This window comes from Ovis canadensis, chromosome 2, assembly GCF_042477335.2.
Source record: "Ovis canadensis isolate MfBH-ARS-UI-01 breed Bighorn chromosome 2, ARS-UI_OviCan_v2, whole genome shotgun sequence".
NCBI classification, from domain to species: Eukaryota; Metazoa; Chordata; class Mammalia; order Artiodactyla; family Bovidae; genus Ovis; species Ovis canadensis.
In genome coordinates this window covers 152033316-153101490 of record NC_091246.1, presented here as the reverse complement: position 1 = coordinate 153101490, position 1068175 = coordinate 152033316, and the positions used below count along the sequence as shown (strand labels likewise).

The window sequence follows — 1068175 nt, the reverse complement described above, 5'->3', positions numbered from 1 at the left end:
ACCCAGGGGTTGAACCCAGGTCTCCCGCATTGCAAGCGAATTCTTTGCCAGCAGAACCACCAGGGAAACCCAGCTCAGGGAGATTATATTCAAATGCAATACTGATCCTTTCATTTCCAATCCTTTGAACATGTCTATATACTTCTTTGTAACCTCGCTTCCCTTCCCCTCCTTTCCTGCCACCTTCTCAGTGTGGTCCTATTCTTCTTTCCCAACCTCTGGTTGTTCAGTACTGTTTTCTGGGAGCTCTCTCCCCAGCAGCATCCCCCATGTCCTGCATTACCAGAAGTTAAATTAAGACCACTAGCCCCTTCAAAGATTAAATACCTTACAATGCTTGATAACCTGGGTTAGCCCTCCTTGTTTGTTCAGTTCAGTTCAGTTGTTCAGTTGTGTCCGACTCTTTGCATTCCCACGGACTGCAGCACGCCAGGCCTCCCTGTCTTGTCACCAACTCCCAGAGTTTACTCAAACTCATGTCCATTGAGGAGAAGGCAATGGCAAACCACTCTAGTACTCTTGCCTGGAAAATCCCATGGACAGAGGAGCCTGGTAGGCTGCAGTCCGTGGGGTTGTGAAGAGTCGGACATGACTGAGCAACTTCACTTTCACTCTTCACTTTCATGCATTGGAGAAGGAAATGACAACCCACTCCAGTGTTCTTGCCTGGAGAATCCCAGGGACTGTGGGGCCTGGTGGGCTGCCATCTATGGGGTCACACAGAGTCGGACACGACTGAAGCGACTTAGCAGCAGCAGCAGCACCAGCAGCAGCATGTCCATTGAGTCAGGGAGGCCATCCAACCATCTCATCCTCTGTCGTCCCCTTCTCTCACTTTCAATCTTTCCCAGCATCAGGGTCTTTTCAAATGAGTCAGCTCTTCGCATCAAGTGGCCAAAGTATTGGAGTTTCAGCTTCAGTTTGAAATTCCTCATTTGTTGTCTGTGTTTAAATGCTGCTTTCTCTAAGTTGCCTTCCCAGATCCGCCAAATGTGAATCCCCCTTGCATATCTGTTCCCCTCTCCCTGTAGCAGTGACCTCTCTATATTACCACTGCCTTTCTGCTTTTCTGTACTTTCCATAGTCTGCGAGCTCCTTAAGGACAGGACCCCTTGTCTGTCTTGTTCACCATTGTATTCTCAGGGCCTAGGACAGTACCTGGCTCAGAGTAGACACTGACTGTATACTTATGGAATTAATGGATGAAACAGACAGACAGACAGTCAGATTCACAATGGTGCTTTGGGTAGAGCTCCTGTCTTTGAGGAGCTTGTAGTATGTAGTATTTCCTGTACATTGAAAGAGGATGTGGAATGACAAAAAACACACACACACACACACACACACTTTTTAAAAGAGATCTGGATTTATATCCCAGCATTATTATTTACCAGTCCTGTGAATTTGGGCAGTTTATCCAACCTTCTTGAGATCTAACATATGAATCAGTATAGCAATAAATGCCAACTACTTCATTGGGTTCTTATAGGTAACAACATAGGAGACATTAAACAAGTACCATCATAGACACAGGATAATGTTGGCTACCTTTTTCTCCCAACATATAGCCCAGCTTCCATTTAACATAAATCTCTGCTCAGCTTTCCAGTGGACTCAAGATGATCTTCCCTTGTGTGTATGATCACAAGTTCACATGCTTAAAAAAAAATTATATTGGGTAAAGGTAAGAGAGTTTGTATTTATTAAAAACATTCATAAGTATAACACATTAAGAGAATATGTATATATAGTTTATAAATGTTTAAAACACTATGTGTCAAACATTCTACCCTAATGTACAGGATAAGTAAATTAAATATTAGATTTTGATGGGTAGAGCTCAGTTTTATGGTGTGGGGGCTAAAATTTTAACTAGCTATGCAATTTTATAGTGCATTATTTTAAATATTGTTTATAACAGAATAAACTCCAAAAGCACATTTTAAAATGTAACTTAAAAAATGCAATGGCATTATGTGTTTATACTTGTAATGATGACATAAATTTCAGATAAAATTTTTTTTGTAAATAATAATAGTAATTATTCATTTTACTTGACTGTGTAATGATTTAAGAGATATGCAGAGAAAAGATTTTTAATTCCTTCATTGTTATTATTTTTTCAGTGAAAACGTATTATATCGAAACTAGTTCACATCAGAAAGTACTGAGATAGCCTTATTTCCACAAAATTTACAACCCAAGGGCTAGCTTTGTATGTTTTCTTCTTCGGTTGGATTGTAGCTGATCATGGCCAAGTGTTTTGATGCTGTTGGTTTGGCTCTTAAATGAAACTGGATCCTGACAACAAAGTTCAAGAATTATTGTCGGCTTCTTTGCATAACTTAGAAGCATCTCCAAAGGCATATGTACTATTGCCCTGGCAGACATATATACACGAGTACAGTGTAACACCTCCAGCCTCCATGCTTGGCAAGTTAATGTGGATGTTCATTTTTATAGCCGCTAACTTATTAGCTGTGGATTACATTGTCACTCTGTGTGTTACATTTCCAAGCATAAGAAGTGTGAGTGAGTTCTAAGACATGTGAAATGAAGGATCAACTTGCAAAAGCTGGTCTTGAAGGCATCAGAGAGTAGGGATAAAGATTTCATCATGCCGTTCACAGAGCTTGCCAATTCCTTGATTGACAGCTCTCTGTATGGCAAGTCTTGAGGGATTGGGTATTTAAATCTTAATTACAAAAAAGTGTTATAGAATACTAAAAATCATTCAAGGAAACTGGAAAGCTTATAATGTAGCATCTCTCTATTAATCTCTTATACAGAATAAATTTGATTGACAAGATCCATACAAATAGTGTAAAGGAATTTAGGAAATCAGTACAAAACTGAAGGGAAAATTTTAAACTAGGTGCCATAAATGTGTCCTAGTTTATAAATTAAAATTGTCCCACAATTATATACACAAAAATAAAACAGATTAAAATGAGTTTTATTATAAGATATCATCCTAACTGGTTTAGAGAACTAAAATCTCACTAATAAGATTCGAACAAACAAAAATACAACACAAATAGCTGCTTTACTCAGGAAAAAAAAATCACAAAACTTATTTTAGGAAAAAAAACATGGATTTCAAAAAATAGAAATAAACTAATAACTAGAGAAAAAAATTTTAAAATAACAGTTGGGGAATATTCAAGAATACAAGTAATGTTCTTGGTATTTTCATCCATGTCATTTTCTTATTAATTCATCAATTCAATAAATACTTATTAAAATGTTGTTGTTGTTTAATCACTAAGTCGTGTCCATCTCTTTATGACCCCATGTACTTACAGCCTGCTAGGCTCCTCTATCCATGCGATTTCCCAGGCAAGAATAATGGAGTGGGTTTCTATTTCCTTCTCGAAGGGATCAAACTCAAGTCTCCTGTTTTACAGGCAGACTCTTTACTGTTTGAGCTACTAGGGAAGTCCTAGTAGGCTCTTGCCAAACAAAGAGCATATGGAGGTATTAATGGCAGGGTGAGTCCAAAAGGAAAGTAATCATGAAAAAGATCATAGCATAGAATGTTGTTCAAGAATAAATTTAAAAAACCTGGATATCTTCTGTTCCCTTGCCGCCATATTCCATCTCCACCTTGCACTTTTCCCTGGGGAGGCTGATCGGAGTGGGCTATATCAATGGGTTCTTTTGCCCTTTGGCTTCTGGTTAGGCTCAACCAATGGGGACCCGGGCAGCAGATTGGAGGAAGGGATAGCTGAGGTGAGGTATCGAATCCCCCTTCTCCTTTCACGTGGGGCTGCCTGCATCTGTCAGCCAGTCATAGCTGATTTCAGCAAACGTCCTCGATTTATTCTTTCGACTGTGCCATCTATTTCCTGCCAGACCCTACTGACACACTGTGGGAACACAGAGGAGAGGACTCTTTGGGGAATCCAGAAAGACTTTCACAGAAGTGGCACTGAGGATGGGTCTTTTAGGGAGAAGGGGAGTTCCTAAAGAGATGGGGGAGAACTTCAAGGTGGCTAGAACATAAAGCAAATGGATAAAGGGAAGACAGAAATCAGGATACTTTTGGAGTGGATACTTGTGTTTCCTATAGAGGTGTTTGGACTCAATCCAAAGGCAACAGGTTAATGGTGGATTATTAAGCAGAAGACAGTATTTCCCAAATCTGGTTATTCCATGCATCCTCTTAGTAGAAATCTTTTTTTGAAGACTTTTTCAGGACTGACTGACATGTATTTTTATTATGATAGATATCCTATATGTATAAGCTTTGGCTAATTACATATAAATTCTTTTCACTTATAATTTTTATACAACTAAACCAAAATTGATTGATACAATAAAAACAAAACCATATGAATTCTAAAGTTCACATTCTCATTAACATGAAGGAGTATGTTTTGCTAAAATTAATTCATGAAAAAAATTAATGTCTTTAATCATGAGATCTCAGCATGCTTATAATACCTCATGTCTTAAGATAATTCAATTCTTCCACATCTTTCTGTTGCTCAAACTATTGCATATCTTTCATCTATATCACATGCTGTGAAGTTGTTTGACCTCCATTTGCTATAAGTTTCCCTCAAACTTAGCTGCTTAAATAGTCATTTTATTATGCTGATAGATTCTGTGAGTCAGGAATTCAGACTGAGCTGGGAATGGCTTCTGTTTTCTCCAGGATACCTGGGGCTTAGCTGAGAAGACTCAAGGGCTGGCGATAACTCAACATCTTCACTCTGGTGATTGATGCTACCTCTGGGCTGGGACCTCAGCTGGGCAGTTGACTGGAGCTTCAGTACGTGCCTTTGCGGGTAGACTCAGCTTCTGCAATGCGTGGAACCCAGGGTAGTCATATCATTGGGAAAACTCTGTGGTAGCCCCCATTTCTTACATGGCAGCTCAGAGCTCCCAAGTGTCCCAGCTCACGAAGTAGAGCTTGCTTCACATTTTCTGTTCTGGCCTCAGCAGTCACACAAGGTAAATTCCTCTGTATTCTATGGGTTGCAGTGAGACCACAGTCTATCTAGATTCAGGGAGTGGAGGCATAGACCCCCACGTCATAATGGGAGGAGTGTTGAACAGGTTTCAGCCACATTTGAAAACTACCACAGCTATGAGAATAACACAAGAAACAAACACGCAACATTAAAAAGGCATCTTTATATGGTAGTCATCTGGATAATCCAGAATATGCTTATTCATAGAATAATAACTAAGTTTTTTTCCTTAGGCTCTAAAATTAGCAATTAAGTTCCAAATCTGAGGACAAATAGGTGGTATCTCTCATTTTGAAGGGCTTACTATTAGGCGTTAGATACACCATTCAGGGCTAAAGAAACGGCCGAAGGCTTTGTTTTCTCCTTTCTCATGGAACCCGGAGTGTCATGAGGTCCCCATGGAAAACCTCATAGCACTTGTCCCTCTGCCGCTATTCTGAGTGCTCAGCACAGCCAAGGTGGCACTCTGCCGTCTGTACCTGTACCTGTCCACTTCACCAACCAGATGCAGACTACCCATCCTTGACAAAGTGCCAATACTGAGCGCCATTCATGTTTTTATAGGAAATATCAATATCAGATTTGCTAAGGGAAGAAATACCATTTAGATTAGTTTATCATTTCAGCTATTGGAAATGTTTGATTAGTTGAAAATAAATGAATTAAGTTTTTCTGTTGTCAGATCTCAAGATGTGAAGAGATAATCATTTCAAAGTCTTATTCAGAGCTAAGGAGGAGTGAGGAAGACTAGGGGATGACTGCTTATAAATATGGGGTTTCTTCGTGGGCTGATGAAAATGTTTTAAAATTTTAGATTGTGGTTATGGTTGCACAGTTCATTGATATATTAAAAGCCACTGAATTACATAATTTAGATGATTAAATTATATGGCAATATGAGTGATATCTCAATAAAGGTGTTATTCAGGCATAAATCATCTATGAGGTTAGAAGTCAGATAAGATTTTCCTCTATTTTATTATGCTGATAGATTCTGTGAGTCAGGAATTCAGACGAGAATGGCTTCTCTTTTCTGCTGTAAGTGACTAGGAGGAAACACAAGCTAGACCCTGATGTTGGATTTTTATCTGGCTTTTGGCTGCATGGATGTTGCACTGTATGAAAATCTATCAGGCATTCTTCTGTATATATATTATATTTTAATAAATTTTACTTTCAAAAAATCATACAAAAGGGCTCTCCTAGTGGTTCAGTGGTAAAGAATCCACCTGTCCATGCAGGAGACATGAGTTTAAGCCCTGGTCCAGGAAGATCCCACATGCCGAGGGACAACTAAATCCATGGGCCACAACTATTAAGCATGTGCTCTAGAGGCTGGGAGCCACAACTTCTGAGCCCACCTGCCCATGTGCCACAGCTACTGAAGTCCATGTGCCCCAGAGCCCATGATCTTCAACAAGAGAAGCCACTGCGGTGAGAAGCCCGTGCATGGCAACTGGAGAGCAGCCCCTGCTCCCTGCAACTAGAGAGCAGCCCACACAGCAACAGAGACCCAGCACAGCCAAAGAGAAAGAAAGCAGCCACCACGGCTGTTTTCAAGCTTGCCGACAGATTAACATCCTGCTCACAAAATTTCTAAAAATTTATCAACTGGCCAGTATGAACTGGTTGCAGCAGATAATGGGATAAAGAGATGGGAATAAGTCTAGCTGGATCAGATCTCCTATCCCCAGAATCAAATGGTGATGTGGGCCCTCCAACAAGAACACACTATGCCCCAAACTGAATTTCACTCTGCCCCCCGAAAGAGGCATCAGTTGGATTCCTGCTATACTGAGGGAGTGGATTAGTAACCAGTGTGGCCGAGAGAGAACCACAACAGCATCTTCAAGTAGTCCCCGGTCATCCCTTTCCATAACTCTTTTTCCTCCACCCACCTACACTTCCCAGAGAAGAGGCAATAATAAGGGCACTCTTGTGCCCTACAGATTTCAAGCCATAAAAGGTCAAGCAGCATGAGCTAGGAGTGGGAGGGAGGGAGCTCTATGAGAATGAAGTTTTAGCGGGGTTAAAATGAACTGGATTAGAAATTATCTGAAATTAACTGGAAGACGGGTTTGTGTGCATGCATACTAAGCCGCTTCAGTTGTGTCCGACTCTTTCAGTCTCTAAAGAGACTCCTCTGTCCATGGGATTATCCAGGCAAGAACACTGGAGTGGGGTGCTGTACCCTCCTCTAGGGGATCTTCCCAACCCAGGGATCGAACCAGCATCTCTTATGTCTCCTGCATTGGCAGGTGGGTTCTTTACCATTAACGCCACCTGGGAAACCTGAAAGGAGGGTTTATCCTACTACGAATGAATGTGACAATTGGAGAAATAAATAAAACTGTTCCCAGTACAAATTTGTGTCAGGTTTAAGCTATTTGATGTCAGTTATGCTCATTAAATAATTTGAAATTTATCATTGAAATAAAAACTAAAAATTTAATCTTCTGTATAACTCACAGAAAGATACTTCATGAATAGACTAAAATGGAAGGATGAGTTAGGAAATTATTAAATGCCAGAATTCCAAGTTGATGACCTGATCTAAGGATGATCTGACCTTGGATGAAGACTGCGGCCAGATTCAAGAGGCAGTTACCTGATTGGGTAGCCAGTTTTTTATGGTGCGCAAGAAACAAAAGATATCAAGACTGATTCTTGTTTTCAGCTTTAGAGGTCTAAATATAGTTTCACGGTTTTGGAACTAAGAGTTTTTAAAACTGGCATGAGTTTAGAAAACATTATTTTACATGTATGTATGTTGAAGTTGGAAGAGTCCTCTTTGAATAATAAACTAAGATAAAGATGATAAATATATCATAGTGCTAACATTTATTAAGATTCATGCTAATAATTTTGTTTTGCTTGTTTTAGAGCTTTATATAAATGGCATCATATTCAGTTTGGTCTTCTGGGACTTAATTATTCTACTCATTATGTTTCTAAGATTTCTCCATGCTCATTGTGTATTGCTATAGTTCATTCATTTCCACCAAATGAATATTCTATGTGGTGAATATTTTGTAATTCACTTATCTATTCTTTGTTTGATGGGTATTTCTGTTGCTTTCAGTTTTGTGTTGTGATTATGTGTGCTATCGTGTACATTCTCCTGGCGTACATATCAGGGATACAATAGGAAAGAGGACAGAGTATTCAAAATGTTTCAATTCTTAAGTTGTGGTGATCTTTTATTTTATTAACATGATTTATTATTTACATGTATATGTATATCATTTTGTGTGCATTAAATATTGCACTTTAAAAGAATAAAATAGGACTATGGATAACATAAGTAGAAATAGGGAATAGGGAATGTTGGTTTAGAGAGGGAAGAACTGCGATTTTATCTACTTATTTTTTGACTGGACTGAGTCTTCACTGATGTGTGGGCTTTTCTCTAGTTGCGCCAAGTGGAGGTTACTCTCTAGTTGTGCTTGGGGTCCTCACTGTGGCTTCTCTTGTTGTGGAACACGGGCCCTAGGGTGTTCGGGCTTCAGTATTTGCAGTGCATGGGTTCAGTAGTGGTTCCCAGACTCAGCACAGGCTCAATAGCTGTGGGGCACGGGCTGAGTTGCTCCTCGGCATGTGGGATCTTCCTGGACCGGGAATCGAACCTGTGTCTCCTGCATTGGCAGGTGAACTCTTCACCACTGAGCCACCAGCGAAGCTTAGAGCTGTAATTTTGAATGGGGAGGTCGGAGAAGGCTCACTTGGAGGGGCCATCTGGGCAAAACCTGAGGGAGGTGAGAAACTGGCCATGAGGAGATCTGGAGAAAGAGTGCTAAAATACAGCACTCATGTCAAAAAGCGAAAAAACACTAACAGCTATTAAAGGAATCTTCAGGGAGGAGCGAGAGGCATAGTATCAGTTATAATGGCTGTTTCCATCTTGCCTTCTGCATTTCTCCCCTGGCTGTCCAGTTAAAGCAGCTGCTGCTACAGGATTTTACAGCATCTAGAAACAGATTTCTTCAGCTAGCTTTGCCACAGTGAGGAAAATCCCCTTTCTTCTTAGCTTTTGGGAAACACACACACACACGGCTTTGCCGGAACACTTAAACATAGAAATGGATCCAGTTACAAAACACAGTCAGGTTGTAAAATAGCAAGTAAAATATCACCTTATCTGGCTTCGGTGTCAATTCCGTACCGCATGTCAAACCTGTTTGGCAAATGCACGTTACTCCTCTGAGTCTTTGAGTTGTCTCCTGTTCCGATTTCTAACCCTCTTCGTTTGCCTTCAGACTTCACTCTCTTCAGGACTGGGTCAAATATCTAAAGTGTGGGCCCCCTACTTAGATAAACAGGTCCTTAGTAAGTTTACAGAGACCTTTCAAAGAAGGTTTCTTTGCCACAAAAACATCAGAAATGTATCCGGGCTTTTTCTCCACATCTCCTCATATCACTTGCCCTGGTACAGATGTTTTTCTATTCAGTTTACTATACTTTAGGGTTTTCAATAAGCCTTAGAGGAAATGAGTTTTTAAAATAAACTTTAAAGGAGTTACCAAAATCCATAATGGCTCCAAAAAAATAAAAGAAAAGTCAAACAGTAATTTTCCATAAAACTGAAAGTGATGCAGTTTTGTTTCCTTATAGATCTTGAAAATGTCCTCATTATTCTTTTATAGCAATAAATGGTGATTCTGTTGACAGTGACATGTGGGAACCTTCATGCAGCTCAAAGGCATAATGAATAGCCCATGTATTTGTTGGTGGTGGAAAATATTTTTAGCAACAAAGCACCTGCTATGGCAAATACAATCAGTGTATTAAGTGAATGAAAAATAAACTATATATACTGTTTTTCAGGCCACAGCAGCCTTGGAGAGGATGACCAAGTTGTGTCCTAGCCAGCAGGATTTCCATGACCCTTAAGCTCCTGTCCCCCAGCTCTCAAGCTGATTCTTTGCCATGAAATCTGGGGATCTTGGGTTTTCCTTGGCAGCCATGGCAGCCACAGTTGAGGTGCTAATACAGTTCATGACAACAAAAGATTTAGAATATTACACAAACCTATTACACTACTTGGTAAAGCAGCAGTAGTATTTGAGAAGATTGACTTCTATTTTGAAAGAAGTTCTACTGTGGGCAAAATGCTATCAAACAGGATTGCATGCTACAGAGAAATTCTTTGTAAAAGGAAGAGACAATCAACGAGGCAATGTTCAGTGTTGTCTTATTTTCAGAAATTGCCACAGCCACCCTAACCTTTAGCAACCACCACCTTCAGCATCTTCAGCAGCCATCAACATCGAAGCAAGACCGTCCACCAACAAAAGGCTTATAACTCGCTGAAGGCTTAGATGATGGTTATTATTTTTTTAGCAACAAAGTAATTTTTAACCAAGGCATTACATTGTTTTATTAGCCGTAGTGCTGTTGAATACTTAATAGACCACAGTATAAGGTAAAGAAAACTCATATGCACTAGGAAACCAAAAAAATGCACATGGGATATTCTCTTTACTGAAATGGTCTGGAACCAAACTCCCATTATCTCTGAGATCTGCCTGTAGATTGGAGAAATTCCAACCATGAGAGAAGGGGGATGAGATTGGGTAGATGGTTGCCTGTGACTCCTTCTGCTCTTTGGGTCCTGCTGGAATGTCTGGTGGTGCTAAACAAATGCTGCCTTAAATGGGATGATCTTTCAGCCCCAGGATTTTTACTCACTCACTTTGTACATTGATCACCTTAGTCTAAATTAAATGACAGGAATAAATGAGCCACAAATAAACATGGTGTTCTTTCGTGCTCAGGTTACAGGTGCATTGTGCATCGTCCGGGGCTCAACTCTGAGAATTTGATCAATGACCCAGCAGTTACCTGGGGCATGCAGGTCTATGCCAGGAGAAAGAGGGTGGAAGAATCGCTTTAAAGCTTGTGCTGGGAGTTGACACTTGGCCTTCGGGTTTCCCAGGTGGCGCAGTGGTGAAGAATCCTCCTGCCAATGCAGGGGAAGCAAGAGATGCAAGTTTGATCCCTGGGTTGGAAAGATCCCCTGGAGTAGGAAATGGCAACCCACTCCACTATTCTTGCATGGAGAATTCCATGGACAGAGGAGCCTGGTGGACTACAGTCCATGAAGTCACGAAGAGTGGAACACAACTAACACAACTCTATTAGTCAACACTTTTACTACTTTCCGCTACTTACATTTCATTGGCCCAAGCACATCATCACAGTGTTAAGCCTGATGTCAAAGAAGTGACAACATCTAATCCTACAAGTGGTGCCAGGCAGCCAATATTGGAGAACAAAAAACACAACTTGACATATTACATGAACTTGAGCAAGACATTTTCTCTCTCTGAGCCTCAACTTTGTCTTGTGTATAGGGGATGGTAATAATATTCACCCCTCAGGGTTGTACAGAGGTTAAGATGAAGTAATGCATTCAAACGGCATGTAAATGTGAGAGTGGAAAGGATTTAATTGCTGCCCCAAGCATGCTCTTTCTCAGATATCATCTCAGAAAAAGTTATGCAATTTCTTCCCTCTTCAATTTTTCATTCCAAACAGAAAATAGAAATTACATGTTTCAATAAAGTTATCTGCACATGTAAAAAGGTGTCTTGTTAACACTGACATTTTTCCTTCACTGTTTTACTTTGAAAATAGTGATGTGATTTAGCAGTTAGAGTATGAATCTTCCTACAGCTTTTAATTCCTTATCCCCCTCCTCCTAAAGAGAGGTTAGGCTGTGCCTGCTTGTTATTTCCTCCTCCTGTTGCCCACCAGGTAGGTGGAATGTGGGTTGCAGAATTTGAGAATGAGGACAGGCAGCTAGAGCCTCGGGGTCTGGAGGAAAGGAGGGGGCGGAGTGGTTAGAGGCTTCCCTCTAATCATCAGACATTCCTTTCATCAGAAAGGGGAGATGTTTCTCTCTTCGGGCTGGGATTCTGGAGACTGCATGTAGGGAGGTGTTTCTCTCAGGGATTTTAGGAAAGGAAAATGCAGAATGTACAGATTTGACTTTAAATTAGTTAAGATTATGTTTGGCTGCAAGCAGGAAAAACTTCTAAACAATAATAGCTTACATAAGATAGAAGAGATTGTTCCTTGATCACTTACAAAGTCCAAATGAAGGTAGTTTTTCACCATCAAGGAAGTTCCAGACCATCAAGGACTTGCGATCCTTTTCCTGTTCCATTATCCTTAGCGTGCTCTCCCATGGTCCAAAATAGATGTTTCAGTTCCAGCCAAATCATCCGTATTATTGCCAGCATAAAGGAAGAAAGGACACAGAGCCTGCCGACATTCTTTAAGGAAATTGCTTAGTCACTTAACCACACCTGGGAATCGTCTGATTTTATTCTAGGTGTATATGTCTAATGAAGGAAAGGAAAACGCACATTGGAGGGGAGAAATAGCAGACATCCCATGCAGAAAGAGAAGACAATTTTAAGGTGGTGCTGGGGACTGTGTAGCTCGATGTTTTTAAGAGTCCTTGAGATGTGAAGTGAAGATTCTGAGTTGTTTTGAAATAAAACCTTGGTTTCTGTACTGAATGTCATTGTCTCTGACCTAGATTGGAGGCTGAGCCACATGAGCTGCAGCTCAGTGCTCATCTGGCCTCCACATTCACCACTAAGTCTGTGATTCTGGTTACCATGCCTGGGCTCCTGCCTCTGAAATGCCATCCTATTCCCATCTATATAACCATCTGAGACAGGAGAGCACTTCCTCACCATCAATATTTCAATTCATTGGAATCGTCAATGGGTGGCCTTGATCTCTTGCTCTCATACACTGTGGAGTCATACTATATTTAATTATATTTACTCTTTCACTTTCTTTTATTCTCACAGTCCTTTCTGGAAACTTGGGACACACTCTCTTGGAACTAGTTCAAATGGTTTCGCATAAGTAGTAGTATCCCATGGCCAAAACACTTCTCTTGAGAACTTTAGTGTTGAGGACAAGTCCAAGCCTTTGACTTTCTCCTTTGTCAAGATGTGGTTTCTGCCTTTAAGAGAATTTAGGAAATACCCTGTCGCTTTACTCCTCTTTCATAAGACTGCGGACACTGAAGTCCTGTGAACTACACTCCTGGCCACCTTGAGTCTTCATTTTTGCCGGTCACCGTACTAGTATTCTATGATAATTTATTATCCTCTGTGGTGATTTTAGAAAGCCCAAGTCCCAGAAATAAGTATAAGGATTAGTTGTTCACTTTCCTTTTCTCTCAGCATGTTCGTTATAAATATAGTATACTTTTTCTTGTTACAGCAGTATGTGTTCATTATAGAAAATTTGGATAAGTGTCAGTTCAATTCAGTTCAGTCACTCAGTTCTGTCCAACTGTTTGTGACCCCACGGACTGCAGCACGCCAGGCCTCCCTGTCCATCGCCAACTCCTGGAATTTACCCAAACTCATGTCCATTGAGTCAGTGACGCCATCCAGTCATCTCATCCTCTGTTGTCCCCTTCTTCTCCTGCCTTCAATCTTTCCCAGCATCAGGGTCTTTTCCAATGACTCAATTCTTCGAACCAGGTGGCCTAAGTATTGGAGTTTCAGTTTCAGCATCAGTCCTTTCAATGAATATTCAGGGTTGATTTCCTTTAGGATTGACTAGTTTATCTCTTTGCTATCCACAGGACTCTCAAGAGTCTTCGCCAGCATAACAGTTTAAAAGCAACAATTCTTCCACAATAGCATGGCAAAACCAAAATTAGTAGTTAAAATTACAACTCTTATTTCAGAGTGTATTTAATTACTATAAGCTACTAGAGGTTAGGGACCATGCTTGTTTACCTTGGTTAGTTTCTAAAGATGACTCCCAACAAACCATGTCTCCCTGCATTCAGGATCTTGGGTAGTTATCTCCCACAGTGAATCCAGTCTTGTCCTATGTAGCTAATACAATTCACTGGAATTGAGTCTGCATAACTTCTGAGGCTGCTGTTGCTTCTGCTGCTGCTAAGTCACTTCAGTCGTGTCCGACTCTGTGCGACCCCAGAGATGGCAGCCCACCAGGCTCCCCTGTCCCTGGGTTTCTCCAGGAAAGAACACTGGTAGGGGTTGCCATTTCCTTCTCCAGTGCATGAGAGTGAAATGTGAATGTGAAGTCGCTCAGTCATGTCCGACTCTTCGAGACCTACCAGGCTCCTCTGTCCATGGGATTTTCCAGGCAAGAGTACTGGAGTGGGGTGCCACTGCCTTCTCTGACTTCTGAGGCTAGATCACAAGAAACCTTGCAATGTTTCCCTTGGTCTTTTGGTGCTCCGGAGTAAATTGATAACTCTGGTTACCTGAGACTGCCTGGCTATAAGGAAGCCTAACTTGGCTATGAGCATAGATCAGATGGTGAGAGAGCGATTTTGAGAGAGAGAGAGACAAGCAGATTTGGCTAGCTCCAGCTGTTCCAGCCATCCAGGTTGCAAGCAAACACCGTGTACTGGGCCGGTACATCCAGACCAGTCAAGTCTTCATGTGACTTCAGCCCCAACCAGTATCTGATTGTAACTACATGAAAGACCTACATGACAACTACCCAGCTGAGCCTAGTCAACCTACTGAACTTATGAAAGATCATAATGAATTATAGTAGTAAGGTTAAAATTATGTTTGGGGGTGGTTAATTATACAGCATAGATAGTCACAACCCTGTTCTATTAAATACTCTATCTTCAGCCCCTAGCATGAGTTGGCAAACTTGGTATGTTGTAAATGATTGAAAGATGTTTGCTAAATGAGTAAATAAACTTACAAGATTACTTTCACACAAATACACATACACACATGACTGTGTTTAATTGTGAAAATTCCTTAGAATGCTAAAAAAAAATGACTTTTTATTTTATTGGTTTTTGTTTTTAAGTCTCATTTCTCACTGGGCTGGATCAGTGATGACTGATTTGGTGTTTGTAAAACAGAGTAAAGCCAAATGTCATAAGTGGCTTATTGGAAAATTTCCTGTAAGAATCACTTGTTTATGTAGTTTGGAAAACTTGTTTTTTTTTTTTTAAAGTACAGTTTGGTTTTGCTTTGAAATTCCAAAATTAAAAAAAAAAATGAATTGAGCATCCACAAAGTATGAAGACAGCGCTGCGTCCTCACTCGTGTTTTTAGCGCAGTGCAGGGAGCACTGGTGAGGTGTGGCAGTAGAGGACTCATCGAGCCAGTGCTCCCTGTTTATGCACCTCCATAGTTATGGCAGATGCTTGGATAGGGATGCTAAATACGAGAAAAGTTGTGATTCTTCATGGTTTGTGGAACTTGAAATAAGGAGAGAACTAGCATTGTTTCAAACATCCTTTGCCCAAATCCACTCTTTACTCTCTTGCGGTCAAAGATGGGTTTTAGCAAAAGAGCCAAGAAAATAGGGTGGAGGAAGAGAGATGTAGAAAGAGGGGGAACATGACCTTCTTGTGCAGCTTGTGCTTTCTTCAAGGAAGAAACCTTCACAGACATCACATGGAAAGCCAAGCATTGTTTTCTCAGTTCCTCTTTTCTCCCACTCCTCCCCTCTGTGTGAAGTTCAGTAGAGTAAGATAGCACACTAGCCTTCCCGTGAACCGTAGAAAAGAACCAGGACTCTGAATGAGGGACAGACATGTGTTCCTGTTCTATCCCGAGTCAGGTGCCGTAGGGACAAGTTTGCAGGCAACGAGGGTTTCGTACTTCTGAATCAGAAAGTCCTGCTTCTCTGCCAAGATAGGAAATAATTAATGTGAAGAGGCTAGAACAGAGCAAATACTCAACGAATCTTTATCACTATTCAGACTGCAGCAAATAGGAGCCTTGGTGCAAATGTAATCAAGCCCCACAGTGTCCAAGGAGTTGACTTGTAAGTATGAAGTATCATCTGAAATAAGGAGGATTCTGTGCTATGGGCTATCAAAGCCTCTTTAGATGTTAGAACGGGCCCTGTCTTGTCGAGGGCATCCCTTCCACCTCAAACTTGTGCTATCTTGCTTCAAACACTTAAAAACATGACAAGCATAAACAAACCTTAGAACTCCTACAATGTATTCCCAGGACTGCCAATTTTATCCTGAGGGAAAGTTTTAGAAGGGATTACCAGCACCCATTTGAGACTTCTATATGTGTTTTGACATGAAATATACTGAAGAAGTGGACCTACAGAGGCTGTTGCCAGATTTCTAATTCACAAGGGGGTGTGCTTTTCTCAAGATTTTAGTGGAGGTCTGGCTGCTGCTGGGCACAATTGGAGATACGTGGAGATGTTTCTTCTCAGTTAAATTTTTTTCTAACTAATCTAATTCTGACTTCCACTTGAACAGTCCTCTGCTCAGATTATCTACTTTAAACAGACAACCCGGCTGACTCTTTTCTGTTCTCCAGGGAAATATGGGGGCTGAGTGGCTTTCTGTGGTGTGTGCTACTTGACCTCACCCTGGTTCATAGATGATTTTGCCTCCTGCAGCTCCAAAAAGCATCTTTGATAAATTGATGTTTCTTTCTTAAATAGTTGCCCTCAGGGTCAAAATTTAATTTGTTTGTCACTGAAAGAAAAGGTGTGGCCTTGGGAGTTTTGACACAACCCCGAGGGCCTCAACAGCAACCTATTGCTTATCTAAGCAGAGAATTAGATGTAATTTCGTGTGGGTGGCCCCACCGTCTAACAGTAATTGGGGCAGCGGCTTTATCAGCACTTGAAGCTTTAAAAATAATTAATGGATGAAACCTTACTGTACTGACTTCTCATAATGTGAGTGGAATCTTAAATTGTAAGGTTAGTATTTGGATGACAGACAGTAGGCTTCTTAAGTATCAGTCATTGTTGTTAGAAGGACCAGTAACTAAGCTTAAAGTTTGTGGAAATTTAAATCCTGCCACTTTCCTTCCTGAGAAGGAAAATGAAACACCTGACCACAACAGTTTCCAATTTCTAATTTTAAACTATGCAGCTCGAGAAGATCTAATGGATACCCCATTAGACAATCCTGACATTGAAATATTTACAGATGGCAGTTCTTTTGTTCAGGATGGAAAGCGTAAAGCAGGTTACACCGCCGTGGTGACTGCTGAACAGGTTTTAGAAGCAAAATCTCTCCCCCAGGGAACCAGTGCTCAGTTAGCGGAGCTTGTGGCTCTGACCCGAGCTCTAGAGTTAAGCAAAAGGCACCGGGTAAATATCTACACTGACTCTAAGTATGCTTATTTGACTTTACATGCTTATGCTGCAATATGGAAAGAAAGACAGTTTAAAACGGCAACAGGAGCACCGATTAAACATGTCAGAGAGATCAAGAGACTTTTAACTGCTGTATATTGTCCTAAAGAAGTAGCTGTTATGCATTGCAAAGGACACAACAGAGATGGGAGTAAAGTAGCCAAAGGTAATCAGCTGGCTGACTGTCAAGCCAGAAAAGCGGCACTTTACGAGAAACCCCTTCACTACAGACGCCTTTGATCTGGACAGGTCCTGTGGAACAGGAAAAACCACAATACACTGAGGAAGAGTTAGAAAGACCCAAAGACTGAAAAGCTAGCAAAATCTGGATTACAACGAAGTGGAAAGTATCCTCAAGAGGACTGGCTAATTGATTTTACTCATATGCCAAAATCTAATGGATATTCTTGCTTATAAGTTTGGGGAGATACTTTTACTGGATGGATTTAGGCTTTACCCTGTCATAGTAAACAGGCTAAACAGGTTAGAAAGATTTTAATCCATGAAATTATTGCCAGATTTGGGCTGCCACGGAGACTTCAGAGTGACAATGGCTCCGCCTTTAAAGCTGCTGTAACTCAGGGGGTGTCTAAAACTCTAGGAATAGAATATCAGTTACATTGTTCCTGGAGACCCCAATCCTCAGAAAAGGTTGAAAAAGCTAATGACATTATCAAAAGACATCTGCACAAATTAAGAGATGCAGGACAATTGGATTAAAGTCCTATCCATAGCTTTAATGAGGGCTTGAACTGCCCCCCAAAAGGAAGGACTGTCCCCCTTTGAATGTATTTATGGAAGGCCTTCCTTATGCACAGGAATTGTTATAGACCCTGAAGCCTCAAAATTAACTAGTTATGTAACTCAGCTATCAGATTTCAACAGACATTAACAGAACTCCGGGAGACGACTCCTGCCTGACCCAGCTTCTGAGTCAAGCAAGCCTCTATTTGAGCCAGGAACCGAGGTCCTCATAAAAACACCGGGGCCTGGGAGCCCATCCCTTGAGCCCCTCTGGGAAGGCAGTCACCAGGTTATTCTTTCTTCTCCCACAGCTGTCAAAGTGCCAGGGATTGATTCGTGGGTACATCACACTTGAGTTAAGAGATGGCACCCTGACCAGAACAAAGTGACTTCATTTTATGTCTTTATTTTTATGCTCTGACTTTGTACTTTTCAGATGGGCCTGACAACCTATGTGAACTTACTTCTGCTGACTCCAAAAATCCTGTGCCTGCTGTTTGATCCTCAAGACAATGCCTCTCTGTCCTGGGCTCACTCCTACACAGCATTTCACAATCAGTCTAAGTGCTGGGTCTGTGGAACGCTCCCCTCTTCATCAGTGAAAGGCTACCTGTGGTGGACATCTCCACTTCAAGGAAAATACTTTCTCCAAGTCTTCGAATACCTTCCATAACAATCATACGCGATGCCTCTTCTTAAACTGATGACATCTAACAACATTAAGATGGACTGTAACTATGGACATAATGTGACTTTCCATTTTGATTTTAACTTGGTTTAATGACTATTTTGCCTTACGTCTGTAATTGCATAATGGAGTTTTCTAACCGTCTACAAGCTTTTAAGTTACAAATGGTTGTCCAAGCTCCTATGAGTGCCATAGACTCCTCCAAATATTACTTGGGGCCCCTGGATCAGAGAACCTCAATATGAGGGTTAGGAGAATATGTTGCTTCAGCAATTTAGGGACTACACTCCTAAACAGCAGGAAGTGGTTATGGAATGAAAACAATGCCCCTTTCCCTTGGCAACATAATTCTCCTAAAAGAAAAGGTGGGAATGAGAGAGTCATTTCCGAGGCAGGTTGATAAGAAGTCTAGGGGTCCCCAAGGAGAGAGGGGGCTGGAATTCTCAAGGAGGAATAAAGGACAGCTTTTTGTCCCTCTACATTTCTTCAGTTCAGTTCAGTTCAGTTCACTTCAGTTCAGTTCAGTCGCTCAGTCGTGTTCAACTCTTTGCGACCCCATGATCGCAGCACGCCAGGCCTCCCTGTCCATCACCAACTCCCGGAGTTCACTCAGACTCACGGCCATCGAGTCAGTGATGCCATCCAGCCATCTCATCCTCTGTCATCCCCTTTTCCTCCTGCCCCCGATCCCTCCCAGCATCAGAGTCTTTTCTAATAAGTCAACTCTTCACATGAGGTGGCCAAAGTACTGGAGCTTCAGCTTTAGCATCATTCCTTCCAAAGAAATCCCAGGGCTACATTCCTTAGGATTACATAACAATAATGTATCCTGCTTGAGGACAGTCTCTGGAAAAAACTTTCTGGCTGATCCTGCTATCTTAAGGTGTAAATTCTGGGAGTAGGTCTAGTGAGGTCTTTACAACCTCCAGACATTCTTTTGTTTCACTGTAATAACTAATTAGAGAGTATATAACTCCATGGCTAACACTAGCAAGGGGGTACTCTTTCTGCCCCCTTCTGATGCCTATGTCAGAAGCTTTCTATATCTCCTTTATACTTTAATAAAACTTTATTACATAAAAGCTCTGAGCAATCAAGCCTTGTCTCTGGCCCCAGACTGAATTCTTGTCCTCCGGAGGCCAAGAATCCAGGTGTCTTTGCGTGGTTCAGCAACAACCTTTCATCACTTCTGGCTTGTTTTTAAATAAATTATTTTTTAACCACACCCACTAAATTCATCCAAAGAATGTCCAGTTTCCCCTTAAACAAATAAGAAAAGCTACCCAGAGTATTAGCTCCAGGAAGGCTGAGAATTGTGGTCAGATGCAATGATACCACACTTGTTCTGGGGTGTGCCTTCATCCCACCAGGTCAGAATAGTCAGCTATGAGCCCATCTGTGGAGTCTTATTGCATAAATGAGCCAGTTCACGTTGGGCTAATTCTAAATGATCAAATCCAGCAGGTTCATTGGTGAAACAGTAGGCCAACTTTAGTTATTGACAGTGAATGAAATGCTAAGTCAGATCACAGGGTAACTGTTGCTAATAGGGATATTCCATCATCCACAGGATATTTATTGATATTAAGCCCAACATTAGTGTTCCTTTGAACAAAGCTTGAGAAGTGCTGAGTTAGACAATATGTGGATTAAAACAGTTTCACTAAATTATCTCTACTCAGGGTTCAGCAATGTATCACCTCTTCCAGGGAGCCCTGAACGCCTCCACAGCTGTGTTCCTGTATTGCACCACTCAGTCTGGAATGCAGTGTTCAAGTTCCCCATCTGCTCCCATCGGGACTGTGTGCTCTTCATATGTACTAACCACAAATTTGGCTTTGAAGAGTAAGTGAATGAGCAGATGGATGGATGAGTGCAGTGTCTGATTGACTGTCATATTGAAAGAGTGTTGTACACAGCCAGTAGCTCTTGAACACAGGACTTCTTTCCAGTAATGGTGGATAGTATTACTCATCTTGAGAGGTTGTAGAGAGGAAAAAAAATGAGATAAATAAGATGATTTTATTTAGCAAGTCTACAACAGTGAGTTAATCTGGAGCTAAATATTGTGAAAACATTTCCAGTCCTTAATCAAATGATACTGTTTCCATTTATATCATGACAGAATTTGGTTGGCCAGTCGCTCTCATCATTCATACACCAGTAGGCAGGGCAGATTTTCATTGTTCTTGAACATCCTGTTTTTGGATTTCCCAGGAAGGAGTTCACATTTTCTCATAGTTTACAGCTACTTCTACTTTGTAGTGCTACAGTGATATGGATGGTCCCTTAGAAAATCTGGACTGTGAGTATTTTGATATGCCAATTTATGATCCTGCTTGGTTCAATTTGAATTGGTCCAGGAAAATGAAAAGAGAAAACAGAAAAAAGAAATTCACAAATTTATTTTTTAATAATGAAATTTAATCCCTTAAGTATACAGTGCCATTTTATTTCAAATTTTATTATGTTTGGTGTGTCCCAAATAATTACATTTTTGGTATGGAAAACAAGTTTGATAAAATCTGAATTTATGTTTGTTTGGCAACTGGATACCAAAGAGAAATGTAAGAAATTTTTTCTTTTTTAAAAATTTATTTTTTGACTGCTCTGAGTCTTTATTGCTGCGTGTGGGCTTCAGTAATTGTGGCGCACGGGCTTAGTTGCCCTGCGATACGTGGAATCTTCCTGAGCCAGGGATCGAACACGTGTCCTCTGCATTGGCAGGTGGATTCTTAACCACGGGACCACCAGGGAAGTCCAAGAAATCTTTTCAAGGTTGGAGATTATTTAGATTTTTTTAAAGTGTGTATTTATCTAGGTTAATGTTTACATGGCGTTGAAATGGTACATGCACTAATATATGACTGACATGAAAAGTCAGGGGATAAAAGACATCTTCACTGAGGAATGACTAAATTTGGGAATTATCAAGAGTAGAGCAGACAGATACTTCAGTGACTTGTTGCACCGAATAACTTACTATGGTAAAAACAAGATTTACTTTGAGAACATTCCTATATTTTTCAAAATAACTCATGACATCATTTTGTATAATAGATGAGCTTCTTTATGTGGTCATGGTTCCATAATTTGTAAAACCTAAAAAATGTCTAATGCAATAACATTAAATTGCTTTGGATTGAGTGTTTTAAACTCTGAGAGATATGACTTCCAAAGTCACTAAACAAACGGGCGAAAAGACGAAGTCATTGGCCTCCAACAGCTGTTTAAGTCAAATGATGGATTGTATGTGATTACAGACTGGATTGTTGTTTTTAACTAACGAAAAGGTAGACCCTCATTTGCATAGAAACCCTGATATAAATATAAATAAAAATCCCTGATCTAAGTTCTAAAGCCACTCCCTTGGGCCAGTTTAATATACATGATTGCTGGAACAGTAACCCCAAAACTATAGTCGGGAAGCTTGTTCCATTGGTGAATGTACCTGAAAGGCTGCCTGTAGAATCAGGGCTGGATGTTCTGAGTGGCCCTCCTGTCTTGAGGTTAAAACCCTGTGAAGGGAGCTCTAATGTGAAAGATGATTAAGCTCTTTTTTTTTTGTCCACTCCATGCAGCACGTGGGATCTTAATTCCCTGACCAGGGATTGAACCCATGCCTCCTGCATTGTAAGTTCAGTTCAGTTCAGTCCAATCACTCAGTCGTGTCCGACTCTTTGTGACCCCATGAATCGCAGCATGCCAGGCCTCCCTGTCCATCACCAACTCCTGGAGTTCACTCAGACTCATTGTAAGTGGAGAGTCTTAACTGCTGGAGAAGGAAGTCCAAGGACGATTATACTTTGATGCCGGCAAAGGTGCTAAAAGGCAGGAGCTGCTTTAGGAAGAGGGGAGACTTGCACTTGTTCTGGCCCCGTGCTGGTGTGGTGGTTGAAGCTTTCTCAGCAGAACACAGGAGGATTCTGGTGTCTGAGGAGACGGGTTGTGTGCAGACGCTTGAAGAGCAGAGAAAGGGCAGGTGTGGCTGGTCTGCATGTCTTTCATCTATTGTGTCTGTAAATAAGGTTGCTGTACTTAACATGACTGTGAAACAATCTCAAAATATAGTGGCATTAAAAAAATAATCTATAGTTATATTAACAATGAAGGCCGCTTGTTTTTATTAGGTCTGGAGTTTCATCCAGAAGATTGGAGGCCTGGTGGCTGGAGTTATCTGAATGTTCCTTTACTCACCTGTCAAGTGGTCGACGTGGCTATTGGCTGAGGGTCTTTCTAGGGCTGTCAGCTAGAAGAGGTACACTCAACTGCTCTGTTTAGCCTAGACTTTCTTTCCACATAGTGGCTGGTTTTCAAGGGTAAGCATCTTCAGCACATCTGGCTGGTGACCTGTGCTTTGCACAAGGGCCCACACTCATCTCATGCTTGGTGTAGCATTCTGTGGCACTTGTCTTAAAATTTTTAAGTTTTGCAAAAGGGGCTGCTCATTTTCATTTTGTATTGAAAGTGAAAGTGAAGTCACTCAGTCACATCCGACTCTTTGCGACCCCTTAGACTGTAGCCTACGAGGCTCCTCTGTCCATGGGATTTTCCAGGCAATAGTGCTGGAGTGGATTGCCATTTCCTTCTCCAGAGGATCTTCCCAACCCAGGGCTCAAACCCGGGTCTCCCGCATTGCAGACAGAAGCGTCTGAGCCACCAAGGAAATACCATTTTGTATTGGGTCCCATCAATTATGTAGCTGGTCTTGATTGAGAGCCAGAGAAAGAGAAGTTGCCAGAGGCTATATCACCCTTTCTGACCTCATCTAGGAAGTCAGGCTCCCGCGACATTGCATTGTTTAGAAGTGAATCACTGAGGTTTCCCATATTTGGAGAGACGATAGATTCCACTGCTTGATGGAAGGATGTTAAGGTTATATGAGAACATAAATATTGCTATCGCATTTGGTGGAAAATACAATCTGCTACAAATATTCTGCACATATTTCTGCAGGTGCCACTTACTGGGTACAGTTTTTATTTTGGATAATCTTGTATACTAGAATGCTCAAATTAAAGTTAGAGACTGAGACTCCAATATAGACTTGAGATAATATTCCGTAGCCAGAACACAATGTGAAAAGTTTACATCCCGTGTCTGAAACGCCTCAGTCACTTTCATATGGAGAGAGCTGATATGGAGGAGAATTTTGAAATGATTTCTTTGGGAAGAGAAGTTGCTCCATTATAGGAAATGGTGAAAGTGAAAGTGTTAGTCACTTAGTCTAGCCTGATGCTTTGCGACCCATGGACTGTAGCCCACCAAGATCCTCTCTCCACAGAGTCCTCCAGGCAAGAATACTGGAATGGGTAACTATCCCCTTCTCCAGGGGATCTTCCCAACCCAGGGATTGAACACAGGTCTCCTGCATTTCAGGCAGATTCTTTACCATCAGAGCCATCATCATTTCCTTTACTGCAACTTAAGTAAGAAGAGACTTCAGTGTGTCTCTTTGGAGAGTTTTGAACCATATTTCATGCAGTTGCGGTTCTCAGTAGACTAGTACCCAATTCTCAGAAGACTTAGAGTAATGGCAAGAAGATAAAGTGTTATTTATTTTATTTAAAATCTTATTATATTAAAATTTGGTATTGGTTATTATTATTTTGCTTAAAATAACATTTTTATTTTATTTCAGTTCAGTTCAGTCGCTCAGTCGTGTCCAACTCTTTATGACCCCATGAACCGCAGCACACCAGGCCTCCCTGTCCACCACCAACTCCCAGAGTTCACTCAGACTCACGTCCATCGAGTCCATGATGCCATCCAGCCATCTCATCCTCTGTCGTCCCCTTCTCCTCCTGCCCTCAGTCTCTCCCAGCAGCAGAGTCTTTTCCAATGAATCAACTCTTCGCATGAGGTGGCCAAAGTACTGGAGTTTCAGCTTTGGCATCATTTCTTTCATAGAAATCCCAGAGATGATCTCCTTCAGAATGGACTGGTTGAATCTCCTTGCAGTCCAAGGGACTCTCAAGAGTCTTCTCCAACATCACAGTTCAAAAGCATCAATTCTTCAGTGCTCAGCTTTCTTCACAGTCCAAGTCTCACATCCATACATGACCACTGGAAAAACCATAGCCTTGACTAGACAGACCTTTGTTGGCAAAGTAATGTCTCTGCTTTTCAACATGCTATCTAGGTTGGTCATAAATTTTCTTCCAAGAAGTAAGAGTCGTTTAATTTCATGGCTGCAATCACCATCTGCAGTGATTTTGGAGCCCAAAAAAGTAAAGTCTGACACTGTTTCCACTGTTTCCCCATCTATTTCCCATGAAGTGATGGGACCAGATGCCATGATCTTCATTTTCTGTATGTTGAGCTTTAAGCCAATCTTTTTCACTCTCTTCTTTCACTTTCATCAAGAGGCTTTTTAGTTCCTCTTCACTTTCTGCCATAAGGGTGGTGTCATCTGCATATCTGAGGTTATTGATATTTCTCCTGGCAATCTTGATTCCAGCTTGTGCTTCTTCCCGCCCAGCATTTCTTATGATGTACTCTGCTTACAAGTTAAATAAGCAGGGTGACAATATGCAGCCTTGACATACTCGTTCTCCTATTTGGAACCAGTCTGTTGTTCCATGTCCAGTTCTAACTGTTGCTTCCTGACCTGCATATAGGTTTCTCAAGAGGCAGGTCAGGTGGTCTGGTATTCCCATCTCTTTCAGAATTTTCCACAGTTTATTGTGATCCACACGGTCAAAGGCTTTGGCATAGTCAATCAAGCAGAAATAGATGTTTTTCTGGAACTCTCTTGCTTTTTCCATGATCCAGCGGATGTTGGCAATTTGATCTCTGGTTCCTCTGCCTTTTCTAAAACCAGCTTGAACATCAGGAAGTTCACAGTTCATGTATTGTTGAAGCCTGGCTTGGAGAATTTTGAGCATTACTTTACTAGCATGTGAGATGAGTGCAATTGTGCGATAGTTGGAGCATTCTTTGGCAATGCCTTTCTTTGGGATTGGAATGAAAACTGACCTTTTCCAGTCCTGTGGCCACTGCTGAGTTTTCCAAATTTGCTGACATATTGAGTACAGTATTTTCACAGCATCATCTTCCAGGATTTGAAATAGCTCAACTGGAATTCCATCACCTCCACTAACTTTGTTCATAGTGATGCTTTGAAAGGCCCACTTGACTTCCCATTCCAGGATGTCTGGCTCTAGGTGAGTGATCACACCATTGTGATTATCTGGGTCACGAAGTGGTTTTTTGTACAGTTCTTCTGTGTATTCTTGCCACTTTTTAATATCTTCTGCTTCTGTTAGGTCCAGACCATTTCTGTCCTTTATCAAGCCCATCTTTGCATGAAATGTTCCCTTGGTTTCTCTAATTTTCTTGAAGAGATCTCTAGTCTTTCCCACTCTGTTGTTTGCCTCTATTTCTTTGCATTGATCGCTGAGGAAGGCTTTCTTATCTCTTCTTGCTATTCTTTGGAACTCTGCATTCAGATGCTTATATCTTTCCTTTTCTCCTTGGCTTTTCACTTCTCTTCTTTTCACAGCTATTTGTAAGGCCTCCTCAGACAGCCATTTTGCTTTTTTTGCATTTCTTTTCCATGGGGATGGTCTTGATCCCTGTCTCCTGTACAATGTCAAGAACCTCTGTCCATAGTTCGTCAGGCACTCTATCTATCAGATCTAGTCCCTTAAATCTATTTCTCATTTCCACTGTATAATCATAAGGGATTTGATTTAGGTATACCTGAATGTTCTATTATTTTATTTTATTTATTATTTTACTAAAGTTACTACTATTTTTAAAAGGTGACAGTAATTATAGTTTTTATTATTCCACCATAGAGTAAGCAAGGTAGTGTTATTTACAGGCTCGTCATATGTATCATAACGGTTATATACAGACATGACCAACATCGGTGAGGAACATGTATCTTTTTGAGAAGCCCAAACCCAACACCTGTTGAGGCCTCTTGGCCATCACCAAACCCTCCCGGGGGCCATGGGAAGGAATCTGTTCCAATGGGCCCAAGACACACTTAATTCCTCTTGGGAAAGGTAGGGGAAGTATAAGAAGCTGCTTTTGGAGAGGACCACTGCAAATATTTGGATTCAGGCAGGATGGAGGGTTTATACCTCCAGATTTCAGAACAGCCAAAGAATATTTTCTATGGACCAGAGATGCGAATCACTTGTGTGGGTGAATCAATGTATGATTATCATTGATTTTATCTAATGCCCTAAATGAGCGAAGGACCAGGAGCCAGCAGTTGGAGTTGATATCAGATTCATGAAGGGGTACAGGGCACCTATGACTAGGATGCTCCAGCATTCTTGTTTTTCCAGGACTGAAGGGTTTCCTAGGACATGGGACAGAAAATGCTGAAACAGGGGTGCTACTGAACAAACCAGAATGTTTGCTCACCCTTCGCTTGACAATCCATAATAGGATGCATCTGCCTGTCTGAGACAAGGGAATCTCAGGGGAGGCATTCAGGAGAGATCCTACTGGAGACCTATGAAAGAAAGACTCACTTGTGAACATTTTGATAATCATGAATGTAGATTGATGTCATCAGTGGATTTTTCTCTAGGCATGTTCAACCAGGAGGGTGTAGGCATAGAGTAGGCAGACATTGTATTTAATCAGAATAGGGCTTTAGTTCAGGAGAATGTGATGAAGCAAGAGTAAGGCAAAAAAAATTGGGAGCAAATTTATGGGAGTGATTATAGAAAGTGACCATGGAACTTAAACTGGATAATGGGAAAGTGAGTGAGGATACAAGGAGAACCAGTGAAAAGTTTGTAGGCTCAACGGATTGGAAGTGTTTGTGGAGTTGAGAGATTGTTGAAACTGGGGTATAGGAAGAGAACTGGAGGAAAAAAAAACAAAACACAACAAAACAGTAGCTATTGGCCAGAAACTAGGTTGTTTAAAGTTGAGACTGTGGAGAGTTTGCAGTTATTTGAGGGTCTATTCGTGGGAATGAGTAGCCAGGGTGAAGGGGAGGGCAACATCAATGAAAGAAGGGAGAGCAAGGAATTGAGAGGCAGACATGGAAAACAGCACTTTTATGATAATGAACTCATCGAGAAGTATAAGAGGAGCAGAATTAAAAGAGTGAATCTCAGACTATCTTCCGAGTGGAACAAGGAGTAACCGAGCAGTGGTGGGCTTAGGGGGTAGGAGATGACTTCAACAAACCCAGTCACCTCTAGAGTGACACACAGGTCTAGCTTAGAAATAGTCCCATTTGTTCCATGTAATCAAGTGGACAATGAGGGACTGGATTTTATATTAATGTTTTTACTCTCATCATCATTATTTTTCAGTTTCAGCTGAGTACCTGAGTATTATAACAGAGAGAGGAAAGAATTTGATGCTTGTTTTAATCCAACTTAGTGATGAATTTCAAAGTATAGACTGGGGTTGGGGGGGGGGCCCTGGAATTCCTCCAGAACTTTATCAAGTCATAACTTTATGCTTAAGGATACTAAGATATCACTAGCCATTTTTTCTTTTTGTCTTGCGACTCTACAGTGGAGTTTTCCAGAGGCTATGTGATGTATGAGAGCACAACAGATTGAGTTCAGAAGCAGACATGAGAATCCAGCTGGTTTATATGAAGCTAGAAATGAAATACATTTCAAAACATGGAAAATGACACCATTTGGGGAACTATATTTTTGTTGTTTGGGAAAATAAAGGATTTTTTCCCTCATAAAAGTTAGTTATTTATGTTAACTTGCAATGGGTTTAGTTTTAAATTTTTATTTATTTCTTTAAAATTTCACCCTTTTATTAAGTAAATTTGCTGATTGTCTACTGTATAATACATGTTGAAGATCCTGAGATAATTAGTTTTCTGTTGTTATTGCTTAAAAATATTTATCTATTTGTTCGGCTGCTTTGGGTCTTGGTTGCAGCAAGATCTCTGTCATGTCATGTGAAATCTTTTGCTGTGGCACGTGGACTTCTGTCTAGCTGTGGCATGTGGGATCCTAATTTCCCCACCAGGGATCAAACCTGTGTTCCCTGATTGGAAGATGTTTTCTTAACCACTGGACCACCAGGGATATGCTGATTCTGAGATATCTTGTGCAGAGCATTGGATGATAGAGAAAATAAACACAGAAGCAAAATTCAAAGTTAATTAAATGCCATGATAGTATGGTCTCTCTGTAGGTATAACTACATTTCCCATTTTCTGTTCCTTTTTTTTTTTTTCAGAATGCTCCTAACCTCCATCTTCTCATGGCTGGTTCCTTATTATCTGGGGTCTTAGGGAAAATATCCTCTCTTCAGGAAGACTTTGCTTCATTCTATCAGATAAATTATTTGATGTATCCTATAGCCAGGGTGCTCCATATACACACATCTGAGACACTAACCAACTATGCCAAACATAATGGGGAACAGGTGATTTGTGATTCTTTTACATAAGCTAGTTTTGCTGTAGGTGCTCCATCTCTCCTTTGAGGAAGCAAGTGGCCATTTGGGGAACCCCATGTGTCAAGGAACTATAGATGCCTCAAGGGGCTGAGGATGGCCCCAAACCCACTGCCAGCAAGAAACAGTCTTGCCAACAACTCAGGTGAGACTGGAAACATATACTTCCCCAGCAGAACTTCAGATGAGGCTAAAGTCTCAGTCACAATCTCTTTTTGTTCAGATTTCTTGCGGTATAATTAACAAATAAAATTGCAAGTCTACATGGTGGATATTTGATACATGTCCACATTGTAAAAGGATTCCTTCATCAAGTTATCGTATCCATAAATTCACATGTTTACCTTTTTTGGTGAGAATATTTAAATTATACAATCACAGTGTTATCAACTATATTCACCAAGTTATAATTAGATTCTCAGATCCTATTCATCTTTTACTCATTTTATAACTGAAACTTTGTGCCATTTTACCAGCCTCTCCTTGTTCTGGTCACACCCCAGCCCATGAAACCACTTCTCTACTTTCTTTCTGTTCCTATGATTTTGTGCTTTTAAAAAATTCCACATGTAACTGATAACATGCAGTATTTGTCTTTCTGTGCCTGGTTTATTTCACATAATGTCCTCCAGGTTCATAGATGCCACAAACCACAAGACACACACACACACGCACACATACATTTTCTTGATTAATTCATCCCTTGACAGACACTTAGATGTGTCCATATCTTGGCTATTGCGACTAATGCTTCAGTGAACTTGGGAGTACATATATCTCTTTGAGATATGGTTTTGTTTATTTTGGATATATATCCAGAAGTGGAATTTTTTTTGTCACATGGTATTTCTATTTTTCATTTTTTTGAGGGAACTTTGTAGCCTTTTCCATAGTAGTTTGTATTCCTACCAAGAGTATAAAAATATTTCCTTTTCTTCACAACCTTGACAGCATTTGTGATTTCTGTTTAATAAAAGTCATTCTGACAGGTGTGAGGTGACAGCTCATTGTGATTCTGATTTGCATTTCCCTGATGCTTAGTGATACTGAACATCTCTTCATGCACCCTCTTGGCCATTTGTGTGTCTTCTTTGGAAAAATACCTACTAAAGTCCTTTGCCCATTTTTATATTGGGTTATTTGTTTTTTTGTGTGATCGAGTTGTATGAGCTCCAATCTATTTTGGATATTAGCCCCTTGTTGGGTATGCAGTTTGCAAGTATCTTCATTCTGTTGATGGTTTACCTTGCTGAGCAAAAACATTTTAGTCTGATGTAGCTTCTCTTGTTTTTTTTTTTTTTTTTTGCTTTTAGTGTCAAACCCAAAAAATTATGATCAGGACCAATGTCAAGAAGCTTGCTTTCTGTATTTTCTTACAGGAATTTCATTGTTTCAGATCTTACATTCAGGTCTTCAATCCATTTTGAGTTGGTTTTTGTGCATGGTCCAAGACAGGAATCCAGTTTCACTCTTTCACATGTGACAATTCAGTTTTGTCAACATCATTTATTGCAGAGACTGTTCTTTATCCTTTGTATGCTTTTGGCTCCTTGGTGAAAAATTAATTGAACATATATGTATGTGTTTATTTCTGGGCTTGGTATTCTGTTCCATATTGATTTATGTATCTGGTTTTGTTTCAGCACCATACTCTTTTCATTTCTACAAATTTGTAGTGTAACTTAAAATTAGGAATGTGATGTGTCCAGCTTTATTCTTCTTTCTCAAGATTGCCTTAGCTATTTGAGGTCTTTTGTGACTCCATAGAAATTTTAGAATTGCTTTTTTTCATTTCTGTGAAAAATGCCATTGTCTTTTTTATAGGGCTTACACTGAATCTGTAGATCACATTGTATCATATAGACATTTTAACATTACCAATGCTTCCAGTCTATGAACACAGAATATCTTTCAATTTATTTGTGTTTCCTTCAACTTTGTTCATGAACATCTTAAAGTTTCTGGTTATAGAACTTTTAAATTATTCTTGTTAAATTATTCTTAAGTATCTTACTTTTTTTCATGCTATAGTAAATGAGATTGCTTCTTAATTTTATTTCTGTTGTTTGTTGTTAGTGTATAGAAATGCAGCTGATTTTGTATATTTAGTTTCATGTCATGCAATTTTACTAAATTTGTTTTTTCTTTGTTCTAATATTTTTTGGTTAAGTCTTTAGGTTAAGTCTTTAGTCTATATGCAGTTTTATGTCATTTGCAAATAGAGATGCTTTTACTATTCTTTTCAGTTTGAGTGACTTCAGTTTTTTTTTTTTTCTTGAATAACTGCCTTGATCATTACCTCCAATACTATGTTGAATAAAAGTGGTAAGAGTATGCATCCTCTGGCGACAATCGCCACCAGCCATAGATGTATGTTACATTAGAAGCCTGACCTTCAAGCAGGGACTTTCAAAGTCTGCAGATGGACCCCTTTTACCAAAAGACTGGGAAATGGGCATTTTTTCCTTGCTCCTTATGTGCTGACCCTTGGGGAGGTAGCTGCAGTGAGTGATTGCTTGTCCCTTAAGAACTGTTTTCTTAGTTCCTTGTAGTCTCAAGGATCTCAAGAACACAAGCCTCATTGGCCTTCAGAGCTAAATTTGGGAGGCCCATCTTTCAAGCGAGAGTCTTAAAAGTTGGAGCACTAGGTGTGGGGTCCAAACTCTTCACTCTTCAGAGAGAAGTTGAGAGTTGAGTGTTCCCTCAGGATTGTATGCACTGCACCAAGGGTGAGGTTTTTCGACAAGAGTTTGTCTCAGCATTTCCCACCCAATCCAATGTAGGTATTTTCTAATTCACTCAGTGTGTAGGGCTTTTGAATTTCATTCAGAGATGCTTTCTCTGTGTGCAGCTATACATTCTTCATGTTCATGGGAGTAGGGGCATTCAGGAACCCCCAATGTCATCATCTTGGTCAACCTCCTCCTTATTTTTTTATTTAAATGAATTAAAATAAATGTATAGAAATGTGTTTCAATTTTGAATATGTTAAATATTGATAAATATAATCTAAATTAAAAAAATCTCTTTGGCATAGTCAATAATTTTTAAAAATATAAAGAGGCCTTGAGACCAGAAAGTTTGAGACCCACTGATTTCTACTGCTTACTGGAAGGTGAAGACCTGCTCTCAGGGAATGGTTGAAAGGTTGGACCTGTGCAAAAGAAATCGAAGTGGAGGGACTTTCTGGAGACAGTGAGCTACAACTTGAGATTATGTCTCTAAGGGGATGGCAGGAAAACATATGGGAAAAAATTAACAGAAAGTAACTTTTTGAGCTATGGGAAACTTCTTGACTTTGAATAACACAAGAGTATTTTTACTAAAAACTGGTCAATAAATCAATCTGTATATAGATATAAAAGAAAATGATATACCTTTGAAATCTCCATGAAATCTATTTGCTTTAAAGATTTAGAAGGTTTCTTTTTCTGATTATGAAATCAATACATGTTCACTATAGGAAATACAGAAAAGTCTGGAAAGTGTTAATAAAATATGAAATAGTTGCAATTCTACCTCCTAGATGGGATGAGTTAGCATAGATTCTATTTCCTTCTGTCTCTATTTTTAAATTGTTGTATGTATAATTTCACATCTACTATATTTACTTAACCTTTTATTATGAGCATTTTCTCATTTGACAATCATTTGAAATCACTATATGTGGTAGAGCAAAGTATTCCACTGAGATTATACAGTAATTTATTTAGCCCATCTGCTACTGTTGGACACAAGGAGTTATTTTTCTCCATTTAAAAAGAATATTTGAATGTGTCCCTCTCTATTTAATCATTTATTCTGTACACATACACACACACTCATGCATATGCCAAGAATTCTGCGTATGTTCTTATCTACAACTTCGGTTCAAAAACATTTATTGCATGAAAAGGAATAAATACTGCAAGGATGTAACCTCCTCAAAAATTAGCCTATACATTTATTGTCAAATTATAGTCAATTCCAATAAAAATGCTAGTAAATTTTTTAAGGGAATGAAATCATTCCAAATTTCATGTGGATAAATTAATGGATCAAAAAGATTTTGAAGTTGAAGACACAGTTGAGGAGTAATGGTGGTGATAAAAGATGTTAAAATGCCTTGTAAAACTAAAGTAATTAAAACAGCATGGTGTTGTAATAAGAATTGACAGATAATAAAATTGCCTGGAAACGTGTAGCATATATAGAAATTTAGTATATGATTAAAGATAGTATTACAAATAAATAGTGACATTAATGAACACTCAATAAATGATGCAATAATTCTATTAACTCTTTGAAAAACAACAGGTAAAAACAAAAGCAAATCCTTTTTCTCAAAACTAGTTTGAGATCAAATTAGAAGGAAAGATGTATGATGCCATCTAGTGGTGAAATAGGTAACTGCATATATATTGCTTAATGTTACATCTATTGACGGAAATTGAAAACAAATGGAAACACGAGGGAGGTAAATTAATAAAAAGGCTTATAGTTCATACTTGACGAATTTAAGAAAAGTTTTGTGATACTGATAAGATGATTTTACTGTTTAAGAGGATATTATAAATGGTAGCCTATATAGTGATCATAAGTTAAGTTGTAAGAAATTACAGTTGCCGACATTCATGAACAAGCATGCCAACCTGTCATACTTTTTTTTAGTAACACGATGAAACAAAAGAACAATTTGAGTAAAAGCATGCTGGTTAGAAATTCACATATGAGAGTAGAACCTGCCAGTAGTTATATCTTTGAATATGAACACATTCCCAGAAACCTGTTCTCTGGGTTGTGGAGCTTGATAGAGGTCCCAAGCTTGCTCTGGGCTCGTGTCTTGTGTGGCCATGTAGTTCCTGGGATTAATGGAGGCTACAGCTCTCCTCATGGACCCTAGATACAAGCTCCACCTTGTATGCAAGGACATGTATGTAACCAAGTCCACATTGGCTGTGCCTCCAGGCTTTCCATTAATCCATCTAAGTTGTAGCAAAGCAACTCGGATAAATCTGCAAAGCTGCACTTACATATCTAGGAGCAAGCCTTCCTTCGCCTTCCAGGTGGCTGAAGCGCAGCTGCCTCGTTGTCATGCAGCTCTGCTCCCTGTCACAGTTTTGTGGTCAAGAGGTGAGCTCCTAGATTAAAGATGAGCCCGACTGTCCCCTCCATTGACAAGTAGGAGTCATACTAGAAAGAACTGGCTCAGTCTGAAAGCTTACAATTTAGGAGATTTTGGTGACCATTAACAGAACTGGAGGAACAGAAAGAGCATTTGGAAGGGACAAAGCTCCAAGAGGCAATAATAGGAGATGAATGATGTACCATGTTGCTCCCACACCAGGCTCTGTGGCTCCCAGCTAACCTCTCTGCCCTACACTCAGCTTGGACGTTCAGTTCCTACCTGGATTCCTTATATTCCCAGTATTCTTCTGAGAAACTCTTCCTTTTGCTAAAACAAACGTCAGTGTTTTCCTGTCCTTGGATTCAAAACTGTACCATAATATATCTTTTGAAAGGGCAAACCTGATCTATACCTTTTAATGGCAGCTCATTACTTTTATGTAAAAGTTCCAATTCTTTAACATGGTTATGAGAGTTCTCATGATTTCTCAAGCTTCATTGCTCACTTTCTCTTGCTGTCTCCTTCCTCCCATTCACTTTCAACCTTCCCTTTACCCTCCAAGCTCCAGCCATATGCTAGGACACTCGATTCCCATACCATGGCACTACCAGCCTCCCAGCCAGACTGTTCCCTTTCCATGAAATATGCTTCCACCACCTTCTTCCCCAGTAACTCCCATTCATCCTTCAGATCCCAGCTTAGGCTTCATTTTCTCCAGAAATCCTCTTGCATGCTAAGTTGACTCAGTTGTGTACGACTCTTTTCAACCCCATGGACTGTAGTATGCCAGGCTTTTCTGTCCATGGGATTCTCCAAGCAAGAATACTGGAGCGGGTTACTGTGCCCTTCTCCAGGGGATCTTCCTGACTCACGGATCGAACCTGTGTCCCCTGCAATGCCTGCATTGCAGGCAGATTCTTCACCGCTGAGCCACTGGAGAAGCCCAGGAATCCTCTTCAGTTCAGTTCAGTTCAATAACTCAGTCGTATCCAACTCTTTTTGACCCCATGAACTGCAGCACGCCAAGCCTCCCTGTCCATCACCAGCTCCTGAAGTTTACTCAAACTCATGTCCATTGAGTTGGTGATGCCATCCAACCATCTCATCCTAAAGGACCTAAGGGTCTCCTCAAATTGGGTTGGTTACTCCTTTGAAGTTAGCACCATGTTCCTAACCCCATTATAGCTTTTATCTCTCTGCAGCAAAATGGGCTGTTTATTTGTTTCTCCCAGAAGACTCGAAGCTCCATGAGGGAAGGAGTCTGCCTCACTGTTGCATTCTAATGTTTTGCATATAACCTAGAATGCAGTCAGTACTCAGATAATCGTTGAATGAACAAATAAACATACACAGAGAACTGTATCTGTTACTTAAGTGACAAACACTGAGGTCCAAGTGAGTCATGAATCTTTTCAGAGCAAAGTGTCCAATTGGTCTAATTTCTGCTCAGATGGGGGTCTGTAAATCTTTCAAAACATTTTTAAGAGCTATCGCCTCAGAGTTTAAAACCAGACAAATACTTCTAACATATGCAATTTTTCTCTTATGCTAAATGAAAGCTAAATGCACATGAATCAATATAAAGATTATCTGTATTTTGTGGACATGGGTGGTCCAGACACCCATGAGGAGATAAATAAATGTTTGAGGTGGGTCCTTCAATGATTTTTACAACCGATGCCAATTTGGCAAGCTTGACCGGGCCCTACCAGTACGAGGAACCATGATTTTGGTATGATGTTGGGGAATTCGTGGCTTCCATCTGCTGGGTATCTCACAAAATGTGGAGCTGAGAAAAATCACATACTGATTAAATCATAGAATCCCACACTTGGAAGGGACTTCATGAGATGATCTGGGCCCGCCTCCTGAAGGTCAATGCATAAATCATCTTGTGCAGATGGCTGTTTATACTATTTTTAAAGCTCTTTAAGGATGGAGATTACACAGCTTCCCTTGGTAGTCTGATCTTCATGGTCAAGAACTTCCTTTTTTAAAAGCCCAGCTTCTCATTGCAGTTTGGCCCATTTCCTTTTTCTCAGTTCTCTGTGAGCATGGAGAATACACGATCAACCTTTTCTGTTAATTATCTCTGGCTGGCACTCCTACTTTCACAATTAATTATTAAGATGTATGTTGTCACCTCCCCCTCCCCCCACAAGCTACAAAATTCACTTATTTTTCAGAAGATATTTTTCCCCTCTATGTATGATGATTTTTGTAATTAAGAATTTTCCTCCCTGGAGTCTATTCTATACTTTGCTATATAAAACTGGTAATGGCATTTCTTCTTAAGTCCAAATCAGCTGTAAATAAACAGCATAGTTTTCTTCCTATCTTACCCCAGTATCATATTTGCTGTTTAAATTACAGCATTTCCTTTCTGTTTCTGGCACATATTATGTTCCACAATAAATCCCAAGCCTTTTACTGTCAACCTGCTATTTTCTCTATGTCATATCTGTGTAATTTGTCTTGGGTCTTGCTGTAGGCTGATGAATGGCCCCCTCAAAACTGCCACATCCCAATCCCCAGAACCAGTGACTATATTACCTTACATGGAAAAGGGGACTTTGCAGATGATATTGAATTAAAGACCTTGAAAGACAGAAGTTATATGGATTATCTAGGTGGACCCAGTGTAATCAAGGAGATCCAACCAGTCCATCCTAAAGGAGATCAGTCCTGGGTGTTCTTTGGAAGGACTGATGTTGAAGCTGAAACTCCAATACTTTGGCCATCTGATGCGAAGAGCTGACTCATTTGAAAAGACCCTGATGCTGGGAAAGATTGAGGGCAGGAGGAGAAGGGGACAACAGAGGATGAGATGGTTTGATGACATCACCGACTCAATGGACATGAGTTTGGGTAAACTCTAGGAGTTGGTGATGGACAGAGAGGCCTGGAGTGCTGCGGTTCATGGGGTCATAAAGAGTCGGACACAACTGAGAGACTGAACTGAACTGAATGTAATCACAAGTGTGCTTACAAAAAGGAGATAGGATATTAAGGCTCAGCAGTATAAGAGATATGATGACAAGAGTAGAAATTGGAGAGAGGCATTTGAAAGATGGAGAAAGAGGCAGGAATGCAGAGGAATGCAGACAGTCACTAAGAAATTGGAAGAAGGAGGGAACCAAAATTTCCCCATGGACACAGGAAGGAGGGTGGTGCTGCCAATACTTTTGGCTTCTGACCTGCAGAAGTGTAAGATAATAAATTCGTGTTATAATAAGCCACGAAATTTGTGGTAATTTGTTACAGCAGGAATAAGAAACGAACACAGCTTTATTTATATATCTGTGCTTGTCTTGAAATTCATGATTTTATTTAATAGACCAGTTTTGGACTTATCAAGGTTGTTTAGTATTATGTTCTCACCATCCAAAGCCACAACAATACCAGTGGGTATTTACTAGACTATTGGTAACCTTAACAACTGTTTTGAAATAATTTAAGTAATAGAGAGTCCATCCTAAAGGAAATCAGTCCTGAATATTCATTGGAAGGACTGATGCTGAACCTGAAACTCCAATACTTTGGCCATCTGATGCTACGAACCGACTCATTGGAAAAGACAGGAAGGCAGGAGGAGAAGGGGACGACAGAGGATGAGTTGTTGAATGGCATCACCAAGATGATGGACATGAGTTTAAGTAAGCTCCAGGAGTTGATGACTCCAGTACTCTTGCCTGGAGAATCCCAGGGATGGGGGAGCCTGGTTGGCTTCCATCTATAGGATCGCACAGAGTTGGACACGACTGAAGCGACTTAGCAGCAGCAGCAGCAGCAGCAGCAGCAGCAGCAGGAATTGGTGATGGACAGGGAAGCCTGGCACGCTGCAGTCCATGGGGTTTCAGAGAGTCGGCCATGACTGAGTGACTGAACTGAACTGAACTATGTGCCGGGGACAGCACCATGAGCTTGGAATGTGCTATCTCAGTTAAGTGCCAAGACATAACCGTGAAGTAGGGGTTATTATACCATTTTATTCACCGACAGAGCTGTCATGCAAGTCTCAGTCTGCCTGATTTCAAAGCTCATCTCCTTTCAACTTGACCTGCCACTGCTCTCTGCTCTATTTCTCTCACTGGGATATAAAAATGTTAAGAATGCGAAGCACATGAATTTTCGAGGAAGATGTGTTACTCTAAAAGCAACTTTTTTTTTGAAAAAAAAAAAAAAAAGGAAAAGTTAGTTTCCTAGAAATGCCACGCATTTGTTCCAGATGTCAGATAGAAATGATTTCAAACATCAAAATGCAATGATAATTGTTGGAAAAGTGAGAGATCATTCAAAAACATTAGAGGGAAAGTGAGAACTCTGCCTTGGCAAGAACTTGTGATTTCCTAGGGGAAACAGCATTTCTAAACAGCAAAACTTTAGAATTAGTTTCCAGAAAATTTATTGTTTAAACTGATGTTCTTCCCTGTGAAGGTAAGTCTGTGAACTCGCGTTTTTTGTTCTTCAGTCATTTTTTGGTTACCTGTATAATTTGACCAGTTAGGTTAAGAAAGGTGCTATTTTATCTCTGTGTCTGCTTCCTTCTCCCATTCTCTCTGTTTAAAAGAGAAGAGAGTGCAACTACTTATGAATACCAACCTTTCCCAATTCTGCTTTCCATGTGGTCTGCACAGGCTGGGAGGGAAGGGATGCAAATTTGTTCTAAAGTCATCGCATCTTAACAAACCAACCAACAAATATTCTGACTCAATGGACATGAGTTTGAGCAAACTCTGGGAAATAGTGAAGGACAGGGAAGCCTAGCATGCTGTCGTCCACGAGGTCACAAAGAGTCAAACACGACTTAGCAACTGAAAACAACAACCACTCCTTGGTTCTACTCATTAGCCGTCTCCTTCCTCTTTTTACCATCTGAACAATTAGTAAATTTTCTCTGTTCGCTGGGGCTTCCCAGGTGGCTCAGTGGTAAAAGAATCTGCCTGCCCATGCAGGGGACACAAGAGACACTGGTTCGATCTCTGGGGGAAATTTCCTTGGAGGAGGAAATGGCAACCAACTCCCGTATTCTTGCCTAAAGAATCTCGTGGACAGAAGAGCCCAGTGGGCTACATTCACAGGATCCCAAAGAGTCAAATACAACTGAGTAACTAAGAATGCATGTATGTTCCATTCTGCATAAAACATTATGCAAAGATAGCATTAGCAAGCGTTTCCTCATTATCCCCCTCCCACCCCTTGATGATGAGCCAGTGAACATTTACCAACACATTACTGTTCAACTCAGAAGTGGCAATTTCGGGTGTGGAGGTATTGCCAAAAGTGGGGGGAGGGAATAATGGGGGAGCAAGGTCTCTCATGGATGCCTCAGGAGGGAAGGAAGGCTGTAATCTATTAATAGGACACTGAGCAGGAACACAGTACCCAGAAGTTCCTGACCTTGGGCTCCAAGCATGTCAAGCTAGAGGCGTTTTGAGGAAGTGCCTTACTTCATGATTAGCATGATTTCAAATGCATTGTTTGGCTTGAAATTGCTAACTTAAAAGAAAACACACAAAGTGAGAGTTGCAAGGTAAGTTTTATTTGGGGCAAAATGAGGGCTACAGCTTGTTAGACAGCATTTCAGAGAGTTCTAAGAAAACTCCGAAGAGGTAGGGAGGAGGTTTAGTCTATATGTGCTTTTGGTGAAGGGGGAGTACAGGCAATCAAGCACACATTTTTGCAGAATGTTTCTGCTAGTCATGAGGAGCAGATGTTACCGTGAAGGAATTTAGTGTTTTTCTAGATAGGAAGAGATGTAAGAATTGGGCTCGTAAAATCAGCTCCTGAAAAATCCTGTCTGAAGACCTGTTCTGACAGTTTTCCTCAGAGCACAGAGTGCCTCATTTCTACGCTCCCCCCTGAACTCCTTTTAAGGGGGTGTTGAGGGTCAAAAGCTGTAGCAGCACATGATTTAATCCTTGTAGAAGTAGATGGCAAGTGCCAAATCGTGGTTAACAACATTGAGGTGAACAATGTTTAGTGCAGCCAAGCAGTTGGTGGGGAACTTAGGTTTTGCAAATGTTTTGATAGAGGCATGGTTCTTGAGGCAAGCAGATAGATATTTCAGAAAATATCTATGTCTTCTGAGCTGACAGCGCATGTTCAGTCGCTTGAGTCGTGTGTGGCTCTTTGTGACCCTATGGACTGTTGTCTGCCAGGCTCCTCTGGCCATGGGATTCTCCAGGCAAGAATGCTGGAGTGTGTTGCTACACCCTTCTCCAGGGGATTTTCCCCACCCAGGGATCAAACCCGCATCTCCTGACACTCCTACATTGCAAGCAGATTCTTTACCACTGAGCCACTGGGGAGGCCTATGTGATCTGAGCTGACCAACTGGAGGCGTTTTTGCAACTCATCCTCCAGGCTGATAGTCCCCACAGCCATCTCCCACCTGGCAGGGAGGATGCAAGAAGGGGGGCATCCAAAAGTCTAGCGGAGTTGAGGTGTGTTGGCTGAGGTGCTGGCGTCTCCAGCAGCAAGCTCCTGGGCTGGGGCTATGTCCTCTGAGTCTCTGGTGTCTTGGGGATGGTGGAGGCCAGCTCCAGGGAAGGTGACCTCCCTGGGGAGAGACTCATGGAGTGGCTGGCTGGTGTCATGTTCCGAGTGTGTATGCTAGAGGCCTGTCTTAGAGTGAAATCACAAGTGCAGGATCTAATGCTAGTTGAGCACATCTCAGTGAGCTCTGTAGGATCATCGGGGCACCTTGCAAAAGAGAGTGTGATATCTGTGACTCAGCCGCTGGGCACACTGATGGGTTAATTGTAGGAACATTTTGTCAATGGCAGCTTCACAATCCAGAGAGTGTCCCACTGAGATTACATATATAGTAGGATCATTAGAACACAAACCTGCCAGCCAGATGGGTCTCGTTTGATTACACTGGGAGGCCATTCTGCCTAGGATATAATCTGAGGCTTGGTATAAGGAGGGAACTGGCTTCCCAGGTGGCTCAGAGGTAAAGAATCTGCCTACCAATCCAGGAGATATGGGTTCGATCCCTGGGTTGGGAAGATCCCCTGGAGAAGGAAATGGCAACCTGCTCCAGTATTCTTGCCTGAGAAATCCCATAGATAAAAGAGCCTGCTGCTGCTGCCGCTAAGTCACTTCAGTCGTGTCCAACTCTGTGCAACCCCATAGACGGCAGCCCACCAGGCTCCTCTGTCCCTGGGATTCTCCAGGCAAGAACACTGGAGTGGGTTGCCATTTCCTTCTCCAATGCATGAAAGTGAAAAGTGAAAGTGAAGTCCCTCAGTTGTGTCCGACTCTTAGCGATCCCATGGACTGTAGCCTACCAGGCTCCTCCGTCCATGGGATTCTCCAGGCAAGAGTACTGGAGTGGGTTGCCATTGCCTTCTCCAAAAGAGCCTGGTGGACTACAGTCTGTGGGTCACAAAAGAGCTGGACACCACTGAGCGACTGAACAACAGCAACAATAGGAGGGAACAGCTCCTTATGTGTCACTTCCATTGGCGCCATTTAGTGTAGAGGGAGGTGAGCTCTGGGTCAGAATTCACACCTGGTGGCTCACTGGCTGAAACTCTTCTCACAGGGCTTGATGCTCAGCCACCCTCCCTGCAGCTGTTTACCTGGCTGATTTCCACAGGTCTCAGGGGTCTACTAACTGTAGGGATGCTATCATATAGGCTGTATAAGCAATAAGTAAGAGCAATAACCATAACAAAGGAGAGTATTTGCATTGGCCCAGCTTGCTGGGGCCTCCTTCAGGGCAAGCAGTCTAGATACCATCAAAGATAGAGTTGCTTTGGCCCAGCAGGTTGTTTCGTCAACCCCCAAGATGCCCTAGTAACCTAGATTCCTGGGTTCCAAAGTGGATTTCACTTCCTAATGTGACTGGCATCTGGTCCCATCACTTCATGGGAAATAGATGGGGAAACAGTGGAAACAGCGTCAGACTTTATTTTGGGGGGCTCCAAAATCACTGCAGATGGTGATTGCAGCCATGAAATTAAAAGACGCTTACTCCTTGGAAGGAAAGTTATGACCAACCTAGATAGCATATTGAAAAGCAGAGACATCACTTTGCCAACAAAGGTCTGTCTAGTCAAGGCTATGGTTTTTCCAGTGGCCATGTATGGATGTAAGAGTTGGACTGTGAAGAAAGCTGAGTGCCAAATAATTGATGCTTTTGAACTGTGGTGTTGGAGAAGACTCTTGAGAGTCCTTTGGACTGCAAGGAGATCCAACCAGTCCATCCTAAAGGAGATCAGTCCTGGGTGTTCTTTGGAAGGACTGATGCTAAAGCTGAAACACCAATGCTTTGGCCATCTGATGAGAAGTGCTGACTCACTGGAAAAGACTCTGCTGCTGGGAGGGATTGAGGCAGGAGGAGAAGGGGACGACAGACGATGAGATGGCTGGATGGCATCACCGATGGACATGAGTTTGGGTAAACTGCGGGAGTTGGTGATGGACAGGGGGGCCTGGCGTGCGATTCATGGGGTCACAAAGAGTCGGACACAACTGAGCGACTGAAATGAACTGAACTGAACTGAACTGAATGTGACTGACACCTACAAGGCAGAGGGCCTGTGTTCCTCTCTCTGAGATCCACACAGCTTTCCGCTAGTGGCTTCTGGAGCTATAATTTCCACTTGTTGTAAGATTTTTGATGAATTTTTTAAATTAATCATCTTTTATAACCTGGATTATAAGGCAGAGTCAGTGACCTGAGCTTGGTGGCTTGTACTGGGCCGTCATGTGGGCCAATGATAACTGTATAATCATGATTTCTAAGCAATTCGTTCCCTTAGTTTTTCTGTAATTACAGAGCCATACTGTACAATCCACCCTCAGTAGGGTTGCCAGTACGTGGAAGATGGCGAGATTACGGCAAAGTCAAAATGTTAAGGGGAGCATTTACCTGTGATTGGACATGAGTGACATCGTCTCTAAGATGAAGGAAGTGAATGTTCCTTGGAGGTACCATCGGGGAAAGTCTTTGGAGAAGACTGTCAGTGATATGAGGGATTTAGAGACCAGGAGTGACTGGCTGAGTGGCCAGGAATTAAGCAGTATTAGAACTTGGGGTAAAATTTTTGTCCTTTAGGGAGACCATTTATTGTTTCAAAGCTTGAGGAACATGTCTCTGGGTAAGCCACCTCTCTATAAGTCTGGCCACTTGGGATCAGTAAGCTAGGTGGAAATTTCATATGATTCCACGTTCCGGGTGGTTGTTAGCTAGATGTAGGATATGACTGAACAGCTTGGGAAGCAGAACGTTACCTTGATCTGACTCTACAATGTCTGGTAGGCCAAAGAGAATGAGCACATGCCTGCTGAAGAGGGAGATTACATGACAGGAAGCAGTGTCTCTGGAGGGAGAAGCCGGCGGGAGTCTAGTGAAATTACCCACCAGAATGGTTTTGTACCTTCTAGTTCCAGAAGAGGGCAGCGGCCCTGTGATAAAAATCTCTTGCCAAAGCAGTAAGATCTGTCGCCCCAGGGCATGTGTCCCCACCTGGGAACTCTGGGAGCCTTCCAGAGTTTTGTTTGGGAGCAAAGGGGGCACTTATCTGCTACCATTTTGGCTAGAACCAGGGTGAAGAAGAATGCTGTGCCTGTTTGCCCCCTGAGTCACTCCCCAAAGGCCTGATATGATGTGGGCTAACTCTACTAGTGGGTGTGTTGTCTCTGGAGGAATAGTTGTTTCTGGGGCTGTGTCGGATGCTCTGAGATGTAGCTCATGGGGACTTGGAACAAGCACGCAATTTGGATAAAGTGTCTGCAAATGTTGTTACGGTATTAGAGTATCTTTTTGGCGTTAGTGTGTATGTGTGTGTGTGCATGTGTGTGTGTGTGTGCAGAGGCATGTAAGTGACCATCATCAACATATGTGACGTGGTTATCTCCAAATGGAGGCATCCCAGAGAGGCTTTTCCTGAATCATGAAATAACCCTTTTGCCATTGTCCAGTCCGGGCTTTGAGTCTACTGACAATAGCCCAGGAGTCAATAAAGATGCATTCCCTTAAAGAGTCTCTCTCCTAGCAGTCTCAAAATTATTATATAAGGATTCAGAGCAGGACTCCCCAACATGTGCTACTTTAGCATGTGGGTTATTTTGAGCTAAGGGCAATAGAGATCCTTCCAGAGAAACTATTGTCCCTTCCTTAACTACCTAGAAGATTTTAGATTGGAGATTTTCTCCAGTAAAAGAATTATTACCAAGAATCTCTCATGTATGTGGGAGTGTCTGACCCGCTTATGTATGTGGGGTTCCTGAATGTATGGAATGACATTTGACTTTCTCCTGTTAATCTTGTTAATTTAATTGTGCTGTGCTACACTATGCCACCCCATGCAGCCCACCAGGCTTCTCTGACCATGGGATTTCCCAGGCAAGAATACTGGAGTGGGTGCCATTTCCTTCTCCAGGGGATCTTCCTGACCTGTAGATCAAACCTGCATCTCCTGCCTTGGCAGGTGGATCCTTTACCACTCAGCCACATGGAAAGCCCCTAGATCTGGGAAGCCAGGAGAACTTAGAAGGGTACAGGGTAGCATTTTTCCTCCCCAGCAATTACACTAATACTTCTGGAAACAAACCTATGTTTATGAATTGAAAATTTTTTCTTTATTCAGTGGCTGTACAGTTCTATTTCATGGATGTATCTTGATTCATTCAAAGGGTATTTTGTGGGTATTCAGATTGTTTTTAATTTTTTACAATGAATAATAAGTAATAACAAAGAATAACCTTGTACACAGGTAGATTTTTATTCTAAGTATGTATCATTAGGGTAAATTTCTGGAACTGGGGCTGCTGAAGAAAAGTGTAAATGCCTGAGTATTTTTGCATATATTGTCAAATACTCCTGCAGAAGGAGTAATAACATTTTGTATGCTCATATGCAGTGTTTGGAAGGTTCTATGTACCCACATCCTTGTCAACAGAGTGTATTGTTAAGCTTTCAAATTAGAAATAATATCTCAGTACAGTTTTATTCACATAGATTTTTGCACTTTTTAATTTATTTATCAAGACATAATTTATGTACACATGCACAGATCTTGAGTGCACATTTTGCTGATATCTGATAAATGTTCACATCCATGTAACCCACGTGTTAATCATGAAATAGAGCATTTCCATCATTCTAGGAAGCTCTCCAGTGTCCATTCTACTCAGAACCCCACACTTTCCTCCCCAGAAACACCTACTGAGCTATTCTACCATCATTGCTTAGTTTGTGCTGTTCTTAAACTTCATAAAATAGAATCAAATAGTATGGTCTATTTTGTATCTGGATAATTTTGTATAACATAGCATTTGCGAGGTTTATTAGTATTGTTGCCAGCATTATAATAATTTATCCTTTTGTTGCTGTGTATTATTTTATTGGATGAACATGACAGTTTTTCTGTCCATTCTTCTGTTTATGGACATTTGGATTTCCAATATTTTGGCTATTATAAAAGTTACTAGAACAACCTGGTTCAAATCATATACACACACACACACACATTTTTCAATGGCTGTGCAGTTTGTCCATTTGTTGAAGCAACTTGATTCATTCAACCAGTGTCCTATGGATGGATGAGTATTTCGGTTGTTTATAAGAATCTGTTTCTTTAGGTAATATATATAACATGCATATATTAACTTTATAACAAATTGCCAATTTTCCCACGTGACCATCTCATTTTTACTATCACTCAGAATATATGAGACTTCCAGTGCCACATCTTTGCCACCATTTAGGCAGCTGGCTTTTACAAATTTGTTATAAACAGGTAATGCATTAAGTGAAAGTGGTAGTTGCTCAGTCATGTCCAACTTTTTGCAACCCCATGGACTAAAGCCTACCAGGTTCCTCTGTCCATGGAATGAATTCTCCAGGCAAGTATACTGGAGTGGGTTGCCATTTCCTTCTCCAGGGGATCTTCTTGACTCAGGGATTGAACCCAGGTATCCTGCATTGCAGGCAGATTTTTCATTGTCTGAGCCACCAGGGAAGCCCAACACTTTAATTCTATATTATTATATTTTTATATGCGGCCTGTGTGGAGATAAATGATAATTTTTTTCTTTTCAGATCTCTTAATATGGTATATTATATTAATTGATTTTCTAATATGGAACCACTCTCGATAATTTTGGAATAAACTAAATTCAAGCATAGTGAATTATTTTTTAATGTATTTTTAATTGGAGGATAATTCCTCCACAATATTGTGTTGGTTGCTGTATAGCAACTTCCAATTAGCTATCTAATATTTTTAATATGCTGTTGAATTCTATTTTCTGGGATTTTTAGGATTTTTAAATCAGCCTCATATGTGAAATTAGATTATAATTTTCTGTTTTTTTTCCTTCTATCTTTATCAAGTTTAGGTATCAATTTTATGTTCTTTTTATAAAAAGACTTTGAAAATTCTTTTTCTTCTTTTCTCCCCTTAGCCTCTGGAATAAGTTATGAAGTATTGTGACTACCAGCTTCTTTGGAAGTTTGATAAAATTTCCATGCAAAACCATCTGGACCTGGTGACTTTTTATGAGATGGTTCTTTGATTTCTTTTTCCATTTCTTCTATGAAAATTGGTTTATTTAAGCTCTTGTATCTGTACTAGTGTCAATTTTTACAAATTACATTTTTTTTCAATTTTATCTATCTTTTCTAGGTTTTCAAATATATTTTATGTTAATATATCATAGACATTCTCAACAGTTTAACATTTGTTTCAATTTCATCTGTTTCAATGGTTGTTTCCCAATTCATTTTTACATATTGCTGTTTTCTCTTACTCCTTATTTGTTTGTACTGCAGTATTTTTTTTAATATATTGCTAGATTTGATTCATTAATGTTTTGTATAGAATTTTTTTTAACCTATGTCCATGAGTCAGATTGATCTATTGTGTTCCGTTTCTATAAACTCTTTGTCAGATTTTTCACCAAGGTTATACTGGTCTTATAAAGTGACCTGGAAATATTTTTTATTTGCTCCTTATTTTGAAGAACTTAGGTAATATCGGTGTTTTTCTTCCTTAACTATTTAGAAGAATTCACCTGTTAAGCTATCTGGGCCTAGGGTTTTTTTCTGGAAAAGTTTTTAAAATAACAATTTCCATAACAGAGGACAATTAAGGTTTTCTTCCTATTTATGTCTATTTAAGTAACATTTTTCAAAGGAACGTGTTCATTTTATCCAGTTGTCAAATTTACCAGGCATATAATTTTTATGTACAATATACTTATTGTTCTTTTATTGTTTGACAGCTCTTTAGAGAGGCCCGCTTTCATTATAGATATTTGTAATTTTTCCTCCTTTTTTTTCCTTGCCTAGTCTTGCTAGGGGTTTCTTAATTTTAATAATCTAGTCAAAGAACTAAGTTTGGCTTTGCTAATTTTTAGTGCCAAATTTTCTCCATTTTGTTATTTTTCTCCTATATTTTAAAAAATAATTCTTTTACATTTTGAAGCTTGCTGTCCTTTTTTCCTTCAACTTTTTGAGGTTAAAAACTGAGGCTATTGAGTTTCAAATTTTCTTCTTTCCTAACAAATACATTTAAAGCTATGTTTTATTCCTAAATACTGTTTTAGTTATATCTATCATTTGTATTTATTATGTTTTCATTATAATAGAATACAAAAGCATTTTTTGATTTCTTTTATGATGTCTTTGATCCATGGTTTGTTTAGAAGTGATTGCCCAGTTCAAGTGGTTGTAAATTTTTAAGCTCTCTTTTGTTTTTTATTTCTAACTTAATTTCATTATGGTCTGAATGATTCCAAACTTAGAAATTTATACAATTTTTTTATAACTAAGGTTTTCTTTGTGACCAACTATGTGGTCAATTTTTGTGACTTTTTCATTGCATTTTGGAGAATGTGTATCCTCTTTCATCAGAATTTATAGTTCAGTTTAGGCCTATGAGATCTATCTTATTGATTATGCTATTTAGGTCGCTGTTGCTTTCCTGACTCTATCTTGTGTTAAGGGAAAAGAGTTTAGATTTCCTTTTATCAGTTTATCTCTATTGCTTCTTGAATCTCATGTAGTTTCTGCTTTATGAAAGCGGTTAGTGTGTTATTGGGTGCATACATATTAACATCTGTTATAGGTCTTCATTATGATTCAGAACACTTGGCATTTTAAAGTGTCCTTCTTTTCCTTAGGAATTTTTTGCTTGAGTTTTAACTTTTGGTGTCAAGAGTGCAACCCCATCAGATTGACAAGTTTTTCACCATAAATATACACAATGTTATGTGATTATTATATCTATGTAATACAAGAGAGAAAGAGAGTTGGCAATGTTGTCTGTATACAGCAAAAAAATACCCCTAACATGGCAATGAGCACCAGACTGGCCCAAAATACTGGACATTGCAGGACAGGGAGATGAAAGTACAAGGTATGATAGACAAACTTAAATGTCTGCAGGTGCCAGGCAAATAAGATATAAAAATAAACTGGGCCGGGGAAAGTGGCTACTTATGCGTATTACCTGAATGTAAATGTGTAACATACATAGATGTGTGTGTGTGTGTGTGTGTGTGTGTGTGTGTGTAGGGGGCACAATAGTGAGTTGAAAATAATGTAACCTTTCAGAAGGAGGCAACTGGTATTTATCTTTAGAAGAGATTTGGTTTGTGGGTCTAATATTGCCTGATGATCTAATTTTTCAAGAAACATGAGAAATCAACATTTTAATATAAAGTACCTTGGTTTTTTGATGTTGGCTGAAAGCATTAAAGTACTGTGAAGCAATTTAAAACATGAAATCATATCTGTGCATCAGATTTGGCTTATGGCTTACCAACTTAGGAAGCAGGAGTATTTGGAAAGAGTGGGACCATAAAGAAGAGAGAATACAGACATTGATGAAGAAGCTTGAAATTTTTATTTAGTTTATCTTTTATATACTGAAAGCTGAGCATTTTTATGACAAAAGTTTCAAGAAGAAAATTCTCTTTCCCATCTCACAACTGTGGCTACCAGTCCTCCCCCTTATCTTATTAGAATGCAAATATGTTGTGATTGGAGTAATTTATATATACAAATTATATCACAGAGAAATAATTTCATTGCTATGCAGATTAGCAGAAGAAAAGAAATAGAATTCTGAATTATCATATTTTAAAGCTGATATTTTAGCACTATTTTGACAATGGTGTATTCAATTTATAATCTTTTGGTTATACAATATTAAAAGGAAATTTATTTATTTGCATGCAAGCAATATGGCTTTAGAATACAGCTGTTAAATTTACAGAACTTAAAATTTTAAACATCCCACATGGCTGGCAGGTGATATTGTGAAGATGATCTTGAGTAATGAATGACACACTTACTTCCTAGAAATTAAAAAAAAAAGAGAGCAATGATTATTTAACATAGTATAATATATAGATGATACAGTTAACTTAGCCAGAAAATGTTTCAATGATTTATTTTGATAAAGACTGTTCATCTTCTCCTTTTATGCATCTGTTTGTGTTTTAAACTCTTCAAATATTTACCTTCAAAGATGGCTTATCCTAACTTGTCCCTAGCGAGAAATATAAAGTGTATAGATAATTATAAAAAGTAATTACAACCAACCTATTACATACCTATTAATCCTGGCATTTAAATCTTACTTCTACACTTATTGCATCAAGTATTTAAATATCATATATACTGGTATTTTACTTTGTGCTATAGTTTCAACATATAGAGCAATTTGCAATATTATTAATATATGACCAGCTTAACATCTCCATACCTGTATTCCTAATGACTTGTCCCTTACCAACATTCAGGAAAAGTATTTGGAATCAGTGAGTGAAAGGATAAAATTGTAATGATCAGAAACAAATATAATAATATACTCTTGAATGATTCATAATTTTGATTGTATACCAAGAGAGTAAAGACTCTCTCCTTCATGTAGCAACAACCTATAGCAGTATGATAATACCTATGAAAGTTTTGATGGTTTCAGGAATGAACCAAAATACAGTCACCTGTCAGTAATTTTCGTCTGAAGCAACCAGTTTATAAAGTCTCGGGTAGCAAGACTATCGAGAACGGTATTCATCTCATCAGAGAAAGAGCCATCGGCGTGTCTGCGGCGGAGTTCTTCAACGATGTTGACTTCTGGGAAACTGAGAAACGGAGGGGTAAAATCAGCATTTGGTTAAACATTTCAAAGAAATGCTTATTGGTTGCCTGCTTCTGGTAACCTGTGTAAGGGTCACTGAGAAAACCATATGTTTCTATTTACAGAGGGCTTACCACAAAAAGCCTCATAACTTGAATGTCAGAAAGGGAATTAGGTAGACAAGTACAGAGCCAGGACCTGAAACAAAGCCCTTTTCTGTATTCCAGCTGCTTCTAAGATTTTAGTGTATTGTCAACATAAAACTTATTATTGAAACTATTGATTTGACTGTATTCAGATAATGGAGAAGGAAATGGCAACCCACTCCAGTATTCTTGCCTGGAGAATCCCAGGGTTGGGGGAGCCTGGTGGGCTGCCGTCTCTGGGGTCACACAGAGTCGGACACAACTGAAGGAACTTAGCAGCAGCAGCAGCAGCATATTCAGAAAAATATAATATATCCTATAAAACTAATGATGAGCAAAACAGCTTTGCCAAGTACAGTCTTAAGGGATTAAACCTTAGTCTATATTAGATATTTTCTCTGGTTTGTTTAACAGAATTGGGGTATCTCTTTAAAACACTATAAAATAATCTTGTGTGACTATTTTCCCATTGATTTTATAAATTTTATTGCTGCTGTTTTAAAAATCAGTGACAATACTAGTTCCCTTTTGTCTTGAGAGCTCCTTAAAATCTCAATACGCTTATTGAAAATCTCACTAAAGACATCCCCGATGGTCCAGTGGTTAATACTCTGTGTTTCCAACTTCAGGGGGCCTGGGTTGATCCATGGTTGGGAAACTAGGATCCCACACGCCATAAGGTATGGCAAAAAAAAAAAAAAACCCACTAAAGATAAAAATAGAGTGTAACATGAATCTCTTGATTTTCATAATTCAAAGTCAATCAAAATGGTCACAAGAAAATGAGATGGTCTGTTTGGTCTGTGGGTCTGTTTGGCTGTGGTAAGATCCAAGGAAGTACCTAAACGTCTTAGGCTCATTTTCAACTGTAATAATTTAATGATTATCTCTATGGTAGTCTCATAAAAAATGGAAACATCATTAAATAGATGAATGTTTCCACATATTTTTGTTTTGAACGTCATTTCATTAAACGTCTTTAGCTCCTTCCTGTCTTCATCGCATTTTTACCTGCGATGAAGTTTAACACATGAACTATGTGAATATTTAAAATGAAACTAAGTTTTCAGCATTATTTCTTCTCTTCCCTTATCCCTAGTTTTTTTGGACAGTCCTAATTTAAGCTTATTTTCCTAGTGTAGTTATCAGAAGTACTCTGTTTATCCTCAGAAGTATTCTGGACTGGTAAATTAATACCTAATTTTAACGCAACTAATAATGGAGGATAAATAGTAACCTGTGTGATGCTATCATTAATACTTGCTCTCAAAGATAAAACAGATGAGACTTTTATAAACTGTCTCCCACCAACAGGAGTTATTCCCTTACTTTGTGAGACTATATTAATGGCTTCATAATGCAGATCCATTTATGGATAACTGTAATCTAAGTTTTCAGCATCAAGCAAAAAAAAAAAAAATTAAGAATGTACAGACTTACTCTCGCCTTCCTCGGCCTTTCACCAGCCAAGCAATGAATTCCTTGGCAGCTTGGCCTTCCAAATAAGAACTTACATCACTGGTAAAGGTCCCTTCAGCATGTCTCTCAAATTCATCATGACGTTTGGCAATGTTATTCCTGAAAGAAATGTGAAAGTTAAATTGAAGATCTGTCTCTTTAGCAATATGGTTCTCACCTATAAGCAATGGCAGCTTCGGGTTCTGGATTCTGTGTGGAGGGGGCTTAGAGGGAGATTTGGGGAGATGAGGGTGTGTAGGAGACTCATCAGAAAGCTACATTAATTATTGGGAGTGAAGGTTGATGGGGGCAATCTAACGACAATTAAGGGAGGCTAAGCTCCCTCACTCCACCCAGTGACCCATTTTCACCTCTTCCACTTGTCTGTGTCATTAATTCTTAAAGCTGCCCTTACTTCAGTCCAAAAGTGTGAGGGTTATCTACTGTGCCATGCCATTTGCAAACAAAGCAGCAGCTTGTCATTTGTACATCTGGGGTCATGTGTGCGTACTCCGTCGCTCACTCTGGGACCCCATGGACTGTAGCCTGCCAGGCTCCACTGTCCATGGAATTTTCCAGGCAGGAATAGTGGAGTGGGTTTCTGTTTCCTACTCCAACACATGGGGGCAGAGTTAGTTTATTGAATCGAAGGAAAGCAAAGGAGTGTCACAAAATGTCATTGAAAGGACCACAGGATAATGGATTAAAGGAAATGTATGATGATCTAGCAGTGAGGAAAGCTAAAAGAATGACCTTACATCACCCTCACGTGTGTACAGAATGCCCCATGGAAGGGGTTGACCAGAAAGATGGTCAGCTGCTCCATCATATATAAGCCCTGGAAGGTTTCATGTTAAACACAACAGAAACCACCTGGGAGCTAGGATTATTTTACGTTCATTTGCCAAGTTGTGACATTGTCTCTCTAGAAATGAAGACAGTTTGCATTTTTTCAAATTTGCGATTTCTCCTGTTTCACCAATGCATGCTCAGTAGCTCAGTCATGTCCGACTCTTCGTGAGCCCATGGACTGTAACCCGCCAGGGTCCTCTATCCATGGAATTTTCCAGGCAAGAATACTAGAGTGGGTTGCCATTTCCTCCTCCAGGGGATCTGCCTGACTCAGGGACCGATCCTGCATCTCTTATGTCTCCTGCATTGGTAGGTGGATTCAATACCACTGAGCCACCTGGGAAGCCCCATCTGTAATCCTTAGCTAGAACTTCTGGTGTCTTCTTTGACCATGATCACCATCTTTCCTGTACTCTCCACTTTACGAATTTTTGGTCAACAATCCTCTTTAATTCTTCTTGCTGGTTTCTCTCTTTCTCTCTACCCTTCTCCATTCTATCCAGACAAATATATTCCCTTTTCCTGATATTTAGATTCCTTCAGCTACTTTGCATGCATAACTCCCTCCCTTTGTGGGCCACCCTCCAAAGAAATTGTGAAATTCCACCATCCCTGTGAAACCCTTGTGGCTGATTTCCTCCAGTAGCCTCATGCAGCAAAAACCCCAACACTGTCAAAGAAATTCAACATTAAAATGTATGCCTTACGATAGGCTTGTGTTCCTATGTGCCTTCTTCTCTCTTTATGCTGTGCTGCTAGGCTGTAATTTTAATGTGTATCTTGGATTGTATTCTACAAGAAAAAGACTGCATCTGTTTCCATTTCTCACCGTGATGAACTTGGCTAGAGGATATTTTGAATGTGATCATAGTCATGAGTTTGAACCCTACAAGAGAATGTTGAATTTGCTCTTGTCTTTTGGTCAGGAATTAGATTCCTAACCTTGCAGTTTCACAAAAGTCAGCTTTCAATTTTAAAATAAAATGGGCAACAGAGTAAATATTGCTAAGACCAAAGTTGGGAAAATTATTTAAAGTCTATGTCCCATTTGAGGGTAGGTAATGAAGGCAATGGCACCCCACTCCAGTACTCTTGCCTGGAAAATCCCATGGAGGGAGGAGCCTGGTAGGCTGCCGTCCATGGGGTCGCTAGGAGTCGGACACGACTGAGCGATTTCACTTTCATTTTTCACTTTCATGCATTGGAGAAGGAATGGCAACCCACTCCAGGGTTCTTGCCTGGAGAATCCCAAGGACAGCGGAGCCTGGTGGGCTGCCGTCTACGGGGTCGTTCAGAGTCGGACATGACTGAAGCGACTTAGCAGCAAGAGTTTTGAAGGGGTGATGGGTGGGACATGCAAAGGCATAATATGGAGGTTAGCACCACCAAGCTTAAACATTATCAGAATCAAATGAGTTTATGGGCATTATTTGATATGTATGATAACTTAAGAAAGTCAGGAAGAATTTTAGACATATTTAAGTAATACATTTGAACATACACTTCTGATGAGGTTCAAATTCTTACTTGTTTCTTTTGGTATTCATCAGCCACTGCACGAAATCCTGGGCACGCCTGGAGTCCAGGTACTTGCTGTAGTCACTGGTGAATGTGCCCTGTGAGTGGCGCTTGTCTTCACTGATCTGATCCGGATCGCCGAGCGGGTCGGTCTGGGGAGCTGGGAATGAACTGTGAAGAACAGCGATTGGTGCAACTACATCTCTCCTCAAGAGCAGATTCACTTGAGGAGCAGCTTCTCTACAAAATATGGAACCACATGAAGCTGGAAGGCAGGTTCCCCGAGCATTTTAGTTGGCAGTTCAGAAAGACCTTAATTTGCCATGGGAATCCCATGGTTTTACCAGAGTTGAATGTACTCTGATTTGGAATTCTAGCAACTGATTTTTCAACTGGCTTCTCTTTTTCTGAAATAGGATTAAATAAATCTTTTTTCAACAAATTCATCTACTCATTATGTTAATAATGCCAGAAGAGAGCAACACGCCTTGAATATTTTAAAAGAGTGAAGCGTCCCAAATCATTTTTGTTTGGGCAGCAGATTTATATTCCAAATTCTGTTTTGCATATATTGCTATAAAAAAGTAGCTCCATCACCTGGCTATGTGGCAGCTAATGGAAAGACAATTGAAAGTTCAGAGAAAGAAAAGAAAAAGCCCACTTGCTAATTTGAAACTATGTAGTGGATAAGCCACATGCCAATAATCAACAGTTGGCTGGCATGGCTATGTGGGGAAATATTCAATATGATTAAGACTCAAAATAGAAATGAGATACTATTTTTACCTGTCAAATTAGCAAGGATTAAATACCGGGGAGGATATTGTGAGAGGAGTATTTCTATAATGCCAGTGGGAATGTGCATGTGTATTAGTTTTCTGGAAAGCAAGTTGGCAAGATATTATAAAAAAATTTAAACTCATTCAAATCCTTTGACATAATTATTTTACCACTAGAAATAAATCCTCAGAAAATAGTAAGAAATGTAGGAAAAATGTTATTGGCAGGCTTTTTGTAGGAAAATTTGAAGAACACTTAAGTATTCAAAAGAGGACGGGTAGCTAAATAAATATTGTACATTTATAAGATGGAATAGTATGTAGTCATTAAATATCATACGTTTAATAGATATTTGTAATGTTATAAAAATAATCTAACAATAAAATGCTAAGAGAAAAAACACAATGCAAAGCTGTAAATGATCTGGGATGTATTTACATACAGTACATGCATATTGTCTATCATGAATGTACATGTAAAATTTCTTACTAATTTTATAATTAGTAGGAAATGATGTTATTTTTTAAAATAAAAAGAAAAAGTTGGTGAGAATAATTAAAATGATCTACCATGCAGTGTGAGTAATGAATGGACAGACAGGATCAGCCAAAGATTTCAAAGAGCTATCATTTCCCATGTATCATATTTTTCAACATTCCCCACTCCCTTGGTTATGAAATAACCTACTCCTATCTGTACTCCAGAAAAGCCTTTATCACAATGATACTTTAAACATCTGACAACTGTGCAGGGTGTTTATTCCAAATTACTGAGACCTATTGACTGGTCACAGTTATCTTGGGCTGTATAATAAGCATAGTGCTATGTCAGTTCAAATCTAAAGATTTAATACCTGGATTTCTCCTCTGTGTTCTGAAGGGAATGTTGCCAGCTGCCTTGTGCCAGCATTACAAGCAATCCAGCCACAAAGTAAAGGCTTTTCATTTTTGCTGCCTGTTGAAACACAGAGTCAAAGGAGACATAAAGACACTCAACCATATTTACAAGTGTCAGCTGAATTAGTTCAGTTTTGACTAAGTAAATATTGAGAGTAGAAAGAAAAAACTAGTCACCAATTCTATTCTGATTATATTTCTAGCTTAATATAAAATATTATATTTTTCTTGCAGTTTTTTTTTTTTTGGTGGCTAAAAAGAATACAAAAGATGTGTAGCACTATGAAACTTCTTCATTTGTGTAGGACACTTCTGTTAATAATTGGAAGGCTCATTTCCAGACTTGAAATTAAAAATGTCCATGATAAACATTGAAAATACCCACTGTAGATGATATGCTACATATGGTTAGCTTGAATGGCACCTTATCCATGATCCCACCCTCTTCACTATCAGTCTGGCTTTCAATTAATAGTCCTTCACTTCCAAGCGTTTACATTATACTGCATTTCAACCATCTTAAAGCAGCCTCAGGCTACAACTTGGCATACCAGCTGTCGGTTCAGATGTATTATTCATTTATATTTTAAATAGTGTAACTTGGTCTAGACTTTGTAATTATAAAGCGGCCAACAGATTTGAGGTATTTTAGGGTGCTTTGACCTGTTCTAAATTAAAGGAAAAAAATCATTTTAAAGACAAGCAATTTGCAACAAGAACTAATGCTTCTGGCAACTTGAACAATCACAACTAAGAAACTAAGAGATCACTGTCATAAAGAAAATTAATGCTTGCTTCTGAAGTCTTGAAAGTCCCCAGGTTGTTTTATAATTGGACTGAGTCCAGGATGTGTCATTCACTGCTAGTGACACCCTAGACCATGTTGCAAGATACCTTGCATCACAAGCAGATGCCCCGTGAGGCCATAGGATGCCAAGGACATGATGATGTACTGTGGATGGGGTGGGGTGGAACCAGCCTGAGTGCGGGGCAGAACGACCCCATAGGACAAGCACCTCTATTTTCTGAATGAAAACCTCAAATCCAGTGTTTGTTGTAAACTTCTCTCTGCTTCTTTCAAGTCTGACCATATTTACTTTGAGAAATGGGGATTTCAATCCAAGTTTGATTATACTTATTTGTTAAAAATTTGACTGAGTATTTTTAGCAAATGGCATTTGGTTTGAAATGAGTATTTTACAAATATTATCGTTTTAAACTATCAACCTTGTCTTTAACATCTTAGCCATACTTCCTATCTTTCTTTGGCACTAAAACATGAGGACTGTAAATACCTGGAGTGGTATTTTTTTTCCCCTTTGAAATATTGCCTTTAAGATTAAGTGATCAAATAGATAAAGCAACACAATAGGCATTACATGTTCATCCTTTATTTATCAATATTCAATTACTAATTTGGTGTGTTTCTGTGCTTCAGTTTATACAGTTGGCAAACTTTGGAAATCTTGCCCAATATATATGCAGGGTCTTTGACTGCAATTTTTAATTATAAATTCGTATTTTCAGAAACATAAAAAATTAAAGCAAGCATTCCTCTTTAGGATTACATCACTGTTGGAAAGTCAACTGAAAACTATAATTGCTTTCATGTAATGTCCCTAAAGGTTTTACAATATCTTCTATTATATTCTCTGGAGGCAGATATGGAACAGGTAGTTTCTGGGAGAGCTGGTATAAGAAACAACCATAGAGAAGTCAGTGTTTGAAGTCCTCCCCAAGCGGTAGAATATTTCTATTCAAATAAACAATTGATTTTTGAAACTTTATTTATTCATTGTGTAAAAGTCAACAGAATTGTGAAATATTTAAGTATAAGGATTTTTTAATACTGCTACTTGAGAAAGCAAACATTTGCATCGTTTTGTTATCAAAATCTTATTCATTAAGGAGAGACTTTCCAATTACTCTCCCACCCCTGCTTTAGCCTACAGAGAGAGTCTGCAGTTTAATAAAATCTATACATTTCCACTCAAATTTAAAAGGAGATGTGGTACCAATCATATTTCCTAAATAGGAAGTCTTTTGCAAAGATTAATCTTTGATCTAGGCAAGATGCCATATATTATATAGTATATCCCTAAGTATACTGGTGCCATAGGCCAAATAAATTCTTTTAAAACTGGCTAGATAATTGCTTCTCACAGGTATTAATTAGTATGTGTGAAAGAAAACATACCACATGGAACTTCCCTGGTGGTCCAGAGACTGTGCTCCCAATACAGGGGCCACAGGTTCGATCCCTGGTTGGGAAACTAAGATCCTGAATTTGACAGGGAGATGTGAAAACCAAGAAACACAAAAAACACGATATCATTTTCTCCACTGAAGATCTTTGTAAAATTGTTCCTTGTCCTTAAGAGTTTAAATAGGTACTTTAGAACATCTGATATTTTTTCTTAAGGTATTTACTAAAATTTCATTTTGGAATGTAGACGTTTTAGATAGTCTATTTATTACTATTGGTCCCCCAAACATAGTAATTATTAATCTGTGCTTTTACTCAGCTCCATCCACAGAATTCCCAATAACTGATGACATTTCTTCTCTGCCCTAAATATGCTATGTCTTATCTACAAAGAGCTGATTTCATGGACTTTGATTTTTTGATAGCCTTATCAGAAATTTGAATATTTGAATGATGATGTTGATTTTGCTCTTCTGGAAAACCATACGTTTTCATTGGTAAGGCTCAATTACTATTATAACCTCTTTAATGGGCACATTTCTGCTGTTTAAAAGGCGCCTTCTGTTCAAAATAGTATACACATTTATCGAATCCAAAGAAAAATAGCTGTTTTCCAAAATGTTACCACTGATTTTTAAAATACAATTTTCATTAGTTAAATTTTGTAGTAAGTGCCTTGATTTGCATCTTTGTTTTTCTTTCTATCTTATATCTTTTCATTGACTTATTTCTTTGACTCGCTTTGAGGCTTTATTATGTTAACGTTTATTTAAATGCATTTTACATCACTTTTTCATTTCAATTCTGCCCCACGTATTATAATAACAAAGTATAAGTTGAAAAAACAGCACTTTAATTCATAATACTTTGCCCCCTTATGAACACTTAACTGAATAGATGTACCCTAACTTAACTAACTGTACCCTAAATAGAAGGTACAATCTTACAATCACTCAATATTACTCTTACCTTCTGACACCAGGAGGTGGAACAGAGCAGGTGGAGAGAGAGTGAGCCCTCGTTTGGGTGTGCAGTGTCCTGAGCTCTGTAGCTGTGCACCAAAGCTTACTGCCTTTATATATTCTCCAGTGGTGTTTAGCCTTGCAGATATTACGCTGACAATATAAATTTTTCATCTGTGAATAATGGGTTTTTGTTACAAACGATTTCACTCGCCCACTCACTTCGCTCATCTGCATAATAAGCTTATATTGGGTGGGAACTCAGAAACCAGGAAACTTTTTATTTACTCTTGCTTTTTTTTTTTTTGGCTGAGAATGGAAAGGGAAGTTTGGAAATTCACCTTCACTCTTGATCAGGAATGAAAATCATTTAAGTACTCTGATGTGAATGTTTATGTTGCAGACTAAAGAATGTGAAATTATATAGTCCATGGCCAACCTCTTTGAGCATAGCCTTATTTGAGGGTCTTATAAGCCCTTCTTTGCTATTTAGTTATAATGAATTTATCTTAATAGAATAATCAATTCATTCTTTTGTCTACCCAAATAATAAATCACTCACTCAAAACATTAGGGATCTTCTCATCAACACTATGTGAAGTTAATTTGTATTATTTTGGTGAGGAATTTTAAAGAATATCAATTAAGACTTTTCAATTAAGAATGCCAATTAAGACTGTTGTTTAAAATGGGATTCGGGAAGAAAAGATAGAGCAAAGTGAGGATTAAACATCCAAGATGCTAATAAGACAAGGTCTAATATTTCTTTTTTCATCGAATGCATATTTAAAGGCTAACTCTATTGATAAGAGACCTGGACACTAATTTTCTAAAGAATGAGTTACTATGTATAGGTCATATTACTGAGCTTTGTGATCTGCCTCTTAAGACTTCAATATCTATGGGATTTAGCAGATATGAGTCTGATCACCTTAGAGAAAGGGGAAAATGGGAAATGATCTGGACAGACAGCATGAGACAGTGTTAGTGTAATTAGATTTTAGTCTGGCTGCTGTCAATAAGCTGTGTGGCCTCAGTCAAGTCACATACTCTGTTTAAGCCTCAGCTTCCTGTTCAGAAATGAGAGTGTTGATTAAATGAATCTTCTAAACTAAAAATTTGCTTTCATTCAACAAAAGCCTTGCAACCTTTGCTAACTAGATTCCAACACTCTAATATAATCAATTGCATGATGAAACTTGCACAGAAGTAAATCAGAGACAACTATAGAGGTAGTCCCAATGAACTTAAACAGTTCCCTTTGTAGATTGGACCCACTGTTGGATGTAGGGCTATTTAAACACCATAAGAGATCAGTTCTCTGTGAAATTAGGTAACCTCAGAAAGGGGCATTCATGCTGATAATTGCTGGTGGTATATCATTAATGTTAGCTTTGCTATTAGAAGTGTGGTCCAAGCACCAGTATAACCTGGGAGTTTACCAGAAATGCAGACTTTCAGGCCCAAGCCCAGATTTACTGAGTAATTTGCATTTTACCAAGCTTCCCAGGCAATTCATGTGAATGTTAAAAGTTTGAAAAGCACGACTGTATAAAATACCTGTCTCATTTTTTCACCTTCTCCCCGTGCTTGCTGGTGTTTTGACCTGAGGACTCCTTTCACCAGCAGAGGGGGTGAAAGAGCAGAGAACTGTGGCACACCTCAGGGCCGGGATTATCTCTCATACATCCTGTAATGAGTTGAAAGTGTGGATTAATTTGACATAGGAGCAAATTGTTCCTCCCTCTGGCCTCAATCCTCATGAGTATATCAGCTATATTTCTCTTAAATTGTTTGACATTCAGTTTTATTTTTTTCCCTTTGCCTCTTTGAATAGAGGTTTCTTACCCTCTCTCTGTCTCTGTCAGTCTGTCTGTCTCTCTTTCCTTTGCAGATGCTATTTGTTTGTGGGAGCAGCCCTAAGAAGGGGGCCCTGTGATGCTGTACGTAAGGGCCTTAACATGGCATCTGCATCTCAGTAAATTCCCTCTTCCAATAGCTCACCACAAAACTCCTTTTTAGCCCTCCACTCTACTTGCTTTCTATTATTTCAGAAGTGACTATCCTCACTTCTTTCAGGAAATTTCCTCTAGTGTCATCTATCTCTAGCCCAACAACACGGATTCTTGGGGGTCCCAATACCATTAATGACAAGCATTCTGAGAGTACAGAAGCACCAAGAGTCCAACTGGTGGCTCAGAGGTTAAAGCGTCTGCCTGCCATGTGGGAGACCTGGGTTCGATCCCTGGGTCGGGAAGATCCCCTGGAGAAGGAAATGGCTACCCACTCCAGTATTCTTGCCTGGAGAATCCCATGGACTGAGGAGCCTGTTGGGCTATAGGCCACAGGGTCGCAAAGAGTTGGACACGACTGAGCGACTTCACTTTTACTTTCTCCTCCCCTGGAAGGGGAACTCAGGCTCCCTCATGGACATTTTATCGTCAGAAATCTAAGACAAATATCAAGTGCCGCTTGGGCTAGGAGATCTTCTTCCAAGGACTGTCCCAATATCAACCTCCACTTGGTATTCAGTTCCTATCATTGTAGTTATTCAGGCAGGAGAAGTGGTGACCCTCTATTTATGTAACTAGTATTAAAAAGCTTGTCTGGGAGCAGGAAAGTCCTGGGAGATGTCATCTAGAGTTCTCCCATCAGGCTGTGTGGGGGTGCCTGGGTATGACCACAGGATAGCTACAATATGCCTTCCTGAAACATCCTTTAACTTGATGTAAGTCATTTCAAATATGAGTATTATATGGAGCAGTGTGCAAAAACATACATCGAGTTTTCAGGTAAAGTAAATGTCTACTCAAAGATCTCTTGTTTTCTTTATGATGTTTAAGGTGCTCAGCCTGGGCCATTGCATGGAGCCACACCCTTGGCCTAATGTTCTACTCATACCATCTTGAAATTCTTAATAATTTTTGAACAAAGACTCCACATTTTTGTTTTTCAGTTGATGCCACAAATTAAGTAGCAAATTCTTCTTAGGATCTCAGCTCACAAAATCATAGGGTGCAAGGGTTTGCATGTTTGGTTTCATCAGTTGCCCATGAAGCTTGGGTTGAAAGGTTTGCGAATGGCAAAGATCCAGGTTCACAGTGCACTCTGGTGGCAAGCTGATGGACCAGGGGAATGCTCATGCATTGCTGATGGGAGTCAAACATGTCACAATATGTTTGGGGCACTATTTGGCAATAGGAAACAAAAGTACAAATACCTATCATCCTTCAGCCCAGTACAGCTGAAGCACCATTCTGGAAATTTATCCCATCTATATTCCTACATATATATGTAATGATATATATATATATATATATATATATATATATATATATATATATATATTTTGCCACATGATAGAAGAACGATTTATTAGAATAAACTCTATGACAACTCATATAAAATAACCATTTTTTGAAAGACATCCGTAAGACCATCTGAAGACAAAGGCACAGAGGTGCCTTCAAGAATCCAGACAAATAAGTTACCGATCCCCCAAGGTGAAGGCTGAAGGGGAGAGGAGGACGAATTTGTGAGTGAAACAGTTGTACAGTGATCACCATGGGGGCGGGGGACAGGTGGTGGTGAGGGGGGTGTGGACCCAGGTGAGGTGAAGGGACTGGTCACTGCTTGTTTCTGGGGGACAGCTGTGTGGGGCATACTGGAGGGAGCACCAGGACTAGCACCTTCTCCATGCGGACACAGCAGACTCGCGGGTGGGGCAGGGCATAGGCCTCACTGACACACACAAGCAGCGGGGAGGGGCACAGCACCTGGGCCTTGGGCTCCACATCCGTTAAAGGTGGACACAGACACACAGCATCACCCACCAGTGGCCTCTGGCCCAGCCTCGGTGACTCCACGCTCAGCAGTCAGTCCCTTCTCTCAGTCAGCATTCGTGCAGATGCCAGGCAGGGTGGGGGCACCCCAAGATGGTCTAGGTGGAGCGGCCCCACCCCATCTGCCACAGCCAATGGGCTCTTTGGCTTAGAGGCTTCAGAAATATCAGGTCCCCCAGGAGGGAGGGGGCCATGCTCTGCTCCCTGGCTCTTTCTCAGCTGAGAGAATCCTGAGAAATGAAACTGTTCCTGGGGGGCTGTCCCCACCCCAACCCCACACCACAAGACTGGGGCACAGAAGCCTGAGGTGCACCCAATTAATGCCGACAGAGACCAGAGGACTGGGGAAGGTGCGCTGTCCAGGGAGCTTCTGGAAGTCCGGGTTTTGGCCACTTTGGTCAACTGCTCACTCTACCTGGTGGTTCCCCGGAACCACAGGAACCAGGTGCAGGGCCTGCATCCCTCCCTGGACGTGCCTGGGGTGGAGTTGTGCCTGGGCTCACCATGAGCGCAGACGTGTGCCTGGCACGTGTCTGTGTGCATGGTCGCCTGGCCCATATGCTTAATGAGTTTGGCAGTTGTGTTGCCACCAAAGGCTCAGAGAGGTGGAATTCCTGCCCCAAACATCTCCACAGGTTGCACCCCTGCCCAGGTCACTGGACTCTGCCCAGCCCAGCCCGACCTCTGCCAACCTCAAGTCCTGGGGCATCATGAAGTGTCCCCCGACCCTTGGCTCTGTGTTTGGCACTGAAAGACTGCACTGCCTACTCCCTCTTCCCCAACTTGGTCTGGGCCAGCACAGAGGCAGCAAGCACGTGTCCCCCCAGCCATGAGGGAGGGCAGGGCCCTTCCAGGCCCAGGGAGCTGCTGCAATGGCACAAAGTACTCTTTCCTTGAAGCTAAAGACAAAATGACAGTGACGGAGGCGCATCGACATGCTGGCTCTTGGCTTTGGCCACAAGTGGAGCTGGGCTAGGAGGCCAGTGGGGAGGGGGTGGGGGGCTACTGTGTTCTTTATTGCAGCATATGTATAGTAGAAAAAGGTTGGAGGTACTACAAGGGGCCATCAATAGAGCAGTTTCTAGAAAAAGAAAGAGGAAGCCATTTATTATTAATGTTTAGTCAATATGGAAAGACTCTAAGATATGTTGTTAGGTAAAAATAGGACGGTTTATGGATATATAGTAGGTTACCTTTTTGTGTGTGTTAGAAGACAGAAAAGGACAAATAGATATTTATTTACTCATCACTGTGATTTTAAAAATTGGAAGGATGCACAAGAAATTAATAAAAGTGCACACCTGTAGGAGGCAGTGTGGAGTAGTGGGCTAGACAAGACCAAAGTACAAATAATACTTCTAAATACTGATTTTCCCACTTCAGGAAAAGGTTAAGCTTTAAAGCTAAATGTACAGCTACGCTTAGACCTAGTAATCCTACTTCTAAGTGTTTTACCCAAAAGAAATGAAAAAATATATCCACAAAAAGACTTGTACAAAAATATTCACAACAGCTTTATTTAAAACAGTTAAAAGCTGGAAAGAACCAAACTATCCATCAACAAAAGGAAAAACGGACAAATTGTGGTACAGAATTCATAACATGAAATTCTGCTGAACAACAACTGATATTGTTTGCAACATGGATGAATTTCATAGATATGATCTATGAATTTCATAGATATGAGTGAAAGAAGCTGGACTCAAAACACTATATACAGTATGAATCCATTCATAAAAGTTCAGAAGCAAAACTAAAGTTAAATAAAATGCAGAATTGTGGTTTTGTCTCAGAAGAGGAGAATCATCTGGGGGTAACTTTCTGGGGAGGTGGAAGTATTCCATGTTGTGAAAGGGCAATGCTTTACCAAGAATGCCCAGTTGTCAAAATTGTGCAGCCAAGAGTTGTGATTTCAATTTATGAAAATTCTATCTAAGAAAAAGAATGGTAAAATTAAAAAGGAGTGTTATAGGTGGGTAGAGAGCATGGCAGAATATCGATAATTTTTCAAATTGATGAGTTATTACTGTGAGGTTTTATTATGTGATTGTAGTTATACATGATCGGAATTTCCAAGCTAAAAAGTTAAATCAAAACAATAAAAAAATAAGTGTGATGGGGAGCACCGGTTACTCTGGGCTTCCCCAATGGCTCAGTGGGTCAAGAATTCATTTGCCATGCAGGGGACACAGGAGATGCCGATTGGATCCCTGGGTCAGGAAGATCCCCTAGAGGAGGAAGTGGAAACCCACCCCAGTGTTCTAGTCTGGAAAATCCTATGGACAGAGAAGCCTGGTGGGCTGCAATCTATGGAGTCACAAAGAGTTGGGCTTGACTGAGCACAGCACAGCAGCAGCAATCAGTTACTCTGGAAGTAAAGGAGCTTGACCCTTCGTTATCAGAAATGAGCTGGGTAAAGTAAGAAGTTCAGAGACTCATGGCTGCCTCAAACTTGAAGGTAAAATGGTAGCACAGGCCCAGGTCTTAGTAACAGAAAAACCACTGCAATGAGGGCAGCACGTGGGAACCACCATTCAGAGGTAATGGAATAGTGATCCCAGCTCCTTCTCCACCACTTTTAAGGCCTGTTCTGAGAGTATGCCTCTGTCCTGTCACAAAAGACTCAACAGTGACCACTAACACTTTCTCGATGAGGTAAATTTAGGTTTGAGGTCCATTTTGGTTTCTCAGAGGTAATCCTCTCAATATGCATGCTATCCTCTTCTCCATAAGAAGGATCTTCTGAAAATAGTCTGTGAGCCTGCAAAAAAATCACTCTCCCCTACCCCCCCAAATTGTCTATAGCATGTGAAAGGAAACTTGACATTAACTCAGATTTTTTTTTTAACTTTGAAGAAAAAAATGTAGCCATTTAACAAAAGCCTTTGAAACTTTTGAAATTAAGTATATAGCACGTAATGATCAGATGCCTTTCAAGTCTCCTGAGTATCTTGATGAGTTCAGGGGTCCAGGGGCAATAAAAGAAGAACACTGCAGGGTGTTGGGGGGTGTTGTTGCCAAAGGATATGAGATATATTGTTACTGAGAGATATTTAAGAAACAGTCGGTGACCTATTATTCATCTGGAGTGATTCTGTGGAAGCCTGCTGGGTGGGGGAAAAGCAGACAGTTCCTCAATCCCTGCCCCCCACCATCCCACTACAACCCCAAGGTTCCGAGACCCTGTAGACAGCCTAGCTCACAAGTTGGATGAGGGGACCAAGCAACATCATGGCTTTGCATACGTTGATTTTATCTTTCGTTAGATCCCGGGTATAATGAGATGTTTAAAATTGTTCTAAGTTTCAGTTGTTATTTTTATTCATAAAGGGAACAAGAAAGAGAAAAACAAAATCACACTGATACAAAATAATCATATCTCATAATTTATATCAGAATATATATTTATATATATAAATACATATATATCATTGAATACATGTGTTATGCTTCTATTTTTTGCGTATTGTAGCTATAAAAAACAAACCATATGTCATTACATTTATCCAACCTCTTGCTCATCTGGAAAGACTTTTTCCCTCAAGCTTCTAAGAGTGTTTAATGTGAACCAATTAAACATTGCAATTTTTCAAAGGCTTCTGTAAAAGGAAGTAACTTCAGTCATTAAAATATTTAAAATTTGAAATCTCTATACTAAAAAATGCAGAAAATGCAAAATGGAGTTATAAACACTTTTTCTTATTCATGATGTCTTGTAATCATTCTTGCCCCCTGCCTGAAATTTGCTCAGTGCTGGTGCTGCCAACTCATATTTTATCAGATATATTGTAAAGATATGCCCAGTTTTGGGGGTTTTTTGGTGATATTGAAATGATATAATCATAGACCAAAGGCTAATTTATAAAGTCCTCTAGGCTATTTTCCTATTTTTAAGTAGAATATTATCTAATTTAGAAGAATTCATTGTTTCACTATTTTATTCTTCAAACATACAGAATTAATTTCTACCATTTCATATTGTAATAAATCACCCCCCAAATTTATCTTTGCTCTCATAAACAATTCTATGGCCTCAGTACTATGTTCTCATCCTAACTCTTTCTGGCTGAAAAGTGAAGTGTTTCTTTGTTGCCATATTGTCAGAGGAAAGGAAGTAAACACTGATTTCTCACTTCCATTTTAATTAAAGATTTTTTAATCTTTATAGAGCACACCAGAGCATTAACTGTGAACCCCTTCCTAATGTTGAAGAAAGATAGGTTCTCCCTTGCTGCTGCTACTGCTGCTAAGTCGCTTCAGTCGTGTCCGACTCTTTACGACCCCATGGACGGCAGCCCACCAGGCTCCCCCGTCCTTGGGATTCTCTAGGCAAGAACACTGAAGTGGGTTGCCACTTCCTTCTCCAATGCATGAAAGTGAGAAGTGAAAGTGAAGTCTCTCAGTCGTGTCCAACTATTCGCGACCCTGTGGACTGCAGCCTACCAGGCACCTCGGTCCGTGGGATTCTCCAGGCGAGAGTACTGCTTTCTCATAAATCTAGTCCATGGTCATCAGCATCCTTTTTCATAAACATTGATCAGAGTCTGGATCTTATACCTTTTTCTCCACCTCTTTATCTCAACACTAGGCGTAATACATTGCAAAAAAGGTGACTAGCTGAATATCTTAACTTTTGCTTTGATTTATTAAGCACCAATTTGATTTAATGTTTTTCTGGACAATTATCCTACATAAATGTATCCTTTAAGATAGTTGGCATTAATGAAAACAATCATGTATAAATTATGATTTCAGGGCAATGTTTGATTTCACACCTGGATGAAAGTGTAATAGGCATTCATTTTGATGGGTTACCAACCACCTGATTAGGTGATTGCTTTTTTTTTTTTTTCATTTTCACTCAAAATTCTGATATAGGCTTAATTATAGGCAACAGATTTAGAAAATAATAATATGAAAATATTTCTATTGTTTAAGGACAGATTATTTTTAATATTTTAGAGATGAGGAGCCAGTCCTCTAAGATAATAGAGATAGCTACCATGTATGAATGTCTACTAAAAGCAAAAATCTCTGAATATATCACTGTCTAATCCTCATAATACACAGTAAGTTAAATATTTTTGTCTCTGTATTACAAATAATGATTCAGGGGCTTAGAATAGGCAACCAAGTTGCTTAAAGCCACTTGCTATGAATCCAGATCATATGGCCTTTCTAGAGGAAGACTCTGCAAAGCAGTGGTGGGAGTCCAGGCAGGATCTCCTAACCCCCAAGAATCTGCCTTGGCTTCTGTCTGAATCCATTTACAACCACCAGATGGCCAAGACAACAAGAGGTCTAAAAAATAAGCAATTGGCAATTCCAGGTATTTTATAGTTTAGCTTTTATTTCAAAACTGTATGATTCACTGGTTTTTGGTTTATTCACTGTGTTGTATAACCATTGCTACTGTCTACTTCCAGAACATTTTCATTACTCTCAAAATAATCCCTGTACCCTTAGCAGTTGTTCCCCATTTTCCCTTTCCAAGCCCTTGACAACCACTCATCCACTTTCTCTCTGTATATTTGCCTATTCTGTGAACATCTTACGTGAATAGAATCACTCAGTACGTGGACTTTTGCATCAGGTTTCTTTTACTTAGCATAGTATTTTCAAAGCTCATCCATGCTGTAGCATGTATCAGTATATCATTGCTTTTTATGGTTGCATAATATTCCATTATGTGTTTGTAACACTTTTTGTTTAACTGTTCATCAGTTGATGAACACTTGGGTTGTTTCCACTTTTGAGCTGTTATGAATAATGCTGCTATAAATATTTGAGTGCAAGTTTTTGTTTGGTTCTGTTTTTAATTCTCTCAGACAAAGTAGAATTCTAGAATTCTAAAGAAGAAGTCTAGAAGTAGAATTGATGGGTTATGTTTAACTTACTGAGAGACTGCCAAATCGCTTTCCAAAGTGACTGTGGAGGTTTCATTTTTTAAGAATCAGATCCATGAGTTTTGGAGATGTCACCCAATTGACTTTTCACCCTTTTCAACAGCTACAGATTTCACTTTCTGGTGAAGAAGCTGAAATATTGAAAGAGCATAGGGTTGAGAGCAGCGTGTGGAAATGGGACAGGTCTTGGCAAACAGAGCTTGTTCTTATAGTTTTCTGTAGATTGATGTGAAAAAAGAATGGGAGGAGCAAAGTAGGAGGCAGCTTGAGGTTGGCTATTTGCAAAAGTCATTTTGGAAGAACTGCTATGCTGAGTGCAGTTGAGCAGGAAGTTGGAAGAACAGAATTTAAGATGCAGAGAAGCGAATATCTGGTATTTGGAAAGTCTAAATGTTTTGAATGCTCATAAGGTGTAAGGTATGACTGAAGGGAGTGAATTCTATGGGTTCCTCTCTTCTGTGTCCAGAGGTATGGAGGTATAAATGACAATCAGTTAAATAAATATAAAAAATTTTAATTTTTTAGACTGAAATTAGGAATATTCCTTTTATCAGCAATGATGATGAATCAAAACAAATATTTATAAAGTACCCAAGAGCCTAATTTCCTGAAATATACTCTTCTCTTTGATGAAAAACTTAAGTCTATTGATTCTAGAAAGGATGTCATAATTATTATGCTACTTATGCTGAAAATCTTTACAAATGGAGTTTCTTAAACTAGATTTTTAAAGCATTTATTGAAATTAAATTGTATGACAAAATCAAACTGTTTAAAGTGAATGATGCAGTGGCATTCAGTACATTCCCAATGTTGTGCAACCACCAACTCTACCCAGTACTGAAACATTTCAATCACTCCAAGAGAAAATACACCTTATTCATTAAGCAGTTTCTTCTCATCCTCAGACAACTACTAATCTGCATTCTGTCTTGTGGACTTACCTATTCTGAATATTTCATAAAAATGGAATCATACAGTAGCATTTCGTGTCTGGGCTTCTTTCATGTAGCTTGTTTTCGAGGTTCATTCACACTGTAACATGTATCAGTACTTCATTTCTTTCTATGGCTGTGTTTCCCCAGTGGCTCAGAGGGTAAAGCATCTGCCTGTGATGTGGAAGACCCAGGTTTGATCCCTGGGTTGGGAAGATCCCCTGGAGAAGGAAATGGCAACCCACTCCAGTATTCTTGCCTGGAGAATCCCATGGACAGAGGAGCCTGGTAGCCTACAGTCCATGGGGTCGCAAAGAGTCGGACATGACTGAGCGACTACACTTAAACAGTAATTCTATGTTTAACTTTTAGGAGAGCTACTAAACTGTTTCCCACAGCAGCTGAACCATTTTACATTCCTGCCAGCAATATATTACGGTATCCATATCTTTGCTGACACTTCTTTTCTCTTCTTTAATAGCCAACTTGGTAAGTATTAAGTGGTATTTCATTGTGGTTTTGATCTACATTTCCCTAATGACTAAGGATATGGAACATTTTTTTCATGTGCTTGTTGATCATTTGTATAACTTCTTTGGAGAAATGTCTATTCAAGTCCTTTGCTCATTGTTAAATTGTGTTGTTGAATTGCAAGTGTTCCTTATATATTCTACATACTGAACCTTAAAAATATAGATATGTATGTATATACATATACATATGTGCATATGTATATTATACATATAAACACATAAACAAACTATGTATATGATATATAAAATTCTTTTTTAAAAATTAATAAGATTTCAATGAAAAGATTATGCATTTCAATAAATTACACATATTAACAGTTGCAGACATAGTTTCCATGACTTTACTTATTTTCTGGGAGCTATGACACAGGAATATGTGAATATTGAATATCTAAGATATAAGGTTTACCACACATCTTTAACACTTTGATGATAAATTACTAATACTTGTTAAGAGGAAACACTTTGCAAAGACTCTATGTCAAGGAAATGATACTAGGGTAGCAGGTTTCACTAGGCACAGCTTTTTCACCAAAGATTATGTAAACAGTGTTTTATGGCTCCTGATACTGTAACTTGAGAAAGTAAATAACAAAAGTACTCCGGATATGTTGAAGGTGCTTTGGCAACCTGGAGACCCATGTGATTCTTTTTTTTTTAAACATACACTGAGAGCCACTAACTAGAAACAAAAGAGGTATACAAAATGCTTATTTTCATGGAACTTTGAAGTTTCCACATTTTTTTTTCCCTAAAAACCTAACCTGAAGGAATAAAACCTCAGGTTTAGACTTCCATTGTTTATTTTTGGAGCCTCTGCTTTGGCCGCCTGAATGCTGTTGGCAAGATACACCCGATTCCAATTTGGGGCCCATTCCTGTGTGGTCTCTTAGAAGCTTCCCCCTTACCCTCCTCCTTCTGCGGCTCCACGGCCATAGTGTGGGAGCTGGTAGGAGGACAGGTGTGGGAAGGTACAAAGCAGGGGTAACGGCAGAGAGAAGACATCCAGAAGAAATTCTGATGAGTGGAGGAGAGGGGATGGGGAGATTGGAACGCTAACGACATTCTGAGTCCAGGCACGAAATGGATTTACATATTGGATGGCTTTCCTCTACATACACAAAATTTTGCTGGGGCCAGAAACAAGATGCAAACACTGTAGAAATCATTGAATTATAGAGAGGGGCACCATACTTCATTTTCCAAGCCACCCTACCAATGTTTATTTAAGCAGTCACTTCATGGCTACTCCATTAACTGTACTTAAATTCTAGTAGTGACTGAGGGCCTGCCGCTAGGGTTGTGTTTATTGATAATCTATACTGAACATTGTTGATGGCAGTAATATGTAACAACGCCACCTGAAAAGGCATTCTGCTTGCTCCTCTGGAATACCTGATAAAAGGCACTGTCCTTGTTACATGGAGTTGTAGGAAGACCATGGTCCAGTAGATTTGAATTTAGGAATCTTCAGTGGACTCTGTAATTTGATATAATTTTCCTAATAAGAAATACACATATTTTAATTTTTAAAATTTAAAACTATAACTTTACAGTTTGGAGAATTAAGTGGAATAATGTATATGGAGTACTTGATATGTAATTGACATTCAGAAATAGGCAATTAAATTATTACTTAAAATAGAAATTAATACCCATAGACCAAATCTGGCACACAGATGAATTTTCTTTACTCATAAACTAGTTATCAAGGGTTCAAAATTGAGAGAGAGTTTACATTTAACAGTTCAGTTTTCTGGCTTCTCTTGACAAAAATCAAATTGGGAAATAACAGGCCCATATTGTCACTAGCAACAGTTTGAGTCAGTACTGGTTATCCTTTTAGAAGCACTTGCCAGCTTGTTTGAGTCCCATCCTTAGGTTACTGAGACTCTGATGACCCCTTCTTTGGTTTGCTTCATTTATCCTGATTGCCTAGCTGACCTCAGCAGTTGCTTGAGATGCAGAACTCTACTCCAAGGCATCTGTCGCACTTGTCCAATACAAGATTTTCAACTATCAATTTAATTCATATAAAATCAATTTCACTAAGGAAGATGGTGAGTGGTGATGGCAATTCCTTTGTGAATATTACCATATTGTTGTTGCTGTTCAGTTGCTAAGTCATGTCTGACTATTTGTGACCCCATGGACTGTAGCATGCCAGCTCCTCTATCCTTCACTATCTCCCAAAGTTTGCTCAAATTCATGTCCCTTGAGTCAGTGATGCTACCTAACCATCTCTTCCTCTGCTGCCCCCTTTTCCTCCTGCCTTCAATCTTTCCCAGCATCAGGGTCTTTTCCAGTGGGTCAGCTCTTCTCATCAGGTGGCCAAACTCTCAGAGCTTCAGCTTCAGCATGAGTCCTTCCAATGAATATTCACAGTGATTTCCTTTAGGATTAACCAGTTTCATCTACTTGTAGTCCAAAGGACTCTCAAGAGTGTTCTCCAGCACCACAACTAGACAGCATCAATTCTTCAATACTCAGCCTTCTTTATGGTCCAACTCTCACATCCATACATGACTACTGGACAAACTTTGACTCTATGGACTTTTGTCTGCAAAATGACGTCTCTGCTTTTTTAATACATTGTCTAGGTTTGTCATAGCTTTCCTTCCAAGGAGTAAATGTCTTTTAATTTCATGACTTCAGTCACTGTCCACAGAGATTTTGGAACCCAAGAAAATAAAATCTGTCACTGATTCCACTTTTCCATTTGCACAAAGTGATGAGATTAGATGCCATGATCTTAGGTTTGAATGTTGTTTTCTAAGTCAACTTTTTCACTCTTCTCTTTCACCTTCATCAAGAGGCTCTTTAATTCTGCCATTATACTGTATTAGCACCAATCAAAGTGCCGTGGTGGGTCATTGACTTTACTTTCATCATCCAAGTCAGGCAGAACACTTCAATCTCAGTGTTTCTAGGGGATATGATATTGTTTGTAAAAAAAAAAAAAAAAGAAAGAAAGAAAAAGGACATCCCTAGCAGTGAAGTGGTTAAGATTCTGTACTTCCAGTGCTGGGGACATGGGTTCGATCCCTGTTTGGGGAACTGAGATCCCACGTGCCATGTGGCCAAAAATAATAAAGCATGGTTATCTCACCCCATCTCTACAAATAGAGCCTGAAAAGAGACCATGAAAGCTCTATATTGAGAGGAAACAAAAATCCTAAATGTAACTACTGTAATCCCAGAAGGTGATAAGATCCAGGGGAGGGAAGAGTGAATTAAAACACAAGATTGACTCCAGTTGTCCAATTTATGGGTCTCAGTTTTAGGAATATGATTTGCTGCTGCTGCTGCTAAGTCGCTTCAGTCTTGTCCTATTCTGTGTGATCCCATAGATGGCAACCCACCAGGCTCCCCCGTCCCTGGGATTCTCCAGGCAAGAATACTGGAGTAGGTTGCCATTTCCTTCTCCAATGCATGAAAGTGAAAAGTGAAAGTGAGGTCACTCAGTCGTGTCCGACTCTTAGTGATCCCATGGGCTGCAGCCCACCAGGCTCCTCCGTCCATGGGAGTTTCCAGGCAAGAGTACTGGAGTGGGGTGCCATTGCCTTCTCCTAGGAATATGATTTATCACTTAGCAATTACCTTGTACTATCACCTAATGAAATACAGACTAATTCTTAGGGCTTACAAACCGTGGATTTAGCCCAGTAACTGTGGCACACAGACAGAAATGAAACTCAGGAAAAGAAGGAGCTTGTCCAAATCATAAGAATTAGAATTCAGTTGTCTTGATTCTGTTTGGCAGCTTTGCAGATATACAAGGCCATACTCTGCTATATGGATAGGACCCTAGAAAGTTCAATTCACCCATGTTGAATGATCAACTAGAAAAATATGATCTTTAATTTACAACTTTTGAAAGACACATTTCTTTGGCTTATTTTTGATAACTCCATGTTTATAATTTGAAATTTAAAAGAACCAGCCAGTCAAACGTTCTGGGTTTGAACTTATGATTTATCTGATCAGGAGAAAGAAACAGTATAAAACATGCTTGTTTTATAATGTGAAAGAAACCATAGTACTTAAAATATATTTACTAAGTAAAATATATTCTTAAAAATACTTTAAAAAGTGAAAGATGCTAAAATAATCGATACCATTCCAGAGACTTCTATGACTTTTTTCAGTCTGAACATTTTGTGTTAAACTTGGTCTGTGGTGTCATCTAGGGGCAGTGAGAATTGGAGGTAGGACAGTGCACTGGGCTGGTTTCTATTTCCTAAGCCAATTAATTTTTGTTCCAAAGGCCAGCTCTTTAGATCTCTGGCTAAGATTCATGTCCTCCCTAACTGCATTCTCCTGACTGTGAATCACCTGTGACTCAGGGATTTTTTTTTTTTTTTTTCTTCTCTTTGAAGGGGAAAAGACAAGTTTCTATTACACTCATTTCCAGAAAGGGTGAGATCGGTTTCCACGTGAGATCACACATAAGGATTCTAGTTTCGTAGGCCTTTCCATCTGCAAAATGTGGAAATACATTCAGCAACGGTTTATCAAGTTCCTTCCACCTTATTCCAAAGGCTATCAAGTTCCTGGGTGCAGAGAGGTGAAAAGACAGATAAGGTCATTGCTAACAGAGAGCTTATATTTGAGTAGGAGAACTAGGTTCCAAACATACATCTAAATAAATTTCTGATGGTTATATATGCAACCAAGCAAACAAAGTTAGATATTGTGATTGGAAGTCTGGCTGTGGAAGAAGAAATATTAAATCCAGTGACTGCTGAATCCAGAGAAGTTCTCTCTAAGGTTGTGATACTTGGCCTGAGAAGTAGATGGCAAGGACACAGCCAAATGAAAAATGCAAGAAATCCACAGCCGAGGCCCTGAAAGAGCAATGAGCTTGGACTACATTAAAAAAAAAAAAAAAAAAAAAAAGAGGAGCCTTAGTGCGTGGAGTTTGGAGGGCAGCAGGTGAAGATAGAACCAGAATGGAAGGAATGGTGTGGTGCTTTGCAGCTGTGTGTGAAGCTGGCTGAGGGAACTGTTCGTGTCTTTCAAGCACACTTTTCCCTGGTGGTCTGCTTTCCCCAAAGGTGTTTTCATTACTACTGTCAAATATTGGCAATATTACTTATTGTCAAATGATTCATTAGGGTCGATGAGTTTCCCCATCATATTGGTTTTTTTTAAAGGACCGTATTGATTCAGAAAAAGACAGAGATTCACTTTTAACTGATGGATGATTCTGATATTTCTACTAAACTCACTAATACTGGGAAGAAGTTGTAGGTTTCTGATTAAACTATTAATTTATTGAGAATTAATTTACTGAAGAAGCCAACTAAAAAGTGGTTTACTTTATGTATGCAGGCAGAATCCTACCAAATACTTGCTATATGCCACTCTATGAACTGTAGCAATAGCAACTAAATTAAATCTCCAAAATGCCGTGGAGTAGGAAGTATTATTATCCTCCATTTCACGCGTAAGGAAGATGAAGCAGAAAGAATGTATGAAAGCTGACAACAGTTAGGCAGCTAGTATGTGGCTGAACTAGGATTCAAATCAGGTCATCTAACTTTAGTATTTGTGCCCTAATCTGTTACAGTCAATTACCTCTAAAATAAGTTACAATGAACATATTATTTTTAAAAGAAATGGCATGTGAGCCAATTCATTTGAAAGGAAGGTAATATTGCAAAGTGAGCAGCATTGTCTTCTGTTGGTATAAAAAGCATTTGCATATAGTAAAACATTGTCCCTTAAAGCTGGAAATTCAGCAAAATGTGTATGATAAAAGCAAATTTTTTGGCCTATATAAATTTTCTATTATGTCTTTTATCAGAAAGGATGTTTCCATAACAAATTGAATCATGAGTGAATAGTTAGATAGTAGCTTTTTAGCAAAGAAATAACTCTTATATCCTTTTACATGTTTCATTAAGACATTTCTTTCAACAATTTGCTTTCTATAACATAGAAAAAAATGCCTAACCCTATTAATTCATGGTTAGCAAAGACGCTCCTGTCTTTGCTGGTCTGTAAACAGTAATTATGAAAGAAGGAAGATGAACTTTCAAACCATGGTGGCATTATCTTGTCTTGATTACCCCTCCCTCTTATGCACATAATATGGACTCTATAACCAGAGAGCAAAAACTGTAATGCTGCACCAAAGAATATTTGTAAACCATGGTATCTCAGCTGGTAAAGAATCCACCTGCAAAGCAGGAGACCCCGATTTGATTCCTGGGTTCAGAAGATCTCCTGGAGAAGGGGTAGTTTACCCATTCCAGTATACTTGGGCTTCCCTGGTGGCTCAGATGGTAAAGAATCCACCTGCAGTGAGGAAGATCTGGGTTTGATCCCTGGGTTGGAAAGATCCCCTGGAGGAGGGCATGGCAACCCACTCCACTATTCTTGCCTGGAGAATCCCCAAGGACAGAGGAACCTGGCAGGCTCCAGTCCATGGGGTTGCAAAGAGTCAAATATTACTGAGTAACTTTCACTTCACTCACTTATTGTCAGGCCATTTTTCAAGTGGGTGGAGAAAGTAATGGAGTATGAATTAGAGGCCAATAGAATGAAATCATACTGCTGTATCTTGCCAACGATATTACCTGTGTGTCAAAAAGAAGTGTCTGTGACCAGCATGCTAGTATTGCACGCCAGTAATCTGAGCAGGTGGCCAGTAGAGACTTTCACTAGGAGCCAGATCTATTCCCCCGTGAATAGCTTGCTAAGGTCCAGGCACTAATTTCTCCCTGAATTAGAAATTACTTCACTTCAGATTGCCAGGATACCTGTTCCTAAAGCCAAGGAAGTGTTTTAGCAGTTCTTTCACAAGGTGGGAATGACTGCCTGTGTTCAGAATTTTTTAATCTGCTTTATTAGATAAACTCAGAATATCTACTTTAAGGGATACATTTAAAATATCTGTTAGGTGCCATCTTTCTTCTTTACAAACAGGATAATTGAAAGCATTGTTTTCGTAGAATCTTCTCAGAAGACCACATAATCACCATTTAAATTAGCCTTACTTCATTTCACATTTGCTTATTTTACTGTTAAGTTTCCCAGAACTGTATTTTTTTTTTTACAATTAGAACATCTGAATTTTAATTATATTACCATCAAGAAGCTCATTAAAGTCACTTAATTGGCAACATTTCAAAGAAAACCTTAGCTGGGTTTAATGTATTTTAAAGAGTTACTGTCAAAGTATAATTTCACCATTACAAACAGCTTGGCAACAACATTTGCATAAAGATCTGTCAGTTTCTGAAAAATGCTCAAATGTTGGGAAAATCAGATTCGTTAAGTTGCCTTCACTGAAACAGTCTAGAAATTGAGAACTTGTCACAAAAATTCATCTTTGTAACCCCTGCAGGACACAGAATACTGTCGTGCACAGCATAGGTACTCAAAAAATGTTTGTTGAAGGAAATAAATCATACATGTTGTAATTTGAAGAAGATTTGAAAAAAAATTAAGCCTCAAAAAAGGTTCCCTCATTTGTATTAAATTTAGTAAGATACCCATTTTCTTATTGCTTCTTTCTCATTCATGCTAACAAATATACGATGGTCACTCAGAATTTTGAAACCTTTTGAAATACCTCTAAGGCCAGCATGGCAGGATTAAAATTCGAGATTATTTTGAAATGGCATCATTTTTTTTTTATGGTTTTCCTCTAACACATACAAGAATCCCACCCCCAGAGTCCTGATCTCATTTAAACTTGCAATGTAGTTACATTCATTTCTTATCTTTACAGAATTTAAGCTCTGCCTAAAGATATGCATACTGTTTAACATACATATCTTTTCTGGGGAGAAGGTCACCTATAGTACTTAAATCAGGGACTTGCATTTGCATTTGTTGAATGAATGCAGGAAAATCTCTAGTTTGCAATATATGAAAGATTATTATAACCTGTAGCTGAAACTCCAATACTTTGGCCACCTCATGAGAAGAGCTGACTCATTGGAAAAGACTCTGATGCTTGGAAGGATTGAGGGCAGGAGGAGAAGGGGACAACCAAGGATGAGATGGCTGGATGGCATCACGGACTCAATGGACATGAGTCTGAGTGAACTCCGGGAGATGGTGATGAACAGGGAGGCCTGGCGTGTTGCGATTCATGGGGTCGCAAAGAGTCAGACACGACTGAGCGACTGAACTGAACTGAACTGAAGGGTGAATTAATATGGTGGGACATCCTCCTTCCCAAATCTCATATACAACAATAAAGTGTGGCAAAGGATAGTTATTATTCTAATTCACTTTCTGCAAATAGAAATGATGTTTAATTATCCCTTTTAATTTGGTATTTTCTACTAAAATCTTTGTACTTTATGTACTTCTTATTTTCCAAGCCAAAAGAAAAATCTGGTAAATCTCTACAAAATGTGAATGTTTAAAAAAAAAAAAAATTACAAAATAACCCTGTCACTCTCATTGCTTCCTTGCTCTGCTCTACATCCTCAAAGCCTTGCATAGTGTCAGGTATATAGACAAACTGGACAAATGTTTTTTGAATGGATAGATAAGTACATAAACACACACAGTCCCAAGGAGCTGCTGGATAATTCTGCCTGAGGAGTTCTCGAAGGTTGCATTAACAGTGATGTAGAAAGCCTGAGTCTTCCATGAACACAGAGTTGAGTTGTTCAATCATTCACCAGTTGGCGAGCCTATGCAATATGCTATGTTCCAAGATATGGTCTGTGAAGATTCCTCTAGGACAGCACCACTGAACAGCACTTTCTGTAATGATGACAATGTTCTACATCGAATATCCACAGCATTATTTCACAGACCATGGAGAATCCTTAGAGATTTCTACTTGGAGAAAATGGCAATCTGTCTTATAGAAGTTACCTCTATAGTAGTGGGAGCCAAGGCTTGAGACTGGAGATGACTTTTTGCACATTGATATTAAATGCCAGCTTCACATATTTCACAAAGACAGAAAATAAGTGAAGGTAACAAGACTGCCTTATTATTTGTAATTGCCCTGGTATCTCCCTTGATAGAGTGTCAGGCAATGACTGTTGACTAGTCTTCATTTCCTAGTTGTAGAGAGCAAATGGGGAGTAAATTATGCAGAAATGTCTTGGGTTTGCTTTGCAGACTGCTCCCTGTGGAAGAAAAAAGGACAGCAATAGCTTCTCTCTGACCCTCAGAGCATCAACTGTTGTGTAGATGTGCAGAGGTGCTATGGCCAGTTCCGAATCTGTGGGGGTGTTGCCCAGGCCCCCTGACATCCACACTGTGCCCTTCCTGACAGGTGAGGTGGGACTCTGTGACCTGAACAGGAGCCTGATTTCAGAAAGTCATAGGAGAAAGAGTTCTGGACTGAGAAAGATCAGAAAACCCTAGAGGATGCTATGGTATATGACCTTTAAGGCCCCTTGCTGCTGTAAGTTTCCATGCCTCTTTTGGTTATATAGCATGACAGAGGTTGAGGGTCTCCTATCTACCACTGGGAAGGATCAAGCCAAGGGTGGGGAGAAATCATCCAGAGTAATCCAATGCTGGGAACCATGTCAATGAAAAGTCCCCTCAGTGGTGGCTTCGTGGATACTTTCAACATTCATATAAGAGATACCTTATGGTGACCTGGTGTGGACCTTTTTAATTCTATGGTCATCACAGAGATGGCGCACTGTCTGTGTTTCTAATTGACAGGGACAGCTCCTGGCAGAGCGTTGCCTTTGGGATTGCAGGCATTATGGTACTTCTGGTATTTTTTTCTTTTTCAAATAAACTTATAGAACAAAAACCCCAGAATAATCTCATAGATGTAACATTTTCCTTCTCTAGCTATTGATGTCCATTTTGTTTAATTTTTTGTTTTATTTAGTTTGGTGTGGCGTAGCAATCTGAAAACAGTTACCATTACTCATTCTAAAACGGAATCTAAAATAGGAACATTTCCAAATTTGAAGCATTTCTTAAAAGGAGCCTGGATTCAAAATTCTGACTTTATCTTTATCAAATGCTTTTGACAATAAGAAACCTTCTGGGAGAAATTTAATAAATGTTTCTTGGAGGGACAGCACAGAGAGCAAACGTCAGGGTGCCTCTACAAAATGTGTTGCCAACCTGATTTCTGAACAATGCTTTAGCACACTCTGAGCTTTTTTTTTCCCCAGCATTTCGAATTCTATTTACAAAAATCCAAAACTGCTTCTAGATTCTTCTCCTCCGTGACCACCCTATTATTCAAGCACTTGTCTAACAAACCCAAGCATTTCTTTCTCTGATAGAAACTGGAACCTGAAATGAATGAACACAGAGAAAATAATAGCATTTTAACTTCTGATTTTATTCTTTTCCCCTCAAATGAACAGGTAACAAAGCACTGTTTGTGTCCAAAGCAAAAGGCAGGGCCTCTTTTTCTCTTCTTTCACAGAGTGCCAGAAAATGTAAACAATATTTAGGTTGAACTTCTGAGTCCTCTGAATCTTCTGTCAGCCTTCAGAACAACATTGGTGTGTTTGTTTATACCAACATTTAACAGCATAAAGAGTGAAACAAGCAAACGGTTTGAGGCATTCATAGGAAGTGTTCAGATTGTGATACAGTCTTGTATCTGTATGGTTTTAGTCTGACAAAGAAAAACACTGCTTTAGGAAGTGGGTCATGTGGGTGTATAAGTGCTTCGTAGATAGGCCGGATAGGCCATGGTTCTGGTCCGAGTACCACTGAAACACAAAGGGAAGAATCTTATTTTATTCCTGCAACCCCACAGTGCCTCCGGCTTTGACTTTTTTGTGCTCTCAGAACCTGGTAATTTTTCTAATATTACCATTGAAATACCTAAGAATACTTGCATAAATAAAGTAATTTACATGTATATGTGAAGAACAAGAAGATTTAAAGCCCTTTTACTAACTTTCACCATTGTTTCATATTTTTTAAACCTATATGTGAGATCGCATTGGGGTGGTAGAGCTTTCACAGTGGCCAGCACCCTGGAATTCCGAGCCTGGATTCCAGAACTGGGGTGCTGGGTTGGTTACTTTAAATTTCCAGAGTTTGGTTTCCTCATTTGAAAAATGAGGGGGTTGGATTTCACTTCCTCTAAGGCACCTTCTAGCTAAAAAATTCCATGAAGCTTTTAGCCTCTGAATCTAATTCCTCTCTATTGTAGAAAATCCATAATACGTATAACCATAAACATCCTTCATAGGAGTTAAAAATAGTATTATTAAAAAAAACAGGGAGATGGTATTATGGATTTAAATTTTATTGCTGGAGAGATGTCAGTAAGATGATTTTCACTGAATAAAGTTGGCTAGTGGTTATTGATGTAATACTATATTCTTATGAGTTGAATGCACTTTAGGAGTCACAGTTTAAAAAATGGTAAAGGGGATAAAAAAAGACCAGAAAAGTCTCACCTCACCCTCTGTAAATTATTTTAAGAAGCCAAATTTCTGAAAGAAGGAGGGTTTCCTTTTCTAGGTTCTTGTGCAACATAAGCAAGTGAGGGAAAAGTGGAGAAGGGGGATGGAACCACCAAGGATTGTCTCTCTCGACTTGGGTTTTGCCTTATTTTCCTCTCTGTCTCCATTTCCCACTCCTCAAGCAACTGGATTTCACAGCTAGCTCATTCATTCATTCAGTCAGTGAAAATATGAGCTTCTGTGGTGGGCCAAGCACATGTCAGGCATTGAAAACACAGAGATAGAAGGATTCTCTAGCTCTGAGTGGAACCACATGATTTCTGGGAGCCTCTGAGGTCTCTGACAGCCTTCTGTGATGGCTTCTTACTGATAAACAGAATCTTCTGGCTGCTTTGAGGTTTTACAGGGATTTGAAGCACGAAGCTGCGCTCAGTATGCAGGACCATAGAACTGTTAGATGTTTGAGCTAGAAGAGCCTCTAATCTTGTGGAAGCCTTTATTTAATATATGACTCGACTGGGGTCAGCAAACGTGGCGTGGCTTGCCTAGTATCCCTCAGGGAGTTCATGGAAGATCCAAGAGTCATTTGCTAATGTTCTGCCTACTCTATTGAATAGCCTTCTTGTCAGGTTTCAGCAAGGAAAAAAAAAAAAAAAAAAGAGAAGAAGAAGTGTCCTCCTTTTAGCTTAGGGGTCTAAAGCCATCAACCTGAATAAAATGAACTTATGTACCATTGCCTGGAAATCCACTTGTGCATTAACCAGAGCTTTAGCAATCTGCGCTGAGTTTTGAAAGTGCACATTATCTGCAACAAAGAGAGAGAGTTAAAGTGCTGCTAAATACCAGAAAGCAGAGTGACAATGTACTGCCTGGAAATGAACACCAACAATTGTCTAGTCATGCAGTTGACATTGTCAGCAGTGAGTAATCACACTCGCTTATGGAAATGTCCCTGACTCTTAGGTACTGACCCTGAGCACAGGCATAGGAGGATGCTTAATGTTTCTTAAACAAAGTGATGCTGGCTCAGTATTTTTATGTGTAAGAGTCTTGCTTAAACCTCACCATCTGCTGTTCCGTGGATGAGAAGATAGTCTACATTTCTGAAATATTCTGCTCTTGCCATCACAGTTGAATTCTGGAAAAGGGGAAAAATTAACATTTTAGTTGCTGCAAGTTCTAATAGAAAACTAGCTAAATCATTGTGCAATGGACTTAGCACCAATACTGAAATTATGTATTGCTTTGGTTGATAAATATTTAAGAGTCAGAGCAACACATTTTCATCATCATTTGCATTACTTCCATCTGATTCTTAGTTTGAAAAACTGAAAGTTTATGTGTCATATGTTACATATGAGTGAGACCTTAGGCATAAACGATGCCCGCTCAAGCTGTGTGGGGGTTGGGGGTGGGGAGGAGGATGAGGAAAGAAAAAGTAGAATCCAAAGGGAGTTAATTCCTTCTAGTAAGGTGTTTTACAGCTGACAAAAGATCATTATATTTGCCTGTGGACCCAGCAGAAGTATAAACTCTGAATGACTGCTTTACAATTGTTTAGCACATATGAAATAAATTAATGACCTAAATAAAACAGAAGATGCTTACTTTATAGTGCTTGAGATTATCATCCTTTGTTGGGAGGCCCATGAATCTCTCTGTGTAGATAGATGCTGTAAAATATGTAAGAGCATGAGGTTTGCATGTGATAACTCAGGCCGGATAGTGAATGCATTAGTCTCTCAGTCATGTCTGATTTCTTGCATCCCTGCTAGGTTCCTGTCCATGGCATTCTCCACTGGAGTGGGCAGCCATTCCCTTCTCCAGGGGATCCTCCCAATATAGGGATCGAAACTCTGATCTCCTCCATTGCAGGTAGATTCTTTACTGTCTGAGCCAGCTCCTCAATCTCCCAGGGGGAGCTGCTGAGGAAAGGTCTTGCTTTCCTTTCTGTAATGCTCCACCCTAGTCATTTGCTCTGCTAGTTGTCTCTGGAGAAGAGATGCAGGAGAAGATTATGGAAACAGGAGCACCTAACAATAGAATGGACAGCTCTTCAGTTTTTTCACTTCTGCCCAAAGTTCTTTGATGGGGGAAATGTTGAGCTAGGAATGACCTCATTACATTTTTAAAGAAATCACAAATGTAGCCACCTCTAGTACTCTCATTGGTCTCTTAATTTGGGATAGAAATATGTCCCCCAACTCCTCCTCACCCCCCAACACACTTTTTTCCTCTGAGTAAAGATTCCCAAGTCACAATTGCTTCATTTTCACCTCAACACAGGGAAGAGGATCTAATGAAAGCTAATTTTTGTGCATTTATTATAATTAATTCCAAATAGTTATCCTGCATTGATGTTAATCATAAAAATAGGCACACATGGAAGATATACTTCTTGAACAAATTTTCTGTTTCTTTGACTTCTGGAGTAATGTATCAGGCAGCTGCAAACTGTTGTGTGGTGGTGAATTACTTGGCTTGGCCTGATTTTCCCTAAGAACTGCTTAAAAGCCAGTTTGGCTGCACCTGTGTGTCTGCAAAAACAGAGTTAGCTCTGATTTTTAAAGATTTGGTTTATCAGGGTGCACAAGGTTTCTAGGAGAATAAGATTCATTGGGTTTTGGAAGAGTCCTTTCTCATCTTAAGATTTCTTTGATTGTTGGAACATGATTATAATGAATCATATAAGCAACCTCATTTATAGATTATATTTTTCCCAGTGATGCTGGGGTGAATTTTACTGCATAATTTGTTTTCCTAGCAACCTTAAATATAGAGTAATTATGTGTTAAATGTTTTTGCAGCAACATTTATGAAATGTTTCCATACCGTAATATTCCCAGCTGGAGACCGGAGCCACAGCTATCCCACATTTGAAAAGACCAGTTCCTGAAGCAAGGGCCAGCGATGAAACATAACCTCCATAAGACTGTAGAGACATTGTTAGGAGTTAGTCCCAGATTCACTCTCCTAAACTCTCCAACATATTTGTATAATGATTCTACTCACAATAAGTGCTGATGGGAGCTGGGGAATATGGATTGGGTAGATTAAATGTCTATCTTGCACTCTTGGCAATAAGTTCCAATAATTTCATCCTAGTCAATTACAAATACCTGGTGTGCTGATCAGAATATGGAGGGGGCAGTTTAAGAGATAGATACAACTGCAATTTTTCTGCAAGAATTTCTTTACCCATGCCTCTATGTTTTTCCAACCAGGACCTTGCTATGGCAGAAGCAGAATTTTATTCTTAAAAAGTGTACACACAAAAAGATCTTTTCCAAATGTAAAAGCAAGATACATTCCACAGTGTACAACAGTAATGTGAGGCAATACTTATATCTGTGTATTTGCTTAATCTGTTTTCAAAAGAGAACATCAAGGGAACGACAGAGGAACCTCGTGTGTAGTTTAAGAGATGGCCAGAGTTTGTATATACGTATTCTGTTTTGAGGATTTCTGGCATAGCAGCTCAAAGGAGGAAAAGCCATTGGTGCCTTAACAAATCTTGCTTGCCCCTACTACCTCAGGGAACACACACACAAAAGGAGATACAAATTGCAGAGTCTGAAGCAGGTTTAGCACTCATCACTTTTCTTTACCAGGGAATCGGTGGGTGATTCAGAAATGTGACCCTGATAACAGAAGATGTGTGTCTGTGTCACTCGGAAATTTGAACCTTTTCCTGAAAATGAAGAAATGAACAGACAACTTCATAAGAAAGCTGCATCTTCCCCCAGAAGGCAATTTTGTCTACCTGTTGGGAGAGAGATGCTTCCTCTGGGCACATGGATTAAGCAGTGTCCTGGATTAAGTTTACCCCCACCCTCACCCGCACCAATGTCTGTGCTAGATTAGGATGTGATTATTCTTGCCCCAACACAGGAACGTCCCTAAGAGGGCAATATGGCTCTCTAACTAATGGGGTGCCTTGTTACTACCACAAACTTCTGGGAATGATCTGCCCTCAGGTCAGGAGAGATCATATCGTCTTTTGCCACAGAAAAGTCAGTCTTAAGAGAGGGTGGGAGTGAGAGCCCTACAGAGCAAGGAAGAGGCAGAAGACAGACACGGTAAAATCAGGCAGCAGGTCAGTGGCCGAGGTCTAGTCTTAATCCATGAAGTACATGGCCCGCAGGGATCAGCTAAAGCCTCTTGCTGAATTCAATTGTTAGAGAAAGAATGCTCTAACTGGTTTACAGTTTTATGTTTCCATCTCCGGGGAATCTTACTGAGGACCCTTGGCTACAAAACACAGACTAAAAGAGGCAGCTCCAATTATACCGTGGCCTCCTTTCATTATACTTGGAGGAGAACTAAACGTATTTTAATAGAGGAAAAATATATTTTAAAAACAGAAGGAAAATGTGGGTTTTAAAATCATTTTGATAAGTGAAAATTCTCATCAGGATCAAACTTTTACTTATAAAAATAATCTGGATTAGTAGGTTAGCAACAACTATTACTGAAATGAAAGATTTTTTTTCTTCGTTCTTAATTTTAGATTTAAATGCATGTAGAGTAAGCCTGAGTCCTTTAGAAATTTGATCGTTTACGGTTTAATTGGAAAAGTATGTTCACTGCAAATTATAATACTGGGTTCTGCTTTTCCTCTTGTACGCCCCATAACACAAAATAGCACAGAATGATATTTGAAATTAGAGCATTTGCATATAGTAAAAAGGGTTTTGAACATCTCTGTCCCAAATCCTAGAAATTATAAAAATATTAATCTGTATTTGTTCACTGATTAGATAAGAGTGTGGTATCTGAATAAAATATTCACCTTTTCGATATGAACACATTGTCTCCAGAAATTTGTAAAAGCAAAATTAGTATAGCAGCAGCACAACAAAAGAAGGTGTACTTTAAATTCTCAGGCAGCTTAGAAAAGCTGTTTCTATTGTAGAAATAAAGGGAGGGAAAAAAACAAAAAAATAACCACCCGAGTTGACTTTTTTCTGCTCTCCCATGGGTGGGGCTCCAAGGCAGAGTGGGTGGATGCAGTAAGAAAAGAGCCCACGGAGCAGATTGGCCATGAGAATTCTAGAATTTTGTCCTTTGCACTTAGATGCCTTGCCATTTTGTTTAAATGAAGGATATCTTTAAAAACTTTCTTAGAAGGGCACAGAATTTTGAGGGATTTATGGAACAGTATTCTGATGGGAGCTATAAATCAGACTGGACTATTTTGCCTACAGGCAGTAATAACAACTAGTTAACATTTGTAGGGCTAAGGTCATTGCAACAGTCTTTGTGGTCCTACAGGCTGTCTCCTTTCTCCCCTATCCTGTCTCTCTTTGCTCACTGGCTCTCTTAGTGTTCTTTGAATTCTCCAGGCATGATCTAGCCCCAGGACGTCTGCAAATGCCACCACCCCCTGCTTGGAATTTCCTTGTCTCCACAATTGGCATGGCTTCCTTCCTTCCTTCTTCAAGTCTTAACTCCAAAAAAAAAAAATAAAGTCTCACCTGTCCTTCTAATCTAAAACTGCATCAACCTTGCATGATGCTCCTCACTCCTTTCTTGTTTTGCTTTCCTCCGTTGCATCAATCATTATTTAACATTTTATCTGTGCTATCTATTTATCTTGCTTATTGCCTTTCTCCCCAACCATTCCCAGCTTGATAAACGTAGAGATTTTTGTCCATCTTGTTAATGAATGTCCCCCCTAGCACTGATGATGCAATCTGAAACACATTGGGAATAGAATCAATATTTGTTTAATATATGACTTTCCTATTAACTCATCTAACTCTCATAGTGACTTGGTGGGGAAATTATTGTTGCATTTCATGATGAGGAAACTGAGGCTCAGAATAAATTTAGAGTAAGCGGTAGAGCTGAGGCTCAACAGCAGGACATCTGACAACAAGCTACTTCCTCTATAATCCCTACATTAGAGCAACCTTGTTTGGAAGTTTTAAGTTCAGAGTCTAATATAGTCTCATTAGAGGTGCATTTGTCCTACTTTTACATCGTTGATCACACATAGCAATTCAAATTGCTTATAATTAGTCACTGGAAGAGAAAGGAACTAAGATTAAATCACGAACTAATGCTTATTCAACACCACCTGGCTAGGTCTATATTAACAAAGCAAAGCCCATAAATGAGGTTGTTATTCTAATAATTTAGCAAAACCCCTGCTGCTCTTTAATTGTCACAATAATCGCTTTAATTTTTCTTCATATAAATCAAGGTTTTTCAACTTTGGCACTATTGACATTGGGGGCTGGATAATTCTTTTCTGTTGGAGGCTGTCCTGTGCACTGTGGGACATTTGACAGCATCTCTGGCCTCTACTCACTAGATGCTAGTAGCACTCCCCCAGTTCCGACAACCAAGTGTCTCCAGACATTGCCAAAGGCCCCTGAGTGGCAAAATTGCCCAGGTCAGAACCACTGTCATAACAGACACTTCCTAAGCATAGTGCTGAGTACAGAGTACATAGTACATATCTATTAAGTAGCTAAAAACCAGGCTACTAGCATTTAGTTTGTGTGCCAGAAAAATGAAAGGGTACAATGAAAATGCCTTCTCTCCCCTTCTTAATCTGGATAATGGAGGGAAATGTATGATTTGAAACTTACTGACCAACTGGCCAAAGAAAAACTTGTGTAGTTAGCTTTAGTGTATTTCTCAGTTTAGCAAAGTGTCTAATACTTTGTGGAAACAGATGTTTACAGAACACAGTAATAGGTAAACAAACCCAAATGGTCATTCTCAACATCTTTCTCTTTCCCTTCTCCAATTTCCCATAGGTCTCTGCTTATTATATTATAAAAGAACACACAAAACTATGACCTATTTTTGCCCCTTTCTTCACTGCATAAATTCAGGCCCTTGGTATTTGTTGCCAATATTACATCCCTCCTAATCCTTTGAACCACTCCCTCTCCCGACATCAGGCCATTCTTCATTCTGCAGCCAAGAGTATCTTCCTAAGACTCCAGTTTCACTCCCTATTGACTTCAAGACCACTTCTCAAAGAGGTATCCATGGAATCAAATACTTTTTGGTAATACTATATTAAAAAAAAATTAACAGATTTTTTACTGTTCTTCATGGAGCCTATATGCACTATTATATAGAGTTCATAATTTACCAAATTATTAGACCAGAGAACGTTTGCCCCCAGATTTCATGGTACAACACATTGGAGGAATGCTGACTTACAGGATTAAATTCAGCTTAAACAGCCGCATAGATATGTGAGATGGTGAATACTGCGCTAAGCATTTGAGAAACAAAGTTGAAAGACAAAGTCCATTCCACTGATGAGCTTACATCCTTGTGAGAGAAGACAATGCACAAATAAGATAAAACGATAATTCCTATAAGAGCAAGTAATAAAGAGCTACTGGAGCATACAAAGGTCATATCTGAGCTGGGTCTTAAAAAAATAAGTAGAAATTTTGCATTTTGGAGAGAGGAAGACATGGGGCATGGAAGAAGAGGATGGTCACTGAGGTGCATGAAACGGGCGTGATAGACTCATGGGAACAAGGAGACACAGAGAAATCAAATTATTCATAAGGTGTGGGCAGAAGTAGAGGGAGATGAGACTGAAAAAGTAGGTTGCAATCAGATTGCCAAGGGCCTTGCATGCAAGTAAATGCGTCTGGGCACTAGGCTGAAGTCAGCAGGTAGCCCTAGAATATATATGAGCAATATAAGCAAAAAAGCAACATGGAAAGAATTGTGTTTTAGAACAATAATTTCATCAGCAACATTGGTGCTTATGAAACTAAAGCAAGGAGGCTAGCTAAGGGACAACTGCAAGATTTAAACCTGTACCTCCCAACCTATGGTCCATGCAAGTGGACTTTCATAATCCACTCGTGTACAGAATCAGAAGCTCTGGTGTGAGGGCCCTGGGAACTGCTTTAACACGTTCTCCAGGTGATGCTTATATAAGCTAAGGTTGGAGAAGCTCTGGTTTAAATTACATATAAAAAAACTTGAACTAAAATAATGTCAGTGAGGATGATGAGAATAGACTCAGATATATGGAGGCAGAATTGACAGAATTTACTAATCAATAGAATATTGGAGTCAGGGAGCTGGAGAAGTTGAAAGCATCTCTAGAGCTGAAAGCATCTCACCAGTTTGGGTGACTTGGTATACGCTGTGCATGCTCAGTGACTTCAGTCGTGTCTGACTCTTTGCAACCCTATGGACTGTAACCCGCCAGGCCACTCTGCCCATGGGATTCTCCAGGCTAGTATACTGTAGTGGGTCACCATGCCCTCTTCCAGGGGATCTTCCCAAACCTGTGTTTCCTGCATCTCCGGTATATAGGCAGATTCTTTACCACTGAGCCACCTAGGAAGCTCAGGTATGTGGTAAGGTCCTTATTAAAGGTGAAGATTTGTTTTAAAGTAGACTATAATCTGTTTAGGGCTTCCCTGGTGGCTCAGTGGTAAAGAATACACTTACCAGTGCAGGAGATGTGGCTTCAACCCTGGGGTTGGGAATATCCCCTGGAGAAGGAAATAGCAACCACTCCAATATTCTTGCTTGGAAAATCCCATGGAGAGAGGAGCTTGGCAGGTTATGGTCCAAGGGGCCACAAAAGAGTCAGACATGACTTAGAGACTGAACACCACCAACATAGTATGTTTAACTTCAGGAAGTTAAGCTTGAGGGCTCGGTAAGACATTTGGGAAACATGATCAGCAGGCATTTGAAATGTGGCGTGCAGAAGAGAGAGATGAGGCTAGTGGCAGGCATCTGGCAGTCGGCCTCGTCTTTGACACCATGTGGATTTCCCCAAGAAAGTGAAGAACAATGAGAATCAAGACCAGATCCAGAAAAACACCAACATTTAAAGGATGAATAGAGTATAATAATGGTCACAGAAACAGAAAACTCAGAGGAGAAACATGTTACAGAGTCATGGATAAAGCCCACTCTCCTTCATGTAATGAGTGGGTTTCTTAAATCATCTACATACGTGGTTCTCTACCAAAGTACTTCAACCTAGAATGTTCTAGAAATGAAATTAAAAGTTCACTCTATGGTTATTTCAAAGCCTGAAGCAAAAGCAAAGCGAGAAATGTTCATGATTATATGTAAGTGTTCAGTTCAAAATGTGAATCTTTCAAGAATTTACTTTAGGAAATTTTATAAAAATGGATGGTAAGAAAAGCCTTATCTGAAATGTTTCACTATAAAATATTTCATTTATTTCCACCCATTTGAATTCCATTCTGTTTTGATACTTAACACTTGATAGTTTTAAGAAGGACCAAATGGCTCGAAATAACAACTTTTTACAAATTCATAACAGCTCTTCATCTGGTCACTGAGCTGAGAGGAATCCTGCAGATTCCCTTCAGTATTGGGTTTCATTCCCTCCATCTTGTGCAGGCCGCTCTCAGAAAACAGCCAAGAAAAACAACCCAAGCACAAATGGCTGCAAATTGACTTGCAAATGTACAAACTCAGACCAAAAAGTGAAACAGGAAATCTTCTTTGAAGGGTGATTATCATAATTTATAATAGGCGATTCTAAACTCTTTCCCATAATTCTCTGAACTTTCCAGTGACTTTATTGCCCAAGACTGGTAAATGTCGCCACTTTCTTTCTGTATGTATTTAGAAAACTGGTATAGTTTCTCAAACTTGAGAAATGATTTCCACGACCTATAACTAGTAATAAATAATTATTTCTTCCAGTTAGCAGAAATTAACATTAGTTCAGGGAAAAAATTTGATTACAAAAATAAGAATCAAATAGCCAAGATATGACTAGGATAGACTAGGTCCTAAGGAATTTATACTTTGAAATTTCCTGTAATTTTCAACTTTATCTTAGCTTTTCATTAAAATGAAATGATGAAGTATAAAAAAATATGTTAACTCTAAAAAAAACAAAGGGAATTAAACTTCTGACAAATATGATTCAGTTTTATATACTCTAATGGCTGAAATTAAGTGAAAGAGTATCAATTATGAGTTAATTTTCTATACAAGGGAGAAACAAAATGATTTTTAAAAAAGGAACAAACACTTAAAGCCACCACTTTGAAGCCCAGATTATCCAAATTGACTGTTTCCATTGACAGATCAAATTATGTTGCAACATTAACATTTCATGAGAAATCTTATAAGCGAACACTTTAGAAAATGATGATTGCTGAACCAAATAACAAGCATAAAACATATAAAACAACTCACCCAGCCCCATATGGCTATTCTTTTTTCATCAATGAAACCCATTTCTATGAATTTTCTAAAGTAAAAGAAACAAATTTTTAGAATTTTAAGTGTGTACACATGACATTTACTTCATTACACAAGCATATTTAATCCAAAGATTTAATAGAAACGCTACATTTTCTTTGTTTAAACACATGCATAATAAGGTTGCATTTACAAATAATTAAAATAATATTATCATTTTTCTGCAAAAGAATAAAGGAGCTGTTAAACTCTATGGTACATCTATTGAGTAGTACTCGTGGCTGTAAGGCCTCCTAACCCTAATTGTCCTGGTTAGTTACTTGGGGCTCAGATGAAGAAGCTCGTATTCAGCAAATGAATATTGATCAAAAGGGGAAATAATTTTTTAGTGCACTGAACAAGTAAATGGTTAGTTCAGGTTCTCAGACTACAGCTACGTGTTTTTGAGTTTGATATTAAATGTAGTTAAGTTATTTATAAGTAAAAAAGAGACAGAGATAGGCTCATAGTAACACTAGAAGAAATAGCATTTTGAGTGGGACCAAATTTCCAAATCTGCAGGTTTTGGAAAAAAAAAAAAAAGTTTTGTTGTTCCTGTTTTAAATTTTATTAATTTCTTATGATTTTGTTTGCTTACATGTTAATGTGAAAGAATTTCAATCTAAAATGGGACTGAAAAATAAAAATGAAAAATCGCACACGGGTGCCCTCAGGACTGCAAGAGACTGATTTCCATATATGCCTGATGTACAGAAAACTGATATTACTGAAATTTTCTTAAATGATAGGGAGTTGGCCTCATATCAGCCTTGGAAAGTTTTGCTTATGGTTTCCAGAGACCAGAACAAGAAATGACCCAAGTCAGGTTAGTTCTTCAAAATACACTGAATTGAGCTTTGTATGATGGGACTAGTTTTATCTGTCCAGGTAGTAGTCAAAGTTGGTCTCTGTTTGTTTTTTTGATTTTAACAGACTCTCACTAAACTCTTCCCTCTTTATATTCCCTGCCTATAATACAGCCTATCCTAAACCCTCAATGAACTGGCCTATAGCTTGCTATAGTTTGTGAGTCCAGAACTGCAATTCCTCTGCTATACTTGAGTAAACTCATTTTTAAACAATTTTGAGTTCGCCTCATTTTAACCTTTTATTTAAGTTGACATGCATTATAATTGGAGCAGGGCAGGGCAACCCACTCTAATATTCTTGCCTGGAGCATCCCATGGACAGAGGAGCCTGGCAGGCTACAGTCCATAGGGTAGCAAAGAGCTGGACACGACTGAAGCGACTTAGTACATACACACACATCATAATCACTGTCTCATTTTTGGTCACATCCATCCATGGAAAAATATCTATCCCTCCCTTATTTCATATTTAGATACCCTCTGTTTATCATGGTTTGGACAACTATATGTATCTTTTAGAATATGAACATGATTTATTCAAGCTCTATCACAAAAGACCCTTCATTTGAAATCAAGTTTGAAGATAAATCTTTCCTTAGGAGCAGAGGGCCATGCTTAATGGTGACCTTCAGAAAGTCCTGGGAAACTCTCAGAAATCTAAGTGCATTGCTGGTACAAAGCAAGAGTGTTTTGGGCTAATTTACGCTATGCTTACCTGAGGGCTGGTGTTCGAGAGCCATTGTGATTTATTTAGGGAGTGTTTTGATAGAAGAAACTCTCAAAGAAACAGAAGCAGTGGAAGGAAAAAGCAAAGTGAATGAACCATTACAGAGGCCTGGATGGGACAGTGAAGGAAAAGAAGGGGATGGGACCAAAGTGACCTCATGACCAGAAAAACTCTTTTTTTTTTGGCTGCCTTAAGTGACGTTAATGTCCTTCCTCATTCTTCTCTGGAACTAGGATGGAGTGATTTGCCTTAGTTGAATAATGGAATTTCTTAAAGGGATTTCACAGCAACCATTTTGCTCGTTGCATGGATTCAAAATGCACGTTTCTGCTGCACAGAGGAGTTGGGCAGATGCCCGGGACAAACAGATGGGAAGAAGCCCCGTCAGTCACAGCTTACTCGACACTAATTCTGAAGGACACTGAGGCGTCTTCAGGGGAGAAATGCAGTAGCGAACGCAGAGTTGCTACCTGTGTGGATGCTTGTTCACAGTAGGTAGAGAAAACGGGCTGTCAAGTGTGGTATTTTGGCAATTCGCCCACAAACTTCAAAAGCCAAATGGAAGAAAAGAAGGTTCACTTTCTTTGTCAAAAAAAACAAAAAACAAAAAAAACAAAAAACCCCAAACAAAGCAATCTTGCTGCTAGTGCTTGAAGCCAGTTTGAAGCCATAAAATCAATCATGATTTTATGATCTCCCAGAAGCTAGCAATCATATTGCCTTGCATCTGGGGTAAAAGCAAATAACAGGTGATACATGGGAACAGGAAATTCTTAACAGCTCCCTTCCTAGGTTTATTCCAAAAGGATGACATTTACAGGAAATGATAGCGCAATAGTTAACATGGAAATGAAACATTAACACTTAATGTGGCAAGACTAGGTTAAAGGTTAGCTAGATAATCTGAGCACTTTGAGACCAACCAGGCTTTATAAAATTTACCTCCAAAATTCTGAAGAGCTTTCAGGAGGGTTATCAGAAATACTGCCAATAATGCAGTTAAATCCACAAAATGTTAATAACAGGGGAAAAAGCATGTTTTTCTAATTTTGGAGACTGGTCTGGACTTTACAAATTTTCTCTCTTAAAAATAACCCTAGGCTAAAAATCAGTTTGAAACACTATTGATTGATTGTTATTCTATTTTGGAAATGTTTTTATTGGTATCATGTATAACAGTATATTGTTTCTCATATAATTCTTTCTTATCACTATCCCTGAAGTTATAGAAAGTTTCAAAATTGTGGGAAAGTCTAAAGTGCCGCACTTACCCCAGATGAGCAGATTTGACCCTGTAACTACTGAAGCTTTAAGGGACTCACATGTGTACCACTTGCAAAACAGACTGAAGAACGTAGGGCTCAGTCTTCCTTAAGCTTTGACCTCAAATGCATTTCCTTTGGGGCATTCAGAATTTGTGCCACTGTAGGGCTTTTTTTCCCCTGCTTTACTTAGTTAATTTATTTCTCAACCTTCAACAGTATTTACTAGTATTTTCAAATATGTACATATGATTTTTTTGCTATGTAAAAAATTTAGCCTGATTGCATTTCCTAAGAGATTCAAGGAAACAAATTTTTTTTTTTTTTTTTTTGCAGGATGAGGTAATTTGAGGACCATGGACAGGGAAGCCTGGTGGACTACGGTCCGTGGGGTTGCAGAATCAGACACAGTTTAGTGACTGGACGACAGCAACAAGAGTTGGAGGACTATCATAGAGGGATTACAATCCCGAGTCCTCAGGTCAGACATTCAGGGTCTGATTCCTAAAACATTTCTCTGGAAAATATGTGACTGAATTCTTTCCAGAGTTATGACTATAAATCTATTCTCTAGCTTTGTCTTCTCAAAACATTGGGCTTTAAGGCCTCCCTTATACTTTTGCAGAATAATGGTTGCAAGCAAAGTGAAGGCCAAACCCAGTTGGCATCTCCACTGCTGTAGATGCACTTTGCATGGGCCACACAGACACCCCTGTTCACTGAGGTAAATACAGAGAGTTCCATGTGGTTTATTCAGTCTTCAGAAACTGTAAGTGCACTGAAAGTTGAGATTGTAAATTGCATGATTTTATACAGAGTATTGTAACTGCATATACTACTTCACCTGCTCTTGAATGGCTGAGTCAATGAGTGAACATATGTCTGATCTATAGTACAAAAACTTTCTTCAGGTTCCATCCAAAAATGGCTCAGAGGAGGTAAAGGTAGATAGTTACAGCCTCTGGCCCAATCTTCATTTCAGTTCTAAGTGTCATTTATGTTATTGTGAAAAATCAGTAGAATTTGTGGCTTCCTGTTTTATGTGTTGAACAGAAATAACAACTTATATTAAGGTCAGTGCATGGATATCAGGTTTAAATTTTCAATTCATCCAAAGAAAAACATTAAGAAGTTATCTGTTCTATCTTTTCTGTTTCTTGAGTTATTCCTCTTAAATTTGAATGCCACATTTTTGGTGATAAATAAATGCACAAACATATAATGATGTATGATGGTAATGACTGTTTTTAATCAACACCAAACAAATCACTTTTTAGCTCTACCAACTTTGGAAAGTCGAATTATAAACCACAGTTTCCATCTCTGTCCTTTGGATTACATGTCCCAGGTGTTTCATTGCATGGTTTCATACAAGCAAGTGTGACGCACAGCCAGAAAAGAATTAAGTCTATAATACTGGTAGCTGCATTACTATTTTTAAGGCATACCATAGTCTTATATGAGACATTGTATCTTGGGATTTTTCTTTGAATTACCTTTCCTATGACTCTCTGTCACACAGAAGTATCTCTCAAAAAAGTTGAAATAGTGGAAAGGCCAAAAATCTGGGTGAGTAGGAAAGACAGAGCCTCCTAGAAGTTAAGTGTGAATGATGTCTATAGATTGTGTAACATTATTTAATAATTTACTTATTAATTTGTTAGATTTTATCCAAATAGACTTTGCTTTTAATTGAATGTTTTGTGTGTGTGTAATTAGTGTCCACAGAATGAAAATTTAAAAGCATATGATTACTTTTCTATTAAAAAAAAATCACTTGTGAGTCTAAACTCTTCTGTTTTGATTAGAGACAAAAAATACAGAAAAGTATTGTCTGGGCCTGGCTCCTAGTTGTTAAATACAGTCTGTGTTATGCACGCTACACTGAAATCAATAATCATTCGTGATATTAAGATGGTAAAAGAAACATACTAATTAATTTTCTAAATTGGTCTTTTCTGTGAAGCATTGTTTGACCTTCAGCTGTCATGCATGCACGTATATCCACAACTAAGAGTGCAATCAGACTGCGTTAGTCTTTACATTTACAAGCTACTATTCTCTAAGGTCACCTACCTGACAGCTATAAGAAATATCCAGAGGAATCCTGCACAGTGCTGCCAAACTAGGAACAATTTTGGTGACTCTTTTCTTTTTGTTTCAGGAAGAAATGATTGAGCCATAAATTGTGGTTGAAAATGTAGTTGGGAAGAAGTCAGATTATAAATCTGTATTTCTTCTAAATGTTTTCATAATGTAATTTCTATTACATAAAATAAATTTTTTTTTGGTCAAATGAAAGTAGGAAAACACTTTCTTGCTAATATGATAGCTTAATCATTAATGAATGTCTGATATCTGAAAGTACATAGTGCCGATGAAATCTTGAGCCATTTCTGAATTTATGAGGTAGAATCCACAAGGCTTGAGCACTCAGATGTCCTGTTTTCTACAGACCATCCCTAAAGTTATACAAATTTTTCTGTTAATTGTGAGCCATGTTAGTGAAAGGCTATTAGAATGACTAAAACATGGAAAGAGAGTATTTATCATCTTTCACTATGAATTATTTTTCTACTCTTTTCCGTGAATAATTTTTTTCTCATATTGGGCAAAAATATCCCTTGATGATTAATGATAGCTTTAGATGACGTTAGGAAAACAGACAAAAAGAATTAAGGCATTAAGGATGGAGAAACCCAAAAGTTATTGCATAACTTTTCTTGACATCAGTTTCTGTTTGAATGAGAAGGCGCTCACCTGACAGCTGTGATCTGGTCCTCAACTTCATAAACACCCAGTTTTCGATACACTGCATACAGGAGTTTGTCACCTTGGAAAGCTGTTCCTCGACCATCCACCAAGGCAATGACTATCCCTTCCTTACTTGCAAGATAAGATATCCAACTAACAGCGAATATAGACCTTACACTCTGACTGCAGGGACCACCATACCTAAAGGGAAAAAAGAAAGAGAATCTCTGATGTTTTTGTGAAACTCAACTTCCCATCGGGGCCAAGAATTGCCTTTAGTATTTCCCAGTACATTCGTATGATAGAATTTCAATAACAGCGGCATTAGAACTGGCTCAGAATCAAGAGACGACCAGGCTTTTCCCAGAGGTTTGCTACAAGGAAGTTGTTCTGGGACACAGCCCCTCCTATTCCCCAAAACGGATACATCTAGGGTTGGCATTTCAAGGAATATGTGTGGGTTTTTCGTCATTTCTGCCACCTGCCACTTGCTAAAAGCAGGCATAAGATATACTAAAAAAAATGCATGGTGTTTTAAGCAAATTGTGTGTAGGTCAGCACTGATTTGGGGTGTGATTCCACAAAATGTATTCCATTCCCTTATTTCATTTCTAACTCAATTACATAAGATGTGAAGATGATTTACAATATTTTTTTGGCTGCAATTTCTCTATCTCAAAGGTATTCTGACACATTAGGCAATTTGCCACACAAAAGAAATTCAAAACAGCAAATGCAAGCAAGTCCATCTAAAAATCTCAAAACTTTCTCAAGCTATTTTAAATAGCCATATTTTATTTACTCTGATTAGTTGGGGAATATATAAAACACCATCAATAGGAACTGTTACCGAGGAGAATGGTTCATTCTATCTCACAAATGTGTATTTAATACAGCATGCTTTCAATAAATAGTTTTTAAACCAAAGAAAATATTACATACACTTGAATTAGCAAGGGATACTTCTTTGATTTGTCAAACTGAGGAGGAAGAATCATCTTGTACCACAATGCTTGAAAAAACAAAAACAGAGAAAAATCTTCATTCCACTATACTCAGCATTATTTATTTTCTTTAATAATAATATATAACATAAAATCAACTTAAATTGGTAAATTGTGAAGAATCAAGACTATGTTTTTCTTGATTTTTATTATGTATTTTGTCTAATTTACAAGTTACTAGAAATATCGAACTATTGTTTTTCTAGAAGCACATTCTAAAATTAAAATTAGATAAACTTTAAAAACAATCAGTGTTGAAATGGAGCTATAGAAAAAATATCAACCCTATTCACAAACATATGAAAGATATTTCATAAAACCTTATTGCTATAGTAAGATTTTAAAATTATGATCCTGTAATATTATAGGGTTACACTATTATAGCATTATACTTAAAACTATACAATTTTGTTTCTAAAAAGCAAGATAAGTGCTCAGCTTCATATTTATTCATGAGAAGTTTTTAAAGATCTTACTAATATCATCCACTTTAAGTTTCTTTATTTCTTCTTTGGGCAGCTGAATATTTTTCAAAGCATTTTCCAATTCCTTGTTGTCTTCCAGGATTTTAATTTCTTAAAAAAAGAAGTTCATTTTTAATTAATAGAAGTTCTATAAAAAGTTTCTTTCTTAAAATGTCTTTCAATTTACTATGGATGAAACTGAAATGGTAAACGGATTGCTTAAGTATTTTCATATTGACAAGCAGATTTTTAACACAGGCTTTAAAGCAGGGATGAGCTTGTAAAAGACATCAATCATTGTCTCCTAAACTGACCCTGATGGCATCAAAACACATTTTGAGCAGAATCACAGAAGTAACAATGCTTATTCAGCCACATTTTCCTGTGTCCAACCTTTTTTGTAATAAGTGCCCTGAGTAGGCAGCGTTTTGAAAAAAAATTTGCTGAAACAAAAGTGGTAGAAATAAAATCTATATTGCTGATACTTCATATTTAAAGCAATTAAGTATAAAGTTTGTTTTAAAATCTTCAATGAACAAGATCAAATATTAAGTCTGTGATTTTTTCATATCTATTTCTTTCTTAAACTCTTGCTGCTGTACTTGCTTAATATAGGATATTCTTTTTTTTTTTTCTTCTGGTAATTGAATTACTGTGCATTCAATTCCTTCAAATCTTTTCCTTCAAGATAGTTATATATCTTAGTAGGACAACCATATATACACACTACGATCTTTATCTTTCATCATAAAGTGTTAGTCACTCAGTCATGTCTGACTCTTTGTGACCCCAAGGATTGTAGCACTCCAGGCTCCTCTGTCCATGGAATTCTCCAGGCAAGAATACTAGAGTGGGTTGACATTTCCTTTTCCAAGGGATCTTCCCAAGCCAGGGAGTGAACCTGGTTCTCCTGCATTGCAGGCAGATTCTTTACCATCTGAGCCAACCCGAGACTCCTAAAGAGAACTCTCAAAGGGGGCACCTGGCAAAGATCTCCTAAAAAACTGCTGTTTAACTGAACAAATCCATTGATCTCCTGAGAAAAGTTAGGTTTTTTGAATAATAAGTGATGCTTGTAGCTTTATTTTTAAAAAGAGGGTCTGGATGACTTCTGAGATACAGCAGGCCTGTGGACTCCTTGTTTTTGTGCGTTTTTAAAAAAGTGGACCTTGAAGATGGGGAGCTGGGGGAGTGCTTGTAACTACACTAAGTTTGCCAAACCACTTCTCTTGTAACTCTCAGTTTTCATGTACTCATGGCATTTTGCTCCAACGTGTTACATTTAATCTTAGAACAAGGATAGATGTTTTGGTATGAGTTGTATAAGATACATAATACATTTCATTTTAACTTTGGATAATCCATCAGGAAAGAGATAGTTGTGGCAATTTAAAAGTTAAAACTAAAAAAGGGAATAGCAGGAGATGGGGAGAGATAAATTAGGAGGTTTGGATTTACATATATGTGCTACTGTGTATAAATAGATAAACAACAAGGACCTACTGTATAGCACAGGGAACTATCAATACATTCAGTATCTTGTAACACCCTATAATGGAAAAGAATCTGAAAGAGAATATATATATATGGACTTCCCTGGTGACTCAGAAGGTAAAGAATCTGCCTGCAATGCAGGAGACTTAAGTTTGACCCCTGGGTTGGGAAGATCCCTGGAGAAGGGAATGGGCCCCTACTCCAGTATTCTTGCTTGGAGAATTCCATGGACAGAGAGCTCTGGCGGGCTACAGTCCTTGGGGTCACAAAGACTCAAACAGAACTGAGTGACTTTCACTTTCACTTTAAGGATGTTCCAGGTGATACCAGGGGTAAAGAATGCTCCTACCAACACAGGAGATATAAGAGGTGTGGGTTTGATCCTTGGGTTGGGAAGATCCCCCTGGAGGAGAAAATGGCAACCCACTCCAGTACTCTTGCCTGGAGAATCCCATGCACAGAGGAACCTGGCAGGCTACAATCCATGAGGTCAAAAAGAATTGGAAACAACTGAAGTGACTTAGCATGCACACATAACTGAATCACTTTGCTATACACCTGAAACTAATACAACATTATAGATTAACTGTATTTCAATTAAAAACTCAAAACTAAAAAAAATAAGTTAAATGAATACTCAGTTCTAAGTACAATGGAGCCAGTCCTTCATTCTCTATGTGTGGATTCTGATTGTGGAACTGTCAAGGATAAAGGGAATCTATGTGGAGCAAGCACACAGAGTAGCTGTAATATTTACTTAGACCATGTTTATCATTTTGCCAACAGATGCTGGAAGTCTGAGACAATACACGGATGTTGCCTGATTGGGTTGACCTTGATTCCTTCTCTAGTCTGTTCCCAGTTAAGGACTTACTGAAATGACAAGTTGAATAGAAAAGCTTATTAATGCTTCTACAGTCCAGAGTTGCATCTTTATGGATAGTAGATGAGCAATTTTCCTACCTCTTGGAGCAAAATAGAATTTCATAGAGCTGTGAAGAGAGGGAGGGGTTGCAATTGGGTTTCTCTGTGTGGCTTTGCATTAGGAGTATATAATATGGCAAGGCTTGCTAGAGCCCAGACTATACCTTTTACCTTCTTTTACTCATCATTGTATACTTGATGCCCAGCATGCTCAGTACCAAGTACATGATATGTGGTTGTGTTCTCCATATGTTTGGAGACTCTTCATTATGATGAAATCAAGGTGTAAGAATGATAGATTACATCTGATTTATTTGTTAAAATCATATTAACTATGATATATTATTCATTGATTAAATTATGTGAAGAATCTTCAGGAAACCTGATAGATAAGGCTATTCAATCAGCTGAGCAATTTTAATGAAAATCTGCTGTGTCTGAAGTTCCTAAGCCTCAAATGGGTCCTCCATGTCAAGTGTCAACTCTTCTATGTTTTTGTAGCATCTGGGTCAAGTGCTATCTGTTATTGTCCAATGACTTTACTTCACTTTGCAAAGAAAATACAGCCATTGCACTGTGTTCTACAAACTGTGGCAGGTGGATTCTTTACCAGCTGAACTATCAGGGAAGCCCTGTTTTCTACAAACTTTCTTAGAACTACATCAAAAATTTCCTCACTCTCTCTCATCACAAGGCCAGAGATTAATTTCCTCACCTGTCTCTGGACTCCACTTTACCCCGAGTGGAGGGACGTCCACTCCTTTATGCCTTCAACCATGGTCTCCACATTTCTTCCATCAGCATTCAACCATTCTCAAATGTTTATCAGCTTTCAAAAGCTAATTTAAACCTCTATCAATCTCTTCCAGGATTATCCACCTCTTTCCTCCACTCATCAGTCAGAAAGACCTATTGAAAATAGTCTCTTTTTATTTACTTACCTTCTATGCAAACCTAAACTTACTCCAATCTTGCTTCTACCACCACTGCTCCACTGAAACTGTTCTGACTAAGCTAATGCTCATCCTTACTTTGTTAAGCTCATTGATTTAGGGCAGGTCTTGTTTCACTCTGAAGTGCTTGACGCAGACGAGCACTCCCTTTTCTTGAGATCCTCTTCTCTGCTGCGTGCCATGAGTCCGTACTCTCAAGGGTGTCCTTCTCCTTCTCTCCACCCTCAGTCTCCTTTACAGGTTCATTTTCTCTTTCCATTTCTCATGTTGGTGTTCTGCACAATTTTACTCTAGGCTCATTCTTTACTACCCTTGCCCACCCTCACTTTCCCCCTCTGCTCTCTCATGCATTTCCACAAACTTAGTAACCATGTATTCCATAAATGAATAACTTCCCGATAATTATCTTCAACTCAAACTAATCCTCCAACATCGAGATCCAAAAGTATGTCACTCCAGGACAGCTCTTCTTGGATACATGTCATCAGTACCTCAAACTCAATATTCAAAACAAAATTCATCACCTCTCCAAAAATGTTTTCTCCACAGTGGGTCCTATCTTTCAATAAAAAGCATCAGTGTGAATCCATTTGACCAAGTTAAACATCCAAACAGCATCAACCTCTCCCTTATATTTATGAGTCTGAAGGTTGACGTAGTCATCATAAGGAAACATTTCTTAACCCCCTATTCCAGAGGAGGAGCCCTGCTAATATGCTCTCATGACTCTCTACTTTCCCTATCTTAATACTTTAATCCCATTGTGTTGTAACTGTCTGTTCACACATTTGCATTTCCCACTGACCTGTAATCGCCTGAGAACAAGACCATCTCTAATGCAATATCTGTTCACTTTTAGGATGTATTTTCTAGCAAAGTGCCTGGTTTAATGTAATAGGTGCTTAATAAATGTGTATTGAATGAAAAATTTTGGCACCAAATGCAAAGAGAAACTACAAATAAATGGAAGACATAGCATCTGCTCTGAAAAGCTACTCTGAAACTTATCTGGACCCCACTCCAGTACTCTTGCCTGGAAAATCCCATGGATGGAGGAGCCTGGTAGGCTGCAGTCCATGGGGTCGCTAAGAGTCAGACACGACTGAGTGACTTTACTTTCAGTTTTCACTTTTATGCATTGGAGGAGGAAATGGCAACCCACTCTAGTGTTCTTGCCTAGAGAATCCCAGGGATGGGGGAGCCTGGTGGGCTGCCTTCTATGGGGTCACACAGAGTCAGATATGACTGAAGTGACTTAGGAGTAGCAGCAGCAGCCCAATATAAGACTTATTAAACTGGAATTTTGAAGGTGGACCTGAGAATCTGTATTTATAATAAACCTCTCTGGAGAATTTCATCATGGGGCAAGTTTGCAGAACTGCACTATAAAAGAATTTTCATTGGTTTTGAGAGTTAAAAACATGTAAATACATATAACTGTTGGGACCTAACAAATGCCATGATAGGCTTCAGGGACTAAGGTAGGATTCACGGGAAAGGCTGAGTCATTGCCCAGTGAGGTCATCCCCGCAGATGCTAGGACTTGTCTAATCAGCATACTCCCCGTAACCTGGTTTGACTTTATCAGGACATAAAAGACATCCCCCTGCAGCCAATAGCCAATTAGTAAATACCAGGAAACCCCTGCAGCCAATAAAGATTAGCCAATTAGTAAATACTAGGAAACTCCTGCAGCCAATCAGCCCTTGCCAACTCTCTGTTCTAAAACCTATAAATACTGTTGCAAATCTGGGCTTGGGGCTCCTTGCTCCACTCCACTGCGTTGGATGTGGCAGGAGCCCTAGCTCGAGCTAGAAATAAAACCCCTTCATGCTTTTGCATTGCTGTGGACGTCTTATTCTCTCAGTTTTGGGGACTCGGACTCTAGGCATAATATTTGGGGGCTCGTCCAGGATCCCTTTAACTGGGAAGAATAACACTCTCCCGGTAGAAGGGGTTTCCTCACTAGGAGGAGAGATATCAGAACACCGGTCTTAGTTCTGGTTAAGACCAGTGTAAGGCTGAGGCCCGGCATCGTGCTGGGGAGGGGGCTGGCTCTGTTCTCTGGTTAAGACCAGCGTAAGGCCAAGGCCTGACATTGTGCTGGGGAGGCGGCTGGCTCTGTGGATGCCTTGTTGGTAAAATTACCTCGAGGGAAAGAAAGTTTCAGGGGGGCCCAGGAAGACCTAGGGCTGTGTTCTCGGCCAATGTGTATTTGTTATCTGTTTGTCGTGTCTGTGTGAGTGCCGGCATTGTCTCTGCTCTTTGTGTGTTCATTTTGTCTCCTGTGTTCTTCTCTGTAATCATGGGGCAAGCAACTTCTACTCCTTTGTCCCTTATGACTGATGTTAGTACTTAGATCTGAAGTTCTGTGTCTCAATAGGAGGTTTTCTGAGAGACTGTATTTTTGTATTTAAGGGCTTCCCTGGTGGAGCTGAGGTTAAAGCGTCTGCCTGCAATATGGGAGACTTGGGTTTGATCCCTGGGTCGAGAAGATCCCCTGGAAAAGGAAGTTTTGCTCTGTCTGGCAACCATGTGGTTTAGACCTGCCGCCATTTTGTTAGAACTTGATTTTCTTTCCCTGTGCCTTGAGACCAGGGCTCTCAGGAACACTTATCTGACACTGAGGAAAAAGGAAAAAAAAGACTTGAAGCTAGATCTTGCACTGTGTCTGTCTAAATATGTCTTGGTAATATTTTTGTATATGAGCTCTATTTATTTGGCTTAAACAATAAACTCCAGGTTCATGCGAACTGGGAAATATTCAATGTTAAATACCTGATATTAATGTTTGTTTGTTGACCTATCTAATATAGACATGTCTTAGAATAATTAACGTCAAGTAGAATATTTTCATTGTACCTAGGATTAATCTGTTATGTGATATTAATGTAAAATTTAATTGAATTCTTGAACACCCTATGTTTGTTTCTGAAGCTTATCTCAGTAATCTATCTTTGGATGAAGATCAGACGCCTCATGACCTGCAACCAGGACTGGAAAAAGACATAATTTAAGGGGCTGTCTCCAACATGAATGGAAGGACTTTATCAGGAGAAACTATACTACACCAGGATGAGAAGACAACATCAGAGGTAGCATATAAGTCAAATGCTTTTCTATCATAGGCCTGATCCTATGCTAGTTTTAAAAATCAATCCAACTGTTGGGTTTGTGACCAATTACCTGTGTCTAGTTCTGGGTTACCTTGGTAAATTTCTCTACTACCAGACTCTAACTGGTTGGCCCTGAGAAAATTTACTTAAAAAAATTAAATCATACTAAAGATAATCAGTCTAGTAATACTAGAAAACTGGGCTATATGCCTTAGAGATGGTGCCAATATAATTTCCCTGGAAGACAAAGATTCTACAGGACAGACTAAGTCAGATGACCTGAAGATATACTGGGCTACATCTAATGGAAGTTCTTAACATAAGTCTTACTTGTGACTTTACTAATACTGCTGGCTATGTTATTTGTATTTCCCCTGTTTTACAAAATTGCTGTTTCTTACACTGTCAAATGTGTGTATGAGGCCTCTAATAGAATAATATATAGTCCCATATGAGATCGATGATGGTAACAGTGTAACTCTAGATATGGCAAGAAGCAACAAGAGGGAATATTTTCCTGGACCAAGAAGCTAATGACAGGTGGTCCAGAGAATTTTGGATACTGTTTTAGGGCCTAATCCAGTAACAGCACATTGAGTGGCCTGTCAACAAAATCTTTGCCAAACCTGAGAATGGACATTCTCGGCACCATGGGATAAAATGGTCATGAAGTGCCCCCCCTCATAATCATGGTCAAGTTTATGAGGAAGAAGGGGCTCTGCCAACTGAAGACTGACACTCGCCATCTGCATCTACAAAGATTAAATCATGGCCGCTGCAACTGCTGACTTTCAACGCCCCTGAAAGGAGTTCAGGGTGAAAATCAGGAATGAGGCACTCTATGCTCTGGGAAAACTGGCAGAACAGGCCATCAGATAGTGAGATCTTTTCAGGAGAAAATTTTATGAGTCCCAATTTTTGCACCTTCTCACATCTAGAGAAACACTGACGTCATTAACGGTGAAAATCTGCTTTGGCTATTAAGAAATAGTTTCTGTTTCCAGGAACCAGAGATGACCATCCTGGTAGGTCTCTTGTTTGGCGCTTGTCTATTTCATCTCTGAGAGGGGCCAACTAAATTGCTGCAACTACAAGGGTAAAAGCTGGTCTCAGATGTGGAAAACACCAACTTAGATCAGGTAGAGACTTCTGCTCTGCTAGGCAGGCCTATGCCCATGCACAGCAGGAAGAAGTTACAGAAGAAAGAGACCTCCGCCCCCAAAAAGTATCTTGAGTATGAAGTCTCTCAGGGGGCCTATGTGCTGTGTTAGGGGAAGAACATTGTTTTTATGTGACTCACTCAGGGGTAATCAGGGAGTCCCTGGCCAAGCTCACTCTTGGCCCCTGTATCCTAAATAGACATCACATTTGTTAAGGAGCGCATCAATACAGTCCAGGTACTAGTACTTAGGCAGCAATATCAGGCCCTGCCCCAAAATGCTGAGGAAGATTCCTCAGTATAACAAAAGACAGGGGGGAATGTTGGGACCTAACAAACACCATGATAGGCTTCAGGGACTAAGGTAGGACTCACGGGAAAGGCTGAGTCATTGCCCAGTGAGGTCATCCCCGCAGATGCTAGGACTTGTCTAATCAGCATACTCCCCGTAACCTGGTTTGACTTTATCAGGACATAAAAGACACCCCCCCCCTGCAGCCAATAGCCAATTAGTAAATACCAGGAAACCCCTGCAGCCAGTAAAGATTAGCCAATTAGTAAATACTAGGAAACTCCTGCAGCCAATCAGCCCTTGCCAACTCTCTGTTCTAAAACCTATAAATACTGCTGCAAATCTGGGCTCCTTGCTCCACTCCACTGCATTGGATGTGGCGGGAGCCCTAGCTCGAGCTAGAAATAAAACCCCTTCATGTTTTTGCATTGCTGTGGATGTCTTATTCTCTCAGTTTTGGGGACTCGGACTCTGGGCATAACAATAACATATAGGCACATGAACATTGTACATATTTTGTAAGTATTGAATGAAGTGATAAAGTTTTGTAAGCAGTACAAAAATTGGTATCTAGCAGGAATATGAGAAGAATAGTAAGAAAGTGGAAATTCATTTAAAAAGAGAAGCTGACCTTTATTTTGCAGCCATGCAATTACTTTCCCCAGATTCAAATGGCTAAAAGTTATCAAGATTATTTTATGCAAATCAGAGATTGTGTTCTCTTTTGAGAACAAATGAGAATTACACATTTATGGTGATTTCCATTAAAACAAAGACTTAGAAATTTGAAACTAGTCTTCCTTTAAAATTTCTCTCACTGAAGGTTGAAATGAGCCAAACTCAGAAATACAATCTGTTATTCTTTAAAGTATTTCATTATTAGACACAAGGTTAAAAAAAAAAAACCCCAAACTTCAAAACGAAACTAAATTCACAGTTTCATTATTACAATGCTTGTCCTGTCCTGAGCTCCTGAATGGACTGATTTTCCTCATTGCCTTATTTTCACCTGTACGTAGGCCATTGAGCTGGCAGCCAAACTAATTCCAAAGCAGTCAGTCTCCTGACTTGTCACCAAAGCTGTCCAAGGACAATCACAGGCTTGAGTGCTGAAGTCCCTTTTCGTCCTTAGATTCCATCAACTTCAACCCCACAACGTTTCATAGTAAATCAAAAGGTAACAGAATCGCAGGAAGAGTCTCAGGGCAATTATACACTTGTATATCTCCATCGAGAGTAAAAATGGTCATCTTTGAGCTGTGAACTATTTTTGAACCAATATCACGAATACAGGATGGAGGAGATCTGCCTTGATAGCAGCTGAAAATGGAAAGAGCCTCCAAATTTCAGGGCCCTCATATGTGGCAACAGTGTGATGTAGCTGTTAAAACAAAAAAGCTAGCATGATAGTCACCCTCTGCTTCGAACTGGAGTTATATCCGGAACTCATCTCCAGTTCGGGATGTTAAAAAAAAAAAAAGGCCTTCTTATTTGGGAGGGAGAGTGTACTAAAAATCTTCAGTTTCCTTCCAATTTTAAGCTTCTGTGTTTTTATAAGGGTGATTGGTGAAGACAGGATTAATTCGTCTTATATAACTCATCTGCTTTATGCCAGGTTCTTACTGCAAATAATAATTAACTTTCATATGATCAGGTTTGACAAAGAATAGGTTGATCAATATAATCATAAGCTATGCACTAAGCTATATGTCACTGCTCCCCTTGCTGGTGTGGGGAAGCTGTCTTGCTTCCTCTAGTGTCACAAGAGTCCAGGATTTCTTAAGACAACAGCATGTGGGAGACAGTACCTTGGTCGGTGCGGCCATCATGAAGGGTGGAAATGGGGAGGCCTGGGCCTGTGCACAGGATGAAACAAAAGCGTGGCTTAGTTTTAAAATAACATTTAGCTTTCAATAAGAATTGCTGGTCATATTTATGATTACTGTCAAGCTCAATTACCTCTTTTACTTATGCAACTATTTTTTTTTCTCCCATAAAGAAGTAAACATCCCCTTTTAAGTTGCATTCAAACAATACATGAGACCAGAGCCCAGTCAAAGAACAGACATAAGAGAAGTATATATTTCCAAGAGTGATCCTAAATAGTCAGTATCTAATTACACAAATGGGCCCCAGAAGCTGCAGTGATAAATGGCCTTCTGGGAAGATAGGCTATATGGGCCAGTTTTAGCTGTGTCTTTAACTTGACCAATACTCAGATTATATTTTCAATTTGGCTTCTTGGTTCAATGTTCAGTTTAGTTTGGTAGGTAGAACTCAGCAACTTCTTTTTCTTTCACTTAATTGCTATGAAATTTAGTCACACGGTTGTATCCGACTCCTCGCAATTCCATGGACTGCAGCCTGTCCAGCTTCTCTGTCCATGGAATTCTCCAGGCAAGAGTACTGGAGTGGGTTGCCATTTCCTTCTCCAGGGGATCTTCCTGACCTGGGGATTGAACCCTGGTCTCCTGCATTGCAAGCAGATTCTTTACCAACTGAGCCACTAGGAAAGCCCCCTTAATTGCTATAGGCAGAAATATATTTATACAGAAAATATTTCCTGTTCAATATGCTGTGACAGGACACATTCCCTACGAAACAAACCTAGGAGGTCTGGTTTGTGCACCAAACTTTTGTGCACCAAAAGTTTATCTGGGGTGCTGTATTAGGATCCCAGCTGTGGGGGAAGAGAAAAAAAGGTGGGGTACTGAGGGAAAGTGGGTCGAGGTGCAGTCACAACAGAGACCTCAGCCAACCTCACTGGGAGCTCTGGAGCTGGTTGGCCTTCAGAGTTGTCTTGAATGGAGCCAACTAGTTCGCCTTCTATCTCCCAGAATGGAGTGATTCTTGATTTTGGCCTGAGAGAAGAGCGATCTCTGGCTTGGGTGCAGGGGGCCCAGCTGTAAGCTTTTAGCCACCAGCTCTCTCCGCAGCTGGAGAAATAAGGACTGAGTCCTGAAGGTAGGAGGTCTGAGTGGCAAGCCAGTGTCCACCATATATTTCAACATGGAATTCAGGTTCTCTGTACAGAAATTGGCCTTTTTTTTTTTTTTTCCAATCTTAATTCCCCAATCAGGGATCTAATTTTTGCTCTCCTGCAGTGCAGTGGGAGCATAGAGTCCCAGTCACTGGACTGCCAGGGAAGTCCAAAAATTGGTCATTTTAACAATATCTGTAAATATTTAAAAAACTATTACTTACTAGAACTATAGAATAAATAATACCTGGAAATATGTAAGTTATTAGAAACCCTGGATATGAGTAGTTCCTTCTTCTGCCTTGTTCCTGACATCTTTCGGCCTTCAGAGAAGATGCTTTTGACTTGCTTCTCAGTGTGCTATAAATGTTAAAAGTGGCAGGCCCCATGGGCGAAGCCAGAGGCTGTCTGGTTATACCCATATTTGTATGAGTAATTGTGATTCTGGGGTCTTAGTCCCGTTTTCCAGTTAACCTTTATAGGCAATAAAGCTGATATTTTGATTTCCTGCCTGACTCCTCAATCTGGCCTGAGAGCGAGGAGAAAGGATATCATTTAATAGGCTCCCTCAAAAACCAGCAATGCTTACTGTGTGGAATCTCAATTTGATAGAATTTGATTTCAGAGATTTTCATTTTGCCTAGATTTTCTTCAACATTATTAAAATGTACAAATACATATTGTAATTTTTGTTAGCATGTAAGGCAATGAGACATGAATCTGAATTTCTAAACTTTAGTCAAACAGCACCCACCTTATGGGATGTTCGTAGGTGTGCAGTTCCAGTAGGGATAACTAGCTTATATCTTTTGTCCAAACTATGAGACAAACTAATGACTGACTGCCCTTGAACAAGTGGCCTGAGGGTGTGGTCCTAGTGGCAGAAGTATTCTTTGCACTGCTTTTGTTTCATCAGCATCATCAATATGATTTTACCTACTTCAGTCCTATTATCTGGGATTTACTCACCATCTCTCTCAGAGAGTTTGAAGTTACATAATGAAGCTTTACTCTTAGTCCTAAAGGGGAAGATTTCAAGGTTTTTCCTATGATGGTGCAGTGACTCATTTTACTGGAGCTTCAAAAACACCAGACGATGTGATGCTTCCCACACAGTATATTTTTTGCTAAATGGGAAATTACCATACTGCCGAGGAAGAGTGAGTGTGGAAAAGTCAGGCGATTCAAGTTCCAGAAAGGAGTCTTTCACCAACTTTTGATGAGAGATTAGTATTTGATTTTTTACTCTTCAGGGGGTACTTAGGCTCAAGCAGATCTTAGGAAGACACTAAGAAGTGGTATAGTGCTTTCAGAAAGCATTAAAGTACTGTACAAATGCGGAATACATAAAATATAAATGCGTTTGTATGAGTAGGGTCACTGATGTCTTTATCAGTAAATATATCAGCATAAAGGGCTTCCCTGGTGGCTCAGAAATAAAGAATCTGTCTGTCAATGCAGGAGATGCAGGTTTGATCCCTGGATCGGGAAGATCACATGGAGAAGAAATTGGCAACCCACTCTAGTATTCTTGTCTGGGAAAACCCATGGACAGAGGAGCCTGGTGTGGTAGTCCATGGGCTGCATAGAGACAGACACAACTTAGCAACTGAACAACAACAACAACAACAAATATCAGCGTAAAAATGAGGCTTGGGGTACGCTTTGCAAAAAGCAGCAATGTTTCGATCTCCCCTAGTCACCTATGTTCATTCCACAAACATTCTACGTCTATCATGCACTAACCATTCTTTTTTGGCCTTATGAATATAAAGATGAAAGGAAAGTTTATTCTGCCTCCAGGAGAGAAAATAGACAACCAGATGATTCAGGACAGTTATTTCAATGATACCCTGTGCCTGGCATGTAAGCTTCAATATATGCTGCACGAATACGTAGCTTGAGATGAAAAATGTTGCACAGAAATTGAGAGGGACATTTAACGTATACCTTGAAATGCTGTAACCACAATTAGCACGTATGGTCATGAACAACAATCTTTTGACTTTACAGAGATGCCAAAGACCAAACCTTTTGTGAAAGTGTTGTATTAAAGCGGTATCTTGTGCCATCTTGAAGGAAGCATTTGAATTAAAATGCTTACTCATTTTCACATAGTCAAAAGAGCTGGGGTGAGGTTCTGGGCCCAGATGATTGGACTGAAGAAGTGGCATGTCAGGGTAACCTTTCTTTTGGCAAGTAAAGGGAACCTCAGGGTCCTCTACACTGAGCAGGGATTGAAATCAGTCAGAGATTCTGTTTATATTCTGAGCTGCTCACCAAATACCAGTGTCTGGTGTCACACCAGAAACAAGAATGGGATATGTTTTTTAATAACTCCCTTTTGTTTTCTGTCCACCTTCAACTCGCAGGGAAACTCAGGGATTAATAGTGGTGGTGGAAGGGGTGTCAGAACAGAGAATGGAGGGGTAGATATGTTTCAGATCAGTTTTCCAAAATCCCCATAATGACTAGCAAGGACCTAACATATTTCAATGATTTACTGGTTGCCTAACCCAACTTTGCTATGCGTTCAAGATACAGATGAAAGGTTATGCATAAAATAAAATTATCTGGATAGAAATTACTTGTTAAATGGACATATAACTAAAACAACCAGGAAACATCTAGTATATTTTATGAGCTTTATTTTTTAATACTTGGATGAATTACTTATTATGTTTCTCAAATTTAGAAAGGATATACTAGGTGACAAAAGCTTATTTTCCATACCCATGGAAGCTATAGTTCAAAGAATTGTTGGCCTCCAAGACAAACAGCTCAGATTTCTTTCCCTGGCTATAAGAGATTGTCATTTCTCCAAGCAAATGGGGCTGAAATCCAGGAACCATTTTATCAGAGGATGCTTCTTTTTATGATATTGCTCTCACAATACGATGTCATGGTGCTGTGGTACATGGTGGGTACGAGGTTGGGATTTACAGCCAAGGAACTCTTACTCCCATCTGGCTCTGATGCTTACCAGCAGTGTGGACCTTTTACAAAAGGTCTGTTTCCTCAACTGCAAAAAATGGAGATAATAATGCCTTCCTATCCTCCTTACATTTTTTTCCCGTAAGCATTAGATAAGATAAGGCAGATAAGGTCCTCACATATAACAGGTGCTCAATAACCTGTAGCTAAGGATTGATCAGATAATGATGACAAGGACAAGGAAAGAGGCAGAGAAGGGTAGAGCCTGTGTTAGGTCCGTTACCTACCATAGCAGACGAGTGCGTAGTACTTGGCATAGTCGCTGAAACTTGCTGTGTAATATTGGCACCTTTTTTTCCTTAGATGGCAAGTAATGCACTTCTTACTTGGAGAATGGCTTCCAATGCTAATTCTGGAGGGAAATGAAAATAAAACTAAAGGCTGGAATTTTGAGATTGTATTTATCAAAATGTACTACTCCGTGCAAAATGACTGATTTGCATATTAACATCAAGCTCACTATTTTTCTGTTGCCAGTATCATTTAAAGTAAAGGGAGAGCCACAGTATTTTGATTCATCTGATCTTCAATCCGTCTTCGCCTGAATAGGCACAGACGTTGAGGGAGAAGCCCTTGGCAGTTTTCTGGCGGTGGGAGAAATATCTAGCACCTCAAATGGGAGCGAGGTAGCCACTTCTTATAGCTATCAATCTCTTACTTTACAAAGTGGTTGAGAATGCGTAGTTCTTTCATATCCCATGTACCATCTCTCTCGCATCTGCTCAAAGCAAGTCATGTTAAAAGAAATCACACATTATATGAATAAATACAATGCCTGGTATACAGTACTAACTTAATGAATGTGTATTACATGAATTTTCTCAATTACCTCCTATAATGTGTGCTCCCATGGCAAAACAGACAAAGATTTGGGCAGTATTACCAAAAAAGGGATCTCTTGTCTTTATCATATATCTAGAAGGGGAAATTAGTAATAAGCCACAAACATGATTCTCAATAGCTCTCATGCCTTTCATTTTATTTGGCAGGAAATCTGGGTTCATGGAAGCTCTTCTTGGAAATACATCCCCCCCCCCGCCCCAAATGGCCCTACACAAGCCAACCTGTACCCACCACACTGGCCCAACTCTCTGAGTAACTGGCTTTAACATACAACTTCCCAGACCTTACCCCAAACCCTCAGAGTCTCATCTGGGGAGGACCAGGTGGTTTTACGCCAGGATGCAGCCAGAGGCAGAGTCCTGATGTGGCTGGTTAAGTGTACCTGCGGCCACTGCAGTGTTCCTTCTGCTGCTGCCCCTGACATTGCCTTGAGCATGGTAGAGGGTGATCAGAGTCATTGCTATCATCAGAGGGGGATTCTTCTCAACATATGAAAAGCTATGGTCCAGAAGGGAACAGAGGAATGCAGCAGAAGGAAGAATTCATTTTCTCACTACAGTTAATAGCATTCACATTTATATTTTGGTGTGATCTTGGAAAACATTAGGTAGGCGGTTAGCAATAAAGGGTCAAGTTCAGAATGCCCAGGTATAAATCCTGGCCCAACAACATCACTGACTGCATAGAGTTGTTGTTGTGATTAAATGAAATTACATATATAAAGCAGATAAGAATGTGCAAGGCCTATAGCAGACCACCAACCCATGGAAGCTATTGTTTTCACTTCCATATCCAGAAGGGACTGTTAAGGGCACCATTTCAATCACCAAGGGGGCCATAAACTAAAACACTAATATATGAACAGAAATGACTTCCTTCTAATCATAATAGTCTCAAAGCAAGTCATGTTAAAGAAATCACACATTACAGGAATAAACACAATGCATGGTATACAGTAGTAACTTGATGAATGTGTGTTACATGAATTTTCTCAATTGCTTCTAAATTTAGTTGAAATGTTTAAGGCCATGTTTATATCAGCATTAAAATTTCTTAATTTTTCTTTTTGAAAACATTTGGTTAGCTAGTATGTTGGGGGCATATATTTTATAGTGATGTAGTATACACATTCTCTGAATATTTTAATTCATAAATTAATTCTATTACATTTCAGCTTTTTAAAAATATTTTATATATTCTGAGGACTCTGATAGATTTTTATTCAAATTTCAATATATGAAAATATTAGAATGACTTGACATAAATTACCTATAGATATTTCTTCTTCCAGGGTAACCTTCAAATTCATTGCTAGAATAAAACCTGAAAATATATTCAGAAGTTATCAGATAATTATTGATGGCTAAATGGTGATAGAATTGTTAATATACTACTAATATAGTAAATAGTATAGTCCAACTTTAATGGAATGAAGCAATTAGTTGGCACTTATGTATGCAAGTTGCTGCTGTTCATACTTCTGAATTTTACGTACATACTCTGACTTATACATATATAAAATATATTTACACAAATATATTTATAAATTATAGGAGAAACATTAAATTATGTTGAGTATTCTTTTTTGGTTAAGCTAGGATGTTTGATTAATATCACCTCTTTCCTTTCCATAATTAACAGTTTGCTGATTTCTTTGTGCTAAACTATTTAATTTTGTCTATGATTTTGAACATGTTTAGAATTTATTTTACAGAAGCACTGACAGTAGATCACTTTTTTATAAATCAGGAAACTCATCTACCCAAGGATTCCACACAAAGGGGAATGCTAATTTACCCAGAAGCAAAACAAGTCACAAGAGAGCATGCTTATTACTTAAGTATCTCGGTCCCAGTTCTAACCTGTCTTAACAAAGTGGGAAATCCAATTTAATGGGCATGATTTTCTCCTCTGTGAGTTCATCTGAATATAACAAAATAACTGACATTTAATTTCTAGGAAGAGCACAATAAAGTGTTAAAATTTTTAGGTTTGGTTTCTTATTTTTAATTCTCAGAACTTTTCATTCACCCAAGTACTTGTATATCCTCACTGAAATAACAACTTTGTTATTCCCAGTAAAAGGCACCAGTGTGTGTGTTCATTGTGTCTGAATCCTTGGGCCCCCATGGACTGTAGCCGCCAGGCTCTCTGTCCATGGGATTTTCTAGGTGAGAATACCGACGTGGGTTGCCACCTCCTCTTCCAGGGGATTTTCCCAGCCCGTGGATAGAACTTGTGTCTTCTGCATTAGCAGGTAGATTCTTTACCACTGTGTCACCTGGGAAAACCCCCAGTAAAAGGAAAAGGCAACAGAATACACCTGATTCCTACTATTAACTTTACCTTCTAAACCAGCATCCTGCTAAATGTCTTTACTGACTTCATAGGATCCCAAACATCACTATACTTGCTCTTCCCACATCATCTCAAACTACCTGTGAATAAACTACTCAGATTTTTCCAAACTGCCTCCTACAGGTTTTTGTTACGTCAAAGGTTTCACAACTGTCTCTGTCTCTAACACTTGGAGCCCACATTCCCTCTTTCCCTTCCCTTTTCCCTCACAGCCACTGACTTACCTTTTCAGCCTCTGTCTCTCTTCACTGTCTGTCTACCCTTCCACTCATTCATTTAACTATGTGCCAGGCACTATCCCATGTTCCAAAGATTTAAAAAATAGAGACATAATTTTCTCTTGGAGTCTGCATTTCATTGCCACTATTCTAGTTCAGGCTTCTGTCCCCTCAGGCCTAGATTATGACCATACCAGGGTCTTCCTGCCTTCAGTTTTCCCCTACCTCCTAAATATATTATTCCTGAAATCTCCCATGAGGTTTTATCTTGTTGCTCATCTTACACGGGCAGTTTTAATGGCTGCTCCATGTAATGGCTAAACTCCTTTGCTGACAGTTTAAAGAATTCCATGGATTGGCAACAAGTTTCTAAAAAAATTTTATCCAGTGAAGTTGGACTAATCTTCCTCTTTTGTTCTTAGAATTCAAGCTAATGGCAGGGAAGTTACAAGAGAGTGCCCTAGATTTGGATTTTATTAGAAGTAAAGGGGGGAAAAAAACTACACATTCTTGATTAGAGATGTTTGATCAAAAATGCTTATTTTAAGATGATCTATTTAGACAGTACACAGGATGGACTGAAAAGGAAAGACCTAGAAGAAAGAAGCCCCATGATGAGGTTAATAATAAGAATCTTAGATTTAATATATTTTAGATTTAAATCCTAGTTCTACCACTAACTAGGTAGCCTTGCCCAAGTTAATTAAATTTCCAAGTATCAGCTTTCTCATCTGTAAAACTGGGATAATCATTTCTACTTTATATTATGTGGTACACAGCAATCACTTAATAAATAATAGCTATTACAGATAATCTCAAACTTATACAACAATGAATCACTGCAAGAATGTTTCTTATCAAAGGGCTGCCCTCATGGACTTCTGAATCTAGCTTATTGCTTCAAGTGCTAGAGGGAAAATTTGTCTTTAGGACCAGTTATTATTCTAAAACTTTTATACTTTTAATGTAATTATATACCAACTATCAGAAGAGAAATAACCACCTACTAAATGTTCTTTCCAAAAAAGGAAATTGTGTTGACTAATTACTAAAGAATGTGTAATTTTAATGAAACCACAGCTGTCTGAACTACACTTTAGAATAAGCAACGAAAATGCTCTTAACTGAAAGCAGTGGTGCTGTAGATTTCATCCGTCCATCAGTGCCAATTAAAACCTGAATGGTGCATCAAGCTTCATGCAATACTTACAGTGAATCCTGTGTTACTCTGAATATATTTATGGCCTCCCACTTGCCACTTGTAATTTGAATAGCATTTTCCTATAAAAAGACAAACATTATGTTGTGTGAAGCTGAGCGTTATTTGAGCAACCTCAAGTGAATGATCTTTCAGGAGATAAATCTTGGAAGGAACATACCACAGTGTCTTTGATATAGTGAATATGTTTGTAGCCATCCTTGTCGCTAAATATTTTGTAGTATGAAATGGTATCATGGCTGAACACTGGTGTTGAAACAAAGAACTGAAAGAAATGAACAGAGGTTATATTCAGGAGACAAACCAAACTAAAATGATTGATTTTTTTTTAAGCCACGTGTAGTTACAATTATCGGGACCAGAAAGTCTTGCCTCCCCTACCTTCCAGCACTCACACCCTAGATGCCTTCCTTTCAAATGGACAGCTCTTCTCATGCTTCTAACAGGCACTTATACATTCCAAATACTGCTTAATTGCTACTACATATCCTTGGGTTTATATTGCTTAGTTTGAATTTCTGTATTCTGAGATTACATGGTTTGACCTAGTTAAATAAAATTCACAAATGAATGTTGATGTTTAACCAACTCAAACTTCAAAATGTTATATTTGACCAAAATGTGACTCTTCTGAATGCTGATAGCCTCTTGTAATTCTTGATTTGTTTGATGTCAAGCACCTAATACTGACGATGCGATAAAGACATTTTAAAGATTAAAATATCACGAACTGCTAGTCACAGCTTTTAATGGCAGAAAGGGACTTCTGGACTTGAGAGAAAAATGTAACCAATGACAAGACAATGAAAGGTGTACTCCTTGAGCTTAGGGAAGAGACCAAACCTCACTGTTCACCTCTGACCTCTTCCCTGGGCCCATGCTCACCACCTGCAGGGAACTGCTTAAGAACCTACGGAGTTTCTGCCACAGGTCTAGTGTGTCCTGAACAGAGCAAGCTACAACTCAGCATCCTGAAAGGTACAGATAATTAAAGTCCTGTAAATGTCCTGACATCAGATTTTAGCTAGTAGTTTCTCCCATTAGAAAAAGAGATTCATTGTACATTTGCTGGTTTCCTTTTTTATTCTGGTCATTGAGTGGAGGAAGGATGGTAACGTGGTGAAGGGGCTCCCTGAGGAAAGAGCTATTCTACATCATCAGTTCAGTTCAGTTCAGGCGTTCAGTCGCTCAGTCGTGTCCGACTCTTTGCAACCCCATGAATTGCGGCAGTAGGTATTCCCACAAGTTATTCCAAACTAGATTTCTTAGCACGAGTGCATCCACATGACAGTGTTAAAACGTTCAGATCCTTTGCAATTGTCCAGGCAACAACAATCAAAAGACTACAGGTATCTTTCAGCTACAAACACCTAATTTGCTGACACTCATTTTGCTGGGACACACTTTACAGCAAAGTGAGAACAAGGGAAGTAGTTGTAGGTATTTTTAATGATGATTCTATATGTAATTTGACATAATGTTTTTTAATACAAGTCATGATTATGATTGAATGATATTAAAATGTAACTTTTTGATGTGGTATCTGTGGGGTCTAACTGCTGCTAAGTCACTTCAGTCGTGTCCGACTCTGTGCAACTGCATAGACGGCAGCCCACTAGGCTCCCCCGTCCCTGGGATTCTCCAGGGAAGAACACTGGAGTGGGTTGCCATTTCCTTCTCCAATGAAATGGATGAAAGTGAAAAGTGAAAGTGAAGTCACTCAGTCATGTCCGACTCTTAGCCACCACATGGACTGCAGCCCACCAGGCTCCTCCACCCATGGGATTTTCCAGGCAAGAGTACTGGAGTGGGGTGCCATTGCCTTCTCCAGTGGGGTCTAACTAGTGTCCCCCAAATTCTTTTCCACCTAACCCAGAAGATAACTGTTATGGATTGAACGTTTCTGTTCCCTCAAATTCATATATTGAAACTCAATCCCTATTAAGATAGTATTTGGTATCAAGAGGTGGGGGCCTTGGGAGGTAATTTGGATTCGATGAGTTCATAAGGGTACAGCTCCCACGAAAGGGATTAGCCCATTTACGAGAATTACTGGAGAGTGTCCTCCCCCTGCTCTGCTCTCCGCCATGGAGGATACAACAAGAAGTTGACAGAACAGCGCTCTCACCAGAGCCTGACTATGCTGGCATCCTCACCTCAGACTTCCAGCCTCTGGAACCGTGAGAAATGACTTTCTGTTGTTTATAAGCCACTCAGTGTAGGATACATTGTTATGACAGCTCAAACAGAGTAGGATAATGACCTATTTGAAAATAGCATCTTCACAGGTGTAATCAAGGTTAAGAACTGAGATGTGATTGTAGTGGATCCAAGTTGGCCCTAGAGCCAATGATTGGCGTCCTCATAAGAAGAGATGAGGGTGCAAAGAGACCCAGGGGAGTAGGTCATGTGAAGATGAAAGCAGGGGTTGGGGCTGGTGGAGTTCCAGCCAAGAAAGTCCAAGGATTGCCAGGAGACCAGAAGCTGGAAGAAGTGAGAAAGGATTCTTCCCTGGAGACATCTAAGTATGGCCCCACCAACCCCTTGACTTTGGACTTCTAGCCTCCAGAATGATGAAAGAATGAATTTTTGTTGTTTTAAGCCAAGTTTGTGGTAGTTTTTTACAGATACCCTAGGAAACTAATATGGTGTCCCTATCTCTTTGGCATAAAAATGATGTTTTTAATAAAATAAAAAATGGAATAATAAGAAACTTCTGTCTCCTTACATGAGACACTAATCATAAGACCAGATCTGGTAGGATTCTGGGTATTGACTCAGTGAAATTGAAAGCCAGGAGGTCCCTGAATAGGAAATTCTGATTTGCAATTTTGTGGAAGGAATTTCATTAGTAGTGGCCTGAAAAACCATTCTTTCATTTTAGAACGAGGCTTCACCCTCTCAGCCAAGTGATTCCTTATTAGTAAACACTTTACAGTGTCCCCCTCTCCCCCATCAAGATGAAAGATGAAAATTGGCTCCACATTTTCTCAACCACTGTAATGGAACTGGGGTCACAAATACTATAAGGTACCTTAGTGAAAAAAACACTCAACTTTACATCTGCAGAGAGTTAAGGAACTCTAAAAACGGCTTAGTTCCAGATTAAAATAGAAAATTTCATTTTCATTGAAAACAGAAAATAAGAGGGCAGAACATTATGTTTCAAGATAGTAGAATCAGGCAAACAGGAAGAATATTTTTGTTAGGCAAAGACTGTTATCTTCTCCCCTTTAATTGCACACATCCAAGACAGATGCTTTAGATGAACAGGTAACTTGGGTGAGGTAAAGAGAGTGTAAAATATTTCCGTATTCACTCTGCCAGAGTGAGATCCATAATGCATCCTGAGTTAAGTGCTCTGGCAGCAAGTCACGCCTGGGCCCTAGATAACCACATGTCACTAGGTGGTCCTCAGTTTAACAAGACATCCTCACAGCTCCCTTTATCATGCTTAGATGTGCTGATAAACTCCTCATCTCTACTTACAAAGTCATTTAAAATATTTTTCTTGGAAGGTAAAATGATTTAACACCAGTTAATTTTTTGCCACAGATGGTAAATAACCTGCTTATGGAAGGCTAATGCCTAAACTGAGTCCACATTTAGTCAAAGGCACAGACTTTCAAGCATCAAGTAGAGCATCCATTTATCTAAGCCACAGGATTTCACTAACCACTCAAATGCGATGTGGTGTATGGCTTAATTATTTTTAAATGATTTAAATGTGGCTTTGCATCCTAGGCATTATGTGTTTAGTATTTGTTCTTCACATTTTAGTGGTTAAACACTATTAATAGAGTCTTTGATTAAATCTTCCTTGTCTGCTCTCCACAGGACCAAAAAAAAAAAAAATTATTTGAAGTGAATTTGTTGTTATTTTTCTGATAAAATACCAAAAGAAGAAATTAGAGTATTTCCCCCAAATTAAGACACAATATTTCATGCGGAAGAAAAGGAAGTGACAAGTAAAGTTCTCAAGGAAGTATTTGCTAGTTCTCTGCCTGAATTAATAGGTAAACTGCCATTTAGTCTCTTTTCTAGTTCATAGGTGATCTTTGAAGGGCTTTTTCATTTTAAACCTCTTTGACAAATACTAAAGGAAAAACTGATCTAAAATTGCTCTTTAAATTTATATTAATATGACTAGCCTATACACTTTATCTAAAACCCTCATAAATATTATTTGAACAGATGTCTGAAAAACAAATATTTCTAGGCTATTTCTGGGTAATTTTATTAAGCCGCTGGTTTGATTATGGGTCAAAGGAAGCTATGCAGCACATTATGACATATGAGATATGACTATATAAAGTCATGACTCCAAAAGGCTTGCCAGGACTTATAAAATCAAATGAATGGCCCCCTTGAAAATAGCTGCCTTGGGGAAGTGTGGACTTACTCTTGAAAACCGTCACTTCAAAAAATTTTTCCAAAATTCTTCTAATATTCAGAAAGTTAATGACTATTGGATACATTTGGAGAGATTGAGATTAGCACACAGGAAAACTAATTTTTCCCAATAGAATTCTAAAACTATAGATTTTATAATGATCTAGTGTAAAATCATATTTTGCAGATACATATTTCATTTATTCACTAGATTTATTTTGGCATGATTTTTGATTTAATGTAGAGACCTCATTCTCCCTCAAAGGGCATGTATGTGCTTCCACTGAGGGTATTTAAAACAATGTTCAAAAACTTTAGAAGGCAATTCATTCATTCATTCAGCTATTGTTTGCTGGGATTACAAGACTGGTGCTATACAGACTATAAAAATTTATAAGATACAACTGTCCTCAACTTGCTTATAAACAGATTTCAAAAGATGTATTTTAAAGTAGTTCATAGTGTTCCGAATGGTGCCAGTATTTTCAGAATAAATGTGTATGGATTCCTAAGATCACGTCTTTGATAAGATTGCTGGTATCATGGTTTATCTATTTGTAAAATCACATCATTCATATTACTTTATAGAAACTCTAGCTATATCATTATCATGGAGAATACAACTAAAGATATTTTCAAGTATTCTTTCTTCTCTCATTCTTTACAGGAAATCTCTATAATGACAGTGAACTCATAAATTAAATTTTTCCCTTTTCTCAAGTTTTCAAATGCTGATTTAGGAATTATCTTTCTGGAAGGCAAGCTTCTGGTTGACCTAGAATCCAAAAAAATTTAGAAAATCCTGTTCTTTCACTGACTTCTCTTTTTTCCTGTTACTTATACAATGTTAAAGAGTGAAATAAAACAGGATTTTTTTTCTTTTTTTTTTTCCTGAATTACACACTTATCCTTGTTACCTTGTTAGGTGGTGCTAGTGGTAAAGAACCTGCCTGCCAGTGCAGAAGACATAAGAGATGCTGATTTTATCCCTGGATTGGAAGGATCCAATGGCACCCCACTCCAGTATTCTTGCCTGGAGAATCCCATGGACAGTGAAGCCTGGTAGGCTACAGTCCATGGGGTCGCAAAGAGTCGGACATGACTGAGAAACTTCGCTTTGCTTCGCTTCGCTTTTGGAAGGATCCCCTGGAGGAGGGCAGGGCAACCCACTCCAGTATTCTTGCTTGGAAAATTCCGTGGGCAGAGGAGCCCGGTGGACTATAGTCCATAGGGTCAAAAAGAGTTGGACATAACTGAAGTGACTTAGCCTGCACCCATGTACATTTACTTGCATAAAAAAATAAAGTAATAACTATTCTCTAGTTAGGGGCTTCCCTGGTGGCACAGACAGTAAGAATCTGCCTGCAATATGGGAGACTGGGGTTCAATCCCTGGGTCTGGAGGATCCTCTGGAGAAGGAAATGACTATCCACTCCAGTATTCTTGCCTGGAGAAGACCATGAACAGAGGAGCCTGGGGGCTACAGTTGGTGGGGTTGCAAAGAGTCAGATAAGACTGACCCCACAAAAATCTCTTAATGAAAAAAACTGAAGTACCTTTAACTGAAGATAGAAAGTAAATATATGTAAGCTAAAATTGCTGGATCTAGGAAAGTATACAAAAAATAGTTTTCAATACCTGAAGATGTTTACTTCACTCTCCATCTTAATTTAAATTTTTACAAGCCTTAACATCTCAGAATTTACTTCTGAATTCTTTATTGTCCCTTGTCTTGGGTTAATGTGTTAAATTAGATAAGAGTTTCTTTTTTCTTTGCATGTGTCCAAATCTCAGAAGTAGCTTTTCTTTTTTTTACCCAGATGTTAGTTGAATTCAACTACATATTTGTGATAAATGGTAACATTCATAGAATATTCATTTATTATTTGTCTTATTTTGTATTCTCTGTATAAGATATAAGATACAATTGATGTTTTCCTAAAACATGATTTAGTTTTGCACAAAATCCTTATAAATCACTGAATAAATCTATCCAAAATAATACAGATATATATGATTACAAACTGTAACAAAACACACACTTCCCTAACTGATACCACTTTACTTAAAAACTAGAATAAATATGAGTATGTATGAGATTAATCTACTCATTTATTTATATAAAATATAATGAGAGGTAGGGTTGTCTCTAAACCAAGGATAGCAAATGTAATTATTTTTCCTGGATTCAAATGGCTAAAAGTTATCAAGATTATTTTAAGTAAATCAGGGATTGTGTTCCCTTTTGAAAAATAATATTTGTTACATTTTTAAAGAAGCAATATTAGCTATATATATCAGTTGGTTGAAAAAGTTAAGAACAGAACATGAGGTATATGATTCATTCTTAATAGAATTCTAGATATATGGACATTAAAATTGTCTGGCACAAAATTGCTGAAGGGATCACTACCTTTATGTTTTTTACCTTGTTATTTTTCTATAAAATCAAGTAGTGTCAGTTTGGATACATTTCAAATAGTCCTTTAATAGCTCAGAATTTCATTAAAAGATAAGGAAAAGATAGCAATCATACTCCACCAGCCCATCCAGTTCTGCTTTCTTCTATATGTTCCTGGGTCTAAAAGGAAAAAAGAAAAAAAAAAAACAAACCATCAAATGAAACATAGTATTAAGAGGACAGTTTTTCCTAAATATAATCTGGACATTTGAACAAGTTAAGCTGGCTGGTCAGAGTGTACTACTGTTAGTCAACCAACTACATACTTGAGTTGAAGATGACTAGATTCAAAATCTTATACAACATCACTGTTGCATACATAAGGATGATCTGAGGGCTGTATCTTATTGCAAATCATTCATAATTCTGGCTAAATTTTCCATAAGTCAGTGACTGGAATTATGACAATATCCATGGAGACCTACCACAAACCAAACTGTTGTCATGTAGGTAAAAAGGCATTTCCCAGTGGAATTTAGGTTAAATTTTTTTTCTTTCCTCAATCTTACAAAGTAGCTAGAAATCTTAAAATTTGCACTGAATCTTATTTTTGGTATATACTTGAGGATAGTACAATAAATCCTTTATTGGACAAATACTTAATAAACCTAAAAATGAATAGAATTTTATAAACAGTTAAATGGAAAATATTCTAGATGAAATAAATAGCATAGATATGAGGCTAGCTTAGAAAACCACAAGTGGCTCAGTATAGCTGAGTGGGGCCTGACTGTGGGAAAGAATTAGAAGATAAGGGAGAATGTAGGCGCATCAGCAAAATCATGGAGGAAATTTTATGCCACAATTAGGAAGTTTGGATTTCTCCACTGGATAATAAATCCTTTGAAAGTTTTCAAAATCACAATTTGAAAAATATAATTGTGAACATGATACAGAGAATAGATAAGAAGTGGGTAACATAGTGGGAGGCTTCCCTGGTGGCTCAGCAGTAAAAAAATCTGCCTCCAATGCAGGAGATGTCGATCTGATCCCTGGGTTGGGAAGATCCCCTGGAGAAGGAAATGGCAACCCATTCCTGTATTCTTGCCTGGAGAATCCCATGGACAGATGAGCCTGGCGGGTTACAGTCTTTAGGGTCACAAAAAGAGTCAGCCATGATTTAGCGACTAAATAACGACATTGAAATGTTTGGAAAAAAGATGCTGAAGACCCAAATCTAGACAGTGGTAGTGAGGGTGGAATAGAGCAGATGTAGCCAGAGATATATAAAAGTTCAAATCCTCAGAATGAATTTGTGGGGCAATTTTCTTGTATTAGAAAAAAATCACCTAGGAGAGTAACAAGGTGTTGGAACAGAGACTTAAGATAATTAGCAATCATTTACCTTCTGGTTTTGCTAGAACTTCAGGTAGGCTACATTTCCCAGGCCCCCATCCACTTGGATGTGGTCATGTGCAAGTTCTAACCCATAGCTTTCAAGCAAAAGTAACTGGTACTACTTCTATGTCTAACCTATAAAACCCTGTCCATACATATCCTCCATTCTTTTTTCACTCCCTTGCTGGATGTTGATGACCAGCTTTGAATAACCTTGGAATATCCTTAGAAGTTACTGGATGAAGACAGAAATGTTATCAACCTGGGTTCCTGAATGACTCTGTGGAGCAGAGCACCCATTTCCTCACCCTCACTGTTTCCAACTTACCTGGACTCACTATTAGATGGTTACATGAATGCGCAAACCTATTGTATTAACCCGCTGAACTTTTGGAAGGGTTAAATGCATTAACTTGGAGAATAATAAGGTTTCTAGAAAAGTCAGAAGAGGAAGGGCTAGAAAGAAACAGTAAACTAGAAAGAGAACCATGAGAGAGTATATTGTCATAAGAAGCAAAGGAATAATAAATTTTAAAAGCATAGTTTGGATTTCAGAAAAAACAAGATAAGACTTGATAAAGTGAAATGTTTTATTCATCATTTCTAGATATTAATATAAAATTAATTTTAATTCTCTTGCAGAGAACAATATGATGAAGGATGTTCCTCCACCAAACTATAAATTTATTAATACAGTTATATTACAAGTAATTATTGCCAGTTTCTTTTGCTTCTTTATTTTGGGTATGACTCCCAACATGAGTAAAGTGTTGCCACATCTCTTAACCTTAAATGTTGTTTGTTTTCAAAACTAAACACACACACACATATTAGTCATAAGTATGGTTACTGGAAAATTCAACTCTGTTGTTCTTAAATTTGAAAAATACATTCCATGTACTTACCAGACTATTTCGAAACTGCAGTTGTTTTGAAATTTTAAGGTTATTCAAACCTGGTATTTTAAACTTAATCACTGATTTTGGCCATAAAACTAAAGTTTATATTCCAGGGAATTCCACAACTCATTGAATGAGCATCTTATATATTCTATCAGTTTGGATTAAGTTGTCTCAGATTTGATAAATTAGAAATTCAAATTCCAAAGCAATTATAGTTTTAAATGCCTAGTTTTAAGAGCTAAAAATTTTATCTCAATGACCAATCTTATAAACTAATATAATTAAATCAATAATTCCTAGTGTTGAGATTCAATGAAGACATTAACAATATATTCACCCAATTGTTTCTATTTAACTAGAAAAATTAAATTTATTCTATCTTTTCTTTTTGTCTATGACACTGCATTAATGCCAAAAATCTTCCTGCTTTGTATATCAAAACATAAATAAGATAAAAATAAGCTTCTAGCATATTCCATCAAAATTAGTCAAGCTTCTTACAGACACAGTAGTGATTTAAAAATATTTTTAGCCTGGGTAATGTTGACTATTATAGTCCTGATATATTTCCAAACAGATTCATATGACTTTTTTCTTGCAAAACATAATGTCCTAATTTCTAGATGGAATTTAGTGTTTTACTTTGATTGCTCTGTGCTTTTTTCTTACTTTATAAAATAGGTTTATTCTATATTTGGTTTAATGAAACATTTCTTCATAATTAGATGTCTCATGAAATGTACCCATCAAATTTCCTATTTAAAGAAAACATTTTGTGTTTCTTAGTTTCTAATATGAGTACTTATGAACAGGCCTATTTTGAAGCTTTCCGATTGGAGAAGTAGCTTTCTGACTCATTAATTCAACAGATTATGTTTGGATTTGAGCAATAAAAACAATTAAAACTCAACAATAAATCTGTGCCTAGTTTTTTCTCCCTAAAATTAGCACAGTATTGAGTACTCTGCAAAGATAACAGGATAGCAGGATAATTAAATCTGTTTCATATGATTCTCAGTTACCTACTTTTGATTTTCAAATAGAAGTGTTTGGCTTTCTTTTGATAATATTTGTTTACTTTGGAATTCTTATTTTTCAATTTTGACATTGAATAGAACGTTTGCATTTGCAAATGCAAACATCACCGTTTGCATTTTTCTCTAATTCTTTTGAATAGAACACATATACTTCTTTAATGGATCCATCTTATGTTTTCATCATCATTATTTTGCTTTTTTGGACTGATAATTTTATAATCTCAAAAAGGATGGACTTCCATCGTAATTCAAAACCAGATGCCTGATTTTTGCAGTATAGCATTGTAATTTAATCTTTTTCTCCATTCACTTTCAATGCTAAAGTCATTCGAGAAAACAAAAGGTATCTTACTTGTCTAATAAAAATAATGAATCTTCAAACAGTGTGTTTTGCGAAGAAATCAGGAGTTGAATGCAGCAATTCTGCTTTATAATATAAAATGTTAGCTATAAATAATTCCCCCTCTTGTACTTTTATCTTCAGAAATACACCTCTGTGGTTTTAATACAACATACCTTTGGACAGTTCCATGTCTGCCAGTCTTCCCTGAAATCACATATAGACAAGACTGAAACATTTTGGATTCTTTTTAGCCACTGCAAACATATTCGATCATCAGTAACCCACGTGAGCCAACTGAAATAATAATCACTGCAAACAAATCGAAACAGAAAGTCAGAACTATAAATCAATATCACATTCAAATAATTTCTTAATTTGTGTTTTCGAAAGGACATATTTTGTTATTCTGAAGCACTTAAGCCACAGGTAAGGAATGCAAAATATTCTTTTAAACACTAAAAAATTTAAATACACCTACTGGGCTTTAGAGAACATACAAGAGTCCACTGATCTAATAGAATTATTTTATAATTGAGTTTTATCCCCAGTTGGGATTTTAATATCTTAGGGAAAAAATTAAGACACAAGGCCAAAGTTATTGGCCAACCTAGTGGACAAAAAGCATGAAATTGCCTACTTTTCCATAGCTGAACTCAAGTTTTCACTTTTTAATTAAAAAAAGAGCTAAGTGGATAAAAGACCATCTTTCTTTCCAGGCAGGTTTGTGTTGGAAGCTAAGTTTTATCTACAGGTCAGGGGTTGAAATTTGGGTTAGTATGATAATCAGAGATAGTGTATGCAAAGTAACTCAAACAGTGCTTGGCACAAAGTGGATGTCGGTGAAAGGAAGCAATGATTACTTGGCTCTGAGGGTGAACATGTAGGGAACAACAATGTAAATAAGCCACAAAATGTTGGACCTTGTTATAAAAGGAATCGCAGGGCTACAAGGGATCTCTGGTTCAGAGTCTGGCTTTATCTCCTACCAGTTATACTACCTTGACTAACATATCTGTGCCTCTGTTTCTATATAATATGGGAATAATAACATTACCAGTATGAAAGGTTGCTGTAAAGATTTATAAGAATGCTTAAAATGCTTTCAAACTATATATACAACATAGTGAGTATGTTAGATATTATTACTATATTGTTAGTGTATTACAGATACACAAATGATGCTTTCTTTCATTCCGCTTGACTCTTGAGAAGAATGATGCATAAAAAAATCAGGTATATTTAGTCCAGTTTTCATCAACTAGATTAGGGTGGGGAATAATGGATAATTGAAAAAAAAAAAAGAATTTTTGATTATCTGAGAGTGGATTCACCTTGGCAAAGTCTGGCAGAGGCCTCTGATGAGGTGTTTTTTCCTATTAATCAATCATCTGGCCCTGGCTGACCTTCCTTCCTGAAGCAGGAGAAGAGGAGTCAAGCCTTGTTCTGAGAGGATGTGGAAAGCAGTAAGGAGGCCAGCCAGGCAGGGCTTATGGACCCCTCCCCATTTTCCATGTCAACCAGAATGATGAGGATTAATCAGACAAGATCTCAATGGGTACCATGCTGGTACCTTTCACAGAAATTAAAATGCTTCTGTGCAGCTCTGCCTGCAGTTCATCCACAAACAGATAATGCTACAACCAGATCACTTCAAATAGACTGCATCCTAGTGAAAAACACTAATATTTGGAGGGGGTTGGCTTATCTTCTCCTGTTTGCCATGCACATATAATAAGCATGATCCACAAACGCTGGGAAAAAGTAGGCCAGACTTGAAGGAAGCCAGGCTGAGAGCATGCATACATTTTACTGTCTCGTTCTTCGTCCCTAGCTTACACTCACACATCCAAGGGAAGCACCACTTAGACTGAGTACTCTGGTCATCTGTACATGTATGTAAAGGGTTATATGTTCACATCAATTTTAAAAACTTTTTTGTGAATTTTAATTTTGCTATGTATTTAGCTTGACATGCTAATTTATTTATTTATTTATTTTTGTTGTAGCATAGTCATTGCAAACTCGCTAGAAAAGAAATGTAAACCCTGATGAAGAAATTTCAGTGCTAAAATTCAGTTTGAAAGGTGGAGAGCGTCAGAGATGAATATACCTTGAGGCTATCATTGCTGGTACTGGCACTTCTCTGGGACCTACATGCTCAGGGTAAGTGGCATCAATGATAAAGATCCGAACAACAGGATTCTTAGCTCCAGCCTGTGAAGAAAGTGGAGATAGATAAACTCACAAAATTCTAATTATCACCAACATTTTAAAGACACTTTGGAATTTAGGCGGATTTTTATAAGCTAATAATTGTTAGGTATATTACTGTTGAAAACATTCTAATTATAACATTTACAAATTTCATTGCAGTGTACTTACAAATGTTGTGCAACCAGAGTGAAAATACATACTCTTAGTGATTAACGGGAGCTTTAATTCATAGGGAAAACTATTAGGGATTTTAAAATGCAGTTCCATAATCGACACTCTATTTCCTGACTTTTAAGACAGATAGTTTGCACTATTATTGTTATTATTAGGATAATTGTAATAATATTTCTCCATGTGCCAAGGGGAGTGCAGAAAGGAGCTTGATTTGGGGAAGGGAATGTAAAGAATAAATAATGAAAGATCTTTTTTGCTTTTACCCTATAATTTGATCTAGGACACTTACCAAACAGTCTACTAGCTGCTTAAATTATTACTGCTTTCAATGCTCCCAAATTAGGAAAATTCCACCTCAAAATAAAATGTCATGTGATTTACACTGTTCTTGCTTTGTGCTTTTTCCTTGTATATGCCCTAGGTTTACACGACAGTGTAGTTCATGTTCACATATCTTCTTAGAGTTCTGTTATTTAGCACAGAAAAAGAGAACCTTAAAATTGTCAAATAATTTAAATCCACAAAAATTAGGCATATAGGCTATATATATATAGTTGCCTCACTTCTCAGTCCAGGGTCAGATGTTCAGCAGCTTCAGCTTCAAAGAAACGGGAGAATTTGAGTCCTGACTCCTCTGTCAGTGTGAGTTGCTCCTGACTTCTGGGTTTCTTCATCTCTTCCTGCTCCACACAACCTTCTAAAGATCCAGGTTCTTTTCCATCTTTTGGGTTCCAAGGATCATACCTCTCACTTCCAATACCTCCAGCTTTCAGACTTAACACACAACCTTTGAAGGATCTTCTACCTAAACAGACACCCTCCCCCATACTCATTTCCTTTTCTCATATGATTTTTAATATAAGTTTTAGACTATCTGGAATTTCTATTTCTCTCACTGTGGCCACTTTGACTTGCTTCAGAATCCACTTGTGACTATGCATGTCCTTCCCATCTTTGTCAATATAGGGACCTCTATAACAGAGTTCCCTTTGGCAAGGAAAAACAACAGTGACTTAAGAACAAAGAATTACATTCTAAAATCACTTCTACTCCTCATGCCAGAGAAGAATTTGTGATTTGATCTTTCAGATTTCTTTTCTAAGTTAACTCAGAATACGACATTTCTCCACTGTGACATGGCCATTCTGGTGGAATTTATTTTCATGAGGCCTCTCTTGAGACGTGAGACTGCATGTGAAGTACATAAGCTAAGAATTTTAGAATGTTTATGTAAGAAACATCAGTTCACAGCATGTCTAATTTCCTCAGAGAAGAACCTAGGCTCATAAACTTAAACTAACATGCTGCTGCTGCTGCTAAGCCGCTTCTATCGTGTCCGACTCTGTGCGACCCCATAGACGGCAGCCCACCAGGCTCCCCTATCCCTCGGATCCTCCAGGCAAGAATACTGGAGTGTGTTGTCATTTCCTTCTCTAATGGATGGAAGGGAAAAGCGAAAGTGAAGTCGCTATAAATGTCCAGAAATGACCATAACTCCTACTTGCTTTGACCTGACAGGAACATCACATTCAACGTCTTAATTTCCCATTCTAGTTTGCATTTAGATCAGAATTCAAAAGGAATTGCAAAACAGAACTTTACCCTGAATTTGGAGCATGAAGTAAGAAAAAAATTAAAATTAAGTTAAGCTTGTTTTTCCTCCATGATCTAGACCATATGTTTTTCAAAGACTGCAATGGATTTTGCAAAGACTACTTCATCCAGCACAACCAGATGTCCAAAGCAACAGATGTCCACATAAATAATAGAGCACAGTACAATGTTTGCCTTACAATGCACAAGGATAAGAAGCTCTCCAAACTTGTTGATTCCACCTCTATTCACGGTATTGGTTGCTCATTTTGACAGCAGGGAAATGGAAGCATCTGCTAAAAGTATTCCACATACCTTTGGGTATGGAATATTTATTGTTCTAGGATATTGTTCATCACCATAATAGGAATAGGCAATAACTGGTATCTCTGTGTCATTAAATTCTGCGTACGCCAAAAATTTTCCATTAGGAGACCACCAGAGAGCATATTTTGTAGCAAGCATTTCCTCTGAAAAATAAATACTAGCATATTATTATTAGTTACTGAGACGGCTTACTCAAATTCATTGTAAATACTTCAAAATACATTGTATATAGCCATTTACTAACTGAAATAATTTATTTAATGTGGATGTGATATATATCATGCTTTGGTTATCAAAAGATGAATAATCTGGGTATAGAGGAATAGTTTAACCTTATACCCTATATCAAACATCAATTAGTCTACTGGGGAATTGACATTAATCAGGAATGTATTTTTTAAAATAAAGTCTCAACAATAATTAATTTTCCCATTGGGGGGAGCTTCTTTACAGTCATCTAAAGTAGCCAAGACAAGGAAAACCATACTTATACTACAGAGCAACATAAATTTGAAAGTTAACTTTCTGTTCTGGGAATATTAAAAAAAAACAGTTTATTTAGTTTTATATATATATATATGTATATATATATATATATATATATATTTTTTTTTTTAACAAAAGCAAAGACTAGAAGACCTTTTAAAGTCCAGTTAAGTCCTGGATCCTACATGAGCTAAGAAAGAGGACAAAATTCACGACAGCATTGAGAACTAAGACTATTTTCCTGCACAACAATATAGACAGCTCTTTAGTTTTGGATAAAAGGTTTATTTTGCAAGAAAAAATAAACCTGAGAAAATATACTCACACTGCTTCTAAGGACCATATACTTCTTAGAATATAAATTATTACTACTGCTTTATAATGCTCATGAAAATAAATTCCACCAGTCTGATAAGATTTCGTTCTTTCAGAATATGCACGTCCTGTTCATAACCTGATAACAGCTTTCAGAAATGCCACCCTCATCACAGTAACATACCACTCATTTAAATGTTACTAAATGCGTGTGATTATTTTCAATTAAAAGCCTAACCGCAGCAGAAGAAAAAGAATATGACGTACCTTCATAAACCCAGTCTGGGATACCATTAAATATTTTATTTTCTTTTCCATTATATGTTATTTGAAAAGGTGGGTCTTCTGGTCTTTGTTTCAGATAGATATTGTTTTGATAGACATATGCCTAGGTGTGGTGGTAAGTTAGTTAACAAGGAGAAATTTCATAAGAAACACAATAAAGTTTGCATATTTGTGTTAATTATTCACCTAATACTTTTTAAAAAGTGATAATCCAGATATGAAAAGACTCACAACTAAGATACCATTTTAACAGGTCAAAAAATACCAACCAACTCACATTAACATTATTTTTAACATATAAAAGTTATGATTTTAAAGTCTATATATTAAAGAATAATGTCTGCTATTATATTAGTTGCTTTTATTAACTAAGTAAATAATTGTGTATATTAACAGAAAGTCAAATAAATCTCTGAATATTAATAGCTAGCCAGATCTAATCTTTATTTAGAGTCCTTAAATAAGAGCTTGGACAAAATTTCATGTTGTCTGAAGCTAGTCTGGGAAACTTGTGAAAACCATATTTTTCCTGAGCTTTCTGGCACAACGCATTCTGGCTGAGTATAAGGATAAAGTTTTTGACTGCGATATTTAAAGAAGTCTATCCATGAGCTTGAGATTTTGCGGAATTCTCAGATGGGTTTCAATTTATCTAAACTCTTCCCATTTTTAACCACTTAAAATAGTCATAAATGTATTTTTTTTCAGGCAGGGAAATTTAACAAAGGCCAAAATCAAATGGCTCCTCTTTTATTTAAATGATTAAACACTTCTATAATTTAAACACTTACTAATTTACTCCCAACAGGCGACCAGCATAAATACTGAATTGGACGAGGAAGCTCATTTCTTCTTATAAACTCCCTAGAAGAAAAGAAAGAAAGAAAAAAAAACAAATAAATGAATTTTGCTGTTCAGTGCAAATAATAGGTATGAAAAGAAAAAAATTTTAAAAAAATAAAAATAATGCATCATCATCTATGCTCCTGCAAACCTAATAGAAAGAATGTGATATAACACGAGACAGAAGACATGGGGTGGTAGTTGCAGTTCGTCACTAGTTCATAGGTCATTTAATATCTCTGGATCTCAGTTTTCTGACCTTTTATACTGAGGTGAATGGATTAAATGTTTATAGACTAAGTGGAAATACCTCGAGAAATTATCTAATTGAATCTCCCTAGTCTTGTGAAAATAAACTTAAGATTAGAGAAATGATAGGACTTAAAAAAAATAATATTGCTGGTTCTTGGCAGACCCCTCATTAAACTCAAGTCTCTTAACCCTCAGAACTGTAAAATTTGTACACACCAGGCTGAAATGGTCGCTAAAGAGACTTCCAGCTCTGAAATTCTATAATTGTGCTAAAGTTTAATATGTACTCTTCCACATTTTCATTCACAACCCCCATCCCTGTGAATGCATATGCATTTCAAATTTTTGAAAATAAGATGCCATTTGACAATCTCCCCAGGGATCTGACTTGAAATCAGAAAAGGAAAGGAACATCTGATCTCAAGCTAAACTGAAAAACAGATCATATACTGGGCAGTATGCCTTAAGCTTGAAAGTCCTCCACCCATGGGGAAATTTCAAATATGCATGCTTGTGTGCTAAGTCGCTTTAGTCATGTCCGACTCTTTGTGACCCTATGGACTGTAGCCTGCCAGCCTCCATCTGTCCATGGGATTCTCCAGGCAAGAATACTGGAGTGGGTTGCCATGTTGTTCTTCAGGGGATATTCTCAACCCAAGGATCAAACCCGCATCTCTTACGTCTCCTGCATCGGCAGGCGGGTTCTTTCCCATGAGCGCCCCCTGGAAAGCCCAATTTCAAATATACTGCTGCTGCCGCTGCTGCTAAGTCGCTTCAGTCGTGTCCGACTCTGTGCGAATCTCACTTTGATGCTTCAAGTCACCCTGAAAATACTCAATTGACTGGCTTGCACCGTGGAGATTTTGTAGTTCTTCAGCAAGAATATGTTCAGACTTTTATAAGTGTTAAAGAGTCATAGGATGTCGTGTTTAAATTTTGACTATTATCTTCTTGAAGATGCTTGTGTGGAGATGCAAAACAAGACTTGCCTCCAACGTATAATGTGAGGCACCTGAAGGAAGACTCCCTGTTTGCCCCCTCCAAAAGCATCTCTCCAACCTGACATAGGCTTGCTATTTCTATTTCTCCCATCATTTTAAAGTCTGGACACTTGTGAACACTTATAACACATGTTGCCTTGATTTAACTTATCACATCACAAAGTATGATGCGGCCTAGCAAACATAAAGTATATAGAGGCCTAGAAAATAACGAGGGAACATGGCACTGGACAGATCAGCTTTGATTGTAGAAAAAGTGATGCCCACAGAGGAAGAATGTTGGTGTTGCAGTGGGAATCCTGATCGTTGAAGGCGTTTTATGAGCACCAGGCCACTAGAATGTTCTGAACAGATCATCATAGGAGGGCAGAGGAAAAAGAATGTCCCAGAAGAGGACATTCGCCCCAATTTACTGCTCTGTCTCAAATCAGTGTCCATGTTACCTTGACATCTTAACATGCTTTAGGTTTCCATATCCCATGGAATCATCTATGCAATCATGCAGACAAGCTGAAAATCTCAGCCTATAGTCTCTTCATGGCTGGCAAGCCACCACAGCAGCCACTGTCTGTTTTACAGTATGAGAGAAAATGGGGGACGGTTCTTTACAAAGGCTTTCATCTCTTCAATTACCCTTCCCTTGCTCGAAACCAGAACTATCCTCATCTTCTCTAAGGTAGATTTTTTTAAATAAAATTTTCAGAGGGACATAGAAGACTTGGAATGAATAATATTCAGTCTTGCCTTGAATTTCAACAAATTTGTCATTCTTCACTCCTTAAATTATGGTGTATTTACCGGACCAAAAAACAATCTGGCAAATTAGATAGTTGTGCGGGAAAACAAATAAAACAGTGGTTTGATTAAATTCACTGCACAAAAGCTAAATATTTAAAATGCTTCTAGGCCATGAAGTTTATAGAGACCATGATTAAAATACTAGTATTGTCATCTTGTTTTGGAATGTTATTTAATTTGGTGAACCTCCACAGAGATAGGACTTCGAGAATTTTTAAATGATTAAAAGAAAAACAAGGAAATGATTAAAGCCTTGAGAAATTCTACTGAAATGGTAAGGTTTCCATCTCACTAAAGATTTTGGTATAGAGTTACGACCTATAGGTTACCACCTATTTGTGTCTCCCTGTCATACGTCTGTCTGTGCTTGAGCTCATTTGCATCTGATCCTTTTCCACCCTTTGAACTGTAGCCCACCAGGCTCCTCTGCCCATGGGATTTTCCAGGTAAGAATACTGGAGTGGGTTGCCATTTCTCTACTCAGGGGATCTTCCCTACCCAGGGACTGACTCTGTCTCCTTCATTGCAGGCAGATTCTTTACCCAATGAGCCACTGGGGAAACCCACATAAGAGTTGTTCAATAAACACTTCTTGACTTTCTCAACAATGTGGATACAGAGGAAAAGACTCAGTGTATTGGATGGATTTAGAGTCTACATTATATAGCAGATCCTATTTCTTAATTTGACAGTTTAAGAAGATCAGAGTTATTCTTTTCTGAAAGAAGTAGAAAGAATTTAAAAGAAGTAGAAAGATAGTTGTCTTTAAATTTTTGTGCTTTTACTGGACAAAAGGGGAAATAGACTGTAAGATTTTTAATACCCTTTCAAGCCATATAATTATTTTCCCTTTTATATAACAGCAAATAAGATATCACATTAAGATGAGTAACTAAACCAATTCATTGTCCATATTTAGAGTGATTTTTCTGAAGTGCAAATCTGATCATGTCATTTCCCATTTAAAACCATTCAGTGATTCCCTATTGTCATCAGGATGAGAACTAAACTCTTCTTAATGGTTTCCTTATTATTATTTGGCGTGTGATTTCTGGCCTCAATTCCTTCCCAACCTTACACCACCTCCTATTAGTAAGCATGCCCTCCTCCAATTTCAACTCAACTGACCTACTTTGAATTTCCTGAACACTCTGTGCTCCCCCTTTCTTTTCAGGTCTTTCGTGTTGTTGCTTCTGTCGGAAATTCTCTCCCTCAGTCCTTTGCCTACCTACTCATCCTTTTAACTTTTTTTTAAGCTGTAAATATTTCAAAAAATTAAACAGAGATACAGAAAACAATATAATAGATGATAATTTACCCATCTAAATTAAAAGTATTAACTTTTTACATTTAAAAACAATTAGCATAATATTAATTAAATTTAGGTTAAATGCTACATTTCTCTCCCTTCTGCTTCCTTCCATTGAAGGAGCCCCTCTTCCCAACACTGTGTATCATTCCCATGCATTTTTGGTACTTTTATAGATATGTTTACTTTCATAAATTAGAAATTTATAATTAGGTGTTCAAAAGTAGGAAAAACAAAACTATGTTTTATATAAAAATGTTAAGATATCAGTCAAATAAAAACAGGTGAATATTCCAAGGAAGTATTTCTTTGAATTTCTCAAGTTGCATAGGTATATGTTTATTATAAAGACGTAAGAAACTAAGATTAGAAATGAGATAACACAGTCAATCTCAAATTAGAGTCTGGAGGCTCTATATGAGATTGAAGTTGTGTTAATAAAAAGACATGACATTTTACCCGTTTGTAAGGTCGTAGATGTGATATGTTGCTGTGTAAGAGTATCTCCAAAGCTGTCAGGAAAAAAAGAGGCAAAGACAAATTATGATTCACAAGAGGCTCAGGTCAATAAGGTAGAACCATAGATCACTGAGTTCAAGGTTCAGAATTATAAAAGAACTGTTTTCACAAAGCACTAGGAAAGAGATGTTTCAATTCCAAATGAGTGTCATTTAAAGAGTTTTACTGTAGACTTCTGTGCTGTTCATCCAAATTCCAGAACTAATCTCAGCAGTGATTCAACCCTTACTCCATAAAAAGTATATCCAAAGACATTTCTTAATATAAAAATCTTTTCTCTAACACACTCTATTCTAAAAATTGTTCCCTTTCTACTTAACCTTGATTGAAGTAAAATTACTACAATTTCCAAGTCCTGTAAGGATTACCCTGTACCTGAGTAATGATTATAATACCCTATAAAACTGGGTAAAGCTAATTTTATCCATCATATAGTTTTCTTGTAAAATGCTTGCTTTTTTTGAGCATAGTTTTTAAAAAATAATAGATATTGAAAAAATTAATTAAAAAAAAAACAAAGAAAAAGAAAAAAAAGAAAATGCTATTTTTTTTCATTTTTTATCTGTACTGTTCAGTTCAGTTGCTCAGTTGTGTCTGACCCCATGGACTGCAGCAGGCCAGGCTTCCCTGGCCACCACCAACTCCTGGAGTTTACTCAAAGTCATGTCCATTGAGTCAGCGATAACATCCAACCATCTCACCCTCTGTTGTCCCCTTCTCCCCCTGCCTTCAATCTTTCCCAGCATCAATGTCCTTTCAAATGAGTCAATTCTTCACATCAGCTGGCCAAAGTATTGGAGTTTCAGCTTCAGCATCAGTCCTTCCTATGAATATTCAGGACTGATTTCCTCCATGTCCAGTTCTAACTATTGCTTCCTGACATGCATCTGTACTGTAGTTAAGTAAACAAATCAAGTATTATTTTGGATTTTATTTCTTAAAGGGCTTTCAACCTTTTGGCAAAGAAACTCCAGCATGTTGAAACATGTCTTTCTGAAGATTGCAGGTGACCAAGACCTGGTCCAAGGGAAAATAACCAGCTGTCTGAACAAGGAGGGAGGGGCAAGCTTGACTGTTCATTCTCTGCATTTAGGGAGTTTTGCATCTCAACTAAATTTGAAAAATGGCAGTTAAAAAAAAAGGTTCTTGATCTCAAAGTAATTATTAGAAGTTGAATTTGGTATAAATTCTTTGGCCAGTAAAAGTAAAAAAAAAAAAAAAAAGGTGATTATCTTCCCTCTACAACCTCATTCAGGAAGGGGAAATTAAGTAAGGCTAAATAGACCAGCTATGGATACTGCTACACTACACTAGGCTTTCAAAGACACAGATTAAACCGTGGTCTAACCACTGACTGTATATTATTTTGCTTGAGCAAGTGAGTTAAATAAGCTACATTGTGATAGTTCCATTTTCAATAATAATAAATATTTAAAAGGTTAAAATATGTGAGAATTGACTAATGATTTATGATATCAAATAACATTTTTATGATGAATGTCAGTGCCCCCAAAATAAGTTTTTCCCTCAGGATGAAAGTAATTTTTAATACTTGATGATAACCAGATAAGAATGCCAAATTCTGAATTACTTGTATGTTACTGTTATGCTTTAGGGATTCAACTAGAATTGCATTAATTTCTCAAATATTTAGAGATAAAGAGACTCTTGTTTCCTCTTTTCTAGACCAGTCTGTGGGTTAATAGGAAATATAATCAGACAAATCCAAATTAAATCACCAATACCTTTGAATAATCACTTTCTAGATATGCAAATTGCCGATCAGGTGATAAACCATAATTTGAAGCATTCACACTTTTCTGAAATTATGAAGAAGTTGATTAGAATACAGAAAAAATAACAGAGCCATATACATTTATAGTTCAAAGAGAATATTATATCATTGATATACTCCCACATATACATTAAAAGTAATTTTTTAAAAGTTTCATTAATACCTACCATACACAAAGAAATTTACTACACTTTAAGGGATGACAGTGTGACTAAATAAGATACATTTTGTGGTTTCAAGAGGCTTATAATATTAAACTTGTAAATAAATAACATAATTTAGACAGTTTTATAAGAGAGAGGTAAATACAGCATTGCAAAAAATTTGAGGGAAAAGTGATTAAATGCAAATGAGAGGATCATTTGTTGCTCAGAGAAGGAGAAATATCAGTCAAGCTTGGCTAAAAGATTACTAGGCTATTGAGGGTAGAGAAAGTAGGAGGTCCGAGGGTCTAGGACAGAAGAGCGTGTGCATATGTACCATAGGACTAGCCACTGAGCACTTACTGAGCACTGTTCTAAGCACTTTCAAATGTTCCTTTATTTAATTCTTGTACTAACCCAAAGTGGTGTTATTATTCATACTCCACAGAAGAAGAATCTGAGGCACAATGAGGATGGTAGAATGTGGAACCCCCATGGCCCCATGACTAGTAAATGAGAGCGAGGATCTGAACTCAATTTGCCTGGCCAGAAGAACTGAGTTTGTACCTCTTATCTCACGGGATACTAGTTCTACAGAGGAAGAAAAATGCTAGTAATTGAGGAGGCAAGGATAGTAACCTAGTGTGACTAGAAGAGAGAATTGGAGGATAACTACGGTGGGAGACATCTGAGAAGGCAAGTTGGGTCCAAATAAGGTGCTCCGAGTTTGAACTCTGTTCCTTGGTCAGTGAAGAGCTGGCAGAGGCTTTTGAGGAGGAAGATGATGGTGGATACATACCATGGTGGTATTACTCAAAATGGTATATGATTCTCCTGTTTCAATATTATAAAATACTACATTATTATCTGTAGATTGATGAAGATATTCTTGTCCTTTAAACAAGAAGGAAAACAAAACTTGAAATGATCTCCCTCGCAAGAAATACATTTATAACAAAGAACACATCTCTTATTTTATAGACAATTTTTTTCCTCTCTGTCCAGTATACATTGCTTTGTCAAATTTAAAATAAGTTAAAAAAAAAACCAATAAGTTGACGGTGGAAGAGAGGAAAGGATGCTTTCCTCTACTTTATACAAAAATGCTGTATTTGCCAGTAGAAGCTTTATTTTACCAGTTCAGGGTGATTAGGAATAAACTTGGATTTTCTCTGCATTATAAAGAGAATAAACTAGTTAAAATGGCATGTTTCTTTTGCAAATATATATATATATATATATATGCATTCCATTTAGGCTGTTTTTGCTTAGTTTAAAGCCTATTTATATGCATGTTATTTTCTAAAACAAAAATATTCAACATTTAGTGGCATTTTGGATATAAATTATAATGTATGCAATTTAGTTTCTTTTACCATTTGTTTGATTAGATTCACTTAACAACACACTATTTTGAAAAACTATATGCAAATATCAATTTTATGGCCCTTAAAGGATTTGTCTTCAGGGTAGGATTTCTTCATTTCTTGGATTATCTAAGAATTTAACAATGGAATTAACAATGGAATTTCTCTTTGTAAAATTCTCATGACCTCTTTTAAATAGGTGGTTATTTCCCATTCTGAAAAGCTATATAGCCTATGCTCAGCTTATTCTAACAATGCATTCTCAGATTTTACTGTTCTACTAAAACTACTACTGGCATCATTATTAGGGAGCAAATCCTGTCTAAGTAGTTCTGTCAAAAATGCTTTGGTGGCCACTTGACTTATCGAAATAATTGCTCTTTTAATCTATTTCAACTAAGGTGGCTTTTGTTACAATAGAGATGTGCTGGCACTAAAAACACTAAAATCACACATTTAAAAAAATATAAAAAATAATTCACTTACCTGAAATCCAATTTGGAAAAAATGTTTTGTAAGAAAATGTCCCATTTAAAATATCCTTCAGTGTAAGTGCTCGTGTTGCACTGTCTTCAGAGTTGTGAACTTTGGGGCAGGAGGAAACATATCATTACTTAAAAGAAGATTAATAACTCAGATATCTCTCAGATATTATATGCAGAAAAGATCGGCCATTGCTAAACCCTTGTTTTTTGTGTGTTTGCTCAGATGCTCAGTCATGACCTACTCTTTGTGACCCTATGTACTGTAGCCCACTAGGTTTCTCTGTCCAAGGGATTCTCCTGACAAGAGAGAACCCGCTGTAGTAGGTTGCCACTTCTTCCTTCAGGGGATCTTCCTGACCCAGGGATTGAACCCACATCTCATGTCTCCGGCACTGGCAGGCAGATTCTTTACCATCAGCACCATTAACTCCCGTCCTAATGACTATGAGTATTATTTCCTTTCTTATAGAGAGGCTAACGAGGCTTAGAGAAGTAGTTTGATTGCCCGAAAGGAACATGTTGTAGGAAAAACTTGAGAAGTGTGAAGGAGACTATGCTGAGCAGCAGGGATATTATTCTTCAGGTAGTGAAGAACTTTCAGAGATTTTTAATAAGGAAGGTGAGATGAGGCTCCAACAGCTCTAGGTCTTACAAAACTGAGATTGCAGACCATGCATGCTTAGTTGCTTCAGTCGTGTCTGACTCTGGAGACAGCATGGACTGTAGCACACCAGGCTTCTCTGTCATGGGGTTCTCAAAGCAAGAATACTGGGCAGGGTTGCATTTCCTCCTCCAGGGGATCTTCCCAACGCAGGGATTGCCTCCACATCTCTGGCAGCTCCTGCATTGCAGGTGGATTTTTTACCACTGAGCCACAGGGGAAGCCCATGCACAGTTGACTAAAAACTCAGTCTTTTAAGCAGTTCTTTGTAGTTCCTCACACATGCTTGACTTAGATTTCTATTGCCTTATAAATGATGTATTTAAGCATCCCAATTGGTCAGGTGACATCAGCCAGAATCCTTACCTTCAGACATCTCAAGAGAGACATTAATGAATGCAGATAATTTCTTATCCTGGCTCAGGATTTTTGTAAAGACAAAGTGGACCAGAAGAAAAGAAAACCACATCATCTATACAATAACCTTGGAAACTCCAAGAGTAGAGGTTTTCCATGTAAGAACTAACTTAAAGTAGTTCGCAAACCATAAGCAAAACTCAGGTGTATTTGAACCCTCCAAGACAATTATATGTTTCAAATGTGATTTCATTCACAGACCAAATTCATTGTCAGTCAGTCAGTCAGTTCAGTCGCTCAGTCTGCAACCCCATGAATCGCAGCATGCCAGGCCTCCCTGTCCATCACCATCTCCCAGAGTTCACTCAGACTCACGTCCATCGAATCAGTGATGCCATCCAGCCATCTCATCCTCTGTTGTCCCCTTCTCCTCCTGCCCCCAATCCCTCCCAGCATCAGAGTCTTTTCCAATGAGTAGAGTCTCTTCCAATGAGTCACCTCTTCGTATGAGGTGGCCAAAGTACTGGAGTTTCAGCTTTAGCATCATTCCTTCCAAAGAACATCCAGGACTCATCTCCTTTAGAATGGACTGGTTGGATCTCCTTGCAGTCCAAGGGACTCTCAAGAGTCTTCTCCAACTCCACAGTTCAAAAGCATCAATTCTTCAGTACTCAGCCTTCTTCACAGTCCAACTCTCACATCCATATATGACCACTGGAAAAACCATAGCCTTGACTAGATGGACCTTAGTCGGCAAAGTAATGTCTCTGCTTTTGAATATGCTATCTAGTTGGTCATAACTTTTCTTCCAAGGAGTAAGCGTCTTTTAATTTCATGGCTGCAGTCACCATCTGCAGTGATTTTGGAGCCCAAAAAGATAAAGTCTGACACTGTTTCCACTGTTTCCCCATCTATTTCCCATGAAGTGGTAGGACCAGATGCCATGATCTTCGTTTTCTGAACGTTGAGCTTTAAGCCAACTTTTTCACTCTCCTCTTTCACTTTCATCAAGAGGCTTTTTAGTTCGTCTTCACTTTCTGCCATAAGGGTGGTGTCATCTGCATATCTGAGGTTATTGATATTTCTCCCGTCAATCTTGGTTCCAGCTTGTGCTTCTTCCAGCCCAGCGTTTCTCATGATGTACTCTGTCATTGTAGAGCTTGGCAACGGTTTGCTACACCAGAAACTGTGGTGACCAACTTCCAATCCTTCTTCACATCCATATTCCTGTTCTCCATTTCTCCTACCTTACCCCTTCTCCAGACCATCACTTATAGAATCAAAATGGAGGAAAGTGTCCTATACTCTGAATAGGATATACAAATCTGGTATTTGCTCATGTAAAAATAAAGCTGTGAAATATGAGCTTTAACTTTATCTTCCTGCTAAACTCTTCCACAACTTTCCAAGACTCTTAAGATAAAGAACAAAAGCATTGGTCTGGACGATAGGCCCTAGCTGATCTGGGATGATCTATCTCTCCAGCCCTTTCTTGCCCTTTTCTCACTACCTCTAGATTCCAAACATGCTGGACTTTCTGTTCCTCAAATATTTACTTCTTTCTCTAGAGCCGTTGCACTTCTTTTCACCCTCTCCCTTCTCCGTATAACTTATTTTTAGCCCTTTGTGCTTAATATAAGAGCCACTTCCTCTAGCAAGCCCTTCCTGACCCCCTGGTTTAGGTCTGGTTCCCTTGTTATACAGTACCATAGGTCAGGTTCCCCTTTCAAAGAACGTTTGTCTTGGTTTGTTATCTTGTATGCATTTGAGTGATTATTTTATTCACATTTTGTTACCTCCCACTGTATTCTCAAAAGAGTCATGTAAGGCCAGGGACCATGTCTAGTTTTGTTTACCACCATATCCCTAGGGTCTAGAACATAGTAGGCATTTAATAAATACTTGTTGAATGAATGAATACATGAAATGAAGGATTGATGGGTGGATGGATGACATTTGTGCACTCTTCTTGACAGAATGTTTCTACTACCAATTTCCTATACTGGGTAAGACAATCTCTGACATCACAGCTTGCTCACCTATAATGTAAAGGACTGGACTAGAAAATGTTGATAATACCTTCCAGGTCTACCACTTTAAATTTTGGAATTTGAGAAAAAACATGCTCTATTAACTACACAATCACATAAGTGAACTGCCATATGATAAGGTCCAAGGGACCAACTGGATAATAGCATTTTCGGAGGTTTTAACTGATTCACACTGAAGCAAGTATGCTTCAACTTTTTATTAGGACCATGAGTTATCTTAATTTACTAAACATTATCCTGGTAGCTAGAAGAACATGAGTGACTGATGAACCCCTTTGCAACCAGACACTAAATACTTAATGAATGAAATTAGATTATTCTAATAATCACATTTGTACAGGTACTTTGCATCCTAAGTAAAGTTCTACATGCTATACAATTATTTCTAATGAAAGTACTTCTAATTAATTAAATGATCTTGTATAAAATTCATACCACTGATTTGGTAATTCCCATTCAATGAATAAAATACCATTTTACTACAGTAGCATTAGTATAATTGCTAAATATTTTAATTTGATTTTATTTAACTTTCAAGAGCAAATTGCAATCTGTTTCTAAATAGTCAAGGGAAAATTCTAGTACTATTTACAGTGGAAATTATTTTCTTCTGAGATGTATTTAATTTGTGTCTTCACAATACTGAACTTACAGATGAAAAAAACTTACCTTAGTGAATCCCTGTATTATGAATACCAAGAAAACTTAGGTAATCACTTTCTTAAAACTTTTTTAGTTACTAATTCAATAAATTAATATAATCTTGGTGACATCTTTTTTTTCTAGCATGAATAATGCTTTGATTATGGCTAATGACATATATTTTCTTATTTAAGTGTCCTTGAATATAATTTCCCTTACTTGCAATTATGTTTAATTGAGAAGTTCTTAGCTATAATTAGTCTTCATTTTTGTAGAAGGTTAAATTAAGTGAGCTAATTCAAGTGAAACATTTAACTCTATGCTTGGCAGTCAACAAATGTTAGCTTTTGTTATTGTCATAGCTCATCATATTCTTGAAATAAATATTTTTGAACTGTGTTTCCCAAACTAATTTGGCCACTGAGATTTTTAAAAATATCTACTAAAATCACAGCAAGGAGGGCATGACAATCCACTCCAGTATTCTTGCCTGGAGAATCTCATGGACAGAGGAGACCAGTGGGTTACATATTGTCCATGCGGTCGCAAAAAATCGAACGCAACTGAGTAACTAAGCACAAACACACCAAATCACAATATAGTGTTGCGGTCCTTTAATGGACCAGAGCCTGGTGGTGGGGAGTCAACGATAAGAAGCCAAAAGAGAGAAAGAGGCTAGTATTCCCTGGATTAGGCAGAGAACCAATAAAGCCCTAGGACAGGGCTTGCACCACTCACGGAGGCACAGGGCATCCTCCAGAAGAGGTCTTGAAAGCCTGGGCAGGAAAGTGAGTTCGGCAGGTTTCTATGCTCCAGAGAATCAGCCAGAGGGAGAGAGAGAAAGAATGACATGGGGACCCAAGTCTCTAGTGGAACAAGGGTATTTTATTAGCAGAAATGCAGGCTTATATATTTAGTAAAATGTTTACTCAGTCATTACAAAGGATGAAATCCCATCAATTGTAACAAAATGGATAGTCTAATATATACAAGGTCACTGACACTGAAAAGAGTCATTGAAGGGAGCCACTGAGAGGAATCCAGGCAGGTACCCTTTCCCATGATCTCAGTCCTGAGAACTGTGTGCAGCTCCACTTGTTCCCAGAATAGGAACTGATAAGGAACAGAGAATCCTTGAGAAATGGCACACAAAGGAAAAAAAGTGCAACATATTGGATTCCTTAAAGTTGAATGTCCCGTGACAATATAGGAAATGCAGTTTCATATTAAACAATTAGTATATAAAGGTTAATTTTTATTCTAAAGTAATGGAATTCATCAGTTATACTTGGAACATCTTGGTCATCCTAGGGCTATAACTGAAATAGTCCAATCATGATCGTAAGTACAGTTAGTACTAATATCACACATATGGATAAATAAATTTATTAAAAAACAAGAATTTCAAATTATTTTAAAATTCCTACTCATTTTCCTTTGTTTAACATTAACAATCACATTGATTCTTATCAGATTTCTCAAGAAGATTTCAAGGATTAGTTATTTACTCTTTGAAACCTCTAATTTAGATTATCCAAGAAAGTTATGTGAGAGTAAGTGTATATGTCATATTACTTCTCAGCCGGTCATTTATTTTAAATGGGTGCATAGTAGCTATGCAACTGTGGTGTTGGAGAAGACTCTTCAGAGTCCCAAGGAGATCCAATCAGTCATTCCTAAAGGAAATCAGTCCTGAATATTCATAGGAAGGACTGATGCTAAAGCTGAAACTCCAATACTTTGGCCACCTGATTCGAAGAACTGACTCATTGGAAAAGAATCTGACGCTGGGAAAGATTGAAGGCTGGAGGAGAAGGGGATAACAGAGAATGAGATGGTTGGATGGCATCACTGACTCGACGGACATGAGTTTTAGTAAGCTCCAGGAGTAGTTGGTGATGGACAGGGAAGCCTGACGTGCTGCAGTCCATGGAGTCAAAAAGAGTCAGACACGACTGAGCTACTGAACTGAACTGATAGTAGCTATAAATGCTAATGATCTAGAGAACTTAACATATGTCATATTGACTCAATATCTATGAAACAATTTAAATATGCATTAACTATACTGCCAATTATCATAATGATAATAGCTCCACCAGCACCCAGGAAGAGATAAGATGTTATACTGAACGCATCAAGAGGAGCCAGCTGTGTTTATCTGGAAATAGGGTTTGTGGCACAGCTTTGGGATAGGTGATTACTCCTAACTTTGCATGGAGTGTAACCAGAGAGCAAAAGGTGTCAGCCTGTCCTGGAGTCAGGCTGATTCTACTGAATCAGATGGGGGAAAATTTACATTAGGCATTCTTTTCTTCCTGCTTAAAATGACCACACGTTCATAATAGAATAGAGTAATATACCTGCTCTAAGATGATGGATTGGGTCACATATTAAGTTATAAAACATGTACTTAGAATTTCCAATCTAATCTCTGGTTCTTTGTACCAGCTAGGACCGTGCTTGGCATATAGTGGAAGAAAAATAAATATTTGTTCAATGAAAAAATAAATCAACTGTACAGATTTTATTTTAGGTGTTTTTTTTGTTTGTTTGTTTTTTTACTAATCCTCCTCCAAAGATACACCTGCCCTTACTCTTTACCATCCTGTCCATGTTGTAAATTTCATATATAAACTTTTCTACCTGGACATCATTTTAAAATATATCAAAATTTTGTCCTTGGAGTTAGCTGGAGCACTTGTTTGAAAAACAGATTCCTAGTTTTTATCTCAAATCTACTGATTCAGAATTGGGGAGAAAACCCTGATTTTCATTTTTGTTCAGGCCCCACTGGTAAGTCTTCTTCAAAGAATCCAAATTTAGTGATTTCACTGAATCTACTTGGTTCAGTGTTCTCCTGTGCCTATCAGTTGAATTTCTCACTGCCTATGAACTCCTGGTAGGTGGCTAGATCTGGCCTGCATAGCAATTTACATCTCACAGACAGACTCCCCACAGCTAATGTTGATCATGGCTTTCAAGGAATGTTCAGAGTCTCTTAATGTTTCTGTCTCTATTCAGTCCTCTTGCTCATTGCCAGATGGATTCTTCTTTAGGTATATTCCTTCTGCTAACTTTTAAGGAATAGAGAAAGGGCAAGGGGACTGATCTTGCCATAGCTTATATTTAAACAAGATAACAGGGAAACCAATGATAGGGGAAGGAGCCATTGTTTTCTAGTGTTTTGAATATGTGTGTGTGTGTGTGTGTGTGTTTGTATGTGTAAATCAGTATAAAATGCATCACTATGGCATCAATCACACTAAACAAGTTCTAGTCACCTAAAAAATTGAATGCGTGGATTTTCATTACTTTTTCTAAATAATGTTTTAATACTGGATTATAATCTCTTAATTATTTTGAAAGTTTAGTTTTGCCATCTGAAATTTTTAAACTCAAAGTAGTTGAACAGAAGTAGAAATGAATTCTGAGAGCGTGTCTTTCTCCCACTGGTAACTGACACTCGCTTAACACTTAATTCCTGATAGCGCCCTTAGAGTCAATTTGGCTCATCTTTACAGTTACTCATACACTGCTTAAACACTCTAATTAACAATAATTATTTGCATTTTCAACTTATTAAAACAAAGATGGGAATTATTTCAATGACAAATCCAAGAAATTACAATTCACAGAAATAATTCACAAGTAATGATTCACTATTCTCCTAATTCTTTCTTAAAATTTTGTATTTATTCTTTATTAGGATTCTATTTCTGTCATTTAATTTTCTAGTCTTGAAAAACTGGCAATAACTGTCAGAGCAGAGACATCAGATGTCAGTTCTAATATCCATCACAAACTAAATGAGAAAACATGGTTTATTAAGCGGGCTCATGAATGGCTGGTGGGTCTTTTTGTTCTCACTTTCATACTGATTTTGAAACTGATGCTTATGAGGCCATCTCAGCGGAGTGACATGGACTTCCAGGCACACTGCATCTGTCTCTCTGCTTGCTCTACAGTGATACTGTCCTCAATAGGCAATGTGTCCAGCCATCTCATCAGGTCATGTTTATTTCTGGAGTGAGCACCATAGGAGTAAATGCTAGAAATAAAAGGGTGGGGAACAAACTATTTAAAACTAATATTATATTTGGGCAAAGGCTGACAACTTTGAAGAAATGGCACTGTGGTAGCTTTAGACCAGTAACAAGAAGGGTTATACTAAGTTCTGTGTATGGGGCACTCTACATGTATAGTCCCATGAAACACTCACAGCAAGTCTCTGATATATAAGTACTATTATCAACACCATTTTGAAGATTAGAAAATGGAAATTAAGAGAGTTAAAATAACTTGCTAATATATAACAGAGCTGGGGTTTAAATCCAGCTCCACCTGATTTTAGAGACTGGGTGCTTTACGATTACCTTTTGATTTAAAGTTAATGCACACTGTAATAAAACAACAACAAAACAAAACAAACACAAAAATCAAACAGCACACAAGGGGAGGTAGGATAATTATACCTCAAAATGAACATTAAGAGAAAATGAGATGATTTGATCTTTGTCAAATATTAGCAAAGAGATTGCTATAAAGCTTTTAATGTCTCACTGAAGAATGTAGTAGCTCTTGGTTTTGAAAGAATATTTCAAGGTTCTCTCTGTAGATAACACTAAACAACATAAGTTATTCAAAGGAATTGTCAGGTTTTTAAAAGTTTATTTTGTGTATTATGTCATTGTTGTGCTATGTTAAATGGGCGCCCCGCCCCCAATCTCTAGAGCAGAAAGGGGCTTCCCAAGTGGCTCAGTGGTAAAGAATTCACCTACCAACGCAGGAGATATAAGAGATGCGGGTCCAATCCCTGGGTCAGGAACATCCCCAGGAGAATGGCATGGCAACCCACTCTAGAATTCTTGCGTAGAGAATCCCACGGTCAGAGGAACCTGGCAGGCCACAGTCCACAGGGGCACAGAGCTGGACACAACTGAAGTGGCTGAGAACATATGCATGCACTGTGTTCTTATGCTTTGTGTTGACCATACCCTGTGATCTTTACTACTTTCCGTGCCTGCTAAATCACCTCAGTCATGGGAGACTCTTTGCAATGCTATGGACTGTAGCTCACCAGGCTCCTCTCTCTGTGGGATTCTCTGGGCATAAGTTCTGGAGTGGGTTGCCATGCCATCCTAAAGGGGATCATCCCAACCCAGGAATCGAATCTTCGTCTCTTAAGTCTCCTCCATTGGCAGGTGAGTTCTTTATCACTAGTGCCACGTGGTGTTAAATGACAAATGTTTTGGTGACCCTGAAGATGAAAGTAAACCTGGTCTATATTTGAAGGCCCACTCAGTCTCCTTTGCCAGCTCATCTTCCTCTAATTTCTGTTTTAAATTGTGATGTAATTTTTATTGAATTTACTTGGATTTCTTCTTTGAATCCTAGATGATATTTCCACTTGTGTATTTCACAAGCACTTCAAAATCAGTATGTCTACAGCTCAGAAAAACAGGAATTCCATCCTGCTGCTCCAGATTTCTCCAAGTCAGTGGCACTGTCATCCACTTCATTGTTCAATTTAAATACCTGTAAGTTATCTTTGCCTTCCCTCTTTGCTTACCACCTTTGTCTAGCATCCAGGTCTGACAATTCTATGTCCAAAATCTCTCTCTACCCTCTCTATTTCTACTACAACCTCCAAGGCTAAGCTATGTCTCACTAGGTAGGCTGTAATGGATATCTGTTTGCTACACCTGCAATTTCATTTCTAGTATTTCTTTGCGGGTGTTTTTTTTTTTTTTTTTTTGGTTTTTATTGTTTGTTTTGGCCACATCTCTTGGTACCCAAGATCTTAATTCCCTGGGATCAAACCCGGGCCCCCTGCAGTGAAAGTCCACATTCTTAACCAATGGATCACCAAGGAAATCCCTTCATTGTGAATTTGATTTATATTTTTCAAATGACTAATGATGTTGAGTCTCTTTTCATAAGCTTATTGGTTACTTTCATATCTTCTTTCCAGTAGTTATGTATGGATGTGAGAGTAGGACCGTAAGGAAGGTTGAGCACTGAAGAACTGATGATTTTGAACTGTGATGCTAGAGAAGACTCTTGAGAGTCCCTTGGACAGCAAGGAGATCAAACCAGTCAATTGTAAAGGAAATCAGCTCTGAATATTCATGGGGAGGACTGATGCTGAATCTGAAGCTCCAATACTTTGGCCACCTGATGGGAAGAGCCAACTCATTGGAGAAGACCCTGATGCTGGAAAAGAAAGAGGGCAGGAGAAGAAGAGGGTGACAGAATGAGATAGTTGGATGGTTCACTGACTCAATGAACATGAGTTTGAACAAACCCCAGGAGATAGGGAGCCTGGCATGCTGAATCCATGGGGTCACAAAGAGACACGGCTTAGTGACTCAGCAACAAGCACAATATCTTCTTTAGGGGATATGTCTGTCCTTTGGCTTCCCGGATGCTGTGGGCTTCCCTAATGACTCAGTGGGTAAAGAATCTGCCTGCAGTGCAGGCAGATTCATTCTTCCATTTCAAGATAGTTAAGAATACACAGAAGAACTGTACAAAAAAAGATCTTCACAACCAAGATAATCATGATGATGTGATCACTAATCTAGAGCCAAACATCTTGGAATCTGAAGTCAAGTGGGCCTTAGAAAGCATCACTATGAACAAAGCTAGTGGAGGTGATGGAATTCCAGTTGAGCTGTTTCAAATCCTGAAAGATGATGCTTTAAAAGTGCTGCACTCAATATGCCAGCAAATTTGGAAAACTCAGCAGTGGCCACAGGACTGGAAAAGGTCAGTTTTCATTCCAATTCCAAAGAAAGGCAATGCCAAAGAATGCTCAAACTACTGCACAATTGCACTCATCTTACATGCTAGTAAAGTAATGCTCAAAATTCTCCAAGCCAAGCTTCAGCAATACGTGAACCATGAGCTCCCTGATGTTCAAGCTGGATTTAGAAAAGGCAGACGAACCAGAGATCAAATTGCCAACATCCACTGGATCATCAAAAAAGCAAGAGTGTTCCAGAAAAACATCTATTTCTGCTTTATTGACTATGCCAAAGCCTTTGACTGTGTGGATCACAATAAACTGTGGAAAATTATGAAAGAGATTGGAATACCAGACCACCTGACCTGCCTCTTGAGAAACCTATATGCAGGTCAGGAAGCAAACGTTAGAACTGGACATGGAACAACAGACTGGTTCCAAACAGGAAAAGGAGTACGTCAAGGCTGTATATTGTCACCCTGCTTATTTAACTTCTGTGCAGAGTACATCATGAGAAATGCTGGACTGGAAGAAACACAAGCTGGAATCAAGATTGCCGGGAGAAATATCAATAACCTCTGATATGCAGATGACACCACCCTTATGGCAGAAAACGAAGAGGAGCTAAAAAGCCTCTTGATGAAAGTGAAAGAGGAGAGTGAAAAAGTTGTCTTAAAGCTCAACATTCAGAAAACGAAGATCATGGCATCCGGTGCCATCACTTCATGGGAAATAGTAGAAACAGTGTCAGACTTTATTTTGGGGGGCTCCAAAATCACTGCAGATGGTGACTGCGGCCATGAAATTAAAAGACACTTACTCCTTGGAAGAAAAGTTATGACCAACCTAGACAGCATATTCAAAAGCAGAGACATTACTTTGCCAACTAAGGTCTGTCTAGTCAAGGCTATGGTTTTTCCTGTGGTCATGTATGGATGTGAGAGTTGGACTGTGAAGAAGGCTGAGCGCCGAAGATTTCATGCTTTTGAACTGTGGTGTTGGAGAAGACTCTTGAGAGTCCCTTGGACTGCAAGGAGATCCAACCAGTCCATTCTAAAGGAGATGAGTCCTGGATGTTCTTTGGAAGGAATGATGCTAAAGCTGAAGCTCCAGTACTTTGGCCACCTCATTCGAAGAGTTGACTCATTGGAAAAGACTCTGACGCTGGGAGGGATTGGGGGCAGGAGGAGAAGGGGACGACAGAGGATGAGATGGCTGGATGGCATCACTGACTCGATGGACATGAGTCTGAGTGAACTCCAGGAGATGGTGATGGACAGGGAGGCCTGGCGTGCTGCGATTCATGGGGTCGCAAAGAGTCGGACACGACTGAGTGACTGAACTGAACTGATTCTGGATCCGTTGTATTTCCATGTGAATTTTGGAATCACCTTATAAATTTCTGCAGAAAGTATTATCTGTCATTTGGATAGGGGTCATATTTAGTTTGCAGACATATTAGAGAATATTGCCATCTTTAAAATGCTGTTTTGTGATCTATAAATATAGGATTTATTTTCATTTATTTATATCTTTTTGTATTGTTTATTGCTAATGTATAGGAAATGATTTATATATATTAATCTTGTGTTTTGCAAATTTACTCAACTTGCTTGTTAGTTCCATTATTTTTTAGTGAATTCCTTAGGATTTTCCATAAACAAGATCATGTCATCTATAAACAGAGATAGTTTTACTTCTTCCTTCCCAATCTGGATAATTTTCTTTCTTTCTTTATCTAATTGCCCTGGATACAACTGCCAAAAAGTGAAAGTGAACGTCTCTCAGTCATGTCCGACTCTTTGCGACCCCATGGACTGTACAGTCCACGGAATTCTCCAGGCCAGAGTACTGGAATAGATAGCCTTTTCCTTCTCCAGGGGATCTTCCCAACCCAGGGATCAAAACCAGGTCTCCCACATTGCAAGTGGATTCTTTACCACCTGAGCCACAAGGGAAGCCCATACAACTGTCAATAAGACATTTAATAGAAACAAGAACTAACATGCTATCTTATTCTTGATCTTGGGGAAGAGCACTGACTTTCACCAGTGTGATATTAACTCTGATTTTTTTGTGTGTGTGTGGATGCCCTTTATTAGATAGGGGAACTTCCTCCTATTTCCAGTCTGCTGAGTGTTTCCATAATGAAAGGGGGATGTATTTTGTTAAATCCTTTTTCTGTATCTATTGAGATCACCATATGTTTTTTTTTTCTCTTTTTCTATTAATATAACACATTATAGTAATTGATTTTTGGATGTTAAACCTTATACTCTTGGGGTAAATCTCACTTGATCTTGGTGAATAATCCTTTTTATATATTACTGGATTTGGCTTGCTAGTAGTATGATGAGGATCTTTCCATTTATATTCATAATAAATATTGTTCTGTAACTACTATTGGTCTGTAACTTCTTTACTTGTAATGTAAAGAAGTATGATTTTGGTATCACAGCATCTAGCCTTAAAGATGAATTGATAAGTGTTCTATTTTTTATTTTGAAAGAGTTTATGAAGGGTTGATAATAATTCTTCTTAAAATGTTCTCTAGAGTTTACCAGAAAAGTCAACTGGGCTTGGGGTTTTCTTTGTGGGAAGTTTTAAAATCATTAAAACAATTTTCTCAGTTGTTATAATTCTATTCAGGTTTTATGTTTACTCTTGAGTAAATTGTGGTAGTTTTTATCTTTATAGAAATTTGTTCTCTTCATCTAAGTTGTCTGATTTTTTTTTTTTTTTGACATACAGTCTTTCTAACCTGTTCCTTTAAGGAGTACTATCGCATCAGTTTTTCTACCAAGAATAAAAATCATAATCTATTGGAGAAAATTTTAATTTAGATATGAAGCAACTCTATTTGTTTATTATTCACAGGGATAAAGGTTAATAAGGATTGTAAGCTATTCCATTTTTACTACATAATTTTTGTTAATTCACAAGGATACTGAAATTAAAAGTAAGTTCTTTGCTTTACATAAAATAAGCAATAAGTAAATAAAAGACTCATTAATATTGATTATCCCATGGAGATATTATTTTAATTTACCCTAGCAAGTTCCTAGATTTTAAGGCTGTTTGATTGTCTCTTGTTGTTAAAAAATCTTTAGCCTTGATTCCGTATTCCCCGTTAGAGCTTTAGAACCTGTTTTTTTCAAGGTGTATATATGACTATAAATTCTTGTGTAAGCTGTAACACAATTCACTTTGGAAATCAGAGACAGGTAAACTCCTCTGCAATACGGGAATCATGCAAAAACTTGGATTGTTTTCAAATTATTTAGAATTTGGCAAAACTGAAAAATAATTTGCCAAGATTCATCCTCTGTGATTTTAAAATCCAAGAGCAAAGTAGAGAAATATAATCTGCAAGGCTGATATATTTATACTCAACTCAAAAACTCTTTTAGGTCCATGAACTTTCTAAATCTTTTCCTTAGCCCTTTAGACTTCCCCATATTTCTTCCAAAAGAACAGTGAATAAATAAGCTTAAAACTCTTAAGATGTTTGAGGGAGTCTGTTTCACAGTTCTGAATGTTGATACTGGGAAAATTTTAAGCCTTAAAAACAAATTCACATCTCCTTTGATGATAATTTGGTCTCATATATATCTTACTTTACAAAGAATGATTGTTGAGATTATACTACTAGTAATAGTTACACTAATAGTAATAATAACAATGGATTTCTGCTGAAAATATAGGCATTCTAAATGATACTTGTCTTTATAAAATATTGATCCACATTCTGTCTAAATCATCTGTGAATTCAGATTATCTTCTGAAATAATTATATAAGGTTATTACTTACCTAAGTAAGCAATCACTATACAGTTTATAAATGTGTATTATACTCGTAAGTCTATATGTATATATCTATTTTCCTGTGTTCATTGGTTACATGATTTTGGCCGCACAGGTTGAACCTCCCAAATACTTGCCTACATCAGAGACTTTGTATCTGCATTTCCCTCTGCAGTGAGGATCTAGCCTCCAGTTTGCATCCTTCCTGCCCTTTAGGTCTTGGCTGAAATATCGTCTCAGAGAAGCCTTCCCTAGCCACTTTTGTTATGAACTGAATTTTGTCCCCTCAAAATACATAAACTGAAGCTCCAATCCTCAGTGGAACTGTAGGAAATAAGTGCTTTAACAAAGTAATTACGATTACACAGGAACACACAGCGGAGCCCTAATCTGGTGAAGCTACTGGTGTCCTTACTGAAAGAGGAAGAGATACCAGGAGTGCACATGCACACAGAAAAAGTCATGTGAGGACAAAGCAATAAGGCACCCACCTACAAGCCAAAGAGAGAGGCCTCCAGAAAAACTAAACCCAGTCACCCCTTGATCTGAGACTTCCAGTCTCCATAACTGTGAGAACAGAAACTTCTGTTATTTAAGCCACCCACGCTTTATTTTGATTTTTTTTATTATCACCCAGGTGATATTTTGTTATGGCAGCCCTGGATGTCTAACAGCCCCACTCCAGTTGTCTTCTGTAGCACTTTTACAAATTTGAAATATTCTATTAATTCATTTATTTACTTGTTTATTGTCAGATTGTCCTTTTGTAAGGCCAGAGAATTGTCATTCATGCCTTATACCTGTGCCTGGTATCCGGAAGGTACTCAATAAATAACTGTTGAACAAATAACCAAAGTATCCAAAAGTCACAGTGGACTAGGCATTGTGGATAATGGATAACTATGGGATGCTAATCTCTGTTTTTGTTTTTGTTTTATATTCAGTAGATGGTTATTTTTAATCACAAGAGGAACACCATAACTTCTTTGGCTCACGAGTTAAAAATCCAAGTGTTTATAAGAGTCAATTTGATGTTGTAAGTGAATATGTTATTTTATGCAAATAAAACTGAAAGTTTTTCTCCATTTTCTATTTTATATTGGGGTATGTAGCAAACTGGAGAATGCATTGCCAACCTAAAGACAACAGCTGCTTCTGGGTCCAATGTTGTCAGATCTAATATTTAAAAAGAAGTAAAAAAATCTACATTTTTATGTGAAATCTTATGATTTTTAAAAATTGACAACTAATGCAAGTTTGTATAAAATACTGCAGGCCAAAACCAACAATAAAAAAATAATAAAAGGAAAAGTATGCAGAGGTCGATGAGAGGCCTTCAAGGAGATCTGAACCTACGCTAGCTAAAGGTGGCGCTCCTTTTACTGCAGGCACTGGAAGCCCTGCCCAGAAGAACCCGACTTCTCCACACTTCATAATCTCTCTTTCATTTCTGCCTCACTCAGCCTTATTCTCTACTCCCACCCACCTCAGCTTCCTTTTCCTTTCTTCTTCATTTCTTCTCTCCTGCTTCTGCCTTAGAGCTGCCAATATCCTTCCCTTGCAACCAAAATTCCTGAAAAAATTCATTTTTGATCCAAAGAGGTGGAAGATAGGAACACGGGTGCTACTCAGGGATAACTACTCCCTACTCTCAGACTTAAGAAGAGCACCGTTGAGAGAAAAAAAAAATACATCACACAGAGGGAGCTGTCATCTTTGTGTACTAGGATGGAGAACACAATGAAATGCTTGCTACCATTTATTAAGCTGCCACAAAATGTTAGCAATTGTTTAAAAAAAGTTAATGTTTATTGAGTGTTTGCTCATGTAGTGAACTCTATCAGTTCAGTTTGAAATCAAGAAAAGTGCAGATAGCTCCCATAAGACCTTTCACAAAGGTTCAGGAATTCAGAAACTGTAAATCATGAAGCAAGGCCATATAGAATTTACTTGAGAAATTCTGGAGCCTCTGTTACTTTCCAGTTCTAGTTTTTGCTTGTCTGGCTTTTATTTTGTCACTTCTGCATATCTCTTAAACAAAAAAGTCTTGTGTTTGTCCTCAGGGTTGGCGAAAAAGAGGGAAAGATGAGAAGCTTAGTTTCTACTCTTGGTGTGGTTGTATCTTCACATAGGATGAGGAATGATGCTTGGGAAGAAGAACCTCAAGAGAAAAAATAGAGACAGGAGAAAAGAAAGGGAATCGGTTGGAGGGGAGTAGGCCAATTAGGACAGCTTTGGTCTAAGGTGTGGGAACTCACGTGTGTTTCCCATTGGGTAAAAATAAAAAATGATAAAATTAGGAAGTCCCAAAATAGTTATCTGTTATTTTTATTATTATGTGAGTGAGCTAAATGGATCTTTCTCATTTTACCACCCCATTGCCCTATTTGTTCCTAAAATCCTGCCTAATTCCCCCAAAGCTCTTTTAATTTCCAGACTGATGTTCCTGGGACCTACCCTCTCCTTGGAAAAGCCCTTCCTCTTCTTATTTCACTTAGACCTGGTGATTTAAGTGACCCAGTGGTCTAAGTGAATGCCTGATCCCATATTGGTGGTAATGACTGAGCATCCATACTGCATTCTTAATCATGCTTTCAGATGAAAGTCTATATGCAGTGCCCTTATTTCCCCAACTGGCACAATGATGGGCAGAGGTGAAACTCAATTAACTGAGTGGGACTAACTAGTGGGACTTCATTTGTCAATATATAACAATGATGAAGCTGAAGCTCCAACACTTTGGCCACCGGATGCAAAGAGCTGACTCATTGGAAAAGACCCTGATGCTGGGAAAGGTTGAAGGCAGGAGAAGGGGATGACAGTGGATGACATAGTTGGATGGCATCACTGACTCGATGGACATGAGTTTGAGCAAGCTCCAGAAGATGGTGAAGGACAGGGAAACCTGGCATGCTGCAGTCCATGGGATCGCAAGGAGCCAGACATGACTGAACAGCAACTAAACAACAACAAACACATGAAGGAGTGTTTTGTAAGTGGGTCTTTAAGTTTCTCAAAATGTTCTTACTTTTATATACTATAACTGTCATATATTTCTTATGGAAATAATGACTCAAATTCCAAAGTGCAAATGCAACTCACCCTTGCCTCTAGACATGGAGGCAGGTTCACCATAAAATCCACATACTTTTCCTTGACTGTTTTTTTTTAGACCACCCTGAGCAGCATGCAGGATCTTAGTTCCCCTAAAATCCACACACTTGTGTTCCCCACACATTTGTTTCTGATGGAGCAAAATATCCATTTCAAGTATTGGGGAGTTTCCTTTAAAAATTAGGTGTTATTTTTGCATGTATTAGCATCCAAGGAATCAATAGGATAGGACCTAATCCACTACCTGACCACTGCTGTTTTGAGAAAAATACGGCCCCAAAATGAGGTGAGACACTGGTCTGAAAACAATTTTAACTTGACAAAGTACAAAAAATACAGACTCACACAATCTCTTTCAATCAACAGCCTCAGAATAATCTTGTGCTAGCAGAGAGGAATGAGTATTGAAGATCTACACTGAAGACATATTGCCTTTATCTTATTGGTTAACTTCCTTATTTTGCAATTCTGTGCAAATCTCATGAGCATTTTTAATTTTTCAAAGTATTTTCCTATATTTCATTTTTAAAGTGATAAATAATTCAGAACTCATACTTTCTTCAGCTAAAGGCTTGTCACTGTTCTTCCATTATTGTCAGTTAGCTTTTAACCAGAGGTATTTCCCACTTCAGCTATCATAAGCTATCACAAGCTATCATAAGCTTTTAATGTTGGGGCAAACATTTTTCCTTTCCCTAGACTCCAAAGCTAGACATGTTATTATTGTACATTTTTCCTGTTTTAGATCATAAGCTTCTTTACATAGTTTCATAAAAACCTATGTCCCTGATATCACAGAAAGGTTTATAAACAAAGTCTTAATTTAAATCCAAACTAGCCCCAGCATCAGTCTCCTGCATTTTAGCAAAGTGAGATCAATGTTATCTAAGCCTGTTTAAAAAGGGTCAATTTAAAAACTAAACATAATGCTTGCTTAATAATATTTAGTCTTCTAATTGGATTTTCTTGGCTTTTGCATCTAGAACAACAATTTCAGTTTTTCTATGCAGCTATTCCTGAGATCTCTATTCTTGACTGCCTCCCTAAATTTTTGGAAAGACTCATAATAAAAATTTCCATAGATTCTGTTTTAACTTTTCCATTCTTACTCATCTTTACTTTCCATGAGGCAATCCAATAATGAAAAGCAATGTTAGTTAAAAATACTGTCTCTAAAGGCCTGTCAAAGCTTGGAATTTAGCATGTATTTTGGAGAGACGTCGGGGTGTTACAGAAGAGTGCTCGGGTTTTTCTATTGCAGAAGTAATACTGGAAATCTCTTGCTACCTATGCCTTCAATTCCTCAGTGATTCTGGTTGCTCAACAACATACCTGGGAGCTTACATGTCTTCTTAGAAATAGCAGAGTTACTTTGGAAAATAAGCACTTAGGAAATGTTCAATCTCTTGTCACCATGCTAGTGCTTTTTCCAAACTGTTCTAGGCAGACCGAGCAAAATAGAGAAAATTCTTACCTCTTGAAGGACGTAAGACAATACACATCACCAATAAAGCAAGCACAGCAGAGGTGGCAACTCCAAATACAATTTTTAACCATGTCTACATAAAATAAAGAAAATTAGACATATAAATGGTTTCTGCTAAATAGTAGAAATGGCAAGATTTTGTTTACTCCTAAATCTGCTTTCTCCCTCCCCGTAAAGCTTTTGTCTTCCACTGATCTGGCTATAATTGCTGGAATTCTTCCAGCTCTGCAAGGAGAAATGTTTCCACAGTATATTTAGAACAACTTCCCAATCCTAACCCACTCCAGGAAGTACATACTTATGTACAAATCCTCACCTTCTAAACAATAGAAAACTCTGATTGTGCTCAATTCAGCCAGCCCCCATCCTTTAGCAGTATCTGAGGCTGCATATACTAACCTTCATTTTTCCAGATGTTTTTGAAAGTTAGCTAATTCTGACTTCAGAGCGTGGGTCACCAGATCTGTGAAAACCGTTGAAAGAAGCAGGTCTGTCTTCGTAGTTGGAAGCCGAAGCTAGGGCAAGTTTCTTTTTTTTTTTCTTTCCACGGACTTTCGAAAACCGTGCCAAATTTCAAAAGATTTCTGTAAAATTAGAAACAGATTTTGGGGGCGTTCTTGGCCTTGAAATGAACTGTGAGTGGCCCAAGGGAGGTTTTATAGCCTTCTTATCCTTGTAAATTCTACACCAACATCTGCTTACGCTGACATACAGAGGTTTTTTAAAATATTTTTTTAACAAGTTTAGGTTTATGTTTCATTTTCTTCTAGAAATCACTTATGAGTCATATTGGAAAGTCATGGGGTTTTGGATAACCTTTTTTATGTGCAACCAAAAGAAGAATTTAAAATATAACTTTAAGGTGTGTATAATACACATGTATCTAACTTTTAGCAGAGGAAGAAGATTAAAGCCACATAAGATTTTGTAAGACAGACTCCATGTTACTGCAATTTTTCTTTCTCTGGGAGATTATGAGGTACTGCAGACAGAAATGTTTTTCTTTCAGCACAATTTCTTTGTCCATATAGCACCATATGCACTTTCAGTAAATACAGAAGTTTAAAAATTCAACTGTCTAAACCCACGACTGCTTTACTTTAAAGAATTAAAATGCCATCTGGTGAAATTTAGTAGGGGTTAGGTGTGTATGCACAGGCCAGAAAGATGGAAAGATCAGTAAGAATAATTTACCAGCAGACCTTTGAAAGAATGAACATGGCTTTGCAAAAGTGATATTTTTGCTTCCCTCTCAGAATATATTCTGAGAGAGAACAGTTAGTAATTATAAAGCCTTTAAAATAAATAAAAAGCATGTGAAAAAAGAAGTAAGTCTTACATACAATTTCATTTTGGCTAAATTTGCATAAATCCCAAGCAATCAGTCAACCTGACATCATCTGACATCGGTCTGAATTAAAACACACACACATCCACGTGCACACACACATACAAGTTTATTAGCGTATGTTGGCTGGTTCAATGTAACTCTTTTGGATAGATTCTGTTGTTCCTCATAAATACAGTTGTTAACCTACTGTGTGTATTTTTCCCACTCATGGGTCTCAACCTGACTAAAACAAACTTCATGGTGAGTGTTTCTGAAATCTTTTGCTGTTTGCTTTAGTCAACTGGTCTGACTACCATGGAAGGTTTTCTCCAGTAAAGTGCAGGACAGTGGCTTGTGAACTTCCTTTCAGACATTCTCCAGACATCCCTCCCTGAATTCCAGCCTTATGAAAATTCTGTTGAGGAAAATGAGTCATGAAGCACTTACTGGCAGCGAGATGTAGCCACCCCAGGTTGGAGAGGCGCCCCTCCCTCCTTTGCAGTTGATGGGGCCAGCTCTTTGCAAACTGGAGCAATCATTGAGATAAACATCCAAGTTGTGCTATGTACATGTAGGCATCTCCATGTGCTTGTGAAATCCTCAAATCCAAGATAAAAGCCACCAGCCAGGTTCCAAATGAACTGCTGCTACCATGTGGGTCCTCTCACATGTATTGCCTTCTTTGGAAAGTTCACACAGCGCATTCTCAGAAGTTCTGTTCCAGCTGCCAAGGCTCCAAAGTCTCCAAGTGCTTTTTAGTGAGTTATTTCCACGACTTTACATCCTGAAGAGAAACTGACTGTAGTAAATGATTAGGGCATAATTAAAATGGTTACTCTTGGCTTTAGCAATTAAAAATGCACTGACATGTGACTTGCCTGGGTACCACTTAGGACTGCAGTCAAGTGTGGGTATCTATAAAAAACTCATTTGACAGAATCTAAGAAGAAATCTGAGTGTTTTAAGAAGAAAAAGTTTTGATTGAAACTTTTAGTGAGAAGGGAAAATATGAGGCTAAAACATGTTTCTTTAATTTTGTTTGTTTTTTCCTTGGGCGGTTGGGTAATTCAAATTTTGGAAGATTCTGACTTGTTTGAAAGGTTTCAAGAAAAATGAGACTGACTACAGAAATAAAAGTGAGTTAGGGATACACTGCTTATAACAGAACTACACATATCCATCCCTTTGAGATAATGTGTAAGTGTTCTAATTTTCATCCAAACAAGTACTCCCACAAAAATAACTTACATTCTTTTAATATTATAGCATCTTTACTGACTTTTTCTCCTTTTAGATTCAAAATGCAAATGTTTATGCTAACATTTTTTAAACATTAAGGAAACTCAATATATCCTTATTTTATATAGTTAGTTAACATCCAGTTAACATTTCTTGGGGAAAATAATTATGAATAAGCCAGGGGGTGGAAATAATTATGAATAAGCTATGTTCTGTGTCTTCAAGAAACTTACATTCTTCTACAAGCCTGGCAACTGTGTGTGTGTGTGTGTGCATGTGTGTGTGTGCATGTGTGTGTGTGTGTGTGTATGCTTAGTCATGTCTGACTCTTTATGACCCCCTGGACTATATAGCCCATCAGGCTCCTCTGTCTATAGAATTTTCCAGGCAAGAAGACTGGAGTGGGTTGCCATTTCCTCCTCCAAGGGAATCTTCCGAACCCAGGGATTGAACCTGTGTTTCTTGCCTCTTCTGCATTGGCAAGTGTATTCTTTACCACTGTGCCACCTGGCAAGTAAGTCCTTACATATTTGTTTCTTTTCCTTTCCTGGAGCCCTTGCTGAGAATGAACCTGAAGCTGGCTTTGTGTTTAGTAGGAAAAAGTGCCCAAGAGTGCCCTGGTGGGTTTGTTGATTGCTACATGGACCCAGGAAGAGAGACAGAAAGTCAACATGGCACATGTTTGTGATCCTTAATTCAAGTCTAAGTCTTATTTTTATTGAGACTAAGACTTTCCTCATTTAGCAATTCTGGACCTATTCATTGCTGATAAAATGGAAAGTATGACTTTGGCCTGTAAACAATTAAGCGCAAGTATTAGGATACTAGAGACTAAAGTGAGCTTTTATCAGAGATGGAACTTACATGTTTTCATTTAAAATATGACTGCATTTTAGTAAGCCCACTGGATAAGTTAACTATAACATAAATCCTTAGCTTGCTATTTAGTAGCAATAGAACTATTTACTAATAGCTACTGTGTCTGCCAAAATGATTTTGATTTAGATGTTTTTCCAGAAAACATATTCAGCTGTATATTCTTTGAGTGTGAAGGTTAAGACAATGTTGAAAGCATAAATAAGGATTTTGTCTTTTTAATTTGGGGTAGGGAGATAAAGAGAGATGCTTTCATTAATCAAAAGCTAAAACATATTATTAAGGTTGAGCAATAACTCTCAAATAAAAGTTTGCTCCCAAGAAGGCCATGCCTGTCCATTTGACTTCTCACATTCATTAAAAATTTCCTGTCAACTGTTTTGTACAAAGTGCATTAATACATTTCCTTTAACTCATACAAAACCCATTTTAATGATCGCATGCATGCATGCTAAGTCGCTTCAGTTGTGTCCGACTCTGTGCGATCCTATGGACAGCAGTCCCCAGGCTCCTCTGTCCCCAGGATTCTCTAGGCAAGAATATTGGAGTGGGTTGCCATTTCCTTCTCCAAAAGAAAAGGATGAGCAGTATCTTATTAAAGATGGTATTCTTTTACAAATTAAGTTCCTAAATGTGTTTCATACCAGTGTCCTGAATATTGGGGGAATAAAAGAAAGACCTCACATCTAGATGAAAACAAATGATCTGGAATTGGTTGCTAATATGTTACCAAACAAAAACTAGTTACCTCATTAGAATGATTCTCTAACAAGAGAACCAAAGGCAGAGAAGGAAATGGAGAACTGAAAAATTAGATAACTTGCCCAAGATTCCAGCAGGAACCATTGTTACTATGGTATATTGAGTCTTTGTGATAAGTCTTGAAGTTGATTCCAAAGCTTATTTTTTTTAATTTTAAAAAATATATTGATTAATAAACATATTCTTAAAAAAATAAGTAAAATTTTTAATTAATATCTTACTGAGTTTTCTGTTGAAAGGCATCCGAGTATGATGGTAGAATAATTAGAGCTAAAATATGTGTAGTCCTCACATCTTCAGAGAACACTGTTACACATGACTCCAAAGATCTCAGTCTTACTCTATAGGGTCTGTGTCCAAAATATCAGCTTGGTTAGAGTCTTATTAGAATCGAGGTCTAGTAATCAGAGCAATAGTTACAGGATGCCTAAGCTCAGAAGGTATCCCTCCAGGGATCTGTTTAAATTAAGGGATTCACCAGAATATCCATCATAAACTAAGAAGAGCTAATATCGTCCAAGCTCAGGGCAACTGTCACATAATTATAGATGTGGAAGATGTGGTGTAACAGCATTGATGACAAATGGTACAACTCAAACTACCTTTGAATCGGATCTATTTTCTAAAACTCCAGTTGTTTACATGAGGGAGAATATGAAGCAACATGCCTTCTGGTTTGTAATTGATACCTACTCTCTTAATAAATGTTATAATTAGATGCCAGTGTTTATTATCCTCTAATAATTAGGGCAAGGTCTCCTTGGTGGCCCAGAGAGTTAACAATAAAGTTGGATTAGGAAATAAAAAGTAGAAAAACAACCTATTTCTTTGGGTGTTTAGATGCAGGTTAAAAATGCAAATATTACATTTTCCTAGAAGTAATAAATCAGTAGGCTTGATTATATTAAATAGTTTAAATTGAGTGTGTGTTTTATACACTTTGATAAAACTTACTAGACAGAGCTACTGAACTGAACTGAACTAGACTGCTCTTTCACTAGTATTTTTACAGTAAAGAATATTACTATTAATAGGTAATGCTTATTGGATATGTATTAATCCTGACATTTTTCTAAGCACTTTACTTGTACTTTCTCATTCCACCTTCAGAACATTAGTACCATTATGTTCTTCATTTGAAACACAAGGGCATGGATGCAAAGAAAATTTAAATAACTTCCTCAAAGTTACATAGCTTATGATTATGTGTTCATGAGCTATCTGGGTGGTAGAGACACCACATGAACCTAAAAAGTCTTATCCTATAATACAGTTTGATTGGCCCATGTTTAAGTTTCTGCTAGGAGGGTATATATACACAATATAGGTGTAGCGATTGGGGTATGTAATCAAGACTGGATCTAGGAGAAGGTGAAACAGAAGGGAGAAATTAGGTGGTCTAATAAGCTGGATATCTTGATGAGACCAGTAATAGAATAGGACATAAAGAGGTTGTTATCAGAATGAGCAGGCTTCGTTTAAGATTTCAGTGCAAGGTGCTGACAAAGGTGTGGGCGTGGATACAGAAGTAAGTGGCTATGGTAGAGGAAAGGGGTGAAGGTATCTATACTATAGTTGCCAAAACAATGAGAAGTGAGGGAATCATCTGGGATGTATATGGGAGCTTAATTGATTCCATATTATGGCGATAATTGAGGAGGGGGAAGAAATACATGCAGTCACATTCTAAACTGTTTATAAAAGAATTATAAAGATTCTCAGGTCACTTCATTTCACGTCAGGTCAAAATGTGAGAATGAACATATACATCAATTACTTTGCTTCTAAAACACGGTTAAACTGATTGGAAAAGGAAGAAAAGGATAAGACATATAACAATGGAGAGATGGAGAGAGCATGGGATCCAGCTCAGTTTAGTTCAGTTCAGTCGCTCAGTCGTGTCCGACTCTTTGTGACCCCATGAATCGCAGCATGCCAGGCATCCCTGTCCATCACCATCTCCCGGAGTTTACTCAAACTCATGTCCATCGAGTCGGTGATGCCATCCAGCCATCTCATCCTCTGTCGTCCCCTTTTCCTCCTGCCCCCAATCCCTCCCAGCATCAGAGTCTTTCCCAATGAGTCAACTCTTCACATGAGGTGGCCAAAGTACTGGAGTTTCAGCTTTAGCATCATTCCTTCCAAAGAAATCCCAGGGCTGATCTCCTTTAGAATGGACTGGTTGGATCTCCTTGCAGTCCAAGGGACTCTCAAGAGTCTTCTCCAACACCACAGTTCAAAAGCATGAATTCTTCAGTGCTCAGCTTTCTTCACAGTCCAACTCTCACATCCATACATGACCACAGGAAAAACCATAGCCTTGACTAAACGGACCTTAGTTGGCAAAGTAGTATCTTTGCTTTTGAATATTCTGTCTAGGTTAGTCATAACTTTTCTTCCAAGGAGTAAGCGTCTTTTAATTTCATGGCGGCAGTCACCATCTGCAGTGACTTTGGAGCCCCCAAAATAAAGTCTGACGCTGTTTCCACTGTTTCCCCATCTATTTCCCATGAAGTGATGGGACCAGATGCCACGATCTTCGTTTTCTGAATGTTGAGCTTTAAGCCAACTTTTTCACTCTCCTCTTTCACTTTCATCAAGAGGCTTTTTAATTCCTCTTCACTTTCTGCCATAAGGGTGGTGTCGTCTGCTTATCTGAGGTTATTGTTATTTCTCCCAGCAATCTTGATTCCAGCTTGTGCTTCTTCCATCCCAGTGTTTCTCATGATGTACTTTGCATATAGCAGAGCAGAAATAGAAACTGCCTGTGACACACCTAGAATGGGACTTGCATGGAATGGTTCCAGAATTGAAATGACATTTACCAGTGAGGGTAGGAGAGAGAACTGGCACTTGGAAAAAAGCGAGGCTGGAGAAGGAAATGGCAGCCCACTCCAGTATTCTTCCCTGGAGAATCCCAGGGATGGGGGAGCCTAGTGGGCTGCCGTCTGTGGGTTTGCACAGAGTCAGACATGACTGAAGTGACTTAGCAGCAGCAGCAGCAGCAGCAGCAGCAGTTAGATATGTATGTATGGATTCTTCACCTCTGGATGCAAAACAGTCTGCAGCTGAGCATTTATTCCAGGCAAAAAATAAAGTAAAATATTTAAGAGATATTAAACTATTTGTGGGGACTGTGAGAGGAACTTGCTGGGAGTCAGTGCAACAAAATAAATTCAGTTCTTCAATTCGATCGATTCCTGACCACTTATCCTTAAACAAAACCCACCAGCCAACAAGCTCCACCTGCATACCAAGTTCTCTCTGATCTTCCCTCATTCTTATATCTACTATGAAAACCAAGAATAAGTAGAGAAGAATAATATTTTTTTAAAAAAAAAGAAGAGTCAAAATCTTAAAGAAAATGTAAAGACACTAAGAAAAAAGAAGTAAGAAAAAAAAAACTCAAGAAAAATAGGGAAAAATGACCACAAAGATATTTATGAGAACAGAAGACAACCATTTAAGCTTGAATTCAGTAATCCCTCATCTGGTTCATGTCCAAAGGAAGTGAAGACAGGATATCAAAGAGGTATCTTCATTCCCATGTTCATTGCAACACTATTCACGATAGCCAAGATATAGAAACAACCTAAGTGTCACAGCAACAGATGAATGGATAAGGAATTATGGGTATACATATACAATGGGCTTCACTGGCGACTACGACGGTAAAGAATCTGCCTGCAATGTAGGAGAACTGGGTTCAGTTCCTGGGTTGGGAAGATCCCCTGGAGGAGGGTGTGGAAACCCACTCCAGCGTTCTTGGCTGGAGAATCCCCATGGACAGAGGAGCCTGACAGGCTACTATCCATTGGGGGGCTGAAAAGAGTTGGACATGACTGAGTGACTAAGCACACAACATATACAATGGAATATTATTCATCCATGAGAAAACAGGAATCCTGCCATTTACTGTTAACAACGTGGATGGATCTGAGGGACGATATGCAAAGTGAAATAACCTCAATAAAGAAAGACATATATGTCGTGTTTTCATTTATATATGAAATCTTTTTTAAAAAAAGTCAGACTCAGAAATAGAGTAGAAGTGGTTGCTGGGGGAAACAGGGAGAGCTTGGTAAAGGATATAAACTTTCAGCTATAAGCTGAATAAGATTGAGGTGACATTTGTGCTTCCCATCTTTTGTTCCTCTTTCAGAACATTTATTCTGCAGCACAATAGGGAAAAGTGGATAAATGGTAAAACAAAACAAAACAAAGCAGTTTACTCAGGCAAATTCACAAGTGATAAAAAATATAAACATGATGCTAAATTTGCTAGAAATCAAAGAAATGCAAAATAACATAACCAAATCGGATATTTTTAATTTATTGTATTTGAGTCTGACTCTTTGCAACCCCATGGACTGTAGCCTCTTCTATCCATGGGATTCTCTAGGCAAGAATACTGGAGTGGGTTGCCATTTCCTTCTCCAGAGCATCTTTCCAACTCAGGGATCAAACCTGAGTCTCCTGCATTGACAGGTGGATTCTTTTCCACTACTGTCACCTGGGAAGCATTTATTGTATTCAGTTCAGTTCAGTCACTCAGTCGTGTCCAACTCTTTGCAACCCCATGAATCACAGCACGCCCGGCCTCCCTGTCCATCACCATCTCCCGGAGTTTACTCAAACTCATGTCCATCGAGTCGGTGATGCCATCCAGCCATCTCATCCTCTGTCGTCCCCTTCTCTTCCTCCTCCAGTCCCTCCCAGCATCAGGGTCTTTTCAATGAGTCAACTCCTTGCATGAGGTGGCCAAAGTATTGGAGTTTCAGCTTTAGCATCAGTCCTTCCAATGAACATCCAGGACTGATCTCCTTTAGGATGGACTGGTTGGATCTCCTTGCAGTCCAAGGGACTCTCAAGAGTCTTCTCCAACACCACAGTTCAAAAGCATCAATTCTTCGGCACTCAGCTTTCTTCACAGTCCAACTCTCACATCCACACATGACTACTAGAAAAACCATAGCCTTGACTAGACAGACCTTTGTTAGCAGAGTGATGTCTCTGCTTTTGAATATATTATCTAGGTTGGTCATAACTTTCCTTTCAAGGAGTAAGCATCTTTTAATTTCATGGCTGCAGTCACTATTTGCAGTGATTTTGGAGCCCCAAAAAATAAAGTCTGACATTGTTTCCACTGTTTCCCCACCTATCTTCCATGAAGTGGTGAGACCAGATGCCATGATCTTAGTTTTCTGAATGTTGAGCTTTAAGCCAAATTTTTCACTCTCCTCTTTCACTTTCTTCGACAACCTTTTTAGTTCCTCTTCACTTTCTGCCATAAGGGTGATGTCATATGCATATCTGAGGTTATTGATATTTCTCCCGGCAATCTTGATTCCAGCTTGTGTTTCTTCCAGTCCAGCATTTCTCATGATGTACTCTGCATATAAATTAAATAAGCAGGGTGACAATATACAGCCTTGACATACTCCTTTTCCTATTTGGAACCAGTCTGTTGCTCATGTCCAGTTCTAACTGTTGCTTCCTGACCTGCATATAGGTTTCTCAAGAGGCAGGTCAGGTGGTCTGGTATTCCCATCTCCTTCAGAATTTTCCACAGTTTATTGTGATCCACACAGTTAAAGGCTTTGGCATAGTCAATAAGGCAGAAATAACAGGGATTAAAAAATGGTAGCAAGGTCACCAAGAAATGCATTCTCAAGATCAGCTGCTGGCAGAGAAAAATACCACTCTCTGTGGGTCGAGCACAAAATGCTATTCCTGTTGTTGTCAAGCTCAAAGACCCACACTTATTTCCACATAAGAAGCAGTATCCACTGAAACCTGAGGTTAAGGAAGGGTTAAAACCCATCATTGAAAATTTAAAGGAACAGAGACTATTAATTCCCTATAACAGTCCTTGCAACACTCCTATTTTGGGTATAAAGAAATCAAATGGTAAATAGAGACAGACTTTCTGGAAAGCAGTCTAGGAACAAACATCAAAATTATACATTTCTTCTGGGATAGCAATTCTACCCCAGGAGTATATTTTAAGGATGACATTGGATAAAATGCAAATACAAGAGTATTGTTGAAAGTCAGTTTATAATATCTAGAAACTGAAAAGCATCTAAAAGCCCATCTAGAGGGAATTGGACAAATCCATCATGGAACATAAGAAAGTGAATGTTGTAGGTCTAAATGTGTTGACATGAAAAATATCCACAATCAATTGCTCAGTTTGTATGGTATGGTTTTGTGTGTGTGTGTGTGTGTGTGTGTGTGTGTGAAAAGGAGAGAGAAAATGTTTATGTGGGGATATATGTAGTAGAAACTCTGGAAATATATGTGTCAGAGCACTGGTTATGAAGTGGGGGCATGGAGGACATACTTATCCCTGGAAGCAGAAAACAGGGAATGCATATCTAGAACATATTTACAAACAACAAAACCTACTAAATCAATCTGCTTTTTCTTATCTCCATACACAGCAGTTCTAAATAATTTTAGTAATAAAATTCTCCTTTCTCCTAAAGCAGATCATCTCACTCTCACCGTATCCCACTCTTGTTGTGCCAGTCCATCAAAAGATAAAAAGTGGACCACCACTTCCTGGTGGTTCAGTGGTTAAGATTCAGAGCTTCCACTGCAGAGGGCATAGGTTCAATCCTAGATTGGGCAACTAAGATTGCTCAAGCTTCACAGTGCAGCAAAAAAAAAAAAAAAAAAAGTCGTATCCCAGTGTAAAAATAAAGTTACATCAGAGGGCCAACTGGTCAAGAAAACTGTGTAAAAGCACATGCCTTTGCAAGATCAAAAAATATATCTTGTGTGTTTACTATGCAAAGTCTATGACATCAAGTTTAAGACCCTATCATCCTTGTTCTGGTCTATATCTGTACTCTCTCTACTTTTCTACCCTACCTCATCACTGACAGTTCAGCCCCTGGTCTATTTGGGAGACTTTCTGTCTACACACCTGCCAGTCCATGCCACAGACACAGACTTTCCCTTTCATAAATATAGGTTTTTTCTTGAGTCTTATTCCCATGACAAATTTGAATTTCAAAAGAGAAAAGATAATTATGCTGTGCTTTAGTATAATGAATATCTTAATGGTAGTGAACACAGGCAGCTTGTCTGATGGGGAAATCACATAGTTTCTTTAGGAAGTAGATTTTAAAACAGGAGAGGAACTGGGAGACAAAACAGGACTTTGGGGAGCACATCTTATGCCACACCATCTATGAACGGACCAACTGCTACTATGAGTAAGGCCAGGTCTCCTAGGTTTTCAAGAGATAAATCATATGCTATTATTAAAAAAAAAAAAAACAACACTGGCCTAGACCTGAAGTCTATGTAGTCTTAAACCCTTTTCTTATTTCTAATAGATAGCATCAGGAAAGATTTATAATAGATCGGAGAAGGCAATGGCACCCCACTCCAGTACTCTTGCCTGGAGAATCCCACGGACAGAGGAGCCTGGTGGGCTGCAGTCCATGGGGTCACTAAGAGTCGGACACGACTGAATGACTTCACTTTCACTTTTCACTTCACGCATTGGAGAAGGAAATAGCAACCCACTCCAGTGTTCTTGCCTGGAGAATCCCATGGACGGGGATCCTGGTGGGCTGCCTTCTATGGGGTTGCACAGAGTTGGACACGACTGAAGCGACAGCAGCAGCAGCAAGATTTCTGGATGAGAAAATAGGAAAGACATTGCCAACATGAGCTCAAGTTTTTGCTCATGTCACCTTGTCAATGAGGCTGAATCACTCATTTAAAATTGATTTCTCTTAACCTCCAGTTTTTCTTAGTTACTCTTCTTTTTTTTTAATTAAAAAAAAATTTTATTTTTACTTCATTTTACTTTACAATACTGTATTGGTTTTGCCATACATTGACATGAATCCACCACGGGTGTACATGTGTTCCCAAACATGAACCCCCCCTCCCATCTCCCTCCCCATAACATCTTTCTGGGTCATCCCTGTGCACCAGCCCCAAGCATCCTGTATCCTGCATCGGACATAGACTGGCGATTCGTTTCTTACATGATAGTATACATGTTTCAATGCCATTCTCCCAAATCATCCCACCCTCTCCCTCTCCCTCAGAGTCCAAAAGTCCGCTTTATACATCTGTGTCTCTTTTGCTGTCTCGCATACAGGGTCATCATTGCCATCTTTCTAAATTCCATATATATGTGTTAGTATCCTGTATTGGTGTTTTTCTTTCTGGCTTACTTCACTCTGTAGATTTTACCACTTCCCAATATCATCAAATATGTGGTATGTATACATATATATTATTTTTATTGCTATTCCCCTTGATCTCATATTTTATCCTTAATTTTGGCTTGTTTCACTCATGTAGCCAAAGGACATAGAAACAATGTTCGGTGGATAGTAAGTGCTGAATAAATATTGCTATATGAATGAATGAAGGAAGAAAAATATAGACGATCAGGAGCTCACCAGCTTTCACTGTGGGCCTGAGATAGATACCACTCAAGGGGAACACCTCTACATGTGATCAGTAAAGAGCCAAGTGGAACCTTTCTTCTTCCAGCTAGACTCTACAATCTTTACAGCCCATGAGAGTTCTCCCTGTGGTCACCTAATTTTACTTAATTGAGTTCTGTTTATTAATCCTGTTTATTAATTTTTTACACCAGGAACTTTTAGTTTAAAATACATACATATAATGCACTAATCGTAAAGAACCTATTTGTCAATTCAGGAAACACAGATATGTGGGTTTGATCCCTGGGTGGGGAAGATTCCCTGGAAGAGTGCATGGCAACCCACTCCAGTTTTCTTGTTTGGAGAATCCCACAGACAGAGCCTGGTGGGCTAGTCAGGCACAATGAGGCAATTTAGCACCCATACACAATTTCATGGGTGTCAAAAATTATCCTCAATTATAAGAACCATCATTAGATTAACATCTAGATTTAGAAAAAAATCTTTGTGGAGTTCATGGGCCAGATTTATGAGACTTTTTTGATGTATTATTGATTTACAATATTATACATTTCAGGTGATTCACTGTATAAAATGAAAGTATCCTCTACAGTGACAACTAACCACATGTATCAATCGAGTCCTTGAATAGTCAAGTTCAAGTTGAGATGTACTAGAAATGTAAAATACAGACAACATTTTGGAAACTTAATAGGAAAAAAAGTATTGTGAAGTATCTTATTATAATTTTATTTTGGTAACATCAATATAGTATTTTTGCTACATTGAATTTAATAAGTTATTATGTGGTCTGCAGTCCATGGGGTTGCAGAGTCAGACACACTGAGCAACTTAACTGAACTGAAAATTAATCTCATCTGCTATTGGCAATATCAGTTCAGTTCAGTTCAGTAGCTCAGTCGTGTCCTACTCTTGCAACCCCATGAATCACAGCACACCAGGCCTCCCTGTCCATCACCAACTCCCTGAGTTCACTCAAACCCATGTCCATTGAGTTGGTGATGCCATCCACCCATCTCATCCTCTGTCATACCCTTCTCCTCCTGACCCCAATCCCTCCCAGCATCAGGGTCTTTTCCAATGAGTCAACTCCTCGCATGAGGTGGCCAAAGTACTGGAGTTTCAGCTTCAGCATCAGTCCTTCCAGTGAACACCCGGGACTGATCTCCTTCAGAATGGACTGGTTGGATCTCCTTGCAGTCCAAGGGACTCTCAAGAGTCTTCTCCAACACCACAATTTAAAAGCATCAATTCTTCGGCACTCAGTATTGACAAATTTTAGATTAATTGTATGGCTGGATGGCATCACAGACTCGATGGACGTGAGTCTGAGTGAACTCCGGGAGTTGGTGATGAACAGGGATGCCTGGCATGCTGCGATTCATGGGGTCGCAAAGAGTCGGACACGACTGAACGACTGAACTGAACTGAACTGAACTGTGTGCTTCACGGGTATTGGACAGAGCTGGTCTAGAAAAATCTTAAAGTCTAACAAAGGTGTCATGATCTCAAGCCATAGCCTCAGAGAGAGCAGCACTTGAAAGGGCTGCAGAATAAAGAGTATAGAACAATCTCCTCCACATTATCAGAAATTCATTTCCGTGGCCTCAGTAAAGTGGGAGGTACCCCGAAGCACTTTATTTATCTTTTAAGAGACCAAGATAGCACCTGGGGCATATAGCCAGTGTGTCCCCATTGGTAGAGTGGGAATGGATGGAGGAAGTAACCAAGATGCATTGTGCTCTCCTCCATGGTAACCAGAGCCTTAGGGAAACAAAAAGTTTGCTTTATTCACAAATCAAGAGATTCTGACTCATTTCAAGCCTTTTCCTCAGGACAAAGGAATTGTATCCACCACAGCTCAGTGATATGTGTGGGTGGACCAGGGAACAGCTGGAGCCCAGTGAGCAAGTTCCTGGATGCAATGAAGCAATGACTCCATATGCCAAGAACATGACCGCACGTGGCACTAGATGCTGACCAAACAGAATTATGAGTCACACTGAGAACAAAAATAAGGTAATGTAAAGAAATGACTTGCATTTCTTTCTGTCACAAACTGTGTTGTCCTTTTGTATTTCTTTGCTGATTGCCATCAATTCGATGCCAGCCATGTTTTCCTCAGCTCGTGACATTATTTCAGCGTCATCTAGAACCAGTCATTTCTCTCACTCTCACTGCCAAAGATCAAGTCCAGGTTTTCATCACCTCAGCCCGAATGACTGCAACCAGCTCCTTCCTTAATCTTTTTTCCTTCCAGTTTTTATTTCCTCGGGACGATTTAGCTTAACTCCCTGTAGATCATCTTGTCTGAAGCATGTTACTCCACTGCTCAAAAAACTAGAATGACTTCCTTTGTGCTGGTTACCCTGTCAAGGCCACACTCAGTCTGGCTTCACAATAGATGTGCAAAACACATTCATTTTTCTTCTCTCTTCTTCCTCACTATCTCCATTTAGAACGTATGCCCTACTCCTTCCCTTTTAAAATTATTTTAAAGAACTATGAACATTTATTCTACACAAGGCATCATTCAAATTCCTTATTACTCTAATTCAGAAGCTTTTCTCAATCCCTGACTTTTCAGAAGTCTGGAATATCTATAGTTTGTATACCGCACAGTTGTAGTATACCCATATTTTTTCTGACAAATTTGTACCTAGAGTCACTGAACTCTCGACCAATTTGTTAACTCCCTAAGGTCGGAGATTACACCTTATATTAATACGTCAAGTCAGGAAAGGAAATGAATATTTGTTGAATACCTGCTTAGTGCCAGTCACTGTAAAATATGTCCAGCGTTTGTTATCCAGAATTTCTCTGTCTCCACTTTTCTGTGTGTGTGCTCTCCCTTCATTGTTTCCATATTTCCCTGCCAGACCGCCCTGATGTCTGATGCCAAATAACACCAACTCAAGTATGTAATAAGCAGATTTACTGGTGTTTTGGGACAACGATGGTTGAATTTCCATTGGTAATTTCAACTCAGGCTGCAGCCTCCTGCCTTGCCTCTGGGATTCCCTCTCTCTTCAATTTTTTTTTTTTTCCCTTCCTCTTTAGCTCCTACTAAACTGATTCTGTTTAATGCAAAACATTTAAACTATTTCTTTGACTCATTACCAATGACCTAAGAAGATCTCATCTTCAAAAATAAGCAAATATGTTAGCAAGGGTTCTACAAAAGTAGTTTTCTCTTGCTCTCTCTCTCTCTGAGAGTAATTCTGGTGAGTTTCAAGTATTTAAAAAATATGTCATACACACATTTTCTCATTATATCCTCTCCACAACTCATTTCATGGTCTTTCACGTAAGAGAGAGATTTGCAGCTCAGTTATTGGTATTATAAAGTGGATAGTTTAGATTCAGAAAATGAAATTATCTAGTTATAAAACACATTCTGCCCTGTTTCTAAATTTTTGGTTAGAGAATTGGTCAGATGCATTTGAGTAATTTCCAATGTGAAATTCAATGCTTAAACTTAAGAGAACATAACTGGATGTTTGAAAAGGATAACTTATTAAGAACTATTTCCAATATGCCTTTACATATTGTTGTGTGAATGTGAGTTTAGTCTGCTGGGAGAAAAACCACAGAGTAATTTGAACTTATGAATTTTAATATAGATAATGACTTATGACAATGGGTTTGGAGTAACAGAGAATTAGCTAAGAAGTATAAAGAATCCTAAAAAATATAGAAATAGTAGACCAAACCAGTCAGTCGGGAAGGAAATCAGCCCTGAAGATTTATTGGCAAGACTGATGCTGGAGCTAAAGTTCCAATATTTTGGCCTCCTGATGTGAAAAACCAACTCATTGGAAAAGACCCTGATGTTGGGAAAAATTAAAGGCAAGCGGAGAAGGGGGTGACGGAGGATGAAATGATTGGATGGTATCACCGACTCAATGGACATGAGTTTGAGCAAACTCTGGGAGGTAGTGAAGGACAGGGAAGCCTGGCATGTTGCAGTCCATGGAGTTGCAAAGAGTCAGACATGACTTAGCAACTGAACAACAGAGACATATGAAGCAGTTGCTTCTCTTGTGGTTGAGATAGAGCACCCAAGCTTGATTCAGACTTTATTGGAGAGGGCAATTGTAGGTTTTATTTTATTTATTATTTTTTTTAATTTTTGGGACACATATGTCCTCTTCCAGGTGGATCATGCTGCTAACCGTACCCAGTTTGGAGAGAAAATTCACAACTTTGGGCTGATCCAGGAGAAGCTGGCCCGGATGGCTATGCTGCAGTATGTGACTGAGGTGAGGGCCGCCCCCTTGTCCCCAGAGCCCTTCTTCCCAGACGGGTCAGACTACAACCCAATTGTAGGTTTTAGAAAGCAAGGAAGTTGCCATGGTGCCATCAGAACTCAAGTAGTCTACCTGTTAGAGCTTGCTGAAATTGTGCTCTCTGGGGACCAGGGAAAGCTGTTCAAGGGGACATGTCTTATTGGAGGTACTCTAAACAAAGCTGCCTGGGAATATGCAGTTGCTGGCCACTGAGTACTGCTGGCTGCCATGCAACACACTGATACTGGAGAAAGTCACAGGTACTGTAGTAACTGGACACCGGAGAAACTACTCAGATGGCAGAAGCCTGTCATATAAGCACACCAGAACCAGGAAATAAACCGTTTCTTCCTGTATTGCCTCTGCAGCATCTCCAGGCAAACTTTAACGTCACGGCAGTAGGCAAATCAAAAATATTCAAAGGACCCAGATGTATCTTTAGGGAGCAGATAGAAAGGTTGAATTTGGAGATAAAAGGCAACACATTGATAATGGTCACTGTTACTTTCAGATATTCCAGGGACTAAAAATACTAATATGGATATTCACAAAAATTTCCCACCTCCCAATTCATACTTCCAAGGTGGAATAACCAATTGTGGTTCAGGCATCCATCAAGCCTAGGATAATAAAGAGAGGAAAAGAAATTGAGAGGAAAAAGAAAATCCATGTTGATTTACACTAAAAAGAAGAGACTGGGAGAAGGAATAGGTGAGATAAAAAGTAATACAGGATGATTTAGGGAGATAACTTTGAGGAGTTTTGAAAAGAGGAAGGTTGTGAAGCAGTTCTGATGTATAATGCAGAATTCTTAGGGAAACCCCAAGTTTAAAAGGTTTGAAGATATTTTTATAATATGCAGTTTCCATCTGGATTTTTTGGGGGATGCCAGAAAAAATATTAAATTAATTTTTAATTAGTCTGGATATTTATGTTAGGTTTCTTGTGATATAACTTCATGCTAAGGGAAGCTACAAACAGAACCAGCTTTGTATTACACTGACCATAATATTTTAAAGTTTTCAAATCTGTCAGATTTTTTAACATACAGATGTTTTCCTGTTACATACCAGAGAATAAACATAAGGGAACTTAGTTTAATATCTTGCACATAATTCTTTATTAGATTATTATTTCTACATTTATTATTTTCAATTCAGTTACTAAATGACCATCTTCTTGGTTTCTAATTATTTATTTTGCCTTCATCAAAGCATGTTTGAAAATCCCTTCTAGATGTCCCCATGCCCATCCTTAAATTCCAAACCCAGCTCAGCAGACAGTCTGATGATTGATGTCAGAGAATATTTCCATCAACCTCCTCCTTCTGTGCTAAGCTGTATCTTGTACTCATATTTACTTTTTTCCTGATTCAGAAGCAGCTGCAGCTCTCCTGCTGCCAACCTTTGTCTTTCCTGGGCTCTTGGTGGTTTCATCCTTGTCCTCCTTCCTAGGCTTTTGTTTCAACAATTACACTCTCATTTATCCCTCTTGAGTCTTGAATCTCGCCTTGTTTTTTGACTCTTACTCCTTGTCCTGTAAACAGGCTTGAAACTTTAGATTCCCTTTCAAAATGTCCTTCCCATCGCCCTCTTTTTGCGATTTTTTTCTTTTTTTACAATTCCTATTCAGAGAGTATCTATTCTCATTACATCCATTTTTCCACCTCTGCAAATTCACTATCTGTTGAAGAGTATCTACTAGGTTCACTTGTTATAGGTCAGTTTTCCTTCAGCCAAACACATAATTAAATCAAATTGAGCACTCATCACAAAGCATTTTAAAGAACATTTTTAACGCATCCCAATCACTCGATATTGTAAACAAAGATGTATGTGGCATTAACTATCCATCCCTTCATCCACCATCGTAGTCCCAGAGCAAGCTATGATTGTCTGGGCATTCTTTTCCTCAGAATGATTATGAGGTTATGATTATGACCTTACCTGGGCCAGAAGATGACTCTGCTGGTTCACTTGCTAAGACCTTTGTCTAGGAGAATGCTGGAAAAGTAAGACTGCGTCTCTAGGCATCTTTTGAACAGGATGGATATGATCAGAACACAGGCATCTTACAATTCTTCTCTCGTATATAACTCCATTCAGAGAAGTCCTGACCTTTCCCCATAAATGCTATACCAACAGTTCTCACCCTCTTAAATCAGCTCAGTTCCATTTCACACCTTTACAGAGGCACTGAATCTTTTGAAACAATTCAGCTATTTTATAATTACTTCAATAAAGCGTAATGTTTTAAAATTAAATACTGTTATCTATAAAAACTCTCTCAAACTTATTATACATTTTAAGCCAAAAATATTTTTTTTTCTGAACAGAACAACGTTTTGTTTTCTAATGGGAGGTTATCTACCCATGCTTGGAAGTAAAATTCTCTTTCCTAAATTATTACGTATTCTCCTTTTTTCTTATGTCTGCCCTACACACCCTTTCCGAGGTAGGCTAATCCTCAAAAAGACTTTGAGAAACCTCCTGGACTCGCCACAGTCCAGTGAAACCTGTTGGAAGTAATCTCTCTTCTATGGCATTAATCACTGTGCTTCATATTGTTGATATTTATGATATGGCTAATTTATGAATTTGTGAATGTGGCAAGTAAATCTTAAAAAGAAAATTCTTATTTTACTCATTATGGAGTAAAAAATTCTTATTTATGGAGTAAAAGATCCTTATTTTACTGTGCCTAAAGTATAATACCTTACAAATAATAGGCTCTTATAGTTGCTTTTTTCTTTCTGCCATTAGAGTGGTATCATCAGCATATCTGAAGTTGTTGATTCTAGCTTCTGATTCATCCAGCCAGGCATTTTGCATAATGAACTTTCAGTTCGGTTCAGTTCAGTCTCTCAGCAGTGTCCAACTCTTTGTGACCCCCTGGACTTCAGCACGCCAGGCTTCCCTGTCCATCACCAACTCCCGGAGCTTATTCAAACTCGTGTCCATCTATTCGGTAATGCCATCCAACCATCTCATCTTCTGTAGTCCCCTTCTCCTTCCACCTTCAATCAGTCCTAGCATCAGGGACTTCTCCAATGAGTCAGTTCATCACATGAGGTGGCCAAAGTATTGGAATTTCAGCTTCAGCATCATTCCTTCCAAAGAACACCCAGGACTCATCTCCTTTTAGAATGGACTGATTGGATCTCCTTGCAGTCCAAGGGACTCTCAAGAGCCTTCTCCAACACCACAGTTCAAAAGCATCAATTCTTTGGTGCTCAGCTTTCTTTATACTCCAGCTCTCACATCCATACATGACTACTGGAAAAGCCATAGCTTTAACTAGATGGAACTTTGTTGGCAAAGTAATGCCTCTGCTTTTTAATATGTGTCTAGCTTGGTCATAATTTTTCTTCCAAGGAGCAAGCATCTTTTAATTTCATGTCTGCTGTCACCATCTGCAGTGATTTTGGAGCCCAAAAAATAAAGTCTCTCACTGTTTCCATTGTTTCCCCATGTGTGTGCCATGAAGTGATGGGACCAGATGCCATGGTCTTAGTGTTCTGAATGTTGAGCTTTAAGCCAAAGTTTTCACTCTCCTCTTTCACTTTCAAAAGGCTCTTTAGTTCTTCTTCACTTTTGGTCATAAGGGTGGTGTCATCAGCATATCTGAGGTTATTGATATTTCTCCCAGCAATATTGATTCCAGCCTATGCTTTATCCAGCCTGGCACTTCACATGATGTACTCTGCATATAAGTTTAATAAGCAGGGTGACAATACACAGCCTTGACGTACTCCTTTCTTGATTTGGAACCAGTCTGTTTCATGTCCAGTCCTAAATGTTGCTTCTTGATCTACATACAGATTTCTCAGGAAGCAAGTCAGGTGGTCTGGTATTCCCATCTCTTTAAGAATTTCCCACAGTTTGTCATGATCCACACAGTCAAAGGCTTTGCTGTAGTCAGTAAAGCATAAATAAATGTTTTTTCTGGAACTCTCTTGCTTTTTCCATGATCCAACGAATGTTGGCAATTTGATCTCTGGTTCCTCTGCCTCTTCTAAATCCACCTTGAACATCTGGAAATTCACAATTCATATACTGTTGAAGCCCAGCTTGGAGAATTTTTAGCATTACTTTACTAGTGTGTGAGATGAGTACAATTGTGCAGCAGTTTGAACATTCTTTGGCACTGCCTTTCCTTGGGATTGGAATGAAAACTGACCTTTTCCAGTCTTGTGGCCACTGCTGGTTTTCCAAATTTGCTGGCATATTGAGTGCAGCACTTTCACAGCATCATCTTTCAGAATTTGAAATAGTTCCACCGGAATTCCATCACTTCCACTAGTTTTGTTCTTAGTGATGATTCCTAAGGCCCACTTGACTTCACACTCCAGGATGTCTGGCTCTAGATGAGTGATCACACCATCACGGTCATCTGGGTCATGAAGATCTTTTTTGTATAGCTCTTCTGTGTATTCTTGCCGCCTCTTCTTAATATCTTCTGCTTCTGTTAGGTTTATACCATTTCTGTCCTTTGTCAAGCCCATCTTTGCAAGAAATGTTCCCTTGGTATCTCTAATTTTCTTGACGAGATCTCTAGTCTTTCCCATTCTATTGTTTTCCTCTATTTCTTTGCATTGATCACTGACAAAGGCTTTCTAATCTCTCCTTGCTATTCTTTGGAACTTTGCATTTAAATGGGTATGTCTTTTATCTTTGCCTTTAGCTTCTCTTCTTTTCTCAGCTATTTCTAAGGCCTCTTCAGAGAACCATTTTGCCTTTTTGCATTCCTTTTTTTGTGGATGGGCTTGATCATTGCCTCTTGTACAATGTCACAAACCTCTGTCCATAGTTCATCAGGCAATCTGTCTATAAGATCTAATCCCTTTAATCTATTTGTTACCTCCATTGTAAAGTCATAAGGGATTTGATTTCTGACATACCTGAAAGGGGTAGTGGTTTTCCCTACCCTCTTCAATTTAAGTCTGAATTTGGTAATAAGGAGTTCATGATCTGAGCACAGTCAGCTCTCGATCTTGTTTTTGCTGACTCTATAGAGCTTCTCCATCTTTGGCTGCAAAGAATATAATTAATCTGATTTCGGTGTTGACCATCTGGTGATGTCTGTGTGTAGAGTCTTCTCTTGTTGGAAGAGGGTGTTTGCTATGACCAGTGTGTTCTCTTGGCAAAACTCTGTTAACTTTTGCCCTGCTTTGTTTTGTACTCCAAGGCCAAACTTGCCTATTACCCCAGGTATCTCTTGGCTTCCTACTTTTGCATTCCAGTCCCCTACAATGAAAAGGACATCTTTTTGGGGTGTTCTAGAAGGTCTTACAGGTCTTCATAGAACCGTTCAACTTCAGCTTCTTTGGCATTACTGGTCAGGGCACAGACTTGGATTACCATGATACTGAATGGTTTGCCTTGGAAAGGAACAGAGACCATTCTGTCGTCTTTGAGATTGCATCCAAGTACTGCATTTTGGACTCTTTTGTTGACCATGTTGGCTACTCCATTTCTTCTAAGGGATTCCTGCCCACAGTAGTAGATATGATGGTCCTCTGAGTTAAATTCATCCATCCCAGTCCGTTTTAGTTCACTGATTCCCAAGATGTTGATGTTCACTCTTGCCATCTCCTGTTTGACCACGTCCAATTTGCCTTGATTCATGGACCTAACATTCCAGGTTCCTATGCAATATTGCTCTTACAGCATCAGACTTGACTTCCATCACTAGTGACATCCACAGCTGGGTGTTGTTTTTGCTTTGGCTTCATCTCTTCATTCTTTCTGGAGTTAATTCTCCACTGATCTTCCTTAGCATATGGGGCACCTACCAACCTGGGGAGTTCATCTTTCAGTGTCCTATCTTTTTGCCTTTTCATACTGTTCATGGGGTTCTCAAGGCAAGAATACTGAGGTGGTTTGCCATTTCCTTCTCCAGTGGACCACATTTTGTCCTAACTCTCTACCATGACCCGTCCATCTTGGATGGCCCGACAAGGCATGCCCTACACGGCATGCCCTACACGGCATGGCTCATGATGTACTTTGCATATAAGTTAAATAAGCAAGGTGACAACATATAGCCTTGACATACTCCTTTCCCTATTTGGAACCAGTCAGTTGTTTCACGTCTGGTTCTAACTGTTGCTTCTTGACCCACATACAAGTTTCTCAGGAGACAGGTAAGGTGGTCTGGTACTATAATCTTGTTAAGAATTTCCCACATTGTTTGTGGCCCATACAATCAAAGGCTTTACTGTAGTCAATGAAAGAAAAGTAGGCGTTTTTCTGGAATTCCTTTGCTTTATCCATGATCCAGTGAATGTTGGCAATTTGATCTCTAGTTCCTTTGCCTCTTCTAAACCCAGTTTGTACATCTGGAAGTTCTTGGTTCACATACTGCTTATGCCTAACTTGAAGGATTTTGAGCCTAACCTTGCTAGCATGTGAAATAAATGCAATTGTACAGTAGTTTGAACACCAATTAGCATTGCCTTTCTTTGGTATTAGAATGAAAACTGATCTTTTCCAGTTCTGTGGCCACTGCTGAATTTTCTAAACTTGCTGTGTATTGAGCATAGCACTTTAACAGCATCATCTTTTAGAGTTTTAAATAATTCCACTGGAATTCCATCAGGTACATTAGCTTTGTTCATAGTATTTCTTCCTAAGGCCCACTTGACTTCATACTCCAAGATGTCCAGTTCTAGGTGAGTGCCTACACCATAATGGTTATCTGGGTCATTAAGACCTTTGTTGTGTCATTATTCTGTGTATTATTGCCAACTTTTCTTTATCTCTTCTGCTCTTGTTAAGTCCTTACCATTTCTGTCCTTTATCATGTCCATTCTTACATGAAATGTTCCCTTGATATCTCCAGTTTTCTTAAAGAGATCTCTAGCCTTTTTCATTCTATTGTTTTCCTCTATTTCTTTGCCTTGCTCATTTACGAAGGCCTTAATCTTGTCTTGCTATTCTCTGGCACTCTGCATTCACTTGGATATATCTTTCCCTTGCTCCCTTGCCTTTCATTTCTCTTCTTCCCTTAGCTATTTGTAAAGGTTCCTCAGACAACCACTTTGCTTTCTTGCAATTATTTTTCTTTGGGATGTTTTTGGTCACTGCTTCCTGTACAAAGTTACAAACCTCCATCCATAGTTCTTCAGTCACTCTGTATACCAGATCTAATCCCCTGAATCTATTCATCATCTCCACTGTATAATCATATGGGATTTGATTTAGGTCATAACTGAATGGCCTACTGGTTTTCCCTACTTTTTCAGGGAACTAGAGAGCCTCTTAATGAGGGTGAAAGAGGAGAGTGAAAAAGCTGGCTTGAAGCTCAATTTTATAAAAAGCAACTAAGATCATGGCATCTATTTCTACCACTTCATGGCAAACAGAAGGGGGAAAGTGGAAACAGTGAAAGATTTCACTTTCTTGGGCTCCAAAATCACTGTGGACAGTGACTGCACCCATGAAATTCAAAGACACTTGGTCCTGGAAAGGAAAGCTATGACAAACCTAAACAACATATTAAAAAGCAGAGACATCACTTTGTTAACAAAGGTCTGTATAGTCAAAGCTGCAGGTTTTCTAGTGGTCATGCACAGATGTGAGAGTTGGGCCATATAGAAGGCTGAGGGCCAAATAACTGATATTTTTGAACTGTGGTGCTGGAGAAGACTCTTGAGAGTCCCTTGGACTGCAGGGAGATCAAATCAGTCAGTCCTAAAGGAAATTAACCCAGAAAATTCATTGGAAGAACTGATGCTGAAGCTCAAACTCCAATACTTTGGCTACCTGATGCAAAGAACTGACTCATTGATGCTGGGAAAGAGTGAAGGCAAAAAGAGAAGAGAGCAACAAAGGATGAGATAGTTAGATAGCATCACTGACTCAATGGACACAAATTTGAGCAAAATCTAGGAGATATTGGAAGATAGATGAGCCTGGAGTGCTCCATTCCATGGGGTCACAAAGAGTAGGACATGACTTAGCAACTGAACAACAACAAAACAAATAGTAGGACTTAAAAATATTTGATTAGTAGATAAAAACAAGAATTGGCCATTTATTCAAACTACACATATCTCTCGGTAAATTCATTTTTCCTTCTTCCTTTATCATTTCTTTGTCTATGTGTTTTAGTGTGGGTGTCTTTTTATCTTCTTTGCTTCTGTCTCTATTGTTTCATTCATTTAGTTTCTACTCCATTTTTACCTTCATTTTCTCTTCTTTTTACTCTCCTGCTTGTAACACACCATTTTCCTTGGAATGAAACATTATTTTTGTTTGTTTCTTACAGTTATTTGAGTTCTATGTTTTATCTCTAAACAAGTGATAGAATAAAATACTAAACTAAGTTGTTTACTACAAAATTTGGAGAACCTTAAAGGATCTTTCCCCAAGATGTTAGTGGTTTTCAAAACAAGAAAAACCATTTAGTCTAATTAAACACAAGAAACATCAGTGTTTTAGAGAAAGATTTAAGATTCATTTGTCAAATGTAATAAATGCTTTGAAAGTCACATGAAGTTGCAGTTTTGAACTTAACAGGTTATTTAGGCATGAATTGTACAAAGTCAAGTCATGAAATTATAAATCTGGATCAAATGCTAAGGAAAAAAGTAAATTTAGTAGTAGAAATGTCAGTATGGTAGTGAATTGATATAAATCTCAGGTGGGCAACACTAATTCAGATGTTCAGGTCATTTTAGTGCTACACAAATCCTTATAACTTATTGAATTAAAATCATTTTCATGCTCATTAAGAGATTCAGAATGAATCTCTTTGAGGAAGGATTTAATGGCCAATGGATTTAACCATCCAACAGTCCAGTGACCCTGTGTATGTAAAATAAAATACAAGTGCTCATTAAAAACAGCAAAAGGCAGAGTTTGAAGGATATATTTAAGTTGAAAAAAGGCTCATCTTTGGTTCATTATTAGTTTACATATATAACTGAGTCAAACATTTAAATTTCTTTCATCTGTGTCTTAATGTCCAGTTTTGAAATTAGTGTGCAAAACCTTATATATTTCATTACGTATATTCAAGTTAAATAGTGCTTTAAATATATTCTAACAACTGCATAGCTAAATATTACTTCCTATGAACAGTCTGTTTCTCTTCTCACCCAGAATGTAGCCTTTAATTTGGATTTTAAATTATAAACTAATAGAGCTCAGCACTATCTGATGTCATCCTCAAACAAGATGCTTATGGAATGACTAATTTCCTATATAGAGAGACTTGGTAATACTCTATGTAGAAAATATCTAAAAATTATAAAGAATATCTGCAATGCTTTCCATATATATTTTATAATTTATGACCTGAAAAAAATGTTTAGAGAACCTCCCCCTCAAAAAAAAAACAATTACAATTTGTGCTAGACAAAAATTACTGTTCATTGCTTCAATAAAAATCCTTCTCTCGCTTGCTCTCATTTTTTCATGCAATTGCTGGCCTGCTCAGTATCAAATTATATTATTATTTTTAAATGTATATTCAGTTTAAAAGGTCATTTTCCATTTACTGTTATTACAAAATATTGGCTAATATTCCTGTGCTGTACAATATATCCTTGAGCCTATCTTAACCAAAAGTTGGTACTTTCCACTCCCTAACCTGTATATACTGCTCCCCTCTCCCCACTGCTGTGAACCCTAGTTTGTTCTCTATGGCATGAGTCTGATTCTTCTTTGTTGTATGTCTTTGTTTGTTGTATTTTTTATATTCCGCATAAAAGCGCTATTATACAATATATGTCATCTTCTGGTCTGACTTATTTTACTTAGTATAATGCTCTCTAAGTCCATCCATGTTGCTGCAAATGACAATATTTCATTCTTTTTTATGGTTGAATCGGAGAAGGCAATGGCACCCCACTCTAGCACTCTTACCTGGAGAATACCAGGGACGGCGGAGCCTGGTGGGCTGCCGTCTATGGGGTCGCGCAGAGTCAGACATGACTGAAGCGACTTAGCAGCAGCAGCATACATATATACATACATATATATGTGTGTGTGTATGTACGTATCCTCATACATAATGGAATACTGCTGCTGCTGCTGCTGCTGCTAAGTCGCTTCAGTCGTGTCCGACTCTGCGCTACCCCATAGACAACAACCCACCAGGCTCCCCCGTCCCTGGGATTCTCCAGGCAAGAACACTGGAGTGGGTTGTCATTTCCTTCTCCAATGCATGAAAGTGAAAAGTGAAAGTGAAGTCACTCAGTCGTGTCCAACTCTTAGCAACCCCAGGGACTGCGGCCCACCAGGCTCCTCCGTCCATGGGATTTTCCAGGCAAGAGTGCTGGAGTGGGGTGCCATTGCCTTCTCCGTATATATGTATAGTATTTTTATACATTAGGTTGCTTCCATTATTATAGTCTCCTTGAAGATGAAGACAGGCTCTAATTATAATTGTTATTTATATGCTAGACCTACTTAACTCCTATAGTCGCTTAAAAAAGTGTTGATCTTTATATTTTTCTATCTTTGTGATTGATACCTGTCTTTGTGTTGTTGCATCTATAGGAGATTTGGCCGTTAAATCCTTCCTCAAACTACACTGAATAGCATATTCATAGCAATAATGTGTCATTATAACTAATATTGTTGTTTAGTTACTACATCCTATCCAACTCTTTTGTGATCCCATAGACGACTGTATCCTGCCAGTCTCCTCTGTCCGTGGCATTTTCCAGGGAGGAATACTGGATTGGGTTGCCATTTCCTTATCCAGGGGATCTTCCCAACCCAGGGATCAAACCAGCATCTCCTGCACTAGCAGATGGATTCTTCACCACTGAGCTCCTTACTTCTTAAAAAAAGCCCTCTAGATAAATATTGAATGTTTATAATACTCATAATCAAACATAGGTCTCAAATTTACTCATTATGCTATATCCACAGCTGTGCTTCTACCACTGCTTCTGCTTTTCTGAAAACTCTTACTAATATATTCTATACATATATTATTTGGAAATATATACATATATATTTGGAGATTATACAAGAAACCAAATGCATTTAGCACTTAATAGGTATGTTTTATGCAATATCCAAATTCTCCTGACAGTTCCTCAAGATTGGGATTAATTTCCTATAGTCTCAGAGATGTTAAGTGACTTGCTCAAGTCACAAAGCTAGTGAGGATCCACACCCAAGTTTGTCTCACTCCGTACTCTGCTAATAAAAACAAAGATGTAAAATTGTATGTCTAGTAGAACTAATTAAGGATAAATTCACAAACAGCAAACAAACTTACAGTCACTTCAAATTAACTTCCTAACTCTTAGAAGAAAATAAAATAATTTTCTTGTTTTTTCTTTGTTGCTATGACTCATGAAATTGTTTACCAGATTTTGGAAATGAACACTTTGTTATGCTCAGGGTGCATGAACATTACTTTCCCTGGGTGTGCTCTCCATTCTAATTTTGAAAACGTGAACTGTGCTAAATACTGGGAAGTGACACACAGATTTTGTCTTTGAAAAATGTGAAGGATGTCTGCTGAAGAGATGGCAAGGAAGGGATTCTGCCTGCCTGCCTGCTAAGTCGCCTCAGTTGTGTCTGACTCTTTGGGATCCCATAGACTGTAGCTTGCCAGGCTTCTCTGTCCATGGGATTTTCCAGACAAAGACACTGGAGCTGGTTGCCATTTCCACTTCCGGAAGGGCTTCTATTTTTGTGCAAAGGCATCAGGGTGAAAAAGGATCAGGGTGACTAGAAAATTCTGTAGCAAGAACATTTTGTAGAATATATCATTAATACCCAATAAACAATTTACTTTTGAGCTGAACATTGCTAATTTTCTCACTTCCTCTTGTCCTTTTCTATTAGCACATAAACGTGTTCAAGATTCTTACATCTTAAAAGCAACAACAACAATGAAAAACATTGAATCCTCTTTGCCTTTAGGTTCAAACATTTGAAAACAATGTCAGAAGCCTTCCTTTCCCTAAGGCACAACACTCTGATATAGAGACTATTAAATTACAGAGAGGAAAATATTCACCTCTCTTATAGTGTTTTTCATTTTCAACACTTGCTTGTGACATGCACTAATCATCCGTGGAAAACCATTTCTCATCCATTTATGTGTTTTCTCAATGCCTTACAAAAAAAAATACCTGTATAAACTATAAGTTACTGTAACTTAATTTCATGAGATTTCACTGAAACGATCTCAAACTTTTGGTAGTAAGTCTTTACAGTTCTTATCCCCAAGGTTGACCAGTGATCTATTGGCTTGGAAATGCTGCTTGTTCTAAAATTTGCAGACCCTTTCAGACCTCTCAACCCTGCCTTGAGACGCATGACTCCAGCCTGTGAACCTGTTTAGTGAGACCTCTGCAATGCCCTTCGGCAAACAAGAGCTACCTTCAAAAGTGTAATGTAATGTATGTGGTAGATATCTAGCCTGCAGTTGTTAAAGTGTTAATCACTCAGTTGTATTTCACTCTTGTGATCTCATGGACTATATAGCCCACCAGGCTCCTTTGTCCGTGGAATTCTCCAGGCAAGAATACTGGAGTGGGTTGTCATTCCCTTCTCCATGGTATCTTCCTAACCCAGGGGTCAAAATCTGGGTCTCCTACATTGCAGGCAGATTCTTCATCATCTGAGCCACCTAGGAAGCCCTAGTCCATGGTTGGTAATGTTAGGTAGGTAGAACAGGGAAAAGGAGTCCAAAATGGTGGTGGCCACAGACAAGGAAGGGAAAAGCCCGCGAAAATGAAACAAAAGAAGGTCCGAGGACCGAGGACCGGAGTGAGGACCTCAGGTAAAACAAACAACACTACTGGCTGGCCCAATTTACATAGGACAGGCCCAGGGAGAGATAAACATATAAATAGAGGAGCCAGAGCCAGCTCTCTCTCTCTCTCTTCCGCGCGCTGGGGTGCTCTTCTCATCTCTTTAGATCAACGTGCCCTCATGCCTCAAAGATGGATTTTCCTGCTATCTTCTAAATAAAATAGAGCTGTAACACTGATTTGTCTCAGAGCTATAACACGGTCCATTAGAGACCTGAGAGCTATAACACGGTCTATCCAAGACCTGAGAGCGGTGACACGCCCAGGGGGCTTTAATGTCCGTCACTCCAAATCTTTGTTGTGACGAGACAAAGAATCGAGGAACATACACTCGCGTGACAGTAATATCACAAATCACTAAACAAGGTCTCCATATGAGAGCAGCCAGGGAGCCAGAAGCATGAACAATGAGAATGCTAGAGTTATAAGGAAACTTCGATACCACTTAATACAACCTCTGATTTTTTAAGAAAGCAAACACAGGCTCTGTGAAATGAGGTTGCTCAGTTACCCAAGTAATTGAAGACTATATCGGGACAGAAACTCAGGCATCTGACATAATATCTGCCGGTCATGAGGATAGTCTGTGAATGACCTTAAAATATTAAACTGTTCATCAACAATCAAAGTGTCACAATGATTACAATGGCTTTTGAATGCGTCAAAGTTTGAGTTCAGTTACAATGCATATTAAGTGTTATGTTACTTGAAACATGTATTTTAAAACTTTGCAGTAAAAATATCTCTTTATTGAAAACATACTGGAAAACATTGATGAAAAAACCTAGTATTTGCTGATACTTCATAAACAGTCTACATATGTTGTGGTAGTATGTTTAGCTATTCTATGCATTTGATTTCTTGTATAATTTCCAAAATATTCTAGAAGAGAGCAATACTTTAAATAGAGTCAGCTGGAGTTTTAAAAATATCTTAAGAAAGTCATAGCCTTCTTTTGTCCTCTTATATTCTGAAGAGCTCTGATTGGTTAATTTCATATTCGCTCAGGTCTTAATCAAAAGATTCAAAGATATTGTTAGATTGAATTTAATTAATCCAAAAACCACAGAATTTACTTTTTAGTCCCTCCAACATTTTGTTTCTCCTTAGTCATAGGAGGTAACTTTCTGTGACGCAGACCATCTGTGAGACTGGGTATGTGTGGGTTAAAATGGTCTATTGTGGTTCTGTCTCGATCATGTGGTTCTTCCATGAGTTAAATTTACAAGAAATAAGAGATTCTTTGCTGATTTCCCTTAAGATTTAATCTTCAAAAATGTAGAAATGACAACTTCTGTGTGATCTTAAAGAAATACAATAAGTGCTAAAGCTAAAACTCCAGTACTTTGGTCACTTCATGCAAAGAGTTGGCTCATTGGAAAAGACTCTGATGCTGGGAGGGATTGGGGGCAGGAGGAGAAGGGGACGACAGAGGATGAGATGGCTGGATGGCATCACTGACTCGATGGACGTGAGTCTGAGTGAACTCCAGGAGTTGGTGATGGACAGGGAGGCCTGGCATGCTGCGATTCATGGGGTTGCAAAGAGTCAGACATGACTGAGCGACTGAACTGAATGCCCCTAACAAGGCCAGATAACCCACTCCTTTTTCATTACTTCTGTTATTACCTAAAGTGGGTCTATGACAATGAGATGTTTACTATTGGAGACACCCTAACCTGCTCTTAAGGAGGACTAGGGGAAGAAATCAGTGACTTACAATCCCTTAGAGCAGTAAGAGGACAAGGCTGATGACTGTCTCACTGGTTGCCGTCTCAGGTCACAGGCTTGGACTGCTTTACATCAGGGTATCTATTCCCATCCGTGGTGAACAAACTGGCAATGAGTTAAAATTTCAACCCTTTAGTCCTACCCAGCATTGGTCATGCTGGAGACTTTGGGGATACCCAACTCCAGTCCTGGGGTCCCAGGAGTCAACCTGCCTTGACCTCCTAGGGATCTGGTCCTTGAAAGGTTGTCATGCCTCAACCTGCTCGGGGTTCCACCAGTCCAGGGGTCCCAGGAGGTCATCATGCCTCGATCTGCCCAGGGACCCAATTCTTGGGGGGCCGATCTGCCTCGACCTGCCTGGGGATTTGATCACCAGGAGGCTGTCAAGCCTCAGCCTGCCTGGGGATCTGCACCCTGACCCGGGGACGCCTGGCTCTCAGGTTGCAACAGTACTGGGTAGGATAAGCTTCAGAAAGACTCACCCCTAAGAAGTCCACCCATGAAAATAGAAGTCCCACAGCCTTGTAGGACTGTGCTCACTCTCAGCAATAACTCAGGAGCCCAACGAGACCCCATTGCCTTTCTAGAAAGACTAAAAGAGGCCCTCCAACAGTTTACCAATCTGGACTTAGACTCTTATGAGGGACAGGTGATTTTAAAGGACAAATTCCTGTCCCAGTGTGCATCAGATATCAGAATAAAGTTACAAAAGCTACAGCAGCAGGACCCTACTGCCTCTTTAGATGAGATGGTCCAGACAGCCACCAATACCTTTTATAACAGAGCAGGAGAAGGAAGCCAAGGCCCAGGAGAGGGAGAAAAGGAAAGAGACAAGGCATACCCAGATGGTGGTCTCCCTCCAGGGAAGCCTATGGCAACCCTGAGTCCTTGAAGGACAAGGCACAAGGCAAATGTATAATCTGTAGACAGGTGAAACATTGGGCCAAAGAGCATCCAAACCATGACAAGTCTCCTAAAATGGCTTGCTACAAATGCCATCAACTGGGACATTGGGTGGCACTCTGCCCTCAGGACTCAAAAGTCTCAAGGTTAAGCACCAAGCCTTCTCTAACGATGGTTCAACAGGACTGAAGTGGGCCCGCTCCAGCCAGCTCACCTGTCACAGATAACCATCACGGGGCTGGAGCCAAGAGTGCAACTGGATATGGCAGGTAGGTTTGGGAATTTCTTGGATTGACACGGGGGCTACCCAGTCTGTCTTGATCTCCTACTCTAAAGGCTTCTCCTCCTAAATTTGTACCATTTTGAGTGCTACAGGAAAAACAGTTACAAAAAAATTCACCTGAGCACTTTGTTGCTGAGATGGACAAATATTTTCCCACCAGTTTCTAGTGGTCCCTGACTGTCCTCCTCCCTTATTGGGAAGAAATCTCTCCCTGCCTTTGGAACCTTGCAGCTATTGCAGTCTTGATAGAATATGCTTTAAAACACTCTTTTGGGGGTAAACTAATTATTTTTACCAACCACCAAGTGAAACAACTCCTAAATGGGAGAGGCCATTTATGGATACCTAATAAAAGAATTCTCAGATATCAAGTAGTGTTGATGGAAAATCCAGGCCTCACTATATCCCCTTGTGAGGTTCTTAACCCAGCCACCCTCCTTTCTATCCCCAAAGGCTCTCTCCCCTTTCACTGTTGCCTAGAAATCTTGGCCCACTGGACAAAACCCTGAGGGGGATTGTCGGAAGATCCTTTGACCAATCCTGAGGAAATCTGGTACACTGATGGAAGCAGCTTTGTCTTGGATGGTAAAAGAAGAGCCGGATGTGCAGTAGTCTCCAATTTTGAGACATTAGAGGCTAAGCTTCTGCCACCAAGTACTTCAGCCCAATTAGCTGAGCTCATAGCCCTGACTCGAGCTTTAGAGCTGGGAAAAGGAAAAAGAATAGCCATTTACACTGACTCCAAGTATGCCTTTCTGGTGCTACATGCACATGCTGCTATTTGGAAAGAAAAGGACCACCTGACCACCCGAGGGTCCCCAATCAAATACGGTGATCAAATTCTTAGACTCTTGGAGGCAGTCCATCTGCGTGCTGAGGTTTCAGTTTCCCACTGTTCAGTTCAGTTCAGTTCAGTCACTCAGTTGTGTCCAACTCTTTGCAACCCCATGAACCACAGCATGCCAGGCCTCCCTGTCCATCACCAACTCCCGGAGTAAAGGACACCAAAAAGGGAGCACTGAAGTGGCACGAGGGAACCAAGCAACTGATCAGGCAGCTAAGAGAGCAGCATTACAGAACAATGACCCAATAGGGGTTGCCACCTTAGTTCCACAGACTAATTTGCCAGAAACTCCATCATATACTGAAGATGAGACTCTTAAAGCTAAGAGTGAGGGCTTTCAAGAAGATCATATGGGGTGGTTCCAAAAGGACAGACTCCTTTTTCTGCCTGGGAATGTCCAATGGAAGTTGGTTAACTCCTTATATGTCACCACTCATTTAAGGGAAAAGGCCCTCCAAAGATTACTAGAAAGGTCCTTCAGAGGAACAGGCCTCCAAACGACTATAAGGCAAGTGGTCTCCTCTTGTTCCACTTGCCAATTAAACAACCCCCAAGGAGCTCGAAGACCCCAGCTGGCCCACCCAGGAGAAGACTGGCAGATGGACTTCACCCAGATGCCAGTTTCTCAAGGGTATAAATACCTATTATTCATGATAGATACATTCACAGGATGGATTGAAGGCTTTCCCATCCAGACGGAGAAGGCTGAGGTGGTGGTAAAAAAAACCGCTCCATGAAATCATTCTGAGATTTGGTCTGCCCAGGTCATTAAAAAGTGACAATGGGACATCATTTAAAGACCTCCCTGGGATGGAAGGAAACTTGCCCAATAGCTCTCCTCTGCACCCATATTGGCCCTAAGGAACAGGTTGGTTTTAGTCCTTATGAGATGCTATATGGGAGACCTCCATGTTAGAACTGGACATGGAACAACAGACTGGTTCCAAATAGGAAAAGGAGTACATCAAGGCTGTATATTGTCACCCTGCTTATTTAACTTATATGCAAAGTACATCATGAGAAACGCTGGGCTGCATGAAGCACAAGCTGGAATCAAGATTGCAGAAATATCGATAACCTCAGATATGCAGACGACACCACCCTAATGGCAGAAAGTGTTGAAGAACTAAAGAGCCTCTTGATGAAAGTGAAAGAGGAGAGTGAGAAAGTTGGCTTAAAGCTCAACATTCAGAAAACTAAGATCATGGCATCTGGTCCCACACTTCACAGCAAATAGATGGGGAAACAGTGGAAACAGTGGCTAACTTTATTTTTCTGGGCTCCAAAATCACTGAAGATGGTGATTGCAGCCATGAAATTAAAAGATGCTTACTGCTTGAAAGGAAAGGTATGGATGTGAGAGTTGGACTATAAAGAAAGCGGAGCAGAACTGATGTTTTTGAACTGTGGCATTGGAGAAGACTCTTGAGAATCCATTGGACTGCATGGAGATCCAACCAGTCCATCCTAAAGGAGATCAGCCCTGGGTGTTCATTGGAAGGAGTGATGTTGAAGCTGAAACTCTAATACTTTGGCCACCTGATGCAAAGAGCTGACTCATTTGAAAAGACCCTGATGCTGGAAAAGATTGAGGGCAGGAGGAGAAGGGGATGACAGAGGATGAGATGGTTGGATGGCATCGCTGACTCAATTGACATAAGTCTGAGTAAACTCCGGAAGTTGGTGATGGACAGGGAGGCCTGACCTGCTGCGGTTCATGGTGTCGCAAAGAGTTGGACATCTCTGAGCAACTGAACTGAACTGGCGGGAGACCTCTTCCTAGATCCAGAGGCTCAGACCCTCCAATCTTATGCCATGGCCATTGGTCAACCCAACAGGACATACGCTTGTGCGGTGTGAACCAGGACCCAAAAGGTTCTAAGGAATCACCACTATATGCTCCAGGAACTCAAGTCCTAATTAAAGTCTGGAAAGATGGGTTCCCAAAGTCTCAACTCCAGCCCACATGGAAGGGCCTATACCCTGTAATACTTTCTACCCCCACAGCAGTCAAGGTGCCAGGACATGACTCCTGGATTCACTACTCAAGAGTCAAGCTGTGGAAGAAAGCAGAAGAGGATACTCAATACACCTGTGAGCCCCTGGGGGAATCTCAGATACCTATTCAGAACCACAGATGAGTGTCATTCTAATAAACACCCCCAAATTCTAGTTTCTGGGGATAAGATTTCTCAGGACAGCTCTAAAGAGTCAACGTAGCTTGGCAGAGGTTGTACTCCAAAACAGACAGGAGATAGATCTTCTTATCCCTGAACAAGAAGGGACTTGAGCCATCCTAGCGATGGGAATTTGGAGTTGGATAATGCCCCTACTAGTCCTTGTTATGTCATATTGATGCTGTTTATGATTGTTCTATGTATTATCAATTGTCTAATCTGTTTTGTCTCTGTCCAGGTCAATAAGCTATAACATGCAGTGCCGGTTCAACAAGGCTATATAAAACTAAAGCCCACCATGGAAAATATCACTCACCCTTAGATGGACACCACTATAAGGACTCTGAGGCCTGAAACTAGCAAGAGGCGGAGGCCCAATAGCTGTCGCCATCCCAGTTCAGTAGGCAGTAGCCAGAAAGACCTCAATGCCCCTATTCCCAAAGAATTGGGCCTCCCATCTCTTGAGGGGGGGATGTTAGGTAGTTAGAATAGGAAAAAGGAGTCCAGAATGGAGGTGGCTAAAAGACAAGGAAGGGAAAAGCCCGCGAAAATAGAACAAAGAAAGGTCCGAGGACCAGAGTGAGGACCTCAGGTAGAACAAATAGCATTCCTGGCTAGCCCAACTACATTGGGCAGGCCCAGGGGGAGAAAAAAACACATAAAAAGAGGAGACAAAGGGCCATGATGGGTCTCTCTCTCTCTCCCGTGAGTGCTCTTTCTCTCTCTGTCTCTCTCTTCTCTTATGGTCTTTTGGGTTGGCATACCCTCATACCTTGAGAATATATTTTCCTTTATTTTCTAAATAACACCAATCTGTCCAAGAACTATACCATGGACTGTCCGAGAGCTGTGACGTGCCGAGGGCTTTAACGTCTGTTGCTTCAAATCTTTGTTGTAATGAGACAGAAGTGAGGAGAGTACAGTCCCCTGACAATACCTTGCCTTTCGTGGTACTTCATATTTTTCAAAATACTTTGATACATACGTATATATTGTTGCTGTTGTTGTTCAGCTGCTAAGTTGTGCCTCTTTGCTACTCCATGGACTGCAGCACACCAGGCTTCCTTGTCCTACACTATCTCCCAGAGTTTGTTCAAACTCATGCCAAACACATATATTACTTAATCATAAACACTGGGCAAGGATGTGGGAAGCAGAATTCTAAGAAGGCTTCCAAAATCTCTGCTGGTGGTATATGTTCCCTGAAAATTCCCCCGACCTTGAATATGGGTAGGATTTGTGAATATGATGAAATTACAGTTAAAATTCCCATGATTGCAGTTAGAATGTCTTAGCACACTTGAGAGAGTCTCCTGCTGGCTGTGAAGAAGCAAGTAGCTGTGAAAGGCCCCGTAAGCAGGCCATGTGATAAGGGTGACTTGTGGGGCTTAGAGTAGACAGTAACAAAGAAATAGCAGTAGACAGCTAACAAAAAAATAGCAATCCTATTCTTCAGTTGTAAGGAAATGACAGCCAACAACCTGAAAAGATTGGAAGTGATTCTTCTTCCAGAGTACCCAGGTGAAAACATCACCTGACACCTTGACTTTCAGACTTCTGAGGTGCTGAGCAACCTCTGGGCTACAGAACATGTGCATTAATAAATGGGTGTTGTTTTAAGCCACTTGTTGTCTAGTTGCTGTCATGTTCTACAGTTTTGTGACCCATGGACTGAAGCCTGTCAGGCTCCCCTATTCATGGAATTTTCCAAGCAAGAACACTGGAGTGGGTTACCATTTCTTTTTGCAGGGGATCTTCCTAACCCAGGGATCAAACACTGGTCTCCTGCATTGGCAGGCAGATTCTTTACCCCTGAGCCCTACGGCTTCCCATAAGGAAGCCCTATGAAGCAATAGAAAGCCAATAAAAGCAAAAGCAGATAGTACCATTACCATTTCACCAAAAAGGAGACTGGTTCAGAAAGATGAACTGATTTGCTTAATTTTATTCTGAAATTTAGTGACAAGACTGAGATTAGCACCTCAGATCCTTATTTATACTCGAACATCCTTCCCACAGCAATATACTGCTCCACACTAAAGGGTTTTGCTGGAAGGTTTTCATTTTTCACCTCTGCCCACCAACAAGGTAGAAATTGAAAGCATAATATATTGTCTTCTTTCATATAGCTCAATACAGAGTAAAGCATTGACTTTTATTAATGTTCACATAAGTTCTGTAGTATGATGAAAACAATCAAAATCATGTAAATGTCAAGTTGTTAATATTTTTAAAAGAAATCTGGAATCAAACGTCAGTCCTCATCACTAAACAAACAATATTCTGAATAGTTAAGATCAGGAAATGTGATTGGTAATTCTACCCACTTTTTGTATTGTTTCTTTGGTAAATTATTTCGGAAAACCACTACAAAATTCTTTATTTTGAGACAAGGCAAATCTAAGCCTTTGTGCACCATCATCGTTCCCCAAGCCTGGAAAACAAAAGAGAGAGGGAGAGGAAAGATTAAATGCACATTCAATTAAGAATTCCTTTTGGCCAAAGTAAAATTAAGCCCACAGCAGTTTACTTACTTGGCCACATTTATTGCAGATTATCTCGCCATTTGTTTGATACTCAGCACACGTTGTTTGCAGTGCTTTGTTTCCTCTCACAAAGTACAGTTTCCTAAAATTATCAAGGAATCAGAATTATCCCTGAGAATTCATAAAGGACCAGTACACAGCCCATGGCACACACTGCTGGGCTTGCCAGTCATCCACATGCATGCACCGTTCTATACTTCATCCCTTCGGCCAAATCACTGGGCACACACCTCTCACGGTATGTTGCTTTTTATGGCTTCTTCCATGTCTGTTGATTATTTTAATTAGACTTCAGATGCTCAAGAAGTTGAAAATAAATATGAGCATTCACAAACTGATCTGGTTTGGACGAAAATGGCTTTGGGTCTTACACTTCTCCTTTCCTGCCTTTGTGTATATATTTGAAAAATGGACCCTTGAAATAAGGTTCATAATTTGGGGACTAAGAAGGGGAAGTTCTGGAAAAATAATGAATCTCATGTGTACTATTTTGTTAGACCATTTACAATACAAACTGCTTTATCCCTTATAAAGAAACTTAAAAGACTTTAAGTCTTCTCTTGGACTTACTTGAACTCTGGTGTCATATTGACATGGTGCATCTTCTCAATTACGTAGATATCTTCTCCAGAGCAGGCTGGCACACTACAGTTTTTACACAGAAAATTTATTAATGATGGCTTGTCCTTGAACTGCTTTGCAATACTTCTCTTGGTTTTCATTTTCTTTTCCATTATACTTTGCATCTGTAATTCCAAAATCTGCAAAAGAATATTCAATGTGAGTTTTTTTTTCATAGTTTCAATGAAGTAAGTTGCCTGGAATTCAGAGATTTTAGATAGTTATGAAAATATACACTTGACTTATAGTCTAAAAATAAAAGTAATGAGGTGATGGCTCCCAAAGAGTTTAGTATAGAATCTTCTCCTACAATCATGGAAATATGGAATCCTTGAGTGTGCAAAACATATCCCATTCCATTTTTTAAAACGCTTTACTGTGAGAAAATGTTTGGCAATATTTAATAAAGACGAAGGAAACAAAGACAATAACAACGAAACTCCTTCTAATCCGCATCTCCATAGGTTTTAATTTTATCTCATAAAATAAGTTTACTCTTTCTTCCACATGAAGTCTCTTTAAAGAACTAAACATTCTTAGTTCATCACCCTTAGTCGTTTCTTATCCATGATAAGCCTGCAGTTTCTTTCATTTCTCTTCATACAGTGTAACTTCCAGACTTGTCACTATTTTATCTCTATACAATTGTGACAGAAGATACTAGTTTCCCACCTAGGATCCATTCTTCATAGTAACAGAACTACAATTTTATTCTGAGTGGAAATACACCATTAAATAACTACATTTATGAGTCAGTGGCCTTTAAGACATAAGTCTATAAGATGTTGAACAAAATTTCCAGAAAGGATCTTTAAGTATCAGGTAGCTGGCATGGGCACTGTTGCTTTTTCCATCTTTTTCCTCCTTCCTTCTTAGAATGAACATGCAGCAGCTGAAATTCTAAAAGCTTTGACCTTGAGAATGGGAGCCAAATAGTAAAAAGGCAGAGAAGAGAAAGGAATTTTGGCATCCTGATGACATCATGGAGCTATTGTGTTATGTCTAGATTACCCACAGTCTTTATATGAGAGAATAAAATCTTTAAATTTTTATATTCCCAATTCTGTGGCTAATGGAGAAACTTATTCATAACAGAAATAATATAATTTATGAGAGATATAAAACTTGAGATAGAGACTAGCCAGTTCTCATACTTATACAACTTCACAGTAGACAATTCTAGTTTTTAAATAATTTACCTCCTAACTAAACCTCTCAAAGATGACAAATTGATATTAAGTTGCGGAGGAAGCCATTGTTTTCCTTAAAATCAAAGGAAAGTTTTCAGGAAAAGTAAACTATCCGTGCTGATGAACAAAACTGAATAGCCCAGTTCTCTGGCTCTCACCTCTGTTTTAGACCTTGACGTGAGGCAGCCATAGTTAGCACAGAAAAGAGAACAAACCTTGCAAGTGAACCTGTGGGCTATAATACGATTTAATCAGATAAGTATGAAGACAAATTTCCTATGTAAATTATAACAGTATAATGAATTGAAGTATTCTGTTCTTTAAAAGTTTAATTAGCCTGTTCTTGCAGGATATTTACAGTTCAGTGAGCTGGTGAAAAGATGATCTGGCATAGGAACAGATACATATGGGCAATTAAGAAATAACTATGAATGCAACAGAAAAAAAAAGCAAACAAAACAAAGGTCAGTGTTTGGCTATGTAACCAGGACACCAGAAACCAAAAGAATAACTCTAAGCTAGTAAAGGATATGAAACAACTAGAAGGGCCAGAAAAGAAAAGAAATCATAACAAATATATGGGAGGCAGAGCTATAATCAGCCTGCATGCATGCTCAGTCGTGCCCAACTCCTTGCAACCTCATGGACTGCAGTGTAGCACACTAGTCTCCTCCATGGAATTTTGCAGGCAAGAATACTAGAGTGGGGTGCCATTTCCTTCTCCAATAATAATCAGTCTAATTCCAGCTAAAATGTAATCTGGCAAATGTTGTTCGGTCAAGGCCAGGGACAATGTTTAGTATCTTCAACTTACTCCTAGAAGTCTGATTTGATTGAAGAAGCTTGGGGTTATGCATAAACTCAGTATATAACATGGAAAATAGACCTCCCCTTATATGTCAACTCAAACTGTTTATTAGTGGTTGCCCCAATGTTATGTTGAGAAGGATTCTTAAATCAGTAGAAAAGTGTTTTGACCTGGTGGCAATGTGTGATGGGGCTTTGAACAGAGTAGTGGTGACACATACCCCACGTCATTGCCATCCCTTCTCTGGGTTTGTCTACCTGGAGCAATTTTAAGAGAGTAGGTCTCTTAGCCAAAGGAGACCTAAATAAGATAGTCCATAGGGCCCCCAAAGAGACTGCCTCTTTTCTAGAGATTATCTGGAAACGTGTGACTCACAAACTCCAGAGATGGTTCTAGAGTTTATACAAAACACTGGTCTTGAAACATCAATCTTTGAAAAACATCCCACGTGATTTACTCATTTAGTACTTTAAATGTAAAGTGCTAACTTTCCAGTGGTATTATATGGCTACAAATGTTTGATTTGACACCACAAAATGTTTGGTTTGCCTTATATTTAAAGGGGTTTTAAAATATAAATTCGTGTAGAAACCTGGCCAGGAAACCTTGGAGTTGGTTATAGCAATGCACACCAATTTGAAAGCATCCCTTCCGTGAAACTCTATTTAGGGTAGAGCCAATTCCAATGTTAAGAAACTAACATTCACACCCATATGCAAGGGTGTGAATTTTCTTCTAAATGGATTGTTTGCTATTATAGTAGTTACAGTCTTTAATTCAGTGGTATGGGGGATTTCCTGAAATATTGTAGAAATACATTCTTCCTTTGCTGCATTCCTCTCACAACTCAAATGATTCTATGTTAGTAAACTGAGATGCAGCAAGATGGTATATGATCTATTTTCTTAACATTCGGGGCTAGCCTCAATGTCTCTCCCTCTTAGAGAGGCCTTTCCCAAACACCTAACCTAAAGTGCCCAACTAGATGTTTGTTTCACATTGTCTTGACCTAATGCTTCAGCTCTCCTCTCCATACATGTATTACTTGCTTTATTTCTCTTTATCGTTTCTCCTCCTCAAATCTCACCATGTACTCACTCAAATACAAGTTTCATGCAGGAGGGATCTATCTGCGTTGCTTGCGGCTACATTCACTGTTTTTACAAGTGTTGCCTGTTGCTTAACACGCAGTAGGCACTTCACAAATATTTCTAAAATGAAAAAAATTGTGCCTGTACAGATTAGATGGGACCAAAACAACCAGGTTGAATTGAATAAGTGAGTTGCACTAGTTTTTCTGGGTCAGGGAAAATCTAAATTTATATTATCAAACTTTATAGAACAGCTCCCTGATGATTTCTGCCCACCACGGATCTTGAGTCTTTGTATGTGAATCTGGTCTCAGAACAGTCTTTCAAACTGGAATTTATAATTCAGCACAATTTCTGTCTAGATGCTTAACCACAAAGAGATATCGTGGCAACCACAGACAGCCATTTAAAAGTGAAAACTGAATTCAGAGTTAGCCCAAAACAATACCTTATGAGCGTACTCCTCTGGTTTCATATTTTGAACACGGTCTATAGCTTTATACATCATTTTCTCTCGGAAATCATTAACTGTCTCACGTTCAACAACCCCTGAGCCGCTTTGGGCAACCAGAACATAGGTGCTCTCATCAGCTCTGGCTCGACCACGGGCCTGAGAACAGAAAGAAATCAAGTCAATGAAGTCAATGAAGGGCTGTGCTTTGCTACAAATGCTCCTGTTTTTGTTCCAGAATGATATTCACTGCTCAATATCCCATCATCAAATGATTCCTCTATTCTCTGTAAAGTCAGTTATTATCCATTTTCTTAATAAGTTGGCTATTTGAAACTCAAAATGCACTTCAGTGAAAAACAATGTTGTAGAATGATGATGGTTAGGTTCCCACATGCATGGGTACATGCGTGCTATGTCACTGCAGTCATGTCTGAGTTTTTGTGACCCCATGAACTATAGCCTGCCAGTCTCCTCTGTACATGGGATCCTCCAGGCAATAATACTAGAGAGGGTTGCCATGCCCTTCTCAAAGGTATCTTCCCAATCTAGGGATCGAACCTGGGTCTCATATCTCCTGCATTGGCAGGTGAGTTCTTTACCACTGAGCCACCACGGAAGCCCACACTGGCCTTCAAAAGCCTCAACGACACAAGGCTATCCTGTCTTGCCCTTCTTTTCCCCAGGTACCCCTCTCAAACCCTGAAAACCATCCTCAGTGATTTGGGCTGGGGAGCCCCATTGCCCCTCTTCCCAGTAGGGGGATAACTGGGGAGAAGGGCCTCTCTGACTTCGACACCAGAGCTGAGGCGAGTGCCATTATGTTTCTGGCATCTACCTTCAAAGTTGTAAGAAAACACACTCAATGTGGTGGTACATTACTATGCTGTGCTCTGCTTAGTTGTTCAGTCGTGTCTGACTCTTTGTGACCCCATGGAGTATAGCCCTCCAGTCTCCTCTGTCCATAGGGATTCTCCAGGCAAGAATATTGGAGTGGGTGATAGAAGCAAGGTCTGATGCTGTAAAGAGCAATATTGCATAGGAGCCTGGAATGTTAGGTCCACGAATCAAGGCAAATTGGAAGTGGTTAAACAGGAGATGGCAAGAGTGAACGTCGACATTCTAGGAATCAGTGAACTAAAATGGACTGGAATGGGTGAATTTAACTCAGATGACCATTAAATCTACTACTGTGGGCAGGAATCCCTTAGAAGAAATGGAGTAGCCATCATGGTCAACAAAAGAGTCCAAAATGCAGTACTTGGATGCAATCTCAAAAATGACAGAATGATTTCTGTTCATTTCCAGGGCAAACCATTCAATATCACAGTAATCCAACTCTATGCCCCAACCAGTAATGCTGAAGAAGCTGAAGTTGAACAGTTCTATGAAGACCAACAAGACCTTTTAGAACTAACACCTAAAAAAGATGTCCGTTTCATTATAGGGGACTGGAATGCAAAAGTAGGAAGTCAAGAAACACCTGGAGTAACAGGCAAATTTGGCCTTCGAATACGGAATGAAGCAGGGCAATGGTTAATAGAGTTTTGCCAAGAGAAAGCACCAGTCATAGCAAATACCCTCTTCCAACAACACAAGAGAAGACTCTACACATGGACATCACCAGATGGTCAATCCCAAAATCAGATTGATTATATTCTTTGCAGCCAAAGATGGAGAAGCTCTATGCAGTCAGCCAAAACAAGACCGGGAGATGACTGTGGCTCAGATCATGAGCTCCTTATGGCCAAATTCAGAATTAAATTGAAGAAAGCACGGAAAACCAATAGACCATTCAGGTATGACCTAAATCAAATCCCTTATGATTATACAGTGGAAGTGAGAAATAGATTTAAGGGCTTAGATCTGATAAATAGAGTGCCTGATGATCTATGGACAGAGGTTCATGACATTGTACAGGAGACAGGGATCAAGATTATCCCCATGGAAAAGAAATGCAAAAAAGCAAAATGGCTGTCTGAGGAGGCCTTACAAATAGCTGTGAAAAGAAGAGAAGTGAAAAGCCAAGGAGAAAAGGAAAGATACAAGCATTTGAATGCAGAGTTCCAAAGAATAGCAAGAAGAGATAAGAAAGCCTTCTTCAGTGATCAATGCAAAGAAATAGAGGAAAACAATAGAATGGGAAAGACTAGAGATCTCGTCAAGAAAATTAGAGATACCAAGGGAACATTTCTTGCAAAGATGGGCTCGATAAAGGACAGAAATGGTCTGGACCCAACAGAAGCAGAAGATATTAAGAAGAGGTGGCAAGAATACACAGAAGAACTGTACAAAAAAGATCTTCACGACCCAGATAATCATGATGGTGTGATCACTCATCTAGAGCCAGACATCATGGGATGTGAAGTCAAGTGGGCCTTAGAAAGCATCACTACGAACAAAGCTAGTGGAGGTGATGGAATTCCGGTGGAGCTATTTCAAATCCTGGAAGATGATGCTGTGAAAGTGCTGCACTCAATATGCCAGCAAATTTGGAAAACTCAGCAGTGGCCACAGGACTGGAAGAGGTCAGTTTTCATTCCAATCTGAAAGAAAGGCAATGCCAAAGAATGCTCAAACTATCACACAATTGCACTCATCTCACATGCTAGTAAATTAATGCTCAAAATTCTCCAAGCCAGGTTTCAGCAATACGTGAATCGTGAACTTCCAGATGTTCAAGCTGGTTTTAGAAAAGGCAGAGGAACCAGAGATCAAATTGCCAACATCCACTGGATCATGGAAAAAGCAAGAGAGTTCCAGAAAAACATCTATTTCTGCCTTATTGACTATGCCAAAGTCTTTGACTGTGTGGATCACAATAAACTGTGGAAAATTCTGAAAAAGATGGGAATACCAGACCACCTGACCTGCCTCTTGAGAAACCTATATGCAGGTCAGGAAGCAACAGTTAGAACTGGACATGGAACAACAGACTGGTTCCAAACAGGAAAAGGAGTACGTCAAGGCTGTATATTGTCACCCTGCTTATTTAACTTTATATGCAGAGTACATCATGAGAAACGCTGGGCTGGAAGAAGCCCAAGCTGGAATCAAGATTGCCGGGAGAAATATAAATAACCTCAGCTATGCAGATGACACCACCCTTATGGCAGAAAGTGAAGAGAAATTAAAAAGCTTCTTGATGAAAGTGAAAAATGAGAGTGAAAAAGTTGGCTTAAAGGTCAACATTCAGAAAACGAAGATCATGGCATCTGGTCCCATCACTTCATGGGAAATAGATGGGGAAACAGTGGAAACAGTGTCAGACTTTATTTTGGGGGCTCCAAAATCACTGCAGATGGTGACTGTGGCCATGAAATTAAAAGACGCTTACTCCTTGGAAGGAAGGTTATGACCACCCTAGATAGCATATTGAAAAGCAGAGACATTATTTTGCCAAAAAAGGTCCATCTAGTCAAGGCTATGGTTTTTCCAGTGGTCATGTATGGATGTGAGAGTTGGACTGTGAAGAAAGCTGAGCACTGAAGAATTCATGCTTGTGAACTGTGGTGTTGGAGAAAACTCTTGAGAATCCCTTGGACTGCAAGGAGATCCAGCCAGTCCATTCTAAAGGAGATCAGTCCTGGGTGTTCTTTGGAAGGAATGATGCTAAAACTGAAACTCCAGTACTTTGGCCACCTCATGTGAAGAGTTGACTCATTGGAAAAGACTCTGATGCTGGGAGGGATTGGGGGCAGGAGGAGAAGGGGACGACAGAGGATGAGATGGCTGGATGGCATCACTGACTCATCGGAAGTGAGTTTGAGTGAACTTCGGGAGATGGTGATGGACAGGGAGGCCTGGCGTGCTGTGATTCATGGGGTCGCAAAGAGTTGGATACGACTGAGTGACTGAACTGAACTGAACTGAACTGAGTAACAAAAATGTTATGGCCTTGGCCAGGAACCTCACCATCACTGCTATCATCCTCATGAAAAATTCATTGTGAGTAGTGAGGCATTTAACACATCAACTTCTGAAATACAAGTATTTCTTAATTTGGTGGCTTTCTGATTATCTGGTTGATTTCTCTTTTTGTAAGAAAACAGATATATTTTTTAAACTATGTGTGCTGTTCTATTAAAAGAAATCAAAACACAGAAAAAAAGGGCTTCCCCTGTGGCTCAGCTGGTAAAGAATCCGCCTGCAATGTGGGAGACCTGGGTTCAATCCCTGAATTGGAAGATCCTTGGAGAAGGGAAGGACTACCCACTCCAGTATTCTGGCCTGGATCGCGAAGAGTCGGACACAAATGAGCAACTTTCACTTTCCATTTCATGTGTGCTTTTACTAAAAGAAAATAAAACAAGAACACAAATTAAGAAATTAACATATTTGAGGTATCTGAATGTACCTGGACCATGGCTATTTCATTAGTGACGAGACCATAACGGATAACAATATTACATTCTTTAATATCCAGACCTTCTTCTGCCACTGTGGTAGCGATAAGCAGATTTATTTTTCCCGTGCGAAATTTACTAATGACTTCTTTTTGTTCATTCTGTAGAAACATTTTAGTAAATTAAATGTTGTAATGCTAAACACATTAAAATCTTCTAATTAGGAAAAGAAATACTAAATTGCAACTGGTCAGTGTAAATGAAAGGATTAGATCATACACGGATTTGCTGCCATCTGTTTTTGGCATTGAACAAAGACATGATGGTGAGGCAACATTTGATTTCCAATCTGGGATTACCGCACAATAACAAAAATATTTCCATCCTCCAGTCTGGAGGTGGGAAGGCCATCATTTGTGCCAAGGAAACAAACTGATGGGTGACTTAGGAGGAAGAAAGGAGGAGATGCTTTCAGCTGAGAAGAGGATACAGCAATGAGAAACTAAAATAGGCTTTGCTTTTTACTACATTAACTTCAGAATCTTTAACAGTCAGAGAATAAGATGCAATGACACTTTTAAAGACAGTCAAATTTTGAGTCAGAGAGAAAATATACCCTGTATTTTGCATTTGGTCACTTTAAGAGTCATTCAAGCAAAGAAACATGAAGTATTCCTGGCAGAAACTGAAAGCGTTGGTTGCCTCCAGGGAGAGGAGCTGGGAGACTGAAGGACACCAGTGTGCCCTGTACCTTATTAATTTTTAAAGAGGTAAATATATTATCTGTTCAAAAGGATGATATAAATAAAAATGAAATAATAGGTTATTAAAAATGTAATTAAAACAGTTATATTTAAATTTTAAAAATCTGAATTTTGCAAGTTAACATAGGTAAAGGAATCAAATATTCACTTTGGCTCTTACATGGGAGGAACTGGTGAGCATAATCCTAGCTTGATGTAGCCAGTGGAGTTTTATTTTCATAACTATTCTTATCAAAGCTGTTGACCCAGTCGCCTTTGGTGTATATTTACCTTATCTTTTGCCTCCATACATTAAATAAAAATACGCCTGTCAGACAGACTGTATGTTCTCCTATTCCCATCCAATTCTTTTCAGAGGCAGGATGACATATATCTTTCTTTTTGACTTCTAACTGCTGGAGAATCCTGCAGAAAGATCCCTCTCCAGTCTTCTCTGGTAATTTTTCCTTCTTGCACTCATGCCCACTATTGATACAAACTAGACAGATCCTTGAATTTTAGATGTTTGTGCCTTCATTCAAAGGAGTAACTTTAATAGTGAGAATTTCAGACTCAGTGTCAGACCCTCCCATCATATTACATAAATGCCTAACTCCTCTTCCAATAAGTAAATCCAAGTTAGTCTACAGGTGAGGATGTGGGGAGTGAGGAAGGGGGTGTGTTCTATATTTTGGCATTCAGCCACCTAGTCAAAACTGGATAAGCAAAAAGTAGCTTGAATGCATACTTGCCATTTGTAACCCATCTCTTTCCAAAGAGGAGCCAAGGCCAAATAAAATCAAAGTCTTAACACTAAAGCTAATAGAATAAAAACTAAAAAGTGGGACCAAAAGTGAAAAAGTATAGGTATATGACTTATAGGAATTAAAACAGAAGCTGAGAGAATGAACTTCAGTTTTGCTGTAAGTTTCTTGGCAGCTAGGGCAAAGAGGAAAACATATCAGGTAAAGCAGCTCTCATCATAAAGAAGGATGTAAACCCCTTACCTAAAGAAAACAGTGCTTTCTTTGGCATAAACTTTAGAGGCAACTCCAATATAAGTAGAGAGTATACCAAGAGTTTTGGTGCACAATTTGAAGAACAACTTCTTTTCAATCAATGTTAAAACAAATTTAGTTTGTTCCAATGAACCAAATGATGATGACCTTAATGGAACTAAAGTGTCCCTTTGTCCAGAAAAACTCAGGACAAATAGGACTTCAGAAGACATTTTACACTAACAAGCCATTTCTGTTTCACTTATATTTATAATCTCCATAAGTGTCTTTTTTCCCTTCTTCCAAGCGTTTTTTATTGTTAACATAAGTAGTATAATAAATTAAAAGCAAAACAAAACAAAACTTGAAAAGAAAATCTCTCATGGTCCCAAATCTCTATCACATCAAATGTCTTAATTTTTCCAAGTTCCCTTAAAGATCTCATCCTATGCAAACATATTTTACATAGTTCTAATTATAATGCACACATTTTTGTGGAAATTTGACTTTTCCATTTGATATTATATTGTGACTGTTTTCCCATTTTGTTACTAAGTTTAAGTGTTAAGCATTTTTTGCAAAAGAAACCCAATATAGAAAGTTCCTCCAAGAACATGGAGAAAGTGATTCCTAGAACAAAGTTTACCCTATCAAACGCCACAGATTGATGGCTATTAAACTCACATTTTCTTTCAAGAACAATTGTTTCATTTTATTAAAGTATTTGTGGGTTGGTGAGATTGATGAAAAAAGACTACAAGTGAAGAGAAATGACAACATAAGAAAAAAATATCCAAAAGGATGTTTTCACCTGTGTCATGGGCTTGAACTCACTGCTGTGTCCAGCGCCAATAAGATGGTGGGCTTTGACTCCTACTTCTGAAAATTTTTCATTTTCAGTAATCCACTGGGAAAGGGCATATGCACTCTGTCGTGTTTTTGTGAAAATTATTCCTCGTGCTGACCCTTCAGTCCTTGAATATTGTTCCATTATGGTGTTTCTCAATTTGATGAGCTTTTCATTTTCATGTTCTGGGTTTTGGGCTAGTTTTTTCAACTTTTTCTTATTTCCTTTAAGAAATAATTCATTTATTTCATTTTTTAACTCAAGCATACTTGATTTACAATGTTCTGTCAGTTTCAGATATACAGCAAAGTATACAGAAATATATATACATTTTTAAATATTCTTCTCCATTATGGCTTATTCCAAAATACTGAATACAGTTCCCTGGGCTATACAGTAGGACCTTGCTCTTTATCTGTTTTATATATATGGATTGTAGTTTGTATATGCCAATCCCAAACTCTTAATTTATCCCTCTCCCTCTGCCTTTCCCCTTTGGTAGCCATAAGTTTCCTATCTATGTCTGTGAGTCTGTTTCTGTTTTATAAATAAGTTTGTATCATATTTGACTTTCCACATATAAGTGATACCAGATAATTATTTGTCTTTCTCTGAATGGCTTACTTCATTTAGTATGATAATCTCCAGGTTCACCCATGTAGCTACAAATGGCATTATTTCATTCTTCTTTTATAGCTGAGTAGTATCTTTCATTGTCTGTGTACATGTATAGCTACAGATACAGATGATATAAATATAGATATAGATGTATAGCATCTTTATTATCCATCCATCTATTGATGTACATTTAGGTTGCATCCATGTCTTGGCTATTGTGAATAGTGCTGCTCTGAGCATTTGGATGCATGCATCTTTCCAAATTAGAGTGCTCTCTGGATATATGCCCAGGAATAGGATTGCTGGATCATACAGTAACTCTGTTTTTAGTTTTTTAGGGAGCCTCCATACTGTTGTCAACAAGTGGCTCCACAAATTTATATTTCCATCAGCAGTGCAGGACAGCTCACTATTCTCCACACTCTCTCTAGCACTTGCTATTTGTAGATGGCCATTCTGACTGTGTGAGGTGACATCTTATTACAGTTTTGATTTGCAAGAAATAATTAGGTTAAATTCATAAAATATATGAATAACTAACTGGAAGACTTCGTATAATGAAGTACTAAGAAGTTCAACTATAGTTAATCTTGTGCCGTATCCAATAATCAGGCTAGTTTTTAAAATAAATTTATTGTGGTCAACCTAATAATAAAACCAGATGACCAAATGATAAATTAAGATAATACAGCTCATCGCTAGTTAATCTCATCAATTAGAAATAGCTCCAATATGAATGGAGTTTCTTCTTTCAAAATGAGAAATTTTAAGAGAACTTTTTGAAGAGTTCTTAAGAAGCAGTGGGTTCATGCCAAAGAGATAAATGCATGAGTCCATGCAAAAATGTTACACTGATTCTTACCCAAAAATAGAGATATGAGAAAGTCATCTGTCTCGTGCAGCTTCAAAGGTGCCTTTCCATCACCCACATCTTCATTATCACCATCGTCATCACTCTCATCACTGTCATCTCCTAGGAGGACCGCAAACTTCTTCTCTTTCTCATCATTGTAGAAAGTTTCAAGGTGATTATATGCATCAATCATACGGATTGTGTCATTAATTTGTAGGGCCTCATTGTACTTCCTCAGATGTTCTGCACAAACACGATCTTTGCGATTTCCTTCTTTTGCAGCTATGAAAAATATGTTATGTACAATGAAATAATGATAGAATACTCCCCTAAGTGTGCTGTGGGCTTAAATATGTTAATATGTTTATGATACTGACTTGAAAATAGGCTTCACTTTGGTTTTGAAATGAGCAAATTAAGGCTCAAAATGTGCCATGAGCACAAAAAGGAGGCGAGTTTCTGACTCCTAGGCTTGCTACTTCTATTCTGCATCAGCAAAAAAAAAAAACAAAAAAAAAAACAAACCACTTGATTCATGCTGACTCTGAGGAATAGCATGAAAAACACATTAGTTAAGTTTGCATGTGGAAACAGAGATGCTAATATTTATCTTAATACTTTAAATGTATAATAAGTGAAAGACTCTGGAGATTAAGAGAAAATGGATGAATTTGTGCCTCTTTCCTTAGATAAGGAGTCAGGACATTTTTATCCTTGTCCTACTTAGAACACAGAAATTCCATTTGCTATTATATTTGCTTTCCGTTTGCTTGGGAACATGTGACCTGGAATCTTGGTATAAACATGGGATAAAGCAAATGTTATGTTAAAACCCAAATTACCTTTTTTTTCCATTTGAATGAGCCATTGTTCATAGGGTTGAGTTCCAAAATCTGACATTGGACTAATTTGGCAAAAAATTTGAATCTTTGTCATTATTTCTAGCAGCTTATCTTTAAATGGATCCTAAAAATAAATGATATACTTAATCTTATATGTTTATATTGTTGAATTAATAGCATTATCTTTAATAATTTATATAACAAATTTGATTCAGACTCATTGTCTAGACAAAGTAACAAGTTACTCTGATCACCTCTTTATGCATTCATTTTCTTTTTTTTTATCAGTTTCTATTTTACCTCAACCCTCAAGCCACACCACACCAACACTAGGTATCTGTGCTGGAATTTCCCGTTTAAAACTTAAAAAATAAAATTAATGAATGTCCTACATCTTGAATGCTCATAGCTATTTTAAAAACACATATTAAAGTTAACATCCCAATTATTTAAAAAGCCTGAACTTAATTAAAAAAAAACATTCCTTGGTGAAGAACTGGTTTCAATATTATTTGTACCAAGATAAATTTTAAAAGGTAGAGTTTTGAGAAAAGGCAGACATAGAAGAATACATACTATGGGGATTTCATTTTTTATTTTTGGCCACACTGCTTAGCATGTGGGATCTCAGTTCCCTGACCAGGTATCAAACCCACGCTTCCTACACTGGAAGGATGGAGTCTTAACCACTGGACTGCAAGGGAAGTCCCTTGATGTGGATTTTGGTTATACAAGTGTTTTCAGTTTATGAAGATTCAGCAATCTGCACACTTATGAATTTGAACCTTTCTGTATGTGTGTTATATTAATACTTCAATTAAAAAGTATGTGAAATGAAAGTCACTCAGTCATGTCCGTCTCTTTTTGACCCCATGGACATACAGTCCATGGAATTCTCCAGTCCAGAACACTGGGGTGGGTAAGCCATTCCCTTCTCCAGGGAATCTTCCCAACCCAGAGAGTGAACCCAGGTCTCTGGCACTGCAGGTGGATTCTTTACCAGCTGAGCTACCAGGGAAACCCAATAAAAAGTATAACTAAAGTTAATTAAGTTGGAGGAACCTGGAGGAGGGCATGGCAACCCACTCCAGTATTCTTGCCTGGAGAATTCCACGGACAGAGGAGCCTGGTAGGCTATAGTCCACAGGGTCGCAAAGAATCGGACACAACTGAATGACTAAGCACAGCATAAGTTAATTAAGTTAAAAGATAAGGTAGCAAATTCTTTGAGGATGCTGAGGATTAATTTTAATGATTATGATTAGAAACATGCATTTAAACTTATTAAGTAAAACTGAATGAAAAGTGAAGAAAAATCAAGTACAGTCAAATGTGCTAGTTCAGCTGGAACAGACAGTTCTATTTTTCAAAATTTCCAGAAAAGAATGACCTATGGAGATTGGTTGCTAAGATTAGTTTGGTACTTATATTTCAAACACAATATTATCTATTATGCATATTTCATAACTCAACATCCTTATGAGGTAGATTTGCAAAGATTACACTTACTATCAAGGACACACAGCTAAAATTTATGGTGCTTTTTATAGTTTACAAAAGAAAGTACTGGCATAATGTTCTAGTCACAACCTTCAAACTGACTCAGGTTGATTTTTATAATAAGATATTCATCACAAAAGCACTGTTAAAGTAAATATTTCACTTATTTACTGTACATATTTTCCTAAGAAACTAAATATGTCAATTAGGTGGGATACCTGTTATCATTGCCAGCTGAAATCTGGTAGTCAAAAATGGCTCTGTTCAATGTTGGGAAAATCAATGCAGAAAAGTAAAACAAATAAAAGAAACTATGGTAATCTCTCTAGTTTAGCTTTACAGCCTTCCCCACCCTTACCCTTTCTCTCCCACTACAACTGATACTTAGTAAACAAAACACTAAGCTACTCTTTGTACAAACTAGAAAACCAAAAGATTAAGAATTCACAGCAGTGTTTTGCTGCCGAATATCAATAGAAAAGAATAAAACAAACTTTTCTGCAAAAATTTAAAGTAATATTATTCAGAGTGTCAGTGTAAGATAATCTTTGCATCTTTCAGTTGAATATAGTATCATCAATCAAATAAATATAAAAATTTAAGCACATACTTTTTTGGTGTCATCTGCAATTACAAACTTTTTGCATGGCTCCTTTATTTGCTCTTTAAGTAGATTAATATTTTGTTTCACGGTTTTAATGGTAACTGCATCAAGATTGGCACATATCTGAAAAAGAGACACTTCAATATTCAAATAGTATTCCTTTTTAATTGATTCAATGTAGAATTTTTTCTTCTGTGAGAAATATAGCATGATTTTCTAAACGCAGTATTTTAGTATTGCTTCACTGCGGGTCCAACCAGTAACATTCATCCTGATAGAGTAAAAACGGAACTTCTAAATCAAGTTGGTAGAAAATTCCAGAAAAAGTATTTCTTTTCATTTCTTACATTCCATTTTTCCAGATGGAAAAAGTAACATGGAGAGAGTACAGAAAATTGCAGAGATGCAAAAAGAATGTTTATAAGCTAACCATATTACACAAGGCATTTATGGGTCATCTTGACATCCATGGATCATATTACCACTTTTTTCTACACATAAAGAGGACAGTGCAAAGATAGGGGCAGACAAAGCCCATGTACCTGGATTTAGATTGGAGTTAGTCCTTAATTCTAGTAATAAATAATATGTTGGAAAAAATAATTGTGCTTTTGTCTACTCTCTATGCTTTTTACCAACTTCAACTTAAAAATAAGGGACTTAAAATGCAAATACAACGCCTTCGTGTCAACATCTTATGTGAATTACTCTGAATTCTTTCAGTGCTTGAGATCAACAATAGTACTATATGTGTTGTTACCATTTTGGTGCAGCGGACAAGAAATATGTTTTTAATTAAAGATTCTCATATCTCCATTTCCCATTTAATTTGAATTACCTGGAACCTGAGTGTCACACAGAACAACAACAACAAAAAGGCACAGAAGAAACATGCAATTTTGAAATGCATACAGTATGTATGAAAATTAGAAACTTTCATAGTTTATGCATACTTCTATGAACAGATCGTTACGTTTGACAATTAGGGATAGACATCTAAAGGCAGGTATTTAATTTGTCCCCGTTTTTCATTAAGTTTGCTCTCCATAACGTTTTTGATATTGTTCTCTGTCACAGTAATTTATTAAGGCACTTACTGCTTTGTACAAGACTGAGTCTATTCACTTCAAAGCATATAGGTTTCTTTTAACTCATGAGCATGGAATACCATCCTTCATGCATTCCGCAGCACTTGGACTTAATCTTAACCGAGAAGCACTGGCATTTGCTCTAACTTTGGTCTTTTGACTCCTGCATAAAGTTAATGACTTACTTTTAAAATGTGTTCTTCTGCTTTGGCTTGCTTTTTGGCTCCTCCGACACCTGGTGAGGCTGTTAGTCCCACTATCTGAGGTAAGGGAATCACTGGTTTGTTTTCTTTCTTAAGTTTATTGTTTTTCAACTTCTGTTTCAAATAACGCCTCATGATGTTGTTATAAACCGCTTCTTTGTTGGTGTGATGGCATTCATCAATGATGATGAGAGAAAAGTCTTAAAAGGAAATGAAAATGGTTTATTTGTCCATATTGGCAAAATAGAGTGAAAAAGTACCTTTAAGTTAGTAAACTTAGCAGTCAAGTATCTCTCACTTTTTAAAGGGAAATGTAAGTATCCTAGCCACCTGTATATACAGATGTTTATGCATATTATCCATGAAACTATCCCTGTTATTATCGCCATTTAATAGGTGAATTTCAGAAAATTTATAGATCTAAAAAGTGTTATGGGATGGATCAAATCCTGACTTACTCCCCAAAACTCTCAGAATTACATTTTTGTTCTTTAACAAAATATTTAAAGTTGGCCAATTTTATCTTCATTCTATCAAATGAAAAACATTATTTAAAAAAGAATAATTTTACCTTATTTTAACATTGCATTTAATTATGATTTCATATACTTCCTTCCCTACTTTGCTCCTACCTTTTCTTCCCATCTCCCACAAAATAGAAAGGACTGTATTTATTCTACAGAGAAGAGGGCATATCTAACAGGATCCACTAAAACTTAAAAAGAACTTGTTGGTACTTAGAAATACTGAGCAAATTGGAAGCCCAGTAACTGTTTGATTTAATAATGATATATTGATGCAGAACAAAGTGACCTAGTTAAAAACTTATCCCACTTTTTGTTTGCTTCCCCAAGGAAGAAAGTTTTTAATGAAAACTTAAGCAATGGAAGACAATCTAAGTCAAAATTATGGAGTGGGAGATTGGGGTTAGCAGATGTAAGCTTTTATACGTAGAATGGATAAACAACTAGGTTGTAGAAGAGTTATATTCAATATCCTATGATAAACAATAATGGAAATGAATATTAAAAAATAATGTATATATGTATAAATGAATCATTTTGCGATACAGGAGAAATCAATACAACATTGTAAATCAACTACACTTCAATTAAAAATTGATAAAACATAAAATAATAAACATTTAAATATTTAATCAACCTTTAAAAACTTATTTAACTAATACAGTCCCTGTTACTACTATCAATATTAATACTATTTTATAAAAATAAACATTTCAACCAACCTGACAACTCTATACCATCATCTTCACCTTCTTCTGAGTTTAAAAGGGAGTTTTCAAGGATTTGAGCTGTACTGATAATAACATCATGAGACTTGACAACTTCTGGAAATGTTATTTTCAATTGGGTATCACCACTTAATCTAGTAACATGATACCATTTCTTCAAAAATGGTTCGAACTCTTTTCGGAAGAGCTGTTCAACTAACGGTACCTTTAAACATGCCAAAGTTAAAAAGAAAGAGAAAGTATTGTCAAACAAAAATAGTATTAATCAAAGGCCTACTATGTGCCAAGCATTAACAGAAATGTTTGCATTATAAGTTAATTAGATGTAACAGCCTATCCATCATTTCATCATCCACACGTCAATAAGCATTTATTCAATGTCTTTTCATTAGGTGTAGACATTGTGTCTGGAACACAAAGATGTTTAAGGTATAGCTGACAACTCTCAGGAACTCTTTCTAGCCGAGCACATGGATCAAGACTCAAGAAAAGAAAACAAATGATCACAACACAATGTAATAATTCTTCCATGGAAACAAAGAAAGTGATAGCAAAATGGAAGAAGCAACTTCCATTTTGGAAGGGTTTAGAAAAAATTTTAATCTGTAAACCGTGGGTTAGTGAAGAGATAAACAGAAATTAGGCCTGAATAAGAAACAAAATTTGAATTTTTAAAACAAAGTCAAGCTATAAAGGGCTATGAACACCAAGAGTATTTTAAATTCAATATAACAGTTCACAGGACCCTAATGGGCTGTAGAGTTTTTGGAGGATCACGCCAGAGCCAACCTGCCTAAGGAATTGGAGGATGCAGAAAACCAAAGGTAAGAAGGTTAAGACATTGTCTAGGAGAACAGGTGGAGTTAAAGGGATGGACTGCTAGACCAGCTTTGGTGGCTGAAAAAGAACAAAATATCAAGTTCCTTAAAAAAAATAAAAATTGAGTTACTAATGATTCAACAATCCTACTCCTGGGCATATATCCAGAAAAGACAAAAACCCTAATTTGAAAAGATACATGAATCTCAGTGTTCATAGCAGCACAATTTACAATAGATAAGAAACGGAACCAAACTAAATGTCCATCAACATATGAATGTATAAAAAAGATGTTATATATATATATATATATATATATGCATATAATAGAATATTACTCAGCCACAAAAAGAATGCAATAATGCCACATGAAACAACATGGGTGGACATAGAGATTAACTTACTAAGGGAACTAAAGTCAAAAAGAAAAAGAAAAATATCATATAACTTATACATGTAATCTGTCCTTGGAAGAAAAACTATGACAAAACTTGACAGCATATTAAAAAGCAGAGACATCACTTTCCTGAGAGAGGTCAAAGCATTCAGTCAAAGCTATGCTTCTTCCAGGAGTCATGTACAAATGTGAGAGTAGGACCATAAATAAGGTTGAGCACTGAAGAACTGATGCTTTCAAATTGTGATGCTGGAGAAGATTCTTGGGAGTCTGTCAGATTGCAAGGAGATCAAGTGAGTCAATCCTAAAGGAAACCAACCCTGCATATTCATTGGAAGGACTGATGATGAAGCTGAAGCTCCAATACTTTGGCCACCTGATATAAAGACTCATTGGAAAAGACCTTGATGTTGGGAAAGACTGAGGGCAGGAGGAGCAGGGGGCAACAGAGGATGAGATGATTAGACAGCATCACTGACTCAATGGACATGACTTTGAACAAACTCCAGAATATAGCGGAGGACAGAGGAGCATGGCATTGAGGTTGGACATGGCTTAGTGACTGAACAACAATACATATGTAAACTAAAAAAAATACAAATGAAGTAAATGTAATCTAATGTAATCTAAAATACAAATGAACTTACTTACAAAGTAGAAACAGACTCACAGACACAGAAAACAAACTTATGGGAGCTCCCAGGTGACCTAACGATTACGATTCTGGCTTTCACTACCCTGGCCCAGGTTCAGTCCCTTGTCTGAGAAGTGAGACCTGCAAGGCTGGTACTGTTTTGCCCCTGAGCCTAGTGCTGAATTGGAGGAGTGCTGTCAGTTCTTCAGTCCTGCATTCACAATGCCCAGTGAGGTCATTATCTGCATTCTACCTCACTTTACATTTAGAAATGTCCAGCCTCGGTAACAGCTGAACCTGGTCAAAGCGTTAAGGTTTTGTTGCTCAGTAGAGAACAAAGGAGTTGAGTCTTTGTATGTTGTAGTGACCACTGAAGGTGACTGAGTTGACACCTCAAGGTTCTCACATCACCAGTCATTTAGAATAGCTCGATTACTAGGGAAAGGAATAACCGGGCCCCTGTTGTTTAGTTGCTAAGTTGTATCCATCTCTTAGCAAACTGAAGGACTGTGGCCCTCCAGGCCCCTCTGTCCATGGGGTTTCCCAGGCAAGAATACTGGAGTGGATTGCCATTTCCTTCTCCAAGAGATCTTTCCGAACCAGGCCATCTTGAAGGTTATCTCCTACAAGAAGCTGTACAGTGGAAGCCCAGGAATGTACAGCATGGCAAATAAAGTTGGCAGAAAGAGTTTCAAGGGCAAACATCAATGAATGAACATTACATTTCTCCTCATGCAATTATCTGATAATGTGATCAGTGGTTATCTTATTTAAAAAATAAGATTTTTAAAATAAGATTAAATTAGATAATATAAGATTTTTAAATAAGATTTTTTTTACCTTATTTAAAAATTTAAAAAATATTCATTTTTAAAATTTTGAGATGAACTCTGTTTATGTGAAAAATAAGGGCTGGCTGACCTTCTTAGTTGGACAGAACCAAGGAAGAACACTTCTTTGTATTATTATTTAGTAGAAATGATGAGGGCTTCTAAGAGTGAATGTAGGAGGGGAGAAGGGGCTAAAAGGAGCCCATGAATTCCAAGGACATAAAGTGAATAAATGACAAAGTTTGGTAAATGAAAGAATATAACACAGGGTTGAAAGAGAAAATTTCACTTAGTTGTTTTTCTCCCTCCAAAGTGAGATCTCTTGTCTGTCTGTCTCTCACAAAATCAATTGAGAGATTTGGAGAACACAGACTCCCAAGCCCCACTCAAGAACTACTGAACCTAGAGACTGACCATATTTAGGAAAGAGTCTTGAAGCCTGCACTTATGAAGCTTCCAATATGACATTTAAGTTTTCTCAAAATTTTTTTAAAAGAGAACCACAGCTCTTCTTTTTCTTCCACAAAGTCATTACTGATTCAGTTTTATAGGACTATTCTTTTCATTCTACTTATACGAGACAGAGGAAACAATCTAAGAAGGAAGTCAGCAAAAAAGAGTCTGAAGAAGTAAAAGAAGATTAAATGTAGTGGAGATTGCATGCTCCAGAGGAGAGAAAGTGAGCTCTGAAAACAAATACTCCAGCTACTTGCTTAGTGTGACCTTGGACAAGTCACTTAAGCATCTCATCTCCAATTAACAAAGTCAGGAAAATATCAACCTGTGATGGAAGTGTTATGAAAAATAAATGAAATAGAGGCTGACATAGTGCCAGTACTCAGAAAACTTCCCTGGTATTTCACCATCTTTTTATTCTAGTAGTAGAGAATGGTAGAAGGGAAGACCAGTTCCCTTCAGAAGAAAAGGGTTCAAGTCTCAGCTCTGCTGCAGATGACTCCTGACAGGCCAATTAAAGCCCAAAGCCTCAGTTTCCTGATTGCTAAAATGGTGATATTTATGGTTACTAAAAAGAAGCCTTGATGAAAGTGAAAGTGGAGAGTGAAAAAGTTGGCTTAAAGCTCAACATTCAGAAAACTAAGATCATGGCGTCTGGTCCCATCACTTCATGGGAAATAGATGGGGAAACAGTGGAAACAGTGTCAGACTTTATTTTTGAGGGCTCCAAAATCACTGCAGATGGTGACTGCAGCCATGAAATTAAAAGATGCTTACTCCTTGGAAGAAAAGTTATGACCAACCTAGATAGCATATTCAAAAGCAGAGACATTACTTTGCCAACTAAGGACTGTCTAGTCAAGGCTATGGTTTTTCCTGTGGTCATGTGTGGATGTGAGAGTTGAACTGTGAAGAAGGCTGAGCACTGAAGAATTGATTCTTTTGAAGTGTGGTGTTGGAGAAGACTCTTGAGAGTCCCTTGGACTGCAAGGAGATCCAACCAGTCCATTCTAAAGGAGATCAGCCCTGGGATTTCTTTGGAAGGAATGATGCTAAAGCTGAAACTCCAGTACTTTGGCCACCTCATGCGAAGAGGTGACTCATTGGAAGAGACTCGACTCATTGGAAAAGACTCTGATGCTAGGAGGGATTGGGGGCAGGAGGGAAAGGGACGACAAAGGATGAGATGGCTGGATGGTATCACTGACTCAATGGATGTGAATCTGAGCGAACTCCGGGAGATGGTGATGGACAGGGAGGCCTGGCGTGCTGCAATTCATGGGGTCGCAAAGAGTCGGACACGACTGAGTGACTGAACTGAACTGAACTGAAAAAGAGGAGCTGTGTGATTTCAGTGAGAGGATGTAAAGTGCAACACAGTAGTCATTATTATATTAATACACAGCTCTCATTTCCTAGACCATAGATTCCTTGAGGGCAGGCTCTGCATTTGATTTGTCTTTAAATAGTCTCATGCTGCTGAATCATTTAAGAATCTCCATTCGATGGAGTAGAGAAGGAAATGGCAGCCCACTCCAGTATTCTTGCCTGGGAAATCCCATGGACAGAGAGCCTGGTAGGCTACAGTCCATGGGGTTGCAAAAGTCAGACATGACTTAGAAACTAAACCACCACCACCGTGGTCTGGAGTGGCATAGAAACCTGAGGTTCTGCGCATAAAGGATGGGCTGAGATATTCAAAGAAGCAGCATATTTTGGTCTACAGAATAAAAAGACGTTGTCACAGGAGGTGGCAGGTGTTGGAAATCCTGAGACTCACTTTGGGTGGTATTGACTTCCTCCTGAAGGACACAAAGAGAGCCAGATGCAAGCCTGACATGGCTAATTGGGAGGTGTGTGGTCCTCTTGGAGCCTTTTCCTGAGATGTGACAGAGTGCCTGCCAAGACTAATCAAACCCAAATGCTACCCACTTCTGCTGAATCATATGGGGCTGTATTATAGCATGTAGGAACCTGGGATTTCTCTCTCATGATGTTGAAGTCCTAGATAGGAAATAGAAAGTCTGGGAACACAGGTGGTGTTTTCATTTCTCCCTGCATCTGAAGGCGATAACTTTGGAAAGGATAGAGAAAGGGAGACAAAAGTAAATGGTATTAAGAAACAGGATTTCTCCTTTCTAGGGTTATAATATTAATGCCTTGCCAATGGGCCAAATACAGAAAGCAGGTTATGTTGACTTACTGGGTCAAAGATTATCTGATTCAATTGAAAGAATTAAATTACTTTAGAATTCAAAGCAAAATTAACGATTATTAGGGAAGATCTAGTGGAGAGATGTCCAGTAATTCCTAGGGAAAAACAAGAGGGAAGCAGATCAGAAATTGGACCCACAGCCTTAAATGTCTACAGAGCAATGCAATGGATATGAATAATTAATGAGGATAATTTCACATTTAAACATGGATGCACATGTGAATTCATAAGTATCACCTTGATCCAACAGGATGAAAGATTCACAGCCAGAATATAGCATTGAGAGGATAAGGAGTTATACAAAAAGGAAGGTGCATGAGATACACACAAAAATATGAGACTTGAAAAGATCAATCAAGATTAATAACATGAAAAACATAAGTGTAAACCTAAGTATTTGGATGTAGGCTCAAAATTAACCTCCAAAAATAACTTAAGAGAGGTCTAGTTTAACAGATCTTCAAATGAAAATAAGCTGAGACTTCTCAGGTTATGAAAACTTCAGATGAGTCTGTGGGTGCCAGCGCTGGTGACAAAAAGCAAACCTGGTCATAGATCACATCTCATCTTTCCTGTATTGTGTACTGACTTTATCTATAGTATTTTGTCCAGCCCTAAACACTGTGTTTTAACAGGGTCTTATTGGCAATGGCACCCCACTCCAGTACTCTTGCCTGGAAAATCCCATGGACGGAGGAGCCTGGTAGGCTGCAGTCCATGGGGTTGCTGAGGGTCGGACACGACTGTGCAACTTCATTTTCACTTTTCACTTTCATGCGTTGGAGAAGGAAACGGCAACCCACTCCAGTGTTCTTGCCTGGAGTACCCCAGGGATGGGGGAGCCTGGTGGGCTGCCGTCTATGGGGTCGCACAGAGTCGGACACGACTGAAGCGACTTAGCAGCATTAAGAACATATAAGAGAACTGGAGTATTTATCACAGGAAATTAAAAGAAAAATCCCTCTGGAGTCATATGATGCTTGATGTCTTTTCTTTGTGAAGGGCTATCATAAGGCAGAAAAATTAAGATTTAGCTTACTCTGTATATTACAGAGGAAAGAATGCTAAGCAATGAGTGCGGATTATAAAGAAACAGATTTTGATGAATACAGGTATGTCTTTCTAACAGTGTCAGTTGTTCAAAGAGTGGACCAAGCTCTCTTGTTAGAAGGAGGACCTTCTTGATGTTAGAAGTTACTCAGCAGAGGTGAGAGAACCACTTGGCAATAAATGAAAACCGGATCTTACAGGCTTCTTTCAACTCTAGTAGTCTATGATGCTGGATAAAGGAAGTAAAGGAAGCTGATAAATCAGAAGTAACTTCTAGGTTTTGAGGTTACATGCTTTGGAGGAGGTAATATAGCCAACAGAGAGACAGACAAGGGAAGGAGAGGTCTTTGGGAGAGTAAATGAAGGGAATGAGTTTGAGGAAATGGAAAAATGTTCAGACTGTATCAAGAGCATCAGTTTAAGTCGGGTTGCCATTTCCTTCTCCAATGCATCCAAGTGAAAAGTGAAAGTAAAGTCGCTCAGTCGTGTCCAACCCTCAGCGACCCCATGGACTGCAGCTACCAGGCTCCTCCGTCCATGGGATTTTCCAGGCAGGAGTACTGGAGTGGGGTGCCATTAAGGAATTGCAATGTATTAGTTGTTAAGGTGAGGAGGAAGGAAGGGAAGAAGTAACTAATATTCACTGAGTCACTCTTAGACTTTAAATAGATTATCTCATTTAAACTTCCAACCCTATATAGGGTAGTAGTATTTTACTCACTTACAGATGAGGAAACTAAAGTGAGAGAAGTTCATAATTTGCCCAAGATCAAATTACTGGTAGGTAGAAATAGTATTTACACCTAGATTTGTTTTATTCCAAAAGATAATATCCTAAATAAGGAAAATATATGAAAAGCCATGGGAAAAAAATTCTAATGTGTCACTATCACCACACACACCAACTGTTCTAACAGTGGACATGTAAGTATGAAGAAACAGTATTTAGGCTTAGGGTGTATATACAAAATGCTTTTGGAGTTACATGATAGAAATCATTAAGATCATGGATTCTGAGTACACTTTTCTAATACTGAAAAGCAGACAACTAAAACTTCCAGCATGATAGAAATCCAAAAAATAGAGGAAAGTTACACATACAGTCTATAATTATATTTTCTGTAAAGGAGCAAATGAGAATCTAGTCACCATTCATAATGGGAAAAAGATTGTTTCTGGTCATGGAAACTGTACTCAATTTTACTCCATAAAATGGTAAAAACTAATGTCCCCAAGTTACAAACTTATAAATTAATAAACTTTGATATATCTGAATAAAGTTCAACTAGACTTTGTTTAAAATGGAGACATACCTGTTTATGAAGATAGACTTTAAAAATCCTAAGATAAAAATATTAAAGCAAAACCTCAGTTGCACTGAATGATATATGTGTATATATATATATTTTACATATATATAAACTATTTGAAAATTATTTCTCTATTAAACTTGATATAAATTAGTCAAATATTCACTTAATTTTCTCTTCATTTTCAGACCAAATTATATATGTTCTGAATAAAGAGCACTTGCCACTTTTGACTGAGGGTCAGTGGTTACAAAGGGCTTCCCAGGTGGTAGCCCAGGTGATGCTAGTGGCAAAAACCTGCCTGCCAGTGCAGAAGACACAAGAGACACAGGTTCCACATGACTGAAGTGACTTAGCACGCACACACTCATGCACGGTGGTTAAAGAGACTCAAGAACACAGTGTTTAAGCCTAGATTCTAGTCATATTTTGAGGTCATTTATGTCCATATGCAATGATAAGTCAGTACTAGTTCACCATAAAGAAAATCTGGGTAAATACATTCTTTATACATCAGTATAAATTAGAGACATTAATAAAAATAGAGACATTACTCTGCCTACAAAGGTCTGTATAGTCAAAGCTATGGTTTTTCCAGCAGTCATGTACAGATGTGAGAGTTGGACAATAAAAATGGCTGAATGCCAAAGAACTGATACTTTTTGAACTGTGGTGTTAGAGAAGACTCTTGAGAGTCCCTTGGACAGCCAGGAGATCAAACCAGTCAATCCTAAAGGAAATCAACACTGAATATTCATTGGAAGGACTGATGCTGAAGCTGAAGCTCTAATACTTTGGCCACCTGATGCAAAGAGCTGCCTCACTGGAAAAGATCCTGATGCTGGGAAAGATAGAAAGCAGGAGGAGGAGGGGATGGCAGAGGACGAGATGGCATCACCGACTCAATGGACATGAGTTTGAGCCAGCTTTGGAAGTTGGTGATGGACAGGGAAGCCTGGCGTGCTGCAGTCCATGGGGTCGCAAAGAATCAGACATGACTGAGCAACTGAACAACAATACATTGGTTACAGCTCTTTGATTTAATGTTCTGGTTTAATAGGAAAAACAAATCTACTTTAATGGCTAATAATTTAGATATTAGAGAGAACTGAAAAAACAAATATTTAAAATAAATTACTCATTTTGACATTTTTCCTAATTAAATCCATGTGATCCATTGTTACAAATATCACTATACAAATGCTTCAGAAAAAAGTAATATGAAAATTAAGCATGTTCTATTTATGTGCTGTCTGAATACCTTATTGACGAGAACCATAACTTTTCCAGGTTCAGATGCTTTTTTCTTCTTATCCAAGTGATCCTTGGCAATGTAAACGGCCACTCTGGTTTTCCCACTCCCTGTAGGGAGGCATATAATGATGTTCTTCCCCTCCAGGGCAGGCTGGGCCACTTCCAGCTGGTAAGGCCTGAGATTCAGCTCTGGCTCGGGGGATGCTCTTTGAGCCACATTCTCATCATCTGAAGGAGGTTACAAGGAAGAAAATTAAGGAAACAGACAGCAAAATAACTAAGGCTAAGAAGCCTGAAATGGAACATGGGCCCCTTGCAGCTTAAACCTCCTTTCATATGGGGTCCAAACCAATCCATTTTCTGTTTTCTGTACCAAACGGGTCTCAGCTCTCTGTGTTTGCAGGACACAGCCCAAGCACTCTGGAAGTGGCCTAAGGCATGGGAATGGGGAGGGAAGGGATTAATAGGATGGAGGACTAGGAAGGGGCGACACAGAGAAGTCTTTTCAGAGAGTGGACAAAGCCAAGTGGAAATGACTGTGGTGCAGGCTTGGCAGTTAATGATTCTTAGTGCCTCAGACTTGCCATTTCTTTGTGGAACCATTCTACCCCACCCAATTCTCTTTCACCAACAGATCAAGAGGGATGGGGAAAGTAGGACTCCTTGTTCTATATTCCCCCTCACTTTTTATTGCGAAGAAACACTAACGCTGATGCTACTTTCCTTCATGTGAAAAACTTTACCTGACAAACCAAATACCAAAAAGCATATCTATCTATCTTCTCTCTGTAGATCATCTATCTTAAATACCTAAAAATGGTTCCCCCAATCCATTTTTGCCATTTAAAGCAACCAGATTAAACAGAAGCTGTATTTAGGGAAAAGGTGCTAGCCTTTTCCATGCTAGCCTTCAATCTGTAAGTATGCAATGAAAAATGAAAAACAATTTTGTTGGTTCATAACTGGATTGTGACTAACTTTGCTATTTAGCTTTGAATGCGATTTTTATCACTTTCTTATAGGTATGTCTCCACACATTCAAGTTTTCCTGAAACTCAAAGCACAATACATTAAAAATATTTTCAGCTAGCGTAGATATCTACATTTAAAATACTGATAAAATACATACTAACATACATTAATTTTATAAACATTAGAATAAAATCATTATATCTTGGTTTAAATATACATTTTTTAGAAGTGAATGAGTTTATCTATATTAGTCAGGGGGAAAGATCTAAAAATGTGTAACTTATCATGTGGAATGCAATAAAATAAATATTGTATCAATTTAAAAGCCCATCTTTTGCTTTATGTAATCACAAGAAAAAAAATGAAATGACAGCACTTATCAGTATTACATTACACATGAAGTAAGCATTCTCTCTCTTATCAATGAATGCAAGAAAATCAAACTAACAGAATCCCATTAACTTCAAAAAAAATTGCTGATTGTTCCATTTCAGCAACTGGATGATTCTGTTTAACCAGGTTTTAACTTGCTGTGATAGCACTATCTGAACAGGTAGGAAAATTCACACCAAATACCACTTAGTAAGAGTCGTCTACTAACCTGGCAGGAAATTTGCCTTCTGTATGGATGAGTAAACATATATGCAATACATTTACCTTATCATTGGCTCATCTGCTGATTCATTTATTAGGATCGTCAAGAAGAACTCATTTAAGATCACCAGCTTTTAAAAACACACATTGACAAGTTTTCTTTCCATGCTTGTCTTTGTTTTTTTTTTTTTAATTTTAAAATCTTTAATTCTTACATGCATTAACTCTATAGCAATTATAATAACCCATCCTCTATTATATTTACATAAGATTCAAGTTGACTTCAGAATATCATTGTGCCATGCTCAGTCGTGTCTGACTCTGCGACCCCATGGACTGTAGACCGCCAGGCTCCTCTGTCCATGGAATTTTCCAGGCAAAAATACTGGAGTGGGTTGTCACTTCCTACTCCAGATGATCTTCCTGACCAAGGGATCTAAACCATGTCTCTTGTGACTTCTGCATTGGCAGGGGAGTTCTTTACCACTAGCGCCACCTGGGAAGCCCAGATAGCTCAATACCATCCACATTTTTTTGAGTCAAGTCTAGGAAACTTGATTGGTAGCCTCAAGTTTAAAAGAGAGGCACAGAGTGAATACGGAAAAAATCAGAGTTGGATTCATTGTGAGGATAGCATCCAAAGAAAAAGAGCTGGGTGAGTGCTAAATATTCAGCCTGATTCTTGCCTTATCACATCCTCTGACACAGGAATGAAAGAATATATCCACATACGCAATGAAAAGAGAATTTTCTCTTCTCTGTCACCAGAAGGAGAGAATTGGGCTGGTGTCAGGGAGCCAGGAGCCAATTTCCTTTATAAAAAAAAAAAATGTTTGGGTTTTGTTTGTTTGTTGTTTGCTTCTTTTTGGCTCTCTTCAAAAAAACAAAATTAATTAAATGCAATAACAAAAATGGTATTTAAAACATGCACAGGCTTTGAATAATATTGTGCCCATCCTCTACAATAATTATTTATCAAAGACCTTAAAATTATACTATACCATACAAATGGTCAAAAAATGAAATCAGATAAGGCTTAAATAATAACATTTTATTGAAACTACACCATGTGGCAAATTTCATTCTCACACTGATTTTTGACAGCTGAGTTATTCTTGGAGAGAAAAGGTCTGTCACTGCATGTGTTTGAAAATGACAAAGTATTCCTTTACCTATAGTATGTAACCTCAGAAAAATATATCATTCCAGCTGGACAAATATTAATAGATATTACCTCAAAATAGTAATAGTAAGGAAACACTTTCTACATATCAGGCCAATGTGCATTGCCAAAAACATTGCCACTTTGCAAGAAGCAGTATATCCCTCTGAGACTGAGGAATAGAAAAACAAAAAAGCCTCTCATGGTATAATTAAAATACTTAAACGTCAAAAGTACCACTAATTATGCTTTACTATGGCATAATAATACTATGAAGGAACATAATGTCACATCCACGATTCTTATGCCTCATAATGTAACCTCTAAACGTGGACAAAGGGCGTGTGGAATAGGACCCCTTGGATGTCAACTTCAGAAATTAAAACATAATCCCAAACACTGCAATGCTTTCAGTGAGTCAGTGCGTGTTTAACAATTTGCAGTTTACATAAATCTATCTTAAACTGATTTGTATGTCAACTTATAGCATGCACATGAAAGAAAAGAATTTCACAATTTTATGATTTCAGAATTTTGCTATCCACTATGCAATCTTATATCTACTAGTCTTTATTCCTAAGCACTAACCATCCAGAACTTCAATGAGTTGCCCTTTAAAAATGTGTTTGCCTTCAAATGTATTTGCCTTTGGAAATGTATTTGCTTTTTAAAAGTAGGTTGCATTCAGATTTATCACGCCTTTCATGCCATATTGAAGACTGAAAATCAGTAAATAGTTGCATTTGCTAACAGTGCTAAACAGACAAAATGCCCTGCACATAGAGGATATCTATTAGATAGTAATTAAATGAATGAATATTGTTGAAAAGCCCTTACTCAGACAAACAAAAATTAGGAGAAGGTCCAGAAGCTTAAAGCAATCATAAAGATGTTAAATATTAGCTAGAGTGTATTTTGAGTTCTAGTATCAATAGCATTTAATAAAAATGTTAATTATTAAATTTAACAGTTGTATAACAAGCACAGAAAAAACAAATAAAAGCCATAGAAATATGCACATGCCAAGAACTTAATATTAACACTGACTAAATTGAACGGAAAATTAATTAACCCTTTTTAATTAACATTAAAGTTATGACTGACATTCGGTGAATTGAGTTTCCTCAAATCAACTTGTTCTAAGTTGTTTGGGGGTTATTAAGAGACAAGGGCATTTAAATAAAGAGGTGGTACATTTCCTTTGGGAAAGCTTTTAGGGCAGATGGCCATCTTTATGTAAACTGTTTTGCCCTTTTAGGCCTATTGTAGATGTAAATTTCTATAATCCTTCAGACAATCCAGGGTAATCTGAAGTACACAATATTTTCTAAGTGTTTTGTACAACTCAGTCACAGAACGGATGAAGAATAGTTTCTTAATATGCCATTTTGCTGCTGCTTCTTTGCTGACCGTATTGTTAAACACTGATTTTTGTTTGCACTAATTTGTTAATTTTAATTATGAAATATTTCAAACACACAAATATTAGAAAGACATGCAAGGGCCCATTGCCCACTCTTAACATTAACATTTCACCTCAGTCGTAATAATGGAAATGCATATTCAAAGGACAGAAAGAAGAGATAAGAAATGGATTAGACTGACTAAAGTTAGGGAGTCTGATAACAGGAAGTCTTGCTAAAGTGTGGAGATTGGGAAGAGGCCCTCTTATTTACTGTGTGTGTGTATGCTCAGTTGCTAAATTGTGACCAACTCTTGGTGACTTTATGGACTGTAAGCCTTCCAGGCTCCTCTGTCCATGGGATTTTCCAGGCAAGAATACAGGAGTCAGTTGCCATTTCCTTCTCCAGGAGATATTCCTGACCCAGGGATTGGACCTACATCTCTTGCTCGGCAGGCGGACTCTTTACCACTGCACTATCTGGGAAGTGGGTGGGATATTAAACCGATACAAATAACAATTTGGGAAATATCTAGTAAATTTCTCATTTAGTGATGAAAATACTTTGCAAACTCAATTAAAGGGATGTTTATAAATATTGAAATTCTTCAAACTATATGTGTATATTATAAAGCTTAAGAGGGACTCATTAAATGCCGTTAACTATAGTCATCTCATTTATATTACCTTTATTTATAATGTATTTTAATTTCTTAAAATGCAGGGGTTGGAAATAAATGTATAAAATTGAGTATACAATTTAAAGGCAGTCAAATTAATTGAAACAGATCACATAAATAAAATAGATTACATGGTTCTACAGAGTGTGGCATATGCCAGACCAAAAAGCTATGTATCGGATCAAAATTAGAGACCTTGAGTCTAAGACTTGTAAGTTGTACTTTTCAAGAAACTGAATGGCAAAGTTCCAAAACTATTTCAACTGTAGAAAAGAATTGCTTTAATTGCATAAATACATTAGGGAGGGTATGAACAGCCCCCATGCGTTCCACTATATGGTGTCTTATTTCACACTTTTTAAGGTTTACACAACAGTTAGGCAGTACCTGAATCACTTCCCATGGTGCCTGAATCACTGCCCATGTTGCTGTTATGTCCAAGACTTTCATCTAAGCAGCTGACACTTCCTTCTGCCAAACTTGTGTCTGATTCTGCAAAGGAAAACATTTTAAAATATTTTAAAAATATTTCTGAGAATAAACGTATTTTAACTGCACACCTCTACAGCACACAGTACATACAGTTCAATGCAAGTGGAGAAGGTACATCCAGACAATCACGAATAAAAGGTAAGAGTTTCTGGCAAGCAACGCTTAAAAACTCCACTGTGAATGAGCAGCTGTCGGGGACTGAATCAAATACATGTATTTACCTACTTAAAGTACCGTACATCCAATATGAGGGCTCATGCAAATTTGTAAGGAGTTACAACTTTTGTTGTCCCCCTTTGTGTAAATTTTGTCCAAAAAAAATATCTGAGCCTGATATTATCACTTAAACATAAGTACTATGTAGAAACCGTTGAGTCATCCGCATATAAAATGGTAGAGAATTAATGTTACAGAACAATTAACGAATTAATAAAGAACATGGTTCTACTGATAAGTTATGAAAACAGCAACTTAGTGATACACATAACTAAAATCTTACAAAGAATTTACTCAGACTATCAGGCAAGCCTGACATTGCAGGGGCACTAGAAGCTTACATGAGGTTGGAAATTATTTTTTTCTTTCTTATAATTAAACTAAGCTTCCATCAAGAATGACAATTAATACAAGTGGCAAGGGCACATTTCACTTATTAATCCTGATTTTTTTCTTTTGTTCTTTATCAATTCCTTTTGAAAAACCTTAGGCTTCCCTCCTTATAGTTCATTTCCAAGGATTTATGCAATCCCATCCGCAAGGATCAGAACTATTGCTAAACTGGTAAAAATAAATGAAAGATGGTTACAGATGTTGGTTTTGGAATTAAAAGACTTGTGAAATTTGCTGTTGGCAATGCTATGAGCCTAACTTCCTTCCTCTTGTTTAAAATTGGGCTAGTAGAGGTACAAGTTATTATGTATAAAATAAGCTACAAGAATATATTGTAGAACACAAGAAATATAGCCGATATTTTATAATAGCTATAAATGGAGTGTAACCTTTAAAAACTGTGCACACCTGTAACCTATATAAGGTTGGTGGCCATAGTGGTAAAGAAACGGCCTACCAATGCGGGAGATGTGGGTTCGATCCTTGGGTCAGGAAGATCCCCTGGAGGAGGGCATGACAACCCACTCCAGTTTTCTTGCTTGGAGAATCCCCATGAGCAGAGGAGCCTGGTGGGCTACAGACCAAGGGTTGCAAAGAGTCGGACACGACTGAAGCGACTTAGCACACATGCACACATGTAACCTATATAAATATTGCACATCAACTATACTTCAATAAAATAAGAAATAAAATGGAGTCAGCACAATTTACTTCACAGTATTTGACAACCATGTAGTAATGTTAGGTACAACAAGTTCTTTGCACATACTTGTTGGTGATTGAAAAATGAAATAAAATTCAAGTAGTTGGTGGATTACTAAGGCAAGAGTGTCATTTAAAAATATTTGGGGAATTCCCTGGTGGTCCAGTGGGTAGGACTCAGCGCTTTCACTGCCTGGGCCTGGGATTCAATCCCTAGTCAGGGAACTATCAAGCCAGGCAGTGTGGTCTAAAATGAATAAATAAACAATAAACCATCTTTAAAATTAATATTTCAAAATATTTATACTTGTGAGATTATTATTTTATGCTAGAGTTCTCACATGCACTAAATAAATTATATTAAAGTAAGATTATGCTAAGTAAGGGCTTCCCAGGTGGTGCTTGTGGTAAAGAACCTGCCTGCAAAGGCAGGAGACACAAGAGATACGGGTTTGATCCCCTCATGCAGGTCAGGAAGATCCCCTGGTGGAAGGCATGGCAACCCACTCCAGTATTCTTGCCCAGAGAATCCCATGGACAGAGGAGCCTGGCAGGCTACAGTTCATAGCATCGCAAAGAGTCAGACAACACTGAGCATGAATGCACCATGAAGCTAAGTAAAACTAGTCTGAATGTCACATACTTAAACTGGAATTAGAAACAGGTGATAAAGAGACACAGTATGTTGTCAATAAAACATGTCTAAACATGGAGAAATATATAACTCCTTAAAACTACAGTATCTTCTTTTTCTTTAACTGGTTATTTATTTTTTTAAGTCTGGTGTGTTGAAATATAATTTCCATACTGTAAAAATCACTCTTTTTAGGTGGATAAGTTTGATGAGTTTAACCTCAAAATTTGTCCTCAAACCCCTTCATTGTCACTTCCCTTCTGCTGTGCCCTAGCTATTACTGATTTGGTTTCTGTTCCTAGAGTTTTGTCTTTTCAGAATGTCATATTGATGAATTGAGGCAATATGTAGCCTTTATGTTTGGTGTCATTAATCTAGAATAAGACCTTCAAGATGCATTCACGTTGTTATTTATATCAGTAATTTGTTCCTTTTTATTGCCGACTACTATTCCATTGAGCATCTGTGAAGCGTGGCTGTGACATCTCCCTTCCAATTTGGATAAGCCTACTTAGCTTGGGAAACGTAATGAAATTACAGCCAATACAAATTAAATATATGAGATAGCTTTCTTAAAAGTTAAAAGAAAGCAGATAAGAAATTTATAAAAAAAATTCTCAATGGACTTGCATACTGTTTAAGTATATTAGCACAACACAAATATACTCATGTGAAAATACTGTGCTTATCAGTTGTCATAGATTAGCTCTGAAACTCAGATTTGAGGAATCCCTTATGATCACACGGGAAAACCTGTATATCTCACTGAGAGATTTTAAATATGGCACTTTGCAATTCCCAGAGGTATGCCTTGTTAGGAGCTCAGAGGCGAGTGTGGGATAGAACTGTCAAGTAGAAGAGCGTTTTGGGCAGATGCACTGATGAAAGAGAATATGAGTTGTAAGGAAAAGGCAAGGTGTAAAATGAGGTGGGGAAAATGTCATTGCAAGGATAATTCCAGATCTAGAAAGATAAATCAAGATTTTTAAGGCAAAAAAAGTGAATTTTGACATGCATTTTACTTGTTTTAAATGTGGTATAGAGAACTGAAGACAATGCCAAAAACACTGAAAAATACGAACAAATAACTGAACTGGCTGATTATCTAAAACGGAACACTATATCTTTAAGTTTTTCACTGAATATAATCCAGATGAAAATTATACTTGATTTTTATTTCATTTTCTAATCACTGGCAGTTAAGCCATTATCTTAAACATACTCCACGTATATGTAAAGTCAGGATTTTCCCCAAGCTTTCTTCTAGCATATATAAGGTTTGAGAGAGCTGCTTAATGCAACGTGCATGAATAATATATGACTATTAAAGAAAAATACTACCAAAATAGGATATTATTAATTACGTTCATTATCTGGATTATTTTGGTTTAGTAAGCAAATCTACAATGTGTCAGAGGACACTGAGCTCAGTGCTTACACAGATGTAAATGATATTTTAAGCTCTCAGCATCCTCTGTGGTAGATACCTATTATCACCTCAGTTTCATAGGTGAGAAACCAAGTCTCAGAGAGGGTAAATCATTTATCCATATCACACAGCTAGAATGGAACAGAGCTGGGAATCCCATTTTCTGAATCCAAGTCTAATATTCCAGCGTTTTTTGCCCAATGCTAAGCATGCCAATGATCTGTTATAAGCTTTGTAAACAAGTGAACAATACTATATCCATAGAGTTAACTGGAATGATTGTTTTTTTAAGCATACAAACATTTGCATTATAATGTCAGTTTTTCTAACAATCTTGAAGTAGCTTATCTTGCCAGGGAAAAAGTTAGAGATTATTTTATTTTGCTAACTACCATTTCTGATTTCATCCACAAATTTTCATTTACTTTACTTTTAAACATCCACACTGTCTTTTTTTAAAAATTTTATATAGGAGTACAGTTGATTAAACATCTACGCTAAGTTCTAAATATTCTCTGCACACAAATAAAAGAGGAACATTTCTATCCTTCTTGGATAAAATTAATTGTGGTAATTCTGCTAGATACCATTATTAAAATGAAAGTGAACATAGAGAGGTCTATATCTTTGTCATTTTAAGGATATATAAATCTCCAGTTTTTCAACACAAAAATAATTTTGTTTCATCAGCAGCAATTTCTTATGCATTTGATATACTTTTTCTTTCACAGAAACAAAAGTACTAAAGGAAATAACCCTAATAATTAAAGAAAATATTTTGTTTCTTGATAACATTGAGAATGCTTTCTCCAGAGATTTTCTTCATGCATTTACCTAAAAAAAAATCATGTAACACACGCACACGCACACCAAAAAGTCAGATCAAAAAGGTGTTATATGATGAAAAAATTAAACCAACCTATTGAATTTATAAACCAAGAGTTCCTGCAGTTGATTATATAGGATTATCATGTGTCATTCTTTGTACTTTTCACAATATCAATCTGGATTTATGTCCTAATGGCTAAAGTCATGTGTCTATGATTTTAAAATAGCTCAGATAAATAGTCAATTGGAGATTGGGCATTCCCATGAAAATTCGCTGTGGAGTCAAACAAATTAGTCTCCAGATCTGAGCTCAGCCACTGCTAACAAGTGACTTACCCTTTTTACCTTTTTAAAATATAGATAGCAATTTCTATTTTCTCCTTTATTGTGAGAATGATTCTGTTAGATCAAATAAATAAATCTTTAAGAGAAAGAAATCTTAAATTCTCATGAAGTGGCTGTTTACATGAGCTATGAATATTAGAGTTAGATTATATAACAAGTTTAATTAACTTTTAGATAGGTGTCATTTCCTTTAGGAAAAATATCAAAAGTAGCTATGAAATGGATTAGAATATGCTGGTAATTTCTGTTTAAAGAAAAGCAGTTATTCCTATGAAACTGCTGGAATGAAGAAAAACAATATTTATTCTGTTAAAAGACAGGATTTTTGATAATAATTTTGTAAACAACACGATAAAGAACAGCTTTTCCTATAATAATAGTGTCTAAGACCAGTCTATAAAACATGGGAGAAAAAAAAAAAGCCTCATTTTACAATCACATCTTGAATAGTTTACTAATAAGGCAGAAATACTAACCTGAATCTGAGAAATTATATATTTAATGTCCTATGGAACTTTAAATACTTTAAAATATTTTTAAACCATTTAGAAGCCAAAAAAAAAAAATTTTTTTTTTTAAATTTCAAATGGAAAAAAACCTCCTCCTTGAAGGCCTTTTTAGATCTATTTCAATGTAAAGTTTGCCCTCTGCTGGAAAAATGCTATATTAACAATGAGTTGATAAATACATTGTTTATTCAACCTAAGAACTGAGCTTCATTAGGTAAAACACCAATTGGTGCTTACTTCCATCCCTACCAGGTGGTGTTCCTCCTAATTTCAGCTTAAGATGCGTTTATAACTTCATAGAAGATTCCTCCTTTCTCACCCCTTGCCTCAGCCTTTCCTTCTCTTTGCTGGAAAGTGGTTTTTGCATCACATTAGGAAGGGGGCCAGAGCCTCAGAGCTACTGAGAAAGAAGGGCACCAGCAAAACCAATGGTTCTCCTGAGAGGCAGTGCTTATAAAGTATGCAAATAGTCTGATTTCACTTGCCAGGTAATGGTCTATCTATTCTAGTTCTGACCTCTCGATGCACATTAGCTTCACTTCAACTATCCCCTCCTTCCCTCTAGTTGCATAATCCCCAAAGTCTGCAACAGCAAAGATCATCCCAAGCTTCAAACACATGTGTATGTATGTGCGCTCATGCAGGACTCAGGCTCGTTACAAGTGTGCTTACTGTGCATACTACTAATAATACCAATCTCCTTTTCTTTTGAAATAACTATCTTTTCTGAAAGGAGATAGATGACTTTTATTTTCAGCTCTATGTATATGGATTTGTGCGTGCGTGTGCGCGCACACACACACACGCTTACATTTTGGTCTGTCAGATTCTGCTCTCTGTGCCAGGGAACATGTGTTCCCGCAGAATGGAGAGAAGCCACCTCCACCCACCTTGCATATTCTCTCCTGGATCCAAGCTTCTAGGAAATGAGTTCCCCAAAGGAAAAAAAAAAAAAAATCTCCAAGAGCCACAGGCCCACATGGCTATCCACCGAGCGCCTCTGCTCCTGTTTATAGAATTCACTCTGCTGAAGTGTTTCAGCCAGAATTAAATTAGAATTGTGTATATTGATGTTGGCTTAAATTGTGTCATCTATGCCCTTTAGCCTTTGGACTTGAGTCTTAACGAGAAAGATAGTGATTTAAGTACAGGGTTGTAAGGACAGTCATACCCACTGCTACTGCTGCTGCTGCTAAGTCGCTTCAGTCGTGTCCGACTCTGTGCAACCCCATAGACGGCAGCCCACCAGGCTCCCCAGTCCCTGGGATTCTCTAGGCAAGAACACTGGAGTGGGTTGCCATTTCCTTCTCCAATGTCATACCTACTAGAGTGACCCATTCACTCACTGCTTGTCAGTAACAGGTAAAAAGTCTGAGAGCAGAGTCCGTTATGAGTGATAAGCATAATGACCACACAGGAAGTAAGTCTTGGCAATGCAGAGCGTAGAAATGCATGCAAGATAGATGGGGAGTGGAAACCTCTTTGGTTGGTAGGTACCCTTCAGGAAAAGCTCTTCAGGTTATGTGGATCTGAGGAAAGTATGGAGAGAGGTGCATTTAAAGGTATCCTGGTAGGGACTTTCCTGGTGGTCCAGTGGTTAAGATGTTGCTTTCTAATGCAGAGGGTGAGGGTTTGATCCCTGGTTGGGGAGCTAAGATTCCACCTGCCTCGTGGCCAAAAAAACCAAAAACATAAAACATAAGCAATACTGTAAAAAATTCAATAAAGACTTTAAAGATGGTCCACACTAAAAAAAATTCTTTAAAACAATAAATAAAGGCAAATCCTGGTAAATATTCAGTAGTAGCTTTGGGGGAGGAAAAAAAAAGTGACAATTTAAAAGTGTTTGCCACATTGATTTGACGACTTGATTTGTAAGTTCTATTTGATCTAATTTAATAAGACAAAGATCTAGTTCAAAAATAAAATAAAAGTTCTTGCCAGCATTGATGGTGTTCATATTCCCCACCATGACTGATTTCAAGCTACCAGCATGATGTCACCCAGTGGAGCTGGGAAGAGATGTACACGCTGGGCTCCTGCAAGCCAGAAGGAACCCGTTCCAGCACTCTGATGGATAAATCTCTGTAATGAAACACTCTCCTACAAACACCATCTGAAATCATCACACATGCTTTGGGCTAATATTCCATAACTGTCCGAATGATAAACATTTAAGAGGGTTTGTTTGGGGGTGTTTTTTTTTTCCTCAGGACAAGTCTTTGTAAAAATTGTAGTAAAAGAAACCTGCTAATTTTCATTGATCCTAGAAATCTTACCTCCCACCCCCTCCTTCATAAATGCTCCTCTGGAATCCAACTGTTTCCCTACCCACATTTTTCACAGAATTTTGCTATGTTTATTATTAATACAACTGGATTTTCATATGTATAATGTGTGGGAGCATGCTCAGACACTTGGTAGTGGCCGACTCTCTGCGACCCCATGGACTGTATAACCCACTGGACTCCTCTGCCCATGTGTTAATTATACCTGGATAAATTTTTATAAACTTTATTTTTTAGCAGTTTTAGGTTTCTAGCAAAATTGAGTATAAGGCAGAGAGATTACGTATAACCTCCTCCATTATGAATACCCCCTAAAGCACATTTTGAACTTTCTTTATACCTGCTATCCACACAATGGAAAGTGTTGGCTGCCACTTCTGTTTACAAATCCAACACAGGACCTTCAAAGCACAGATGAACTGCCTTCCATTCCTCCTCTGTGGTAAGTCTTCCCAGGCTTCTCCTCTAACATATTCTCTTTTCCTAGAGACAGATTACTGTCTGTGTTTAGGGGCACGAAACTTGTTTTCTTGAACTGGATTATAAACTCGGGTGAGGACAGTACCCTAGTGCTTGGCCAGAACATATTCTCAGCTTCTGCTGCTGCTGCTGCTAAGTCACTTCAGTCCTGTCCGACTCTGTGCGACCCCATAGATGGCAACCCACCAGGCTCCCCTGTCCCTGGGATTCTCCAGGCAAGAACACTGGAGTGGGTTGCCATTCCCTTTTCCAATGCATGAAAGTGAAAAGTGAAAGTGAAGTCGCTCAGTCGTGTCTGACCCTCAGTGACCCCATTAACTGCAGCCTTCCAGGCTCCTCCGTCCATGGGATTTTCCAGGCAAGAGTACTGGAGTGGGGTGCCCTTGCCTTCTCTAATTCTCAGCTTCTAGTCCTATTCAAATAGAGAAGATAACATCTAATGATCAAATTAAAATCACCACATTTGTTGAAACTCTGCTGAAAAAACTTTAAGCTTGTAGCCATATAAAAATCATGAAAATAAATTCAACACGTATTAGCTGCACAGCAGAGAGGTTTCTTTCCATCAAAATACTGATATTCTCACTCCTGAGATATGAACAGTATCCTCCTAGAAGTGTTATGCAATTGGGGGTCGTATAACTAACCTAGATGTCTCTCGGTGGGTTTCAAACAAAATACAATCCCAGATTTTCTTTTAACAAACACAGAACAGCAGTTGTAACAAACTCTCTCTCTCTTTCTCAAGTCAAAATAATATTTGCCTCTTGGATTTCTGTACTAGTATTTCTAGTTCCCAATAATTAATATAACTAAATTTAGAAGAGATAGAGATGTAAAGGAGAGCTATCTAAATTCAGAGCAATCCTATAATAATATGGGTGATCTCTCACAGTATTATTGAAGACTGCTGTATCAATTATCTTTCCCACTAAGCTCTCAAGTGCTATGCGGTATGTATTTCTAGAGATTCTAAAAATCTCTAAATTTCTAGAGGTTAGTACTAAAGAACATTATTCTGGTCCGCAAGTGCAAGGATAAATTTTGTGGCATTTTTACAGAGATTACTATAGACCAAGTCTAAGATTGGACTTTGGTCTATAAAAAGGCAAAACAAAACAACAACAAAAAGAATGCTCTAACAGATTGGGCCAGAAAGAAGGAGGCTGTTTTATAAAGGTCAATTTTTAAACCCCTCCTACAGAACATGATCTATGCAAAATATATCCACAATATATTCCAAAGCATAATGTCACCGGATAAACCTAAGGAGTGGAACATATGGGGGAATATGAAAAAGAAGGTATTAAAGTCTGAAAACAAGCAGGTTGGTAAGCTCATTAGCTGGGGTGGAATTTTAAAATCTTCACGTGAACGAATATATAAATCAAAATATACACATGCACTCACAGTCATGCGCACTACGTATTCACACATGGCACACTCATCCTGTTACATTATAATCGTCCACCCGGGAACAGTGACATTCTCCTCTCTTTATAAATGTCAAAGCGCCCTCTGCTGTCCAATCTGTGGAATTTGCATTTTCTAGTTTCATAACGGAAATCCAGCAAAGAATGGTAAAAGAAGTTTGGGGGATTATCTGTGGAACTCTGCATAAATGTAAGTTCATCCCAAACACAACAAATTTTATTATTTAGTTTTAAATCTCATTTGCTTTGTTTTTATATAATTATAGGGCACTAATGTATAAAATAGTATATTAAAAAGGTCAACTTTTAAATAAGTAAAATAACTACTTATTTTCTTTTAACAAAGTTAACAGTAGAAATTAAAAATGATTGCATAACCAATTTTACCATAAGCCTATAAAATTAACATATATCAGATAACTATATTTTTTATAGTTAAATTATTTTTAATAGAAGAAAACTAATTCCCTCTGATATTTTCTAGGGACATGTGGTCCAGAGAAACATCAAAGTTTTCCAATAGTTTCTTGTTAGAAAATGACCAGTGACTACAGAAAGCAGAATTATTACATCCAGCATGAAAATTCTATGAATAGTCTGAGAACTATTCAAATATCCTTTAGAAATTATTGTATTAGTGTGGGAAAAAAATAGATTATTGCATTAGTGTGGGTCTATCTTAATTACTAACCACTTTTTAAAGGGAAGCAGTTGAAAGGAGAAAGGAAGAAGAAATGCCAACCCCCGATGCAGAGGCATGACAAAAATGACTGTCCAGGACTCCCCAATAGGGAATTCTGATCTATCACCCCCAGGTTGAAGGAGAGATGTGATTAAAATTAGTTTCACGGTGGGCTACTGTTACTAACGCTAGTGTGTCTTACCTGACAGGAGTTTAAGGAGTAAAAAAGGTTAAAAACAATATATAAAGAATCTTTGCCTTGAAACTATAAATATTTATCATTTGTATCCACAAAGACTATTGGGCACTGAAAAAAATACTTTAAAAATTGATTTGGAAATAAAACTTAGAGAAGTCTAATTTAAAATTAGAAATAATTCAAACCACATTTTTTCTTTTTGCATATGAAATTTCATATTTATAGAATGTGTGTAGCTTAAGTAATAAGTTTCTTTCAATGCTACCTTGGTAACTGTACTTGAAATCTTAACCTGATGTACTGAAATTCAAACTAAAGATTATACATTATCAGTATCAGTAAATGCACAAAATTATGTAAATTGGTATTATTGAATATTTTCAATATTGAATACTTTCATATTTATCCTGATTGTTAAGCTTGCCAAAGAATAACAACGTAGGCAAAATCCTTCTACAGTTAATTTTGCAACAAAAACTTCTGTCAAAAGCATTCCAATAACTTCTTTGGGGGTAATGATTCTTTAAAAGTCATTTACATCAGTAATTCTTAGTTCTGAAGAACAACAACAAGAGCAACAAATAACTGGGATGATCTACATCTATCAGGAGCAGTGTCAAGGCCTGAAGCAGAGCTCGGTTACCCATTCTTACTGTTCTGGGAAGGGCCAGAATGGATTGGATGAACCTGTTCCCAAGTCCACACAAGAAGTTCAGACAGCACAAGAACCTCACAGCCTAGTAGCTGTTGAAGTCTTGAACTGGATGGAGTCCTCAGATTGTAGTACAGTTTGTTATACATGTCCTCAGACTAGTATACATCTTAACAGTCTGTACTTCTCTTCCACAGCACGTTGTGCAGTTACAGAGTGACTACTGCTTGGCTGACATGCCCATCATTGAAAGCTCCACTGGGGCAGAAGCCACTTCTATTTTGTTCCATCACAATATTTACAGTGCTGAACTGAACAGTGCATGCCTGGCACACAATAGGAGTTTAATAAAGATTTGTTACATGGAAGAAGTGAAAGAAAGGGAGGGAAGGGACCCCAAGAAGGAAAACAAACCCTTTCCTGTCCCTCAAGACCATTATTGTAAAATCCAGATTTTTTCACATGATGCAAATTTATGTTTTATATTAAATAGTAAGAAAACAGATTTTTTTCTTTTTAAGGCTGCACGATGCATGGCTGTGGAATCCTTGTTCCCTGACTAGGGACTGAACTCACACCCCGCTGAAGTGGACTCTTCTAGTCCTAACCACTGGATCATCAGGGAAGTCCCAGAAAACAGATTTTAAAAAAAAGTTTTGCATTTAATTTTGTCCTTGCTGAGACTCTGAATGTTCCACAGATACTGCCGGCTGACAAGATGCATTAGGCTGGCAAGTTTGATGAAAACCCTTCATTTGAGATGAAGATAGACTACCAGCCTCAGACCTGGGTTTAATTCTTTCTAGTGTGAATTTAGAAAATAGCCAGTAACCCACAGAGATGTCAGGTAGCCTAACAAGGAATTTATTAAAACGTGAAAAGTCCACATTCAGGTAGTAATTTTGGCATTCCTATACAACCATGATTTCTGAAACAAAGTACAGCTGCTGAAATGAAAAAAAAAAAAGATCCTCTAGAATTCAGGCTTGCTATTCTGTACATTAGATTGTGGTCCAAGACCAGCTGTAGCAGCATCACCTGGGTCGAATAGGACAGAATCTCTGGCTCTACACAGAAACTATGAATCAAAGTCTGCATTTCAATAAGACCCCCTCCTCCAGGTGACTCATAAGCACATTAATGCGTCAGAAGTATCCCACTTAAAAAACCCAACACCTTAAATAAACAAGGCTAAATTGCAGGCAAGCTATAAAAGACCTTGGTACTGTTTATGACAAAGTATTGCTACCCTATATATTTAGCTAATTCACCTAAACCAGCAAGAAGAATATAAATGCTCTAAAAGAAAAATAGGCAATTAGCAGCAAGAACAAAAAAAGAAAGAACTTGTAAATATGATTTTCACTGGAAATTAAAAACTCAAATTCAGATAGTAACATAGCAAATCGGTGAAGTTTAAAAACAGCATTGCCCACTCTTGTACATGAGACTTCAGGACAGTAAGAATTCCCCTATATTGTTTGGTACAATTTCCTAGAGTAAAATATGGCATTAAATAGCAAATGCTTTAAAACTATAGAAATCATTTGATCCAGAAATTTCAATTATGTAATATGTCTATAAGAATTAAACTGAGTGGGGAGACAGATGAATTGAGAGCTTGGGGTTAGCAGACACAAATTATTACAATGGATGAGCAAGGCCCACTGTACAGAACAAAGAACTACAGTCAATACCCTGTAATAAACAAACCATAAAGGAAAAGAATATGAAAAAGAATGCATATATATATATAAGTGAATTACTTTGCTGTAAGCAGATATTGAGACAACACTGTAAATCAATTATACTTCAATAAAGTAAATTTTAAAAAATAAAACATAAATTTAGAAAGAATTAAACTCAGATATAAATACAAAGAGAGTTATTGCAGCGTTATTCATGATGTAGAAATTTGGAAACATCCTAAATGTTCAAAAGGTGGTTAATTAACTAAAAAGCATCCAATAGATGGAATTGTTATTCAATTGTTAAAAATCATGCTGTAGAAGTATATCTAATAAATACAGGAGAAATGCCATTGTATATAGACATCCAGGTATGCAAACAAATGAGAACAAATACCCAAATATGAAGAGCAATGTATTTTATTGGAAAAGGGGGAGTGGATTTTTCCTTTGTTTTCTGTTTTCCAAATTTCCTACAACACAGCTATATTACTTTTCTGATTTGAAAACAGCATATTTTGCAGTAGTGTGATAGAGTTAGCTTATACGGGCCCACAGGAACAACTGTTAAATGTTCTGGAATTTTGCGGAATTTTATTAATGTTAAGCACAAGCATCTTTACAAATTAAATGATATGGACTTACTAACTAAATTATATTAAAACAAAGGTAATGAATACTTAAAACTCATCATTTTCTAATCATTTTTGTAGGTTTTACAATCATCAGTGATGCTGAGGCTATTTAAGTCTATCGTCTCCATGTAATAAATGGCAAATAATGTACTGCACATCTATTCCCAACTTAGTGTTCAGTGACGTTATGTGGACGCTTGAAAGTAGCCATGGTGCAAGTATTTACACCGTGAAGATGGCATATCCTAAACATCAAGGCTTTTTCTTTTCCCTACAGGGCCGCTTGGTAAGCATTCACTAGTATACCACAGACTTCCAGCAACTATTTCTGAAAAATGAACGTGGCCATTTGAGGGGGGCAGAGCGGAAGGAGGGAAGGCTTCTCCTATTACGAGAAAACTAGGGAGGGGAAATGGTTAAATTTATTTCATTCTTCAAGCCTGTTTCATATCAAAAGAGGTGGATATGGTGGTTTCTAGTACCCACACCAATTAGTTACTGAAATTCAAGCAAACTCTTGTTTAGCACCCATTCCTCTCCCTTTCTACAATCTTGGTTTTGGTTTCTACCATCCAGCCGAACCTTTCTGTGACACCCTGATCTATAAAAAAGGGAAAAGGTAATACCTTCATTTAATTCTCAGAAATTTGGATGAGTCAAACGGATTCATGTATTTGAAAGTACTTTGAAAATCATGGGATGCACTTATGATATTTACCATATGACAAGAACCATGGACATGTTTATCAAATAAAATTAGAACTGAGTGTGTTCATATTCATAACATATTAATATTGCATTAGCTTTAAAAGATTTTTAGCCACAAAGAGCAATAATTTTCATTTAATCTCCTCCAGAAATATTATCTGAATACAAATACAAAACCTCAAAGCCCAAATTTCCTTCCTCTGTTTAATAGATCCTAATGTTATCAATGCAACAATTGATTTTTCCAGAAGTCGTTAATTAGTGCATGTAAAGTGTGTGTGCACCAAGTACCTGAAACTATAGAAGAATCTGCAAGAGACGATTCCAGTGAACTATTCTCTATGTCCCAGACCTCCAGATTTGGCTGATCCGTGGCTAAAAGGAGTGGCTCTTTGACTTCGAGACCATCTTCTTGTGATAAATTCTCAGACTCTGTGAACAAAAGTATCAAAAAGTAAACAATAGTGCCATGCAAGCTTTTATACAGTATACATAACTGTCATTGTGTTTTGAAAACAAATAGGGGTTCCTAATAGAGATTAACCTGAATATACTTACATACTTTGAAATTCTAAACAGAATGCAAATTGCAATGAAATGCAAGTTTTTATACAATATAAAGAGCTGCTATTTTTATTTTGAAAACCAAGTGGGGTCTCTAGTAAAGATATGCCTAAATACACTTCAATGGTTTGACATTTTGAAAGGTTTGGAATATGTTTTTACGTTCTGACAGTATTTTTATTTTTAATATGAACACAGTGGGTAATTCTTTTGCGATGACTAAATTTTATCTAAAAAGCCAATATAATATTAAGTATTATGCTAATCATAAGTGTGATGATTTCCTATCTGACCATCACTTTTAGCCACTTATTTCAGTGATACACAGTCACACATAAGACTGCATTAGTGAAAATGCAAATTTGGTGGTAGTTTTTCTTTAACTTGTGATCTTGCCATTTTTTTCTCTCACTGTGCATTCTACATGAGATGTACATATGCTTTAATGTCAGCCTACATTTATGTATTTTGAATTTCTGGAGATTTTTTAGAAATTTAATAAAATATTCTGATCATTCTTTTCTCTTTCCCTCTATTTCTTTCATCTTCATCTGGCCTTTTCTCCTTCAGCCAACATGCACTGAGTGTTTTCTTAAATGCTTTTGTGGGTTATGAAGAAAAACAAGAGTTTTGCCCTTCTTAAGTACAATCTGTCAGAGACTGATGCCATAAGGAAAATGTCCTAAAGTATCATTTTTGATTAACCTATCTTAAAGAATAAGGAGAAGATACGTGCTGTGTATGGAGAATTTCCTGAAGACAACTGTTCTGACTTTGGAGTTTGTCTTTAGACAAGATGATTTGGTAATATTCATCGGTATATATTAAGCATATTTGGGGTTTATAATAATAATAGGCAATTTATTTTGTGCTTTACTAATGTTAAATCATTTAATCCTAAAAATAATCCCGATGGTAAGTCATATTACTATCCCTATTTCACAGAGGAGTAAATTGAGGCATAGAATGGGCAGGTACCTGGTGAAAGTCACAGATCCAGAGACATGAAGGAGCCATGATTCAGTAAGTGTCAGGCTCTAGACCCCAGTCTCCTGTGTTAATCGGTGCAGGCCAGCTTGACAAAGCACCGTAGACCGAGTGGCTAAAGTAAAAAAAAGTATTTTACCATATTTCTGGAAATTCGAAGTCTATGGTCAATGTGCCAGCGTTTGGTCTCTGATGAGAGTTTATTTCTGAGATTGCTGAGCGTGACATCTTCACGGGGTCCTCGCGTGGTGGGGAAAGAGAGACGGAGACCTCATTTTTCTTCTTCTTCTAAGGCCTTGGGCCCATCAGACTGGGGTCTGCTCTGATGATCTCATTTAACCTCGATTACCTCCTAAAGACATACCACCAGGTACAGTCACAGAGGTGGTTGGGGCTTCATCCTCTGAATTTATGGGTTGAGGAGGGCACGATTCTGCCCACAGCAGCTCCTACCACATGAATAATCACAGCTAACTTTGTTCTGGGCATCAAGACTGGCTAAAAAATGATTAGACTCCCCAAATAAGATGTACAGATCAGCAAACAATAGTTAAATTCCTGAACCCCTGATTGGATTTTCTGAGGACATGAGAAGTAAGCCCTACTTGTTTAGAGTGAGTTTGTCAGGAGTACCCTGACTGCTGGTAGGGGTAGTGAGAATATAAGAATGCTGAATCCCAGATGGAGATTGTAACTTCTATCCAACTTTTGAAAGAAGCATAGAGGACTTGCCTGGTTAAGTGGTTAAGAACCCACCTGCTAAATGCAGGGGGCATGGATTTGATCTCTGGGTCAGAAAGATCCCCTGGAGAAGGAACTGGCAGCTCACTCCAGTATTCTTGCCTGGAAAACCCAATGTAAAGAGGAACCTGGCAGGCTACAGTCCATGAGGTCAAAAATAGTCAGACACATAGCGACTGAGCAGGAGCCAGGAAGAGTCCATGTGCTACTGGGCAATCGAGGCTGCATACTGCAACTACTGAGCCCAGGAACCCTGGAGCCCGCGCTCTGCAACAAAAGAAGCCACTGCAATGAGAAGCCCCCAGGCACAGCAACAAAGACCCAGTGCAGCCGAAAATAAATTAATTCATTTAAAAACTTAAAGAAAAAGACCCTTAGAAACCCTAACCCTGCTCCCTGCCTTTTAAGAGCCCACATATCTGGGGCAACATCTATCATCATCCACTTTGGTTGAAAGAAGGAAAGCCCCAAATTTAAGAGGATCCTGTCAGGACACCAGGGAGAGTGAAAAGAATGAAAGACAATTAATTAGTGCCGTATTTTTTTCTTTTCAGAAGGGCCTTTATTCCTTTTATAAAGTGCTTGACCTTCACCAGCCAATGTAAGCCCACAGGCAGGAGGAATTTGGATAAACTAGTCCCTAAGCCATTCTGAAATAGACACTTAAAGACAGTCATAGTCATGGCATATAATAAGGAAAGTAAAGAGGAAGTTTTGTGAATATTAGATAGATGTATGTGATAGGTGCCTTATTACACAGCTATTTCACATGTATTCTTCACCTAGGGTGGCTATTGTTCAAAGAATTGGAATTTGAAAAATCGAATTAGACTTCTAAAAGGCACCAAAATATCTTAGAAAGAAATATGTTATATGTAACTTGTTGCTCTGCCCCAACAACCACGCCCACAAAAAAAGAAAGCAATGCAGCCAGACATATTGTCTGTGTCATGAGAGCTGGAAGATACTTCCGAGCCAATCTTCTAGCCTTTTTCCTAAAATAGTACACAGCTGTAAGATGGGTAGTTACCATCTACTTTGGAGGATGGATGTAACAAGGTCTTTTGTGATCTGCAACGCTGCTCTTTCAAATATCTGTTGATACACGGAGACCAAAATTTCCCAGGAAACAAAAAAATTGAGACTGTAGCCATTTCAAAGTTCAAGTCTAGAATGTCCTCATGGATGGAAATGACCCCATGTGGTCTTGAAAGGGAACTCATCATAAGGTGTGATGGAGTCTGGCTCATCCTTGAGGGATAAGGGAGACATCTGGCCCCATCATCATTTGTAAATTTGACCTGAAGTCCCTTTAGAAGTAGCAGATTGGCATTAGAGTTATGCTATAGAAATAATAGTGGGCCATAATAAATAAATGCAAAAAAAACCACAACAACTATAATTTTGATATTGCAAGCAAGTAGTACCATTGAGCTCCCTCCAGAGTACTAAAGCAAAATCAAGATGCTTCCTATTGAGAGGGAATTTTCCTTATACAATTAAACTTTGCTGTGGAAATAGAGACAAATGACAGTAGGAACTAAGGAAAGTGCTAGTGGACAAATCATGGAATTACTCCCGGCTTTTGAAAGTTGGATTGACCATCTTTGGCTGAATGAATCCCCTCGAACCCCTAAATGATTTCAGAGAGAAGAGGGAGCCTCTTGAGCTTTTTACTTTGTGGCTATTTTAAACTTATGACACCACACAGCATTTGTTTTGGGGTGAAACAAAAAGACCTTCCACAAATATGGAAGGCACTTTACTTCCCATGGTTCACTTACACACAAGTTTATTAACATCAATTTTATAGGGCTTTTTAATATCACATAGTAAAAATGTCTGTCTATATATACACATAAATATGTAAACACTATTATATATATATATACACACACACTGCTACTGCTAAGTCACTTCAGTCGTGTCCGACTCTGTGCGACCCCATAGACAGCAGCCCACCAGGCTCCCCTGTCCCTGGGATTCTCCAGGCAAGAACACCAGAGTGGGCTGCCATTTCCTTCTCCAATGTATGAAAGTGAAAAGTGAAAGTGAAGTCACTCAGTCGTGTCCGACTCGCAACCCCATGGACTGCAGCCCACCAGGCTCCTCCATCCATGGGATTTTCCAGGCAAGAGTACTGGAGTGGGGTGCCACTGCCTTCTCCATATACACACACTCCATCTTATTTTGGAAACAAAGGGATTGTCTGAGATTTTTATCAAGATAATTTTAACATTGCTTAGACAAATAAATTGGAAGAAAATATTTTAGTGGTTATTACAATTATGCTGCAAAGTCTTCAGGACATTTATATAATACTTTGAGGAATATATTAAACATTTGATAAAAGGTCTATAATTGCTAATGTATCACAATATTATTTTCTTTGAGTTTTTGAAAGTGTTCAACTATAATAATACAAATAGCATAGCTCTTTCACATATGTTATTTGTAAATATAGTATTAACTGCCACATTTTTCTTTACAGAGTATGTATCCTATGTTTTAAAGAAGTATCAAATGAAAGACAAATTAAAATTTAATTGGCAATGAATGGTTACCAATATATAGTTGTTATAATTTATACACAATTATATATAATTTAAATGGATTGTAATCATTTCAAGCTTACTTCACTTCTTTTATCCAGTCAAGCATTTAATCAACGTGTAACAAATACCAACAATATACCAGATACTGTTCCAGGTGCTGGAGATATGGAAATGAGACATAACGCAGTCTCTGTTTCCATAAACCATACTTTCTAATGGAATAAGAAACAGTTTTCTAAGTTACTTATACAAAAGAAAAAACAGATAATTACTAAATCATTAGACCAAAGAGTATGTTATGATTTTATGTTGTATTATTTATGAACTAGCTTAATTTTGCTCAGTAGTTAGAAATACATGCTATATATATGCACACATATATCTGTGTATATATATATATACGTATAGTATGTATACACACTATACAAAATCAAGCTATTTACTATATATTGGTAACCATTCATTGCCAATTATATTTTAATTTGTCTTTCTTTTGATACTTCTTTAAAACATAGGATTCATACTCTGTAAAGAAAAATAAGGCGGCAGTTAATACTATATTTAGTAACAAATAACTATTTCACAAATAACATATGTGAAAGAGCTACGTTATTTGTATTATAGTTGAACACTTTCAAAAACTCAAAGAAAATAATATTGTGATACACTAACAATTATAGACCTTTTATCAAATGTTTAATAAATTCCTCAAAGTATTATATAAATGTCCTGAAGACTTTGCAGCATAATTGTAATAACCACTAAAATATTTTCTTCCAATTTATTTGTCTAAGCAATGTTAAAATTATCTTGATAAAAATCTCAGACAATCCCTTTGTTTCCAAAATAAGATGGAAAATGGAAAACATGTTGGATGAGGAGTCAGTGGCCAATATTCTAGCCCAGCTTGTTGAGTGTTATGGTCTTTGGGAGGGTCATCTTTTCCCAGGCAGCAGTTTCCTCATTTGTAAGGAGAAGAAAACAGATCTGAAATTCTGATTCCAAATATCCTTTTCTTTTCTGTAGGCTTCATTAAACTCTAAATCACTAGGCAAAACACACAAAGCCGTCCTTTGCAGAATTAGCAATACCTGTATTGTCTTCACAGCAATTGGTGCCTGTTAACTCCCGGGCAAGCTCATCATTTCCCGTCTGCCTCAGAATAGTTAGAAATGTAGAAAACCAGTTTTCTTTCTGCACAATCCTTTTCAGTAGCTCTCTTACCCCTGCTTCATTTCCATTATTTTCTGCAGCAGAAACCTGTTTTAAAAGAAAAGCAGAATTAAAGAAGTCAAACATCTTATGAATAAATTTAAACAGATACTAGCCTTTAGAAATATTGAACCATATGTATAAAGGTTCATATTAAAAGAAAACATCATTAAAGGAAACATCATTAAAGAAAACATCAATGCCACTTGCAGAAATTCTGGATTCTAGAGGGAGGAAATTTGCTGGGCCAATCCTCTTTTAAATGTCCACCATTTTTTAAAGCTTTTGAGATATTCAAACCTGACACAGGAAACAGATGTTTTACCTCTATCTTTCTGAATAAGGGGTGCAAAAGAAGGTGTCTAATCTCTACCTACATTATGTCTATTTGCATCAATTTCCTTCTGTATATCTAGGGCTTGCTATTTCAACTCATGGAGTCTATAAATAGGAAATCAAACATTTGTTATCCAACCTCTCTTTCTTGACTCTTACAATTATGGGGTAAGTAATTACTATCACAGCTTTATATTCTTTAATATTTGTGCTATTTATCATTACTATAATATTTTTTAATTTGTATTTACTTAATACTATAAGAAACGTATTTCTATATATCTTTTTTAAAAATAGGGAAGTATTTGTATATCATTCATTCCTATCTTAAGCTTTCACTTAATTTCTTTCATAGATTAATCTAGCAAATCTTTTAAAATGTGAATCATTTGTGTAATCATTATTACAATGACTCCCCCCAATTCTTAATATAGACCCAAACATTTGGAGAAATGATCACTTTTAGACCAGAAAGAAATTAGGCAGAACACAATCAGCTTGCTATGCCATTAGGCAAACCACTTCACCTCTCCAGACTTCAGTTTCTATGTGTGTAAAATTAAGCAACGGAAATGAAATTTCAGGGTTTGCCTGTCCTAGTTGCAGGTTAGAATCACCTGAGAACTTTAGAAAATACTGATGTCTGAGATCTGTCCCCAGAGATTCTCATTTGTCCATGTTGGGAAACAAGAAATTTTTTTCAAAAGCATCTCTTGATTCCAGCCAGCAGCTTAGGTAAGAAATACTGACTTACATACTCTCAAAGGTCCTTCTCAACATTTGTCTGTCTTCTAGTATAATATCGACCTTTCAACTAGATTGTTTCCTACAAATTTGCATATCTTCTAGTCCTATAAACATTCCCATAATCATCTATTATCAGGAATTTGCATTTTTGGAACAATGCTTGGTACAAATTCAGTGTTGATTATTATTATGGATAACCAGGAAAATCATCTATCTTTACAAAGATGCTAGTTTCACCAGCAGACACTACTTGGAACAAAATTATACTGCATATTTCTACCCAATGGATATGTTCATTTCATTAGCTAATAGTTAATTATAAAGGTTTTGCATATATCAACCCAACAACTCTGAAGAAGATACTGACATTAACCCATTTTACAGATCAGAAATCCAGGGCTCAGAGAAGTCCAATTACCTCCGTAACACCATAAAGCTAGTAAATGGCAGAGGTAGAATTCGATCCCAGGAAATTGGCTTCAGAAGTTGAATGCTGCCTTCTTGAACTCTAATTATAGCTGATAATTGTCTCTAATTTTAAGTTCATTTTTTGACAGGAAGTGGTTAAAATGACAATAAAGTTTAAGCAATTTCTCCCTCACAGCATTTCTAAGCAGATTCTCGCTCATTTCCTACTTTTCTCTAATTTCATTAACTTTCTAATGGAAATTCTTTGCCTTTTCTTTAAGTGTTTGTAACATTTTTATTATTATCTACTAATTTAAGCAGTAGTCACTAAAGATCCTAAATGAGACTGGTTTGAGCACCTTCTTTTAACTCAACTATTTCCATTTTTAATTATTTCAGCCTTTAATCAGCTTTGAATTCATTCCACAGAAGTAATCAGGAAGCATTTCTCTAAAATGAACAAGGCAAGCACTGTAATAATACTTATATTTTAAAAAGCTAATATATTATTATATTCACTAAATTTTCTTTGATTATTAATTAGTTATTTCTTTGAGTATACAATGATTTGTATTTGTCAAGCTTGCTGTGTCCTTACTCAGTTCAGGAATTTGAGAAATATTTTGCCATTATTTCCCACAAGTATTTTTATTATTTGAATGTGGAACTACATATAATACCTGTGCAAGTTTAGCAGCATCATCAAGGTTCTGAATTTTTAAGAAATCTTCCTAGTTTGGATGCTAGAAAGTATATCAATTTCCTTTAAAGCAACCATAAAAATTTTTTAAATTAATCTGTTCTCCTAAAACATAAGAAAAATATAAGATCCCAATACATACACTTGATTATTAAAATTCCTGGGAAGTGAATATTTCGACGAGACTGAAACAGGACATATAATGATTCCCACTCATATTTCTTCCCCATTTAATGTATTCTCTTGGCTATGAAGTTAAAAATGTCTATGGATACATTATTAATTAATACATGGAGTGGGAAATAAATATGAATTTGTGGGTAATACAGTTCAGTGATTTCATATTCTGAATTCTTTGATCTAGTTTTTTCTAACATACATTAGTAGAGAAACCAATGATATTTCTTTTAAACCCTGGATAGCTAACACAGCTGTAAAGTTCAACAAAAATGGTTTTCTCCTTCAGAATAATCTCAGATATCTATTTAAGAGTAATGGTGACTTTTTAACATAGCAGAACTAACCCTCAGTACTGGTAATTCAGGAAGCAAACTCATATTAAAAACAAAGGATTTTAAAGAACAAGTTCTCTCCAAAAGTTAATGTCTTCGTGAATGAATAAGCATTGTCACACAGACACAACTAATTTCTTATTAGTACTTTTTATTGCTAAAAAAAAATCTTATCCATCCTAATTTAAGTGGCAATACAATGAGCTGGAAGGAGACTGACCCCAATACTCAACTTCATGTAAATAGAACTGGAGGGTTTCTATCTGGACTGGTGATGCTATCTCTGATTCTTTGTATAAATGAAAGGTATATAAACTCTTCCAGGACTATAGATGTTTAATGCTTTGAACTGGACAGGGCTGAGATATGCAGCTTACCTAAGCTGTTAAGACACTGTGGAAATGTTTATATGATCCAGAGTTCATGGGTGTGTAAGTCATGGATGTACTAAGATGTCACTTAGCAGCCTAAATAGAAGCAGGTCAGTACAGGAGCACCCCTTTACTGTTAGGGATCATTCTATTATAACGTTCTGTAAAGTCATTCTTGTATTTATTAATGAGTCTCCAGCATTTACAGTAGTGTCTCACATATACTACACACTTTTTACCTACATGTTAGAAGAATGAACACGGATCAACACTGCATCATGAACTCCGTGAAAGCACAGGCAGTATCTGTATTATTCTCCATTCTTTTCAGCACTAGCTTGGTGTCTGGTGCAACATGCCACTCCATAGTTTCAAAGGGAATGAATGAATAATTAATCAATTAAATCAATTTCTTTGGGTATCTGCTGGTCACAAAACTAATCTAGGATCACTTTTAGAAGCACTTGTGTAACAGGGACAGGGATTGGGTGGTGGAGGTGGAAATCCTAAACTAAAATACAGGCCAAGTAGAAAATGTCAACTGGAAAACAGGAAAAGAACAAAAATAAAATATTTTGGGAATTCCCTGGTGGTCCAGTGGTCAGGACTCAGACTCGCATTTCTGGGGCCCTGGGTTCAATCCTTGGTTAGCAAACTAAGATTCCACAAGTCATGTGGTAAAGCAAAAAATTAACTAATTATTTTTACAAGTCTTAATTTCTTAGTTAAATGCTATTTTAAGATGTCAGAAAAGCAAACTTGGAGATCTTATATTCATTATCCAACCATTCTTCCTCCCCTCCCCCTGATACCTGGCAAAGGAATTCATTACACCAAGCATTTTCATTTTTTATTCTGGACAACTTCTTGGAAATTACTCCAATCAATTAATACTTATTAAGCACCAATATCATACTTAATTCTAACTAGGTCCTGGTTTCATCCTTAGATGAAAAACAGTTTCTTCCTCAACTCATAGTTTAATACATGGAACTTAGGAGGCAGATCTCAATTTCAACATAAGGCATTTACCTTAGTCCTTGAAACTTTAAATTTACAAGGAATTATAACCAAATAAATAATAGAAGTCATCATCATATCCAAACAGCTCTTTCTTATTAATAAAGCTTTTTCATAAACACTGTTTCTCACTCATGTTCACTAAAACACTGTGAATGAGAAGAAATTATTATTATATCCATTTTCATAGTACATTTAGGATCAGGAAACTTAAATAATTTGGCCCAAAGGAATAGAGATGGTAAGAAACAGAGATGTCAAAATCCAGGCCTTGCCATTCCAAATTCCCATGCTTTCCTCATTACACTTTTCTGTAATAAGATAAACATTCCTCAAGGAACCATATCAACATGCTATGGATTCTTCTAAACCTAGTGTTTCCTTCCCATCGTCCGCCATTGCTTCCTTTTGTGACAGATGGTATCTTTAAGAATGATGTGCCAGGATCTCACACAGACACTACTGTTCCTTAGAAAGCCTCCATATATTGCTCCTCCATTCTCCCCTATGAGAGAGAAATGGGGTTGCTTTGGCCTTAACTGCTACCAGTATACAAATGTCCTTTTACTGTATATCTTCTTTGTGTCAAATCCCTTGCATTCCTGCTAGCTGCCTCCAAGCTTGCCAGAATCAAGAACTTGGATAAAATCTAGCTGGCGGAAATTCAATCCAGGCAAGACAAAAGTGATGCTGATAGGCAGACGTATTTAGAGTAAATAAGGAGAAGTGCTGTTTCACTGGCAATCGGGACATCATACCCACCAAACATAAACAGCTTTGTGGTGTTACTGGACTCTGTTGCTTCTGGACTTCCTAACAGCTACTGTGGCTGGAAATGCCATCTTCCATCTCCAGCTGGCTTGAAGGCTGCATACTGTCTTCCAAATTAAGATTCTGCCACAGTGATGTACACATTTGTCATATCCAGCTGGACTACTATAATGCGTTCTAGCTGGTTCTCAATACACAAAACTACATAAACCTTACTGACAACAGTGCAAAGTTATTTACTTGTTGGGAAAACCAGTCATCAAAATTAGATACACACTTAGGTCTTTGGACAGGCCCTAAGGCTGTCAAGTTGACAAAGGAGCATTAGCTTTAGTCACTAAAGATCAAGTCACATCATAGGCTGATAGGAGTCCTGTGCCCAGAACTTTGTAGTGAGGATACAACTGATGAACTAAAAAGAAAGAAAGAAAGAAAATGTCAAAAATCATAGCATGTTAGACTTTGACCCCCCAAAATGGGTTTATTTGTCTACATGCCTTTCAAAATAAAACTTTCACTGTACACTCTAAGTCAGATTTGAATAGGACAGAGTTTCTATATGCCACAGTACTTCCTTATTCACTGAAAAACAATGAACAATAAAATGCTAAGTGTAATCCCCTGTAAAATTCTTCCTGTCAAAATGGCACCTAAAAAATCCATTATTTTTCTATTAAAATGGAAAATTACTACTGGCTACATATTTTTTCAATTAATTATCTCCAATTTTTGATTCCCAAAGAATGCTGAAACTTCTGTTAAAGAAAAAAAAGAGTGTGTGTGTGCATGTGTGTGTGTGTATGTACTATGTAATGTCCCCATTTGGACCAAAATTAAATGGCATAGTGCATAATATACGCCAGAGATTGGAAAAATTTTTGTTTAAAGCCCAGATAATGAATATTTTAGGATTTGTGGGCTATATGGTTCTATGCTCAAATGCTCTTAATGCGCAGAAGCAATCACAGCATGTAAATGAATGAGCATAGTTGTTTCCAATAAAACTTTCTTTATGAACTGAAAAATTTAAAATGTAAACATCATTCTTAGCTTTCAGGTTGGATTTAGCATGGGTCATGGTTTGCTGATCCCGGTTCTATGCAACTACATATAATACAACATAAAATTTCACACCATCAGGAACTAAATCCTTACCTCTACCACTGTCTTCCTGGTAGACCTTGGGCAGGTTATTTAAACTGCCTCAGTCTAGTCATCTGTAAAATGGCACAGTTCATAATACTAGATTATTAACTAATAACTCAAGAGATTATTGTGAGCATGAACTCTGATAATAGGTTTTGCAAATGAATCTAATCGTACAGTGTTTAATAAATGCTGTCTATTAGCATACGTTATTTTTCTAGAGTTCTTTCTTCTTTAGCTCATTTCAGTTAAAGAATTAGAAAAAATAGCTGTTTTGTTTTAAATTTGCAAAATTATGTTTTTAAAAGCCTAGACAGTCTCAAGGAAGGAGGGAACCAAATTTACTCAAAGATGTCAAAAAACGTTTGGAATGGGGCAAATGGAGGAACAACCCTAAGTAGCAATATCTGCCTTTAAGTCTAGCTCCATTTGAACTGACACCTACCCGATTTCTGTCTTCAACTGTCAACAGTTTCTCCTCCACACATTTATCCAAGACATCTGCAACCAGAAGCTTGTCCACCAGTGTGGGCTGAAGAAGGTTCAGCAGTTGGAGACACTCATCGTGAGCGTTCTCAAACGATGGAGAAGGCAAGTCCGTGAGCTCTGGGTTCACGTAGCGGGCGGCTAAGGGGTTGCCTGCTTGCCGGAGGGCCTCTACGAACATCCTAGCCCAGCCGAGCGGCCAGTTCCCCCTCTCCAAGGTGTTCAGAAGCAGATCAGCTGCCTGAATGTCCCCAGTGGTGGCGGCCGTCCTCTGAATATGCTCTTTCACTTCTGGAGATAGAAAAGTCAGGTAGTCCAATACTGGTTCCACCTGGATGTACCTTTTCACTCTGGCCCTGAAACACGAGATGAGATAGCAGAAATTCTTGTCTGAGAAACTCCCATCCGACGACATCTTTCTTCCTCAGAGGTGGGAAAAGATTCTCCCAGGTAGACGGAAAAGTTGTTCTCAACTCAGCGAATGATAGGTGTCTTTGCTGCTGCTTCGGAGCCGCAGGGCCCGCAGCAACGCACCTGACCACGGGGTTGCCTGCAGGACCCCCGGGCGGGCGCGCGGGGGCGCGGTGGCACCTGGGCAGGTGGGCAGGTGCGCAGGACACGGCGGCGGCGGCGGGCGCTCGCGTGAACCGGGGACCAGGGCGCCGGCTCTGCTCACTTGGGTGGGAGTTTCGAGGCCAACCCTCGGCCAGGCAGTTATATAGTTGGCCTGACTTCGGTTTCTGTTTCGATTCTCTTCTTCAGGACTTTCCACACGTAATGCGCTGGGCGGGGAGTGTCTGTTTGGTCGGGGAGGAGCCACCTTTTGGTCGGTTCTGGTAAGGACAGTCCTTTGGCCCTGTGGGAAACAGAAACGGAAAGCGAATTCTCTCTTCCACCGAGTAAGACGGCAGCGCTTCAGCAATGCCAGCGGGTATTTTGTCGACTTTGCAGGGTTCGGCCTGAAAATTCAGACTTCCCTCCCTGCGGCTGTCTCGCACCACCCCTTGTCGCCTAAGATCGGGAGGGCGTGCAAGCGTGATTGGGGACTTCCCAACCCAGAGGTGAAGGGAGACTGCCGCAGACCCTGATGTCAACAGGAAGTTGGTAAGCTTGACTGGCGAATGCAGGCAGCCCCCAGCCCCGCCCAGTGTGAGATTACAGGGACAAGCCGAGAGATAACACTAAGAAGACCTCTCTTAGCGGAGATATGTAGCCCCCCCCGGGTGAAGTGAGCTCGTTCCAGGATAAATCTGCCCTCCTGTGGGTCCCCAAGAAGTAACTCTTTCCTCTGGGAATTTGTGGGTGGGTATGAAAAAGATCAAGTATGATGTTAATCAACTTTATTACTTCACGGGAAGATTGTACTGTTTATTTGGCTTTGACCAAGGCCTGGTGACAGACGCGGAAGGACTTGAACTACCAACTCAGTTTAGGAGGAAGCCAAGACTGAAGGTTTTCTACCTCCCAGTATGTAAGTTCCCTGTATTCTTTAATATACAACGTTCCTTTAATAAAACAAACAAAATCCCCAACAACTTATTTTTGATGTAGCTGCCATTCTTTTCTTGGATTCAATACAGCAAGTTTTGGCTGAAGCAGCCAGGAACTTAATTAGCAACTAATGTACCAACTTGTAGTAAACATCAACATTTGTCTATGTCATGAGGGAAAAAAAAAAAGACACCCACACTGAAAAATGGCAGCTTTGGTTAAGTACAGAAGCCACATAAATGTGAGTCCTTCGAGTTGCTACTCACTCTGGCATTCTGCAGCCCTGGGTGACTATAGGTGGTAGTTTATCTGCGTCATAATGAGAACCTTGTGGTCCAGAGTTATATGGAGGTGGAAGGGGTCATTTAGGCTACTGAAAAGATATATTTAGGCAATGTCATCAGTTGGTGGGCTTCCCAGGTGGTGCAGTGGTAAAGAATCCACCTGCCAACGCAGGAGATGCAAGAGACCCTCGGTAGGGAAGATCCCTGGGTCGGGAAGATCCCCTGTAGAAGGAAATGGCAACCCACTCCGGGATTCTTACCTGGAAAATCCCGTGGACATGGGTTAACAATGCACATTCAGTGAAGTTTGGATAGGCCAGAGAAGTTTGGTTGTGTTTTGCACTGGGTAAGAGAAATACAGAATCTTTGTTTACTCGAGGACAGAAAATACCCAATTCAGTACGTTATAGCTGTTTCCTTAGTTTAGTTACTAACTACATTCTGTAGCTAGTAATAGCTTTTTCCTCCCCAGGAATTGTAATATGCTTAAAGAAAAGACTTATTTACACAGGACCACTATAGTACTCTGCATATATGTAGGCCCTTGCTGATTTCCCACCTGAATGGGAATTTTATTTGCCTTGACTTTGGCAACTGGCTTAATGTCAAAACACATAGTGAAAGTTGCTGAAGTGAAGTAGAACATTGAGCTTACAAGTGAGCCTGGTTTATGCTTTACTTTACTGTCTCTTCATAAAATAGTACCAAATCTTTAGTTACTGTGGGAAGTTTATCTTGTAGGTAGAAGATAAACACATTATATGCTTAGTTATGTGTATACAAAATTATCTGTTAGGACTGTTAAGGTCCGCCTCCCCCCGCCCCCCGCCCTTTAGTTGCTTACAGGTTGTATTCAGTATTTCAAAGCAAAAACAAACAAACCAAAAAACATTGTGTCCCATGGTACTCATCTTTAGTCCTTTAGTTTCAAACATTGGGGAATAAAAAGAGGTTGCTGATTAAATATAGAGAAATAATGTCATCTTCTTAATGCCACGAAATTGCTGTCCTGGTGAAACACGATCAAAAGTGGTTTAAGTGTTTGGCATTTAGATTATGTCATTCATTCATTCAATCACTTAAAATAATCATTCAGAACTTATTCTGTGACCAGTGCTGCACTAGGGTCAGTTTATAAAACCTAATAACGTTCCTATTTTTCTGGATGTCGCATTCTAATGGAAGGAGGAAAACGGGAAATATGTAATAACCAGAAAATATACAATGTGCATGAGAACTTTGGTAACATCTAAATAATAATGCACATTGCAGTTTCACGGGTGCTTTTCCATATAGATGCCCTCTCCTGACCCTCACCGTTAGCATCACATAATACCCATCAATAATAATACATATTTACTCTCAGGGAAGTAATTGCTGGATGAAGATTGAGTGATGAGAACTGATTTTGAGGGAAAATAGAAAGAAACCTCTATTTTTAGGAATCTACCATAGTCTTGATTGGGCCATTGCTGAAGGAAAGAAGTTGGGATACAAGACACCTAATCTCTCAAAATGTATCCTTTTTCTTCTGTATTTTTACAGCATGGTTTCATTTATTTTCTCCTTTTTGTTTTAATAGAGATTTTCTATGTCGTTTCTTCAAATAATTTTTGTTTATCATCCTCCTCATTGCTTCTAAATGTAAGTTTCTGTTTTCTTTCTCCTTTGAGGTAGGAAATCATACTGACCTATATCTTTTCCTTTTTTCTTGAGCTGCCCTTTCTTTTTAAAGGCAAAATAAATATTTCCATCTCTATCAGTTTTAAAAGTCATCTTTTAGCATTTTGTTTTTTTAAATAGTCACTCAGAAAGATACTAGATAACAAGTTCTTGCTGTTAACCACCTTACCATTTGAGTTTTAAGAAAAGTCAAAACTGCCATGTCTTCAATAAACTAGAACTATAATTTAATGGCCACACATGGCAGTCATGCCTTTTCCAAAGAAAATGACAACAATTTAATTTGATGAGGAAATACTTCTAGAATTGTCATTCTGTTTTTTTCACTTGTTTACTAAATTGTATCAAGAAAGATCCTACTCTGTGTAATTGAAAGTTAGATGCCCTTCCACTGGCAGAACAGGGTTGTGATTATGCTTAGAGACTGTGAGCTCAGGAGATCAGGATTTACATCTCAGCTGCTGCTGCTGAGTCGCTTCAGTCGTGTCCGACTCTGTGCGACCCCATAGACAGCAGCCCACCAGGCTCCCCCGTCCCTGGGATTCTCCAGGCAAGAACACTGGAGTGTGTTGCCATTTCCTTCTCCAATGCATGAAAGTGAAAAGTGAAAATGAAGTCGCTCAATCCTGTCTGACTCTTAGCAACCCCATGGGCTGCAGCCTACCAGGCTCCTCTGTCTATGGGATTTTCTATGCAAGAGTACTGGAGTGGGGTGCCATTGCCTCTTAATTGCTGTGTCACCTCAGGAAAATAACCTCAAATTTCTCAGTTGTAAAATGAGAATAACGATGATATCTGTACTGTTAAAAGGTTGTTGTAAGCACTTAGCCCTAATCCTGGCATGTTACACATGCCCTATACTTGACTGCCAGCAATTTTTTTGGACAAATAATGAGTAAGAGATAGTGCTAGCACTCAAATAATACACAGTTTATAGAGGAAACAACTTAGTTATATGCATAAACATACAATAACTGGCCATCTAACTGAGTTTTTACACAGTATCCCTTTCTGCAAGAAGCAGAAGCTGATAGGTTGATGCAGCAGAAAAGTTTGAAAGGATACTGTTTGTATTTCAAAAATATAAATAAGTTGAAAATAGAAAAAAAAAACTAAGTTTACTAGGTCATGATAACCATTTCCCAATTATTTTCAAAAATTCAGTTTTAAAGTTTTAGTTTTAATAAAGTGTGCACTTTTGAAAGCTTTCAACACAAATATTTGGGCAAAAGTATCAGGAGTCAGAGATACATTTTCCAAACATCCATTTTTTTCTAAATGCTTCCTCCATAGCTTAAGTCCTTTTAAAATTTTACTTGCATATTTACACATCTTTAAAACAACACCTGTGCCTCAAAGGCATAGATTGACTGGGCTTCTTTTATTTTACAATAAATGTTCAAGAGCAAGCTACAGTCAAATGTTGGTAGAGTGCCTTGTCTTTTCCTTGAAATCCTGGTTGACATTTAGCTGATGGGCACTGTGGGGTTAGCAGTCTCAGCCTGGGTCCATTCTCACTGAAGAGTGGCTGTTTTAATTGCTTACTACCCATGGCATTCAGTTCAGTTCAGTTCAGTTTAGTCGCTCAGTCATCTCCAACTCTTAGCGACCCCGTGAATCGCAGCACGTGCCATATAGCTAGTTAAATATTTTTGTTTCTCTGCTGCTCTTATACAGATGACAGAGTCTTCAAATAGGGACAGAGACATGAGTTATTGCTGTAAAATGAATTATTGAAATCAAATATTGAGATAAATCCAACCAGACTTCTGAATTGCTAAATAAGAGAGTTACACTAAATTAAAAAAATAAAGCATTGTCAATTACAAATTATTTTCATTATTAATGCACTGCTGCTGCTGCTGCTAAGTTGCTTCAGTCATGTCCGACTCTGTGCCACCCCAGAGATGGCAGCCTACCAGGCTCCCCCGTCTCTGGGATTCTCTAGGCAAGAACACCGGAGTGGGTTGCCATTTCCTTCCCCAATGCATGAAAGTGAAAAGTGAAAGTGAATGCTCAGTCATGTCTGACTTCGCTAGATTATATCAATTACTTTAAAAAATCTTGTTTCATCCTTATCTCATCCCTTACTTTTAAGTTTTCGTTTGTATTTTATGGTATGTCATAATTGTACATGTAAAGAAAATGTATGTTTATATATATTAGGGGGTTCATGTTCAAAGATTTTAGCTGATAGGGATCAAGAATAAAGTACTTGACCTCAGCTCTAGAGAGCCTCCTAAGGGCTAGTTCAGTTCAGTCACTCAGTCGTGTCTGATTCTTTGTGACCTTATGGACTACAGCACACCAGGCTTCCCTGTCCATCACCAACTCCCGGAGCTTACTCAAACTCATGTCCATTGAGTAGGTGATGCCATGCAACCATCTTATCCTCTGTCATCCCCTTCTCCTCCTGCCTTCAATCTTTTCAGCATCAGGGTTTTTTTCTAGTGAGTCAGTTCTTCACATCAGGTGGCCAAAGTATTGAAGTTTCAGCTTCAGCATCAGTCCTTCCAATGAACATTCAGGACTGATTTCTTTTAGGATGGACTGGTTAGATCTCTTTGCAGTCCAAGGGACACAAGAGTCTTCTCCAACACCACAAGTCAAAAGCATCAATTCTTTGGCACTCAGCTTTCTTTATAGTCCAACTCTCACATCCATACATGACTACTGGAAAAACCATAGCTTTGATTATGTGGACCTTTGCTGGCAAAGTAATGTCTCTGCTTTTTAATATGCTGTCTAGATTGGTCATAATGTTTCTTCCAAGGAGGAAGCATCTTTTAATTTCATGGCTGCAATCACCCTCTGCAGTCATTTTGGAGCCCCCAAAATAAAGTCTCTCACTGTTTCCATTGTTTCACCAGCTGTATGCCATGAAATGATGGGATAACACCACCCTTATGGCAGAAAGAGAAAACTAAAAAACCTCTTGATGAAGGTGAAAGAGAAGAGTGAAAAAGTTAGCTTAAAACTCAACAATCCGCCATGGTCTTAGTTTTCTGAATGTTAAGTTTAATATCTAAGGTTCTTGATATTTCTCCTGGCAATCTTGATTCTAGCTTGTACTTCATCCAGCCCAGCATTTCTCATGATGTATTCTGCATATAAGTTAAATAAGCAGGGTAACAATATACAACCTTGACTTACTCCTTTTCCGATTTGGAAGCAGTCTGTTGTTCCATGTCCAGTTCTAACTCTTGCTTCTTGACCTGCATTCTCAGGAGTCAGGTAAGGTGGTGGTCCGGTATTCCCATTTCTTTAAGAATTTTCCACTGTTTGTTGTGATCCACACAGTCAAAGGCTTTGGCATAGTCAATAAAAGGCTAGAGACTGTGATACATTTGAAGAGGAGTATTAACAAGAATGAAGGTGTGGAGGTGAAATGGGAGAGGGCTCCAGGAGGAAAGTGGAATGCAGCTTTTAGATTTTGGAAGTTGAACTTTCAAATTACTAGTGCTATTATTGCTTTGTGACAAATGTCAGTATATTAACACATGGAACCTGAATATATTTCAGAGCCTATTGCCAGACATGTGCTGTCCAGATGATTTGTTCCTGAATTGAATATTTTAATAAAATTAATTTTTATTTAAAAATAGTTTATATTTGCTGTAGAAATTTTAGGGGGAAAATCACATCATATTGAAGACTATTATATGAATTATTTATAATTCCATCACCAAGAGGTAGGCATTATTAATATATTTCCTACCATTTTTTAATTGCATAAATGTATGTGTAAATGCATATGTGTGCACATATATATAGACACTCAACATCTGTTAATTAGAGGGTGAACTGAGATGGTCTTTGCTGGAAGGAAGAGATCTCCAAGGAAGAGATCACCATAGGTAGATTGTATTGACATTCCAAAGGGAGAATCTGTGAGAGATTCCTGATGGCAGAGATGGCCAGAATATGACAAGTTCATTCCTGTGTTTCATTTGCTGTACTGACCTTTAGTAGTCCCAGGTCTGGGCTTCCCTGGTGGCTCAGATGGTAAAGAATCCACCTGCAATGTGGGAGACCTGGATTTGATCTCTGGGTTGGGAAGATCCCCTGGAGGAGGGCATGGCAACCCACTCCAGTATTCTTGCCTGGAGAATCCCCATGGACAGAGGAGCCTGGAGGGCTGCAGACCCAGATCTTCCATGAAAGTCTGCCTATGCAGGTCTTCCACATGTAATAGGTTTATATTGTGTTGCTTTGATATGCAGATGACGCCACCCTTATGGCAGAAAGTGAAGAGGAACTAAAAAGCCTCTTTGATGAAAGTGAAAGAGGAGAGCGAAAAAGTTGACCTAAAGCTCAACATTCAGAAAACGAAGATCATAGCATCCGGTCCCATCACTTCATGGGAAATAGATGGGGAAACAATGGAAACAGTGTCAGACTTTATTTTTTTGGGCTCCAGAATCACTGCAGATAGTGACTGCAGCCATGAAATTAAAAGACGCTTACTCCTTGGAAGGAAAGTTATGACCAACCTAGACAGCATATTCAAAAGCAGAGACATTACTTTGCCGACTAAGGTCCGTCTAGTCAAGGCTATGGTTTTTCCTGTGGTCATGTATGGATGTGAGAGTTGTACTGTGAAGAAGGCTGAGCGCTGAAGAATGGATGCTTTTGAACTGTGGTGTTCGAGAAGACTCTTGAGAGTCCCTTGGACTGCAAGGAGATCCAACCAGTCCATTCTGAAGGAGATCAACCCTGGGATTTCCTTGGAGGGAATGATGCTAAAGCTGAAACTTCAGTACTTTGGCCACCTCATGAGAAGAGTTGACTCATTGGAAAAAACTCTGACGCTGGGAGGGATTGGGGGCAGGAGGAGAAGGGGACAACCGAGAATGAGATGGCTGGATCGCATCACGGACTCGATGGATGTGAGTCTGAGCTAACTCTGGGAGATGGTGATGGACAGGGAGGCCTGGCGTGCTGCGATTCATGGGGTCGCAAAGAGTCGGACACGACTGAGTGACTGAACTGAACTGAACTGAACTGAGGGAGAAGGCAATGGCACCCCACTCCAGTACTCTTGCCTGGAAAATCCCATGGACGGAGGAGCCTGGAAGGCCACAGTCCGTGGGGTCGCTGAGGGTTGGACACAACTGAGTGACGTCACTTTCACTTTTCACTTTCCTGCATTGGAGAAGGAAATGGCAACCTACTTCAGTGTTCTTGCCTGGAGAATCCCAGGGACAGGGAGCCTGGTGGGCTGCCGTCTATGGGGTCGCACAGAGTTGGACACGACTGAAGTGGCTTAGCACCAGCAGCAGTGGCCCCATGTGGTGGAGCAGAGCTACATAGAAAAGTGTACCTGTAGAAAGTGAGAGAGGGAGCATAGATTGAGAATTCCATGCAGGGGAGACAATGAGAGCATAAGCCCTATAGAATTTGTCAGATATCTTATGAACTGTGCCAGACTTCACCATGCTCTGCAGGATAGGAGGGCCATTTCAGTAGGCATGCTTCCAGCTGCGAGGTAAAGATGACACTGAGTAAATGTGGCCCAGCAACAGAGAATTGACTTTTCACACTTAATAGAAAGAGCCAATAATTCATTGAGGTCAGAACTCGGGTGTGCCCTATAATTTTCTTGTCTTCTCTTTCATGGTTGCAAAATGACTGCTACAGCTCCCCACATCATTTCTTCCTACAACTCCAGTTCAACGCAGGTTGTAACAAGATGAAACATAGAGTTTCTCCCATTTGCATTTTCTGAGAAAAAAGCCCCGTGAGTCTGACGCAGAATTTTTTTTATATAGCTCATTGGCTAGAACTTGGCTGTGTTCACCTCCCCTAAAATAAAGTGATACCTGCTCAAAACACTTAAAAATTCTGATTTTTAATGCATTGGTTTTTTTCTTAATAGGAGCTTAAGCCATTTTATTTCAAAAGTAACCCAAGGCTGCCTGAAAAATTTGTCTTTTAGATGCTTTCCTTATCCGAGCACACACATTGCCCTCCCAGAGAATCCCCAATAGGAAGTACCAGAGCAGCCACTCAGTTACTTGTTGTGTGGCAAAGTGAGCTAGAAAGTTGCTCTCAAGCTTCGCTATATATTTGACTCACAGGCAGACATATATACAATTATCCATTGCATCAGAATCTCCATGATTGGAACTTTATTGTCAGTTATTTCTCTTTTCAATTCCACTTGTGAGACTAGTCTCCAGCCAGACTTGAGAACTAAGGATTAGGGCCTCTACTAGCATAGCACCGATGGAGAATACAATGAAGTCTCATTGTCCACTATAAAATCACACTGAATTCACGAATACTGAACCACTGCCCCTGGGGAAGTATAAAATTAGGTTCCTGAGGTCATAATATTTCTAAAATCAATTAACACATAACCTTGTTTTCTGTGTGTTTCTCTTTAAAGACCCCTTATTTAATATATGTTGTTAATTCACTAATATTATACTCAGGGTCAACAATACTGTAACTCACCTGAAGAAAGCATATCACATATTTCTCTTTGAGGCACATCACAGCCTTCCAGTGCTTGGATATGCCAGGTTACACTCCAGGACTATGCTTGGAGTCATTTCAAACAGTGAAATCACCAGCTAATGTGCAAAACGATGAAACATTAATGCTGAACATGTGTTGAATAGGATGCTGGTTTGTAAGGTGAAAACTGAAACAAGAAGCAGAGCATCCCTTTTTTAAGCCTCAGCTGGGAAAATTAAATTTTATAACATTTTAAATAGAATAGCTCCTGAATACACCTACAAGAATTTAGTTTTTTTCCTGAATTCCTAATGAGAACAGGTGTATCCGAGTCCTGCATTTGTGTGTCTATTTGCACATTTGTGTTGAGGGTGTAAAGATCCAACAGTTCTAGGGGGCTTGCATGGTCTTTCCCACCCCTCAGAACTGGTACACAATCTTAGAACTTAATCAGAGGGTTCCATTTCATTGATTCTTTCCCCCTCAAATGCAGTAAAAATCGCAAGAGGGATATATTGTACTCTGTGGGAGATTTTTAAAATTTTAATGAAAGAGTAGTCCAAATTATTTTGTTACTACAAATGATCTATTTAAAATACTTAATTTATGATTTTAATAGATAGATTAATGTTAATAAGGATGCAAACATGGACTATGAGTGTTAAATAATTTTCTACATCTCAGAAATATTTTGTTTTTCAGGAATAGACTGCTTACATGCACAGGAATGTGCTGTGTGCCATTAATTAGGAATTAAGAATAGTATTTTCATTTAATATTTGTAGAACACCACATTTAGTATTTGTAGAACTGTAGAAAAAACCTGAACTTCCTCACAAAATGAAATTCTAAAAGCTGACCCAGGGTCTTAGGTGGTGCCAAACGCTGCCTTTGGCCTATTAAGTTCCCTGGAAGCTCAATGACCCAGCTTCTCCTATGTGGAGCCAACAGACTCAAAGCAGCACCGAATCCTAGACTTTGAACTGTAGGCATACCGTTCACTTCCCTTGCTTCCTTCCTTAGGCTCTTCTGCACAGCGACTGGTTGCTGATGGTGATGCCTCTGCTGCCACCTTGTGGGGACTTTACTATCAAATCTTAATTGCATCACAACTGATTTGGCTGGTCTCAAGTCAAAAAAGCTATAACTAGGTACAATTATAGATTTTTTGCCAGATTTAAAAAAAAGGGAAATTATCTATATTTCCCAATGGGAAGATAATTTCGTATGAAGTATTATATTTTACAAAAACAGAGAAAACAGCAACAGGACTAATTTTTCTAGTAGTAGAGAATTTCACTATTTTGCAAAAGTAGACTGAGATTCATAGAGTTGTATTATTCTGCCCAGTGTCACACAGCCAGTAAATGAACTTGGAGTCAATGATCCGTCTGAAATATTTACTGCACAGTTCCTTCAAGAGTTAAAACAGACAATAATGACTAGAACCAATTGTTTTAAAATGTAGGTTTTATTGTTATTGCAGTAGGATGAGGATAACAGATCAGGAGGTGATCGCCAAGTTGGTTACAGTTTCTAATAGGAGGGGCACACCAGACTGCATAGGGAAGCACCAGGATCAGTCAGGAGGTATAAAGAGCCAAGGAAAAGGATGAGTGGAGCCTGCATTTTGGTTTCCATGGGAAAGGCCAGGCCAGGCAGGGTAAGCAGGGTTAGAATTGGCTAGTTTGAAAAATTTCAGCAGGCTCTGGGTCATATAGGCTGTTTCTTCTAGTTGCCTGGTATCTGGCCCCAGGGAGATTAGTGCAGAGGATTCTGCCTTTTGACAAGACAGATCCAGAGAGAGGTGGTAGTTCAGAGTTCAGGCCCTAGATCACCTAGTTTGCCTACAAAAGACCATGTTGAGTCTTTTGCTGTCTTTAATAATTGGTTAGCCCCGGGAAGGGTTTCCCTGGCATCTCAGTGGTGAAGAATCTGCCTGCAATGCAGGAGATGCAAGTTCAGTCCCTGGCTTGGGAAGATCCCCTGGAGAAGGAGGTAGCACCCCACTCCAGTACTCTTGCCTGGAGAATCCCATGGACAGAGGAGCCTGGCAGGATGCAGTCTGTCCATATGACCACAAAGAGTCAGATATGACTGAGTGACTAAACACATACGCACAATTCCCTTTGGTAGGTTCTGGGCTTCCTTGATAGCTCAGTGGTAATGAATCCACCTGCAATGCAGGAGACACAGGTTCGATCCCTGGGGCAGGAAGATCCCCTGGAGAAGGAAATGGCAACCCTCTCCAGTATTCTTGCCTGGGAAATCTCATGGCTGGCTACAGTTCGTGGGGTCACAAAAGAGTCAGATCGACTTAGTGACTAAACAAGTCCTGGGAAGGGCAGTTAGTCTGGCCCCAGATCCCAGAACTTCAAAAATTTAGGAAATAAGAAAATGTAGTTAGTGTACCGATTAACATATTCTCTTGAAATCAGAATGTGTATGTGAATGAATGAAATCAGTGGAGTTAATAAAGGGAAACTGTCCTAATTCTGTTATAGGTATTAATTTGTTTTCTGCATGATGTGGTTAGCTAATAATGTTCTACATGAACATTTCTCAAATATCAATCAGAAGGAAATAGCAATATTGATCTAAATATCAACTATCTGGGGGGACTTCCGTGGTGGTCCAGTGGTTTAGAATCTGCCTTGCAATGAAGGGATGTGGGTTTGATCCCTTGTCAGGGGGCTAAGCTCCCACATGCCTTGGAGCAACTAAGTCTGCATGCCACAACTAGAAAGTTCGTGTACCACAGAAGATCCTGAGTGTGGCAACTAAGACCTGATGCAGCCAAATGAATAGATAGACACATTAACAAATAAAAAATAAAAAAAAATATGAACTACTTTTTTCATTCTTGAATAACTATGATAAAGTCATAATAAGCTTGAAGATACATGTTTGCTTAGTTAATACTTAAGGTTGAGATTATAACCATTAAATTTTTCAAATTTATACTGAAAAAGCTCTATCTTAGGCACATGCTTTTCTAATAGAAATCAGTTTTTTATTTCCTTCTAAACAGTTTTTACTTTATGTGTACATTTATTTGAAATAATATACAGAAAAGCATTTTATACAGGAATTTTAACTTAAATAAATATTTGATCTTTCTTACCTACATATCTAAATATTTGCTATATCCCCACTCACCCCTTTTTGGTATACTTTCTCTTGATTTAATTATGTTTTCTGATATCACTAACTACCATTTTGACAATTATGAGCAAACTGTGGCCTAAAGATTCTGTTGCTAGGTTACATCCTCCTTTCTCCTCCCCCTCCCCTTTCTTCTGAGCTGGTTGCCATAGTGCCTCTTGTAATGGGTGGATCAAGTCTGTAATGGAATCATGGTGGCTGAATAAAAACCTAGGTTTTCTTTCATTCTCCGTCTCATCTCCATAGCTTAATTGCTCAGTCAAGCATTTCTTTTTAATGAAAGAGAAATTCACTATTCAATATAATCTTTCTATAAATACTAACTTTAAGCAATTTATCTGGATTTTTGCCTTACAGAAAAATTACATAAATTGAGTCTCTAATTGAAGAGCTGTTAAATTTTGGCAGGATTATAAATGTACATTATGGAATTTGTTTCTCTTCACCATTTTTTATCTTTTCCACTTGCCTCTGAAGATTCATGCTCCACCCTCCTCTATACTGAACTACTCCCTGGGAGGCTGTTGTGTCCCTAAACTCCCTTTTTCTTTGGCTTTTGATGGAGATCAGTCATTGGAATTTCTGAAAGGAGATTGGAGACAGGGAAGAGAGACAGGGAACTCCCTTCCATCCAGTGTATCTTACATACCTCCACTGAAGGTCGTGTCAGGTGGCCCTCTCCACACAGCAGCTCTTTCCAGGTTTCAGTATCTGCTTCCTTGCCTTGCCCCCACAGCCTAAGTGTGGTAATTGATTCTCACTGTTGCTTGCACTGATGAGCTATATTATCCCTTATTGTTGTCTCTTAACTATGTCAACACCTTTGTAAATAGTGACTTTATTATAATCCCTCAATTACTGTTTGAGTATGCCATCTGCATTTTTAATAAATAAATGTACCAACAACTAGAGGGCTTCCCTAGTTGGCTCAGCTGGTAACGAATCCTCCCGCCAATGCAAGAGATGCAAAAGCCATGGGTTCGATCCTTGGGTAGGGAAGATCCCTTGGAGAAGGAAACGACAACCAGCTCTAGTATTCTTGCCTGGAAAACTCATGGACAGAGGAGCCTGACAATCTACAGTCCATGGAGTAGCAAAGAGTCAGACACCACGGAGCACTCATGCACGGCAACAATTGAGATTTACGGGTAGAAGCCAGAAAACAAAGCAACAGTTTGAGATAGACTAAGTTGAGCAGATCTTGGATGGTGCATTAATTGAGTTTCTTATACCCACTCTGGTGGTTTTTGCACCATCACTGATCATGGATCCTCATCTGTGTTAGTATATGTCACAATTCCTATCCTCTGGGACCTTACAAGGGGTGTACTAAACTTTTTCTTTTACTTAATTTCTAATTTGGGAGAACTCAATAAAGTGCTTTATAGCTTAATTCTTAGCTTTTAAGCAACTTAGAAAGCTTAAACCAGGAACTTCATTCATTTATTCAAAACCACAGGAGCACTTTGGGTTATCATTTTCCAAACATGAAAATCAGTTAGGTCATGTTTTGTTTTAAAAATATTTTGTAACTGTTTTTTGGCTTGTGCCTACATTCACGATGCACCTTATTACTATCTTAGTTTCCTCTTAAAATTTATTGAATAACTGGTGCTATTTATTTCACAAGGTTGTTGTGAATATCAAATATAATATTCTTCAAAATAGCTGTGAAAAGTATCATGTGCTATATAAATACATAGATCATAGGGGAATTCCCTCGTGGTCCAGCGCTTAGGACTCTGTGCTTTCACTTTGAGGGCCCAGGTAATCGGCTCAATCTCTGATCTGGGAACTATGCTCTCAGAAGCTGCACAGTGTGACCAGATTCATAAATATATAAACAACAAACATTTATGGAAAACAAGATTCTAATCTTTTCATTCATTCTTATTACCAGGTCGTATTTCCACCAGCAATCTTATCTTCACACATGCATGTGTGGAAATGAGATGATCTCAGCTTTTAGGCAGTCGTGATCTATTTAAGAATTGGACCACTTTTATGGTTTCGATCAAATTATTTTAGGTTTTGGTAACTCAAACTCACATAATATATAAGTTACTGACTGAAGGGATAAGCACCAACCAAAAGTATCAGTCAATGATATTTAATTTCTATCTTTCTAGAAAGTCAGTGTTGTGAGTGTATGATCTCATGTTAATATGGGTCTGATATTCACAAGCATGAAACCTGTATTTAAAATTTAAGACAGGATTTCCCTGGTGGTCAGTTATTAAGAATCTGCCTTTCAGTGCAGGGGATTGGGGGTGGCGTTCCACCTCTTGTCGGGGAACTAAGATCCCACTTGTGGTGGAGCAACTAAGCCCGTGCACCACAACTAAGTTTGCATGCCACAACCAGAGAGTCTGTGTGTCACAGTGAAAGATCCTGCATGACACAGTGAAGATTCTGTGTGCCGCGACTAAGACCCAATGCAACCAAACAAATTAAACAATAAGTAAACATTTAAAAATAAAATGTAAGACAGGTGTTTTTCCAATATTACCTGAATCACAGGTAACTTCACCAAGGCGAATTATAGTGTTGGTGCTTTTATTGAGCATTAGTGATAGACACACACTGTGATTAACATTACACAGCATTTCTAAAGAAGCTGTGTTGAATCCAGATTGCTTAATAGAGCTTTAGCAATCCAAGTATATATATATATATATATTCAGAAGCTACCATTCTTCACCTTTCTGAAGAGCCCTGTTGATACTTTTCATATATGTATTACTGTTTATTAAATTGCTTTAAAATTTGTGCTTCTGCCAATAGAGTACTTCATATTACCAGAATCAAAAACAGACAACTGTGCTGTTGAAAGCCTAGCTGAATAAGGTCAATTTGTAAAGTGGCTGGTTTCAATAATAAATGGTAAATAATATTCAGGTTTTTCTTACTTAGGAAGCTTATAGCTCTCTGTCCTCCCTAGCGGGATGAATCTTAGGCAGCTGCTGAAAGAAACTGAACCTTTGGACTTTTAATGAAATTATTACCAGATGACTTCACTTTGTGTTGTCATATTTTTATACCTTGTGAAATTAACACATATAGAGCCTTCATTATTTCATGTTGAAAACACAATGAATAATTTCTGGAGAAAGTATGATAATTATTGCATGTCTATCGGTTAAAGCAATGTTGTGAAATCTATGTGAATATATTTTAGCATGAAATAAATTCTAGAGTGGAACCAAGGTGACAATGCAGCAGACACTTATGACTGTGTCTCCTCTTCCTCACCTTTTAGATGATTTATGTTATAGATAACTATGTTCCCTTAAAATTCATTTATTGAAGCCTAGCAGTGTGATGGCTCCAGCACTCTTGACTGGAGAATCCCATGGATGGAGGAGCCTGGTAGGCTGCAGTCCATGGGGTTGTTAAGAGTCGGACACGACTGAACGACTTCCCTTTCCCTTTTCATTTTCATGCACTGGAGAAGGAAATGGCAACCCAGTGTTCTTGCCTGGAGAATCCCAGGGATGGGGGAGCCTGGTGGGCTGCCGCCTATGGGGTCGCAGAGTCGGACATGACTGAAGCGAGTTAGCAGCAGCAGCACCAGCCACAGTGTGATGGTATTTGGAGATAGCATTATTGAATGGTAATAAGGTTTAGATGAGGTTATGAAGGTGTGCCTCTCAGAGTGGAATTTTTAGTGCCCTGATAAGAAACACTGAAGAATTCACTTCTCTGTCTCCCTCTGGCTAAAGGCCATGTGTGAAAACAGTGAGAAGGCAGCCAGCTGCAGCTCAAGGTGTCTCACCAATCCTCTGGCACCTTGATCTTGAGATTTTAGTCTCTAGAACTGGGAGAAATAAATTCCCATTGTTTAAGCAGTCCTGTCTAGGATGTTTTTGTTAAGGCAGCACGAGCTGTCCAAGACATTGGGTGTGCGTTTTTCTCAAACTATGTGGATTTAAAGGTTGCCAGAATCACTTTGCATTTATAATAAGCTTCACCTTTAATTCACTAGGTCATAATCTGTTTCTATCATTCATTAATTCTATGGAAAACAATGACAAAGAGGCATGAATTTCTTGGGCCCTCTCACTTTCATTGACAATAAGAATGATTTCCATTTTAAGGCCATTTTTGGAGGAATATCTCTTACAGAATTCTTCACTACTTCTTAACAGTTGCAGGGTATCAGGTGGGAAATAGAAAGGTTCAGTAAGAAGCAAATGCTGGGTGGTTGGTAGGCACTGTTCCCTCCAACCAGCCTCTTAGATCAACAACCTACTTAACATTGTCACTTAGTCTCCTAAGCGTCTCAGATCTAACATGTTCAATATTGATTTTTGATTTGGCCATCCCAAACAGTTCTTCCTCCAGTTGCCACCAGTGGCAATGATACACAAAACTGGACACTAGTTAAAGTAGTAAGGGTAATTTAAATTGGTCATAGACTATTAATAATAGGGAAATTATAGGGAAAAGAATCTGATGTGAATTGAACTCAACTTTGATTTGTAGATAAGAGACTGTGTGTTTTAAAGGGAGGATGAGGGAATAAGGGGTGGGGGTAAGTGAGGGCCTTGTAGAATCTGGAAAGCAAGGAAAAATTACAAAGAGCAGGAAGAGGGGTCTAGCCCAAGCAAAATCCTTCAGGGTTTGCCAAGTGGCACTTATCAAAGTAGGCTCCTCCCCTCTCTTGGAGACTGGGAGATGGGACCCTATCTCCAGGTGCAGGCTGGAACAAGCCAGCCAGCAACAGTAAATTCTTTTGGAAGCTTTGAGTCTTTTCATATGGGCACTTTAAGAGGCCTAGGGTCATTCTAGGGATACAACCTTGAGCTGTTAGAAACTAAGTTAGTTTTTGTTCAAGTTTGTATGGGCCAGGGTTAAGAAGATCACTCAGAAGAACCTGGCTAAGTTTGGCCAAGGAGAGAAACTTTGTCACCAAGCCAATAATGGTCAAATCCAAAGCATCAGGAAATCAAGAAGGCTATACCTTAAAAATTCAAAATTATCTGACCACTTCTCACCATCTCAACTGTTGCTCTATGGTAAGTCACCATTATTTCTAAATTACCAACAGATTGCTGATAGATCTTCTTGCTTCTCTACTAATCCACTTCAGTCTGTTGTCAGCATAGCTGAAAGAGTGATGCTTTAAAACATAAATTATATCATGTCAGGCTAAGGCTCCAATCCCTTAAGTGGCCATTATCTTACCCAGAGGATGAAAGAATGTGCTTGCAAAGGTATATAAAGTCCTGATGTGATCTTCACCAATGTTCCTGCTCTGTAACCATTCTATGACTCACCTCTGGTTCAATCCACACCAGACTCACTGAGCTCCTTACTTTGCTTTAAACAGGTAATCAGATTTCTGGATTATAGCTCTAGTTCTGCTTGGAATATACTTCCTACAGAGAATTTCATGTCTAACTTGCTCATGTCCTTTAATCCTTTGCACCAAACATCCTTTGCTTTGCAAGGCTACTTTGGGCGCCCCATTCTATACTGCCACCTACTTAGTCACCTCCCTGCCCCACCTCTCTTTTCATGTTCCTTTTGTTCCACAGCATTTATCATCTTCTAACTTATCTAGTCAAGGCTATGGTTTTTCCAGTGGTTGTGTATGGATGTGAGAGTTGGACTGTGAAGAAAGCTGAGTGCCGAAGAATTGATGCTTTTGAACTGTGGTGTTGGAGATGACTCTTGAGAATCCCTTGGACTTCAAGGAGATCCAATCAGTCCGTCCTAAAGGAGATCAGTCCTGGGTGTTCATTGGAAGGACTGATGCTGAAGCTGAAACTCCAATACTTTGGCCACCTCATGTGAAGAGTTGACTCACTGGAAAAGACCCTGATGCTGGGAGGGATTGGGGCAAGAGGAGAAGGGGACGACAGAGGATGAGATGGCTGGATGGCATCATTGACTCAATGGACATGAGTTTGGGTAAACTCCGGGAGTTGGTGATGGACAGGGAGGCCTGGTGTGCTGCGATACATGGGGCCGCAAAGAGTTGGACACGACTGAGCGACTGAACTGAACTGAACTGAACATACTATATATTAATTTACTTATTCATTATCTTTATTTATTATTTCTTATTCCTTCTTCTAGAATATAAGCTCCACAAGGGCAAAGACATCCTCCCCACTTCCACTGATGTATATTTTTTCCTTCTAAACTAGTACTGCAATATAGATGTTAAATAAGCATTTATTGACTAAAATGAATTAGGCCATGTATGTGAAATTTCTTAGTGCTATGAAATAAGCTCCATTCATGCTGTTTTTCATTAGCTGGTATATCTTAGTATTTGGTGTATAAATGATTCCTGAGAGGGGCAGATTCTGGCTCTGAAGTTTGCTGAGGAGCAGTAAATATTTACTGTCCCTATTTTCTTATGTTTTCCATCTGTGAAGAGGGAGAGAAAGAAAAAATTCATTTAGAGGGAAAGAGAAAGTGAGATGGGCATAGATAGGAAAGGGAACCATCGTTATTTCACTGTTTATATTGTATTAGTAAAGGTACTGGTTAATTGAATATCTAAACTCACCCTGAGGCCAAGACCGCCAAGATTTGGAAGAAATACTGTAAGTAGACACAGTCATGAAAACTTTACACTTGTCAGAAAGCATGTATTTCCTGTGTAAGGGAACAAATTTTTAGCTCATCTTAGTCAAAACCATGAATTTTCTTGTTTATTTCTCTAGTTATTGGTGTGCCATTTTTTTTCTGCTCTTTGAGACCTCTTCACTTATGGTGCAAATAATTTTTGTTTTATTTTAAAATACTATGTGGGTAGAGAGAGAGAGAGTAAATGGGCACTGTCCTCTAAAGCAAGGAGACCAGTGAATCTGGTGCGGATTGAGCTAAAGGTGAGTCACAGAGTGGTTACAGAGCAGCGGCACTAGGGAAGATCACATCAGGACTTTACAGGCCATAGCAAGCATATTCTTTCATCCTCTGGGTGAGATAAGGGCCACTTATGGGATCAGACCCTTAGCTGGACATGATGTAACTTATTTTTTTAAAGCGTTGCTCTTTCAGCTGTGATGTCAGTAGACTGAAGTGGGTTAGTGGAGAAGCAAGATCTATCAGCGAAATACAAAATTTTGTATTTTAAAATACAAAGCAAAAAGATGTATTGTTTAAGAGACCACATTCTGCAGCTAAACTTCCTGGGTTCTAACCTCAGCTTTGCTATGCTACCACTGCAATTATAGATAAGTGATATACAACCCTCCACCTTTTTACATTTATAAAATAATAATTGTCTATACCTGATGGAGTTCTTTAGAGGAATAACACTTCACAAAACAGTGCCTGTTATATAGTATTTATTATTGTTGTTGTTTAGTCACTAAGTCATGTCTGGCTCTTTGTGACCCTATGGACTGTAGCCCTCCAGGCTTCTCTGTCCATTGCAAGAAAACTGGAGTTGGTAGCCATTCCCTCCCCTAGGGGATCTTTCGGATCCAACCGTTGTCTCCTGCATTGGCAGGGATATTCTTTGCTACTGAGCCACCAGAAAAGTCCATTTACTCTATAAGCTATTTTTTATGAAATAACGGAGTAATTTATGAAAAAACATGTACAATTTAAGATGGTTTTTATACATTCTATTTTCATAAAATATGTTCATACCATAACTGAATCGTGGAGCAAATTGTCATTACTGTTACTATTGAACTGCACTATGAAGGCCTGCAAGCCTGTGCTTAACCAGCCTTAAGTCCAAAGAAATGTCTTTGATGTGTGCAACAGAGACATCAAAGGTTTAAGGGATGGGAGAGCTTGCACATCTGACACAATATCCTTGAGAAATACCCTACCATGCCTGGAGGACTGCAGGCGGGACACCGGGCAGTCTTTGCTCCAGGGGCCGGGAGTTACCAATTATAGGGGGAATTGACATCAAGTTGACTCACTGGTTACCAGGGGAACCAGCAGAAGGCATGTCCCTTGCTGCCCCTTTTGATAAGCTATCTTGGTGGCTAAAGTAACAATTATTAGCCAGGGCCTGGGGCAAGTATGTGGGAAGGTCAGCCAGGTGAGCAGGGTGTAGGTGAAGCAGGCACTCACTGGTCAAGCAGGGGATATACAGAGAGGAAGAGAACAGCCATCTTGGGTTGCTGTATCATACAATTACTTTTAAAAAATACTCCTATTGATCCATTTGAAATTTCAGTTCCTACCCTGGAAAATTTATTATATGAAATAATGGGTTTAGAGAGAGATACAGTAGACTATAGTGTTGAAAATCTTCTCTGCATCTCAAAGGATAGTGTAAGCGTGGTAAAATAATTTTCCATTTACCCTTCTGAGTTCTTGGCAGAGATCCCCATAATAACAAACAGATGAGCAAGTGAAAAAAAGCCCAGAGGTTTACTAACATGTATACTCATGTGTATGTCGGAGAAGGCAATGGCACCCCACTCCAGTACTCTTGCCTGGAAAATCCCATGGATGGAGGAGCCTGGTAGGCTGCAGTCCATGGGGTCGCTAAGAGTCGGACACGACTGAGCGACTTCACTTTCACTTTTCACTTTCATGCATGTGTATGTTGTTGTTATATGTGTGTGTGTGCTTAGTGGTTGCCAGCTAGCTGCTGAGAGTCATTCAACTCTCAGAACCCACAGACTATAGCCCACCAGGCTCCTCTGTCCATGGGATTTCCCAGGCAAGAATACTGAAGTGGGTTCCCATTTCCTTCTCCAGGGAATCTTCTTGACCCAGGGATCAAACCTGCATCTCCTGCAGGTCTCCTACACTACAGGCAGATTCTTTACTGCTGAGCCTCCAGGGAAGATGACATGGGAGATAATCGGAAAAATGAATAATTCTCAGAGGTGGCTTAGAACTTTGGCTTAAATGCCATCTTCAGCTAAAGAGAAAAGGAAGGTATGAGTAAACTATGTGTGGGGTAGTTACCAGGAAAAGAAGGATAAACAAGCATACGATTTGTTATATAGATTTAAGTCCCTGCCTTCGTTATGGTAAGGGTCCACACTTGTCTCAGAATACTCGTCTCTGTCCTTCCTGGTAGAGAGTGGAGGAGTGTCACTTTAGTCCTGCTTTTACACAAATGGAGAATAGAGAATTTTTCTTGTATCTGCTTCTTCTCAATTGCCTTCAGAATAATCCTTGTGCAGTAGGAGTTTCCCTGGGTAGTTCTTTCTCTAAGAAAGAAACATACTACCTAGAACTTCAAAGGGTCTGATATTTTATCCTATTTACCAGCTGACAAGTAGCTTGCCACAAATTCACAGAAGTTGACAGAAGAACAGAAGAGGTTTCTCTGTCAGAGACAAAGGACTCTGTTACTCACAGCACAATAGGCTGTGGATTCCTCAGCTTGGAGGAATTCTCATGAATTCCTTTTGCTCCCAAGTTCCACTGAGTAAAATGAAGCTGCTAGATAGGTAATATAGAAGCAATGGGTTTGAATCACCAAGGAGAAACTCTAAGTTTAGGAAAATCCTGCTAGCATACACAAGCAAACTTTTCCCTGGAAGGAGAGTTTGTCTTTGCTATCCTGCAGCCAAGCTTCTCTCTGCCCTTGAAGAAAACAGTATTTCTATCTTGAAATTATGGGTTTCCTAGCTTTTGAACTGTGATGTTGGAGAAGACTCTTGAGAGTCCCTTGGACTGCAAGGAGATCCAACCAGTCCATTCTGAAGGAGATCAGCCCTGGGATTTCTTTGGAAGGAATGATGCTAAAGCTGAAACTCCAGTACCTCATGCGAAGAGTTGACTCATTGGAAAAGACTCTGATGCTGGGAGGGATTGGGGGCAGGAGGAGAAGGGGACGACAGAGGATGAGATGGCTGGATGGCATCACTGACTCGATGGACGCGAGTCTGAGTGAACTCTGGGAGTTGGTGATGGACAGGGAGGCCTGTCGTGCTGCGATTCATGGGGTTGCAAAGAGTTGGACATGACTGAGCGACTGAACTGACCTGAATTGAGGTGGCAATAGTGGTAAAGAGTTCGCTTGCCAATGCAGGAGACATAAGAAATGTGGGTCGGGAAGATCCCCTGGAGAAGGGCATGGCAACCCACTCCAGTATTCTTGCCTGGAGAATCCCATGGACAGAGGAGCCTGGAGGGCTATAGTCAGACATGACTGAAGCAACTTAGCACATCTTGAAATTATATACGTAGAAATGCAAGGGGCCCATGGAGTGTTGACACAATTGCAATGCATTGATCAGGCTAGTACAATGAAAAGAAGATGCATAAAAATTCTGACTAGAGATTTAGACTAAAATTGTAAATGTAAAACACTTGGTCCTTTCTGAGCATTTCCTCGAATATGTAGTTAATCAATTAGAATAAAACTTTGCAATGATTTTGATAGGGACAGAATGGACAAAGTAAGTGTTTAAATAGTGAATCACACTAGGGGATTGTAAATAGAAAAATACTGGAGACCCCTGTAAATTAAGAGGGTTGCTTAACCACAAAACCAAGCAGGCTTGCTTAACAACAAACCCATGAAACAGGATGGGATGGGACACACCCCCAAACAATAAGACAATGGTGGTATGATATGCACATCCTGCCCTGTGAGCTCAGTAAATTTATGATCCCTAGGACATGCTCTCTGCATACATAAAAAACAATTTGTGGACCTAGTTTGATCACACAGGGACAAGAAAACGGCCCTGTTCAACCTGGAAGAAGAACTAATGATGGAAGCATGACATCTACTCAAGAAAGACAAAGAAGGTCTTTTCCCCCTCCCCACTCTTCCTTTGATTATGAAACTGTAGCCTATGAAATTCTTGGGGCACGACATTTCTCACCCACCCTCTTGTAAGTCTCACAGGTGTCCTAGTCTAATAAATCACTTGGTATTTACCTCTTTACTATGGCTGAATTCTTCTCTGCACTGAGCCATAAATGACTATGATACCAAAGCTCTTTGGAGCCCCCTTGAAATGATATCAATTGGTTTCAATTTGTTTTGCTTTGTAATGTTTTATCACTTGATGCTTTAATGAGTCAAATGTTCTTTCCTCCTATCAAAAGGTTTTTACCATCCCCCTTTATCTATTTATGCCAATTGAGAAACGGCAACCCACTCCAGTGTTCTTGCCTGGAGAACCCCAGGGACGGCGGAGCCTGGTGGGCTGCCATCTATGAGGTCACACAGAGTTGGACACAACTAAAGCAACTTAGCAGCAGCAGCTTAGAGGAGTGAAGAATTTGCCCAGGGTTATACGGTCAGTAGTGGAGAAGGCAATGGCAACCCACTCCAGTACTCTTGCCTGGAAAATCCCATGGACGGAGGAGCCTGGTGGGCTACAGTCCATGGGGTAGCTAAGAGTTGGACACGACTGAAGCGACCATCCCATACCAACCTCATTGGACAAAGTATTTCTTATTGCGTTAGCGGAACCAAGGCACACTTTCTCAAGGGTGCTTTGTACCTTACCAATCTTCCTTTCTGTCTCTTTCTGGGAAAATTAGGTTTTACAATGTTGAACAAGTTCCTCCTCTGTAGGATAGCTGAACAAGTTCCTCTTCTGTAGTTACTCAGCTTTGCAAGGTTAATTTCCCCTGCCAATAGGTAACACTTTCTTCCACATCTTTATTTATTTATTTTTTACATCCTTATTTTTAAGAAACATTTTAGCAGTTGTCTTATTCTTCAGAGGTAACTCAAAATAATACCATCACGGTCTTTTTGTTTATTTCTAAACTAAATTTACAGCTGTCTTTCCTATGTGTGTTTCCTTTTTTTCAGGCTGGAGCTGAAAATTCACTTGAGCTCCAGAGAAAAGCAGAACTGTTCAATGACTATTACTTAATAAATCAAAGTAATTCAGCATTTAACTTTTCACTGAGTGATTAAAAAACAAGCTGCTCCTTTCAATGGATATTATTAGGAGGCACAACTCAAGAGTTAAGAGTTTGCCCAAATGTTGAGTCATCTATTGGGTTACTAGATAATATATAGAATGCCTTGTATATTATCAGCGAATAAACAGCAGATCATTTTTTAGTACAAGTGTATGTCTCATTCAACGTTTGGGACATACTCATTTTTTTTTTAATTCATTGTTTATTTGAAAATAAAATTGAACATCCTGTATTTTTTATTTGCTAGATCTGGCAACTCTTGTCACCATTTATCTACCAAACGAGCTATAATAACCTTTTTGTAAAATTTAGTGTCAAGAGCGTTTTAGCTTAGATGCACTACTTTTGGAGCAGAAGTCAGTTTCATAATTTTGGTGCTACGGAAAAAAGAGATGTAAGTAACTCTGCAAGTTTTGAAATTCATATATTTCGTAGTCCATCTTTAAAAAAGTGGACGAATAGGTAAAAAGAAGTCATGGGCGGGCTGTTCTGGGATTTCTAAGGTGAAAAGAAACCGGCCTAGAGAGCCTTTCCAAAAAGCGTGGAAATTAACTACAGCAAAGCTTTCTTTGCAGTTGAGGAAGGCTAGAGCGCGAGACCTCTAAGCTAGTCAATAGGGGCGGAGTAGGAAAAGGCTGGGCTCGTGAAGCCAATCAGAGACGAGATGGGTGGGACTAGACGTGGGGAAGGGGCGGGCCTAGGCCGTATAGGCTGCGAAGGGCAGGTCTCAGCCAATCCGAACCGACTAGGGCGGGGCTGGACTCAGAAAAGGGTGGTCTCGAGGACGTGAAAGGCGCTGCAAGTGCGTCTCTCACCCTCACCTGCGCCTGCACCTGCACCTGCACCTAGAACTCTGCTTTTCTCCCAACCGGGCTGTCGCCTCGCAAGATTGTTATGGCATACCCGGGATACGGAGGAGGGGTGAGTCCTGGCCGCTTCGGCGCGGCCTCCACCCCCGCGGGATGTGAGGCCCCTGCGGCGGTGGCCGGGTTCACCCTCTGTCGGTCCTTGCTTACTTCTGCTTCTGGTACTCGGCGGCGCCAGGACTTTGCGTAGTGTAGGAAGCCCGGGCTGGGGCCAAGCGGAAAGCCGCAGGTGTTCTGGTGCCTGATGGTCCCTTAGGCGAATCCTTGTGGATCAATGGGTATGGAGTGTTTTTAGAAATTTCTTTCTTAAGATAGAGGAACAAAGCATCCTCCTTGTTCCAGTATCTTCTTTGGTCCACCCTCCCTTCAGCCCTCCTCCCCCGCCCCCCTTCCTCAGTTTTTCTAGACATCCTTTCCCTGAATTTTTTTGACCACTTCTTTTCAGTTCTTTATGTTGCTTATGAGTAAATTAAGATATGCTAAATGCCTTCTAATGTTTATTACTCTACCAAGGGCAGTCTGTTCTAAACTTTGGGGGGCTGGGTTGTAGGGGAGAAGATTATACTTTCTTACCTAATATTTATCCTGCATCACCTTTGGGAGTTGGGAGTTGTAGTGTCGACATGGTAACAGCATATACAACAAAATTTATACGTATTTTTGAGGTAGTATTACAGTGTGGTCAGAATTTTCAAGCATAAGGATATATGTTAAGCATAGAAAACTTGTACAGACAAGCTATTCATGGAAGAAATAGAATGAAGAATAAGTTCCAAGAGTTAAAGAAAAAGGGTTAAGGGCTTCTCTGATAGCTCAGTTGGTAAAGAATCTGCCTGCAATGCAGGGGACCCGGGTTCGATTCCTGGGTGGGGAAGATCCTCTGGAGAAGGGCTAGGCTACCCACTCTAGTATTCTGGCTTGGAGAATTCCATAGACTGTATAGTCCATGGGGTCGCAAAGAGTTGGACACAACTGAGGGACTTTCACTTTCAGTCATTTATAAATAAATGTTCCAGAAAAGCCTTTTCATCTCTCTTTAAAAAAAATAAAGGGTGGGAGCAAGTATCAGATCATTATACTATTTAGATAGCAAAGGATACTTACCAAAGAGTGATGTAAAACTTTATTTGAGTTGCTACAGTAGAGGGTCTAGGTTCACTAAATAATCCACTTGCCAATGCAGGCGACATAGGTTCAATCCCTGGTATGGGAAGATCCCCTGGAGCAGGAAATGGCAACCCACTCCAGTATTCTCGTGGGGACATCCCAAGGATAGGGAAGCCTGGCTGGCTACCATTGATGGGGTCTCAAAAGTCGGACACAACTTAGCGAATAAACAACAATAATATGCTTATACTTGGTTTGGCCTTCTTTCTTCTGTGAACCTTAAGGAGGTGAGCGTCTCCAGTAAGCCTTAAATTTTTGGATATGCCCCAGGCCCTGATTGCCCTCCATGTCCTTAGAGGCCTTAGAACCAAAAGTCTAGGTGTTTGTTATTGCCTCAGAGCAAAAGTTGCTTTGGGAATTTTGCTAATCTTTTTACCTCTGGATCAAGACTTGTCCCCCAATACTGGCCTGAAACTTTCCCCCAATCAGTGAGGTAACTCAAAAAATAATATTTTATGCAGTTTTTAAATTTAAGGTTGATCTTTATATCATAGTTACCCTTATTACAAATAGGATTTTTCTTCCTTCAGTATGTTTTTGTAATTTAAAAATATAAAATAGTATAAAAATATACTGTAATTCAGTATAGTATAGAATTTAAATACTTTTTGAAGGTCCATTTAATTTACCTTTTCAAATGTGTTGGTAAAAAGGTGTTCATAAGCATTTGTTTATATATATATATATTTTTAAATTCTCTGTGGTTATATACACTTCTTTTTTTTTTTTTTCTGGAAACTGGCCTGTCCATCTTTTCAAAGAAGTAACTTTTATTTTTATTTATTTATTTTAAAAGATTTTATTTATTTGACTGCGCTGGATCTTCATTACCGCCTGCAGGCTTTCTCTAGTTGCAGCAATCAGGGGCTTCTCTCTAGTTGCACTATGTGAGCTTCCTGTTGCAGTGGCTTCTCTTGCTGCGAGCATGGGCTCAGGAGCTCCAGCTCAGTAGTTTTGGCTTGGTCTTAGTAGCCCTGTGGCGTGTCAGGTCTTCCCAGACCAGGGATTGAACCCATGTCCCCTGCTTTAACAGGTAGATTCTTATCCATTGACTAGCCGGGGAGTCCCAAAGAAGTAATTCTTAAACAGTCACTTTTAATAAAATTCATTATACTATTTTAACGTTTTTGTTTTCTTTCTTGTACTTTATTGCTTTCTAATCTAGTTTTTGATTGCATCCCTGAGCACATTTCCTGGAGTTCCCATATGTCATTTCTTTTGCCTTTACTGTTTCCCAAGCTGCAGCTTTTCAAACTGCTACAAAAAGGCTCCTTTTTGCCCCACCCCTTCCCCCAACCAGTACTTAGAATTCTTTTCCCTTTTTGCCTTCCATCAGTCTCTGCTCATTCTTCAAAGGTAGTTGGATATTTCTTCATTCTCCAGACTCATTAAAAACACTGAAAAAAAAAGCCTATCTGGACTTTCCTGGTGGCTCAGTGGTAAAGAATTCACTTGCAATGTGGGAGATGTGGGTTCAGTCCCTGGGTCAGGAAGATCCCCTGGAGGAGGAAATGGTAACCCACTCCAGGATTCTTGCTGGGAAAATTCCATGGACAGAGGAGCCTGGCAGGCTACAGTCCATGGAGTCGCAGTGAGTCACATGTGACAGAGCACCAAGTGGGCAAAATGCCTCTCAAAGGTATAGAAGAATGCATTCAAAGTTCCAGAGTAAAAAGAAAACAATCACCAGAGCCAAAGCAGGAAACAAACAGTATGTAGTCTCTGAGGTCAGACTACCTATTTTTGAATCATGGTTTACCTGGTACTAGCCATTTAACTTTAACTAATCCAGGAAACTCCTTGAAGTTTTATGTCCTCAACTGAAAAAAGGACATAGTACTTTGATACCTCACTGACTTGTTGGGAAGGGAGAAAGTAGTTAGAACAGTACTTAAGATATAACAAGCTCTCAATAAGTGTTAGCTATTATTATTGTTGGTATTCTTGTTGTTCTTATTTTGAAGATGACCTTGGTTTGAATTACCACCTGTTATTCTCTTCACTGGTGTCTTGCTTTATAAAACAATGCATGTTTTTTGGTGGATGTTTCAGTATGTTTCAGCCCTATGCACTTTCTCATGATTTGGTCATGGACACAGTTTCATTGTATTTACTATGAATTCTATGTATGTATCTTTAGGTTTACTTTTTCATTTTACTATAGGTGAAATTTTCTTATATTTTTTAACTTTTTGCTTCCGTGATGATGATCAACACTTTTTAAAAGTATGCCTCATTCTTAGAGGCTAGAGACTTCTTTTTTCCATAAGACTTTAAAGAACATTGGATAATATTTGTTAATGGGATGAATTAAGTAATGCAAGGCAACTAACAGTTTGTAGCTAACAGCTTTTGTGATGATTTGGGAAGTTTCAGTAACTCAATTTTTACTTTTCAACGGACTTCTCATAAATATGTTCTTTTAAACCAAATTTAGTGTATAATGGGTAATATTTATATTAATAACCTCCTCCCTTTTCTCTCTTTTAGTATGGAAATTTTGGCAATCCAATGGGACAGCCAGGATACCCTGGAAACCCAGTTTATCCAGGCAGTATCTCAACAGGAGACCCCATGTGGAAATGCTTCCTTGCTATTGCTGGCCAGGTAAAATGCTAAATATACAGCACAAATATCAGTTAAAAAAATTATTGCAATCTAAAACAACTGTCAAGCTCTTTTATTTAGTGTTTCATTTAAAATGTATATGAAATTTGTATTTTAAGCTTATTTAGTTTTTTTTTCCCTGAGCTCAAAAATTAGGGTGGTCATAATTATCTTATTAAAAAGTCTGTTAGTTTGGTGTCTAACATGTTAGGAGAAACCAGGGTGGTGCATGGAGACTGGGCCAGATAGGATCTGGGAAGAAGTGATCTCTATGTCAATCTTCTTGCGGAAGCTGGGGCAGAGTATCACAGAGACTTGTACACTGTGGATGTTTCTGGGAGAGCCTTAATGGTAAAGCAGATCGGGAAAAGGTAAAGGAAATGGGGTGGAATGAAGGTGCAAATACCAAACTAATGAGCAGAGAGAGAGATTCACTCTTGAGTCTTAGACACAGACCATGTCTCTTTCCTTTTACAGTAGTCAAGATTTATTGAGTGGTTAGAATTTCAGAGAAGTTTGATAACATTTTCCATTCATTATTCATTCATTTAAATGTTCACTAGATCCCAAATGTCTTTCTAGAAATATATATACACAGAATTATTATATGTTGCAAACACTTTGTTTTGACTACCCAAATTTCATTCAAAATGTCCTTTTCTCTTTTCACGTGTATTAGAGGTTGGAAAACCCTAATCCTGTCTCAGACACCTTTGTATAAAGGTAGCCATTGTGCCATAATACTGGCCGTTGAGATATAGGTGCAATTTCTTTAGGATGCTTTCCTTTTCCAAATGAGGAAAGCTTAGCTGAAACTAGTGTTAGCCCTTTTTCCTTCTTCTGGAAAGGGGAACACTTGGCTGGAAAGGGGACTTGAAGTATGGAAGTGCTGTAGCCATCTTGTGATCTGGAGGCCAGAAGCTTGAGATAAAGGCCTGTGGATGAGGGATTTGGAAATATGAAAAGAGATTGATGGCTTCGTTAAGTCGCCAAAGAGTCTAGATCTGCCTAGCCCCAAGAAGCATTTATTTCTTTAAGCCCCTTTGATAATATTTTCTATTATTTGTAGCTAAGTGCGATCCTGTTGCCTTATACCACTCTGATCAGCAAGGAGCTCTTAAGGAGTATAATACTGGGAAAAAGTATGCAATCTATAGCTGACTATATAATAAACTCATTTTGTAAAACTACAACTTAAAATCTAAGAACCAGGCATGTATATTTAGAGACCTTTATTTGACTTACAAACTATTTCATTGTAACAGTTGTCAACAATGATCTGCTATGATTGTACTATTTGACACTTTCATTAAATTTTTGTTTTACCAAATACTTGGGTTTATTTCCCCAAAATAAGCAGATTAAAATGCAATAAATAAACTGGTATATACTTAAATATCTTCAACATTTAAGACCATCAGGTAAATCTAACAGGCTTGATAGACCTAATCAGGGTCAATATCAAGAGAGACAAATGAGGTGAATGGTATAAACAGGTTCAGAGCTTTTATTTAAAAACTGGATATCTTTTCACAGATTTTTTTGCATTAATTTTGTTTTTTTTAAATATTGCATTAAAACATAATTTAATGTAACTACTGAGTTTTTTCTTCCTCAAATTTAAAAGTGAGTCTTTCACTTGCCTGATAATATTTATAACACTCCTTAGTGTTTATAATGCTTCTTAGACGTGTTTGTAATACTTCTTAGCATTAGTTTGTAAAAGTTTTGTTTGTTTGTTTTTTGGATTCTTGTAAACTACATGCTTCAAATTTGCCTCCTTAATCCTTTCCCAGAGCTGTTGTTTTGAATTCATGACCACGTATGAGATGCTTCCAAGTAAATTATTAAACTCTTTATTTTTTTAGAAAAGAGGATGTAGTACTGAAACATAATGAGAGTATTCAACCTGTTGCACTTTGATTGTGATTTCTTATTCGTGATAAAAGATTTTTTTCTCATAAGAATGGCAAAGAATATTTGGACAAAACTCAGAAGAATAGCACCAAAATGTAGGGGGACTCTCAAGCTGAGAGTAAAGATGTGAAGGAAAATGATATTTTCTCTTCCCAGTTAAAGATTCAGTATCCTTTAGAAATAAGCTCCCCTCAAAAGAAGCATGAAAGAAAAAATTAGAGACTTCTCTGAACACATTTTAGGCATTTTTCTAAGTTTTTATAGTGGAAGTATAATGATTCTCACAAGATTTTATATTGCATTATTATAGGACAGAGTGATTATGCTGTTTTTCAGAAGTAGAGAATATAAATTATATGTGAAATGCCTACATAATTTAATAGAATAAAATTTGATTGTGAAAAAGTATTCATGTTGTGTGATGTTCTCTATTGTGTCTTTGTCATCAGTAATTATCTCTATAATTTTGTAGATGATGATAGAGTAATATTTTGAAGATTGCATATTTATTTATTGGCCTTGAACAGCTAGTTAGCATTTTAGTATGCTTTTATACAACTTCTTTCATTAATCAGGTTGTAATTATTTTTTACCAGGATGGTGAAGTGGATGCTGAAGAACTTCAGAAGTGTTTAACACAATCTGGAATTAGTGGAACTTTTTCTCGTGAGATCTTTTTTTTTTTTCCTTCTGTTGAAATTGCACTAGGAAATTCACTTTCTAACTTTTTTGTGTCCATACTTGAAATGTTTTTTAAAACTTTTTTTTATCACATACATTCACACACATAATGCAGAGTCAAATAATGCTAATCTTGTCAAGTAAATACTGTTCAGTGTGCATTCCCCCCCACTGACGTTAACCACTCTTAGAAAAAAATCTCTTTCAACTTCTTTCGGCTAATTCTTTTGAACTGTGCCTCCATATCTTAAACAGCATGCTTTTATTGCTGTTGATTTTCAGTTTTGATGATGATCAGTGATTGTGTCCTGCTGTGGACAATGAGGAAGGATGTAACCCTTTCAGCCATGTCCCTGCTCTGTGCACAGGAGCCCTTCCCTTCCCGTCCATCCAGTATAGCTATTCAGTAATTTTCATTAGGTCAGTAATAAGCATTTGCTTTATTGTTAACTGTCTAAGTGCTCTTCCTGAGTCTTAGAATAATATATAACTAATTTTCCTTTTTCTGTAACTGTTTGCTTTTTCTGAAGTTAATCCCCATCCTGGGGCTTTCTGTTGTGCCTCGTTTTCTGTGCATTGCAGTCATGATGCTCTTATCTGGCGCCCTTTCCTCTCTCTCTTGAATTGGATCTCCCCTTCATTCCGTCGCTTGTTCTCATCTTAAATTTGATAAAATACATTATTAATAGATTCCTAATAAAAGTACATGGGAAACACATCTTTTGAGACTTCCTGTGAAAATGCTGTCATTGTGTCCTTAAGTGACTAGCCAGGTATAGAACTCCAGATTACAAAACATTTTGACGTAAGAGTTTTAAGCTCCATTGCTTCCAGCTTCCATCATTGTTTGATCTTTTTGTTTTCTGCCTGTATGTCATTTGTTTTTAGTGTGTAGAGGCTTGTGCAAGCTTCTCTTTGCCCTTGGTCTGAAATGTCGTAGTGCTGTTCCTTGGTGTATGCGGGATGCAGAGGGAGTTTCCAATCGAGACTCATTTGCTTTCATTCCGAGCAGTTTTCTTCAGTGGCATTTTCTCCATTTTCTCTCTGTGGAAGCCTGCCATTTGGATTGGGTAATTTTTCTTTTTCTCTCCTGCCTCTTGGTTTCTTCTCCTTTTGGGGAAATCCTGGGTGGCTTAGTGATAAAGAATCTGCCAGCAATGCAGGAGACACAGGTTTGATCCCTGGGTCGGGAAGATCTCCTGGAGAAGGAAATGACAACCCACTCCAGCATTCCTGCCTGGAAAATCCCATGAACAGAGGAACCTGGCAGGCTACAGAGAACACACAACAACCTCAACTTTCTTTCTTTTTTTTTTAACACTTCAGGAACTTGAGTGTCATCCTTGTGTAAAGGCCATGCTAATTGTCTCTGTATTGTTCCAATTTTAGTATATGTTCTCCTCAAGTTCTAGTGAGGCTTTCATTTCTCTTATCATGTTTTTAAAATCCAAAAGCAGTTGTTCTTTTTTTCATGAATGTGACATCTTTCTTATCTCTCTGAGATTTTTAATTTTTTTTCCAGGTTTTTTTTTCCTCCTGCATAACCTACTTCTTCAATGTTTTTTCCCTGGTTTGTTCATTTGACTGTCTTTCATGTCAGCTGCCTTTCTCAGATGTCTGATGATGCTTGGTTGCTCATATTTAACTAAAATACTGGTTAGAAGCCCTGAGAGCTGGGCTGGGTGTTGACTCCAGACTTGAGAGCCTAGCGGTTCAGCTGGGCAGTTTCTCCTGCAACACTGGGTGTCAGGATCTTTAGGGATTTCTTTTGGGGCTGGTTGTCCAGTTGATCTGCTCTCTGGAGCCCAGGAGGGAGGACTTGGCAGGGTTCTCAGTCTTTTGTAAATTGTCACTTTATTTCCTTGTTTTAATAGATAGCCCTGTCTTCAACAGTGCCTGGTTTCCTGCAGTGCATAGAACCCTCCAGAAAATAAAACCCCAGATGTCTGCTGGCTTGGGAGTAGACACGGCAGCCATCCATGTGGCTGAAGCAAGATTTGGGCTTCAAAGGCACCTTACATAGGCATTCAACCGGTCCTTCTGTTTTTGTCTCTACATTCACACCAATTTGTAAAAGTTTGAAGTCTCCTCCAGGATAACGAGGCTGCTTCTCAGCTTTTCTTATTGCAGGGTCAGGAAGCCACTTTTCTCAGATGGAGGTTGTCAACTTATGTCCACCTACTTTTCAACTTGCAAAGTTTTGTTTCTTGGTTTCCTCTCTTATTCTCTAAAGGATTACAAATTGTAAAAATTCAGTTTAATTCTATCCATTCTAATGTGGTGTGGGGAGAGAGTGAAAATCTGTCAACTCTCCTAAAACTTCTCTTCTATTCTTTGTCAAGGTTATTTACTTTTACCTTACTTGGTTCTATTTTGAAACTGATTGAAGAGCTGGTTATTTGATGACTGAATTTTTGTCATTTATTATCATCTATTCAGATTCTTCCACTTAACTTTATGTTAAGTGCTGTGTTAACTTTAAGGCAAATTAGATCTAATTTACTGGACAAAATGATGGAATGCCATTCCAGAGATTTCTCCCTGTCCCTGCCTGAGAAGTTTTTGTATGAAAGAGTACTGGTCTCCAATCCTCTTTTCCACCTGTTAGCTCTCTGAACTTGGGAAACTTTATGTTTCTGGGCCACAGTTGCTTTATTTGTAAAACTGGGACTAGTATAGGTTCAGTTCAGTTCATTTCAGTCGCTCAGTCGTGTCCGACTCTTTGCGACCCCATGAATCGCAGCACACCAGGCCTCCCTGTCCATCACCATCTCCCGGAGTTCACTCAGACTCACGTCCATCAAGTCCGAGATGCCATCCAGCCATCTCATCCTCGGTCGTCCCCTTCTCCTCCTGCCCCTGATCCCTCCCAGCATCAGAGTCTTTTCCAATGAGTCAACTCTTCGCATGACGTGGCCAAAGTACTGGAGTTTCAGCTTTAGCATCATTCCTTCCAAAGAAATCTCAAGGTTGAATAGGTTAGGCATGTTTATGTTAAATCACAGAACATACACTACTGGTTCATAGTAACTGCTTATTCAGTGTCAATTGAATTACCAGTCTGAAAATACCATAACCATCTATTCTACAATTGATACTATGTGAAACATTAAAGAAAGTTTTTTTTTAATGTGTGGATTGTTTTATAATTTTCTTTAATGGATCTAAAATTTAGCTGAAATAGTTTTTTTCTTTATAAAAATTTCAAAATATTTTATCAAGTAGCATAAATAATTTTAAGCATTTTTGCTTATTCATTTGTTTATCTTAAGGAGCTACTAGTAAGAATTTTGTAAACTTCACTGAACTCTACTGACATAATATCTCCTTCATCAGGACTATGTATAATAAGTCTTGAGATAAATCAGCATGCTAATTGAATGTAATTATGATAAGGATTAGAAAAAAATTTTGCCTAGTAAGTCCTCATTTATAGTTCTTTAAATATGGAAGTGTTAATATTTCTGATTTAAGATAGCTAACTATCTTATTATCTATATTTCTTCTTCCTTTCTTCCCCCCTCCCCCAAGAAAAAGCAGTTCCTTTCAGTTCTGAAGCTCATCTCTTTCTTACTTGGTTGAGTGGAGTAAACTTCCAAATGATTTACCTACATCCAAATTCATCGTACTTTACTCTCTATGTAGTCTTTCTTTGTCAACTACTGTTTCTGAAATGGAAATTTTAGAATTGCTCCTATGTTCCTTAAAATCCTTTGTTGTTGATTAGTCACTAAGTCATGTCCAATTCTCTGTGACCCCATGTACTGTAGCCCGCCAGGCTCCTCTGTCCAGGGGATTCCCCAGGCAAGGGTACTGGAGTGGATTGCCATCTTCTTCTCCAATCCATTAGTAACCTCCATTGGTCTTAAACCTGTAGGATCTGGTCCTCATCTGAAGTCATTATATGCCTCTCCTTCCCATATGCCCTAAGCTTTAACCAAATTTCTAACAAGTTTTGTGACCTCAGTATGTGAGAACTACTTAAGCCGACTTGGCATTTGTGTTAGGAAGACTAAAGCCCTCTTTTCCCTTTGTTTGCTGCTGCTGCTGCTAAGTCACTTCAGTCGTGTCCAACTCTGTGCGACCCCATAGATGGCAGCCTACCAGGCTCCCCCATCCCTGAGATAGTTTTCAGTATTTTATAACTGCTTATTTAATTACCCAAATCCCTTTAGTAGAGGTATGAAAGTAGTAATTTTTTTCTTTTTTTTTCTTTCACTAGGCATGACTAATAGAGTTTGTTCATTGAGTGATGTATAGTTTTGGCAGTCAGTTGATAAATGTTTTGTTTTAAAAGCAGAAATTGTTGTAATAGGGCAGAATTTAATTCAGATAATAAATATGTTTTATAGCCTTCAGTTTGGAAACCTGCAGAATTATGATTGCCATGTTGGATGTATCCTTGAGTAAAAACAAAAAATACTAGAATATAGAAAAATTACCCTTAAGGCAGTTGTTAGGTATAAATGATCATGGTAAACTAGAGTGTTTAAAAATACTTTGTAACATCCTTATTTGAATTCCATTCTTTTCCATTTTTATACAAGTCTATTTATATACTACATTGGCTAATTCTTGCAGAAGTGAGCTTACAATTTTTTAATCACTTATTTGGAATTTTGAGTCCAGGTTAAATTCTCTTTGGTATCAGAATTTATTTTCATTAATAAAACTATCAGAGAGATTACACAGGAAAAATGGGATTTAATGAATTCAAAGAACTTTGGGCAGCTCTTAACTCCTGGAAGCAAAACTTCATAACTGTTGATAAAGACGGAAGTGGCTCAGTAGAGCATCATGAACTGAATCAAGCCATTGCTGCTATGGGTAAGCATATTAAAATTCTTTAAATAAATCCAGGTTGTCTTTGTTCTTTGATCAGATGAATCTTAATTGTTTAAACTTGCTAAATAATAAAAGGGTATATTATTTCAGCAGCTATTGTCCAGTTTGATTTCAAGGTTATAGATGCATTCTGATTAAATATCTTTAACAAAACCATTTTATTTGTGAGCTTTTGAAAGGCTAACCTTTCATGCATTCTGGTTGATAAAACAGTTTCTGAATTTCCTATGTTGAATATACTTAAATTTATTCTAATTGTTCATACTCATCATTTATATTGTATACTTTTATAACTTATAAGATCTCTAATTTGATGGCAAAAGCTTATCTCAATAACAGGTCTCCATATGTAGTCTAGTTTTTCTTCTTCTTTATGTAGTATAGAACACACTGCTGCTGCTGCTGCCAACTCGCTTCAGTCGTGTCCAACTCTGTGCAACCCCATAGACGGCAGCCCGCTAGGCTCCTCTGTCCCTGGGATTCTCCAGGCAAGAACACTGGAGTGGGTTGCCATTTCCTTCTCCAATGCATGAAAGTGAAAAGTGAAAGTGAAGTCACTCAGTCGTGCCTGACTCTTAACGACCCCATGGACTGCAGCCTACCAGGCTCCTCCATCCATGGGATTTTCCAGGCAAGGGTACTGGAGTGGGGTGCCAGTGCCTTCTCCATAGAACACACAGTAGACACCAAAAAAAAAAAAAAAACCCTCAAAATGAGAAATCTACATTTTAGAGTATCTCAAAAGACTGTAAATTTATTTTATCATCTCTCTGATAAGCTCAAGTTCTCAGTCTGTTTTCTTTAAAAAAATGATAATATGAGTGGTATATAACTTGCTTGGGGCTTCCCTCATAGCTCAGTTGGTAAAGAGTCTGCCTGCAATGCAGGAGACCCCAGCTCAATACCAGGAAGATCCTCTGGAGAAGGGATAGGCTACCCACTCCAGTATTCTTGGGCTTTCCTTGTGGCTTAACTGGTAAATAACCCACCTGCAATGTGGGAGACCTGAGCTCGATCCCTGAGTTAGGAAGATCCCCTGGAGAAGGGAAGGGCTACCCACTCCAGTATTCTGGCCTGGAGAATTCCATGGACTACATACAGTCCATTTAACTTGCTTACAATTTAAGTAGTTTTCATAATTGTATTTATGCTTGTGATTTTATGTACATTCATTTCTAAACAAAGTGCTTTCGTAACAAAACTAACTTTTGAAAGATTGTACTTTTCTGAAATCTGAACAAGTGTAAATTATCTCAAATTTCAGTTTAAAGTCAAAGCCATGATTTTGTTTTATAAATAGACATTTTAATAAATTGTCATTTTAGGGATAGTCCTGTCCGTATAAACTTGTGTAGTTTAATTATAGAGTCTTAATTCCTAATGAATTAAACTTGGTTCTTAATTCTGTGCAATGTTGGAAAATTAATATAACCATTTGGAAAAAAGAAAACCACCAAAGAATTCACATAGGCAGTTGAGTGTAAATAACAAAGAGACATCTGTATTATTCAAATTTTAGGTCTTCAGATATATTTTAAAATATTCAATTTTTTTTTATGAGAATGCTATGGAAAATCTTGTGAGTTTTATCAGTCCCATATCTACCCGGATCATAACTCTCTAATAGGGAGCTCAGGGTTTATTTGCATATAACATTTGCTTGCATATTTGACTTCTATTAACTTATACCTTTCCTTTCAATTACTTTTAGCAAGTTTCCTGGATTGCATTTCATTATAGTTATTTGTAGAATTATCTTCTATTGCGTTTATTTTCTTTATTTTTCCCTTTGCCTGGATGAATGTCTTTTGTCCACATCTAATCCAGTAATATACAAAGACAACATTTCTAAGCCAGCATTCTTCACAGTGAAATATACACACCTCATTAAATACATAGGACCATCACTAGGGGGGACCACAAGTGAAATAAATTAATTTATATTTCTAATTACTTTTATTCCATTCTTTTAAATTTTAGTTTTTTATATATTTTAAAATGTAGATCATCAAATAGTCATACTTGTATAGAATTTAAGACTAAATAATATACATATAATGAGAGTGAATGATCCAAAACTTTTTACTCGAAGTATACATTCAAAAATTTTTGGAGACCATTGGACTAGACAGCAAAGAACCAAGGAAAGAGTAAAAATACCGGTTAAAAAATGAAAAATCTATGAAGAAACATAATAAGGGTTATAGGCCAAAATGGAATAACATTTCACTATTTTTCCCCACTTTAAGTAACCGTGTTGAGTCTCAAATTTTCTTTGACTCTAAGACAGTACAGTCAGTGGGAAATACAGATTTGAATGATATCAAAGATCACTAATAATCTTTGCTTTGATGTTTTTGAAGAACTATTAAATTACAGGGTTTAAAAATTGATGAATTAAAAAACCTGTCACTACATTAGACATTATTTCAAAACGAAAATATATTTTACAAGCACAAAAAGATAATTGTTTTCTTTTTCCTAGCTTTGACTTTTTATAGAGTTGGAATTGTGAAATTTATGTACCACTTTTGCCATTAGTAATGAAACCTTTCCTGATCAATTTCAATAGCAATGTGTTTTGTTTCTGATATATATTTTTATGTAATGAATTCTGAAAGTTAATTTGTTTTATAACTTTATTAACAAGAATACATTGTTGGTTAATGGTGTGCTTATGATGTGTAGTTTCAGAAGTTTTAATCTAGCAATCCCTTTTTCTAGGTTATAGGTTGAGTCCTCAGACAGTAACTACCATTGTCAAACGTTATAGCAAGAATGGCAGAATCTTCTTTGATGATTATGTTGCTTGCTGTGTGAAGCTTCGAGCATTGACAGGTATGGTCCATTTATGGGCACAGTATTAGGGGACGTTTCCTTCAGCAAAGTGATAGTATTATGTGTCTTCCCCTCTTTATTCACTGTTAAAATCTTATCAGAGTTCTAACGCTTCAAAACTTAAGGAATATAAATAGTGAAAAAATGTTATAGCTCAGTTTTGGAAAATTTTCTTCATATCTCAGTGGCCTGGGACATTTAAAAAATCACAAGATTTACTAGAGTATAAAGTTATTCCTTTTGTAATACCTGGGGGCACCAGTTATTTAAAACTAGATTTTAAACTGTAACACAGAAAATAACTTCTTGTTTAAAGATTTCTTTAGGAGAAGAGACCACTTGCAACAAGGGGTTGTGAGTTTCGTATATGACGATGTGAGTATCCTGTATTACACTTTTGATATTTATACTGTGTTCTATGTGTGTTCATAGTGATCAGAAAATGTAAATGATCTGTGGTTTCAGTAGTGGAGATAATATATTTTACTTTTTCTGTATTTTTCAGCATAACTCAAATATAAAATTCAGTAGTGGTATAAGTAACCAATTTGACTTGATATTAAACATAAAAATACTTTAAAATTTTATGACAGTGATTTTGGCAGTTTATGTTCCAAATCATTTTTAGGGGCAAATTTATAAAGAGTATTTTACTTGTGATGATCTTCCTTCTGAAAGAGATAGGAAATGTTCATCTATGATAGGTAATGGAACTATTCATTTCTCATTTCCATTGTTGCTATTTGGCTGAGTCCTTTTTTTTTTTTTTTTCAATTGAAGCTACAGGAAAGGTTATATTTCACATGTTCCTAAGTGTTTTTCAGGGTTTCGTTTTATTTGTGTTATGTGGAAATTATAAGGTCAACTTTATCCTACCAGTATAATACTGGTTTGAGTTACAAACCTTAGACAGTAAACATTTCTCCTCTTGAGAAAATGCTTCTGTGGAATATAATTAGAGATAAAACATTAAGGACAAAAACCATATTATTGTTACCAAATGATGATTTTGCCTGTTATTAGTTTTTGCAGGGCACAATGGCAATTTGAATGTCTAGAATTTGAAAGCTGAAGAAATACTATGAGTTTCTCTGCTTACAAGAAATGAACTGGACTCCTTAGGATTAAAGCTTCTAAGGCTTTTCCATATTCCATATATTGAATCTCTTCTCTGAGTTTTTACTTTAGCTCACAGTGTAAAGCAATAAGAGAGATGTTTTTGTATTTGGAATATTATTGCTTTTAGTAAAGTTATAACTTTAGAGATATCTGCATAATCAACATAGGTGTATAATTAAGTGATATAAATACCTCTTAGCTTTAATTTTCTTTCTTAATTACAAGATAGATTATATATTTTAAAAAGATAGATTGTATAAGAAGCTAAATGATGCAAGCCTAGATAAAACTAATTTATACTTACCTGAAGGTTACAAATTATATTTTGAAAAATTTGTTTGTAGTTGTTGGTATTTGAAGGTGAGCCAGAAAGGGAGGCCTAGATTTTGTGCGATCTTTATAGTAGGTTTTTTTTTTTAATTTGCTCACATAATCAGAAAACAGAAACTTGTGACTCTTTGCCTGTGAAGAAGAAAATTTTAGTTCTTAAAATTTTATCCTGAATCACGTTAGGTGGACCATAAATTAATCTACGGTGAAATAAAACTACAGGAGGCATTGTTTTTCCTTTTTTAATTTTTTTGCAATATATGTTTTTCTTCAGTGTGTTTTATTGTCTTCTGTGGAACAAAATTCTTAATGAACATAACTTCTTTCTCTGTATAGATAACCTAAAATGGCATCTTTGTTTAAATTTAGGTTTTCTGCAAATGACATATTTTTAATGAAATCTCAATATTTCAGTTTGTTAAACTAAATTGTTTATACATATTGCTATTAGCTGTTTATAAAATTTTTAAAAAATTGAGTAATGTATCAATTTGTTTAAATGTTTAGAAATTACACGTTTGACTTTCTTGACAGCATTAGTCTGTGATTTTGACATTAGTAAACCCATAAGTCTTTCTCAGTAAGTGTGATGTGGGTCCTGAGCATGGTAGACAGCATTTCTGAGTGGCATTACTATGAAAATTGAAAGTGGAGTCATCAGGTTCTTAGCATTTTAAGATTACTGACATAAGTTGTAGTTAATCAGTCCCTTTCCTGGCAAACACGCCTCAGTCTTTCTAAATGAAGAGTTAGTAAACCACATACTTTTATTATACTTTAACTGAATATCTTCTAGCTTAAAGGTGAATACAAATTAATATAATTTTAATATGGTTTGTGATCAAATTAATAATATAGTTTTTCATAGAAGTTTCATAAAAATGGAGGATGAATGGTAGTATCTTAAAAAAAAAAAACCTTTTATAAAGATACAGAATTATAGATCAACTTCACTTTAAAAGAACCTGGAAAGGAAGTAATGTATACTCTTGTTGATATTGATAATTTTATATAATTAGCTGTCAAATTCATTTGGTTAGATTTATAAAAATATGTGAATGAATAAATCATGTAATTTTGTCCTCTGGCTGTTAATTTTTTTCATGAACATATATTTGATGATGTGAGAGCATATTAACTGGGCCATAAAAGATACAGAATTCTAATTAGCAGTGTTGTAGGAAAGAGATCACATAAACACACTGTGTATCCTTCATAAGGGTGATACCGTGATTCAGCAGCATGGAATCTTAACATACACTTTGGACAGTTGGTTGAGTTATTGTACTATTCTGAGGTCAGTTATAATTTTCCTTATTTGGACGCTCATAGTTGAGGTAAAACTTTTAAAATGGTATGACATGAGTCACATAAGTTTTGTCAAATGACACTTTGTGTTAGAACTTTTACACGCTTATCTTAACTCATCCTTTACCAAAGGTGTTCCTATGACTTTTGGTCATAGGAGGTCTGAAGAAGTTCCCAGCACCAAATGTATTCGGGAAAGCCTCATCTTCCTCAGGAAGCTTAATAAAACGTAAGGTACAGAAAATCTCAATTTTATTTGACTCAGTTTTTTCTGAATTTTTTTTAACCTCAGAACCCTTCCTGTTAGCAAAACTGATGTTCTATGCCAATCCAACCTGGTTTTCAGACAGTTGTTTTGCACTTCACATTAGATAATCCTTTTTTGTTTAATCCGTAGAATTTTATTTAGCCTCTTTTCAAATTTTCTTATACTAATGAGAACATAAATCTAGAAATAAGATTTGCAAATCATCACTTTCCTTGCAAATTCCCAGATTAACATTATTTCAAACACTAGGGTCATTTTGGCCTTCAGGACAATTACATATTTTTCTAGTGCTTGGTTTTCTAATCTGCACACATTAGAAAATCTTATATAAACATTAGCCATAGACAATACATTACCAGGATTTTTCTGCTAAAATGCAATTCATATTTTTAATGCTTTTAAAATAATGTAAACAGAATCTATTACTAAGGTAAAAATTAAATCGTTTTATAATGAATGTGAATGTAGTGTGGTAGTTTGTACTAATTAACTCATGCCCCAGTTTTCTTATGATGATGTAAATTATTAAATCATGTACACTCTTAATGTCTAAGTGCTTTTATTTATACAATAAACATGTTTCCATGTCATTTTGAGAATTTTTTTAATAAACATTCAAATAGCTTGCTGTAAAGTTTTGCATCATACAAAATCTGTAACATATATATTTAGAGATACTTCAGTTCAAGTAACAGTGCAGTAATTCACCTATGCTTCAAAGACTGCCAAATGATTAAATGTCAGGTATTGCACTTCTATTTTGAGTGGCAGTTTACACATTTTAAATTACATCAGGGGGTAATCAATACTATTGGAATCTTAATTTGGTCCACTTTCAAGTGTAATTTCAAGGACTGTGCTCATTTGATCTATCAAGCATGCATTCAGAAACAAAATGTAATAGAAAAATGTCAAGAGATATGTTTATTTCCAGAGAAGGCATTTACCCTGGAAGAGAGTAAAATTTATTAATGTAGATAAAATCTGTGTAATTGAAAATATAAATTGTGATGATTTAAGTAAAATATATAAATCAAGGTCACTGTTATGGCATTACAAAACTGAACAAACAAATACTATATGTCAGAAGTGTGCTTTTCTTTGTCCTTTTATGTTTGACAGACATAAATGATATGTTTTTTTTTGTAGCAGTTTTCTGGGAAATTAATAGGAGTAAATTTGTTAAAATCTGGTAAATTAAATCTAGTGAGTAAAATTCAATACATTTTTCAGGTTAGTATATTCTTTTCTCTTAAACTTTAAAATGCAACCATTTTAAAGTAGTGTTTTATTACTTTGAAACATATTATAATACCACATTTTTGTTGGTCACAAATCATTTTCATAGCAAATTGAGCATTTTAAAATAAATGTATAATGCTAAGGTATCATCTAAGAGTCTGTCTTGATTTCATAATACTAGATGATACAAAGAAAAATATTTAGAATTTGTGTTATAGTGATGAATACAGGCAGGGCTTTTAAATGAATACTGTTCAAATAATTTATAGTCTAGAATAAGGTCATAAAATTACATATGTCTTTATTGAATTCAAATAGTCCTGTAATGTGGAGTTCCGAGCACAAAACTACTTTGCAGAAAACTGGGAAAGTTAAGAAAAATTTCTCTGTCTCACTATCAGATCATTATTTGAATCCTGGGAAACTTGCGCTTTTGTTTTTTGCCATGTCTACTTATTTTAAAAAGCATAGTAAAGACAAGAACCTTATATTACTTAACATTTCTTTTCCCCATGTAGCTTGGTAATAAGCAGCTCTGTGTATTACTTTTTGAGCATTCAAATTTCAGATGTGCTTCTGTATCTGAATACATAGTAAGTAGACATTGGCGGCAATTCTACATTGCTATGGTGTGCCCTATTGTGAGGGGAGCAGCAGGCTCCTTGCCTGTGTACTACTTAGGTCTTTAGGTGTGCCCTTTCTGCAATGTCAGAGATGGTGGCAGTTTGGAAATCTTATAGGAGTGAGAAGAATTGGTCTAGGTCATATTTAATAGCTATATTCAGAGACAAGTATGCCAGGAATCAGTACCCCTTCTTCTGATACAGTGTATGTGTATGTATCTATGTATGTGCCCTTGCATGAAGGGGGAGACAGAACCTTTTCCCAAAAGCGTGAAGACACAAATATGTACTTTAGAGATACAGTTATTTGCATTTTAGTTGACTGTATTTAATCACATTTTATATTGTTATGATTACTGAAATTGCAAAGGATAACCTGAACATTGCTAATATGGATAGTCCAGAAACATACTAATTAAAGATCCATATTCTTTGGAAAATTATAGGCCATTTAAAAAAGACTTTAGGGTTAACTGAACTTGAGAATATGTATTTAATTTCCCAAAGCTATCTAAATGCATTGCCCCTACATTTATCTTAAGGCAAGAGAATCTTTTAAAAAATATTTTGTTTTTTTATACTTTGATTCTTATTTTTTAATCAGCTTCACTTCTAGATAGTACAGTGCTTTCTGCTACTCTGTATTTGGTTTGGTTTTTTATTTATCAAATAGGGCAATGTTCTCTTGGTTTTTTAAACCTTAAAAGTGAATAGTCGGTAATTTCAACCCTAAACAGACTAAACAGCCCTTAGCTAAGAACATGCCGTGTTATGATCAATAGGTTTTATTTAAAAGTTTTCTTTAAAGTTAGTTTGATTTTTTAAAAAATAATGGATAAGTGATTCTAGGGGAAGAATTAAAAATGTATGAAACATAGGCAAATGACAATCATATCCCAGTATTTTCATCCTAGATGAAAAATATGTATCAAACATACATTATAAAAAAATTATCTCATGTAAGTTAAAGCCTGATTAGTCATCGGAAAGTTTAAATAAACAGTAAGTGTTTTAGTAAATTACTATTGTTTTCTGAGAGGCAAAAAGTGAAGGGTTGTCGTGGGTTATTTTGAAATTTAATGCTTTTACCACTCAGTCCAGCTTACTAGCGCCCCAGTGGAACTCAGTAAAACTGTAGCACTGTTAACAGTTATGTGATTTTGTGAAATATATCAGCACCACCATGCCTGTATCTATCTCTGTATCTAGTAAAATGTTGGAAAGAGTTGGCTTCCCTAATAAAAGTATCCTAAGTAGCTAATGAGATTTACTTTCTTTTTCCCCAAAATAATATCTTTTACAAATTCTTGAATTTTCATGTATAAATAGATCAGAAATTATATGCTTCATTCTTAAATTATGTATATATACTATATTTCAATACAACTTGTATACTTTTAGCTACCAAAATTTCGCAACCATTTTTACATGAAATTTACAGTTTTCTTATTTACAGTTATTTGTGGATGGTTATTGCAAAACTAGTTGTGCAAGTAGATTACATTGTCAATATCACATACCAATCTGAAGAAAATATTTGCTAAAAAATAAATATTTCTGCACAGAGTATTTCAAAAGCATCATGATTTCATGCTACATTATGTGCATAAAGACTAGGAAATATATGTGTTTTGGTAGATTGTTTCATTATGTTTAAAGCATTCCAAGGTACTTACTACTTAACCGACGTGAGCAAGCTTCTTTGTATCAGATGACTGACATTTTCCAGTAATTACACACATTACTGTTTGAAATGTATTATTTAAACAGCAAACATTCTTGTATACATATTCCTACCAAAATTATAGAACATAAATTTCAGCTAAAAATAGGTAATTTGCCTTTAAATTTGGCAGGTGCCCAGATTAAAAACTAGGGATTCCCCAATATTTTTATCTATTTCCTTAGTATTTGTTAGGAGAGTATCATATTTCAATGCTATTTTAATTTTAGGGCCATTTTGATGAAACTATGTAAAGCAGTTAATTATAAGATTACAGATCTTTGAATTGTATTCCTGAATAACACAAAAATGATAGAATTATGTGGGATTTTCTCAAATACTCAATATATTGTCAGTATTTAAAAATACAGGTTAAATGCTAGCAGTTGTAATTATTTGATTATTTTCAACTCAAAAACAGCATTAAAATAACAGACAGTGGAAGTACAAAGAATACAGATTAAACATATAGTGCTTTAAAACCAGTTGTGCTAAATTATTTTTTTTCTCTTAAAATATAAATTAATTAAGTTGCAGATGTTATGATTGCAATTCAGGAATGCATCTGAGTTTTCATATTAAAATTAGCTTTTCAAGAGTAACCATATTACTATTGCCACTTCTCAAAATAAAAATATTTTGTTGGGAGCATTTCTGTAGTATTCCTGGAATTCTCATTTGAAAGTTGAGTGATGATTAGTAGAACAAGGAAATTGGTCAATTGTTCTTAACATTGCGTTTCTATAGATGTGTTATTCTACTCATAGTAATAATGCGTTACTTTTAAATAACTTATCTCTCTCAACCCCCACTTAGTAGTTTATATAAATAAGTCATAATAATTTCTTTTTCATGCTGTCAATTATTAAGAATTCATATGGCCCAGAAGCTTAGTGTTGGGACCAGTTTTTAAAAAAGGAATAAAGGATCTTGACATTAAAAAAAAAATTCATGTCTTCCTGTGGATTTTCTTTACTATATAGCATATTCTTACAGTGTATTTGTATCACAAAAGCATGTAATGAATTGTTATAAGCTTGGGCACTGATCAATCACAATACCTAATACTTTATAAAGCATTTTAAAAGGCTACCCTTTTAGTTTTTAAAAGGTTGAAATCATTTCATAATAAGTTAATGAGAACTACAAGAAAACAACTTTAAAGGAGAACACGTAAGTAAGAGGGACAAGGGGAAGCTATTGCATATCCAGAAAACAATGGCAATGTAGATATATTAATAATTTAATGGATCTTGGACAAAAGTAATATTGGACAAGTATTGGGGTATGCATGCACGCATTGGGGTGTTATGGCAGAGGAAGCTTCCTAATGCTGGCTTTCTCCTTTTCTGAGCAGATGGATCTTTGCGAGTTGCGTGAGAATCACCTTATAGATTTTTGTCATGAGGTTAAATTCAGGTAGTGTCAGGCAAGGGAAAGGGCACTAGAAGGTTTTTAGAAGACAAAAGCAGTGCTGTGGCACTGGTACCCTAATACCACCATCTTTGTGATGATGCATTAAGTCTTATAGTTTTATTGTGCCTTGTGGTTTACAAAGCACTTCCACAAATATATTTCAGAGACTCCTTAACACCCCTTTGAGGTACTTAAGATGTTATCTCATTTTTATAGTTTTGGATACTGGAGCTCACTGGGAGTTTGCCTTGACAGTGAGTAGAGGAGGTAGGATTTGAGTTCAGGTTTACCACACTGAGCCTCTAGCCATCACTCCTATTCCACACTAGAGTTTAGCAGGCTCGTTCTGTACAGTGTATCTGTGCCATGAGGGAGTGGGCCTCGGTGTATGAGGTGTATGAAAAGAACCGTTAAGACCGTGAACTTCTATTTTCTGGAAAAACACATTCTTTCAAAATTGTATTTTGAAAACTATTTTTAAATAACCATTAGGGAATTATATGATGGATCAAAAGAGGCTTCATTAGGGAGCCAGTCTTCATGAAATACATACTAGTTGTACTGAATTCAACAGACCATTTTTGCACACTTGGCATTTAACATCCATTCAAAGTAGATATGTTTGTAACCATGAGATTCATACTCTCACAATTATTACTGTAAATAGTATCACTTTAAAGCTATAAACCTAACAGTGCAAACTACAATTAGAGGAAAGAAAACAATAGCTACACTTGGCATTTTTCTGAAACAAAAGCTTTAGTCGGTTCCAGCCATTTAGTTGGAGACGTTGCACATTGTGCAAAAGCTAAATTGTGGAAAATTGTTGATTTTCCTGATTGCTTTTACTGTTATGTTCCTGGATGAGAGCCAAAGAATCTAGCATTTTGAGCACCTACTATGTGCCAGGCACTCGCCTACATGTTATCTTATTTCCTCCCTCAGGTGTTTTCAGGGCGGGTACCATTATCTCTGGAAAAAGACTCAGAAGGGTTCATTAATTTGCTTAGGGTCACATAGCTATTAATGAAAGAACTCGTGCTGAGACCCAAGTTGGTCTAACTGCAGAGCACTACATGAGTGATTCTCAAAGTTTTCATGTGCATGAAGATCATATGGAGGAGGGCTTGTTATAACAGGACTACTGGCCTCACTGCCCACCAAAGTTTCTGATTTAACAGAATGGGTGGGGTCCAAGAATAGGCATTCCTAACAGGTTCCCAGGTGGTTGGAGCTAGTGCTGCTAATTCAAGGGCCGCCCCCGATGACATCCTCATCTTGTCTTCTAGGTGCCTCTTTGAACTCACTTGATACACACATTGGTTGTACAGCAAAACCAATCTGAAATTTAGTAACATTTAAAATTTTTGTAATTTATAAGAATTTTGATTTACAATTAGAAATCTACTTAAACAACTGCTCTACTTTGGGTTTTTAACCATGGATAAGCATTTGAAAAACTCCAATTCACTTTTAGTAATTAGTTCTACCAGATTTCTTTTTTGACCATAAAAAGCATTCAGAAGAATATACTATTGTTAATAATTCCTATTTTAGATAGGCATTTCAAGTGATAAATTTTATCCTTAGATAACATATGATAGGATTTTACAATAACATTTGGATAAGGACCTTGTTCTTTTAGGCATTTAAGAACCATTGTTAATGATCAACCTCCAGAAGGACCGAGAGCAGCAGTCATATATACATTAAGAAAGAGAGAAAAGAAAGTGAAGTCGCTCAGTTGTGTCCGGCTCTTTGTGACCCTGTGGGCTGTAGCCTACCAGCCTCCTCAGTCCATGGAAATTTTCCAGGCAAGAGTACTAGAGTGGTTTGCCATTTCCTTCGCCAGGGGATCTTCCCGACCCAGGGACTGAACCTGGATCTCCCACATTGCAGGCAGACGCTTTGCCATCTGAGCCATTAGGGAAGCCCTACACACATTAAACCTGACACCAAATGCTTTTCTGCCTTAACTTAGCTTCCTTATCTTCTTACTGGAAGAGTCAGTAAGGTCATCAGAGTTAGCTCTAATGACCAACCTATTATAATGGACTTAAGAAGCTAAGCTGTCCCAGATGTAACCCTTCCTTCCATATATGTTGAATGAGTGGTTATTTTAAAACCCTGTAAGAATATGCTTTCTGCAGTTTTCATTCCTGGTTTTCTTCTCAACTAATTAAGAGTATGGGACTCCCCTACAGGGTAGACTGGTAAGTCTTTCAAATTGATGCTCAGCAATTAATAACATCTAACCCAGATAAAATTTTAGATTAAGACGCCATTTTATTTAGACTTGGAGACCAGGTAATATTATTTTTAGGTGAAAGCCAAAAGGTGTTATGTTAATGCTTCTAATCACCTAGAAGGAGAGCAGTTGCTATACTGCCATTATTGGCGACAGTAGTTAACCTGGCTCTCAGCAGGATCCCACGATGGAGGGATCAGACTGTGAATGGGGAAAGTGACAGTGACTTTAGGGATTAGATATTTGGCTAGGACAAGAGGATGGATTTTGTAAATTAAGACAACTGCTTTGGTTTAATTCAATGTTAAGTCTTTTGATGTCTATACTTGACTCACCATATCTTTATATTGCTTGGGCTTAAAAGCTAATATCCTGTAGGAATGGACCTTCCTAATCCTGTCCCACCCTCTGAGACTTGGATTTTAATATCAAGAAATTCTTTTATGTTGAGGAATTACAAAGAAAAAATGTTCATGTTATACTAGAATTTAAACAAGCTGGATGCTTACACACCATTTCCCATCTTCATATTCCTTTATGCTTAGTTTTTATAAAGAAGTATAGAAGCTTTATGTGGGAGGCTGAATTTTATGTATGTCATACCAAATGTTGAAGCTGAAGCATTAATTAATCAAACAATCAGATCTGAATTCCTCACCTGCCAGATATTCTCTACAAATGAACATTCTCTAGTGAATTCAATCTGAACTTCCCTGGAGCTTGGACTGACAATCCTTCTGAAATTTGTTGCAGCTGCAAAAATCTGCCTACATACAGAAACAAAATCCCTAAGTTGTCCACTGAATCAGTTGGCCATTTCTCTTTCTCCTCTGCTAGACACCCATAAAAGTTTGTTGAGTGAGGAAAGGAAATCATCAGTTAGCCCCTAAATTTCTATCTGCATAACACCCAGCAATTTGGAAATCTGGCTAAAATTATTATACTTTTATTGAATTGACTGGTCTGTGTACACACTCTGTTATGTGTATTTGATTGCTTATATTTTTATTTTCAAAACCTAAGCAGGGATAAAATATGCCTATGCCTACAGATTGCCTTCCACACAGATTATCAATTTATGTGACCATTAAACAATATATAGGGAGCAATTTAAGGTCACTTTAATTATATTTTAAATAGTGCAAAGTTTTTGTAAATTTAAATAAGTTGCTTGTATTTTAAACTAATATACTAGCCAAAGGTAAAAGTAAATCAATAGATTATATTTCTATCATAGAGGGACAGAAATAAATCCATTTAATAATATACACAGGTACAGTGTTTCTTTAAAAACATATGTAAGTGTAAAACTTAGTAAAAGACGAAGAAACTTTCAAAAGTTTTGAAATTTTGTTCAGAAGGAAAGTGTACAGTGAACCAGTCCATAATAAATTTAAAGTTGTATTCAAATCAATTGAAAGATAAAACGTCTTAACTGGAATTTGGCTAATCAGAATCTTAAATTAACTTGCAACTTATCTGTATGCTGATTTTACGAGAGGCGTATGTCACCACTCTCCTAAAATATTCTAACAGTTGAATATATTAAAATATATTCCATCATATATTCTGATATTTTGAATCAATATATATTCAGCCCGATTCACATGTAATAGATTTTCAGTTACTCTTTGATTAGTAAATGTGTTTGAATACCAAATAAAATTGAACTTCTTTTTCTGCTGGTTTGTCCATTCTCTTTATAGATAGGTGAATGCATACTGTTTTTCTATAGCTGGAATTAGAAAGTCACAGAACAACATACCCTTAATGGAAGCAACTTTCACCACATAAATCCACTAAAATTGCACAGTTTTTGGAAAGAAAACAATGTGTGCTAATTTGATCAAAAGTCTTACTGATCAAATTCAGTATTGCCCTACAATGTGAGTCAGAAGAAAGCTGTGGATATTAGTTGTGTCTGTAGCACTTCAGCAGTTCTTAAGATGACTCCCTTCCAACACAACCCACCAACAAAAAAGAAAATAAAAATTAGAGAAACTTGTTTCTAAGCACTTAAGGAAATGTGCCAATGGAAAATATTTTAGAGAATTTGTGAATACAGTTGTGAATACAGTTGGAGAAAGAATTTTAAATAGAAAGGCCTTTTTGTCCTCATTAAAGCTGGCCTATATTCATGTATTTGGAAATGGTTTCCTATACTGTCAGAAATTTATAACTCTAAAACTGTATTTTTTTTTCAGTGTGCTAGAATGAATGTAATTATCTATAAACATCTCAATCCAGAAGGATATCTGTTCTCAAAAGTGACCAGGTTTCCTTTCGCCCCCTTGAACTTCCATGAGCTGAGGATCATCTGAGTTGCATCCATGAACAATTTTATCCTCTGCTTTCCTGCTTGGAAGGCATTTTCGTAGCAAAGTACTGGTTTAGTAAAAGCAATAAATAGGAGTCTCCATGCAAGAGAAATTGGAGTTTCCTAACATGCACATGATTCAAAAAATAAAAATAAAAAGTAAGGTGCCTTGAGATGCTGGCAGTTTTAACATTTGGAACAGAAGAGTTCATATATGTATTTACATCCTAACTGCTCAATTTTACCTTACAAGCGTCAATTTAGGAAAATATACAGTACTTTTGCATATAATGGTAACTTGTGAGCCCCTGAGTCAAGTAGAGAGGATTTAAATACAAAAAGGAAAACAGCCATTAAAAGCACTTACATTGTATGTGGAATAAACAGTACAAAATGATTATTTCCCCGGAAGACCAGGATCAGAAACATGCCTATGAAGACCCAAGACTCCTACAGTGCTTAGGGATGAATCTGTCAAAGAGGGATGCCTAATTGGATGAAGGCAAGTTTTCCTTTGCCTTGGGGGGTGAAGCTCTAAAGAGAGATCACTGTCTTGTTTTAAAAGTGAAGTCAAGTTGTCTTCCGAAGCGGTGTTCAGATGCACTCCACTTGAGAGGGATTCTTTGGATTTAAGTTTAGATTTTTCAAGGTCTAGAAATTCAGGACACTGGTGAAAGAAAAGAGACGAAAACACATTTTTATAATTCATGGACATATTTCTAAATGACACCATGAAATCTCAACATGCTTAATTCTCCCATAAATCTGTATTTGATTAGTGGTCTTAACTAGTCTTTCCCTCTCAAAGGTGGGTCAAGACATTGGAGGTCAGACGTTGGTTTAGATAATCTTACCCAGCCATTCCAAGATCTTTAATTTTACTCTGAAGCCATATCAGATTGTTATTATTATTTTAAACACAATTATTTCACACTGAGTTTTCCAGATAAGTTTTAACTCAAAATTCCCGACGTAACTGGGATCAGAAATGTGGGTCATTTGGTGAGTACAATTGGGGAACACAGAGAAAGAAAAAGGAAGGAAAATCAACCATTCCTTGGCAGAAAAAGTCATATAAGTCCACTGAAAACAAAAAACAAGGTGCATGATTTCACGTTTCCCAGTCATTCAAAACCAGTTAGAGATAAATCAATGTCTACCTTCATACTTTAGAGAGATTGCATTATTTTCCTTCAGGCACATTACTCTGTGCTATTAAAATAGTTTCATTCCCCAGAGCATTTTCCACTCAATCCCCACACTTCTAAAAAAGTTTTTACAAGATTGTTCTGTAAATTTTTAGTTAAATTGCTGTTCTTAAGTCCAGTTTGGCCACAGTATTTAAGTGATTAAGAAAGATTCCCAAAATGGAATTCCAAAGGAATTATACTTTTCACATTAACAAAATCAGAGGGCTTCCTCACAGGACTTCAGAGGAAAAATAAAGAACACTAACATTTCTCCTACCATCATCAAGGTGAGAAACTTTTAGAGGTCCTTAGTGATGGGTGGGCACAGATGTGATTATTATCTGATTACTCCTGGTCTCAGGTCTTGTCTGGTCGGCTGCTATTTCTTGCCCCTTCCTTCCCCAGATCCTGTTCAAGAGTGTCTCTAGAGCAAATTACAAACCTTTATCTAAACATTTTTTGGACCCAGGGGTAGTATTTAGTTTTCAATGATCTACCATTTATAAACTCAAGTAGATTATTAACTCTTGAAAAGGCTTTTTCTTAAATAATAATAATAAAAAAAAACCTAGTGTTTTAAGATCACTCTTCTAGGTCCATTGTTCTCAAGCTTTAAATGAGCAAAAGAATTGGGGAGAAGGGGTGGGATTGAGGGAAGCTTGTTTAAAACAGAAATTACAGGGCTCATTCCCAGACGTTCTAATTGAGTAGAGACAGAGATGGAAACGAGAGCATGCATTTTCTACAGCAGCCCAGGTTATTCGATTCTGATTCAGATGGTACCTGAAAACACCCCTCGGGAGATGCTCTTGTCTATCCTCACCTGTGAGGAAGGACTGAAACTTCGATCTGTCTTGATGGACGCAACCGGATGACTGGTTGTCATCAGGCGGATGGTGGGTCTCTGATACTCTCCTCCTGCAGTGACCATACTATAGGCTGGTGGGACCACAGTGGTTTGTTTCTGCAGCAGCTGTAGGATGGTCTGGATGTCTGCAGTCATTTGGGATTCAAGTCTGCAGGACAGACAGAAACGGGGGAAGACAGTCCTAAAATAGTTCAGGATTGCAAAACATTTGGAAAAAACTGCAGCACCACCACCAAACAGAATTGTGGCCTTGCTTTAAACAAGAAGGACAGGAGAGGGAGCACGGAGACGCTTGCTTGCTATTTCACAGTAATGGCTCTGATAATGATCCTTGCTCCTGTTCCTTTAATAAGATCTTAACAGAAAAACACCAGAATGAAAAGACTACATTTTCACAATGTGCATTGTATTATATTACAGTTAAGCTTTATTGATTTCAAAATGGAAAACACATTGAGAATCTATTTTTAATCAGTCATTCTCTTTGCTTTTAAGTCAGGTTTTGGTCAGTTTCTCATGAACATTTTATTTACTCTTTAAAAAAGAGATGTTATAGCACATTTCTTTCATAATTGCAACAATCGGATAATTTATTATGTGTTTCAAATTTATATTATCAATATTTCTGTTACCTCTCTCCTATTCACATCGTGTTGTATATTATTCATTACATTCTTTCCTTACTGTTAAGTACTGTCAAATGCTAAATTCCTTTCCCATCTATAGTTCAGGGCCTTTGGTATTTAGAAACAGACCAAATATAAAAGTTCACTTGCTTTTATAGCCCATCTGGCTCGCAAAATACCAGCCTGATCATTTTTTCCCCAAAGTTCACAAGTAGCCAAATGGCCTGTTAATTTCATTCTCATTTTAAATTAAAATTCAAGAGAAAAAACAACAGAATACAATGGATCTGATTCCTCTCCTTTGCATGTGTTAACAGTATTAAAAAAGAATTTTGTGGGTATAAAACAGAAAATTTAGACCATATGCCTCTTGAGATAACTTTTAACTCTTTACTTGTTTGTGCTTACATTCTGTTTCAATGGAAAATGCAAGAAAAAGGTAAATTTTACCAAAAATGTTGAAAGCATAGACTAATTTTGCCCAGTTATATACATGCTATATTTGTGAAGTTTAAAATGGAGAGAACTTAGCCTTTGATTTGAGAGAGAACAGAATAAACCTGGACAGCATGAGAAAAGATCATTCTTCTTCTAGTGTTTAATATTGACACTAGAAATTTTCCTTCTGAAAATCATGGTAACCTGTACATTGTTTGTACAGGTTTTCTATATTTGGTATATTTGGTATGCATAGCCATGTAGCTTAGTGTTTTCTAAACAAATAGCTATAAATTATACGTGACTGTACCTTATGGGTGTCAAAACCATACACCAAAAATTTGAATTATCAACTAGTTTATTATCTACTTGCTACCCATTGTTTTGATCTAATATTTTTATGGTGCTAATTAAACAGGGGAGACTCATTATTTTATCAAGCATCAATACTTTCTTTCATGCTTCAAAGTACGGCACAAATTTATCTGCACACCCAAATCTTACCTTATTCAGAATTAATTTCTCTCTCCTCTGAGTCCCCAAAGAAAATTCCATATTCATTGTAAATATTTCTGCATGAATTTATCCTATCATGAGCAGCATTTAATATTTAGGGAGTAGCTTACACACTACATGTAGAAGGATTTGGGGGTGGACAGTGGAAGAATAAAAACTTCATCAACAAATGAGAGTAAAGACCCAACAGAGAATCACACAATATGATAATGATTGTGATGCCTTACAAAACCTTTGTCAAACAGTAGTCATCTTCAAGAAACAGGATCTCTATATCACAGATTCTGTCTGAGAAGGGAAAACCGATTGGAAGTGTGCCTTCAGTAACAGCAGCATGCGGCCCGTTAGTGGGACTCCTGAACAGAAGGCCATCACGTGCAGGTGGGGCAGCTGTTGCAGGGTGAGAACGAGGCTGTTTGTGCCAACATGACTTAGCTGAGACTGTAGACCACCTTTATGAACATGACTTAGTTGCTTGTTTCAGGAAAACTTTGCCTGAGAAAAGTAAGCCTAAGGGAATAAATAACTTTACTCCCTCAGGAACATTCTACAGATTAAGTCACTGGAGACAGCAAACTGATCTTGAGAGCAAATAACTTGCTTAATCAAATTTTATTTATCGATACTTGCTTTAAGATCCTCATGTCACTGTATCCATCAATCCTGGACTATCATGTTATGAACTTAGCCCAAATCCCTCAGTTTTTTGACCTGAAAGGCCCAAACTCCAAAGTCATAAAAATACCCCACTTTTTACTTTCCTTTCTGAGATAATACTTAAGACTCTTTCTAGGTCAAGGTCTTCCCGCAGTGATTATGAATACTTAGTTTAGTTGTATTAATGACAGTCTGATCTTTTGCAATGGATTGAATGTTTATGTTGAAATGCTAATGGTGAAATCCTAACCACAATGTGATGGTAGTAAGAGGTATGGCCTTTGGGATGTAATTAAGTCATAAAAGTAGATCCTGCATGAATGGTATTAGTGCCTCATACGCCAGAGCCCCAAAGAGCTCCCTTCCTCCTCTCATGTGACACAGAGAGAAGACAGCCATCTATGAACCAGGAAACATGCTCTCATTAGATACAGAATCTCCCAGCACTTCCATCTTGGACTCGCCAGTCTCCAGAACTGAGAAACATCTGTTGTTTATAAACCACCCAGTCTACTGTATTTTTGTTACAGCAGCCCCCAAAGACTAAAACATTCAAGAAGAAGAATTTTAGTAAAGAATTTCTCTATTATGGATAGGTTGTATTTTCATGTTCAATGATTAGGATCTATCAGTTTAATTGGAATGGACTCTTTGAATGACACTAAATAATTCTATTCTACTCTGGAAGAATTAGAGAGAATTTTGAAAAATTCTAGCTTGGTCTTTAAAACAGAAAAGCTGAATTTTATAACTTTTTCTTTTGCTAGTGAAGGGTAGCAGCAGACGCCACCCCAAAATAAGCCACTTTGGCATATTGATTCTTCTGAGCTGTAGGCACTTGGAGAACAGCAAGTGTGGGGAGAGGCTTTCTCTGAGCTTCTCTTATCTGCCTAAAGGCAGATATTCCAGAAGGAACTCAATTGTCATAAATCCCTTCCCTGGGAGATTCAACAACCAGGGAAGATTGAATTTTGTTACAGAATAGGCATCACACCAAGACAAACTTTGTCACAAACTATCATACCCCCCGCCTGTTCTTTCAAGGGATCATTCATCTATCTTAAAAATCATTTACTCTCCTCTAAGGGACCTAAATCCCCCAGCTCCTTTCCCTATTAAGATGATATTTAATCCTGAATTCTAAGGCACCTCAGGAAGTAACTCATTTTCCTCTGAGGATCTCCCATGTGTATATGAGGTATACATGTTAATACATTTATGTTCTTTTTTTTTCTTGTTAATCTTTAATTATAGGGGGTCTCAGCCAGAAACTCAGAAAGATAGAGGGAAATTTATTTTTCTTCCTCTCCATCAGCATAGCTAAACAGCTGTGTAAAATGAGTGTTTTCATTCACATATTATCAAAGGCTCACAGTGTACCAGGCACAGTGTTCTGCAAGGGATGGAGTCAGCACTGAAAGCTTTTATATCCTCTCGGACTTCCCTATACAAAGTGTGGTCAGACTTGGGAGCTTGTTAGAATGTGGATTCTGGACCTAGACTTAGAATCTACATTTTAACAAGATCCCCAGGTGATTCGAGAGCACATTAAAGTTTGAGAAGCATGGCTTTGGGATCAAGCGTTAGTGATTTTCCCTAAATATGTATATCCGTAGGCATAATATATAAGAATGTAAGAACATTTCTTATATAAACCTTTAACACCATATAGAGTTTAATTGGCCATTAAAGCAAAAAGCAGCAACAGCCAGGATGACTCAAGATAGACTATTTATATTTGTTTTTATTGCACTGTGTACTTAATATGTGCATTTGGATGAAAGAAATGGGGTAGAAATTTACAGTTCTGCTACATTTGAACAGAATGCTGAAGCTAAACAGAGTAGATCCAACTTAAGAAAGTATACCAGGATTCTCATCCTGCAAAGCTGAAGTTTAAACTGAGCTGCCTTCTTCAAACTTCTGCCTTCTAAAGTGGAGGAAACAGGTTCTTGGAGATGTCTGTGCAGTAAAAATGCAATATATTGGATTTTAAATCCAAAGAGGTTGAATTAGACAATAAAATGTTTTTGAGACCTAGCTAGAATTTAGTAAAAGAAAGTAAATATGTTCAAAAACATACAGGTGCTAGGACATGTCAAATGTTTGGCTGTGAAAAAAAGTACTGTATAAAAGTAACTTTAAAACTAACATAATAAAATGGTAACAGCTATTAGTATTCACAGTGTGTTAGTTGTTCAGTCATGCCCAACTTTTTGTGACCCCGTGGACTGCAGCACACCAGGCTCCTTTGTCCATGGGATTTTCCAGGCAAGGATACTGGAATGGTTTGCCATTTCCTTCTCCAGGGGATCCCCCTGACCCAGGGATTGAACCTGGGTCCTGCAGGCAGTTCTTTACCAACTGAACTACCAGGGAAGCTCATTAGTATTAGTATTAATAGTAATACTATTAATGGTGATTGCAAACCAAATGGGAACTAGGTGTACATGCTCTTAAAATTTATACTTTCAGTTCCAGGACACATTAAAGGCAAGCTTTTTTCAGTGATCTTTGATTTACACCAGCAGCAACGATTGGCATTCATGACAAGGCAACAAGGGAAAATTAAAATCTCAAATTTCACCTTCAAGAAAAATCCAAATTAGGTAACATAGAAATATATGAAGAGTAGAAGAATGTACTCAAACAAGTATCAGTAACAGAAATGAAGTTAAGTTCATTGTTAATTATGTTTGCCCTAACCAAAAACTCTTTCTATTTTGTAGCATATATACTCTCCACATGTATTAATTAGTCTTCACAATAATACTGCAGGTCAGAAAAGGTCGAAAAAGGAAACTGAGGCTAAAGAAATTTAAATGACTTGACCTAGTAATCCTGTTAGTAGTTAAGTAACAGAGTTATAACTTTAAGCTGAACAATTGTTAAGTGCTGTGCAAGTACTGTGCTGAAGAAATCACTGTCCCTGTCATTCACCCATTCATTCAGTCATTTTTTTTTTTCATTTACTCCAGGAATTGAATGCATATTGCATGGTGGCGCAGTGGTAAAGAATCTGCCTGCAATGCAGAAGATGAAAGAGACGTGGGTTCTATCTCTGGGTTGGGAAGATCCCATGAAATAGAAAATGGCAATCAGTTCCAGTATTCTTGCCTGGAAAATTCCATGAAAAGAGGAGCCTGGTGGGCTACAGTCCATGGGGTTGCAAAGAGCTGGACACGATTGAGCCACTGAGCCACACACACACACACACACACACCCAAACACACAAAGAAATACACAGGAATAGAGGAAGGTCAAGTTCAGAAATCACACTTTCATTTATCAGTTCTGTGTGTACAGTATGTATTTTGATATATATTATGGCTAAAAGATCAGTGTAGCTTGGTATAAATAGAAGAGAGTCAGGAAATGTAGTAATTAACTAAATATGTTTCTCTGAGCAATAATAAGTATGATCATGTCAAGTTCTTATACCTTAAATAGGAATTACTGACTCTAAGTAAGTGATCATCTGTTTTAATTTTCTCAGATGCATTTCAATTTTACAAGACTGATATTTGACACTTGAGAATGGGATATAGGTCTCAGTTTTTTAACTTTCAAAGTTTGATTAAATTGCATGAAAAAATACAAAAAATATCATTAGTTCATGCAGTATTGTCATACTTCTCTTTGAAATTAAGGCATATAAATTTATTTAAATTTACAAATTAGTTGGTTTTCTAATTCCTTTTGTCTATTTTAATTGCTAATTCATCTTTCATGGTAATGTATATTTGTGTAGACACACATTTTTATGTTTATTGTATTATTTGACACTGCTCAATTCTGGCATAAAGATTTTTTTTAAAAAAACAATAAAACAACAAGCAACATCAACAACACACAAGAAAAAGTAGGCATAGTAGCTAGTTTATGTGTATAAGCAAAACACATAGAATGTGGTAAGTATAGATAATGAGTAAGCAAGTAGTTTGTTAGACATGGACAGACTTCATAAGATGCATTAAATAAAAACAGCATGCTAGTGACCTGCAAGACGTTCCAAAGATAGAATAGAAATGTGATGTAACAAACCAGAGTATGGCTTATACTGTGGCCAAGTGTACTTGACCTTACATCTCAGTGATGGAGTAAGTGTGTGTCATTGGTGTTGGGCAGTTTTTAATCTGTGGACCTTTTTTTGTGGAAATCTCGATTTTCATCCTCAGAACCACACCATCAGCAGGGAAGGCTGATGAGATATATATATATATATATATATATATATATAAATGTCATGTAAATCAGGATTCAGGTTGTGTGATTCTTTTACCAGGATTGTACGTATTGGAAATGTGTTAATTACCCCATCTGGCTCTCCTCATCACTCACTGTGTGTTTTAAGTTGATTTAGTAAATCCTGTGATTTAAGCATCTCAGTTTAATCCATGCAGTTTTTCGTGTGTGACTATTGGAATACCCTGCCCAGTGGTGTCCTGGAGAATACCTTGAATCAAGGTCACTTTCCACATGTAACACAACTAAGACAGTATCATACATCTATTTTTCTTAAATCTGATTTATCAGCTTAATTTTAAGGAACTCACGTAGATTTGGGTTAAGGGGTTCTATCCTTTCTAAAACCAAAATTTATTCCTTATCTTAAAAGGTCATGGATCAAAGATGGAGGGAAAATGGACGGGATCTGGACTTCAACTCAATCACATTTTTGCCAAGTTGGCTGAAAAAATAAATGTTTAAATAATTTTGTCAATATTAAAACAAATGCCATAACCCATAACTAAGTTACCAGGAACCACCACAAAGTGTAAAAAGGAGGATTGAAAGAGGAAGGGTGTTAGTCAACAAACTAAATATGAATTATTTGGGAGGATTAAAAAAAGGAAGTTTCTTAGGCAAGCAATGCTGATGAGATACTGATTTTATGACAAGTAAAGAAAAAGTAGGATTCATGCTGCCAAAAGTGTGAAGTGTTCTAAATAAATGCTCCTTGCAAGACATTAATAATTCTGTCAACTTCTAGTCTTATTTTAAATGAGAAAGTGTATAAGAAAAGTGTATATGAGATCTATGGCAGGATGAATTTGCTATTTACAAAGCATAAAGCCAGACCCCACTACGGGCTTGGATTACGTTATTCCTTTGCCTGGCGATTGCTTATACCTGTTAAGCTGTTCCTGAAGCAAATCTAATCTTTGCTCCACTTCTCCATAGGTGAGGTCGCTTTCAGTTTCAGAGACTCCCCAGGCGGCTCGCTGAAGTGCTGAGGGACTAGGCTCATCAGCCTGAGTCCCAGCATTTTCTCTTTCCCAGCTTCTTGTGTCAGTGACATCTGTGGGAAACAGCAAAATGGATGTCAGCTTCTTTGGGTGCCCATTTATAGCTACAGAGATATCCACGATACAAGCAGGAAGAGATCCTGACATTTAACTGGAAGATAGAACCATAGCGGCTCAGGGACTGGTCAAGCAACTGCAGCCAATAGGTAGCTGACTCCCATCCACCCTGATCCTGACTGCCACCTCCCCAACCTGTTTCCACACAGCTGGTTATGACTCTTCAGTACAATTTCCCTTTGTATTTTGTGCTAAGGGGAAACATGGATGGCCAACCCTAAACTCTAGTAAGAGAACAAAGACTTTGAGCTTTTACATCTGGGGAGAAACAGCACCATATATATGTACTGGTTCACCTCCCATTGAAGATTTTAAGACTCTTTGCACATGACTCGCATATGGCACACCAATCCAGCGCTAGTGGAGTTGGGAGTTTATTTCAGAGAGAAAGAAGGAGTATGTTTTCCTCACTCAGAGGACTGGTAGCAGAAAAAGGCTGACTTCATTTTCACATGGAAATAACAAAAAGTGATTTTGCTGTGATAGAAAGACTTTTGTTTTTCCTTTTGGACAAGTACTTATGATTAAACACTGACAAAAGTTATGTAAAGTTATGGAATTTATATCTTTGGTTATTTAAAAAATTGGATAGAAAGTAACCCATTTGGGGAGAATTAGCTATGATTCTAGAAACAAGGAACAGGATTTGTAGGGTTTCTTGAAATCCCTTCCTTTCCTACAGTTTCTTCAAAAGTACCCCCTATCCACAGGTAGCAGACACAATTTCTGTACCTTTTCTTCATGGTTTTTCTATTACTATACTTTTATCTTTGAATGCATAAAAATCTCTAATGAGGTGCCAACAATTTCTGCTTCACTTGGGTGAAGCTCTAACAAAGGGATTAGCACATCCAAAGATGGTATTAGGGAAACATAAGGTCAGGGTTCCCTATGCTATTGAAATGGTTAACAGACCTTAGAGGAAATTAAAGTCTTCCTTATCTACGGAAGGGTCTTCCTTAGTAGCTCAGTTGGTAAAGAATCTGCCTGCAATGCAGGAGACCTAGGTTCGATCCCTGGGTCAGGAAGATCCCCTGGAGGAGGAAATGGCAACCCACTCCAGTACTCTTGCCTGGAGAATTCCATGGAGAGAGGAGCCTGGTGGGCTACAGTCCATGGGATCCCAGATTCGGATACAACTGGTGTTTTGTTTTCTAAAGTGACAATATGTAATTTCCTATGAAATTGAACATCAAAAATGTTATGGCTGAACTTTTAAGTAATACATCAGCAGATTTTCACTGAAAAGTATGATTTCTTATTCACACACATGTGACTTTAAAATGCAAAACAATAATATAATGTTTTAGTACACTAGGTTTTCAATTTTGGAGAAGTAATGCCAAACAAATAGAACACTCATATAAATGGCTGGATGATGCCAATGTTTTCCCCTGTCTAGCCTTTTGCTAGACAATGAAACAAAAACAATAAAACTGACAGGATGGAAGTTACATATTATACTCAGAAGTTTTGTGCTGAGAAAGCTTACAGTATTTCCACATATGCCTAATAGCTCTCTCATTCTCAAATCATATATAAGATATTGATTTTTAAATAACAGTAGTGAATTACATGCAATAAATTATGTAGGATTTTATTTTTCCTTCAGTGCTCAAGAAAAAAACTGATAATCTCTTAGCAAAAAAGAATACTCGTAAACTATTGGGTAAAGCCTTCCTTGATTATAATTTACTCTTTTATTAAAATCTGGATATGTGTGATTAGCTTGTTTTAACAGCAATATGAAAAAAAAAAGAGTTCAAAGGGGAGATCCTGCTTAGTGGTCTTAATCAAAATGAGCATCCTTTTAGATACTTTCTAAATATAGCTCAGAATCTGCACTTGGTTGCCTTGGAAAATGTTGCTATAGTTGCAAGACATGTTTCTGAAAATGGATGAACAGAAAGTAAACTTTCGTTTGGTTCTGGGTACACACTTTTCAACTTTTGACCTCAATCTAAGTAGGATCAGAGTGCATTTAGTTTGATTTTTTTCTTTTCAGTTCTGTCTAAAGGTGCTTCTCTGTTGGATTCAGCAGGACAAATGCTAGAAATGTAAGTGGCATTTCCTATTGATGATAAAACTAAAATCTCTGGGGATTTAGTGGTTTGAATCACAACAGTTACAGTTACACCCTACACATTATTCAAATTCTTGAAAATTGCACAATATTTCACCTTAAAAATTATTAGGGAAAGAAATTTGCATTAAATAAAGTTTTAGAATTCTCCACTGGTTAGTCATATTAATTAGCTAGGTTAACCATGTGTCACACTGACTGAGTCTATGCAGCATCCATTATGCCTCTTCAATTGACGTGAATATTTAACTATGAGTTTTAAAGGCAACTGTTTTTTTGAACAGAAATGTCATTATACATTTTTGAAAATTAAAAATTGCAGCTATTACTTCAGATTTTATAGAATACTGTCTTTTATCATGCATGTAAAATAGCTAATTAAAAATAAGTGGCAAGGAAAAACATAAGATGAAGGGCATGAGAATTCATTGTCAGTGACAGTCATCATCAAGTTGAATAAAATCTCCCAAATATATCTTTAATAACTAGTCACTTGAGACTTTAAAACTCAAGAGGAAAGCAACAAGAAGTATTTTGAAAAAAAAACCAGGCCCACCCAGTTATACTCTTTTGAAGACAGTAGGATGGTTCAGCAAGTTCTTCAGAACTTCTGACTTCCATGATGCAACCTTTTATTATTTTTAGCACTTCCCAGAATCCGTTTTCATAAATAACTAAAATGGGACATTTAGTAATCACATCTAATATTCCATTCTTCCATTGTGATAAATGAGGTACTATTTTCATTCACTTCATCAAGATTTTAGATTGTCCAGAGAACATTTGCATATATTCTTAGCTTACTTCAACTTGGGGTCATGGCAAAAGCTGATTTGATAAAATAAGGAAAGTAACTCTGGACAAATGCAAAGCCTAAACATCCTAGGTTCAATAAAACTTTTGTTATGAGATATAGTCACTTTGAAAAATGGTGACAATGGTAAGTAATATTTACTTACACTATGCCATAATTTGTATCCTGTCAGTTCGGGAACATCCTCTTTTGCCCTCATTTTTGTTATAGTTTCTTTATTTTTTTGTTATACTTTCTTCATCTCTACATTTTTATCTGTCTAGGACTATATTCAATGATTAAAGTGTTTGAAAGTAAAAACTGTAAGAAAATACTAAACAGAGCTGGGGATTTTATTTCAGGGGAAGGAATGATGCTAAAGCCGAAACTCCAGTACTTTGGCCACCTCATGCAGAGTTGACTCATTGGAAAAAACTCTGATGCTGGGAGGGATTGGGGGCAGGAGGAGAAGGGGACAACAGAGGATGAGATGGCTGGATGGCATCACCAACTCGATGGATGTGAGTTTGGGTGAACTCCGGGAGTTGGTGATGGACAGGGAGGCCTGGCGTGCTGTGATTCATGGGGTCGCAGAGTCGGACACAACTGAGTGACTGAACTGAACTGAATTTATGCAATTATCTTGTTTGATAATCACAACAGACTAGTTGGTTAGAACATATTATTCCTATTTTGAAGATGTTCAAACTGAGTCTTAGTAGGGTCTGTCAAGACATGTAGAGAGCATATCACAGACTTGGACCTGGAACCCAGGCAGTCTGCCCATGCCTGTTCTCACATATTCTTAGTGAGATAATAAGATCTGTAGATCTAGCTCCTGTTATGCTAAGCTAATTGTTCTTTCATGTAGTAGTCCACAAGTTTTCCCAAGTTTTCCATCCTTTAGCATCAAATCTGGATATATCTATTGAACGCAGTTACACAGCTCATGCATATTGTCTAAAACATAGCCCATATATTTGGGTATCCCTAATAAACAAATGTGTTCCAATGAGTTGAATCAAAAGCACATTTTATTTATCCCCATTTATTATTTATCCCCATTTTCTCATAATTCCCAGTAAACTGAAGCTCTTTTTTAGTATTTATTATATTTTGATTGAATTGGCCTTTCATGCTATAAAAACTGGTTTGGGGGTGGGAATGGATACAGAGGGCTTCCCTAGTGGCTCAGATGGTAAAGAATCTGCTACAGTGCAGGAGATCCAGGTTCAGTCTCTGGGTCAGGAAGATCCCTTGGAGAAGGGAATGGCTACCCACCCCAGTATTCTTGCCTGGAGAATTCCACGGACAGGGGAGCCTGGCAGGCTACAATTCACGGGGTCACAGAGTCGGACATGACTGGGTGACTAATGCTTTCATTTTTATGGACACAGAAGATACATATAAGAATCAATGGGTTAGAATTCCTCAAATACTCATTGGTCCCTCTCCCACGGAATTACTACAGAAGACATTCCTAGAACGTTGTATGTGGCTCGTGTTAGGCCTGACTGACCACACAGAACCTCTTATGTTATAATTGGGAATAGTGACCACCATCCCAGAATCTTGCAGACACTTTGTAGATGATCTAAGATTTGATCTTTGCAAATATGTCATGAAATTGCAGATTCGATTAACACGTGGTATGGCTTTTCATTTGTACAACGTCAGCATTTTGTGATTAGCTCTGACATGAGGCAAACCGATTCCTGAGAAACTTGGTTACCTTTGCAAGAGTGACTTCTTTTATCTATGTGAATCCTTCCTGAGGTGGGCCCTGTTTCTTCAAGACCGAGTCCAGTTGCTTTCCCTATCCCTGGAGGAGAATCAGCAAGTCCCGAGAAGAGAGGCTTTTGTTCATCATCAATGGAGGAGATGAAAGATGAAGACCTGCTTTTTTTCTCTTCGAAGTGCTTTTTTGAACTCTGGTAATGTCTTATGGTATCTACAGAGTCTTCAGGGTCATTTGTAGTGCTTTCTTTGCCAAAATCTATTAAAGAAAAGTTATTTTATAGAAGATAATCAAATATGAGACTCTACACATACTACACTAACTACACAAACTAGCTTTTTCATAGTGTGTTTTTGAATAACTTTAACACAGAATTTTTTTTAAACTTCCAGAAATGTTGTTCTTTCTTTTTTTATCCTACTGAAAATGTAGCTATTTAAGAAGATGTTTTTAAAATCTTAATTCACAGGGCATTAGATTACTGTCATGAAATACATTATTCATTTCAAAATAAAAGAATACCTGTGACAGGTATCACATTTATATCTCAGAAAAAAAAACTATAGGGTAATTTAAACCTTATTTATATACACTCAACAGTCATTTGTATTCTGAAAATCTGATGTAGTATCTCTTTAAGGAAACGAAACAGTGAAGAAAAACGTGTTCCAATTCTAAAATATCACCACTGTGGTGCTTATTGCTCGTTTGTTTTAACCCTCATGCCCTCTCCTCTGTGGTGGTCATCTACTCATTGTGAGGGTCAAGTCCAGAAGCCCGCTTACGGTAAAGGCTGGCAGGTGGAATTTCAGCCTTAGTTCAATCCGTATAATGGCCTTGACGTACCATGCAGTTTGGTTGTGCAGCAAACTGCAAATAATATAAAACTTGAAAATAGTAATTAAGGTAGGTTTACCTAATTGCATTAAAGCCAGTAGTGCACATTGGCTGGTTTATACTAAAATGTCAGGATAATTTCAGCCCTGAACATTGTGTTAGAACATATTTCAGCAGGAAAAACTCTAAGAGACAAATCTCGGAACTTGTTTTCATTAGTGTCCTGGGAAGACAGTATAATTCTCCATCTGGTTACCACTAATAACTAACCAACATACTCCAGAAGGTATATCATTTTCTAGAGAAATGTTTAAGACAGTGTCTCCATCTACTCTCTGTCTGATTATACTTACTTTGTTATTTATAGAAGGCCAAATGAAATGATTTAAGGCCACTCCAGAGAAACTTCCAACTGTTTTTTAAAATTCCCATATGGCACAAAATTAAACAGAGATCTTCTTCTTTTATTTTTAAAAAATCATAATTTAAAATTTGAGAAGCCAGAAAGCAGCCCAAGGTACAAATGGATAAAGGTCAAAAACCAGCTTCATGTGACATGGTTTATTAAGGAGTTAGTTGCTTACACCCTGCCAATTAAAGTTGAATGCAATGAAAGCAGATTGCTTAATTTATTTTCTTTAAGATTTCTCACTTGCGCAGTGATTTCATCATTACTGAGAAGACTACAGACTTTTCTAGTCTCAAGCTCTGTAGACATCTTGATTACTCAGGGTCCCTTATATTTCTCTTCAGTGCCCAACCACTAATCTAGTTGGTTGTAAACTTGTCTTCTTACACAAGCTGTCTATCTCCAGTGTCACTGACACAGCCCTCCTTTATTCTTGTCATCTCCTCCTGTTTTCTTTGATTTTAACTTCTTCCCACCTGAAAATCTGATCATTTCTCTCACTTTATGAATGTACCATTTCATTCTTCAAAACATAATAGTTTCCAACTTTATGCAAGTAAATGTTAAAAATAGAAAATGCTTCATTTCTCTAAATTATCCTCATACCTGCTTAGTGGATTGGGTCAATTTGTTGCTTCTAAGTAAACCTTTGTGCAGTTTGGGCACCAGGAGGACTGAATCAGCAAAGGCTTCTCATTTTCCCTGAAATTCTCTTCTTTTAAACACTTTCATGCAATCTTTTCCGGCAGAATCAAATACAAACTAAATTATCATTTAATTCATAAAAGTAAGGATAATGCTAAGGTGGACACTTGTAATGAATGCACATCCCAAGTTATTAAATCACATGGTTTTTTCAGCTTAGGCAGTCTTAGGAGTCCTCTGTAGATCTGTAAATCCTCATACATAGTAAAATGTTCTGCCCCACCTACCACATGGACCTTGGTCTTAGTTTACTAACTTATGGCTTGATTTTGGATGTTTAGGTAAAAATTCATCAGCTAACATATACTGTTAAATTGAATTAGAACTTGCTGATTTCAACTGTGGATGTGTTTACAATGTGGTGAATGGGGAATTATTATTTAATTCTCTTGAAATGGAGCAAATTGTTCTATATACATGATATCTAAATCCTGTAACAAAAATCTCCAGTAAATGCAGGATCATGAAAGAATTTGAATAAGTTTTATATTCTTGATTTTTTTCAAGAATATAGGAGAAATTACTCCATATTTATTTCTGTGTTCTTTGGGACTGAATGATTAGCCAGATGCTTTTTGGAACTCAGGCCACATGAACAACTTCTCTGAAAATCCCCAACTGCAACAGCATTTTTCTATTCCATGCTAGATAAAACAAAGCTTCAAATTTGATCATTTAAAAAACAGCTGAAATGACAATCTATTTGTGGATTAACAGTGGAAACCACTCAGTCTTAGGCTGGAGGTTGGCTAATGGAATACATGAAATTAGATTGAAATGCATTATAATTACCTTCCAGTTACCTCTAGATTTTTATGGCATATTCCCTTTCTGCCTTTTTCTAGTTAAACTGGCTTTTTTTTTTTTTTTTTTGGGCAGGGGGCAGGGCACTCCTGGCAGCATGTGGGAATCTCAGTTTCCCAACTAGGGATGAACCTGTGCCTTCCTGCAGTGGAAGCATGGAGTGTTAACCACTGGATCTCCAGGGAAGTCCCTAAACTGGATTACTTAATAGACATTAAATAGCATTAAGTGGTATTTTTTCTTAATGTTATTCTTAGTGCTATTTTATTATTATTATTTCTTAAAGTTGCTTTCTTGAATGCTATGTAGAAACAATATTCTGAATAGCAATCAGAAGTTTTTTACATTTTCCCCTTTGCTAGAAATGAGAATGTATAATCATTCCTGTTCCAATCATTGTACAAAGGAAAAAGTTGGCCTGTTTAATTAAGCTTGGAGTTTTTCTGACTTAGATGACTGAAAACTCTAAACAACCCCCCCCCCCAAAACCTTGTTTCTGTATGTTGACAGTCTATCTCTTCCCATCTCTTTCTCACAGGATACAATTCTAAAACATTTATGAATTGTCTTGTGGGTGTCTCTCTGGGTCTGGATGGGTTGAAGAGCGTAGAGTGAATGTCTTGATGGAGAGGTTGACCCATCTATCTTAAGAATGATTATTCAAAATTTTTACATTTCAAACACTCTGGGAACAAATGCCTGTGTTCTCTCCATCATTTATGGAGTTTTTCTCTCAACTTATTTATCATTTTTATTTGTCAGACCTAACAGGTGGGCCCAACTTTAGGTAAAAGAGGGCATTTAATGTGCTCTCTCATCATTTAAGATTTCCCACTGGTAACAATTTTGAGATAAGCTGAGCATTTTCCAGTCAAGTGCATTAAAAATTTTATTGCATTGGAACACTGGAATCTAAAATAAATGTCATTTGATTTCAAGTACTTTAGTTCCTCTCTAGCATCAAAGAAAGTTGAAAACAAATTAGCATCACTTTTCTACATAAATACAGATAAAAATCTTAAAAATATAAAGATATATTTATATATTACTGAAATGGATAACAAAAACTAATCATTCTTTATTATTGAAGAAGATGTTTCTAAGAGGTGCCAGATTATAACAGCAATATTGTTAAAGGTTAACTTCACAAAATTAGAATTTGACCCATTCCTATTTTGTAAAAATAAGTCTAACAAAGTATATATTTATTCTTAACTTCAATAACTTTCATAGAAGTTATTTTGGAGAAACACTTGCTAGACTTTACCGACTTGTATGACAATGTGAAATCACTAAAACTAATATTAGAAAAAGATAATGTTTATTGCTATTCTTTGAAACATAGGTATATGAGCTAAAGACCTCTTTCCATTCTTATTTTCTGGAACATTAGATTTTTTTCAGTTGAATATATATAAAATTTAATAAAAAACACATGAGTGGAAATTGCTCTTAGAATATATATATATATCTCTTAAAATGGGTTCTTTGTTATGACGTGTAACAACCATCTAAATTCAATGTAAAGAGGATGTTGAAAATTTAACACAGTTCAATTTTCTTTTTTGGGGTGGGCTATTAATTGATGCTCTCATTGAATTAGTGTCTCTCAAAAGGTAACTGACTCCTTAAATTAGCGTTTAATAGCGACTTTGATATTGCATTTTCTGTTCATAGAAAAAGCTGAGCAGAATATTCCAAATATTCAATCACAAAAGAGCTATCAGTAAAAATATGTTTGTGTGTATGTATCTCATGGGTCATTATACATGCTATTGTTGTAAAATTTATGAGTATTATGAAATATACACACTATAACATTTTATTTTATTTATTTTTTTTGCCACGTCATGCAGCAACATAGAATTCCTAAAAATTTCACAGCATAACATTTTAAAAGAAATATTCTCATATTCAATAGACTATACTGGCACACTCTGAAGTAAGTACAATCCAACTTTGAAGAGTACTTGGACTATTTTCAACATGTTCTAAATGGTTATAGCTCATTTATTTCTGTTCTGTCCAAATATCTTTTCAATGCTTGTGATCACTAAGGAAGTCATTGAAGATTCACTTTTATTCTTCACAGTCTGTAACAGTAACATTCTACTTTCATCTCAGAAACTGTAACACCTCCCCCTACAATAACCACAGTCAAGTTGGGAAGGTCCTGGGTACCTCTATGTCAGAACTTTACGAAGGAAAGAGAACTTCTTGAAAATATCCTTGGGAAAAAAAAATACAAACTGTCCTCAAATTTGGACTTGAACTGGCAATTCTTTCTATTCAAGAACCGAGTTTATTTCCTCAGAAGTGCACAGCCTATGAGGACAAACCACTTTCACTTACAAATGTATTTTAGGAGAGAAGAGGCCCAATATGTTAAGCTTCTATTTAGTTCAAATCAACCTTCAAAGTTTCTATATATATCTTTCATTTTTAATATTTCTTTTTGAATGTAAACTCATTAGCACCACATGGTAGACACGGTGGGAGGGAGGTATAAGTGGGAACTGAAACCTGAAGAGTCCTGGTGTTTTGCTGGGTAGGTTGTGAGCAGTAATTGTAAGATTCAATGTGTCTGTCACCAATGGCCAACCATGTGCTCTTCCCTCTGGTTCTTGATGCCTCTACTGATTAATGCACAGTCATCACCACTCTTGGATATATGCCCTCAGGGTATGGTTTCAACTAAGCAGTAAACTAACTCTAAAGTAATCAATACATTTCATGGGCAGCTTTTAATTTATGTAACCTTCATATCATTTGGGATCAATTATCTTCTGAACGTTCTTTATTCTTTGTACTTGCTTATATGCTTTTTTTTTTTTCCCTCCAAGATATTGATTCTATATCAAGAAGCACAGAATTGACGGCCCCTTCAGATCTTTAGATTGGGGTGATTGGGACTAAATTGGTTTCAGCAAATTTTAAACTTCCTTATAGCACTGTGGAGTCCTGAAGACTGGAATAGGCTCCCAGGCTCTGGATGGTGGTTTGGTTGCTAAGTCCTGTATGACTCTTGTGACCCCATGGACTGTAGCCTACAAGGCTCCTCTGTTCATCATATTCTCCAGGCAAGAATACTGGAGTGGGTTGCCATTTCCTTCTCCAGGGAATCTTCCTGACCCAGGAACTGAACCTGGGTCTTCTGCATTGCAGGCAGATTCTTTACCAACTGAGCTACACTTTAGACTGGAGTTAATTGTGTTTTCATATTGACTTACTCACTGTTACACCAGGAAACTTCAAAAAGTTACAGGCAGGCAAATGCCTTATCATCAACATTTTATATAAAACGGGTCTTAGAGACTAAGCCTAAGATTAAAGGAAAAGTCTTCAGAATCAATAGAAATGTCTAGTAGCATTAGCACAATATAAATTGTGACATGCTTTTAGGGCCTTATCTGGAGATAAAAACGTTAGATTATTTAGCTTGAGAATGAGGAAACTAAACAAGATTGAAAGGAGATTTAATAAATCTTCAACTGTATGGGTGACATTATTATATAGACAGTATTGTTAAGCAGTGTTTTATTTTTAGTGAGATCAAAATATGAGATTAACTTCAGGATAAGGGATTTAGATTAAGTCGATAGAACAGCTTGGCTCTTATGGTTCTGGTTTTAGAAAAAGTCACCAGGAGAATAATTAAGGGCATTGCAGAAATAAATTATCACCTAGCTGTGAGTGGTTTATTGTTCTGCAATCAGCCAGAGGATTCAACAATTAGCCCAATTCAACAGATATTTATTCACTGTGCTTTGCTAAAGGAGTCTACTATTTGATAGAGAAAAAAACACAAATATGCCAATAACCATTGCACAGGGCATATTTTAAAAATAAAGATCTTCCTTGAGTTACTATGGGGTTACAATACAATAAACCCACTGTAAGTTGAAAATCATAAGTTGAAAATATATTTAATCTACTGAACATGATAGCTTAACCTAGTCTAAACATGCTCAGAACATTTACATTATGCTATATTGGGCAAACTCATTTAACAAAAGCCTATTCTGCAATAAACTGTTGAGTATCTCATGCAATTTATTGAATACTGCATTGAAAGTAAAAAACAAAATGGTTTTAAGTATAGGGGCTGTTTCCCTTGTGATCATGTGGCTGACTGAGAGCTGCCACTGTCCAGCATCACAAGAAATTATATTAAGGGATATCACTAGCCGGGAAAAGATCAAAATTCAAAATTTGAAATATAGTTTCTACTAAATGGGTATTGTTTTGCACTACTGTAAAGTTAAAAAATCACAAGTTAAACCATTGTAAGTCAAGAACCATCTGTATAACAAGATAACAAGAGGGAAGTATCTTAGGAATTCATAAAAAAAGAAAACCTGTAATTTTGAGAAAATCAAGAAAGAGTTCACACTGAATATCCCTGAAGTTTAACCTTGAAAAAAAGTAATTTAATTGATTAAAAAGTGGTGTGGTATAGTTTTGTTTGTATGTGTGCATATATGTGTGTTTGAGGACAGGGAGGTAAATTCTGACTAAGGAAAGGATATAATCAAAAACACAAAACTGATGTACATGGAAGAAAGGGCAGCTGAGTTCACTTGGAATATAGAGCAAGTTAAAGCTCAGAGATGAGCTCCCCTTGGGAGAGAATTCAGAGGAAAGAGGACAAAGAAAAGAACTTTGATTAAAAAGGCGAAATGAGGAAAAGAATCACATGGAAGACGCTCAAATGCTAGTTCATGAGTTCATTCATTCTTTCAGCAAATATTCGTTGAACACTTGCTGAGGCAAGCACTGAAGCTTTAGGCGACCAACTATTTCCCATGAGGTGTATGATCTACAGGCAGACATCACTGATTAAATAATGATGCAAATAATATGGAAGCGCAACTGGAATAAATGTTGCAAAAGAGAGGAGCTGGTAAAGGAAAGATGCTATGAGATAAGACTGAAAAGGTTGGGATAGACTCACCCTATGAAGAATTTAGGGAATGGGAAGTCCTTAGAGGACTTTAAATATATAGCTGGATAAACCAAACTGGATTTAGAAAAAAAAAAAATTACCAGTGGTCCAGTGTGAGCAATAGATGAAACAGGGGCAAGTTGGCAAGGTGAGTTGAAATATGTTTCACCGACCCAGAGTTGTGATTATGAAGATGGAGAAGAGTGAACCAAAAAAGACCTGGTCTTAAGAGTAAATGACTGTGTTGGAGGTACTAATAACAAGACTTTTTGCCAAGGCTGATGGAGAGGTTGAGAGAAAATTGGTTCCTAGAGAGAATGTCTAGTCTGTGCAATGTGTTGAATAGTGGTGCCATTTAGAGACATGGCAACTGATGGAGAGAGAGGTTTCCAGGGAAACTGATGATTTCAATTTAAGAAGTACCGAGTTTGAGTTGCTGTTGCAATTTCATATAGATGGTTTAATAGGCATTTGGATATAGGAGGCTGAAGTTCAGATGTTCTGGTATGCACATGCTAAGTTGGTTCAGTTGTGTCTGACTCTATGCAACCATATGTACTGCAGCCTGCCAGGCTCCTCTGTCCATGGGATTCTCCAGACAAGAATACTGGAATGGGCTGTCATGTCCTCTTCCAGGGTATCTTCCCTACCCAAGGATCGAACATGCATCTTTTACGCCTACCTGCACTGGCAGGTGGATTCTTTACCACCAGTGCCACCAGGGAAGTCCCTAGATATTCTGGTATTAAGATGTAAATATGTACTTCTCCGGAGCTTCTGTGGTAGCTCAGACGGTAAAGAATCTGCCTGCAATGCAGGAGACTTGGGTTTGATCCCAGGGTCAGGAAGATCCCCTGAAGAAGGGAATAGCTTCCCACTCCAGTATTCTTGTCTGGAGAATCCTATGGACAGAGGAGCCTGGTGGGCTGCAGTCCATGAAGTCACAAAGAGTCGGACATAAGTGAATGGCCTAACACTTTCGCACTTTCACTTTCATGCACATCTCCTACGTGAAAATAGAATAGGGCTTCCTAGGTGGCACTAGTGGTGAAGAACCTGCCTGCCAATGCAGGAGACAGTGCAGGAGACACGGGTGCAACCCCTGGGTTGGGAAGGAGGAGGGTTCGATCCCTGGAGGAGGGCATGGCAATCCATTCCAGTATTTTTGTCTGGAGAATCCCATGGACAGAGCAACCTACAGTCCACAAGATCACAAAGAGGCAGACACAACTGAATCGACTTAGCACACACATGTATGCAAAAAATATAATTGAACTATGGGTATAAATGAAATTACTTAGGGGAAGAGTATGATATAGGATAAGAAGAGAAGAAAAGGGCCTAGGATCGGGTCTTGAGAAACACTGTTGAGAGTTATCAATCAGAAACCACATCATTAGCTACTGAAAAAAGCAAAGGATTTGCCTTCCTAAAATTTGAATTAAGTTTACCCTTGAAGAAGTACAATGAGCATTTAAATAAGCAGGACTAATATTCACAGGCTCCACACTTAAACTTTAGAAACGAATGAATTACCTTTGTCTCCTTCACTATCAAATGACAATCTCCTTCGCAGTTTACAGTTGTCTGCTTCAGAATCATTCATGGACTGTGATCGTAGTAAGAGATCAGCCTTTGTTAATGGAACATGAAGATAAAGTGGAAGATTATTCAGTTTGAACACAGTGTATCATCAGTAAACTCTACTATTTCATATCATTTCAACCACTAAGACTTAATTAATAGATTGCAGGCAAATAACTACAACACTTTGCTTAATGATTTTCTCTAAATTATAAAATAGACAGAGAATAATTCTAGTAGTTTAACCAGGGAAACCATAGTTGTAGAAGTTATTTATCAGAAATGTTTGGGGATGATGTCAACACTTGCAGACAACATATATTTCTCCCTGTGTAATATATTTTATGTAACTTGGAAAAGTTAAAATAAAAATAGCAACAATTTAAAAAATTGAAAAATCTGTATCACTGCAGAAAAAAATGTGTAATTATAATTAGCTATGATGTTTAAATTACATGGTAAAGATCGCAAGGTTAAATTTTGCAATAAATACAAGGTTGAATTCAATGAACACTATGCTCTGAAGCCTATTTTGTTCCCCATTCTTCCTTCCTCCCTCTCTTATAAACAAAACTGGGGGTTTCCAAATAAATAAAACAAATGGAAGCTTCTGTTTTGTTTATTTGGTTGCTGCCTATAATTTTTACAAAGAAGTTATCTGAGGTAGATGCTTGAAGCATCTTCTTATTTTGAAGCAAAATAAGAATGAGGTCAGTGATTTTAAACTGCAACTTGATAAAATTCTGAATTAAAATCATTATAAAAAGCATACACTCTTGGTAACTTCGACCTCCTACCACCTGATTTTTCAACTTTCAGCATTTTGTAAAGAAGTAATTATCTGAGCTGGTGCTTCGGGTTATCAAATGGTACTCTGGTGACCTTAAATTCTTTAAGTCTCTTCTCTCACAGTATCCTGGGAATGACTATAACTCTAGGGAAAATGAAATCTACCAAGTTTTACCTAACTATTGACTTGAGAATCTTACTTTCCAGAGACTTTATTAGTTAACATTAAAATACATTTGCAAGTGTCAAAACATTTGGTTTCTGGCAAGAAATGTGTTTAGAGATGGAGTTAGGATTATGAGTTTGGTCGGGAGGGTGAGGAGATAGAGAACGACCTAGTAATAAACTGTGGGCTACAACATAAAATCTATTCTTAGAATACTCTCAGGTGATAAGGACACATTTTCCTGGTGGAGGAGGGTGAGTGAGGGCCTTAAGGGCTACGCTCTCGAAATTGATCCTATGTTAAATCACATGTAACATTATTTAAGATACTATTTCTACTAGAGTATATGTTATTCATTCTGCCTCAGTAATTTTGACTTAGGTATAGGCCTGATTAATTTATACTTCTACAATTTAGAAATTGTGTTAAATATGTACCTAAACTTTAGGAATTTAACTTCATGATTATTGAAAAGATACTGCTAACCAATATACAGTGTAAATAGTATCTGAGAGAATATTTTAACCTCTGTATAAGATAAATTCCTTTTAGGTGATTTTCAATAGCCTAGAATCACCCATTTGTAACAAATAACTGTCACATTCAATATAAAAAAAAGGCTATTATTGATCAAGTATAGCTCCTAAAAGTTCCTAAAAGGTCAAATTGAACTACTAAAGTTATTCAACATACTTGAGGGCAATTAGACCTAATTCCTTCTTTATAATTGAGAAATTCTAACATTAAGTTGGCTTTTCCTTTCGAATAGTCACAATTTTTTAACTGTTTACGCTATTTCACTTGATCTTTCAGAGGTCCTTGGGCATCTAAGGATATAATAAAATGTCAGAGTCCAAAACTGAGCAGGTAACATATACCTTCGCACTCTCATGTCTCAGGTTGAAAGTCAGCTCTAGGTTTGTGAGAAAGTGATCGGAAAACTCAGGATACATGTCCAAAACCTCTAGCAAATCTTCTCTCTGAATCTTATGCAAGTCACAGTATGTGAGTGCTCTTACATCTGCGTTAGACTTTCCAGGTTTGGCATAAAGATGGACCATTTCTCCAAATATATCATTTTTTCCTAAAAGATCAAAATGAGAAAAGGAAAAAAAAAAGAAATGAAAGAAATCTGAACTTAATGTTTTACTTCTAAAAGTTGAAGGGGACCACTGACCTATCCCTGAACCAAACATTTCCCATGTAAGACCTGACTGCCAACAGACACTTGGGCAGCACAGTCCTAGAGCCATGTATGGACTGCCTCAGTTGCATTTGTTTGCTGACCAGAATCTTACCTTTCAGAGCCCTGGTCCTGGTATAATCCCCATTATTTCCTAGTTTTGATTCTAGGCTAAGCATCTGGAATGCAGCAAACATGGCTTTGGTCTGCTATATTCTTGGCAAGAGCCTGCTGCTGCTGCTGCTGCTAAGTCGCTTCAGCCGTGTCCAACTCTATGCGACCCCATAGACGGCAGCCCACCAGGCTCCTCTGTCCCTGGGATTCTCCAGGCAAGAACAGTGGAGTGGGTTGCCACTTCCTTCTCCAATGCATGAAAGTGAAAAGTGAAAGTTAAGTCGCTCAGTAGTGCCCGACTCTTAGCGACCCCATAGACTACAGCCTTCCAGGCTCCTCTGTCCATGGGATTTTCCAGGCAAGAGTACTGGAGTGGGGTGCCATTGGCAAGAGTCTAGTGTGGTCTAATTCCGTCACTCTAGGAATAAAGGAAAGGCTGCGGTGAGTCACAAACTTTCTATCTCAGAATGGTCTCAGGAGGTGATGCCAAGCATGGGTTACGGTAGATCTCTTTTAACTTAGAGGACTAGGGGTACGATTTGAATACACCCATTTGCCTTTAGTAACTACTTTTGGAACTGCCCTTAATAATACATCTAGTTATATTTTCAAACTGTATGGCCTTTATTCCGAAGGTGTGTCCTTCCTGCTCTTTTGCCAAGCCTGGGGTTATTTCAGTGTCTGGTTTCTGATGGGCCCTTCCCATCCCCTCTGCCTAGCCACGTGTCACTTCCTTCCTAGGTCTCCTTCAACTGTGAGGAAGAGAATGACAGTAACAACAAATGCTTATTGAAGACTAAGCAGGTGTCAGGCTCTGCCTCAAATGCTTAGGTGCAGTATCTCACTTGATCCCCAAAATAACCTAATGAAAAAATTACTAATTATTATCCAAATGTTATGAAAATGAAAGAGGATTACAGAGTGTAAACGGATTAAGTCAAGGTCACCTTCTTAGTTGGGTGAGATCAAGGTAGAGAGAAAGCAGCCATAACTACATCCCATGCATTCTGACTCCAGTTAAAATCTTTGCACAGTTGATATATCTCATCTCCTCCCATTCTTTTCCCTGAACGTCACGGCCACTTAGATCTTTCTGTCTCTGAAGCCAAGATACTTAAAAATTGTACCTATGAGATACACGTGCAGTAACTACTGATGGAGTATTGATTATGTAACTTTGAAAGGTAGGAGATGGCAGTGTAAAATGTACCTTCTTACATATATACATATATCCTAAAGCTACTTTTCAGATTTAGAAAAACCTTAGTGGACCTGTTACTTATCTTTTTGGTAAACAAGTCCATATATACCCAACTATGGAAACTACCAAAGACTTTTAAACAAAAAAATTCGAGGTAAGAGAAAAACTCTGTGATGTTCTTATTTTAAATGTGAATGTAATGGGGAGAAATCAGATGCCATATCTTTATAAGAAAAATTCATGTTGGAGAGAATACTTTAACTTTCATTTAAATAAATACTTAGCTTTTAAAAAAATTGAATGAGGAATCGTAATTTCTGAGGCTTTTAAGTGAAGATTTACATGGAAATGGAGACAGGAAAGGAGAATCTCTTGAAAGTCTTTATAGTTTTGATACATTAGTACAGATATTATCAGAGAAAAGCTCTGAACTAAATTCAGCATGAGCTTTGTATTTGTATTTTACATGATTGTAAGTGAGCAAAGAGTAAGCCAGTCACCATGTACAGCTTAACTACATTCTAAAATTACTATTTTATAAAGCAAGACAGCTTGTTACCTTCCTGTAGAAGTTAAGGCTGGCTGATTTGAAGATCAGGAATGCAATGATGCATGCTTCTTCCTTGGCAACAGACTAGAACTGTCAAGGCCAAATCAAGTGAAAATCTCACTTTACTCTAGCTGCTAAGTGATTTAAAATATATTTTTATTCTTGGTCTGCTTATTGGATTATAAACCAAATTGTACCTCTGATCAAGTTTGAGAAAATTTTTAAAAAATTTCTCATCATGATATAATTACCAAGATATATAAATCTCTCAAACATCTTCATTCATGTATTGGGTTCTGTGTTAGGCTCACTGGTTCTATACAATAGAGAAGAAAACAGACAATATCCTCATCCTTTGGATGTTAACATCAAGAGCCAAGTAAAAGGAAATCACTGAATTATGTGCTTTTTATTTAAATAGAACCAGATTTAATCCATGGGGAAAAAATGAGTGTATATGTTCCTAAACATTGGGAGTGGGTGCTCCCAGGGAGACAGAGCCTTAAACTTACTGGCTAGGGGATAGGAGAGAACAAAAACTGATCTCATTTCTCTCTGCCCCCTTGTGCTTTCCCATTGTTCTAATATTCCAAAGAAATCCTACAAGTTCACACTGACTAAATTTATTTTTGAAGAGGCAGATTGGAGAGATGGACTTTCTTTTGCACCCAAACCAGTTTAACTTATGAATTTTTATCTCCTCAACACCTTGATCCCTGTGTGTTGTTTATAGCCGTATATTACTCATAACCTAGGTAAGGACTCATATAATTCTATTTGATGGGACACAGTAGTAAAGTGTACAGCAAATAGATGAATTCATCAACATACAAACCTAGTTGATGACAGGCATTGGCACATGCTAGCAAGTATGCTTATTACATATACATTTTATTTAAGGTGATGAGGACTCAGCATGAATCCACGATCCTGTAACACGAAAAGGAAAATGCCATTTTCATATATTTGGCCTCAAAGGCTTAAGTGGCTGCCAAGAATGGAAGCATTTACACACCAGAGAACAAGTGAGAGAGTCAAGAAAATGTATTTTCTGCAAGGTTAATATGATTTGAATTGAATTTTAAGTAAAGCTTTAAAATTATTCATCAATCTTAAACAGTACTCATAAATAAATAGGAAAGTCCTGTTTTCTGTCATTTTAAACTACGCACTACACTGGCTAAAAGCTGAATTTGTGACTGTCCAATTTTAAAACACTCACCCAGAATAGCTACCACAATGTCATCTTTGAGGATTTCAATGGAGCCTCTGGATAAGAAATAAAGAGCAGTGAGGACATCCCCACAGTGAACCAGGGTGTCTCCTGGAGGTGCATGGGTGGTCTTGAACTTCATTGCCAAAGCTCTAAGGCAACCTTTACTTGCCCCCCGAAAGGCTTTGCAGTTTTGCAGCAAAGTCTGGTTGAGATGTAGACAAATGTCAGCTTGTAAACATTCTGGGAAACCCTTTAGGACCTGAAGAAAAAAAGAGAAAGAGTTTCATACTACCAGCACACAGAGGACCTCCACCTGAAATAAAGTATACTTCTTGTTCATAGCACTTCAGGTGTAGTAACTGTCACACAGGAGGTCTCACAATGCTTCTACTTCACCTAACTTGATGCATATTTGGTTTGCTAAACATGTCAGAATTTGAACTCAAATATGTGTTCTCTGAATTAACTGCAGGCATTCAGACTCAACACAAATGCTGTCTCATTAAAATATAATGCCTACAACATTTCACACTGCTTCTCATTGCCTGCGTTATGTTATGTAGCACCATACTGTGCACAGAGATAATGCAATGTGACAATTAATAAGACATAATTAATGAAAGGTGGTACAACTAGAAAGACAGCCTTCTGAAGGAATCTCAAGTCAATTTGGACTGCTATCTCTGGTATACATCTCAGTTATAATTAATATAAATAATGATCCTGAAATAGCCATGGTATTTGCAAATGTCATATACCAGAGAGGGCTCTTAGCTAACAATACATTGAGTATTTACATTTCATAAGCACATTATTTTACACTAAATATTTTGATAAGTACTGAAAACAGAGAAAGGAAAGGAGAACAGCAAAAGTACTTTAAAAGTGCAGTTCAGTTTTCAGAAATAGAAATTGTGCCAGAATTTATGATGCATACATAAAGCTTCTAACAGCTCTATGGTCTTGACAACCTATTCAGTGACTAAATAAAAATTTGTAAAAAAGATTAAACAATAACTTGTGACAAATGTTACTCACTTTAAACTGAATAAAATTTTGTTATTAAAAAAATGTCCCATATACAATGAGTCAAGGTACCCAACTCTTGCTTCTCTGTATTTCTTAGCTATTTTGGGTGGCATATAGAGATTTTTAACTCTCAGGTTGACTTTCCTCTGTCAGTAAAAATAATTCATTTAAATATTCTTTGGAGTAGGGGGAGGAGGCATTATAAGTGCTTGATAATATAATTTTAGGATTTCTGACCTTTTGGGGTCAATCTTGTTATTGCTGTACACTATAGCTAAAGTAATAATAAATTACTTATTTAAATAAATAATAAATTTGTGTATGTAATTCTAATACATGTGACCCATAGAAGAACTTCAAATTAAATCATATTTTAGTTAACTTATATATATGAAAGCATCTGCAGGACTACTGTGTGAAGCAATTGGTCAGACTGGCTGTGACGTGATACAAAAGAATCATTGAAAGCCCTGAAATACTACAGCCACTGTTTCCCATCTTGCTTCCTTCATTGTAGAGTCACTCACAGAAATAGCTCAGGAGTGTTTTAGAAGAAAAGCCACATTCTATGTGTTCTGGTCGTGAATTTGCCACAGGTTGATGCTTGTGCAAGTCACTTTATCCATCTGTGTTTCTTTGACAGAGAATAAGAGCCTTTGCAATATCAAATTTGTCATAAAGTACCATCTATTGTGTGCCAATTGCAAGACACCGCTTATCCAGCTGCATAAACCCAGACTTTTATCCTGAAGTTCCTGTAGGACCTAGCTCAGACCCAAAGAATGAGCTCTCTCTCCCTTTAACTGTAACCTTCAGGCTTCACCTCCATGACTGGACTCCTGTCGCATTTCCTACTTAGACCAGAGATCTCTCCAGAATGATAACTCTGTCCATTTCTGCCTTTGGGGTTGGAGACCTTTTTCCTACTCTTTATTGGGATTATAAGCAACCCAGCTCCTCTCATGGAAGTAGTCCTGTAGTTTGCTGATCCTTCTATCAGTCTAAACTAATCATATTGGCTTTGGCAAGTGATGTTAGACTAGAGATAAGCAGGTTTGGATACTGTCTTCTGCTATGGTAGGAACAAACTCCAGTTCACTGGCTTCTTTGCATATGATTTACTTTTCCTGGCTAAAGCCCACTATTGTGATCTCAGCATAACTCTCAGGTATCCTTATACAAATAAAAACATAAGGAACATTATTCTAAGAAACAAGTTGGATATGCCTATTTTTTTCTTAGGATTTATCTATAATATGGTACAAAAAGGCATTTTATATTTCACACAAATTGTGGAGATACTGGGCTTCCCCTGTGGCTTAGTGGTGAAGAATCTGCCTGCAATGCAGGAGACTCTGGAGAGGTGGGTTCCATCCCTGGGTCAGGGAGATTCCCTGGAGAAGGAAACGGCAACCCACTCCAGTATTATTTCCTGGAAAATCCCATGGACAGAGGTGTCTGGAAGGCTACAGTCCATGGGTTGCTGAGTCGTACACGACTGAAGCCACTGACCACCACTAGTGGAGATACTGCTGCCATTATAGTAGTCAGAATGAGGATGTTGAACTTACAGCTGCTAGCTTTGCATTTTTCCTGAGGTTTCCAAGGTATATTTTCTGAGTATAACCTGGTTATAGAAGAAAAAATTGTGCATGTACACATGTGTGTTCATGTGTGTGTGTGTGTGTGTGTGTGTGTGTGTGTGCGTGCTTTGAGCTGGAAATGCACATGAGATCGAGGTAGGGGTTGTACACTTACTGGGTGGAATCAGATAGGCATGAGTCGAAGTTTTAGTTCCATCCCTTACTAGCTGTGACTTTTATCAAGTCAGTTAACTTTTCTTGAGATTCATTTTCCTTTACTGTAAAAATAATATCTACCTCACAGTGTTGTGCCCACAATTAAATGTGCTAATGAATGTAAATCATCCTGTGCATTGTAGACATGCAATAGAAAGTTTACTTCTCACTTTTCCTGTGAGTTTTTTTCACACATATTTATTGTTCCTAAAGAACTGTTACATTCTCTTTGCTAGAAATTGAGAGATACAGTGCCCAATGTATTTTGTTGGTCTCATTTGGTGACTAGGAAATGCACCACTAAATTTTGTGTTCCATTGCCTCAAGACAGTTCTAATTCTTTTTCCTTTCATCTAACTTTTGTTTCCTCTTTATGACTTGTGTTAAACATTTCGGCTTGTAATTTTGCACTCAGGTTTTCACTGTGAGTTGTCTTAAATCCTTTTTGAAAGTAGTCAGTTACTAAATCAATTTAGAACGATGTTTTTGGAATTCCAGTATTCTTAGAGTCATCCATGAAGCCTTAAGGGCACTTGGGAAACTTTTTCAATATCTTTCTCTTATCAAGTGTCTTTCTCATGTGTTGTCAGCTCCTAACACCAATCTTAACAGAAGTGACAATCACTGGAGAAAATAACTCTAGTAGGAGGTACCATGGGGCTTCCCTGGTGGCTCAGTGGCCTAAAGAATCCACCTGCCAATGCAGGAGACACAGGAGACAGAGCTTTGTTTGATACCTGGATTGGGAAGGTTGCCTGGAGGAAATGGCAACCCACTCCAGTATTGTTGCCTGGAAAATCCTAGGGCCACAGGAGCCTGGTGGGCTACAGTCTGGGCTACAGGCCATCACAGAAAAACTGGACATGACTTAGTGACTAAACAACAACTAAGGAGGTACTACAGAATTCTGTGGAGAGGCCTTTGTTTGTATGTAGTGGGGGTAAGATTCGCAGATCTTGGCGTAAAGGACTTGTCTAGATTAAGGAACCCTCCTATGATGTTAGCCCTTAACTGACTTTCTTAATTTTCTTAGGTCAATTACATAGAACTCAGTAGAAGCTAGGATTTATTCACTGAATCTCTTCCTAGCCCAGAGATTTGGAAGTCCTAAGTAAGTCAGCGGCGTTGGAATCTGGGTTATGCCTAAGTAAAGGGATTTTACAATGGGAGCTATAAGAGAGGGAGCTGTCTTGAAACAGAGGTAGTGGCACATTGAAAGGGTGGGAAGAAAGGTAGGGTTTAAGTGGGTATTTATCCAAGGCACCCCTTCCATTGGGCCCAGCCATGTTGCCTTTCTTGCTTCCAGTTGATTTCCTTTTCTGGTCAGGTGGTTCCTCTGCTGAACTACCTGATTTGGAACTTCCTCATTTAGCATTCGAATAGTGGCATTTTATTGAGCCTTAGCAGATAAAAGCCTTAGCATTTTATTTAGTCTTTAGCCTGGCTAAAAGAGAATCTGTTTCAAATACATAAGTACAAACCAGGACACAGGTTGGTTTAATGATTATTGCAGTCATGCTGCTACACTCTACACAAGCTTCTTGTCTGTCAGGCTCTGGAGCTGCTATGAGGGTACATAGCATCTTTTGCTGTGCAGATGGAGCCATTGTTGTACCGAGTTAGCCTGATGTCAGACTAAGGCCATTGCTCAGTTTCATGGCCTGCAGCTTGGAAAAGCAGTCTTCATTCTTTTAACAAATATTTATTATCTACTGTATACCAGGCAGTATACTAGGCATGAGCGCATAACAATGAATAAAACATTCTTAAAATATCCCTGGTCCTCAAGCCTCTAAATGCTCTGATTAGAAAAAAATATATATATAAGGTTACTCAGAATTTCCCACATTTTCATGCCAAATCAGACTTTTATAATGCAAGTTTTCAATACTAATGGCTGTTCAAAGGAACTATCAAGGTAATAGCTAATTTAAGGTGAGTAAAAGGTTCCTGAAAGTTTCAGAACATTTTTTTCAAGGCTGATAAAAATTCCATATCTTAATTATGATATCAAGTCACTTGAATATTTTATAAATGCAAAATTAACTTCCTTTTACTTGAATGTAGGTAGATAAAATTCCATGAAACTCTCAAATTATATAAGACAAATGAGACATTTGTTCTTTTAAGTGAGTAAAAAGTGCTTTCTGTGCCTGTGCAATCCATCCTATAACTTAGTACTAGAGAAATCAAATTTTAGGGACATTCAAACAGAACCACCCAACAACCACAAAACAAGATAGAAGTATTAAATCAAAGTCAGACTGAAGAAATGACAAATGGAGACAGCAAAAATGTAAATAACTATTCCACATTAACCATCTATCAAATGCTATTATTCCTTCCTCAGATTGAAGATATAAGATTCAGTGTTTGCTGTTTCTTAGCTTGCATTGCAAAACACTCTCTTTTTGTGGTGTGTATACTGTCTAAGTTCTGTTGGAAGAATGTCAACAATTGAGTTTTTACCAAAAAAATAAACCAAACCAAAACCCTCCTTCCATAGTGTTTTGACCTCTTGTATTTCATTTTGAAAAAAAAAAAAAAGATCTAATAGAGGTCCCCTACTTAGATAGCATTGGAAAGCTGACCTATGCTGTAATAAATGGCTTTTGGTTTGTTTCACTTAGCAGGGCTCCAGAGAGGGCCATTCCTAAAGGCAGCCTGAAGAGGGCACATGGAGAAAGACAGTCTGAATGCGGCAAATGGTTCCCCTAAACAGCAAATTAATCATAGAAACAACTTTGATAACTGTGACAACTAACAGTAAGAAATCTCCTTGGGTCCTTAAATATACTTAAATCTTGATAAACTAGTATTAATCAAAACATAAATTAACACTCATTAATGAAACATTAAAACTCAAGTATGCTTATCAAATAGATTATGCAAGAAATAAATCAAATCTTAAATCTCTACTCTAAATCACAGCCTTAATATTTTATACCATTTAAAAAATTCTAATATAATTATTACATACTATGTGGACATTCTAGATTTGATAACATCTTTAAAAGATACTAAACCTCACTTTTCACTGTTTCTAGAAGATAATGTTCCTTAATGGATTTCACAATTTTGAGGTCATCCCAGATTATATTATTTCTATGATTATGGTTTATCATTAAGGGATAGGGAGAACACATTTTTCATCTTTCCTTGGTGATTACCTGTTTATCCACTGATCAAGTCAGGTACATTCTTTTAGCAGTTTTAAACATACAAATATATATAGTCTTAGTCTGAAATCTCAAACTGCTTTTTCATCTCCTTTCTTATTTTACTTTCATGTGGCTAATGAGAAGAAAGAATTGTTTTAATGCATAGCACTATCACATGTGGTCAGATTGCTGGCAAAGCAGGGTATTAGAGAATCCATGACTAAGGGCTTTTATAAGTCTTGTGAAAATTAACTAATTTTCTGCATGCAACTTTTCAACATATATCATATGGTTACATCATCTAGGCAAAAAACATGAGCAGAACAAAATGCTGCTGCACACAGACATGGAAAACTGTCATAAATCCTGAACCAGTTGTGCTACAAGTAAATTTTCTCTGAAAAATGAAAACAGAGTCCTCCTTCCTGCATCCTTCCCTTCTCCCTTCCTTGGCCTGCAGTTCCCATCCCCAGTTAACAGCTTAATTATGATATGTTCCTTTGCTTTCAGAAGGACACTAAAACTTTAACCTGATCCCCGTTAAGTCAGAGCCTAGGATGAGCTGCAGTGTGAGTGATGATGTATAGGCAGAGGGGATTTACTACTTTTACATACATAGTCTTGCTACTCCAACTCTGGAGCCCTTCTGCTAAATCAGCAAAGGCCTGACTTAAGAGGGTACACTAGGATTTTTGAAATAAGGTCTCGGGGGAAACCCTGGAACTCAGGAAAGTTTCTAAAGGCAACAGAAGGGCTCTGCATCCTGAAAAACAATTTCAGGACCTTCCCCTCAACCTCCCAATTATTTGAGAGAGGGAGTGAAGAAAGGGATGAAGGAATACTTCATAAATACTTTTTAACAAATGGACTGATTTTAGATGAGCTGAGCTTGCCTACAAATTAAGGAAAAGGGCAGTGCAGTCTGCCATGTAATGAAAAAGTGATTTAAGTACCACTTCACATCTGATATACCATTTTGAACTTGAATCTAGCTTTATGTTTCAGAAAATTTTCTCATATGTAATATGTTACAATCATGTTTTGATTTATCAGCTTTATGTAAGGACTATAGAAGGGTGATTTCCCCATTTTTTCACACGCAACTAAAGAATAAGTGCATTAAGGGTTTCCCTGGTGGTTTCGTGGTAAAGAATTCACCTGCCAATGCAAGAGATGCAGGTTCAGTCCCTGGATTGGGAAGATCCCCTGGAGAAGGAAATGGCAACCCACCCCAGTATTCTTGTCTAGGAAATCCCAGTGACCCAGGAGCCTGGCGGGCTACAGTCCACGGGGTCAAAAGGAGTCGAACATGACTAACTGCATAAACAGCAACAAAAAGTTCATTCAGGGATTTTATTTGTGGAAGAATTAAGACTCTAAACTTGGTCCAGGATTCCTTCAACCCTTGTGACTTGCCATAGCTGTTCATCAGAGTGGATTTCTACAGTTGCTACTAGTATGGTGAAGTACAAAATGTTTTCCATTCATTCATCGGTTTTATCAATAAGCAACAAAGAACAGAAATGTGGCATAAATGCTATTTTTTTTTGTACTGGTTATGGTATTTGTTTCCCAGAAAGATTAAAACAATTCAGTTGTTTTCTAGGGAAAGTGATGGTTCTATTGGCAATTTTATAACTTTTTTCATAATAGCAGAAGCTCTCAAAATAGCAGAAGTTTTCTTCCTCCATCTATTAGATTCCACTTCTGTAAAATGTGTTTAGTCTTGTTACCCAACACTCCAAATGTTCCATATTGTCGTGTCCTTGTACATTCCTACTTCTACAAATTGAGTTTCAAACCAGCTGTGTAAGTTCCAAAACATATGTACGTCAGCTGTACTTGTTCATGAAATCACATAATTCAATTGCATTGCACATAAAAGAATGAAGTAAGTATGACTAAAGAGAGAGAGCAGGGTTCCCCCATCCCCATGAAAATAAAACGACATGTTTTGGAAAACTTCATAAAAGTGAGTCCTTGTAAACAAATGCAGTCATAGATTCATTTTGTATTAGGTGTGGGTACTTAAACATTTATAAAAGTGGAAATGTTATATAGACCATTAACTCTAGAAAAAATAATTAAAAAGTGACTAAAAATCAGAAACATGAAAATTAAGAACAACACTCTATGATAACCTTTGGATCAAAAAATACGTAATTTAGAATGCAGTAGAAAAATTCATATCAAAATCCATGGAACCACAGAAAAATTTACATCGAAAGGAAAATATTAGTCTTAATGTCTTAGTTATTTCAGAAAGAAAGACTCAAAAAAACTTAAAACAAATGTAAAAATAATAGAACAAGACAAAGAAATAAAAAAGAGGGTAATGAAGGCAAATGCTGAAAATGAAAAGAATAGTAGCAATAATAAATTAATCCAAAGGCTAGTTCATAAAAATACAGTGAAATAAGTGAATCTTTCAAAGGCTTGCTAAAGGAAGGAAAAAAGAACAAAAATATGCAAATTTAGCAATGATAAGGCAGAGGTAGCTACTGATATGGAAAAAGACTGAATAAATGAGTTAAAAGAGAATCTTTGAAGCCATTTTGTAACAACTTTGAAAGCCTAGATGTAATGCATGAATTTTTTCCCAAATATGAATTATCAATATTGACCAAGAAAGAAACAGAATAAATAATTACCATAGTAGAGATTGAATGGTGGTTAAAGAACTACTATTAAAACCACCACGACCACATAGTTTAACAGATGATTTCTTTAAATTTAAAAAGCTTATAACTATAGAACAATATCACTGTAAAATAGATGCACAGTTATGAATAATTTACGGGCTAATACAATCAACAAAATATCAAAAATATCTGTGATGAAGTAGGATTTATTTCAGAAATGCAAGGATTTTTTTAAACTAATAGTTTTAATGGTAAAATTATTTTCAAAAAGTCAGCTACTACTATTCAAAACTGTTTTGGAGAATCTAGTGAATTCATATGGAAAATAAATAGGATTTTTTCAAAAGAGAATGGATGTATCTCTTTTTGTTGCTGATATGATACTTAGAACATCCAAGAGTAAATCCTCAAGGACCTCTCCTCCTGTTCAAACAAAGCCAGCCCAAATCAGACTAAAACAAAGTAAAGGAAAAGTCCAGTAAGAGTGAGGCAGATAGGGAATTCCCTGAGAGTCCAGTGGTTAGGACTCTGCACCTTCAGTTCCCTGGGGGTTGGGGTTCAATCTCCGGTCAGGGAGCTAAGAGCCTGCAAATCGTGTGGTAAGGCAAAGAACAAATGAAAAAACGAGACAGACAATATGTTAGCATGGCTGTAAGGAAGAAAAATAGCAGGTAAAAATGGAAATGTATAATGTATTTCATTTGGTTGACTAAGATATATAAATTTAAGAATGAATTTAATAACAAAGGTAAGAATGTCTAAGAGCATTTAAAAAATTTTACTGAAGGAGACACAATTATTTTAGGCTCTAAATCAGTGGCTCTCAATCCTGGATACATGTTAGAACAGACATAAAAATACTGGTGCTCTGACATAGCTATAAACAATTCTGGTATAAATACGTGTTGCAGAGTAGGTCTGAAGCACTAACATTTATATATTCAGATGATTTTAATGTGCAGCAAGGAACTTAATATTGAAATTTCAAAGTCATGTAAAAATTAATATAAAATTCATAGAAAGAAAAGGGTTAGCAACAGGTATTTGATTCATTCTCTCTCCTTCCTGAGTAATACCTGGAAAGAAAAGTGACTAGATAATGACAAAGATTAATGGCCTGCTCTTCACAAGCACACTAAAAGTGTGGGGCAGCTCTTATCTATGGAGTGGCATTTATCTGTGGCAGGGTGTGTCTAGTTTAAATTGCTTACAGTAAACAAATATTTCATTGATTTATAGGACATTACTTTTTAGAAAATGTCCTGTAAGCTATGTAACTTCCAGACTCTAAAATGTGCATGTCTGATGACCAAAAGTGCTTCGTTCTGCATGGTTTAGGGTCCTCCTATGTTAAATCTGATTTAAGTTTTATGCAGGATACTTCAAGCGAAATGCTTGGCTGGATGAATCACAAGCTGGAATCCAGATGGCTGGGAGAAATAAAAACCACCTCAGGTGTGCAGATGATACCACTTTAATGGCAGAAAGTGAAAAGGAACTAAAGAGCCTCTTGATGAGGATGAAAGAAAAGAGTAAAAAAGCTGGCTTGAAACTGAACATTCAAAAAACTAAGATAATGGCATCTGGTCCCATCACTTTGTGGCAAATAGAAGGGGAAAAAGTGGAAACAATAACAGATTTTATTTTCTTGGGTTCCAAAATCACTGAGGGCTGTGACTTCAGCCATGAACTTAGGATGCCTGCTTCTTTGAAGAAAAGCTATGACAGACCTAGATTAAAAAGCAGAGACACCACTTTGCTGACAAAGATCAGTAGAGTCAAAGCTATGATTTTTCTAGTAGTCATGTATGGATGTGAGAGTTGGAAGAGTGAGGCTGAGCACCAAAGAACTGATGCTCTCAAATTGTGGTGCTGGAGAAGGCTCTTGAGTGTCCCTTGGATAGCAAGGAGATCAAACCAATCAACCCTAAAGGAAATCAACTCTGAATATTCATTGGAAGGATTGTTGCTGAAGCTGAAGTTCTAATAGTTTGGCCACCTGATGCTATGAGCTGACTCATTGGAAGAGACCCTGATGCTGGGAAAGGTAGAGGGCAAAACGAGAAGGGAGTAGCAGAGGATGAGATGGTTAAATAACATCACTGACTCAATGGACATGAATTTGAGCAAACTCTGTGAGATAGTAGAAGGCAGAGGTACCCAGCGTGCTACAGTCCATGGGGTTGCAAAGAATCGGACATGACTTAGTGACTGAACAACAACAATGGTAAAACTTAGAACACATACTAGAAGAAGGATCTCCATGCCTTGATTTGTCTGATGATTACATATATTCTTGACTAAACTTTGATATTGGTTACAAGTTCTGATTTTTGTGTGCTAGAAAAAACAATCTGATCTCTGGGTTATCTCAAAAGCCCAAATGGAATATGTCATAATTGAACTAAGATAGTCATATATTTTCTATGGAATAATAAATACTCTCAAATGCCCCCCAAAATAAGAAAAGCAAAATTAGTAAGAGTTGACTTGCCTTGTCAGATACCAAAGTGTGATATAAAGCTATTAAGCAAAAATCAGAATTTATATTGCCATGTGCGTCATTGCTCAGTTGTGTCCGACTCTTTGTGACCCCATGAACTGTAGCCTACGAGGCTCCTCCGTCCATGGGATTTTCCAGGCAAGAGTACTGGATTGGGTTGCCATTTCTTTCTCCAGGGGATCTTCCTGACCCAGGGATCGAACCCAGGTCTCCTGCATTGTAAGCAGACGATTTACCCTCTAAGCCACCAGAGAATAGAGCAATATGGGAGTAAAGATATTTGTGCTGAGTTGCATCTGACTCTTTGAGACTCCATGAACTATATAGCCTGCCAGGCTCCTCTGTCCATGGGATTCTCTACGCAATAAAGCTGGAGTGGGTAGCTATTTCCTTCTCCAGGGAATCTTCCCTACCCAGGGATTGAGCCTGGGATGCCTGCATTGCAGGAGGATTCTTTACCATCAGAGCCATCAGGGAATATATATTCAAATTATACCTAATAATTTAATGTATAAATCGGGTGGTATTTAAAACCAAAAGTCCTATCTTCCATCCATGTGAAGATAATTTATAAAACTTCAAACAGATTCAGAATTTTCTTCCTTGATCATATAATGGAGCTCAAAGCCTAGAAAACTACTTGTGTAATCCACAGGTTTAGTGGGACCTTTGTGAAACAGGACAGGATCTCTGAAGTATACAGGAAAAGCTGACTAATTGGATGATACTAAAAAACAAAAAAATTAAAATCCAGACAATATCCTAAACAAACTCAGCATATTGGAAAGAGACTAGGGATAAATTGCAATCTAGATGAGAGACAGAGCATCAATGTCTATAAATGACAAAGAATTCTTTAAAAATGGCAAGGAAAGGGTTACCAAAATCTATACAAAAATGTTATGAATAAGTAATTCATAGGAGTGACATCTCAGTTAACCATTCTTGCCTTATTATAATAAAGCATTCTGAACTTGGTTCTGGTGTTGCCTACTCCAGCACAGCTCATACATAAGGCAGGTAAAATTAGAATTAGACTCTGGGCCAATGTTCCCATCTTAGAAAACATGACTAAGCCCTGTTTTCCTAGTGTCTACACACTGACTCACAGATAAAACTAGGTAAGGGCTAGCTGTGAACCGCTATGATTCAAGCACAATAATTACACTTGCATGGAGTGAGTCTTTGGTTTTCCCTCCCACCATGGTGGCTGTTTCTCACTACTGATATGTTTCAGTTCTGTGTGAATTGTCGAGCATTCTGAGTTAAGAAGATGGCCAGGAGAGTGAGGAAAATGATTTAGCATGGCTCCAGAAGTGTTAAAATGCACTATACAAGGGACTGGGCCCAAAGTGAGGAAGATTCTTACCAGATGGTCGCTAAACTGAGTGTGGAGTTCTTGGGGTAGCACACCTGACTAACAGCAGCCCAAGATGCAAACGAAAAGATTCTTTTGGAATATCTGGCATGAAAGAGGCATGATTATATATCTTTTTTTCCATTCACACTCATCTCCATGGATAGTAATATGTCTAACCATGAAAAATAATTAAATGTAGTTTTCCTGAGCCTGCTGCCTTAAGGCTATATGGTCAATTGGCCAAGATGAACTACTTGTGCTTATTTTTGCCTTTAAAAAATGATTTTAAAATATCTGGTCTAGTGGGTGGAAATTTACATATCCATTTTCAATATAAATTCTCAAGCTCTTGGTAATGTCTTGGGAAATTCTTTAACTAAATACTGGACTTTTATTTTGGGATAAATTGTGGATGGTTTGATTCCATTAAGTTTGATAAGTGCCAAGTTCCTCTAATATTTGAATTTAATGGACCTAAATTCATGTTTCCAAAGAATATTTTAAAAGTGAACATTGATGTCCTTATTTTCCATTATTGGCTCACCTGTACTGATTATTAATTGATCCTAAACTGTACTGAGCTTGAATTATTCCTGTGTTCCAAAGAAAGCATCTAGAAACATAGATCACTCTTTAGCATAAGAGACTGTACTTGAATCCTGTTTGAATAGCACCATAAATTTTGGAAGTTGAAAAAAACTTGAAACATTATTTCTGCCTTCCTACTACCATAGGAAGAACGTGAACAGAGAAACTGAAGCATAGAAGTGGGTTCATTGCCTCAGTGTGGTATTTCTGCAATGACTATTTTTCATGTGTAATGCCGCAGACCATGCTGCCATTATTTCTCTTGACTCAGGAATGGCTCAGGATCAGATCCCACTGTCGAACTTGATTTGCTTAAAGCAGTTTGGTGCTCGATGTAAACAAGTCTTTCTTAATAATGGTTGGAGACCAGCCTGAAGTGACTGTAATCATTTGTGAACCATGATTTAACATATACCATTTGTAATCTGAAAATACCAGATGCTTGTCTTAAGCTTGATATTGTTCATGTCAGGGGGCTCCAGATGGTATAATTTATTGTGCTCTGTGGCATTTTTGAGACTTTAGGATAAAGAGCCTGGAGGAAAAATAGGAAGGACATGAGACTTGCCCTCTCTTAAACACCTGAGGTTCAGGTGCTAAATACAATTGTCAAGTATGTGTGTTAATAGTAGATTTCTTGCAAGTGGAAAATTTCACATATCCAGTTTCTGCTGATCCAGGCAATTCCTGTCAACTAATCAGCATGATGATGAAAATATCTTTTAAGGTTCATTGTAGACAGCCATTACTTTAATTCCACTCTTAAACAGCAACTATTTCTTTACAGAAAAATAAAAGATGTCACCAATCCTCAGTGTCATTATCATTTAAATGCAGGTTTTTTTTTTTTTTTTTTTGCCAATTCCCATGCTCCCTTTTTAAATATGTGGATTTAAACTTTCCTATCTAAGTGTAGAGAAGGAGCATATGTCTTTCATATTAGGAGACATTTGTAATGCTCTCTGTACCTTGATTGCTAATTTTGAACTGATGCTTTTTAAACTATTACTGATCAAATAAAATTATCAATCTAAATTGTAGGCTCACCCATGCAAGAATTGTACTATGCTGCTTATATCTTTAAACATGAGTGTTTTTATTTTCTGAAGACTTCTTGGGTAACAGGGTCTCTGCCCATTGGATGGCTAGTCAGACTTGAAAGGCATCATATTTGTAATCATTTTATTGTAGCCTTATAATGAAATATCCAAGGCTTTTCACTGACTATATCAACTTCGGTATATAAAGTATCATTAGAAAAAAGTAAAGGGTAATAAAAATATTACGGTAGAGACAAGATATGCTATTTTATAAATTTTGCTTTATATCCTGTGTGGCTTACTGTCACAGGATTATTTTATCTGAGTTGCTGAATTAGACATTGAAAGAGCTCAAAATTACATTTCACTGTGGTGCATTAAAATAGGACATTAGTGGAGTATATTTGAAAGTGATGGCCTGGCACAGATGAAGTTATTTAAATAAACATAGGGAATGGGTGCAACAATAGTTTTGATGGAATGCAGTTAGACTGTAGATGCAGGTTAGTGTTAGTAGTTGCTAGTTAAATAGATGGTAGTTAGTAGTAGCAGCAAGCAGTTAGTAGTAGTAGTCTGTAGTCAGAGTTATCAGATAACAGAGGAGCAGGAAAGGAGTCAAGGAAAGAAATGAAATCAGATTTTTATTAAAACGTCCTTAGAAATCACATCAGCTCCAAGAAATAGGAATTTCTATTAAACAGTATGTCATTCTTCATGATTCTCTTTTCCATTTTCATTGGCTTTGCTCATTCGGTCCATTATAAGTGCGTGTTTTGTCACTCAAGAGTCCCACTCTGGGGCTTCCCAGGTGGCTTGGTGGTAAAGAATCTGCCCGGCAAGAGTCCTACTGTAATTCTAAGCAATTTTAGCCCACTAGGTTGTTCTTGATTGAAATCTCTAAATATTCTCCCTTGTTCAACTCTTCTCTGACCCTATACCTTCTTCGTTCCGAGGAATTAGTCTCTGCTTGACCGAAGGGGCTGGACCATGTGGTACGTACGAGTACCACTGAGTCGCCTTCTTTATTCCTCAAAACCAAAGCCTCCATCATTTTTCTTTCTTCTCCTACTTCTCTTTAAGGACACTTTGTCTATCTGGCTGCTAAAGAATGTATTCTTCTTTTTTAGGTTCTTATTTCAACTCCTTTCTATATCTGTTTCTCAAATTTTTCTGCATCAACACCCCAGACTAAAATACTCAACTGTTCTCCCTTCTTCTTAAAATAAATTAAATAAAGTTGTTTTTAGATTATCTGCTTTAATTCTGCCTTGGATGCCTCAAAACAGGGCCTCTATTCCTGTCCTTGTCTTTACCTGAAATGGTCTCCTTGGTTTCTCTGCCATCCACAATTCTACCATTCACTTACTTCAGTGGTTTTTGAATAATACTCAACAAAGAAATAACTGTTCCACAAAGGAGACTCAGAGGGAGCAAAAGAGTGTGCAGCAGATAGGTTAGACTCTACATCCTCAAGCAGAAAAACTCCCATAATAATTGCTTCACAGATTTAGCAAGGGCAGTTTTGGTGCTTTAGAACTATTTGAAAATGACATGTTCAATGAAATTACAGACAGGTTAAGTGACTTGTCCAAGATTAGTGGCATATTGATAGCTAGTACTTGGGTCTTCTGAATTTTTATTCTATATATATATTTTCTATTATTTAGGCATTATTAGAGGGCCATTTTTAGGTAAGGAGTAACAGTTTTCATTGAATGTTCAAAAAGGCTTTTCTTCCATGCAAATATAATTTTAAATTATGGAGTGGTTTCTGTCATTAATGATTTATTTCTCTCCATCCTGAATGATGGATAAATCATGGTTATTGGTGTCCTTATTCATCCAAGCCACGTTCCTTCACGTGCATGGCTTGATTCTATGATGACATGGAAGGTGATTTTCAGTTTTTGGCAGTGTTGTAACTAAAATCAATGTTAGATAATGTTTGAAAGTTTCAGATTGGGTTATAAGACAGCTTTGATTTTTTTGGGGAAACCCATTGAGGAACCTTCAGTCCTAATCTGAAAGAGTATTGCAGAAAGAAAAGTATTTTCCAAACTTGACCTATGGACATTTCTGAGCTAATTTTTACTAATTCTAAACCTGACATAATTTGCAAAAGGACATCTTCCTTTCACTAACTTCATTATTCTGACTGCTTTCCTTTTGCAATCTGAACCATTTGGCTCAACTGAGAGGAAGCCCGTAAATATTCCCAGAATGCTTTTGGTTCTGGAACACTCTGGCAATAGATGTTCCATTAAAAGCAAAAAAACAGGGAATAAGGAATATGGCTCCATGTTTTAGGTAACTTCTTTGTAATGTTTTGTGACCTATCAAGCAATCAAATGTGTGGGGCTATGAAAAAGAATTTTCAGTCAATTAATAGAGTGTGAATAAACATCTTGTACTTCATCTGGACATGGTTAAACAGCAAAAATGGCCTGAAATGTTTCATGATAAATCATATTTAAGGTTATACTCAAATGAAATAACATGGAATGCTGATGTAAAATACAACAGTTTGATGTATTTTTATGTATCACAGTACATAAAGTTAAGTTGCATTAAATTGTTATTAAATCACAATTTAGTTAACAATAAAACTAATAAGACACAGGGATTTAACAATGTGGTGTTAGAGGTAAAAAAAAAAAAGATTTTTTTTTTTAACCTCTCAGTAGTCTAAGAATAGGGTTGCTTTTTTCTAATCAACTTTCTTTTGCACATTGTGCTTAATTAGCAAGCATCTTCCATTCGCTGAGTTTTCAGAGTTATATTGCACTTAGATCTTTTACTCACATTGCAGTCACAAGATGAGAAATGTAGACACTGTGTACAAACAAGAAGGTCGTGCAAAGTCAAGCTCTCAAAACCACATGCAAGACTCAGTGGCACATGGTTTAGAGCTCACACAACTCCTGGATCATGTAATACAGGCATGCAGATGAGAGGAAAGAAAAGCACCTACATCATGAAAATAGAGGATGATGAAAGAGAATGACATTTTCTTTATGACAATTATCTAATGCAAACCGTATACCCATAACCTTTACCAGAGTGGAGGAAGGGGCAGATAAGTGACTTTTTGTGGGTGGGTGGGGGGAAACTATATAAATATTATTAGAGGTCAAGTTGTTGTTCAAGTTAAGAATTTCTATTCTGTACTTGGCCTCTTCCAGGTTATCTTCCCCAGTTTCTTGCTTTGTATTTCCTCTGCTACACCATGCAAAAAAGATCAGAACTAACATTGGAAATCATTTAACAAGCTCTAAACCTGACAGATCACAAGGGTGTTCTCCACAATTTACACGAGAATTAAATTGGATATAAATACCTCCTGTTCTTACCGGTGGGTGTTGTGATTCCATGTATTAAGGTGTGAAGCAGACAGGAAAGAGATAAATCTTTCATAAGTACATTGTAAATAGGCAAGTGGTATATAAACCAAATTCATAGGTAATAGAGTCAAACAATGAAAGGTAAATAGTTTTTACAAAATAGACTTTATCACAAAAAAAATGGTCACAAAACTAGAGTAATATGGAGAGGGGAAGTAAAATAAATAAATGTTTAACTATTGTTATTGAAATAATCTGGCAGAATGGAACAACAAAATTGAGTGACATGTGTTTTGATTAAAGATTCTTGACACTGCTTGAGCCAACCCAGCTTTAGAGAATCCCCTGTAGTTTCTGAATGTTGATATCTTCATTAAACAATAATATGAATGGAAATAAACAAAAGTGACCAATTTGTAGGTACTTTCTTAAGAGATTAAAGTGTTACCCTGGTGAGATCAACTTTGCAAATGAATTTTCACAAGTAAATATGGGATAATTAGAAATAACTCATGGAATTAAGTTATGGTTTTGTATGAAATGTGCTGATTGATTAGTTCCTCAAATTAAAAATTTTATAATGGCATGCCATTATTTCTTAATCAAATAAATCATGCACAGCTATGATAAACCTATCATATGTAAATATATATTTCAAACTGGCAGTATTTGCAATGCTTTCTGTACCTTAACTGTTAATTTTGAACCTTTATTTTTTTTGTTAGGCTATTGCTGATGAAATAAAAAAATGTCAATCTCAACTGAGTAAGTTGTATGAAAGAGTTGTATCATAATGTTGCTGTCACTAACTTTGAAAGATTTCATTTTCTAAAGAACTCTTAGAAACAAGATCCTTGCCCAGCGGAGGAATAGCTAGATGGGAGGGTATCATAATTCTAATCATTTTTTAATAGGTCTATGATATGCTATTGAATTTGTATTTATCATATAATTTATCTTTAGTAATCAATATCTATAGACAAATAGCTAGGTCAAAAAGATATATGTAACTTTCCTAATAATAAAAGGAGCTCTTTAGATCAATTAATTTTACTAGTTGTATTGATTTTTAAGCATTGATAGAGGAGGGACGGTTATGAAAAGTTGATGTTGAATTTGTTTAAGAGTTATGAAAGCATACATATTTCCCCCTTGAAAGGAAAGATGCATTAAACCAGATACAGTAAAAGGGCACATATTTAATTGATGAAAATATAGAAAAATTGTCCTTAACAGAAAAATGAAACTTCCTATTATAAAATGTTTATGGTATACTTAAGTTCCTTAACCTCTCCCACAGATCCTTAAAATGTCATATTTAAAAAAAATATTTCTGTTTGGAGGCATTATAGTTATTATTGTTTACTTGTAATATCTTAATGCACAAGGATCCATGTATTTTGTGGGCTCTGGCAGCTAGGCCATGTGGTGAAAGCCCAAGTCCTAACTTAGCAATGCTCTCTCTGACCAGAAGTGGGCGCTCTACTACACACAGTTATATCAGTTTGCATCATGTTATGCCTTTGCCACACAGTATAACTAGATATAGCACCATGCAATGCCATGAGTTGAGAATGAAAGACTATCTCCAGGGGAGAAAATAAACATCCGAGAAAGGAAAACAAAAGCAAGGGGTTCAAAGCTGGTGAAACTGTTTTTTTCATTTTGGCTGTAGCTATAATGCCTGAGGGGCTCCAGTTTTGGAAAACAGTAGTACATACCATGTTCATGTCAATGCCATTGGTGTAAGTCCATGCGTGCTGGAAATATTCTTCAAGCCGCTGCCTCAGAGGGTTGGGGATTTGGTGAAAGCGAATGAACTCCTTTACTCGCAGCATCTGCATATGGTACCTGGCAGTTCCCGAGTACAGTCTTTGGATAATTGCAGATACATTCCCAAAAATGCTTGCATACATTAGTGCTGGATTGGATAAAAAAACAAAGTTATGGGGGAAAGACTGCACTTGGGGATATTATATCTTATCAGAATATCAAAATGCAGATTTTTTTTTTTTTTTTTTGTAATCTCAATCCATTTGTGAGGGGTTATTACTGGCCCATGGGGAATAAAGTAGTTAAGTGAATACTGTTGTAAAGTTTATAATTTTGATGTTAAATCTGGAGAGGAAAAATATCCCAATTCATCATGGATTCTATATTAAAGTAAAAACTCAGACCGTTTACAATATCGACCTGTAACCAATCTAGACTATTGACTAGAATCAGCATTTTATTTGTAATGTAACAAGAAGGTACGTCATGGGGTTACCACAGATCTGTATTCTGGAAGTGGAGTAAAAGTTTTAAAATTGTGACAATTCTACCTCAGCCTCAGGCCTAACCTGGTAATATTAAATGTTTACTATAAAATTTAAGGATTTGCTAAGGAATAATATTTTTTGAATTATTTACTCATTTATTTGGCTGTGCCAGGTCTTCACTGTGGTATGTGGGATCTTTGCGGCCTGTGGGATCTAGTTCTCTGACCAGTGATCAAACCCAGGACCCCTGCATTGGGAACCCGGAGTTTTAGCCACTGAACCACCAGGGGAGTCCCCATAAATTGTTTCAAGGAAATCACAGTTTCCTTAGAGTGCTTCTTCATATGTAATTTTTAATCTACTAAAATTTATTTTTATACTTTCTAGATGAGAAATATATCTTTGGCTTAGACTATGAGAATATAGTTTTGTTTTTGCAGAGAAAAATAGAATGACTTCTTTGTTCTTTCACCTATGGGAAGAAAAAAACCTAATATTCATTACTTAGAATGCCATTTCTAAAGCTTCCTGGGCAAAATATTTATAATTTAACATAAGCTCTTTAAATATCTTGTCTTTCTTTTTATATTTGTGTTTAGTTTCTAATAATCCTAAAAAAAATTCCATATTTTATACAGAAAGTCACATGATGACAATGGCCTACATCTTGCTTTGGGCATATTCAGACACTTAGAGAGGAGGTAATGGAACTGTAATGTATCAAGCAGGTGGGGGGAAAGGAAAACAAAAACAACAGCAACTCCTCGAAGTATTTGTTCAACAATAGTCACCCAACATATTTTTTTCCACAACATATTTTACAAACCATTGCCTATATAAACCACTTGATCATTTTTAAGGTAATTTTTTGCCAGATTTAGTCTGTGTTTTAAAATGATTTATCTTCTTGGTCATTTGCTTTCTTTTCCATCTTATTTCTGTCTCTTGGTTAGCATGGTCCTAGTTTACCATAGATGTCCCAAGTAAGAGAATGTCCCAGACAAATGGGTGGTGCTTTATCTATGTCAAGGAAAAAATATTGGGGAAATCTATAGGAAGGCTGAATTGGGGTTTGTGAAAGACAGTAAGTCTCATTAATATAGAAAACCTGTTTAGGTTGTATCTTCCACAGGCATGAAAAAGAAAACAAAACAAAATAAAACTTGGGCATAATTTGAGTAAATGAACACTTAAGAAGGGAGCTAGCAATACGTGCCTGAAATGGATTACCACGATTCAAAGAGATTTATGTAAAAAATATATTTTACTCTGCCTAACTTTAGCATATATTTATGCTTGCTGATAAGTGTCCAAAGTATCTATCATGTTCTCAGGAAATGGTTTGGTACAGATTTTCACTTGATTTAATTAGAGGGCCCATAATCAATGCTAGTTATTTTACTTAAACCACATAATTATGCAAAGAAGAGTCAGGGAAAACATTCTTTTTTTGTTTTTAATAAATACTGTGTTTTTATCTCCATACTGCCATAAAAATGAACCAAACATTAGTTTGATCATGGACAGGTATTTCTACTCATTGATAGGACAGCAAAATCTAGATCATAAGTACATAGTTGAATACATGAATAGCATATATTTCTCTAAGGAAATTCTATGCTAATGACTTTTTAAATTATAATAAAGGCATACTTTTTTTTCTATATTTTTAGGAGGCAAATGGAGCTAAAGGCAGTAAGCAAGAAAAAAAGCATAAAATGATTCTATTTTGTATATATTATTTAGCTAATGCCCATCAACTGGCATAAAATATGAATCAAAAGCAAGTTGGCAGACCATACAATCATTTCTCTCAACTCAGTATTTTGTTTAGCCTTCCTTAACAGGAAATTCTTTCACCAAAATGATTTGCTTCACCTTGAGGTACTATACAAATAAAACAGGTATAATTTAAAACTTCAGCACGCCACACTCAAAATCTGAGAAGCTCACCAAACTAATGAATTTAGAAAGTGAAAGCGATGTTGCTCAGTCATGTCTGACTCTTTGCGCTCCCATGAACTGTAACCTGCCACACTCCTCTGTCCATGGGATTTTCCAGGCAAGAATACAGGAGTGGGTTGCCATTTCCTTCTCCAGAGGATCTTGCCAACCCGGGGATCAAACCTGGGCCTCCCACACTGCAGGCAGACTCTTCACCATCTGAGCCTACCAGGGAATCCCAGTGAATTTAGGGTCATCGGGTAATAGTTGAAACATACTGATGAAATAAAAATGCTTTCCTACCTAGTATGCAAATTTAAAAAGATAAATGTTGATGATGTATAATTTAGGTACAACAAAATGAATCTGTTTTAAATGTACAGCTCAGTTAGTTGACAAACATACACACCCCTATTAACAGAATCAAGATATAGACCATTTTCATCATCCCAGAAGATTCCACTTTGTCCCTTGGGTGCTTGCCCACTTGTTTTCTAGGCTAACTCTAGACAATCACTGAGCTCCTTTACATCATTACAGATTAGTCTGCATTTCCTAGAGTTTCATATAAATAGAATCATAACGAACATATTCATCTATGTCTGACTTCTTTTCCAGTCATATTAGTTTTGAAATTCTGTTTTGTTTGTGTCAGCAATCTGTTCTTTTTTTTTTTATTACGAGTAGATTTGCATCACACGGTTCTACCAACTTCATTTATCTCTTCTGTTGATGAAATCTCACCGTTTCTAGTTTTTGGCTATTAGGAATAAAACTGTTAGGAACATTTGTGTACAAGTCTTTGTGTGGGCATACATTTTCATTTCCCTTTGAAAGAATTAAAATTAGAATTGCTGATCTGTGTGGTATGTCTGGACCTCCCTGGTGGCTTAGTGGTAAAGAATCTGCCTGCCAGTGCAGTAGACTAGGGTTTGATCACTGGGTGGGGAAGATGCCCAGGAGAAGGTAATGGCAACCCACTCCAGTATTCTTGCCTGGGAAATCCCATGGACAGAGAAGCCTGGGGAGATACAGTCACTGGGGCTGCAAAGAGCTGGACATGGCTTAGCCACTGAGCACACACGCCGGTGGTTATGTTTAAGGAACTGCCAAGCTACTTCCCAAATTTGGTGTGATTTCACATTCTCACCAGCAATATTTGAGAATACCAGCTGTTCTCCAACCTTCCGAACATTTGGTGTTGTCTTATTTTAACCATCATAGAGCATTAATTGCATTTCCGTGACAACTAATAATATCTCTCCATGTATTTACTGGCCATTAACATATTTTCTTTTGTGAAACGGCTGTTTAAAACTTTTTCTCATTTTTTAAAAATTGAGTTGTCTTCTTATTATGGAGTTGTAAGAATTCTTGATATATTCTAAATAAAAGTCTTTTTCTAGATCTAAGTATCGAGAGTATTTTTTTTTTAGTCTAGCATTTGCTTGTTCCTCTTAACAGTGTCCTTTGGAAAGCTGAAGTTACTAACTTTGATGAAATCCAAATGCTTATATACTTTGTTTAATTTTCTGATATTTAACAGAGAAGTTATAGGAGTATTGTAAGGTTTCAGTTTCTCCATCATGGTTAGAAGCAGAAATCCAGTTACTTTGTTTTACACATTATAAAAACAAGAAATTCTCCTAAGATGTTTGTCAAGCAGGTCAGAGATAAAATATATTTGCCTTTATATACTGGTTTATAGGTTTAAAAAAATCAAATGTGTATATTATATTTATAATATTTGAATAAAGATTATACTTATATATTAATATCAGAACTAATAGATATAAATATGTGATATTAACTTATATTCTCACTTATTTAATTCCACTTATACCTTTATTTTTCACCTTGAATAGTGTATATTTTTAAAAAGAATTCTATGGTTACTGTTCTCTGTACATATTCAGCAGCAAAATTGGTGACTGCCTCTGCAAATAGAAGTTTTAAAAAATGTATCTATAGGTACCTGAGTTATTTGAATTTAATTAGATGATAGCCTTTAATGTTTAATTTTTAGTTTCCTTGAATTGTATTGCTGCTAAAAGGATTGCAGATTACTTTGTTTGGCTTAAAATTTTTATTTTAGAATGAAGATTAGTTTTAAAGAAGCTTTGGGAAAAAAAGTTCAACTTGATAACTGATGGTAACAACTTTAACTTGCAGTAGTATATATACAATACTTTATATTTATATTTTGGATATTATATTTTATTTTTAGGTTTAATCAAAGCACTCATATAATTGAAGGGTATGTACTTAGTATAAAATAGAACTAAATACAGAAAATTAAATCATTTCTTAATACAGTTGGGTCTAAATGAAAATATCATGTGTAGATATACACAAATACATTAAATGGCTATGAAAATTTCAAGGCATGCTTATTATTGCTGTTTCCAATCTTATTTTACCTTTTATGGCATAATAGCTCATGATCCAATTCTCTAGAAATATGTATAATTTTTTTTCCTGTCTGATGCTAAGCTTTACATAATCCCATTTTGATTAAGTTTTGTAGAAGCAAGTCTGTTATTCAAATGAAAGATATTATGTGGAATATGGATATATCTTAGTCAACCCAATTAACTAGAGTGTTTTTCCTTAAAAGATAGAATTCCTCTGCAGGAAACAAATATTCTTCCTAAACAAGCAATAGAAATAGCATAATGTCATATTCAAAAAGGCAAAAATATAGGAAGGAAGGGAGGAAAGTAGAGAGGGAGGGAGGAAGAAAAGAAAGAAAAAGGGAAGGAAAAAGACACAAGGAAAGGAAGAAGAAAAACTGGCAGTAATCCCCGATTTAAGGATTAAATGTTGGGACAGATAAGCCTGGCTGGCTACAGTCGACATTGTCACAAGTGACTAAACCACCACCACCACAGAGCAAGCAAAGAACTGAGTCTCTAACTTAAAATAATTTACACGATAAATAGTACCATGCATTTCACTTAATCCTGGAGTGAACATGTTAAACTTTAGTGCTCTTAATATAAGAAATGAATCGCCAGTCCAGGTTCGATGCATGATACTGGGTGCTTGGGGCCGGTGCACTGGGACTACCCAGAGGGATGGTACGGGGAGGGAGGTGGGAGGGGGGTTCAGGATGGGGAACACGTGTACACCCGTGGCGGATTCATGTTGATGTATGGCAAAACCAATACAATATTGTAAAGTAATTAACCTCCAATTAAAATAAATAAATTTATATTTTTTTTAAAAAAGGGCTTCCCAGGTGGCGCTAGTGGGATAGAACCCTCAGGCAGGCCAGTCCAAGTTAGACATATAAGACAGTTTGATCTCTGGGTGGGGAAGATCCCCTGGAGAAGGGAACAGCAATCCAGTCCAGTATTCTTGGCTGGAGAATCCCATGGACAGAGGAGCCTGGCGGGCTACAGTTCACAGTGTCGCACAGAGCCGGACATGGACTGAAGCAACTTAGCATGGCACAGCTCTTAAAAAATTCTTCCTTGGAAATTCTGTTTGAAGATTCAAGTACTGTTTTCTTTTGAAAAGAGCATGCTAAGCTGCTAAGTCGCTAAGTCAGTTCAGTCGTGTCCAACTCTGTGTGACCCCATAGACGGCAGCCCACCAGGCTTCCCCATCCCTGGGATTCTCCAGGCAAGAACACTGGAGTGCGTTGCCATTTCCTTCTCCAATAATTTATACACAGATATAGAAATATATATATATATGAAAAGAGCATATATATATATATATATTTCTATATCTGTGTATAAATAATTAAAAACATACTTTTTTTCTTTTCTTTGTTACCAATGCCACTAAAATTGATAGCCACTGTAAAGTATTATTCCCTGGTGGCTCAGAGGATAAAGCATCTGCCTGCAATGCAGGAGACCCAGGTTCGATCCCTGGGTTGGGAAGATCCCCTGGAGAAGGAAATGGCAACCCACTCCAGTATTCTTGCCTAGAGAATCCAATGGACAGAGGAGCCTGAGCGGGCTACAGTCCACAGGGCTGCAAAGAGTCGGACACAACTGAGTGACTTCACTTCATAAAGTATTTACTAGCAGCTGCAATCACAGAATGGTTGGGCCTGTGTTTGTTCTGTAAGATTCAGTCTCTCTGGAATGAATTTTTCTTTTTTTTCCAGTGGGCTCCGCTTCCATTTCCTTCTGAGTGTAATTCTGCTTTTTGGTTTGTAGCAAGACTTAGCCTGAATTTTCAGAATATTTTAAGAGTTATTTAAATGTAATGTTATTTGCCTATACTAGTTATTTCAATATACTAATATGAATCTATTTAAGTTTCATAAATAAAGCTTACCTAGCACATTTTATTACTCAATATATTAGCATTCAAAAATTAACTCTCTGGGTCTATTTTCAAATTTGTATGCAACCTAAGGGTGATGATGCTCGTTTTCAGACTTTAAAATCCATCATGCTTTTGTCAGTTGCTGCATGGTATAAACAAAGTTATTTTTAGTGGTTCCAAAGTGTGATTTTTTAAAATTAATATTAAAACATCTTTAGTTTTACACAGTTTTTTTCTTATTCCAAAGAATATAACTTTTAAATGATGCTCATAGCATTACCCATTGTAGGGTAAAGGGCAATCACTTAGGTCCTTGGCATAATGTCACAGACAAAGGAATTTTTAGTCAAATGACAAGGAAAAATGTATGTATGTATATGTGCATATGTGTATATATGAAAGATTAGCTCACATTATAATTAGTAGGGTGATATTTACATATCTATATCTATCTACCAATGTCTGTGTATCTAGTTATGTGATGTAAAAGAGTCCTTCCTATTCTAATCTGGTCTCAGCTTGAAATATTACAGAATATAACCATTTGTAATAAATTACAGACACATTTTTTTAAATATAATACAGACACATTTTTGCATCAGTAAAAGTGGACTTCAAGCCTCAATTCCTGAATCCCAAGGACCATGTCACTCTAGTTTTATGTTCATAGTTTCCTGCGGTCATGCAAGATCTTTGGTGTCTCCCCTCACAGAGAGAAATCAGATTTGGTAAAATAAAATACCCATATATTTAATCCCATTATCTCTACAACTTTCTATAATTTTTTCTTTGCCTTCTTCTAAATGTTTTAGAGACATTGATTTTGTACTATTAGTTTATCCTAATAGATAACAAAAGTGAAATCTACTTACAGCCAATCAACATAACACAAATCGAAAAGATTTTCTCCGAATTGGTGTTAGGAGACACATTCCCAAATCCCACACTCGTTAAACTGCTGAAGGTAAAATAAAGTGCTGTGACGTATTTATCTTTAATGGATGGTCCAGAACTTGAGTCACTGTCATTGTAACGTTTCCCAATTTGTTGTCCTAAGGAATCCAACCAGCCGATTTTGTCAGTCAGGTAGGGCCTTTCTACATTCCCAATGGCATACCAAATGCAAGCCAGCCAGTGAGCAATCAGGGCGAATATGCACATTAAGAGCATTAGAACTGCAGCCCCGTATTCTGAGTATCGATCAAGTTTTCGGGCCACTCTCACAAGACGAAGGAGTCGAGCTGTCTTCAAAAGACCAATTAATGTTGTTGTCTGTGGAAATAAACGTGCACGATCAGAAACAGTTGGTAGACAATTCAGTGTGTGTTCCTGTGTAGCAAAGTAAGTAGAAATAGGTTACAAAAATATGGTAGCACTGAAGATAGTTGCGTATTTGAATTAAACATCAAGGTTAGTTTTTTTCTTTTTTTAACATTTGCTTTGGAAAGTACTTTGAAAGTGTGTGGTACATTAATTCACTATCTCAGCATGTAATTCTTTTGGGACAGAGACCATGCTTTGTTTTGCACTTTAACCATTTGCCTGGCACATAATGGGTACTCAGTAAATCATTCATTCACTGACAATCATCCCAGTGTGTTATTGGTGGGCCCAGCAAGTGGGATTATAGTGTTGAGCAAATGGACATGGTCATTTTTATAGTAGAAAAAGATATTTATTTATTAGACAAAAGTGTCACTTTTTATAAAGAGAAACAAGGCCCACTGTCTATTGGGGAGGAAATAAACATTTTTAAAACAAATAATAAGATCATTTCAAGAGTGAAAAGTGTGACAATGATAATAAAAAACAGAGCAATATGATAGAGGGTGTTCAGGAGCTTGGGTTGGGATGAGAACTGTTTTAGAAAGGAAGGCCAAAGAGAATCTTGCTGACAAGCTGACATTAGAGTTTAGAAGGGTTTCAATGAGGAGCCAGTCAAGCAGATAACTGGGAAACTTATTGGATGATTGCATGCATGCATTAAGTACTATGTTCAGATTCAGTTTTTCCTTTTTAAATGTGTTGAATTGATAAATTGTTTCTTGATATCCCAATGATATTATGTATTTTGCTTTGGGATGTGATATGGGTAACTAATTGCATGACTATTATTGGCCAGGTATCTAAAGATAGGACACTTCTAAATAATAACAGGATACTTAACTGGTTGTTTGGATTTGAAATCTGTAAACAAATTTGGATTTGAAATTTCTTAACAAATTGCAAGTTCATTTGTTAGGTTTCCTAAATAATGTCAACTATAAGTACTATATAATTCGAAGGGTATATAATTATTCCATGTTACATGGTATTTACCAATCAATTACTGAGTCATTTTATGTGTTCATTTTGGTGTTTATTTCTCAAAGTACATTCATTTTTGTTAAGAACACATATTTTAATTAAAGAAATAGCATGTGGCAGAACTATCATCCTATATCTTCATATTGATTTCGTGAGAAAATAGCTCTAAATATCAAGAAAATACTTTCATTAACATTGTAAAATCAGGGTTACAGTTTTTTTTTTCCCCTTATTTCAGAGTGGTCACAAGGGAAGGAAAGATTTCTGTCTCCCCTGAATTCTTTTCAGTTAGCATTCGAATCTTCTAGAAAGGAGTTTGGGTAGTTGTGATGGTTTTATTAAAATTTGGATTCTGGTCATTGCTCACTTAGAAATGGGAGAGGTGAGTCTTCTCTGTTCCCAAAACTGAGTTATTATTTTTTAGGGTGTAGTAAGGGAAACAGTGTTTTTTCATCACAAATTTAAAATTATGTCTCTTCAATGAATAAATGGTGAATTTAAATGAGTAAGAGGTGGGTTCCTGGGAGAAAAGATAACTTTCTACTATTTATATTTTCAAAGTTTCAGTGTAGCAGTTATGAGTTAGAACTTCGGAACAAACTTAGGTTTGAAATTCTGCTTCCATAACAGTGTCACCACAGACAATTTACTTATTTAATCTTTAAGCATCAATTTCTTCTTTTGTAAATGGGCATAATAATGCCTCCTTCTAGCATTGTAGGTAATACCCAGTACATTGTAACTGTGTTTTTATTGTAATATCTCACATGCTTTTGTTTCCGTCACTAAGCAGTAACTTTGTATTGTAAAATGGGTTGTTAGAGCTACATATTTCCCAAACTTGTTACACTGATATCAGGAATTTTGAGTGGAAGCTTTTGAACACTGGTCTTTCAGCTCCCCTGGGAAATTGTAGGGATTTTTCAAAGACAAGACTATCATTTAGATGCACTGACTGCTCAGACTCTTTGACAGAAATCAACCTGTTTCAGCGTAACTCCATTTCTACACTTCAGAGTTTAAGTTTGCACATTTATTTTTCCTCCAGTTTTGATTCCTATTTACTTATGTGGAGAAATCAGAAATACTTGAGGGTTATTGTTCAAAACTGCCTTTTTTGGGAGCAATTTCTGAAACTCAAGATAAATGAAATATAATGAAATTTGTATAGGTATTTTGTTAATGAAGTGAAATGCTTCAGAATAAATAAGCTGTTTTAACAACATCCTGTGATTAAAGTACTAACAACTCTTTTGGCTACAAAGATGGTAGAGCAAAATGACGCTATGAAAAGGAGAGGAATCCAATCTGCTGTATATTATGCTTCCTTTTTGCCCTCCTCTCAAAAGAAACCTCTGGTGTTTCTTCTACCATTATGTCGAAATGAGGTGAAATCTAGATGACAGTAAGTTTCCTGAGAAGGTAAATAAATATAATAACACACAGTGACATACTGTCTGTACCAAAAAAGCTAAAAAAGTAAGGTACATGATAAAGTCCCAAAGGAGCTGACACAAGGAGCTGCAGGAGAGGACAGAGAGGAAGAGGGAGGGGAAGAGTGAAAGTGTTGGGGGTAGACAGTACTTTCAGTTGCATCCTAAGGATGAGTGAATATTGGCTTCAACAGTCAAAGCCATTCTCTTTTGATTCTATAACTCGTACCGAGTAACAAATGCCTTTTCTGCGGTTATCAAGATGCTGCCAATATGCCTGGGCATTCTTCCTTAGCTGTGTACAGCACACCTTGTAGATGACATTTAGGCTAGCAATAACTCTTTTTTCTTTCTTTAAATATCTCTTTAAAGATTTAGGGTGTTTTGCCCCAGATAATACAATAAAGAGAAGTGATTGCACCAAAATCTCAGAAAAAAACGGGACAAAAAAAAGATCAATCCCTTCTTTTTGATTTGTCAGGCTATTAGTTTCCATTGTTTAGTTCAATGAACTATCTTTGTATTATCCGCAAGTCAAAAATGGGACCAACAACTACCTTATAATTGGTAGTTTTTGGCTTATTAGAATATTTTCAGAATGCATAGTTATCTCACAGTATATCTAAGTTCATGTAATACCCAGACATACTATGAAAATCTACCTTAGTGAGTGTTTTTTCAATTTTTGAAAATAGAAATAAAACTATCTTGAAACTAATGACAAGAACTTTTAAAATAGTAGAGGTAAAGAAGTTTCTCTTAGGTGGTATTTCTTGATTTTTTTCACTGGTTTTAGAAAAACATTCTTTGTTTATTGTTACCTTTGGTAGAGAGTGAAAAGCATATAAAAGCTCACTAGAGGTAAGAGTAATCATTATGATGTAATATGAAGACAGAAAGACAATAAATAAGATCTAGAAAGAGGTGAACTGTTTTGCAGTAGGTCAAAGCAAGGTCCATTGTTTTCCAGTACTGTCTATTAATATATAACAAAAGAGATACAATAAACTTTAACAAGTCAATTTTCCATCTCAACAGTACCTATGCTAGTTCAGAATTCAACTCGTTTACCCTGATTGAACAACATCTCAAACTCTTTTTGCCTGAATACCACAGTAAAGAAGACCATCCTAAGACTTTCATTTTGTCACAATTTTTAAAAAATGTAAAATGATTCTTCCCCTGGAAATTTAATTTTTCAAATTTCTGAGCAGCTGATGAATATCATCCTATTTCAGTTTTTTAAAAAATGTACCCAGATACTTTTTTTTTTTTTATATTGAGGTAAAAAGCTACTTTCCCTTATTAAGTACAACTTTCTTAACTGAATTTTATATTAAGAATATATACTTTAAACAACTACAATTTTGTCAATATGTTAGATAACAGGCCCAGACTAAAAAAAACTATGAGTTTTTTTTCTACTAGATATTTTACAGAAGTTCAGGCATTCTCTCTTAATGTAAATAGAATTATTTTTGAAGAAAAACAATGTTTTTTTGAAATTAAAATAGGTGAAGTATTTAATAACTCTCTGCTTATGAATAAGTCTGGCTATAGTTAAACTGAGAAAGCATCATCAATAGGAGGAAATCTCATGTTTGAGCATTTTTCAAAACAATTTTAAAAAATAATTCTCTTTAGTAAGCATTAAAAAAAATCTTACATTGAAAATACTTTATTTCAGGGTTTAATCTCTACAATCCTTGCCTATTGTAAATAGATAGAATTATTCTTTATGAATGAGGAAATGTAAATATGCGCTCTTTGGTTCTGGCTGCTGGTTGTTAGGTGAACGTCACTGAAACTTTCTACTTAATCCATCATTCTGTCCTGTTTATCAAGTGATGTATATTTTTAGTCACTCAGTTGTGTCCAGTTCTTTTTAACCCCTGGACTGTAGCCCACCAGGCTCCTCTGTCCATGGGATTCTACAAGCAAGAACACTGGACTGGGTTGCCATTTCCTCCTCCAGGGGATCTTCCTGACACAGGGACTGAATCTGTGTCTCATGCATTATAGGTGGATTCTTTACCTGCATAATCTGGGAAGCATAACATTTGGGTTCAAATGGGAAAAGGGGGTTCCTGGGTGGCTCAGATCGTAATGAATCTGCCTGCAATGCAGGAGACCTGTGTATGATCCCTGGGTTGGGAAAATCCCCTGAGAAGGAACTGGCAACCCACTCCAGTACTCTTACCTGGAGAATTCCATGGACAGAGGAGCCTGGTGGGCTACAGTCCATGGGATCCCAAAGAGTTGGACATGACAAAGCAACCAACACACACAAGGTGGAAAAGGGAACACTTAATGAGTAATAAATTTCATAATTCCACACTCATGGTTTTAGACTTCATTTCTATTCCCATTAAGTTTTAGTACTTGCAAACATCATTCAATAAATTGCCCACTAAAACACAATAATACTGAAACTAATTTTTATTTTTTTTTGTTCAGCTTGAGTCATATTATTTTACTATCTCTAAAACACATTCACTAATACAAACAAAGAGCTGTATTTTGAGTGTGTAAAAAACCATAGTCGGGTGGGGCACCTAGCTTAGCCTTTCTTTATTTGTACCAAACCTCATAAATTTCTCAACAAACAGGCTTTTAAAAAGAAGATTTTACAATCTCCAATATTTAACATCCTTTACTCTCAAGATACTTTTATTTTTATTTTGTTTTAAAATTAACATTCTATTTTGCTGCATTTTGATCTTACTTTCTCTTTAGTTATAGTAACACAGAAAACTGATCATCAAATTATTCTAAATAGTAGTCTGCAAATGCTGCAGTAAATAAACAATTATGAATAATATGTTATTTTTTGTAAAACATATATATGGAATTTGGCTTGTTCTGGAAACATTTAACCAAAACTTATTTTGTCTTTAGCAAATTTTAGTCAGTGGATCACATATAAGTAATGGATAAGTGAAGAACTTTATACAACATTTATTGATGGAATACTCTTATTATTCCTTAGTTCAAGAAGTATTCCATTGTGGATTCTTTGTCTCTTAATTGTCATGCCACAGACTTTTAAAAACATGACCAGATACCTCAAATACAATCAGCTGAAACTTCTGCTATAATTCCTAAAAAGTACCTAATGAGAGACATAGTTACTTTATATGTAGACACATATAAGCATGCAGGCCTGCAAAATGTTCATTGTTATTTCAATTTGAACATGAGTATGTCTAATGTTTTAGAAATTCATTTCAAACAAACTAATGACAACTACTGTAGAGATCAGGTTCAAAAGGAATACTGACAAAATGATCAAAGTTTCTATAACAGAGGCCTGCTTTGCTTTCCCTTGTAACCATTCCATGATTTATGTATCACACTAATGAAGCAAACATATCAATGTGAGCAGAAACAACTCCTCTCTGTTAAAACTCCCTGTCAAAAGGCCTTGCCTTCATTCAGAATTCATGAAAAATAACAGTGAAGTGTGAAAGGGGAGAGGTCAATTAATTAATCAAAATACTACTACAAATTTTCAGGGGAGTAAGAGTTTAATGAAGCATGTAACTAAACAGAGAGCTTTAGAGTCTAACTATTAATATCTCTGAAGTAACATTTAACAAAAAGAAGCACACTATGGAAACATTTGAAGCAGATAATGAAAAGTTGACTTTTTGGAGACAACCAATAATACTGTTATTGAAATAACTCCAGAAAATTGAAGAGACAGAGCCAAAGAGAAAACAATGCTCAGTTGAGGATGTGACTGGTGATGGAAATAAAGTCCAATGCCATAAAAATAATACTGCATAGAAACATGGAATGCTAGGTCCATGAATCAAGGTAAATTGGAAGTGGTCAAACAGGAGATGACAGGAGTGAACATCACCAGGAATCAGTGATCTAAAATGGATCGGAATGGGTGAATTTAATTCAGATGACCATTATATCTACTACTGTGGAAAACTATCCATTAGAAAAAATGGAGTAGCCCTCACAGTCAACAAAAGAGTCCAGAATGCAGTACCTGGGTGCAATCTCAAAAATGACAGATGATCTCTATTCCTTTCCAAGGCAAACCTTTCATATCACAGTAATCCAAGTCTATGCCCCCAAGAAGTAATGCTGAAGAAGCTGAAGTTGAATGGTTTTATGAAGACCTACAAGACCTTCTGGAACTAACACCCAAAAAAGATGTCCTTTTCTTCATAGAGGACTGGAATGTAAAAGTAGGAAGTCAACAGATACCTGGAATAGGAGGCAAATTTGGCCTTGGAATACAAAACGAAGCAGGTCAAAGGCTAACAGAGTTTTACCAAGAGAACACACTGGTCATAGCAAACACCCTCTTCCAACAACACAAGAGAAGAATCTACATATGGACATCACCAGATGGTCAGTACTGAAATCAGATTGATTATATTCTTTGCAGCCAAAAATGGAGAAGCTCTATACAGTCAGAAAAACAAGACTGGGAGTTGACTGTAGCTCAGATCATAAACGGCTTATTGCAAAATTCATACTTAAATTGAAGAAAGTAGGGAAAACCACTGGACCATTTGGGTATGACATAAATCAAATCCCTTATGACTATACAGTGGAAGTGACAAATAGATTTAAGGGATTAGATCTGATAGAGTGCCTGAAGAACTATGGGTGGAGGTTTGTGACATTGTACAGGAGGCAGTAACCAAGACCATGTCCCAAAAAAAGAAATGCAAAAATGCAAAATGGTTGTCTGAAGAGGCCTTACAAACAGCTGAAAAAGAAGAGAAGCTAAAGGCAAAGGAGAAAAGGAAAGATATACTCATTTGAATGCAGAGCTCCAAAGAACAGTAAAGAGAGATAAGAAAACCTTCCTAAGTGATCAATGCAGAGAAACAGAGGGAAACAATAGAATGAGAAAGACTAGAGATCTCTTCCAGAAAATTAGAGATACCAAGGCAAACTTTCATGCAAAGATAAGTACAGTTAAGGACAAAAACTGTATGTACCTAAAAGAAGCAGAAGATATTAACATGAAGTGGCAAGAATACACAGAAGAACTGTACAAAAAAGATCTTCAAGACCCAGATAACCAGGATGGTGTAATCACTCCTCTAGAGTCAGATATCCTGGAATGTGAAATCAAGTGGGCCTTAGGAAGCATCACTACGAATAAAGCTAGTGGAGGTGATGGAATTACAGTTAAGCTATTTCAAATTGTAAAAGATGATGCTATGAAAGTGCTGCACTCAATATGCCAGCAAATTTGGAAAACTCAGCATTGGTCACAGGACTGGAAAAAGTCAGTTTTTATGCCAATTCCAAAGAAAGGCAATGCCAAAAAATGTGGAAACTAACACACAATTGTACTCAGCCCACACGCTAGCAAAGCAATGCTCAAAGCTCTCCAAGGAAGGCTTCAACATTACATGAACTGAGAATGTCCAGATGTTCAAGCTGGATTTAGAAAAGGCAGAGAATGAGAGATCAAATTGCCAACATTTGTTGGATCAACCAAAATGTAAAAGAGTTCAAGAAAAACATATACTTTGGCTTTATTGACTGTGTGGATCACAACAACTGAAAAATTCTTCAAAAGATAGGAATACCATACCACCTTACCTGCTACCTAAGAAATCTGTATTCAGGTCAAGAAGGAACAGTTAGAACTAGGCATGGAACAATGGACTGGTTCCAAATTGGGAAAGGAGTACATCAAGGCTGTGTATTGTCACCCTGCTTATTTGATTTATATACAGAGTACATCGTGAGAAATGCTGGGCTGGATGAAGCACTAGTTGAAAGCAAGATAGCAGGAAGAAATATCAATAACCTCAGATATGCAGATGACACAACCTTATGGAAGAAAGCAAAGAGAAACTAAGGAGCCTCTTGATGAAAGTGAAAGGGGACAGTGAAAAAGCTAGCTTAAAACAACATTCAAAAAACTAAGACCATGGCATCTGGTCCCATCACTTCACGGCAAATACATGAGAAAGCAATGGGAACAGTGAGAAACTTATTTTCTTGGGCTCCAAAATCACTGCAGATGGTGACTACAGCCATGAAATTAAAAGCCACTTGCTGCTTGGAAGAAAAGCTATGACCAATCTAGGCAGCATATTAAAAAGCAGAGACATTACTTTCCAACAAAGGTCCATCTAGTCAAAGCTTTGCTCTTTCCAGTTGTCATGTACGGATGTGAAAGTTGGACTATAAAGAAAGCTGAGCGCCAAAGAATTCATGCTTTTGAACTGTGGTGTTGGATAAGACTCTTGAGAGTCCCTTGGACAGCAAGGAGATCCAACCAGTCCATCCTAAAGGAAATCAGTCCTGAGTATTGATTGGAAAGACAAAAGAACTGACTCATTTGAAAAGACCCTGATGCTGGGAAAGATTGAAGGAGGAGGAGAAGGGAACAACAGAGGATGAAATGGTTGGATGGCATCACCGACAGGATGGACATGTGTTTGAGCAATCTCCAGGAACTGGTGATGGACAGGGAAGCCTGGCCTGCTGCAGTCCATGGGGTTGCAAAGAGTCATACACGACTGTGTGACTGAACTGAACTGAGTAATATTGTTCCTTTGCATCAATGATATTGAGGTAATTTGCTATGGATGGCATGATGTTTGATAATATAAAAATTAAGAAATAGAGAATCTTTTCCTTGATGTCTGGATGGCATTAGCATTAGGAAGATATTAATGACACTGGAAAGCCCCATTACTGCCACTATTCATTTTCAGTGACAATAGATCTTGTGTTATTTGTATATTACATACATGGCACAGAGCACAGCTATATCAGTCAACATTTGTAGTTATCACTGTTCTTAGGTATATAAATATTAATATATGCAGATAAACTTTTCTATTATCTATATAAATGCATGTATATATGTGTATGCAATATACATGCATAGCTGTGAAATCCTTTATTAAAATGCAAATTTAAAGAACTAACATTATCTTGTTTAATATTTAATTTATTGTTTAATTATGGGCTTCCTCATTATCACTAGGTACAAACATGAAATTAGAAGACCACTGCTTCCCGGTAGGAAAGCTATGACAAATCTAGACATGTGTTAAAAAGCAAAGACATCACTTTGCTTACAAAGGTTCATATTGTCGAGGCTATGGTCTTTCTTGTAGTCATGTACGGACATGTGAGAGCTGGACAATACAGAGGCAGAACACCAAAGAACTGATACTTTCAGTGCTGGAGAAGACTCTTGAGAGTCCCTTGGAAAGCAAGGAGATCCAACCAATGAATCTTAAAGGAAATCAACCCTGAATACTCTTTGGAAGGACTGTTGCTGAAGCTCCAATACTTTGGCACCCAATGCAAACAAGTGACTCATTGGAAAAGACACTGATGCTGGGAAAGATTGAAGACAGAAGGTGAAGATGGTGAAAGAGAATGAGATGGGTGGAAGGCATCACGGATTCAATGGACATGAACTTGGGCAAACTCTGGGAGATAGAGAGGGACAGGAAAGCCTGGCATGCTGCAGTCCACGGGGTCACGAAGAGTTGGACATGGCCTGGCAACTGAACAACAACAAGCATCTGATAACTTTGCTGTATCTTTTTATGCAGCCATGCCTGAAGCATTTACACAATCAGCTAGGTATTTTGTAATGAACATTTCTTTTGTTTTTCCTTTATATTAAATATGGGTATTATATATTTATGAAATTATGTGTGTAAGAAGGCTATATTATCTATGACTTCTATTTAACAATAGTAGAAAGGGTCATTAAAAATATCTGTTATGTTGGTTCTGATAGGGCTGGGAACCAACACCTTATACCTTTATGCCTTTAATGGGCTTCTCTTCTAACTAGCCTGACCCTTATACCTGGAAAACTCCCACTGGTAATCAAAAACCTCCTCTTCATGCTCACATGTCCTCCTATACATAGTAATATTAGAGCTGCCATCAGATAATACTCTGGGGGTCTTTTCTCACTCTTTCCTATAAACTCAGAAATGGCAACCCACTCCAGTATTCTTGCCTGGGAAATCCCAGGGACAGAGGAGCTGCATGGGCTATAGTCCATGGGGTTGTAGAGTTACACACAACTTATAGACTAAACAACTACAACAGAAAGCACGGTTCCCAGTAAATGCTAATAGAATGAATGAATCTACTTGAGAAGGGAGTTACCGTACCCTCTCCTGGAAATGAAAAAATTAATTAAGTCAATTCTTATTAAAATTTACTTGAAACTGTAATCGGTAAAGCAAAAGCAGATAAAATTGGGTTACTCTTTTTTATAGTGGAGGTGGATGGTTCTGAGTCTTATCAGCCTGTCTTGCTGCCAATCCTTGAGGGCCTCTCAGACCCTCAGGCACCTCCATGACCCCTAAGTTTGAAAAACACTGAACTAGATTACCCCTCATCAGAATGACCTCAAGTTTAGTGATTTTAGATCTTGTCATTCAATTTGGGGACCAAAATCCAAAGAAGTGTTTTCCTTAATATTCATATGATGAAACTTCCCAAATTAATCTTTTACTTTGAAAGTATTTCTTTTTTCCCTGGTGGCTCAGATGGTAAAGTATCTGCCAATAATACAGGCGATGTGGGTTTGATCCCTGACTCAAGAAGGTCGCCTAGAGAAGGGAATGGCAATCCACTCCAGCATTCTTCCTGGGACCCATGGACAGAGGAGCCTGGTGGGCTATAGTCCATGGGATCTCAAAGAGTTGGACATGACTGAAACTCCAGTACTTTGGCCACCTCATGCGAAGAGTTGACTCATTGGAAAAGACTGATGCTGGGAAGGATTGGGGGCAGGAGAAGAAGGGGACAACAGAGGATGAGATGGCTGGATGGCATCACTGACTCGATGGAGGTGAGTCTGAGTGAACTCTGGGAGTTGGTGATGGACAGAGAGGCCTGGCGTGCTGCGATTCATGGGGTTGCAAAGAGTTGGACACGACTGAGCGACTGAACTGAATTGAACTGAACTGAACAACAATATGATATATTATACCCTTTGGGGAAAATTTCATTCTGAAATATCACTACATCTTGAAAGGGCTGATTATAGTTATAAAATATAGTTTGCATAATAAGGAGTAAATGTATCATGCAGTCCAATCCATCACTGGCCTTGTTATCTTTCATAGTTGATTCTTTATGCTCCTTTCAGACCACCCCTCCCACTGGCTAGTTTTGATGCCCACATACTTCTCCCTACCACATACCCCAAGCTCCTGTGCTTTGCAAGACAGTTTGAGTTGCTTGTGTGTGTGTGCAGTTGTGCTGGACTCTTTGCAATCTTATGGACTGTAGCCTGCTGGAAAACTGTCCTCAAAAGATTTCCTTCTGTCTCCTATTTTTCCAGGAATCCTAACTGCAACTAGCTAATCTAAAAACTACTATACGATAGTAGACACCTGATAAATCTTTGTCGAATAAGTGGATAATTAAGGTATTTATGGATTAATGTGGTAACATTTAAGTTTTAAAAGGAATACTTCTTAAAATAACAGGGATTTAATCCAAAGGGATGGGAAGGATAAAAAAGTAACCTTTGGCAAGCGATTACTATGTACCTGGTACTGGTCTAGTCTTTTCACATACACTGCTTTATGTTTAGATATCACAAGAATCTACCTCTCATCATATAACAGAAGAGAAATGAAGTCTTAAATGAGTTAAAATATATGAGTTAAAATGCTTAAATATAGCAAGTAAGTGGCACAGAGGTGAATCAAACTCAAGTCTGTCTGACTCCAAAGCCAGGATCCTTCCCATATCATATCACATTTTAAGAGTGAGGAGCAGGTTTGGAGACATGGGGGAACCTAGGAAATAATATGTAACAGAGTAAGGAACTGGCATTGCTTTTCTTGATGCAAACTTCACTTTCTCTCTGATACTATACGAGAAAGGTTATCCAGACACCATTTTTTCCCCCAAGATTATTGCATCCTATATTAATGTGAACCACATAAATTTACTCGTTTCAGCTCACTTGAAGTTCTGTCTGAAACAGTGATAACCTGAATTACTTATTTTAGGAAATCTTTATTTTCAAGTAATATAGTAACTGAATCTAAACTGATCATGTTGCAATCTAGAAATTATCCTAGAATAATCAGCATATTCTAATATTCACTTGTTTGATTGCTACTTATTAAATATCATTAGTAAATTAACTTCCCATAACAATCTTGTTTGTCTATTTATTTGTTTCCCACTCTTTCATTTCACTAAGCTGAAATTTATTTAATGTTGGTGTACATATTTTAATATTTGAAAGAGTGAGATTTTACTCTTTATCAATAGGAACTTATTTGGTATAATAACATGGATTTACCCATAATAAGAGGTTCATAAAGATAAATACTGTTAAAGAAGTATTTTGCTTTCTTGTCCTTTAGTTAAAAAACAAAGTTAGGAGTATCTAACATTAAAATTTCAACTAGTTTAATAGCAGCTGATTTTGAGTAGTTTGCTGAGTTTTACATATATTATATTTCATTAGAGTCTCAAATTAAAAAAAAACTTAAGGGAAGTAATATTATCATCCTTATAGAGGAGGAGAGTCAAGTTTGAGACTTTGTCTAAGTTTTGTAGAATCCAGGAAGAATATATTGCTTAACTAACCTGCTCTTTATTCATCCAGTTTGATGGGCATGTTCTATGGGAGACAATTTACCTCTAAACCTATTGTCCCCATAGCTAAGGAGGATTCTCTTGCCCTCAAGCCCTAATAGGTCAGAAGCAACCATCTACAGAGGGTGTTTGTTTATGATATTTGATCTCCTCTTGGGAAAAAGAAGATAGTGAGGTCCTAATGGACTTGGAACATGCTCAAGTTCCAAGCTGAGTCATACTTGACCAGGCGGCTGTGTGGGTGCAGGAGGGCTAAGAGGAGCTACTCCACTTTCAAGGTCAGGAGGGGTGGCTGTAAGGAGATACCCCTCGTCCAATGTAAGGAGCAGCGGCTTCACTTTGCTGAAGCAGCCGTGAAGAGATACCCTACGTCCAAGGTAAGAGAAACCCAAGTCAGATGGTAGGTGTTGCGAGAGGGCATCAGAGGGCAGACACACTGAAACCATAATCACAGAAAACTAGTTAATCTAATCAGACGTACCACAGCCTTGACTAACTCAGTGAAACTAAGCCATGCCGTGTGAGGCCACCCAAGACAGGCGGGTCATGGTGGAGAGGTCTGACAGAATGTGGTCCACTGGAGAAGGGAATGGCAAACTACTTCAGTATTCTTGCCTTGAGAACCCCACGAACAATATGAAAAGGCAAAATGATAGGCTACTGAAAGAGGAACTCCCCAGGTCAGTAGGTGCCCAATATGCTACTGGAGGTCAGTGGAGAAATAACTCCAGAAAGATTGAAGGGATGGAGCCAAAGCAAAAACAAAACTCAGTTGTGGATATGACTGGTGATAGAAGCAAGGTCGGATGCTTTAAAGAGCAATACTGCATAGGAATCTGGAATGTTAGGTCCATGAATCAACGCAAATTGGAAGTGGTCAAACAGGAGATGGCAAGAGTGAACATCAACATTCTAGGAATAGGCAAACTAAAATGGACTGGAATGGGTGAATTTAACTCAAGTTAAAGTGAAAGTGAAGTTGCTCAGTCGTGTCCGACTCTTTGTGACCCCATGGACTGTAGCCTACCAGGCTCCTCTGTCCATGGGATTTTCCAGGCAATAGTACTGGAGTGGATTGCCATTTCCTTCTCCAGGGGATCTTCCCAACCCAGGGATTGAACCCAGCTCACCCACACTGTAGACAGAAGCTTAAGGTCTGAGCCATCAGGGAAGTCCTGAATTTAACTCAGATGACCATTATATCTACTACTGTGGGCAGGAATCCCTTAAAAGAAATGGAGTAGCCATCATGGTCAACAAAAGAGTCCAAAATGCAGTACTGGGATGCAATCTCAAAAACAACAGAATGATCTCTGTTTGTTTCCATGGCAAACCATTCAATATCACAGTAATCCAAGTCTATGCCCCAACTAGTAACACTGAAGAAGCTGAAGTTGAATGGTTCTATGAAGACCTACAAGACCTTGTAGAACTAACACCCAAAAAAGATGTCCTTTTTATTATAGGGGACTGGAATGCAAAAGTAGGAAGTCAAGAAACACCTGGAGTAACAGGCAAATTTGGCCTTGGAGTATGGAATGAAGCAGGGCAAAGGCTAATAGAGTTTTGCCAAGATAATGCACTGGTCATAGCAAACACCCCCTTTCAACAACACAAGAGAAGACTCTACACATGGACATCACCAGATGGTCAACACTGAAATCAGATTGATTATATTCTTTGCAGCCAAAGATGGAGAAGCTCTATACAGTCAGCAAAAACAAGAACAGGAGCTGACTGTGGCTCAGGTCATGAACTCCTTATTGCCAAATTCAGACTTAAATTGAAGAAAGTAGGGGAAACCACTAGACCATTCATGTATGACCTAAATCAAATCCCTTATGATTATATAGTATAAGTGAGAAATAGATTTAAGGGACTAGATCTGATAGATAGAATGCCTGATGAACTATGGACAGAGGTTTGTGACACTGTACAGGAGACAGGGATCAAGACCATCCCCATGGAAAAGAAATGCGAAAAAAGCAAAATGGCTGTCTGGGGCAGCCTTACAAAGAGCTGTGAAAAGAAGAGAAGTGAAAAGCAAAGGAGAAAAGGAAAGATAAAAGCATTTGAATGCAGAGTTCCAAAGAACAGCAAGGAGAAATAAGAAAGCCTTCCTCAGCGATCAATGCAAAGAAATAGAGGAAAAGAACAGAATGGGAAAGACTAGAGATCTCTTTAAGAAAATGAGAGATATCAAGGGAACATTCCATGCAAAGATGGGCTCAATAAAGAACAGAAATGGTATGGACCTAACAGAAGCAGAAGATATTAAGAATAGGTGGCAAGAATACACAGAAGAACTGTACAAAAAAACAACTTCGTGACCAAGATAATCATGATGGTGTGATCACTCACCTAGAGCCAGACATCCTGGAATGTGAAGTCAAGTGGGCCTTAGAAAGCATCACTACGAATAAAGCTAGTGGAGGTGATGGAATTCCAGTTGACCTATTTCAAATCCTGAAAGATGATGCTGTGAAAGTGCTGCACTCAATATGCCAGCAAATTTGGAAAACTCAGCAGTGGCCACAGGACTGGAAAAGGTCAGTTTTCATTCCAATCCCAAAGAAAGGCAATGCCAAAGAATGCTCAAACTACCGCACAATTGTACTCATCTCACACGCTAGTAAAGTAATGCTCAAAATTCTCCAAGCCAGGCTTCAGTAATACACGAACCGTGAACTTCCAGATGTTCAAGCTGGTTTTAGATAAGGCAAGGAACCAGAGATCAAATTGCCAACATCCACCGGATCATGGAAAAAGCAAGAGAGTTCCAGAAAAACATCTATTTCTGTTTTATTGGCTATGCCAAAGCTTTTGACTGTGTAGATCACAATAAACTGGAAAATTCTTCAAGAGATGGGAATACCAGGTCAGGAAGCAATAGTTAGAACTGGACATGGAACAACAGACTGGTTCCAAATAGGAAAAGGGGTACATCAAGGCTGTATATTGTCACCCTGCTTATTTAACTTCTATGCAGAGTACATCATGAGAAACGCTGGGCTGGAAGAAGCACAAGCTGGAATCAAGATTGCTGGGAGAAATATCAATAACCTCAGATATGCAGATGACACCACCCTTATGGCAGAAAGTGAAGAGGAACTAAAGAGCCTCTTGATGAAAGTGAAAGAGGAGAGTGAAAAAGTTGGCTTAAAGGTCAACATTCAGAAAACGAAGATCATGGCATCTGGTCCCATCATTTCATGGGAAATAGATGGGAAAACAGTGGAAACAGTGCCAGACTTTATTTTTTTTGGGCTCCAAAATCACTGTAGATGGTGACCTCAGCCATGAAATTAAAAGACGCTTACTCCTTGGAAAGAAAGTTATGACCAACCTAGATAGCATATTGAAAAGCAGAGACATTACTTTGCCAACAAAGGTCCATCTAGTCAAAGCTATGGTTTTTCCAGTGGTCATGTATGGATTGGGAGAGTTGGACTGTGAAGAAAGCTGAGTGCTGAAGAATTGACGCTTTTGAACTGTGGTGTTGGAGAAGACGCTTGCGAGTCCCTTGGACTGCAAGGAGATCCAACCAGTCTATTCTAAAGGAGATGAGTCCTGGATGTTCTTTGGAAGGAATGATGCTATAGCTGAAACTCCAGTACTTTGGCCACCTCATGCGAAGAGTGACTGATTGGAAAAGACTCTGATGCTGGGAGGGATTGGGGGCAGGAGGAGAAGGGGTTGACAGAGGATGAGATGGCTGGATGGCATCACTGACTCGATGGACGTGAGTCTGAATGAACTCCGGGAGTTGGTGATGGACAGGGAGGCCTGGTGTGCTGCAATTCATAGGTCTCAAAGAGTCGGACACGACTGAGTGACTGAACTGAACTGAACTGACCCTTTGTATTGTAACCCACCAAGTTCCTCTGTCCATGGGATTTCAGGAGTCAAACCCTCATCTCCTATGTTTCTGCATTGCAGGCAGATTCTATACCTGCTGAGCAATTGGGAAAAATCTCTTAAGTGGAAAAGGACCCTGAATTTTAGTTTCTTTTGTATCTTTTCTTTTTGGCCATGTTTTGTGGTTTGTGGAATCTCAGTTCCCTGACTAAGAACTGGAATATTTCCTCCCATATCAATAAAGAAGAGTGCCACAGTAATCAGTAGCCATGAGGCTGCAGCCCATCCCTAAGGAAAGCCCTGAGGGACTCAGGATGTGAAACACACAGAAGATTGGCTCCAGACAGCTTTGATGCATATGAAAGGAATGATTTCAGTGAGCCCAGACTCTTACATCTTCCTATACATAGAAAAGTGCTAAATTCCTTAACTGCAGCTCCAATTCTTTGGCCACTTGATGCGAAGAGCCGACTCATTTGAAAAGAGCCTAATCCTGGGAAAGACTGAGGGCAGGAAGAGAAGAAGGCAACAGAACAAGAAGAGGAGGCGATGGTTGGATAGCATCACTGACTCAACAGACATGAATTTGCCCAAACACCAGGAAATAGTGAACAACAAGGAAGCCTGGAGTGCTGCAGTTCATGAGGATGCAAAGAGTTGGACATGATGAGTGACAACAACAAACTCCTTAACTTGGAATATCTAGTTTTCTTTAATTAACAATAATCTTTTGATGTTCAGGCTACCTGCCCTTTTTGGCAAAACTATATAACCTGGCTCCTCCACTCACCTCCTCAGAGCAGTTCTCTCAGGGTTACCTGACATGCTGTCTCTTGGGCATGATGTGAAGTCCTAAAAATTCCCACTGCATAAAACATAACTCTCAACATCTAGGTTGCGCATGTTTTTTAAGTTGACCATTACCAAGGACTGATCACGGGACCACAGTGGTGAGACATCAGGTTGCAGTGAAAGCATGCAGTCCTAACCACTGGACCACCAGGGCATTCCCAAAACTGAATCTTAAAAATTCAAAACACCAAGCTTATCTTTCTCAATCTAATCCCTTAGTCCTATTTTCACACCTTCTGTAAAACTTTCCATTAGAGAATCCAGGAAATTTATTTACAATAACTTAGCGACTAAGCACAGTAAAGAATCTGCCTGCAATGTGGGAGACCTGGGTTCGATCTTTGGGTTGGGAAGATCCCCTTGAGAAAGAAATGGCAACCTGCTCCAGTATTCTGGCCTGGAGAATTCCATGGATTGCATAGTCCACAGAATCACAAAGAGTTGGACATGGCTGAGCGACTTTCTCTCACTCACTCACTCACTCACTCAGCAACCAAGCACAGCACAACACATACAGTGGCAATAAAATAGAGGAGATTTTAGGAGAACATGATTTGTTTTGGTTCAAAGAACCATTTGAGAAGAATCTGATTAAAATTATGGCCTTTTTAATCTAGAAAATGCACATCCACTGTCAAATTTCCTTAAAATTTCCAACTTTATAAGATATTGGAGACACAAGAAGTGTTTTCAAACCTAGATAGTATTTAAGAGAAAGGGTTTTGGATTAAACATCTCAGGAGATTCCTCTTACACATAATTTGAACATAAAACAAGTCCCTCCTCTCACAAACCACTATTATGAGTTAAGAAAGAAAGATGCATCTTCATCTTCGATAGTTTTATATCTATAAAGTTGATATGTAGAAATTATACATCCTGGGAATATGCCATGGTCTTCCCTGGTAGCTCAGATGGTAAAGAACCTGCCTGTAATTCGAGAGATCTGGGTTCAATCCCTGGGTTGGGGAGATACCCTGGAGGAGGAAATGTCAACCCGTTTCAGTATTTTTGCCTGGAGAATCCCCATGGACAGGGTAGTCTGGTGGGCTATAGTCCATGGGGTCTCAAAGAGTTGGACACGAATAAGTGACTAAGCACAGAATGTAACACTTGTCTCAAAGTTTAATTTGTTTTTTAAAGGATAGTCTTTATGTTTCTTAGCAAAAATAGAAAAAAAATTGCTAATCATTTGCAGTGGCAAAAAGGTTTCATTTCATTTTATAGCATTTCCAGTTGAAAATGAATTTTATCTGTGAAATATAGAAATTTGTAAAGCAATAACTTATTTTGTAGTTAAAATAGCTTCACTTTATACTTTCAACCTTTTAGAAAATAAGATTCTTAAGCAGCTCTTACCTCATCAGAACCCGATCCAAAAATCAGCAAGTCAAAAGGAATTGCTGCAACCATGTCAATCAGGAACCAGCCTTTGAAGTAGTGTATTGCTATTTTGGCTGGATCACTTACCACTTCTTCATTCTGATTTACATATGTTGTTCTGAAGTTGATTAGAATATCTATGATAAACATAATATCCACAATCAAGTCTACCACATTCAATGGGCTACAGGCATAGCCACATTCTCGTCTTTTCTGTTCTTCTCTGTCATTGAGGAGAAAGGCTGCAGAATAGGGCGTGAATATAGCAGTGTATATGACCAACAGGAGGATAAGCCAATCCCAGACGGCCTTGAAAGGACTGTAGTGCAATATCGTGAACTTGTTGATGCGTGGCGTCTGCAGCTTATATTCTGGTAGAACATCTGCTCCTAAAGAGAGAACCTGAATAAAGAAAAGAGAACCATACACTACATAAAAATGTGATTACTTAATCTACAAACCTATAAAAATATTAAGCTAATTATACAGCAAAATCTTTTAGAAAAAACTCATGTAATTATGAAGTATGTACATTTAAAGGAACCCCACAATTTAGTATATTTGACCCCAGAAAACTTCATTGGCATTCCTTGATAAATATAATTTTTACTAAAAAAATAATAAATATTGTCTCTGAGGTACTAAGGAATGGTTATTGGTTCCTTGGGAAATAAAAGACATTGTTATTTTTAGAAAATCATAAAATCAGTTTGATACATGGACATTTCAGTTTTCAAACTTAAGAAAGGACTGACTGCAATGATTAGAAACAGCCTACTTGGATCCATGGTCTTATTTAATTTAAATATATTTAATTTATAATTAAGCCTTGATAAATTAAACCTAATTCATTCAAATCTTCAATTAAAATTTCTCACTTGCAAATCTTTTTTAATATTAGAAAAAGTGACATGAGATTAAAATAAACAAAATGAGTCTTTTCCCTAAAAGGCTGAAGGAGTATTTTATATTCTGAGACAATTACACTTTCACTTGAACTCCTTCATCACATTTAGGGAACTGTGTAAAAAGAATGGTGCAAGGAGACATTCAGAATATTGACCTGGAAAAGCTGCAAGATTCTCAGCCACCAAGGCTACTTAAACTCTAAGATTTATTTTATTTAATAAAGCATTGCAAGGATTAAAATCGTCCACCTTTAGAGCTTCAGTTTCTATGAAAAAATGAGAGCTAAACTTGAATTGCACTCTACTCAGTAGAAAATTTCCATGTAGATTTTAACTCGATTATAATAAGTTCAATTTTAAATCTTATTTTTATATACCATATGAAATTGTCATATACTATATCTTTTTTTTCACACATAATGAACCATTTAAAGAATTTGAGAAGTTAAATAACCCCAACTGAGATACAACAAGACTTTTAAATACAACCATAGTTCAGTTAAAATGGACAAAACTGTTTTTAGATTAACGGCTATACTAATTCAATTAGCTTTGGAAAAAAATAATAAAGAAATGAGAGCAAAGCCCAGAGTAAATCTCAACTACAATTATATAGTGGAAAAGGTATTTTTATTATGAGAAGTGATAGGAATTAATTATTAGTAGAAGAGAACTCTGAAAAATGTGTTTATGAAATACTAAATATCTTTAGAAACCAAGATTTTTATCAATATCTATATGTAACTCCCAATATCAAAATAAGAATAATGTTTAGAGAATCTGTCAGTTCCTAAGTGCAGACAACTCTATCCTGTTATGCTTTGTATAAAAACCAGTGTATGATATTTTGGTCTGCAAGGAATGGATTATCTTGTAAGGTATCATTATGTTATGTTCCTTTTTCAAAAACAATGAACTACTCAGTATTTAGAAAGTAAAATCCGAAACCTTATTTTGACTCTCAGAGTCATCTATAATATAGACCTGTTCTACCTTCTCAGTTCCTTTTCCTGTTAGATTCCTCTGTGCACTCAGTGTACTCTGGCAAACCATAACTAAAATTTCTGAGATCTTCCCAACTCCCTGAAGTCACGAATTTCTCTCATTAAAAAAAAAAAAAGGGTAGATAATCATCCAAAGGAAAAAGAAAGTTATTTTGAAATATATGGATATATCCTGAGCTTGCTTCCTGATTAATTTCATGCTCTTGATACCGATTTTCCACATTGGACAGTTTGAATACTTGTTTTAGCAGAAGTGTACGTTAGAGTACATCCAGCATCGTACAGTCGCCCTTGAGATGTAAAAACTGTGGGTAGAACTCTTTGCATCCCAAGTATGCAAACTTTATGTAACAGTTGGATGACTACTGTGCTAAGAGGGGAGTCTGAAAAATTAGGAAGACATTGTTCCTGACATCATAGAATCAAGTGTTTATTGGGAGAAATATGAACAAGAAAATGGGAGCCCTACTGAGGTCCACCCAGCTCCTGAGATTGATGGTAGCGCTGATGGGGTGGGGGAGCAGCCTTCATAGAGGAATTTCAGGAAAAGATAGTACTTGAACTGAGCCTTCAAGTAGGAAGTGGTTGGAGACGATGAAGTTGGAATGGGAAGGCACTTACAGGCAGAGGAAACAGAACGAGCAAAGGCAGGGATGCATAAAATGCTATGTTGTGTGTTCAGGAGCTATAAGCTGCCTTATCTTGTTGACGGATAAAATGCAAGGGAGTAGTGGTGAGATGGCAGCAGAAGACCTAATGTGACGTGACTGGAACCTCAGGCTTTCGCCTTTAAGTTAGGGTTACTCACATTTGAATAAAACACAGACTCCTTTCAAAAGGAAATACTTAGTACAGGACTCCAATGATTATTATATTATTCTTATTTATAATGTTAGGTAAATATGTATAAGGGGCTTCCCTGGTGGCTCAGTGGTAGAATCTGCCTGTGATGCAGGAGACTCGCAGGAGACGTAGGTTTAATTCCTGATCTGGGAAGATCCCCTGGAGTAGGAAACGGCAACCCACTCCAGTATCCTTGCCTGGGAAATCCCATAGACAGAGGAGTCTGGCAGGCTACAGTCCACGGGGTCATCAAGAGTCGGACACGACTGAGTGACTAACACTTTCACTTCTCTTTTTCACTTTCAAGATGTCTTATATGGATGTTTAGCACTCCCAAGAGAGAAGTAGAACTATCTAGTCCTCTTAAAGTCAAGGACTAGAAGTGGTAGAGCATTACTCCTGTTATATACTGTTGGTTAAAGCAATCATGGCCTAGCCTAGATTCTAAAAATGTGGTGAGTGGCTTTACCTTTTGATAGGGGAATGGTAGGAGTGTGGAAAGAAGGGATCAACTGGAGCCATCTTGGAGATAAGCTGTCACAAAAACTGTTGACAAGTATTGTTTTTAGATGTGATCATGATACTGTGCTATATTTTAAATAATAGTCTGAGATTTTAGGGATACATAACATATTTGTGGATGAAATACTATATGAGGTGTGTTCCAACAAACCCAGAATGAGGGAAGGGAAAGGTGAATGGAAAAGTCTGGTTATAGGCAACAACAATAGATGTATGTTGACTTTCATTGAAACTGGGCGAAGGTATATACAATTCTCTCTATTTTTTACAATATGTTTAAACTGTTTACAGTAATAATAATAATAATAATAAAAATAAATATAAAATCTCACTCAGAAAAGGCCAAGATATTGAGGATCAGTGTCAGTTCAGTTGCTCAGTCGTGTCTGACTCTTTGTGACCCCTTGGACTGCAGAATGCCAGGCCTCCCTGCCCATCACCAACTCCTGGAGCCTGCTCAAACTTATATTGAGGATGGGCCTACACATATCACAGGGTCTCACTCCTATCAGAATTGAATTGTTTCCTTGTTAGGCAATTAGAAATTCCTTTTTCTACAACAGAATGTTTACTTTGTTCTCCATACATCTAATTCATATTATGTTTATTTCTATTCAGTCCACGGATCCTACACATAATCGCAGTGATGCCCAGCCTTGAACTGTTTCTCCTTAAATGTTGTCAAATTGGTGGCTGGGACAAATTATGTTTTAAGATGATAGTTGGACATGCTAAGTCTGAAGATGCCCATTTCTCTGAGTATACTTAGCTACATTGCTCACCAACTTACATTAAAGTACAGCCACTTTTCAAGACTCAACAGGTTAGGCCTCTTCTTAAAATACTTTATCAGTATTTTATATTCAAACTTTTTTCTGGATTGATACAAGAAGCATGTTTCTGCATTGTTTCCTCTTAAATGTTGTTGTTTAATGTTTATGTTGTTTAATGTCATTTTTGTAAATATTTGCATTATATATATTTATAATTCATTTTTCTATCTCTTTTTAATTTTTTTACTTTACAATACTGTATTGGTTTTGCCATACATTGACATGAATCCACCACAGGTGTACCTGAGTTCCCAACCCTGCTCCCCCTCCCATCTCTCTGAGTCATCCCAGCGCACCAGCCCCCAAGCATCCTGTATCCTGTATCGAACCTAGACTAGCTTGAGATATCAAAAGTTTTCATATCTTTTTATTTAAATGATATTGAGTTATTTCATTACTTTTTTTTAATCTTGAGAAAACCTATATGAGTTTAGAATTGCAGTACTATTATTTCAAAGGCTTCCCTGGTGGCTCAGCGGTAAAGAATCTACCTGAAAATCCAAGAGATGCAGGTTTCTGGGCTAGGAAGAGCCCCTTGAAAAGGAAATGGCACAAAAAAAACAAACAAAAAAAAAAAACCCACAAAAAAACAAAACAAAAAAAGGAAATGGCAACCCACTCCAGTGTTCTTGCCTGGAAAATTCCATGGACAGAGGAACCTGACAGGCTACAGTCCATGGGGTTGCAAGAGACAGACAACACTTAGTGAGAAAACCACCACCATTATTTCTATTTCCCTTTATATTATTTTAATTGCCCTAATGATTTAAATGCATGTATCTTTGATAATGACACCTCATACTTACTTTGGAATTGGATAAATGTGTGAATTGTAAGTTCCCAAGAAAATAAAATTAAATATGACAGTGCCTGGGAGTCATTCTGTTGGAAATAAAATATTAGATAGGTAAGTAGTTGTTCTAAAAAAAGGTAAGTAGGACTCTAAGGGGTCAATGGTTGAAGAGAAAAAGTCTGCTACACAGTCTATTAGTCTATTACATTTCTTTAAGAGCCAACTTCTCCCACACATTTGAGAAATAGCACATTTTAGAAAAATAAAACATGATTAATTGAACTATTGTAAGGATTTTAAGAGAGAAAGCAAAGGAGGGAAGAAGCCTCACTGTATAAAAAAGGGGAACTCCATGGTCTCCAAAAAGACACATTTTCTTCCCTCAAACCACCAATTAATTGCACAGTATAATACAGCCTAAAATATGGTTTTCTTTACTAAGTACAGTTTTTCTCTTTGCTAGCACATTACTATTTGTTTAACCTCGAATGGTTAAAGTGTTATATAAAACCAAAATCTTTATAGGAAATAGCACTATTTATTCAATGAAGATCTACTGCGAAACTTTTGTGCAAACACCAGGATTAATAACCACTCTTCCTTTTTGAAAAGTGCAATAGGGAACGATTAAGCCTTCTAAAAGATTATACAGTACTCTGGCAGCTGTTAAACACCATGCTGAGGTGTTGGTAGAGACTGCTCGTCTGTTATTTATCCTTTACTCGGGACTCGCAGTTAACTAATAGGCCAGCTATATTTTTATCTATCAAGACATAGTCAGTAACAAAATGAATCAGATAGATTATATAGCATCAGAAAAGAAACTCCCATGGCTTTTAAGCATTTGATTTGAGAAATGAAGTAAAACCTGAGTATTTTCACTGAGTCGAGTAGTTCCACAAATGATTATCAGGATATTTAAATAAAAAGATGAAAAACAGTTACACAATAAATCAAATCTGTAGCATAGGAAATTTTTAAAAATAAATAAAATTCTAAAATTAGGTAGTAGGATCACTGTAGCATTCTGTATTCAAATAATTTTCTAAAGCTTAGACATTTAATCATGTGTGTGTTTATGTGTGCTCACACATGTGTATCTCTGTGTGTGGATTGGATTCTGAAGATTGTATGAATTTGTGAAAATAAGAGTCATCTAACTAAATGCCAGGTTTAGTGCTTTATTTTTGTATGTTCCGTGCACGTTAATATGAAAAATATCTTCTTCTCAAAATACGTGTGACTCTCAGAATATGAAAGAAATAGGTTAGATAATATCTTAAACACTTGTAATACTCTGATGTTACTTCAATATATGCATATTAACAAATGACAGGCTCTTCCAGAACCATAAACTCCTTTTAACTTCCACACCACAGCTAGCTGGGCAGTGGCCATTGGTTCTGGCTCCATATTCAATTAATTTTGAATCAGCTCCTCCCCTGTTGCAGCTTGTCTGAGGACTTGGGGTATCACCTTGCTGCTGATACCAAATGCTTTCTGGCCTAACATTTGCTTCCTTATCAGCCTCTTCTCTCTTTTTTTTTTCTCTTGGAAACTGTATGCATGCACTCTTCTCTCCATGTATTTTATCTTTCTTTTTAAATGGACACAATTTAAGAAAAAATGGAAATCTGGAGAAATGGAAAACTGGCACACCAGTTCAGAATCACAGAATGAATAGCCTTAAAGACGGGAGAGAGAGATACAGGGTTTAGATAGGACAGTTTGAGATAAACGTGCCAGATACCAGTTTAAGGAGGTACCTGGTAGATGGTCAGGACTGGGCTCCAGAAGAGGTTGGAGTCTGACACTTCATCCTGTAGAGACAGAGGCTGAAGTTCTGGAAAGTGGACTCATTTGCCAGGAAGGTGTCAAGACAGAGAGAATCCACTAGAAATAACTAAAATGTGGGATGGAGAATGAAGGCAAGGGAATCTTCCTGGGGCTTAGCAATTTACCTGAATATACATAGTAAACACTCAAAATAGTTGAACGGACATGTTTGTAGCTTAAGAAAAAGAGACAATGAAAGTGGCAAGACAGAAAGTTCATGAGAGAAAGGACTTTGATAGAAACAGCTGCTGTTGCCAAAATGTGTTGTTCTACCCTCCACAGAGTAAAGTTGTTGCTAGAATGTGTCTGTCCAGCCAACAGTATGTTACTCAGCTCCATCTGCATCCAACTATAGCCATCTGTCATGAATAGCATTTCTTGGCCAAACCCAAGCAGGTGTGTCCTTCCTTATTCACTCTTTTTTTCCTTCAATGGCATAAAGCCAGATGCTTCCAAGTCTTCAGGTCCTTAAATCCTATGGGGTAGGGGAGTCATCAAGTGTAGGAAACCTGGGTCACCCAATCATCAAGTGGAGGAAATTATTCATTGCACAGAGACACTAGCTTCTGCTATTGCTTGAGGATGAAATATAATATTGTGGCAAGCCTCAGTGATATGGGCTTCCCAGGTGGTGCAGTGGTAAAAAATCCACCTGCCAATGCAGGAGACACAGGTTCAATCCCTGGGTCAGGAAGATCCCCTGGAGTAGGAAATAGCAACCCACTCCAGGATTCCTGTCTGGAAAATTCCATGGACAGAGGAGTCTGGAGGGCTACAGTCCACGAAGTCACAAAGAGTAGGACACGACTGAGCACACACACACCTCAATGATATGAGGGTTTATTACTTCTAGGAGCTAATATTACTCTAATACTTGGATCTCTAATAAGACAAAGATCTCAAATAGGCAAGAGAAAAATATCAAGTCCACAGTGTATCTCATCTCTTCCCTCTGCTCTCCCTTGAGGTTTAGTTTAATAAAGTCACATCACTGGTGTTAACAATGAGTGTAAACATGCAAAAGATCAACAGAGCCACATCTAAATCTAGCTAAAGCACATGAACCAGCACACTCATTAGTTTGGTGACTTTTTCAAGGGTGGAGTGAGTAAGGAGTAAAGAAACCACAGTGGAATAGATAGGCTCAAGCTCACTTTGCTCAGTCAGACTCTTTCTGCCCAGGAACCCCCCAGAATCATTATCACTGCCAAGAACACAATGGGGAGTGAGGTGCTTTTTCTAACACCTCCCTCGTGCAGGGGAAGACCACACTCCCAGCTGCAGCTGCCACCACTGCAACTGGGAAGGAGCAGAGCTGCCCCCCTCAATGTCCTCTGCAGCCTATTTGGGCCCCTGCTTTTCTTCCCTTGAAATATGATGCACCTGATGACACTGGATCCTGAGAGAGGACATGTTCAGCTCAACAATGCTATCTCTTGGAGAAAGAGGAGCGTTAACATTGAATTAGTTACCAAGGCGGGTACTGAATTATGACATTCTATTCTCTCAACAGCTCTTTGAAATAAACATTGTTATCTTCATTTTTATAGACATGGAAACTGACTTAGAGAGGCTGAATAATTTATTCGAGGCCCCAGAGTCAACTACAGTATTATCAATCATAATAACTCTTAACTTTACTGAATGCCTATTATTTACTGAAGGCTTAGTAGGCACTATCACTTTTAAATATGACAATTTTTACATTGGAGGTGCTTGTTACGAGTTCAATTATGTCCCCAGCAAAAAATATGCTGTTGTCCAAATGCCCAGTATCTGTAGAGTATAACCTTATTTGGAAATAAGGTCTTTGCAGATGTAACCAAGGTAAGATGAGGTCATACAGGATTGAGGGGAGCTCTATCTAAGGACTGGTGTCCTTAGAAGAAGAGGGGAAGAGAACACAGAGACAGACACACAGGAAATGCCATGTGATGATGGAGGCAGAGATCACAGTGGTGTGTCTATAAGCCAAGGGACACCAAGACTGCAAGAAACACAGGTGCTGAGAGAAAGGCATGGAATAAATGTTCCCGGGGCCTCCAAATAGAGAATGCCCCTGTTAACACCTAGATTTGAGCCTTTCAGCTTTCAGGACTGTAAAAGAGTAAACATAGGTTGTTTTAAACCACCTAGTTTGTGGTCATTTGTACGACAACAAAGGCAAGTAAGACAATGCCATTGTTTATTCCAGTCTACAGATGGAGAAAACAAGGTTAGCTCACTTGCCAAGGTTGTCCGGTTCCGTAAGGCCTGTGTTCTGATCTGCAGCAGCACGTGTGCCTCTGTTCTCAGTTGTGTCCCACTCTTTGTGACCCCCTGAACTATCGACTGTCGGGCTTCTCCGTCCATGGGATTCTCCTAGCAGCAATGCTGGAGTGGTTGCCATTTCCTACCCCCGGGACCTTCTTGCTCCAGGGATGGAACCCACATCTCCCGTGTCTCTTGCATTACAGGCAGATCCTGTATCACTAGTGCCACCTGCCATGCTAGTGTTACTTGCTCAGTCGTGCCCGCCTCTTTGCAACCCCATGGACTGTAGCCGGCCAGGCTCCTCTGTTCATGGAATTCCAGGCAAGGATACTGGAGTGGGTTGCCAATTCCTCCTCCGGGAAAGCTTCCCAACCCAGGGATCAAACTCACATCTCCTGCATTGGCAGGCGGACTCTTTACCACTGAGCCACCAGAGAAATCCCAGATGGCCATAATGGGCACAAAAAATTAATAGAAAGACCATTTTAAGTTAGAAATCCACAATCTGTCAAATATTGCAGAATAAACAAGACTCCAGACTAAGACAACCCAGTTACATACCCCAGCTCTACCATGGCCATTTCAAAAATCTCCTGAGTATCAGATTTCTTAACAGCAAAATGAGGACAGCAATCTCCACCTCACAGGCATCTGTAAACTAAGTAAGGCAAAAAACATAAAGTTCTACATAGAACTCCTGTCTCACTATAAACATCCAGTAAGTGAGTATTACTATTATGTTTTAGGCATATTTAACTGGCACAGCTCTCAATGTAATTATAAATAACATTCAATGTCAATTTAATTAGTGACTGAACCCAGTTCTCTGATGTGACTCTTAGAACAAGTCAACTATGTAAAGATAGAGACAGCAGAAGACAGATGGTTAGGCCTCTTGGTTGTGTGTGTTTGCTGGTAAGATAATATTTTTTCTTTATGAATATCTGTTATGCTATATTGGCCTGTGGATCAATACACAGAGTGGTAATTTGGAGAATCAACTATTTTTTAAGAGTCCTCAACACTTTGAAAAGACCCAGTTTAAGCAAGCAATTGGATATTTCCTCATAAAAGAGTACATGCCGTGGGACTAGGGGACATTTAGGTGGCCTTGTTGGAATGCCTGTCATAAAGGAAATTGAACATCTGATGGGTTGTTGGAGGAAATTACTTTTGAGATCTTCAGCGATACTCTATTTTGTTCTATTTTACTCTATTATCTATTTTGCTATAGGTAAGGAAATGGTCCTCTTAAAAAATGAATCAGTAAGTATCTATGGAGTCCCTATTTGTTTTAAATTTTGAGTATACTTTCTAAGGATCCTGTAGAAATTATACATGCAACAAAATTGGTGCAGCCAATCTCTGAGATTCTATAATTCTACTATTTTGCTTACCTTGCACTGGTTTTTATTCAGTTACACTCAGTTAGATAAACATTAGTATGATTTTGCTGTATTTGATCATCTACAGGACAGGCTTAATATATTTTAAGGAAAAAAAATCAGGAAGAATCTTCATAAAATTCCAGGATAAAATTCTCATCACAAGGAGATTTCTTCTTATTGTATCTATATGAGATGATGGATGTTGGCTGAACCTTTTGTGATAATCATTTCACAATATATGTAAATTAAACCATCGTGCTGTATGTCTTAAACTTGTGATGTATGTCAATTATTTTTCAATAAAATGAAATACAAATTCCAAGATGATGGAGAAATGAAAATGTGTGTGTTTGTATATGAGCAAGCACAAGATTATCTGATGTAAAGTATTACCTTGGGGTATATGAGTGGGTTTGAAGTTATTTTTTAAAAATTAAGCTGCATGGTGTTGTTTACTTCTCAGGGACTATGTGTTTATGTTCCTTTTTGGGATTCTTAAAGTCATCTAGGACTTATAATAGTTAAAAATCCTGACTTAGGACATAAACTTCTATGTGTCTCTGAATTCCAAGAACCACAAACACATTTATAATATCAAGTGAGTGGACATAAGATAGAAAGACAAAAGAGAATATGAATTATTTAGACAGGAAAGGAAGTATAAATTGATGGGGGGTGGCACTAGCAGGAAATATGCTCAAAGTTAAAGTCAAAGAAGGCGTCTTGACTGAAGCACAGGTGAGCTGTTTCTTCATCATTGACAGAGATTTTCTGAGTACAGTTGACCCCTGAACAACACAGAGGTTAGAGGCACCAACCCTACTCCCAGTTGAATATCCATGTATAACTTTGATTCTCTATATTCATTGTTCCTCTGTATCCAAGGTCCCATCCAATGGCAGATTGTGCAGGACTGCACAATCTGTATTTCTTTTTTAAAAAAAAATTTTTTTTGGACTGTAGTATTTCTATTGAAAAAATTCTGCATAGTATTTACTACTAAAAAAAAAAATTCTGTGAATAAGTGGACCTACACATTTCAAGCCTGTATTGTTCAAAGGTCCAAATGTATTTACAGGATGAACAGCCTACTAAAAATCTAAGGCTTGTGCTTTGCCTTTAAATAACTTGGCTTCAAAGATGGTTTCTCATTCCTGCAAATTTTCCAAATGAGAAATGCTGTTCTGTTGAGGTTGAGAACATCCAGTTTTCAAGTAGCCTTAGCAACTGTGACCTTCCTACCAAATTTGCAGTAGACAGGTTTTCCTTGGTTGGGGCATGTCTGATGACTAAGAGTCGGTAAAACTCGACTCTAATGGCAGGAATCCAGTCCAGTTGTTTACTTTAGAAACAAGTTCTTGGAAGGCCATGATTTGCCTCCTGGATTTGTTCTTTTTGGAGGTCTGACAAGTTTCGTTAGGGACCCAGAAGTGCAATGAATAGAAAAAGACAGAATATCTATACATCAGCTCAACACGACCATAAGAAGTAAAACAAGATGGCTTCTGCAAAAACAGGTGTTAAATTACCAATTTTTCTTTTACTTCCTTCCTCCTTCCCCCGTATTTTTTCTCCTTTTTTATCTCCCTCTCTTCTTTCTTTCCAAAATGAAAGGGTTTAACAGAAGTCAAACTTTTGCAAAGAGGACTTATGAATTACTTCATAAATTCTTTACTGTATTCTAAACTTCCTGATGGGTTTAACCATGTTTTCTGTATGTATCTTGTTCTTTTGCACTTCAAATCGCACCATATCCATCGCTGCTTACACAGTAAATACCCAATATGTATTTTTACTTGGATGATTATCCTGTGACAGAAGTGGTCAAAAATCATAAGAGGAAAGTTGGTTATGCGACAAATTATTTTCCTGTTATATTACATTCAAAAGGCTTAAGAAAAATGTCTTTCTAAGACTCAGAGATAGGTCCTAAATATGGTACGGTCTGCCCAGTTACTAAAATTGGGATTGTTTTCTCCATGTTTAAACAACGACAAAACAAGCAAACAAAAATGAAAAAACTCCTTACAAACAGCAACAACAAAAAAGGTTGAAAAAAACATTCTATATACTAAAAATTACTGAGTAAACCTGCACAATAAGAAGAAATTTGAAAATGATACTAAATTTTAATTGTGATATATTCTCTCTTCTTCTAAGAGAGAAAACAGGCCAAATGTTTCACCAAAAACCATGACAGGTCTTGAAATTTAATCTGAGACTGATTCTATCATAGCTAAAAATAATTATATTTGAATGCTGGCTAGAAGTGGCAATGAAATAACTTTTTTTGAGAGCTAAGTATTAATCAAAGTCTTTCAAAGTCATGCAGAGGCATCTTGGGTAGTTCATTCAAGAAAATCAGATTTGATTTTTTAAGTACATAACTTTAAGGCAACGGGCATATGAATTATCTGAAATAAGTAAAAAGAAATACATACGGCACTTTTGATTACTTAGGTGACTTGATGTGGAAGCATAATTTTGTAGCAGAGATTCATTAGTTTCTTATTTTTGTGTATCACCTGAGAGGAGTAACTTCCTAGGAGGTAATTTATCTTGATTTTAAATGGTTTTGAATTCCATTTTGAAATACTATACTTTATATCTCATTAGGAATTTTTCACCTTGACATTCTTTGAAAAAAACCTACTAAGATATTTGACTCCTATTTATGTCTCCTGGGGTGAGGCGTGAATTTGATAATGTCAACCTGAAACAAAAAGGACTCTGCAAGTGACACAGAACAAATGAAAACTAAGCCAGTTTATGCCTTCTGATGACAAGTATGACTTTCTCCATAACCTTTATCCTAATAAATATGTAGTAATATGATTATATTCATGCTCTAATCTCCCTTATTTCTTTGTTCTTACAACTTTTATGTCTTATTGATAGATAAAATATGCCAGTTTTTTAAAACTTACATTTTCTCTTTTGTCAGAGACACATATGAATAGCAAAAGACTATTTCATTTGAGACTTTTTGTCACATTTTATATGGTAAATAGAAGCAATGTCCTATTTATGGCTCATTTCATATATAACCCTTCTTACTAAACTTGCCTTTTGATAAATTTGTGTGTCTCATATATAAAGTGAAAGGTGCTCAGTCATGTCTGATTCTTTTTTGTGGCCCCATGGACAGTAGCCTGCCAGGCTCCTCTAGCCACTGAACTCTCAGGCAAGAATACTGGAGTGGGTTGCTAGTCCTTCTCCAAGGGATCTTCCCAACCCAGGGATTGAATCTGGGTCTCCCGCGTTGTGGGCAGATTCTTTACTCTCTGAGCCACCAGGGAAGAGACAATGGAAGAAATTTTATACTGGCATCTAAATCAGTGGTTCCCCAAGCCATGTATTTCACAGTTTGGTAAATGTTTTTTAAAAAATGGGGTGTATTACAGGGTTGCCAGGATTTTATTTAATCAATTACAAAGTTAGGGAAAGCAGGTGTCTTTTTCTTACTTTCATCATCACTTCATAAGATATATTAATATATAAATTAAGGAAGGACAAAGTCTTAGAATAAAAGGTAATAATATTACATAAGTAAATTTAATTATATGGAAAACTCACTATTCTGCTTCATCTTGCTTGTTTTTTTATGGACAGTGCAAATAGTGTCATCATCAGGTACTGCTCTGCAGACCAGGGTTTTGAAAAATTGTCATATAAATTATCTCAATTATAAAATACATGGGTCCAGTTAAGTGATCTCTAAAATCTCTTCCAGCCCTAACATACTCTAAGTTTCTGATTATTACTGGATTTTGGTACTGAAATTTACTCTACTAGTCAAGAGTGGTTATTGTGTTGCTGATATTGAATACAAGCTCTATTGTGAGCATAAAGATTTCCAAAATATAAATGTAGGTTTTTTTTTAAAGCTTAAGGATACATCTCTACACTTATTGCCTAGGCATCTGCTTGGTAGAGAAGGACTTGGTAGCAGCAAGTCATTGAGTACAAAGATTTCTGCCCAAATATATTTAGTGTTTAATCCCGCTGCCCTAAAGTGAAAGGTGCCTCAGATCAATAATTTTTGTCACAAAGATTATTCTGCATAGGGTCAATTCAGTGAGGTATGCTGAGTAATGTTGTGCTTATATTTCTGTTGAGGGTATAAGCAGGACATGACTATAGTTAACTGTATATTAATATTATGCATTTACTCTCAATCCACTTACTATCACATAGATGTACATACTGCCACATAGTCATGCATCTCTTCATTCCATTTTCATCTTTTCCTTTATGAATTTTTAAGTAGCAATGGATCCAGGAAGAGGCATTTATTTTCCTAGATAATAGACTGGTTGCAATTCAATTATTTCACAAATCTATCTCCAATATTTTTCTTTATAGAGTGTTCCTTTGAGTTAAACTCAATCTCTGAAGTCAACCAGAATTTACTCAGCATTGCACAAAGTCAAACATCTCACTAGTGTGATGTCTTATTTCTCTTTGCTTAACTGGATTCATCTACATTGCCACTATAAGCACAGAAGATAGGGGTTAAACTTATAAAAGTGGATTTGAATGAATATATAAATATAATGTGCATTGTGTGTATTAATGTTAATATGTTGGCTATTATCTGAAAATAGCAAGAGAGACAGTACATGTTAAATGTGTTAGGGAACTCTTGCTTGGCAATGGTGTATCATGAAAGAAAACTTAGAAGATATCAAAAACACATTTCAGTAATCCACTGTACATGTTGTTTATTTGGAATGATTAATTCTTGGGTAAAGTGGCAGCTCAGGCTGCCATCTTGGCTAGTATACTTCTCTGGTAACTAGTTTTGGTTTCTTACTCAATTTGAGGACTGGTAATGGGCTTCCCAGGTGGAGCTAGTAGTAGGAAGGAGCTAGTAGCTAGGAAGATCCCCTGTGCGAAAGCATGGCAACCCACTCCAGTATTCTTGCCTGGAGAATCCCATGGACAGAGAAGCCTGCTGGGCTACAGTCCATGGGATCGCAAATAGCTGGATACTACCGAAGCAACTTAGCACACACACGTGCAAATGGACTTTACGTGATTGCCACTCAGCAAAAATACTCAAAATTATCTAATTGCAAGTCAATTTTAGAATAATTTAACTGGACACTAAGATTATAAATAAGCTGTGGAATAAGGACAAGTAATTCTAAAATATTAAATATCAAATAGAGTAATAATGAATAATAATAAAGGGAAGAATCACTCACAAATGAAGAGAGATGTTGTTTTATCAATCTGCTCTTTAGGGAAAGAAGTGGATTACCCCATAACCAGCATGTTATTTCCAAATAATTCTTTTTGACTTCAGGGTGGATTTTAATTCCTTCCTATGACAGTGAAAGGTTTTGTTCCGGGAATTCACAAGATATTAAAAGAGAAACCATATAGCCTAAAGGATCCCGCATTGACTGAGGACTTGGAAGGCTATGTAAATTTTCTGTCTTTCAGGGAGAGTATAGTCAGAAGAAGTCATCATGTCACGGAGAAGCCAGAAGTGATTCTTTCACCAAAGCTGTGAAATCAGTGTCAACTGAATTCTAAGTATAATGAAACAAGCTTGATCAGCTGGTGGCCTTGTACATTTCAGCTGCTCAAGTGTTTTGATGCTACATTTCTTGGTCTTCTGTTCCTTAAGAATAGCCACTTTGACAGTGGTGGGCTAAGCAGTGACTCCATTTAAAATGTGTTTGGTTATGCATCTTGACATTTGTTTACCTTAAATCTGACAAATCTGATTACTGATTACTTAATATACTCCAAGTTCTACTTAGAGAAGAAAACTTAAGCAGCAATCTTAAAGCATTTAAATATTTGGAACACCAAAATATAAATAAAAATACCAACACATTCTGACCTTATGCCTTTGTATTAAGAAATATAAAGCTATTAAATCAACACAATTGAAAGTAGTAATTTGAAGTTAATTATTCCAAATTATGCAAGATTATTGACAAAATGTCATGGCAGAAGAATTTAATGAATTTAAAAGCTTTAAAAAAGCGATTCTTTTTAATAATGTATTGAAAAGTTAAAGTGGCGTGTAGTGGCTAAATACTGTTGTATAGATGTTTTAGAACATTGAGAAAATGTCAAGACAAACTTTTTTAAGACATTTTTCTTAGAAAGTATTTTTAAGACTTTTTTGAGGGCAAAAGTATATTTTAATAGCTAAAATTTCAGGAAACATAAACTGAGCAATGACTACTTTTGACCTTGTGCTAGAAATGCTGTCAGAGATGTCCCTGCACTCAAGTTGCTCTTGAACTGACCGGGGGAATGATTGTACAAACTAATAATTTTCATAAAATGTGCCAAGGGCCAGCCAAGCAAGACCCATCAATTGCTGCGGGCCATCTAGGGATGCTTGACAAGGGTGCTATTTGAGTACATTTTGAAGGGTAAATGGGACTTTCTCTTTTTTTTAAGTTGGAAATGACATGATTTTCAGGAAGAGGTCACGACAGTAGTGAAGTCTGGAGACATGCTCGTCAAGATCATTCAGCAGGACAAGAGCTGTGGTCTTTGAAGCTTTCTGTGAATAGGAACTACCTAGAAAGCTTGTCAAAGGCTGTTTTCCTCTCCTTTGCCCTCTGAATCTAGGTGAGACTCAGGAATATGAACTTTATCAAGCATCTAGAGTGAATCTAAAGCAGTGTCTCCTGGTATATAGTCATGTGTTTGAAGATGTGTGTATTTGTGTGTGCATCTATGTTGTATGTGTGTTTAGTCTGTGTGTGTATGTAGTTGAGAATGGGTAAGGGGATGTGGAGATGATATGGATGAAGAGATCTGTGGGGGTACATCATGCAAAATGCCATGCTGGCATCACGCACAATTCAGGGCTGGATGAAAAGAGAGCACATCATGCAAAATGCCAGGTTGGATGAATAATAAGCTGGAATCAAGATTTCAGGAGAAATATCAACAACCTCAGATATGGAGATGATACCATTCTAATGGCAGAAAATGAAGAGAAACTCAAGAGCCACTTGATGAAGGTGAAAGAAGAGAATGAAAAGGCTGACTTGAAACTCAACATTCTAAAAACTAAGATCATGGCACCCAGTCCCAACATTTCATGGCAAACAGAATGGGGGACACAATGGAAACAATCACAGACTTTATTTTCTTGGGCTCCAAAATCACTGCGGACAGTAACTGCAGCCATGCAATTAAAAGACGTTTGCTTCTTGGGGGAAAAATATGACAAACCTATACAGTTTATTAAAAAGCAGAGACATCACTTTGCCAACAAAAGTCTATATAGTCAAAGCTATGGTTTTTCCAGTAGTCATTATGTATGTGAGAACAGAACCACAAAGAATGCTGAGTGCCAAAGAATTGATGCTTTTGAACCTTGGTGCTGGATAAGGCTCTTGAGAGTCCCTTGGATAGCAAGGAGATCAAATCAGTCAATCCTAAAGGAAATCAACCCTGAATATTTATTGGAAGGGCAGATGCTGAAGCTGAAGCATCAGTTCTCTGGCCACCTAATATGAAGAGCCAACTCATTGGAAAAGACTCTGAAGCTGGAAAAGATTGAGGACAGGAGGAGAAGGAGGTGACAGAGGATGAGATGGTTGGATGGCATCACTGACTCAATGGACATGAGTTTGGGCAAAATCTAGGAGAGAGTGAAAGACAGGGAAGCCTTGTGTGTTTCAGTCTGTGGGGTCGCAAAGAGTCGGACACAACTGAGCCACTCAACAACAACAAAAGACTATGCTCTGTGTATAAAGAATCTTGTATGCCCCATTAAAATGCTTAGACTTGCTCCTGAGGACAATTATCACCTTTTAGATGACATAAGATTTGCTGATTTTAAAGACCACTTTGCTATAGCAAGGATAGTTTGGTTGGAAGGGATCAAAATTAGGATCTAAGACTAATTAGAGGTTCAGTTCAGTTCAGTTCAGTCGCTCAGTTGTGTCCGACTCTTTGTGACCCCATGAATTGCAGCACGCCAGGCCTCCCTGTCCATCACCAACTCCCAGAGTTTACCCAAACTTATGTCCATCGAGTCGGTGATGCCATCCAGCCATCTCATCCTCTGTTGTCCCCTTCTCCTCCTGCCCCCAGTCCCTCCCAGCATCAAGGTCTAAAATTAGAGGTAGTAGTTATAATTTCAGAGAAATGCTAAAGCCCTGAATTAAGTCCCTCAGTGTGGTAGGCAGCCTCTGTGATGGCCCCCAATGATTTCTGTCTCCTAGGAATTAAGGTCTTCATGTGATCCCTTCCCCTCTATTTGCCTGAGAAAGGGATGTTACCCATTCAAGTATTCTTGCCTTGAGAATTCCATAGGCAGAGGTGCCTGGTGGGCTACAGTCCATGGAGTTTCAGAGTCGAACACAGCTGAGCAATTAACACTTTCACTTCCCCCCAGGTGTAGGCTGGACAAATCAATTTGCTTCTAATGGATAGAATATGGCAGATGTGAAGGGCTGCCTCCTTCAGTATTAGGTTACTAAAAGCCTGTGGCTTCAGTCTTGTGCGTGCTCTCTCATTCTCTCTTGGACTGCTGCTCTGGAGGAAGTCAGCTACCACGTGTGAGGTAGCAGTGTGGGAGGGGCACATGGTGGCCTCAGCAGGGAATCTCCTGAGGCCAGGCATCAGCCTTGTGAGTTTGAAGCAGAGCCCTCTCTAGTCTAGTTTTGAGATGACTGCAGCCAAGACTGTCACTTCACTAAAGCCTCGTGAAAGACTCTGAGCAGAACCACCTCCTAATTAAGCCTTTCCTTGATTTCTGGCCCACAGAAGCAGTGAATAATATATGCTTATTGTTTTCAGTCACTAAAATTTTGTAATTCTTTTTTTTCTCAGCAAAAGATAACTAATACACTGAGAATTTGCATCCTAGTCATCATATATCCCACAGGCCCCTGGAGACACTTGGTATATATGTGTGGGGTTGACGCTGTTTAATGATGGCATTTGTGTACAGAATGCTCTGTAGGAGGATTTTTCCAGGAGGATATTACTGCCTCTAATTGACAGTAAAATTCTTTCAAATTGCCTTATAATAATCTAGTTTTGTCTATTATTCTAACAAAATATATTTTTGTAATTTCCAGTACAGTTCTGGAAGACCTTATAATGAACTTTTGATAGCTAGCATGGCAAGAGGCCAGAGTATGGGGCCTGCATTGCCAGACTTCGCCTAGCTTGTCCCTCACCCTGGATATCAAGCCAGTTCTTGATTTATGTAACAGGTGTTACAGTATAGCTGTTATTGGAGCCAGGGACTGTTGAGATATACTGCACATTCTTTATGATACAGATGATATTATTATGTACTCCTATAGCTGAATTTCACGGCTTTATAGGATATTTATAACTCTTAAATAATTGCCTTTTGTTATGCATTTTCCCCCAAACAGTTGACAGAGAAGAGGGCAAATTTAAAATGGAGTCCTTGAAGGCCCCCACCCACCCTCGATGTGTACTTGCTCAGTCTCATGAGTCATGGACTGTGTGCATACAGTTGGCTTAGATGAGCTGGCACCCTTGAAACTGTAGCAGCTGCACTAAACAATTACCAGGCTCTGACTGAGAAAATTTCCCACGGGGGACAAACAGCCAGCTGGGCATTGCTGGTGCTGTCTGGTGGACGTTTGTTAGTTTGTATGAACACTGAAATTCCTAAGGCAGCAATCGATGGGTGAGATAATTCAGCCTAGAATACATTAACCCAGAAAACTGCAACTGGAGAAGACCCTTTTTTGGGGAGGGAGGAACTCTGCTTTCAGCAAAGCAAATTGCCAGGGCTTGTCCTGAACATTTAGAACCTGGATGAAACCTCTGAAACTTGGCATCTCATTAAAGGAGTCTGGCGCCCATTAATGAAATTCAATCTATCAGTCCTCAGCTTTCTCATTGTAACCTGCTGAAATAATGTCCTTAAACTTTCTGGTCAAAATTGCACTGGAATTTTATACACAGAGCAAACTTCTAGTGTTAATTTTCCAAGACATATTCATTATACCAAAGGCTGTATCAAAATATTAATATTTGCCTGGATTACTGTCAGATAAGAATACCTCAGAGCACCTTTAATGCATTTGGTAATTCAGAAAAACTCATTATCTTGAAACTATCATTTACATTGTTATGAAGACAGATGCTAAAATGAGGTGATTTTTATAACAGATTTTATATCTTTAATGTAATATATATTTAAAATAAAAGTTATAACTCTTCAAGTAATTAAGGATTTCTTACCAGTTCATTTTAAATTATTCCTGTTTTGCTAAGCTATATATCACTTGCTCTGTATCTTTAAAAGTACAATGCATCTTATTAGCGCATTTAAAAACATCTTTAAATACAACTAATCTCAAGATAATCAGTGAAACAGCAGTTAATGCCTATACTCTCCACAGAAAACATTGTGTATCATTACCTTACGAGTTGAAGAAAAAATACTTTTCTAGAGAATATTTGCAAACTTGAAGCTTCAAAAAATAAGATCCAGTTGTTACCTCTAGTAGCAACATAGCTTCTCAGATTTTAAAAGTGGTTATGCATATGACTGCATCTCACATACAAACTTTTATTACAGCAATAAAAATGCTCATTGGTCAGGAGCAGGAGAGGCACCCCCTGAATCTCATTTACGTTTCATTTACCTCAGGAGTTAGGGAACAGGACAAGAAAGGCTTAGGCTAGCCATAGAAACCCTGTCACTCACTAGCATCTATTAAAACTATATGTAAAGGTAGATTTTCTAATTTCAAGGAGAAGAAAAATAAGAGTGAAAGAAAGGTATAAAATTCCTGCCCCCGTGTTGTTCAGTCACTCAGTTGTGTCTGACTCTTTGCAACCCCATGGACTGCAGTACCTCAGGTCTCCCTGTTAAAGGCAGTATCTTGAAAGCTTAGGAGTTTATGTTCATTCCTGCCATGATATCTCTTAGGGCTGGGAGTTCACTTCCTCTCTTGGACTCACTCAGCAGGAAACTAGGGCCCAATATGCGTCACAAGCTTTCAGAGCTTAATGAATCTTTGGGGAGTAGAGGAGCAGAGGGCTCAAGAGGCAAAGCCAAGCCGTAGGGTTTGTGGAGTACAAAGGTGCCTGGCCGTGGCACCAGTCACATTCTTATTCTTTTGGCTCTTTTTCCAGTTCCAGTTCTATCTTTCCCAGCAAGCAGACTTGAGGGGAAAAAAAGGAAAAAAAAAAAAACACGACAAAATAAAAACTCAACATGGTCTTCCCTGTAGGCTTCAGAGATAGAGTAGAGAAGGAAAGGTTTTAAATGGGAGAAGTTCTGCTTTTTATATTTTCTTATTTTTTTGCAGTTGGCAAGCCCTAAAAAAAATCAGCCTGTCATTTCTGTCTTCACAAGGAATAATGTACATATATGAAGTAAAAATAAACTCTATAATGATATGTTGCTCTAATGCTTCCTTATTTTCAGTCTCTTTATATTACTGGATAGAATATTGTTCAGCAATTAGAAGACAAATGGCATAACAGATTTAAGAGGGAGCTTAGTTGAAATCTGGTTCTACCTTGCCTCCTCATATACCATCTAATAACTCTTCCTATTAACCATCTAGCCACCCACCCATCCACCCATCCACCCATCTACCCGACATTTACTGAGCACCCACAGTGTATCAGATACTGAGAAAATCACGGAAAACAGAAAAGACCTCATCTCTGTCTTCACCGAGTTTACATATTAGTGGGGGAAGGCATAACAGAAATAACTATACAAAGATTTGATTACAAATTGTGATACATGTAGTAAGTGATAAAAGGAAGAGAGTGTAACACTGGATGAATTTAGCTTAATCTGGTGGCAGTTGAGGAAATGGTATTTAAGCTGAAATGGGTTAGGTATACGGTGGCACACAGATGACCCTAGAGACAGGTCAGAATCACATACCTGGAATAACTGCCTTGAGGCTCCCAATCATTTCCTGGACCAAAGATCTACACTTCTTCTGAAAGAAGCTGCCTCCATCTCCCATTAATACTTCACCTTTTCCCACTTAGTAGCTCTTGACAGCTTTGGGAACTTCAGTGGTTTTCCCATGTGGATTACAGTATTACAGATTTTTAGAGATGGAAGTGGGCTCACAGCTTTTCCTGTGAACGTCACGTTCTGCCTTTGTGGGGGGCATCCTGTAGACTCCATCTACTTGCTTGGCATACAATTTTTATATTTAATATGAATTATTTGTAATTAGCATGTTCATTCCATGGCTTTTCTAAAGTAATCCTTGAATGTCTATTTTGGTCTCCACTCTAATAAGCTAAACAGTTCCTTAACTCCTTTTGCAAATTCTCTCCCACACTTCACCTCAATCCACTTTAGAGAATGCTGAAAACTATTTTGAACCAGGTTCATCATCGGAATGAATTCAAATTCTAAATTGCATAAGTCTGAATGAATTTGGTTTTTAAGGCTTTATTACACATAGCTTCCAGTCCAATATGAAGCCACTGAGTCATGAGTCACTGCAATTTATAGTGCTAATTTAATTTCAAACCTGCTTACCTTTGGTCTAAGGTAGGCCCTTGGGCAGGTTAAGCTCCTGACCTACTTCAGAGTTTCTTTTATGCTTTGGAATTCAGCACATTTTATAGAGCAGGTAAATTCCAGAACAGGTCATTAATCATTGTAGCTCCCTGGGCTTCCCTGGTGTTTTTAAGAAGGAAGCAGCAGTGATACAAATGATACAGGTGGGGAATTTTTATTTTGAAAGCTTCAGATCTATTCACAGAAAGCACTAGGGAGGGGAGAGAGGTAGCGTACTCTAAATTTAGGTGAGTGGAGATGACTCAATTACTGGAAAACATTAACTTCCTCTAACAGTAATGGAAATGAGGATGCAAAAGTGTTCTTTTAAATTATATAAAAAGTCATTCAATATCTTGGATTTACATCTAATATTTGCAAATTGAATAGAAATTATTTATCTTTTAAAACGAGTGCTATTTGTTAGCTAAAGGATACCCTTACACATCAGTCAAGATTTTATATTATAGTAACAATCTGAACTTGAATTTTTCACGAAATGGAAGGCTTTATGCACTTTATATGGGCTTCCCTGGTGGCTCAGTTAGTTGGGAAAGAGTCCACCTGCAATGTGGGAGAGCTGGGTTCAATCCCTGGGTTGGGAAGATCCCCTGGAGGAGGGCATGGCAACCCACTCCAGTATTCTTGCCTGGAAAGTCCCATGACAGAGGAGCTGGTGGGCTACTGTCCATGGAATCACAAAGAGATGGACACGACTGAGTGACTAACACTCTATGCACTTCATATAGTCTTGTGGATTCCAAGGAGGCATATTTATTACTAATAAGAACAAATGATTTGTACCCAAAGCACAACTCAAAATTCAGTTTGAATGAGCAATTAGCTTTCAAAATTTAAGCATAAATCAAGTAATAATACATAATTTGATCCTTCGTCAATTTTTTTAGATTAAGTAAAATTTGTATGTACAGTCATAGGACAAATAAGCACTCCAGGGACATTCCTCTGAGGAGACTCTGAAGGACCTAAGATAATTTGGCACAGAAAATAAAAAGTAGGAGGTCATAATGACAATTATTATGAGAAAAGAGCTTTGTTCTGGATGCTCCCTTCTCAGTTCCACTGCTTGGCCTTGGCCCAGCCTCATTCTCACGTCCATAGCACCCTCTCCACTATTCCAAACACTGCTCATCATTCACGGTCCAGAACAAGTTCTCTATTTTCCATGAAGTTTCTCCTGATCATGCAGATAAAACCTTTATCTGAATGCTAATTTCAAATATAGTCTGGCCCATACTCTTTAATTATAGACAACTCTGTAATGTATTTTCTAATTATGTCATGTGTTACAATCTCCCTACCTAGACTTATCCGAGGAAGTCACTGTGGGGGGCTGCTCATGCATTGCAGGTACGTAGTGTCTTGTGTCATGTACACAACAACTGATGTCTCCCAAGAACAGAGGCAGTGGAATTAAACTCAGAATATAATGTTAGGAATCATGTGTTTGTGCGTGCACGTGTGATGCATGTGCATCTTGTGAAAATTGTTCTGGCTTGTATAGAGTATAGACTGAAATCAGAACTTCAGAGCTGCATTAAATATTTTAACTACCTTGGGATGCTTTTGGAGAGATCTTGATATAATCCCTACTAATGCCTTTTTAAAGTTCTATTAATTCCTGACTTTTTGTCATTTTTAGAATGGAAATAAGTGCAGGCTGATCCTCAAGATAGAGGGACAGAATTCATTTTAATTTCTACTTCATGACAATGTCATTTTAGATTTTATTTGAAGGTATTGCAAATGAAACTTGATATTCTGTGAAGAATGATTTTGCCAAGGAGACCATGATTTCTCAAGGGTTTAATGAAGCTATTTCAAGACTTTAGGAGAGGAAAGAAAATCTCTAGTTGAAGGCAGGTTTTAGATTAAGCTACAAAAAATGGAATTCTGATTCATTAATATAAAATTTTTTTTAAAATCTAGGTTTATTGAAATGCTATTATTTTAAATAGCCACCTGTGGTATATGTACTTTTCTTAGTTTTCCTGATGAGTCACTATATTGCAAATGGTCCAGTCTATAGTGAACGCAGGAAGTCCACCACATTAATAATTTATTTTGAATCACTAATGCCCATTCTTCAGGAGAAGCCTGTGTTACTGAACCCCTAACTCCTTCTGAGAGTACAGAAAGGGGAATAATTATGCCAAAGGGGATTGGGTGGTGGAGTGGTAGGAGGTTGGGGAGGATACAGATAGAACCAGAAGGCTTGCTTTTTAAAAATATCTTTTCTTTCACCACTCATCCCTTTACCTCCATCCCCCATGTTTCCATCAATTAAATATTCATTTGAGTTAATGAGTTTTGGTTTTAAGGGGCAAATATATCCCAGTGAGAATAAAATTCCATTTTCCAGGCACCTTTTATTTATTTATTTGGTGGTCCAGCACAGCTTGTGGGATCATAGTTCCCTGACCAGGGGTTGAATTTACCCCACCCGCACCCCAGTGAAAGTGCTGAGTTCTAACCACTGGACCATAAGGGAATTCCCTCATGCACCTTTTTATATGAAATACTCTAGCCAAATTAGTGACATCCAGAAACGTGTTTTTTTTTTTTTTAAACACAATGAGATGAACTGAGGGAATTTATTTTTAAACAGACTCTGTTAATAATATATTTATTTATACATATGTTTAGAACATGTGGTTAGTCTATCAGAGAGTTATCCATGAGAGGGAAGGAGTGTAAGGGAGTGGAATACAGGCCAGGTAGAAGGATCTACCTTAGAGAGCCAGAAGTACTAGGTTTAAAAGTCTCTGCACTGTTCTCTGCGTACACCTTGTGACCTTGCTGCCCGTGTCTCGAGCTGGTTCCCATCCTATACCTTCTTTTGTGTTGCAGTGTGGGCATTCCCTCCTCTGTCTCCTCCAGACTAGACATGATATCCCTTCTCTGCTCACTGTTAACTCCTTTCTCCACAGTAGAGTCTTTATCACAGTTCATTAAGGATCCTGCTAATCGTCCTATCTTTGCCCAGTTGATCTGATGGCAAAGATATGTCACCATTGTAGCCAGACTTCCTAACACCATGGCCTGTCAGAGCAGACATTCCACGTGTATCTGGAGAATGCCTTGGACCTAAAGAGTGCCTACATGAAGAAAAATATTATTCTGACTCAGAGGCTAGTTAGGGATCCAAGACAAAGAAGGATCAAATAATGTAGCCAAGAACACTGGCAGTATTGAGTAACAAGGGCTAGAACTTGAATCCAGGTGACATTCTCTTATCTTCACTCAGAATAATGCTATCAGAGGCCCAGTCTCTCAGCTCAGCCCAGACTTTCCAACTCAAGGTTTGTTTTCTGGCATAGTATCTCCCCATTGTTTCTTGCCTTTTCCCTTATTCGTGAAAAATAAGAAAACATATGAAAGGAGAAATACAGTTAATTTTCAAGTGTCTTATTTGACCTGCTTAGCACTTATAAGAAACTCAGAAATATTAAATGAATGGCCAAATGAGGTCCTTATTCCTTCTTACCATAAAAACATCATAAGTTAGAATTTTCTCTTGTGAGTGCCAAGAATGTACCATGTAAAATGACATTTTATTTAGCCTAATTACCAGTTGATCGAAATTCTAGGTTCTTTGGGGGCATATTTTTAAAAGATGTGATATGTTCTATTTCTCAAGGTATAGGGAGATGAAAGAAACTCATGCCCTTACACATACACACAAGTTATCTATCAACTCTTTCCAACCCCATAGGTTGTAGCCTGCCAGACGCTTCTGTCCATGGGATTTTCTAGGCAAGAATACTGGAGTGGATTGCCATATCCTCCCCTAGGGTATCTTCCTGACCCAGGGATTGAACTCACATCTCCTACATCTCCTGCGTTGGCAGACAGACTATTTTTTTTAGCACTGATCCACCTGGGAAGCCCATCTATCAGTTATCCATCCACTAAGAGATACAAAGCATTGTGGAAATAAATTATTTAGTTGTGTGGAAATAAACCAAGTATTCTTAGAGTTTAAAGATGGGAGAGATTGGTACTTCCCTGGTGTGGTGGCCTGGTGGTTAAGACTCTGAACTTTCACTACAGGGGACATGGGTTCGATCCCTGGTCAGGGAACTAAGATCCCACAGACTATTTGGTGTGGCCAAAAAACAAGAAGACAAATGATGGGAGAGCTCAATGAAAGCTGTGAAGCCTGAAAAATTTACCTGGAGATAATACAAATTTCAGGAATGGGTAGGATTTGATATATAAAGAAAAGGATGATAATCCTGCAAGTCTAGGAATCACCTGGAACAAACCTCCAGGCCTTGTCATAACAGGAGCAAGTGGACCTGAAAGGGGATAGTTGCCTAGTATGCGTCTGTGAGCAGTGAGCCTACAAGAGGCAGGGAAGAGGGGAAAGCACACATCGGGTTAAGAGGGCTTTGAGGAGAGGAAATATTCAAATGTCTTCTTCTGTGTGTGTGTGTCTTTTCTTTCCAGAAAGATCAGAAGAGTTGGTTCCAAAGGATATATGTTAAAGTTACTTCATGTGGGTTCTAGTACAAAAAAGCAATTAACCATTAAAATAAAGTTTTCTAAGACAGTGTTGGAAATAACTGTTTCAGACAGTTCCAGTACTTTTAAATAGACACATTAAGCTACAGGTTGAACCAGAATCAAGGTGTGCAGCAGGTCACTCAGGTTAAGCATTAAGCCAAAGCAAGAGAAGAGAATGCTATAATTGATGTCTGCTGCTTTCTACAGTTACAGAACCTTGGGAAATTGAAAATGTTACAGAAGCAGGTCCTCCTAGGCCTTATAGATAATCAGGAAACTTTCTTTTCCTCTACTGGGTACCCACACTAAACTAAATATTTCCCTGAAAATATCAAAGTCTATTCTCAATGCTTTCTGGAACACAAACTGAATATCAAGTGCCAACTGAACATAATTATTGCAACATATTTCAACTATTATCAGGTTAATTTTTACATGTTGTAACTTAAAATTCCTAAAACTGTTATGCACTAGTGATTGTGCTCTGAGTTTATTCTCAAGAGTTGATGATGAGGAAAGGATAATAAGGAATTAACTCTCCATAAGCTATGGAAATAAAAATAGAAGGCAGAACAAACAATGAAGCATATTTCTGATGTTAAAATGTTCTCAAATTTCATTTGTGAATTTCATAAATTTTAAAATAGTTAATTTATATTCCATATGGATGAGAAGCAAAGATATGTGTGTTTACCATGTCAAACATATTTTAATAAAAATCTTATATTAAAACCAATAATTTCAAAATGTTACACTATAACCTCTTCAAATACTGTGGACAAGGGGCCATGCTGGCTAAATCAAGTTTCAGGTTATTTATTCCATGCACAAGGCATGAATTTCTGTATTTTGTTATTTGGTCTTCTTTTTCATTTTTATTGACCTTTTTATTTTGTATTAGCGCATAGCTGATTAATAATGTTGTGAAAGTTTCAGGTGGACAACAAATGCTATGTAGTCTTTTGATATGAATTGTAATTTTACATACAATGAAAGTGATCAATGCAAAGAAATAGAGGAAAATAATAGAATGGGAAAGACTAGAGATCTTTTCAAGAAAATTAGAGATACCAAGGAAAATTTCATATGAAGATGGACACAATAAAGGACACAAATGGCATGGACCTAACAGAAGCAGAAGATATTAAGAGGTGGCAAGAATACACAGAAAAGCTATACAAGAAATATCTTCATGAAGCAGATAACGATGATGGTGTGATCACTTATCTAGAGCCAGACATCCTGGAACGCAAAGTCAAGTGAGCCTTAGGAAGCATCACTATGAATAAAGCTAGTGGAAGTGATGGAATTCCCACTGAGTTATTTCAAACCCTAAAAGATGATGCTGTGAAAGTGCTGCACTCAGTAAGCCAGCAAATTTGGAAAACTCAACAGTGGCCACAGGACTGGAAAGTTCAGTTTTTATCCCAATCCCAAAGAAAGGGAATGCCAAAGAATATTCAAACTACCACACATTTGCACTCATCACACATGCTAGCAAAGTAATGCTCAGATTTCTACAAGCTAGGCTTCAATGTATGTGAACTGAGAATTTCCAGATTTTTAAGCTGGATTTAGAAAAGGCAGAGGAACCAGAGATCAAATTGCCAATGTCCACTGGATCATAGAAAAGGCAAGAGAATTGCAGAAAAACATCTACTTTTGTTTTATTGACTATGCCAAAGCCTTTGACTGTGTGGATCACAACGAACTGTGGAAAATTCTTCAAGAGATGGGAACAGCAGACCACCTGACCTGCCTCTTGAATAATCTTATGCAGGTCAAGAAGCAACAGTTAGAACCAGACATGGAACAAAAGACTGGTTCCAAATTGGGAAAGGAGTACGTCAAGGCTGTATATTGTTACCCTGCTAATTTAACTTATATGCAGAGTATATCATGTGAAAGGCTGGGCTGTATGAGGCAAGCTGGAATCAAGATTGCCAGAAGAAATATTGATAACTTCAGATACTCAGATGACAACAACCTCATGGCAGAAAGCAAAGAAGAACTAAAGAGCCTCTTGATGAAAGTAAAAGTGAACAGTGAAAAAGCTGGTTTAAACTCAACGTTAAAACAAAGATCATGGCATCTGGTCCCATTACTTCATGGCAAATAGATGGGGAAACAATGAGAGACTTATTTTGGGGGGCTCCATAATCACTGCAGAAGGTGACTACCGCCATGAAATTAAAAGATGCTTGATCCTTGGAAAAAATGTTATAGCAAACCTTGACAGCATATTAAAAAACAGAGATAATACTTGGTCGACAAAGGTCCATCTAGTCAAAGCTATGGTTTCTCCAGTAGTCATGTATGGATGTGAGAGTTGGACCACAGAGAAAGCTGAGTGCCGAGAAACTGATGTTTTTGAACTATAGTGTTGGAGAAGACTCTTGAGAGTCCCTTGGACAGCAAGGAGATCCAGCCAGTCAATCCTAAAGGAAATCCCGAATATTCATTGGAAGGACTGATGCTGAAGCTGAATCTCTAATACTTTGGCCACTTGATGCAAAGACATGACTCTTTAGAAAAGACCCTGATACTGGGAAAGTCTGAAGGCATGAGGAGAAGGGGATGACAGAGGATGAGATGGTTGGAGGGCATCACCAACTTGATGGACATGAGTCTGAGAAAGCTCTAGAAGTTGGTGATGGAGAGGGAAGCCTGGTGTGCTGCAGTCCATGGGGTCCCAAAGAGTAGGACACAACCGAGTGACTTAACTGAACTGATACAAATAAAGAGAGATTCTGCAACATGAATTACTGTTCTTGACAATAATTAGTAATTCTTTTTTCAATGATAAAAATAATATCTTAAGAAACAGAAACTCACTGCTTTTTCTGTTGCTTTTTTATATTCTTGTATATTGTGTTTCTCCTTGACATTTAATATCAAGTTTACATTTGAGCCTGCTGGCATAAAAGTAGTGTTAGATTCTTTTTTTTTCTGAGAATATTCTTGGAACAAATGAGTAATAACAGTCTAAATTTTAGTGACTGTGTTGAAAAAAAAGTTGTTTGCTTCCCCACAAAGTTAATTTTATATTATCAGTTCAGTTCAGTTCAGTTGCTCAGTCGTGTCCAACTCTTTGTGACCCCATGAGTTGCAGCACGTCAGGCCTCCCTATCCATCACCAACTCCCAGAGTTCACCCAAACTCATATCCATCAAGTCCGTGATGCCATCCAGCCATCTCATCTTCTGTCGTCCCCTTCTCCTCCTGCCCCCAATCCCTCCCAGCATCAGGGTCTTTTCCAATGAGCCAACTCTTCACAACAGGTGGCCAAAGTATTGGAGTTTCAGCCTCAGCATCAGTCCTTCCAATGAACCCCAAGAACTGGTCTCCTTGAGGATGGACTGGTTCTAGAGGCAAATAATAGACTGCTCATGTTCATAAGAGTAGCCTGCTGTCTGATTGCTTGGTTTTAACTAGTTATGAAAACTCTGATTTCTTTTGGTAGTATCTCTGTTTATACTTCTTGAGACATTCATCTTGTGGAGAAGAGGGTTGAGGTTTGAAGGAGTTGTATCAGCAGAGTGATGGAATTCTGGGACTCTGACAGTTTTAATGGAAAGGAGAAGATGCAGGAATTAAAACGGTCCTGCTCCTGAGTGGGAGTGTCAAGTGAGAAAAACCCTGGAATCCAAGCAGAAATAAAGGTTCTAGTCTTGGGTGTGTAGTTAACAACTTGTGAGGCTCTGAATAATTCACTTACCTGAAAGTTTTCTATAGAAATGGGAACTTGATGACCAGAATCAATGAAAAACTCTAAGCAGTTTTGGTAAAGGAAAGCAAAAAATAAATAGCAGAGCTGCTAAGTCGCTTCAGTCATGTCCAACTCTGTGTGACCCCGTAGACGGCAGCCCACCAGGCTCCCCTATCCCTGGGATTCTCCAGGCAAGAACACCGGTGTGGGTTGCCATTTCCTTCTCCAATGCAGGACAGTGAAAAGTGAAAGTGAAGTTGCTCAGTCATGTCTGACTCTTAGCGACTCCATCGACTGCAGCCTATCAGGCTCCTCCGTCCATGGGATTTTCCACACAAGAACACTGGAGTGGGTTGCCACTGCCTTCTCCAAATAGCAGAGCTAGACCGAAGTTTGTTTAGAGTGCCTGGCCCTTTCTAGTTCTTTAAGATCCACACACATACCCGTAAAAGAAGGCTAATACATAAAAAGCTACTGAGAATGAAGCTGGTTTGACTGAATTGGGGGGTGGTGTGGAAGTCAATGCCCCATCCTGCTTATTGGCACTTAGCACTCTAAAGAGCAGTAGTTTCAAAACTATTGAAACAATCACATTAAGGCAAGTTTTATATTATGTAAAGGAGGTTTCCTTAAAAATAGCATTAGGATATTTCAATTACATTCTGTTTTTTCTTTATTGCTAAGTCAAAAACATGGCAAAGAAACCAGAGAGACCACTGTCAGGATGGACCTAAGTGACCTAATGTGGGAGAATTCTTTCCTTGGCAGTTTAATATGCCAGACAAAAACACTGCATGGAAATGAAATAGGGATGATGGCATCTGTGTCTCTGTTGTTTTCCTGGACCTTAAAAAAAGGGAGTTTGATGATTCAGGATGGAACAAAACTGTCTCCAAAGTGAGAGTCTTTCAACCTCCCTGCACAATGATTGTTTACGTCTCTTCCTCAGTGATTCTAAAGGAGTACTTTGGATGCAAAAGGAAGACAAATTTGGGATAATGTGTGTAAGAAATATATTCAAAATCTTAAATGGCTAATCAGAAGAGCATGCCACACAGTTATTCTAATTTATTATATAAATAATATTAAACAATTCTAAAATGCAAAAATATGGTAATGAAGACTCTCTGTTTAAATATCCAGCAGGTTTATTCATGCCTTAGCTTTTACTCACTTTTAAGTAATAGATTACGTAGAGTGGAAAGGAATAGTTATTCTTTGGAAAATATTTTTTTTTTAAGTTAGCTTTATACTGAAATTCCATGCTTGCAATTGTCCGTTTACTAGACTTAAAGTGACGTGTTCATCAGTCTATTCATTCATTTCTAAGAAAGAAGACCTAGGAAAAAGAAAGAAGTCTTTCTTCACAGGAAACAAGGAGTAGGCTGGTAGGATCTGACAATGGTAGAAAAAGGCATGAGAGGTAATAGAGTAGTCAATTTTGGAGGTAATTGAGGTGCCTGCAGGTTGGAAAATGTAGGTGCCTGAAATCAGTCTTTCCCAGTACCAACCCATGAATAATGGATATAGCTATGGGCATAGTTTACAAATGACAGCTTATCACCGGAAACAGGATTGTACAGCTCAACTGACAGCTGCCAGTTAACCATAAAACTAGATTATTTCTCACTCCTACATTCTTTTCCCCTTTTGACTTGCATTGCTCAATCTCACCTAGTGTTGTTCCCATGACCTGAAAACTAAGCCTATGTTCCTCATGATGGTATAGGGATTTCTCAGTTTGACTCTTCACTTCAAATGAAAGAAGGATCAACAGGCACCAGAAACTAAATCTGGCTTCAGACTTGTTTTTAGTATTTTCTGCAACATCTGAAATGGAGAACTGAGACACCCACAGGAAACTGAGGAGCCAAGGAAATGTGGAAAATAGCATGGTTACGTCCTCTGGTTCTCACACTGCAGGTTCTCCCATTCTGGTTCTCTCACCTTGTCTCCGGTCCCACCATTATGGTAGCATCTTTAGTGCCACTGACCTTAGGACACGGCCAAGGAGCAGAAAAAGAGGGTTCTCCATTCTCAGCTCTATGGCCAGCTTTAGCTATGTTAATCTCAGAATAAAGACTTAGACACTTTTTATGTGTGACTTTGCATCCCGTATTTTTCCATTTTTACATTGAGTAGGCTTCAAAATACAGGTGTACTTATAACCAATACATTTAAAACAGAAAAAGAGATTAAACATGGTGTTTAAAACAGAGAAGGAACTATGTATGGTGCTTTTTTCCAGTTATTTTAAACTGAGCTGTGTATTTGGTACATGGGTAGGAAAAAGCCTGAGTGGACTTCATTAAAGCAAGGACGAAAAATGTACTTCCTATTACATACTGTCTACTTCACATCACCATTACCTCATGCTAATCCTAACCTTCTTTCTTTTGAAAGTTTTAAAATTTCTAATATTATACATGCTTGTGTTGAATATAGCCCTCACAGTTACCTGCAAAGAAAACATTTTGTCTAGGCTAGTATTTCCTAAAAAATCTTCCCTCATATATGAGTTCAGGATATTGATAGATGTTATATAAAGAAAAAGACAATTAGAATGGACTCTGTTATCAAAAATGTTCAAAAAATGCTGGGTAATTTTTTCAGAGTTCTTTAATTTAGGACTTCACAGAACTTTTATTGTGTTAATTTTCCGAGTTTGCCTTAGGCAAATTCTCTTAAATGGACATTGTTTCTTAGAGGGTTTACCTGAGAAATCAATATGGCAGTACCATTTCCTGGACTCAGTAGCTCCCCCATGGAAGTAAGCCTGCTTCTCCAACATGAATTGTGTAAATGTGAATTAGTATGTTTTACTTAAAAGACTACTACTACTACTAAGTCACTTCAGTCGTGTCCGACTCTGTGCGACCCCATAGACGGCAGCCCACCAGGCTCCCCCGTCCTGGGATTCTCCAGGCAAGAACACTGGAGTGGGTTGCCATTTCCTTCTCCAATGCATGAAAGGAAAAGTGAAAGTGAAGTCGCTCAATCGTGTCCGATTCTTAGCAACCCCATGGACTGCAGGTCACCAGGCTCCTCCATCCATGGGATTTTCCTGGAGAGAGTACTGGAGTGGGGTGTCATTGCCTTCTCCGACTTAAAAGACTAGTATATTGTAATTTAAACATCACAAAGATATATAACTGAGCCAGTTACCTCATTGAGAAATATATGGAAAGAGTAATAATGCACAACAATAATGAGGAAATAAAAAAACTAGGTCTCTACTGGGTTCTCTTTTCAGCTCTAACTTTACAGGCAGAATAAAAACATTTGGCCATATCCCTGTTTCCCAAATTTTCCTGATCTTAATAATGTGGAATGGGAATTGTTAAAAATTCACAGTCCTCAGGCTCCATTGAAACTGAATTTCCAGAGGGTGGCAGGACAGGGAGAGAGGAAGGGAGAGAGAACCAGATGATTCCATTGATCAAGAAGTTTCAAAAAATAAACCAAAAACCTAGGGAAGGTGATATTTAAGTTTCCTTTAAATTTTACAATTCTATGAAGATTAACTGCTTTTTAAAGAACTCTTTTGGAGCAATTGAGTTTTAGAGGCTTTATTATCTAACTACATATTTTCCATTGTAAATGTGATTAGCATAATACAGAGAAGTAGAACTAAAGGGGAAAATATATTATTTTTACCACGATTTACCAGCAACATAACCAATGGGATCTTTTATTATTATTTTTATTTTTTTATCTTACTTTCTTATTTGGGATTTTCTTCAAATTAGATGCCATGGTTAGTCAAGGAACAGTCCACAACCATTAATAGTACAAGACATTGGGTTGCTTGGGTCTGTGACAATTCCATGCCTGTTCTGAATTTCCATACCTGATAAAAATCCTTTAGTTAATTCTTATCCTATGAAACATGAAAAATTTACTGCTTCTGCCCACTCTCACTTGGCAACTCACCTGGAAGTATATTTGTCCCAAACTCTAGGCCATCAGGCAAAAGTACATAGAAACTCCCAGTTCAGTGCTTCCTTTCTGTCCCAGAGTTTGACTTTAACCCAAGGCTTATACTAATGGGGGGGATAAAAACTGAACCATCTCGGCAACAGATAACTGCAGTCTCTGTCTTGGTTGCCATAGGAACCAGGCTATTGCTCTGTATGCTAAGCTAAATTATTTTTACCTGTCTCTTCTGGCCATTGGTATTTTACTTCTTTATTTCAATCATCTATTTTCAATCTGATTTCTTTGGCTAACAGAACTTTTTAAGTGGGTATTTTTCGTCCTTCCATTAAAAAATGTCTAATGAATGTAGAAAACCAAACAGGTGCTTTTAAAAAGCAATTATACATAAATGCTTCCTTTACATGGTAGGGTGAAGTGCTGATCAGTGATGTGATTCCTTCATCATTTAGAATATAGAGAAGTATAACCTTTGAGGTAATTTAGATGTCTAAAACTGAAATGAAATTTTATTTTAATTTTGAATATGTCAGCAAGTGATCGATTTTGATGTGCATATAGAAATTAGTAAAAATAGAAAATTAGGACTTCCCTGGTGGTGGTGTGGGCAGAAATATGCTTGCCAATGAAGGAAACATGGGTTCCATCCATTGATCCTGGAAGATTCTACCTGCCTTGGAGCTACCAGGCCTGCAAGTTGCAACTACTGAGCCCGTGTGCTGCGACTACTGAAGCCTGCGCACCCTACGAACCATGTTTTTCAACAAGAGAAGGCACCGCAATAAGAAGCTTGTGCACTAGAGCTAGAGAGTAGCCCCTGCTCTCTGCAGCTAGAGAAAGCCCACACACAGCAATGAAGACCCAGCAGAGCCAAAAAAAAAAGAAAATTAATGTTACTTTTTAAAATTATACACTTTTTTCAAAGTAATGAACATCATCTTAATATTTAATATGTATATAACATACAACATGTTTGCACAAGTCCATTGCTACCTAAATGCCTGGCTACATTATGTCTTCTCATCATTGACTAGGTTATATAATATATTTATTTGCCCAGGGAGAACTAGAAAATATAATTGAAGATCTCAGAGATCCAGGCTTTGTATTCAATCAAAGGCCCCTGAAGGCAAAGACATTGACGTATACATTTCTGTAGCACCATTGTACATACACTTTGACTTATATTTAGTAAGCACTCACGAATATTGAATCAATAATTATCCTGATGAGTGTGCTTTACTTCTACTTACAATATTTACGTATATTGTTTTCCATTTCAGTTTAGACACAGGCCAAATCCAGAATATGGGGAAAATACTAGATGGTGATTTCTGTTTTGCTGAACCAAGTCTGATGGCATTCTATAAACAGCGATAAGACAATAGATGCAAAAGTAATGTCATACTAAACTGGAAGTGTCCAGAGGCACTTTGGGACTCCTGCATTACATTTCAAATTTTACTTGCTCTTTTGTGATTGTTAACTATTTATGGAGAAGGAAATGGCAAACCACTCCGGTATTCTTTCCTGCAAAATCCCATGGTCAGAGGAGCCTGATGGGTTACAGTCCCTGGGGTCGCAAAGAGTTGGACATGGCTAAGCAATTTCACTTTCACTTTCTTTTCATGGTAGCTCAAGATGATTGGTATGGTTTTTATTGAGGTTTGCATGCTCCATGATTTTAGGCAAAAAATGAGGTTTACGAAAACATTTAAATCATACTGTAGAAGTATTATGCATGTTGTTTTTTGTAATTTCAAGACTACAGCATCAATGAGGATTTATAAAAATACTGTTGAAAAATCGACTTTTCAATTAAGTGTTATTTTTAATTCATGACTGTGATAACTGATTTATAAGATATACATTTAGTCATAGGCCCCAATCCTGGACCAGAACTCTTAAACCTTTGGAATTTCTTACATCAATGAAATGATTTTGAAAAGACTCTAAGTCACCTAAGAACAAAGTGGGGGTCAACGGAGGAAGCAATCACTTGATCAAAGGGTTGGAACTTTCAGGCCCCTTCCTGTGCTCCTCACCTCCAGGGAGGAAAGGGCTGGAAGTTGAATCCATATACAATAGCCAATGAAATAATCATTCATGCCTATGCAATGAAGCTTTAAAAAGAACCCTAAAAGGAGAGGGTGCAGAGAGCTTCCAAGCTGGTGAAACGGAAGTCTACCTTATGCCATCAGGCTGAGCCCAAACATTGCGGGGACAGTAGAGCCTTCATTCAGGGTCTCACCCTATGTATCTCTTCACCTGGTTGTTGATTTGTAACATATTCTGTAATAATTGGTAATCAAGTGAATAAAAAGGTTTCCTAAATTTTGTGTCTCTAGCAAGTTAATGTAAGTAAAGGAGGGGCTGTAATCCAATTTACATCCACTTGGTGAGAAACACAGGTAACACCTAGAATTATAATTGGCATCTGAAGTGGGGGGGCAGTCTTGAGAAAGTGAGCCCTTAATCTATGGCATCTGACATGATCTCTGGGTAGACAGTGCCAGAACTGAGTTGAATTGTAGAGCACCCAGATGGTGTCAGAATGTGAACTGCTGTCAGAATTAAAATGACATTATTATTGAAAAGTATTGATAACTTATAGTTGCGTTTGGAGGACATTTTTATTACTGTCATAGAGGAAAGTTTAGGGCTAAGTTTATCTAATTTGAGCAAAACTACAGAAAGCATTAACAAATTTTGTACTATTAAGCTTGAGATGATATATAATTTTTTAGATTTATGGAGGTATAATTGATATACACAAATTACACACATTTATCTTTTTAAACATTAGCTAATAATATGAAATCAATGCTGTCTATCCATTATAAATCAATCTCCACTGATAAATAAGTACTGAGTTACAAATACTGTTTTGGAGTTCTGTCAAAAGTAAGTATAAACTGGGGGCAATGAATGACATGAAGAGATAATGAGCATATTTACAATGGAAAAGGTTCAGTGGAAAGTGAAATGCTATATACTTTGAGCTCTTTTTGTTAGTTTTATTAGTGTAATTTTGCTTTTCCTGCCACTAAGTGGCATGCCACCAACAAAAAACAAAACCTTTATCCTAACAAAAAATTAGCTTAAAAAATGGGATATGAACTTAAACAAGAGATAATGAATCATTAAGGATCACTTTATTTGGCTTTTTGAAGAGTTTGAGGAATTTTAGAGAAAATATACCACATTCTCTTATTTCTATAGACTCACTCCTCTAATTAGTTACTAACAAACTTTTAGATTATGATATTTTTCCATACTGCCAAATGTTACAGGCATTTTTTACAGTAGATGTAGGGGACAGTTAGGAAAACAAAACAGAATTAAAGAGGATATACTTTAGAGATTAAGAACTTCATTTTGGAGTCAGATGATCTCAGTCTGAAAGCTACTTTTGTCATTTACTGTGTGACCTAGGCAAGGTGCTTCCTTCTCTCTAAGCTTGATTCCTCTTCTATGAAATAGAGATGATTATAATAGTATCAACTCATAGGACTTTCATGTGGATTAAAACTGATAATCTGTTAAACCACTTGGCATACAGTCTGACACAGTAAATGCTCAATCAATGTCACCTATTATTAAATCTATCTTAATTCTATTTTCATGCCAACAATATACTTAAATAAATCCCAAATAATGAGAATTTATTTTAGGTTTAAAGTTGAATGTATATTTCAAAATTATATGACTTTCTAAACATTCAGAAATTTCTTTCTTGTGATCTAAGTTTCTGTGTGATTATTCTTAAAACTAATTATTTTGAGTATTCTCCTTAATAAAGCTCTAGGGAAACTATACTTGTGGACTAGTATTCTCCTCCTCATTATATGTTTTTTCTTTCTGATGATCACAATATGGGCTTCTATTAAGCTCACCAGATATTCTTTTTAAGTAATAAAGCAATAAGTTACAGAATAACTTGCTCATAATTTGGCCAGTACTATATATAAAGGAAACTCAAACTACCTTTAGTTTCATAATATGGTCCTGTAGCATTTATCATACTAGCACTTGCAAATACTATTATTATATATTCTTGTCTCATTTTTCTCCAGGTAGTACTTGACTACTGGTACTAGGTTTTATGGGCTTCCCAGGTGACACTTGTGGGAAAGAACTCTACTACCAATACAGGAGATATAAGAGATGCAGGTTCGATCCCTGGGTCAGGAAGATCCCCTGGAGGAGGGCATGGCAACCCACTCGAGTATTCTTGTCTGGAGAATCCCATGGTTAGAGGAGCCTGGTGGGCCACGGTCCATTGGGTTGCAAAAAGCTGGACACAACTGAAGCGACTTAACACACACACACACACACACACACTAAGTTTTATACTTCTGTGTCTCTAGAGCTTATCCAACATATTTATTTATCAAGTATATGTGTGTGTTTGTGTGTATGAGACACTGTTAGTCTGAATTCTTATCTTCAACAATGTAATGGGCCACTGTTGTTTTGTTTTCCTTCCATGGAGCCCTTCATTTCCCACTGTATTTTTCTGGTGTGGTCCTCAGTCAAGGAGCTACACTTCTTTCACCACAAGGATGAGCGCAAGACTCAAGCTGGCCAATCAGAGTTCACTTTCTCAGAAACTGATGTGGACACTGGTGGAGAGAAAGCCCTTCGTATCAGATCATGAACTGTGAGCATTATATAAGATAGGAGAGTCTAAAGACATGCTTCCATCAGATGGAGAGTGAAGTTATTAATGAGGAAAGCAAGGCAGAGAAGAGAGAATTCATCAGTTATTCAAAAAATGAATGTAGTCATGGCCCAAAGCATCTGCCCCTGCACTTTTTGGTTATGTGACCCTGTAAGCTGACCCTCCTCCTTTCATTTTTTGCTTAAAATGGTTTCAATCAGGCTTCTATAACTTGCATTGTTATAGCATTGACTGATAGATAATATGAGACTAGTCAATAAAGTTTTAGAATCCACAGTGCCATCTTCTTAAACCTGACATTACAAAATTTTGTAACAGCTAAATCTGAAAACGAAATAGTACATTTTATATAGGCTGGTGCACGGGGATGACCCAGAGGGATGTTGTGGGGAGGGAGGTGGGAGGGGGGTTCATGTTTGGGATCGCATGTACACCCGTGGTGGATTCATGTCAATGTATGGCAAAACCAATACAGTATTGCAAAGGAAAATAAAGTAAACATAAAAATTAAAAAAAAAATTTAGCCTAACATTTGAACTATAACTAGCCTCAGTAATAAGAGAATCATACAAGGTAACAAAAGTTCAGTTTGCTTTTATGGTAAAGGGGGCAGAAATAGTCAAGAATTTGATCTTTTACTAAGAACCACAGTGGAAGTGAGAAATAGATTTAAGGGACTAGTTCTGATAGACAGAGTGCCTGTTGAACTATGGACGGATGTTCATGACATTGTACAGGAGACAGGGATTAAGACCATCCCCAAGAAAAAGAAATGCAAAAAAGCAAAACGGCTATCTGGGGAGGCCTTACAAAGAGCTGTGAAAAGAAGAGAAGTGAAAAACAAAGGAGAAAAGGAAAGATATAACCATCTGAATGCAGAGTTCCAAAGAATAGAAAGGAGAGATAAGAAAGCCTTCATCAGTGATCAGTGCAAAGAAATAGAGGGAAACAGTAGAATGGGAAAGACTAGAGATCTCTTCAAGAAAATAAGAGATACCAAGGGAACATTTCATGCAAAGATGGGCTCGACAAAGGACAGAAATGGTATGGACCTAACAGAAGCAGAAGATATTAAGAAGGGGTGGCAAGAATACACAGAAGAACTGCACAAAAAAGATCTTCACGACCAAGATAATCACGATGGTGTGATGACTCACCTAGAGCCAGACATCCTGGAATGTGAAGTCAAGTGGGCCTTGGGAAGCACCACTACGAACAAAGCTAGTGGAGGTGATGGAATTCCAGTTGAGCTGTTTCAAATCCTGAAAGATGATGCTGTGAAAGTGTTGCACTCGATGTCAACATATTGGAAAACTCAGCAGTGGCCACAGGACTGGAAAAGGTCAGTTTTCTTTCCAATCTCAAAGAAAGGTAATGCCAAAGAATGCTCAAACTTCTGCACAATTGCACTCATCTCAGATGCTTAAAGTAATGCTCAAAATTCTCCAAGCCAGGCTTCAGCAATATGTGAACTGTTAACTTCCAGATGTTCAAGCTGGTTTTAGAAAAGGCAGAGGAACCAGAGATCAAATTGCCAACATTCGCTGGATCATGGAAAAAGCAAGAGAGTTCCAGAAAAACATCGATTTCTGCTTTATTGACTATGCCAAAGCCTTTGACTGTGTGGATCACAATAAACTGGAAAATTCTGAAAGAGATGGGAATACTAGACCACCTGACTTGCCTCTTGAGAAACCTATATGCAGGTCAGGAAGCAACAGTTAGAAATGGACATGGAACTACTGGTTCCAAATAGGAAAAGGAGTACATCAAGGCTGTATATTGTCACCCTGCTTATTTAACTTCTATGCAGAGTGCATCATGAGAAATGCTGTGCTGGAGGAAGCACAAGCAGGAATAAAGATTGCCAGGAGAAATATCAATCACCTCAGATATGCAGATGACACCACCCTTATGGCAGAAAGTGAAGAGGAACTAAAGAGCCTCTTGATGAAAGTGAAAGAGGAGAGTGAAAAAGTTGGCTTAAAGCTCAACATTCAGAAAACCAAGATCATGGCATCCGGTCCCATCACTTCATGTGAAATAGATGGGGAACAGTGGAAACAGTGTCAGACTTTATTTTTTTGGGCTCCAAAATCACTGCAGATGGTGACCTCAGCCATGAAATTAAAAGACGCTTACTCCTTGGAAGGAAAATTATGACCAACCTAGACAGCATATTAAAAAGCAGAGGCATTACTTTGTCAACAATGGTCCATCTAGTCAAGGCTATGGTTTCTCCAGTGGTCATGTATGGATGTGAGAGTTGGACTGTGAAGAAGGCTGAGCGCCAAAGAATTGATGCTTTTGAAGTGTGGTGTTGGAGAAGAATTTTGAGAGTCCCTTGGACTGCAAGCAGATCCAACCAGTCCATCCTATAGGAGATCAGTCCTAAAAGAGACCTAAGTGTTTATTGGAAAGACTGCTATTGAAGCTGAAACTCTAATACTTTGGCCACCTGATGCGAAGAGCTGACCCATTTGAAAAGACCGTGATGCTGGGAAAGATTAAGGGCAGGAGGAGAAGGGGACGACAGAGGATGAGACTGTTGGATGGCATCATCAACTCAATGACATGAGTTTGGGTAAACTCTGGGAGTTGGTGATGGACAGGGTGGGCTGGTGTGCTGCAGTTCATGGGGTCTCAGAGTCAGACATGACTGAGCGACTGAACTGAACTGAGAACCACATAGTGAAAGCGAACCTTTGCTTTTTATCCACCCAACTTTTCTTCTAATCCAATTGTTTTCTCTTCATCATTCCATTGGAATTTGGTAGGAATTAGCCAACTTGGAGGCTTCCCATGTGATTCAGTGGTAAATAATTTGCCTGAAATGCAGGGGGCTGCCTGCCAAGCAGGAGACACAGATTTGATCCTGGGTCGAGAAGATCCCCTGGAGAAGGAAATGGCAACTCATTCCAGTATTCTTGCCTGGATAATCCATATACAGAGGAGCCTGGCGGGCTATAGTTTTTGGGGCTGCAAGTGTTGAACATGACTTAGTGACTAAACCACCACCATCAATACTGTACATGTTAATACTGCTGCTGCTGCTGCTAAATCACTTCAGTCGTGTCCGACTCTGCGACCCATAGATGGCAGCTCACCAGGCTCCTGTCCCTGGGATTCTCTGGCAAGAACACTGGAGTGGGTTGCCATTTCCTTCTCCAATGCATGCATGCATGCTAAGTCGCTTCAGTGGTGTCCGACTCTGTGCGACCCCACAGACAGCAGCCCACCTGGCTCCTCTGTCCATGGGATTCTCTAGGCAAGAATACTGAGTGAATTGCCATTTCTTTCTCCACATGTTAACACTAGCTCTCAGTAAATGTTTGCTGAGTGAATAAAAAATACATAGATGTATGAACGAATGAATAGCAGTATGGTCCCTCTCAATGAGCTCACTCTATCTGGGGAGGCAAGTAATTAATTGGCTAACTAGTAATCAGCCAATGTACGATAGAGATAAGATCCAAATGGTGAGAGAGTATAACACGAGCAGAGATGAACTGTTCCTTTCACTTATGCCTTTTTAAAATATCTACCCTATTGTTTATGCTCAGGGGAGTGTTTAGAACTCACTACTGAATGACTGATGAACAAAACTCTGAAATCTTTTGAAAAAAGGGTTGCCATAAAAATTTATTAAAATAATAAAACAAATAAGAACGTTAGATAAAGGAAACACTTCTGGCTGCCTACAGCAAATAGGTTGAGAATATCTTGACATTCTACAATCCAAAGTGTCGCAAAGAATCAGACATGGCTGAGAGACCTGTCACATAGGCAGGCACGTTGACAAAGAGGACTTCTACACAGTCATAACAAAGAGAATAGCAAAGTCTTTGAGTTGCTATCAAGTCATTTCTAGATACGGGGGGACAAGTGATACTACATTTGTGAATATGGGTATCCCAGCGATAACTATAATCAGGAAAGTTCATAAACACCCAATGTGGAAATAATTATAGGGTGTCTCTGCTTCAAGTGTGTGTGTGTTTTTTTTTCCTCAGAGGCTATTTTTACAAGAGGACTATCTCAATATTTGACCTCCACCTTGTTAGTATTCTTGCCTCGAAAATCCCAAGGACAGAGGAGCCTGGCGGGCTATAGTCAACAGGGTCACAAAGAATTGGAAGCGGCTGAGCATGCACACACATTTGTTTGGTCTGACATGTGCACAACAGGAAGGTTTGCTGCTGAGAGCAAAAGGGGGTACTAGTTTCCAGTCGGATAAGGCAATGGCACCCCACTCCAGTACTCTTGCCTGGAAAATCCCATGGACGGAGGAGCCTGGTAGACTGCAGTCCATGAGGTCGGGAAGAGTCCAACACAACTGAGTGACTTCACTTTCACTTTTCACTTTCATGCATTGGAGAAGGAAATGGCAACCCACTCTGGTGTTCTTGCCTGGAGAATCCCCGGGATGGGGGAGCCTGGTGGGCTGTTGTCTCTGGGGTCGCAGAGTCGGACACGACTGAAGGGACTTAGCAGCAGCAGTTTCCAGTCTCGACTGTTGTCCGGTTTCTCATTATTTCTGGCTAGATTCACAGCTACCTAAGTGTTCTGCCTCCAGAATGTCCTTCTGATCACTGTATTTACATTGGTAAAAATAAAGTGATCCTTTATAAAACAATATCAAATTCTAACCTTCCAGCATCTTAAAAGGATTTTTGCTTGCTTCTCCAACTGGGATATTTTGGAAACTGTGGGGATGGGCACGCCATGATGATTTGGGTGAGAAGTATGAGAAGCTGTTGGAAAACTATGGGGCCTTGTGAGCCTGAGTCCTTCAGTGGTAAGTAGTTTAAAACTTTTTTTTTTAATGGTAAAACAAATAGTATAATGTTACAGATTTAAATATAAGAGTCTTGGGAATTTTAAAGAGAAACATGAGACCTTAAAAGAATGCCAACGTTTTGATGGCAGCTATTGCATTTTATTCAATCTCAGATGCAATTTTTGTGAGAAAGGTAATGAAGAACCAACTAGAGGGGAAAGTTCCAGCAGCTCCTGACCTGTAATAAGCCCCTGCTCAGCCACATATCTTCCTGGCCCAACCTACTCTTTCTGAGAAGACACTCAGACTTTTCTACCTCTGCAACTTTGTTCTTGTTTTTTCTCCACCTGGGGGTCTCATCTCTTGCCTCATTTGCTTGACAGCTTCTCTTGCCTGCCTGCCTTCCTTCCTTCCTTCAACATTTCATAAGCTCTACTCTGCCAGGTGTTTGACTAGGTCCTGGCAAGGTGTGGATTATCTTACAATGATGGTGATGAGGGCAGGGGGAAGTCATACAGGAACACTGATAAACAAAATAATGGCTGATGTTGCTTGTCATGTACATAGCACCTTGATGAACACTTTTCACATATCATTCTACTTAATTCTTATATCAACACTGAGAAATAAGTTGTGTCATAACTAAAACTTTCCTCAATGTCACACAATAAATGACTCAGTCAGAATTAAAGCACAAGTGCATGGGACTCTGTTATGCTTTTAAACATCATTTACCACCCAGTTTGATAAGTAATCTTCTAGACTCATCTTAAGTATCTCATCTCATCTGTTTTTCTTCCCTGAAAGTTCCCACATTAAAGTATAATGATTTTCCCCCACTCTGCTCCTGCGTTCTTTATCACCATGACTTCATTGGGGCCATTTGTATATGTTGCCTCTCTCACCAGGCTCAGAAAACGCCCAGTATGGGTGCCACCTCTGAGTCGTGGGCGTATCACCTCTGCCTGGCACAGTGGACCTGCTGAACATGGCAGGACAGGGTGGGTCCTGCAGTGAACCAAGCTCATGAACACTTTGCAAAGATCAAGCTTGTCTGCCCACAGGCCTTAAGGTGTGTTTTGTTTGGTCTGCAGAAGCATTTTGAACTAGCTTGCCAACTTTTAGTAATAAAGAGTTTATTTTCAAATCTGGATTTCCAGATTCTTTTTAGAATTGAAAGATTTGAAAACATGGGTTAATCCTTCCTTCATGACCACAGTTGGCCGGAGCTGAGTGGCAGCCATCTGCTCTGATGTGCTGTAGCCCCCACCATGCCTGGTCTGCTATCATGACTACCTCACTCATTGATGCTACTGGCAAGACCAATGGTAAGAACTGCAACCTGACTGCTGTGCAGTCTCTAAAACCTCTTACTTCCTATATATCCATATAATGACTATAGTCTACAAATAAGATAATTTTTAAGGTAAAAACAACTGCAAGTAAAATTCAAAGCTATCAATATGGTGCCAATACAACATGAATAACAGTAGGCTATTCACATACTGGCCTTCCCTGGTGGCTCAGATAGTAAAGAATCTACCTGCAGTGTAGGAGAACTGGGTTTGATCCCTGGGTCGGGAAGATACCCTGGAGAAGGAAATGGCTACCCACTCTGGTACTCTTGCCTAGATAATCCCATGGACAGAGGAGCCTGGCAGGCTACAGTCCATGGGGTTGCTGAGAGTCGGACATGATTGACCAACTAAGCACACACACATACATTCATTTACCACTGTTAAGTCCCATTTACTATGAATAAGTTAAGAAAAACAAAATGTCAAGTGTAGACAGCCTCATTACTATATAAATATCAAAATATGTATCTGAGTATGGCATGTATGAGCTCTTATCTCAAATAATCAGAGACTCTCAGGCCTATTTACAACCAACTCATGGCCTTTACATGGCTGTTTCAGGTCACACGTAAGACGGTATGTACAAACTACTATAGTGTTGTTTTAGTAATTACAATTACAAAACCTTTGTTAACATATGATCTTCAATGATTGAGATAGATATTAGGGTCAAGTTTATCTTTGTATTGTGACAGTTTATGAAATGACTTGCTAAGCAAATATACTAGGTTAAATTGTTTATTAAAAAAAATTGTTTACTTGACACAAATTTTAGAGTCATGAATTCCCAACAATGTAAGTGCATTGTAAGCAAAAGCTGGATACTGCTTAGGTTGGTATTTTGATATAATAAGTACAAATCATTTTTCTCTATTCTTTACCACAGGAATCTTGCTAGACAGTGCTTTTTTTTACCCTAATTAGATGTGCAATATTTATTTAAAAACAAAATACTGTTCCTGAGAAACATATTGTTTTACTCTGACTTTTCTTCAACTCAGACAGCTCTTCCCCCAAGTCCAGTGACTTACACCCCACTCTACTTAGTAGCATAAGTGCAAAACAGAGGGCCACAGTTAAGAGTAAATCCCAATTAGTCACCTAAACTTTCAATAGACATATCCATTATATTAAAATACCATGCTTTACTAATGCAAGGATTCGTAGCAAAACAATAAATGCCTAACTGTGATGAATAGCTGCTTAATCACCTCTGCAACATAGGGAACAAATAAACCAGGCCAGCCCATTTTTGCTTAGTCCTGTAATAGACAAAATTAGAGTCTACAGTTTTATTTATTTGTTACATTAGAGGGTCACCCAACATCTGAAGATAAATTTGAGTGCAAATAAATGGCTTACCTCAGAAAATAACCTTAAAAACAATGAAAATTGATAGCAAAATAATGTCCTACCTGGGTAACTTTCTCTGTCACATTGTGTGTTCGATCTTTAACTTTGGGCGCAATAATGGTTTTATCTGAAGAAGGAGGGGATGCATTCTTTTTTTCAGCTTTGACATCTGAAAAATTCAGAGTGAGCTGTGGAATCTTGTTAATGGTGCTGTATTTGTTGAGGTTTGAATCCGACGTGGATCCCAGGAGGCTTGACTTGATATGATTAAAAGGCCCTAAAAAATTGGAAAGTATTTGTAAAAGCAATATCAGGAAAAATTAAGAAAGAGATGGTCTCGAATGACCTGTTGGTAATTCATGACCATTGCGACCCTGATTCAGATGGGACTAAATGCAGCTGGTTGATACCTGCTCACCATCCACCATATGGAGCTGCATGTGAATACCCAAGGATAAGATCATGCCCTAGGTGTGCACTCAGGGAGCAGATGGCAGCGTTAGCTATTAATTGGCTTCTTTCATTAGAGGCTGGAATAGAAGAAAGAACACTACTCCCTATTATTGTCTAAACTCTATATTCAAAGTTTCTCAAGAACTTTTTTATAACTTAACAATTATTCAAGGAAGGACTTTTATAATTTATGAGTTAATCAAGGAAGGTGAAAATCATGTTGGCCATGAAATATCTGAATAGTGTCTAATCTGCTTTTGTTTGTATTACTCCCCACTCTGCCATAACAAGTGATAAGCCAGTTGCATTCTTCATATGCTTCTAAACCTGTTTAAGATACTTCACAGTGATTCTAGAAGTGTTAAGTCCAGACAGAGGAATTTCAGGTAACATTGAGAAGGACAAATGTCATCTGTGTGCATGTAAGGGGTCGCAAGAGAAGGAAATGGCAACCCACTCCAGTATTCTTGCCTGGAAAACTCCATGGACAGGAGAACCTGGTGGGCCCCAGTCCATGGGGTCACAAAGAGTTGGACATGACTTAGCAACTGAGCATAAGCATGATGTGTTCAATAATTTGGATCCTATGTGGGATTTTTTAAATCTTTCCTTTCTTTTCACTTTTCCCCTTTTATTTAGAATTAATGTTGGCCACTTTTTGAGGGAAAAAGACACAGCAGAAGAGTGCTTTGGCAAACATAACTTCCAACTAAAATGATCGTCAGTGAGTGGGTTTGGGGTTGGTAGTACTTAGTTACTTTAAAAAAAAAAAATGCTGTGTATTAGATACCCAGAACTTATTCTTGGACGTTTGGACTCTTTGACCAACTCTGGTCACTTCTCACATTCCTTTCTTACAAAGACAGTTTGGCACAGTGTCAAGATCCTGGACCCCTTCATTGAGGATAAGTACACTCACCAGCTACATCTTCCTTTGAGATGAACCTATCATCTGTTAGTGGCTTAGACAGTAATGAATCTGCCTGCAATACAGGAGACCTGGGTTTGATTCCTGGGTTGGGAAGATCTGGAGAAGGGAATGGCAACCCACTCCAGTATTCTTGCCTGGAAAATTCCATGGGCAGAGGAACCTGGTGGGCTACAGTCCATGGGATTGCAGAGTTGGACATGACTGAGCTACAAACACACTACTACTATTGTCTGTTGGTTATGGGGAGCCAAAAAAAAAAAACCTCCAAAAAGTTTCTTATACAATTGATGATATTACTTATAAAACTATGTAGCTCTTGAAGATAAGCATTAGGAAGAATGCTATACAGACATTAACTTTCTGCCTTGAGAGTGCTTGAAACATACAAACTGCCTAAATGAACTTGTTAACACATTTTGCCTTATGCTGTTGTTTCCTCTATTTAGTATGAAACTAGTACATTTTGGAGATCAAAATGTGCTTTATGCACCAAGTGAGGTATAAAGCCTTGAAAGTTAAATTTATAGATTGTGTATTTTGGACCACAACAATTAATCAACTCAGGTCAAAAATAATCCAAGAAAAAAAATACCCATCATTTAGTTCATATTCATCTTAGAGAAAAAAATCACACTGCATTCATTTATAAAAGTTTATATTTGGTTATTATAGAATACTGAAATGATTTTAAGAGATTTTTTTTATTTACATAGGAAAGAAAGTATGTATTCTCTGAGGTGCATGTCTATTCATTCCATGAGTTTTACCCCTGATGATGACCAAGTCTATCCAAGTTAAAAATGTCACTGTGCTCTCTGGGCATATACTTCCAAGCATTTCTCATTTGAATATAGATTCTCATTCTCTTTTCTGTTTCTATGACAAGAAGAGATATAAGAGCCCAAAGTTAGATTAATCTTTCCTTCAGATAGGTCTCTGGGAAACCTCACTGTTTGTAAAACCCTTCTATGCACATCACTAATTTGTTACTGTAACTTATGCTGGATAGTGTTTCCTTTTTTTGCATCATTCTATGGCTACATTCCAGACCTATAGCTTAATATTTAAATTTTGAAAAATATTCTAGGACTTCAGATTTCTTAGATATTGCCTTTTCCCCAACTCTGATGTCATATTTTCACTGTTTAGGTAACTTTGTGGAGAAGGAAATGGCAACCCACTCCAGTATTCTTGCCTGGAGAATCTCATGGATGGAGTAGCCTGGTGGGCTACAGTCCACCGGGTTGCAGAGTCGGATACAACTGAGCGACTTCACTTTCACTTTCAGGTAACTTTACGGCACACATGAGATTGTAGAACATTGAGTTCAAGCATATAGTTAAACTGTATTTCAAAACCTTAACCCCACCTTTCAATCCTCTTTCTCTGTTATCCTTCTATATGTTGGAATTTTGTAGCAGATGGCCTAGAAATATGAATCATCTGTAATGTTGTTAACACAGAAAGGTACTGTGGTACTTTGCTTGTGTTTGAGGCCACTTCAAATGAACTCCAGTGAATCTGCTGCACAGATAAGCAGATATTATCAACTGTGACAGTACTTCACCATTAAGGCATCTGTGGGGGTGTTTTTGTTACAGAGATGGGAGGTGTCTATTCTCTTACCTTGAAAAATTGACCCAGATGCCTCAATGGGCATTCATGTAGGTGAAAAGCCTATTTATAATGATTTGAGCCTTGAACTTGTTTTACATATTTTAACATATTAATACAATGAACCTTTCAGAGCTGCAACTGCCATATAGAATGAATATTTTTACAGTTTTTCTTTCTTTTATTCAGAACTTTACCAAAAGTTGTTCACCATTTCAGAAAACGTAATCACTGGGAGCTACCCTACTTATGTTATTTAAGTCACCAATACAAAATTTCAGACTTCAGGTTACAGTCTGTGTGTGTAGCTGTGACATGCAGACATGTAAATAAAGAAATCTGAGTATTTTTTTTAAACACTGTTGGAATCCAATATTATTAAATTTATAGATAATTATAGGAATCACACTTAAAATTACTGATTAAATTTCTTCTAAAATATTTTATATTATTGATCTCCTATATATGTAAAATGATGTATGATATAACAAAATAATTATATATTAGTTTTTAGGTAAAAAAAATAAACCCTTGGGATGACTTAATAACTCCCTAGAGATTTGCCACAATGCCTCCATAATGTCTTTTCTTTATGGTAGTATTGTTGATTCACAATATTAGATTAGCTTCAGGTATATAACATAGTGATACAATATTTTTATAAATGATATTCCATACAATAATCACTCTATCCCCCTTTGCTGTACAATATATTCTTGCTCATTTATTTCATACAGAGTAGTTTGTATCTCTTAGTTTCATACCCCCATGTCAGCCCCCATCCTTCCTTCTCCCTACTGGTAGCCACTAGTTTGTTTTAATGTCTGTGTTCTACAAATGTTTTGATTGCCATTTCTTCTTCTAATCCACCTTCTGGTTCTTATTGCTTATGAAAGTGAATAGTCTGCAAGGTCTTTCTTAAGTATTGGAGGATATATATACGTCCTTAGGAGTAGTAGGATGTCTTTCTCTTGCACAATGCATTATTACTGTACATTATCCCATAGGGAATCATTTTGAAAAGCAAGGGCCAATTCATTTATGAGGATATTGCACTTTCTCAATTTCTCCCCAGTTGATTTTGGCATTATTTATAATTTAATTTTGATTATTCACTATTTAAAAATTTATATATAAATAAGTCCAATCTGTCACTATTTATTCCAATAGTGGTTTTAACTTTTTTAATCCCTTCACACTCCTGCTCTATCATTTTACCCAGTACTTATATGGAATGTTTTATAATGCCTTTAATGTTATTAAAACAAAATATTTTTTCATATTTCATATTATATCTTCTAGGGTAGCTATATTTGAACATTAAAATGTTGATAGAAATATTTTATTATAAGCTGCTTTCCTTTTACTCCTCCTGTATAATTAAGAAACTATGTTGGCCTTTTAGAAATAGGTTATTCATCTCTGAATATCATTTTAGGATAGTCAAGTGAGCATAACAGGAAGTTGAAACAAGAGGACCTTAGTCTGATAGGGCTAAGAAACCACTGGCCAATACACATCACACTAAGATTTGGCCTCAGAATATTACAAGTTCATTGCAATCTGTATTTCATCTTCTCTTACTTTCTAACAGAAAACATTTCTAAACTGTTAATCTATTCTGTTTTTAATGCTAGGTTTCCTTTTAAATTTATACATTTAAAGACTTCAGCAGAACTTAAAATATATTACTTAAAATAATTCACGCATGTTTAGATTCAAAATCTATTTCATCTTGGATAACAAAGATCATTATGCTCTTCTCCACTGCTTTTGAAGCAGGTGTTTATATGCAGCAGTCTGTTAAGTGTCGGCAATGAGTATCAGTGTCAGTTTAGGTTTCTCTGAAATCTGTCTAAATTCTAATGAAAATAACTTCTTACATTTTAATTAAGGAAGGTATTAGTAATATCCTCATTTTTTTTTACCAGTTGTAAGCCCAAGCATACACAATAGGAGGCCAAAAGGGAATAAGAATCAAGCACCAGAGATTAGAATGCAGGGCTTCCTACCTCCTAGGTCTATATTAAGAGAGGCCTTGGTTGAGGATTTAAAGGTGAAAGGAAGCCTCCCTGAGAGTAATCATAAGCAGATGGCATTTAAAATGCTAATGAAAGAAAGGAGAATAACCTGTAAAACAAAGTAAATGAATTTAAAGAAAATAGATACGCAGAAATAAAGGGAAATAGTAGATGTAATGGGGATTCAAGGCTGGCTCATGGTAAAGAATCTGCCCGCCAATGAAGGAGACCCAGGAGACACCGGTTGGATCTCTGGGTCAGGAAGATTCCCTGGACAAGGAAATGGCAACCCATTCCAGTATTCTTGCCTGGGAAATCTCATGGAAAGAGGAGCCTGGAGGGGTATAGCATATGGGGCTTCAAAGAGTCAGACACCACTGAGTGACCACATAAGCACACACTAGATTCAACAGAAAATAATAAAGCCCAAAAGTATTTAGGAGGACTTGACAATTTTTAGAGAAACATTTGCAAATGGATGAACAGACAATTTTCCAATATTCTAGTAGGATATGGAAAATAGGAGACCATGAAGACTAAACTCACCTAGAGTCAGACATCCTGGAGTGTCAAGTCAAGTGGTCCTTAGGAAGCATCACTACAAACAAAGCTAGTGGAGGTGATGGAATTCCAGCTCAGCTATTTCAAATCCTAAAAGATGATGTTGTTAAAATGCTTCACTCAATATGCCAGAAAACTTGGAAAAATTGGCAGTGGCCGCAGGACTGGAAAATGTCAGTTTTCATTCCAATCCCAAAGAAGGGCAATGCTAAAGAATGTTCAAACTACTGCACAATTGCCCTCATCTCACCAACTAGCAAGGTAATGCTCAAAATCCTTCAAGCCAGGCTTCAAGAGTACATGAATCAAGAACTCCAAATGTACGAGCTGGACTTAGAAAAGGCAGAGGAACCTGAGATAAAATTGCCAACATCCATTGGATCATAGAAAAAGACTAAACTAACAGCTGGATCAAGATCATATATATCACAAGTGGCTGATTACATATAAAATAAGCCAGGTTCCAGCTACAAAGAAGTATCCTGCATTTAAAGATCAAGCTACAGGCTAAAGCAACATCTGGGAAGAATTTTAGATTAAAGGTATTTAAAATTTTTATGATGAGGTTATTTGAATTTATCATGAGTTACAAGATGCTAATGGAGAAGGAAATGACAACTCACTCCAGTGTTCTTGCCTGGAGAAACCACAGACAGAGGAGCCTGGTGGGCTCCAGTCCATGGGGTTGACTGAATTAAACAACCCCACTAAGCAACTAGCACACATATGTACACAAGATGCTAAAGGAGAATATATTGTCCTCAAGATGCTGCTGGATTTCTGATAAACTTTAAAAAAAATAATGCTATTAAAAAAAAAAAAAGATTATTGCTCTTGAGAGCCAAAGGGAACAGAAAAGGAAACCAGAAAGATTAAGAGTGTTTTCAAATCATCTTTATACAGTATTTCTTACAGCATGAGTTTATTTGGCTAAAGTTTAATAAAACCTAAATTGCTGAAGTGGCTTAACATTAAAGAAAATGTGAATGTAGTGTTTAGTAATCGGGTTTTGTAAATGACCACTGTCAATAAGCATAAGATAACCAGCTTGACATTAAAAATATATCAGAATTATTCACCAAATTATTTGTAATCAATATCCATATTGTTTGGTTCTGTGCATGACATACACTTTACAGAAGAAAACTGTCACAACTGAAAATCAATTTGCAAATTCTTGTAAGATCACAAACACTTGGTAACAGCCAACGTAGCATATGAGATAAAAGTTATATTAGATCGGTTGATTTCCTTTGTGTATCTGATAGCTTTTGTGATTAGAGGGGAGGGGAAAGGGCTCATATGCCAGATTCATAGATGACTTAGAAATTGAACATACCATTGTCAGTGGAGTATAGAATTACTTGGGATAATGAAGAGGTGGAAGCCATAGAGAGCTTTTTAAAATGACTTTTAAATGACTTTTTAAAATGACTTACTAAGTGGTGTAAGTGGGATTAAGTTTTATGGTGACTTCGGAAGTAGAATAAACAGAATAACCACCAGAATTGAGTTCATCTTTCGTATATTAGAAAAATTGTTTAAATATATGATGTTCACACATACATGTAAGCAGCATGTGCAATTTATTCGAATTAGCTTTTTCACTCTTTGATAATGGGTTATACTTTTGTACACTCTGAAGTCTTACTTCAAAGTCAGAGTGTTGAGGGAATTTATTAAAGGAAAACAAAATTGATCCTAAGAAAAAAGGTAAAATGGAAATTATTCCATTTTAGCAGAAAAGATTTGAATACCAATTTGCTGTTTTTACACTGTGATGTTACATAAAGAATAGGAGTAACCAGCTCGTATCTCAGTCCACTCAGGACAGATGAAGGGAAAACAATTACATTTCAGCAAGAAGGATTTAAATTAGCTTTTGTATAGGCAGGAAAAATAGATTTTCCAAGAAAGTTAAAGAATAGGATCCTCTAGAGATAAAGATGCTTCTACCACCTGTGCAAGATACTTCACCAATATTCTTGCCTAAGGGGAATAAACTAGATGATCCTGAAGGCCTTCCAAGCACATTTCTAAATCATTTATTTTAGTTTGTTAAAGAAATTATTTTTGGTTAAGTCAATATAGAAAAAAACTATAATTATGTATTTGCATACAAAGATGTATGGAATTTTTTATTTTTAAAAATTTTCATTTAAATATGGTTTAGTAACAAGGCCTAAAAATTTTTAAAAGGCACACTTTTTATGTATTGTCCTGTGGCTAATTAGCATATTAATTACTCTGTGAAAATCTCAAAGAGCCAGGCACTTCAATATTTTTAAATAGTTTTCAAAATCAGAGCCTGAACAAATAATAAAGACACTGGAGGGCACATTTACATTAAATTTTATTAAATTGCTCATGTTTTATCTTTTAACTTTATAAATATTAATATGTGAAAACTTTCTAGAGTGAGTTAGTTTCCCAATTCCAAATTCTGACTTTTATGATTTGTTTTTATTCAAACAGTGTTTCTATTAAGAAACGGAGGACTGAAGGAATGGGTTAGAGATTAAACGGCTTAATCTATAAGGAAAAAATGAATTAATGTAGCTTGAATGACATGAAAACTATATGAACCACTAGTCTGAAAGTTAGTAAGCTCAATTTCCTGTTTACTGAGGAAAATTATATTTGTTTCTCACTGCATTTAAAGATCACTAGAAAATTAATGTCTAATAATTTATTGTTAATTGCTAAATGCTAAAGCCAGTCATGTTTCACACAGGCCAGTTGCCATGAGCTGTTTTGTACTCTGTTTTTTGAGGTTACGTTCTGAATTACATCAACTCAAATCACTACCTACAGCTGACACTAATTTGCTCCCTTTTAGAAATCTCAGTGGAAAGGCCAAGGATAAAATAATCACGTATACAAAATTCCATCCTGTAATTGGAGGTCACCTGCACAGACCCTTTTTGAAATACTTAGAAAATAAAGTTAGGATGGACAGAAGCTGCCATGATTTCTCTTATTTTCAAATTACCTGGGATGCTGATGGGCAAACATCTTTAGTTTCTAGTGCTCTGAATTCATAATCATCACCAGCTCTGAATTAGTTCGGGAAGCATTTGAGCAATCAATATACAAAACTTCACAGTGATCAGAGTAAAGGGACACACGGAAGAGGCCAAAACAGTGAACTCTAAGTAACGATGGTCACTGACGGAGACGTGTCCATGCAACACACATGCACAGATGAGCAGTCGCCACCATACGGACGCCCACGGCAGCATGCATAGCGTATGCTACAGGACTAAGTCCCACAAGTTTTCAACTGGATAAGAATAATAAGATTTTTATACTTTGTGGTTTTTGTATCTAGTAAAATAGAGTAGAAAAACTGAAGTGAATTTTCTATTTTCAGTCAGATCCAGGTTTATTCACAGGTATTGCCCAGTTAAACCTACATTAGCTTTAGGTCATGCTAGTGATTTCAGACTTATATAGGACACAATTAAAAATGATTGAAATGTTATATAGAAAAATAGGAAATGACTATCATGCATATACAGTTTACTACTACAGTAAGCTTAAAACCATACCCCCTGCCATCCAGGAACGTGAAACTAGTGTTAAGGAAACAAAAGAGGAACAAGTGAAGTGATGCTGTCATGTAGCACTTTGTTTATTTTATTTAATCTGGTACTCAAAAAAGATTTTTTTTTGGCTAAAATATATTTAGCTTAATATTTGCTTCTTTCCAAATTATTCAAATATTTAGTGAGTCTTCATTGTCAACCTAGGCTTTTAGTCTTTGCAGGAAAAAAGAGTTCTTAATCATTTTGGTGACACAGTTGAGAAAGTAACAACATCTCCACCAAAATCAAGCCATGATGTCTCCACCAGGCAGCTGGACTCACTAAGGGCAGCATGATGTTGCATTGAACAGGGCATACAGCAGGCAAGTTAACATGCCGAGTAAGGGGGCAATTTAAGCATCAGATGATGAAACTTGAGTTCATACATTACCTTTAATATTGCGACCATTGTCTGTTTTGAGCACGTAGGAAAAAAAGAGAGAGAAATATGAAGACTACAATTATGTTATATGCACTGAATAACCTCTGTAACAACAATCAGAGAAAATAGGATGCAATGATTGAAAATGTATCTTTGAAATTAACATTCTGTATTCTTGAACCAAGTAAGATGCATATGCTAAAAATAATATCTGCCATCATAAGCATCTGTGTTCAAATATGTGAAACATTAATCTCACTTAATTTCAATGGATTTCAAGATCCAGATATTATAATTATGACTATTTGGAGAAAGCCATATCTATATGCCTAGAATTGGGATAAAAACTTTCAACATTGTCAGAAGTCAATTTCAGTGTAGGTTCAGCCACCACTTACAAAGAACTACACAGCATTTTGTATGTTAAGTAATGTTTTTCATTATAAACTAAACTAGTGTGTTAATAAAAAATGGTGCTAAAACAATGGTTTAATAAACCAACTTGAATTATTAATCACAATTTTATGAACAATCCATCTCACAAATGCTCTTCAATGTATATTTTGAAAATATGAAGCAGCATTCTAAGAGCCATTCTTAGGCAAAAATAATTATAAGAAATCAGTGAAAGATTCTACTGTTTAAAGGTAATGTGAGATTTAAAAATCTATGCTGTCCACAATACACTTAGTGTAATACCTAGAATTTTTAGGAAATTTGTTTATAATAGGTTTGTTTTCAAATTTCAAAATGGAGTGTTTTCAGATTTATTTTGAGATTAGCAATCTGACACTGTTACATATTGCTACTAACAAAAATATTCATTACTAGTTTTGAAACAAAGAAGCTTAATATTAATGACATCATGTTAGAAACTTTCAAATATAACCAAGATTTGAAAAATATGTTGCCAACACATATGCTAATGCTATTCATATTTAAAATCTTGAGATATATCATAATTGTTTCAAATTCAACAATTGAAGCAATTTCAACAGTGTGGTATGCTGAATTGCTGTCATAGACATTATCTCACACAGAGATGCACAAATAAAATAGTGACCTTATATGTCAATGCTCTGCCCTCTTTGAGGGACTATAAGAAGCAAATAGGGCTAACGGAAGAGACTTTGATTACAAGGAATTAATTATCTCCATCAGAAGCTGGGCTCAACAATCATTAGGAAAGTAATAACTGCTTGCGAGCAAGTAGTTAAACATTATAACTCTATTCATCAACCTGGAAATTACATGTAAAGAACTGTAAGTTCCAAAGACAACTGCCCCAAAGTGATACTATGCAGTTAATGCTGCATTGACATTCTGAAACAAAGCATGTGGTCTTTGCGCTGGTGCTTGTTATTCCTCCATGACAGCATAAGTGTAAAAATTAGAGTAAGCATTTAGAGTTTTGTAGCAATTTGACAGAATAATTTTACATCTGTTCAGTTTAGTAATACAAGAATTGGAGCTTATATTTTTATGTCTATTTTTAAAAATTTCATTTTCCATATAGCACATTATTACTGTATTTACAAATATATTGGTTGGTATGTGGTAAATAGGAAAACAAAAACAAAAACTTCTGGTCCTTCACCACAAATGGTTTGAGAACTATGGTTCTAAGGTATTTGGTAATTTAGATTAGGTGAAAAGATAATGTAAAATAATATGCACTGGTATATTTGCAAATTATTTCAAGTTCTATAAAATAACCTATATAGGAGGGAATTTTCTTCTTGAGTGAAGAGACAACAATTGAAACCATTAAATAATTATATAGTCATAAAATTAAAATCAGTTTTGAAAGCTTTCCATCTTCCCTATCAGTGCCTCAGTTTCTAAAGCATATTAAATTACGTAGCTTTAGGAACTGTAGTTTCTTCTATACTAATAAGAGGTTTTGTATCTAAAACTGCTCTAATGGTGAAGTACAAAATACCTTCTGAATTATCAATTGGTAGTCAGAAGCCGACTTTAGCATCTGTAAGAAAATGATACAGTTTTTGAAAATAACATAGCTTGGGTGGGAGAAGAAAATTGAGGATGATCTCAATTGTCCCTCCTGTCCATAAATAGAACCTGAACTGAGAAACCCAAAATACTAACACATCCTTTTCCCATAATTGCATCAGTAAGTGTGTGCTAAATGAAGACTACATAAAATTGAAAACAATAAAGTTAAATTCATGAAATCTGATCTAACTTAGTACTGCTGTCAAAACACAGGTTAAGTCTGTACCATGCACTGAATATGCATCATTTAATATTGTTTCTGAATGTTATTGCACTGTAACTCAGGTTCTAGGCAATAAGGCCAGTCTCTGAAAAGTCAGTATGTTTGCTAAAGAAGACTACACTAAGTGGACTGACTAACTAAAATATATGCTGGCCATTTGAATTACTATATTGGATTTACTGCTATTCAGCTATAGGATCTATTGCTTAAAGACTAAATTTCAGAAGTTTCTTTTAGTTAGGAGATAGTGAGCATGATGTGACTAGATGGTACAGAGTTTTAGACAATGATCTGGTTTGAAAATTGTTCTTGACTTTATTTTCCTTTTCCTTCTGACATTCTTTGGGCAACAGAATAAAATTGATGTGCTAATTGCTCTTGTACCATATCAAATCCATCTTACAGAAAACTGTTCTTTTTATTTCTGTGATACTGATTTCTCTCTCTTTGAGCTTTTTCTTGTTAATTCATTTTCTTTCACCTCTTCTGTCTTCTCTACTTCACTGCACTCTTTAAATAGAGATCCCTCACATGATTCAATCCTATGATTTTTGCTTAAATTGCAGAGTACTAATGAATAGATAACTCATTATTGCCTGATGTGTATGCTTCTGTAACAAAATTCATGAGCACGATGCTCTTAAAGTCACATCAATGCTTATTGAGTTCTTGCCGCAAAATAGGTGACTGCTTGAAACCGAAGCCATGGAGACAACCATGCTAGGAGTTCAGTCCTAGAGAAGGTCTCAACAACATCATCATCTGTGTGTATATCTAATAGCATCGAAAGACATAAAATGTGGAATAAATGTAGAATAATAAGAAATAATAATAAGAAATGCTATCATATATGTAAACACTGTTTTACACACTTTTAGGTATGAAACCATTTGATTCTGGTTTGGAAAGGAGAAACGGGTCCTTATGGCTATGAGTAGTAGTGTGAGGAGGGACAAAGTGCACGTTGAGTATTCCCAGCAGAACAAAACGATGAAGGAAGAAAATGCATGAGATATTTTTGGGAAAAGGTGATTATTTTTGTGCAGGTTTAGAATTGAGTATATAGAAGGGGAGGAGATCTTGCAGGGGCTAGAAATGAAGCTTGAAAAAACTATGGACAGCTGGATAAGTGTCTAGTACCCTACACTAAGGAGCCCCATGATCAGATTTATGTTTTAAAAAGAAAACCAGCAGCAGCATGGATGATGACAGGTGGTCACGGGAATAAATACCACAGAGAGGACAGTGGGCCTCTCCAGAACCCAAATCTGTAGAAAGTGAGACTGATATATCCAAGCAATGGGTACTGTGGAGCCCTATACCAAGGTCAGAGGTGTGGAGCCCTATACCAAGGTCAGAGGTGTGGAGCCCTGTACCAAAGTCAGAGGTTAAAAATCTCTGGAACTGACCAAGGAACTGTTGCCATGAGTCTCTGGATCGAAACCAGCCAGTTCCCTGACTCCAAGTTAGGTAAAGTACCTATCCTATTATTCGCCTTATATCATCTTGGCCAATCACCTAATGCCACCATTGCAGTAGAAACTTTATCTGCCTTGAGACTACAAAAATTGGCTGCCCAGCTGTGAAAGGGTTTGTCTTTCCCTTGAGCCAGCCACTGTTCTAACAGTGTCTTCCACTCTAATAAACTTTATTCTCCTCTCATTTTGCCTCCTGTCTGGAAATTTTTTCCAACACATGCACAGATCATGACAGGTACCCTGAACCTTGGACCTCCCTGGAGAAATTTCAGTGAGTCAACATTTCCTTGCAGTAAGGTTTCGTGAAGCATACATCAAAGAAGAACAACACTGAATGGATGGATTGTGGATTCTGGCGACCAGTCCTGGGTTTGAAAGGGCTTCCCTGGTGGCTCAGATGGTGAAGAATGAGCCTGCAATGCAGGAGAACTGGGTTCGGTCCTTGGGTCGGGAAGATCTCCTAGAGAAGGGAATGGGTACCCACTCCAGTGTTCTTGCTTGAAGAATTCCATGGACAGAAGAGGCTGACAGGCTACAGTCCATGGGGCTGCAAAGAGTCAGGCATGACTGAGAGACTAACACTTTCTGGCACTTCATAAACTAGGACCGGATATTTATGTAACATATCTAAGCCTTGTATGCTAAGTCACTTCAGTTGTGTTCAACTCTTTGCAACCCCTTGGCTCCTCTGTCCATGAGATTCTCCAAGTAAGAATACTGGAGTGAATTGCCATGCCCTCCTCCAGGGAAGCTTCCTGACATCCTGATGCAGGGATTGAACCCTAGTCTGTTTTGTCTCCTGCACTGGCTGGCAGATTCTTGAGCCACCAGGAATGCCTCTAAGTCTTAGTTTCCTCATCTATTAAATCCTGGACTTAATAATAGATTTTAATTCATAAGGTTATTATAAGAATTAAATGAGTTAATGTTAATGTGTGCACCTCACACATGTAAATACTCAACAAATGTTATCATTATCATGTTAATGATGAGTTGTTTTTTTTTTGTCCTGAAGAGGGCAGAGAGAAATAATGAATTTTGACTTTGCATTTCATGTTGCTTTTGGTTGAGCCCCTTCCCCCTTCCTATCTCCTCCCTACCCCCAATTAGTGTATAGCTTTCTTATCACTCAGTATATCATATTTCATACACCTTTTCCTTTCAGAAAGAGCTGGTCAGTAAAATAGTCCTATGATCGCGCACCAGTGATCTTTTTGACCAGTTCTTGACTATTTACTAAATGCAGCACAATGTATTATGTTTGAGATGATAGTGTTATCATCTAAACAGATCTTATGTTAAGCATTAGTTGTTTAACACTCCATAAAGTAAGTAGATAATAGTTATCATTCTACCTCAGATAAAGAGGCCAGAAAAAAAAAAAAAAGTCACTAGGATTCAAGGAAGAAATCAGTAATAATTCTGTAGAACTGATATTTTTAAAAGATTCTACTCACATTTCTTTTTCACAAGATAAGGGTTAATGTTGAAATTAAACACAATACAGAAATTACCTTTCCTTACCCCTTAATATAAGTTTCTGTATTAAAAAAATTACTAACATACCTTCACTGGCGTGTCGGTCTCTAAATATGTTCTTGGGATGGACACTGAATCCTTCTATATCATGAACCGAGGAAGCCCTCCGTATACTACAAAGGCTTTCCTTTGATCTGGAATGAGTCAGCTGGGAACTTGACTGCAGCATGTCAGGGTAGAGTCGGTCCCATTGCCTTTTAGGAGAGGAATGGTCAAGAGGTCCAGAGATATTCACCAAGGGGGAACATTTGCCGGGCTGTATCAAGGCTTTTGTATCATCTGCTTCCGAGGGGCTACAGCTTTCTTTTGTTGGAGACTTCAAGTGCTTCATGGCTACGGAGTCGTCGCTGTGTTTAGATGACTCAATCACTACCACATCAGGATCTTCCTGTGGTAAGGACTGCTTTCTGTAAGTGAGAACTCTCAGACCAGGGAATTTGAACCCAAAAAGTTTCCCTACAAATGGACATAGGAAAGAGCATTATTACACGACAAAGGATATATATCCCTTCAAACAAACAAATAAACATTGCTGATACATATTTAACTAGCATGTAAAAAGTTATTAACAAATGCTTAAGTCATTTACAGTTTGAATGTGGTTTATGGTAGAAAACGTCTCTGGGACCGATATAAATTATCATATAAGCTGTAAGAAAATAGTGAAATAATTTTACCATGTTTCTGATGGTTAGATATACTCCACTGATACAAAAGCATTATTTGGATGATTTTTTGTTTTAATAAATTACAAAATATGTTCACTATACATCCATTTTCTTAAAGGGAAACAGAATTAGAGTACAGTTTAGAAAGAAAAAGAAGGGATGGGATACTATGTGTAAAAGGGCCAGACACAGGAAAGATTATAGTGCATGTGTGTGGGAGGTCTATGGAGGGGAGGATGCCACAGTATTGGAAGTGGAGGAAAGGGAATGAGGTTGGAGTAAGGAGTTGGCCCGACATATTCTAAAAGATTTATATTGGATGATATTGTTAGTCTAGCGTTGACGTGAAAAAGTGGAGTTAACTGTGTATGAAATGGTCCTCATTCTGCTTGGAATTCCTGAAAAACACTGGGTTTCAGAGTGGGTTGTAAACATAAGAATTTCTTTGCCTTGATTAGTTTTTGTACCATCTAAGAATATGGCATGGAATGTTATATGTATCTCAGAATGGTTGATGCTTAGAAGGGCAACTAAATATAAACATTAAAATATTAAAAATTAAAATATTAGCTAATAAACACATAAACTTATTGGTAGTAAAATCCAACCCCTATTTTTTCAGTGAATGGCCTCATAGTCCATCTAGTTGGATAAGCCTGAGATGAGTGCTACTCTAGTAGTTACTATTCCATCTTACTCCATCCTTCATATCCAATTAATCTGCTGTGTTCATGTTACCTCCTGAATATCTTTTTAATGTTTTTACTTCTCTTTATCTCCATTGCTCTCACTCTGTGGAGAGAATCAAGGTTCACCGGATTTCTTACAATAAGATACATATCATTTTCCATATTTGCATTATATTGTCTATCCTTTAAAAATTATATATTTAAAAAAAAACAAAAAACAACTTTTGACCACATAGACTGTTGCTTAACCTTTTACTGCTCCCAGTAAGTTCTTGCTTTGGGCATGAAGATAATACTAACTCTACTATCTGGAGCTTGATTTTTCCTCTTTCCTTTCTAGGACCCAGCCATATGAACTTTATAATTCTTCCAGAGGTCTATGCTTCTTTTAGATTCAGGGCTTCCTTGTGCTTGATAATTTTCACTCTTCCTACTCAGTACATCCTTTAGGATTTTCTTTTTATGGAAATCTGTTGCACTTCTTTCTTCTTAAAAAATATTTTATACTGGAGTATGCATGTGTGTGTGCTAAGTCACTTCAGTTGTGTCTGGACTCTGTAACCCTGTGGACTGTAGCCCGCCAGGCTCCTCAGTCCATGGGATTCTCCAGGCAAGAATACTGGAGTGGTTGCCATGCCCTCCTCTGGGGGATCTTCCCAACCCAGGGATCAAATACTTGTCTCTTACCTCTCCTGTATTGGTAGGCAGGTTCTTTGATTAATGAAAGTGAAAGTGAAGTCGCTCAGTCGTGTCTGACTCTGTGACCCCATAGACTGTAGCCTACCAGGCTCCTCTGTCCATGGGATTTTCCAGGCAAGAGTACTGGAGTGGATTGCCATTTCCTTCTCCAGGGGATCTTCCCAACCCGGGGCTCGAACCCAGGTCTCCCGCATTGTAGACAGATGTTTCACCATCTGAGCCACCAGGGAAGTCTTTGATTAATAGTGTTGTGTTAGTCTCAAGTGTGGAAAAGGCAATGGCACCCCACTCCAGTACTCTTGCCTGGAGAATCCCGTGGATGGAGGAGCCTGGTAGGCTGCAGTTAATGGGGTCGCACAGAGTTGGACATGACTGAGTGACTTCACTTTCACTTTTCACTTTCATCATTGGAGAAGAAAATGGCAACCCACTCCAGTGTTCTTGCCTGGAGAATCCCAGGGATGGGGGAGCCTGGTGGGCTGCCGTCTATGGGGTCGCACAGAGTCGGACATGACTGAAGCCACTTAGCAGCAGTAGCAGCTGTTGCAGGTGTACAGCTGAGTGATTCAGTTATACATAATCTATAAAAACAACCTTCAGATTTTAGCTCCAAAGTCATTTCCTATGGGAAGCTCTTCTTTCCTTCAGAACTATTAGTATCACCTTTGTAATTTTCACAACAGCTCATAGTTGTACACTTACTGATTTCTGATTAACATTTCTCTTCCCTAGTGGACTGTAGGCAGGGCCTCTGTCTACTTTGCTCACCAAATCCCAGTTCTAACAGAATGCTTGAGCATGGTAAATGAATTTTCACCAGCAGATCCTAAACTGATAATGTGCTTCAGTTTTGACTGTGGAAAAACCAGGATATTCAATTGCTCTGACCAACTTATGTAGACCATCTTTGCCTCCTAGTAGACTTCCCAGGTGGTGCTAGTGATAAAGAACCTGCCTGCCAATGCAGGAGACATGAGAAGCAGGTTCAGTCCCTGAGTTGGGAAGATCCCCTGGGGCGGGGCATGGCAACCAACTCCAGTATTCTTGGCTGGAGAATCCCATGGACAGAAGAGCCTGGCTGGCCATGGTCCATAGGATTGAAAAGCGTCGGGCACAATTCAAGCAACTTAGCATATACACATAGCCTCCTGGAACTGTATTTACTCATATTCATCAAAATAACTGAGTAGAATCCAATAGCTGATGAAAATGATGAAGTTTATATCATGCCCTTTATACCTGATACAACACATGCAATTAAGTCGCCTTTTTTCCAGAGGTTATTAATTGCTATCATTCTGATTCTACAGCATACAAAGAAGTGTTTTCAAACTCCTCCTCATCTAGTGAATTTTATGTAAAATACTGATTACAGAAAATATTAGAATTAAGCAGGCTAAATTCTTACTGTTAGGTTTTGTGTGCTAGTAGTTAACAGTGGCAAATATAATTGAAATAGAATTTATCTTTCTGATAAAAGACAGGACACAGTGCACAAATTTCAGGTACATTCAACATTAAGCTCTGGATTAATTAGTAGGTGACAGTAACCAATGTCTGCATATATGATTAAATAACAGTACATCACAGCATCTCTTTTGCAAGCATTCTTATATAATTCTACTAACAACTTTTATATGCTCAAGTAAATTGCCAAGTTAAAAATCAGTGAACTGCATCAAAGTCATTTGATTAGTTTTTAATGCACTTGGAATTGACTTATAAAGCAGTTTACAAATCAATTCTGCAAGCTTATTACAATGCACTGAGGTCAGTGCCTACTTTTATTCATTTTTCATCCATTACATTACCCTCCACATTTAAAAACAATTCCCTGCCTTTCTTAAATTAATGACTGCACAAGGCATTTAGATTGCTCCTACAGTTTAGTCATATCCAAGGTGGTACAGATGGTCTTTTCTGCATCACTAGGTTAATATGACCATGTTATATTGCATTACAGATTTAGTTGTCTAACCTCAGTTCATCCGGAAAGAATAAACGTTGAGAATTTTGGTCAATGCTAACACTTTCAGGCATCAAATATAAAACATAGATAAGTATAATCTTATGATTCTTAACACTAAAAAACCGCCTTGTAAGTTGCTTCCATATTTTAATATATTTGCTTTCTAATTTGAATAACTAAAAGAGATACTATTTAGCTTACTATCTACTAAAACGTTCAATAGGTCTGAAATAATAATAGAATCGGGGCGGGGGGGGGTGGTTATACATCTTTTAACACATTCCCTAAAACAATTATATGTATTGATGAACTACTGACATGAACATAATTTTGTTTAAAGGCATCATTTTTCACTTGAGAGAGATATTTCTACTATACATGAACTTATAATTAACTATCATGACAATGTCTTTCTCAGGACATGTACCTTCTATGAAACTGCTGAATATAAATTTGTAAGCTGCATCTTCATACACCCTGCATTAACACTTAAATAAGAGCTGTTTACATCTCAACCAAGAAGATACAGATATTCCCAGTGTCCTTCTGTTTTGAAACCTATAATTATGACTTCAATCTATATATGAAAAAATGTTAAATACTTGGCCCCGGGTCAAATAGGAAATCAGGGTGGTAAAATCAAAATAAAACAGCAGCTTCCTTGATTTAATTTCAGTTTTACCCCAGATTTCATGCTTTCTTGTTCCATAAATATTCACACAACCATCTATTGAGAATCATAAATCTCTCCTTTAAATAAATGTAGATAAATGCATACACACATTTTTTATAATCCCAAATGTTGAATAACAAAATCTCCTCCATCTGAAATTCTTCCACTAACCTCCCTTAGAATCCTCTAGGACTAGCTGACTCTTAAGAAATATTCCTTACATTTTTGAGTTTCTTTACATCTAGTTTTAGCTAATCATAGTTCTCACAGAATTACAATGATCACAACTAAATTTCTATCCCTATCTCCTGCAATAATGGGACTTTAGGAAATGGTTTTATCAAAATTTCCAAATTGAGAAATTTTTAGCAATCTGAATTATTTCTCTGTCTCTCTCTCCTCACCTCCCTCACTCAGCCAGAGCTGATTCTAATCTAAAATTTGGAAGAAAACTATTGTGCTAATTTTGACATGAAATAAGACGCTAACTTAAGACTATACATAGGAATATTAGAAATAGTACATTTGTTGCAGAAAACCCAAATATTCCTAAAAAGTTCTCAATATATTGCTAAATCACTGAATTTCCTCACAGTTATAGATTCCCCATTCCCTTGGTTTAAGTTCACATCATTTCCACAAACTCTTAGAACTTTTGACTACTTAATCATTTTACTACTAAACTCAAGTTAAATATCAATTAAAAGATATTACCCTTGCTTGGTTCTGCTTAGCTGGATTATAAACTGAAAAAGTGGGAAAAATTTTACTTTCAAGAAGTCACGCAAACCAGAGACTAAATTGGGGTACGTAGAGGACATGTGTGTGTGCATACGGGGCTGGGGGGCAGGGTTGTGAAGGTCACAGCCAGAGATACTTCCCCTCACAAAGCATTTGGAGTGCTGGGAAGTATCTTGATTGGATCTGTGAAAACAGACTGTGCAAAAGAGTTTTGGGGACGCGTCCTCAGGAAACACGCCTAAAAGGAAATAAAGAAGACAGGACTGGTCAGAGGAAGTTATTTAAACTGATACAAAAATGCAGCTAAAACTTCAGCCTGTTCTCTTGGGAGCTGTGGAGCTGGACTTGTCCTTCAGAGATATGCCAAAATGAAGTCAGGTATCTTCCTGTTGCAGCTAGTCACTGGTTACAGGTATCCCATGGGAAGGGCCATGACCTTGGATAAGGCAGGTGCCTGCCTTTGACTACAACTCCCAGTGAGGGATGGAGCTGTGTACCTGCAGGGGCCAATATTTTCTGCATCTGTCCCTGCCTTGAGGAGAGTGTCAGGCACAGTGCCTATGGTACAGATGGGGAAGGACAGTCAGTCTAGGGTCTGAAAAAAATGATGGGATCTGAGTAAGCTTCCCTGGTGGCTCAGATGGTAAAGCATCCACCTGCAATGTGGGAGACCTGGATTCGATCCCTGGGTTGGGAAGATCCCCTGGAGAAGGAAATGGCAACCCACTCCAGTATTCTTGCCTGGAGAATCCCATGGACAAAGGACCCTGATAGGCTACAGTCCATGGGGTTGCAAAGAGTCGGACACGACTGAGTGACTTCACTTTCACTTTCACTATCACACAAAAGAATTCATGAATTAATATCAATGTACCTTTCCATAACCAGAGTATTCACACATCTGGCATTTAAATTGGAAACCTTAAAATCACTGTGGGACTTTTCTCCAACCAACTGGCTCTGGATGTGCAGAGAAATATAATTTTAATCTCTGAGTCAGAGAGAGAAACATATCAAATTTGATGGGAGAAACAGGGAAAATAATTGAAATATCTGACTTTCCTTTTCAGGAAGAAATTTCCACAGAGGCACCCTGAGAGGAGATGTCTAACTTACTAACGTGTTAGGAGTCTATGGTGATGCCCATGGGCTGCTAGAGCAACCCATAGTATTATCAAAGAAGGCAGTAGCTAGCAGTTTGACTGGGGGAAAAAAAAACCAAAAAAACATTATTCAGAGTGAACTCAGTACTGACCTGGATAACCTGATTAGTGGGTGACAAATGGGGCAGTGAAGCCAGTGTAGTCCTGGTGTTTGTGAAAACAAAAGGTGACCAGGTGTCCATCAACCTGGTAAACCTGCAACTAAATTTGGGACCCTTTAAAGGAGCAGATGTGATCTGTAATGCCTTGAAAGACTTAGACTTCTGGGACATTTCCTGGGGTGAGAGATACTGGAGAAAAAGAAACATTTCACAGTAAGGCATTAAGTATAGGACAAGACAGGAATCTTGAAGGAATGTGCAAAGATCATGTGTGTGGAGATCAGGGGAAGTTACTGATGTAGCAGGAGTGAGAATAGCCACAGGAGTCATAGCAGCAGCAGAGAACTTCTGGAACACGTTCACAAAGTCTGACTATGTCTGAGAAGCACTGCTTCCAACCTAGCTAGCTCCTCCTGAGGGCGAAGAAGCAGAAAACATAGGTTTAGAACAAGGGAGATAAGGCAGAAAGTGGGACAGGCTGGTGGACTGCTCTTAGCCATCCAAGGTCAAAAATCCCTCCACAAGGAGGCATTGGAAATGAAATCAAACACATTAGAATTATAAATACCTAAATGGGTTTCCAGTATTAACTGCTTAATAAATTGATGCATGATTTACAATACTGCTATTTGTTTCTCTTTTATAGAATTCTTTCTTTTCAAAATGCCAAGTTAAAGAGTCCATTCATGTTATGCAGAAGTAATGACATTTGTACCTAGTTTGACCCAAGATGACCATGTATTAATAGTTGTTACAATCAACAGGAACTTTTTGATGGAGTGTTCTGAGCACAAATGGTACAGACACCTGTTACCCTCATGCTGTGTAAATAGGGACTGTCCCTAATTTGGGTGTTGCTAAGTAACAAATTCTTCCAAATGGTATGCACACAGGGACTCTGATGTGGACATGCTCATTTAGGCTGTCATTAACATTCATTGCTAACAAAAGGATAATGCATAATTTTTTCAATGATTAGTAATTATCTTGATCTTAGAAACATGTATTTTGCCCAAATCCTGGGGGGGGGGGCATGATATAAAGTTGATTGCAACTTATGACTGAACTTTTCCCAGATTTCTTTTAGCAACAATGTCATGGTTCCTTTTTCTATGTCAAATTTAATCTTTAAAAACAGGAAACTTCCAAACACATGATAATAGTAAACATTAGTTATGTTGTAAAACCTTTAATTAAATTCATCTGAATAAAGGATTGTTTCTATAGTAATGCTTGCTGAGTGGGAAACTCTATATTACTACCACAGCTCTTCATCTTTGAATTAAAGAATGACTTTCAGCTCCAATGGAGAATAGTAAAAACATTGTGAATGCCCTTTATAAACCAGCTATACAGAAAATGTCTTTGTTCCTTAGCTTGAGGTCTGAGCACTGAAATACAAATATGAGGGAGTAACATAGCTATTCAGGAAGATACATGTTTTATGTGTCAATTATTCAGAATACTGAGTCCAAAGCACACGAATACATTTTACTGTCTTAAATTAACTAGATAATTGCCTAAATTACCAACTGTATTCTGTGTGTATAGACTTTGCTTCAGTCAAAGCTTTCAGAGTAATTCAAATTTTTATTTTAGTAAGCATAAAAGTAAAAATTCTCTTTTGATTTGGAGAGTATATTTTTAATCATTTCAAAGATGATGGAGTCCCTTTTATAGTACCTTAATGAAATTAAATGAAAAAGTTCACTTTTGAAAATAACTGTGAGAATAAGATACCATAAAATTTTAACTTTATTTTTATGTTTAGTTTCATTTAAAATGTATCTTTATATTTTTATCAAACCATTAATAACCTAGAACTGCTGCTGCTAAGTTACTTCAGCTGTGTCCAACTCTGTGCGACCCCATAGATGGCAGGCCACCAGGCTCTGCCGTCCCTGGGATTCTCCAGGCAAGAACACTGGAGTGGGTTGCCATTTCCTTCTCCAATGATGAAAGTGAAAAGTGAAAGTGAAGCTGCTCAGTCGTGTCCGACTCATAGCGACCCCAGGGACTGCAGCACCAGGCTCCTCCGTCCATGGGATTTTCTAAGCAAGAGTCCTGGAGTGGGGTGCCATTGCCTTCTCCGAATAACCTAGAACAGTAGTTCTTAAACTTCAATGTGTCAGCATGACCTGAAGAGTTTTTCAAAATACAGATTGCTGTATTTCTGTGTTAATGAATCAGGTGTTCTAGTGTAAGGGCCAACAAATTACATTTTAAACATGTTATAAGATGATGTTGATGGTCTCAGTACAGGAGAATCACTGACTAATGCTCATTCAGTAGGAAAAATGACTTAATTACTCAATACAAAGAATAACTTATTCATAAATTTATGCATTCTACAAATATGCATTGTTATTGTTGTCAGTTGCTAAGTCGTGTCTGACTCTTTTGCAACCCCATGGACTGTAGCCCCCCAGGCTCTTCTGTCAACGGGATTTCCCAGGCAAGAATAGTGGAATGTATTGCTATTTCTTTCTCCATGGGATCTTTCTGACTCAGGGATTGAACCCATATCTCTTGCATTGGCTGGTGAATTCTTTACAACTGAGCCAATAGGTACTCACTATTTGCAAAATGGGGGATATGGAAGAAAATACAACATTCCTCCTATGAAGTAGAGCTTAAGTGCTCCTGGATACTTAAAATAAGGTGAACTTCTTTAGTTTTCCATAGCCCTCACCTCTCTTGCTCTTTATTTGTCACCAGGAATGAGATATATTTGTTGAAGGTGGGCTGATGAAAAGACTTCCTTCAGCCCTCTGAGATGTGGAAGGTGAGGTGTTCTGTCTGACAAAGGAGGTGGATTTGAGAAGAGAGTCATGAAAACCTTGGTGAGGTTTTGAAATACTTATTAATGGAAAGAGATGAAAATTATCTATAAAAATTAGGATTTTATGTGCAATTTTTACTTGTAGTGTAATCACTAAATGATAAAATTCATTATTTTTCTGTGACTAAAAAGACTTAAACATGGGCCTGTTTTCTTATTGCGATATGTTTCAAGTTTAGTAAAATGAGAAAACTTCATGGATTTTTGCCTGTGATGGAAGCAGTAGATTAAGTAGACAAACAAAAAGCTATTTTAAATTGATAAGAGGAGTGAATGTGATTAGTTAAAATTTATCTGGGGATATGAACTTAAGGTCAGCATTTATAGTGGCTCAAACTGACTTTTTGGTTTTAAGACATAAAAAGGAGATGGAATATACTTATTTTCTGTTGGGTTGTATATTGTTTTTGTTTAATTTAGGTTTCCCAAACACCTTAAAGAGATTTTTAACAAGTGAGAATGTGTATGTGTGTCTGTCTGAACCAGACTGGTGATCCTAGATTTCTGTTATCAAATAGAAGAAATACTAGATTTAAATACACTTGTAAAATGAAACTTTAAAATATTTTATTTAAAATAATAAAAACAAAAACCTCCTAAACCTGATGACAATTAACTTTGAAATAAATAGTGTAAGCACGAACACATAATTTGGCTATCTTCCATGTTGTACAAATATTTCATAGCAACAGATATTAGAGCAGGAAAAATAGAGGACACGTTTTCCCATTGCTGCATTGCTATTATTTCCTTTAGATGTGATCCCCTTTTATTTGGTAGGAAAGTAGATTTTTATCCTGCACTCAGTATCATTTCCACTATTCAGATTACAGAGTTTAAACCATCAGTCAGAAAAGGTTTAATTATATATTATAATTGGTATTTACATTCATTATGGAGTAATTAATCAACACAATTGTGCAGTATTTATTAATTTGATAGTTAGACCTACTAGATAATACTCTCTCCTGTACTTTCTTCTTTCCAGGAAAAATAAGTCATCTATTTATGGCTGGTTCTATATCTTCAACAGAGATTAAGTTTATGAAAAATTAATTCTTCCCAGAGAAAGCTGCTTACTTTTGTTGTGTTGTGTTCCTGATTCAGAAACTAGATATTAGTACTGAGAACTGATTCACCTTTTTATTCAATACAAGTCTCTAAGTTTCCACAATTTACTCCACCCAATTTATCACAGTGTCTTTTCATGATGTATCTTTCCTATTGTGTATTTACTAATAACTTCTTTCCTATTACTTAATATTCCCAATTTAATACTTCATTTCCTTTTCATCTGTATTTCTTGTCACTTCACATTTTTAAAAAAATTGTGTCTACATTTCAGGAGAGGCAGTTAAATTTATAGATACCCACATCTTCTCAAATAAACAGTAGCCTTTTCCTATTATTTTCATTTAAATACCAATACTAAGGGCATGCATACACCCCCAGACACCCACTTAACACACACACTTTTATATTCCTTATTTAAATAAGAAATTAAGCTTTTTGAAAGATGAAATTTTTCTGCAGAAAGGGGTGTATCAAAATTTGGTTTTCTCTTATTTTTCATTGGTTTATTTGTTTTGTGGCCACCAACTGAGCAACACGGAGAAGGCAATGGCACCCCACTCCAGTACTCTTGCCTGGAAAATCCCATGGATGGAGGAGCCTGGTAGGCTGCAGCCCATGGGGTCGCTAAGAGTCAGACACGACTGAGTGACTTCACTTTCACTTTTCACTTTCATGCATTGGAGAAGGAAATGGCAACCCACTCCAGTGTTCTTGCCTGGAGAATCTCAGGGATGGGGGAGCCTGGTGGGCTGCTCTCTATGGGGTCAAACAGAGTCAGACTCGACTGAAGCGACTTAGCAGCAGCAGCAGCAGCAACTGAGCAACAATGTTTGATATAGCCAATATATTATTTTACAAAGGTAGCAAAATTATGCTTTAAGGGAAAAAAAGAGGAATTTTCCAAAGATTAGAAATGATATAAAGTAGAACTTGGATAGTATTAGAAGCTACCAAATATAATTTGTCTGTCCTAAACTTTTCTGCTTGATTTAATAATCAACTCTTCAAAAATTGACACCAAGTAAAAAGAAATTTAGAGCATATAATGACAGAAGGTATAATCAAAACCAGTATAATGGTTGTAAATAATAGGCCTTTGTAATGCTCTGGAAACAATTGTATCTGCATATGTGTACTCTCTCTAATGACTCCCTGTCTGAGTGACAGCTGCAGTGTAGGGAAACCACTCATGTTCACATAATAAGGAACAATCGCTACTGAATTTGCTGTGACTTGCACAAGAGATGCTATTTTAATCATGGTATAAAGTTGCATATATTATGTATGACACTCTGGGAGGCTACTGTAGAGATTATCTTCCATTCAAGAAATCAAAGCTTCAATTATCTGTTTGTATTTCAGTGTGAAATGAATCCTTTTTTTTTAATGCTTTTTTTTTTTTTTGCCATACAACTAATACACTACTCCCTTTTTTCACTCTCATCCAATTTGATGGACCATGAAAGACAACTATTCTGGGGGAGAAATGAAGACTTTCTGAAGACAAAAAAGAAACAAAACTAGGCTTCCCCCAAAACAAATTATCTTATTGACATTGATGATCAAAATACAACCTGAAATTGCCTAAAGTATATTCTTGAGAACCATTCAATAGTGATGAAGTTTGTTAGCAGAAAATATAATGAAAGCAAAAATAGTAATCAACTTAAAGTAACAAATCTTGGTATTATACTAATTTTTTATAGTACTTCACTTTTGTTATAAATGTCAACTGGGAGACTGACAAATTGGTAGTTTTGATAGTTTTTCCCAAGTGTGATATCGTTCAGAGTAAAATATTCAGAATATTGGAACTGTATTACACTAATATATTATTTAACTTCTATGCAGAGTACATCATGAGAAACGCTGGACTGGAAGAAACACAAGCTGGAATCAAGATTGCTGGGAGAAATAACAATCACCTCAGATATGCAGATGACACCACCCTTATGGCAGAAAGTGAAGAGGAACTAAAAAGCCTCTTGATAAAAGTGAAAGAGGAGAGTGAAAAAGTTGGCTTAAAGCTCAACATTCAGAAAACGAAGATTATGGCATCCGGTCCCATCATTTCATGGGAAATAGATGGGGAAACAGTGTCAGACTTTATTTTTCTGGGCTCCAAAATCACTGCAGATGGTGACTGCAGCCATGAAATTAAAAGATGCTTGCTCCTTGGAAGAAAAGTTATGACCAACCTAGATAGCATATTTAAAAGCAGAGACATTACTTTGCCAACAAAGGTCCGTCTAGTCAAGGCTATGGTTTTTCCAGTAGTCATGTATGGATGTGAGAGTTGGACTGTGAAGAAAGCTGAGCACCGAAGAATTGATGCTTTTGAACTGTGGTGTTGGAGAAGACTCTTGAGAGTCCCTTGGACTGCAAGGAGATCCAACCAGTCCATTCTGAAGGAGATCAACCCTGGGATTTCTTTGGAAGGAATGATGCTAAAGCTGAAACTCCAGTACTTCGGCCACCTCATGAGAAGAGTTGACTCATTGGGAAAGATTGTGATGCTGGGAGGGATTGGGGGCAGGAGGAGAAGGCGACGACTGAGGATGAGATGGCTGGATGGCATCACTGACTCGATGGACATGAGTCTGAGTGAACTCCGGGAGTTGGCGATGGACAGCGAGGCCTGGTGTGCTGCGATTCATGGGGTCGCAAAGAGTCGGACACGACTGAGCGACTGAACTGAACTGAACTGAATTGAATATATTATGTCCCAGTATTGCCTTAACAGGATAATATAATGTCATTTAGATGCAACAAAGAAAGCAACTGATACGATGAAAATTTTTTAGCTGGTGTACATTTGATTTAGTATAGTTCATTTTGCAACATAGGCTTTGGGACTGGGTTTTTTTATTTTACATATATTTAGCTATCTGATTTAAATATAGTATAACAATTTATTTTTTCAATATTAAAGTTTTGGGATAAGTCTTCCAGTTTCCCACAGATGACAGTAACTTAAATTTTCATTTGCTCATAGATCCTCCTAAAAACTACAAAGATCAATAAGGGAGGCAAATAAAAATACTTATAAACTATGCCTAAAGAGTAATTAGAGCAAGACATTACAAACTTTAATTTACATGTAGCCAGGGAAATAACTGCCCAAGACCAAAAGAATTGCTTAAGAACACAATACAATATCAAGCAGAAAATAAGTGGAAAAAATGGGAGCACCAACATCTCCTTAGAGTAATGGAACACATATCAAATAGAGTTTACTCTTAGAAGAAGACAGTTTCACACTGAGTAAGAAATACTGAGAGAAATTCTGTGACCTTAATGGAGAAAGCATTGGTTAAAAGGGGGATAATAAAAGTGGCTAGAAAAGTGCACAAGACCCAGATGTAAGCTTTGGAAAAGCACTACTTCTTGGAGAGAGAGAAGTATCTTCAAAGGTGGAAATGTCCCTTGGAAGCTCGGAAATAAGGAAGCAGATAAATATAAGTTCTCCATATTTACATACGAAGGAACAGAATAATAACAGAAGACAAAAACAAACAAACAACGAAATCAACTAGCGTCATATATTTTAAAAACAAGAAACTTCCTCCACAAAACCCACACATTTACAAACTCCTTGCTATACACAAATTAAATTTTGAACTGAAAAATTTAAGAAGCCATTCAAATAAGACCTATTCTCTCCCCCCCCCCCACCAGATATTTCTCATTAGTGATCGTCCAGGAAAATCCTTAATGAATGGATTATCTGTACAAAGATATCTCTAATATCTGTACAAAGAAAACTCTAATATCTGTACAAAGATATCATAAGAGAAAAACAGGAAACAGGAATAAAAACATGCAGAAGAAAGTGTGTTATGTATCTGGCTATAAGACAGAATAGGTATATAGCACCCCAAAATAAATTTAAAATTTTATACCAGTAATTAGAGATATGAAATAAGATTATAAATTAGGAATTCAAGAACATAGAATAAAATCTGGACAAAGAAGAAAATGCAAAGCAAGACTGAAAGAATACAGGCAATACATTCAAAACAGAAAAAAGACACAATTATCTAAAAAAATAAGATCAAATTACAAGCAAACCATAAGAATATAGGTCAGAAATGAAAGAAGTTAAGAAAATAAAATAGAACAAAGGCAAAAAAAAGGACCAGAAAGGAAGTGGTGGATATGAAAGATAGGCAAAGAAGGTGCAACGTTACTTGAGTTTATTATTTGAGTCCCTGAAGAAGACAAATAAACCAAATGAAAGTAGCTATTAAAATTATAATTCAATAAAATTTCCTGAACTATAACATGAATTGAATGTACATATTGAAAGGGCCCACCATACATCTGGAAAAATTGACATAGAATGTCAAACCTAGACATATAGAAGCAATAGTTTTAGACTTTAAAAGTCTGTTTTCATTTGAAAGAAAAGTAACAAAATCACTTACAAAGGGCACACAAGGGTTGGCATCAGATTTTTCATTAGGAAAATTTGATGAAAGAAAAGTGGAACACTATCTGCTAGGTTCACAGGGCAACAAAGTGTGGACCAAATAGCTTATATCTACCCAGACTGTCCTCAAAGCGTGAAGGCTACAGAAAAACCATGTTGATTTACTTATGAACATCTCCTGAAATGGATGAACTTTTCCATGAAGTTTGTTTGGCGAAACTTCAACAAAAAGCCAAGTGGTGAGCATTGAACACATTTCACTAGAAATTTAAGGCAAAACCAAAGTGAGAAGTATGTAAATTATATCCTCTGAGAAGCCAGAAGTACCGCAACCAAAGGAATGGAGAAGGAAATATAAGCTCATCATCTGGTAAAAATGGGGAATGAAATACTATAATTTAAACCGACAAACTGAATGGTAAAGGACTAAGCATGCAGAGGACTGCAAAGGTACTGATGATAGTTGATTAGGATAATTTGAATAGTCTAATCTCTGGAGGAACAGTGACAGTGAAAGTCACGCAGTCGCGCCTGACTCTTTGGGACCCCATGGACTATGCAGTGCATGGAATTCTCCAGGCCTGAATACTGGAATCAATAGCCTTTCCCTTCTCCAGGGGTTCTTCCCAACCCAGGGATTGAACCCTGGTCTCTCGCATTGCAGGTGGATTCTTTACCAACTGAGATATCAGGGAAGCCCCTCTGGAGGAAAAGAAATGTCAAAAAGCTACTCCACAAACAAGTACCAGGTTTAGATGATTTCACAGGGGAGTTATACTTAAATTTTAAAGCCCATATAATTCTGGCATCACAGACTCAATGGACATGAGTTTGAGAAAATTCTGGGAGTTGGCGATGGACAGTTATACCTGGTGTGCTGCAGTCCATGGGGTCACAGAGTTGGACAGGACTGAGTGACTGAACTGAACTGACTGATAATCCCCAAACTATTTTTTATTATTACATATCATAGAAAATAGAGAAGACATTACAAATGATTTTCTAATGTAATCATAATGTTGATGATAATACCTAATGAAATTGCACATATGCAGTCAAAAATTACAGAGCAATTTTCCTGATGAGTATGGATGCAAAATCCTAAATTAATTTTAGATGAAATGAATTCAATATTACAAGATAAAAAACATCATGCCCAAATGTGGCTTCTTTCATGGACAAAAGAACAGTTCCAGGCTGAAGCTCCAGTACTTTGGCCACCTCATGCAAAGAGCTGACTCATTGGAAAAGACTTTGATGCTGGGAGGGATTGGCGGCAGGAGGAGAAGGGGACAACTGAGGATGAGATGGCTGGATGGCATCACGGACTCGATGGACGTGAGTCTGAGTGAACTCCGGGAGATGGTGATGGACAGGGAGGCCTGGCGTGCTGCGATTCATGGGGTTGCAAAGAGTTGGACACGACTGAGCGACTAAACTGAACTGAACTGAACTGAACTTTATGAATAAGATTTACCATAAAAATAAGGAAACAGAATAGCAAATTTGTTTCCAAAGATGCTGAAAAGGTAATTTACAAATTTCAACACCCATTAATAAATATAAGCACATGGAAACGTCCATAAAATTACAAAACATGTTCTACTCGGCCATATGTCATCATTTGAATTAACAGGGATCACTGGTTGCATTCACACAAAAATCAGGAATAAGTGACCTTCACTATCAATTTCTTTTTAATAATACGTTGTAAGGTAATAGCCAGCTCAATTAGACAAGAGAAAACTATTAGATGTATAAAAATTGGAAAATAAAATGCAGTCTCTATTTGATTAAAACAATTGAAAAACTGAAGTGGTTATTTATGTAGCATGGAAAATAGAGAATAAATTCTAAATTATTTTCCAAAGTAATTATAATGTTGATAATAATACCTAGTGAAATTGCCACATACACCCTCAAAAATTACAGAGTGATTTTCCTGATGAACATTGATGCAAAATCCTAAATTAATTTCAGATGAAAAGAATTCAGTATCACAAGATGAAATGTAAAAATAGTTCCATGTTAGCAACTCTGTTAATAAGATTTACCATAAAATAAACATGTACGTGTTGTCATTTACTTACGGTTTACAGTTTTGACTGGTAATATTGGATTTACCCTCTCTGGCGAAGCAGCATTTTCTTCATCTCTCACATATTCAAAATTAATGATGAACATCATAGCCACGCCCTCTTGGTTTTTCACTGGAATTATGTGAGTATTACAAATGAAAGTGGACCCTAAGGAGATAAAAAATGAGTATAAGGTCAAAATTATGTCTTCATTTTGAAGTGTCAGTAATATTAAAATTCTAATAAAGCCCTGTAGAATTTTCTATCCTAAATGATCAGTGAAATTCAATTAAAAATTTAATTTCTCATTTCATATTTTATTGCATATATATTTACACAAAAATACACAAATTTGCCAGAAAGATTTTACAGGCAAATTGAACTACTACATTATGGAAAGACAGAATATCAAATCTCATTTGTTCTTATACTCACCACTTTAATTTTAAAAAAAGGACAATTTTTTTACATTTCTAGAAATAACTCTTAGCCTTTATATATTTTGATTAATTCTGAATCTATATAAAGTATAGCTGTATAAACAATAAAGATAACTCAGTTTTTCTCATCTTGAAAAAAACTGAAATTATTTCCTTTTTCTTCTTTAATTTCTTGAACATCAAACAGTAAATTATTGATTCTGTCTTAAATAAGTCCTAATAATTCTTTTTTTAGGACATATTTAAGACAGAATCAATAATTTACTGTTTCATGTTCAAGAAATTAAAGAAGAAAAAGGAAATAATTTCAGATTTTTTTTCAAGATGAGAAAAACTGAAATACGTGAACTGTGAACTTCCAGATGTTCAAGCTGGTTTTAGAAAAGGCAGAGGAACCAGGGATCAAATTGCCAATATTCACTGGATCATCGGGAAAGCAAGAGAGTTCCAGAAAAACATCGATTTCTGCTTTATTGACTATGCCAAAGCCTTTGACTGTGTGGATCACAATAAACTGTGGAAAATTCTCAAAGAGATGGGACTACCAGACCACCTGACCTGCCTCTTGAGAAACCTATATGCAGGTCAGGAAGCAACAGTTAGAACTGGACATGGAACAACAAACAGACTGGTTCCAAATAGGAAAAGGAGTATATCAAGGCTGTATATTGTCACCCGGCTTATTTAACTTATATGTAGAGTATATTATGAGAAAAGCTGGGCTGGAAAAAAGCACAAGCTGGAATCAAGATTGCTGGGAGAAATATCAATAACCTCAGATATGCAGATGACACTGCCTTTATGGCAGAAAGCAAAGAGGAACTAAAAAGCCTCTTGATGAAAGTGAAAGAGGAGAGCGAAAATGTTGGCTTAAAGCTCAACATTCAGAAAACGAAGATCATGGCATCCGGTCCCATCATTTCATGGGAAATAGATGGGGAAACAGTGTCAGACTTTATTTTTTGGGGCTCCAAAATCACTGCAGATGGTGACTGCAGCCATGAAATTAAAAGACGCTTAGTCCTTGGAAGGAAAGTTATGACCAACCTAGATAGCATATTCAAAAGCAGAGACATTACTTTGCCGACTAAGGTCCATCTAGTCAAGGCTATGGTTTTTCCTGTGGTCATGTATGGATGTGAGAGTTGGACTGTGAAGAAGGCTGAGCGCCGAGGAATTGATGCTTTTGAACTGTGGTGTTGGAGAAGACTCTTGAGAGTCCCTTGGACTGCAAGGAGACCCAACCAGTCCATTCTAACGGAGATCAGTCCTGGGTGTTCTTTGGAAAGACTGATGCTAAAGCTGAAACTCTAATACTTTGGCCACCTCATGAGAAGAGTTGACTCATTGGAAAAGACTCTGATGCTAGGAGGGATTGGGGGCAGGAGAAGAAGGGGACGACAGAGGATGAGATGGCTGAATGGCATCACTGACTCGACGGACATGAGTCTGAGTGAACTCCAGGAGTTGGTGATGGACATGGAGGCCTGGCATGCTGCATTTCATGGGGTCGCAAAGAGTCGGACACGACTGAGTGGCTGAACTGAACTGAACTTAATATTTCTTTCCTTTTTTGTGTAAAATTCACAATGTTCAAATCACAGTGATTTTGTTTGGTTTGTATTTTGTTAGAAAATAAGAACAAAATATTTGTCTACGTTATTGTGTTAATTCGATCTCTTTAACCAAGAAGATGACATTCTTTTAAAAGCACAATTATAGGGCTAAAAGATACATTTTATTAAAATCTCCTGGAAATTAAATGAACAAAAAGATGACTGAATTTACAGCTAACCACTGCCATCCATCCTTGAACAGAAAACCCAAGATCCAAGATTTAGGGAAGACAGTAAAGAAGCTGACTTTTCATATCAACCGACTTCTGCCTGATTTCTTAGCCTGATTACTCACAGCAGTTTCCTCACACATTTACCCTCTGAATATTTTCTTTAGTTGTGGTTATGGAAATCTTATGTGTTAGGGATTTGTTTGCGGTAAAAAAAATCGAATGTTTTAAAATGCAAAAACTTCAGGAAGAGTTCAATCATTCAGACAATAGAGTATTTTGATTGCTTTCCCTCTTTTTTAAACAATTATCTGGGAACATCTTGACTTTTGAGAATGATGGTTCAATGTAGAAGCAGGATCGAAGTGTGAAACTTGAAGTGAAGTCACTCAGTTGTGTCCCACTCTTTGCAACCCCATGGACTGTAGCCTACCAGGCTCCTCCATTCATGGGATTTTCCAGGCAAGTATACTGGAGTGGGCTGCCATTTCCTTCTCCAGGAGATCTTCCTGACTCAGCGACTGAACCCCCATCTCCCGCATTGTATGCAGATACTTTACCGTCTGAGCCACCAGGGAAGTCCTTTTCACCAAGTGAAACTTGAAGGGAAGTTAAACTCTGAAGAAAAGATGTGCAAAAGTGAGAGTGTCTCTGCAAACCCACAGGGTCCACAGGAAAAATAAGATGGAATCTACGTGTTTATATAAAATCTAAGCTCTTCTTCCGTGCTTAATTTAGATTCACTTGCTAGTAGGATGCCTCAGGCAGAGGCCTTGCACTCAGCACTTCAGACCAGAGTTGCTAGTGCAAAATGGCTGCGCCTAACACTGCAACTCCCTAGGCCTGTGCGGAGTCACTGTATCCCTAACACTACAATCTGGAGGCGAGAGTAGCATAGCCCCGCCCCACTCACCAGAACTCCACCCCTTTCCCCTGCAGCAGCTGGGGCTGGGGCTGCTAAGTCGCTTCAGTAGTGTCCGACTCTGTGCGACCCCATAGACGGTAGCTTACCAGGCTCTCCCATCTCTGGGATTCTCCAGGCAAGAACACTGGCATGGGTTGCCATTTCCTTCTCCAATGCAGACAGAACCCTATAAAGAGGTCCTACCCACAATGTTTGAAGTGGGTAGGGCTTGGACTCTAAAGCAGGTGATTGCACATCTCTATTCTTAGATCAAAGAATAAGTATTCCTTTGCTTCTGAACTGAACCTCAGTCTTCTTTTATTCGCTTTAATGACACTGGGCAGGAGCAACCCAAGAAAGTTGGTAATAAGAGGAACCCAAGAGGCTGGAGACAGCTGCACTGCGGTATGGGAAAACTCTTCCCTTTCTTCACATTTCTGAAACTTGTCTCCTGCTGCCAGAACTGAGAACAAAGGCTATTGCTAATATTGCTATAGATTGAGACATTACAGGTCAAAGGGCTTTTGAGGGTGGCCCTGGAGACCTAATTATTATTTATGAAATTATTTCATAAATGGGTTAATGTGCTCCAATTTCCAATGAATAGATATTCAGATACACTTTTAAAAGACATAGTCTTTGTAGGTTGGGGAAGACTATGTGCTAGTTATACTCAGATTTTCAAATGTAGATAAGCCTCCCTAATTTGAAATGTAGAAGATCTTATTCATAATTAATTTCATTTTTTCCTACAGATTGGTCATAGTTTTGCAGTTGTCAGAAAATACGTTTTAAGAATGACGTGCTGCACCTTCACAGTCTTCAGCTACATCTTCAATTCATTTAATAAAATAGTTAGTTGGAGCAGTTGTCATAGTTTCCATGGTAACAAACAGGATGACTTTAGTAAACAGAAAATAAGCAATTTAAGACTGTTCCATTAGAACTAAAAATAGAATTGCTTCAGGCCAGGCATCACAATACAAAATGGTTAAACAGAAAATCTGAGGAGATGCTGGAAATAGCCATTATGTATTTTGCTAATGAACCAAAATACATATTGATTTTACCACTTAAAATGACATTTCCTGGATCATTTAGAATATCATTGTGAATTCACAGATTTGTTACTTAGCAGTTTCAAATCTTTCAACATATGAGGTTTACTGCTGACTGTATAATAAAATATGAAAGACAGATTTTTGAGAAATTAATTAATAAAAGATGTACGGATAGACATCTACTAGGTTTGCAATACAGCAGAGTAATTTTGCTTTCGGTAGTAAGGGGCAAAATCCTGTGTTTTGACACTAATGCTTGTACATTTACTGTCCAGTGCAAAAAATCATGAAATGATAGTGCTTTGTAAAAAAGTTTGGCTATATGAATTAGCTCTATAGCACATTGAGTAAATGTAATTAATCTAGGATTTACTGCCCCCTATCATTGTTCCCTGAATGTTTCTATTAAGCAATATATCTCCTTTAAAGTCAACTGAAGACTCACATTACATTTTTTTTCTCTTTTAGTTTTTGAATTTAATGTCCCCATCAATCTTGCATAGACTCCTGGAAAGCAGATATTGAAAGGAGATACATGGAATTTATAAGAGAAGAATCAAATGCATTTTACAGTGCAAGAACAATTTAGCTTGCATAATGCTACAAACTCCAAGTTCTATTAAGACACTACTTTTGTAAAGCAACATTACCCTAAGAAGTCATTACTTTGTGATCCTAAATATTTTTGTTAAATGCAACAGTGGAAGCAGAGAAATGGAAGCATAACCCAGCAAACACTAATTTAGTCATGAAGACAAAAATAGACATTTTCTATAATGTTTAAATAAGAGAATTAAAAAAAATCTAGAATTAAAGAGTTCAGACCTTGTTGAAAGAAAGTTATATTATATTGGTTATATTAAAATGAAATTAATAATGTTTTCTAAGAAACAGCTTATTTATAATAACATCAAATAATTATAAAATTATACATGCAATTATACTAATTTAGTAAGACTCAGGTTCATTTCCATGTTTTGTCTCCTGAGTGAAAACATTGTCAAAGCAGGAAAGGCTGCTTAGAAGGAATGCTGCTCATTTTAATAAAATGCCTAGAATATTAATTTTTAATGGTAGCCATAGAGTAAGCAAACTTGGAGTAATCTGAATAATTACTCTTTTATTAATAAACTCCTAGCCACATTTTAAAATAAAATATCAAGACTCCTCCCTTTGAGCTGCTTTAGAGATGCTTTATTCTACAGTTTATACTCATGGGGCATTCTTACCCTGAAATAAAAAAAAAATGTGTGGGTGTATGTGTATGCTGTCGCTTCAGTTGTGTCTCAGTCTCTGCAACCTGATGGACTGTAGCTTGCCAGGCTTCTCTATCCATGAGATTTCCCAGGCAAGAAAATTAGAGTGGGTTGCCATGCCCTTCTCCAAGGGATCCTCCTGAGCCAGAGATGGAACCCACATCTCCTGCATTGCAGGCAGATTTTTACCCACTGAGTCACATGGGAAGCCCCCCAAAATGTACACTGAGCACCTAATATTGGGTCAGGTACTGTTCAAAGTTCTCAGATGGTAATGAGAAGAACAGCTATGAGAAAACAGATCAAGGTCCTGAACTTGTGTAACATATCCAACTAAGGGAGACATTAGTAAACATATAAGTATTCAGTCTATCAAGTAAAAAAGTACAATGAAGAAAAAGACTGGAGAATAAGATGGTAAATAATAATAGTATCAAGGGAATGTTTCTCTTTCAGAATGACATGTAAGCAAAGACATTTAGGAAATGGTAAAATGGGCTATATGACTTTGCCAGTGCAAAATCCTTTACAATCCTTAGGATTGTAAGCTAAAGGAACAGTGTGGAAGCCAGTGTGGTTTAGGCAGTGTGGTGTTTGTGGCATAGAATAGGCTTGGACAGCAAATAAAGTAGGGAGCCACACCTTGTAGATCGTGGGGAAGGCATAAAGGGTACGAAGTTGAAGCTGTTTTCCCATTGCTTTAAGACCTGAAGTTGGTTGGGAATTGTAATTTTATAATTGAGACCATTTTCATAACAAAAGCTGACCTTTTATCGACCTGTTATCTGAGAGTGACTTCATGAAGGAAGGCTCTGCCAAACACCTTCCAAAGTCACTGTTGAATTACTTGGGTGAATACAGTTTAACTGGAAGGTGAAAAATAAAAGTAAGCTGCATTTTATTCACAGTCCAAGCTTCACACTTCTCAGTTGAACTCTTAGAACAGTACCTGTCATAGAGCAAAAGTGAATAATGTGAGCTATTACTTTTGCTCCTTGATGGAGGGTCTCCAGAGGGGCAAGCTAACTCTCAAGTCTCTACATGTAATTTCCTCTAGTCTTTTACTTTTCTAGGAACCACAAGCTACATTGTTTGTATTTCTCAGCACCTCGTGGAGATTTTTCTTCTCTGAGTTGAGAGGTTTGGTGAATGTCACAGAGTTTTAAATTCCTTTCTTTTCAGTAGACTGGTGGGGAAAGGCGGTCTTTGACGATTTTAAAAAATACCATTTGTGACCTGTCCTAGAAGAAAAACTAAACATAGTGATCTTGGGAAACAGAGGCCTTATCAAATGGGCAGGCTTGTTTTTTAATTGAAAAGCCTATTAGAAAAGCAAAAAGGACTGTTACACTTCTTAGATGGAGAAAGCTATCCAGTCATGAATGATTTAAGATATTGTCAAGTGGAGGCACAAGTGAGAAACAAGCAAAATTTGTACTTGACTTTTCAGTATGTAATGCTTCCTATGGGGGCTTTCCCGGCGGGTCAGCAGTAAAGAATCCGCCTGCAATGCAGGAGACATGGAGACCCAGGCTCGATCCCTGGGTTGGGAAGATCTCTTGGAAAAGGGAATGGCTACATACTCCAGTATTCTTGCCTGGAAAATCCCATGGACAGGGGAGCCTGGCAGGCGACAATCCACGGGGTTGCAAAGAGTCGGACACAATGGAGCAAGTAAACATTTCCTTTTATTTCTTTTTTTCAAGAACCTCTTCCATTTTCCTCTGCTCTCTCAAAGCCTCCAAGATGAAAATTAGGAACCTCTTTTTATCAGTGAGGGGCATCATTAGAAATATTAACCTCTTATAGAACTCCTGATAACATTATGGATTACCACCTTCAGGATAATTTTTTTTAAGGGGAATAGTGAAAAACAACAGTTATCCCAAGATGAGTTGTAATGCTGCCTCTATATAGAAGAAATATTTTGGTTGTATGGATAAGACCTTTCATATAGCCCTCAATTCACATCTTATAAGTCATTGTTTGCTGATATCAATGCTGCTTTTGAACAATTTCTGACCTAAAGAATGAGAGAAAACTATTATGGAGTCTTAGAATAAGACTTACCTCCAATGCATCTGTATTTAGAGATAGGGACTTACAAGGAGGTAATTAAGGTTAAAGGAGGCCATAAGGGTGGGGTCCTAATCTAGTAGGACTAACCTTTTCTTTTTTTTTAATTGGAGGATAATTGCTTTACAATGTTATGTTGGTTTCTGAGCACAACATTATGAATCACTTCTTATAAGAAGAAGGAAAGATATAAGGAGTCTGCACACCCAGAAGTAAGGTCATGTGAGGACCCAATGAGAAGGCAGCCATCTGCAAGCTAAGAGAGCTCTTACCAGAAACCAATGTTGCTAGAACCTTGATTTTGGACTTTGATTCTCCAGAACTTTGAGAAAATAATTGCCTGTTATTTAACCCAGTCAGTCTGCAATACTTTGTTATGGCAACCTGAGCTGACTAGGATGCCCTGAGGTGGAACATGTCAGGGTAGGAAGCCAGTGTTGCTAAGACAGATTAAGTGGAGAGGAAAGTGGTAAGAGATCCAGGTCAGAGAGTTACCAGAGCCGGGAGTGGGTGAGTGGAGGGTGGCTAAGGAAGCATCACCTTGTGGGGACTGCAAGGACTTGGGCTGATGAGGTGAAGCCACTGGATGGACTGAGACGGGGAAGTGGTAGGCTCTGGCTGCTGTGAAGATATGGACGCATGAAATATTTTATGTTTGTTTGTCAAGTAACTTGGTTTAAATAGAGTAATAGTATTCTAGAACATAGAGTGTCAGCTCTGTTCCAGGATGGACAAAGCCTGAGCAGTATAGGAGGTCATGGCCTGATGGCCTTCTGTGTTCTTGAATGTAGTTTTTGGTGTTGAGGATGCAGTGATTGTTTTAAGCATGAGAGTATCCTCAGAGAAATATTTTAGTGTACAGATAAAGACATAGCTATTATAGGTCCTAATGATGTGTTAGAGAAGTAATTGACGACCCTGTATGCAAGACAGGGAAAGATACAGATGTGTATAACGGACTTTTGGACTCAGAGGGAGAGGGAGAGGGTGGGATGATTTGGGAGAATGACATTCTAACATGTATACTATCATGTAAGAATTGAATCGCCAGTCTATGTCTGATGCAGGATGCAGCATGCTTGGGGCTGGTGCATGGGGATGACCCAGAGAGATGTTATGGGGAGGGAGGTGGGAGGGGGGTTCATGTTTGGGAACGCATGTAAGAATTAAAGATTTTAAAATTTAAAAAATAAAAAACTAAAAAAATTAAAAAAAAAGGAAAAAAAAGAAGAAAAAAAGGAGCTATTTGAAGAGACAGAAGGCACATTTAGAAAGACTATTTAATAACTCTTATGGCTTTCCAAGTGGCTCAGTGATAAAGAATCCACCTGCTGATTCAGGAGATGAGGGTTCTATCCCTGGGTTGGAAAGATCCCCTGGAGAAGGAAATGGCAACCCACACCAGTATTCTTGCCTGGGAAATCCCATGGACAGATGACCCTCTGTTTGCCAGGTTACCATCTACGGGGTCACAAAGAGTTGGACACAACTTAGTGGCTCAACAGTAGCAGCAACAGAGGAGTTCTTTGAAGAGACAGAAGGCACATTTAGAAAGACTACTTAATAACTCTTATACAATATCATATTAACAAGAATAGGTAGGTCCCATGAACTCATATAGTCTGGCTATGTTAGCAAACAGAAACACTTTATACAGAAGCATTATTAGCAAAAGGACTGAGCTGTGCCTCTGGTAATGCATTAGCCTAAAGAAATGACCTTATCATAATAGTCACCAACAAACACAGACAACATAGCAATCACCAACATGATTAAATTGTAACAACTGTGGACATATTTAAACAGTCGAAGTACTTGATGGAATAACATGGGACTAGAAGTATCCTTTCTGAATTTCTAGGAGAGATTACATATATGCCTTTATTTGCAAAAGGAACTAACCTAATTTACACAAGCCTGGTTGCCACACTCATGCTCTCTGTGGCAGTATTAGCTCTGTCTGAGATGTGAACAGCATGAATGATTTATTTTTAATTACCTCTTATTTAAAACAATTTTTAAACATTCAGAAAATGTTGAAGCAATCCCAGTGAGTAGTAAATTCCTTGGACATGTAGCTCTGTGTAGTCCCTGAAATTTTGACAGACTTGAGTCTGGTATTCTTTGCTGAGTGACCTTGGACAGATTAATCTCTCCAAGATACAGATTCCTCATCTGTAAAGTAATGAAAGGAAGAGAGAGTACCACACTTCACGGCATTGTTGGGAAGCTGAATTTAGACAATGCCTGTAAAGTATTTAGCAGCCTATCATGTAGAAAGTGAGCAATAAACAAGTTTTATAGTAATTAAATGGGGGAGGAAAAGCACTTTCTCTACTTGAACTGGTGGTTAAACTTCCTTCAAAGGTTTGATGATGAAATCACCATTCACCTCTTAAAGAACTTCAGAGATAAATCCATCAACTTAATCCCCTTGACTTCAGAGGAGAAATTACATCAAACAGCAATTTGAACAGAATGAGAGCTTAGTAGATGGAAGATTCTTTTATCTTCTAGTGTCTTAAAATATGTCTCCTAACTTTGTAGTGATGAGGCCCTTAGTTTGTTTCTCATATAGTTCCTGTCCCTAGTGGACTGGCCTATTGCCTTTAAAAAGTATACTATATACTAGGTAATTTTTGTGATTATAACAGAACTCTGCCTCTTTTGGCAAGCCCCATAGTGAGTGGAATCTGATATACAGTAGAAATTTGTGAAGTAATCTTTATTTCTGGATTTGCTTGAGAAGTACTACGATCAGTATTTGAAAGCACATTTTAGAAAGAAAGGTAATAATAATAGGTAACATCTATTGATATTTGCATGTCAGTCACTGTTCTAATGGTTTTCCATCCCTTAATACATTGGCATTTTAAAAAAACTCAACAATGGCACCATTATTATTATTGTGAAGATGAAAAGTAAACCATACACAGTCTCATCCTGCCCTTGATTTTTGGCATTTCTTCTCCTTTCTGCTGGGTTGGATGAGGCGCAAGCTGGAATCAAGATTGCCGGGAGAAATATCAATAACCCCAGATATGCAGATAACATTACCCTTATGGCAGAAAGTGAAGAAGAAATAAAGAACCTCTTGATGAAAGTGAGAGAGAAGAGTGAAAATGTTGGCTTAAAACTCAACATTCAGAAAACTAAGATCATGGCATCCGGTCCCATCACTTCATGGCAAATAGATGGGGAAACAGTGGAAACAATGACGGACTATTTTTCTGGGCTCCAAAATCACTGCAGATGGTGACTGCAGCCATGAAATTTAAAGATGCTTACTACTTGGAAGGAAAGTTATGACCAACCTAAACAGCATGTTAAGAAGTAGAGAGGTTACTTTGCCAATAAAGGTCCGTCTAGTCAAGGCTATGGTTTTTCCAGTGGTCATGTATGGATGTGAGAGTTGGACTATAAAGCTGAGCACCAAAGAATTGATGCTTTTGAACTGTGGTGTTGGAGAAGACTCTAGACAGTCCCTTGGACTGCAAGGAGATCCACCCAGTTCATCCTAAAGGAGATTAGTCCTGAGTGTTCATTGGAAGGACTGATGCTGAAGCTGAAACTCCAATACTTTGGCTACCTGATGCAAAGAGCTGAGTTATTTGAAAAGTCCCTGATGCTGGAAAAGAGTGAAGGCAGAAGGAGAAGGGGATGACAGAAGATGAGATGGTTGGATGGCATCACCAACTCAATGGACATGAGTTTGGGTGAACTCATGAGAGTTTATGAGTTGGTGATGGACAGACAGGCCTGGCGTGCTGTGGTCCATGGGGTCACAAAGAGTTGGACACCACTGAGCAACTGAAATGAACTGAACTCCTTTCCATGACTGGTGGAATACGTAAAGAAGATTCCAATTCTTTCTTTATGCCAAGCCCCTGAATTCCATGATTTTTAAATCAGTTAAGTTCTAAGAGATTTTTATATTTTATAAGCAATGGCCTGATAACTGAAACTCTTCCCACTGGCTTCACTCAGTCTTGGACTTTTCTGCGGCTCTTCTGGATTAGGCAGAGTCCCCTTCTGCCACCCGGGAGGCAGGAAGGCATCATCTACTTGTCCAGCCATGCCCAGCCCCACATTCCATTTGTGTCCATCCAGTCAATACTGCCTCATGAGCATTTTCTAGCTCTTCTTTTGATCAGCTCTGGGCTTTCTAAGAGTAAAGGAGGCCTACTCTGTTCCCTCAGTCCTTGTATACTATATTTGCTACTACAGTCAAAGCTATGGTTTTCCCAGTGGTCATGTACAGATGTGAGAGTTGGACCATAAACAAGGTTGAGAACTGAAAAATTAATGCCTTCAAACTATGGTGCTGGAGAAAACTCTCCCTTGAATGCAAGGAGATCCAACCAGTCAATCCTAAAGGAAATCAGTCCTGAATATTCATTGAAAGGACTGATGCTGAAGTTGAAACTCCAATACTTTGATGCAAAGAACTGACTGATTGGAAAAGACCCTGATGCTGGGAAAGATTGAAGGCGGGAGGAGAAGGGGATGATAGAGGATGAGATGTTTGAATGGCATCACCGACTCGATGGACATGAGTTTAAGCACACTCTGGGAGATAGTGAAAGACAAGGAAGCCTGGTGTGCTGCAGTCTGTGGGGTCTCAAAGACTGAGGGACATGTACTGAAATGAACTGATTAGCAACTATATAATTAAATCATGGCTATTATTTTCGGAATGTCTTCTATTTGCCATGTTTCTCATAAGAAAACTTGATCTCGAAGTTTCTCAAATATGTAGTAGGACCAGGCTTTGAAATGAGACCTTTCTCAGCTCTTTCTCCTATATCAGTGTTTCCCAAACAGTGAGATGATAATTGACTTTCCTGGAAAGGACTTTCTGAAATGATCATTTGGGATATGTTCTCCTGTAAAAAAAGATGCTCAATGTACATTATTGTATTAGAAGTTTTGAGAAGTTTTGTAAAAGCAAGTATATATTTACTTTAACACAGCACTTCCCAAATTAATTTGATTCTGAAATGCTATTTTAGAGAAACTGCAATAACATCCAGCTCCTTAGAAAGCCATTGGAAAACACTAAATTGGGTTATCTCCCTCCCTCTTTTAAAGACATCCTTCTGAGAGGGAGGAAAGTAAATATCAGTAAATATCATAGGTCGCCTAGACACTTATTGGAGAGGAAGGAACTATAGGCAACATGGGGCTGAAGCAGGAGGGGAAAGACATTGGCAAAGGTGATATCACCTACTCAATATACTCTGCTTGGTGTTGGTCCTTATTTGAGTTCTCAGAAATCCAACTAAAATAGCATCAGCATATTTTATTATACATATTGTAGCAATTATTTTCCCCACAAACTAAAAGGTTACCACTACATGAAATATGATATAATGTTTCACAAAGAAGGTCCAGTTCATACTATATGAGAGAGATCACGTTTTAAAGCACAAAAGCCCTCATTTGATAATCCATTACTATTCTGCACCAGATATTGCATTACTGACATGTACAAGGAAATATTTTCACAGTTTCCTCACAGTCTTTCTTCTTCCTTTTCAAAATGTGAACATATGTGAACTTATAATATTTTGTGGACTCTTGCTCCTTGCCACTGAAACATCCTCTTTTAATATTAATGCTTAAGCGTTAGGTTCTCATCATACTTGTAAACTTGACTATTAGGGAAAAAAGCAAGTTCAACTGTGTTTCTAGACTTGATAAACCACTAAGAAATCATTTTGGAATTGAAATAAGGAAGAAAAACTTTTACACCATGTCTGACTCATAAATTACATAGTCTCTTTAGATGTACCAATAGGCTTTCCCTGTGGCTCAGCTGGTTAAGAATCTGCCTGCAATGCGGAAGACCTGGGTTCGATCCCTGGGTTGGAAAGATCACCTGGAGAAGAAAAAGCTACCCATTCCAGTATTCTGGCCTGGAGAATTCCACGGACTGTATAGTCTTTGGGGTAGCAGAGTTAGACACGACTGAACGACTCTCACTTTAGATGTATTATTAAGATTACCCACTCCTCAGCCCTGGCTCTCATTTAATTTTTGAGCATTTTGAATTGAATTACTGTATTAAGACAGATGAGTGTTAGAACAAGCTGAGGCTGATTTACAGGCTAACCAAGTCTACATTTGTAATCAGGAATTTTGAGCCATGTTTGTGATAACTTTTTAGTACTTTGTGGTTTTTACACCCAGGTAAATGTTTATTTGGTTCTTTTTTTTTTTTTTTTTTAATATGACATACTCATGTTACTAAACCTCTGATCTACTTAAAGCAAATCCTCACCAAACTGCCTGTTATTCAATAAAACTGCATGAACACTGAAGCAATTTGACTCAGAATTTGAGAAAATCTGTACATCACCCTTGGTATGTGTACACTACTGTCAAGGTCAAACACAATTAGAATCCTGAGGCCAGTGGCCACCTTGAGGATGTCGTTGCTAATGAAGTCTGTACACAGCCATATGCCTAGAGTGCTCTGTTCATGGTGTATTCGTGGTTGTTGAAAGCAAATATTATTTGCTCTCACTGTGTTTGTACAGATCTTGAGAGGGGTTAAAATTAGGCTTTGTAGGCCTGTCTTGAACAAAAGGTGATAGAAGCAGAGAAGGTGAAACTGAAGGTATTGCTCTAGATAATTTAATCCTCCTCTCTTTTCATAAAAATTCCTATCCTATTTGACCTAACTTGGGATTTTCATTTTGATCTGTAAAAAGCATGGCATATTTTTTTACAGACTAGCAGAGGAAGAAGAAAGGATGTCCTGTCCTGGAAACCAGTGAACACTGGGCTTTTTCTTCCCATTGGCAGTGTTAGTGGGGAACACCCTCTCCTGGGCTTTGACACCAGGCTTTGGGGCATGCGGCTACTACAGATATTCTCTATTCCTGAAGGCTGCTGGAGGCATGGACCTGCAGCAGTCCCTTATTGAGGGACTGCTTTGCAATGGTTCATCTTGCCCAGCAACAGAGAGAGAGGTTCTATTTTAAAAATCACCCAGACCACACTTCTTGTTGCTTCTGTGTTTTACCCATACCAGGATTCATGACCAAGACTAGTGCCCTTTCAAGGTAACAGAGTGGTGACTGCCTTGGTCCAGCTACAGACCGAGACCATAGAGAAAGATGCAGGGTTGGATGATCTGATTGATACACACAGCAAAATGCTAATCTGAGGGTTAAGATGTATTTTCTGTATTCATCAGTGAGTGTATAGTATAATGGTTAAGCATAAAGCCTCTCATTAGATTGTCAGGGGTGAATTGCTGGATCTGACTTTGGCAGGGTTTGATATTAGAGTAAGTTACTTAATTGCTCTGAGACTCATTTTTTTTTCCTATCTGTAAAATCAGGATGACGATATTATCCATTTCACAGTTATTGGGAGGATGAAATAAACCAGCATCTGCAAAATTTTAAAATCTTGCCTTGCATATTGAAAAAAGTGTCATCTGTTGTTATCGTAAAGAAATGATCAAAGCACACTTTTGAGTTTTGTAGCCAATAAGATAGAACAAAAGACAGAACAATCAAATTTTTAAGTTGGGGAGAGGGGAGAAAATGTACTTCTAACACATCCATTTCCCTTGTGAATATCTGCCTACCCACACTCTGCATTTCCAGTTCTATTCTCCTCTAATTTTACAATTCTCTTCCCAGAACTGGACTCTAACTTGCCTTTATCCCTGAACTTCTCCTATCTTACCTTTTATGAAAATATACTAGCCCATGTGTTAATAATGGGTTGATCAAAAAATTCATTTGGGTTTTTCCATAAGATGTGCTGGGAAAACCCAAATGAACTTTTTGGTCAACCTGATATATAACCAAAGGTCTTGCCTAAGCACTTGCTGACAGAGAAAGATGGGACTTAATTTGCAGATAAATCTCAGCCCTGGTGTTTGAAGTTTTTTGGCAGATAAACCCTCTGTTCTTTAGTTTTACCCATGAATAGAAATATGTTGGACATAAAAGCTGGGGTTAATTCCATTAGCCTAAGGTTAAGTCTTTAGCTTCTCTAAATAGGAACTTCCATCTAAATGTCAATGCCTCTTTCTTTTTGCCTGATGACTTTGAAGCTGATCAGTGATTCTGTATGTCAATATGTTACCTCTCTTAGTTAATCTAAACCCACTTAATGGGAATTTCCAGAAGATAAGGTCTTATATCAGAGAAGCTTCTCTAAAGATGGAAATTTCAGGCATTATGCTGAACCAAAGGTAGACACCTTTGGATGGCAATGGAGACTTTATCTCTCCTCAAATGGTAACGAAGAACTGAAAAAAAATATTAGATTGAACACACTGGTGAGATTTCAACAGACATTATAAAACCATTAGCAAGGTTGATCTATCATGTATTACATTTGAGAAGAAAGATTTGAACTTTAAAGATAAAAAAAAAGATTTTCTAATTTCCTTTCTTTTACTGTCATTGTAAATTTCTAAGGACAAAGAAAACAGACAATATTATTTACCATTAATGCTAACAAGAACAAGGAGGGAACCAACATTGAGTCATCTAGTAACATCACTGAAAAGCACAGTAAGAAGGCCAAAAGCACAGTAAGAAACTCCAAAATTTTGATTGACAAGAAGATATTGGATTGATGCCACTGATAAATCCTTTAAAATGCTCTTCCTTCTAAGAACGGCCCCTGAGAAGCAATCATGTATTTCAAAGTGTCTTCTTGTGGATGTTATGGAAAGCTTCCCAGAGAGATGACATCAAGTTACATCTTAATGGAGAATGCGTACGTATTTCCAAACTCATCTCAGATGCCATGGTGATAGGGAATGCTTGGCAAAGTATACAGACAGTGAATGGTATTTTCCAGCCCAGCTGGAAGGAGTGTAATTGAAAAATGACACATGCTGCTCCTAAGACACAAAGTCTCTAATAAGGCATTAAGAATAGCGGTGGTGTTTCTGCTGGATTTTTTCACTTTTCTCTTCCAGGCTCCCTCTTCATCCTTCTCCTCCTGTTCAAGTGAAGAGAATACGCTGAAAGGACTCCCTTATCCTCTAGATTCCAGCTGAAGTTTAGCTGGTGGAGATTTCCGGCAGGTAATCAGAGGAAAGGAGGTGTGACAGAGTATTTATTCCCTAGACTCCAATTTTTCTGCTCTGCAGATGGTTGGATGCGTCCCTCACTGAACTTGACTTTCTGGCAGCCCTCAGCTCTGTCTCAGGGTTCCATTAATTATCACTCCCTAGGCTTGTCCCTTCCAGTGTCCCTTGGCCTGGGACACTGCATTGTTCCTTACTGCACATTTATAAAGTTATTTTCTCATTGTGTTCTGCTCAGTCACATCCAACTATCTGTGAGCCCGCTAGGCTCCTCTGTCCATGGGATTCTCCAGGCAAGAATACTGGAGTGAGTTGCCATGCTCTCCTGCAGGGGATCTTCCCAACCCCCAGGGATTGAATCCATGTCTCTTGTATTTCCTGCACTGACAGGCAGATTGTTTATCACTCAGCTACCTGGGAAGCCCCTATTTAACTCTCTTCAAATTACTCAATTTGAGTGTTTAGAAACACCTGAATACTGATTCATACATGATAAAACTACTACTGGACAAGGGAAGTAAGTGGAAACTTGATAAGCAGACATTCCATATTTAAGGAACAAAAATGTAGCAGAACACTGGGATAATGAGAATAAGTAAGAGATGTTAAATAAGACAACGGGAACCTAAAATATTAGGCCAGATAATAGTAATAAGGCACCACATTTGTCCCCACACAGGTTGGCAGAAATCGTAATCTTGACAAAAGATGGGTGTCAGGTATCTGGATATGATAAACGACTTTTCAAGATTAAATTCCTTTAGAACTTCAAAGGGGAATGAAATGTAATAGATTTAGTTCTGAGTCTTGGTCAGAAAAAGTGGCAATTACTAGGCTGTAATAGCATGATTAAATTCAACATTTTAAAAAAGTGAGGGCAACTGAAAATATCTGTCGGAAGGAGGATATCTAATGATGGGTGGGAAGACAAACACCCAAACTGACAGAACATTTAAAACATTTTTTTAAAGTACTTGTTAACATCCCAAGGTAAACTTTTAAAGTTATTTCAAAGTACCATAATGTATTTCAAAGAAAGTCACTTGATCACAAGTCCTGCATGACTATGTGGTAAAACCATGCCCTTGAAAGAAGAAAACCACAAATTAAGACATTTCCACAGCGAAGAAATTGTGAAGAAGAACCAGGGAACTGAGTAAGCGTTAAATGTCAAGTGTAAAAAATTAAGCTAAAGAGCACTTCCCTGGTTGTCCAGTGGTTAAGAATCTGCCTGCCAATGCAGGAGACACAGGTTCGAACTCTGGTCTGGAAACTAACTACTGAGCCCATGTGCCCTGGAGCCCTCTCATCACAACTACTGAAGCTGGCAAGCCCTAGAGCCCATGCTCCACAAGAGAAGCCAGCACAAGGAGAAACCCGTGCACAGCAGCTGGACAGCAGTCCCTGCTCACTGCAACTAGAGAAAGCCTGTGTGCAGCAACAAAGGCCCACAGAAACAAACAGAAAACCTAAAAGTAATTCAAGGGACACTTGCAAAGAATTTCTAAGCAATTGAGTTTAAATAAGTTACTGGACAATTAAAAAGAAAAAGAAGATGAACTGGGGAACAAATTTTATCCCTGATGTTCTACTCATTGTAGAAAAGGAAACTCAGCTAAAAATTCTACTAGATATGGAGGAGTCTGGAACCACATTATGTAAGTAAAGTGCATTAAATGTGTTAATTATAAAAACAATATAAATAAACCACCTTCCAGGATCAATATTTAGAGTGCTCAAGGTGTGCTGCTGGTACGTGAAGTATGCAATTTATTGTTTAGATGATCAGTGCTTTGGTCCGTGTGACTCCCATGATAAGAATTTTAAGAGAGATCAATAGATTAGAGCTCTTCCCTACCAGGCAAGGTGTTGGCAATGGTAATAAACTGTAGGATACTATAATCTTGTTGAGAACAATGTGTTGGTGGAAAAGTAACAGTTTTCTGTAAGGCAAAATCTGATCCATTTGATCTATTGGAGACTTTTGTGTTTAAATGAAAACCAAGCAGAACCAAAATGAACAGATAAATAAAGGAAAACAAGAGAAATTGTTAGCTGGCTACTCTGGACCTAGCATTGTGGTAAGAATTTTGACACACTTATTAAATATTGACAGTTTCAGGGGTGGAAATTACTGTCTCCATTCTACACAGGAAAACAGGCTGAAAAGTTTCCATAATTATATTGCAAACTGGCTAGAGTTGAATCACCATGCAGAAGGAGAATCCAGACTTTTGTCCAGGTTTGGCTGGTTCTAAGTAGCCTGTTTATTTAAGAAATTCATTTAGACTTTCTTTAAAATTTTAACAGAAATTTCTTTAAAATTTTAAATCTCTCTACTTACCAGAGATTTTAGAAAGTTTTAAAAATTGAATGATGGTCTAATTTGGACAGTATTTGACAAAGATAAGGAGTTGACAGGAAAATTAGAAAGAAAAAAAGGAGAGAAACAATCAGGCATTTCAATGCCTAGGACTTTTTAACAGTGTTTGGTGGGTAGAATTCTAAGATGGTCCCCAAGATTTTCTGCCTCTGGTGTACACACCCTTCATAATTCTAGCCACAGTGAATATCATGTTTCTATCACATGGCATAGATGAATTTAAAGGGATATTATTTAGGTGAGTCTAATGTAATCATCTGGGACATTTAAAGGCAGAAAGTTTTCTCTGGCTGTGACAGGAAGGGAAGTCTTTGCTGGCCTGAAAGAAAGCAAACACCCATATTAAACTGCTGAGACCAGAAGCCCCTCGAAACTGAGTGTGGCACCAACTGACAATTAACAGGCATTGCAGGGACACCGTCCTACAACCGCAGGAAGTGAACTCTGCCATAAACCAGTACATTTGAAGAAAACCTGAGCCCAGGTGAGAACCGCAGCCTGGGATGATATTAATAGCTTAAATTCAGCCTGGTAAGACCCTGAGCAGAGAACCCAGCCACGATGTGCCCAGACTCCTGACCTCTAGAACCAGAGGCTAACATGTGGGTCATTGTTTTTAGTTGCTAATTTGTAGTATTTTATCAGGCAGCTGTAGGAAACTAATAACAGCAAAAACTACCTCTAGAATTTGTCTTATCTGACATTTTTTACAAAACTTCAGTAAACTTAGAAGAAACTTCTGCATACAGAACAATTTTGGCCTGTGGGGAGTATACTAAATAGAGATTTAGTTATGTTGACTGTGTGAAATGGTAGAAAAAGTTTCAACGTATGTTGGAAGGCAAGGCATTTTAGGAAGAATGAATCTAGATGATATGTACAGCATGATAGATTAGTCTCAACCAGCAATTCTGATTCATTAAAAAGCTACAGTGAGCATTTTCATTGCTCCCCATAGACATAGGGTTAACATGCTCCTATTGAGAAGACCAACATTTCTGAGCATCCTTGGGAAAGGTATTGGAAACTGACTAGAAACAAAAGGTCTGTAAAAATTACAGGGTTAATCCTTTCCCAGGATACTGTAAACAGTTACCCTTCTTAACGAGACAGCAGGAAGTGCATAAGTGATAGACACGGTTCCCAGATGTACAGCTAAAATGAGCAACAAGTCAAAATTTCTTAGGAAGTACATCTTACAAATATACCACTTTTCTGGAGAATGAAAGATTGAGGAAGTATTCTTAAGGTTTATAAAAACAAATAAAAGGACTGCATATTAAGTGTACTGGCAAGAATCTGAGAGTCCAGTTAGTGGGGAAACACTGCTTCTTTCCTTTCCAGATGTTTCATATCCAGGAAGTGAGATTCACGTAACACTTCTGAGTCCTCTTCATCCCTTTGGTCATCTTGCCCTTGAGAAGATAGTGTGATTTAGCTCCTTGGCAGAATTGGGATAATATGTTGGGTGTGCTTGACTCACCTCTTCACTTTACCTTTCAAGAATAAACCTGATTTTAAAAAAAGCACATTTTCTTCTTTGCGTGTCTCTAAGTAGATGGATGTGTGCATGTATGCCAAGTCACTCGGTTGTGTCCGACTCTGCGACCCTATGGATCATAGCCGTCTAGGGTCCTCCTGTCCTTGGGATTCTCCAGGTATGAATATTGGAGTGTGTTGCCATGCCTTCATCCAGGGGCTCCTTCTGGCCCAGGGATCAAACCTGCAGCTACTGTCTCCTGCCTTGGCAGGCAGGTTCTTTACCACTAGTGCCACCTGAGAAGCCCACCCAGATATATAAGGCTGTTTTATTCTGGCGTTTGAATGTCTCAAAAATATAACCAGTAAATGCCATTCTAGAACTTTTTGAGTAGTAAAGGTGAAGTTTTGTTTCATGAATAATATTCTTTTGTCTTATTTTTCTGCTAGACTGAAGTTTGTTATGTGGTAGTGAAAGAGGTGCTATTTATTGGGTCTCTTCAAAGGTCTTAACAATTAGAACAAAATCGTTCCTCTTAATGTTATAAAAAAGAATTCTTAAAATTGAATCTAAAACAAGGCATAATTTTATTCATAAGTATTAGCATATTTAAGAAATTTGTTACTTCAAGATGTGTAGGATGAAATTACAAAGGACATCAAAAAGTGTTTAATGAACTTAATTATTATACATTTAAAAAGGATTGATTCCCACATTCCTGAGGTCATATAACTGGGTTATTATATAATTATGTAGTATCTCTGGTATATTTTAATTCATTTGCTCATTATTCATGCAGAAGCCTAAACCCAAGTGGCATTTTTCAACATTTGAAAACATTTCCAGCATTGGAAAGATTTTTATATTAATACATAAAGAGTAAAAGTCACCCTTAAGCCTCAACATGGAAGATGTGCAATCCTAGTTCTCTTCTGTATTTTTTCTTATTCACTACCATTTTACAACTTTGATTTTTAAATTATTAAAAGCTTGCAACAGAAGGTGAATTTTACATTTCATAATTCTTCTAGAAGTTGTGTGCACTATGGAACCAATGGAAAAGTATTCCAAAGAGCAATTAACCTTTTAAACACAAATCTCCCTAACAAGACAGTGGCAAAAGGAGGTCTAAAAGGAAGATCCTGACTAATTGGCCATGTTAGACATCTCATTCTCATCATTTCCTGGAGAAAGATACATGTTGCTTTTACCTAGAAAACACAATTTAAGAATTCTTTCTTTTCTTTTCTCCTTGCAGAAATCTAAGGAGCCAAGGGCAATATATCAGACAATCCCAAAGGGCTCTAATTACCTTTTTATCTGAATCTCGTCAGCACTTTTAAAAAGATTCTGCACTTTATTATTCCATTTCATACTGATAGTCTATTTCACGGGATTCTCTTGCATTATTCCTGCATACGTTAATTTCCCATCTTGAGTGTAAGATGAAATTAAGCCACTCTTGGCTTCTTTATGTTTATTAAAGCCACATAACCTTTCCACACAAAGGTTTGGATTCAAGTTTAATGAATAAATAAACTTCCAATAGTAGAAATAACAGAAGCCACATGGCTATGACTCACACTGGGTCGGATCTGATCTGAAATAACCATGCTTGTGTTTGTTTTCACGCCCCAGGTGTACTTCTCTATAAGGCTTAGGGAATATTTGATTATCAGTGACTTGGGGGTTCTAGCTCCAAGAAACAAGTCATTTCATCCTTGGCATAGCTACAGAGATAGCTTCAAATCATTATTACACAAAGCAATAAAAGTAAGATGTAGTTTACTCTGTACCCTTTGTGACATTTTGGAAGGATATAACTGGAATGAAACTTACACATGAATATGGAGGAAAATAAGTGAGGATTATAAAGAGAGGGGTAAAATATTTGTGTTCTCATTAGAATTTAGCATATTGTGAATACTTCTATGACAAGTATCTCTAGCTAGTCACACTCTTCTTAAATGTTACATATTTGCCTACTTTACTCTGAAGAAAGCAGCAATAGAATTCATCACAACATACTCACTGAAGTATATTAGTTTCTTATTGCCGCTACAACAAATTGCCACAAGCTTAGTAAGATAAAGGGCTTCCCCGGTGGCTCAGAGGGTAAAGACTGTGCTTACAAGGCAGGAGACTCAGGTTCAGTCCTTGGGTTGGGAAGATTCCCTGGAGAAGAAAATGGCAACCCACTCCAGTATTCTTGCCCGGAAAATCCCATGAACACAGGAGTCTGGCAGGCTACAGTCCACAGTATCTCAAAGAATCAGACATGACTGAGCAACTAAGCAGCAGCAGCAGTAAGACAAAACAAAAAGAATTGATTATTGAATAGATCTGGAGGTCAGACTCTAAAATGGATTGGCAAGGATGTATTCTGGAGGCTCTAGGATGAATCTGCTTCTTTGTCTGTTACAACTTCTAGAGGTTACCTCCTGGCCCCTTGCTCCATTTTCAAGCAAGCAATGCAATATCTTCTAATCATCTTCATTTCTGCTTCCTTCCCTCTGCTTCTGGGGTCACATAAACTTGACTGACTGTGGCATTCCTGCCCCAATTTTATAAAGATTTTTGTGATTACACTGGGCCCACATGGAAATTCCAGAAGAATCTCCACATTGCAAGATCCTTAACCTATCTTAACCTATCTGCAGAGTCCCTTTTGCAATGCAAAGTAATATACTCACAGGTTCTGGGGTTTATGGCATAGACCTCTTAACAGGGCCATTATTTAGCCAACTATAGGGGATGTACTTTATTCATGTGTCTTTGTTTATAAGACTCCTAGAAAGCCAAGACTTCATATGACACTGAGAATCCAAAAGCTTCTGGTTAAATATTTCATGCATGTGTCCACATGATTCTATGTAAAAGACTTATTGTGTGAAAGTTGTCAAACAGCTAGCAGTCAGGGGAAAACCAGAATTGCCAAATGAGAGGAGCTTAGGTGATGAAGAGCATCAACAAGGAAAAGAAAAGCAAAAAGGCAAAATGGTTGTCTGAGGAGGCCTTACAAATAGCTGAGAAAAAAAAGAGATAAGAAAACCTTCCTCAGTGATCAATGAAAATAAATAGAGGAAAGCATTAGAATGGGAAAGACTAGAGATCTCTTCAAGAAAATCAGAGACACCAAGGGAACATTTCATGCAAATGTGGGCACATTAACAGACAGAAATGGTATGGACTTAATAGAAGCAGAAGATATTAAGAAGAGGTGGCAAGATTAAATGGAAGAACTATACAAAAAAGATCTTCATGACCCACATAACCACGATGGTGTGATCACTCATCTAGAGCCAGACATCCTGGAATGTAAAGTCAAGTGGGCCTTAGGAAACATCAGCACGAGCAAAGCTAGTGGAGGTGATGTAACTCCAGTTGAGCTATTTCAAATCCCAAAAGATGATGCTATGAAAGTGCTGCACTCTATATGCCGGCAAATTTGGAAAACTCAGCAGTGGACACATGACTGGAAAAGGTCAGTTTTCATTCCAATCCCAAGGAAAGCAATGCCAAAGAATGTTCAAACCGCGAAATTGCACTCATCTCAGTTCAGTTCAGTTCAGTCACTTAGTCATGTCCGACTCTTTGTGACCCCATGAATCGCAGCATGCCAGGCCTCCCTGTCCATCACCAACTCCCAGAATTCACTCAGACTCACGTCCATCGAGTCCATGATGCCACCCAGCCATCTCATCCTCTGTAGTCCCCTTCCCTCCTGCCCTCAATCCCTCCCAGCGTCAGAGTCTTTTCCAATGAGTCAACTCTTTGCATGAAGTGGCCAAAGTACTGGAGTTTCAGCTTTTAGCATCATTCCATCCAAAGAAATCCCAGGGTTGATCTCCTTCAGAATGGACTGGTTGGATCTCCTTGCAGTCCAAGGGACTCTTAAAAAGTCTTCTCCAACACCACAGTTCAAAAGCATCAATTCCTCGGCGCTCAGCTTTCTTCACAGTCCAACTCACATCCATGCATGACCACAGGAAAAATCATAGCCTTGACTAGACAGACCTTTGTTGGCAAAGTAATGTCTCTGCTTTTCAATATGCTATCTAGGTTGGTCATAACTTTTCTTTCAAGGAGTAAGCGTGTTTTAATTTCATGGCTGCAGTCACCATCTGCAGTGATTTTGGAGCCCAAGAAAATAAAGTCTGACACTGTTTCCACTGTTTCCCCATCTATTTCCCATGAAGTGATGGGACTGGATGCCATCCATGATCTTCGTTTTCTGAATGTTGAGCTTTAAGCCAACTTTTTCACTCTCCTCTTTCACTTTCATCAAGAGGCATTTTAGTTCCTCTTCACTTTCTGCCATAAGGGTGGTGTCATCTGCATATCTGAGGTCATTGATATTTCTCCCGAGAATCTTGATTCCAGCTTGTGTTTCTTTCAGTCCAGCGTTTCTCATGATGTACTCTGCATATAAGTTAAATAAGCAGGGTGACAATATACAGCCTTGATGCACTTTTCCTATTTGGAACCAGTCTGTTGTTCCATGTCTAACTGTTGCTTCCTGACCTGCATACAGATTTCTCAAGAGGCAGGTCAGGTGGTCTGGTATTCCCATCTCTTTCAGAATTTTCCACAGTTTATTGTGATCCATGCAGTCAAAGGCTTTGGCATAGTCAATAAAGCAGAAATAGATGTTTTTCTGGAACTCTCCTGCTTTTTCCATGATCCTGCGGATGTTGGCAATTTGATCTCTGGTTCTTCTGCCTTTTCTAAAACCAGCTTGAACATCAGGAAGTTCACGGTTCACATATTGTTGAAGCCTGACTTGGAGAATTTTGAGCATTAGTTTACTAGCATGTGAGATGAGTGCAATTGTGCGGTAGTTTGAGCATTCTTTGGCATTGCCTTTCTTTGGGAATGGAATGAAAACTGACCTTTCCAGTCTTGTGGCCACTGCTGAGTTTTCCAAATTTGCTGGCATATTGAGTGCAGCACTTTCACAGCATCATCTTTCAGGATTTGAAATAGCTCAACTGGAATTCCATCACCTCCACTAGCTTTGTTCGTAGTGATGCTTTCTAAGGCCCACTTGACTTCACATTCCAAGATGTCTGGCTCTAGATGAGTGATCACACCATCGTGATTATCTTGGTCATGAAGATATTTTTTGTACAGTTCTTCTGTGTATTCTTGCCACCTCTTCTTAATATCTTCTGCTTCTGTTCGGTCCATACTATTTCTGTCCTTTATCGAGCCCATCTTTGCATGAAATGTTCCCTTGGTATCTCTAATTTTCTTGAAGAGATCTCTAGTCTTTCCCATTCTGTTGTTTCCCTCTATTTCTTTGCACTGATCGCTGAAGAAGCCTTTCTTATCTCTTCTTGCTATTCTTTGAAATTCTGCATTCAGATGCTTATAGCTTTTCTTTTCTCCTTTGCTTTTCACCTCTCTTTTTTCACAGGTATTTGTAAGGCCTCCCCAGACAGCCATTTTGCTTTTTTGCATTTCTTTTCCATGGGGATGGTCTTGATCTCTGTCTCCAGTACAATGTCACGAGCCTCATTCCATAGTTCATCAAGCACTGTATCTATCAGATCTAAGCCCTTAAATCTATTTCCACCATCCAAGGAGTGGTGGCTGCGCTGGCACAGGAAGGCCTAGAGGAGCTATCCCACGTTGAACGTCAGGAAGGGCGGTGGAGATACCCTTTGTCCAAGGTAAGGTGTAGCGGTTGCGCTTTGCTGGAGCAGCCGTGAAGGGATACCCCACACCCAAGGTAAGAGAAACCCAAGTAAGATGGTAGGTGTAAGAGGGCATCAGAGGGCAGACATACTGAAACCATACTCACAGAAAACTAGTCAATCTAATCACACTAGGACCACAGCCTTGTCTAACTCAATGAAACCAAGACATGCCCACGGGGCAACCCAAGACGGGTGGGTCATGGTGGAGAGGTCTGACAGAATGTGGTCCCCTGGAGAAGGTAATGGCAAACCACTTCAGTATTCTTGCCTTGAGAACCCCATGAACAGTATGAAAAGGCAAAATAATAGGATACTGAATGAGGAACTCCCCAGGTCAGCAGGTGTCCAATATGCTACTGGAGATCAGTGGAGAAATAACTCCAGAAAGAAAGAAGGGATGGAGCCAAAGCAAAAACGATACCCAGTTGTGGATGTGACTGGTGATAGAAAAAAAGTCTGATGCTGTAAAGAGCAATATTGCATAGGAACCTGGAATGTCAGGTCCATGAATCAAGGCAAATTGGAAGTGGTCAAACAAGAGATGGCAAGAGTGAATGTTGACATTCTAGGCATCAGCGAACTAACATGGACTGGAATGGGTGAATTTAACTCAGATGACCATTATATCTACTACTGTGGGCAGGAATCCCTCAGAAGAAATGGAGTAGCCATCATGGTCAACAAAAGAGTCCAAAATGCAGTACTTGAATGCAGTCTGAAAAACGACAGAATGATCTCTGTTCGTCTCCAAGGCAAACCATTCAATATCACAGTAATCCAAGTCTATGCCCCAACCAGTAATGCTGAAGAAGCTGAAGTTGAATGGTTCTATGAAGACCTACAAGACCTTGTAGAACTAACACCCCCAAAAGATGTCCTTTTCATTATAGGGGACTGGAATGCAAAAGTAGGAAGTCAAGAAACACCTGGAGTAACAGGCAAATTTGGCCTTGGAATGTGGAATGAAGCAGGGCAAAGACTAATAGAGTTTTGAAGAAAATTCACTGGTCATAGCAAACACCCTCTTCCAACAACACAAGAGAAGACTCTACACATGGACATCACCAGATGGTCAATACCGAAATCAGATTGATTATATTCTTTGCAGCCAAAGATGGAGAAGCTCTATACAGTCAGCAAAAACAAGACCGGGAGCTGACTGTGGCTCAGATCATGAACTCCTTATTGCCAAATTCAGACTTAAATTGAAGAAAGTAGGGAAAACTGCTAGACCATTTAGGTATGACCTAAATCGAATCCCTTATGATTGCACTCATCTCACACACTAGCAAAGTAATTCTCCAAATTCTCCAAGCTGGGGTTCAACAGTACATAAACTGTGAACTTCCAGATGTTCAAGCTGGATTTAGAAAAGACAGAGGAACCAGAGATTAAATTTCCAACATCCACTGGATCATCGAAAAGGCAAGAGAATTCCAGAAAAACATCTATTTCTGCTTTATTGACTATGCCGAAGACTTTGATTGTGTGGATCACAACCAAATGTGGAAAATTCTTAAAGTGACGGGAATACCAGACCAGCTGACCTGCCTCCTGAGAAATCTGTATGCATGCCAAGAAGCAACTGTTAGAACTGGACATGGAACAACAGACTGGTTCCAAATTGGGGAAGGAATACATCAAGGTTATATACTGTCACCCTGCTTATTTAATTTATATGCAGATTGTACCATGTGAAATGCCACACTGGATGAAGCACAAGCTGGAATCAAGATTGCTGGGAAAAATATCAATAACCTCAGATATGCAGATGACACCACCCTTATGGTAGAAAGTGAAGAAGAACTAAAGAGTCTCTTGATGAAAGTGAAAGAGGAGCGTGAAAAAGTTGGCTTAAAACTCAACATACAGAAAACTAAGATCATGGCATCCATTCCCATCACTTCATGGCAAATAAATGGGGAAACAATGACAGACTTCATTTTCTTTGGCTTCGAAATCACTGCAGATGGTGACTGCAGCAATGAAATTAAAAGACACTTACTCCATGGAAGGAAAGCTATGATTAACCTAGACAGCATATTAGAAAGTGGAGACATTAATTTGCTCCATCTAGTCAAAGTGAAAGTGAAGTCGCTCAGTTGTGTCCAACTCTTTGCGACCCGTGGACTGTAGCCCACCAATCCTCTCCATCCATGGGATTCTCCAGGCCAGAATACTGGAGTAGGTTGCCATTTCCTTCTCCATCTAGTCAAAGCTATGGTTTTTTCCAGTGGTCATGTATGGATGTGAGAGTTGGACTATGAAGAAAGCCAAGTGCCGATGAATTGATGCTTTTGAACTGTGGTGTTGGAGAAGACTCTTGAGAGTCCCTTGGACTGCAAGCAGATCCAACCAGTTAATCCTAAAGGAAATCCATCTATTCATTGGAAGGACTGATGCTGAAGCTGAAACTCCAATACTTTGGCCACTTGATGCGAAGAAGTGACTCATTTGAAAAGACCCTGATGCTGGGAAAGATTGAAGGCGGGAGGAGAAGGGGAAGATAGATGATGAGATGGTTGGATGGCATCACCAACTCGATGGACATGAGTTTGAGCAAGCTCTGGGAGTTGGTGATAGACAGGGAAGCCTGGCGTGCTGCAGTCCATGGGGTCGCAAAGAGTCAGACACGACTATGCGACTGAACTCAACTGAACTGAACTGAGGAGCTTAGGGGATGCAACTTGGTTAGAAGATAAGGGCTAGGAAACTTACTTCGGAGCTGTGTTTTCATTAGCAAGCTTGATATTTTACAGGGATCTTATGGGTATTTGATGAAGCTTGAAATCAGAGACTAATGAAACTACTGGAGTCAAATTCCAGTAGTCAAATTCTTCCCTACCTGTCCTCCATCAAGCCAAACCTCTTGGCTCTACCACTGTGAATGTTTGAATATCCTGCTTACAGGAGCAGAGAAGAGATGATAGGCAGGTTGGTCCTGCTGTGTGAAATTTACTTGAGCTTAATACCAATTAAATAACTCGCTCTGTTTGACATTCTATTTTAATCTTCTTGTCAAATCAATGTTAGCATGCTAATATCTCAGTTTCACTCAATTTCTCAGTATCTATGATTTAATATTCTTAACCCAAATTCTGTCTTCAGATATTCACATATATTTGGAACTTACTTAGTCTTTAATTAAAATTTTACATGATATAATGAAATAAATGTTCTCTTCATGATGTGCTGAATATAATGTAGGTGCCCAGAGTCTTTAATTAAACTTGACTATTTAGGGGTCCTGATAAAATTATGGGGATTGTATGTTTTTGGTTTTTCTAGTTTTTGTGGTCCTTAATATATATTGATTTTATTAGAATTTTATCTGAATGTAGACGAGCAGATTCATGGTTTCGCTAAGAATTTAGAGCTAATAAAGCACATACCATATGATCAGAAACTATTCTGGTTTATTTGGGTGAAATGTTCCTTACATTTTAAGATAATTATTTTTTTTCCTGGCTTTCTTGTTCATAAAATCATTGCAGTGTTTTATATACTAGTTCAAACTGTAAAAAAAAAAAATTCAAATAGACTAGGGTTATATTTTACAAATATTGTATTTTTATAAATTAGAATACAATGTGGTTGTGAGAGGAATGAGACTTTTCTATATACCGTTATAAAACCATATTCAAGTGATAGAGTGAAGAGTTAAAAACTAGCTTGAAAGCTGAGCATTTATGATTTCATAAAATTTTGCTAAAAATGTACACATGTAATTATGCATGCTTAAAATAAAAATCTAGAAGGAAACACACTTATATATCAAACTGTTACTAATTAAAACTAACATATTGAAGACATTTTATTCTAGGCTAGTTATAAATGTTTTGTATGTATCATTTAAAATAGTCCCACAGCAAGCCTATGAATTATTATTATCTTGATTTTGTAGATGAAACTGAATTAGAGAGATGACGTAACTTGCCAAAAACACTTCATTATTTAACACTATCTTTGGGATGTGAATATTCAAATGACTCTTACTTCTACTTTGTTTATAGTCTATGCTAGAATTCTCAATGATGAGTGTGTATTACTTTTACAATTATAAAAAGTAAGAAACATATTTTTCATCTGGGGAAAAAAGATTTCCACCAAAGAGGAAATCAATGAGAAATACCTGGTTTCAGTTTACCAGCTATGAAACATTGTTTAGAATGTAAGAAAACATACTTGAAAACCTATCTTACTGAGTCTTTGAAAATCCATTATTTTTTTAAATAAATTCAGTTTAGATCCCCAAATCTCCACACAAATAACTGAATAAAAACTCAATATATTTTAAGTCTTCACATGCTAGTTCTATCTTTTCCTAAAAACCTTTACAATGAGCTTCAAAGTATGTGAAGTCTTCATTTTAAAATTCATTATACAATTTTTAAAACACATAGCATCAATATGATGAAATCACTAAACAGTTACAAAGATCATGTTGGTGTTAGTTCATTTGTGTTAATGGATTCATATGAAACAAAGGACAATCACGTTTGGGAAACTATGCAATAGATAGTGTTCTGGGTATCTATTGCTATGTAGCAAACCACCCCCAAAAAATGAATCATTGATTATTATTTTGCATGGTTCTGTAGGTTAAATTCTAAGATGACTTGTTCAAGCTTATGTTCCTTCACGTTTCAGTTGGATTTCAGTTATGATTGCAGCCACCTAAAGGCTGAACTAGATTGACTATCCAAGATGGTGCACTTTACATGGCTGGCAGTTGAAGCTGGCTGATGGTTGGGAGCTTAAGTAGAGCTACTGACTGGAATGCTTACATGGATCTTCAAGTGGCTTGGGCTTCTCAGAGAATGGTGCCTTAGTTTATAGAGGAAGCATCCCAAGAATGAGTGTTTGGGTGTGAGCTTTACAAGAGGCAAAATGTGGAAGCTGCGAGGCTAAGTCTGGAACTAGGATAGCATTATTTCTTTCAAAGAGGTCACAGGTTCACCTATATTCAAGAGAGTAGAGAAATAGGCCCCCTCTTTGATAGGATAGTGGCAAGAGATGGAAGATAGGAGAGATATTGGGGCAGCTATTTCTGGAAAATGCAACCTGCTGCAGTTGCTTAAAAAGCAAACTTCACCTAGTATTTGCAAAATATATTTGATGCAAAAAAAGTTATTCTGTTATTGACAAGTAAAAGTTAATAAACTCTGGGATATATGATCTTGGTTACCACAGGTTATCTCTTTCCAACTGATAGTGTTTATTAAAAAATAAAGCTGACTAAGCCTCTTTCCATTTCTGACTGTCCATTTTTCTGCCCTAGTTTTTTTTCTTTTCCTTTGTTTTGATTGTCGGTGATTGGGAAATGGAGTATGCAGATTGGGAAAAAACAGTGTTGGCAATAAAGAATGAATCCACAAACAGAAATTTCTAACTTAGCAGATACTTGCTGTTGACCTACAAAGTTAATACTCAAGAGGAAAGATCATTTTTTGTATATAACTGGGTCAATAGACTAAATCATTGTACCTTATACTTTCTAAAGACCTTTCATGTATATTTCTTGTTTGGAACCTGAATCACACTCATTTTATGGCTCAGAAACCTGAGAGGTTTAGGAAAGGCAGAGGAACCAGAGATCAGATTGCCAACAAGTTCGATCATCAAAAAAGCAAGAGAGTTCCAGAAACACATCTACTTCTGCTTTATTGACTATTCCAAAACCTTTGACTATGAAGATCACAACAAACTGTGGAAATCTCTTCAAGGGATGGGAATATCAGACCACCTGAACTGCCTCCTGAGAAATTTGTATGCAGGTCAGGAAGCAACAGTTAGAACTGGACATGGAAAAATGAACAGGTTCCAAATCTGGAAAGGAGTATGTCAAGGCTGGATATTGTCACCCTGCTTACTTAACTTATATGCAGAGTGCATTATGCTAAATGCTGGGCTGGATGAAGCACAAGCTGGAATCAAGATTGCTGGGAGAAATGTCAATAATCACAGATATGCAGATAACACCACCCTTATGGCAGAAAGTGAAGAACTAAAGAGCCTCTTGATGAAAGTGAAAGAGGAGAGTGAAAAAGTTGGCTTAAAGCTCAACATTCAGAAAACTAAGATCATGGCATCCATTCCCATCACTTCATGGCAAATAAATGGGGAAACAATGGAAACAGTGACAGATTTCAATTTCTTGGGCTCCAAAATCACTGCAGATGGTGATTGCAGCCATGAAATTAAAAGATGCTTACTCCTTGGAAGGAAAGCTATGACCAACCTAGATAGCATATAAAAGAGTGGAGACATTATTTTGCTGACAAAGCCCCATCTAGTCAAAGCTATGGTTTTTTACAGTAGTCATGTATGGATGTGAGAGTTGGACTATAAAGAAAGCTGAGTGCCAAAGAATTGATGCTTTTGAACTGTGGTATTGGAGAAGACTCTTGAGAGTCCCTTGGACTGCAGGGAGATCCAACCAGTCCATCCTAAAGGAGATCAGTCCTAAATATTCATTGGAAGGACTGATGCTGAAGCTAAAACTCCAATACTTTGGCCACCTGATGCAAAAAACTGACACCTTGGAAAAGACCCTGATACTGGGAAAGGTTGAAGGCAGGAGGAAAAGGAGATGACAGAGGATGAGAGGGTTGGATGGCATCACTGACCCAAGGGATATGAGTTTGAGCAAGCTCCGGGTGTTGGTGATGGACAGGGAAGCCTGGTGTGCTGCAATTCATGGGGTTGCAAAGAATCAGACAACTGAGTGACTGATCTGAACTGAACTGAACTGAACCTGAGAGGTAAAGTAAGTTAACTGATGCCCTTAAAGTCACTTAGCTAGTAATGGAGAGTGAGACACAGTTCTTCTGTCTTTAAGTCCCTCCCCTTTGCATCACAGTACCTTTATGGGCTTTTACTGCCAAAACTGTGAAGAGCAGGGAAGAAACAAAATGAAGAGAGGGTAAGGGTGAAGACAGACATGTGATTTGGGGTAAATAAGTTGATCTTTTTAACCTAGAAGAGAAAAATGCCTTCCAAGTATAATTGTTGGGTAGATTAAATATAAAGTGTAATAAAATCAAAGAGAGGTGTTATTTCCTACTCCTATTACAACAATTACCATTATGATTACTTAAAGTGACAATTGGGTACAGTAGATAAAACACTGAGTCAGACAGATCTAGTGTCTATTTTTCAGTGGAATCAGTACAAATTTCTACATTGTTTAAGGCAGAAAGCCACTGCATGAGAATAGTCTTCTATTAAAATTACCTGGGAAACTATTGTTGAGCTCTGACCATATATTAGTCATATTTGGGCTTCCCTGGTGGCTCAAAGGTAAAGAATCCGCCTGCAATGCAGGAGATGCAAGAGATGTCAGTTCAATCTCTGGGTCTGGAAGATCCCCTGGAGAAGGAAATGGCAACCCACTCTAGTATTCTTGCTGGGAAAATACCATGGATGGAGGAGCCTGTCAGGCTATAGTCCACAGGATCCCAAAGAGTCGGACGTGACTGAATGATTAAACATGCAAACACAAAAAACAGTTTCTTCAACCTCAGAAGACTACACTACGGATAAAGCAACTTCCCAAGTCTCAGTAGCCCACTCCAAAAAATGGCTTACTTTTTGCTCCTATTAAATGTAGAGTAAAGCAGCTGTGGGTTTTCATTTGCTCTACTTCTATATCCTTCCTTATTCCAGGATCCAGGCTAAAAGGGACTGTCACTATTTGAGGCAGATTGTTTTCACGGTATGGGAAAATTCAACAAGTAAACCACATTATAGCTTTTAAAACTTTTGTTCAAATGTGATATATATCACTTACACTCATATTTCATTAGCCTAAGATGTATTGTACAGTTAAGTTCAACATCACAGTGACAAGCATGCTTAATTCTTCTGCAGGAAGATGATTAAATAATTAGAAACAATCAAACAGTATATTATAATGCAAGACAGGAATCTTGTGACTACTAAAGTGAAAATGTCTGGGGGCAAAAAAGTCTGAAATATTTTTAAGTATTCGTTTCTCACTGCCTAGCACACAGCTTCATACTCTGTAGGTCCTCATTAAATATTAATAGGTGAATTCATGACACTCACAAAGATTCACATGCAGCAAAACCTTGCACTGTGACCCTTTATCTCTCCAAGCTCCAAATTGAAGAAGCAATGATTAAAATTTAAATTTTTGTTGTTAACCTAGATATGTATTAAAATATACTCAGAAAATGGATAAGACACGCTTTATATGACTGCAATCATAATGGAGAGCAAGCTATTACACGTAATTAAGTGAAATTAGAGTAGTTAGTTCATTCATTCAGTTCAGTTCAGTTCAGTTGCTCAGTTGTGTCCAACTCTTTGTGATCCCATGGAGTGTAGCATGCCAGGCTTCCCTGTCCATCACCAGCTCCCAGAGATTACTCACACTCATGTCCACTGAGTCAGTGACGCCATTCAACCATCTCATCCTCTGTTGTCCCTTTCTCCTCCCACCTTCAATCTTTCCCAGCATCTGAGTCATTCACTCAACAAACAGGTTATTAGAGCTTTCTTCCTGCCAGGCACTGACAAAAAATTGTATTTAAGGATGAGTAAGACTCAGACATAGCCCTTGCCCTTAATGAATTGTAGTGATACTTTAGCAGGTTCATAGCAAGACTGATGGTGAAAAGTTTTGCAGATTAATTTGTTGATTTGATTTTGAATTTTCAAACTAAAGTGAGGGAGGTATGTTTGTGTAGGGATATAGAATTTTTTAATTAATCTGCTTTATTTGATGTTTTATTTGATATTTATTTTAATAAATCTATTTATTTTAGGTTAGGTCCACCTAACCTAAAGAAAATGTTAATTTTTTCTAATGTCCCTAAAAATAAGAGGTAACATTGTGTAGAGAGATATCTCAAGGATGCTTCTTAAATCATGAGCAAAATTATATTATAGGAAGCAACTATTTATAAGGATATGTGTTGTAAACAAAGAGATTTCAACCTTGAAAATCTGCATCATTTTGTGAAGGGAATTTTAAACTATTTTGATAAGACATATGTATGTTCAGAAAGAATAACATGGAGTGCTTTAACTGGCACTTTCTTCTGCAAAGAGATCATATTCAAGAATTTTCCATTTCCTTTTCTTTTCTTAACATAAGAAGACATATCTCAGCTATATACCCAAGAGATATCTAGAGACTAATGAGGGTGTAGAGTGAATACTGGTGGAAACAGAAGGAATGTTTCCAAACCTAACTTAAGCATTAAGAGCCAGAGAATTTAAGGAACTAGATTCCAGAATAATAGGCATTTTTAAAAGAACTCAATTACAAGACCACATTTAAAGAGCTCTGTATTAAACAACCTTAATGAATCATTTGAAGAAAAATCAAAGTGAAGAGTCAGCTGTGAATTGAATATAAGTTGATGAATAAAATTAGAGTTTCCAAAATCTCTTCCTAATTAACAACCTATTACAGAAAACAGGTGGGTTTTTTGACATTCAAATTGTTTAACAAGCTATTAAAAATTACAAAAGACATGTTAGTTCCCTGACCAAACAGTTGTACATTTAAAAAGTATTCTTAAATGTGGCTTATTGCTTTAATTGTGGGATTTGTTTCTGTGGTTATTGACATGACATTTGATTTGCTGATAAGAAACAACACACACAATGCTTTTAAAATTACTGTAACTTGAGGTTATTTACTTAGATATAGATATCTTTAGCGAAGTTTATAAGCAGTGCCTTTAAAATAAATGCGTTTCCCCCTCATATACTACAGAATAACTTTGGACATAAAGAAGATCCAAAATTAGGTTATTCATCTTGCATGCCCACAACCAAGTGAGGACTGTGCTGGGGCTGGTATTCACAGGGACACTTGCAGTGTGTGTGCCACACAGGGACCCTGCACCCCAGCAGCTGAGCTGGGGCTGCTTTTCCTCCTCACAAGGGCTTGAGCTGGGTTTTACTCTTTCCAGTTGGCTCTCCCATCTCTCTACCATAAGATGACAGTGCTCTTGATCTGAGTCACCTGTCTATATTCTGGGTCATTTTTGCAAAGGCTTTAACTCTCTCCTTCCTTCTGTCTCTCTGTCACCTCTGCCAGAACTGGAATAAAACCCAGCTTAGGTGAAAATCAGAAGAATCCCACTCTCTCCCTCAAGCTGCAATTATCCCCTGCAGAACACAATGTATTGGGTATTCCACATACCATGGGCTATGGTATGAATGTATGCTTTGAGTACAAAATCAACATCTGAAAAGAAAACCCATATCAAGCTATATTAATTAGTGAGTACACTGTGGAATATAAGTTAAATAAGCAGGGTGACAATATACAGCCTTGACATACTCCTTTTCCTATTTGGAACCAGTCTGTTGTTCCATGTCCAGTTCTAACTGTTGCTTCCTGACCTGCATACAGATTTCTCAAGAGGCAGGTCAGGTGGCCTGGTATTGCCATCTCTTTCAGAATTTTCAACAGTTTATTGTGATCCACACAGTCAAAGGCTTTGGCATAGTCAATAAAGCAGAAATAGATGTTTTTCTGGAACTCTCTTGCTTTTTCCATGACCCAGCAGATGTTGGCAATTTGATCTCTGGTTCCTCTGCCTTTTCTAAAACCAGCTTGAACATCAGGGAGTTCATGGTTCACGTATTGCTGAATCCTGGCCTGGAGAATTTTGAGCATTACTTGACTAGCGTGTGAGATGAGTGCAATTGTGAGGTAGTTTGAGCATTCTTTGGCATTGCCTTTCTTTGGTATTGGAATGAAAACTGACCTTTTCCAGTCCTGTGACCACTGCTGAGTTTTCCAAATTTGCTGGCATATTGAGTGCAACACTTTCACAGCATCATCTTTCAGGATTTGAAATAGCTCAACTGGAATTCCATCACTTCCACTAGCTTTGTTCGTAGTGATGCTTTCTAAGGCCCACTTGACTTCACATTCCAGAATGTCTGGCTCTATATGAGTGATCATATCATCATGATTATCTGGGTTGTGAAGATCTTTTTTGTATTGTTCTTCCGTGTATTCTTGCCACCTCTTCTTAATATCTTCTGCTTCTGTTCGGTCCATACCATTTCTGTCCTTTATTGAGCCCATCTTTGCATGAAATGTTCCCTTGGTATCTCTAATTTTCTTGACGAGATCTCTAGTCTTTCCCATTCTGTTGTTTTCCTCTATTTCTTTGCATTGATCACTGAGGAAGGCTTTCTTATCTCTCCTTGCTATTCTTTGGAACTCTGCATTCAGATGCTCATATCTTTCCTTTTCTCCTTTGCATTTTGCCTCTCTTCTTTTCACAGCTATTCGTAAGGCCTCCCCAGACAGTCATTTTGCTTTTTTGCATTTCTTTTCCATGGGGATGGTCTTGATCCCTGTCTCCTGTACAGTGTCACGAACCTCACAGTGTCAGACTTTATTTTTGGGGGCTCCAAAATCACTGCAGATGGTGACTGCAGCCATGAAATTAACTTTCTCCCGGGAGAAAAGTTATGACCAACCTAGATAGTATATTCAAAAGCAGAGACATTACTTTGCCGACTAAGGTCCGTCTAGTCAAGGCTATGGTTTTTCCTGTGGCCATGTATGGATGTGAGAGTTGGACTGTGAAGAAGGCTGAGCGCCGAAGAATTGATGCTTTTGAACTGTAGTGTTGGAGAAGACTCTTGAGGGTCCCTTGGACTGCAAGGAGATCCAACCAGTCCAGTCTGAAGGAGATCAAACCTGGGATTTCTTTGGAAGGAATGATGCTAAAGCTGAAGCTCCAGTACTTTGGCCACCTCATGCGAAGAGCTGAAAAGACTCTGATGCTGGGAGGGATTGGGGGCAGGAGGAGAAAGGGATGACAGAGGATGAGATGGCTGGATGGCATCACTGACTCGATGGACGTGAGTCTGAGTGAACTCCAGGAGATGGTGATGGACAGGGAGGCCTGGCGTGCTGCGATTCATGGGGTCGCAAAGAGTCGGACACGACTGAGCAACTGAACTGAACTGAAACTGTGTAAGATATGATTACAAATGCCTGTGAGCAAAGACACTTCAGTCGTACCCAATGTTTTGTGGCTCCATGGACTGGAAAGGGTGAATTTAAATCGAATGAACTCTCTATCCACTACTGTGGGCAAGAATCCCTTAGAAGAAATGGAGTCACCATCACAGTCAATAAGAGTCCAAGATGCAGTACTTGGACACAATCTCAAAACAACAGAATGATCTCTGTTCATCTCCAAGGCAAACCATTCAGTATCACAGTAATCCAGGTCTACACCCTAACCAGTAATGCTGAAGAAGCTGAAGTTGAATGGTTCTATGAAGACCTACAAGACCTTATAGAACTAACACCTAAAAAAGATGCCCTCTTCATTAGAGGGGACTGGAATGCAAAAGTAGGAAGTCAAGAGCTACCTGGAGTAACAGGCAAACTTGGCCTTGGAGTACAGACTGAAGCAGGGATAAGGCTAACAGAGTTTTGCCAACAAAACACACTGGTCATAGCAAACACCCTCTTCCAACAACACAAGAGAAGACTCTACACATGGACATCGCCAGATGGTCAACACCAAAATCAGAACGATTATATTCTTTGCAGTCAAAGATGGAGAAGCTCTATACAGTCAGCAAAAACAAGACCAGGAGCTGACTGTGGCTATTTCATATCCTAAAAGATGAAAAGTGCAGCTATGAAAGTGCTGCACTCAATATGCCAGCAAATTTGGAAAACTCAGCAGTGGCCACAGGACTGGAATCAAGATTGCTAGAAGAAATATCAGTAACCTCAGATAGGCAGATGAGACCACCCTTACGGCAATTTCCTTATTGCCAAATTCAGCCTGAAATTGGAGAAAGTAGGGAAAACCACTAGACCATTCAGTTATGACCTAAATCAAATCCCTTATGATTATATAGTGGAAATAACAAATAGATTCAAGGGATTAGATCTGATAGACAGAGTACCTGAAGAACTATGGACAGAGGTTCATGACACTGAACAGGAGACAGTGATCAAGACCATTCCCAAGAAAAAGAAAGGCAAAATATTTGTCTGATGAGGCCTTAAAAAAAGCCAAGAAAAGAAGGGAAGTTAAAGGCAAAGGAGAAAAGGAAAGATATACCCATTGGAATGCAGAGTTCCAAAGAAAAGCAAGGAGAGATAAAATAGCCTTTCCTCGCTAATAAATGTAAAGAAATAAAGGAAAACAACAGAGTGGGAAAGACTAGAAATCTCTTCAAAAAAATTAGAGACACCAAGGGAACATTTCATGCAAAGATGGGCTTGATAAAGGACAGAAATGGTATGGACCTAACAGAAGCAGAAGATATTAAGAAGAGGTGGCAAGAATACACAGAAGAACTATACAAAAAAGATACTCATGACCCAGATAATCACGATGGTGTGATCACTCACCTAGAGCCAGACATCCAGGAATGTGAAGTCAAGTGGGCCTTAGGAGGCATCACTATGAACAAAGCTAGTGGAGATGATGGAATTCCAGTTGAGCTATTTCATATCCTAAATGATGATGCTATGAAAGTGCTGCACTCAATATGCCAGCAAATTTGGAAAACTCAGCAGTGGCCACAGGACTGGGAAAGATCAGTTTTAATTCCAATCCCAAAGAAAGGAAATGCCAAAGAATGTTCAAACTACTACAATTGCACACATCACTTCCCTGGTGGCTCAGAGGTTAAAGCATCTGCCTCCAAAGCAGGAGACCCAGGTTCAATCCCTGGGTTGGGAAGATCCCCTGGAGAAGGAAATGGTAACCCACTCCAGTATTCGTGCCTGGAGAATCCCATGGACGGAGAAGCCTCGTAGGCTACAGTCCATGGGGCTGCGAAGAGTCAGACACGACTGAGCGACTTCACTATACTCACTCACACACTAGCAAAGTAATGCTCCAAATTCTCCAAGCCAGGGTTCAACAGTACATGAAATGTAAACTTCCAGAAGTTCAAGCTGGGTTTAGAAAAGGCAGAAGAACCAGAGATCAAATTGCCAACATCTGTTGGATTATCAAAAAAGCAGGAGAGTTCCAGAAAAACATCTACTTCTGCTTGATTGACTATGCCAATGTCTTTGACTGTGTGGATCACAACAAAATGTGGAAAAATTTTAAAAATGTGGGAATACTAGACTACTGACCTGCCTCCTGAGAAATCTGTATGCAGGTCAAGAGGCAAGTGCTAGAACCGGACATGGAACAACGACTGGTTCCAAATTGGCTAAGGAGTACATCAAGGCTGTATATTGTCACCCTGCTTATTTAACTTATATGCAGAGTACGTCATGAGAAATGCTGGGCTGCAGGAAGCACAAGCTGCAATCAAGACTGCTGGAAGAAATATCAATAACCTCAGACACACAGATGACACTACCCTTATGGCAGAAAGCAAAGAAGAACTTAAGAGCCTCTTGATGAAGGTGAAAGAGGAGAGTGAAAAAGTTGGCTTAAAACTCAACATTCAGAAAACTAAGATCATGGCATCTGGTCCCGTCACTTCATGGCAATTAGATGGGGAAATGGTTCAAACTGTGACAGACTTTATTTTCTTGGTCTCTGAAATCACTGCATATGGTGACTGCAGCCATGAAATTAAAAGCCACTTGCTCCTTGGAAGAAAGGTGTGACTAACCTAGACAGCATATGAAAAAGCAGACCTTACCAACAAAGGTCCATCTAGTCAAAGCTGTGGTTTTCCAGTAGTCATGTATGGATTGCAGAGTTGGATTATAAAGTTGAGCACTGAAGAATTGATGCTTTTGAATGTGTTGAAGAAGACTGTGGTGTTGAAGAAGACTCTTGAGAGTCCCTTGGACTGCAAGCAGATCCAGCCAGTCCATCCTAAGGCATCTGTCCTAAATATTCATTGGAAGGACTGATCCTGAATTTGAAACTCGAATACTTTGGCTACCTGATGCAAAGAACTGACTCATTGGAAAAGACCCTGATGCTGGGAAAGATTGAAGGTGGGAGGAGAAGGGGATGGCAGAGGATGAGGTGGTTGGATGGCATCACCAATGCAATGGACATGAGTTTGAGTAGGTTCCAGGAGTTTGTGATGGACAGGGAGGCCTGGTGTGCTGCAGTCCATGGGGTCGCAGAGTCAGACACAACTGAGTGACTGAAGTGAACTGGCCTGTAGCTCACCAGGCTCCTCTGTCCATGGGATTCTCTAGGCAAGAATACGGGAGTTGGTTGTCGTGCCCTCCTTCCGGGGGATCTTTCTGACCCAGAGATCGAACCTCCGTCTCTTATGCTTCCTTCATTGGCCGGCAGGTTTTTTACCACTAGCTCCAACTGGGAAGCCCCTATGATTACAAATAATATATGCCTTTTAAAGTTTTACTCAAACTTCAGTATCATTTTATGTACCCCACTTTTTATATGTGTTACTCAAATTTGGAGTTTATAAAAGATAAAGCTTGCTTTGAAATTCTTATAACCAAAGCTCTGTTAAACAAACCATTTTATAGATATTGTGAGTTCTTTGAGTTATTTTAGATAAAGTTTAGTCTGTATACAGGCTAAAATATATAAGCAAAAGAAGTCAATAGTGTTGGGGTAGGAAATTCACAAATAAGAATTAAAAAATAACTATACAGAGATGAATTTTGGGGAGTTCATACCCAACCCTAAACTTTTTCTTTTTGCTTTGATCCATTAAAGGCAGGTGCAAGGGAATAAGAATAAAGTGCATGAAGTTCTGATACAAACCTAAAATACAAAACAAAGTGTTTTTGTAAAAGAGCTGTAGCAGTCTAAAAGAATAAATAGATGGTCTACAGGTAGGAAAGGTACAAAAGCCTTTTGAAGTCAAATGGCACAGATGTCATGGAACCAGAGCATTTTAGAACTCATCATATTTAGGCTCTTTAACTAACAGATGAAGAATCTGAACCAGTGAATTTAAGGAAGTAAACTCCAGAGTAATGAACAATTTTTAAAGAACTCAGTTATAAGACCAAGTTTAAAGAATTCCATATTGAAGAATTCTAATAAACTGCAGAAAAAATCAATGTGAGTCAGCTGTGATTAGCAATGGCAGAATTAGCAATAAAGGTGCTGAATTATGCCAGAAGCTGCCTAAAATACTTCTAATATTTACCATTACTCCAAGAACCAATATTGTTATTTGCCAACATTTTAGAATGTTGAAAAGCAAGGAATTAGAAAACAAAAGCTACCCTCTTTATTAGTTTATCATTTCTATGACTTCACAATTCACTATAAAGATACTCATAACCATTTTATAACATTTCCAAATTGCCCAACTGTTTCCTTTGTGTCACCACCATTGTCAGTCTTTGTTGTAACTGCTTTAAAATTGAGACTTCATTGAATGCAACATGAAAACATATGGGACCAATGAAATGATGATGATATTTATACTGATGGGGTAAGGAAACCATCCAAAATGTGACCGCATAGACTGTATAGCTGTATAGCTGAGTTACAGTTGTGTCTATTTGGACAATGGTAGGTAAATGGTGTGTGTATAACTGAAATACATTTGTCTCAATGATATTTAATATATGGAATTTGAATTGTGTGAACATAACTTATAATGCAGAATTGTTTCACAGAAGTGTATTGGTTACCAAAACAGGAAAGAACTTGTCCTGTTCTTTAAAAATGACATCTACTGTGGGCATTTGTTATAGCTTTCCAAAATAATTTCTGGCATATAAACTTTGTCTGTGATGATTCTCTTTGGGGGTAAACTCCAAAAAATGGTGAGGATGCCTAATATAAGCATAATCCTTGTGTGGCAACTAGCCAGGACATCGTGTTTCCCAAATTCAATAAAGTCAATGCCAAATTTTATTGCCACAAAATTTATGAATCAAGGAACCAAGTTTTCCTCTGTGTTTGGAAGAGTTAACATTTCTGAAGCATGTCTCTGCTATTTCAATATTTCTTGTGAATGAAAGGCTCTGGTCTTAGAGATGTCTGAGCTGAAAAGATTTTTCACCTCCCTGCAAGAAGGTAACTTGTAACTACATCATCAGAGCAGCAGCAAAAGTAGCACACCACTCTGGCCTCTAGGAGAATTCATGAGACAGTAGAAGCTGTAGGTCGAAAGGGAAGGCTGTTCACACTTGGCCAGGCTGGGACCATCTGGGAATCAGCATACAGCTGGGTGACTAGCAACCAAGATTACAAAGAGGAGAGAGGGACAAAGGACATTACGAGATGCTCCAGCTCTGTTTCACCTTTGTGTATAAAAAGATGCCATCAATATTCAAGGTTAGGAATATCATGCCTTTGAATTACTGAAGCCAGTCAAGTGTGAAAAAGTAGTTTTTTGAACACATAGTTTTAATGTCTATATCATACTTTCAATACTGAAACTGAAGGATAAAACAGATAAAACCAACTTGATTTCCTGAGCCATTTGTTCTAAATAGAAATTCTACTTTGCAAGTAATTGTGACTTAGATGTTGCAGAGTTACAGAAAATTGAAGGGGTTGTAATCAGACTTCTTAGAAGGTGACTCTCAAGGCAATGGCTCATTCTCTGAGTCACCCTTCTTGAATAACTAAGTATGAGACCATATTTTCCAGTATGTGTTTCTGTAAGGTTATCTGCTCTTAAAATGGAATGATTCTTACAGAAAAACCAAGGTAATCAGGCAACTTCATACTTAAAATATAGAATTGGAATAATATTTTTTATAAACTTAGAAATAAGGATAGTTCCACTGACTCTTAATTTTCACAGGATCAAATGTTTTTGCTCAGTAGGCGATTTCTCTCAGATTCTGTAATTTTTATTTACATTCAAGCAAGACCATCCTTGGGCTTCCCTGGTAGCTCAGACAGTAAAGAATCTGTCTGCCATTCATGAGACCCAAGTTTGATCCCTGGGTCAGGAAGATCCCCTGGAGAAGGGACTGGCTACCTACTCCAGTATTCTTGCCTGGAGAATTCCATGGACAGAGAAGCCTGGCAGGCTATAATCTATGGGGACTCAAAGAGTCGGACACGATTGAGTGGCTAACACACACACAAGATTGCCTTATGCATTTAATTTATGTTAAAACCCATGTATCATATGATGTATCATATAATAGGTATGCCCTCCCTTTTCTTTTCCCTTTAAGCACTTCTCTTTCCTTTTATTTATTTATATTTTTGCTGTAGCTATTGCTTTTTCTATGAAGTAGTAGTTGTCATTGTTGCTGAAAAAACAGAATCTCATTTCCTTTAAAACAATTCTAAAATTTTTATGTGAAAAATAAAAATTTGCCCTTTCATTGCCATTAATTAAAATGTATTATTGATTCATAATGTGGGTAATTTTATTAAAATATTGCTCATATACAATTAAAGAGTTAGGTAACTGAGACAGGCTTTAGTTGTAAGGATATGGGTTTCATACTGTACAGACAGCTCCTTCAATCTATGTTGCTGCCTGAACATGGAACCTATCTCTTACATGGAGCTTGGTTGTCCTGGGTAGTATTCTGAACTGGCTCAGCAGTGGCTTGATGGTAATTCTGAGCTGCTGTGCGAAGGCAAAATATAAAAGAGTGAATATTTTTGGTGTTAACTACTGAGAGAAAAGACGTCCATTCTTAGCTCAGATGTCACAATGTGGGAGGCAGACTAGCCTCTTTGTGGGCTTGGCCCCGGGCTTTGAGAAAGCTTAAAATATTGCCAAGTGGTCAGAGAAGGGTGGCCTCTGCCAAAGAGAAGCAGCTTCCTGGGAAATTTCAAATGGAAGGGGATCTTGCAAACTGGCAAGATCTTCAATGTCTATGTCATTTGCTTTGTCTTGCCCATGTTGCTGTTCCTGGGTCCTCAGTAAAGTCTAATTTAATTATTGTTAGCATTCAAGACTTCTCTGACGGTCCAGTGGTTAAGAATCTGCCTTCCAAAGTAGAGGACGTGGGTTTGATCCCTGGTTGGGCAAGTAAGATCTCACACGCTATCAGGCAACTAAGCTCACATGCTGCAACTACTGAGCCCAAGAGCTGCAGCTAGAGAAGCTCATGCACCACAGCTAGAGAGAAGCCCTCGCATTGCAATGAAGACCCAGTGCAGTCAAGATACATAAATATAAAATGTATATTAAATATAAAATATATATTAAATATAAATAAATAAATATTCTGCACAAACTCAGCCCTTTTAGAATCCATGTTTCAGTTGGGTGTCCACACCTGTGACACACAGCCCAGTGGGACCATGGAAATAGGAATGCTTGTCCTGGTGGAGATCCTACTGCTATTGCTAACATTTGAGGATAAGGGTAGAGCTTTGGTCTTTCTTCAAACTGTCACTCATCTGACTCAGAAACACAAGGTCACTTTTCACAGAGTAACTGTTTTCAATGCTTGTAATTTAAGTGACTGCCACTAAATGAAAGATGGCATATTCACTGAGCTTAAATGTGCAGTGATAAGCACCTCCCAGGCAAGGACAACTGACAAGGATTTGAGTTTGGTCTCTGCCACATACTATCTGAGGAAACTTGCTTACTTCATCTAAGAACTCAGTTAATACTCCCTGGTGGGTGGTTTTCAGCATGAAATCATATAATGACTTACAGGAAAGTGCTAAACACATAAATACTATTTAGTAAGAAACAACTGATAAAAGTTCTAAGGCATGCAGGCATTTACATTTTAATTACACCATCTCATATTATATTATTTATTGATTAACACAATATGGAAATTTATAAACACACTTTTCAGTGATAGTTTTATTTGCATGGCTTAGCACATAAGGTGATTATGCTTCTTCTAGCTAGTAGTAAAGCTGGGATGAAATGGCATAAATCTATTAGATAAAAAAATGTCTTCACAAAGATTCAACAACTTCCTGTGCTGTGTCCTTGAATTTCCCAGATATGGCTGCTTACCTACTATTCTTTAAAAAAAGTAAAAACTCAGTTAAAAGTTCATAAAGTGCAAACTAGAAAAACGAACCCGCATGCTGTTAGATGAAAACATATAATTAAAGTTCAGCAAATGAGATTCTTTTAGATATTAAGACTTCATGGCATTGTCTCCTTATGGTTATAGATGTCAGTGTCCATATCTAAAATCTCTCAAGTTAAAAAAGAATTAATTCCTAGTTCTTTCTTTTTCCCTTAACGTTCTCTTGTGCCTAGTGTTTATAACAATGATTTATTGTGGAATTATTTAATAAATCTATTTTCAAAAAAAACAGCTACTATTATCAGAGGTTTAACAATTTATCTAGAATAAAGTTTTTATTTGTTAATAGCAATAAAGAATTAAAGTTCAAAATTACTTTCTTTCATAGCTTAAAATTTATAAATTGCATTTTCTTTTACAACCTCCTCTCCACGTACAATCTATTTTTAAAACAATTACTACTAACATATGATACTTCTTTCATCCTGTTTTTACTCCTCCATTTTTATCTTTTCTTTTTTTTAAAACTTCTTTTCCAGAATCCCTATGTACCATGGCTAGAGCTTGCATTTTTTTCTACCTGATTTATAGATACGACCCAGAGAGTTTAAATGGCATGACCCAGGTTAAGGAACAGGGCAAAAATTTCACAGAGGCTGAGTCCCAGTTAAAAGCATTAGTGCAGATCTTGAAAGAGAATTGTTCTATTTGCAAATTCTCAGTGAATTACTTTTAGCTCTGCCAACGTGAAACAGGCCATGCACACTTGAGGTCTTAAACTGAGGTCCAGAGAGGTGAAAGGGAATTCACCAATCCTTAAAACTGCTTATACAATTGATCTGTTCTGCTTTTCTTGAAAAACCTTGGGAAGACCCTTTGTGGTAAATTTAAAGAAACACTTATACAGGTTATTTTTCCTTATTAGATATAACAGAATATTTTATAAGTGACCTTGATCACTAATTCTTTGTAACATTAAGGATGAGAAGGATTATTGGTTTAGGATTAAGGAAGTACAACATAATATTTTAGCATCTGTAAAATTACTACATGATTTTACTTCTGAGGGTCATTAAGGGCTAGGTCCGCACTCTATTGTTAGCATCCTTGGATCAATACATTGTCTTCTGTACTGAATTTATTATTCCATACTTGATGAGCTCAGAAAATTTATAACAGCTTTCGACAGTCTCCCCAAAGCCCCACCTGGTTAAAATAAGTTGAGCCTTAGGTTAAACATGTTACTGGGAGCAATTTTTATTTCTGAAGGCTAATTCAGCTCAGCGACAGATTAACTATAGCATATCCCCTGAACCTCCAAAGTAATTTGTTTTTATGTACTCAGCTTGGAACCATGCCCACACTATTAATATTTCATACCAAAAAGTAGGGGCCTCAATACGTCCTTCTGTTAGACTGGCATAATTATTTAGTATATTCCTCCACTGGGATGGAATATGTTTTACATATATTAGTAGCATGCAAAATATCCTGATAAGAAATACCAAAGGATGACAATTTTTACTGAATGGCAAAGTAAGATGGGAAGGAAAAATGGCAGAATTATGCTGCCGTATGAAGGATCTTAACATGTCCCTCTAAGCAGTCACCTGTTGAATGGAGGTTCAGTTACTCCGATGTGGTAGAGTGGAGACTTCTTCCCATGATTCTAAGCTGTACTATGACACAGCAAATCTAATGTCAGTCCTTGGTCTTCCAAGATCACTACAAGGAATGTGGAATTATATTTTAAAAATTTCATCATCTGAAGAGTTTTCTTGATATTTTTAAGTTTGGAAGCAGAAGAGTGGGTAGGAATGTGCTGACACCTTGGATTTAACTCCTTTCTTTATTCTGAGGTGTTTGACCTTGCATAAATTACTGGATCTTTTCTGTTTCCTCATCTATAAAACACAAGGAAAATAAAGGTTTTTGTGGGGATAATAAACAATAATGGTTATAAAGTGCTTAGTATACTAAATAATTAATAAATATTAGCTTATTATTTATTGCTTTAAGATATTATAAGTCACTTTCATCTATCTGGGAACCATGCCCTGCCCTATTAATGCTCACAGTGGAGAACAGAATGTCTTTGAAAGACATTAACCTAAGAGGTCACTGCCTTCTGTGGAGTCCACCAGCATCAACGCTTTCTTCCTGAAAAGAGGCATCTGGTTTGTAACTCTGCATTTTCCCTTTGCACCATATTTCAAATTGTTCACTAGCCTCACAGTCAGAACACCTATCTGGATTTATTATATTTTCTAAATCTATTTTTGTATAAAACATGGTCACTTTGTCTTAATCCAATTTTATTTAGGGTTAGTATAATCTTTTGAAACTTTTCAGGTGCTCTATAAAAGCTTCGTAGGTATTGTCAGCTCATTTATTTATAATAAGATGAGAATGAGGCTTCCTCAGACAGTCCCCTGTGGCCTAGCCTGTGGGCAAAAATGACCTGCCTAAATTGAACGGGTTGTCTTGAAAAATATAATCGTTAAGTACAGGAAGGAAAAATAAGAGACTGTCATTTTGCCACCTTATGTAAATATTTATTCATTAGCTTATTATACATTTAAGCAGGAACCATGTATTAAGTACTTAATAAAGACCAGGCACTTTTTGCTTGAAGCTGCAAAGACAAGACAGTAATTGCTGTTGAAGGGTTTTCATTCTGGTGAGCAAAGTTGAGGGTCAGGGAGAGATCAAATTGTAAGCACCAAAGAGTAACATTTTCATTTCAGCAGCTCTGAGTGGATTAGAGCCATATCCAAAGGAAAAGTGGAACAATTCTACCTGGGTGGTTAAGTGTTGGGAAGTGCCTTTATTGTTCAAATAACTTTTGGGGAGCCGAGACTTAAAAGATGAGCAGAATTTTCTCAGTTGAAGGGAGACAGGGTAATCCAGGCATTCAAAAGATACAGTCTATCCAGGACATGTCAGTAGTGTAATTTTTCACTGAACAAAGACAGAACTATTACTGTATCTGTTTATGGCATGAACTCAACACATACCACAAGAAAACAAGATAACTGAAAAATATGACCATTCTTTAGGCAGAAGATGACAATTATAAAATTATCAGTTTAGCTATGTTCGATACTCCAAAATAACTCTTTACACTCTGAAGTCAAATCGTTTTCTAATAAAATTGGAGTTTACAATGGGTTCTGGACAGATAAGACAACTCCTTTTAACCCTCCTTCCTGTCTTTCTGAATTATGCAGCCCAAAAGCCATTAAGTGAGGTTAAGTGCAAAGTAAAAGAGAAGTGAAAATGTTAGTTGCGCAGTTGTGTCTGACTCTTTGCGATCCCATGGACTGTAGACCACCAGGCTTCTCTGTTCACAAAATTCTCCTTGCAAGAATACTGGAGTGAGTAGCCATTCCCTTCTCTAGGAGATCCTCGCGACTCAGGGATCGAACCCTGGTCTCCTGCATAGTAGGCAGATTCTTTACCATCTGAGCCACCAGGGAAGCGCAAGGTAGGCACCACCTATTACATATAATATTGGAAGCTGGAATTGAGTAAACTGGAGAATAATAGGTGTTGTCACTATCATACATGTTAATTGTTTGTACCCTCCATGAGGGCTGATTTTTTTCAGACTTCTTCCTACATCTGCCCACCCCTTCACCTCTAGCTGAAAACCAATGTGGTTCACAGGAAGCATCTGAATGATTATGGTAAAAAACGCTGTAAGTTACACACACCCTTAAATTTTATTTATGTTTATTGTTAACCTCTCTTCTCTAGAATGTATGCTTTATAGTGTAAGAACTTTTACTATTCTTTTCATTGGCTAGAACAGAACCTGACAGGCAGTAAGATCTTCATAAATAATTTTCAAATTTTAAAAGTGAAAAGAATGATTTGTACAATACACACGCATATGAAACACTGTCATTTCTTTTAAGGTCTTTAAGGTATTAAGTTAAATACTTTGTATAATTTTCTATTTCCGGTTAAGTAATTACAGCATTATAATGAAACAAAGTTCAGTGACATCTCAAGAAGCATTTTTTTCTTTGTTCAGAATTTATTGTTGAGCTGCATTGGTGAGCAGACTCAGAGTTTTAGGTATCTATATTTTGAAGAATGAAGTGAAAGCTATTAGATAGTATAAAAAGAAAAAAAATCTAAAGGTATACAAGAAATAGGTAAAGGAAAGAAGTCTAGTCAGAGGCAATGAGAAGAATGTAAGATTTTTAGGCATTTTATGAACATTAAATTAAATCAAATGTAAATAGACCTCAAATATCATAAGTCATACTTATCTTTAAAAAAAAATTTTGCTTCTTATAGTATTTTTACAGCTTTTCACAGATATTGCACATATGACATAAATACAACTGCAATTTTAAAAGAAACCACAACTTTGGGTTCTGAAAATAATTGTCATGATACACAAAGATAGCCTACAAGCTTTCAGATGATTTCTGAAACTAATACCTTCAAAAATATTGCAAATATTGTGAAAAACTATATAAATTAAATATCTTAGATGGTATACTACACAGAAAAGTCAAAAGGGAAATTTTTGAATATGAGAAGGAAGAATTCTGAAATCAAGCCATGATTGGGTGAGAGACCTTAAGGGTAAAGTTAGTAGCTCATTCCTGTCATGTGGCCTTATCCAGCTCCCCATGTCTGAAAAAGAGATAAATGAATATTTCCTGAAGACATAAATTAAAAATGAATGAAAGTTTCCATTTAACAAGGGTACTGTAAATAACAGTTAAAATATAAGTAAAAATCAGGTGTAGAGATTCAAGGTGAAAAACCTTAGTAAACAGAAAGCTAATAAATTACTTTGCTTGGGAATTTAGACAAATTTTGTGTATTAATTACATTTTCACAGAATTGTTATAAAATGTTTATTAATTTAACATATCTCTAGAGAATATTATTTTGTTCACCCAACTGGATAAGTACAAGTATTTTCATTACCTTTTATTTTGTGTCAACATTGTATAAATCTAAGTTAAAAAAGAAAAATTATTCCAGACTCTGGTTTGGAAGAATTACTCAACATGTTATTATGTTCAATAAAGGTTACTTAACTATTTTACAGATATTTTACTATATAGTTAATTACCAAGAAGTTTTTGTTTCAACTTGTAAGGAAAAGTTAAAGAGATATTTGGTTTCCTGGGTAGCGCAGTGGTGAAGGATCTGCCTGCCAATGCAAGAGATGCAGAGACCCAGGTTCAGTCCCAGGGTCGGGAAGATCTTCTGCAGAAGCGAATGGCTATTCACTCCAGTAGCCTTGCCTAGAAAATTTCATGGACAGAGGGGCCTGATGGACTACAGTCCAAGGGGTCAGGAAGAGTTGGACACAACTGAGTGATTGAGCACGCACACACACACACACACACACACACAGATATTTGTATCATAGTTTAATATGTATGCAACTACATTCCTACATATGTTCACCAGGAAGAATATGACTGGGAGAATGAGTTGCTATACAAAGTATGAATATGTTATAAAAAGGGCAGAAGAAGCATATTTGTGAATAACAATTTGTCATTTGTTTAAATTATCATCAAACCTCTTATTCTAAATTGGGTAACTTTTTATGAATTTGAAATTTGTCTTAAATTTTGATATTTAACTGTCTTCAATCACATAATTCACTGACTATCCATCGAACGAGCCTACAAAGCACAGGTGTATTTTGCATCTCTTTGGCATGGATATTTAAATCTTTTATTGGATACTACAAACTATATACACTATAAAATAATTTTGAATGTTCTATACAGTGCAAATATTACTGATTGAGAGTGGGCAGTATGTTCTGAGTTTTCATTAGCCATTCTTCAATTTGACAGAAGAGCTTGTCTCAGCTCATTATTACAGGGTTTTAATGGTCTCTTTTTAACTTTAGCACAGATTTTTTTAGCCTTAATTTCTTCTCTTTAAAGAAAAAGGAACAAAAACTCAATCATATACCTGTTAGAGAGTTGGCTCAATAGAAATGTAATATTCCTTTATTATGGTCTCTTAATACAGTTATATAAATGCACTTGAAATCTAGGCTATTTACTTAATAAATTGTAATGACTTTCTGAAGCAACTGAGGACAAAGTCCTCTTTGTGTTCTTCATTCAAGCATTCAACGTTACGAATGCCATGTGAACTGTCTAGAAGAGAAAGCCTCAGATCCTTTAGTAGTGTTTAAACTTTTGAGTTCGGGAATGAAAATACAGAAAGCTGGGGCTGAAAGGAACCTGTGAGCTCACCCTGTTTTTGTCTCCCTGACAAAAACCAAGCTGGTTGGTGGCAGTGACACCACAGACAGCTACAGCAGGTCCAGGAAACCTACTCCTTACAGACTCAGTTCCACGTTTTTTCCTCCGTATAGTATTATTAGGCTGGTTTTACAAACGTAAACCTTTAACTGTTATTTCTTATCATGATGGAATAGTTTTCAGCTAGAATACTAAAGGCTTGGGTAGATGGCAAGAGTAAACGTCACATGAGCAAAACTTGGTGTAGAATATCAGATGCCAGTGAAGCACTGGCATGTGAGAATTCCACTCCCCCGATTTTATCCTTATTGTGATAAAGTTGTAGTGCTCCTTCCAGGTGTGGCTTCAGGACAGCCTCAGTGCCTTCATCTCTAGCTAAGTCAGTAGGCAGGCAGGTTTAGCCCAGGATCCAGAGCTGGGAATCTGACCCGGGCATGGCAGGTTTAGAGCTGTAAAGCCTTTTATTCAGGGACACAGGATCAAATCACATCTGCTGCTGGTTTGCTCCTGACCTTGGAAATCAAGCAGAGTACCTGGCCTTCTGCCTTATTCTCCAACCCTGTGCCCTTTCCACACTTAGCCTACTCTGCCTTCATGTCTGAATCCCAGCCTTTGTAACTTGCTTTGGTCTCTACTCTTCTAGGATAGTCCCCCACTGGGAACTCCTGCTTCTCTCTACTTTCTGGGGCTCTGCTGCTTGTAGACAGATTTGCCCAAGACTATCTACTTACCTGCCTGTCTGGAGTTCTTGACACTGTGCTTTACTGCCTGTCCAGTCACTGTCTTAACTTTGGTTAGATCCCCTCAGCCAAATGACATCCAGGATAACCATCTGGCCGTATTTCCTGCATGTTTCCATCTATTATGGTGCTTCTCCCTGCACCAGAAGTGGCATCTGACACAGTAGAGGGTGACATTCCCAGGGAATAAATAGAGCTTCAGGTCTGGCCACTATTGTCTGCCCCATTCTTTTATATGTGACTACACTGCCTGGCTACATCCCAATGGCCTCACCAAATATTTTCTTATGCCTTTTTTTTTTTTTTAAACAATAGCATTTATTTGGGGGAAGGCAATGGCGACCCACTCCAGTACTCTTACCTGGAAAATCTCATGGGCAGAGGAGCCTGGTAGGCTGCAGTCCCTGGGGTCGCACAGAGGCGGATACGACTGAAGCGACTTAGTAGCAGCAGCAGCAGCAGCAGCAGCAGCAACAGCATTTATTTGTGAATTTACCAGGAGTAGGTGCAGTGGCAAAGAATCTGTCTGCCAATGCAGGAGATGCAAGAGATGTGGGTTTGAGCCTTGGGTAGGGAAGATCCCCTGCAGGAGGAAATAGCAACTCACTCCTGAATTCTTGCCTGGGAAATCCCATGGACAGAGGAGCCTGGTGGGCTACAGTTCATGGGGTTGCAAAGACTCAGATATAACGGAGCGACTGAGCACTGCACTGCTGCTGCTGCTGCTATGTCGCTTCAGTTGTGTCCGACTCTGTGCAACCCCAAAGACGGCAGCCCACCAGGCTCCGCCGCCCCTGGGATTTTCCAGGCAAGAACACTGGAGTGGGTTGCCATTTCCTTCTCCAATGCATGAAAGTGAAAAATGAAAGTGAAGTCGCTCAGTCATGTCCGACTCATAGGAGTATGCACTAGGAGTATAATATTTACTTCGAAACTAAGAAGATTACGTTTAGGTGACTTGAAAAGGGAGAAATAACTTTAAAAAGAGAGATCTTTCACCAAATCACTACTTTAGTTTAAAATAATCCAAAACTAGCTCATGAAGATATTTTACTTTCTCAGTTATCCATAGAACTGTAAAATTAATTTAAATCAAACAATTATTTTTGTAGTGCTTGAAGTGTTGTGAATGATGTTACAGACAGCTGACTCACTTGCAGGAAACGGGGTTTTGCTATGCATAAACAATTTTGAGAACCACATAATTTGGGTTGGATTTAAAATTGAACCCATCAGTTTTGAAAGAGCTGTGAATTTGGCAAAAGTGCATTTTTTCTAATAGCAACATTCATTCTTTGCATAAAGAGAGATCATGGCTGCACACCAAGTAACTGTTTCTTTGTTTTGTTTTTTTTTTTCCTTCTTCTGCTTCATTGATGTGAAGAATTCAAATTTTTCTCCTGGAATTTTCCCTGTGACTTTACTAACCATTGGTTTGTTAACTTTTTTCCTCTAACACTATTTGAGGGTAAGAATGAGTTCTTGAGGCAAAAGACAAGAAAAATTGCCACTCCTTTAGCTTCTCTGCATCTTTGCTTCAGTTAGGTAACCTCTCTGGCTTTCTTTTTTTCATTCTTTAAAATTAGGAGCTTGAGGAGAGAGGGAAGGAGACGAAATGTCTTTCAGCTCTAACATATGAAGATTTTGGAAGCTAGGGAACTTGAAATGGAACTCATTCCTTATTGAACTCTTCCATAAAAGGAGAAAACAAGAAAACCTGGGACAATTGTTAAAATCAGCCACTCTTTTGTATATGGTCTTAACTTTTCTCCATCCCTTTCTTAAGTTTGTTTTTTTCCTCAACAATGTACCTCATTTCACTTCCCCTCAAAAGTCCATCATAGCCACAAAATATTTGTATTTTTCTCCCATTTTGGCAAGAGGGGATCCCAGGTGGCTCAGATAGTAAATAATCTGCCTGCATTGTGAGAGATCCCAGTTCAATCCTTGTGTCAGCAAGATTTGCTGGAGGAGGAAATGGCAACCCACTCCAGTATTCTTGCCTGGAAAATCCAAAAGACAGAGGGATCTGGTTGACTATAGTCTGTGGCATTGCAAAGACTCTGACATGACTGAGTGACTAAGGCTTCACTTTCCCTCCTGGCAAAAGGGTATAAAGAAAAAAAGCAGTGTATCATAGAGTTTTAGAGCCAGCAGAGACTATGAGAATGACCAAAGAGGTATTGTAAACTACAGATGAGAGGTGAAAAAATTAGAACTGGAAAGAACAGTATCTTTCTACCAGAACAATGTACTGTAATCTCTTCCTGCAATTTCTGCCCTCCCTCTCCCTCACTTAATGCCACATCAAATTATATTAATATCTTTAATATCACAGACAAGGAAGAAAGCAGGATCGGTTATATACTGAGAAACCAAAAGAGATTTCAAAGTTTGCTACTCTGGAAACGTCTCTGGAAGGTGGCCTATTATGGGGAAAAAACAAAAACAAAACTGGCGGGCCTTAGGTCAAAAGCCTTGAACTTTGACCTTGGACTCTTCACCCAGCTTGGCCATTTGTATGCCTTTTCTTGAAACTTTAGCCAAGGTACTTAACCTAATTTCAATTATTTCTATAAAACAGAGAGAATATAACCTGTTCTTTTCCTCACAGATTTCAATGAACTTAGATGAGGAAGATTTCTAGGGAGAGAATTTTATAAACTTCAGAATATTCTTACATCAGTTCAGTTCAGTTCAGTCGCTCAGTCGTGTCTGACTCTTTGCGACCCCATGAATCGCAGCACACCAGGCCTCCCTGTCCATCACCAACACCCTGAGTTTATTCAAACTCATGTGCATCGGATTGGTGATGCCATCCAGCCATCTCATCCTCTGTCGTCTCCTTCTCCCTCCCAGCATCAGGGTCTTTTCCAATGAGTCAACTCTTCTTACATAGAAAGTGAAAGTGAAGTCGCTCAGTCATGTCCCCTCTTTGCGACCCCATGGACTGTAGCCCACCAGGCTCCTCCGTCCATGGGATTCTCCAGGCAAGAATACTGGAGTGGGTTGCCATTTCCTTCTCCAAGGGATCTTCCTGACCCAGGGATTGAACCTAGCTCTCCCGCATTGTAGGCAGACGCTTTGCCATCTGAGCCACCAGGGAAGTCCCTTTTACATAAAGGACCTTATTTAATTATTCTTCCTGGAGTAGAGTAGACTTGCTTAATCCTTACTATAGTAGTATGATTTTATTTACAAGACTGTCTTTTCTAAAATTTCCTGCAAGCTCCTGACTAAATGAATTAACAACAACAAAAAACTTCACATATTTATATTACCAGTGCCAGGTTCTTTCCAACGAGACACTGCTATTTTCATTTTATAATAGAAGCCATAGAGTAAGGTTAAGTCACCTGCCCAAGGTGATCCACCTTCAGAGCTCCTAAGTGGCTAAGATTCGATTCCAATACACCTAATTTCAAAGTCTCTGATTCTTCCACTAGGATTGTGCCCTTTGATTCCAGGGAATACTGAGATAAGTCCCAATGCTGCAATACAGACACAGGTCAAATGTGCCCTAGTGACTTGGGACATTTTCCACAGAAAGTGTTTCTGTAGCATCTCTAAAGCATGACACTCATTGGATATTCTTCCCCAGTCATTTTCACTGATTTATTTGGTGCTGACTCAGATCCTCTATAAGCACTGAGTGAAATCAAGATTGAGAACTGACCAGAACAAAAGGCAGAGACATTTTTATTTATTTAAAAAAATTTTTTTTTTACTGGAGAAAGGTCTGTGATTTTTTTTTTATAATTTAAATTTATAATTTATTTATTTTAATTGGAGGCTAATTACTTTACAGCATTGTATTGGTTTTGCCATACCATTCAGATCAACATGAATCTGCCACGGGTGTACACGTGTTCCCCATCCTGAACCCCCCTCTAAAAAGATGGGGTATATCTGAGGAAAATTGTCAAGGTGAGCATGTGTTTACTCTTGCCCAGGGATCAGTCTGCATTTTTTCTCTCTTTTAGTCCTTTTTTCCTTATGATCTTTCCCTATCAGAACTAATTCTCATGGGCATCTGTTTTTAATTGTTTATATTTTAGTAGGAGGAAATTTGGTTATTAAGCAACCTTGCCCTGGGAATATTCATTGTCTGTAATTTGGAGTGAAATAATTTGTTTCTGGATAGAAGAATATCATGAATCAAAGGAGTGGGAGAGGGCTTTGGAGTGATATGTGTGTGTCTGTGTGTGTACGTGTGTGTTCATTCATTTATTGATTTACTTATTCAGTGAGTGCCTTCTAAATGCCAGGTCTTGACAAAGATGAGCAAAATAAATATACTCCTGGTCCCCATCGAGCTTCAAGGCAAGTAAGTGCTTAGGCATGCATGCTCAGTTGTGTCCAACTCTTTGCGACCCCCTGACAGGCTCACCAGGCCCTTCTGTCCATGGAATTCTCCAGGCAGAATTACTGGAGTGGGTTGCTATTTCCTCCTCCAAGGGATCTCCCCAACTGAGGGATTAAACCTTGCATCTTGAGTCTAGGCATCTCATGTAATGCAGGCAGATTCTTTACTCACTGAGCCACCTGGGCAACCAAGAAGGCAATAAATAAGCAATTACAAATAAAAGGTAATGAATGTCATGATGGAATGTCATGAGAAAATACTGACCTTGCAAATCTAGTGTGTGTGTGTGTGTGTGTGTTTGTACACTTGTGTCTGTGTGATTTCTGGAAAATAGCACGTCTTTCAGCATTATCTTAGACAATAGCAAAGGGGGAGAGATGAAAGGAACATTTTATGAACAATAAGTTTATTTGGCAAACCAGTATCTATTGAGTCAGGCATTCGATATAAATTATTACAAGGTGTTTAAATATTCATATTTATTTTGTTCTTTACACCTTCAAGCGTGTTCCACACATGTATTGTCATGCTTCATTATAGCCCTGTAAAGTAGGTATTATCATTCCCAATTCACAGAGGTTAATGACATGCCTAATAAGTGACAAACCAGTTAGGGACTCAACCAGGACTTCTGATCCCCACATTTGGACTCTTGCTAGTGTCTGAAGGTCAATTCAGTGTCCACGTATGTCAGACAAGGTAGGACACTGCACCTAGGACCTCAGAAAGAAAAGGCTGAAGCTTAGATGACTCTGAAAGAAGAAACTAGTATTTTCCTCACATCAGGGATTTTCTGTGGACTGCCTCTGAAGGTGGCACCCAGAGAGATCATGCCATCTCACATATAGGAACTGAGGATTGGAATATATCCATTTACATATGGAAGAAAGAAAAGTAATTCCTGGATATGGAGGTGAGACCTACTTCTTTTAATAAGCATTCTTTGCTATCATTTGAGAAAACAAATAGAGTTCCTATGAAGACAGTCCTAGCAAATTATATTTTAAGTTTTATTAAGAACAAAAATTAAATTTGCATTCAGGTTTATGAGATTCTTTTTACCTAGCAAGGTATCAATTTTACATTATATATGCCTGTCTACTGAAATACCTACACTTGGATTGATTAGAGAGTAAAGTAATTCTATGTTTTGGTGAAATTCCAGCCACAGCACTGAGAAAAACATATGTCAGACTTACTTTTGTCTGGGGTCATTTATGAGGCTTATGGAGGCTGTGTGAATCCCTGAGTGACATAAACTATTTGAGCAGAGAGCATTTCTCATCTGTACTGATTGAGGGGGAATGGAACAAAAGGAGGATGTCACTGCTCCTGAGTAGGAAGCTCATTACCCGCCAAGAACCAGGATTATATACAACTGGTCATGTGGCTCCTCTGTGGGCTTGAGCTCCTCTTTACCCGTTCCTGGGCAATGGAAAGAGCATCATCAGCTCAAGTGTGGCTTTATTCAACTTCACTTCCTGTAGAGGGAGATGCAGGATTTCTTGGCTGATGGAAGTTTATGGAAAGAACAAGCGCAATCACATTTTCAAGGAGAGGATATTCCCCTGTTCCTCCGCTATGTCAGTGTGAAGATGTGGTTTCAGGGAGCATCTTGAGACACTTTAAGCTCCCTCATGTTTGACTGAGCAATACCTGCAGAGAAGCTTGTCAGGTTTCTCATCCTGGGTGAAATGAAACAGCTGGGGAGCAAGTTCGGGGATGTTAACAGATAAACTGCTCTTGCTGAGCTCACTCCTCACGTGATGTGTGTATCTGAACAGTGCATTGCCTTTCTGGAAGTCTATATGACAATAGAGGTGGTCGTTTCATGAGGAGCTTTACCCACAGCAGATACATAGGGGATAGAATACCTCATCATTGATAGAAAACACTTTTTCTCCAGAAAGGTTAGCAACTGGAACTGGGAAAAAGTGTACAAAGAGACAATGATTTCTTACATGTGAAATATTCTGGAAATTATTTTTAAATGAGTATTTATGGAAAAGTAAACTTGGCTTTCTCTGGATGAAGAAAAAAAGATAATACCCTCGTGAGTAGCTGCTGTCACTTCATGTAGTAGTTCTCTTTCATTCAAAGTGGACTTGACCTCAATTACATGAACTCTAGACTGTTCTCTAGAAAGTATGCAGATAAAGCAACTCTGTGAACTTTCCTGGCTTGTTATAGACACCACAGCTCAAAGCCAGGAAGGTCTTTCTAGGCTGCAATTGAACTCCTGTTCTCTGGCAGTGCTAATGTGTTTACACTATTTATGGTACACTGCCCATATCCATCACTTAGAAATGGTATAAGTTGTGTTTTCAAACAGACAGTTACCAAATGGCTATAAGGAATGAATAAGACCTGGTTTACATCTTTCAGGAAGATATAATATTTCATAATAGTGATTTTTTAAAAGTTAAAATAAGGAACTATGAACCCAAGAAGTGAATCTTAGCATCATAAGAATACAAACATGGAAGGCTGCAAAGAGGCAGAGTTTAGGACCAAGTTATCCCATTCCAGTCCCTTCCATTGTAATCCAATCCATTCCATTGCACTCATGTCAATTTAATTCACTTCAATTTTATTTAATCTTTAATTCTAAGAGCTTTCAAGTGTTGCTGTATAAAGGAGGTCCCCAAAATACCCGGTATCTTGGAAGACCAGTGTATGACTTGGGTGAGAAAACGAGTACTTGCTAGGAAAAATGATCCAACCATCCCAGATGAATCTCTTTTAGCAGAAAAGCACCAGGGAGAAGGAGAAGAGACCTTGATTTGGAGCAGAAAGCAAAGAATATAGCCTGAAGCAGAGTATCCTGTGGATATTGAGAAGGATGTAGGAGAAGACTTTAAGATTCCTATATAGAAAGGGTCTCAGAGTGCCAAGAGGTCTGTGTGATATCCTTACAGAGAAAGGACAGAGTAAAAGTAACAGAGATTTTTCAAAGGGATGTAATTTCTTATATTAGCTACACACAATGAGAATCATGAAGTGTTCATTGTTACTGTGTACTATAACGAAAGCTCAGAGAGAAAAAAAAAGATATGCAGCAACATGGTTTTCCCAAGTTTTGAAGAATGTGGAGTGATTAGGATGGGTAATGGTAGGAGTCTTCAGTTAAATGAATTTGGTAAATCCCTGAATTTTAAAAGCAGAACTTCCAGTTTGATTTTAAATAATAAAGTTGTGTCCTTATGTATGATAGATTCAAGTCAATAGACCAAATAAACTCAAACTATAAAGCCTGTTCTTTTTGCACATTTCAATCCAAGTATGGTATACTATAGAGCTTACTTTTCTAGTTGCACTTTTCTATCCATAAGCAATAGAAGAGACTCTAATACATTAAAGAACAACGGATAGCTATTTTCAGAACTGCATGGAATATATAAATGGCTAATACAACAATCACTTCTATAACAGCTTAACAAAAAAAGAATCATTGTTTTTTTTTATATCCATTACCAAGATATTTGGTTCACATTTTTTCGGAGGTGACATTCTCTCTACTTTGTTATAAGAAGAGTCATTGCAGGTCATATCCCCTGCTTGTCCTTCAGGATGTGGAAAATAACCATTTGTTTTGCTGTGATTATTTTAGTTTTTTTTTTAAGTATATTTAAATTCAGATTTTTTTCCCAAGATGCAAACTTTGTTCTACATAATGGTATTATTGGATCACTAGACTGATGGAAATTAATATTGATTTTGTTGAGTAACATTTACAATTATTGGGAAAAATATGATACTGAATGCCAGGAGTAAAACCACAATGTAATGTCATATATTTTAACTGATTGGCATTTGGTTTAATTTATAATTAAGAAAACTGCAATAACCCAGAAAGATGCTCAAACCATTTTTATGGCAAAGGAACCCACCGGACTTGAGAAATAAAAAAGCAGTGATGAGGTGAGATACTCATTGTTTACGAATAGACTGCAGTGTTGGAATCGTATTCATTCCCCACAGGCTTCTCATTTGAAGATGATGAGTGCAGCATCTGATTAAAGGACCAGAGAGATATCCATATCCAAGCCAGCTTGCAAAGCAAAACAGCTAGATAAACTGAAGGACATTTCAGACAGGGCTGGATGAGCATGGCTGCACAATACCACCCTTTGCAATGCAATTTGAGATTTATGAGAAAGGTGGTTCTAAAAGGTTAGGAAGATCTCAGCCGGGATAGGACATGAGACACCATTTGGCCTCGCACATGGCTGGCTGCCTAAACGATTGGTTTGGGAGGATGTTAGGCTGAGATTTGCTGCCCTAAACAATTTGCTATTCTTTCTTAGGACTGAAGAAGGTATTCTGGAAACCTTTATAAAAATTTAAAATGATAAACCTGAGAACCGTTACCCTAAACCCTCTTACATGGTGTGATGATACTTTAGCACAGTCCTTACTTACCCTTTAGTGAGAATTAGCAGGGATAAAATGTTAGGATTGGTGAGAAGCCTGCTTAGAAAAACTCCTCTATTTAATGATTTGGTTGAGGTTTCCTGTCCTTTCACTTGTAGGATAAGGCCAGGAACGCACAGTCCCTTTACCCTGCAATCTAATTTTCAGTGACTCAGCTTTGAAGCCAGCCCTGCTGAAAGGGGGTCTGGCTGAGTCAGGCTCTTTGTTCCTGGGCTCAACTACTGCTTTGTCGTTTGGGGACAATTGATCTTAAGCTTTGGGGCAGAAAATTTCACTTCCTTCTATAGATTTAGAGCACAGCATTTCAACTGATAACAAAACTTCAAACATTTGGACTCAAAAGTGAGGGGATTCGACTCTGACACTAATTAGCTGCATGATCATGAACAATCTAAGAAGCCTCTCAAAATCTCATTTTCTTTCTCAGATCAAAGGGACCAAATGAGATTGCTCTACCATCATTGCCTTGGATATTAGGTGACACCTGTATCTAGAAAGTAAAACCGGCAACAACGCAATGTGAGGTTGCTATAATTGCTTGCTTATAAATCTTCCCACAGGGAGGAGCATTTTAAATGTTACATTTTAGTTGCTTAGTAAGAGTGAGATATTTGTCATCTATTTTTGGCATAGACAGTGAAGATATATTCTGCAGTAAGTACTATATTTCAAAACTGCATCCCTGGTTGTATTTTTTAAATTTATTTATTTTTAATTGGAGGATAATTGCTTTACAATGTTCTGTTGGTTTCTGCCATACATCAACATGAATCAGCCATAGGCATACATATGTCCCCTTTCTCTTGAACTTCCCTCCCACCCCAGCCTACTTCTCTGGGTAATCACAGAACAACTGGCCTTATTTTTGAAGTTTTAAAGCATCCCAACTATTTAAACAAGACTGATTGACTAATAGCTGTAAATTGTTTGTAATTAGTTACTATATGTTTAGAGAACTTTTCACTTCCCAGAATCTAAAGATGCTTCAGATAGGTGACCAGATGTGTAGCAGCACAGGTAGGCTGGATATTTGTTGCAAAGAGAAGATATAGATATTCTATAGTAGAGAGACTGAGATTTTTCAACAGTAAACAGATTGTATATAAAGGGTAGATATACCTTCATGATCATTTTACAAGCAGTAAAAATTGTTTTCCCTGATACACAGCAAAACATCACAGTTACACTTTAGGCCATAGCTACACTTCCCCCTGTGAAGAAGGCTGCATGCCAAAGAATTGATGCTTTTGAAGTGTGCTGTTGGAGAAGACTCTTGAGAGTCCCTTGGACTGCAAGGAGATCCAACCAGTCCATTCTGAAGGAGATCAGCCCTGGGATTTCTTTGGAAGGAATGATGCTAAAGCTGAAACTCCAGTACTTTGGCCATCTCATGCGAAGAGTTGACTCATTGGAAAAGACTCTGATGCTGGGAGGGATTGGGGGCAGGAGGAAAAGGGGATGGCTGAGGATGAGATGGCTGGATGGCATCACTGACTCGATGGACATGAGTCTGAGTGAACTCCGGGAGTTGGTGATGGACAGGGAGGCCTGGCGTGCTGTGATTCGTGGGGTTGCAAAGAGTCGGACACAACTGAGCGACTGAACTAACACTTCCCCCAGAGTAATTCTGTCAGTATATAAAGGTTTAAAATGTTGAAAATCACTCCAAACTACTACCTTGTTATCCTTGTTCTAGTTAATAAGTATAATGTTAAACAAAGTTTTCCAACGATGATTAATATGCTTATTTTTAAACAAACAAAGAAAAAAAATCTAGTGAGCCTTTCAGTGATGACCTAAAAGGCTTTTATTAAAACATTACAGAAATATATAAAGATATAAATTTCAGGACAAATTTCAAACGTCCACAATTCTTACCACATTTGCAACCCAAATGCATTTTTAAGTTTAACACAAACAAGTCAAAGAAACATCAAAGGGACTTCCTGGTGGTCTGGTAGTTAAGAATCTGCCTTGTAAGGCAGGGGACACAAGTCTGATCTCTGGTCCAAGAACTAAGATCTCAAGTGCTGTGTGGCAATGAAGCCCTCAATAACTGCTGAGCCTGAGCACCTCAACTAGAGAGAAGCCTGCACCCACAGCAAAGAGCCCTCACGCCACAATTAAGACCTGATGCAATCAAATATATAAATATATAAAAAAAAATACACAATGAAAAGGAGCACCAGTAATTAAATATGGCCATTGGTGTTGCTGTGCTGAAAAACACCAGCGATGAGAATAGGACACTAATGTCTCAATAAAGCTGTCACTTAAAATAGAGAATAGCACATTGTCAAGCTGATGCAGATTTCTTTGCAGTATCACACCCATATGAGTGCATAACCCATCCTTTGAAACCACTTGGCAAGATCTATTTTAGAACAGTCTTTCAGATTTTAGAAAGAGACAGTACTCAATAATGAGGCATATTAATCTCTGCATAATAATAATATGACTACTTATATACTCACAGTAAAAGATATAAATGAATGAAAATTACAAGTGGCCTTGTTTGTACAGGTCAAGTTTGGTAACAAATGAATCAAAAGAATTTATATTACTTGTTGTTTTTTTTTTGTTTTTTTTTTTTGCCTTTTGGAACTTATTGCATCTAGAATTGTGGAAACATGTCTATTGTCCTCTGGATGTGAAAGTTGGACTGTGAAGAAAGCTGAGTGCCAAAGAATTGATGCTTTTGAACTGCGGTGTTGGAGAAGACTCTTGAGAGTCTCTTGGACTGCAAGGAGATCCAACCAGTCCATCCTAAAGGAGATCAGCCCTGGGTGTTCTTTGGAAGGAATGATGCTGAGGCTGAAACTCCAGTACTTTGGCCATCTCATGCGAAGAGTTGACTCATTGGAAAAGACTGATGCTGGGAAAGATGGAGAGCAGGAGGGGAAGGGGACAACAGAGGATGAAACAGTTGGAAGGCATCACCAACTCGATGGACATGAGTTTGAGCAAGCTCCAGGAGTTGGTGATGGACAGGGAAGCCTGGTGTGAGGCAGTTCATGGGGTCGCAGAGAACTGGACACAACTGAGTGATCGAAAGACAATCGGAAGGGATGGAGGTATCTGAGAAACTACAATTCCTTCTGTTTAAAGACCTCTAGATAAGATTTGCCAACATGATCAATTCCAACACAAATCTAACCTGCTTAATATTAATCTAACAGTGTTCCTGAAAATCCTTGCTCTAACTTTGGATCAATAACATTTGGCACTGAAAACTGTGCATTATTTAACCTTTTATCCAGTTCTTTTTAATGTAAAGGTTTATCCAGTTGTGTCCCTTTACACTAGAACTCATCCTTTTGCCTTTCCACACATTACCTCATGGCGAAACTATTACAGCTGAGGAATCCAGATTTTATGGTCATATAGTGTATTATTTCAGAGCCATTGCATTTTTGCAGTGCTTGTGAACTAATAGATGTTTTTGAAAAATTAAGCTTTTACCCACTGATCATGCTGCTAATTTGCTCCATATAGAAAAATGAAAGCAATGGAATGAGTTCATGGCCTACATTTTGCTATAATTCTGTCTTGTTTTAATTTTTCATTTAGCTCTGGGCAAGTTACTTTCCCTAATTCATCTCCAGTTGCTTCATCTCTTAAACAAGGGTTCTACCTGTATCACTGAATGCTGTAGGATTTAGTGAGATTATGGATGTCAACAAAAGTCCTTTGTGTAAAAAGACATGTGAGAATCTGAGAGAATATTTACCAACCACCACACTTCTAGGCACCAGCAAAGACTAGGCTAGACCGTGCTCTAGTGCTCCAGACACTGATTTTAATGCTGGGAATGGGCTTTTTCCTTGTTCTTTCAACTCATTCTTCTCAACAGGGTGATTTAAAAGTGACCAGTTTGGAAACATATATAAATAACTTTCAGTTCAGTTCAGTTCAGTCGCTCAGTCGTGTCTTTGCAACCCCATGGACTGTAGCATGCTAGGCTTCCCTGTCCATCACCAACTCCTGGAGATTGCTTAAACTCATATCCATCAAGTTGGTGATGCCTTCCAACCATTTCATCCTCTATCAGTCTCTTCTCCTCCTGCCTTCAATCTTTCCCAGCATCAGGGTCTTTTCCAGTGAGTCAGTTCTTTGCATCAGGTGACCAAAGTATTGAAGTTTCAGGTTCACCATCAGTCCTTCCAATGAACACCCAGGACTGATCTCCTTTAGGATGGACTGGTTGGATCTCCTTGCAGTCCAAGGGACTCTCAAGTCTTCTCCAACACCACAGTTCAAAAGCATCAATTCTTCGGTGCTCAGCTTTCTTTATACTCCAACTTTCACATCCATACATGACTACTGGAAAAACCTTAGCTTTGACTAGATGGACTTTTGTTGGTAAAGTAATGTCTCTGCTTTTTAATATGCTTTCTAGGTTGGATATAGCTTTTCCCCAAAGAACAAGCATCTTATAATTTCATGGCTGCAGTCACCATCTGCAGTAATTTTGGAGTCCAAAAAAATAAAGTCTGTCACTGTTTCCATTGTTTCCCCATCTAACTTTAAAGCCTGTATAATTTTAAAGACTTTATATTTCTTGAGTCCTATTTTTTGAACATCTTTGTACTATTTTTGTGCTCATATCTTCTTATCAGTAGATTGAAAACTCTTTTGATCAAGATTGGTTTATTATTTACTACATTTCTCACAGTCTCACTCCTGACCCATGAATATTAAATTTCTTCTCATACAGCACCAGTTGGGTAATTATCTCTGTTTAATAAAATATAACAAAATGAAGCATATAAAACCTTTAAAAACATCTAAAAACCCACTTTCCCCAACTTTGGAAAAATCTAATCATAATGAGATTTTATTTTAATAATTCAGATTTGGGGAGATAACCAAATTTAAATTAATTTTTGATGATGAATAATTTCTAAATAATTTCTAAAATGTCCTCTACTATATGACTGAATAATAATCTTTATCTAGTGTAAGTGGACACAACTGGATAAACCTTTACATAAAAAAGAACTGGATAAAAGATTAAGTAATGCACAATTTTCAGTGCCAAATGTTATTGATACAAACTTAGAGCAAGGATTTTCAGGAATACTGTTAAATTAATATTAAGCAGGTTAGAATTGTGTTGGAATTGATCATGTTGGCAAATCTTATCTAGATGTCTTTAAACAGAAGGAATTGAATGTATTATATAATGCAACAGGTGTTTGAGTTCATAAAGCCATAGAAAGGTTTTTCCAGAAATCAGAATATTTAAAAGTTTATCAGAACATGAAGCAAACTTTTATACAATAAAATTCTTTTATTTAAGCAAAAATTCAAACTTTCAGGATTTTCTTCCTATGTATTCATGTTTGGGTTACTATTAATAAACCCAAGTACTATTCCTTTTTTAAATTTGTTGATTGTGATAGAGTATAAAACATGACCCTAAATTCCTCCCGTCCTTATTTCAAAGTGATGCTCTGCTCATCAAATGGTGGAGTCTCTTTCTTATCTCACCCCTCCCACAATCCTTGAATCAGAGCTGGCCCTGCAACTTGCTTTGATCAACAAGAGTATGCCACAGGTGACTCTGTGCAATTTGAGATGAGATGTCAAAAGGCCCCATATCTTCTGTTTTATCCTTTTCAAACTCTGAGAGCACCATGCTCTGCAGAAGTGTGGAAGAGGAACCAGATGGAAAGAAAGCCCCCTCAGCCATTCTAGCCATCTCAGCAGAGGCTTCAGAGCTAAAGCCATGTTAGGCATCCCATCACCTGTCAATCTATCTGATGACTGCAATCCTGTGAGGAATGCCAGACAATCCAGCTAAAAACTGCCCATGTGAGCTGAGCTCAAATTGAAGAATTATGAGCAAATAAATGATTTTTCCTTTAAGTTACTACATTAGATATGGTTTGAAATGTCTAAATAATTGATGAAGCAAATAACAGATATATTGATAATGATATTTTCTGTTTTCATTTCCCTCCTAAAGACAGAAAATTGGGGTTTGAAATAAGTATGAGTTGCAAGTTAATTTGAAATTAGAAATAGAATGATATGGATTTCTTAGTACAACTAATTTTCATCATGTCATAAAATCCCTCTAAAATTTTAAGATGAAAATAATAAATATTTGTATCAACTTTATTTGCCAAGTCATCTATACTATACCTATTTGAATCTATTCCCATCATTATGATGAGGAAAATTTAGTCAAGACTGCATGTCCAATTTAAAACTTGATTTATACATTAAACATACATTTTTCTTCCCCATGAAAAGAATAACTTTATGTCCTTTCATCTCAAATTTTACTGCTTAAATGTTACTTGTAAGCAAAGCTTTTGGTTGGTGTTAAATGAATTCATGTACATGAATCCTGTCATGGTGTGGTTGTAATTTTTTTGCTTGTAATTTATGTATTTAATTTGCTGCTTCTTTATTATGCTATTTACTTCATATTTATGAGTGATCTGCCGGTACCATTAGGAAAACTTGTATAAGCTTCATCAAACATTTTGACTACATTTGTTTTTCAGCTGGAGATATTTTAAAGTACAGACTCCTTTCTGGGAAACTGTCATTGAGATTTTAGACCCAAGAAAAACTTTTAGAATACACTGTAATAAGTTTTTGTTTAAAATGTGTGTTTACCTCCTGCATTCTGTATGACGTGCACTCACAATAACTTCTCTCATCTATTACAAGCTTGTGGTGACAGAATAAATACAGAATCAATTTTATTGTGGAGCCTTTGTCTTTAGAGCATTTAGATATTTTAAGAAATATAAAGTAGCAGAAGCAGCAGAAACTTTTATTTTTAGTTATACACATATTTGCTGTGTCATCTATATATTGTCTGTGTTCTTACGATTCTATTTTGGTTTATACAGCTTCCTTTTTCCAGCTTTGTTCAGAGAAGACATTAGCATGTGTGCTGATAAATAGCAAAAAAAAAAAAAAAATCTCTCTTTTTGCACTATAGTGACTGGTAATAACTTTGGACTGTTCAAACACTTGATTCTTTCCTCAGTATATATTACCTTTCATTTGTCTTGCCTTTGTATCCATAAGATGCCAAATTTATTTAACTATGTCTTTGTTTTTTTTTTTTAATCCCCTAAGAACACATGAGGAGTCAGTGTACATAACAATACAGGGAAGCACAGCAGAGAAGTTCTGCTGAATAAACCAAAAAGAACATTTTCCAGGAAGCATCTTTGCATCTGTAATTGCTGCTAAGACAAGGAAACCAGTCATACTATTGAACAGCAACAAAGATGCCATTGGCCAACCATCCCTTCTTCCTCTTACTGCTCTTGCTCTGAATGAGCTAGTAAAAGACCATGGAATGTAGACAAGGAAAGCACTGTCACGGAGGTATCACATGAAAAGAAGCATCAGTCAGTGGCAACTCAATTCCTCACCTTCTCACTTCTGAATATCACCCAATTATGATACTTGAAGGAAAAGTTAGGAAATAATTGAGAAACAGCACAAATCTAAACATAGTCATCTTCCTGAAACCAAAGATAATTTATTTTCTTGATAACTTTACCCAGTAAGTTATTTGTTTGATATAGATCCTGGTGGTTTCATTATCATATATAATGTAAAAGAGATCTAAATATTAATGAATTTGTTACTATTCATTATCTGAATAATTAATATGCTACTATGATTAGTATGTTACTATCTCTATGGTCTTTTCCATACATCTCCCCAAATACAAAAGTTAGGTGTCTGTCAAATTGAGATCTGTGTAATAAAATTATGAACTTCTTGTTGAAGTCAAAGTTGATTGTCTTAATTCATTATTTATTTGGAACATTCTAGATTCAGTTGTCTGAGAATGATGATGAATTGTCACTTAACCTGTTTATCCTCTTGCCTCTCCCTCCATGTAATCAGTGGCAGGTACAATCCCAAACCTGCATTGATAAAGTCGAGAAGTAAAGCTTGCCTAACCAGATGGTATGTCATGTGGTTTTTTTTGACACCCTGCCTCACCCCAGCCACATTTTCATGAGTAGATAATATGGAGAGTTAACCTTTCTCCATAAATGTGATCTAAAGTTCTTCACGTTTGACACTGTACTAAATATTTCATTCCTGTTTACCTCACCAGGCTGATGCAGACATAACTGCTAGAAGCATTCTAGGTGGAGCGTGGCAAAGTTGCCATAGTGCCCTAGAACTTTCTAGGCTAAACAACCCTCAGTGGAGATCCTACACTACATGAATCAGGAGAACCGCGGGGATGGTTCAGAAGGCTGGCCTCATTATTTATAGAACAAAACTCCACTTCTCAAGAAGGTGGGTCTTTTAGATGTTTACTGGGAGAATGTAACCTTCTTCTTAGTATTAACAGCATGATCTTAGGATTCAGAGGGGAGTGTGTGTGTGTGTGTGTGTGTGTGTGTGTGCTTGTGTGATATGCATCATCAGGATTACTGAATTTTAGTCACACAAATATAACACATAGGGAAGTTTCCAAATTTGACATTTCAAAGAAATAGATGTAGAGTAATTTTCTTTTAGCACTGAGGTATCAAACTGCATTTGTTGAGTGTGAATTTTCCTGTGTATGAGTGTCTCAAGCATAATCACAGGGCACACAGAGGAGACTGAAAGCATGGCTCATCTTCCTCTTCCATCAGAGCAGCTCTCCTCTTGTTTACTTCTCACACTGGGAGTTGGGGCCCCACATAGGATTCTGTCTGAGAAACAATTCCAATGATAAAGTAAGTTTCAAAAGCATGGATTTGATAGTCCTATTCTTAGCTTTTTAAAGGAATCTTCATATATTTTCTCCATAGTGGCTGTATCAATTTACATTCCCACCAACAGTGCAAAGAGAGTTACCTTTTCTCCACATCTCTCCAGCATTTATTGTTTGTAGTTTTGTTTTTTTTTTTAATATGATGGCCAGTCTGACCAGTAAAGCAATTATCCTTCAATTGAAAAAAATCAAGGATTTTTTAAAATCATGGATGTAACATGAGAAGAAACTATTCTCAGATTTCATACCTGGATGGATTTTGATAGAAAAGATACCTATAAACATGATTTATAAATTGCCATTACTGCTATTAACTCTATTATTTACTGTGGTATATTCATGGACACTCATTATCCATTAAGCGTGCAGTGTGTTGTTGTTAAAGTATTTGTATGTGCAGATAAGAACTGATGCATTGAGGAATGAATAAAGGAAAAATGCAAAATAAAAAAACCCCACACATGTGATATGGAAGCTTCCAGAGGTTAAAGCGTCTGCCTGGAATGCAGAAGACCTGGGTTCAATCCCTGGGTCGGGAAGATCCCTGGAATAGGCAATGGCAACCCACTCCAGTACTCTTGCCTAGAGAATCCAATGGAAGGAGGAGACTGGTAGGCTACAGTACACGAAGTTGCAAAGAGTAGGACATGACTGAGCGACTAAACTAAACCAAACTGAACTAAACTAAACTAATATGGAAAGCTAGACTAGCTATTCAATGCAAAGGATGTTAGTTAAATGATAAAATCCGAGATGGGCACTACATATGTAGCTCTGGATGGAACAGGAGAGTATAGGAGGGAAAGGAGACATTCAAGTATACACACCAATGCAACTGGAGAAAATGGACTTTTAGAGTATTTTATAGGTGTAGAAGTACACCTGAAGATAGTGTGTCCCGGTACAATCAAAGCAGCTTTGAAAGTTCCCAACCACAGCCTGGCAGGAAAGAAGACATCTTGTGCTAGGCATTTATTCTAGCGCATCTGTGCGGGAGGAGAGCCGCACCTCCTGAAATTCTGGTAAAGGCAACAGCTGGGGTGAGGAAAGAGTGCAAATATTATAAAACCTGCAATGGGAAACAAAGTCAGAAGAAGACTTTGAGATTTACGTTAGCTCTAACATAGGAAAGACACTAGGGTTATACGGATCTAAATGAATCAATGCCTAATTGGAAGTGGATTGGAAGATGACAAAGAAGGGGACTCAGGTCCAGGAAAACAGCAAAGGGACATGAGTGATAGGCTCTGTTCTCTAGCCTTCCTCATGCTCATGGCAAACACTGGAGTCCATTTTTTTCCTGTCATCCAAATTGCCAGCACAAGGTTTCTGTTCAGTCTATCAGCTGCAAGTCTTTAGGTTATACTTCTAAAATACATGCTAAATCCACTTATCAATCTCCATTTCAACTATCATTACTCTAGTGACTACCTATGTAGCCTAGATGACTCTATAGCTTCATTTCTACTCTTCCTTCATTTGACCTACTTTTCTAGAACATTTGCCAGAATAATTTTTAAAATATTTAAGTCTAAGTATGTCTTTAAAGCACTCCAATGGTTTCCCAATAAACCAAGAATAAAATTCAAACTCCTAATCCCAGTCCCAAAGGACCATGATCTGGCCCTTGTCTACCATCTGTCCTCATCTTAATTATGTTCATTCCTACTCACTATTTCAACCACAGTCAATGTTCTGTTCCTGGAACATGTCCAACCTCAATTTCCACCAATGGATATTTGCTGGTCCCTCTCCTTCAAATGCATTTCCTCAGCTCTTCAATAGCTGGTTCCATCTCTACCTTCAACACTCTGTTAAGACTTTCACCTTCTCAGGACAATCTTCTTGAACAACCAAAGCACCTCCCCCAATGGTTGTTTTCTTTGTATATCATTCAATTTATTATCCACATCACATTACCTGAAAGTATGCATTTCTTTTAGTGTTATTTATGGTCTGTATCTCACACTGGAATGTAATTACCCCAGGGCAAGGATCCTCTTTCACATATGTCTCTGCAGTCTATATATCTGTGTCCAGCCATATTATAAGTATATAACAAGAGCTCAATAATTATTTATTTTAAAACATATATAACATCTAGTCATTCTGCTTATTTCAGAATCCCACCTTTACAAAAGTGATTTTTCTCCAGAATTAAACAACTACAGATATTTTATAGAAGATATAAAAAGCAAGATAGAAACCACATATGGTATGAAAAGAAATAGCCAGTCTTCACAGTCATGAAGAGCTAACCAATTAAATAAGTCATAGGTTAGTGCTCAAAATTAGCTGGAGAGATAACTCTCAATATGTCATCGAGGGACTTAGGTCTCATAGTTTGTCTGTGTCAAAAATGGGTAACTGTAGGTATTTGTTACATAAAGTCTATAGACTATTTTTCCATCTTTAAAACTTAAATTATGGTGGGGACTTTTTTTTTCTTATCAGAAGTAGGGAATTTTTATTTTCATTTTTGAAATCTAAACCCTCACTGTTACCAATTTCTTTTTCCTCAAATAACAATCAACACACCTGTTATTCCTGTTAGCCCTCCTTTCTCTTCCTTTCACAGATGACAACTCCTCATTTCAGTGTCCTAAGGCAGCTGGTTACACACAACAGTTAATACACTTTCTGAGAAACTGGATGAAGATTTGTGAATGTGGAGGTAACAGGGAACATCTCATGCAGAATCTATGGGTTTTAGTCCATGTTCACTTTTTCTTTCTACTAGACTGACAGAGAGACAGAGATAGAGAAACGGAGGAAACATCCTAATCTTTTCCCCTTTAACAAAAATACTGACAAAGGAACAGTTAAGAATAGTGTGCGAAGTTGGTGGGGTGATTCAAGTCTCTCGCAGCTGAAAGGTTACTTAATTCAGAGTTGTGCTGAGTTTCCTGATCTATTCCTAGTCTCCTGATAGCCAAAGGTTTCACCCACAATCTGCAATCAGCACTAGAGTTATATTGAGGCAAGGAGGCTGATGCGTTTGTAAGTACATTGGCAAGGAAAGAGGTGAAAGCCATCAGAGGCAGGGAGGGCATTATTAAGCATTGGAGAGTCCAGCCTAGAAAATATAGTCCCCTGGCATGTGTCGGGGAAAATGCAAAGACAGTGAGCATTCTCATTTTATCAGGTTTTCTCTGTGACTGGTCTTCCCACAAAAATCTAGTGTGTTTTGGAAAAACAGGATTCTTAGCTAGGGACAAGGGGCAAGCTTAGATATTTAACAGCAAGAAAAAGGATCAAGATCTGGCTCAATAGATGAATTTTTACAGATGAAAGCTGCAAAAATTGACTGCAGCTAATGTTTACAATCTTTCCCTGCAGTGATCTTTAGTTACTTATTGGACAATTTAATACTACTTTATTTGTATATCTGTAATTGTGATGATGTTCACATATATTTACACACATACATATATTTTATTTTGTGGCTTCTATTTCTTGACTTTACTGGCAAAGGTTTGCCTTATAAATTTTTATCTTTTGTTGAGCCAGACAAGTTTACAAACACAAAAGCTTATTCTTCTGGATATCAAAATACAGGATGTCAAAATGTTTTTGACATTACATTAATGAATTCTACATCAGAAGCATATTATATAGCATTTTGTACATTAAATGAGTATCTGTATTCCATTTCTATTTTCTAGGTTTAAAAATTCCATTTTTATTCAAATCATTGAATTTACTAATAATCAACCACGTAAGTTAATTTTAAGGGCACTATATTATTAATAGCCCTGTAAAAGGCTGCAGAGTAAATATTTTAGTTTTTGTGGGTGACATAAAATCTGTCACTGCATAATGATTTTAAAAAATAATCCCTTGAAAATGTAAAAATCATTCATATTTCTAGGGCCATATAAAACAATAGGCTGCAGACTGAATTTGGCTCAAGGACCTTGATTTTCTGACCCTTGGCATAAGTAATGGGAATTATATTTAAAAATTTGTTTTGCTATAACCAAATAACTTTGCTTTTCTTCTTAGTATAATAAAGATAATAATGTAGGCAGACAGAATTGACAGGTACTCTGTATGGTGGAGAGAGTAGGGATGTTGCTGCTGCTGCTGCTAAGCCGCTTCAGTCGTGTCCGACTCTGTGTGACCCCATAGACGGCAGCCCACCAGGCTCCCCCGTCCCTGGGATTCTCCAGGCAAGAACACTGGAGTGGGTTGCAGTTTCCTTCTCCAATGCATTAACCATTTCTAAATGCCTATAGCAATGTAGTCAACCTTAGTCTAGCCTAGTAAAACCTGAAAACTTAGAAAAAATGTGGCCCAATCTGACACTGGTAGCAATTTTTTCTTTCCAGAAAATCCATCCTATGTAATTCTGAAATATCATCTTTAATATTGTTCTTTGTTTAGGTTTGAGTTGGTTGGGCAGGTATAAGAATTGTCACTTCTCATCTGTGATAATATGATTTTCCACCTCTTTTTTCCTGATTTCTGGCCAAATCTTCAGTCTTGATAACTAATCACAACAATAGGGCCATATTCCTATTTGATGTTTTTCAGTTTGCAGAGTTCTCATTCCTAAATGAAAATAAATCTGCTTTTGTTTGTTTGTTTCTCAAAGAGTCAATCTCATAACTAAGGAGAGATAGTTGAATCAAATTATCTTCAATACATACCAATGTATATGTTTATTGACTCAATGTACCTCAGTATACCCAAGGACAAACTCAGATATTGTGCACTTTCATTCAATTATTGTGTAACTGTCTAGTGTTAAGTTTCCTGTCTTGCACTTGATTGGCTAACCCTACGTACGAAGAATGAGGAAAGGACTATGGCCTTAGTAGAATCACACTGAGCAGGAATTTCTGTCTCTCATGACCTTTTGGAACCTGATTTTCTCTCATCTGCTGCAGTTTTCTCTGGTTGTATAGCATTCATCTACTTTATTGTACTCCAAATTGGACTTGTAATCTGTGAAGGCCTTGAGAATTGCAGGCGGGAGTGCGCACAACCCTATCACTGTCTTTCAGAAGAAGATTGTAGTTTAACTCACAGAGATGTTATCTAATAACCAGTGAATAGTCTTCTTGGAACTACCGGCTTTGTGCAGTTGCTTTAAACATGTTTAATCTTTGTCAATCTCTCTCTCTCATATTCCATCCCTTCTCAGTCCGAGCAAGGTTTCTTACTGAGGGTGAACACTGAGATGAGGGCAAGGGAATGGGAAAGTAGCCCAACCTAATTAACATTTTAGGAAATCTACTTTTTCTTATTATTGGAAATAGGATACTGTCAGATATTCCTTGAATCAGATATGTAAGTTGTGATGAAATCTAAGTTAGAATTGTTTTTGGGTACTATTTCCCAGAGAGCATTTTGACCCCCAAATCCTAGTGTTTCCAAGCAAGCCCCTGCCTCTTTGCCCACCCTTTACCAGTATTCATTGTTCTCTTACTCCTTCTTTCTTTTTACTCTCATGTCAAGGAAACAGCCGGTGCTGCAGATATCAATATTTCTCCCATGGTAAGGAAGCTACTGAAACCAACATTGCACACACAAGTTAAATTATTCAGAATCCAGCTGTGTGCTAAACAGGAATTGTGGTAATTCCTTTAGAATACCTATGAAGTTAATGTGGAAGTTACCATAGAGCTTTTCTTTGTTTATAAGCTAAGGATTAAACAAAAGAGATGAAATCTTATAGAAAAAAAAGTGACATTTTACAGCAAGTTAAGGACACAGTGAGGAAAATCCCTATAATTATAAAAAGAATCATCTGAAGGATATTAAACGCAAATACAACTACTGATATTCAAATACATAGTCTTTTGAACTGCTAGAATCCAGTGTATATGTGTCAAAAAAAAAAAAGTCCCTATAGGTATTTTAGAAGGCTTCCCAGGTGGCTCAGTAGTAAAGAATCCACCTGCCAAGCAGGAGACTCAGGTTCCACCTCTGGTTTCAGAAGATCCCCTGGAAAAGGAAACGGCAATTCACTTCAGTATTCTTGCCTGGGAAACTGCACACAAGACCTGGCAAGCTACAGTCCATAGGGTCGCAAAGTGTCAGACAAGACTTAGCAACTAAACACCAGGAACAGATATTTAAGAAATGCAGTATTTAAAAATCATACAGCTATATATTTTATTTACATTTAAACAAATTTAAACATTCCTTTACTGAGTTATTTGGCCAATTAAAAAAATGTCACTGCCTCTGTGGGAGAGGGAGAGGGAGAGGGTGGGATGATTTGGGGGAATGGCATTGAAACAAGTATTATATCATAAATGAAACAAATCGCCAGTCCAGGTTTGATGCAGGATACAGGATGCTTGGGGCCGGTGCACTGGGATGACCCAGAGGGATGGTACAGGGAGGGAGGAGGGAGGGTGGTTCAGGATTGGGAACATGTGTATACCTGTGGCAGATTCATGTTGATGTATGGCAAAACTGATACAATATTGTAAAGTAATTAATCTCCAATTAAAATAAATAAATTTATATTAAAAAATGTCACTGCACACAGAAGTATAGTATAGTATAGTATAGTATAGTATAGTATAGTATAGTATAGTATAGTGTTGCTATACTATATTTGCCAAGCGAAGTGATTGATGGAGTTAGGTTAAAAGTCTTTTCTGGGTTTAAAGTTTTGCAGATAATATAGAAGATTCTACACCAGTTTTTCTTACCATACATACCAGAGATATAAAGGGGTATCAGCACTGCTAAGGAATGGCACATATTCTTTGTGATGTTCTACATCAAATAAGAGTAAAGATTTTATGAAAATTGTGAAAGATTTTTATAATTTTTCAATAGCTGGAGTAATAATTCTGCAATCACTTATTATGAAAGTTATGCAACTCAAACTATTCTACAAATTAGCATAAGCATCTGAATGCAGAGTTCCAAAGAATAGCAAGAAGAGATAAGAAAACCTTCTTCAGCAATCAATGTAAAGAAATAGAGGAAAACAACAGAATGGGAAAGACTAGAGATCTCTTCAAGAAAATTAGAGATACCAAGGGAACATTTCATGCAAAGATGGGCTCGATCAAGGACAGAAATGGTATGGACTGAACAGAAACAGAAGATATTAAGAAGAGGTGGCAAGAATACACAGAAGAGCTGTACAAAAAGATCTTCACGACCCAGATAATCACGATGGTGTGATCACTCACCTAGAGCCAGACATCCTGCAATGTGAAGTCAAGTGGGCCTTAGGAAGCATCACTACGAACAAAGCTAGTGGAGGTGATGGAATTCCAGTTGAGTTATTTCAAATCCTGAAAGATGATGCTGTGAAAGTGCTGCACTCAATATGCCAGCAAATTTGGAAAACTCAGCAGTGGCCACAAGACTGGAAAAGGTCAGTTTTCATTCCAATCCCAAAGAAAGGCAATGCCAAAGAATGCTCAAACTACCGCACAATTGCACTCATCTCACACGCAAGTAAAGTAATGCTCAAAATTCTCCAAGCCAGGCTTCAGCAATATGTGAACTGTGAACTTCCAGATGTTCAAGCTGGTTTTAGAAAAGGCAGAGGAACCAGAGATCAAATTGCCAACATCCGCTGGATCATGGAAAAAGCAAGAGAGTTCCAGAAAAACATCTATTTCTGCTTTATTGACTATGCCAAAGCCTTTGACTGTGTGGATCACAATCAACTGTGGAAAATTCTGAAAGAGATGGGTGCCGGGAGCCAGCATGAGGAGTCCCGCCCATGGCAAAGGTCATGAGGTTAAGGGGCCTGACAGGCAAAGGCGAGTCGGGCCTTAAGGGAGCCTCGCTGGATCTGCTCGTGCATCTAGCCCCGAAAGCAGAGTCTGCCTGCTTTACTATGTTATGCTTTCCACCTACTCTTCTGACATTAACGGGGGGCTATCCCCCACCACCTCTCTCTGAAGAGGAGTTAACTTAGGACTCCAGTTAATAAATCTCCTGGGCATAATAAGAGTGTTTCAATCCAAAAACCCCTCTGATGGCTTTCTAGCCTGCCTGCCGGACTCTTACAGCTGCGCATGTGATTGTTTGCGGCCTCCCAACTGTGAGAGGCACAGGAAGCTTAAAACATCCTAGGGATGTAGGAGCTTCCAAGGAGTCAAAATCATTAGAATAGGACTGATTAAGGGTTTCACTTGTTGAGCCAATACTTGCTGCCAAATTTTCATATCTTTTATTTGTTGATACAGTTGGTATGTAGAAGAAACAGGTAGTAGCCCTGGTATTAGCAATATTAGATCTTTGAGTTAAGTACTTTCTTTGTTATAACCCACTGCACCTTTGTTCTACAGGAATGTAACTAACTTTATTTAGTACTTTGAGGGTGATACAGATGAAAGAAAAACAAGGGAAAAAGAATTTTCTGGTTGATAGACATTTATCTAGGAAAACAGCCATAAAAACGTTAACAGGCCCCCCGGCCAGAAGATGATGTAAAACAACCTGAGACCTTTTGTATAAGGCAAGGTATGCAAAAAGAAAGCCTGGTCTCAATAAGGGTCAGGACTGCTCCCCTGCATAACTCTGTATATTCCATTATTTCTTTATGTACAATTTGGGATATATAAGCTGCTTTTGAAAATAAAGTTGTGGGTCTGGCACCAATGCTTGGCTCCCCCATGTTGTTCTTTTTTCCCTTTTCTGGCTGAATTCCCATCTGGAACGTGGAGGCTTGCCATGTCTACTTACTTGCCCTGGCTTCTAAGACCCACGCGAGAGGGAGCCCAAGGCGGGGCACCCTCCGCTATTCAAGCAGGCGCCGGTGGCCTACGTAGATGGTGCAAACTCCTTGTCTTGGAATTTTATTGGTTTTCCACGTAAACCAAAGTTATTCAGCCTCTTTTCTCCACTTATTTTCCTACTACACTATTTCATTCTAATCTCCCTCCATGTCTTTAATTAAGCAATTAATTCCTCAGACACCGACGCCATCGCTGCTTTGAATTCCCTGGATCTACCGGGGCTGGACCCTGGCAGATGGGAATACCAGACCACCTGACCTGCCTCTTGAGAAATCTGTATGCAGGTCAGGAAGCAACAGTTAGAACTGGACATGGAACAACAGACTGGTTCCAAAGGAAAAAGGAGTATGTCAAGGCTGTATATTGTCACCCTGCTTCTTTATCTTATATGCCGAGTACATCCTGAGAAACGCTGGACTGAAAGAAACACAAGCTGGAATCAAGATTGCCGGGAGAAACATCAATCACCTCAGATATGCAGATGACACCACCCTTATGGCAGAAAGTGAAGAGGAACGAAAAAGCCTCTTGATGAAAGTGAAAGAGGAGAGTGAAAATGTTGGCTTAAAGCTCAACATTCAGAAAACGAAGATCATGGCATCTGGTCCCATCACTTCATGCGAAATAGATGGGGAAACAGTGGAAACAGGGTCAGACTTTATTTTTTGGGGCTCCAAAATCACTGCAGATGGTGACTGCAGCCATGAAATTAAGATGCTTACTCCTTGGAAGAAAAGTTATGACCAATCTAGATAGTATATTCAAAAGCAGAGACATTACTTTGCCGACTAAGGTCCATCTAGTCAAGGCTATGGTTTTTCCTGTAGTCATGTATGGATGTGAGAGTTGGACTGTGAAGAAGGCTGAGCGACAAAGAATTGATGCTTTTGAACTGTGGTGTTGGAGAAGGCTCTTGAGAGTCCCTTGGACTGCAAGGAGATCCAACCAGTCCATTCTGAAGGAGATCAACCCTGGGATTTCTTTGGAAGGAATGACGCTAAAGCTGAAGCTCCAGTACTTTGGCCACCTCATGCGAAGAGCTGACTCATTGGAAAAGACTCTGATGCTGGGAGGGATTGGGGGCAGGAGGAGAAGGGAATGACAGAGGATGAGATGGCTGGATGGCATCACTGACTTAATGGATGTGAGTCTGAGTTATCTCCGGGAGTTGGTGATGGACAACGAGGCCTGGCTTGCTGCGATTCATGGGGTCTCAGAGTCAGACATGACTGAGTGACTGAACTGAACTCAGAGAGAGAAATTAAAAATCCACAGAAATATTACATGCTTACAAGATCACAGAATCCTAGTTTTTTTTGCACTGTGGAATTCAGGCAAAGCTGTAAGTTAATTTTCTGGATTGACATCATCTCTAGAAAGAACATTTCCAAATAAAGTTAGAGTTTATAGCATGCAAGACCTTTTTATTTATGGCCTAAATCCTTTATGATCTTATTTAACATATTTTCTCACATCTCTTTGGACAGCTTGCACTCACAATATTTCCAAATAGTTTTTGTTAACATTTCCTTACTTTTTCTATTTTCCTTGCAAATATTTTCATCCTAGGCCTCTGATTCTTTTCCAGGGTTTCTAGGGTTTATATACCTCATGAATTACATGGGAATGCTGTTGTTCAGTTGCTAAGTCATGTTTGACTATTTGCACCCCATGGACTATAGTGCCCCAAGCTTCTCTTTCACTATCCTGGAGTTTGCTCAAACTCATGTCCACTGAGTCGCTGATGTATCCAACCATCTCATCCTCTGTCACCCGCTTCTCTTGCCCTTAATCTTACCCAGCAGCAGGGTCTTTTCCAATGAGTTGGCTCTTTGCATCAGATGGTCAAAGTTTCAGAGCTTTAGTATGAGTCCTTTCAATGAATATTCAAGGTTAATTTCCTTTAGGGTTGACTGATTTTTATCTCCTTGTAGTCAAGGGACTCTCAAGAGTTTTCTCCAGCACCACAATTCGAAAACATCAGTTCTTTGGTACTCAGTCTTCTTTATGCTCCAACCTTCACATCCGTACATGATTACTGGAAAAACCATCAGTTCAGGTCAGTTCAATCACTCAGTTGTGTCTGACTCTTTGTGACCCCATGGACTGCAGCACACTAGGCTTCCCTGTCCCTCACCAACTGCCAGAGGTTTCTCAAACTCATGTCCATTGAGTTGGTGATGCCATCCAACCATCTCATTCTTTGTCATCACCTTCTCCTCCTTCTTCAATCTTTCCCAGCATCAGAGCCTTTTCCAGTGAGTCAGCTCTTTGCATCAGGTGGCCAAAGTATTGGAGTTTCAGCTTCAGCATCAATCCTTCCAATGAATATTCAGGACTGATTTCCTTTAGGATGGACTGATTTGATCTTGCAGTCCAAGGGACTCTCAAGAGTCTTCTCCAACATCACAGTTCAAAAGCATCATTTCTTCAGTGCTCAGCTCTCTTTATGGTCCAGCTCTCACATCCATACATGACTATTGGAAAAACCATAAGTTTGACTATATGGACCTTTGTTGACAAAGTGATATTTCTGCTTTTTAATACGCTGTCTAGGTTTGTCATAATTTTCCTTCCAAGGAGCAAGCGTCTTTTAATTTCATGGCTATAGTCACTGTCCACAGTGATTTTTGAGCCCAAGAAGATAAAATCTGTCACTGTTTCCACTTTTTCCTTATTTATTTGCCATGAAGTGATGGGACCAGATGCCATGATCTTCATTTTTTGAATGTTGAGTTTTAAGCCAGCTTTTCCACTCTCCTCTTTCACTTTCATCAAGAGGTTCTTTAGTTCTTCTTCACTCTCTGCTTAATAATTAATCTGCATTAGTTCATGAATAAAACTATATACTATACTTCATCAAATATTTGATTATACATTGTGTCTTTTGGTCAGCAGAACAAAGTCAACGTAGTACAGTTTACAACTCACTAGGTAACAACCACCATCTGCTCAACTATCCACTTCAAACTTGATTTGTGCAGTCTGGGGTGTTGTAAGTATGTTGCTGCACTGTTGATTTTAGGGAACTCAATTTCATTTGCTTATAATCATTTTTCAAACTGCCAAGGTCATTTTTAATTCTAATCCTGTCTTTCAAGGTGCTCACCCATCCTGATGATGTGATGTACTTGGCAGATTTAATGACTACTCTCTCCAGCTCATAATCAATCACATGTAGAGATGTTAAATGCATCCAGGATTGCTCTCTGCAGAATATCACCTGTTAAGGGCTTAGGGGTGATGGTTCTATGCTGTGTCATTCTTAAATTCTCATGATTGCCTTATTTTCCATCATAAGCCTCAGAGAAAGAAAACTACTAGTTTCTCTAAGTTAAATGAGACCAAAATGATAGAGGAATGTGATTACGCTTGGGGCGGGGGGCATTTTCCTTCAGAGCACTTTATAAATCATGGTATCCTACTTGGATATTATTTCATGGACACACCAGGTAATTTGAGGGTGGAACATTTTTGCCTGTCCTAAATTTACTATTCTTTTGATTTGCAAGACAAGCAGCATGTTGCCCAGTATTTAGGAAAACTTTATTTTGCCCACATGAGAAGAATCAGTTTCAGTCACAATCGCCTAAATGCTCTATTGTGTACAGTAAAATGATAGAAGGAGTCTTTCAAATTGCTAACTCTGTATCAAACAATTCTACTTATATGGTTTCACTCAGGAATCTGAGCAAAGGTGATTAAAGTTTTACTTCCTGTTTAGAGAAATTTGCTTTCAAAATTATAGATTGACTCTCCAACCCAGCTGCAAATGAGATCTGGATCTCTGTTTCTTAAACTGTGAAATGGAAATTTGGACTAGATCAGGTACAGCAGGTGGTTTTTACCTGGAGTACCAATTGATTGGAAGTGGCTGCCCTTAAGTGCTCTGCTGCAAATTGTGAACTGGATTGTTTCATGGGAAAGAATGTTAGAGGAAGCAGTGACCTCTCCCATGAGAGGACAAAAAGAAGGAAACGATACTATGTATGCTATTTATTGTCTCTGAACTAGATGGTTTTCAAAGTCCTTTTTTGCTCTAAGATTGAATGAGAACATATCCAAAAGGAAAAAAAAAAAAAAGGAAAGAAAATGTAACTCATATTATTCATATCAAAACGCTTGAGAGAATATTACTTAGTTGGAGTTCTGCTCCACCAGCTGGTTGAAGAAGAGTATGTGTTTTCAGTAAGATCAAGTAAAAATTTGTGACCTACTGGTTGCCAGTGGTGTACAGGTATAAGGACAAATGATATCAGCTGACCAGAGAGCCTTTCATTTAAGATGAGCCTGTGTGTCCACCCTCCTGGGTTCTTGGCATTCAACTCTAATTTCTTTCATCAGCACTCATTTGAGTACATTTCCTCTTTCTGACTTTCCAATTAAAAATACTTTTTTTTTTTTTGGTGTTTTTAACATTTTTCAGGCTAAGCATCTAAGTAAGGGCACAAGTGACCTTTAATGATCTTGCCATTCATTTTTCAATTTATTCTTAAATGTCACATTCTCTAACAAACTATTCAATTAATCTCTTTTAACTTTTTATTTGGCCCATCAGTGACAAAGTTTATTCTAACTTGTCTTCTTTGAAGGTTAATAATTCATGTAATTATCTGTACAATGAAGGATGCACTCAGTCATAGCTAATCAATGTAAAGCTTTGAACTTTATTTTATCAGTTAAATGAAATATTGCAAACGTTTGGGTGTATGTATTCTCCCTTACATGTGTTAAACAATAGATTGCATTTTATTTTCCATAATAACCTTGACATGATCTCTTTAACTTTTATCAAGAATGAACAGTTTGAAAGATTTTGTGAATTTATGTTCACCGACAAGAAGATCAATGCAGAATTTAGGGGAGAAAAGTGAGAAAACTTTTGTTGTAAATTAAAAAAAATCTATATTCCAAATATTATAAACCAGACATGGAAAAATTAAATGCTCCTGGATCTGAATAGGAAAGGAACTAGAATTGAAAGTGTCCACCAGGATGTGGAGGTTGTTACAGACGAGGGGACTGAGGTGACAGTGCAGCAAGAAACCCATGGAAGAATCTATTACAATATTTTGGGAAAAAAAATGCAATTTCATTTTCTTTTATTCTCTACTTCCAAATGGGTGAACAAGGTTCAATAATTTGATTAGAAATTATATGGCTCAGAAAGAAACTTACAGCAGGAGTCTCTCAAGTGAGAGCTAATACCCTACAGGTAGAAAGAGTTTAAATAGATTCCAAAAAGATAATATATGACAATAAAATAGAACATGGTTATTTTACTCTTTATTGTTTTCAAAAAGATCTATATGGAAGCACTGACAATGCACCCAAATTTTCACTTTGTTCTCAGATTTATTGTATTTCTGGAAGACTGACTTTTGTTTCCATATAAGTATCATACTTTTATTATTCATTTGGGCAAGAATGTCTTTCTATTATATATTTTTAAATATTTAATGAAAGGTGTCAGAAGTGGTTGTGGAATATTATTTTTACTCTCCTAAGAAAAATAACAGAATTTATAGAGGTTCTAGATATTTCTCTACAAATTTCCATTTAAGAAACAAACTATGAGCTTTCAGAAAATATCTCTATTCCAGATTACTCTTTTCCCTATTCTTTGTGTGTTGTATGATTAAACCACACCTTTAGTCTAGTCTTCAGCTAGAATTTAAAAATTTAGTGCCAGGATTGATTAACTTATCATTCCTTAATAATTTTAGTACTGTTTAAAAATATATATAAAACAAACACGCAGTGCTGGCTTATATTTCTCATAGATAGTAGGATAATACTAACAGTTAAATATATATACCTTAAAATAAAATCTCAGTGAGTTTTTAATTCTTCTTTCACTAGCATGAAAATAGAGGAATGGCAAACACATTCGTAAGTGAGAATTTACATACTTAGCTAGAGAAAGTTGTGTTTTACACTAGGCATTTTCTTTCAAATTTGATTCAGGAAGAAGGCACATATTTTCCCAAGTTATGCCTGTTGGCTTCCTTCTCTCTTTAAGAATTTAATAAATTTATGTTGTTCATGATTGGTGAACAAGAAAGATAGTAAGAGCAAGATATGGACACTCTATAAAGCCCACTTTTGGGTTCAAAAATGGATTGTTCATTGGCCCCAGAATTTTTTAAAAATATATTTTTCATTGAGATAATAACCAGTGATTTATAAACCATGGCTATTCTGCTGTACTGTTCCCATTCAATCCTATGGATTCACGACCTTTTAGGTGATGAGTTTTCCCAAATCTATTTCATCACCCAGACCTCTCTCAGACACCCACCTGCATAACAGACTGCCTCCTCCACACATGCTTTGTAAATAATATATCCAAAGCTGAACTATTTGTTTTCTTGTCTAATTTCTTCTCTTACTGTACTTCCTATTCTTACAAAAGGTGCCTTTAGCTGTCTGACGTCTAAAACAGAAGCAAGCCAGTTACTCTGGAAGCATTCCTCTTCTTCACCTTTGCCTCACCTCAATTCTTAATGAATTTTTTATTTTACTTTCTCTAAATTCTTCATACCATCCTCTCTTTTTTTCAAGCTATTACTTGAGATATTGTTGCTTCAGCAAAAAGGAAAATCACATCAACTTGACCTGCCAAGCAGGAAAAGAGTCCCTCTCCCTAATTTTTTATACTAAGAGCTGGGTTTCAGGATCAGTATATCATAACCGAGTCCTGATGAACAGCTAAAAATATTGTTTTTAACCTATGTATCTTAAAAAATAGTAGCACTTATGGGAAAACAACCTCAAATATGTAGTATTTTTTTCACATGTTAGTCCTAAAATACCATCAATTTATTATTAATGTTTTTATAAGCTACCATAGAGGTTCCTGATTAATTCTTTTTTTTCCTATCAGGAAATAGCAAAGTATCTGATTTTACATGAAACTGAAATGAGAACTGCAAAAGGGAAATGCCTACCAGAAGCTTCATTTTCTTGGGAGAAGTTGAAAGTGTGTAAACATGCCAATCTCTCTGCATCCTGTGTGGTTGAAATGAATGAAACTCAACACATTCACATACCTAAATTATTACTAGTTTCTTGGGCTGAGGACAGAAAGAAAGCTAAAGCAGCATTAATTACTGTCACAGACTACATGATAGGCTAGAGTTCACCTTTATAGAAGCAGATTAATTTTGCTTTTCAATTTAGTCTGCTCTATAGCTATGACAAGATAAATCATTTCAGAGAGGGTTTGTTACATCTGATTAGGATTCTTGTTTCAGCAGCTATCAAACTTATAATTGGAGAAGGCAATGGCACCCCAGTCCAGTACTCTTGCCTGGAAAATCCCATGGACAGAGGAGCCTGGTAGGCTGCAGTCCATGGGGTCGCGAAGAGTAGGACACAACTGAGCGACTCCACTTTCACTTTTCACTTTCATGCGTTGGAGAAGGAAATGGCAACCCACTCCAGTGTTCTTGCCTGGAGAATCCCAGGGACGGGGGAGCCTGGTGGGCTGCCGTCTATGGGGTAGCACAGAGTCGGACACGACTGAAGTGACTTAGCAGCAGCAGCAGCAGCAAACTTACAATGGTTCAGTGGTCAGCAGTAAACAGATGCCAAGAAAGTAACAGCTAGAAATCTTTGGGAAAGGAATACAGAATGCATTTTTATTCTTCAGATCCCTAGGAAAATGAAAAACCCTCACTCTTTTGAAAGAATTTCTTTGTTGTGATTTCTAGGTGCCTAGAAGGTGACAGATATGAGCACTAAAATCCTGCTTTCATTTGAATTCCACATCATTTCTCTAACGGATAATATTCTAAATGAAAAGACATTATGGTTGTTTCAAGTTTCAGTTTTCAGCTTTGACCCTTTTCCCTTGTAAGCTTGCACCATTCCTCTTACCTGGATAATTTGCTTTCCTCATTATTAAAAAAGACCCTTAACAAAGTCAGTGAGAAAAATTCCACAGAAATCTAGGGTTCCACTTAGAGCTTGCACACACCTAGGATTTAGGATAATTACTCAAAATCTACTCCAATTTACCAAAACTTTTTGTATTGCTCTGTTAACATATTAGGTGGGCACAGTAAATGCCTTTCTAGCAAATTGCATGCATGGTAGTTTTATTTCAGTTGTGCTAAAAAGATTAATATTCTGTTCTGGAAAGATTTTATTAGCAATGGCTGACTACACAGTAGAGGGTCCCTTTCCATATAAATAAATCCCTCTCACTACCTTTAAATTCTAAAGATTTTTTTTTTTCTCTGACTCATGAATTTTTTTTTTTTTCAGATCTTTTTTGGCTGCTCCGAGGTAATAGGCTTGAATGTGTGGCATGGGCGATGTAGTCTGGAACAAAAGGCGTGAAGTGAAAGAAAGGTGTAACAATGTACAAATCTTCAGTGAGAAATGCAGTTTAGGATTTCAAAAGTAAAAGCAAAGCTTAAAAAAAAAAGACCAAAATAAGTTAAAAATTGTTGTGTTAATTAAAATCCTCAGTGAATTAACTGAGAGCAAATTAAAACTTGATTAATTTTTAAGTATTCACTTAATTACAAGGTGGCATTTACTGTTATCATTTTTTAAACTATTTTTTCAGCTCAGTGTTTTAAATTCTAAATTCCATTCAGTTCATCCAAGAGACAGATGTACTAGATGATATGAACAATTAATAGAAGCAATGCAAATGACTTTTAAGTATGAAAAATGTTCCACCTCATTATTATCGTATCAATGTAAATTTGAGCAGATGATCATTTTCTGGCCACCATTATAACCAAAATAAATGCACAGCGCTATTGTGGACTGCAGGTTCATACACCTGAGAATAAATTGTTAAAAAAAAATCTTCCTGAGAAGCAGATAAGATAACCTTTAACATTCATATATTTTGATTCAGTAATTCACCTAGATATCTTTTTAAAATAATCAGAACCTTAAACAATAGATGTAAATAAATATATCCATTAGATATTAAATTTAATAGAAAAACTGATAGCCTGATACTAAAATTGCTAGTTTTCAAGAGTACATATTTACTTGGAATAATGTTCAAACACTAATACAAAAAGTTGTTAAAACATGAATATATAATGGCCTCAAATTTTAAATACAAACATATATATATTAGAAATAAGAGTAAAAGTAACTATAATTACTATAAACAGTAATTATTTGTGGGTGATGAGATTACAAATTATGTTTCCTTCATGTCTTTATTTGCCTATAACACATTTATTTTACAATTGGGAAAATAAACATTTTTGAAAATTAATATAAAAATGGTATACATGATCTGATTTGCAAAGCAGAAGTGGAGGTGAAGAGAACAAACATATAGATACCAAGTGGGGAAGAGGGGTGGGAGGAATTGGGAGACCGGGACTGACACACACACACATTTGATACTATGCATAAACTAACTAACAAGAGCATGCTGACTAGCACAGCGAGCTCTACTTGGTGTACTGTGGTTACCTGAATGGGAAGGGAGTCTAACAGGGAGGAGGCGCATGTATATGTATGGCTGATTCATTCTGCTGTACATTAGAAACTAACAACATTGTAAAACAACTATACTCCAATAAAAATTAATTTAAAAAATGGTTTGTATATTATCAGGAAGGAAGCTGACTGCATAGCTGCTTAATTTGGAGTGAAAACAAGTTTGGAATAAGAGAAAAAGCCTTGAATGATACCTAGTTTTTAATTTGCGTCAAATAGATATTAATGAAAAATAATATAAAGTATCTGATATTATCGTTATTAACAATATTTCAATGCACTTAATTATATACTGAAGTTGAATGAAAATTATAAGTACACTGCAGTTTATTCAAATAATTTCCCAAACTTATAATGGTTAACATTTTATATTTCACATATCTTCAAATAAAAAAAACAAAGTTTTAAAATACTAGACTTCACACACACACAAAAAAAATACTGATCTCCTTCCAGTCTAACAAATTCAGCCAGCTTGATAATATGAATATGATTACAAAGTTCTGAAAATATAGACTGTGCTGCCTTACAAGGTTTCTTAATTTATAAAATCTGACTCCTTTAGCTGTTTCTAAACCTAACAAATATTCCATACTTACATTTCTTAGGTTCATTCTGCTATGTTAGATCCCAAATTGAGTTAGTATAGGGGGTTGGCTTGACTTGGGTGTTTACAAAAAGAACCATATTTCAAAGAGAGAATGTGACTTCTGTTTATTGACCACATCTATACACAGGGAACAAAAAGGAATAGCCCAGCCCTTGGGACTCCACTTCTGCACTGAAGAGGTTGAGATTCTGTGTGAAGGGTTGATGGTGTGATTAGCTATTGTGAAATAAGCAGCTGGCAGAATTCGGTACTCTCAAGTCCAAAGGAAATTTGTTTTAATAGTGTTAAAGTTTGTACTACAGGCTATAACCAGGGTACTACTAGTGTGGGCTGCAGCTGGGCATAAGGTGGCCACAGTTCTGTGCTGAGTCAAATTCAGTTCACTCTCATTTTCTAAGTTAGTGTAATTTCCCATTCTTCCCCACATGCAAATGGGGGACTTTTTGGAGCTACTGAAATTCTTCTTTTTTTATTCGGCAATTAGAGGAAGGTATATTTAGAGATGTCAAATTTTGGCCAGTGAATTCCTATTCATACCCTGACTTTAGTCAAAGAGGCCTGCCTACAGTTCACTGAAAAATTCATGCATTCTCTGATTGCCTTTGATCACACCATGAAATCTACTAGAAATTCCTTATCATTGTACCCTTCCCACATGTGTTGAGGCAGCTCTTTCCAAGTAACACATGTTAATCCACCTCTGAAGTTAGAACATTTTATTTACCTCACACCATTGGCCATTTCACTTGGTATTTTCCATGATAACTTCTGACTTGTAAGTGACTAGAAGGTTTTATACTGCTATTCCAATGTTCCCCAGCCAGACAGACTGAACTATTATTAGTTTTCTGAAAAGAAGGTGTTCTTACTCTAACTTCTGGACCTTTACAAGTGTGATTCTCCTTGCTCATATCATTGTTCTGCTCTGACTCAATTTAATCATGGCTCAACTACATGCTAGTGCATACATGTACACACACACACAAACAGAGTTATGCACAGAGTCTTCAAATTTCAGCTAGGACACTTTTTCCAAGAAGACAATTCCTTTTTCCCACCTGGGAGTTGGTTGGGTACTCTTCCTACATGAACCCAAGTATCCTTTGCACTCCCTATTGTGGTTCCTTGCAGTTGTGAACCTCATTATCTTAAGTAAAGCCCCAGAAAACATGAATAAATGAATGGCTAAACGAATGGACTCCTCAAATAGTATTTAACTTTTCTTGCATGTAGGTCTTCTATATCGAATATTGAAGTTATAGAGACTAGGGAATGTATCCTTTATTTATTTACTTATTTTTTTGAGTTCTCTCACTCATCGCTTCACAAATAACAGATTCTTAAAACTTACAGAATTTTTTTTGAGAACTAGATTGGATTTTTCTGTATGTTGTTGACCTCATATGAAGTCATAGAACTCTTATCTAGAAGTGTCCTTAGAGATCACTTAGTCCAACCTTTTCATTGATATTTCTTTCGGATTTCGCTGTGAGGGTATTTTAGGTATTTTGGCCCAGAGGCAAGATGAGTTAGTTAAGGGAAAAAGTGCTAAGAGTGCATAAATGAAGTTAGGCAAACTTTTTATTGCTTTTTCCTCCTTTTGAAGGGAGATTAGGCAGAAAGGAAAGGAAAGGGAGAGGAGAATTGGGGAGTAAAATAGCCACAACTGAAAGAGATGTGAATCTAAGGATGAATCTGGAAGAATCAAGGGTTCAAGTGAGTGGAGGTTGAGAGAGAGGTGATATAGCTTCCTTCATAAGACAATGGAGGCTTCCCTGGGCTGGGGACAAATCAGATAGAAAGTTAGAGTTTGTAAGAGTCTGAATGCAAACCTAATTCTGTCTAGTTCAGGCTCAAAGCAGACCATCCCCAGGAGCATGGAGATTCTACACTCTCCTTCAGAGAATGGACAGGTGGGGGGGCTTTGGGGGGACTGGGGAAAAGAGGGGGAGGGTTGGGGATGATTACAGTCACTGTGTGTCTCTTTCTCTCACCAGAATTTTATAGAAGACAGACAGGTTAAACTGAACATCCAAATGAACTTCAAAGGAAAACAGGAACATACCATCCGAAAGTTGGAAACAGGGTTAAGAGAGTGCATGGGGCTTCCCTGGTGGCTCAAATGGTAAAGTCTGACTGCAATGCAAGAGAGCCGGTTTCAATCCTTGGTTTGGGAAGATCCCCTGCAGAAGGAAATCACAAGCCACTCCAGTATCTTTGCCAGGAGAAATCCATGGACAGAGGGGCCTGGAAGGCTACAATCCATGGGGTTGCAAAAATTCCAATATCACAGAGGAGCATTGTTCTTAACTACTGGAAAAGTACACGGTAACAATATAACTTGACAGGTTATAGTGCCCAGGCAAGGAAGCCTCAATTGATTGCCTAGGAGGACATTTATGTTTTTATTGTATGTATCAGTAAATATACACAGGTCCTTTAGGGACAGCTAAATGAGGTCTTTTTCCCACGTAGATCTGTCTATCCACATCGTTTTCAAGAAGCACTACCTCTGTGGAGTTCCGTTCTCCCAAAGCCTAGGATGCTGGGAGATCAGCTGAAGTCACTAAAATTGCCCTCGAGCCAAAAATAAAAGTAGTTACAGAATTGCTTTTATATGTGTATTTCTGGAAACATCAGACTTCTAATTTTATTAACTTACATGTGACCCACAATTTATTAAAATATCTTTCAATTTCCTAGTCCCGGTTTGCTGATAATATCATGCAAACAAAGACCAGTGATTTGGCAATTTTTATTTTCATTTGTCTTGTCACTGATAAGGTATTGATATAATAATTGGGCTGCTGCTGCTGCTGCTAAGTCACTTCAGTCGTGTCCAACTCTGTGCGACCCCATAGACGGCAGCCCATCAGGTTCCCCAGTCCCTGGGATTCTCCAGGCAAGAACACTGGAGTGGGTTGCTATTTCCTTCTCCAATGCAGGAAAGTGAAGTCACTCAGTCTAATATTCTGAAAATTATTGATGTGCTTTCTCTTTTATTTTTCTGAGTATGAGACCTCCACTTTGCTTGCCACAGGTAAGGAGTGAGAAATGTGGTAAGAATTAGGGTTTGCCGGGGCTTCCCTGGTGGTTCAGTGGTAAAGAATCCACCTGCTAATGCAGGAGACATGGGTTTGATTCTTGGTCTGGGAAGATCCTACATGCTGTTAGACAACAAGTTCATGTGCCACAACTATTGAGCCTGTACTCTAGACCCTGGAAGCCATAACTACTGAGCCCATGTGTCATAACTACTGAATCCTGTGCATTCTAAAGCCTGTGTTCCACAACAAGAGAAGTTGTTGCCACAATGAGAAGCTCATGCACCACAGCTAGAGAGCAGCCCCCAGTTCCCACAACTAGAGAAGAGCCCACACAACAATGAAGGCCCAGCACAGCCAAAAATAAATAAATTTTAAAAAAAGAATTAGGATTTGTCATAGAAGGTATTAAAAGACATGCAAAAAATAAGACTGTTATGTGAGACAACAGATTTGAAATCCAGGTTCACTAAAAGCATAGAAATGGCCAAAATGGGAAGGTGTGTCAGACAGCTGAAGCATAGGAGGACTTCAGATCCTACTCCCTGTAGGGATCATGAAAAGAAACCATACTAGTTTTTATCAGTGAGGAGTACAGAGTAAGATAGTAAAATTAATGACCCTGAGGCTTTAACTTTTCAAGTCATCTTCAGTCCCACTTGGCATGGATGCAAATTGGAGAACCAAGGAGCCTACCACAAGGCTCACTGTGATGGCACTGGAGAGACAAGATCTTAAAGCTACGCAGGCCTGACCCACTATCTAAGCATTCCAGCAGGGTAACCTGCAATCGAGTGAACAAGAGACCTAGCCTGCCACATGAGAGGGCATCACACCTCTAGACTTTGACCGTTGCTCTCTGATACAAGCTTCTGTAAGATATACTCTACTCTCTGATACTTTGACACCATTCTCGGATGGAAGTGAAGCAATAATAATGAGTTAAGAGACAGGAGATATTAAGAATGTTTTCCTGGACAATAAGATGCACCAAGGCTTCGGTTACGACCCCCTCTCTATGCACGTGTGAGCCTCGCCAGCCCCTCCCCCAGGAGACCGTTGCAGTTGGCCAGCCCCTGCTCCTTGGTAACCGTGTGTGACTGAAAGGCTGAGATCAAGAACGCCGATATGCCAAAGGAGACGCAACAGGACTCGGTGGAGTGTGCTACTCAGGCATTGGAGAAATATCATACAGAGAAGGACACTGCAGCCCATATCAAGAAGGAGTGCGACAAGAAGTACAACCCCACCTGGCACTGCATCGTGGGGAGGAACTTCGGTAGTTATGCGACACAGGAAACCAAACTCTTTATCTACTTCTACTTGGGCCAAGTGGCCATTCTGTTCTAATCTGGTTAAAAGCATGGGACTGTGCCACACACCCAGTGATCCATCAAAAAACAAGGAATTTAGACTGCAGCCTAAATTCCAAATACCAGGGACTGAAGCCTTCAGCCTTGCCTAAGGGAACACCTCCACCTTTGAACCTTTATTGTTTTTTGTACAGGGCATTCTCTGTACTAGTTTGTTGTAGTTATAAAGCAATTAGCAAAAGAGCTTACATTTGTATTTATTTTCTATTCCACATCTCTCTGCCCCATGTTTTTTATCTTCAAAATCCATTCCTTTAAAGAAATAAATCTGTTGGAGAAGTGTGTGCAAATAACCATTTGTTCAAATAATATAAGGTTGAAGATGGCCTATTATTTGATCTCGGGTAAGTTGGTGGGGGTGATTCCTTAAAGTTTCTGTGGGATGTAACAGACTAGCCTATTCAACACTCTTGAGTTTCATTCTTGCCCATCCTGTTCCTGTTGTGCATGGAAGAATACCTCTCAGAAGTGCATGTTGAGAAATGCATGGCAGAGAAACTACTGGATTAACTCTTACTCCTAATCTGATAAATACATTACTTAAGTGCTCCTCTGGGATAACTGCTATAGAGTGTTCTGGGCCTTAGGCCTCAGAGATGATGAATATGTAGTGAAAAGTGAAAGTGAAGTCGCTCAGTCGTGCCCGACTCTTTGCGACCCCATGGACAGTAGCCTGCACCAAGCTCCTCCATCCATGGGATTTTCCAGGCAAGGGTACTGGAGTGGGTTGCCATTTCCTTCTCCAGGGAATCTTCCCGACCCAGGGATCGAACCCAGGTCTCCCGCATTGTAGACAGACACCGTCTGAGCCACCAGAGAAGTCCCTTAAGCTTTCTATGGCTGCAAAATGTAAATAAGCTGGTGAGAAAGTTGGGCTATTGAGAAATTTGTTGGGCTCTAGACATTCCCCTTCCCTTGCCTTGGCCAAAGTATACTCTAAAGATTAAAGGTGGTCTTAAAGGGAAAAAAACCTCTTGAACAGTGGCCCTCCATGTGATTCTAATAAAGTTTTCAGGAAGTTTTTTTTGTAAGAATGTTTTCCTTGACAATAAACATTATTTAAGGGCTTCCCTGGTGGCTTAGTGGTAAAGAATCCACCTGCAATGCAGGAGATGAGGGTTTGATCCCTGGGTCGGAAGGATGACCTGAAGAAGGAAATGGCAGCCTACTCTTGTCTTCTTGCTGGGAAATCCCATGGACAGAGGAGCTTGGAGGGCGACAGTCCATGGGGTCACAAAAGAGCTGGAAATGACTTAGTAACTAAACAACAATGGCAACAGCAACAAACATTATTTAAAGGGACTAACTGAAACTGAGATTTGAAAAAAAAGAATTGAATGGATCAGGCATCAAATTAATATTCTAAAGCTGCGGTATGCTTGAGGTTAAGGGAAAAGATAGTGTTTGTTATGGGAGAAAAAAGAGTTGTATTGTCTTTGCGCATTTAAGCATAGCGTAAGTTAAACCTTTTTTACATAGTTCATGGGGTTCTCATGGCTAGTATACTGGAGTGGTTTGCCATTCCCTCTTCCAGTGGATCGTGTTCTGTCAAAACTTTCCACTATGACCCGTCCTCCTTGGGTAGCTCTACACAGCATGGCTCATAGCTTCATTGAGTTACATATACCGATTCAATGGACATGAACTTGGGCAAACTCCTGGAAAGGACAGAATTTCACTTTCATTTTTGGCATTATGGCATATTAGATAATTCAAAAAATTCTGGGTACAAAATATCTAGGAATGTTGGATAAAATGTAGCAAACCTTCATTTTAGACTCAGAACTAAGATTCCAAGAGAGGAAGGGGAATAACTAGGAATCAAGAGTGAAAAGTTAAGATAAAATCCAGAATGAAAGCTGATGTAGACATCCTGGCTGCTTTGGAAAGGTTTCACAATCTTAATGACTAAGTATTAATGGTTCTATAAGCTTAGGGCAGAAAGCACCATGCAAAGAAAGATCCATGAAAGACTAGACTCCTGGTGAAAGATGGACTTGATGAACAGGTGAATTTATGTATCTTGAGCTGAGCTTGAGTGGAAAAATGTGTCCTCCTGAAAATCCATTATTGTTAGCTTATATTCACATGGGTTTAAAGTTCAAATCTATACTCTATAGATGGTCTTAGAGGCCCTAAATTAAAAATTATACTCAGTGATTGGCATTCATTGATTCATATTATAACAGGACATTGGGGAAATGAAATGTCTCAAGGATCCCAGAGATAAGCCCTGCCAAACATGAACCCAAAGTACACAATTACAAAATACATGAGGAAGAATCAGCAATGTGCTCAATTAAAATCAGACCTGCAAGTACAACAAATAATTTAGTTACTGAATGCAACAGCAAATTTGGAAAACGCAACGGTGACCACAGGACTGGAAAAGGTCAGTTTTCATTCCAATCCCAAAGAAAGGCAATGCCAAAGAATGCTCAAACTACCACACATATATTTAAAATGCTTAGAGAAAAATAGGGTGAAACATGGGACAGAACAATGTCTTTTTCAAAGACAGTCATAAATTTGAAAAGAAGTTATATGATAAATACATATTAGCGATGTAATGTACAAAAAGGTTAATATAATTGATGCTGCTCTATATTGTGTATGAAAGTTGTTAAGAGTAAATCCTGAGAGTTCTCATCATAAGGAATTTTTTTTTCATTTTCTTTTATTTTGTATCTGAATGACAGGACGGATGTTTACTAAACTTATTGTGGTACTCATTTCATGATGTGTGTAAGTCAAATTATTATGCTGAACATCTTAAACTTATACAGTGTTTTATGTAAAGTATCTTATGAAAACTGGAAGACAAAATAACAAAGAAATAAAGAATATTAATAAGTTAAAATTTAAAAATCAATTGAAGGCTTAAATAACAGGTTTACCAGATACTAGCTAAAGGGATAGCTAATAAATAAATAAATATTATGTTTTAAAAGAAGTATGCAGAATTTATCACAGAGGCACAAGATGAAAAATATGACAGAGTGCTTAAGGGATCTGAAAGAGTGAATGAGAATCAAATTGGGCTTCTGATAAAAAATTCTGCTGCTGCTGCTAAGTCACTTCAGTCGTGTCCAACTCTGTGCGACCCCATAGACAGTAGCCCACCAGGCTCCCCCATCCCTGGGATTCTCCAGGCAAGAACACTGGAGGGGGTTGCCATTTCCTTCTCCAATGCATGAAAGTGAAAAGTGAAAGGGAAGTCGCTCAGCCGTGTCTGACACTTAGTAACCCCATCGACTGCAGCCATTCTATATAATGAAAAAAGGTAAAAGAGAGAAAAAAAAAAACAAAACATGTTTTGTAGAATTAAAAAACATGGATCTTCAGATTGAGGGAAGCTACTAAATCGTAATGAAGTAAATAAAGAGGAATACATAGTTAGGTATAAAACATCATGGTGAAACTACAGAACACTGAATAGAACAACTACTTCAAAAGCAGCCTGAAAGAAAGGCAGATTTTTCTCCAAAGGACTATAATTAGAGTGACTGTAAACATCATCTCAACAGCATCATTAAGAATCAGGAGACATTGGACCAGTTCTATGTACTACGAGAAAATGCTGTCAAGTAGAATTTTACTCAAGGGAAAAATATGCTTAAGTCAAAACAGCACTAACGATTTGCTATCGAATTTTCATGTTTTTCAGTGAATGAAAAAAGTGCTAAAGCACTAAAATTTCTCAGTTACTAAGAATAAAATTATTTCAGAGAAAAGACATGAAGCTCAAAAGGTACGGGGGTGGGGGGATGGTTAAAAAGGGGAAAAATGGTTAAAATTTAAGATGATCCAGACAATCACTGATGGCATGAAACAATAACAACTATTGATTTCAATGGTTAAAAAATCGAGATGGAAAAATATACTAGATAAAAACAACATGGAGGAGGGGAGTGAATCATTGTAGATAAGTACACATATTAAACATTTGAAAGTCCATCACTGAAACAACAGAAATATAGCCTTTAAATTCTATGATAGAGAGGAAGAGAAGTAGGAACTGAATAATCTCTACACCAAAAGAAAGTTTTCCAAAAAACCATGAAAAAAAAAAGAATAGTTAGGGTGCAGGGGAACGAAAAGTCTTTCATGTTTCTAGTGTGAATCTAAATCAGCACAACAATTCTGAAGCACAACTGGCAATATTTTAAAGATTAAGTATTAATCACTTCCTGGAAACACAATTCGATCCCAAGGTATGTAGACTAGAATAATACCTCTTCAGCTATCTATGATTTAAAACAAGTTTTACAATGTGTAATCCACTGCAGAACAATAATTTTGCAAAAATGCAAAATCATATGATGTTGCAGCAATGTCAAATTGCTGTAAAAGTTTTCACTTGCTTACTCTCAGTGCTTGTACTACCTCACCAGAGATAATTCACTGATGCTGGTCCACACTATATTTTGAGGAGCATTGCTTTATACAAAGTCTTAAACACATCCGTAGGGAGAAATATATCACAGTAATCAATGTAGCACTGCTTGGAATAGCAAAACAAAACAATATAGCTAAATGTTCCCCAAACAAAGAATGGATACATTGCAGAATATTCATATATCTAATAATGTTTAGTGATGTGAATAAATGATCTAGAAGTGAAGGTATCAGAGTAGATAAATGTTAAAAAGAACATAATGCTGAGTATAAAAAAGCAATTTGAGGAATTCATATCATATGATAGTGTTTTGTAATATAAAATGAAGTCATGGTTTCTTAAGGAATATATATTTTTAGGGAGGTATAAAGACATCCATAGGAGTGATAAGCACCAAATTCAGGATAGTTACTACTTCTGGATGGTGGGAAAGAAAGAAAACACTACTGGAGAGTGTTCATGAACTCTATTTGTATTTTTGTACTTCAGTTGAGCAGAAGTCTCAAGTGTGTTCATTATACTACTCACATATTTTTGTATGTTTGAAGCATTTCATAATTTAAAAAGGAAGAAGATACATTGATGATTTTATTTATGGCAAAACCAATACAGTATTGTAAAGCAAAAATTAAAATTTAAAAAAATCTCTTAAATTGAGAGTAAAAATTACCACCGTGTAGCTTAAATGTCAGCAATCATTCGGATCTGCTATTCTTTAACATACTTGAAGAGTTTTGTTTTCAGTGTGCATGCTAAGTCACTTCAGTTGTGTTTGACTCTTTGTAACCCTATGGACCATAGCCCACCAGGCTCCTCTGTCCTTGGAATTTTACAGGCAAGAATATTGGAGTGGGTTGCCATTTCCTACTCCAGGGATCTTCCCAACCCAGGGATTTTTCACGTTTAAAAAGAAACTCAAATTGTGTTCAGTCAGTATCTCAAGCTAGTATAAGTGTAATACCTATAGCTCCTGGGCACTTACACTCTGTGTTGAGTCCTACCTTTACACAGATCAAGTTTTTCTAGGTACTAGTGTGCACGCAGACTGGAGGCCATCAGAGGAGATTTTTAAAGGAAGATTCTAATAACATAGCAAAGTGCTATGCCTCCCACACTGGGATTCAAGCTTAACTAATACACGCTTTTCATTTTCTCATTCAGCACTTATAAACATTGCCTACAAACATGTTAAGTGTGAGTAAATAGGCAATTGTTTTACTCTGTTGACTGTTTATATAAGAGACATTAAAAACATATCACTCGAGGGACTCAGTTAACAATTTAACACTGGTTAGGATTTGCCTCATTGGTCAGGATGACTTGCAAATTCTTTTTTCAATTCTCCTGAGACTTAAAGTATGTAGGAAGATTCTCAAATGTTAGGTGATGAGGCAAAGTCACAATCTTATCCTTAAGAATCATATTATCTGTACACACAGGAAGTATTATATATCAACTGTTACTCTTAATTATATTTACTTATATTTATGCAGCAGTCTTAATCCAAGCAATTGAGTCATTTTATTTATTGATAAGGTAATAAAACAGTGAGGTTATTAAACTCTCCCATTGCTATCCAATATTCCCATTCTTTTTAAAAGACTGTGATCAGCAAAAAGTCCTAGCTCTGAGAGAATGTTTATAAATGTAATTATAATTATAAAAGGACATGCAAAAATGTACAAATGATCCACACTTTAAATACACTGGCAAAAAAGTACAACTTTTTTCCTAGATTGCTTATAAGTTAATTTTCAAGTAATTAACAAAATGATTTCCTATTTCACACTAAATTAGAAGTTGCTGAATTAGAGATAGGAAAGTTGCTGAGATGAGTTGCTAATACTATGGTTTTCTAAACTGCCTTCAAATCCAAAGTATTCCTAGAGTGGAAATCAGGTATACTTCAAAAAATAAAAAGCCAAAGATTTCACTTGTATACTGGTTATGACAGGTATGATTTACCACTTTGAACTTTTCCACATTAGTCTTATTTGCATTTTTAAGGTTTGGTTTAGTACTCTTGCCTGGAAAAATCGCATGGATGGAGGAGCCTGGAAGGCTGCAGTCCATGGGGTCGCTGAGGATCGGACATGACTGAGCGACTTCACTTTCACTTTTCACTTTCATGCATTGGAGAAGGAAATGGCAACCCACTCCAGTGTTCTTGCCTGGAGAATCCCAGGGACGGGGGAGCCTGGTGGGCTGCCGTCTATGGGGTCGCACAGAGTCGGGCATGACTGAAGTGACTTAGCAGCAGCAGCATACCTCAATGGAACAAAAGAGTGAAATTTAACTTCATCTAACTTATGTAAACCTTGCATTCTTTACATGCTAACCTATGCATGCCTGTTCAGTTGTGTCCTACTCTTTGCAACCCCATGGACTACAGCTTGCCAGGCCCTTCTGTCCATGGAATTTTCCAGGCAAGAATACTGGAGTGGGTTGCCATTTCCTAGCTCAGGAAATCTTCCCAACCCAGGTATCAAACACACATCTCCTGTGTCTCCAGAATTGGCAGGCAGATTATTTACCACTGAGCCCAAAGCCTTTGACTGTGTGGATCACAACAAACTGTGGAAAAAACTTCAAGAGACAGGAATACCAGACAACGTGACCTGCCCCTGAGAAATCTGTATGCAGGTCAAGAATCAACAGTTACAAATGGACATGGAACAAGTGACTGGTTCCAAATCGGAAAAGGAGTGTGTCAAGGCTGTATATTGTCACCCTGCTTATTTAACTTATATGTAGAGTGCATCATGGGAAATGTCAGGCTGGATGAAGTACAAGCTGGAATCAAGAGTGCCAGGAAAAATATCAATAACCTCAGATATGCTGATGACACCACCCTTACAGCAAAAAGTGAAGAAGAACTAAAGAGCCTCCTGATGAAAGTGAAAGAGGAGAGTGAAAAAGTTGGCTTAAACCTCAACATTCAGAAAACTAAGATCATGGCATCTAGTGCCATCACTTCATGGCAAATACATGGGGAAATAATGGAAACAGTGATAGACTTTATTTTTCTGGGCTCTAAAATCACTGCAGATGGTGACTGCAGCCATGAGATTAACAGACACTTGCTCTTTGGAAGAAAAGCTATGACCAACCTAGATAGCATATTAAAAAGCAGAGACATTACTTTGCCAACAAAGGTCTGTCTACTCAACGCTATGGTTTTTCCAGTGGTTGTGTATGGATGTGAGAGTTGGACTATAAAGAAAGCTGAGCACCGAAGAACTGATGCTTTTGAACTGTGGTGTTGGAGAAGACTCTCGAGAGTCCCTTGGAGAGATCGAACCAGTCAATTCTAAGGGAAATCAGTCCTGAATATTCATAGGAAGGACTGATGCTGAGGCTGAAACTCGAATACTTTGGCTACCTGCTGCAAAGAACTGACTCATCTGAAAAGACCCTGATGCAGCCTGGTGTACTGCAGTCCATGGGGTCGCAAAGAGTCGGAAACGACTGAGCGACTGAACTGAACTGAGCCGCCCGGGTCACTGACTTGTTTTACAGTTTCAGTCAAGTTCCATGTTTGCCTCCCTGGTTCTTGGATTCCTCATCTGTGAAATGAACAGATCAGATTATCTGAGTATCCATTCCCTTTGGGTCTTCCTACACTGTCAGTTGTGCTGGCCTATTTGTCCTGACAGGGTGTGTCCTTGGCTGCAGTTTCACCCTCTTTATATCAGGTTGGTCTGTGTGGCAGAATGAAAGAAAGAAAGAAAAAGCAAGCAGTAAAGAGATGCAAATTCTGTAAAAGTCTATAAAGATGATCATTGTCCTTGGGGTTTCTCTTTAGCACAAGGAAAACATAAAATGGTAGAAAATATTTGTACAATTTATATTACAAAGAAAATGTAGTTCTACTGAGAAAAGTATTCTATTTTTTCCCAAAAATGCCTCTTGCTTTTCAGCTTAAAAGAATTTTAGTCATTCTAAGATTTTCATTCTAAAGGGGAAAATTCAATTATCCTATCTATACCTGCAGCGTGGAATTTCAGTTTCTGTATGGTTCTCTTCTTTTTTAGTTTTGTAAGTGTGTTTCTCAGGTTTATATTAAGTGAGAGTCCAATAAAGGTGAAGTTAAAGGCCAGGGAACACTGTGATTGATAACCAGAGGAATAAAAGAAGCCGAGTGAGAGAGAAGCGGAGACCCATGTCATGGCTTTAAGAAGATAGACAAACTGAAGCCACAAGTCTCCAGCAGAGATTTCTTTGGCATAGATAATACAGGAATGAAGGGCAAGAAAGAAAAACACAAAACAAAGTCATAAATATAAAGCTGAGCTGAGTGAGGATTTCAGAGCATTAACTCTGTTCTCAAATCAGATGTACAAACTGTGTTTGGACAACACTTGCCTCATGACCAATATGAGTACAATCTTTCTAATGGATTAAGTGTGTTATTCATGTACAACATAATAATGGCCTTTTGAAATTCAATGTGAATTAGTTCTCAATGCAGTAACTGTTAAAATTCAGTTTATCAGTTCAGTTCAGTCAGTCGTCCAACTCTTTGCAACCCCATGGACAACAGGAGACCAGGCTTCCCTGTCCATTACCAGCTCCCAGAGCTTACTCAAACTCATGTCCATCCTGTCAGTGATGCCATCCAACCATCTCATCCTCTGTCATCCTCTTCTCCTCCCACCTTCAATCTTTTCCAGGATCAGGATCTTTTCAAATGATTCTTTGCACCAGGTGGCCTGAGTATTGGAGTTTCAGCTTCAACATCAGTCCTTCCAATGAATATTCAGGACTGATTTCCTTTAGGATAGACTAGTTGGATCTCCTTTGTAACCCAGAGAAGAGAAGAGTCTCAAGAGAAGATCTCAAGAGTCTTCTCCAACACCACAGTTCAAAAGCATCAATTCTTTGGTGTTCAGTTTTCTTTATAGCCCACCACTCACATCCATACATCAATACATTAGTTTATGAATAAGGCAAAAAACCTTTTGCATTCATGGAGATCCAACCAGTCCATTCTGAAGGAGATTAATCCTGGGATTTCTTTGGAAGGAATGATGCTAAAGCTGAAACTCCAGTATTTTGGCCACCTCATGCGAAGAGTTGACTCATTGGAAAAGACTTTGTTGCTGGAAGGGATTGCGGGCAGGAGAAGAAGGGAACGACTGAGGATGAGATGGCTGGATGGCATCACTGACTCGATGAACACGAGTCTGAGTGAACTCCAGGAGTTGGTGATGGACAGGGAGGCTTGGCGTGCTGTGATTCATGGGGTTGCAAAGAGTCGGACACGACTGAGAGACAGAACTGAACTGAACTGAACTGAAAGGGATATGTACCTTAGAATTTTTTCCTAATTTCCTTTTTTCCCTTTAAAGCTCTTATATATGCACCCCAATGTTCATTGCAGCACTATTTACAATAGCCAGGACAGGGAAGTAACCTGGATGTCCACTGACAGATAAATAGATAAAGAAGCTGCAGTACACATATATAATGGAATATTCAGTTCAGTCGCTCAGTCGTGCCCAACTCTTTGCGATCCCATGAACCACAGCACGCCAGGCCTCCCTGTCCATCACCACTCCTGGAGTTCACCCAAACTCATGTCCATTGAGTTGGTGATGCCATCCAACCATTTCATCCTCTGTCATCCCCTTTTCCTCCCGCCCTCAATCTTTCCCAGCATCAGGGTCTTTTCAAATGAGTCAGCTCTTTGCATCAGGTGGCCAAAGCATTGGAGTTTAGCTTCAACATCAGTCCTTCCAATGAACACCCAGGACTCATCTCCTTTAGGATGGACTGGTTGGATCTCTTTGAAGTCCAAGGGACTCTCAAGAGTCTTCTCCAACACCACAGTTCAAAAGCATCAATTCTTCAGTGCTCAGCTTTTTTTATAGTCCAACTCTCACATCCATATGTGGATGGAAAAATCATGGAAAAACCATACCCTTGACGGACTTTTGTTGGCAAAGTAATGTCTCTGCTTTTTAATATGCTGTCTAGGTTGGTCATAACTTTCCTTCCAAGGAGTAAGTGTCTTTTAATTTCCTGGCTGCAATCACCATCTGCAGTGATTTTGGAGCCCAGAAAAATAAAGCCAGCCACTGTTTCCACTGTTTCCCCATCTATTTCCCATGAAGTGATGGGTCCAGATGTCATGATCTTAATTTTCTGAATGCTGAGGTTTAAGCCAACATTTTCACTCTCCTCTTTCACTTTCATCAAGAGGCTCTTTAGTTCTTCACTTTCTGCCATAAGGGTGGTGTCATTAGCAATCTGAGGTTATTGAATATTAGTCAGCCATAAAAAGGGAACACATGTGAGCCAGCTGAACTGAGGTGGATGAATCTCTAGCTTGTAACACAGAGTGAAGTATACCGGAAAGATAAAAACAAATATCATATATTAACACATATATATGAAATCTAGAAAAATGGTACTGATGAACCTATTTTGCAAGGCAGGAATAGAGAGGCAGACACAGAGAACAGTCATGTGCAATCATCAGGGGAAGGAGAGCATGGGACAAATTGAGGGAGTAACGTTGACATGTGTATACTATCATATGTAAAGCAACATTGGCATATAATACTGCTATATATAAAATATAAGTTAGAGAGTGAATGAGGGGCTGCTATATAACAGAGAGGCCTGTCTCATGCTCTGTGATGATCTAGAGAGGTGGATGAGGAGGTGGAGTGGGAGGGAGGACCAAGAGAGAGGAGATAGATTAATATATATACTTATGACTGAGTCATGCTGTTGTATGGCAGAAACAAATAAAACATTGCAAAGCAATTATCCTCCAATTTAAAATAATTAAATCATAGAAATACATATAATTTTAGCCTTCTTAATTCTGATAATCATAAGTCTGAAAATTTATGGAGCATTTTAATGCTTATCTATGTTTATTTTTACAATAAAAATTAAAGAATATATTAATGTTAATATTTCCAGTTAAATCTCCTTTTAGTAAAGCAATATTAATCTATCCTATTCAACTATCCTGGACTAGAGGAGGTGAGGCCCTGGAGCGGTGGCTGCAAGGCGCTGGAGTGGCTGTGAGGAGATACCCCCAAAGCCAAGGTCAGGAGCTGTGGCCACGCTTTGCTGGAGCAGCTGTGAAGAGATAGCCCACGTTCAAGGTCAGAAAACCCCAGCAAGATGGTAGGTGTTGGAGCCGTGGCTGTGTGGTGCTGGAGCAGCTGTGAGGAGATACCCCACAACCAAGGGCAAAGGAGAAGCCCCAGCAAGATGGTAGGAGGGGCGAATTTGATTTAGAATCAAACCTCATTCCCGCCAGAGATGCTCAGAGGGCTCAAACAAATCTTGTGCACAACAGGACCCAGGGACCACACAGAGACTGAGACAGAAATGTGTTGGAGCATCTCCTGTGAGGAATGGGTCAGCAGTAGACTGCCACAGGGGTGGGGGCTCTAAGTGCAGCGGACTTGGGTATGGCACAAGCCCTCTTGGAGGAGGGCACCATTAACCCCACCATAGGGCTGCCAGAACTTACACAGGACTGGGAAATAGGCTCTTGGAGGGCACAAACAGAACCTTGTGTGCACCAGGACCCAAGAGAAAGAAGAAGTGACCCCAAAAGAGACTGCCCCAGACTTGACTGGGAGTGTCCAGGAGTCCTGAGCAGAGGCATAGATCAGGGTGGTGTGCTGCAGAGTTGGGGGCAGTGAGTATAGAAATACATGCATGGGATCTTTTGAAGGAGATTGCCATTATCTTCATTACCTCCACCATAGTTTCAATTAGTTGAGTCGCTCAGTCGTGTCCAACTCTTTGCAACCCTATGAATCGCAGCACGCCAGGCCTCCCTGTTCCACACCAACTCCCGGAGTTCACTCAGACTCCCGTCCATCGAGTCCGTGATGCCATCCCGCCATCTCATCCTCTGTCGTCCCTTTCTCCTCCTGCCCACAATCCCTCCCAGCATCAGAGTCTGTTCCAATGAGTCAACTCTTCACATGAGGTGGACAAAGTCCTGGAGTTTTAGCTTTAGCATCATTCCTTCCAAAGAAATCCCAGGGCTGATCTGCTTTAGGATGGAATGGTTGGATCTCCTTGCAGTCCAAGGGACTCTTAAGAGTCTTCTCCAACACCATAGTTCAAAAACATCAATTCTTCGGCACTCAGCTTTCTTCACAGTCCAACTCTCACATCCATGCATGACCACTGGAAAAACCACAGCCTTGACTAGACGGACCTTTGTTGGCAAAGTAATGTCTCTGCTTTTCAATATGCTATCTAGGTTGGTCATAACTTTTCTTCCAAGGAGTAAGCGTCTTTTAATTTCATGGCTGTAGTCACCATCTGCAGTGATTTTGGAGCCCTAAAAAATAAAGTCTGACCCTGTTTCCACTGTTTCCCCATCTATTTCCCATGAAGTGATGGGACTAGATGCCATGATCTTAGTTTTCTGAATGTTGAGGTTTAAGCCAACTTTTTCACTATCCTCTTTCACTTTCATTAAGAGGCTTTTTCGTTCCTTTTCACTTTCTGCCATAAGGGTGGTGTCATCTGCATATCTGAGGTGACTGATATTTCTGCCGGAAATCTTGATTTCAGCTTGTGATTCCTCCAGCCTAGGGTTTCTCATGATGTACTCTGCATATAAGTTAAATAAGCAGGGTGACAATATACAGCCTTGACGTATTCCTCTCCCTATTTGGAACCAGTTGTTGTTCCATGTCCAGTTCTAACTGTTGCTTCCTGACCTGCATATAGGTTTCTCAAGAGGCAGGTCAGGTGGTCTGGTATTCCCATCTCTTTAAGAATTTTCCACAGTTTATTGTGATCCACACAGTCAAAGGCTTTGGCATAGTCAAAAAAGCAGAAATAGATGTTTTTCTGGAACTCTCTTGCTTTTTCCATGATCCAGCGGATATTGCCAATTTGATCTCTGGTTCCTCTGCCTTTTCTAAAACCAGCTTGGGCATCTGGAAGTTCAGGGTTCACATACTGCTGAAGCCTGACTTGGAGAATTTTGAGCTTTACTTGACTAGCGTATGAGATAAGTGCAATTGTGAGGTAGTTTGAGCACTCTTTGGCATTGTCTTTCTTTGGGATTGGAATGTAAACTGACCTTTTCCAGTCCTGTGGCCACTGCTGAGTTTTCCAAATTTGCTGGCATATTGAGTGCAAGACTTTCACAGCATCATCTTTCAGGATTTGAAATAACTCAACTGGAATTCCATCACATCCACTAGCTTTGTTCGTAGTGATGCTTCCCAAGGCCCACTTTACTTCACATTCCAGGATGTCTGGCTCTAGGCGAGTGATCACACCATTGTGATTATCTTGGTCTTGAAGATCTTTTTTGTACAGTTCTTCCATGTATTCTTGCCACCTCTTGTTAATATCTTCTGCTTCTGTTAGGTCCATACCATTTCTGTCCTTTATCGAGCCCATCTTTGCATGAAATGTTCCCTTGGTATCTCATCTCTAGTTTTCCCATTCTGTTGTTTTCCTCTATTTCTTTGCATTGATTGCTGAGGAAGGCTTTCTTATCTCTTCTTGCTCTTGTTTGGAACTCTGCATTCAGATGCTTATATCTTTCCTTTTCTCTTTTGCTTTTTGCTTCTCTTTTCACAGCTATTTGTATGGGGCCACTGTAGTTTGGCCCAGGAAAATAGCAGGGAGGGAACATTGCTTCACCCATCAATAGAAAATTGAATTAAAGATTTACTGAGCATGGCCCTGCCCATTAGAACAGGACCTAGTTTCCCCCTCAATCAGTCTCTCCCATCAGGAAGCTTCCATAAGCCTCTTATCCTTCTCCATCAGAGGGCAGACAGACTGAAACCACGATCACAGAAAACTAACCAATCTGATCACATGGACCACAGCCTTGTCTACCTCAATGAAACTATGAGCCATGCCACGTAGGTCCACCCAAGATGGACGGGTCATGGTGGCGAGTTCTGACAAAATGTGGTCCACTGGAGAAGGGTAATGGAAAGTCACTTCAGTATTCTTGCTTTGAGAACCCCATGAACAGTATGTAAAGGCAAAATGATAGGACACTGAATGATGAACTCCCCAGGTCAATAGGTGCCCAATATACTACTGGAGCTCAGTGGAGAAATAACTCCAGAAAGAATGAAAAGACAGAGCCAAAGCAAAAACAACACCCAGTTGTGGATGTGGCTAGTGATGGAAGCAAAGTCCAATGCTGTAAGAAGCAATATTGCATAGGAACCTGGAATGTTATCTCCATGAATTAAGGCAATTGGAAGTGGACAAACAGGAGACACAAGAGTGAACGTTGACATTCTAGGAATCAGCGAACTACAACTAACTGGAATGGGTGAATTTAACTCGGATGACCATTATATCTACAGCTAGTTGGACACGACTGAGCGACTTCACTTTCACTTTCCACTTTCATGAACTGGAGAAGGAAATGGCAACCCACTCCGGTGTTCTTGCCTGGAGAATCCCAGAGATGGGGGATCTTGGTGGGCTGCCGTCCATGGGGTTGCACAGAGTCAGACACGACTGAAGCAACTTAGCAGCAGCAGTAGGCAAGAATCCCTTGGAGTAGCTATCATAGTCAACAAAAGAGTCTGAAATGCAGCTCTTGGATGCAGTCTCAAAAATGACAGAATGATCTCTGTTTATTTCCCAGGCAAACCATTCAATATCACAGTATCCAAGTCTATCCCCTGACCAGTAATGCTGAAGAAACTCATGTGGAAGGCTTCCATGAAAGCCTACAAGATCTTCTAGAACTAACATCCCCAAAAGATGTCCTTTTCATTATAGGAGACTGAAATGTAAAAGTATGAAGTCAAGAAATACCTGGATTAATAGGCAAATTTTGCCTTGGAGTACAGAATTAAATAGGGCAAAGGCTAACAGAGTTTTGCCAAGAGAACACACTGGTCATAGAAAACACCCTCTTCCAACAACACAAGAGAAGATGCTACACATGACATCACCAGATGGTCAATAATGAAATCTGATTATATTCTTTGCAGCCAAAGATGGAGAAGCTCTATACAGTTGGCAAAAACAAGACAGGGAGCTGACTGTGGCTCAGATCATCAAAACTTGTTATTGCCAAATTTAACTTTAAATTGAAAAAAATAGGGAATACCATTTAGGTGTGACCTAAATCAAATCCCTTATGATTATACAGTAGAAATGAGAAATAGAATCAAGGGATTAGATCTGATAGACAAAGTGCCTTATGAACTATGGATGGAGGTCCATGACATTGTACAGGAGGCAGGGATCAAGACCATCCCCAAGAAGAAGAAATGCAAAAAAGCAAAATGGCTGTCTGAGGAGGCCTTACAAAGGGCTTTGAAAAGAAGAGAAGTGAAAAGTAAAGAAGAAAAGGAAAGATATACCCATTTGAATACAGGTTCCAAAGAATAGTAAGGAGAGATAAGAAAGCCTTCCTCAATGATTAGTGCAAAGAAACAGAGGAAAACAATAGAATGGGGAAGACTAGAGATCTTTTCCAGAAAATGAGAGATATCAAGGGAACATTTATGCAAAGATGGCCACAGTAACAGACAGAAATGGTATGGACCTAACATAAGCAGAAGATACTAAGAAGAGGTGGTAAAAATGGACAGAAGAAATATACAAAAAATGATCTTCATGACCCAGATAATCATGATGGTGTGATCACTCACCTAAAGCCAGATATCCTGAAATGTGAAGTCAAGTGGGCCTTAGAAGCATCACTACAAATAAAGCTAGTGGAGGTGATGGAATTCCAGTTGACCTATTTCAAACCCTGAAAGATGATGCTGTGAAAGTGTTGCACTCAATATGCCAGCAAATTTGGAAAACTCAGCAGTGGCCACAGGACTGGAAAAGGTCAGTTTGCATTCCAATCCCAAAGAAAGGCAATGCCAAAGAATGCTCAGACTACCACACAACTGCACTCATCTCACACGCTAGTCAAGTAATGCTCAAAATTCTCCAAGCCAGGCTTCAGCAATATGTGAACCGTGAACTTCCTGATGTTCAAGCTGGTTTTAGAAAAGGCAGAGGAACCAGAGATCAAATTGCCAACATCCACTGGATCATGGAAAAAGCAAGAGAGTTCCAGAAAAAGATTTATTTCTGCTGTTTTGACTATGCCAAAGCCTTTGACTGTGTGGATCACAATAAACTGTGGAAAATTCTTAAAGAGATGGGAATACCAGACCACCTGAGCTGCCTCTTGAGAAATCTGTATGTATATGTGCATACAGAAACATGTATGAAGTTAGAACTGGACGCGGAACAGCAGACTGATTCCCAGTAGGGAAAGGAGTATGTAAAGGCTGTATATTGTCACCCTGTTTATTTCTATGCAGAGTACATCATGGGAAGTGCTGGGCTGGATAAAGCACAAGCTGGAATCAAGATTGTGGGGAGAAATATCAATAAACTCAGATATGCAGATGACACTATTCTTATAGAAGATAATGAAGAAGAACTAAAGAGCCTTTTGATGAATTTGAAAGAGGAAAGTGAAAAAATTGCCTTAAAACTTAACATTCAGAAAACTATGATCATGGAATCTGGTCCCACCACTTTATGGCAAATAGAAGGGGAAACAGTGGAAACAGTGAGAGGCTTCATTTTCTTGGCCTGCAGATGGTGATTGCAGCCATCAAATTAAAAGACACTTACTCCTTGGAAGGAAAGTTATGACCAACCTAGACAGCATATTGAAAGATAGAGACATTACTTTGCCAACAAAGGTCCATCTAGTCAAAGCTATGGTTTTTCCAGTGGTCATGCATGGATGTGAGAGTTGGACTATAAAGAAAGCTGAGCACTTAAGAATTGATGCTTTTGTACTGTGGTTTTACAGAAGACACTCGAGAGTCACTTGGACATCAAGGAGTGCCAAGCAGTCAATCCTAAAGGAAATCAGTCCTAAATATTCATTGGAAGTACTGTTGTTGAAGCTGAAACTCCAATACTTTGGCCACTTGATGAGAAGAATTGACTCACTGGAAAACACTCTGATGCTGGGAAAGATTGAGGGTAGGAGGAAAAGGGGATGACAGAGGATGAGATGGTTGGATGGTATCACCGACTCAATGAACATGAGTTTGAGTGAGCTCCGGGAGTTGATGATGGACTGGGAGGCTGGCATGCTGCAGTCCATGGAGTTGAAAAGAGTCTAACATGACTGAGGGACTGAACTGAACCGAATTGATGAAGCAGGATAATGAGAGAAAAAAGATTTATTATATTTTTATAAGTAAATGCTGCCTAATAATAGTAAAGTAATCAAAAGGTCATCTAATCATAGATCATGGCAGCCACAAGAACTTCATCTATCTCCTTCTCCCATTATTTAGTCTCAGGCTGCTTTCTTTTGTAGATGAGAAATATCCAGTTTCTCTTGCAGGTGGTTGGGCTAAGAAAGATAAAACCAGAATACAGGCTTAGTTCTTGATGAGACTCAGGATTGAGGGAGCCCATATATGGCAACTAGCCATCGGTTCAATTCAGTTCAGTCGCTCAGTCCTGTCTGACTCTTTGTGACCCCATGAATCACAGCACGCCAGGCCTCCCTGTCCATCACCAACACCTGGAATTCACTCAAATTCACGTCCATTGAGTCAGTGATGCCATCCAGCCATCTAATCCTCTGTCGTCCCATTCTCCCTCTGCCTCCAATCTCTCCCACCATCAGGGTCTTTTCCAATGAGTCAGCTCTTAGCATGAGGTGGCCAAAGTCCTGGAGTTTCAGCTTTAGCGTCAGTCCTTCCAATGAACACCCAGGACTGATCTCCTTTAGAATGGACTGGTTGGATCTCCTTGCAGTCCAACGGACTCTCAAGAGTCTTCTCCAACACCACAGTTCAAAAGCATCGATTCTTCGGTGCTCAGCTTTCTTCACAGTGCAACTCTCACATCCATACATGACCAGTGGAAAAACCATAGCCTTGACTAGATGGACATTTGTTCGCAAAGTAATATCTCTGCTTTTCAATATGCTATCTAGGTTGGTCAGAACTTTCCTTCCAAAGAGTAAGCATCTTTTAATTTCATGGGTGCAATTACCATCTACAGTGATTTTGGAGCCCAAAAAATTAAAGTCTGACACTGTTTCCACTGTTTCCCCATTTATTTCCCATGAATTCATGGGACCAGATGCCATGATCTTTGTTTTCTGAATGTTGAGTTTTAAGCCAACTTTTTCACTCTCCTCTTTCACTTTCATCAAGAGGCTTTTTCGTTCCTCTTCACTTTCTGCCATAGGGGTGGTGTCATCTGCATATCTGAGTTTATTGATATTTCTCCCAGCAATCTTGATTCCAGCTTGTGCTTCTTCCAGCCCAGCATTTGTCATGATGTACTCTGCATGTAAGTTAAATAAGCAGGGTGAAAATATACAGCTTTGACGTACTCCTCTCCCTATTTGGAACCAGTTGTTGTTCCATGTCCAGTTTTAACTGTTGCTTCCTGACCTACATATAGGTTTCTCAAGAGGCAGGCCAGGTTGTCTGGTATTGCCATCTCTTTCAGAATTTTCCACACTTTATTGTGATCCACACTTTGGCATAGTCAAAAAAGCAGAAATAGATGTTTTTCTGGAACTTTATTGCTTTTTCCATGATCCAGCAGATATTGCCAATTTGATCTCTGGTTCCTCTGCTTTTTCTAAAACCAGCTTGAACATCAGGAAGTTCACGGTTCACATATTGCTGAAGCCTGGCTTGGAGAATTTTGAGCATTACTTGACTAGCGTGTGAGATGAGTGCAGTTGTGTGGTAGTCTGAGCATTCTTTGGCATTGCCTTTCTTTGAGACTGGAATGCAAACTGACCTTTTCCAGTCCTGTGGCCACTGCTGAGTTTTCCAAATTTGCTGGCATATTGAGTGCAACACTTTCACAGCATCATCTTTCAGGGTTTGAAATAGGTCAACTGGAATTCCATCACCTCCACTAGCTTTGTTCATAGTGATGCTTCCTAGGGCCCACTTGACCTCACATTTCAGGATATCTGGCTCTAGGTGAGTGATCACACCATCATGATTATCTGGGTCATGAAGATCTTTTTTGTACAGTTCTTCTGTGTATTCTTGCCACTTCTTCTTAATATCTATGCTTCTGTTAGGTCCATACCATTTCTGTCCTTTATCGAGCCCATCTTTGCATGAAATGTTCCCTTGGTATCTCTAACTTTCTTTTTTGTTGTTGTTGTTTTTTTAAAATATATTTATTTTACTTGGAGGTTAATTACTCTACAATATTGTATTGGTTTTGCCATACATCAACATGTATTCGCCACAGGTATACACATGTTCCCCATCTTGAACTCCCCCTCCTCCCTCCCCGTACCATCCCTAGTCTTTCCCATTCTGCTGTTTTCCTCTCTTTCTTTGCATTGATCACTGAGCAAGGCTTTCTTATCTCTCCTTGCTATTTTTGGAACTATGTCAAATGGGAATATATTTCCTTTTCTCCTTTGATTTTCACTTCTCTTCTTTTCACAGCTATTTGTAAGGTCTGCTCAGACAACCATTTTGCTTTTTTGCATTTCCCTTCCATGGGGATGGTCTTGATCCCTGTCTCCTGTACAATGTCACGAACTTCCGTCCATAGTTCATCAGGCACTCTGTCTATCAGATCTATTCCCTTAAATTTATTTCTCACTTCCACTGTATAATCATAAGGGATTTGATTTAAGTCATACCTGAATGATCTAGTGGTTTTCCCTACTTTCTTCAATTTAAGTCTGAATCTGGCAATAAGGACCTCATGATCTGATCCATAGTCAGCTCCCGGTCTTATTTTTTGCTGACTGTATAGAGCCTCTCCACCTTTGGCTGCAAAGAATATAATCAATTTGATTTTGGTGTAGACCATCTGGTGATGTCCATGTGTAGAGTCTTTTCTTTTGTTCTGGAAGAGGGTGTTTGCTATGACTAGTGCGTTCTCCTGGCAAAACCCTATTAGCCTTTGCCCTGCTTCATTTCATAATCCAAGGCCAAATTTGCCTGTTACACGAAGTGTTTCTTGGCTTCCTACTTTTGCATTCCAGTCCCCTATAATGAAAAGGACATCTTTTTTGGGTGTTAGTTCTAAAAGTTCTTGTAGGCAAACCACTTCGGTATTCTAGCCTTGAGAACCCCATGAACAGAATGAAAAGGCAAAATGATAGGATACTGAAAGACGAACTCCCCAGGTGAGTAGGTGCCCAATATGCTACTGGAGATCTGTGCAGAAATAACTCCAGAAAGAATTAAAGGATAGAGCCAAAGCAAAAACAATACCAGTTGTGGATGTGACTGATGATAGAAGCAAGGTCCGATGCTGTAAAGAGCAATATTGCAATGGAATATGGAAGGTTAGGTCCATGAATCAAGGCAAATTGGAAGTGGTCAAACAAGAGATGGCAAGAGTGAACGTCAACATTCTAGGAATCAGTGAAGTAAAATGGACTGGAATGGGTGAATTTAACTCAGATGACCATTATATCTACTACTGTGGACAGGAATCCCTTAGAATAAATGGAGTAGCCATCATGGTCAACAAAAGATTCTGTAATGCAGTACCCAGATGAAATCTCAAAAAACGACAGTATAATCTCTATTCATTTCCAAGGCAAACCACTCAATATCATGGTAATCCAAACGTATGCCCCAACCAGTAATGCTGAAAAAGCCAAAGTGGAACGGTTCTATGAAGACCTACAAGACCTTTTAGAACTAACACCCAACTTGGCATACTGAGTATGAAAAGCTGAAGGAATTTTGGAAGTGGCATGTACAGGGAGGACTTTCTGATCAATCTCTGAAGCAGGTCATAAAAGCCTCATGTGAGAGGTTCCTTTCCTAATTCCAGAGGAAAGAAGCATCCTTTTCTCTGAAGACAAGTTGATGCAGAGGGGAATCTGAGTGGTAAGCCTTGCTAAGTTCCCTCCATGCATGCATGCTTAGTCACTCCGTCATGTTGGACTCTTTGCGACCCCATGGACTGCAACCCACCAGGGTCTTCTGTCCATGGGATTTTTCAGTCAAGAATACCCAGGTGGATTACCATCTCCTGCTCCAGGGGATCTTCCCAACCCAGGGATTGAACCTGCACCTCTTTTATCTCCTGCATTGGCAGGCAGATTCTTCACCTGTTGAGTCATTGGGGAAGCTCAAGTTCTCTCTAATTTCCTACAAAGGGTTCTTTGGCCTATCACATCTTTTGACTGTTCATCAAAAATCTAGCATAAAAACACATTGATTTAACCATTTCTCCCAGTCTTCATTTCCTTATGAAGGCTCATGCAAAACTTCTATTAAGTACATTTGTGTACTTTGCTCCTTTTAATCTGTCTTTGTTTGTTTAATTGCCAGACCCAATCAGAGGCAAAGTGTCAAGGAAAACTTTTTCCTCCCCTACATCCCTAATACTGACTTTTATCATGTAGACCCTATAACAGTATTTAATTGGACAATTATTATAAAATCTGCACCTTAAAGAACATTTTAGAGGACAAACACATAGGTACACACATATAGAATTTTAGCTTAAATGTAAACAAAGAAATCATAAGCTAAAAAATTCAGTACTAACTTAGAAATAAAACTATGTCAAATTTTCTTTTGGGAAGACAAAGTAATCTTATGTTTCAAACTCCAATATTATAAGCTGCCACATTTGTTTTAAACATTTTTTTGTATTTCATTATTTGTGATCTGTGAATATATGTTAATTTATGGTTGTAGAAGTAAATGGGTTGATGAATCAATAGAATATTCTTTCAAACTGATTTAGCTTATTAAGTGTCTCTGATTCTTTTCCACATGCACTATAGAAGGTGTGGAAAACTGCCTAACACAGCAAACTGATTTTAAGTTACATTACTATATAAACTAATTAAGTGAGAATGCAATAGTGGATTAGCTACTTGGGAGATATTAGGCTAGGCAGTGCTGCAATAGCTCATTAACATCTTCAGATCTAGGCACTGTTAAGGATACAGAGACTAAAGGAAAACCTTCCTGTCCTTTAGGATGCTATCATCTTGGTCAGCTTTTGTTGAACATTCAGCTCATCTCTCTGTCCATTCATTCATTTATTCATTCATTCAATTACTCTTCATCAGTTATTATATGTCAAGAGCTGTGCTATTCAGTCACTAAGCATGAAAAGTACAAATTTCCTCGTTAAAAAAATTATCCACCTTGATAAACATCACATGCTCTACTTTATTAAGATCAATCTCAAACAAATAGCAAAGCTTGAGAAGATAGTGCTAAGAGAATGAGGACAAAATAAGAAAACATCAAATCTCATTAACTAGCAATAGCCTATGGGCAGTCAGGACAAAAGACCAAGGGTGATACTGAAAAGTTCTTTAAGGAAAACTAATTAAATCATTTATAATTCTCCCTAAAATGGAAAGACAATCAGAGCTAGCCTTTTGGTCCAGGATGCTTGATTTTTTTCAAAAAACAAATCCCTTTCCCTAATCTCCCTCTAGAAAACACTACAAAATCGATGCCAGATGACAGTTGATCTATTAGTGTTTTCCTCGGTGACAACTCAAACTGAAGACAAACTAGAAGGCAATTATGTCCTTCCACCAAAGGGATTCTTTTAATAGATAAGCCAATGTATATCCCTATCATTGATGAAATAATTCTTTTAGCTCAAGAATTTGCTGACAACTAAAGACTTTGTTGACAATTGCAAATTAATCTCCAAATCCTAAAAGATGCTTCAAAGAAATTAAGCCCATCTTTTCCCAGAGCTGGTTCCAAATCAAATAGTTTTACAGTCTAATTCATTATTATTTGTTATTCAACTTTATACCTGACTTTTAAAAAGATATAAGGAGTTTGCATAAATACATAAATTTAAGTATAATACTCCTGAACCTTTTATTTTTTGGAATTTCACCAAAACTTGTCCTATGGAAACAAATAAATTATAATGGAGTGTTGGGTCCAAAATCCTGGGAGATTTATGGTCAGTCCTCAGATTCACTGTTTTGTAGTTAGCTGACCCTACAATGAATCATTACATATTCCTTAGAAGGATGGATAGATAGACAGATAGATAGATAGGGATTTCTAGGTAGAGATATATAGACAGAGACATTGGACCCCAAGTAGATACTATCAGTAAAGATGCTTGACTCCAAGATCTCTACAGGCTCTTCTAGAAATTTAAATGTTAACTTGGTCCAGAAATGTTTTGTGTAAAATCACCTATGTGCTAATGGTTTCAAAAGTGTATTTCCTGTTTCTTTACACTCTTACTTGTTGATAATCATACAATGTTACAACTTCCTTGGCTTGCCACTTTAGACCCCAGAAAATGATATTTTAGATAGTGAGCTCCTTATTTTCTCTTTAAATATTTTTTCCAACATTTCAACCCTCTTATATTTACTAAGTTCCCTTCCCTGGTGGCTCAGATGGTAAAGCGTCTGTCTACAATGTGGGAGACCTGGGTTCGATCCCCGGGTCAGGAAGATCCCCTGGAGAAGGGAATGGCAATCCATTCTAGTACTATTGCCTGGAGAATCCCATGGACAGAGGAGCCTGGTAGGCTATAGTCCATGAGGTCGCAAAGAGTCGGACACAACTGAGCGATTTCACTTCACTTCACTTCTAGAGTCACAACTAATATGTACTTCTGAGATCTTTTGCCCATCATAATTTATTTTAAATCATTTTAAAATTCTGTAAGTTACCCCTTTATGAGGCTTTATGGATCCTCCTCATTATTTGTGTCTTAATCACTAATAACAGTCAACTTATGTATAAACAAATGGAAAAACCTCTCAGTTTTTCCTGTCTCCCTTTGTTCCAGGCATCAAGAAATCACAGAATAATCTTCCTGTCACAGACACTCTGTCACATAATTTATTTGTTCAGTAACATGCAGGATACCTCTAATACCTAGCATTAGTATGATGCATTATTCAAAATGGATATTATTCTGGAACAAAAGGCATGAATTGGGAATGTTCCAGTCAACTGGTGATATATGGTCACTTCAAAAAGAAATGGTCGAATTCTCTTTCTCTGACTTGAAAATGTCCTCACCAATTAACTTATCTCATACTGTCTTTAATTTCACACATTTTTCAATGTGTGTTGTTCTGGTTAGACAATCTTTTTAGTTACCCTCATTGGTGGTGGTGGTAGTTAAGTCACTAATTCATATCCGACTCTTGTGACTCTGTGGACTGTAGCCTGCCAGACTCCTCTCTCTATGGGATTCTCCAAGCAAGAATACTGAAGTGAGCTGCCATTTCCTTCTTCAGGAGATCTTCCCAACTAAGGGAAAGATGTGTCTCCTGCATTGGCCGGTGGATTCTTCACCACTGAGTCACCAGGGAAACCCAGTTACCCCCATTAAAATATTGCTAATTTTTCATTTTATAAGCAATTCTGTAATTTTATTTTTTGATTTCTGATTTTTTCTATGCTTCAAATTCTGGGTAAAATCATTGCTAAAGTCAGATAATATGTAAGGGTTATCTATGGCATGGGGGACACTAAAGGCAGTCCTTGCTGGCAAAAATCTTCCAGCTAATAAAGAACCAGAAGACATAGACACTGTTCTCAATTGAGGATGCTACTCTGCTCTGTCACACTTGGGAACTTATGAACTTTTCTCCTGTGTTTGAGAGCAGAGTAGGGGCTAGAACCTTTTTCCAGGTTGTATACCCTATACATGCTTCTCTGGGATTTTTAAAATAATTTGTGCTTAATATATTTGCCTTGATAACTGACTATACACCTTTAACCATGTAGCTGGTTAAAATCACACAGAATATTACATATATAACACATGATATATATGTATAAAATATGTGAGATATGCCACAGATTTTAAATAAATTCCACAAGTACACATGCTGTATCTACGTGTGCTGGGGGGATATGAATAGAAAAAGCAAAAGATTAAATACTAATTGCTGGTTAAATTTCACTAGATCTGAAATTTTCTGTAAAACCTTGTTTTACTAAAGAGGTTGTTCAATATACAAAGTATGTTCTTCTCACAAAATTAAAGAGGCTTATTTAGTTCTATATATTAAATAATTGGTTTGCATTATTCTCTGCATCATTATTAGTTACATGCATAGCAGAAATATTTCTCTTATGAGAAATGCTATCAAAATACCAAAAGATAACATTGCTCTTAAAGGGTAGTTTCCTCTTGCCATTTCTCATGTGAGCCTTTTTAAAGAATATTCAGTCTAATTTTTCTTGATATATAGTTTGCTATTCTATTTCTGCAAAATGAGAACACTCTGCACTATTCATTCTCCTGCTACTTTTAGAAACTGCAGAAAGGCTTAAATTAAACACCTAAAGAAACTGCCATTCTTATGCACAGTTATCAAATATACAGCACTCCTGTGTTGGCTGCTCACAGGAGTTGTTCCAAGCTGTGAGAGTGGTCAACCCTGAATTCATATAAAGCATCATGAGAAGCAGTATTGAAAGTGGGTCAGTACCATGTCATCATGTGCTGATATTCAGGCTACATTTGTGGCAGCGAATGTGGTTAAAGAAAGAGAGTACTGACTTAGCATGCACACATGATGTGCTGACCACCCACTTACAATGGGAAGGATAGGCGGAATGTTTCTTTGGCTTTAATGTAACTATATTGGTCATTGTGCTGTACTGTGTGCTAAGTCGCTTCAGTCCTTTCTGGCTCTGTGACCCTACGGATTGTAGCCTGCCAGTCTGCTCTGTCCATGAGATTCTCCAGGCAAGAAGACTGGAGTGGGTTGCTTCAGAGGATCTTCCTGATCCAAGGATAGAACCCTCGTCTCTTAGGTCTCGTATTGGCAGGTGGATTCTTTACTACTAGCGTCACTTACTGCAAATCAATAACAGGTGTTATCAAACCAATCTATCAAGGTTGACAGATGTCAAATGAAGTTAAATTAGTTTAGTCTTAACACAGATGTGTGCCAAAGGAAGCTTTAGTGCCTCCCTTGGTTTCAATCTTATACTTTATTGGAGATGGGGTGAAGGATGGAATTGATCTTTCAGTTTTATTCTAGGTCTAAAATTTTGTTTTTCCATGCTTAGACTTCTGGACTGGAATAGTAAATTCTTCAATTTGTATTTATGTATGTGCCGCTAAAGCCCTGTTGTAACTGGTCATAAAATCTGATCATAGTTGTCCGAAGAATAAAAAGCTCTGATGCCCAGAAAAGCAAAAGCTATCAGGGGATGTAATTAGGAAACAATATAGAAAGCTGGCATGGAATTTGTCCTTTGAGTCTTGGCTTTGCATCTCATATATTTTGTCTCACAGAGTTTTGGTTGTTGATGATGATCCATAGATTTCTATTTTGTAAAACAAAGGAGCATTTGGAGAATATTGCACATTTTTATTCTATGATATTCATCATTACTGAAAAGTATTATTAGTCTAAAGATGGAAAAGGGCAAGCAAACTTCTACTTCAGAGAAATTCCTGCATTATTTATGGCTGAGATGCATAGACTACATAATAGAGTTATTAATAGATAGAAGTTTGGGGCTCAAAACTTCCTAACATTGTAAATTGTAAGGCAGTTTATAAAACATCATGGGTTGTCTGTCTTTGTATTCTGTATTTGATAAGAGGTGATTTGTACTAGGGAATGGTGATTTTCCATAATTTAACCTGTAGATGGTTTTTCCAGTAGTCAGGTATGGATGTGAGAGTTGGACTATAAAGAAAACTGAACACTGCAGAATTGGCACTTTTGAAATGTGGTGTTGGAGAAGACTCTCGAGAGTCCCTGGGACAGCAAGGAGATCCAATCAGTCCATCCTAAAGGAAATCAGTCCTGAGTATTCATTGGAAGGACTGATGCTGAAGCTGAAACTCTAATGATTTGGACACCTGATGCAAAGAACTGACTCATTGGAAAAGACCCGGATGCTGGGAAAGATTGAAGGTGGGAGGAGAAGGGGACAACAGAGGATGAGATGGCTGGATGACATCACCGACTCCATGGACATGAGTTTGGGTAAATTCAGGGAGCTGGTGATGGACAGGGAGGCCTGGCATGCTGTAGTCCATGGGGCTGCAAAGAGTTGGACATGACTGAGAGACTAAACTGAATTGAACCTGTAGAAGTTGAAAGGTCTTCCCATGTCTCTATTTTCTATTAAAAGAAAGCATCATCAATCACTTACAGGCTTGCTATTAAAACATTAGACTATTCTGAAATGCTTGTATGTCACTGAACTGTTTGCTTACAGATACTGTATATCCATAACCATGTTATGTCTCTTATTGCCAATTTTATCTCTAAAATCATTGACTATTAGCTATTTCAAATAATTATTGATATAATTTAAATGTAAAATATATATGATACATATTCTTATTAAAGGATCTGATAGGTTGAAAAAAATAAACTGGTTTGACCACAGAAATGTATTTTTTTTTAATGTGGTCTATTAATACTAGAGATACACACTGAAAAACAGGACTTAATTAGAATTTCTCTTTCCACGGTTTAGTACGGAAATTAATTCTGTGGATTGACGAGCTAGACTACTTGGGTTCAAAACCTAGCTCTGTGAACCTGTCATATCACCTTGAGAAAATTACATAAACTCTTTGCACCTCAGTTTCTTATAAAATGGAGATAATACTGCTACTATTGGGACTCTAGTTTTCTTTAATTTTCTTGGACGAAAAGCTATGACAAACCTAGACAGCATATTAAAAAGCAGAGACATCACATTACCGACAAAGGTCTGTATAGTCAAAGCTATGGTTTTTCCAGTAGTCATGAACGGATGAGAGAGTTGGACCATAAAGAAGGCTGAGCACTGAAGAACTGATGTTTTTGAACTGTGGTGTTGGTGAAGTCTCTTGAGAGTCCCTTGGACGGCAAGGAGATCAAATCAGTTAATCCTAAAAGAAATCAACCCTACATATTCATTGGACGGACTGATACTAAAGCTGAAGCTCCAGTACTCTGGTACAAAAAGCCAGCTGATACAAAGAGCCAACACATTAGAAAAGACCCTAATGCTGGGAAAGATTGAGGGCAAGAGGAGAAGGGGGCGACAGAGAATGAGTTGATTGGATGGCATCATCAACTCAGTGGACATGAGTTTGAGTAAACTTCAGGCAATAATGAAGCCTGGAGTGCTGCAGTCCATGGGGTCATAAAGAGCTGGATGGGACTGTGGTAAACATTAAATGAGCTAAGATTTATACAATTTTAAAACAGTTAATGCACCTAGATTATGCTGTTTAATGTGTTAGCTAATATCATTATCTTTTGACCCAATAATTTGAGGAATTTTTGAAAGGCAGAATTATACAGTAAGGCTATAGGATCAGAGAAATGAAAACTTGAAACTTTTATCCTTTAAATCTGTTTCTCCATTTGAAAAATGGGAAGTGATAATGCTTATAAATGAATAGTGTAAAACTAAATCTGATTTCATTCAATGAAAGTGTTATCAAAACTAAGGAAAATGGCAACTCATTCCAGCATTCTTGCCTGGGAAATCCCATGGACAGAAGAGCCTGGCAGGCTGCAGTCCATGGAGTTGCAAAGAGTCAGACACGACTGAGAATCTGGGCACACAAAAAACTAATTAGAGAAATCCATATTTATTTTAATAATAATGTGATTAATAAGCTTGTGATTTTATGGGCTGCTATTAAACAGATTTTCCCAGTATAAGGAATTTAATTATTTTTTGTAATTCCCTATTTGATAACCTTGCCAACTCCTTTATTTCTAAAACTTTTCTTCTCGTCTTCTCTAATTCCATTGTCAGTTGCATAGTGATTCATTTCACTGTACCAAGGCAAGCTTCAGATAGCATTAAGTAGCATGGTGGTTAAGTGTTTAACTCCCTGGCTCTGTTACTTACTATGCCTTGGGCAATTTACTCAACCCTTGGGGCATTTGTTTTCTCACCTATAAAAGAAGGGGGAAAAGAGGCCCTGCCTCTTAGCAGTGTTGTGAAGATTAAATGAGTAAATGCAAATAGAACACTTAGAACTTTACCTGGCCTGTGGTAAGTATTCAACAAATGTTGCCTAAGTCTTCTCATTTTATGAAGTAGGAACTAGATGGTGGCTCAGACAGTAAAGAGCTCAGAGGTCTCTCTGCAACACAGGAGACCCGGGTTTGATCCCCAGGCTGGGAGGATCTCCTGGGGAGGGAATGGCTACCCACTCCAGTATTCTTGCTTGGAGGATCCCATGGACAGAGGAGCCTGGCCAGCTACAGTCCATAGTGTTGCAAAGAGTTGGACATGACTGAATGACTAACAGAAGGGAGTATGGGGGCCAGTGGGAGATGAATTTTATTAATAGAGACAAAGCTGCTTTAGGCAGAATCAAGGTCCAGGCAGCAAGACCCCTTTTGAAGAAAAAGATGTTCTATAGTTATTACATGATTAAAAAATACAATTGCATAACCAAAAAAAAAAAAAAAAGTCTAAGAATCTTCACAACTTGATCCCATCCCAAGGGGTTTGTTATTCAGCTTTCTAGTTTTCTGCAGAAGAGCTGCAGAATTAGGGGTTATACTGGTTAGCGTACACTGAAGAGGGGAAAATCCATAAAAACAAGTTTGTCAAAAAATGGTAGGGGTAAGAGCTGGAATAAAAAGGCAGTGACTGAGTTGTAGATGAGATTCTTGGTCACCCTGGGGGAAAGAAAAAGGCTTCTTAAAAGTCTTGCTGTGGTAATCTTAATATACATCTTAAATTTAAAAAAAATTCTTTTTGATCAAGTAAAGTTCATTTGAATGTGATTCTGTCACAGACCTGGGACTCTAAGGCAGTCTAGTTATACTCTGTTAAAACTTTTGGTATAGTGGTATGCTTTGGATATGGAGAGATTTTATTTTTATTAACATGTGATGGTTTAGCTCAATATTCAATAAAAATACTCTGTCCATATGGTATGCAGTTTCAGTCACATTTCCAAATACAAAATTTTAATTGTGGGGGAAATGACAGCAAAAACGTAAGCAAACACAAGCCATTTGTTAAGATAATAAATATTTAGAGACAGAGTACCCACTGAAAGCTTTGACATATTTGTATTAAGGCCTTATATAAATACTTGGGACTTAAGTTTTATACTCTTTAAAATACATTCCCAATGTCTCATAAAGTAACTATAATACTAATATTATTCATAAGATAAATTAGAAAAATAGGAGATGCTGCTATTTGGCAGAAAAGATGAGTAGTTAATGAGAGAAAACTGGAATTTTGAATATCAAGAAGTAGACTGATACATTCTCTGTGATTAAAAATTCAAAGTTTCTTCTATCTACAAAAATAAGTGATGAAATCTTGTCACTTGTGGCAACATAGATACACCTAGAGGGTATTATGCTGACTGAAATAAGTCAGACAAAGAAAGATAAATACTGCATGATTTCACTTATCTGTGGACTCCATAAAACAAAACAAATGAACAAACACAACAAATCAGAAAAAGTTATATATTCAGAGAACGAATAGGTGGCTGCCAGATGAGAGGGGGTCTGGAGAGGAGAGAAATAGGTTATGGAGATTAAGAGGAATAAACTTTCAGTTACAAAAGAAATAGTGATAGGTGCGAAATGTACAGATGTACAGTGTGGGGAACACAGGCAACAATTATGTAATATCTTTGTATGGTGGACAGATGGTAACTAGACTTATTATGATGACTGTGTAGAAATATCAAATCACTACACTGTGCGCCAGGAACTAACATAGTGTTGTAGATCAGTTATACTTCAAAAATAAACATAAAAAAGGCTATCAGATTTGTGGTTATCAGAGGTAGGGTATGAGAGGAGAAGGAATTGGGTGAAGGTGATCAAAGGTAGAGACCTCCAGTTATAAGACAAATAAGAACTATGGGTGTGTTGTACCACATGATGGATATAATTAACACTGCATGCTGCACGCTAAGTCACTCCAGTCTTATCTGACTCTCTGTTACCTCATGATTATAACATGCCAGGGTCCTCTGTCCATGGGACTCTCCAGGCAAGATTAGGGGAGTGGTAGCCATGCCCTCCTCCTCCAGGGGATCTTCCTGACCCAGGCATTGAACCCACATCTCTTAAGTCTCCTGCATTGGTAAGCAGATTCTTTACCACTAGCACCACCTGAGAAGCCCCATAATTAGCACTACTGTACATTGTATATTAAACTTGTTAAGAGAGTAAATCCTAAAAGTCCTCACTGCAAGAAAAATGTCTTTTATTCTGTATCTATATGAGATGATGGATGTTCGCTAAACTTACTATGGTAATCATTTCATGATCTATGTAAGTCAAATCCTTATTCTGTACCAAAAAAGGTGACTGGCATATGTGAAGAGGGTAATCTAAATACAGTTTGAGGGGTAATGGATCCTGTGACATAACAAATTCAGTTATAATACCTGAACTGAGATTGCTGCTACTGCTAAGTCACTTCAGTCGAGTCCAACTCTGTGTGACCCCATAGTCAGCAGCCCATCAGGCTCCCCCGTCCCTGGGATTCTCCAGGCAAGAATACTGGAGTGTGTTGCCATTTCCTTCTCTAATGCATGAAAGTGAAAAGTGAAAGTGAAGTTGCTCAGTCGTATCCGACTCTTTGCGAGCCCATGGACTGCAGCCTACCCAGGCTCCTCCGTCCATGGGATTTTCCGGGCAAGAATACTGGAGTAGGGTAATTTTTCTGAATTGTAGGCTGGATGGCAACCCATTCCAGTATTCTTGCCTGGAGAATTCCACAGACAGAGGAGCTGGACAGGTTACAGTCCATGGGGTCGCAAGAGATGAAAATGACTTAGCCCCCACACTGCCACTAGCACCATCACTGGGCTTCCCTGGTGGCTCAGTGGTGAAGAATCTTCCTGCAATGGAGAAGACTCAGATTCCATCCCTGGTTCTGGAAGATCCCCTGGAGGAGGGCATGGCAACCCACTCCAGTATTCTTGCCAATACTCCAGTACTGGTTGCCATGGAAACTCCCTCAAGTTGCTAGTATTCAACCCACTTCCAGTATTCTTATCCACTCCAGAATTCCATGATGCAGGAGCCTGGTGGGCTACAGTCCATGGGGTTGCAGAGTCAGACATGACTGAGGCGACTGAATGGCAGCACCGTCATTAGGATTAGACGCTTCCCTGGTGGCTCAGACAGTAAAGAATCTGCCTGCAATGCATGACATCTGGGTTCAATCCCTGGGTCGAGAAGATCCCCTGGAGGAGGGCATGGCTACCCGCTCCAGTATTTTGAACTGGAGAATCCCATGGACAAAGGAGCCTGGCAGGGTACAGTCCCTGAGGTCCCAGGAGTCGAACACAACTGAGCAACTAACACACATACACGTTATTGCATAGACAAATTCAATCTAAACTGATTACAGATCAACATTAAAGATTTATGTAACTATAGAATGTTTTAAAAATGAGAATTAAGAGCTTAATTCTCAATAAAACCAACTGTGGACATAAATGCAATTAATTGAAAATTAATTTTCAATAGAGGAAATACATAAACTCATAGAAATTCAATGTTGTGCTGCTTTATTTCTCCAAAACCTTAGGAGTGCGCTGTTTTTCACTCCATGCTCTAATAATAAGAGAAGAATTTTTAAAAATATATTGCCTTAGAGTCCCTACACTGTGGCAACTTAAAGATCATGCTCATAGAAGAAGTGAAGTGAAGTTGCTCAGTCGAGTCCGATTCTTTGCGATCCCATGGACTGTAGCCTACCAGGCTCCTCTGTCCATGGAATTTTCTAGGCAACAGTACTGGAGTGAGTTGCCATTTCCTTCTCTAGGGGATCTTCCTGACCCAGGGATCAAACCCAGGTATCCCACATTGCAGGCAGATGCTTTACCATCTGAGCTACCAGGAAAGCCCCATGCTTATAGAAGGCACTGGAAAATATTTGTTGAATTAGTGAGTGAATTCCTTCAGAGTCCTGAGAGAGACTTCTGAACCATATGCATTCTTTTACATCTCTGGGGAAACTAAAGTCTATTGTCTCATGTCATCCAGAAGCATTTAGCCTGGGGATTTGATTTCTCCTCAATCTGAGACTTTTGAGAGTGCACTGCAATTGACACTTACTCAGGGCTCTAGATTCAGGCAGCTGCAAAGGTCCACGGTTGGCAGCTGACTTCCCCATCTGCCTGCATTGTAACTGGTGTCACAAAGAGGGTGAGATGGTAAATAAAATATTAATTTTGCCATATTGAATATATGAAAAATATAAAATCCATGTACACTGAAGCTAAGCTAACACACATTTCCTTGAATGAACTGTATTCCTAAATATGCAGTGAAGCAAAACATTTGGGATAACTGAACATTTTAATTTGTTTATGAGTAAGAAGTATTTATTGGAGAAGGAAATGGCAACCCACTCCAGTATTCTTACCTGGAAAATACCATGGACAGAGACGTTGGATGAATTACCGTCTTTGGGGTCGAAAGAGGCAGACACAACTTAGCAACTGAGCATGCACACAATAAGTACTTGAACAATGTGGGCAATACAGTAGACAATAGTCTATAGAGATGATTTAAATTCATGGCTAAATATTTTTTAAGGCAGTAAAATCTGAAAGATATGAGACTATCAGTGATTTTCATATCTCATCGTGTATATAATGAAATTCTAATGTCTTTGACATGAAGCTACTAAAGAACCTGTGGCAGCTGAGTGACTGGCCTGGACTGTGGAGTAATCTGGCCATGACCTCTGTCACTTTATTGACTGCCAGGGTAGATCTGGCTAATTGAATGATTGACATAGGCAATATTTAAATTTTTCTAGTGAGTAAAATCCTTGAGAGCAGAAATCATATCTTTTTTTTTTTTCTCTTTAGTCTCAGAATGTGGTAGTGACTTGTACATATGGATATTTGGAAATTGCTTGTCAACAGAATGACTGATTAATTGACTATCTGATTTAAGGAAGTCGCATATGTATACTGTCTTTGCGGTTTCTATTAAAAATATCAATTGCATAAAAATTTTAAAACAATAAATTATAGAGTAGTTAAAAAGAAAGACACATTTGTGTACACACATATTCCTCTGTGATTCCAAATTTTCGATGATAGCTAGCTAGCCAGATAATCTTTTAATGAGTGTATGACATTAAGAGGAAAATACATTTATTTTCTTTCTTGTGGTTCTAGCGAAAGTAAACTTCCCTCCCTTTTTGAAACATACCCTACCTACCAGTATCATATGGAACAAAGAAACTAGGTTACTGATACAGAACAGGTTACAGAAGAACAGGTTTTTCATCCTTCCCTTGCTCCAGGCAGAGATGCAATATTAACCAGAAACAGGGAAAGGGTCTTCAGGCCAAAGAATTTTTATGATTCTTTAGTTTCTGGTGCTTTATCCACTCTTTCCACACACCATCCTCCTTCTGTGTGGGGTGGGGAACATTCAGTCTCTTTCCTCACAGGAATCTTTATTCCCAGAGACTCCTCACAACAGGTTGTAGGTGTTTCTGAACGTGGGAACCAGTATGCACTGCAGATGTTACTATGTTACTAGCTCTGTATTCACATTTCTGTTTCCATACATTGGGGAACCTGCATTTTTCCCTGTGTCTCTGAGTATCTATGAAACCACAGGATTATTGTGTGTGACAGAGTAGTTAACATATGGTATCTTTTCAGAAGCTGGTCTAACAAAGTGAAAACAATGAAATAAAAATATGTCTTCATAAAATTTTGGAGAAAAATCTCATCAGAATATTTCCTATGAATGGATATGTATAATACCTAACTCATAAGTGTGAAGTTCAAATAAACTTATAACATATTACTTTAAATTTTAATTTATAATATTTTGTTTAAATATTAAATACAGAAAAATGTGAAAAGGAAAAAAAAAGGCTTATTTTTAAGTTATAGAATAACATGACCACTTCAACTTCATATAAACTGGCAAAGACAGCTAAAATACACCCAAAGTATCTGAAACATTGGGAAAAAAAGGAACCATAAGAAAAAACACTAGATGACAGTGAATTACAGAAAGAATAAAATTGAGAATGAATTTGAAGTCAGAAAGAGTGAAAAATTAACAGAACACTAAAATAAGTGAAAGTGTAGTTTGAAAAGAGAAACAGATTTAATCACTGCAAGGAATTCTGTTTCAAAATGTCACCAATTGATTAAAATAATTAAAACAATAAAGTGCTCCTTTAATTTTATTTTTCCTTTTTTCTCCGTAAAAACACTGAACAGAGCTTTTCTCTCTGTTTTACATGATCCTGCTCCACCAATTTTCAGGCCTCTATGTTGACAAAAATTGTAATGTGCCTTTCTCCTACTGAATCGTCCCAAGGGTGGGGAGTAGTTTGAGAAGAGGGGAAAATTCTTAACCCTGATGGAGATTACCAGGTTGGAAAAAAAAAAAAATCATGCTTGTGGTTAAATATTAGAAACATACCTATTAATAAATATTAAGGAAAATACTATTATCTAACATCATACTTAGATCCTCTTCAGGCTTCCCAGGTGACTCAGTGGTAAAGAATCCACCTGCCAACCCAGGAGTCTGGGTTTGATCCTCCAGCTGGGAAAATCTCCCGGAGGAGGAAATGGCAACTCACTCCAGTATTCTTGCCTGGGAAATCCATGGACAGAGGAGCCTGGGGTTTGCAGTACAAGGAGTCACAAAGAGTTGGATACGACTGAGAGACTGAGCACGCGTGGGTAGGTTCACTTCGTTTAAAGAAAAACAAAGATAAGAGAAAGAAGGTATAAATATTGGGAAAGAAAATGCAAAAATTTTAATACATGAAGATGATAAGATTATCTAGCAGTAATAAAATAGATTTTCTATAAAGTAAAAATATCCAATCAGAAAATATAGTGGGAAAAGTATATCAATTGTAATAGCAACAACAAACAAGAAACATAAAATATTTGAGAATAAGTAAAGAAGTGCATATTAAAAAGCAGAGACGTTACTTTGCCAACAAAGGTCCATCTAGTCAAGGCTATGGTTTTTCCAGTGGTCATGTATGGATGTGAGAGTTGGACTGTGAAGAAGGCAGAGCACCGAAGAATTGATGCTTTTGAATTGTGGTGTTGGAGAAGACTCTTGAGAGTCCCTTGGACTGCAAGGAGATCCAACCAGTCCATTCTAAAGGAGATCAGTCCTGGGTGTTCTTTGGAAAGAATGATGCTGAAGCTGAAACTCCAGTACTTTGGCCACCTCATGCAAAGAGTTGACTCATTGGAAAAGACTCTGATGCCGGGAGGGATTGGGGGCAGGAGGAGAAGGGGACGACCGAGGATGAGATGGCTGGATGGCATCACTGACTCGATGGACGTGAGTCACAGTGAACTCCAGGAACTGGTGATGGACAGGGAGGCCTGGCGTGCTGCGATTCATGGGGTCACAAAGTCGGACATGACTGAGCGACTGAACTGAACTGAACTGAACTGAACTGAACTGAATGAAGTGTATTATGATTATATGAAGAAAATAACTAGTTTATTGAGTGTGTGATGCTAAAAATAACTCAATTACTAGAGAAATATATCAAAGATTTTAGGATTTAAAACCTTAATTTTTTGGAATGTCAATTTTTCTTATTCTATAAATTTAAAGCAATCCAATCAAAACCTCATAATTATAAAACCTGATAACTTATTTCAAAATTCATATGAAAAATCCCCAAATAGAAACTTTCAGTAAAGCACAATGTCCTAAAACAGATCAAAACACAAGGGCATAGTAATACAATAAGGAAGATGTCTGAGGCACAGATAAATAGATCAGTGGGAAAAAATAAGAGTCCAGAAAAAATTACCTATGAAAGCATTTTAACAGCTTGAATAGATGGCATTTAAAGTTTTGGAAGGGATAGACTATTCAAGAAATAATGTTGTGACAATCAGCTAGTCATTTAAAATTAATAAAAGTAGATCATCTACAGTGCCCTATGCTAACAAATATTGTATGTATATGAATTTTAAATCACATTATTAGATAAAAATAGAGGAGAATATTTTTATAATCAATCTGAGGAAGCTGAAAAGAAGGCAAAGCCTCTAAATAAAATGGGAAATCCAGAGACATGAAGAAAACATCTGATAGATTTGAGTAAATAAAAATAAAAACATTCTTTTACAAAAGACAGTAAAAGTAAAAGTGAAAGCAAGTAATCATCTTGGGAAAATGAAATATTCATATGAGATAAAGAGTAATATTAATATTCATAACCTGTAAAATCACATATTAAGTATATTTACTCTTTGTTATTTTTAATCACCATTTAATGTGTTATATAATTCATTGATTTTTTTCAGTTATATGTGTTTATTTTTAACTTTTTATTTTACATTGAAGTATAATTGATTTATATCATTATGTTAGCTTCAGGTGTATAGTAAAGTGATTCAGTTATACATATATATCTATTCTTTTTCAGATTCTTTTCCCATTTGGGCCATTACAGCATATTGAGTAGTTTCCTGTTTTATACAGTAGGTCCTTTTCAGTTGTCCATTTTATATATAGTAGTTGTTGTTTAGTTGCTAAGCCGTTTCCAACTCTTTCTGACCCTTTGGACTGTATATAGCCTGCCAGGCTCCTCTGTCCATAGGATTTCCCAGGCAAGAATAGTGAGTGGGTTGTCATTTCCTTCTACAGGAGATCTTCCTGATCCAGGGACTGAAACCATGTCTTCCACAGTGGCAGGAGGATTCTTTACCACTGAGCCACCTGGAAGCTCATCTATAGTAGTGTGCATATGTCAATCCCAATTTATCGCTTTCCCCTTACCCTCTAAGGAACCATACGTTTGTTTTCTACATCTGCAACTCTTTTTCTGCTTTGTAGACAATTTCATTTGTACCTTTTTTTTTAGATTCCACATATAAGTCATATGATATGTAATCCTTTTGATGATGGCCATTCTGACCAGTGCGAGGTAATACTTCATTGTAGTTTTGTCTTGCATTTCTCTGATAATTAGTGACGTTGAACATCTTTTTGTGTGCTTTTGGCCATCTGTATGAGTTCTTTTGAGAAATGTCTGTATAAATCTATCCAGTTTTTTGACTGGGTTTTTGTTTTGACACAGAGCTGCATTTGTTGTTTGTATATTTTGGTGATGAATCCTTTGTCAGTCACTTCATTTGTAAATATTTTCTCCCATTCTGTTGATTGTCTTTTCATTTTGCTGACAGTTTCTTTGGCTGTGCATAAGTTCTTAAGTTTAATGAAAAAGGAGAGGTTACAACAGACATCACAGACACATAAAGGATCATGAGACTACCACAAACAAGGATATGCCAATAAAATGGACAACCTAGAAGAAATGGACACATTCTTAGAAAGGTACAACCCTCTCAGATTGAACTAGGGGTGAAATAAACATATAAACAGACCAATCACAAATCCTGAAACTGAAACAGTGATTAAAAATCTTTCAACAAAGAAAAGTCCAGGGCCAGAAAGGTTATAGGTGAATTTTATCAAACACTTAGAGAACAGTTAATACTTATTCTTCTGAAGCCCTTTCAAAAATGGCAAAGGATGGAACACTCCACACAGCATGTTCTATGAGGCCACCCTCACCCTGATAACAAAACCAGACACGGATACCACAAAAAATAAAAGTATAGGCCAATATCACTGATGAACATAGACATAAAAAATATTCAACAAAATAGTAGCAAACTGAATCCCACTATACACTGAAGTTTTCTGTGATTGTGGTTTTCATTCTGTCTGCCCTCTGACAGATAAGGATAAGAGGCTTATGGAAGCTTCCTGATGGGAGAGACTGACTGTGGGGAAAACTAGGTCTTGTTCTGATGGGTTGGGCCATGCTCAGTAAATGTTTAATCCAATATTCTGTTGGAGGGCTGTGTTCCCTCCCTGTTGTTTGACCTGAGACCAAAGTATGGTGGAGGTAATGAAGATAATGGTGACCTCCTTCAAAAGGTCTTGTGTATGCACTTCCTCATGCAGTGCCCCCGACCCTGCAGTAGGCCAGTGCCAACCCATACCTCCTCCAGAGGCTCCTGGACACTCACAGTCAAGTCTGGGTCAGTCTCTTGTGGGGTCACTGCTCCTTTCTCCTGGGTCCTGGTAGGCACGAGGTTTTGTATGTGGCCTCCAAGAGTCAGTTTTCCCAGTTCTGTGTACGTTCTGGTGGCTCTATGGTGCAGTTAACAGCTTAAATTGAAGGAACTAGGGAAAACCACTAGACCATTCAGGTATGACCTAAATCAAGTCCCTTATGATTATACAGTTCAGTTTAGTCGCTCAGTCATGTCTGAGTCTTTGTGATACCATGGTTCCCTGTCCATCACAACCCCGGAGCTTGCTCAAACTCATGTCCATTGAGTCGGTGATGCCATCCAAGTATCTCATCCTGTCATCCCCTTCTCTTCTGCTTTCAAACTTTTCCAGCATCAGGGTCTTTTCCAGCGAGTCAGCTCTTTGCATCAGGTGGCAAAAGTATTGGAGCTTCAGCTTTAGCATCTCTCCATCCAATGAATATTCAGGACTGATTTCTTTAGGGTTGACTGGTTTGATCACCTTGCAGTCCAAGGAACTCTCAAGAGTCTTCTCCAACACCACAGTTCAAACGCATCAATTCTTTGGTGCTCAGCTTTCTTTATAGTCCAACTCTCACATCCATACATGACTACTGGAAAAATCATAGCTTTGACTAGATGGATGTTTGTTCGCAAAAATCATACAGTGGAAGTGACAAATAGATTCAAGGGATTAGATTTGATAGACAGAGTGGCTGAGGAGCTATGGACAGAGGTTTGTGACATTGTTCAGGAAGCAATGATCAAGATTGTCCCCAAGAAAAATAAATGCAAAAGGCAAAATGGTTTTCTGAGGAGGCCTTACAAATAGCTGAGAAAAGAAGAGAAGCTAAAGGCAAAGGAGAAAGGGAAAGACATATCCATTTGAATGCAGAGTTCCAAAGAATAGCAAGAAAAGATAAGAAAGCCTTCCTCAGTGATCAGTACAAAGAAATAGAGGAAAACAATAGAATGGGGAAGACTAGAGTTCTCTTCAAGAAAATTAGAGGTACTAAAGGAACATTACATTGAGCAAAGGTGGGCTCAATAAAGGACAGAAATGGCATGGACCTAACAGAAGCAGGCGATAGTATGAAAGGGATGGCAAGGATACACAGAAGAACTACACAAAAAAATCTTCATGACTCAGATAACCATGATAATGTGATCACTTACCTAAAGACAGACATCCTGGAATGTGAAACCAAGTAGGCCTTAGAAAGTATCACTACAAACAAAGGTAGTGGAGGTGATGGGATTCCAGTTGACCTATTTCAAATCCTACAGAATGATGCTGTGAAAGTGCTGCACTCAATATGCCAGCAAGTTTGGAAAACTCAGCAGTGGCCACAGGATTGGAAAAAGGTCAGTTTTCATTCCAATCCCAAAGAAAGGCAATGCCAAAGAATGCTCAAACTACCATACAATGCACTCATCTCACACACTAGCAAGTAATGCTCAAAATTCTCCAAGCCAGGCTTCAACAGTATGTGAACCATGAACTTCCAGATGCCCAAGCTGGATTTTAGAAAAGGCAGAGGAACCAGAGATCAAATTGTCAACATCTGTTGGATCTTAGAAAAAGCAAAAGAGTTCCAAAGAAGCATCTACTTCTGCTTTATTCACTATGCCAAAGCCTTTGACTGTGTGGGTCACAACAAACTGGAAAATTCTTAAAGAGATGGGAATGCCAGACCACCTTACCTGCCTCCTGAGAAATCTGTATGCAGATCAAGAAGCAACAGTTAGAACTGGACATGGAACAACAGATTGGTCCATATTAGGAAAGGAGTACATCAAGGCTATATATTGCCACCCTGCTTAGTTATTTATACGAAGAGTACATCACGTGAAATGCCAGGCTGGATGAAGCACAAGTTGAAATCAAGATTGTTGGGGAAATATCAATAACCTCAGATATTCAGATGACACCACCCTTATGGCAGAAAAGAAGAAGAACTAAAGAGCCTCTTGATGAAAGTGAAAGAGGAGAATGAAAAAGTTGGCTTAAAACTCAACATTCAGAAAACTAAGATCGTGGCATCTGGTCCCATCATTTCATGGCAAATAGATGGGGAAACAATGGGAACAGTGAGATACTTTTTATTTTCTTGGGCTCCAAAATCACTGCAGATGGTGATTGCAGCCATGAAATTAAAAGACACTTGCTCCTTGGAAGAAAAGCTATGACCAACATAGACAGTACATTAAAAAGCAGAGACATTATTTTGTCAACAAAGATCCATCTAGTCAAAGCTATGGTTTTTCCTGTAGTCATGTATGGATGTATGTGTTGGATCGTAAAGAAATCTGAGTGCTGAAGAACTGATGTTTTTGAACTGTGGTGTTGGAGAAGACTCTTGAGAGTCACTTGGACAGAAAGGAGATCAAACCAGTCATCCTAAAGGAGATCAGTCCTGAATATTCATTGGAAGGACTGATGCTGAAGTTGAAATTCCAATAACTTTGGCCCACTTGATGTCAAGTACTGACTCATTGGGAAAAACCCTGATCCTGGGAAAGATTGAAGGCAGGAGGAGAAGGGGACGACAGAGGATGAGATGGTTGGATGGCATCACAGACTTGATGGACATGAGTCTGAATAAGCTCCAGGAGTTGGTGATTTACAGGGAAGCCTGGTGTGCTGCAGTCCATCTGACTGCAAAGATTCAGACATGACTCTGACTGAACTGAACTGAACTGAACTGAACTGATACATTAAAAGGAATCATACACTGCAGTTGAGTGGGATTTATCCCAAGGATGCAAGGATTCTTAAATATTTACAAATCCTTCAGTGTGATATATACATTAAGAAACCAAATAATAAAACCCATATGATCATCTTAATGACACAGAAAAATTTTTGACAAAATTCAACACCCATTTATGATAAAAGCTACTCAGAAATTAAGAATACAGAGAATTTACCTCAACATTATCAAGGCCATACATGATAAACCCACAGCTAAGATCACTCTCAACAGTGAAAAGCTGAAAACATTCATTTAAAGATCAGAAACAAGGCAAGGATGTCCATAGTCACTTTTAACTAACCTGAAATATGGGACTATATTTTCTTTTTTGGATTTCTTACTTGATTAAAGATGATAAATTGGGAAGTGAGGGTGGATACTAGTAAAATAATATTAAACTAGCAGGATACAAAACAAATACTTTCTATAGCCTTTATTCTTTTGCAAAATTTGCACCACGTTGTCCCACTGTGGTTACATAATTTTATGTTTAAATCATTTAAAATTAAATAAAATTAAGAATGCTGTTCCTCAGTTGCATTAGCCACATTTCAAGTGCTTAAAGTTACGCGTGGCTGCAGCTGCCAAATTGGGCAGTGCTGAAATTTACCATCATTACAGAAATCTCTATTGAACAGTGTTAATTTAGCATATCTCACCCAAACTTTATATTCTGGACTTGCTTTATCGTTTCATTTCCTCTTGGATATTTAACATGCACTATGTACTAGGACACATAGTTTTTGTTGGAGATACAAAAACTGGTAAGATACAGTCTCTTTCCAGAGGTTTCTCAGCATCCATTGGGCAATAAATGCAATGAAATTGCCATTTGGGGAATCATAATAAGTAATATTAATAATAATAGTTTCCTCAAAAATTATTGTCCTTTGTCTGGTCTCTTCCCCTGCAGAATTCTTGACTATTTCAGATTGATTGGGGTGCTCTGAATTATGATATCCATTGCCCTAAGATTTTATGAGTTTAGTTCTGATTTTTTTGCCTTAAAGTTTTGCAAATCTAGTGTTGCTTTTTACACACACCCACACAGTCCCAGAACTGCTGCCTTTGCAGCATACATTTGAATCACAATTTCTGCTAATTCTTTTTAGATAATAATCTGTGTCAAGAGTGATCTATTCACATCTTCTTTGTTTTTGTTACCTAACGAAAAATAGAAGATCTTGACCTAGAATACCCCCACTTCATCCTGCACAAAATAACCACTGATGAAATTACCAACAAAACAGTTTGATTCTTTACGATGAATCATTTGAAATTTCTCATTTTGGAGAAGCTGCTGGAAAACCCTGTTGTTCTCTCACTGTATGAGAAAAAGCTTGTCCTCCCTATGAGTTTCCATGCACAAGCCAGAGGGGTTTCTGGAAACATCTTGCTGCCAGAGAAAGCTATCAAATATGACCCCTATGTGAGCTTTCTCTTCACTCACTGTTAGTAATTCTGTTGTTCACTTTTAAAAAATACAACAAAAACTCACTTCACCTTTGCTGGAAGAGTCATCAGGGCCTCATTTTTGCGCTTACTTTGATTTTGGGTATTTTAGAATCCATGCACAAAACGTCTCCTTTCCAATTTGATGCTTGGTTGTATTTATTTCTGGAGAAGGGAATGGCAACCCACTCCAGTATTCTTGCTGGAGAATTCCATGGACAGAGAAGCCTGGCAGGGTACAGGCTGTAGGATCGCAAAGAGTTGGACACGACTGAGCAAAGTACGCTTTTTTTTGTTTTTTGGTAGAAGAACATTTTATGGGGCATTATTTCTTGAAAATAGCGTAAAATTAGCATTATTTAAAAAGGGGGTAAATCAGAACCTTGGCCAGTGTCAGAAATGGAGATAATTAAATGTATCTAATCATTCCTCTTCCTCTGAGGAAAGATTTGTCACTGAATGTTGTTCAGCTTTTACCTGAATCACTCTCCCTGTTTGTAGGCCATTCATTACAGCTGTTGCCAGGTGCTGTAAACCAAAGAGCCAATATCATGTTGAAATTGCTGCTTTCTGCTACTTGTTGGACCCTCATTGTCTTTCTTAACCCATGCAAAATCAGACTTGACAGTTTTGTTACATTTTCTTCCTCTTTCTGTCTAGATAAAAGTGTTCTCTTTTGTTTCCAGCCCTGCCATATTTAGGGCCCCAGTGCTGTAATGCCAAGCAAATGACCGGATAAATGAAAGTTCAGTGACATGACACAATCATCACATACTATACATCACACAGTGGGTTTGAAACTAAGCTGACCACGATGACCTGCTTTTTGTGTATTGTTTTCTTTCATAAAAATGGAAGCAATATACCCCGCTGACACGAATAGAAGCAAATAATCCCACAGGGTGAACTGATAAATTCCTTGAGGGCAGGAAACAAAGACTCATGGATACTAAGTGGGGTAAGGAATGTGGGACAAACTGGGAGGTTGCTGTTGCTGACATGCATACACTACTACATATAAAAGCTGCGGTGCAGCGCAGGGAACTCTGGTCAATGTTCTGTTGTGACTTAACTGGGAAGGGACTTGAATAAAGAGGTGACACATGTGTATGTGTAACTGAGTCACTCTGCTGTACAGCAGAAGCTTATACAACAGTTGTAAGGCAACAATCCTCCAACAAAACATTTATTTAGAAAACCAACAACAGCAACAAAAGACCAAGCTGCTATTTTCCTCCAATGATCCAACTCTTGCAGTGTGCTTTCCAAGGCCAGCCTGATACACACTGAGTAACAGAGCTTGTGTTCGTCATTTGCAGTTTAACTCCCTCATTTAACCTTGCCCCAATCTATCCCTCACTGACTTCACAGGTGGCCCAGTGGTGAAGAATCTCCCTGTCATTGCAAGAGACATAAGAGATGTGGGTTCAATCCCTGGATTGGGAAGATCCTCTGAAGGAGGAAATGGCAACCCACTCCAGTATTCTTGCCTGAAAAATTCCATAGACAGAGGAGCCTGGAAAATGCAGTTCATGGGGTGACAAAGAGTCAGACACAACTGAGCGATTGAGCATGCATGCAATCTACTTCTCACATAATCTAGGGCTACCAGGACTGAGGATACCAGAAAAACATCTGCTGCTGCTAAGTCGCTTCAGTCATGCCCGACTCTGTGCGACCCCATAGACGGCAGCCCACCAGGCTCCCCTGTCCCTGGGATTCTCCAGGCAAGAACACTGGAGTGGGTTGCCATTTCCTTCTCCAATGCATGAAAGTGAAAAGTGAAAGTGAAGTCACTCAGTCGTGTCCGACTCTTAGTGACCCTATGTACTGCAGCCCACCAGGCTCCTCCGTCCATGGGATTTTCCAGGCAAGAGTGCTGGAGTGGGGTGCCACTGGCTTCTCCTTCTGCCTTATTGATTATGCCAAAGACTTTGAGTGTGTAGATCACAACAAACTGTGGAAAATTATTCAAGAGATGGGACTACCAGACCACCCGACTTGCCTCCTGAGAAATCTGCATGCAAGTGAAGAAGCAACAGTTAGAACAGGACATGAAATAACAGACTGGTCCAAATCAGGAAAGGAGTATGTCAAGGCTGTATATTGTCACCCTGCTTATTTAACTCATATGCAGAGAACATCATGAGAAATGCTGGGCTGGATGAAGCACAAGCTGCAATCAAGATTGCTGGGAGAAATATCAATAACCTCAGATATTCAGATGACACCACCCTATGGCAGAAAGTGAAGAAGAACTAAAGAGCCACTTGATGAAAGAGAAAGAGGTGAGTGAAAAAAGCTGGCTTAAAGCTCAACATTCAGAAAACTAAGATAATGGCATCTGGTCCCATCACTTCATGGCAAATAGATGGGGAAACAATGGGAATAGTGAGATACTTTATTTTCTTGGGCTCCAAAATCACTGCAGATGGTGACTATAGCCATGAAATTAAAAGATGTTTGCTCCTTGGAAGAAAAGTTATGACCAACCTAGACAGCATATTAAAAAGCAGAGACCTTACTTTGCTGACAAAGATCCATCTAGTCAGAGCTATAGTTTTTCCAGTAGTCATGTACGGATGTGAAAACTGGACTATAAAGAAAGTTGAGCGCTGAAGAATTAATGCTTTTGAATTGTGGTGTTGGAGAAAACTCTTGACAGTCCCTTGGGCAACAAGAAGATCAAATCAGTCAAACCTAAAGGAAATCAGTCCTGAATATTCATTGGAAGGACTTATCCTGAAGTTGCAACTCCAATACCTTAGTCACCTTATGCGCAGAACTGACTCCTTGGAAAAGACCCTGATGCTGAGGCAGACTGAAGACAGGAGGAGAAGGGGATGACAGAGGATGAGATGGCTGAATGGCATCACTGACTTGATGGACATGAGTTTGAGCCAGCTCCAGGTGTTGGTGATGGACAGTGAGGCTGGTGTCTTGCGGTCCATGGGGTTGCAAATTAGGACACTACTGAGCAACTGAAAGTAAACTAATGATTGAGAATAAAGTTCTTGACTAGCTTATTTTTGATACTGAGGTGGTAGTTTCAACATGATCTGGAGGTAATCCTTAATTGTTTCAACCTTCAAAGATCAGGGGTTATGCTCTAAAAGGGCTTGTGGTCAGTAAAAAATCTCATAGCAGGCTAAAACAATTACTAAAGGTACACGAATTCAGATTCTGCTTCAGATTGTTATCCTTGGGAAATAATTTGTATGTAATCAACATGAATTTTTCTACTTATTTTGAATAAAATTTTCAAATGTTGATTTGAATATTGATATAAACTCATATGATATACATTGCTGTTTAGGGTGTTTCTAACAGAAATTGTTATTTTGTTTTCTTTGAACTTTTTATTTTATATTGGGGTATAGCTGATTAACAATGTTGTGATAGTTTTAGGTGAATAGCAAAAGGATTCAGCCATACATATACGTGTATCCATTTTCCCCTAAACTCCCCTCCCATCCAGGCTGCCACATAACATTGAGCAGCGTTCCATGTGCTGTACAGTAGGTCCTTGTTGATTATTCATTTTAAATATATCAGTATGTACATGTCCATCCCCCAACTCCCTAACTATCCCTTAAGTTTCCCATGGCAACTGTAAGTTCACTTTCTAAGTCTGTGAGTCTCTTTCTCTAACAGAAATTATTAATGAATTGAGTATATACAGAAAGCATTTTGAAAGCAGAAGAGTAATTTTCTAGTACCACTACTGAATTTTACTGGTAGACAAGGTGTCACATTATTAATTCTGAGGAGTTGCTAAAATAGGCATAAAGAAAAACATAAATTTGCAAAGAAACCAGGGTTAAAGACCAAAAAAGAAAAGTCAAAGGAAGAGTTATTGTACACCCGTGGTGGATTCATGTCACTGTATGGCAAAACCAACACAGAATTGTAAAGCAAAATAAAGTAAAAATAAAAATTAAAAAAAAGCAAGAGTTATTAAACATCGTTGATGACTATGAGCAATGTGTAGTAGCAAAGAGGAATTACTACCAAGAAATACACAGTTCCTGCACACATTCACTCTCTGGCTCTTGAAGCAATTCAGATGCAGGAGTATAAATAAATATGTTATTGAAAGAATGATGGACTAAGGGCAACTCTGAACTCTCGGTGGGCAATCAAAGAAGGGATTCTGGAGAATGAGTTTAGGTCAAGGGTTTAAGGGGAGCACAGGGATTAAATAAGTAAGCAAGTAAGTAAGTGTTAGTTTCTCAGTTGTGCCCGACTCTTTGCGACCCCAGGGACTGCATCCCACCAGGCTCTTCTCTCCATGAGATTTTCCAGGCAAGCATACTGGAGTGGGTTGTCATTTCCTTCTCCAGGGGATCTTCCCAACCTAGGGATCAAACTCCGGTCTCCTACACTGCAGGCAGATTCTTTACAGACTGAGCTACAGGTAAACTATAAATAATTTCTATCATCTATCTATATCAGGTTTTCTTAATGTTATTTCCATTGGTATTTTGGGTTCCCTTCATTAGGGAGGGCTCTCCTATGCAATACCCTTGGCTTCTATCAACCAGACACTATTAGCAACTCCATCCCCTGGTTGTAGCAGCCAAAAATGTCTCTAGACATTTCTAATGTCCCTTAGCATTGGGGATAAGATCAATCCTCTTGACCCACTGAGAACCACTGATTACATTGTTATAAGTAAATATTTCATTTGACACACATGATCTAATAATAATAGTGATAATCAGTTCAGTTCAGTTCAGTTCAGTTCAGTAACTCAGTTATGTCCAAATCTTTGCGACCCCATGAACTGCAGCATGCCAGGCCTCCCTGTCTATCACCAACTGCCAGAGTTTACCCAAACTCATGTCCATTGAGTCGGTGATGCCATCCAACCATGTCATCCTCTGTTGTCCCTTTCTCCTCCAGCCCTCAATCTTCCCAGCATCAAGGCTTTTTCAAATGAGTCAGCTTTTCACATCAGGTGGCCAAAGTATTGGAGTTTTAGCTTCAACATCAGTCCTTCCAATGAACACCCAGGACTGATCTCCTTTAGGGTGGACGGGTTGGATCTCCTTGAAGTCCAAGGGACTCTCAAGAGTCTTCTCCAATACCACAGTTAAAAAGCATCAATCCTTCGGTGCTCAGCTTTCTTTATAGTCCAAATCTCATGTCCATACATGACTACTGTAAAAACCATAGCCTTGACTAGATGGACCTTTGTTGATAAAGTAATGTCTCTGCTTTTTAATATGCTATCTAGGTTGGTCATAACTGTTCTTCCAAGGAGTAAGCGTCTTTTAATTTCACGGCTGCAATCACCATCTGCAGTGATTTTGGAGCCCCCCAAAATTAAGTCTGACACTGTTTTCACTGTTTCCCCATCTATTTGCCATGAAATGATGGGACTGGATGCCATGATCTTAGTTTTCTGAATACTGAGCTTTAATCCAACTTTTCACTCTCCTCTTTCACTTTCATCAAGAAGCTCTTTAGTTCTTCACTTTCTGCCATAAGGGTGGTGTCATCTGCATATCTGAGGTGATTGATATTTCTCCTAGCAATCTTGATTCCAGCTTATGCTTTCTCCAGCCCAGCATTTCTCATGATATACTCTGCATATAAGTTAAGTAAGCAGGGTAACAATATACAGCCTTGACGTACTCCTTTTCCTATTTGGAACCAGTCTGTTGTTCCATGTCCAGTTCTAACTGTTGCTTCCTGACTTGCATACAGGTTTTTCAAGAGGCAGGTCAGGTGGTCTGGTACTAGCCAGAGGTAATACTGCTAGGAAGAGATAGAGCATGGAATTATGTCTGCCTCTGACTAAATCCAAAGCAAACACATGTAAGCAATATATTACAAAGTCTTTCAGTACAGTCTTTACTTGACCTGTTATGAAAGCAAATAAACAAAAAACATTAAAAACTGACATAATATTAGTCATAATGCTAAGATTTATATAGCAGATGATCTGAAAGACTGAGTGCCTTCCTTCTAACATTAGAAACAAGGCAAAGATGCTCAGTTACACAACTATTTCAACACAGTGCTAGAAATTCTAGCCAATGAAATAAGGCAAGAAAAGAAAATACAAGGAATCCAGACTGGAATGGAAGAAATAAAACTGCCTGTATTTGTAGGTGACATGATTATCCATTTAGAAAATTTGAAGGAATCTGCCAAAAAAATGATAAACTATAAGGGAGTACAGAAGATCACAGGACATGAGATAAGCATACAAAAATCAATTTTATTTGTATATGTTAGCAATGAATCAGAATTAGATACAGAATGCCTTTCCCAAATGTCCAGAAAACAAAATATCTATGGGTAAATCTAATGAACACATACAGAACTTCTGTACCAGAAACTATATAATGCTGATGAAAAAAATCAAAGATTTATATATATACATATACATTTATAAATATTTATAAAAATTATAAAAATAAAAATATTTATACATAAATTGAGTGATTAATTTGTTCATGAATTGAAAGACTCAAAAGTAAATATTTCAATTTCCCCAAACTAGTATAAAAATTTAACAGTACTCCTAACAAAATACCAGCAAAAATTTTTTAAGTAAATATAGACATGATTTTTCAATAATTTATGTGAAAGGACAAAAGAAGTGGAACAGTAAAAACAATTTTGAAAAAGGAAAATGAAGTGGAAAGGAGAATTTTATACAATTTCAAAGCTTATTGCATAGCTATACTTATGAAGACTGTTATATTAGTGGAAGCACAAATTCAAACATCAAAGAAACAGGACAGGGAAAGGTATTACATAGAAAAAAATTGAGAGTCTGAGACATTTAGATAAGTTTAACAATTGGAACACTGTAAACATATATATTTTTTAATTCATTCATTTCAGTGGAGCCCAAATAAATTTCTTTTTTGTCTTCATAGGGAAGAAGGATACCAGGCCGCCTTACCAGCCTCCTGAGAAACCTGTGTGCAGGTCAAGAAGTAACACCTAGAATTGAACATGGAACAGACAGGTTCAAAATTGAGAAAGGAGTATGTCAAAGCTATATACCCTCACCCTGATTTTTCAACTTATATGCAGGCTGGATGAAGCACAAGCTGAAATCAAGATTGCCAGGAGAAATATCAGCAGCTTTAGATATGCAGATGACACCACCCTTATGGCTGAAAGCTAAGAGGAACTACAGAGCCTCTGGATAAAGCTGAAAGAGGAGAGTGAAAGAGCTGGCTTAAAACTCAGCATTCAAAAAACTAAGACCATGGCATCCAGTCCCATCACTTCATGGCAAATAGATGGGGGAACAATGGAAACCGTGACAGACTGTATTTTCTTGGGCTCCAAAATCTCTGTGGATGGTGACTACAGCCATGAAATTAAAAGACACTTGCTCCTTAGAAAAGCAATGACAAACCTGGACAGCATATAAAAAAAGCACAGACATCATTTTGCCAACAAAGGTCCATCTAGTTAAAGCTATGGTTTTTCAGTAGTCATATGGATGTGAGAGCTGGACCATAAAGAAGGCTGAGTGCCAAAAAATTGATGCTTTCAAATTGTGGTGTTTGAGAAGACTCTCGAGAGTCCCTTGGATAACAAGGAGATCAAACCAGTTAATCCTAAAGGAAATCAACTTTAATATTCATTTGAAGGACTGAAGCTGAAGCTCCAATACTTTCGCCACCTGATGTGAAGAGCTGATTCATCAGAAAAGACCCTGATACTGGGAAAGACTGAGGTAGGAAGAGAAGGGGATGACAGAGGATGAGATGGTTGAATGCCATCACCAACTCAATGGACATGAATCTGAGCTAACTCTGGGCCATGGTGATGGACAGGGAAGCCCAGCATGCTGTAGTCCTTGGGGTCGCAAAGAGTTGGGCACAACTGAGCAACTGAACAACAACATGAAAAGGACAATGATGTAGCTATGCAGAGTATCTCTTTCAAGTGGAACTAAAGACTCCTTACCCAATAATTTCCAGTAGGTACGTTTAAGGTATGGGAAGTTTTGCCTTGATTAAATTCCCTGTCTCAAGTCCTGCTCATCCTTAACACAACAATCCAGTTCTAGTTTCCTGAAGTTTACAGAGTGATGGCTCGTGTCTGGACTCATTTGCCATTCCCTTCGCCAGGGCATCTTCCCACCCCAGGGATCGAACCTGGGTCTCGCACACTGCAGGCAGATTCTTTACTGACTGAACTACCAGGGAAGCCCATAAAGCCCTCAGGTGTACATTAATCATGGCAATATAAACTGTCTATCTCCCATACTGTAAGGCCTTGAGCTAGAACACACTAAATACCTTTTGGATTATTGTCTTGTCCCTTGATTTTTGTGCTATTTAATTTTCATTTGTGCATCATTTTTTTTAAAAATAAACTTGTAAGGTTAATCTTGTCTGTGTATCTGTCAGGACTCTTTTGTGAATGTCTTACATGCAGTGGGCATACAGCAAATATTTTTTGAATTACATCATTAACTGAAAGAGTTCCAACTATGTCTGTATAGTACTTTCACTCTTGAAAGGGTGTATTGTTGTTAATATTTGAACCATTCAGGCAGGCTCGTTTCTGCTGCTAGATTTTTTTTTTTTTTCCATTTACTTCACTTTGTTGACTCCTCAGAACAAGAGAGCACCTGGCAACAGAAATTCCTGCACATGTCTGCTGGAAGTCACAGATGTACTTTAGGGACGCAGTGACATTTGCTTAACTTAAAATCCATATCAGCATGCAGTTGTTTTCTTGCTGATCTTATGGCAGGGAGAGTAGATAACCAGGAAGCTGGAGTAGCACTAAATAACAAGAAAAGCACCGTGTAAAATGCAACAGATTTTAATATGTTTGCTCTTATGCTGAAACAATTAAACAAGGCAAAGCATAGTGGTCATATTATGGGCATTTAGGGAAGTGTAAGAGGAAAGAACGCTTATGGTTTGAGAATTTTAAAAATACTTTGTGGAGTGCGATGAAGAGAAAATAGAAATATTTATGCAATTAAAATTTGAAACTGCACACAGCTCAAGCTGTTACTAGGAGAAACCCCTGAGTTAATAAAATTTCTTCCATTGAAATATTTTAATGACTCCAAGAACTGCCCTCCTAGTGTTTTTAATGGTGATTTTTATCAAATAATGATAAACCAGCTTAACTTTCAAATTTATTGTATCAATCTGGACAGCTGGCTGGCTCCAAGCATCTCTAATTGATGATCATTCAGACTATTGATTTTACTTTAGACCCCACGTTCAACAATTTCTCAGAACCTATCTGCAAAAAATGTCCCAGAATATATTCTTTCATCCAAATTATACAGTAAATGTAGGTATAAATTTTAGGAAAAGTACAGGTGAAATTTTATAGTCAAAATAAAATTGCACTTACAACATGGAAAACAATGAAATGGATTTAATTATTTAAAGAAGAATGCTTAACAAAGTAGACTGATATACTATTTGATGTTTATCTGGACCTTTAAAAACAGTAGCTCTGATTTTCAGAGGATTAGGGAGACATAATGGAAAGCTGTAACCAGTGGGCAGGTAGAGTGGTGGTTCCACAGTGTGTGACCTTGACGTTATCAGTATACTGCTTTTTTTCTACTTACTACATTTTTCTTTTTTTACTATATGCTTTTTTTTTTCTTGTCTGTATCTCTCAATCCCACATCATCTGTCCAGTTTTTAAGAAAATCCTTGCGGGTAACTTCAGAAAAAATAGGTTTGAGAAAATTCAGTTCAGTTAGTTCAGTCGCTCAGTCGTGTCCAATTTTTTGCATATCTGAGGTTATTGATATTTCTCCTGACAATCTTGATTCCAGCTTGTGCTTCACCCAGCCCAGCATTTCTCATGATGTACTCTGCATAGAAGTTAAATAAACAGGGTGACAATATACAGCCTTGACATACTCCTTGCCCAATTTGGAACCAGTCCGTTATTCCATGTCCAGTTCTAACTGTTGCTTCCTGACCTGCATATAGGTTTCTCGAGAGGCAGGTCAGGTGCTCTGGTATTCCCATCTCTTTCAGAATTTTCCACAGTTGATTGTGATCCACACAGTCAAAGGCTGTGGCATAGTCAAAAAAGCAGAAATAGATGTTTTTCTGGAACTCTCTTGCTTTTTCCATGACCCAGCAGATGTTGGTAATTTGATCTCTGGTTCCTCTGCCTTTTCTAAAACCAGCTTGAACATCTGGAAGTTCATGGTTCACATATTGCTGAAGCCTGGCTTGGAGAATTTTGAGCATTACTTTACTAGCGTGTGAGATAAGTGCAATTATGAGGTAGTTTGAGCCTTCTTTGGCATTGCCTTTCTTTGGGATTGGAATGCAAACTGACCTTTTCCAGTCCTGTGGCCACTGCTGAGTTTTCCAAATTTGCTGGCATATTGAGTGCAGCACTTTCACAGCATCATCTTTCAGGATTTGAAATAGCTCAACTGGACTAGCTTTGTTCGTAGTAATGCTTTCTAAGGCCCATTTGACTTCACACTCCAGGATGTCTGGCTCTAGGTGATTGATCACACCATCACGGTTATCTGGGTCAGGAAGATCTTTTTTGTACAGCTCTTCTGTGTATCCTTGCCACCTCTTCTTAATATCTCTGCTTCTGTTAGGTCTATACCATTTCTGTCCTTTATTGAGCCCATCTTTGCATGAAATGCTCCCTTGGTATCTCTGATTATCTTGTAGAGATCTCTAGTCTTTCCCATTCTATTGTCTTCCTCTGTTTCTTTCCATTGATCGCTGAGGAAGACTTTCTTATCTCTCCTTGCTACTCTCTGCAACTCTGCATTCAAATGGGTATATCTTTCCTTTTCTCCTTTGCTTTTTGAGTCACTTTTTTTCACAGCTATTTGTAAGACTCCCTCAGATAGGAATAAATGTACGTTATCTTTGCTATTTACAATGACTAACTCAGTATCAATGGTCTTTTGCTCCAAAAGGAAACCATGGCAAGTAAAAGTCATTTATATGAGAGGAAATTGGTGGTGTTGTATCTTTTGTGTGCTAAAGCATTATTTAAAAAAAATTATTGGAGTATAGTTGCTTTACCATGTTTTGTTAGTTTCTGCTGTACGGCAAAGTGGATCAGCTATATGTACACACATATTCCCTCCCTTTTTTTGGATTTCCTTCCCATTCAGGTCACCAGAGAGCACCGAGTAGAGCTCCCTATGCTATATAGTAGGTTCTGATTAGTTACCTGTTTTTTATGTATAGCAGTTTATATATCAAAGATTAGTAGTATATATGTCAAAGATTAACAGTGACTAATTATTCTAGAATGATAGCCAATAGTCTTATATAGTGGATCTGTCTGTTTTAATCAGCCAGAAAGTTCCCTTGATTTCTATGAAAATATATCTAAAATTCTTTCTCAACAAAACAGTGAGCTAAGCCATCCTGCCCTGAGTATGAGCAAAAAGGCAGTTCAGTGTTTGAAATCAGAACAATATTAATGCTGTTAACGAACAACATCTGAACAACATCATAAACTCTAAAACATTTAGAGTTTTTCCAAATCAGAAATATAGGATATTGTCTATCAGTATCTCTATAATGAAAGATAACAGACATTACTATTACTTATAGTTAGGCAAAGTGACTATTCAGAATAACTTGTGGGTTTTTAGGGGTACCTGATGCTGGGAGGGATTGGGGGCAGGAGGAGAAGGGGACAACAGGGGATGTGATGGCTGGATGGCATCACCGACTCGATGGAGATGAGTTTGAGTAAACTCTGGGAGTTGGTGATGGACAGGGAGGCCTGTTGTGCCGCAATTCATGGGGTCGCAAAGAGTTGGACACGACTGAACGACTGAATTGAACTGAATGTGTTATGTATCTAAGAAGAAGGGACTTCTTTGTTTTTGCTATTTTAAATAAACTGTCACCAACTGCTTTCTTCAACTATCCTATTTCTTCCTTAATTATTTTAATTATCTTTTCTTCTCTGAAAAAATTTAAACACCCTTATGACAAATACTACACTCAATTCATTGCTTTATTAAAGCTCAGATATTGCTAAATATGGTAAAGAGTCTGCCTGCAATGCAGGAGACCCAGGTTCAGTCCTTGCATCAGGAAGATCCCCTGGAGGAGACATGGCAACCTACTTCAGTATTCCTGCCTGGAGAATCCCATGGACAGAGAAGCCTAGTGGGTTACTGTCCATGGGGTCACAGAGTCAGACACAACCGGGCGACTAACACACGCGTGCACACACACACACACACACACACACACACAACTAAATATAGAGAATATCTCATTGATGGGGGTTTCTTGATGTAGAAATTAATAATCATATAAAATCAACTTAACTGGTATATGTATATTTAATTTTTATAAAATACCACTTTGTTTACTCCTATGTAACTGTTGCCTTTACAATTAGTAAAACTTTTCTGCTCAGTTTTAGTAGAACCAGTCTCCTTCAGAAGATTAAAAAAAAATGTATGGCATTAGTATGTATTGTGCTTGACTGAGTTTGTATTTACTGAAGCACTTCTATAATCTGTATTTATTTTGTCGTTTCACATATAACAGGGAAACAAGTCTCTAGCTGAGGTCGTCTGCAATTTTCATGAGCATATGCTGCACTCTACCACCTCTGTAACTGAGAAACTTAAAGAAGATATTGCTCTTTTTGGGTATCTGAAATCTTAGAAAAACTATCTAGATTTTCTGAGGCTATAGCCATGCACATTTTTCATCTACTTTCCTGGGGACATCCCTTGTAAAAGAGGCTAAGTCAATTTGTAAGTTTTCCTTATACACTGAGTATGAGTGGAATGTACAACAGTGTTTCATTGCTTCAGGTTTTCTGTTTTCTCTCTCAAATGAGGTCACACTGAGAGTTCTGGTAACACTTACAGAATGTATATTTTCCTGAGAAAGCTTTTTACATTGATATATTGAGAATTTGAATTCCTGTATGACACACCTTTCAACTCATATGAATCATCTCTTTTTCTGGGGTTGATAAGCCAATGACAGTTATTTGCCCAGATAATTCTAGAAAGACATAAATGATGGCTTCTAAACACCAGGAAATCTCGAGAGGTTTAATAAAATGATATGTCTTACACCTGAACACAGCATTTGTAAATAAGCTATGTGTGTGTGTTCAGTTGCATCCAACTCTGCTGCCTCATGGACTGTAGCCCACCAGCTCCTCTATCCATGGAATTTTACAGCCAAGAATACTGGAAGGCCTGGTTTTGTCGACCCAATGCATGAGCAAAACGTGCCACATTTTGATGTTCAAGCCATTAAACACAAGAGTCCCATAAGCTCTGTTTGCAAATCTGCATATCTATGTTTTAGCCTCACAGAAAGTGAATGAGAATTTCTGTGAGTGTAAAAGGTTTTTTTCTAAAATTCAACATGATCACATCTGCTTCTTTTAGATCTGTCACGAATCCATGACACTATAACAAAGAAGGACAGAGTCACCTGATAGAGGATGTACTTCATGGAGCCTCACTGTGAAACCTATGCTACTCTTCCTCCTCTGATTATTCGTTCACTGCTCTGCTTCTGCTAGTCTCTATTTGTCCCCCTCTATAGCATAGTAGGTAGAATTTCCAAAACAGTTCCTTCCCACAAAAAAGTCATGTCCTCAAAACTTGGAATTTGATGATATGTCATTGCAGTGATCATGTTATATTAAACAGTGCAATTAATCTTAAGATAAGGAGTTTATCCAAGCGGCAGATTGGTCAAGTCATAGGAGCCCTTGAAAATGGAGTGCTTCCTCTAACTGTTGGCAGAAGGGGAAAGCCAAGAGATGCAAAGTGTGAGGGCTTGATGGTTTGGTGATACAGGAGGCTCTGAAAGAAGAAGGAACAGGATGACCTCTAGGAGCAAAGAGAAGCCCTCAACTGACAATCCCAGGGAAAGAGGAACCTAAGACTATCAACTACAGGGGGCTCAATTTTGCCAACAACCTGAGGAGCTTGGAAGAAGATTTTCCCTCACATCCACCAGAAAAAAGCCCAGCCTGAGTTACATCTTGATTTTTGCTTTGTGAGACCTTCAGGAGAGAACCCAACCGAGTTCATGCAGATTTGTAACCAACAGAACTATGAAATAATAAATGAATTACTGCAACCTGCTAAGTTAGTGGTAATTTGTTACTTAGCAACAGAAACCGAATACATATGGCCTTCATCTAAAGCTTGTCAGTAGCATTATAAATACAGCAGGGCTTCAGCAGTGGCTTCTCAGAATCAGGAGGCTGGCGTTCTAAGCCAAAAAGAGATGTAGAGCCTCAGAGTATGTGTCTACCTCATAGCATCTGGGGCAATACATGGATTAGTTAAGTTGTTCCAGGTTCAAGCTGCTGAGAGAGTTACTGCTCTTTGACTGCTAAACTCCTCTCTCAATCAGACCTCTGATAAATGTGTGTGTGTGTATGTGTGTGTCTGTACATGTGTGTATCTGGGTGTGACTTAGAGGGATAGTTACAGTTGATGGATACAGTAGCTACTCTTATTACAGATAAGGCTTTTGCAGAATGTTTGATGATTTTAAAAGCCTGTAAGGGGTCATTCCTAAGTTTGTGTGGCTGCAATTCACAAATTCTTCATATTGATATCCTTTATCATCATTTATGATACCTGACTGTAAATCCATAAGGAATAAGAACTATGTGTTGTCATATTTTTAGTTAGCCTGTAGTGAGCACTGAACAAACGGTTCCCGAAACAATGATGGTCACGAGAAGCAGTAAATCATATAGGCTTCCAGCCTATATGATTTGCAGTCAAACTCCGACAGCATATTATCAGCCCATACTGAGTATTTAATTGCTATTCTTGTTGTTTAGTCGCTAAGTCTTGTCTGACTCTTTGCAACCCCATAGACTGTAGCCCGCCAGGTCCCTCTGTCTATGGGATTTCCCTCGCAAGAATACTGGAGCTGGTTCTCATTTCCTCCTCTGGGGGATCTTTCTGACCAGGGGATCGAACCTGCCATCTCCTGCATTGGCAGGTGGATTTTTTACCACTGAGCCACCAGGGAAGCCTTTAAGCATTCAATAAATGGCACTAATAAATGACGTATTATAAACCTGCAGTGCTTCTCATTAACTGAAGTTTAATACAGCACATTAAACTCTCCATGATCTGGCTTCTAATATATTTTCAGCTTCATCTCTCTCTACTTCCTCTCATGCCTTTTCACATTCAAAGAACACAGAATTCTGTGCTTTTGTTTTCTCTCAGCCCTGAAAATCTTAGTCATTCTTTAAGTCAAAGGTTAACAATGTCCTGCAGCTAAATGCTGCCCTTCACCTGTTTTTTGTCTAGTCCACATTTTCTACATTTTCAAAAAGCTGCATTTTCAATGGTCATATATGTATTAATACCTACATAACATCCTCAATATCGCTTCTTGGCCACAGAACCTTAATTTTTTACTATCTGGCCTTTGGTCTTTTAAAGGAAGTTTGCTCACCTCTTTTTTAAGTCCAATTCAAATGCCACCGTCTTCACGAAGCCTAGCTAAATTCTTCCAAGTGGGAAGAAAGTCTTTTAAGTCTCTTAGTAGACTGTTTTAAACTTTATTAAGCAGTTATATCACATTGCTTTAATTTTTACTACCTAACGAAATACTCAAGCATGTTTTTCTAGGTTTTGACTGTTATACATCATTCTTGTCAGTGAATGCACAATTAGACATACAGAAACTACTTGAACAGCATAATGTCTAATTGAATATTTATAAAATCTCTATTCACATCTGACATTTATTCAGATTGCTAAAAGTAGGCCTCGAATTTCAGTACATACTATTCATGTTTTGCATATTTTGCATGCAGTAGTGTGCAAAATTGTAAGAAACATATGAGTGCTTATTGAATGATTTTTGTACTTTTTAGAATATATACATTTTAATCGAAAAGTTTTAAAAGAACAAAAATAACTGAGGCATGTACAACAATTTTCAGAAATCACATAAGAAATGCTAACAATGTATTAGAAGGAATCCAAACCCAAGTCTCAAAGCCCTTGAGGTCCCATGATGTGATGGTGAAGATGGATGAGAACACTGAAAAAAATAAGCTAGTTGCATATGAGCAATAACAGTGAAACTCTTTAATATTGGCCAAATCAAAGCATCAGATATCAATAATCAACAAGTTGTGGTCAGCATGAAAGGCTGTAATATGGAAAACAATGCTAGAACTAAGAGATGTTGGGGCTTAGAGTTGAACACATCAAATCAATATATGAAATGCTATAATAACACTTTTGATTTGGCTTCCTGTCTCAGAAATCTACTCTCCTACATAAAAATCCTTACAGGAGATACATTCACAGCAAAACCTCAAAGAGAACCTAAATAAGAAAGCAACTGAGAAGTGCCATCTACATTTGTAGCATCAGTAGTCTTTCACTGCCTGTAAATGGCCCATGTGAGTTTAAAAACAAAGTTAAATAAACAGATTTTTAATATCTTATTAATAGCTATTAAGATTAACCCAATCACTTCTATTAGTAGAGGGCTACTAAGTATTAGAATTATTTGCTAGGCTGTCTCTCAGGTAGATTTTGAGCTTATCTTGGACAGACAGTATGTATTATTTATATCCATATCCTATCTGTATCATCTTTGCATAAAATGATTCTCAAACTCAGAGTTCCATGGCACTTCTTTCTAAAGCTTCAATTTTGTTAAAATATTTGAATAAAATCACATGGATATAGAATAACTATGTATTACTCCATACAGTACAAAATTTACATTAATTTTTAAGCTAAACAACAAAAATTTGATGGAATGTATAGCTTGTAAAAGGGATTTATTTTTTCCCAATTGCATTCAATGACACATTTTTATTAAGTTCTGCTACTAGGAACCTTTTGGTGAAAAAGTTTGAGGTGCCTTGACTTAAATTATGAGGGAGAAGAGAAATAGAGACAAAACAAACAATATTTTGTTTCTCTGAATTCCAAAATATGAAGCCCAAATGTAAGTTAAGTGTGATATGTATATTAGAACTCTTGGCTATTGGTGTTGAGATTAGAAGTTCAATCCCCGAAGGTTAGTTAAGATCCAGCACTTACTAGTTAATGTTTCTGAGACTTATTAACACTGTGTGTTAGTCACTCGGTCATGTCTGACTCTTTGTGACTCCATGGACTGCAGCTCAACAGGCTCCTCTGTCCATGGAATTCTCCAGGCAGGAAAACTGGAGTGGATTGGCATTCCCTTCTCTAGGGGATCTTTCTCCCACGTTGCAGGCAAATTATTTACCATCTGAGCCACCAAGGAAACCCCTTATCAATACTAGAGGCAAGTTTATTTTATTAATAAGTAAGTAAGTAAAGTAGTGTGGGTGGATGTTTCAAAGTAGTTAAGACCTTGGGTATCAGACACAGTTGATCAAGTCCTGTTTTGTTTTTTTTTTACTAACTTTTTTTTTTTACTAACTAGAATTATGATCTTTGGCAATTTAGTCTCTAGAAATCGTATTTTTACTCATCTGTAAAATGGGCTCAGTAATATATAGAACAAAATAACGTCATACATAGAAGAAATAATACACATAGAGGACTTATCATGGTACCTGGCATAAATTATTGAATTAATTTTATTCACTAGCATTAAAAAATTCCCTGAGGAGGACAGAGTAGTGATTCCTAAATAATCTGCTAATAAATACTGGCATCTTCTTTAGAAATGTATAGTTTCCTTATAGCAGCAATAATGTTAAATAATGCTTAACAGCCTTCAAGATGCCTCCAGCTAATGTCTGACCTATTTATTAGGAAGGAAGCTTCAATAATCTGGCCTTTACAAAGGCTCTGTTTTCCTGGATGGAGGAAATTGCATAATTGCTACTCTATACATTGCTATAGAATGATTTCAATTATATCAAAGTACTACAATCCTCAAAGTAGTTAACTGGTTACAGTTCCTAAATTTATCCTTGTTAGCTCATTATCAATGTCTCAAATCCCCAGAAGAAAATATAGTAAATGAAAGTTTTATAAAACATGCTCATATTGTGGATGTTATCATTAATAATGATACTCCAGAGTAATTAAGATTAGCTTTAAAGAGATGTTACAAACACCATACAACTAAAATAATATAATGTTAATTATATAATATACTTGTAGTAATAATATAAATTTTAATAGCCACACCAGGAATAGCCTCTCTGAACTCTGAAGTGTCCAGTGAGATCAAAATCAAATTATTATAGTCTTCTACTCTTGAGATCACATTTAGAGGGATAATTGATAGAATAAAATCCTAAGGGAAAGAGGCAACAAAAGATTTTGATTTGGAAAGAAAGACCTTATGAGGAATGGGTGAAAGTGTTAAGAAGGGACAAGAGAAAAGCTCCCCAGAGGGCCATAAGAGCTGCAATCAGAGATGAAAGACAACTGTGGAAGAGAACGAAAGAATTACTGTAATTCCAGATGGACGAACTGGGACCATAAATAAAAGTTACAAACACCACGGCTCAAAAATGAAATGGATAATTTAGGAGCAGTTTGGGGCTCCCTGTCCTCAGGAATTCCAGCAGATACCAGATCACTAGCCTGTCATATTAAGTTGTTACTTCCTTGGGATTAGATGCTAAGGATACTCTTCCTTTATTGTCTCTCTGATTTGGTGATCCTAGAATATTAGGTAACTGAAATTCATTTCTTTCTGGGCTTGAGAAGCTTCAGAATTGTAAAATAAAAACTGTCAGAGTGGGAGTGGTCCTAATATTTGAGGATTCTTTCTAAATGTTATGATTCTATTAATGATTATTTTGTGAACTTTATTTAATGAAAATGTAAATTAATCCACTTTCAAAGTGGCAGTTTTGAATTTAAATGACTCCTCAGAACACCTGCAAAACTAATCTGTTTTAATGAAATATTACCACTAATAATGTCCAGTCTTTGAAAAACAAATACTCATTTAATTTAAAATGTGTCAAGCAAGAACACACAATTCTATCATGAGAATGGTCTCTTCAGCACTGCTCGACTGGTATTAATGTTATTTGAGATTAATGGAGAGAGATTAGTGTTTGAAAAAAATTCCAATGCAGATACTTTATATTGCTAATAAGAGTTGCAGCTCACCTATGCCAGGGAAGTGCACACATCAGTATTAGATGATAATAAAAAGTAAATACAGAACTCATGTTTCAGGAAGATGGAAATTTCCTTAAAATTCTATTTCCATGATCAATTATTAAATAAATTCACCTGAGTGTTTTCTTCTCCTAATGTATTCATGACAAAACCTTCTCAGAAGAAGAGTATGTTCATTGTTATGCATGAGCATATTTTGAAATAAAAGGCATCAAAGCCTTCTTTTGAATGCTAAAGATTTCTTAGAGGTTATATCTGAATAATTATGTCACAAGGCTTTTTGTTTAAAGAAAAGCTCAAATCTACACAAATGGTAAATTGTTAGAGAATAAAAAGTGTGCCAAAAAAATCAAAAAGTGATTTTTACTTTTAGCTTTATAACAACCATATGGTACTATTTCACATTCAATGAATTGTTAAATATTCACTTATTATTTTGAAGTCAGTTGAATATCCTACCTCTTGAGAAGTCACACTGACTGTGCAGAGTAGTATGACATGTGTTTTCTTGTTCTGGGCACTGGTACAAGAGAAGATGCCTCATGAGAATTCATTGGGACAATGGTAGAGCCTGAGAACAAACCCTGGGTCTTAATTTTCTCTTTCTGCATTGAAAGACTTCTTTGATGATGTATTGGTGCGGAACAGTCATACCAAAAAAAGAAAGAAAACTCAAACAACAACAAGAGCAACAACAAAAACCCAGATGATGGGATTTTCAGAGGTTATTTGCAACTCAGAATATTTCATGCTTAGAAGTTCAGTCATGAACAACTCTTTGTGACCCCATGGACTATAGCTCACTAGGCTCCTCTGTCCATGGGATTTTCCACACAAGAATACTGGAGTGGGTTGCCATTTTCTTCTCCAGGGGATTTTCCTGACACAGGAATTGAACAGGGGTCTCCTGCATTGGAAGCACATTCTTTACCAGCTGAGCCAGCAGAGTAGCCCTAGGATATTTACTGCAAGTTAAAAAGGGATTCTGTTATCTCTCTTTGTAGGGTCAGTAACAGAGCATAATTAAACATCACTGCATTTACATTCATTGATACAGAAATGATAATAAATACTTCTGTTAATTACAGAATTATTTAGTGACATATCTACTCAGATAAGATAATTAATGCATTCCTAATATATTGAGCCTTTAGGTAAAGCCAAATAATGCAGTAAGAATACTCTTTACAGAAGAGTAAAGGAAAAAAGTAATGTTTTCACCTTTATGTTTTCATAGCACTTAAATAAGCTGAAGCATTTGACCCCTGGCATAATTAGACAGTATTTCACTCATTGCTCATTTTTAGTTGGACTTTATAGTCTCTCAGAGCACAGGAGCTTTATCTTACATTTCACTGAATCTCTAACATTTGGCACAATTCTTGGCACACTGTTGTAACAATTTGTGAGGTCTTTGATGAATTCACACAGCTAAAGCTTGTTTGTATTTCTATAGGGCATACATTAAAAGTCAAGAGATGCTTCATAAGTGTTTCTAGGATAGGATGATAAAAAATCCTTTTGTATATGTAAAGATACATACAAAATGAAGACTTTTTTTGTAACTTAAACAGTTCATTTACAAGTCTTTAGTGGGTCTTTTTCATAATTTAGAACTCACATGTTCAGTTATACTCTTGACGACTATGTTTTAAATATATGATATCAATGAAAGAAGAATACAAATATAGAAAAATGCTAACAAGAAGCCTTGGCATACACTGTGAGGGGAACTTTCTCTTCTCTCTTCACTTGTTCAATGCCTATTCATTCCTGAGATGCAGGTTTAAACGTTACCTCTTCACCAGAGTCTCCAAACCTTCTGGTTAAATTTTCTTGTCAAGTACTTTCACACACAGTACCATTTCTGTCTTCCTTGTGGAACTTGTCTCTGCTGCCAGTTTGAATCTTTAGAGTGTGATTATTTATATCATTCGTGTGTCCCCCCCTAGGCTTTCAGCCACACCAAACTAGGGGCCGTGTATGCTTTTGTATCACTCTCTTAGCAAATATCTGGTATGCAGGAGGGCTTTCATCAATATTCACTGAATGAGTGAATAAACAGAAGAGCCTATGAAGATTCAACTAAGACTCTTACTTAGCAGCAGTGGTGGTGGTGGTTGGAAGTTCAGTGGCTAAGTCGTGTCCGACTCTTGCGACCCCATGGGCTATAGCCTCCAGGCTCCTTTGTCCATGGGATTTCCAAGCAAGAATACTGGAGTGGGTTGCCATTATCTTCTTCAAGGGATCTTCCTGACCCAGAAATTGAACCCAGGTCTGCTGCATTGGAGGCAGGAGGGAAGCCACCAGGGAAGACTTTGGAGTGGGCATATATAACTAAAGCCATACCTTCCCCCAGAACATTCTGAAAAGAACCACACCATAAGTAGTATTCAAAGATAGCAAATTAAAAATATAAAGAATTGTTTATTATGTTGAAAAAATGTGCCAATTCATATAGAAGAAGGACTGCTAAGTTTTAGAAACTTGTGGAGGAATAAAATTGCCAAATATACACTGACTATATTTTATTTAATAAAAAGTAAACTGAGGTATTCTTTTCCCTGTATGTTCAAGATAAACTCTGAAATATGAATACACAGAATGTGGGAGACAACTTAGAGCATGATTTTGTTTACAGAATATTAAGCAAAAGAAAATGTTTTGTTAACTAAGCATTTCATAGTTATCTCCAGTTTTAATCAAGAAAATTCAAAGGCAGTATACTTGAAGTTTGAATGTGGTGGAAAGAGCATAGACTTTACAGTCTATCTGGATGGATTGAAAACCACACACTTGCTGTGTATTCATGGGAAAATCTAAGTTTCTAAGCCTTTAACTTTTCATTTTTAAGATGGAAGTAATAATACCACTTAGCAGGAGTGTTATGAGAATTAATAAGATATTCTGACTAAAATACTTCATTCTGTGGGCTTCCCAGATAGCACTAGTGGTAAAGAACCCACTTACCAATGCCAGAGACATAAAGAGAAGCAGGTTAGAGCCCTAGGTGGGGGCTCCTGGAGGACAGTATGGCAATCCATTCCAGTATTCTTGCCAGGAAGACCCCATGGACAGAGGAACCTGGCAGGCTACAGTCCATGGAGTTGCAAAGAATCAGACATGACTGAGGCAACTTAGCACACACACACCTTGTTCTGCACATATTTTATAAAAACGAGTTCCAATTTCAATACCTTTATAACATTTATCAACAGTTGTTTTTCTCTATACAGCAAGTACTTTAAGGCCCTGAAAATATACAGACTATTTGAAGAATGGTAGGTGTCAAGGAGGGCTTCCCTGGTGGCTCAGATGGTAAAGAATCTGCCTGCAATGCAGGAGACCTAGGTTCAATCCCTGGGTTGGGAAGATCACCTGCAGAAGGGAATGCCTACCCACTCCAGTATTCCTGCCTGGGGAATTCCATGGACAGAGGAGCCAGCGAGAGTAGAGTCCTTAGTGTCACAGAGTCAGACACAAGATACAACTTAGTGACTAACACTTTTAACTTTCAGACATCAAGGAATCTAGATCCAGGTAGCACCTTTCATTTTATCTTTGGAATTAACATAGCTACAGATACCACAGAATAATTCCTGTGTGCAGGGCTTTACTTTACGTCATTTAATACCCACAAAAACCCAGAGGTGTAATTCTGTTTCACTTGGAAGAAACTACAGTTCTTAAAGGACAAGTCTGACTCTAACATCACAGACTTTAACCTTGTTGTAGCAAGTTTTAGACAAGTAAAATGCCTAAAGCTCTGCCTTTAGAATGCACCATGATGGCACTACTAAAGATATGAAACTTAAGCATGTGCTTGTTTTCTGTACAATTGACACAGGTACTCTGTTTAACCTAACAGAAGTTACTGATGGGATTTTAATATTTTTAAAGCACCAGGATTCGAAGTCTTAAGGGCCCAGTATATTAGGTTATATTCCCAAATCTGCCATCAATTTGCTATGAAACTCTGGATTATCTTCATCTTTAAAATGGAATAAATACATGTAATTCCATTTTTATGAATATGAAAAACAGGGTTATTTTGATTACTTATAGAGACAGAGGCCATAAATTCTTGCACAGTGTCTGCCACATGGTAGTTCTCAATACATGTTTTTAATAATGATAATAATAATAGCAACTGTAACATAAATCTTAACATGAATAATTTCCTGGTCAAGTAGTTGGCATAAATACCAATAATACAATGCATGGAAAAGGATATAACCATATGTATCTATAATCACTTTAAAATGTATTGTAAATCTTCCTTCTTGGAATCTGAAACATTTGTGTAGATGGATTCAGTTCAGTTCAGTCACTCAGGCGTGTCTGACTCTTTGCCATCCCATGGACTGCAGCACACCAGGCTTCCCTGTCCATCACCAACTCCCAGAGTTTACTCATGTCCATTGAGTAAGGACATCCAACCAATGCCATTCAACCATCTCATCCTCTGTGGTCCCCTTCTTCTCTCACCCTCAATCTCATGCTGGGAACAGTATAAGTCTTTTCAAATGAGTCAGTTCTTCATACCAGGTGGCCAAAGTTTTGGAGTTTCAGTTTCAGCATATGTCTTTCCAATGAATATTCACAACAGATATCCTTTAGGATGGATTGGTTGGATCTCCTCGCTGACCAAAGGACTCTCAAGAATCTTCTCCAACACCACAGTTCAAAAGCCTTAATTCTTCAGTGCTCAGCTTTCTTTTAGTCGAAATTTCACATCCATACATGACTACTGGAAAAACCATAGCCTTGACTAGATGGACCTTTGTTGACAAAGTAATGTCTCTACTTTTTAATATGCTGTCTAGGTTGGTCATAACTTTTCTTGTAAGAAGCAAGCATCTTTTAATTTCATGGCTGCAGTCACCATCTGCAGTGATTTTGAAGCCCCCCAAAAGAAAGTCTGCCACTGTTTCCACTGTTTTTCCATCTATCTGCCATGAAGTGATGGGACCAGATACCATGATCTTCATTTTCTGAATGTTGAGCTTTAAGTCAACTTTTTCACTCTCCTCTTTCACTTTCATCAAGAGGCTCTTTAGTTCTTCTTCACTTTCTGTCACAAGTGTGGTGTCATCTGCATATCCGAGGTTATTGATATTCCTCCCAGCAATCTTGATTCCAGCTTGTGCTTCATTCAGTCTAGCATTTCTCATGATGTACTCTGCATATAATTTAAATAAGCTGAGTGACAATATATAGAGTTGACATATTCCTTCCCAGATTTGGAACCAGTCTGCTGTTCCATGTCCAGTTCTAACTTGCTTCTTGACCTGCCTACAGATTTCTTAGGAGGCAGGTTAGGTGGTCTGGTATTCCCATCTCTTTAAGAATTTTCTAGTTTCTTGTGATCCACACATTAAAGGCTTTGGCATAGTCAGTAAAGCAAAGTATATATTTATCTGGAACTCTCTTGCTTTTTTTGGAGAAGGCAATGACAACCCACACCAGTACGCTTGCCTGGAAAATCCCATAGATGGAGGAGCCTGGAAGGCTGCAGTCCCTGGGGTTGCTGCGAGTTGGACACGACTGAGTGGCTCTGCTTTCACTTTTCATTTTCATGCATTGGAGAAGGAAATGGCAATCCACTCCAGTGTTCTTGCCTGGAGAATCCCAGGGATGAGGGAGCCTGGTGGGAGGCCGTCTATGGGGTCGCACAGAGTCGGACATGACTGAAGCGACTTAGCAGCAGCAGCAGCAGCTCTTGCTTTTTTGATGATCCAATGGATGTTGGCAATTTGATCTTTCGTTCCTCTGACTTTTCTAAATCCAGCTTGAACATCTCGAAGTTCATGGTTCACATACTGTTGAAGCCTGGGTTGAAGAGTTTTGAGCATTATCTTGCTAGTGTGTGAGATGAGGGCAGTGGTGAGGTAGCTTGAGCATTCTTTGGCATTTCCTTTCTTTGGGATTGGAATGAAAATTTACATTTTCCAGTCCTGTGGCTACTGCTGAGTTTTCTAAATTTGCTGGCATATTGAGTGCAGTACTTTCATAGAATCATCTTTTAGGATTTGAAATTGCTCAACTAGAATTCCATAACCTACACTAGCTTTGTTTGTAGTGATGTTTCCTAAGGGCCACTTGACTCTGCATTCCAGGATGTCTGGTTCTAGGTGATCACACCATCATGATTATCTGGGTTGTGAAGATCTTTTTGTACAGTTCTTCTATGTATCTTGCCACCTCTTCTTAATACCTTCTGTTTCTGTTAGGTCCAAACAATGTCTGACCTTTATTGTGACCATCTTTGCATGAAATATTCCCTTGGTATATCTCTTTTTCTTGAAGAGATCTCTAGTCTTTCCTATTCTGTTGTTTTCCTCTATTTCTTTGCACTGATCACTGAGGAAGGCTTTCTTATCTCTCCTTGCTATTTTTTGGAACCTGCATTCAAACGGGTATATCTTTCCTTTTCTCCTTTGTCTTTTGCTTCTCTTCTTTTCTCAGCTATTTGTAAGGCCTCCTCAGACAACCATTTTGCCTTTTTGCATTTCTTTTTCTAGGTGATCATCTTGATCCCTGCCTCCTGTACAATGCCACAAACCTCTGCCTATAGTTCTTCAGGCACTCTGTCTGTCACATCTAATCCCTTGAATCTATTTCTCACTTCCACTGTATAATCATAGGGATTTGATTTTGGTCCTACCTGAATGGTCTAGTGGTTTTCCCTAATTTCTTCAATTTAAGTCTGAATTCGGCAATAAGCAGTTCATGATCTGAGCCACCGTCAGCTCCCGGTCTTGTTTTTGCTGACTCCATAGAGCTTCTCCATCTTTGGCTGCAAAGAATATAATCAATCTGATTTCGGTGTTGACCATCTGGTGATGTCCATGTGTAGAGTCTTCTCTTGTGTTGTTGGAAGAGGATGTTTGCTATGACCAGTGTGTTCTCTTGGCAAAACTTTGCTAGCCTTTGCCCTGCTTCATTCTGTATTCCAAGGCCAAACTTGCCTGTTACACCAGGTTTTTCTTGACTTCCTACTTCTGCATTCCAGTCCCCTCTAATGAAGAGGACATCTTTTTTGGGTGTTAGTTCTAGAAGGTCTTATTGATCTTCATAGAACCCTTCAACTTCAGCTTCTTCACCATTACTGGTCAAGGCATAGACTTGGATTACTGTGATATTGAATGGTTTGCCCTGGACAGAGATCATTCTGTCGTTTTTGAGATTGCATCCAAGAGCTGCATTTCAGACTCTTTTGTTGACTATGATAGCTACTCCATTTCTTCTAAGGGATTCTTGCCCTTAGCAGTAGATATAATGGTCATCTGAGTTAAATTCACCCATTCCAGTCCATTTTAGTTCGCTGATTCATAAAATGTTGATGATCACTCTTGCCATCTCCTGTTTGATCACTTCCAATTTGCCTTGATTCATGGGCCTAACATTCCAGGTTCCTATGCAGTATTGTTCTTTACAGAATCAGAGTTTACCTCATCAGCAGTTACATCCACAGCTGGGTGTTGTTTTTGTTTTGGCTCTGTCTCTTCGTTCTTCCGAGAGTTAGTTCTCCACTGATTTCCAGTAGCATATTGGGCAACTATCCACCTGGGTAGTCCCTTTTTCAGTGTTCTATCTTTTGCCTTTTCAAACTGTTCATGGGGTTCTCAAGGTATGGGTACTGAAGTGGTTTGCCTTTCCCTTCTCCAGTGGACCACAATCTAGGAAGCCCAAAATGATGCCTGTTTTGTTCCTGAGAAATTTCTCTGGAGAAAACACTAACAATAAATTCACTGACTTGAGTTTCTATGCAGCCTTAGTGTCAGTCTACATAGAACACAACACAGTGTGTATGTATATCAATATTTACATATATGAGTGTGCAATTTTGAAATGAACATTCAGAGGTGGTCTCTTGAATATAGTTCTCTTCTTCCTGTTTGTCTTTCCCTTGCCTCCCTATCCATCATTTTTATGAAAAAAGAAATCTTAGACTGAAAGCATACAGGGCATACATAAAAGAATGAAAAGGCATTACTTTGCTTTAGTAATAATGATGAAGAAAGAAAGGTGAGTGTTAGAGCCACAAGCCATCTCTTCTCCTCTCCATTTCTCTGAGAGTATATCCAGCCCTGTTAGTAGGACACTGTATTTTAGTTGGCACCAAATTGGTTTGATTTGGTAATATAAAGCAGCAAACCAGTTAGTGAGCAGATTGTATCAATGGTGAAATATGTGAAATGTTCATTATGGAGCATGAAAAATAGAGGGAAGAAAATTACACAGGAAAAATGCAATGGTTTGTTCAGCTAGATTCAGCTAAAAGAAATACTAAATATCAGAGATGATTAATTTTAAAGCTCAAGGGTTACAAATGCAAATGACTACAAATGAGAAAAACTGGAAACAAGCTAGAAGGGCCTATAGCAATTTGAAGAGTTAGATAGCTCTAAGAGATGGCTACTAGAAAAAGGGATACTTGTGTAAAACTTCCAATTTAAAAAAAACACCTATATTTTTGAAGTAGTTTTAGGTTCACAGTAAAACTGAGCAGGAAGTGCAGAGTTTTCATTTATCTCCTGCCATCACATACACAGAGCCTCTCTCATTATTAACACTTTACACAAGAGTAGTACATCTGTTACCATCTATAAACTTACAGTGACATGTTATTATTTGTTGGAAAGGCTGTCTTTGTTCCACGTATTGCTTTTGCTCCTTTTTCAAAACTCACCTGGCTGTATTTGTGTAAGTCTACTTCTGGGGTCTCATTCCTGTTCCATTGATTGACTTGTTTATTCTCTTGATAGTACTAGATTTTCTCGACTACAGTAGCTTTACAGTAAGTCTTGATGTTGTCAGTTCTGGAACTCGGTTCTTTCCCTTCAATATTGTGTTGACTAGCCTGGGTCTTTTGCCTCTCCATACACACTTTAGGGTCAACTTGTTGATATCCACAAAATAACTCGGCAAATTCTGTTGGGATTGTGTTGAATCTATTGATTGAAGTTAAAAAGCCTTCCTAACTATAACATTGGAGTAACTCTCTACTTAGTTAACTGTTCTTCGATTTCTTTCATCAGAGTTACAACACTATAATGTCTAACACTATAACACCAAACGTCACAAAGTTATGACATTTTTCTCATATAGATCTTGTATATATTTTGCTAGATTTATACCTAAGTATTTTTGAGAGGTACCAATATGAAAGACATTGTAACATCAAGACATCTGTTTATCATGAAAAGTGTTGGATTTTGTTAAATACTTTTCCATGTTTATTAATACAACCATGTGATTTTTCCCCTTTAGTTTGTTAATGTGAATTGATTCCATTAACTTATTTTTGACTTTTGAACTAGCCTTGCATTTCTGAAATAACTTCCAGTTGGGTGGTGTAAATTCTCTATAATTGTCAGGATCAATTTTCTAGTATTTTGGTATTTGACAAAACTCAAGACTCTTCATAAAAACTCTGATTTAACTAGGAATTAGAGAATAACTTCCTCAAATTGATAAAGTGTATCTACGAAAAAACCTACAACTAACATCAGACTTGGTGAGAAACTTGAAGCTTTCCTGCTAATATCAGAATGGGCAAGGGATTCCCCTCTCAATACTTCTTTTTAACATCCTATGGGAAGTCCTAGCTAATGCATTAAAACAAGAATAAGAAACAAAAATTTGGGATGGGGAAGGAAAAAAAAAAAACTTGTCTTTGTTTGCAGGTAACATGACTGTGTATGTAAAGAAATTCAGAAGAGTCAGTGCAAAAAAAAAAAAAAAAACAACCTTCCTGTAACTAATTAGTTATAATAACGAAGTTATGAGATACAAGATTAATCTACAAAAGTAAACCATTTTCCTGCATACCAAAAATGAACAATAGGAATTTGAAATTAAAAACACTGTCTTTTATATTGGTACCCCTCAAAAAGTACTCAGGTATAAATCTAGCAAAATATATTCAAGATCTATATGAGGAAAACTTTATAGTGTTATAACTCTGATGAAAGAAATCAAAGAACAATTAACTAAATGGAAATTTCCTCCAAAGTTATAGATAGGAAGGCTTTTTAACCTTAATCTATAGATTCAACACAATCCCAATAAAATTTGCCACGTTATTTTGTGGATGTCAACAAATATATATAGTATTATGTTGAGGATTTTTGAATATATGTTCACGAGAAATACTGGTCTAAAGTTTGCTTTTCCTGCAATGTCTTTGTCTGGTTTGATATTAGGGTAATGCTGATCTCTTAGAATGTTAGGAAGTATTTCCTTTCCTATATGTTCTGGGAGAGATTATAGATAATTGGTACAATTTTTCCACTAAATGTTTGCTAGAATTTAATAGAACCCAATACAATCTAGGTCTACTGCTTTCTGTTTCTGAATTATTATTATTTTTTTAATTGGCTGCACTGTGTGGCATGTGAGATCTTAGTTCCCATCAGTTCACTTCAGTTCAGTCGCTCAGTGTATCGACTCTTTGCAACCCCATGAATCGCAGCACGCCAGGGCCCCCTGTCCATCACCATCTCCCGGAGTTCACTCAAACTCATGTCCATTGAGTCGGTGATGCCATCCAGCCATCTCATCCTCTGTCGTCCCCTTTTCCTCCTGCCCCCAATCCCTCCCAGCATCAGAGTCTTTTCCAATGAGTAAACTCTTTGCATGAGGTGGCCAAAGTACTGGAGTTTCAGCTTTAGCATCCATCATTTCTTCCAAAGAAATCCCAGGGCTGATCTCCTTCAGAATGGACAGGTTAGTTCCTATACCAGGGATCAAACCCATGTCACCTGCATTGGAAGGTGGAGTCTTAACCACTGGGACACAAGGAAGTCCCAATTAATTATTGATTCAATTTCTTTAATAGTTACAGGCTTACAGTCCATTTCTTCTTATGTGAGTTTTGGTAGATTGTGTCTTTTAAGGAATAGGTACATTTCACCTAGGTTATCACATTTGTAAGCATAGGGTTGTTAATAACATCCCTTTATTATCCTTTTAATGTCCATAAGATCTGTAGTGATGTCTCCTCTTTCATTTCTGCTATTAGTAATATGTTTTGTCCTTCTTTTTCTCCATTAACTTGAGTCTTACCAATTTTATTACTCTTTTCAAAGAACCAGCTTCTGGTTTTGTTATTATTCTGTATTGATTTCTTTAACAAAATTTATTGATGTCTGTGCAAATTTTTACTGTTTTCTCTGCTTCCTTTGGAATTTGATTTTTTCTTCCTTTTCTACTTTCTTAACATAGAAGCTTAGATTATTGATTTTAGATTTTTCTTTCTATTTAATATATGCATTCAATGTTATAAATTTCCTACTATATAGTTTTCCTAAATTGTCCAAATTTTTAGAAGTTATATTTTCGTTTAGTTTAGCCTTTCTATTTTTTTTTTTCTTTTTTGGTTTGTGTCTCTTAATATATCTTCTTTGACCTGAGTTATTTAATCTTCAAGTATTTGGGGATTTTCTTGATATTTTTCTGCTATTAATTTCTTATTTTAATTTCATGGTGATCTAACAATAGACATTATATAATTCCTATTTAAAACTTTTAAAGGTATGATCTATGGCTTAGAAGGTGGTCTAACTTGGTGAACATTCCATTCAAGCTTTAGAAAAATGTTTTTTCTGCTGTTGTTGGGTAAAATATTCTATAGATATCTAGTACATTCAATTGATTGATGGTGTTGTTGAATTGAACTATGACATTTCTGATTTTCTGTCTTCTAGCTCTATCCAGAAAAATCAAAGTTTTAAATTTAGAAATTAATTTACTTATTTTTATGTGATGGCAAGCAAAAAACACATATTGTGAAATGTTGTGGTTCAAATTTAAATCTAATAAAACTTTAAAATTATGTACATAGATATTAAGACCAAGAAAATGTATTTCCTATACCTATTCAAACCAGTCAAGCCAGTCAATTCTAAAGAAATAAACCTTGAATAGTCATTGGAAGGACTGATGCTGTAGCTGAAACTACAATACTTTGGCCACCTGATACGAAGAACTAACTCATTGGAAAAGACCCTTATGCTGGGAAAGATTGAAGGTAGGAAGAGAAGGGGATGACAAAGGACAAGATGGTTGGATGGCATCACCGACTCAACTGACATGAGTTTGAGCAGGCTCTGGCAGATGGTGAAAGACAGGGAAAACTGGTGTGCTCAGTCACAAAGAATCAGACATTACTGAGCAACAGAACAACAATAATTCAAGGTGAGACTGAAACAAGTACTTAGTCCATAAGACCCCAGGAGACTTAAGTCTTATGTTCAATATAAATGACTGCTGATGAGTCTCAATAAAAAAAGTTCTGTTTAATAATATAGTACTTTTCTTTGGCAAAGAGATCTATTTTAGGGGAGTTTTAAAATAATTTGATTTTTTTTAACTTTTGAAGAGCCATGACAAATTAAAATTATTCTCAACACACTTTGGAAAAAAAAAAAAAAAAGACATTTTCCACATGCAAGATTGAATGTGACAATACTATGGCCCCAATGTCCCAAGAATACCGTGCCTGTACCAGTTCACATAAAGAAGTGCTCCATTAATGGAAACATCCTGGATCTTTATCTATTAGCAAAAACAAAATCAACTGTTAACCCCACTTTTGCAGAAGCTTACCAAAATGCTAAAAGTTGCTCTATGAGACAGGAAAATGGAAAGGTAGAGAATTTCAAGTTGAAGGAAAGACACTGAAGAAAAAGAATATTTATAAGAGATCAATTAGATAGTAAACTGAAACTTTGAATATGGCATCTTTAACAAAATTCAATGTGTAAATGAATATGGTTGGGAATATTTAATTTTTTCATATGTTTTCTGTATTCAAGATTATAAAAGGTTATTATATACAATAGAATAATTTTTATTTGAGAATTTAAACAACTCATCCAAATCATGAATTTCTTGGTAAGCTATGTGTTCCAACTGTTGATATCACAGAGGCCTGTTTACTGTGGTAAGTAAAGGGAACTGTGAATTATAATAGATGGAGGAAAATGACACTGTAATAAGATATTTTAGGTAATAAAAATTTCATAAATTTTATGGAATAAAGGATACATGCCACTGAGGAGACAGTCCTGATTTTGAAGGGATATGGGAGGCAAGAATTATACAGTAACACTTAAAGATGTTTCCAATGAGTTATTTCATCAGCTTTCCTTTGATGTCTGCATATGTCATTATAACAGATCTGAATGCTAATTGGTTTAGTTCTAGATAAATAACAATTTTTAAAAAATGATAATATAGTTGCATGCTTCCTTTTATAATTTTTAACAAAATTTAATGTGCATTAAAATTCTTATTTTTCATGTATAAACTTTATAACTAGGCAAAATGTACTTATTGTAACCCTCACACCTACACACTATGGAATATAAATATATATATATAGTCAAGCTTATGGTTTTTCCAGTAGTCATGTATGGATGTGAGAGTTGGATGGTGAAGAAAGCTGAGTGCCGAAGAATTGATGCTTTTGAACTGTGGTGTTGGAGAAGACTCTCGAGAGTCCCTTGGACTGCAAGGAGATCCAACCAGTCCATCCTAAAGGAGATCAGTTCTGGGTGTTCATTTGAAGGACTGATGTTGAAGCTGAAACTCCAATACTTTGGCCACCTCATGCGAAGAATTGACTCATTGGAAAAGACCCTAATGCTGGGAAGGATTGGGGGCAGGAAGAGAAGGGGATGACACAGGATGAGATGGCTGGATCGCATCACCAACTCGATGGAGGTGGGTTTGCCTAGAGTCCGGAGGTTGGTGATGGACAGGGAGGCCTGGCATGTTGCGATGGGGTCGCAAAGAGTCGGACACGACTGAGTGCCTGAACTGAACTGAACTGAAACACATATATTTTTTTCTAGGAAATATTTTCAAGTAAAGTAAATTGGTGATTGATACTCAATATACTAGTGTACCAATTTGTGTGATCTTTTTACTCGATAGGCACATTTCATCATCTGTGTAAAAAGCGTCTTTGATCATTGTGTTCATTTGGAGTTAATAAATCTAGCCTCTTTCATATCTCAGAGCCTTTGCACATGCTCTTCCATCTGGCTGAAACATACTTTCTCTTTTTATAGATGATTCCCACAAAGGTCCTCTCTGATCACATCCTTTCTTTACTTTCAATAAGTTGCTTATTTTCTTCATAGTTTCTTGCTTGCTGGCTTATTTAAAATCTGTTTCCCATAATAATTTATAAACTCTGTTAGAACAAGGGCCATGACTATTTTGTTCACCATGATTTAGTTAGGATTAAACTAGGATTAGTGTTTAACATGTCTGGAAAAATATTAGGTACAGAATAAATATTCTTTTTGAAAATAAATGAATAAATATGACATATTATAAACAGCACTGAATTTAAGGCAAAGAGACATGGGTTCTTACATCTATGAAAACTTTCTATATCTCATATATTGTCTTGGCCTTAGTTGTCATTTGTGTCAAATATGAATAATAGCAATAAGGCTTCTCTTAGATTGTGTTTACAAGGATTTAAGAGAAAAGATAAAAATTAATAACACATGTTAGGCACTTGGCAAATATAAGTTGCAACTGTGTAGTTTTGGCTAAATCATAACCTTCAGAGCTGCCATTTACTATTTGTAAAATCAGGAAATGAGTTACTATGAAATTAAGATTCCTATAAGCTTTGTGCTTGGCAGAGTAGACATGAAGTAGATATTTGCTGAATATGCATTTTCAGAAAGTATATTGTCTAATACTCATCCTATAATTTCTCATACAGCTTCATTTTATATTTTTAAGAAAAAAATTAACATGTGAAGAAATTTTGCTTATTATGGCTTAATCAATGTTTCTGCTTTTTCCCCCATATTTATTCTAATCCTAAGATATGTTTTGATGACGATGTTTGATAACTAATTAACATAAATGAACCCAAGCAGAATTTCTCTTATTTACTTTTCTCTCGGAGGAACACATACTTTTGAATATCGCTGCTGCTGCTAAGTCGCATCCGTCGTGTCCGACTCTGTGCGACCTCATAGACGGAAGCCCACCAGGCTCCTCTGTCCCTAGTATTCTCCAGGCAAGAACACTGGAGTGGGTTGCCATTTCCTTCTCCAATACATGAAAGTGAAAAACGAAAGTGAAGTCGCTCAGTCATGTCCGATTCTTAGCGACCTCAAGGACTGCAGCCTATGAGGCTCCTCCATCCATGGGATTTCCCAGGCAAGAGTACTGGAGTGGGGTGCCATTGCCTTCTCCGTGAATATCGCTAAATTCTTTTTAATAGAGGGCTGATTAGTTTGCTTTTTCAGATAACCATCAATAACTTTTTTTGCCCACTCTTAAAAAAACATTCAAGAGAATCAAATGATCAACTGTCAGAGAGAATAGAAACTGACAGGCAAGTTTAAACATTTAACCTGTGTATGAAAGTCCTCTCTGAATAAGCTTCATCAAATTCTAATATCAGTTTTTGAGAATAAGTAACATCAGACAAATGATAATGTAATGATGATGAGACAGCTTAAATGTCTCAAAATGAGGTAGGAATATCAATATAAAATGCTTAGTACAGTAAGCTGAACTATGTAAATAGTTCTGTGTAACAAGGAAAGATAAAACGGAAGCAATTCGAAATATAAAAGCTTCCCAGGAATCCGTTAAGAGTAGCTGCCCTTACTGCAGACCCCATTACAAAGCTTTGATGTTTTTTACTTGGTGGTATTAATTCTGTCTGACTTTATCTACTCATTCCTGCCAACACTACCTCCTTCTTCTTCAATGCTATAATCTCTTTTCTCTGTGAATTCTCCACATTAGTTCCCCCATTTAAAGTCATGAGTCTCTGCTTAGTTGCTGTCCTTATTCCTTGATTCTTCATCTGTTTCTATTTCCATGTCATTGCTTCTCTCTTTTGCCAGCTTTTCTTCAATCACATTTTCTTAGCTATTTTAAATTCAAAACACTTTTTAAGAATCTTACAAATGCTGTGAACCCTTTCTGAAGAAGAGTGTGTACACAGAAACGAGTTTTACTGAGCGACTTCACTTTCACTTTTCACTTTCGTGCACTGGAGAAGGAAATGGCAACCCACTCCAGTATTCTTGGCCTGGAGAATCCCAGGGACAGGGGAGCCTGATGGGCTGCCATCTATGGGGTCCCACAGAGTCGGACACGACTGAAGCGACACAGCAGAAGCAGCAGCGCTTGAACTTTAGGGAATTATTGGACATTCTATGGATCAACAATGGATGGACTCCAGGTGAAGGACACACCTTTAGCAATCCCCTTCCAATTCTCAGAACAGTAGCAGTAGTTACCATTTATTGAGTAACTGTCATACACTTGATGCTATTTTTTGTTCTTTGTCTCTGAACCTAATGAGCCTCATTTCACAGAAGATGAAGTTGAATGTTGAAGGTTTTTATCCAAAATTACTATCAGTTTATAGTGGAACTGGGTTGTGAATCCAAACTAATTTTAAATACATAATTTTCCCTGTACCTCATGAAGTGGTGAGAAGAATGAGATAAAGAAGGAAAACAATTGAAATACCACAGATTTACAGGTAATAATTGGAGCCTGTGCCATTGTCCTATATATAGTATATAGTATCCATATAGTTATCCTTATATGATATCCATATAACTATGGAATATGGATGGTCATTCCATATACAGATGATAGAACCTTCCTGAATAGGGGTGTTAGGAGGTGATGGCATACTGTTTTGTAGCTACTATGCAAGTAGAACATGCATACTGGTTGTTAAATAATAAAAAACAATATTTACTGGTAAGAAAATATTCAGCTCTAAGTTCCCTAAATGCTCTTCTGGATGATCCAGTTCCCAGCCCCTCTCAAAGAACACCCAACAATTAAGGAATTAAGGTTTATCATTGCAGTGCCAAGCTATGACCAGTTCAGATTTGTAGATGTAAAATATTTTGAACATCCCTTACAAACGGAACATAAATAAACTGCTCAGTTCTTCCACCTGAAATTACTTCACTTCTTTTATTTCAGGTCACATTCAACTCATACTTTTCATCAGCTATGATAAACTTTGAAAGTGTACTTCTATTTATAGAAAAACATTATTAACACGGAAAAATGTCTTTGGATTTTACTCCCAATTTTGATATCTATTCCAATTTCCTAAATCTCTCATTTCTTTCCTTAAATCCTGATAATTGATTTAAATCCTTAAATAATTAATTTTAAATAGCATAGAAAAAAATCTTGCCAAAGTCATGCCAGATTATAATTGTGTTCATTTTCTTATCTCTATTGAATGTTAAAATTTTAAAAAAAAATTCTCATTTTTATTATAGGTACAATGAAAAAGTCCAAAGCTACTTTTAAGTGTTTAGTTTTTTATATAAACTAGAAAGAGTCTATGTACAACCAAGAATTTTAAAACTCTCTTATACTTTAAATAAGAACAAAATTTTTTAAAACAGCTCATTATTTTTATTATTCATGTAGTTTGATTTAAAAAGTGATGTTTAACTGGCTCTAAATATAGTGAAATTAAAAAAACCCCTGAATTTGCCCTTTTTTTTAAAAAAAAAGAAACCTTTTCCTAAAACCATCCATAAAAAATGAAGAAAGAAAAATATTCAAAATGCTCATTGAAACCACTGCAAACTAAAAGATGGAGCTGTTTCTACCTCCCTAAAAAATCCTCCGTTTTTGCCTGTACTCTGGCAGACAACCAGGCTGAAGCCAAGTAGCATGCTCCAACTTCCAGGACTAATTCTATCATACCTCACACTTCCTTTCATCTCCAACAGAATCAGGAGCCCAGTCTTCTCAGAGTCTCTCATTCTTCTTGACGATCATCTTCCAAATCCTAATAAATCCTGTCCTTCACCTCTCCCCACCACTACCTTCTTGAATCATTCCAATTCTGAAAGAATGCCTTTCAGAATACTTATTGTGTCTTTGAGCATTGCAAATCTTTCATTCTGTGATCCTACTTCCTACAAGGACTTTCTTATCTATACTAGATTTCTTGATCCAGTACTATCATCACTTTTTTTTTTCTTTTGCGAACGTCATAACTACCTAATCCCTTTCTACTGCTATGAAAATTGTCTAATAAAACCCCAGCCCAGATTAACTGTACACTTACTCTACACCACTGCAGCTAAAAGTTGTCAGTGAAATTATGAAACTGGATGGACTGGACTCACTTTAATTTTATGGACACTTATCTGAAATGTACACTATTTACCTGGTTTTCTTCTTCATTTTCATTTGCTGGTATGTTCCTCTCTACTACATCTATAATTGCTGAATTACTCCTGTTCTTTGCCATTAGTTCTTTCCTTCCCAGGACTCATTCTCATTGCAAGAAATCTCTCTAATTTAAGGGCTTCAAATAATACAAAATTTTGATGATGCTCAAATTTTATCTTTACTTTAGACTTTTCTCTAGTTTTGGACTATGCAATTTTCTTATTAATATATGTAATTGGATATCTAATAGACATTTCAAACTTAAAACATTAACAAAATAACTACTGTGTATGAAAAAATGTATTTTCTATCAAATTTCCATATTTCAGTACATACCATTCTGGGAGTCAGCCTGTATTCTTTACACCTTTAATTTATTAGTTATACTTCCATGTTTATCTCAAGCCAACCTTTCTTACTATCACCACCTCTTCTCTAACCCTAATGCAAGTTCTTCTATGACCTTGTGTGGATTACAAAAACCTTCTTACTCGTCTATCTTTGTTCTTGGATCCTTCAGTACCATCTTTACATAGCAGTTCAGGCTTTCTTTCAGAAGTGTAAATCAAACTCTCACTCTCATGCAAAAAGCTTTCCAATAGTTCCATCTTACACTTTACTGAAATATCCAAATCCCTCATCATGGCCTACATATTTTATTATGTTCCATGTGGCTTTACATCTCTCTACTTATCTTCTCATCTTCTGGACTTAGCTAGAACAACTACGTTTCTTTCCTCAAACTCCAAGACAATTTGTGTCTCAGGACCTCGCAATTCTTTCTGTTTGGAACATTCTGTGCCTTTGAATGAGTATTCAGTTCTCATCATTCAGGGCTCAACTAATATTTCACTTCCTCAGAGTAACTGGTTTTAACTCCTAGATAAATCAGGCTCCTTGTCCCAGATAACTCTATCACATCATCCTGTTTTATTTTCCTTATGGCACCCATTGGTATCCAAAGTTCTCCTTTTTATGTATTTTGTTTTGGGTTTATATTTTCCTCCCAATTTAATGTAATAATTTATTATCTTCTAATGACCTTTAATTTACATAAAGAAGGCATGGATTCTGCCTTTTAAGGTTTTGAAAACAGTGGCACCTATCAAGTCATCCAGTTAGGAAATCTCATTGAAGGTACCTCCAAATCTGTTTGACCTAAATAGAAAGTGATCTTTATAAGTAAATGGGTTTATTTCACATTATTATTCATTCATGAAATAAACATAAATTTGTGATCCTCTAGGACATAAGGCTTAGGGAACCAACCAGGAGAAAAGCCAAATGTTCTAGTTCTTTTCTTCCTATTGACATAGTTGCATAAGACAGTAACTAACAAAAAAAGAGATAAAACAGAAAGAACAAAATTAAATTTTCACTAGAAGCAAGTCAGTTACAATTTCTATTTCTATGTCTAAGAGATGTGCAACTGCCACAGCTGACATTTCCTGGAGCTTTTGAAGTAATTTTAACTGAAATCCAGAGCTAAATGGTGCAAACAGAAGTACCTTGGAGAGTTCCAGTAGTTACTACTATCATGGGTTTTAAATTTGAAATAAAAATGAAGTCTTCCAAAGTAACTTCACAGAAAACTCTTCTTGTTCTGTACTACCACACAAGCTTCATTTGTGATAGAATACTCACTGTCTAACTTCATGCGTCTTATGTTTCCCTGAGAAACATCATCCATGCTTAGAGAATTTGCAAGGTTATCATTTATGAAAAAGAAAAGCAAACAATAAAAAAATTCTTTAACACCATTGGTTATAGAAAACATTTTTTATCTAAATGTAAAAAAACATTCTAAAACATTACTCTATAGCACAAATTCATTATCCTTATCTGGTAATTTTTTTAGTTGTGCTGAACAACTTTTTTAACTGAACATAAAGATACTTGCATATTTATATGTTATGGATTGGTTCTTGTTAATTTTGCCAGGTTATATAGCAGAAACTACAGAGGTCTGGAAATATGTACTCTGAAAATGCTTAATTGTTTAGTCCATTAACTAATTAATATTTAGTTTGGCAATGTCAGGCTTCCCTGATGGCTCAGACAGTAAAGAGCCCACCTGCAATGCAGAAGACGCAGGTTCAATCCCTGGGTTGGGAAGATCCCCTGGAGATAAGCATAGCAACTCACTCTAATATTCTTGCCTGGAGAATCCCCATGGACAGAGGAGACTGGCAGGCCTTAAACACTTTCAACCCCAGTCCTTTTGGGTTTTCCTTATAGCTCAGTTGGTGAAAAATTCACTACAATTGCAGGAGAACCGGGTTCGATTCCTGGGTTGGGAAGATCCTCTGGAGAAGGGATAGGCTACCCACTCCAGTATTCTTCAGCTTCCCTTGTAGCTCAGTTGGTAAAGAATCTGCCTGCAATTCGGGAGACCTGGGCTTAATCCCTGAGTTGGGAAGATCCCCTGGAGAAGGGAAAGGTTACCCACTCTAGTATTCTGGCCTGGAGAATACTATGGACTGTATAGTCCATGGGGTCACAAAGAGTCGGACACGACTGAGTGACTTGCACTGCACTGCTGTCTCTATATTGGACTTTTGTAGTTTCAGGGAGTTTTCCCAATTTTTTTTTCTTTTTAAAATTTTAATTTATTTAAACCTATTATTATTTTTCTACATGTATTCCTCTGTTTGTTTTTCTTACTGTTCTTTTCCCCTTGCACTTAATCTTTCAGTTCAGTTCAGTTCAGTCGCTCAGTCGTGTCTGACTCTTTGTGACCCCATGAATCGCAGCAAGCCAGGCCCCCCTGTCCATCACCATCTCCCAGAGTTCACTCAGACTCGCATTCATCAAGTCATTGATGCCATCCAGCCATCTCATCCTCTGTCCTCCCCTTCTCCTCCTGCCCCCAATCCCTCCCAGCATCAGAGTCTTTTCCAATGAGTCAACTCTTCGCATGAGGTGGCCAAAGTCCTGGAGTTTCAGCTTTAGCATCATTCCTTCCAAAGAAATCCCAGGGTTGATCTCCTTCAGAATGGACTGGTTGGATCTCCTTGCAGCCCAAGGGATTCTCAAGAGTCTTCTCCAACACCACAGTTCAAAAGCATCAATTCTTCAGCGCTCAGCCTTCTTCACAGTCCAACTCTCGCATCCATACATGACCACAAGAAAAACCATAGGCTTGACTAGACGGACCTTAGTTGGCAAAGTAATGTCTCTGCTTTTGAATATGCTATCTAGGTTGGTCATTACTTTTCTTCCAAGGAGTAAGCATCTTTAAATCTTCTTTACTTACCTCTATTTAACTTTGCATATCTATTCTTTCTTTTTTTTTTCTTTCCTTTCCTCTCAACATATTTGTTGGTTTTATTTTCATTGCTTTATTCCTCAGTTGTCACTTTGCTTTAGTTTTGTTTTCCAGTTTGTGCTTTAGTTAGTTTAGTTCTGGTAGATATAGGTTTTGGTTTCCTTTGTTTGCTGGGTCAATCTATTGCACTTTATTTTTGCTGGACTGTTTTGATTTTGCTTGGTGTACATGGATATGTGTATATTTGATTATTTTAACTACTATTTGCCTGATTTTGTAACTGCCATTTGTCTGGGGTTAATCTTTGGTGTCTTATTTTTGGGTATTTGTTTTAATCTCCCTTAATGCCATAACAAACCACTTGTGCAATCTTCGTTCCTGACCAAAGATCAAGCCCTGAGCCTTTGGAGTGGGAGCATTGACTCCAAGACCCTAGATTACCAGAGAAATAACCCCAGGGAGTATCGAATAGTGAGAACTCACACAAAGGAAACCACCTGAGTACAAGACCCAGCATCACCCAACCATCAGTAGCACCCTATACAGGACAGGTCATCTAAACCACAAGCCAAAACAAAAACGCAAATCCAATTATCAGCAGACAGGATTACCACCTCACTCAGCCTTGCCCATCAGAGGAAACACAAACAAACAAACAAAAATTCAGCACAAATCTCACCCTATATGAAACTTACACAAACCACTGGGCCAATCTTAGGAGGGCAGAAACCAAAAGAAAAAGAATTCAACCTTGAAGCCTGGGAAAAGGAGACCTTAAACTCAATAAGTTAAAATAAAAATACAGAAAAGGCAGAGGAATACTACACAAATGAAGGAACAAACTAGAAACACGGTAGTCCAAATAAATGATGAGGATATAGGCAAACATCTTGAAAAAGAATTCAAAATAACAATAGGAAAAATGATAAAAAAAAAAAACACCTTGAAAACAAAATGGAGAAAATGCAAGAATCAATTAACAAAGACCTAGAAGAACTAAAGATAAACATACAGAGTCAAACAACACAATTACTGAAATTAAAAATACTCTAGAAGGAATCAATAGCAGAATATCTGAAGCAGAACGAATAAGTGAGCTGTAAGATAAAATGGTGGAAATAACTTCTGAAGAGCAGAATAAAGTTAAAAAAACAAAAAGAACTGAGGATAGTCTCAGAGACCTTTGGGACAATATCAGATGCACCAACATTCAAATTATAGGGGTCCCAGAAGCAGAAGATAAAAAGAAAGGGTATGAGAAAATTTTTGAAGAGATTATAGTTGAAAATTTCCACAACATGAAAAAGGAAATAGTCAAGTCCAAGAGTCACAGAGTTCCATAGAGGATAAACCCAAGGAGAAACACGCCAAGGTAGATACTAATCAAACTAACAAATGCTAAATATGAAGAAAGGATATTAAAAGCAGCAAGGGAGAAGCAGCAAGTAACATACAAGGGAAACCCCATACACTTAACAGCTGATTTTTCAGCAGAAACTCTGCATGCAAGAAGGGACTGGCAGGATATATTAAAAGTACTGAAAGAGAGAAATGAACAACCAAGATTTCTGTATATGGCAAGGATCTCCTTCAAAATCGATGGAGAAATAAAAAGCTTTTCAGACAAACAATAGTTAAGAGAATTCAGTACCACCAAACCAGCTTTACAACAACTGTTAAAGGAAATTATACAGTCAAGAAATACAAGAGAAGTAAATAGATCTATAAAATCAACCTCAAACAATTAAGAAAATGGCAATAGGAACATATATATCAATAAGTACTTTATATGGATTAAATGCTCCAACCAAAAGACACAGATGCTGAATGGATACAAAAACAAGGCCCATATTTATTCTGTCTACAAGAAATTCACTTCAGACCTAAAGACATATCGACTGAAAGTGAGAGGATAGAAAAATATATCCATGCAAAGGGGGAGCAAAAGAAAGCTGGAGTAGCAATCCTCATATCAGACAAAATAGATGTTAAAATAAAGAAGATTATAAGAGATAAGGAGGGACACTACATAATGATCAAGGGATCAATCCAAGAGGAAGACATAACAATTGTAAATATCTATGCACCCAACAAAGGAGCACCTCAATGCATAAGACAAACACTAACAGACATAAAAGGAGAAATTGACGGTAACACAATAATAGGAGACTCTAACACCCCACTCACACTGATGGACAGATCACCAAAACAGAAAATTCATAAGGAAACACAAGTCTTAAATGATATATTAGATGAGATGGACCTCATTGATATCTTCAGGACATTCCATCCAAATGCAGAAGAATAAACCTTCTTCTCAAGTGCACATGGGACATTCTCCAGGATAGACCACATCTTGGGTCACAAATCAAACCTCAGTAAATTAAAGAAAATGTAAATTGCATCAAGCATTTCTCTGACCACCATGCTATGAAACTAGATATCAATTACAATAAAAATAACTGTAAGAAACACAAACAAATGGAGATTAAACAATACATTTCTAAATAACCAGGTTATTGAAGAAATCAAAAGTGAAATTTAAAAAATTCTAGAAACAAATGACAATGAAAACATGACTATTCAAAACAACAAAAATGGTTCTAAGAGGGAAGTTTATAGCAATACAATGCTACCTCAAGAAACAAGAAAAACAACAAATAGACAACCTAAATTTACACCTAAAATAACTGGAAAAAGAGGAACAAATAACACCCAAATTAATAGAAAGAAAGAAAAGATCTGAGGAGAAACAAATGAAAAAGAAATGAAAGAAACAACAGTAAAGATTAGTGAAACTAAAAGCTGGTTCTTTGAGAATATAAACAAAATTGACAAACCTTTAGCCAGACTCATCAGGAAAAAAAGAGAACAATCAAATCAACAAAATCAGAAATGAAAAAGGAGAGGTTACAACAGACAATGCAGAAATATAAAGGGTTATAAGAGACTATTATGAACAACTAGATAGCAATATAATGGATAACCTGGAAGACAGATTCCTAGAAAAGTTCAATTTTCCAAGACTGAACCAGGAAGAAATAGAAATCATGAAAACCCAATTATAAGCACTGAAATTGAATCTCCCAAAACACAAAAGCCCAGGACCATATGTCTTCACAGGATAAATCTATCAAACATTTAGAGAAGAGCTAATGGCTATCCTTCTAAAACTCTTTCAAAAATCTGCAGAGGAAGGAACACTTTCAAACTCATTCTAAAGGCCACCATAACCCTGATACCAAAACCAGACAAAGACAACACACAAAAAAAGAAAACTACAGGCCAATATCACTGATGAACATAGAAGCAAAAATCCTCAACAAAATTTTAGCAAACAGAATTCAGCAACACATCAAAAAGCTCATACACCATGATCAAGTTGGGTTTATTCCAGGAATGCAAGTATTCTTCAGTATATACAAATCAATCAATGTGATACACCATATTAACAAATTGAAAAATAAAGATCATTTGATATTCTCAATAGGTGCAGAAAAAGTCTTTGACAAAATTCAGCACACATTTATGATGAAAACTCTTCAAAAAAATGGGCACAGAAGGAATCTACCTCAACATAGGAAAGCATATATGATAAGCCTACAGCAAACATTATTCTCAATGGTGAAAAACTGAAAGCATCCCCCTAAGATCAGGAACAAGACAAGGGTGTCCACTTTCACCACTATTATTCAACATAGTTCTGGAAGTCCTAGCACCAGCAATCAGAGAAGAAAAAGAAATAAAAGGAATCCAGATTGGAAAAGAAGAAGTAAAGCTCTCACTCTTTGCAGATGACATGATACTGTACATGGAAAACACTAAGGATAGTATCAGAAAATTACTAGAGCTAACTAGTGAATTTAGGAAAGTCACAGGATACAAAAATCAATACACAGAAATCATTTGCATCTCTATATACTAACAATGAAAAATCAGAAATAGAAATTAAGGATTCAAGAAAATTCACCATTGCAACAAAAAGAATAAAATATCTAGGAATAAACTTGCCTAAGGAGACAAAATAATTGTACACAGAAAATTATAAGACACTGATGAAAGAAATCAAAGATGACATAAGCAGATGGAGAGGTATTCCATGTTCCTGTGTAAGAATAAATATTGTGAAAAAGACTATACCACCCAAAGCAATCTACAGACTTAATGCAATCCCTATAAAATTACCACTGGCATTTTTCACAGAGCTAGAACAAAATATTTAACAATTCATATGGAAACACAAAAGACCCTAAACAGTCAAAGCAATCTTGAGATAGAAGAATAGAGCTGGAGGAATCAACCTTCCTGATTTCAGATTATACTACAAAATTACAGTCATCAAGACAGTATGGTACTGGCACAAAAACAGAAATATAGACCAATGGAACAAGATGGAAAGCACAGAAATAAACCCATGCACCTATGGGTACCTTATTTTTGACAAAGGAGGCAATATACAATGGGGCAAAGACAGCCTCTCCAATAAAAGGTGCTGGGAAAACTGGACATCTACATGTAAAAGAATGAAATTAGAACACTTCCTAACATCATACACAAAGATAAACTAAAAATGGATTAAAGACCTAAATGTAAGACCAGACACTATAAAACTCTTGGAGGAAAACAGGGAGAACATTTGATGACACAAATCAAAGCAAAATCCTCTATGACCCACCTCTGAGAGTAACAGAAATAGAAAGAAAAATAAACAAGTGGGACCTCATTAAACTTAAAGGCTTTTGCACAGCAAAGGAAACTATAAGCAAGGTGAAAAGACAATCCTCGGAATGGGAGAAAATAATAGCAAATGAAACAACTGACAAATAATTAATTTCCAAAATATACAAGCAGCTCATACAACTCAATGCCAGAAAAACAAACAACCCAATCAAAAGTGGGAAAAAGACCTAAACAAATATTTCAGCAAAGAAGACATACAGATGGCTAACATACACCTGAAAAGATGCTCAACATCACTCATTATTAGGGAAATACAAATCAAAACTACAATGGGGTATCACCTCACACTGGTCAGAATGGCCATCATCAAAAAGTCTACAAACAATAAATGCTGGAGAGGGTGTGGAGAAAAGGGAACGCCACTGCACTGTTGGTGGGAATGTAAATTGATACAGCCACTATGGAAGACAGTATGGAGATTCCTTAAAAATCTAGAAATAAAACCACCATATGACCCAGAAATCCCACTCCTAGTCATATACCCTGAGAAAACAAAAATTGAAAGAGACACATGAATCCCATCATTCACTGCAACACTATTTACAATAGCTAGAACATGGAAGCAACGTAGATGTACATAGACAGATGAATGGATAAAGAAGTTGTGGTACATATACACAATGTAATATTTAGTTCAGTTCAGTCGCTCAGTTGTGTCCGATTCTTTGTGACCCCATGAATCACAGCACGCCAGGCCTCCCTGTATATCACCAACTCCCGGAGTTCACTCAAACTCATGTCCATCGAGTTGGTGATGCCATCCAGCCATCTCATTCTCTGCCGTCCCCTTCTCCTCCTGCCCCCAATCCTTCCCAGCATCAGGGTCTTTTCCAATGAGTCAACTCTTCACATCAGGAGCCCAAAATATTGGAGTTTCAGCTTTAGCATCAGTCCTTCCAATGAACACCCAGGACTGATCTCCTTTAGGATGGGCTGGTTGGATCTCCTTGCAGTCCAAGGGACTCTCAAGAGTCTTCTCCAACACCACAGTTCAAAAGCATCAATTCTTTGGCGCTCAGCTTTCTTCACAGTCCAGCTCTCATATTTATACATGACCACTGGATAAACCATAGCCTTGACTAGACGGACCTTTGTGGCAAAGTAATGTCTCTGCTTTTGTATATGCTATCTAGGTTGATCATAACTTTCCCTCCAAGGAGTAAGTGTCTTTTAATTTCATGGCTGCAATCACCATCTACAGTGATTTTGGAGCCCCCCAAAAAAACAAAGTCTGACACTGTTTCCACTGTTTCCTCATCTGTTTCCCATGAAGTGAAGGGACCAGATGCCATGATCTTTGTTTTCTGAATGTTGAGCTTTAAGCCAACTTTTTCACTCTCCTCTTTCACTTGTTCAAGAGGCATTTTAGTTCTTCTTCACTTTCCATAAAAAGGAATGCATTTGAGTCAGTTCTAATGAGGTGGATGAACCTAGAGCCTATTATACAGAGTGAAGTAAGTCAGAAAGCAATGGAGAAACAGACATAGGGACAGAAAACAACAAAATTCTGTAAAGCAATTATCCTTCAATAAAAAAATAAATTAGAAAAAAGTCATTTGTAACAAATGCTGCAGAGGGTGTGGAGAAAAGGACATTCTCCTACATTATTGGTGGAAATGTAAGTTGATGCAGTCATTATGGAAAACAGTATGGAGCTTCCTTAAAAAGCTAAAAATAGAGTTGCATAAATGAGCTTATCTAAGGAATAGAAATGGACTCACCAACATAGAGAACAGTCTGTGGTTGCCAAGCGGGGAGAAGGAGAGGGATTGAGTGGGAGTTGGGGGTTAAAAGGCAAACTCTTAACAAATAGAATGGATAACAACAAGGTCCTACTGTATAGCGCAAAGAATTATATTCAATATCCTGTGATAAACCATAATGGAAAGATATATATATGTATATCTGCCATATGTTAATGTTAGTAGCTCAGTCTTGTCCAACTCTTTGTGACCTCATGGACTGTAGTCTGCCAGACTCATCTGTCCATAGAATTCTCCAGGCAAGAATACTGGAGTGGGTTGCCATTATATATATATATATATATATATATATATATATATATATATACATATACATATGCATATATATGTATTGCAAAGATTCGGACACAGCTGAGTGACTCGCTCAGTTGTGTCCGACTGTTTGCAATCCCAGGGACTGCAGCCTGCCAGGCTTCTCTGTCCACAAGGATTCTCCAGGCCAGAATACTGGAGTGGGTTGCCACGCCCTCCTCCAGGGAATCTTCCCAACCCAGGAATAAAACCCAGGTCTCCCACATTGCAGGCAGATTCTTTACTGTCTGAACCACTAGAGAAGCCCAACAATACTGGAGTGGGTAGCATGTCCCTTCTCTAGGGGATCTTCCTGATTCAGGAAACAAATCAGGGTCTCCTGCATTGCAGGCAGATTCTTTGCCAGCTGAGCTACCAGGAACGCCTATATATATAAAGAATGAATCAGTTAGCTGTACAGCAGAAATTAATACAACATTGTAAATCAACTATACTTCATTTTCTAAATGATAGTTGTTTTCATTTTAATTACATTATCTACCTTGAGTTTGAAGTATTTGGAACTTTGTTAAAGAATGATGGTACCCTTGAATAAAACTGACCTCAATATCCAAACAAACCAAGGAAAAACTTGTTGGTAAAGACTTTCATCAACAATGAAGACTTGTTTCTAACAAGAATATCTTTAAGTAATTCTACACACACTGGGAAAAAGAACAATTTGTGAAGTTTACCAATAACTTTAGAATACTTTAGGAAAGACTGAGGATTATACCTTCATCAGCCGCATTGCACAGTATGTCATATTCTGGGGGCTTTGTCTATGTGGATTTGCTTTAGAGCCTCGAAGAGTAAGAAACCTCCTTAACCCTTAATATTGACAGACTTTGGAGACATATGTTTAGGTTGCATAATCTAACAACCTACTGATCACGGTCAAGGAACTCTTTCAAAGTTCTTGGGGTAGGCATTTTCCTAGAATATTGGACATATTTATTTACGGGATGAGTATAACGTTAGAGATGTAGAATATTTATCCAAATACAGAGTAAGAAAAATCTAGAATCTTGAGACTGATTGAAAAGGTGATTCACGTAAACACTGAAAAATTAACCTAAAGGTCTTAAGTAAATACAATAGATAGTAGATGTCTTTGTAGGAGTTTTACAATCCAATGTGGACTTTAGGAAGTATAAATATATGCTGGGGTTAAATCTAAAATAACAGATCACAGATATGAAACTGGAAAAATAGCACCATATAGATCATCCTGGAGAGCAAGTATTCTGAAACAGAGTGGCTATTTTTAGCCAAATTGATAATAAGCCCTTGAGATACAAAGGGAAGGGAAGAGCCTCATACAACAGGATTAGTAAACAGCAATTTCCCAGAACAGTCATCTTCCTTGTATAGTTCTCAGAACAGAAAGAACTGCTATCATGTACCCATATCTTTAGGTCATCTTAAACCACACCTTCAAGTCAACATTAAGAAATATTCAACAAGTAATATTGCAATATTTTCAGGTTTGCATGTGTAAGCTAATGTGTGTATATTTAATATATTAGAGTGTATTGGTAGATGATTGAGATATATTATTTTCATTTAAATTATCTGCATGTTATGCTTTGGGGAAGGCAGATTACTAAAGTTTAAAAAACTCCCAAAGTTAAGACTATCATTCTATATTAATGCATCCCTGATGTGCTAATTACTGAAACACTCTGAGCAGTTGTTTAAAATGTAGGAGCAATTTAGAGTGTTAAATACAGAACAACAGCATCAAACTATGCATTTTCTTGCTATTATGTTAGAAGTCTCACATTCAACTTTTCTTTTATGTCATTATCTTCATTCCTCATCCATTCACTAACCCAGGAGTCATATGAAAAATACCTCACAGTGTTGTTTTTAATTATCTTTCTTTCAGGGTGAAAACCAAGGCAGGGTTCAGCTTTGTGTTAATTAATGTATTGTGCCTTATTTATGTCTGCACCTCATATTTCTCAGTTTTAATGACCTGAAATACTTTTTTGAATTTCATTTAATTTTCTTTGGAAAACTCATTTAAAAAACTTCTTTGATAACATTTAAAGTATGTGGTATCTTTGGAATTTACACAATTTCAGAACACTGAAAATTAAAATTTTCTGTACAGAAGGAGAAAATATACCATATTTAAACCTACTGCAGAAAGAAAATCATAAAGAATATGGTATCTTTCTAGATAAATAATACCCATATGTAGCTAACTGACATTATGCAACTATAATGGCTTTTTGATATTCAACATTACAGTCTCAGTATTTTGTGCTGTTTCACTTTGAAGGGCCAAAACTGAAAAAGAAGCATTTTTTCCTAGAACTTTACCAAAATTATTCCCAGAGAAGAGGGGAAGACAGGGTGGTGATCACATGGTCACCTCCGTTTAGTAATATTTCATTCAAGTAAAACCAGTCTGGCAGTCTTGAGGAAGAAGAGAAGGCAGAGAGGACATGATTAAAAAAGCAACCTACAGCCAAAGAAATGTGATGATACAGAAACAAAAGACAGTTGCTGTACAGGTTTCTCATTGGCAGAATCAGCAGGACTTGGGAAGGAATGCAAGGAGTTAGATTTATACAGGGTCTATATACACCACATAGAAGAAACAAGTCTTTTCTGTTTTTTCCATGGCTTCAGCTGGATGTCTATGAAACTGGTAAACATATAAATAAATATTCAGCCTCCAGCCCATCCACCCATCCATCTAGTAGATAGGTACAGTCACACCTGGGAGGTATTGAGGATTGGTTCCAGACCACTACAATATAGTGGATGTCACAGTAAAGTGAGTCACATGATTTTCTTGATTTCCAGTGCATATGTTATGTTTACACTCTACTGTAGCTTATTAAGCATCCATCAGCATAATGTCCAAAAAATGTATGCATGTGTCCTAAGTCGCTTCAGTCATGTCCGATGCTTTCCAGCCCTACTCACCAGGCTCCTCTGTCCATGGGATTCTCTAGTCCAGAATACTGGAGTGGGCTGTCATGCCCACCTGTTAATTAAAAACAAAACAAAACAAAACAAAAAAACGTATTGCTAAAATGTGCTACCCATCATCTGAGCCTTCAGTGAGTTACAATCTTTTTTGCTGGGGGAGGGTCTTGCCTCCACATTAACGGCTCCTCACTGACTGAGGTGATGATTGCTAAGGCTAGGGTGGCTGTCGCAATTTCTCAAAATAAGACAAGGAAGTGGCTTATTTTATTCATTTTATGAAGATCCTTTCACAAAGGATTTCTCTGTACCGTGGATTACTGTTTGATAGCATTTTACCCACAGTGGAACTTTCAAAATTGCAATCAGTCCTCTCAAAACCTGCTGCTGCTTTATCAACTAAGTTTATGTAATATTCTAAATCTTTTGTTGTCATTTTGACAATTTTCATGGCATCATCACCCACACTATTTATTTTAAGAAGCTACTTTCTCTACTCATCCATAAGAAACAACTCCCCAACCATTAAAGTTTTATCATGAGGCTGCAGCAATGCAGTCACATCTTCACTTATTCTTCTGGTTTTCTTGTTATTTCCACCATATCTGCAGTTACTTCCTCCACTGAGGTCTTGAACTCCTCCAAGTCATCCATAACAGTTGGAATCAATTTCTTCCCAAAATTTTCTTAATGGCATTGAGAATGATAAACCCTTTCCAGAAGGTTTTCAATTTACTTTGCTGAGACCCATCAGAGGAATCACCATCTACGGTAGCTAGAGTCTTATGAAATACATTTCCTAAATAATGAGACTTGCAAGTCAAAACTACCCTTTGATCACGGGCTACAAATGGATGTTGTGTTAGCTTGCATAAAAACAAACTGAATCTTAAACATTTCCATCAGTGGTGTTGGGTGACCAGGTGCATTGTCAGTGAACTGGAAGATTTTGAAAGAACCTTTTATTCAGAGCAGTAGTTGTCAACTGTAGGCTTCACATAATCAGTAAACCATGTTATAAAAAGATATGCTGTCATTCAGGCTTTGTTGTTCCATTCACAGGTCACAGACAGAATAGTTTTGGCATAATTCTTAAGGGCCCTGGAATTTTCAGAATGGTAAATGAGCACTGGCTTCAATTTCAAGTTATCAACTGCATTCGTCCCTAATAAGAGAGTCAGTCTGGCTTTTGAACCCTTGAAGCCAGACACTGACCTCTCCTCTCTATCTGTAAAAGTCCTAGATGGCATTTTCTCTCAACAGAATTCCGTTTCATCTACCTTGAAAGTCTGTTGTTCAGTAGATTCACCTTCATTCTTTTGTTTAATCTAGATCTGAATAATTTGCCATAGCTTCTATATCGGCACTTGCTGTTTCACTTTGTGCTTTTATGTTTTAAGGTGGCTTTTTCCCTTCAACCTCGTGAACCAACCTTTGCTGGCTTCAAACTTCACTTCTGTGGCATCCTCATCTCTTTCAGGCTTCACAGAAGTGAAGAGAGCTAGCCTTGCTCTGGATAAGGCTTTGGCTGAGAGAATGTTGTGGCTGGTTTAATCTTCTATCCAGACCACTAAAGCTCTCTCCATATCAGCAGTAAGGCTCTTTTGCTTTCTTATCATTTGTGTGTTCACTGAAGTAGCGCTTTTACCTTCCTTCAATAACTTTTCCTTTGGAAACACAACTTGGCTAACCATTTGGTGCATGAGGCCTAGCTTTTAGGCTCTCTCAGCTTTCAACATGCCTTCCTCACTGTTTGATCATTTTTATCCAAGTTTTTTCCTTTTATTAAACTAAATTTTATAATTTTACTTTGATTGAAACTGATAGATGTGTGAATTTTCCTTTCCTTGAACACTTAGGGGCCATCATAGGGTTACTAACTGGCCTAATCTCAATACTATCATGTCACAGAGAATAGGGAGGCCCAAGGAAAGGGAGAGAGATGAGGAATGTAGTTGGTGAAGCAGGCAGACACACACCATATCTATGAAGTTCTCTGACTTATATAGGCAAGGTTCACAGCACCCCAAAACAGTTATAAGTCTGACATCAAAGTTGACTGACCATGGATCACAATAACAAATATAATAATAATGAAAAAGTTTAAAATATTGGTAGAATTACCAAAAGGTGACATGGAGACATGAAGTGAGCAAATGCTGTTGGAAAAAAAAAAAAAATAGTGCCTATAGCCATATACGGTTGCAAGAAACTTTCAATTTGTAAAAAAATGCAATAAATCTTCATCTGTAAAGTGGAGAAAGCAGAGCACAATAAAATGAGGTATGCCTATACTGAGCTTCAGTAACAGAGTAATTAGAGTAATGTATAAGATACATATGTGTTCTGCCTTCATGGAGTTTACAAGATAGTGGGAGATATGCAAATAGGCTACAAATAATTACGCAATTATTATCATGCTTCTTCCATAAAAGTGAAGTTCTAGATGCCAGACAACTTTAACAGATCTCAAATCGGGTATGGGAGTCTAGGAAAAATAGTGTGGAATAGTGGGTCAGAGCCTGAGCTCTGGAATTCAAGTCCTGAGTTTGGTTAACTTACTAGCCATGTGAGGCTTCCCTGGTGGCTCAGGCGGTAAAGAATCTGCCTGCAATGCTGAAGACCCAGGTTTGGTCCCTGGCTTGGGAATATCCCCTGAAGAGGGAAATGGCCATTCATTCCAGTATTCTTGCCTGGAGAATTCCATGGACAGAGGAACCTGGTGGGCTACAGTCCTCGCGATCTCAAAGACTTGGACATGACTGAGTGACTAACACTATTTTTCACTGGCCATGTGACTCTTAGATTTTAAATATTCTAAGCCTTAATGTACTCACTTTAAAACGACTATTACACTAGTTGCTACTTCACAAAGTTTCTGTAAAAATGAAAGAGAAAACACTCTGAGGAAGTGGAGATGGAAGATGCAATTAGTAGAAAGCCCATGGAACTTTGGGTTGGTAATGCTATGCTCCCTAGGTTGCTAGTGAATCATAACTAATGACTATCATGCTGACATATCACATATATTCTTTTGTGCTTATAAAATTTCTTATGCATAATCTTTAAAAACAATTTCTACAAAATTTAAAGACAGTAAGACATCTGAAAAATTTTACATGTTATCTCTGTGGTATAGGATTACAGGAAACTATTACTGTATTATTAATTTCTGAATAGTTTTAGTTCCTGAAAATGAAGTACAATATCCACTTAAAAATGATTCAGAGATGAAAGAAAGATAAGTAAAGAAGATACTAAGTGTAAAATCTCTGAAGATTCAAGTAAAAATCCTAAGCAAGGGGGCTCAGACAATGCAGGAAACTTGAAGAATATGGCTGATGGTCAGGAGCACAAGGAGTGGCCAACCCTGGGGCTGCAAAGCTGAGAGAGGGAAGGTCATGAGAGTTTTCTTGGCCAAGTCAAGGTTAGAGAAGGTAGTGTTTCAAGAAGAGAACAGACAGCTGTAAATAACTGCTAAATCGATTAGAATGTACTGACTGATAAGTGCTATCCAAAGAAGAGGTTCAGGTTTATAAAAATTTGTATAACCTCAATGGTTCTTTAAGTTTTTGGTTTTTTTTTTTCCTATCAAAGAACCCACTGGACATTACTTTTTTTAAAATTTTTAAACATAATGCTTTTTGAGTAAACTATGAAACCTTCATGTACTTAAAATTAACAAACTCTAGGAATGACTTTACCAAAGGCAGGGAAAAAAAGAAAAACAAAACAAAACATACCTTAAACCAATATAAAGGTAAAAACAAAGGGGAACTTTGAGTGCTAAATTATGGGATGCTTAGCATGGTCACATCAGCTAGGGTGCTACCCAGACATCCATCATTTCCCTCTAAAGGCATGCCTGATAATCACCACTTTTGGCTGAAGGATAGAACTCAAATGATTCAGGGAGATGGGGCTGTGAGTGCCCATCTGCAGATACCAATATGGACAGAGGCAGACACTGGATGAGTTAGTAATTTTCATTAAAAAGAAGAGCAGATTGTGCTTCTCAAGATACTCTATTAGGATCTACTTCCGTTATTTCTCTATAAGTGATTTTCTAAGTCACTCATGAAACTTTGATCACTTGTAATGTATTATGGCAGCAATCTTTGTGAAGTATAGATCATGTTTGACAAAATAATATCCAATAATACTTGAAATTCATTTTTGTGTCTGGTAGGTACAAGATGTCTAATATAACTTAACAATTAAAAATAATATTGAAAGATAACAGTCAGTATCTGTCTTTAGTTACTCATTCTTTTACTGATAGTTGGTGAATCATTCTGTAATGAGCAAGGTATAGATGATCAGTCTGTGTGATTATGCTCTGGTCAACTGGCTTTTGTAAGAAATGATTTCTCATTAATTAAACTCAGTTTCTCTCAGACAGGGTCACACATATATTTGTTTATATATAAGGGAGGGAGACCTTCAATTTTCTGTGTGAGAAATTCTAAAACTGACTTTGAATTTCAGTGATAATCTAAAAAATTAAAATAGCTATCTATCTGATCATGTGAATTACTATTTTATAATTGGCACTACCAGAGGGTGCCTGTGCTATAAACAGTTTGAGTTTTACATGAAGTTGGTGCCACACAGTATTTTTGAGAATATTTAAATTTCAAAATTTTAAGATGGCATAGCAGGGTAGATAATTAAAGGCATAGACACTTGGAGCCAAGCCATTTGGGTTTGAATCCTGGAACCCCAATTTACATGTTATATGATATTGGGTAGTTTATTTACACTCTCTGTGCCTGTCTTCTTGTCTGTAAAATAAGAATAAAAATAACTGCTTTGTAGTCTTATTTGAAGATTAAATGAGTTAATTCTATGTGAAGCACGTAGAACAGTATCCAGCAGCAGTAAGCACATGATAAATGCTAGCTACCATTATTAGTGGGAACAACGTGGACTTAAATAAACAATAAATCTGTATCAAAATAAAAAGGCAAATTATATTAATGTTGTAAAAACAAAAGTTTCATCATAGTTCAGGAAGAGAAGAAAGTAGAAATTGGTTGAAAAGTGCAGTAGTGGAAACATTTCACACACACAAACTGGTGCTGGGTAGTCTTTAGAAGGAAGGTGGAACTAAAGACGGAATCAGAGGGAGGGGACATGGGTGTACCCACAGCTGATTCTTGTTGATGTATGACAGAAAACCACCAAATTCTGTGAATCAATTATCCTTCAATTAAAAAACAAATTAATAAAGTGGCTAAAAAAATGAAAAAAAAAAAAGACTGGGATGAGGTACAAGGGAGGTGTCTGAGTTGATGGTAATGTTCTACTTCTTGATCTGGACTATTGTGCAGGTATGTTCATTTTGTAATAATTCAGAAAACTCGACATTTATGAGTTGTGCAGTTTATTTATGTCTATTTCAATAAATAATGAAAGTGAAAATACAGAAGGGGCAGGCTTCTGCCTCTGCTCCCACCCCACTGCTTACTACCCCACCCCACCCCCAGCCAAAGGTGAAGGCTTGTTGATCAGCCCAGCATCGATGCTCTTCATGATATGAAAGTGGTTTAGTTTCGGGAAAACAAAGTCACCCCATTAGTGTTGCTGATTGAGAAGTTCTTAGTTTTGTAATTTTGCTTGGAGTCAATATACATTTAGATTTAATAATTATAGGTGAACTAAAAGTGTAACAGGAGTTGGCAAATAGCTTTAAGCCTATACACCTTAAAATAACATAAATTCTACTCAAGAGTGTGAATTATTTTTACTTTAAAAGGAGTTCTTATTTCTTTATTTGCTTTTGCGTATTTGGGGAAAAATGGGTTTAAAAACAAACACACAAGAGGCAAAGAAAGTTCTGGAAATCTTAACTCTTTAGCACTTATCATTTGCTTACTGTTACTGAAAATTGTTTTTATTCTCCTTTTTTTTTTCAAAACTAATTTTCTTCTTATAGGGACTGATTGGAATGAACTTATCCTCATGATTCTTTCAGAAAGATAAAGCCAGAAAACTGTATTTTTGACCATGCTAAGTGGTGCATCATTTCTTAGAGTTCAGGCCCAAAGTTGGGATTCCATGAAACTTCAGTGAATAGCCAGACTTTCCATTGTTTCAATTCAATATGTATCCATTCATAGAATAAATATATACATGATGCCAAATAGATACCAGGTATTAGCCTAAGCAATGGAAAATCAGGAGTGGTAACACATTCATATTTTATACACCACAGTGGAAACTTGTTATTCAAGAACCATTTTCAGAAACATAAAGATGGAGAAGCTCTATACAGTCAGCAAAAACAAGACTGGGAGCTGACTGTGGCTCAGATCATGAACTCCTCATTGCCAAATTCAGACTGAAATTGAAGAAAGTAGGGAAAACCACCAGACCACTCAGGTATGACCTAAATCAAAGCCCTTATGGTTATACGGTGGAAGTGAGAATAGATTTAAAGGACCAGATCTGGTAGAGTGCCTGATGAACTATGGACGGAGGTTCATGACATTGTACAGGAGACAGGGATTAAGACCATGGAAAAGAAATGCAAAAAACCAAAATGTCTTTACAAATAGCTGGGGAGGCCTTACAAATAGCTGTGAAGAGAAGAGAAGTGAAAAGCAAAGAAGAAAAGGAAAGATATAAGCATCTGAATGCAGAGTTCCAAAGAATAGCAAGGAGAGATAAGAAAGCCATCATCAGCGATCAATGCGAAGAAATAGAGGAAAACAACAGAATGGGAAAGACTAGAGACCTCTCAAAGAAAATTAGAGATACCAAGGGAACATTTCATGCAAAGTTGGGCTCGATAAAGGACAGCAAATGTATGGACCTAACAGAAGCAGAAGATATTAAGAAGAAGTGGCAAGAATACACAGAAGAACTGTACAAAAAGGAGCTTCATGACCCAGATAATCATCATGGTGTGATCACTCACCTAGAGCCAGACATCCTGGAATGTGAAGCCAAGTGGGCCTTAGAAAGCATGACTACAAACAAAGCTAGTGGACGTGATGGAATTCCACTTGAGCTGTTTCAAATCCTGAAAGATGATGCTGTGAAAATGCTGCACTCAATATGCCAGCAAATTTGGAAAACTCAGCAGTGGCCACAGGACTAGAAAAGGTCAGTTTTCATTCCAGTCCTCAAGAAAGGCAACGTCAAAGAATGCTTAAACTACCACACAATTGCACTCATCTCACATGCTAGTAAAGTAATGCCCAAAATTCTCCAAGCCAGGCTTCAGCAATACGTGAACCGCGAACTTCCAGATGTTCAAGCTGGTTTTAGAAAAGGCAGAGGAACCAGGGATCAAATACCAAATTCTGCTGGATCATGGAAAAAGCAAGAGAGTTCCAGAAAAACATCTATTTCTGCTTTATTGACTATGCCAAAGCCTTTGACTGTGTGGATCACAATGAACTGTGGAAAACTCTGAAAAAGATGGGCATACCAGACCACCTGACCTGCCTCTTGAGAAGCCTATATGCCGGTCAGGAAGCAACAGTTAGAACTGGACATGGAACAACAGATTGGTTCCAAATAGGAAAAGGAGTAAGTCAAGGCTGTATATTGTCACCCTGCTTATTTAACTTCTATGCAGAGTACATCATGAGAAACGCTGAGCTGGAAGAAGCACAAGCTAGAATCAAGACTGCCGGGAGAAATATCAATCACCTCAGATATGCAGATGACACCACCCTTATGGCAGAAAGTGAAGAGGAACTAAAAAGCCTGTTCATGAAAGTGAAAGAGGAGAGTGAAAAAGTCCGCTTAAAGCTCAACATTCAGAGAACGAAGATCATGGCATCTGGTCCCATCACTTCACAGGAAACAGATGGGGAAACAGTGTCAGACTTTCTTTTGGGGGGCTCCAAAATCACTGTAGATGGTGATTGCAGCCATGAAATTAAAAGACGCTTGCTCCTTGGAAGGAAAGTTATGACCAACTTAAATAGCATATTAAAAAGCAGAGACATTACTTTGTCAACAAAAGTCCATCTAGTTGAGGCTATGGTTTTTCCAGTGGTCATATATGGGTGTGAGAGTTGGACTGTGAAGAAGGCTGAGCGCAGAAGAATTGATGCTTTTGAACTGTGGTGTTGGAGAAGACTCTTGAGAGTCCCTTGGACTGCAAGGAGATCCAACCAGTCCATTCTGGAGGATATCAGCTCTGGGATTTCTTTGGAAGGAATGATGCTAAAGCTGAAACTCCAGTACTGTGGCCACCTCATGCAAAGAGTTGACTCATTGGAAAAGACTCTGATGTTGGGAGGGTTTGGGGGCAGGAGGAGAAGGGGACGACTGAGGGTGAGATGGCTGGATGGCACCACCAACTCGATGGACGTGAATCTGAGTGAACTCCGGGAGTTGGTGATGGACATGGAGGCCTGGAGTGCTGTGATTCATGGGGTTGCAAAGAGTCGGACACGACTGAGCGACTGACCTGAACTGAACTGAACTGAAAGTCTGCTGTTGCTTTATCTACTTCCTGCTCACTGTAAGAACTGATTTATTAATGCGTTAGCAGTAAAGAATCTAACTGCAATGCAGGAGATGCAGGATACATGGGCTCAATCCCTGGGTCAGGAAGATACCCTGGAGGAGGAAATGGCAACCCACCCTAGTATTCTTGCCAGGAAAATCCCATGGACAGATAAGCCTGTCCATGAGTCACAAAGAGTTGGACATAACTGAGCTACTGAGCACATACACACACTAGTTGTTCATGGCAACCCACTCCAATGTTCTTGCCTGGAGAATCCCAAGGACAGAGGAGCCTGGTGGGCTGCCGTCCATGGGGCCACACAGAGTTGGACACGACTGAAGCGACTTAGCAGCAGCAGCAGCAGCAGCAGCATAACAAAATATTAGGTCTAACATAACATGGTCACAGTTTAGTCATTCTGTATTTCAGAGTTTGTACAAACAGGTATAGGTTGATAAAGTGACTTTTTTTTCCCCAAAAGACACAGGTATTATACTGAATGAATATTCAGCAAAATGTGATCCATGTTTATTTATGTGTGGTGGGTCATATATGATTTTACTCTGTTCTGTCTGTAATTTGCAGTCTTAATAAAGAGACATTAATTATTTTTGTAATCAGAGGGAAGCAGTAAATTATAATTTGCAGACCTTGAAGCAACCTAGATGTCCATTGGCAGATGAATGGATAAGAAAGCTGTGGTACATATACACAACGGAATATTACTCAGACATTAAAAAGAATGCATTTGAATCAGTTCTAATGAGGTAGATGAAACTGGAGCCTATTATACATAGTGAAGTAAGTCAGAAAGAAAAATACCAATATAGTATGCTAATGCAAAAATATGGAATTTGGAAAGATGGTAATGATGACCCTATATGTAAGACAGTAAAAGAGACACAGATGTAAAGAACATCTTTTGGACACTGGGGAGAAAGTGAGGATGGGATTATTTGAGAGAATAGCATTGAAACATGTATATTATCACATGTGAAACAGATCGCCAATCCAGGTTCGACGCATGAGTCAGGGTACTCAGGGCTGGTGCACTGGGATGACCCTGAGGGATGGGATGGGGAGGGAGGTGGGAGGGGTGTTCAGGATGGGGAACACATGTACACTCATGGCTGATTCATGTCAATGTATGGCAAAAACCATGATAATAATGCAAAGTAATTAGCCTTCAAATAAAATAAATAAATTAAAAAAATGTGTAGACCTTGAAGCTAAGTTTTAATATGTACTAATAGACCTGCTTGAATTTGCAGTGATCAATATCACAGTATTTAAATAAAACCACAGAGAACCATCATTTCCTGATGGTTCATTCAGGATAAACACAAATAATAAATAATTTGTTAATCAACACATTTCAGCTTCAGAAAAACTTTCTTATATGGTATCTTGCAGTGAAATTGGCTTACTGAAAAATGAAAGTATAGATTATTTTTCATTCCCCTTCTCAAGGACATGGATCAAAGTACAGGCTCAGAAGAAAGATGATACTGAAATAGGAAGTGCTGAAGAACACAATTAAAACTTTAAGTATTGTGGATAGGAGAATGGGTAATACAGAAATGGTTTACCTGCTGAATGACCCAGAACTTTCTACAGCAGGGCACGAAAAAGTAATGATGTTTTTATTTATTGAGAGAGACATTATTTTAGTTTGTAGACATCCACAGTCCTCTATGAAGTAAATCAGAATGTCTAGTTTTTGAAATGTACATTTATCACTCAATATTAAAATAAAGCATACAATTTCTTATTCAGATAAATGCAGATATTGAAAGAATTAATTTAAAATCTTTAGACCGCCAATTCAAAAGTTCCTCATTTATAAAAACTTCTCACTTCTAAATTACATAGTATTAGAGCTGAACATAGTCTTTGAGCTGAACATAGTCTTTGGATTCATCAATTAAAATTTTCTCATTTTTGAGATAAAGACAATGATGATAGAGAAATTAGTTGATTCAATCAAAGTCATCTTAATGGTTAAAGACAGAGTCCATCCACTTCTGAATCTTATTCTAGTCTTCACCTGCTAGCTTTCTGTTAATCTTGTCTAAAATGATTCTTATTCATTCAAACAACCTTTTAAAATATACCATTTCAACAGCTTACTTTTTACAAGTATTTTTACCCTTTGACTTTTTTTTGTTTATTTATAATCTAAAATCATCCTTATCATGACCTCATTTAGCTCTGCTGAAAGCAACTTAAGGTTTCAAGTAAGCTACTGAGTAAGCATGTCAGAATTCACAGATGGGAGACTCAATGAAGTAATTTCTGAGAGGAGACGTGAGGTCACCTTAGGAAATGGCCTAATGTTCTAGTAGAAAAGGACTTTCCTGCATGTCCAAATTTATTTAGACATAATATTTCTTTAATTCAATAAGAGTAGTTTCTGGTAACCAGTAATTTTTTTTTTAGCATTAGCCAGGTACCTCAAAACTAATTAGTAAAATCAATATAAAAATTTTCTTGGACCATACCTTCAGGATAGCTAGTATGTTACTTAAGAAAGAAAATCTCCAATTAGAAAATGAGTAGTATACAAGATAAGATACAACAAAAGGCTACATGAATATATTCTAGTGACACAGTGTATACTAGGAAGATGTGTTGTTATGGACAGTCCGAAGGAAATGAAGGAATTATTGGGAATGCTTCTATGATAAAACTGGAACTGAGTGGTGCAGGGGGACTGGAAGATTTTCAACGTGGAAGTATTATTTTAGCAAGAAAATAGAAGCAAAGGTAGATGGGCAGTGATAGAAGTGCCTGGTGGGAGTGGCTATTTCACATGTATTAAGGCAAATAAAATGACATCAGAGTGGAAACTTAAGCGATGGATAACAGAGGCTAAATGAGGCCATTTGGGGAGGATTGTACCAGGACCTGGCTCACAGAGCAGAAAGAAAGGGACATCACTAAAAATCAGGAGAAAGGGTAATTAGATAGGAAATAAAAATAGATGGATTTACTCAAACCTTAATAATGATTTATTGTCACTCATCCAGTCAGGGAAGATAAAGCAGAACAGAACAATAAAACAGATGCCCCATGCTAAAACAAGAATCATTCAGCTCACTGAATCTTAGCCTTTCCTTTTTTCTAATCAGTTGAGATTGATAATCTAACACAGTGGAACAAAAACAGTTTAGCTATTGTTCTCTGACATTACTGTCCACATTATAAACTAGTTTTAATAGAAGAAACCAACCAGGTCAAGGAAACAGAGACAGAAAACAGGAAAGCGCATTCATCTGGATAGCAAGAAAAGTTTAGTGTATAGCAGGGTAGTGACTTTGCCTTCTGATGGGCGTAAAAACGATCTTAGAGGATTTGCTGTCATTCTATAACTCCTCTTTTATAGCAGAGGAGTTAAGCACTAAAATAGTAAAAAGCAATCCTCCAATTTCAAAACCCAAACTTAAATACATGTTGGCTTTCTTCTTTAGCTTGGGTTTAAAACCCAAATAACCCAAAGAGGTGAACTTATTGCCAACCAGGGGAGTGAATATACCAATCAATTTTTAATCCTGAGTTTTTGCTAATATTGCCAAAATAATAATTTTCATTAACCAGAATTAGTGAATGCACACTATCCCCTACTTCAATGCCAGAGGCAATACATACCAGCCTTGGCTAGTCACCCTACAAATGAGCGTCATGGTATGGTCTTAGGAAGTAATCAGAGAGAGAGAGAGATACTACGGATGATATTCAGCAAATCTCACTCTACAAGAGATGCAAATCAGTTTACCCCTTAGGAGAGGTTAGTGAAGTGAGTGTACATCGCTCTGTCGTGTTCAACTCTTTGCGACCCCAGGGACTGCAGCCTGCCAGGCTCCTCTGTCCATGGAGTTCTCCAGGCAAGAATACTGGAGTGGGCTGCCATTTCCTTCTCCATACGAGAGGTTGGGAAGGGATTTATTTAAAAGTCAGAACAAAGCATCACATCTTAAACAAATGATCTCTGTTCTTCTCCCTTGAAATACCTCCTTAAGTTCCTTCTGCAATTTTTTATTTTCTTCCACATTCCACCTCTTCTTAAATGAGCTGGTCCCTTATAGGTCCAAGCCACTTTCACAGACTGCCTAGCTAGTGTGAGTTAGTGTTAGTGTTAGTCATTCAGTTGTGTCCGACTCTTTGCGACCCCACAAACTGTAGCCTGCGAAGCTCCTCTTCCATGGGATTCTCCAGGCAAGTACTCTCCTAGCTAGGCCCAGTACAAATTCTTGAGGATCATTAACCTGCCTGGTATACAAGCTATCTCAGATGAAATTTTAACCTCTGCTTCATTAGAGACGAAAAGTTTCCAGTAAAGCCCATTTTCAGCATGGGGAAAGTTATTTGTTTTTTTGAAAAGAAAGCATTTTTATCAGAGTAGTTTAGCCATTTGCTGTCCCCAAGATTCCATGACTAGATTATCAAGGTTAATATGAGCACGGAGAATCCAAAAATGTAATATTCAGTCATCTTCCCCCAACAATTAAATGCCCACGAAGAAGAACATGGCTGATAATAACTTCAGACTTGAAATTCATCCTGACTGATTAACTTTGGCCCATTTTCCGACAGTACTGTCTTCATTTTCGACTTCCTCATTTTCAAATCCCTGATGCTTTGCATTGCTAGGCAGTTATAGATAAAAAGATGTGCTTAGTATCAGTGGGGGGTACCACTGCTTAATACCAGCTGGGGCTGCTTACACTGCCTCATTCTAGGTCACAGTGACTCTCAAGAAGTGATTGCTAAATTTTCAGGATGACCATGAGACAGATAGTAGTTAAACACAGCTATTGTTGTTGTCCAGTCACTAAGTCGTGCCTGACTCTGTGTGACTCCATGGACTGTAGCCCACCAGGCTCCTCTGTCCATGGGATTCTCCAGGCAAGAATACTGGGGTGGGTTGCCATTTCCTGCTCCAGGGGATCTTCCTGACCCAAGGATTGAACCCAGGTCTCATGCTTGGCAAGCGGATTCTTTACCATTAAGTCATCACAGAAGCCCAAGCACAGATTACTGAAAATTAAATTACATAAATTTAGAATTTGATAAACTATAGGAAAAACAAAGGACACAAATATCAGAACACTCAATTCCTAATTATTTTATAACATTTAATCATCTATACTCTTGAGGTTATTTATATTACGTTATCTGTATAGCAGAAATACTCCGTAAGGTATATTACTATGTATGTCTTCACAACTCTGAGTATAGTGATATCACATTGGTGATGAAGGAGCAGCCACATTGGATGTATTTACCACAAAAATTGGCAAACACTACAAGTTAGAGCACCCTTCCTCACCAGAAAACCACTTGTGAAACATTTAGTAGCATGCCACTAGTTAAGAACCCTAGAGAATTCTTGCCTAGAGAATCTCAGGGATGGTGGAGCCTGGTGGGCTGCCGTTATGGGGTCGCACAGAGTTGGACACAACTGAAGCGACTTAGCAGCAGCAGTTAAGAACCCACTATTTTGAGGGCTGAACCACTGGACAGAATAAAGACTATGTTAACTTAATATTCAGCTTTTTTTGTGTGCATGATAATCACCAGACTGATTTTCTCTTAGAAGTATACATTCAGAAGATGGGTTTCTAAGTAAAATGGCCCAAGAGCCTTTCAAGTAAATAAAAACTACTTGTGTGCAATTGGAATTACTTTAATCAAGGGTTTCCTCAAGAAATTTTTAATTACAGCACATTTCACTGCACAGGGGAACAATTAAATAGCAAATTTACTAGTGATGGTTTACCTTATATAGGACTAATATTAAAATGTTGAAAATGAAATAAAAACTCATTAAGCAATTAGGTTTATAGTTCCTACCAAGCTATCTCATTGCATTAGGTAGGAGTACAGGACTATCTCTCTTTAAGACACTCAATTTAAAGTGAATTCACATTTTTTCCAGTGGAGCTATGCTTACCAAGCAATCAAAGGCCAATATACCCTTTAATGCTGAACATGATACAAGTATTTTTCAGGTAGTTATCTGCTTCTATGTTATCTCTTTACTAACTTCTCCTGCCCTGATTCTGTTTTTCTTTTCTTTTTTGTCTTTGCTGTCTACATTGTATTAATATTAATTTAAAACTTTACATCAACCTAACTTAATAACATCGGAAAAGGCGATGGCACCCCATTCCAGTACTCTTGCCTGGAAAATCCTATGGATAGAGGAGCCTGGTAGGCTGCAGTCCATGAGGTCGTGAAGAATTGGACACGACTGAGAGACTTCACTTTCACTTTTCAGTTTCATGCATTGGAGAAGGAAATGGCAACCCACTCCAGTGTTCTTGCCTGGAGAACCCAGGGACGGGGGAGCCTGGTGGGCTGCCATCTATGGGGTCGCATAGAGTCGGACACGACTGAAGTGACTTAGCAGCAACTTGATAACATGCTGCATTTCCCTGTTATTCACCAGGTGTGTAAAAGTGCCTTATCTCCCAGAGTTTTATAAACTGCTATAGTGCAAAGAGTTCAAAGAGAGTCAGAAAGATTTGTAAATGAATCCCTTCTCTGCCACTTAATAGCAGTGTAACTTTTGAGTCTTGATTTTCTTATCTATAAAATGGGCATATCACCCGCTGCCTTGACAGAGTCATAAACCCTAATAATAATGCAATAATACTCAACAACTTCCCAAGTCAATCTCTGGCACAGTTCATTTCACGTAAATAGCATCTATTATTCTACTTCTATGATACTAAATATTGAAGACAATACATAATTACTGTATTATATTTAATTATTACAGTTATTCAGGCTTATGTATTATTCAGTAGCACTGAAATCTTCAAAGAAAATATGCCTCTGAAAAGACAAAAATGATGCCTAGTATAAGTAAATTCGATTCAAGAGCTACAATATGCAAGGATCAGTTAAATCTGCCTGTATTGTTTGCAATTAAAATGTATTTAGTGTTTTTAGAGCCTTATTAACTCAAGTAAACAGTGGTACTTATCTATTATGCATTTCTCCAGGGTTGTGACATGACTAATTTAATCTAAAACTAAATGGGTTCCTCTCTATTATAGAGAAATGAACATTCCAACATCCCTTTCAGATAAAAATATCTGGAGAGGATGGAGAGGATACGCAGAGCTATCTTATGTATAAGCAAGTGCTCTAAGAATAATCACCATCTATACGGACTTCTCTGGTGGCTCAGAAGGTAAAGAATCTGCCTGCAATGCAGGAGACCCCGGTTTAAGCCCTGGGCTAGAAAGATCACTGGAGAAGGGAATGGCTACCCACTCCAATATTCTTGCCTGGAGAATTCCTTAGACAGAGGGGCCTGGCAGGCTACAGTTCAAGGGGTCACAAAGAGTCAAACATGACTGAGTGGCTAACACTTTCAGGACTTTTTTTTTTTTTTAAAAAAAACATAATCCAACAGAGGGAAGTGCAGGAGAGAAGAAATCTCTGTCTTTAAATAGCAGAATTTGGTCTATATTATTGTCTCAAATAATTGGCATTTTAGTCACGCTTTTATTCAGAGAGAGGAAACTTTCACAGGATGGATGTAGAGATGGACTACTACATCAAAGCAATTACAACAGATTCTAAATCTCTCTAAATACCAAACGTGAGATTAAATGAACATACATCTTAACTTAATAGAATGCATGTTGATATGCCAAAATCTATAGAAAAGGTGAAGTGGAGGTTTCCTCTGGATTATTTTGAGTTATTTCATTTTCCTAGGACCATTGTTAGTAACTGTCTTCCTAAACCAGTGCTATTTATTTTTTGAGCTTTATATGCTGTCTTTTGTCACTCTGGGGCTTCCCAGCTGGCACTAGTGGTAAAGAACCCGCCTGCCAACGCAGGAGACCTAAGAGATGCAGGTTCAATCCCTGGGTTGGGAGGATCTCCTGGAGGAGGGTGTGGAAATCCAACTCCAGTATTCTTTCCTGGAGAATTCCACCGACAGAGGAGCCTGGAGGGCTATGTCCCATGGGGTCCAAAGAGCTGGACATGATTGAAGTGACTTAGCGCATACATCACTCTAGGCCAGTAGTTAACTTTTTCTAATCTGTGGAGACCTTAGTTTGAATAAACTTTTATCTCTAAGCTTAATTTGAAAACAGGCTAAAAGGCATTATTCATCAGGTGAGGTCAGAGTTCTGTCCCCACTTTGTTGAGATTTTATATACATGGCTCTCACTAATACAATTATTCTCCCATGAAAGTGTTTACAGTAGCAAACTATGAAATAATATGTTTCTCAAAAAATAATAAATATTTCATATGTAACTCTATATAACCTGACTAAGTCCACTATAGCAAGTTCTGCCTGGTTAGGTCATAGCTACACACAAAAACAAACAAAGATTATATCTAGCACATATGTTTGAGGTCCATCCTAAAATTCCACTGCAATAAGGCTAAAAACTGTACCATGGTTATACATTTTCTTCACACAACTTCAATTAAATAACAAACTAAGATTACTGATAAAATTTGAAACTGCCTTCAAAAAATACCTTTTAACAGATAACCTCACATTTTTTCAAGTCAAAAATCACTACTCTTACAACCAATTAATTTTAAGAAATGCCAGTTATTTGAAGGCATGTGCAACAATCTGGTCTTTGAGGAAGACATCAAATACCAACATTCCTAAGATTGTTAGGACAGGATCATAATCTCAATAGTTTCAAAGAAAAACCGTACTGTTTTTTCTCTGGTGATTTCTATGACTGCTGGTCTATTGGAATCATGAAATAACGCATTGTGTTTAGTTTTGAAAATATGATAGCTTGCAGCTACTCATTATTAACACCATGGCACTGGTGTTGTCTAAGGAGAATTAATCTTGACATGAACATTAGATTTTTATAATCAAAGCTACATCATGACTACAATGAACCTCACTGGATCTCAGAATTGTGGATCTCAGAATTCATGTAGGACTTCTATAAACAAAATCTCCTAGTGAACATAAGCACACATACTCACTTATATACCCAAGACACACATGTTTTTGTATCTGTAGTGTCAGTTAAAGTGACTACTTTAATAAAAATACAGTATACCAAATTTGGAAAAAGACTATGTGACATCAGGGAACAGACTGTTTGCTTCTTCACTGTTTTACTGAAAAATCCAATAGGTACAAGGGAGTCTCCAGATAATTTGATTTTTTTTCCCCCTTATCGGTATTTTAGACTATATGCTGGTACAGCACTCTTAAGGAAAAAAGCAGTACCTGAAGTGAGATGGCAAAGGTTGGAAAAAGTTCATATTTGTGTTTTATTTTAAATAACTGAAAAAGAAAACAAATACTGGTGTTCAAGAATTAGGGGCCACATGGGAGAATTTGGAAGCCACTTCAAAAATAAATGTAATCCAATGAAAGTGAACACTGTAAAGTCGTCAGCACACTGCAAGTAATCCAGCAAATGAAAACGTGTGTGCCAGAGAGATACTGATAAGGAAGAAAATGCCAAAGTTTCAAACCAAAACTTTTAAATAATCCAGAGAAATGAAATAAAAATGCATGCTCATTTATTTTGTTTAATGTATATAAAACTTAAGCGGTCAGATTTAAATTATATCTAGGTAAGCCTGGAGGAGGAAATGGCAACCCACTCCAGTGTTGATACCCAGACAATCTGTTGACAGAGGAGCCTGAGGGTTATAGTCCATGGGGTTGCAGAGAGCAGGACACGACTGAGCAGGAGCACACATGCAACTTACGTAAGAATGCCAAATAGTTTGCAAGTAGGCCAAGAGAGTGAGGAAGAGATGTTTTTGAAGGAAGGAACTCAAAATAGTTTACCTACATAGATCATTTGATAATGGCCTTTTACGTGTTTAAAATTGCCCATTGGAAAAAAAATAAATAAATAAAATAAAATTGCCCATTGAAACACATTGCAAATCCCTTAGCTTGACTCTGATTCTTCATCTCAAAGGAGGTCTTGGGTAAACTGACTACCGAAAAATGACCACATTCAGCACATATGCATCTGGAAATGGATATATCTTAAAATAATACCTTGATATAGCTTAAAGATAAAAAGTTATAAAGGAAAAGAAGTCACTACATTTTCAAGGGGGATATGGTAAGTAAGGTTAAATCAGTGGTTTTCAACTCTAGCATGAGATTGTTTTTTCTCCAGATGAGCTCTCATCACACATGAGAACGCCATATATTCAGGAAGTATTACAAATCAGTCGGGTAACACTAAAGAATTATTCCATGTTTAAACAGCATCAGATCAGTGGGAGGTCATTTTCAGTGTGTAATGTGTTATGACATGGGTGCATACAACCAACTGCAAATCAGAATAGTTAAGGAAGGGAAGAAACACTGAAGGCAAGAGGTGGAAGGTTGAGTAGGTATTGGCAATATGACGTCTCTTATGAAAAATGTCGACAAGAGTGGCAGGAGACTGTTGATCATGTGGGTCATAACACATGACATAACACAAAGACCTTATTAAAAAAAGATGACATTTCTGAGTTAATGAGTGAAAAGAATAAGGACAATTTCCAAATTTAAGAAACATGTGGCAATAAACGCTGAACATGAATGTTAAACCTTTCTCGTGTTAACAAATACGGAAAGTAGAAAGACTGGCTGTTATCTCAGAGGAGATTACAGATAATAAGGAGTCAATTAAGATATTATGGATAGAAGGAACTGTATTGTATTGCTGCCAATTTTGAATGGTGCAGTGATTTCATAATAAAGCCTATGAGGATTAATGTGAGAGTATTTTCAAAGTCCCTTAGAGAAAAGTGTTATACAAGCATAACATCTAGCTATTAACAAGTGTCTACATATTTTAATAATATAAACTCTCATTCTGAAAACACTTGAGGAACTATGTTGACAATCTCCACTTTAATTCACATACTTGCCAGTAATTTACATAGTATATTATTAAGAACTCTCATCGGCACATCAGAACTTGAGAAATAGTGAACAGACTTCTACTATAGTTTGGAGGCTGGGCTTCTACAACTAATATAAAAAAGGCATCTGATATGATTGAGAAAGCTATCTAGAACAGGTAATTGTTACGATAACACAAAACTCAAATTTCTTTCTCCACCCTAGCAATTCAACTTTTAATAGGGTTATTTCACTCTGGCAGAGAGGCAGTGAACTTTCACAGATCTTTGCAGTATTGAACACAACCCTTGGAGAGCCTGTGTATGTGCATGTGTGTATGTGTACTTGATACTCACATAAGTCTGAACTCTCCTGCGTCTTTAAGCTTCTTATTTAGGAATCTGATGCACAGTCTTTGGGAATGAGTATGTATCATCAGAGGCTATATGATGGGTTCTTGCTCTTTCAAGGAATTTGCTTCCCAGGAATGGAGGCCAGGTTATGACAAAATTTCTAAGAGCAGGTCGGGAAGTAGAGGCACTCCTCATAGCCAAGAGACTGCCCTAGCGCAACTCCCATCTGACTTAGAATTAAAATACACACACAACACACACACACACACACACACACACACAACCCTGAAATTCTTAAAGTATTATTTTTTCAATTAGTGGAAATTTTTACTAAATCTAGATATCCTTACTGTTTTTTGGATATTAACAATAATAATTTTTTCCTTTCCCAAAGGAAGAAAATTGTGACCCTATCACTTGTGTAATTTATGTAAGTCTATTTTTCTGCTATCAAGTAGAGTATTTTATATTTTACGTCTATATTCAATAATAAACAGTTATTGGATTTTGGAAGGGTGGAAGTTTCATCAGTACATAATAGTTTTTAAATTTCAAATTGAAATTCACTGTTCATCACAAAATACTATAAAAATGAAATGAAATACTATAAAATACTACATTTGGAAAATGATAGGAAGCCAATTCACTTTATCTTGAAAACTGATACTCCTTTTCCCATTGCCTTCCACTTCCATTTAATTCTGAAGGGGATTAAGTGAAAGGGAAACGAAAGAAACAAACAACATGACCTACGACACCAAGAAAAGATAAATATCTATTTCCACTAAAGTAATGGTGATACCTTACAGTTATGATCAGTCTTTGAGGTTGACACCTGCCTCTGCAGTATGATACTAAGGATAGTAGGAAAAAGCCCAGATTGATAAATCTTCATGTATTTCCTTTCTTTTTTAAAAAACAGCATATTAATAAGACTTGGAAAGACTAATTTACATGCAATGAAAATAAAAAAGAGACAGATTGTCGTTATCCAATGAAACGAAAACGTATCTTCAATGATCCAGAGAAAAGAATCAGAAGCAAGAGGAGTAACTAAAAATGAGATTGAGTGCTTATAAGTTACATGGCTTTTTATCCATAATCTTAAGTGCTAGAGTACATATCATTTTAAGAAAAAGGAATTAATTTTACAGGATAAACCTCTCTTTCTTTCATTGATAGCTGTAGTATTCCATTCATATGTGTGAAAAACTGTCTTCTTTTAGGAATTAAATGTTTTATGCGTCTGAAGTAGAAATAGAAGAGTAACAGGCTTAACAATAAGGAGAGGGAATTAGAGAAAAAATGAGCCAGAGGCTGTGATTTTCTAGTTTACTTACCCCAAGTGTCTGAGTTTTGAATCTAATTTGTAAGTCATATTGACTACTAGGAGAGTAATAGGGTGGCTTTTTATATAGTTAAAGGAGCCTCTTGGTGAGAGTGAAGGGGAAGAATAAACAAACTGGCTTAAGTCTGAATATTAAAAAAAAAAAAAAAAACAACCTAAGATCATGGCATCTGGCCCCACTACTGCATGGAAAATAGAAGGGGAAAAGGTGGAAGTAGTGACAGATTTCCTCTTCTTAGTCTCCAAAATCACTTCGGACGGTGACTGGAGCCATGAAATCAGAAGACAATTGTTTCTTGGCATGGAAGCGATGACAAACCTAGACAGTGTGTTGAAAAGCAGAGACGTTACTCTACTGACAAAGTCCATATAGTCAAGGCTATGGTCTTTCCGGTGGTCACATACGGTTGTGAGACCTGAACCATAAAGAAGGAAGAACGCCAAAGAATTGATGCCTTCAAACCGTGGTGCTAGAGAGGACAACTGAAAGTCCCTTGGACAGTAGAGTCAAACCAGTCAATCTTAAGGGAGAACAACTCTGAATATTCACTGGAAGGACTGATGCTGAAGCTCCAGCATTTTGGTATCTGATGCGAACAGATAACTCATTGGAAAAGTCCCTGATGTTGGGAAAGATTGAGGGCAGGAGGAGAAGAGGGCGTCAGAGGATGAGCTGGCTGGATTATATCACTCATGCAGTGAACATGAACTTGGGCAAACTCCAGGAGACGGTGAGGGACAGGGAGGCCTGGCGTGCTGCAGTCCACAGGCTCACAAAAAATTGACACGACTGGGTGACTGAACAACAACAATAGGGTGGCATTCATTTTAAGAAACCTATAATCTTACACTCAAACTGTTAATAATCTACCACAGGAAAATTAGCATTCTTAGTTTTCATGTTCAGAAATTGACTCAAATAAGATGAAGCTATTTTTCTTAGATAGAAAATCAGAGATTAGAGAAAAGTAGAAACATAGGAATATAAGGAACCAATACCTCTTCCTATCCTCATTCTCAAATAAAATTTTTGGTTAAAAAGATAAAGTAAAACTGCATCAGGCATGCATTCAGTAATCCACAACTGACTAAGTGATGAAATCTATTCTTAGTTCAGATTGTATCTCTTCAAACATTCATATTTTAAATTTACAACACGAGATCTACTTGAAATCTGATAGCCTCTGTTTTACTTGCTTCTAATTTAGTAAAGGTTAACTCACACCCAATAATCACCTCTAAAAACTAGAAAAAAATGTCCTTTTCTCCTGTTTCTGGTGAATGGTTTTCTCTCTCACAAAATTTCAAAATAAAATAAAAGGTTTTCCTTTGCACAAAACAGAAAGAGCCATTCAGTTCTACAGCTCTAAGACTGTGTATCTCTTCCCACTGCCCTCCTCTTAAGGAGAATGCAAGTAAAGGTAAAGGAAAGAAAAAAACATGACCTTAGGAAAGCAAGAGAAGTGTTCATCGCTCAGTCGGTTCGACTCTCTGTGACCTCATGGACTGCAGCCCGCCAGACTCCTCTGTCTGTGGAATTCTCCAGTCAAGAATACTGGAGTGGGTTGCCATTTCCTTCTCCAACCAAGAGAAAATATATACATATATATTTCCATTAAAGGTAAGAGTGATACCTTGTAGCTATGACCAGTCTTTCAAGCTGGCATCCACCTCTATGGTATGATACTAAGGATGGTAGGAAAAAAACTAAACTTGATAAATCTTCATGTATTTACTTTCTCTTTCAAAAAAAAAAAAAAACCTTGGGAATTCTCAATGAATATGTACATATATCCCCTAGCTGGAGTGAGTGCTGTGATGGTAGAGTGGGAACTGGTGAGTTCTGGGGACACAGGTATGCAGGTACAACATCTCCTAGGGCCTCAGCCAAGAGGAAGAAAAAAGACATCTTAAAGATCACTCTAGGATAACACCAAAAGTAAACACATTCATCCATTTACAGTTTTGCTGTGGAGTCATGAGATGCTACTCAGAATCCTTGCTCATGCTGCAAACTGACCAACCTTGTAAGTAGAAAGTTGAAGAGCAAGCTCCACAGGTCAGCCTCTCTGCTTTCCTTTCAGGGAGTGAAATTTCTACTCTTTAAGGATCATAATGTGAAATGCACACTTTTGGTGTGCATGGGAAAGGGAAAGAGGCTGAATAAAATGTGGAACTGCCATCCCCTGCTCTACCAGACAACCACTCCAGAAATCTACATGTAAAAATGTAAATGCTTGCAAGAAGCCTCTTCTTTTAAAAAAATCCATTACTTTCTGACTGTCAGCATATTTGAAAAATAAAGATCCTTTCCAATTTCTTTGAAGCTAACAGAATCTGTTTCTTAGTGATTGTGTCAGAGGTTTCAAAACTGTTGCTCTCAGTTTTTTCCTTAACATTTAAGAATCTGTTTCATTTTTGAGTCTGTCAAAGACTTTTTAACAAATTGGAATATTGTTGCTCATTCAGTTAGATTTTTTTTTTTTCCTGGATGAACAGGATACAACAAATCTGTTTTGGTGTCTTTAAAATCAGAGTTTTGGCTTATTAAAATAGTTAAATATCGGTTGCTCTTTTTAAGGTTTTGGGCTTTCTTTTGAAACTGAATTATTTTTGTGTTTGCCCTCTGTGTCAGGGCATTGGTTTTATAACTAAGTGGACCAACAATTTTCTCCATAATCAGATGCTCAGTTAATAAGAAATGGCAAGCATATTATACTCCTGGTTCTTTCAGAATTATCACAGTATAGTCAATGAATTGTTACTAAGGACACTGTTGAAATATAATGATTTTAAGGACTCTTTGGGGAACAGCAAAAAAAAAAGACATTTTGAATATTATCAGATATAAATGACTAGGACACATTCATTCTTGTGGTTTAGATTTCATTTATGTTTTATCTAGTGTAAAGTCTGAAAAAAATGTTTTCTATGAAAAAGCCTCTTGATGAAAGCCAAAGAGGAGAGCGAAAAAGTTGGCCTAAAACTCAACAGTCAGAAAACGAAGATCCTGGCATCTGGTCCCATCACTTCATGGGAAATAGATGGGGAAACAGTGGAAACAGGGTAAGACTTTATTTTCTGGGGCTCCAGAATCACTGCAGATGGAGACTGTAGCCATGAAATTAAAAGACGCTTACTCCTTGGAAGAAAAGTTATGACCAACCTAGATAGTATATTCAAAAACAGAGACATTACTTTGCCGACTAAGGTCCGTCTAGTCAAGGCTATGGTTTTTCCTGTGGTCATGTATGGATGTGAGACGTGGACTGTGAAGAAGGCTGAGCACCGAAGAATTGATGCTTTTGAACTGCAGTGTTGGAGAAGACTCTTGAGAGTCCCTTGCACTGCAAGGAGATCCAACCAATACATTCTGAAGGAGATCAGCCCTGGGATTTCTTTGGAAGGAATGATGCTAAAGCTGAAGCTCCAGTACTTTGGCCATCTCATGCGAAGAGTTGACTCACTGGAAAAAACTCTGATGCTGAGAGGGATTGGGGGCAGGAGGAGAAGGGGACGACAGAGGACGAGATGGCTGGATCGCATCACGGACTTGATGGATGTGAGTCTGAGTGAACTCCGGGAATTGGTGATGAACAGGGAGGCCTGGCGTGCTGCGATCATGGGGTCGCAAAGAGTCGGACACGACTGAGCGACTGAACTGAACTGAACTGATGAAACATGCACAATGAAAATGCTGCTAGTGAGATTATCACTGATGAGTTACCAGGAGAATTATTATATTTAGCAAATGTATAAATATATCTATTTTTTGTAATTATCTATGTTATATGCTAGAAATGCTTAATAAGTGCTTATACACTATTTCTAAAAATTTACCCTGATTAAAATCAATTTACATAGTATTTTAATCTCTTTTAAGTAACTTTACTATTTTCAGCACCAAAATGCCCAGAAAAAGATGATATTGATGGAAGAAGCCAGATATGCTGGTTTCTGTCAGAAATGGCTATTTTGGGCACACATAACCTTTTCTTCAAAATTATAATCTCATAACCCCTCAGAATACCTCTGAAAGTCAGTACCTAGACAATGTAAAAAGAAATTGTAAGGGTTAGAATTTAACCTCTTAAACATTTAAGATCAAATCGAAGATTCTATCTAGATGCTCATCAGCTTTGTATAATTCAAACAATTTCAGTTACTAAAGGACATTAAAAGGAGATAAAATATTATTTTAAATTGTTAAGTCCTTTTAAAGACAAATAGGAAGAGAGAAACATCAGCCAGGATGAATCACAGACAATATTCAATATATTATCATCATCTTTGTTATTACTGATTTTGATAAGCATAATATTCACAACAGTCAGACAAAGTAAGACTTCCATCATTATCTCCCTTCTTCCTGCTGGAGTACCGAATTCTGAGGCCATTACACTATGTTATGCATAGATTAGCCACAGTAGTAAAGTAAGTTATATGATACCAATTTGTTCTGTCAAATAAATGACCCACCATCAGGTAGAGACATCTGGTTCCTACCTTGAATATAATGTGTTATCACTTTAGTGCAATCAATGAAATATTGTGCCTCAAATGATATTACTCATCACTTGCTGGAATTGCTTAAAACCAGTCTAAAAATAATTGTAACAATTACCCCACGATAACCCGTCAAACAGTTAACGCTATGTAGATGTGATAGGAAAGAACGCAAGACATGTGTTTCAATATTTGAAGGAAAAGAAGTCAAATTCCATGTTAAATTATTATTCGTACATCTAAAGCACTGCACTTCTGATTCTGTTTTCTGTCCCTTACAACAAGTGGATACCTTTGTCTGGAATACTCTCTCTTAACTGTTCCTGTAACCAGGTTAGCTGGCATTTTTCAATCCTCTTTAGTCATATTAATTGTAAATCTCTGCAAAATTTTTTCTTCCCAATTAACCCGCATATTTCTTGAGGAAGTGTGTTTGATTCATTTTTGGGAATCTAGGGTTCTTAAAATACTAGATCTTTATCAGAACTCACTAAATGCTCCTGAGCTACTGCAATATATATGCTGTGCTGTGCTCAGTCGCTTCAGCTGTGTCTGACTCTTTGTGACCTTATGGACTATAGCCAGGCTCCTCTCTCCATGGAATTTTCCAAGCAAGAATACTGGAATGGGTTGCCATGACCTACTCAGGGGATCTTGCTGACCAAGGGATCAAAACTGCATCTCCTGCATTGCAGGTGGATTCTTTACTGCTGAGCCACTGAGGAAGCCCACAATATATATTGGGTGGGCCAAAAATTTGTTCATTTTTCTCCATGTCAACTTACAGAAAATATACAAATAAACTTATTAGCTAAACCTACACACACACACAGACACACACACACGCACACACATATTGCAGTAGTTCAGGAGGGCAACAAGGACCCAGATTAATATTAGGTGGTATTAAAAACTTTAAAAATGCTGGATATGATAAATATTAAAAAGGATCATTCTTTATATCTAATTATGTACAGTAGTTGGAGGTAAATATCTATAATAGACAATAATATTCAGTAGTGGATATGACTATTCACCATGCAGTATACAATATCTCATTTGATCCTCACACTAATCCATGAAGTAGCTAGCATTTTCTCCACCTCATATATGAGACATCTCATTACAGAGAGCATAAGCATCTGTACTTGACAGAATACGTTAGGAGAAATATGAAATATCAGAGAAGGAAATAATTTGGATGCATACATAATGTCTCTATCATCATATTTTATGGAGAAATTTCAAAAGACACATCCATACTTAAATAGAGATAATGATAAACCTTATATATAATGTCTATGTTATATATATATGTATCTCACACACTACTAAAGTAATGCTCAAAATTCTCCAAGCCAGGCTTCAGCAATACATGAACCCTGAACTTCCAGATGTTCAAGCTGGTTTTAGAAAAGGCAGAGGAACCAGAGATCAAATTGCCAACATCCACTGGATCATGGAAAAAGCAAGAGAGTTCCAGAAAAACATCTATTTCTGCTTTATTGACTATGCCAAAGCCTTTGACTGTGGGGATCACAATAAACTGTGGAAAATTCTGAAAGAGGTGGGAATACCAGACCACCTGACTTGCCTCTTGAGAAACCTGTATGCAGGTCAGGAAGCAACAGGTAGAACTGGACATGGAACAACAGACTGGTTCCAAATAGGAAAAGGAAGACGTCAAGGCTGTATATTGTCACCTTGCTTATTTAACTTATATGCAGAGTACATCATGAGACATGCTGGGCTGGAAGAAGCACAAGCTGGAATCAAGATTGCCAGGAGAAATATCAATAACCTCAGATATGCAGATGACACCACCCTTATGGCAGAAAGTGAAGAGGAACTCAAAAGCCTGTTGATGAAAGTGAAAGAGGAGAGTGAAAAAGTTGGCTTAAAGCTCAACATTCAGAAAACGAAGATCATGGCATCTGGTCCCATCACTTCATGGGAAAGAGATGGGGAAACAGTGGAAACAGTGTCAGACTTTATTTGTGGGGGCTCCAAAAATCACTGCAGATGGTGATTGCAGCCATGAAATTAAAAGACACTTACTCCTTGGAAGGAAAGTTATGACAAACCTAGATAGCATATTAAAAAGCCAAGACATTACTTTGCCAACAAAGGTCCATCTAGTCAAGGCTATGGTTTTTCCAGTAGTCATGTATGGATGTGAGAGTCGGAATGTGAAGAAAGCTGAGCGCCTAAGAATTGATGCTTTTGAACTGTGGTGTTGGAGAAGACTCTTGAGAGTCCCTTGGACTGCAAGGAGATCCAACCAATCCATTCTGAAGGAGTTCAACCCTGGGATTTCTTTGGAAGGAATGATGCTAAAGCTGAAACTCCAGTACTTTGGCCACCTCATGCGAAGAGTTGACTCATTGGAAAAGACTCTGATGTTGGGAGGGACTGGGGGCAGGAGGAGAAGGGGACAACAGAGGATGAGATGGCTGGATGGCATCACTGACTTAATGGACGTGAGTCTGAGTGAACTCCAGGAGTTGGTGATGGACAGGGAGGCCTGGCATGCTGCTATTCATGGGGTTGCAAAGAGTCAGACACGACTGAGCGACTGAACTGATCTGATAACGTCTATATGATAGCAATCTCTTTTTAAGGAGCAGATATTTTTAAAATGATGAAACAAATAAAGAAGCATAAAACTTAAATTTAACTACTTTAGAATTTGGCCAAAGTCGAACACTGACTTCTTCTAGACAGGCGTTACCTGTCTCCACAGTTATAACAGAAGACATTTGAAACGGTGACTGAATTATCTTGTAGCTAGAACTTTTAGCACTTCTGAGGCGTCATATATGCTCTTATGAAAATGTCAGAAATAGTAGAAGATGCCTTAATCTAGTAATCAACCTGCCAACTGTTCAAAAATCTTATGTGAGTTTCTCGGAAAAGGGCAGAGAAAAGGATAATAGAATGTTTTTTATTCACATGGAAAATCTAAAGGTACAAGGTATAAGTTTATAGTAATACTATTACTTCTGCTACTCAAATATAGCTTAAAGGATTATCATTAAAACTATAGTAGCAAATAACTATGTAAATGAGATTTTTGAAAAATATCATTATAATATTTTCCAGAGTAAAAATATAGATTTAGATGTCCTGTTATGCCTCCCTAGCCACTAAAATTATGTTTGACCTTGACTAAATCACATAATATTTCCTATATTTTAGTTTTCCTGAGAAATGTGCCAGTTTGCAGGGTAGGCAGGTGTTGATAGATTTGAAAATTTAAAAGGTGCAAACTAACGGCACAGCATTATTCTTACTTTACTGTGACCAATAAAAAAAATAAAGTCAATTATGGAAGCAATCAAATTATTGAAATCTCAGGGTAAGATGGGATGGACACTGTTTTTTGTTTTGTTTTTTTTCTCCCATGAGTTTAAACTGATTTAAAAAAATGCAACATTTTGCTGTATAGAAATTATAGCCTGTATTTTATCAGTTGGTTTCTCTTAGTTTAGGGTGAAAGTAGGGGTCGAATTTTCAGAAGCTTTTGTCACTTTGGAATAATTATTATTTTTAAATATATGATTCAAAAAAAAGAATCCACAGCTTTATCCAGCCAGAGTTTCTCTTTCCAGCTTCGTAAAATAGGAAAGAACCCTACTGGGCAATGAAAGACACAATTTCTTCCAATCCTTCTTCCAAATTCCCTGTTGTTTTGAGCCTGGGTATTAGCCAGCTGTCTCAGAAATCCCAACTCCCACTTGGCATCTCTAGGTGATTAAAGGCAAAATGACTTTATGGCCAGGTAGAATATACAAAGATACCAGAAACCTAGAGTATTTGTTTTGGAGAAGAAAAAATGTGTGTGTGTTTCTTTTTCTGTATTGTTTATTTTTTTAAATATTCATTGCAGTATAGTTCTTTTACAATGTTGTATTAGTTTCTACACTAAGAAAATGGAATCATCTATACCTATACATATATCCCTTCTTTTTTTGGAATTTCCCTTCCCAACACCACAGTGCATTGAGTATAGATCTCTGAGCTAGGTTCTCATTACTTACCTATTTCATACATAGTATCAATAGTGTATATATGAATGGGGGAAGAGGGTGATGGTGAGATAAACTGGAAGATTGGCATTGACACATATACAGTAAAGAATATTTTTTATCTGTCCTCTTAATTAAAGCTTAATTTGAAGTAGAATCGAAAGTAAGGAAGAAGAAATTCAGGGGGAAAAGGTTTATAGCAAAAATGATTCTCATAGTTTTGAAAATTTGTGTTTTGCAAAATTCAGATGAGTAAAACTTAGAATAAGTTAGTTAATTTTCCTAACACTCCTGAATAGTTTCTCATTATGTTTTTTCTTTTGAAAATTATATTTGTAAATCATAATTCATTTATATTACTATGCATTCTATTCACAAACTGAAAGCTATACAGAAATCACTAAATTATACTAGAATCAAGAGAAAAGCTGATAAAAAATCCTTTTAGAATAATTAGAAATTTTATTCCAAAACAATCTAAAAACTAAAACATGTATATATTACAGAATTTATACGCAGATAACATAACATATTCAGTAACAGGGTTGTATTGGAACCATAAGCACATGCTCTATGCTTATTTTTTTAATGTAGAACTAGAAATAATATCTATTTTTGTGGAATAAGGTATGGGGTGGCATATTTTTTAAGTATTTAAAGAATAGAAACTTTGAGTAGCTGAAGAGTGTAGTGGCAGTTTTATTATTGCTAGGGTCTTGATCAAACAGATAAGATTCATAAATCTTGAACTATCCTTCTCATTTGTGGGAAGACTGTAACATTTGCCTTTTCAGAACACTGAAACAGCCTCAAAGGGAAAAACCATGTCAGGACACAATTTTTTTTTCCCTCGCCTTGTGTAAATTATTTATAGTGTAAATTGTAAAATGTTCTACATTGATGTTTAGAGATTTATCCTATTAAAGATATCCTTTGTTATTCTTGGGCTGATAAAATGGATTATGTTGTATTACAGGGGACCAGGAAGACCCACCTCAAGTAATTTAAGATTTTAAATTAGCCTTTGCCCATTTAAACTTTACTGTGAGCATCCAGCAAAAAGTTGCATGTAATAATAACAACATTGAATCTTTCCTTATCAATGAATTTTGGGGAATGAGTTGGAAAAATCCTTCAAATGCATTAAAAATTAAATTAAAAGACTCTAAACCAACTGTCAGAGAGTGCTTCCAGCTGGAGCATTCATAATGCAATAAAATTAGAATGTTGGGAAGAAAAACACACTCTATACAAATGTACTTGATTTAAAAGTCAGACTTCACATTTCTAAGTTCCTGATATTTCTGCTGAGCTTCTGCTGTGCATGCCCACAGAGGTACAATTTCAAGTCACAGAAGAGTGTCCTGCTAAACGTAAAATCTTTTGTGCTCCATTACCCAAAGACAGGAGGACTGAGGAAGCTTTGTTGAAAACCATGGTGCTTTGTTGCCATTAAGATGACTTAATCAAACAAGGAACCCTGGTAAATATTTAAAGTTTACCTTTTAATCTACAGAAACAAGAAACCAAGAACCTCTCCAAGAAAAAAAAAATGCAGAGGGCTAACTATAATCTAAAAATATTTTTGGCCATTTTGTAGATGACCTTGATAATAATATGAATGATGGTGATGAGAAGAACAGTTCTCATATTCTGAATGTCTGCTGCATGCTAAATGTCCACACTTCAATCCTTATAAAAACTCTAGGGTAGGTATCCCTGTTACCTCCACTTTATAGAACAGAAGACTGAAGAGCAGCAATGTTAGGTTATCTGACAAGTCACAGCAAGCACATGGCTGAGCCCACTCAGGAGCTCAGACAGGCCTTCCGACAAAGTTGTTACCTTTGACCATCATACCATTTCACATAATTAAAGGTATTCAAATTGCTTCCCAGAAAATGTATTATCTGTTATCTCTGTAACATATTTTTATTTCAGAAGTTTGCAGAGCTCCTGATAAACTATTTGCCTCTAACTGCCTCCACCCACAGGGAAGTCACCTCTGAAATGCAGCTGACTGCAAGAGGAAAGAGGCTTGGAATCATGCTCGTCCACATAGGAAATAAAAACAACTTTAAATTGCTTCTCATACCTAAAAATATAACAACCGCAGTTTAGAGGTTGGTCTGGTCATTTAAAACCACCCTTTATTTTTTTACAATGTGTGTTATGGAGATTTTTAATGAGCACAGTTGGAGTGGGGAAGCTTTCTATTTCTGAAAGCCTCAGAATAACTCCAGTTTCTTGGTGTTCCCTCACAGCGCATTAGAATATGCATCCACTTAAGCCCAAGGACACAACTTATTGACACATCCTTTGACAGTCCATATTTCGTCCCCTAAGAGGTTTCACATTTAGGGAATGTTATTTCTTCTCCTTGCATTAGGAAATCAAAGGAAGAGGATCCAAATCTATGTGACTAAAAAATATCTAATTGATTCCATTTCTGTTGAGCTTTTTTTTTTTTTTTGCAATAAATTTGAAGTTACATTCGGAAACTCATTTAATACTCCTTTTGATTTAAATGATTAAGCACAGAATTCATAAATTCAAAAAGGTAAAAAGCACTAGGATAATTATCCTTTAAGGAAAAGGCTTTGGCATCAGTAGATAATGACCAAGTTTAGATATCATTCTGCTTAAGACTATGGAGTATATGAATTATACTGCTTTTATCATAAACTGTGTAGCTAGCACCCAATATCATCTAGAAAAAAATTAGCTGAAATAATTTTATATATGTTTAAAAAGAAATGCTTCATTTTAAAAATGTATTTGTTTATTGTCTTTGGCTATCCTGGGTCCTCACTGCTGCACAGGCTTTTTCTCTACTCATGGCGATCAGGGACTACTTTCTAGTTGTGGTGTGTGGGCTACTCATTGCAGTGGCTTCTCTTGTTGCAAAGTACAGGATCAAGGGCATGTGGGTTTCAGGAGCTGCAGCTCCCAGGCTCTAGAGCACACACTCAATAGTTGAGGTACATAGGCTTAGCTGCTTCACAGCATGTGGGATCTTCCCAGATCAAACCCACGTCTCCTGCACTGGCAAGTGGACTCTTTACCCCTGAGCTATCACGGAAACAAAAAATACTTTATTTCTAAAGTCATATTTAATTCAATTTAATTCCACTACTGGATCAAGCACATCCACTGTATCAAGAAAAAAAGAAGGGTCTGTGAGGGATGTAATGATGAACAAGATTATACCCTACTGTAAAGAAAATGATGTTCACACAAAGGAGATGGGTCATGAGTATAAATAGCTTTGATGTAGAGCATAAGAAGTAACCCCAAAAGGTAAAAGATACGGTGGGACAGACCAGAAGCTAACTGCCATCTTCTGACACAACTGACATCATCTCTTCCTGCCACTGTCCCCCTCAGTCAGCTTCAGGCAGATTAACCTCCTTATAGTTTTGTTGAATAACCAATTCTTTACTCTTGGTAAGGAATCTGCAATATGGGAGACCCTGATTCAATCCCTGTGTCAGTAAGATCTCCTGGAGAAGCAAGTGGCAACCCACTCCAGTATTCTTCTTGGAGAATTCCATGGATAGAGGAGCCTGGCGGGCTACAGTGACACTTTCACTTCCGTGCACTGAACAGTTATTTATTGATTGCATAAATGCAGTATTGACTAGTTTTAGAGGGATTATTTGGACAAAATAATAAAAGGCTTAGGATAGTAGCTTGAATATTATAAGGGTACAGAGAAAGTCTGGGTTTACTAAAACTAAGATAAGGTTAAACTCATATACCAAAGAATATGAGATAGGGACTGGTGAAAGAAAAAAAATTAAGAAAAATGAAACCATTGAGAATCAAAGTCATGAAAAAATAAATTTAAAAAAAAAAAGGACACCAGTTTAGAGGCATAAGCAGAGCAATTAGCTTCCTCTCTAGGGGAAGACCTCATCCCTTAAGACAGGATCAGAGGACATGAGACAGATGGTGAGGATAAATAGGAACTTATAAATGTTAGAAAAGCAAAGCTAAGGAAGCCCATTTTCTCCTAGGCCATTTACTAAAAATGATAAGTGTAAAGATGAACAAGGAACTGCTGAGATGGTAAAAGACTGGAATAGCTGTTCAACAGAGTGCAAAAGAGAACTCCTTAGGGATAAGTAGAATGACTTTTAAGAGTAGTGGGTATGATATGCTCCTAAGAGGAGTAAATCAGCCACCTTTTATATGTTCCCTATCATTCTGAATAAAGACCAGAGAAAGAATACTGTGGGTGTTATCCAGGTACGGAGACAGGGAAGCTCAGATTGACAGAATGCCAGAAGGGACAACTATGAAATAGACAAAGGGAGTTTATTTTTAGAATCGCCTAACTTTGGTTTCAGTACATATTATGGAAACACAGGGTAGGCACCTAATAAATGATCTTATGTTGTTGTTGCTACTATTTAAAGAATCACACAGACGAAAGAATCAAGGTTAGATTTAGTGATAGCAGTGGACAGTAATATGCTAAAGCTTGTCATCAGTATAATCCCAATAATCCATAAGGTTCAAATATGGCTCAATTTGCCATCTATCAAATTGATGCTATATAACCTATATGATTTATGCGATTAGGTTTATTGTGATGATTAAATGCAATTCACTCTAATCCTGGAGAAAACAAATAAATGAAAATTGTTAAAAATGAATAAAAGTTTAAGATAAAGTGTCTAAAACAGTGTCTAGCTTAAAGTAAGCACTATAAAAGTGTTGACTTAAAAAAAAAAAAAGAAGAAAGAACACATGATGGTGAACTGTTGAGAATGCCTGGACCCAGGTGCCAGTTCCTTGGTGGTGGTGATTGAGCAAAATCCTGAAAACCAAATCTCTCCATCTAGTGGTTATTGGTGTTTTCTTTATTCCCTAAAACAACTGAATGATAAGACAGGCAACAACTTGTAACGGTGGTTCATTAGAGAAAAGGTTCTTAGCTGCTCATGTAGAAGCTGCAGTTGGGGATGTCAGAACACTTCAATATGGCTGAAGACAAGACAGCATGGATGGTGTTGTCTCTGTGTGTATGTTTGATGTAGAGCTATTATAAGTTTTGTATCCTTATTAATACCCCAACTAGTCTTCCTGTGGTTTGCTTATTTCTCTTATGATTAATTCTACATTTTGATGTCTTCATTCATGCTTGTATTTTATCACCTAGAGAACAGTGTTTGTGGTATATAACATACTTAATGAACAAACTGGAATGAAAAAACTCCATTTCTCCACTAGCTGCATAAAAGCAATGTCATGATTGTTTGTCTGAGACTTCTGTGGCTATTTCTTGTCTATACAGTATAAACGTTGAGCTCTTAAGCTTGGAATTGAAGGGGCCTTTACTCCAGCCAACAGATCTGTTCATGCTTTTCCCAACATCTCAAGCTCCCTATCTTTAAGAGTTTGGTTTTCTCATTGTATGTGTTTGGAATACATTTGCCTGGCTTACTAGTCATCATTCCTTCTGCTAATGTTCTACTCAAGCCATTCCTAAGCACTTCTGTGCCTTCAACCCTTAGAAATACCCCTCTCTGCTGAATGTTTGTGTAACTTAAAATTCATATTCTTGGAGAAGGCCCAGGGCATTACAGATACTCAAAAATACGTACTGCCACAAATTCATAAAGTTTAGCCATTAAACAGTGGATGTTGAAGGAATTAAACATGTTCATTTAAGAGTGGGTTTTGAAGGGAATTCATCCTTCTGTGCATGCATGATTATCAAACCAGAGAGATAACAAGAAAAACAAAAAGAGAGAGAGAAAGAGAGAGGGGGAGAGAGAGAGAGAGAGAGAGAGAGAGAGAGAGAGAGAGAGAGAGAGAGAGAAAAGAATGAGGAGGAATACACTAGTTTCAGAGTGACCACCAAGGATTTCCCCATCATGGAGCAGAGGTGGTAAAATGTTAAATAGCTCAGCTTCATAGTTATTATATAAAATAAATCCAACATCCAAAATTACATCCAAGATTCAAAAGGAGCTTTGAAATCCAGTTGTTCAGAATTAGCCCAATAAATTCCGTGTGGACTCTAAAGCACTAAAATGTCTATGGGGACCACCAGAGTAATTTGAAACAATGCTAACCCATAAAACATAAAGTATGCATGTATGATAAAATTAGATTAGTTTATTTCTACATGTTTTTAACCAAGCTTCTGGATTTAGTTTAGAACTTTCTGTTTTTGTTTCCTTCTGATTTGCTGACCCAGGCCTATCATTAGTATTTTGGTACTGACACTATGGAAATGTGAATGCAACCAGCAACAAAATTGCACAAGGTAATACCATACACCAGTGTGTTCACCTATCACACTCAGAAACTACAAACTAGTTAGCTCTATTGTTCACTAATATTTGGGAGAAGACACACTCCAATAGTAATGCTTTTCTGGAACAAGGATCACACATTTTAAAGTCCTCAGAGCAGGTGACATGCATGAGTCTGGTGGGAGGTGGGCAGGTTCATAACACATGACCTGTCTAAGGACCTGGATTGGTATCAGGGATTCCGGCCAACACTGGCCAGACTTGCTCTTTAGTCGCTTAGTTGCTTCAGCTGTGCCCAACTTTTTGTGACCCTATGAACTCTAGCCCACCAGGCTCCTCTGTCCAAGGGTTTCTCCAGGCAAGGATACTGGAGTGGGTTGCCATGCTCTCCTGCAGGGGATTTCCCGACCCAGAGATTGAACTCGTGGTGCTTTTGACTGTTGCATTGGTACATGGATTCTACCACTAGCGCCATCTGGGAAGCCTTGCTGTTACTTGAAAGTGAACATCGCTCAGTTATGTCCGACTCTTTGCAACCCCATGGAGTGTAGTCCATGGAATTCTCCAGGCCACAATACTGGAGTGGGTAGCCTTTCCCTTCTCCAGGGGATCTTCCCAACCCAGGAACTGAACCCAGGTCTCCCACATTGAGGGTGGATTCTTTACCAACTGAGCTATCAGGGAAGCCTTGCTGTTACTTAGCTCAAACCAATTTTGTCGTTCGAGAATACAACCCTAGTGTCTTCTAGGAGGCCATCCAAGTTTTCAGGAAAAGCTGCAAACCTCAACTTTTAAAAATGAAATTTAAAGAATATAAAAGTTTTCTCAAATATTTCTAAAATATTACAGATCCAGCTGAACACATCTGTGGTCCAGATAATGGCCTGCAAAACACCATTTTAAAGTTTTGGATTCCTACAATGACCCTCTTCAGTGTCACTTCAAAATTAAAAAACTCACCTATCAGATGTTTAAAACCACCATTGCATTTTTTACAATACAGTTTTACAGCTGAAAATATCCTTATCTAAAAATAATAGGAACAGCTTTGAAATGATATGTGGAAACCAAGTGGCAAGGGGCAGAAATATTTAAGGGGAAATGTAGATTACATGATATTCTTGCCCCATTCCATTCAACGCATGCCCTCTAGGCTGAATATTTTCCTAAAGCAATATCCAGATATCATTTCTGAGCTTTCTGTATCAGCAGAGATTTTGAGAGGTACTGTATTTTTAGAATTCTTTCACTGAGGCTGCTATTGCCCCCATTTATCTCTTAGTCTCTGCCTTTGCCAGGGGGGTACTATGAAAACAATTCTTTATCTTGATAAAGAATAAATGGGTGAAACAAGGAAGAAGGTTATACCTGTAAAAGGATTTTGCAACTTGCATTGCTCAGCAAAAGTCACAAAACATTGCCCCTCTCCCACTTACATCCTGCATTTTCATTGAGAGATTTCAATGGGAATTTTGCTCATATTCTTTTCATTAAAAGAACAACTCTGGAGCTATTGTGTGCCCGTACATTCTAACAGAACACTTTCCTAGTGACCAAAAGTCATGTTTTTCTTCAGCAGTTAACATAACTCAAAAATTGCAAAGGGTAAAATATGCTCTCAACTTAGAAGCCAGACAGCCAGACTAAGTTCTGAATGCTTCACACAGTAAGTGTGCTTTTGTTTCCATAAAAGAAGAAGCACACAGCAGGCACCTGGGTTCCTGCTGTGAAGCAGCTTTACAATAGCTATTACTTTCAAGAGGAGAGGGGGAAAAGGACCAAATAAACACCCAAACACACACATACTATAGGCAGTATATCTGGAAAAGTAAAAAGTGAGAAGACAAAAGGAGCACAGGTTCCTCATCCTCTCTTCCTATCTGTCTTTGTCCCCTTTTCATTGTTGTGCATTTAGGATGCTGCATTTCCTCTTTAAAGCTTCCCAACAGGACCTGAGTTCTTTGATCAGAGGGTGCTTTGCCCTCTTGTACAAGACTGTTCACTTGGCACTTTAATTGGTTACACTTTTTTTTTTTTTCTACTCTATTAAGGCTTTTCCCCTCATATTTTTAGCCAGTGAATTTTTGGCATCTTTAGAATTTAAAAACCAAAGTGAACAATTTTAACGTCAGGGAAACAAAAGCAGATTTTGAGAATCACAGAAAAATGCTTCATGCTGAACGCTCTTCCCTCCGTGGTTCTCAGCACACATGTCGATGTTCTTTGTGAGAATGTTTCCTGCTTTGCTTGACTATCACCTTCATTCTACCTCCACCTCACTCAGTAGGGCAGCTCTCCAGCACTGGAAGAGGGTCTGCAAGAGTCCTTCTCCACAGCCCCTCCACTACTCTCTCCTCATGCTTTCCATAAACAAGCAACTGGCTCTTGCTGCTTAAGGGAAAAGTGATTGAGATAAAATGACTCATCTACACTCAGAGTGGTGTAAAATCATAAGAATTGGAAATAGACAACTATCAGAATGATTTTCAAACCCAGGAGAATGAACGATAAGGTGAACAAACCATTCTCCAAACATTCTGGAAATAGGTTAATTAATCCTTTTTAAAACATCTATGTTGATATTTTATGGTACATGAATGCCTCAGTACTACTCTTCTACCTACTCATTCATTGTGAGTTATTCCACTGAAAGACATGTGAGATCTTAGTTCCCTTAACAAGGATAAAACCTGGGCCCCAGCAGAGAAAGCACTGAATCCTAACCCCTGGGCCACCAGGAATTCCCTCAACACACGTGGTTTAAGTTAGCCTTTAAAAAGTATCTGAAGCTTTTACATTTTAAACATCACTTATTAGAGCAATTCCCTGAACTTTACTAGGAAGAAGAAAGACAGTTCCTACTTTATTTAAAGTAAAGGGGAATCTATCTGTTCATACATATTTTATTCTGAAATGCCAGTTGAATGCTGTTGTTGCAAGATGTAGCTACCTGGCTCTACAGTATGTAGAAGGTGTATAAATTTCAAATAACTGGTTTGGGATGTTGGAATGACAATTCTTTACGACTGGAGAAAGTAGTCATAGATAAATCATTCACTGTCAGGAGTAGAAATAAGATGGAGATTTCTTATTTTACCAGTTGAGAGAGAGTGACGTGACTGGGAAGGCAATTCTGAGACAAAGAAATGATAATAAAAATTCTGTCTGAGCCAGAAAATCTGATTGGCAGAGGATATGCCTTGTGGCTAATAGCTATGGGCCAAATTGATGGTATTCTGATTTCCAAATGCAATGAACACCTAGAACCTTATGTTATTATTGAGGGCAAGCCAATTCAAAGTAAGAAATGAAAGCAAGTTATAAAGGAACTTTATAATCAAGGCCATGGATAAAAACAGTATTATATAAAATTACTCATGCTAGTCTAGTGGCTGTTCATTACATCAAATATGTAGTAAAAGAAAGCACTCCAAATTGAAGGTCAGTATATATAAGCATAATATTATGCTTAAATGTAAGGTTTTAACTCTCATGTGTAATTATCTAACAAAACATTATATATTTAATTTCTTGAATAAAGAGGAAATGGAAAGGACAAACGTAACCTAAACATCTAATGAACTATGCCTACAAGGATGATATAGTACTCTTCTCATATTTACAGTCAGAATATCTGGGTTCTGCATGAGGCTATTTCTTTTACTAACTATCCACTTATTTCTGAGGTGCTCTCTACTTGGAGCCTGAAGTGTTAGGGCAGAGCCAGCAGGCTCCAGCTGGGGGGTTGGAGTTCTTGCTGTTTCTGACAGATGGGAGTATTGGCGGGGTGCTTCCAGAACTGGACTTCTCCTTGAGATGAACTTTGCAGGGAACAACTGGTCACTGAAACTCACATCAGTTAATTGTCCAAACCTGAGCTGCAAGGACACTGCAGAGAGGTAGCCAGCTAGTGTGAAGCTGAAAGACCAAATAAATCGAAAAGAGCAGGGAGGGAAAAGAATACTGTAGGAGTTTAGCTGACAAAGCAGGTACATTATCAGTACTGTTAGTCAAAAGTCATGTAACTCCTGACCCTTTCAAATAGTCACTGAAGGATTTGAAAGGAATGATGCAAATAACTATGCTAGACTTCTTTAGGAATGTCTGTTTAAAAACCTAAGATCCATGTAAGTATTCAACAACAGAGGGCCAGCAAAATTTTTCTGTAAAAAAACAGATAATGAATGTTTTATCTGCTGTGGTCTACATAGTTTCTGTTGCAACTACTCAATTTGGCCACTCTAACATAAAAGAAGCTATACTCAAATGTAAACTACTTAGCATGGCTGTATTCCAAGAAAACTTTATACACACTGACATCTGAATCATTATATAATTTTAAAATGATACAAAATATTATTTCTACAGTTCTTTTTACAACCATTGAAAAACATAACCCCATCAATTAGCCTGAGGGCTGTATAAAGAGAGGCAATAGGAAAAATGGGACCCAGGAAAGTTTGTTGATCTTTGTTCAAAAATTATGTCAGTCAAGACAGCTTTATTATAAATGCCATTTTAATAATGAGAATGTCTATAAAAACACAGTGGGCAAAATATACTATAATTTACAAAGGGCTTTCAAGTATATTATTACATCTTCACAACAATCCTATGTAAGGGGCCCCTATCTTTCAGTTTTCCTTGTATCCATTCTCATTCCCATGATTTTGCTGCTTTTCATAGCAAAAATTTGGAGTATATTCCAGCGCCCCGTATTCTGACCTCAGCCATGATATCTGCTTTGACGAACAGTCTCTTACTTATTGTAGCACAAGCAGAAACTTGAAAAGTGTTTGAATGCTTCCACTTAGTGCATATCTCTCAGTGTTAGAGAACACGCTGGAGGTAGCCTGCTGATGCATAAAATAATACAGAGTTGATTAATGATATTAAAGAATAATTAAATAAATGGATAGCTATCCTATGCTCATGGATAGATTCAATATTTTTAAAACATCAGTGCTTTCAAACTTAATCTAGGTTAAATGTAATTTCAATGAAAATCCCAGTAAGTTATTTTGTGGACACTGACAAACTGATTGTAAACTTTACATGAAGAAACAAAAAAACCAGCATAGCCAACAGAGTTTTGAAGGGAAAGAACAAACCTGGGAAACTGACACTACTTGACTTCAAGGTTTACTATAAAGCTATCGTAATTCAAGACAGGTGTGGTATTGGTGAAAGAACAGGCAAACAGATCAGCAGAACAGAAGAGAGAGCCCTCTCTCTGTGTTTGTACACTGCAAACACATAGTCAACCATCTTTGACAAAAAAACAAAGACAATGTGTGGAACAAAAACAGTCTTTTCAGTAACTGGTGTTGAAATAACTGGACATCCACATGCACAAAAAATAACACAACATTGATACCAGACCTAAATGCAAAATGCAATACTATAATACTCCTAGAAGATAACATAGGAGAAAACCTAGACAACTTTGGATATAGTGATGATCTTTTAGATATGTATATTACCCATGAAGTATTGATAAGCTAGATTTCATTAATATGAAAAATTTCTGATTTGAAAGGCAATGTTAAGAGAATAAAAAAGACAAGCCATCAACTGGAGAAAGCATTTGCAACAGCTATATAAGATAAAGGACTATTATCCAAAATACAAAAAAAAACTCTTAAAAGTGAACAATAAGAAAATAAACAAGTTGATTAAAAATGAGCTGAAGACCTTAACACCTCACCAAAGAAGACATATGATGGCAAACGAGTTTATAGAAAGTTGTTGCACATCATATGTCATCAGGGAAATGAAAATTGAAATAATGAGATATTAATACCACTACATATCTATTAGAATGGCCCAAATCTGGAATACTGACAACAGCAAATGCAGGTAATGATATGGAGCAACAGGAATGCTCATTCATTACTGATAGGAATACAAAATAATTTAGTCACTTTGGAAGATGCTTTAGCAGTTTCTTATAAAACTAAACACACTCATATATGATCCAGTGATTGTGTTCCTTGGTATTTACCCTGAGGAGCTGAAAACTCATTTCCCTCAAAAAGCTGCAGACATATACTTATAGCCAACACATAAACTGCCAAAACTTAGAATCAATCAAACTGTCCTTCAATATATGAATGTATAAACAAATACAGGTACACCTAGACAATGAAATACTCTTCAGTGCTAAAAATAAGTGAGATACCAAGCTATGAAAAAATGTGGGAGGAAACTTAAATGCATATTACTAAGTGAAAAAAGCCAATCCAAGAGGTTACATACTATATGATTCTAAATGTATGACATTCTAGAAAGGCAAAACTACAGAGACAATAAAAATATCAGTGGTTTCCAGGGGAAGAGGGAGGGGGGAAAGATGAACATGTAAAATACAGAGGAATTTTATGACAATAATAACACTGTATAATATAAAGATGGATATATGTCATTACACATTTGCTCAAATTCAGAGAATGTGCAACACCAAGAGTGAATCTGGGTGATTATGATGTGTCAGTGTAGGTTCATCCTTGGTAAAATATGTGAGTGAGGCTGATAATTGGGAGGCTCAACACATGGCAGGGGTGAGCAGTAGCAAGTATATGGGGAAATCTCTGTTCAGTTCAGTTCAGTTGCTCAGTCGTGTCCGACTCTTTGCAACCCCATGAATCGCAGCACGCCAGGCCTCCCTGTCTATCACCATCTCCCGGAGTTCACTCAGACTCACATCCATCGAGTCAGTGATGCCATCCAGCCATCTCATCCTCTGTCGTCCCCTTCTCCTCCTGCCCCCAATCCCTCCCAGCATCAGAGTCTTTTCCAATGAGTCAACACTTCACATGAGGTGGCCAAAGTACTGGAATTTCAGCTTTAGCATCAGTCCTTCCAAAGAAATCCCAGGGCTGATCTCCTTCAGAATGGATTGGTTGGATCTCCTTGCAGTCCAAGGGACTCTCAAGAGTCTTCTCCAACACCACAGTTCAAAAGCATCAATTCTTCGGTGCTCAGCCTTCTTCTCAGTCCAACTTTCACATCCACCCACGACTACTGGAAAAACCATAGCCTTGACTAGACGGACCTTAGTCGTTCCTCTTAATTTTGCTGTGATCCTAAAACTGCTCTAAAAATATAAATTCTTCACACACATACAATCAGAACTTTAAAGAGAAGATTTATTTTTGACACTAGATGAGATAATACAGAAAAAAAGAATTAACTTGTGGAAATCAAGCTTTTTTAGACCTGTTTTATCTAGGTCAATATACTTCTTGGAAAGTTTTAAAGTAAGAAGCACAGAAGTAGAGGGAAAATGTTAAGGAATAAAAAAATCACTTTAAAAACTGATAAGAAAGGCACACACAGACTGAGAAAGACATGTCCCTACATGAAAAGAGTTATACTGTAAAAATGTCAGATCACTTCAAATTTTATTAATTTAACACAATTTCAACTAAAACGGATGCCAATAATACACTTAAAATTGTCATATGTATTTACTTTGATTTTTTAAATAATTTCTTGAGATAGTCATAGTTTCAAAAGCAGTTGTATAACCTACTGGGAGATCCTGTATAGTCTTTACCTAATTTTCCCTAACTACCGTATATCATCACAATCAGAATATTGTCAGTGGTCAGGACACAGTACACTTCCATCATCACAGACTCTCTCATGCTGCCCTTTTTAGCCACATTTACTTACCTCAACCCATAGCGTTAGTTGCTCAGTCATGGCTGACTCTTTGCGACCCCATGGACTGTAGCCTACCAGGCTCCTCAGTCCATGGGATTTTCCAAGCAAGCGTACTGGAGTGGGTTGCCATTTCCTTTTCCAGGGGATGACCCTGACCCAGGGATTGAACCCAGGTCTCCCGCACTGTAGGCAGACACATTACAGTCTGAGCCACCAGGGAAGCCCATATCACATCCTTCAGTTCAGTTCAGTCGCTCAGTCATGTCCAACTCTTCATGACCCCATGAAATGCAGCACGCCAGGCCTCCTGTCCATCACCAACTCCTGGAGTTCACTCAAACTCACGTACACCGAGTCAGTGATGCGATCCAGCCATCTCATCCTCTGTTGTCCCCTTCTCCTCCTGCCCCCAATCCCTCCCAGCATCAAAGTCGTTTCCAATGAGTCAACTCTTCGCATGAGGTGGCCAAAGTACTGGAGCTTCAGCTTTAGCATCATTCCTTCCGAAGAAATCCCAGGACTGATCTCCTTTAGGATGGGCTGGTTGGATCTCCTTGCAGTCCAAGGGACTCTCAAGAGTCTTCTCCAACAACACAGTTCAAAAGCATCAATTCGAGAGGGAAAGATGGCGGAGGAATAGGACGGGAAGACCACTTTCTCCCTCACAAATTCCTCAAAAGAACATTTCAACGCTGAGCAAACTCCACAAAACAACTTCTGTAGGCTGGCAGAGGACATCAGGCAACCAGAAAAGCAGACCATTGTCTTCAAAAACAGGTAGGAAAAAATATAAAAGATGAAAAAGGAGACAAAGGAGGTGGGGAGGGAGCTCTGTCCTGGGAAGGGAAGCCCGTCCCGGGAAGGGAATTTGAAGAAGAGAGGTTTCCAAACACCAGGAAACACTCTCCCTGCCGAGTCTGTGGCGAGCCTTGGAAACACAGAGGGCAACATAACAGGAAGGAAAAATAGATAAATAATTAAAACCAACAGATTACAAGCCCAACAGTAACTCCCCCAGCGGAAAAGCAGCACAGACGCCTGCATCCGCCATTGGGAAGTGGGGGCAGGGCAGGGACGCGCGGGAGGCGCGGGCTGCAGAGCTTTGTAAGAATCGGGCAGGAACGCCCCACGCGCAACCAGAACGATCTAACTTGGGCTAGCAAATCAGACTGTGGGATAGCTACCACATGAAAAGCTCGAACATAAGACACCGCCAGGACCGAGCACGGAACAAAGGACGGAGCGGAAAAAGCCGGCTGCAGACCATTCCCCGCCGGGGACAGGCAGCCAGAGCCGTAAGGTCTGGAAAGGGGCAACTGCAGACCCGGAGAGACTTTACTTACCTAACTGCAAGCAGGCTCCTTTGCTAAGACTTCTGGGGGTGCTGGACAGTCACCATCTGCCTCACGGGGTGCGCCAGCGGTCCACCCAGAGAGCTGAGCGGCAGCGGCAGAAAAGGTGACAAGCCATGGCGATCGCGCTCGCCAAACTCCTGAGCTACTCGGACCTGGGAAGGGCACAAAGCGCAGTCCCAGCCGAATCTGTGCCTCTGAGGGCTGCCTGAGCGCCGAACCTGAGCGGCTTGGACCGGGGAAGTGCACGCAGCCTAGGGCCGGCCCCAGACGGTTCCCAGCTGAGCATCCTAGAACCGGAGCGGTTTGTGCGCCGCGAGAAAGGACAGGTCAAGCGGGGCAGAGATACTGTGTGCACACGACAGTGCTATTTGTTTGCAGCATCCCCCCTCCCCACAGCGCGACTGAACTAGTGAGCCTAAAAAACCAGCAAACAGAAGAAGTTAAACAGAGGGAACCACCTTGGAAGCGATCCCACACGGCCCATAACACCAGAAAGGGCCACAAATATTTTTAATATTTTTAAAATCATTCCTTTTTTTTTTTTTGCTTTTTTTTTCTAACTTTTTTAAAATTGTTAAGTCTTCTATTTCTCCTCTAATTTTTATTTCTATAACCTATTATTACTATTTTTTTAAAGACTTTTTTTTTTTTAAGGCAAACACCATATATAGTCTTTGGATGGTTGTTGATGGTTTTTTTTTTATTGTTTGTCTGTTTGTTTGTTTTTTAATAATTCTTTTTCTTTCTTTCTTTTTTTTTTTCTTTCTTCCTTTTTCCTTCTGCTTCTCTTTAATATTGTATCTTTGAAAATCCAACCTCTACTCTAGATTTTTAATCTTTGCTCTTAGGTTTTTGTTGCCAATTTTGTACATTTAAAAACCCAAACTTCACTACCCCAGTTTACCTGAGAGCGAGATTACTGGCTTGACCACTCTCTCCTCCTCTGGACTCTCCTTTTTCTCCACCAGGTGGCCTCTGTCTCTTTTCTCCCCCATCTCTCCTCTATCCAACTCTGTGAATCTCTGTGTGTTCCATACGGTGGGGAACACCTAAGGAACAGGTTACTGGCAGGATTTGTCTCTCTCCTACTCATTCCTCTCTCTGATCCTCCTGGTCACCTCTGTCTACTTCCTCCCTCTCCTCTTCCCCATATAACTCTGTAAATACCTCTGAGCGGTCCAGACTATAGAGCGCACATAAGGAAGTGACTACTGGCTAGCTTGCTCTCTTCTCTTTTGATCTCACCGCATCTCATTCCAGTTACCTCTAACTACCTCCTCCATCTTCTCTTCTCCTTATAACTCAGTGAACCTCTCTGAGTGTCCCTCAATGTGGAGAAACTTTTCATCTTTAACCTAGATGTTTTATCATTGGTGCTGTATAGATGGAGAAGTCTAGAGGCTACTGTAAAAATAAAACTGAAAACCAGAAGCAGGAGGCTTAAATCCAAAGCCTGAAAACATTAGAGAACTCTTGAATTCAGGGAACATTAAGCAATAGGAGCTCATCTAATGCCTTCATACCTACACTGAAACCAAGCTCCACCCAAGGGCCAACAAGTTCCAAAACAAGACATATCACGCAAATTCTCCAGCAACACAGGAACACTCCCCTGAGCTTCAATATACAGGCAGCTCAAAATTATCCCAAAACCTTTGATGTCTCGTAACCCATTACGGGTTACTCCACTGCACTGCAGAGAGAAGAAACCCAGCTCCACCCACCAAAACTCCAACACAAGCCTCCCTAACCAGGAAACCTTGACAAGCCACTGATACAACCCCACCCACAGTGAGGAAGCTCCATAATAAAGAGAACTCCACAAATTACCAGAATATAAAAAGGCCACCCCAAACACAGCAATATAACCAAGATGAAGAGACAGAGGAATACACAGCAGGTAAAGGAACAGGAGAGTTGCCCACCAAACCAAACAAAAGAGGAAGAAGTAGGGAATCTACCGGAGAAGGAATTCCGAATATTGATAGTGAAAATGATCCAAAATCTTGAAATCAAAATGGAATCACAGATAAATAGGCTAGAGACAAAGATTGAGAAGATGCAAGAAAGGTTTAACAAGGACCTAGAAGAAATAAAAAAGAGTCAAAATATAATGAATAATGCAATAAATGACATCAGAAACACTCTGGAGGCAACAATTAGTAGAAAAACGGAGGCAGAAGATAGGATTAGTGAAATAGAAGATAGAATGGTAGAAATAAATGAATCAGAGAGGAAACAAGAAAAACGAATTAAAAGAAATGAGGACAATCTCAGAGACCTCCAGGACAATATGAAACGCTCCAACATTTGAATTATAGGAGTCCCAGAAGAAGAAGACAGAAAGAAAGATCATGAGAAAATCCTTGAGGAGATAATAGTTGAAAACTTCCCTAAAATGGGGAAGGCAATAATCACCCAAGTCCAAGAAACACAGAGAGTTCCAAATAGGATAAACCCAAGGCGAAACACCCCAAGACACATATTAATCAAATTAACAAAGATCAAACACAAAGAACAAATATTAAAAGCAGCAAGGGAAAAACAACAAATAACACACAAGGGGATTCCCATAAGGATAACAGCTGATCTTTCAATAGAAACTCTTCAGGCCAGGAGGGAATGGCAAGACATACTTAAAGTGATGAAAGACAATAACCTACAGCCCAGATTACTGTACCCAGCAAGGATCTCATTCAAATACGAAGGAGAAATCAAAAGCTTTACAGACAAGCAAAAGCTGAGAGAATTCAGCACCACCAAACCAGCTCTCCAACAAATTCTAAAGGATATTCTCTAGACAGGAAACACGAAAAGGGTGTATAAACCCGAACCCAGTACAATAAAGTAAATGGTAACAGGATCATACTTATGAATAATTACCATAAACGTAAATGGGTTGAACGCCCAAACCAAAAGACAAACACTGGCCAAATGGACACAAAAACAAGACCCCTCTATATGCTGCTTACAAGAGACCCACCTCAAAACAAGGGACACATACAGACTGAAAGTGAAGGGCTGGAAAAAGATATACCATGCATATAGAGACCAAAAGAAAGCAGGAGTGGTAATACTCATATCCGATAAAATAGACTTTAAAACAAAGGCTGTGAAAAGAGACAAAGAAGGCCACTACATAATGATCAAAGGAATAATCCAAGAAGAAGATATAACAATTATAAATATATATGCACCCAATATAGGAGCACTGCAATATGTAAGACAAATGCTAACAAGTATGAAAGGGGAAATCAACAATAACACAATAATAGTGGGAGACTTTAATACCCCACTCACACCTATGGACAGATCAACTAAACAGAAAATTAACAAAGAAACGCAAACTTTAAATGATACATTAGATCAGTTAGACCTAACTGATATCTATACGACATTTCACCCCAAAACAATGAATTTCACCTTTTTTTCAACTGCTCATGGAACCTTCTCCAGGATAGATCACATCCTGGGCCATAAATCTAAACTTGATAAATTCAAAAAAATCGAAATCATTCCAAGCATCTTTTCCGACCATAATGCATTAAGATTAGATCTCAATTACAGGAGAAAAACTATTAAAAATTCCAACATATGGAGGTTGAACAACACACTTCTGAATAACCAACAAATCACAGAAGAAATCAAAAAAGAAATCAAAATATGCATAGAAACTAATGAAAATGAAAACACAACAACCCAAAACCTGTGGGACACTATAAAAGCAGTGCTAAGAGGAAAGTTCATAGCAATATAGGCATACCTCAAGAAACAAGAAAAAAGTCAAATAAATAACCTAACTCTGCAACTAAAGCAACTAGAAAAGGAAGAGTTGGAGAACCCCAGAGTTAGTAGAAGGAAAGAAATCTTAAAAATTAGGGCAGAAATAAATGCAAAAGAAACAAAAGAGACCATAGCAAAAATCAACAAAGCCAAAAGCTGGTTCTTTGAAAGGATAAATAAAATTGACAAACCATTAGCCAGACTCATCAAGAAGCAAAGAGAGAAAAATCAAATCAATAAAATTAGAAATGAAAATGGAGAGATCACAACAGACAACACAGAAATACAAAGGATCATAAGAGACTACTATCAGCAGTTGTATGCCAATAAAATGGACAACGTGGAAGAAATGGACAAATTCTTAGAAAAGTACAATTTTCCAAAACTGAACCAGGAAGAAATAGAAAATCTTAACAGACCCATCACAAGCACGGAAATTGAAACGGTAATCAGAAATCTTCCAGCAAACAAAAGCCCAGGCCCAGACGGCTTCACAGCTGAATTCTACCAAAAATTTCAAGAAGAGCTAACACCTATCCTCCTCAAACTCTTCCAGAAAATTGCAGAGGAAGGTAAACTTCCAAACTCATTCTATGAGGCCACCATCACCCTAATACCAAAACCTGACAAAGATGTCACAAAAAAAGAAAACTACAGGCCAATATCACCGATGAACATAGATGCAAAAATCCTCAACAAAATTCTAGCAATCAGAATCCAACAACACATTTAAAAGATCATACACCATGACCAAGTGGGCTTTATCCCAAGGATGCAAGGATTCTTCAATATCCGCAAGTCAATCAATGTAATTCACCACATTAACAAATTGAAAAATAAAAACCATATGATTATCTCAATAGATGCAGAGAAGGCCTTTGACAAAATTCAACATCCATTTATGATAAAAACTCTCCAGAAAGCAGGAATAGAAGGAACATACCTCAACATAATAAAAGCTATATATGACAAACCCACAGCAAACATTATCCTCAATGGTGAAAAATTGAAAGCATTTCCCCTAAAGTCAGGAACAAGACAAGGGTGTCCACTTTCACCGCTACTATTCAACATAGTTCTGGAAGTTTTGGCCACAGCAATCAGAGCAGAAAAAGAAATAGAAGGAATCCAAATTGGAAAAGAAGAAGTAAAACTCTCACTGTTTGCAGATGACATGATCCTCTACATGGAAAACCCTAAAGACTCCACCAGAAAATTACTAGAGCTAATCAATGAATATAGTAAAGTTGCAGGATATAAAATCAACACACAGAAATCCCTTGCATTCCTATACACGAATAATGAGAAAGTAGAAAAAAATTAAGGAGACAATTCCATTCACCATTGCAACGAAAAGAATAAAATACTTAGGAATATATCTACCTAAAGAAACTAAAGACCTATATATAGAAAACTATAAAACACTGATGAAAGAAATCAAAGAGGACACTAATAGATGGAGAAATATACCATGTTCATGGATCGGAAGAATCAATATAGTGAAAATGAGTATACTACCCAAAGCAATTTACAAATTCAATGCAATCCCTGTCAAGCTACCAGCCACATTTTTCACAGAACTAGAACAAATAATTTCAAGATTTGTATGGAAATACAAAAAACCTCGAATAGCCAAAGCAATCTTGAGAAAGAAGAATGGAACTGGAGGAATCAACTTGCCTGACTTCAGGCTCTACTACAAAGCCACAGTCATCAAGACAGTATGGTACTGGCACGAAGACAGACACATAGATCAATGGAACAAAATAGAAAGCCCAGAGATAAATCCACACACCTATGGACACCTTATCTTTGACAAAGGAGGCAAGAATATACAATGGAGTAAAGACAATCTCTTTAACAAGTGGTGCTGGGAAAACTGGGCAACCACTTGTAAAAGAATGAAACTAGATCACTTTCTAACACTGTACACAAAAATAAACTCAAAATGGATTAAAGATCTAAATGTAAGATCAGAAACTATAAAACTCCTAGAGGAGAACATAGGCAAAACACTCTCAGACATAAATCACAGCAGGATCCTCTATGATCCACCTCCCAGAATACTGGAAATAAAAGCAAAAATAAACAAATGGGGTCTAATTAAAATTAAAAGCTTCTGCACAACAAAGGAAAATATAAGCAAGGTGAAAAGACAGCCTTCTGAATGGGAGAAAATAATAGCAAATGAAGCAACTGACAAACAACTAATCTCAAAAATATACAAGCAACTTCTGCAGCTCAATTCCAGAAAAATAAACGACCCAATCAAAAAATGGGCCAAAGAACTAAATAGACATTTCTCCAAAGAAGACATACGGATGGCTAACAAACACATGAAAAGATGCTCAACATCACTCATTATTAGAGAAATGCAAATCAAAACCACAATGAGGTACCACTTCACACCAGTCAGAATGGCTGCGATCCAAAAATCTGCAAGCAATAAATGCTGGAGAGGGTGTGGAGAAAAGGGAACCCTCCTACACTGTTGGTGGGAATGCAAACTAGTATAGCCACTATGGAGAACAGTGTGGAGATTCCTTAAAAAATTGCAAATAGAACTACCTTATGACCCAGCAATCCCACTTCTGGGCATACACACCGAGGAAACCAGAATTGAAAGAGACACATTTACCCCAATGTTCATCGCAGCACTGTTTATAATAGCCAGGACATGGAAACAACCTAGATGTCCATCAGCAGATGAATGGATAAGAAAGCTGTGGTACATATACACAATGGAGTATTACTCAGCCGTTAAAAAGAATTCATTTGAATCAGTTCTGATGAGATGGATGAAACTGGAGCCGATTATACAGAGTGAAGTAAGCCAGAAAGAAAAACACCAATACAGTATACTAACACATATATATGGAATTTAGGAAGATGGCAAGGACGACCCTGTATGCAAGACAGGAAAAAAGACACAGATGTGTATAATGGACTTTTGGACTCAGAGGGAGAGGGAGAGGGTGGGATGATTTGAGAGAATGGGAATTCTAACATGTATACTATCATGTAAGAATTGAATCGCCAGTCTATGTCTGACGTAGGGTGCAGCATGCTTGGGGCTGGTGCATGGGGATGACCCAGAGAGATGTTGTGGGGAGGGAGGTGGGAGGGGGGTTCATGTTTGGGAACACATGTAAGAATTAAAGATTTTAAAATTTAAAAAATTTAAAAAAAAAAGGAAGTAGAGGACAACTGAAAAAAAAAAAAAACAAAAGCATCAATTCTTCAGTGCTCAGCTTTCTTCACAGTCCAACTCTCACATCCATACATGACTACTGGAAAAACCATAGCCTTGACTACATGGACCTTTGTTGGCAAAGTAATGTCTCTGCTTTTTAATATGCTGTCTAGGTTGGTCATAACTTTTCTTCCAAGGAGTAAGCATCTTTTAATTTCATGGCTGCAATCACCATCTACAGTGATTTTGGAGCCCCCCAAAAGAAAGTCTGACACTGTTTCCACTGTTTCCCCATCTATTTCCCATGAAGTAATGGGACCAGATGCCATGATCTTCGTTTTCTGAATGTTGAGCTTTTAGCCAACTTTTTCACTCTCCTCTTTCACTTTCATCAAGAGGTTTTTGACTTCCTCTTCACTTTCTGCCATAAGGGTGGTGTCATCTGCGTATCTGAGGTGATTGATATTTCTCCTGGCAATCTTGATTCCAGCTTGTGCTTCTTCCAGCTGAGCGTTTCTCATGATGTACTCTGCATATAAGTTAAATAAGCAGGGTGACAATATACAGCCTTGACGTACTCCTTTTCCTATTTGGAACCAACTCTGTTGTTCCATGTCCAGTTCTAACTGTTGCTTCCTGACCTGCATATAGGTTTCTCAAAAGGCAGGTCAGGTGGTCTGGTATTCCCATCTCTTTTGAATTTTCCACAGTTTATATCACATCCTTAATCCCCAGCAAAAGCTAATCTGTTCTCTATTACTATATTTTGTCCTTTCAAGAATATTATATAAATGGATTCATGTGACATGTAACCTTTTGGGATTGAGTTTTTTCACTCAACATAATTCTCTGGAGTTTCATCCAAGTGGATGCATGTATCAATAAATGGTTCATTCTCTTCTCTGCATAGTAACATTGCATGTTATAGGTTACCCTCAATGTGTTTAATCACTCATCTGCTGACAAACAAACGAGGTATTTCCAGTTTTCAGCTGTAATAAATAAAACTTCTCTTAAGTTTCTGTACAGGTTTTTGTGTGAACACAAGTTTTCATTTGTTTTCTCTGGGAAAAAAAAGCCCCGGAATGCAATTACCAGGTCATAGGATAGTTTCACGGAGAAGGCAATGGCACCCCACTCTAGCACTCTTGCCTGGATAATCCCATGGACGGCGGAGCCTGGTGGGCTTCAGTCCATGGGGTCGCTAAGAGTCGGACACGACTGAGCGACTTCACTTTCACTTTTTACTTTCTGCATTGGAGAAGGAGCTGGCAACCCACTCCAGTGTTCTTGCCTGGAGAATCCCAGAGACGGGGGAGCCTAGTGGGCTGCCATCTAAGGGGTCGCACAGAGTCGGACACGACTGATGCAACTTAGCAGCAGCAGCAGCAAGGTAGTTTTCATGTTAGTTTTTAAAAGAAACTAGAAAACATCTTTCCAGAGTGGCTGTATCATTTTGCACTCACACCAGCAATTTATAAGTGATCCAGTTTCTCAGCACCCTTGCTAACATTTCATAGTTACTTTTTGTTTTTTTAATTATGTTTTCTGATATTAGTATAATAACAAATATTTGTGTTTTAATTACATTTTCCCATAACAGCTAATGATGGTGTAGTGGAGGAAAAAATGTGAGGAATAAATACTTTCTTTTGAGTTTTGGTAAAATATATACACACATACACACACTTACAGAGAAAGACATGAAATTCCCAGATAAAAAGATTTATCATGTAAAAATGCCACATTTTCCAAATTCACGTAGAACTTTAACACAATTCCAATAAAAAGCTCTCAAAATACTTTTTTTAGGTTTAACTGTCCCTTTTTCAGGGGATCATCCCAACTCAGGGACTGAACCCAGATCTCCCATATTGCAGGCAGATTCTTTACCAGCTGAGCCACAAGGGAAGCCCAAGAATACTGTAGTGGGTAGCCTATCTCTTCTCCAACAGATCTTCCTGACCCAGGAATTGAACTTGAGTCTCCTGCATTGTAGGCAGATTCTTTACTAACTGAGCTATCAGGGAATCCCTTCAAAATACTTTTTTAGGTTGATAAAATAATATAAACTTAATCTGGAAATACAATAGGCAACAATTAAACAAGAAAATTATGTTAAGAAGCAATAATCTATAATTAAATGATTAAAATGTCCTACAATATATTTAAACCTTATAACATTATACATCACATATATTTATTTTTAATATCAAATCACTAAAATAATGTCATATTGGCTCAGGAATTGACAGTTGAAGGAAACCGAATCGAAGTCCAAAAACATATGTAACTGATTTTCATATATTTAGTGTTTGAAAGAGACTGATCTTCAACTTAGGAATGAGCTATATTGTGTCTTTGAAAGAAAAATTGAAGTTAGATACACTTTGAACCATACAGTCTTATAAAATTGAGATAAACTAAAAAGTCCAATGTAAAAAAAAGTCATGAAATATGATCAAATCTTTACTACAATATTAAATCACTGGAAGTGGCTAAATTTACTAATATTTACATGATTTACTAATCATATGGAAAGGTATTTTCTGATTATAACTATGATTATTATTTTATTATATTTATGTTTCTGTGCTCTAGAACGTTTTCTTTTAACAAACAAAATAATATGTTTATTTAAAAAGGCATAAAAATTATTTAAATGTGTTTTTATAAACATCTTGCACTAAAGATTGTTCAGTCACTAAGTCATGCCTGACTCTTTGCAACCCTATGGACTGTGGAAACCCAGGCTCCTCTGTTCTCCACTATCTCTCAGAGATTACTCAAATTCATGTCCATTGAATCGGTGATGCTATCTAACCATCTCATCCTCTTTTGTTCCCTTCTGCTTTTGCCTTCAGTCTTTCCCATCATTAGAGCCTTTTGTAATGAGCCAACTCTTCACATCAGGTGGCCAAAGTCTTGGAGCTTCAGTTTCAGCAACAGCCTTTCCAATGAATATTCAGGATTGATTTCCTTTAGGATTGACTGGTTTGATCTCCTGTAATCCAAGGGACCCTGAAGAGTCTTCTCCAGCACCATGGTTTGAAAGCAACAATTCTTTGGTGCTCAGCCTTCTTTATGATCCAACTCTTACATCCATACGTAACGACTGGAAAAACCATAGCTTTGACTATACGGACTTGGTCAGCAAAGTGATGTCTCTGCTTTTTAATATGCTGTCTAGGTTTGTCATAGCTTTTCTTTCAAGGAGTAAGTATCTTTTAATTTCATGGGTGCAGTCATTGTCCACCTGACCTTGTATTTTATACTTGGGTGTTTATTGCCAGCTTCTTCCACTAGGAGGTAAGTGACTATTTTAGCTATATTCCTAGCATCTAAATGAATAGATGAGTGAGATAATAGCTGTTCACGGAGAATGAATTCAGTAGTACCTGAAAAGGACAGTTTTAAAGATGATCTTTAAAGAATGAAATTCTTTAACTGTCATATAAAAGAAGCTCTATAAACTCTGGACACTGATACTTGATCTTAAAACTCTGTGTCACATTTAACAAAATCTGCTCTGTTCCTGAGAAGTAATTGTGACTTGTTAAATGAAACATAACTGGTAGTATACATCTAAGTAATGTTTCCACCTCAAAATCAACTACTTGTCAAGCAGTGCACTGACTCAGTGACTCGACCATTGTTCAAACATGTTTCTTACACTCTTAGCCATTACCTTCAGAACTTGTGAAAATTTAACTTTAATATACTCAGTAATGGATATTTTTATCTATTGAGAGTAGGCATGATCTCGGAAACAGCCAGAAGTCATTTAAAGCCCACTGTGGGGAACATGATATGAACAAAGCTGATCTTATGAATTTTTCATTAAAGAAGTGATGTGACTAGAACATAATGAGACTCCCTTTTTCACTGATTGCTCATAAAGTGTCTCTGGAAGAACTTTCAAAAAAGCATGTGAGACTCCTTTTGAATGTTGCAGTATAACAAGAACTATGGTACTGACTTTATTTGAAACAACACTCATTTAGATGTTTAAATTACATATGTTTGATTTATGTTAAGAATGTCAGTCTATTTTTACTTAATATAGAGAGAGTTTAGGATAAAACATTTTTTTCCCCAATTTATATGTATCCTTTATTTTCAAATGCCTGTGATTCTGCTTATGGATATATTTTCAGTTACTCTCTATAAAATCATATTAACTAGGTAGGTGGATAACTTCATTTTGCCCAGTAGATATGTTTCTGGCATACCATATAGAAACCCAATTTCAATAGTCAGAATGTCATAAAATTTTAAATACAGAAAAGAAATTGGCTCTCAGAAAGGAAAAACTACAGAGACACAAAAGACTAATAGTTGCCAGAAGTTGTTGTTGGTGGTGGGGTGGTTGGAGAAAGTATGAACAGCGGGAGCATGGAGGATTTTTAGAGCAGTGGACTACTTCTGATGATATTATAATGGTAGATATATGGCATTACACATTTGTACAAACTAATGGAATATAACACCAAGGGTGAACTCTAATGTAAACTATGGTCTTTGGGTGAGTACGACATGTCAGTGTAGATTCTACAATTGTAACAAATTACCACTCTGGTAGAGGATGTTGATAATCGGGAAGGCTATACATGTGTAGGGGCAGGAGGTATAGGAAAAAAATCTATGTACTATCCCCACAATTTTGCTGTGAACCTAAAACTGCTCTAAACATATATTGTTTGTTTTAAAATTTTATCTAGAAGGACACTTCAGAAAATATAGTTACTTCTGAAGAGTAGGGCTGGGAGCTGAGATTGTTTGAAGGTCGAATTTCATATTTTAGTGTATTCCTTTCCATACTGTTCAAATAGTATGTTCATGGTTTTCTCTTATATAAGACTTGTAGGGAATGTCACACACTTGCTAAGTTTCAATCTAATTTTCTGCTAGCTTTATATAGGGTAAATTTCAATATTTAAAAATTATATTCATAATGATGTTTTAAAAGGATTACAATTACTTAAGTCTTTGCTAAATCATTTTTCAAAGATAAAATAAAATATAAATTTATATCAAGAGTATTTTATGTTCTAATTATTTGAAAATTTATTATATATATAATAAACATATATATAATAGCTGGTAACACTCAATTAACCTGAACATTCCCTTTCCCAAATATTTAGGATAAATAAAAATATTCAAAATTCTTAAAAAATGAAAAAAAAGGTCCCTTATCTGCCACCTATCTTCAAATTCAGTGATAACATCACTCTCACTGAAAAGAAGGTACATCAGGAGACACAAGTTCTTCTGCCAAATTGCAAACAGACTTGCTGTAGATCTCAGAGAAGATACCTAACTGTTCTGCACCTCAGCTTCTATATTGTCAATGTGAATGCAGGACTAATCATCACAGTCTCTTCCAGCCCTAGACATTCTTTTATCCAGTGTATTAGTGTGAGCTTGCTACTTCAAAAAACCTTACAGTAAAAACCGTTGTAATGTTAATCTATCCTTAACTGTAAGAAAATGTAGTAAGTCCGCATGAAACGTGATTAAGTTACATAGTTTATTTTCAGTGCCTACAATTAAATGTGTAAGTGACAGAGATTTTTTGTCTTTTCTTGATGAATTAAATATTTAAACCCAAGAGTGCATTGTAAAAGGTTGATATATCAAAATGCTAAATAACCAAGGATACTTATAAGAAGATTATTTTTAAGTGAACTGAGTTGTAGTCTATTATTTTCTAATATACCACAAAATATCTCTATTTTCTGAGAAATAAAGATTTCATCATGTTTTAGCAAGAAGCATTTTATAATATTAAAAGGAACACCCTGACTACGCAAGTACCAGTTTAAAACAGATGGAGTGAAAACCCTAATTTTTGTAACCTTGCTTTTAAATAGGAATATGTGGGTTAGATACTAAATATGAAACCATGACTTCAACCTACTCACTAACCCAAACTGTTTGCTATTTTCAATCACATCCTCAGGTTCAAGAAAAAACAAACAAATAAATAGACAAAAAATGGTCTACCTGAATTTGTCATCCTGACTTACCATACTCCTCCCCTTGTATTAACAACCTTTGTTTGAATGGTTCCTTTCAAGTTTATAAAAACATATATATATATATATTTCAGGTGTACAGCATTATAGTTCAACACCTATAAACTATACAAAGTGATCACCACCACAATTCTAGTTGCCATCCATCACCATTCAGTTGATCTTCACCCATTTGCTCGTCCCTCCTGACCCCCTTTCCCCTCTGGTAACCACTTATCTGTTTTCTGTATCTGTGAGTTTGTTTTAATTTTGTTTTATTTTGTTTGTCAGTTGTTTTTTGTTTGTTTGTTTTTTAGATTTCACATATGAATGAAATCATATGGTATTTGTCTTTTTATATCATTGCTGGAGGAAACAAACAAAAGTCTTATTTACTACATATTCAGAAATGGTCTCTGTACGGATTTTAAAACCCAAATGTAAGAGGTAAAAGTATAATTAGAAAGAGATAATGTCCTTGGCCCAGGAGTGGAGAAGGATTTCTTAAAAGAAATACAGAGTACATAAAAGAACATTAACATCTTAATTCTAATGCTATAATTAAGGGCCAATTCACACAGTTTCAAATACAAGCCCTTATTAAGTTTTACTGGAAAGATGCTGTATTTGAAAAAGACTGAGTTGAAAAAGTTAGAATTTTTCTAATAACTCTAGTTTAAGTTTGAAAATCAAATCAACAACTTTGGAGTAATAGGTTAACACTGAAACAGTAAATTCTCCCTGTCTAAAATCTTGCTAGCTGAGAAAAATAGGTGATTTGCTAGATCAATTAACATATGTACATTTACACTGTGTGTGTTTGTGTAACACACAGCATTAAAAATGAATATATAGAAATAGATACAGTGGCACCTGACTGAATTGAAGGGAAGGGTTAAATCCCATGGAACATCCCTGGAAGACACTTTTTTTTTTTTTTCATGACTCACTGAAAGTGTGTTTTATTTTTGGATGTCTTCTGAAAAGCTAAGGTCACATTAGCCAACAGCTTGCTGATGAACATTTCTGCAATTTGAAAAAGAAAACTTAAACCCCAAATTTAGCCATAAGTGTGGTGTTCTCAACTTAATTGTATTTTGATTAGAAGATTATTTCAAAGGTTTCTGATAACACAGTAAGATTTAGACAAGATTTCATAATCCAAATACAGATTGTTATTGGCAATATTTTATTTAGAAATGAACATATAGATATGCTATTTCACATTGATTATTGCTTCCTACTTCAATAGTTTAACATATTCCATACTCACATATTTCCATGCTTATTTCTAAAATATTTTCTTAAACAACTACAACATTGTTATGATGCTTACACAAATTATCACTATTTCTCAGATATCTCATCAATATACTAGCTTTCCAGATTTTAAGTCCATTTGAATTGAGATACAATAAAGTCCAGTCACTGCATTTAGTATGTTTATATTTTATCTCAATGATCTACAGATTTTAAACTATAAATTTTAATGTATACACCTAGAACCCTCTTTTTATTCTTTATATATATATATTTTAAAAACTGGGTCATTTTTTCTTAGGATTTTCCATAGTTGGGCATGATGCTGTTTTTTCATGCTTCTTTGTCACCTATATTTTCTGTAAATAGATGATTAAATCATGAAATTCAGAGACTGACTTGTGTCAGTTTCCAGTTTTTTGTACTACTTCTTAGGCACTGTTGTGTGCTTTAATCAGGAGATATGAGATATTTGGCCATCTCTTTTTTTTATGTAAAAAGTTTATAATCAATGATGAGATCCTTCATTTCATAGCGGTTTCAAAAGCTGTGTTTTTATTTCTATCATTAATTTTTAATTTTTTATCTGGAATATTTCTTTTAAAAAATACCTTCATCAATCACTTGGTCACAGAACATAACCAAAGGTATAATTAATACAGAAAACAGGATAAGTGTTTGAGCATCATCTCTGTCTTTCAGTTTTCAAAGCAATTGAGTTGCTTTTCTTGAATGCTAGTGAATGAGGTTTTATTTAAGTATTATTATAAACTCATATTTAAACATGCTTGAATTTATGGAGATTATGATTCTTTTTTCTTGCTTAGACTGTTCTATCTTTGGCTGCTGCTACTGCTAAGTCGCTTCAGTCGTGTCTGACTCTGTGCAACCCCACAGACGGCAGCCCACCAGGTTCCCCTGTCCCTGGGATTCTCCAGGCAAGAATACTGGAGTGGGTTGCCATTTTCTTCTCCAATGCATGAAAGTAAAAAATGAAAGGGAAGTCACTCAGTCGTGCCCAACTCTTAGCGACCCCATGGACTGCAGCCCACCAGGCTCCTCTGTCCATGGGATTTTCCAGGCAAGAGTACTGGAGTGGGGTGCCATTGCCTTCTCCATATCTTCGGCTAGTGGGAGCCAAAGACACGTCAGTTGGGTCCAGTGTCTTTTTGTTATGTCCTTAGTGGCTTTAAGTTTCCTTACTTTCTGACATGACTCACATTCCTCACCCTAGATTTGAGTAAAATCAGCATTCTCCAAGGAATGTTGGTTTGTTTTAGTAGGAAATTATCCTTAGAGATTATAAATATCAAGCAAGAGGCTTATCATTGCTGGATTAGTCCTTAATTTTAGGGTTTTCTTTTTAGTGGATGAAGTCTAATATTTTTTAAAAAGATAAAAACACCATGAGTTCATATAGACACTTACAATTTAAACTTAGTACTACCATTTTTTACTTAAATCTATCTTGTTTATTTCTCCAAGAAACCTGGTTTCCAAAACAACAAAATTATTTCTCCATTATATGCTAGTTTATCTATAAAACTCTAAGAATAATAATATGAACACTATAAACAAAAATATGACATCAGTGAAATTTATGAAACAGAAACAGACTTACAGACACAGAAAACAAGGTTATCAAAGCAGAAACAGGTTGGGGCAGGAAAATGAGGAGTTTGGGATTAGCAGACACAGATTACTATATATAAGATAGATAAACATCCAGGTCCTAGTGTATCACACATGGAACTATATTCAATATCCTGTAATAAGCTATAATGGAAAAGAATACGAGAAAGAGCATATACATATACCTAAATCACTTTGCTGTATACCATAAACTAATACAACATTCTAAATCAATTATACTTCAATAAAAATTTTTTTAAGATGCCTAAAGTTTGAGAAAAGTTTATTTTAATGGTAGTTGGTTTATATTCTGGGTGGGTGTTGAAATATTTTTTGAAATATTTTTCTGCATCTATTGAGATGATCATATGGTTTTATTTTTTAGCAATAAAATCAAGCCTATAAAATAAGTAGATTTAAATGTACTGTAAATAGAATGCAGAACTGAAAATATAGAAAAAAATCAAGACAATACCAACATGGAAAGGCTGATTTAAAAAATACATTTTTTGGAAATTATATTACAGTTCCTGAAATAAGAAAGTTAAGGTGTGATGTGAACATCTTACTAGATACAGCTGAATTAGGAAACTGGAAGATTTTAAATAAAAAGAGACAGAAAATACGAAAAAAATTAAAAATCATGGATCCAAATGATTCTCATATTTCTTGAAAGAACAGAGATTGAAGCATGAGTTGATATTGAAAATTATTATAGTGGTGGTATAGGCATGATACCCTGAAGTAAGCAGATTCTACAGCCATTGAGAGGGACTGTGTGTGAGGAAGATGTAGATATTTGTTTTCCATTTCAGTACGAAGTGGTTCTCCTGAACTGATATTAGAAGTTAAAAGGACATTTGACTGACTATGCTTCTGATGCAAGTAGTTAGAATGCCAAAAATGATCCAAGACTCCTGAAATCAATAGGATCTATATAGAAAAAAAAAAGAAAACCTGATATATACAAATATTCTATTCTCTCATATCCTTCTCGGAAGGATATACCCCCTTGAAGTTTATATGTTCATGAGGATAAGCAATGCTTCACATTTATTTAGTTGCTGGTTAAAGAGTGTGTGTTTATAAAAGTCATATTTAGGGATTCAGCAGGTAGAACTAAGGCTTCCCTGGTGACTCAGTGGTAAAGAATCCACCTGCCAAGAAGGAGATGTGGGGTCGATTCCTGGGTTGAGAAGATCCCCTAGAGATGGAAATGGCATCCTACTCCAGTATTCTTGCCTGGGAAATCCTATGGACAGAAGACTCTGGTGGGTAACAGTCCATGGGGTCGCAAAGAGTAAGACATGACTTGGTGACAAAACAGCTGAAGCAGCAAGTGGAACTAAATTGAATGTAATGTATAATGGGAATAGAATTAAGGATTTGTTGACTTGTGTTTTCAATTATAAGATATGTTCATCTCAACAAGTGGCTTTGTTCCTTTGAACTTTCATATCCTTATATGTAACTATAAAATTATAATTGTTAGCATCTATTTCAAAGAATTACAGTAAGGTTTGGAAAAGATGATGGGATATGGAAAAACAACTTTGTACAGGCATCTGGTACTTTTATTATGCCTATTACACATGAGTATACAGATAGGAAGACAGGCAGACAAATAAAATGATAGATAGATGACAGATAGACTGAGCTAAAATACTTCTCTAAAGGATGTAGCTAAAATCTTTATCTCTAAGTAACCCAGTCATTCATTCAGGCCAGGACATCCAAATGCAATGAGTAAAATAAATTAAACTTGCACTCTTGTTCTCCAGGATCTATGTTGCTAAATATTTAGCATATTAAATGGGGGAGGCAGTTGTTTTGATAGAGAAATCTATACTATCCTGAATACAAATTCATGTAATAAGATATGGATCATCCATTTTGTGTCATACACTTTGCTGGTGATGAAGATACAAGGATAGATAGACTGCAGTGTCTCCCCTTTACCCAAATGTTCATATATCAGATGTGGCCTTTGTGGTCCTAATTTTAGATCACAGCAAGGACTAGGATATCTAAGAGACAGATATGGAGGAGGGAGGGTCTTTATCTCCATATGCTCAAGACACAAAATGCAAGATCTTTTGAGATATAAAAGGAAAAATGAAATTCAATTAGCTGATTTTAATTTACTGTGAGCAATTTCTTATTATGGCTACTAGCCTCTGTTTAACTTCAATTGTTTGATAGCCCAAGCTTTATATCCAGTTAACAGACTTTTTTGCCATGGTTTCTCTGGTACATTAAATTTAAAACTGCATTAATAATGATGCCAGCCATCTTTATAATTTCAAACTTTTAGATTTCCATTGCATTCTGAATTTATGAACATTTACAAATTCAAATTTAGAAAGAATGTAAAATACCAGTTGATCACTGTTCACTTTTATTCATTCTATCATTGTAAATGTTTTGTGTGGTGGAAAAAATCCTTTACGTTCTATCTAAACATTCTAGACTTGTCTGTCACACAAAAATGAGGTCCTTAGAAGTTGGCATTCCCAGACAATAGGACAAGAAAACAGCCTACTCATCCATCATGTAGCAATCTGACAGTATGTTTGATTACCCCCTTTCAGAAGCTGCCAGTTCAGGACAGTGGAGAGATTCCAAACTACAGCATCGTCATATTCAGACAATGTGGTCAGTGAGTCAGATTTTGCCCAAATCATGTTTTATAAGTCTGGCATGGTGTTTTTAAAATACTTGAATATATTGATGATATTAAGAGATATAAATCTTTTATATAAAAGACAAGATCCCAACCTGTCTTAAAACTGTGGTGTGTCTAGCAACAGTGAGTGTATATTCTTTCCAGTCCTGGCATATTCTTATGTTCCACCTGGTATTAGTGTTCCAGAGGGCCGGGATCCACCCAGAAGCTGGGTTTGACTCAGAGAATTATGAACAGACACAGTCCCCAGTTCCCAGCTTCTTCTGAAAACCTCTATCTGGCACCACTGGGTCTATAATCATGCATGGCAGCAAATAATAGGAGCTGAGTAGACAGCTGCCAATACTGCCCACCATTCTCTGTAGTTTATATTAATACCTTATCCTCTTTACACTCACCTACTTTTGCCCACTTTGTTAGATTGTATTACCGTTCACCGTATTTGTTACCTCTCCCCATTGCAGGATTTTTTTTTCTTCCCAACCCAGTGACATCAGGCTTGGCTACTAACTCGCCGTGGCCAATGAATTGGGACATGAGCCACTTCCAAGCAGAAGCCTTAGGAGCTATCATGTGGCTCTGCCTTCTGCATTTCCCCGTCAGCCAAGAGATCAGGATTTCCCAGATGGTGGCTGCTTCTTTGGTCCCAGAGAGAAGATGGATAAGGAACAGAGCTGAAGCAAACTTGTGATGTGTATGTAGCGTGAGCAAAAACAAGAGACTGTGGTGTCGTATTCTGTTACAGCAGAACTTAGCCTGAGAAAACCGCTCTAGCCATTGTATTCTATCCAACATCAGCAACCATCTCTTGCCTGCCTAAAAAAGAAGACATATTTGATCCAGTGATCTAAATCTGAATGTTTTGAGAAACAGGAGTCTATAAAGCATGGTAAAAATACCCAGTTGTTACATCGGGTTGCCCAAGAAGTTTGTTCAAGTTTTTCCATAAGATGTTATGAAAAATCCAAACAAACTTCTTGACCAACCCAATATAAAATGGCATACATGTTTCCTCCATAGTTTTATAATTTAGAGTGAAATGTATATAAATTAATATTAACTGAGTATTACCATGTGGTAGGTGTTTTTCATGCTTTACCTTATTTTAAAAGACCAACATCAATCACATGTCTAGTTAGTATTCTTTTCAGTTCTCAAATAAGTAAACTGAGAAATTTAGATAAATGTTTGTATTTGAATATGTGTGTATTTCACAGGCCTAAGCTTATGTTCTTTTTTACTCTGTGTGTGTGTGTGTGTAGTAGCTGCTCAGTTATATTCAACTCTTTGTGACCCCATGGACTACAGGTTCCTCTCTCCATGGAATTCTCCAGGCAAGATACTACAGTGGGTTGCCATTCCCTTCTCTAGGGGATCTTCCTGACCCAGGGATCGAACTAGGGTCTTCTTCATTGCAGGCAGATTCTTTACCATATGAGCCACCATGAAACCCACTCAATTCTTGAAAGCATAAATTCTAGGAAGTCTTGTTCCAAAAAACTCTACTCAGTAATATGACAGTATTTAAGTTTCACTTGACTTGAGTAGAAGCAGTGATTCCTTCATGCATCTGTGTCATCCCATGATAAAGTTGTATTCTATCCCTCTAGATATGGATAAATGGTATAAACAGGAAAATATGGCATCTTCTTGCTCCCAAAATGTTCCATAAAGACAGAACTGTCCCTTATTTTTAGTTATGACCTTTTCGTGGTCTTCTGTGGGAAATGACACTGGCCATAGATGTTGATTTTGTGCAATGTCTTTATCTGGAAACATTAAGTCACTATTATGTAGTCCTCGTTTTCTGTTATCACTGCAATTGCCCTGCCATTGTCTTGTGGGGCGTGTTTTGAAACAAGAAAAACTACGCTATTTTTCTGCCCCCTGTGATCCTTTTTAATGTGAAAGCCCTCCTTGTCATGAAAACTAGCCATCAGGCACTTTTTCCCTCAGGGGAAGATTATGTAAACAGAAATGAAGTGTTTTGAGTTTTGAAATGGACTTTTAAAACTCACAGCATGGATAATTTAACAGTAATCTTTTTAAACCTCAAAATCATGGCTTTAAATATCAAAAGCCACTACTTAGTAGAACTCAAAATGTAAAGCTTATATCATAATCCATAATCATAGAAAAATCTTTGATTGGTTAGAATCAAATTCTCTTACAATCTTTTTAAAGTTAACAAATATGAATAGTGACAGGAGACAGGTATTAAAGAAAAGAAAACACTGTGGTTGCCAATGGGAAAGAGGGTGGGAGAGGGATGGATCGGGAGTTTGGATTTAGCAGATGTTAGCCGTCTATGGGGTCGCACAGAGTCGGACATGACTGAAGTGACGCAGCAGCAGCAGCAGCAACCATCATACACAGAATGGATAAACAAGTCCTACTGTATAGCACAAGGACCTATATTCAATATCCTGTACCCATAATGGAATGGAATTTTTAAAGAACATATATATATATATATATATATATGTTTCAGTGGATGTGTCTGTAACTGAATCACTTTGCTGTGCAATAGAAATTAACACACTGTATATCAACTATATTTCAATAAAAGTAAATAAATAAATATAAAGAGTTACAAACAGGATTAAGACATTTAGATGTTGACGTGAGCCTTTGAAAAGGAGCTTTGTCTTTCCTGTTCCTCAAGCTAGTTTGCGGGGATCTTTAAGCCAACAGCACTAGTGCCTCCCTCTCTGGGAGACTCACAGTCAGTCTCACATGGTGTGAAATAGCAGGAAACGGCTGTGATGTGTCTAGACAAGCAACCTTCACAGAGCCCCCTATCAATCATTTCACTGCCTATAGAACTTTCCTTGAGCAGAGCTTAGCGTTAGTGAGAAAAAGCCAGTAGACCTGAAGGGCCTGTGGTCAGGAAAAGGAGGATGCTGAGTGACTAGCGTGAGCCAGTGACTTAGGTATGTAAAGAATGGACATTTTGGATGGATGTCTGTTGTGATTGATGTTGGTGACAAAACAAACAAAAAGAAAAACAGTGCAGCTCTGTTAACTGATACCAGCCTGGGCTGAGGATGAAGACGCTTGACAAGTCTCCTGGCATGGCTTCAGAAGAAAGGAGGGAATCACACACTTAAATCCGAACTGGACCAAGGGAACTCTGAACACAATGAGCTGCTAATTGAATAGAATGGAGGCCCATGATCAAAATTAATTTTAGCTGTCAAAAAAAAAAGGTTAATTTTTACATGTATCATTATACAAAATCCATTTCTGCCTGTTACATATAAACCCGTAACATCTGCTGTCTTATAGCTTTTGATGTCTGTTTCATTGTGGTCCCTATCAGATATGATTTACATCAAAACAGAGGATTTTGTGTAGTAGCATCCTGTATAATAAATGACACAAGGTGACTGCTCTTATAAAGCAAAAGTGAGAGGTTATAGAATGAAAAGGGAGTTGCCACTTGGAAGTTACTCAGAAGATAAATGATTCACTTATGGCTAGCGAAAAAGTGAAAGTGTTAGTTGCTCAGTTGTGTTCAATTCTTTGTGACCCCACGGACTGTATGTTGGAGTGGGTAGCCATTCTCTTTTCCAGGGATCTTTCCAACCTAGCGATCAAACCCAAGTGTCCCTCATTGCAGATGTATTCTTTACCATCTGAGCCACCAGGGAAACCCCATTTACGGTTAAGGGATATTTAAACAGCTCACCCATCATAGATGATGCACTGTTTTCCAAAAACATGAAATAAAATCCCAGGAGAAATGGGTGTGTTGGACAGCGATGGTTAATAAGAGGAAGGTAGGAAGCATCAAGAAATACCTTCAGAATTTAAAGAATGACAGCAAGAGGTGTTGGGGCTTCCTGAAGCAAAGGGGCATAGGATAAGGACCATTGCTAAGAGATTTAGTAGGAGGTCTGTTATTTTCTCATATGCCATTATTTTTATAGTGTTTTCTCATACTGACTGACAATTAAACATTTTCTTTAAAGACTCATATTCTCATTTTGAGTATTCAACAACTAGGGCAGCTTTTTTTGGGAAAGTGTAGACTTTTTATGACCCAAGTATATCCATAGGTTCAGACATCTACAGAAACAAAACTACATAGAAACCCAAGTATTATAGTTCTGGGAAGAAGATGCTCCAAACCCTGTAGCTTGGAAAGAAAGAAAGAATCTCACCAAAACCAGTTGTGGACCTAGAATTTGATCTTCTACTCAACAGTAAGATGACAATGTATACAAATTCTCAGCGAAGCATAAAGCCCATTTTCACCTTCCTATGGATTTATCCTTGACATAGTGTGCCCAAGAAGATAAAATTTTGAAGTCCTTTCAGAGGAAAACTGAAAGCCTTTATAGTTTCTAGTGAGAAAAATACAGTGTCTTGGAGAATGTAGTTTTTGTTTGGAACCACTCAAATTTGAACAGCGAGTCGTTGCAAGTATGCTCACATTATGTGTGGCACGATAGGCGTTTGGCCAAATGACTTAAAGACTCGTATTTCAGTATGGACTCAAGTCTTTTTTGAGCCCATCAAAAGCACTTGTGAAGGAAAAGGTACTCAATCCCAAGGATGGCTGAGCTAGAGACTGTTTTCCTGGTCTGTAGCAGGTGGCTTTTTCTGCCTGAGCTACATGGGAGCTCAGAGTGGTAGGTGAGGGTTTTTGAGTCCCAAAGCAGGAGACCCTATTCACGGTCCAGGATCAGAACAGTAACAGACCAGTGCCTTGTGACCAGTGTAGGCAAAGTGTGATCGTCAGGAACAGGAAGGAGGGAATGAGACATGGCCACAGGGCATTGTGAAGGTCTGAGTACCCAGGGATTCTCGAAATAACACACAGAGGTGTCAAGGTTCTGCTGTCATTCAGGTGAGAAAGAAAATATAGACATTTGAGCTACGTATATTAAATTAATTAAGATTCCACATGGGGAAAATATGTATAAAGACTAAATAGAGTAACACGTGAAAACAATGCTTTGATGATCACACACTGTATTTAAAGAAAATAATATTAATGACTGATTTAAACAACAACATCAGAGATGAGAATAATAATACTCAAAGTGAATCACAAACACACTCTGCAACTTCACTGCCTGAATCTAAAACATTTTGCTTGCATACCCATTACTGTACTTTGTAAGGTCAAGCGAGTCCAACTCAGGATTATACTGCGTAGCTTTAGAAAAGAGTTGCAAAAATTGAATAACTACTTAGTCCCTGCTTCCACGAAGTAGAATATTTCTATAATAGATCCCTTTTGTAAAATTCTAAGCATAAAAGCTAGTAGCCAAGCCACCATCAATTCTGGTGATATGTGTTTGTGTGTGTACATGTGTATACGTGTATCTACCTACATATACACCTATGAATAAAACTGTGCTCTTGGTTCACATTTACAAAGTCCCTCCTCCCTCTGCATGTGACTCTTTGCTGAGTGAGGTCTTGGTGAGCCTCCTTAGTTGACTACCAAGCAATCTGTCCCCACAGTGCTCTTTAGCACAGAGAAGCACCCCTTTTATATGTTAAGATGATCAGTGCCCTATAACTTTTGACATTTCTCAAAGGATGAGCTTGCCCTGGTAGTTTTCATTTAGTCAGGGTTCTGTAGAACTTGCTGACAAAGGCTTTCTGACTCAGTCAGGAGGCCTCTACACTCCATTAGCTTCATGCAGAATGCTGCCTAATCTGACCGAGTTGTTCCCAGCAAAAAAGAACCCTAAAGGAAACACTCGAACCGAGTCAGTGCCAACACAGCACAGTGGACAAATGTTAAAGATGAAGCTTAGAGCCCCGTCTGCCCTGTTTTCTATTATTTGTCTGGCTGTTAAGTAATTTAGTCTTACTGAGACTAATCCAGAAAATGAGGGAAACATTTACCTCCTGTGGGCTCCAAAGAGGCTAAGAGAAATGATGAATATAAAATAACATCTAATGCATCTTAATTTCCACCCCTCTCTTATTGAGACTGAGATAATCAAGTTGTCTACCTGCCTTCAACCCATCTATGCTGAATTTGGTAGAAAAAGAACACTGATTTCATCAGGTCTAAATCAGACCCAGCCCAGTTCCTGCTCCCAAATCCCTCCCCATCAGATTCCTGCCCTGAGAGACACAGTCCTGCCTCTGCTTCTGCACATGAGCTCAACTTCCCCTGATCTCTCCATGCCTGCTGGCATTTAAGTCCTTCTAAAATACAGATGCCCATCTTCTTTGGGAGCCTCGGGCTTCCTCTGCCCTGTATGTTCCAGTTCTTAGAAATGCACTTTTGCCCTGATGACTTTCTTTGATTCCTCTTCCAGACCTCCTCTGTGGGCAGACGTGTTCTTGGGTCCAACTTTCTTTGTTACTACGTTCACCTCATTTCCTGTCTCAAAGGCTGTGAGACATTCTGCTGAATGGCTAAGACCCACCTTCCAGCTGATTCATCCCAAACCAACTGTCTACTGCCTTTTCTAATTGCTGTCACCACAGATCCTCAGATATTTCCTCACACTTTTACTTTGTCTCGAACATGTGGATTGCCAGACTGCCACATGCACCTAGATGCCCTCTATTTTTGCCCTACTACCTGGGGCACCATGTCTCTATTTTTTCTAGTTGCTAGTCTAAATGTTTTAATCATTTATGCCATCACACCAGTGGCATCCATCCTGCGCTATTAAGGGTGACTGAGATATTGTGTGTTAGATCCTGCATAAAATTTTTCCAAGTCTTTTCTTTGGAGACAGTGAAAGCACTCCAGGTCCAGTCATAGTCCTATGCAAGGGCTGGTCATTGGGAGCACCTCCTCAACATTTTTCTGTGTAACTCTAGTGCCTCATCAGGAATTTTCTTTTCTCTTTCTGTTACCTTCCCAAGACCTGCCAAGAAATGCTATAGCTCTTATGGTCACTGTGTATCCATGAAGCACTGTTTTGGGCTTTGGACTGTTAGTTTGCTCTATATGATAGTTTGAAATCCTCTCAAGGACATAAATTTTTTGGAATTCTTTCTGAATCTTAATTCAAAACCCTGTATATTATAGATGTCAAATATACTTTTTGATTTAAAAAATCTATAAATAATAAATGTTGGAGAAGGAAACTTCTTTCACTGTTGGTGGAATGTAAATTGATACAGCACTATGGAGAACAGTATGGAGATTCCTTAAAAAATTAGGAATAAAACTATCATATGACCCAACAATCCCACTATTCAGCATGTACGCTAAGCAAAATCATAATTGAAAAAGACACATGTATCCCATGTTCACTGCAGCACTAGCGACTTAGCAGCAGCAGCAGCAGCACATGGAATCAACCTAGATGCCCGCTGACAAATGAATGGATAAAGAAGATTTGGTACATATATACAATGGAATATTACTCAGCCATAAATAGGACTTCATCTGAGTCAATTCAAATGAGGTAGATAAACTTAGGGTTTAAATTTATAAAGAGTAAAGTAAGTCAGAAAGTGAAAAGCAAATAGTATATTTTAATGCATATATATGGAATGTAGAAAGATGGTCCTGGTGAACCTATTTCCAGGGCAGCAATGGAGATGCAGATATAGAAAACAGACTTGTGGACACACTGGAGGAAAGAGGGTGGGACAAACTGAGAGAGGAGCATTGAAACATGTACATTACCATAGGTAAAATATTAGGCTGTTAAGAAAGTAATTGTGGTTTTGGACCATGAATTTTAAATCATTATAACAAAGCTCAAACACATCTTTATTAACCAAAAGAGGAATCAGTAGAAGCAACACATTTTTGCCAATGATAAAGTTCATTTATTCCTGTAGCATAAAAATCCACGCTCTGGGATTTGATGAACTCTTGAAAAGAATTTTCTGCCTCCATGCATTTTCTTGGAGAAAATGTGGAAGCATTTTCTCTGCAAAAAGCTCTTGAGATGCTTGAAGAAGTGGTAGTCTGTTGGTGAAAGGTCAGGAGAATATGGTGGATGAGACAAAACTTGGTAGCGCAATTCATTCAGCTTTTGAAGCACTGGTTGTGGAACATGTGGTTGGCTGTGTCATGGAGAAATGGGCCCTTTCTGTTGATCAATGTCGACTGCAGGCATTGCATTTTTCACTGTATTTCAATGATTTACTGAGCATAGTTCTCAGATATAATGGTTCCATTGGGATTCAGAGAGCTGTAGTAGGTCAGACCTGGCAGCAGACCACCAAACAGTGACCATGAACTTTTTCTTGATGCAAGTTCGGCTCTGGGAAGGGCTCTGGAGCTTCTTCATAGTCTAACCACTAAGGTGTCGGTTGTCATACAAAATCTACTTTTTGTCACGTTACCATCCATTTGAGAAATGGTTTGCTGTTGTTGCATAGAATAAGAGAAGATGACACTTCAAAACGATATTTTTGATTTGCGGTCAGCTCATGAGGCACCCGGACTTCCCTGGTGGCTCAGCAGTAAAGAATCTGCCTGCATTGTAGGAGACCCAGCTCTGATCCCTGGGTCAGGAAGATCCCCTGGAGGTGAGCATGGCAACCCACCCTAGTATCCATGCCTGGAGAATTCCATGGATTGAGGTGCCTGGCAGGCTGCAGTCCATAGGGTCGCACAAAGTTGAAAGTGACTAAGCAGCAGCAGCAGCATGAAACATCCACTTACCAATCTTTTTCAGCTTTTCAATTTTCTTCAAATGCCAAATGACCATATAATGATTGATACTGAGCTCTTGGACAATTTCTCCTGTAGCTGTAAGAGGATCAGCTTCGATGGTTGCTCCCAATTGGTCACTATCAGCTTTCCATGGACAGTCACTGTGCTCCTCATTTTCAAAGCTCTCGTCTCCTTGTCAAAACTTTTTGAACCTCCACCGCAGCACTGAATGTTCATTAGCGGTTCTTGGGCCAAATGCATTGTTGATGATGTGAGTTGCCTCCATTGCTTTACTATTCATTTTAAACTTGAATAAAAATAATTGCTAAAATTTGCTTTTTAACTAATATCATTTCCCTAGCATAAAATAAATATAAAATGAACAGCAAGTAATAAATCATTGGAAAAGAATGCAAGAAATGTGCATTAAAATGGTGCATAGCATAGCTACATTTATTTAAGAATGCCTTCCAATATCAAATGGCAAAGTTCAACAATGAAAAACCACAATTACTTTTGCACCAACCTAATAGCCAGTGGGAATTTGCTATATGATGCAAGGAGCTCACACCGGTGCCCTGGGACAACCTAGTGGGATAGGATAGAGTGGAAGGTGGGAAGGAGGTTCAAGAGGAAGAGGACATATGTATACCTATGGCTGATTCATGTTGATGTATGGCAGAAACCAACACAATACTGTAAAGCAATTATCCTCCAATTAAAATAAATTATTAATAAAAGAAAAACATTTGATGATGAATTGGTCATGCTTACCAGACATAAGTTAACTGAATATTCTCAAGGTAAAATTCAAGCAATGTTTCAGAGGCAGGGTGTTGGTATTACACAACAGCATATTGGTTTGGTTACACTATACATATGGTATGTTAATGGTAAGCTAAAATATTGAAGAAAGTAGGGAAAACCACTAGACCATTTAGGTATGACCTAAATCAAATCCCTTATGATTATACAGTGGAAGTGAGAAATAGATTTAAGGGACTAGATCTGATATATAGAGTGCCTGATGAACTATGGATTGAGGTTAGTGACAATGTACAGGAGACAGGGATCAACCATCCCCATGGAAAAGAAATGCAAAAAAGCAAAATGGCTGTCTAAGGAGGCCTTACAAATAGCTGTGAAAAGAAGAGAAGTGAAAAGCAAAGGAGAAAAAGAAAGATATAAACATCTGAATGCAGAGTTCCAAAGAATAGCAAGGAGAGATAAGAAAGCCTTCCTCAGTGATCAATGCAAAGAAATAGAGGAAAACAACAGAATGGGAAAGACTAGAGATCTCTTCAAGAAAATTGGAGATACCAAGGGAACATTTCATGCAAAGATGGGCTCAATAAAGGACAGAAATGGTATGGACATAACAGAAGCAGAAGATATTAAGAAGAGGAGGCAAGAATACACAGTAGAACTGTACAAAAAAGATCTTCACGACCCAGATAATCATCATGATGTGATCACTCACCTAGAGCCAGACATCCTGGAATGTGAAGTCAAGTGGGCCTTAGATAGCATCACTACGAACAAAGCTGGCTCCAGTTGAGCTATTTCAAATCCTGAAAGATGATGTTGTGAAAATGCTGAACTCAGTACGCCACTAAATTTGGAAAACTCAGCAGTGGCCACAGGACTGGAAAAGGGAAATTTTCATTCTAATCCCAAAGAAAGGCAATGCCGAAGAATGCTTAAACTACCGCACAATTGTACTCATCTCACACGCTAGTAAAGTAATGCCCAAAAATCTCCAAGCCAGGCTTCAGCAATAGGTGAACCTCCAGCGAACTTCCAGAGAACTTTCAGATGTTCAAGCTGGTTTTAGAAAAGACAGAGGAACCAGAGATCAAATTGCCAACATCTGCTGGATCATCCAAAAAGCAACAGAGTTCCAGAAAAACATCTATTTCTGCTTTACTGACTATGCCAAAGCCTTTGACTGTGTGGATCACAAAACTGTGGAAAATTCTGAAAGAGATGGGAATACCAGACCAACTGTGCTGCCTCTTGAGAAGTCTGTATGCAGGCCAGGAAGCAGCAGTTAGAACTGGACATGGAACAACAGACTGGTTCCAAATAGGAAAAGGAGTACGTCAAGGCTGTATATTGTCACCCTGCTTATTTAACTTATATGCAGAGTACATCATGACAAATGCTGGGCTGGAAGAAGCACAAGCTGGAATCAAGATTGCCGGGAGAAATATCAATCACCTCAGATATGCAGGATGACACCACCCTTATGGCAGAAGGTGAAGAGGAGCTAAAAAGCCTCTTGATGAAAGTGAAAGTGGAGAGTGGAAAAAGTTGGCTTAAAGCTCAACATTCAGAAAACGAAGATCATGGCATCTAGTCCCATCACTTCATGGGAAATAGATGGGGAAACAGTGGAAAGTGTCAGACTTTATATTTTGGGCTCCAAAATCACTGCAGATGGTGACTGCAGCCATGAAATTAAAATATGCCTATTCCTTGGAAGAAAAGTTATGACCAACCTAGACAGCATATTCAAAAGCAGAGACATTACTTTGCTGACTAAGGTCCGTCTAGTCAAGGCTATGGTTTTTCCTTTGGTCATGTATGGATGTGAGAGTTGGACTGTGAAGAAGGCTGAGCGCCAAAGAATTGGTGCTTTTGAACTGTGGTGTTGGAGAAGACTCTTGAGAGTCCCTTGGACTGCAAGGAGATCCAACCAGTCCATTCTGAAGGAGATCAGCCCTGGGATTTCTTTGAAGGGAATGATGCTGAGGCTGAAACTCCAGTACTTTGGCCACCTCATGCGAAGAGTTGACTCATTGGAAAAGACTCTGATGCTGGGAGGGATTGGGGGCAGGAGGAGAAGGGGACAGCCGAGGTTGAGATTGCTGGATGGCATCACTGACTTGGTGTATGTAAGTTTGAGTGAACTCCGGGAGTTGGTGATGGACAGGGAGGCCTGGGGTGCTGCGTTTCATGGGGTTGCAAAGAGTTGGACACAACTGAGCAACTGAACTGAACTGAAAAAACTAAAAAAGCAAAATAATGTTTAATTTGTTATGTATTTTATTATATATTAAATAGGGTCATTATGTATTTTCATTAGTATATAATGTTACATTCCACATAGTTCAATTCAGTTCAGTCGCTCTGTCGTGTCTGACTCTTTGCGACCCCATGAATCGCAGCACGTCAGGCCTCCCTGGCCATCACCAACACCCTGAGTTCACTCAGACTCGCATCCATCAAGTCAGTGATGCCATCCAGCCATCTCATCCTCTGTCATCCCCTTCTCCTTCTGCCCCCAAGCCCTCTCAGCATCAGAGTCTTTTCCAATGAGTCAACTCTTCGCATGAGGTGGCCAAAGGACTGGAGTTTCAGCCTCAGCATCATTACCTCCAAAGAAATCCCAGGGCTGATCTCCTTCAGAATGGACTGGTTGGATCTCCTTGCAGTCCAAGGGACTTTCAAGAGTCTTCTCCAACACCACAGTTCAAAAGCATGAATTCTTCGGCGCTCAGCTTTCTTCACAGTCCAAGTCTCACATCCATACATGACCACTGGAAAGCACATGTTATTTATTTTGTTCCTCTATCACAACCGTTTTACAAACATGTAAAGGACTAATTCCATATTAGTCAATAGTTTTAACTGATTTCAGCGTACAAATTTTCAGAATGAAAATCTGAACTTTCATAATCTCTATGGTGACCTTCAGAAGAAACAGGGATAGCTATCAACACATACCATAAAAACAACGGTGTTTACATTTATATAAACTTTACAGAATACTTTACATTTTTCAAGATAGTTTCATACATTAGCTCCACTTTAAAATATCCTCAGATTTCCTTGAAGCAAAGTGGGATATATATAAGATTCTAAAACCTAGTTTAAAGATTAAAAATTCTTGTTTTCTTACAGCTAAAATAATTTATTTTCTTTGAAGCAATCTTATTGCCTGTGAAAAAGATTTAAGGATGCAGAGGATGGTTGGATTTAACTTTGTTTTGGAAACATATTTACTTTATCACTTGGGATAACCAAAGTTCAAAGTGATTGTATGGAGAATTCCAAATGCTGTCTTCAAGACCAGGAGGTAACTTCAAAGGTCCAAATTATGACAGATGCTCTGAGCCTGAAAGCCACATCTCGGGGAGATTGTGTCACAGATATAGATTCAAAGAATGAAAGGACCCAGAACCAGGAGTGGTCTGAATAGTTAAGATCAAGATGACCTAAAAATGGTCCAGAGCAATGTGTATGATAAGAGTGACAGAGGAAATTGTTTTCATTTTTGTTTTAATTTGATCCTGTATTTGTTAATAGAATAATAGTAAAATGGGCTTCCTCTCACTTCATTTCCGTATTTTTAAAGATTATATAAATTTTTCTCTAGTTTCTTTATTGAGTATAAATTTTTTTAAAAAACTGTTTTTCTTATTTTTAGAAGTTAACTGTTAACTAGACTCTGTTTATTAATTGCATCAATATATTTTGCATATTTTATCCTTTTTGTTAACCACACTATTTTGCATATTATACCTTTCATATTTCATTCCTTGGTGAAAACAAAATGCTTTCTTTTTTTCCTTCTTTCTTCTTTCATTTTTCCTCTTGAGAACAAAATTTTTTTAAAAAATAAATTTTTTCAGAGAGGACAGAATTTTAGACAAATTATCTGCAATTCAACTACCTGTATGAATACACAGTACAGATGTTTTCATTTTAGGCTTCCATCCTTTCACCACACTGCCCCATGGTATTAACTTGCTACTAGAAAAGAGGAGAACAGAGACAGAGAGAACTCTCTATGGTTGGCAGTACATTTGAAACTTAGCAAAGACACATCTCTTGTTTGTGACAAATGATTTCATTGATTGATCCTGTCAGCTTCTGTAATTTCCTTTCCTCTCCCGCTTTCCTTCTTTCTAGACGATAGAATCTATCATCTACATCTCTCTATGTAACTGGTTATAGGTGGTAATTTTCAGCAAGTGGAACTGGATGGCTGGAGAACAGATGTGAGAGCATTTCTTACATTGCTTTTAGCACTTTGCATTTTATGCCTTGGGTGTTTATTCATCCAAATTAATAATTTAAATGAAGCTCTAGAAAGAATAGTTCTTAAATAATAACATAATGAAAAGGAAAGGAAAGAGAAGAGAAAAAAGAACAACAACAACAAAAGAACAGAATGCATCCCAGGTGGCACTAGTTGTAAAGAACCCTCCTGCCAATACAGGAGACATAGAGATGCAGGATTGATCCTAGGGCTTGGAAGATCCTCTGGAAGAGGGCATGGCAACCCACTCCAGTATTCTTGCCTGGAAGATTCCATGGAGAGAAGAGTCTGGCAGGCTACAGTCCGAGGGGCTGCAAAGAGTCAGGCAAGACTGAAGCAACTTAGCATGCACTTGAGATTAAATAAAGAAGACATGAACCCCCCTCCTTCATGTTTGGGAATGCATGTAAGAATTAAAGATTTTAAAATTTAAAAAATAAAAAAACTAAAAAAATAAAAATAAAAAAATAAATAAAGAAGACAAATCTGAAGCTATTTTTGAAATCAAAATTATATAAGATAATATAGAATGCTAGCAAATGGAAAAAGGGAAAATGACAGAACACTAACTTACTAATATAAATAAAACTTGGTTGATAACTGCAATCTAAATGTAAGCTCATTGACTAGAATACCAGAGTCATCATATCTCTGATATTAAAGATTAAAAGTATACAACCTTTTCATGCAATGACCTGGTACATCAACAGACACTATAAGGGGGCCAAGATTTTAGTAGTTTGGAGCAAACTGACAACAATGACAACAAAAATAAAAATAAGAATGACTCACTACAAAGAAGTTCTTAGAATTTACATTGTGCCCTTCCAGAACGTCATTCATGAAAACCTTAATCACAGAACAAACAGTAAGACACATTATCAAGAAGTGTGTCTAAAGAGCATGTATTTTATAATATTTCTTCACATATATCAGTACTAATGTGACAAAATTAGTTGTAATTTGTCACACTGGAAGGACTGATGTTGAAGCTGAAACTCCCTCTGCTACAAAATTACACAGTAAATTTCACATTTACCTAAATTCTGGTGAAATGAATTATTACAAGAAGAGCCATTTTCTCCTTTTCTACTTCAAATTCCACATAATTGTTGGATTCACCATATCTCCCAAATGTTGATAGCCAGAAGTCATTAGTTTTTAGTGAAAGTCACTCCGTTGTGTCTGACTCTTTGAAACTCCACAAACTGTATAGTCCATGGAATTCTCCAAGCCAGAAGACTGGAGTGGGTAGCCATTCCCTTCTCCAGGGGATCTTCCCAACCCAGGAATCGAACCAGGGTCTCCTGCATTGAAGGAGGATTCTTTACCAGCTGAGCTGGTAGACTAATCAATGAAGAAATAGGATAAACGTTATCCTCACAAACACACCCCTTTGTCATGTTTTTCATACTGTTCATGGGGTTCTCAAGGCAAGAATACTGCAGCTGTTTGTCATTCCCTTCTCCAGTGAACCACATTCTGTCAGACTTCTCCACCATGACCCGCCCATCTTGGGTGGCCCCACACTGCATGGCTTAGTTTCATTGAGTTAGACAAGGCTGGTTCCAAATAAGAAAAGGAGCACGTCAAGGCTGTATATTATCACCCTGCTTATTTAACTTATATGCAGAGTACATCATGAGAAATGCTGGGCTGGAAGAAGCACAAGCTGGAATCAAGATTGCTGGGAGAAATATCAATAACCTCAGATATGCAGATGACACCACCCGTATGGCAGAAAGTGAAGAGGAACTAAAAACCTTCTTGATGAAAATGAAAGAGGAGAGTGAAAAAGTTGGCTTAAAGTTCAACATTCAGGAAACTAAGATCATGGCATCTGGTCTCACCACTTTATGGCAAATAGATGGGCAAACAGTGGCTGATTTTATTTTCTCGGGCTCCAAAATCACTGCAGATGGTGATTGCAGCCATGAAATTAAAACATGGTTACTCTTGGAAGGACAGTTATGACCAGCCTAGACAGCATATTAAAAGCAGAGACATTACTTTGTCCACAAAGGTCTATCTAGTCAAGGCTATGGTTTTTCCAGTAGTCATGTATGCATGACTGAACAAAGAAAGCTGAACACAGAAGAACTGATGCTTTTGAAGTGTGGTGTTGGAGAAGACTCTTGAGAGTCCCTTGGACTGCAAGGAGATCCAACCGGTCCATCCTAAAGGAGATCAGTCCTGGCTGTTCATTGGAAGGACTGATTTTGAAGCTGAAACTCCAATACTTTGGCCACCTAATGCAAAGAGCTGACTCATTGAAAAAGACCCTGATGCTGAGAAAGATTGAGGGCAGGAGGAGAAGGGGATGACAGAGGATAAGATGGCTGGATGGCATCACCGACTTGATGCACATGAGTTTGGGTGGACTCTGGGAGTTGGTGATGGACAGGGAGGCCTGGCGTGCTGCAGTTCATGGGGTCGCAAAGAGTTGGACATGACTGAGCAACTGAACTGAACTGAACTGTCATGTTTTGAAAAACTGACAAACACATCTGACAACTTATATCCGAAATCACAGAAGATTTAAAACATCATATTGGTTTACATCAGTGAATGTTCTATAAATAGTCCCAAGTTACAAATTGCTAAGGAAAATGATATCATTCTTACTGCATTAAACAAGTGCTAATTTTTAATAGTTTCTTTAAGATATGTAACTGCTGTCCATACAAACTTTTAAGATTAAATACCAACCTTTTCCACCTCCATGGTTCTGGTATTTTCCCTTTTTATTCACTGTATTTAAGTTCTTTCCAGACAAACAAGCTTCCCTACCAGGCAGGTGTTCCCAGTCCTTCCTAGCTCTAATCATCATAACCCATGCAGTTTTATTTTAATTTACAGTACTTTTAGTTACCACAATGACCTGTGATTCCAGAATAAAAGCCTGGCGGGGCAGTTCTGCTAAGATGCAGATCCCAACACCCTGCAAGAGTAGTAGGTGCTACTGCTCATTGATTTTTACCCATCTCGTTTCTGACATTCAAGGAACAAAAATGCTCAAAGATGCTTTGTCCTTGGAAGGCGTTAAAACATTGAAATTTGAGGATATCCTTGTACAATCCTTGACTTTATATGACCTTGACTAGTAGAGCTTTTAGTCATTTTACAGACAGAGATGACATATAGAAGTCTTGTCAACAATCATGAAATATGAAGCATTTTGATTTAGTAATTTGTCAGTTCAATCTCAACTCTGTTCTTACGGTTCTTTTTACCTTAACAAGATTCACTTACATCTATTCAACCACTGTATTTGACCTACTTTTTATAACTTGACAAAATGAAAGTATCACTACCTCAGTCAGTTCAGTTCAGTCACTCAGTCATGTCCAGCTCTTTGTGACCCCATGAATCGCAGCATGCCAGGCTTCCCTGTCCATCACCAACTCCTGGAATTTACTCAGACTCATGTCCATTGAGTCAGTGATGCCATACAACCATCTCATCCTTTGATGTCCCTTTTCTCCTCCTGCCTTCAGTCTTTCCTAGCATTAGCCTCTTTTCCAATGAGTCAGCTCTTCGCATCAGGTGGCCAAAGTACTGGACTTTCAGCTTTAGCATCAGTCCTTCCAATGAACAGCCAGGACTGATCTTCTTTAAGATGGACTGGCTGGATCTCCTTGCAGTCCAAGGGACTTTGAAAAGTCTTCTCCAACACCACAGTTTAAAAGCATCAATTCTTCAGCGCGCAGCTTTCTTTTTCTGTTTTAAAGGCTTTTTCCTTTTTTTAAAGGCTGTTCAAACCCCATGAACAGTATGTCACTACCTAAAGCCTTAAAAAAAAAACAAAAACCTAGAGTCTAGTATGAATGATCAAGAATATTAAATGAGATATTTGACTGAGGTTAAACTTCCTAATTGAGATTTTTCCTTTAGTTTGAAAATAAGAGTCTTACCAAGTAATCCAAGTAATTTCAATAAAAATTCACCTTAAGAAATAGTAAGTACACTACTCCCGTAAAAGTGTATTCCCTGAAAAGTTACATTCCTCACAGAAGATATTTCCTAAAGGAACATTAAACATGGAATAAAATCATACATAACAGTGTGTTATTTCCTACTTCTAAAGAATGTTTGTTTAATCACAATTCAAAAAGACCAAAGCAAACAGAAAATGACAATTAATATTTTTATTCTAAGCATGCACTAAATAAAACTTCTTTGCAATTGCTTTTTTCTGAGCTTTTTTTCCAAAAGCTTTCTATCTCAGTTCCTTTATTTATTATAAAGGTATTAAGAAACATTTAAGTGTATTATAGCAATAATTTTTTTTTTTCAGAAGTCAAATTCTACTGCCTCCCAGCTCCATTAACACACTGATACTTGGAGCTGATGAAACTTTATAAAAGCCATTGTTTTTAATGCATGTATAATTTTCAAGACAAAACTCATGAGCTTGATATATTCTAAGTTAAAGGGCTATTGTTCTAATTCTTACAACTGGGTATCTTTTAAAACAGGTACATAGCAATGATTTCCCTTCAATTTCCCTTTCCTAGGATATTTTAGTTTTCAGAGTTTTCAAGCTAGAAGTGCAATATAAATATGGGAATTAATATTGTTGGAAAAATGGGATTAATAACTGCAAAACTCTCACTAATTTTGCATTTCAGCTAAATCATTCTTAATAATGCTACAGTCAATTTATGGTCTTTAAGGAGTAATTTGTCGCTGTAGCCTGTAAAAAGATGACTGCTTTGGACAGTAACGTTGTAAGTGTTAATATATAAAAAAGAATTTGAGTTAGAGGTCAGAAAATATTTTTATCTTGAAAATATTTATAGTGAATGTGGCTTCAGTTCCTGTGGGTTCTTATCCCTTGAGGATTTCTTTGAGATCCAGGTTTAAATGAACCAGAAAACTTAAACTCAAAACTCATCTCACACTGCCAAACTTTACATGGTTTCTGCCTGAAGTAATAAATCAAACTTGAAATTCAGCCCAGATTTGTTCAAAACTCCAATTTCATGAAATCACCAAGGTCTTAAAACTTAAATAAAACTTGCTATAAGCCTAAAGCTAGTATGTAAATCAGAAATCAGGTAAAATAATAATAAATCCATACAGTCAATATGGATCAATTTTTTAGTAAATAATCTTCACTCATCAATATTTCTACAGATTATATATGGGGACAGCATAGATAATTAACATAGGAAATTCAAAAGACAACATTTTTAACATTAAACACTTGAAGTTACCTATAAAGCTTCTCAAAATAGCACAGAAAAAGAAATGAAAAAAAAAAAAAACACTCTCTCCATCTTTCTTGGATTATCATGAAGTTCTAGATGATCCTGTCATCAACTATTAATAATAATTCTGCCCATATGGAAGCAATCATAAAAAAAGAAATAATCTTTTTATTGAATAAAGATATAAAACTGCCTACAAAATCTTCTTAGTGCATTTATTTTCTGAGTTTTAAACTTTAACTTCAGAGTATCACTGACTGAGTGAGTGTTCCATTGCACGGAGGAGGAGAGAGATGAAATGATAAGAAAAAAGTTTTAAACATAAGGTAGCAAAAAAGCCATCTGGTGGGAATAGCAATTGAATGAGTAAGAAAACTGTGAATCTTAAAAAGAGCTTTCTCTAAATGGGGGTTAGATTCTGAGGGTTTAACAGTGATGAAAGTCAAAAGGAATTTTAATTACAATAAAACATTAAGAATTTTTTATGTATTAGCACTGACAAAGACAGAAGTCAGTATCAGCTCCTGGGAATTATTCCCAATAGTCTTCAAGAGCAAGTACATATTCTCTACTGTTCATAGCTGAGAACAAAGTGCTTGTATTTTTGTTGCTTTTTTGTTGACTATTTTAGAAGTTTTATTTGCATATTCTAATTGGCTGTGGGTGTAGAACTGGGATTTTGTGGAGTGACAACAAATATGTGGGCAGAACCGAACTCAGTATCTCATCCAATAGGCTACTTCAAGATGGCAGAGTGGCTTGTTATTTGAAGTCACTCTACCAGCTGCACTGACTTCTCAGTAAACAGAGCACACTGTTGATGACAGAAAGCTACCAAACCTAACCAGGTTCAATGATTGCAACTTCCAGTGTAGAACTGGATTCTTGATATTTAAATGCACCCACTATTCATATAATTCATTTTTGGAAAAGGGCAATGTGTTATTACCTAACGGCTCTTAAGAACTACTTATAGTGCATCCTACATTGGCTCACTAAAATGATGGAGTGATTTATATCACGTGTCTCTCTTTCCTATGAGCAAACACTCATTCTGACTTTTCATTCATACTCTTCTTGATAGCTCTTTGGAAGTGTAAAGAGTGTGGTTGGTGTGGTTGTCTGAAAGTCAAAGCAAATAGTAGATTTGAATTGATAACCTTTGGACATCAATAAAATCATTTTACTCTGAAAAGTTTCCAAAAGACAATAACACAGTATGTATAGATTTGCACAAAGGAAATGCCCTTGTGGCCTTAGTATTTCAAGGCCATCAGGGAAATCACCAGGACAACACTCAGAACACGTTATAAGATTCCTCATGCCATAGTATTGTTATGGCTTCTGGGAAATGTGTCTTGAGTGCCATCAGTGTAGGTTTTAAATTCTATATGCTTCCCAGTGACTAGACAATGATTCCATTTTGTTTGTCAAGATCAAATTTGAGAAGGAAAACAAAATTATGAGAGGGAGAGAAAGAAGATGCCTGTCTAACTAGCCATATCACCTAAATCACTGGGACTATGTAATACATTTAGACAACCCTCATGCATAAAGAATGCACTAAATCCCAGATTGGATTTTCCAGAACAACAGTCCTTTTGTTGAGATGAGCTATACTAGATTTTTATGCTCTTCCCCAGATTCATTTAACTTCTCATTTTCCAGACTTGTCAACCTGTTTAATGAACCATCCTATTATGTGTATGTGAAATATTGAATACCTATGCCAACACATTGATGATAAAAGGAAAATAGCACATTCTTTATGCATGAGGGTTGTCTAAATGTATTACATAGTCCCAGTGATTTAGGTGATATGGCTAGTTAGACAGGCATCTTCTTTCTCTCCCTCTCATAATTTTGTTTTCCTTCTCAAATTTGATCTTGACCAACAAAATGGAATCACTGTCTAGTAGTAGTATAGAAGTAACTAAATGCTTTTTACAACAACTTTCAAAAAACTATTGAAATTATGAACCTGTGAGTGTGAACCAGGAAGATATGACACTAACAAAGCAAGATTTAAAGTCAAAGGGCATCAATTTTATTTTATTTTCCTTTATTTCTCCCTGCTTTTATTCCCTTTCCTCTGCTCTTCTCATCCTCCTCCTTCTTCTCTGATTGTATATCTATCCAATTTAAATTTAAGTACCTTTTTGGAAACACACTGCACTATATCTTAAGCAGCACGACAACAGGGCATGCTGTAGAAGACTGACATTATTCATCCATTCTACAACTATTTCTGGGTCACATATTATATTCACTACTCTTCTAACTTCATGGGATATATCAGTGAACAAAATAAACTTTTCTGTCCTTGGGGTATTTATCTTTTAATGATAAAGGCAGACTTTAGACAACATCATAATAAAAATATAAGCAAACTTTACAATGTGTTGTGGAATGTGACAAGTCAAATGTAAAACATTCAGCAGGCTAAGGGGGTCAGGAATGTGGGCACCCTGGGTGAGAAGAGAGGTGAGTAGCAAATAGCATTTGAAATATTAAGCCTTTAAAAAAAAAGCTGACATTTGAGCAAAACTATGAAGGAATTAGCCAACCCTCAAGTCAGACAACCTCCAAGATACTAGAAGCTATGGGCAAGAAGTACATATGTAGACTAAATATGACAGAAAATACCAAAAAGCAATATATCTCATAGAACACACTGGTAGAATACAGTGGCTTTCCGTGGGTGCTGAAGAACTGCATAGCACAGAAATGATTCGAGTATAATATGATAATAAGGATTGAATGAAGGGAAGAGAACATTCCTGCTGAGACCTGAGTAGAGTTTAAAGGTAGAAAGAAAGAAATGCTGTGATAGGAATGAGCACAGCTTTTTAGTGAGTCAACTTAATTTCATCCTACTGATGACCTGGAAAGACCTTCAAATTGGGGCTTCTCTACTTTCAAACAAGAAACTTTACACTGGGGATTTATGTGAGCCTAGGAAGGTTAATCAGATTAATTAAAAGGAATGACAAATCTGGATTCAACCTATTAACATAGAGGAGATAAGGATGAAAACTCTAAAATTATTAATGATGGTAAATCAGGTTTTGCAAAGCCAGGGAGTCAACAAAATACCCTGGGGTGTCAGCTTCAAGGCAGTGGTGCCACAGGAAGAAGGTGGCAGTGGAATGGGATAGAGAAAGAACCGCAATCTTGCTGTGTTTTAGATGGCAATACACAGATGGCACAGAGGGTGTCTTGGAACTGAATTTTTAAACTCACAGAAGAAAAGAAAACACTTGAGCAAACAAATAATGGATAAACTTTAGCTTATGTAGTGAAAGAAATGATAAGATAGCAATTCCAGATAGGCTCAAAAATGGATAAAATGCTACTAATATTGATGCTGGAAGGGATTGGGGGCAGGAGGAGAAAGGGACGACAGAGGATGAGGTGGCTGGACGGCATCACCGACTCAATGGACGTGAGTTTGAGTGAACCTCGGGAGCTGGTGATAGGGATAGGGAGGCCTGGCATGCTGCAGTTTATGGGGTCACAAAGAGTCGGACACGACTGAGCAACTGAACTGAACTGAACTGAATATCAGATACACTTTAGGCTAAAATGAATAAAATAAGTTATAGAGTTCAGAGAACTAATATAACTCAAAGTGTATCTGAGAGAATTAGATTAGTTTATACAATATTTTCCAAGTTAAGGTCATATTTAATGAATGAATTTATATGAATATCTATAACAGATAATGTAGAGGTACAAGAAGTACATTAAGTCACTTATAAAAGTTAAAAGGCAAGTTAATAGATACATTTAACACTGTAGAACAGTCTGCTTTATATAATTTTCATCAGCACTTATGTTTTGTTTGACTTAGGTTTTGCTGGTATATGGAAGAATGTGTCACCTTGGAATTACTTTTGCTCAAGTTCTCATGCATGGGATATCAAGAAGAGAAAAAAAAGTTATACCTCCCAATATTTTTCTAGAAAATGTGCCAACTCGGAAAGAATCTCATGAAAATCTATACCTCCTTCTATTATACTTAACAAACACATATTTTATAATTAAAAAATTTAACTGGCTTAGTGTTTTCCTTTCCTTTGAGGAACCTAATTCACTCATATTCAACTTCAAGGCCAATTAAAACAAATTCAAAATCAAGACAACAACAACATCAACAACAGTTATTTCCTGATCACATGACTCTGCCCCCAAGATCCTTTTACTACCAGAATAATAAAGTCTCAGAACAGTATCCATTGGTGTGACACTCTGGCCCTTCTGATTCTGAAAGTATTGGATTTCTTATCCTGTGCAACATTATATTTAACCTTACTTTTAAGAGGGAAGAAGTCATAGTTTCCAAAGAATGAATTAAAATGGAAATTCATGATACTCTTTATACAGATGAACTACTTTTCACCAAAGTATTATATTGTCATTTAATGTTCTACAAGAAGAATGATGTATAAAAGAGATAAGCAAAATAAATTAGAAAAGCAATTTAGGTTTTCCTGTTTATATTAAATTCCATATTGGCTTTTCTTGTTTCTTTCTTGCCCATTTTCTTACAGTGCACGCATGTATGTGTGCTCAGTTGTGTCCCGCTCATTAAAACTCCACAGACTGCAGCCTGCCAGACTCCTCTGTTCATGGGATTTCCCTGGCAAGAATACTGGAATGGGTTGCCATATCCTCCTCCAGGGGATTTTCCCGAACCAGGGATCAAACCTGTGTCCCTTGTCTCCTGCATTGGCAGGTTTCCCACTGAGCCATCTGGGAAGGCCCTTCTACAGTTGTTCAGTTGCTCAGTTGCGTCCATCCAACTCTTTGTGAGTCCATGGACAGCAGCACACCAGGCTTCCCTGTCCTTCACCATCTCCTGCTGCTGCTGCTGCTAAGTCTCTTCAGCATGTCCTAGAATTGCTCAAACTCATGTTCATTGAGTTGGTGATGCTTTTCTACAGTGTAAGTCAATAAAAATTTGTTCTAGGGACCCAAGATGGAGACCAGTCATAAAATAATCCATTACAAAAAATATTTTCTCAAAATTATTAAAAAGAAAGTACTTATATAACCAACTGCATTTGCAGCAGTAACTAATAATATTTTAATGCTAAAACAAAACCAAATACCTCTCTAAGGACACCAAACAATGTAACTATCCAGGACCATGGAGAACACAGAGAGATTTTCAAGAAGAAAATAAGACTTGTTCCTATATGTTTGCTTCCCATCTTTTAAAACACAAGTCATCTAAAGTCCTCTTTATGTTTGTTTAATGGTTTCCTTGTCAACTTTTTAGCAAGTCTCTTTTCAGCTGAAAACATCAGGTTAGAATAATTATGCAGAAATCACCTACCTAATTTCTCTGTGTTTAAGCAGGATCAAACTTTGAAGTTTTGAGACAAAGGATTTTTACCTGTGATTCAGGTAGTCCAATGAGAGGAAAATTTGGCCACAACACCATTAAAAATTCTTCCACTTTGTTACCAATAGAAAGTAAACATAGTTTCATATCAACTACAATGTTGTAAATAGCTCAAATGACTATTTATACTCATCACCTTTGATCTTCTAACTTAATAAATTATTAAGAAACATATGTTTATATATTATAATTTCATATTCTAAAATCATTTAAATAGTTTCATAAGAAGGGGTAAGGAAGGTATGGAAAGTATTAAAGAATTAAGATTACTAGCAAAGGTGAAATTAACAGATGGATAAGAAAAATGATGAGGAGAAAATGATGAAAAATAAAACAGTGCATTTTAATCACTGAGAGGTTGAGGTGTGGATAAGCTTTCCATTTAGAGATGTCCAAGAAATCAGGACTGGGCCTGTAAATTTATAAATTACATAACAGATATAATTACTGAAATAATGAGACCAGAAGAGTTAAGTCTAGGAGCAGAACTTTGGGAAATTTATATTTATTTTTAAGATTAGAGGGAAGCTTAAGAGATAGATAGAGGAAGAGCAGCTGGAAAAGAAGATACTGAGAAGAGTCAAACCTCAAAGGATGCAATCCCTTCTAACACAAATGAATACAATACGAAGGAAAAAAAAAAAAGAAGCTATGAAGAAGCCAATGGATTCAACATAGAGCAAACTTTTGGAAACTTGTGAGCACAGCTTTGGTAAAGTACAAAGAATAGGAATCACTCTGCAAGGACCTCATATTGACCCAAATTAAACATATGAATTACCTGGCCACCAAGGTCCCCATTGAGTGGGAAATCTACACCACTCTCCATCTAATGACTGCCACATAGCTGTCTGAACAGAAAGAAGTTTCATACTTTACAACATTCTTCCTGTTTATCTCTGTCTAGCATTCTGTCATTTTTTTCTATAGAAAAATAGCAACAAAAGTTGTACTCAACAAAAAAAAAACAATTTTCTTTTGATCAAAGGATATTTCCTATACAGTTGATGCTTAAATACATATTTATTACATAATAAATGTCCCCAATTTTGTCAATCTGCTTTATTTAATGTAATTTAATACAGGTTTTCTCAGAAGTGTTTGGTTAGAATCCTCACGTGATACTGTGTGAGTGGAGATTTGAATCTTAAGATGATCAGAGTGAACAGTTTCCAGCAAAACATGTTGAAAGAGATACAGTATATCTACCTTAAGATGTAATGACAAAAATTTCAATCTGCTTGCAGACACATCCAAACATATTATCATTTCATCATTGACAAGAAAATCTTTACCACACTATTTATGTTATGACATGAAACACTAATTATGAGGCAAATCTAAAAAGACAGTTTTAGAGAAATCTGGAAGTAGAGTGTACTACAACCAGAATAGCCACATTTATAACTGCCTTATTGTTGCAAAGTAAATTGCAACCTTAATAGTAACCTATTTATATTAACCTTAATATTAATCCAAAGTTAAGAGAAGTAGTCAAGAAAGGCAAGTGATATTTTTAAATTTAATGTTTCACACTTTATCTTAAGGCCCATGTTCTATTCTAATTATATTAACTGAAGTAATTCTGAGTTTTCATCATCATAAGTTCATCATCATAAACGAGTTCTAAAATACACATTAAAAGAAATACTAGTTTGATTATTCAGCAGACTTCAGAAGACAGAGTTTCGTATATCTTCATTTCAAAATAAATCAAAATTTCAAGAATATAAACTTAATGTGACACTAGTTTTATTTACCAAAACAGCCACAAGTGGTAGAATGACTTACGAAAGACCCAACCGGATTAAAAGTCTTAGGTTTGAATGTAAACAGTGTGAGAGCAAAGACCTAGCCCATTTGTTCATTGCTATACCCAGAGTCTAGGACAAATCCTGCTGCATATTAGACTCTCAATACTTGTCCCACTTCAGACTCCTTTCTATCACATCTGAGGAAACAAATCTCATCTCTTGCTTTCAGTTGGAACTCTAAACTAAATCAAAATATTTAGAGGACTTGTTTTAAAGAACAATTTGTATATAGGATGTTTCTAAAATGGGATTTGACCATAGAAATGCAAATTTTAAAAAATACCAGCTAATCCTTTAGCTAAATAATCCTAAATTTTAAATTAATAAGGCTTGAATCTATACTATTTTTAAGAAAAGTCCAAGTTAGTCATCAAAATAAAACCAGTGGTAAAATTAGGTCCTGTTTACATTTCACTGTGGAATTTATTTTTCACCATTTGGGAGCATATGAGGGGGAAAAAAAAATCTGTTAGTTTAAGAATATTTTCTATGTTTCATTTTAGTTCTGTATTTTTCATTTTTAGATTATTATTTTTTATTTGAATCTGTAAAGCTGTTAGAAAATGTGGAATAAATTACCGAGGTAATCATCTGCTGTTTTACCATTTCCTTCTGGTGCCAGCTAAAATTAAAATGGGAATATCAGTGTTTAGAGGTTTAAATGTTAGTCATGATTGAAATAGTATCATTTGAAAGAAAGGCTCCCAGAAAAATCTCTCAACATGTATTGAAAAGGCAGCTGATTTTAATGAATACCCTTCAGGTTCCCCAATTAGTCTTATTTAATTCATTTTTGCCTTTCCAAAGTGCAGTCTTGATCAGACTACTGATGAAATGGTATAGCTTTAGTGCTAGAATTTAAATCTGGTGAGAAATACAAAATAAAATCTTCCTAAAATGTCTAGAGAGTTAGCTGCCTTTCTCCCCCAAAATGTGTATTTCTAGTAGGTTTTAACCACAAAGTTATCGAAGTTACCAGAATTTCTGAGCTAACAAACATGCTACAAAGGTAGGTCAGCTGGTAAAGATTCTGACTGCAATGCAGGAGATCCCAGTGCCATTCCTGAGTTGGGAAGATCCCCTGGATGAGGGAACAGCTACCCAGTCCAGTATTCTGGCCTGGAGAATTCCATGGACTGGGTCCATGGGGTCACAAAGAGTTGGACATGACTGGGCAACTTTCACTTTCAATTTTAACAAAGACTAAGGTGAAAGGATTACACTCCCTTCCCTGCATCCCCCACCACCCCATGTTCTGGAATCAGACCTTAGATTTCTGAAAGATAGTAAGAGGGAATCTATCTCTAGTGTAAATAGCAACTGAAGACTGTTTATTGGGACAATTGTCAAGTTATACAATTTCTCCAATTATTTTGCACATATATCAGACATATTGCCATTGAGTGCTATGTTTTCAAGGACTCAGCCATTCAGCCCATATGAGTTTGTACTACACACTATCAAGATGTCCTTATTCTCAAGGAGTTCACCATACTTGGTCAGAACCAAAGCTTGAGTCACTACAATGAAAAAGACTACAAGGAGAAAGGATATATGTAAATTTCTTGTCTGTTAATACTGAGAGAAAAGGGACAAAAATCTATCCATTGTCTCTTATTTCCGTGAGACCCACTGTGCCTGAAACATAGTAAGTGAACTGAACATAGTAAGATCTGAGCAAATATTTGTTGAATAAACAAATGGATGTTTCAAGGTTTGTTCTAGGAAATGTGGGACATATAACTTGAGATAAGAGAAAGTCAGGAAAGTCAGGCAATTTTGTGCTAGATTTGAATTTTAACAATAAAGCCATATCATTTTATCAGTAATCTGATCAAGACCACATTTCTCTCCCTGTGTGAGCTCATGGATAGACATTAAAGACTGAACAGGATCTAGTATGAGCATCAAGGTTATATTGGTATTGGAGGATATATTTTCATGCATGATAAGTCACTTTAGTCATGTCTGACTCTTTGTGTCCCTATGGACTGTAGCCCACCAGGCTCCTCTGTCCATGGGATTCTCCAGGCAAGAATACTGGAGTAGGTTGCCATGCCCTCCTCCAGGGGATCTTCCCGACCCAGGGATTGAACCCACATTTCCTGTGTCTCCTGCATTGCAGGTAGATTCTTTACCACTGGCGCCACCCGGGAAGCCCTTAGCCAAACTGAAATATATATATATATTTTTTTGATGTAACCAGCAAGCCAAAAGCTATTAGAAAACTTCTTAGCTTTAGGTACTAACTCAATTTTAGTTGCTTTTAAAATAATATTTCTATAGCTGTGTTAATCCTTTAGACACCAAAATATATGCAAGTGGCTGATAAAGCATTAAATTTGAAGGAATGTTTTCTTCACTAAAGGCTTTACAATTGAATCCCCCTTTAGACTCATCCTATATACTTAAACATGAGTCAATTTACAGGATTTTCAACAAAAACTGAAAGCATGCAAGCAACAATAACTCTATTGCCTTTCAGCTAAACTTTGAACTCTCATGATTAGGTATGCACAGGAGGAAATACAGGGGTACCATATGAATCCATTTTGAGGCCAAAAAAATATAAAGGGAAAATGAGTAATTATTTAAGGAAGCAAAGGATGACATGACGGATATTCAAATATAATGTAGCAGACTGATCCAAAAAGAGTCCTTGTCGAATGATCTAAAAAGTTCTTGTCTCCTCAAGAGAGAAGGAAGGCATTTTCCCACTTTCCCAGATATGTACATAAGGATTGGGTCTGAGCTTCTTTTACCTCCAGGAACAACAGTTTTTTGCTTTTGAAAATGTAGCTGTCTGAAAGCATTATTCAACTGTTTTTGCCTATATAAAGAAGTGACTGACTAGAGCCTTGGGAACAGAAAGGGAAGTTGCCCAAGACAGAGAAGTGAAATAGTGTCTTTTCTGTAATGGTGAAGACTGGCAACCAAGCCTCACATGCACATCTCAGGAAGTGGGGCATCCCTTGTGTTGCATGAACGTTGTTAGAATCTGGGGAGAACTGCCTGGTGTGGCACTGAGTGTATAAACTCGACAGCAGAAATGCTGTCTTTTAAGTAGATCCCCAGGCTAAGTCAAGGTGCATCTCCAGTGGTGACCATAATATATCAACCAGTCACAGCTTCTCAACCCATTCTCTCAGCCTATGTAAACCTTAGGATCTCTACAGCAAAGAAGAGAAGTGTGAATTAAAATGATTGCTCTTTCACATGCAGGGGCTGGAAAGAAATTGCAAGCCAGGTTTGATTAGATTAAGGATCAAACATAAGAAAGAAAGGAAGAAAAGGAGAGAGAGAGAAGGGGCAAAGGAAGAAGGGAAGAGGGGAAAAGGGGGATAAGAAAAGAAAAAAAAGCAGAGAAAACAACTTAGAATTCTTAAAACCAGAGACTTGAAATAATTTAAGCCTGTTACAAACATATCAATATGTACTTTCCAGATGACAATGAGTATTTGTTTCCATTACCTGTTTTCATCTTTGCTATTAAGATTGCCGAATTAGGCATCAACATGCTCCCCTAGTAAGCCATTCAAAACATACAAAGACCTGAAGAATCAATGTGTTGCTTTGTGTGCAGCCTATTTACTGAAAACAGGAAAAAAATCAAACAGCTTAAGTGCAAAGAGTTCTCCTATTTTCACAATGCTAAATTTGGCAGGCGGCAGATAATTTCTTAATGCTTTAAATTAATAACACTTTTTATGTTAGACAGAACATTTATTTATCTTCAACAGTTTAGAAATATGACACATTCCAGTGAGATTCTAAAGCAGGAGTTTCAAACCTTATTCCAATTTAAGAATAACTTTCCATAATTTTTAAAATGTCTCAGGCTCACATATAATACTTTGTTTTATATATATATATATGTATATATATATATATACACACTAGAGAGATAATTAATACTACAAAATACTTATTCAGTAATTTATATTTTATCAGTCAACAATTTCTCCTTATTTTAGAAAGAATACACATGTATGCAAGACATTTTTATTCAATCCTCAGATAATACTCACTTCTCAAATGAATTTGTGATAATTCTGCATCCCCTTAAAGCCAGTGACATACAGGTTAGAAAAGTACAATCACTTTGTTACCTTTAAATTTGAAAAAGAGTATACATTTTGCTTTGGGACTAAGCGATATTAATTTAAGAAACCTCCTTTGGTTCCTTAAATGGTTTCTTCTGATCATACATATACTAGCATTTTTAATGTGATCAAAAGTAGTGAACCATTTGTCTTTAAAAGCTAATTATACCAGAAATGTTAAGTGTCTGGTAAGCATACAAATAAGCTTAGCTTCAACATTTTATTTCATTGCATTTGTTTCACTGCAGCATTTGCTTAACAAGAATTTCCTTTTTAAGTGTATACTTTATTGAATGCATAAATATGCTATTTTTTTGGTACAGCACACTTAAAATGTCTTTGGATGTACATGCGATAATACTTCCTTAGAAAGATCAGTATAGAGAATTATTCTTTCAATTATGAACAATGCATTATTTACATGTAGAACATCAGCTGAGTATTAGTTAGGTGACTTAGATGTCATTCTAGTTGCTTGGCAATGCTTTCTAAGTTTCTAATTAGAGATTTCTAATGCATTCTAAAAGTTCTCTATACAAGAACCAGATTGATACATTACAACAAAAATAGTTATTTTCTTTCTATGAAGAGAAAACAATCTTTTGACATGTAATATTTATCTAATTGATGTCTCTATCTGTCTTCATTTACTTTTATACCTATATTTACATCAATATCTATACCAGGGATTCATTTAGAGACCTACTCAAGTAAGTTTTTGAAGGGAAATTTTGTATAGATTTAGGATATTGTTAATATCGATCTGATGTGAGCATTAATTTCTTGATCAGCTCAGCATCGTTCCCATCTCTTTTCTAGAAATACCCCTCCTCTCCTGACTTTAAACTTTAGTCCCAAAGTCCCTGTATCCTTACAGCCTGAACAGATGACTAACTGGTGACTTTCTCAAGCTGTTTTCAATCCAGAACCTAGAAAAGAGACTGTCTCTCTCAGGAAACAAAACTGTGAGAAGTGAGTTCCCAAAGAAAAAATATCAGTTTCAATAACAAAAACAGTTGATACTTGTTGGGTTTAAACACTCTACTAAACATTTAAAATGTTTACAACAACCCTTTTCATACTGGTCATACTATTCATGGAGTGAGAGAATTTATTTTTTTTAGTGGGGAGGGGCTCCAAAATCACTGCAGATGCTGACTGCACCCATGAAATTAAAAGATGCCTGCTTCATGGAAGAAAAGCTATGACCAACCTAGACAGCATATTAAAAAGCAGAGACATTACTTTGCCAACAAAAGTCCATCTGGTCAAGCTATGTTTTTTCCAGTAGTCATGTATGGATATGAGAGTTGAACTACAAAGAAAGCTGATGCCCAAGAATTGATGCTTCTGAACTGTGGTGCTGGAGAAGATTCTTGAGAGTCCCTTGGACTGCAAGGAGATCCAACCAGTTCATCCTAAAGGAGATCAGTCCTGAATATTCATTGGAAGGACTGATGCTGAAGCTGAAACTCCAATACTTTGGTCAACTGATGCCAATAACTGACTCATTGGAAAAGACCCTGATGCTGGGAAAGACTGAAGGCAGGAGGAGAAGGGGATGACAGAGGATGAGATGGTTGGATGGCATCACCTACTTGATGGACATGAGTTTGAGTAAACTCTGGGACTTGTTGACACACAGGGAGGGCTGGTGTGCTGCAGTCCATGGGGTCGCAATGAGTCAGACACAACTGAGCGACTGAACTGAACAACCCTACATTAGTCACCACATTTTATAGGTGAGGAAACTATATTAGAGTTATTACCCAAGTCTTAGTACAAATGAGTGTCTGGTGTTTGAGGTCAGGCAGTCTGATATCAATCTGGCCACTTTCAAAAGTACATTCCTTTCCGAGCAGCAGGATGAATGAAACCCAGTGAGAACGTGACACACATCACAGAGGAATCACACAAGACTGTCTGGTGGCATTTACGCCTGTGATTCCAATGGCTTCTGAGTTATGGCCATATCAGCTGTCCAGCCTCTGCCCCTCCTCCTGTTTAAGCATTCCTTTCATTCTGACAGAATCTCAAATTCTTTCAATAAATTTCTTTTTTTTTCCCCTGTAAGCTAGTTTGAGTAGGGTTTCTGATACTCCAAGGAAAGGGAGCATAAAGGTCCATCCCTTAGTGATGGATAGGGGGTTTGGGAGGCCAGATGCAGAGGTTCTCTGCCTCTCTCCAAGGGAAGCAAGGCCCCTTCCTTTCTGCATCCTTCTGTCTCCTTTAGATCTTACTCTCCCCCACTAGTTTCCCAGTCTAGGCATTTTATTTTCCAGGGATAAGACTTTCCTCACTTCCTAGGGTCTTTGTTGTTTTTCCCTACACAGTACATGAGTTCTTTTAAAGATATCATGAATTAATATAAATAAGTCTTCATTGTAATACCTGTGCAGTGAATTATTTGAGTTAATGAAGATCTTGTGGAAGGAGAAGAAAGCTGAGGATGGGGGGTTAGGTAAGTTTGGAGGTGTATGGGGGGAAGTGCTATACCTTTTGGAGGAGTTAGGTGAAAGGGCATGGTTTTTAGATTCACACTGATCTAATTAGCAGAGAAATCAACAATGCCCATTCCACGGTACAAACTGAAAGACTTCCTCTCAATACTAAACCCATTGTACGTATAGTTCATTCAGGATTTATTCTGATGTCCCAAGTGTGTGTGTTTTTACATCCTTTTGAAAGTTTGGGCTCCTTTCTTTGAGTTTGAAGAAAGCTCACCAGAGCTGCCAGAGTTGGATTTTAGCCATAGTATCTCTGTGCCTCCTACTCAGTGTTTCCACAATAAGCATACTAACTCCTGGACAGACCACTTCATAAAATTGTGAGATTAAAATTATGTAATTAATGTGAACATTCTAGGAAAACTGTAAAGAATTAAGCATGGGCGATATGATTCTTAATCTGCGTTTTATCCAGAATAAGTAGTCAATATATTCTATGCATTTAAGACACTATTATCTCAGCAGTTTTTTCAACTTGACTGAGAGGAAAGAATGACATTCAGCTATTAAAATAACAGATTTATAAAGACACCTTGAAAGCATTTTATTATATGATGGATAGAATAAAGATGATAAGATCTATCACTGCTACTATAATTTTTTCTTCTGTCCAAATTTTATCTGCCTTTCTAACTGTAGTTCAAGAACCATATCCCCAAATCCCTTTCAACTGACACATTTCTTTAAATTTCTATAACTTTGTCTGAATTATACAAATTGGTTTTTATAAGATAATATATACTCCTTTAAGTCAGTGACCATAGTTCACTGAGCAGCACTCTGAGTACTCAATAAACACTAAAAATTTTATTTCTGAGTCACTTTTTAAACACTCATTTGCTCACTACTTTAAAGTCTTGTATCTATATTTAGCCAAGTAGATATAGTTTGTTCATTGTAGACAGCATCTAAAATCAACACTATTTATTATTTAAAACTGCAAGTTACTCACTGCAAGTTATACAGTACTCTTCTTTCTAGCCTCTATCACCACGTTGATATTTAATCAGAAAAATTCCAAAATTGGTAGGAAATAGAGTAGACAGAGCTTTATGTCTCAACAGAGAATAAATGTTCAACTTAATGAGGCAGGAGAAATAAAGGAGATATTAATAAGTAGTTAAAATAAATGAATGACAAGGGACATCAGAGGGCTGGTGATTTTGCCCGAGATAAGTCGATTATTCGGTGGAAAAAATAACCAGAAGGAAAGCATTTGCAGCAGGAGTGTTTTATACTACTTGTGCTTGCTGGTTCCTTCATTTACTACAGGGTTATTTGGTATCTACTGTGTGTCAGCTGGGCTTCCCTTGTGGCTTAGCTGGTAAAGAATCCGCCTGCAATGCGGGAGACCTGGTTTGATCCCTGGGTTGGGAAGATCCCCTGGGGAAGGGAAAGGCTACCCACTCCAGTATTCTGACCTGGAGAATCCCATGGACAGTACAGTCCACAGGTCACAAAGAGTCAGACAGAACCGAGTGACTTTCACTTCACTCTGTGTTAGCTAACTGTGTGTCAACTACTCTAATAATCTCTGGAGGCAATTTAGCTTCTTTGTCTTTATCAGAGAGATGTGCAGAAAATGTGTCAAGTGCTATAGTGAATCAAGGAGAGGATAATAAAGGTACATTAGGTGCCTTAGGGGTGTGTGTGTGTGTGTGTGTGTGTGTGTGTGTGTGTGTGTGTGTTGGAAGATAAGGGAGTATCTCTGCCTTACGGAGATTTTATAGCAGTAGACAGTGTTTGTAAACTTCTTTCTGTCTAGTGCCTTCCCTCCTAGATACTTATCTTTTCATTTGCTATATTTTCCATATCAGAAGTGGGTGAATATTATTCAGTAATATATTACATGACTATAAAATTCCTGAAGGCTTCATGTAAAACAGAAGTCAGAGAATTGTAAGCTGGGAACTGGAAAATCTGCATGGTATACCAGAAAGTTTCATTTTATAAAGGAAAAGCATCAACATCTGTAAGAACCAGTGATGCTTTGATTTTACGGCTGGTGTGACTATAAAAATTTAAGCCACAAAACAGTAATATTCTCTATCAGAAACTAAGAAAAAAATATCCGATATTAAGAAGAAAATCCTTTCCAAGGGAATATTTTTCACCATAAGCCTTCCTTTGTAATCTTTTACAATTAAACGGCACATTATATGTTCTTCCCTAAATATCTAAACATCAATGAAGTCAATAAACTCTAGTATAAACTATCAAAAGTATTCTAAGTTATCATTAGGAACTGCCAAAAATGTAAACTAATACATAAATGCTTTTTTAAAAAATGGTCAAACAGACTGATTATTCCCCTTGAATTATGCCTGGGTATAAATAATCACTCCCTCTACAAATTACTATGAGCACAACAGCCTGAACCAAAATGACAGGGGACAAACAGTGTAGGCTTGAATATAGATATCTAAAAAACAATTTATGAATTATTTTTCAAAAACTAAATGATATTTACCCAATGTAAACATAAATATCTCTAAGGAGATGCAGTGTCAATTTTAAATTATTTTCCCCAATCCACAACATTTTAGCATGTTATGAAGCATCATGAACCTAGCCAACATATTTTGACTAGCTAAAATAATTTTAAAAGCTGTTATATTTTTAAATTGTTAGACATACATTACTATATAAGCATCAAATAGAACCATAAATAGAAATTCAAAAAATAATACAAATGCCACGATGCTGACAAGAATATTTACACTGACTCTATCTAGTTTGATGTTACCAGGGAAAAATATAAAGGGAGGAAAAGAATACAGGTTAGCAAAAATAGACTAGTCTGGTACTAATATCAACATTCAGCAATAAATTTACTCTTCAGGGTCAGGTGGAAGAAATGGAAAAAAGCCTAAACATATCTTAATTCAAGGTGTAGGAAATGGAAAATTAATAGGAGATATAAATGTCAAAATTCTTTTAGCAGGGTACAAATGAACTTATATACAAAACAGAAGTAAGAGTCACAGATCTACAAAAGAAACTTATGGTTACCAGAGCATAAGGGGAGCGGGGGACAGCAAGGGATAAAACCGCGGCACCAGTGGTTAAAAAAAAAAACAAAACCGCCTGACAATGCAGGTAGATGCAAGAGATGCAGGTTCAATCTCTGGGTTGGGAAGATGCCCTGAAGATGGAAATGGCAACCCTCTCCAGTATTCTTGCCTGGAAAATCCTATAGGCAGAGGAGCCTGGTGAGCTATAGTCTATGGGGTCTCAAAGAGTCAGATATGACTGAGCACACATACATGAATGGGCTTGACACAAACACACTGCTATATATAAAACAGATCACTAGTAAGGGCAAACTGCATAGCACTGGGAACTCTACTCAATATTCTGTAATGGCCACATGGGAAAAGAATCTAAAACAAAACAAAATAAAACTTTAATATGTGATACCTGAATCCTGCTATATGTCTATAAGTTCAAAACCTACATACACATGTATCTTGTTATCTATCTAAACATTTAAACACCAATCAGTTTACTTCTGACACTGTTGAAGAATGAATCCTAAGATTCTTGAGGCTGAGTATGTACAACTTAACCCTCACTCTGTTATAATTCTTCTGAATAAGTTTCAATTTTCAAAATTCTTTAGTGCTTCTTACATATGGTAGGTGCTTTACTGTGTACTCAAGTGTCCTCTTGATAGGGGCTGGAGGTGAGAGGTCCTACTTTGTTGACAACACATTGTTTTCCTAACAACTGGTGTTTGTGAGCATAAGAAAAATGTTTACTGAGTATAGCGGAGGATGTGGTTACTACAACTGAAGAGTGATCACAGTATTGTCTTTCATAGAGTTGGTCCAATAAATAATGAAAATGAACATATAATAAATGAATAAATTTCACATAAGTGAAATTCATGATGATGACAAAATTCTCCATATTTTTTCCTTTTATAACAAATTCTCTGATTTTCATATGATTTTCCTCCCTTCCTCCACTTTGACTACTTAAAAAAATCTTTATATTTTATTTACTTTCCTTTATCCCACTTTATCCTTAAAAAAGAAAGAATGTGTGTGTGTGTGTGTGTGTGTGTGCGTGTGTGTATGTGACACAAAAGGGCATAAGGCTTGAAATTATTGATGCCCCTTATCAACTGGGAAAGTTCACTGTTAGCACCAGCCAAAGTCACTCACATTTGTGCATGTACCTTAACATGAAGCAGAAGTTTATGTACAATTTAAATCCAAAATAAAAATCCAAATAGAAAAGGGTATTTTGTATAGGTGAAAGTACTGATTATTAGTAAAAGTCTCACACAGGGAAATGAAATCCCTTTTACTAGGTTTCCAAATCTGTCTAACACCTCTTTGTTGTCAAAATATTTTTTAATAAGTCCACGTTTCAGAATTGATTAAAAAATCAACAGTTTTTTCAACAATGAAACAAAAATGTATGGTCAATACAGACCTGATTTTAAGCTTGGCTCCTATTTAGTTGGCTTTGTTATTCTTCAAATTTATGATAACATAGAATTATTTTTGTTTTGAAAAATATTACTTGTTTAATTCAACTCATGAATTTCATCTAATTAAAATAGTTTTCAAAGATAGGCTTATATCTAGAAAGCACCAAAAATATGTCATGACATAATGATACACTAAGGTTGATCTTGTATCTAGTAATTCTATTTTTTTAAGAAATATTTCCTCATTTATTTATTTAATTTAAAAATTAATTCAGGGAAACATTAAATTTAGGATGCAATTTAATTAAAAAAAGAGCACTTCTACCCTCATAGAAATTTATTTTTTAAGCAGAAAATTCAGTATAAAAGAATATGAAATAATGAATCAAAGCTTATATTATGCTTTCAAATAACAATAAACCTTTTCTGGTATATATAAACTGGAATCTAAACATTTTTTAAAAACCATAAATATTACTAAGTAACTGACAATACAACTAGAATAAAGCTTGCCAAAAGAGATTGAGGCAAACCATCTCTAAAAACAGTAAATAATTCTGAAAGCACCATTTTATTAAATCAAGACAACTTATTTAACTCTACAAAATATTCAATTACTTTTAAAATTTAATATACTTGAAACACGTATAAAACACGAGGGAAGATATCACTACAATTAAAACAAAAAAAAACCTCAGATGACTGAAATACATTTATGGACTCGAAATTCCTAGTCCAAACACATTTCAGCAACTCTTGTCAAAAAGACTTTAGAACACAGCATTTTGTACAGGCTCCCATCCAAAAGGTTAATGTCAAACTTATAAAGCAAATGATCAGGGAATTCTACCTTGTGATTTCAATTGTACAGTACTTTAAAAAAATGTTTATGACTGTATGTCTTTTATTTATGTAAATTTCCCTCATTTTATTGAGATATAATTGACATGCAACACTGTATAGTTTGCAAAGTGTATAGTATAATGGTTTGACTTATATTGCTAATCTGTTTTGCTTTTTTACAAATATTTTATCGGAGTATAGTTGATTTACAATGTTGTATTAGTCCCAGGTGTACAGCAAACTGAACCAGTTATACACATAACCACTCTTTATAGATTCATTTCCCATATAAGTATTGAGTAGAGTTCCTTGGGTTATACAGTAGGTCCTTATTAGTTATGTTTTAAATGTAGTAGTAGTGTGTACATGTCAATATTTTATCACTGAGACTTTGCATTTTATACTGTATATACCAAGGAAAATAGAAAGTAAGTTAACTATTTTGAAACTGTAAAAAAAAAAAATTGGAGCATTTTGTAGTAACTCTTAAAAAGTTTAAACAGATACTTGACATTTGGTCTGTCTGATATCAATCACTCAAGTTGGCTGCATATGGGTTTATTCCTGATCCTTGGTGTCAATGAACATTTGTTGAGTTACTATTAAACACATAGCTGTATTAAATGATACTTGGTTGACACCAGATATGCCTCAAAATTGAGGAGCAAGTTTCAGGTGAGCACCTCAAAGTTCTTTATTTTGCTTTGTAAAATTTTAACAATTGATCTACGGGATTGTTTCCTATTAGTTTATAAAAGTTTATAAAAAACCTCTCTTCCCTCATCTCTCTCTCTGTCTTTTTCACTAATAGCTGCCTCTTATTCTATCACATGACTGTAAAATAATTTTTATCCCATATCATATTCAAAAGTATAAACAGAATTCCCAATCTTTTGGTGCAGTGAATAACCAAGTATTCTATAATTCTTGGTGTGTCTAACTGTATCTGCATGATGCAGTTTTAGAAGGTGAATTACTGAGTTAAAGGATATGTATATTTTAAAGTTCAAAAGCCATACCTGAATTGTTCTTCATACAATTTTACCAATTTATATTCCTTCCAGTACTGGAGGAGAATACGTAGTCTCCAAACCTTTATCATTAATATGAATAAAAATATAAGCTTTTCTTTTCAATTTGATAGATGAAGCGATTTTCCAACGTTCTGAAAATATTTTTCCCATGGTCTTCACTATGATTGTAGTTTCAGTTTACATTTAACAACTGTCCATTTTGGAATTTATTATGATGTAGGATTTAAGATGTGCATTCATTTCTTCCTCAGATAATTACTAAAATGGTGTACATTATTTGTTAATGAATTCATCTTTTTCCCTCACAGACATGGAAAGCTCCTTTCATCATGTACTGCTGCTGCTGCTAAGTCGCTTCAGTCGTGTCTGACTCTGTGTGACCCCATAGACGGCAACCCGCCAGGCTCCCCCGTCCCTGGGATCTCCAGGCAAGAACACTGGAGTGAGTTGCCATTTCCTTCTCCAATGCATGAAAGTGAAAAATGAAAGTGAAGTCGCTCAGTCATGTCCGACTCTTTGTGACCCCATGGACTGCAGCCCACCAAGCTCCTCCATCCATGGGATTTTCCAGGCAAGAGTACTGGAGTGGGGTGCCATCACCTTCTCTGAAACCTCACAAATAACTGGATTGTCTGAATTTTTAACTTGTTTCATTGACCTGTCTTCATAGTTTTACATATAAAGCTTTAAAACATGATTTAATTACTAGTAAGACTGTTTCTTCATCACTTTTTAAATTTAAGATTTTAACTGTCCATGTAAACAAATTTTAACAGTTAAGTCCCAAGTTAGAAAGCGTACTTCAAGATGTTGTTGGGTTAAGGTAGGTCTTTTTATAAACAATCATGCTATACTTTAAAGAAGACTAATATCCTACAACATTTCCTTGCCAAGATAAAATATTTAAGTGATATGAGGGATAAATAGATTAGTCTTAACAAGATAGCCGTGATTTGTGTTAGCAGGACAGTTAGCAAATAATATCTATATCAAAATATTTTCCAAGTTTTAAATTACTAACTTAAAAACCAATTTTAAGTAGCTAAATTATTGATCTCAAAACTAATTTAGGAGTACAAGCAATTAGTGAAATGAAAGCTGACAACCAAAAGAGATATAAAATTAAAGATATTTTTGATACATCAATCAAAAGAAAACTTTGTGGAACATTAAACAGATGAAATGACTTAAATTTTATTTATTTTAGACAGGCTTACTGAAGCTAGGTTAATCTTAATAAAATATGTCTGCATTTTCAACCATGTGCAGAAATACAATGATAACCTTGAGTGTCTAGCACCACTCCTTTGCCTCTGAAAACAAAACTGTCCTTATCTTTCATACTTTTCAGTAGCAACTGCGGAATTAACAGTCTACATATGGTATTCAGCCATGCTGTGGGCTCCAGGCACATGGACATGGGAGAAAAGCCAATACAAAAAGCAGACGTGCAAGAGATAACATTGTTTCATCAATGTAGAAACTGAGACACCAGTAGTATTTTTTGAGGAGGATAAAGAAGAATCAGGGAATCAAGCAAGCAGGTGGTCCGGTATCAATTCTGCAGCCCTTTCATAAGATTTGGCCAGGAGCAAGTCTTCCAGCTCTTGCAAAGTGTAAACACAAAGTGAAGTGTTCACCCTGCTCCACCCCGTCAGGTGCAGTCAAATCACCAATCATCGTTTTTGTCCAAGGGCAGTCTACACTGGTGCAGGAAAGGAGAAGAGGGAGAGTGAAGAGAGGAGGGATTGGCTAGTGTTAAAGGAGAGCTTTTCCACAGAGTTCTATGGTTGCTATAGTAACAGCTTCTTTTGTTTGTACATATTCAGAACAGCTGCTTCCTTTGGGCTTCTGGTGGCAGGGATATTATGGAGGTAACCCAGAGGGAAAGAAGCAGCACACTGACCATGGAAAATAGTTTCCATATCAGATCATTCTTGTTTAAATGAGTTGAACTTTATACTGGGGTTAAATGTGGGTTTTGAATGTTGGGAACAAGATCTTTTAAAAGATAAATTCCACCAAGCAAAGGCCTAGGTGTGTTGTGATCTGCAAGATGCCTTGAGCTAACCTCAACAACACACCTCCACTCTTTTGTGCCCTTGGAACTTGAAACCCTCCATTATCTTTCTACCTGGTGTACAGGCAACCTGTAGCTCAAGCTCTCTGGGAGGTATTTTTCTCAACAGGAAACAGCACTCCTTCCAAATGCTACAAATCCCTGGTCACCTTTCCAAGTCCTAATTAATTACTCTAATTAGAGCTTTTTCTGGAAGAAACCATTTACAAAGTTGAGTTGCTGCTCAAAATAAATTGATGAATATTCAGAAATGTTGACTGTTGCGGACACCTACTGCCCTTAAAACCAGCCTACTAAGGCCTTTCATAGGACTAGTAAAGATGGGTCATCTCCAAGGGAAAGGTAGAGAAAAATGTGGTTTCATTGTAAGGAGCAAATGCCCTATATACCTATCTATGTAAAAATGTAGTTTTAAGAAACAAGTGTCTTACAACATATATAAAAACACACACATATATATTATATACACAAATATAGATGCATATATACATATCTAGTTATATATATACACATATGTATATACTCATATATATACGTGTGTACTCAGTCACTCAGTGATGTCCAACTCTGTGACCCCATTGATTGTAGTCTGCCAGACTCCTCTGTCCATGGGATTTCTCAGGTAAGAATACTGGAGTGGGCAGCCATTTCCTACTCCAGGGGATCTTCCTGACCCAAGGATTGAACCCATGTATCCTGTACTGGCAGGTGAATTCTTTACCACTGAACCACTCATAGAACTATACATATATATACATATATCCTGGGTGTTCATTGGAAGGACTTATGCTAAAGCTGAAACTCCAATACTTTGGCCACCTCATGCAAAGAGCTGACTCATTGGAAAAGACTCTCATGCTGGGAGGGATTAGGGGCAGGAGGAGAAGGGAACGACAGAGGATGAGATGGCTGGATGGCATCACCCACTCGATGGACATGAGTTTGAGTGAACTCTGGGAGTTGGTGATGGACAGGGAGGCCTGGCTTGCTGTGATTCATGGGGTCGCAGAGTTGGACACGACTGAGTGACTGAACTGAACTGATACGTATATCTGTAAATTCATGGTATAAAGTAGAAATCCAATGGGTTAAAAATAAAGCATTAAAAAAAGCATCTGCTGGTTGAGTAGTCAAATTTTGTAAATACAAAAATTTAAGATGCAAATGAGCAAAGCAGAAGACGCAGATGTCCTTATAAGCAAATTGATACTGAACATAGGTTTACTACTTGTTTCTAACCCTTTGGGATTTTGGAAAAGTGTAATAAGAAAGGAAAGTGATGCTCTTGTTTCTAAATTAAAATTTACTCATAATCTGTCTAACGAAGTGCTTTTAAACTTTGAATTTTAGTAAAATCCATGAAATATTTGGTTGGTTTAATTTGCCACCAACAGGTATCCCACATGCTATATCTCAGTTCATGTCAATTTGACTGTGTATTTGCTTGTGAATTTTCACAGCAAACAACTCATTTTATCCTGCACTGAATTTCAATGCATTTTATACTGCATTGAATCGGAATGAATAAACTTTGACTGATTTAAATTGGAAGGTAACAACAAAGATGTTTAGATTATTTCATTAAATATAGAAGTCCTGGATTATTATTAGATCTCATGAATATACACATTTATTTCACTTATTTAACAATATTTTTGAACCCAAAGATCTTGTATTAGCTTCAGTTAATTCAATTTAGAATTAACTAAAGGTGATAGTCTGAGTCCTAAAATAAGCACAAGTATTACAATTTCTGTGCCTTTGGACTGTCCAATTTGGGGCAAATTATCTAATCTCTTTGAGCATAAGTCTCACAAACTGTAAAACAATGATGTTTACACCTTTGGGACACAATTCTAAGAGAATCAATTAAAACAAGATGTAAAAATTCATGCAGAAACTGCAAACATCATATGATGCTGTTACAGTAACAGAGAAAGGAACTAGTATTTATTATTTGTTCATCTTTAATTGTTTTGATTTTACTTTTATCTTCTTATATTCTTTTTATTATCAATATGGTGATAACATTAAAATCTCTAAACTTAGTCAAAATTTTTCCCAAACTCCAGACCTGGATTTTCCAAATTTGTCACTGAAGTTCCTTTCAGTATCTCAAACACGTTGGACCCAAATCTAAATAACTCCTTTCATTTTCAAAATTTCTCTGCCTTCTACCATATTTCTAGTAAAGGCATTACCTTTCCTCTAGTTACCAAGGCTTAAAAGTTATTACCTTTTCTTTATATCCAGACTATTAAGTTTTATACTTTTACAACCTGGAGCTGTCTCATGGATTTGAGCTCTCATTTTCATTCCTATTCAACTCTAGTTGAAATAACATGAATTTGCTCAAACTATTGCAGAGAGTCTCCAGAGCTCCAAGTTCCCCAACATATTGCAGATCAACTCTTTTTCCCAAACACATTAGTCTTCCTCAAGTAACGATAGTTTCTGGCTTCCAAATATACAGTTGAAACTTCTTAACCTGACCCGTAGGACATTCCAGAATCAAAATCCAGACTAACTATTATTGTTACTCTCATTGTAAAATAAAATTTCTGTTGATCTCCTAACATAATTCATGGATTTAAAACTCTGCTTTTTGCAAGTCTTTGCTTACTCTGTCTCCCCTGCATGTGCAACTTATCCTCTGCCCTAACTTCTTGAGATCAAATACCACTTTATAAAGTTTTTCTTAATTCTCACCCTTGTATTAAGGTAGACCTCCTTGGCCCATCCTCTGGCACTTACATTTGACTTTATGTCACTCTTATTTTTGTGTATTTCTGACTGCCTTGTGATATTTTTAGATATATTCTTTATTCAATTCAGAGTTCCCTATAGCAACAAATTACAATCAACTTTAATATGAAAGGTATTTTAAATGTATACAATTTCTACAAATCTCTAAATAGTTTATAAATGATTGTATAAATTCTTATCTATCAATGAAGTAAATCTCAGAGTGAAATTCAGATTTTTTTGCAACGTTTTATCTGATTTCATACTTTTTTAAAAATTTCATACGTTTAATCTTTGGCATATTTCTATCGGAATACATCAATAGAATGTATTCAAAACTATTTGTACATTGCTATATAGTTTACACCTTCTCTGGTGGCACAGATGGTGAAGAATCTGCCTGCAATGCAGGAGACCTGAGTTCAATCCTTGGATCAGGAAAATCTTCTGGAGAAGGGAATGGCAACCCACTCCAGTATTCTTGCCTGAAGAATTCCGTGGACAGAGGAGCCTGTGGGCTACACTCCATGGTGTCACAAAGGGTCAGACACAACTGAGTGACTAACACACATATGGTTTACAAACAAAATATTGCTGAGAACACCTAATGAGTGGTCATTGCTCTTAAAAAGAAATGTGTAAGAAAGACAATCCTTTCTCTTTTTGTAGACAGCTGATGCTTAAGACTGAAGTATCTACCTAGGGATCCGGGAAGTGACCAGCTTAAGAGGACAAGCCTATAAGCTGAGGTAGACATGCATAAAGATAACCACCTGGGTCCATGGCGGCACAGAAAAGCTGCTGAGTTACCAACTCTGGATCTGTTCTACCTTAAAACTTTTTGTTATATAAGTTAATGAACTTCTTGTTGTAATCAGATTTTATAATACTCCTGGCTAAAAAAAAAAAAAAAAAAAGGCCACAGGAATTCAGAGAAATGACTTGATGACAGACACAAGATCATAGGGAGAGAAAGAGGCAGATAAGGAGAATAGTCACAGTGACTCTCAAATTTTATGAGAAAGGCTATACTTCTTTTGATCAGCCCTTAATTTCCTTATTTCTTTTAAAAATATATTCTTATTTTATTTGAATTAGTAAATGGATTTCAGGTTCTTGAATCCAAATATATCTTAAAAAAGAAAATAGACATTATCACATTTAATTAATCAATAAGTAAGTAATTAATGACAATATTACTGTAAGTATGATTACAATATTAGCAATTATTATAATAATGACAATATTAATAGTAAGTATTAATGACAATAAGTAAGGAAAATATTAGTATTTCCTCTATTTTAAAGATAAAAAAATTGACGGTTGCAAAAATTCATAGCCAATATCCTAGGAAAATTTGAACTTGAACCCAAATTTTCTGACTAAAAAGCTATTCTTTTCCATCATGGTATGTCCTTCCCATTGCAATCATTTTTAGATCATTACAGTCTTTTATTTCCAACTTTTCCCACAACATCAATTATATCACCCTTTGACTTCATGACAATGAAATTCTTTTCTAGCTCAGTATATATATTTCATGCCTCAATTCATTCAAAATAGTATAGTTTTTCCTCTTGGAGTATTTATTAAATCTGCCTTCCTTTCCCCCACTGGTCACTGGCCACAGGTATTGTTAAAATCAAGCAAGTATCAGAGTAGCCAGCTAAGATACAGCTGCAAACACATCAGTCTATTTCACACTTAAGATCCTCAAAGCACACAGGATCAAGAAAAAATTAGTCGCTCAGTAGTGTCCAGCTCTGTGTGAGCCATTGTCTGTGCAGCCTACCAGGCTCTTCTGTTCATAGGATTCTCCAGGCAAGAATACTGGATTGGGTTGTCATTCCCTTCTCCAGCAGATCTTCCCCACCCAGGGATCGAATCTGGGTCTCCTGCATTTCAGGCAGATTCTTTATGGTCTGAGCCACCAGGGAAGCCCTTCATTTTCCTTCTTCAACAAATCAATATTAGAGCTCAATTAGGACAATAGTTAATCTAAATATGATTCTAACTTTGACATCTCCAGCTTTTTGTCTCTCTTTTCTTTCTCCTGCATGCATGTGTGCTAAGTCACTTCAGTTGTGTCCAAGTTTTTGTGACCCTATGGAATCTAGCCCATCAGGCTCCTCTGTCCATGGAGGTTTTCCAGGCAAGAATACTGCCTGCAGTGGGTTGCCATGCCCTACTCCAGGGGATCTTCCTGACCCAGCGATCCAACCATGTCTCCTGTTGATCTTGTACTGCCGGCGATTCTTTATTGCTGAGCCCTGGGATAAGCTCTTCTTTCTCCTACTTCAACAAATTCAATGTGTTTATTTGTTTATTGTGTGCCAAAGTGAGAGATTACATTCTTGTCTTTGAGAAGTTTATACAGTAGAGGAAAGAGACACAGGCAACTCAGAGAAGAAAAACAAAGGGGACTATTTTCCACTTTTCTTGAAAACAGGAAAAATTGGTCCCTACACAGGACTAGCCTTATCACTCTTCCTGAAGCTCTGAACTATCTTTTTCCAAATGACTGTTATCAAGTCTAAATTGGATCAGTTCACCTCAGTCACTATAGTGACCTTTCATATACATTTATATACAACTGTACTTGGTTAATTTTCCTCCTGGGTCTGAGTTCTTACTATAGCCTTTTTCTCTTAATTTCCTCATTTTTAAATCAGTACTTAAAATATTTTACTTTATATTCAATTTTCACCTTCAACTTGAATTCTTGTTCTCTTTTTATTTTCTTATATTGCACTGATTTTATCACTTGCTCTTATAATAATCAGCAGACCAAGGATCAGAAGTGGAGAGATCTTTTGTACTCAACAGAGAGTGGGCAGAGTAAAGGACTTGGATGAAAACATTTGACTCTATGTGGCTGTGAGATAATAGAAAATGAAATAAATATTGGTCTTGGTCCCTGGTCGCTGACACAGGGCTCCTAAACCCTTATAAATTCCCAAATGATAAAACACTGGGTGGGCTTGCAGGTAACTCCTGGATGGGGCTGGTCACCAGAAAGACCAAGACAACACCCCTCATTCTCCAGTGACAGGGGAGGGGAAAGAAATGGAGTTAATACTTGATCACTCTTACATGAGGAAGCTTGCATAAATTCCTGATTGTAAGGGGTTCCAAGAGCTTCCAGTCTGGTGGACACTTGTGCATGAAGCTGTAGGAAAGCAACTGATGTCTTCCTAAGGAACATACTTACGTAGTTTCAAGTATGCTGAGTTTCATACCTAGGAAGGCCAATCCACTGGCTAATACAAATGACCCGGGGTAAAACCTGCTCCTCTCTGGGAATTGTACTTATAATAGTGAAATACTAAGCCAATTACATTCTTGGGTAATGGGCTAAAAAGATATATTGATTTCAATACTGCATGTTGAACCAACTACAAGTGAAAAATACTGGGTTTGTCAGGGGGAAAGAGAGAGAGAAAAGGAGAAAGAAAAAAGGCAGAAGTGAGAAAGAAAAAAAATAGAGGGAATGAGGGAAAAGAAAGAAAAAGAGAGAGAGGAGTTTCAGAGGGTGGTCTGAGAAACAGAAGAGAAGGACAAAAGGAGAGAAGATGGAAACCATGTAGCCCCTGAGAGAGAGCAGTTCAGGCTAGGACTTAGCGATTCCTGATTTCCTTTTCCGTGGGGTATGACTGTATTTTATTCTCTTGGATGTCAGTGGGATTTCCTCTCATGTTCTTATAATATCTGCTACTGTTTCTCTCTCATTTTTACCTGAGATATCTATGTGTAATTTTGTCTCTCATTCTTCATTCTCATTCTTTAACTTTAATTAAGGCCATACACTGAATCAGTGGACATGAGTTTGAGCAAACGCTGGCAGACAGTGAAGGGCAGGGAAGCCTTGGTATGCTGCAGTCCACGTGGTGACAAAGAGTCAGCAAAAATTGAGTAAATGAACAACAACAACATGGCAGATGAATATGAAGCAACTTCCTGGCTCGGGCAAGGTGGAGGCAGGGGGCCAGCTAGTCCACGAAAGCTTCCTATATAAATCCTTAAAAACTACTGTCTCTCCCTCGATCCTTGTTTTCAGTTCTCTGTTGTTGGAGTTGTACTTGGAGCCCAGTGTCCACTCACCATCTCAGGCCCCATACATATAAGCTGAGTGATTTATTTTACAATGGGATTCTGGAATCTTTATTATTATTCTGCTGGTCACTAAACAAGTATCATCAGTACAGTATTCTCTTTTAGTGGAATTAAAAGGAGGAGGGTAAATATTAAAAGTGAGGAGACTAGTATGTCTTATATATGCTATTTTAAGTACTTAATATATACTAATTATATTACCAGATTTTACTCTCCAGCAACTTTGTGAGGTTTGTAACATCTTCATAAAGAAGAAAACTGCCAGTCTCAGTAAAAGGAAGCAACTTATCAAAGGCCTTAAGGACAGGAGCAGAGCCATGGATTTTAACCCTGGTAAATTTACAACAGGGTCCAGTAGAGAAGACCTACCAGGAACTTTATTTGGTTCCTTATGTGAAACAAGGTAAACTTGTGACATAAGTTAACCTTCATGAATTACTATACTGAATATAACATTACATTGAAATAGATTTTAAAACAGACATCATTTTTCTAAGACTTGTTCTGGTTATTTGTTGAAAGATGTAACTTTGGCCTATGTAATGATCCTTGTTGGCATTCAAGTAAAAGGATCATTAAATACAAACCCAATGTGTGCACCAAGAAAGATTTGAAATTAACAAAGAGTAAGCAGTAATTTTGAACCCACTGCCAACTGCTTAAAAAGATAAATCAAAATGCACTAAAGACAGCAATGTATATATGAAACAAGAGGATGAGTGCTCAGTGAGCCAGCAGAGAACCCATCAAGGTGAAATCATACAATAAGTGAAACCATGCCTGCATGAGGGTTAAAACATTAGCAATAAAATAAATACCAATGTCAGTGGTGTGATACATCAGAATTCAGGACAACTGAAAATACTTTACACATAAAAAAATACACTAGAGGAGACTGGATCAAAAAAGAGACACAGTATCAAAATGGACTGACATAAACACGACATTTCTTTGCTTCAGAATAACCTGGGGGTATTAAGCTTGCTAGTCTTCTATTCATATATGTCTAAAGGTCAGAAAGAGTTCTGAGAACAAACTGATGTTCTAGGTACCCACTTACTCCCTTACACTTAATGTTTCCATGTGGAGAAACTTTCTTTAGATGAACACTCTTGACCTTTCACGCCTCTACTAAGTGGCAATGTCTAAGGTTCAAATGAACAAGAAGCATCATCAGGTCTATTTGCTTGCATCCAAGCGAAATCTTATTTGAATATTCACTGGAAGGACTGATGCTGAAGCTGAAGCTTCAGGACTTTGGGCACCTGATGCGAAAAGCCAACTCACTGGAAAAGACCTGATGCTGAGAAAGATAGAATGCAGTAGAAGAAGGGGGCAACAGAGCACGAGATGGTTGGATGGCATCACCAACTCAGTGGGCATGAATTTCAGCAACCTCCGGGAGATGGTGAAGGCCAGGGAAGCCTGGCATGCTGCAGTCCATGGGGCTGTGAAGAGTCAGACAAGACTGAGCAACTGAACAACTACAAAAAAAGCCAAACCTAGTGTTCATCAGTAACAAAATTGACCCAGTCATTTGACCACTCCAACTAATTCTCAATTCATTTCTACATCAGGTAGGAAAGAAAAAGTATTCTTTTTACTTCCTAAATGTCTAATGGACTTCCTAAATGTCTAAGTATAGGGGTGTGAATGTGTATATGTGTTTAGTACCTTAAAAGCCTTTAAACTGTACATATGATCATTCATGTAAATATAAGACCTCTTCACTGACACTACATTAACCCTAATCCTTTATCTTTACCCTAACCCTGTATATTACATTACATTATCTATGTTTAACTTTAATTTTGCTATTTGATTCATGGGTAATATGTAACAAACATACAGAATGACCAGTAAGGTTTAAAACCTCAATTACCCATAAAAGACAAAAATTTTCTAGAGGAATTCTTGGTTGACTAGGCAGGCAGCAATGCCAATCTAATTATGTCCTAGGATAGACGTAGAAAGAAAAATGATGAGGTTAAAGCATTTATTAAAAATAAAAATAAATGTGAAGTTGGAATACTAAATTTTCAGTAGAGAATAATCCATTTAATTCTTTTAAAATTATACCAATTACAACAAATAATTCTGTAATGTTAATAAATCATTTTAATTTATTCTTCAATGCCACAGAAATTGGCTTTATGCCAGTAAGTTTCCAACTTGGACATTTACATGCCAAATTGTCTATCTGTCTATTAAGAAAGCAAGTATGAAAGGAGATGATTGAATAGTAAGAAATAGGCCAAAGTGAAACTAGAGGTTCACTTTTGACACACATGAAAATGAAATCTCCTTTTAGTGTAATGTAATACTTATAATGATGGTTTAATTTCCATAATCCTTTGAAATATAACAACGTTATGGGCAATAATAAGAATAACTTATTATCGCTACAATTGCCTAACATGTCCCAAGTACAATGTTAATTGTATGTCATCTCATTTGACCTCCTCAAAACACTCCAGTGCAGACACCATTACCCTCATGTTACAGAAAAGGAAACAGTCTGGAAAAGGTTATTTTTCCCTGGTCTCATGTGTACAAGTAGAAGAGCTAGAACTCGAACCCAGATAGCAGATCTGAAGTCTATGCTCTTCCCACTGTGCCATATTTAATACATTATTTATTTCTAAAATAAATCTCCATTTTCCTCTATAGTATTTCCTTTCTTGACTTTCTTATGTCTTTACTCATCCACCAAGGTCCTTGGGATCAGCCTTGGGTATTCTTCCACAACTGTGTTCTGTCAGTTCCTAAGTGCACTCCTATCCCTTCCTGCCTGTCCTACTTGGCGAGGTTCCCACCACTTCTTTCTTGCAATAGCAGTATAAAAGTGAATGAATGTGAAAGTTGCTCAGTTGTGTCCAACTCTTTGCAACCCCATGGATGATACAGTCCATGGAATTCTCCAGGCCACAATACTGGAGTGGGTAGCCTTTCCCTTCTCCAGGGGATCTTCCCAATCCAGGGATCAAACCCAGGTATCCTGCATTGCAGGCGGATTCTTTACCAGCTGAACTACAAGGGAAGCCCAAGAGTACTGGAATGGGTAGCCTTTCCCTTCTCCAGGGGATATTCCTGACCCAGGAATCAAACCAGGATCTCCTTTATTGCAGGCAGATTCTTTACCAACTGAGCTATTAGGGAAGCTCAATAATTCCCTATAAATTCATCCTGCATGAGCAACGTTAACTGGCTCATATATATCTATGTCTATATATAGTTATTCAGTTACATTTGACTCTTTGTGACCCCATGAACTGCAGCATGCCAAGCTTCCTTGTCCTTCACTACCTCCCAAATTTGCTCAGATTCATGTCCGTTGAGTTGGTGATACCTTGCAACCATCTCATACTCTCATCCTCTGCCACTCTCTTCTTAATCTTTTCCAGCATCAGGGTCTTTTCCAGTGAGTCAGCTCTTTGCATCAAGTGCCCAAAGTATTGAAGCTATGGCTTAAGCAACAGTCCTTCCAATAATATTTAGGGTTGATTTCTTTTAGAACACACACACACACACACACCATTTTATATGTTCCACATAATCCACTTCACTTGCTAACAGCCTTCAACATCTTTTTATTTTCCCTAAGGTAGAAGTAGACAAAGTTATTCTCTGGAAAAAAACAGATAAAAAATATTTTAGGCTGTGTGGGCTACATAGTCTCTCCATCAGTTGTGCAACAGTAACCACAGACAATATTAAAAATATGAGGCACAGACTCACAGAAGTGAGTGTGCCATAGTTCAATAAAACTACTTAAAACAAGAGGGCAGGCTGGATTTGACCCACAGGCTACGGTTTAACAAACTCTGGTATAGGATAAACGAAAAATAGGAACATCAACTTGTTCTTCACATCCTTTATAAATTAATAAAGAAAATAAAATAAATATTATTAATCAAATATTTATTTCAGTGAGTCAGGTTGCTGAAATAATATCAATATCAATAGTAATACCAATAACCTCACTGCCCCTACTCCTAGCTTTTCTCCTTTTTTTTTCTTTTTAAATTAACGTTATTGGAATATATTTGCTTTACAATGCATTAATTTCTACTGTATACCAAAATGAATGAGCCATACATATACATGTATCACCTCCCTTTTGACTTTCCCATTCAGTTCACCACATTGCATTAAGTAGAGCTCCCTGTGTTACATCATATGTTTTTATTACTTATCTATTTATACATAGTATCAAGTGCCTGTTAATTGCTTCAGTTGTGTCGACTCTTGGTGACCAGATGGACTGTAGCCTCTGTCCGTGGGACTCTCCAGGAAAGAATACTGGAGTGGGTTGCTGTGCCCTCCTCCAGGGGATCTTCAGGCCGAGGGATTGAACATGAATCTCTTATGTCTCCTGCATTGGCAGATGGATTCTTTACTACTAGCACTACCTGGAAAGCCCATACATGGTATTAATAGTGTACCTGACCTGACTCTTGAGAAAACTGTATGCAAGTCAGGAAGCAACAGTTAGAATTGGACATAGAAAAACAGACTGGATAGGTAAAGGAGAACGTCAAGGTTGTATATTGTCACCCTGCTTATTTAACTTATATGCAGAGTACATCATGAGAAACGCTGGGCTGGAAGAAGCACAAGCTGGAATCAAAATTGCTGGGAGAAATATCAATAACCTCAGATATGCAGATGACCCCACCCTTATGGCAGAAAGCGAAGAAGAACTAAAGAGCCTCTTGATGAAAGTGAAAGAGGAGAGTGAAAAAGTTGGTTAAAGCTCAACATTCAGAAAACTAAGATCATGGCATCCAGTCCCATCACTTCATGGAAAATAGATGGGGAAACAGTGGAAACAGTGACTGACTTTATTTTTCTGGGCTCAAAAATCACTGCAGATGGTGACTGCAGCCATGAAATTAAAAGACGCTTACTCCCTGGAAGGAAAGTTATGACCAACTTAACATATTAAAAAGCAGAGACATTACTTTGTCAACAAACATCTGTATAGTCAAGGCTATGGTTTTTCCAGTGATCATGTATGGATGTGAGAGTTGGACTATAAAGAAAACTGAGCACTAAAGAACTGATGCTTTTAAACTGTGGTGTTGGAGAAGACTCTTGAGAGTCCTTTGGGCTGCAAGGAGATCCAACCAGTCCATCCTAAAGGAGATCAGTCCTCGGTATTCATTGGAAGGACTGATGTTGAAGCTGAAACTCCAGTACTCTGGCCACCTGATGTGAAGAGGTGACTCATTTGAAAAGACTCTCATCCTGGGAAAGATTGAGGCCAGGAGGAGAAGGGGACTTGGACGGCATCGCCGACTCTATGGATATGAGTTTGAGTAAGATCTGGGAATTGGTGATGGACTGGGAAGCTTGGCATGCTATAGTCCATGCGGTCCCAAAGAGTCAGACACAACTGAGTGTCTGAACTGACTGACAATGATTCTTCTGCTCTCTCAAAGACATTCTGCACAATCTAGTGTCACTATTTTGCTCTTTAATTCCTTTCTGTATTTTAATTAATTGCATCATAAGTAATTTCTCAACAAACTTATATGTCCTTTTAAACCCTCCTCCTCTTCCACTCCCGCTGCCTCCACTTTTTCTAGGTGTATGTCTGTTTTCTCCTTCCATCTATTTCAATCGTGAGTTAAAAAAAAAAATCTTCCTAGTGTGTGACTGATTAGTATATCGAGTATTATCCATATAAATGTATCCAAGGAGACAGTAAAAACAAATTTAAGCTTTCTTATTAACCTCAGATATGCAGATGACACCACCCTTATGGCAGAAAGTGAAGAGGAACTAAAAACCCTCTTGATGAAAGTGAAAGAGGAGAGTGAAAAAGTTGGCTTGAAGCTCAACATTCAGAAAACAAAGATCATGGCATCTGGTCCCATCACTTCATGGGAAATAGATGGGGTAACAGTGGAAATAGTGTCAGACTTTATTTTTTGGAGCTCAAAATCACTGCAGATGGTGACTGCAGCCATGAAATTAAAAGGCACTTACTCCTTGGAAGAAAATTTATGACTAACCTAGATAGCACATTGAAAAGCAGAGACATTACTTTGCCCACAAAGGTCCATCTAGTCAAGGCTATGGTTTTTCCTGTGGTCATGTATGGATGTGAGAGTTGGACTGTGAAGAAAGCCGAGCGCCGAAGAATTGATGCTTTTGAACTGTGGTGTTGGAGAAGACTCCTGAGAGTCCCTTGGACTGCAAGGAGATCCAACCAGTTCATTCTAAAGGAAATCAGCCCTGGGATTTCTTTGGAAGGAATGATGCTAAAGCTGAAACTCCAGTATTTTGGCCACCTCATGCGAAGAGCTGACTCATTGGGAAAGACTCTGATGCTGGGAGGGATTGGGGGCAGGAGGAGAAGGGGACGACAGAGGATGAGATGGCTGGATGGCATCACTGACTCAATGGACATGAGTTTGAGTGAACTCTGGGAGTTGGTGATGGACAGGGAGGCCTGGCGTGCTGCGATTCATTGGGTCGCAAAGTCAGACACGACTGAGCGACTGAACTGAACTGAACTGATTAATTCATTTTAATGATGAACTACAAAAATAAGTCTCTCTCTACTTTCCTTGTTTCCAGAAAAGCAATTCTCTTTCTCAAAGGTTGTATTACACAGACATAATCATAGAAATATTTTCCTCAACAAAAGTTATAGCTTATAAATCAGATTTTTCTGTGCTTTCATTTCCACAATACTGTATTTTCTTTTTCTCTGTTTTCAATTGAATGATAATTGCTTCATAGTATCGTGTTGCTTTTTACCAAACATCAACGTGAATCGGCCATAGGTTTACCCATGTCCCTTCCCACTTGAACATCCCTCCCACCTCCCTCCCATTTTCACAATAACATATTTTAGTGATATTTTCATTTAAGTATACAAGAAGCTGCCTGATCCTTTTTAAGGGCTGCATACTATTTCACTGTACAGTTGTGCTTTGTTTATGTAACAAATTCTTCACTAAAGGATTTTTAAAGTTTCTAATATTTTGCTACTATAAAAAAAATGTACTGTGCCAATGCTAGGGTAGTTGTGCACCAAACACATAAAAACAGTAACTGAATCCTAAGGGTAAGGGGAGAAATATTCACTTTTTTGAGATGTGATTCTTGAGATGAAATAAAAATAAAACACTAGTACCTTCAGTTTTGTGACAATATCCAAACACAACTTTCAAACTCTACAAAACCATTTTTATCACATCTTTTTAATAAAAAAGTTAACTGAACTTTTTCCTAAGCATGGAAAAAATGACCTCTTCTCTGATCTTATATCCTTGTAAAAGGTTTTAGAGTTCCAAACTCAACAAATTTGAGGACAGGATCTATTTCAAAGGATGGTATTTCAGAAGACACTCTTTTAATTACTTATTAAACAAAATATCTTACAAATATAAAATTTGAAAAGGGTACTACCTAAAAAAATAAATAAATAAATAAATTAAAAAAAAAAAGAAAAGGGTACTACCTTAAATTAATATGATTTGCTTCTTTCTTAAAAGAAATAACTGTTAAAAATAGCTAATGGCTATGTATAATGACTGTAATAAATTGGTGTGATTTAAATATTCCATTACTGTCATTGTCCAATTAATTTAAAAGATTCAATACAGATTACATTTTGTTTATATATCCAAACATGTACCTTTACACATATAATCTGTGATTCTGAAATACTGATTTTCAGTATCAATAATTTGAACATTGATTGTGACACAGATTTAATGTGTGCTACGTCTTCAGCATTATGCTAAATATCTTATGTGTATTTACTCATCTAATCCTCATTAAGATAGAATTTATTATCTATTACTATTTAAACAGATAAGACTTCAGGAAATAAAAATTTTCAGAATGTTAGACTGCAGTAAATGGTAAAGCAAAGAGTGAATTTGGGTTGTTAATTTTAGTTCACATTTTTATTAAGTCCTTATGTTTATTAACTGACCCCAAATGCAAATCTCTTAATATTATGCTCATATTATGCGCAGATGCTCATGACTAGGAAAATGGGAGCAACTAAATGTGGCAGAAGAGAATGAGGAAGATAAAAATCGGATTGAAATTGGAAAAAAATGAAAGGAATAGCAGAAGAGATGAGAAGAGTGGTGTAATAAGTAAGTAAAGGTGTTTCTGGATTTAGTTATATAATTTTTACAAAAGTTCATTTTGGTCATGGGTTCCCTAAAAATCGGGGCTTCCCTGGGACTCAGATGGTAAAGAATATAGCTGCAGTGCAGGAGACCCAGTTCAATCCACTCACACTTCCACTTTCCTAACAATTAATTAGTGGCTGCACAGTCAATGTAAGAAATCCACCAGTAAATCTAGACAACCGGTTTTGAATTGTCCTCCCCATAAGTCACCAAGGCCAATCTTTAAGATTTAAGGGGGATCCCTTAGAGAAGTGCCTAATTTAGGGCTTTGAAAGGAGACCAGATTTTTTTTACCAGGACTGAGAAAATCCTTTTGTGATTGGCTGTCACAAAGGTAGAGATTTAGATAGCTAGGTAAATTCAACAAACATTCCTTCATGCTTCAAGTCTCATCATTAGTGACATAAAAGGTCAGAATGAAAACCTAATAGGAATCTAGATATTTCAAGTGTAATTAATTTTGAAATATGGCATTTAAAATTATTCCTTGCATTCAAAATACAAAACCCCTCACAATCTTTATGAACAGAACAAACAATTCTGTGGCTCTGATTATTTCATTGAATATATTCACCAAATATTTGTCCAGTTCCTACTGAATTACCTGTTCATCAAGCACCAGGCACAAATTTCTGCCCTCATGGAGCTTACATTCTAGAGTGGGAGAAAAGAGAGCACACAAAATACATATGGAGTATATTATATTGTCTGTTAAATAATGAATAGGACAACGAGAAAAACAGATCAGGAAAGATATACAGGGAGTCAAGGGTATAATTTTAAATAAAATAGTCATGAAAAGCTTTTCTGAGAAGTTGATATTTGAAGAAAGACCAGAAAGAAATGATGGAATGAGTCATGTGGCTATTTTGGAGAAAAGCATTCCAGGAAAGGCAAATGAACAGGCAGGAGAATGTCTGACATTTTTCAAGAAAACCTTGAGGGGGCCAGGGTGATTGGGATGAGGGAGGAGAGAGAGGAGCCTGGGGGATAAGGTCAGAAAGGACATCGGGAGTCCAAACTTCAAAACCTTTTAGGTCATTGTAAGCTCTTTGGCTTAACCACTGAGAAAGAAATAGAAAAATCACTGGAGAGCTTTAATGAAGAAAACACCCAAGAAATAAGAAAATCAATGGCTCCAAGTGTTTCTGTTGAATTATTCTGACAACAGAATAAAGTCAAATAGCTTTAAAAAGAGATTAAACATCCTTCACCAAAGACAGCAATGAAACGGGCATCCGTAATGTGGATTATGGAGCATACTGTGATTTGTACTGTGTATCCGGTTAAGTCAGAAACTGTGTTTCCCAAACCCCTTTCTCTAGCGTGACTGCCCAATATACCTGACCACAAGGGGAATAGGTGTGAGACCTGGAAGGTGGAAGGAGGGCAGTCCAGTAGTCATTACTCTGTGAGGGTCTCATCGTCAGATGCTGTGGTAGACGGGTGCAGAGGTACCGGGCAGACTTCAGCCGGTTCTAACTCTCCTCCATTCCCCATCTAGCATCTTCCTGGTCACTAGTCCTGTTACCCAACAGTGGCTGGAGTCACCGAGCACTTCACTGTGAGGCCACAGAGGTGGTGAGCTAATAAGTGCCTATAGATTTCCACCCCAGCTTGCCCTTGGCAGTCCAACCTGGTAGCTGAAACGCGTGTTATCTCAGATTGATTCTCTGCTCTGATGATCCAACTATCCTTCCTTCACTTCCACAGCTCCCTCTGCAATAGTGGAAGGCCTAATTTTTATGATGAATCCTTTATCCCATAACAGTCATTAGTGACTCTGCTCCTGTGCCCGAACTTGCCCAATCTTGCCCATCTACAGAAAACTGTCCATTTATTTTGACATTTGATAGGTTTGGGTGAACTGCGGGAGTTGGTGATGGACAGGGAAGCCTGGCGTGCTGTGATTCATGGGGTCGCAAAGAGTCGGACACGACTTAGTGACTGAACTGAACTGAACTGAACTGAAACTTAGCTAAAATCGGCAAGTTTGGGAAAGTTTGTAAAGTAAAGTTAAATCCTTTGCAGGACGTGTTTGGTTCAAGCCAATAATGTTTTAAGACTTTTTCAGAAAGGCTTTCTCTGCAGCAGACGGAATGTGGTTTTATAGGCTGATCCAAGGTTTAAGAATAACATCTAATCCCAAATTCTGCTTCCGAATGCTGTCAATTTGGAAAATGAGAGCAGATGTTGACAGAGATGTATTTGCCAATCTGATGCCTCAGCAAACACTTTGAAGGAAAGACAGTGTGAGACTACATTGAATAAATATCCTCATTTAAATTTATTTTAAAAACCCTTTTGGCTGTACACCTAAAGGTGACACCTCTCAGATGACGACTACAAAAGGGTGTTGTCAGTAAAACATAGCAAAGTTTTTGTGCTTTAGTATCACAGCTACAACCTAAGAAACCCACATTAAAGAGAATCTTTCTGCATGTTTCCATTTGAAATGAAAATGAATGTCTGATTTATTCATCAGTGATTCCAGACTTCAGAGTTTCTCCTTTCTAAACGTATTGAGTGCATTCAAGTTGCTGCTCGAAGAGCTTATAGCTGGTATGTCTGAGTAAGAGATGTGTAGATACACTTTGAAAATAAAATACAAGTTGTGTGGCACCATCTTGATTTTTATTCAAGCAAAACTCCCATTTAATCTGAATTTGCACTATTTGTACAACTCAGTGTTTGGACTTTGTGAAATGCAGAATGTCTGCAGAAGAGCAAGAGTCTTCAACAAATTAAAGATTAAAAAGAAAAGTCTTATGTTACTTGTTAAGTATTGATCCAAAGTCAACAACAATTTTTTGAGTTAATATACTTCAGAAATTCTCTATTACAATGCTTTATTAATCTTCCTGGCCATCCCGTGCACTGACTTTACAGCATATGGACATTTGGAGAGAGTAAAGAACATGCATATTCTTTACACCAGTGAGGGGCAGAGCTACTAAGTGCCTGCGTGCATGCTCAGTCAATCCACGTGACTGAGTCATGTCCAACTCTTTGTAACCCTATGCACTGTAGCCTGCCATGCTCTTCTGTCCATGGGATTCTCTAGATAAGAATACTGGAGTGGGTTGCCATTTCCTCCTCCAGGGGATCTTCCTGACCTAGGGATGGAATCTGCAACTCCTGTGTCTCTTGCATTGAAGGCAGATTCTTACCCTGGCATACTGACTGCCAATGAGAATTCCTTTCTTCAATCTCTGTCATAGTAGTGTGTAAATAACACTACTGACCCCAATATTTATTTCTCATTTAATCCTTACCAGAAATGTGATAATTCTCCTATCCTCAATCATGAGTACTGAATAATTAACTTCTACTTGAGTGGTTTCATATTAAATTTTATTTAAATTTCTTTTCTAATTCCATTAAGGAGTACAAAGAACTTAAGCCAGAGGATTCCACATGCACCCTTTGGAAACTTGGCAACATTGAGTGAGTGACTCTCTAAGCTTCATTGTTCTCATCCACAAAAATAGCAGCCAGATCACCTTACCCCAGGATTGCAGTGAGGGTCAAATGCAGTCAGATATTCAATAAGCACTAGATTCACTTCCTTTCCTAAAGGTTTCAGAAAATAACACTAGTTGGGATACATTATTTGGTTTGGATAGTTTCAGCAAATACTTAAAAAAAAGAATCTTTGATAAAATTACCCTATGTAAGCCACAGTATATTTTACAAGCTTCTAATATAGAATAAAGTCTGGACCAGTGGGGTACAATGCTTTTTAACTGCTGGTTAATCTCCACAGATTAACCAGTTACAACCAGTTCTCCAGGGGAGGAATAGGGAAGGGGGAGAGGAGATAAGATGGTTTTGGAATCATTGTATCCTAGGTATCTTCCAACTTGGGCTCACATTTGTAAGAGCTGACATGGGCCCAAAAAGAATGACTCTGTTATGCCAAGTCTGTACTATTTTCTAATTTGTTAAATCAATCTCAAATGTTGTCATTTATGTATATATTTCACTTTTAAAAGAAGATTTTAGCTTGTCATGAAATAGCATAAACCAAAATACTACCAGTCTTTTTTTAACAGCTGGGAATCAAATTTAGCTGGAGATACATATACCAGTTGTGAATCCCATACTTAAGATTAGTGGTCTTAAATACAACACTTTATTAAAAACCTTACTTTTCTACTAACTTTTTATTCTATTATTATAGCTCTTGCTTAATATAGTTAGTTTTAGGATGTCACTACCATTTAGTAATTTATATCAAGTTTTCCAACATTTCACTGATTTATTGACCTATGATCATAGTATGCTATTAGTTAGATATCTAGACTTCCTTCTTCAAAGTTTTATTTTTTTCCTGCAGTTACTTATATTTAACTTGCTCTAAAAAGAAATCATCAACAAAACAAAAGTCTATGGAATGGGAGAAAATATTTGCAAATGATGTAACTGACAAGGAGTTAATTTCCAAAATATACAAACAGTTTACACAATTCAATTTCACAAAAACAAATGACTCAATCAAAAATGCTCAGAGACCTAAAAAGACATTTCTCCAAGGAGGACACACAGGTACACGAAAAGATGTTCAACATCACTAGTTACTAGAGAAGCATAAATCAAACCCACCCCACAATGCAGTATCACCTCACATCAGTCAGAATGGCTACCATCGAAAGTCTACAGATAATAAAGGCCGGAAAGAGCGTGAAAAAAAGGAACCACTCCTAGGCTATTGGAATGCCAACTGGTGCAGTCACTACAGAAAGCAGTATGGAGACTCCTCAAAACAATATAGAGGTTTATGGAGGTTTCTGAGAATAGCGTTCAGAGTTCCTAAAAACAGAGCAATCCCACTCTAGGATTTTTCCAGAAAAGGACATACATCTGGAAAAGATGAAAATTCTAATTTGAAAAGATACACTACTCCAGTGTTCACAGCAGTATTTACCAATAGCCAAGACATGGGAACTTGAGTGCCCATCAACAGATGATTGGTTTAAATAGATGTGGTATATATATTAATACAATGGAATATTAATCAGACATAAAAAGAATGAAATATTATCATTTGCAATAATATGGATGTACATAGAGAAAATTATACTAAATGAAAATATTATATATTATTTATGGAATATAAAAAATAATACAAATGAATCTATATATGAAACAGAAATGGATTCACAGACACAGAAAACAAACTTATGGTTATCAAAGAGGAAAGGTAAGAGGAGAGCGATAAATTAGGAATATGGAATTAACAGATACAAACTACAGTAACAGATAAGCAACAAGGATTTGCTATAGAGCACAGGGAATAATATTCAGTAACTTGCAATAATCTATAATGGAAAATAATCTGAAAAGAATATATATGTAATACTAAAGTACTTCGTTATACACCTGAAAATAACACAATGCTGTAAGTCAACTATACTTCAATTAAAAAAATAAAATACCTAATTTGCTTTAGACATTCAAGTAAGTGAGGTAAAAGGAAATCTTTTCTGCATTTTGGATTTTCTTCTGACTTCAATTACCATTCTTTACTCAGGGTGCATGTGGAGATTTTTGTTTTGCAAAGGTTGGAGAAGGCAATGGCACCCCACTCCAGTACTCTTGCCTGGAAAGTCCCATGGGTGGAGGAGCCTGGTAGGCTGCAGTCCATGAGGTCTCGAAGAGTTGGACATGACTGAGCGACTTCACTTTCACTTTTCACTTTCATGCGTTGGAGAAGGAAATGGAAACCCACTCCAGTGGTCTTGCCAGGAGAATCCCAGGGATGGGGGAGCCTGAGGGCTGCTGTCTATGGGGTCGCACAGAGTCGGACACAACTGAAGCTATTCAGCAGCAGTAGCAGCAGCAGGAAGTATGTGGGACTTTGTTTTCATTGTTTTTATTTGTGGGTAGTTTGGGTTTGGGGGGACAACTTTCTCAGGAAAGAATCTGAAACCAGTGCTGCTTAGAAGCCCCTGAGAACGGATACTGAGCTGTGACTGCATCAAATCTATTGGGGCATTAATTTTTCAATTATTTAATGAATTTCCCATTTTAATGGCTCTGAAAACCCCTCTTGGGCTTAAAGCTCAACATTCAGAAAACTAAGATCATGGCATCTGGTCCCATCACTTCATGGCAAATAGATGGGGAAACAGGGGAAACAGTGGCAGACTTTATTTTGGGGGCTCCAAATTCACTGCAGATGGTGAGTGCAGTCATGAAATTAAAAGAAGCTTACTCCTTGAGAGAAAAGTTATGACCAACCTGCTGCTGCTTCTGCTAAGTCTCTTTAGTCGTGTCTGACTCTGTGCCACCCCATAGACGGCAGCCCACCAGGCTCCCCCGTCTCTGGGATTCTCCAGGCAAGAACACTGGAGTGGGTTGCCATAGCCTTCTCTAAAGCATGAAGGTGAGAAGTGAAAGTGAAGTTGCTCAGTCGTGTCCGACTCTTCACGACCCCATGGACTGCAGCCTACCAGGCTCCTCCATCCATGCGATTTTCCAGGCAAGAGTACTGGAGTGGATTGCCATAGCCTTCTCCGAATGACCAACCTAGACAGCATATTAAAAAGCAAAGACATTACTTTGCGAACAAAGGTCCGTCTAGTCAAGGCTATGGCTTTTCCAGTGGTCATGTATGGATGTGGGAGTTGGACTGTGAAGAAAGCTGAGCACTGAAGAATTGATGCTTTTGAGCTGTGGTGTTGGAGAAGACTCTTGAGAGTCCCTTGGACTGCAAGGAAATCAACCAGTCAATCCTAAAGGAAATCAGTCCTGAATATTCATTGGAAGGACTAATGTTGAAGTTGAAACTCCAATACTTTGGCCACCTGATGTGAAGAGCTGACTCATTTGAAAAGATTGAAGGCTGGAGAAGAAGGGAACAACAGAGGATGAGATGGTTGGATGGCATCACTGACTCAACGGACGTGAGTTTGAGTAAGCTCCAGGAGTTGGTGATGGCCAGGGAGGCCTGGCATGCTGCAGTTCATGGAGTCACAAAGAGTCAGACATGACTGAGTGACTGAACTGAACTGAACTAAAAACTCCTATCAAAACAAGTAACATGAGCCTACACTCACAGAGTATCTATTACTCAATAGGCACTGCTTTCTTTGTCTTGACGTGTATCAACTCCTCCTTACCACAATGCCAGTAGTAGGTAGTTAGTGCTGCTGCTGCTGCTAAGTCGCTTCAGTCATGTCCGACTCTGCAACCCTATAGACGGCAGCCCACCAGGCTCCCCAGTCCCTGGGATTCTCCAGGCAAGAACACTGGAGTGGGTTTCCATTTCCATCTCCAATGCATGAAAGTGAAAAGTGAAAGTGAAGTTGCTCAGTCATGTCCGACTCTTTGACACCCCATGAACTGAAGCCTACCAGGCTCCTCCGCCCATGGGATTTTCTGGGCAAAAGTACTATTACCCACTTATTCTATACACAAAGAAACAGGCACAAAGCTAAGTCACTTGCCAGAGGACACACACGGAAGTCACAGAGCCAGGATTCAAGCCTGGGAGTGCAGCGTCAGAGCCTCGTGCTTCTGTGAAAAACAAAACAAGTTTAAAAATCCTTGGTTTTATACTGAGTTGGCCAAAAAGTTTGTTTGGGTCTCTCCACAAGATATTTTATTTCACTAAAAAAAAAAAAAAAAGTTGTATAATGTCTTTGAAAATGTTTCAAAATTTTAAGTATATTCTAAATAAAGCGTTTTTGAACTGTTTTCACTTTAACCAAACATTCTGAATTTAAGCTACTGTCCAGCAGAAGTGCACTTTAATTTACCATGCACAAGTGTGTTAAATTTGAGGATTATCTAGATGTTCAACTTTTAGGCTGAATGATTAAAACAAAACTTGCTGTTTGTTACTTGTTTCTCATCTCAGAATTTTGCAGGCATAATTTCAGATATGTTAAAAAAAAACTTAGCCTTCATATTGAATGAAAATTCTATGGTAAAATAAAGAAGTAAAAACTGATGAAAGCAAATCTGAAAAAAAATGGTATAGATGATCTTATTTACAAAGCATAAATAGAAACACAGATAGAGAACAAACATACGGATACCAATGGGTAAAGGTGGGGCTGGGATGAATTGGGAGACTGGAATTGACATATATACACTATTAACACTGTGTATAAAATGGATAACTGCTGAGACCCTACTGTGTGACACAGGGAACTCTACTGAACGCTTCATGGTGACCCAAATGGGAATGAAATTTAAAAAGTGGGGATACCTGTACGTGTATGGTAGATTCACTTTCCTATGCAGTAGAAACTAACATAACATTGTAATACAACTATACTCCAATACAAATTTTTTTTAAAAAAAGATTCATGAATGCATAGTTATCTAGCTAGGTAGTAGAAAAAAAGGAAGAAAGAGAGAGAGAAAGGAAGGAAAGAAGGAAGAATCCAATCATTTGTGCACCAGAGACTAACTTAGGTGTATCATATACCTGGTGTTTGGACAGGCAAAATCACTCCATGTTCTTTCCCACAAAGAATAGGCACACTGCAGACAGCATTACTTTTTCCCTCCTCAAACACAGTTCCACTCAGTGAGGGACTAGAAAAAGATCTGAGAGACACTGGAGAGAAGATTAGAGCTGGGGCATCCATATATTCACTCTAATACTCATTCCTTACCTGCCAGAATAATCTCCACAAGCATTTAACAACCACTGTCCGGAAATGGCAACCCACTCCAGTGTTCTTGCCTGGAGAATCCCAGGGATGGGGGAGCCTGGTGGGCTGCCATCTATGGGGTCGCACAGAGTCAGACACAACTGAAGCGACTTAGCAGCAGCAGCAGCAGTCCTTGAAATGTTTACTCTTTCTTGTTTTCTTTCATGTAAATATTCAATACACACATACTCTTAATCCTTCAATACACATATACTTCTATTGCACATATGAAAAAAGAGTCTCCGAGAAGTTTTACTGCAGTGAATTTGCCCAAGGTTGCCCTACTAATTAAGCTTACTAATAACCAACCTTTATTGTACCATTTATGTATTCTGATTATTAATACATAATAATGCCTTCAAAAACAGTCTAACTTCAAACTATAATATGGTTTATGTCCTAGAAAAATTTGACATGGAAAAATGACCTTATTAATATGTATAGAAACACATTAATTTTATTTCTTGATATCCTTCAGTTTTAATAGTTTTAAAAGTTCTAATTCATGACCTTGAGTAAAATACATATCAGAGTTAGTGAAATTATACCGCTTTTTTTTCCTTTTTTTTTTTGGCCCAGTTAGTCGGTAATTAAGAACGTGCTTTAGTTTTTAACATCATAAAAGTGAATAAGTAACCACAAAATCTAAAAATCTCTTCTCAGACAGTTAACTCATTTCATAGATATAAAGGGATTCATTAATTAGTTGTAGATTAAGGTTTGCCTTGCATATTACCAATGATTTAATGTTCTATGATTCGGTAATTAGATAACAATTACAATATATTAAAATCTTTTTTATCATTACAGAATTTAGTGGATAAATTGGAAGAAAATTGTTTAAAACTTTATAGTTTCATGAGAATTTGATGGTGAAGGGGCAGAGAGAAGATAGATAAGGAGAAGCAGCACAATTACGAGGAATCTAGACTATACCAGTGTGGCTCAAAAAAAGAAAAAAATTTTTAGCTCCAGAGACACTCGCATTTTCAAAGGCCATTCCCCTCAAATGGAGTCCCTCTGGTGAAAGCACAGTGCTATCCTGAGGACAATCCCCCAACTACTGACTTCTTACAGCCCTTGTGTCCTATCTTCAGGATCCACACTTTGACATTCACTATTAGCTCTGAAAATCTCCAATTTCAAATCTAGTAAACAAGAAGAATGTCAAGGAAGCTGTGAAGAAGGTCCTCATCTGCATTCAGATTCTGACACTGAGGACCCCTGAAGTTATACTGAGAAGCATCACGAAACCGCCTCTGCACCACAGGGACCGTTTCTTTGAATCTTACCTTGAGACATGCCCAGAACAGCCGTGTACATCTGCAGGATCCATAGACAATTTAAGACAATAACTGTGGACATCTTGCTCTGATCACTTCCATTTCTACAGTGAGAGAGGAATGAATCCTGGGTCCCTCTTATGAGCAATTTAAAGAGCAAGGGTCATGCACATACTCTGTGTACAAACTCACCGGCACATACTGGCTATTTTACTTCCATGAAGTAAAAGGAAGAGTGAATAAAAAGAAGAAGCAAAGAAGAACACAGGGTGAGAACAGTGCCTCAGAAAATCAATTCCAAGACAAGCACTATCAGGTCCAAGGAACAAACAGGAAATTTGAAATTCTAGAATGAGTTTGCTCATACCAGTAGCATCCATGTTTTGCTTAAATGAAAAGTTGTTTATGTACACTGCAAATGACAAGAAAGAAAGAGCATGGGCACTGAAATCAGAGGCCAGGGCTTGAATCTCATATCTATCACTGATGAGCTTCATGACACTGGGGAAGTTGTCTTTCTAAACTTTAGTTTTCATACATGTAAAATGGGTATAACAACATGAATCTGAAAGTCTTCTTGAGAGAATAGAACATGGTAATGTACATGAGGTGCCAAGGAGCTAAGCACAGAATAGGTTTGTAGCCAACACTCCTTGACAAGGAGAATTTCCCACTGATGTTGAGTAACCGAGAATGCACTGGTATGCCCAAACATCTGCCTCTGGTGAGCTTAGTGGGCTCAAGACTTCCCAATGATAGCCAGTTTAGAGGCTTTCTCCTCATGGAGTCCAGGTAACACAAGTGGTCTATAGTCATACACTACCCAAGCGACTGAACAGCTTGTCTTAGATAACATAAAATGGATGACAGTATTTCACATCTCTTATTATCAGAAAATGTTTCTGAGGATAGGCACTGCCTGGGGTACCTAAGCAGTAGCATCTATCTACACCATATTCTATATTGCACTTAGCATACTGCATATGTGAACATTTCCTCTAAAGAGCCACAGTTTCTATGCACTAGCAACAGCAGGGTATCTGAAAGAGAGCTGTAGCTTCAATAAAATAAATTGTGTTCATATTTGTTTGACAGTAATCACTCAGGAGTTAAGAATCGGTTTCTGCTTAATAATGTTTTATTTTTAAATTTGGAATCCCTTTATAGGTTAAAAAGTTGTAGCAGGAGACAGAGAGTCAAAAAACTTGGCTTAATTTCATTCCTATTACCTAGGCAGCTTTCCATACATAAAGCTCTGAGATAGGTGCCACAAGTTATTCAGATAATTTGAATGCATACCCACCATGTTGGGTTACAATCTAGCTGAAGAACAGGGTGGGGGGTAATATGGCAAGCACATAATTATAAAGCATAATATGGTAAATTCTTACCGACTGGAACTACAGAAGTTAGACAAATGCTAATCTCCCATCGTCCACGGCCACCAGTAACTAGAGTCTCTCCCCATACTTGGATTTGGTCTCAGAAATCTTGCCAACACGATTCACTGTCAAGCCAGCAACCTTGATCAGTCAATAATCTATTTAGTATCCCTAAATCATGATATTGCTGATTCTTGCTGGAAATACACAAATGACCTAAGAAAATTGATTCATTCATTAGTAGTTGTTGGGATATTAACATTCCTTCTTTGGACAGAGAGGTCCAACATTACTCAGGAGAAAATAAGAGCTTTCATAAGGATGAAGAACTAACATATATTGATTATTACCAAGGTAAGTAATGATCAGAAGTGGAAACAAAAATTGGTGGACTAAGGTTACTGTAAAATAGACACAAAGGCATTTAAACAGAACATTGTCAAAAACAGAATGAAAGCAAACTGAAGGATTTTTTGGGCTACTTCTAAACCATGGGCCATTGTTTGTAAATCCTTGACCTGTGACCTAAATATTAAAGATATGGGAACAAAATTATCAATGCAAATCTTTAAATGTGATAGCACAGTTAGACAACTCTGACCCACAGGAAGTCCTTAGTAGAGTTCCAGGGACCAGAAGTAAATTCATCACTTTGCCAGAGGCAGCATCTAACTTTTAAAGCTGGTAAATACACTTTCAGGCCAAGTTACAGCTCTGGAAATCCAGCAAAATTTGTGTGTGCTATGCTAAGTTGCTTCAGTGGTGTCTGACTCTTTGCAATCCTATGGACTGAAGCCCACCAGGCTCCTCCCTCCATGGGATTCACCAGGCAAGAATACTGGAGGTGGGTTGCCATGCTCTTCTCCAGGGGATCTTCCTGATCCAGGGATTGAACACACATCTCCTGCATCCTCCGCATTGACAGGCAGGTTCTTTGCCACTAACACCACATGGGAAGCCCAGAAATCTAGCAAAGGTTAGAAGGAGATAATAGGAACTTAGCAAATTAATGAAGTGTATAACATTATGGAGCTAGAAGTTTCAATTGCCTCAGTAGTTGTCTATAGTGACCCATTTCAGAATCAAATAGGAAACTAATTTTGATCTTTTTTCCTACTTGATAGAATGAAGAATATTGTGAATAATGGTTGCTGTTGTTCAGTGGCTCAGTCGTGTTTGACTCTTTGTGACCTCATGGGCTGCAGCATGCCAGGCTGCCCAGTCCTTCACTATCCCTGGGAGTTTGCCCAAGCTCATGTTCATTGAGTCCATGATGCCATCCAACCATCTCATCCTCTGTCATCCTCTTCTCCTGCTTTCAATCTTTCCCAGAATCAGGGTCTTTTCCAATGAGTTGGCTCTTCACATCAGGTGGCCAAAGTATTGGAGCTTCTGCTTCAGATTCAGTCCTTGCAATGAATATTCAGGATTCAGGGTTGATTTCCTTTAGAATTGACTGGTTTGATCTCCTTGCTATCTAAGGAACTCTCAAGAGTCTTCTCTAGCACCACAGATTGAAAGCATCAATTCTTCGGTGCTCAGCCTTCTTTATGGTCCAACTCTCACATTCATGCATGACTACCAGAAAAGTCATAGCCTTGACAATGTGAATAATGGTAAGAACAATAATACTCTTTATCATGTGCATTCAAGCAATCTTTAAAAATACATAATTTTTCTGCCTTCAGTAAATGAAAAGCAAAAAGCTTTGTTGCCTTGTGCCTCTATATGCACTATATACAGATATAGGTATAGTTTATAGCACTTTCCTGTTTTCCTTACTAGAAACTTCCTTTCTAGAGACAGGAGTGTTTTATCCAGAAAATGAAGGTGGTTGGCCCTATGGCTTTTTAAAATTTACTTTTTATTCCCCTATGAATTTTATATCCCAGAAAATTGCTTAAGTATTGTAGAAAAAAATTTCAAACAAGCTAATTTCTGCCAAAGTTTTTATTTGCATTGTAGTTGGTGTTATTATGGTAAGATTCCCAAAGAGATGCATGAATTTCAGAAAATTTTATGTGAATATTTCCAAGGATTCATTGAACATTCTACATTTTGTATGACAGAATCTTGAATAAACTTCTAGAATTTATTTTCTATGAATTTTTTGCTTCTCTTGTATAGAAATATAATTACAGATCTCCTCCAAACACATAATAGTTGAAATTTTGGCTCAAATCAATATAATCCACAATATACATTGAATCCTTCTTGTTTGTATTTAATTTTGTTACTTTCTTAAAAAAAGGCCCTATGATAAATCTTTCTTTCAAGATTTTTTTTAAAATATTGTCTTCAAACAATTTTTAAGTTTCAAAAGAGAAAAATGTCCCATAGAATGTGCTGCTGGAAAATCTATAACAATATTTGCATTATTTTTATTCTTATCCAGTACTTAATATGTGTTAGGCACTACACTATGAATGGAAGATGGTTTGCACCCATAATGAGCTTCAGATTCTTCAATGGAGATAGAAATATAAGTATAAAGTCGCTGTCGGAAACCAGATAGCATGCTTCATTTGTCAGGCTGTGTCTTGGATCTGCTACTTAACTGGAACATTTGTAGGCTAGAAAAATGATACAGATGATCTTACTTACAAAACAGAAGTAGAGACAGAGACACAGAGAACAAACATATGGACATCAAGCGAGGAAAGAGAGGTGGGATGAACTGGGAGATTGGGACTGATATATATACACTACTATGTATTAAACAGGTAACTAACGCGAACCTAATGTATATACAGGGAACACTCCTTGGTTCTCAGTGGTGACCTAAATGGGAAGGAAATCAAGAAAGAAGGGATACATGTATACATACAGCTGATTCACTTTACTATATAGTAGAAATTAACACAACATTGTGAAACAACTATACTCTAATAAAAAGTAACTTAATAAAAGTCACTAGAAAACTTAAAAAAAAAAAAAACTTTGGTCACTTAAGATTAAAACTGACATATTCTTTAATTTTTTATGTAGTAAAAAAACATTTAATATGTGATCTATCCTCTTAAAATGTTAAGTGCACAATACAGTATTATTAGCTACAGGCATGATGTTGTACAATTCATCTCCAGAACTTACTCCACTTAAATAACTGAAATGTTACACTCCTCAAATAGCAACTGTCTACTTCCCTTTCCCTGCCCAGCCCTTGGAAATCACCATTCTACTCTCTGTTTCTATGAGTTTAACTCGTTAAGACAACTAGGTGGAATCATACAATATTTGTCTTTCTCTGACTGGTTTATTTTACTGAGCACCATTTCCTCAAGCTTAGTTCATGTTGGTACATAGTGCAGGATTTCCTTTTTAAAGGCTGAATAACAGTCCACTGTATGTCTATACTGCATTTTTCTTTACCCATTCATCTGTTGATGGATATTTGGGGTTTTCCACATCTAAGCTATTGTGGATGATGCTGCATTGAACATGGGAATGTGAATATCTTTTTGAGTTCTTGATTTCAGTTGTTTTAGATGAATAGCCAGAAGTGGAATTGCTGGATCCTATGTAGTTATATTTTTAGCTTTTTGAGGAACCTCCTGCAGTTTAGGAGTTGCACCATTTTATATTCCTATCAACAGTGCACAAGGCTTCCAATTTCTCCACATCCTTGCCAACACTTGCTACTTTTTGGGTTTTTGATAATGGCCAATATTCTTGGTTTGCTTCTGTTATCTAAAAAAAAACAAAAAACAAACAAAAACCCTGCTTCCCAATCAGCGACAGATAATTCCTCTATCTCAAATTCTGGCAGATAAAAGAATTTTAAATTGACTAATTCAGCAACATACAACTGAAAGAAATGGGAATAACAAAAGATTTTGAAAGATATTCTTGATAGAAATTCTTAGTTTGTTCATGATTTTCATCTATGGACCCTAAAAGAAATGAGCCCTGTTACCAGGTTTGCTGTTGGTTAGCATTGGAGCAAATTCAGTTATATTTGTATTACCAAAGATCCTTTTGGTAGAAACCCACTGGAGAAATATCTTTTATTCTTTAAGTACTAGGGAGAGCTTTGCTTCCCTGAGAAACAGATGTTTTCTCCTTTTTTTTAACTGGCCCTTTCTACATTTCCCTTAAGCTGTCAAGAAATTCAGTGCCAAATTCTGTGTTCAAATATAGCGATTGAGAGGTCTGAATGGTCTTTGTGTTATTTTTTCTCCATAAATTTTTCATTTAATTTTTGGAGAAAAGTAAGCTTCTGTTTAAAATTTGGAAAAATTTTATTATTAAATTGCATATATTTTTGCTAAAGTGGTTATATATTTCTTGCAGAATAACATGAAACATGAGCCATAATTAATTAGTATTTTTTCTAAAATTAGGTTAACATCAATATCATCCATGATTATAACCCAGATATTAAATATTTAGAAGATTGTTTTGTGTGTCACTATAAATAGTTATGGAGAAGGCAACGGCACCCCACTCCAGTACTCTTGCCTGGAAAATTCATGGACGGAGGAGCCTGGTAGGCTGCAGTCCATGGGGTCGCTAAGAGCTGGACACGACTGAGTGATTTCACTTTTACTTTACTCTTTCATGCATTGGAGAAGGAAATGGCAACCCATTCCAGTATTCTTGCCTGGAGAATCCCAGGGACGGCGGAGCCTGGTGGGCTGCCATCTATGGGGTTGCACAGAGTCAGACACGACTGAAGCGACTTAGCAGCATAAATAGTTATAAGTAATCTTTCTTATTTTATCAAGTAGTCCTATTCAAAAAAGTATCTGATATTCATAAAATTAAAATGTATCTCAAGTCAGATGTAAGAGTATATAAATGGGCAGTTCTTTTTCACCCCTAGCATACTCAAACATTTTGAAGCTAAAAAGTATGCCAAGGGCCAAATTTCAATCAATTTGTGTATTATAGCAAAGCACAGGTGCAGCTGGAACAAACTGCTGTCATACAAGAAGACATTTTCATTTTTGGTAAAACAATTGGCATGTCTGGATTTCACTTCAAAGCTTTAGAAAGTCTAGGGCATCATCAATTATACATGTGCCTTTTCTGTAGTTCTGTACTACTAGTGCTTACCTAAGAGAAGAGTCTTTGTAATATAAACATAAAACACTTTGTTTCACACATATGGATACACACACATCTATATGCACATGTACAAATACACTATAAATACTCAGAATGGGCTTCAAATGCAATAAAATATAAATTGTACCTATTTTATCTTTTGACAGAGAAATAGATAGATCTCTTACTAGCCCATCACCATAACAAACAATGGGGCATTGTGCCTAGCGTCATACACTAAACCCTCTGAAAAGAGGAAAGAAGCACTGTTGGTGGAAAAACTTATGACCAGGTGAAGCACTGTAGAAAATGAAAGTAAATAGCTTTCCTAGAGCTTTTACCAGATCATTTTAATGAAAGTCATGTACAGTAACTTTTTTTTTTTATTTTTACTGGGCATGCTATTATCACCTATGTTAATCTGCACCCATCATCATCAAAACTCTGATTAAAACAGTTTAACTCCAGGATACCTCAAGCTCTGATTCCAAACACTCCATTAAGTGCCCTTCGAAGCATCTAAGCCCACCTGTCATGGTAAAGAATAGTACTTTTCTTTCACCCACTCAAAATGGACTATAGCATTTTGGGGTCAAATACTACATTTTTGACAAGGTATTAGTTATGCACATGAATAAGCATAGCACTTGTTAACACTAATGAAGAGAAAAGCTGCAACAGCTTTTATTAATCCTATGCTTTAGATGACAAAACACAATAGTCAGCCTTGCTGACATAGATGCTATCTGCCAGAATATGAGGTCTTTGATACCTTCATGATGTTTACAGTTCTTGGAAGAATTCCTAGCTGTAAAGTGGTGAAAGTAATGCTGTGTCCTTATACACTTATCCTGTTTATTTAACTTTTCTGTCTTGTATGTTGAAGTAGTGCTTGGAAAAGGAGGCTATAGGGTTGACAATGGTTAACAGAGCTTTTTTGCTGGAATTTATCTCTGCATAAGAAGGTGAAAATGTACTCAAGTAGTGCATGCATATATTGACTTTTTATTTTACATTTTAATGTAAAATTCATATTTCAGTTCTTTTAAATCCATATTTAGATTTATGTTGAGATTGAGAAAAAGGCTATCCATTTTTAAAAGAAGGAAAAATTCATTTTGATATATTTGGAACTAATTTTAAAAGGGTAGATATGTTTAGAAAACAGGTGCACAATACTCTATAGACTAGATGAAACCATCCAAAAAAGTAAATGAACAATAAAAGAGAAAGTAGATTATTGGGAATTTAGAATACAGAAAGGATAAGCTTTTCCTTCTCAACTTAAGTATTTAAGCTTATATATTGAGAATGCTAAATATAACAGCAGGTATATAAAAAAAGTAATTTTCTTTTTAATTTTAACTTACACAAGCAAAACTGGAATAAAAAATTAGTCAGATTTTGAAGTGATTTCTTAAAACACCCTTTTTTCCTTACCAAGAATGTCACATCCAAAATAATTTAGCACCATAAAAGTTACATAATCATTCTGACATTCTCAAAAAGTAACACAAGAGTGCCTTAAAACTAACATATCCCATTCAGCAATTCTATGTACACTATGAAGAGCAAAAGCATTGTGGTCTATTAGACTCATGCTACAATAAACCAGGAGTTGCTTTAGGATGCTAAGCTGCTGCTGCTGCTAAGTCGCATCAGTCGTGTCCGATTCTGTGCGACCCCAGAGACGGCAGGCCACCAGGCTCCCCTGTCCCTGGGATTCTCCTGGCAAGAACGCTGGAGTGGGTTGCAGTATACTCCATTAAAGCAAAGAATACTCCATTAAGGCAACAGATAACTAAATACTAAACCAAGAAAATCCTTATCTAGAGGTCTTCATGAAGACTAATGATTTAATACCAAGAAGCTGCTCGAAGTGGGAGTCATGATTATGACTGTGCATTAATGAGCTCCTTACAGCTTCAGTGCTTAATTATGGCTTTATAGTTATAAATATCTGTTGACTTACTGATATCTCAATCGATTAGTTAGTAGGACAGTTAGCAAGAATATTATATTCCAGTACAAGAATGTTATATCCCAGTGGTTCACAAACTTTAGTGTATCAAAATTATCTGAGGAGCTGAAATTGGAGATTCCTGATCCCAACTCCCAGAGTTTCTGATTCGGTACATTTGGAGTGGGGCTGGAGAATTAGCATTTGTAATAAGATTACCAGATGACACTGATGATGTTGGTTCTAGCACTACTTTGAGAATCATTCTTGTGGTTTAATAACTTTCTAGTTTCTTTTACAAAGAATGAGAGATACAATATGATCAAAAGTTTCCCAATAGTCAAGTGAATCAGGAAAACCTAAGCTATTACAGGTTAGGTAAAGCTGTCAGTCGGAGAAGGCAATGGCACCCCACTCCAGTACTCTAGCCTGGAAAATCCCATGGATGGAGAAGCCTGGTAGGCTGCAGTCCATGGTGTCACTAAGAGTCGGACACGACTGAGCGACTTCACTTTCACTTTTTACTTTGATGCATTGGAGAAGGAAATGGCAACCCACTCCAGTGTTCTTGCCTGGAGAATCCCAGGGATTGGGGGAGCCTGATGGGCTGCCATCTATGGGGTCGCACAGAGTCGGACACGACTGAAGAGACTTAGCAGCAGCAGCAGCAAAGCTGTCAGTAGCACTCTAGCTAAATGACAGTTTTATATACTACTTGCTAAGATTAAACTCAGTAGAAACTTCTGAATCAGAATCTGTAAGAGCCGGCAACTTTTGTTTCCTCTGCCACAAACTACCTTTGCTCTCCCAGGTCACATCCTAAGCTTCGTTTGACTTATCTGGGACTTGATCTTCCCAGTGTGGGATTTTTTATTTTGCCATCTCTCTATATCATCATTGTCCTACAGAAATAGAATGAAGGCCATAAGTTTAATTTTATATTTTCTAATAGCTACAGAAAAAAAGAAAGAAAACAGGTGAAATAGATTTTAACAATATATTTTAATCTAACCCAATAAATCAAAAATATTATCATTGCAACTAGTTATACAAAAATTGTTAATGTGATATTTTACTGTTTGGCACTAAATCTGTGAAATTTTGGTATCCATTTTATACTTACAGTACATTTCAGTTTAGATGCTACATTTTCAGTGGTTTAAATTAAAATATAATTTGACAGAAACAATAGTTTTGCTTAACAAAAAAAGTATTTAGACTGCTTCAAGTTTACTTAAATCTAACTGAATAAAGATTGAGGGCAGGAGGAGAAGGGGATGACAGAGGATGAAATGGTTGGATGGCATCACCAACTCAATGGACATGGTTTTGGGTAGGCTCCGGGAGTTGGTGATGGACAGGGAGGCCTGGCGTGCTGGGGTTCATGGGATCACAAACAGTCGGACACGACTGAGCAACTGAACTGAACTGAACTGAATACAAAAAAAAAAACAAAAAACAGAAAAGAACAAAATTCAGTTTCTCAGTCATGCTAATCTGATATTTAAGTTCTTACTCACTACATATAGCTAAGTGTGCCATAAAGGACAGCACAATTCTATATGTTTAACAACCACATGGATCCATTTTTTTTGGTAGGGAACTTGCGAGAGCCTTGAAACAGGTAACTATATTAGGGAAATTCTTGAACTTCCCAAGTAACCCACAAGCTCTACTCAAAGTGGCAGAGGAAGAACTGGACAGCTTGCAAAGGAGTAAACCTCTGTGATGTGACATCGCCAGTCAGAAGAGGAAGGACTCTGTCCACACTGAAAATGTCTTTTGTTTAAATAATAAAGCACAGCTGAGAGTATAAAATCCAATGATCCCACACAATTTATTATTCTACTGTATTTATTCTATTGTATTCTACTTAGCATCTCCCAAATTTCTATTGTGAAAACTAAATACTATTCTAACCTAAGCAAGAATAATTTTACAATTCCAATATCACTAGTGAGATAGCCTGGAGAAGGTGATGGCACCCCACTGGAAAATCCCATGGACGGAGGAGCCTGGAAGGCTGCAGTCCATGGGGCCACGAAGAGTCGGACACGACTGAAATGACTTAGCAGCAGCAGCAGTAGCAGTGAGATAGCCAACTTATTTACAAATAAAATTCTAAAATTCTCTATAGACTTCTTCAGAAGGGATAATTAAACTATTTAAAATGTATTTCAATTTTAGATCAATTTCCTTGAGAAATTTACTTTAATTAATATAATTTTAGAAATAGACAAAAGGAAAGAGGGAGAATTTTAAAATACTTCTGGAATAGTTGCCACTGACAATATGTTTACAACCAACATAAGGCATTTTTATGGACATACTTCCATGAGATACTTTAATTACAACTTTGGATTTACCTCTCCACTCATAGAGCTTTGCCTGTTTTAAAATGAGGAAACTGAGTATGTGATTTTCTTAAGGACACATAGCTAGGAAATCTTTTCTGCCTGCAAGTAAGTAAGTAAAGTCGCTCAGTCGTGTCTGACTCTTTGCGACGCCATAGAGTGTAGCCTACCAGACTCTGAGGAGCCTCTCAGTCCATGGAATTTTCCAGGCAAGAGTACTGGAGTGGGTTGCCATTTCCTTCTCCAGGGGATCGTCCCAATCCAGGGGTCGAACCCGGGTCTCCTGCACTACAGGCAGACGCTTTACTGTCTGAGCCACCAGGGAAGCTTAAATTTTTTCTACTTTAAGACTCTGGTACCACAAACTAGCAAATAACTTCATTTCTGAAGAATATCATTCACAGGCTGATAATCTGAGAACTAAAATTATTGACAAATATTTCATTGTAATCAGAGTACTTCTGGAATCTTAGTGTTTGAAGAGAACAGTTTTCACTTTGGTATATAATTCACAGAGTAGTGTTTAGGGCAATAAAAGAACAAAATAATTTGCTGGAATTTGGACCTAAGCTGATGCTGCACTTAAAATTACAAGTGTTCTCGCCTCATGTTCCCTTGTCTTTATGCCTTAGTTACAGAACATGTGCGCAATGACATATTCAGTAGACATAATGAGGTGCCTCCAATTTTCTCCAAAGAAAAAACCAAGGAATGTTCCTCCAAAAATGTTTTAAAATCTAGGTAACTTCATTTCATTTTCATCTCCCTCACAGGCAATTATACTATTTCTGAGACTACCTAAATTCACAAACATGAACTTCTCTAATATCACTACATCAAAGAATTATGCAGATTTATAAAACCACTCTAAACTAACTCTAAGTTTAGGTAACTCCATTTTAGGAATAGCAGCTTGTCTCTTCATAGTTCATCTTGAATAGAAGAGCTTTTGGATGAAGATAATAAAATGCTCTAACTCACAACTTATTGAGTTCTTACTATGTGCTCTGTTCTGTGACACCAGAAAATAGCAAATGCCTTTGAATTGTATCTGACATAAATTGTTAGTGTACTTTATAGATTTCCTTGTCTCAGTAATTCATGGGTAGAGAGCAGGCAATTAAAAATATCTGTCATTACTGTCAATAGAAAAGGAAAATATTTGGCTTTCTAGTCCTCAAATTTAGCTCTTCAGCGAATTTACATTGTACTTTAGGGCATTGTTATAACGTCATCAATGAAGAAATATTCGTAGTCTGAGATAATATTACATAAGTTGTACTAATAAATACTTTGTATTCCATTAGGAATTCATACCACTGGCAGTATTATATGTTTGAATAAAATTTGTGATTTCAGTAAAACTGAAGTTGTGGGAGTAAGGAGTATTATTTTCTTAATGAGGTCAAAATAGGGAAGGAATAAATAATTACTAGCAATTAGATAAATCTTAAACTGGAAGTACTAGTTAAACTAGCTGATATTGATCATATCATCATATGTTTAAAAATACTATATAGAAAATCACTAAAATAAAAAAAACTATAGTATTAGAAATAGAAATTGTAGCATAGAAATAAAAAATATAGTAATATTGTATAGAAATAGAACATAAGAAACTGCAGTAATAGAAACACAATAGATGAATAATAAATGCTTTCATGTAAAATGTTAAAAAAAAAACCCACCACCAACAAAAAAACTTGTAAAATATTTACCTCAAAGTGTTAACTTTAATAGTAACTGAAAATTCAGAAAACAATCTTGGAGTTTATTTGCATTTATAAAACCTAAAGTCTAACATCCCTCTGCATCCATTTACAAGTTGAAAATAAAGAAGACATGATGTAGAAAAGTGATTTTCTTTCTTTTTTTCATGGTTTAATAACTCACTTCTTTTTAACACTGAATAATATTCCTTTGTATGGATATACCACAGTATATTTATAATTCATCAACTGAAAGACATCTTAATTGCTTCCCACGTTTGGTAATTATGAGTAAAGCTACTATAAACAACCATGTACAGATTTTACTCTGGACCTAAGTTTTCAACTCCTTTGGGAAAATACCAAATAACATGATTTTTGGATTACATATAAGAGTACATTTAGATTTGCAAGAAATTGTCAAACTATCTTCCAAAGTGGTTGTACCATTTTGATTTCTTATTGGTAATGAATGAGAGTTCCTGTTGTTCCCCATCTTCACCAGCACTGAATATTGTCTGTGTTCCAGATTTTGGCCATTCTAAAAGATGTATAGTGCTATTTCAACATTTTAATTTACATTTCCCTTATTTGCCATCTGTATATCTTCTTTGGTAAGATGTCTTTTAAGGTCTTTGACCATTTTTTTCATAGTTTCATTGATGATCTTATTGTTGAGTTTAGAGAGTTCTTTATATATCTTGTAAAAGAGTCCCTTATGCTTTTTGCAAATGTTTTCCCCCAGCCTGTGGTTTGTTTGCTCATTCTCTTTATTGTGTCTTTTACAAGACAGATTTTTTTTTTTTTAATGAAGCCTAACTTATAACTTCTGTTTTTCTTGGGTCATACTTTTGGTGGCACATATAAAGAGTCAATGCCTAATCTAACAATCTAGGTTTTCTCCTATAATATCTTCTAGAAGTTCTATAGTTTTTTTAAGTTATACATTTAGGTCTGTGATTTGATTTGCAATAGTTTTTGTGAAAGGTGTAAGTCCTGTGTCAAGATTCTTTTTCTTTTTTTTAATGTAGATGCCCAGTTGTTTTAGCACAACTTGCTGAAAAGACTATCTCTGTTCCATTGACTTGTCTTTGCTGTTTTGTCAAAGATACATTAACTATATTTATATGAGTCTATTTCTGGGCTTTCTATTCTGTCCCATTGATCTATTTGTTTATTCTTTTGCCAATACCACACAGCCCTGATTACTATAGCTTCAAATAAGTCATAATGTCATGTAGTGTCAATCCTCCAGGTTGTTCTTCTCCTGCAAAACTGCATTAGCTAATTTGGATCTTTTTACCCTCCATATAAACTTTAAATCAGTTTTTTGATACTGAAGATTAATTTGTTGGAATTTGATTGGGATTACATTAAATCAAATAGATCAAGTTTGAAAGAACTGACATCTTGGTAATATTGAGTTTTCTTATCTATGAACATGACATATCTCTCCATTTATTTATTTCTTCTTTGACAGCCATTCTATTTTTTCAATAAATATTCAGTGAATGCCAATATATACTAGACACTATGTGAAGCTCTGGATCCATGGTGATAGTCTTTATCCCACAGAGCTTTTAGTATAGAAGCACTCACAAGAGGCTAGCTAAAAGGAGTTACTCTTAAAGGTGTAGAGCTGTATTGCAAAGGAAGATAAGTAAGACTCTGACTTTTTACTTTATACTACTCAGCCTGGGCTTCTTTTATAACTAAATGTTCATTATTACAAATGTATTTATTTTTTAACTTAGAAATCGTCAATATCCATGTAAAGATCAGGCCAAGAAGAAATATAACAATGGAGTACGAATGTTAACAGATTTGAAAATGTGAGCCGCTATCTTATGCCCGATTTCTCCAATTTACTTCCATTTTAAAGTGTACCATATATATGCGTGCAGGTCAGGAAGCAACAGTTAGAACTGGACATGAAACAACAGACTGGTTCCAAATAGGAAAAGGAGTACATCAAGGCTGTATATTGTCACCCTGCTTATTTAACTTAAATGCAGAGTACATCATGAAAAACGCTGGGCTGAAGGAAGCACAAGCTGTAATCAAGATTGCCGGGAGAAATATCAATAACCTCAGATATGCAGATGACACCACCCTTATGGCAGAAAGTGAAGAAGAACTAAAGAGCCTCTTGATGAAAGTGAAAGAGGAGAGTGAAGAAGTTGGTTTAAAGCTCAACTTTCAAAAAATAAGATCATGGCATCTGGTCCCATCACTTCATGGCGTATAGATGGGGAAACAGTGGAAACAGTGGCTGACTTTATTTGGGGGGGGGCTCCAAAGTCACTGCAGATGGTGACTGCAGCCATGAAATTAAAAGACGTTTACTCCTTGGAATAAAAGGTGTGACTAACCTAGACAGCATATTAAAAAAGCAGAGACGTTACTTTACCAACAAAGGTCCATCTCATCAAGGCTATGGTTTCTCCAGTAGTCATGTATGGATGTGAGAGTTGGACTTAAAAAAAAAGCTGAGCACCGAAGAATTGAAGCTTTTGAACTGTGGTGTTGGAGAATACTCTTGAGAGTCCCTTGGATTGCAAGGAGATCCAACCAGTCCATCCTAAAGGAAATCCTGAATATTCATTGGAAGGACTGATGTTGAAGCTGAAACTTCAATACTTTGGCCACGTGATGTGAAGAGGTGACTCATTTGAAAAGACCCTGATTCTGGGAAAGACTGAAGGCAGGAGAAGGAGACAACAGAGGATAAGATGGTTGGATGGCATCACCGACTCAATGGACATGAGTTTGAGTAGACTCTGGTAGTTGGTGACGGACAGGGAGGTCTGGCAGGCTGTGGTCCATGGGGTTTCAAAGAGTCAGACACGACTGAGTGACTGAAGTGAACTGAACTGATATATGCATGCACACACTTGTAAATATATACATGTGCATATTTATACATGTGTGTATAAACATATGAGATACAATCATTCTATTTTCCAAAAAGTAATTTGGGGATCAGTTTCCATTTTATAAATATATGCAGCTGTACAACATGAAATAGCAGGAAGAAGGTGCTGGGTGGTGAGGTAACAGCACTTGGTAGTTGAATTTTGCTCAAGATAAGCCATCGTGCTAGCCCTATTTTAGACAGTCCACTGTTTGCTCTGCAAGGCTCAGTGCTTGGAGAGTGAGCATTGTCTGTACACTACTGATCAGCCAGAATCTCCTAACAGATCTTTCTAATCCATTAATAATTGAATTCGGCAGACAAATCTGAGTCATGACTGAGATGGAGTCATTTTTGAGATCCATCATCCAACAGTTAGTTTAACTAAAGAATGATTATTATCACCGACTACACAGTGATATGAAGCTATATTATTTTATGAAGCTTTTTGTTATAAGAGAAAATTCAAAGAAAAAAAATATTATCTGGCTACTCTTTCCACCCATTTCTTGAGGCAATCTGAATAAGAAATTCTAAAACTTGTATTTTCTACTCGTACCATTTATGTCATATGTCTGCTGACATTCTTTACTTTCTCATTTCTTATGATATGAATTTATTAAGAACTATATTTTTTTCAGAAGATGCTATTCCTTTAACTTAGAACACTAAGAAATGTTAGAATGACATTTTAGAAATTCTTCTTATGCCTCTTCCTAAAATAAAGTCAATACGTTACTGATATGTAACTCAGTCTCACTGACGGCAAAGCTTTATTCAATACTTATAACGCCTATAATAACAATGTTCATTTTACTAAGAAACAAATGTCAGATTATATATCAGAAGCAAATTTTGCTGCAAATATTTTAGGAAGCATAATAAAACCATTAGATCTTACAAAAAATAAAGCTTTATTAAAGCATCTTTCTTTTAGGATACCCAAGATAATCCAGGTTTAACTATTCCATGTCATATAAAGATTTCTAGAGATTTTTAGGTTAATAAATATATAAGAAAAAGACAATTTGCAAATTTTCACGTTACTAATTGCCAGGATCAGAGGTAATCTGGAATTTGAATAACACTAACTGGTACATTTGAATCTATAAAAGTTTTCATAATTTTTGATTGCTAAACATTCAAAGATTTTAGAATTCTTTTGTAAGTCATTCTCACCTATTCTTGATGATAATTCTCACTTATTATTGATTATATATACATTTATTATAACATTTATAATAAATCTATACTATACTATTCATATAATAGTTGAATAAAGCAAAATCAATTGAGGTTATGCTTTTAAGAGGATGATACAAAATAAGTTTAGAATGTTAAGAACATATTTAAGAAATTCAGAGAAAAATAAAATTGAGATACAAAGTGGGTGTCGGAAGAAAGTCTGTCAGAAATATATCATCATACTCAATGTTACATGTTTACCACATATAATAAAAAAAAATGAAACAGAAAAGAAAAAATAGGTTGTACTGAATTTAATTTGAAGGTAGATAACTAGTAAGGAACATCGTATTTATATTCATGTAGCTTATCTCACCCTTCTTTAGCCTTTGTATCTGTAATAAGTCCCTACTGCTTATGCCATCTAACTGATTCTAGATAATTTATGCCAGCAAGTTCCATTCTTGGGAGACTTGGTGAGTAAAAAACTATTTTTTAAATTCAAAATGCTTAACAGACATGATTTTATGTGTGTCACTTTCCTTTTAATCTGCATATATCATTGCAAGAAAGTTGAAAATGAATTTAAATTTAGTTCTAAAATCTGATGCAATATGTGCCTCTAAAACTTCGTGTCCTAGTTTATCTTAAAATACAAAACCTTCCTTTCACAAATTTAAAATAAAATAGCATCTCATAATTCGTCAAATAAACCAGTTATGCTAAAGGCCAAACTACCACCTTTCCAAAGATAATGAGGAATTAGCTCAAAACATTCCCTTTTTTATTGCAGAAACTTTTTTTTATTTTTAAGTGAAACATACTTAAATCAATTTGATTGGCTATAATTAACCTTCAGAGATTGTGGCCACAAATCTTTCGAACAAACATTCTTCTCCAAAGGAAACCTGATAAAGAAGTTAGTTGTATCTACTTGCTCTAGAACATTAGAAAGTCAGGCATTGAGTACTACATGGGGAGACAAGAACCTGAAGACATCCATAATATTCCCACTTATTGTTCATTTGAACTTGACTCAGGCATAAAATTTAGAAAAATATGTCTAGTGGATAATTGGCATAATCAGAAAAGAGTAACAGGAAAAATAGAGAAAGCATTACATTTGAAAATATCATAAACAAACAGAAGGAAAACTAAGCAATAGATGTAATAAAATGTTTATGCACCAGGGCACGATTTTAACAAGTATTCATTGGGCCTCTAGGTACACCAGAGGTTTTCAATGAGCCTTCTCATTTTATCTTTTTGGCAATTTTCTAGTTAAGGATTTCATCCAAGTTCACACTTTACAACTAGAAGAGATAAGATTTGTCTTTAGACTTCTGAAACTAAGTTTTTTTCACATCATCACTAGATCCAGCAGTTTGAAAAATGAATTTAATACTCTTTTATTAATATGTCAATATGAAAAGTACTTAATATCATTATTTTGACGACTTAGACTGCTGTAGGGAACATAGTGCTGTTCTTAATCAGTTTACAAACTAGACAGTCAGAAAATATAAGGTTTACTGTTATAGTTCAGTTCAGTCACTCAAACATGTCCCATCCTTTGCAGCCCTATGGACTGCAGAATGCCAGGCTTCCCTGTCCATCACTAACCCCCCAGAACTTGCTCAACTCATGTTCATAGAATCAGTGATGCCATCGAACCATCTCATCCTCTGTTATTCCCTTCTCCTCCCGCCTTAAGTCTTTCCCAGAATCAGAGTCTTTTCCAAGGAGTCAGTTCTTCACATCAGGTGGCCAAAGTATTGGAGCTTCAGCATCAGTCCTTCCAATAAATATTCAGGACTAATTTCCTTCAGGATTAACTGGGTTATCTCCTTGCAGTCCAAGGAACTCTCACTAATCTTCTCCAATACCACAGTTTAAAAGCATCAATTCTTTGGCACTCAGCTTCCTTTATGGTGTCATATCCATACATGACCACTGGAAAAATCGTAGCTTTAACTATTCGGACCTTTGTCAGCTATATAATGTCTCCGCTTTTTTTTTTTTTTTTTTAATTTTTTTCTGCCTTTTTTTTTTTTTTTTTTTTTTTTACTTTATTTTACTCTACAATACTGTATTGGTTTTTCCATACATTGACATGAATCCACCACGGGTGTACATGCATTCCCAAACATGAACCCCCCTCCCACCTCCCTCCGTCCCCGTAACATCTCTCTGGGTCATCACCGTGCACCAGCCCCAAGCATGCTGTATCCTGCGTCGGACATAGACTGGCGATTCGATTCTTACATGATAGTATATATGATGTTTCAATACCATTCTCCCAAATCATCCCACCCTCTCCCTCTCCCTCTGAGTCCAAAGTCCGTTATACACATCTGTGTCTTTCTGCTTTTTAATATACTGCTTAGGTTTGTCATAGCTTTTCTTCCAAGAAGCAAGTGTCTTTTAATTTCATGGCTGCAAGTCACTATCTGCAGTGATTTTGGAGCCCCCCCAAAATGAGTCTGTCACGTCTCCACTGTTTCCACAATTATTTGCCATGAAGTGATAGGACTGGATGCCATGATCTTCGTTTTTTGAATGTTGAGTTTTAAGCCAGCTTTTTCACTCTCCTCTTTCACTTTCATCAAGAGGCTCTTTAGTTCTTTGCTTTCTGCCATAAGGGTGGTGTCAACTGAATATCTGAAGTTATTTATATTTCTCCCAGGAATCTTGATTCCAGCTTGTGTTTGCTTCATTCAGTTCAGCATTTCTAACAATGTACTCTGCATATAAAAACTAAGTGTTGTGACATTATACAGCCTTGACGTACTCCTTTTGCAATTTGGAATCAGTCCTTTGTTTCATGTCCAGTTCTAACTGTTGCTTCTTGACCTGCATACAGATTTCTCAGGAGGCAGGTGAGATGGTCTGCTATTCCCATCTCTTGAAGAATTTTCCACGGTTTGTTGTGAGCTACTCAGTCAAAGGCCTTGGCACAGTCAATAAAGCAGAAGTAGATGTTTTTCTGAAATTTGCTTGCTTTTACTTTGATCCAAAGGATGTTGGCAATTTGATCTCTGGTTCCTCTACCTTCTCTAAATCCAGCTTGAACATCTTCAAGTTCTGTTTCATGGACTGTTGAAACCTGACTTGGAGAATGTTGAGCATTACTTTGCTAGTGTGTGAGATAAGTGCAATTATGTGGTAGTTTGAACATTCTTGAATATTTTTTGGCATTGCCTTTCTTTGGGATTGAAATGAAAACTGACCTTTTCCAGTCCTGTGGCCATGGCTGAGTTTTCCAAATTTTCTGACATATTGAGTGCAGCACTTTAAAAGCATCATCTTTTAGGATTTGAAATAGTTCAGCTGGAATTCCATCACTTACACTAGCATTGTTCATAGTGATGCTCCCTAAGGCCCACTTGACTTCACATTCCAGGATGTCTGGCTCTAGGTGAGTGATCACACCATTGTGGTCATCTGGGTCATGAAGATCTTTTCTGTACAGTTCTTCTGTGTATTCTTGCCACCTCTTCTTAATATCTTCTGCTTCTGTTAGGTCCACACCATTTCTGTCCTTTATTGTGCCCATTTTTGCATGAAATATTCCCTTGATATCTCTGATTTTCTTGAAGAGATCTCTAGTTTTTCCCATTCTACTGTTTTCCTCTATTTCTTTGCATTGATCACTGAGGAAGGCTTTCTTATCTCTCCTTGCTATTCTCTGGAACTCTGCATTCAGATGGGTATATCTTTCCCTTTCTCCTTTGCCTTTCACTTCTCTTCTTTTCTCAGTTCTTTGTGAGGCCTTCTCATACAATCATTTTGCCCTTTCTCTATTTCTTTTTCTTAGGGATGGTTTTGATCACTGCCTCCTGCACAATGTTATGAACCTCTGTCCATAGTTCTTCAGGCACTCTATCTATCAGATCTAATCCCTTGAATCTATTTGTCACTTCCACTGTATAATCGTAGGGATTTGATTTAGGTCATACCTGAATGGTCTTGTGGTTTTCCCTACTTTCTTCAATTTAAGCCTGAATTTGGCAATAAGTAGTTAATGATCTGAGCCACAGTCAGCTTCTGGTCTTGTTTTTGCTGACTGTATAGAGCTTCTCCATCTTGGGCTGCAAAGAATGAATCAATCTGATTTCGGTGTCGACAATCTGGTGATGTCCAGTGTAGAGTCCTCTTGCGTCGTTGGAAGAGGGTGTTTACTGTGCATTCTCTTGGTAAAACCCTGTTAGTCTTTGCGCTGCTTCATTTTGTACTCCAAGGCCAAACTTTCCTATTACTCCAGGTATTCTTGACTTTCTACCTTTGCATTCCAGTTACCTCTGATGAACAGAACATCTATTTTGGTGTTAGTTCTAGAAGGGCTTGTAAGTCTCCATAGAACTGTTCAACTTAAGCTTCTTCGGCATTAGTGGTTGGGTCATAGACTTGGATTACTGTGATATTGGATGGTTTGCCTTGGAAATGAACAGAGATCATTCTGCATTTTTGAGATGGCACTGAAGTACTGCATTTCAGACTCTTTTATTGCCTATGAGGGCTACTCTATTTCTTCTAAGGGATTCTTGCCCACAGTAGTAGGTGCAAAGGTCATCTGAATTAAATTTGCCCATTCTGGTCCATTTTAGCTCACTGATACCTAAAATGTCAATTTTCACTCTCGCCATCTCCTGTCTGACCACTTCCACTTTACCTTGATCATGGATCTAACATTCTAGTTCCCTATGTAATATTGTTCTTTACAGCACTGGACTTTTATTTCCATCATCAGTCACATCCACAACAGGGTGTCATTTTCACTTTGGCTCAGCCTCTTCATTCTTTCTGGAGCTATTTCTCCACTCTTCTTGGGTAACATATTGGGCACCTACCAAATAGGGAATTCATCTTTCACTGTCCTATCTTTTTGCCTTTTCATACTGTTCATGGGGTTCTCATGGCAAGAATACTGAAGTGGTTTGCCATTACCTTCTCCAGTGGACCACATTCTGTCCGAACTCTCCACCATGACCTGTCTGTCTTGGGGGGCCCTACATGGCATGGCTCATAGTTTCATTGAGTTAGACAAGGCTGTGATCCAAGTGATCAGTTTGGTTAGTTTTCTGTGATGTGGTTTCCATTCTGCCTGCCCTCTGATGGAGAAGGAAAAAAGGCTTGTGGAAGCTTACTGATGAGAGGGACTGGCTGTGAGGGAATCTGGGTCTTGCTCTGATGGGTGAGGCCATGCTCAGTAAACTTTAATCCAATTTTCTGTCAATAGGTGCTATGTTTCTTCCCTGTAGTGTGGCCTGAGGCCAAACTATGGGGCAATGACAATCTCCTTCAAAAGGACTTATGCCAGCACTGTTGTAGTCAGTGCTCCAGACCCCATGGCAGGCCTCTGTTGACCCACACCTCCGCCGGAGACTCCTGGACACTCACTGGCAAGTTGGGCTCAGTCTCAGTTTTTTACTGTTATAAAACCACTACAAAATCAGGAGAGGATTATGGGTCATCTTGGGCAGATCTGCTTGGGTTATATATGTTGTCCTTCAGGAATTAGAGATTTTTAAGAGCCTAAGCTGGCAGAGATGTCTTTATGATTAGAAGATACTTGAATTGGAAAAAACAGGAATGAAAACTCAGAAATGAGAGTTCTTGTGCTCATAGGGTAGAGATGAACTCTCCTGGAGAGAGTCAAGGAAGTAGAATGTGAAGAAGCGAGAAATCTGAGAAGCTGGACCACTTTAAACTATCAGATCAGGAAGTCAGTTTAGGGGCTCAGAAACTTCACATTTTAAAGGAAACAAAAAAGAAAATAAGAGTAAATTATATGTAGCTTATGTAAATATTATTTCAAGAAAGATATTTCAATTACATGAGTGTAAAAGCGTGTGTATATATGTGTGCATGCGCACAAACACTCAGCTGCAATATAAAAATTTTTCTCTGGTTATTGTTAAAAAGTTTGACAAACATCAGGCTGGAGAGTGGAGTTCGTTCATGGGAGACCTTGAAATTTAACCTGTATCAAGAAAGACTTCATACAGAAAGATGAAAGAAATGGGAAGCCCTTGAATATTTTGATAAAAAGGGACACAAGTGAAAACAGGGTCAAAGTGAGGTCAGACTGGCAGTGAAATACAGGACTGAATTGCAATGAAGTTTAAATAACCAATAGGCATTAAGCAATGATACATTTTTTTTTAATTGGAGCACAGTTGGTTTTCAATGCTATGTTCATTTCTACTGTACAATGAAGTGAATCAGCTATATGTATACCTAAATCCCCCTAAATCCCCCCCTTCTTGAGGCTTCCCTCTCATCCCCCATTCCACCCCTCTGGATCATCACAGAGCATGGAGCTGAGCTCCCTACGCTATCCAGCAGCTTCCCACTAGCTCTCTCTTTTGCACATGGTAATGTGTATGTATATGCACACACATATGCATGTCAATCCTACTCTCCCAATCATCTCACCCTCCTCTTACCCCTCCATGTCCACATGCCCACTCTCTAAGCCGGCATCTCTATTTCTGTCTTGAAAATAAGTTCAATTTGATTAGACATGGAGACAGTTCTATAGGTAGGAATGAAATTAAATTACAGATGAAAAAAAATCAAAAAAAATAATAAAGAATTAAGGTTCAAAGATAGCACGAGATGAGAATCAAAGGAACAATCAGAGGGGAAGGACACTGCAATATCAGGAAAGGTGAGAAAGGAAGAGTTGTGTGGGGTATATTCTGAAGAAGACCAGGTCGACCCTGCTGTGAAGAGATCCTTGGTGACCTGTGTGAGTACAGTGTCTTGAGGATGCCTGGGATTCAAAGATTTTTGAGACTCAAAAATGGAAAAGGGAGTGAGGAAATGCAGAGATGGTAAGAAGAAGAAGTCTGATAATTCTTGGGTGGAAAGAAAGGGCCAAAATCAGAGAGGAACCAACAAGAATAGATCTCCTCTCTACCCTCCTTCTAAAATTTAAGAAATTTAAGACAAGACAAAACTTCAGAAACAGGGGATTGGAAATGTTAAAGTTGAGATATAAATCAGAAAATGCAGTGGCCTGTATAGTTAGCATAGATATCTTTCCTCCCAGAACCCAAGCAGGCCCAGGTCATTTTCAATTCATAGAAAGATAAAATAATCATTCCCAGGTGGCTCAGTAGTAAAAAATCTCCCTGCCAGAGCAGGAGACACAAGAAATGCAGGTTCAATTCCCAGGTTGGAAAGATCCCCTGAAGGATGAAATGTCAACCCACTTTAGTATTCTTGCTTGGAGAATCCCATGGACAGAGGAGTCTGACAGGCTACCGTCCAGGGATTACAAAGAGTCAAACATGAGTTAGCGACTCAGCACACAGCACACAAAATACCTGTAGATGAAATTTCAGGCCAGATTTGCATTCTCTCCTCTTCCAGAACAGTCTTGTCATCAGGCACATTTACTGCATAGACAATAGTGTCACTGAACAGCAGTGAAATGTTAGACTTCCACTGAGGTTGATTGGTGAGGCTCATCAAAACTTGATGAGACTTCTAACACCTTTAGATGACACTTTATGTCTCCTATTCACTCTCAGTTTTTCATGGGAAAAGCTATTCGGGCACTGAGAGACTGAATTACTTCCCACCCATTATAAGCCACTGCTTACCAAGTTTTACAAATACAACAATTCACCTGAATTTATCTTAAGTCTATCCTTAGAAAAATTAGATTTTAACATTTTTACATTTTTACCACCCTAAACATGACAGGAACATCTAATAAGCCATGTCCTAGCATTGTTTAGAACTCTGGAAAAAGTCAGACTTACAATGAATTATCTTGGCAGTAATATCATCTATCTCTTTCAAGATAGTTCTAGTAACTTCTAAACTTCATTTTCCAAGAAACCTCTAAGCAGATATATAAAAGGAATTACAAAAAATTCTTAAACTTTTTATTTGAATAGCTATTACTGAGACAAATTCAGGTATGTTGTAACAATTCAGCTATAGTAGAAGAAATTGTGAATCATTCCATCAAGACATTCTTGATAAAAAAGAATTTTAGATATAAAAACCTATCATCTCATGCATGAATGGTACAATCTTCTACATTCCCTCACCTAATAAGTAACTCCCTTCCCCAATTCGACTCTAGTGAATTTTCTGCAGGAGCAGAGAAAGAAATTTACCATATCAAGCTTTCCTAATGGAGACTTGCATTCAAGAATGAAAATCACTCAACACTATGTAGCCACTAGTAGTCCACATTTCAAGGAATTTTGAAACCATGGTATAATTAGAATTCTAGTGAATATTAGGAGACAATGCTGGACTTAGCTAATAAATAATAGTTTCCTCTCATTCTAGATTTAAACCAAGCAAGACAGCTAGTTACATTGTTTATACTGAGAAAAAAATCCACATGTGTATAGACATAACATAGAAGGGGGAGGGGCAATATAGGGGTAGGGGACCCATAGGTACAAACTATTATGTGTAAAATATATAAGCTGTAAGGATATATTGTAGCACACAGGGGAACAGAGCCAAATAGTTACAGATGGAGTATAACCTTTAAAAATTGTGAATCACTACATTGTACACCTATAACATAATATAATGATCAACTATATCCCAATAAAAATAATGAGGCATAGTGTGATATATGTATAAAAGCAACACATATAGTACATGATAATTTGGTAATTACATGCAGTATTGTCATTCCTATTAATAAAATTCTGAAGTACTTCTGCATACTTTGGCAAACAGCCACAATCACAGCCCACTGAATGTTGCCCACACTGCTCTGGCTGCACTGGACCCCATGAATTACCGCATTATCCAATTACTACAGGTTTATTCCCGGCGCAGCAGGGGCCTCCAGGAATCTGATCCCTGTCTACTTTGGATGGCTCTCTCTCTATCTTTCTGGGAAGCAGTCTTTTCTGACTGATGGTCTAAGCCCATGTCATGTGTGTGTTTGTGTTCAGTCACTTAGTCATGTCCAGCTCTTTTGCGACCCCATGGACTGTAGCCCACCAGGCTTCTCTGTCCGATGGATTTCTGAGGCAAGAATCCTGGAGTGGGGTGCCATCTCCCACTCCAGGGGAACTTCCTGACCCAAGGATCGAACCTACGTCTCTTATGTCTCCTACAGATCAATTAATATTTCATCCTTCTCATGCAAATAAAAAATTTTTTAAACAGCCATATTATTATTATGATTCCCAACTCTGGAATCTCTTATCTTCTTAAATACTATACTGCATTACAGTGGAAGTTACACAGGTTTAGAATTGCTTTCTAACAAAAGTCAGTAATAAGATACATTGAAAGCTACTTCGATAATGATCCCCTCCCATGTTTAAATGTCTCAAAGACTTTGTGCATGAGTACATGCTCAGTCACTAAGTCGTGTCCGACTCTTTGCAACCCCACGGGCTTTAGCCTGCCAGGCTCCTCTGCCCATGGAATTCTCCAGGCAAGAATACTGGAGTGGGCTGCCATTTCCTTCTCCTGGGGGTCTTCCCAGTCTAGGAAATGAACCCACATTTTCTGCATTGGCAGATGGATTCTTTACCATAGCATCACCTGGGAAGCCCCCAAATATCTTGTAATACAACATAAAAGTAAATGAGAAAAATACTGTATTACCGAAATACTAAATAAGTTTATTCACCATTTAGGAATTAAATTAAAAAATTATTTGGAGAAAAAAAGAGCCACAGACACATACACCTTTGAATAAAAAAAATAATATGATTCTCACAGAACACTATTATTCTTTATTTAAAGATCTAAGGCAAAAATACATTAACAACATACATGTACAATAATATCAGGGTAACAAAGACCTCATCTACCAAAGGAGGGTAGAGGCAAATGGAATTGTGTATTTTCAAAATTCTAACCAAACACCCTATCAAGAGATAGAGTTTTAAAAAACTGAATGTTTCATTGTTTATTAAAAGTACAATCAGCAGGGCAGATCATACAGAAACTAAAATATCATTAACTGGGGTTTCTGTAATTGTGCTACCACCAGTTTCTTCTGGGGCACAACTGAGAGCCAAGAGGGCAATGGGTAAAAATAATCTGTAGGATGGAAGTGCTTCAGCTAGGGCATAATGTCTAAGAACTGTATTCAATTTCTGCAACTCTACTGAGAAAAATACAAAAAATACACAAACTCAAAAAATCTAGCTATAACTAGAATGTACTATCCTCATTTGATTTTCCTTTCTTCACAGTGAACTTGAATTGTCTTCATGGCATAGATAAGCCTGGATGATATTAGCATTTCTTATGGACACAAATACTAGCATTCTCTAAAGTTCTCTGCAATAGCTCATTAACCAAAAGTACCAGCAGGAGCTCATAAAACAGAATAAATCAGATTCACCAACTCAGATCAGCATTTTGTTTCATTTCTAATGCCCCTGTAGATGCACTGTAAGAGGTGAGTTCCCTTCTTAGGATATTGCAACATCATTTTATGGCAAATACTGGTGCCCTATTATTTTAATATACAGTACAAATAGCACCATTCCTTCTCGAGTGGTTTAAATCAATTTACAGATTCATACACTACACATATTATAGTGGGGAAAAACAGTGTCATGAAACGTTGTATAAAAAACACCAGAAGAGCAAATGAAATGCTCAGGGTGGAAATAGAAAGCTATGGGATTACTCAAATTCAGTGAGAAACACTGCTTTGAAATGCAGGCAGAGTGTTCTTCATCATGAAAAAGAAACTAAATCTTTATTTATACTTATAAGAATATTGTTTGTTTGTGAACATGAGCAAGAAGACAAGGCTTCCACCATTAAATGGGAAATCCAGTCCCATTTTAGAAACTGTTAAGATGTGAGTCCTGATGCCAAGTGAGCCTGGACTAGTTGCTTGGCCTTGGTTTATTCATTCATAAAATAAAGGCTGTTGAAGGAAAGAAGAAAGGGAGGAAAAGAGGTAGGAAGGCAGGCAAGCAGGAAGCTGGTTAGTGAGCATTTTGGGGGCACTCACTCTGTGCCACTTCCTAAAAAGCATTACAGATGATCCCAGTTTCTTACCATCTTAAAATTCTGTGATTCTGCAGCATTTCATCTCTAGACCTTATTGTTTTAAACTGACTCAAGGGAAAAATGTCACTATCATTAGTATCTTGTTTTCCACACAGTTCAAGCTAGTTGCTTCACCAATGAGGTGTGGATGGCAAAATATGCCCCCAAGTATCAGCTTCTACTTCTAGAAAAGTAATCTTTTGTTTGTAACAGAGACCTGTTATCTCTCGAGGGGAACTTCTTTCATCTGTGTAACTGTCAATATATGGTTCTCACACAATAAGATATAATGAATTCCAGTGCTGCTGCCTTTGTTACAGAAACAATTAGGGTGTCCTCTTATCCATTATTCATCGCTCTTGCCTCAGCTCCAAATAGAACAGTAAACAGATCTAAGGAATAAATATTCTTCGCACTGAAGAATTCATCCTTCTAGGATCATGGTGTCAGTCTCAGATAACCCACTTGAACTTGTGCGTGTCTGAGATTTCACTGGCATGTTTTCTTTTGAGAGAAGGAAGTAGCAGTCTTTTTTTTTTTTTTCAGTTCTTTCTATTATTCCCTCATTATCTTGAAGCAGTTTTCCTATCTTATTTTCTTATTTACTCTCCACTACAGGCTTTTTTTTTTTTCCACTTCACAGTTTTCCTACATTGGAATCTTCTCTCCTTTTCTTTCTTTCCTTCCTCCCTTCTTTCTTCCTTGGTTTTCCACTTCTGTTTTTACCCTTTCCAATAACTGAGTAGCGCACACAAATTTTGTCTTTATACTCTGAAAAATCTCATTTTTTTTTTGCATAGAAAGTAATCTCCCCAAATATTTTAAGTTTAAAGACCATAGATCTAAATTTAATGTTTACTACAATTAAAGGAGAAGCTATGTCTTATCCTCTTATGTATCTAAACATGCCAGTTCAGTTTATAATTAGAGGAACAGTATGAAAATAAAGCCTCTGTTTAAACAAATAAAATTCTAAATATTACAAACTGATAGAAATAATCAGAACGAAAAAGTAAAAAATGAGAGATGATTTTTCCCAATAAAAATATAAATATGTATTCAATTATGATTAGTGGCCTACCATGTGACAAAAATTAGAATATAGTTCAGTTCTCATTATGGTAAATGTGAGTATGTGCACTGGGTTTAAGGTATGGTTTTGAGTTGATTTTCAGCTGTTATACATAAGTAAGAATAAAGAGAAAGACAAAACTTGGGTCAGAATGCCCTGAAGAATAATGCCTATTAGAAAGCAAAGTGGGCACCGAGGGATGGCCACATGAAGCCTGACTGCCTTTCATGTCAATGTCACAGTCAATAAAATGTTAAGTTTGCATCTCTAACTGGTCTGTGGTGTTGGAGAAGACTGTTGAGAGGCCCTTGGATGGCAAGGAGATCAAACCAGTCAATCCTGAAGGAAATCAGTCCTGAATATTCATTTGAAAAACTGATGCTGAAGCTGAAGCTCCAATATTTTGGCCACCTGATGCGAAGAACTGACTCACTGGAAAAGACCCTGATGCTGGGAAAGATTAAAGGCAGGAGGAGAAGACAGCAGAGGATGAGATGGTTGGATGGCACCATCGACTCGATGGACAGGAGCTTGAGCAAGCTCCAGGAGTTGGTGATGGACATGGAAGCCTGGCCTGCTGCAGTCTATGGGGTCATAAAGAGTCAAATATAACAGAACAACTGAACTGAACTGAACTGGTCTAGCTAAGCTCTGACAGCGTAAATAAACTTTTCATCTAAGATATATTTGTAAACTCAGCCAATATCATCTCTTGGGGAGTCTTATTGATTCCACATAACTATACATTTAAACATGATTTCTTTCAATCTTCAAAGAAAGTTCTATCATTCTTGGCTTCTGGTGAAGAAGCGTCTGGCTACATGAGTAGCAAGTACGTATCTCTTGGATTACATAATTAATTTTCTCATAACTTTTATCCTCCAGATTAAAAAAAAGCCTATTTAGAAATCCACCCTACCAAAGAAACCCTTTGTCCTATTCTTGTTTCCTTTCTTTACTGACCCATGTTTTCTTTTAGTAGAACTCTTTGGCTCAGCATCTAAGAAAAAATGACTTTCATTAAAATGATCATTTCTGCTCTTCCCCATAAAATTGCCTTGAAAACTACAAGCAGAAATCAATAGCAAGCACTCTACCCTGAAGGGTTCACAGATTACTAAAGATTCACTTTCCACTTAAAAATAAAAATACCCTTAAACAAAACTGAAATACCACTGATTAAGGAGAAAGACTTAAATGCCATTGGTTTAGATGTAGTTTTAAGATGAAATGTTGAATTCAAAGTTATAAGATACCACTTTTACAAGGGATGAAAGTGAATAGAAATAGATCAACATATAATAAAAAATAGATTTAGTTCCTTTGAGGCATTTCTAAAATCTAGGAGGCCACTGGGAAAAACAGACAAAACTAGTTGCTAAGCAAGCATGCAACCTTTTTTCCTAAATCCTGGCCGGTAATCATGATGTTACTAACATCTTTAAATTTAGGGGAAAAGGTGGAAAATGAGCTATGGACTGTGATTTTATTGCTATGACAAAAATCCAATCAGTGCAATATTAATCTTGAAGTCTATATAAGTGAAACTGTGCAGTATTTATTTATTTATAAAAATAAAGCTTTTCCCCGAGTTTTGAGAGACACTCATTAGCTTTTTATATCAATATTTTATTTATTGCTGACTGGTATACTGCTGATGACTATTTGTTGCTGTTGTTCAATCACTCAGTCTTGTCCGACTCTTTGTGACCCCCATGGACTGCAGCACACAAGGTCTCGCTGTCCCTCACCATCTCCTGGTTGGCCCAAGTTTATGTCAATGCAATCAGTGATGCCATCCAGCCATCTCATCCTCTGATGCCATCTTCTCTACCACTTATTTAGCCATTTTCCTGTTGGTGAATATTCACGTTGTTTCCTGACTTGCTGTTCAGTCACTAAGTCATGTCTGATTGTTGCAAGTCCATGGACTATTACCTGTCAGATTCCTCTGTCCATGGGTTTTCTCAGGAAAGAATGCTGGAGTGGGTTGCCATTTCTTCCTCCAGGGGATCTTCCCAACCCAGGGATCGAACCCACGTCTCCTGCATTGCAGGCAGATTCTTTACCACTGAGCCACCAGGGAAGCCCACTTCCTGACTTGGGCTATTACAAATAAAGCTACTGATAACAATTTATACAAATCATTTTATGGATATGAATTTTCATTTCTCTAGGAGAAAGACTTAGGAGAGGAGTTGCCAGACCACAAAGCAGTTACATTTTCATTTTCTAGTGAAGCCTAAACAATTCTTCGGTATTAACTCTATTTTGTAATCTTACTAGCAATGGAGGAGGATCTCAGTAGCTCCACATCCTTACCAACATTTGATATTGTCAATATTTTAATTTTACCTATTCTGGTGGGTGTTAAATAGTATCTTCCTTTGGTTTTCATTTACATTTCCATTTTCAGGTGCTTATTGGCCACTGTGGATCTTTCTTTTGTGAAATATCTATACAAGTCTTTTGACCATCATTTTCATTTATATTTTATTATTGATTTGTAGACACATACATATATTTGTTCTATCTACACACACATATAATTACTTAGTCAAATAAATGCATTGATGATATTTTCTCCCAGGATATGTTAATTTTCATGCCTTTAATGAAATTTTTTAGGTACTACATTTAAGTTTTTAATTTTGATGATGTACAATTCATTTTTATTTTTAAGGGTAGGGTCCTTTATATACTTTCTAAGAAATCTTTGCCCAGTGAAAGTTAAAGGACTTTTTGGGTGGTTATTTCTAAAAAATTTATAACTATAACTTTTATGTTTATGTCTATAATGTTAGTTAGCATGCATGCTCAGTCATGACCACTCCTTGCAATTCCATGGACTGTAACCTACCAGGCTCTTCTGTCCATGGAATTTTACAGGTAAAAATACTGGAGTGGGTTGGTTTCCTACTCCAGGGGATTTTCCTGACCCAGGGAACAAACCCACCTTCTTGGTGGCTCCTGCATAGGCAGGTGGATTCTTTACCACTGTGCCACATGGGAAGTATATTTAGGTCTATAAATCACATCAAATTAACTTTGTGCCAAGTATAATGTAAAGATCTACTTACTCGCATGTATTTTTTCAGTTAATTTAGTGCATTTATTGAAAAGCCTCATCTTTCCCCAATTAAATTATCCTGGTGCCTTTATCAAAAATCAGCTAACTATATATATGAGGATCTATTTATAAACTATTCTGTTCCATAGATCTTTTTATCTGCATGTATGCCAACAGTTGGAACAACAGACTGGTTTCAAATAGGAAAAGGAGTACATCAATGCTGTATATTGTTACTCTGCTTATTTAACTTATATGCAGAGTACAGCATGAGAAATGCTGGGTTGTAGGAAGCGTAAGCTGTAATCAAGATTGCCAGGAGAAATATCAATAACCTCAGACATGCAGATGACATCACCCTTATGGCAGAAAGTGAAGAGGAAATAAAGAGCTTCTTGATGGAGGTGAAAGAGGAGAGTGAAAAAGCTGACTTAAAACTCAACATTCAGAAAACTAAGATCATGGCATCTGGTCCCATCACTTCATGGCAAATAAATGGGGAAACAGTGGAAACAGTGACAGACTTTATTTTGGGGGGCTCCAAAATCACTGCAGATGGTGACTGCAGCCATGCAATTAAAAGGCGCTTATTCCTTGAAAGGAAAGTTATGACCAACCTAGACAGCATATTAAAAAGCAGAGACATTATTTTGTCTACAAAGGTCCATCTGGTCAAGGCTATGGTTTTTCCAGTAGTCACGTATAGATTTAAGAGTTGGACCATAAAGAAAGCTGAGCACAGAAGAATTGATGCTTTCGAACTGCAGTGTTGGAGAAGACTCTTGAGAGTCCCTTGGACTTCAAGGAGATCCAACCAGTCCATCCTAAAGGAAATCAGTCCTGGGTGTTCCTTAGAAGGACTGATGTTGAAGCTGAAATTCCAATACTTTGGCCACCTGATGCAAAGAGCTGATTCATTGGAAAGGACCCTCATGCTGGGAAAGAATGAAAGCGGGAGAAGAAGGGGACAACAGAGGATGAGATGGTTGGATGGCATCACCGACTCAATGGACATATTTTGGGTAAACTCCAGGAGTTGGTGATGGACAGGGAAGCCTGGCATGCTGCAGTCCATGGGGTCACAAAGAGACACGACTGAGCGACTGAACTAAACTGAACTGACTGATGTAGGCCAATACTCATTTTCATGATTGGTGTAATTTATAGTAATTCTTAAAATCATGTGGTTCGATTTCTCCAACTTTGTTATTGTTTTCTGAGATCTTTTTGGCTATCTATATCCTTTGCATTTTCATATAAATTTCTGAATCAGCTTGATACTTTATATCAGAAATCCGCTATAATTTTGTTAGGATTACAGGTCAATTTGTGAAGACTGGACATCTTTACAACATTGAGACTTGCAGTTCATTAACGTGGAACATCTCTCTGTTTACTTATTTGCTCTATAACTTCTCTTAATAATATTTATTATTATTTTCCTGTAGATATCTTGCATGTTTTTGTTAAATTTATCAACAATAATGGGACAAACTGACATTACATGATTCTGGCAATTCTGAAAACGATACAACATACAAATATTTTCAACTTGAATCAAGCTGTGAAGACTCATCAAACAAATCCAGATTGAGCATTCTACAAAACAATGAGTTTGTACTCTTAACGAAGATCAATGTCATAAAGACAGGAAAGGCTGAGGAACTGATTCATATTAAGAGATTAATGATGAAGTGGGAGGTTGGCATGAGCAGATGTAAATTATTATATATAAAATGTATAAATAACAAAGTCCTATGGTACAGTACAGGGAACCATATTCAAAATCTTAGGATAAACCACAGTGCGAAGGAATATTAAAATCTTAATATATATATAACTGAATCACTCTGCTGTATAGCAGAAGTTTATATAATATTATAAGTCAACTATAATTCAAAAAATAATTTTCAAAAAAGGAGACTGCAACATATGGTAATGGTTTAAATTCTGAACTCTTAAAAACTAATTAGCTAATTACCTGGGTGAGTGACAAGCTGGAATCAAGATTGCCAGGAGAAATATCAATAACCTCAGATATGCAGATGATATACCACTCTAATGGCAGAAAGGAAAGAGGAACTAAAGAGCCTCTTGAAGGAGGAGAATAACAGAGCTGCCTTAAAACTCAGTATTAAAAAAAAAAAAAAAACTAAGATCACGACATCCAGTCCCATCACTTCATGGCAAATAGAAGGTGAAAAGGTGGAAGCAGTGACAGATTTCCTCTTCTTGGGCTCTAAAATCACTGTGGATGGTGACTGCAGCCATGAAGTTAGAAGATGACTGCTTCTTGGCAGGAAAGCTATGACAAACCTAGACAGTGAGTTAAAAAGCAAAGATTGCTGACAAAGGTTGGTATAGTCAAGGCTATGGTCTTTCCAGTAGACATGTATAGTTGTGAGAGTTGAGCCATAAAAAAGGCTGAGCACTGAAGAATTGATGCTTTCAAACTGTGGTGTTGGAAAAGACTCTTGAGAGTCCCTTGGACAGCAAGGAGATCATACCAGTCAATCTTAAAGGAAATCAATCCTGTATACTCACTGGAAGGACTGATGCTGAAGCTAAAGCTCCAATACTTTGGCATCTGATGTGAAGAACTGATTCACTGGAAAAGACCCTGATTCTGGGAAAGACTGAAGGCAGAAGGAGAAGAGAGTGACAGCAGATGAGATGGTTCGATGGCATGACCGATTCAATGGACATGAACTTGGGCAAACTCTGGGAGATTGTGAAGGACAGGGAAGCCTGGCATGGTGCAGTCCATGAGGTTGCGAAGAGTTGGACACAACTTGGTGACTGAACAACAACAATTAGCTAAAAGACAATATTGGGACAACTGACAAAATTTGATCATGGGGTGTGATAGGTAATAGTACTTCATCAACAAAAAATTCCCTGAATTTGATAAGTAAGCTGTAGCTACCTAAATGTGTTTCCTTTTTATTAATTTATAAAGCACTGAAGTGCTTTATAAGTGCTACTCAAGGATGAAGGGTCATGATCTGTGCAGAATTTTCAAATGGCTTAGCAAAATAAGTAAATAGACATAAGACAGCAATGTGTATATATGTTATATGGAAAATACAAAGATAATGCAAAGGTGGCAACTTGTAAAACAGGTTCATCTATATCAAGGTAGTGTGAGAGGTCATTGTAATATTTGGCAACTCTTCTGTATGTCTGAATATTTTTCAAAATAAAACTTTTAATTAAAATTATAATAGTAGATTAAAGTATCACTTTAAAGTGATAATCTTTTCTGTAAATTTTTAAGAATAATGCTAATTTGATTGTACTTGAAAGAAACCAGTAAATTTTGCCATTTTCAGCTGTCAAAGATTTCTACCTTGTCTAGTTCACTTTTCTTTGTTTGGAGACAAGACAATATTTTTCTAGAAAAAGGAACAGAGGAAGAATTCAGGGTAAGGGACTAGAAGAAATCACTCCTTAACTAAGGATGCTCTTTTCTATAACTTTTCATTAAGGATAAATTGACAATAATGTTGACAAGATCTGTGTATTTCTTCTATCTTAGTTCATTAAAAAGGGGATGGACACATTTTCATTGAAAAATATATGACCACCCACAATAATGCAACTTCTATTTCCACATATCATATAAGTTCTTCAATATATTTATTCAGTTATTTCTTTATTCTGTGAAAATTTATTTAGCAATTAAAAAGTGAATGGGACACCATAGGTCAAAAGGAAAAGAAACAGATAAATGTGAAGGGTATAATTTCTCATGCCTTAATATTTTTGCCACATCCTCCTGGTAATGTTTTATCATGGGCAGTGATCTCAAAAACCAGGGGTAATTTAAAATGAATAATTAGTTGGATCTGGAAGGGAAAAAGGATTTTTGTGATTACTGTTATTCATAGGCTTTTGTCCCCTTTTTGAATTGTAGCACTGCAAAAGCTAAATTTACTTACAAACTCAATTTTCACAGACAAAGATGATTTCCTTTATGTTTGTGCTGGATCTGGGAAAACACAAACAATATGAGAATACCAGCTGTACCACTTTCATCTAACTTTCTTCTGGAAAAATAATTCTTACTCCTTAATTTTGATTTTCTGATTCTTGCACTTTCTCCTCAAATTTGGAGATCAATCTCCATTTAAATTCATGAGAACTAATAAGTTCACTTCTGAACTTACAGTCGAAATATGAATAAATTAACTACTTTTTAAATTGTTTTCATTAGAATGTTGATAACTTTATGCTTAATGCTATTTGTGCCAACTGTTCTGGAGCTGTCCTTCCTTCTTAATTTTTTAGACAATTAATTTTACACACAAAGCAAGGCTAACTGTATCACAGGATTACAAACAGATAAATACATATGACTAAAGCCTAACAGAGAAGATAGAAAAGAGATGGCTGTGCACTCATCCTGTGCACACCCATGGTTTAAAAAAACAGATTGAGATAAGTATCCTTTATAAGATCTTTGAAAGTCAAAGATATCCTTTAAAGAACTGGTGGCATTCAACAAGGAACTCAGTCTCTTTGCCTTTTGTCCATTCTGCTCTCATGACTCACCATGGTCCACAAAGTGGTTAAGGTTAATTCCTTTGCTGAAAGCCTTTAACATGGTATTTATAGAAAGATTCATTTGTAGTCTTGTTTCAAAGAGGTCAGCAGGTGCCATATATTCTTTAGAGGAATTCTGACTCACTTCTCCAGATTGCAAGATACTGCCTTTGTGTACACAGTAAGCATTTTAGGCATCACAAGAATGAATGGCTACATTTTTAAGCTCATCATTCTCAGGAATCTAAAAACGGCTCTTGAAAAATATGTACTATAGAATGGATTACGTTTTGAAAACCCTGATACACAGTGACAGATATAGGTTGTATTCAGAGTACTCATTCATTTAATTTGTCTGGACAGTCCTGGATTTCTCCTGTCCTCCTGTTATAATTATTAATAACTTGCCCTTTTACATTAAAAATAATCTTGCTTTGGATTATAAATGATACGGTCACCTTAACTATGGTATCAGTATTTGGGTATTTATAGTTACATATTTTCTCCAAATCAGTAGGTTTCAATTAATTCCACATATTCGTCTTAAATAAGATTTATCTTGACTTCCACTAAATGTAGGAAGGAGGAAAGGTAAACTGAGCTTACACTTCAGTGTGACTTGAGGAACTATTGCTTTGAAAATGCACTGGTTTCTGGAATACTATTCTGGAACTGGTGCAGTGTAGCTGAAAGATAGCTGTGCAGAGAAAAATTGTAAAAAATTACCCAGACTGCTGACATTTTCAGGGCAACTATACCTAAAACAAAATGAGCTTCAGCATTTCAAAATAGGTATAAAAATAAATTATGCAGAATGTGATTAAGGCCATAATCTCCAGAATAACGTCCCGGGAATTTCACATTTTAAATTTTCAAGAAATACATTTGATATCTTCTTTTACCTACTGACGTCAAAATTTCATTCACATTTTTTACTCAGTCACACATGCGGCTCCAAATTTCCTTTTGAACCTAACAGTCAGTAAGCGTATCAACTATACAAGTATTTTTAACCCAATCTCTTTTTCACATTTTTTTTCAAATGTTAATATAATTTTATTTGTTAACACTTACATTGCACTTACTGGGTACCAGAAGCTTCTGTAAGTGCTGTTACAAATATGGACAAATTTAGTCTTCATAAATCCCTGCAGGATAGGTCCTATTATTATCATGGTTCCCATTTCACTGATGATGAAGCTGAGGACAGGGCAACTAAGTAACTTGCAGATCACACGATGAATATTTCAGGATTTAGACCCAGTCACCTGACTACGGAGTCCATGACCTTAGCCACTATGCTAGGTTTCTTTTTTTCTGTGCTTTTGTTTTACCATTTTAACCATTTTTAAGTGTACAGTAATGTTCATTATGTGCACACTGTTGTACAACAATCTTTGGAACTTTTTCTATCTTGTACAACAGAAAGTTGATATCTCAAACAACTTCACTTTGCCTCCTCCTACTATGCAGAGTACATCATGAGAAACGCTCGGCTGGAAGAAGCACAAGCTAGAATCAAGATTGCCGGGATAAATACCAATAACCTCAGATATGCAGATGACACCACCCTTATGGCAGAAAGTGAAGAGGAACTAAAAAGCTTCTTGATGAAAGTGAAAGAGGAGAGCGAAAAAGTTGACTTAAAGCTCAACATTCAGAAAACAAAGATCATGGCATCCGGTCCCATCACTTCATGGAAAATAGATGGGGAAACAGTGGAAACAGTGTCAGACTTTCTTTTGGGGGGCTCCAAAATCACTGCAGATGGTGATTGCAGCGATGAAATTAAAAGACGCTTACTCCTTGGAAGGAAAGTTATGACCAACCTAGGTAGCATATTCAAAAGCAGAGACGTTACTTTGCCGAATAAGGTCCATCTAGTTAAGGCTATGGTTTTTCCAGTAGTCATGTATGGATGTGAAAGTTGGACTGTGAAGAAGGCAGACTGCCGAAGAATTGATGCTTTCGAACTGTGGTGTTAGAGAAGACTCTTGAGAGTCCCTTGGACTGCAAGGAGATCCAACCAGTCCATTCTGAAGGAGATCAGTCCTGGGTGTTCTTTGGAGGGAATGATGCTAAAGCTGAAACTCCAGTACTTTGGCCACCTCATGCGAAGAGTTGACTCATTGGAAAAGACTTTGATGCTGGGAGGGATTGGGGGCAGGAGGAGAAGGGGACGACCGAGGATGAGATGGCTGGATGGCATCACTGACTCAATGGACGTGAATCTGAGTGAACTCCAGGAGTTGGTGATGGACAGGGAGTGCTGGCGTGCTGCAGTTCATGGGGTCGCAAAGAGTCGGACACAACTGAGCGACTGAACTGAACTGAACCGAACCGTACTCTGGCAATCAACATTCTAGTTTCCATTGTTAAGAGTGTAACTATAGTCGACACCACATAACTGAATTATTTCACTAAGAAACTGTCCTTAAGGTTCATCCACATTGTAGCATGTGTCAGAATTTCATTCTTTTTCTCAGGCTGAACAGTATTCGCTTATAGGTATACATCACGCTTTTTCATTCATCTCTTGATGGACTCTAAGGTTGAGTCTACCTGTTGGCTACTGTAAATACCGTTATGACGAACATGTAGGTATGAAAATGTCTGTTCAAGATGCCAGTGTTTCTCTTGAAGGAATATCTGAGTGGTATGCTCCTTCTTTATCATCCCTTTCAAACAGGCAAAAGACAACTTACACATTATTGAACAAGTAACAGACAGATCAAATGGTTAAGAGAGTTTGCTTCAGATTTAATTCATTTATATATTTATTTAAAGAAATTATTTGTTGAGCAACTACCTCAGGCATGGGGGAAACAGAGGTGAATTTAAAGTATTTCAGAAACACCAGAAATACGTGTTTACTTAATTGCATTTGAGAGAAAATTAGGAGCCTCAAAATTTAAAACATTTAAGTGTCTAAAATCCAGAAACAATTAACATTTTTCTATTAAGATGGCACTTAACTCTAATGTCAAATTTGTGTGCACTGTGTGTTTTAGAGAACTTACATGGACAGGAGGGGGCCTGAGGTGGTGCAGTAGAGTTCTGAGGGCAGAGGCTCCGAAATAAGACAAGCTACACCTAAATCACAGCTTTGTTATGTTTCACTTGGGTAGCCTTGGGAAAACTTACTGACTTCATCTTTTCAATCTATAAAATGGGAATAATCAAATACCTACTTCATAAGATGTCCTGAGGATTGGGGAAAAAATGAGATTTCACAAGATTAGTGGCACATGGTAAGTACCCAATAAATGAAAGTTATTAATATCAATTAAAGTGCTCATACCACAGTCTACTACTTAATTCATCCCAGTTACAGAATAACAAGTACGCTGCTATAGATAATTTCGGAAGCCTAGACTTTGAACTCATTAGCAAGATACCAGAGTACACAAATGTAAATAAACTAAAAGCAATAAAAAGAAAAAATTTCAAGATCTGATTTTCACTTGAGTTATGATTAAAATGGGTGTGTGGAGAGAAGAGGGGTGGTTATTCTAATTCTGGAACAATGGAGTTGGTAGCAAGAAGGCCCTGCCTGGTTATAATTCATTTCTTTAGAATAAGTTTTCTGGCTTTTTTTAGTGCATGTTTGTTGAACTCTTTAACAGAATTAGCATGATTACTTCTTCTAGAATGAAAAGATAATGCCTGGAATTTCTTGTTTGTTTTCTCTCAGGATTCTAACATGTACCTAAAATAATTAAAAGGTCAGTTTCATCCTCATTTTTTATATTTTAATATTTTAATTCTATAACCTCAGATATTGTAGCTAAAATCTCTAAGCACTCTCTTCTGAAAAAACTTTAAAATGTTACTCATTATGTTTCACATGTCACATATGAAATATTTAGGAAGCTTCTCTTGCCTATTTGTTTACAGTTGAGGTTAATTTTCATTTCTGTAGCTGAGCTGTAGTTCAAACATTTAGTTTTATTTTCTATTAGTGAAAAAAACTCAAGAGTAGTGTAAAATTCTTACTTGGTAAAGATTTAGAAAACACATTCCCTATTCTTCATATTTTCATAAAAATTTAGATTAACAACAAAAAGTACTAACTAACAGAATTCTTTTAAATGAGTTATGCTCCAGAGGGAAGTTCATCGTTTAAGTTATTGGCATCCTCAAAGGAGCCAATATTTAAAACAAATGCTATGTAACTCACACTGCACTCACATTGTTCTGACCTTATTTAAAATAATGAACTTTGAGGGGTATGAAATTTTAGTAGGACGCCTTCTGCTCAACTCTAGAAACATGAACTGTGCAAAGAAACAAGCCCTGCAATTTTAGAGTGAGAACTAAATAGACGCCAATGAATAAGACAGTTGAAACTATGCATCATTAGTGGAATTTTTGTGTAGTCCTTCCTTCATTCAGGGAGCAAATTCTGAGAATAACAATTTGGGAATCCATAAATCCTACAGAGTCTTGGTTAAGTGACATTCATTATAAAGAACACCTGGAGGGAAAACCTGAGAATTGAGTCACAGCTAGAAAGATCAGATTACCCGAGCGCTGCTTGTCCTGATTAAGTAAGGCAGCCTAGGAAGAGAATGATCTTTCTCTGCAGTCATTTCAATAGTATTATATTGGGATAAAGTTAGCAGTCTATTTAATACTATGTTGAGTTTCTGTTGCTTGTATATTTCCTCACATATTATTGTGTAATTTTGAGTAATTGATATCATTTATAGTTATAAGTACATTTTGGTTGAATTGCATCATTGACTCAATGGACATGAGTTTGAGCAAACTCTGGGAAATAGTGAAGGACAGGAAAGCCTGGCTTGTTGTAACCCATAGGGCCGCAAAGAGTTGGACACAACTGAGTGACTGAACAACATTTCTCTTACATGGAATCCTTGCTGGAAGTTTATTATGAATTTATTACTTTTCATGCCTATCACTTGAATCTAAACAAAGCTATAAAATTTGAGATGTATTTACATATATGACTGTATATTCATATGCAAACTACTGAATAAAAACTTTTCACTAATCAAGACTTTCATCAGTTTACACAGACAATAAGCAATACTGAAAATAACTTAAAATCAAACTCGTAAACAGAAAGAAAAAAAAACTTCAAGGAATGCTGCTAAACAGTCAATAATCGGGATGAGTTTGTGAATTTGAGGCTTGGAAAACTGCCAGAAAATCACTGAAATGAGAATGTGAATGTGAAAAGGAGTTTTTGGAGAGAGAACCTGGTGTAGGAAGGGGCATTTACACTGGGCAGTCCTACAGCTCCATTAGCTCAGTTCAGGGCCCTCAGTCGTACCCAACTCTGCGACCCCATGGACTGCAGCACAGCACGCCAGGCTTCCCTGTCCATCACCAACTCTGGTGCTTGCTCAAACTCATGTCCACTGAGTCGGTGATGCCATCCAACATTTCATCCTCTGTCGTCCCCTTCTCCACCTGCCCTCAATCTTTCCCAGCATCAGAGTCTTTTCAAATGAGTCAGTTCTTTGCATTGGGTGGCCAAAGTGTTGGAGTTTCAGCTTCAGCATCAGTCCTTCCAGTGAATATGCAGAACTGATTTCTTGTAGGATGGACTGGTTGGATCTCCTTCCTGTCCAGGGGACTCTCAAGACTCTTCTCCAACACCACGGTTCAAAAGCATCAATTCTTCAGCACTCAGCATTCTTTATAGTCCAACTCTCACATCCATACATGACTACTGGAAAAACCACAGCTTTGACTAGACGGACCTTTGTTGGCAAAGTCAAGTCTCTGCTTTTTAATACGCTGTCTAGGTTGGTCATAGCTTTTCTTCTAAGGAGCAAGCACCTCTCAGTTCCCTGGATGCAAGTCACCATCTGCAGTGATTTTAGAGCCCCTCAAGATAAAGTCTCTCACTGTTTCCATTGTTTCCCCATCTATCTGCCATGAAGTGATGGAACCAGATGCCATGATCTTAGTTTTCTGAATGTTGAGTTTTAAGTCAACTTTATCATTCTCTTCTTTCACTTTCATCAAGAGGCTCTTTAGCTCTTCTTTGCTTTCTGCCATAAGTGTGGTGTCATATCTGTATATCTTAGGTTATTGATATTTTTCCTGGCAATCTTGATTCCAGCTCCTACTTCATCCAGGCCATATTGCTCCATAGGCTTGGCAATTTTGAGCACTGTTAGAAATGGCAACCCACTCCAGTATTCTTGCCTGGAGAATCCCAGGGACGGGGGAGCCTGGTGGGCTGCCATCTATGGAGTCGCACAGAGTCGGACACGACTGAAGTGACTTAGCAGCAGCAGCAACAGCTCTAAATATTTTCTATACATTGTCTGACAGAGATTTTGGAGTAAATTCAGTGATCAGACAGTAATATACTATTTAATGAATCAACAAAAATGAAAATGAATACCAAGTTTTATTATACACAGGAAATATTTATTCCATTAATAAATGGAATATAATTTGACAAGAGGAACCAAAGTTTTGGAAAATTCCATGGACAGAGAATCCTAGTGGGGCATATAGTCCATGGGGTCACAAAGAGTCTGACACGACTGAAGTGGCTGAGCATGCACGCACACAGGCACCAAAGGTTTTTAAGGTACACTTATCATTTTACTCAGCAATTATATTTCTAGACATACACAGTAAGGAAAAATTAGTATGTTTTTGTAATTGTGAAGAATTGGAAGTGTTAGTGATCAATAATAAGATATTGTTGGTAATAAGTTACTTCCTTCAAGGTAACATTTTGTGACTATTAAAATAATTTATAGACTTGCCATGTAATACATATTATACAATCATTAAGACACATACCTGTTCAGGATAAATTTTTCAGTGAGGGAAACAGGATAGAGTTTGGTATATATAGTGCTATTCTGAGCGTGTAAAAAATGGGTGTGCACATACATAAGTGCACATGTGCATGCACATCATTTATGTAGAAAAATTATGGACTGTACGCATGCCATCATTTCAACAACGGCTATCTCTGAGGTTCGAGATTATGTCTTTTATTCTATTTGTTCTCTTCTCTTCTTCTTTTTTTTTTGACAGTGGAATTAATCCACTTTGAGAGATTTAGAGACATGAAAGCCTTGCCGACTGAAATCCTGTGTCAGGATATGACTGATGGAGTGTCTGCTGATACCATACAGACCTTACAATCTCAATCCATGACTCAGAGTTGGGGTAAAAGAATTTAATGTGTTTGGAGACACATGTAAGTACCAGGCTGTTTTCAGTGTGTGAAGAAAGATAGCAGAAAAGGACATCAGAATAACTGCAAGATTGCTGAGAGAAATATCAATAACCTCAGATACGCAGATACCATGACCCTTATGGCAGAAAGCGAAGAACTAAAGAGCCTCTTGATGAAAGTGAAAGAGGAGAGTGAAAAAGTTGGCTTAAAACTCAACATTCAGAAAACTAAGATCATGGCATCTGGTCCCATCACTTCATGGCAAATAGATGGAGAAACAACAGAAACGGAGAGATTTTATTTTGGGGGGCTCCAAAATCACTGCAGATGGTGACTGCAGCCATGAAATTAAGACGCTTTGCTCCTTAGAAGAAAAGCTATGACCAACCTAGACAACTTATTAAAGAGCAGAGACATTACTTTGTTAACAAAGGTCCGTCTAGTAAAAGCAGTGGTTTTTCCAGTAGTCATGTATGGATGTTAGAGTTAATTATAAAGAAAGCTGAGCACTGAAGAATTGATGCTTTTGAAATGTGGTGCTGGAGAAGACTCTTGAGAGTTCCTTGGACTGCAAACAGATCCAACCAGTCAATCCTAAAGGAAATCAGTCCTGACAGGACTGATTGGAAGGACTGATGCTGAAGCTGAAACTCCAATACTTTGGCCACCTGATGCGAAGAACCAACTCATTGGAAAAAAAAAAAAAAAACCAACTCTGATTCTGGGAAAGATTGAAGGCGGGAAGAGAAGGGGACAAAAGAGGAAGAGATGGTTGGATGGCATCACCGACTTAATGGACATGAGTTTGACTAGGCTTCGGGAGTTGGTGATGGACAGGGAAGCCTGGTGTGCTGCAGTCCATGTGTCTGCAAAGAGTCAGACATGACTGAGTGACTGAACTGAGCTGAACTGAAGCTTTTATAAATATTTTATCATGTATATTCAACTAACAAGATGCATGGAGAGCTAGGATGGCTTATAAGCTTGCATTTATTATTATAAGCATATGTAGACATATTCTCCCTTTTACTAACCTGTGTTTGCCCCCACCAGAATCAACTGACTGTGCAGGTATTAAGGATTTATCTGGACTGTCCTGACCACCTCTCTCCTTCTAGGTGAACCAAAGAAGGCTGAGTAGTTGTCATATCCTTTAGAGCTACAGGTATTAAAACAAATTGCTTCATAAAATATAAGCTATATGGCAGCAAATTAAGCTACTCAACTAATAAACAACATATGTTGGTAATTTTTACATCTCTCATATCTAGATACAGGTTGTTGAATGAGAGAGACTTCTCTAGAATGTGCTATCTGACATTTTCATCAGCAAACAAGTATATTTCTTGGTTCCTTAAATTTATTTTTTTGTTCTCCTTTCATTTCTTTCCCTTTTTAAAATAAGTGCATTGATAAGTCCTTTCAGACAGTTTGACTCTGAGTGGAAGAGACAGACACAGAAATAAATTATTACAAGGTAATTTCATAGGTGTTCTTGTAGAGACAATGGGAAAAAATGTTAAGACAAGGTTGGCTGAGAAATTTAGAGATCATGTAAAGGGGGGGATGGCAACCTTTGGGAGGAGCTGGGAGGCACAAGACAGTAAGGTGTGTAGCAGAACTGAGTCTGACGTTTGGCCCAAGATGAAAAAAACTGGAGATGTTTTAAATAAAACAAGGACTCTGTATGCCAGTACATTTAAGATTCCCCTCTTAAATATTTTGGTAAATTTCATTAAATCACATAATTTTGCCAAGAAATAAAACCTTCCTTGTAGGAAGGAGAGAGGATATGAACATAATAGGGCTTCTGCTCCTGAATCACACTACCACACACAGTTCCTTCTGGACCTTCTGGATAAGTACTCGACACATAGTAGCCGAGGGGTCTTTCAGTACAAATGTCCCCCAAACCTAAGTTGACAGTCCAAAGCAGAGACACTTTTAAGAGCAAAAAAAAGAGCACCATTAATAATAATACAAAGATTATAAGCACACAATAACTATCCTCACCCTACCGAAATCCAATTATCTGCCAGATAAAGATTCATGCTGAATGACGGTCCTATTTAAAATACAAATTGCCCAGGATGAAGTTTGCTTCATTCATTCACCCTTTGGTGAAAATTAATCAGATTCACACCTCATACAACCAGTAAGAATCTATAATTAATACCTAGAATTTGGACACATAGGATGTGGTAAAGTTTAAAAGTATAAAATATTTGGAGGCAGCAAAGTTCGCAAGCATAGAAAATTCTAGATTTCAAATCTGAACTCCACTTTGCCCAATGAGCATCAGTTCTCTACTCTTAACTTTATTTTAATCTGTAACATGGGATATCTACTCCCAGAGCTGTCATGAAAATTAGACAAAGTAATTCACATAGTCAGTCAAAGAAATGGAACTCAATTAATCCTTTGGGAGAAGATCTATATTGGGTGAAGGATTATAGTTCATATACTACAACCAGGAGAATTAAAACCTAGAGAGCACAACTGTGTGTATAAAAGACCTAAAATAAATGTACAGCTAAACATCAACTGATTAACATGATTAAAGAAAGTGGATGGTGTACACAGAAATTTTTAGCAAAAGCAGAAGAAATTTTAAGTAATTTAGCTAAGAGAAATAAGTGGGAACCTGATTAAAAATTATTCACACAACATATAATGTTATTTGGCTCTACTATTGATTTTATTGAATTAATGGGATCTTAATTATACCCTAAGGATATATTCAAAACACTTAGGGCTCTGATTTCAATATGAGATCTTTTCTAACACAAATAGTGTTCCTTTTCTTTTTTAACATATAAGTACCTTGTTTTGTTTTTTCCTAGATTTCATTCTTTATTTTATCCTTGAAAAATTGATTATGAAATCACCATCAATTTTATACTTTAATTTTTGTCATCATGCCCACCATCTTGAGTCATTAATACAGATTTCTTGGAAAAGAAACACAAATGGTATTTTGGACACAGAGGTTAGTATGAGAAGAGATTTTTAATGACAGAAGGTCATTTTAAGTTGTTCTGAACCCATGCAGTTATTACGTGTTTCTCAAAAGCAATATTTCAAACAACAAATAAGAATTAATGTCCTATCAAAACAATGAATGACAACAGAAATGCTCCCAATGATTCTCAGGAAAGAAAGAAAAAAAGGAGACAATAAAACCAGCAATGGTGAGATTTCACCTGCTGTCTTCTGACTCTTCATCCTGGAGGGAAAAATCAGGTAAACAAAAGCAGAGTGGCCTGGGCAGCCTTGCCAGGCTCACCAGTGTGGTTTAGTTTGAAGTTATTCTACAAACTGAGTGCAACTAAGTGCCAAAATGCACCCCAATCCTCTTTCACTTCTTCCAAATTCTTGCTCACCAAGCACCAGTCCAGGCTATTTTACCTTTCTTAGAAGTAAAAAGTAGGACTTCCTTGGTGGTGCAGTGGACAGGAATCTGCCTGACAATGCAAGGGACATGGGGTCTGATCCCTGGTTGGGTAAGATCCCACATGTCATGGGGAAACTAAGCCCATGTGCCACAACTACTGAGCTTGTGCTCTGGAGCCCACAAGTCACAACTGATGAGCCCACGTGTCACAAGTACTGAAGCCCAGATACCCTAGAACCAGCAAATCATAACTACTGAGCCTGCGTGCTACAGCTCCTGAAGCCTGTGCACCTGGAGTCTATGCTCTGTAACAAGAGAAGCCAATGCAACGAGAAGCTCACAGGGCACAAGCAGAGAGCAGCCCTCACTCTTGCACCTAGAGAAAGCCCTCATGCAGCAACGGAGACCCACCATAGACAGGAGTAAAGCAGTAAACAGAAGGGAAAAGTAGCGTGAGACACTCCACCCAACAGTGGAAACCACACACAGGAGAGCTTGTACACACCCATGTCCATTTAACAGACTGAAGGGCACAGGGGCTGCCTCTGTCCTAATTTAAGCTGTTCACAGAAAGAGTGCCTTGGTTTTTTTTCAATTAGATATTTTACATAAATTATAGAAGCAAGAGGACGATACGAAATAGTCATGGCAATAGAAGGCTGGTACTCGGTTTTCTTGTAACCCATCTGCGACAAGTGGCAATTTGACCTTCCTAATTGTTCAGTAATAGGACAAATTTCTTCACTATGTTGATTCATGTCTTACTGCTGCCTGATTCTATTGCTTCTTGGTGGTTCTATAATTTTGCTAAATGTAGACAGCAGAGTAGAGAGAACGCGTTCATTTGATAGTCACAATGAAGAAGTATTACTTATATTTTTATAAGCTAATTTTATAATTTTAGATTTAACACGCATTATTGACTGACCCTGAAATCAAGCTTCACTGTCAATTAAGAATTCTCAAGGAAACAGTGAGGAATGAGATGTTCTACTAGGTATAAAATGCCAGTACTGTCTAACTTGTAAGTTCCTGTGGGAACTATGTGAAACAGCAATGAATTCAAGTTAGAAAAGAACTTTGGCTGCCATACGGATATAATTGGAGACACCAGTAAGCATCATTTTGATTTACTGGTGAGTGAGTGACATGGGTAACTATTGATTATTACTACTAATTATTGAGAATTCCCGATCAATAGCTTATCATTTTTACTAAATATTTTTCTAGCTATCAGCATAGCTACAGACTATGAAGGTTATTTAATACCTTATTAAGCAAAGAAACAGGTCCATTAATATAACGATGTTGGAAATTGTTAACACTTTAGAAGTATTCTTAAGAAGATAAGAAAAATCAAAACATCACACTTTCCCTTTAATTACACTTTTCACAACCTATCCTGATGTTGATCTGTTTCTTGTTTCCCCAATTTTATGGTTGCATTTCTAATCCTCTCTTCATTCTTTGTGTGAATGCTAATTGAGCACACAGTTCATACCAGACAGTTTTCCATACATTCTGAACTTAGAAATTAATAAGGCTTGCCATTTTCTTTGAATGAGCTCAAAATTAACAACAACATATAACGACACGTAGTACACTCCGGGTGCTACACTGGAGTTGAGAACCAAGGGAAGGGAGAGTTGCAGTGGTTCAGGAATAAACAGTGGAGGCATCAGAAGACTTGTTTTGATCTGCCTTTGGAAAGATGATAATGGTTTCTTCAGGGTGAGAAGCTGAGGGAAAGACAATCTAATCATTGGGACTTTGTTTATTATAGATAAAGGAAGACTTCTGAAGGGTGAACAAAGCTGTGGTGACATAAAAGGGCATGGCTTCTTTGAGAAACTCTTGAGCAGTGAAGTATTATGGGAACATAAGATTTATAAGAAAAACAAAGTTGCCAAGATTCAATTAATTGATACTTATCAAGCACAGTTTATGGGCAAGAAATCATACTAGGAATAATGCCATGTACTTTGTTCTGTATAAAACAATCAATCAGCCTAACAAAGTAGATGTTATTTTCAAATATACAACAGAAAAGAATATTGAGGCACCAAGAAGGTAATCTTGATTGAGTTTACCTAGAAACTGTCAGAACTGGGAATCCACCTAGTTCTCTAAACACACTCTACTTAAAAACCCAAGTGAGTTAAACTCTGAAGGCACCAAGTATTAAAGAGTCCAGAACTTTATTTGTGAGAGTTTTAAGGAGATAAGATAGCTTTTAAAGCCAAAGTATGACCTGAGTACATTGAGCAGAAAATATGAGAAAGTTTTTAAAAGCTTGGGCATCATCACTTAAGTGTGACTTGCTAAGTTCATCTCTATGGGGTGTAGGGTTCTCCTAAGGATAATAAGAGCATGTATCTTACAGGATTGTTGTATTCATTATTTAGTATATGAAATTCATTTACAGGGATGCCTGACTCTGATAATTATCACTGTTTATTTCAGAAATAGCTCTCTGCTGGTATAGTGGAGAGTGAATTTCAAAGGGAGAGAAAAGTCTGTTCTCCTCCAGAAGGATGAAGAGGGCTTCAACAGGGCACTTGGCACTGATGGGAATGTAGGGTTGCCATTAGGAAATGTTACAAACGTAAATAGTGGAAGGAATTAGTGAACAGTTGGTTTAGGGAGAAGAGAGAGAAGAAACAACAGAAAATGACCCTGAGGTTTCTAGATTAGATGGCCAAATGAATGCTGATGTCTTAACATCTCATACTCCAAACCGCTACTTTCCTATGAATCAATTATTCTAGGACTCTCTCTGCCACTGACTGCTAGTAATTGATTTAGTGACTATTTATAGCCAAAAAATAAAAATGAAAACAACACTGGAAGCCAATAGAAGCCAGAGAAATTAGTTCCTTCCACTAAATCTAGCATATGCCTACAGCCCTAAACTGACCCTGTTCTCAAGCCCCTTGGGTGAAAAAGTAACTGAGCAGTTATTTCTCAGGCTGGCAGACAATTCAGCTTCTTTCCAGCACCAAACCTGCTTAGAGGTGAACAGTGCACACCCAAATTTTTAGGATATTTTGTTTTCACTTGGAAAATGAAGTAAAGTTTTCAGACTATGAGGAGGAACGTTGAGAAATCTTATTTTATCAACAAATACAACTGATCAAATCTAAACTCTACAAAATAACTACTGCTAAGCCACTTCAGTCGTGTCCGACTCTGTGTGACCCCATAGATGGTAGCCCACCAGGCTCCCCTGTCCCTGGGATTCTCCAGGCAAGAACACTGGAGCGGGTTGCCATTTCCTTCCTCAATGCATGAAAGTGAAAAGTGAAAGTGAAGTCGCTCAGTCGTGTCCGACTCTTAGCGACCCCATGGACTGCAGCCTACCAGGCTCCTCGGTCCATGGGATTTTCCAGGCAAGAGTACTGGAGTGGGGGGCCATCGCCTTCTCCTTCTACTCCTCCTTCTACTAGAGTCTCCTTCTACTAGAGTCTATGAAATATACTCTTTGCAACCCCAGGGACTTTAGCTATCTATAGAATTCCCTAAGCAAGAATACTGGACTGGGTAGCCATTCCCTTCTCCAGGAGATCTTCCCAAGCCAGGGATTAAACCGGGGTCTTCTGCATTGCAGGCAGATTCTTTACCATCTGGGCCACTAGGCAAGCCCAATGAAATTTAGATATGTAAAAGAAAATGTAGTTTATGTTACTCTTGTTACTAAATACTATTGGACAGAACAGAAAAATGTACAAACTGAAAATTTAAATGAACACCAAAACAAATTCTAGGCAAGATGCTCCCTGGCAAACTTTCCTGTTGCCTGAATTGCACACACACAAAATATGCTTCAATTTTTCTCTCAAAACTACCATCTTTATCTCTACTACACAATTCAGGAATTAAGAGATCTGAATATTGGCATGCAATATAACTTTATAAAGCTATTATAAAATTTATTTTGAGATATTAAAATTTTAACTAAACTTCATTGCTTCCTTAATAAGTCTGTATCATGCACAAATAAAAAATAAGAGGAAATATACAAGTTTATTTTAGCTTTGAGGAATAAAGAAAGAATGGTAATTAACCCTAAGTTTTTTTCTTCATTAATATAAAAGCTTCTTCATTTTGTAGTCTATGTAGTATTTTTTCTTTAAAAATAATTTCAAGAAAACATCTTGGGATTTCGAAGATAGAAATGAACTTTAGTCACCCTATGATAAAAACATCCTGAAAGTAGAGATAAGGTTGGATAATCCTTCGCATCTCCTCCTAGTATTTCTCAGGTGCCTGGAGAGAGGTGGCACTCAGTGTTCGTCTTCAGTTTTACTCCTAACAACACAGCATTTTCCATAAGGTCTTTTCAAAGAATTCTTAGAGATGGTAGATTCAGTGTTACCAAACCAAAACCTTCTTGAGTTGATTTGAATCAAATGATACCTCTGGAACTTGATATGACTGGGCTTCCCTGGTGGCTCAGACAGTAAAGAATTTGCCTGCAGCGCAGGAGATGGGAGTTTGATCCCTGGGTCAGGAAGATCCCCTGAAGAAGGAAATGGCTACCCACTACAGTATTCTTGCTTGGAGAATTTCAGGGGTAGAGGAGCCTGGCGGGGTACAGTCCATAGGGTAACAAAAAGTCAGACATGACTGAGCAACTTTCACACTTTTCACAACATGACTAGCGCCCTGTCTGTATCTGGTCCCCATGTACATCAGGAAAAGACTTCCCTCAGCCCTTTCTCATCATTTAGTCCTTTAGAAGCAATACAAAGAAAGGGGCATTTCTGATTTGCTAACAACAACAACAACAACAACAACAACAACACTATGTCTGAAAGTATAGTGGCAAAAATACAGAAATGCTCTAATCTCTAAAAATAATGCATTTTAAGTCCTGTTTTTCTCCCGAGGTAAGACCTTTACTTCTTTTGGAGAAATCTGATCTTTCCAAATGTTTAGAGTGGCTTGATAATTTAAGGTAAAAATTACATATGTAGATCTGATGGAAATGGTTTAGCACTTAAACTAGCCAGCTCTGTTCCATGACACACTCCAATCCAGATGAGCAATAACTTAAAGTATGACCAACTAAATTGTTCTTCTGTTACCTTACCACTAACATCATCTCCAAACTATGAGTGGGTTAATAATTGAAGTGTTTGCTATTTCTCAATCACTTTTGCTAAAAAGGTATTTTTAAAATGCACATATTATGCTATTAAAATACATGCTTGTCCTTATATAAGCTTCAGCATAATTATAGTTTTGTATAATTAGAGTTTTATGTCAAAAGATTTACAGCTTTATCACCTCAAGCAATATTTCACAGCTGCCAAGAATGATTTATGCAATAATGACTTACGCTGTAAAATAGAATCCTCAAAGGAAGGGCTGTCAAATATTCCTACTGCAAATAACCAGGTTTATAAAAACTGATATTCTAGTAAACAGCAAGCCCAGTTGTACCTGGTTAAAAAAAAAAAAATCGCTGGAAGGAGTATGGTAGGAAGCACTGCTTCACAATGGTGACCATGTGGCTCACATACACTTAATCAACGTGAACTCATCCCGCAGATCAAAAGTTTAAACTACTTATGAGCCTCTGGGCCACTGTGGGAAACAATCTTTCAGAAATAAGGCTATGCTCATATATTTGCTACTCCAATGTGAGTGAATGGAAAAAGTGGAAAACAGCGTATCTCAACTTTTTGTTCAATTTGCTCATTGTGCACACGGCATCACAATTCATATCCCAGTGAAGTGCTAAACAAAGAATCAGTAAAGGAGGCATTTGCCATGTACACTTAAGAAACCAAGAACCTGTCACAAGTAAATGACCTCAATAATAAAGATTTAGGGAAACTTTTGGAAACAAACCAATGAAAACGTTAGTGCTTGTCCTTCCCTGCTTTTATAAATGTAGAGCTGGATGGCAGGTCTCTAAGAGACGAGACTTTCAAATCATTTGAACTTCACAAGCTCTAACGGATTTTTCAGTTGCCATGTGAATAAAACCAATACACTCAGAAGATTCTATTCAAGGCAGTTGTATTAGTAGCAAAAACACAAGTTGATTACATTCAGAGAAATTAAGTCTGTCTGTGTCTTCTCAATTTACAAAGGTCATTCAAATTAATATTTTTCTTTGGGGAAAAAAAAAAAAGCTTGGCCCATCACCTCACGTTCCCCAAATCAAAAAAAAAAAAAGCAAAATAGGCAGCATTTGTCATTGATTCTAAAGATACTCAAGTCCTTGTAGACTGAGTCACATGTGAAAATGAAGCCAACAGAATCAAAATTATCAACAAAAGTTGATATTTATATGTCTAAACAAGCTTCCAAATAAAGACTCCTTGTCTAAAACAAGATTTTAATTCATTATAACCAAGCAATCACTGATAGAAAGATTTGCCTTAGTCAATGTACCAGCATCTTCACTGTAGACATTTTTATATCCATGTTTGTGATTCCACATTAAAATGTTTTTAAAAATTGTTTTGAGACCATTTTACACAGTCACATTGTACAAAATAAACTAGGCTTCAAAACATTACCACTTACTTACAGCTTAATAAGTAACACCTTTTCTATCTGAAAATATAATTTGAAAATTATAGTTATCTAAGTGAACTATATAGTCCATATTAATTATATACTTAAATTCTATAAGCTGAAAAAAATTCTGAACTGTACCAGAAAATATTATGACCAATACACTGTATAGTAACCACAATACAGACAGTGAGGACATCATGAAAGATATTCATAAGGGCAAAATATCAAGACATTCAAATTATTCCAAAAGTCCAAACTGTTGGCATCACATACACACACAAAGAAGATGAGCTGCATTTGGGTAGTGAGAGCTTTCGTCCAAGAAATGCTTTCAAGACAACAGGGCAACTGGGCTATTTCTAGCATGCCAACCCTCCTGATTAAAAAGTAGTGGAGAAATGAGAACTTTAAAAGACTCTATTTGATTGATAATGATATAACTGGTTTCATTCCAGATTAATCCAAAGTTATACAGACCTGTTCCAGTCATACTTTGTTACTCATACCCATTCAAACTGATGTTAAGGATAATCTAGTAGTTTAATAATTGTATGTTTCTATCATGAAATATTTAATTATAAGAAAATAGGAGGAAGAGCTAAACCTTTTCCCTGTTAGAATGCATCTTACCAAATGATGAGTCATTATAACACATCACTCATTTATAAACTTTAAGAGTTACCTAAATATTTGATTAGATAACCCTCTGCCTCACTGATTTCTAACAATAGAATTTAAAAAATGATAATGCAATATCAACAAATCTTATACCATTCATTTTTAATCTATTTGCCTTTAAGCTTCAAATTGTCAGATATCATTGTGTATACATGAGAAAGTATATACTTCAAATGGGTATATCTGAATACTTATACACATAAGTTCATATATATATATAATATATTTAAAGAATGCATGCCCACTAAATGTGTACTTCTTGGAGAACTATTAGAGGTGTAATGTACTTAGGCTCCCAAAGCAATCCTAAAAGGAGAAGTGCCCTTGAAGTGGAGGTATGACCTTAAGTTTCAGGTGCCAGTTTTGCTGCAGCTGTAAAAATGAATACCAATAATTCTACATATCATAGTTCCTTTTCTCCATTTCTTATTTTAGAATAAATCTTGAACACATGAATAGACTGTTATTTGAATATACATAGGTTTACTAGACCAGTTTTATAAGTTCCTATGTCATCATTAATCTTGCATAAAAAGCATCAAAAAAAACCAAAAGGTGTTGCCTATCAAATAAAGCTGAAGAGCCAAGAAATATCTGTAACTATAACAGTTTTAAAATCAGATAGGCATTTTTCTGTAAGACTTTGCTTTGCCTGTAAGTCCCTAGTTGAAATAAAACTCTGTATTTCTCTCCAACCAAATGCATATCAACACAACCAGTAAATTACTAGCCTTTATCCCTTAGGAAACAGTGAGATTGATTTATGGCATTTTGTCTTCAGTGACATTAAATCACTGCACTTTTGAAGAGTACAGAATACTCATTCAAAAAAGAAATTGTACCTACTATCCACTGAGGAGAGTCTCCACATTCCTTGATTTCTGCAACACTATAAACAAATCATGTATCTTCAACTGACTCTTTGGGGTTTTCCTGCCTATGAACTTTCAGTAATCAACTGTTAAAATTTCATCAATGGAATAAAACACAAGGAATCCTAAATAGATCAACTTTACCATTTTTGTGGTAGTAGGTGACCTCCACTTTCCTCTCCTCTGACCCCAGCAATGCCTGGGCAATTTGAGCAACATCATGCCTCTTGGTCTCGGGCCCATGGAGAAAGTCACAGGTGCACGGCTTTTGCATGACATCTGGCCTGGAGAAACCAGTCATCTCACAGAACCCATCGTTGCAGTAGATGATGGCACAGTTCTGCACTCTGGCATTTGCAATGATAAATTTTTTATCTGTAATAAGAAGAGAGTATGGTATCATTTACAAAGCTTCCTCAAGATTCTTATAAACAGTGAAACAGTTTGTTTCATAACAGGAAATCTGAAATGCAGGTACTTCCCAAATCACTAACTGCCTGGACAGAGACACCCTAAAACTAAAATGAATGGTCCCCTGAGTAGTTTTAACAAAAAGTACTAACAAGCTTTTCTTCAAATTTGAAGAGTATCATTTCCCAAATAGTTTAGTTCTCAAGCCCTATAACTCTCTTTGGTCCTAATGAGCAGTCAGACAAGCAGCTGGCACACTGATATTTCCAGAATGCCATTTAATTGTAAGGTAAATATTTTCAAAGCCCAAACACTGAAGCATCCTGTAGCTGTCAGGTTCCTCACTTCAACCTTGGCCCGCAGAGTACAACTTTCTTAAAGTAGTTATTATTCCTGGGTTTGGCTTTTCTCTAGCTCTCTAAGGCATATGACACACATCATGTTAAAAATAACAAATCCTGAAACTACTAGCAATGAAACTGTTTCACATTAATTAGCAGTTCAATAATGCAAAAGTTCACCTTTTCATAATACATATTACCCAGAAGACAAAAATATTTACACACACACAGTAAATATCATGTTAACTACCTTTTCACTTTTACTTTGGGTGACCTCACAGTTTTGTGTAGTAGTAGGGACTTTAATACAAAGAGCTTCTTAATATTGATCATAGATTATATTTACTATTCCCAAATAAAATATGAAGCAAGATATACAAGTTTCTTTTGAACACAAGGTACTATATCCTCCCGCCACCAAATGCAGCACCAAAATAACTGCACAATGTGCAAAATTAAATGTGTGTTAATGGAGTTTAAAGGAAACGTCAGATATAAATTAACTAGTGTAGGATCTAAAATCAATATTTTTATATAGCAATAATTTATTCCCTATAATTAGTACACACGAGAATACTAAATTTCTCTGCATTCAGTCTTTGTGGGATTTACTTATTACAGTTTAATTTTTAAATTTTCAGTGGAAATTTAAGGGGGTAATAAAGGGACACAAATATTCTTAAAATAATGAACTGTTTGCCTTGGGAATCAACATGGATCAGACACTGCTTTCCCCAAATTCTCCTGCTTGGGATTTGCATTGATTCAATGCAAAGTTTAGCTTCTATAAACTAGCAGCAAGCAAGCATCCCTGTCACACCACAGCCTTGCAATTTAACCGAAGTAAAATACAGCTTGCATAGACATTTACATCGCTGCTACCATTTACATTCTCTCGTTCCAATAGTGAGCTCTGCCCTGCTCCTGACTTTCAAAAAGTCTACAATAAAACAGCCACGAAATATAAACCCATTACACTAGTACGTTCCCTTTAAGATAGTAGAAGAGTAGGACATTAAGTAGCAAGGCAGATAATGGAGCAGTGGGAGAGGAGGATCAAATTGCCTCCTATAATGGAGACCGTAATCTAAAATGTAAATCAAAATTAATATCATGGGGAGAACACTTGCGCTGCCATTTGAACCTCCTGGCTCCGTTTCACAGTCTCTGAACTTGACGGAGCCCCGAGTCTCCTCAGCTTGGAAGCGGCAGACGCCAAGTGCACTATCAAAGCGAAAAGCGAGGGAGAGAGAAGAGAACAAACGAACTTACTTTGCCCTTCAAATTTCCGTATGATGGTCCCCAAAAATGTGTTTTGTGGTGCCACGTGCCCCCTGCGAACAGGCATGTTGACCCCGGTCTTCCGAGGAGCGCTCCCCGCGAGCTCTGGAGTTCTCCCGGGATCTCTCCTCGGCTAGAGCCCAGGCCAGCGCGCGAGCCGCTCTTTGTGGCAGAGCATCCTCTTTTGAAACCAGAAATCTCTTCCCATTAGCACCACTTCTAGACACCCGCTTTCCCTACCGGAGTCCAATCCATTCCCCTCACCTTCTGGAGGGGACCTCGCACCGGACTGCCGCGGGTGAGAGGGTTTGGGGGTGGGGAGAGGGAAGGAGGCGGGGTGAGGGGAGGTGGCGGAGGAGGGAAGGAAGGAGGGAGCGGAGGGGGTGGGGATGGGGAGGGGGCGGGGAGTCACAAGGGCAATCGATCTGTTTCTCTTCTCCCAAACAGCGTCAATTTCCCAGTGCAAATGGGCTTAACCTGGCGGTTGCCCAGAGCTGTAAGGATAGCTGGGGCGGGGAGTTGGGGGGAGTGGGAGGTAGAGGAAGACGGGGGTTGGGATGAGAGACTTGTGCAGCTTTTGCAGGAAGGGGAGAAAGAAAAGGAGGCTGGGGGTTGGGGGGGGGTGATGGTTGACGTTTCTATCCCCGCCCTCTCCCCCTACACACACACACACACACACACACACACACACACACACACACGCTCCCTTTATCCCGGCAGCTTGGGCGCCGCCACAGCTCGGATTACTCAAGCGTGCTTTAGCGGAAGCCAGCCAAGAAATCTCCAAAACTCAGTGACAAACAGCTATACTGGGAAGGTGATCTCTGAGGCCATCAGCCACAGGGCCCCATCCCTGAGCTCCTCACGCCGCAGTAGCTAAAACACCCTTAGCTATAAAGAAAAGACAGGTGGGAAAAAACAGTTCCTGGGTGAAGCTTTGGTGGCTCTAAGCTTTGGTGGCTCAGGAGGTTGAAGACTGGGGATGAGCCACTTAAAGGTGCAGCTTTCGCCTCAGGGAGCAGCTCGGATCCCTGGGCTCGGCGGCGGAGGTGGGCGCTGAAGCCTACGCTGAATTGGCACTCCTGTCCCAACCCCGCGCTGAGCCGCGCCTCCGAAAGACTGGAGGCTGCTGACTCCGCCGCTGAGCATGCTCAGTTTCACTGCTTGAGCCCCTGAGGAGTTACAAGACTTGGGGTTGATTAGGTCTCTCAGAGGTTGCGAGAAAGATGGGAAAGCCAAAGACTGCAAGCAACTGGTACAAATCAAGGAAAGAGTTTGAAATGGGTGAGGCTGGGCAAGAGGGGGAAAGAACAAAAGGTGGGTGGGGCTAAGAGTTACCAGCCTTGTTGTGACCTCCCGTGCCACTCATCTCCTGAACACACTAGGCACACCATTCTGCTCTCTTATACCATGTCTAAGAAATCATCTCGTATAGGATAGGAAAGGGTTCAGGGGAGAGACTAGTCCTCTGTGTTCTGATTTTCAGAGCCTGCTAACTCGGGAATCCCGTGGTATACATACACTTCTGTCCAAATAGTCCTGGAGATTTGAGAAATCATGTGACAAGCCATGCCAGGGGTTGGTGTTTTCTAAGTTGTTTTTCTATTTTTTCTTGCTTCCTTCCCTTTCCTTTAACCTAACAGTCAGTCCTCTCCACGCCCCTTTCTCTTAATGGAATTTGCCACCACTACTGAACTAGAACACTGACAAACCTCTTGTTTCTACTGATGATAAAGTCCTATCAAAATACCTAGTTGTATAATAGAGCTTTGGGTGTTCGTGCAGTCCGTTAGCCTGCTCTGCTGTGCCTTGAATAACTCGAGTTCTTTTTTTTTTTTTTTTCAGTTCCAACGTTAAAGCCTGAAGTGGAAAAAAAAATGAGAATGGAACTGCATAGGGCTGAGAAGGAGGGTTAAATTAGGAGGGTGATCGTGTGGATTGCAATAAATAAAGAGGAAACAGAACTTTTCATTTCTGCTCCAGGAAACACGAGCCAAGAAAAAAAAAACAATTATCAATCTTTCATATCAAAGTAACTAAAATAAATCAGAGACATTTGCCTGGGAATGTTGTATTTTCCAGTTAATTAGCTTTACTTAAAAAAGAAAACAAAAAACATAAAACACTCTGTGACAACCCTTAGGCTCTTATGGTAACTTGAGCTTTCTTGAATCCGTAAAGTTCCCTCGCTCGGAATATAAATAGGCACGCTCCTCCTATGTATGGCTTTATTTTCTCCCGGTTTTCAGTAAAAGCAGATCTGATCGCTAGCTGCAGCAGAGCTTATGAAACGACGAGTTCCTCTCCCAGGTACTAAACGTGGGGGAGCTATCCATGGTGCTGACGCTGACTCTGCCATTAGCAACTGCACTCTGGACGACACTCAGCCACAGACAACAGAACTGCAAACTCAGGCGAGTGTCCCTGATATATTCAAATACCTTACTTGTCTTCACTGAATGTCCACAGAAACACAGAACGCTATTAGCTGCCCATTTCTAAAACACCTTCTTTTTCTAATTAGCTTCTTAGTGAAACCCAAGCTCAAATGTATTCCTCCCAAAATGCATCAAGGGCTCCAGAAATAAATGAGTACACCATACATTGTGTGCACTGCAGTTAAAGTTTCATGTACACTATAAAGGCATAGTAACATAACATTAAGTTAGAGCAAGGTTGTGTGGTAAATATATTTTTCAAATTGCATGTAAATTCAGTGAATGAATATTGCTTTAGAGGGAAATGGGCATTTCCAAATGCAGTTTAAACACATTTTTCTGTCATATGACAAAATGTATTGGCATGAAAAAGATAACAGTGAACAATGTCTCTAGTTATGAGTCTGATACAAACTTTCACAGATTACTAAGTGTGGAAACTCTTGAAATTCTACCTTTAAGGTGGAAAAGTGGCTTCTTCAAGAGAAAACCTGACTCTCTGTTTCCCAGAGCATTCTTTCTTACTCTACAAACTTTAGTGTGGTCTCTGTTCATTCATTCTGGATAATTAAACATATGATGGTTAAAGTTTCATTGTCTGTGTTCATATGAGCAATCACTGTGGGCTTCACATTTTTTTCCAACCCCATTTAGTTCTAAGATTAGTTCTATTAAGGATTCAGTGTAAGATCATAGGACATTCTATAATCTATGTATTGTAATTGATTGATCTGAGCAGAAGATTAAAGGCATCCTGTTTCAAATTACCCCAGTAATTGTGTTCATGCATTATACATTGGTACAGTGGAGACAAGTACATCAATCTATATTCAGCCAATAATAGAATCAAATAGAAGATGGCAATCATGGCTGCTCACTGGCTGGAAAATCACCCCTCCCTTCATCCCCACCCTCTACAAAAATGAACTTTAGATTCATTTTTGTGTTGAAGCCAGGTTTCATAGCATTTTAGCAATTTGGAATCATTTTTGGAAGTCTGCGTATTGAACAAAGCACATATGTTCTACCATTGAAATCCTATCAAATGCACAGCTTAACGCTGAATGCAGTATACTTATGGGCAAGGATATAGAACAAATTCTGATGTATTCTTAAAATTACTTATCTCTGTTACTTTAAGTAGTTTAGGATTTACAGTATTTTAAAACTTTAACAATGCCTACCACATAGTAAGTACTCCACATATTTCATGCATACAAAATTATGCAAGCCCACAGAATTAATGCAGCCCTGCCTAAGAATCCTACTTTAGAAATTATTTAAGTATCATACATTAATGCTTGAATCTTTAAACTAATAAGCCAGTAATAATTATGGGCTACTTAAGTGGCATCCTTAAACTGACAGAGAAAGAAATCATTTCAAGATCAAATAAACAGTATAATTTGCTTCATATTTTTCAATAATGTAGAATATAAATCAATGAAAGTAATGTGAAGTTTTTTTCAGTTTAGCAAAAATAGTTTAATGATCTGATGACCACAATGCAACATTATAAATGCTATTTTAATGAGGCCTTCTATGGGAATCCTGGGTATTATCTTAGTAACTGGGTCACATTAAACCTAAGAAACATCTGACTTTATAGTTACAAGTTGGGCAAATTTTAACTTGTATTATCATATGTAGCTCTACAATATCTTAATAGGCAGAAATTTTGAGATCATTAATTAAAACAGCAATACTTCTCTGCAGTATGAATTAGTAAAGAAGGCAGGAAAAAAACTGAGCTCTAACTTGAAACTGTCATTTACAGCAGAAACCAACGAAAATAGTGACACTCATAGCTTCATTTCTATAATCAGTATAATCCCAACTTTCTGTTTTGTGTAAGGAATAACTAGAAAAATAGATATAAAATGCTTAGTATAAACTCTGACAGGTGATGAACATTTAAATAACAGCTGTTTGACAATCTAAAATTAGTGAATTAATAATATTTACATTAACATATGGGATTTAACTAATTTATACTAAGGCTGTGCTAGGGGTGTGGGGGGGGCACGAAAAATTAAGAATGGAGTAGGTGAATTATACTCATACTCATTCACCTAAGTGATTTGGATTGATACCAGTGACTGTTCCTAATATACTAACGTAAACATATTTCGTTAGAAAATTGGATATTGCTTCAGAAAATTTAGATGCTTTTTTGATAATGTTTTATATATTACTTTTAATTCAAATGTCTACTATTAATTTCACCTGAGATAATTTTGTGATAACATACTCTATATTACAGGTTTTATCCAAATGGCTAATATTTTGGCTCATCTTATTGATTACTTGTAAGCCTTACTATAAGTTTAGATGTCTTCTCTGTGAGGAATAATGTGTTGGTAGATAGTTCCCTAAAACAGGCCACCTATATCTGCAAAAAGAATTTTTTTCTATGTGCAGTATTAAGGCATTCATCAATAACTGATGTAGAAAATAGCTAGTGACTCAACTGAGCTCTTTCAATTTATGAAAAAATAAAATATACCTAGAAATTTGTTGAAAAGATAAGTATATATATTTGGAGATTTGATGAGGTATTTGGTAAGATTGTTTCAAAGAATAATTTCTTTACTCAAATTAATAAATAATTTAACACATTGGTTTAAAAATGGGCCAGTTGTTATACATTACAGCTTTTTAAAGACTAAGATAGTATATGAAATTTCTTTTATATCAATAGACCTTTAAATCATTTCTTAGTTGACAAGTGCACTAGTATCATTATCTAGATTATTTATTATTTTCATTAAACCTAATTTTAATTGATCCTTTATCTTGCAGAAATATTTTTCCTTAGAGTTACACTAAGTTAGATTGCCTTTTTTTTTTCTGGAAGAAGTTTGCTTTAGTTATTTTTAAAAATTGTCTCTATATCTGTGGACATATTTATTCTACCATGCAAATTCTATAATGTTACAGCAAACTTTGAGAGATGGTGAGGAACAGGGAAGCCTGGAGTGCTGCAGTCCATAGGGTCACAAAGAGTCAGAAATGACTGGGCAAATGAACACAAAATAGCAAATCTATACACTAGGAATTAACTTTTTCCTAAACTTAAATAATGTGAAAGCTGCCATTTGGGCTTTCCTATCTATTCATGACAAGAGTACTGGAATCAGGTGTAACTTCTCACTTGTAACAGCTATATAATTGGACAAAATGTAGAAAACAACACTGTTCATACACTGGACAACAAGAAGTGCAAGAGACTGCTCCCTGAAAGAAGAGCCAAAACAAGGTAAGCTCTGTCACCCTGGCTTACCATCTAAGAATTTCCAGATCACAGCAGATGAAGTAGGAACCCTATCAGAGCTCAATGAACTAAATTGAGGAAGCAAATTTTGGAGTTCAGGGAAATCAATGCAACTTGAATTTGCAGAACAGAATGTTGGAAGTTGCAAAGAAAGAGAAGTCCAGATATCTACACAGTGTATGTAAGGAAACCATCCAAGAGCAAAGGAAAAAAACTAAGAAAAGTATTGTATGGAACAACTACTAAAGCTTATATGGGGTTGGGAATAGTTGCTATGCTTCCATTTAAAGTGAAAATCCTACCATTGCATGGAACACTTGTTAAAGTCTTCATAAACTTGTTGCAATTATATAAAGGGGTGAAATTAGACCTTAAGGAGAAACTGATCTACTAAGCTCAAAAGCAAGTCTCAGAGGGATTATATTAGTATACTTGTAGGTCAGGAAGCAACAGTTAGAACTGGACATGGAACAACAGACTGGTTCCAAATAGGAAAAGGAGTACGTTAAAGCTGTATATTGTCACCCTGCTTATTTAACTTATATGCAGAGTACATCATGAGAAATGCTGGACTGGAAGAAGCACAAGCTGGAGTCAAGATTGCCGGGAGAAATATCAATCACCTCAGATATGCAGATGACACCACCCTTATGGCAGAAAATGAAGAGGAACTAAGAAGCCTCTTGATGAAAGTGAAAGTGGAGAGTGAAAAAGTTGGCTTAAAGCTCAACATTCAAAAAAAGAAGATCATGGCATCTGGTCCCATCACTTCATGGCATATAGATGGGGAAACGGTGGAAATAGTGGCTGACTTTATTTTGGGGGGCTCCAAAATCACTGCAGCTGGTGATTGCAGCCATGAAATTAAAAGATGCTTACTCCTTGGAAGGAAAGTTATGACCAACCTAGATAACATATTCAAAAGTGGAGACATTACTTTTCTAACAAAGTTCTGTCTAGTCAAGGCTATGGTTTTTCCTGTGGTCATGTATGGATGTGAGTGTTGGACTGTGAAGAAAGCTGAAGAATTGAAGCTTTTGAACTGTGGTGTTGGAGAAGACTCTTGAGAGTCCCTTGGTCTGCAAGGAGATCCAACCAGTCCATTCTAAAGGAGATCAGCCCTGGGGTTACTTTGGAAGCAATGATGCTAAAGCTGAAACTCCAGTACTTTGGCCACCTCATGCGAAGAGTTGACTCATTGGAAAAGACTCTGATGCTGAAAGGGATTGGGGGCAGGAAGAGAAGGGGACGACAGAGGATGAGATGGCTGGATGGCATCACTGACTTGATGGACATGAGTTTGAGTGAACTCCGGGAGTTGGTGATGGACAGGGAGGCCTGGCGTGCTGCAATTCATGGGGTTGCAAAGAGTTGGAGAAAACTGAGGGCCTGAACTGAAGTGAATTATTTCTAGACCAAGACTTTAAGGAGTACAACAAAATCTAGTACCATAAGACACAAAACTAACAATATCCAGCATTCAACCAAATATTATTAGGTATTTAAAAAAGCAGGAGAAAAATCAATCAATAGAAACAGCTAGGAAAGCATAAAAGGTCATCACACAGTTATTGTAAATATACCACCCACGTCCACAAAAGTAGAGGAAAACATGAAGAACATGAAGAAAGAAGTGGAAGATATAAAAAGATCCAAATCAAACTGTACGTATGTAAATATAGCATCTCAACTGAAATACATATCTCTCTTTCTATACTAGATGAGACTAAGGGTAATTCAAGAGAACAGAGTCAGAGGACGAGATGAGCATTACCAAAAGAAATGAGAAGAAAATCAGTGAAATTGAGGACATAGCAATGGAAACTCTCCAACAATCAAGTGATCAAATATACATATAACTTCATATAACTAGAGTCAACAGGGGAGAGGAGTCAGGATAAGAAAACTATTTAAAAAATAATGTCTAAATATTTTCTAAATATTACTTAAATTTTTTGAATCCAGAGATATGCTTAAACTTCAGTTAAGCTCAAACTGAAAAAAAAAAATACCAAGACACCAGTTATAATCAAATTAATGAGACTGTTTGATAGAGACTTTTTAGATCTTAGAAACAGTGATTTTAAAAAAGACATAGTCCATACAAAGGAGAATTTTCATCAGAATCTATGCCAGTATATGTATAATCTGCCATATTCATCAAGTACTTAAAAAACAGTAACAACAACAACAAAATAAAATCTAAGAAAAAAGCTGTCAAAGATTCACTATACAGTAAAAGTTTAAAGTGTTCAGGCAAATTAGAGACTTTTCAGACAAACAGAGCCAAGAGAATTCATTACTAGCAGACTTGTAGTAAGATTAGTGGTGAAAGAATACATTTAGAAGGAAAAATTATATCAGAAGAAAAACTGCATTGGTACAAAGCAATAAACATCACAGAAATGGTAAAAGTATCAGTTCAGTTCAGTCACTCAGTCGTGTCCAACGCTTTGCAACCCCATGGACTACAGCACACCAGGCCTCCCTGTCCATCACCAACTCCTGGAGTTTACTCAAACTCATGTCCATTGAGTTGGTGATGCCATCCAACCATGTCATCCTCTGTCATCCCCTTCTCCTCTTGCCTTCAATCTTTTCCAGCATCGGGGGCTTTTCCAGTGAGTTAGCTCTTCACATCAGGTGGCTGTGGTATTGAAGTTTCAGCTTCAACATCAGTCCTTCCAGTGAATATTCAGGACTGATTTCTTTAGGATGGAATGGGCGGATCCTGCAGTCCAAGGGACTCACAAAAGTCTTCTCCAACACCACAATTCAAAAGAATCAATTCTTCGGTGCTCAGCTTTCTTTATAGTCCAAATCTCACATCCATACATGACTACTGGAAAAACCGTAGTGTTGACTACACGGAACTTTGGTGGCAAAGTAATGTCTCTGCTTTTTAATATGCTGTCTAGGTTGGTCATGACTTTCCTTTCAAGGAGTAAGCATCAGTTTCTAGGCTGCAGTCACCATCTGCAGTGATTTTGGAGCCCAAGAAAATAAAGTCTGACACTGTTTCCCCATCTATTTGAAGTGATGGGACCAGATGCCATGATGTTAGTTTTCTGAATGTTGAGCTCTAAGCCAACTTTTTCACTCTCCTCTTTCACTTTCATCAAGAGGCTCTTTAGTTCTTCTTCACTTTCTGCCATAAGGGTGGTGTCATCTGCATATCTGAGGTTATTGATATTTCTCCCGGTAATCTTGATTCCAGTTTGTGCTTCATCCAGTCCAGTGTTTCTCATGATGTACTCTGCATATAAGTTAAATAAGCAGGGTGACAATATACAGCCTTGACGTACTCCTTTTCCTATTTGGAACCAGCCTGTTGTTCCACATCCAGTTCTAACTGTTGCTTCCTGACCTGCATATAGGTTTCTCAAAAGGCAGGTCAGGTGGTCTGGTATTCCTGTCTCTTTCAGAATTTTCCACAGTTTATTGTGATCCACAGTCAAAGGCTTTGGCATAGTCAATAAAGCAGAAATAGATGTCTTTCTGGAACTTTCTAACTTTTTAGATGATCCAGTGTATGTTGGCAATTTGATCTCTGTTTCCCCTGCCTTCTCTAAATCCAGCTTGAACATCTGTAGGTTCACTGTTCATGTATTGTTGAAGCCTGGCTTGGAGAATTTTGAGCATTACTTTATGGGCATGTGAGATAAGTGCAATTTGTGGTAGTTTGAGCATTCTTTGGCATTGCCTTTCTTTGGGACTGGAATCAAAAGAGACCTTTCTCATTCCTGCTGAGTTTTCCAAATTTCCTGGCATATTGAATGCAGCTCTTTCACAGCATCGTCTTTCAGGATTTGAAATAGCTCAACTGGAATTCTATCACCTCCACTAGCTTTGCTTGTAGTGATGCTTCCTGAGGCCCACTTGACTTCACATTCCAGGATGTCTGGCTCTAGGTGAGTGATCACATCATCATGATTATCTGGGTCATGAAGATCTTTTTTGTACAGTTCTTCTGTGTATTCCTGACATCTCTTCTTATAATATCTTCTGCTTCTGTTAGGTCCCTACCATTTCTGTCCTTTATTCAGCCCATCTTTTCATGAATTGTTACCTTGGTATCTCTAATTTTCTTGAAGAAATCTCTAGTCTTTCCCATTCTATTGTTTTCCTCTATTTATTTGCATTGACCCCTGAGGAAGGCTTTCTTATCTCTCCTTGCTATTCTTTGGAACTCTGCATTCAAATGGGTATATCTTTCCTTTTCTCCTTTGCTTTTCACTTCTCTTCTTTTCTCAGCTATTTGTAAGGCCTCCCCAGACAGCCATTTTGCTTTTTTGCATTTCTTTTTCTTGGGGATGATCTTGATCCCTATCTCCTGTACAATGTCACCAACCTCCGTCCATAGTTCATCAGGCACTCTGTCTATCAGATCTAGTCCCTTAAATTTATTTTCACTTCCACTGTATAATCATAAGGGATTTGATTTAGGTCATACATGAATGGTCTAGTGGTTTTCCCTACTTTCTTCAATTTCAGTCTGAATTTGGCAATAAGGAGTTCATGATCTGAACCACAGTCATCCCCCAGTCTTGTTTTTGCTGACTCTGTAGAGTTTCTCCATCTTTGGCTGCAAAGAATATAATTAATCTGATTTCGGTATTGACCATCTGGTGATGTCCATGTGTTCTCCTGGCAAAACTAGATCAGCGTTTGCCCTGCTTCATTCTGTACTCTAAGGCCAAGTTTGCCTGTTACTCCAGGTGATTCTTGACATCCTACTTTTGCATTCCAGTCCCCTATAATGAAAAGGACATCTTTTTTTTTTTTTTTTTGGTGTTAGTTCTAAAAATTCCTGTAGGCCTTCATAGAACTGTTCAACTTCAGCTTCTTCAGTGTTACTGGTCAAGGCATAGACTTGGATTGTTGTGATATTGAATGGTTTTCCTTGGAAACGGACAGGGATCATTCTGTCATTTTTGAGATTGCAGCTAAGTACTGCATTTCAGGATTTTTTGTTGACTACGATGGCTACTCCATTTCCTCTAAGGGATTCTTGCCCACAGTAGTAGATATAATGGTCATCTGAGTTAAATTCACCCATTCCAGTCCATTTTAGTTCACTGATTCCTAAAATGTTGACGTTCACTCTTGCCATCTCCTGCTTGACCACTTCCAATTTGCCTTGATTCATGGACCTGACATTCCAGGTTCCTATGCAATATTGCTCTTTATAGCCTCAGACCTTGCTTCCATCACCAGTCATATCCACAATTGGGTGTTGTTTTTGCTTTGGCAAAGTAAAGATTAAAAAAAATTTTTTACCTACAAGTTTTAAAAACTTTCTTAAAAAGATAAATGAATGTTTATTTGAGGTCTTTTGTGTTTCCATACAAAATTCTAAATTTTTGTTATAGTTCTTTAAAAACTGCCATTTGTAATTTGACAGAGGTTGCATTGAATCTATAGATCACAACAGTAAATGCTACAGACTGTGCGGAGAAAAAGGAACCCTCCTACACTGTTAAGAATGCAAATTGGTATAGCCACTATGGAGAGCAGTATGGGGGCTCCTTTAAAAACTAAAAATAGAGTTATCATATGATCCTGCAATTCAATTTGTAGACATGTACCTGGGGGAAACTATAAAAAAATTTGAAAAGATATATTCACCTCAATTTACAATTTGAAGCACTGTTTACAATAAGCTATACATGGAATCAACTGAAGTGTCCATCAACAGATGAATGGATAAAGAAGAGCAGTATACACACACACACACATACCCCACTGGAATTATGCTAATCCATAAAAAAGAATGTTATAATGCCATTAGAAGCAACGTGGATGAACCTAGAGTTTACCATACTAAGTGAAGTAAGTCAGACAGAGAAAGGCAAATATCATATGATATCACTTTCATGTGGAATCTAAAACAGAAAACAAGACATAAATGAACTTATTTACAAAACCAGAAACAGACTCACAGACATAAAAATCAAACTATGATTACCAAAGGGAGAAGAATATATTTGGAGTTTGGGATTAACATATACACACTACTATATATAAGGCTTCTCCTGTGGCTCCGCTGGTAAAGAATCTGCCTGCAATGCGGGAGACCTGGGTTTGATCCCTGGGTTGGGAAGATCCCCTGTAGAGAGCAAAGGCTACCCACTCCAGTATTCTGACCTACAGAATTCCATGGACTTCATAGTCCATGGGTTCTCAAAGAGTCGGACAGGACTGAGCGACTTTCACTTTTATATATAAGGCAGACAGCCAACAAGGGCCTATAGCAGTATAGCAGAGGGAACTGTGCTCAATATTCTATAATAACCTATAAGGGAAAATAATCTGAAAAAGAATAGATGTATGCGTGTATGATGGAATCATGGTGCTGTACACCTGAAAATAATACAACATAGCTACACTTCAATAAAAAAAATCAATCAGGTAATTGTTTTTAAAATAAAATCATAAGACTAAGATGAAAAAATAACTCTTTAAAGTAAAATAATAATAAATTTTGAGGTATAACAATATAGAATTAAATAACACTACAAATAACAAAACAAAGGACAAGAGGGGAAAATGAAAAGTTTTTAAAAGTTTCTTATAATACTTGCAAGATATTGTATTATTTGAACTTAGATTGTAATAAGCTAAAAGTATATACAGTGTACCCTAGGGCAACTACTATAAAAATAATAAAGACATGTAGTTAATTATTTAAGAACAAAGATAAAGTAGAATTATAAAAAAAATTCCAAACAAATGCAAAAGAAGAGAAATCAAGAACAGGAAGACCCCCCCCAAAAATAGCTACATAATTGACTGCACCAATCATGCCAATAATTATATTAAATACAACTCATCTACACATTCCATTAAAAAGGCAGAGTTTGTCAAGCTGAAATCAAGATTAACTATTGTTGGTTGCGACAAATCCACTTCAACTATAAAGATGCAAATGGGTTTAAAATTTAATCAGCAAAAGATAGAGCATACAAGTTTTTAAAAGCGAGAATTGCTATCTTAATATCAGAAAAGGGCTTACCTGGTGGCTCACATGGTAAAGTGTCTGCCTGTAATGTGGGAGACATGGGTTCAGTCCCTTGGTTGGGAAGATCCCCTGGAGAAGGAAATGGCAACCCACTCCAGTACTCTTGCCTGGAAAACTCCATGGATGGAGGAGCCTGGTAGGCTACAGTCTGTGGGGTCACAAAGAGTTGGACAGTACTGAGGAACTTCATTATCAGAAAAAGTGAATATCAGAACATGAACCATTATCAGAGATAATGAAGGACATTTCATAATGATAGACATTAAAACATCAAGAGAATATAATGATCTCATTCACTTACAAGTTTTTTAATACATAAATCAATAGCTAATTGAAGTGATATATTCATACAATAGATACTGTTAGGCCATAAAAAAGAATGATATACTGATATATACTACTATAAGAATGAACATTGAAACCACTATGGTGACTGCAAGAAGCCAACCACATAAAGCTACATAGGGTATAATTCTATTTATGTCAGATGTCCAGATTAGACAAGTCCCAAGAGTCATGAAATAGATTTGTGGTTGCCAGAGACTAGCAGAGGGATGAATGGAGAGGAATCTCCAGTGAGTATAAGGTTTATTTTTGGAGTGACAAAAATGTTCTCAAATTAGATTAGTGATTGTTGCACAACTCTATGAATATGCTGATTAAAAAACCCAGTGAATTGTGCATGTTAAGAGGAAACATCTTATGGTGTGTGAATTATATCTCATTAAAACTGTTATTACAAAATTTTAAACAAAATATTCACAGAAGGGAAGAAATAGACCAGTCTATCATAGTTAGAAATGTCAACCCTCTTCTTATAATAAAAGATAGAAAATGTGTACAAAACTTCAGTAAGGATATAGAAGAACTGAACAACTTTATCAACCAATTTAAGCTTTTGACATTTACTCAACTTCACCAGAGAATAATAGAAATCACACTGTTTCAAGCACTTAAGGAACAGTTACCCAGATCACCAAGATAAGCTCTATAAATATATTTAAGACATACAAAATATGTCCTCTGACTAAATGGGATTAAATTACATTGCAAAAAGAAATATATATAAATAATCCCCAAATATTTAGAAATTTAAAAGTTTATTCCTATACAATTATTGGGTCAGTGTGATGATCAGTTTATGTGTCGACTTGGCTACACTACCATTCCCAATTATTCAATAAAACACTAATTGAGGGTTGCAGGGGAGGTATTTTACAGATGTAATTAAAGTTTGTAATCAGTTTACTTTAATCAAGATTATATATACAAGAGTGAGCCTGATTCAATCAGCTAAAAGGCTCTAAAAGCAGGATTGAGATTTCCCTAAAGAAAACTGAATTCTGCCTGTGAACTGCAGCATTAGGGCATACACAAGTTCCAGTTTGCCCTTCTTGATGGACTGCCCTACAAATATAGGACTACCCAGACAGTCACACAATCACTAAAGTCATTATATTCCTCGACACTAAATATTTTTACATATAATTTATCTATCTATCTAACTGTAGGTGTTTTCTCCTAGACCCCTAACTGATACAGTCAAGAAGAAATCCAGTAAACTTAGAAGATAATTTGAACTGATTAAGAAAAGAAAAATGACATGTGAGATTCAACCAAGGTGGAGATGAAAGGGAAATTTATAGAATTCAATGTACATCAAAATAATTGAATCACAAATCTAAGCTTCTCACAAGAAACTAAAAAAACAAAACAAAACACTTTAGCAAACAAAACCCCTAAAAATGTACATAAGGAGGAAAATAAAAATAATAAAAGAGAAAAAATGGAAAACTATAGAGAAAATCAATGAAAACAATAACTGACATAAAATTGGTTAACTTTTAGTCAGATAAATTAGGAATAAAGAAAAGAAGCACAAACTACCAATGTCATGAATTAAAGAGGGATCAATGCTTCAGATCCTATAGATATTTAATTTGAAAAACTATGAAAAAAACTTTATTCCAACAAATTTAGAAAATGCACCCAATCTTGAATGACAGAATGACATAAATTAAGAAAATCACTCAAAAAGAAGTAGATAACCTGAATTTCAATTTATCATTTTTTCTTTTATACTGTAGGCTTTTTTTCCCCTGTGTCCTATTTGAGAAATCTTTGTCTAAGCCAAAATCACTAGGATTTTTTACTATATTTTTTCTACACACTTTATAGATTTAGCTTTCATTTTAGGTCTATGACCTGTTTTGAGTTAATTTACATGTAACCTGTGACAGCAGCATTGAAGTATTTTTGTTTGCTTTTTCCGTATGACTTTCAACTGTTCTCATACTAATTATTGAAAAAAGTATCCTTTCTCCAGACCTCCCAGTTGGATCATTTGTAGAGAATCTGCCTGGAAATGCAGAAGATGCAGGAGACATGAGTTTCATATCTGGGTTGGGAAGATCCCCTAAAGTAGGAAGGTGTGTCGTCTTTGTTGCTTGACTAACCCAAAGTCTCTTCAGAATGAACTTCTTTATGATAATATAATGGGTTATTGAAAGAACTGAGGTCTGCAAAGAGGGCAATTCCTAATTGTGATAACAACTAATATCACAGCAGGGATGGGCTGCTCACTGCCTGCATTAGATATCACAAGTGGTTTCTGAAAGCAGAGATGGATGATAGAAAAGAAGCTTAGTGCACAAGCCTCATTTTTACAACCCATACCTCTTTCTCCATAGTCCTCTATATGATTTTATTACATTTTAAATTTCTTCTTCCACCTTGGACACACATTTCTCTCCTGGAATACCATGTGATATTTATTTAAGGATTCCTAATATTTGGCATGCCATCTGGCACCCAATAAGTACCCAATAAATGTTTGTTATAAGAGAAAGAAAAGGAAAGCATATAAAGCATAAATGGATGAATGGATGTATGGAAGAGACACAGTATGCATGAGAGGAAGAAAAAGAGGCAAGCAGGATCAGTGACTGGAGTTGAGCTAGGGCCGATAGGAAAGGCAGGAGGAAATGAGGATAGGAAGGAGAAATAGTAAACGCTAACAGGAAGAAAGGAAGAGAAGGAAAGGATGGGGGAAGCAAGGAGAGGATAAAGAAAGAGATGGGGGAAGAGAAATGGGATGAAATACAAGAGGAAAAGAGAAAAAGGAAGAAAACAAGGGTAAAAGTGAGGAAGCAGAATTGGAAGGAAAAGAAAGAAAAGAAGAATGAAGTAATTAAGTACTCACGAGCCCACCATACCTTTGTGGAAGATTACTGAATAATCATTGCACAATCCAACAGTCATTTAAAATAGCGCCTCCAAAAATCTGCACAGTTTCACCACAATGACATGAAAGAACTGTCTTATTTCCTATATATCAGTAAGATTCTATTTCTAAATAAATGTAAACAAGTTTCATTCAGGTTGATATACAATTGTATCATATGCCTGGTATTATAAAAGTGCCTAGAAATAATTTACTGCAAACTTGACATCTGTTTTAATGACATTATAAAGAAGAATAGCATGTGCGTATAATAAAGAAAAATACTTATTGGAAATATAAAATCCATGCCACCTTGAAACCACTGAATGGAAATATATATTTGCAATTAATAGCTGTACTTGACTATAATTTACTATAAATCAAAGATGATCAGAGTTGCAAATAGTTGTTACTACAGCAGTAAAATCTAGGGCTTATACAATCAACACCATGTGCATTCATGTTTGGCTTGAATTTCTTTTCCTTTTCAACTTTCTCTATATGACTTTGAAGGGAAGTTCCTGCCCATGGGATGAGGCAGGTGAGGGAACAAGGACTGTCTTCTCTCTCAGCTCACTTTTACACCTAGGGAAAATTGAGATCAAGAGATCTGTTTTAGGTCACAAAATGAGTTCAGCTCAGTTCATTTTCCAGCTTTGTAACTAATATGTGAATCTCATACCCTTACTAACTGCTAAAACAGCCTCCCTCTTCCAAATCTGTTAAATTTCTAAATTTGATAACTAATTTGAATGTTTCTTTTTAACCAACCCTGTATATCTAAGCCATGCTGCAACATTCATGCACATTTTAGTAATGTTTTACAGAAGTTTGGATCTTGAAATTCTTTGAGCTGCTTTTACCCAGTATGAACGTATTTAATCTTTTCAAAGACAAATTTTCATTTCTCTTTCTCTAATTTGTCCTAAATGAATATTCTGTCTCTTTTTGAGCAAAATATAATTATGAAACTGTATGACACTAATCTTTTATTTCAAGCCTTCTACATTAAATTCTTTTGCTGAATATTGTTAATGCGTTTTATACAGGGAGTTAATCTAAATAGCAAAACTGGTGTTCCATTGAATTAGTCATTAACATTGTTAGCCCTGGATAAAATTAAGCACTGGAAATAATTCTCATCTACTCTATAGTATGTTCTTCATACTATATTTTTGAAGATGTACTCTCTCACCACTTTTTATCTGAATTATTGTTTCATACCCTAATACCCCATGTGTGTGCTCAGTTGCTCAGTCATGTCTGACTCTGTGACCCCATGGAATGGAGCCCTCCAGGCTCCTTGCCCATTCAGTTCTCCAGGCAAGAATACTGGAGTGGGTTGCTATTTCCTCCTCCAGGGGATCTTCTGGACCCACAGATGGAACCTGCATCTCCTGTCTCCTACAATGGTATACAGTTACTTTACCACTGGGCCACTTGGAAAGCACATACTACCAAGCAGTAGCAAATATACTGGATCGGTTTCTTTGGGAGACTATTTTTCGCTGTCATTTCTCATTATGTTGTCAACCATAATCTAAGGAATAGATTCAGGCCAAGAAATTCCTCTTTCAATTCTTCTTTCTTTTGTTCCATGATACTTTGTCATGCACCATTATGGGTAAAATAGAGTTTCTTATACCTTATCCTGGAAGACATTACATTATAAAACACACTAAAAATAAAAGTGAAAGAAAAAAAGATATTATAGTAGTGATGACTTTTTTCTCTAAATGATTATTTAAATAGTCCATGAAAGAAACCATCCTTGGGCATTATTTGGTTCATATGTGATAGTTTCTGTGTTGAGTATGTTTTCATAATAATTCTTCAGGATAGTCCTAGAATCCTTCACCTTTACAAAGACTTTCTAACATTAGTGTGGGTATTAAGCAACATGGCTTTGGCACTCTTCTGGGGAGTTTCAAGTGATATCAACTTTGGTGTTGCACCAATATCAGCAAGTGATGGAGAAGACAGTTCTCTGCACGGTGTGATTGAAAGTGTATCTGTTAGAATTGCATTTGGCTGCAAGCAACAGAAAGTTCTAAACGAATGTGCTTGACTCAGAAGTCTCTGTGTTAAGCCATAAAAAGCCCTTGTTAGGAAGTTCTGGACAGGACAGCTCAAGTATATACCAGTGAAGATACAGAATTATCACATCTTATACTTTATTATTTTTCTTCCATTTGTTTCTTTATGATTGCAAATGAAAATGAAAGTGTTACTCTCTCAGTCACAACCGACTCTTTGCAACCCCATGGACTGTCAGTCTCCTTTGTCCATGGAATTCTCCAGGCAAGAATACTGAATTTGGTTGCCATTTCCTTCTCCAGTGGCTCTTCCCTGCCCAGGGATTGAACCTGGGTCTCCTGAATTGTAGGCAGATTCTTTACCATTTGAGCCACTAGGGAAGCCCCTTATGGTTGCAAACTACCCTCTAATTAGTATTCCAGGCAAAATGAGTTAGGGGAAAAAGAAGAGAAGAGGCAGAAAAAGAGCAGAAAAGGGTATACCACCCGAAACTGCCCTCTCTTAAAAAATGTCTTAGAGATTCCACCTACTGCACTTTATGTTATGATTCCTGAATCAGCACTATGCGTCACGGTCACCCTCAACCAGAAGGGGACTAGAAAGATTCTTAAAAAGTTGTGCTTGATGTCTGAAGTTTTCCCACAGTTTAATTTCTCTCCATGAAATGCAAAGACCTCAAGAAAGTATATACACACTCAGGCTACACACCTTCATTCTATACTCTTCCTCACATAATTTCCCATAGAAAATATTCTGGCAAACACATTTTTCTAAGATGTTTAGTGACCTGAAACTTTGCAGAAGCCCTTAAAATTTTCATATGTAAATCAAAACTTCATTCCAAATAGTAGAGTTTTAAAAATACATTGGGAAATTTGGGGGAGAAAATTCTACCTTTCACATGTCCCACAAACTTGTTACTTTAAGGCTCAAATCACATTAACAAGACACACACACACACAGAACTACTCTTACCTAGATTATGATTTCCAAAAGTTTCACTTTCTTTCATTCTGTCTTTATGTTAGGGTAGTCTAATGATTTCTTACTATTTTCACCAAAACTCAGTGTCAAAAGTTAATCAGTCTCAAAGATCAAGCACATGGTAACTCACTTGATGTGACCAGTATTTTGCTGCTTTGTCAATTATGCTATGAATGGAACTTGGTTGTATATAGTCCATTATTTGCTAACCAGAAAACAGTAACTATGACTTGGGAAATGCAAAATTTAATATATCTGCTGGTGCAAAAAATATTTTGATGGTCTATAATTTTAAACACAGATAATTCTGGTAACTCAGTGGTAAAGAACCCACCTGCTAATCCAGGAGACCCAGGTTCAATCCTCGGGTCAGGAGATCCTCTGGAGAAAGAAATGGCAACCCACTCCAGTCTTCTTGCCTGGGAAATCCCATGGACAGAGGACTCTGGAGGGCTACAGTCCATGGGATCCCAAAGAGTCAGATGTTACTTAGTGACTAAACAACAACAAAATTATACATAAACCTCCTTGGTTATTAAGCTGTGTAGCTTTATGAGCCATTACTTTTGCAGTTAATGAACATTCAGTTAAGGTTATAAAACATGTTTTCAAATCCCTATTGTGAGTTGTTGGGAAAGAATAGATGGGTTAATGTAATTTCTAACTTTTGCAAAACTTTATGTTGAACAGTTTTCTCTGCTTCCATCTCTTTGTTTTTATAATTTGTTTAGTAGACTGACAACTGGCAACTTCCTCTAACTATATTACTTAAAAAGAGTAGTTCACAATCTGCAAATATTATTCATGGGAGACACTGTTGCACTTAGAACATTTGACATGCACCAGTATATTTCAAGATATAAATAAAATTCTAAGTAATTTATTATTTATACTTTCCAATTTTTGGATAAAAACCAGATTAAAAATAGAGTAATAGTGTTAAAATCTGTGGTACTTGCAAGTACATATCTTAACATCTTCACAACTTACAAATAAACATTTGAATAAAAAGAGAGAAAAATATAGCCGATTATTTAGCTCAGTGTAATTCTTATGATTGAGCAAAGTTAGATTTTTGCTCTTAGTCTTTAAAGGGGAAAAAGCAAATGGAATCTGTTATGTAATTTTTATTGATTGATGAATAAGTCAATATTTCAAGGTAAACCAAAATTAACTGGGTATAAATTCTAAAATTAATATACTTTGGAGAAGGTCTTTGAGAGGACATGACTGACCTTGACCTGCCCTAGGACAGGATGGGGCAATGGGAGATTTCTTACTCCTTTCCCTGTGTCTGGAATGTAGGGTCTGCCTATTGTCCCTGTACTAGGAGTTGCTTCTAGGATGCATTTTTGAGAGAGTAATATTGTTGAGACCATCTGCATTGTATATATTTCTCGACCCTATTAGGGCCTCTCCATAAATTCTTAAGATTCTAGAGGGCAGATGTAGAGATCTATTTATCCTGTGGCCACCCAAGAGGAGCTCATCAGTAAGTTCCCTCGTATACTAGCTCTGTCACCTACCCATCTTGAGTGGCATGCCTCTTTCTTTGGTTTCTCCTTGCCCTCCCTGTACCAGGATCAGTTACTAGTTTCACCCCAGAAATTCTTGAGGTTGCTAACCAGTACTATATCATGTGGTTATTCGTCTCAGAGAATCATACAAATGGCTACAGACACACAAAATGAGAGAGAAATTCTGGTCTGAAGATAGGGAAACAAGTCCTTAAGGGAAAAACTTAATTTTTGATAGACAGGGGGAAGGTTTTAGTAATTGATTCAACAGTTAACTGACATTTCATATATTAGCAGATTATTTTTCAGTTATTCTATTTCAAATCATTGATTGTGTATGTATGATCTCCTTTTAAGAAGAAGTGACTGAATATAAATATTTTGGCTGCAAATGATGTAAACACCTCCAGTTGCGGTGAAAAGAAAGTGGTCTTGTAAAGGTCCCTCATAGCCTCTTCTTAATGGACATAATCAAATAGATTTATTTGTCCAACCAAAATACTTGGCTGAGAAAAAAACTCCATACTTTCTAATATCTGCTTTTCTGCTGTGTCATTTTCTCTTCCTGAAATGTTATCTTCTCCAATCTTAGACAAACACAAACAAAATAAACAACCAATCACAACCTCATTCTATAGGGGTTAGCTCAAATATTTGTTTTATTCCCAGAAGCATTACATGTTTGCGTACAGTTAGTATCACCTCAAATTCCTGAGTCTAGGGACTTAGAGTTACAATTTTCTTTTCCCCTGTGTTTCCTTTAGAACTAGGTCAGAAACTTCTTAAGAACGTTGTCTATTCCCAATGTATCGTTTTTTCCCCCATAGTACCTTTCATAGTGCTTTTTATGCACTTGGTATACCAGAATAATAATTAGGTTGTCTGAAAATAATTAATGATAAATGCCTGTGTCTAAGATTCTGTCCATGAAGATTCATTTTAAGTTCTTAAATCTTTTTGTTCTAAATGTTTGACATTTTGATTAATAAATATCTACATGTTGAATATGTTGATAAAGAGGCTTTTGGCAAACTCATAAAAGGAGCCAACAGATATTCATAAGTGCACCAAAATTGAAATGGTGACTAAATTAGTGCAATTCTCATATTAACATTTGAAAAAGCTTTAAAACTCCTCTTAAAGTCATTGATTTATCATAGAACAATATAAAAGACTATGTTGAGCATTAAAACTAAGGGATTTAATACCTGATTTTCCCAGAAAACATATCTTAATCAAAGAGGTAATGTGTGGAACTAAACTAAGCACAAGTTTGGCTGAAGTTTAGCTGTTAGGGGCAATGCTCTGCATCTGTGGAAATTATTTATATCAAAGCACACACACATGCATTTGAGGGTTAAGGTTGAGGCTCTGATCTACATATACAATTTCATACTTGTTTATCTAGTATTAAGTAAACACTATAAGGATTTATAGAAAATTAATGATATTAAAAATAATAATATTCCTTAATTTAACACAGAACTTTTTAAATTCCACATATAAATTTTAGATAAATGTATGTACTGTGTAGTACTTTGTCACATAATTGACCTCTTGTATTAATAAATTAATAAACTATTTAGATGAAGTTTTTGGTTATGAAATTTGAAATCTACTAGAATGCATCTTTGGCGTATGCCAAAATATTTTATAGTTCTATCTTATATTCTCTGTATATGACATACGTAATCTCCAGGAAACAAAGGTGTTTTTGAGTTTGTTATAGTTACTGGTATTAAATATATCCTCAAGACTAGAGTAAATGGTCCTATCAGATGGTATTTAAAAAATATTAATTTCATTAAATAGCAATCATAAAATACATACCATATTAAACACATAATTACATTAAAGTAAATACAGTTAACAAGTATTTATAAAGTATGTACGCATATAATATTCCTATAGTTCTGCCAGGACTTACGAATGCTTTGGATGATACTGAAGCCCTTATTCTATCTGCCTCCACTAATCCATTCTCCAATATTTTCCACCCTGTTCTTTGTCCCTAGAGGCAGATCTACATGGATTACATTAATAGGACTCCCTTGCCTTATGATTTTGACTGAATCTGTCAATAGCAGCATCAACTAAAGTGAGACCAAGGTATTTATTCCCTTCTAAGGTTGACTGTCTCTCTTAAACAACAATCACTGCTCCTCTCAAGACAGCTGATCACAAAATATTCTTTTCTTCTGAGTTCTGGTATCTATTCCTTGCCTTTTATGTCTTCTTGCTTAGGGACTGTATTAACTTGCTAACAATATCCCAAGGTTATTCCAATAATCCCTTATGCTTCATCTACACACTCACATTTATGTAAATTATTCTTTTGTAAATAAACTCTACTCAAATTATCTTGCTTGTGTGTACCATCTGTTTCTGGTTGAGACTTATTACATAGCTTAAAAATTACTTGGGAAGATAAGCTTGTCCCTTGGACTGCAAGGTCAAACCAGTAAATCCTAAAGGAAATCAACCGTGAATATAGATTGGAAGGACTGATGCTGAAGCTGAAGCTGCAATACTTTGTCCACCTGATGCAAAGAGCCAACTTATTGGAAAAGATCCGGATGCTGAGAAAGATACGAGTAAGGAGGAGAAGGGGACGACAGAGGATGAGATGGTTGGATGGCATGACCGACTCAGTGCTTATGAATTTGAGCAAGCTCTAAGGCAATGGTGAAGGACAGGGAAGCCTGGTGTGTTGTAGTTCATGGGATCACAAAGAGTTGGACACAATTGAGCGAATGAACAACAATAACATCATGTTAATCAGCAGTACATAATGCAAAAACTATGTGAATGTATCAGTGTATTGATAAAGACTAGTAATATAACATTTCATTTGAGAACAGGACATTTGATAAGGACTAAAGTGACCAGGGTGACAATATACAGCCTTGACGTACTCCTTTTCCTATTTGGAACCAGTATGTTGTTCCATGTCCAGTTCTAACTGTTTCTTCCTGACCTACATACAGATTTCTCAAGAGGCAGGTCAGGTGGTCTGGTGTTCCCATCTCTTTCAGAATTTTCCACAGTTTATTGTGATCCACACAGTCAAAGGCTTTGGCATAGTCAATAAAGCAGAAATAGATGTTTTTCTGGAACTCTCTTGCTTTTTCCATGATCCAGTGGACGTTGGCAATTTGATCTCTGGTTCCTCTGCCTTTTCTAAAATCAGCTTGAACGTGGAACAACAGGCTGGTTCCAAATAGGAAAAGGAGTACGTCAAGGCTGTATATTGTCACCCTGCTTATTTAACTTATATGCAGAGTACATCATGAGAAACGCTAGACTGGAAGAAACAAAAGCTGGAATCAAGACTGCCGGGAGAAATATCAATAACCTCAGGTATGCATATGACACCACCCTTATGGCAGAAAGTGAAGAGGAACTAAAAAGCCTCTTGATGAAAGTGAAAGAAGAGAGTGAAAAAGTTGGCTTAAAGCTCAACATTCAGAAAACGAAGATCATGGCATCCGGTCCCATCACTTCATGGGAAATAGATGGGGAAACAGTGGAAACAGGGTCAGACTTTATTTTCTTGGGCTCCAAAATCACTGCAGATGGTGACTGCAGCCATGAAATTAAAAGATGCTTACTCCTTGGAAGAAAAGTTATGACCAACCTAGATAGTATATTCAAAAGCAGGGACATTACTTTGCCGACTAAGGTCCGTCTAGTCAAAGCAATGGTTTTTCCAGTAGTCATGTATGGATGTGAAAGTTGGACTGTGAAGAAAGCTGAGCACTGAAGAATTGATGCTTTTGAACTGTGGTGTTGGAGAAGACTCTTGAGAGTCCCATGGACTACAAGAAGTTCCAACCAGTCCATTCTGAAGGAGATCAGCCCTGGGATTTCTTTGGAAGGAATGATGCTGAAGCTGAAACTCCAGTACTTTGGCCACCTCATGTGAAGAGTTGACTCATTGGAAAAGACTCTGATGCTGGGAGGGATTGGGGGCAGGAGGAGAAGGGGACCTCAGAGGATGAGATGGCTGGATGACATCGCTGACTCGACGGACGCGAGTTTGAGTGAACTCCGGGAGATGGTGATGAACAGGGAGGCCTGGCGTGCTGCGATTCATGGGGTCGCAAGGAGTCGGACATGACTGAGCGACTGAACTAAACTGAACTGAAAGTGACCAGGAAAGGCTCTTTTTGAAAGTGGATGTATTTGAATTATGTTTGAAGAAAAAATAAAATTTGGATGCAGAAACTATCCAACCTCCAGGGAAAGGATCAGCAGAAATAAAGGTGTATGAGGGTCTTAAGTATATAATTATTTTACAGTACAGTGAAAAAAAAAAAATCACTGGGCTAAAATCAAGGTGTCGGAGCACTGGTTTCCTCCTCAAAGTTCTAAAGGACAATCCTTTTCTCTGGCTTTTCCACCGCCTAGAGGCCACCTACATTTTCTCACTCATATTCCCTTTTCTTCATCTTCAAAGTCATCCCAGTAAGTCAGATTCCTTCTCATGCTACCATTTCTGGTTGTCTTTCTTCTGCCACCCTCTTTCAAATTTAAGGATACCTGTGATGATATTGGATAATTCAGAATGATCTCCCTATACCAAGATCAGCTAAGCAAGAATCTTAATTCCACCTACACCTTTAATTCTCCTTTGCTATATGTATTAATTTTCTAGGGGTAGCATAACAAATTACCACAAACTGGGTGGTTTAAAACCACAGAAGTAAATCATCTTATAGTTTAAAAGGCCAAAAGTATGAAATAAAGGTTTCTGCAGGGGTGAGTCCTTCTTAAGGCTATGGGAGAGATATCATCCCAGGATTCCCTTCTAGCTTCTGGTGGTTGCTTCAGTCCTTGGTGAGACTTGCCTTGAGACTTATCATCCCAATCTTTGCCTCCATCTTGTCATCTTCTCCTTTGCTGCATCGCTTCTGCCTCTTATAAGGACACGTTCATTAAATTTATTTTTTTAATTATAAATTTATTTATTTTAATTGGTGGCTAATTACTTTACAATATTGTATTGGTTTTGCCATACATCAACATGAATCCACCACGGGTATACACGTGTTCCCCATCCTGAGCCCCCCTCCCACCTCCCTCCCTGTACCATCCCTCTGGGTCATCCCAGTGCACCAGCCCCAAGCATTCTGTATCATGCATCGAACCTGGACGGGAGATTCATTTCATATATGATATTATATATGTTTCAATGCCATTCTCCCAAATCATCCCACCCTCTCCCTCTCCCAGAGAGTCCAAAAGACTGTTCTATACATCTGTGTCTCTTTGCTGTCTCGCATACAGGGTTATTATTCATTGGATTTAGTGTTTACACTTTATACTAAGTCAATGTTATCTCATCTCAATCCTTAAGTACATATGCAAGGATTTTATTTCCATATAAGGTCACATTTTGAGGTTCCAGTGGACATGAATTTTTTAGGGGTTACTGTGCAACCCACTCTATCACTCATATCAAATAGTATATTCAATCTAACATGTTCCTGATTAAAATGAGAATATATTTCAAGGTCCATTGCTCTACCTACCACGCTCAGAATCTCCCCTGATAGAACCCATGCATGTGAGCTAAGAGGAGATTCCGGTGCAACAGTGATGTTTGGCATAACAGTCTAGATCCCCTGGCATGAAACATGTGTTCCCTTGGCCCTCCTTCTGATTCAAAATGACCCACTTTGGGGCTTCCCTGGTGGCTCATTGGTAAAGAATCCTCCTGCCAATGCAGGGGACACCGGTTCCATCCCTGGTCTGGGAAGATGCCACATGCCGTGGTGCAACTGAACCTGTGTGCCATGTCTATTGATCCTGTGCTCCGAAGCCCAGGGCCACAATTACTGAGTCCAGGTGCTACAGAAACTGGAGCCCCCACACCTTAGAGGCTGTGCTCCACAATGAGAGAAGCCACCACAATGAGAAGCCGGTGCTCAGCAGCCAGAGGGTAGTCTCTACTCACCACAAATAGAGAAAAGCCTACACAGTGATAAAGACCTAGCACAGCCAAAAATAAATAAGACAGATATTTTAAGAAACAGAACCACTGCCACCTTATTATGGATTGCCCATGGGTCCACCTGATTTTATGATTTGACAGGTCTGGTGGAACTTTGCTGAAGATGAGCTGCATGGTTGCTTGATGATACTTAGGCTGCCTCTACCAAGGCCCAGAATCACTCCAGAGGCTGCTTTTCAGTTGGCATGTACTTGTCTGCTTCCTCCAGAACCACAGGAGTATGTGTTGTAATTTTTCTACTGGGACTTGTCACAAACTCTGCTACACAGCATCTTTTCTCATCACAGGCAGCTCTTCTATCAGAGACTCTGCTGGGTCATATGTCCAAAGTGGCAGAAGTTCATGTGTTGCACAATAATTTCCAATGTATTCGTCACTTATCATTTGATCTGATTAATAGCTGGATCAAATATCATGTGAAGTGTTCCACTGTTTCAGGTGCCTTTGGACTATATTATGATAGAGATTGAGGGGATTAACATGGCACTTGGGGAAGATAATAAATATGTACTTCCTCCACCTATATGAATGTGAACTAATCTGGGTTCTTCCTTCCCTACAGACATGTAAAAGAATGCATTTGCCAGACCATTGGCTATATACCTGAGACCAGGTATATACCTGCTGCTGCTGCTGCTAAGTCGCTTCAGTCGTGTCTGACTCTGTGCAACCCCATAGACAGCAGCCCACTAGGCTCCTCCGTCCCTGGGATTCTCCAGGCAAGAATACTGGAGTGGGTTGCCATTTCCTTCTTCAATGCAGGAAAGTGAAAAGTGAAAGTGAAGTCACTCAGTTGTGCCCGACTCTTAGCGACCCCATGGACTGCAGCCTACAAGGCTCCTCTGTCCATAGGATTTTCCAGGCAAGAGTACTGGAGTGGGTTGCCATTGCCTTCTCCAAGGTATATACCTATACTTATTTTAATACCTATTTTCATCTATTCCAGCTAAGACACTACATAAGGTACCTCAGATGTAAATAAAATATTAACTGGTTGTTTGAGGTAATCTACTATATCATCCTGTATCTGTCTGGCTCCTGTAGGAGTCAGACTGGTAAATCAAATGAGTATAGGATGGGGATATTACCCTTGTATATATTAGACATTTAAAAATTACACTAATCTCTATATTTTTCTCTGGGATGGAAAATGTTTTTACTCATTACTTTAGCAGAAGATGGAGTTGGCAGCTTTTGCAGCTCTCACTTTCAATTCCCCATTGAAGACAGGTCCTACTTCATAAGGCAAGGAACTAATGTTTTGCCAACTACCTTGTAATGTACTTTACAATTATATACTCAGAAACAGAAATGATCACCAGTTCAGTCTACAGACCCAGATAACCACTGTGAACTGAGGCTAAGTCAGGACACAGTTTATTACTGGCTCCCACATAAACCTCTACCTAACCAGTGGGCAACAGTGATGCTTCAGGTCCCTTAGGATAAATCTCAGCTTCAAACTGTGTCCCTAAGTCCTCTAAATGTTTGGGCATTTTGTCCAGTGAATAGTAACCTGAGTAAATTTACCTGTCACTTTGAAAAAGGACTCAGAGAATTATTACTTCATACACGTGCCCTGGTGTTACTGTATCCTATCTCATGAGGAAACAGCTATTTTTCTCAAGTCAATGGATTTGGGGTTTGCAAATTAGCTCAGGTAGAACTGGGTAAAGAAGGTAAGTTCTCAATGGACAGAGAAGCCTGGCAAGCTACAATCCATTGGGTCACAAAAGAGTTGGCCATGGCTTAGTGACTAAACAACAAAATTGGTAAGTGATACAGTTTTTCTCAGCATTATAGACATTCATTCTTCTATATATTAAGCAATATTCTTGCTAACTGTCCAGTGTTAATCATCTCCACGATTTCTTGCATGTCAAGCTCCTCAGCTGTGACACAAACCCCTGTTGGATGCTCTAAAAGATACATACAAGAATGTTCATAGCAGTCTTATTTATCATATCCTCAAAGTGAATACAATCTAATATGTATTAAAGGCAAAATGGATAAATAAACGGTGGCTTCTTAACACAATGGGATGATAATTAGCATTAATATTAACTTTACTACAACTGTAGGAAATCATATGAATAAATCTCACAAACATAGATTGAAAAGAACCCAAGAGAACACATATTTTATAGTTTCATTTATATGAAATTTACATACATTTTTATAAATTATATATGATTTTATAAGTCAGACAGTACTAATCCTATTGCTTATGGATACATACTTAATTAGTAAATCTATAAAGAAAAGTAAAGAAAGATTTGCCATAAAATTCAGAACAGTGGTTACCTTTTGCAGAAGGGAAGGGTAGGTAGTGAGAAGTGACAGGAGGGGGCTAAGTGCTAACATCGTTCTATTTTCTTGACCTCTGAGGATGCTAACATGGATGTTTCTCTGTTATAAATAACCTCTTTCAATGTACTTTCTATGAGAGTTCCACTCCCCAAAAGTAAAAGTGTATTTACAACCAACTCAAAGGAATACTACCCTAAAACTTTTCAAATGAAGATGTTTGTGTTCAATTCTCAAATTCCAAACTCATTCCATGAGGCCACCATCACCCTAATACCAAAACCTGACAAAGATGCCACAAGAAAAGAAAACTTTCTGAAAATTTCACATCAATTCCCACTCACATCTTGCAGGTCAGTATCTATTCACATATTCTCACTGGCCACACTCTGAATTTTCTTATCTGTATGGCAATGTGCCCAAATAAATATATCAATATTTAATATTAATATATAAATAGCATCAGTGTTTTTCATTAAGGTGGCATAGCCAAAGGGATACTGGGAAGCAATTAACACTCCTTGTCATAGACTAAGAAAAGAGAATTCTTAACAGCAAGACATAAAGCAGGTGATAAGATAGAAGTGTAAATATATTATGTTGAAACATTTATTATAGAGTGCTACTATGTTTATTTTTATGAGATTGGAGAGGAAAACAGCCTAGGAAAGCAGTTCTCAGTAGAGATTTTCTCATTCCTCCTCCTCCTGGCCCCTCCCTAGATCCCTATAATATGTGATAATATCTAGAATCGTTTCTGGTTATCACAACTACAGGAGGTGCTTCAGGTATCTAGTGAGTAGAGGCCTGAGATGCCAATATATATTTTTCAAAGCACAGGTGTGCGTGCATACTCAATCATGTCTGACTCTGCAACTGTATAGACTGTATATGGTTCTTCTATCCATTCGATTATCCCAGCAAGAATACTGGAGTGGGTTGCCATTTCCTTCTGCAGGGGATCTTTCCCACCCAGAGACTGAACTTGCATCTCCTGTGTCTCTTGCATTGGCAGTTAGATTCTTTACCACTGAACCTTCTGGGAAGTCATCAAAGAACAGGATTACCTCTCAAATAAAGAATTATCCACGACAAAATATCAACATCTAGGTGAAGACCTAGATATTTCTCTTTCTCTTTTTTTTCAGCAAGATGAAGTCAATATCCAAACTGTCATCAATTACACTGAGAACAGCAGCAGCAACAAAACAATATTGAAGAGAGCTGTAGTAAAGAATGTATACTACTTAACATAAAGTAACATGTCATAGTGAAAAAGTTGGCTTAAAGCTCAACATTCAGAAAACCAACATTGTGGCATCCGGTCCTATCACTTCATAGCAAATAGATGGGGAAACAGTGGAAACAGTGGCAGACTTTATTTTTGGGGGCTCCAAAATCACTGCAGGTGGTGACTGCAGCCACGAAATAAAAAGACGCTTACTCCTTGGAAGGAAAGTCATGACCAACCTAGACAGCATATTAAAAAGCAGAGACATCACTTTGTCAACAAAGGTCCATCTAGTCAAGGCTATGGTTTTTCCAGTAGTCATGTATGGATGTGAGAGTTGGACTATAAAGAAAGATGGGCACGGAAGAATTGAAGCTTTTGAACTGTGGTGTTGGAGAAGACTCTTGAGAGTCCCTTGGACTGCAAGGAGATCCAACCAGTCCATCCTAAAGGAGATCAGTCCTGAATGTTCATTGGAAGGACTGATGTTGAGCTGAAATGCCAATACTTTGGCTACCTGATGCGAAGAACTGCCTCATTCGAAAAGACCCTGACGCTGGGAAAGATTTAAGGTGAGAGGAGAAGGGGACAACAAAGGACAAGATGGTTGGATGGCATCACCAACTCAATGGACATGATTTGAGTAAACTCCGGGAGTTGGTGATGGACAGGGAGGCCTGGCATGCTGCAGTCCATGGGGTCCCAAAGAGCTGGACATGACAGAGTGACTGAACTGAACTGAACTGAACTGAACTGAAGATGTCATAAGCTCAAAGCGTTTATAGGGACCAAAGATGTAATGTAAGTAAGGGAAAGTAAGATGACAAATGACCACTAACACTTAGCTGTGACCCATTAAAATCTAGGGGTGATAGAGTGATCTCCTTCAGTTGAAGATCACAAGCCCCATCACTGCTGCTGTATTAGTATCCTAGGGTGGCATAATGAAGTACCACAAGTTGCTGATTGGTTAAAACAGTAGAAAGTGGTTGTCTCACCCTTCTGGAGGTTAAGAGGCTTTCCAGGTGGCACGAGTGGTAAAGAATCCACCTGCCAATGCAGGAGACACAAGAGACACGGGTTCAATCCTTAGGTTGGGAAGATCCCCTGGCGTAGGAAGTGGCAACCTCTCCAGTGTTCTTGTCACAAAAATCACATGGACAGAGGAGCCTGGTGGGCTATAGCCCATGCAGCCTCAAAGAGTCAGATGCGACTGAGCTGCTGAGCGCTGGATGTTAGAAGTCTAAATAAAGGTATTGGATAGGCCATGCTTTCTCTGAAGGCTTCAGGGGAAGAAGATCATTTCCTGCCACTTCCTAGCTAGCATCTTCAGTGGTCCTTGGTTGTAGATGTATCAGTCCTATCTCTGGCACAATGATGTTCTCCCTGTATTTGCGTGTGTTTATATGGCATTCTCCTCTTTGTGTTTCTGTGTCTGGGTCTAAATTTGCCTTTAGAAAAGGACACCAGTCATGCGCCCACCTTGACCTGGTATTACCTCATCTTACCTTGATTACACCTGTAAAGTCTATTTCCAAGTAAGATACATTCAGAAGTACCAGGAATTAGTACTTTAATCTATCTTTGGGAGAGATGCAATTTAAACTGCAACAGTCATCAGGAAAGAACTTGGGTTCTAGGTTTGTTGGAAATTATTTTTCATGAGAAGCTCAAAATTTAGCTTTATGTTAAATTCTTAAATTGTTATAATTTGGCTTCTGAAAAATACATTTGTGGGATGGATACAGTTTTTGACTTTGTCAACTTGCCACCTCTGTGCTGCTGTGTAAAGAAAGTGTGGAGTATAACTTGCTTTTCTTCAGGAGCTAGTACCACTAGAGAATTAAGAAAGGTGATGATAGAAATGAGAATTGTGGAGATGGAGAGGAAATATGGAATTCTTGGGATATCTCAGAGAGAGAATTTTATGACTGATTATAAGAAAAAAAAAGGGTCAAAAATAGCTGTTCTGTCATGAACAAAATAATATCAACATATAAGATAGGCATAAAGATGTTCCAGGCAAAAGTTCAAGTAAGTTTTACAAACAGTATATAAACTTGCATCCAAGGGCTTATTTGCATGGATAAATGACTTTATATATCACTGAAAGTAATGAGCTCATGCATAGATTAGACTTTTAGGCTATAACACCTGCTGGATATTTAATAGACATTTTAGCTTCATTGATATATATGCTAAAGGAGTATACAATTTCACTTCCAATCTGACATATTTTTGGAAAACATACACCAAATCTGAAGCATTTTAGATTTCAAAGCTTCCACATTCAGCATTGGCAGACAAAGTTAATTCTTATATTTTCAAAGTCCATATGTCCATCCTTGAAGCCAAGTGTGGAATTAACTCCACCTGAATCAGACGGACTAGGAATAGGAGAGGGTGATTTCTATGGACACTACTACCAGAAGGATGGCTGAATGGTGAATGAAAGCTGGGCTGGCATAATAATGCATCTATCTCTCTCTATTCCTCACTCTCTTTTTCTCTTCCTTTCTTCCTGCCTGCCTTTCTGCCTTCCCTTCTTTTTCTTCCTTTCTTTCCTCCTCTCTTATGTCCTTGCATTCTTATAACTATCGAGTGACAAGCATCTGGCTCTATTCTAAATACTAAGAATACATCAATTAAAAATAATAAACAATAGAAAAAAAACAGCCCATTGCTAGAAGGAGATCAGCCGACCAGCAAGATTCAGTCCACTACAAATAGGATAATAAGTAACTACACAGGCATATATGAGTTGCAAAGGAAACAGTGAAGAAGAACATTGGACTGTTCGCATATAGTGTCTCTGTTGATTTTCTAGGGAGATATGATTTGAAATATGTCATAAAATATAGGTTGGACTTAACCAGGTGAAAAAGAGGAATATGGAATTTACTAAAAGAATGAATAGAATGTTTAAACTATGATAAGGAAAATAAAGCAGTCAGGTTACTTGCAAACAATTTGATATGGTTTCCTGTTTATAGATGAGTGGCTAGTGAAGCTGAAATTAGTGCAGGATATAAGAAGTTTGGGTTTTATCCTAATAACCAGTAAAGGATTTTAATAAGGCAAGGGAGATGAAATGAGTGCTGTTACATGCCAGTAGGAGAGGCAGCAAGCAGAAAGAAGGATTGGAAGTTCAGCCAATGAGTGGAAGGATACTAATTGGAAGAATTTGAAACCATATAGATAAAAAATGATAAGGTCCTACTCTAAGGTCACAACAATAGGAATGAAAAAAAGAAGGACTTGATGCAGTGAGAAGAGGAGATCACAGAGGTTGAAGGAAAACCAAGAGAGAATATTAATGAAGTAGTGAATATGGCTAGAATTTAAATAAGAAAGGAGGAAAAAATGTTAGTGGGGCAGAGTTAGAGCAAGGTGACTAAAGTGTGTGCATTGAATGAGTGATGTTTCCATTTAATGGAATGCTAGGGATAAACGAGAAAAGTCGCAGTGAACTGAGAGGCATGGAGGGAAACTGAGCAAATTGGGATTCTCACAGCCATGGTGATGAAGGTAAAAGGAGACAACTCATTAGCAGAACAGGGATTTGCGGTGACCTACGGACCTTTTAAAAAAAAAAGAGAGAGAGAGAGAAAAGGAATTATAGCATGTAAATATACCGAGGAGAAAGAAGCAATGTACTGAGAGGTTAAGATCAATAAGCCCTATGAACAGGAACAAGAAAGAGATGAATCTTGATTTTTAAGCTTTCCCAATTCCCAATTCACATACTTCCTCCCCCTCCTCTCCTTACTGTACTACAAGCTGCAGCCTTATAGCTAAAAAAAAAAAAGTCTCTGGATATTTTCAGGCACATGCTATTAACAAAAGCAAATTGCATCCCAGTTCTATTCTTTATTAATTGCATGAACTTTTTGCCTCAGAAGGAAAATACTTGTCTTAGGACTCTCAACTTGGATGTATTTTCTTTCCTTTCTTTCTTTTCTTTAAAAAAACTCTTCTGTACTCTAGAATGAGGATAAATGGCTCACTGAACCCATGGCGCCCTGTTTTCCTAAGGATATGCAAAGGTGGCATTGCAGGCATAAGGTCGTATTTTGGTAGAGGTCATCCAGATATAATTTAGTTGTAGAGCCGGTCACAAATATTCTTACTTCTAACAGTCATGATAGCTAAGGCAAATGTGAGTAACACTGGGGAGATGTATTTACATCTACATATTGCATGTGATTCGATTTTTCTTTAATTTCTTTATGGGAAATGTGATTTGATAGCAACTGGTGCTATGAAGGTGCAGATGCTGAGTGTCAGGCAGATCATATTACCTGCAAGGACAGAGTCCAGCTTGCCTTCGACAGCTGTATTTGGCCTGCTCTGCTTCTTTGAAGTTACGGTAAAAACAGTATCTCTGAGTCTTTAGGGTTTCTGCAAAAAAAAAAGAATGGAATGGTTATTTTTCATTTATTACTTATGACAGAAAACGAAAAGAGGAAGAGCTGGCCTGAATTCAGGAGAGACAGTAATTCTGGATGAAAGCTTCACCTCCCAGGAGAACAAACAACCATAAAGGTGTGCATAATTCAGAGATCATTTTGTAGTTATGTCAAACATTTGGCAGAAGCCAAATGATAAAATTCCTTTAATCGGTCAGTTAAATATCCACACCAGCTGCTGTGATTTCAAATGATTCCATGAATAGAGAGTAACTCCATGAACACACGACACCCCAAAAGCCAGCCTGCCCTCAAAGCCTTCTTTCCTGGCATGGGGACTTAACTGAAATTGAATGTACCGGCCGGTTCATTGCCTGTTGAGGCTTGTGGCCAGTCCTTGCTATTGGATCTGGGAGTTTTTTTTTGACAGCTTTTCACTGATGAGACTAGCAGCTCAAATAAGATCTGCACGAATAAGAATGTCTCAGATGAATTTTTTTCCCCTCATTCACACGTTCCTAAATAAAACCCTGAAACAGTCATTTCTATGCCAATATAAAAGATTAAGTTTCATTTTCAGGTTCCTCCTTCTACCTGGATTCTAGGGAAGAAAACATGAAAACTATGGGCTTGTGAAGGTTTGTTTCTTTTTCCGATTTTTGTCTGGTGGGAGAGAATCCCTCACTGATAGTCCTTGACAGAACTCAAAACTCAGCGGTGAAATCCCAAGAGTTAGTGCATATTTCTGTGGGGAAATAGCTGTGTTCTTCCATCAGAGAATTCGCTACAACTTTTTTCTCTCCCAAAGTTAAGAGCTTTAATTGCCCAAAGTCTTTCCTGTAATTGTATATATAAGCTTTAAAGTATAAAAGCTCAGCAATCAAATGATGACTGCTAATTTTAATTTTCTGGAATCAGTGTAATGTTTAATTCCATTAATATCTGTTTAATATTTAACGAGGGACATGGTAGAGTACATGGTGGCATTTTTATAAACCTCTTACCCCTGTGAATACACAAATATGGATCAAATCATGAGAATAAATAGATCGCAGAAGACACAAAACAGACTCACTATTTATTTTAATAAGACCTCTCCCAACCTGGTGGCTCAGGCAGTAAAGGAGCTGCCTGCAATACAGGAGACTGCGATACAAGAGAGCGGGGTTTGATCCCTGAGTCGGAAGTTCCTTTAGAGAAGGAAATGGCAACCCACTCCAGTATTCTTGCCTGGGAAACCCCATGCAAAGAGATACCTCCTGGCAGGCTGCAGTCCATAGGGTGACAAAGAGACAGACACAACTGAGCGACTGAACCACCATCCTGCCTTCATAGAACCATTAGTAGAAGTTTGGAGTGGAAAGTTAGCATTCTCTGAAAAGAGAAAGAAACCTAAAGCTATGAAATCTTCAATAACTCAGGCATCTTGTTGTGTTATTCCACTTTAATGTGGTTTACTTAGATTCAGCCAGTACAGTTCAGTTCAGTCTCTGTCACGTCTGACTCTTTGCAACTCCATGGACAGTGGCACACCAGGCTTCCCTGTCCATCACCAACTCCCGGAGTTTACTCAGACTCATATCCACCATCCAACCAACTCATCCTCTGTATTCCCCTCCTCCTCTTGCCTTCAATCTTTCCCAGCATCAGGGTCTTTTCAAATGAGTCAGCTCTTTGCATCAGGTGGCCAAAGGATTGACGTTTCAGTTTCAACATCAGTCCATCCAATGAATATTCAGGACTGATTTCCTTGGGATTGACTGGTTGGATCTCCTTGCAGTCCAGGGGACCCTCAAGAGTCTTCTCCAGCACCACAGTTCAAAAGCATCAATTCTTCAGTGTTCAGCTCTCTTTATAGTCCAACTCTCACATCCATACATGACTACTAGAAAAACAATAGCTTTGATTAGACGGACTTTACTTATAGAAAAATTATTCAATATCTATTACATACTAAGTAGGAACTGTGCTACAGTGCTGTAGGTCTAAATGTTAGCAGTATATGCAACTAAGACAGGTGCCAAATATACCTCTCTGGGGAGGGGGCAGTTTAATTCATTAAAACCCACCTTTGTACTACTTATGAGCCAACAACTACCAAAGCTATAGATAAAAAGTCCAAGTAGAGAATGCTACACATATACCAACTTAAAATGCCTTTCTACAGCTGCTGTGGAATTCCTATTTGAAGAGGTACTATGGACAGATAGGAAAAATACACGCGAGCAGCATAGGGACAACAGTAGTCACAGTTACCTTCTAGGCATAAAAGCTAGGAAGATTCTAGGAATGAATGTCCCAAGGGTATGGGTCATGTCTTATTTATCCATATTTCCAAGTTCTAATACATAATATTAACTTGAAACTTGATCATTGAATAAATGAATGAGCAAAGAAAATAATTGCATGAACTTGTAGATTTGGTAATAGTAGATTGTAACCTCTTGAAATCAGTTAATCATTGTTTTCTCCTTTTCAGTCCCTATAATTGAACAAGTTACTTAACCTCTCCAAAGCATCAGCTTGCTCATGTAAATGGAATAAAAACCATACGAACCCACCAGCATTGTTGTGAGGATTATTAACAGAATATTAATCAATTATATAACACAGTGCCTGATACATACAGAGTGAATTACTATTATTGTTGATATTAGTCAGTGTTTGTTAGCCAGGGCTATACCACATTTTCAGCTGAAGAATTGTTTTAAAATGCCCAGGTTCTACCTCCAGAGATTTTATTTTAATTATTTTAAAGTGAGACACAAACATGCCTCTTTTTAAAAAGCTTTCCAAGTGATCCAGGTGACATGTGAAGCCGGAGTAGAAAATCATAGTTGTATAAGAAATACACACCTACACGCATAATCCCTCAGCACATATTCATTTTTTCTTCTTAAAAGATAAACCATTCAATAAAGTCACACATCCATTTTATGAGTTAAGTTTCCTTTGTACATCCATCATTCTCCATACATTTCTGGGTAGAGTTATAATTAGATGCCCTTTTCTCTTACAGATTTGTTTACTTGTTCAAGTTTTCTGTTCACTATAACTAGACCATACAGATCTCCATTCAATCTTCTGGTGGTTTATTTGTTAAAGATCAATTTTGAGTAAGAACTGAGTACTCCTGTCCCTGTATTATGGAATCAGAGAAGAATCATAGTTCAACAATTCAACATTTGATGACTCAGGTTCCTAAAGACTGAATCTTTTAACTTTTTTTTTTTTTCATTTTTCTATCAGCCTGAAGATATATGATAGTCCCTTTTTAGTAAGGCAATTTCCTTGTCTAACTTGTAGACCATCTATTATAATGCTTGAATTTCTGCAATACTTTAAATCATGATCTGAGTGTGTGGTTTTTTTTTATTATGCTTCTCATGCTTGAAACTATGGTAGACTTTTCAACCACATTTGTTTAAAAAACACTATCCTTTGAAAATTAAACTTAAACACACAAATGGAACATACTTTGTAAGAAAATGCTCAGTGTTTGTTGAATTAAAAACTCAATTATCTTCAAATATATTTTTATAGTTTCTATATTATATAATATATTCACTTAAAGACAGTTTCATCTGCTTATGAGCAGAGTTACAAATAAATGTATTGAATAAAATATGCAGCATTTCAGTACTGTATAGAAATATGAAGTTTTTCATTACATTAACTATTCATATTTTTTGGACTTTCAAAATTGATTTTACTCAGTTTATCAGATTCTCTTGCATCTTTTACATAAACGTTCCCCTTTTATTCTGAATACCTTCTTCTAAAACAGTAGCTTTTAGCATACATTTCCCCCCCCACACACAGGTCCCTTTTCTATATTTTTTGCATAAGTCTCTGCTCTCTTGATGGAGAAGGCAATGGCACCCCACTCCAGTACTCTTGTCTAGAAAATCCCATGGACAGAGGAGCCTGGTAGGCTGCAGTCCATGGGTTGGCGAAGAGTCAGACAACTGAGCTACTTCACTTTCACTTTTTACTTTCACGCATTGGAGAAGGAAATGGCAACCCACTCCAGTGTTTTTGTCTGGAGAATCCCAGGGACAGGGGAGCCTGGTGGGCTGCTGTCTATGGGGTCGCACAGAGTCAGACACAGGTCAAGTGATTTAGCAGCAGCAGCTGCTGCTCTCCTGAGAATGTTTTAGCCTCTGCAAGCTACTGTTAAGTGGTTACTAGGTGATACTTTCTATTTTTCTCCCCAGGCCATTTATTGCCCTCTCTATTTTCTTAGATACTGAGTTGGTTAGAATCTCTTGGCACCTGGCAGTGTCTTCTCAGTTCTGAGTCCTGGCCAAAACCCACTCACTTCTCTTGCCTACAAGCAATAGGGTTACATAGCTTTATTTTGCTGATCTGATCAGACATGACTACTATTTCATTAAAACACATACACATGCATGCATGCATAAACACACAAACACACATACACACAATACCCAGGAATTATCTATTTATAAGGCTGAATTTTTAATTTGTTTTCTTCAATTCCTTCTCTCCTATAAATCAGTTTGGTATTGCTCTGAGTTTTACTTGTTTACTTGTTTATTTTATTAAAACTCTCTTGCACAGTGCTAGGAATAAGATAGGTCACCATGTACTGGTTGAATGAAAAGTAATTGTAACTATATATAACTTTAGATAAGGGAATTCAATTTGCAAACATTAGTAACACATATTGTTCCCAATTAGTGTTAATGTCACAGCAGTAAAGTCATTGCTAGGCACCAAATAGAAGATAGGGTAGCTTTGAAACTCAGGAGTAATACCTAGCAGTATAATGTTAGGTAATCCATGGTCAACTCTATTTATCTTAGAGGACCTGCCTGCTGCACAGGTCTGATGATCCGCAAGAATCTTGTGAGCTCCATGTTTTCTTCTTAATAATAGCTGTTTGTAGTAACTACTATCTGACCAGCATGGTGCTAGGAGCTTTGCATAAATTAACACTAATCCTCTTATGAAACAGAGGAATGTGTTATAGTTCTAATTTTTCAGCAGAGGCCATGTCATACACCTAGCAAAATCCAATACAATGTTCTTTCCCTCTTTCGTACCTCCTCTGGGTGTCTTCAGGTGCCTGCTAACTTTCCTTAGCCATGTTAGATTTCAGTGGACATTTACCAAGCAGGGAAGAATTGCTCCCATCATTTGTTGTGTTGTGTTGAAACAAAGTCTGGTGTTGGAACTAGAATTCTTAGTTTCAATAATTCCCCAATTGTCCAGTTTATGTTTCTATTTTCTTATTTATGAGATAAGGTTATTCAGTTCTATTTCCCCCATCTTTCTCTCCTATGAATGATTTGAGAACCAGATGCAATAAAATATGTAAAGAAAACTGGTAAAAGCAGGAGAGTTACCATAAGGGTAGAGTCTTAAAGTTCTTACTATAATGACAATAACAAAATGGTAATTACGTGAGGTGAAGAGTGTGCTAACTAACTTTATTGTTGGAACTATTGAAACAACGTCAGACTTTATTTTCTTGGGCTCCAGAATCACTGCAGATGGTCACTGAAGCCATGAAATTAAAGACACTTGCTCCTTGTAAGAAAAGCTATGACCAGCAGAGACAGCATATTAAAAAGCAGAGATATTACTTTGCTGACAAATGTCCTTCCAGTCAAAGTTATGGTTTTTCCAGTAGTCATGTACATGAGAGTTGGACTATAAAGAAAGCTGAGCACCAAAGAATTGATGATGATGATGCTGCTTTTGAACTAAGGTGCTGGGTAAGACTCTTGAGAGTCCCTTGGACTGCAAGGAGATCCAACCAGTCCATCCTAAAGGAAATCAGTTCTGAATATTCATTGGAAGGACTAATGCTGAAGCTGAAACCCCAATATTTGGCCACCTGATGTGAAGAACTGACTCATTGTAAAAGACCCCGATGCTGGGAAAGAGTGAAAGAGAGAGGAGAAGGGGACAACAGAGGATGAGATGGCTGGATATCATCTCCGACTCAATGGATGTGAGTTTGAGCAAGCTCTGGGATTTGGTGATGGACAGGGAAGCCTGGCATGCTGCAGTCCGTCGGGTTGCAAAGAGTCGGACACGATTGAGCAACTGAACTGAACTGTACTGAACCTTACTGTAGTAAACATTTTGCAATGATTTATAGCAAATCATTACTTTATATACCTTAAACTTACACTGGGTTATATGTCAATTATATTTTGATAAATCTATAAAAATGATGCACTAATTTGATAATAAATGTATACAGCATGTGGATTCAAAAACTCAAATATAGAAATACATCATCAGTTCAGTTCAGTCGCTTAGTTGTGTCCGTCTCTTTGTGACCCCATGAATCGCAGCACACCAGGCCTCCCTGTCTATCACCAACTGCCGGAGTTCACTCAGACTCACGTCCATCGAGTCAGTGATGCCATCCAGCCATCTCATCCTCGGTCATCCCCTTCTCCTGCTGCCCTCAATCCCTCCCAGCATCAGAGTCTTTTCCAATGAGTCAACTCTTCACATGAGGTGGCCAAAGTACTGGAGTTTCAGCTTTAGAATCAGTCCTTCCAAAGAAATCCCAGGGCTGATCTCCTTCAGAATGGACTGGTTGCATCTCCTTGCAGTCCAAGGGACTCTCAAGAGTCTTCTCCAACACCACACTTCAAAAGTACCAATTCTTCCATGCTCAGCCTTCTTTACAGTCCAACTCTCACATCCATACATGACTACTGGAAAAACCATAGCCTTGACTAGACAGACCTTAGTTGGCAAAGTAATGTCTCTGCTTTTGAATATGCTACCTAGGTTGGTCATAACTTTTCTTCCAAGGAGTAAGCGTCTTTGAATTTCATGGCTGCAGTCACCATCTGCAGTGAGTCTGACACTGTTTCCACTGTTTTCCCATCTATTTCCCATGAAGTGATGGGACCGGATGCCATGATCTTCGTTTTCTGAATGTTGAGCTTTAGGCCAACTTTTTCACTCTCCTCTTTCACTTTCATCAAGAGGCTTTTTCGTTCCTCTTTACTCTCTGCCATAAGGGTGGTGTCATCTGCATATCTGAGGTGACTGATATTTCTCCCGGCAATCTTGATTCCAGCTTGTGTTTCCTCCAGGCCAGCGTTTCTCACGATGTACTTTGCATATAAGTTAAATAAGCAGGGTGACAATATACAGCCTTGACATACTCCTTTTCCTATTTGGAAGCAGTTTGCTGTCCCATGTCCAGTTCTAACTGTTGCTACATATGAATAACTTAAATAGAATATCAATGCTACATGGGGCTTCCTTGGTGGCTCAGATGGTAAAGAATCCACCTGGGTTCGATCCCTGGATTGGGAAGTTCTTCTGGAGGAGGGCATGGCAACCCACTCCAGTATTCTTGCCTGGAGAATCCCCATGGACAGAGGAGCCTGGCTGGCTACAGTAGGCACATATGAAATAATTTAGACAAATGTTGAATCCTGAACTGAAAAGCTCCTCAGATAGAAAGAGTAGACATAGAAGTCAACCCTGATAATCCATGAAATTCATTCATTAAAAGCAAAACCTATTAGAAAACTTTGAGCAATAAGAGTCAAAGTGATATTCAGTATTATTATTTTTAAATATATATTCTTTCAAAGGATATAATGAAATTTCTAGACATTAAAGAATAAAATTAGAGTAGCTAGTAATGAAGACTAGACACTAAAGCTAAAAATAGTGATTTAAGTTATAAAGATTTTAGTTTAGAAAAGACTTAGGCCACAAAGGGAAGACAGGAGCTATATTTACTTTATTTCAAAGATTTGTTTATTTTAATATATTTTTAAAAATCAGGATACTTAATTTCCTTTATTTACAAAGAATGAAGTCAGACAAAACTGAGAATTTTCAGCAAATCTTATCCTTGAAATTTAAAAGTTACTCAAAGAAAGCACTCTGAAGTTATATGTTAATAATTAAAGTAGATCTTTTAATATGTTAGTATATTCATTTTTTTCAATAATTATATATTATTTCATTCTTTATTGTTACTTAGGATTATGTGTATATTTCATTGAAAGAATCAAACCCCAGATTCGGAAAATGCTTCTACTAGAAGTCTGAAAAGAATGTCCAAGAACAAGACATGATTTTTACGCTATGGGAAATGACTTTCCATCTGGTGGGTCATCCATCTTTGTTTTGCTGGTTTTTCTATACTCTTGCCACCAGGTGGCAGTGAGAAAACACATAAGGTTACCATGTAATTTTCCACATTTTAGTATGAATAGGTGAAAAAAAAAAAGATTGAGGATACTACAAATTAATCAGTCATCAAAGGCCATATAGGGATATTCAGAAGATAGAGGCAGTGCCAATTAATAGGTCACACACACAATGACACATGCAGAAATGCGTCTATGAACATACACAGAAGTATACAGAATAATCTTACTTCGAGTTAAACTGCAGCATCATTGCCAGTGAGCATTATTGCAATGATTACAGATAGTGTACCAAAGGAAAAAACTAATTTTGAAATTATAAGGAAACAGAAATAGCCAGAAATTCATGGCTATCAAAATTACTACAATAGTGTGTGTGTTAGTCACTCAGTCATGTTAGACACTTTACAACCCCATGGACTGTGGCCCGCCTGGATTCTTTGTCCATGGAATTCTCCCGGCAAGAATACTGGAGTGGATTGCCATTCCCTTCTCCAGAGGATCTTCCCAACCCAAGGATCAAACCCTCGTTCGTAGACAGATTCTTTACCGTTTGAGCTACAGGGAAGTCCATTGCAACAGTACTCACAGCTAAAAAGAGCCTTAAAGATCAAGTATTTAGACTTATCAGTTCGGTTGCTCAGTTGTGTCCAACGCTTTGTGACCCCATGAATCGCAGCACGCCAGGCCTCCCTGTCCATCACCAACTCCCGGAGTTCCACTCAGATTCATGTCCATCGAGTCCGTGATGCCATCCAGCCATCTCATCCTCCGTCATCCCCTTCTCCTGCTGCCCTCAATCCCTCCCAGCATCAGAGTCTTTTCCAATGAGTCAACTCTTTGCATGAGGTGGCCAAAGTACTGGAGTTTCAGCTTTAGAATCAGTCCTTCCAAAGAAATCCCAGGGTTGATCTCCTTCAGAATGGACTGGTTGCATCTCCTTGCAGTCCAAGGGACTCTCAAGAGTCTTCTCCAACACCACAGTTCAAAAGCATCAATTCTTGGGTGCTCAGCTTTCTTCACAGTCCAACTCTCACATCCATACATGACTACTGGAAGAACCATGGCCTTGACTAGACGGACCTTTGATGGCAAAGTAATGTCTCTGCTTTCGAATATGCTATCTAGGTTGGTCACAACTTTCCTTCGAAGGAGTAAGCATCTTTTAATTTCATGGCTGCAATCACCATCTGCAGTGATTTTGGAGCCCCAAAAATAAAGTCTGTCACTGTTTCCACTGTTTCCCATCTATAACTTTCACTAATTATTAAATAATGTGGCTATAGAAGCATACATTAAAATCATAATTAAAGGAGAAAATGTTACCATATGTCCATATTTAATTCAACCACCCTAAAGTAAAACTGACATGTTTGTGGGCCGTATATGACTGTACAGTTCATTCTATTGTGAGTGGCATCTATCTGGTGAAAGATGGGTGATAACACAGGAAAAGTAATACATTTTTCAAATATCAAGGTAATTTGAAATATTTTACGGTATGGCCATCATAATGCTCTTACACTCTGGCAAAGTTCATCTATGAAAGGAAGAAAATTTACCTTAGTTTTAGAAACAAATTCAAAAAACACATTTATGGAAAATTTGATAACTCTGAAATTTTGATAACTTTTAAATGACTCAGATGGTATTCAGCGAACATTTTTCCAAATGTAAGTCTTTCATAATTTATTTCAATTTATATATGGTTTTATATTTCACACACATCTCTTCAAGATTATAGATAGTTTTATCCTTTCTTTCTCCCTGGTCTGATATCTCTACCTTTTATTTAGAGGGCATGATTCATTTACATTTAATATAATTACTGAGAATATATTTTCCATCATATTGCTCAAGTTAAAAATCCCTCTTCTTTTCCTAGTTAACTGCAGGGTGTTTTTTCGCATATCATGAAGAGCTTTTGAACTTTGTCAAAATGTTTTTCTGCCCCTATTGATGTAATCATGTGTTTTTTTCTTTATTCTATTGATACAGTGTATTGCATTAATTGGCTTTCACATAGTCAACCGATTTTGCACCACTGGGATGCGACTTAGCCAAGGCATAAGATTCCTTCTTTTTGTATATTGCTAGTTTCAATTTTCTAGTATTTTTTCTTTTTTTGAGGATTTTTATATTTCTATTCATAAAAGATATTGGCCTATGGGGTTTTTTTTTCCTTGTAATATCTTCATCTAGTTTTGAAGTCAGAATAATACTGGCCTCAGAATGGTAATACTGTCCCACCGAGAATGTGTTTTCATATTAGGGAAATAGAAGCTTTGTGCCCATTTTCTGTTTCACTCATGTGTTATCAAATGAATTTCATTCCTATATTTTATGGGTCAAACAATTCAATTGCTATATATACAATTTTACACAATTGCTTTTAAAATTAGTTAAGAGAATACAGGAGAAGAAATACACATTTTGATTTTGCAGTCGTCCTGATATGACAGTGTCTACCAGGATGATAGTTGTCTATCTCTGATGTTTCTGTTGGCATCATAGCAGTCATTAGGCTCCACTAATTTCCAACTGATTGTCCTATCGTTTTCAATAATGCCCTGGAACACAAACTGCTCCACAGTCTGGTCGAATTAAACCCCAGGTCCCTTTGCAAGGGTAGTTTTTAAGGCCAGTCAATGAGGCTTTATTTCCCCTCACTCTAGGAGGGCTCTTCTTAACTGTCTTTTTTTTCCAGATTCTCTCTGGTAAACTAGCCAGCTGACAGTTTAGCCCTTACGGAGTTACTAGCCTCTTCTTAATTGCTTACCACCAAAACCTTCATTATTTTTAAGCATGCCTTTAGGCTTGAACTTTCCCACACTCTGTTTCAAATAAAGTAGATTTCTTTGGGGAGAACTTTGGATCACTCTGTTCTTATGGCCTGCCTCTCGCCTAAGGCAAAATCTCTGCAGTGGCTGTGGGTACAGTAATCTGCTTCTCTTAGTTCATAAGCACTATACTGGGTTAGGGTAATAGTCTCTACTTTTCTTGGCTTGTCTTTTTCAACAGGAAACCTCCGACCTATGAGAAAGCAAACAAGTGAGAGTGCTAGTCGCTCCGTTGTGTCTGACACTTTGCGACCCCATGGGCTGTAGCCCTCTGTCCATGGGATTTCCCAGGCAAGAATACTGGAGTGGGTTGCCATTTCCTTCTCCAGGGAATCTTGCTGACCTAGGGATTGAACCCGTGTCTCCCGTGTCTCCCGTGTCTCCTGCATCAGCAAAAACGGATTCTATACCACTGAGCCACCTATGAGAAAGTGAAAGTTGCTCAGTCCGTGTCCAACTCTTTGCAACCCCATGGACTATACAGTCCATGGAATTCTCTAGGTCAGAATACTGGAGTGGGTAGCCTTTCCCTTCTCCAGGGGATCTTCCCAACTCAGGGATCAAACCCAAGTCTTCCGCACTGCAGGTGGATTCTTTACCAGCTGCACCACAAGGAAAGCTTAACAATACTGGAGTGGGTAGCCTATCCCTTCTCCAGCAGATCTTCCAGATCCAGGAATCGACCTGGGGTCTCCTGCATCGCAGGCAGATTCTTTAAAAACTGAGCTATGGAGAAAGTGGGGTAAGGGTAATTAGGGCACCAGTATTCCCCATCTGGCATCCATCCTCTGAGTGGAGATAGGTGGTAAAAATAATCACCAACCTCTTGGTTACATGTACCAGAAGTTAGCCTTTGAAACTCAAGGTGCAGTGGGGTGTAAGAAGTGCTGGAGACATGCTTCTCTTCCTGAAAAGATACAATGTCCCTTGACTGGGAGCTGGGTGGAGACAGAAATGACTTGTTCCCATCTTCTTGGCCACATTCACACACAGCAGAGCTTCTGTCACACTGACATGGATAGGGAGCAGGTTGAAGTTCAAGTTCCAAGGACTCTGACAATTGTTCGCAAAATTTAGTAGATTTCCTTTAGAAAATGTAGCTTCATTTTCGGTGTACCCTTAGGGATAATTTCCAGAGACCTTAAACATTTTTAAAATATATTTTCACCTATTGTTTAGATAGAGCGTGAGTCCATGGAGTTCCACAGAAGTCGTTCCAGAGGTTGAAATTATCTTTCTCTGTGTTTTCATTTTAAACAATTCCCATGATTTGTCTTCAAGTTCAATGATCATAGTTTTTTGTTTGCAGTACCTGACTTTTTCATTAGTATATCCACTAAAGTCTTCTTTTCCAATATTGTAGGTTTTAACTATAACATTTTCTTTAAAAAAATAATATAAGTGGTATCTTCTAATTCCCCAAATCTATTACCCTCCCTTCCCCTTTGATAACATAAGTTTATTTTCTATGTTTGTGAGTCTATTTCTGCTTTTCAAATAAGTTCCTTTGTATCAACTTTTTAGAGGTCACATAGAAGTGACGTCATATATTTGTATTTTTCTGTCTGAGTTATTTCACGTAGTACGATGATCTCTAAGTCCATCCACGTTGCTGCAAATGGCATTATTTTATTCTTTTTATGGCTGAGTGATATTCTGTTGTATACATATACCACATCTACTTTATCCATTCATCTTTCAATGGACATTTAGCTTGTTACCCTGTCTTGGTTATCGTAAATAGTGCTGCTGTGAACAGAGGGTACACTTATGTTTTTGAATTGGAGCTTTCATCTTTTATGGATATATGCCCAGGATATATGTCTATAACCTTTTAAAATTATTTATTACATTATTTCGCTTTTTGAGTCCCTGGTGGCTCAGAGGTTAAAGCGTCTGCCTGGAATGCGGAAGACCTGGGTTCGATCCCTGGGTCGGGAAGATCCCCTGGAGAAGGAAAATGACAACCCTCTCCAGTTCTCTTGCCTGGAGAATCCTATGGAGGGAGGAGCCTGGTAGGCTACAGTCCATGGGGTTGAAAAGAGTTGGACACGACTGATCGACTTCACTTTCACTTTCACTTTGCTTTTTCACAAGTCGAGTAATTTTTTAAAATTTATTACTGGAGATGATGGATGATAATAGGCATTCAATGCTGTATTCTTCCTAGAAAAAGAATTTGTTTTGTTCTAACACATAGAGAAGTTATTGGAGATGCTCTTGAAACTGTCCGTTTTCCTTTTTTTGTTGGGGGGGGGGGGAAGGGGATATTTCAGTTTTGTCCTCAGTTGTAAGGTATAATTTTACTCTAGGGTAGGATCTTTAATCCTAAAATCTATTCTTTCTAGGGTCTTATTTGAATGTCCACTGTACTTTGTGACATTTCTCCACTTTGGATGAGCCAGCATTTCAGCAACTTTGGCTGTGTGTTATCTCTGATAGTCACATTCAAATTTCAGTTGTACCCCATCTGCTCTCTGTTAAGCCTCAGTGACTTTGTCCCACTCGTGCACAACCCAGGACACACCTAGGACCAGAGGAAAACCACAAGCATGTTTCTGCACTCCTCCCTGCATTGCTTCTTTCTCTCAATTGCCCTCTTGCACAAATTCTAGACACTTCAGTGAGTCCAGACTCACATCTCTGACTTCTCAACTTACCAGTACTTCTGTTCTCTCCTTGGACTCATGTTCTGTGTCCAGAAAATTCTCCCAGGCAGAAATCTGGAAGAACTTGGTTCTTGTTTTGTGCATTTCTCCTCTCTGAAGGATCACAGAACTGCACTGCTTGATATTCAATGCCTCAAACAGGTATTGTAAAAAACAAAAAAAAACCTCAAACAGGTGTAAACCACTAAGTTCAGTGCTTGGCACAGAATAGGATCTCAATAAATTATAATTATTATTCTAATTATCCTTTGTAGTTCCCTTTTGAAAGCATAGTTAACAAGTACTTTTAAAATTTGTCTTGCCAGATCACAAAAGATATCTGCTAGGATATCATACCCCTCAGTAAGATACATGCCACAGCTTCTGGAGGTAAAGTAAGATAAACCCACAGCATATGGGCTTGGGTTGCCATATTGTCAGTGATGCCTAAAGGGATTGAGTTGAGTTTTGTGGAGCCCACACTTGAATAAATGTTCTAAAGTTTCACCAAGATGCTGAAGAAAGTGATAATGGAGACTCCCACATCCCCCGAGTAATAAATACGAAATCCAAACATCCCCAGACTAGTTTTGGTCAATCTCTGAGAGTCCATCTTCCTGATTGATTATCATCACTAGTCAAAAGGGACCATGTTTTCTTCTCCAGTTTCCTCCAAGTTAAGAAAAAACAAAACAAAACCTCTGCCATCCAGCCAATTGCTTAAAGCAAAACCATGAGTCATTCTTGATTGCTTTCGCTTCACTGACTTCCTGCACCAAACCACGAATTCATGCTGCTGACTCCATCTCCAATTAGATCCTGATCCATCTATGCTTTATTTATTGCTATTCCCCGTGCACCATCATCTTACATAGATGACTCTGATATTTCCTAGTAGCCCTTGGCACTTCCTCTCCTGCTTCCTACAACCTACTTACCACTTGGCAGTTAGACTAATATTTTTTTTTTAAATAAATTATGGGTCATAAGGTAGTTCTATTTGCAATTTTTTAAGGAATCTCCACACTGTTCTCCATAGTGGCTGTACTAGTTTGCATTCCCACCAACAGTGTAGGAGGGTTCCCTTTTCTCTACACCCTCTCCAGCATTTATTGCTTGCAGATTTTTGGATCGCAGCCATTCTGACTGGTGTGAAGTGGTACCTCATTGTGGTTTTGATTTGCATTTCTCTAATAATGAGTGATGTTGAGCATCTTTTCATGTGTTTGTTAGCCATCCGTATGTCTTCTTTGGAGAAATTTCTGTTTAGTTCTTTGGCCCATTTTTTGATTGGGTCGTTTATTTTTTTTGAATTGAGCTGCAGAATTTGCTTGTATATTTTTGAGATTAGTTGTTTGTCAGTTGCTTCATTTGCTATTATTTTCTCCCATTCAGAAGGCTGTCTTTTCACCTTGCTTATATTTTCCTTGGTTGTACAGAAGCTTTTAATTTTAATTAGATCCCATTTGTTTATTTTTGCTTTTATTTCCAGAATAATCCCACTTCTGGGCATACACACCGAGGAAACCAGAATTGAAAGAGACACATGTACCCCAATGTTCATCGCAGCACTGTTTATAATAGCCAGGACATGGAAACAACCTAGATGTCCATCAGCAGATGAATGGATAAGAAAGCTGTGGTACATATACACAATGGAGTATTACTCAGCCGTTAAAAAGAATTCATTTGAATCAGTTCTGATGAGATGGATAAAACTGGAGCCGATTATACAGAGTGAAGTAAGCCAGAAAGAAAAACACCAATACAGTATACTAACACATATATATGGAATTTAGGAAGATGGCAATGACGACCCTGTATGCAAGACAGGGAAAGAGACACAGATGTGTATAATGGACTTTTGGACTCAGAGGGAGAGGGAGAGGGTGGGATGATTTGGGAGAATGATATTCTAACATGTATACTATCATGTGAATTGAATCGCCAGTCTATGTCTGACGCAGGATGCAGCATTCTTGGGGCTGGTGCATGGGGATGACCCAGAGAGATGTTTTGGGGAGGGGGGTGGGAGGGGGGTTCATGTTTGGGAATGCATGTAAGAATTAAAGATTTTAAAATAATAATAATAATAATAAATAATTCAAAAAAATAAAAATAAAAAAATAAAATAAATTATGCCATACTCTGATCTAAAGACTTCTGGTGTTTTTGAGGACTTCCTTGGTGGCTCAGATGGTAAAAAAAAAAAAAAATCTGCCTGCAGTGCAGGAGATCTGGGTTGGGAAGATACCCTGGAGAAAGGAACGGGTACCCACTCCAGTATTCTCGCCGTGTATTGTTCCATGGAGGAGCCTGGTGGGCTACAGACCACAGGCCATGGTGTATTTGAACTTCATTTAGAACAAACCTAAGCTCTCTACTAGAGCAAATAAAGCCTGTGGGTTTTATTTCTGCATTTCTTTCTGGAGGCTCCAGGGGGGAATCTGTTTCCTGGTCCTCTGGGTTGTTGACAAAATTTAGTTCCTTACAGTTCTATAACCAAGCTTCCCATTTTCTTGCAGTCTGTGAGCTGAGGGCTACTCTCAACTTTTAGGGGCTGCTGCATTGCTTGTTCCCGACCCTCTTCCTCTATCTGCGTCATCAGCAACAGCTAGTTGACTCATTGTCTCATCTCTCTGACCCACTCTTCTGCCTTCACCCTGCGTTTTAGGACTCATTGATTAGACTGGGCGCATCCAGGATAATCTCCCCATCTCAGAGCCCTTCAATTTAATCACATCTGCAAAGTTTCTTTTACTATGTGTGGTAACATAGTCACAGATTTTGAGGACTGGGCCATGAACATCTTTCAGGGCCATTAATTTCCTTATACACTGATTTATTCCCATTAGTTGGATCTCAGAAAATGTTACCTCCATAATGAAACCATCTCACCAACATCACAACTATTCTCTACTACATTCCCTGTAGTATATTTCTTTCAAATCATGTCTTTTTCTGAAAGATCTTGTATCATTTATTTGCTCATTTATTGTTCTCTCACCCGACTGGGATGTAATTTTTATGAGGGTAGATATGTTTTTTATCTGTTCACTTTCCTATCCCTAGCGCCCAAAATAGGACTAGGCATTTAGAAGATTCCAATAAGTCATTTTGAGTTGAATGAATGAATGGTTTTAATTGTTCAAATCTCCATGATTGCTTTGGTGAAAACAAGTCTGTTAATTTCTCATGGGGTATACTATTAAATTCAATACCAGTTATATCCTTCCTTTTTAATTCCTTCTGACTGGTACAACTGAGTCCTGTATTAATTGACAGAATTTCTGCATTTCTTCTTTTTGATTCCTACTACCTAAAACAGAACTGGAAAATTTTATGCTTTCAATTTGCTTACTGAGACAGTAAGATACAATGCCTTTTTTAAAAACCATTTAAAACTTGCTTTCCTGGTCATAACTTCTCATTAAGTTTCTAAAATGACTTCACATTCATGGATATAAAAGTCACTGGTCAATGCAAAAATATTATTTTTAACTTCTTTGCTTAGAAGTAACCCCAAAACTGCTGTAAGAGCTCACGTATGTAAAGGTGTATCAAACCTCTCTGGGACTAATCAGTTCATCTTTAGCATAAGAGTTGACATTATTTCCCTTAATACCTTGAGTATCTATTCCATATCAGCATAAGTCTGTGTCCTTAACTTTTTTTTAAATTTGAAAGCGTGTCTTTTTACAAATGAGAACTAGGCCTCATGGAGGTAAGTGATCATACCAAGTCACTGGCAGAGCCAACACCATGCCCAGGAACGCCAGAGTGCACTCCAGTGTTCATCCCACTGCACTCCACCGCCTCGGTGAAAATGGGGAACCACGCAATGAATTGTGAAGTAGCGAAAGTGTTAGCCGCTCAGTCGCACCTGACTCTTTGTGACCCCATGACCTGTAACCCATCAGGCTCCTCTGTTGATGCAATTCTCCAGGCAAGAATACTGAAGAGGGTAGCCATTCCTTTCTCCAGGGGATGTTCCCGACCCACGATTGGAACCCAGGTCTCCTTCATTGCAGGCAGACTCTTTACTCTCTTAGCCACCAGGGAAGCCCTAATTGCAAAGACCTGTTTGTAAATACTTTAAGATGAAAAGCAAAAAAGAAAAAAAAAAGTCCAGATTTAATTTGTAAAGTGCCAAGGTGGTGAGAGGGTTACTAAATGGCTTTTGTTCTTAATGTGTATTAATGTTGGCCTTCTAAACACCATTCAGTTTAAAAAAAGAGAGAGAGAGAGAGAGAGACCAGAAATGTCTAGTTTGTAATTGTAATCCTAAGACTAGTTAGCAGTTTCAATTATAGTTGCAGGACCAACTCACTTCATGCGTTCATCACTCTGGGCTCTGTTATTCTGACATGATTTTGCAAACCTTCTCTGCTATAAGTGAGATGACAAATGGATAGAGGAAACAGCCAGTTTCCCTGTGTCCAGGCTTGGCCAAGTTGTTGTTGTGATATCACACAGCAGCCCACACACTCACAAATACACACAAATGCAGCTGGCCTCATTATGTGCATTCTGATTACCGTATATTAGACAATCAGGTGAACAAGTATGGTGATGGTAAGATTAGAAATTTACTTAGTACATTGCTGAATATAGTTATATGAAATGGCATTTCATTGTTGTGTTTTTTTTTTTTTTCCTACCCCCAGCAAGAATCCTGTTAGGTCAGTTTAGCTAGAATCTCTCCTTATCCTTTATGATACATCTTAGTAATTTTTCATCCACTGACCCCTGCCCTGCTCTTTGGCTATAAATTCCCATTTTTCTTGTTGCATTTAGAGTTGAGCCCAATCTCTCTCCCCAAGTGCAAAACCCTCTTGTAGTAGGCTTTATACTTATTGTCATAATGCCATCTTCAATAAAGTCTCCTTTACTCTAACATGTTTCATGTAACAGTTTCTTTAACACCTTAAAGAAATGAAGTTGCCTTTATGATCAAATTCGAGATGTTGCTAAATCAGAAGTGTTTATTCTAATGACTAGCTCAAACCAGTTGTAATGCATGAATCATCATTGACATAAAATGTATTGATCTACTTACAGATACCAAGACTGAAGATAAAATTGTAAGCAAGACAAATCCTGGCTTTTCTGGGAACTATATTCTGATGGGGATCTAAGTTAAAAGGCATTGGTCCATTAGAAAGAGGTTGGGTGGAAGAAAGAAAAGAGGATGTTATGAAGGGTTAAACTTAGATTATTGGATTGTGGATCTTCAGGGATTCAGCAAATAGAATGTGGGGATTATGTTTCAAATGATCTAGGAAAGATGCTGATAAGGAAGAAAATCCTTCATGTAAACTTGACTCCTTCAAAATTCTACCCAAGATCTGCTTTATACCTTCTTTATTTTATTAGGATACTTATGAGACTAATGTGAGCAATGAATTAAGTATAAGACATGATCCCTAATCAAAAGAGTTTTACCAAAAACAAAATCCTCAAAATTGATAATGTAAATTTTTCTTAAAAGTTAGATTTGGAGAGTTCTACAATTTGAAGAGTTGACCTCCTGTCCCTTTTTTGTTGTCTCCTAAGATTCACTCAAATGAGTTTAATATGTGAATATAGAATTCAAAAGATAAGCATGAGACACTGCCTATGAAAAGACATCCCTGCCAGACTACCATCAGCTGGGAGTGTATTTCAACTTGTTTTCCCATCTGTGTTACACAGATGCACCCTTTCCCTGCTTTATAGGTTTCTGGAGGTTGGTTGGTGTCAGAGGAGTTAGGGGCTAGCCAGGAAGCAGCCAATTTAGTTAATCCTCAATTTCGTTAAGAGAGGCAATTTTTTGACTATGGTCTTACATGCAACATAATCTGTTTGGTTTTTTTTTTTTTTTTCCATCAGTAAAAGGAGCTGAAACAAATGGATTTTGTATCTACACATAAAATATGTTTTGTCCTGCATTCCTCAGCAATTAGAACATAGATCCTAGTTCCAACTCCCTAGATTTGAAAACAATCTGCTAGTCAGCCTCAAGGGTCTATATTATATAGACTGTGCATATTTATACAGTCTCTGTTCCCTAAACTGGGAGAACTTTTGAATTAGCTGTGGATAAAATCCAACAAAATACATTCAAGAATTGTGCAATTCAGTGTACAGTGAATATCCTGAAAAGTAAGGAAAGAAAGAAGTAACCAAAATGTTGTTAATTAGTGGTTGTGAATTTTTTCTATTCATCTCACCTGTCAATGGGCTTATTTCTCTAATTAAGTCAATATTAATGAAATAAAACTCAATTCATAGTGCAGTATAAAATGAGGCTCTCAAATTGAAAGAAATTAAGGCTTCAGAAAAAGCAGGTTGATAATTCAGCAATCTTTCTCACCTGCTCAGAATACTATAATTCAAACATGTTCAGGTATTTGTCATCAGGCATTTATGTCTGAACTGGATTTCCAGCTCTTTCTTTACTGTCACTTTGCCAGTCTTCCATAGTTTCTTGGCTTGGATTGAAAAAGAAAAATACAAATGAAGACAGCTTTCAGCTTCCTACCTTGTCAAATATTCATTTGGGAATAAATATTGCTGAAAAAATAAGCAAGGTCTGAAAATGTGAAATCAGCCTACAAATCCTCTGACATCTTGCAGTATTCTTTTAGGGATTGCTTTTACTAGTTATGGGGTTAATGGGAATATTTAGTTCTGACATGTGCTGTCCAAATTCAAAACCTGCTCAACAAGTTATTAAAATCCCTCTTGGGGTATTTTTTCTTCTCTCTCTCTTTTTTTTTTTTTTCCAAAAATTGTTTTGGGGCGCTGATTCTTCTTAAGTGGGTCTGGAGGGAAGAGAATCTTCAAGTGTTTTTTAACATCTGAAAATCTAAGTCTCCCAGCCACAGGGCCCTTATGATACCTTTAAGATTCCCCAAGGACAACTGAAGGACTTCTTGCCTAAATCTATTTAAGCCTCCCTATTTCTGGATGCTTCTTCTGAGTCCCCTTGCAGTGGCGTTCTGATCTGTTTGTACTTCTCAACACTAATGCTGCCTCCCAGTCATGGCTCAGCAGTGACTATATAACAGACCTCACACTTACCTCCCTCAGTTCCTTCTCTGCCAAATAGTTCTGTTAGTGTGATTCCAAAGACAAAGCTGGTGATGAAATTACATATCTCACATGCTTTTCCATATTTATACCGACTATATCTAAACATTATATTGTTGAGAATAAAACATAAAAAGAACATTTTTTCTAAAACTCTTAAAACCTATTTGAAAACAAGATAAATGGCATTATGAAAATAATACATAAATTTAAAAAGCTTTATGCACATGTCTTATTCTGGTTGGGCTTATATCATTTGCCTGGTGCATAATGTCAGGGCTAATCAATTTCTTTGTTAAATTCCAGGTAGCTGATTCAAATATCCAATATTCAACACACAGGACTCACTATATAGGTATATATAAACTCACTAAATGTAAACCTTAGAAACAAATATAAATACATTTTGGGTAATTGAATCTCTTTTTAATATACTTGAGAAATTGGCTATTCAAATTATTCCTAGGGTGAATATTTCCATGAAAATAATTAACAGAAAATCTAAACCACAATTTCAATCTATTAATTATGCATCAGGAAGAGTATTTTTTAGTCAAAAACAAATCTATTTTAAAATAAGTCCTTGTTGACACAAAAACTTTTCATAGTTATTGAGTGCCATTTTAAAATTTAATTTATTTTAATGCTGCTGTTTATTTACATATTGCCTACTAATATTAATTAAAAAAGGACTTTTCTAGAAATGCTTACCTAAATGCTAAATTTCAAGATACACATTCTACCCCCCATTCTTTTTTTTTTTTTTCCTTAGAGAGATTATATTATGGAAAACAAGTTGCTTTGGTTTTAAACCAATGATTTTAAACTGAAGAAAGTAATTTATTTTCTAAACTTAAACATACTGGTATCTGTCTTTGCAGTATACAGTTTTCAATAGGGTGAGTCTGGTCCAAATCAGTTTATCGTTTTCTTCATGGGTAATGTAAAAGACAGTTCGCAATCATATTTTTTGGTTCTTAAACTCAACATGCAAAGCTGAGTATTCAACAGTTTCTCAGCCTTGCAAGTTCATCTGTAAATTCCTGTATGCTTCTGTGTCTTTTTCCTTGGAAACAAGATTTGTAAAATGATTTTTACAAGTGTAAGTAAATGAAAGATGCCTAGTCCTAATCTTTGGTCTACCACACTGTTTATTTTCTTTCATGGAGCACTAAAACTTGGTTCTTATGTAATTTTTAAATAAAATTCTTTCCTTCAAACTCAAATGTTATATTGTACCCTGAAAATAGCACAAATAAAGGAATTTAAAAAAAGAAAACCTTTATGTGAGAAGGAGATTCTCTCTGTCTAGAAGAGATTCAAGAAATTGCTACTCTTTTCATAATGTATGATACATATTATTTTATAGGAATCTATTGCAAGATCTATTAAGTTATCATTTCTTAAAATCATAGACTTTCAGAACTTTAGAGGACCTTAAAGCTCTCTTGTATAACTAATTCTCTGCACACCCTAGATGGGTCAGCAAAAGGCTAGACCTTGCCAGCATTTGAGCCCAGCACTTCTGACTCTAGTCAGTTGTGGTCCTTTCCTGATGGCACAAATTTGTGCCACATATAAATAATAATCAGTATTAGAGCTGGCACTCAGTGAGCATCAGCTCCATGTTAGTGATCAGACAAGGCCCACATTATCACTTATCAAATATCACTCATTTGATAAGTGATATCAAATATTTATCTTTTTAAGTTTATCTGAATCCTTCAGGATAATAAATAACTGTTAGCTTTCATAAAAATAAGAATGAATGAAAACATATGAAGTATTTCTGTAATCTCTCATATCCATCTACCTCTTGTATTTTCACTTGCTAATCTAGGCCATTGACATCATACTTTGTTTATCTCAATGATCTCTTAACTGAGATCCTGTTTAGAGTATCTCTTCAATTAAGCTATACCATGTACCACACCAGGTTGATATTCTCAAAACTTTGCTTGTACCAATACTCTCTTTTTGTATAAATCAAACATTCCTTATGACTTCCAGAATAAAGTTAAAAATTCTTCAAGTCTGGCATTCAGAGTTCTCTACCACCTGGTGCAAACTCTCTGCCCAACTTCATTTCCTACTGTTCTCCAATTTGTACATCATAATTGTCTATTCTGTTCAATCCATCTTAAATATCTCTTGCTCATTTATATATCTCTAGGATTCAGTTCCCCCTGTCTTGCATTCTGACGATTATTTTAACCTCTTATAAGCTGCCATTTTCTCAAGTTCCTCTCACACATAACTGTACATCAGTATGACTTGCAATGCTAGTAGAATGCAGGATCCATTCTAGAAAATTTGAATCTGAGGTGGCTCCCCAGAATCTACATTTTTAACAAAAAACTGCAGTTGAGCTGCTCTGGTGAATCTGTGAGTACACTTTCAGAAACATGGCACAGCATTAATTGTCTAGTTCATTTGAGTCTTAATCACTCTCATTTGCAGTTTGCAGATTTTCTCTAGGCACTCTTCATTTTACTGTGCTTCACTTTACTGAGCTTTGCAGATGAACTGCATATTTTATAAGCTGAAGGTCTGTAGCAACCCTGAATTAAGCAAGTCTATCAGTTCCATTTTTCTAGCAATGTTTGCTCACTTCATATCTGTGTGTCACATTTTGATAATTCTTGCAAATTTTAAACTTTTCATTATTATTTTATTTGTGTAGTTATCTTTGATGCTACTATTGTAATTATTTTGAGGCACTAGGAATCTGCCCTTTATGGCAGCAAACTTAATAGACAAATATTGCATATGTTTTGACTGCTACTCCATCTCTCTCCCTCTCCTTGGGGCTCCATGTTCCTTAAGACACAATATTGAAATTAAGCCAGCTAATATTTGCAACAACATGGATAGATAGATCTAGAGGGTATTATGGTTAGTGAAATAAGTCAGGGAAAGACAAATAATGTATATTTTCATTTATATGGGAAATCTAAAAATAAAGAAAACATATAACAAAATAGAAACAGACTCACAGATGCAGAAAACAAACTAGTAGTTACTAAAAGGGACAGGGTGAGGGGAGGTATAAGCGAGATGAGAGGGATTAAGAGGTACAAAACACTAAGTGAAAAATCATAAGTTACAAGGATGTAATGTATAGCATGTGGCATATAGTCAATATTTTATAATAACTTTATATGGAGTATAACCCATATAAATATCAAATTACCACTCTATACACCTGAAACTGATGTAATAAGTCAACTATACAACAAAAAATTAATAATAATCCTACAATGGCTTCCAAGCATTCAAATGGAAGGAAGAGCAAACTTCACTGTTGTCTTATTATAGCCTCACTAAACTTCAGCAACCACACCCTGATCAGCAAGCAGCCATCAACATTGAGGCAAGACCCTCCATTAGCAAAAAGAGTTCAATTCACTGAGGTCTCAGATAATGGTTAGCATGCTTTAGTAATAAAGTATTTGTGTGGGGGTATGTTCAAAAATCACTTTTACAGTCACTCCTCAATTTTCCCTACAAGATTAATCCCACTACAGCACATTTTATATTTAAGTTCACAGGCCCTTAGATGCAGCTATCCTTTTCATTTAATTGAAGAAATAAAGCATTTTAAAATTAAGGCATGTACATTTTTTAGACCTACTGATATTACACACTTAATAGAATATTATGTGTAAACATAACATTTTTAAACACTAGCAATCCAAAATATTAATGTTCCTTTCTTTATTGAAATATGCACCTTATTGTGGCTGTCTGGAACTGAACCCCCACTATCTCTGAGATATGTCTGTATTTGTCTCTGATTTCCAGTAAGATTGTAAATTCACTGAAGTATTCAGAATAAACTGAAGCATATTAAAATTTTTACCAATTTATTTGAGCACAAGTCTATTCAAATGGGATAGAACCAAACAGGATGTGGTTAGGAGCCTCCAGGGACAGGAAACAGACAGGAAATTGTGGAAGTAAAGAGAGGAAATCACTTGATTTGTTATAACTTAAAGTCTGGTTGGTTGGTTGGTTGTGACTGATTGTCCTTGGTTTTTTAAAAAGAAGAAACCATGTTTTATTTATCCTATGTCTTAAAAAAAATTGAAACAGAGTTGATTCACAATATTTCAGATATACAGCAAAATGATTCAGTTACACACACATACATTCTTTTGCAGATTCTTTTCCATTATAGGTTATTACAAGGTAAAGAATATAGTTCCCTGTGCTATACAGTAGGTCCTTTTTATCTATTTTATATATAGTACTGGGTATCCATTAATCCTCAAATCCTAGTTTATCCCTCTCTTCAGGTGATAAAGAATCCACCTGCAATGTGGGAGACCTGGGTTCGATCCCTGGATTGGAAAAATCCCCTGGAGGAGGGCATGGGAACCACTCCAGTATTCTTGCCTGGAGAATCCTCATGGACAGAGGAGCCCGGTGGGCTACAGTCCCTGGGGTCACAAAGAGTCAGACATGACTGAGCAACAAAGCACACACCCATAGGTTTGTTTTTTATGTCTGAAAGTCTGTTTCTGTATTATAAATAGATTCATTTGTATCATTTTTTATATTCTACATATAAGTGATATCATATGATATTTGCATTTGACTTACTTCACTTAGAAGGATATCTCTAGGTCCATCCATATTGGAGCAAATGACATTATGTTATTCTTTTCTATGCATCCCTAGCATTTTGAGGCATTTACAGGCTTAGATTTCAGTTTGTTTATGATCAGGACATCAGAATCACATCAGTCTAATAACCTCTATGTTTAGTTAATTTAGCAGAGGATACAGACAGAATGTATTTTTTTCTGTATTCCACTTAATACTTAACATATACTTAGAACTGTTGCCCAATAAAATGTACTAAATTATCTTGATAACATATCTTCATTACTAAATTTATGAAATTATCCCATATATTTATTTACATGTATTTAATATTTGTACCCTTCCATAAAATATAATCTTGAAAGTAGGACTTTTATTTACATTTGAATTCCAACAGTCTAAAATGAGACATTTTTACTCAATAGGTGATTTTTTAAGCAAGTCAGTAAATAACAGATGAGTATCTTTCTTATTTAAATAATTTTATTCTAGTCACATTTTGAAAACAACTAGAATAGGAACTATTTACATTATTTTGCCCCAAATTTTTTTTCCATCCTCAGTTTGAAAAATGTTCTTTCAGCTATAATGGATCGCATCATGAAATAGATGCTATGATGCATCATCTCGATCACATTTTTGAGTGAAGGATTTTTTCCCTAGCTGTTGGAATGTGTCTTCAAATTCAGTTCTCTTTAGAATTACCTTTAGTTAAAGAAAATTGATTCATTTAACTTCATAGTTTCTTCCAGGAAAAGCTTATATTCAAAGACTTATAAATAAGGAGCAAAAAGCCCCCTTGTCCCAAGGTGGTCCAACTCTGATGGACCATTACATGTCCAGAACCCCCCATTTTGTCAGCTTAGGCTTCTGTTGGAACTTCATCCTAGTCTCTCTTCTTCCTCTGCCTGTGCTGTGCTTAGTTGCTCAGGTATATCTGACTCTTTGCCACTCCATACACTGTTGCCTGCCAGGCTCCTCTGTCCATGGGGATTCTCCAGGCAAGAATACTGGAGTGTGTTAACATGCCCTCCTCCAGGGCATCTTCCCAACCCAGGGATCAAACCCAGGTCTCCTGCATTGCAGGGAGGTTCTTTTCCATCTGAGCAACCAGGGAAGCCCGCCCACTGCCTAATCACACTTTATTTCCTGAATTTCCCTCCACAAATGTTGATCCTGAATGTACCCCTTATAAAGCTGCTCCTGCACATTAATCTTGATCTCAGAACCAGCTTTCCAGGTCAACCAACTTTGCTACAACAGTACTGGTCAGAGAACCAGACACTAACAGGCATTTTGAAACTGGATCACCTGTCCCTGACTGGTGTAGGGAATGAGGAGTCCATCTTCAGTAGTAGGTGAGCATGGACAGCCCTTGAGCACAAGTTAGCAATACAATTATCAAAATTTTCATCAGCAGCAAACTGGGATGTCATACTGTGAAGAGACTGCATTAGCTTGGGTGATGCGTTAGACACTTGGGAATATGCAGGAAATGGTAACCCCAGGACTTTGGAACTGGGTCATTCTCACTAAGCTCTATCAATCTTCTGGAAAAAATATAACAAGAGTGATTAATAAGCAATTAAAAGCTAAATATCAAAGCCAGAAAGCCTGCTTGGTATAAAGAGGCTTTCATCTCCTAGAACAAAAGGGCAGAGAAAGCTGAGGGCCAGGCCCGGCACTGAACTGGTTAGCACACCAAGCTCCAAAATAAGGCTAAATTCCCAGTCAAAGGAGATGTGCCATGCCAAAATCAGAGTCTTTGCTGGGGAAGAACAAGACACTGACACCTGGAATGGAGATACCTAAGGTGATAGATCTTTAAACTCCAGATCTCCCTGAACCTTCCAAACTTACAGCAATGGCCCAGCTAACTTTATTAAAATTAGAAATTCCCTTTTGTCTAAACAAAACGCAGAGGTTCCTTTCCTAAAAAGCAACATGTCTTCCAGATATATATTCTTTCCACCTTATGGCCACCAGGAAAATAATTTAGGCAAAAATTTACAACAATCCAGGCAGGGAAGCGCTAGCCTTGCTAAGGAGGAAAAAGAGATTAAGCCTCAAAGGAACACTTGGATCTGAACAACATGTACCAAGATGAGGTGGAAGGATATGCTTGAGACTGGATTCTGAGCATGCTGAGCCAAGGGGAGGGGAGAAAATAAATTTGGTTAGTACTCTTTGGGCTTCCCAGATGGCTCAGTGGAAAAGACTGCCTGCAATTCAGGAGATGGAAGAGACATAGGTTTGATCCCTGGGTCAGGAAAATAGTATAGAATTTATCACCATGGCAAGGTCCCTGGGAGATGATGTGAACACACAGCTAAGATGACATTACTAACATGCCAGTTAGATGACTAATCTAGGTGAGGTGGAAATGTCAGAATTGTCATGGCAAATGATGGACTAAGAGGTAAAAGTCTTAGAGATATGAGTATGTTAGAAGGGACATATTATAGAAGGTGAAAAATCCCATTAGATGCTTCTGTTCCATGGGAGGTCCCGTTTTTGAAACATTTAATGAATATGCTGGTGAGACTGGTCCTAACCTCACTGAGAAGTTCATCTATTGCTTTCTTCTCTAGGCCAGGTGAGTGGAAAATACCATCATAGAACTGAAGAGGCATCATAAGACCCAGCCCAGTAGAGTACAGGTGGCAGCACACAAGCATCAGTAGGCAGATGAGTATGTTTGCTGTAAAGAACATTATGATTGGAGTCAAGTTCTCAAAGAAATAAAAACCAAACTTATGGGTAAAGGGGAGGATAATTAGGAGCTTGGGATTAGCAGATACATACTACTATATATGAAATAAGTGAACAAGGTCCTACTACTCTATATTAATGAACAGGAAATTACATTCAATATCCTGTAATAAACCATAATGGAAAATAATATAAAACATTATGTATATATATAATCTTTTATATATATGTGTGTATATATATATATATATGTATATCTGAATCACTTTACTGTATACCAGAAAGTAAAAGAACATTTAAAAAATATATATAACTGAATCATTTTGCTATATACCAGAAACTAACACAACATTGTAAATCAACTCCACTTTGATTTAAAAAAAAATTGGAGTAGAGTCAAAGGGCCAAGAAAACCAAGTCACAGAGAATTATGGTGATGGTTAATAGAATATAGCATCCCTTTTTAAAATTAATTAATTAATTAATTTATTTATTTTTAAAAAATTGTTATTTTTACTTAATTTAACTTTACAATACTGTATTGGTTCTGCCATACATTGACATGAATCCACCACGGGTGTACATGCGTTCCCAAACATGAACCCCCCCTCCCAGCTCCCTCCCCATAACATCTCTCTGGGTCATTACCGTGCACCAGCCCCAAGCATGCTGTATCCTGCATCGGACATAGATTGGCAATTCGATTCTTACATGATAGTATACATGTTTCAATGCCATTCTCCCAAATCATCCCACCCTCTCCCTCTCCCTCTGAGTCCAAAAGTCTGCTATACACATCTGTGTCTTTTTTGCTGTCTTGCATACAGGGTCGTCATTGCCATCCCAAGGGGAATAATAGCTAACCAAAAAGTAAAGTACTATATTACTCAGTCTATAAATTCAATAATAAAAAAAAATCAGGAAACTGAGAGTAAGGGTAAAAATACTGATAAAATTCATAATGTCTTAGGCAGTTTTTACCCCAAGCCAGTTTTGGAATCTAAAACCTAATGACTGAAAAAGAGACTAGGTCACCAGGAGAAAGAGCCCTGCCAATCCCCAGCAACTGTACATTACTATAATTCCCAAGTTTTGTCTCAAAGGGACCCATAAGAATTTACTAAGGGCTTCCCTCATAGCTCAGTTGGTAAGGAATCAGCCTGCAATGCAAGAGACCCCAATTTGATTCGTGGGTCAGGAAGATCCCCTCGGAAAAGGATAGGCTACCCACTCCAGTATTCTTGGGCTTCCCTTGTGGCGTAGCTGGTAAAAAATCCACCTGCAGTGCGGGAGACCTCAGTTCGATCTCTCTGGGTTGGGAAGATCCCCCGGAGAAGGGAAAGGCTACCCAATCCAGTATTCTGGCCTGGAGAATTCCATGGGTGGTCCATGGGGTCACAAAGAGTTGGACATGAACACGTCCAACATGTCATGTACAGATGTGAGAGTTGGACTGTGAAGAAAGCTGAGCACTGAAGAATTGATGCTTTTGAACCGTGGTGTTGGAGAAGACTCTTGAGAGTCTTTTAGACTGCAAGGAGAGCCAATCAGTTCATCCTAAAGGAGATCAGTCCTGAATATTCATTGGAAGGACTAATGTTGAAGTTGAAACTCCAGTACTTTGGCCACCTGATGCGAAGAGCTAACTCATTGGAAAGACCCTGATGCTGGGAAAGATTGAAGGCAGGAGGAGATGAGGACAACAGAGAATGAAAAGGTTGGATGGCATCACCAACTCAATGGACATGAATCTGAGTAGGCTCCGGGAGTTGGTGATGGACAGGGAGGTCTTGGCCTGCTGGTCCATGGGGTCGCAAAGAGTTGGACACGACTGAGCAACTGAATTGAACTGATCTGAACTCTATTATAGTCCCAAGTGGCACTAGTGGTAAAGAACCTACCTACCAATGCAGGAGACATAGGAGACATGGGCACAATCCCTGGGTTGGGAAGATCCCGTGGAGGGCATGGCAACCCACTCCGGTATTCTTGCCTGGAGAATCCCCATGGACAGAGGAGTTTGGCAGGCTATAGTCCACAGCATTGCAAAGAGACAGACATGACTGAAGCGACTTATCACACACACTCTCTGCTCTAGTGGGATCATATGAGGACAGCTAATAAACAGGGTTCTAGCCCAGTCATAGTTCACAGTGTGTTGACTGGATTTGCAGACTCACCCAATGGCAGTTTCTAGAGTCCCTAAATGTATAACGGTTATATTTGCTGCGACTAACACTTTCACTTTCACCAACCCATATAATGGGTTCTTGGCCTGTACTGTAAGAGCTATGAAGGCCAAGAGGGTGTCTCAAACTGCACTACCTACACACCTTGCTAGGAGAGCAAACAAGTCACATCTCCCATGGCAGGGGAAGAACAGAAATTAGCATCACCCTTAAATACGTAAAAGGTGCAGAAGTAAAAGCTATCCTCCTATCTCTGTTACATACACGTCATGTTCCTATAACAAAGAGCAAAGACAACAAATATTGAAGAGTAAAGTGAATTACTGTAAACTCAAGAAAATAGTAGCTCCAAATATTGCTGTGGAGCCAGATGTGAAATATTTGTTAGAACGAATTAGCATGTCCTCAGGAACTTGGTAAGTGGTCGCTAATTTGATCTGGTGAATGTTTTCTTTTGTATCTTTGTCAGAAGAAAGAACCAAATAACAGAATATATTTACGTTTTTATGCTAGGGCTCTGGTAGCTAGTCTGTCCTTTATCATAACATAGTTTCCAGGATGTCTGAATATCATCTTGTTTCACTATCATATAAATGACATTATTCCAATTGGACTGCATGAGCAAGACGTAGCCAGCATGATTAAAGCATTGTAAGCCATACATCCTCCAGAAAGCACAAAACAAATCGTAGGAAGATTCCAAGGCCCACCAAGTTAATAAAAATGTTTGCGATCTCCATGTGTGAGGACATTCTCTCCACAGTAAAGGACAAACTATTGCATCTTGTGCCTCCCACCATGAAGAATGAAACACAGTGGCTGACAGACCCAGAGGTAGCATATTTTCCACCCGGGGATATAGCTAGTGTCTGAGTGGATCCCAAATCACGGAAGGGCTCTGCGGCAATTCCAGGCTTCAGTACAAGTAACTCAGCTGCTTGGGTGGTAGACATATGACTCAGTAGACCCTGCGGTGTTAGGTAGAGATATTAATGGTGGGAAGGGATACCCATACTGATTTTATGATAAGCCCTAGTGGGAGAATATCATGCAGCCTTCTGGGGTTTTGGAGCAAGGCCATTGCATTTACAGTTGAGATTTACGGCTTTTGAGAAATATTTCCTATTGTGCTGCTGGGACCTGAGGCTAATAGCTGGGGCTAGTTTATCCCACTAATCTTTCTGCTTTATTTTCCCTTTCACCAAGAGAAGGAAGATGCTCCCAAAACCTATAAGAAGTGATTCCAAGTGGTAGAAAGGGTAGATTATGGTTAATATAAGATGCCTTGAACTCCTCTCAGAAATAAAGGGCTTATTATAATGTTAAATACTTCCCTGGCTGATAGGTGTGATGTTAGAGGATAGTAGACAACTATTGGTGTTTTGAGGGGCTATCCACAGGAGAAGAAAGCTGCTTGTCAAGTCACCTCTTTTCAGGTGTGCCCATATCCAGTGGATGATCATTCCCAGGATATACAGCCTCAGCTGCTTCATCTGAATTCAAGACATCTCTGAAAGAGCAGATGAGTTCCAAAGCTATATTTGGGGTAGGCTGAGGTCTGGGACTTATAAATTAGTTCAACTATGTCCCCCTGTTTCCTTTCCATATGTATTGATCCTAAGAGCACTCTCTGATAAATATCCTGCTGATCATTGCAGAGTCCACTTCTCAAGTAACCCAACCAGTGAGACACATACCTTATCCTTCTTTGGCTGACAAATAGTAAGCCAAGGACACAACTGAATGTTTCACATTGGCTTCAACAGGAGAGAAAGAGACAGTCAATAATCAGGTCTTTATTGCTTTCTATTTCTTTATCTCTTCTTTCTTAACTACAAGTTTCTAATCCTTTTGCCCTTAAATCAAATTTAGTCATCTTACCTGAAATTTGTAAGTAGAGGAATTTCTCAAGCATAAATATCATCATTTATTTTTTAAAATAATTTTCACCTTCATGACTCTCTGTCAGTTATATACATAAACCTTAATTTAATGTTTTTCTATGTTTAAAGGATCAGTATCTGATAAAGATCAGTTCAGTTCAGTTCAGTCGCTCAGTCGTGTCTGACTCGTTGTGACCCCATGAATGGCAGCACACCAGGCCTCCCTGCCCATCATCAACTCCCAGAGTTCACTCAAACTCATGTCCATCGCGTTGGTGATGCCATCCATCCATCTCATCCTCTGTCGTCCGCTTCTTCTCCTGCCCCCAATCCCTCCCAGCATCAAAGTCTTTTCCAATGACTCAACTCTTCTCATGAGGTGGCCGAAGTACTGGAGTTTCAGCCTTAGCATCATTCCTTCCAAAGAACACCCAGGGCTGACCTCCTTTAGAATGGACTGGTTGTATCTCCTTGCAGTCCAAGGGACTCTCAAGAGTCTTCTCCAACACCGTAGTTCAAAAGCATCAATTCTTCAGTGCTCAGCTTTCTTCACAGTCCAACTCTCACATCCATACATGACTACTGGGAAAACCATAGCCTTGACTAGATGGACCTTCGTTGGCAAAGTAATGTCTCTGCTTTTGAATATGCTATCTAGGTTGGTCATAACTTTCCTTCCAAGGAGTAAGCATCTTTTAATTTCATGGCTGCAGTCACCATCTGCAGTGATTTTGGAGCCCTCCAAAATAAAGTCTGACACTGTTTCCACTGTTTCCCCATCTAATTCCCATGAAGTGATGGGACCAGATGCCATGATGTTGGTTTTCTGAATGTTGAGCTTTAAGCCAACTTTTTCACTCTCCTCTTTCACTCTCATCAAGAGGCTTTTTAGTTCCTCTTCACTTTCTGCCATAAGGTTGGTGCCGTCTGCATATCTGAGGTTATTGATATTTCTCCCAGCAATCTTGATTCCAGCTTGTGCTTCTTCCAGCCCAGTGTTTCTCATGATGCACTCTGCATAGAAGTTAAATAAGCAAGGTGACAGTATACAGCCTAGATGTACTCCTTTTCCTATTTGGAACCAGTCCATTGTTCCATGTCCAGTTCTAACTGTTGCTTCCTAACCTGCATATAGGTTTCTCAAGAGGCAGGTCAGGTGGTCTGGTATTCCCATCTCTTTCAGAATTTTCAAGTTTATTGTGATCCACACAGTCAAAGGCTTTGGCATAGTCAATAAAGGAGAAATAGATGTTTTTCTGGAACTCTCTTGCTTTTTCAATGATCCAGCAGATGTTGGCAATTTGATCTCTGGTTCCTCTGCCTTTTCTAAAACCAGCTTAGACATCTGGAAGTTCACAGTACACATATTGCTGAAGCCTGGCTTGCAGAATTTTGAGCATTACTTAGTTCCCCTAAATTTCTCACCCTGAAATAACCTGAGGCAATCATAGTTTTTGAAAAAGAATTGAAATTTTTATACATACATGTTGTGAGAAACATGATTATTTTCCCCATTCCATCAGTTTTAGAGTGATAATATTTAGGGTATTAATCTAAGTACAGATAATATCTAGAAGAAATAATAAAACTAATACATGTTTTCTGATTCAAGTCATTCACCTAAGAATATTTGTTTTTTCCTGTACTTCCAAAGTCACCTTAAAGTACTTAAAATATTTTTTAAGATAAAAAAGAATATAACTGGGAATCCATGAAGAATTTGGAGACATTGCAGGAGCTAGGTAGAGACTCAGGGCAGATAAAAGAGCAAACCTGTTTCAAGTTGTGCACTCTGCAATTCTGGGGGTCTCCATCCACACAGAAATGTGCCCAGTTCATCCTACACAAAGAGCCAGAGAGGCCCCAGAGAGAGAAGCCTATGATACTTGAGTACTAGTTTTCCCAAGTGATTCCTAAAGGAGTGCTAAATTAAAGCCAGCAAACTCTAAGAACAGAAAGCGGGCCTTGCAGCCATCAGAAAAAGTCATTACATAATTGACAACAAAAGCGCTGAGTCACTCCTTCCTCTCTTGTACTGGGGAAAAAAAAAGAGCAGTGACTTGACACAAAGGATTTTGCCATCTGGATAAAATCCTGACGCAAACTAAAGAAAGTTTGTAATCTGTCTGTGGAGGGTTTAAGGTCCTAGGAGAGAGGCACACTGGAGGTTTGAGCAAGTCCTGACTGCCATATCAGATAAGGGATGAAAGTTTGAGTGTTAGTCACTCAGTTGTGCCCAGCTCTTTGCAATCCCATGGACTGTGGCCATCAAGGCTCCTCTGTCCATGGAGTGGCAAGTGGGCAGCCACTCCCTTCTTCAGGTGATCTTCCCCACTCAGGGTCTCCCACATGATGGGCAGAGTCTTTACCGTCCAAGCCAGCAGGGAAGCCCAGATAATAGGAACTGAAAAATCCAATCTGTTGTTGAGGGAAATAACTTATCTTGCTCCATCTCCAGAGTTAAGCCCTCCTTTCGGCAATTGGTTAAGTCTCCAGGCTCCCTGACTATATAAATCAATTTATTCATTCAATTAATTATAAGTGAGCAATTAAGATTAAGCAGAGAGCAGAGGACAATCAACATCCTGAGTGACAGCAATAATAAAACTGCCTAGGAAACAAATCACTGAAAGAAAAAAAGGTAGTTAAAATATACAATGAATAATTTCATAGCTTTTCAAATGGTACTGCACTTTTAAAATAAATCAGGATGACATGGTAAAGAAAAGAAAATCAAAGGAAAATGTAAAGTTCTTGGAAATTCTTATTTTCAAAAAGTGAAATAGTGAATTTTCTGGTTAATAAAATAACTGAAGATGAAATATGTAATCCAAATTAAAGAAGTTTCCTAGAATATACAGTAAAAGATTAAGTGTAAGAAAGTATCCAAGAAAAGTTAACAATATATGGAGGATAGATTCCAAAGGCACAGAGCATAGAAAACAGGGTTAATGAAGGAGAGGAAACATTTAAAACTAACAGAAAAGTTTCTAAACTGAAGGAAAACATAAATATTTATGTTGCAAGGACCCATGGAATTAATTGAAAAAATACAAAGAAACCCACACCTAGCTAAATCCTGAAAGATTTAAGACAAAGAGGGAGAGTAAAAAACATATATCAAGAAATAAAAACCACATTTACCTCAGACTTTTCATCAGCTATATGAAACTGAATTATAGAAGATAATTGACTACTTTAAATTCTAAGCCGGCAGTTCTATACCTAGTCAAATCATTAATCAAGTGTGAGAAGAAAATAACACTTAGGATGTATTAAGGGACTCAGAAAATTTCTGAGTTCATTTTAATGCCCTCTCACTGAGATATCCAGCAATTCCCATTGGCCTGTGTCTTCCCTACTGCAACAAATAATAAACCCAACATGTCCAGCAGTGGGATGTGTTCCTGGTCATCTAAGGAAGTCTTAACAGGATATAAAAAATAGGGGTATTTGAAAAATATCCAGAAGAAATGGATACTCAAAATGAAAATAAAAGAAAAGCCATGAGGCTTGTCTTTTGGAATCTCCAGTTACACACCATTTTATTGCTCCCTTTATGGTCCAAATATTTTATTTTGTGGCAATGGCACCCCACTCCAGTACTCTTGCCTGGAAATCCCATGGACAGAGGAGCCTGGTAAGCTGCAGTCCGCGGTGTCGCTAAGAGTCAGGCACGACTGAGTAACTTCACTTTCACTTTTTACTTTCATGCATTGGAGAAGGAAATGACAACCAACTTCAGTATTCTTGCCTGGAGAATCCCAGGGACAGAGGAGCCTAGTGGGCTGCCGTCTACGGGGTCTCACAGTCGGACAGGAATGAAGCGACTTAGCAGCAGCAGCAGCAAATAAGTATATTTAGATGTGGGTAAAATACACATTATTTATTGGTTTTTACCTTTGAGAAGAAACTTAGAAATAAAAAGAGCATATTTAACTATAATATGTAACTCAACATACTAGGCAATATTATTAATCTCAATGTTGGAAAAATGATTTAATCAACAGAAATTAAGATATGATATGGAGAAAAATAAGATTTAGAAAAAGATCAGCAGGTTAATTAATTTTCTCACTTTTCATAAAGTGGAATCAGTAGATATTGTCAAAAGTTGATAAAGGAAGAAATAAAAGCTTAAGAATATATTTTAAAGTTAATACATGAAAAGCTAAACCTAAATCAGAAAATGTTGCCTAGTTTGTGGCGGAGGAATGGGAGATGATATAAATGCAGTGAATTCTCATCTTTTATTTAAGGGAGTAAATAAGATAATCTTTAATGCTGACAGATGAAAAAACAGAGGTGTAGCACAGGATTTAAAGTTGCAATGTTAAACTCAGTGTGACTAATGCAATAAACTTATTAGCAGTGATTGCAATAGCAGAATGGAAATGGGGCCATGGGAAAAGGAATATTTTGTTCTGTATTTCATAGCTTTCTGCAAGCATTCTTGACTATGTGCATCTATTACTTGCATAATTTAAACAACTAACGGTACACCCATAACACGTATTTGCACTAGATAAAAAGTGGTTTATAAGATATTAAGTAAAAGGTAAGTTTCAGAAAAGTATGTATAACATGATATCATACATGCAAATATATAAAGTATATATTGCCAATTAATATATAATGTACATGTAGCAAAAACATATATTGCATTATACCTTATGCTATACACACTTATTAATAATTTTGGAGAATGGGTGGCTGGAGCTGATATAGTGGCTGTGGAGAGAAATGAATGGATTTGATAAATGTTTTGAATTTTTATGGCTGAGTGATTGAATATAAAGAATAAGAGAATACCAAGGAATAAAAGAGAACTGCTAGCATTTTGACTTGAGCACTGGATTGACAGTTGTTCCAATAGCTAAAGAAAAAAACATTGAGAGAATATTTGGGGTATTTGTATATTAGTTTGTATTCTCAGCGTATGGGATGAGCAATAATTAGTTTGATACTGAAGAAATTAAATCCTAGTTTGTATATAGTACAAAGAGTCTGCCTGCAATGCTGGAGACCCTGGGTTGGTTCCTGGTTTGGGAATATCCACTGGAGAAGGGATAGGCTACCCACTCCAGTATTCTTGGGCTCCCTTGTGGTTCAGCTGGTAAAGAACCTGCCTGCAATGGGGAAACCTGGGTTCAGTCTCTGGGTTGGGAAGATCCCCTGGATAAGGGAAAGTCTATCCACTTCAGTATTCTAGCCTGGAGGATTCCATGGACTGTGTAGTCCATGGGGTCGTGAAGAGTTAGGCAGGGCTGAGAAACTTTCACTTCACTTTGTATATAGTACATCTAATTGGACTTTCTCAGTAGACAACCCAATATACAGGTTTGAAGCGCAGAGGAGAAATTTGGCCTCCCAATACAGAGGGATACTTGTTAGCTAATAGGGCCTTAGAATGGGCACTTGAAATCACAGTGTGACTAATAAACACCAGAAGTTTACTTCTCACAGTTCCCGAGGATGAGAAGTTTAAGATCAGGGTGTTGGGAGATTTGGTGTCTTGTGAGAACCTGCTTCCTGGCTCACAGACATGCACTCCCTGAGGCAGCTAAACAGTTGAGTTGCCAAGAGTATTAGAAGCAGTCAGGTTATGCAACCTAGAAGTGAGGGGGGCGGGAAATATTTAGACCCCTCCTTCCCTAGTATATTGGTGAGAGGTGAACCAGAGAAGCAGATTTTGGTATAGAAACTTGATCTCACACAATGTGAAAGCAGTCTCAGTAAGACTACTTCCTTTGTTTTGGGATCCTGGAGATTGAAATACACAGGCTGCAGATGGTCTGGAAGAGAAGATGACTCCAAGTGAGAAATATAAGAGGCAGCTGACATCTATCAGCACCCACCAATTATTACTCTATGAGGACAGAACTGGGACCTAATTATCGTGGAGCTAGGCACAGTTCTGTCCCAGGAGTCAGACACACTGAAGGAGAGTGAGGGGAAGGTGAGGCAGTTGCGGGCTTGGCTACTCACTCCTCCCAAGGTGAGCCATCAAGTAAGTGACAATACGCATGAACTACAAAACCACTTGCCTTGACCTGAGCATGAAGACAGAAACGGCCGCTGCTTCACTCTTGCCTTCCAAATCTCCCACGAAAAGATTTTTTTTTCCCACCCTAAGCACAAACATGCAGAGAATTATGGGAAATATAGTTCAATTGACACATTTAAAAGCTATATAATCTAGTGATTAAATTAAAGATGTAAAACTAGTCACTAGTAAGTTCTTTTCCAATTCTCTCAGCCCACAAAATCCCTGGGGGTCCAAACCAGGAAGTGCCTATCAAATGCCTGAGCTAAATAATCAGTTTGTAGCCACCTGATCCACCCCCACATCAAACAATTCCCCAGTGCACCTAATCTCAGGAAGCTTCAGGAAGTAACAGAGTATCCCACACAGCACTCTACAAATGCCTGTTGAATGCTGGATAAATGAATGGATCAAGGTTGAGTGAAATCAAATTAAAATATGAAACACTGCTAACAATGCAGAAGACAATGTAGAAAGCAGAAGCAGCAGCAGAGATACTCTCTAGGGCTTGACACCTGTCTGAATTTTGACTCCATCACCCTGGCTTTGGTAAATCACTTAACCTTTTTCTGAGCTTTTGCTTGCCTGCATCTTAAATTTGATTAATAGTATCATAACTCACAGGCTGATTGTAAGAATAAAATGTCTATCAAAATGCTTGTTACTTAGCAGTCTCTCAACAGTGATTGGACACTTTTGGTAATTTTTGAAACCCAACAAGAGACTTTTGGCTTTTGGTCCAATATTATGCTACGTGGAAAATTCAGCTAGCTCAGGAGGAATTTTTGGCAGTGGATCACCAAGTAGACATATCAGCCCAATCCAGGAGTGTGAAATACTACTTCCCCTAAAATACTTTTTTTTTTTTTTTTGCTTTCACACCTTTTCACTTCTGCTTCTGAATTAATGTCGCTCAAGACTGACTCTTTGTGACCTTACGGACTGTGGCCCACCAGGTTCTTCTGTCTATGGAATTCTCCAGGCAAGAATACTGGAGTGGGTTGTCATTCCCTTCTCCAGAGGAGGGAGAAGGGAATGATTCCTGACCCAGGGATCAAACCCAGGTCTCCCACACTGCAGGCAGATTCTTTACCATCTGAGCCACCAGGCAAACCTCTGAATCCACAAGCTCCCTAAGTGGGGAGCAAATTCTTAGCTTTTCCTTAAGAGCTAACACAGTATGGGACACTCAGAGAAAATCAGTGGTGTTGAGAGGCAGCAGGGAAAATTACAGGCATTTTTATCTATGGGTCAGTACTAAGTCATGGGCTGCCAGTAAATATTTAGTATTAGCTCCATAAGGATTATCAGTAGGTTCCAATCTGCAAACATACGGTTACCTGACACTGTCAAAATTGCTGCCTGGTAGATTCCCTTTACTAGTAATTCTGTAGGAGTAAAGAAGAGAATGGATTGAGTGCAATGCTGCACTTAGAAACCAGTTGAAAGATTCTTATTCAGATAAAGCCCCCCTTTTCCAGCATCTTACCTTTAGTATTGACCTGTCATTCTGCTTTTGGGTTGTAATTCACAGGAAGTTTGTTATATCTTATGGTGGCCATTTGTTCTAACTTTCCCGGCATTACAAAATAGTCACAGTCTCTGATTTACCCCACAGGTTACCTATTCACTTAACTTTTTATTGCTCTATTTTGCTACTGTTTTGCTTTCTGCTCCATTTCCTACCAGCGTAGAAACCTCCCATGTTCTAAAGTAGTGGGTAGTGGAGACATGGGAAAATGCTAATATTCTCAGACTTTGACCTGATTTGTGTAAGTTTTTCAGTAATAATTACCATCTTGTTATTTGTGATGAAAGTTTGCAGACACCTTATGAAATTCTAGCTATACCACCACCTTCAAGCATCCAGAGTTACAAAAATGAATCATGAAAATAGAATAAGCAATTATTAGACTCATTCACTATTATTGCTGTCTAACTTGCTACATGGAACTTTTTATTAACACAACATTCATAATTTACTAATTATAAGATACTTAGTTCTAGTTATAATTTTACAGTGTCAAGGGTATAATTTATATCTGGTAGATCATTCAGGTAAAGTAATCAGGATTTAGAACCAAAGGAATTGTTCCTTAGGCAAGTGGATACAAACCCATCACTCAGTTCAGTTCAGTTCAGTCACTCAGTCGTGTCTGACTCTGCGACCCCATGAATCACAGCACGCCAAGCCTCGCTATCCATCACCAAATCCCGGAGTTCACCCAAACTCATGTGCGTCAAGTCAGTGATGCCATCCAGCCATCTTATCCTTTGTCATCCCCTTCTCCTCCTGCCCTCAATCACTCCCAGTATCAGGGTCTTTTCCAATGAGTCAACTCTTCGCATGTGGCCAAAGTACTGAAGTTTCAGCCTTAGCATCATTCCTTCCAAAGAACACCCAGGACTGGTCTCCTTTAGAATGGACTGGTTGGATCTCCTTGCAGTCCAAGGGACTCTCAAGAATCTTCTCCAACACCACAGCTCAAAAGCATCAATTTTTTGGCACTCAGCTTTCTTCACAGTTCAACTCTCACATCCATACACGACCACCGGAAAAACCATAGCCTTGACTAGATGGACCTTTGTTGACAAAGTAATCTCTCTGCTTTTGAATATGCTATCTAGGTTGGTCATAACTTTTCTTCCAAGGAGTAAGTGTCTTTTAATTTCAAGGCTGCAATCACCGTCTTCAGCGATTTTGGAGCCCCCCAAAATAAAGTCTGACACTGTTTTCTCATCTATTTCCCATGAAGTGATAGGACCAGATGCCATGATCTTAGTTTTCTGAATGTTGGGCTTTAAGCCAACTTTTTCACTCTTCTCTTTCACTTTCATCAAGAGGCTTTTAGTTCCTCTTCACTTTCTGCCATAAGGGTGGTGTTATCTGCATAGCTGTGGTTATTGATGTTTCTCCCAGCAATCTTGATTCCATCTTGTGCTTCTTCCAGCCCAGCATTTCTCATGATGTACTCTGCATATAAGTTAAATAAGCAGGGTGACAATAAACAGCCTTGACGTACTCCTTTTCCTATATGGAACCAGTCTGTTGTTCCATGTCCAGTTCTAACTGTTGCTTCCTGACCAGCATATAGGTTTCTCAAGAGACAGGTCAGGTGGTCTGGTATTCCCACCTCTTTCAGAATTTTCCACAGTTTATTGTGATCCACACAGTCAAAGGCTTTGGCATAGTCAATAAAGGAGAAATAGATGTTTTTCTGGAACTCTCTTGCTTTTTCAATGATCCAGCGGATGTTGGCAATTTGATCTGGTTCCTCTGCCTTTTCTAAAACCAGCTTGAACATCTGGAAGTTCATCACTAAGTACCAACAAATATCCTCGATGTAAGGCTCTACTCCTAAAGGTTAAAAAGTAAGAGTTCTATTTTAATATCCTTTTAGCAAATTCTTTCTCAAACCTGAGTCTTTCTTTTTAAAAAGCAGCTATAGAGTTGCTGCTTCTCACATCAGAAACCAGCACTAATAATGGCTAACGCTCAGCACGTTTGCAGGCAGGCTTGAAAAGATCCAAGTGTGACTCATGTTCCTTCCCAGACACTCACATATAAACCTTGGCTCTCTTAGGACTATTCCTAATAGACTCTGTGCCCACAATGCTAGAGCTTCCATATTTCTCCCAAGGAGACAGAGAGAGATTGAGAGACACAGAGAGAGAAAGAAGACAGAACACCAGATGTTTTGTCTTTTAGACTCAAGAATCAAATGTACCTTTCGCTGACTGTGTGTCATTTTGACTCAGTGCTGTGAGACTGGCTGTGTTCCAGGCACTATGCTGTGGGACTCCTGTCCTGCCCTGGAATTTTGAAAAGGATCCCAGGTAAGGCTGATGAAACAGCTGTGCAAGCGTGGTGTGTTATCTGTAGCAAGTCCAAGTCTGGCATGTGTTTTAAAAACAGCAAGATCTGCAAGTAGGTTTGTGAAAAGGTAATATTTGAAAGTCAGTGACGTTTGAAAATACTTTAAAAAATGAGAAATGTGTAGTAAACATACGCATCCATTAAAAATGGGGGAGGGGATATTTATAAAAAAATCTTTCTGTGAACAAAAAGTTCCTGAATATTTAGAGAGTCTCAGCTGAACATTAGAAAACAGATTTGCTACCTGATAACATCTAAAAAATATTCCAGATTTGAGGGTAAAAATTTGACTTTGAGATAAGTTTCCACAGAGCTGAGGGCCTCATTGAACTCCTGACTTTGGAGTTGACTACAAGTGATTGTTGGGCTTCTCTGGTGGCTAAGATGGTAAAGAATCTGTCTGCAGTTTAGGAGACCCAAGTTTGACCCATGGGTTGGGAAGATCCCCTGGAGAAGGGAATCCTTGCTTGGGAAATCTCATGAATAGAGGAGACTGGTGGGCTACATACAGTCAGTGGGTTCCCAAAAAGTCAGACATGACTGAAGCAGCTTAGCACACAAATACAAATGATTATTAAATTCCCCTGACTCAAAAGCAGTTCAGATCCCATTATTCTTTGCTCCATTTCTACTCAAGCCATGTGGATATGAGAAAAACATAGACTCGGCATCTTTTTTTGAAGGTTCATTTATCTGTACACTGTTTAGTCTAGTCATTATTACAAGGCAAAATCTAGTTTATGCAAATTACAAATTATATTTCAGCCACCTCCATCAACCAATCTATATTATTAATCACCTGCCATGAACATGCAAAGTGCATTTAGCACTATCACAATCTTTCTGACATCCTATCATTCTAATGGATTTCAAAGCACTTTGTAGAAACACTAATACAAAAAGTTGATATATTCACATGCATGTTTATATATATACACACTTTTATACATGTATACACACATATGTGCTTCTCAGGTGGCGCTAGTGGTAAAGAATCTGTCTGCCAATGCAGGAGATGAGAGTTCACTCCCTGAGTCGGGAAGATACCCTGGAGGAGGAAATGGCAACCCTCTCCTGTATTCTTGCTTGGAAAATTCTATGGACAGAGGAGTCTGGTGGGCTACAGTCCATGGGGCTGCAAAGAGTCAGAGATGACTGAAGTGACTTAGCATGTACATATATACACACATATACATTTACATACATATCATTATTGCTTTTAAAATTAAATCATATTCAAAACTTCACACTCCACTTTTCCCAAATATGTAGCATCCATGGATCCATGAAATGGGCCAACCATATCAGTTCATAATATTTCCATTGCTGTGTATTATTCCACAGTCACTATGTGACATGAGTATTGTGTTAAATGCCTTTTGCTTGATGACCTAGATTCTTTCTCCCTCTGTTTCTACTCTGCACTTTGGGAGGCAGACTCTTATGGCTTCCCTTACTCTTGGTTGGTTCTGATTGAGGTAACAAACAGGCAGCCTTGGCAAGAGATGAAAGAAAAGAGGCTGAGGGCAGGGTATTTATTTCCTGGATTCCTCCATCCAAGTTTGCCTCTGCCTGGGTGTGTCCCTCAGCTGAAGGCCATTTCTCCCAAAGAGGAAAACTTCTCCTCTGCTGCACTTTCCTTCTGTGCTCTGGTCACAGATTCCTCACTTTGAGCCCAGGAAGGGAATAGATCTATTCCTATTCAAACTTTGTTACTGAGATAGCTTTTCCCTTGTTGTCATTTTTCAGTAGATAAGTTGTGTCTGACTCATTGCAACTTCATGGTTTGTAACATGCCAGTTCCTCTGTCTTCCACTATCTCCAAGAGTTCACTCAAATTCACATCCACTGAGTTGGTGATGCTATCTAACCATCTCATCTTCTGCAGCCCCCTTCTTTTCCCTTCAGTCTTTCACAGCATCAGGGTCTTTTCCAATGAGTCGGCATTTTGCATCAGGTGGCCAAGGTATTGGAACTTCAGCTTCAGTGAAGGTTCTTCCAATGAATATTCACGCAAAGTGATGTCTCTCCTTTTTAATACACTGTCTAGGTTTGTCATAGCTTTCCTGCCAAGTAGTAAGTGTCTTTTAATTTCGTAGCTACGATCACGGTCTGCAGTGATTTTGGAGCCCAAGAAAATAAAATATATGACTGCTTTCATACTGATTATACTTTTAAAATACCCCTTTTGTGAATACACTTCCCTCAAATTTCCATGACTTATTGTTTTTCTTGGGACTCTGATAAAAGTATTTAATCATTCCCTTGCTGATGAAAAATCACTTTATTTTCAGCATTTTTGCTGAAATAAACATCCTTCTACATATATTTTTTTAAATAACGGTGCTCTTATTTCTGTGAGGTATTTGCCAAAAGCAGCAATACTCACTCAAAGTTTAAGTGAATTTTTAATGATTCTAGATATTTCCAGATAACTTTCCAAAAGATTTGAAACAATTCACACTTGCAATAGCAGTTTATTTTATTGATTGATTTTTAACAAACATTTTAAAATGCTTGCTATAAGCCAGACATTATGAAGGGCTTGGAAGTTGTGAAAGTGAAAGTCGCTCAGCTGTGTCTGACTCTTCGTAATCCCATGGACTATATAGTCCAGGAATTTTCCAGGAATACTGTATTGCATAGCCTTTCTCTTCTCCAGGGGATCTTCCCAACCCAGGGATCAAATCCAGGTCTCCTGAATTGCAGGCAGATTCTTTGCCATCTGAGCCACCAGGCTTAACAGTGTATGAGCTATAACTCAAATAACACAGTGTATGAGCTTTCTCATTTCTGTATATGCATACCATCATGGTGTGTTATTAATCTTTTACAATTTTTCCAGTCTAATTTGTGCAAAATGGTGTTGTATTGTTAAATTTGCACTTAGTTGGCTATTAATGAGGCTGAGTACATATCTATCTATACATGGTCTAATTATTTTCTTCTTTAATGAATTGGCCATTTATATCTTTTGCCTTTCTACTGGATGTTTATATTAATGAGACAAATTAAATCAAGAGAATTTGAGTGAGTGGTTGAAATCAACAAAATTTAATAGACTGTAAAACAGACTGCAATTCTCAAGTTACATAATTCTATAAACACAGTGAGAAACTGAACCCTTCCCCGGTGGCACAGCAAAAGCCGCAGGAGACACAGGTTCCATCCCTGGTCAGGAAGATTCCCTGAAGAAAGGCCTGGCTACCCATTCCAGTATTCTTGCCTGGAGAAACCCATGGACAGAGGAACCCTTCAGGCTACAGTCCCTAGTATCACAAAGTGTTGGACATGACCTAACACACACAGTGGGAAATCAGATGATGTACTAAGAAATATGCTCTCCTTATACCCAGCTGGTACTTATGCACTGGAGTATGATCAGAAGAAATGCTTTACATCTTAGTGACAGAATGTGGGACATCTTATAGGCTGAGCAATTGTGAAAATCTTCCTAATAAACCATTTATGAAGTGATAGGTGTCTAAAATGTGAGAATATGACTAGATAAAACTTGAAAAGATCTGGAAAAAAATTCAGTGAAAATCTTTACATTTACAGATCACAAAACTGAGTCTTCTAGAAACACAAATGAATAATGACATTCAAGTGGAAAGAATCTTAGATTCACAGAAAGTAGATGTTAACTGCATTGAACCTTTGCTTCTCATTCCTGAGAACTGAGAAAACAATATGAGTTCTTCTTGGCTGAAAACATGGTTGGTAAGATTGAATGAGACCATGGGAGTTTGAGTGTTTTAAAATTCTAACCCACAATAGAAAGGTAAGGCATTGATTGCTCTATGGTAAAACCAGGTCTAGAATTCAGTTGTTCTAGCTCATTCTCTTTGTCCAGAAGTGTGCTGCCTGATACAGGGAGTTCTGTTCATAGTCACTTTATAGATTCTGGTGAAGGAGTATGTCAAGGCTGAATATTGTCATCCTGCTTATTTAGCTTGTATGCAGAGTACATAATGTGAAATGCTGGGTTGGATGAAGCATCCATCCAACAAGCTGGACTCAAGATTGCCAGGAGAAATATCAATAATCTCAGATATGCAGATAACACTACCCTTACGGTAGAAAGCAAAGAAGAACTAAAGAGCCTCTTGATGAAAATGAAAGAGGAGAGTGAAAAAGTTGGCTTAAAATGCAACATTCAAAAAACTAACATCGTGGCATCCAGTCCCATCACTTCATGGCAAATAGAAAGGGAAACAATGGAAACAGTGATAGACTTTATTTTCTTGGGCTCCAAAATCACTTCAGATGGTGTCTGTAGCCATGAATTTAAAAGACACTTGCTCTGTGGAAGAACAGCTATGACCAACCTAGACAGCATATTATAAAACAGAGACATTAGTTTGCTGACAAAGGTCCATCTAGTCAAAGCTATGATTTTTCCTATAATCATGTATGGATGTGAGAGTAGGACCATAAAGAAAACTGAGCACTGAAGAACTGATGCTTTTGAACTGTGGTGTTGGAGAAGACTCTTGAGAGTTTCTTGGACAGCGAAGACATCCAGACAGTCCATCCTAAAGGAAATCAGTCCTGAATATTCATTGGAAGGACTGATGCTGAAGCTGAAACTCCAATACTTTGGCCACCTGATGTGAAGAACTGACTCATTGCAAAAGCCCCTGATGCTGGGAAAGATTGAAGGCAAGAGGAGAAGGGGACTACAGAGGATGAGAAGGTTGGATGGTATCATCGACTCAATGGACATGAATTTAAGTAGGCTCCAGGAGTTGGTGAGGGACAGGAAATCCTGGTGTGCTACAGTCCTAGGGGTTGCAAAGAGTTGGACATCACTGAGCGAGGACTGAACTAAACTGAGATCCTGGATAACTTGGACCCAGGCATGCCAAATACTTCTTCAGGTAGCCTACAGTTTCCATGAACCTAGAAGTCTTCCAATTTATAGATACCTAACTTTTCTTTTTTCCTTCCTCGGGGCTCAGCAACAGAGGTAATAGTGAAAGCAAGCATCTAATATTTTTAGCTAAAAGGTGCCAGATGGGAAATAACTCCCTTCAAGGGGAAAATTCAAGTCTGAATGTTCACTCACACTCTACACCAATTGTTTTTTTCCACCATCACCCTGCTACCTCACATAAAGCACTTAGATGACGACAGTGCAGAAGCTGCCACCCTGCTAAGAATAGGTCATGCTAAGCCAAAGTGGATAATAGCAACGCAAGGCCACATAATGAGATGCATCTGATGAGAGCCTCACAAGCTGTTCCCATTAATAAGTGGTTTTTATTAATGAAAATTCAGGGAAAGGCAATTATTTTCAAGCTCTTAAACTAAAAAGAAATCAGATTTTCGTTATATATGTAGTCTGATTTGTGACTCTGATTTATCATTTTAAATCTATGATATGCATCTTTTTCTGCTGTAATTTCTAAAGACTGAAGTTTGTAAATTAAAAATCTGTACAGTTCAACTATATAGAGGAATGACCTTCTTTTGAAGATCAAAATGCACTTTAAAGTAAAATATAAAGAGCCTCTTGATGACGGTGAAAGAAGACAGCGAAAAAGCTGGCTTGAAACCGAACATTAAAAAAAAAAAAACAAACTAAGATCATGACATCTGCTCACATCACTTCATGGCAAATAGAAGATGAAAAAGCGCACGTGGTAACAGACTTTATTTTCTTGGGCTCCAAAATCACTGTGGATGGTGACCGCAGCCATGAAATTAAAAAATGCTTGCACCTTGGAAGAACAGCTATGACAAATCTATACGCTGTATTAAAAAGTATAGATATCTCTTTGCTGACAAAGGTCTATATAGTCAAAGTGATAGTTTTTCCAGCAGTCATGTACAGATGTGAGAGTTGGGTCATAAAGAAGGCTGAGCATCAACAAATTGGTACTTTCAAATTATGGTGCTGGAGAAGACTCTTGAGAGTTCCTTGTACTTCAGGGGGATCAAACCAGTCAATCTTAAAGGATATCAGCTTTGAATATTCATTGGAAGTACTGATGCTGAAGCTTAAGCTCCAGTAGTTTGGCCACCTGATGCTTAAAGCCAGCTCATTGGAAAAAGACTGATGCTGGGAAAGACTGAAGGCAAAAGGAGAAGGGAGTGGTACCATATGAGCATCACCGACTCAATGGACGTAAATCTGAGCAAACTGTGAGAGATAGTGGAGGACAGAGGAGCCTGGCTTGCTACAGTCCCTGGGATCACAAAAGTCAGGCACAACTTAGTGACTCAACAACAACAACAAATTCTACTCAGAGGTGTGAAAGGTACTTCATTTACTAAGTAAAACAAACAAACAAACAAACAACAAAAAAAACCTGTGTAAATGCTGGTTCCAGTTAAGATGGAGTAAGAAATTTTTACTCTATCTCTCATAATAAATGAAACTAAAATATCTGAATACAATTCAGGCAGAAGTCCTCTAAGAGCTCTGAAAAATAATTAGTGAGTGGATTGGAAAAAGAAATCATAATTTGAAATATCATTGAACTAGGGGAGTTTCCCATTTAATTTTTCTTCCAGTGATTCCCAGGCAAGACTCAAAGGAAATCTGAGCCCTGCAACTACTCACTATGTTGAAGAAGACGCTTGACAGTGTTTCAGTCTTAGATTTGTTCAGATTGGCTTAGTACATGAACCATAGTGGAGAATGTCCCATGCTCACTTGAAAATAATGTTTCCTGAAAAGAATGTATTTTGCTGCTTTTAGATGAAATGCCCTATATGTAGACAGAAAGTGGGCAAGGGAAGGCCTGTCTCTGATCTGAGGAGTGAGAAAGAAAGCTCTAATGAGTCAGAGAGAGTGACGGAAAACACCCATATTTTTGTTCCACCCATTCTCCTCTTTTGTAGCCCTAGGCATTCCTATGGCAGTGGGGGCAGCAATGGAATTGATATTTGATCAGACTCCAGAAACTCTATAATTATAAAGATGTGAACCCTTCTCTCTGTCTAGAGGAACTGTGTTCCTCAACGTGTGGAGAGGGTATCTATTGCTTTTTATTCTCTCTTTCCATTCTCTCATCCCTTAGTCTCAAAAGCAGTCACAATTATTAACAGTATGCCATGGACTGGGGGAAATAAAACCCTGGCTTTCTAGCCAGAGGGCAGGGAAGTGGGGATCCTGTGAAGTGAAAACTCAGGGAAGTCGTAGAGAAGACTAATATCCACACCAAGTGGTGTTTTCCTAGGAATGTAATGTTCAGACATTAATTAAGGATTAGAGATTAAAAAGCAGATGTAATACAGAAGATGTCCATTTTTCATTATTGAGTATGATGTTGCCTGTAGGTTTAGCATTGCTGGTTTTAATTATATTGCAGTATGTGCCTTCTATAGCCACTTTGTTGGGAGTTTATTTAAAATCATAAATGGATATTGAATTTCATCTACAATGTTATCTGAATCTATTGAGATGTATATATAATTTTTATTCTTCAATTTGATAATGTAATGTATCACCTTGTCTGATTTTCAAGTATTGAGCCATTCTTGCATCCATGAAATAAATCACACTTGGTCATGGTGAATGATTATATTAATATGTTATTGAATTCAGTTTGCCAGTATTTTTTTGAGGATTTTTGCATCTATGGTCATCAGTGACATGGGCCTGTACTTTTCTTTTTTGGGGGGGATGCCTTTGTCTGGTTTTAGCATCAGGGTGATGTTGGTCTCTTAGAATGAGTTTGGAAGTATTCTTTCCTCTGCAATTTTTGGGAATACTTTAAGAGGATAGTGTTAACTCTTCTTTAAATGTATTGTAGAATTTATATGTCAAGCTATCTGGTCTTGGATGTTTGTTTATAGGGAGGTTTTCTGATTTTCTTTGTACTGCTGACACAATTTTAGTAAACATACTGTCAAAGTGAGCACCAAACAATTTCAAACGGTGAAAATCACAAAACCAAAGCCAACAATGAAACTTGCATCACTCATTCTAAAATGCTGGAGACAGATCACGGTGTGTCTTCTTCAATAACTGAAATCTCCCCTATCTTCCTATACATTAAGATTCCTACAATACTAATTAAGGATTATGAAAACAAGTTCTCTAATTCTCTGTTAATATATCAATATATGAGTTAATGCTATCCATTATCGACAATTGCACTTGGTATGTGAACAGAATTATCCCTTCTATTTTTTTTTATTTTTAATAAGAGAAATAGTGGAAATTCATATTCTTTCCTTCATATGACTTCATGTTATAGGAAATTCTTTATCCAGAAATACCTCCTCTGCGCATTTTATTTATTAAAACTAAGATAAAAGTTTATAGTAAGAAAGATCTGACTTGATTTTCAAGAAAGCCAGATAAGAAGGAAAGATCAGAGAATATGATACATACCACATTTGATGGTTTCTTAAAGAGAGCAGAGTTTGAATATCAAATAAGAAATCTTCAGTGCTTTTAGAGATTTGAGTAAATCAACCAGTACTTAAACTTGCACGCAGTACTGTAGTAGTCTTTTTGATGTGCCAATTTGGCTAATCTCCAGTTATTTTTTCAAACACTATTTTAGGGGTTGCTGTGAAGATTTTTGTAGATGGGATTAAAATCTATAATCAGCTGACTTTAAAAATAGAATTTATTTTAGATAGTTTGGGGGGGCCTGATTCAATCAGCTGAAAGGGGTTTAAAGCAGAGCTGAGGCTTTCATAAGAAGAAACTATGTTGACAAGGCCTTTATCCTGGGCCTGAGTGTTCCAGCCTGACCTTCATGACAGCCTGCCATACAAGTTTCAGACGTGTGTAGCCAGACCCCTAAACGGTGTCAGTCAGTTCCCTACAGTAAATCTCTTCATTTATGTTTCCTTTATAAAAGGAAAGCATTCTGCTTCTCTCGTTTAATCAAGATTTATAGAGTTACCTGGATTTTAATTCCAAACAACATTAACCAATGAATTATGTTAAGACCTAATTGTGTTTCCTAACCTTCATGAAAATACTGTTATATCTTAAAAATTAATTAAACTCAGAGATTATGTTTCATTGCTAGAAAGTATCCTGTCAGTTTCGTAAATATTTATTGTAGCTACAGTCTGATTTTCCTGGGTCAGTAACTGTTTGTAAGCATATGGGATCTTGTTTTCTTATATATTACTTTTGATTCTTATATAGATCTGTGTATACCGTTAATACAGAAATGTAAAAATATAAACAAGAGGACTGACTTTACTGGCATCCCAAGTTCTTAAATATATATGATGGAAATTTTTGTTTGAATAAAGCAATATAGAAACTAGATATTCTGCTATCTTTTAAAAGCAAATTGTCACACTCCACCACAATCTCTAGAAACAATGGCAGATTTTATTTTTTGGGACTCCAAAATCACTGCAGATGGTAACTGCAGCCATGAAATTAAAAGACACTTACTCCTTGGAAGAAAAGTTATGACCAACCTAGACACAGACATTAAAAAGCAGAGACATAACTTTGCCAACAAAGGTCTGCTAGTCAAGGCTATGGTTTTTCCAGTAGTCATGTATGAATGTGAGAGTTGGACTATAAAGAAAACTGAGAGCCGAAGAACTGATGCTTTTGAACTGTGGTGTTGGAGAAGACTCCCGAGAGTCACTTAGACTGCAAAGAGATCCAACCAATCCATCCTAAAGGAAATCAGTCCTGAATATACATTGAAACAACTGATGCTGAAGCTGAAACTCCAATACTTTCTCCAACTGATGTGAAGAACTGACTGGAAAAGACCCTGATACTGGGAAAGATTAAAGGCAGGAGAAGAAGGGGACAACAGAGGATGAGATGGTTGGATGGCATCACTGATTCAATGGACATGAGTTTGAGGTAAACTCCGGGAGTTGGTAAACTCCAGAACAGGGAGGTCTGGCGTGCTGCAGTCCATGGGGTCACAAAGAGTCAGACACAGCTGAGCGATTGAACTGCACTGACCAACGTCTCCAACTCCACCATATAGACAGAGATCTTTTGTTTATAAGATGCCCTCCAAGAAGAATTTAACCAAAAATATTTCAGTGGTCTCCTTGGAATTTTAATTTTGCTTATGAAACAGTCATTTTCATGACCCAGAGCCTATGGTGTTAGAAATGGCAACATTTGGATGACCATTACTCATCCAAACCAGAGCTCTTTTCCAAGTATTTAACAATGATAATGGAGCAATATGGGTTTCCCAAGTGGCACTAGTGGTAAAGATCCTGCAATAGAAATGGTAACATTTGGATGACCATTACTCATCCAAACCAGAGCTCTTTTCCAAGTATTTAACAATGATAATGGAGCAATATGGGTTTCCCAAGTGGCACTAGTGGTAAAGATCCTGCCTACCAATATAGGAGACTAAGAGACATGAGTTCAATCCCTGGGTCAGGAAAAACCTCTGGAGAAGGGCGTGGCAACCCACTCTAGTATGCTTGCCTGGAGAATTTCATGGGCTGCGGAGCCTGGAGGGTTACAGTTCATAGGGTCGGACACGACTGAAGTAACTTAACACATACACACAAAATGGAGCGATTTAGTGTCTCACTACTATCATTCCAAGGTTGTTTCTATTTTTAAATTAGCCTCATTTTAAATGATATTTTTTTTTAGTTCTTTAAGTTTGTTTGTTTGTTGTTCTTACTTTCCATCATAAATGCATTTCCAAACTCACATCAAGGTTAAACACCCTCTCAACAGCACTTTAAATTTATATATATATTATATATAATATATATAAAAATATATATTATATAAATATATATATAGAGAGAGCACGTGGTTCAGAAGGATAAACCCAATCTACCCTGGTGAGGGGAAAATTACAGTAACTCTTCTGACTCACTGAGTTATTTTTTCCCCTTTTTTCAGTATTAGCTCTGGGTAAGATTTTATAATTAAAGCCCAAAATTTATCTTACCTTAACCCCTATGGGCCATATTTCTGACTGGGTGTAGTGATGACATTTATTTGATCAGGATTCTGAGCTCTAGGGGCTTCCCTGGTGGCTCAGAAGTTAAAGCGTCTGCTGGGAATGCAGGATACCCGGGTTCGATCCCTGGGTTGGGAAGAACCCCTGGAGAAGGAAATGGCACCCCACTGCAGTACTCTTGCCTGGAGAATCCCATGGAGGGAGCAGCCTTGTAGGCGACAGTCCATGGGATCGCCAAGAGTCGGACATGACTGGGCGACTTCACTCACTCACTCTTGAGCTCTAGAATTTTCATTACAGAGCTAAAAAAAAAACAAACAAACAACAACAACAAAAAAAAACCAACCAGCCTTGAGATCAATGCTAGAGAACAGTGGGTGAGTGGTATGAATAAATCATGTGGTGATGTATTAGTAAATGTTCAGTACTGAATATGCAGATGTAATATTAAGATATTGTGGCTGGATTTCCAAATTCTGCTACTGGAATATTATCAACACTGCTATAAGCTATTTTTAAAAATAAGAGCCATCATGTTATTAACATTAGTAATTGTATACTTCAGTTGTGTGCTTTGGGGCACTAGCTGATTGCCTGTAGGCCGAGAGGGATACCTTTACCTAAACTGGGAAGAGAAAATTTATTAATAGGATCATGGGTCTTTCACCTAACTCTGGTTCTTGAGGGTTTTTAAGTATAGCCAGAAGCAGAATAGTCAAGTGAACAACTTAACAGATCCAGTGGGATAAATTTGATATTTCTATTAGGGACAACTGATTCCTGGGTGCACTTTTTTTTCTTTGTTTATTGTCTTCAGTTTGCAGAAAAAGGATAGCACTGAGGAGACCTATAATATACATTTTCCAAAGTACTCTAAGAACTGTTTCTTTCAAAAACCTATCTGCTTATCTTCGATGAAATCTATAGCTAGTAAAACCTCATAAAACAAAATTATAAGGGTGAGATGAAATTGGCAAGAGTCAAACTCCATTCTTCCCTGGTCCTCTATTCATATCTCAACTCTTTCAGGCAATAGGTATGTTTTTATATTTTGGAGCACATGAGCTCTTTGAAATATTTATTTTTGAGTAGTATGGCAGAGAAGAGTAGTGTCAAGGAATTTATTGAAAGTTAGATATCTCTTGCCAGTAAGACAAGGTGTCCCAGAGGAGTTTGGCTTGAAGTGAACCTCAAAAAAAAAAAAAAAAGATACAAACTGTGCAGCAAAGGAGACAAAAAAATGTATAGTGTCTTTTAGTATTGAGGTCACAAACTTCCTCTACAATATATCAGGCTGTGAATTTCAGACAATAGAGGCTCATCAAATCTTTGGAAAACTAGAGAACAATTGCTCTTCTTTATAGTATTCAAATTAAAATGAAGATCTATGGGGTCTTTCTTTTCCAAGTAAGATGAAATAATTTTCAGAAGGCTAACACTTTTAATGTGAGAACCCAAGAAAATCAGATAAATTATACAAATCATATTTTAAAGACATCAGAGAGCTGTGAATGCAAGGAAGATTAGAGGAACCAAATATTTGGAGAAAAATTTGGAAAATATTCAGATATGAGCTCAGAATTTTCAGCTGTCTTTTCATGGCAGCATGTGATAATTTTGAGAATCTGGGCTTCCTTCAGGGAGAAAACCAATGAGAAGGGATACATAAACCAACAGGGTTTTTAGTAGTCATCGAGGGCTGGAGAGTTAAATTGTCTCAAACACATGGTCAGTTTCTCTCACAAGAACATAATTTATAGATGGGTACAGTGAGTATTTAAAGAACTATGTTGGAAACTGTATTTAATTTTTTACTGACTAATGAAATTTACTGAAGTCTCTCTGCTAGAGGAAAGGTCCATAAAATAATTTTTAAAGGTACTGGAGAAAGCAGTGAACTGACGTTGATATTCTATTAGCTTTTCTCTCCGGGAATGTTTGCTTATTCTGAATACAGCTGGAGAGGACTTTCTTGGCAGTCCAATTGTTAGGACTCCAGACTTCCATTGCAGGGGCACAGGTTGGGGAACTAAGATCCCATATGCCATGTGGGTGGCCTTAAAACAAAGGAAAACAAATACAATAAAAACCATACAAGCATTTTGTCAATCAAACACATAGCCAGAATTTCTCATAACTGCTTTTCAAAAGCTGCACAGGACAAGACTAAGTGCACTGGGATGACCCAGAGGGATGGGATGGAGACGGGTGGGAGGGGGGTTCAGGATGGGGAACACATGTACACCCATGGCTGATTCATGTCAATGTATGGCAAAACCAACACAATATTGTAAAGTAATTAGCCTCCAATTAAAATAAATAAATTTATGTTAAAAATTTTTGAAAAAGAAAAACTTTGAAAGACAGAGCAAGAATTCCAACAGTCTCCCAGAGGTGAGAAGAAAAATCCTTTCTAGACTCTCAATTAAAAGGTCTTGCTGGGTGTACTCTAAGAATAAAGACAAAGTAGAAATAGAGTGAATCTTGATAATCAAGTGCACTTTTGACCTGGCCCCATTTCTGATTGGATTAGAGTGATTATTTCATTTCTTAGAACACTGCTGGTGAAAAAAATGGCATCTATAATATGAATCTTTACATTTTTTAATCTAATAATGAAAAAGATAAGACCATATGATCAGTAACCAAGAAGAAAAACAAACAATAGAATCAGACTTTCAGGTGATCCTAATATTGAAATCAGAAGTCAATGACTGTGACTAACCAAGAAATTATGGGCAATATGGAAAATTGGTAACATGGAGAAATTCAATATACTACAAGAATAAAATGAATATTGTGGAAGGAAAAGCACAACATCTGAAAATGAATAAAATAATGAACAGTTTTGACTTAAGTTTAGGCAGTAGAAGACAGGTCAATAGGAAATACCAAATCTGAAGTACAGAATAACAAAAAAAAGAGCATAATAGATATAAGGGACTCCATAAAAGTCCAACATACATGTAAATGGGGCAGAAGAGATCCTTTCAAAGAAATGTTAGCTGAGAATTTTAGAAAACAGCTGAATATCCTCGACACAGATCAAAACTTAGCAAACCACAAGCAAGATTTAAAAATATATTACAACAAATCTTATAGTCAAGTTGCGGATTACTAAAGACCAGGAGAAAGTCTGACAAGTGGCAATTAATAAAACAGTTTTTATTCCCAAAAGAACAGAAATAAAACTGACAGATGACTTCTCATCAGAAATATTGGAAATTGGAAAGTAAGTAGCTGATATTTTTAAAGTGTTGAAATAATTGTTAGTTTAGGAACATATGCTTAGAAAAATATTCTTCAAAGGCAAACATGAAATTAAGATGTTCTCAGCAAAGAAAAACTATGAGAATGTCATTAAAAGGCATTCAGTGCAGTTCAGTTCAGTCGTTCAGCCGTGTCCGACTCTTTGCGACCCCATGAATTGCAGCACGCCAGGCCTCCCTGTCCATCACCAACTCCCGAAGTTCACTCAGACTCACATCCATCGAGTCAGTGATGCCATCCAGCCATCTCATCCTCTGTTGTCCCCTTCTCCTCCTGCCCCCAATCCCTCCCAGCATCAGAGTCTTTTCCAATGAGTCAACTCTTCGCATGAGGTGGCCAAAGGACTGGAGTTTCAGCTTTAGCATCATTACCTCCAAAGAAATCCCAGGGCTGATCTCCTTCAGAATGGACTGGTTGGATCTCCTTGCAGTCCAAGGGACTCTCAAGAGTCTTCTCCAACACCACAGTTCAAAAGCATCAATTCTTTGGCACTCAGCTTTCTTCACAGTCCAACTCTCATGTCCATACATGACCACTGGAAAAACTATAGGCTTGACTAGGTGGACCTTTGTTGGCAAAGTGATGTCTCTGCTTTTCAATATGCTTTCTAGGTTGGTCATAACTTTTCTTCCAAGGAGTAAGCATCTTTTAATTTCAAGGCTGCAGTTACCATCTGCAGTGATTTTGGAGCCCCCAAAAATAAAGTCTGACCCTGTTTCCACTTTTTTCCCATCTATTTCCCATGAAGTGATGGGACCAGATGCTACGATCTTAGTTTTCTGAATGTTGAGCTTCAAGCCAACTTTTTCACTCTCCACTTTCACTTTCATCAAGAGGCTTTTTAGTTCCTCTTCACTTTCTACCATAAGGGTGGTGTCATCTGCATATCTGAGGTTATTGATATTTCTCCCGGCAATCTTGATTCCATCTTGTGCTTCTTCCAGCCCAGCGTTTCTCATGATGTACTCTGCATATAAGTTAATAAGCAGGGTGACAATATACAGCCTTGACATACACCTTTTCCTATTTGGAACCAGTTTGTTGTTTCATGTCCAGTTCTAACTGTTGCTTCCTGACCTGCATACAGATTTCTCAAGAGGCAGCACAGTTGGTCTGGTATTCCCAACTCTTTCAGAATTTTCCACAGTTTATTGTAATCCACACAGTCAAAGGCTTTGGCATAGTCAATAAAGCAGAAATAGATGTTTTTCTGGAACTCTCTTGCTTTTTTGATGATCCAGTGGATGTTAGCAATTTGATCTCTGGTTCCTCTGCCTTTTCTAAAACCAGCTTGAACATCTGGGAGTTCAGGGTTCATGTATTGCTGAAGCCTGGCTTGGAGAATTTTGAGCATTACTTTACTAGCGTGTGAGATGAGTCCAATTGTGCAGTAGTTTGAGCATTCTTTGGCATTGCCTTTTTTTGGGATTGGAATGAAAACTGACCTTTTCCAGTCCTGTGGCCACTGCTGAGTTTTCCAAATTTGCTGGCATATTGAGTGCAGCACTTTCACAGCATCATCTTTCAGGATTTGAAATAGCTCAACTGGAATTCCATCACCTCCACTAGCTTTGTTCGTAGTGATGCTTTCTAAGGCCCACTTGACTTCACATTCCAGGATGTCTGGCTCTAGGTGAGTGATCACACCATTGTGATTATCCGGGTCATGAAGATCTTTTTTGTATAGTTCTTCTGTGTATTCTTGCCACCTCTTCTTAATATCTTCTGCTTCTGTTAGGTCTATACCATTTCTGTCCTCTATTGAGCCCATCTTTGCATAAAATGTTCCCTTGGTATCTAATTTCCTTGAAGAGATCTCTAGTCTTTTCCATTCTGTTGTTTTCCTCTATTTCTTTGCATTGATTGCTGAGGAAGGCTTTCTTATCTCTTCTTGCTATTCTTTGGAACTCTGCATTCAGATGCTTATATCTTTCCTTTTCTTCTTTGCTTTTCACCTCTCTTCTTTTCACAGCTATTTGTAAGGCCTCCTCAGACAGCCATTTTGCTTTTTTGCATTTCTTTCCATGGGGATGGTCTTGATCTCTGTCTCCTGTACAATGTCACCGACCTCCGTCCATAGTTCATCAGGCACTCTATCTATCAGATCTAGTCTGTTAATTCTATTTCTCACTTCCACTATATAATCATAAGGGATTTGATTTGGCTTTACCTACTTTCTTCAATTTCAGTCTGACTTTGGCAATAAGGAATTCATGATCTGAGCCACAGTCAGCTCCTAGTCTTGTTTTTGTTGACTGTAGAGAGCTTCTCCATCTTTAGCTGCAAAGAATATAATCAATCTGATTTTGGTGTTGACCATCTGGTGATGCCCATGTGTAGAGCCTTCTCTTGTGTTGTTGGAAGATGGTGTTTGCTATGACCAGTGCATTTTCTTGGTAAAACTCTACTTTCTTTGCCCTGCATCATTCCGTATTCCAAGGCCAAATTTGCCTGTTACTCCAGGTGTTTCTTGACTTCCTACTTTTGCATTCCAGGGCTTCCCCGATGGCTCAGAGGGTAAACCATCTGCCTGCAATGCAGGAGACCTGGATTCGATCCCAGGGTCAGGAAGATCCCCTGGAGAAGGAAATGGCAACCCACTCCAGTACTCTTGCCTGGAATCTCCCATGGATGGAGGAGCCTGGTGGGCTGCAGTCTGTGGGGTCGCTAAGAGTTGGACACAACTGAGCGACTTCCTTTTCACTTTAAAGTCTCATGCATTGGAGAAGGAAACGGCAACCCACTCCAGTACTCTTGCTTGGAAAACCCCATGGACAGAGGAGCCTGGTAGACTACAGTTCATGGGATCGCAAAGAGTTGGACAGGACTGAGTGACTTCACTTCACTTCACTTCACTTAAAAGGCATTAAGAAACATAAAAGGAGTTCTTAAGCAGAAGTTAAATAATTCCAGGCAAATAAATAGAACACATAAATGAATTAAGAGCATTGGGAATGGTAAATATTTGTATAAATATATACTGGTTGTATAAAAGAATAATTTATTGTCATAAATTTTGTAGCATAAATACAATCTTAGAATGCATTAAAACAATGATCCAAACATGAGAGGTGAATTCTTAAAAGTGTCCTAAGATGCTAGCATTACAGGGAAGTGAAACTATTAAAACCTGTATTTATTGGTAATGTCAATGATGAATCTTTAATCAGTAAGCACTAAAAGAGTAATTTTTTAAATGTATAATTCCAAGATAATAGAGACAGAAAATATAATAATAAAAACATTCTGCAAATAAAAAAAAAAATTAAATGGAGAAACCAAAGGCTAAAAGACAGAATGGAGAGAAAATAGTAAAAATCGAGGTTTAAATCTATGTGGCACTAGTGATAAAGAACATAAGGGAGATGTAATTGATATGGAATACAAGAGGCGTAAGAGATATGGGTTCGATCCTTCGGTTGGGAAAATCCCAACTCCAGTATTCCTGTCTGGGACATCTCATGGCCAGAGGAGCCTGGCAGGCTACAGTCATGGAGGCACAAAGAATCAGAAACAATTTAGCAACTAAGCAACAACAACAAATGTCAGTAATTGGCTGCCCTGGTGGCTCAGTGATAAAGAATCCACTACAAATGCAGGAGACGCAGGTTCAATCCCTGGGTCAGGAAGATCCCCTGGAGAAGAATATGGAAACCACTCCAGGATTCTTGCCACAAGAAGCAAATGCCATGGAAGAGAAGGCTGGCAGGCTACGCACTTGGGGTTGCAAAAGAGTAGGACATGACTTGGTGAGTAAACAACAACAATAAAATTATCAATAATTACATTAAAGGAAAATGGAATTGGTATTTTAATTAAAGTATTACGCTTGCTAGATTGAAATCAAGAATAACTTTTCTGCTAAGAAGAAAAATGTTTTTAATATAAACACATAGACATGGTACAAATTAAAAGATAGGAATTGATGAATCATAAAAATACAATCTTAAACAGTTAGAGTGCTTCACTCCACTTGCCAGCAGATTTAAAAACTCAGCAGTGGCCACAGGACTGGAAAAGGTCAGTTTTCATTCCAATCCCAAGGAAGGACAATGCCAAAGAATGTTCAAACTACCACACAATTGCACTCATCTCACACGCTAGCAAGGTCATGGCCAAAATCCTTCAAGCTAGGCTTCAACAGCATGTAAACTGAGAACTTCCCAATGTACAAGCTGGATTTAGAAAAGGCAGAGGAACCAGACGTCAAATTGCCAACATCCGTTGGATCATCGAAAAAGCAAGAGAATTACAGAAAAACAAAACAAAACAAAACAAAACAAAAAAACACAACCCATCTACTTCTGCTTCATTGACTACACCAAAGACTTTGACTGTGTGGATCACACCAAACTGTGGAAAATTCTTCAAAAGATGGGAATACCAGACCACCTTACCTGCCTCAAGAGAGACCTGTATGTAGATCATGAAGCAAGAGTTAGAATTGACATGGAAAAATGGACTGGTTTCAAATCGTTAAAAGAGTACATTAAGGCTGCGTATTGTCACCCTGCTTATTTAACTTATATGCAGAGTACATCGTGAGAATGCCAGGCTGGATTAAGCACAAGCTGGAATCAAGATTGCTGGGAGAAATATTAATAACGTGAGATATGCAGATGACACCACACTTATGGCAGGAACAGAAGAGGACCTACAGAGTCTCTTGATTAAGGTGAAAGAAGAGAGTTAAAATTTGGCTTAAAACTCAACATTCGAAAAACTAAGATCATGGCATCTGATCGCATCACTTCATAGCAAATAGATGGAGAAATATGGAAACAGTGACAGACTTTATTTTCTTGGGCTCCAAAATCACTGGATAGTGACTGTAGCCATGAAATTAAAATACACTTGCTCCTTGTAAGAAAAGCTATGACAAAACTATACAGCATATTAAAAAGCAGAGACACTACTTTGCCAACAAAGGTCCATCTGGTCAAAGTTATGGTTTTTCCAGTAGTCTTGTATGACTGTGAGAGTTAGACTATAAAGAAAGATGAGTGCCAAAGAATTGATGCTTTTGAACTGTGGTGTTGGAGAAGACTCTTGAGCCCCTAATCACTGCAAGGAGATCCAACCAGTCAATCCTAAAGGAAATCAGTCCTGAATATTCATTGGAAGGCCTGATGCTGAAGCTGAAACTCCAAAATTTTGGCAACCTGATGCGAAGAATTGACTCATTGGAAAGACCCTGATGCTGGGGAAGATTGAAGGTGGGAGGAGAAGGGGACCACAGAGGATGAGATGGTTGGATGGCATCACCTACTCAATGAACATGAGTTTGAGTAAGCTTTGGGAGTTGGTGATGAACAGGGAACACTGGTGCGCTGCAGTCCATGGGGTCGCAGAGTCGGACACAACTGATCAACTTAACTGAATTGATGGCTCTCTCCCTTCATTTTCAAAGCCAGCAACTCTCCGATCCTTTTTGCTCTGACTGACTATAGCCACTGACTATTTTCCACTTTTAAGGATTCATATGATTAGATTGCATCTGCCTGAATAATCCATGATATCTCCCCATCTCAAGGTCTATATCCTTAATCACAGCTGCAAATCCCATTTGCTAAGTAAGGTGATATATTCACAGGATCCAAGTTCTAGAAGTTAGAATGTGGATATCTTTAGGGGACTAGTATCTGTCTAGCAGTTTGTGCATGTATTTATATTTTTAGTAAAATTTCACTTAGGGCTCTTAAGTCCTCATCAAGTCTCTTGACCACCTTTTATAGTGGAAGAATATATATGGATTCCATTCTTGATTCTGGGCATGTGATTGTGCAAATTGTTGTGCAAATTATTTCACTTAACTTCCTCAAATATCATATAGGAAGCTAGATTATTTGAGCTCAAAATTAACTACCCATATCTAGAACTGATATAATCATATTAGTGATAGCAATATAAAAGACTTAAATGTTATCTTTCATCTGAATAATTTAAAAATTCAACTTTTTTATTTATCCATGAATTATTCCCTGTGGGAACAAACTAAGCAAATATTTTTTATCCTATCCAGTCATTCTCTGCTACCTATCATGTTTCTTGTTTTCCATCTCTCAATCAAGACATGACAATTCACGGTAATAATTCCAAAGATACTTACGTTGTCCAAAATATGTGTAAGATATTTCAACTCCAGTATGGATGATTTTGGGAGCTGGAGTGATCATTCCAGGTCATGAATATCTTCAAGATGGATCAACATCTACTGCAATTCAGGGAACAGTCTACAGCTTTTCTTAAATGTGAATGTTCCTACTATAAACAATCTGCTTCTTATTATGCTTCGGTTGTCATACATCTTCAGTTTAGATCCCAGAGGGTTCTAGTTTTGCTATATCCCTTTTCACAGTGCCAGTTTATCTGTCAGTGTATCAGTTTATTTCAAGTGAATGGACTCCAAAATTACAGTAAGAAATATAGAAAACACAGTAGGTCATTTTCCAAGCCTGAAATGCTAAAGTAATGGCACCCTAATGTTTCATTTTATCTAAGTGAGACATTTGATCTCCTAGAGATCACTGGACACTTCTGAGTCTTACTTTAATGCTGGGATACGATGTACTGTTTTCAGAAGCAAACTATTAAAATGCAAAACGACTTTTTTCGCTCAGCACCCCACGTAATAATACAAGGGTTACAAAAATGCACAACCCATTCTGGCACATCCTATTGTGATTTTTCTTACCAAACTTGTTCATTTCTTCGGATCATTAACCTTATATTCTGAACTTCCAGTAGTCTAGAGAGTTTTCAATGTATTCAGGCAAAAAGAGCCAGGGCAAGAACTTCTGGTTGCTGTGGCTTACTTTCTAGCTCAGAGAACCAAAACCCAAAGGAATTCTACCTCCACATTGGAAATAGAGCAGCACATTTCTTACATTTCACTCTGAAGGAGACTAGGATAATTAGGAAAGATTTATTCATCCAAGAAAATGTAACCTTTTTGAAAATTCAGCTTTAGAAATTTTAAATCTAATAAATTTGTTAAGAAATAGTCTTGGTTGGTCAGAAATTTTGGAACATTTTATGTCAACTCAAAATCACTTAATTTTTTCTATTTGTGTCTTAAGAGATGATACATAAATTCTGTATTTGTAGAAAAATGTAAAGGAGACGCAGTGCTTGCACCTGGATTGCATTGTTTCTAGGTTGAAATACACCAAGCTGCAGAAAGGCTTTTAAATAGTGGAGGTTATAGAGAGGTTGACTCCTTCTTTGGTTAGTGATAATAGGAGTAAGCAACCTACTTTTGGCTGTCTTTAGAAGTTTAAATAGAGTTCTCCTTCAAGTAGCCTCCCTCCCACATTACCCTGTGTTCTGACACTGTTGAGAATGGTGTAATTAACTTGTGTCGCTGCTATGTGTGACTTTGGTTTCAGTGTAGTTTGTAAGACACTAAGATGAGGTTTTTGTGTAAACAATCAAACAGTCCCAGGCTGCTATATCGGGCAAGCAGCTCTGCCAAGAACACGAAGAAATGGAACAGAAGAGCCAACAATACACCTGTCCTTCCTTGAAACAGTCAGTCTCGAGTCATAGTCTATATTTTTCTTTTGCTCTAAATCAATGGCAGTGTATGCACTAAAGATATCAATATTAGACATAAATGCAATCATGAGGATACATTAGATGATTTCAGGGAAGCTTATGAAATAAGAAATAGTAGATTGTAGAGCATCAGACTAAATATTACTGCATACCTCAGTACAATGTGTGTGAGTGTGTGTGTGTGTGTGTGTGTGTTCTGAGAACAAGTGATTGGGAAGGCTGTAGGGAAATTAAATATTTAACAATTTAATTTTTCCCCAGATTATAATTTACTAAGATGTTTTCACCTACACAGCAAAAGATAAATGTACTGGGACACAGCTACATTTCCAACAGCTCTATTTATGTAGGGAAAAAATAAATGACTTAAAACGTTTTAGTTAAAAACTTTTTAAAGCTATATTTGAATAGAAAATAAAACAATATTCTGTTGAAACAGTCTATAAGCACATATAAAAATGTTATTCTTATATATGCATAAATAATATATTTATATGGACTTCCCAGGTAGCTCAATGGTAAAGAATCCTCCTGCCAATGCAGGGAGGATTTAATAATTTATTCGATTTCTAGATCAACATATATCAAGTATTAACACTCAGATGGTAAAAAATATACCTGCAATGCAGGAGACCCAGGTTCGATCCATGGATTGGGAAGATCCCCTGGAGAGGGAAATGGGAATCCACTCAAGTATTCTTGCCTGGGAAATGCCATGGACAGACAAGCCTGGTAGGGTACAGTCCATTGGGTCCCGAAAGAATTGGACACAATTTAGTGACTAAACAATAATGACAGTGTATTTATGCATCTTTTTCTTTAAATGCCCTTATCAAGAACTACTTTCCTTGTGCAGAATAAGCTCTGTGTTTTACCTACATCATCATAGTTGTCCTCACAGCAATCCTGAATGATAGCGATTTTGATCCCATCTCAAAGGTGGGAAAATAGAGAGTTGGGGAGTTAACCACCTGTCCCTAATCCATTAAAATGCTGATCGATGACCTATTATCTGTGAAGTATTGTATTCTAAATAGGCTCATAAATATCTTTTTTTTTTCATTCAATTATTTCTTTCAGACAATTTCCTGGAAGTTGAATTGCTGGCGCATAGAGGAAGGGGCAGGGAGTCACTATATTAAAGACTAAGGATTTTGCTCTTTATAACCTTATGTTCATACCAGCAGTATAGGACATCATTAGCTCGTACCTTTACTAACACAGAGTATTATGATGTTTTAAAATGCCATTCTGGGGTGGAAAAAGAAGTCACACATGTTCTTATTTGCATTTCACATTTTAAAAGTTACATATGTACCTTACAAATATTCCTTGGCTATTTTTATTTATGTTCTTTTTCTTTGCATTCTACATTTAAACCTTTGCATAATCTTCTATCAAAAAAATTGGTCATTTACTTAGTGATTTGATGTAATAATCCTAAAAATAAGTTAATATAATGCACAAATAAGAATATCCATGAAAACTTGGGAAAAAATAGAATGGGAGATATTTTTTCTTTTATATATTAAAAAAATACCACAATTAACACTTTGGGATTTAATAATTTATTAGGTTTCTAGAACAATATATCATGCATTAACATCTTTACAGCTTTGAAATTTCTAATTCAATAGCCTCCATGTATTCAAATTTTATTTTACATGCCATAATAAAATTTATTTTCTTTTATTAGTTTTATTTTACTATAAATCCACAAGATTCATGTTTATTCTTAAATTATATTTTGTTACTGTTGTAAATGAAACATATTTCACTATATTTTTAAGTACTAATATTTTTAACTTTATAAGTCATCATTTGAATCCTATTTCTGTCATTATTACTTTGTTTTACATATCTATGTACATATTTTCATGGACCTATTTTTTCTTTTTTCTTGCTTTTTGTCATAAACTATATGACATAAACTAGATGAACTCTGTAGATCTGGTAGATGTGCGTATTAGACTAAGGAAAGAATAAAGAAAGCAAAAAAGAATGGTGGGAAAAAAAAAGAGAGAATAAAAAAGTCCATAAGCAGGCAGGGCCATTTTTGTTAATTGTATTAGAAATTGTGGATTTGCTTTGTCTTGTCACGCAGAGGTGAATGGACATGGAGAATCTTTCTGGACATCTTAACTCTTACATGCAATCATAGTAAGTATAGGAATCCTTGCCATTTGACCCTACATGCCTGCTTTTGCAATATGACTATCAAGGGCAGATAAACATCCTTATAGAACACAGGACTCTTCCGTTAATACTTGACCATTGGAACTCCAAGTCTAAACCTCCTGCCTATCTCACCCTCCTCTCAGCCTGTAGCATGAGACTTCTCATTAAACAGCTCTCCCTTTACTCGAGTAGAGCATTTCATCAACATCCTATTCTGCACTTGGGAAAAGTGGACAAACAAAGCTGATTCTACTACTGTCTTCTACTCAGTCCAACGGAGAAGGGAATGTCAAACCATTTCAGTATTCTTGCCTTGAGAACCCCATGAACAGTATGAAAAGGCAAAAAGATGATGCAGAAAGTTGAATCCCTGGGTTGGTAGGTGCCCAATATACTACTGGAGATCAGTGGAGAAATAATTTCAGAAAGAATGAAGAGATGGAGCCAAAGCAAAAACAACACCCAGTTTTGGATGTGACTGGTGATGGAAGTAAAGTCCAATGCTGCAAATAGCAACATTGCATAGGAACCTGGAATATTGGGTCCATGAATCAAGGCAAATTGGAAATGGTCAAACAGGAGATGGCAAGAGTGAACATCGACATTTTAGGAATCAGTGAACTGGAATGGGCAAATTTAACTCAGATGACCATTATATCTATTACTGTGGGCAAGAAGCCCTTAGAAGAAATGGAGTAGCTATCATAGTCAACAAGAGTCCAAAATGCAGTACTTGGATGCAATCTCAAAAACGATAGAATGATCTCTGTTCATTTCCAAGGCAAACCATTCAATATCACAGTAATCCAAGTCTATACAGTGGCTTACTATATTTTGGGGGCTCCAAAATCACTGCAGATGCTGATTGCAGCCATGAAATTAAAAGACGCTTACTCCTTAGGAAGTTATGACCAACCTAGACAGCATATTCCAAAGCAGAGACATTACTTTGCCAACAAAGGTCCATCTAGTCAAGGCTATGGTTTTTCCTGTAGTCATGTATGGATGTGAGAGTTGGACTATAAAGAAAGCTGAGCGCTGAAGAATTGATGCTTTTGAACTGTGGTGTTGGAGAAGACTCTTGAGAGTCCCTTGGACTGCAAGGAGATCCAACCAGTCCATCCTAAAGGAGATCAGTCCTGGGTGTTCATTGGAAGGACTGCTGTTGAAGCTGAAACTCCAATATTTTTGCCACCTGATGCAAAGAGCTGACTCATTTGAAAAGACCCTGATGTTGGGAAAGATTGAAGGCAGGAGAAGGGAACAACAGAGGATGAGATGGTTAGATGACATCATTGACTCAATGGACATAAGTTTGGATAAACTCTGGGAGTTGCTGATGGACAGGGAGGCCTGGCATGCTGCAGTTCATGGGGTCACAGAGTCAGACACGACTGAGAGAATGAACTGACTGACTGATGCCCCTACCAGTAACAGTGAAGAAGCTGAAGTTGAATGATTCTCTGAAAACCTACAAGACCTTCTAGAACTAATACTCAAAAAAGATGTCCTTTTCATTATAGGGGACTGGAATTCCAAAGTAGGAAGTCAAAAGATACCTGGAGTAACAGGCAAATTTGACCTTGGAGTACAAAATAAAGCAGGTCAAAATCTAATAGAGTTTTGCCAAGAGAACACTCTGGTCATAGCAAACACCCTCTTCCCACAACACAACAGAAGACTCTACACAAGGAGGACAGGGGATGAGATGGTTGGATGGCATCACAACTCAATGAATATGAGTTTAGTAAGCTCAGGGAGTTAGCAATGGACAGGGAAGCCTGACATGTTGCAGTCCATGGGGTCACAAAGAGTTGGACACAACCGAACAATTGAACTGACTGACTACTGACTTCTATGTGGTAGATAAGCCTTTCCTCTTATTAAATCCATGGCAATGAGCACCTTGAAATGTTTAAGAATTTTTTTCTTGATCAACAACATTCAAGATATTCACCCAATTAGGTCTAGTTTTCTGTTTCAACTTTTTCTTCAGTTTATATTTCATAAACTCATTATACAGTTTTAACCTGAAATTCACATCACTTGCCCTCTTCTACCCAGGATCTAATCTGTATTTTTAAAATATCTATAATAATTAGAAAATTAGAAAAGTATATTGTCAATAATTTAACTAAATATACTTTCTAGTTTGGAAACCCTCTAATAAGAAGCAGTGAACTCTAAATCTTTAGTTTAATTAAAACCCAACAATACTTATCTAAATATAAATTAGGTTAATGATAATCTAAATAATAATCTAAACCCAACAATAATCTCTTAGCCACCAGACAGTCTTCCCAAATTATGAATACAGAAATATCTCAGTATAGTTTTTGTTTGTTTTGCCCAGAAGTCCTCAAAAGATGCACACTTGTGCCTGTTCATGTGTGTGGTGATTGTGATGGTGGTGTGGTAGTTTAGTTGTTCAGCTGTGTCTGACTCTTTGAGACCCTAGTACAGTAGCCTGCCAGGCTCCTCTATCCATGGGATTTTAGGGCAGGGGGAGGGTGGTACTATACACTAATCCCTTGGAAGTTTTTAAAAAATCATTCATGCCTCCCACCTACAGAGATCTTGGTAAATATTCTATCCTCCTTTCAACTCTTCCCTACCAGCCTATCACTAAGAAAAATTGCTGCCAGTTTCTTGTATCCATCAGTATATAAAAAATTGAGAACAGTAATTATAATCCCCACAGTCAGTATCAAATATTGTAGCTAAATTTATGCCGAGATTCCTAAGGCCTTTAAAATATTTCTCACAAATGATAATTATTCACATTCACATCTGTTCTTCACTATGGGGGAAAATCATCTTTATAATTGCATTTTTTTGAGTTCTTTTTTGTACCCTTCCAACTTCCTTGCCAATAGTAATCATTTAAAAATACTTATAAGGTGAATGAATGAAAGGAGTAAAATGTTTAAGTAAGTTGTCATTTTAGAGTGTAGAAATATTTCTTTTTCTGTGAGCATATAAATATTTACTTCATGTCCAGGGAAAATGTATTGTATTAATATATTCCATCCATGCTTACTTGCTTATCAAGCTCTGCAGGCTTGCAAAATACAATCAGCTTCAAAGAGCTATAGGTATTCTGGCCCATAATCTCAAGAGGTTTAATTCCCACTTATATACTAGGGACTATAATTTTCAAAAAAATTCACAGTAGTCTGGAGCATGTTGGAGAACAAGATAGTGTTACCCAAAGAATGGATCACAGAATCATGGAAATTCAGGGTTTTAAAGAAAAATCCCAGGTGGAACAGTGGTAAGGAATCTGTCTGCCAGTGCAGGAGATGCAAGAGACTGTGGGTTCAATGCCTGGGTTGGGAAGATCCCCTGGAGAAGAAAATGGACAACCCATTCCAGTATTCTTGCTTGGAGAATCCAATGAACAGAGGAGCCTGGAGGGCTACAGTCCCTGGAGTCACAGAGTCGGACACAACCGAGCACACCCACACAAATTGCAATTACCATCTATTTTTAAAGTTCAGTTCTGTGCTTACAAGATTCCAGATCAGAGAGCCTTGAGATCTACTTGGTCATCTGTTAGGTTTCCAATTTCCTTGGAAGGCAGTGAAGTTATCTTACATTTCTCTTTCTTAGTAGGGCACTTAATACTGGTGCAGTGGCTGAGAACAGGGAACTCCACAGATGTTTAAACTAGACCAACAAAAGGAAATGATGCAAGCCAGGAGCCTCATGTAAAGACACATGGGTTGGTGAGAATGCATGACAAGGTCTTGCTGAGTCAGCAGGGAACATAGTGTTATATCAGAACCAGTCATGAGAAAGAATTATTTCTCAGTCAGAATCACACTTTTCTAGTCTGGCTTGTCCTTTATATCAGTAAGAACATTCTTTAATATGGAATGGGGCAAAGCCTGCTAGTGGCCACTAAGCAATCACTTATAATGGTTTAGCACTCACAACTGTGAGGCTCCTGGACACCTCAGTCACCTTTCAAATGCCTTATCAGCCATCTTTGATCAAATCCAGAGGAACCAGAGATTGAATCTGAAACTTCAATTTCTACTTTATAAAATAAAGTAAAATGTTGTCACCTACATCCACCCTTCTGCAGACTCCTCAAAAGGAGACTATTTCACCCACATCCCAAAGTCTGCTCCTGTCAAGATTTCAGTTACTGACTCAGACATTGTTTCTCTATTTCCTTGTAACAGCCCATCTTTGGAGGTGAATAATGCAAGCCATTTTCCCTCTGTCCTCCTCACTACTGTTACACACAACCCAACTGTATTTACGTATACATAGAAGGAAATGTCAGCCCACTCCATTGTTTTTGCCTGGAGAGTCCCAGGGATGGGGGAGCCAGGTGGGCTGCGTCTATGGGGTTGCACAGAGTCGGACACGACTGAGGCAACTTAGCAGCAGCAGCAGCATACATACATGTGTGTACGTGTGTGTGTGTGTGTGTGTGTGTGTGTGTGTGTGTGTGTGTGTATTCCTCATTCACTGGAGATTTTAGTGTCGTCTTCTTTTCCACTCCAATTCTTCCTTCATGTTGAGGGACATCTGCCTCCACAATGACAAATCATTCAGCTACCTCAGTCTCTTAGTATTTTGATCTTAACTCCAATAAGCCTCACCATTATTCTACTTTAGCCAATGTTTCTTAGACATTTTTAATCTAAATGTTTGCTTTTTTTCTCACAGCCCACAGTCTCTCCAATGACCCTGATGGATAAGCTTCACAAAACTGCACAAGTTATAACTTTATGATTATCATCCCCAAATGAGACTTCAGTGCTACTAGATGATACTTTTATGATGTGTCAATGCTTTAATATTCTCAAGATTTCCAATGAATTGGAAAACAAGCCATTCCAACCTCCAGATCTCTTCACTGCAAGGCCTTCTCCACTCTTGTAAACATTGAATTTAAACATATATCTCCATTTAAGCAGTTGAGAAAGTAGAAAGCATCAGATTAGCATTTCCTGATTTCCTATAGCTATGAACAAACTTATAAACTTTCCTGAATGTACATTCATCTTTTTTTACCTTTCTTCCTTCTAAAATGCAACGTATCAGTTGCTTCATTTGCTATTATTTTCTCCCATTCAGAAGGCTGTCTTTTCGCCTTGCTTATAGTTTCCTTTGTTGTGCAGAAGTCTTTAATTTTAATTAGATCCCATTTGTTTATTTTTGCTTTTATTTCTAGTATTCTAGGAGGTGGATCATAGAGGATCCTGCTGTGATATATGTCGGAGAGTGTTTTGCCTATGTTCTCCTCTAGGAGTTGTATAGTTTCTGGTCTTACGTTTAGATCTTTAATCCATTTTGAGTTTATTTTTGTGTGTGGTGTTAGAAAGTGATCTAGTTTCATTCTTTTACAAGTGGTTGACCAGTTTTCCCAGCACCACTTGTTAAAGAGATTGTCTTTACTCCATTGTATATTCTTGCCTCCTTTGTTGAAGATAAGGTGTCCATAGGTGTGTGGATTTATCCCTGGGCTTTCTATTTTGTTCCATTGATCTATATGTCTGTCTTTGTGCCAGTACCATACTGTCTTGAAAAATATACAAGTAACTTATGCAGCTCAATTCCAGAAAAATAAATGACCCAATCAAAAAATGGGCCAAAGAACTAAATAGACATTTCTCCACAGAAGACATATGGATGGCTAACAAACACATGATAAGATGCTCAACATCACTCATTATCAGAGAAACACAAATCAAGACCACAATGAGGTACATTTCACACCAGTCAGAATGGCTGCGATCCAAAAGTCTACAAGCAATAAATTCTGGAGAGGGTGTGGAGAAAAGGGAACCCTCTTACACTGTTGGTGGGAATGCAAACTAGTACAGCCACTATGGAGAACAGTGTGGCGATTCCTTAAAAAATTACAAATAGAACTGCCTTATGACCCAGCAATCCCACTGTTGGGCATACACACCAAGGAAACCAGAATTGAAAGAGACACATGTACTCCAATGTTCCTCACAGCACTGTTTATAATAGCCAGGACGTGGAAACAACCTAGATGTCCATCAGCAGATGAATGGATAAGAAAGCAGTGGTACATATACACAATGGAGTATTACTCAGCCATTAAAAAGAATACATTTGAATCAGTTCTAATGAGATGGATGAAACTGGAGCCGATTATACAGAGTGAAGTAAGCCAGAAAGAAAAATACCAATACAGTATACTAACACAAAAATATGGAATTTAGAAAGATGGTAATGATAACCCTGTATGTGAGACAGCAAAAGAGACACAGATATATAGAATGGACTTTTGGACTCTGTGGGAGAGGAAGAGGGTGGGATGATTTGGGAGAATGGCATTGAAACATGTATACTATCATGTAAGAAACGAATCGCCAGTCTATGTTCAATACAGGATACAGGATGCTTGGAGCTGGTGCACAGGGATGACCCAAAGAGATGGTATGGGGTGGGAGGTGGGAGGGGGGTTCAGGATTGGGAACTCATGTACACCCGTGGTGGATTCATGTCAATGTATGGCAAAACCAATACAGTATTGTAAAGTTAAATAAAGTAAAAATAAAAATAAAAATAATAAAATGAAATGTATCTTTTCTTATCTATCTTGATTTTACTTGATCTTGATCTTATTCTCTCTTAAATCTTTGTTATATAAGTTATTTTTGTTCCTTTTTCTATACCTAATTCTATTCCTTGGTATAATTCTATACCCAGATTTAAACATTTTCTAACTTTAATATTTCTATGCTTAAAAAAATTCTCCCTTGAAATTTCTTCCTAGCTACTGTATTATCCTAATCCTCTGTTCACAGGAAAGTTATCCATAGGTTTTTCAATACTTATACCCACGTTTCCCCTTGCAGTCTCTCTTCAACCCATAACAATTAGGATTTAGCAAATCTACCTCCACTGGTATTGTTCACACCAGCTACGAAGATCCTGTGTGTAGCTAGATCCAATAAACCCTTCCCAAACCCTTGCTTAATCTCTTAAAATGCATCTGAGGCATAACTGACTCCTGCTTGCAAATGGTCTTCCTTTGACATTCATGCCGCCGCATTGTCCTGGCTTTCCTTCAGCCTTTCTCGTTTCTATATCTCAGTATCTTTTAAACACACACAGTGTGTTCCTTGGCTGTTATGGGTCCTCTGTGTACTCTTCTCTTTTGTCTCATTTCTTCTGACAGCCTCCCTACCACCTTCCCCACAATCTAGCCCAACACCCTCTCTCTACATACTCTGACCTTCTTCACTGAACTGAAAATCTATCATTAGGACCTCCAAACATGCTGATTCCTCCACGTTGATTATCCTTGTCTTTACTTAACTACCACCTATTGATTGTATCTCAGTTGAGATCTAAAATCCTCTAGAGCACCTTTATTAGCCTCAATAAATGATCCTTCAATGTACTGTCAAAAGTTGTACTATTCCTTTCTTATCTTTTCTACCAGTGTGTTTAAGTTGACTATTTAAATTTTGATTTTGCTTTTAAGCCTGTAAGCTCCTAGAATGTAGAGAATATACTTACCGTCACATTACTAGAACCTAGATGCATAGCTGGTATAAAGTAGATGCTTAATGATATTTATCTAACTGAATGAATCAATAAATTATGGAATAAATATGTATCTACAGAATTCAATATGAAGCCTTGAAAAAATTCTAGAATAAATTATTAAATAGATCAGTTGTTTGCACTTTGAAAATAAAATGGTATGACTAGAAAACCCTGTGGTTTTCTATAGAAAACCAGATGAGAATGCCTTCCAGCAGATAAGAATTCCTTAGATGGAGCACCTAGATTTTTCTGTTTAGAAATGCTTTTACTTCAAAAGTATCTAATAACTTAAGTCTTAAAATCTCTTATGTCATTGTGGGCAAGGTGATGAGATACGGTCAAATACAAAAGAAAAAAATAAATAAATGATGGAATTTTGATGTTTCTAATAGGTCTCCAGTACTGTGGACTTAGCATTTGGCTCTGCTTTTTCAACAATGTTACAGATGCCTTAGATAGGTATAGAAGAAAGTCTTGTTTTGAGTGGATTGCTATAGAATGGAATACTTGCAAAGCGTTCAGTCTGGGTGATAATTTCTGTCAGGGATATCTTTGTCAGAGAAGGTATTTCCATTTTGAGTGGGAGGTGGCTGAATAATTTCAAAAGGATTTTCCAAATTTAAGATGTCATGTCTCCATGAAGGATTATCATCTCTGAGGATGTTCTGAAGACGCCTGTATAATCCCAGAATGTTCTACAAAGAACAAGTTACAGAGTAGATCACTGATGAATGAGAAAGTTACACTTTATGAACCTGGGGCCTTTCAGGGAAGGTAAGGCAAATAGAGCCCAAATGAAGATTTTTACCTACATCATCTAACAATAGATCTTTGGAAAATAATTAGGGGATATGCCCTTCTAAAATTCATGTATTTTAAGTAATAAAAATTTCAACTATTCCACATAAACAGAATTTACCTGGAAAATATTCAATTATTGGAAAAATCCAGAAGTTAAATAGTTTTTATCTTGTTTTAAGGACTTTTACAGTTTTTTTCCCCCTCATTCCTGTCATTGCTCTTGCCACCTACAAAGCTGACCTCTCTGGACACCACCACCTAAAGCACCCAACCTGCTAAGTAGAGCTTTTAAATTCATAACCTTTGTGTGTTTAAAATCATTTTAAATGATAATGAATCTGTATTGCCTTAGAATTTAATGCTATTTTCTCTCTTCAGTACAGACAGAGGGTTCTCTCCTTGTCAGCTAGTATTTGGAAAGGACATCAGAGGCCAAGGAACATTATTGACTTGGATGAGATCCATGGGTGAAAAGGCCTAATTAAGAGGGCTGGCTATATTTTGCTAGGCAGCATCTAAGTGAAAATGCTGCTTCCAAATTGTGTTTGAATAATTATATCCAGATAAGAAAGCTTTTCAGGTTTGACTTGTGTGGCCTTTTAAGTGGCAAATTGTCACACATTTCAACTGAGCTAATATTTCACCAAATCAACTTATTTGAGACATCTGATCACAGTTCAATGATAGAAGTACCAAAATTAATAAGAAGCATTTGCAACATGTCAATTCTTTCATCGAATACCTCCTGCATGGGACCTTTTCTTTCTATTTCACTGTCATGATCCAAATTCAGACCCTTAGGTTTAGTCTCTTGTGACAATTTCCCAACTGATTTTCAGTGCTCCAATTTCTCTCCCCTCCTATTAATCCTATATAAACTATTAAGTCAGTTTTCTCTAATACTATTTGGATCACAAGTAACTTCCCTCTAAAAGGAGGGTCTATATTCTTGCCTGGAGAATTCCATGGACAGAGGAACTTGGTGGTCTGCAGCCCACGGAGTCACAAAGAGTTGGACACAACTGAGCGACTAACACTTCCATTTTAATGGGTCCCTGTTGTTTCTAAAATAAAGCCCAAACTATTCAGCATGTTTTCAAGTACCTAAGCCTAGCTATCCTTTCCAAATATCCCATTCCTAATAAATAAATCATTTAATATGACTGTTTTAGGACTCTACCTCTAAGCATTTAATGACAAAATGCTTCTCCCTTGGAATGTTGCCTTCAAGTTATATGAGGTTCTTTGCCTTCAGATTTCCAACTGAAGGGATCTGTACCTCTTTGAGACTCAGAGACAATATTATCTGAACAACTCAAATTCTTATGCAATTAATATTCTGTAATCTTATGACAACTTTTCTATTATGAGATGTTGAACTTTATTGTTCCTTATTATCTCCTTATGAATATGTCTGTTGGAAAAGAATACCTTAATCCCTTTGATATCTTTGATTATATATAGCACAGTGTCTGATGATCTTCTTGGGCCCTATCCAGGAGAACTTTAAATAACTACAACTGAAATTCACATTATCTTCCACTTGCAATAGCATCCTTCCCATCTTTTCTGTAAACTCCAGTTTGGGGATAATAATACGACTCTTGGTCAAGGAAAAGGTAGAAATCATTAGTTCAGTATTATCAAATCATTCAGAAGATTATCTTCCTAAGTGGGTAATTATTAATATTTTCTAATGACCTTTATTCTTCTTCTATGACAGGAGGCCAAGCTCCCATCCCACTTAGAATGGATGGGAAAATTTTTCATTGCTTTTACCATTCCTCTCAGACATGGATAGGTTTTCCTGTCTCTGTCTCCTACTATAGGTTGTCTCTGGTCTCAAACCTGACTAGTCCTCCTCAACAAGCCTTTTTAATTTTGTCAGGGCCTCCATATACTGGCTAGTCCTGCTGCCTTTCAGGAAGTCATTTTTCTAGCAGTGTCTTTCACATAGCAGATATTCAAGAAGTATTAGTTCATTTCACTTGCAAGTAAGTTTATCAAGCAGGCCAGCATTCTTAAACAACTCAGATTTCTAGTGTTCTTTTTCTGTGACTTGAAGCTGGCTGTTGAAAATTGAGCAAAGGATATGATCAAATGTGCAGAATAATGTGCTAGGTAATGATTATTTTTCCAACTTAATCTCTTGTTCTCCTTTTCCTCTTGTTTTGTTTTTGAGACTCTTTTCTTGGTCATTTTCTTCTTGATTTCTCCAATTCTCTCACTGAGAGTAAGAAATTGGATTTAAAGTCATATTATCTAGTATATCTTTTTAAATTATGAAGTAAATGTTTCAAATACACTAATTTTGAGATATAAAGCCTTGTACATTTTAATCAGAGGTGATTTTCTAGTTGTAAATACTACATTTTACAAGTGACTGAGTTTTTTAGTTCATGAGCGTAATGATGTACATGGACTGCTCTGTTGTTTGAAGGTGTTAAAAAAAGTAGCTTGCTTGATCTTGGGAAGGCATGTTATACAAGAGGTACTCTAGAACCAATCTGTGATTAAACTACATCACTGCTGACTCTGAATACACATCAAAATCACCTGAAAATATTTTTTTAAATGCTTGGCATTTCAAGTCTCACCTCACTCCCCCTCCTCTCGCTCTCTCTCGTAAATCTTCTTCTTGTTGCTTAGTCACTAAGTCATGTCCAACTCATTTTGCAATCCCGTGGACTGCAGCCTACCAGGCTTTCTGTCCATGGGATTCTTCAAGCAAGAATACCGGAGTGTGTAGCCATTCCCTTCTCCAGGGGATCTTCCCAATCCAAGGATCAAACACACATCTCCTGCATTGGCAGACAGACTTTTGTACCACTGAGCCACCAGAGAAGCCCTTCTCTCACGTGTGTATGTGTGTGTGTGTGTGCATGTATGATTTGATTGACTTGATTAAAATATGAAGATGGGAATCAGTTAAGATTAAGCATTTAGACCTAAAAGTTTAATTCCAGCCTGAAAATTTCTTATTTTGTCATTTTATAATTAAAACAGTACTAATCTTTGCATCCTAATATGTCTGTAAATTCTATTACAAGCCTATCATTAGCGTGCTGAATTAAGGTGGCTATCAAAACCAAAATAGCAGCAATCCCTTCAGAACAGTAGAAACCACTAGATTGAAATGATTTTTTTCAATTTTAGTGTACCATAAAGTCATTTTTTTCCAAAGCAAACTTCTATTGCTACTGAGAGCTTATTCAGAATTTATATTTGTCAGGTATTATTGTTTCCTAACATCAGGGGTACAGTCTCCTCTTTGGTCTTTGAATCCACTTGCTAAGAAAGCACTTCACTTGGGTAACCATTCACTGACTGTCTTCTAGTTGTCCAAGGCTCTGCAAAGTCTGATACATGGACAAAGGAAGTGTCTGACTCATTTACATTCTCAAGAAATTTGTAGGGAAGAGAGGTGGAATTTACATATATAAAACAATTATGGAACTATGTGAAACCATCCTGTGATTAAAAAGAACTTAACACCTTGCCTTTAAGGTGTGTGTGTGTGTGTGTGTGTGTGTGTGTGTGTGTAAAATGGCTGATCAGGAAGACAAGGGACCAAAGGCATCATGGACAGCCTAAGGTGAGAGGGAATCAGGTGAAAAACAATGGGGTCATGGAAAGTAAGATGGCTAGAAAGAAACTAAGGAAATGGGAGGAAGGGAAAAAGAAGTCAAGGAAAAGCGATGGTTGAATGTTACTTTATTTACTTTTCTGATGTGGACCATTTATAAAGTCTTTATTGAACCTGTTACAGCATTGCTTGTCTTACATTTTGGGTTTTGGCCAAGAGGCATGTGGGATCTTTGGGACTGACTAGGTATTGAACCCAGACACCCTACACTGGAAGGCAAAGTTTTAACCATGGGACTGCCAAGGAAGTCCCTAAATATTATTTAAATGTTTCCTTATTCTGAATAACCATCTGAAAAACATCTAGAAATTATGCCATTTCTCTGGCATAATTAGATATGTCAGTTATATTTGATATATCTGAACCTACCTAAGATACCTGGACCTAACAACTTCAACTCACAGTTCATCAAAAATGAGGTACAAGGCTTTAGACCTCACATTTTAAAAATCCATATATTTATAATGTGGTCCATGGTATTTGTTACTATTCTGGTGGGATAGAAATGGTAAATTATGAGTCTCACATTCCAATCTTTGAATCATCCATGGACTAAGCTGGGTAAATTATTTCTCTGGGTCTCAGTTTCCTGATTTGCAAAACAGGTACAATACTGCTCTAACTTGAAAGGAAATGGAACATCCAGTTGTTTGTAGATGATAGATGGGTTATAAGATTCACTGAGCTGTTTATTGTGTGACTAGCACTCTCTCTGGGAGAGGCAATGGCACCCCACTCCAGTACTCTTGCCTGGAAAATCCTATGGACGGAGGAGCCTGGTAGGCTGCAGTCCATGGGGTCGCGAAGAGTCGGACACGACTGTCACTTTTCACTTTCCTGCATTGGAGAAGGAAATGGCAACCCACTCCAGCGTTCTTGCCTGGAGAATCCCAGGGACAGGGGAGCCTGGTGGGCTGCCGTCTATGGGGTCTCACAGAGTCGGACGCGAGTGAAGTGACTTAGCAGCAGCAGCAGCAGCAGCACTCTCTCTAGCACATTGTAAGCACTGACTAGGTAACAGGTCTTATTATTGTTTTTTTTTTAATATTATTTGGTTAATAGATATATTGTTTCTGAGTAAACAGAAGCAGTCATGTAAAGCGGGCCTATGGAATTATGAGAACAGAAGGGGAGTTTAGAATTAACATGTATTTAAAAGCAAAGGCCTCATAGCCATCTTTATGACACTGCTCAAATTTTTAACGTTATGTGACATTTAGGCCTATGTGACATAGGCCTACCATAAAAAATGTTCTAAGTAGGAAGTCACCTTTATCTTTGAGGCTAAGAGAACTACATTGTGCACTCCAGGTTTTTTCCATTCATTTGCTCGAAGATAAGCGGTAAGCTATTACTCTCTTTTGGGGCTGTCTTCAGAGACTATTTCTAGCCACCACTTGTGGGAATGCTTTATGAAATGTCAGCCTGTGTGAGTAGAGATAGCATGGTTTGTCATGGGCAGATAGCCCATATTCTGCTATGAACTGATGGCTTTGTCTTTTATCACTGTCACAGGCTTATTTAATAAGCTGTGACTCTGTGGTTCATCACAAAGAGAACTGTCATCCCCAGACACGTGGCCTGAACATCCTTTCATCTTCTGAGCCAGTAGGACCTGTCGTTTGACATCAAGCAGACCAGCAACTCCAGATGGACCATGCAGGCTGCAACTCCGCAACAAGAGAGGGTTTGCATTGGCGTAGATCCAGGGTTTGCACCTTTGATTAGATTACACCAATGAGAAAAACATGTGTAAGCTTTTAAGTTGTGTATGCTGATAATATGTCATAAATATCACTTGAAAGGAAATGGTACAACCAGTCACCTCTAGGTGATAATTATTTATCATAGTATTATTCTGAGTAACTGATAAATGAATTAAGATTGATTTATTCTACTATCCTTCCATTCTAAAAACTCTTCTCTAGCTATTAATAACAGTTAAATTTTGAAGCAACTTTATAACTTTAATTATAGACAGTACTTCAAAATTGATTATTAGTTTGTGTGTATGTGTATAGCAATTGTGTAGTAATTCTGCAAATGCTGACTCTCCCACTAGTATCAGTGAAGGGATAATAAATCCAGAGATCTTAACAGAAAATTATTTAACATTTCTAAGAGAACTCTACATGTGAGGGCTGAGGGAAATGCTCATTTATAGACTTTTCCTCTAAGCCTGTAGGACATATCCTCTTGTCTATGGAAACTGAGCCCAACCTGCTGAGTTCAGCACATTGCCCAACCCTGGGACATAGTACTCTGCTGTGTCTGTGGCTTGGCAGATGAGATTAAACTACTTTGGGGACATTAAAGTATAAATATTTCATGTGTACCTTCATGGGATTGAATTTAAGCTAAAATATTTAAAAGTTTTCATTGTTTGGTCTCAGTGGTGATTTCTGCTTTTTTATTCTTTTTAAATTTCCACATTTTGCATAGTTATCTCTTAAAGAGTTTAGCTTTGTCTTTTTGCTACTGTCCTTTTCTCGATAAATACAAGCATGTATAATGCTAGAATCTTGGCTGCAGAGATATAAAATAAGGGTAAGGAATCCATCAGTTATCTGGTATTTCTTACGAAAGGACAAGAATTTTTTAAAAATTGAGAATGCAGATAATGATCATATAGCAGAGGGTGAACTTAGGACCCTTATGCATATTAAATACAGCAGAAAGGCACCAGCTGGGGCTATGAGTGGGGACTCTAATTTAGCCAGTGCTCATCTCACCAAGCACCATGTCCGTCGGAGTGCTTCTATCAAAATGAAGGCCTTTTCCTAATTAATTACCCAGAATGGGTACGTTTTCTATCTGCATGGATACCAGATAGGCTAGCAATGGAAGGCTAAGTTAAGTAGTTGTTGTTTAGTTGCTAAGTTGTGACTGACTCTTTGGTGACCCCATGGATGGTAGCCTGTCAGGCTTCTATGTCCAGGGGACTTCCCAGGCAAAAATGCTAGACTGGGTTGCCATTTCCTTCTCCAGGGGATCTTCCAAACCCAGTGATCAAACCTGTGTCTCCTGCTTGGCAGGTGGATTCTTTACCACCGAACCACCTGGGAAGCCAGGCTAGCAGTGGCCTTGGATGAATTTAAGGCAAACGTTTAACAAATAAAACATCTGCTTAAATAACAGAATTATACTAAAGGACTCTAGGACTTTGGGGGAGAGTCTTCAGAATTTGACTGAAAGTTAACTGTAAATATTTTCCTAAGCATTTAAATAATATAACTAGACTTTGGACTTCCCTGTAACTGAGATGGTAAAGAATCTGCCTGCAGTGCAGGAGACCCAGGTTGGATCCCTGGGTCAGGAAGATGCCCTGGAGAAGGAAATGGCAATCCACTCCAGTATTCTTTCTGGGAGAATTCCCTGGACAGAGGAGCCTGGTGGGCTACAGTCCATGGGTTGAAAAGTTTTCTGGTTTAGTTTTAGAATTTTAAGTTTTCTTGGTAAATTTATATAGTGTCCAAGACTAGGTTTGATCCTTTTTGATATTCCACTATTTTGAATAATGGGAAGTAACCATATAAGTAGATAAAAATATATATTCTAATGAATAAACCTATCTAGTAAACTACCATTTATCTTTATATAAAAGTGATATGATTAGCTTTGATAATGATTATGTTTCAGGTTTGGCATTCCTTGCCTTTGTCAAGTTTGGCTTATAGTATTTCAATAAACTAGTTTTTCAAATATGGTGAATATATTCATGCTACTTAGCACATAGTATAAATAGAAAAGAGTACTTTGTGAGAAGTTTCAGTTATAATCTTGACTAGATTGATGGCCTCCTTGCTATCTTGAGCAAATAATTTAACCCTTCTGTTCCAGATTAGGAACAGCAGATGAAAAAGGTACTGGGACATTTTCTCCAGAGAGTAGAGTATACTGACTCACTAAGCGTATAGTACACTTACTCTATTTTTTCTTTAAATAATGTGTCTGTATGTAAAGATCAAATATACTATAATTAGATTAAAAACTTATGTCCAAATAAAAAGATTTTTACTTGTTGAACACAATATACCATCTACAATATCAAAACTGTGAGCCAGAAAAGCTTATTTATGATATAGCAATTGATTCTACTGTGGTCTTAAAAAAATAATCATACAGAATCAAAGAGAAAGCTGAGGAGTCTATATATCTAAAGTCTTCATGTCCAACTACTTGTGACCCCATGGACTGTATGTAGCCCAACCAGGCTCCTTTGTCCATGGAATCTTCCAAGGTAGGATTCTAGGGTGGGTAGCCATTTCCTTCTCCAAGGGATCTTCCCAACACAGAGACTGAAACCAGGTCTCCTGCATTGCAGGCAGATTCTTTATTGTCTGAGTCACCGGAGAAGCCCTGTACACAACTCCTATATTGAGTGTTCATGTATAATTAATCACATGATGAATTGGAGTCAGTTTCAATAAAAAAAAAACAAACAAAACTATTTGACAGATTTCTTTCATTTTGTTGACCAAAATAAAAACTTTGGGTGTAAATTGAACAGCAAATGTTAAAGCTTAAGTATTTGCCATTTAGAACCCATGTTCTTGCATATTCAGGAGCACCCAGAAAAATGTGAGCCAAAGTGAACCATGAAGATCTATTTCAATTAGAACATGGTTAAAATGATTTTCACCTGCTGCACATTGATTTTGCCTCAGTTTACTAGCAGATTATAAACAGTGAAAACAATATATGAGATAAAGATACAAATGTGCAAGTAAATGTAGGGCCCGCACCCACCCACTGCCCATAGGAACTAGAGTTCCCTAGTTCTCCCAAGTTTTGTGGTTAGCGTAGCTGATGCAGAATGAGGCTCCTGGGAGATAAGAATGGCTGATAGCTCACTGCCATTTGCAGTATTAGGTTGGGTGAAGGCCATGTCAATACTCAAATCTAACTACTACATATGAAGGAATTCCTATGCTCTTTTACTCCCTTTACTGTCAACAGGACAATAGCAGCTCTGACCATGAGATCCCGTACAAGGCCTGACATAAATGAGATGTCCTCTTAAATTTTGTTGAATTGACTCATCAGAGATTAGGCTATTCACAAGGAGTACCTCTGCGAGATCATGCTAATCTACTAGACTCTTATGGTTAGAATAATCCTTGATGCTATGGTTACTAAGATAGGAAGAAACTTGAAAATAACAAATGAGCTTTTTTATTGCACTACAGTCGAATTTCCTTACTTCTCTTTTGCTTCACACAGTCTATATCTCATGACAGTGGCTAAAAGATCATTACCTTGTTCATACTTGTCAGGCTTAAAAGTACTCAGGTTCAGAAATAGAATTTTTTTAAATATTCTTTGAAATTAGATGATATATTGGTTTTATTTCCAGGGAGTAAGTTTTGATACCTCTAGTGGCCAGTTTTTCATTTTTCTCCTTGATTCAAGTTATTAAAATATGAATCAGTTAAGAACAAAGGAAAAAAATGTTAGAAACCTATCTTGGAAAGCTTTCATAAGTACCAACTATTCCCAGTTGGAAGTGTCAAATAGCATTTTTCGCGGGGTGTTTCTGTGTGTTTTACTGAGAGATTAGGCAAGATTGATCAGATCACCAGTGTAAAGCTATCATATTAATGATATTAATAACAAAAATTTGACTATACTTTCTTTTATATAGCCAAATGTTCCCCAGATATTTTATTTTAGGACCTTATTTTTTTATTAACATATCAGCTGTATCACTAAAGCTAAATCTACTTATGATTACTGATTTAAACTAAAACCCCTGGCATATTAATATCACAGTGAACACACAGTTCTATGAAATAAATCTGGATGACAGCCACAATTCTCTGAACCCTAATGCATGGCTTCTATGACCAAAGTCCAACTCGTAGATGGGTCAGCCGCAATCTACGGCACCTATGATGGCCCAGGCACAAAGACGCAGCTCTGTTTTCAAATGTTACTCAACAAGTTAGAGAGGTTAAGAGATATTTTGCACTGAGTTTAGAGTTGTTTGGTAAGTGATAAAAATTGCATAATTTGTTCTTGCCAAGTGAAATAAAAAAATTTATTTTAGTGTTTTCTTTTTTCCCTTTTTTTTAAGATCAAGTGAAGGCTTCTGGCTCTCATTTCAAGTCACCCAAGCTTACATCTCATATAAAGGAACAATAGCAGATTAGTACAGGAAACAGCTTTTTTAAAGTTGTTGTGCAGGATCATGTTGGTTCTATTTTCCCAGAACAATAGCTTTTTTTACTGTCTCATAGTTATTCTTCAATTGACTTGATTCGCTGACATCTGTCTCAGAATAGCGAGCATTTTGTATTCACCTTGTCTGTGTTTTCTAAACTCACACCTCTTATTTTTCCTTGAGGAAGATTAGAAATGCAAAGATGAATAATTAGCCTCTCTGTCTACCTGTTTCATGGCAGGTAGGAAGCTTGAATTTTGCATTCTATATGTAAAGAGCTTTAATGAGAATGTTAATAACAATTTATAAAGCGCTCCAATCAAAAACAGAATCTGGGATGCAGCACATCACAATAAACAAGAAGAAGCACATGCGCACACATAGTCCTGAGTGCACACACGTACAGATACACACACACACACACACACACACACACTCTAAACTGAGAACACTGCCCAGAAAAAGGCAAGGTATGGCAGGGAGAGAGGCATGCAGTATGGGGAGATGAAGAGAATAGAGAGGCAAAACATTTAAAATCCAAAAAAGGGCATTCAGAGAATGAAAGGAAATTTGCCTGCCTGTGTTGATTGGAAGGAGATACACAAAACGTGATTTAAGTTAATAGTGTTCTATGTCAAGGTTATACTATTCATTATACATTTGTTATATACAGCTTACCTAATTGGACGCAAGTCAGTTTCCTGAGTTCTGCCCTTACAAGCATTATAACATCCTCAACCAGTAAATAAACTTGTAGCAGAAATGTCATGAAGCTAGGAAGCAGAAACTTCAAATTCTAGTCTCAGGTTAAACATGTCTGCTATGTGACCCTAAATAAGCTATTTAACCAAATTATACTTTGTTTCCTTCTTTATCAAGCAGGAGAAAAATTTTTGAGATTTAAATTATATGCAAAATACTTTTAAATGTATAAAATGTAGCAACAACTATAATTTGCAATTATATATGCAAACATATATAATTGCAAATATATAATTATGCACTTATGCATAATCATAATTGCAAATATATAAAATTGCATGTATAAAATTGTAAATATATGATAGATAATGGCAAATATATAGTTATATGCATATATACAAAATATTTATATATTTTTGTTTAATGCTCAAATATTTTTGTTTATAAATGTTTAGATATATACAAAATGACTGCATATAGTCAGAATATATTCGAGTATAAATTTTTAAGTCAGAATTTTTATGATGCTTTTGTGTGTGTGTATGTGTGCCTGAGAGACATTTGAAGTAGGAAATATTTACAACATTCTAATTAAATGACAGTGAACTAAATATATTTTTAATATACAGCAATCATGGGAAAGGCCAAGGTCATTCCTATTTATTTTCCTATAAAGTCTATGATATACAATCTGAGCAAGTTTTTTAGTAATTTCAGACAAATACAGCTAAAATAGGAAAGTGAAGTGTAAAATACTTTGCTTTTGTTTCTCATATGAAAGGTCAAGAAATTCTAGTCCCAGAGCAATATAGAGAAGTAATTATAAAAATGAGTAGTTGGAATCAGAGAGAACATTAACTGCAAATCATTAATTAAACTACAGGACAAAAATTTTTTTTGCATCACAGACAAACCTGCGCTTTTTCTATTAAGTAAAGTTTTCCGCTGTAGCAATAAACTAGTCTTAAAAATCATTACATAATAAACCAGAACAGGGGTGAAGTAGAGGATTATATATATTTGTTGGTATGTTTCAGTGTATGTATGTGTGTATGTGTAAGGGCAGGGTTACAATGTCAATTTACCTACCTTTTTTTGGCCACTCTGTGCAACAGGATCCTAGTTCCCCAACCAGGGATTGAATCTATGTCCTCTGCCAAGAAACAGAGTCTTAACCATTGGACCTCCAGGGATGTCTCTTTTACCTGTCATTTATGATCAATCATGAGATTATTGGTATTTCCTTTCTCTCCTTATATCCCTTTAATATCAAGAAAGACAGATGAGGCCTTTCAAAGTATTATTTTGAAACAAAATAAAATAGTTTCAAATTATTTTGGTGACAGTTTATGTTTGAGTTCGATTCTAAAATTAATGAAAATAGCTAGACATCGAGTAACTATAAAATTCATATTTTGTATCTCAGCAATGTGTCTATAGCACATTTAGTATCAAAGACACTATTTTTTAGTGTTGAAATAACTCACGTTTTATCAACAGTGGTCAAACTATCCGAAACAGGTTGATATACTCAATAAATATTTGTGGAATCTAGATACGCTTGAAGAATGGACGAAAGGAAAGAAGAAAGGGAGAGAAGGAGGGATGGAGGGAGAAAGGAAAGGAGAAGTTATAGAACACTATATTCATGTACATCTTTACAAGGCTGCCTTAGGAATTTAGGCTAACTATATTAAGTAGACAGATATTTTAATAACAGCTCAGCAATTTATTATTGCAGAAAGAACTCTAACAATCTTAAATTATACTTTCTGATTTTAAAGAGAATCAACCTTATTTAATAAACTCTAAATTATCTAGATAATTTTGTGCTTGGCTTCTATCGAACAGAAATAAATATAAGAAAATCAGCGGGTCTCTGGAACTTAATCTTAAACACAGTTTTCTGGCTTTTTTGATGGAATGTTTTCTACCTCTTCATTACTCAGTCTTCATGAGACTGCAGATCCCTGAAGCATTTCAAGAACATATGTTGGCAAGGAAAGTCTCAGGTTGTTTTCTTTCTTACATCAAGAAAATGTACAGATATACTCACAACTTGGAAATTGTTTAAACTTATTCAAGTTTACCAGTATAGCTCAGTTCTTCAGCAACTTGGTCTATCAAGTTTTCCATTACATTTAAGAACTACCACATCCTTTGGGAAAGGATCCCATGTCTACATCCTTTGACATATTTAATTTCAGTCTGTATTTCTAAGGCATTCATGATTCTTTCAATAATTGTAATATTTTATTTACAGTTCCAATACCATAAAAAGATAGAATTGGTTTGCTGAATCAAGCGATTTCTTAAGAATAATTTTACTCTACATGGTTAACAGTTATATTAATCTACTAAGCTATAAAGGGAATATTTAATATTCTACTTTCTACAATGATTAAGTTCTCCATTTAAGGAATATTATTTTCTTCAAGTGTGAAAACTAGTATCCCTCAAATTTGGTCTAGATACTTGAAACTTCTGAAGCCACTAGAGAAATGTTTTCCCTAAAGACAAAGAATTCACTCTAACTACAAAATTCCACTACCCCTGTCTGCTGCTGTGTTTTGGTTGTTGTGTTTTGTTTTTCTCCTTCCACTTCTGACCTGTCTCTCTTTTAAGTTTAGACTGCCAGAAAAGACAGGTGGCGCATGAAGTTTACTTAATACCATGCCAATTTTAGCTTCCACAGCAAAGGCAGGTCAAATCGAGTGGAAAGTGATGCCAAGGTGGGAGAGAAGTAGGGGTGTTAGAAATGGGCATGATCTTTTCCCACCCTTCAGGTGTCTTGGGCATTTTCTCTTGTTCTGCCTAAATAAACAAGAGAGGCCTCTGAAATTGAGATTAAACAAATTGTATTATTGATAAACTTCTCTATGAGACACTACAATATAGCATCTCATTTAGTCCTCACAAAACTCCTGTGCAATATATAACTATAAAATATACAACAATAAGTCCTCATAGGGTTATAAGGAAAAACCATGTTACACAGGTTATGTTGCACATATTATAGATGAGGGATCTGAGGCTGAGAGTAGTGGAGTGACCTAACTAAGATTCTGAAGAGCTGAAAAATGACAAAAGTGAAAGTGAACGTGAAGTTGCTCAGTCGTGTCCGACTCTTTGCGACCCCATGGACTGTAGCCTACCAGGCTCCTCCGTCCATGGGATTTTCCAGGCAAGAGTACTGGAGTGGATTGCCATTTCCTTCTCCAGAAGAGCTTCCCAACCCAGGGATCGAACCCGGGTCTCCAGCATTGTAGACAGACGCTTTACCATCTGAGCCACCGGGACTAATCACCAAAAAATGACAAAGCTCAGATAGAAACAGATCAATGGTAGAGCATTTGTACTCAACTAGAGGCAATTTTTGTCATTTAGGGGACTTTGGTAATGTCTAGACACATTTATTGTTTTCACAACTGAAACAGGGGAACTAGTAGCATCCAGGATATAGAGGCTATGGATACTGCCAAACATCCTGTGATAGAGAACAAATAATTGTCTTCTGTATAATTAAAGAGTGGCAATACAATTGGTGCCTTAAAGCGCCAGTAGTGCTGAGCTTAAAAAACTCTGAAATAGATGTGTTCAAATTCAAGGCTCAGTGTTCTTATCATATCACTGTTTTCTCCTCTGAAGCTAATAATGAAACCATCAAAGCAACAATATGAACACAATTTTGAGATGCTGTGTTATATACATTAACAAGGATGGTCTGGCCCAGAACTCAAAATAGAAAACAGCAAATGGAAAACAAGTACATCATCAATTATTCAACCCATTTGTGAAGTCCCCAGATGGCTATCTGGAGATAGTTGTAGTTGTGCAATGAAAATTCAGTCTTTGCTTTCCAGTGGAAAGAGAGTCTGTATGTGTGTGTATGTATGTGACACACACACACACATATATATATATGAATATATATATATGATACACACATATTTGCATATAGATATATAGAAAATAACCATACAGTTAGCATATGCTGAGGGCAAGTATAAAATAGGTAATAAAAAATAAATGCTAATATTTAAATGTTGTTTATCATGTGCCAAGTATACCTGTGAGGTGGATACAATTATCATCTCCAATTTACAATGAAGAAACTGAAGTTCAGAAAACTTAGCTAACTTTCTCCCAAATTACATGTTAAATTATAACACTGATATAAGCCCATTCACCTGGCTCCAGAGTCTATGCTGTAGGAAACCTATATTCTACAGGCTACAGCAGGAATTTATAGGAAAGGCATTTCTAGGAGAAGGCCACACTGACTTAAAGAGGGAAGGGAACACCCTAATAAATTTAGAGGGAAAAGAGGCACTTAAGATAAAAGGGAAAGACTACAAGGCAGAAAGGTGCTGTTGTGCTTAGGAAACACTGGCTAGAGTGCAAATTATGAAGGGACATAGTGGGAGACAGACCTGCAGAGAGATGAAAAGTAGGCAGAATATGTTCAGCAGATGACCTCACTCCTTTTTCAATGAAAAATGAACATCTTCTGATGTAATCTACCTTGTCTCATTTCAGCACACCTCAGAACTTCACTGTCTCTTTCTCCCTAATAAGGCTGATCCATCTACGTGTCCTCAAGACCGGTGACTCTTACACTTCAATGTGCATAAGAATCAGGTAAAAAGCATGTTAATACCCAGATTCCATGGTCTCATTGGCAGAGATTTGATGCAGTGGGCCTGAGAATTTATATTTCTGCCAGGCTCTCAGGTGGTACTGATGCTGCCATCAGTGAACCATACTTTGCATCATGCTGCTTAAATCCCATCTCCTCCTGCTTCCCTTGAAAACTCGTTCTATCCTCTACAGAATATGGACTCCATGAAGCCAGAAATTATATTGAGTTCATCACTGAATACTCAGAAGCTAGCACAGTTTCAGGTAGGAAAAACCATAGTGAAAAATATATATGTCACAGTTAGGGAAGTAGAGGGTGGGATGAATTGAGATAATAGCACTGAAACATATTCATTACCATGTGTAAAAGAGACAGCCAGTGGGAACTTGCTGTGTGGCACAGGGGGCTCAAACCCCATGCTCTGTGACAACCTAGAGGGGTGTGCGGTGAGAGGGAGGTTCAAGAGAAAGGGCCATATGTATACCTATGGCTGATTCATGTTGATATAGGGCAGAAACCAATATAAAATATCATAAAGCATTATCCTCCAATTAAAAATAAATTTAAAAGAATATATGTGTCAAAACAATGTATTTTCTTTTTCTTCCATGAGGACCTTCTCTGCCACCTGCAAACATGTTTGGGTCCCCTTATCCAGACAAGTTTTTCCTGATAGTACTGGCATCTTAAGCACCTGGACTCTCATGCTAAAGTCAGATTTTTTTTTGCCAGAAGTGAATCTTAAAACGTATAGTTGTTAGAACTTTTGAATTTTGGAGTTGTGACAAGAGTCTATGAACCTACAGAGCATAATTTCAATACTTACTGTGTAAGTTAGACGAGTTTCTCAACCTCTCTATGCCTTAGTTTCTTCATCAACAAAATGATTATACTAATTACATACTTCATAGGGTTATTATAAGGAAAAAAGGGTGTTATACATGACAGTGCTTGACAAAGAATAAGTGTCCAGGATAAAATATATGCTATGTGAGAGTAAGCTACTAAACCTTTTTGTCCAGTGTTTACTATTAATAGGCCCTCCAAGAGATAAGTACCAAATGACATAAACACCTACCCAGAGAGACTGGGATTAAGGGAAGGAAATGCAGTTTGGAGAATCATCCACATCACTGTATAACTGCAACTGTTATGTAAGGATGCAGGAGGGTACCAGGGAGAAAAGTTTAGCTACTCAGAAAGTCAAAGGGAGAACAAAGAGCATAAAGTGTTTCCAAATCTTGATGGAACAGATACTAATGAAGAGAGTGAAAGTGAAGAGAAATGAAAATACTATTATAGAAAAGTAAAACAAAGTACAGAATTAAAGTACCAAAGTTAAAGACAAGAACATATGTTAATTTTAACAACATCTTAAAAGGTCCTCTGTTTGTGACAAAGTGTGCCTGCATGCGAAGTTACTCTGGTCATGTTCGACTCTTTGTGACCCCATGGACTGTAGACCACCAGGGTCCTCAGTCCATGGGATTCTCCACGCAAGAATACTGGAGTGAGTTGCTATGCCCTTCTCCAGATCTTCCCAACCCAGGGACTGAACCTGCATCTCTTATGTCTCCTACGCTAGGAGGCAGTTTCTATACCACTATCACCACCTGAGAAGCTCTTGACAGCATGTACTCTGTTTTTATAGTATTTGAAATTTACCACTTTAAAATCAAATTTTTACAAACTGCGTTCTCTATTACAGTCATTTTCTCATTAATTATGTCTTTGACACTTGTGGACATCAGTAAATTTGGTATTATTATCCCCATTTTTACATATGAAGAAATGAGGTTTAGAGGTTTAGTAAAATAACTGGCAATTGCTTGAGCAAAAATTCAAGCCCAGGGGTTAACTAGTCCATATCTAGATATTTGACTACTTTATGTGACAAAGAAGGAAAAAAAAAAAAACAAAGATAGTCCAGAAGTGATATAAGGCATATGGAGAGATGATAATTTTATATGTGTACTTCTTCCCCTTCCTGGGAAAACTTTTCAGAGAGAAATCTACACCTGCTGACTTTATTTCTGGCCCTTATTTAACGTGCAGTCTACTCCATTCTGGGGCTTCCCAGGTGGCAATAGTGGTAAGGACCTGCCTGCCAATGCAGGAGACATAAGAGATGCAGGTTCGATCCCTGGGTCTGGAAGGTCCCCTGGAGGAGGACATGGCAACCCACTCCAGTATTCTTGCCTGCAGAGTCTCATGGACAGAAGAGCCTGGCGGGCTACAGTCCACAGGGTTGCAAAGAGTCAAACACAACCAAAGCGATTTAGCGCACGTGACCACTCCATTCTGGCTTCCACCCACAGGACTCCTCTGAGACGCTCTTGTTAGCATAAAGTGTGTCCATGCCCAATGTATATGCTTTCCCACATTGTATTTAACCTTTCAACAGCAGTCATCCTAGTTTACTGATTTCTGGTTTAGAAAACATGTCTTCCATTGTGATTTGTGATAGCATAGTGTTCCTCCTACCTTTCTAACTGTATAGTCTCATTTTCTTTTCTTCTTTCATCTTCATTAACTAAACTTTAAATGTTGGAGCATTTTAGGGCCAAATTATAAAACATCTTTCATTCTCTCTCTATTCCCTAGAGATAATATTAGTTATTGCCATGGCTACAATTACTATCTATTTAGGTTCTAACAAATTTATTCTTTAGCTTACATTTCTAATGATCTACTAGATATTTTATAATCCCCTTAAAGTCTACATGTCCAAGGTAGAACTCCCCATTTTCCTCCCAAATCTCTTGTTTTGCCAATCTATTCCAAGTCATTATCTCATTTCCACCATTCCAATAATGTTCTAACTGGTCTCTTTGATTTTTGATATTATTACACCATAGGCTAAAGAATGAAATTTTTCTAACAGTAATGGGCTGTCTGACCCTAAAAGGAAAGAAAAGAAAATAAAAAATAATCTTCATTATGCTTAATAACCACTTTATCAGCCTCCCCCTTTCAACCACAGCAAAGAAATATCTGGGGCATAAAAATCTAGGTATAATGTTTTGATGCTACCTCTTTTCTATAATTTTAAAATTTAAAAAAAGCCCAGTTGTATTTATTATTTTATTTACTTAAAAAATATTTATTGATTAAATATCATACACAAGACCTTGCATTTTATGTGCTGAGAAACAGTGAAAAAATGACAAACCTACTCTTTGCTTTGAAGACAAACCTACTCTAAGCTTGAATTCCAGAGAAGGAAATATCCAAAAACACAAATAAAATAATACATAGCATACTACAAAATTGCAGTACAGAAACTAAGGAAAAAGTAAGAGGAACTTGCTGATTATCCCATAAGGGTCAGAAAAGATACTTCTGAAGAGATGAATCTTGCACAAAACACCGTCACCCAAATACCAGATGTAATGACATCCCAGAGAGTGGGAATATTATGTGCAAAGATACTGATATGGGGAAAATGTAATCTATTAAGAGAATTGGTTACCAAAACCTAAGTTAAAGTGTGGTATTAAATAAACTGAGTTATTGGCTCCAATTCTTTATCCTTACAGCCACATCTGCTGTCACATAATAATGCATTTCCATGCACTAAAGGCTGAGTATATCTTCATGTTTCTTGACTATGCATTCAATTATGTGACTTTTTTTGGCCAGTGGGATATGAGTGGAATTGGTAATGTGCCAGTTCTGAATCTAATCCTTAAGAACACTGAATGCCCTAGTTTTCCCACGTATACTGCTGCAGTCTTCATGCGCTGTCCAGTCCACTAGTCTAGAAGGATGGGAGACACAGAAAACAAGGCCACCTGCCTTATTGGCAGACCTTAAGTTTGAATCAATGCTGGCAAGCCAATTCTATCTACTCCATCTAAGCCCAGTCCATGGATGCCTGAAAAAGCCCAGCCAAGATCAACAGAGCCACTCCAGCCAATCCACAGACACATATGAAACAAACTTTAATATTGCATGCCAATGGAATTTGGTACTTGTTTGTTACACAGCAATAGCTGGCCAGCATAACTGCAAGGTATATGAGACCAAATTAGACTTCATAGAATATCACAGCACATTTTGATAAGTCAGAAATGGAGATCAAGCTATAGCAGCTGGGGAGGTAAGAAAGGAGATAAACAAAGCAAACACTGGAATATGGCATCATGAGAGCCATGATAGAAATGTGATTCACAAAGAATAGTTCAGCTGTGAAAACCTAAGTCCACCGAGTGAAAGAAAACTAATAAATATTCCCTGGATTTGGGAAACATTTCTGACCTTGGCAACAGTAACTAAATTGAACAGTAGAGGAAAATTGACAATGGGCTGAGATAAAGAATAAATGGGGGATGAAGAAGTAGAGGTTTTATTTATAAACAACTCTTTCCTCAAGAGATACATTTTTCCTCAGTTTTAAATAAGAAAAAATTTCCTTTTCACACATATGGTAATTAGCTTATAGCCATGTTACTTAAATTTAAAGTCCGTAATACTAGATTTCCTAAGAAATCAAAGTACTCTCTTAAGAGAGTGTATCTTGCATTGGCAAACAAAAAAATTTAAAATTTTAAACACATTTTCAGAGTAAGTCACAGTAAAAACATGTTAAACATATATTTGTAAATAATAAATAAAATAGACATGTTAGTATTTCTAAGTCAATTTGTGTAATAAAAAAGAAAGCTGGAAAAGTATTACCACTCATATATTTTAAATGAAATATCTATTTTGATGAATTTTGCTCTAATAGAAGGAGAAAATTTATCTTGGAGAGATAAAGCAGTAAAAGAAAAACAGGATTTTCCCAGATGGATGAAACTATGTATGGAGGAAACAATAAACAATGAAGAACCTTGTAGACAGATGCTGAGATTAGTTTAAAGCCACTAGAAGTGAGAGGCAGTTTGAATATCAGTTCAGTTCAGTCACTCAAGTCGTGTCCAACTCTGCGACCCCACAGACTGCAGCACGCCGGCCTCCTGGTCCATCACCAACTCCCAGAGTCTATTCAAGTTCATGTCCATTGAGTCGGTGATGCCATACAACCATCTCATCCTCTGTCATTCCCTTCTCCTCCCTTCAATCTTTCCCAGCATCAGAGTCTTTTCCAATGAGTCAGTTCTTCCCATCAGGTGGCCAAAATATTGGAGTTTCAGCTTTAACATCAGTCCTTCCAATGAATATTCGAGGACTGATTTCCTTTAGGATGGACTGGTTGGATCTCCTTGCAGACCAAGGGACTCTCAAGAGTCTTCTCCAACACCACAGTTCAAAAGCATCAACTCTTCAGTGCTCAGCTTTCTTTATAGTCCAACTTTCACATCCATACATGGCTACTGAAAAACCATAGCTTTGACTAAACGGACTTTTGTTGGCAAAGTAATGTCTCTGCTTTTAAATATGCTGTCTAGGTTGGACATAACGTTTTTTTCAAGGAGCAAGTTTGAATATAGAGTGGTAAAGAATCCTTAATCAAAAAAGTAACTATACAGACTCTGTTTCATCAAAGCAAACAATGGAAAATTTAAGAACTACTTCCTTTCTGTATCTATTAAGCCATAAGAGTAAAGTGTATTCACATTGAAAAACTAACAGGAAAAAATATGTCTTATTTTCTATTAGGTAAGACTTCTCATAAAAACTTCCAAGAATAAGATTGGATATGCATCAACATTCAGAAAACTAAGATCATAGCATCCGGTCCCATCACTTCATGGCAAATGGATGGGGAAACAGTGGCAGACTTTATGTTGGGGGGCTCCAAAATCATTGCAGATGGTGACTGCAGCCATGAAATTAAAAGACCCTTACTCCTTGGAAGGAAAGGTATGACCAACCTAGTCAGCATATTAAAAAGCAGAGACGTTACTTTGTCAAAAGTCCATCTAGTCAAGGCTATGGTTTTTCCAGTAGTCATGTATGGATGCTAGAGTTGAACTGTGAAGAAAGCTGAGTGCTGAAGAATTTATGCTTTTGATCTGTGGTGTTGGAGAAGACTCTTGAGAGTCTCTTAGACTGCAAGGAGATCCAACCAGTCCATCCTAAAGATCAGTCCTGGGTGTTCATTGAAAGGACTGATGTTGAAGCTGAAACTCCAATAATTTGACCACCTGATATGAAGAACTGACTCATTTGAAAAGACCCTGATGCTGGGAAATATTGAGGGTAGGAGGAGAAGGAAATGACGGAGGATGAGATGGTTGGATGGCATCACCGACTCAATGGACATGGGTTTGGGTATATTCCAGCAGTTGGTGATGGACAGGGAGGCCTGGAGTGCTGCGGATAATGGGGTCACAATGAGTCAGACATGACTGAGTGATTGAACTGAACTGAACACATATTTTTGATGTGGGAAAACATAGACATTAAGGTGCCAAAGCACACCCAGTCAGTTGGTGACATTTCTTGCTTTGAAGCACAGAACCTTTATATTACTGCCAAACCTGTGAATCTTTTTAGCATGGCACCTCTCCAGTTTGATAGTTATTTTGCCAGCCTACATGCTAAAAGGGTAGATTAAAAAAAAATTGGAAATATAATACATGAAGGTTGAAAGATATGCTAATAATTGAAAAAAAGAAACTGATAAAATTCCGGCATGCAGGTACCTAAAATATCACTAACTCTAATGGTGTATTTGCCAAGGCCAGTCTAGATACTGCTGCCCCTGAATGTCTAACATGTTAGCAACAAAGACCAACACTGAGCCAATAAGTGGCACAGTTCCTCCAGGTGATGAACGGGTCACTTGATGCAAAGTTAACTGCACTGGACCTTCTGTCCTGGATATGCCAGTTGTTTATCCTGATAGAGATGGATACCTCTCTGAGAAATTGATTTTTCCCTTCTTGCCTACAAATCTTTAGCCAAAACCACTATCCACTGGTTTAGGGAATGCCTGATCTTCAGGCATTAAATTGTATATAATACAGTTTTCAACCAAAGGACCCATTTTACAAGAATGGGCCTATAAGGTTGTGGCCCACCTGTTAAACATCACGTACTGCAACATACAGAAGCATCTAGTCTCATCTCTTATAGGGATGGCTTACTATTAAAAGTGCTAGATTGGAAGGAATACTCTGCACGAATTTGGTGTCCTCATTCAGGACTCATAAATACGTACTGCATTAGAATTGTACATGGAATTGTGATCCCAATAAGAATGCATAGATCTGAGAACTGAGAGGTGCTATGAGGATTGGCCCCTCTTACTGTCACTCCCAAATACCTGCTTACAAATCCTGCTCTCTATCCTGGCAACACTGGTTGCTATAGGGTTGGAGGATATAGCCTCTTAAAAAAGGTGATCTTGGAACACTGCAAGGGGCTCTCTGAACTGCAAGCTACAGTTGTGGCCATGGCTGTTGGATTCCTTGTAACCAAGGGCCAACAGGCAAAAAGAGCCATCATCACGTTAGCAGAGGCAATAGACCCTTATTAGAAAGAGATCTTCCCAGGTGGTGCAGTGGTAAAAAATTTGCCTACCAATTCAGGATACACAAGAGATATACATTCAATCCTTGGGTTGGAAAGATCCCCTGGAGTAGAAAATGGCAACCTGATCCAATATTCTTGCCTGGAAAATCCCATGGACAGCGGAGCCTGCTGGGCTACAGTCCACAGGCTCTCAGAGAGTCGGACACAACTGAGCCCATATGCGTGCACAATGGTGCTTTTACAAAATGGTGGTGTCTTAGCTCAGGCTACCATCCAGATATCACAGATGGGGGGGCTGAACAAGAGGAATTCATTTCTCACACTTCTAGAGGCTGGCAGAGTGCCCGCATGGTTCAATTTTCATCAAGGATATTTTCCTGGCTTGCAGATGGCTGCCGTCTCAGTGTGTTCACATGGCTCTTCCCTGATACTTGCACATGGACAGAGATCTCTTTCTCTCTCTCTTCCTCTTATTGTTAAGGCCACTAATCCTACCAGATTGAGACTCAATCCTTATGGCCTCATTTAAGCTTAATTGTCTCCTAAAAGCCCCATCTCCAAACATAGTCACATTGGGGATTAGGGTTTCAAAAATGAATTTTGGGGGAAATGCAGTTAAGTCTATAGCAGGCAATGAAACTCAACTGATCCACCTGGGTTCACCTTTGTACCTAATTATAACTGAAAAGAATACATTCAGCAACCCTGGCTAGAGAAGTTAGGGATGTTTAACATTTCAAGCAAACAATTGACTATATATATATATTTTTGCTACTTTACTTATTTTTAATTGAAGGATATTTGCTTTACAGAATTTTGTGGTTTCTGTCATGCATCAACAAGAATCAGCCATACATACACCCATGTCCCCTCTCTCCCAAACCTCTCTTAAATCTCCCTTTCTATCACACACTTCTAGGTTGTCACAGAGCCCCTGTTTGAGTTCCCTGAGTCATCAGCAAATTCCCATTTGGCTATCTATTTTACACATGGTAATATAAATTTACATGTTACTCTCTCCATACATCTTACCCTCTCCCTCCTCCCATCCCCCTGTGCCCATAGGTCTGTTCTCTATGTCTGTTTCTCCATTTCTGCCCCAAAAATAAATTCATCAGTGCCATCTTTCTAGATTCCATATATATATGTCAGTATATATTTATATTTCTCTTTCTGACCTACTTTACTATGTATAATAGGCTCTAGGTTCGTCCACCTCATTAGAACTGACTCAAGTGTGTTCCTTTTAATGGCTCAGTCGTATTCCATTTTATATATGTACCACAGCTTCTTTATCCATTCATTGTCAATGGACACCTAGGTTGCTTCCATGTTCTACCTATTGTAAACAGTGCTGAAGTGAAGATTAGGGTACATGTGTCTTTTTAAGTTTTGGTTTCCTCTGGGTATATACCTACTAGTGGTATTGCTGGGTCATATGGTGGTTTTATTCCTAGTTTTTTAAGGAATTTCCATACCACTTTCCATAGTGGCTATATCAATTTACATTCCCACCATCAATGCAAGAGGGTTCGCTTTTCTCCACACCCTCTCCAGCATTTATTGTTTCAGGTAACAACTGACTAAAAACTATAGAAAAAAAAATATATTAACACTTGCAGAAAAATTTGGGGGAGTTAATGCCTATTGATACATTACTTTACCAACAAAAGTCCCTATATTCAAAGCTATGGTTTTTCCAGTAGTCATGTATGGATATGAGAGTTGGACCAAAAGAAGGCTGAGTGTCAAAGAATCGATGTTTTTGAACTGTGGCACTGGAGAAGACTGTTGAGAGTCCCTTGGACTGCAAGGAGATCAATCTTAAAAGAAATCAATCTTGAATATTTGTTGGAAGGACTGAGGCTAAAGCTGAAGCTCCAATACTTTGGCTACCTGATGCAAAGAACTGACTCATTGGAAAAGAGTCTGATGCTGGGAAAGATAGAAGACATGAAGAAAAGGGGATGACAGAGGATGAAAGGGTTGGATGGCATCACTGACTCAATGGACATGAGTTTGAGCAAGCAAATAAGATATACTGATCATACCATATGATGGTGGGGAAACTCAAGGATATTCTTGTATGTTATGTTATGTTAAGTCACTTCAGTCGTGTCCGACTCTGTGCGAACCCATAGACAGCAGCCCACCAGGCTCCCCAGTCCCTGGGATTCTCCAGGCAAGAACACTGGAGTGGGTTGTCATTTCCTTCTCCAATGCATGAAAGTGAAAAGTGAAAGTGAAGTCGCTCAGTCGTGTCCGACTCTTCGCAACCCCATGGACTGGAGTGGGTCGTCATTTCCTTCTCCAATGCATGAAAGTGAAAAGTGAAAGTGAAGTCGCTCAGTCGTGTCCGACTCTTCGCAACCCCATGGACTGCAGCCTACCAGGCTCCTACGTCCATGCGATTTTCCAGGCAAGAGTGCTGGAGTGGGGTGCCATTGCCTTCTCTGATTCTTGTATAATAAATTGCAAAAGTTCAATTTCCTTCAGAGGAATAAATAACTATTAACAGTTTATGCAAAGCATGCAAGGAGTATATCAATTAAAATTGCACTTTGAGGAAGAAGAAATCTGTTTTAAATTCAAAGTATAAATGTCTAAATTTATATCATTAGTCTTTATGAACATTAGGAAGATCATTAGAAAATTTGAACTTATAGTGGAGAGGAACGACATTATCTGGCAGAAGTGAGTTGTCCACAAATTAAGGTTTGCAAGAGATGTCTTCATTCTCTATTTTCTTTTAATTTAATTAAATTAAATGGAGATCAAAAAAGAGCCCTTGTCTGGTTGGCCTGCTGGGAAATTAGAGCTCAATTACTTCTAGTGTTTCCTTTACTCCAGAGAACCACATTAAATACCAAGAGTCTCATACAGTGCATTTGAGAGTATTCCATCTGGTTTTCTCTTCTGCTGCTTATCATGGAGATGCCCATTTGTCCTAGCCAGAAGGGTCTCTTTGAGTCTTTATAATCCACTGTCCCAGTTGAAAATGGTATGTTTGGTGGTTTCTGCCTTGAAGGGGATGGTAAAAATAAAGACATTTCACCCTTTACGACCCCAGTTTATGGTAACTAAGAGTAGACATACATGTGGAGAGTGTAGAAAAACCAGACATGTGTGGCCTTGCTTTCTGTCTTTCATGGTGGGAAATGAAGGGTGTGAGAATAGAGTGGGAGAAGCATGCTGACATGGATGGGGGACTGGAGAGCACTGGCGATAGCCAGTGGCATATCTTTCAAGGAAGAACACAAGCCTCTGTGTGTAACAACACAGTCACACCCATCATGATGTGGGAATGTTGTATAGCATGAACAAAAGGAAGTGTCTAGAAAAATCTTTGAAATGCTTGGGTTTCCAAGCCCTGTGTGAAGCACAGGGAGTTCAGGTGTTCTGTATGGTCTGGTTGAAGAGCCCAGAGAAACTGCTAAGTTTGGTAAATCTGCAAAGGCCTGGAATCCAGACAAAGCAGCCACCGCGTGTGAGGTGTGAGGACCTTCAGACTAAGGACAAGGGGCTGAGACAAGATGGCTTTAATGGCTGGACAGGACCAGCAATTACTGATTCAGAGGGAGGGTAGCCTAGATAGGCCTCGCCACAGCATCAGCCCAGAAGCATACAGGGTACCATGTGAATCAAAGGTCCAGTCATCATTCCCCACTCCCCTCAGATACAGTGTCATACAAACCTTCTTTGTCACTTAGCTTTTGTAACACTCTTCTGCAGTAGTTATTATTATATACATTTTATAGATGAAGTATCCAAGAGTTAGAGTAGTAGAGTGACCAAACCAAGGTTGTGTTCAGTTGCTCAGTCGAATCCGACTCTTTGTGCTCCATGGACAAGAGCCCGCCAGGCTTCTCTCTCCATGTATTTTCCAAGCCAGAATACTGGAGTGGGTTGCCATTGCCTTCTCCAGAACCAAGGTTGCAAAGGACTAAGCAGTGACAATTCTCAAATATAAATAGATCAGTGGTATACCAGTTACTCTCAACCAGGGCCAATTTCGCCTTCTGGGGAAATCTATCAAGGAAAGGAGCAGGGAGGAAGAGGAAGGTATCTTCAAAATTTGTTTTGATCTGAAAGAGATAGAGACTAAATTATAAGATTGGATCCAGTTTGCCAGACTGAATTACCTCTAGTTAGTCCCCCTACCACTGCCCCTGCAATAGATACAGGTGGAAAAGATATATCTTTATATATTAAATATATATATATATATTAATTGTGTGTGTATATATATATATATATATATATAATTTATTTATTTATACCAGTAGAATGGAAAGTTCATAGCAATACAGGCATACCTCAAGAAACAAGAAAAAAGTCAAATAAATAACCTAACTCTACAACTAAAGCAACTAGAAAAGGAAGAATTGGAGAACCCCAGAGTTAGTAGAAGGAAAGAAATCTTAAAAATTAGGGCAGAAATAAATGCGAAAGAAACAAAAGAGACCATAGCAAAAATCAACAAAGCCAAAAGCTGGTTCTTTGAAAGGATAAATAAAATTGACAGTAGAATGGATATATATGTAATGTGGTGGTGGGATGTTTTTAAGGCAAGTTAGATATACTATAGAAAGTAAGCAACATATATTTTCTGAAGAGGACCTGCATTTACTATGAGCATCTCAGATGTAGAAGTCCTTCCAAACAAAGAAATGAAAGTGTAATTTACCAGAAGAATCATGAGTACTTGACTAACAATAAGAGCAAAATGTACTACTAACAGGGGCTTCCCTGGTGGCTCAGACAGTAAAGAATCTGTGTGCAATGCAGGAGCCTTGGATTCAATCTCTGCATCGGGAAGATCCCCTGGAGAAGGAAATGGCAACCCACTCTAGTATTCCTGCTGGAGAATTCCATGGACAGAGGAGCCTAGCAGTCTACAGTCCATGGGGTCACAAAAGTTGTACGCAACTGAGCAGCTAACACACACACACACACTATTAATAAAGCATTCACTATGAAGGAATGATGCTGAAGCTGAAACTCCAGTACGTTGGCCACTTCATGCGAACAGTGGACTCACTGGAAAAGACTCTGATGCTGGGAGGGATTAGGGGCAGGAGGAGAAGGGGACAACAGAGGATGAGATGGCTGGATGGCATCACTGACTCAGTGGATGTGAGTCTGAATGAACCCTGGGAGTTGGTGGTGGACAGGGAGGCCTGGGCGTGCTGCGATTCATGGGGTCGCAAAGAGTCGGACACGACTGAGTGACTGAACTGAACTGATGTGTTAGTCACTGAACTAAAACCTTTGCATGTTTTCTTTGCCAGGTCTGTGAAGGTGTATCAGTAAGGCAGGGATAAGACAATTTGGAGTAGAAGGTCATCCTAGGATACTCAACTCATATCACTTGGTGGTGATGAACTTCAATACCATCTCATCTACTTTAGGAGCCATACTTGTGTCAAGAGTCTAGAATCAAACCAGCTAGTTGCTATGTGCTATGCTCTTCAGTAATCTGGGTACCTAAAGATCAAAGAAGAATGGATGGGCTGAAAGCCTTTGCCAGGTGTTAATTCAAGTATCTCCTCCAAGTCATTCAACCTTCTTTGGAAGATAAAAGGCATTGGACAATTAAGGATGTGCTTCTAGTAAGGCTTTTTACAATAGTGAGAATGTCCATTAATAAAAAACTTTTTCAGAGGCAAGTAAACAAGTAAATTACCAGTGAGTCTTATGGGAGTTATGAAGAAGGTCAGTAGTTGGTCTAATCTGAATCACTGAGGAGAGATGGAGATGGAGGCGAGTCATTTTTTGAAGTATGAGAGAGGGCAGGTCCTTCGTTGTTAGGTTAGCCATTCATTGAAACATAAAATGATGAGGAGATACCAAACAGTGAGAGGAAATCATAACTGTTTGATGTTTCCTGGAAGTAAATGACTCAGATAAAGATCAACACAGTCAGTTGCTTCATTTTGTTCATATTGGTAAAATAAAGCTATGAAAAAAATAATGATACAGCGTAGTGTAAGTCTGAAGTAATTTCCCCAGTTTCTTGATATGTTGATTAACCTATTTGACCAAGAGCACATTGTATCAGTAATAGGGCTTTATTTTTCAAGTAGAAAATAAAGAATTTCAAACAGTTATGTACAGAGAATCCCTATTGTCACAGAAAATTTAACTTGAAGACTAAACATATATTACAGTAAAGAAGTTAGTATAATAAAAATGACATTTTTAAAAAGAATAAATGTAAATTGTTTTAAAAAGTTAAATTTATGAAGATAAACTTATGAGGTTAAGTTTGAAAATTACAGAGATAAATTTCAGAAAAGTTTAAAGTAAGAAAAAGAGATGAAGAACAGGGGAGGAGCTGCAGCTACTGATGGGTTTTAGTTCCATACTTTTCCATATGAACTAATCCCATTAGTCTACTACCAGCCTCATTCCTAAATGTGCAAAAAAATAGAAAGATTCAGATATATATCAGTTCACTCTCATAAAAAGGGTAGAAGAAGAGCTAGAGAAACTGTATCTTAATGTAATTAAAAAAAATTCCATAGCACCTGCTTTATTGTCCAGAACCTGCTCAACTGATAACAGTTCTCACTTTTCAAATTTTAGTGTAGGATTTCTTACAAATGATATTCTGGCTCTCTTCCTAACTACACAAATGCAAACACCTGCCATTATACTGAAGCTAATTAGCAATTAGCAAAACAGTTAAGTCAGTTTGGCTTCCCTACTGTGTCCATAAAATTCTTCAGAATCAGCACAAATGTTTAATTACTGACAGTAAGCTCGACAATAAGCTCATCACTGTAAAGGTGATGATCCACAAGAATGAATTCACTGCTAAAAACCATAGGATCCATGTGAGATGACCTCATTTCCCACTGTAGGCTTTCTTGTCTTCTCTGCTTTCCAACATTTTCTAAACAAAGTCTTAAAGATGGCACTCAGTTATTCCATGTTTGTTCTTTTCTTTAAAATTACTCACATCCACTCAGTCTATATTAGTTGACTGGTTTTTTTCTCTGTTAGCATGGAGTCAGATACAGTCTGGTTTGAATGAGCTCTGTGAACTTGGGCAAATTATAGATTCAGCTTCCTTGTACATAAAAATTGGATAGACTATCACATATGATTATGGTGACATGAGTAGGATAACATGTAAAATGTGCCAAAGAGTGATGACATGTGGACACTCAAAATGCCATTTCTCTTGATCCATCCTTTCTTCCCTCTGTTTCTTTTTTTTGAATAAGATACCTTAAGTTTTAGGAGCCAGTCTATAATAAATGTTTGAATTTGTGTCTCTTCCAAACTGGCAAGAAACCTAAGGCTGAGAATATATTTCATTTTTTCTGCACTAAGAGTTGTTAATCAATCAACATCATGATTGTGACCACCTTCAATCACAACTGTCAATGCAATGTTGAAGCCATCATTATTCCCTGAGAGCCTCTACTGGGGACTTAAGGATTCCCAGGGTCATTTTAGGCGCTTTATCTGTACCACCTGTTGCATTTTTATATCACTCTTGTTGATCTCTTATCCTACTTGCTGATTCTTTCTTTGAAAATGCTACTGTTTCCCACTGTAACATGATTATTATTTTACCCAGATTGGCTCATTTTCATCCTTCATGGATCAAGTCAGATGTCTCCTTCTCAGAGACCTGCCCTGAATCCTCCCTAAAGTACCTCCCCTATTTTTTTCTTTAATTTCTCTCATCACCCTGGCTTCATCTTACCTAAAACACCACAATCTGTCTTTATCTTGTTTGCTTGTTGTTTGTTCACTTATTTGCTTGATCATAGTTTTTCTACCAAATTTGTATGTATGCTCCCTGCGGGCAGGAATCTGTTTGTCTAAACTTGTTTCCCAGAATTAGAGCCTGAGATAAGCACTTGCAAGTGCAAGTTGCTGATGTGAAAAGTGATCCAAGGAAGCACAAAGAAAAGAGTGTGAGAAGTGAGGCAGGGAAGAAAGAAAAGCCATTTAACCTGTCTGTTGGCAAGCAAGTCACTGATTGGCCAATTGGGATTCACTCTTCTGGGAAACTTCTTAGAAACAGAGTGTAGAAACTACAGTCAGTTCTGATAGAATGTGGCATATGTGTTCCTAAAAAAAAAAAATCGCTTTGCTATACAAAATCATACAATAAAAATCACAGGGCTTATGGAGGAAAGCGAAGTTAGAAGCACAATTCTCAAAAGCTACAGTCACACATAAGAAGGATAGAATCCTTAAAAATGGTAACACAGTGTCACACATGTTAAATAGTTAATAAATAAGTAAAATTTACCATAAACACGGCATTTGACTTCGAAGGTATGATGTTTGCATGTGGTAGCGCATGCTGGAAGGGTTGCAGTTTGTGAGTTACTACAAAGTGGTACGAGAAGAGTTATGTGAAATCTGATAAAAAGTTGGAAGGCGTTGGAGTGCCTGAGCATGATTTATAATGTACCCAGTGCACGAGGCCACTGGTGGATGTTCCAGGTGTGTGCATGTGTGCTTTTTTTTTTGCTTTGGTCAGCTGCATGCTTTCTTGCATTCACCTAATCAGAGATTATCATATTTTTTTTTAAAGGAGCAGTAGAATAAATACTTTCAGTATTGAGGGTCATATAGACGCTGCCATAGTCACAGAAAGGGTTTCAAAGAAACAAACATGTTTCTGCTGCTCCAATGAAAGATTTTGCCAATCCTTAATATAATGTTTCTCATGGAAGAAATCATGCATAAACAAAAGATTGAGATCTGTTCAAATCATTCCTTAACATGTTGATTGTGTTGGAATAAATCCACATTTTCAAAACAAGCATTGTAGCCAAACTGATGGTACCTTGGAATTTTCTCATTGAGGAGATTTCTCCTGCTAATGTTCCATTCCCAGTCCTCCTGGGCTGTCAGTTGTGTGGGGTGAATAATTTCCTGAGTTCCGGAGAGAGCCTAACATTTAGACTGAGAAGCAAAGTTATTGGAGTGGAAAAGCTGTCAGCCTGCCTAAGAACTGTCCTCTGCAGCCAGAGGTTGAGAAGATAAGGGTCATGGTTATTACCTGCATCTAATTCACTGCATAAGCACAGTCCTCAGTGCCTAGAATGCACTAGGCACTCAAAATAGATGGCTTACCTTGGCAAAGGGGTTTGATAATCAAGGAAACCAGGAATGCAATCATCATGGTCCTGTCTTAACTTAAACCTTTACCCCACTTAGTCAGACAATGTGTCCCAGAATGCTCCATTTTCACAGTTACAAAAATGCAGAAATCCTCACAGTGTCTTCTCACTCTCTCCTGTGTCTTCCTGTATCTTACTAAGACCTCTTTTACCTCTATTAACTTGGTAAATGGTACTTCTGGCAACTCAACTCACATTTTCAAGCACCATAATCACACGATTATACCTTTCTAACCCTCTCACTAAATACATTCTATATTCATTTTTCTTAATTTGCATGAGTGTGAAAGATTTCCCATTTCCTCCATAGTACTGGTAGAAGTTCCAGGTGTGTGCATGCGTGCTTTTTGTTTTCCCTTTTATTTATGTATTTTTTTTTCCTTTGGTCAGCTGCATGTTGTTTCCTGCGTTCACCTAATCAGAGATCATCATCTTTTTTTCTTAAAGGATCAAGAGAATAAATACTTTCAGTATTGAGGGTCATCTAGACCCTGCCATAGTCACAAAAAGGTTTTCAAAGGAACAAACATATTTCTGCTGCTCCAATGAAATCTTATTTATAAAAATAAGCAATGGGCTGGATCTTGCCAATCCCTCTTTTAATGTTTGAATTAAATTCCTCTCACCTAAATGTGGTGAGGTATCATTCACAGTGAGAATAATAGATATCCCAAGAGAAACTCGCTTATTACTAAAATTCTGCTTTAAAATGAGGTTGTTATGGATAGAACTATCTCTCTCCCAAATTCATGTTGAAGCCTCAATCCTCAATGTGCCCATATTTGGTGACAGGCCCCTTAAGGAGGTAGTTAAAATTAAATGAAGTTAAAAGGGCAGGCCCTCATCCAGTGTCACTAGAAGAGCAAGGACAAGATACCAGTGAGCTCTCTCCCCAACTCCTGAGTATAGGAAAGGTCACATGAAAACACAGGAAGAGGGCAGCCATCTGTACTTCAGACGGACAAGGTCTTACCAGAAACCAACCCTGTTGGCACCTTGATCTTGGATTTCTATCCGCCAGAGGTGTGAGAACATAAAATTCTCCTTTTTAAGCTGCTCAAGTTGTGATATTTCATATAGCACTCTGATATGCTAATTAATGCAAGCATATTAACATCGGGGAAAAATGAGTTAAGACAAGATTTCTAAAGTAACAAAACATTCTTAATATTAAGAGCTGTCAGAAGCAACTATGAACACAAGCAAAATGATTCAATCAACATTTACTAAGCCCTGAGTCTAGAAGACGTTGCTGACCACTGTAATCAATGGTCATGGTCTATTCTCACACACTCCCCACCACCACTTCTGCTTTATTGCTAGCATAACCGGTCTCCTACTAGAGAGATATGCAAGTAGAAAAAAGATAAAATGAAAATTCAAAATGTTTGGTGAGCTGGGTTTATACTGTGGCTTTCAGCAAGGACAATACAACAAAGAGAAATTTAGCCAAAAAAAGATTGAACTTAAAAGACAAAGGAAAGAAAACACAACCTTGAGAAAGAACATGCTTTCTGTCTGTTACAGGCTTTCGAAGTAGACTCAGTCCCTTCATCTGGTGCTTTCCCAGGCTTCTAAAACTAATTTCTCTATCCTTGAGCTGAAGCTCATACCTTCAGAGCATCAGGAAGTAAGCAATTCTGCAGCAAATATGGTCATTGAGAGTGAGACCCAAGCCTAATCCAGGTTCCTTCACTGGGCATTCTTCACCAGGCAGAACAAACAAACTTGATTAAGAAAAAAAAAATCAATTTCTGCTTATTTGTTCCTGGACTCGAGGCAGAGGCCATTAAACTAAACGTTAGCTGTGGGGATAACACGGATTGTAGTCAAGATCTTGGTTGCAGTTACTAGCTCAACAAATCAGTGTTATAGAATACTGTTAAGTTTTTGAGGGAATTCTATTGATGAAAGATATTTAAAGACCTGACAGTGTGTACGTGTTCAATCCTAGGGCCCCTGACTCAGCACAACAGGAAGGGGGCTCCTAAAGCAGCATAGACAGAGAAAGAGTCTCTCTGTTGTGGCCACAGAGGGCAATGCAAAAGGAGCCTCTTCCCTGAGAGCAGGACCAGTGCATAATCCTATTTCCCTGGCAGGCAGTGACTCTTGACTATTTCTATTTAGTAGGAAATACTTACTATGGAGAAGAGACTGCTGTATTTCCTAGTCTGCTCTTTTTCAAGCAGGTGCCATTCTTATTGGTATTGTGTTTTCCTTCCACCATTTTTTATCCTGTGTTGTGGAGCTGAGCTGTCACAGACAGGTTAAAGAACTTGCCTGCTGCTGCTGCTAAGTCACTTCAGTCGTGTCTGACTCTGTGCGACCCCATAGACGGCAGCTCAACAGGCTCCCCCGTCCCTGGGATTCTCCAGGCAAGAACACTGGAGTGGGCTGCCATTTCCTTCTCCAATGCATGAAAGTGAAAACTGAAAGTGAAGTCGCTCAGTCGTGTCCGACTCTTAGCGACCCCAGGGACTGCAGCCTACCAGGCTCCTCCGTTCATGGGATTCTCCAGGCAAGAGTACTGGAGTGGATTGCCATTGCCTTTTCCTAAGAACTTGCCTAAGTCACAGATTTGAGAGGTACTGAAGCAAAGATTTAACTTTAATCTCCACATTCTGCAGTATAATGTTGGCCTATAAATTTCACAGAAAAGTTTTAAGGAAATCCATTCATTTAATTAAAAGCCATGAGACTAACTTTGAAATAATTCCAGAAGTTAATAAGGAAATAGGATTAAGACTACTTATACAGGAGGGAAAAAACAGATAGGAAGCACAAAATAAAAGAAATACATGCCAACATTAAATGTTATAGCTTCAAAAACCAAATAGTTTCTCCAATTCTTCAGTCAACAAGTATGTATGACACACTAGGCAATATTTCTGGTCCTATGTATACAGTGATCATTATTGTTGTTGTTTGGTTGCTAAGTTATGTCTGACTCTTGCTGTCCCATGGACTGTAGCCCTCCAGGCTCCTCTGTCCATGGGATTCTCCAGGCAAGAATACTGGAGTGGGTTGCCATTTCTTTCTCCAGCGGATCTTCTTCCCAACCCAGAGATGAAATCTGCATCTCCTGCCTTGGCAGGAAGATTCTTTACCACTGAGTCACCAGGAGAGCCCATAAAGTGATTAGTAGACAGAAATCTCTTCCTCAAAGCATGTTCATTTTGCTAATGTATGCTGGGAAATGGCACATATTAAAGAGAAACTGTGTCAAGGGTATCTGAAGACTGGCAAGTAGGCAACTATAGCTACAGCAGTGAGCTTGAGGATATCTGCCCATGAAGTCAGAAGTTCCTGAAGAACCAGGTCATGTAAGGCCTGGCACATCAGGGTTGGAATTCAGATTGCTTAAAAAAAACTGAAAAACTAACAATTATCAATTCATAAGAATTACTTCAAAAAGAATGAAAGAAAGAAATTACAAAAACAAAAGAATATGTAAGGGTCTAAATTTAAAAAAAAAAAAAAGCAAATGCAAAGCTGGGCCTCTACTACTAGCAAAGAGAACTCAGAACAAATTAATCAAACCAGTCAAAGCAGGTCATTTTATATAAAGAATGGTGTAAGTTGTAACAAAGAGATATATATTGAATTGTTGAAATGCAATGTGACACTGACAAATATAGTTCCAGTGAGAGATTTTAAAATACTGGTGTCATTCAAGAGCTGAGTAAGTTAAAAAAAATGATTTAAACAATACAATTAAGAATCAATATAGTTTCTGGTCTTACATTTAGATCTTTAATCCATTTTGAGTTTATTTTTGTGTGCAGTGTTAGAAAGTGATCTAGTTTCATTCTTTTACAAGTGGTTGACCAGTTTTCCCAGCACCACTTGTTAATGAGATTGTCTTTACTCCATTGTATATTCTTGCCTCCTTTGTCAAAGATAAGGTGTCCATAGGTGTGTGGATTTATCTCTGGGCTTTCTATTTTGTTCCATTGATCTATATTTCTTTCTTTGTGCCAGTACCATACTGTCTTGATGACTGTGGCTTTGTAGTAGAGCCTGAAGTCAGGCAAGTTGATTCCTCCAGTTCCATTCTTCTTTCTCAAGATTGCTTTGGCTATTCGAGGTTTTTCATATTTCCATACAAATCTTGAAATTATTTGTTCTAGTTCTGTGAAAAATATCGCTGGTAGCTTGATAGGGATTGCATTGAATTTGTAAATTGCTTTGGGTAGCATACTCATTTTCACCATATTGATTCTTCCAATCCATGAACATGGTATATTTCTCCATCTATTAGTGTCCTCTTTGATTTCTTTCATCAGTGTTGTATAGTTTTCTATATATAGGTCTTTAGTTTCTTTAGGTAGATATATTCCTAAGTATTTTATTCTTTTCATTGCAATGGTGAATGGAATTGTTTCCTTAATTTCTTTTTCTACTTTCTCATTATTAGTGTATAGGAATGCAAGGGATTTCTGAGTGTTGATTTTATATCCTGCAACTTTACTATATTCATTGATTAGGATTAAAGATCTAAATGTAAGACCAGAAACTATAAAACTCCTAGAGGAGAACATAGGCAAAACACTCTCAGACATAAATCACAGCAGGATCCTCTATGATCCACCTCCCAGAATTCTGGAAATAAAAGCAAAAAATAAACAAATGGGATCTAATTAAAATTAAAAGCTTCTGCACAACAAAGGAAACTATAAGCAAGGTGAAAAGACAGCCTTCTGAATGGGAGAAAATGATAGCAAATGAAGCAACTGACAAACAAATAATCTCAAAAATATACAAGCAACTTATGCAGCTCAAATCCAGAAAAATAAACAACCCAATCAAAAAATGGGCCAAAGAACTAAATAGACATTTCTCCAAAGAAGACATAAGGATGGCTAACAAACACATGAAAAGATGCTCAACATCACTCATTATTAGAGAAATGCAAATCAAAACCACAATGAGGTACCACTTCACACCAGTCAGAATGGCTGCGACCCAAAAATCTGCAAGCAATAAATGCTGGAGAGGGTGTGGAGAAAAGGGAACCCTCTTACACTGTTGGTGGGAATGCAAACTAGTACAGCCACTATGGAGAACAGTGTGGAGATTCTTTAAAAAATTGCAAATAGAACTGCCTTATGACCCAGCAATCCCACTGCTGGGCATACACACTGAGGAAACCAGAATTGAAAGAGACACATGTACCCCATTGTTCATCGCAGCACTGTTTATAATAGCCAGGACATGGAAGCAACCTAGATGTCCATCAGCAGATGAATGGATAAGAAAGCTGTGGTACATATACACAATGGAATATTACTCAGCCATTAAAAAGAATACATTGGAATCAGTTCTGATGAGATGGATGAAACTGGAGCCGATTATACAGAGTGAAGTAAGCCAGAAAGAAAAACGCCAATACAATATACTAACACATATATATATGGAATTTAGAAAGATGGCAATGATGACCCTGTATGCAAGACAGCAAAAAAGACACAGGTGTATATAATGGACTTTTGGACTCAGAAGGAGAGGGAGAGGGTGGGATGATTTGGGAGAATGGCATTGAAACATGTATACTACCATGTAAGAATTGAATCGCCAGTCTATGTCCGATGCAGGATACAGCATGCTTGGGGCTGGTGCACGGGGAAAACCCAGAGAGATGTTATGGGGAGGGTGGCGGGAGGGGGGTTCATGTTTGGGAACGCATGTACACCCGTGGTGGATTCATGTCACTGTATGGCAAAACCAATACAGTATTGTAAAGTAAAATAAAGTAAAAATAAAAATTAAAAAAAAAGAATCAATACATATAATCATTTTTCTATTATGACTGTTATAGAAAGCCCAGCTCAAAAATAGGTGTTGCACTGGGACAGATCTGGCTTCAGAGTTCCCCGAATGAAGGACTTAGGTGATGCCAGAATCTATTCTGATTCTTGGTTGACTTTCTGCATCATAACTAGTATCTACATCATGAAATGCCTGGTTCTCACACTGCAGAAGAGAGCATGTCTCACCGTCGTGAGTCCCTCCTCTGATTTGATCACAAGTACACGACAGAGTTGGAGAAGACTCTTGAGAGTCCCTTGGACAGCAAGGAGATCCAACCAGTCAATCCTAAAGGAAATCAGTCCTGATTATTTATTGGAAAGAGTGATGCTAAAGCTAAAACGCCAATACTTTGGCCGCCTGATGTGAAGAACTGGCTCATTGGCAAAGACCCTGATGCTGGGAAAGATTGAAGGCAGGAGGAGAAGGGGACAACAGAGGATGAGATGATTGGATGGCATGACCAACTTGATGGACATGAGTTTGAGCAAGCTTCGGGATTTGGTGTTGGACAAGGAAGCCTGGCGTGCTGCAGCCCATGGGGTCACAAAGAGTCAGACACGACTGAATGACTGAACTGAACTGAACATGACAAACTAATATGAAAGCTTCTTGGCCAGACCCATGTCAAGTATCCACCTCTGGGAAAGCTGGGTGAAGAGACCCAAACTGAGATTCTGCTCAGGACTGAGATCGGGGTAAGAAGGTATTCCCCTAGAACAAAAATGTGTTTCCTTACCAGGGAAACTAGAAATGGTACACTAGATGCCAGACCACAGCAGAGTCCACTCCCTGGATGTATATGACTTGTTTCTGGCCTACTTCTCTAACTACTCTCTGCATTGTTCCAGCCAACCTAGTCTCCTTTCCATTTCTGAACAGGTCATATTTACTCTGGTCTTATGAACTGCACTTCTGATGCTTCTGCTCAGAATGTGCCTCACTATTCCAGTTAGTTGGCTCCCTGTCAATCTTTGATTCTTGGTTTGAATGTCATCTCTTCAGACAGACCTTCTCCATGCCTTACCCTTCTTGCTGTACAATATACAACTCTGTATATTCCCTCTATAGGATGCAACACAAACTGAAAAACTATTTATGTTTATGTGTTTATTATCTGTTTTCCTCTGTTACTTACATACATAAATACAGGCCTTATATGATTTGTTCACTACCATTTTCCCAGCACTCATATAATGCTTGGTACATTATAAGCTAGATAAATATGTATTGAATAAAGAATTTTATATTACATTTTATAATTTGAAAGAATAAAATTTCAAGTGACTTTGGGATATTTCCAACCATAATGATATTTTATTGTTGTTTAATCATGTTCAACTCTTTTGTGACCCCTTGGACTGTAGCCCACCAGGCTCCACTGTCCATGGAATTTTCTAGATGAGAATACTGGAGTGAGTTGCCATTTTCTTCTTCAGGGGAACTTAGTGATAATCTAAACAGGAAACTTCAAAATATTTTGTAATTGCTTTTTGCAATGAAAAAAAATTTTTTACAGTATAAAATCTTAAATAATATATGGAAAATTGTAATTGTATTAGATTTCCAGGCTGCTCTAAAAAAGTACTACAAACCGAGTGGCTTAAATAATGGAAATGTATTGTCTCATATGTATTGTCTCATACAATCCACTGGGCCTCCTTGGTGGCTCAGAGTGTAAAAAATCTGGCTGCAGTGTGGGAGACCTGGGTTTGATCCCTGGGTTGGGAAGATACCCTGCAGAAGGGCATGGCAACCTACTTTAGTATTCTTGCCTGGAGATTCCCATGGACAGAGGAGCCTGGCTTGCTACAGTCTATGGGTTCGCAGAATTGGACATGATGGAGTGACTTTTACTTTCATTGTTCCATAGGCCTAAAGGCTAGAAATCTGAGTCCAAGGTGTCAGCAGGATTGGTTCCCACTGAGGGCTCTGAGGTAGAATCTATTCCATGCCTCCCTCCTAATTTCTGGTGATTTGCTCAAAATCTTTGTTTCCTGATTAGACATGCATTGCCCTGATCTCTGTCATCACGTTCCAGTGGTGTTCCCGCTGTCTACATGTCTACCCAAGTGTATGAGGCGCTTCTTATGAAGGATACCAGTCATATTGGATTAGGGGCTTACCTCACTCCAGCATGACCTCATCTTAATTATATCCACAATACTTCTGTTTCCAAATAACATTACATTCCACGATACTGAGGATTAGGATTTCAACATAAAAATTTGAGGAGAACACAATTCAACCCAAAACAAAACCATCAATACAATTCCAGATAATTCAGAAGAAAATCATATTTTTTGACAAAAATGTGAATGGTACCCAAAGCTGTACCTATTAATTCTTAAATTTAATTATATTATTGTGAAAATGAATAATTAAATGAGATAAATATTCAACTCCTTAAAGTAACAAATGATGAAGAAAATGACAAGGAAACATAGTAAAGACAAAATGCATTATAAAGAAATGCATAGTAAAGAAATGCATTATAAAACAATAAATAGATAAATAAGAGTTTTTACACCCCCAAAAATTACAGTCATCTGGAAAATCTAATTAAGGAGAGAAACAGATAATACAGTCAACAGGTGATGTAACAAGAAGTGTAGGCAAGATATTATAAAAGCATATTTTATATTATATATAATTATACATGGAATATTTTAAAATTTGAGTAAAATTTTTAAAACTTCTATATTATATGCAAAATATATCAATACATTATATATATTATATAAATATATTTGTATTATTTATACAGAGTGAGAGAAAGAAATAATAATAAAACAGCAGAATTTTTTAACATCAGATATCAATTCAAGAATGCTCTCCAGAGTTTGACAATTTTATAAATAACATATTCAAACTTTAAAGGCTTAACTAATGCCAAGTTGCATAATTTAAGTAAAATAAAGATGTGGAAGGTATTTATCTCATAAGTCAAATGTTTATATCTAATTTAATATCAGATAAAAGTAAATTTCAAAAGTAAAGCATCTTAACAAAGGTTTTATTACCTATCCAAGAAAACTAAACAGTTTAAAGTTAGTAAAAGAATTTTCTAATTGTCTGGGCACAAAAATATCAGAAAATTATTAACTTTTGTTATTCTAACAATGCCTTTTTAGAATATACAATAGGTATAAAATGAAAAAGTTTTTAAATACCTAGAAACAACATACAAGGAACATATGAAAAATAACTTACGTTGAAGAATTCTTGAGTTTAGTTTATTGGCTTAGTTTAATCAAAACCAAAATCTTCACCAAATATAGTTTCTGGTTAAAGATGACAGATTGAACCCACCTCCCTCCTTCTGCTCCCTACTAAAATCTCAGTAAATTACAAGTAAAGAAAGTTAAATTAAAAAGTCAAAGAAGTAGAGTAGAAAACAGCAACCAAATTTTGGATACTGGAAAGCATTTGAAACAAGGGTAACTAATTGGCTACCCTAAGAAAGCTCAAGTCTCAAAACCTAATATGTAGGAAGTTGAGAGAAATGGAATTTGTGCTAACCAGTCCTAGAAAGTCTCGAAATACATTAGCAAAATGAAAAATTAGTTGAACACTAGTTTGAGAAAAATTATACATTCCACCTCTCCTTTCTTATATTACAAATCCAAACAACTATTCTAACACCAGCATAATTCCTTTGAACCTCAGTTCCTTATCTAGAAAGTTGTATCAATTTTTTGTATCAATGTTGTTTTGATACAACATTTAAAGAGTTGTATCAATTGAGATATACATTTGTAAAATAAATGCATTCTATATATTCTAAGGAGAAGGCAATGGCAACCCATTCCAGTACTCTTGCCTGGAAAATCCCATGGACGGAGGAGCCTGGTATGCTGCAGTCCATGAGGTCGCTAAAAGTCTGGACATTACTGAGTGACTTCACTTTCACTTTTCACTTTCATGCATTGGGGAAGGAAATGGCAACCCACTCCAGTGTTCTTGCCTGGAGAATCCCAGGGGCAGGGGAGCCTGGTGGGCTGCCATCTATGGGGTCGCGCGGAGTCGGATACGACTGAAGTGACTTAGCAGCAGCATGTATTCTAAAATATATATATGTTAGTTTATATGTTAGTTACTTAACACATTGTATAATCAGGAAGTGGTTGTTTTCTTTCAAAAATCCATTTACCTTAATTTTGAGACCTCATATATGTCTGTGTCTCTTGACTTCAGTTTCTAATTTAAAATATAGCTTTGAATTTTTAATGTATGTTATAATATTTTTACTGCATATAGAAATAAATATTATAAACTTAGCAAAACAAAGAAAGTATGAGTATACAGTGATGTTTATTAAGAATCTCTCGCTCCAAGGAAGTCATATTTTAAAACTTCATTATAAATAGCTAAAAATTTGTTAAATGTGATCTGAATACAAAACAATAAAGGAAGTAAGTAACCGTTAACAAATGGCTACAAAAGCTTAAGTGTTGGAACACAGTGGCAATGCCTGGCGCTTGTTCACACATAGAGTTTGGGTGCCTGTGACTGCCATTCAGTTCAGTTCAGTTTAGTTCAGTTGCTCAGTCATGTTCCACTCTTTGCAACTCCATGGACTGCAGCACACCAGGCTTCCCTGTTCATCACCAACTCCCAGAGCCTACTCAAACTCATGTCCATTGAGTCAGTGATGCCATCCAACCTTCTCATCCTCTGTCGTCCCCTTCTCCTCCCACTTTCAATCTTTCCCAGCATTAGGGTCTTTTCCAAGGTATCAGTTCTTAGCATCAGGTGGCCAAAGTATTGGAGTTTCAGCTTCACCATCATCCTTCCAATCAATATTCAGGATTGAATTTCCTTTAGGACTGATTGGTTGGATCTCCTTGCAGTCCAAGAGACTTTCAACAGTCTTCTCCAACACCACAGTTCAAAAGCATCAATTCTTTGGTGCTCAGCTTTCTTTATAGTCCAGATCTCACATACTTATATGACTACTGGAAACACCATAGCTTTTACGAGACGGATCTTTGTCTGTACAGTAATGTCTCTGCTTTTTAATATGCTGTCTAGGTTGGTCATAGCTTTTCTTTCAAGGAGCAAGCATCTTTTAATTTCATGGCTGCAGTGACCATCTGCAGTGATTTTGGAGCCCCAAAAAATAAAGTCTGTCACTGTTTCCATTGTTTCCCCATCTATTTGCCATGAAGTGATGGGACCAGATGCCATGATCTTCATTTTCTGAATGTTAAGTTTTAAGCCAACTTTTTGACTCTCCTCTTTCACTTTCATCAAGAGGCCCTTTAGTTCTTCTTCGCTTTCTGCCATAAGGGTGGTGTCATGTGCATATCTGAGGTGTTTGATGTTTCTCCCAGCAATCTTGATTCCAGCTTGTGCTTCATCCAGCCCATTTTGTATGATGTATTAGAAGAATAAAATGTATAAGCTAGAAGGAAATCTAGTCAAAATATTGTAAAAAAAATAGTGCAAACTGGTATTTTTTAACCTCACCTGTTATTCCTTTGGAAGAGAATCATTTTGAAGGTAATTGGTTTTCTGAAGCTTCTGTGACCAGCATGGAAAGACTCACCCATCACTACTTTTTCTCCATGAGTGTGTTAAGTCAGAACACTTCCCTTACCACTATTGTTATCTGATGTGAGGAAGAACTGTTCACCTATTTTTGTCAGTAGAAAGGTGAAATAATCTATTTGATGTGTAAATCTGAGCCAATTCACCAGGCGCTTAACTCACTCCTCCCTTCCTGTCAGGTGAAAGCTGTCTGCTGCAGAAACAATCCTTCCACTGCTGCCCCAGGGCTGTTGTCTCTTCGGGATGGTGGCCTGTTCCAATTATCCAGTGTTGCCAGTACCTGCAGAGTGATGGGAACATTTATTTTTGAATTGAACAGAATCTACTACCATAATCTGTTCATTATCAGTAACAAAGGTGATATTTTGGCTCTCATGCTATCATTCTTTTTCTATTTCTCAAATTATTCAGAACTCAATAGGAAATAATGATGCTATATAAAAGGACCTTTTGGAAATTGCAACAAGAATGTCTCTGGGATGTTCTAAGGAATACCAGATATTTAGAGACTAATGGATGGAAGCAAGTGATGAGGAAAGAGGGGAAGGACAATATAACCCACGCCTGCACACTACTGGAGCCACCATCACAAAGTTGCTTTATTGAGTGTGTGCTAAGTTACTTCAGTCATGTCAGACTCTTTGTGATCCTATGGACTGTAGCTCACCAGGCTACTCTGTCCATGGGATTGTCCAGACAAGAATCCTGGAGTGGGTTGCCATGCCCTCCTCCAGGGGATCTTCCCGACCCAGGGATTGAGCCCAAATCTCTCAAGTCTCTTGTATTGGTAGGCAGATTTTTACACACTAGTGCCACTTAGGAAGTCACTTTATTATCAGTTTAAAACAGTAAAGGCTTAGAACAGCCAGGAAAGAGTGTCTACTGAGCTAAGTTAAATTAGCTACACACATCCCAACAAATAAGGCCTCAAGGTACATTTCAAGATTGATAATAGACTTCTTAGGGAACCGTTGACCAAAACCACTTGCCTCAGCCAAGCATGATAATAACCATTTGTCTGAGTTGTCTCCAAAGGGGAGAACTTGAGAGGGGCCGAAAGGAGGAGGGTGGAGAAGGTATGTCTTGCCAACCCCCTACAAACACTCATGCTGGAATTCAACTTGGCCCGGAGATGTGCGTGACACCAGGAAGAACCCTGAATCAGACCGGATATGGAACAAGCAAGACGATTGGTCAGAGACAACCTGAAAACTAACCCTATTACCATTAAACCTGAGAAGGCAAGCCATGTGGCAAGGTAGTTCCCGTACCCTGCTGCTCTTGGCTTGGATGTCCCTTCTCAATAAAGTCTTTTTAAAAATTTATTTATTTTAATTGGAGGCTAATTACAACATTGTATTGGTTTTGCCATACATCAACATGAATCTGCCACGGGTGTACACGTGTTCCCCATCCTGAACCCCCCTCCCACATCCCTCCCTGTACCACCCCTCTGGGTCATCCCAGTGCACCAGCCCCAAGCATCCTGTATGCTGCATCTAACCTGGACTGGCAATTCGTTTCATATATGATATTATACATGTTTCAATAAAGTCTTTTTCTTTGTCAATATGTGTGTCTCCTTGGACAATTCATTCCCAAGTATTAGATAAGAGTCCAATCTTGGGCCCTGGAATGGGTCCAACTTCCTGCAACAGACCTATGATTATATCTTACAGCTCATGTAGCAAGATTTGGGCTGACCTGGTGGCTCAGTCAGTAAAGAATCTGCCTGCAATACAGGAGTCTGGATTGCATCCCTGGGTTGGGAAGTTCCTCTGGAGAAGGAAATAGCAACCCACTCTAGTATTCTTGCCTAGAAAATTCCATGGACAGAGGAGCCTGTCAGGCAACAGTCCATAGGGTTGCAAAGAATCGGACACAACTGACCTACTAAACCAAAATCCCTATACTTACTTATTTAGTAAAGGGATGAAAAATTATGAAATTCTTGATCAGTAAGTTGGGTCACTTAAATAAGAAGGCAGGAGGAGAAGGAGATGGCAGAGGATAACATGGTTGGATGGCATCACCAACTCAATGGACATGAGTTTGAGCAAGCTCTGGGAGTTGGTGATGGACAGGGAGGCCTGGTGAAGTTCTGCAGTCCATGGGGTCACAAAGAGTCAGACATGACTGAGTGACTGAACTGAACTGAAGATGGGTTACGATAAAAGGACTATACATAACTTCATCTCAAACTTAAACCAAGCCCAACCTGAACGGATCCAAAAAGTCATAGTTTTAGATCACTCATTCCTTTTCCTATTTGCTTTCATGTTGTTGCTGGCCAAAATCTTGGCTTTCCCTGCCCACTGAAGCAGAATAAAAAATATGGAGCCAGAGTTTGGAAGCAATAGAAATGTGGCTTTAATTCTCAGCTGGCAGAGAGGGGAACACAGTTGGCTCATGCTTCAAGAACTGCCACCCACCCCAAGGAGGAGTCTAGGGTTTTATATAAGCTAAGGGCTCTCAGTCAGGAGTCGTGATGAGGAACAAATGTCTTAGGATCGTGACTTCTTCCTCTTGCATTGTTTCAAAGGCAGTCAGTAACCCAGTAATTGAGCCTGGCACTTTGATGACTCTGTGGCCTTCTTTCTGATGTGTAACTTCAAGGGGAAGGGTGTTGAAAGGGTAAACACAAGATACAGGATGTATTTAGCATAGAGTCAAAGGAAAATAAGTGCAAAGTATAGCTCCTGCTGAATTAGGGGACAGAAAAGCAAACTTAGTTACAGACATGCAGAGTTGCAAGCAGTTAAAAGTAAAAAAACCTAGGAATGTTCAGGCCTGCTCACTGTTCTCTTCATTTTCTTTGTTCTCAGGAAAGGGGAAGAAAAAATAACTCATTCCTCTTTTTCCTTTTCACTGCGTCAGTATCCTCATGTAGTTAGAAATAAAGCAGAATTTTACTCTTAAAAAATCAGACAATAAAATATATATTATGGTAAACAATGATAGTTCTCGCTTGTCACTTGCTTTTAATTCTCATATGTCTAGCAGGATGCAGAAATTCTAGAAAAATAAATGTCGGCTAACTATTTTTTAAATGACAGTTAAATTTGTCTAATGGCTTGCTCATGACATAATGAGTTTCTCATCATTCCCAGAGTCCAAGCAGAAGCTGAGAGTGAAAACTGCTCAGTCCTGTCTGACTCTTTGCGATCCCATGGATTATATAGTCCACAGAATTCTCCAGGCCAGAATAATGGAGTGGGTAGCCTTTCCCTTCTCCAGGGGATCTTCCGAACCCAGGGGTTGAACCCAGGTCTCCCAGGCAGATTCTTTACCAACTGAATTATGAGGGAAGCTAAAAGAAGTTGAGTGACTGATAATTTGGTAGGCACGCTGATGATATATGGGCTTCCCTGATGACTCAGGCAGTAAAGAATCTGCCTGCAATCCAGGAGACCTGGGTTTGATCCCTGGGTCAGGAAGATACCCTGGAGAAGGGAATGGCAACCCACTCCAGTATTCTTGCCTGGAGAATCCCATGGACAGGGGAGCCTGTAGGGCTATAGTCCTTGGGATTGCAGAGTGGGACACGACTGAACAACTAATACACATACAATGATGATCTACAATTCAGTGTTCAACACTGACCTCTTTATATCTTTCTTATTTTTAAAATTTGAATTTATAGATATTTCATAATTTCTTCATTCCTCTTTGTTCAGGAATACTAAATAATATTTCACATCTGTCAAGTGAATTTTTTTTAAAACTTTTTTCTTTTGATAACTTGAACTATGGAAAACCCTTTCTTATTATATATGCTAGTCTCACTAACATATATATATACACTATCTTAATGTACACACTAAGAACTTTATTTAACACTATTTAATATTTTCTACCTTGCTATTTTAAACTCTCCTTGGTAAGCTGCTTATAATATCTATGAATAATTTAAGGTGTAACTACAGTCATGAGCTCATAGTCTCATACTGTTAGGAAAGTGAACAAATTTTATAAATCAATAGAGCTTTGGTACACACTAATGTTTGAAATGGAGAAGGCAATGGCAACCCACTCCAGTGTTCTTGCCTGGAGAATCCCAGGGACAGGGGAGCCTGGTGGGCTGCCATCTATGGGGTCGCACAGAGTCGGACACGACTGAAGTGACTTAGCAGCAGCAATGTTTGAAAGTGAACAGCAAAAGGGGTGCCTTCTTCAAGGGCTGCCCTTGACTATTAATCCATTACTATTTCTCTTCAAGAAAGAGCAGGCCCTTGACATCCTACTCGACGCGGGACAGTACAGAAGCAATGCTGATGGAATTAATTTATCCCATGATCAAGAGACAAAACCTAATCACAACCTAGACTGTACACCGTGCCAAACATCTCTTGGTATAATTTTTAAATTAAATCATTGTTGACATTGCTTCTTAAATATTTCAACAAATGTAGAGGATTTAAACAAGATGAATGTGACTCTAGTTCTGGTAGGCAAGCACAGTGGTAAATAAATTACAATAAATGGCAAGTCCCTTTGGATGTCTGATAATTATGAATTAAATAAACTTGACCCTGTTAAGTCTGAGGAAGCTATAAGTAACAAAATGCCATGTTGCATGTGGCATTTGAATGAAAAGTATTGAGTCACATTATATAAATGCAATGCAAAGCTGGGCAAATATTATGGGATGGACAGGTGACAAGATATATTCAATCAAAGTCTGCTGTTGCTTATTAGTGTGATTGTTATTATATAAATACCACAATTATTTTAGGTATCTTAGATAAAATATGTGTTAAAATATTCCAAAATATAAAACAGAATAGTCACTAATATGTCTAGGAGCAGATAGTAGGATTTAAGAGTTAAAATACAACTACAATCCTTTGTGTCATATACACTGCAATAAAGGTTCAACAATGTACAAATTCCTGAAAACTGTAGATACACTTTAGCAGAAACAGCGACAAGCATAATAAATATTAAGACAGATGAGGACCTGACATCATAATTTTCACAAAAGAGCCCAGTTGTACATTTTTCTTCACCCGATGAGTACTTTCTTTCTTTCTTTGTTGAACCAGTAGGTGTAAAAGAAATACCATGAAGTCCAATATTGCTCTACTTGATTCATAACTGGTGGGGGGTGGTGGGGGTTGGGTGGGGGTGTCTTTGTGTGGGAATGTAAATAGGATTTCAAAAAAGACTGCGTTTAGTGAAGGGATGACTGTCTACCCAGAGAGTATGATGAATCAGAAAGACGGTCACTAGCAAAATCAACACTTATGAAATTGAAATGATAGACTGAGGTAGAAGAGGGAATTGGAAAGAGAGGGAGAGCAAGAGGCATATGATTAGGATAAGAGAAAGAGACACACACATGTATATATCCTATGTGTAAGATAAATATCAAAATACTCATTCCAATCTTCATGGAGAGAAATGCTATAATGGAGCCACATAGAGAGACAGTGTCCAAATATGTGATCTATTTGACCAATACTGAAAAGTTCTTATCCAGCACCATGTTGAGTCAGAGTTGCTATCTGAATTCTATTTTGCATAGAAATCCTCCCAAAACGAAACTGTTAGGAATAAAATACGTATACAAATTTAAAAAAAAAACAAAAAACCACTATTTTATGAAGAGCCAACTTAATAATATTGATTTTTTTATTTGAAACTTAAATTGCATAATATTTCTGATCTATTTTATAAAAAATAATGCATTGAAAAAACAAAGTATGAATACAGATTTATCCCATAGGGTATAGTAGCTTAGCTTAAAGGACTACAGTTATGCACATAATTCTTATTATTTATCTTTAAAAGAAGCACTTAATCATGTAAAAGTATTTTTCCAGAAAATTACTTTTTAATCCTCCTAGAGGCAGCCTTTCAGTATATTTGCTAGCCGAATAAGAGAGCTTAAGAAAAAAGGACCAAGCTTAAATAACAGAAAAGACAGGCTACAACATTGGCATAGTTAGGAAATTTAGTTTAGGCTGAGAGAATTATTATTTTACTTTTTGAACTTAATTGTTTTTCTATGTAATTCTATTTACTAAAATGGATTTTATAGGAATAGTTATAAGGAAGAATTAGTTTTGATTCCTGAAATTATGTATGGAAGCAAAAGAAAATTGCCCTGAAATCACAAGAGTAGAAATTTGGCTTTGTGAAACTGAGCCTCCTTTTCCACTCAAGGTGAACTAGCTGATTACTCTACTCTCTGGCAATGAAAGCTATTTGCAAGTAATTTGAAGAATACAAAGATTTTGAAAAAGAACATAAAATTTCATCTGTAGACACCAATTGTTCCTCATGAATATCCCCTAAACATGTAGTTTTTATGTTTAGCAAATGCAGTTGCATACACTGATCACTGCCTGACATTTTATTATTGATAGTATAATTCTGTAGTCATAAGAGAAATCTTGATTTTCAGAGAATCTGATAAAAAATGTTAAATGTCCATCTTTTTTTTTTCCTTTGAAGTTTCAGATATAGTAACTGAAACTGTTCCATGTAGCCTTAGAAGTAGCAAACTTGGTGTGAGAATCAATCTAAAAATCCAATTTCAGCATATAGCATTAAAGTAAAATTCCATATTTCTCTGACTTTTTCTGTTTTTGTTGACTTTTTTCATAGTCTGAACTACTTGAAATTCTTAACATTTATTCAAATAAAAACAAAACCAAATAGCTAAAACTAAAAAATCCACTAGGGAGGCACTGTAAATATTGTGTTGTGTTAGTCGCTCAGCCATGTCTGACTCTGCAACTCCATGGACTGCAGCCTGTCAGGATCCACTGTCCATGGGATTTTTCAGGCAAGAATACTGGAGTGGATTGCCATTCCCTTCTCCAACTTTAAATATACCATTCTAATAATCAGTAAATTGTTATAATTTATGCTTCCTTCTATCTTCATTTTTTAAATCAGTTATTTTCTTTTAATTACAAATACAAACTAAGACAAGTTTTAGTTTTGGTGTGTGGGAATAGCTTTTATTGATAGAACTTCATGATCTCCCAGATAACAATTATAAACTCTACCAAAATGCCTTTTAAATAACTAATTGAGGGAATAGGCAATCAAATCAAGACTTGAAATTTAAGAGGGGTTATATTTTAACAGTGAATTCTACCTTTAACTATAACATGCTTTAGTCCATACGGCATGAAGTGACTAGAACTCAAGCAGAAAACTGCTGTCTCAGTGGTTTAAGGTCACAGAGTTGCTGGAAATTGAGCATAAAAATCCTGGATAAAAAGAGGGCACTGAGAGAATAGGCCCCAGATCTGCATATAACCATCCTCATAACATTGACTGTTCCCTAAACTGTGCACATATGAAGAAGGCTTCAACGATCACAGTGGAAGTCATCAAATGTAAGGCTAAAATAACACATATCTCAGTTTCTTCCCACAGAAGAAAAATAAAATTTTGAATTTGGGTTCTTTTCAGCAAAATACAATAAGATCATGCCTTAAGGTTATAGATCATGTAGCAGACGAAAATATCTATCTTGAACAAAGATAAGACAACAACTGGGCCATACCCCATCCACACCAGCAAAGGCTGAGTGGGAAAACTAGGCTTGCATTCTTGAAAGGCAGCAATGAAATGCTCTAACAATTCCTCTGAGGTGGTGTCAGAGATGGTCAAGTAAGGAGGTAGGATCTTCATCTCAGTTATCTGGTAGTGAGCCCCCCAGAGTTAACGGAGACCACAGCTTGGACTTTCACGCCCACCCAGCAGTAACGAGGCACCCCTCCCCATGGGTGTCAGAGCAGACCCTGCATAGACTCAGGACTCTCACACAGCAGTGATGAGGCCATCCCACTATAAGACCAGTGAACTCCACATGGGGAGCTCAAACTTGCATGTGCAAATTGTAACAAGGAACTTTGCTCTTTGGTTGTCAATAAAGGCCAAGTGCCGAACCTACACTTCTATCTCCATCTGGAAGTAATAAGGCAACATTCCCCTTCTTTCTCTGATGAAACAGAAAACACAAACTTTAAATAAGATCCAAAGTCTGAGACCATAACAAAAAAATGTCCAGATTTCAACTGAACACAATCATGCCTCACACCAAGAACAAGGAAGATTCCAGATTGAATTTTCAAAAATACAAATATTAGATGTCAAGACCAAAATGATAGAAATGTTAGAATTACCTGACATAGGAAACCTGAATAAAACCCCAGAGATTATGCGAGTGGAAAAAAAAAATCTCTTAAAGTACAATGTACTATCTCATTCATATAACATTCTTGAAAAGATGTAGAAATAGAGAACATGTCTGTGGCTGACACTGGTTAAGCAGAGACCAGGGACAGGAGAGAAGTGGGCATGGCTATAGTGGCAACATGAGGAATTCTTGTGATGATAAGCATGATCTATATCAGTTGATGTTCTTCAGACAAAAATCGAGGTTTCATGGAGAAGACTGAATCCTGCCTCAAGACTGTAACAAAAATCTAACCTGAATTTCCAACTTCTTGGCCTGTTCTACAGATTTCAGATTCAAGACAACATCAGCTCCTGCGGGAGCATCCAGATTTACCACTAGTCAACCCTCACGATCACATAGGCGAATTTCTCAAAATCAGTCTCTGAATATAGCCTATTGGTTTTGCTTCCCCAGAGAAATTTCACACATACAGAGACAGATCTAATAAGATAAATGATGATGACATTATAGAATCAAAAGTGTTAACTAACCAAAAGAAGTCAGGGCATGAAGGAAAAACAAAAACAAAAATAAAAACCAAAGAATCCATGCCAAAGGGACCATGCCTCCTGGGCTCATCTGGGACTTTTGGGTGTGAGGCAGGCATAGCTGCCTGACTCCTATGGCTGCTCCAGCATCTTGGTGCCCATGTCACAGGGCAACTGGTGGCCATCAGGCTCAGGAGCCACTAGCCTGTAGCATTGAAGATCGTGGATTTAGTGTCCCACACCCTAAAGCCCTACATGCTCCTTGTGTGGTTGCACAAGTCCTTTGGAACCTGACAGATGTGTCTGCAATGTACCTGGAGCATTGATTTGGCCTTTGAACCAGGTTGTTTTCCAGATTCATACACAGTGTAACTCTGTGACACTGGAGCTGTTCTGATACATGGAGCAGATCTGACTGTTAATGACATATGGGACCAGGACTGCAATAACATGCATAGCTCTGGGAGAAGCTTTCTTACTTCTTGTCATTATCCACCTGCTTATAAAGAATTACATACTGGCCTTAATTAGCTCAGGGTTGACATTTAATTGAGGAACATTACTTGGATAGTGTGCTTTCAAGGGCTCCTGTGATCCATCTGTTTATCTGCATCTTTATTTTTCTAGAATTATATGGACATATATTTGATAGAATCCACGCCCGTGTCCAATACTTTAGCCACCTGTTGTGAGGAGCTGACTTACTGGAAAAAAACCCTCATGCTGGGAAAGACTGAAGGCAGGAGACAACTGAGACTGAGATGGTTGGATGGTGTCACTGACTCAATGGACATGAGTTTGAGCAAACTCTGGAAATGGTGAAGGACAGGGAAGCCTGGCGTGCTGCAGTCCACAGGGTCGCAAAGAATCAGACACAACTTCGTGACTGAACAACAATGTCCTCGGGAAAGAAAGATGTTGTTCTGGTTGTGTCAAGTTCCCGGCACTGTGGCTCAGTGAAAATGCCAAGCAGTGGTTCAGTGGCTTTAGGGTCCTGCTGCTGGAGGTGCTGAGCCTGGTGGGAGTGAGCAGTGGCTAGACCACTTCACATAGCACTGCTCTGACCCCTGGAGACCATTTGGCTGATCAAATTTACACTCTAGACAGCCACAGACCTTATGATTATGGGAGTAAGCTTACCTTCCCATAAACAATAGGACAAATAGGCTTTTTTTTTTTTAAGGGTTGTCCTTGGGAATTGGTGGAAAGGAAAAAAGAAATATAAAACAAAGAAAAATATAGATAGTAGAATAAAATTTTGGCAAAGTTTATGTAGGAATTTTTAAAACAAATCTTTACAAAACAGTCTCGGGTCTTTTTACCACATAATTAGATATGAAAGCAATCTGTCACCATATTTTTTAAAAAAATTAAGAATCAGGAGATGTAGATTTAGTACATATTGCTTGAATTTTAGTCCAACTATTTTCTATCAAAATAATTTCCTATCACAGCATCCAGGGACTCATAAGGATTTAAGATGACCTTGAGTATTTAAGCTGAGGCCTTCTTTGACTTATGATTCTCCTCTGAAATAAAGGAAATTGAGTTTTGGCATTTTAGGGAAAAATTTCATGTGTATTAGAATATACTTCTAAATGAATATCTCTGTAGGAAAATGAACTTTCTTTTTAGAGAAAAATAAAAGCTGCTATGGAAACTTGAGGTTTAATGTTTTTTTTATTGTAACCTTTACTCACTGCCAAAAACTGTATTTCAGGAAACCATTCTGTTTTTTATATTTTAGGAAAATTTAAATAACCAAATGTTTTGCCAACTATAGGGAAAAAAACGCATGACAAAAAACAAAACAGAGAGGAAGATTATAGATGTAAATCAAGTATATTGATAGTTACATCAAATGTGTACGATCCAAGTGCTCCAATTGTAAAACAGAGAAGAATAAGACTCAACTACAAGTAGTCTACAAGAAATCTACCTGAAAGATAAAATTATGTTTAAAGTAAAAGGATAAAAAGTGATATACCATGTAAGCACAAATTAAAACAAAGTTGGAAAGGCTATAAAAATAATTAGATAAAGTTTCATTTCAGACTAAGGAATATTATGAAGGATAAATCGTATGTTTCATAATGTTATAGAGTCAATTCATAATTGAGTTAAGATGGTCAAAAGACCATTTTAAAACTTCTAGTTATAAGATAATAAGTAAACATACTGGGGATGTGATGTACAGCATGATGAATAGAGTTAAGACTGCTGTATGGTATATTTGCAGGTTGCTAAGAGAACAGATCCTAAAAGTTCCTATCACAAGAAAAATAAAACTTTTTTTGTATCTATATGAAATGATAGATGTTAGCTAAATATATTTATATTTATATTTATTTAGTGCTGTATATCAGTTGTTTCATTAAAGCAGGAAAAATGGCACAATTCATCAAAAGACACAAAATCCTGAATATATATATGCCTAATCTTCAAAATATATAAAGCCAAACTGGCTTCAGTAAGATCAAGTGCCTTGTTACCTGGTGGACAGTCTGTAAGCCTACATTTTTCTTTTCCTTGCTCAAACAAATGGCAATAAATGAAGAGGGAGGCAGACATTTCTTCCAGTAACATGCACTCAGGGGCCAAAACTAAGTGCATACTTGGGGAGAAAAAGTTTGGATTATAGTAAATAGAAAGACCTAAAATAATCACTGAGGGTAAAAGAATTAACAAAGGAATTATTCATAAATGAATGAACATTATTTTGTTATCTTGAGAAAGACAAAGCCAAAAAATTATTTTCTTTCTTAGCTTTGACTCAGATGTTTGTAAGGATATCTCAGATGCTCCATCCTTACTAGAACAAAATGCCATGACCTGGGAGATAACATTAAACAACATTGTTATTGGAATGGCAATGTCATATGCTTCAATAAAATAACAGAAATTTTCCTGATGTCTAAACAGAAAAATCCTAACATGGTATGTCTTTGGCTCTCATTTTATAGATATTTACTATTAGGACCCCAAATGAGATAATTTCTATGGGAATTTCTTTCCCTTGGTCAAACACCATTTACTCTGTTTTATGTTAGAACTGAAGATCATCGTGTACCTATAAATTTTAATGAAATGTTAAGATTATGATTATATTATATTATGAAATGATAAGATTATAATGAAAGGCATTATTTGCCTAGTATGTCATAGTGTTATACATCAATACCTTTAAGGAAAAATTAAAAGAACAAAGAATGTTGGTGTTATTGAGGTTGACCAATCCATACTGCTAACCTAGCAGTTTGTATACCAGAGATACAGTATCTGCAGTTTAGACAGACTACCTATGGCAGACATTCTGGTATCCACAAAGGTATATATAGGAGTACTCACTTTCCATGTGACATTATCTTGGGAAATAGGGCATATTTGGCTGCAAGATACGCTTCCCAATTACACATGGGCAGTTAGCAGCAGCAGGAACAACAACCACGAAGCATAAAACATTTACTACCAGACCAGAGAGCACTTTAGGGGGAATAAGAGAAAGCCTCAGCTTAGGAATGTTCAGATGAACAAAATTTGCTTTAATGAAGAGAGTTTTCAAAGAGGAAAAAAAAATCTTGCAAAAAAAAGGTGGCTTGGGGAGTTTTCAAATTTTATGAAGTAGACATCAAGCTGTTTAGTTTAATCATGCAGTTTCAACTAAATAGTTTTTACAAATGGAACAAGGTTAAGACAACAGGCTCGACCAACAGTGAAAAAAGCTTTGCACTATGACACAAGCAAGAGTTTTATATGTATTATGTCAAATAGAGGCAAAAAAAGGCAATCCCATTGGCCTGGCATACAACTGACAAAATATAGGTAGTTCATTCATGGAACTATATGGATCCCCTCATTAACACAGTTTCCAAAAGGGGAATATATTTCACATCAGTCTTTTTAACAGCTCCAGCAAAATCAATAGACCAGAATACTCCAATTATACAACTTGTGAGCATAGAAAAAATGTCAACTTATGTGAATACTACAAAGGGACAGTTAAGGGGCTTTCTTAAAAGATTCCTTTCATTTGAAACCCATTTTGATCTGATCCTTTGTGATGGAAGGAAGGTATCTTCATTCAGAACACTTAAGAACTCCACATTTAACAAAAACATCGTCTTTGATAATATGTGTGTACGTAATAATATTTGACACACAGGAAATAGTTATTTCAACTGGGGAGTAACAAATGCTACAGTCATAATTTCTGATTTTTGTAACTATATTTTTAATATTTATAGTGATACTACAATTTAGTACAATACTGAGATCACTGGTCAACTGGTTAATCAACTATTACCTATCAATTTGATAGGTGAAAATAAGACATGGTAATACAGACATAGTTGATCAAATGCACAAGCAAACTGACTTAAAATCTGCTTAGGATGCAGTCTCAATGGAAGATGTGGACCTGAAGAGGACTTCTATCTTATTAATAATGAGTTATTCATTATAATCTATAAGCATAAGCTTATAGCAAAGTTCAAATTACAGTAGGCAAAGACTGTAAGAATAGTTAATTAAGTTGGTGCAAAAATATGGTAAAATTTTTCACAGAAATTGTATTAGTTTGTCTTCTTAAATTGATACCCACACTTAACTGGCACGACTGAAGTGACTTAGCAGCAGCAGCAGCACACTTAACCGGTACTGTGTGGATTTATTTCAGCTGGGCTGAATTGATATCATGCCTATCTCTAGAGTTACTGACCTCTGGGCAATGTTATGGAATCTATTGTAAAGACAATATTCTGCAACCATGGGTCTGTGAATTGTTTCAGAACAGGATTTAACAGCTTGACAATGTTGTTTAGGAATACTAATTGGACTTATAATTTGTACCTGGTTTCAGGAAATGGTGGTAATAGGGGCTCCAGTAGGGCTGGTCACATAACTAGAATATGCCTACAAAATCAGCCTACTTCAAAAAACCTTCACCATGATAGACCTTGGGCTTCCTGGTACAAAGATGCTTTGCTTATAGGCAAGCTTAGGATGGTTTGAGGTCTTCAATAAAAAGTTGTTTTGTGAGTAAAAACAGTTTGAGACCTGTGAGTCCTGTTGACAACTGAACAGTTAAGTGATCAATGGGAGATCAACTCAATTGTATATTCCAATGCCAATATCTCAAAAATGGATAGAACAAGTATAAGCATACATATGAACTGAATATCATCCTCAACTTTGTGGCATTTATAGAACTGGCATTTATAGAACATTCTGTTCCATGTTAGGTGAATAAGCATTCTTTTAAAGTGTATACAGAACATTCATCAAATCAGTTCATATTCTGGCCCATAAAGATCAAAAGAAATTTAAGAGGACTGAATGCTTACAAAGTGTGTTCTCTAAACAAAACAAAATTTAAAAGATATCTGGATACTTTTCAAATATGTGAAAACTAAATAACACACTTTGAAAAAACTCAAAGGAGATATCACAAGGCAAGACGTAAAATAATTGGAATTGAATGAAAAGAAAAATATCACGTATAAAAATATAAGGCACAGAGTTAAAGCATTACTTTCAGGGAATTTTATAGCATTAAATTAAGTGATCATTTTAGGAAAGAAGAAAAAAGTTTCAAAGCAGTGATTTAAGTTTCAACTTAAGATACTGGGGGGGAAATCAAACTAAATCTATAGCAAGGAGAAATAAGGAAATAATAAGAGAAATTAGTGAAATAGAAAATCAAAAAGTAGAGAAAAAGAATTCAAAAGCTGTTTCTTTAAAAAGTGCAATAAATGGATAAAATAAATTGATTGTTAAAAAGAAGAAAATGCATATTATCAATATCAGAAAATAAATTAGGGGCATCACCACAGACAACTGATAATTGGGTATCTTATGAAAAAAATTTATGCCAATAAATTTGAGTACTTGCAAGAAATGAACAAGTCCTTTCAAAGATACAAATTACCAGCACTAGATCAAGAACAGAAAACCTGAATAGCCTGTTAGCCCTGAAAGAAACTGAATTCATAATTCAAAACTTACCAAGAAAGAAAACTCTAGGCCCAGTGGATTCACTGGTGAATTTTACCAATCATATAAGGCACAAACAAAGCCAGTTTTACAGTTTTTCAATTCATTTTATAAGGCCATCATTATACCAATTTCAAAATTAGACAGAAATGTTACAAGAAAATATAATTCAACGTCTTACACACACACACACACACACACACACACACACACCTCTACAAATTTCAGAAGATTGCAGCAGGAGAGGAAGATAGGAGGCTGAGGGAAGACAGCTTGCCAAGCCCTGTTCAGGCGCTGAGGAATGAGTCCTGCTCAAGGCCTTAAGAACCTCTCAGAGGTCGGTCTGTCACCAGCTGCCCAGCTTTCACGTCTGTTAGTACATTTTATAGTCAAAGAGACTCTGGGAAGGGGGAGCTCTCCAGATGGACCTTTGTGTGACATAACCAAGTAAATTCCAACATCTCTGAACCTGCTGCCCATGCTGAGCTTGGCAACCCCTCACCGCCCATGACAACTACATTTAAGGCTCTATCTGACCCCTTCTTAGATAGGTACCTGAAAATATGGTCCAGATACATGAAGATGGAATATGGGCCACCAAGGCCCTCCTGACTTGAAGTGTGCTCCTGGTGTGTCTCACAACACTGCACTGTCTATACCTAGTTAGTTCAGGCAGCTCCCTGAGCAGGTTTAACCACTCACCATCAGCTAATAGATTCCACCCCAGGACAATAGCTCTGCCTTGCAGAAAATCAGCAATCTGAGATTTTCAAAACCTTTTAGCTGTTTACAAAGCTCCTTGATCAACTATGTGTCTGCTGGGCTCCCCTGCATGTAGAAAAGGAGGGTGTTGGCTTGTATTAGATGCAAATCATTTTATTCAGAACTCACACTTCTCAGCTGGGTAAACTTTAAGACCCAGAGAGTGCAGCCCTGATTCTGGTTACCCCTATATGCAGTGTAACAGCAGAACACAAGTCCCGCTGCAGAGCTTCAGACCCTTACAGCCCTACAGGTAGGGCTTATCATACAGGGGGGCATGTCTGGATGCTGCATATTTAGGCCATCATAGTGCAAAGTCTTGAGTAGGTACAGGGTAGGTCTCTGTCTCTCCTCTCTGCCTTCTGAATGCTAGGAATGTATTTATTCACTGAAATTTTGACCACTAGTGAGCAGTCAGTGGGGATAAATAGAGACAGGGAAACACCTTGCTCCCAACCCACTTCCTCTCTTCAGTTCAGTTCAGTCACTCAGTCGTGTCCGACTCTTTGCAAGCCCATGAACTGCAGTATGCCAGGCCTCCCTGTCCATCAGCAACTCCTGGAGTCTACCCAAACCCATGCCCATTGAGTTGGTGATGCCATCCAGCCATTCCATCCTTTGTCGTCCCCTTCTCCTCCTGCCCTCAATCTTTCCCAGCATCAGGGTCTTTTCCAATGAGTCAACTCTTCGCATCAGGTGGCCAAAGTATTGGAGTTTCAGCTTCAACATCAGTCCTTCCAATGAACACCCAGGACTGATCCCCTTTTAGAATGGACTGGTTGGATCTCCTTGCAGTCCAAGGGACTCAAGAATCTTCTCCAACACCACAGTTCAAAAGCATCAATTCTTCGGCACTCAGCTTTCTTTATAGTCCAACTCTCACATCCATACATGACTACAGGAAAAACCATAGCCTTGACTATCAGGCCTTTGTTGACAAAGTAAGGCCTCTCTAGTTTTTTACTGGGGCTTCTTGCTCAAACCCATCCATACTATGATGGTTACAAACTTGCTAACTCCTCTTTTCCTCCCAGTGTGTTACTTATACCTTCAGTGGAGGGAGGAAAACCACAGACTTAGGATAACACAAGAGTGTGGGAAACTGTCAGTGAAACACAGGACAAGTAGGAAAATATCAGATCTCTTCCAAGGCACAGCTTTATAAATTTAGTAAGTACAAAAATTTAAAATCAGGCAAACTCATCACATAGTTTACACTGAATATGTGCAAGCTTTCTGTGCCAATAATAACTCAAAGTAGTTTTTTAAATTGACATAATTGACATGTAACATACATAACAGTATTGGGGTACATCACAATTTGATACTGTGATCATTTCTCAACATACAAGTAAGTCTAATAACATTACCATACATAGTTGCAATTTTTTTCTTATGATGAGAACTTTTTAAGTTACTCTTAGCAACTTATAAGTACATATTACATTATTAATTATAGTCACCATGTTATCTATTACACCAGGACTTATTTTATAGCTATACGTTTGTTATTTTTAACCCCTTTCACTCATTTGCTCCCCTCTCTCCAGCCCCTACCTCTGGCAACCACCAATCTGTTCTCTATATCTGTGACATTTTGTTTTTTAGATTTTACATATAAGAAAGATCATACAGAAAAAAAAAAGTCAATATAAAAGGGACAATAATACATCATGACTTAGTGAGTTCATCCTAGGAATGCAAGCTGAATTTCAAAATTTGGGGGTTTAAAGATGAAAACCAGACCATGTATTTCACCTCAAGAGACAGAAAAGCAATATCATATTAGCAGATGCAAAAAAAAGTATATAAAAAATTCAATGTATATTCGTAATTAAAAACTCTTATATAAGAAACAAATCACCAGTACAGGTTCGATACAGGATCCTTGGGGCTGGTGCACTGGGATGACCCGGAGGGATGGTACGGGGAGGGAGGTGGGAGGGGGGTTCAGGATAGGAACACGTGTATGCCCGTGGTGGATTCATGTTGATGTGTGGCAGAATCAATACAATATTGTAATTAGCCTCCAATTACAATATATAAATTTAAATTAAAAAAAAACTCAGTAAATAAAAAATACAAAGGAGCATCTTGAATCAAGAGAGTAACCTGCATGACTTCATTTCCATCATACTTTATAATGAAATCCTCTAAGATTAGGGACAAAGAAAGGATGTCCAACTCTCACAATTTTGATTTGGCATAACGTTGGAACTTCTAAACAGAGTGATAAATCAAAGAAAAGAGTAACAAGCATTCAGATGGAAAAGAATACATTCATGAATGTAATGACAATGTAATTGTCATTATTCAAGATAATTTGATTATGAATATAGAAAATTCTAAAGAATATACAAAACCTACTAAACTTAATAAGTGAATTTATATCAAAGTTACAAGATATAAAATAAAGGTAGAAAATTCAATTGTATTTCTATATGCTTGCCACAATGTGAAATCAAAATGTAAAAACAAATGCTGTTTTAACATCATAAACATATGTCATACATAGAAATAAACTTACAAATACTGTTTTAACATCATAAACATATGACATACATAGAAATAAACAACAAAATATGGTTAGATCTATTTGTGTATGCTCAGTCGTTCAGTCGTGTCTGACTCTTTTCAACACCATTGGACTGTGTCCCAGCAGGCTTCTCTGTCCATGGAAGTTCCCAGGGAAGAATACTGGAGTGGGGTGCCATTTCCTCCTCCAGGGTATTTTCCTGCCCCAGGGATTGAACCCACATCTAGTACATTGCAGGCAGATTTTTTACCACTGAACCACTGGGAAAGCCCCTAGATTTAATGAAATCTATAGTCTGAAGTCTATAAAAATCCTGATCAGGGAATTATAGAAGACTTAAACAATATGTTCACTGATCAGAAAATCTAATAATACTAAGTTGTTAATGCTCCTCAAAATGATATATAGGCTTTGATGTAGACATTAAAAAGCCACTTCAAAAATTCTTTTATAAACATAGAAGATCTAGAATAGCAAAACATGCAGCAAAGTCGAATAGAGTTGGAGGGGTCACAGTACATGAATTCATTAATCACTTTCAGGCCACAGCAATTCAGACTGTGTGGCATTGGTATTAGGGTAGATACATAGATCATTGGATGAGAACAGAGTCCAGATACAGACTCATACAAATATGGTCAATTGGTTTACAACAAAAGTAACTCAGTGAATGAAATGATAGATATGGTAGGCTGAATAATGTCTCCTCCCAAAGATGAACGTGTCTTAATCCTCTAAACCTATGAAATATAACCTTATATGGCAAAAAGGACTTAGCTAATGTTGTTAAATCCACTCCAGTACTCTTGCCTGGAAACTCCCATGGACGGAGGAGCCTGGTAGGCTGCAGTCCATGGGGTCGCTAAGGGTCAAACACGACTGAGCGACTTCACTTTCACTTTTCACTTTCATGCATTGGAGAAGGACATGACAACCCACTCCAGTGTTCTTGCCTGGAGAATCCCAGGGACGGTGGAGGCTGGTGGGCTGCTGTCTATGGGGTCGCACAGAGTCGGACACGACTGAAGCCACTTAGCAGCAGCAGCAGCAGCAATGTTGTTAAAGATCTTTGGACTTCTCTAGTGGTGGATAAGAATCTGCCTGCCAATGCAGGGGACACCAGTTTGATCCCTGGTCCAGGAGGATTTCACATGCCAAGAAACAACTAGCCTTTGTAGCAGAACTACTGAAGCCTGTGCCTAGGGCCTGTCTGTGCTCCACAACAAGATGCCACCACAGTGAGAAGCCTGCCTACTTCAACAAAGAGTAGTCCCCATTTGCCACATCTAGAAAAAGTCTATGCAAAACAACAAAGACTCCACTCAGCCAAAAATTTAAAAATAAATAAAACTTACTTTTAAAAAAGATCTTTATTTTCTGGGTAGGCACAATTTTTTTTTTTTTTTTTTTTTTTTGCTTCCCAGGTGACTCAATGGTAAAGAATTTGCCTGTCAATGCAGAAGATTCAGGAGGCAAAGTTTCAATCCCTGGGTCAGGGAGATACCCTGGAGTAGGAAATGGCAACCCACTCCCATATCCTTGATTGGAAAATTCCATGGACAAGAGGAGTCTGCAGGCTATAGTCCATGGAATTGCAAAGAATCAAGACATGACTGAGCAACTGAACATGCACAGTGATTTTATTCTGGTGGGTATAATGTAATTATAAGGGTCCTTATAAAAGGGAGACAAAAGATTCAGAGTGAAAGAAGGCAACATGGTGACAGAAGCTGACTCAGTAAAGTAGATTTGACAGTGCTACACTGCTGGTTCTGAAGATGCACGAAATAGCTAGAGGAGGCTAGGCAACCTCTAGAATCTGACAAAGATAAGGAAAGGATTCTCCCGTAGTATAAGTTCAAGAAGAAACCAACGTTGCCAAAACCTTTAGCTCAGTAACACTGATTTTGGACTTCTTACCTCCATAACTATAAGATAATAAATTTGTGTTATTTTAAGCTAGTAAAATGCTTGTAATTTGTTATAGCACTAATAGAAAACAAATACAATAGCATTTTGAACAAATGGTGCTGACACAAAATTGGATAACCATATGCAAAAATGAACCTCATGCCTTACCTACACCACTATGAATTTAGAATAAGAATGAATAATAAACCTAAATGTAACAGCTAAAGATATACTCTGGAAAAAAATGCCATAGGAGAAAACTGGATTAGGCAAATATTTCTTAGGATACAAATCATGGACTAAATAAATAGATAGGACTTCAGCAAAATTAAAATGCTTTGCTCATTAAAATATACTATTTTAAAAAAGAAACAGCATGATATTTGCAAAACAAATCATAAATAACTTGGATTTACATAAACACTTTCCCTGGGGTTTCCCTGGTAACTCAGACAATAAAGAATCTGCCTACAATGCAGCAGAGCCAGGTTCAATCCCTGGGTCAGGAAGATCCCCTGGAGAAGGGAATGGCAACCCACTCCCGTATTCTTGCCTGGAGAACTTCTTGGACAGAGGAGTCTGGAGGGCTACAGTCCATGGGGTCACAAAGAGTCAGACAGGACTGAGCGATTAACACACATAAGCATTTTAAAAACACAAACAACTTAAAAATATATAGACAATCTCTTAACAGATACTTTATCAAAGTAGTATACATAGAAAATAATCACACAGAAAAATGTCCAACATCATGTTATTGAAGAAATACAAATTAAAAACACTAGATAGCTATGCCACAGTTCTTATAATGGCTACAATGAACCAAACATTCACACACAGGTACACATCAAACTGCCAGTACCAAGCTTATTAGTGACTAGGTAGAGAAACGCTGGGCTGGAAGAAGCACAAGCTGGAGTCAAGATTGTCAGGAGAAATATCAATAACCTCAGCTATACAGATGATACCACCTTTATGGCAGAAAGTGAAGAGAAACTAAAGAGCCTCTTGATGAAAGTGAAAGAGGAGAGTGAAAAAGTTGGTTTAAAGCTCAACATTCAGAAAACAAGGATCATGGCATCTGGTCCCATCACTTCATGGGAAATAGATGGGGAAACAGTGTCAGACTTTATTTTGGGGGGCTCCAAAATCACTGTTGATGGTGACTGTAGCCATGAAAATAAAAGACACTTACTCCTTGAAAGGAAAGTTATGACCAACCTAGATAGCATACTCAAAAGCAGAGACATTACTTTGCCAACAAGGTCGATCTAGTCAAGGCTATGGTTTTTCCAGTAGTGTATGGATGTGAGAGTTGGACTGTGAAGAAAGCTGAGTGCCAAAGAATTAATGCTTCTGAACTGTGATGTTGGAGAAGACTCTTGGGAGTCCCTTGGACTGCAAGGAGATCCAACCAGTCCATTCTAAAGGAGATAGGTCCTGGGTGTTCTTTGGAAGGAATGATGCTAAAGCTGAAGCTCCAGTACTTTGGCTACCTCATGCGAAGAGTTGACTCATTGGAAAAGACTCTGATGCTGGGAGGGATTGGGGGCAGGAGGAGAAGGGGACTACAGAGGATGAGATGGCTGGATGGCATCACTGACTCAATGGACATGAGTTTGAGTGAACTCCGGGAGTTGCTGATGGACAGGGAGGCCTGGCATGCTGCCATTCATAGGGTCACAAAGAGTCGGACATGACTGAGCGACTGAACTGAACTGAACTGAACTGAACTGAGGTAGAGAAACTGAAATTCTTATACGTGGCTAGTGAGAATTGTTGGTCTGCAAACTCAGCCCCATAGTACACAGAGGGCAGGCATCCAAGGCCAAAGAAAGCTAGGCCACTCGGGATTGTTAGGTGGCACATTTAATAAGCAAGGAAATTTACATAGGAGGCTTGCCTTTAGCAACCCAAAGCCGAGCTCTCCACACCGGACCACCAATCTTGAAAGTTTATACAGAGGCTTTACTGGGGTTCAGTCAGCAGATTCAGTCCAGATGGTCTCAACAACACCTTGCTTTCTCAAGGCTGTGCTCTTGGGACAGTGTCTACAAGGGAAATGGTGGGTGAAATGTATTGATACATTCCAAGGACAGGGCAGAGGGTGAGAAGCCTCAAATTGCTGGAGTCCAGCTTGCAGGACAATCAGCTGTCATGTCCTTTCCGTGACCTCTTCCAACAGGAATACAAAGTTGTACAGCTAAATTGGAAAATGACTTGTTTATTTCTTATAAAGTTAAATATAAATTTACTGTACATTATACAACTAATCAGCTGTGTAAATAGAAAAAAAATAGAAAAACTAATTATCTGTAAAATATTTGGACTTTAATGTTCATAGAAGCTTTATTCTTAATAGTTTCAAACTGGAAGAAGCCTAAACTCTCTGTCAACTGGCTCATAGTAAAAAAAAAAAATCATGGTATAGTCATATAATAAGATACAATAATATAATACTTAGCAGCGGAAAAGACCAAATTACTACATTTCAAAATGAGTGAATTGTAAAAGCATTATTTTAAGCTAAAGAAGTCAGACACAAAACATTACACAATCTGTAGCTCTATTTTTATAAAATTCTAAAAAAGGCAAAGCTATAGTGACAGAAAGAGATCAGTGTTTGGCAGGAATTCAGGGTAGTGAAAGGTGCTGACCATAAAAATGTATGTGGGAAATGTTTGTGGTGATGGACATAGTCTATGTCACTGTTTGGGTGATGGTTACACGACCATGTAAGTTTGTTAAAACTCACTGAATCATACATTAAAATCTGAAATGTTATTTCAGGTAAATCACCACACAATAAACTTGATTTTAAAATGAACTACTAATATACTCAAACCACCAGTAAATTTCTAAAACATTATGTTAAGCAATAAAATAAGACACAAAAGAGTAAATACTCTTATTATTCCAAGTATATGGCGTTCAAGAAAAGGCAAATATTCTACAGGGATTTAAAAACTAAAGATAAAAGTTTTAAAAATTGAATAAAGAAAAAACGAAAAATCAGACAGTGACTGTTTAAAGGGATGTTGTTTGACTGGAACCCTTCATCAGTGTATGTTCTGATGTGACTAAAAATTTTTTGTATCATTACTGGTGTGGTGCAATACAGAGGGTTTTTTGTTGTTGTTGTATGCAAATTTTACCTCAATAAGAAAGAATGATTTTCCCTACTAGAACCTAAACTAAAAGTGCACAGTTTGGCATGCTCTTATGTTTTCTGACCATTAATTTTAGGAGTTATCAAAACACTCAGTTGTTTCATGGTTTGCACTTTCCAAACGTCACAAACAGAAAGTCACTTAGATGAACATGCTAGACAGAAAATCTACAGCTTTCAAATTCCCTGTTTAAGCTCTTTAAGGTAAAATCACGATAATTTATTTATTTAATTTTGGGCTGTGCCAGGTCTTCCTTGCTACGCAAGCTTTGCTCTAGTTGTGGTAAGCGGAGACGACTTTCTGGCTGCAGCGCGCTGTGTTCTCGTTGCGCTGGTTTCTCGTTGCTGAGCACAGGCTCTGGGCACATGGGCTCAGTAGCTGTGGCTCCTGGGCTCTAGAGCACCAGCTCAGTGGGTGTGGCACTCGGGCTCAGTCACCCCAAAGCATGTAGGATCATCCAGGATCAGGGATCAAACCTGTGTCTCCTGCACTGGCGGACGGATTCCTTACTACTGAACCACCAGGGAAGCGCTAAAGTAAAATAAATGCCTGAGGTCATCTCTATAAAATTTCCTGACCCTGGAGTAGCATCCTATGTGAAACAGAGACATTTTATTGAAAAACAACAGAAGTATACAGAGGTGTTGTTTCTGTGTTAGTCTTTCCATGAAGGGGATGAAATCTCAGACTCCTTTTGATATAGGAGGGGTCTATGTTTTCTACTGGGAAATTCTGCAGTTAAACTGAGTTTACCCTTAGAAAATTTCAATCACTTACAGAAACTGTTTGTTTAGTTTAACACAATGTCCACTATAATTTGCTGCATTCTCTTTATATCATATATAGTTTCTTTCAGTGATTTGTTTAACAAGCAAGGGTTTATATTGAGAAACCTGGAAACTATGTCAATCTATTATTTAATTGTGTAAGAAACACAATCAACCTAGTTTAAACAGAAAAGAGAAGGTACTGGCTTGCCCAACTGAAAAGTATATAGTAACATTTCAGACACTGGTAACAGCCACTCAGATGTTATCTCCAGGACTAGATCTTCATTTGCATCTCTCAGCTCTTCTCTTTTCCGTGTTGCTTACTTCTCAGCCAGTTCCCTTCCCAGTGGTGGCCCCTGGAAGCTTGATGCCTGTATCTCAGTGTGTGTGTGTGTGTGTGTGTGTTGTCACACTTGTGTCTGACTCTTTTGCAATCCCATGGACTGTAACCCTCCAGGCTCCTCTGTCCATGAGATTTCCCAGGCAAGAATACTGGAGTGGGTTGCCATTTCCTTCTCTGCAGGATCTTCTCAACCCAGGAAAAAACGTGTCTCCTGCATTGCAGGCAGATTCTTTACCACTGAGCCATCAGAGAAGCCCCTGTATCTTAATATTTCATGTAAAAAGTAATACTAGTTTCCCTTTCTTAATAGCTTAAGCAAAATGTCCTGAAATGATTGCTGTTGATCTGGTGTGGGTAAATCTCTGAACCAGTTAGTGTGCACAGGGAACCAGAAATTCTGTTCTTGGCCAGGTGAGTTGGTCATGGCTCATTGCTAGTACTGAGGTATGGTTAATACATGGCAACCACTTGAACTGAGAGTTCAGAAGTTATGATGTTCAAAAAGCAAATCAATATCCTCCTAAAGCAAGTTTGGGAGTTTGGGATTAGAGGCTACTCAATCCATAAATATATCAAACATGAAAGAAAAGCAACAGACTCAATCTATCCTTTGCAGTAATTTAACAGGATGCTTAAATAAATCCTTTGCACGGAGTCATTGCTTAAGAAATATTTGTTCATTGAACACTGTAATGCTTACTTTTTCTGTGTAAACTCCTGTTGCTCTTAATATCGGAATGATTTCTCTCTAGATAAGCAAATCTTCCTAACTTCAGAGTTTTTCTTTTGGCGTAGGAGAATTCTAAAGGAGATCCATGAAAATTATTCTCCTCATTTGTCTTTTGCTTCCATATTTCTATTCCACTGATACATTCTTTTTGTGTATCTAGTAATTAGTGCCAATGCTGTTTCAAAGAAGCTAACTTTCCTCATCCTAGTAAGTCTCTGGAGAGCAGGTCTGGAATAAAGCCAAAGAAATGGCCTATCAAGTCCTTAAGAGATCAGTGGTACAGAATATACCCTATTTTATTATTATATATTTTATATATCCATATCATCTTACATGTTAATAGAAAAGAAAGATTATTATGCATCATGCTCAATCTCCATCCTGATTCATTTTATTATCAAAAGTAAAGCTTTGTCAGAATGCTGGCCAAAATTATGAGAATCATGGAATTTTTCTTCAATAAAACTAGTCTAATCAGTTTGTTACTCAGTCTCTTGACTTCATAATCACAAGCCTCCCGCTGACCAGGCAAATATTTTAAAAATCAACAGTAAAATATATTGGGACTTTGAAAACAGAATACTGATAAGCAAAATTCTTTTGATATCTATAATATCCTTTTCCGTTAACAATGGGCTTATAAGAATTAACTTCCAGTGTAAACTATGCTTGACTCAAACCATCATACCATCTGTTCTGCCCTTAGAACTGGATAGATGACCCAAATCAGGCCAACAAAATGTTAATCCTGCCATGGGCCCCAAAAAGAGCAAAATGCTTTTTCTTTCCTGCTGGATAAGAAAAGTTTTGATTTGGGTGTTCCTGGCCATCGTTTTACGGCCACAAAGAAAGATGGTGCTGCAAGACATCAACATTGAGTTGACAGTGGTAAGATAGGTGAGGAAATAGAGGATAATATTAATGCTAAGTTCTTATTTGAGTTCCAGGATCAAGCTTCTTTGAAGCAATAGTAGTTATACTATCATTTGTTTTGAAGACTCAATAAATCACCTTTATTGTTTAGGCCATATTGAGACTTTCTATAACTTGCAACTTAAAATATTCTAATAGACTCATATTAATACATATCAATATTTTAAAATTATTTTTTAAAGAAGAAAATAAATCAAGCACAAAGATATAACACTAAACAATATGTCAGGGAGCTTCGGTCCTTGATTTCCAGGTAGCCAAGCTGTCAGCTTTTTTGTGTGTGGGCGGGGGAGGGGGGCTTTCAATCTTTTAAGCATGAACATGGAACAAAAATCCTGTACTGAACTTAATATTAAGGCTTAAATGATGCAACTTCCATGAAAAGTCTTCACAATATCTAAAATTCAACCTAATAATAAAATTCAACTTTGTTGCTAATGAAAGACTAGCAAATGTTTTAAAAGCTCTCTGGACCAATGGATTTATCTGACTACTTATTATGTTTGGTGTGCATGAGCAATGAGGACAAATTTAGACCAACACTCCACTAACAAGAAAAAAAATCAGGTCAATTCCCTAGATAATTCAAATAGCAAATTTACCTGCTCAGGAAATGATCTAATTCCTTTCACTTCCCTGGTCAGTTTGCTTAAGTATGGGTAGCTTATCACCATCTCCTGTCCAAAGAGAAAAGGGAGGAACCTTTTTCTCTTCTCTTGAACTTCACTCCCTCTCAGCTGCCAGACTTCTGATGGTCTATTGATAATCCCACAATACCTTCTTATGTGAATAGAAAGTGAAAGAAACTAAGATTTAAAAAAAGCTGGCATTGAATCCCAGAAAGTTTTAAAACTTTGCATGGACATAGTTTGTGTCCTGGACTACTGACATAAAATTCACCAAAGGCAGTTATGCGATTTCCTGGTCCAGCCTCCATATCCATAGATTCCTATCCAGTAGGCATGAGATACACCTCATCAAACTACAATTTTACTCAGCCTCCAGAGTGACTTTTAGGCCCATGAAAGTTTGAGAAACATTAACACATATCAAGTCAATGCTTTTCCTCCCCTTTCTAGCTAATTATTTGATCTTTATGTGAGTGCATGTTAAGTCGCTTTAGTCGTGTCTGACTCTTTGCGACCCCATGGACTGTAGCCCACTTGGCTCCTCTGTCTTTTTAGGATTCTCCAGCAAGAATACTGGGGTGGGTTGCGATTTCCTTCTCCAGGGGATCTTCCTGACCCAGGGATAGAACCCACGTCTCTCACATCTCCTGCACTGGCAGGTGGGTTCTTTACCACTAGCACCACCTGGGAAGCCCTTTGATCTTTATGAAAGTAAAAGTCGCTCAGTTGTGTCCAAATCTCTGCGACCTCAGGACTGTAGCCTGCCAGGCTCCTCTGTCTGTGGAATTTTCCAGGCAAGAATACTGGAGTGGGTAGCCTTTCCCTTCTCCAGTGGATCTTCCCAATCCAGGGATCAAAGCCAGATCTCCTGCGTTGTAGGCAGATTCGTCACCAGCTGAGCTACTAGGGAAGCCCAGTGATCTTTACAGTTGATTCTAAAGCTGATTATATCACAGAGTTTTCTGAGGTGATCAAAAAGAGCCTTAGGAAATAGTCTAAGTAGTTTTCCACCACAAATGAACATTTCAATAGGCAATGGGGGCTTTATTGTCATGACTACAGAGAAAAAATAAATAAGCACCTATATGTTAAATTGACATTTCTAAGGGAGACCATGCATAACACATATTTATGGAGAGTATATTAAGCAAAGGAGCATATTTGGTGATAACATACCTTGTGTGATTTGAAAACAAAAAACACAATTGCATTAGTTCTGTTTTTAAAATAGCAGATCCCAGTTACTTTGTGAGGTTACTCATCCAAAATTTTTGTGGAAATTTTTAGTACAGACATATTGTACATGCATGGTGCCAGGTTATTTTGGCACAATCACATCGGATTAAAGATCTGCTGAGACATCCTGCAAGCCTATATCAAACAGCTCCCAATATCTGCAACTGTCAATGACAAAGCTCCAAATGCTCACGGTCTTCAGAGCAACAGTAACTTATATAACAAAATACAGATACCAAAGAATGTACCCAAACACTGTAAACTAGCTGTGTGAAGGCAAGAGAGAAACATGAAACAAAATAGGAATATGATCACCCAAATGAAAGCATCCAGCTTATATGTATATCTGTGCTGGGCTGTGCTTAGTGGCTCAGTGGTGTCCGACTCTTTGCGACACTAAGCCCCCCAGGCTACTATGTCCATGGGGATTCTCCAGGCAAGAATACTGAAGTGGGTTGCCATACCCTCCTCATATGTACATCTATCCTAAGATAAAGACGGTTGTTCCTGTGGATGTAATTAAATTACTTTCACATATTTGCCTGTGTATTGAAAAATAGTATTATTTTAAAACCATAATGAATGGGTGGGTGAATGGATGAATGGATGGGAGGGAGAGAGGAAAGGAAACAAGGACAAATTATGGTTTTAAAATAATACTATTTTTCAATATGCAGGCAAACATGTGAAAGTCATTTAATTATATCCACAGAAACAAACTTTTGAGCCAACAGACAGCTCTAAAATATGTATTTTGTCAATATCAAATAGTTTTAACATCTGATTCAAACCCTTGAATCATATAAAAAATTTCAAGTGCCACATAACACATCTGGTCTCTAGATGAGTGAGAATTATTTTCATAATGAAGAGCAGTGGTTTCATCTGATTTCCTCAGAGCTCCCAGGAATACAGCATAATTAAGCCCCTTCTGTGGATTGTGCTAACATCCTCTCTGCCCATTTCAATCATTTTTCCTTTAAGTGTGGGCCCAGCTCTTGAGATCTCTGTGTTGCCAAGCTGGCAGAGGAGAGAGAGAGAAAGGACTGGACTGCTGACTAAGATTAATATAGGTTTTCATCTTGGCACACAGTTAAACAGTTTTGGTGGAGTTGATTCAGCAAGAGCACCCAATATGAGCACCTGCTTTATGTCAGAACCCACATGTATTTCAGTGAGATACTGTCCATGTTACCAATAAATTACAATGTGGTGGTGGGATTGTCCTTTCTACATTCCATTTAGGATGACTTGACCCTAATTCTTTTTGTGCTGACATTTGAGAACTTTCTTCTTTTGATGATCTTCTGTCTCCCAAACTTTATTTTTATTATCTTAAGAAATGTCTTCCTCTTACTTTTCCTTTATATACAACTGTTTGAAAAGAAGTCATCCCTCAGTGTTTGTATTACTTACCTTACCTGAGAGTTTGACCTCTGCTCCCACCATTTCATTGAAATCACTTTTGCCGATGTCCTCAATAACCTCATCGATGGGGACTTTTTAGTGGTTATTTGAATAAACCTCTATAGTGCACATTATACTGCTGCTTGATTCACTCCTTTAACATTTCTTGAGTGTCCATTTAGGTTCAGACATTGCTCCTGGTGCTGGGGATGCAGCAGAGAGCAAGTCAGGCAAGTATCTTGCTCCAAAGGAGCTGATATTTTAAGTGAACACTCAATTTGGTTTATTCATGAAACCACTTTGCTTCATTGAATCCATATTGTTGGTTCTTATTCTACCTTTCCAATCTTTCTATTCTTTTCCTTTATAGTACCATTTATTCTATCCATGTCTTGAACATCAATACTCTTTACAAGGTTTTGCCATCAAACTATTTTTATTCTTCCTCTCCATTCACTCCAGAAGTGATTTCATCTGCTCTACTACCATTTACTGATCCTGGCTAAATGTCTATGTCTATCCCTGAGATTTCTTTGAGCTTTGGAATTTCACATCTCAGATGGAAAGCCCTACCCATATGTCTTGAAGAACCTTCAAATTAAAATACCCCAAAGATTAACTCATTATGTTCCTTTGCCTCCAAGCAATACCTTCTGTATTGCATCTAGTGATATCATTAACAATTCCAACCTATGCAAAAAATCTTAGAAACATCCTCAACTCTTTTCACTCTCTCAGTTGTCTCTGTGTACAATTAATCATCAGTTCAGTCCAGTTCAGTCGCTCAGTCGTGTCCGACTCTTTGTGACCCCATGAATTGCAGCACGCCAGGCCTCCCTGTCCATCACCAACTCCTGGAGTTTGCTCAAACTCACGTCCATCGAGTCAGTGATGCCATCCAGCCATCTCATCCTCTGTCGTCCCTTTCTCCTCCTGCCCCCAATCCCTCCCAGCATCAGGGTCAACTCTTCACATGATGTGGCCAAATTACTGGAGTTTTAGCTTTAGCATCATTCTTTCCAAAGATGATCCAGGGCTGATCTCCTTCAGAATGGACTGGTTGGATCTCCTTGCAGTCCAAGGGACTCTCAAGAGTCTTCTCCAACACCACAGTTCAAAAGCATCAATTCTTCACTGCTTAGCTTTCTTCACAGTCCAACTCTCACATCCATACATGACCACTGGAAAAACCATAGCCTTGACTAGATGGAGCTTTGTTGACAAAGTAATATCTCTGCTTTTGAATATGTTATCTAGGTTGGTCATAACTTTCCTTCCAAGGAGTAAGCGTCTTTTAATTGCATGGCTGCAATCACCACCTGCAGTGATTTTGGAGCCCCCAAAAATAAAGTCTGACACTGTTTCCCCATCTATTTCCCATGAAGTGATGGGACCAAATCATCAGAAGGAGCCAATTTACATCTTTAGTATTTCTTGAATTTTTCTCTGATTCTTTCTCCATCATCTTTCTCACAGCCTGAGTAAAGTTTGGACGTTTCTAACCTGGACTATGGCATCATCTTCCTGGTGAGATGATTGCTTCAAATCCACAAATCACACAGCATCCAGACTAATTTCTCTGCCTGAGAGTCTTGAATACTATATATCAACAAAAATTCAAGTAAACATTCCTTGATTCACAGTAGGTATATAGCAAATCTTTGTCAAACTAGATGTCTTTAGGCCATGGTAAATATTCCCCCCAGTATCCTATACATTTTTTGATAAATAGAGCACATACTCATACAGAATAAAACAATAAAAAGCCAAAAGGTGGTACATGATTACTAAACAGTCATTTTAGTTCTGCTTACAAGCTCTGAGGATTGAGTTTTAGGAGGAATAAAGAGACACATAACACAATTTTGTTGAGTCAAAATCCCAAAGCATGCAAATTTGCCTCAGGACATAATTTTTTTATTGGGAAAACTAGCCAAATTCATGATACCCTGCTATCAGACCAGAAGTAGACATTACTTAAAAAAAGTAAAGCTGGGATTTTCTTAAGCTTATTTTAAAGGATACATGTTTCTAAAGGCAATATATTTTATCAGTTAAGAAAATTTGGAATTACTTGTGCACATAAAATGTTCTCAAATAAAATATTCATTCATTAACATTCCAGAATATAAATGATGATTTAAAAATATTACTAGGATGTGGGGTGCCCAACTACTTAATACCACAGGGCCTGTTCTCTCTATAAAAACATTAGCAATAATGAAATCATAGAATTCATTAAATAATTTAAATCAAAGCTTGTTTGGTGTTTTCCCTTTCTGACCTACTCAGCTGCTCCCTTCATTCTTTTATACTAAAGATTAAGTCAGATGTTTACAGAAATGACTCCTCCACTTGACCCTAGGTTCATCCTACTGTTATTCTTCATACTTGAATGAAGGCATGTGTATTCTAGTGATAATTTTTGAATAGGTAGGTTGGGTATCTTTTTTATGTGGCACCTCTATGGTGATACTGTATTGGTGTATTGTCATCCTGATGATGTCAGTGATTGATGTGGGCCCAATGTGTCTGTTCATTTTGGAAGTTTAAAAGATGTGTCATTCAAAAAAATCAGTAATGCTACCGAGTATATTAGTCAGCAAAAGTGTCAGAGCTATGGGCTGCCATGTTGAATTCCAGTGGTCATTCAACAAACCATGTCCTTACATCTGACATGTTAATATTATCTTCAGGAATAACAACTTGGTCTACACTTTACGTGAGGCTGGCTCAGTACTATCATAGGGTGGAAATAACCATCTAGGCTTGTCTATTCAGTGAGGCATCCTCAATAACTTCCTTTTCAATATGATTTCAAGCACATGAGTTTTTAATATATAGAGAAACATAAGCAAGAGTCTCTGATAAATTTAGAACATCTGAACTTGGCTCCATAATTGTTTCTGTTATGTAATTTTCCTGAAGGGAAAGAATAAACACATCGTGGCTGTAACTACCTTCTAGTAACTTGATATTCATAAGATGTTTGCATGGCTAACATACACATATTTTTACCTTAAGTCCCAAAACAGCACTCATTTGATATTTCTTTGTTAATAGCATCAACTTTGCTGCCTAAGGCAAGGTCTTGAAATTTTTACCATGATGATTTTTGTTTCAACTTGGTTTGGAGTCATAGCCCTGGAAGGAGTGTGGCCTTAATACTTTAAAATCTCCCCCAGAGCATAGGAGGGGTCGATGCTAGGGCTGGGATTAGATCCTGTTGGCCTTATGTTATGGCGCTCATTACCAAAGGCTGTGGTGTTAGTCTTCTCTGGTTATAAATGCTGTCATTGTCTTAATATTCCCTTTAGAAAAAAGCTGGAGACCGTAGTGTGAAAAGGCTGCATATGTTCAATACTCTCGGCACCTCCCCTCTTGTTAGGTTCATGTGACAGTCTCAGTTGAATATTTATCCGTGACTAATAAAGACCTCTTCTCTAGACTCCAATTGACTCACTGCATTTTGAAAAGGCCATGATATTGACATTCCAGTTACCACCTCTGGAACTGCTTCTCAAGCTGAAAATAAGTGTCTGTTGCTCTGTTCATGTTAGATGCACCTGTGTGGGAAAAAAAAAAAAAAAAAAACAACACATCAAATAAGCCAAGGCTTTCATTTCTGTATTTTTCAGACTTGAAACATTTCTATCATATTTCTCACTACTACACTGATAAATCAAAACAGGCACTCTCTCACTCATACACAGCATGTGTGTTTCAATGCTTCTAAAACTTGCTCAAGATTTCCTCTGGCAGAGATGTTTTTGTCCATATGTTCATAGGTCACTGATCCTTCAAGGCCCAAGTCAAATGTTGTTCCATCTGCAATGCCTTCTCTGTTTTTTGTTCCATAGCAGAAAAGATTGGGCTTCCCTGGTGGCTCAGACAGTAAAGAATCTGCCTGCAATACAGAAGACCTACGTTCGGTCCTTGGGTCAGGAAGATCCCCTGGAGAAGGCCATGGCAACCCACTCCAGTATTCTTGCCTGGAGAATCCCATGGACAGAGAGGAGTCTGATGTGCTATAGTCCAGAGGGTAACAAAGATTTGGACACAACTGAACAACTAACGCTAGATAGAGGAGAATACACTATTTCTCTGCTGGACCTCCACAGAACTGTATCTGACTGTTTCATACCTTGTGTAATCCATTGCTCTTGTCTAATAGAGATATTTAGAATTATTTTACCTTTTCCCAATCCCATTTGTATTATAGTCATTCTGTCCAAATATTATCTACTCTTTGAAACTGTACATTATAATAGCATCGAAACTGATAACTTTAACTTTTCCTAGAACCAGTACTTAGTACTAAAGAAAGTGAAAGTGTTAGTCACTCAGTAGAGTCTAACTCTTTGCGACCCCATGAATTATAGCCTGCCATGCTCCTCTATCCATGGGATTCTCCAGGCAAGAATACTGGAGTGGGTTGCTGTTTCTTTCTCCAGAGGATCTTCCTGACCAAGGGATCGAACCTAGGTCTCCCACATTTCAGACAGGTTCTTTACCATCTGAGCTATCTGGGAAGCCCAAGTACTAAGCACTTCGTATGAGCTGATTTTATCCTTACAGCAGTCTGAAAGTGTTTTTATTATTCTCATTCTTTAAAAAGGAGGAAATAAAGATGGAAAATATTTAAGCACCTTTCTGCAAAATTCCCTGTAATTCAAGGCACAGGAAGAAGTCAGAGCATAGTCTGAACTACTAATACTGTGTGCCTCTATCTGGAAAGGAATGGGAATTAAATAAAATTACTCCATTATTTGATGAATTCCATAGAAGCTGAAGTTTTTAATCATTTTTATTTATTTGGGTAAATTTTTAGAATTTTGCCATGTAATTTTTTCCCTTGTAGTCAATACTCTGTGGGCTTCCCTGGTGGCTCAGTGGTAAGGAATCTGCCTGCAATGCGGGAGACACAAGTTCTATCCCTGGGTCAGGAAGATCCCCTGGAGAAGGAAATGGCACCTCACTCCAGTATTCTTGTCTGGGAAATCCCATGGACACAAGAGCTTGGTGGTCGACAGTCCATGGGATTACAGAGTCGGACACAACTTAGCGACTAAACAACAATGCTTTATAGCATTAATTTTCAAAAGGCTAGCTGCATTAGAATTACCACGCACTGGCTGATTCTGGGGCAGTTTCCTACACATCCAGAATCAATTACTTATAGGAATGTGGGTTTACAAGCTCCCTCCACGCTTGAAACTTGCGGAAGCTCTGGTTAAAACAAAGTGCAGTGTGTTTTCTTCTCTGTCTATTGTGATGGGAGTTGATCTTTCCCTGGTTAGAAGCCAGCTTTTATGCTTTCAGGCTGTCTGGTTCCAGGCTATGGTGGTGCTACTCTGATACAAGAGGTTGCATTTTACAGCCCATGCCATTCAGTTATGCAGGGACTGTAACGTAAAGTATCACTCCAAACAGTCTGCCTCCAGATTCTGTGCTCAGACTCAGAAAGTGTTAGAGCCAACCAAAGCAGCAGCTTCTCAGAGCCCACCACAGCTATGCTCGTTGCCTCTCTCATATCCTTGGAAGTAAGAATAGGTAAGAAGAAAGCAACAGAGGCTTCACATATTTACCTTCTAGACAATTCTGGCGAAAGAAGACAGTTTTATTTTTCACCAGCAACTTGCTTTTATTAACCTACAACTCTTTAGTCAAGAGGTTTTTGAGTCTTTTTTTTTTTTCTCATTTAACTTTTCATTCATTCAGCAAACATCAAGTACCAGTATAGGCAAGGCATGGTAATAAGAAATGGTGAGTGAAAGATGGGTCAAATATAATCTCTGCCTGGGAAATGTAGCAGTCAAGCACGGGAACAATTAAATTACTCTCTATTATAAGTTAAGAGACTTCCCTTGTGGCTCAGACTGTAAGTGTCTGCCTACAATGCGGGAGACCCGGGTTTAATCCCTGGGTCAGGAAGATCCCGTGGAGAAAGAAATGGCAACCCACTCCAGTATTCTTGCCTAGAAAATCCCATGGACAGAGGAGCCTGGTAGGTTACAGTCCATGGCGCTGCAAAGAGTCAGACATGACTGAGCAACTTCACTTTCACTTTTCACTTACAGAAGTCAAGAGTAGAAAAACCGTATGGTAGGTGAAGTCAAGAAAGTCAAGAGCAGGAGAAGAGAACTCCAAGTAAAATAAATAGAATGTGCAAAGAAACTGGGGCATGACAAGTGTGCTTAGATCAGTGAACCTGCAGGTAGAGGTTAGGGCCAACTCTTTCTGAAGCAATTTAAAACACATTCTTCACTTTTGTTGTCCAGTTAGTTGCACAGTCACGTACAACTCTTTGCAATCGCATGGACTGTAGCTTGCCCAGTTCCAACCCAGGGACTGAACCTGCGTCTCCTGCATTGCAAGCAGTTTCTTTACCAAATGAGCTTCTGCTGCTGCTAAATCGCTTCAGTCGTGTCCGACTCTGTGCGACCCCATAGACGGCAGCCCACCAGGCTCCCCCGTCCCTGGGATTCTCCAGGCAAGAACACTGGAGTGGGTTGCCATTTCCTTCTCCAATGCGTGAAAGTGAAAAGTGAAAGTGAAGTCGCTCAGTCATGTCTAACTCTTCGTGACCCCATGGACTGTAGCCCACCAGGCTCCTCTGTCCATGGGATTTTCCAGGCAAGAGTACTAGAGTGGGGTGCCATTGCCTTCTCCTAAATGAGCCTCTAGGGAAGCCCAAAGGCAACATAATCACCTCTATTAATCTATGATAACCAAAATCATGGAAAGTATAGACAGCAACATCCTGAGACAATTCTTAATATTGACTTTAATCTATTTCTCTCTGAATTTTTACTAAAATACTTGAAAAGAAAAATTGAAAAATTTTTGTCTTACCTTTCTTTCTCTTTTCTTACCCCTATAGGATAGACATATTAACGTGAAGTGAAATCCCAAGAAAATGACAAAGAAGTGTAGTTGCACCAAAAGAAAAGGTCCTCTATATACTGGATGCAGATAATGAGCAATCATAGTAAAATCTCTTCATGCTCCATATTAGAGGGCCTACTATGTGCTCAGACAGTGATTCATGATATTGACGTTCACCAAAATTACCTGGGGAGCTGGTTAAGAGAAAAGACCAATGCTCAGGAGATTTCATATGGTAATTTGGGGAGGTGGGTATTTATCAGTTTAACAAGTTCTCCAGGTGGCTATGATACTAATCAAAACTTAGCCGCTTTGTTAGGTAAGTATAATGATCAGTAATAGCAAATTTCATAATTTTAGCTTATCAACTCATGTGCAGGATTAGGTAAAGAGAGAATTTCAATCTGATTTTACTGACTCTATTACCAGACTGAACTACTGAGCTGTTTGACTTTTGTTTTTATTTAATAAATTTTCACCAGATTGTTTAGTTCTATCATAATATTTAAGTTTCTAAATTTATTAAGTAGATCTATAATGACTTTGGTAATTTTTATAATAGAAGGAACCTATTGCTTTCTTTTCTTTCTATCTCTCTGGTTTGTAATTCATATTTTCTAAATAGACCATCCTCAGTCAGGAAATCAAAGGGAGTAGTTGCAGGCTTTTCAGAAGCTTCCTGTGTTATAAAAAGAACACAACACTATGCCTTCCTTGGGGATCAAAATATATTTTCAAATATATTTGAATAGATCAAATAGATTTTCAAATAGATTTTGAAATCTATTTGACCCATTCATTGGTCAGCTGTCTCAAAAACTGCACCAGGACCAGAAGCCTGAATGAAAAGAATCATCAGTATTGATAAGTCCCTAATGTTCAATAAAAAACAAATTGTGAATTTCAGTTTATATATTCCCCAAGATGTGTACTGAACATTTGAACAATTAAGTAAAGCAAATTGTACACACTCAGCACACTTACCATCAGGCATGTGTAATGCTTTATAGTATACAGTTGTGGAAAGTTTAAAATGGAATCCCAGAGCAACAAAAATCAACAACTAATTGATTTTTTTTTTCCAATTTCCTTAAGAATGGCAAACACGTATCCTATGATGATACACTTGAGTCTGGTTTCCAAGGTAATTTTCTAATTGTCAGGTTACCTTTGCAGAGATATTTATTGATCTTTTTTACTAAAATGGAAGTCTGGAATTAAGATTAAAAACAATCTGTTTTTAAAAGGAAACATGATAACTGATGTAGAGAGAATATTACATTAAATAGGGTTGTATGTCTTTTGCCTTTCCATGCAAACTTGAGTCAGTTTATCAACACTAAGTAGATCCTTGGTATTTAGATTGGGATTGTACTGAACCTGGGATTTCCCTGGTGGCTCAGACGGTAAAAGCATCTGCCTACAATGCGGGAGACCTGGGCTGAATCCCTGGGTTGTGAAGATCCCCTGGAGAAGGAAATGGCAACCCATTTCAGTACTCTTGCCTGGAAAATCCCATGGATGGAGGAGCCTGGCAGGCTACAGTCCATGGGGTCGCAAAGAGTCGGACATGACTGAGTGACTTCACTTCTTTTTTATATTGAACCTATAGATCAAGATGTACATCTTGACTATATTGAGTCTTCCAGTCCATGAACATGAATATCTATCCATTCATTTACTTCATCTTTAATTTCTTTAGCAATGTTTTACAGTTTTTCACATATAGATTCTGTATACATGTTGTTAAATTTGTGCCTAAGTTTTTGACTTTTTTATATTTTTGTAAATGGTATTTTTTTAATTTCAGTTTTTCATTACTGGTACTTAGGAAAGCAACTGACTTTTATATATTGACTTTGTATCCTGCAGCTCACCAAAACTGCTCTTTAGCTCTCGAGGTTATTTTAAAGATTCTTTGGCATTTTCTACTTAGACCATTACTGTATCTGCAAATATAAACCATTTTATTTCTTCCTATCCATTTTATAAATCTTTTCTTTCTTTTTCTTGTCTTGTTGCATTAGTTGGGACTTCCAATTTAAAGTCAAAAAAAGTGTTGAATGAAGACATTCTTGCCAGGTGCTTTTAATGTTATAAGTACATTTTACTTCAATCTAACATTATTTTATGCTATAACTGACATGTTTTATTTACAATAAATATAACAAAATTTTCTTTTATTATTTAATTTGGTTTTTCAGAAAGATTCTGTTTTGTTCTAGTAATCTTTATATGTGTACCAGTTGCAGAGCCCTTCATTTTTTCTTAAAAAAAAATTTTTTTTAACCATCTAGTCAGTCAGCTTTAAACGGAACTCATTGACACTCATATATACAATAGTTACCTTTGTCAAATTTCACAGCTTTCCCTCTCCTCCCAGTTTTAATGGAATAACCACCAGCAATCTAATTACCAAGGTTTCCTCAGTATGTGCTGTTTACATGAACTCGTTCTATAGCACATTCCTCATGAATGACTCGCCTATAAAATAGTCTCCGCTTTATTGCCAGGCAAAACTATTCACCTATAGGCTTGATACATTAAAGACAGTTTGGCTGTATGTAACCTGGTTAACTTTTCTTCTATGGAATATTTTGAAACTGTTGCTTCACTGTTACTTTGCATTATATTGTACTCTTGAGAGGCTGTTGCTGCTGCTGCTAAGTCACTTCAGTCGTGTCCGACTCTGTGCGACCCCACAGACGGCAGCCCATCGGGCTCTGCCGTCCCTGGGATTCTCCAGGCAAGAACACTGGAGTGGGTTGCCATTTCCTTCTCCAATGCATGAAAGTGAAAAGTGAAAGTGAAGTCACTCAGTTGTGTCCAACTCTTCACGACCCCATGGACTGCAGCCCACCAGGCTCCTCCATCTATGGATTTTCCAAGCAAGAGTACTGGAGTGGGTTGCCATTGCCTTCTCCATCTTGAGAGGCTAGTGCTAGACTAATATTCTTCTCATTATAATTTTATTGTTTGTTTGGAAGACCTGATGATTTTTTCCCCCCTTAAAATCGAATCATCTTACTAGCATATGTCTCAAAGTCATTTGTTTTGAATAATGTTCCCAGGTACAAGGTAGGCCATCTCCACATGTAAATTTAAGCTAGTTTTTATTTCCAAATAGTTTTCTTGTTTTATAGATTTAAATATTTATTTCTGTTGTGTTTCTTTTTTCTTTTCTAGTAATTCTAATTATAAAAAGAGCAAAAATTTTTTTCTTGCCTGCCTGGCATTTCCTCCATTTTCTCCTTAAACTTTTTCATTCAGCTTTTAAAATTGAAAATGTACTCTCTTGCTTGTTTTCCTGCCTTTCCTCAAAATTCCTTATTAAAATTTTATTCCAATCTGTACTCCCTTGGGCACGCTCTAATTTGTTTTTCATTTTCTGGTTAACTTTTTCTTCAATTTCTTCTCTGAGCTTGATGACTTTCATTGCATTTTTCTTTGTGTTTTCTCCTTTTTTGGTCATTAGTTTTTAAAATTTGTTTCAGGGCATTTTTAATATTGTTGTTTTAAAACTAATGGCTTGTTTAAGAATATTTAATTCAATTTAGAAGTTTGTTACCATGTTCTTCTGCTCCCTTATTGATTTTCGGAAAGAATATCTATCACAGGAAATATTTTAATTGGAGTTTTCTATTTACTTTTTGCAGTACTTTATACTGCATTAACTTTTCTTGTTTTAATTCTAGGCTTTCTGTTAATAACTTTCTTGGCTCAAGAATGCCCTCTTCTATTAATACCAGTATTTTAAAATGTATTTTAAAAATGTGATTATGTTGGTGATGATGCGGATGGTGACAGGAAGAGCAGAGAGAGGCTTTGTCATATTTGTCTTTGGTTTCTGTGGAATCCTTAACATTGTCTTCTTCCCTTTTTTTTTTTTGTCACTTGTTTCTTTTCACTGATACCCCTTCTCTATCTGGCAAACTCTTCCCCCAAAGTTAATGTTTCCCAAGGACTAATACCTAATTCCTGTTACTTGCTAGTCCAATTCTTGTAACTGATGCTGGGAACTGCCATTCTTCAAATTTTGTTTAGCATTTTAGTGCTTACTGTTGGAATTTCACTTCCTGGAAGTGATTTTGTTTGTCTGCATCTCCTGTTATACTCTTCCTTTCCACAGAATCACTTAGGATTGCCTTCCCTCACTCTTCATACTTATAGACTTACACCAGTCATGAAACCTTGTTGGAATTAGTTTTACATTTGTCTACTTATAGGTAATTAAAAGTTTGTGGTATTCACTGTCCCCTAGCATATCTAAAGAATGGCCAGTAGTAATTTTCTCTTTTCAGGAGGCAGATCAGGTGGTCTGGTATACCCATCTCTTTAAGAAGTTTCCACAGTTTGTTGTGATCCACACAGTAAAAGCCTTTCACATAGTCAATAAAGCAGAAGTAGATGATTTTCTGGAACTCTCTTGCTTTTTCAATGATCCAATGAATGTTGGCAATTTGATCTCTGGTTCCTCTGCCTTTTCTAAATCCAGCTTGAATATCTGGAAGTTTCACAGTTCAGGTAATATTGAAGCCTGGCTTGGAGAATTTTGAGCATTGCTTTGCTAGCGTGTGAGATGAGTACAATTTTGTGGTAGCTTGAACATTCTTTGGCATTGGAATGAAAACAGATCTTTTCTAGTCCTGTGGCCATGGCTGAGTTTTCCAAATTTGCTGGCACATTGAGTGCAGCACTTTAAAAGCATCAACTTTTAGGATTTGAAATAGCTCAACTGGAATTTCATCACCTCCACTAGCTTTGTTCATAGTTACACTTCCTAAGGCCCACTTGACTTCACATTCCAGGATGTCTGGTTCCAGGTGAGTGATCTCACCATAGTGGTTATCTGGGTCATGAAGATCTATTTGGTATAGTTCTTCTGTGTATTCTTGCCACCTCTTCTTAATATCTTTTGCTTCTGTTAGATCCATACCATTTCTGTCCTTTATTGTGCCCCCCTTTGCATGAAATATTCCCTTGGTATCTCTAATTTTCTTAAAGAGATCTCTAGTCTTTGCCATTCTCTGTTTCTTTGCATTGATCATTGAGGAAGGCTTTCTTATCTCTCCTTGCTATTCTTTGGAACTCTGCATTCAAATTGGTATATCTTTCCTTTTCTCCTTTGCCTTTAGCTTCTCCTGTTGCCTTATGCATGTCAAGAAGCAACAGTTAGAACTGGACAAGAAACAACAGACTGGTTCCAAATTGGGAAAGGAGTATATCAAGTTTGTATATTGTCACCCTGCTTGTTTAACTTATATTCAGGGTACATCATGCCAAATGCTGGGCTGGATGAAGCACAAGCTGGAATCAGGATTGCTGGGAGAAATCTCAATAACCTCAGATATGCAGATGATATACCACTCTAATGGCAGAAAGCAAAGAAGAACTGAAGAACCTCTTGATGAAAGTGAAAGAGGAGAGTGAAAAAGTTGGCTTAAAACTCAACATTCAGAAAACGAAGATCATGGCATCCCGTCCCATCACCTCATGGCAAACAGATGGGGAAACAATGGAAACAGTGAGAGACTTTATTTTCTTGGGCTCCAAAATCACTGTAGATGGTTACTCAGCCAAGAAGTTAAAAGACAATTTCTTCTTGGATGAAAAGCTGTGACTAACCTAGACAGCATATTAAAAAGCAGAGACATTACTTTGGCAAAAAAGGTCCATCTAGTCAAAGCTATGATTTTTCCAGTGGTCATGTATGGATGTGAATGTTGGACTACAAAGAAAGCTGATCACCAATGAATTGATCCTTTGAACTGTGGTGTTGAAGACTGTTGAGAGTCCCTTGAACTGCAAAGAGATCCAACCAGTCCATCCTAAAGGAAATCAGTCCTGAATATTCATTGGAAGGACTGACGCTGAAGCTGAAACTCCAATAGTTTGGCCACCTGATGTGAAGAACCAACTCATTGGAAAATACCCTGATGCTGGGGATGATTGAAGGCAGGATGAGAAGGGGGCGACAGAAGATGAGATGGTTGGGTGGCATCACCAAAGTGATAGACATGAGTCTGAGTAAGCTCCTGGAGTTGATGATGGACAGGGGAGCCTGTCATGCTGCAGTCCATGGGTCACAAAGACTCAGACATGACTGAGAGACTGAAATGAACTGAACTGAACTAAATTTTCTGTTCTTTGTTTGTGTTGTTTTACTTGTCATTTTTGATTTTGTTGTTTTGGGAAGGTATATAAAGAGATTCAGATTTATGTGGTTACCATTACATTCTAGCTGGAAACTTACCTAGGCATAGATGTAAGCAAGAAAATGGCATTTTTATTAGCTGAGTGGAGGTACTATTGTAGAATTGAAAGAATGGAACTGGGGATCAGCAATAATTGTTCTGGTCGATGAACTGACTCAGTAAGAAAGTGGCAGTTGAGTTTAGAAGTGAGGATGGATTCAAACTGTAATCAAAACAATAAGGACTGATGCTCAATTTCTTAAATAAATTTTCTCTTTTTTAAATACAGTTGTCTGTGGACTAAATTTTCTCTTCATCAATAGCAAAATAATCAATTCATGAGTTAAGATCACTTCCTACCAAGGCAATCCACTGGTCATTGACCTTCAGGAAAACTCCAAAGGAAGAGGTATTAAAAATGATTATAATAACATCATCATCTCTTGATTCATCATGCCCAATTTTCACAATATTTTCATTTTTAACAGATTATTTTTGGTTTTGAGTCAAATAATTTGGTTTAATTTAGTTGAATTTTTTAATTGTTTGTTTATAATTTAATTATTATAGTACTTAAAGACAAGACATGATGGAGCATTTCTACTGAAAAAGTAACGTGATTTGGAGTAAACTGTAATTAATATAAACTGCCACCAATATGACTATTTGGAGAATTAAATAACCTCCTTGAGTCACTGTGAAGACTAAAAAATTGATAAGTATAAAATGCTTGGAAGTGTCTGTTAACAATTAAATGCCTATTAACAGTTATTGAGTAGAATAGAAACTGATACAACCAAAGAAAATAAAATCTGTGGACAAATTTGGAAAGTCTGAGTTCCGAGAGACCTCAAAATCTTTGTCCAACGTGAAAGCCTGTTGGTCCAAATTTAACTTCAATGTGTTCCAATTAGAGAAACACCTATCATATTAGCTCCTACTTGATGCTGACTACTGAGAAGAAATACCCTATTCTTTGGTTTAAAGAAGTAAATCCTCAAAGGGGAAACAAGGGCTAGGAATATTATTTTTGGCACTCAATTATAGACCTTGTTTTCTTGGTAAGTTTGTGCTAACTAATGGAGAAATAAGAAGGATATCACCTTCTACCTCCAAGGAGTCCCAAGAAACTTATCCATAAATATCCAAACCTGCTTCCCCTGCTTACAGGAGAAAGTAGGGAGCTGAAGTGGAGAGAGAGAAGCACCGGAGACTATACATAGAGGCCCATTTTTATTATTTGCAGCCCTGCCAGTGGTGCAGACATTTCTAGGTGCTTCCTAACATCTATGACAGTTCTGTAGATCTTAATGACTTAGTGATAAATGGTAATACATATTAAAAAGAAGCTGGGAATCATGTTGGTATTATAAGCTAAAGGCTTTGTAGGTGATAGAGTGCTAAACATCATTGTCTTTAGATCATTATCTTGTACAAAATGCAGATAAAAGAAAATCTTGCAATGGAAAACAAAAATGAACAGATCACATATTTGGTAAACAAACTATATTTGTGAGAAAAACAAAAATATATATAGTTGCCTGTTCAGTAAAATCTCACTATAATGTTGCCATAAGAAATTATTAGCTGAATAACAAATTCTAATTTTAAAAACTTAGAATGAAATATATTTTGCTTTAAGGAACTTTTACTATAGACTGTATAGTTGATTCCTTATCAGAAACTGTAGCTCACATCAAAAGTTCAATTTAAACCTCAAATTTGGTGGTAAAGCACATGAAAATACTGCTGAATGTCCTTAATCATCACTTCTTTGCACTTTGGGAAAAGAGAATCAGAAGAGGTAGTGGGTGGGAACAGATGCTACTTAAGTAGAATTTCACATGATCTATTTTTAAGATGTAAATCCATTCAATCTGAATTTTTGATTAATGTTCTACTCATGTGGTGTGATATTACTGTATTTGAGAAATGGAAGTTTGGACCACAAATGTTCAGCATAAACTGTATATTCTTTTCAAATATGCCACCAGCTAAATAGCTGTTGATAAATTGCCCAACTTTGCTAAGCTTCATTTTATTTCATTTGAGATGGAGACAGTTCTCATCTTATTTCCTAACATATTGTCATAAGAATTCAAAATGTATCTACTATACATTTGAACTATCATTGAAATATTTTGTTTAAAGTCCTAGTGATATCACATGATATCACTCATGTGTGGAATCTAATTTTTTTTAAAATGATCTAAATGAACTCATTTACAAAACAAAAACAGACTCACAGATTTTAAAAACAAACTTATGGTTATCAAGAGGAAATATGGTTGGGGGGAGATAAATTAGGAGTTTTTGATTAGCATACACACACTAGTATGTATATAAGTAGATAGGCAAAAAGGATTTACTATTTAGCACAGGGAACTCTATTCAATCTTCTCTATAATCTATATAGGAAAAGAATCTGGAAAAGAATGAATATCTGTACACGCAATTTGTTGTACACCTGTAACTAACACAGCATTGTAAACCAATTATACCCCCAATTTTTTTTTTTAAGTTCTCTTTCACGCATTCATCCTGAATTTGTGGTTTTCCCTGCACACATCTTTCCTGCTAGTTATTATACTGGAATAACAATATCTTTTGAACCCAGCCTTCCAAACTATAGTGACAGAATGTGATCGCTTTTAATAGCACATTTATTTTGTTTGTATTTTAAATAAAAATCTCAAGATACAGAATATTAAAAAGTTATAATAATAAAAACTGAAGTGTAGAGGTCAAAATTATCCCAAATACCATAAAAATAATTACTGAGTTAATTAATTAGGACACATAATCGCATGTTGAAAAAAGTTATTTGCTCTTATAAGGAGTGTTATGAGGTCATAGAACTAGCTAGATTTGAGAAATAAATACAAAAAATAATAATTTATGGAAAGGTCAATAAAACTCAAATATAGAAGTAGAAATCTAAACTGTTTGCAAAAAGGCAAAGAAGTAGTGTTTAGTTCTATGGGCAGAAAATATGGGAAAGGACCAATTTAAAGGCTACATGATAGAAAACTTTGTAAAACTAAAATTATACAGTATAGAATACAAGATATTGAAGACTGTATGATATTAAATTTATTAAAGCTTGAAAAGGTCAGTTTTCATTCCAATCCCCCCAAAAAAGGCAACGCCAAAGAATGCTCAAACTACTGCACTATTGCACTCATCTCACATGCTAGTAAAGTAATGCTCAAAATTCTCCAAGCCAGGCTTCAGCAATACGTGAACCGCGAATTTCCTGATGTTCAAGCTGGTTTTAGAAAAGGTAGAGGAACCAGAGATCAAATTGCCAACATCCACTGGATCATGGAAAAAGCAAGAGAGTTCCAGAAAAACATCTATTTCTGCTTTATTGACTAGGCCAAAGCCTTTGACTGTGGGGATCACAACAAACTGTGGAAAATTCTGAAAGAGATGGGAATACCAGACCACCTAACCTGCCTCTTGAGAAATCTGTATGCAGGTCAGGAAGCAACACTTAGAACTGGACAGGGAACAACAGACTGGTTCCAAATAGGAAAAGATGTATGTCAAGGCTCTATATTGTCACCCTGCTTATTTAACTTATATGCAGAGTACATCATGAGAAACGCTGGACTGGAAGAAACACAAGCTGCAATCAAGATTGCCAGGAGAAATATCAATCACCTCAGATATGCAGATGACACCACCCTTATGGCAGAAAGTGAAGAGGAGCTAAAAAGCCTCTTGATGAAAGTGAAAGAGGAGAGTGAAAAAGTTGGCTTAAAGCTCAACATTCAGAAAACGAAGATCATGGCATCTGGTCCCATCACTTCATGGGAAATAGATGGGGAAACAGTGGAAACAGTGTCAGACTTTATTTTTGGGGGCTCCAAAATTACCACAGATGGTGACTGCAGCCATGAAATTAAAAGACGCTTACTCCTTGGAAGAAAAGTTATGACCAATCTAGATAGCATATTCAAAAGCAGGGACATTACTTTGTCGACTAAGGTCCGTCTAGTCAAGGCTATGGTTTTTCCTGTGGTCATGTATGGATGTGAGAGTTGGACTGTGAAGAAGGCTGAGAGCCGAAGAATTGATGCTTTTGAACTGTGGTGTTGAAGACGCTTGAGAGTCCCTTGGACTGCAAGGAGATCCAACCAGTCCATTCTGAAGGAGATCAACTCTGGGATTCCTTTGGAGGGAATGATGCTGAAGCTAAAACTCCAGTACTTTGGCCACCTCATGTGAAGAGTTGACTCATTGGAAAAGACTCTGATGCTGGGAGGGATTGGGGGCAGTAGGAGAAGGGGACAACCGAGGATGGGATGGCTGGATGGCATCACGGACTCGATGGACATGAGTCTGAGTGAACTCCGGGAGTTGGTGATGGACAGGGAGGCCTGGCGTGCTGCGATTCATGGGGTTGCAAAGAGTGGGACACGACTGAGCGACTGAACTGAAAGCTTGAAAAGATTTAAATTACTGACAAGATTCTTGAGAAATATATACACTGGGCTTCCCTGGTGGCTCAGATGATAAAGAATCTGCCTGCAAAGCAGGAGAACTGCATTTGATCTCTGGGTTGAGAAAATCCCCTGGAGAAGGAAATGGCTACCCACTTCAGTATTCTTGCCTGGAGAATTCCATGGACAGAGGAGTGTGGCAGGCTACAGTCCATATGGCTGCAAAGTTGGACCAACTGAGTGACACTTTTATAGCAGAAATACTGTAGATACACCAGATAGAAGAGAGCCTAAAAACATAAAAATCAACTGAGTGGAATCATACATATCTGACTATGAGCTAATAAAGGCTTTATCCTTGGTAGGTGCTGTGGAAATAGAGACACACTTGTATTAAAAGGCCAAAGAGGTTGCAAATATATGTCAACCTGGGTATTGGATGCATGGTGTTCTATAGTTGAAGAGATGCAGACAGAAGGAATGAGAAATTAAAATCAATTTGGATTAGGTGATGTAAGAGTAAACCATTTCATTTGGGACTTTTGGTTTTAAGTAACGGGTAGGCAATAAAAGTGAAAATGTATGAAAATCATTTGAAAAGTCAACAGATAGTTCTCTTAAATGTACACTGGACTTAGCGATATAGGGTTTTCATAGAGAAAAGCAAAATGTTTTATAAGCTATTTGTGTCAATGCTAAGTTTGGCACATTCAGTAAATATTTACTTTGCAGCTACTTTGCATGGGGGCCATGCAGTGTCTGGGCACAATATGAAATACTCAATTTTATATTTTTGCATTTCTATAGGTGTTATTCTTGCCTGTAATGTCCTTTCTTTTACATTTTCTTTCTCAAAACAGCAACAAACTGTATGGCTCCATGGGGTATGAATTTCAGACCTGTAAGAACTACATTTTGTTTCTATAATTGTACTTAATTTTTATTTATGCTGGTGTTCTAACAGATTGTATGGAAATTTAATTTCAGTAGTTCTTTTGTGCCCTGTGTCTATAACATGGGTTTCTATATCAGCATGTAGAGTTAATATATAGTGCAAATGTGCAAGAAAGTGGGTAAGGTTGGGTAACCAGTTATTGCATAAAAGAAATCAATTTGTATCAATTTATATTTGAATCATATAATAAAGCTAAACTTTAAAAAATGAATATTAAACAGGTCACAGTGAAAAGCATATTTTTATTCATGGAGTGTTGTTTTACAACTGGTAACAGAAGAGAGAATTACTAAACTTAGTTACTTTGGTATATAAATAAAAATGCAGGCTATAGACTAAAATAGATCCAACCAGGGAGGCTTGTGTATATATTTCTGATGCTGGAATTAAGAGCTCCTTTATATCAAGTTACATTTTCCAGTATATATTTCAGAAATTCCAGTTGCCTCTGTGTTTCCACTACTCCTTGCATTTTCATGCTTTCTGTTCCCTCACTTTAGCCAAATGCATTTAATTATTTGTCATGTTAGTTAGTGTGTATGTCTATACACAGTGTGTATGTGTATGTGAAAGGAAAAGGCACTCAGTCATGTCCAACTCCATAGACTGTAGCCCGCCAGGCTCCTCTGTCCATGGGGATTCTCCAGGCAAGAATACTGGACTAGGTAGCTGTTCCCTTCTCCAGGGGAGCTTCCCGACTCAGGGATCAAACCCAGGTCTCTCACATTGCGGGCGGATACTTTAGCTTCTGAGCCACCAGGGAAGCCAATGTATGTGTGTGTATATATACATATACACATATATATACACACATGCACATATACAGGCATATTTTCCCAAGATGAGTGAAAGCTGTACATTCTGCAAAGACAGATGAGACTCAGTAAACTCAAACAAACTTGAACTCTATATTTAGCTAAGATTCATTTAATTCTCTCAAGATGACACACACTAAAACACTCCAAATTTTTGATGAATGACAAATATACACATTTTCTTTATACATTACAACTAACAATATTTGCTTCTTTAAACTCTTAAATGCAAATACCACATATGTTCATATACAGTGAAAAATATATTATTGTTTCTTTATACATATTTGTCAAATTTTTGCCTTGAACTTTGAGAGAAAAAACTAGTTTATCTAGGATCCCAAAACATAAGATACCTCACCCCCATTTTATAGCACCATACAAAGATAAACTATTTGATGAAGTTTCTTAATTCAGTTCTAATACATTCTAAAATACATTCAGAATTAAATATTAATAATTTATATCATTTATTTAATATTTGCTTATTTTTATTGTAGTAATCAATATCAGGAAATAAATTTACCTAGTCTCTACCCTGAATAAAGTACAATATTCACAACTGAATGAGTATTGGAGAGGTGTTCTGAAAAGGGAAGAAAATATAGCAATGCAAAGATTGGGAAGATTGCTTTTTTTCCTATATACCTCAAATTTATTTTGTGAGGACCAAATGATATACAGTTAGTTGACCCTTGAATAACTTGGGGGTTAGAGATGTTGACCTCTCTACCCTGTCCAAAATTCAAGTAAAACTTTACAGTTGGACCTTAAAATCTGCAGTTTTGCATATGTGGATTCAAACAATCATGGACTGTGTGTGTGTGTGTGTGTGTGTGTGTGTGTGTGTGTATATGTTAGCCATACTGTACAATGTATGTATTGGAAACAATATCTGAGTAGAAGTGGACACACACAGTCCAAACCCCTGTTGTCTAAGGATCAACTGTAGTCAAATTAGCTGAAGCTGATGCGTGCTGATGTTAGAAGCTTTCTTAAAGGCTATAAGAATTTGAATGACTGTTTCAAAACGGTATAGGTCTTTCAGATACCAAGGCCTTCAAGCTTGGTTAGTTCAACCTTCAGCTCCTCACCTAAATAAATGTAGCAACTGATGTCAAATTCTTTGATTTAAGATCTATCCCTAAGCAAACTTCAAGAGTTAAAAAGATAATTCCTTAATACATGAAACAGTGAATTTGTAGTTTATAAAAATGATATTTATTCCATTGGGAAGATTACTTTAATGATGGCATATGAAAAATATTTTAGAAAGCAGTGATACTGGTGACACACCTATAAGTAAAATTATATAGAATAAAATTAGCACAATAAAAAATAGAGTGCAAGGTGACAATGTACCAGACTCAGTTAATTTTAATAGAAAGCAAAACAAAGGAGAACCATGGTGATTTGGTGACTGGACACTCCCTCCTCCCCACAAAGAAGATTAATACTTTTAAATATATATGTGGTTTCCCCAATGGCTCAGGGATAAAGAATCCATTTGTGATGCAGGAGACCTGGGTTTGATCCCTGGGTTGGGAAGTTCCCCGGAGAAGGAAATGGCAACCCACTCCAGTATTCTCGCCTGAGAAATCCCCATGGACAGTAGAGACTGGCAGGATACAGTTCATGGGGTCACAAAAAGAGTTGGACATGACTTAGTGAATATATTATACACATATATGTGGTTCATATGATTTATATTTCTACATATACATATATGTGAATATATTATATGACCTATATATTATATATATATTATAAAATTTGGTTACTCAAAGAACCCTATAAAGCACTGTTCATTAGTCCTTCAGTAGAGACACATACAATATTCTTATACAAAGGATATTGATAACAGTGCTGGACAACACTAAAATAAAATATAAAATTAATAAAAAGAAAAGTAGAACAATCTTATTTATGGGCACAGATGTAAGATTATAGATAAAATATTATTGAGTTGAACAGTGTACTAACAGATTTGATATTGTAACCAAGTAGCATCTGTCCTAAGAAGGTAAGAATAACTCAACACTAGTGAATCTATTGGAGAAGGAAATGGCAACCCACTCCAGTGTTCTTGCCTGGAGAATCACAGGGACAGGGGAGCCTGGTGGGCTGCCGTCTATGGGGTCACACAGAGTCGGACACGACTGAAGTGACTTAGTAGCAGCAGCAGCAGTGAATCTATAGGGAAATTAAGAGTTATTAAGAGAAAAACAGCATGAGGAATTTGACAGTTTTTTTTTTATTGTAAATCAGAAACAGAAGGAAACCTTCTTAAACTGATAAAGTGACATTTTCTCAAAAGACAGAGGAGGCCAGGCACTAAATAGTAAAAGCAAAATTGCACACTATCACCACTGTATTCAACAGATATGAGAGGTTCTAGCTAATTCCCTTTTTAAAAAAGAAAAGAGATAAAGAGATAATTGTTAGAACTGAGAAGAGACAATGATAGACAGATTTTCCCACTCTCCAAATGATAAAATTTACTTCAATAGAGAAAGTAGTAAGAATGTTGACACTGGCAAGATGTGCTGAGAAGGGACTCTGTACCTACCCTTATGTTGATCAGAGGTGAACACCAGAACTGCTAGGTAAGTTCAGAGACCAGATAGTGGGAAAGACCTTTATTCTACCTCCTGCCTAAGGACCTAAAAGCTAGGTAACTGTTCTTGAAGTTCTGCATGCTACCATGTCACAGGAGAATAGAGTAGAAATGGCTACCTGGGGGTGCCTAGGCAATGGACCTATTCCAATCCCAGAGTCCCCATAGGCCTCTGCGGGAGAAGTACATGAAAATGAACATGTTTCCATACGGCTGCAAACAGCAAAGAAGCCATCAGTTCCAAATATGACCTAATATCCGAGCAGATGAAGTGATGACCAAGCACTAGTCTTCTACCGATATCATGATTTTATGTAAGTTATCTCTGAGTTGACTGAGAAATGTCTGAATTGACTAAGTTTTCCATGAACTTGAAAAATAAATTTTCCTTTACTGGGGAAAAATGGGGATGCATATAAAGTTCAGGTACAAAAAAAATAAAGAAAGCATTTTTTTTCTCCACAACAAGGTTTTGGAGACATTTTGAAAATTCATATATAAATTTCTATCTGTATATCTAAATTTGCATATAGAATATTCATCTATCTTGCATCTCATTGTTGTTGTTTAGTTACTAATTCATGTCTGACACTTTTGCAACTCCATGGACTGTAGCCTGCCAGGCACCTTGGTCGATGGGATTTCCCAGGCAAGAATGTTGGAATGGGTTGCCATTTCTCCTCCAGGATCTACATATATAACTATTTAAAAGCTACACACATAGAAACAGAAAAATATCTGAAAAGGCATGTAACTAATTACTAACTATAAAGGGAGTTAAGGAATTGTTGAGATAAGCAATGTGCAAAGAATCTCCAGTATTTCTCTATAGTTGTTTTTATCATTGTGATATTTTATGACAGAATATTTATTCTTGATTTGTTTAAAAAATTAAAAGTAGTTAATATCTCAAACTTATAGTTGCATACTGTGTTGTAATGGAAGAATGCAATGTAATATAATGACACAAAATGGAACTAAAGAACCTCCTGATGAAAGTGAAAGAGGAAAGTGAAAAAGCTAGCTTAAAACTCAACATTCAAGAAACTAAGATCATGGCATCTGGGCCCATCACTTCATTGCAAAGAGATGGGGAAAAATGCAAACAGCAGCAGATTTTACTTTCTTAGGCTCCAAAATCACTACAGACAGTGACTGCAGCCACAAAATTAAAAGATGCTCTCTCCTTTGAAGGAAAGCTATAACAAACCTAGATAGTGTATTAAAAAGCAGAGACATCACTTTGCCTACAAAGGCCAGTATAGTCAAAGCTATGGTTTTTCCAGTAGTCATGTATGGATGTGAGAATTTGATCGTAAAGGAGACTGAATGCAGAGTAATTGATGCTTTCAAACCGTGGTGCTTGAGAAGACTATTGAGAGTCCCTTGGACAGCAAGAAGATCAAACCAGTCAATCCTGAAGAAAATCAACCATGAGTATTCATTGGAAAGACTGATTGCTGAATACAATACTTTGGCCACCTGGTGCAAAGAGCCAACTCATTAGAAAAGACCCTGATGCTGGGAAAGATTAAGGGCAGAAGGAGAAGGGGATGACATTTGGACGGCATCGCTGCTCAATGGATAAGAGTTTGAGCAAACTCCGGGTGATAGTGAATTACAGGGAGGCCTAGTGTGCTGCAGTCCATGGGGTTGCAAAGACAGGGACACAACTTAGTGACTGAACAACAATGTGCTGCTCTCTGAGTTTAAGAATCAGTACATTTTGTGATTAAAAAATAGTAAACAGAAAAGACTGTTTTAACTGAATATTGTGCTGTGCAAGCTCAATCATGTCCGACTCTTGTGACCCAATGGACTGCAGCTCGCCAGGCTCCTCTGTCCATGGGGATTCTCCAGGCAAGAATACTGGAGTGCCCTCTTTTATGAGTCATTTGCAAAACTTGTAGGTTTTCCAAGAACACTTAGCAATAATCATGGATGCCTCTCAGTATAATGGATTTAATAGTTTTGAAAATGACCTCTATTTGGTTTAGAAGACAGAGTTCTTTTTCATGAATTTGACTCAGAATGACTTAAAACAGTGCTTTCCTAAAACTTTAACATTTGAGAATGGCACCCTTATAAGAATGTAGATTCTAATTCGATATATCTGGGGTGAAGCCTGAGAATCCACATTTCTAGTAACTTCTCAGATGATGTCTTTGCTAAGAACTCCTAAAAGCAACAAAGTACTCTAAATAAGATTAAAACATTAATTAATCAATGAATAAATGAATTAATTAAAAGGAAAACAAACTGAAAGATATATATCTATAGGTATGGATATAAATTAAATCTTTTATTTTCATTGGATTGTTTGTAATATCTAAATGACCATGGAATCATGTATCAAAGATCATTTGACTGTCTTGATAGGTTTTTTGACTCAGGGTCCATTAACTGCAAGTAAGTGAAATGAGAAAAAATATGTTGGAAAGAAGTAAGGCAGCTCACAGATTTTAAGAAATTAAAAAAAAAATCATAAAATCACTGGGCTTAAAAGTGCCAGGTCCAAGGCAGCTGTCAAAATCTGAAAGAAGCTGACAGTTTTTTCCAGGATGCTATCTATCCTGGTTGGTGTTTTTGATGGTGTTCAAACTTCCTAGGTCATGCTAGTGGTAAAGAACTCACCTGACAATGTAGAAAATGAAAGAACACAGGTTTGATACCTGAGTAGGGAAGATCCCCTGGATACATATTCTAGTATTCTTACCTGGAGAATCCAACGGACAGAGGAGCCTGGCAGCTACAGTCCATAGGGTCACAAAGTGTCGGACAAAACTGAAGTGACATGTGCTTCCAAATCCAAAGAGAGTGCCTGTAATCACCACTCTCAGATCTCCCAAAGCAAATTTGTTGTTGTTTTTTAGTCACTAAGTCATACCTGATTCTTTTGTGACTCCAGGGATTGTAGCCCGCCAGGCTTCTCTGTCCATGGGATTTTCAGACAAGAACATTGGAGTGGGTTGCCACTTCCTTCTGCAGGGGATCTTTCTGAGGGTGCCGTTAACAGATGACCAAGAAAATGGGCGGCAAAACAACAGATGCCTATGTGTAATTATATACAGTCATCAATTGCCAGGTAACTGGAAAGGACACTAGACCAAAGTGCTGAAATTCATTTTATAAATGCTAACAGGCAAATCTGGCCTTGGAATGTGGAATGAAGTAGGGCAAAGACTAATAGAGTTTTGCCAAGAAAATGCACTGGTCATAGCAAACACCCTCTTCCAACAACACAAGAGAAGACTCTACACATGTACATCACCAGATGGTCAACACCGAAATCAGACTGATTATATTTTTTGCAGCCAAAGATGGAGAAGCTCTATACAGTCAACAAAAATAAGACCAGGAGCTGAGTGTGGCTCAGATCATGAACTCCTTATTGCCAAATTCAGACTCAAATAGAAGAAAGTAGGGAAAACCGCTAGACCATTCAGGTATGACCTAAATCAAATTCCTTATGATTATACAGTAGAAGTGAGAAATAGATTAAAGGGCCTAGATCAAATAGATAGAGTGCCTGATGAACTATGGAATGAGGTTCGTGACATTGTACAGGAGACAGGGATCAAGACCATGCCCATGGAAAAGAAATGCAAAAAAGCAAAATGGCTGTCTGGGGAGGCCTTACAAAGAGCTGTGAAAAGAAGAGAAGCAAAAAGCCAAGGAGAAAAGGAAAGATATAAGCATCTGAATGCAGAGTTCCAAAGAATAGCAAGAAGAGATAAGAAAGCCTTCTTCAATGCAAAGAAATAGAGGAAAACAACAGAATGGGAAAGACTAGAGATCTCTTCAAGAAAATGAGAGATACCAATGGAACATTTCATGCAAAGATGGTCTCGATAAAGGACAGAAACAGTAAGGACCTAACAGAAACAGAAGATATTAAGAAGAGATGGCAAGAACACACAGAAGAACTGTACAAAAAACATCTTCATGACCTGGATAATGCCAATGGTGTGATCACTCATCTAGAGCCAGACATCCTGGAATGTGAAGTCAAGTGGGCCTTAGAAAGCATCACTACGAACAAAGCTAGTGGAAGTGATGGAATTCCAGTTGAGCTATTTCAACTCCTGAAAGATGATGCTGTGAAAGTGCTGCACTCAATATGCCAACAAATTTGGAAAACTCAGCAGTGGCCATAGGACTGGAAAAGTTCAGTTTTCATTCCAATCTCAAAGAAAGGCAATGCCCAAGAATGCTCAAACTACTGCACTATTGCACTCATCTCACATGCTAGTAAAGTAATGCTCAAAATTTACAAGCCAGGCTTCAGCAATATGTGAACCGTGAACTTCCAGATGTTTAAGCTGGTTTTAGAAAAGGCAGGGGAACCAGAGATCAAATTGCCAACATCCGATGGATCATCTAAAAAGGAAGAGTGTTCCAGAAAAACATCCATTTCTGCTTTATTGACTATGCCAAAGCATTTGACTGTGTGGATCACAATAAGCTGTGGAAAATTCTGAAAGAGATGGGAATACCAGACCACCTGACCTGCCTCTTGAGAAATCTGTATGCAGGTCAGGAAGCAACAGTTAGAACTGGACATGGAACAACGGACTGGTTCCAAATAGGAAAAGGCGTACGTCAAGGCTGTATATTGTCACCCTGCTTATTTAACTTATATGCAGAGTATATCATGAGAAACGCTGGACTGGAAGAAACACAAGGTGGAATCAAGATTCCCAGGAGAAATATCAATCACCTCAGATATGCAAATGACAGCACCCTTATGGCAGAAAGTGAAGAGAAACTAAAAAGGCTCTTGATGAAAGTGAAAGTAAAGAGTGAAAAAGTTGGCTTAAAGCTCAACATTCAGAAAACAAAGATCATGGCATCCGGTCCCATCACTTCATGGCAGATAGATGGGGAAACAGTGGAAACAGTGTCAGACTTAATTTTTTTGGGCTCCAAAATCACTGCAGATGGTGATTGCAGCCATGAAATTAAAAGACGCTTACTCCTTGGGAGAAAAGTTATGACCAACCTAGATAGTATATTCAAAAGCAGAGACATTACTTTGCCGACTAAGGTCCATCTAGTCAAGGCTATGGTTTTTCCTGTGGTCATGTATGGATGTGAGAGTTCAACTGTAAAGAAGGCTGAGTGCCGAAGAATTGATGCTTTTGAACTGTGGTGTTAGAGAAGACTCTTGAGAGTCCCTTGGACTGCAAGGAGATCCAACCAATCCATTCTGAAGGAGATCAGCCTTGGGATTTCTTTGGAAGGAATGATGCTAAAGCTGAAACTCCAGTACATTGGCCACCTCATGCGAAGAGTTGACTCATTGGAAAAGACTCTGATGCTGGGAGGGATTGAGGGCAGGAGGAGAAGGGGAAGACAGGAGATGAGATGACTGAATGGCATCACTGACTCGATGGATGCGAGTCTGAGTAAACTCCGGGAGTTGTTGATGGACAGGGAGGCCTGGCGTGCTGCGATTCATGGGGTCCCAAAGAATTGGACACGACTGAGCGACTGAACTGAACTGAACTGAAGATGTGTTCATATGTGTATGTGTGTTACAAAATACTAATTATGAAAGCATCCTTCTTTCTTTAGAGTATTTGTATTCAGTTCAGTTCAGTCACTCAGTCGTGTCCAACTCTGTGACCCCATGAATCACAGCATGCCAGGCATTCCTGTCCATCACCAACTCCCGGAGTTCACACAAACCTATGTTTGTTGAGTCAGTGAAGCCATCCAACCATCTCATCCTCTGTCATCTCCTTCTCCTCCTGCCCTCAATCTTTCCCAGCATCAGGGTCTTTTCCAATGAGTCAGCTCTTCGCATGAGGTGGCCAAAGTATTGGAGTTTCAGCTTCAGCATCAGTCCTTCCAATAAACACCCAGGACTGATCTCCTTTAGGATAGACTGGTTGGATCTCCTTGCAGTCCAAGAGACTCTCAAGAGTCTTCTCCAGCACCACAGTTCAAAAGCATCAATTCTTCGGCGCTCAGCTTTCTTTATAATCCAGCTCTCACATTCACAGGTGATCACTGGAAAAACCACAGACTTGACTAGATGGCCCTTTGTTGGCAAAGTAATGTCTCTGCTTTTCAATATGCTATCTAGGTTGGTCATAGCTTTCCTTCAAAGGAGTAAGCGTTTTTAATTTCATTGTTGCAGTCACCATCTGCAGTGATTTTGGAGCCCCTCAAAATAAAGTCACCCGCTGTTTCCACTGTTTCCCCATCTATCTGCCATGAAGTGATGGGACCAGATACCATGGTCTTCATTTTCTGAATGTTGAGCTTTAAGCCAACTTTCTCACTCTCCTCTTTCACTTTCATCAAGAGGCTTTTTAGCTCCTCTTCACTTTCTGCCATAAGGGTGGTGTCATCTGCATATCTGAGGTGACTGATATTTCTCCTGGCAATCTTGACTCCAGCTTGTGCTTCTTCCAGCCCAGCATTTCTCATGATGTACTCTGTATATAAGTTAAATATGCAAGGTGACAATATAGAGCCTTGACGTACTCCTTTTCCTATTTGGAACCAGTCTGTTTTTCCATGTCCAGTTCTAACTGCTGCTTCCTGACCTGCATATAGGTTTCTCAAGAGGCAGGTCAGGTGGTCTGGTATTCCCATCTCTTTCAGAATTTTCCACAGCTTATTGTGATCCACACAGTCAAATGCTTTGGCATAGTCAATAAAGCAGAAATGGATGTTTTTCTGGAACACTCTTCCTTTTTAGATGATCCATCGGATGTTGGCAATTTGATCTCTGGTTCCCCTGCCTTTTCTAAAACCAGCTTAAACATCTGGAAGTTCACGGTTCACATATTGCTGAAGCCTGGCTTGTAAATTTTGAGCATTACTTTACTAGCATGTGAGATGAGTGCAATAGTGCAGTAGTTTGAGCATTCTTGGGCATTGCCTTTCTTTGGGATTGAAATGAAAGCTGACTCTTCCAGTCCTGTGGCCACTGCTGCGTTTTCCAAATTTGCTGACATATTGAGTGCAGCACTTTCACAGCATCATCTTTCAGGATTTGAAATAGTTCAACTGAAATTCTATCACTTCCACTAGCTTTGTTCTTAGTGATGCTTCTAAGGCCCACTTGACATTCCTTGATGTTAGGCTCTAAGTGAGTGATCACACCATCTTGATTATCTGGGTCGTGAAGATGTTTTTTGTACAGTTCTTTGTATTCTTGCCACCTCTTCTTAATATCTTCTGCTTCTGTTAGGTCCCTACCATTTCTGTCCTTTACTGAGCCCATCTTTGCATGATATGTTCCCTTGGTATCTCTCATTTTCTTGAAGAGATCTCTAGTATTTCCCATTCTATTGTTTTCCTCTATCTCTTTGCATTGATCGCTGAGGAAGGCTTTCTTATCGCTCCTTGCTATTCTTTGGAACTCAGCATTCAAATGGGTGTATTTTTCCTTTTCTCCTTTGCTTTTCACTTCTCTTCTTTTCACAGCTGTTTTTATGTCCTCCTCAAACAGCCATTTTTCCTTTTTGCATTTCTTTTTTTTGGGAATGGTCTTGATTCCTGTCTCCTGTACAATGTCAGGAACCTCATTCTATAGTTCATCAGGCACTGTATCAGATCTAGTTCCTTAAATCTGTTTCTCACTTTCATTGTATAGTCATAAGGGATTTGATTTAGGTCATACTTGAATGGTCTAGTGGTTTTCTCCACTTTCTTGAACTTCAGTTTGAATTTGGCAATAAGGAGCTCATGATCCAAGCTACAGTCAGCTCCTGGTCTTGTTTTTGCTGACTGTATAGAGCTTCTCCATCTTTGGCTGCAAAGAATATAATCAATCTGATTTCAGTGTCAACCATCTGGTGATGTCCATAGGTAGAGTCTTCTCTTGTATTGTTGGAAGAGGGTTGACATAGAGAAAATTCTTTATAAATTATAGTTGTCATAATGATAGTGTTAGTAATGATTATACATTTATCTGAAATAGTTATCTTGTTCCATTGCACAAATGCCAACAATTAAGTTAATTTTACCAGTGTAGTTTAAAACATTACAGTTTTGAAATTTTGTGACCCAAATTATTTTATGAAATTCAAGGAAAATAAGACTTCCTGATTTATTCAATAAATTGCATTTTCTATTTTTGAATATAAATTTTAAAAGGGAATAGGCAATGAATAATTAGAAAATAAATTCATTTACAGTTTGTTTCATGATAAGTTAGGAAATATATTACAACTTTCTTTTTAGAGTATATATACAAAATTTTCTGTAATTAAAATTTAGGGCTAGAAAAAAATATATTTAAGAGAGGACTAGTTAAAAAACAATTTATACTGTTCTGAAGACCTTTTGAAGAGGAGATGAAACTCTTCATGGGTAGTTTGGGGCTTCCCTGGTGGCTCAGACAGTAAAGAAACTGCCTGCATTGAAGGACCCAGGTTTGATCCATTGGTTAGGAAGATTCCCCCGCAGAAGGGAATGGTTAACCACTTCAGTATTCTTGTCTGGAGAATCCCAAAAACAGAGGAACCTGGTGGGCTGCAAAGGTGTTGGACACAATTGAGCAACTAAGCACTCAGGCACGCATGGGTCCTTTGTCAGTAGTGGGTGTAGGTGACTTTTTTTAAAATTTGAGCAAAGAACTGGGCATGCTTTCATTTCTAAGTAGCTTTTAAATGAAGATTAGAAATGTAGTTGTATAGAGCAACTTCTAGAAAAACAGATCACCACATAAGAATAACCAATAAAACCAACTTATAATATTTGTTACTTGCATTTCAGTTGTTTTTCCTGGTACTTTCTATCACAAATAGTGAAGTGTTACTAACTCTAATGTAGTTCATTTAACATATTTCTTAGAGAATATGTGCAAACAATGTAAAGAGTCTGTTTTCCTCCGACAACTTGCATTATACAAGGAGTCAATTAATAAGGGTCTATTGCTTATTTCTTTCAAACCTGGCTAATTTTCATATTTGGCTACTAGTTTTCCTCACATTACTTCTAGCTTTTCTAGTCCCATTATCAGAGAAGGCAATGGCAACCCATTCCAGTACTCTTCCCTGGAAAATCCCATGGATGGAGGAGCCTGGTAGGCTGCAGTCCATGGGGTCGCTAAGAGTTGGACACGACTGAGCGACTTCACTTTCATGCATTGGAGAAGGAAATGGCAACCAACTCCAGTGTTCTTGCCTGGAGAATCCCAGGGACAGGGGAGCTTGGTGGGCTGCCATCTATGGGGTCACACAAAGTTGGACACAACTGAAGTGACTTAGCAGCAGCAGCAGTCCCATTATATTAGCTGTGCAGTTAGAAAATTTATAAACAAACACTGCAATGAATCAGAATAAGTAATAATTTAATGCTGCTTCATTGGGTAGGTCCTTTATACAATACACTTTCTTCTTTTGTAAATGCATAAAATCCCTGTAGCTTATAAAAAACTGCTTGAGCAACACTAGATATTTTAAGAATGTGCTTATTTGGTATTCTTTATACAGAAAATATGTTAATTATGGACACAGACTTAAGAAAACCTATTGGAAAGGTCACAGCACATACAAACATACCTATGAAGACCAAGATATGAACATGTATATATTCAAATAATTTGCATATGTTAGTAACTGATGAACAATTTGATAGAGTCAATAAAATCTGTAAAAATAACACTGGGATTTTATATAAAATTTGCCAGATGAAAAAATATATACAATGAAGTAGGGCTTCCCTGATGGCTCAGTGGTAAAGAATCCACTTGCAGTACAGAACACAAAGGAGATGTGAGTTTGATCTTCAGTTTGGGAAGATCCCCTTAAGGAGGAAATGGCAACCCATCCTAGTATTCTTACCTGGGAAATTCCATGGACAGAAGAGCCTGGTGGGCTACAGTCCAAAGGGTCTTGAAAAGTTGGGCATGACTGAGTGACTGAGCAGGAGCGTGCAATGAAGTGTAAGTTATTAAGCTAAGTAAAGGGCAACTAAAAATTGCTGGTACTACCACTGAAAAAAGGATTTTTAAAATTAATTTATTTAATTGGAGGTTAATTACTTTACAATATTGTGGTGGTTTTTGCCATACATTGGCATGAATCATCCATGGGTGTACATGCGTCCCTCATCCTGAACCCCCCTCCTATCGCCCTCCCCATCCCATCCCTCTGGGTTGTCATCCCAGTGCACCAGCCCTGAGCACCCTGTTTCATGCATCGAACCTGGACTAGTGATCTATTTTACATATGGTAAAATACATGTTTCAATGCTATTCTCTCAAATCATCTCACCCTTGCCTTCTCCCACAGAGGCCAAAAGTCTGTTCTTTACATCTGTGTTTCTTTTGTTGTCTTGCATATAGGGTCATCGTTACCATCTTTCTAAATTGCATATATATGCATAGAGATACTGCATTGCTGTTTGTGTTTCTGACTTACTTCTTTCTACATAATAGGCTCCAGTTTCATCCACCTCATTAAAACTGATTCAAATATGTCCTTTTAAATAGCTGAGTAATATTCCTTGTGTATATGTACCACAATTTTGTTATCCATTCGTCTACTGATGGACATCTAGGTCGCTTCCATGTCCTAGCTATTCTAAACAGTGCTGCTATGCACATTGGGGTACACGCGTCTCTCTGAAAGAGGATTTTATCCTTTCCTTTTTGCTGTGTGATTATAAAAGTTTCTGAATCTGAGAGAGCTGTAGATTGAAATAAAAAATTATTTCATCCTTAAATATTTTAAAAGACTGTTTTTAAAGGGAAAGAACACATTGATCTTATAAATAATTCTTAAAACTACCAAGTTTTTAAAAAGATTTTCTTCAAGTTTTACTGAGATATGTTGACTTGCAGCACTATATAAGTTTAAGATGTACAACATGATGATTTGTTGTTTTTTTTGATGTTTTTGTTTATTATTAGAGTATACTTGCTTAACAATGTTGTATTAGTTTCTGCTGGGCAATGAAGTAAATCTGCAATATGTATACAAATATTCCCTCCCAGGCCCCCGATTACACACTACCAAGTTTTGAGAGGTATCAAATTTTGTTTTTGGAAAAATGTACAAAAATAAACTATAAGCAAACTTAAGAAATAGAAACCTCAAAACCCAATGAGTTTACCTAAACTTTCAGTGCTTTAGTTAAGCTGAGACCCCAAATATTTATCAATTTGACTTAGATGTTTCGAATAATTGAATATAGAACAGTGGAATTTTGCATGAAATCCTACAATATTATAAGTATTTAAATAGACATGATATTTGATGGATACTATGAAAGCAATTTAGAGGGGCTTGTATTGTTGCCACTGGAACTTGGGAAGTATGTGAGCAGTGCAGTATAAAGAATATGCCATTTAGTTGTGTTTGGTAAGCATACAGTTCATAGACTAAAAATCAATAGTATTGCAATTTTGTTATCAGGATTCATTTCTGATTAACCACAATCATGCAACAAATTAAGAGTGATACTTGTTTAAACATGAGAGCCCTGTATCTGCTACAGAGAAATGTGAACCTCAGTTGGTTTCCGTCTTAATGAGCTTTGACTCTTGTGCACCTGTTTCTCATCACCTAGTAAGAATTATAGCGACTCTGAAAGACAGAACCAAAAACAAAAAGTCAAGTTTCCTGTAAACCAAAAAGCAGACTGCAACTCTCCAAGAGCTTTACAAAAAATTTACATTTGTAATGGAGAAAGCATCAGTTTAGAATGTTTCCGTTTGTCAATGCAAGTGTGAAATGAACTTTTAAAGGCATTATGCTTGAAAATGTTTCAAGTATTAAAAATATTCTGTCAAGGAAGTCAATCAGCAGTAGAAATACAGCATTGTAAAGCAATTATACTCCAATAAAAATATCCTGACAAACAATAAATAAACTATTTTCAAAAAAATTTGTAGCACAAAAATGAATAATATCAATAGCCTCTAATGGCAAATTTTTCCCAAATACCATGCTGACATCTTTAAAGGAGGTTTTGTACACATATATTCAGTTACCTAAGTTAAATACCACATTGACTTTTTCTTTCCATACATGCAATGAATTCATAAATAGAAAGTTATATTAGTATAACCTAAATCACTTTTTCAGTCATGTATATTTAAATTCTGTATTTTGTTATAAATCTTAATATAACTCTTTTAAGTATTAAGCATTGAATTTCTATTATGTACTAGCCACTGTTACAAGTACTTAATAGGCATTGTCTCATTTATTTTCTCAATAATTCTGTAAGGTAACTGCAATCATGTATATTTTACAGATGAGAAAAAATAAAACATATTATTAAATTGCCCAAGGTCTCAGAGGTATTAAGCATCACACCCAGAGTAGCAACTCAGCTCTATTAATTCCAGAACTTTTCTTCTTAACAACTGTACTTTTGTATAATTACTCAATTGCTGATAATTTAGGTATTTAAAGAACACAATTCAAAATCTTATTATTGATAGAAAACAGATCAGCACTCTGTTCATGGTTTTTCAAATTATTTTTTTATTCTTGGACAAAAGTCATTTTTACTGTCAGAGACTATCAAAAGCAGCAAATATCTGCTTTGCCTACTGTTTTTTTTAAATTAATTCATTTTTCATTGAAGGATAATTTCTTTACAGAATTTCGCTGTTTTCTGTCAAACCTCAACATGAATCAGCCATAAGTATACATATATCCCCTCCCTTTTGAAACTCCCTCCCATCGCTCTCCTCATTCCACCCCTCTAGGTTGATACAGTGCCCCTGTTTGAGTTTCCTGAGCCATACAGCAAATTCCCATTGGCTTTCTATTTTACATATGGTAATGTAAGTTTCCATGTTCTTCTTTCCATACATCTCACCCTCACCCTCTCCTCCCCTCTCCCCATGTCCATAAGTCTGTTTACTACGTCTGTTTTTCCACTGTTGCCCCGTAAATAAATTCTTAAGTACCATTTTTTTAGATTCTGTATATATGTGCTAGAATACAGTATTCATCTTTCTCTTTCTGACTCACTTCACACTGTATAATAGGCTCTAGGTTCATCCACCTCATTAGAACTGACTCAAATGTGTTCCTTTTTCATGACTGAGTAATGTTCCACTGTGTATATATACCACAACTTCTTTATCCATTCATCTGTCGATGGATATCTAGGTTGCTTCCATGTTCTAGCTATTGCAAATAGTGCTGCAATGAACAATGGGATACATCAATTTTGGTTTCCTCATGACATATGCCTAGGAGAGGGATTGCTGGGTCATATGGTGGTTTTATTCCTAGTTCTTTAAGAAATCTCCATACGATCTTCCATAGGGGCTGTATCAATTTACATTCCCACCAACAGTGCGAGAGTGTTCCCTTTTCTCCACACCCTTCCCAGTATTTATTGTTTGTAGACTTTTTGATGATGGCCATTCTGACCAGTAAGAGGTAATATCTCATTGTGGTTGTGATTTTCATTTCTCTAATAATGAGTGATGTTGAGCATCTTTTCATGTGTTTAATAGCCACCTGTATGTCTTCTTTGGAGATATGTCTGTTTAGGTCTTTTTCCCACTTTTTGATTGGGTTGTTTGTTTTTCTGGTATTGAGTTGTATGAGCTACTTGTATATTTTGGAAATTAATCCTTTGTCAGTTGTTTCATTCGCTATTATTTTCTCCCATTCTGAGGGCTGTCTTTTCACCTTGCTTATAGTTTCTTTTAAGTTTAATCAGGTCCAACTTGTTTACTTTTGCTTTTATTTCCATTACTCCAGGAGGTAGGTGGTAGGGGAGCTTGCTTTGGTTTATGTCATCGAGTGTTCTGCCTATGTTTTCCTCTAAGAGTTTTATAGTTTCTGGTCTTACATTTAGGTCTTTAATCCATTTTGAGTTTCTTTGTGTATGGTGTTAGGAAGTATTCTAATTCATTCTTTTACATGTAGCTGTCCAGTTTCCCCATTTATTGAAGAGGCTGTCTTTGCCCCATTGTATGTTCTTGCCTCCTTTTTCAAAAATAAGGTACCCATAAGTGCATGGGTTTATTTCTGGGCTTTCTATCTTGTTCCATTGGTCTACTTTTGTGTCAGTACCGTACCATCTTGATGACTGTAGCTTTGTAGTATACCCTGAAGTCAGGAAGCTTGATTCCTCCAGCTCCATTCTTCTTTCTCAAGACTGTTTGGCTATTCAGGATCCTTTGTGTTTCCATATGAATTGTGAACTTTTTTGTTCCAGTTCTGTGAACAATGCCATTGGTAATTTGATAGGGATAAAATTGAACCTGTAGATTCCATTTGGTACTATAGTCATTTTCACAATTTTGATTCTTCCTATCCAGGAATGTGGAAGTTTTCCTCGCCCTCCCCCCCCCCCCCCCGCCATCCCTGCCTCATTTTTCATTCTGCTTCCATTTTTTCTCTTCTCTCTTTTTTATAATTTTAAACCTATTAATTTTTTTACATTTATTCTTTTGTTTGCCCTTCCTACTGTTCTTTTCTCTTTGCAGTTAATCTTTAATGTATATAAATCTTCATCTACCTCTATTTAACTTTGCATATCTATTCTTTCTTTCTTCCCTTTCTTCCCTTTCCTATCAACATATTTGTTAGTTTTGTTTTCATTGCTTTATTCCTCACTTGGCACCTTGCTTTAGTTTTTTTTTTTCCAGTTTGTGCTTAAGTTAATTTTGTCCTGAACTGGTAAACACAATTTTTTATTTCCTTTGTTCACCGGGTCAATCTACTGTACTTTATTTTTATTGGACCTTTCTCACTTTGCTCATGGGTGTATATGTATACGAGTATATTCCATTATTTTAATTATTAGTTGCCTGGTTTTGTAACTGCCATTGGTCTGGTGTTCAACTTTGGTTTCTTGTTTTTGGATATTTGTTTTACTCTCCCTTAATTCCATAACAAACTACTAGTGGCATATTCGCCCCTGACCAGAGATCAAACCCTGAGCTTTTGGAGTGGGAGCACTGACTCCAAGACCCTAGACCACCAGAGAACTAACCTAGGGAGTATCAAATAGTAAGAACTCACACAAAGGAAACCATCTGAATACAAGACCCAGCATCACCCAACCACCAGTAGCACCCCATGCAGGATGCTTCATCTAAACAATAAAGAAAACAAAAATACAAACCAAATCATCAGCAGACAGGAGTACCACCTCACTCAACCTTGCCCGTCAGAGGAAACACAAACAAACAAATAAAAACTCAGCACAAATCTCACACTATTTGAAGCTCACACAAACCACTTGACCAAACTTAGGAGGGCAGAAACCAAAAGGAAGAAAGAATTCAACCTTCTTCAAGGAAAGAATTCAACTTCCCTTGAAGCCTAGGAAAAGGAAACCTAAAACACAATAACTTAAAAAAAAAATGAAAAGGCAGAAAAATACTGCACAAATAGAAGCAACAAACTAGAACACAGAAGTCCAAATAAACGAAGAAAGAGGAAAATTCCCTGAAAAAGAATTCAGAATAATGATCGTAAAGATGATCAAAAACCTTGAAAACAAAATGGAGAAAATGCAAAAATCTATTAACAAAGACCTAGAAGACTTGGATACTATTTTTAGAGTTGTTTTTAAAAAGGAAGGAGTTAATGCATATATGTGCTTAGTCATTCAGTAATATACAACTCTTTGCAACCCCATGGAGTGTTGCCCACCAGGCTCCTCTATTCATGGGGATTCTCCAGGCAAGAATACTGGGGTGGATTGTCATGTCCTCCTCCAGGGGATCCTCCCAAGCCAGGGATCGAACTGAGCTAGGTCTCCTCCATTGCAGATGGATCCTTTACCGTCTGAGTCACCAGGTTGTAAAATGTTATAAAAGCTTATTGTATATAATTTTCACATATTAAGTGCTTCTATATCACTGACAGTAATTATTGGCTTAAAATCTTTTGACATAAGATCTCAGTGAAGAGAAATGCCTGCTTGTTTCAAGAGATAAACTATAACACAGACAGATCATTATACTGTATGCCAAACCCAGGAGCCTTCCCAAAGTCCCAAGGCTTTTCCTCAAGTTAGAGTAGATGAATGTAGGTGGAAATTCACGGTGAGGATTCAATTCATGGATTCACAGTGCCTGTGTCATTCCTGAATATGAGCCTTCTCTTTATATACTCACATTAGTTGTATAGCATGTATTTCTGAGCTCATTATATACAGAAATAGTGATAAATTACGATGACCTAAAAACTGATGTTTCTCGATTCCTCTCTTATAGGTCTCTTTATACACCCTTTGATGCCTGAAAATCGATGGCAGTTTTTCTATCTCAAACTTCCTTTAGAGCAGGAGTGGCAAACTTTGATGGCAAGTGACTTGCAAAACAGACCAAGTACAAGGATTTGGGGGATGTAAGCTTCAGTTCTTTGTTGACACTAAGAAATGTTTGGCTCACTATCATCAGGTCCTCCAATTTAAAAAAAATACTTGTATTTTTCAGCTTTATTGAGATAAAGTTGACAGCTCTGTGTAAGTTTAAGTTGTACAATGTGATGATTCGATACATGCATATATATAGCAAAATGTTTACCACAGTAACGTTGGTTAACACATTCTTCCCCTCAATTACTACTTTATTGTTATTGTTATGGTGAGAACATTACAGTTCTACTTGTATTGTGAGTACTCAATTAAAGTATACAATACAGTATTGTTATGACCCTTTGGACTGTAGCCCACCAGGCTCCTCTGTCCATGGGATTCTCCAGCAAGAATACTGGAGTGGGTTGCCATTTCCTTCTCCAGGGGATCTTCCCGACCCAGGGATTGAACCCAGGTCTCCCACATTGCGGGCATACACTTTAACCTCTGAGCCACCAGGGAAGCCTAACTATGCTAACAATGCTATAATTACTCATCTCGTAACTAGAAGATGACCAACATTTCCCATTTTCTCCACCCCTCAATCACTGGCAACCACCATTGCACTCTCTGCTTCTATAAATTCATTGTTTTTAGACTTCATATATGAGATCACACAGCATTTGTCTTTCCGTTTTGGCTTATTTCACTTAGCACAGTGTCCTCAAGATCCATTCATTTTGTCACAGATGACAAGATTTCCATCTTTCTGATGAATGAATAACATTCTTGTCTGTGGTTATCACAAATTATTTATCCATTTACCCACTGATGAACATTTAGGTTGTTCAGATCTTCCAATTTTTAGGAGATGGCAGAAATTGAGTGAAACCCTTCCAGTTCTTACGTGGCAGAAACAAACTCAAATAAAAACAAGGCAAGCAGGAAGGACAAAACAATTTTTTTCATGCGATTCATTATGCAGTCTCCTGATTCATAATCTCTATCTGTTTTTTATGGTACAGTTCTTACATTATTCTCTACAAAATAGTGTCTCATTATCATTTGAAGCTTACTAACATCATGTATTTCTTCCCATGGAAGGCAACTTTGAAACATTTTCAAGGGAACACAGTTCAGCAGCTAGTCCCAATTATTGTCAAAGGAATCCTTTATTTCTGGTTCTGGCAGAAACGCCAGGTTTTAGGTTCTGTACAGAACTCATGCTGCCTTGGGGTCTCTCTCTACTCTTTCCCTCTCTTGCAGCCTGATTATTATGTGTGGATATGGCTGGAATTTTGCATGTTTAAAGAGCAGGTGCTTTGCTGGGAAAAGCATCAATTAAACAAGGTCTAGAGATGCTCAAGGGTACTTGGCCATTGCTGTGGTACATTTGTTACCATTGCTGAGTTACATTTATTTTCATAAGCTTCTGTAACAAAGCCTGAGACTCGGCAATTATGTAGACCAAATGTTTGTGCAGAGTGGGATTTTCTTACTAAGTTTAGAATGACACAGGCCAGCTTCTCTAAAAACTCCCTGGTGCAATGTGACCTCTCTTACAATAGAAATGATACTTCATGCCACTGTTGAAATAATTCTGTGAAGGAGAAGAAAGAGAGTTAAAGCTTTCAAAATATATTGGTTTCCATAAGATATAAATCTCTGATGTGAATCTAGAGTGTTAGTATCAAATGACAGACTAATGTTAGGGAAAATTTCTACCACTTTCTCAGCTCTGAGATGGACTTTCTCAATTTAACTCAAGTTCTCAAACTTCATTCCACACATTAGACTTTTCATTGATGCGTCATCATGAAAAGATTGAGGCAATTTCTGGTGGAATTTTGATTAACATCTCTATGTGGGATTTCCCAGTAGGAGCTAGGAGAGGAGCAAATAAAGAAAACAGAAATATAGTCTCTTGAACCCATGGTCACCTCTATTAATTTTCTAATTTCCACCTTGGAAGGTCTTTGCAGACTTTCCCATCCTGCCCATTTGAAGCCCTTTGAAGGAAGCTTGATGCTGTATTAATTGCAAAGATGTCACTGGTGTTGTCGAAGTTTCAAAAATTAAGTCAGCATCCTAACATATACTATGCTTAATGTTTATTTCTGAAGATTAAAATACCTTAACTAGTTTTGGCAAAGGTCAGTTTAAATGTAGATTGACAATCCAAAGTGGAAAGGTATGAGTAGACCCCCACTTTCAAGGGGAAGCTTAAATTGATTTGAAAGATGACAAATTTTGAATATGGCACATTTATTAACACTCTGTTTAAACCTCAGCAAACACACAACCAAGTTTATAATTAGAGAAACATAATTTCTTTTCAAGAATGAGAAAATCTAAATAACCACTATCAGAGTGCCTAAAAGAAATAATGTCTTATCATCAGTGACTCATAGATTAGAGAAATATTATTTTCAACACAATTTTTATGGCTTTTCCATTTAAATTGCCAACTTCAAAAAATTTAATTTTCAGTTGATGCAGACCTAGCAGAAGGCAATAAAGCAATCTTGTTATAATCCTTGTGTATTCCTGTATATATCTGTGTTTATACTGAGAACACATGGTTGTCAGATTTTAATTCCATTTTGGAAAAAAGACATCAGGTGGCACAAAGATAACTGCCAAACTTTAAGAGTCAGATGTACCAATTATTAATAGATCAATGTTACTCTTTACACTCTCTAAATTACATCTCAAAATCTTTACCATGTGAAATTTCCTTTCAAGGTATCTTGGAAAAATAGACATGGACCATTCTATTTTTATTAGTGTGTCAGCACTGTTTATAACCCAAATCTGTATTTTAACTCTTAATGTGAAAACCAATGAGCATGAAACCTAGAATAGATTCTCTAAGGTACTTCTAGGCCACACAAGAATATCAATATACTCTTCTTATTTTAGATTCAATATTTTTTCTGATAGAGAGTTAATGGAAACGGTAACCCACTCCAGTAATCTTGCTGGGAGATTTCCGTGAACAGAGGAGCCTGGCCGGCTACAGTCCATGGGGTTGCAAAGAGCCAGGCGTGGCTAAGAAACTGTCACTCACTCACACTTTTTGGCTTTATTATGCTAAAAAAGCAAATACTGTTCATAGAGATTTTTGTTTTGACTACATAAATACACACACATATGGAAATGCAATGATATTTGCCACACTATGTGTGTGGAATACCAGTTCTGTCATGAAAAAGAAAATAAAGAATTAAAGAGTTTTGTACAATGACGGAAACTATCAACAAAACGAAAAGCCCTACTGAATGGGAGAAAATATTTGCAAATGGTATATCTGATAAGGAATTAACATTCAAAATATACAGATAACAAACACAACTCAACATCAAAAAACCACATGATTTTTAAATATTTGAATTGATATTTTTCTAAAGAAGATATACAGATGGTCAACAGGCACATGAAAAGATGGTCAACATCACTAATCATCAAATATAAATCAAAACCACAGTTAAGATATCACCTCCCACCTGTCAGACCAGCTATTATCAAAAAGACAAAAAATAGCAACTGTTAGAATGTGAAGAAAAAGGAATCCTCTCAGTTATTGGTGGGAATATAAATTGGTGCATGAAAAAAATATGGAGAGTCTTCAAATAATTAAAAGTAGAACTACCATATGATCCAGACATTCCACACATAGGTATTTATCCAAAGGAAACAAAAATGTTAATCAGAAAATCTGTATTCAAACCCCCATGTTTATTGCATCATTATTTACAATGGCCAAGATAGGGAAACAACCTAAGTAACCATTAATAGATACATGTAAAAGAAGATGTGGCATGTATGTATACAATGGAATATTACTCAGCTATAAAGAAAATGAAATCTTGTCATTTTCAACAATATGGATGAGTCTAAATGGCAAAGGAGTACATCAAGGCTGTATATTGCCACCCTGCTTATTTAACTTATATGCAGAGTATATCTTGTGAAATGTTGAGCTGGAGGAAGCACAAACTGGAATCAAGATTGTCGGGAGAAATATCAATAATCTCAGATACACAAATGATACCACCCTAATGGCAGAAAGCAAAGGAGAACTAAAGAGCTTCTTGATGAAAACGAAAGAGCAGAGTGAAAAAGTTGGCTTAAAGCTCAATATACAGAAAATTAAGATCATGGCATCCAGTCCCATCACTTTATGTCAAATAGATGGGGAAATAGTGGAAACAGTGGCTGACTTTATTTTTCTGGGCTCCAAAATCACTGTGGATGGTGATTTCAGCCATGAAATTAAAAGATGCTTGCTCTTTGGAAGGAAAGTTATGACCAACCTAGACAGCATATTAAAAAGCAAAGACAATTACTTTGCCAACAGAGGTCCATCTAGTCAAAGCTATGGCTTTTCCATAGTCACGTATGGATGTGAGTTGGACTATAAAGAAAGCTGAGAACCCCAAAATTGATGCTTTTGAACTGTGGTGTTGGAGAAGACTGTTGAGAGTCCCTTGGACTGCAAGGAGATCCAACCAGTCCATCCTAAAGGAAATCAGTCCTGAATATTCATTGGAAGGACTGATGCTGAAGCTGAAGCTCCAATACTTTGGCCACCGGATGCAAATAACTGACTCCTTGGAAAAGATTCTCATGTTGGGAAAGATTGAAGGCAGGAGGAGAAGGGGATGACAGAGGATGAGATGGTTGGATGGCATCACCGACTTGATGGACATGAGTTTGAGTAAGTTCTGGGAGTTGGTGATGGGCAGGGAAGCCTGGCATGCTGCAGTCCATGGGGTTGCAAAGAATCAGACACGACTGAGCTACTGAACTGAACTGAAACAGTATATTACGTTAAGCTTAAAAAGTCAGAGAGAGAAAGACAAACATTGTATGATTCCATTCATATATGGAATCTAAAAAACAAAATAAATGAACAAACATAATAAAACAGTAGCAGAGCTATAGATATGAGAGCAGATAGGTGGTTGCCAGGAGGAACAGGAGTAAGGAGAAGAAATAAATAGACAAAAGAAATTAGGAATATGAACTTTCAGGTGCACAATAAACGAGTCATGTGTTTGAAATGTACAGTGTGAGGAATACAGTCAATAATTACATAATATGTTTGTATACTGGCGTGACTAGAATTATCCTGGTGATCATTTTGAAATGTGCAGAAATACCAAACTATTATATTGTATTATATATTGTATAATAGAAATAAACATAGTGTTGTAAGTAAATTATAATTCAAAAACAAACTCAGAAAAAGAAATCAGATTTGAGGTTACCAGAGGTATGGGTTAGGGTGAGATTGAAATGGATGAAGGCAGTTAAAAAGTACAAGCTTCCCAGTTGTAAGATAAATAAGTACTAGAGATGTAATGTACAGCATTATAAATATATACCCTATATGAGATGATGAATGTTCCCTAAACATTCTATGATGAGCATTTCATGTTGTGTATCAGTCAGTTCATGAATCTGACACCTTTAATTTATACAGACACAGTGCTATGTGTCGATTTTGTGTGCCCATGTGTGCTCAGCCACTCAGTTCTATCCTACCCTCTGGGACCTTGTGGACTGTAGCTCTTCAGTCTTCTCAGCCCTCGGAATTTTTCCAGGCGAGACTACTGAACTGAGTTGCCATTTCGTCTTCCAGGGGATCTTCCTGACCCAGGAATCGAACCCTTATCTCTCTTTTGTATTGGGAATCAGATCCTTTACCACTGTACCACAGTAGAAAGCCCTGTATATCAATTATATCTTAATAAAATTGGAAGAAAAGGTTTTTAATTTAATTTTAAAAAATTAAAGTGAATTCACGATGCAGACTCCTGCATTAAAGGCTTTGAGAAATCTTGCAGAGAATCATCTGCTGCATTTATCACTGATTATTTCACAATTGTAGGATTGCTTTGTGAGTATGCAAATACAGTGTAACATGAAATGAAAGTCCCATGCTAGGGAAAAACACTGAAAGCCAAATGGTTATTTAAATGATAGAACAAATGTAGATATATTAGAGTTTACAAAACTTTTAAATAGGAGTTGAGGGCTTCCCTGGTGGCTCAGACAGTAAAGGATCCACCTGCAATGTGGGGGACCTGGGTTTGATCCCTGGGTTGGGAAGATCCTCTGGAGGAGGGCATGGCAACCCACTCCAGTATTCTTGCCTGGAGAATCCCATGGACAGAGGAGCCTGGCGGGCTATGTCCTTGGGATTACAAAAAGGTAAGTGACTAAGCACAGCACAGAGAGATTTTACAGGAGAAAGAGGGCTTTTGCACTCAGGCAGGCTGATTCATGTTGAAGTTTGGCAGAAACCAACAAAATTCTGTAAAGCATTTATCCTTCAACTAAAAAAATAAATGAATTTTTTTAAAAAAGTTCCAAATATTACTCATAAAGAAGGAAAAATAAGATTTTTTTTTGTAGGGGATTGAAATGCTGAAAAAAAGGGTGCTGGAAATTGTTAAAGAAAAAAAGACAATAAGCCCCAAATGTAGTCATTTCTGCTAAGTGCCTTGTCACCAAGCTGAGGCTTAATCACAGTTTTGGCTTTCCTAAAAATGACATCTCAAATCAATCAATGAAGAATGGCCTGGCAGCACTAGTTAGGCAATCTGCCTGACAGATCTCTGCCGTCCCCTAAAGGAAAGTAACCTTCAACAACCAGTCTGCTTTTGTGTCTCCTGTAAATTTCTTGTTCCTGCTCCCTTCTGCCTATAAAAGTCCTTCATTTGGTATAGCTCTTAGGAGCTCCTTTTGGTCTGCTATATTGGATGCTGCTTGATTCAAATTGATTTTTGTTCACGCAAACTCAAAACTTTTAATATAGTTCAGTTTAACAGGATGGAGTTCCATGATAAATCCTTGTAGATAAATTCTTTCTGAGAGATAAAATTTAAAGCCATGTTTAAATTTTTTAGAGATCATTTTTAATAAATAATTTACAAAGTTTGCATTTTAATAAATACAAGAAGTATTTTTCAACTGTATGTTGCATTAGATATTTTTGAGGGAGAAAGAAAGGAAATGATAAAATGTAAAGAGGAAAAACAAATAAAACAAGATGGGAGATTGAGAGAAAGAACATTTAAAGACTATAATGAAAGTGCAAGGGAGAGGTGCATAGAAGGAAGACAGAACAGAATGTGACAGAAAGGTAGACATCTATAGTGAGCAATTTCTATGGTTCCGTGTGTAAACTACTATGATTACAGCTATGAAACAGTTGAGCTCTGAACTTGAGGGACAAAAATCCTCCCACTGAATTCCTTTGAAATCATAATTAACCAGTCCAGCTGTGTCTGCAGCTCTTCACTTGCTCTTTGTGCTTAATTCTCAGAGAAACTCTCTGATTGAGGCAGAAACAAAAAAGTTCAGTAGGAGAAAAAGTATTTTTGATGTTTCTCAGGCAGTGGCTGGAGAATTCTGAAATCTAGTTAAGAATTCTACTTTGAGAAAATTCTAGAATGAAAAATAAATTTCAAAGGAGAGAATATTGAAGTGGAAATAAAGGAAACCAGAACTGAGAGGTGGAAGTGAGTAGGAGGAACAGAGATTTAGAAGAGACCTGACCCTTGCTATTCATATTACTGTCTCTCGCTGCTCCTCTGGGCAAACCTTGGGCTCCTTATTGGCAAAGTCCTGTTGACAGTTTGAAATTCACGTAGTGCCACTTATTGTGTCAAGATGTGTGATCTTGACAAATTTACTAAATTTTTATGCTTCGATTTTCTCCACTTTTAAAGAGGAACAGCAGTAGTTACCAATAAAGCCGATCTCCTTTTCGTTTGTAAAGTTTGTGTAGTATCTCCATTCCCTTGACTATACAGTTTTCCCACCTGCTCTTGAATGAACATTGTATCTGCTCTATCACAATAGAACTCACATTGTACCTTTTCTAATTCACAAAAATCGTTTTCCTTTTCTTACACCTCCTGTGCACATACTGCACGGGCTAACACTGATACATATAGCTTTTAAAGTTCCTAACTTAGTTCTCTGTTGTAAATCTCCCTTCTTTAATTGGTCTGTAATGCCTTAAAGTTAGTTGAGTACTGTCTGTTTTTTAAAAAGCACAGTCAGTACAGTAAAGAGTAAAAATAACTGGTGAGGGTTCTTAAACCCTAGTTTAATATCAAGGGTGGTTTAAGGTAGAATATAAGGACTTTCTGCTTCATTTTATTCCCTGGTACTCAATTAACTTCAAAAAGTGTTAAACGTTAAAAAACAACAACAACAAAAACAAACAAACAAACAAAAAAAAACACTTGAATTTGGTAGAACTGAACTAAAAGCCACTGTCTGAATTTATTTCTTTTTTTACAAATATAAAGTATGAACATAAGAGCTTGGACCTTCCTGCAACTAATCGAAAGAAATAAAGATATTTTCTGAAAACACTATTAAAATTTCTATTTTCAGAGTGTGTGTCTGCACATAGGGCTTTAAAGATACAGGTATTGCAGCACTCAAACAATATTAGAGAATTTATAGTTTCTACCAGTTCCAAAATTTCATAGCAGATCAAGTAATCACTGCCTTTTCAGATGTGCTTTCCAGCATCCAAGAACAAAAATAAATGAATAAACAAAAAACAAAAAGTCTATAGTAGGAAAGCTCACTTTCATGTTATTTGTCTAAGATCTATTTCTCCATTGCTGCTTCTTATAAAGGAGGAGGTTTAAAAAATCTAGGTATGTTATATGGCTGACTTATGGTGGAATGACTGTATTATACTCTATTTTATAATCATAAGATTCCTAAAGATCTTATTTCATAAGCATATCTGTAATATATGCACAATCATGACATCATGTGGTCTAATTGTGTAAAAGGGTAATTTCTTTCTATTTTTTCTCTTATGAGAAATGAGATGGAGGAAGTCATTAAATCAAGTTCAAGGATTTTCTTAATGAGATTAAGTGTTATATAATGCCAAGTTTTCTCTTTCTTTAGTAGATGTAGACAGCACTAGTAACATAGTCATAATTTCCCTTCTATACTCAACCAACCTAATTTCTGAGCAAATCCTCTATTCTAATTTTCTCTTAAAAATTATTTTGATTCTAAACAACCTTCTCTTTTATGTGAGTGTATAAGCTGTCTTTTGGGCTTCCCTGTTGGGTCGGTGGTAAAGAATCCACCTGCCAATGCAGGAGACACCAGAAGCTTGAGAAGGAAATGGCAATTCATTCCAGTATTTTTGCTTAGAAAAGTCCCATGGATAGAGGAGCTTGAGGGGCTACAGTCCGTAAGGTCGCAGAGTCAGACACGACTTACTGACTAAACAACAACAAAGCTATATTTTAAAATATTTTAATATGTATGTGTAAATTTATGTGGGGTTTTCCTGGTGGCTCAGGTGGTAAAGAATCTGCCTGCAATGTAAGAGACACAGGTTCAAACCCTGGGTCGGAAAGATCCCCTGGAGAAGGGAATGGCTACCCACTCCAGTATTCTTGCCTGGCAAATCTCATGAACAGAGGAGCCTGGTGGTTTACAGTACATGGGGTCACAAAGAGTCGGACATGACTGAGTGACTAAGCACAGCACAAGCATGCATGAATTTTTATGAGTAGAAAACAAGAGTTTTGCATGGCATTTTGGCTAGGTGGATGGGGATCCCATGTCTTATATTCTTTTATATTTGACAATGAATTAAACTTTTTATCCAAATCATTAGCATGGAGATGGTCTACTCTTACTAATGGTAACTTGTTTTCATTCCACTCTTCCAATCATTCAGAAAAGTATTTTCAGCAACTATTTCATTTAAATAGTTATGATGACTAGAAATATTCCATATGACTGAACTTTTGGAAAGGAAATAGAAGAAATTACTGTCTTGTTCAGAATTTATATATATATTTTTTATTTTTTTTATTTTTATTTTTTTTTAAATTTTGAAATCTTTAATTCTTACATGCATTCTCAAACATGAACCCCCCTCCCATCTCCCTCCCCATAACATCTTTCTGGGTCATCCCCATGCACCAGCCCCAAGCATGCTGCATCCTGCATCAGACATAGACTGGCGATTCAATTCACATGATAGTATACATGTTAGAATGTCATTCTCCCAAATCATCCCACCCTCTCCCTCTCCCTCTGAGTCCAAAAGTCCGTTATACACATCTGTGTCTCTTTCCCTGTCTTGCATACAGGGTCGTCATTGCCATCTTCCTAAATTCCATATATATGTGTTAGTATACTGTATTGGTGTTTTTCTTTCTGGCTTACTTCACTCTGTATAATCGGCTCCAGTTTCATCCATCTCAACAGAACTGATTCAAATGAATTCTTTTTAACGGCTGAGTAATACTCCATTGTGTATATGTACCACAGCTTTCTTATCCATTCATCTGCTGATGGACATCTAGGTTGTTTCCATGTCCTGGCTATTATAAACAGTG

At 37.7% G+C, this 1068175-nt stretch overlaps 6 protein-coding genes and 3 non-coding genes across 12 annotated transcripts; 4 read left to right on the top strand and 5 right to left on the bottom strand.

Moving 5' to 3' along the window:
- Positions 1–50052: 50052 nt before the first annotated feature.
- Positions 50053–55895, bottom strand: GCG (glucagon). The gene is made up of 4 exons (XM_069579459.1): positions 55801–55895; positions 54177–54338; positions 51780–51917; positions 50053–50197 (listed from the first exon to the last, which is right to left on the bottom strand). Exons 1-4 carry the CDS (start codon positions 55890–55892, stop codon positions 50053–50055), a joined length of 537 nt encoding a protein of 178 aa, XP_069435560.1. The 5' UTR covers positions 55893–55895.
- A 24608-nt stretch (positions 55896–80503) lies between these two features.
- Positions 80504–162654, bottom strand: FAP (fibroblast activation protein alpha). Its single transcript, XM_069574337.1, has 27 exons — positions 162494–162654; positions 161116–161300; positions 160705–160789; positions 141855–141953; positions 140801–140895; positions 139809–139883; positions 138004–138056; positions 134133–134205; positions 133324–133444; positions 132244–132398; positions 130058–130161; positions 128121–128256; positions 124403–124447; positions 117635–117739; positions 117466–117536; positions 114949–115002; positions 113064–113188; positions 108671–108718; positions 98937–99035; positions 98399–98468; positions 97463–97657; positions 91800–91854; positions 84441–84540; positions 83217–83281; positions 82674–82746; positions 82340–82413; positions 80504–80903 (listed from the first exon to the last, which is right to left on the bottom strand). Exons 2-27 carry the CDS (start codon positions 161119–161121, stop codon positions 80802–80804), a joined length of 2283 nt encoding a protein of 760 aa, XP_069430438.1. The 5' UTR covers positions 161122–161300; positions 162494–162654; the 3' UTR covers positions 80504–80801.
- Positions 162655–198309: 35655 nt separating this feature from the next.
- Positions 198310–258727, bottom strand: IFIH1 (interferon induced with helicase C domain 1). The gene is made up of 16 exons (XM_069574331.1): positions 257589–258727; positions 251012–251180; positions 245365–245505; positions 231148–231252; positions 225958–226178; positions 216980–217190; positions 215716–215933; positions 214449–214565; positions 212339–212462; positions 211506–211778; positions 209990–210249; positions 207449–207598; positions 203089–203250; positions 199501–199691; positions 198919–199012; positions 198310–198818 (listed from the first exon to the last, which is right to left on the bottom strand). The coding sequence occupies exons 1-16, from the start codon at positions 258042–258044 to the stop codon at positions 198639–198641; spliced, it is 3072 nt and encodes a 1023-aa protein (XP_069430432.1). The 5' UTR covers positions 258045–258727; the 3' UTR covers positions 198310–198638.
- Positions 258223–300004, top strand: GCA (grancalcin). Of its 4 annotated transcripts, none has more exons than XM_069574335.1 (9): positions 258223–258465; positions 258581–258733; positions 287076–287192; positions 289706–289775; positions 294143–294186; positions 294470–294617; positions 297360–297473; positions 297790–297848; positions 298497–300004. In XM_069574335.1, exons 3-9 carry the CDS (start codon positions 287097–287099, stop codon positions 298521–298523), a joined length of 558 nt encoding a protein of 185 aa, XP_069430436.1. In that variant the 5' UTR covers positions 258223–258465; positions 258581–258733; positions 287076–287096; the 3' UTR covers positions 298524–300004. The 4 variants fall into 4 exon arrangements, with proteins under 4 accessions (XP_069430436.1, XP_069430435.1, XP_069430437.1 ...); XM_069574334.1 differs by adding an exon at positions 258988–259100 and having other exon boundaries at positions 258429–258733; XM_069574336.1 differs by adding an exon at positions 259017–259100 and having other exon boundaries at positions 258430–258733.
- Positions 291097–291199, bottom strand: LOC138434836 (U6 spliceosomal RNA). Its single transcript, XR_011254913.1, has one exon. It is a non-coding gene; the product is annotated as a U6 spliceosomal RNA (small nuclear RNA).
- Positions 300005–307768: 7764 nt separating the features above from the next.
- On the bottom strand, positions 307769–838940 carry KCNH7 (potassium voltage-gated channel subfamily H member 7). Its single transcript, XM_069574330.1, has 16 exons — positions 838636–838940; positions 836756–836986; positions 464435–464590; positions 447321–447749; positions 442047–442067; positions 432551–432765; positions 385209–385634; positions 365673–366072; positions 358030–358229; positions 338852–339104; positions 335460–335665; positions 333579–333675; positions 324337–324600; positions 319496–319664; positions 312081–312273; positions 307769–310734 (listed from the first exon to the last, which is right to left on the bottom strand). Exons 1-16 carry the CDS (start codon positions 838709–838711, stop codon positions 310465–310467), a joined length of 3606 nt encoding a protein of 1201 aa, XP_069430431.1. The 5' UTR covers positions 838712–838940; the 3' UTR covers positions 307769–310464.
- On the top strand, positions 364335–364406 carry TRNAC-GCA (transfer RNA cysteine (anticodon GCA)). The gene has a single exon. It is a non-coding gene; the product is annotated as a tRNA-Cys (tRNA).
- Positions 504227–504298, top strand: TRNAW-CCA (transfer RNA tryptophan (anticodon CCA)). The gene has a single exon. It is a non-coding gene; the product is annotated as a tRNA-Trp (tRNA).
- LOC138434681 (dynein light chain 1, cytoplasmic-like) lies at positions 558006–558227 on the top strand. The gene has a single exon (XM_069579458.2). It carries the CDS (start codon positions 558006–558008, stop codon positions 558225–558227), a length of 222 nt encoding a protein of 73 aa, XP_069435559.1.
- Positions 838941–1068175: the final 229235 nt, after the last annotated feature.

Bases quoted from the DNA above. Each gene is read 5' to 3' on its own strand.
- GCG (XM_069579459.1), bottom strand. From the start codon at position 55,892: ATGAAAAGCCTTTACTTTGTGGCTGGATTGCTTGTAATGCTGGCACAA. The intron at 54,339-55,800 runs GTATTAAATCTT...TGTTCTTCACAG, and splicing joins AACACAGAGGAGAAATCCAG to TTCATTCCCAGCTCCCCAGA. The intron at 51,918-54,176 runs GTAAGAATTTGA...CATTTCTTTCAG, and splicing joins ATGAATACCAAAAGAAACAA to GAATAACATTGCCAAACGTC.
- FAP (XM_069574337.1), bottom strand. The intron at 117,740-124,402 runs GTATGATTGCTA...CATTTCTTTCAG, and splicing joins GAACTGGATGGGCTGGTGGA to TTCTTTGTTTCAACACCAGT. The intron at 113,189-114,948 runs GTAATTTATGTC...ATTTCCCTCCAG, and splicing joins GGAAGAAGAAATATCTATAG to AATTAGCATTGGAAGCCATT.
- IFIH1 (XM_069574331.1), bottom strand. From the start codon at position 258,044: ATGTCGTCGGATGGGAGTTTCTCAGACAAGAATTTCTGCTATCTCATC. The intron at 199,692-203,088 runs GTATTGTTTTGG...ATTCTTTTGCAG, and splicing joins CAGAGGAGTACGCTCATAAG to ATTTTGGAATTACAGATGCA. The intron at 198,819-198,918 runs GTAAGTAAACTG...TTTGTTTTCCAG, and splicing joins TCTGCAATAAATGTGGCCAA to GCTTGGGGAACGATGATGGT.
- GCA (XM_069574333.1), top strand. From the start codon at position 283,447: ATGGCATACCCGGGATACGGAGGAGGG. The intron at 283,474-287,075 runs GTGAGTCCTGGC...TCTCTCTTTTAG, and splicing joins ACCCGGGATACGGAGGAGGG to TATGGAAATTTTGGCAATCC. The intron at 297,474-297,789 runs GTATGGTCCATT...TCTTGTTTAAAG, and splicing joins GAAGCTTCGAGCATTGACAG to ATTTCTTTAGGAGAAGAGAC.
- LOC138434681 (XM_069579458.2), top strand. From the start codon at position 558,006: ATGCCAAAGGAGACGCAACAGGACTCGGTGGAGTGTGCTACTCAGGCA.
- KCNH7 (XM_069574330.1), bottom strand. From the start codon at position 838,711: ATGCCTGTTCGCAGGGGGCACGTGGCACCACAAAACACATTTTTGGGG. The intron at 836,987-838,635 runs GTAAGTTCGTTT...TTCTTATTACAG, and splicing joins ACGGAAATTTGAAGGGCAAA to ATAAAAAATTTATCATTGCA. The intron at 385,635-432,550 runs GTAGGACATTAT...TTCTTTATTCAG, and splicing joins TGACAGAGAAAGTTACCCAG to GTTCTCTCTTTAGGAGCAGA.